The sequence below is a fragment of the Malaya genurostris genome, chromosome 3 (assembly GCF_030247185.1).
Source record: "Malaya genurostris strain Urasoe2022 chromosome 3, Malgen_1.1, whole genome shotgun sequence".
NCBI lineage: Eukaryota > Metazoa > Arthropoda > Insecta > Diptera > Culicidae > Malaya > Malaya genurostris.
The window spans coordinates 147088259-148241691 of NC_080572.1; the positions used below are offsets into that span (position 1 = coordinate 147088259).

General features: G+C 37.3%; 1 protein-coding gene and 1 pseudogene across 1 annotated transcript; both read left to right on the forward strand.

Moving 5' to 3' along the window:
* The first annotated feature begins 309060 nt into the window (after positions 1 to 309060).
* LOC131438546 (solute carrier family 22 member 21) lies at positions 309061 to 949510 on the forward strand. Its single transcript, XM_058608646.1, has 10 exons — positions 309061 to 309212; positions 347086 to 347237; positions 449857 to 449987; positions 573037 to 573149; positions 670704 to 670829; positions 672106 to 672274; positions 672338 to 672663; positions 768600 to 768734; positions 827296 to 827453; positions 949281 to 949510. The coding sequence occupies exons 1-10, from the start codon at positions 309074 to 309076 to the stop codon at positions 949491 to 949493; spliced, it is 1662 nt and encodes a 553-aa protein (XP_058464629.1). The 5' UTR covers positions 309061 to 309073; the 3' UTR covers positions 949494 to 949510.
* A 90758-nt stretch (positions 949511 to 1040268) lies between these two features.
* Positions 1040269 to 1040348, forward strand: LOC131439715 (U4 spliceosomal RNA; annotated as a pseudogene).
* Positions 1040349 to 1153433: the final 113085 nt, after the last annotated feature.

Genomic DNA, 1153433 nt, shown 5'->3' on the forward strand with positions numbered 1-1153433 from the left:
CCAGTTCATTAACTGAACCATGAAATTCTGGTATACATTGTATTGCATCCAACATCGGAAATCGATAGGCACCACCGCCTTCAATATTATTTTCGTTCGCCATTGTCAATGTGACTTTAACTCGCTATGCCGCTTTATCTTTTTAACTAGTAGCTCTTCGTTTCATTTTATACTCTTGTATTTTTGTAAAACCTCAGTTGTTTGCTTTTACGAGCATCATTTTTAACATATGCAGGAATTTTTCAAACACGCTGTGCGCTTCTAATAGTTTTGTTTTCACTACCCCACACCAGTACGATTTCCGTCGATTACCTATCATTATTTAACAGTGAAAAACTACGATCTTGACCGTGGTCATTGTCGACAAACAAAAAGAACAATCATCGTAAACAAACTTGACCTAGTTTTAAATTACTGGTCATTGTATAACACATCTCAATAAGAAGCCCTGCACTAGCAACTTTCGCCCGGAATTGCAATTTTTTGCGCTGTACTTTTAGTATTACCACATCCATTATAACACAGGGGTTTTAAAATTTCAATCGAATGAACTGATAACATAAGTTCCATCATATTATGTGTTGAAAATTATGGGAAACGCAAAACCACTGTTAGAAATCTTTTTTACACGAAATTATTACACCGTATGATATACCATACACACAAATGTTAGCATCGTGTGCAACTCTAACCAGCATAAAATACCAAACTGACATGTAAATGTAATTGATTATTTTGCTACAAGTCATGCAATCTATATTAGTTTAATATTTTGATTGGAATCTCGAAATACTTGTTAGTCATAGAAAATTTGATATGTTCCAAACATCTACATCTCATCGTAGGCCGCAATATCTTGACCATGGCCAAAACAGTTTCAAATTTCCTAGTATCACATACCATACGAGAATTTAATCTGCGCTAGTAATGATTCAATCGTTCGCGAAGTCGATCGCGCGAAGTTATTACCCTTTATTGTTATTATTATTTACACTGTATGTATCATCATTCATCATACCGCTGCTATGCGCGTGGTTTAAAATGCATTGTTTGCGCTTTTTGTGACTATTCCGGATATGTGCATAGGTTGTTACTTTGAATCGTGGATGACATGTCGTCATCGTGAATGGGTTTCAATATATTTAATTAGTACGAGAAAACGTTCTACCGTTTCATTTGAGATTTATTTGTACTATTTAAGATACTTTGAATTAAAAATGCAAAACTACTTGTTCCGATATTTTTCTTATGTTATAGTTGGTAGCAAAAATTTGAACCAACAATCATTGCCGAAGCATAAGCGGTTGTCAAATATAAGAGTCAGATATATGTCTGTTTTTTATTTCATTCGCGCGCGCGTCAAGTGCAAAAGCTACCCAATGATATTATTGTCGATATGTGTACGTGGTTGTGTCTGCTGCGTTTGCTTATTTGATCAATATATCTATTATGTGCTTTCATTAGCACAGAAATACTCGCGCGGACGTCGATTATCAGTACGATCAGAACTTCGTATGCATTCAGTCAATTATGTACCTGACCGCTGTTATTCTAACTGTCTGCGTGCGCAATAATTCCTAGCTTTATTTTCACTCTAGTGCCCGCAAACCTGACCGAAGTGAAGAAAAAGAAACTCAAATTTTCAACATGACCGCGGATATCACTGGTACAGACAATGTACACACTGCTGGGTTTATAAACTTGCCTTGTCGTGCGTTTATTTATCTACTGTATATATAAAAAATTTAAATGCAGACTTACCTGATTATAATTTTCTTCATTTAAAACTCACTCGCGGTACAATACCTCCTCTCGAATAGCGTTCCGTATTTTTTTCAAATGTTTTTTTTCCGCTGTCACCACAATGAAACAACTTACACTGAGCGGCGAGAGGGGTATTTCTTTCAATGAATCTATAGACCGCACTTTATTATTATTTTTTTCTTTTATTCTTCTAACTGCTTTTTACACTTCAATGCACTAACTACCCTACATCACATAATTTTGTGCCTGACCTAACTTCTGTAATAGATTTTTCCTTTTTCCTTAATTACTGCTTTTGGCACGAGTAATGGTGTCCAAGTTTGATTACGGTGTTACCCGGTCGCCTAAGGAGCATTACTCTTAACAGTAGAATTAAGAAAAAGCCTCGCTAAAATCAAAAACCGTCCTTTTTATACTCAAAATATAAGTACCTAACCAAAAGCTATATTTATATATATATATATATATATATATATATATATATATATATATATATATATATATATATATATATATATATATATATATATATATATATATATATATATTTGTCGTCAACTAGTTCGGACGCGTTTTTTAATTTGCTCCAAGAGCCGCGGTGCGCGAGTTTATTTAATTTGCTTTTTAATCAAAACAGTATTGCTTTTTGTTTATTATTCACTATGACCTGCGAAATTTGTGCTTTGGATACCACCGTCGACTCGGTTATGTGGACATGTGTTGGATGCCCACGAAAATTTCACGCCACCTGTGTTGGAGTGTCTATTCAGCGGGGTTCACTGCGGAGAAAGGATAGAAGAGTTATTGACGTAAACTCTTACATACTGCCGTGCTGTGAGTCCTGTCAAGAGCTTGTTAACGCAAAAATGGACCTCGATAGACTAGTTGAACAACAAAAGCTTCTTGAACGTCAACTCCATTCAAACACGGAAGTTGTGCATAAACTTTCGATGCAACAAGAGAAGCCAAGCTTAGTTCATGAGGCTATAGATGCCCAAGAAATATTGCTTACGACTATAAAAAATGAATTAATTTCAATAAACAAAAATAGCAGCTTGACCGGCAGTGTTGTTGCCATTAAAAACCATGTCACCTCATTGTTCGATACAACAATGTCAGCAATGAAGGAAAACGTGTACAATGACTTAAAAAAACTGACTTCCGAATTATCATCTGAGTTACGTGATATGAATAACGAGCTAAACCATATTAACCAGCTATCTCTTGATACTGCGGCCAGCTGCACCATGAACGTAGGTACGACATTGGCCATTGACATTCTTGACGAAATCAAGTCTTTGTCAGCACATTTGGTAGCAGCGAAGAAACCTGTGCAAATACCAGTGTCCAATGCCTCAAGCCTCAGTTTGGCGGCAGAATTATGCAAAGTAGATAATTCTGGATGGCGCTTTCTTGGCGCTAAAAAAGTATGGAAATCGGACTGGAGTGACTACGATGCGCGAGAATCTAGAAGACTACATCAGCAGAAACAAGCTGCAAAATCTAGAAGTCACAAAAAGCAGAAAAAGTTATTCAAGAATTTGAAAATGAACAACACTGTAAACAACTGCAGCAACAATTTAAGAAATCGTAGTAATTACAATGAGAATTGCAATATCCGTGGCTCATGTTATCCTAGTAATGATCATCAAATTCGAAGACAACCCAACAGCATCCTCCCACCAGACAGAGTGCTTCTTGCTGCTGCGAAAGACCGCTTTTCTAGACCGTTAGCAAACAATAGACCAACCATTCAATTCCAAAGAGGTGAGATATTGAATCCATATCCAGCGAATGACTCACGACGATCGCCGCAACGATGCAATCCGATGACTCCAAAAGGTGCGTCAGCTACTTTGTACGGTGCGCTCGATTCTCAACACTCTTGTTTTCGGCGTCATTGACACACCCCTTAGGAGAAGAAAACGACGACAACTCTATTGATTATAATACTTATCATCCAAATGCTGCACAATTTAATAAGTCATCATTGGAGGTCATAGTTTATGGCCAGAATTTTAATAGAATGAAAAGTGCGTTGAAAATGACTGAAATTTGTAATAAAATATTAAGTAGTTCTTATGCAATAATCTTAGCTACAGAAACAAGCTGGGATGAAAGTGTTAGGAGTGAAGAAGTCTTCGGCAATAATTACAATGTGTTCAGAGATGATCGCAATTTACAAATGTCTGATAAGAGATCGGGTGGTGGAGTACTAATTGCTATTTCTACAAAATTTAATGCTGAGATATTAACCACTAGAAAAATTAAAGAATTCGAGCACGTATGGGTGAAAACTCGTCTGGCAGAGGAAACACATATTTTCTGCTCAGTGTATTTTCCCCCAAACAACACCCGTAAAGAAGTATATGAAAAGTTTTTCCAGATTGCTGAAGAAATCATAACTAACCTTCCTTCCGAAGTGAAAGTACACATTTATGGTGACTTCAATCAACGTGACATTGACTTTTTCCCAGACTCTGAAAATGAGAGCATCCTACTACCAGTGGTAGGAGAGAATGAAACTCTCCAATATATATTTGATCAAGTTGCATGCTTAGGACTCAACCAAATTAATCACGTTAAAAATCAGCAAAACTGTTACTTAGATTTTTTACTAACAAATTCACAAGAAGACTTCTGTCTTACCGAATCCCTTACCCCCTTATGGAAAAATGAAAGATTTCACACTGCAATTGAGTTGTCCATATTTGTTCATGAGTATAATAGACCCGATGAATATGAGTATGACGATGTCTTTCAGTATTACTTGGCAAATTATGATAACATAAAGTTAAAATTAAGCAACATTGATTGGCAAACCATTTTCAGGGAGTCTAATGTTGAAACTTCTGTGGATATGTTTTATAAGATTTTATTTGATACTATTAATGATCAGGTACCTTTTAAGAAAATCAGACGACGATTTAACTATAAATATCCAATATGGTATAATGATAATATTAAAAATCTGAAAAATCGAAAACAGAAGGCCCATAAAAAATATAAAAGAGACAGTAGTAGCGTCAACTTAGGAAATTACTTACAAACTTGTGATCAATTGAATCTGGCAATTGAAATCGCTTCCGAGGAGTACTATTCAAAAACGGAGAGTGAAATTAAATCTTGCCCGAAGAATTTCTTCAATTACGTAAAACACAAACTGAAATCTAATAATTTTCCCTCAAAAATGTTTTTCAAGGGTAAAACTGCTGACAATTCGGAAGATATTTGTACACTATTTGCAAATTACTTCCAAGAAACCTATACTACATTTTCCGAAGAGGATCGAGACCGTGAATATTTTAATTTCTTCCCTGAACATGCTTGTGACATCAATATTCATCACATTAGCGTCCAAGATATTATGCAAGCGCTCAATAAATTAGATATCTCTGAAGGTCCCGGACCTGATGGAATTCCTCCCATATTCATGAAAAAACTATCGTTAGAACTAGCCACACCCTTGTTTTGGCTTTTCAATAAATCACTCATGACCGGTATTTTTCCTAAAATATGGAAGGACTCCTATTTGGTACCGATTTACAAAAGTGGAAAAAAATCAGATGTGTGTAATTATCGAGAAATTGCAATTATCTCCTGCATTCCTAAACTTTTTGAAGCGATAATCAATGAAAAAATGTTTTATCAAGTTAAAAATAGAATCACTAATATGCAGCATGGATTTTTTAAGGGTCGCTCGACTAATACAAATTTACTCGAATTTGTTAATTACTCACTGGTTGCAATGGATAAGGGTAATTACGTAGAAGCTCTCTATACTGACTTCAGCAAAGCATTTGATCGCATTGATATACCTATGTTATTATTCAAACTACAAAAAATAGGAACTGGTCCTGAACTACTCAAATGGCTTGAGTCGTATCTGACTGATCGTCAGCAAATGGTTCGATTTAAAGGGAGGATATCCAGCCATGTCCTAGTAACCTCAGGAGTTCCTCAAGGTTCTCATCTAGGCCCTCTCTTATTCATTTTATTTGTAAACGATATATCTCTTATTTTAAAACACATAAAAGTGTTAATTTATGCCGATGACATGAAGCTCTTCCTAGAAATAAAAAGTGATGTAGACAAGGTGGTATTTCAAGATGAAGTGCAAACGTTCCATGTCTGGTGTAACAAAAGCCTTTTGAAACTAAACGTCAATAAATGTAAAGTAATAGCTTTCAGTAGGAAACAAAACACACCAGATATCACAATTAAACTAGGCGATCAAACAGTAGAAAGATGTATTAGAATTAGAGATCTAGGAGTAATTTTAGATAAAAAGTTGACTTTCATCGATCACTATAATACGATAATAGGCAAAGCTAATAACATGCTTGCATTTATAAAACGCTTCAGCTATAATTTTTGCGATCCTTACACGATTAAAACATTATATATTGCCTACGTGAGGTCTATACTTGAATATTGTAGCATTGTTTGGTCCCCATTCTCAATCACTCACAAGGAACGTATAGAATCAGTTCAAAAGCAATTCCTATTATTTGCACTCCGTAAGTTAGGTTGGGCAAGATTTCCTCTACCATCATACAAAGCTCGTTGCATGCTCATTGACATCCACACATTAGAAGAGCGTCGAGAACAATTAATGGTTTCATTCATACATAACATCGTTACACATCGGGTTGATTCATCTTTACTTCTGTCTAAACTTAATTTTTATATACCTTCCCGACAATTACGAAACCGAGCTATATTCTATATAAGTCATTATCGTACCAACTATGCTAAATTTGGTCCATTAAATCAAATGATGTCAACTTATAATAAGCATTGCGGAGCAATTGACTTTACAATGACGACAGCCCAGCTCAAACAATATTTTAATTCAATACGACCTAGGTCCTAGAACATAATGCACATTAATGTTTATTTTAGAAAATATCACACGTGTTAAAATGTAATCAATACAATGTAATGGTCTACTATAGTTTGACGACAAATAAATAAATAAATAAATAAATAAATATAAAAATATATATATATATATATATATATATATATATATATATATATATATATATATATATATATATATATATATATATATATATATATATATATATATATATATATATATATATATATATATATATATATATATATATATACACTGGTGTGCAATAAATAGGTGTGGCTATTTGTTTTGTATTATATGAGAATTTAATAAATATATTGTGTAATTTGAATAGTATCAATATTTTTTCAATTGTGTATCTCACACATAAATCGATTACACATCCATTAAGTATAAAGTCGCTAAGTTTGACGAAATCATTAAAAAAAAACAATCGAAGTGGTTGTGCAAAATAATAGGTGTATTAAAAAAGTAATTAGAGAGTAAGAACTGAATTCACAAATAACAACGAGATCAAATTCAAATGTTATTATAGATTTTTTTCAATATTAAATATTAATAATTAATGCTGTTTTCTTTATTTTTTATGATTTCTTGACACCGATGAGGCATAGAGTCCACAAGCTTCTGCAATTTGTCAGTTGGAATGCTTTCCCAAGCCTTTTTAACTCCAATCCACAATTCTGTTTTGTTTTTTGGTTTCGGTGTAGTTTTATTTAATTCACTTTTTACCATTCCCCATAGGGTCTCTATGGGGTTGAGGTCCGGTGACTGCGATGGCCAGTTCAAAACGTTCACTTTATTTCTCATAAAAAACTCTTTCGCCGCTTTTGAAGTGTGTTTTGGATCATTATCCTGTTGAAATGTCCATAATAGAGGCAGTTCTTCTCCAGCGTGCTGTAACATGACTTTCTCTAAAATTCCTGTGTACACCGTTTGTGTCATGATTTGTTGTATTCAATGAATTGGGCCCAAACCGTACCATGAAAAACACCCCCAAATCATTATACAACCTCCACCATGCTTAATGGTTTTCAAAGTGTACTCCGGATGAAATGCCTTATTCTTTGGTCGTCTTACAGGTTTCGAAGCGCTGTCAGACCCAAAAAGGCCATTTTGAAACTGGCCAATGAATGTGTTCCTTAGCAAATTTCACTCTATTTTTTCTGTTCTTCGAGGAAAGTAATGGAACTTTTCTAGGACGTCTTGCACGAAGATTTTGTTCTATAAGGCGTCTTCGAATCGTACTGGTATCAACTTTTAATCCAAGTTCGTTTTTAATGTCCGTTAATGAAGCAAACGGATGTTTTTTTGAGTGCCTTACTATTTGTCGGTCCTGCCGTATAGTCGTTTTTCGCGGTTTACCACGTGTTTCAACGCGCGGACGCCATTTAAGGGCATTTGTTATTGTGCTTTGAGAACACATTAGTAGCTGAGAAATGTTTTTATAAGTTTTTCCTTCATTCCGGAGTCAGACGATTAGATTTCTTAATTCTGTTGAGCAATGTTTACCTCTTCCCATCGTAACTGTAAGCAATAATTATATGATGTTAATTTATTTCTTTCCACTGAAATTTCTCATTCAACTAGCAACGCAATAAGTAATCGACATATTAAAAATAAAATTCCGTTAACATTCACAACGATCATAGCTCAAAACAAAACACACCTATTTTATTGCACAGCTTACACCAAACTGTTTCTGAAACAATCGATGATTTTCTGAAAACAAAAGAAAACGGCCAGAATTATTTACATCACTGCTGTGCCATAAAAGTGAGCTGCTATAATATATAGGTTGTGTTGGTTGATATTGCACTGTTAGCGAAGTGACGTTATTTGAAACTGTATATGTGATTCACATCTATTTTATTGCACACCAGTATATATATATATATATATATATATATATATATATATATATATATATATATATATATATATATATATATATATATATATATATATATATATATATATATATATATATATATATATATATATATATATTTTCCAGCTTTACATATATCGGGTTGACTAAATACCACCTATGGGTATACACGAATTCAATGCGATCGCGTCGCTTGTGTACATAATCAATTAACTCGCTCGGTGGTACAGTTTTTTCTGGCTGATGCAATATGTTAAAATAGCCAGCCGCATTGCAATAACTTTACTGATCTACTATCTGTACTAGCTAAGATATAGATTTCGGCCTGATCTATGATAAAATTAGGGCTGTTGCAAAGGACCTTTGTATTGCTTCCATCTACATTCCCCCTAGAGCCTTGGTTGGGCATCGGCGGCTCAGTGATATCATAGAGCTCCTTCCCGCACCGACGTTGGTTTTAGGCGACTTTAACACACACGGTACGGGATGGGGCTGTCTTCACGACGATAACAGATCCATGATATTTGCGACAACTTCAATATGACAATCTTGAATACGGGAGAAATGACACGCTGGATTTATCCCTTTGCTCGACATCGCTACGGTTGGATTGCATGTGGGAGGTAATTCCTGATCCCCACGGTTGCGATCATCTACCGATCGTAATATCAATCACCAGCGGCTCAAAACCATCGGAGACAATCGATGTTTCGTATGACCTCACACGAAATATTGATTGGAATAGCTATGCGACCTCGATATCTGAGAAACTTGAAAGAACTCAACAACATCCTCCGGAGGAAGAGTACACGTTTTTGGCTGGCTTGATTCTCGACACCGCGACTCAAGCTCAGACGAAACGTGTACCCGGCGCAAAAACATACCGTTAGCCACAGTTGATAAGAGTGATCTGCAATTGCCTACAAAGAAGCTTAAATATTTTCAGTGATTATCTGTCAAAATGGAAAATTAAATCAAATACAGCAAAAACGCAATTAATTATCTTTCCTAATAAACCAAGAGCTTCTTTTCCTAAACCAAACAATAATCACATTATCAAATTGAATTGCTTGGAATTTACATGGTCTGATCAAGCAAAATACTTAGGTTTAACGTATGATAAAAAACTCACTTTCAAGGATCACATTGAAGGAATCCAGGCAAAGTGTAACAAATATATTAAATGTTTATATCCTCTTATAAACAGAAATTCTAAGCTCTGTCTAAAAAACAAATTGTTAATTTATAAACAAATTTTCAGACCAGCCATGCTTCATGCAGTACCAATTTGGTCAAGTTGTTGTTCCACTAGGAAAAAAACGCTTCAAAGGATTCAGAAAAAAATTCTGAAAATGATTTTGAAGCGTCCTCCCTGGTTTAGTACAAATGAGTTACACAAACTCACAAATATAGAACCATTAGATGTAATGTCACATAATGTTATAAGTAAATTCCGACAAAAATCGATGCAATCTTCAATTGAATCGATTGGCTCTCTGTATTAGTTAGTAAGTTAGTATATAAGTTCCTTTTCCCCATTACACAATACAAGTAGGTTTAGAATTTTCCCTACACAAAAATTACAGAATTGCGGAAGCAAATGATGTCTTCATGGTAATAACCAAATCATGAAGTCACCACTTGTGGCTGAACACCCAATTTAAATCTTAATAATTTAATTTTAACTCATATTCCAATAAATAGTTATTTTAAAAAATGTGGGAGCGGACGCGCTCTCTAGGATTAAAATAAACACAGATACTTAAATAATATGTCTATTTTGAAGGTTCAAACTAGAGCCGACAAAAGGAAACAAAATTATAAAAATATTATTTAGCAAGAGAAAACCCTAAATGATTCGTTACATACCGAGCCTGATCAACTCAATGTATTTTAATCAATCAATATAAATGAAGTACATAACATGCCAAAATTAAGCATTGAGAAATCGTCGACAAATAATATAAATGGCCTTAAAATTTCAATTCAAAATTAAAATTACAAAAAGGATTTGACTCAAGCGTCATTTACCCGTTGTATAATCACAAATATAAATGAAACTCTCGAGACAATTTTAAACATTATTGAAGAAAAAGCTAATAAATTGAATATTGGAAAAAATGCTCTAGCGCTTTCGAATACAACTTTCAATTTTATTAGTATTAATAATTTTAAGTCAGCATGTAATAAATATCTGAAATCACTTCAAATCGTAATCTATCAACCGCAACGCGAGATAGATGGTAAAAAATAATTAACAGAATTATCGAAGAAAACCACAATTCTGCAATTGGCGGACACGTCGAATTTAACAGACTTTATAGAAAACTTAAATGTCATTATATATGCATAAATATGAAAAAATCCTTTTCTTCAATATCTATGGACACAATAGAACCATTTACAAAATCAAATTCAGGAAATAGATACGCGCTAACAATTCAATGCGATTTATCAAAATATATCATAGTAAAACCAATTCCAGACAAGCAAGAAGAAACAATAGCCAAAGCTTTTGTCGAACACTGCATTCTTATTTACAAAACTCCGTCTATTATACGAACAGACCAGGGAACCGAATATAAAAATGAAGTCTTCCACAAAATTAACGAATTACTCAAATTTACTCAAAAATATTCGACACCGTATCACCCACAAACTATCGGAAGTCTAGAGAGAAATCATCGATGTCTGAATGAGTACGTAAGACAGTTCGTCAACGAATCAAATTGTGACTGGGATGACTGGCTGCCTTACTACGCGTTTTGCTACTACACAACTCCTCACACCGACTTTCCATATACACCTTTTGAACTAATTTTTGGAAAAAACAGCATCAGTATCAAACGAATTAAAAAATTCGGAATCCATAGAACCGATATATAATTACAATGAATACTATTCAGAATTGAAATACAAATTAAAAACTGCAGTGCTGAAAGTAAAAGAACTTTTAGACAAAAGCAAAACTAAACGAAACTCAGATCAAGAAAATAAACCAAAACCCGCTTCCATTACAATAAATGATAAGGTAATGTTAGAAAATCACAATAGAACAAAATTAGACAAAATTCACAAAGGTCTCTATATGGTAAAAAGCATATACCATCCAAATGCAATAATAGAAAACCTAGAAACAAAGCAAACCCATACAGTTCACAAAAATCAAATACAACAATATTATCATAAATCACACAAATTACACTATTGATCATTATACAATAACATAATTAAATCAGACTCTTTATCAATCGAAAATGACTCCGTAAACTTCACCATTTTTTACGTGGAAGGTGTGGCGGAATTACAAAACCACCACGTTTTCCACATTGATCCCTCAGAACAATTTGAATATTATATTTCATTTCGACACAATGTAGTTGCATTGTAATCGTTTTCTTGAGAATACGTTGTATGAAAACCAGCCATACATCGTAGCACATTCAGTCTTATGATTTGATGCATCAGCTCTTTACAAATCATAAACTTTAAATATTTTATGAGTTGAACCGATATTACCGAAATTATGTTCAGTACCAAAAACAGCTCTCCTATCATAAACACTTGAACTGCTTATAGAGCACAAGCAAAGTAACGCAACGAATATAAACACTTTTTTTTAATAGCTATTTATTGGAATATGAGTTAAAATTAAATTATTAAGATTTAAATTGGGTGTTCAGCCACAAGTGGTGACTTTTCAGCCCTATTATATATATGATTTGGCTGTTACCATGAGGACATTTTTTATCTGAATCCTTTGAAGCGTTTTCTTCCTGGTGGAACAACAACTTGACCAAATTGGCACTGCATAAAGCATGGTCTGAAAATTTGTTTATAAATTAACAATTTGTTTTTTAGGATAATAACAGGATATAAACATTTAATATATTTATTACACTTTGCCTGGATTCCTTCAATGTGATCCTTGAAAGTGAATTTTTTGTCATACGTTAAACCTAAGTATTTAGCTTGATCAGACCATGTCAATTCCAAGTCATTCAATTTGAGAATGTGATTTCTGTTTGGTTTAAGATAAGAAGCTCTTGGCTTATGAGGAAAGATAATTAATTGCGTTTTTGCTTTGGTTTAATTTTCCATTTTGACAGCTAATCACTGAAAATAGATAAACTTCTTTGTAGGCGACTGCAGACCACTCTTAGATTTCTACCTGTGGCTAACAGACTTGTGTCGTCACAGAATATCGATTTCTGCCAACCATCGGGTAGATTTGGAAGATCAGAAGTGAAAATATTATACAAGATTGGAGCTACGCTTGAACCCTGCGGAACACCGGCTCGTACAGGTAGCAATTCAGATTTACAATTCTGATAGCTAACCTGAAGAGTGCGATCAATTAAATAATTTTGAATCATTTTGATCAAATAAATGGGAAACTGCAAATCAGACATTTTTGCTATTAAACCTTTGTGCCAAACACGGTCGAATGCTTTTTCTATGTATGAGTAGTTCATGTTCATGACGAAATCCAAACTGCTCTGGTAAAAAAATTGAATTCTCATTTATATGAGACATCATTCTCAACAAGATATTTTTTTCAAAACGTTTACTGATAGAAGAAAGTAAGCTAATTGGTCGACAACTTGATGTTTCTGCTGGGATTTTATCAGGTTTGAGGATAGGAATTATTTTAGCGTTTTTTCCATCTTTTTGGGAAGTAAGCTAATGAAAAACACTTGTTGAAAATTTTAACCAGAAGTCAACAGGCATCAATGCAATATCGGGAAGCTTTTTAATAAGAATATTAAAAATTCCATCATTACCAGGAGCCTTCATGTTTTTAAGTTTCCTAATAATTGATTTAATTTCATCAAAATTCGTCTCAATAATGTCATCTTGTGATAACACTTGAGTTGAAATATGATCATATTTCAGTGAGACTTCATTTTCAATAGGACTCACAACGTTCAAATTAAAATTGTGCACACTCTCGAACTGCTGAGCAAGTTTTTGAGCTTTTTCGCCATTTGTAAGAAGTATTTGATTTCCTTCCTTGAGAGCAGGAATTGGTTTCTGAGGTTTTTTAAGAACCTTAGAAAGTTTCCAGAAAGGTTTAGAATATGGTTTAATTTGTTCAACTTTGCATTTCGCAAAGAAGTAAATCTATGTTTAATTTCTTTTTGTAAATCCTTAACTATGTTTTTCATAGCAGGATCACGAGAACGTTGATATTGTCGTCGACGAACATTCTTCAACCGAATGAGCAGTTGAAGATTGTCATCGATGATAGGAGAATTTAATTTAGTTTGAGCTTTGGGAACTGAAAGATTTCTAGCTTCGAGAAAGTAATGATTCAAATTATCAATTGCCGTGGCGATGTCCGCAGAGTTTTCTAAAATAGTTTCATGATCCACATGATTTTTAATGTGAGATCTGTAATCCAACCAATTAGCTCTATGATAGTTGAATATAGAACTAATTGGATTAATTATAGCTTCGTTGGAAAGTCTAAATGTTACTGAATGTCCTAGTCAAAGTCAGCATGTGTAATTGGTTCACTACAAATGTGACTTTGATCTGTTAGAACCAGATCAATTGTAGACGGGTTTTTCACGGAAGAGAAACAAGTCGGATTACTGGGATTATAAACACTTTAAACCATGCGCGCCGCTGGCGTTGATTTTCCGCCTCGCGCGAAGGAAAATAAATAATTTCAATTGTTCGTGCCATCGCTGCGGGTCGAGCGATGTTTATTAAACATTAGCCTTCTCCAAATAATTATTACCAAAACCTTTTCGATACATTGTCAAGTCTTAAGACATCTCGTTGAATTTACACGTACACAGATAAAAATTGTATATTCAATAAAACTGAAATGCGGAAAAATAAATCGACATTTTGAATCCAAATGCGAACGCAGAACGACCCCTTTTCATTTCAACCTGCCACATATATTTTCGCGCCCGAGGTTTAAAGTTTGTGTTAGTAAGTTTGTAACTTAAAAAGACTCTTCATTCTAAGCTGAGTGACTTTCTTCAAGACATCGAACAACTCAGATCAATCGTTATAGCATAATAAAAGAAAGCTAAATCATATTACCATCATTAGGAGCAGTTATGTTAAATATATTAAAGAATAAGCCATCGTTCGGACCTTGTGTCGGTTTTCCTTTAATAACTTTTTCTACAAATGTCGAATTGTTTTGAAGTCTTCGAAGTTTTTCCTACAAAAATAATATACGCATTGATTTTTAGAGTTCAAATGTTGATCTCTAACTGATTTTTTCTGCAAAAAGTGAATTTCTCCATAATAAATCCAAAACACACTTTAAACCTCGGGCGCGAGAATATAGTTTCTCTGATCGAGCTACAATATCTCATAGTGCCTGCGGAACCCAGAAGGAACACGAAAAGTTTAGTGGAGCTGAAATCAATATTTTGTCCCACCCTAGTGTTCAGCCAGAAGTAATGACTTTTCAGCCCTATTATATGAATGATTTGGTTATCACCATGAAGGGCTGAGGCCAGTGCGTTTTAGAGGGCTATTTTCACGCTTCAAATCTGATTTTCTCAGAAACGGTGACGAATATCAAAAAACCCAATTCCAGCGGTCGGGAAAGTCTTTTTTCTGAAGGAGGAATTGCATAGATGAAAATGGAAACTTTCAACTTGTTCATTGAATATCTCGCCTCCAAAAGCATGGATCAAAAATCTATCCTAACAATGTCTAGCTAATTCAATTTAGATGCGATTTGTGCATAAAAACATGTATGTTGTCGCGATAAAAGTGAAGGGAAAGTTATTTTTGAAAATGTAAGTCGATTTCTATGTCGGTGTTATTTTAGTTCCTTGGTAACGTAACGAAACATGATAGAGAAATAAAATCGGCTGAAAAAGGCTTGGCAGCCATAGTATTGTTTGGCAACAAGCGGCACCTTTCTTGGATTTTATGTGATGTAGTCAAACCGAAAATATCACAACTTTCTTTGCCACCCGTCCACATCGAGAGTAATTTTGCACATTTGCGAGAGAGCATGGAGAGAAATGTAATACGCACAGCGAGCCACGTGGTTTTACACGACCTACTGGCCTCAGCCCTTAACACAACATTTGCTTGCGCAATTCTGTGATTTTTGTGTGTGGAAAATTGTAAAAATACTTGTTTTGTGTAATGGGGAAAAGGATATTATATACTAACTTACTAACTAATACAGAGAGCGAATCGATTCAATTGAAGATTGAATTACATGATTGCATCGAGTTTTGTCGGAACCTGCTTATAATATTTTGTGACATTACATCTAATTATTCTATATTTATGAGTCTGTGTAACTCATTTGTATTAAATCAGGGAGGACGCTTTAAAATCATTTTCAGAATTTTATTCTTCCTAGTGGAACAACAACTTGACATCATTGCCGTTTCAACCTTCGAGCGAACGGACATGATTTGGATGTACTGCGCAAGCATTGAAAGCTAGTTGTGTGTGTGATAAAGTGGTCGGACGATATTGTGTAACAGACAATAGTGCTTTTTCCTCTGATAGGTTTTATTGCGCATTATATAATAGAACAGTGCCTTATTGTGAGCGGTCGATCGAAACGGTACCGTTAGCCGGGTATTGTTTTGTCGATCAATGCCAAGTGTGCGGATTATAAATAAGTGCTTTTTCCTCTCGGAGGTTTTTTGCACATCATCAAAGCGGCGATTCACCGATCGACGAAGTCCAGCTTGGTGTCCCCCGTTGGATCTTAAGTTAAGTACTGTTACTTCGTGTATTCCCGAATCATTTGTTTCTGCGCGGAAGTAGTTCCGCGACATGTCTAATTTGAATCCTGAACCCCCCCCCCCCCCGCTGAACATCGATGTTCAAATGGAGACTTCCCTTGACTATGACTTGAGCTATCCTGATGGGCTCCACTACCGGGCCTTACGCGGTCTATTTCCGAACAAATCGAAGGAAAAAAACTAAATATTTTAAAAATATCGCGGAACCTGATATCGCGATATAATACCATAAAAAGTATTGATAAAATACGTCCAGACAAGCTCAGGGTCCTGTTTACCAGCTCAAAACAGGCTAATGAGCTTGTTCAAAACGATCCTTTTACGCAGGAGTACCGCGTCTACGTTGCCGCTCGCGAAGTAGAAATCGACAGTATGGTCACCGATTCGAGTTTGACTTGCGAGGACGTTATTAAGTACGGGGTGGGCTGTTTTAAGGATCCCTCACTTAAGAACGTCAATATACTGGATTGCAAGTGATTGCATTCAGTATCGATCGCCGGGGATGGAACAAAGTCCTATCCCCAACCAGACTCTTATCGTGTGACCTTCGCCGGCTCTGCTTTGCCCAACTACATCCTCTTGGACCGGGTTCGTTTGCCTGTTCGCCTATTCGTACCCCGAGTAATGAATTGTAATAATTGCAAACAACTGGGGCATACAGCTACCCATTGCAGCAATAAGTCACGTTGTGCTAACTGTGGGGAAATTCATGCGGACGGCTCTTGCGGTAAGGATGCTGAAAAGTGTCTCTACTGTAAGGAGGGTCCGCATGACCTCTCTGATTGCCCCGCTTACAAACTGCGAGGAGATCGGATGAAGCGAACACTCCAAGCGCTCCTTTGCCGAGATGGTTAAGAGTGCCACCCCTCCTAAACAGACAACGAACCCATATGCCTGCTTTTCAACTGACGAGAGCGATTCCGACGACCCATCTTCGGCGGTCCCTCATAGCTATAGGAAAAGAGCAAACAAATCCTATCATAAGCTCCTTAGTAAGGGTTCGAAGATGTCTTCCGAAGGGCTTCGAAAAGTTACAGCTAACGGGGATCGTGACAAACCACCGAAGCAAAAAGCTCCTGGTCTCGGAAAACTCAATTCCGAGATGGAATTCCCATCACTTCCAGGGACTACAAAATGACAGGAAAGAAGGAGCGAGAAATGACACGAATCCCTGAACCACCAGCAAGACCAAGTGCGCTGGATTTATCCCTTTGCTCGACATCGCTACGGTTGGATTGCACGTGGGAGGTAATTCCTGATCCCCACGGTAGTGATCATCTACCGATCGTAATATCAATCACCAGCGGCTCAAAACCATCGAAGAAAATCAATGTTCCGTATGATCTCACACGAAATATTGATTGGAATAGCTATGCGACCTCGATATCTGAGAAACTTGAACGAACTCAACAACTTCCTCCGGAGGAAGAGTACACGTTTTTGGCTGGCTTGATTCTCGACACCGCGACCCAAGCTCAGACGAAACACGTACCCGGCTCGAAAACTATCATCCGTCCTCCCAACCCGTGGTGGGACAAAGAGTGCACAAATTTAAACGCGGAGAGAGCCTCCGCGTATAAAATATTCAGAAAAAATGGAACACCTGATAATTACCGGAATTACGCGGCGTTAGACGTTAAAACTAAGAACTTGATTAGAGCTAAGAAACGCGGTTACTGGCGTTGGTTTATAGACGGCCTAACGAAAGAAACATCTATGAGCACTCTTTGGAACACAGCGCGACGAATGCGCAATCATAACATCACGAATGAAAGCGAGGAATATTCCAACCGCTGGATATTCGATTTCGCTAAAAAAGTATGCCCAGACTCTTTTCCGGAACAGAAGGTCACCCGCGCCGCGACACCAAATACAAACGAAACACCGTTTTCGATGGTAGAGCTCTCACTTGCACTCTTGTCATGTAACAATAAAGCTCCGGGATTAGACAGAATAAAATACAACTTGTTGAAAAACCTGCCTGACCCCGTCAAAAGACGCTTGTTGAGTTTATTCAATAAGTTCCACATGACTGGAGACAAGTGAAAATGATCGCCATTCAAAAACCAGGAAAACCAACCTCCGTTCACAATTCGTATCGGCCGATTGCTATGCTTTCCTGTATCCGGAAATTGTTCGAAAAAATGATTCTGTTTCGTCTAGACAATTCTGTCGAAACTAATGGTTTGCTTTCAGATACACAATTTGGTTTCCGCAGGGGCAAAGGAACGAACGATTGTCTTGCGTCTCAACAGAAATTCAAATGGCATGTGCTCGTAAAGAACAAATGGCGTCAGTTTTCCTAGACATTGGGGGGGCTTTTGACTCAGTTTCTATAAATATCCTATCTGAGAAGCTGCATCAGCATGGTCATTCGCCAGTTTTGAATAACTTTTTATATAATCTTTTGTCTGAGGAACAGATGTACTTCGCGCATGGTGATTTGTCGACAATCCGATTCAGTTACATGAGTCTTCCCCAGGGCTCATGCTTAAGCCCTCTTTTATACAATTTTTACGTAAACGACATCGATAAATGTATCAACACATCTTGCACGATAAGACAACTTGCCGACGACAGCGTTGTGTCTATTATAGGACCCAAAGCTAGCGATTTGCAAGGGCCGTTACAAGATACTCTTGTCAACTTATCCACATGGGCTCTTCAAATGGGTATCGAGTTCTCTACGGAAGAAACTGAGGTGGTTGTATTTTCAAGGAAGTGAGAACCAGCACAACTACAACTTCAACTAAGGGGTGAAACTCAGGTTTTCATATTCAAATATCTCAGGGTCTAGTTCGACTCCAAAGGCACCTGGGGATATCACATTAGGTATCTGTACACGCTGTACCAAACAACGATATTGTCCGTTATGGAATATGGATGCTTCTGCTTCCGATCCGCCGCGAACACCCATTTCATTAAACTGGAAAGAATTCAGTATCGTTGTTTGCGTATTGCCTTGGGTTGCATGCAACCCACTCAAACGATGAGCCTCGAAGTGCTGTCTGGCGTTCTTCCACTGAGAAACCGTTTCTGGGATCTCTCATATCGTTTGCTCATTCGATGCGACATTTTGAATCCTCTGGTGATTGAAAACTTCGAAAGATTAGTTGAGCTTAATTCTCAAACCCGTTTTATGTCCTTGTATTTTGATTACATGGCTTAGAATATTATTCCTTCTTCGTTTGCTTCCAACCGTGCTCATTTCTTGGATACTTTTGATTCTGATGTGTTTTTCGATACATCCATGAAAGAAGAGATTCATGGAATTCCGGATCACGTACGCCCTCAAGTGACCCCTACTATCTTTAATAACAAATTTAGAACAGTCAACTGTGAAAAGATGTTTTATACTGACGGATGATACATCAACAAGTCCACAGGCTTCGGTATCTTTATTCAAAACATCACCGCTTCGTACAAACTCAGTGATCCGGCTTTAGTTTACGTCGCAGAATTAGCTGCTATTCAGTACACCCTCGAGATCATTGAAACCTTGCCCAAAGACCATTGCTTCATTGTCACGGACAGTCTAAGCTCAATAGAAGCTCTCCGGGCAATGAAGCCTGGAAAGTATCCCCCATATTTCCTGGGGAAAATACGGGAACACTTGCGAACTTTATCTGAACGGTCTTATTCAATATCGTTAGTCTGGATCCCTGCACATTGTTCTATTCCGGGCAATGAAAAGGCAGATTCATGGGCTAAGGTGGGCGCATTAGAAGGTGATATTTATGAAAGACCAATGAATTTTTCAGTATCTCTCGTCAGAAAACTCTCGAAAATTGGCAAACTTCATGGAGCAATGACGAACTGGGACGATGGCTACACTCCATTATCCCTAGGGTATCGACGAAACCTTGGTTCAAGGGGATGAACGTGAGTCGTGATTTCATTCGCGTTATGTCACGGCTCATGTCAAATCACTATACATTCAACGCACATCTCCGGCGTATCGGGATCGTGGAGAACGGGCTCTGCACCTGTGGCGACGGTTATCAGGACATCGAGCATGTCGTGTGGTCGTGTGTAGAGTATCGCGACGCCAGGTCGAAGCTACTGGAATCCCTCAGGGCCCGAGGTAGACCGCCTGAGGTTCCGGTTCGGGATGTGTTGGCGAGTCGGGATAGTTCATATATGCTTCTCATATATCATTACATAAAACACATTAATATACAAGTGTAATCTGTTACATCTTGCTTAGAAAGTTTTTCCTATTCATCGACGTTGTTTCAACTGTGGCTAAGAATAATTTTCACCTGCAGGTTCGACACTAACTTCCGCCGATTATCCCGATTCCTCATCTGTCCACCATCTTCATCGGAACTAACAAGATCTTTTTGCTGTCACTAACCTTTACGCTTCCCCCCTCTCCGTCGCTTCACCATCTCGATGTCAACTAATTAGATCTCTGTCGTTCTTAGTCATTTCATTCCCATATCCCCTTATTACTCCGTTTCCCGCAATATTTACTTCTCTACATTTTTTCGTTCTCTTCCGTTACAACACCATCATCGCCCACGGAAGGCCGCTCTAGTTTATCAACAGCATGCGGGCCACCCGCCGGGTATTCGTAACCTGGGGGTGTTTCCCGCGGACCCACACGGACCGAAGAATGCGGCCAACATGGATACTAACCATCGCCATAAGGAACACTCTCATGCAATATTCAATTCACCGGCCACTTCCGATCGCCAGCTAAAGGCTACAACCCTTGTTTTAAGTTAGTCGTTAATTGAAATTAGTAAAAGATCTTTGCATCTTAGAGCTTAAGTAGTGTGTCTTAAACATTATATTATTGAATTAAAAAAACTACTTGACAAAAAAATTTTCTGCAAAAAGCATGGTTGGTTGGAAAATTTGTTTATAAATTAATAATTTGTTCTTTAGGCGATCGGTCAACTAATTTTGAATCATTTGTATCAAATAAACAAGAATCTGGAAGTTGGACATTTTGCTAATGAATCTTCGTGCCAAACATTGTCGAATGCTTTTTCTATATCTAGTTGCTCTTCTAAATATAGAAAAAGCATTCGACAGTGTTTGGTAAGAAGATTTAATATCAAAAATGTTCGTGGATAACCTAAAAGATTTATTTGCTTTTATCATGTTCGTTACTCTTACAAGTTGATGAGTAGTTGAATGTTCATGAGGAATCACAAACAGTTCTGGTGAAAAAAATAAATTCTCATTTATATGAGACATAATTCTCAACAAAATATTTTTTTCAAAAAGTTTACTGATAGAATAAAGTAAACTAATTGGTCGATAACTTGATGTTTATGCTGGGGTTTATCAGGTTTGAGGACGGGAGTTACTTGACCGTTCTTCCATCTTTTAGGGAATTAAGCAAATGAAAAACACTTGTTGAAAAACTTGGCAACATCGAGAAAATTTTGTTGAAAAATCAACATCGGGAAAATGGCTTTTTCGCCATTTGTAAGAAGTGTTTGATTTCCTACCTTGGGCGCAAGATTTATTTCGTTAAGAACCTTAGAAAGTTTCCGAAATATTTAGAATATGGTTTAATGTTTTCAACTTCTTCAGCGAAATTTTTCGCAAAAGAGTAAATGTGTGTTTAAGTTTTTTGTGAATCCTTAACTATGTTTTTTATGGCAGGATCACGGAAACGTTGATATTGACGTCGACGAACATTCTTCAACCGAAGGAGCAGTTGAAAAATTGTCATTGATGATAGGAGAATTTAATTTATACCGTTTTCGTTTTTGAACCTAGACGCGGGCTACTCTGACTCCGAGTAAATCGAACACGTGGTACGCGCCCTGAACAACAACTCATGAAAAAAAAGGCGGGTGAGTAAAGTCAGAGACATAACTGGATGTCGTGAATACGAAAAAACTGACACGCTCCCATCACTTTTCCGAATATCAGTTAGTTGATTGATTGTATGAATTGTGCAAGCTTTCCTCTTTTTCACTAATAGAATTTGAAGCGATACACCTACATTAAAGTACAGTTTAGTTACATTAAACAGCTACTATTCTACAACTATATATTCCAAACTTGAAACAATTCCTTTTTAATTTGCTAATATAGGAAGCTAGGTACGACAAATTTGTAGTTTATTTTTATTGAAGCTATGAAGTTCGAAGATATCTGATTCTTCTCGAAATTTCAGTACTAGACAATTGCAATGGCCTGGTCTGAAATGTATCTACGATCTTCGGTATGCAAGAGTGATTCTAATAATAATAATAATAATAATGATAATAATAATAATAATGATAATAATAATAATAATGATAATACAGATTAATCTGTATATATGGCAACCCTGTTTCGCAAGGCATATTTTCACACGACCCCATACTAGTATAAAGATGTGTTCAACATCATCATTTTCGCTTTCGCATTGCCGTTCGTAATTGAATGTGTTAGTGACGGTACAAATCTGCTTTTCTACCTGTCTTCGGAGCCATCGTTCTGACGGTGTCTCGTACGTACAGAGTAGCTGCTTTAACTTAAATGACGCTATTTCTCACATCACATTTCCTTTTATACGTGCTAGTGATAGCACGGTAGGACGTCCCCTTTGTTAGAATTCCTTTCCTATACGCAGAACGGGAAACAGTGAAACGATATAAAAGAGAGAGTTAGCAGAGCGGCAGCCAGTAATACTGAATGGGTCGTCGAGCTATTAACAGCATATTGTGGAGGAACAATTAAGGGCAAGGCAAAGTCCCGCTCAAACCGTGCTGGTCTGAAGTGCCCAGTTGGCGGCAGAATCCATCGTTTGCCTCGGAAGGGGAACTACGCCGAGCGTGTCAGTGCTGGTGCATCGGTCTATCTGGCGGCAGTGATGGAGTACTTGGTTGCCGAGGTGTTGGAGTTGGCCGGTAACGCTGCCCATGACAACGAAAACGAAAATCATCCCTCGTCATCTGCAGCTGGCCATCCGTTGAAAACCCCGTCCTTTTCAGGATGACCACATTACTGTGATAAAGAAATATTTAGAATTGCTTTAAGTTTAGCCAGTTCTGATACGCCTGGAAAGTAGAATGCGCAAATCAAGTGGAACCATTTGTTCTAACAATTTTCGTTTTCGGCCGCATACTAAAGTACTCGCGACAAAAATACATATTGATCTGTGGCAACTCTGTTTCGCACGGCATATTTGTAAACTAGTATAAAGATGTGTTCAAAATCATCACTTTCGCTTTCGCATTGCCGTTCGTAATTGAATGTGTTAGTGACGGTGCAAATTATTTTAACTGCCATCTTGATGAATCTTTTGGTAGGAAATATTGAGATCTGAGATGGTTCTCGTGTGTGTCTTGTTTCGGCAATGGGCCTTGCTGGACTTTTTGGCTGCCTTTTTCGGTTTCATTGTGCTGACGGTGTCTCGTGCATTCATATCGGGAAACAATGAGACGACAGGTCCTCGATGTTGCTGTCGTGTGTCTTGTTTCGGGAAGAGTTGCTCAGCAAATGGTAGGAAAAATGAACCATTCAACTTTTATATGGATGCTCTTGTATAGATACAGACATCTCGCGTTCTGATTGGCTGGTGCTGTCATGGGTTAAATCAAACAGGTTTTTCAATAGTGTACTATTGAAAAACTTCAATATTGTTGTAATACACGTTCAAGTTGAATATTTTCGATTCTATTGGTAGTTAGATTATATAAATCCTTCTACAGATCACTGAGCTATGAGCTTTCAAAATACGAAAAAGGCAAACGCGCCATATGAATTATCCTCTTTGATACTCGTTTATACCAAACATTTCAGAAAAGTTTAATTGTGAACTATTTAAGAATATGTCACACAACTGAAAGTTTTATCATAAAATTGTGATCATATTTCCGATGGCATGTAGCAAGAATTATGTTGATTCGTTAGATATAACAGGAGATATTCACGATCAAAAACTTATCACTCTCTCAGAGGGTAAATTTTGAAAAGGCGCCCCATAGTAAAGTAAGTCGTATTCACGACAAAAAAGAAAAAATAAACAAACTCGGCTGGATGCGTGGTGCGACCCGAGAAAATTTTCAGAGCGAAACTACGCGATTGGAGTCCGATCTAGAGCGACCTCAGGTTGCTAAAACAAACATATCAAACGTTGTTTGGGCGACTCTGGGTCAGCTTTCGGGCTGCTCTGATCAATAAACGAAAACGGTATTAGTTTGAGCTTTGGGAACTGAACGATTCCTAACTTTGATAATTTAATGATTCAAATGATCTGTTGCTGTGTAGGTGTCCGCCAAGTTTTCTAAAATAGTTTCATGATCCACATGATTTTCAATGTGAGCGCTGTATTCAAACCAATTAGCTCTATGATAATTGGATTAATTTTAGCTTCGTTAGAAAGTCTAAATGTCACAGGAAGATGATGTGAGTCAAAGTCAGCATGTGCAATCGGTTCACTACAAATGTGTTAGAACCTGATCAATTGTGGAAGGGGTTTTCACGGAAGAGAAACAAGTCGGATTACTGGGATGAAGAAGTGTAAAGTAGCCAGCTATGAGTTGATTATATAGTATTTCACCATTTCTTTTATTTTGCCTACAATTCCACTGGACATGCTTAGCATTTAAGTCCCCTATTACGAAAAATTTCGGTCGATATCTTATGAGTTTTTGTAAATCGCCTTCAAAAAAATTTAATTGTTCACCGATGTATTGGAATGGAAAGTATTGTCCAGCGATGAAATAAATTCCATGAGTGGTTTTTATTTAGTATTGAAAGAAGGTGAATTTCGATTTTTAATTTGGCGTTTGGAAAAATTGACAAATCCACCACCAATTACATTAAACCTGTCAAATCGATGAACCACATAATGTGAATTACTTTTCAGTTTGAAATTTGGTTTAAGAAATGTTTCTGTCAAAATGGCAATGTGAATTTGGTGAACTTTGAGAAAATTATAAAATTCATCTTCACTCGATGTTAAAGATCGAGCATTCCAATATTCAAATTTAAGTAATTATTTAACATCATTGTAAAATTTTAAATTTCTTATGATCATATTTGCAAATTTCCGTCCAACTTGAAATGCCTCAAAAAGAGATGAAATCGAATTCGATCCGATGATCATTTGAAAAAGTTGATCTTGTTGCTAGATCATTTTATTTTCCGATATATCTCCTAAATCGACTTCGTTTAAAAAAGCGAATTGTATAGAAGAAATTTTGGGAGGAAGATGTCTACCTGTTACGCTTGTATCACTGTTATTAGAAGAAGACAATGAAGTGGTTGATCTATCTATTAATAAATTGTTTTCATTAGAAGACGAGCTGGAGCATTCATGTTATTGGTTTGTTTATATTGAAAAAATTAAGTGGTAGTTGTCTACCTGTTACCTGTTGTGGCCGATCTACCTGGTGATGAATTGTTTTTGTTAGAAGATGAATATGAAGGCGTACCTGTTTTGCCTTTCTCATATAGAATGGTTATGCAATCACTGTGTAAACCGACTTTTGAACCAAGGCCCGGAGAGTCGAGCGTCATATACCATTCGATTCAGTTAGTTGAGTTCGAAAAATGTCTGTGTGTGCGTATTTGTGTATGTAACGTTTTTTGCACTAACTTTTCTCGGAGGTGGCTGGACCGATTTTCACAAACTCAGACTCAAATAAAAGGTCGTGTGGTCCTATACAAAATTCCTGAATATTTTTGGACTCCGACTTACCACATATTATGGGGTAAAATGTGCAAAAAATGTGAAAATAAATGCACCAACTTTTCTCGAAGACGGCTGAATTGCTCTGATGGTCCCTTATAAAATTTTTGAATTTTTATTGGATCTGACTTCCAGTTTCAGAGTTATGGGGTAAAATGTGCATAAAAATCAAATCATGTCTACTATTTTTTCTCTGAAATGGCGTGATCAATTTTCACAAACTAAGATTTAAATGTATGGTCTCATGATCCTTCACAAAACTTCTGAATTTCATTTGTAACCTATTTCAGAAATGGCGTGACCGATTTTAACAAACTTTGATTCAAATGAATGGCCTCATGTTCAATGTAAACTGACCCCATTCGATAATCATTGTCAGCAGCCGGCCAAACAAACTGATTTTGGCAATCCTGGTTTCCAGTTTCCGATTTCAGAGGTACAGGAAAAAGTGGTCTTATTTTCTCGAATGGATCTCACTCAATTTTCTCAGCGATGCACAGTGGGAAAAAAAATCTATGAAAACCCGCAAAGAATTCTGTAACTCATGAACTTATTGAGATGAGTCAACAAACTAGAGCGTTTCTTATGTAAAAATGTCCAAGGAATTCAATGGAATGGTTTACAATGGCCGTACGAATCGCAATCCTGCACGTTTTACCTCAAATGTACAGCAATTTTGGGGTTTCCTATAACATTCGCTCTTTAACTAGAAAAAAAGTCGAGTGCAGTATTCTGGAATAGCCTACTTTCATGTGAAAAAGTCTGGAGAATCGATTAGAAGAACCCACATTGGCCGCACGAAACGTTTTGGTAGCTATTTTACCACAATTTCTCCATTTCATGTGATCCTTACTATAAATCTCCTTAAATCTTGGTAAAACTTCTTGCAAGTTTGCTAAATCTAGCTTATCTTATGTAAAAAAGTCTGGAGAGTCGAATGGAAGATTTATCTCCTTAAATCTTGGTAAAACTTCTTGCAAGTTTGCTAAATCTAGCTTATCTTATGTAAAAAAGTCTGGAGAGTCGAATGGAAGAACCTACACTGGCCGCACGGAACCTTTTGATGACTATATAAACTCATTTTCTCAATTTTGCTAAATCCAGCTTATCTTATCCTGTTTTAATTCACCTAGTCGTGTAATGATGCCTTTCTCATATTACTTATGTTTTCCAAAATATCACCAGAAGATTTTGTGAAGTAATTTTTTTTTAATCTTGAATAAAATGAGAAACTTTCTTTGGGTATAAACTAACATGACCTTTTCAAGTTCTAAACAGTTATGTCATGTTGATAAGAATTTTTCTTTATTTTGCATCGTCGCACTAAATGATTAAACCCTCTTTACCTTATGGTTCTGGAACCGGAAATCGGATTAAATTAAACAGCAACCTATGAGACTGTAGGAACTTTTATTTGAGTCTGTTTGTGGAAATCGATCAAATCTCTAATCGATCTAAGAAATATAGTGAGCCTCGTATTCAACTTTTTGACCACTACTTCTGGTACTTTTAAACCAGGAACTTGGAACCAGTATAGCCAAAGTCGGTTCGTTTAGTAAGTAACTATTATTGCTTACGAATTGAATCGGTTTTAGCCAAATCCAGAAGAATTTTATCCTTCGTCGCTCTAAATGACGGTGTGAAATTCAATAGTAACCTACAGGACTACGAGATTTTTTTATGAGTGACATTATTTGACACGTACTTACACACAGACACATACATTGCTCAGCTCGATGAACTGTGTCGAATTATATAGAACATATTGTATAAACTTTCTATATGAGAAAGCTATTAAGTGCACTTTTATTGAAAAGCATCGTTATCATGATCTTATAATAACAGGTACAAATTGAATAAAAGGATTAAAAATTTACATATTTTCCACCTGAAAATTATAAATTTTAATGTGGCAACCCTGCACGCTATACGAAATTGAACAAAGCACTCTGTGAATGGAGCAAAGCCGCACGTACCGTCGCGTATCAGTTTTGCATCGTCATTTTCTCGATTATAGAGGTTTTAATATTATTTTCTAACCCTATGTGCGCGGGGTTGGGAATCGAACCCAGGTGAGCAGCGCGAAAGACATCGACATACCCATAACGCTATACCCGTTCCCCTGCATCGTCATTTTGAATTTGAATGTTATGACACTCCTCGCCCTATAACTTCGGAACCGAAAGTCGGATCAGGATGAAATTGCACAGTATGTTTAAAGACAATAAGAGCTTTAATTTGAATAATTAATCGTGAAAAACGGCTTAACCTTTGCTGAGAAATCGACGGGAGTACCGTTTTTGGAGATTTTCTTTACTATTATCGGTGCTTTCAGAAGCGGAAACCGGGTACTAGTAGTTTCAAAGTAGTTTTATAAATTCACTAACTTATAAGATCCGTCAACTAGATAAATTTAGCAGTAAGTTTTATAAAAATGTGCACCTCGTTTCGCAATCGCTAGTGAAAAAATGCTCATGAAATTGAGAAATCGACGGGAGTACCGTTTTTGGAGATTTTCTTTACTATTATCGGTGCTTCCAGAAGCGGAAACCGGGTACTAGTAGTTTCAAAGTAGTTTTATAAATTCACTAACTTATAAGATCCGTAAACTAGATAAATTTAGCAGTAAGTTTTATAAAAATGTGCACCTCGTTTCGCAATCGCTAGTGAAAAAATGCTCATGAAATTGAAAATTTTCACTAATCGCACTGTAATACCGGAACCGGAAGTCAGATGTGGATCAACTTTTCGGGGACTTTTTAAAGAGTTTCAAGACCTTTTATTTGCTTCTTAGTTTGTGAAAATTGGTCAAGAAATTTTCGAGAAAATTGATTGCATATTTTTTCATAAATTTTAACATATTTACTTGTAATTCCGGAACCAGAAGTTGGATTTAAATGAAACTCAGGAAAATTGTTTAAGATCATAAAACCTTTTATTTGAATCTAAGTTTGTGAAAATCGGTTAAGCTATCTTTGAGAAACATGTGTTACTATTTTTTTCCTTTTTTTGGTGCATATCACCCTATAATTCCGAAACCGGAAATCGGATCCATATGAAACTCAGGAACTTTGTATGGGACCTCAAGACCTTTCATTTGAGTCCAAGTTTGTGAAAATCGGTTCAGCCATCTCTGAGAAAATAGAGTGACATTAGTTGTCACACACACATACATACATACACACACAGACCTTTGTGATCTCGACGAACTGAGTCGAATGGTATATGACACTCGGCCTTCCGGGCCTCGGTTCAAAAGTCAGTTTTCACATTGATTAACATAACCATAACCTATATGAGATAGGCAAAAAGTCTGTAGAACCGAATGGAAGAACCTACACTGGCCGCACGAAACGTTTTGATGACGAAATAAGGACTACGATTGGAAACATGGAACTGCAAGTCGCTAGGTTTCGCAGGCTGCGAAAGGATAATATTCGACGAACTAAATCCTCGCAGCTTCGACGTCGTAGTGCTGCAGGAGCTTTGTTGGATGGGGCAGAAGGTGTGGGAAAGCGGACATCGAGCGGTAACCTTCTACCAAAGCTGTGGAACAACGAACGAGCTGGGAAGGGGTTTTATAGTGCTGGGCAAGATGCGTCAGCGAGTGATTGGGTGGCAGCCGATCGATGCTAGGATGTGTAAGTTGAGAATTAAAGGCCGTTTTTTTTTCAATTACAGCATCATCAACGTGCACTGCCCACATGAAGGGAGACCCGATGACGAGAAAAAAGCGTTCTACGTGCAGCTGGAACAAGCCTATGACGGCTGCCAACGCAGAGACGTAAAAATTGTCAAGAGGCTAAGAGCCACACTGGGGCCTGAATTGCGCAGTCCAGTCGTTTATCAACCGATTTTTGAAAGTTTTCTTGATATTTTTTAAAAATTGAATTCCCTTACTTCGCACATGCTAAAGATGATGCAGTAGTTTGTTTTGGGATATATAATCGGTACATAACTACAATAGCAGTAATAATCGTCAAAACCGCTCCATCAGAATAGTAATGAAATAGTTTACCATAATGCACGGGATTTGTGGATTCAAAAGACGTTTTTACCTTTTTTTATATATATAAAAAATAGGTGAAGAATTCGCTCAAACTTTAGAAAATTTTTCCGATGCCCGGAGGGACATATACTAATCGATTCAGCTCGACGAACTGAGAAAATGTCCGTGTGTGTATGTGTGTGTCTGTATGTGTGTTGTCAACTAAGAGGTCGAGGTCTCACAGATGGCTGGACCGATTTTGATCAAACTAGTCGCAAATAAAAGGTCTCCCCGTCACCCAAAACGCCTTTGAATGGTTTTGAGATCGGATGTTTACATTTTGAGTTATACGAAGTTTTATGTCAAAATTTTCAGTTTTTTTGCAGTATCTGTCACAATTGACCTTGAAAACAGAATATGTTTTCAGACAGATTCCGCACGGTAATACCTATCCAACAAGCCATAGATTGTTAAAATCCGTTCATTTTTAACGGAGATATCGAAATTTTTGTGTAAACGACTTTTCTCCCTATTCCAGCAGTAGGAGTTTTGAGCGCTGTATGACAAAGCAATGCTTGGGAGCAACGTGAAACACAATTTTTTATACTGTTACATACAATTGTTTCTAAGTACCAAAACGACTGTGTACAGCATCCTTTTTCATGACATTTAGCCTCGGACCGATTTTAGCACGGCTCGTTTTTGGCAACATAATCGTTCGAATATGACATATATAAACCAGATGATGGCAGAATTTTTTTTAATTATATTGTTTTAAACTACTTACAGGAATAAATGCAGGAAGAACATAACATCCATATACCATTCGAATCAGTTCGTCGAAATCAGCAAATGCGTGTGTGACAAATAATTTCACTCAATTTTCTCGGAAAATTTCTTTTCTTCAAATTCAGATTCATACGAAAAGTTGTATGCTCTTAAACAAAGTTCCTGAATTATGTTTGGTTCCGACCTCTGGTTCCGGAACTACAGGATGATATGTGAAACGAAATCAAAATTGTTCAACTCATTCTTCTCATAGATGGCTGAACCGATCTAAGATTCAAATGAAATCTAAGAATCATCTAAGATTCAAATGAAAAGTTTCAAGATTCTATAAAACATCTTGCTCTTCAGTCAGATCCAACTTCCGGTTTCGGGGATACAAGGTGATAGGTATAAAAATGTCTATTCCACATAAATTAATCAGCTTTATCGGGTTAGCAGATTTGGATAGTCGATAAAAAAAATAACTTTTTTCAGTTTTAGTGGTATTCAGTTGTCGATTCAGAAGGCACCTAAAAATTTAATTCGTGCTATGATTTCTCAAAGATGTCTTCACTGATTTTCAAATATTTTGAAACAAATGTAAACTATACAACTACTCAGGTGAATTTATCTGACTTCGGCCATACCGATTTTAGAATTCCGGTTCCAGTATAAAATCGTTTCTCAAAGCTCAATCGTTTTCTCAAGAAAAGCCTAATCAAATTTCAGAAACAAAAATTCAAATTAATATAAACTTATATGCAAAATTAATTTTATACATACATACAAAAATTTATTATTTTATCCAATTATGACTTCCGGTTCTCGAATATAGAAGATGACAATCCCGAAAAGCTTCAAAGTTGAACTCAAAACTGTTGTAATTTATTCGTAATATGGCCATACGAATCGGTTTGGGTTATGCTGGTTCCTGACTACCGGCTCTGGAAGTACCTTAAATTACCGTAAACTCTAAAGTGGAACTTACATATCATGGCATGTTTAAACGATTATCACACTTTTAGATTCAAATTCGATCCGATTTGCAGTTTCGACATTACAGAGTAATGAGTGATTAAAATCTCAAATTGTCGCTTAAAACGACGGTCATTAAAATAATATCATGAAAACTTAAAAACACCGAAGAATATTCATGCAAAAAACACATGCGGATTGATAAAAAAAAGGTATCGTCTCACTGCTAGGTGGATTGAACACGTTTTTTATCTAGTAAATGTATATATGTCTCCAAATATCTTTACAATAGCCTAACGTTGTTTATTCGACTTCTAAGGGCACTTGCCATTTCTTCATCACATGTGGAACTAGTTCTATCAGGATTTATGGAGCAAGATCGATCATATATGTGAAAGTTATTTTTTGTTTTGATTGTTTATTTCTATTATTGGTTCAAGGCAATAATAAAACAAAAACAAACTTAAATGTTTTACCAATTTCCAAACTTCATATACGTAATACTACGATTACTCTTCGAAATAATCTGAGCTGAGTTGTAAATTGATCGAATATTCCCCGCAGATTGATCGAACTTACTCCACTAGCTACCTTGACCAAACACGTAAGAGCAAATGGAGGAATGAATTGTTTTTGAAGTTTTTTATGTAAATTTATACCGATTATATATATTCATTTTTGGCAACCTTGTCAACTGATACAGTTTGAAAGAGATTCGTAGTCATTGTATTTTGCGATTTTATAGTGTGAAATTCTGAATATCGTATCCGTTCTTATTCCATCGTGTCCGGCAGTGCATCTGGTATCGTTAGTAGTTCAAACACTCGTCTGGTTTTCTACCGCATCTACGCATTTTGCAGTTTTTTCGGCCAACTTGTTGTGTTTTTGGAGCACTACCGACCGTTAGCACTAATACCATTCAATTGTGTCAACTAATCATCAGCTCATCAGCGTAGCTTGATCAACACAAACATGGCAAAAGAACAATGCGGAGAGTGTATCCATGAAATCAACGATTTCGAACCAGTACGCTGCGGTTTATGCGAAACTTCGTTCCACATCAGTCAAAACTGTTGTGGTTTCAATCTTCGTTCATGCAAAGATATTTTTGCTCAAGGTGAAGCGGTGTTTATTTGCAAGAAGTGCAGAGACATGCTGAATGTTAGAATCATTTGTGCATATTTGGCTGATCTAACATATACGACATCCAAATACGACATCCACCAGTACATGCAAAAGCAATATCAATGTACAGATACAGCGACTGACCGATATTGTTGAAGTGCTTAGCAAAAAAGTCGATAGCATCTCAAATGTTTCAACTCCTAAGCCGCCTGTACGAAAGCCGATATGGCCAATAGGCGCAAAACGTCGTCGTGGTGAAAATGGTCAAGTAATTCGCCCAGGTGCCGATCGCGGAACTAATCAAAATGATTTTGGTAATCTCTCTGTTCCCTTCTTTACACCTCCTGCAGCTCAGGCTAGATTCTGGCTCTATTTATCGGGATTTCATCCCCTTATCAGTAACGAGGATGTAAAGAAAATAGTTGCTCGTTGTTTGAATTTGGATGTTCCCTTTGATGCCATTCGTTTAGTACCCAAAGGAACGGACTCATCGAGGTCTCATTCAAAATTGGTCTGGATCCAGTACACAAATAACAAGCACTAAACGCTGCGTGTTGGCCAACTGGTCTATTGTTTAGAGAATTTGTTGAGTTTTCAAAAAACATCGAAAGACAACCGATCAATTTCTCCAGCGATCATCTTGCAGATACACCAACACTGGCGGCAATTGTTTGAATGCAACACGAATTTCAGCGGACGGTGGGAGCTCCAGGGCTTCCACCAGAGGCGTGAATTTACACGATTCATTTGTTTTATCTGCATTCAATGTTTGCCCTTTGCAGCAACTATCTGCAAACTCTATTGCGATTTTTTACCAGAATGGTAGAGGATTAAGAACAAAAATCGATGACTTGTTCCTGAACTCTGCTGAATGCGATATCGACGTTATTGTTATGACCGAGACTGGGCTTGACGATTGTATTTCCTCACTTCAGTTATTTGGAACGGCGTATAATGTGTTTCGCTGCGACCGTTCTCTAATGAATAGTAATAAAACACGCTTCGGTGGTGTGCTGATCGCTGTGGCTCATCAATATTCTAGCAGAATGATACACACAACGTACGGACGAAACTTGGAACAAATACCTATCTCTGCGAAAATTAAAGGTACAAATCTAGTCTTATGCGCAATTTACATTCCACCAGATCGAAGCCGTAATCAATGAGCATATTGCCTCTTTGAACGACTTGCGTGAGAAATGTTCGGATAAGGATGTAGTTCTCGTGTGTTATAATAAGCCGCGAATGCATTGAATTATTTGCAGTAGTTCTCCGTTGCCATATGCTAGCCACACATTACTCGATGGAATGGAATTTCTAGGTCTTGGTCAGAAGAATCTTGTGCATAATTCACTTGGCCGTACACTTGATCTTGTGTTTTGTTCGAACGATTGTGTAGTCGATCGTAGCCATATCCCGCTGCTTCCTGTGGACACCCATCACCCACCGCTTGAAATTCATTTCAACACAATTTCCGATAACACCGATATGACGAGGAATGATGATAACGGTGCCATGCGCCCATTTAATTACCGGTTGGTGGATTTTTCTGCTTTGTCCGTTTAGCTGGACCACTAAGTGTTATTTTCACTCGATCATTTGAGCAAGCTAAATTCCCGCGGATATGGAAACAATCCTACATTTACCCAATATTCAAAGATGGCGATAGTCGTAATGTTGTAAACTATCGTGGCATAACTAATCTTTCCGCTTCATCGAAACTTTTCGAGATTATTGTGAGTAGTGCTATATTAGATCGAGCAAGGAATTTTATATCATTCGATCAACATGGATTCATGCCAGGAAGATCAGTTGCAACAAATCTGCTAACACTTACTTCAAAGTGTATTTCCAGCATGGAAGCTAAAGCTCAGATGGATGTCATTTACAAGGATCTAAAAGCTGCTTTCGACAAAATTGACCACACAATACTTCTCAGCAAATTATCTCGTCTCGGATTTTCCGCCCATCTTGTGCCCTGGTTGAGCTCAAATCTTTCCGAGAGAGTTCTACGAGTAAAATTGAGCAACAGTTCATCATTAGTTTTCTCTAACAACTCAGGAGTTCCCCAAGGCAGTAATTTAGGACCTTTGCTTTTCGTGTTATATTTCAATAATGTCTCATTTGCTTTGGGAACTGATTGCAAACTGACATATGCAGACGACCTGAAATTGTACCTCGTTATTCGCACTATGGAGGATTGTTGGCGGTTGCAAAATGCACTTGAATCGTTCGTAGATTAGTGTAGTCGAAACAAACTTATAATCAACGTCGCAAAATGTCAGGTAATCATGTTTCACCGTACCCTGAGACCTGTTAAATTTGACTATCGCATCGATGGCTCAGTGTTGACTAGAGTTACCCAGGTTCGCGATTTGGGAATACTGCTAGATGAAAAATTATCATTTGATTTACAACGATCACAGATCATCTCAAAAGCATCACGCCAATTGGGCTTTATCAGTGAAATTGCCAATGATTTTAGAGATCCTTACTGTTTGAAAGCTTTGTATTGTTCACCGGACAGCCTATTCTAAAGAATGTTTCAGTAGTTTGGATTCCTTATCAATTTTCGTGGAGCATACGCATTGAAAGAGTTCAAAAACGATTCGTTCGTCTGGCATTACGAAACTTACCTTGGCGAAATCCTGCAAATCTGCCCCCATTTCAGGATAGATGTCAACTATTAGGAATCGATATGCCTTATCGGCGCCGAAAAATCCAACAAGCATTATTAATTGCAAAACTGATCAATGGAGAAATTGATGCTCCTGAATTACGCTCTGTTGTAAATTTTCGGATACCGAATAGGACACTGCGGAATACAACACTGCTTCAGCAGAGATTTCACAGGACTCGTTTTGGCTTTAATGAACCGATTACTGCTTCCATTCGAACTTTCACCGCTGTTGAGGATCTTTTCGAATTTGATGAATCATCTAGCCATTACGCGAACAAACTGAAACGATCCACTGTGATTTGAATTTTTAAGATATTTAAGATATTTAAGATAGTGACATTTGTGATACTTTCGTTTATGTTTTTGAAAAGATAATGGTTTTTGCGCCCGTTTGAGAATGACAAACGAACAGTTCAACTCAAAACTCAAAACGAACAGTTCAACTCAAAACTTCAACTGAACAACATGGGTTTATGCCTGGACGCTCGGTCAGCACAAATCTATTAGATTTCACTTCGACCTGCATTTCGCGTATGGAGGAAAAGGTACAAATCGATGCGGTATACACGGATCTAAAAGCAGCGTTTGACCGAATAGACCACCGAATACTCCTTCGAAAGATGTCGCGATTAGGTGGAACTCAAAAGTTCATTGATTGGTTATACTCTTACTTGTGTGGTAGAGTTTTACGAATAAAATTGGGCTCGAGCGTTTCATCTCAGTTTACGAATGTGTCAGGAGTACCTCAAGGCAGCAATATGGGTCCGCTTCTGTTCTCTTTGTTTTTCAATGATGCTATTTTGCTGCTCAGTAACGGCTGCAGATTAGTTTACGCTGATGATTTGAAATTGTACCATGTAATTCGATCTATTGACGACTGTGTCCGGCTCCAACAGCTCCTGGATACATTTGTTGCTTGGTGCAAAAGAAACTGGCTGATTATCAGTACTGCGAAATGTCAGGTCATAACGTTCCACCGAATACAGAATCCATTGCATTTTGATTATCAAATTTACGGACAAACGCTCCAAAGAGTTGATCATGTTAACGACCTTGGTGTTTTGTTGGATGCCAAACTTACATTTAACCTACATCGCTCAACTTTGATTTCAAAAGCAACACGGCAACTGGGTTTTATTGCCAAAATCGGACGTGATTTCAAAGATCCCCATTGCTTGAAGGCATTATACTGTTCATTGGTTCGACCGCTACTTGAGAATGCTAGTTTAGTTTGGAGCCCGTATCAGATTGTTTGGAACTTACGGATTGAACGTGTTCAGAAAAGATTTGTCCGACTGGCTCTAAGAAATCTTCCCTGGCAAAACCCGCTTGACCTTCCACCGTACCCCGATCGCTGTCGTCTGATAGGTCTTGATTCATTGGAACGGCGCAGGAAAATTCAACAAGCTGTGTTTGTGGCAAAACTAATCAATGGCGATATCGACTCACCGCAACTTTTGTCTCTACTTGATTTCCGTGCCACGCAACGATTGCTGCGTTCTACTAGTCAACTTCAACCGATATCTTCGAACGACGTTCGGATTCCATGAACCGATAACTACATGTATAAGAACATTATCCACTGTTGAAAATCTTTTCGATTTTAATGAACCGACACATAAGTTTATTCAGAAAGGGTTACGATCGAATATTTTATAACTTGACTGATATATTCATTAAGACTTATTATATTGTCAGATGAATAAATGAAATAAAAAAAAAATGGGTTTTTTCCCACTCTAATTGTCCATTTAGATTTTGTATCCGATGGACACAAAGCAAAGCTAAGTCCTGGCATTACATTTCTTTTGTGAAATTTGGCCTTTCTGTTTCAACAGACTTCGCAGCCGATTCTTAGTGTACAGAATCATTGCATGGCTAGTACTATAAATCCTACTGACACTAGGAATCCTTCCAGGTCGGGGCTCGAACACACGACAACTGGCTTGTAAGACCAGTGTCCTATGCATTGAACCGCCAACCCGGGACAGCTAAAGTCCGATGGACACAATAATAGTAAATAAATAAATAAATAAATTCTTTGATTTGCCCAAAAGTGTATGGATCGTGGATCAGCTTAACTGAAAACAAATTACAGGACTGTGTATAAGATACGATCGATCATTATAATATTACAATTCACACACAACCTTCTCTACGGCATTATCGACCCGCACCAGCGATGGCAACCATAAGCCAGCAGATCTACGGATGAGCCTCTTCACATCTACGTATTTTGCGTTATTTATCCTGGAATCTTATTATTTCTCTATAAATAAATGGAAAATAATGAAATATTGTTACTCTACCTTAAAAAATTTTCAAGATAGCTAATTAGAAAAAAACAATCATACATTTATTCGCAACCGATCACTTAGTCTGTGTTTATGGCTTAGAGATCCAAGATACGAGTAATAAATTTATGCAAACATTCGAGCATAAATGAACATAGAACATTAGATCGAAAATGGCGTCGAAAGAAGAGCAAGTGAGAAAAGCAATTCTGTGCTGTCGCAATGAGCATTTGGATATGTTAGATAGAAAAAACTTAGTTCTCCTTCAAGCATTGTTCATTACGTTCTTAAATTATTCGATCCACGTTTAACGACATATAGGAAGGCTGGAAGCAGGACAAAAATTTATCTCAGGAACCACCAGAAGGACGCGAAGGTGAAGCAAACATTTATTTATTTATTTATTATTAAATTTATTCATCTGACAATAAAATGGTCTTAATGAATATGTATTAGTAAAGTCATAAAATTGAAGATCGCTGTACTTTCTGCGCGAATTTGTGCGATGGTTCATCAAATTCAAAGAGATGTTCAACAGCGCCAGATGTCCTCAAGCATGATGTTATCGGTTCGTAATACCCGAACGTCGTTCGATGAAATCTCGGCTGAAGTAAACTGGTAGAGCGCAGTGATTGTTGTGAAGCACGAAAATCGAGTTGAAACAAAATCTCAGGTGAGTCGATATCCCCGTTGATCAGTTTTGCCAAGAAAGTAGCTTGCTGAATTTCCCTGCGTTGTTCCAATGATTCGAGTCTGATCAGTAGACAGCGATCGTGGTACGGTGGAAGCTCAAGCGGGTTTTGCCAGGGAAGGTTTCTTAGAGCAAGACGAGCAAATCGTTTCTGAACGCGCTCAATTCGTATGTTCCATGTAGGTTGATAAGAACTCCAAATTACGCTAGCATTTTCCAGTATTGGACGAACCAAAGAGCAATATAACGCCTACAAACAATACAGATCTTTGAAGTCCCGCCCGATCTTTGCAGTAAAACCTAGTTGCCGGGTCGCTTTTAAAATTAACAGATGAACGATGCAGATTGAAGGTAAGTTTGGCATCTAACAAAACACCAAGGTCATCAACATGATCAACTCTCTGGAGCGTTTATCCATCAGTTGCATAGTCGAATCGAATTGGGTTCAGTATTCGGTGAAACGTTATGACCTGGCATTTTGAAATGCTGTCAATCAACCAGTTTCTACGACATCAGGCGACAAATGTATCAAGAAGTTTTTGAAGCCGGATGCAGTCGTCAATAGAGGGAACTACAAGATATAATTTCAAATCATCGGCATATACTAATCTGCAGCCAACTCCGAGCACCGATACAGCATCGTTTAAGAACAGCAAAAACAAAAGTGGACCCATATTGCTGCCTTGAGGAACTCCTGATAAAATTGAAAACGGAAATGATACACAAGATCCGAGCTTAATTCGCAGGACTCTACCACATAAGTAAGAGCGTAGCCAGTCAGTAAACTTTTGTGTAGCGTCCAGCCGCAACATCTTGCACAAGAGTATTCGGTCGAAAGCTGCTCTAAGATCAGTGTATACTGCTTCAATTTGTACTCTATTTTCCAAACTCGAAAAACAACTGGAAGGGAAATGTAAGAGATTCGTGCTGACTGAACGACCTGGCATAAATCCTAATAAAGTAACTGTAGCTAGTTCTGTAATGACCTATAATAATTAAATTAATAAAACATGCCAGCTGATTGATTTATGTCAAATTCAGTTCGAGTTTTGGTTTTTTTCACAACAAAATTCGGACCGAATTTGGGATAAAACCAATCTGCCTTATCTGTTTGGTATACAAACGATAAGAATGTTTTATTTCAATTATTATGGGAGCTCCGTCGTAATTTATTTAAAAAAGGAATCATGTGTTAAAATGTTAAATTATTGATTGTTGAAAAGATAAAAATATCCCGAATAAATACTAAAGATGTTGCGGAATAAATATTGATTATTTACCTTTTCATAGATGGTACATTTTGAATAACTGCTTCATTCAAAACGCATGTGATACATTTCAGTATGACTGTGATGTAAGTAGTAGGAAGGAGCATTTTCTGCAAAAAAAAAGTTAAAAATAATAACATGTTAACGTTTTATCGATCCCTGATAATATATGTACAGTATGCGTCAGAATATAATGAGGTTCAAATATCCTTAATTTCATTGTGACTTAATATCTCTATTATGAACTTATGAACATAACCTATATTAACATAAAATGTTCGTAGAAGACTTCGCTACAGCTTTACTCAATATGTCCGCCATTTGCAGTGAATTCAATGTTATCAGGTACATCAGATGCTTTCTTCGAACTTATATACCGGTTGTTGCGACTGTTGGACACGTTGTCAACAGTAAACAGCTTATTAACCGTAAAGAGAATGAAGATGAACCTCGTCTTCAGATTACTAAACAATTTCTTGCTTCGCTCCACTCTAGCTGGTTTAATTCTGTCTGTAATCAAATGTTTTTTAACTCGAGGTCTAGAATTTGCTTTTAAGACATATTCCAAAACTCTTCTTATCGTTGCTTCTGATACATTAGCTTGCTTTGCCATTTTTTTCAAGCTTCGAACGGGATTACGTCTTACTTTAATCTTAATGGATTGTATCAACCTTGCCTTCTCACAGATCGCTTTCGACCACTTTCAGGTTTCTTGGTACTGTTGGGTGACGCCTTGACACGAATGTCTGAAAGTGACTTTTGGGCTTGAAGTTAGGATGTCATGTTTGTCGTATATTTTTCAAAAATCTTCCTTGATATAGACAAATTCAAATATATCAATCTGTTTGTAAACAATAACTGACACCTGGAGCAAAATTTTTGTAAAACTATGTTAAGTGACTTGAGCGATGAGGTAGTATGAGTGGGAGTCTCAAAATTTTGTGACGCATACTGGTTACCCTTCCTATCAGGAAAACGGAACGGGAACGTGCCAAAGAGTTATGGTTCCTAATTCCTGATACAAAATGATTAGAAGTTTATTTTATTTCTTGATAATTTGGAGCAAAATTTTTGTAAAACTATGTTAAGTGACTTGAGCGATGAGGTAGTATGAGTGGAAGTCTCAAAATTTTGTGATGCATACTGGTTACCCTTCCTATCAGGAAAACGGAACGGGAACGTACCAAAGAGTTCTTGTTCCTAATTCCTGATACAAAATGATTAGAAGTTTTTTTTATTTCTTGATAATTTGGATCATGCATATGAGAAAAAACAAACTGCGTGTGTGCTCAAAGTAGTCGTCGCGGAGGTAGGATGTCTGTAGCATAGCCAAACTACCGAAGAGAATGACTGTGTGGAACCTTGGAACCATGAAGATGCCGGAAGGATGAACACAAGAGCAGGAAAATCTTAAAAATTCTCCTCTCGCTGCTCATAGGTTGTGCGTTGGCTATGCAATAGATTTGTAATCGTTGTCAAAACCGACTATACAACCGAGTCCCGGAGGGCCGAGTGTCATATACTATTCACCTCAATTCGTCGATATCACAAAATGTCTGTGTGTTTATGTGTGTATATTTATGTGTGTATGTGACAAATAATGTCACTTGTTTTCTCAAAGATGGCTGAACTGTTTTCACAAACTCAGATTCAGATGAAAATTTCTTTAGTCTCATAGAATGCAATTAAATTTTATCCTGATCCGACTTCCGGTTCTAGAATTACAGGGTGATATGCACAAAAAACAGAAATAATAATAATCACACACGTTTCCTAGAGATGGCGTGCCCGATTTTCAGAAGTTTAGATTCTTAAATTCTTACGGTCCCATACAAAGTTCCTGAGTTTCATTTGGATCCGACTTCCGGATACGGAATTACAAAGGTAATATGTGCATTTTATGAAAAAATACGCATCCAATTTTGTAGGCAATTTTTGAACCGATTTTCACAAGCTAAGAAGCAAATGAAAGTTTTTTAAAAAGTCCCCGAAAAGTTGATCCAGATCCGGCTTCCGGTTCCGGTATTGCTATAAAAAAAAATTCAATTTCATGAATATTTTTTCACAAGCAATGGCGAAACGAGGTGCCCATTTCTATAAAACTTACTGCTATATTAAATTCATCTAGTTGGCAGATCTTGTTAGTTAGTGTATATATAAAACTACTTTGGGACTACAAGTCATCGGTTTCCGGAAATAGTCAACAAAAGATCTAAAAATGGAAGTCACATCGATTTCTCATTAGCAGTTAAAACGAATTTCACAAATCATGATTCAAATTAAAGCTCTTATTGTTTTAAAAGATACGATGCAACTTCATCCAGATTCTACTTCGGATTCCAAAACTATCGCGCGATGAATGTCAAAACATTCAAATCGCAAAATGGGTACACATCCGGTACGTGGTACGGGAGAGGAAAATACCACCGGCTTTGATTAGGTAGACATCTATCATACAATGCCATTCCTTCAACGCCATTCGCTTTTAAACCACGTCGATTTAGGCGATATAACGGAAAATAAAATTATCTACCTACAAGATTAACTTTTTCAAATGATCATCCGAATGAATTCGACTTCATCACTTTTTTAAGCAATTTATATTGGATGCAATTTGCAAATAACATTATAATGAATTTAAAATTTAACAGTGATGTTAAATTATTATTTGAATATTTGAATATTGGAATGCTCGATCTTTTAAATCGAGTGAAGATTTATTTTATAATTTTTTCAAAGTTTACAAAATTCATATCGACATTGTGACAGAAGCATTTCTTACACCAAATGTAAAATTGAAAAGCAATCCACATTATATGGTTTATTGTTTTGACAGGTTTACTGGAATGGGTTGTGGAGTTGCCATTTTTGTCCAACGGCAAATTAAACATCGAATTTAACCTTCTTTCAATACTAAAGTTATTGAAAGTTTGGGAATCGAAGTTGAAACCATTCATGAAATTTATTTCATCGCTGGAACGTATTTGCCATTCCAATGCACCGGCGAACAATTAAATTTCTTTGAAGGCGATTTGCAAACACTCACAAGATATCAACCGGAATTTTTCTTAATAGGGGATTTAAATGCAAAGCATGTCCAGTGGAATTGTAGGCAAAATAACATTATATGGGAAAATACTTCATCCCAGTAATCCGAATTGCTTCTCTTCCGTGAAAAATCCTTCTACAAGAAAAATTCTTCTATAGATCAAAGTCACATTTGTAGTGAACCGATTACACATGCTGACTTTGACTCAGATTATCTTCCTGGAACATTCAGACTTTCCATCGAAGCTATAATTAATCCAATTAGTTCTATATTCGACTATCATAGAGCTAATTGGTTGAATTACAGATCTCACATTGAAAATCATGTGGATCATGAAACAATTTTAGAAAATTCTGCGGATATCGACACAGCAATAGATCATTTGAATCATTACATTCTCAAAGTTAGAAATCTTTCAGTTCTCAAAGCTCAAACTAAACTAAATTCTCCTATCATCAATGACAATCTTCAACTGCTCATTCGGTTGAAGAATGTTCGTCGACGACAATATTAACGTTCTCGTGATCCTACTATGAAAAATATAGTTAGGGATTTACAAATATGAATTAAACATAGATTTTCTGTTTTGCGAAATGAAAAATTCGCTCAAAAAGTTTAACAAATTTAACCATATTCTAAACCTTTTTGAAAACTTTCTATGGTTTTTAAGAAACCTCAGAAACCAATTCCTGCTCCCAAGGAAGGAAATCAAATACTTCTTGCAAATGGCGATGAAATTCTAAAACTTGCGCAGCAGTTCGAGAGTGTTCATAATTCTAATTTGAACGCTGTGAGTCCTATTGAAAATGAAGTCTCTCTGAAATATGATCATATTTCTACTCAAGCGTTATCACAAGATGACATTATTGAGACGAATTTTGATGAAATTAAGTTAATCAGAAGGGATCTTAAAAATATGAAGGCTCCAGGTAATGATGGAATTTTTAATATTCCTATTTAAAATCTTCCCGATGTTGCCTTGAAATTTTTAACAATTTTCAACAAGTGTTTTTCTTTAGCTTACTTCCCAAAAGATGGAAAAACGCTAAAGTAATTTCTATCCTCAAACCTGATAAAAAGCCAGCAGAAGCGTCAAGTTATCGAACAATTAGTTTATTTTCTCCTATCAGTAAACTTTTTGAAAAAATTATCTTGTTGAGAATGATGTCTTTTTTTTACCACCATTCGTAACCGAATGTTCGAAGTGAACACACGCGTTTTTCTTACAATCGACATAGGAAAAACGACGGTGCCTATCACAGCAAAGCTGTAGTATAGGCATTACACCGTAGTGATAAAAAGCAGCATTCCCGCAAGTGAGTTCTGCCTGTGCACCGACTTCGCATCGGTATCGACAGTGGACGCTATTGTTTTATACTCGGGTAGCAGCGGACAGTACCGTACTTCCATTGTTTGTTACCCGCAATGCAGCCGTACAATCTTGAGTCACACTAAGCCACAGCGGAGGAGTGAAGGATCAACTCACCTAACAGATTGCCGGGTCATACTGTTAAGTACTTTTTCTTTTTACTTTTTCTATTTATATATTTTCTGGTCCGTGGGTGGTATACTCCCAGCCCAAATCATCCAAATCAAAGCCTCTCAGAGTCCTGAATATTGCCCGGGACCTGACAAAACATTACTCGGAAATAAAATCTATCGACAAGGTTTCGCCAAACAAGTTACGCGTTGTTGTGTCTGACCTGAAACAAGCAAACGGGATTGATTCCAGCGAGTTGTTTACGAAGGAGTACCGCGTGTACGTGGAGATCGAAGGTGTGGTCCGTGACGAAAGTCTGACGATCGAAGATCTGATGAAGGACGGGATAGGCCGTTTCAAAAACCCCGACCTTCAGCCAGTGAAGGTTCAGCCAGTTTTTTGGTTCAGTGTACACCGAGTCAATACCAGTTCTAAGTTTTCGCTCTGCTAATAATCACCCATAATTAGTGCAAAGTTATCGCTTTAATCGTTATTTTTGTACCGCAGCAAGCAATAGACGTGTATTCTGCTCGGGAACTTTCCATTGCTCTTTTCAGCAAACTTTAAGTCCCCTTTTTTAGTGAACAAAATCGTTCCAAAATCGTTAAGACCGCTATTTCCGCTAGCCATTTCGATATCGATGACACTCACTAGCACTCTCGGGTTCTCGTTATTTTGACATTTGACCGCAGCTCCAATCACCGTGACAAAAAACAAATGTAATGCCGACGTTTGTTTTGGTTCCTCTGGTTCTCGAAGCAATAAACTAGCTTGCCGATCTTGCTCGAAGAATTTCCATGTTAAGTGCGCCAAATTAAACATGTCAACAATAAAGTCAATTCGTGAAAACCCAGGATTGTACTGGTTATGTTCCCAGTGTCGAGAGTTTAGGTAACGAATCCGCTGATGGAACTTTGCTGTTGATTCTGCAACGAACCACCGCAGCCCTGAAGTCGATCGGTGCTTTGACTGATACAATGCAGTTTTTTTGTCGCCGGATATCACACCTGTTCCAGTTGTGATCCGGATATCACACCTGTTCCAGTAGCGCATCCTTCACCTACTATTATTGCTACTTCCAATATCGACGACTCTAACACCGCTATTCCAACACCGCGAATTGTTTCCACTTTGCAGCACCGCTCTTTACCTGTACTGTCAATACTGCAAAAACTGATCTTCCACTATCATCAGCACCCCTTACTTCCTGTACCACCAACACCAACTATTTGCCACCACAATCCGTTACCACTGTCGCTGCTAATCAACATGCTTACTCTGCCACAAGTAACAATGAACTGTCCAACAATATTTTTGATGCACAATGCCTTATGATCCCACCGCAACGTAGAGCAACTTCCACTACCTCTGCGTATACGCCGCAAATATCATCTAACATCACCAGGCAAGCCAACGTAAATATTATTTCTAACGTTCCTTACTTAGGGCCTACCGTCAATTTAGTTCCCAGAAGTGCACATTTACCAACTAGCAAAGAGTTTATTTCACCAGTAAGCACCAAAAATATCAAAACACAACCTAATAATCATAGCTTTAGCTTTCAAGTAGACAGACCTTAATCGATGGCAATAATGGTAATTGGTATTATTTAACCAGATTTTTACCTAGTGGAAACGAGGAGAATATCATTAGTTATGTAGAATCACGCACTAACTGTCCTCGTAACTTTATTCAATGTTTCAAACTAGTAAGACAATATCAGGAGAGGCCACTTTCTTTTGTATCTTTCAAACTAAATGTTCCTGCAGCCTTTGAGCAATAAATAACGTAACCCAAATTCTGGTCTAACGGTGTGACGACTAGGTACGGCGGCTCCGAACGTGAGGAACGACTGGTTCGACGAAGAATGTGAACAGTTAGTGGCCGAGAAGAATGCAGCTTGGGTGAGCAAGCTGCAACACCGGACGAGAGCAAACGAGGAGCGATACAGACAGACGCGGAACAGACTAAACTCGGTATCCCGTAGAAAAAAGCGCCAACATGAAGACCGAGATCGCGAAGCGATGGAACAGCTGTTCCGTGCTAATGACACAAGGAAGTTCTACGAGAAGGTGAACCGTTCGCGCAGAGGCCATGTGCCACAGGCCTATATGTGCAAAAACACCAACGGGGATCTTCTCACGAACGACTGTGAGGTGATCGAGAGGTGGCGGCAGTATTTCGACGAGCACCTCAATGGCGATGTGGCGGAATACGAAAGTGGCGGCGCGGTAACGAACTTGGGAGCGTGTGCGGAGGATGATAGAATGCCGGTCACAGACCTCCAAGAAGTCGAGGAGGTAAGTCGGTTTAAAAATAATAAGGCCGCTGGCGTTGACCAACTACCAAGAGAGCTACTAAAACACGGTGGTAATGCACTAGTGAAAGCAATGCACTGGGTCGTTACCAAGATCTGGGAGGACAAGATTTTACCGGAGGAATGGATGGAAGGAATCGTGTGTCACATCAACAAAAATGGCGATAAGCTGGATTGCTGCAATTACCACGCGATAACGCTGCTGAACGCCGCCTACAAGGTACTCTCACATATCTTATGCCGTCGACTTTCACCGATTGCAATCGAATTCGTGGGATAATATCATGCAGGATTCATGGGCGAACGCACTACCACGGACCAAGTGTTCGCCATCCGCCAGGTGTTGCAAAAGTGCCTCGAATACAATGTGCCCACACATCACTTATTCATCGATTTCAAATCAGCCTACGACACAATCGATCGCAAACAGCTATAGAAAATCATGCACGATTACGAATTCCTGGATAAACTGATACGATCGGTCAAGGCTCCGATGGATCTAGTGATGTGCGTTGTTCGAGTATCGGGGATAAACTCGAGTCCCTTCGAAACTCGCAGAGGGCTATGGCAAGGTGATGGCCTTTCGTGTCTGCTATTCAACATTGCTTTGGAGGGTGTGATAAGAAGAGCGAGGATAGACACGAGTGGCACGATTTTCAGAAAGTCCGTCCAGCTACTTGGTTTCGCTGATGATATTGATATTATAGCACGCAACTTTGAGAAGATGGAAGATACGTACATCGGACTAAAAGCTTAGGCCAAGCGGATCAGACTAGACATCAATGTGTCAAAGACAAAGTACATGAAAGGCAGGGGCTCGAGAGAAGATAACGTCAGCCACCCATTACAAGTTCTGATTGGTGGTGATGAAATCGAAATGGTCGACGAGTTCGTATACTTGAGCTCACTGGTGACTGCCGATAATGACACCAGGTGTTGCAAACCATCTTCGGCGGAGTGCGGATGGAAGATGGTACGTGGAGAAGGCGAATGAACCATGAACTACACCAGTTGCTGGGAGGACCAACCCAAAATGGCAAAGGTCGGGCGGTTACGGTGGGCCGGGCATGTTGTTAGAATGTCGGAGAACAACCCAGTTAAAATGATCCTCGATAATGATCCCACCGGTATAAGAAAAAGAGGCGCGCAGCGGGCAAGATGGATCGATCAAATTGATGACGACCTGCGGACCCTTCGCAGCTACCGAGGCTGGCGGCGATCAGCCATGAACCGAGTTGAATGGAGACGCCTCCTGTATACAGCAGAGACCCGCGTGGTCTACGACTGAAAGAATCAGAGAGAACCACATTGAAGAGAAGTAGCCAAGCTTCCAGTACCTGTTAAAAATTTTAGCTAAGAAAACAAATGAGCGAATACTCAAATGTTTCAGCAAAATGTTGAATGTGTTTTCGAAGCCGGGGCCTTCATATTTTTGGATTTTTTCACAATAGCCATCAGCTCATTCGCAGTGACTCTACTTTCCTCTGGAACCAAGCTGTCTGATTGGTCAACCTCAGCTACGCTATCAGCAACGGCTCTTTCATGTGGACTAACAATGTTGAGTCCACACAAACTGCTTCCCTAGCGCATTTGCCTTCTCTACTGGTGTGAAAAAAGTTATTCCTTAACCTGCGTCCTGGGGTAATATCAGAGGGGGAATAATCTTCGGTTTTTTTAAGCACCTTCGTTAAGGACCAGAAGGGCTTTGAATGTGGGAGAAATTTTCGAAGCTTTTGCTGGAAGCTCCTGTTGCGAAGCTCAGATATCCTTTCCTGGATTATCCTAGTTAAGTTGTTATAAGATGCGTTCTTATCATTAATGCAAGTTCGTTGATACTGCATCCGGTAGATATTTCGAAGTCTGATGAGTTTCTTGGTGACACTGTCAATTTGAAAAGAGGAACTCGGCATATGTTGTACCAAAACCGTCCTATCACGAGCGACAGTGATTGAATGCTGGAAGGAAGATAGAGCCGCATTGATTTCCATCGGGGAATCTAGTGACAAATCGATATTAATAAGTTGGTCGTTGGTGACCCCCTCTGCTCCTGGAAGGTATCCATCACTACCAATATCGTATCTAACATCAGAAGCGACAACCACAACCTTAGTTTAGACATTTATTATCAAAATATTAGTGGAATGAATAGCTCTATCGTAAATTATCAGCTCGCTTGTTCTGACTCGGCCTATGATATGTATATATTGACTGAAACCTGGTCAAACAATAACACTTTATCCCAGCAAATTTTTGATAGCTCATACACAGTGCACAGACAAGATCGAAACGATCAAAATAGCAAGAAAAAGAACGGCGGTGGAATTCTTATTGCTTGTAGGTCCACATTTAAATCTCGCTTGATATTTCTCACTAACGCAACCAGTGTAGAACAACTCTGGATTGCTCTCTCTTTCTCGCAATTTACGCTTTTTATGTGTGTTCTTTACTTTCCGCCTGACCGCGTTGATGAAATTACAATGATCGAACAACATTCATCTTCCCTCTCGCTGATTATGAATCAAACGAGTTTGAATGACAAAATCATTTTACTCGGTGATTTCAACATTCCCGGTATTAAATGGATTTCCTGTTCCTCCAGATACTTACAGATCCTGATGCAACGCGTTCTTCTAAAACACCTACAACGTCAAGACTATTAGACGACGTCAAGACTATTGCTGTTTTAGTGCAACTAAATAATAATTACAACAGTAACAATCGCGTGCTTGATCTATGTTTCGTCAGTCAAGATTTTGTACCCAACTGTACTGTAACTATTGCACCATCCGCTCTTGTTAAATTATGCCGCCACCATCCTCCGCTTCAACTTAGTTTAACTGAATGCAAACCTGTTGTTTACGAAATCATTGCTGAAACTACCTACTACGATTATAAAAAAGCTAACTTCAACGCAATGAAACAGTTTCTGTTCTCTTTAAACTGGGAAGCTCTATTTTCTGAGTGTGATGGAAACTCTATTGCTACACTATGGACAAATATAATGTTATACTCTGTTGATCAGTTTGTCCCCAAAAAAACATCGTCAACCAGTTTATCCTCCCTGGTTTAATCAAACTCTGAGGCGATACAAAAGCGCCAAACGATCTGCTTTGAAAAAACTCATAAAGCGACCCACTCTCCATTTGAGATCTCAATACATGTTTCTTAACAATCGATATAAACGACTAAACAAAATTTTATATTATACTCACTTAAACCGCGTTCAACAGAACTTAAGAAAAAACCCAAAAAGTTTTCGGCATCACGTAAACAAACAGCACAAGGAAATAGGTTTGCCTACCCATATGTCGCTTAGTGAAGTTCAGTCATCCACCATACTTGAAACCTGCTACCTATTTCGAAGGTACTTCAGTAGCGTTTTCTCCAATGTTCTTAGTAGCGACGAAGTATCAGAGGCAATCGTGAACGTCCCTCTACATTCTTCTGTTAAAGCTCATCCTCCTATTACCTCGACCATGATAATTACGGCGTGCTCGAAACTAAAAAGCTTTACTAACGCAGGATAACGCGATGCCATTCCTTCGATAGTCATAAAAAAATGCTTAAATTCACTCTTAACATCACTGACCCTTGGAAAAAATCATATATTTTTCCGGTTTTTAAGAAAGGTAACAAATCTGATATTACTAACTACCGTGGAATAGCTTCACTATGTGCTGTGCCCAAGTTATTTGAAATAATTATTCTCGAATTCATAACTCACAAATGCAAGGACTACATATCTGAAACTCAACACGGTTTCATGCCAAAGAGGTCAACATCTACAAACCTTGTAGCTTACACATCTTTTGTCGTGAATACGACTTACTTCACTATGGGGTGCCTTTTCAAAATTTACCCTTTGAGAGAGTGATAAGTTTTTGATCGTGAATATCTCTTGTTGTATCTAACGAATCAACATAATTTTTGCTACATGCCATCAGAAATATGATCACAATTTTATGATAAAATTTTCAGTTGTGTGACATAATCTCAAATAATTCAAAATTAAACTTTTCTGAAATGTTTGGTATAAACAAGTATCAAAGAGGATAATTCATAAGGCGCGTTTGCCTTTCTCGTATTTTGAAAGCTCATAGCTCAGTGATCTGTGGAAGGATTTACATAATCTAACTACCAATAGAATCGAAATTTTTCAACTTAAACGTGTATAGCAAAAGCATTGAAGTATTTCAATAGTACACTATTGAAAAACCTATCTCATTTGACCCATGTCAACACCAGCCAATCAGAACGCGTTCTGAGGAAGAGAACAAAATATCTGCTGCTGTACAACAAATTGTTCGAGAAAAATGTTCCGAAAAGTGGTGAATATCGTAGTGAGTTCCTCAATTTGGTCCTTCTAAATGCTAGAAACAAATCTCTACAGCATATTGATAGTTGCTTTCAATAAATTATGCAAATGCGAAATGAAATAATCGACATGAAAATTCTGTATGCGGCTATTTTTATAGCCGTTAGAACCACCCATTAGTGAAAAAGCTACAAACGAAATCACGTAAAAGAAAGCTCCTAACAAAAATTGAATCAGTTTGGATTCTATCGCCAATGCGAGCAAAGCTAGTTTCGCTTTCGACAAGAGCGATTACGTCACAGCTGCCAGTCATTTCGATGGTTGAAAAGGCAACGGTGGAGAGCATTACACAATATCAGCCGTTCTAATGGCTCTAAAAGTTTTCTGAAGAACTATTAGGATTTGTTGTTCGCAAATCGAAGGACAATATCCTCAGTTTAGTGCAAATCTAGAACTGTTTGATTTAATTTTTGCACTTTTCGCTGTGTGAAATTCACAGTAATCTAGATCAAGTGAAGCTTTCTTTGTTTTTGCGAAAAATGTGGAAAAGGGGAATGCTTGCATAATTCATACAATTGATCAACTAATTGATATTCGGAAGTGTTTAGGGAACATGTCAGTTGTTTTTGTATTCACGACATCCAGTTATGTCTCTGACATTACCCACCCGCCTTTTATCATCCGATCTCTACAATCGCATCTACAGGTTGATGCTATCTACACAGATTTTTCAGCGGCATTCGATAAAATAAATCATCAAATAACAATTGCTAAACTCGACAGACTGGGCTTTAGTGGCACTCTACTGGATTGGATACGTTCATATCTTACTGGTCGCGAGATGTCGGTGAAAATAGGAAACTTCACAACAGTTCCTTTTACTGTTAGTTCTGGAGTACCTCAAGGAAGCTACTTAGGACCGTGTCTATTTTTACTCTACCTTAATGATCTTAACTTCTCCGTGAAATGTTTCAAACAATCATTTGCTGACGACTTCAAACTATATCATCCTATAAAGGAACTAGAAGATGCACGTTTTCAGCAAGCTCAGTTTGAGACATTCGCCAAATTGTGCCACAATAACAGGATGGTACTAAACGCTTCCAAATGCTCCATTATATCTTTTTCCCGAAAAAGCTCAATAATTACATATGACTATAATCATTTGCAAAATGTCCTCAAACGTGAATCCTCGGTTAAGGACTTAGGTGTTATTCTCGATCACAAATTGAATTTGAAGAATCATGTCGATTATGTAATTTCGAAAGCTTCTAAACTCTTAGGGTTCATATTTCGGATCACATTGATCGTGTCGAAAGTGTTCAACGCAAATTCGTTAGATTTGCCCTCCGCAATCTACCATGGAGGGACCCATTCAACCTTCCTAGTTACAAAGATCGCTGTCGGCTTATTGAGCTAGATCCGCTGTCTGTACGTAGGAACGTTTGCAAGGCTGTCTTTATTGTTGATCTAGTTCAATCACGTGTTGACAGTCCTGATCTCCTACAATTGATCAATTTTTACATTCATCGTCGAAGTTTTCGTTCTCATGCATTTATACGAATTCCCCATGCTAGAACCAATTACGGATATAATGAACTTTTTTCCAGTATGTGCCGTTTATTCAATAGTTGCTCACAGGAATTTGATTTTCATCTCTCCCGTAATGCCATAAAACGATTATTCCATGATTCTTTATTTTTGCAGTTATAATACTAATGTTAATTCTTTCCGCTCTACCACCCCTTCGTTCTCTCTACCATCTCCATTGAAAACTAATAAATTCGCTCGTTGTAACTAACCCTGTTGTATCTCCTCTTCTCCGCTCTTCATCGTTCTTCTTTTATCTTTTCAAACAGTAATTAGATCGGTTTAACCACGTTTGCTCGCCCTATTTTTTATCCGTCTTCCACCATCTTTTTCGACCACTAATTAGATCTACACGCCGTACCTAACCCCGTTTCGGTCGCCAACTCTCATTCACCCCGTTCACTCGATTGGTTTAGTGTCATCTAATTACTATGGGGTTAGTTTTAATTGATAGTATTAAGTGCATACATGTATCTGTTTGATTGTTGTAATCTGTTGATATAAACGATGAGGAGGTTTTATGCCTGCTGGAGTGAGAGATTATTATTTCAGCTCCATTGGGATTTTTCCTGCTCCAAATAAAAAAATTAATAAAATAGACAGTGAAAATTTTGGAGTGCAAGCAATTGCAATTGGAATTTCACCAGTTTTGAACAACTTTTTATATAATCTATTGTCTGAGAGAAACACATGTATTTCGCACATGGTGATTTGTCGACAAAACGATTCAGCTACATGGGTCTTCCTCAGGGCTCATGCTTAAGCCCCCTTTTATACAATTTTTACGTAAACAATATTGATGAATGTATCAACACATCCTGCACGCTAAGAAAACTTGCCGACGACAGCGTTGTGTCTATTATAGGACCCAAAGCTGTCGATCTCCAAGGACCATTGCAAGATACCATCGACAACTTGTCAACATGGGCTCTTCAAATGGGTATCGAGTTCTCTACGGAGAAAACTGTGCTGGTTGTATTTTCAAGGATGCGAGAACCATCACAACTACAGCTTCAATTAAGCGATGAAACCATAGCTCAGGCCTTCACATTTAAATATCTCGGGGTCTGGTTCGACTCCAAAGGTACCTGGGAATGCCACATTAGGGATCTTGAATTTGGTCTTAAAGTGCTGGCGGGTGTCTTACCGTTGAAAAACAGATTCTGGGATCTCTCATATCGACTGCTAATCCGATGCAACATCTTGAATCCGATGGTGATAGAAAACTTTAAAAAGCTTGTCGAGTTTAATTCACAGACCCGTTTTATGTATTGTATTTTGACTACATGGCTCAAAATATAAATCCTTCTTCGTTTGTTCAGAATCGTGTTCATTTTGTGGATACTTCTGATTCTACCGTGTTTATCGACACATCCATGAAAGAAGAAATTCGTGGAATTCATAATCCTGTACGCCCTCAAAAAATTTTTAATAATAAATTTAAAGAAGTCGACTGTAATAAAATGTTTTACAATGACGGATCATATCTAGACGGGTCCACTGGCTTCGGTATATTCAATGTAAATTTCACCGCTTCCTACGAACTCAGTGATCCAGGTTCAGTTTACTTCGCAGAACTAACTGCAATTTAGTATACCCTTGAGATCATTGACACTCTGCCCACAGATCACTGCTTCATTGTATCGGACAGTCACAGTTCCATTGAGGCTCTCCGTTTAGTGAAGCCTGGAAAGCACTCACGGTATTTCCTATGGAAAATACGGGAACAATTGAGTGCTTTATCTGCAAAATCATACCAGATTACCTTGGCTTGGGTTCTCTCACATTGTTCCATACGGGGCAATGAGAGGGCGGACTCGTTAGCCAAGGTGGGCGCACTAGAAGGTGATATCTACGAAAGACCAATCTGCTTCAATGAATTTTTCAGTTGTTGTCGTCAGAAAACTCTAGCCAGCTGGCAGAATACATGGAATAGTGGAACTCTGGGACGATGGTTACACTCAATAATTCCACAGGTGTCGACGAAACCTTGGTTCCGGGGGTTCGACGTGAGCCTTGGATGTCAAGACTCATGTCTAATCATTATATGTTCAGCGCGCATCTCCGTCGTGTGGGCTCAAGAGTGGTGTTTGCGGTGAAGGTTTTCATGACATCGAGCATGTCGGGCCCGAGGTATACCACCCTTCGTACCAGTCCGTGACGTCTTGGCAACTCGAAATCTTCCTTATATGACTCTCATCTATAACTTCTTGAAAACTATCAATGCCCAAATTTAGTGCTCTACAGCTCTACAGCTCTATCGCACTCTTCTTTACGCTGCTGAAAGTATGACCTGTATAAACGATGCTTCGGAGCGTGCACCTGCCTTGAACTGACTGAGTTGCTGAAAACTACCCAAAAATGCCACATCAACGTCAGAGCACACCAACAAAGCATCACAGCCAAGGATAATCTCTCTCGTTACAATCTGAAGAACGTGAAGATTCAGAAAACTCTAAAAAAATTGTGCCACAAACAAATGATGTTTTGTAATTCAAAATCAATATTTTGTAAATCCCACTTTCCTCACATTCCTTTACTAACTCTAGAGGAGTATGCCGCCCTCTTAATACGGCGTCCCTTCTTCTCCTATAACAACAAGACAATCGGCCACGGTAAGCTAAAGCAAATGAGCCAAATAAAAATTTTATTATAAAAATTTTTTTTTATCAGAGCAGTTTTTTTATTTCGTCATGAACACTATTAATCAATTTGTAAGAGTAACGAACATGATAAAAGTAAATGAATCTTCTAGGTTATACACTGGAGTTGCTCTTCTAGATATATAGAAAGCATTCGACAATGTTTGGCACAAAGGCTTAATAGAAAAAATGTCTGATTTCCAGTTCCTCATTTATTTGATCAAAATGATTCAAAATTATTTAACTGATCGTACTCTTCAGGTTAGCTATCAGAATTGTAAACCTGAATTGCTACCCGTACGAGCCGGTGTTCCGCAGGGTTCGAGCGTAGCTCCAATCTTGTATAATATTTACACTTCTGATCTTCCAAATCTTCCCGTTGGTTGTCAGAAATCGCTTTCTGTGACGACACAATTCTTTCTAGCTTTTTTTATAAATATAAAAAATAGGTATAGAATTCGCTCAAACTTTAGAAAAAAATCCGAGGCCCGGAGGGCCGAATGTCATATACCAATCTATTCTGCTCGACGACGACAGATTCCGCACGGTAATACCTATCCAACAAGCCATAGATTGTTAAAATCCGTCCATTTTGACGGAGATATAGACATTTTTGTGTAAACGACTTTTTCCCCTATTCCAGCAGTAGAAGTTTTGAGCGCTGTTTGGCAAAGAAATGCTTGGGAGCAACATAAAACACGATTTTTTATACTGTTACATACATTTGTTTCTAAGTACCCAATAGACTGTGTACAGCGTGATATTTTGCCTCGCACCGATTTTAGCACGGCTCGTTTTTGGCAAAATAATCGTTCGAATATGGCATATGTAAACTACATGATGGCAGAATTTTCGAGTTGAAAGCAATTCAATAATTATATTGATTTAAACTACATACAGCAATGCATGCTGGAAGATCTTAACACCCATATACCATTCGAATCAGTTCGTCGAGATCAGCAAATGCGTGTGTGACTAATAATTGCACTTAATTTTATTCGGAGATGACTCAACCGTTTTCTACAAACTCAGATTCATATGGAAAGTCGTATACTCCCAAACAAGGTTCCTGAATTATGTTTGGGTCCGACCTCTGGCTCCGGATCTACAGGATGATATGTGAAACGAAATTAAGACTGTGTAACTAATGTTTCTCGTAGTTGACTGAACCGATCTAAGATTCAAATGAAATCTAAGAATCATCTAAGATTCAAATGAAAAGTTTTAAGATTCTATAGAACATCTTGTTTTTCAGTCAGATCCAACTTCTGGTTACGGAGATACAGGGTGATAGGTATAAAAATGTCTATTTCACATAAATTAATCAGGTTTATCGGGTTAGCAGATTTGGATAGTCGATAACCAAATAAACTTATTTCATTTTTGGTTATATTGGCACCCAAAAAATTAATTCTCACTACGATTCCTCAAAGATGTCTACATTGATTTTCACACATTTTTAAACAAATGTAAACTATACAGCTACTCAGGTAAATTTGTCTGACTTCGGCTACACCGAATTTCGAATTCCAGTATCGAATCGTTTCTCAAAGCTCAATCGTTTTCTCAAAAAAAGCCAAAACGAATTTCAGAAACAAAAGTTCAATTTAAAATAAATCCAATCATTTTTGGTTATGCTAATTCCTGAATACCTGGAAGTACCGTGAATAATGATGAAAAACTCTAAAGTGGAACTTACTTCGACATCTTATGGAATGTTCAATCGATTGTCACAGGTTAAGATTGAAATTCGATACGATTTGCAGTTTCGACATTACAGGGTAATGAGTGATTAAAATCTCAAATTGCCACTTAAAACGACGGAAATTAGAACAATGTCATGAATACTGAAACACCGAAGAACATTCATGCAAAAAACACATGCGGATTGATAAAAAAAGGTATCATCTCACTGCTAGGTGGATTAAGCATGTTTTTTCCATAAATACGTTTATTTCTTAGGGCAGTCTACATAAGTTTTTCTTCGCCGTAGCATCACTTTTACATGAAATTCTTATCCTAATATAATTCTTAAATAGTCACAACGATTTAAATTTATTAAAACATGGATTTCGGAAATATTATTTGAACCAAACGATTAACTCCTATTAATTATAAAATAAGCTGTTATTTTCAGACATTTTGTTGATAATTTCATAAATAATTTCGTATTTGTTTGTATCATTACATAATTTCTATTCTAATTTAACTATTGGTTGAACACATGGTCGCAGTTGGAATTAGAACTAAGTCTTTAAAGGGTCCTTTATTAAATTAAAACTAAAATTTTCTTTATGAAATGATAAAGAAGTTTCATGTATAGAAGGTTACGACAAGCAAGAATGTGTCGAACTAGGACATTGGATAGTCTACCTTGGGTACGCAAAGAATTTATTAGTTGAGATCTGTCATCACGGTACTCCACGCATGTCCAAACGACATGATCAATATCCCGATAACCTTCTCCACAAGCACAATAATTAGTCTCGGAAAATCCAATTCAAAGGAGATGTGCGTCTAACGTGTAGTGATTGGACATGAGTCTGGACATCATACGAATGAAATCCCTACTCACATCCAGTCCCCTGAACCATGCCTTTGTCGATATTTTCGGAATAATTGAGTGCATCCATCGACCCAGATCATCTCTATCCCAAGAAGCTTGCCAGCTTGAAAGTGTTTTTGGCGAGATGCGCTATATAATTCGTTGAAAGCAATCGGTCGCTCATAAATTTCACCCTCAATAGCACCACTTTTGGCTAAAATATCGACGACACAAGTCTGTTAGCCACAGGTAGAAATCTAAGAGTGATCTGCAGTCGCCTAAATATTTCAGAGATTATCTGTCAAAATAGAAAATTAAAACGAATGCTGCAAAAACGCAATTAATTATCTTTCCTCATAAGCCAAGAGCTTCTTTTCTTAAACCACACAATAACCATATTCTCGAATTGAATGGCTTGGAATTGACATGGTCTGATCAAGCAAAATACTTAGGTTTAACGTATGACAAAAAAACTCTCTATCAAGGATCACATCGAAGGAATCCAGGCAAAATGTAATAAATATATTAAATGTTTATATCTTCTTATAAACAGAAATTCTAAGCTCTGTCTAAAAAACAAATAATTAATTTATAAACAAATTTTCAGACCAGCCATGCTTTATGCGGTGCCAATTTAGTCAAGTTGTTGTTCCACCAGGAAGAAAACGCTTCAAAGGATTCAGAATAAAATTCTGAAAATGATTTTGAAACGTCCTCCCTGGTTTAGTACAAATGAGTTACACAGACACACAAACATAGAACCATTAGATGTAATGTCACATAATATTATAAGCAAATTTGGACAAAAATCGATGCAATCTTCAATTGAATCGATTCGCTCTCTGTATTAGTTAGTAAGTTAGTATATACTTTTCCCCATTACACAATACAAGTAGGTTTACAATTTTCCCTACACATAAATCACAGAATTGCGGAAGCAAATGATGTCTTCATGGTAATAATGAAATCATGTATGTATATAATATGGCTGAAAAGTCACCACTTGTGGCTGAATACCCAATATAAATCCTAATAATTTAATTTTAACTCGTATTCCAATAAATAGTTATTAAAAAAACACTACCGGCTTTGATCTGTTCGTAGCATGCTTTGTTCAATGCATATAGCGTACATGGTTGTCACATCTAAATCTATATTTTTCAGGTCAAAAATATGTAAATCAGTAAATCTTTTATTCGATGTGTACCTACTTGTTAATATTATCACAAAATAATGATAACAATGCTTTTCAATAAAAGTATATAGAAAGTTTATACAATCACTACAAAAATTGACTAGTGGAAATCAGCCCGGAGGACTACGTGTTCTATATCATTCGACACAGCTCATCAAGATAAACAATGTCTGTGTTTATGCATGTGTGTGAGTATGTGTCAAATAATGTTACTCATGAAATAAAAAATCTTTGGTCCCATAGATTGCCTTTGAATTTCATCTTGCTTTCACAGGTGTTTAAAATTTCATATACACTAAGGTCTTTTTTAATGTGGAACACATTTTTGTTTTCTATATAGCGGTGCAAACTAGAAACTCAAGAAAAATACACGTAGAAATGTGGTCAGGATTTGAACAATTACAGCTCAGTCAATTTTGTATCAATTATTAATATTATGTCACCATTTGATTGGAAATATTTCTACGTATTGATTTGAATGTTCATAGCCATGTATTTTTAATTTAATATCATTGAAATGTTGATTAATAGCTAGCAGTGTCCTATTTTGGCTGCAAAAAATCTCCGGCATACCGGATTTCCCTGCCATAGTCGACGGTTTTGAAGGAGTAAGCGATATATCAAAGGGAAAGCAGCGCTCTGATGGTCAATCGAAACAAAAGCAAAGCTGTTGGAAGCACGCGAATCTACAAATAGAAGCGGAATTATAGCTAACGTTTCAGTCTTATGCGTAGCTTGCTAGAGGTAGGTTGTTGCTACTCAGCAAGACAAAAAGTGCCATAAACGATTTGAAGCTTTTATTGGTATGCTCTGATCTTGTGTCATGCAAGATTGGATGAAATCTCATGTTATGTCGTTTCGCCTGAGAAATTGACAACTACCCCAGGGTGACCCATTGAAATGTTGATTAATAGCTAGCAGTGTCCTATTTTGGCTGCAAAAAATCTCCGGCATACCGGATTTCCCTGCCATAGTCGACGGTTTTGAAGGAGTAAGCGATATATCAAAGGGAAAGCAGCGCTCTGATGGTCAATCGAAGCAAAAGCAAAGCTGTTGAAAGCACGCGAATCTACAAATAGAAGCGGAATTATAGCTAACGTTTCAGTCTTATGCGTAGCTTGCTAGAGGTAGGTTGTTGCTACACAGCAAGATAAAAAGTGCCATAAACGATTTGAAGCTTTTATTGGTATGCTCTGATCTTGTGTCATGCAAGATTGGATGAAATCCCATGTTATGTCGTTTCGCCTGAGAAATCGACAACTACCTCAGGGTAAATTTTGAGTGCATAAAACTAATTTCTAATTTATATAAGATGAACTCGATTGATAATGAGAAATATTTTATCGCTTCAGCCGAAATAGCAAAATGGTAGTAATGGTACAGAAACGCTATAAAAATGACTGCTTGCATACAAAACTTGAACACAATCTTGGTGAATAGAAGCTTAAATATCGATATCCGTATCGCAAGCATGTACAAACATTTAATTGTATACATTTGGGCTATTGATATAATTTCATCGGCTACGAAACAAATACAAATCACGATAAATAGAGTCTATATTCTGGGTTCGCGTGTTCGGTGTTGATAAGGATCAATCTAAGCAGACTCTTGTGCATTTGCGGATTCAAAAGTGTGACGATTAAATGAAAATGTCAATCATTGGAAACTTTGGTTGCCTTGTTCCACATCAACAGCTCGAACAACCCCATGGAGCTGATCCTTGTAGTTTTTTTTTTAAATTTGTGATCAAGCCAAAAATTTGTCTGTGCAAAATCTGTGCACGTTTTCCCGTTTCCATAATAACTAATCGGAAACATTTTGGTAAGCAAAAAAAGGTCTCACTATTTCCTAACACTCTGTAATTTTTGGTGCTAAACTGTGATCAATTTCAAAAATCTGTGATCGATTTCAGAATCTGTGTAAATCTGTGACCATTTTCAGAAATCTGTGAAAATCTGTGCCGTTATTTTAATCTGTGCAAAAGGTTGAAAATCTGTGGAACACAGATTAATCTGTGAACCTGGCAACCCTGCTTACCAGTGCAGTGAACTGGTGAGTTGCGGTTCTTTTAAAAAGAGTTGTGAGCTATCAGCTCTTTTTAAAGATTCGATTCACTGGAATAGCTCAGGAACGAATTGCCCATCTCTACGCTCACTGCAAAAGTGAGTTACAGAAATAGCAGCCGCGTGACACCCTCCGTTTCTTAATCATGCATGGTTTTAGCACAGCCATAGTGAAAATGAGTCACACGAATAGTACTCAGGGTATTCTTATTATAAAATAAATTGGATTAGGAATATAATTTCCTAAAAGTATTGTAAAAGTTTGCTGCATTAAGTTGCATATTTCGCTTCGGTACAAGATTTCCTAGGTAAAAATAGGTAAAATGATGTATAACTTTTTCAGAAAAGAATAAACCTATGCATTTACTTCTACAAAATTATGGGATTTTATATTTTCTACAATTATTGAAAACAAAATATGTAAAAAAATAACTTGAAACAAGTTATGATTAGAAAACTAGTTTTAAGGGGGTTGTCATAATTCCATAACTAAAACTAACTTTGGACTGGCCTAAAACAAGTTCCATCTAGTTCCACTTAGAATTTATTTATAGTATTGGGTATATCTTTTCCTATAAATTTTGTAAAAATCAGCTGCATAAAGTTGCATATTTCGCTTCGGTGTAAGGTTTTATCATAGGTAAAAAAGGTAAAATGTTGTATAACTTTGCCAGGAAACAACAAACCTATGCACTACCTTGAACAAAAATATGGGATTTTTTATTTTCTTCAATTATTTCAAACAAAGTATGCATAAAAAAATAACTTGAAACAAGTTATGAATAAAAAATTGATATCAAGGGGGTTGCCACAAAAACGCTTTGTATATCCGAAACGTTGCGACCTACACTTTTGGTATATTTGACAAAGTAAATTATTTTTAATAGTACTAAAAGTTTGTCGACGAAAAAAAATTTCTATCTCTTCAGCAAAAAAAGTTATGGCTATATTTTTTGTCAAAGTAGGCCATGAACAATTAGGGATAGAAAATTACGCGGTATATATTTGTAAATTATTTCTTAAAAGCAAATATATGTATTAAAAGAACGGTTTAACAGCTACTGATTTATGTCCACGTTTTTATTGATTCGAACCACTGTGCTTTGTTTAGATCGAGTTCGTTTTAGACTTTGTTTTTTCTAGTGCTGTTTTTTATATGGGCTGTTTTTCATAATTGTGTACTTACTTAAGGGTTCTAAAATTGGCTTGAATTCTAATTGGCTGACATTTATGGGTTTGTCAGTTGTATTCATAAATTTTACAAATTGGTTTTGAGGTGAAAAAATTGCACTTGCGCAAAATATTCCTTGTTTAATTTCTTGTGAGTGTAGTACCATGTCCTCACTGATATTTAAATTTTGCGTTCTTCTGATAACTCTACCAGGTATAATGTAGTTTTTGTTAACGGTATCTTGAATCGGTATTGCTATTGGGGTATTATTAATTGTAAAGTTTAATATCCAACATTCGTAATTGATTAGATATTTATCGGCTGAGAAAAAATCTCTGCCTAAGATGCCGTCTGTAGAAATTGGGAAATATGGGCTTACTATGTGAAATCTGTGATTAATTGAGATTTCGTTATTAAATATTTGGTCTGTTTCTGCTGTCGCGATGGTTTCTATCTCACCATCGGTAGTTCCAGTAACTTTAATTTTTTGTTTGAATTGATTGGTTGTTGTGGAGATATTTTGTTTGCTTTAAAAACGGATATATCTGCACCTGAGTCTATAATAAGTGTGCATATTGAATTTGCCCTTCGTATACCCACTTTGATAAAATTATCGGCGTGTATATTCATCGCATCCAAGGTCTTTCTTAAATTTTTTGATTCGTTTGGTATTGGTTAGTATTTTGGAATTGTTTATATTGTCGTTCTCAATGCCATTATTTCTATTTTGGTATTGTATATTCAATGTTTTGTGTTGCAAGTTGCAATTTTCTGGGATTTCCTCGCTGGTAATAAATACTTTGTTTTTTCCATTTCTTTGGAAATTTTGATTTTAGTGACCTCCTCTCTGGGGTCTAACACGATAATTAATTGTATTCCGCATGTTGTTAACATATCTGCCTTGTTGGGCATTATTATTATTATAATTATTAGGATTGTAATTACTATTATAATTATTGGTATTGAAATTATTTCTAGGGTTATAAAAGTACAATTTAGTTCGTATCGATTGTATTGTGCCGGGTATCTGGGCGCATTATACTGTCTTGCTCCTCGATTAAAATTATTCGTACGTTGTTGGTGCCGTCCAACAAATCGTGTGTGTAGCATTTGTGAGTGGGTGTTTTCATCTGCACCAAACTCTTGTGCTTTCTGGATAGCTTCTTTTATATTGCTGAAATTTCCAGCCTTGAGAATTATTAACCTTAGTGCTCATCGTTTTAGCCACCGGTGGGGGAATTTTTTGTTCTAAATAAGTACTTTCTAGTTTTGTGCAGAGGGTGTCGATTTCTTCGCAGAAATTGTTTATCGAATTCTTTTGTTTCAGATTGCTGATTTTTGGTACGATACTTTTGGGAGTAGTCGTGCTTTTGCACCATTCCTCGATTATTTTTACCGGGTTATTTACTCACGGAACGACCGAAATTAGCTCTGCGCCTAATTCGTATTACTGTTTTTGAATTAGTTGATTTTAACAACAAAATTTCCAAAATAACTATAAAATTAGTTAAAATTGAGAATTTATTTGCTGAAAAAAACTCTTATTTTTAGAGAATGTGTTTAGTTGGCGAATATTCTGGACACAAACCAGCAATATCTCAATCCAACACGAAATTCTCATTGACAACTAATTTTGTTTTTAAAATCAGAAAATTTGTTTCTATTTATCTATCACCAGTTTATTAGCCACAAAATTCATGAGAAGTGTCAAAACAAAACAATCCAATAAAAAGCTAAAAGGGACAGTCTTGTTGAAACTGCTTGCAAATTGTTTAGATGTTTTACGCATGTGTTACGATATATCCATATATAAATTTCTAAACCGGTATGTAAAAATGACGTAAACTGTTAGTGGAAAGTGTATTTATTCAGAATTTGTGCGCATTTAAAGCGATTGTGCGTAATAATGTTTTTACGCGGAACAGTGAATTGAGTTTCGAATGTTGCACTCTAATTGTACATGTCAAATGATGTTTTTTGTATCTTCCAACCTTCCGGGCCACGCCGTTCGATGTACTACTTGTATTCGGTTTTTATTTTCCGAGTGCTCAAAGTTTTCAGTGAGAGAGTCGATTTCGCGAAGTCGAATGAAGAAAACAGCGATTTAGAAGAAAAATGTTCAAAAAGAAGTTTATGTTTCACTTATGTCTTTTTTTTTCAATACAACATCGTATTTATACCTGCCAATATAAAAAAGACAACCGCGACTGAAATTTTTTTCGGTAGTAGTGTGCCATCTAGTGACTAGTAGTCATGACGGTGCGTTATTTCGGCGACAGAGCGCCATATAGCTGCAAATTGCAGAAACCAATTCAACCATTTATGTTGGTTGAAAACAACGTTTTATCTCTCTAATTCAACTAAAAAATTAGTTGAATGAATATGAAGTGTGCCTTAGCTAAGAAATGACAATTGGTGAATTCAACTAAAAAAATAGCCATTTCAATAAATATTTTATTGTTATCAAGGAATTATAATTAATAATTATTAGAATTAAAAAATCTAAATTAGCAAAAGTAAGATTTTTTAAGTTGTCTCAAAAAATAACTAACTAAAATCAGAAAATCAACTAATTTTTTCGCCAAAATTCTGATATCGGTCTTTCCGTGCTGTATCGACTGTTTCGGGGATGTCTTGTCTGGCTTTTCCGAACATTTTGGATTTTTTAAATTTAATTGCCATGGCCATGTGCTCTGGCACAATTAACTCGTTCAGCAATCTTGCTGAGTCGTTAAATGTCTAGGCTCTAGAGGGAGCCGTCATAAGGTTGGATTAGGGCCGTTGCCTGCCGTAAGTCAAAGGGTGGTGTCGTTTGTGTCATGGTTCCGTCTTTAGTCGCTCTAATGTGTGTAGTTTTTAATCTTATTATTCTACAAATTTCTTCCGTCCACAGCCTCGTGTTTTTCACTAGAATATGGCAAGTCTTATCATCAATGGTGTCTTGTTCTTTTGTTAAGAAATTTTCTAGCTCCGCTTTTAGTTCTTTACACTGTTCTAATTTTTCTTGGAGTAATTTCGGGGGCGGCCCGTTTGGCATAAGGTCATTTGGCATAATAACGATTGGAATAACACTATTTGGCATAATGGTTATTTGGTATAACTGTTATTTGGCATAATGGTTTTTTGGCATAATTGTCATTTGGCATAATGCCATTTGTCATAATAATAATTGGATTTGTACATTTTCGTTTGCGTTTCGATCGAGTTATATTGTGCAAGGAAAACTCGAACGAAATATGTAAATTTTATATTCGGTCCAAATATTTCGATAATATTAGATGAAATAGCATTATTACATATTTTTTATATTTTAAATTCTGTAGTAAATATCACACTATCATTTTATACAAGCAACTAACTTAGTGCTAGCACAATATTCTGTTCTTCGTAGATGATTCAGGTCGAGACGGCCGAAGGCCGCGAGTGCTCCTGCCACTGCGGGGGAGCGCCCCCGCAGAAATCATCTCTTTCCAGTTGGGGGCGTTTGCCCGGATTACCCAAAGCTAGGAGCTGTCCCTTAGTTAAGTCCGAACGAGTGGCAGCGAGGTCGGACAGCAAGTCATTAAAAACGATGAGGCGTAGCCGCTTAGACCTTTAAAATTGCAGTAAATTAGAACAATTTCTATTAAGCAGCATCTGTTATGCCAAATGACTGTTATGCCAAATGATCATTATGCCAAATAACCATTATGCCAAATAACCATTATGTCAGTTTCTTCCCCATATCAACCAATGCGAGCGGGGCCTATCTGAAAACCAATACCAAGCAAAGCACCTTCCTTTGGAAATTTATAGAGAATGGACCTTGTGAGCCTGTCAATCAGGCCTTGTAAAATAAATTTCCTCACGGGAAGCTAAACGCGCTAACGAATTTCCACCAAATTTACTCAGCACTGAATCAAAATCGCACGAAACGAACCGTCTGAAAAATGCACACAAGATATTTGGACAGGTACTCACCTATTACCTGTCTAAAATTGCCTTGTACAATATTAGCAGGTTCACCACTTGACGCAGAAATCCTTTGATAATGTCCGTACTATCCGTACGTCAGACCATCCGGAAACTCTTTATTCAACGAAAATGAACGAATCCGTCCCGTATGCCTTCTTCCTCCGAATTATGTTGATCACCAATATTCCGTTGAATTAAGTGAAATAAATCAAAAAACGAAAGATCCAGTAGAAAAGAAAACGAAAGTGTAATATTTGGACAGGTACTGTATGAGCCTGTCAAATAGGAATCCAAAATCTTGCTTTCTTTCTACTCCAAGTTTGGTGCAATGGCTGCCCCAGCAGCATAGACAAATTAGCAGTGATGGCGACGAAGCGTTTCGAATTGTTGAACTGCTTGCAATGGCGATGATCCTTTACAATACCTTCAAAATGGTTCCAACTGACGCCGCGTCGGATCTGGAGCACTGATCCTGGTCACGGCACCAATGTTGTGTCCCTTCCGAAATAGTGTTCCAGACAAAATTCCACCTCCTCGAACAGCTGATAGTTGTTTTTCTTCCAATTCCGTTTTGGCCAATATTTTCCTGCAGGTACCAGCATAAGCAGTTCCCAGTAAGTATCATCGCTACAAAATAATCGATTATGTAGGTACGAAAACTTTACAGTGTATTAGGCAATTATTCTACCTTGCGATGTACACTTCTTGAATTGCGCATAGCGGCTTATTCCGAAATCATCCTACCTATACTGCTTGAAGAGGATTGCTACGCGTATAACAATTTTCGTTTCCCTCTGTGCACTAAACGTAAACAATATTGAAAACCCGGACGGTGCCATTGCTTTCTTCAACGCACACATTTAAATAATACACGACTGATAAGTTAAACATTTAAATAATACACGACTGATGATGTGCTTTACTGAAACGAGACTTGGCTTACAGGGATTGGTTACAGGCTCCAAGAAATTTGAAAGACGAAAAACGACAGCGTTACAAGGTGATGAGGAATCGTGCCAACACAAGCATAAGTCATGCCAAACAGCAATATTTTAACTGATTTTTGGACTCCGTCAAAAACCCTCTGGAAACGGATAAAAAATCTAGGTGTTGGTAAAGTACAAACAACGCTATTTTATTTCGGTTTTATTTCGATATAACAGCTCCAAACACTGCTCAGAATCATCAATTCGTTGTTGTTTTTGATCGATTGTGAGCTCACGCGGCACCCATTTTGCACAAAGCTTTCTCATATCCAAGTATTCGTGAATAATATGTCCAACACGTTCCTTCGATATCTTTAGGGTGTCAGCTATCTCGATCAACTTCACTTTACGGTCATTGAAAATCATTTTGTGGATTTTTTTCACGTTTTCATCGGTAACAGCCTCTTTTTGACGTCCACTGCGTTCATCGTCTTCGATGCTCATATGACCAGTACGAAATTTTGCAAACCACTTACGTATTGTTGCTTCGCCCGGTGCAGAGTCTGGATAACACTCATCAAGCCATTTTTTGGTATCGGCGGCACTTTTTTTCATCAAAAAGTAGTGTTTCATCAACACACGAACTTCCATTTTTTCCATTTTTTCGCAATAACAAAAGTAGCTTCACTCAAAATGCAATATCTCACAAACTAATAATCAGACAGCTGTCAAATTTATACACGTATCTTTTGAAGGTTGGTACTAACTGAAAATGGTATGGATTTCATTCTAGTGGCGCCCTCTCATAGAAACGATACGAACTTTTCAGCCGATCTGTTATTGGGATGTTATCAAAGCTCTCTGGGATACAAAGTCGAATGCACTCGGACTGGATGGTTTGCCAATTAGATTTATTAAGATTATCTGTACGTGAATCGTTCATCACATAACACACATGTTTAATCTACTCATTCGAACAATACATTCTCCGATTGTTGGAAACATGCTAAAGTTGTGCCACAGAAAAAAAAGCACATCTGAACGACATCACCAATCTTCGTCCAATGTATGCTGATCATTGTCAAAGGTGTTTGAAAAGCTTATCAAGCAGCAATTGACCACATATATCGAAACAAACAATCTGTTGTCGGACTTTCAGGTTAGTTTTCGCAGAGGATTAAAGCATCAAAACCGCCACTCTACGAGTACTTGACGACTTAGGAACCAGCGTTGATAAAAAAGAAACTTCTATTCTTCTTCTTTATAATTTTTCCATGTCTTTTGACACTATTCCACACAACATACTAATGGAAAAACTGGGGGCACAGTTCAATTTCTCATCGGCTGCTGTAAACATGATTGAATCGGACCTGTGTCGAAGAAAGCAAACCGTTATTCGTGGTAATCGTTACTCAAACAGTGCTGATGTAATGTCTGGTGTTCCGCAGGGCTCATTTCAGGTCCCCTGCTTTTCTGCTGCCATATAAATGATCTCTCAACGGTATTGATGTACTGTTCGAATCAGATTTATGCTGATGATGTGCAACTCTATGTTGGTCGGGTTGGACCGTGCGTGCATGAACTGATAACCATGATAAATAGTGATCTTGAGCAAGTCGAAATCTGGTCTCGACGAAACAACTTATACGTCCAAATAAAAGCAAGGCGTTGCTTATAACAAATCGGCGTCTTAGAACCAAAGGATTTACTCTATCAGTACCCGAGATTGTCTTGAACGGGCAACGAATCGATTGGTCCGAAAACGCAAGTAACCTTGGGTTGATTTTTCAAAATGACTTGCAGTGGGATAGACTGATAAAGTATCAATGCGGAAAAATTTATGCCAGCTTGCGAACGTTGTACAGCTATGTTCCTATCGCCTCGTCATTAACTGAAACTGTTCAAATCATTGATTTTGTCACATTTCTTGTTCGGAGATGTACTTCATGTCTCCTCTAGTACCAACTCATTTAATCAGCTACGCGTAGCATTGAACTGCTGTGTGCAATACGTATATGGATTAAATCGCTACGACCACGTTAGTCATCTGCAATAGAACCTCATTGGATGTACTCTAAATGGTTTTTATGCATATCGTTCCTGTATTTTCCTTAGAGGTCTTCAGAAAACTCAGTTCCCCGCTGTACTCTATGAAAAACTTATTCAGTCTCGAGGACGTCGTTTGGAAAACTAAGTGGTTCCTGCTCATAATACGGTGTGTTACGCTAGTTAACTGTTCGTTCGAGGTGTGATAAATTGGAACTTGTTGCCACCTACAGTAAGACGCTCTCCCTCGGAAACAATTTTTCAAGTTGGCTGCCTCGATCTTTTCAATCGTAACTAGTACCTAGTAGTATTTTAATTGTTAAAATAAGAAATTATAAGTAGATATAACTAGATATAAGAATGTATATGCAAACGGTGAAATCGGAGGTAGTAATAATCAAAAGATGTCTTATCTTACACTACTGCACAATAAACAAACAAATATCGTATGAAACGTGTTCGCAAATGACTGCGGCTAATATGCAGCTCTGATAAAGTCACTTCACCAACAAATCATTTACTTTACTTAAAATTCTCTTAAACTGACCGGTAATCTAAAATGTTCAATCGAAACACCGAACAACGGTGTGTAGCCATTAACGAGCGCGTTACTTTTTTTTCTTCTAAGTACATTGCGCGGACATCAATTTTTCAATAATGACCTAAATTTTTCAATAATGACCTCGGCGCAGACTCTCAGGTACGGTCGCCATGAAAACATTTTAGATACATTTTTTAGTTAGTAATTCACCAATTCCATTTATTATCAGAGATTCATTCACTTATTTAGTCTATCCTCTCCTAGCCTAGCTAATTAATTCTAACAGTTAGGATCTCTGAGAAGATCCGGAAGGAGGAGTCAGAACTACTCGTTAGATACGACTCGAGCCAATTTAGCAACGATCCACTGAAACCAAGTCTATTGAGTTTTGCTACTGCTATTTGGAAATGCTCCTGACCTAAGAGAAATATTAAACAACATCGACAGTGGAATTAGAAGACACTTTGAGCACTTTTTCAATACTAACGAAGGAATACCATCCGGTCCAGCTTTGGAAAATGATTTCATCTTAATACACGCTTTTTCAATCATAGCAGTTATTATGAAGCGGTGAGAACCAGTAGGAGAGCGGCTAGGAACATTGATGATAGCTTTGGAGATCTGATTACACGATAGAATTTAATTGGAGAATACACTGCTGATATGTCGTTCAAATAAGTAGCAAATATCAGAAATCGCCGATGATTCAACGTCATCAAGAAACATCTGATCGGGAAGTCCTGATTCTTCTCTTTGTTCGTTCACGTGGTTCCAAGATCTTTTAGGGTTGATTTTTAGAGGTGAGCAGCACACGAAAAACCTCCTTCCGTTTAGATATTTTCCTTAATGCAGACCGTTTAGCGCATTTACAACGTTTCAAGGTCAGATTTGCCCATGGGGGATGTATCGTTCACGACGATTTATTTGTATAAATTGATCGATGGAATACGAGATTACATGAGACCATAACATAGCAGCAGAGTTGCAGTCGCCATTAAAATTTTCCAGTTCAACGACAGCATAGAAATTTTCAGTTTTTAAATCGTAGTATGTCGCTTCGGAAATGGTATTGAAAACGACGGGCGTGTCTTCTGGTATAGTGATTTGAAACTCTGTCGGCGAAGGAGTAACGATTGTACAGCTGATTCTGCTCTCCTTTCGAATTTGCGCTCTAAAAGGAAGGTATTGTCACTCAATTTGGCAAAAAATTAGAAGATGTGATAAGTTGCTCAAGAGCTTGAGAAACACTTAATTTAAACGAAATAAACGACAATGGCCTATCCTGGTGCTGACTAACAAGCTTAAAGCACAAAATTTCGCTACGGTTGCAATTAGTTAAATGTTGAATATAGCTAATAATGTAACTCACTAGGTAAAAACTCAGTTAGATAGTACCAGTTTCGATTGATTATGTTGCTTGGTGTCTGGTTTGGAAGTATTAGAAGAGTAGTATTTTGTGTATTAATTGAGGCCTGCGTGCTATTGATCATAGGTTGTGGGCTAGGCGTAACTTTAGAATTTATCTGTCCCTGACTTGTAGGAGCTATATGGAACTAAATGGGACCTACATATGGAATGTTTGAGATAACAGATATGGGTCTGGAGCCACTAGGTGATACCATAGTGTTGTAGCAATCCGATTGCGATGAGAGGAATCGGTGTCGTGGGATAGAATTCATTTGCGACTTAGGTTCGGTAAGTTCATGGCCATGGAATGTACTCACTGTGTTGATGGTGCTTGCTGAATTTGTACTGGCCACAGAGGCGATATCGGTTGGCGGTGGTTGTGGAAATAAATTAACAGTTCAGTAGTGGTGCTTGGCGGTGGCAATAAGACGGTTTAAGCGCTGCTGGTAGCGATGTGTGCTGGATGTACTATTGTAGTAGCGAATGATGGCGACGGAAGATCAGTTTTGATGTTTTCAATAGTCATAGCAGTAGGTGGCAGTGGTGTTGTCGAAGTAGCATTTTCATCAGTGGAGAAAGTTATCAGATTAGACGAACGATTGTTTATATTCGGATCGAGTGGAGTTATAGTATTTGAGGTAGAAACAAATACAAATAATAATACCCCTAAGTCCCATATAAACGAATCACCAATGTTTGGTTCACAGCATGAACAAGTAAGCCTAGCAAATGTCTCCCTTTCGTTGCGATAGTGTGAAAATGTGAAAGGAGATCGTTTCTGGCAACGCTTTATGCTAGTTGCTACGGTGCAAAACAAACTTGTTTGTTTATCGTTGCTGTATTAATCTGCAACAATCAGTCTAAATATCGCCGGCTAATAAACCGAGAAGCTTTCGAAGTGGTGAGAAGTTGCTTAGTAGAGGGATGTGACACACGAACAGGGTCTTCCGAAATTTGGCTCCATAGTTTTCCTAAGGATCAAAATATGTAAGTAATATGTTTACATATTTTTCACTATAATAAACAGTAACTATAGTGAACTTGTTGTTACCCTTCAGTGTTGCTAGTTTTATAGGAAATTCGTTAAAGTACATTGTCACTCTGACAGTGTATCATGACAATGTACCACACGATGCAAAATGTGTCCTTGAAAATTTGTCGGAATACTCCGTATTATAATTTGTATTTGGTAGAAAGGTTCGAAATTAGAATGTCGACTATCGGAATTTTTTCAGGTTGCGATAGTGATGATCTGCTGATACTGTTAGTTTGAGGCCGTTTATTTGTGTCTTCGTTTATGGATTCAAAAAGATTAGTTAGGTTAAGCTGTAGGTCATCAAGACGTTCGAGAAAAGGAGCGATAGTTGACATAACGTTCGGCTGGGTCACGTGAAACAGAACGATGTATACAGCTTGATCTGGTACATACATTGGAGCGGCAAAACGACTGCAATATGTCCGTCAAGGTTCCAACCATTTTCAAGGCAATTCTATAGTTTCTTCGGATAACTCGTTGCGATTAGAAACTTCCCGGCACGGTGTGCATCATCAAAAAATTCCAGCACATTCTCGAATGGAGTTAGCTAGCGAGTTGTTTACATTGACACACTTGCCGTGGAAACTTTAAAGGATAATCGGCAAACTATTTTAGTACCTCGGGCACTAGAAGAACCAAAACAAACGACGGCATCACATTTGTTCTTCACAATTGTGTTGGTTGTGGCGTACGTTAGATGTCAAATAAATACTCACTCGAGTGTGTGAGTGGTAGCTACCTTGACAAGCGTAACAAGAACAGCAGTCTTGTGAATAATTTATTCAACAATAACGCACTATATTTCCAGCAAATCGATTGAAATATGACTCGTAAGCAAAATAGGCGTCATAACACTCAACGCAACGGAAAAATTGAAAGTTTGCGGCGGTTTAACACTATTAATAGGCTTATAACCAAATATGCCACGTAAAAATTTCAGATATCTTCAGACAGGGTTTCAAAAGTCTGTGTAATTGAAAAAAAATATGCAGTCAGCAAGTATGTCTTTTGCTGGCATCAATTTCTCTATAAAGTATGATGCACGAAACAGATTTGGCGACGAGCAAAAAAAAGGTCGCCGACGACAATTTCAAAAGTCTAGAAAATTAGGAAGCAGTTTTTCATGTTCCCTGTATACAAGAGCGGTGACCGTCGTAATGTATGAAACTATTGAGGCATTACAAGTTTATCTGCTGCTTGCTATTTTGTTGCTCAGTAACGGTTGCAGATTAGTTTATGGTGATGATTTGAAATTCTTCAACAGATCCTCGATACATTGGTTGCTTGGTGCAGAAAAACTGGCTGATTATCAATACTGTGAGATGTCAGGTTCGTCACGTTCCACCGAATACAGAATCCATTACATTTTGATTATCAAATTGATGGATAAACGCTCCAAAAAGATGATCATGTTAATGATCTTGGTGTTTTGTTGGATGCCAAACTTATCTTCAATCTACATCGCTCAACTTTGATTTAATAAGTAACACGGCAACTGGGTTTTAATGCCAAAATCTGACGTGACTTCAAAGATCCCCATGGTTTGAAGGTATTGTACTGTTGATTGGTTCGACCGCTACTTGAGAATGATAGTTTAGTCTGGAGGCCATATTAGATTGTTTGGAACTTACGGATTGTACGTGTGCAGAAAAGATTTGTTCGATTGGCTCTAAGAAATCTTTCATGGCATAATCCGTTTAACTTTCCACCATACCCAGATCACTGTCGTCTGATAGGTCTTTATTCATTGGAACGGCGCAGGAAAATTTAACAAACTGTGTTTGTGGCAAAACTAATCAATGGCGATATCGACTCACCGCAACTTTTGTCTCTACTTGATATCCGTGCCACGCAACGATCGCTGCGTTATACTTCAACCGAGATATCATCGAACGATGTTCGGATTCCAGGATCGGATAACTACATGTATAAGAACATTTTCCACTGGTTTAGATTTTTATCTATTCGATTTTAATGAACCGTCACATAAGTGTATTCAGAAAGTGTTATGATCTAATATTTTATAACTTGATTCCAATATACATCAAGACTTATTACATTGTCAGGTGGATAAATGGATCACAATATGACATTTATACAATTTGTTAGAATATTAAACCCTACACACTGAATTTTATTCAGCATTTTTTCATCTTTTGACGAGTTTAGAACAGCCGAACTACCGAACATTATCATTCTACTGCAAAAATGAACATTTGATGACAGCAGTACCTAGAGGTACCGCTGTGATGAAATGTGAATTTTATTTAAAAAATCAGCTAACGAGGATGGAAAAGCTGACATCGGTAAACAAATTTAACTGTGTACATTTTTGGCAGTTGTGTTTTCTGTGACTTGCCCAATAACTTTCCTTGGCGTACGTATCAATTGTTAATAATTACACGGAACGATCGAAATTAGCTCTGCGCCTAATTCGTATTACTGTTTTTGAATTAGTTGTTTTCACTGCGCAATAGCAATACGCAAAGCTAAATTAGTAAGAAAATAGTAATCATAGCGACAAAAGACATTGTTTTACTTCCAGCTGATTGATGCTGATGATGATGATTATTTACATTAAACCCAATAAACAATATTTGACCTAATTTGATTTATAGAAGTAACAGGAGCGTAGCATTTGGCACAGCGTTTGAATTGGCGTAGAAAAATCCTACACTGCTGTTACTTCTGTTCATGACATTCAAGCTAAATATTGTGATATTAATCAGTTACATAGCCCACTTGGTGATTGGACATATTTTTCTTATTATATAATTATTATTAATCGCAGTATGTAGGGGAGACCTGGGCTGAAATAAAAAAAAAGTTTAACACATCAGATGTATCAGTAAACCTTTTCATTAGTTAAAACAAGTTAGTATACATCATTTTCTATTATATAGGTACGTGAAAACAATCCCCTTCTTGGTTTCTGAGTTTTCAGCTTAGTTTCGGCAGCTCTTCAGCTTCACTACTACCACTCCGCCAGTGTTCGCCCTTACTGTTGGTTTCATTTTCTATTCCTCCAATGCTGCTTTTATTGGAGAATTTGTAAAATTTTGGATTAATTCGCGATTTACGACCTTGACACTCCTCCGAATCAGCTTTGGAGGCATTTGATTCATAAAATATTGGAAACATCTTTTGAATCGACAATTTCCACCTTTTAGTGATTCTGATCTATTATTTATATTTTTTAATAATTTCAATTTATTTCCATTACTTATTTGTCACGTATATTTTTTCTCATAATCAATAATATAAGCATAACATCCAATTCTATCAAAAAAAAGTTAGCATTTCTTGAATATCCAAGTGCACTAATTGCAAGTGCCTAAATTTCAACTCGGCCAACCAACGATTTGATTTGTTTTCGACAACAATCAAGAATAACAAAAATATAAGTGAAGTTATACTGGAAACCGATATGCAATTTTGTAAAGATTTGAATACCCTTTCTATCAGTATTTTTTTCGCCTCGAACAGTCATCGGGCGCGGTTTGCTTTTTCGAGCGCTCCACAAGTAATAATTTATTTATTTTTTCGCACGCGTAGTCAAACTTCGCTCTCGGGCTTTTTATAGCCTAAGTATATAGTGCAATCAAATTTAGTGAAATTTAAGAATGAAATGAATGAATGTGGAGTGAAATCTGCTCTAACATTGACAACCGCTTCCTATGGAAGTGCGAACATTGCGACAAGGCTTATCACGCCGCTTGCATTGGAGTACAACGATATCAGGAACATTTAATCTTGGCATTTATGGTGCCAGTGTGTGCTGACTGCCAGCATTTAATAAGAACAGGAGCAGAGACCCTGAAGCTGCTAAACCAACAGGAGCAGTTTTTAAAGTATAATAAATCAAAAACGGAGGCGTTCCAACGGACCGCATCTGATGTCAAAAGTCACTAATTTGAAATTTTCGATCGTGTCGAGCGCTTAGTCATTGACGTAAAGCAGTCATTACTTAATATCAGCAAAAATGACAATAGCATTTGCTGCAATCTAGGTCAGCGTATACAGTCATGCGAGGCCTCTCTGCATACAGCCATGAGCGACGTCTGCAAATCGAACAAATCCAACAACAAAATTATGCCGTGAATACTTTTCTTTCAGTTACCTGTAAGATAGGAGAAAACGCAGCATTGCATTACTTTTTCGACAAAATTTCTAATTTTGGCTGCATCAAGTAAACTCCGTAAAAAATCGACAAATTGCATACTTAGATTTTTTTTTTCACGAATTGCAGACTTTTGTGTGAGAGCACACGCAATTGAATATTCATTATTTTCACACAATGCATCCCTTCCCTACGACTTGGAGTATGAGGAAGTGCCGGAATACAATAAAATTGACTTTGAAGAAGTCAAGCGTAGACTAAATATAATTAATTCGCGAAACGTATTGAGTATAGAAGGAAATGTCGACGAAATTTGTAAACAATATATTAGCAGAAACTTTACCGAAGAAAAGAAGAAGAAAAACCTGTTTTAATCCACCTAGTGGTGTAATGATGCCTTTCTCATATCAATCATACTTTAATATATAATACTGTGGTATTCTTCATAATAATTTTCGTCGATTCTTAAAAGAATAACCGAAATCGGTTTGTTTGACCGTCTACAGTTAAAAACTATCAATTGGAAAAGATTTGAGGTCGATTTAGAATTTTTTTTAAGGTTTTTCTCCATTTTCAGTAATGGTATACAATTTTTAACACACTTTACCCCATATTTCCGGATCCGGAAGTCGAATCCACATGAAATTCAGGGATTAAGTATGGGACTACAAGACCTTTCATTTGAACCTAGAACACATTTTTTTGCACATTTTACGCCATAACTCCCGAGCCGGAAGTCGGATTCAAATAATATTCAGGAATTTTTTATGGGACCTCAAGACCTTTCATTTGAATCTAAGTTTGTGAAAATCGGTTCAGCCATATCTGAGAAAAGTTAGTGCAAAAAAACGTTACATACATACATACGTACATACACACACACACACACATACACATACACACAGACATTTTGCGTACTCGACGAACTGAGTTGAATGGTATATGACACTCAGCCCTCCCGGCCTCGGTTCAAAAGTCGGTTTTCACAGTGATTGCATAACCTCTCTATATGAGAAAAGCGAAAATTATAATAAATTTCGACGGACATGTAAGAAAAAATAGAACAGATCTGCAAACAATTTGAAAAGTTTTTTCAAGAAGTATACATATCGTATTCATTGACCGTGACCGTGAATACTTTTCTTTCAGTTACCTGACAGTATACCACCAATATTCTTAAAAAGTCTAGCTGAAGAACTCACACTACCACTGCAACTACTTTTTAAATTATCACTAAATAAATGTACTTTTCCTAAAGCATGGAAATATTATTTTCTTGTACCAATATTTAAATCTGGTTCAAAATCTAATATTCGGAACTACCGTGGAATAGCCATTATCTCTTGCACTCCAGAATTATTTGAAAAAATTGTAAACGAAAAACTTTTTCAACAACTGAAGAACGTAATAACTAACAAACAGCATGGATTTTTCAAAGGTCGTTCAACTACAACAAATCTCCTTGAATTTGTGACATTCACTCTGAACGCAATGGACGCTGGCAACCATGTAGAAACTCTTTACACCGACTTTAGTAAATCTTTCGACCGTACTGACACACCATTACTTTTATACAAATTACAAAAATATGGTATAGAACATAGCCTTCTGGAGTGGTTTGAATCATACTTAACGAATCGTGTACAACTAGTTCGCTTCCATAACATAAACTCTGAGCCAATTAATTTAACATCTGGCGTACCTCAGGGCTCTCACCTAGGGCCTCTTCTTTTCATTTTAAATATAAACGACATTTCCCTCACATTTAAAAATCTAAAATTGCTATTATATGCAGACTTTCTTGTTGTCTGCATATATAAGCTCTTCATGGAAATTGAAAATATCAACGACGCTGTAATATTAGAGAACGAAATCAATCTATTCCACATTTGGTAATGCAAAAGTCTACTTCAACTCAATGTAAAATATGCAACTTAATTACTCTCAGCAGGAAAACCGAAATCCATTCTGTACATATATTTTTAGGAAATCAAACAGTAGAAAAATGTTAAATTGTACGAGATTTAGGTGTAATCATGAACTTCGAAGTAACATTTGTGGAACATTATAACACAATAATCAATCAAGCAAACAGTATGCTGAGCTTTATCAAACGCTTCAGTCATAATTTCCAAGACCCATGTACTATAAAATTTCTATATAGTACATATATCAGACCCATCTTGGAATATTTACAGCCTAGTATGGAATCCATATAACATTATTCACGAAGAACGCATTGAATCGATACAAAAACAATTTCTTTTATATGCACTTCGTAAATTAAACTGGACAGCAATTCCTCTACCATCATATGAAGCACGCTGCATGCTCATCAATATACAAACATTTTAAGAACGCTGCAACTTTTATTTTATCAGCGACATTATTTTACAACGCATTCAATCAGCTCAATTATTATCGCAATTAAATTTTTATATACGAAATAATGCGTAGTATGTAAGTGAACAATTTATATGTAGTCTACATTTGCTTGACGAAATAAATAAATAAATAAATAAATAAATAAATAAATCAATAAATCAATAAATGGTACAACGTTTTTGAAAATTGAATATAAATTGAACCTCGTGACAAGTATTACTTTACAAAAACAGGCATTTACAAATTACATCGGTACGTGCTCAACCAAAATCGTTATAGATGTCACCCCTTTGGACAACCAACCCCGGTCTCCCCTATGTAATGTATTTAGATGGTATAATTGATGATATTACTCCACCACGACGGTATAACTGAATAAGTTTCAAATACATTACGAAACATGAAACTCGATGTGACCGACGAAATGAACTCATTTAACGAGCCTAAAACTATTGATATCGGATAATCCATATTCAAGAAAATTGAGCGGTAATCAGTTTTGACGTTTACCATTATACCATTGGAACCGTAAGTGACAGCCATTTGAACTTCATACCTGCTTAATGAACACAGAGTAGCATTAAAAAGAGCCTTACTTTGTTGAAAAGTTGATTCCGAATCAGACAGTGATTCTGATATCGGTGAAGACGTTTTTAAATTCTAAGTAAAAGTAAAATTTATCTTATCAAAAATTATTCTTTTCAAAATTCATCATTATATCTACAATAAGTATGTGACATGAAAAGATAATACTGACTATTTATATTTACTGTGAATCAGAAAATTTGCGTATTTCCACCCCTGCAATATAGTACAGTATAGTACAATATAATATAAAATAATATAATATTATACAACATATTATAATATAATACAATACAATATAATATAATGTAATGTCCTGGGTTGGCGGTTCAATGCATAGGACACTGGTCTTACAAACCAGTTGTCGTATGTTCGAGCCCCGACCTGGAAGGTTTCTTAGTGTTAGTAGGATCCATAGTACTAGACATGCAATGATTCTGTACATCAAGAATCGGCTGCGAAGTCTGTTGAAACATAAAGGCCAAATTCCACAAAAGGAATGTAATGCCAAGACTTTTCTTTGTAATATAATATAATATAATATAATATAATATAATATAATATAATATTATATTATATAATATAATATAATATAATATAATATAATATAATATAATATAATATAATATAATATAATATTATATAATATAATATAATATAATATAATGTAATACAATATAATATAATATAATATAATATAACATAATATAATATAATATTTGCTGACGACCTAAAGTTATTCCAAATTATCACGACTTCTGAAGCTTCATTATTACTTCAGAACAGTCACGTACCCAAAGGTGGGGGGAGGCGAGGGGCCCTGGCCTCTCCCTAAATCAGAATAATAATGAACAATAATGAATGATATGAAGCGAACAGTGTTAAAACTAAATTAAATGGAGGTTAAATCCAGGGCACAATAAACGACAATAATAAAAGGGACACTAAATTCTACTACATGCCCGGAAATGAAAGAGCGCGAACTTACAATAGTTGGGCAAGATTCTGCAGATGAGGAAGTTATCCTGCCGCTGGATCCCTTATTTAGGACTAAAGAGACGAACGCAAGTGCACTTCGAGTACATGTTTAGATGGATTTATTATTATACGCTAGAGAACAAAATGATTATTCGACAATGGACTGAAGTCGTGCTTCAAAGTGGCACAAGTGCATGGCAGGCTGAGCTTCTGGGATTGTCATGGTTTACTTTTAGAGGATTACCTCAATGCAAGTATAAGCGAGCATTATTGGAGCGATTAAAGACCTAAATCGCTGTGAAAGGGCCTTACATGAAGTACATGAGCATCGCAACTACGGTTATAATCAACGGTTCAGGGCTCCAGTTACTTACTGTAGCGTTCCCATCTTATTCAGCAATCAGGTCGTTGTCATTAGTTGACCCAGGTCAACTACACCCGAAGTTATAACATAAGCCTATCCTTGCGCAACACCCTAATAAACTACTCCTCTTTAAGTCGGGCAAATAGAATAATTCGTTGAGTCTCTCCTGAAGTCAAAAATCTCGAGGATTCTTCACGAATGATGTAGGATGGAAAGGGAGGGATGGTGCCAAGATTTTTTTTAACAGAATGAAACTGTCAGTGGGGTCATTGGTTTCGAAGTTGCCTGAAGAGATTAGCGGGAAATTATGTATTTCCGGTAAAGTCGTCGAGATTACCTTCCCTAATTTGAGGATTCGTAAGTTATTTCGTGTCAGTTCGCCAAACCTAGTGGAAGCTTGTCCGGTTCAAATTTGTTGAACATTGTAAAGATAGCTTCGATATCCATCGATAGTGCATGCAAGAATAGCGTGTGCAAATACATTAAAGAAGCCATATGACATGCTTTTTCATTTGCACAGCTACGACTGGAGAAGCGGAGAATTGGAACCACACGCGTGCGGCGAACTTTACACTCGGCCTCCGTTACATCGCCGGAAGTAAGCCGATCCGTCAACTGACCGCTGGCTGTATCCTAGAGCCATCAGCCGTCGCACAGTGGTTCGAATCAATAAAAACGTGGACATAAATCAGTAGCTGCCAAACCGTTTTTTAATGCATATAGTTGCTTTGAAGAAATTATTTACAAAAATATACCGCGTAATTTGATCCTATCATTAATTGCTCATGGCCTACTTTGACAAAAAATGTAACCATAACTTTTTTTCTGAAGAGATAGAAATTTATTTTCTTCTACAAAGTTTTAGAACTATTAAAAATAATTTACTTTGTCAAATATACCAAAAGTCTAGGTCGCACCGTTTCGGATATACTGGGCGTTTTTATGGTAACCCCCTTAAAATCAGTTTTTTATTCATAAATTGTTTTGAGTTATTTTGTTATGCATACTTTGTTTGGAATAATTGTAGAATTTATAAAATCGCATATTTTTGTTGAAAATAGTGCATAAATTTGTTTTTTCCTGGCAAAGTTATGCAACATTTTACCTTTTTTTTACCTAGGATAAAACCTTGCACCGAAGCGAAACATGCAACTTTATGCAGCTGATTTTTACAAAATTTGTAGGAAAAGATGTGCCCAATATCATGAAAAAAAATCTAAGTGGAACTCGGTGGAACTTTTTTTGTAGGTCTTTTCAAAGTTAGTTTTAATTACTGAATTATGGCTTCACCCTTAAAACTAGTTTTCTAGTCAAAACTTGTTTCGAGTTATTTTTTTATGCATACTTCGTTTGGAATAATTGTAGAAAATATAAAATTTCATAATGTTGTAGAAGCTAATGCATAAGTTTATTCTTTTCTGGAAAATTTATGCATAGTTTTACTTCTTACCTAGAAAACCTTTTGCCGAAGCGAAATATGCAACTTAATGCAACTAACTTTTATAATACTTATAGGAGAACATGTACCTTAACAAATTTATTTTCCAATGAGAATATCTTGAGTAATATTCGTGTGACTCATTTTCACTATGGCCATGCTGAAACCATGAATGGTTAAAAAACAGAGGGCGCACAGTGGTCAAAAACTGGAAAAGACGGTCACAAGTCTGTACTGACTTTCAATGATTTTTAAGAGCTAACGTGTTTCCGAAGAAGTTTTACAAAATTATATAACGCTTCTCTTGAAAGTAGCACCTTAATTTTTGTTAAGCTTTCGATTTCGAAAAAAAAAATTTTGATTTTGACGAAAAAATTTTTTTCTATCTCATTTCAAAGAAAAAAAACATTTCAAGTATTTTTGCTGAAGATAAGAATAACGTAAAAAGAAAATATTTTTTGAGATATTCGCATTATTTTAAAAACAGTTTTTTTGGATTTACCTACGTAGAATTTATCTCTATTACCTAAGTATCTACTACAAAGTTAGCATTTAAATGAGTAACTTTTCCCAATACTTTTCACAACCTAATCAATCAACTAGGTAGTTAATGTTACCTAATAAATCATTACAATATGTCACTTAGTCGCATTGCATTCGATCAATCAGTATCAGTCACGCTATCGTCCGAGTTTTCCGTATCGCTAATTTCTTGTTCTGTTGTAAGTTCTAGCATATCAATTGCTTCCAGTGACAATTTCTTTCCAGTTTTGATAGGTTTGTAATAAATATTCGAAATCAGTGGGTCAGACGGTACTAGGAGTCTACAAAAAACATCTGTCATCGATTTTTCACGGCTGTTTTTCCTCGTGCCCAAGTTTGGATTTTTTTATTTGTTTATTAATTTTTAACTTTTTTCATTCAATAAACTATAAAGGTTGTTCTATGGAATCGCTTATTTGAAACCTAAGAAAAAACCGTACATTCATGCCTTGGACGAATTTTTGTATCTTTGTTATATTTTGCAGGCTGTTGAAAAAAAAAACTGTGTGAAATACCCCATGGATTATTACTATACATGCTATGCACGTATGCAAATATATGAAAGATATTTCTATCCTATTTCCGACTACCAGTCTGGACGCGCGTAAACACGCATAAACAAGTTCATGCTTGCACGCGCAACTTAAGCAAATAGTTGCGATTTTTATTTTGTTACTTTTTACAATTGACAATATTAGAATAAATCTAAGTGGAACTATTTTAGACCTTTTCAAATTTAGTTTTAATTATTGAAAATCCGAAAAATTATCAAAACTTCAACACATATTTAAAAAATGGAAAAATGTTTTCTAGACAAAATATGATAAAGTATTGTTAAAGTACAAACCTTTACGAAGAGATTTCATGTTTATACGTGTAAATAAATTGAGTTATCGCGAAGCAACACGATTTTTAAGACGAGATGTTGATCGGGCGACGCTCACTGCAAAAGTGAGTTACAGAAATAGCAGACGCGTGACGCCCTCTGTTTCTTAACCATTCATGGTTTCAGCATGGCCATAGTGAAAACGAGTCACACGAAGAAGTCAAGATATTCTCATTGGAAAATAAATTTGATAAGGTACATGTTCTCCTATAAGTATTATAAAAGTTAGCTGCATTAAGTTGCATATTTCGCTTCGGCACAATTTTTTCTAGGTAAAAAAGGTAAAATTATGCAAAAGTTTTCCAGAAAAGAATAAACTGATGCATTACTTTCTACAAAATTATGAAATTCTATATTTTCTACAATTATTCCAAACGAAGTATGCATAAAAAAATAACTCGAAACAAGTTTTGACTAGAAAACTAGTTTTAAGGGGGTTGCCATAATTCCGTAATTAAGGTGAAATGTAGCGTCATAAAATGCGCGCAAAATTTCATCCGCTTCAGTTGAACGAACCGTCGCACAGTGGTTCGAATCAATAATAACGTGGACATAAATCAGTAGCTGCCAAACCGTTCTTTTAATGCATATAGTTGCTTTGAAGAAATTATTTACAAATATATACCGCGTAATTCGATCCTATCATTAATTGTTCATGGCCTACTTTGACAAAAAATGTAACTATAACTTTTTTTTCTAAAGAGATAGAAATTTATTTTCTTCTACAAAGTTTTAGAACTATTAAAAATAATTTACTTTGTCAAATATACCAAAAGTCTAGGTCGCACCGTTTCCGATATACAAAGCGTTTTTATGGCAACCCACTTAAAATCAGTTTTTTATTCATAAATTGTTTCGAGTTATTTTGTTATGTATACTTTGTTTGGAATAATTGTAGAATTTATAAAATCGCATATTTTTGTTGAGAATAGTGCATAGGTTTATTCTTTCCTGGCAAAGTTATGCAACATTTTACCTTTTTTTTACCTAGGATAAAACCTTGCACCGAAGCGAAATATGCAACTTTATGCAGCTGATTTTTACAAAATTCGTAGGAAAAGATGTGCCCAATATCATGAAAAAAAATCTAAGTGGAACTCGGTGGAACTTTTTTTTTAGGTCTTTTCAAAGTTAGTTTTAAGGTGAAATGTAGCGGAATGCGAAAATCGCGTTTTTGATCAATTATTCAAAAACTAGACCGATTTTCGAGAAACCAAAAACACTTAAGTTTTCGAAATCAAATTTATCATAACTAAGTATTCTTAGAATTTTGAAATTTTGCTTTGCCGAGCTGTAATTGGTTTTTGAAAAGTATAAACGGTCACTGTTCCGTCCCACGGGGATGATTTTAGAACTGAAAAGTAGTGTTTGTAGCAGAATTTCACAAAGAATCTGAAAATGCAACTCAAAATTATAAAATTTTAGCTAAAACAACCGAAAATTGAAAAAGTTTACATAAACTTTTTTGCATTTTTTTTATTGCTTACGCGCTGCTGTTTCGTATTGAGGTGGTGTGGGAAATGCACGGTGGGCACGGTGGCATTATATCGTGAGCAAAAATACATATAAAATTATGACGCGAATTTATGCAGCATTGGGTTTTGTGTTGAAATAGAAACGAGTTGAATACAATAAAATGGGTATTGTAAGAAATTGTTTATTTTCTAAGTAACTGTCATTTATAATGCTAATAATGTCCAATTTTGTTGAGTTCAATGCATTGATGTTGCTGAAGCAATAAAGCCTGGCTGTGTGATTTCGTATAACAGGTATTATTTTAGATTGTAGCAAGCTACTGAATGAAATGAATACAAGCCAAGTATTATCGTTCATTAACATGATATACAAACAAAGTGATAAACATTGAGGGTAAGCTTCGAGCCAGTCAGCATGGAAAACTTATTGGAATTCATTGGTTTTTCAATTATTATGAATACAATGAATCAACGCTTGATTTTGCTTTCAAAATCGATTGAATAATAAAGAACTACGAAATAATTTTATATTCAATTTCGATCCCCAAATATGTGCTTGAGAAAAGATTCACTAAATAATTTTAACTGCATGGTATGATGAACTATTAGTTATAATTGGAATGTATTAAAAATGTAATCTATGAAATTATTATTTGATGATTTCTGGCACCGGAGCCCAGAGGCTGTTTGGTCTTCGGTTCGTTATCGTTGAAACAGACATTTCTAGACTATATAATTCCGAATGTCGCTTCCGGAAAAAAGTTAATGGTAGTTTATGGTACTATAAAGTTTGTTAATTTCGATCTAAGTTCTCAGAACCCAAGCTAGTGATGTCCGAGAAAATGTGCCGCTTTTTATTATTGCACACACATGAGTCGGCCTCTTTGGCTTGATTTGAAATTTCTTCGGCTGTGCATGTGAATATTTCATCATACCGGTTTCACAAACTATGCTTTGAGTGCAAGTGTCAGTAGATCAGGGCCGCTTTTACACAGGCCCCGGGTCAATCGACCAAAAAAAATAAATTAAATGATATAACCAGGACCTTTTTTGCTCTCATCACTTGTTCTCGGGGGTCCTCACACAAATATTGCTTGAGCCCGTACCCATTGAAACGTGAAAGCGGCCCTGTAGTAGATGGATTTTTATTCTTGAAACAAGACGCACAAAAGGAAACAGACAGTTCGTCATTTCGTATTCAGCAATTCAGTTGGTCAATACATATACATATAACCTCATGTTAGTCACTCATAATTACTCATGATTTATAGCTCTAGTGTAAGAGTAATCACTAACAATAACGATTGAATTAGGATATATTCAAAGTGTGAAGAATTCAAAAATCCATTTCGTCCAGTCTTTTTTACAAGCCAATTTAACGAGAGCTAAGCCCACTGCGCTCAATCATTGTAAAAAGTTCTTGTTTCCATGTGTCCGTTTTTCGTGGTATGCTTTGTGCGACGCACAGTGGTTCGAATCAATAAAAACGTGGACATAAATCAGTAGCTGCCAAACCGTTCTTTTAATGCATATAGTTGCTTTGAAGAAATTATTTACAAATATATACCGCGTAATTTGATCCTATCAATAATTGTTCATGGCCTACTTTGACAAAAAATGTAACCATAACTTTTTTTTCTGAAGGAATAGAAATTTTTTTTCTTCTACAAAGTTTTAGAACTACTAAAAATAATTTACTTTGTCAAATATACCAAAAGTCTAGGTCGCACCGTTTCGGATATACAAAGCGTTTTTATGGCAACCCCCTTAAAATCAGTTTTTTATTTATAACTTGTTTCGAGTTAGTTTTTTATGCATACTTTCTTTGGAATAATTAAAGAAAATAAAAAATCCCATATTTTTGTTGAAGGTAGTGCATAGGTTTCTTGTTTCCTGGCAAAGTTATACAACATTTTACCTTTTTTTCACCTATCATAAAACCTTACACAGAAGCGAAATATGCAACTTTATGCAGCTGATTTTTACAAAATTTGTAGAAAAGGATGTGCCCAATATCATAAAAAAAAATCTAAGTGGAACTCGGTGGAACTTTTTTTTTAGGTCTTTTCAAAGTTAGTTATATTACTGAATTATGGCAACCCCCTTAAAACTAGTTTCCTAGTCATAACTTGTTTCGTGTTATTTTTTTATGCATATGCATCGTTTGGATTAATTGTAAAAAATATAAAATTTCATAATTTTGTAGAAACTAATGCATAAGTTTATTCTTTTCTAGAAAATTTATGCATAATTTTACTTCTTACCTAGAATACCTTGTGCCGAAGCAAAATATGCAACTTAATGCAGCAAACTTTTATAATACTTATAGGAGAACATGTACCTTATCCAATTTATTTTCCAATGAGAATATCTTGAGTAATATTCGTGTGACTCATTTTCACTATGGCCATGCTGAAACCATAAATGGTTAAGAAACAGAGGGCGCACAGTGGTCCAAAACTGGAAAAAGACGGTCACAAGTCTGTACCTTTCACTGATTTTTGAGAGCTAACGTGTCTTCGAAGAAGTTTTACAAAATTATATAACGCTTCTTTTGAAAGTAGCACCTTAATTTTTGTTAAGGGGGTAATACCGATTTCGAAAAAAAAAATTTTGTTTTCGACGAAAAAAATTTTTTTTTCTATCTCATTTCAAAGAAAAAAACATTTCAAGAATTTTTGCTGAAGATATGAATAATATAAAAAAAAATATTTTTTGAGATATTCGCTTTATTTCAAAAACAGAATTTATCTCCATTACCTAAGTATCTACTTCAAAGTTAGCACTTAAATGAGTAACTTTTCCCAATACTTTTCAAAACCTAATTAATCAACTAGGTAGTTAATGTTATCTAATAAATCAATACAATATGTCACTTAGTCGCATTGCATTCGATCAATCAGTATCAGTCACGCTATCGTCCGAGTTTTCCATATCGCTAATTTCTTGTTCTGTTGTAAGTTCTAGCATATCAATTGCTTCCAGTGACAATTTCTTTCCAGTTTTGATAGGTTTGTAATAAATATTCAAAATCAGTAGGTCAGACGCTACTAGGAGTCGAAAAAAAAATTGTCATCGTTTTTTCACGGCTGTTTTTCCTCGTGCCCAAGTTTGGATTTTTTTTATTTGTTTATTAATTTTTAACTTTTTTCATTCAATAAACTATAAAGGTTGTTTTATGGAATGGCTTATTTGAAACCTAAGAAAAAAACCGTACATTCATGCCTTGGACGAATTTTTGTATCTTTGTTATATTTTACAGGCTGTTGAAAAAAGGCTTTGTGTGAAATACCCCATGGATTATTACTTTGTTACTTTTCACAAGCGAATTTTTTGTTACTTTTTACAATTGACAATATTAGAATAAATCTAAGTGGAACTAGATGCAATTTTAGGCCTTTTCAAATTTAGTTTTAATTATTGAAAATCCGAAAAATTATCAAAACTTCAAAACATATTTCAAAAATGGAAAAATATTTTCTAGACAAAATATGATAAAGTATTGTTAAAGTACAAACCTTTACGAAGAGATTCCATGTTTAAACGTGTAAATAAATTGAGTTATCGCGAAGCAACACGATTTTTAAGACGAGATGTTTATCGGGCGACTGCAAAAGTGAGTTACAGAAATAGCAGACGCGTGACGCCCTCTGTTTCTTAACCATTCATGGTTTCAGCATGGCCATAGTGAAAATGAGTCACACGAAGAGTACTCAAGATATTCTCATTGGAAAATAAATTGGATAAGGTACATGTTCTCCTATAAGTATTATAAAAGTTTGCTGCATTAAGTTGCATATTTCGCTTCGGCACAAGGTTTTCTAGGTAAGAAGTAAAATTATGCATAAATTTTCCAGAAAAGAATAAACTTATGTATTAGTTTCTACAAAATTATGAAATTTTATATTTTCTACAATTAATGCAAACGAAGTATGCATAAAAAAATAACACGAAACAAGTTATGACTAGAAAACTAGTTTTAAGGGGGTTGCCATAATTCAGTAATTAAAACTAACTTTGAAAAGACCTAAAAAACAAGTTCCACCGAGTTCCACTTAGATTTTTTTTATGATATTGGGCACATCTTTTCCTACAAATTTTGTAAAAATGAGCTGCATAAAGTTGTATATTTCGCTTCTGTGTAAGGTTTTATGATAGGAGAAAAAAAGGTAAAATGTTGTATAACTTTGCCAGGAAACAAGAAACCTATGCACTACCTTCAACAAAAATATGGGATTTTTTATTTTCTTCAATTATTCCAAAGAAAGTATGCATAAAAAACTAACTCGAAACAAGTTATAAATAAAAAACTGATTTTAAGGGGGTTGCCATAAAAACGCTTTGTATATCCGATACGGTGCGACCTAGACTTTTGGTATATTTGACAAAGTAAATTATTTTTAATAGTTCTAAAACTTTGCAGAAGAAAAAAAATTTCTATCTCTTCAGAAAAAAAAGTTATGGTTACATTTTTTGTCAAAGTAGGCCATGAACAATTATTGATAGGATCAAATTACGCGGTATATATTTGTAAATAATTTCTTCAAAGCAACTATATGCATTAAAAGAACGGTTTGGCAGCTACTGATTTATGTCCACGTTTTTATTGATTCGAACCACTGTGCGTCGTATGCAAAATGGAATCATTAGTAATGAGTGAGCAATGCAATGCACCTGGGTGCGATAAAATCGAATTCAACTTATTTGAAAATTTGCCCGATATCTCGAAAAAGCATCTGTTGAACTTACCCAACAAGTTTGTCGAACAGAACTTTGTCCCCCAAGACTGGAGGCAAGTGAAAGTTATTGCTATTCAGAAACCAGGGAAAACCAGCCTCCGACCAGAACTCGTATCGGCCTGACTTTGATTTTATGTCACATAACAATGCTTTCCTGTATTCGAAAACTGTTGGAAAAAACGATTCTGTTTCGTCTCGACAAATAGATGGCTTGCTTTCAGATATACAATTTGGCTTCCGTGAAGGCAGAGGAACGAACGATTGCCTTGCGCTACTTTTCACGGAAATTCAAATGCCATTTGCTCACAAGAAGCAAATGGCATCAGTATTCTTAGACATAAATGGGGCTTTTGATCTAACTACCAATAGAATCGAATATCAATATTTCCTACCAAAAGATTCAACAAAAAGGAAGTTAACGTAATTTTCACCGTCACTAACATATTCAATTACGAACGGCAATGCGAAAGTGGAATTGATGATGTTATACTAGTATACAAATATGCCGTGCAAAACAGAGTTGCGACGTATACAGATCAATATGTATTTTCTCGTGAATACTTTAGTATGCGGCCGAAAACAAAAATGAACAAATTGTTAGAATAGATATTTCCACTTGATTTGCGCATTCTACTTTCCAGGCGTATCAGAACTGGATAAACTTAAGCAATCTTAAATATTTCTTTATCACAGTGATGTGGTCGTCCTGAAAAAGACGGGGTTTTTGTTCAACTCCTCGTCGTTACCGAGGGCCTGCGAGGGCGAGGGATGGCGAGGGATGATTTTCGTTTTCTTGTTGTCACGGGCAGCGCTACCGGCTAGTTCCAACACATCGGTAGCCAAGAACTCCATCACTGCCGCCAGATAGACCGGTGCACCGGCACCGACATGCTCGGCGTAGTTTCCCTTCCGGAGCAGACGATGTCTGCCAACTGGGAACTGCCGAGCAGCACGATTTGAGCGGCACTTTGCTTTGCCCTCAACTGTTCCTCCTGTGTGCGTGTCTCTGCGTAAAAATTTCACTGCTAAAACTGTAATGCTGTTAACAGCTAGACAGTCAATTCAGTATTACTGGCTGTCGCTCTACTAACTCTCTCTTTTATGTCGTCTCACTGTTCTGTGAACAGGAAAAGGAATTTTGGCAAAGGGGCTGTCCGTACACTGTTGCCAGTAGCAAGCATAAAACGAAATGTCATGTGAGAAATAGCGTCATTTAAGTTAAAGTAACTACTCTGAACGCGCGAGACACCATCAGTACGATGGCAACGAAAACCAGTTAAAAGACAACCAAAAAGTCCAGCAAGGCCCATTCAAAGCACTTTTCAGTGCTAAAGATCATCATAAAGAACTAGTTGAATTTTGTCACTTTCCTACCATTTGCTAAGCAACTATTTCCGAAACAAGACACACACGAGAACCATCTCAGATCTAAATGCAGTTGAATTTTGTCACTTTCCCACCTTTTGCTGAGCAACTGTTGCCGAAACAAGACATACACGAGAACCATCTCAGATCTAAATGCAGGTCTTGTTGATTGTGACAATTCAAGGCAATTTTTAGTGCCCCAGATTATCATTAAGAGTTAATTAAACTTCCAATATTTCTTACCAAAAGATTCATCAAGATGGAAGTTAAAATAATTGGTACACTAACACATTCAATTACGAACGGCAATGCAAAAGCAAAAGTGATGATGGTGCACACATCTTCATACTAGTATGGGGTCGTGTAAAAATATGCCATGCGAAACAGGGTTGCCATATATACAGATTAATCTGTATTATTATTATTAATATTATTATTTTATTATCATTATTATTATTTTTTACTTTTTTTTTTATTTATGACTTCTGGTCAGTCAGTAATTTTTACTTTTTCGGTTTTTTTTAACGATATCAAACTAAGTGGAGATTATAAGAGGAGAAAGATTATGAAATCATAGAGCCATAGTACTCAAGGAAGAGCAAGGATGTGAAGAATAAAGTGCGGAAAAGTGAGACGTGACAAGGGTCATTTAAGTAAGCAGAAGGCTTCTCGTATCTAAACTTTTACCTTCTACCAGAGGAGTCGAACTTAGGCATCTTAGCGATACGAGTTATCCGAGTCTCTGATATGTCAGAAAGTAAAGGCAAAGGTCATTTGCCATTTACTGTCCGAACCGGCAAAAGTAAAGTTACGAGAAGTTGTCACATTCTGCCCACGACGGTTTCTCACACAATGTGTTTTCATTGTGTTGATATTTTCTCATACAGTTAGTTATAACACCGGAATGGAAGATTTGTCCGAAACTATTGCTTGAGTGCCTGGAGTTGTAGCGTATGGCTATGCGTCCCAGGGTGCAAGCGACGCACGGACAGGGCTCCACTCATCGCTGTGTGTGATGGAATCCCATCAAATCTTTTTACTTTTTACCTTTTTTTATTTATGACTTCTGGTCAGTCAGTAATTTTTACTTTTTCGGTTTTTTTAACGATATCAAACTAACTGGAGATTATAATAGGAGAAAGAATATGAAATCATAGAGCCATAGTACTCAAGGAAGAGCAAGGATGTGAAGAATAAAGTGCGGAAAAGTGAGACGTGACAAGGGTCATTTAAGTAAGCAGAAGGCTTCTCGTATCTAAACTTTTACCTTCTACCAGAGGAGTCGAACTTAGGCATCTTAGCGATACGAGTTATCCGAGTCTCTGATATGTCAGAAAGTAAAGGCAAAGGTCATTTGCCATTTACTGTCCGAACCGGCGAAAGTAAAGTTACGAGAAGTTGTCACATTCTGCCCACGACGGTTTCTCACACAATGTGTTTTCATTGTGTTGATATTTTCTCATACAGTTAGTTATAACACCGGAATGGAAGATTTGTCCGAAACTATTGCTTGAGTGCCTGGAGTTGTAGCGTATGGCTATGCGTCCCAGGGTGCAAGCGACGCACGGACAGCGCTCCACTCATCGCTGTGTGTGATGGAGTCCCATCAAATCTTTTTACTTTTTACTTTTTTTTCATTTATGACTTCTGGTCAGTCAGTAATTTTTACTTTTTCGGTTTTTTTAACGATATCAAACTAAGTAGAGATTATAAGAGGAGAAAGAATATGAAATCATAGAGCCATAGTACTCAAGTAAGAGCAAGGATGTGAAGAATAAAGTGCGGAAAAGTGAGACGTGACAAGGGTCATTTAAGTAAGCAGAAGGCTTCTCGTATCTAAACTTTTACCTTCTACCAGAGGAATCGAACTTAGGCATCTTAGCGATACGAGTTATCCGAGTCTCTGATATGTCAGAAAGTAAAGGCAAAGGTCATTTGCCATTTACTGTCCGAACCGGCAAAAGTAAAGTTACGAGAAGTTGTCACATTCTGCCCACGACGGTTTCTCACACAATGTGTTTTCATTGTGTTGATATTTTCTCATACAGTTAGTTATAACACCGGAATGGAAGATTTGTCCGAAACTATTGCTTGAGTGCCTGGAGTTGTAGCGTATGGCTATGCGTCCCAGGGTGCAAGCGACGCACGGACAGCGCTCCACTCATCGCTGTGTGTGATGGAATCCCATCAAATCTTTTTACTTTTTACTTTTTTTTATTTATGACTTCTGGTCAGTCAATAATTTTTACTTTTTCGGTTTTTTTTAACGATATCAAACTAACTGGAGATTATAAGAGGAGAAAGAATATGAAATCATAGAGCCATAGTACTCAAGGAAGAGCAAGGATGCGAAGAATAAAGTGCGGAAAAGTGAGACGTGACAAGGGTCATTTAAGTAAGCAGAAGGCTTCTCGTATCTAAACTTTTACCTTCTACCAGAGGAGTCGAACTTAGGCATCTTAGCGATACGAGTTATCCGAGTCTCTGATATGTCAGAAAGTAAAGGCAAAGGTCATTTGCCATTTACTGTCCGAACCGGCAAAAGTAAAGTTACGAGAAGTTGTCACATTCTGCCCACGACGGTTTCTCACACAATGTGTTTTCATTGTGTTGATATTTTCTCATACAGTTAGTTATAACACCGGAATGGAAGATTTGTCCGAAACTATTGCTTGAGTGCCTGGAGTTGTAGCGTATGGCTATGCGTCCCAGGGTGCAAGCGACGCACGGACAGCGCTCCACTCATCGCTGTGTGTGATGGAATCCCATCAAATCTTTTTACTTTTTACTTTTTTTTTATTTATGACTTCTGGTCAGTCAGTAATTTTTACTTTTTCGGTTTTTTAACGATATCAAACTAACTGGAGATTATAAGAGGAGAAAGAATATGAAATCATAGAGCCATAGTACTCAAGGAAGAGCAAGGATGTGAAGAATAAAGTGCGGAAAAGTGAGACGTGACAAGGGTCATTTAAGTAAGCAGAAGGCTTCTCGTATCTAAACTTTTACCTTCTACCAGAGGAGTCGAACTTAGGCATCTTAGCGATACGAGTTATCCGAGTCTCTGATATGTCAGAAAGTAAAGGCAAAGGTCATTTGCCATTTACTGTCCGAACCGGCAAAAGTAAAGTTACGAGAAGTTGTCACATTCTGCCCACGACGGTTTCTCACACAATGTGTTTTCATTGTGTTGATATTTTCTCATACAGTTAGTTATAACACCGGAATGGAAGATTTGTCCGAAACTATTGCTTGAGTGCCTGGAGTTGTAGCGTATGGCTATGCGTCCCAGGGTGCAAGCGGCGCACGGACAGCGCTCCACTCATCGCTGTGTGTGATGGAATCCCATCAAATCTTTTTACTTTTTACTTTTTTTCTTATATTTATGACTTCTGGTCAGTCAGTAATTTTTACTTTTTCGGTTTTTTTAACGGTTCGGACAGTAAATGGCAAATGACCTTTGCCTTTACTTTCTGACATATCAGAGACTCGGATAACTCGTATCGCTAAGATGCCTAAGTTCGACTCCTCTGGTAGAAGGTAAAAGTTTAGATACGAGAAGCCTTCTGCTTACTTAAATGACCCTTGTCACGTCTCACTTTTCCGCACTTTATTCTTCACATCCTTGCTCTTCCTTGAGTACTATGGCTCTATGATTTCATAATCTTTCTCCTCTTATAATCTCCAGTTAGTTTGATATCGTTAAAAAAACCGAAAAAATTATTATTATTATTATTATTAATATTAATATTATCATTATTATTATTATTATTATTATTATTATTATTATTATTATTATTATTATTATTATTATTATTATTATTATTATTATTATTATTATTATTATTATTATTATTATTATTATTATTATTATTATTATTATTATTATTATTATTATTATTATTATTATTATTATTATTATTATTATTATTATTATTATTATTATTATTACTGGGGAGCTCACCCAACAGATCTGATAAGGCTGTACCAAACAACGAAATTATCATTGATGAAGTATGGATGTTTTTGTTTCCGTTCCGCCGCGAAAATGCATTTCATTAAGCAGGAGAGAGTCCAGCATCGGTGTTTGCGTATAACCTTAGGTTTTATGCAATCGACTCATACGAGGGGTCTCGAGGTGCTTTCGGGAATTCTTCCGTTGAAAAATCGCTTTGGGATTTCTCATATCGACAACTCATTCGATTTAGTGTCTTAAATCTGTTGGTTATCGATAACTTTGAACGGCTAGTCGATCTTAATTGTCGGACCCGAACTATGACATTGTACTTTGATTTCATGTCACATATCAATAATTCTTCTTCATACAATCCTCACAGTGTTCATATCTTTGATACTTCTAAATAGACTGTGTTTTTCGACACATCCATGAAAGAAGATATTTGTGGAATTCCGGATCCCGTACGCCCTCAAGTGATCCAAAACATTTTTAATGGCCAATTTAGAGAAGTCGACTGTAATAAAATGTTGTACACTGACGGATCACATCTCGACGGGTCCACTGGCTTCGGTATATTTAATGAAAATTTCACCGCTTCCTATAAATTCAGTCATCCAGCTTCAGTTTACGTCGCAGAACTAGCTGCAATTCAGTATACCCTTGAGATCATTGAAACTTTGCCTGCAGACCATTACTTCATTGTATCGGACAGTCTCAGCTCTATCAAAGCTCTTCGCTCAGTGAAGTCTGGAAAGTACTCAGCGTATTTCCTGGGGAAAATACTGGAACAACTGAGTTCTTTATCTCAACAAACATACTGGATTACCTTGGATTGGGGCCCCTCACATTGTTCCGTAAGGGGCAATGAGATGGCGGACTCACTGGCTAAGGTGGGCGCATGACATGGTGAAACCTATGAAAGACGAACCTGCTTCAATGAATTTTTCAGTCGTTCTTGTCAAGAGGCATTCGTCAGCAGGCCAACTTCCTGGAATGATGGGAGTCTAAGACGGTGGTTACATTCCATTATACCGCATGTATTGACGCAAGCTTGGTTCCGAGGGTTGGATGTGAACCGAGACTTTATTCGGACAATATCAAGGCTTATGTCCAACCAATACTTGCTCAAAACGCATCTTTATCGTGTGGGCCGTACTGAGAGTAATCACTGTGCTTGCGGTGATGGTTACGACGACATCGAAAATATTGTTTGGGACTGAAATATTGTTTGCGACTGAAATGAGCTGCGACTGGTTTGGACTACTAGGTGTAGAAGTATAGTATTTTTTCCCAATAGGTATGGTACGCACATAAGATAATATATCAATTACATATTATTTAACAAACTTTGTCCAAATATTCTTTTTTTTAATAAATATTTATTGAAGTCTGAGTTAAACTAAAATTATTAAAATTTAGTGATTTCGTTTCAGCCATATTATATACACGATTTTCTTATTACCATTAAGGCACAATTTGCTTAAGCAATTCTGTGATTTTGGTGTAGGGAAAATTGTAAACCTACTTGTATTGTGTAATGGGGAAATACTATACTGTTATATACTAATTTATATACTAAACTACTAGCTAATACAGAGAGCGAATCGATTCAATTAAAGATTGCATCAATTTTTGTTGGAATTTTCCTATAAAGTTATGTGATATTATATCTAATGATTCTATATTTGTGAATCTGTGCTCATTTGTATTAAACCCAGGAGGAAGCTTCAAAATCATTTTCAGAATTTTATTATGAATTCCGAATAAAATAAAACGCTTCAAAGGTTAAGCGTTTTCTTCCTGATGGAACAACAACATCAATATCGTCAGCGAAGCCAAAAATTTGTACGGACTTTCGAAAGATCGTGCCACTCGTGTCGATCCTCGCTCTTCTAATCACACCTTCCAGGGCAATATTGAACAAGATACAAGAAAGTTCATCACCTTGACGTAGCCCTCTCCGAGATTCGAAGGGACTCGAGAGCGTCCCAGATACTCGGACGTAGCACATCACTTTATCCATCGTTGCTTTGACCAATCGCGTCAGTTTATCCGGGAAACCATATTCGTGCATTATCTGCCATAGCTGTTCTCGCTCGATTGTATCGAATGCCGCTTTGAAGTCGATGAATAGGTGATGCGTGGGTACGTTGTATTCACGACACTTCTGGAGTACTTGTCTTATCGCGAATATGTGATCCGTAATGGCGCGGGCTCCAGTAAATCCCGCTTGGTACGGCCCTACAAATTCCTTAGCTATTGGTGATAGACGACGGCAAAGGATTTGGGAGAGTACCTTGTAGGCGGCGTTCAGCAAAGTGATTGCGCGGTAATTGCAACAGTCTAGCTAATCGCCCTTTTTGTAGACGGGACATACCACTCCATCCATCCATTCCTGCGGTAGAATCTCCTCCTCCCAAATCCAAGAAATCATCCAGTACAGCGCTCTAGCCAGTGCCTCTCCTCCATGTTTGGGCAGCTCGCCTGGCAACTGGTCATAGCCCGCGGCTTTGTTGTTCCTCAGCTTGCCGATCTCCTCAATTATCTCCGACAGATCAGGGGCTGGGAATCTGTCTTCGGCTGAGCGTGCACCCAGATTGATTCCTGTACCGTTCTCTGTATCTTGTGCTTCGCCATTCAGATGCTCGTCATAGTACTGCTTCCACCTGTCGATCACCTCACGTTCGTTCATGAGAAGGTTACCACTGGTATCTTTGCACATTTCGGCCTGTGGCGTGTAGCCTTCACGTGAGCGGTTCACCTTCTCATAGAACTTCCGTGTGTCATATGCGCGGTACAGCTTGTCCATCGCTTCGCGATCTTGGTCTTCCTGGTGGCGCTTTTTCCTTCGGAAAACAGTGTTCTGTCTGTTCCGTGCCTGTCCGTATCGTTCCTCGTTCGCCCTCGTGCGGTGTTGCAGCATCCTCGCCCTTGCTGCATTCTTCTCTCCGACCACCTGCTGACATTCGCCGTCAAATCAGTCATTTATTCGATACGATAACCTCGTACCTAAAACGGTTGTAGCAGTGCTACTCACGGCGGACCTTATGTAAATTTGATAATGTAATTATTGTCCATGGACCATGTCAATTTGATAATGTGATTATTGTTTGGTGCAAGAAAAGAAGCTCTTGGCTTATGAGGTAGCAATTCAGATTTACAAATCTGATAGTCAACCTGGAGAGTACCATCAGTTAAATAATTTTGAATCATTTGAATCAAATAAAGTGGAAAATGGAAGTCAGACATTTGGGCTATTAATCCTTTGTACCAAACGCTGTCGAATGCTTTTCCTATGACTAGAAGAGCAACTCCAGTGGATAACCCAGAAGACTTATTTGCTTCTATAATGTTCGTTATATTTTCAAATCAAATATTCGATCAAATGGCCGATTGTCTTGTTATGGGGAGAAAAAGGAATGCTGTATCACGGGGCGGCATACTCAAATAGGATAAGTAAAGGAATATAAGAAGGATGGGACCTACATAATATAACTTTTATTTGTGGTTCTTTTGGACTCAATTTGCTTTTCTGAATCTTCACGTTCTTCAGCTTGTTGCAAGAAAGAGATTATCGTGAATTGGGATGCTTTGTCGGTATGCTCTAACGTTGGTGTGACGTTTTTGGGTAGATTCCAGTAACCCATTCAGTTCAATGCTGCTAAAGCTCAGATAGTGAGAGCACTAAATTTGAGCATAGGTAGTTTTCAAGAAGTTGTAAATGAGGGTCACCCTCGGAACCAAGCTTTCGTCGATATCTGTGGAATTATTGAGTGTAACCATCGTCCCAGAGTTCCACTATTCCATGGATTTTGCCAGCTGGCTAAAGTTTTCTGACAACAACTGAAAAATTCATTGAAGCAGATTGGTCTTTGGCTAATGAGCCCGCCGTCTCATTTCCTCCGTGGTTTTCTGGTATAATTTTGCAGATAAAGCACTCAATTGTTTCCGTATTTTCCCGGGAAAAGCGGTAAGTGCTCTCCAGGCTCCACTAAACGGAGAGTCTCAATGAAGCTGAGACTGTCCGATACAATGAAGTAGTGATTTGTGGGCAGATTGTCAATGATATCAAAGGTATACTGAACTGCAGCTAGATCTGCGACGTAAACCGAAACTGGATCACTGAGCATATAAGAAGCGTTGAAATTTACGTTGAATATACCAAAGCCAGTGGACCCGTCGAGATATTATCCACCAGTATGAAACATTTTATTACAGTCGACATCTTTAAATTTATTATTGAAAATTTTCAGGATCAGGGGTACGGGATCCGAGGTTCCACGGGTTTCTTCTTTCATGGATGTGTCGAAAAACACAGTAGAATTAGAAGTATCCACCAAAATGAACACGTTTGGGAACAAACAAAGAATAATTTATATTCTGAGCCATGTAGTCAAAATACAAGGACATAAAACGGGTTTGTGAATTTAGCTCGACAAGCTTTCCAAAGTTTTCAATCATCATCGGATTCCAGATGTCGCATCGGATAATTAATCGATATGAGAGATCCCACATTCGGTTTTTCACCGGAACGATGCCCGTCAGCACTCCAGGACTCAACGTGATGATAATTAGCAATCATCATAAAGAATTAGTTGTATTTTGTCGCTTTCTTCCCATTTGCTGATCAACCGTTCCCGGAACAAGACACACACGAAAGCAACATCGAGGACCTCACGAAATCCAGTTCCAGCCGGGCCGGTACACAACAACTATATCACAACAGAAGGAATCAGTCGTTAGATCTTGTTGATTGTGACAATTCAAGGCACTTTCTATAATTATTATGATTATGATTATGATTATTATTATTATTATTATTATTATTATTATTATTATTATTATTATTATTATTATTATTATTATTATTATTATTATCATCATTATTATTTTTATTATTATTATCATTAATATTATTAAAATTACTCTTGTATATCGAAGATCGTCGATACATTTCAGACCAGGCCATTGCAATCGTCTCATACTGAAATTTCGAGAAGAATTGGATATCTTCGAAATTCATAGCTTCAATAGAAATAAACTACAAATTTATCGCACCTAGCCTCCTATATTAGCAAATTAAAAAGGAATTGTTTCAAGTATGGAATATACAGTTGTAGAATAGTAGCTGTTTAATGTAAGTAATCTGTACTTTAATGTAGGTGCATCGCTTCAAACTCTATTAGTGCACAATTCATACAATCAATCAACTAACTGAAATTCGGAAAAGTGGTGAGAGCGTGCCACTTTTTTCGTATTCACGACATCCTGTTATGTCTCTGACATTACCCACCCGCCTTTTTCTGTAGGTATTACCATTTCAGATACCTACATCCCAAGGTGCCTTTGGAGTCGAACCAGACCCCGAGATATTTAAATGTGAAGGCCTGAGCTATTGTTTCACCCCTTAGTTGAAGCTGTAATTGTGCTGGTTCTCGCTTCGAGAGTTTCTTACAATGGTCGTTGGAGATCGGCAGCTTTTGGTCCAATAATAGACAACGCTGTCGTCAGAAAGGATGTGTTGATACATTCATCAATGTTGTTTACGTAAAAGTTGTATAAAAGGGAGCTTAAGCATGAGCCCTGAAGAGGACCCATGTAGCTGAATCATTTTGTCGACAAATCACCATGTGCGAAATACATGTGTTTCTCTCAGACAATAGATTATATAAAAAGTTGTTCAAAACTAGTGATAGACTATGCTGATGAAACTTCTCAGATAGAACGTTAATGGAAACTGAATCGAATGCCCCCATGATGTCGAATAAAACTGATGCCATTTGTTCTTTACGAGCAAATGCCATTTGAATTTCTGTTATGAGCAACGCTAGGCAATCGTTCGCTCCTTTGCTCCTGCGGAACCCAAATTTTGTATCTGACAGCAATCCATTTGTCTAGAATAAATTGTATAGATGGAAGAGAATCATTTTCTGCATCATTTTCCGATTATAGAAAAGTGGAGGCTGGTTTCCCAGGTTTTTGAATGATTCGTGTGGAGCAATATTATCCTCGATAAATTCAGGCAGATTTTTCAACAAGTTGAATTTAATTCTGTCTAACCCCGGGGCTCTATTGTTACACGACAAGAGCCCAAGTGAGAACTCTACCTTCGAAAAAAATGTTTCAATCGTATTCAATGTCGCTACGCGCGCGTGATTTCTTTTGTTCCGGATCAGAATCGAGACATACTTTTTCAGTGAAATCGAATATCCAGCGGTTAAAATATTTCTCGATTTCGTTCGCGTGATCTTGATATCGCATGCGACGGGCCGTATTCCAAAGAGTGCTCATTGCTATTTCTCTCGATAATCCGTCAACAAACCTTTACCAGTAAATGCGTTTCTTAGCTTTTAACAGACTTTTCATTGGAAATTATAATTTCCGATAATTATCTGGGGTTTCGTTCATTTTGAACGAGATGAAGGCTGACAGCTTGTATTGTTTTCAGCTCTGAGCACTCTTTGTTCCACCATGGGTTGGGATAACGCATACAAGTTTGCGCGCTAGGTACTCGTTTCGTTTAAGCTTGAATTGCGTGGTTGAGAATTTAGCCAGCCTAAAATGTATCCGCTTCTTTCGGAGGAAGCTTCTGTGATGTTTCTAGTCTCGAGCTCGCGTAGCTTTTCCAATCATCAAATTCCTTCGCCGGAGGCGTCTTCAACTGGCAAGAGTGCAAACGGGTTCTCAGGGTTCGATGGAGTGGTTCTTTAAGGGTTTCCGCGTAAGAGCGTATAGAGCGTTCTTCCACTGATCGCTTCAATTGCATGTACTTAGGGCACACCGAAAGGTCACGAAGATTCTCCCCGCAGGAGAAACATTTTTCCGCTGTTCTTCTGCAGAGATCGTACTGATGGACTTCTCCACATTTGTCGCATCGTAGTTTGTTGCAACAATAAGTTGCCGTAGATGTTTGAAGCTTGTACAGTGCATTACCCATGTTGCATACAGATGAACAGGTAAACAAACTCCACCCATTACCAAATAGTTTGGAAGTGCAGATCCGGCAAAAATCACACGAAACGAGTCCGATTGGTAAAACTTCTCATCTATCGATTTGGATTGAAATTGCTTGCACTCCAAAATTTTATTGAAGGTCGGGGTTTTTAAAACGGCCTACCCCTTCATCAGATCTTCGATCGTCAGACTTTCGTCACGAACCACACCGTCGACCTCCACCACATGAGACGGGACGTACAATTTTCAGGTGTTCCTTTATTTCGAAAATCGATGAAAGCTGATGCTTTGTTGCCTTTCTCTACTGAAAGGTATTAGAGTTGCCGGAAGAACCTAATTTCGAACGGAGCCTCGGAGACCCATAGTGTATACAATTCGACTCAGTTCGACGAGATCGGAAAATGTCTGTGTGTGTGTGCACTTTTCGAAGATTTTTTAACCGCTCAATTTTCTCAGAAATGGCTGAACCGATTTCAACAAAATTAGACTCGTTTCAAAGCTACTTTCGGGCCATTGATCAAGTTCAAAGATCAAATGGCTGTGACTTTTAGTTCCGGAGATATTATTGTATAAGTGACGTAACCGACTAAATGCGCTGTATTTTTACGCGCTCAATTTTCCGCGTGTACGTCCCGTCTCATGTGGTACAGATTGACGGTGTGGTTCGTGACGAAAGTCTGACGATCGAAGATCTGATGAAGGACGAGGTAGGCCGTTTTAAAAACCTCGACCTTCAGCCAGTGAGAATTTTTGAGTGCAAGCAATTACACTCCAAATCGATAGATGGTAAATTTTACCAATCGAACTCGTTTCGCGTGACTTTTGACGGATCTGCACCTCCAAATTATTTGGTAGTGAGTAGAGTTCGTCTACCTATGTGGCTGTAATGCACTGTACATGCTGTACTGCACAGTACAAGTTGCAAACAGCTAGTTCATACGGCAGCCTATTGTTGCAACAAACTACGATGGCCCATCAGAACTATCTCTGCTGAAGAGCAGCGGAAAAGTGTTGCTACTGCGGGGAGAATCGCCATGATCTATCGGTGTGCCCTACATACATACAGCGTGCGGAGACATTGAAGCAATCGTGAAAGAACACTCTATTGAACACACCTTACCCTATACCGGAAGTCGGATCCGGATGAAATTCAGGAGTTCCGTATGGGACCACGAGACCTTTTATTTGAATCCTAGTTTGTCAAAATCGGTTGAGCCATCTTCGAGAAACCTAGTGAGATTATTTGACACATATACACATGTGTGTCTGCTGCCGCTCCGATGCGAATATTTATTTCTTTAAATTGGAAAGAATTTAGTATCGTTGTTTGCGTATTGCCTTGGGTTGCATGCAATCAACTCATCCGATGAGTCTTGAAGTGCTGGCGGGCGTCTTACCGATAAAAACCTGATTCTGGGATCTCTAATATCGATTGCTTATCCGATGCGACATCTTGAATCCGATGATGATAGAAAACTTTGAAAAGTGTGTCGAGCTTAATCCACAGACCCGTTTTATGTCCTTGTATTTTGACTACATGGCTCAGAATATGAATCCATCTTATTTTGTTCCCAACCGTATTCATTTTGGTGGATACTACTGTTTTTTCGATACAAAAACGTAAGAAATTCGTGAGTGTTTTATCTGCAAAATCATACCAGATTACTTTGGCTTGGGTCCCCTCACATTGTTCCATACGGGGCAATAAGAGGGCCGATTTGTTAGTCACGGTGGGCGCACTAGAAGGTGATATCTATGAAAGACCAATCTGCTTCAATGAATTTTTCAGTTGTTGTTATCAGAAAACTTTAGCCAGTTGGCAAAATACATGGAATAGTGGAACTGGACGATGGTTACACTTAATAATTCCACAGGTATCGATGAAAGCGTGGTTAGAAGTGAGCCGAGACTTTATTCGTGTTATGTCAAGGCTTATGTATGATCATTATATGTTCAGCGCGCATCTCCGTCGTGTGGGACTCGCCAAGAGTGGTGACTGCGCTTGCGGTGAGGGTTATTATGACATCGAGCATGATGTTTGGATGTGTGATGCCAGGTCCCAACTCATAGTTTCCATCCGGGCTAGAGGTATACCACCCTTCGTACCAGTCCGCGACGTCTTGGCAACTCGAAATATTCCTTATATGACTCATCTATAACTTCTTGTAAACTATCAATGCCCAAATTTAGTGCACTCTCTATCTCTCTCGTCTACCGCTCTATCTTCTCTACGCTGAGAAAGTATGACCTGTATAAACGATGCTTCGGAGCGTGCACCTGCCTTGAACTGAAGTTGCTGAAAACTACCCAAAAACTTACGTCTGCTTAGCAGTTCAAGTTGAACTGTTTAAGTTTGCAATAAGCAGTTCAAATTGAACTGCTCTGCGCTGACGAGTCAAAGACGAAACGTAAAGAATAATAAAAACGGTTATGTGCCCTAAGCACAAACATAGGCTAACCCCTAAATGACCATACCTGAATCGGCCAGTATAAGCCGAAAACAACGTTTTCGTTCGGCACGTCAGGAAAGACGTGATACTTCGGTACCAACTGAATAAGTGTTTTGCAAGAAGCATTAACTTTACGTCTGCTTAGCGGTTCAAGTTGAACTGTTTAAGTTTGTGTAATATGAGCATGTAACACTAAATCTCCTCACACATTTCAGACCATGTAAAATATTCATGATTAAAATCTTTCCCACACCCCAGACCACACGCACTTGACAAATTTCCACTCGACACCATGTCATGAAAACCCAGAAACCCACTTGAAATATAAACTTCACCTACATGAAGCAATTAAAGTGTCAGCACTTACTTCGACTCAACGAAAACACCGCGACCATAGGACAACATTAAATAAAGGAAGCAAACGTTGTCACCCAAAACAAAACAGCTATGTCATTTCCCTTTTCTTCACGTCCCACACCTCTCTCAATCAAGTGCCATACGACATGACCTAGAATAACAGTAACCCAGGAAAACACACTGACTCGAACCGACACTCACGAGAGTTTAACCTGACTACTCTCACCCTCTCCTCTTTAATTTGAACTGCTCTGCACTGACGAGTCAAAGACGAAACGTAAAGAATAATACCCAAAAACTCCACATCAACGTCAGAGCACACCAACAAAGCATCCCAGCCAAGGATAATCTCTCGCGTTACAATCTGAAGAACTTGAAGATCCAGAAAATTTGTGTCACAAACGAATGATGTATTGTAATTCAAAATCAATACTTTGTAAGTCCCACACATTCCTTTACGAACCCTAGGGAGTATGTCGCCCCCTTAAGACGGCGTCTCTGCTTCTTCTATAACAACTAGACAAACGGCCAAGTTAAAGCAAAGCAAATGAGCCTAAAAGAATTTTTGTTATAAAGGCATTATCACACCATTAGGTGGATTAAGAAGCGTTTTCGTCGTGCATAAGATTTACTTTACTATGGGGCGCTTTTTCATTTTTTTTTTCATTTTGTTCGAATGATCAAAACTCGCTCGTGATGCATGTAGATACTGTTTGGAAAGTGAACAGGACTTAAACGAGATATTTTCTCTTATTGTCGAAGAACTTTAGCATTCAGTGTGGCAAATTTGACTCTTGGCCTTGATCGGTTTGATAAGTAATTTGTGGAAAAGATTGAGGAAATTAATTATGACCGACATTTGTTGATGGAATTGGGCTTGGCTTGGTTTGTAGCGATGAACTGGTCCGGCGGGAAGGACCAGGTGAATTACTATCTGATACTGAAAAAGATATCGGGTTCGATTCCTGATGTGATCAAGGATCTTCCCAGGTTGGTAATTTTCTTGATTAACCCTGGATAGTAATCCGAAATATTTGAATGTTCTTTTGGTGTCAGTCGTTTTTATGGAGAAGAATCTAAACCTGTTAGTCTAATCAGATCGTTTTTCTGCTTTTGTTTACTGGTTCAAATATATGCTAAAAAGTAATTATTATCTACTACTCGTTCTACTCACTTGTATGAGTATGGGGTATTAAATGGGACCATCATCGTCATCAAAACTATTCTAATTGAAAGTTTTTATCAACAAACCCACCACATTATCATATATGATTGTATGATTGACATAAGAAAAACATCATTACACCACTAGATGGTTTGAAATAGATTTTTGGTGCATATTACCCTGTAATTCTGGAAACCGAAGTTTGACCTTAAGACCTTCATTTGAATCTGAATTTGTGAAAATCGGTTCAGTCAACTGTGAGAAAATTTGGTTGGTAAACGACTGGACAATGCGCAATTCAGGCCCCAATGTGGTTCTTAGCCTCTTGTCCAGTAACTCCTATCCCTACCTCCCCGCGATGCCGGCTGGGGTACGAGTAACCATAGGAAAGATTGGGTAACCAACCCCGGTGGGACCTTGACCGTATGCTGACAGGGAAGGGGGGGCTTGCATTCTCTTTACAGAGGGCGAGCCTACCCGAGCGTCTGTTCCCTTTTTTGGGGCGGCTCGAAACAGCGTCTGTACTCTATGTTAGTAGTGCCTGATACTACCGAATGCTGGATACGACCGAATGCTGCATGATGAGCTTCAAACCCACGGCTTTGATATCGTTTCTTCAATTATATTATCATCAACGTGCACTTCCCACATGAAACGAGATCCGACGACAAGAAGGAAGCTGTGCGTAAAACCTGGAACGAATCTACAACAGCTGTCCACGGCGGGATGTTAAAATCGTCATCGGCGACATGAATGCTCAGGCAGGCCGGGAGGCAATCTACAGGTCCGCGATCGGGCTAGAGAGCCTGCACGCGGTAACAAACGACAACGGTCAACGAAGTGTAAACTTTGCAGCCTTCTTCCCCCGCAAAGATATCCACAAAGCCACCTGGAGATCACCTGATCAACATACAGAAGATCAAATCGACCACTTACCACAGTGCCAACATTTATTCTGACCACTACCTTGTCGCGGTTTGTATGCGCTCAAAACTATCGACGGAGCACAACACTCGTCGCACAGGAAGGTCGTGATTCCATCTCGAGCAGCTACGTAGTATTCGTACTGCAGAGGAATACGCGCAACAACTGGAGCTAGTGCTAACAACGGAAGAGCAGCTTGGCGCAACGACTCTTGAAGACGGCTGGAGGAACATAAGGTCCGCCGTAAGTAGCACTGCTGCAACCATACTAGGTACGAGGTTATCGAATCGAGTAAATGCCTGGTTTAACGGCTAATGTTAGCAGTTGGTCAAAGCGAAGAATGCAGCAAGGACGAGGCTGCTGCAACACCGCACGACAGAGAACGAGGAACAATATAGACAGGCGCGGAGCAGACAGCACACGGTTTTCCGGAGGAAAAAGCGCAAACAAGAAATCCAAGATCGCGAAGCGATGGAACAGCTGTACCGCGTAAATGACACACGGAAGTGCTATGAGAAAGTGAACAGCTCACGTAGAGGCTACCGGCCACATGCCGAAATGTGTAGAGATCGAGAGGTGGAAACAGTACTATGACGAGCATCTGAATGGCGAAGCACAAGATACAGAGAACGGCACAGGCATCAATATGGCTGCATGTTCAGCCGACGACAGATTCCCAGCACCTGATATGTCGGAGATAAGTGAGGAGATCGGCAAGCTGAGGAACAACAAAGCCCCGGGCAATGACCAGTTACCAGGCGAGCTGTTCAAACATGGAGGAGAGGCACTGGCTAGAGCGCTGCACTGTATGATTCCTAAGATTTAGCTGGAGGAGATTCTACCTCAGAAATTAATGGATGGAGTGGTATGTCACGGTTACAAAAAGGACGATAAGCTAGATTGTTGCAATTACCGCGCAATCACATTGCTGAACGCTGCTTACAAGGTACTCTCCCAAATCCTTTGCCGTCGTTTATCACCAATAGCTAAGGAATTCGTATATCTATATATATATATATATATATATATATATATATATATATATATATATATATATATATATATATATATATATATATATATATATATATATATATATATATATATATATATATATATATATATATATATATATATATATATATATATATATATATATATATATATCTATAAAGAATTTCTTAAACGCAATCGTTTCACTTTATTGAGCCGCACGGAGACAAGGAATTAAAAATGAAAGTTTTCGCTTCTCAGATCACGTTTGACGTATTGAGTTCTCGTAAACCAGTAAAACCTGATCATAGAAAAATCGCAATTGTGCAAAACTTTATGTCACCATTATTTCATTACTCACGCAAATCCTTTGCTCCAATTTTACTCGCTTCCTTCCTGAAACGTTGCTAACAATAAACTGACAAATTTAAGTTTCGATCTGTGGCGCGACATGTGTCGACAAGTCCGTATTCAAGCGAATTGCGCTGCGGTACGCTCCGCGCGTGCGGGTCGTTATTGAAAAATTCACTGCTCCGAAAGTATTGACCTTTCCACTCTGAAACTTTGCCAAGGTTGAGCTTGACCCCTAAGGCTTTTTTTTTCAACAAAAAAAAATTTGGCCCAAGTTTGAATTTTTTTTGTTTGTTTTTTAATTATCAACTTTTTTCATTATTTTAACTTACAGATTGTTTTATGGAATCGCTTATTTGAAAGCTAAGAAAAAGACGCACATTTCATGTCTTGGACGAATTTTTGTATCTTTATTAGATTTTACAGTATAGACTGTTGAAAAAAGGCTCTTTTTTGAAAACGCGAAATTTCAAAAATCATATCTCGAAAATTCAACTTACCATATTAAAATAAAAAAATACGTGTCGAATATTTTCGAGTTCTTTACCAAAAAAAATAGTTAAATGAAAAAAATAAATTTTTAGGTGGCTGATTTTGCGTGGAATGCCCCATGTATATAAAAAAAACTTTTTTACCGAGATTTAAGGACGATTTACAATAAGATATCATGAAATAGAGAAATGGGGTAAAATAATCACCAGGACTTTTCGTGCGGCCAGTGTAGGTGCTTTCATTCGGTTATACAGACTTTTTGTATAAGATAAGCTAGATTTAGTAAACTTTCAATGGAAGGAGGAAATAGGGTAGAATAGTCATCAAAACTTTTCGTGCGGCCAGTGTAGGTTCTTCCATTCGGTTTTACAGACATTTTCACATAAAATCAAGCTATTTCAGTAGACCGCACTCGATTTCTTTTCAAGTAACAGACCAAATACTATGTAAAACCCTGAATCTCCTGGGGGAAACGGGGGGGGGGGGGGTATATTTGTGGTGAAACGAGTAGGATGGCGATTCGTGCGGCCATCAAAAACCATTCCATTGATTTTCTTAGATTTTTTTACGTAAGAAACACTCTTGTTTGTTGCCTTTTTCCATTATTCCCGATTTCTTTGCGGGTTTCCTGAGTTTTTTTTGTTCACTGCTTTTAAATTAATGAAGTCGTATGCGTTCTCGTCTAGTTGTGGGTTTTGCATTCTGTCAATATTATATATGTGGTTCATAATTTCTAAGTCAGCTTTGTTTTTGTATGCGTTTTTGATATTTGATGCTAATTGCGAGTCAATTTTTTTAAGGTGAGAGTTTTTCTATTATTTCTATCTACTAATAGCCCATTAATTTTAATTAGTAAACTTGTTTGAATGATTTCGAAATCTTCACTGTTTTGATTACCTGTTATGTATTTTATGGTGGTTCCTAAAATATTCATAAATGCTCGTTTCTGTCTTCGAGAATTCAAATTATTTAACTTGTCTCTAGAAATATTTAATTTTTATGATTAGAATTCTTCTAAATGATCTACTATTTTGTATTCATTGGTTATGTTTTCAATATATTCTAAATTTATATTTAGATTTATTTCGTGTACAAATCTCTCGTCACCTACTTTGACTCTGATCTTGTCTAGTTTGAAGGCTACGATTTCGTTGTTGTGGTTGGCATTTATTAATTGAGCGACAGATAGTTTGAAATGAGATTGTGATTTGAGTTTAAGTTGTTTGTTTGTTTAATATTATATGCGTTTTTCGTGAATTTTTGTATGGTTGGTACCTTTGTAAGTTAGTTTGTTGTTTTCTTTAACTGTCGAGATTTCGTAGTATTAAAATTTACATCGCGTGGATTGTTTTTAATTACCGAATGAAACGTGTTATTGTGTGTGTCCGTTGAAAAGTTAATTTGGTTTTAGATAGAGAAATTTGTGTATTTATGTGTATTTATGATTCATATGAGTTCTATTAGTGTGGAATGAAATCTTTGAACCGTTCCGTTCGCGTTGGTGCAACAAGCGTTGTGGATTGCTATTCCGTGTTCATTGAGGAAGCCGACAAAATCTATAAAAATAAAAGATGGTTCCTGGTCACAAACGATTGTTTTAGGTCGCTCGTATTGCCTAATGTGTTATGTAATCGCGTTTCTTCAATCGACTATTGTTCAAGATGGAAGTAAAATTGTGTTCGCGAATTTGTGATTTCAAATCCTGTGTCCTTCCTTTGAAGGATGTTAGGATTGAGCTTATGAACTTATAAAGAGTTCGAGAATATAGTCCATATGGACAAGGCAATATTCTCAAACAAGTTCTCTGAGGATACAATCCTTCACTTGGAAAGTCGCGGGGTGCTTTTTTTTAATCCGAAAGGCATTCTAGTAAATATATTCATATGTTCCTAAGTTATCGAGAAAGCTGTTTTGTAGCATCTTCATCGGAAAGTTGAATTTGATAAAAACCTGATATCAAGTCTATTGTAGAGAAATAACATGCTCTTCCAAGTTAATCAAGGATATCTGGTATTACTGGTATTGGAAATTTATCGTTTATAATTTCCTTGTTGAGTTTCCTATAATCGATTACCAAACATAATTTCTTTTTTTCTGATGCATCTGTTTTCTTAGGCACAACCCATATTGGGGTTGTGTGGGGAGAAATCAAATCGAAAAAAACTAATATGTTTTCATGTTTCTCTCCTTCTATTAGGAAATCACCTTCATTCTTTACTTTTATTGAAATAAACTGGGGTATTTGTTCATTTAAATTAATTCTGTGATTTTCCGAAAATGTCTTGCTTAAATGAAAAATTTTCTATCATCTCTAAGTCTGTTTTTTGAAATGTCGAGAGAAGCTATTTTTTTAATTTCGTGAGTTCCTCGTTTATTCATTACTTTTATTCCGTGTTCGTCCTTACAATTTTCAATCTACGTGTGTTTTGGAGAAATGAAATTTTTGTTGGCTCCTGTTTCGACCAAAAATATAAAAGTGCCTTTGGATGCATTAATAGTCAAATATGGATTGAAACTGTTGTTTTTGCCTTTCTCATATAGAAAGGTTATGCAATCGCTTGAAAAACCGACTAACGAAAATATGTGTGTGTGTGTGTGTGTGTGTGTGTCTCGGAAGCGAAACTAGCTTTGCAAACGACACAAAATACATCTGCTCGCAGTGGCGATAGAGTCCAAACTGATCCAAATTTTTGTTAGGAACTTTCTTTTTACGTGATTTTGTTTGTAGCCTTTTCACTAATGGGCGGTCCTATCGGCTATAAAATTAGCCGCATACAGAATTTTAATGTCGATTATTTCATTTCGGATTTGCATAATTTATTGAAAGAAAAAATATCAATATGCTGTAGGGATTCGTTTCTAGCATTCAGAAGGACCAAATTGAGGAACTCACTAAGATATTCACCACTTTTCGGAACATTTTTCTCGAACGATTTGTTGTACAGCAGCAGATATTTTGTTCTCTTCCTCAGAACGCGTTCTGATTGGCTGGTGTTGACATGGGTCAAATGAGACAGGTTTTTCAATAGTGTACTATTGAAATATTTCAATGCTTTTACTACACACGTTTAAGTTGAAAAATTTCGATTCTATTGGTAGTTAGATTATATAAATTCTTTCACAGATCACTGAGCTATGAGCATTAAAAATACAAGAGAAGTAAACGCGCCTTATGAATTATCCTCTTTGATACTCGTTTATACCAAACATTTCAGGAAAGTTTAATTTTGATTTATTTGAGATTATGTCACCTAACTGATAATTTTATCATAAAATTGTGATCATATTTCCGATGGCGTGTAGCAAAAATTATGTTGATTCGTTAGATACAACAAGAGATATTCACGATCAAAAACTTATCACTCTCTCAGAGGGTAAATTTTGAAAAGGCACCCCAGAGTAAAGTAAGTCGTATTCACGACAAAAACTGATATGTTTTAAATGTTTCTCTTCTTCTTAATCGCCTTCATTATTTACTATTTACTTACTTATTTTAAGTGACGGTGTACAATATTGAACACACTTTACCCTATAACTCCGGAACCGGAAGTCGGATCCGGATGAAATTCAGGGATTCCGTATGGGATCGGAAGACTCAATATTATATGTACATGAGAAAGGCATCATTACACCACTAGGTGGATTAAAACAAGAAGCATACACTTCTGCAGCACGGTACTCGAACGCAGCGTACCGTTAAAAACTTGAGAGAAATGTTCATAAAACATCTAACTTCAAGAAAAACTACAAAGCAAATGAAGACAACAACTGATAACTCAAACCATGTCAACCCAGGAACATTCGAAACTCATAAAAATTCAAAAATAAACCTACTTCTGGAGAATTCTCCAACAAAAAACCAGACGACGATGTCTTAATAAAAACACAAGTGTCCGGAATGCAAATTAATAATCACGAACCAGAAACTGAAAACTAAACCCTTCAACTAGACGCAGAGAATAAGACTTACGTATCAACAATGGATTCAGACAACGACGATTACTTCATTTCTGATGAATTAAATTTTCATATGCAACCAGATAGAAAATTAGAGATATAAAAATCAGCAGCTTCATTCCATACTTGACTATTATTACATCCAAAAGTGCTCTTAAATTTTTGGTCGAAACAGGAGCCAACACAAATTACATTTCTCCAAAACACACAAAAATTTAAAATTGCAAGGACGATCACAGAATAAAAGTAACGAATATACGAGAAACTCACGAAATGAGAACATTAGCTTCTCTCGACATTTCAAAAAACACACTTAGAGTTGATAGAAAATGTTTCATTTAAGCATGAAATCTTCGGAAAATCACCGAATTTATTTTAATGAACAAATACACCAGTTTATCCCAATAAAAGTAAATAATGAAGGCGATTAAGAAGAAGAGAAACATTTAAAACATATCAGTTTTTGTCGTGAATACGACTTATTTTACTCTGGGGTGCCTTTTCAAAATTTACCCTCTGAGAGAGTGATAAGTTTTTGATCGTGAATATCTCTTGTTGTATCTAACGAATCAACATAATTTTTTCTACACGCCATCGGAAATATGATCACAATTTTATGATAAAATTATCAGTTAGGTGACATAATCTCAAATAATTCAAAATTAAACTTTCCTGAAATGTTTGGTATAAACGAGTATCAAAGAGGATAATTCATAAGGCGCGTTTACTTCTCTCGTATTTTTAAAGCTCATAGCTCAGTGATCTGTGAAAGAATTTATATAATCTAACTACCAATAGAATCGAAATTTTTCAACTTAAACGTGTATAGCAAAAGCATTGAAATATTTCAATAGTACACTATTGAAAAACCTGTCTCATTTGACCCATGTCAACACCAGCCAATCAGAACGCGTTCTGAGGAAGAGAACAAAATATCTGCTGCTGTACAACAAATCGTTCGAGAAAAATGTTCCGAAAAGTGGTGAATATCTTAGTGAGTTCCTCAATTTGGTCCTTCTGAATGCTAGAAACGAATCCCTACAGCATATTGATATTTTTTCTTTCAATAAATTATGCAAATCCGAAATGAAATAATCGACATTAAAATTCTGTATGCGGCTAATTTTATAGCCGATAGGACCGCCCATTAGTGAAAAAACTACAAACAAAATCTAGTTTCGCTTCCGACAAGAGCGATTACGTCACAGCTGCCAGTCATTTGCATTGATGAAAAAACAACGGCGGAGATCATTACACAAACTCAGCCGTTCTAATGGCTCCAAAGTTTTCTAAAGAACTATTAGGATTTGTTGTTCGCAAATCAAAGGTAAATATCCCCAGTTTAGTGCAAATCTAGAACAGTTTGGTTAGATTTGTGCACTTTTCGCTGTGTGAAATTCACAGAATTCGAGATCAAGTGAAGCCTTCTTTGCTTTTGCGAAAAATGTTCCAGAGATTAATGTCGTAGAGAATTATGCAATTTGACCCTTCTGAATGCTAGAAACGAATCCCTATAGCATATTGATAGTTCCGTTCAATAAATTAGGCCTATTGTATCATTGATCAACCCAGTGAATAAATGTTTTCTTTATTGGAAGATTATAATCGGTTGTAAACGCTACACCTACACCAACCATATCAGTATCGCACCCACGTACAACAGTTCAGCCATCGGAATTCGAATTCAACTCATCACTCTCCATCACAAACGCTTTCACAAAAGGCACACTTTTCAGAGCCACCATTATTTTAGTATATAGAACTGTACTAGTTATTTCATAATATTCGTGTTTCAGAATGTTAAATGTAACTAATCTGTACTTTAGTTTAGGTGCATCGTTTGAAATTCTACATACAATTTCATACAATTGATCAACTAATTGATATTCGGAAGTGTTAAGCAACATGTCAGTTGTTTTCGTATTCACGACATCCAGTTATGCCTCTGACATTACCCACCCGCCTTTTCTCGATTCGATTTCTCCTCACACATCCCCAGTATGGATTGTGCCTAAAAACAGATGCATTAGGAAAAAAGAAATTCTGTTTAGTAATCGATTATAGGAAATTAAACGAGGAAATTATAAACGATAAATTTCCAATACCAGTAATAACAGATATCCTTGATGAACTTGGAAGAGCATGTTATTTCTCTACAATAGACTTGTTATTAGGTTGTTATCAAATCAACTTTCAGATGAAGATGCTGAAAAACAGCTTTCTCGATAACTTTAGGAACATATGAATTCACTAGAATGTCTTTCGGATTAAAAAAGCACCCCGCGACTTTCCAAGTGAAGGATTGTATCCTCAGAGAACTTGTTTGACAATATTTCCTTGTTCCATATGGACTATATTCTCGAGCTCTTTATAAGTACATAAGCTCAATCTTAGCAACATTCTTCAAAAAATTATAGAATCAAACCTGAAAATACAGCTAAACAAGTGTGATTTTTTTTAGAAAAGAAGTACAACTTTTAGGTCACACCTTAACTGAAGAAGAGAAACCAAACAAGAGCAATTAAATCCTGGCCTATTCTCAAATCAAAAAAGAAGTGCGCCAATTCCTTGAAATTCTCGGTTATTACTGACGTTTTATTCGAGATTCTGCCAGAGTAGTTAAACCCCTAACATCCCTTTAAAGGAAATGCACAGAATTTGAAAATACATTTTCGCGAACACAATTTTACTTCCATCTTGAACAATAGTCGATTGAAGAAACGCGATTACATAACACATTAGGCAATACGGGCGACCTAAACAAATCTTTTGTGACCAGAAACCATCTTTTATTTTTATAGATTTTGTCGGCTTCCCCAATGAACTCGGAATAGCAATCCACAACGCTTGTTGCTCCAACGCGAACGGAACCGTTGAAAGATTTCATTCCACACTAATAGAACTATACCCATCTATGAATCATAAATACATTAATTTTTCTATCTAAAACCAAATAAACTTTTCAACGGGTACGTACAATAACACGTTTCATTCGGTAATTAAAAACAATCCACGCGATGTAATTTTTAATACTACGAAATCTCGACAGTTAAAGAAAACAACAAACTAACTTACAAAGATACCAACCATATAAAAATTCACGAAAACCGCATAAAATATTAAACAGAAATAGGAGACGAGAGAATTGTACACTAAATAAATCTAAATACCAATTTAGAATATATTGAAAACATAGCAATGAATATAAAAAAGAAGATCATGTAGAAGAAACCTTATTATAAAAAATAGATATTTCTAAAGACAAGTTAAATAATTTTAATTCTCGAAATCAAAAACGAGCACTTATGAATATTTGTCCTATCACAGAATAAAACACACACACACACACATATATATATATATATATATATATATATATATATATATATATATATATATATATATATATATATATATATATATATATATATATATATATATATATATATATATATATATATATATATATATATATATATATATATATAGCTGCTCGGCCATCCATGGAAGATGACCATCAATGTTAACTTCCCTCTCTGAGCAGCCTAGATAGCCGTGTAGTGTCGGTAGCGGTTTCCCAACTGGCTAAGAATAACGCTACGGTCCACCTGTACCGGTGGTATAAGTCCACCAAACAGGTAAGCCGTGTGGTATCCGGCGGAATTATTTTTTACCAAGAATTGATCCACTGGTTTCCTGTTCCATGTCGTAAAAGGCCACAAAAATAGGATCTCCTAAGTCAAGGTGTATTTCCGTGCCGATGGCTGAATGGCTGCAGGAGGTTTAACATTGCAGTCGTGAACGGAATATCTTGGGTTTTTCCTCAAGGTGGTGTACTATACCCACTTTTATGGAACCTAGTCGCTGATGGTTTGTTAAGGAAACTTAATAACCTTGGATTTCCGACTTATGGTTTTGCCGACGATTATCATATATTGATGACCGGTATAAGCATTAACACTCTCTTTGATTTAATGCAACAAGCCCTGCGATCTGTTGAACAATGGTGTTGTCAGGTTGGATTATCTGTAAATCCGGGCAAAATATCAAATGGTGCTTTTCACTCATCGTAGGATAATTACAGGAGCTCGTCCGTTGTAGTTCTTCGGTTCAGAGGTCACTGTGGTCGATCAAGTTAAATACGTCGGGGTTATTCTTGACTCAAAACTGAATTGGTCTGCTCACATTGACTTCAGGATTGTAAGAGCTTGCATGGCTTTCGGCCAATGCAGACGAGCTTTTGGAAAATCATGGGGACTCAAACCCAGATATATTGGATCTACACAACTATTGTTAGACCAATTTTAGCATATGGATGTCTTGTATGGTGGCAGAAAGGAGAAGTCGCGACAGTTCAGTCAAAGCTAAATCATCTCCAAAGGATGGTTCTAATGGCGATGACAGGAGCATTCACGACAACTCCTAATGCTGCTCTAGAGGCGCTACTGTGTATTAAACCACTACATGTGTTCCTAAAACAAGAAGCAATATCTTGTGCATACCGTCTTAGGGTTACAGGGCTTTGGAACAGTAACCCATTAGATTATGCTACCAACCACACTCGCTTGTGGTCTCAAATGGTTACGTGGGATGAGTATTTACTCGCTCCTAGTGACCTAACTCTCACATGCAGTTTTCCTTTTAAAACATTCAATGTGAGCTATCCTCTTCGTTAGGAATGGTTGTCTGGTTGTCTGGAACGACAACTTGATGAACACATAGTTTGTTTTACGGACGGTTCTCTGTTGAATGGTCGTGCTGGTGCTGGTGTCTACTGTCGTGAAATGAGGCTGGAGCAGTCTCATTCACTTGGTAGATACTGTACTGTGTTCCAAGCAGAAATCTACGCAATTCTGTGTGGAGTACAATCGGCACTTCAGCAGAGGATCTGTGGTAAACGTATTTATTTTTGTTCCGACAGTCAGGCAGCCTTAAAAGCACTCAGTTCGAATGACTCACGGTCGAATCTAGTGATCGCATGTCGAACTCAAATTGAAGACCTCAGCATTTCAAATGCTGTTTACTTCTTATGGGTACCCGGCCATTCTGGTATTACTAGAAATGAATGGGCTGATGAGTTGGCTAGAGCTGGTGCAACGAATGATTTCGTTGGTCCTGAACTAGCTTTACCACTTTCAACTAGTTGGATAAAGCACAAGATACGTTCTTGGGCTGCATCCAAACATGCCAGCTACTGGCGCAGCTTGCAAACTTGCGCTCAGACAAAAGCATTTCTACCAGATTTAAATCTGAAAATGTCAAAGTGTCTACTGCATTTCTCCAAGTATCATTGAAGTATTCTGGTCAGAGCTCTGACTGGACATTGCAAACTCAATTATCACATGGCTACTATTCAACGTGCTGAGTATTATTCGTGTGATTTGTGTAAATGCGATTATGGTGCTTCATATCATCTGATATGTAACTGTCCCGCAAAAGGATATTCTCTCGTTTCTCACCCAATGTGGTAAGGAGCTATAGTCAGAAGGGTTCATCGTTCTTCCTGGAGTGAATGAATCCCTTCTGTATTCACCTTAAATAGGGTTTAGCAGATTGTTTGGCATCCTTTGGGGGTACCGAATTTACTTCTGCTCGTACATACTGCGAGTCGTTCTGCATTCTTCCGAGAGTGCAGAATGGTGTCGCTTTTGTAAGATCTCTAAATCCTCTCGGGGGTTGAAGGTTTTATTAACAGCAGACTGTTCGGGACCTCGTAGAGGTTCAGAATTTCCTTCTGCTTCCACTAAATGTGATCCTCAGCAGATTGTTCAGCATCCCTTAGGGGTGCAGAATTTACTTCTGCTTTTATGTGTTTTTGTGTCGTCAATTTTTCCCATCCTCCTAGTCCAACCCTTACCATTTCCTTTCAATCCTTCCCTCTTATATATCGGGAAAATGATGCTAAAAACAAATTGATGGCAAGGCACAAATCTCCAAATATCAAGGGGAACGTGCCATTTGAGCCAATTTGTTCTGATTCCTGAAATTAACTTTTCAACGGGTACGTACAATAACACGTTTCATTCGGTAATTAAAAACAATCCACGCGATGTAATTTTTAATACTACGAAATCTCGACAGTTAAAGAAAACAACAAACTAACTTACAAAGATACCAACCATATAAAAATTCACGAAAACCGCATAAAATATTAAACAGAAATAGGAGACGAGAGAATTGTACACTAAATAAATCTAAATACCAATTTAGAATATATTGAAAACATAGCAATGAATATAAAAAAGAAGATCATGTAGAAGAAACCTTATTATAAAAAATAGAGATTTCTAAAGACAAGTTGAATAATTTTAATTCTCGAAATCAAAAACGAGCACTTATGAATATTTGTCCTATCGCAGAATAAAACACACACACACACACACACACATATATATATATATATTTATATATATATATATATATATATATATATATATATATATATATATATATATATATATATATATATATATATATATATATATATATATATATATATATATATATATATATATATTTATATACATATTCACAAAATAGACTATTGCATATAGTCTGCGGTCTGTTGTCTTACGAATGTTATACTATAATCTCACACATATAATCCGTTTTTCCTGATTCCTGATTATTTGTATTAACGACCATATGTACTACACAGATTGAATGCAAATGGGGAAAACAATGAGCTTCAACGTTCAATTTAACTACTGATAAATACTAAAAAATAATCCAGTAAATTCATGGGAAAATTTGTTTATGTCAAAAAGATCTAATTAGTTTCCACAATCGTTTGGTTATCAACACTTCGGTTAGAAACGCATAATACCATCACTAATTTTTACACCTTATATCGCTATAGCTACTAGAATTTTTACTGCCTTCAAAATTGCTCTTGAAGTGTTCTATCCCATGGATGAGTTTGTTCTCCGAAAAAACGTAAAATTAGAAGAAAATACATTGTATGGTGTAATTATATTCAGGAGGAAGTCATGCGATCTCAAACGTTTTGCGTCGGCTGTCGTAAATTCACTTCAAGTAAAAATGGAATAATCACTACGGAATAAGAAGACAAGACTGTTTTTGTCTTTCACGCAAAACCGACACATATAAATAAGAAATATTTTTGGTGGTTGAGTTCAGTGGGCTTACGACTAGTTTTGTTCGTTAGTAAGACAGACATTGACTATGTATGGTTATAAACCATGAGCATTTTAATTAATTTAATATGAGGGAGACACAATTGTGCATGTTGTTTAAGACGAAAATGCGAAATTGTTCATTTTTTGTTACAGATCAAACGTTTAGCATGATGACAATACCTCACCTAGCTGATTCCAACTATGTGTCGTTTTATAAAATAACTGAATTATATTCCCTCAAGATATTTTTTTATTTGGAATTACTACAGACTTGTAAGATGCTCACTAAAAATATCTAGTTTGTACATCACAAACTAGACATTTTTAGTGAGCATCTTAAAAGCCTGTAGTAATTCCGAATAAAAAAATAACGGAAAAAAAATACATGAACATATCATAGCAGTATGTAAAGGAATAATATTTTACCATTTACCATGAACTTTTAAAGGAAGTATAGTTACTTTTTGTTTACGCTTGGCGAGTGGATATCAATAAATTATATTTGACAATTCCTAAATTAGGTTGAATATTCGTTCAAATCGCTACATTTTCGTGGCACTTACTAGCACTAACGTAATATCAATTCCCAAATTAGATTTCGAAATCCAATTTATGAATAAATTTGAACATTGCATTTTTTATTTAATCGGTCTTGTCCCCTACACAAATACCGTTATTTTTTTCTCTCGTATGCCCGCTTGTGAGAAATTCTGACAACTGGCAACTGAACCTGGCAAGATTCCGGAAACTGTCAAAATTTTGCAGGTGAATTTGCACCATTCTCTCGCCACGTGACGTCTTTCAAGATCGCTCTTTCTTTTTTTTCATGTCGACTTCATTTGATATTCGTCAATCCTGTATGTACATCCAAAAATGAAAACGAGTCTTTAGAGCAGGTAAATGAAATGAAAATACTGGTATATTGAGAGATGAAGCTTGACATATCGTGTTGTGTAGTGCAAAAGCTATGTTATTGCCCTTCGTTTAAATTTCGAATAGAAAAAATAAAATAAAACCAAAGGCACTGAAAATGAAGAACCGATTCAAAGCGGTTTTGAAATCTGCCAGACACATGCAAGCGGGTGTTCCTCCTTATAATTTTACCGTTACATTTATGCAAGTGATGCATTTAAAGTTTGAACATTCACACAATCAACGAACTAGTACGTGTAATCATCGTTATTCTAATGTATGGAAAAAGCATGACAGTTTCATTGGTATTCACGTCATTCCGGTTATGTCTCTGATATTACCCTGACACCTTTTTATCACTTGATTTTACCAGTGATGGACAAACCAATTTCAATAAGCTCAGGCTTGTTTCAATGATACTATTAGGTCATGAAGTAAGTGTCATCCATCTGTTTACGATAATCCTTCTGTTTTCGGAGATATAATTGTATCACTGAATGTTCCGACTCTAGCAACAACAATATCAATACACAGATCCAGCAGCTATCTGGTATTGTTGAGGTGCTTAGTAAAAAAGTTGATTGCATTGTTAGTGCTTCCACTCAAAACTCCCGTGACGGAAGAATGCCAGAATGCCTGCATTGAACGCTAAACGTCGTCGGGGCAAAGACTGTCTATCAGTGCGCCCAGCTTTTGACCGTAGCACAAATGATATCGATTTTGGAGATCTCTCTGTTCCATTCATCATACCTGCTTCAGCATCTCCTAAGTTTTGGCTGTACTTGTCTGGATTTCAACCACTAATCAGCAATAATGACGTGCAGAAGATAGTGGCTCGCTACCTAAATTTGACTGGTTCGATCGATGTCATTCGTCTCGTGCCAAAAGCTGTGGATGCAGCTAATTTGAACTATATTTCGTTTACTATCGGTCTTGACCCAGTACTAAAGCAGCAAGCACTCGACGCAGCAAGTTGGCCTTCAGGAGTAATGTTTAGAGAGTTCGTGAATTTTTAAAACCATCTGATGCGGGATCCGTTTGTCTTCATTCGAAAGCAGCTTGCACGTCAACGTTATAGCAAATGCTTCCAGTGGCAACTGTTTGAATGCACTGCTATCTACAGTGGACGATGGGAGCACTTGTGCTCCCGTCAGGGGCGAGTATTCAAACAATCCTGTCCAACCACCTGCATTCAATAGTTACCCCTTGCAGCGTGTTCCTGATCATGACAGCAGTGTATCCATTTTCTACCAGAACGTGAGAGGACTAAGGACGAAAATTGACGATCTGTTCCTGACTTCCGCTGACTGCGAATTTGACGTGGTTATTTTTACTGAAACCGGACTTGACGAATGCATCACTTCACTTCAACTATTCGGTATGGCTTATAATGTATTCCGTTGTGATCGTTCTTCCCGAAATAGCAGCAAATCTCGGTTTGACGTTGTTCTGATTGCGGTGGCTCAAAAGTTTTATAGTAAAATGATTAACTTACAACGTGGGCAAAATATTGAACAAGTTTCTGTCTCAACAAGGATTAAGGGAAAACATTTGAAAATATGTGCTGTTTATATTCCGCCTGATCGAAGTCGGGACGTCAACGTAATCAACGAACATATTGCCTCTGTGCAAGAATTATGTGATAATTGTACCGATGAGACTGTTCTTGTGTGTGGAGACTACAATCAACCTCGTATAAGTTGGACTGAAAATAATTCTGATGCTATGTACAACAACGCACAATTGCCATCGGCTACGCAGATGATTTAAAACTGTATCTCACTGTTCGTAGTGTAGATGATTGCCAGCGACTACAATGTCTGCTTACATTGTTCACCGATTGGTGCAGGAAAAACAAACTCATGATAAGTGTAGCCAAGTGCCAAGTCATCACATTTCATAGGATTTCATCTCCAGTCATATTTGACTATAACATTGATGGTACAATTATCTCTAGAGTGGATCAAGTGTGTGATCTTGGTGTACAGTTGGATGCTAAACTGACGTTCGATGCTCATCGTTCTCAAATCGTTTCGAAAGCAACACGTCAATTGGGTTTCATCGCTAAGATTGCAGGACTTCAAAGACCCGCATTGCCTTAAGGCTTTGTATTGCTCACTCGTTCGCCCAATTCTCGAAAACGCGTCGGTAATCTGGACTCCGTATCAAGTAACGTGGAGCCTTAGAATTGAACGAGTGCAGAAACGATTTGTTCGTATGGCATTACGAAATTTACCGTGGAGAGATCCAGTAAACTTGCCACCATATTCAGACAGATGCCAATTGTTAGGAATCGACACGTTACAGCAACGTAGAAAAACTCAACAGACGTTGATAATTGCTAAGTTGATCAACGGAGAGATTGATGCTCCTGAACTGCTTTATGACCTTAATTTTCGAATACCGAATAGATCACTGCGTAACACAAACCTGCTTCAGAACAGATTCCATAGGACTGTATTCGGATACAACGAGCCAATTACTGCATGCATAAGAACATTCACTACAGTAGAAGAGTTGTTTGAGTTTGGAGAGCTTTCCCGCCGCTTCGTTGAAAAAATCAAGCGTTCTGAAATAATCAGACTATGGATAATTTAATTTGTTATAAGTTGTTTGTAATAGCTTTTAAGTAATTGTGTAGTTGTCATGTAATTTTTGTGATTGTTTTAAAAGTTAGTGGTTTTTATGCCTATCTGAGAATGATATACATTTTTCAACTCAGTTGGGCTTTTTCCCACTCAGTTAGTCCATTTAGACATCAGTCCGATGGATTTTGTTTAATATACAATAAATAATAAATAATCAGTGGCGTAACAGACATAACGTCCGTTTTTTATCGCTCAATTTTCTCGGCGATGACTTAACCAAGCTAAGGCTCGTTTGAAGGATGCTATTAGTTCATTGGTCAATTTCAAAGTCCACATGGATGACACTTCTAACTCTGGACATATAATGGTACAAGTGACATAACCGACATGCTAGTTTTCTTACTCGCTTCTTGTCTTCGGAGATGACTGAAAGGAATCCATTAAACTTACTCTCGCTTGAAAGCTATAAGTGACGTAACCGATAAAAAGGCTGTTTTTTACCGCTCAGTTTTCTCGGAGATTGCTGAACCGATTTCAACAAATCGTAGGCTCGCTTGAAAACTACAATTGAGATTAGGAGTAAAGTTCAAATTGATGACCCTTCTAGTTCTATAGATATAATGATATCAGTGAAATAAACGATTTAACACCCGTTTTCCACCTTTTTCCGATAGTTGCACCTGTTCCGGTGATGTAATGGTATGAGTGACGTAAATGACTCATTACCTCTCAATTTTTTCAGATGTGGATAACCCGATTTCTATAGATTTGGGCTCGCTCGATACTAATATTAGATTGCTATTGGTTTAAATACGACAAAAAATATTTAAATTAGACTGTGTGAATGACAAGATAAGGTGAATTAAGAACAGGTAGGTGAATTAAGAACAGGTATATGATCAGTACTTTTTAATAAAATTTTCAATAGTATGAGAGAACCAAAAATGAAATGTTCAAGTTTTCTAAACTGTTTGGTATAAACGTGCATCAAAGCAGAAAACTTCAATTTTGATGAATGTGGTGCTTTGGTAGGAAATGCAGGAAATTCATTTAATTCTCAATGATGATCTGTGGTACTGAATTGTCATGACCATCAGGATGTGCATTTGGATTTGAGATGGCTTCAAGCTTGTACACTTGAACAATAAAAAAAACCTTTCATGGCTCACTACAGGTGATTATGAGCCAATATTTGGTTTCTGCTAGTTGGTGTACGATAAGTGCTGGAAATGGAGCGTTCATCACTTTAATTTTTGATGGTTAGAGTTGCACAAATGAATCTCCAGCATAAACGTATAGCAACTATGAATCTACCCAGACTTCTGCAAGAAGGTAAAGCTTGTATAGCTTTGGTTCATGAACCATATTTCCAAAAGGGAAACTTCTACGTTGGAAAGTTGTTAGGCCCAGTCTTCGTATCCTTCCACAAGAATGGTATGACTAATCCACGTGAAATGCCTCGAGCATGCATAATTGCAAATAGTGCTCTCGATGAATCTTTTGTATCGGAACTAACAAACTTGGGATAAATGTGCTGTCACATTTGGTATGCCTATTGGTGGCATAGACAGAAAATATGTCTATTGTTCGGCATATTTGCCGCATAACCAACCTTCGCCAAGCGATGACTTCAAAAAGGTTGTATCATGACATCAATGCTCACCATATCTTTTAGGGCAGCACAGATATAAATTCGAGAGACTTATGATGGAGTTTGTGAGCAGTACAAACTTGCACAATGCCAATGCTGGAAATCATCTAACTTTTGCAAGATGTGGTAGAAAAGAGGTTTTGGACGTAACTCTCTGCTCTGATAGAATTGCGCTTGAGTTGGTTAATTGGCTCGTCTCCGAAGAGCTCGAACCTTTGTTATCTGATCATAAGTACACCACGTTAAATTTAACATTTTCACATATCGTAATTCCAAATCTACAAACTGAAACCATTATGAAGAGGGTTTGGTGATTAGATTTCACGGGTACCAATTGATTTGGTAAATGCTGTCGACGAGACAAATTCACTCATAGTTGCACCGTATGAAGAGAAGGGGATGGGGTCCACTAGGAGATTGATAGTACCTATTAGCTCTCTCCGGACAGTACCAGCCTAGATGCCGTGTGGAATCCGGCGGAAAAAAATGCACCAAGAATAGATCCACTGGGTTCCTGCTTCCATGTCGTAAAAGGCGACAATTGCAGAAATTTCTTTTTCCTTTCAGTTATCAGATATTTTCAATGTTTCACTTCTGATTACTCTAATTTTCTAAATTATCTCTTCATTCAACCTGTCAATTTCCATCTAACTTCGAAAAATAGTTTTATTTGGAATGTTTTCTTCTTCCATGTTATTGATTGTCTGTCAGGATTATAAATTGAAAGATAAAAAAATAAATAATCTAAAACTATTGCGCAAATCCGTTGATATTACAAAGTTAATAACAGAGATAACATATATCGATATATTAAGATTTTTCTCGGTAGCCGGCTGCCCATATCAACCAATATAACCAACTAATAATTTGACTAGGTAATTAAAATAATAAAGTGGATGTTATAAAGAATAATAAATAATAAATAATGATTTCATAACAACTGTTTAGAATATGTCAATGCAATGAATCAACTATTTTGTCTAAATCCTATTCACTCGTTTATTTTGTAACACGTAATTTCATTTATAAAAACGTGTTTAATCCACCTAGCAGTGAGATGATACCTTTTTTTATCAATCCGCATGTGTTTTTTGCATGAATATTCTTCGGTGTTTAAGTTTTCATGACATTATTTTAATGACCGTCGTTTTAAGCGACAATTTGAGATTTTAATCACTCATTACTCTGTAATGTCGAAACTGCAAATCGGATCAAATTTGAATCTAAAAGTGTGATAATCGATTGAACATGCCATGATATGTAAGTTCCACTTTAGAGTTTACGGTAATTTAAGGTACTTCCAGAACCGGTATTCAAGAACCAGCATAAACCAAACCGATTCGTAGGGCCATATGACGAATAAATTACAACAGTTTTGAGCCCAACTTTGAAGCTTTTCGGGATTATCATCTTCTATATCGGTTTGAATTTTAAAAATTCATCATCATGTCATTCGAGAACCGGAAGTCATAATTGGATAAAATAATTAATTTTTGAATGTATGTATAAAATTAATTATTTTGTATATAAGTATATTTTAATATGAATTTTTGTCTCTGAAATTTGATTAGACTCCTTTGAGAAAACGATTGAGCTTTGAGAAACTATTTGATACTGAAACCGGAGTTCTAAAATCGGTATGGCCGAAGTCAGATAAATTCACCTGGGTAGCTATATAGTTCACATTTGTTTCAAAATATTTGAAAATTAGAGAAGACATCTTTGAGAAATCATAGCATGAATTAAATTTTTAGGTGCCTTCTGAATCGAAAACTGAATACCACTAAAACTGAAAAAAGTTATTTTTTTATCGATTATCCAAATGTGCTAACCCGATAAACCTGATTAATTTATGTGGAATAGACATTTTAATACTAATCACCCTGTATCTCCGAAACAGGAAGATGGATCTGACTGAAGAGCAAGATGTTTTATGGAATCTTGGAACTTTTCATTTGAATCATAGGTGATTCTTAGATTTCATTTGAATCTTATATCGGTTCAGACATCTACGAGAAGAATAAGTTACACAATTTTGATTTCGTTTCACATATCATCCTGTAGTTCCGGAACCAGAGGTCGGAACCAAACATAATTCAGGAACTTTGTTTTGGAGCATACGACTTTTCGTATGAATCTGAATTTGCAGAAAAGAAATTTTTCGAGAAAATTGAGTGAAATTATTTGTCACACACGCATTTGCTGATCTCGACGAACTGATTCGAATGGTATATGGATGTTATGTTCTTCCAGCATTTATTGCTGTAAGTAGTTTAAAACAATATAATTTAAAAAAAAATCTGCCATCATCTGGTTTACATATGTCATATTCGAACGATTATGTTGCCAAAAACGAGCCGTGCTAAAATCGGTTCGAGGCTGAATGTCACGAAAAAGGAGCTGTACACAGTCTTTTTGGTACTTAAAAACAATTGTATGTAACAGTATAAAAGATCGTGTTTTCCGTTGCTCCCAAGCATTTTTTTTGTCATACAGCGCTCAAAATTCCTACTGCTGGAATAAGGGGAAAAGTCGCTTACACAAAAATTTCGAGATCTCCGTTAAAAATGGACGGATTTTAACAATCTATGGCTTGTTGGATAGGTATTACCGTGCGGAATCTAAGTCTGAAAAAATATTCTGTTTTCAAGGTCAATTGTGACAGATACTGTCAAAAAACTGAAAATTTTGACATAAAACTTCGTATAACTCCAAAAGTAAACATCCGATCTCAAAACCATTCAATAGCGTTTTGGGTGACGGGGAGACCTTTCATTTGTGACTAGTTTGATCAAAATCGGTCCAGCCATTTCTGAGATCTCGACCTCTTAGTTGACAACACACATACAGACACACACACATACACACACACAGACATTTGCTCAGTTCGTCGAGCTGAATCGATTGGTATATGTCATTCTGCCCTCCGGGCCTCGGAAAATTTTTGTAAAGTTTGAGCGAATTCTATACCTATTTTTTATATATATAAAAAACGTGTTAAATCCACCTAGCAGTGAGATGATACCTTTTTTTATCAATCCGCATGTGTTTTTTGCATGAATATATTTCGGTGTTTAAGTTTTCATGACATTATTTTAATGACCGTCGTTTTAAGCGACAATTTGATCTTTTAATCACTCATTACTCTGTAATGTCGAAACTGCAAATCGGGTCGAATTTGAATCTAAAAGTGTGATAATCGATTAAACGTGCCATGATATGTGAGTTCATCTTTAGAGTTTACGGTAATTTAAGGTACTTCCAGAGCCGGTATTCAGGAACCAGCATAACCCAAACCGATTCGTATGGCCATATGACGAATAAATTACAACAGTTTTGAGTCCAACTTTGAAGCTTTTCGGGATTGTCATCTTCTATATCGGTTTGAATTTTAAAAATTCATCATGTAATTCGAGAATCGGAAGTCATAATTGGATAAAATTAATTAATTCTTGTATGTATGTATAAAATTAATTATTTTGTATATAAATTTATTTTAACTTGAATTTTTGTTTCTGAAATTGGATCAGGCTTTTTTGAGAAAACGATTGAGCTTTGAGAAACGATTTTATACTGGAACCGGAATTCTAAAATCGGTATGGCCGAAGTCAGATAAATTCACCTGAGTAGCAGTTTCAAAATCTATGAAAATCTGTGAAGACATCTTTGAGAAATCATAGCACGAATTAAATTTTTAGGTGCCTTCTGAATCTAAAACTGAATACCACTAAAACTGAAAAAAGTTATTTTTTTAACGACTATCCAAATCTGCTAGCACGATAAACCTGATTAATTTATGTGGAATAGACATTTTTATACCAATCACCCTGTATCCCCGAAACTGGAAGTTGGATCTGGCTGAAGAGCAAGATGTTTTATAAAATCTTGAAACTTTTCATTTGAATCTTAGATGATTCTTAGATTTCATTTGAATCTTAGATCGGGTCAGTCATTTAAAAGAAGTTACAATTTTGATTTCGTTTCACATATCATCCTGTAGTTCCGGAACCAGAGGTCGGAACCAAACATATTTCAGGAACTTTGTTTGGGAGCATACGACTTTTCGTATGAATCTGAAGTTGTATAAATGAAATTTTCCGAGAAAATTGAGTAAAATTATTTGTCACACACGCATTTGCTGATCTCGACGAACTGATTCGAATGGTATATGGATGTTATGTTCTTCTAGCATTTATTGCTGTAAGTAGTTAAAACAATATAATTTAAACAATATAATTTTGCCATCATCTGGTTTACATATGTCATATTCGAACGTTTATGTTGCCAAAAACGAGCCGTGCTAAAATCGATCCGAGGTAAAATGTCATGAAAAAGGATGCTGTACACAGTCTTTTTGGTACTTAGAAACAATTGTATGTAACAGTATAAAAAATCGTGTTTTCCGTTGTTCCCAAGTATTTCTTTGTCATACGGCGCTCAAAACTCCTACTGCTGGAATAGGGGGAAAAGTCGTTTACACAAAAATTTCGATATCTCCGTTAAAAATGGACGGATTTTAACAATCTATGGCTTGTTGGATAGGTATTACCGTGCGGAATTCTAGTCTGAAAACAAGGTCAATTGTGACAGATACTGTCAAAAAACTGAAAATTTTGACATAAAACTTCGTATAACTCAAAAAGTAAACATCCGATCTCAAAACCATTCAATAGCGTTTTGGGTGACGGGGAGACCTTTCATTTGCGACTAGTTTGATCAAAATCGGTCCAGCCATCTCTGAGATCTCGACCTCTTAGTTGACAACACACATACACACACACACATACACACACACACACACACACACACACACAGACATTTGCTCAGTTCGTTGAGCTGAATCGATTGGTATATGACATTCGGCCCTCCGGGCCTCGGAAAAATTTTCGAAAGTTTGAGCGAATTCTATACCTATTTTTAATATATATGAAAAAAGGTAAAAATGTAAAAAGGTAAGTTTTTATTCATTACGTGATAGTATTGCAAATCGTTCTTCAGTTTACTCGAATAAGAGCTGTGAATCAAGTCTTTCCGGGACTTCAATATAGGATATTGTTGTAACGTTCACTCGGGAAATCAGTGAGTTTAGTGGTGCATCCGAGCATTTTGAAACCGGAACATACTGAGTCGCGCGCGAGTAATACCAATACTGAAATTTTTACTAACAAATATCCTTCTCCCGTGACACTTGTGGAGTGCGCAGTAGTATATACGGCCTCTAGTAACAACAAGTGTTGGACTAACATCCCTTCCCATTCCTTAGACGATCTACGTTGGGCCTGGCCGGCGCCGGTACTGATCAATGAATTCTGGGATTACTGGAAGATGTACATTGAAGGATGATTTACCAGTCCCAGGACGGATCATCTAGAAACTTCCTGTACAATTTCAGCTAATCCCGATCAGTAACGGAGTAGCAACCAGAGGTGGTCGCTCAAGCTCATAGTTGCACCGTATGAAGAGGCTTGTTCACTTCGGTTTGTGCGAGCTACTAGAGGAACTCCTTGGTGGAATGCTGAACTTGCAACACTAAGGAAACTATGCAGAAGGCTTGGTACCACCGACGCAAAGATAAGTCGGAGGCATTCGTGTCCGCTCAAAAGGCTTACAAAAATGCTCTTCGATTACCTGAGCGAAGTGGTTATAACAGCTTACTTTTGAGATCGAAGGACTTTAATGTCGGTTTCATAAGAACTTCATATGGTGAGTACTTGCCTGATGAAGCTGATGACATAACACTCACAGATGTTCTTGAGACATGACAATTGAGAGTTTTGCTCCGTACAAGTCTCCTGGAAAGGATACAGCTTTCCCAGGCTTACTATATTTGTCGTTCGCCAGAATTGACATGGTGTTTCATATAGAGTTTTTATCGTTTTCAAGAAGCCAATGTTATTCATAATCACATCAATCCGGTTATGTCTCTGACACCGCCTTTTTTATTTTTGTGTTATGTTTTACTGTTAAACATCAATTTAGCTTATTTATACAATGAGCCGCCACTGATGTGCGTTAGAAGCAGATGACAGACAAATTTTGCTAGCTTTAGCTCTTTTGGGGTTTGTGTAAATACATGTTAAAATGGTTTTCAAAATGTTCGAGATTAAATGGAATTATCTGTAGTTAATACCTCCCTCATATAATGACGCTAATGTCTAATCCAGGTTTTAACACTCCTGTATCACAAGATCATAATGAGAATAATAAAAATGGACTTTTCAAGACGATATTTTAGGGATTCAATACCTGTTGAAATAAAATAGTATTTATAATATATCACAGAAGCTGCTAGAGTACATGTATAGTAGGGAGGGACAAGGTCGTATAAGAAAAAGATGCAAAGGTTTATTTTCTTGCTCCATCAAACATTTTATGTCCCTTTTGGGTCCCACCATGTAATATGAGCATGTAACATTAAATCTTTCACACATTTCAGACCATGTAACATTAAATCTTTCACACATTTCAGACCATGTAACATTAAACCTTTCACACATCCCAGACCATGTAAAATATTCAAAAGTAAATCTTTCCCACACTTCAGACCACACGTCGACAAATTTCCACTCGACACCAAGTCATGAAACCCAGAAACCCACTTGAAATATAAACTTCACCTACATAAGACAATTAAATTGTCAGCACTTACTTCAGCCCTACGAAAAATATCGCATTCATACGACAAGTATAAACACGGAAACTTAAGCATCAAATATCAACTAAAAACAATTCAGTTATGTCATTTCCCCGCTTCTCCACTTTCCACACCTCTACACCTCTCTCAAACAGTGCCATATGGCATGACCTAGAATAACAGTAACCCAGGAAAACACACTGACTCGAACCGACACTCACGAGAGTTAAACCTGACTACTCTCAACCTCCCCTCTCTGTATCACACTCACACACTTGTCTAGAAACATTACTCACTCTCTCCTACTCAAATACAATACAATGACCGAGACATGTCATTGGTTAAATCGGATTTACGCTGCGCGTTCTAACTCCTCCCCCCGGATTTTTAGCAATCCATACTGTAAAATTTAGTTTAGCTAAGTTAGGAGAGGATAGGATATAAAAAGGTGATTTTAAATAAAGTACAATAGATTTCATTTTAAACATCAAACTGAATGTGTTATTACTAAATGGCGACCGAGTGTTTTTTCCGACCAGTGATTCTGTGGTGTGCAAGTGATAGAATTTCTTAACGATTCTCGGGAATTGAACTTGTGAAACAATTCGGTTTCAGTTAAAGTACTATTGACTGTTTTATACGTGCAAGTGATAGAATTTCTTAACGATTCTCGGGAATTGAACTTGTGAAACAATTCGGTTTCAGTTAAAGTACTATTGACTGTTTTATACGTGCAAGTGATAAGGCAAGAAGAAAAAAAATTCGAAGAAATAAACTCTAACAATGATCAGGATTCAAAATTCGGAACAGTGCAAAAGTGCCTATTTTTCTCAACGGAAGTTACTACTGCTTCAAAGAAATTAACTTATGAAATAGTTGCATGCCTGTAAAAAGTGTTCCTGGCATTCCACAGTGGTGGCAACAAATTCCAATCATTGGTGATTTGGTGAAGTGTGCAATTTGGCTTTAGTGGCTAACAATAAGCAGAATTCAATAACTGATAAACGAGTGTTTAATGATGAAAAGATGCAAATGACGATCGTTATTATCGTTAGTTAGTTCGACTTTCGGTAATTGGTGCTCGTTTGATAGCAGTGAATAACCAGAAAACATCGTGCGACGCTAACTATGAACTACCGGAGAAATTCTGTGTGCAAACAGAAATAAAACAAAACCGTGTGTCACCAAGGAAGGATCCGCTACAGCACAAAGAGACGACGACAACGCTCACACACGAGTACCTACAACGTGAGGACGAGATGGAAGTAAAACTAAGGTACTGTGCTTAAATTAAGAATTAGGGACAACTAGCTAGGCAAATATCGAGTTAAGACAAAACAACATTTGTGAATAGAGATTATGGGTTGGTTTTCGTCAGACGAAACCATCAATAACACAATAGCCTCCCCGTCGAGGGAAACGGAAGGCATCGCACTCTGCGCGTTGGTAGGGATAGTAATAGGCTATCTGCTACTGAAAGGCCTACTAAAATTACACAAACAATATACGGAAAAGATAGCAATCAAGGCCGCACGTCAGGTACAACTGACCAACGTTTAAATTTAGACTACATACACAAACATTTTTAGTCGACAATGGAAAATTCTTATAACGACAAATGGCCTTTAACGGTCAAAGAGAAATTAAATGAAATTAAAATTCGTGTAGAGGAAAAACGCAAACAGGCGATTCCTGAAAAACACAAATGTGGTTATGCATGTATATTCATGTCTAGAAGACTACACACTATATCTTATAATTGCGAAAGGAATGATTTTTTCTTTTAACAAAAAAAAAAATATAACGATAAAAATAATATAATGTCCACTTAAAATGCGATAAATTTTTATATAAATGTTATATATATCCAAGCAAAAATGAAATGCAAAATTATAAGGAGCTAGAAAAACTCCACATTTACGTAAAAAAGTCTATAAACACGAAACTATCAGAAAAATTACTCGACGAAAAATTGAATAGATGCCAAGAATTAAAAATAGACCTTGAAAAATTTTTTACAAAAGAACAAGAAATTATCGACGACAAGACTTTCCACAACTTAGTAAAAAATACGAGAATGTGGACTGACGAAATTTGCGAAATAATAAAATTTAAACTCGCATGTATTAAAGCAACCAAAAACGACACAATGACCCAAACAACAACCCCGTTCGACTTACGTCAGGCGACGGCTCTTATACAACCTTACGATGGTTCTCCTGAGAACTTATACACGTTTATCGACTCAGCTAGATTGCTGAATGAGCTAGTTCTGCCAGACCACATGGCCATGGCAATAAAATTTCTAAAAACCAGACTGTCCGGAAAAGCCAGACAAGGCATTCCTGAAACAGTCAACACAATCGATAATTTGATACAACTAGTCGAGGAAAGGTGTAAAATCACGACCACCCCCGAAAGTATCATAGCAAAAATAAACACATTAAAGCAAAAAAACTCAATAAACAGTTTTTGCGATGAAATTGAAACCCTCTGCACAAAACTCGAAAATACCTATGTCGAGCAAAATATCCCACTACCAGTGGCAAAATCAATGAGCACTAAGATAGGGGTAAACGCTCTAATAAAAGGGTGTAACAACACCGAATTAAAAATAATTCTCAAAGCTGGTAATTTCAGCAACATAAGAGAAGCAAACCAGAAAGCACAAGAATTGGGTACAGATGAAATAACCCACTCCCAAATAATGCACACACGTTTTGTTCAACAGCACCAACAACGTGCGAATAATTTTAATAGAGGGGCAAGACAATATAATGCACCCAGATATCCAGTGCAATACAATAGGTATCCACAAAAACATTTATTTCATAATAATAGAAATAATTATAACCATAATAATTTTAATAATAATTTCAACCATAATAATTTTAATGCAAATAACCAAGAATCCCGGCATGAAGGTAATATGCGGAATACAACCAATTACCGTGGAAGACCCCGCAGAGAAGGTCAATACCACGAAAATTTCCGAAGGAACGGAAATAACAGAATATTATTAACCAACGAGGAACAGATGGAAAATGCCTCACAAAATGAAACATTAAATATAATACCAAGCCAGTTCGAACAAGTACAAAATATTAATCAATAACCAACGAACCAAAATTTTTAAGAAAGACCTTGTATACCATGAATATACACGCCGCTAATTTTATCAAAGTAGGTATAAGAATGACAAATTCAATATGCACATTTATTATAGATTCAGGTGCAGATATATCAGTATTTAAAGCAAACAAAATATCTCCACAACAACCAATCAATATAAATAATAAAATTAAACTTACCGGAATTACCGATGGCGAGATAGAAACCATCGCATCGACAGAAACAGAATTAATATTTAACAACGAAGTTTTTATTAAACATAGATTCCACCTAGTAAGCCCAAATTTTCCTATTTCTACAGATGGCATCTTAGGTAGAGATTTCCTATCGGCTCATAAATGCCTAATAGATTATGAATGTTGGATATTAAACTTTACAATTAACAATATTCCAATAGCAATACCGATTCAAGATACAATCGATAAAAATTACATTATACCAGGAAGATGCGAAGTTATCAGAATAATGCAAAATTTAAATATCAGTGAGGACATGGTACTACACTCACAGGAAATTAAACAAGGGTTATTTTGCGCAAGCGCAATTATTTCACCTCAAAATCAATTCGTAAAATTTATGAATACTACTGACAAACCTATAAAGGTCAGCCAATCTGAATTCAAGCCAATTTTAGAACCTTTAAGTAAGTACACAATTTTGAAAAACAACATGTACAAAAATAACAGTAGAAAAAACAAAGTCTTAACTGAACTCGATTTAAGCAATGTACCCACATACGCTAAAAACAGCCTGGAAAAATTAATTTAAAATTATTCTGATATATTTTGCTTACCAGACGAACCAGTTTCGTCAAACAATTTTTATTCACAAAATATTGAACTGAGCGATAGAGTCCCAGTATACATTCCAAACTACAAAACGATTCACTCACAAAGCAACGAAATTGCAACACAAGTAAACAAAATGTTGAGAGATGATATTATCGAACCATCCATATCACCATATAACAATCCTATTTTACTAGTCCCGAAAAAATCAGAAAACAATAATACAAAATGGAGATTAGTAGTTGATTTCCGGCAACTTAACAAAAAAATATTAGCCGATAAATTCCCACTGCCAAGAATTGATGCTATCCTAGATCAGCTTGGTAGAGCAAAATATTTTACAACTCTGGATTTAATGTCAGGATTCCATCAAATACCCTTAGAAGTAAGCTCCAGGAAATTTACAGCATTTTCAACCCAATCCGGTCACTTTCAATTTAAAAGATTACCGTTTGGTTTAAATATCAGCCCAAACAGTTTTCAAAGAATGATGACAATCGCAATGTCAGGATTAACACCTGAACATGCTTTTGTATATATAGATGATATTATAGTAGTTCAATTCAACACCACCTTCAGAATTTAGAGAAAGTTTTTGAACGCATTAGGAAGTACAATCTCAAATTAAACCTCAATAAGTGTAAATTTTTTAATACAGAAGTAACATATTTAGGTCACAAAATTACAGACAAAGGAATACTACCGGATAGTAATAAATACGAAGCAATAAAAAATTATCCTACGCCAACAAGTAGCGACGACGTAAGAAGATTCGTTGCCTTTTGCAACTATTACAGAAAATTCGTCCCAAATTTCGCAACCATAGCCTACCCATTAAATCAGCTACTAAAGAAGAACCAGAAATTTTCATGGACATTAGAATGTCAGCATGCTTTTGTAACCTTAAAATCCTTCTTAATGTCACCAAAACTTCTACAATACCCAGATTTTAATGAACAATTTATTTTAACCACAGACGCCTCAGACGTTGGATGTGGTGCAGTTTTATCACAAATAATTAATGGCAATGACCTACCAATAGCATTCGCCAGCAAAAGCTTTACACCCGGAGAAAAAAATAAATCAGTAATTTTGAAAGAATTGACAGCAATACACTGGTCAATTAATTACTTTAAGTCCTACCTATATGGACGTAAATTTACTATACGAACGGATCACAGACCGTTAGTATTTCTATTTAATATGAAAAACCCAACCTCCAAATTAACTAGAATGAGGTTAGATTTAGAGGAATTTGAATTTAATATAGAATATATTCAAGGTAAAAGTAATGTTGCAGCCGATGCGTTATCACGCATAATAATGTCTTCCGATGAATTAAAGGCAAATTGTATTTTGATGGTTAATACAAGGTCAATGTCAAAAAAACAAGAACTAATAAAAAAGAAAAAAGAACAAGATAAATAAAATAATACCAAAAATACTAACTATAATACTAATTTAAGTAATAATCCTTGCATCAACAGTGAGCCTGATCAACTCTCTGTTTATTCAACGGAAACTCCTAGCGAAGTAAGAAGTGTTTTTTCGAAAACAACCACATTATAATTGATACATATCAAGGGATACAAAAACAAAAACCGATGCATCGTGCAATTACAGAAATAAGAGATATCAGACAAACACTCGTGTTTGCAATCTCCAAATATGAAGAAGAAATGAGAAAATTAAAAGTTAGCAGAGTAGCAATCTCTTGCAATGATAAAATATTTGAAATGGTACCTATGGAAATGTTTAAAGGTCTCGCCCTAAAAACAATTAAAACATTACAAATTATTATCTACAAACCACCGAAGTTTATTAGTAAACCTCAGGAAATACAAACAATATTAAAGAATCACCATGAATTACCAACAGGAGGACACATCGGACAAAACAGATTGTACCTCAAATTAAGAGAAATATACACATGGAAATTTATGAAAAGTTCAATTGCTAATTTCATCAAGGCCTGTGAAATTTGCAAAAAGAACAAAATTATTAAACATACTAAAGAAAAATTACAAATTACTAATACACCTAACAAACCATTTGAAGTAGTGGCAATCGATACGGTTGGACCATTACCCAAAACAATCCATAATAATAGATACGCTGTAAGCATACAGTGTGAATTAACCAAATACGTTGTATATATACCTATTCCAACCAAAGAAGCTAACATCGTAGCTAAAGCGTTAGTAGAAAATTTCATTTTCACTTACGGTAAATTTCTTGAGTTAAAAACCGACAGAGGAACCGAATATAAAAACGAGGTTCTAGAACAAATTTGCAAATTATTAAAAATTAAACAAACATTTTCGACAGCTTATCATCCTCAGACAATTGGTTCTTTGGAAAGAAATCACAGATGCCTCAACGAGTTTCTGCGATCTTTTATCAACGAACATCAATCTGACTGGGATGATTGGTTACAATACTATGCATTTTCATATAACACAACACCACACTCAGATCATGGGTATACACCCTACGAACTAGTTTTCGGCGTAAAAGCCAGACTACCACAAGAAATTTATTCAGACAAAATTGAACCAATATATAATTTCGACATGTACAATAAAGAATTACAATACCGACTACACAAATCACACGAAATAGCAAACAAACATTTAATACACCAAAAAGAATTCAGAAAATCAACAACAGATCACCTATGCAATCCGATAGAAATACAATTGAACGACATAGTGTATCTACAAAACGAAAATAGACGCAAACTAGATCCATTTTATATTGGTCCATTTAAAGTTACAAAACTTCAAGATTCAAATTGTGAAATACAAAATTTACAGTCAAAAGAAAAAACCATTGTTCACAAAAATAGACTCATCAAAGCATAAAATACAAAATTGTAACATCAAACTTTTAGAATTAAGATTTAGATACCGAGCTTAACACCACGTAAAACAAAAAAAAAAGAGAGAAAAATCAAAAAATAATTGCCGTGGATGTAAGTGAAGTTTTACTCAGCTTCTCTGAGAAAAACTGTAAAATTCGGTTATTTTAGATATAAGAAAACACTGTAATATACATTAAAATTGTTAGGGAGTTCGAACGCAACAGTAAACTAATCCCTTAAAGCACTACAGAATGATTTCCCTTCGTTACATCATTCTTCCAAAAGGGGGATGATGTAATATGAGCATGTAACATTAAATCTTTCACACATTTCAGACCATGTAACATTAAATCTTTCACACATTTCAGACCATGTAACATTAAACCTTTCACACATCCCAGACCATGTAAAATATTCAAAAGTAAATCTTTCCCACACTTCAGACCACACGCACTTGACAAATTTCCATAAAACACGTACTCGACAAATTTCCACTCGACACCAAGTCATGAAACCCAGAAACCCACTTGAAATATAAACTTCACCTACATAAGACAATTAAATTGTCAGCACTTACTTCAGCCCTACGAAAAATATCGCATTCATACGACAAGTATAAACACGGAAACTTAAGCATCAAATATCAACTAAAAACAATTCAGTTATGTCATTTCCCCGCTTCTCCACTTTCCACACCTCTACACCTCTCTCAAACAGTGCCATATGGCATGACCTAGAATAACAGTAACCCAGGAAAACACACTGACTCGAACCGACACTCACGAGAGTTAAACCTGACTACTCTCAACCTCCCCTCTCTGTATCACACTCACACACTTGTCTAGAAACATTACTCACTCTCTCCTACTCAAATACAATACAATGACCGAGACATGTCATTGGTTAAATCGGATTTACGCTGCGCGTTCTAACTCCTCCCCCCGGATTTTTAGCAATCCATACTGTAAAATTTAGTTTAGCTAAGTTAGGAGAGGATAGGATATAAAAAGGTGATTTTAAATAAAGTACAATAGATTTCATTTTAAACTTAAAACTGAATGTGTTATTACTAAAACCAGAACTATGCAAAATACTACCTCGATCGGTGAAACAAAATTGTAGTTCAAGAAGTTTAAAATTTGTATAGGATTTAGTAAGGGGGAAATTGACTTTTTACAAAAACAAACAACTGGTCAACCTATAAACTCTAAATTTTCGAAAATCTTCGAAGAACGCAAAACAATTCGACATTTGTAGAGTAAGTTTTTAAAGGAATACCGACACAAGGTCTGAACAATGGCGCATGCCTTAAAATATCTACACACTTAAAAAAATGCTATGATTTTACACCTTATTGAACATTTAATATTGTGTCTAAAACTCCATGTCATGAAATTCATTGAAATAAAAAAAATAGAATACTGATAGCAACCGCCACGACTTGAACCAAGAAACATTGGATCGCAAGTACGTCTGTTAATCGACTGAGCCACAGAAGCATACATCTGCTTGACTGGTAAAAGGTGCATTTAAATTCATACAGTCGCACCTGCTAGCAGAACGCAAGTTACAGTCGAACCCAGTAAAATTCAAGCTCATCTAACATTCAGTCATTACAAATAAATTTTTCCGTCATTTGACAAAGGCTATAGCAGAATAAGCATGTGAAATCTGCCCCCAAAGGGAATTCATATTGTTATACCACATTCGAAAGGTCATAGACTGGATACAATTTTCTCAAAGTTTCAACCCTTTAACTGCCATATTGACGGAGCTAGGGTGGTTCTATTGATTTTTATTTTATTTGATTTTTGAAGAAATTGCTCCTCCGAAAAATTTGAAAAAAATCAGGTATGTTTGAGGTATTATGGGGATGCTTCACAATTTCTTTCAAAATTTTCGAATATAAATATTACTTTGATTAAAAAATACTAGAAAATTTTGAAACATATTTTTTCCCTCTTTCAATTTTTGCACCACCACGGATTTTTTAGCGATAAATAAAGAATTTTTGGACATGTTAAAATGGTATGTTTTCATATTTTTTAAAAATGTGGACGACCAAAATATTTAATTTTTTCTAAAAAATCAATAACAGTCGACCATGCGTTCCCATCAAATTCTGAGAGAAGGAAACGCATGGTGCTTTATCTTAGCAGTTTCTAGTAGTAGTCGACCATGCGTTCCCATAAAGTTCTCTTAAAAGGGAAACGCATGGTGCTTTGTTCTAGTAGTTCATGATGCAACTCAAGCGCAGGGCTTAGAAATCAAAGTAACGAAAAGAAGGAAATGAGTATCAACCTTTGCATAATACATACAGGATCATACTTCGGGTACAACCTAGAAAGCTACAAAGCAAGAACTTACTGGTATGTGGTTTATATATGAATGGTAGTAATATATGAACGTTGCACATATGCAGTTCGGTTACGGCAGTCAAGAACTAGAGCGGGTGACTGTATAAAATTCGATGATTCGACAGTGTTTCATGAAATGGTCAAATCGTTTTGCACTGTTGGGTCTCGTACAACGCGGTTTTCTTTTTGCCAGCTCTGTACATTCCACTAAATACATAGCGAGTTGAAACAGCAGTGAATTTAATGTTTTCTTTTTTATATTGGTGTCAATCAAAAGTGGCCACCGATGAAGGTTGGAATCGATTTCTTAGAATTGTTTTTCCATAAATACGTTTATTTCTTAAGGCAATTTACATAAGTTGTTCTTCGCCGTAGCATCACTTTTACATAGAATTCTTATCCTAATATAATACTAATATAGTCACAACAATTTGAGTTTAACAAAGCATATTCCTCTCATTTTTACCTTTTTTAATATATATAAAAAATAGGTATAGAATTCGCTCAAACTTTCGAAAAATTTTCCGAGGCCCGGAGGGCCGAATGTCATATACCAATCGATTCAGCTCGACGAACTGAGCAAATGTCTGTGTGTGTGAATGTCTGTGTGTCTGTATGTGTGTTGTCAACTAAGAGGTCGAGATCTCAGAGATGGCTGGACCGATTTTGATCAAACTAGTCGCAAATGAAAGGTCTCCCCGTCACCCAAAACGCTATTGAATGGTTTTGAGATCGGATGTTTACTTTTTGAGTTATACGAAGTTTTATGTCAGAATTTTCAGTTTTTTGACAGTATCTGTCACAATTGACCTTGGAAACAGAATATGTTTTCAGACATAGGTTCCGCACGGTAATAGCTATCCAACAAGCCATAGATTGTTAAAATCTGTCCATTTTTAACGGAGATATCGAAATTTTTGTGTAAACGACTTTTCCCCCATATTCCAGCAGTAGACGTTCTGAGCGCTGTATGGCAAAGAAAGGTTTGGGAGCAAAGTAAAACACGATTTTTATACTGTTACATACAATTGTTTCTAAGTACCAAAAAGACTCTCTGCAGCATCCTTTTTCATGACATTTTGCCTCGGACCGATTTTAGCATGGTTCGTTTTTGGCAACATAATCGTTCGAATATGACATATTGGAAAGATGGCAGTACTTCCGAATTCAAAATATTTTCATAATTATATTGATTTAAACTGCTTACAGCAATAAATGCTGGAAGAACATAACACCCATATACCATTCGAATCAGTTCGTCGAGATCAGCAAATGCGTATGTGACAAATAATTTCACTCGTTTTTTTTTTCGAAGATGACTCAACCGTTTTCTACAAACTCATATTCATATGAAAATTCGTGTGCTCCTAAACAAGGTTCCTGAATTATGTTTGGATCCGACTTCTGGTTCCGGAATTACAGGATGATATGCGAAACGAAATTAAAATTTTGTAACTCATTTTCCTCGTAGATGGCTGAACCGATCTAAGATTCAAATTAAATCTAAGAATCATCTAAGATTTGCTGACTAGAATAGTCGACAACCAAATAAACGTATTTCAGTTTTAGTGGTTTTCAGTTTTCGATTCGGAAGGCACCCAACAATTTGACTCGTACTACGATTTCTCAAAGATGTCTACACTGATTTTTAAACATTTTGAAACAAATGTAAACTATACAGCTTACAGATGAATTTGTCTGACTTCGGCTACACCGATTTTCGAATTCCGGCTCCAGTATCGAATCGTTTCTCAAAGCTCGATCGTTTTCTCAAATAAAGCCAAATCGAATTTCAGAAACAAAAATTTAAATTAAAATAAACTTATAGTCACAAAAAAATTAATTAATTTTATCCAATGCTGACCTCCGATTCTGGAATTACAGGAGGATGAATTTTTAAAATTCAAACCGATATAGAAGATGATAATCCCGAAAAGCTTGAAAGTTGGACTCAAAACTATTGCAATTTATTCGTCATATGGCCATACGAATCGGTTTGGGTTATGCTGGTGTCTGAATACCGGCTCTGGAAGTACCTCAAATTACCGTAAACTCTAAAGTGAGTTTACTTCGACATATCATGGAATGTTTAATCGATTGTCCCACTTTTAGATAGAGTGATGAGTGATTAAAATGTCAAATTGCAGCATAAAACGACGGTCATTAAAATAATGTCATGAAAACTGAAACACCGAAAAATATTTATGCAAAAAACACATGCGGATTGATAAAAAAAGGTATCATCTCACTGCTAGGTGGATTAAGCACGTTTTTTAAATATCATATTATTTGAACCAAACGATGAACTGCTATAAATTATAAAATAAGCTGAATTTTTTTTACATTTTGTTGTTGATTGTTGTTGGAGTTTTTTATCAGCACATCATTTTTAATAAAATTTTGCTATTGGATGAACTAATGGACGCAGTAGGAGTCAGAACTAAGACTCAAAAGGGTCAATTATTAAATTGAAACTTCAATTGTCTTTATGAAATGATTAAGAAGTTCCATGTAAGAAAGGTCACGAAAAAATTTCTGAAAATTATTGTCTGTATTATTCATTTAAATAGGAAATGGGATAAAAATGTTATAAAAATACATTGCTGTTTCAATGCACACATTTTCTCTCTGATTCTTTTCGTTTATTCTATAGAATTATCATCGTCACTTGGTAGCTGTTCTGATTTAAGCATTTCTAACAACATTTTCGCCGGTCTCACAATTCTGGATAAAAACCTAGCATAAGGAAAGGTAGTGAATAATGGCGGCCTCGTGTGAACAGCAACCAACAGTTCTATTGTCAATAACGCATTCACAGCAACGGCGCTGGATTTCCAGTCGAATTTGTAGTGTACTCGATATAGTACTTGTAAGCTTTTAAAAATGAGACTTATTACCGGTCCGAATAGCTTTTTTGTGATCTGTGTGTCTCAATTGGGTCATCTCGGGATAAAGCTTTAAATCCAAAATTACTTGGCAGAACATCCTTTTCAAAAGCTTCTATTCCAGAGCTACTATATTCCGATACTTGTTGCTCTCGTTCTAGGATTGATAATATTATCTTATTAGAACTTTCCGTTCGCAATTTGAACAAAATTATTAAACCTGGAAGCGTTCCTCTGAGAGTGAAAATCACTTACTGAGTTAATTATGTATTCTCAGATATTTTCTGGAAAATATGGAGCTTTCAACACAATATACCCAAAAATTAAAGAGATCGATTCAGAGAATCAAATTTTTAATAGACATGGTCGATAAATGCTTGATTTGAAATTATGCAAAGGTTATAACTCAAAAACGAAAAATAACGCATCACTATTTTTTATATATCTGTTGTTGTTTCAAATTTTAGAATAAATATAAAAATATATAGCGCTATCAGTCTACAAACCATGAAAACCATCATGAAGATATTCGATTGACGTTTTCAAACACAAAATTCCAACTTTATCTTTATCACACATTTTTCCAGAAAACTATAGACATCCCTCGATAACATATCTTTATGATAACTTTTGACGCTGTAATGAAATCTTCATTCTTTCTTTCACTATTCTTTCATTACATCCATCAGCAACACATAAAAAACTGACACCCGCTCTAGTTCTTGACTGCCGTAACCGAACTGCATATGTGTGATACTCGCAACGTTCATATATTACTACCATTCATATATGAACCACATAACAGTAAGTTCTTGCTTTGTAGCTTCCTAGGTTGTACCCGAAGTATGATCGTGTATGTATTATGCAAAGGTTGATACTCATTTCCTTCTTTTCGTTACTTTGATTTCTAAGCCCTGCGCTTGAGTTGCATCATAAACTACTAGAACAAAGCACCATGAGTTTCCGTTTTAAGAGAACTTTATGGGAACGCATGGTTGACTACTACTAGAAACTGCTAAGATAAAGCACCATGCGTTTCCTTCTCTCAGAATTTGATGGGAACGCATGGTCGACTGTTATTAATTTTTTAGAAAAAAATCAAATTTTTTGGTCGTCCACATTTTTAAAAAATATGGAAACATACCACTTTAACATGTCCAAAAATTCTTTATTTATCACTAAAAAATCCAGGGTGATGCAAAAATTGGAAGAGGGAAAAAATATGTTTCAATATTTTCTAGTATTTTTTAATGAAAGAAATACATCTTCAAAAATTTTGAAAAAAATTGTGAAGCATTCCCATAATGCCTTAAACATGCCTGATTTTTTTCAAATTTTTCGGAGAAGCAGTTTCTTCAAAAATCAAATAAAATAAAAATCAATAGAACCACCCTAGCTCCGTCAATATTGCAGTTAAAGGATTGAAACTTTGAGAAAATTGTATACAATCTATGACCTTTCGAATGTGGTATAACAATATGAATTCCCTTTGGGGGAAGATTTCACATGCTTATCCTGCTATAGCCTAAGGTCTTTATGAATTACATCGTATGACGGATAAAGTCAACTGTAAAATTCAAATTTTTTTGGAGTGTAGCACCACTGCTGTTAGTGGTCGTAATATGATTTGACTATCTTTTGTTATGCTATAACGGTTGATCTAAGTTATTTCATGTCAACTAGAGCAAATCATTAGCAAATATAAAGAGGTAACTAAGGAACTTTTTTAATTCATGAAAAATATATTTTGCCTTTCTCATATAGAAAGGTTATGCAATTACTGGAAAAACCAACTAGTAAAAATTGGCCTGGAGCGCCAAGTGTCATATACCATTCGACTCAGTTCATCGAACTGAGCAATGTTTGTGTGTGTATGTGTCAAATAATCTCACTAGGTTTTCTTGGAGATGGCTGGACCGATTTTGACAAACTTAGATTCAAAAGAAAAGTTTTCACGTTCTCATACGGAATTCCTTAATTTCATTCGGATCCGAGTTTCGGTTCTAAAGTTATAGGGTAAAGTGTGTTCAATATTGTATATCGTCACTTAAGCCGGCGAAACAAAAACCTGTTTTAATCCACCTAGTGGTGTAAAGATGCCTTTCTCATTCTCATGATCTCCTGCATATTACAGCAGCGATTCCCCAAAATACCACAATTTAAAAAAAAATAGAAAATAGTTTTGAAGATTTCTGTTGCATAATACTGTTACATTGATAAACCACATTTGAATTTAAGTTAGTGAAAATCTATTCAATCATGTGTGAGAAAGTGAAGTGCGCTACATTTTATTACATTTAATTACTATTGTTGGTACTTCCGCAACCAAAATCTGGATATCGGCATAGTGACATTCGGTTCATTCAACCATGACCTAATATGACCTACCAATTTATTTAAGATTCTCTATGAAGATTTGCATTTTGGAAAAAATGTACTAGTAGTAGAACTTGAATAAAATTCAGTAGATCTTTTATGGGATTATCAATGGTAGTATTATTTGGTTACAGATTCTCATGGTTGGCAAACTAGATAAATTAAGTAGCAAATATAAAGAGGCAGCTTATAAAAAAACCTGTTTCAATCCACCTAGTGGTGTAATGATGCCTTTCTCATATCAATCATACTATCATATATAATACTGTAGTATTCTTCAAAATAATTTTCTTCGATTCTTAAAAGAATAACCGAAATCGAGTTGTTTAACCGTCTACTTATAAAAACTATCAATTGGAAAACATTTGAGGTCGATTTAGAAATTTGTTTAAGGTTTTTCCCCATTTTCAGTGATGGTATACAACTTTTAACACGCTTCACCCTATATTTCCGGATCCGAAAGTTGGATCCGCATGAAATTCAGGAATTACGTATGGGACCACAGGACCTTTCATTTGAACCTAAGTTTGTGAAAATCGGTCGCGCCATCTCTGAGAAAAGTTAGAAAACATAATTTCATTTTTTTGCACATTTTACCCCATAACTCCTGAACCAGAAGTCGGATCCAAATAATATTCAGAAATTTTGTGTAGGACCTCTAGACCTTTAATTTGAATCTTAGTTAGTGAAAATCGGTTAAGCGATCTCTGAAAAAAGTTAGTGCACTTATTTTCACAATTTTTTGCACATTTTACCCCATAATTCCGGAACCGGAAGTCGGATCCAAATGATATTCAGGAATTTTGTATGAGACCATAAGACCTTTTATTTGAATCTAAGTTTGTGAAAATCGGTTCAGCCATCTCCGAGAAAAGTTAGTGCAAAAAAACGTTACACACACATATACGCACATACACACACAGACATTTTGCGTACTCGACGAACTGAGTCGAATGGTATATGACACTCGGCCCTCCGGGCCTTGGTTCAAAAATCGGTTTTCACAGTGATTGCATAACCTTTCTATATGAGAAAGGCAAAAAAGTTTGAAACTGCCTTGCTGTATTCACCTTAAATAGGGTTTAGCAGATTGTTTGGAGTCTTTTATGGGGTACCGAATTTACTTCTGCTCGTACATACTGCGAATCATTCTGCATTCTTCCGGGAGTGCAGAATGGTGTCGCTTTTATTAACAGCAGACTGTTCGGGTCCTCGTTGAGGTTCAGAATTTACTTCTGCTTTCACTAAATGTGATCCCCAGCAGATTGTTCAGCATCCCTTAGAGGTGCAGAATTTACTTCTGCTTTTATGTGTTTTTGGGTCGTCAATTTTACCATCCTCCTAGTCCAACCCTTGCCATTTCCTTTCAATCCTTCCCTCTTATATATCGGGAAAATGATGCTAAAAACATATTGATGGCAACGCACAAATCTCCAATTATCAAGGGGAACGTACCATTTGAGCCAATTTGTTCTAATTCCTGATTCCTGAGGGGGTTTCTAAAACCACCTGCACATGCTTAAGAACGTCCTCGCAAGTCAGACTAGGATCGGTGATCACGCCGTCTATCTCGACTTCGCGAGCTGGTACGTATACGCGATACTCCCGCGTGAAAACCTCACATTGAACGATCTCATTAACCTGTTCGGCACTTGCTAACAAGACCCTAAGCTTGTTCGGGCGTACTTTTTCAATTTTTTGAACAGTATTGTATCGCGAGGTTAGGTCTTTTGAAAGCCTGAGGAGGTTCAATTTTTTACCATTGGTTTTGGTCCGGATGTAAACCGCATACGGTCCGGCCGGGAGTGCAAGCCCATCGGGATGTGTATGTGACAAAAATATGCACTCACTTTTCTCAGAGATGGCCAAACCGACTTTCACAAACAAAGATTCAAATGAAAGGTCTCATAGTCCCGAAACCTGCTATTGAATCTCATTCCGATCCGACTTCCGGTTCCGGAGATATAGGATGATATGTACCAAAAAAGTGAAAAAAATATGCACTTACTTTTGTCAGAGATGGCTGAACCGATTTTCACAAACTAAGATTCAAATAAAAGGTATTATGGTCCCATAGATTGCTATTGAATTTCGTTTAAATGTGACTTCCGGTTCCGGAGTTATATGGTAATATGTGAAAATTTGAGAAAAAGTTTACACTCAATTATCTCTGGAAAAACTCAACCGATTTTCGCAAACTTAGATGAAAGGTCTTATAATATCCTAAAAATTTGTGGAACATTTTATCTGGATCCGACTTCCGGTTCCGGAACTAAAGCGTGATAAGTGGAAAATTACTAATTTTATTAGTTTTTTTCCACGAACGATAGTTAAAAACAGGTACAAATCCCATAAAACTGTCTGATAAATTCTCCTAGTTTGCAGAGCTTGTTAGTTTGTGGGCATAAATACTTCTTTCGGCACTACTGGTCCCCTCTTTTCCTGTTCCGAGAGCACCGAAAGTGGAGAAGAAAAACTCCTAAAACTAAATTCACTTCGATTTCTCTGCGATGCTTGAACCGATTTTCACAAATCTTGATTTGAATTAAAGTTCATACTGTCTTTAAACCTACTGTGAAATTTCATCCGGATCCGACTTCCGGTTCCGCAGTTACAGGGCGATGAGTGTCAAAGTTTTCAAATCGCCATATAGAGTGACAATATGTACAACACCGAAAGAAGAAGAAAACACAAAACGAACAAGGCATGCTTTGTTCTATTTCGTACACGTTCGTAGGCGTGCTTTGTTCTATTTCGTACACGTTGTGTAGTGATGTCAATAATAATAATAATAATAATCCTACTACATGTTTCACGCTGCTGATTCATGCTGTTTAGCACGCAGTAGTAACAGAAACGCAGGTTCGTTTTGTTAGATTTAGTTTAATTGGTTTAAACGAAATAGAGCATGAGATAGTAAGTATAAGTTTAACTACGTTCAAAATTGTTTCAATTTGTAAGTCATATTTGTTGGTAGCAAACGAACCAACCTCGGCTATTCCGTTCATCTGAATCCGGTTTCGAGAGAATTGGAAATAGTGATTAGAAACTGCAAAAAGGATCTCACTCACTTTTCTTGGAGATGGCCGAATAGATTTCCACAAACTTATAAACTTAATTTGTTGTGGATACTACTTTCGGTTCCGGAACTACAGGTTAAACAGGAATTATAGAGTTTGTGAGATTAGATCCGAACAAATTATCCTATTCCTATTCAATAAACAGTTGTTTTTGAGAATTTCACGGTTATATATATGATGTAATGAGTAATATGAGAAAGGCATCATTACACCACTAGGTGGATTAAAATAGGTTTTTTTCGTTTTGTGAAAGGAAAATTTAGATAAAGAAGTTGAACAAATTAATTCATATTCTAAAACATTCTGGAAACTTTTCATGGTTATTATAAAATCTTAGAAACCAATTCTTGCTTTTAAACAAGGAATACATCTTACAAATGGCCAAAAAGCTCAGCAGTTCGAAAGTTGCACTAAAATATTCATTTATTTTTATTTATCTATTTCGTCAAGCAAATGTAGACTACATATAATTTGTTTACAATGTTCACTTACATAACAGTTCGGCTGAAAAGTTCGTATCGTTTAATAGAAACACACATTTTTGTGCCAAAATTCGTTTTTATTATTCAAAATAATTTCCATCAGAGACGATACAGCGATTATAGCGATCTTCCAACTTTTCGATACCATTTTTGTAGTACGATTTGTCCTTTGCCTCAAAATAGGCCTCAGTTTCAGCGATTATCAACTTGATGTGCTTCACTGCTTCTAAATTTTTTACCAGCGAGCATTCTCTTGAGGTCTGAGAACAGGAAAAGGTCACTGGGGGCCAAATCTGGAGAATACGGTGGATGAGGGAGCAATTCGAAGCCCAATTCGTTTAATTTCAGCATGGTTTTCATCGACTTGTGACACGGTGCATTGTCTTCATGAAACAAAACTTTTTTCTTCTTCAAATGAGGTCGTTTTTTTTAATTTTCGTCCTTCAAATGCTCTAATAACGCTATATAATAGTCACTGTTGATGGTTTTTCCCTTTTCAAGGTAGTCGATGAAAATTATACCATGCGAATCCCAAAATACAGACGCCATAATTTTACCGGCCGATTGTTGAGTCTTTCCACGCTTTGGGTTCGGTTCATCGCGTGCAGTCCACTCAGCTGACTGTCGATTGGACTCCGGAGTGAAGTGATGGAGCCATGTTTCGTCCATTGTTATATATCGACGAAAAAAATCGGTTTTATTTCGATATAACGGTTTTATTTCGATAAAATCGGTTTTATTTCGATATATCCAAACACTGCTCAGAATCATCAATTCGTTGTTGTTTTTGATCGATTGTGAGCTCACGCGGCACCCATTTTGCACAAAGCTTTCTCATATCCAAATATTCGTGAATAATATGTCCAACATGTTCCTTTGATATCTTTAGGGTGTCAGCTATCTCGATCAACTTCACTTTACGGTCATTGAAAATCATTTTGTGGATTTTTTTCACGTTTTCATCGGTAACAGCCTCTTTTGGACGTCCACTGCGTTCATCGTCTTCGGTGCTCATATGACCAGTACGAAATTTTGCAAACAACTTACGAATTGTTGCTTCGCCCGGTGCAGAGTCTGGATAACATTCATCAAGCCATTTTTTGGTATCGGCGGAACTTTTTTTCATCAAAAAGTAGTGTTTCATCAACACACGAAATTTCTTTTTTGTCGTGAATACGACTTACTTTACTATGGGGCGCCTTTTCAAAATTTACCCTCTGAGAGAGTGATAAGTTTTTGATCGTGAATATCTCCTGTTATATCTAACGAGTCAACATAATTCTTGCTACACGCCATCGGAAATATGATCACAATTTTATGATAAAACTTTCAGTTGTGTAACATATTCTTAAATAGTTCACAATTAAACTTTCCTGAAATGTTTGGTATAAACGAGTATCAAAGAAGATAATTCATAAGGCGCGTTTGCCTTTTTCGTATTTTGAAAGCTAATAGCTCAGTGATCTGTAGAAGGATTTATATAATCTAACTACCAATAGAATCGAAAATCTTCAACTTGAACGTGTATTACAACAATATTGAAGTTTTTCAATAGTACACTATTGAAAAACCTGTTTGATTTAACCCATGACAGCACCAGCCAATCAGAACGCGAGATGTCTGTATCTATACAAGAGCATCCATATAAAAGTTGAATGGTTCATTTTTCCTACCATTTGCTGAGCAACTCTTCCCGAAACAAGACACACGACAGCAACATCGAGGACCTGTCGTCTCATTGTTTCCCGATATGAATGCACGAAACACCGTCAGCACAATGACACCGAAAAAGGCAGCCAAAAAGTCCAGCAAGGCCCATTGCCGAAACAAGACACACACGAGAACCATCTCAGATCTCAATATTTCCTACCAAAAGATTCATCAAGATGGGAGTTAAAATAATTTGCACCGTCACTAACACATTCAATTACGAACGGCAATGCGAAAGCGAAAGTGATGATTTTGAACACATCTTTTTACTAGTCAGAACTGGCTAAACTTAAAGCAATTCTAAATATTTCTTTATCACAGTGATGTGGTCATCCTGAAAAGGACGGGGTTTTCAACGGATGGCCAGCTGCAGATGGCGAGGGATGATTTTCGTTTTCGTTGTCATGGGCAGCGTTACCGGCTAATTCCAACACTTCGGCAACCAAGTACTCCATCACTGCCGCCAGATAGACCGATGCAACAGCACTGACACGTTCGTCGTAGTTCCCCTTCCGAGGCAAACGATGGATTCTGCCGCCAACTGGGCACTTCAGACCAGCACGGTTTGAGCGGGACTTTGCCTTGCCCTTAACTGTTCCTCCACAATATGCTGTTAACAGCTCGACGACCCATTCAGTATTACTGGCTGCCGCTCTGCTAACTCTCTCTTTTATATCATTTCACTGTTTCCCGTTCTGCGTATAGGAAAGGTATTCTAACAAAGGGGACGTCCGTCCACCGCTACCACTAGCACGTATAAAAGGAAATGTGATGTGAGAAATAGCGTAATTCAAGTTAAAGCAGCTACTCTGTACGTACGAGACACCGTCAGAACGATGGCTCCGAAAACAGGTAGAAAAGTAGATTTGTACCGTCACTAACACATTCAATTACGAACGGCAATGCGAAAGCGAATTTTGAACACATCTTTATACTAGTATGGGGTCGTGTGAAAATATGCCTTGCGAAACAGGGTTGCCATATATACAGATTAATCTGTATTATCATTATTATTATTATTATTATTATTATTATTATCATTTTTATTATTATTATTAGAATCACTCTTGCATACCGAAGATCGTAGATACATTTCAGACCAGGCCATTGCAATTGTCTCGTACTGAAATTTCGAGAAGAATCAGATATCTTCGAACTTCATAGCTTCAATAAAAATAAACTACAAATTTGTCGTACCTAGCTTCCTATATTAGCAAATTAAAAAGGAATTGTTTCAAGTTTGGAATATATAGTTGTAGAATAGTAGCTGTTTAATGTAACTAATCTGTACTTTAATGTAGGTGTATCGCTTCAAATCCTATTAGTGAAAAAGAGGAAAGCTTGCACAATTCATACAATCAATCAACTAACTGATATTCGGAAAAGTGATGCGTGTCAGTTTTTTCGTATTCACGACATCCGTGTCAGTTTTTTCGTATTCACGACATCCAGTTATGTCTCTGACATTACTCACCCGCCTTTTTCCATTTTTTTTCACAATAACTAATAATCAGACAGTTGTCAAATTTATACACGTATCTTTTGAAGGTTGGTACTAACTGAAAATGGTATGGATTTAATTCTAGTGGCGCCCTCTCATAGAAACGATACGAACTTTTCAGCCGATCTGTTACTACGCACTGTTTGTACGGCAAAGCAGAGATTTTATTTGATTTTTTGACATAGTAAGGTCAAGATGTCCGCAGTTTTGATTGTAATGGCGCATTATTCGATTGACTGGACTGTATTTTGCATAATTTGTTCTAGCATGTTTTTCTAAAAATAATTTCCTGGGAAGTAGTTGACGGCTAGGTATATGAAAATTTAATTACGATAATAATGGAGCTGATTGAATGCGTCGAGAAATAATGTCGCTGATAAAATAAAGCATTGCAAAGTCGCGGCGTTCTTTAAGTGTTTTTATATTGATTAGCATGTAGCGTGTTTCATATGATTATAGAGGAAATGCTGTCCAGTTTAATTTACGAAGTGCATATAAAAGAAAATGTTTTTGTATGGATTCAATGCGTTCTTGGTGAAAAATGTTATATTGACTCCATACGAGGCTGCAATATTCCAAGATGGGTCTGACATATGAACTATATATAAATTTTAGAGTATATGGGTCTTGGAACTTATGACTGAAGCGTTTGATAAAGCCCAGTATACTGTTTGCTTTATTGATTATTGTGTTATAATGTTCCACAAATGTTAGTTTGGAGTCCATGATTACACCTAAATCTCGTACAATTTTACTTTTTCTTACTATTTGATTTCCTAAAAATATGTCTACAGAATGGGTTTCGTTTTTTCCGACTAAAAGTTATTGAGCATTTTTTTACATTGAATTGAAGTAGCACCAAATGTGGAATAGATTGATTTCGTTCTGGAATATTACAGCGTTGTTGATATTTTTTATTTCCATGAAGAGTTTCATGTCGTCTGCATATATAAGCACTTTTAGATTTTTGAGTATGAAGAAAATGTATATTTCGTTTATATTTCAAATGAAAAGAAGAGGCCCTAGATGAGAGCCCTGAGATAAGTATGATTCAAGCCACAGGCTATGTTCTATGCCATATTTTTGTAGTTTGTATAGAAGTAATGGTGTGTCAGTACGGTCGAAAGCTTTACTAAGGTCGGTGTAAAGAGTTTCTACGTGGTTGCTAGCGTCCATTGCGTTCAGAGTGAATGTCACAAATTCAAGGAGATTTGTTGTAGTTGAGCGGCCTTTGAAAAAGCCATGCTGTTTGTTAGTTATTACGTTCTTCAGTTGTTGAAAAAGTTTTTCGTTTACAATTTTTTCGAGTAATTTTGGAATGCAAGAGATAATGGCTATTTCAAGGTAGTTCCGAATGTTAGATTTTAAACCAGATTTAAATAGAGAAATTGGTACAAGAAAAGAAGATTTCCATGCTTTATTAAAAATACATTTATTAAGTGATAAATTAAAAAGTAGCTGTAGTGGTAGTATGAGTTCTTCAGTTAGGTTTTTAAAGAATATTGGTGGAATACTATCAGGTCCAGGCCCTTTTGAGGCGTATAAGTTTTTCAGTGCTGTCGAAATGTCATGTTCTGATAGATAGTTTACAGAGATGGAGTTGGAAAATGCAGGTATGAAAGAAAAGTATTCACGGTCACTTTCTGAATACGATGTACATACTTCCTGAAAAAAGTCCTCGAATTGTTTGCAGATTTCTGTACTATTTTTTCCTACATGTCCGTCGAGATGCATTTGAGATGGAACATTGTTGCTTTTTATTTTAGTTTTTGCGTAGTTAAAGAAAATTCTTAGGACATGTCTTAATTTCGTTTTCAATTTTGCGTTTATATTCTTCATGTGCTGCATTTATGGCTATTTTGAGTTGATTGCAGAGGTCTGTGTAATTTTGAAGATGAGTGTCACTTTTTTCTTGTTTGTAAGTTTTATGTGCTTTTTGCTTCTATTTTTCAAATGTTTCAGTTGTGAATTGAACCATACAGGTAATTTGCTATTATCATTTTTTCTTCTTCTTTTCTTCGGTAAAGTTTCTGCTAATATATTGTTTACAATTTGATAAAATTTTTCTACTTCGTCGTCGACATTTCCTTCTATACTCAATACATTTCGCCAATTAATTATATTTAGTCTACGCTTGACTTCTTCAAAGTCAATTTTATTGCATTCCGGCACTTCCTCATACTCCAAGTCGTAGGGAAGGGATGCATTGTGTGAAAATGATGAATGTCAATAGTTGCACTATTTATGTACCATTTAATTCACTACACTTTAATGAAGCCTAACAAACGTTATGATACAGATACGCGTATTTCGGAATGTTATATACATCCTTCTTCAGTGTATCGGTTTTATAAGTTTGTTTAATAGTTATGAATATTCAATTGCGGTGTGAAATGCTTCATTTATCCATAATGGCTGGTTTGATGCACTCACATAAAAGTCTTCTGTGCAATTTGTGAGAAGAAGATCTAAATATGCATTTTGTCGATTTTTTACGGAGTTTACTTGATACAGGCCAAAATTAGAAATTTTGTCGAAAAAGTATTGCAATGCTGCGTTTTCTCCTACGACTGGAAGTAAGATGGATTTATTTCCAATGTGAGAAATGAAGTCCGCATGACGTTGGTTAAAGTCGCCAAAAATATGAAGCTTTACTTAAGGTTCCATATTCGAAATGACTGTGTCTAAAGATTGAAAGAATAATTCAAAAAATGATTTGTTGAATTTTCGGGGGAGAAGTAGACAGAGCAGAAAATATGAACTTCACCCGATATTAAGGCTTTGGCTCATACATGTTCAATTTCTTTAAATTTAGGAGTAATAATTTCTGCAGAAGTAAAGCAAGAGTTAATGGCTATGAGCACTTCACCTCCAGATTTTTTATGACAAAGAGATAAATTTCGATCGTGCCGAAATACATTAAAGTTATTTCCAAATACTTCTTCGCTTCTGACACTTTCATCCCAGCTAGTTTCAGTTCCTAGAATTACTTGGAAAGAGGAGGCTATTAAATTTTGATGAATTTCTTTCATTTTGTCTGGGCTTTTCATGCGATTGAAATTCTGGCAATATACCAGAATTTCAGTCAGTTCGACTCTTTCAGTCACATTTTGTTTAAGAGTCGAAGAAGTTTTTGAGATCTTTGTTATACTTACATTACTAATTTCTGGGTCTTCTTCTTTTTTAAAGGTCATTTGTTCCGAAAATTTGGCTGGTAAAATTTGTTCGTACTTTCGCGTACTTGTTGTAAGCGACGGGTCCGCTCACTGGACAGATAGTTTCGATATGGGTCGAAGTCTGCTACGGCTTGGTCCGGCTTAAGTCCACATTCTTGATGAACTTCAATGAAGATGCACTGGAGATGGTCAGCAGATATTCGGAGACAAGCAGCATTTTTATACTAGTTGTAGTTTGTCCGTCGATGCACACGTTGGATGATTGATCCTTCATGTAGGCTAGATATAGTCGCACGATGTTGAAAACTTTTGGGTCTTGAAGTCTAGCTTTCAAGAACCGACCGTCGCCATTTGAAGACTGTTCAGTCAGTCGCACAATAGGTGGCCGCATGGGGTCCAGTTCAAATTGACTGTCCTTCGTACTGTCGAACGAAATTGCGCCAGTGCAGTTGACTCCGATTGATGATGGTTCAGCGATGTTTTTTTTCTGGGTATTGGACTATAGATTTATTGTTGCTGTCTTCAGCTGGGGTTTTCCGATAAGGGTTGATTGTTTCGTCCTTTTTGAAGTTTACAAATGTTGAGGTAATACTGACATTTGTACTTCGTTGTCCAGAAAATTGTCATTTGTTTTACTCTGTTTCACCTGTAGGCGGCGATTGCGCTGTTTACGGTCGTATTTACTCCAATCACTCTTCCAGATTTTTTTTATTCCCGATGAAGTGCCAGCCATGCTCGTTGCAAGTGTCTTTTTTTCTATTGGTTTTAAAGGTTTGTTTGCTTCCAATATTTCAGTTAGAGTTTTAGACTGAGTGTTTTCCACGTCTTTAGCGACGATATTCGAGATTGACGTCGAGATTGATTTGACTTCATCTCTCAATTCTTCCAAGATAGGAATAATATAGGATAGGATTTTGTTGCTGGATTTGTTCGATTTGCAGACGTCGCTTATGCTGTATGCAGAGAGGCCTCGCATGACTGTATACGCTGACCTAGATTGCCGCAAATGCTATTGTCCTTTTTGCTGATATTGAGTAATGATTGCTTTACGTCAATGACTAAGCACTCGACACTATCGAAAATTTCAACGCCTCCGTTTTTGATTTAGTATAGTTTAAAAGTTGCTCTTGTTGGTGTAGCTGTTCCAGTTCTTAGTAAATGCTGGCAGTCAGCACACTGGCACCATAAATGTCAAGATTAAATGTTCTTGATGTCGTACTCCAATGCAAGCGGTGTGATACGTCTTGTCGCAATGTTCGCACTTTCATAGGAAGCGGTCGTCAATGTTAGAGCAAGATTTCACTCCACACTTCATTTTTCTTAAATTTCACTAAATTTGATTGCACTATATACTTAGGCTATAAAAAGCCCGCGCGCGATGTTTGACTACGCGTGCGAAAAATAAAATATATAAAATATTACTTGCGGAGCGCTCGAAAAAACGAACCGCGCCCGATGACTGTTCGAGGCGAAAAAAATATAAATATGATCGTATTTCAACTCTAGTATTCTTGAAAGATGGTATTACTTAAACGAAATTTAATGAATTTAAGTCATTTATTAGGAAACTTAAAAAAATTAAGGTAACTGGTAATGATGGAATCTTTAATATTCTTATTGAAAATCTTCCCAATGTTGAATTGAGGCTCTTGGTTAAAATTTTAAACAAGTGTTTTCCATTAGCTTAAGAGATAGAGAAACGCTAAAGCTATTTCTATCCTCAAACCTGATAAAAACCCAGCAGAACCATCAAGTTATCTACCAATTAGATTACTTTCTTCTTTCAGTAAACTTTTTGGAAAAAATTATCTTGTTGAGAATGATATCGCATATAAATGAGGATTCAACTTTTTTATTAGAGCAGTTTAAGTCTTCTGTGTTATTGACTGGAGTTGCTCTTCTGGACATAGAAAAAAGCATTCGACAGTGTTTGGCACAACGGCAAAAATGTCTGACTTCCAGTTTACTATTTATTTGATCCAAATCATTCAAAATGATTTAACTGATTGCACTCTCCAGGTTAGCTTACACAATTGCAAATCTGAATTGCTACCCGTACGAACAGGTGTTCCGCAAGGTTAAAGCGTAGTTCCAGTCTTGTATAATATTTTCATTTCTGATCATCCAAATCAACCCGTTGGTTGTCAGAAATTTCTATTCTGTGACGACATCAGTCTGTTAGCTACAGGTAGAAATCTAAGAGTAATCTGTAGTGTCTACATAGAAGCTTAAATATTTTCAGTGATCATCTTTCAAAGTGGAAAGTTGTTCCAAATGCAGCAAAAACGCAATTACTTGTCTTTCCTCATAAGCCAAGAGCTTCTTTTCTTAAACCAAACAATAAACATTTTTTTATATATTTATTGTCTTCGATTAGATTATTATTATTAATATCATTTATTTTACCCCGGCTTTAACCTTTTGGTCGTTCACCGGGGGGTCTTCGATTAGAGTAAATACTATCGCACAGATCTATCTAGTCTAAAAACATTAACTTAACAATATTTTCGATTTGAATGTGTCTTTGTTCATAGTAAAATCAAACAGATGATAAACTCTATTGCATTGATTACAGCAAACATTCATTGGATTATTTTGTCCATACTGTGTGCGATGAGCTGATGAAGTCCATTCTTCGCAAAGATCTTCTCGGGACATTGATATGCATCCTTGCCAGTGCCCCACAGTCGATTAAGCAAATCAAACCTATTTTAATCCACCTAGTGGTGTAATGATGCCTTTTTCATATTACTCATTACATCATAAATATAACCGTGAAATTCGCAAAAACAACTGTTTATTGAATAGGAATAGGATAATTTGTTCGGATCTAATCTCACAAACTCTATAAATCCTGTTTAATCTGTAGTTCCGGAACCGAAAGTAGTATCCACAACAAATTAAGGAATTCCGTATGAAACTGTAAGACTTTTCTTTTGAACCTATAAGTTTGTGAAAATCTATTCGGCCATCTCCAAGAAAAGTGAGTGAGATCCTTTTTGCAGTTTCTAATCACTATTTCCAATTCTCTCGAAACCGGATTCAGATGAACGGAATAGCCGAAGTTGGTTCGTTTGCTACCAACAAATATGACCTACAAATTGGAACAGTTTTGAACGTAGTTAAACTTATACTTACTATCTCATGCTATATTTCGTTTAAACCAATTAAACTAAATCTAACAAAACGAACCTGCGTTTCTGTTACTGCTGCGTGCTAAACAGCATGAATCAGCATCATGAAACATCTAGTAGGATTGTTATTATTATTATTATTGACATCACTACACAACATGTACGAAATAGAACAAAGCACGCCTTGTTCGTTTTGTGTTTTCTTCTTCTTTCGGTGTTGTACATATTGTCACTCTATATGGCGATTTGAAAACTTTGACACTCATCGCCCTGTAACTGCGGAACCGGAAGTCGGATCCGGATGAAATTTCACAGTAGGTTTAAAGACAGTATGAACTTTAATTCAAATCAAGATTTGTGAAAATCGGTTCAAGCATCGCAGAGAAATCGAAGTGAATTTAGTTTTAGGAGTTTTTCTTCTCCACTTTCGGTGCTCTCGGAACAGGAAAAGAGGGGACCAGTAGTGCCGAATTAAGTTTTTATGCCCACAAACTAACAAGCTCTGCAAACTAGAAGAATTTATCAGACAGTTTTATGGGATTTGTAGCTGTTTTTAACTTTTTTCGGTTTTTTTAACGATATCATCGTTCGTGGAAAAATACTAATAAAATTGGTAATTTTCCACTTATCACGCTTTAGTTCCGAAACCGGAAGTCGGATCCAGATAAAATGTTCCACAAATTTTTGGGATGTTATAAGACCTTTCATTTGAATCTAAGATTGCGAAAATCGGTTGAGTTGTTCCAGAGATAATTGAGTGTAAACTTTTTCTCAAATTTTCACATATTACCATATAACTCCGGAACCGGAAGTCACATTTAAACGAAATTCAATAACAATCTATGGGACCATAATACCTTTTATTTGAATCTTAGTTTGTGAAAATCGGTTCAGCCATCTCTGACAAAAGTGAGTGCATATTTTTTTCACTTTTTTGGTGCATATCATCCTATATCTCCGGAACCGGAAGTCGGATCGGAATGAAATTCAATATCAGGCTATGGGACTATGAGACCTTCCATTTGAATCTTTGTTTGTGAAAATCGGTTTGGCCATCTCTGAGAAAAGTGAGTGCATATTTTTGTTACATACACACACACACATTCACACACACACACACACACACACACACACACACACACACACACACACACACACACACACACACACACACACACACACACACACACACACACACACACACACACACACACACACGGACGGACACACACACAGAGACATTTGCCCAGTTCATCGAGCTGAGTCGAATGGTATATGACATTCGGCCTTCCGGGCCTCGGTTAAAAAGTCGATTTTCACAGTGATTGCATAGCCTTTCTATATGAGAAAGGCAAAAACGAAAAGTCGTGGATGAAATATTCGCCGGTTTCGCAGCGTGAGTAAGTTGATGAGAACACAGCAATCTTCGTAACGTGGTAGCTGAAGCCGATTAAGCCAAGGAAGTCTTCGAAGCGCGAATCGGACAAAACATTTCTGCACTCGTTCGATCCGGTCGATGTGAACGTTGTGGTGTGGAGCCGAGATTACTACTCCGTATTCTATAATACTGCGCACTAGAGAAATGTAAACAGCCTTGAGACAATTTACGTCGTTAAAGTGTTCAGTGTTGCGTTTGATAAGTCCCAGGACGGCAAAAACTTTAGCAATAACCATCGAAAGCTGTTCGGTGAAGCGAAACTTACGGTCGAGAATTACGCCTAAATCTTTTAGAGAAGAAACTCTTTTGACTGGACTCACCATCATTGAGTATTCAAATAAAATTGGAGACTGAACTCGTGAAAATGTTATGGTATTACATTTAATAACATTAATACTCATGCCGTTTCTATCACACCAATCTATGACACATTCAATGTCCATTTGTGGCGCACAACAATCTAAAAGTATTGTGATGATCCGGTCAATTTTAAAATCGTCGGCATACATTAGTTTAAACAACGACAGTTCATTGCAAAGATCATTCACAAATAGCACAAACAGAAGTGGTCCGAGATGGCCCTTGCCCTGAACACCTGATGTAATATCAAAAGAATCAGAATGTACAGTTTCGACTCGAACTGAAGTACTACGATCTGTAAGATACGAAAGAATCCAGTTTGTTATCCAGTCAGGGAATCCATTTCGTCTCAATTTTTCAACAGCGTGTACATGAGGAACACAATCGAAAGCTTTAGAAAAATCTTAGCTCATTAGATTCGTAGTAGCTGATCGTTTTTTGACAAAGCCATGTTGATCGGTTGTGAGGATGTGCTTTACTGACGGGTAAATAATATCCAACAGCATACGCTCGAAAACTTTTGGGAGGCAGTTAAGGATAGAAATGCCTCTGTAGTTCGTGACGTCATGTACGTTTCCGGATTTGTGAACTGGTACTATTAGCTTCTTTCCATTTCGCAGGAAAACAGCCTTCAGCAAGAGAACTATTAAAAATAAGAGATGCCGGCAAAGCCAAAGCAGATGTACATTGCTTCACAAAAGATGGCGGAAGACTTTCCGAGCCCGGTCCCTTTGATCCATCAACTAATCGTAGATTATTATGCACCTCGTCTTGGGTGAAAACAGCAGCGGGTAGATTCACATTACACAACGGTAGATTATTCAAGTACGATTCTGACAAAGATGGTGAGTTATTATTTAATACGCTTTGAAAGAAGAACGAGAATAGATTGGCTGAGTTAACAGATGTTGTTGAAGATTGGTTTCGATAGTAGATACTTTCACTATATGGGGCCGGGTGTCAATTAAAAGTTTCAAAAATAGTCGCGTAACCTTTTTGTGTCATAATTTTGAACGTTAATAACTCGGTAATTTGTTGATGGATTGTTATAATTTAACACCCAATCGATCCGGAAACTTTTAACTTAAACATGTATGATGACGTCGTTTCAGTATTTCAATAGCATATTATTGAAAAAATGGTTTGAATCAACCTATGTTTTCATCCACCAATCCCAGTTGTAGAAAATGACGTCAACTTCTTGTTCGGCATAGGAGGCTTTGCGTCATGCATAAAAAACACCGTATCGTTATGCGTAGTATGAAGAGAAATCTATAAATATAGGCTGCACAATATTTCTTTGCCTAGTTGATGTTTGACTGTGAATGAAACAAGTAGCTCGTCCAGTGAGCTGATGACTGGATTGTATATGCGTTCACTCGCTGGATTGTCGCTTTTGCATTATGTGTTGGTGAAATTTCCTGTTGTCTGCAAGACCGTGTTCGCTTGAGTATCTTATTTATCATCTAGCTATTGAATAACCGAATCAGCGTGATTACCGATTCTTTTGAAATATCCCATGTATTTAGCAAATTTTTGGTCGATTTTGCCATTAAAAATGCCTTACACTTCGTTTCCCGAGGCTGGGTGTCAATTTAAAACATGCAAAACTAATCGCGTAACATTTTTCTGTCATAATTTTGAACGCTTATAACTCAGTCATTTGTTGATGGATTTATTTAATTCAACAACCAATCGATTCGGAAACATTTAACTTAAATTTATGAGATAACGTCATTTGAATATTTCAATTGCATACCATTAAACAGTTGGTTTGTACTGAGTATTTTATTTTGGTTCTCTGGTAACTATCAGGCCATTTTAGAATTATCGGCGATAGATTTTTCGGGTCTAATTTGTAGCGCTTGTTCCTCGATGATTTGATAATGGATTTTCCTAATTTAAATGATTCCAAAGCTTCAATATTGTAAGCTTAAAAATGTTTTAATTTGTCAACGGATCAGTTTGCATACTTAAATCTCCATTCCCATACGAATAAAACGTGACAATGTGACTGAACAAGTTGTTGTCCCACCAGGAATTAAACGGTTCAAAAGATTCAAAATTAAATTCTGAAACTTATCTAAAAGCGGCCTCCTCGGTTTCGTAGTATAAATGAGTTCCACAGGCTCACATATACCGTACAATTAGATGCAATATCATATAGTATCAAAGATAAACTCAAGGTAAGTTTACCTGCGATTTTACATGTATCGTTTGAATAGGAACCCTCGTAGAATTTGGTTAAGGTAGCGCTTCGCCGTGGTCAGGTTGAAGCAAGACAGCTCACTGCTTCCTCTTGCTTTGTCGCCGAAATTTCACCCTAAATTGCAAATTTCAAAAATACTAACCCGATTCACGAAAAATCAAAAACATACGATTGTAGGTAAATGATTTTACTATGCATTTGGCGAAAAATATCAGTTAGAAAGTTTTTCTTTCGCGAGATTTCGTGCGAGTTTTGTTAAAATTTGGTTTTCGTTTTTCCTTTTCTCGTTATAAACAACTCGCATATGTAGGGATGTGCTACGTTTTCAACAAAGCGTCAAAGCTAGTAGCGATGAAAATCTTTACTGATTTCTGGTTCTACTGAAACATGAATAGAAATTATTTTACAAAGTAGTAACACTTACTTACATTTTCTACTCATCTATATTCAACGTTTACTCAGAGAGAACGGACAACGAAAACAAAAGAAATGTTGTTAGCGTCTACCGCATGTAGCATTTAGCACACCCCAATGCATGCGTTGACATTGTGTGCGTGCGAAAGAATAAGGAAAAACTCATTTATTTTTATAACTCGCACGAAATCTTTCGATAAAAATGTTTATCAGACACAATTTATATACGAATCGATAGAAAAATTAATTATCTAGAATCGTATGTTCTTGGAATTTCCGTTTTCTTCCCCGTTTTCTCACAATTTTGGGTAAAGTGCGTGAAACCCCGGGATAGGCAGCGAACTCCCGTGACCACGGCGAAGCGCTACCTTAAGGTGAAATGTAGCGTCATGAAATGCGCGCAAAATTTTATCCGCTTCAGTTGAACGAACCGTCGCACAAAGCATACCAAGAAAAACGGACACATAGAAACAAGAACTTTTTTCAATGATTGAGCGCAGTGGGTTTACCTCTCGTTATATTGGCTTGTAAAAAAGACTGGACGTAATGGATTTTTGAATCTTTCACACTTTGAATATATGCTAATTCAATCGTTATTGTGAGTGATTACTCTTACACTAGAGCTATAAATCATGAGTAATTATGAATGACTAACATGAGGCTATATGTATATGTATTGGTCAACTTGCTAACCATGTATATGCTTGAGTTTAGTAGCAAGCATGGATTCTCCTTCAAAAGAACGATTGAAGACGAGATAACATTCAAGTATTTTCGATATCTTTGCCAGTCGTTCACTAGGCGTTCCCGCCGATAAGATAGAATTTACGTAAAAGTATTTACTTAACACGCATGATAGAGCGCGGTCGAATTTACTTATCGAATACATTCAATGCCATTATATTTCATTCTAATTGACTTTCATTATCATCTTCGAATAAGTAGAAAGTATTATTTCTGTTGTGTCAATAGAATCGTAGCACTAGCCATGTAACCGAAGTTATGCTATGAGTTTGCTGCGAAGTCTGTTAAAACAGAAAGGCCGAATTTCTCAAAAGGAATGTAATTCTAAGACTTCCACACCCAGACATTTTCCTGGTGTGGATTCAGTATTTTCCCGACACGGTTCCGCCACTCGTTGTCTGCGAAGTCTGTTGAAACAAATGGTCATATTCATCAATAAATGTAATACCAAGACCTTGTAATGCATTGAATTCAACAGAGTTGGACATTATTAGCATTATAAATGACAGTTACTTAGAAAATAAACGATATCTTACAATATCCATTTTATTGTATCAGCTAGTTTTTATTTCAACAAAAAACCCAATGCTGCATAAATTCGCGTCATTATTTTATATGTAATTTTTGCTCACGATATAATGCTACCGTGCCCACCGTGCATTTCTCACACCACCTCAATACGAAACAGCAGCGCGCAAGCAATAAAAAAATGCGGAAAAGTTTATGTAAACTTTTTCAAATTTCGGTTGTTTTAGCTAATATTTTATAACTTTGAGTTGCATTTTCAGATTCTTTGTGAAATTCTGCTAGAAACACTACTTTTCAGTTCTAAAATCATCCCCGTGGAACGGAACAGTAACCGTTTATACATTTAAAAAACCAATTACGGCTCGGCAACGCAAAATTTCAAAATTCTAAGAATACTTAGTTATGATAAATTTGATTTCGAAAACTTAAGTGTTTTTGGATTTTCGAAAATCGGTCTAGTTTTTGAATAATTGATCAAAAACGCGATTTTCGCATTCCGCTACATTTCACCTTAACCGCCAGTTTCAGTTCAATTATTATTTGCTTCAAAACAATAAGCGTCTGATGGCTACACGCGTTGTAACTGTGACAATTCCTAATGTGCCAAAGCGAAAATCAATGTAAGTAACTAAATATATTATGCGAACTCTGTCACATATTTTCTTCCTCGTATTGTTGCCATATTATTTACCGACACTTTCCGAAGATTATCGACGATTTTGAAAAAGGATTAATAAAACTACGCTATTACTGAGTTTACTGGAACAACATTTTTCGTTAAAATAAATAAAATCTTCTCTTGGATCGATTAACTGTTTATAAAATTAATAAGTTTATACGTTTCTCGGAAATTATTATCATAAAATAAAATAGTTTTATTTGTTCAGGTTTGAATCTTTAGGTTGTTTGTATCTAAAATTGAGCTTTCAAGTAACTTTGAATTTATCATAATTGACTTCTAGTTAAACTTTATTCAAAAACTTAACAATGTAAAAATTTGTGGAAAGGGATCAAAATTGAATAGAATCAATTACCAATAAAGAACCTAATTGTCAATTTTATCATTCGCTAACAATCTAAGCGCTTAAACTAGAGCAAGTTTGTAATTAGTCAATTGAATAAGATTTTAGTTTAGTGTATCATCACTATTATCATCTTTATTTTCGTATTAACTATGAAGACCCTAGAAACGTTCCATTTTTAATGTTATTGTGCTCGGTCGTGTCTTGAATACAACCCTCTAATTTTTTACTTCGCAGATAAGACCAGAACTGTTTCGGGTCCTCCTTAAAACTGTTCTCCAGTCGAGAAACGTAGAGCCGAAATCACGATACGTTCAATGATTCAAACTAATGCTCTAATTCAGACACCAACAATTTATCTCCTTCATCTTTTATCCGAAAAAATCTTCAACGAGCCTTTATTAACCGATTCCAAAGGTTGCGCAGCTTATCATTTTACCAAGGCCGCTTGTTGTTCGAGTTATGTTATGTTATGTTATGTTATGTTATGTTATACGCAAGACATATTACTTGGTATTGAGTTTGTTTAGAAACAAACTGCAAAAATGCCTACGTCGCATGTAGGAAAGAAAAAAGTATTTTGACAACATTTCGCTCGTACATCACATCCAAGTCAGTCGATATAACAAAACCGCTTACATTCAAATTAAAGGTATTATGGTCCCATACAAAGTTCCTGAATTTCTTGGAATCCGACTTCAGGTTCCGGACATATGCATGCATATAACCCTGTATATGCAACAAAAAAGTGATAATAATGCACCGCAACTGTGAGAATAATGTCACTAATTTTCCTCTGAATGGATGAATCGATTTCCACAAACTTAAATTCAAAGTGACAAATATTGTCAGTAACTTTTCTCGGTGATGGCTGAACCGATTTTAACAAACTTAAATTCAAATGAAAGGTCTTATTGTCCCATACAAAGTTCTGGATTTTATTCGTATCCGACTTCCGGTTCCGGAATTACAGATATGCATCAAAAATATGAAAACAGTGTCACTCACTTTCCTTGGAGATGATTGAACCGATTCCCACAAATTGAGATTCCAATGAAAGGGTTAATACAAAGTCAGTGAATTTCATTTAAATTCGATTTCCGGTTCCAGAGTTACAGTGTGATATGCACATGCCGATTCCCACAAATTGAGATTCGAATGAAAGGTCTTATGGCATAATACAAAGTTCCTGAATTTCATTTGGATCAGATTTCCGGTTCCAGAAATATAGGGTGATATATGTCTGAACCGATTTTCACTGTGCATTGGGATCAAATCCCTGATTCTGGAGGTAGAGTTCTTAGTGTAAAAATGTCAATTTCAAGAATTTTTTTTCATTAGCATCCTCTTTATACTGGCTAGTGAATTTAGAGAAATTCACTAGCCAGTATAAAGAGGATGCTTATGAAAAAAAATTCTTGAAATTGACATTTTTACACTAAGAACTCAAACTAGAGAGTTTGCCGACCATGAGAGTCTGTAACAAACAAACCATTGATAGTCCCATAACTGATTTGCTGAACTTTATCCAAGTCCGACTACCAGTACATTTTTTTTCTAAAACTCAAATCGTTATAAAGAATATTAAACAAATTGTAATGTCGAATGAATCAAATGTCACTATGCCGATATCACGCTTTCGATTCCGGAAGTACCGACAATAGTAATCGAAGCTCACTTCATATTGTCACATATGAATGAATAGATTTTCACTAACTTAAATTCAAATGTAGTATGTAGTACTATTACACGAAATAAATCTTCAAAACTCTTTTCTAAACTTTTTTAAATTGTAGTATTTCTGGGAATTTCTGCTGTAATATAGAAAAGCAAATGAATGATATGAGAAAGACAGCATTACACCACTAAGTTGATTATAACAGGCTTTTTTTACTAAGCTTCTTTATTTTTTGAGATAGTATGATTACAGTACCGTAATTTAAGGTATAGTCCATCCGTATCTGCTGCTTTCTGACATCTTTCTGGTAAGACTCGGATACCGCGTTTGAAAAATTCCTTTTTCTCAGATTCGACGATTGAATCGATCCAATTCTTGGTGGTTTCGAACTTTTTGAAACTTACCTAACAAGTTATGCTCCTTGAATTGAAGCAAATGGAAACCGTATGGATTATTTACATTTCGCCTTCAGCTCATACGTGCATCAGCAGATTATGTTGATCTACTAATGCCACCTCGCGGATCAACAAAATCCGTTAAGCAGACGTAAAGTCATTGCTATTTGCAACACACTTGTTCTACACTGAAAGCCTAAATTGCCGAAAGTAACGAAACCAATTGACGGCAATGCTGGCTGCCAAAATTGGTTTACTTAATCATGATGCCTTTCTCATATATCACATATTCTCATATATAAATGTGTGGTATTCTTCAAAATAATTTTCTTTTATTCTTGAAAATCAAAAAGGCATATCTATAAACTAGTATAACTTACAGAGTGAAACAGTACTCCGGTCGGTTCGGCCATCTCTAAGGCCAGGAAACTAAAAGAGTTCCACTATTGCACTATTCTTCCGAAAACCGGAACCTGAGAATCGAAGTTGGTTCGAGAAAAGTGACTGGGATCCATTTTTGAGTCTATGGCAACAATCTCCGGTGTCGCTCATCAGAAACCCAAGAGCAAGAAAAGAAAAATGAATGTTTATTTGTATATGCGTTTATTTGTTTATTTGTTTATTTGTTTATTTGTTTATTTGTTTATTTGTTTATTTGTTTATTTGTTTATTTGTTTATTTGTTTATTTGTTTATTTGTTTATTTGTTTATTTGTTTATTTGTTTATTTGTTTATTTGTTTATTTGTTTATTTGTTTATTTGTTTATTTGTTTATTTGTTTATTTGTTTATTTGTTTATTTGTTTATTTGTTTATTTGTTTATTTGTTTATTTGTTTATTTGTTTATTTGTTTATTTGTTTATTTGTTTATTTGTTTATTTGTTTATTTGTTTATTTGTTTATTTGTTTATTTGTTTATTTGTTTATTTGTTTATTTGTTTATTTGTTTATTTGTTTATTTGTTTATTTGTTTATTTGTTTATTTGTTTATTTGTTTATTTGTTTATTTGTTTATTTGTTTATTTGTTTATTTGTTTATTTGTTTATTTGTTTATTTGTTTATTTGTTTATTTGTTTATTTGTTTATTTGTTTATTTGTTTATTTGTTTATTTGTTTATTTGTTTTTTTGTTTATTTGTTTATTTGTTTATTTGTTTATTTGTTTATTTGTTTATTTGTTTATTTGTTTATTTGTTTATTTGTTTATTTGTTTATTTGTTTATTTGTTTATTTGTTTATTTGTTTATTTGTTTATTTGTTTATTTGTTTATTTGTTTATTTGTTTATTTGTTTATTTGTTTATTTGTTTATTTGTTTATTTGTTTATTTGTTTATTTGTTTATTTGTTTATTTGTTTATTTGTTTATTTGTTTATTTGTTTATTTGTTTATTTGTTTATTTGTTTATTTGTTTATTTGTTTATTTGTTTATTTGTTTATTTGTTTATTTGTTTATTTGTTTATTTGTTTATTTGTTTATTTGTTTATTTGTTTATTTGTTTATTTGTTTATTTGTTTATTTGTTTATTTGTTTATTTGTTTATTTGTTTATTTGTTTATTTGTTTATTTGTTTATTTGTTTATTTGTTTATTTGTTTATTTGTTTATTTGTTTATTTGTTTATTTGTTTATTTGTTTATTTGTTTATTTGTTTATTTGTTTATTTGTTTATTTGTTTATTTGTTTATTTGTTTATTTGTTTATTTGTTTATTTGTTTATTTGTTTATTTGTTTATTTGTTTATTTGTTTATTTGTTTATTTGTTTATTTGTTTATTTGTTTATTTGTTTATTTGTTTATTTGTTTATTTGTTTATTTGTTTATTTGTTTATTTGTTTATTTGTTTATTTGTTTATTTGTTTATTTGTTTATTTGTTTATTTGTTTATTTGGAGCAGTGATAAGCCCGGTGGAGTTAGTTTCTGTCAAACTCACTCTCCAACAAGCATAAAACCTCCTCATATTTAGCATCAACAGATTATAATTATCCAAATGATACATTTCACTCAAACGTAGCATTTATAAACTAACCAAAACTTAAACTAATTAGATAGTAGCCCTAGGAACAATTTTTTCCTTTCTTGATTTAAGGATATCAGCTACAAAAGTAGCCTTGCTGACGTCGCGACGGACAAATAACAAATCTAGGTCAATCAGTTTGCATCTGGCATGGTAACTTGGATGGTTCCAAGGGTTCCTCCAAGGAAGCCGACGCAGAGCAAATCGAACAAATTGGATATCGTTTTGGTAGTACGGTGACCAGACAACCGAGGCGTATTCGAGCGTAGAGCGAACTAAGGCACAATATAATGCTTTCAAGCAATGTACAGCATCGAATTCTTCAGTAACGCGGAAAATGAATCCTAGCATCTTGGAGGCTTTCGAGATAGTAAACTCAATGTGTTCCTTGAAATTTAACTTAGAGTCCAGCAAGACACCAAGGCCCTTCACAGACGATGTACGTTCCAGAACAATTTGTGAAATATTCGAAACTGACTATAGACTGTTTACGACTGAAAGAGTTGACGGAGCATTTGGAGGCGTTCAAAACCATTCTATTGATATCACACCAGTTAGTCAAATTATTCAACTGCTCTTGTATGAACTTTGCGTCAGCTGTGGATTTGATGACAAAGTTGTACAGTGTCCTATTTTCACTATCATTTCGCGACCAGTAAGATATGCTTACTCTTACTCTTTCAGTCGTAGACTACGCGGGTCTCTGCTGTATACAGGAGGCGTCTCCATTCAACTCGGTTCATGGCTGTTCGCCGCCAGCCTCGGTAGCTGCGAAGGGTCCGCAGGTCGTCCTTAATTTGATCGAACCATCTTGCCCGATTCGCGCCTCTTCTTCTTATACCGGTCGGATCATTATCGAGAATCATTTTAACCGGGTTGTTCTCCGACATTCTAACAACATGCCCGGCCCACCGTAACCGCCCGAACTTGGCCGTTTGGACGAGAGTTGGTCCTCCCAGCAACTGATGCAGTTCATGGTTCATTCGCCTTCTTCACGTACCGTCTTCCATCCGCACTCCGCCGAAGATGGTTCGCAACACCTTCCGTTCAAAAACACCTAGTGCTCGTTGATCCTCCGCAACCATTGTCCAGCACTCATTCCCGTAGAGAATAACCGGTCTAATCAGCTTTTCGTAGATAGTTAACTTCGTACGACGGCGAATTTTGCTCGATCGAAGCGTCCTGCGCAGTCCAAAGTAAGCACGATTTCCTGACAATATGCGTCGCTGAATTTCTCTGCTGGTGTCATTATCGGCAGTCACCAGTGAGCCCAAGTACACGAGCTCATCGACTATTTCGATTTCATCACCACCAATCAGAACTCGTAATGGGTGGCTGATGTTATCTTCTCTCGAGCCTCTGCCTTTCATGTACTTTGTCTTCGACACATTGATGTCTAGTCCGATCCGCTTGGCCTCAGCTTTTAGTCCGATGTACGTATCTTCCATCTGCTCAAAGTTGCGTGCTATAATATCAATACCATCAGCGAAACCAAGTAGCTGGACGGACTTTCTGAAAATCGTGCCACTCGTGTCTATCCTCGCTCTTCTTATCACACCCTCCAAAGCAATGTTGAATAGCAGACACGAAAGGCCATCACCTTGCCGTAGCCCTCTGCTAGTTTCGAAGGGACTCGAGTTTATCCCCGATACTCGAACAACGCACATCACTCGATCCATCGTAGCCTTGACCAATAGTATCAGTTTGTCCGGGAATCCGTAGTCGTGCATGATTTTCCATAGCTGTTCTCGATCGAATATGTCGTAGGCCGATTTGAAATCGATGAATAAGTGTTGTGTGTGCTTATTGTATTCGCGGCACTTTTGCAACACCTGGCGGATGGCGAACACTTGGTCCGTGGTAGCGCGTTCGCTCATAAATCCTGATATTGTCCCACGAATTCGTTTGCAATCGGTGAAAGTCGACGGCATAAGATTTGGGAGAGTACCTTGTAGGCGGCGTTCAGCAGAGTTATCGCACGGTAATTGCAGCAATCCAGCTTATCGTCCTTTTTGTAGATAGGACACACGAGTCCTTCCATCCATTCCTCCGGTAAAATCTCGTCTTGGTCAGATCTTGGTAACGACCCAGTGCTTTCACTAGTGCATTACCACCGTGTTTTAGTAGCTCGCTTGGTAGTTGGTCAACGCCAGCGGCCTTATTATTTTTCAACCGGCTTACCACCTCCTCGACTTCTTGGAGTTCTGGGACCGGCAGTCTATCGTCCTCCGCACGCGTTCTCAAGTTCGTTACCGCGCCGCCACTTTCGTATTCCGCCACATCGCCATTGAGGTGCTCATCGAAATACTGCCGCCACCTCTCGATCACCTCACAGTCGTTCGTGAGAAGATCCCCGTTGGTGTCCTTGCATATATCGGCCTGTGGCACATGGCCTCTGCGCGAACGGTTCACCTTCTCGTAGAACTTCCTTGTGTCATTAGCACGGAACAGCTGTTCCATCGCTTCGCGATCTCGGTCTTCCTGTTGGCGCTTTATTCTACGGGATACCGAGTTTAGTCTGTTCGGCGCCTGTCTGTATCGCTCCTCGTTTGCTCTCGTCCGGTGTTGCAGCTTGCTCACCCAAGCTGCATTCTTCTCGGCCACTAACTGTTCACATTCGGCGTCGAACCAGTCGTTCCTTACGTTCGGAGCCGTCGTACCTAGTGTTGCTGATGCAGTGCTACCTATGGCAGAACGGATGTCTCTCCAGCCATCTTCAAGAGTAATTGCACCAAGCTGCTCTTCCGTTGGTAGTGCCACTGCCAACTGCTGCGCGTAATCTTGGGCTACTCCAGCATATCGGAGCCGCGCGATGTTAATCCGCGACGTTCGGTTTCGACGTTGGGTAGTTTTGAGCGCATGCATGCAGTAACCAAGTAGTGGTCCGAATCTATATTCGCACTGCGGTAGGTGCGAACATTGTTGATGTCCGAGAAAAATATTCCGTCGATCAAAACGTGGTCGATTTGGTTTTCGGTCTGTTGGCCAGGTGATCTCCAGGTAGCTTTGTGGATATCCTTGTGGGGAAAGAAGGTGCTTCTGACAACCATTTTCGGGAGGCTGCAAACTTGACACACCGTTGTTATGCGATGCGGCATGCAGGCTGTTCGGCCCGATTACCGGTCGGTACATTGCCTCCCTTCCTACCTGGGCATTCATGTCACCGATGACATTTTTTACGTCTCTGCGTGGGCAGCCGTCATAGGCTTGTTCCAGCTGCACGTAGAACGCTTCTTTCTCGTCATCGGGTCTCCCTTCATGTGGGCAGTGCACGTTTATGATGCTGTAATTGAAAAAACGGCCTTTAATTCTCAACTTACACATCCTAGCGTTGATCGGCTGCCACCCAATCACTCGCTGACGCATCTTGCCCAGCACTATAAAGCCCCTTCCCAGCTCGTTCGTTGTGCCACAGTTTGGTAGAAGGTAGCCGCTCGATGTCCGCTTTTCCACACCTTCTGTCCCATCCATCAAAGCTCCTGCAGCGCTACGACGTCGAAGCTGCGAGGATTTAATTCGTCGTATATTATCCTGTCGCAGCCTGCGAAACCTAGCGACTTGCAGTTCCATGTTCCAAGTTTCCAATCGTAGTCCTTATTGCGTCGCGTAGGTTGCCGATTGTTCCGGGTCGTTTCATGGGCGGCTTATTAGGCCTACACCAACCCCCTGTCCCGCCTGAGGATCATCGTGCTTGCTCTGTTTAAAGTCCCAACTAGCACTAGGACGATCTCGTTGGTGGGGTTGCCACCTTCGATTTAGCTGGACGGGATGCAGCATTTCATGCTCAGCCGCTGGATACCAGAGCAGACGCTGTTTGAAGCCGCTCCTAACATGGAGTACAGACGCTCCGACATCCTCTAAAGATATGAGTGAAGCCAATTAAGAAATGACCCGTTAAATCCTAGTCTATTTAACTTTGAGATTGTTATTCGATGATTAATCTTGTCGAACGCAGGGGAGAATTCGATGTAGATAGAATCTACCTGTAGTCGTGATTGTAACGAAGATATGATGAAGGAAGTATAGGATACTACATTTATAGATGTCGAACGATTCGGCATGAAACCATGTTGAGTCTCCAGTTAGCAATTATGTGTTATAAAATTCAGAGCTAAAATTTCAAACAGCTTAGATACCGCGCGCAAAGTTGCTATTCCGCGGTAGTTGGATACTGTACACTTGTTTCCTTTTTTATACAGGGTCCGGCACTCGAAGTGTCACCAACTTCAGACCGCTCGCGCAGCTGACGCACGGGCATCAGCACTTTATGGAATTTGCTAAATGACAGTTCGGAGTTGTATTGTTTACAAGCGCAAGAAAGCATTTTGCCAAAAGTGAACGCGAAAAAAAATCAGTGATGGATTTAAAACGTAATAGTGTGATTGCTTTATATTTAGATGGAAAATCGCAACCAGCGATTGTTCGTGAGCTCAAACACCTTAAAGTGAATAAAGTTTTTGTTTATCGCACCATAACTCGTTACAATAATACTGGTAGCATCGCAAAACGTCATGGAGGTGGTCATCAAAAGACTGCAACGTCACGTGAGATGGTCAAAAAGTGAAGAAGCGACTTGAACGAAATCCTCGACGAAGTGCCAATCAAATGGCAAAAGAACTGAAAATATCCGACCGTAGCATCCGCAGCATACTGAAAAATGATCTGAAGGTCAAGCCTTACAAGATCCAAAAGGCGCAAGATCTCACACCGAAGCAGCAACAAGTTAGACTTGAGAGAGCGAAGGAGTTGCTTCGTTTGGCCGAAAGCGGTCAATTTCCGAACATTGTATTTTCTGACGAGAAAATTTTTCCAATTGAGCAATTCGTAAACTCTCAAAACGATAGGGTTTACTTGACCGACCGTTCATACGAGAATTTGAGTCATCGATTGGCCACCAGGAGGCAGCACCCGCAACAGATAATGGTTTGGGCCGCTGTAACCGCAGATGGGCGCTCTCCAATCGTTTTCATCGAGCCTGGCGTCAAGGTAAATGCGACATATTATCGGGAAAGTATTCTGGAGGTTGCTTTGAAGCCGTGGGCAGACAAACATTTCGGTGGCATACCATGGACGTTTCAGCAGGACTCGGCACCGTCTCACAAACTCGAGTGAACCAAGAATGGCTGAAAAACAACGTTCCGAACTTCATCACGTCCACACAATGGCTCTCGAATTCACCAGATGCGAATCCAATGGATTATTCTCTTTGGGCCATTTTGGAGAGCAAAGTCCGAACTAAAAGATACACCAGTCTCGAGGCGCTGAAAAAAGTTATTGTCCGCGAGTGGGCCAAAATACCTGCAAGTCACATTCGGGCAGCTTGAGATTCGTTTTTTGACCGTCTCAAGGCCATAGTCAAGGCAAAAGGTGGTCATATCGAGCAAAAGTGAATTGATCCTGAATTTTGTGTTATTTTTGCACATTTTGTACTTTGAATTAAGTAAAAGTAATTTTCCAAACTGAATTTATGACCTTTTTAATTGGTTACACTTCGAGTGCCGGACCCTGTAGACATGTTTGGGCGACAATGACAATTTGGCATAGTTTTGAAGTGAGATTAGAAATTATTTTGCGTTTTATTTTCGGTGCATCCGGAATCAGAAACCGAGAATAAGCATAGCCAGAATCGGGTTGTTTGGCTGTTCATTGGTCAAGTTGAGAATTTTTTTCGTACACTTCACTCTATAATTCCGGAAACGGAAAGCAGATCTAAATGAAATTTTTAAGTTTTATATGGGACCACGAGACCGGTAATTTGAATCTAAATTTGTTGAAATCGGTTACGCCGACTCTGAGAAAAGTATGGAGGTAATTTGGAATAAGAATTTTTTTACTAATCATTCTGTAACTCCGGAACCAGAAATCGGATCTAAATAAAATACAGGAACTCTGTAAAAGACAATTGTACCTTTCATCTGAATTCAAGTTTGTGCGAATCGGTTCAGCTGTCTCTAAGAAAAGTAAGTGCACTTATTTTCAGTTTTTTTCACTCATCACCGTATAACTTCGGAAACGGAACTTTTTGCAGGATTTCAATACCTTTCGTTTGAAACTAAGTTTATGAAAATCGGTTCAGTTATCTGTTAGAAAAGTGAGTAAAACAAAAAGGATACATACATACACATACACACACATACATTTTGCGTACTCGACGAACTGAGGCGAATGGTATATGACACTCGGCTCTCCGGGCCTCGGTTCGAAAGTCGGTTTTCACAGTGATTGCATAACCTTTCTATATGAGAAAGGCGAAAAAAAATAATCCCTTTTGGATAAATTTTATGTTTTCAAGCTATAAGGATAGAGCTTTTTTCAGTGTACACATTTCCCACATAGATTTAATTATTATCTGAAGCATTACTGAGAGCTTCAAATGATTCGTGAAATAGAAAAACCACACAATTGAATTTAAAAACTAGTGGTGTAATGATGCCTTTTTCATATCAATCATACTATCATATGTAATACTGTGGTATCCTTCAAAAAAATTTTTTTCGGTTTTCAAAAGAATAACCGAAATTGGTTTGTTTGACCGTCTACTGATAAAAACTATCAATTGGAAAATATTTGAGGTCGATTTAGAAATTTTTTTAAGGTTTTTCCCCATTTTCAGTGATGGTATACAATACCCTATATTTCCGGATCCGGAAGTCGGATCCGCATGACATTCAGGAATTAAGCATGCGACCACAGGACCTTTCATTTGAACCTAAGTTTGTGAAAATCGGTTCAGCCACCACTGAGAAAAGTTAGTGCACTTATTTTCACAATTTTTTGCACATTTTACCCCATAATTCCGGAACCGAAAGTGGGATCTAAACAATATTCAGTAATTTTGTATGGGATCACAAGACCTTTCATTTGAATCTAAGTTTGTAAAAATCGGTTCAGCCATCTCTGAGAAAATTTAGTGCAAAAAAACGTTACATACACACATACGCACATACACATACACACACACACACACACACACACACACACACACACACACACACACACACACACACACACACACACACACACACACACACACACACATACACACAGAGACAGACATTTTGCGTACTCGACGAACTGAGTCGAATGGTATATGACACTCGGCCCTCCGGGCCTCGGTTCAAGAGTCGGTTTTCACAGTGATTGCATTTCTATATGAGAAAGGCAAAAATTGTCATTTTTTCGGTCCGTAGCGTACATGTCACTTTTGAATGGATCGTAATGCATCATGTCACTTTTGAGTGGATCGCATATTTTTTCGTATATTATCAAGATATGTATATATTCAGAGACCTCAAATTATTAATTAAAAATTTATCCAACTGACGTTTATCTACATATATTGGGTTTTTTTCAACTTTTGTATGGAGAGGTATCACTGTGTGATGGAACGATAATTTATTTTCGACTCAGCCAATGTTGAACAGTCCTTCGCACCACTCGCAAATAGCTCTTGGCTCCTGGAAAAAACTGGCTACCTAGAGTTGCATTGATTCAAGGGTTATTTTCAAGGCAACCTGATTCACTAATAGTGTTTTTTGAAGACTAACAATTAATGTACCTTTTTATAGCTATACAAAGAGTTATATTCTAAACTAATCAGCCTTTCTTAAGACTGCCACTAAATCAGTCTTTATCAAGACTCATAAAAACTAGTACACTAAGGTCTCTTTTTATACGGTATTTTTTTGCTCGTTTTTTTTATACACGGCTTTTTTTACTCGGATTCCGGAATTTCGAAATTAACACGGTTTCTGATGTTTAAAAAGCAATGTCATTTGTTTTTTGAGAAAAAAAAAAAGTTTAAAAAGCAATGTCATTTGTTTTTTGAGAAAAATTTTAAAAAAGGGAAGAGGTTGTCTGTAAGAGAACGAGAGAATAAGAGCTAATTTAAAGTTTGAAAGTTAACTAAAATCATTCACTCAACAATTCACAAGATCATTTGCTGTCGTTCCATGAAATGATTAATCAGTCTTCAGATCTTCAATCCCTGTTGTAAATTACACGACAACGTCTCTTCCACTCGGTTGTGGTGTATGATGCCAGCCTAGTTATTTTTTCTTCAAAAATGCCAGCGTCTAAGCGGAAAGGCAACAAACCTAAGGTTACAAATAATATAATACTGAAGAAATCGCCATCCTTTATTCTAAATTCATATAACAACATCGACGATCTTACCGACACTGAATGTAAAAATAACATCGCATAAAGGGGAGTACCCTTCCATTAATCCTATGCCATCTAACAATATTAACGAAATTCTTCCAGAATCTGGAGCATAGAAGAAAATTCTTATAATGGACACTTGTCGTGCTGGGAAGAAACAACAATCTATGCCTCCAGTGACAATGATGACCTCCGACTTCAAAGCACTCCGTACTAAGCTTTCTACTTTTCTCCCGAAAGTACTACTCTCGTTTCAAATCGGACGAAGAGGTGAATGTCGAGTCTTGGTTGATGAATTGGAAGATTACGAACGTCTTCTCCGGCATTTGTCCGAGAAACTTCATAAATTTTATTCATATGATATAAAATCAAATAAATCTTTCATTGCTATCTTAAGAAACTCATCAAATAATCAAAATAATGAATAAATTAAAAATGAACTGCTTGGATTTGCTCCTTCCAAGTAGGTTTTTAATTATGTATTTAATCTTGGCAACTCTAAGTATTGCCCTGTGGATTTGACGTTTCCCTCATAAAGTTTGACATTTTTAACCATTTTCATTTTCAGAACATTTTGTCATTTGAACCCTATTAGTTATGTTTACAGTGAGTTGAAAATTTCACCTCAGTAAAAAGGAATAGAATCGACTGTAAAAGCTGGTATAACGAACTCAATCGTGGCCGTAATTTCGCTTGCCGATGAATTTAAAGGAGACAATCCAAAATCAGTTGTTTTGCCAGAAAACATCGCTACTGTGAAAAATCTGATAATAGAAGATCGTCATGTGACGTACCATGGAGGGAGCCTTGGGCATTATTGTGGAAAGCGTATATGTTATTTTGCATGAACATTGTGTCATGAAAAAAATTGTTCTCGTTGGATTCCATAAAATTTGATAATCGCTCAAAAAAGACTTGTGTCAATTAGTGCAAATAAATTCTGATAAAATATAATTGTGGTGCTTCAAATTTGGTGTATAAAATCTACACGGGTGACGAGACATGGATTTACTCATATGAGCTCGAAACTAAACCAAATCCAACAAAAGCTGTTCGCGCTCGAAGCACTTCAAAGAAATGGAGAATCGTAGGACCTTCAATTCTGAGTGGTATACCAAAATTTATTTGCCAAAAGTTATTCGTGAAATGAGGAAAACAAATGCAAAATCATTCTTCATCATGATAATGCAAACTCTTACAATTCGGCTCAAACAACCAAATATTTGAGCACCCAAAACGTTGAATTGATGTGCTACTCAATAATCAACTCTCTGCTGGTTACCTTACAAATGTTTATCCCAGTTAACCGACTTGTTTCTCTTCCTTGAAAAACCCCTCTACAATTGATCTGGTTCTAACATATCAAAGTTACATTTGTAATTAACTAATTACTCATGCTGACTTTGACTAAGATCATCTTCCTGTAACATTCAGACTTTCCAACGAAGCTATAATTAACTTAATTAGTTCTATGTTTAACTATCTTTAGATCTGAAATTGAAAATCATGTTGATCATGAAATTATTTTGGAAAATTTTGCGGACATCGACACAGAAATAGATAGTTGAGTCATTACATGATCGAAGCTACGAATCTTTCAGTTCCCAAAGCTCAAACTAAATTAAATTCTCCTATCATCGGTGACAATCTTCTACTGCTCATTCGTTTCAAGAATGTTCGTCGACGACAATATCAACGATCTACAAGAAGAATTTAACATAAACATAGATTTACTGCTTTACGAAATGAAAATTTCACTAAAGAAGTTGAACAAATTATACCATATTGTTAACCCTTTCAAAGTTTTTAAGAAACTTCGGAAACCTATTGTTTGCAAAGCTTTAATATTACATTCCTGTAGTGGAATTTGACCTTCTGTTTCAACAAACTTTGCAGCCGATTCAATGTGTACAGAACCATTGCATGGCTGGTGCTATGATTCAACTGACACTACGAATCCTTCCAGGTCGGGGCTCGAACATACGACAACTGGTTTATAAGACCAGTGCCCTATGCATTGAATCGTCAACCCGGGACTGCTCTCCTAAAAGGATATCAAATAAGGGAGACCGGGGCTAGTTGGCCGAACGACCGATTCGCACAGTAGCTTTTCTGATAAGGCTATTATGCGCAGTGGCGACATCTCTAATGATTTTGGTGGAGCATTAGGTCACCCACGTACCGATGTAGCTTTAGGTGTTTCTGTGTTGTCGTTTGTGCAGGAGTACGTTTATTCTTTTTTTGGCACTTGTGAGTAAATTTCTGTTTCTGTAAAGTAATATGTGTAACGTCGATCAATTTATATTTGATTTCCGAAAACGTAGTACCATTGGATTCACAACTTTACAAAATGGCATACCGGTTTACAGTATAACCTTCCTTTTAGTTTTGTTAATCGTGATTGTTCTCGAAAACATTCACTGGGGCAGATTGACCGAGTTTTGTGTGGGGTTGGTTGACCGAGTTGTAATTTTAGCTTAGAGTAAAGTGCACTTGGATATTCAAATGTTACCCTTTTTTGGACGAAATTGTATTGATGATGTATTGATAAGGAAAAATATACATGATGATTATAAGGAAAAATATAAGTAATGTAAATAAATTAAAATCATTGACAAATAGAAATAAGAGATTAGAATCATTAAAAGTTAGAAATTGTCGATAGAAAAGATGATTCCAATATTTTATGAATCAAAACTTTTAGCATTTAGAGTTCCTGACAGAATTTCTCGCAGATTGACCCAACCCCGAACAAAACTCGTCAATCAATATAGAATCTGCTGCAGATATAAGCTATCCTGAAAATAACAGATCTCTACTCAAGGCAAATATGCGAACTGATTCGGAGGAGCGTCAAAGTCGCGAATCGCAAATTTTACCAATTCTCTAATAAAAGTAGCATTGGAGGAGTAAAAAAATGAAAACAAGCGTAAGCGCGAACGCTGTTAGAGGAAAAGGTAGAAAGGAAGCTGAAAAAGTTGACTAATGCTGCCAAAACTAATTCCAGAATAGTGAAAAAGACTTAAAAACCAGTATTTTTACGTACTTACATAATAAAAAAAATGCATACTAACTTTTTTTACTAACGAAAACGTTTATTGATACAATTGATGTTTTTCACATATTTTTCAAAACTCGTCCAACCAACCCCCGCTCTGGGTTTGGTTGACCGATTTTTTTCTAATAACTATTCTGCTGATTTTCATTCAGTAATGAAAAAAATCACACATGTGCCCGAAAGGTGTATCTTTATGAAAGAGCAAAGCGTTTATCAAAAAGTCTAACAGAAAGAGTACAGAATTTCCGAAAGCGGAACTCGGTCAACTAGCCCCGGTCTCCACTACTTTACTTTCATCTATCAGTGAACTACAAATGAAAATTTAAGTTTTTTACCAGAGAAGTCTAAGTTTCGTCATGAACTACTTATCAACTTGTTAGAGTATAAACATGATAAAAGCAAGAAGTAAAAATTACATTACCCTAAAACAACATAACACTAATATAACATTTTTCGACGGTCGTTCTACTTCAACAAATCTCTTGGAATTCATTACATTTATTTTGGATAATGGAAACTATGTATAAACTCTATACATTGACTTCAGTAAAGCTTTCGACTGAATTTACATACCCTTATTACTATTCAAAATAAAAAAATATGACACTCAAAGAAATCATTTGGAGTGACTTGAATCATATCTTAACAACACGCAAACAAATTGTATGCTATTAAACACATATTCCAAGCCAGTAAATGTCACTTCAGGTGCTCCCCAAATGATATTTCCTTCTTAAGGAGTATATCGAAAAGTAGTAGCGTAAAAAACATATTTTGACATCAGTTTTCGATATATTGTACAAAAATTACATTTTCATGCATTTCACTGATTATATTGAAGAAAATCCTAGTTTCTGTGAAACGCTCGCACTTTGGACTCGACATTCTTCATTAAATTCTGCACAGTTACTTTTGCGATATTCCTGGTGGCAGCTGTCCAGCTTTTTTTTAACTCCTGCGTGTTTTGGGACACTGTACCTTCCTTCCAAAAGTGCCGCTTGACAATTGCCCAATACCTTTCAATTGGCCGAAGATCCGGGCAGTTCGGTGGGTTGATGTCCTTTTCCACGAATTGTACATTATTTTTTGAAAACCACTGTAGAACGGAGTTGGCGTAATGTGCTGAAGCCAAAGCCTTATGCTTTCTGTACAGTGCACAGTGGTTCAAAAGCGCAATTTCACGCTCTTAATTGATAACTTATAGGAGCGTGGTTTTTGAGGTACAGTATCTCCAGCAAAGTTGCTCAGAATGATAGACGCCATCTTTTGGCAAATTTTATTTATGTGATTAATCTCCCTAAAAGTGAGATAAACATTTTATTTTAGCTCAGGGCCAACATAGGGGCTAAGTTACTTCGACAAAGTTGTGCAGAAACTTATTTTAAACAAGTTTGCTGGAGGTACTATTCCCGTAACTTGAGTGTAATTCAAGATATAATGTATTTTCTGAAAAGGGTGTCCAAAAACCAGTTTTTGTAAGAAAACATATATATTTTCAATTTATATGAGTTTTTCATGATATACAAAGTTTTTCATCTTTAAAAACTAAACAACTTTCTCGAACATACTATGCTGCTATCATTTCAGTTTAATGAAATAGAGTAATTTTTCATGTTTTTTTAAATAAAATTTCAACTTGTTTATTATCCAAAGGCGCAGGAAGGTGCAGATGAGACTACTTACATATTAAACTACTTCAAAAGAGCTTTCATACCGTGGTTGAATTACTCGTCTGCGATCGTCTGCAGGCGAGATATGTTCTTTTCAAATATCCTTGTCCTTGACATTTCCAATGATAAGGTTCATTGTATTTCAGATCAGGTAACTCGTACAATAAATGATTTTTATGGACATCGAAGTCTACAAATAGAAAAGTTTAGTAATCATTACAGACGGTTTTTTAAAAGTGAGATAAGAAGCCACGACTTTGAAAAAAGGCAATTATCATGTCGAATTACGTCATGCCATTTTTTGGTAAGTTTTTTTCTATAGAAAAGCTCGGTGGATAAATATCTTCTATTCATCAATTAAAGTCGAGATCGATAAACGCTTGCTATATTGTACTGTTCATAATGATTAAGAAGTTTCTTTTATACAGATGTCGGGAGTATTATACACGCGAGCAATCCAGATCACTTACGAATCGGGATCCCATGAATTGGTTATTAGTTTCATCGGATCCTTTGGTTAGAAATATTCGTGAATGGCCAAAACATTCCAAGAAGAATCTGTCGAACGATGCTAAGAGTCTTTTAGCTGGTTAAGAACATTACCAGCTATCATAAAATAAATACAAATAACTAAAAAATGAGTTTTGATCATACTTTTCTCTACCAGAAGATGACATAACTTAATTCGATTTGATGATGACTTTTTTAAAAGTCGTGACAAAACCGTTACTAAACTATTCAATTTATAGACGTCAATGTGCACAAAAAAACAGTACCATAGTAATGAATATATACTGAAATCTGATCTGAAATACAATGAACCTTATCATTGAAAATGTCAAGGACAAGGATATTTGAAAAGAACATATCTCGCCTGCAGACGATCGCAGACGAGTAATTCAACCACGGTATGAAAGCTCATTTGAAGTAGTTTAATATGTAAGTAGTCTCATCTGCACCTTCCTGCGCCTTTGGATAATAAACAAGTTGAAATTTTATTTTAAAAAACATGAAAAATTGCTCTATTTCATTAAACTGAAATGATAGCAGCATAGAATGTTCGAGAAAGTTGTGTAGTTTTTAAAGATGAAAAACTTTGTATAACATGAAAAACTCATATAAATTGAAAATATATATATTTTTTTACAAAAACTGGTTTTCGGACACCCTTTTCAGAAAACACATTATATCTTGAATTACACTCAATTTACGGGAATAGTACCTTCAGCAAACTTGTTTAAAATAACTTTCTGCACAACTTTGTCTAAGTAACTTAACCCCTATGTTGGCCCTGAGCTAAAATAAAATGTTTATCTCACTTTTAGGGATATTAATCACATAAATAAAATTTGCCAAAAGATGGCGTCTATCATTCTAAGCAACTTTGCTGAAGATACTGTACCTCAAAAACCACGCTCCTATGAGTTATCAATTAAGAGCGTGAAATTGCGCTTTTGAACCACTGTGCAGTGGCAGCATTCTTTTCTTCAAACATTCTTCCTCGTACACCTTGGCGTTAATTGTGCCCTTCGTGAAGAAAATCGACGGCCGCAAATCACAGGTACAAATTGCTTGCCAGACCAACATCTTCTGCCCAAACTTTTCCATCGCCACTGTGGTGTCAGCGTCGTCCAGGGCCTGGTACACCGATTTCGTATAATATTGCGGTCCGGGCAGCGCTCGAGAGTCTTCCTTGGCTTAGGTTTCGTCTTCGATCAGGATGCATGCGTCTTTATTCTGTAGAATCCGGTTATACAGTTTTCGCGCTCTTGTTTTGGCCTGAACTTGCTGTACCACGGACTTTTTCGGCACCTTCTGTTTCTTGTACGTTTTCAGGGAGTTCCGAACTTTGATCCGTTGATTCCGATGCTGGCGTTGAACTGCTTGCTCAAATCCCGCGTCGACGCCGATGGGTTTTTCCTGATGTAATCAACTACTTTTAAGTCCCGGTCGGGTTGGCTGGGACCCGTTTTCCTACCGGATCGGGGCGAATCCTTCATGGAAAGGGTCTTACCGAACTTCTCGATAATATTTTTGACACTGGTGTGGTGCACTTTCACCCGTTTTGTAATTTCGTTGTACGTGACACCACTTTCTAAGCACCAAGTGTGCAGAATTTTACTTTTTTCTGTCATAATTTTGAACGCTTTTTACTCAGTCATTTGTTGATGGATTTTTAAAATTGAACAACCAATCGATTCGGAAACATTTAATTTAAGCTTATGAGATAACGTCATTTGAATATTTCAATTGCATACCATTTAAAAATTGGTTTGAATTGAGTATTTTATTTTGGTTCTCTGGTAACTATCAGGCCAATTTAGAATTATCAGTGATAGATTTTTCGGATATAATTTGCAGCGCTTGTTCCTCGATGATTTGATAATGGATTTTCCTAATTTAAATGAATCCAAAGCTTCGATATTGTAAGCTTAAAATTGTTTTAATTTGTCAACGGATCGGTTTGCATACTTAAATCTCCATTCCCATACGAACAAAACGTGACAATGTGACTGAACAAATTGTTGTCCCACCAGGAATTGAACGCTTCAAAAGATTCAAAATTAAATTCTGAAACTTATCTAAAAGCGACCTCCTCGGTTTAGTAGTATAAATGTGTTCCACAGGCTCACATATACAGTACAATTAGATGCAATATCATATACATAGTTTCAAAGATAAACTGAAGGTAAGTTTACCTGCGATTTTACATGTATCGTTTGAATAGGAACCCTCGTAGAATTTGGTTTCAGTTTCAGTTTTATTATTATTTGCTTCAAAACAATAAGCGTCTGATGGCTACACGCGTTGTAACTAAGACAATGTTCATTCATGTGTTAACACTCCAAATACCAAGCCTCAAAAAAAGTTGGAACGGTAACTTTGAGCTGTCATAGCTCAGCTGTTTTTCAACGAATCTCAATAAATTTTACACCCTCGAATTTTGTGAAGTTCGTAGATTGATTCCAAAACTTTGTAGCAGACGATTGGTAAAGGAAAGCCAATGAAAACTTGATTTTTCCCGTTCCAAGTTTTTTTCACCCTATCACCCGTTCCAAGTTTTTTTCACCCTATCACCCGCCCGATATGCCCTATCTGCTTTCAAATTTTCTTTCCTTTGGCATAAACGTCGCATAGAAAATATTGAATACTTCAACTTTACCAAGTCATAACTTTGTTGTTAGTCAACCGATCTTCAAAATTTGTTCACCGTTGGAAAGGTACTACTTCCGCAAATAAAATGCACTGAAAAAAAAACTAAAAATAGGGTTGTCTACCCAAAGTTATAATGAAAACTGTAGATAGATGACCTAAGAAAAGATGAGACTTTTTAAAATGATCGTAAATATCTCGAAATTCAAAGCGATGACCTATATATTTTTATACATCATTCGATTGCTAGTGATACCAGCTACAATTTTCGCTCAACTACCATTCCTGCACAATCAAAAGAAAACATTAAACAATCGATGAATTTATAAATATATATGAATTTTTCATTTTTTTTCACATGTTTGTATATAACTCAAAAATTAAAGCGATGACATGTACATTTTTTTGATTCAGAATATTGGAATCATTACCAGAAACAATGTATTGATGATCAAAATTATATATCCGTTAAAAGAATCTCAAGAAATTTGGTACAAATACAGAGAATTTCTATTATTGGGAAAATTTTGCCGAAAAAACAAATCAAAACTTTGAAATTTTATGACATATATTTTATTATTATATCAGTTGGAAATTAATATGAACAAAATTTAAAAAAAACTGAAACTTGGCTTTCACTGAAAATCTTAAAAATTTTGGTAAATATACCCAAACTCTAAAAATAATAATGTTTTTGTATTGGACAAAAGATCTAAACAATTTTTATGCACAACAAAAAACGGAATTGTTAACTACTAAAACTAGGTTTTTTTGTTTTCGGTTTTCCGTAAAATCTCAAAAAATCGGTAGAAGATCGGAAATTTCAAAATTTCTGATATATATTGCGTTCCAACGTTTCTGCAAATCAAAGTGAAAATATTGGAATCCGTTTTGATTTCATCTGTTTCAAAGAGACGTAGAATTTTTTTCTATTAATAAAATAAATTTTGTGACAACACGAAAATTTTAAATTATTTCAATGGCTTTGTACAAAAAGAAATAGAACGTAAATTTATATGAATTCCATATACTAACCCATAGCCAAAGAAACCAACTACAATTTTAAAAAAAATTATTGCTTGATTTTTGTTTTACAAGCAATTAAGAACAAAAACATATATCTTAAATTTTCCGCTATCCTAAACGACATCAATTATAATCGATAGAATGTTAGAATTTAAATATCACAAACTTAGGATTATTTCGGAATGTATAGAATTCGAAAATGATTTGAATTTTATATTAGTAAACAATTCAGAAAAAGTGGAATTCTGAATGTAGAATAAAATATCATACGAAATTTAGTAAAACTTGTTTTTATCCACCTAGTTGTGTAATGATGCCTTTCTCATATCTCCCTTATTCTCATATAAAAATGTATTCTTCAAACAGTTTTGTTTGATTTTTGAAAAACATGAAAGCTAGTGTATGAATTAGTGTAACCTACAAAATGAAACAGATCTCAAATCGGTTAGGCCATCTTTCTCAGTGAAGTGAGTTCCACTATTTCAGGCACTTATGAAACTGGAATCGGCCCGAATATTGGCTTTGCAGCAGCCTTTGTGATTAGCACCAACCAACCAATCTATTTGCAACTTACAGTTGTCTTCGTCTCGAAAAACAACCTCTTCGTTTGAATGCTTTTTACTGAATGAAACCCTGCACCTATGTTATCAGAACTAATTGGCTCAAGTGGCATGTTCTCCTAGTTATTTGGAGATTCGTGCCTTGCGTAGCTTCTTATCAACTTCCTGATGGGAAGGGAAGGATAAAAGGAACATGGAAGGGAATTGAGAATTGGGTGAGGTGGGAAAACAGCACAAAACATAAAGAAATAAGTCGTCCTGCATCCCCGAAAGGGTTGATAAAACCTCCAACCACCGAGAGGCGTTAGAGATTTTACAACAGCGACACCATTCTGCATTCCCCGAAGAATGCAGAACGATTTCCCGAATATGCACTTGAATTAATTTGACACAGACAAAAATACCTTATACAGCTAATAAATGACTGATACGAATATTTTTCAATGAAAAAACCCAATGTATGAACATAATTTAAAATTTTTTTCAAAATATCTCCTCCGCCTTTTTTTATAAACATGCCCGAAAATATTTTCTGTCAAATACAAGAAACATATTTTTTTTCGTTTGCCTCAATGTTAGATATAGCAGTTTAAAAATAACCTGTTTTTGAACTAGTTTTGCTCATAACTTCGGTTCAGAAAACACTACCTGAATACGCCAGTCATTAAAAAATTGGTTTTAACAAACTCTAAAAGATGTTCAAAGATACCTATACGAAAAGAGAAAAATATAAATGCTAGAGCAAAAAATCTGATTTTTTGAGGAACACCCTAAGTTGCTCTTTAAAAATAGCTGTAACACTAAAACCGTTGCAGATACTACTATGGTGTCCTTAGCAAAGCTGCTCGATATAAGTTTATCTACAATTTTGCCGAAGAATGCAGTCCTCTATCTCAATACATCCGGAAAATAAGTTTTGGATCACCTTAATAATAAGAGCCTAACATGTACATCGACATATGGCTTATCTTCACTGATCATTTGTTTTGAAGACATTATAGCTCTAAAGTATAAGGTTAGGCCACAAATGTTTTCGTCCCCCTAAATTGTGAATCCGGACCACTGTGCAATGCCATTTAACTCGGAAATTTTAAAATTTCCGATCTTTTATCTAATTTTTGAGATTCTATGGCAAACCTACAACAAAATCAGAATTTTAGTAATTATCAGATGCGTTTGGGTTGTGCATAAAAATTATTTAGATCGTTTTTCCAATACAAAAATATTTTAAGAGTTTTAGTTTATTTACTAAAAATTTTAAAATTTTCAGTGAAATCCAAGTTTCAGTTTTTTTTGCAAATTTTTTTTATAATAAATTTCCAACTAAAATAATAAAAAAATATATGTCATAAAATTTAAAAGTTTTGATTTCATGTTGTTTGGAAAATTTTCCCAATAACACAAATTCTCTGTATTTGTACCAAATTTCTTGAGATTCTTTGAACGGATATATAATTTTGATCATCAATACATTGTTTCTGATAATGATTTCAGTATTTTGAATAAAAAAAGTACATGTCATCGCTTTAATTTTTGAGTTATATACAAACATATGAAAAAAATGAAAAATTCATATATATTTATAAATTCATCGATTGTTAAATGTTTTCTTTTGATTGTGTAGGAATGGTAGTTGAGCGAAAATTGTAGCTGATATCACTAGCAATCGAATGATGTATAAAAATATATAGGTCATTGCTTTTAATTTCGAAATATTTACGATCATTGTAAAAAGTGTCATCTTTTCTTAGATCATCTATCTACAGTTTTCATTATAACTTTGGGTAGACAACCCTATTTTTAGTTTTTTCAGTGCATTTTATTTGTGGAAGTAGTACCTTTCCAATGGTGAACAAATTTTGAAGATCGGTTGACTAACAACAAAGTTATGACTCGGTAAAGTTGAAGTTCTCAATATCCGATTCGCGATGCAGGTGCCGCATGAATGCAGATAGGGCACGTTTTGAGCTCGAAAAAAAACTTGGAACGGGAAAAATCTGATTTTCATTAGTTTTTCCTAAAAGATTGTCAATAATGATATACTTAAAATAATCTACAAACTTCACAAAATTCGAGGGTGAAAAATTTATCGAAATTGGTCAAGTAACAACTGAGCTATGATAGCTCAAAGTTACCGTTCCAACTTTTTTTGAGGCTTGGTGCTTCGCGTAACTTTTTTAGGCTTGGTATTAGGAGTGTTAATAACATCAAGTTACAATATGAACAAAATTTCGAAATTTTGTTGCGTATCCATACCGTATATTCCTAACATGCCAAAGCGAAAATCAATGTAAGTAACTAAATATTTTATGCGGACTGTTTCACATATTTTCTTCCTCGTATTGTTGCCATATTATTTACCGACACTTTCGGAAGATTTTGAAGAAGGATTAATAGAACTACACTATTACTGAGTTTACTGGTACAACATTTTTCGTTAAAATAAATAAAATCTTCTCTTGGATCGATTGACTGTTTATAAAATTAAAAAAGTTTATACGTTTCTCGAATATTATTATCATAAAAAAATAGTTTAATTTGTTCAGGTTTAAATCTTTAGGTTATTTGTATCTAAAATTGAGCTTTCAAGTATCTTTGAATTCATCAAAATTGACTTCTAGTTAAAGGACGTTATTCAAAAACATAATAATGTAAGAATTTGTGACAAGGGATAAAAATTGAATAGAATCAATGATCAAGAAAGAATCTAGTTGTTAATTTTATCATTCGCTAACAATCTAACTTAAACTAGAGCAAGTTTGTAATTATTCAATTGAATAAGTTTTTAGTTTAGTGTATCATCATCATTATTATCTTTATTTTTGTATTAATTATGAAGACCCTAGAAACGTTCCATTTTTAATGCTATTGTGCTCAGTCGTGTCCAAATAAACCTTATTCTGGCTACACGGATCACATTATGACACATTTTTATAAAACCTTTTCATGCTTTTCATAGAAAATCAACGAATTTCATATTACCGATTTGGATGTAATTTTTGAAATTTGTTGATTTTCTATGAAAAGCGTGAAAATGTTTTTCAAAAATGTGTCCGAATGTAATCTGCGTAGCTATCATAAGCTTTATTTGAAAAAAATTATATCATCGCATTATTTTTCCATCTCAGTTTATGAATGTGTCAGGAGTACCTCAAGGCAGCAATATGGGTCCGCTGCTGTTCTCTTTGTTTTTCAATGATGTCATTTTGCTGCTCAGTAACGGCTGCAGATTAGTTTATGCTAATGATTTGAAATTGTACCATGTAATTCGATCTATTGACGACTGTGTCCGGCTCCAACAGCTCCTCGATACATTTGTTGCTTGGTGCAAAAAGAAACTGGCTGATTATCTGTACTGCGAAATGTCAGATCATAGCGTTCCACCGAATACAGAATCCATTGCATTTTAATTATCAAATTGATGGACAAAGTTGATCATGTTAATGACCTTGGTGTTTTGTTGGATGCCAAACTTACATTCAATCTACATCGCTCAACTTTGATTTCAAAAGCAACACGGCAACTGGGTTTTATTGCCAAAATTGGACGTGACTTCAAAGATCCCCATTGCTTGAAGGCATTGTACTGTTCATTGGTTCGACCGCTACTGGAGAATGCTAGTTTAGTCTGAAGCCCGTATCAGATTGTTTGGAACTTACGGATTGAACGTGTTCAGAAAAGATTCGTCCGACTGGCTCTAAGAAATCTTCCCTGGTGAAATCCGCTTGACCTTCCACCGTACCCCGATCGCTGTCGTCTGATAGGTCTTGATTCATTGGAACGGCGCAGGAAAATTCAACAAGCTGTGTTTGTGGCAAAACTAATCAATGGCGATATCGACTCACCGTAATTTTTGTTTCTACTTGATTTCGGTGCCACGCAACGATTGCTACGTTCGGACTCCATGAACCGATAACTACATGTATAAGAACATTTTCCACTGTTGAAAATCTTTTCGACTTCAATGCACCGACTTATAATTTTATACAGAAAGTGTTACGATCGAATATTATATAACTTGACTGATATATTCATTAAGACTTGTTATATTGGCAGATGAATAAATAAAATAAATAAATAAATAATTGTGAAAGATCTCAAAAACACTCATTTTTCAGAGCTATTTTTGATTAGACTAGAGAAATTCTCCGAATTTTTCAGCCATTTTTGCTCTGCAGATAGATAAAACCTTTTCAAAGGTCTGTATGTTTTTAGTTTTGGGAAATTTTTCAAAATTTTCAACGAAAATTTCCTAAAACCACCCGCGCGCATGGTGCTTGGACGATGGCCTTAAGCGTTGCTTAGTGGATAAGAAGCCAATAAATTCGACTGCAACGTATTCAATGCTGCGAAGCCGGTGGCAGACCGGCTAAATCAACACCAAAGGCGCTACAATCCAGATCACCGACCAAGAGAGCCAAGATGAAGTCATAATCAGGCAATGAAGACTATTGTAACCGAACACTCTCCCCTACAGTATTCGCTTCGTAGACTGAACTGGTCAACATTTTCTCTTTCATCATATAATGCGCGTTGTATACTCATAAACTTACAAACACTCAAAGAGTGCCGCAAAGCAACAGTGCTTTATTTTTTCAACGACATTATTTCTAAACGAATACAATTGAATCATTGTTTTCACAACTCAAGTTATGCGCTTTTACAAACTACCCGCAAATTCCCGTGGACTCACACGGACAGAAGGAGATGGCCACCATCGTTATGTATCAACATGAAATGCGACCGTTATTCCAATGCAACATTACCACAGTTAAGGAATTATCCTAGTTTCAAGGAAATAGTAAAGTACAATTAGAAAATGCCCTTGGTAACTTAGAGCTTGAGCAGTGTGCCCTGCTCTGAATCATAAAAGTACAGGTGTGTAATGTCAGAGACATAACTGGATGTCGTGAATGCGAATAAAACTGACATTCTTTCTTTATACTTCCGAATATCAATTAGTTGATCGATTGTGTGAATTGTGCAAGCTTTCCCATTTTTCACTACTAGAATTTGAAACGATACACCCAAACTACAGTACAGATTAGTTACATCAAACATTTTGACACATAAATATTACAAAATAACCAGTATAGTTCTTTATGATAAAATATTGGTGGTTTTGGAAAGAACCTTCTATGAAGGCGAGCGTGAAGGGCCAAATTGTATAATTTTCTAAGATATTAAACACTGATTGGATATAAACGATTTTTAACTCTGTTGCGAATTTAGAACTGTGAAAATTGCAAAAAAAACGGTTCATATCATCTTAGATTTGCACTGCACTGCCAATTTTAATTTTTGATTTACAAAGAAGCAATCTTTATAGTTCTTTAGGTAACATTTAAAGCCATTAGAAAGGCTGATTTTGCATAATGTTCTAAATTGTTGTCCATTTCCCGTTGTATTTTGCTCCAATGCAAATGAACCTCCAACAGGATGATGTAATCGATCTTCTTCGAAGGGAAACTGGTACTGCGACCTGAGCGTTTGAGGTTTTGGCTTTATAGCACGCAAAAGGTCTGCTTTCATTGCCGACTGCTCCACCTGACGATTGAAGTCTGCTCTCATTATTGACGACTGCTCCACCTGACGACCGAAGTCCAAATGAAAGCATTACCGACTGCTCCACCTGACGATTGAAACCCAAATGAGAGCACGACCATTTTTTTTGCATAAATATCTGTTTATTAATCTTATTTTTGTGTATTACATCAACATTTTACAGTACAAGTGTTTTGACCCTTTGGCCTTTCATCTTTGTTGTTCATACGATTCGTTATTAATAATAGGTGTTTTAGTTACTCTTGTTTTACATGCTAATGTTTAATCATAATATTTATTTTATGAGAGCACGACCTGAGCGTTTGAGGTTTTATACCATACAAAAGGTCTGCTTTCATTGACGACTGCTCCACCTGACGACTGAAGTCCAAATGAGAGTTGCGACCTGAGCGTTTGAGGTTTTTAACCACGCAGAAGGTGAACTCTCCGAAGCTGCTGGTACCACGACGTCTACTTCCGTCCAACGCACAAGAAGAAATGATCGATTTTTGATCACGGTTCCCCTTTTATACGCATTCAGATGAAGATACGTGCCTGACTACATCAAAATCGTCGTCCTTGCGCGAAAAAGCCACTCAAAATTAGAGTTTTCCGTGTTGTTTTCAAAGTTTGAGAAAACTTAATTTTTGAGTTGTTTGTGGTTATCTCATACTGTTCAAAATATTATCCTAAATTCCTGATCATATTTTTGATGAATTGGTGAAAGAATTATGTTGCTACCGTTAATACAACTCGAGATATTACTGATTAAGTTCTGCCCATTCTTCCATATGGCTAATTTTGAAAAGGCACCTCATAGTAAAGTAAGTCGTATTCACGACAAAATAAAACAAAATACAATACAGCCTGCACTAATCCTATCAGGATCGTATTTACGGAGCTTGGAATTAAATGACGGACATTGAAAATCGAATCCAACTCGTCACCTTCAGCATCATCGACAAAATAAAAGGTTCAGAATTATCATTTTTATATAGAAATATATATACACGAACCAAATTCCGATTCAAGAAATGAGCGAAACGAGTCATAATTCGGGGAAAATAATTTATTTTCATGTCAAGATAATACACCATGATTGAAACTTCTCGGATCATGATCCATTTGGATTGATTTCGCTGAAGTTTAAATGTAACGCACTTGACTTGACCCATCATTCAGGCGTGTTTCTGCTACGCTGGTAATTTTTGCAACATAAATTCAGGCGTTATGTTTTGAAATGTGAAAATTTCAAATTTGAACTAAATGGAATGGTGTGATGAACGTATTTTTTACGCGATTTTAACTAATGTCTCAAATGATGTACATTTGAATAGCAAAACAGTGAAAAGCACAATGAACTTCTTTTAATTAATTAACAATTAAAATATTATGTTTTTGAAAAACGGCGACGCCTAAAATAACGTGTTTACTTGCGATCATTGCTCAGTTTTGATTTTGTGTTTTAAACACTTAAACGAACTGCATGAGAAAACACGTGTGAATCAAGCGTCTTAAAAAGAAACTCTATGTCGAATTCTTGCAAATACCGCGAATGGATTTTTCCTTTTATGTTTTCAAAAAATCATTGCAAAATCGTCTTATATAAAATATTTAGGTGAATCAATACAGCTTGTGTTGTTATATCTATTAAACAAATTAAAGTGAACATTTAGGGGTTTTGTTGGTTTGTGCAAAAAGCACATATTTTATTTCTATTTCTTCGCGTTTCGCCTTCGGCTCGTCAGTGCTTAAAGCAGTTTAAATTGAACTACCATATAATGCCTAGCAGTTCAACTTAAACCGCTAAGCAGACGCAAAGTTTGCATTACTTATGCAAAACTTAAATAATATTGCACAAGTTCCATATTATTTCTGACGTCTCAGGCGTAAACGAGTGACGGCTTATTACTGGCTGTCGCAGAATGTGAACATTTAGGGGTTTTGTTGGTTTGTGCAAAAAGCGCATATTTTATTTCTATTTCTTCGCGTTTCGCCTTCGGCTCGTCAGTGCTTAAAGCAGTTCAAATTGAACTGCCATCTCATGCCTAGCAGTTCAACTTAAACCGCTAAGCAGACGCAAAGTTTGCACTACTTATGCAACCCTTAAATAATATTGCACAAGTGCTATATTATTTCTGATGCCTCAGGCGTAAACGAGTGACGGCTTATTACTGGCTGTCGCAGAATGTGAACATTTAGGGGTTTTGTTGGTTTGTGCAAAAAGCACATATTTTATTTCTATTTCTTCGCGTTTCGCCTCCGGCTCGTCAGTGCTTAAAGCAGTTCAAATTGAACTGCCATCTCATGCCTAGCAGTTCAACTTAAACCGCTAAGCAGACGCAAAGTTTGCACTACTTATGCAACCCTTAAATAATATTGCACAAGTGCTATATTATTTCTGACGTCTCAGGCATAAACGAGTGACGGCTTATTACTGGCTGTCGCAGAATGTGAACATTTAGGGGTTTTGTTGATTTGTGCAAAAAGCACATATTTTATTTCTATTTCTTCGCGTTTCGCCGCTTTAGGCACTGACGAGCCGAAGGCGAAACGCGAAGAAATTGTTCACTAAAAGATTTTCTCATTCTGTCACTAAAAGTTTTTTTTTCGTTTTTAGGGCTTTAAAACCCCTTTTCTTTTGCTGTAGCACTTTTCTAGCAAATCTTCAGTTCATATTGTTAACTTTTTAAAACCCTTATTTTCTTGGCTGTAGAACTTTTTAAAGCACCAAAAATTGTGCTAAGTCCTTAATACTGGACATAGCATTTGTTTCCCACTTGTACTTGTAGTTCGAATTGAGCTAAGTCCTTTTTAACACAGGACTTAGCATTTTTCACTTGTACTTTTACCGTTCGAATTAAGCTAAGTCCTTTTTAACACTGGACTTAGCTTTTTTTCACTTGTTCACTATTTTTTTGCTATGTCCCTTCTTAACTGGGACTTAGCTTGTCGCGCGGTGAACACTGTCACGGTCTGCCATGTGGCAGGTTCTTTCTTTAAAAGGAGAAGGGTCGGTCTAGTTTCCGTCTTGGTTATTTATTTTTCCGCATTTTGGTTTTATAAAATGTACAAATTTTATCTGTGTGCGTGTATGTTTGACGAGAAGTCTTGAGACTTGACAATTACATATATCGAAAAGGTTTTGGTAATGATTATATGGAGAAGGCTAATGCTTAATAAACATCGCTCGACCAGCAGCGATGGCAAGAACAATTGAAGTTATTTATCCTATCGCCTTCGGCTCGTCAGTGCTTAAAGCGGCGAAACGCGAAGAAATAGAAATAAAATATGTGCTTTTTGCACAAACCAACAAAACCCCTAAATGTTCACATTCTGCGACAGCCAGTAATAAGCCGTCACTCGTTTACGCCTGAGACGTCAGAAATAATATAGCACTTGTGCAATATTATTTAAGGTTGCATAAGTAGTGCAAACTTTGCGTCTGCTTAGCGGTTTAAGTTGAACTGCTAGGCACGAGATGGCAGTTCAATTTGAACTGCTTTAAGCACTGACGAGCCGAAGGCGAAACGCGAAGAAATAGAAATAAAATATGTGCTATTTTTACCTTTTTTTATACAGGGTGATTTTTTAAGAGCTTGAGAACTTTTTTAAACAATAAAACGCATAAAATTTGCAAAATCTCATCGGTTCTTTATTTTAAACGTTAGATTGGTACATGACATTTACTTTTTGAAGATAATTTCATTTAAATGTTGACCGCGGCTGCGTCTTAGGTGGTCCATTCGGAAAGTCCGCTTTTTTATCGACAAATTTTGTTCAGCGATGAGGCTCATTTCTGGTTGAATGGCTACGTAAATAAGCAAAATTGCCGCATTTGGAGTGAAGAGCAACCAGAAGCCGTTCAAGAACTGCCCATGCATCCCGAAAAATGCACTGTTTGGTGTGGTTTGTACGCTGGTGGAATCATTGGACCGTATTTTTTCAAAGATGCTGTTGGACGCAACGTTACAGTGAATGGCGATCGCTATCGTTCGATGCTAACAAACTTTTTGTTGCCAAAAATGGAAGAACTGAACTTGGTTGACATGTGGTTTCAACAAGATGGCGCTACATGCCACACAGCTCGCGATTCTATGGCCATTTTGAGGGAAAACTTCGGAGAACAATTCATCTCAAGAAATGGACCGGTAAGTTGGCCACCAAGATCATGCGATTTGACGCCTTTAGACTATTTTTTGTGGGGCTACGTCAAGTCTAAAGTCTACAGAAATAAGCCAGTAACTATTCCAGCTTTGGAAGACAACATTTCCGAAGAAATTCGGGCTATTCCGGCCGAAATGCTCGAAAAAGTTGCCCAAAATTGGACTTTCCGAATGGACCACCTAAGACGCAGCCGCGGTCAACATTTAAATGAAATTATCTTCAAAAAGTAAATGTCATGTACCAATCTAACGTTTAAAATAAAGAACCGATGAGATTTTGCAAATTTTATGCATTTTATTGTTTAAAAAAGTTCTCAAGCTCTTAAAAAATCACCCTGTATATATAAAAAATAGGTATAGAATTCGCTCAATCTTTCGAAAATTTTTCCGAGGCCCGGAGGTCCGAATGACATATACCAATCGATTCAGCTCGACGAACTGAGCAAATGTCTGTGTGTGTGTGTGTATGTGTGTGTGTCTGTATGTGTGTTGTCAACTAAGAGGTCGAGATCTCAGAGATGGCTGGACCGATTTTGATCAAACTAGTCGCAAATGAAAGGTCTCCCGTCACCCAAAACGCTATTGAATGGTTTTGAGATCGGATGTTTACTTTTTGAGTTATTCGAAGTTTTATGTCAAAATTTTCAGTTTTTTGGCAGTATCTGTCACAATTGACCTTGAAAACAGAATATGTTTTCAGACTTAGATTCCGCACGATAATACCTACTCAACAAGCCATAGATTGTTAAAATCCGTCCATTTTTAACGGAGATATTGAAATTTTTGTGTAAACGACTTTTCCCTCTATTCCGGCAGTAGGAGTTTTGAGCGCTGTATGACAAAGCAATGCTTGGGAGCAACGGAAAACACGATTTTTTATTCTGTTACATACAATTGTTTCTAAGTACCAAAAAGACTGTGTACAGCATCCTTTTTCAGAACAATTTGCCTCGGACCGATTTTAGCACGGCTCGTTTTTGGCAACATAATCGTTCGAATATGACATATATAAACCAGATGATGGCAGATTTTTTTTAAATTATATTGTTTTAAACTACTTACAGCAACAAATGCTGGAAGAACATAACATCCATATACCATTCGAATCAGTTCGTCGAGACCAGCAAATACGTGTGTGACAAATAATTTCACTCAGTTTTCTCGGAAAATTTTTATTTCTACAAATTCAGATTCATACGAAAAGTCGTATGCTCCCAAACAAAGCTCCTGAATTATGTTTGGTTCTGACCTCTGGTTCCGGAACTACAGGATGATATGTGAAACCAAATTAAAATTGTGTAACTCATTCTTCTCGTAGATGGCTGCACCGATCTAAGATTCAAATGAAATCTAAGAATCATCTAAGATTCAAATGAAAAGTTTCCAGATTCTATAAAATATCTTGCTCTTTAGTCAGATCCAACTTCCGGTTTCGGAGATACAGGATGATTAGTATAAAAATGTCTATTCCACATAAATTAATCAGGTTTATCTGGTTAGCAGATTTGAATACTCGATAAAAAAAATTAACTTTTTTCAGTTTTAGTGGTATTCAGTTGTCGATTCAGAAGGCACCTAAAAGTTTAATTCGTGCTATGATGTCTCAAAGATGTCTTTACTGATTTTCAAATATTTTAAAACAAATGTAAACTATACAGCTATTCAGGTGAATTTATCTGACTTCGGCCATACCGATTTTAGAATTCCGGTTCCAGTATAAAATCGTTTCTCAAAGCTCAATCGTTTTCTCAAAAAAGCCTAATCAAATTTCAGAAACAAAAATTCAAATTGAATTGAACTTATATACAAAATTAATTAGTTTTATATATACATACAAAACTTAATGAATTTTATCCAATTAAGCTTCAAAGTTGTACTCAAAACTGTAATTTATTCGTCATATGGCCAGTGGAACTTACATCTCATGGCATGTTTAATCGATTATCACACTTCTAGATTTAAATTCGATTGTATTTGCAGTTTCGACATTACAGAGTAATGTGTGATTACAATCTCAAATTGTCGCTTAAAACGAAGGTGATTAAAATAATGTAATGAAAACTTAAACACCGAAGAATATTCATGCAAAAAACACATGCGGATTGATAAAAAAAGGTATCATCTCACTGCTAGGTGGATTAATCACGTTTTTATTTATTTATTTGTCGTCAATCAAAAGTAGACCATAAGGATAATTACAATAATCGTCTTAAATTTGTAAACTATTCTAAATAGATGTATAATTTATTATGAGTTAAATAATAATAATTGGCTTACCGAATAGAACTGAAATATTGCTTTAGTTTGTTTTTTGACATAGTGAAATCGACTGCTTCTGAATGCTTGTTGTATTCAGCGATCAATTGATTTATTGGCCCATTTTTCGCATAGTTTGTTCGCTGGTGGTTTGTAATAAAAATATTTCGATTTCTTAAACGCCGAGATGGTATGTAAAAATTTAGTTTGGACAGGAGTTGACTGGAATCTATGCGATTCGAGACAATGTCATTTACAAATGAGACCATTGAAAGTTCTCTGCGTTCTTTTAATGTTTGAATACTTATTAGCATACAGCGGGCTTTATATGACGGAAGAGGAAGTCTTGTCCAACCTAATTTACGAAGTGCAAATAACAAAAATTGTTTTTGAACTGATTCTATTCGATCTTCCCATGTGATTAAGTAAGGTGACCAAACTAAGCTACAGTATTCTAGTACTGACCGAACATAGGCAATGTATAATGTTTTAATTGTATACGGATCGTGAAAACAGTAACAAAATCGTTTTATGAATCCTAGCATGTTATTGGCTCTGTTTATGACTGTATTATAATGGTCAACAAAAGTCATTTTAGAATCTAGTATTATTCCTAAGTTCCTAATTCTTTCGCATTTTTGAACTGTTTGACTTCCAAGAGTAAGTATCAAGTCAGGTGTATTTCGTTTTTTACTGAAAGTTATTCTACTGCATTTTTTCACATTTAGTTGAAGAAGACTTTTGTTACACCATGTATAAAAAAAAAGAATTTCTTCTTAATAAACCTTGGCATCCTCACTTTTCTCTATTTCTAAAAATAGTTTTATATCGTCTGCGTATATTAGAATTTTTATTTTTTTTTTAAAAGAAAGGAAATGTCGTTAACAAACAAGATAAATAAAAGAGGACCTAAATGAGATCCCTGGGGGACCCCGGAACTGACGTGAATGGGGCCCTTGAATTTTACAATTTGTTGACGATTAGTTAGATAAGATTCCAACCAATTAAGAAGACCTGGTAAGATTCCCAATTTCTGTAATTTGAACATAAGCATGGGTATGTCAACACGATCGAATGCTTTGCTGAAATCTGTATAAAGAGCTTCAATGTAATTTCCCTTGTCCATAGCGGTCAGGGTATAGTGGACGAATTCAAGCAAATTAGTAGTAGTGGAACGTCCTTTGAAAAATCCATGTTGCATGTGAGTAATTCTATTTTTTATTTGACTAAAGAGTTTGTCATTAACGATCGCTTCAAAGAGCTTCGGAATGCAAGAAAGAATAGCAATCCCGCGATAGTTGCATATGTCTGCTTTTTTCCCATTTTTGAAAATTGGTATAAGGAAAGAGTTTTTCCACGTTTCTGGAAAAACTCCAGACTGAAGCGAATTATTAAAAAGCCAGCACAAAGGGGTTGCAAGATCTAATGCTAATTTTTTCATACATATGGGTGGAGTCCCATCAGGTCCGGCACTTTTAGAGACATCTAATTTGTTTAGGGCATCTATTATGTCTAGCACTTCGATTTGATTTACATTAATATCTTCAGTAAACTCTGGAAAGAAATTAAAATATTCACGATCGCGGTCATCTTCAGAAAACTTCGTGTAGATTTGTTGAAAAAATTTAGCGAAAAGATTACAAATTTCTTGTGAGTTATTACCAATGTTTTCCTGTAGATACATTCTTGACGGAAAGTTTTCTGATTTCAATTTGTTTCTAACATAACTAAAGAATTTTTTTGGGCAAGACTTTATTTCCTGTTCAGTTCTTGAGTTATACTCTTTGAATGCAGTATCAATTGCTGAACTTAGTTGGTCACAGATGTGTATGTAATTCGATAAATTGTCACTATTATTTTCTCTTTTGTACTTTTTATGAGCTTTTTGTTTTCGATTTCTTAGGTTTCTAATATGCTCGTTATACCAAACAGGATACTTTGAATTATTTTGTCGCCTAATTTTCTTTAATGGGACATGTTCATTTATTATGTCGTACAGCCGTGCGTAGAAAATATCGACTGAAATTTCGACATTTCTTTCGTTTCTAAGGAGTTCTTGCCAATCTATTTCTCGTAGCTTACGACTAATACTATCATAATTTGCTGAGTGGTAATCGAAAATCTCCTCATACTCATAGTCGTCGGGTCTATTAATCTGATGTATAAATATTGAGAATTCGATTGCTGTATGAAAAGCTTCATTTTTCCACAATGGAGTTGGTGATTCTATTACACAAAAATCATCGTGAATATTAGTAAATAAAAAATCTAAATAACAGTTTTGCTGATTTTTTACATGATTAATTTGATTAAGACCTAAACCGGATATTTTGTCGAATAAGTAATGAAGTGTTTCATTCTCTCCAACGAGAGGTAGTAAAATGCTCTCATTTTCAGCGTCTGGAATAAAGTCGATATTGCGCTGATTAAAGTCTCCATATATATAAACTTTAGCTTCCGATGGAAGCTTAGTCATGATTTCATCAGCAACATGCAGAAACTTTTCATATGTAGCTTTTTGGGCATTATTAGGAGGAAAATATACTGAAACAAAAATATGTGTTTCACCTGCTAAATGAATTCTTACCCATACGTGTTCAAATTCTTTAAATTTCGTAGTGGTTATCATTTCGGCGTCAAATTCTGCTAAAACAGCAATAAGAACACCTCCCCCCGATTTTTTATCAGATGTATGGAGCTCACGATCGTTTCTAAAAACGTTGTAAATGTTTCCGAAGACTTCCGTGCAGTTAACGCTATCATCCCAACTACTTTCGGCTGCTAGAATAATTCCATACGAACACCCTAAAATATTTTTATGGATTTCATTAATCTTTAGTGCGCTCTTCATACGGTTAAAATTTTGACAATATGCTACGATTTCTGTCTACGACGATAGATGAGGAGATCTTATTGAACATGATTGTTGACTTATGATAATATTGTCATTATTCTCTTCTTCTGGGTAATGCGTCAAAATTGCATACGAATGTTGAGCACGACAGGCCACGCACGTATCAGTTGACGAACATTTAGCAGACATTTGATTCGGCATCGTTAGTTGCAGGTTGTGCTCTCGATAAGGATTAATCGTCGGTCCTCTTTGAAAATTAATTGTAGGTCTGTAATTTGTTGGTGGTCCCGAAAATCGATCCTTAGCTGCAGCAAGAAGTATTCTATCAGGTGGAAGATTATTTCGGCTGTTGTTGTAGTTGTTGTTGTTATAGTTAGTGCAATTATTATTCATGTCGTGACTAATAATGTTATTACAATGTCGTTTTGTAGATGAATGATGCGTTGAAAGAGTATTGGATCTGTTATTGTAATTTTTTCTTGAATTTCGCTTTTTGCGCCTTCTTGACTTGTCAGCCTCATTTTGCTGACGTCGGAACCTAGATTGACGTGCGTCGTACTCACTCCAATCAGCTTTCCATACCTTTTTGGTGCCTAATAAACGCCACCCTGAATAGTCGGGTTTTATACAGTTCAATTCATCATCCGAACTGGGGCATGAGTCAGGTGTCGATGATGATGATACAGCAATTTGGATTCCAACAATATGTGTTGATAAAGACTTCAACTCCTCTAGAATGTCCAACTCGATCATAGAATTCGGATTGTTAGGTAAACAGGTTGCTGTGTCAAGAGATAGCTGGCTGAGTTGACTTATTTCGTTACTCAGGTCTCGCAAATTTGAAGAAAATTCTGACGTCACGGTTTGCAGTGTCGAGAACACACTTTCCTTTGTCGATTTTAAAGCTGTATCTAGCAGTGCAGTCATGTGATTTTTAATACTTGTCACACTTCCCGGCAAACTGCTATTTTTATTTAGTGCGATCAGCTCATTTTTTATGGTAGTGAGTAAGACTTCTAGTCCGTCAATCGCCTCATGTATTACAGTTGGCTTCTCCTGTTGAAAAGCAAACTTATGCAGCACTTCCGTGTTGGCCTGAAGTTGCTTCTCCAGCAGTTTTTGTTGCTCAACAAGGCTGCTATAATGCATCTTTACTTGTAGTAATTCTTGACATACCTCGCAACATGGCAGCACATAAGAATTAATATCTGCTTTTTTGACTCTTTTCCTGAGAGAACCGCGCTGAAAGGTAACACCGATGCAGGCCGCGTGAAATTTTCGAGGGCAGCCAACGCATGTCCACATGATTGTGTCGACGGAGGTATCCAGTGCACAAATTTCACAACTCATGTTGATTACACAACTAAAAACAGTTAAAATAAACAATAAATAATATTTCGCGCGCGGCACTGGGAGCGAATGAAAAACACGTCCGAACTTGACGACGTCTAATGAAGAATGAATTTGCACAAACCAACAAAACTCCTAAATGTTCACATTCTGCGACAGCCAGTAATAAGCCGTCACTCGTTTACGCCTGAGACGTCAGAAATAATATAGCACTTGTGCAATATTATTTAAGGGTTGCATAAGTAGTGCAAACTTTGCGTCTGCTTAGCGGTTCAAGTTGAACTGCTAGGCACGAGATAGCAGTTCAATTTGAACTGCTTTAAGCACTGACGAGCCGAAGGCGAAACGCGAAGAAATAGAAATTAAAGTGGTTGAATATTTTTTTCTGATTTTTGTCAGGTGGTTTCAAATTCACAATCGAATTTATTTTTTTGTTTACACTAGCTCTCGGAATAATAGTCTAACAACGGTCACATCAAATATATAAGAATACATTCAAACAAAATGTAACATTGATATTTGTTTTTGTTTTTCAATGTCTGCTTTTTGTCTTATCATTAATCTATTTAGCAATCTATCAAATCACTTGAGGAAGAGGGTTCAAAGTAATATCCTGGTAGAAAACTGGAGTAACGAACTTTGAAAGAAATGCATTCCTCAAGTAACGCATTTTCGAACCATGATTAATTTTCATGGGAGGAGGTTTATTGCTCATGGTTTCATGAGAGGGTTAAATGATTGGTTTCATGATTTTCTAATCTTGACAACAGTAACGGATTTCTTTCCGTGTACCGCTATACTTCCGTTGTGTTTAGTCATAGTTTATGTTGGGTCTATTATTATTATGTATTTAATTTAGCCGCAATTTAAACCTGTGTGTGTCGTTTGCCAGAGTTGATATCGTGCTTTATAATGACACAGTTTCAGTTTTGGAGTGCCAATGTTATTCGTATTCACATATCCGGTTATGTCTCTGACTTCACCCACCCGCCGTTTTTGTAACGTAAACTACATGAAGGTTACACATTTTTAACTTTCATCATCCTGGATGTCGGATCCGGATATAAATTAAACGCATCCATTAGCGAGAATAAAATATTTATTTGAATCGAAGTTCAACCGGTCGGTTCTGGTTTGTTTGCTTCGTTATAGAGTAAAAATTTCTGAGGTGGGGGATTTTTCACGATGTAACCGATTTTTCAATAAGTGCTGTTTTTTCATTTCGATATTCGGACGATTAAATCAGTACCATTGCATCTATTGCAGCGACATCGCGTGAAAATCACGACACATACCTGTACAATACTCTTACTTCACGTAAAATAACAACCAATCTTCTTTCTATATGAAGGTAACACCTAATTTTCACACTATTTTTGTTATGTATTAGTATCTACGAACATGTTCGTGAAATATTTCGTCAATATTCAAATTTTTTATACTATTTTCAGTTACATAAATATTTATATATATGTTTTCATTGTAATGCTTCAAAACTCAAGTTTTTTTTTCGAATTACACGAAACTTTGCAAATGGATCAACAACTATTTTTCTCATAAAATGAAGAAAAAATTGTTTAAAAACGTACAATTTTACTAAACTTTTTACTTAAATTTTCCAAAGAAATCGATATTAAAGTACCTTCTTCACACGATTTTTTTTTCTTTTAAATGTTAAAGTGCTGCATATATTATAGGTTTTCATAATCAGCAAAAAATCGGTGCGATTGAAGCGAATTGCGACAGGTTTGGATAAGTAGACATAGCAAATTATTTTTTGTCTCTCTCATCTCAACTTTTTTAAATTGAAAAAATGAGAAAGGTATTATTACATCACTAAGTAGATTAAAACAGATTTTTCTATTAGTTATGTACGTGCAACAGGAAATTTCTTAATCACATATTATTTTACAAGTTGACTCTAGATTATTCTATCTTTCTGGTGGTTTGAACAGAACATTTACAACAAATTCCTCGTTGTCGGAAATATCTTAAATTCGCCTGTAGTTTTCATCGTCATTACGTTCTTAAATCGTTGTTGCTGTTGTCCATCCTGAATGTCTGGTTAGTTTATAATGCAAAAATCAAACTTTATATTTTCGAATGAATTCTTTACTCAATTGAATAGATTATGCGCAGTTGCAATTCGATTGATATTGATTTCATATAAACTAACTTTATGCGCATGTCTTTTCACGGTCCCACCTATTTCAAAGCAAACTTTTTTCCCATGTGAGGCTGCGATTACGAAACGATGTTAGCAGAGTGACAATTGAAGAGTTGTTGTCAGCGGCGAGATCACTCGACACTTAGATAGCCCCGGGCCATATCGTTCGGGCGAACGCGGCTCTAAAGCTTGCTATAACCTCCAAACCAGACATGTTCAGGATATTTGGAAAAGGCAGAGCTCTCGGATATTTGGAAAAGGCAGAGATTGGTACTGTTACCGAAACCTGGGAAACCTCCTGGGGATCCGTCGGCATATAGTCCAATCTGCTTGATCGACACCACAGGGAAGCTTTTGGAGAGCTAGCCCCGTTCATAGAGAAGGCGGGTGGACTGTCTAACGAACAGTATGGGTTCCGCAAAAGCAGGTCTACGGCGGATGCCATAAAATCGGTGGTAGCCACCGCGAAGGTCGCTATTCAACCTAAGCGGCGTGGAATTTGTTACTGGGCGGTAGTAACGCTTGATGTCAAAAACGCGTTCAATAGTGCTTGTTGGGCCGATATCGCTGACTCTCTCCTTCGACTGGGAGTACCAGAAGGGCTGTACAAGAACCACAGGAATTCATCCTGTGGGGGCCCGCTCCTGTGGAATATAATGTGCGATGGAGTACTGAGGTTGAGGCTCCCCACGGTTGCCAAGATAGTTTGCGGACGACATCACGCTAGTAGTCTACGGAGAATCCATCGAAGAGGTCAAACTGAGCGCATCACACTCGATAAGCATGGTGGAAGACTGGTTGCGTAGCAGGAAACTACAACTAGTGCATCATAAAACAGAAATGTGAGTGGTAAACAACAGAAAATCAGAGCAAGAGGCGTTGTGTGGTGGAATTACAAAACCACCACGTTTTCCACGTTAAACCCTCAGAACAATTTCAATATTACATTTCATTTCGACACAATGTAGTTACATTGTAAACGTCTTCTTGAGAATACTTTGTACGGAAACCAGCCATACATCGTAGCACATACAGTCTTATCATTTGATGCATCGGCACTTTACAAATCATAAACTTTAAATATTTTATGAGTTGGACAGTTATGACCGAAATTATGCTCGGTACCAAAAACGGTCCTCCCATCTTAAACACTTGAATTGCTTACAGCGCACAAGCAAATTAACGCAATGAATATAAACACTTTAAACCATGCGCGCCGCTGGCGTGGATTTTTCGCCTCGCGCGAAGGAGAATAAATAACTTCAATTGTTCTTGCCATCGCTGCAGGTCGAGCGATGTTTATTAAGCATTAGCCTTCTCCATATAATCATTACCAAAACCTTTTCGATATATGTAATTGTCAAGTCTCAAGACTTCTCGTCAAACCTACACGTACACAGATAAAATTTGAACATTTATAAAACCAAAATGCGGAAAAATAAATAACCAAGACGGAAACTAGACCGACCCTTCTCCTTTTAAAGAAAGAACCTGCCACATGGCAGACCGTGACAGTGTTCACCGCGCGACAAGCTAAGTCCCAGTTAAGAAGGGACATAGCAAAAAAATAGTGAACAAGTGAAAAAAAAGGCTAAGTCCAGTGTTAAAAACGACTTAGCTTAATTCGAACGGTAGAAGTACAAGTGAAAAATGCTAAGTCCAGTGTTAAAAAGGACTTAGCTCAATTCGAACTACAAGTACAAGTGGGAAACAAATGCTATGTCCAGTATTAAGGACTTAGCACAATTTTTGGTGCTTTAAAAAGTTCTACAGCCAAGAAATAAAGGGTTTTAAAAAGTTAACAATATGGACTGAAGATTTGCTAGAAAAATGCTACAGCAAAAAAAGGGGTTTTAAAGCCCTAAAAACGAAAAAAAAACCTTTAGTGACAGAATGAGAAAATCTTTTAGTGAACAATAGCTTCAGTTTTGCTAGAAAGTGCTACAGTCATTTGAAAAAAAAGAGTGTTTTGAACTTTTAAAAACAAGAAAAACTTTTAGTGACAGTAAAAAAAAATCTTTTAGCGAACAGTATGGATGGAAGATTTGCTAGAACGTGCTACAGCCAGTTTTAAGAATACAACCGTAGATTCAAAAGAAAAACAATGGGTTGGTTTTCATCTGAAGAGTCGACGGCGACGAACATCCTACGACGACGAATATCCTCTACGTAGGAAACGACGCGCAAACTTACGCGGCTGTGATTTTGGCAGCTATCGTAGGAGCCTATATTGCAAGCAAAGGACTCTACAAGCTAAACACTGAACGTGCAGCAGAATGAGCGGCCAAGAGAGTAAAAGTAACGGTGTAAAAGTTAAGTGGAAAAATTTATTTATTAGAATTTTTTTTAAAGTACACATTTGAAAATGGAAAATATCCCAGAATTTTTTAAAGAAATAGAGGCAGCCACCGAATATTTTAATGAAATTGATCGATAAGCAGCAAAAATTTTTAAATCTAAGGAAAACATACAAGCCTTTGCCGAAGCAGAAAATCACACATTAACTTTAGAAATTAAAATATTTCCTGAACAGCCTGAGAAAACAGAAATAGTTAAAGTAGAAGTATCGCAGGGGCCGTAACACCTATATTATATGATGTAAATTCTACGGTTTTACTAACAACAAACTAACTATTGAATATGAATGGACGAAATTGAAGAAAGCCTGAATACATTAAATGCAATTGAAAGTAATTTTAGGAAAGCTCCGAATAGAACCTATTCGAGCCAAATTTTACAATTGAAAAGAAGCGAAGCGAGCTTCGCTCAAAACTTAATTAGCGAAAAACTTGCCGAGCTACAAAACAATCTAAACTCAGACCTTTTCAATTTAATCAACCGAGAAGCAAAATTGCTCTCGAGAAAAATTTACAATATCATAGACACTAAACTCCCATACGCCAAACCGTCGTTATTGCCTAAATTTAAACGGGCGACAAAGAAATTAAATAAGCTAAATCGAGAGGCAAAAACCAAAATGATTAATCTGAGAAATACAATAAAACAGTGACGGCTTTAATGCCGGAATTTGATGGAAATCCAACAAACCTCACCAGTGTCATTGATGTACTGGATATTATTAAGACAATAATCACAAATGATAACAAAGAATTAATTATCAACATGATATTATCAAAACTAAGAGGCAAAGCGCGAAATGCAAGCCCGAAAACGTCGAGTTCATAGTGGACAAATTAAAAACAATTGCACCCGCCTCCGTAGGAGCAGTGCAATCTAAATTAAAATTATGCAAACAAAAGTCTGACATAATAACTTTTACAAACGAAATTGTAAAACACCAATGGTATAACATGCCCCAACAAATGTGCGGTTACGGACAATTTCCTTTTGCTCCGAATCAGCGGTTCTATTCACAGAACCAACATCAATACCAAAACAACTGGAGAAATAACACCAATATAAATTTTAGCAACACAAATCCAAACAGAAATGTGATGTATGCGGAAAACGTTTCAGTGGCAACATCGGGTGCTCAAGATGTCGGCCGCCAGCCAGATGGAACAACCAAAACGAATCAGAGCACCAGAACAAACGTGAACCAAAATGTAGGTCACATCGAGGCTCGGTCAATGAACCAAGCAAACCAGCAAGAAAATATACAATTGCGATATAAATTGTACAAACTTCGTAAATCTAAAACTAGATGTTTGTGACAAACCGGTTACATTAATTGTAGACACAGGTGCAGACATTTCTATATTAAAAGAAAGCGCACTAAAACCTAACATGCTTTTTCATATGAATGAGAACTGTATTATAAATGGTGTTACTGAAGGTAAAATAGAAACCTCACAGGTCACGGTTGTTTTAAGTGGTACCTCCACAGGTTCAGCCACGCGGCATCTCCTGCTTGACCTGGCTGCTCCAATGAGCTTGAAACTGCAGAACACGTCCTTTTTGCCTGTCTCCGCTTCGCGACACAAAGGAATGGTCTACTGGATGTATGTGGCAGAGAAGCTACACCAGAGAACCTAGTCCAGAAGATTTGCCACAGCGAGGAGAACTGGAACGCAGTGTCGACCGCGACCTCCCAGATCGCGGGAATCTTATAGCGGAATTGGAGCGCAGAACAACAGGGAGCCACGACCGCTGGCCGCTAAAGAGGGATCAGCGAACAAGCGTCGGTTCGGGAGTTTTTCCGTTGTCGAGGAGCTCTCCATCGGTGTATTCTAATTCGCCGGGGATTAGACGAGTAGATTGCGACGTACCTCCGGTATGGATCGTTGGGGCGCCAGTGCACCGGAAGCCATCCTCCAATCGGAATCATTGGAGCGACCCAGGCATCCTGCCGATCGATCCGTTCACGGGTACCGGAAGCGACGGTTACGAGAGAACTTCCATCGCCGGGGAATTCTTCGCCAGTGCAGGCTAGATACTTCGTCTGGGAATAAACGAGTAGAAGCTATAGCACCGAAGTCAAGTCTTCGGAGCGCCAGTGAACCGGAAGCTATGCTCTAACCGGAATCACCGGATCGACCACGGCACTCCTTCGAGTGTTCCGGTGGCATCTTCTTCAAACTTTTATTTACTTTTCTTAATTCATAATTAAGACTTACACACAGCGGTAGCAGACACCACACTGGCAGAAAAATCTTCGCAGAAACCTGTTATCACTTGTTACCTTTTTTCGGTAACACTAAAGTGGATCTACGCTTCTTGTGCTGTATGTTTTGTTCACGAAAAATAGCTATTATCCCTCAGTGAATGTTTCTTCTTCCACTTGCTACCATCAGGCTATGTGCGGACAAATCCGATATATACATTTTAATGGCGCTCACCACACGATTATGATGAGGCTCATCTGAACCCTACGTTGTGTTTAAATTGTACGGAAATATGAAGTCTGGGACGGCTTCCAACTTAAGCCTGGGACGGCTTCCAACTTAAGCCTGGGACGGCTTTCGTGCAGATTGGGACACTGCGTACACTTCGAATACATTAAGCCATGACACGACTTTCGCACGGATGGGGACAACGCAGAACACTTCGGATGTGATGTAATAAACTGGTACGCGTTTATTCTTGATTAACTGACTAGTATATTATAATGACTATGACAAACAATTACTATGACTACGACAATCACGACGAAAATAAAACTTGATATACTATCGAAGTACCGTAGTACTGTAGTACCGTAATACCACAGTACCGTACCGATCTGATCTGCACTGCCCTTATATAGTCTGCGTACGTTATTATATGAACAAAGTTTGTCTCTACCGGAAAGCATATTACGTGGCATATGCCGGATAGCTTATATCGCATGAGAATATGATCGCAAACTCTGTCTACCACTATTATAACTGCTCGAATGATAATACTGATCTGTTTCTGCGAATGTGCAGTAGAGCTCGGTTAATTTGTCTTCAGATATGTAAATTGGCATCAACACATTTATTTATTGTTCTATCAGCCACATTTAAAAGATTCTTTTCTTATCCTTAAATTGTACATGGAATGGTACTACTTGAAAACGATTTTTGATACGAGAACGACCTTTTTCCTTTCAGTGTTAATCGCGCAATGAGTAATATTTTCATTTCGTCCTAAAATTCCACTGACTACACTCTAAACTGTTACAACTGATTGATCACTGATTGACGAACTGCTATCCATACACTATCCGAAAACTGACTGACTCTCTAACTCTTCCAAACTATGGGTTTTTAGGCTCCTAACAAGCTGAGCTTGCGATTTTAAGAAGAAAGTTCATCCGACTTTCTCCCGAAGTTCTATCGAAAGCCGAGACCACTGTGACTATGCCAGTGGTAGTGACTGTGGTCCGCGAAAGTATATTTTTGTTGTTACTCGTCGCGGTTACGCTGACGTGAAGGCTTGCCTGAAAGGTGACGAATTTTTTCGTCACGACTGGGTTGCAATTCTTGCAATGCTGCAAGTTCAATGAAAGACTTTGGTGAGGGCGCTGCATCCGTGTAGCAAAACACGAGATTCGGTGTCGAGAGAATCTCTTTCGTCGGGGAGCTCTCTGCCGGCGCAGTCTAGATTCTTCGACGGGGATTAGATGAGTAGATTGCGACGTAATTCCGGTATTGATCGTAGGGGTGCCAGTGAATCGGAAGTCATCCTCCAACCGGAATCACTGGACCGACTCAGGCATCCTGCCGTTCGAACCGTTCACGGATTTCGAAAGCGTCTGTCCCGGGGAAACTTCCATCACCGGGGAGCTTTTCCGTCAGTGTAGGTTAGATCCATCGTCGGGAATTAGTCGAGTAGTTCGTGACATAGACCAGCCTTGGGTCGTCGAGGCGTCAGTGAAACGGAAGCTAAGCTCCAACCGGAATCGCCGGACCGACCTCGACATACTCCTGGTCGATCCCCTGTAGCGAAATGAGTGGCTAAAAGTCGAGTGATAAATGGCTCAAAAGCAGGAGAGAACGACGCAGACGTCCATGACGATGCATAGGTCCGGGAAGGGTGCTTTGAGCACAGATAGCCTTCCTTCGAAGTAATACCTAACTGTAGTTCCGGGGAAGTAGGGTTGGCGATCCAAGGTGTTTTAGTGTGTAGTTCCAATTATATAGTGGTAGTCGTCTGGAGAGCTCCACACTCAGTGCGTAAATGCATTTCACCTTGTGAAAAAAATACTAGAAAATGTAGAAGCTGGTTTTAAAAAATTTGTTTTATTTTCAATTAATTCAGTGAGCTGTTTCGGTGTTGGTTTTCGTTTTCTTTACCTTGTGTACAAAGTTAAACACCACACATAGAGTGCATCGTTCGTAGAGGCGGTCTTAGCATTTCTCCTGAAAAGGTAGGAATAAAATGGAACCTCATACTTCTACAAAGGTGTGAGCAGAACGAGTTATCTAAATGATAATTAATATTTTAGCTCATATCTTAACCAGTAAACAAAAGAAAACGATTTTATGAATCTAGCAGGTAGGGGTCTTTAAAAGAACGACTGACCACAAAATGACATTCAAGTATTTCGGATTTACTATCCAGGGTTAATCAAAAAAATTTCCAACTTAACACACTGAATGCTAAGACTCTTTGGCCAGTCCTGTTTGCTTTCCAAATAGTCACTACCTGCTTCGCGCGCGAGGCTCAAACGAGTGTAGACTGCTCATCATTTTTAACTCTCAAACAAAACAAAAACCTATCGTCGTAATACCGAACACAGTAACTTAATACGTCAATAATGAATCTCACAATAATGTATATAAACAATTACAATCTTCGTAATACGTAAAAATAAAAATAAAAATCGTAAAAATTTGAACTAACTGACTAGATATTTGCGTACAAAACGGACTTTATGTGTGAAATACATCGCTTTTGGAACTCCACCAATGTCGTTGCGCGTTTAATCTGTCTTGGCATTGAATTGAAAAAAACTTGTCCCCTTGTGCAATAATGAGTTTGCGATCTGGCTAACAAAAAGTTTGGTGTTATAGCATCAGATGCGTTTCTAGTATTGTACCGGTGCAAATCAGTTCCTCTTTCAATTCAATCGCACAAATATCGAGGCAGCATACCATTTAAGATTTTGAAAATGAATACCATGGTTAAGTAGTAAATACTCTGTTTCACTTAAACCCATTGTAATGCGTGGATGCATTAGAAAGTGTTATTTATGAAACACATTTTATTCATTTTATTAGCATCTTTCATCAGAAAATTCTCGAAAGTTGCCAACCTTGGAAAACTTGGTATATGAGTCGCGATTTCATTCGTGTTATGACGCGGTTTATGTCAAATCACTACACTCTCAGAGCACATCTCCGGCGTGTTGGCCTAGCGGAGAGCTGTATCTGAACCTGTGACGACTGTTATCAGGATATTGAGCATGTGGTCGTGCGTAGAGTATCACGATTATTACTCGTACCCGAGAAAAAATAAAAAAATTACCCGTACCCGATTAAAAATTATTTATACCGGTACCCGACCCGAACGAGTAGTAAAAATTTTACGAAAATTCAGGATGGAAAAACTAAAGTGTTTTAAATAGCGAGCCGTATCAGGCTCTAGTTGGTAAGTAAAATACATTAAAATGCTTGTTTACATTTAAGCATATAAATACACTGTGAAGCATGGATAGATTTTCAATGTCTTTGGTACTTTATACTCTTTTACAAATGTCAACAAAAGGGAGTAATATCTACTCAAATTTTTCGAGAAGCATATTTACCCAAAATGTCGTAATACCCGTTGTATTCAATTTTGGGTATGTATGGCTTTTAGGAAACAGTGCGACTTTTGATCCAATTCTTTAGAACCACAAGTAAGCGTGCTCCTTATCTTGACACATAAATAAAAATTCACATTCGAATCACTTGAAAAATCATGTAAAATTGTTCCAAATGTCAAATTGAACATTATACGTGACGAAATTGAATGTTATGCGAACATCCCCTAAAATGAATAGAGTATCATCAGTTCGTTTACGTGAATTGACCAACCATCAAATAATGTACGCATACTCCTGGTGTGAAAAATTCAACTTTGAAAATGGTGAACAGTGAGTCCTTCAAGTTTAAGTAGTTTGAACATTCGTGAGAAATTTTTTTTGGTTACAATTTTTTACTACAAAGCAAAATGAATTATGATTTTGATTTAAATTAATCTGTCAAATATGCCCGTTTTGTAAGGCTCACAAACCCACACCCACGATGTTAACGGTAGCTGGTGGTTTTTACAGCAATTGAACTTCTGTGCCACCTCCGGTGGAACCCTCAATGAGTGAACACGGTGAAATTTTGAGTATTTCGCGAGAAAAGCTTTTCACCCGTACTATAGCGACTCCACGTTGTCACGCATCGAGATTTTCACTTGTAGTCCAGTGAAAAGAAACGAAAATTAACTGGCAATATAGCCCAACTTGCTGTGCCATCAATCGGTGTCATTTCAAGTTAGGTGACACCACCCAAAAGTGAAGAATTAGATGAACTTCTATGCAGATTTTCTGAAATAAATGTTCATGTTTTTATGGTTAGAATCCTAATGATTTATATGGAAATTTTGGAAATCTCCAACCAATATTTAAAATAACAGTTTTCTGGTATCTGAATGTGACATGAGTACTACACTACATCTATATATATATATATATATATATATATATATATATATATATATATATATATATATATATATATATATATATATATATATATATATATATATATATATATATATATATATATATATATATATATATATATATATATATATATATATATATATATATATATATATATATATATATATATATATATATATATATATATATATATATATATATATATATATATATATATATATATATATATATATATATATATATATATATATATATATATATATATATATATATATATATATATATATATAAATGCAGAGATCATTCTTTGTAATCGCATCACGTAAGAACGGATGGACGGATTTCCATGATTCTTTTTTTGTTTGATCAGTTTTTACCCCCACCGGGTTCGTACATCAAAAAAATTAAAAAAAATTTGCCGGAAAAGTGGGAAAAATCCATAAAGTTGTTTTGTATGGAAAATGGAATTTTTCGTTGAAAAAATCCTCTATGCTTGCTAGATCTACGAGTGATGTTTGGTGCGCAACGGGTTGCATAAGTTTTTTTTTGGCGCGAAACGAAATGTTTTGTGTGGGGAATTCTCATGCGTGACGTGATTAATTGTGTATCAACATTATTGCTTGGTAAATAAATTAATGACAGAATGCATATGACTGTATGACCGCTACAGGTAGAAGAAAAATTCTGATATCTAGTTGAAGAATTGTTTATAATGAAATCAGATGAATCAGAAATCAGAAAATTTTTGAATGAATCAAAAGGATTGTGCTGTAGAAGCGCTAAGGTCAAACTAAGAGCTCTTCCTTGCAGTTTACCTTTGAATGTTTTAGATTACACTAAGCACACATAATAAGTGGCAATTAGATCAATGTTCAAGGTGTTTACCATAATGGATTGAGACTGTTTCATATTCTGTGAAGAATGTTATCTGTTTTATATTCTGTGAAGAATGTTAAAATTGGTAAGATCAATATCAAATTAATACTTAAGCGTCTCTCCAAGCAACCAAAAGTTCCACAGTACCTGAAAAGTATCGACTTTATTAGAGCTTTAATGTACGCTTGGTGCTTTTTAGCAACTAGAACGTACAGAAAGTGTTCCCAGAAAACTTTCTCGCTGCTTTATAGCTGTACAAGGAACTTCTGCAAAGTTTGTTCTGTTGCGTCGGGTGAACATTCAAGTTTAAGTAATTCCTTAAAAACGGACTGGTGGGAATGTTTTGTATGCTACTTAAGCCAAATCCTTTTTTACGAATTTTTGGTTACTTGGGCTAAAAACAAATTGTAAATATATCTTACTCTACCGAATGAACAACTCTAGAAGAGAAGCTCTGCAACATTGTGTTAAGTTTATCAATCCAACATTATGTTTAGTGAGCTTTTTTATCGATTACCGGAAGTAAGAGTCACATCTGGAACGGAAAACGTGGCACCTTATATCCATTTCGTCGAAGCCGTGAGAGAAGGATCTCTGTTCAGTTCATCGACTCGAAGGATGAGATGACAACCTGTGCATTTGCTCAATTTTAATATAAGTATTTCACATTAATTTTTTGTGATACTCCTTTTTTGAGCTAAAGCGTCTGTGTGTGTCGCATTCTGTTGATTGTAGGTTAGGTAATCAGAAAAACAATGGAGACATACGTGAAGCACTTAGTCGTTTGACAATTCTGCTGTCCGGAAACATGAATTCGAACAAAAAACTTTGGGCGAGACGAAGTTCGACGGGTCAGCTAGTTTTATATATAAATCAAACAATTTTTACTGGATTGCGCTAATGAACTTTACCGGGAGGGGCGTGGCTTTCGAGCGCCTCTTCATTACGAACGTGTCGGTGTCCCGCTGCCAAAGTATACAAACAATAAAAAAAGAAAAGCGCGAAAGAGAGAGGGGGTTAGACATGCAACACCACTACGAACACACAAAATCACATCGGAAAAACATGGTGCTTTCTGCCCCGTGTCGGCAAACGAGGAACCAGTTACCAACGGCAACCAGAACGGGTCAACTCACCAATACACACGTTCGCGCGCTTTAAAATGGCAGTCCATTAAAACCTACGTGAAAAGTAGGGTCTGATCGTAACATCTTAGAGCTAAGGCAGTATGTTTGATTAAATATGTTATAAAAAAAGTGGGGTGAAAATATTCTCATAACTTTTCACGTCACTATGATTGATGGGTTTTTAAAATGAAGAAAAGAAAAGTTTGTTTAAAAAAAAACTTATAAAACCGATGTAACTGAAGAAGGATGTAAATAACATTCCGGAATACGCGTATCTGTATTGTAAGGGATGTTATGCTTCATTAAAGTATAGTGACTTTGTGAAAATGTAATAACGTGACAGTGAAATAGTGGAATTAAATGGTACATAAATAGTGCAACTAATATATTCCGCTAACAGCTTCATGTAAAAATAGTGGAAAACGATACCAGTTGTCAGGTCAAATGTCAAAACCACTTGAATCAAATTGTTTTTTTTTTCCGGAAGAACTGTTTTGCAATAAAAATTCTCGTCAACGTGTAAACATGTTTATGTGAAGTACAAATGGTCGGGTAATCGATCAGAAAAAAAAATTTATCCGTACCCGACCCGTACCCGAGTGAGCAGTAAATTTTTTTACCCGTACCCGACACGTACCCGATTGAAAATAAAAATTTTTCCCCTTACCTGACCAAATACCCGAGACCCGACCATCTCTAGTTCATATACACGGGCAAAATTCCAAATCTTGAAATTAGTCAAACGAGTCCTGATTCGGGTAAAATAGTGTATTTTCATATTATGATAATACACCATGAATGAAAGTTATTGGATCATGATCCACTTAAACGATTTCGCTGAAATTTAAGGGTAAAGCAATTGACGTTGATGGGTATAACGTCAGGCGTTTTTACTACGATTATCTTTACAACATAAATTCAGGTGTTATGTTTTAAAAATAGATTTCAAAAATGAATAAAATGGAATAGTGTGATGAACGTATTTTTTACGTGATTTTAACTAATGTCTCAAATGTTATATATTTGAATAGCACAACAGTGAAAAGCACGACGAATTTCTTTTAGTCTGAATCATTAACAAAGAAAATATTATGATTTCGAAAAACAACGACGCCTAAAATAACGTGTTTACCTGCGTTCATTGTTCCAGTTTGGATTTTGTGTTTCAGAATTTAATCTCTTGAATTTAACTTCTTGAAAAAACACGTGTGAATCAAACCTCTTAAAAACAAATTATATGTTGAATTCTTGCAAATACTACGGAACGATTTTTCGTTTTTTATTTAAACAAATTATAAAAAATAACTTTGAATATACATTATTTGGGTGAATCAATACAGCTTGTGTAGTTATATCTATGAAACAAATTGTTCAAAGTAGTTGAACAAATCAAATTTTCTTATTCCCGTTAGATGGTGTTCCAAATTCACAGTCGGCTAGCGCTAGCTCTCGAATTATTATTCTAATAACAACTGTCGCATCAAATGTGTAAAAACACATTCAGATATATTCATACAAAATGTAACGTTGATGATTGCCAAATGAAAAGCGTAGCCGTGCTTAGTCTCTTATGATGCCTATTTATCAGTAGTTATTGCTTTTCAAAATTTGCTTTTTGCCATTATTCGTGTAAGCAATCCATCATATCACTTGAGGCAGAGGGCTCAAAGTGATAGCCGGGTAGGAAATTGGAGTTACGAGCTTTAAAAGAAATACTTTTCTCAAGTAACACATTTTCGTAACATAATTAATTTTCATGGGGGAAGACTTATTGCTTATGGTTTTATGAGAAGTGAAAATTATTGGTTTCATGTTTTTCTAATCATGACAGCAGTAACGGATTTCTTTCCGTGTATGCTTCTCATAAATCAGCACCCTACACATAATAATATACAAGTGTAATCTGTTATATTTTGTTCAGGAAGTTCCTCCTATTTTGCGACCATGTTTTAAATGCGGCTAAGAATAATCATCACCTACAGGTTCGACACTAATATCTGACAGATTACAAGATCTTTTTGCTGTCATTAAATCTTTCGCTTCCCTTTCCCCCGTCTCCTCACAATCTCTATGTCAACTAATTAGATCCATGTCGTTCTTAGTCATTTCATTCTCATACACCCTTCTTCTAATCAGTTTGCCAGAACATTTGCTTCTCTTTGTTTCTTTTATTTTGTTCCACAACATTCACCATCAAAACCCACGCAAGGCCGCTCCAGTCGATGACCAACATGCGGGCCTCTTGCAGGTTCGTAGCTTGGGGTGTTTCACGCAGACCCTCAAGATTAAAAAACACTGTCATCATCAAAAGAATGCTGTCATCATACTCACGTCTGGATAATCTTCTTGTAAGATCCATCACAACAGCTACTGCCGACCACCAACTGAAGACAGGATCATCCAAAGTTGTGGTGATGAGCACACGACAACGTGTACTACTAGTCTTAAGTACTGATAAAAATGCCTTGGCATTTTAGAGCTAAAGCAGTGATAAGACACAAATGTATAGTTAAATAAAAATTGTCCTAATACAGCTACCAGTGAGATGATACCAATTTTTATCGATCCTCATGTTTTCTGCATCAATATTCGTTTGCCTCTCAAAGTTTGTAACTAAAAATACTGGTCATCGATTGATTTATTTAAATAAGTAGGACAAAATATTATTTTAAAATCCTTTTTTAATGCATCTAGTGATGTAATGATTCCTTTCTCATATTATTTATGTTTTCAAAAACATCACTAGAAGATTCTGTCAAAATTTTTTTTCTAACTTAAATAAAATCAAAAACATTCATTGGTATAAACTACCATCACCTTTTCAATTTGTAAACTGTGATGTCAAATTAATATAGATTTAAATGTGGCAACCCTGCACGCTATACAAAATTGAACAAAGTACGCTGTGTGCTATGCGGGTGCGCTTTTTTCTTTTTCCGTACCAGCACGTACCGAAGCGTCCTATTTTTGCATTTTTTCTATGCATTATTTTTTAAAATCGGTTAAGAAATTTTCGAGACAATTGAGTGGGCATTTTCTTATAGATTTGCATATATTCCATTTGTAATTCCGGAACCGGAACTTGCATAAAACTCAACAGCAAGCTATGGAAAGATATGACCTTTCGTTTGAATCTATCTTGTGAAAATCGGTCACTCAACATCGAGAAAATTGAGTGACAACTTTTTAAAATTTTTTGGTGCATATCATCCTGTAATTCCGGAGCCAGAAGTCGGATCGGGATAAAATTCAAAAGCGATCTATGTGACCATAAGACTTTTCATTTTAATCTGAGTTTGTAAAAATCGGTTCAGCCATCGAGTTTAGTTCGTCGACCTGAATCGAACGGTCAGCCCTTCGGGCCTCGGTTCAAAAGTCGGTTTTTACAGTGATTGTAGAGCTTTTCTATATGAGAAAGGCAAAAATCAGAACAATTAAAATAAATATCATCAGATCTAAAATCCTGTTTTAATCCACCTAATGGTGTAATGACACCTTTCTCATATTACTGTTAACATCATGAATATTACTGTGGAATTCGCAGAATGGAAATAAATAACTGTTCATGGAATAGAAACAGGAAAGTTTGTTCGGTCTTAATCTAACAAAATCTTCAAATCCTGTTTACCTTCTGGATCCGGAAGTTGTATCTACGGCATTTCCTTTGAACCAATAAATTTGTGAAAATCGATTTGGCCTATGTGAAGAGAAGTGAGTGAGATCCGATCACTATTTCCAATTCTTCCGAAACCGGATTCAGATGGATTACTGATAATTTATTTATTTATTTATTCGTCAAACAAATGTAGACTACAGACAAAAAAAGGTTCCAATGGTTTCTTATATGCCATATATTATTTATACGAATTGGTTTCAATTTTTATTTTATTTGTTTCCTGGACATAGTTAGATCGATTTTTTGGCAGTTTTCGTTATAAAAGCGCATCATTTGATTAATAGGATTATTTTTGGCATAATTTGTTTTATATTTTTTTTCGAGAATATTTGACGACTTCTGAGATGGCGACTAGGAGCATAAAATTTTAGTTGTGAAGGCAATGATTTAGATTGTACTCGTTGAGAAATAATATCGTTGATAAAATAGAGGATTGTAGCTTTGCGGCGGTCTTCGAGTGTTTGTCAGTTTATGAGCATACAACGCGCTTTATATGATGGAAGATGAAATGTAGTCCAGTTTAGTCTACGAAGCGCATACAATAGACATTGTTTTTGGACAGATTCGATGCGTTCTACGTGTACGGAGGTATATAGGTTCCATACTATGCTGCAGTATTCCAAAATTGGCCTGATGCAAGTTGTGTATAATAGTAAGTCGTATGTTGTATATAATATGTATAATAAGGGTCCTGAAAATTACGGCAAAAACGTTTAATGAAGCCTAACATACTATTCTCTTTATTGACAATTGTATTACAATGCTCTACGAAAGTAAGTTTTGAGTCTAAAATTACGCCTAGGTCTCTAATAATTTTACATTTTTCTACAGGTTGGATTCCAAAATATATGTTAATAGAAGGAGACATGATTTTTCTACTAAACGTTACTGAACTACATTTTTAAACGTTTAGTTGGAGTAAGCTTTTATTGCATCAAATGTTGAATACGTTAATTTCATATTGGAATACTACACCATTTTTTACTTCAATAAAGAGCTTCATGTCGTCTGCATATACAAGTACTTTTAGATGTTTGAGTAAGAAGGAAATGTCGTTCACATACAACATAAAAAGAAGAGGGCCTAAATGTGAACCTTGGGGAACACCTGAAGTTACATTTATTGATTTGGAGTATGTGTTTAGATAGCGTACATTTTGTTTACGTTTTGTAAGCTATGATTCAAGCCATTCCAAAAGTTTTTGTTCAATGCTATATTGTTTTAATTTTGAATAGTAATGGTATATCAATTCTGTCGAAAGCTTTGCTGAAGTCAGTATAGAGAGTATTGACATAATTTCCATTGTCCATAGCTTCCAAAGTGAATGTAATGAATTCCAAGAGATTTGTTGACGTAGAACGACAACGATGTTTTGCAGTTATGCAATTTTTAACTTGTTGAAATATTTTCCCATTGATAATTTTTTCAAATAATTTTGGAATGCACGAGATAATGGCAATTCCTCGATAATTACGTATGTCTGATTTTGAGCCTGATTCAAAGACCGGTACTAAGAAGGAGGATTTCCATGTTTCTGGAAATATTCCTGTTCTTAGAGATAAGCTGAAGAGATGGTGTAATGGTGTTGTGAGCTCAGTAGCTAATTGCTGCGTTGAGGTTTTCAAGTGCATTGATTGACACTGATGTCATTAGAAAGCTCAGGTATAAAGGAAAAGTAGTCACGTTCACGATCTGTTTCGGCAGATGATGTATATATTTCTTGGAAAAAATTTGCAAATAAATTACAAATTTCAGTGCTATTATTTCCAGTAGTTCCGTCTAGGTTCATCTGGGAAGCAAGGTTGTTATTCTTCAGTTTTGTGTTAACATAGCTGAAGAAACTTTAAGGATGCTCTTTGATTTCGCTTTCGACTTTAAAAATATATTCTTCGGGTGCCGAGTTGATTGCTATTTTCAGGTCATTGCAAATGTCGAGGTAGTTTTGTAGATTGATAACACTTTTATCTTTTCTATAAGTCTTTTGTGCTTTCTGCTTTCTATTTTTCAGGTTTTTCTATTGTGGGTTGAACCAGACAGGCAATCTGGTATTGTGACTTCTTCCTCTTCTTTTTACTGGTACAATTTCCGGTATTAAGTTGTTAATAATCAGATAGAATTTTTCCACGTCTTCATTGACGTTTTCTTCTATACTCAAAATATTTTGCCAGTTTAATGTACTTAGTCTACGGTTTGCTTCTTCGTTTTGTGGTATTCCGGCACTTCCTCGTATTCTATTTCGTTAGGGAGAGACATGTTATGCATAAAAATTGAGTATTCAATTGCTGTGTGAAATGTTTCAATTTTCCAGAGTGGATTTGGTGAGGTAACTTTTGGTAATTTAACATCTGGTTCCATATTCGACATAATTTTGTCTACGGTCTGAAAGAATAGCTCGAAAGTTGTTTTGTTAGCATTTTCAGGGGGAAAATACAAAGAGGCATCTTCAAATTCTTCGTGTTTATTTGTTTCAATTTTGTCCGAGGAAAAGTCAGCACCTGCTATCTGTGCCTGCGCTCGCGATCTGGAAAAAGCGAAAGAATTTGTTTGCCGTGGTTTTTGCAGATCATCTTTTCATTTCAAGTGCGCAAAATCAAGTGTTCAAATCTTTTTTGGATGTGTAACGCTTGCACTAAAATAATGGCAAATGCTACGTTCCACCAGACAATTTCTTTAACAAACAATGCCATAGTTGCCAGTAGTGTTGATCACAACAAGGCACTTTTAGAGCTAAGACGTGAGATGGAGTAAAATACTATGAAAATAAACAGAATTCTAGCGCAAATGCCAGCCGGCCTAAAGGAGTTCAACCGCAAGGATAATATTTCAAATAACTCCCGTAAACGCCTTCGAGCAAATCTGAAGGCACAAAAGATGTCGAACCAAACGTGACGATCCCACTGGCTACACGTAAGTTAAGCGAAGACATGTTTTGGCTCTACCTTTCTGGCTTTGATCCTAAAGCTACTGAGGATGATATCCGTGTACTAGTGCAAAGAAACCTGGATACCAATGAGACTATTGAAGTGCGCAATATAGAACCTTTTTTTTTACTTACATCTACCTGGCAAAAAGGAATCATCTTCCGAGAATTTGATTTCCAAACGAGATCTACATTTCAATTTCAACATCCATAATAATGAAGATTCTAATACTATAACAATAACGACCCCGTTTTCTGCTACTATCTCACAAGACGACACTACCCGGAACTCTCCATTGGCTACTGAGGATGATATCCGTGTACTAGTGCAAAGAAACCTGGATACCAATGAGACTATTGAAGTGCGCAATATAGAACCTTTTTTTTTACTTACATCTACCTGGCAAAAAGGAATCATCTTCCGAGAATTTGATTTCCAAACGAGATCTACATTTCAATTTCAACATCCATAATAATGAAGATTCTAATACTATAACAATAACGACCCCGTTTTCTGCTACTATCTCACAAGACGACACTACCCGGAACTCTCCATTGGCTTAGAATATTATCACTGATTTCGATTTGCACTACGACGACTTCCATGGCAAAACCGTCTTCAAATACCTAGCTATGAAAATCGCTGCGCTCTGATTAAACTTCCCACACTACAGAACAGACGAATTTTTCTTCAGCGACTGTTTGTCTTCGACTTGCTTTCAACTAACATCGACTGCTCAGCGCTTTTGGAGAGATTGCATTTTAATATTCCTGGAAGATCATTGCGGAGAACAGACTTTCTTCGACGATCAGTCCATCAAACAATCGTATGGATGTTTGTTGTCATCGCTTCAATAGTGTTTATCATTTATTTGATTTTACAATGAACAAAGACGCATTTAAAATTAAAATATTTAGGTTAGGTTAATGATAGTAGTTGTATAGTTGTATAATTTTATTTTAATCGAAGATAAATTTAAATAAATAAAAAAATAAATAAATTTTTGGAGTTTTTCACTTCTTCCGGTGTTCCCGGAACAGAAAAAGGAGGGACCAGTAGTGCCGAGTCAAGTTTTTATGCTCACAAACTAACAAGCACTTCAAACTAGAAGAATTTTTCAGACAGTTTTATGGGATTTGTACCTGTATTTGATCGTTCGTGAAAAAATACTCATGAAATTCATAATTTTCAACTTATCACGCTTTAGTTCCAGAATCGGAAGTCAAATCCGGTTCTGAAAAATTTTCACCTTACTTTGTGAAAATCGGTTAAGCCGTTTCCGAGAAAATTGAGTACACATTGTATCTCTAATTTTCACTTATTACCATGTAACTTCGGAGCCAGAAATCGTATCGAAATGAAATTCAAGACCCTCTATTTGAATCTCAGTTTGTGAAAATCGGTTCAACAATCTCTGGAAAAAGTGAATGCATATCGTTTGCATTTGGCCTAAAACTTATCCATTTTTTGTAAATCATCTTGTATCTCCGGAACCGTAAGTCGGATCAGTATGGAATTCAATGGAATTAAATGAATGAAACCACTGATAAATTTTCATTCTTTAATTGTGATGGAAATCATAAGTCCAACTATTTAAAATGCCCTGTCAGGGAAAAAAATTAAACGCTCGTTCGCTTAGACAACAATGAGTCAAATCAATGACCCTCAATTTACAGAACATACCTGATAATCAAAAAACGATACAAATGCCACGCCTAAGTCTTCTAATGAACTTATTCTTGCGAATGTAAAAACAACAGGTACGCCTTCCTCTTCATTCTTCTAATGTAAATAATCAAAAACCTGGAACGCCTTCCAATTCGTCTTCTAACGAAAACATTTCATTGTCATTAATGCACACGTTGGAGGATTGGTCCTTCATGTATGCTAGATATAGTCGCACGATGTTGAAAATGTTTGGGTCGCGAAGTCTAGCTCTCAAAAACCGACCGTCGCCATATGAAAAATGTTAAGTCAATCACACAATAAATGGCCACGTCATCTTCTTCTCCTTCTGGTGACAGTTACGCTAGCGTGACAGCTAGACGAAGTCGATTAGGGCGATATAACGAAAAATGATTATCAAAAAAAATGATGAAATGTTCGTTCCCCATAGTCCATCTTCTCGGCGTGAACGTGATATCGGCGATGTAAACATTCCTAAGAATGAGTTAATCGGATCGACAGAAACCGAGACCATTCAGTTCTATTACCAGAACATTCGTGGTTTGAAATCAAAAGTTGATGAGTTTTTTCTCTCATGTACCGATGCCGACTTTGACTTCATTGTATTGGTGGAAACCTGGCTTGATGACCGAATCACCTCAGTGCAATTATTTGCTGATCAATACAATGTTTATCGAATTGACAGAAATTCGAACAACGAACTGTCAAATGTTCCATAAACTCGTCGTTGTATATTGAGGGAATGTCGCATTGTATTGAACAGGTTTGCGTCATCATACGAATAGCGCAGCGAAGAATTTTCGTTTGCTCGTTTTATCTGCCATGTGAAAAGTGCCACGAATCTGACCTGATATTAGAACATTTGAATTGTATTGATCGGATTCGTGACATTACCAATCCAAATGATGTTATAGTAGTTGCTGGTGACTATAACCAGCCAGATTTAGCATGGAAGAGATCTCTGGATAATCGAGCTTATGTGGACCAATCATCAACGCGTACTAGACTTAGGCGTGAAGTCGTCGCTCATGAACTACTGTTGGATGGATTAGCTCGCACTAATTTACAACAAATCAATACTGTTTTCAATCACAATGGCCGCACATTAGATCTAATTTTCATTAGCCAGGATGGTTTCTTTAGACAAACATCACCCCGCACTTAGTTTTCGGCTTTTGCAATTACCTTGCACTCAGTACATTGAAGCTCATGAAACTCATTCCTTGCTTTTTAAGAAAACCGATTTTGTCACTCTACGCCGTGAAACAAAAGTATGGCGTCAACCTACAAAATTTTGGTCGTTTGTAGAAACTAAACATAAGGAGCATGGATTGCCATCTATAATGACACGAAATTTTTACATACGGTTCCATCGGACATCATTGACTTGGATGTTCCGAGAATCTCGGAAGAAATGTTGAAACGTGCAGCAGTTCGATTGAAATATTCATTCACCCCTGGCCCAGATGGTATACCCTCGGTCATACTGAAACGTAACATGAATGAACTCACTGTTCCTTTATTGAAAATATATAAACTGTCACTGAAACAATCGAAATTTCCCTCCGAATTGAAAAAATCATTTATGTTTCCAATATATACAAAAGGACAGAATAACATAATATTAACATAATATTTGTTGTAGTTGAAAGTCTAACGGACTGCTATCTGATTCAATCGCGATTATCTCGATGTTTCGAATGGTGTACCGATAACCACATGACAGTGAGAAACGAAAAATGTGTTGTGATTTCATTGCATCATAAAACAAGCAGTGAGGTATTCAGGTCAACCTACAAAGTTTTGGTCGTTTGTAGAAACTAAACATAAGGAGCATGGATTGCCATCTATAATGACACGAAATTTTTACATACGGTTCCATCGGACATCATTGACTTGCACGGAGAACCCTTCGATCATAAAATTGCGATATCGTAGTTTTTGATTTTTGCGATAGTTGATTTAGCTAGTTTCTTTTTGATTCAACCAATATGGTTTTTGATTTGCATATATTCAAGTAGTTGAAAAATATGTTGTTTTGAATGCTGTCAAATGCCGGAGACAGTTGAAAGCAAAACAATAATCGCAATGCAAAATCAACAACTTTTTTAGTTGAAATCTGTTCGTGTCGCTTCAAAATGTCAATGAAAACAACATCGATGAATAAAAAGTTTGGTGAAATTGTGTCCATTCGATTTGAGAAATTTATGATTCCATAACAAGTGTTTATCTAACAGCGGTGTTGTGATAAAGTTAACCTTGTTTAAGATGAAAAAGATTTGGTGATAAATTAGAAAATGTTAATGAATGATCATCTCGTAATCTTTCAGGTATGCGCAAAAATTTTATGCTTCAAATTCGATCATTGATTTACTTCCAGCTGTTTGATACCGATGATGATGTTCATGCATTAGCAATAAAACGCTTTTTGACATGAATTTAATTTATAAAAGTAACAGGAGCGAAGGGTTTCAAACACACAGAACGCGCTGCGATTGAATGGCGCGTTTGAATTGCCGTCGCAAAATTCTAATTCCCAGCGGTTGATGCACCCAAGTTCATATAAATTGACTAAAATTATCAGTGCATAACTTTAGTTTAACCGTTTGAAGGCATCATCTTTCGATACTCATTTTAGGTAAATTTAATAATTTCGCTAATTTACCCGCCCCGGACACTTTTGCTGATTAAAAACGTTTTTCTACATCAATCATTTCCGATCGAATCAGAAGTATATTTTTAGAATTTAGATCTTCACTGATCTCGACTTGACATGATCATGATCATACAAAAAACAAAATGACTTAGAGATCAGATCAGTTCTGATTTCGTAATGATAATTTATTCCTTGGTTAAGATCACTTGAAATCAGCAGTGATCGGTGGTTTTCCCATCCCTAATGATATTACATGTCAATATAAAATACTGTTTATATTCTAACAACGATATTTATTTCATGAATCTCAACATTCCGAATTTATTTCAAATAGAAAATAACGTGTATCAGTAAGTATATTTTGATTATTTTCGCAAATCAATAACATTGTTAGGGTTGATTCAACTATTTGCAATGTCTAAAACTAATAAAACCGATTTATTTTTCAACTAACAGAATTTTGTTTAAATAACAACATCAGTTATTTCAACTAAAATATTTGATGAAATTGAAAGGTATGTGTCCTCACTAATTGACAGCATTTTTTTTTCAACCCTCGTTTCTGCTAATCGAAAAACAAAAATGACAGTTTAGTCAAAGCAACAATCGATTAGTTGTAACAAATTTTAACCAATCGAATTCAGAAAATCAACTAATATTCTGGTTGAAATGGGATCGCGGGAGGTTCCGTGTGGATGTTCCGAGAATCTCGTAAGAAATGTTGAAACGTGCAGCAGTTCGATTGAAATATTCATTCACCCCTAGCCCAGATGGTATACCCTCAGTCATACTGAAACGTAACATGAATGAACTCACTGTTCCTTTATTGAAAATATATAAACTGTCACTGAAACAATCGAAATTTCCCTCCGAATTGAAAAAATCATTTATGTTTCCAATATATACAAAAGGACAGAATAACATAATATTAACATAATATTTGTTGTAGTTGAAAGTCTAACGGACTGCTATCTGATTCAATCGCGATTATCTCGATGTTTCGAATGGTGTACCGATAACCACATGACAGTGAGAAACGAAAAATGTGTTGTGATTTCATTGCATCATAAAACAAGCAGTGAGGTATTCAGGTCAACCTACAAAGTTTTGGTCGTTTGTAGAAACTAAACATAAGGAGCATGGATTGCCATCTATAATGACACGAAATTTTTACATACGGTTCCATCGGACATCATTGACTTGGATGTTCCGAGAATCTCGGAAGAAATGTTGAAACGTGCAGCAGTTCGATTGAAATATTCATTCACCCCTGGCCCAGATGGTATACCCTCGGTCATACTGAAACGTAACATGAATGAACTCACTGTTCCTTTATTGAAAATATATAAACTGTCACTGAAACAATCGAAATTTCCCTCCGAATTGAAAAAATCATTTATGTTTCCAATATATACAAAAGGACAGAATAACATAATATTAACATAATATTTGTTGTAGTTGAAAGTCTAACGCACTGCTATCTGATTCAATCGCGATTATCTCGATGTTTCGAATGGTGTACCGATAACCACATGACAGTGAAAAACGAAAAATGTGTTGTGATTTCATTCCATCATAAAACAAGCAGTGAGGTATGGTAGGTAGGTACCTTCAACTACACAATCGGAAATCATGTATTACATAGAGTTGAATGTGTGAAAGATCTCGGTGTATTACTTGATTCAAAACTCTCTTTTCGAAACCATCAATCTATGATAGTAGAAAAAGCCAACAGACGACTAGGTTTTATGTTTAAAATTTCCAGAAGATTTGATGATCCACTCTGTCTTCGATCATTATACTGTGCACTTGTTCGCTCGGACTTGGAATCTTCAGTTGTGATTTGGGCACCATATCATCAGAACTGGATCAACAGGATCGAAAGTGTGCAACGCAAATTTGTTTGGTATGCCCTAAGAAGGTTACGTTGGACGAACCCATTGAACGTGCCTCCATATGAATCACGCTGCCGATTATTAGGTCTAAATTCGCTCGAGAAATGAAGGAAGATTGCAATGGCAGTATTTGCAGCGAAAATATTAACATCTGAGATTGACAGTCCAAATCTTTTGGCGCAGTTGAATGCTAGTGTTCAAGCTCGTTCTCTTCTAACTAGATCGGGTTTCTTTCATCGGCCTATAGAAAGATCGGAGTTTCAAAGAAATTCCCCGTTTCGGTCAATGTGTTCCTCTTTCAACAAGTTCTTTCCTTTATTTGAGTTCAACAAACCTGCCAGACTCTTCCACAATCGGCTGGTATAGGAAATGCGATGAAATCTATAACGATCTAACTCCTTATATACACACCTGTACTATAGATAAATTATTAGGCTAATTATTTTATCATTTTTTAAGTTTTTCAATGTGATTTGAATCTGACTGTTTTAGAATTGTTTTTGAATGTGAGTTTTTGGAAAAAGACAGGTTTTGTGCCTATTTGAGAATGGTACACTTCACTTTGTCACATATGATTGAATAGATTTTCACTAACTTAAATTCAAATGTATATCAATGCAGTAGTATTATGTGAAAGAAATCTTCAAAACTCTTTTCTAAACATCCTAAATTGTAGTATTTCAGGGAATTTCTGCTGTAATCTATAGAAAAAAATGAATTATATTAGAAAGATAGCATTACACCACGAGGGGGATTAAAACAGGTTTTTGCCTTTCTCATATAGAAAGGTTATGCAATCACTTGAAAAACCGACTAGTATAAATTGCCAAGTGTCATATACCATTGGACTCAGTTAATCAGGCTGAGCAATGTTTGTGCGTGTGTGTGTGTGTGTGTGTGTGTGTGTGTGTGTGTGTGTGTGTGTGTGTGTGTGTGTGTGTGCGTGTGTGTGTGGGTTTGTGTGTCTGTGTGAGTGTGTATGTGAATGTGTGTGTATGGGTCAAATTATCTCACTAGGTAGGTCTTATTGACATATGGAATTCCTGAATTTCATCCGAATCCGACTTTCGGTTCCGGAGTTATAGGGTAAAGTCTGTTCAATATTGTACACCGCCACTTAAACCGGCGAAACAAAATACGTAAAAAAATTCTAAACTGATGTCAAAACTACACAAATCGATAGTAATTATCAGTAGGCAACTAAACAAACCGATTCCGGCTACCCTGGTTTCCGGTTTTCGGTTCCGGAAGCACCGGAAATACTGGTCATATATACATAAATGAATCTCACTCACTTTTCTCAGCGATGGTTTGACCGATTTCCACAAACTTATATTCAAATGAAAGGTTTCACGGTCCCATACGGAATTCGAGAATTTCATCCGGATCCGGATACCGATTCCTTAGTTCTAGGGTAAAGTTTGTTCGATATTGTACACCGTCACTTAAACTGGCGTAACAAAATACGTAAAAATGTTGTAAACTTGACTCAAAACCGTTATTCCCAATCTTAGGTTCAAATGAAACGTCTTATGGTCCTACCAAAAATTACTGCATAGTTTCGGATACAACAAACATTTAAATCATCATTTAGAGTGCGATGGCAAAGTTTAAAAAAAACTCCAAATTTAAATAAAAACTAGTAGAGTTTGTACATCATGTTAGTTGGTAGCCGTACGAAATAAATTCGATTATACCGGTTCTCGGGTTCCGGTGCCGGAAGTACATATAATAGTGAACCCACTTCGTTTTCTTAAGGATGACCTACGCGAGCAAAGCACTGTTTCATTCTGTATGTTATCATAAATTAAATAAACATAGATTTCCCAGTGCAATACTAATGTAGTTGAGAAACCCGTGACAGCAAAAGCACCGTCTGGTGGAGAATGGGTGCGTAAATGCTCCTAAAATGCATGCATAAAGTTGCCTGCGCATTTAACAAAACCACAGTAGCTAATGGAAAAAAGTACACCCGTTTCTCACTAGAGGTGCTATTAGTGTCACCGTACAGTCGGAAATCTATGTTTATTTGATTTATGATGTTATACTAGTTAATGCACAAGCAACCCCTTGGTTTCTTTCAAAAATCGAAGAGAAAATTTTTGAATAGAATACTTTTTTTTATATCAGTGTATTTCTAGTTGATAAAAGTTGCAATTTTTCGCTCTAGTGTTATAAACCTAATAATAGCGTTAAACTACCTCAAACTTTCAGTTTTTTCGGTGCGTTGAGTGTGATAACGCCTATTTTGCATACGAATCATATATCAACCGAATTGCTGGACATATAGTGCGCTATTGTTGAATAAATGATTCATTGGTGAACTCACAAGACTGCAGTTCTTGTTACGCTTGTCAAGGTTGCTACCACTCACACACTCGAGCGAGTATTTTTTTGACCTCTACCGTATGCCGCAAGCAACACAATTGTGAAGAACAAATGTTTTGTTCTTCTAGTACCCGAGGTACCAAAATAGTTTTCCGTTTCTGCTTTAAAAATTTCCACGGCAAGTGTGTCAATTTAAACCACTCGCTAGCTAAATCCATTCGAGAATGTGCTGTAACTTTTTGGTTATGCACACCGTGCCGGGAAGTTTCCAATCGCAACGAGTTATCCGATGAAACTATACAATTGATGCTCCATCGTACTACCTCTGCCTTGAAAATGATAGGAACCTTGACGGATACATTGCAGTCGTTTCGCCGCTCATACTCCAATGTTTGTACCAGATAAAGCTGTATACATCGTTCGGTTTCACTTGACCCAGCCGAACGTTATGTCAACGATAGCACTCCTTTTCTCGAACGTCTGGATGACCTACAGCTTAACCTAACTAATCTTTTTGAATCTATAATGAAAGACACAAATAAACGGCCTCGAACTAGCAGTATCAGCCGGCCATCACTATCGTAACCTGAAAAAATTCCGATAGTCGACGTTCCAATTTCGAACCTTTCTACATCAAATACTATAACTCCACTTGTTTCAGATTCGAATATAAACAATCACTCGGCTAATCTGATAACTTACTTCACTGATGAAAAAGCTACTTTGACAACAACACCAATGCCACCAGCTAATGCTACGACTATTGAAAACATTAATACTGATCTTCCGTCGCCATCATTCGCTGCTACAATAGTACATCCAGCACCTATCGGCCATGGACTCGCCGAACCGAAGTTGAAATGAATTCTATTCCATGACACCGATTCAACTTATCGCAATCGGATTACACAAATTCCTATGCTACAAACAGTATGGTATCATCTAGTGGCTCTAGACCCATATCTATTATCTCAAACATTCCATATGTAGGCCCCATTCAGTTCCATATAGGTCCTACAAGTCTAAAGCTACGCCTAGCCCATCAGCTATGATCAATAGCACGCAGGCCTCAATTAATACACAAAATACTACTCTTCTAATAGTTCCAAACCAATCAATCGAAACTGGCACTATCTAAATAAGTTTTTACTAAGTCAAACCGTAGAGAACATTATTAGCTATATTCAACATCTAACTAATTGCAACCGTAGCGACATTTTGTGCTTTAAGCTTGTTAGTCAGCACCAGGATAGGCCACTGTCGTTTATTTCGTTTAAATTAAGTGTTCCGCAAGCTTTTGAGCAACTTATCACATCTTCTAATTTCTGGCCAAATGGAGTGACAATAACTTTTTTAGAGCGCAAGTCCGAAAAGAGAGCAGAATCAGCTGTACAATCGTTACCCCTTCGCCGACCGAGTTCCTCTCGGCCCCTACCCAAACGATCACAAAACTATCATATGACCAGCACGCAAATTCAATCACCTCGACTGCTTTCCCCCGCTCGTCGTCTCATGCGGCAAACCGCAACAGTTCTTCTTCATCAAATCGCCCCCCGCACACCGTCGATCTACTAACAATCACCGACTTAGTATTAGGCAGTAGCAGAGACACTGGTTTGAATATCTACTACCAGAATGTTGGTGGAATGAATCGCTCTCTTGTTGACTCGCCTTTTCGGATGCTGCTTTAGATATTTATGCTTTCACTGAAACCTGGTTGAATGATAACACGTTAACCAAGCAGATTTTCGATAGTTCCTACTCCGTGTACCGACAAGACCGTAACGAAACTAAAAGTGGCAAAACGAGCGGTGGAGGTATTTTGTTTGCCTGTCACTTCAAATTCAACTTTCTTCGCGCTTGATAACTTTCTCAAATTGTGGCAATGTTGAGCAAGTTTGGATTGCTCTTTTGTTCTCGCATTATACATTATACATGTGTGTGCTTTACTTTCCGCCTGATCGTGTGAATGATTCTGACATGATTGAACAACACTTATGTTCATTTTTGTCGATATGAGTTTGATTTGTGACTGCAACTCTGCTGCTATGTAATCTCGTACTCCATCGATCAATTTATACAAAAAAAAACTACAAGGATCAGCCCCATGGGGTTGTTCGAGCCATTGATGTGGAACAAGGCAACCAAAATTTCTAATGGTCTACAATCAAAAAGTTCAATCAATCCGAACCAACACCGAACATCATATGTCTTGATTTGCATTTGTTTTATAACCGACGAAATTACACCATTATCCCAAATGTATGCAATTATATCTTTGTACATACTTGCGATTTCGATAATCAAGCTTCTTTTCGCCAAGCTTGTGTTCAAGTTTTTTATGCAAGCAGTTTTTTTAGCATTAAGTTTCTCTACCATTCTGCGATTTCGGTTGAAGCGATAAATTATTTCTTATTATCAATCGAGTTCATCTAATATAAATTAGAAAATCTTAAGCACTCAAAATTTATCCAGTGGTAGTTGTCAATTTCTCATGGGGAAATGACATAACATGGAATTCCGAGCTTGCATGACACAAGATCAGAGCATACCAATTAAGGGCTGAGGCCAGTGTGTTTTAGGGCGTTTTAAAGGGCTATTTTCACACTTCAAATCTGATTTTCTCAAAATACCCAACTGACAATCTCTTAGAAAATTAGTTTAGATTAATCTGTGAAAATTTCAGAATGATTGTTTGACTTTAGCGGTCGGGAAAGTCTTTTTCTGAAGGAAGAATGGCGCAACTGAAAACGGCAACTTTCAACTTGAATATCTCGCCTTCAAAAGCATGGATCAAAAATCTAAATGTTCCGCAAGCTTTTGAGCAACTTATCACTTCTTCTAATTTCTGGGCAAATGGAGTGACAATAACTTTTTTAGAGCGCAAGTCCGAAAAGAGAGCAGAATCAGCTGTACAATCGTTACCCCTTCGCCGACCGAGTTCCTCTCGGCCCCTACCCAAACGATCACAAAACTATCATATGACCAGCACGCAAATTCAATCACCTCGACTGCTTTCCCCCGCTCCTCGTCTCATTCGGCAAACCGCAACAGTTCTTCTTCATCAAATCGCCCCCCGCACACCGTCGATCTACTAACAATCACCGACTTAGTATTAGGCAGTAGCAGAGACACTGGTTTGAATATCTACTACCAGAATGTTGGTGGAATGAATCGCTCTCTTGTTGACTTGCTCTCTTGTTGACTCGCCTTTTCGGATGCTGCTTTAGATATTTATGCTTTCACTGAAACCTGGTTGAATGATAACACGTTAACCAAGCAGATTTTCGATAGTTCCTACTCCGTGTACCGACAAGACCGTAACGAAACTAAAAGTTGCAAAACGAGCGGTGGAGGTATTTTGTTTGCCTGTCACTTCAAATTCAACTTTCTTCGCGCTTGATAACTTTCTCAAATTGTGGCAATGTTGAGCAAGTTTGGATTACTCTTTTGTTCTCGCATTATACATTATACATGTGTGTGCTTTACTTTCCGCCTGATCGTGTGAATGATTCTGACATGATTGAACAATCAGCCCCATGGGGTTGTTCGAGCCATTGATGTGGAACAAGGCAACCAAAATTTCTAATGGTCTACAATCAAAAAGTTCAATCAATCCGAACCAACACCGAACATCATATGTCTTGATTTGCATTTGTTTTATAACCGACGAAATTACACCATTATCCCAAATGTATGCAATTATATCTTTGTACATACATGCGATTTCGATAATCAAGCTTCTTTTCGCCAAGCTTGTGTTCAAGTTTTTTATGCAAGCAGTTTTTTTTTAGCGTTAAGTTTCTCTACCATTCTGCGATTTCGGTTGAAGCGATAAACTATTTCTTATTATCAATCGAGTTCATCTAATATAAATTAGAAAATCTTAAGCACTCAAAATTTATCCAGTGGTAGTTGTCAATTTCTCATGGGGAAATGACATAACATGGAATTCCGAGCTTGCATGGCACAAGATCAGAGCATACCAATTAAGGGCTGAGACCAGTGTGTTTTAGGGCGTTTTAAAGGGCTATTTTCACACTTCAAATCTAATTTTCTCAAAATACCCAACTGACAATCTCTTAGAAAATTAGTTTAGATTAATCTGTGAAAATTTCAGAATGATTGTTTGACTTTAGCGGTCGGGAAAGTCTTTTTTCTGAAGGAAGAATGGCGTAACTGAAAACGGCAACTTTCAACTTGAATATCTCGCCTTCAAAAGCATGGATCAAAAATCTATCCTGACAATGTCTAGATAATTTAGTTTAGATGCGATTAGTGCATAAAAACATATACGAGGACCTACCCGGAATTCTCATTTTTCTAAAAAAATATTTATTTATTCGTCTACATCTATATGGTCCCCTTCAAAGTAATCCACCCTAGATATAATACACTTATGCCAGCGTTTTTTCCAGTCTTCGAAACACCCCTGATAGTCACTTTTTGTAATGCTCTGTAGCACTCTCAGCGATTCTGCCTTTATCTCTTCAATCGATGAAAAACGATGAAACTTTGGGAACAGGAAAAAATCACACGGAGCGATATCTGGTGAATAAGGAGGTTGGGGCATGATTAAACTGTTGTTTTTAGCCAAAAAATTTGATCAAAATTCAGCAGTTTTGGAACGAATTTTGCTGCCACTCGTTTCATGCCCAAAACATTTGAAAAAATATGATGGCATGAGCCAACTGATATGCCAACTTCATCTGCAACTTCTCTAATAGTGATTCGGCGATCATCCATAATCATTTTTTCCACTTTTCCCACATTTTCATCGATTATTGACGTGCTGGGTCGTCCGGAGCGCTCGTCGTCTTCAACGTCTTCGCGGCCATCTGGGAAACGCTTATACCACTCGTAAACACTTGTTTTTTTCATAGCAGACTCACCGTAGGCTCTCTGTAACATTTCGCACACTTGGTTACACTTTATTTCATTTTTTACGCAAAATTTAATACAAATTCTTTGACTCTTCAATTCTTCCATTGTTTAAACTAACAAAAATCGCCGAGCTCAAAAAAACACGTCTACACCAGCCGCTACAAGACAGAATGTAAACAATGAATACAGCTGAAAATTTCACCATACATTAGGGACATATGTACCAACACAATAACAAAAAATTTTGACCACCGGACTTTCCAGTCGCGCGCAATTAAAAAATTCCGGGAACGTTTTGAACAGACCTCGTATGTTGTCGTGATAAAAAATAAGTAAATGTTATTTTTGTAATGGTAAGTCCAATTCTATGGCGGCACAATTTTTTCTGCTCTTGTATCCGTGCTTCCAACAGCTTTGCTTTTGCATCGAGCGACCAATCAGAGCGATGCTCTCTCTTTGATACATCGCTTACTCCTTCAAAACCGTCGTCTATGGCAGGGAAATCCGGTATGCCAAAGATTTTTAGTAGCCAAATGGGACACTGCGCGCTACTAATCAAAATTTTAGTCATATATAATTGAAAATTCGTGGCTTGATATATTCAAATCGAAACATAGAAATATTTCCTATCAAATGATGAAATAATATTAATAATTGATACAAAATAGACTGAGCTGTGAGTTTAAAACCTGACCACATTTCTACGTGTAGTTTTTCTTGAGTTTCTGATTTGCACTACTATATAGAAAATAAAGATGTGTTCCACATCAAAAAAATCGTCGTGAACCGATACATCCCCCATGGGCAAATCTGACCTTGAAACGTTGTAAATACGCTAAACGGTCTACATTAAGGAAATTATCTAAACGACCTTCGCTTCAATTGCGATCTCGCTATATCTACCTCAACAACCGCTATAAACGACTAAACAGAATGTTATACGATGCTCACCTCCTTCGAGTACAAAATAATCTAAAAATCAACCCTAAAAGATTTTGGAACCAGGTGAACGAACAAAAGAAAGAATCAGGACTTCCCGATCAGATGTATCTTGATGACGTTGAATCATCGGCGGTATCTGATATTTGCTACCTATTTGAACGACATTTCAGCAGTGTATTCTCCAATTACATTCTATCGTGTAATCAGATCTCCAAAGCTATCATCAATGTTCCTGGCCGCTCTCCAACTAGTTCTCACCCTTTCATAACAACTGCTATGATTGAAAAGCGTGTATTAAGATGAAATCATCTTCCAAAGCTAGACCGGATGGTATTCCCTCGTAAGTATTGAAAAAGTGCTCAAAGTGTCTTCTTATTCCACTGTCAATGTTGTTCAATATTTCTCTTAGGTCAGGAACATTTCCAAATATTTGGAAAAATCTGTTTTAATCCACCTAGTGGTGTAATAAAGCCTTTCTCATGTACATATAATATTGTGGTATTCTGTTCAAATTTTTCTTTTCGATTTTTGAAAGAAACCAAGAGATTGTTTTTGCATTACATACAGAATAAAAAAATTGCGTAAGTCATCCTTGAGAAAACGAAATGGGTTCACTATTATATGCACTTCCAAACCGGAACCCGAGAACCGGTATAATTGAAGTCGGTTCGTACAGCCACCAACTAACATGACACACAAACTCTTCTAGTATGCACTCTAAATTACGATTTAAATGTTTGTTGCATCCGAAAACATTTTAAGTGACGGTGTACAATATTGAACACAATTTATCCTATAACTCCGGAACCGAAAGTCGGATTCGGATGAAATTCTGGAATTCCGTATGGGATCGAAAGACCTTTCATTTGAATCTAAGTTTGTGGAAATCGGTCAAACCATCGCTGAGAAAAGTGAGTAAGATCCATTTTGGTATATATAACCACTATTTCCGGTACTTCCGGAACCGGGAACCAGGATAGCCGGTATCGGTATGCTTAGTTGCCTACTGATAATGGCTATCGATTTGTGTAGTTTTGAGACCAGTTTAGAAATTTTTTTACGTGTTTTGTTTTGCCGGTTTATGTGACGGTGTACAATATTGAACACACTTTACCCTATAATTCCGAAACCGGAAGTCGGATCCTGATAAAATTCAGGAATTTCGTATGGGACCGGAAGACCTTTCATTTGAATCTAAATTTGTGGAAATCGGTTAAACCATCGCTGAGAAAAGTAAGTGAGATCTATTGTGGCATATATGACCACTATTTCCGGTACTTCCGGAAAGGGATACCGGGAACCAGGATAGCCGGTATCGGTTTGTTTAATTGCCTACTGATAATGACTATATATTTGTGTAGTTTTGAGAAAAGTTAAAAATTTTTTTTACGTTTTTTGTTTTGACGGTTTAAGTGACGGTGACAATATTGAACACACTTTACCCAATAATTCCGAAACCGGAAGTCGGATCCGGATGAAATTCAGGGATTCCGTATGGGACCGAAAGGCCTTTCATTTGAATCTAAATTTGTGGAAATCGGTCAAACCATCGCTGAGAAATGTAAGTGAGATCTATTGTGGTATATATGACCACTATTTCCGGTACTTCCGGAATCGGATACCGGAAACCAGGGTAGCCGTAATCGGTTTGTTTAGTTGTCAACTGATAATAACTATTGATTTGCGTAGTTTTGAGACCAGTTTAGAAAATTTTTTACGTGTTTTGTTTCGCCGATTTAAGTGACGATGTACAATATTAAACACACTTTACCCTATAATTTCGGAACCGGAAATTCAGGAATTTCGTATGGGACCGAAAGACCTTTCATTTGAATCTAAGATTGTGGAAATCGGTCAAAACATCGCTGGAAAAAGTGACAATTTTTTTATATACGACCACTATTTTCGGTACTTGCGGAACCGGATACCGGGAACCAGGATAACCGGAATCGGTTTGTTTAGTTGCCTACTGATAATGACTATCGATTTGTTTAGTTTTGAGACCAGTTTAGAAAATTTTTAACGTTTTTTTTCGCCGATTTAAGTGACGGTGTACAATATTGAACATACTTTACCCTACAATTCCGGAACCGGAAGTCGGATCCGGATGAAATTCAGGAATTTCCTATGGGACCACGAGACCTTTCATTTCAATCTAAGTTTGTCGAAATCGGCTCAGTCATCTCAGAAAAAACTTAGTGAGATTATTTAACACATACACACACAGACATTGCTCAGCTCGATGAACTGAGGCGAATGGTATATGACATCGATTTATGACGATATATTTTCCTTAGTCGATTTTTCAAGTGATTGCATATCCTTTCTATATGAGAAAGGCAAAAAATCATTTAGTTTCCCAGTTTTCAAGAAGGGAAATAAAGCCGATGTATCCAATTATCGTGGTATAGCCGCACTATGTGCCGTATCTAAATTATTTGAAACTAAAGTTCTGGATTTCTTGTAACACAACAGCAACAACTACATTTCTGAAACTCAACACGGATTCATGCCGAAACGATCAACTGCAACAATCTTACTCTGCTACACTTCTTTTACATTTCGATCTCTACAAGCACGCCTACAGGTTGATGCAATCAACACTGATTTCTCTGCAGCCTTTGACAAAATAAATCACCAAATAGCACTAGCAAAACTCAATAGACTTGGTTTTAGTGGATCGTTGCTAAATTGGTTCCAGTCGTATCTAATTGGTCCCAAAATGTCTGTGTAGATCGGAGACTTCATTACAGTGCCTTTCGCTGTCAACTCTGGAGTTCCTCAAGGCAATCACTTAGGACCATTTTTTTTTACTCTACCTCAATGATCTCAACTTCATATTGAAATGCCACAAACTATTCTTCGCAGACGACTTCAAGCTATTTTATTTATTTAGGGGTTATACTATTTTGTGCATTGGGCACATAACCGATTTATATACTTTATTTTTCGTCTTCGACTCGTCAGTACTTAACCGTTTATGTTGAACTGTTATGTAACCTAGCAGCTCAACATAAACCGCTAGGCAGACATAAAGTTTCTGTTACTTACAGAACACTTTTTTTTATTTGCACCGAAGTGCAACGTCTTTACTGTCGTGCCGAACGTAAACGAGTTTTGACTTAAGCTGGACGATTCAGGTGATGGTCATTTAGGAGTTATCCTATTTTGTGCATTGGGCACATAACCAATTTCTATACTTTATGTTTCGTCTTCGACTCGTCAGTACATAATAGTTTATGTTGAACTGTTATGTAACCTAGCAGCTCAACATAAACCGCTAAGCAGACATAAAGTTTCTGCTACTTACAGAAAACTTTTTTTTATTTGCACCGAAGTGCAACGTCTTTACTGTCGTGCCGAACGTAAACGAGTTTCGAATTAAGCTGGCCGATTCAGGTGATAGTCATTTAGGGGTTATCCTATTTTGTGCATTGGGCACATAACCGATTTCTATACTTTATGTTTCGTCTTCGACTCGATATTTTATTTAGTTAAATGTCAAGAAGACACTATATATTTGCAATCACAGTTAGACTTATTCACAAACTGGTGTCAGGATAATAGAATTTCGAAATACCTCGAAGTGTTCCGTTTTGTCGTTTACTCGTAAACCCTCACTGATTACCTACGACTAGCATCTCGCACAATATACTGAAACGTGAATCTTCCATGAAATATTTGGGTATCATCCTTGATTCCAAGCTGGACTTCAAAAGTCACATCGATTATGTGATTTAAAAGGCCTCCAAACTCTTGGGATTCCTCTTTCGTGTTACCAAGAGCTTTACTAATGTACACTGTCTTATGGCATTATATTGTGTTGTTATCCGTTCGACGCTAGAATATTCAGATGTTGTCTGGGCACCTCACTATCAAATCGACATTGCACGCATCGAAGCTATCCAGCGTAAATTTGTTAGATTTGCTCTGCGCAATTTACCTTGGAGGGATCCCACTAATCTTCCTAGCTACAAAGATCGTTGTAAGCGTATTGACCTGGATCTGCTATCTGATCGTAGGAATGTCTCCAAAGCCGTTTTTGTTGCTGATTGATTACAATCACATATCAGTTGTCCGGAACTTCTGCAATTGATTAACCTAGACATTCATCGACGTAATGTACGCTGTCATCATTTCTTGAGTTTACCCATAGCACGAACAAATTATGATTACAATGAACCATTTTCCAGTATGTGCAGAACATTCAATAGCTGTTCCAATGTTTTCGACTTTCATCTATCTCGAAATATTATCAAACGATTGTTTCATTGTCACTTGTTAGATTAACTTTGGATCAGGATTTGTCTGTAACCGTTTGTATTTTTGTTCAACCATCACTAAGTCTTTCTCCCATCACCGTTGGAAACTAATCAGATTCGCTCGCTGATACTAACCCTTTCGCTTCCCCTCTCATTTGATTCGTCTTCTTTATTTCTATTGGAAGCTAATCAGATTCGCTTGCAAATTCACTCTGCTTGCAAATTCACTACTGCTCTGTCTACTTCCCACCCGAAAATGCGAACAAATTCTCTTTTGAATTAATCTTTCAATCTTTAGACACAATTATTTCGATTATGGAACCTGAAGTAAAGATTCATATTTTTGGCGACTTCAATCAACGTAATGCGGACTTCATTTCTGACATTGAAAATGAATCAATCTTACTTCCAGTCGTAGGAGAAAACGAAACATTGCACTACTTTTTCGACAAAATTTCTAATTTTGGCCTACATCGTGTAAAATCCGTAAAAAATCAACAAAACGCATTTTAGACCTTCTTTCCACAAATTGCACAGAAGACTTTTGTGTGAATGCATCAAACCAGCCATTATGGAAAAATGAAGCATTTCACACCGCAATTGAATATTCATTATTTACACACAATGCATCCCTTCCCTACGACTTGGAATATGAGGAAATGCCGGAATACAATAAAATTGACCTTGAAGAAGTTAAGTGTAGACTAAGTATAATAAATTGGCGGAACATACTGGGTACAGAAGGAAATGTCGACGTCGAAGTAAGCAAATTCTACCACATTATAAAAAAAATATTAGCCGAAACTTTGCCTATGAAAAGAAGAAGAAAAAATTATAACGACAAATTACCTGTATTGTAAGCACACAAAACTTACAAACAAGAAAAAAGTTATGCTCATCTTCAAAATTACTTAAACCTATGCAATCAACTAAAAATAGCCATTAACAGAAGAATATAACCGCAAAATTGAAAACCGAAATAAAGACTTGTCCTAAGAACTTTTTTAACTACACAAAAACTAAACTAAAAAGCAACAATTTCCATCTCAAATGCACCTCGACGAACATGTAGGGAAAAATAGTACAGAAATCTGCAATCAATTTGCGAATTTTTTTCAAGAAGTATATACATCTTATTCAGAAACTGACCGTGACCGTGAATACTTCTCTTTCATACCTGCATTTTCCAACTCCATCTCTGTAAACTATCTATAAAAACATGACATTTCGACAGCACTGAAAAACTTAGACGCCTCAAAAGGGCCTGGACCTGACAGTATACACCCAATATTTTAAAAAAATCTTGCTGAAAAACTTACACTACCACTACAACTACTTTTTAACTTATCACTTAATAAATGTACTTTTCCTAAAGCATGGAAATCTTCCTTTCTTGTACCAATATTTAAATCTGGTGCAAAATCTAACATTAGGAACTACCGTGGAATAGCCATTATCTCATGCATTCCAAAATTGTAAACGAAAAACTTTTTCATCAACTTAAAAATGTAATAACAAACAAACAACATTGCTTTTTTAAAGGCCGCTCAACTACAACACATCTCTTAGAATTTATGACATACACTCTGAATGCAATGGACGCCGGCAACTACGTAGAAACTCTTTACACTGGCTTTAACAAAGCCTTCGACCGTATTGACATACCATTACTTCTACACAAACTACAAAAATATGGCATAAGACATACTCAACTGGAATGGCTCAAATCATACTTAACGAATCGTGTATAGCTAGTCCGCTTCCAAAACATAATGTCTGAACCAATTAATGTAACTTCTGGCGTACATCAGGGTTCTCACTTAGGGCCTCTCCTTTTCATTTTACATATAAACGACATTTCCTTCATACTCAAAAATCTGAAATTGCTTATATATGAAACTGCTTATACATGAAACTCTTCATGAAAATAAAAAATATCAACGACGCTGTAATATTTTAGAACGAAATCAATATATTCCACATTTGCTGCTGCAAAAGTCTACTCCAACTCAATCTAAAAAAAACGTAACTCAATAACTTTCAGTAGGAAAAATGAAATTATATCCACAAACATACATCTAGGATATCAACTTGTAGAAAAATGTAATATTGTAAGAGATTTGGGCGTAATCTTAGACTCCAAGCTCACTTTTGTGCAACTCTACAATACCATAATCAATAAAGCAAATAGCATGCTAAGCTTTATTAAACGCTTCAGTCATAACTTTCAGGAACCATACACAATAAAATTATTATACACTACATATGTTAGACCTATTTTGGAATATTGCTGCCTAATATGGAATCCATACAATATTATTCACGAAGAACGCATCGATTCTATCCAAAAACAATTTCTTTTATATGCACTTCGTAAATTAAACTGGACAGCATTTCCTCTACCATCATATGAAGCACGCTGCATGCTCATAAATATTCAAACACTTAAAGAATGCCGCGACCTTGCAATGCTGTATTTTATCAGCGACATTATTTCTCAACGCCTTCTTTATTATCGCAACTAAATCGTCTGCAAATCAAACAAATCCATCAACAAAATTATGAATGAATTGAGTGAGAGTCTTTCTCGCCTCGAAAGAGAATTTATGCTTCCTTCAAAAATTGTCGAAACCCCCACCGTAGCTATCCTATATATCCTATTTTGGAAGAATTAAGAGATGAAGTCAAATCAATCTAGAATATCATCGCTAAAAAGTGGAAAACATTCAGTCTAAAACTCTAGCTGAAGAATTGGAAGCAAACAAACCACCTAAACTAATAGAAAATAGACACACGCAATGATCATGGCTGGTGCTTCATCGGGAATAAAGAAAAACTGCGCCATCACCGGCTTCAGTAGAAACAGAGTAAACAAATGACAACGTCAACTTCAACACCAATTATAAACGAAACATTAACAGAACCATAAATTAAATCTCTAATATCAATAACATCGCCTGCAACAACAATAAAATTAGCCAACCTTCAGCGTCGTTTATCATAAATGCCTTATCTTCGACCAAGGAATTAGAGGCAGCCCACAATGGTTCAGCCAGAGGCCAAAAGTAAGAAAAACTGACTGAAAAAAAAGTGTTGTTTTTGTTTGTGCGCGCACATATCAAACGGTTGATAAATTTTGTAGTACAGTAACTGTTACAATCACTCAAAACCCGATTGTGTTATGAATATTCAAGAAACAGGTTAGTAATAAGGGAGTAGGGATTTTTTTAACTCACGCGAGTTGTTTCCTAACTAAAAACAGACTACTTTATTATTTTCATCTTACATCTCTATGTACACTTTTCTTATTCTATTACTACACTTCAAACCTCAAAAAGGGACAGACCAATATGCTTATTTTAACTGCTGCTTTACTTTTATCTTTGCGCGTCTCGATAGAGACCAATTGATATGGGTTTTCCCATTCAGAGGAGATGCAAAAGAAAAAAATATATTTATTTCCTGTCTATACTGTGCGCCGATTTTGTCTAGACGCAACATCCTAACAAAACATTATACGCAACATCCTAACAAAACATTATTTTCTAACTCAGCCTATTATTTAAGGTTCGGCCTGATTTTACGATTTTACTTACGGCCGTCTCGTCAGAAAAAATCTTCCATAAATATTAAAATTAATTCGAGCGTCCGCGACATTCCGGGGCCCGTAAATCATCCGCGTGGTGATTTACCGATTTAACTCAATTGTTACATGATTGATTCTTCATTTAGATTAGATATCCTCATTTGTAGCATACTTATAAGTGACTATGGCATTTCTAATATATATTGTTGATTATTACTATTGCTACTCTGTCTTCTATTTCTTCTAATATATATGTATCAGAATATACAGGATCCGGCACTCGAAGTGTAACCAATTAAAAAGGCCATAAATTCAGTTTGGAAAATTACTTTTACTTAATTCAAAGTACAAAATGTGTAAAAATAATACAAAATTCAGAATCAATTCACTTTTGCTCGATATGACCACCTTTTGCCTTGACTTGATGACTTGAGAGAGCGAAGGAGTTGCTTCGTTTGGCCGAAAGCGGTCAATTTCCGAACATTGTATTTTCTGACGAGACGAGAATTGAGCAATTCGTAAACTCTCAAAACGATAGGGTTTACTTGACCGACCGTTCATACGAGAATTTGAGACATCGATTGGCCATCAGGAGGCAGCACCCGCAACAGATAATGGTTTGGGCCGCTGTAACCGCAGATGGGCGCTCTCCAATCGTTTTCATCGAGCCTGGCGTCAAGGTAAATGCGACATATTATCGGGAAAGTATTCTGGAGGTTGCTTTGAAGCCGTGGGCAGACAAACATTTCGGTGGCAGACCATGGACGTTTCAGCAGGACTCGGCACCGTCTCACAAATCTCGAGTGAACCAAGAATGGCTGAAAAACAACGTTCCGAACTTCATCACGTCCACACAATGGCTCTCGAATTCACCAGATGCGAATCCAATGGAATATTCACTTTGGGCCATTTTGGAGAGCAAAGTCCGAACTAAAAGATACCCCAGTCTCGAGGCGCTGAAAAAAGTTATTGTCCGCGAGTGGGCCAAAATACCTGCAAGTCACATTCGGCCAAACGAAGCAACTCCTTCGCTCTCTCAGGGCATCAAGTCAAGGCAAAAGGTGGTCATATCGAGCAAAAGTGAATTGATTCTGAATTTTGTATTATTTTTACACATTTTGTACTTTGAATTAAGTAAAAGTAATTTTCCAAACTGAATTTATGGCCTTTTTAATTGGTTACACTTCGAGTGCCGAACCCTGTAATGATTAACGTAATTATGATTGTACTAGTCGCTCCTCCTAAAGCATATTTTTCATATGGACGGTTTTCTGAAACCCTTTCATCTATGATTTTTACTTCTTCATACGGATTTTTAGGTAACGTTATGTTACTTTTAACTAATTTCTTTTGATTAACTTCAATTTCGTAAGGTATCTGATCGATAGATTTAAAGAATGATTTTGTTCTATAGTTTACGCCTGTCATTTGTGCATACCAAACCTACTTTTACGCCAAAATTTTACAGTCGGAAGTTAATTCCACCATAGCAACCTTGTACGGTGGATTTATAATCACATTATCACAATGAACAATTATATTCCTTGGTTCGTTTGTTATATAAACAACCGTATTTTGATTGTTCATTGGTATTAGCTGAACATAAGTTTCATTTAGCTTTTTCGACAAACATTTTTCCTTTGCAACCTTATGAAGGATGGCAGCCGCAACGCAGTCAACTGTTTTTGTCAGTATAGGTTGATTTACCAGATAGTGGTATGTGATAGATATCACATTGTCTTTCAATAGAAGCTGCTAGCTCCGAAATTGTTTTGTCCTTAGTTTTATTTTGCGTAAATTTTAGTGCTTTCTTTAGATTCTCTTGAATATGATTTAATAGATCGATGTCTTCAATAGGATATATGTTAGATACAATATTTGTTCTCCATACTCCTCTTTTAACCATACAAGTTCCCATGTGATCAAATATTAATCCGCCGTCTGCTACTGGCTTTATATTCAAAGTATTTATTGCATTTGCCAGAGATAATATTGTCATAGTAGCTAGAATAATCTTTTGTATTGTGTCAACTGCTTTATTTCAGGTTTTGACTGTTTATCATAGTCGATATTTTTTCCATATCTAGATTTGATATGCTTCCTACAAAATTTACCGTTGATGATCCTATTTTGCTACTACCTGTAGTTTTTTCGGGATCTTCGGATGAGGACGAATCCTCTTCTCTTCTTACGTCCAAAGCAGCTAACTTGACAGCAGGTCGATCATATTGTCCTTTGTTAGTTTTAACGGTTGCCGATCGAACTTGCCCGTCTTTGGCAATCATTGTTTTAATTATCCTTCCCGTAAGTCAAATGCCTTTTTTCTCTTCGTCGGTAAACACTACAATATCTCCTACTTCTAACGGTTTAGCTCTAGTTTCCCATTTACATCTTTTTCCCAACGTTGGAAGATATTCCTTGATCCATCGATCCCAATGATTTTTGCACATCATTTGGGCAAGGATATCCTTATCCTCTCTTTAATTGCAACTCTCATATTATTTATCCAGAATCTTTGGCGGACTGCCGCGATAACTGTCTCCGTCTTTTTATGGTGATATTTCTCATGGTAAAAACGAAGTATCAGCGTGCTTATATGGTGTTTATAGGATAAAATAATTGGTTTCCTTACCGATATCGGCAAACATGTCGCATTTTCTATTCGTCCTTTAGATACCATAATTCCATTATGAAGTCTTTCAGGATTTAGATTTCTGGTTTCACTTTCTTTATGGACATTTTCACCACGCTCGTGAGTATCCATTTCTTTAGGATATGATTCCCATTGCGCCTTTTGAATAAGGATGTTCTCAGCATAATCTAGATTATCCTTGTTTATATATTTGCTAAATGATTTTTTACCTATTTTCATTCTTAAATAGTCAATATATTTAAAAATTATCGCAACCGATCGCTTTAGTGTCTTCCAATTTGAGCACCAGTTGGTGTGAATTAATCTAAAGGCATTAATACTTTTATCCCGTATAACATGTAACGGTTTAAGTTCTAAGGAGGTTTCCTTAAACTCATTTTATTTAGGCCAGTTTTCCTCTGGTTCGTATAAAAAGTTTGGTCCTTTGAACCAGATAGATTCACGGTTTAAAGTTTTTGTGGCTTCATCTGCTGGGTTATCCTTACTATTAACCCATTTCCATTGGTTAATAAAAGACTTTTCTAGGATTTCCCCAATTCTAAGTGCAACAATTTGTTTATATTTACGATGTTCTGATCTGATCCATGCTAAAACTGTTTTTGAGTCAGACCAGAAAACTGTTCCCTTTATTGGAAGTCGTAACTCGTTCTCAACAGTTTTCGCTAATCGTGTTCCAAGTACCGCAGCTTGTAATTCGAGTCGGGGTATGGAGAGCACTTCTGTAGGAGCAACTCTTGCCTTTGCTGCTACTATGTTTATGTAAACAGTTCCTTCGCATATACTTATGAAGTATATAACTGTTGCGAATGCATTTTCGGAGGCATCCACAAATACGTGTAACTCCTGCTCAGTGGGATTTGGCAACTGACAGTAATAACGCGGTATTCTTAATGATTTTACCTTTTCGAGTCTTGTTAACCAATTTTGCCAGTTTTCTTTGATTTTAACTGGAACTGGTTCGTCCCATCCTATTCCGGTTTTTCAAAGTTCTTGTATTAGAACTCATGATTGGACGGTAATGTTTGACAGTAGACCTAAGGGGTCATAAACGCTCTTACTTTGCGAAAGTAATTGACGTTTAGTAAATTCTTGTTCTTTAGGAATTTTAACCTTGTATCTAAGATAGTCGGTATCTGTTTCCCAAAATACTACTAACACTTTCTCATATGATTCTTCATCATTCCCGAGCAACTTTGTTTTATCGTCTGATTTATTTTCTTTCGGAATATTTTCCAGCAGCCTTTCCGAATTTGAAATAAAGCTGCGTATATTGAAATGCTCATGTCTATGGATTTCAATGACCTCATTTATCACCTTTAATGCTGCTACAATACTCTCAAAGCTATCGAGATAGTCATCCACATAGTGATTCTTTTCTATTGCTCTAACAGCATCTGGTTTTGTCTCTTGAAAAATTCGTGCGTTTGTATTTTTTACAAATTGCGCACATGCTGGTGAGCAAGTAGCCCCAAATGTCATTACTTGCATAACGTATATATGGGGATCAGCTTCAAAGTCTGTTCTAAATAAAAACCTTTGAGCGTTTTGATCCTCTTTTCGTATTCTTACTTGGTGAAACATTTCTTGTATATCACCGGTTATAGCAAAAATACCTTCTCTAAACCTTATTAGTATTCCTAACAAGGAATCAGTTGCATTAGGTCCGGACAATAATTTTGTGTTCAATGATTCTCCGTTTACCTTCGCAGCCGCGTCAAACACCAATATAGGTTTTATTGGTAATTTATTTTGATTCACTACTGTAAAGTGAGGCAGATAAAAAATTTTTTGATTATACTCGCCTGCCTCTGACAGCGTTAGCTTTTGCGCATAAACTTTTTGTACATATTCGTCTATTTTGTTTATGTACCAATTTTTTAACTCAGAATTCTTGAGCATCTTTTTCTCTTGATACTGTAACCTTTTCAGGGCAGCATTAAAACTGTTTGGGAATTGGACATTATCATCCTTCCAAAGTAAGCCTATTTCATAGCTTCCTTCTTTATATTTTATTGTGTCATTCATGATGGAGCTAGCTCTACTAGTTTCTTTCGACACTAATGTCTTCTTCGGCACCATCTTTCTGTTAATAGATTCTACTGTGATAATTTCTTTATTCATCATAACATGATTATTACGATTTGGTTTACCCAGTACCCGTCGATAAAATCCAACCTTGCTCTTTTGTGCAACTGGCTCATTGAATTAGCCGGTTTTAATTTCATCTGAAACTATTAGGTATGAATGTGGCAAACCTAATAGTATCGTCGGAGTAGCATTATTGTCAGCCTGCAAATCAATATCGCTGATGTAAGGATATCTTTGTTTTAGTTCCTTTACCTTGAGCGACTGTGAAGGAAAACTTAATTCCGATACACTCCTGATATGTTTGAGGATGTATGGTTTCTTATCTTTCTCTGATATTTTCACAGATATTTCTACACTTTCCATTTCTTGTTGTAATTCCCCATTTGTCCACGAAAGGGTTAATGGGTTATTTCTTCCTTTTATTTTTTAATTTTGTCCTTATATCGTCACGAATTAGGCTTACCGATGATCCTGGATCAATAAAGACGAAAGTGTGAACCTTATTATTTTTGGTTTCTGAAATAACTGTAATAATTTGGTATAAAATTGAATCTTTTGCCTTCGTATGAAGATTAACTCGGTCCATATTCATGGCGTCATTATTCAAGTTCTTGTGTAGTAATGAATGATGTCTTTTTTGACATTCATTCGTGCCACATTTTTTGAACAATTTACATTCGCTTGCTTTATGATTGTTATACGTACAACAAGCGTAACATAATCTGTATTTGTTCACCAAGGTGTATCTCTGATGAATGTCCATTTCCTTAAATTTGGAACAATCAACTGTTCTATGTTTGTCTTTACATACAAAACATAGAACAGCTCTTTTAACCCGCGAATTTTCGCTATTATTTTTTTTCTTTTCATGAACGAGTATTCGTTCATTACATATTGGCTTCTCACTTTTTTCAGAGAGTAGCATTGTCGCCAATCTTTCATGGGGTTTCAACCAATCGTTGAAATCTTTTAAATTAGGGATGAAAACATCGGGATCACTTAAATCTTTTATATCAGCAATGTATTTCAACCATTGATGATGTAGATTACTCGGCAACTTGGCCACTAAATCACGAATCAATCTCATCTTAAACAGTAGAATGTTATTCTACAGGTTAAAGGCATTAAATTTTTTCATGATATCCTTTCTTCTAAAAGTAGCTGTTCTTGAGATACTTGGATAATAATTTTTAACGCAATTTTTTATATTTCCATGAATTGTTTATTTGCTTGCTATACTACAATTATTACATGTATAAGATAATTCTTAATTATATTTAAGGTTTTAAGTTTTTGAAAATTGTAAGAGTACTACGTGCATCGTCATTCGAATACAGTCTTGTGACGATTGAGGTTTCTGAAACCGAAACGAAAGAATGGTATTTCTGTGTACCTGGAATCATTTTGGTATCCTTATAAACACTACTCCACTCGGTCACACCCCGTTCATATTCTTCTTGTGACACGTAACAAAAAGACATGGTCGTGAGTGCATCTCGACGTCTCTGCTCTGCCCATTTATATAATTGTTTTGCAGTTGTGATTGGGGTTCATGTAGTTTAGCAGGTTGTCTAAATGCAACCATGAGAAGTTGCAAAAAATGCCATTTACAGAGAATTTTTTTCTGTTTTTGTACTGCGAGGCCGACATAAATATTGCTTTTTTAATTTGAATTTTGTCTTTCAAAAATGACATTAAGTGTAAAATAAAAACTTGAACCGCGATTGTATCGTGTTTAAGCACTTCTGAAATCGCAATGAATCCGAAATGTTTAAGCTTTTCTGATTCTCTATAGTAAATTTCAAACGGATGAATAGTTGCTTGATCATTGCTCCAATAGTGGCTTTGAACAGCATCCTGAAGCACAAATGAAAGATTTTCTGAAAAATCACAAATAATTACAATTTCTCCTGTCTTTAAATTAGGTTTTGCCTTTTTAAGAAAATCAGATTTCTGATTTTTAATAATTTAATTTTAATTCTGTTCCCGACGTATGACTTTCCTTATAAGCCCGCCTACGACAGCGATCGCAAATGCTTAACGTGGTATTCAATTTAACCTTGCACTTTTGAGCTCCTAATGTTCCAATTTTTTTTGCTGTGAATTGGAAAAATTTTCCGGAACACACAAAACCAGGGAAGGGTTCACAACACTTTATGAAAACCATATTGTAGTATTGTAACTGTTTCGAAAGAGATTTGTTATAAAGTGATATCTGTTCTACGATGCATAGCTATTTATATGTGAAACAGGTAGAATTTAGGTAAGCAATTCGCCGGTACGTACGTTGGTTGTAAACAGTGAGCAGTCAACTGGCACACCTCTTTGATTCTACATGTGATTATTCGTTTTGACGTAGTTACGTTAGTTCTACTGTTTAAATGATTATCTTTCAACGAGAAATTGAAATTCCGAATATATCTGTAAAATGTTTAAGCTGTAACATCTTCATTTTTCAAAAGGCACGGATGGGATATCTTACATGTCTGTAAGATTTTAAAAGGTTTTAATAAGAGCTTTAAAATAAAAATTATCAAAATAATGGAAACTCTGATTTTTTTAATATAATTTTTTTGGTTCATTTTGAAATTATTGAGAAAAAAATAATTTTGTTTAAGGGTATATTTTTGTAGAACACCCTATTGATTCCCTACAACTTCTTCCTGGACGCCATTTTTGTACAATTAACGGTTTCCGAGTTACAACCATTTTCAAAGGCAATTTTTGTGAAATGCAAAAATACATACACGCTTTTTTAAAATCAGTCGTGAGTCGGATTGACCTCTCCATCGGTTCAAAGCTTATGATTCGTCATACTGAAGACATGTGCAAAGTTTTATCCAAATCGGGGAAGAGTCTGATGATCTGCTAAGCATTTCTGGAATTGCTCAATAGTTTCATGTTAATTTAGCTGACCGATTTTGCCTATAAGCGCGCTAGCCCAAGTAGCACGTTAAGTTACTGTCCTATATTTTTCTACTGATAGTGCAATTTATCAAATTAGTTTATATTACCATTCTAGTTCATTTCCTTAAATTTGGAACAATCAACTGTTCTATGTTTGTCTTTACATACAAAACATAGAACAGCTCTTTTAACCCGCGAATTTTCGCTATTATTTTTTTTCTTTTCATGAACGAGTATTCGTTCATTACATATTGGCTTCTCACTTTTTTCAGAGAGTAGCATTGTCGCCAGTCTTTCATGGGGTTAAAGGCATTAAATTTTTTCATGATATCCTTTCTTCTAAAAGTAGCTGTTCTTGAGATACTTGGATAATAATTTTTAACGCAATTTTTTATATTTCCATGAATTGTTTATTTGCTTGCTATACTACAATTATTACATGTATAAGATAATTCTTAATTATATTTAAGGTTTTAAGTTTTTGAAAATTGTAAGAGTACTACGTGCATCGTCATTCGAATACAGTCTTGTGACGATTGAGGTTTCTGAAACCGAAACGAAAGAATGGTATTTCTGTGTACCTGGAATCATTTTGGTATCCTTATAAACACTACTCCACTCGGTCACACCCCGTTCATATTCTTCTTGTGACACGTAACAAAAAGACATGGTCGTGAGTGCATCTCGACGTCTCTGCTCTGCCCATTTATATAATTGTTTTGCAGTTGTGATTGGGGTTCATGTAGTTTAGCCAGTTGTCTAAATGCAACCATGAGAAGTTGCAAAAAATGCCATTTACAGAGAATTTTTTTCTGTTTTTGTACTGCGAGGCCGACATAAATATTGCTTTTTTAATTTGAATTTTGTCTTTCAAAAATGACATTAAGTGTAAAATAAAAACTTGAACCGCGGTGGTATCGTGTTTAAGCACTTCTGAAATCGCAATGAATCCGAAATGTTTAAGCTTTTCTGATTCTCTATAGTAAATTTCAAACGGATGAATAGTTGCTTGATCATTGCTCCAATAGTGGCTTTGAACAGCATCCTGAAGCACAAATGAAATATTTTCTGAAAAATCACAAATAATTACAATTTCTCCTGTCTTTAAATTAGGTTTTGCCTTTTTAAGAAAATCAGATTTCTGATTTTTAATAATTTAATTTTAATTCTGTTCCCGACGTATGACTTTCCTTATAAGCCCGCCTACGACAGCGATCGCAAATGCTTAACGTGGTATTCAATTTAACCTTGCACTTTTGAGCTCCTAATGTTCCAATTTTTTTTGCTGTGAATTGGAAAAATTTTCCGGAACACACAAAACCAGGGAAGGGTTCACAACACTTTATGAAAACCATATTGTAGTATTGTAACTGTTTCGAAAGAGATTTGTTATAAAGTGATATCTGTTCTACGATGCATAGCTATTTATATGTGAAACAGGTAGAATTTAGGTAAGCAATTCGCCGGTACGTACGTTGGTTGTAAACAGTGAGCAGTCAACTGGCACACCTCTTTGATTCTACATGTGATTTTTCGTTTTGACGTAGTTACGTTAGTTCTACTGTTTAAATGATTATCTTTCAACGAGAAATTGAAATTCCGAATATATCTGTAAAATGTTTAAGCTGTAACATCTTCATTTTTCAAAAGGCACGGATGGGATATCTTACATGTCTGTAAGATTTTAAAAGGTTTTAATAAGAGCTTTAAAATAAAAATTATCAAAATAATGGAAACTCTGATTTTTTTAATATAATTTTTTTGGTTCATTTTAAAATTATTGAGAAAAAAATAATTTTGTTTAAGGGTATATTTTTGTAGAACACCCTATTGATTCCCTACAACTTCTTCCTGGACGCCATTTTTGTACAATTAACGGTTTCCGAGTTACAACCATTTTCAAAGGCAATTTTTGTGAAATGCAAAAATACATACACGCTTTTTAAAAATCAGTCGTGAGTCGGATTGACCTCTCCATCGGTTCAAAGCTTATGATTCGTCATACTGAAGACATGTGCAAAGTTTCATCCAAATCGGGGAAGAGTCTGATGATCTGCTAAGCATTTCTGGAATTGCTCAATAGTTTCATGTTAATTTAGCTGACCGATTTTGCCTATAAGCGCGCTAGCCCAAGTAGCACGTTAAGTTACTGTCCTATATTTTTCTACTGATAGTGCAATTTATCAAATTAGTTTATATTCTAATTCTAATTTACTAGAATTTGTCCACTATATCCTGACCGCTATGGACAAGGGAAATAACATTGAAGCTCTTTATACAGATTTCAGCAAAGCATTCGACATATCTATGCTTATGTTCAAATGAAAATAACTGCAAATTTTTCCGGGTCATCTTTCCAGCTCATCTTATGTATCAAATCGTCAACAAATTGTAAAATTCAAGGGTAGAAAGTCGAACTCCATTCACATCTGTTCTAGGGTTCCCAGGGATCTCTCTAAATTTTAAAAAAGTTTAGAAAATAGTTTTGAAGATTTCTGTTGCATAATACTGCTACATTGATATACTACATTTGAATTTAAGTTAGTAAAAATATATTCAATCATATGTGAGAACTACAAATTTATTTACGATTCTCTATGAAGATTTGATTTTCGGAAAAATATATACCGGTAGTCGTACTTCAGTCAGTCGTACTTGGTTTATTTGGTTACAGACTCTCATGGTTGGCAAACAAGAGAAGTTAACTAGCAAATATAAAGAGGTAGCTTATGAAAAAAAGGAATTTTTTAAACTGACATTTTTACATTAAGCAGCCTACCTCTGGAAGCAGGGGCTTAAGCCGAATGAAAAATGGAATATTCTTATGGTATCTTAGAACCTTTCATTTGAATCTAAGTTTGTGGAAATCGGTTTAGTCATCTACGAGAAAAGTGAGTGACATTATCTCACTTTTCTTTTGCATATCACCCTGGAATACCGGAACAGGAAGTCGGATTCAATTAAAATTCAGAGATTTTGTATAAGACCATAAAGCCTTTCATATGAGGTTAATTTGTGAAAATCGATTCAGCCATCTCCTGGAAAAGTGATTGTTTCGGTGCATTTAAGGAACTTTGAATGAGATCATGAGACCTTTGATTTGAATCTAAGTTTGTGACATTTTTGGTGCATATCACCCTGTAATTCCGAAACCGATGAAATGGAATTGTGAAACTTTGTATGGAACCATGAGATCCTTAATTTGAATTTAAGTTTGTGGAAACCGGTTCTGCCATCGCCGAGAAAAGTGAGTGACATTATTTTCACAATTTTGGTGCATATCACCCTGTCGTTCCGTAACCAGAAGTGGGATCCAAATGAAATTCAGGAACCTCGTATGAGGGCATGAGATCTTTCAGTCATCTCCGAGAAAAGTGAGTGACAATATTTGTCACACACACACAGACATTTGCTCAGTTCGTCAAGTTGAGTCGAATGGTGTATGACATTCGGCCCTTCGGGCCTCGGTTCAAAAGTCGGTTTTTGCAGTGATTGGATAGCCTATTTATATGAGAAAGGCAAAATTGGACCAATTTAATGGCTGTATACAATAAGCATTCAGAAGCTGTCGATTTCACAATGACAAAAATAAACTAATATAATATTTCAATACCCTTCTTCAAGCTAATTATAATCATCTAACTCTTACCAAATTATACATTATTTAGAATAGTTTACTAATTCATTCGTTTTTGTAAATTTGTGTTGTTTTTTGAAATCCGAAAATCCAGAATTTTAACCAAAGGAAAACAAACTAAAAATTACCGAACTATCAGTTAGATCCATTTGGTTTACAGTTTACGGTAGTTGTTTGACAGTTCAGCAATTACTGTTGAAAATTCGATAAAAAATTACCGAGTTCTGCGAAATTTTCTTAGTGTGAATAATAATTTTCATGGTATTCTCGACAAATTAAGTCAATGTTTTATTTGAACATTTAAAACATCTTTCTCTCTATAAATACCTTCTTAGTAACCTCCAAGTTTCATATGTATATGTACTTGTAGCGTACTTCCGTACTTCCTCGTCACATTCGATCTACAATACCTTTGGCTAACATTTTATATAGTTTATTTTACCAAGGCTTTACCATTTTGGCCGTTCATCGGAGAGAAAAACTTATGGAATAATGATTTAGTTAATACAAATGTTGTTGTAAACTTATTTCCATTACCTTGAGTCGACAGTTTTTCCAATTTACATAATAAAATGCACATTGGTTGTATGATTTCCTCAATTCAGATCAATGTTGAGAATACTTATTCCCCCTCACTCTTGTGAATATTTTTGTGAACCTCACTTAGAAATATACTGTACTCATAAAAAAATACCAATTTTTCGTAAAACCCGATCAATTGTCTCTTTCACTTTTCATGTTCGGGGCACTTACTCCACTCTCTCATCCTCAAAATAACCTTATAATCTATTTTGATTTAACTTCCTTTTTGTCAGTGAACTTACTACAGATCTCCTTCATGATTACCCTGAGTACTGTATCTGTGCTTTTCAAAAAATATCGATTCCCACCTTTGGTACATGTGCCAAACTTGCTGGCGATTCGTTTAGTTGTTTTGTAGTTATGCTGAGACTTGAATACACTCACTTTTATAAGCAGACAAAGATTATTTTCTCTTAGTTCTTTGAATTCCTCGTTAAAATGGAACCAGATCTTTTAAAATTATTCAAAGAAAGATACGACCTTGAAATTTTTCCACTCTCTTGTTTTATAAAAAATGGAAGATAAAAATTTATTTTCAAAAACCCCTCCTTCTAGTCTAAATGTCGATGCTCTTCAAATTCCGTCATTGACCCTCTCCCCCCATGTTAAGGACACTTCCTACACACTTTCTCCCCTGAAAATATCCTAATGATCATTTCTGAAGAGCATCTTTGTGCCAAATTTGATAGCAATCCGTTCAGTAGTTCCGGAGTTGGGGTCTGTCCATAAAGACGTCACGCCGTAAGGGGGAGGGGGGTGTTTCATAAAACGTGACCTTTTGTGACAGGGGGAAGGGGGGGAGGTTTTTGGAATGTGACGTCCAATATTTTCAATGAGCGCATTTTTGAAATACCTAATTATATTACTGTTTTGCCCTATTTCCTGAAAAAATTTCCACCATAAACGTTTACATTCTATAGGAAAACGTGTATTTGTTGATGTAAAAGCTTCTTCTTGTAAATTCGTAAATTAATGATGCAGGAAATCATTTCTGTTGTGATCAGCAAAAGTGCACCGAGCGAATAAATTAGCGAAATTAATAAATTTTGCCTAATATGAGTAAAAAAGAAAAACATGCCTTCAAACGGTTTAACTTAAGTTACGCCCTGACTTTCTAGTATTGATAATAATATATCATAAGAATTTCTCTTATCTGATTCTGATGCAGTTTATTCAATTGTACTCCATTTGAAAAAGGGCGGGAGATCAACGATTTCAGACGTAGATCATGTCATGTCTTATCTTGATCATATGTGATTTTCCTTCACCAACATCAAAGCTTATCGAATCATCCAATGATTGAGCTTACATAAATCAAGAATCATTTTAGCTCAAAATCACTACCCATTGTGTGACGGAAGATCAGTACCGATATTGATCGATGTGATTTAAAATTCACTGATCAACTAATCATGAAAAGATTCTCCGCCAGTGATCTCGTTTTGATGAGATTTTGGTTTTTATTTTCTCAGCCCTGTATGCTACACTAAGGAAATATTATTCTTTACCTAAAACAATAATAGATCTGTGTACCCCTAGGAGGAATAAAACAGATGATTTAAATGTTTCATCAATTCCAACGAAATACTTTTGTTAATTTATATAATTGATATTGATAAAATAATTCCGATGATTTTGTAGTTTTAGGGATATTTCTTAATCTACTGACAGCATGTAATGAATCGATTTTTCCCTCATATTTGTATGGTTGGTCATACATATTGAGAATGTAGTGAGATGAATTCTATTTATTTTGAATTCGTGACATGTGACATAGTCTTTGTCTTTTGTGACAATTTGTGACAAAGGGGCGATGGGGAGTCAAAAATCGTCAAAAAAAGCGTGACGTCTTTTATGGACAGCCCCTTGCGCCGTTACAAACATTGCATCTCATTTTTAGAGGGACGTACTACATCCACCCCACACGAATACCCTAAGTTGCGCAAAAAGTATCTATGGTCTTCAAAAAGAATCGATTCTCGTCAAATCAAATAAAATTTTTCATGACCTCTGCAAAAGAAAAGTTGCTACGCTCTCTCCCCCATAAAAATACCCTTACAGCTATCTCTGAAGAGCAAAAAGCAGCTATGCCAAGTGTGATAGCAATCCGTTCGGTAGTGTCGGAGCTATGCCGTTACATCCCCCTTTTTAAATGCACTTGCTACATCCACTCTCGATATCTATCATATCTAAGGTATGGAAAAAGTTTGCATGATCTTCAAAAATTATCGATTCTTGTCATATTTTATGAATTTTTTTTTCATGGCCCCTCCTGTTAATGATACTTGCTACGCATCCTCTCCTATAAAAATACCTTTATGACTACTTCTGAAGAGCAAGAAATAACTGTACCAAATTTTATAGCAATTCGTGCAATAGTTCCAGAGTTATGCCGTTATAAACATTACACTCATTTTTCAGAGGCACTTACTACACCCTCTCCCCACAGAATATCCTTATAATCTTATCTAAGTTGTGCAAAAAATGTCTTCAAAAAGTACCGATTCTCGTCAAATTAGATAATATTTTTAATGACCACCTTTGTTAAGGACACTTGCTACGCTCCCTGCCCCCATGGAAATAATCTTATAAGCATCTCTGAAGAGCAAGAAGTACATGTACCAGGTTCGATAGCAATCTGTTAAGTAGTTTTGAAGTTATGCCATTACAAACATTACACCCCCCTTTTTAAAGGCACTTGCTGCATCCATCCCCCATTAAATTATATCTACGGTATGCAAAATGTTTCTAAGATCTTCAAAAAATATCGGTTTTCATCAAGTTATCCGCAATCCGTTCAGTAATTCCGGAGTTATGCCATTACAAACATTACGCCCCTCTTTTTAATGGCACTTGCTACATCCACCCCCCATATAATCATATCTAATATAGTAGCCTCCTATCATCCGCAATCAGCCTTCTATCGAAATACGAAATAAAGTTCACCCATTGATACAACTTATGACATAAATTAGAGTAAAGAGGGTTGAACGGGCTAATATTGTCATTCTATTATGTGTACTTGGATCACTAAAATTTTCTACGTAATATGGACAAATATTGATAGGTCATATTGGATCTGCTTCGGGATTGTAAGTCTGAATTCAACATAAGACTATATTTGAGTTAATAATCTGTTAACTATTTTTGGGGTTATATACGGAACATAGAACGGCCTTGTTTGACCATAATTGGTCCAAACACCAATCAGTAGAACTTTTTTTTCTGCAAATTCATAGAAGAAGAGGATTTGGGGAAAAACAGAATACAGTTATTGGGGTCATTTTTATTAAAAACAATTCATTTATCGATCTTATGAACATGTCAGGAGTAGCTTCGGATTAGTCGAATCCTTTTTTTTAAGAGTTTCACAGTTAGTCTTCGAAGTAAAATCAGAAAAAAAAGAAATAAAAAGTAAAATCTGAAAAAAAAGGCGGGTGGGTAATGTCAGAGACATAACTGGATTTCGTGAATACGAAAACAAATGACATGTTCCTTAACACTTCCGAATATCAATTAGTTGATCAATTGTATGAATTATGCAAGCATTCCCCTTTTCCACATTTTTCGCAAAAACAAAGAAGGCTTCACTTGATCTCGATTACTGTGAATTTCACACAGCGAAAAGTGCAAAAATCTAACCAAACTGTTCTTGATTTGCACTAAAATGAGGATATTTTCTTTCGATTTGCGAACAACACATCCTAATAGTTCTTCAGAAAACTTTTAGAGCCATTAGAACGGCTGATTTTTTATAATGCTTTCCAACGATGCTTTTTCATCCATCGAAATGACTGGCAGCTGTGACGTAATCGCTCTTGTCGGAAGCGAAACTAGCTTTGCAAACGGCACAAAATACATCTGCTCGCATTGGCGATAGAATCCAAACTGATTAGATTTTTGTTAGGAGCTTTCTTTTACGTGTTTTCGTTTGTAGCTTTTTCACTTATGGGCGGTCCTAACGGCTATAAAAATAGTCGCATACAGAATATTAATGTCGATTATTTTATTTCGCATTTGCATAATTTATTGAAAGAAACTATCAATATGCTGTAGGAATTCGTTTCTAGCATTCAGAAGGGTCAAATTGTGCAGTTCTCTACGAACTCTGAAACATTTTTCGCAAAAACACAGAAGGTTTCACTTGATCTCGATTACTGTGAATTTTACACAGCGAAAAGTGCAAAAATCTAACCAAACTGTTCTTGATTTGCACTAAAATGAGGATATTTCCTTTCGATTTGCGAACAACAAATCCTAATAGTTCTTCAGAAAACTTTTAGAGCCATTAGAACGGCTGATTTTTTATAATGCTCTCCAACGTTGCTTTTTCATCCATCGAAATGACTGGCAGCTGTGACGTAATCGCTCTTGTCGGAAGCGAAACTAGCTGTGCAGGCGACACAAACACATCTGCTCGCAGTGGCGATAGAATCCAAACTGATTCAATTTTTGTTAAGAGATTTCCTTTTATGTGATTTCGTTTGTAGCTTTTTCACTAATGGGCGGTCCTAACGGCTATAAAAATAGCCGCATATAGAATTTTTATATCGATTATTTCATTTCGGTTTTGCATAATTTATTGAAAAAAACTATCAATATGCTGTAGGGATTCATTTCCAGCATTCAGAAGGGTCAAATTGCGTAATTCTCTACGATATTAAACTCGGAACATTTTTCGCAAAAAAAGGTTTCACTTGATCTCGATTACTGTGAATTTCACACAGTGAAAAGTGCACAAATCTAACCAAATTGTTCTTGATTTGCACTAAACTGAGGATAATTACCTGTGATTTGCGAAAAACAAATCCTAATAGTTCTTTAGAAAAATTTTAGAGCCATTAGAACGGCTGATATTGTGTAATGCTCTCCACCGTTGTTTTTTTCCCAATGCTAATGACTGGCAGCTGTGACGTAATCGCTCTTGTCGAAAGCGAAACTAGCTGTGCAGACGACACAAAACACATCTGCTCGCAGTGGCGATAGAATCCAAACTGATTCAATTTTTGTTAAGAGATTTTGTAGCTTTTTCACTAATGGGCGGTCCTAACGGCTATAAAAATAGCCGCATATAGAATTTTAATGTCGATTATTTCATTTCGGATTTGCATAATTTATTGAAAGAAAATATCAATATGCTGTAGGGATTCGTTTCTAGCATTCAGAAGAACCAAATTGAGGAACTCACTACGATATTCACCACTTTTCGGAACATTTTTCTTGAACGATTTGTTGTACAGCAGCAGCTATTTTCTTCTCTTCATTAGAACGCGTTCTGATTGGCTGGTGTTGACATGGGTCAAATGAGATAGGTTTTTCAATAGTGTACTATTGAAATACCTCAATGCTTTTGCTATACACGTTTAAGTTGAAAAATTTCGATTCTATTGGTAGTTAGATTATATAAATCCTTTCCAGATCACTGAGCTATGAGCTTTCAAAATACGAGAAAGGCAAACGCGCCTTATGAATTATCCTCTTTGATACTCGTTTATACCAAACATTTCAGAAAAGTTTAATTTTTAACTATTTGAGATTATGTCACCTAACTGAAAATTTTATCATAATATTGTGATCATATTTCCGATGGCACTATAATATTGTGATCATATTTCCGAAGTTATGCACTGATAATTTTAGTCAATTTATATGAGCTTGGGTGCATCAACCGCTGGGAATTGGAACTTTGCGACGGCAATTCAAACGCGCCATTCAATCGCAGCGCGTTCTGTGTGTTTGAAACCCTTCGCTCCTGTTATTTTTATAAATAAAATTCATGTCAAAAAGCGTTTATTCGCTAATGCATGAACATCATCATCGGTATCAAACAGCTGGAAGAAAAACAGTCTACTGGAAGTAAATCAATGATCGAATTTTTGCGCATACCTGAACGATTACGAGATGATCATTCATTAACATTTTCTAATTTGTCACCAAATCTTTTTCATCTTAAACATGGTTAAATTTATCACAACACCGCTGTTAGATAAACACTTGTTATGGAATCATAAATTTCTAAAATCGAATGTACACAATTTTACCAAACGCTTTAATCATCGATGTTGTTTTCATTGACATTTTGAAGCGACGCGAACAGATTTCAACTAAAAAAGTTGTTGATTTTGCATTGCAATTATTGTTTTGCTTTCAACTGTCTCCGGCATTTGACAGCATTCAAAACAACATATTTTTCAACTACTTGAAAATATGCAAATCAAAAATCATATTGGTTGAATCAAAAAGAAATTAGTTAAATCAACCATCGCAAAAATCAAAAACTGCGATATCGCAATTTTATGATCGAAGGGTTCTCCGTGTGTTATTACCCACCAGCCTTTTTGCCTTTCTCTATAGAAAGGTATTCGAATCGCTACAAAAACCGACTTTCGAACAGAGCTTCGGAGACCCATATAGTAATATGCCTTTCGACTCGGTTCAACGGGATCGGAAAATGTCTGTGTGTGTGTGTATGTGTGTGTGCTTTTCAAAGATATTTTACCGCTTAATTTTCTCCGAGATGACTGAACCGATTTTAATAAACTTAGGCTCGTTTGAAAACTATTTGATCAAATTCAAAGATCAAATGGCTGTAACTTCTGGTTCCGGATATATGATGATATAAGTTCTGGTTCCGGAGATATGATGATATAAGTGACGTAACCGACAAAACGCGTTGTTCTTTACCGCACCAGTTTCTCGGAGATTTTAACAAACTTAGGCTCGATTAAAAGCTACTATTGGGCCATTGATCAAGTAAGAAAATCAATTGGTTGTAACTTTTCGTTCCGGAGATGTGATGGTATAAGTGACGTAACCGACAAAACGCATCGTTTTCTACCGCTCTGATGCATATAAGGGTGCCAATACTTTAGGATCCCCTCTAATTTCGTAAAGCGGTAGAGCTCAAATGTTTAAACACCTCGAAAAAAGTTCCCATGCTAAATTTGAGCAAATTCGGATGGGCTGCTACCCGGCGGTTAATGTTTGAAAATATTCGATTTTAAAAAATCATGAGATTTCCGAAATAGAATTGCATGAAATGTCAAGATTTTGTGTCATATCAAACAAAAATTTCTTTGAATTTTCTTTGAATGAATTAAGCAATCTTGATGAATTGAGCAAACGATTGTGTGTGTTTTCATGTGTGCATATACGCAATTCGAATTAGAGGAACAGTATCAGAGCTATGTGATAGTTGCGGTATAGTTGTAACAACAGGACATATAATTAAAAGCTGCAAATCATCTGAACCCATGGTCATGGTGGCTTTTTTTCGCCTCGAACAGTCATCGGGCGCGGTTCGCTTTTTCGAGCACTCCGCAAGTAATTTATATTCATTTATTTTTTGACGCGTTTTCTACGTCGCGCGCGGGCTTTTTTTATAGCCTTTCGGACAAATTTTATCTAGAATAATGAAGTGCGGTGTAAAATCGTGTGTTAATATTGACGATCGCTTCCTTTGGAAATGCGAATTCTGTGAAAAATCGTACCATTCAGCCTGCATCGGCGTGAAGCGGCATCAAGAAAATTTTATTCTGGCATTTATGGTACCAGTGTGTGCCGACTGTCAACATTTAATAAGGACAGGAGCTGAAACTCTAAAGCTACTTCATCAACAGGAGCAACTTCTAAAGTACACAAAAAATCAAACGGAAACGTATCACCGGACCACTGCAGACATGAAAACCCATTACCTGGAAATATTCGACAGTGTCGAGCGCTTGCTCATCGACGTGAAGCAGTCATTGTCCAGTATCAGCAGAAACGACCACAACATTTGCGGTAAAGTAGGTCAGCGCATGCAGTCATTCGAGGCCTCGTTACACAGTGCCATAAAAAACGTCAGCGATTTTAGTAAAGTAAATGACCAGCACATCAAGGAAATGAGCGAACGGCTTCTTCGCGTCGAAGAAAAATTCTTACGACCTACAAAATCTGAAGTCCCTGCAATAATACCTAACACTATTCTGGAAGAATTGAAAGATGAAGTCAAAACAATATCGACTTCAATTTCCAGTATCGGAACCAAAGACCAAAATACCAAACCTAAGTCTCTAGCTGAAGAACTCAAAGAGAAGGAAATTCAAACGTGCGACAGTGGCTGGCCCTTCATTGGAAGTGAAAAAATCTGGAAACGAGACTGGAGTGATTATGACAAGAAATAGCGCACTCGATGGCTGCAAGAAAAACAATCAGAAAAAGCCAACCTCAGACGAAAACATCGGAAGCGGAAACAACAAAATAAAGTAACAACAACAACTACACCAACAACAGCAAACACGACAACAACAACAACAACAACAACAACAACAACAACAACAACAACAACAACAACAACAACAACGACACAACAGCAACAACAACAACAACAACGACAATAATGTGCACTACAACAGCAACTTGAACACTAATAGAAACTAATAGTAACAACAGCAACTTGAACACTAATAGTAACGAACAACAATAACAATAATGTGTCATTACAATATATCTTACCCTTGGACAAAGACTTACTAGCAGCTGCACGGGTTCAATTCTCCGGGAATCCAGGTGCAGATATTGCCTCAAAATTCATTTTCAAAAAGGTGAAACAATCAACCCTTACTAAGGAACAAGAAGTATTCAAAACAACACTACTCCGGTCTTAGGAAGTTATGACATCGAAGCTGCAGCATCCACTAACTATGTGAACACATCTTCAATATCACAGAACATAAATACGTCTGCAATATCACAGGACATGAATACAGACAGCCAATTCGAAATTGATCCAATGCGTCCTCCCATTGTACGTCTTACTTCACAATCTGCAAATAGCGACGAACGCTTCTTGAAAGCAAGACTTCGTGACCCGAAAATAATGCACGTCGTCCGTCTATATTTGTCGTACATGAAAAATCAACAACCTACAGTATGCATCGAGGGTATGACACCAACTAGTATAAAAATGGTATTAGCATCAGAAGGCCTTCCAACAACACCTGACCACCTCCTACGAATCTTCATAGAAGTGCATCAGGAATATGGAATGAAACCTAAGGAAGCGCTGGCCGACCTGGACTCTTATGGGAAATTTTTGACAAGTGAACGTATCCGCCGACTCCAACTAATCCGGGAAGCCGAACATAATTTTACAAGGCCGAATTTTCGGAAATAACGACGCCCTTTGACGAAGGAATAGAAACAGGAATTAGTAATGTAAGTATTCCAGAATTCTCAAAAACTTCTTCGCTTCATAGACAAAATGTGACTGAAATTTTGGTTTATTGCCAAAATTTCAACCGCATGAAAAGCCCGGCCAAAATGAAAGAAATTCATCAAAATTTAATAACCTCTTTCGACGTAATCCTTGGAACTGAAAGCAGCTGGGATGAAATTGTTAGAAGCGAAGAAGTTTTGGAAATAATTTTAACGTATTCCGGCACGACCGAAATTTATCTCTCTGTCAGAAAAAATCTGGAGGTGGAGTCCTCATAGCCATAAACTCTTGCTTTACTTCTGAAGAAATTATTACTCCTAAATATAAAGAATTTGAGCATGTATGGGCCAAAGTCTCAATATTGGGAGAAGAACATATTTACTGCTCTGTCTACTTCCCACCCGAAAATGCGAACAAATTCTCTTTTGATTTATTCTTTCAATCTTTAGACACAATTATTTCGAATATGGAACCTGAAGTAAAGCTTCATATTTTTGGCGACTTCAATCAACGTAATGCGGACTTCATCTCTGACATTGAAAATGAATCAATCTTACTTCCAGTCGTAGGAGAAAACGCAACATTGCATTACTTTTTCGACAAAATTTCTAATTTTATCCTGCATCAAATAAACTCCGTAAAAAATCCACAAAATGCATATTTAGATCTTCTTTTCACAAATTGCACAGAAGACTTTTGTGTGAATGCATCAAACCTGCCATTATGGAAAAATGAAGCATTTCACACCGCAATTGAATATTTATTATTTAAACATAATGCATCCCTTCCCTACGACTTGGAATATGAGGAAGTGCCGGAATACAATAAAATTGACTTTGAAGAAGTCAAGTGTAGACTAAGTATAATAAATTGGCGGAACATACTGAGTACAGAAGGAAATGTCGACGTCGAAGTAAACAAATTCTATCACATTATAAACAAAATATTATCCGAAACTTTGCCCATGAAAAGAAGAAGAAAAAATCATAACAGCTAATTACCTGTATGGTTCAATTCACAACTAAAACATTTGAAAAATAGGAAACAAAAAGCACACAAAACTTACAAACAAGAAAAAAGTGACGCTCATCTTCAAAATTACTTAAATCTATGCAATCAACTCAAAATAGCCATTAACACAGCACATGAAGAATAAAAATTGAAAACGAAGTAAAGACTTGCCCTAAGAACTTTTTTAACTACACAAAAACTAAACTAAAAAGCAACAATTTTCCATCTCAAATGCACCTCGACGAACATGTAGGGAAAAATAGTACAGAAATCTGCAATCACTTAGCAAATTTTTCCCAAGAAGTATATACATCTTATTCAGAAACTGACCGTGACCGTGAATACTTCTCTTTCATACCTGCATTTTCCAACTCCATCTTTGTATTTGAAAGATTTTAAGCAAAGAACTAGAACAGAGCGGTTCAACCAAAGAAGAATTTTCCAAAGACAATTCATACATTATCTGAACATTTTCTAGACTTTCAAGTTAGAATAGTCTGCATAAAATTACGTCACTTGGTAAATATATTAAAAATCTGTAGGAAATATGAAAAGTACAATGTTGAAAATTATCTAAAGCTATGTGAATAAATATTGTAAAAATACCATTACTAACATTACTTCTTAGGGTTCAGCCAAACATATACGTACTGAACAAGCTATATTTAGAAAAAAATTGTAGCAAATTACAATTTAAACATTCTTTTTCACAGAATCCACAAACACATTTTCCATACAATACCTATAGGTGGAAAAAAGTTAAATTATATGGAGAATAAATAAATGAAATGGTGTATTAAAATATTGTTTTATGTATTATTTTTCTGATTGTATTTAACTACTTGAGAATTAAAAACACGATTTTCCGCGAATGAACATTTTCAATCCCATTCATTCTGACTCATATATTCCTATTGCAGTTAAAAACTGGACATACGTGTACTGATGCACTACCAAGTGCACTACAAGCTACGTAATAAATCGGTCAATGATCGATCTTCGCTGGTTATGATTTTCATACACCTACCGAAGCGACAGTATTATGTTCTGATATCTGAGATTATACTGGGTTATCATATAGTTTTAACAGAGAATAACTCTGTGTTGCTGTTATCAGTGAATTGGTTAGCACCAATCTTTGTATGCTGCGTTTGTTTAAAGTAATAATTTGCATTTTTGTGTGAAAAAATCATATAACATGCCCATTGAAAGAAATGACTAGTAAGTTTTAGTTCACTCAACACTAGTTGAATTCATATCACAAGAGCTTTTGTAGTAGAGCATATAACATTATCAATTATAAAAGTAAGTACCGAAAAACTGGTTGGTTTTCAATATATATCAAATATTTGTTATTAACCAACAATTGAACCAGTTGCTGTTTAACTGTGCGGACTTCCAAGTAAGTCGTGCTATATAATCGCTCCCTTCGTATCAGTATTTTCAATCAGGTGTACACCGAGCAATGTTTTCCTAGCAAAACGTACTATTTAACTTGAAAAACCGACTAGTAAAAATTGGTCCCGAGGGCCAAGTGTCATATACCATTCGATTCAGTTAATCGAACTGAGCAATGTCTGTGTGTGTGTAATCTCACTAGGTTTTCTCGGAGATGGATGAACCAATTGTGACAAACTTTGATTGAAATGAAGAGCCAAAGGGCAGTTATAGGGTATAGTGTACTAAAAATTATACACCGTCACTTAAAGCGGCGAAACAAAACCCGTAGAAATATTTCTAAACTGGTCTACACAAATCGATAGCCATTGTCAGTAGGCAACTAATCAAACCAATTCGACTTTTATATGACTATTGTACTCGTAGTACTATTCACAGAAAATTGACATACTGTGATAACATCTGTAAAAGAACTTGCACATCGAAAACCTCCTCGGAAAAGGCCTTAGGGTCTAACAACATAACCGATGATCTATCCAAAAACTACCTGAAGTTCAGGCCTTAAGATCTACTAGTGTAACAAAGTGCATTAACGAACTTATCGGTTTCGGTCCTTATTAGTGATGCCACATGCGATCAACAGGACAATTGTGATTGTTCTAGGCCATCCAAAAACTACCTGGAGTATCATAAACTGTTCTCACTGAAGTTCTTTGATGGCTGGGAATGTCCCGAGAAAAGGTCAAAATAAACAAATAAACAGTATGCAGCTCTAGGACTATGAGAAGTATTGAAAAACTATACATAGACTACTGAATGCTCGAGTTGACCTTAAAACTCATTTTCACCGAAGTTCTTGAACGACTGGGACAGCTATAAATAGACAAATAAGCAATGTGTAGGTCTAAAAGTATGAACCACAATCAAACCAGACATTAGCCGTTGTAGTTCTTGCTATGACACAGTGTAGTCTCTGGGGACAATACTTCAAGTAGTTCTTGAACATTTCTTAAGCATTTCTGATGTCTGTTTTGATTGTGGTTCATAGTTTCAGAACATACTCAGAGGGTCCTAATCCTGTAGGATTGTTCATGTTATTTAGACTAAAATCAAATGAAATTTGAAAAACCTTTACGCACCCTCGGCTCTACGTGTAAATTGAGGTTCAAGTCAATATATGACAAATGCATAATTACACCACTAGGTGGATTAAAACAGGTTTTTATCATCATCGATTGCTTTGTTAAAATAAATAGGACAATATATTTATCAAAATAATCGGGAAAATTTCAAAAAATATTGTCATATTTTTAAAAATTTGAGTGATATGAACCTTTTGTTTGTTTAGTGAAACATGGTATAGCACTTTGGACTGTTGTGGCACAGCCGGGCAAGTCTTCTTTAACAGTGCCGCCTAAGTTTATTTCAATTCGTTAACATGGTCTCCAAAACCGGATATAGACTTTTTTCTTAATTTTTCTCTTCCTTCCGACATTTGAATGGTTCCACAGTTCTCTTTGTCTTCAACTTGCCACCGCATTCGACCACACCCTCTCGTTCTCTTGTGAAGTTTTGCTATACTACCGACATCCTTCCTTCTTGCACGATCGCGATGAATACGTTATGCACACACGCAGTTCAGAATTATTTCACTAAAATGTCCTAGCCAGTTGGTTTACCTTTTTTCGAAAATACTTTCCGATTATTGTTTACTTTTTTATTGTGACATTTTTAACAATTGCGGTAATTACACTTGATAAAATTGACATTTTTCATTTCTAGTTTTGACTTTATGTCTCATTTTCTTTTCTTTCTTCCCCTATTTTACTGTTATTCTTAAAATCGTTTCTTTCATATTTTCATCTTTGGCACTAAGTTTACTGTCCCTATTTTACTTTCCTCTTCCTATAAAAGTCAAGAGTTTCATTAGAGTTTTTTTAATCTTCAATATTATTAGATAACTCCCTATTGATTTGATTTATGTATTATCCCTATATACGACCTCCTGTGTTTCGTTGAATGTTGCATTTATTTTGTCATAAATAAATTGAGATTTCAAGTAAAATCTGATTTTCAGATTCATATTCTTGTTTCATTACGATTGTCTCGAAGTCTTCTTTGAGTATTGCGAATTGTCACAAAATTTGATTTCATCTTTATCCAGATGATTTGGTTAATAATACAAATGGCCATTTCGTTCGAATACTACGCACTTTCTTATCATTCTGGAGTCCGGTGTCCCTTGTCCACACACGTTTATACCAAACAGTTCAGAAAAGTTTAATTTTGAATTATTTGAGATTATGTCACACAACTGAATATTTTATCATAAAATTGTGATCATATTTCCGATGGCATGTAGCAAAAATTATGTTGATTCGCTTATGAACTTATCACTCTCTCAGAGGGTAAATTTTGAAAAGGCACCCCATAGTAAAGTAAGTCGTATTCACGACAAAATTGTTCACTGTAAGAAATAACGGTGAGGCAAAAATATCTCGGAGTTGATTAATTTTTTGAATATATCCCTGGTGAATGTAGTAATTTTATCTATTTCTATGTCCTTGAACATTTGTTCGCATCTACGGGTGATTTTTTAAGAGCTTGAGAACTTTTTTAAACAATAAAACGCACAAAATTTGCAAAATCTCATCGGTTCTTTATTTTAAACGTTAGATTGGTACATGACATTTACTTTTTGAAGATAATTTCATTTAAATGTTGACCGCGGCTGCGTCTTAGGTGGTCCATTCGGAAAGTCCGCTTTTTTATCGACAAATTTTGTTCAGCGATGAGGCTCATTTCTGGTTGAATGGCTACGTAAATAAGCAAAATTGCCGCATTTGGAGTGAAGAGCAACCAGAAGCCGTTCAAGAACTGCCCATGCATCCCGAAAAATGCACTGTTTGGTGTGGTTTGTACGCTGGTGGAATCATTGGACCGTATTTTTTCAAAGATGCTGTTGGACGCAACGTTACAGTGAATGGCGATCGCTATCGTTCGATGCTAACAAACTTTTTGTTGCCAAAAATGGAAGAACTGAACTTGGTTGACATGTGGTTTCAACAAGATGGCGCTACATGCCACACAGCTCGCGATTCTATGGCCATTTTGAGGGAAAACTTCGGAGAACAATTCATCTCAAGAAATGGACCGGTAAGTTGGCCACCAAGATCATGCGATTTGACGCCTTTAGACTATTTTTTGTGGGGCTACGTCAAGTCTAAAGTCTACAGAAATAAGCCAGTAACTATTCCAGCTTTGGAAGACAACATTTCCGAAGAAATTCGGGCTATTCCGGCCGAAATGCTCGAAAAAGTTGCCCAAAATTGGACTTTCCGAATGGACCACCTAAGACGCAGCCGCGGTCAACATTTAAATGAAATTATCTTCAAAAAGTAAATGTCATGTACCAATCTAACGTTTAAAATAAAGAACCGATGAGATTTTGCAAATTTTATGCGTTTTATTGTTTAAAAAAGTTCTCAAGCTCTTAAAAAATCACCCTGTATTATTGAAAAAAAACTATAAACATACAATCCAATTCTATCCAAAAAAAGGATAACATTACAACTCGGCCAACCTGCCCCAATGAATGTTTTCGAGAACATTCACGATTGACAAAAAATAAAAGAAGGTTATACTGAAAACCAATATGCCATTTTGTCGTGAATACGACTTACTTTATTATGGGGTGCCTTTTCAAAATTAGCCATATGGAAGAATGGGCAGAACTTAATCGTGAATATCTCGACTTGTATTAATGGTAGCAACATAATTCTTTCACCATTTCATCAAAAATATGATCAGGAATTTAGGACAATATTTTGAACAATGTGAGATAACCACAAACAACTCAAAAATTAGGTTTTCTCAAAATTTGAAAATAATGTGGAAAACTCTTTACTTTTGCTGGGGTGTGCATGTGCAGCTCAGCCATAGCCTAAGCAGAGAAAAAGTCAACGCCGGAGAGCTCGGATCGGTCGGTTCGGCCTAATGCGGATAGCCGTTTAAACCTTCAACCAGCAGCGACGGAGAGTGCACCTTCTGCGTGGTTAAAACCTCAAACGCTCAGGTTGCAACTCTCATTCGCTTGCTGGCCATCAAGGCGAGCAGACTGCCATCGCAAGAGTTAAACCATCAACCAGCAGCGACGGAGAGTGCACCTTCTGCGTGGTTAAAACCTCAAACGCTCAGGTCGCAACTCTCATTCGCTTGCTGGCCATCAAGTCGAGAAGACTGTCATCGCGAGAGTTAAACCAGCAGCGACGGAGAGTGCACCTTCTGCGTGGTTAAAACCTCAAACGCGCAGGTCGCAACTCTCATTCGCTTGCTGGCCATGAAGGCGAGCAGACTGCCATCGCGGGAGTTAAACCATCAACCAGCAGCGACGGAGAGTGCACCTTCTGCGTGGTTAAAACCTCAAACGCTCAGGTAGTAACTCTCATTCGCTTGCTGGCCATCAAGACGAGAAGACTGCCATCGCGAGAGCTAAACGGCTATCCCCATTAGGCCGATCCGAGCTCTCCGGCGTTTACTTTTTCTCTGCTTCGGTTATGGCTCGGATCGGTCGGATCGGCCTAATGCGGATAGCCTTTAAACCAGCAGCGACTCAGAGTGCACCTTCTGCGTGGTTAAAACCTCAAACGCTCAGGTAGCAACTCTCATTCGCTTGCTGGCCATGAAGGCGAGCAGACTCCCATCGCGAGAGTTAAACCAGCAGCGACGGAGAGTGCATCTCTGCGTGGTTAAAACCTCAAACGCTCAGATCGCAACTGTCATTCGCTTGCTGGCCATCAAGGCGAACGGACTGCCATCGCGTGAGTTAAACCATCAACCAGCAGCGACGGAGAGTGCACCCTTTGCGTGGTTGAAACCTCAAACGCTCAGGTAGTAACTCTCATTCGCTTGCTGGCCATCAAGGCAGCGATGTCAGATCTACGGAAATCTCCGTAGATCTACGGATTCGAACATTTTCTACGGATCCGTAGACAAAATCTACGGAAATTGGAGTTTTTCTACGAAAATCTAGGGAAGTTACAATTTATCAACGGAGAACTACGGAAACTAGTTTTGTCTGGCGAGCAAAAAAAAAGCTTTGCTTCCGAGAAAAATGCCAATCAACGGAAATGACACTACTACTATCTGGCATCGCTGCATCAAGGCGAGAAGACTGCCATCGCGGGAGTTCAACCAGCAGCGACGGAGAGAGCACCTTCTGCGTGGTTAAAACCTCGAACGCTCAGGCCGCAACTTTCATTTGCTTTTCGGTAGTCGTAACGAGAAGTTCAAATTTCAGATATTAGTCCCGCAATATAGGTTTAGTATTCAGAGCCTGCGTGCTGAAACTGGATTCTGGAACTGTATTTCGGAACTAATTTCAGTTTCGAAATTGCAGTTCTAGAATTTAAACTGGATTCTGAGTCTATTATTGGTTCTAAATTTAGTTCTTGAACTCAGGGTCCAGTTCTTTATTCCAGACTCCTTCTATTCGGTTCTTTTTAGAACCATAATAATACTTCTAAAGAATTATGCGTAAATTTACTCTACTGTACTCTATACATCCCTTTCTGGTAGTCATGGTGAAAAATCTTCTTCAAGTTTCAAGTTTCGGAATATGGGTTTAGAATTCAGAGTATGCGTGCTGAACTAACTCAACTCGTCACTCTTCATCACGAACGCTTTCATAAAAAGTTCTTTTCAGAGCCACCATATTTTTATTATAAAGAACTATACAGCTTATTTCATAATATTTAATTGCGTTTCAGAATGTTTAATGTAACTAATCTGTAATTTAGTCTAGGCGCATCGTTTAAATTTCTAGTAATGATAGAGGGGAAAGTTGCACAATTCAAACAATCGATCAACTACCAGTTCGAATTTGGAAGCATAAATAAAGCGTATCATATTCGTATTCACGACATCCAGTTATGTCTCTGACATTACACACCCGTACTTTTGTACACACAGTTTTGAATACCCTTTCCAATGGTACCATGTGTTTGGAAATCAAATAGAAATTGATCCACATTACACGTATTACTTTACAAAACCAGGGGTTGGCAGATTTGGCTAGTCGATTACCAAATAAATTTATTTCAGTTTAAGCGGTATTCAGCTTTCGATTCGGAAGGTTCCCAAAAACTCAATTCGCACTATAATTTCTCAAAGATGTCCACACACCCCTAAGGTGAATTTAACTGATTTCGGCTATGCCGATTTTAGAATTGCCGTTCCAGTATCGGATCGTTTCTCAAAGCTCAATCATTTCAACATCTCATGGAATATTCGATCGATTGTCACACGCTAAGATTGAAATTCGATACGATTTGCAGTTTCGACATTACATGGCACTATGGTTTGAAACGGGAAATTAGCGTGACAAAAATATTTTCACTATTAAATATTAGTTTTTTGTAGTTGGTGTCTTCACAAAAGTTGTTTGTTATCAAATGGCGCTCCTTTTGATATAAAATATTACTAGGGTGGTCCTTATTTAGATTGAAATATGAAACCTAACTTTCTTAATTGAGGTCAAAAATGATTTTATTGTACAATAAAGTTGTAGGAAATTTTATTTTGAGCAACTTTGCTGAAAAAAGCACCTCTCTAGCTTTTCATTTGACCGAGTTACATCAATTGTCCCGGGTAAGAGTAGGGTGGCTCCCGAAAAATCGATTTTTTTGTTCTAACTTTTTTGTGAAACGTTCTATGGAAAAGTTGTCTTTAGAAGAGTTGTTGAAATAAATATTGCGCATAATTTTGCTGCGAAAAGCTTTTTCATATGAGCTACCAGTAAAAAGTTATGATTGTTTTTTCATCAAAAACTAGTCAACCTTCAAATGTCAAAATTCATTAGATGCCAGATCGATAAAAATGTATCCTATGCGGCTATTGAAAGTTCATAATATAAGTAAACATTTAAGAGAAAATTGGGAGGGTGTTTTTCTTTTAACTCATTTAAATTAGTCTTAAAAATACCTTGAAAAAACTCAAAAACATTACATAACTCTTAAACGCCTTAACGTATCAACATACTTCCTTCAGCAAAATAATAGTATCAAGTTAGCCCTACAAGTGTTCTATACATTGTCCATTCGAGAAATGAGACACACAAAAACTACAGCCGAAAATAGATTTTTTGCTGAACAATTTTAATTAATTTATTACCAAAATAACTGATTCAATTGATTTCGATTCCGTTATCGTAATGATCGTATCGCTAACATTCGAAATAAAACATAAGACAACAGTTGATTACGGTTTGGTATGTATTGAATAAATTAAGCAATGAATTATACTAATTATTATCTAAAACTAAACATTTTGCTTGTTCGGGTAAGTCTTCTGAACTTCTCTTATTTTGTTTGTTCGACAATGCCAAGATAGGGTCTGAATATAACAGCAGCCTTTTAAAAACATCTTCAATGTTCGCGATTCTGCTGAATTTTTTAGCATGGTTAGCACCTCTGAAGTTCCGGATACTTTTATTTCGAGTCTCCTGAGCTTCTTCACTAAGCATACCAATAGATAAAATTGCGTGTCTAATTCTCATGGCTCCATGTATCAACAATTTATGAACAGTTGGTGATAGTGGATACCAGCCATACAACGATACATACAACGCTCGTATTTTCTCAGTGTAACTTTGGAATTCGTCGACGTTTATCTTATCGGCTATTGATTACACTGAGAACAACGTGAAATCCTTCCAACAGTGTTTCATCAAGGCCTGTTATATCTGCTGTTTCTTTCCACTTCTTGAAAAATTTCCGGGCCGTGTTTCCGTCGTTGGAATTACCTCCTGATGGCAATGGCTCACCGATACGTTCCAAATGTTCTCTAAACGCAGTTTTTATATTTGTATCCCTTCCCTTCACGGTCTTGTTCAGTTTGCTAACACGCCAGGTGGGGGTTTTCATACGCGATTCTTGAATGATATACTGTGAAATGTCCTTATTACTTCTACCAGCAATCATTAAATCCGTTAGCTTTTTGTAAGACAAAGCACTTCCTGAAACCCAAGTAAATCATTAGTTTGTTAAAATTAGTAGATTGTATGTTATTTATTCTAACCAAAACTCATTGTGCGTCGTTTTCCGGTTGTCACAGGCTATTCGGTACACAAGTGGATGAGAAAAAAGGCGTCTCGGTACGATTTGGATAAAAATATTTGCGTTTCACTAACTTGCACCACCTTGTTTGAGCTTTGGTTGTCAAGATAATGAAAATTTCTGTTGATATATTTATCATGGCCTCTACTTCGGAATAACCATATTACACAGTGTCTTTGTTGCTTAAGCTCAACTGAATCAGTTATTTTGGTAATAAATTAATTAAAATTGTTCAGCAAAAAATCTATTTTCGGCTGTAGTTTTTGTGTGTCTCATTTCTCGAATGGACAATGTATGGAACACTTGTAGGGCTGACTTGATTCTATTATTTTGCTGAAGGAAGTATGTTGATACGTTAAGGCGTTTAAGAGTTATGTAATGTTTTTGAGTTTTTTCAAGGTATTTTTAAGACTAATTTAAATGAGTTAAAAGAAAAACACCCTCCCAATTTTCTCTTAAATGTTTACTTATATTATGAACTTTCAATAGCCGCATAGGATACATTTTTATCGATCTGGCATCTAATGAATTTTGATATTTGAAGGTTGACTAGTTTTTGATGAAAAAACAATCATAACTTTTTACTGGTAGCTCATATGAAAAAGATTTTCTCAGCAAAATTATGCGCAATATTTATTTCAACAACTCTTCTAAAGACAACTTTTCCATAGAACGTTTCACAAAAAAGTTAGAACAAAAAAATCTATTTTTCGGGAGCCACCCTACTCTTACCCGGGACAATTGATGTAACTCGGTCAAATGAAAAGCTAGAGAGGTGCTTTTTTCAGCAAAGTTGCTCAAAATAAAATTTCCTACAACTTTATTGTACAATAAAATCATTTTTGACCTCAATTAAGAAAGTTAGGTTTCATATTTCAATCTAAATAAGGACCACCCTAGTAATATTTTATATCAAAAGGAGCGCCATTTGATAACAAACAACTTTTGTGAAGACACCAACTACAAAAAACTAATATTTAATAGTGAAAATATTTTTGTCACGCTAATTTCCCGTTTCAAACCACTGTGCATGGTAATGAGTGATTACAACTTAAATTTGCCGTTTAAAACGACGATAAATTAAATAATGTCATGAGAACTAAAACACCGAAGAATATCCATACAACCTGTTTTAATCCACCTAGTGGCGTAATGATGCCAAAATAATTTTCTTCGATTCTTGAAAGAATTACCGAAATCGGTTTGTTTGACCGTCTACTGATAAAAACTATCTATTAGAAAAGATTGGAGGTCGATTTAGAAAAAGGTTTTTCCCCATTTTCAGTGATGATATATAACTTTTAACCCACTTTACCCTATATTTCCGGAACGGAAGTCGGATCCGCTTGAAATTCAGGAATTACGTTTACCACAGGATCTTTTATTTGAACCTAAGTTTGTGAAAATCGGTCGCGCCATCCATGGGAAACGTTAACACATATTTTTTTGCACATTTTACCCCATAACTCTCGAACTGGAAGTCGGATCCAAATAATATTCAGGATTTTTCTATGGGACCATAAGATCTTTCATTTGAATCTAAAATTGTGAAAATCGGTTCAGCCATCTATGAGAAAAGTTAGTGCACTTATTTTCACAATTTTTTGCACATTTTACCCCATAATTCTGGAACCGGAAGTCGGATACACACACACATACGCACACACACAGACATTTTGCGTACTCGACGAACTGAGTCGAATGGTATATGACACACGGCCCTCTGGGCCTCGGTTCAAAAGTCGGTCACAGTGATTGCATATCCTTTCTATATGAGAAAGGCAAAAAAAACACATGCGGATTGATAAAAAAAATAACATCTCACTGCTAGGTGGATTAAACTCGTTTTTCTAGTTTGTTTTAAAAATCATTTGATAAATATTGATCGAAATTGATCATATTTGTCAGCTTGCATGAGTCGGAACATCAACATAAAATATGTATGTGTCCCGCGTTGGCGGTTCAATGCATACTATCACCATCACCGGTGATTGAGCCAACTCCACTCCATTATTACCTGTCAAGAAACGTCAATTTTTCAGGAGTAAAATATGAATGTGGCGTATACCGTTGATATTAGGAGGAGTTACATATGAAAGTGGTGTGTACCCATATAATATTTCAAAATCTAAATTTTTATTGCTATAGTTTTCAATCCTTTTCATTAATTCGAGTCATGTTTATCAATAATGATTTGTATGGATCGAAGAGTAACGTTGAAAAAAATTACCTCGCGAGTATGGAAAACTACGCACAAACAAATAAAAAAAACCTGTTTTAATCCACCTAGTGGTGTAATGATGCCCTTCTCATATCAATCATACCATCATAATAATACTGTGGTATTCTTTAAAATAATTTTCTTAGATTCCTAAAACGAATAACCGAAATCGGTTTGTTTGACCGTCTACTGATAAAAACTATTAATTGGAGAAGAAATAATTTAGAAAACTTTTTACGATTTTTCGCCCTTTTCAGTGATGGTATACAATTTTTAACGCACTTTACCTTATATTTCCGGTTCCGGAAGTCGGATCCAGATGAAATTCAGGAATTACGTATGGGACCACAGGACCTTTCATTCGAACCTAAGTTTATGAAAATCGGTCGCGCCATCTATGAGAAAAGCTAGAAAACAAACAATATTCAGGAATATTGTATGGGACTAAAAGACCTTTCATTTGAACCCAAGTTTGTGAAAATCGTTTCAGCCATCTCCGAGAAAAGTTACATACACACATACGCACATACACACACAGACGTTTTGCGTACTCGACGAACTGAGTCGAATGGTATATGACACTCGACCCTCCGGGCCTCGGTGCAAAAGTCGGTTTTCACAGTGATTGCATAACCTTTCTAAATGAGAAAGGCAAAAATCACTTGTTGGTTCAATATAGCGCCGATTTTTATTTTTCAATGGAAATCAATGTCACAGTCAGTTCTTTGGGATAAATTTGCTAGCTTTGAAATGACACGAATTGTTAGATCTTCTTGATGTTTCACAACGGATGGCTTTTCTCTCGAATGAGAAAGATCCGTTAAATAATTTCTTGTATAGTTTTTATTCACTTTACGATTATGGCATTTCACAGCGCTTTCAAATGCTAGTTCCATTTTGGAAATTTTACCCACGGGTACTACGAATACCCACTATGATTAGCAGCAACTAATTGTCCAAAAATATTGCCTTATTTAGTTCAACTTACAAGAAGAAAATTAAGAACTCATTTTAATATTTTTTACTCGTTCAGTTGAACGAGACTGATATGTCGCCCACTAAGTCACGGCCATCTAATTCTACTGAAAATGTTAGCATAGATTTTTCATGTTGTTACATTATGTGCAACAGGAGATGTTAATTGATAAATACTACCGTTCATTCTATGGATTCTTTAAACTATATAAACTAAGTTTTTTTTCATTCTGGTATTTAATTTTGACACAATATCATTACGAATTTTATAAAAAAATTATCCTCTCCGACCAATATTGGTAGGTTATGTTCATATCAGTGGCTTAAAATTCACCTAACGGAAAATAATTTATAATTCGTAGTGTCAGTAGAATCGTAGCATCAGCCATGCATTGGTTCTGTACACTCTGAATCGGATGAAAACCCTAGAGGGCCGAATGTCATATACCAATCGATTCAGCTCGACGAACTGAGCAAATGTCCGTGTGTGTATGTGTATATACATACAGACAAAATCTGTGTTGTCAACTAAGAGGTCGAGATCTCAGAGATGACTGGACCGATTTTGATCAAACCAGTCGCAAATGATAGTCTCATCGTCACCCTGAACGCTATTTAATGGTTTTGAGATCGGATGTTTACTTTATGAGTTATACGAAGTTTCATGTCAATGTTTTATGTATTTTTACCTTTTTTTTATATATAAAAAATAGGTATAGAATTCGCTCGAACTTTCGAAAATTTTTCCGAGGCCCGGAGGGCCGAATGACATATACCAACCGATTCAGCTCGACGAACTGAGCAAATGCCTGTGTGTGTGTGTGTGTGTATGTGTGTGTGTGTGTCTGTATGTGTGTTGTCAACTAAGAGGTCGAGATCTCAGAAATGGCTGGACCGATTTTGATCAAACTAGTCGCAAATTAAAGGTCTCCCCGTCACCCAAAACGCTATTGAATGGTTTTGAAATCGGATGTGTACTTTTTGAGTTATACGAAGTTTTATGTCAAAATTTTCCATAATTGACCTTAAAAACAGAATATGTTTCCAGACTTAGATTCCGCACGATAATACCTATCCAACAAGCCATAGATTGTTAAAATCCGTCCATTTTTAACGGAGATATCGAAATTTTTGTGTAAACGACTTTTTCCCCTATTCCAGCAGTAGAAGTTTTGAGCGCTGTCTGGCAAAGAAATGCTTAGGAACAACATAAAACACGATTTTTTATACTGTTACGTACATTTGGTTTTAAGTACCCAAAAGACTGTGTACAACATGATATTTTGCCTCGGACCGATTTTAGCACGGTTCGTATTTGGCAACATAATCGTTCGAATATGACATATGTAAACCAGACGAATTTTCGAGTTGAAAGCAATTCCATAATTATATTGATTTAAACGACTTACAGAAATAAATGCTGAAAGAAAATAACAGCCATATACCATTCGAATCAGTTCGTCGAGATCAGCCAATCCGTGTGTGACCAATAATTTCACTCAATTTTTTTCGGAGATGACTCAACCGTGTTCTACAAACTCAGATTCATATGAAAAATCGTATACTCCCAAACAAGACTCCTGAATTATGTTTGGTTCCGACCTCTGGTTCCGGAACTACAGGATGATATGTGAAACGAAATTAAAACTGTGTAATTCATTTTACTCGTAGATGGCTGAACCGATCTAAGATTCAAATGAAATCTAAGAATCATCTAAGATTCAAATGAAAAGTTTTAATATTCTATAAAACATTTTGCTTTTCAGTTAGATCCAACTTCCGGTTTAGAGAGATACATGGTGATTAGTATAAAAATGTCTATTTCAAATAAATTAATCAGATTTATCGGGTTAGCAGATTTGTATAGTCGATAACCAAAAAAACTTATTTCATTTTTGGTTGTACTCAGTTTTCGATTCGGAAGGTATTCAAAAATTTAATTTGCGCTACGATTTCTCAAAGATGTCTGCACTGATTTTTAAACATTTTAAATCAAATGTAAACTACATAGCTATTCAGATAAATTTTGAATTCCGGTTCCAGTATCGAATCGTTTCTCAAAGCTCAATCGTTTTCTACAAAAAAGCCAAATCGAATTTCAGAAACAAAAGTTCAAATTAAACTAAATCCAATTTTATCCAATTCTGACTTCCGATTCTGGAATTGTAGGATGATGAATTTTTAAAATTCAAGGCGATATAGAAGATAACAATCCCGAAAAGATTCAAAGTTGGACTCAAAAATATTGCAATTTAATCGTCATATGGCCATACGATTGGGTTTGGGTTATGCTGGTTCCTGAATACCGGCTCTGGTAGTAGCTTAAATTACCCTAAACTCTAAAGTGGAAATTGTTTCGACATATCATGGAATGTTTAATCGATTGTTACACTTTTAGATTCAAATTCGATCCGATTTGCTGTTTCGACATTACAGAGTAATGAGTAAATCTCAAATTGCCACTTGAATCGACGGACATTAGAATAATGTCATGAAAACTGAAACACCGAAGAATATCCATGCAAAAACACATGCGGATTGATAAAAAAGGTATCATCTCACTGCTAGGTGGATTAAGCACGTTTTTACAATATCTATCACAATTAACCTTGAAAACAGAATATTATTTTATACTTAGATTCCACACGAAAATAGCTATCCAACATGTCATGTCGTCGATGTCATGATTGTCCAAATCTGTCCATTTTTAACGGAGATATCGAAATTATTGTGTAAACGACTTGGCACCTTATTCCAGTAGTAATAATTTTGAGCACTGAATGACAAAGTAATGTTTGGGAGCAACGGACAACACGATTTTTTATACAATTGTTCCTAAGTACCAAAGAAACTGTGTACAGCATACTTTTTCATGAAATTTGGCCTCGGACCAAATTTAAAGAAAATGATGGCAGCATTCTCGGGTTGAAAGCATTTCCATAATTATGTTGTTTTAAACTCCATACAGCAATAAAAAACTCCATACAGCAATAACATAACACCCGTATACCATTCGAATCAGTTCGTCGAGATCAGCAAATGCGTGTGTGATAAATAATTCCACTCAATTTTCTGGGACTTCTGGTTCCGGAACTATAGGATGATATGTGAAACGAAATTAAAATAGTGTTACTAATTTTTCTCGTAGATGGCTAAACATAAGATTCTAAGATTCAAATGAAATCTAGGAATCATAAAAGATTTAAATGAAAGATCTTAAGATCCTAAAAACATCTCGGTATTCAGTCAGATCCAACTTCCGGTTTAGGGGATACAGGATGATTAGTAGAAAAATGTCTATTTCACATAATTTAATCAGGTTTATCGGGTTTAAAGCTTTGGATAGTCGATAACCAAATAAACTTATTTCAGTTTTAGTGGTATTCAGTTTTCGATTCGGAAGGTACCCAAAAATTTTATTTGCACTACGATTTTTCAAAGATGTCTACACTGATTTTCAAACATTCTGAAACAAATGTAAACTATACAGTTACTCAGGTGAATTTATCTGACTTGGGCTACACCCATTTTCGAATTCCGGTTCCAGTATCGAATGCTCAATCGTTTTCTCAACAAAAGCCAAATCGAAATTCATTTACAAAATTATTGAATTTTATACAATTCTGGCTTCCGATTCTGGAACTACAGGATGCTGAATTGTTAAAATTCAAACCGATATAGAAGATGACAATCTAAAAAAGCTTTAAAGTTGGACTCAAAACTATTGAAATTTTAATATTTTTTAATGCAATCATAAAAATTTATGGCCATACGAATCGGTATAGGTTATGCTGGTTCCTGAATACCGGCTCTGGAAGTCCCGTAAATAATGACGAAAAACTCTAAAGTGGAATTCAATTCAACGTCTCATGGGATGTTCACTTGATTGTCACACCTTAAGATTCAAATTCGATCCGATTTGCAAGTTTCGACACTACAGGGTAATGAGTGATTATAATCTAAAGTTGCCGCTTAAAACGACAGTCATTAAAATAATATCGTGAGAACTAAAACACCGAAGAATGTTCATGCAAAAAAAAACCTACGGATACATTAAAAAAGGTATTATCTCACTGCTGGGTGGATTGAGCACGTTATATATATATATATATATATATATATATATATATATATATATATATATATATATATATATATATATATATATATATATATATATATATATATATATATATATATATATATATATATATATATATATATATATATATAAAGGTAAAAAAGGTAAAACTAAGAATTTTCCAGATGTGTAAATAACATTCAATCTCAATTCTTCGAAAATTCAGATTTCATTTTTAATTTTTGATTAATATTAATCAAACATACCACAGAAAATCACAAAAACGTTAAAGGTAATTCAGATTAGATTGAAATAAATCTAAATATAATTTTCAGTTGTTATCATGCCAAACATTAAATAGAACACAAATGAGTCAAAATTGTTGAGTCAATAAAATTTTCTACGATTTTCAGCTCTCTGCATTTGAGAATCTTTTTCAACATCACCCACTTTGCTACGCCTTCTTCCACTATTCGTTTTAATAAAGTTCCGACATAATTTAGTTTCGTGCAGCTTTCAATTGTTTTTTTTTTTTATTTAATATTATAATATAATTTTTAGGAACACTGCTTAAGCTCTAAGATGCCAAGGGTTTTTACTAATCTTAATTACGACTAACTTAAAACTAGAATAGTATCATTATGTAATGTAGCGGTAGCGGATTCACGAGAATTCAGCTTTCAGCTGGCGATCGGTAGTGGCCGGTGAATTGAATATTACATGAGGGTCTTCCATATGGTGTTGGCGAATATCCATGTTGGCCGCATCCTTCGGTCAGTGTGTTTCAATTGTTATGATTTTTAAACAGTTCGACTCATACATAATATGCCAAACGCATAAAAACATATAATGATATATAAAACAATGCATTAGACTGAAGTTTATAAATACTAATATGTTTATGAAAATCTATGACCTTTAAATAAAACGGAACGTATTAAAAAAGTCAAAGTCGATAGCAATAAAGTTTTCGACCATTTCTTTTCGAGTTTAGTCGTTTACGAGCTCGATGATCGAGTTCGAATCGAGAACCATTATACGAAACATGGTCGATTCTACAAAATTTTAGTCGATTCGAGATACATAATGCCACCCCTGATCAACTCTCAATGTACATGACAAACAATCTTTCAGAAACTAACAAGCTGTTGAAACTAGAAACAAAGAAACAAAAGCAAATATGCATGAAATGAGATTTATGATAAAGCAAAATGAAGAAAATGTTGAACAAGTGCATTAGTACAAATCCAAACAATAGAGTTGGCATTCCAGAAACTCGAAAACTTAATGAAAGGAATTAATCAAAGTAAAAGAGCTCTCAATATAAAAGATGATATAGTTTACCCGGCGAACGACCAAAATTAGGTTAAAGCCGGGTATAAATATACGATATATAAAAAAAAAAGATGATATACTTAGTCTGATAAACATAGAAAACCCTAAAATGATTGCGAGCGCACAATTGCATTCCATCTAAATCTTTATTTACAATCCACCACAAGAGGTTAGAAAAAAATTGGAAATCCAAAAATACTACACGATTTTCACTATATGTACTCAGACCGGAGGTCACACTGATCAACACAGACTTTATTTACAATTACGTGAATTGTAAGGAAGAGTGTTCGATTACCGGCAGCCTTTTCTTTTTAGCTCATAACTTCTAACTTAGTGCACATAATGCGGACATCTATACATCAATGAAAAGCTAAAGCCCTTGGCTAACAACTGATTAAGAAACTAAGTTGATTCATTTGATTGAAAATAAAAAATTGTTATCAATTTAGTAAAGCGATAAATTTTGGCCATTTTAAAAAAGGTGTTCGGTACCGGCACCCCAAGAAATTTCGCTAAAAATTGAAAAATATAAGAAAAGACTGTAGCTATTAAAAAAAATAGAATTTATTTTTTTTTGAAAGCGTTTTGAACAAAAATCTTCATTGTCTGATTGTGACTTCGCCTTGGTTCTCTTGGTCGAATATTTGGATGGTGGCGTCTTTGATATTTATTTGGCCGGTCTTCAACGTTTTTTCTTAGCCGGAAACATCTTCGGTTGCGAAAATTTTTATAGCATCCGGTATTAAATCACGAAATAGATGATATTTCACCTCATAAACATTCAATCCACTCACCTTTCCGATTGATGCTCTTCAATTTATGATACTCTAAATAAAGTCAGAAAAAACTTTTGTGTTGATATTCACGTAATTAAAAGTTATTTTGAACGCAGCAAAAAGTACAAGTGACTGTTTGCTTCGCAATTCGGCACAAAAAGAACGTGCTTCTATTACACACACATGTCATTTGTCGGATTGACGCTATCTGCTTTCTGTCAAAAGTTACGGTGGGGTGCCGGCATCCGAACACTGCCGGCAACCAAACACCTTCCCCTAAAAAAGGAACAATATGAAACAATCGATTGCAGAGTTCATCCAGGCCTGCGAACTATGCAAACGAAATGAAGTATTGAAACATAAAATAAAAACAAGTAGTGACAACAACCCCATCCAATGCGACCTTACCAAATATGTCGTTTTGATTCCAGTACCAACCAAAGAAGCCAACAAAAGGATTTCTTATTAATTTATGGGAAATTTTCAGTCATCCGTTCTGTTAAAAAAAAAACAGAATACAATAATAAAGTCATGAAGTCCTCAAACAGATCGGTAAAACATTACAAATTGAACAGAAATTTAGTACAACCACCATCCACAGACTATTGGCTCACTAGAAAGAATTCATGGGTGTTATGAATACCTGACATTTTTCGTATGATTGAAATTTTTTGCATTCAACTATAATACATAGGAAGGAAGCAAATTTACCACATGACATCTTTGAAGAAGAAGAAAGGAAGCGGGAAGAGAGCCAGTATATAATTTTGAACAATCTAGCAGAAAGCTTTAAATTACAAAAATCGAACGAAACCACGTTTATTACAAAAACACGTGATTAATCCACCTTGCAGTGAGATGATACCTTTTTTTATCAATACGCATGTGTTTTTGCATGGATATTCTTAGGTGTTTTAGTACTCATGACATTATTTTAATTATCGTCGTTTTAAACGGCAAATTGAGATTTTAAATACTCATTACCCTGTAATGCCGAAACTGCAAAACATATCGAATTTCAATCTTAGCGTGTGACAATCGATTGAACATTCCATGAGATGTCGAAGTAAGTTCCACTTTAGAGTTTTTCGTCATTATTTATGGAACTTCCAGAGCCGGTACTCAGGAATTAGCATAGCCCAAAATGATTCGAATGGCCATAAATTATTACGCCAAACAATTTACATGAAATTTATAAACTCATCATCTGTAATTCCAGAATCGGATAAAATTCACCGATTTTGTATGGGAGTCCTGTAATATTTGTTTTTGAAGTTCGATTTGGTCTTTTTTGAGAAAATGATTGAGCTTTGAGAATCGATTCGATACTGGAACCGGAATTCTAAAATCGGTGTAGCCGAAATCAGTTAAATTCACCTGAGGAGTGTGTAGACATCTTTGAGAAATTGTAGTGCGAATTAAAATTTGGGGGTACATTCCGAATCCAAAAACGAATACCGCTCAAACTGAAATAAATTTATTTGGTAATCGACTATCCAAATCTGCAAACCCGATGAACCTGATTAATTTATGTGAAATGGACATTTTTATACTAATCACCCTGCATTTTCTAGACCAGAAGTCGGATCTGACTAAAAAGTAAGAGGTTTTATAGGATTTTAAGACCTCTCATTTGAATCATATATGATTCTTAGATTTCATTTGAATCTTAGATCGGTTCAGCCATCTACGAGAAACATTAATTGCATTATTTTAATTTCGTTTCACATATCATCCTGTGGTTCCGCAATCAGAAGTCGGATCCAAACGTAATTCAGGAACCTTGTTTGGGAGTATACGACTTTTCATATGAATCTGAGTTTGTAGAAAACGGTTTAACCATCTCCGAGAAAATTGAGTGAAATTATTTGTCACACACGCATTTGCTGATCTCGACGAACTGAGTCGTATGGTATATGGAAGTCATGTTCTTCCTGCATTTATTGCTGTAAATAGTTGAAATTAATATAATTATGGAATTACTTCCAACTCGATAATGCTGGTATCATCTGGTTTACATATGCCATATTCGAAAGATTATGTTGCCAAAAATGAACCGTGCTAAAATTGGTCCGAGGAAAATTGTCATAAAAAAGGATGCTGTACACAGTCATTTTGGTACTTAGCAACAATTATATGTAACAGTATAAAAAATCGTGTTTCATGTTGCTTCCAAGCATTGCTTTTTCATACAGCGCTCAAAATTCCTTCTACTGGAATAAGGCTTACACAAAAATATCGATATCTCCGTTAAAAATGCACGGATTTTAACAATCTATGGCTTGTTGGATAGGTATTACCGAGCGAAATCTAAGTCTGGAAAGATATTCTGTTTTCAAGGTCAAATGTGACAGATACTGTCAAAAAACTGAAAATTTTGACATAAAACTTCGTGTAACTCAAAAAGTAAACATCCGATCTCAAAACCATTCAATAGCGTTTTGGGTGACGGGGAGACCTTTCATTTGCGACTAGTTTGATCTCTGAGATCTCGACCTCTTAAATGACAATACACATACAGACATACACACATACACACACACACGCACACAGACATTTGCTCAGTTCGTCGAGCTGAATCGATTGGTATATGACATTCGGCCCTCCAGGCCGCGGAAAATTTTTCGACAGTTTGAGCGAATTCTATACCTATTTTTTTTATATATAAAAAAGGTAAAAAAAAGAAAAACGATCCGCTACATCAGCAAACGATAGCCATCATTTAAATGTCAACGAATTAGACTACCTTAAAATGAAAAATAGATGAAAACTAGACTCATTCTATGATGGACCTTTCACTGTTGAAAAAATTCTAAGCCCAAATTGCAAAATTTAAAACCCTAGAATCCCAATCCATTTTAGTACACAGGAACAGATTGATAAGAGCTCAATAAGACACCACAAACCATCATTAAAAAAGATGACCGAAAAACAAACAAAAAAATTATAGTATAACTAACTGAACTACCCAACATTTCTCGGATATGTTTCCTGAAGTCAAAATTCTGGAAATTGTCCTTGTTACTCTGATTGTAGTAAAACTCAACTTTAACGGCAACCCGGTAGAACAATACTCTGTACTAGAGATGGACGGGTATAGAAATTCTTATACCCGACCCGTACCCGATTAGAAATTACCTGTACCCGTACCCGACCCGAATGATTAATAAAAAGTTGAGCAAAATTCAAGATGGAAAAAAATAAAGTGTTTCAGATAGCGAGCCGTATCAGGTAAGTAAAATACATTAAAATACTTGTTTACATTTGAACATATAAATTCACTGTGAAGCATGAATAGATTTCCAATGTCTTCAGTACTTTATACTCATTTACAAATGTCAACAAAAGAGTGTAATATCTACTCAAATTTTTCGAGAAGCATATTTACCCAAAATGTCGTAATACCCGTTGTATTCAATTTTGGGTAGGTATGGTTTTTACGAAACAGTGCGACTTTTGATCCAATTCTTTAGAACCACAAGTAAGCGTGCTCATTATCTTGACACACAAATAAAAATTCACATTCGAATCACTTGAAAAATCACGTAAAATGGTTCCAAATGTCAAATTGAATATTATACGTGACGAAAATGAATGTTATTCGAACATCCCCTGAAAGAATAGAGTATCATCGGTTCGTTTACGTGAATTGACCAAACATCAAATAATGTACGTGTATTCCTGGTGTGAAAAATTCAGTTTTAAAAATGGTGAACTGTCCTTCAAGTGTAAGTAGTTTGAACATTTGTGAGAATTTTTTTTTGGTTACAATTTTTTAGTACAAAGCAAAATGAATTATAATTTTGATTTAAATTAATCTGTCAAATGTGCCCGTTTTGTAAGGCTCACAAACCCACACCCACGATGTTAACGGTAGCTGGTGGTTTTTACAGCCTTTGAACTTCTGTGCCACCTCCGGTGGAGCCATCAACGAGTGAACACGGTGAAATTTTGAGTATTTCGCGAGAAAAGATTTTCACCCGTACTTTTGCGACTCCACGTTGTCACGCATCGAGATTTTTACTTGTAGTCCAGTGAAAATAAACGAAAATTAACTGGCAATGTAGCCCAACTTGCTGTGCCATCAATCGGTGTCATTTCAAGAGAGGTGACACCACCCAGAAGAGAAGAATAAGAAGAACTTCTATGCAGATTTTCTGAAATAAATGTTCATGTTTTTATGGTTAGAATCCTAACGACTTATATGAAAATTTTGAAAATCTCCAAGTAAATTTTTTTCCCCGCCCCGACCCGTACCCGAATAAGCAGTTATTTTTTTTACCCGTACCCGACCCGTACCCGATCGAAAAAAAAAATTTTTACCCGTACCCGACCAAAAACCCGTCGGGTACGGGTACGGGTCGGATCTCGGGTAAAATACCCGAGACCCGACCATCTACTCTGTACATGTTCAGATTGCGCACAGCCAATGTCCCATCTCAGATCTCACAATAATATGTCGTTTTGATTCCAGTACCAACCAAAGAAGCCAACAAAAGTATTTCTTATTAATTTATGGGAAATTTTCAGTCTTCCGCTCTGTTAAAAAAAACAGAATACAATAATAAAGTCATGAAGGTAGAACATTACAAATTGAACAGAAATTTAGTACAACCACCATCCACAGACTATTGGCTCACTAGAAAGAATTCATGGGTGTTTAAATGAATACCTGACATTTTTGTATGATTGAAATTTTATGCATTTAACTATAATACATAGGAAGGAAGCAAAGTTACCACATGACATCTTTGAAGAAAAAGGAAGGAAGTGGGAAGAGAGCCAGTATATAATTTTGAACAATCTAGCAGAAAGCTTTAAATTACAAAAATCGAACGAAAACACGTTTATTACAAAAAAAGAAAAACGATCCGCTACATTAGAAAACGATAGCCATCATTTAAATGTCAACGAATTAGTCTACCTTAAAATGAAAAATAGATGAAAACTAGACTCATTCTATGATGGACCTTTCACTGTAGAAAAAATTCTAAGCCCAAATTGCAAAATTTAAATCCCTAGAATCCCAATCCATTTTAGTACACAGGAACAGATTGATAAGAGCTCAATAAGACACCACAAACCATCATTAGAAAAGATGATCGAAAAACAAACAAAAAATTATAGTATAACTAACTGAACTACCCAACATTTCTCGGATATGTTTCCTGAAGGCAAAACCGTGAAAAAAATCTGGAAATTGTCCTTGTTACTCTGATTGTAGTAGAACTCAACTTTAACGGCAACCCGGTAGAACAATACTCTGTACTAGAGATGGACGGGTATAGAAATTCTTATACCCGACCCGTACCCGATAAAAAATTTAAAAAATTACCCGTACCCGACCCGTACCCGATCAATAATAAAAAAGAATTACCCGTACCCGATTAAAAATTACCTGTACCCGTACCCGACCCGAATGATTAATAAAAAGTTTAGCAAAATTCAAGATGGAAAAAAATAAAGTGTTTCAGATAGCGAGCCGTATCAAGTAAGTAAAATACATTAAAATACTTGTTTACATTTAAATATATAAATACACTGTGAAGCATGAATAGATTTCCAATGTCTTCAGTACTTTCTACTCATTTACAAATGTCAACAAAAGAGAGTAATATCTACTCAAATTTTTCGAGAAGCATATTTACCCAAAATGTCGTAATACCCGTTGTATTTAATTTTGGGTTGGTGTGGTTTTTACGAAACAGTGCGACTTTTGATTCAATTCTTTAGAACCACAAGTAAGCGTGCTCATTATCTTGACTCACAAATAAAAATTCACATTCGAATCACTTGAAAAATCACGTAAAATGGTTCCAAATGTCAAATTGAATATTATAAGTGACGAAAATGATTGTTACTCGAACATCCCCTGAAAGAATAGAGTATCATCGGTTCGTTTACGTGAATTGACCAAACATCAAATAATGTACGTGTATTCCTGGTGTGTAAAATTCAGTTTTGAAAATGGTGAACTGTCCTTCAAGTGTAAGTAGTTTGAACATTTGTGAGAATTTTTTTTGGTTACAGTTTTTTACTACAAAGCAAAATGAATTATGATTTTGATTTAAATTAATCTGTCAAATATGCCCGTTTTGTAAGGCTCCCAAACCCACACCAACGATGTTAACGGTAGCTGGTGGTTTTTACAGCCATTGAACTTCTGTGCCACCTCCGGTGGAACCATCAACGAGTGAACACGGTGAAATTTTGAATGTTTCGCGAGAAAAGATTTTCACCCGTACTTTTGCGACTCCACGTTATCACGCATCGAGATTTTCACTTGTAGTCCAGTGAAAAGAAACGAAAATTAACTGGCAATGTAGCCCAACTTGCTGTGCCATCAATCGGTGTCATTTCAAGAGAGGTGACACCACCCAGAAGAGAAGAATAAGAAGAACTTCTATGCAGATTTTCTGAAATAAATGTTCATGTTTTTATGGTTAGAATCCTAACGATTTATATGAAAATTTTGAAAATCTCCAAGTAAATTTTTTCCCCTCCCCGACCCGTACCCGAGTAAGTAGTATTTTTTTTTACACGTACCCGACCCGTACCCGATCGAAAAAAAAAATTTTTACCCGTACCCGACCAAAAACCCGTCGGGTACGGGTACGGGTCGGATCTCGGGAAAATACCCGAGACCCGACCATCTACCATCTACCATCTACTCTGTACATGTTCAGAATGCGCACAGCCAATGTCCCATCTCAGATCTCACAATAATCATAATTTTCACGGAATTCTCGATAATCGGGTCAGTTTTGCCTTTATCATATAGAAAGGTTATAGGACATTCCAGGCAAAATCAGCCACACAAAAAAAAAAATTTTTTTTTTCATCCAACTTTTTTTTTGTGAAGAACTCGAAAATATTCGACACGTATTTTTTTATTTCAATATGGTACGTGGAATTTTCGAGATAAGATTTTTTGAAATTTCGCTGTTACAAAAAAGAGCGTTTTTTCAACAGCCTATACTGTAAAATCTAATGAAGATACAAAAATTCGTCCAAGACATGAAATGTGCGTGTTTTCCTTACCTTTTCAAATAAGCGATTCCATAAAACAACCTTTATAGTTTATTGAATGAAACAAGTGAGGCCTATTTTTTCCTTTTTTTAGTTGAAAAGGAAGCCTAGGGTTTAACTCAATCTTGGCAATGTTTCATAGTGGAAAGGTTAATACTTTCGGAGCAGTGAATTTTTCAATCACGACTCGAACATGCGGAGTGTACCGCAGCGCAACTCACTCGAATACGGGCATAACTTGTCGACACATGTCGCGCAACTAATCTAATATTAACTTTGACAGTTTATTGTTTTTATTCAATAATATATATTAAGGCACACTGCGTTAAGCTATAAGATGCCGCGGGCATTTTTTAATACTTAAAATTAGCGTAATTCTCTAATCTCTCCTCATATTGACTTCTGCTCATCGATTCTGTTCCTTGCTAACAACACGCAAATATTGAGACTCCAGCGATTGCAAAATAAGGTCATGCGATTGATTTTGAAATGTAATACACTGACGTCTCTTTTTACGCGGTTTTTTTTATGCGGTTTCTTTTTACGTGGCTTTTTATACGCGGATTTCCGAAGTTACGCAGTTTTTTTTACGCGGATTTCCGAAGTTACGCGGGTTTTTTTTACGTGGATTTCCGAAGTCACGCGATTTATTTTTTACACTGAATTCCGATAATTTGCGTTTTTTTTTCTCGGATTAACGAAGATATTTGAAAATCAGTGAAGACATCTTTGAGAAATCATAGCAAGAATTAAATTTTTAGGTGCCTTCAGAATCGACAACTGAATACCACTAAAACTGAAAAAAGTTAATTTTTTTAATCGACTATCCAAATCTGCTAACCCGATTAGCCAGATTAATTTATGTGGAATAAACATTTTTATACCAATCACCCTGTATCTCCGAAACCGGAAGTTGGATCTGACTGAAGAGCAAAATATTTTATAGAATCTTGAAACTTTTCATTTGATTTGATTTGACGATTCTTAGATTCCATTTGAATCTTAGATCGGTTCAGCCATCTACGAGAAGAATGAGTTACACAATTTTGATTTCGATTCACATATCATCCTGTAGTTCCGGAACCAGAGATCAGAACCAAACATAATTCAGGAACTTTGTTTGGGAGCATACGACTTTTCGTATGAATCGGAATTTGTAGAAAAGAAATTTTCCGAGAAAATTGAGTGAAATTATTTGTCACACACGCATTTGCTGGTCTCGACGACCTGATTCGAATGGTATATGGATGTTATGTTCTTCCAGCATTTATTGCTGTAAGTAGTTTAAAATAATATAATTAAAAAAAATTCTGCCATCATCTGGTTTATATATGTCATATTCGAACGATTATGTTGCCAAAAACGAGCCGTGCTAAAATCGGTCCGAAGCTAAATGTCATGAAAAAGTATGCTGTACACAGTCTTTTTGGTACTTAGAAACAATTGTATGTAACAGAATAATAAATCGTGTTTTATGTTGCTCCCAAGCATTTCTTTGCCAGACAGCGCTCAAAACTTCTACTGCTGGAATAGGGGAAAAAGTCGCTTACACAAAAATTTCGATATCTCCGTTAAAAATGGACGGATTTTAACAATCTATGGCTTGTTGGGTAGGTATTACCGTGCGGAATGTAAGTCTGAAAATATATTTTGTTTTCAAGGTCAATTTGACATAAAACTTCGTATAACTCAAAAAGTAAACATCCGATATCAAAACCATTCAATAGCGTTCTGGGTGACGGGGAGTCCTTTCATTTGCGACTAGTTTGATCAAAATCGGTCCAGCCATCTCTGAGATCTCGACCTCTTAGTTGACAACACACATACAGACACACATACACACACACATACGGACATTTGCTCAGTTCGTCGAGCTGAATCGATTGGTATATGACATTCGGGCCTCCAGGCCTCGGAAAATTTTTCTAAAGTTTGAGCGTATACCTATTTTTTATATTTAGAAAAACCTGTTTTAATCCACCTAGTGGTGTAGTGATGCCTTTCTCATGTACATATAATATTGTGGTATTCCAGTCAAAATTTATCTCTTCGATTTTTGAAACAAACCAAGAGATTGTTTGTGGATTAACTAGTATAACATACAGAATAAAACAATGCTTTGATTGCGTGAGTCATCCACATTTCCACAAACGCGTGAGTCATCCACATTGACACACAAACTCTTCTAGTACGCACTCTAAATTACGATTTAAATGTTTGTTGTATCCGAAAATATTTTAAGTGACGGTGTACAATATTGACCACACTTTACCCTGTAATTCCGGAACCGGAAGTCGGATCCGGATGAAATTCAGGAATTCCGCATGGGACCACAAGACCTTTCATTTGAATCTAAGTTTGTGGAAATCGGTTAAACCATCGCTGAGAAAAGTGAGTGAGACCTATTTTGGTATATATGACTACTATTTCCGGTACTTCCGGAACCGGATACCGGGAACCAGGACAGCCGGAATCGGTTTGTTCAGTTGCCTACTGATAATAACTTTCGATTTGTGTGGTTTTGAGACCAGTTTAGAATTTTTTTTACGTTTTTTGTTTCGCCGGTTTAAGTGACGGTGTACAATATTGAACACACTTTACCCTATAACTCCGGAACCGGAAGTCGGATCCGGATGAAATTCTGGAATTCCGTATGGGACCACGAGACCTTTCATTTGAATCCAAGTTTTTCAAAATCGGTTCAGCCATCTCCGAGAAAACCTAGTGAGATTATTTGATACATACACACATACACATACATACATACACACACACACACACACACAGACATTGCTCAGCTCGATGAACTGAGTCGAATGGTATATGACACTTGGCCCTCCGGGCCAATTTTCACTAGTCGGTTTTTCAAGTGATTGCATAACCTTTCTATATGAGAAAGACAAAAAAGGTAAAAAGGTAAAAACTATTTTGTTATGACACTATCCGAATAGTGACCATTAGGTGGAGGTGGAGAATTAGGTCTGGTTTCATGCATTTCTAAGACAGTTTGCATTAAAAAAATCCATTTTGCGGTTTTTTTCAACGCGGATTTCCGAAGTTACGCGGTCTCAAAGTCTCAAGTCCCAGTCGATTTTTTCAAAATTTTTTTTTTCGATATTACACCAGATCTAGACGTTCATGCATTCTAAGATATTTGCATCAAACAAATTTTTCCTTAAGTTTTGCGGTTTTTGTTTTTTACGCAGATTTCCGAAGTTACACTTTTTTTTTACGCGGATTTCCCAAGTTACGCGGTTTTTTTTGCGCGATTTTGTTTTATGCGGTACGTATCCCCCGCGTAAAAAGAGACCTCAGTGTAGATATACTTCCTCTAATATTCTATTGAACGCATTACAATGGCTTTCAGAGAAACAGAGAGGATATTATTTAACAATGGTGTTCATTTTCAAAAACTTAAATATACATTGCTGCCTCGATATTTGCGTGATCGGATTGAAAGAGGAAGTGACTTGCATAGGTACAATACTAGAAATGCGTCTGATGCGAGAACACCAAGCTTTTTGTCAGCCAGATCGCAAAACTCGTTATTGTACAAAGGGATTAGTTTTTTCAATTCGATGCCAGGACGAATCAAGCGGGCTACAACATTGAGGGAGTTCAAAAAGTTGTGTATTTCACACATAGAATCTTTTTTGTAATTAGATCTTTAATGAATTAGTGCAGTTTGATTTTTTCGAAAACTGTGTAAAATGACGAAGATTGTATTTATTTTATTATTGTTTTTTTATCAAGTAAGACCCATTAGGTTGTTATGTTCTGTATGATGATGATGGATTTTTAATAATTTGTTTAGTTAAAAAAAAATGAGTTGTCTACCAAAGTATGAGCCTCGCGCGCGCAAAACAGGTAGAGGCAATTTGGAAATTGAATATGACTGAAACTGGATATGTTCTCTTTTATTTTTGAGAGCTTTAGCATTCTACGTTTCGAGTTTGAATCTTAACTTTGTAAGATTTGATGAATTATTTATTGATTACATTTCGGAAATAATAGGGATCGGAAGTTATTGATGGAATTGGGCTTGGCTCTGCCCATCCGCAGTCTCGTCTCTGCCCATCCGCAGTCTCGTCTCGATGTGTGTAGCGGATAGTAAATCGGAAATATTTGAATGTTTTCTTGTTCTCAGTTGTACTTTAGAAGGAGAATCTATACCTGCTGGATTAACCAGATCGTTTTATATTTAGTTAATTGGTTAAAATATGTGATGCAATATTTATTATCATTTAGATAAATCGTCCAGCTCACAATGATGAGGCGGGACCATCATCATCATCATAATTTCTTCAATTTCGTGATCTAGTCTCCAACTGGTCATCGGCAGCGGCTGGTCGGTTGGAACTTGTATGCTGCATTAACCTGGTGAAGTTGGCACGCATCGATGATGGTCGCATTCTACTTGTGGGTCCGCTGTAAACACCCCCGGGAAACGGGAACCCGCCGGGTGTCCCACATTCATCCCTCTGAACCAAGGTTTCTTCGATACCTTCGGGATAATGGAGTGTAACCATCGTCCCAGCTCCCTATTACTCCATGAAGTTTGACAACTTTCGAGCGTCCTTCTACGAGATGTACTGAAAAATTCGTTGAAGCAAATTCTTCTTTCGTAAAGTTCACCATTTAATGCGCCCGCCTTGGCCAATGAGTCTGCCTTTTCATTGCCCGGAATAGAACAATGCGAAGGGGCCCAGACTAAAGAAATTTTATAAGACCGTCGAGATAAAGCTCTCAAGTATTCCCGTATTTACCCCAGGAAATATGGGGGATGCTTTACTGACTTCATTACCCGGAGCGCCTCTATTGAACTTAGACTATGCGTGACAATGAAGTAATGGTCTTCGGTTTCAATGATCCCAAGGGTATACTGAATAGCAGCTAATTCTGAAACGTAAACTGAAGCTGGATCACTAAGTTTGTATGAAGCGGTGATGTTCTTATCGAAGATACCGAAGCCCGTGGACCCGTTGAGATTTGATCCGTCAGCGTAAAACAGCTTTTCACAGTCGACTGCTCTGAACTTATTATAAAAAATATTAGGGGTCACTTGAGGGCGTATGTTATCCGAAATTCCACGAATCTCTTCTCTCATGGATGTGTCAAAAAACACAGTAGAATCAGAAGTATCCACGAAATCAACAAGGTTGCAAACGTACGATGAAGGATTTATATTCTGAGCCATGTAATCAAAATACAAGGACATAAAACGGGTCAGAGAATTGAGCTCGACAAGCCTTTCGAAGTTTTATTGATTGGTGATTGCACCATCGGATTCAGGATATCGCATCGGATTAACAATCGATATGAGAGATCCCAGAATCGGTTTTTCAACGGTAAGACGCTCGCCAGAACTTCAAGACTCATCGTATGAATCGACTGCATGCAACCTAAGGCAATACGCAAACGATACTGAATTCCAATTTAATGAAATGGGTGTTCGCGGCATATCGGAAGCAGAAGCATCCATATTTCATTACAGACAATATCGTTGTTTGGTACAACCTGATCAGGTCTTCTGGATGAGCACCCCACCATGATCCGGTTATTGTACGAAGGAAATTGATTCTCTGCTGGCATTTTTGTTTCAGGTACCTAATGAGACATCCCCAGGTGCCATTGGAGTCGAACCAGAGAGATTTCATCACCTTGCCGCAACCCTCTTCGAGATTCGAAGGTACTCGAGAGCGTCCCAGATACTCGGACGTAGCACATCACTCTATCCATCGCTGCTTTGACCAATCGCGTCAGTTTATCCGGAAAATTGTAATCCGAACTACGAGTTCTCAGGATCAAGTTACAGGTTCACGATTCTGGTACATGTTAAAATATCATAGTAAAACATTTTGTTTAAAATCCTGAATCTAGGTCCAGAATCTTACTCCAGATTTAGACTCAAAATCTACGTCAGTAGTACAGGTTAAGAAACTAGGTTCAGATCTAGAATCCGTACTGCTTAAGATTTTTTCTGTCAGAACTCTGGTTCGACAACTCAGGTCCAGAATCCAGTTCAAATTTGCAGTTCAAGGGCAAACACTGGTCAAGACTCACGTCCACAGTCTAGGTTCAAAGTTTATGTCCAGAAAACGGAATTCTGGTCCAGAGCAATCCTGGTCCAGGTCTAGAACCCAGATCCATGTTCCGAATTCTAGTAAGGAATACGGCTTCAAGTTCATCCATATCCGGGTAAAGAATCTCAGACCACAACCCAAGTAACCACGACGCATTATAATCCAGCATTATTTCGGCTTCAAAATTTCGTGAAAAGGAATTGATTATATGCTACTGAATTGTAAACATAATTATAATGGTATTATAAAGCTGAAAAAGGCGATTATTAGACTCTTCTAGGATCTGACAGATGAAGCAGGAATTATACATTAATAATGCAGTTATAACGTAAATGTCTACTTTATCGATGGCAACAATTTCAACTGTAGATTTAACATGCCATGATGCAATAAGAGTGCTTAAAAAATGCTTTGCAAACAAATTCAAATGTTAAAAAAATCTACTTGATGTTCAACATAAATGCATGAATATTAGGAGCTATATGTGTAGTTTTATATTTCCATTATACGTTGTAATCACTCCAGTCTGAATAATTTTCTTCCATTGTCTAGACTCGAACCCATGACGACCGTGACTTTCTGGCTTCTTAACTGGCACCTTTCACATGGAACTGTAAATTAACTTGATACTTTGCGCTGTTTTTTTAGAAATAAGAATCGAGCTGTTTTTTTTAGAAATAAGAATTGGCTTCAGATCATTACATTGTTTTTACATATTACTTATGTATAACAATTCTGAAAAAAATCAATAAAATAATCTTGGAAAACTGTAGCATGTTAACAGTGTGATTGAATTCAGAGATACCAGGTCCTCCGACCATTTTGTATATCATTAATTTCCAATGCGTTGTACAGATTTTCAAAATAACAGATTTTTTCAAGAGAATACAAACAGACATAGATTCCCTGAATCCTCTAAGATTGCTTGTGATAACGTACGTGTTTTTTCCATTCCATTTAATATTAGTGATAAACACAGATTTTTTAAAAATGTCCTGGCATCCCTGATTAAATTGAACTAATAAAAACAAATGCTAGGTTATCGATCATCAACTTAACGCCCGCAGTTGATTTAGAATTTAACATTCATCGAGTAAACTTACATCCGCGTTGAACTAAGAAGATAAAAATCATCAGGTAAACTTATTCATACATCAACGATTTGTTTTTGATTATGCATCCATTTCAGCATGAGTCAAAATAACTACGCAGTTGTTCAATGCACTTTTGACGAGGAGGAAACATACCTTTGCGTATTACCTTCCAACTGGGTGAAAAAAAACGGTTGGAACAAGGGTATTCGAGATGAATTCACTGCATTGGAAGGAAGTGATCTGTGTTATTGGCCGGTAAAAGCAGCGGGATACCGTTTGTTAGAGAAGGCTAAGAAAAATCCTACGATTCATATTGACAAAACAGTGCTCGCCGCATATAGATGTAAAATAAAACGCATCGGAATCGATACGTATAAGAATGTAAGTAATTATTAATTTTAGGTTTGTTTATGTTACTAATAAACTTGATGTGAATCGCAGGCTGAAATGGAACAGAAACGGATGGAGATCCGCTCTGATACGGATGATTTTGAGCCAAACAAACGCACTGAGCTTGACACAACAGCAGCAAAGTTGTTTTCCAAAATCCTCAAGCAGAACGATGATGTCGCTGTAAATATTCCCATGACTTCTTCTCTTGGTTCATCTGTTCATATTTTTGAGGCAACTGCATCACAAAACAATTCAGAGAACTTTGTTGCGGCTTTAAATGACGATAATACCACGATGCCACTATCCGAAAAATTGAAACAATTCGAAGACAAATTGAATCTGGCAATGCTCACTCTATCTGAAGTAAATGAAAAACTGCACGTTGTCATTGATAAAGCGCAACAAAATATTTATATAGAAAATCTTCTGAATCAGATAATGATTTTACTTTCTCAAGCCAACGCAAAACTCGACATTCTTGCTTCTAATGAACAAGGTATCAACAATATGGAAGACTATCAAATTGAAGTAACAAAGTTTACTATAAATCCCGTCAGAAGTGTTAGTGAGCTAGAAGCATTAGAATTGAGATGTTTGGACGAAAAATTTGCCGAGAGCGTGATCAAATCAATGGCGAAGATTCATGGAAGGCATCGCTTTACAGGAAATGGTCGAACTGTGTGTTTGCAGTTGATTGATTATTTCGTAGATTGTAGATTTTTTCGTGATGTGTCTTGGACAGGTGTGAGTAAAAGCAAAGATGCAAACGGGAATCTAAAAACGAAAATTGCATTTTCAAAATACGACAAGTTCGTCAACTTATTTTTTCAAGTCATTCACCATGCAGATGAATTATTTACTTTGGAGGCTTGCCATAAATTTCTCAAGCAATGTATTAGAAATTCGAAGCAAAGATTAGAAGATATCAAACAACTGCGTACGCCAGTAGCAAGGAGTCGACGTTCCAATTACGCAAATGACTTACTTGATGATCAACAGAGCCAGCGAAGTGAAGACATTCAATGCGATACAAGTCAACTTGATGACGTATATGAACTCCAAGGAATTAACGAAGAATACCTTGAAGAGATGGTGTTTGATAAGTAGCTCGGTGGAAAATTTTAACGTTTTTTACGGCATATGCGAACTGTTTTTTTAATATTTGTTATGATACAAAACAAAATAAAGCATTTTTATTTTAATCATCACGCATATTCAGTCGATAGCAAAGTATGATGAAGGGGAACAAACAGTACTTCGCTGTTTATAACTGTGGCCACTAATTTACATAGAATTTGATCTATAGGATACATCTTCTGCGTTTTGTAGGTGATGTTTGATGAGTAGAAAACTAAAATATCCGTTGATGGTAGTGGAGCTGTGAACAGATTGTCGAATGTCGTTATGTCTGATCCATTAATTTCCTTTAAGGATGCATAATTCATTGAAATGATAATCTTGTTCCTCATTAAAAACCATTTGTCCAAAAAAGATGTTTTCAATGTGAAATTTTCCGATAATTGAATGATCATAAACTTCTTACTATCATCTTTAAATGGTTTTTTGAAGCAGGGGTATTGCACCGAAATGTCCTCTAATTTATTACTATACGTTTTTCGCTCTGATAATCGATTTATAATTTGTGATAAAGGTAATCGTCCAGTTCTAACCAATATTTTAATTTTATACAAATGGTTTTCAAACGGGTAGGATGATATCGACGGTAGATCACCGAATCTTTGTATTTCGTCTAAAATATGGATCAAATTGTGAATATTGCTAGTGACTGCATTAAATTGTGTGTCATAGTTTTTGACGAAATTCTCGAACAAAATTTTGGCTGCTGGTAGAAAACGACGAAAATAGTTACTAGAGCAAGTTGTAACCGCACAAAAAAGATTTAAAAAATTTAAGTAATGACTTTCATTGATAATCGGTTTCAGAATAATAACACCTATGTAATTTAGAAACGAAGCACATTCTGAAGCCTTCCAATGGTTCACAGTTTGTATGCTGCGTACTGAACGATGAATTTCTGAAGGCAAACGAATTCTTTCCAGTTGCCCTGAAATGGTATTAATGACATCTTTAGGCCACTTAGCAGCATCCAGACCATTATGACCATCGCGGAATGCAAGAAGAAGTTTCTTCATAACACCAAGATGAAGTAAATGGAGTGAATCAGAAACAACGACATCTTATTATCTTGCCATTTTTCCGGATCTTGTAATGTTGATAATGTTTCTCGTATTTTCGTTCTCGAAAACCGTAGTCAGTTCTACGAATTGCAGATATATTAGGAAATACGTTAATTCTTAGTAATGTTGAGTGAAAACCAATTGTGCAGCACTTCAAGCAGCCGTTTAAAGAATTGAAATTTACTACTCCTACAATAGCAGATTGAGAGTTTTTAAAATCATACATTTTGAAAATACTATAAATAGTTGGTACCTTTTATAAATGCTCGAGCAGGTGAATCACAAATAAATGCACGAATCTTTACATGCAGCTTCACTCCGTTAATTATCAACCCGTTCTCTAAGATTGGAAGGATTTCACTCGCAAACGGTTCCAAAAATTCTTCAATTTTCTTTGGTTTTGAGTGACCGTGGAAGATACCAATCACCTTGGTTACTATTTCTGGCATACTGTATATATTGAAGAGAATTGGTCATACTTGATCTGTTCCGTTATTGTACAAGGGCAGTCCGTCAATGTTAATGTTGATCGAAATAGAACGTGATTCTCGTAAATTCTCGAAGCACCGTTTAAGGCAAATTCCTGGAAAGGAAAGCAAATCTTCAACTAATAATGAAAATTCATCAGTATCGTTTTACCGATCCCTTGATGCCAATATTGCCCTCCTTCAATACGTGTTATGAATGACTTATTTCGAGGCGTTGATAAAAGATGACGTGGATTCGTAGGTATGTTTGGATCGATTTGATTTAATTTGTGCAATAACGGGTTTAAAGCATGTTGACGAATATTGTACTGAATACTCCAGTTTCGCAAGAAAGTTTGAAGATCACTAGTCTGGTTATGACTTACCGATTCTTTCCAGCCCATTTGAGGTACAACAGTATTTTGATCAAAATATTTGTCATTTGTATTATCAAGATTTGAATCAATTTCTATACAATCATCTTGGGTGGGTACCAAGCAAAACGTTCTTGATTCATGATTTGGAACAGCACTGAAGTTGTGTGAAGTCAATTTGGGAAAATCAAATGCCGGATCAGGATGATTTGTATTGCAACTTAAATCCGTTTGAATCAGATCGGTTGCTGTTTCAAATTGCCTACACATCACTGTATTGCGATATTTTTGGACTTTTTTTCTAAAATTTCCACTTTTCAACAGCATTTGCCATTTCTTCCGATTATCCATTCTGTTTTTTTTTTTCAATTATTTATCGACTTACCGACAGATTCTAAAAATAGATTGGAAATTTGCATATAGTATAGCTTTTAATGAAGCGTTATATTCAACAACAATGCAAACGATTCTACTTTTTATCGACACCAAAGCATTGGATTAATGTAGCAATTCAATTACAATGCACTGTTATCATTAAAGTTTCGTAGCTTCAAAATATAGCATAGAAAGTCGATATATAGCACAGTGAAAAGTTGTTGTAAGATAATGTTTCATTACATTTTGATTGCAAATTTAAAGCACATTGCTTTAAAATATGCAGGATTAGTGTAATTATACTTTAACAATGTCGAAATAGAGTTGTAAATATGCAGTGATATAATGCACATGGTTACTTGGGAATCCAGACTTAGATTCAGTATTCTGATCCAGAAACCTTGTTCGATGACCTGATCCAGTGTTCAGGACCAGAATACAGATTTAGTTATCGCTTAGTTATTACTGAGTGAGATGACGTGCGAGTGTTTCAAACAATCATAGAACCAAATACTAACAAAAGTAATATTCATTCACTTCTTCTTTATCCCTAAAACTTAATTTTTGCTTAATTGTTTCTGTGGAACCTTGTGGGTCTCAAATAAACTGTTGGATTTCAAATATTTTCGTTTTAGTCTCTTACACAGCAAAAAAAAAATGGTTTGAAAAATTACTGTTGGACGAGCACGTGAAAAAAAATCACATTGTTGTCATACATTTATCACAAGAAAACACACCAAAGGCAGAACTTTCCTCAAATACCCAACCGAAATAAATAAATGATAAAATCAAAAACAAAAGAAAAGAAACCGAAACCCAAAAACTGACGTCACATGCTCTCAAAGGCAGTTACAAATCGGATTGGTCTGGGAAATCGTTCTACCAATTGAACTACTGTGGATGTGATGATACACAAATCAGCATACTTCCCGGTAGCAAAGTAACTTGGTATTTGATCTGACTGTGCACGGCCGGTGTGGTTCACATTTTAATTGATCCCTTGTGGTAGAATCTCGCACACATAAACTTATTGCACATTTCCGATACCAGGCGATCTCTCTCTTCAATTCACTGGTTGAGCAATAGTATGTTAGATTTCGTTGTGTCTCTATTGATTTCTATTTTTTGCTTATCCAATCTTCTATCGATAATATCTTGAATTAACAATTAATTTCTACCGCGTTGGGATTTAAAAAAATAATTTTTTACCATTTCTATCTATTATATATTTAATCTTGAGTTAACTGTAAAATTCGATTGCCGCAGAATTTTCATTTTTTCTACTTAATGGGCAGTAGAACGAATATTATATTCATAATGGGCATTCGACCAGAAAAGTTCGGGAAACACTATTCTGAAGATGGAGGTGTAGTGAAAATAATGCAATGTTAAGTATCAACAAATATCTTTGATTTTTGCAAGCTTTTATTTTTTTTCTATTGAGGACATTTGTTAGTTTGAATGAAAAAAAAAGTTCTAAAAAATGTGTATGTTTCCTTTTGAATTGGTTGACAAAAACTAATGGTCTGTAATTTGTCACACATTTATATGACTGGAATAGATTATTTTTTCGATAATGATACTTAATTTAAATTTATACATAAAAGAGAGACTTTACGGAGTCTGGAAGGGATGATATTTTCTGGCAAGGAATTTTTATAATATCGGTTACCAAAGGATCTGAGTTCAGCAGTAGTTTATGAAGTAAATCTGTGTTTGTTGCTGTTCTTGAACTTTTTCTAGTGTGGTTTCATCTAAAATTCTTAATATTTTTGTTATTTGATTCAGATGCCTCTCAGATAATGAACCAATGGATATTAAAGCGTTATAAATCACATCTGAACCACGAACCAATACTGTGTGAACTCTTGGCGGTAAATTAAACCATTGATACTCTTGTACTAGCAATCTGGCAGTGTTAATCGCAATGATTTAAACGCATCTTTTCTAATATTAGAGCCTGACGCTAAGCACTGAAGTATTACTTGGCACTTAACAATAAGTTCCCTATTCAATAAAGTAACTTCCGCAACGATATTGGAATTCCAAAACAATTTCCGAGCCGTATTGCCATCATTCGAGTTTCCAGATTCTCTACTGCGTGGTTTGTGTATTATAAGTCCTAATCTGGATCTAAGTTCCAACTGGATGAACTTTTCTCTGTGCGATAAGGCTTCTTTCTTTTGAACTGTTTTATCCCGTCACTTTTTGAAATCTAACCTATAGGCCAGATGAACAAAATATTAAAAAAAACGAATCCAGAAATTCAATCTAATTGGTCTGCAGTACCTTGTTGAGGAAGGCCGGGGATTTTTCCACAGAATTATATTTTCTTCAGTTGTAGTTTCCATTTTCAATTGTAGTGGGACATACGAGTTTACAAATATGCTGCCGTCATTCGAGAAGCCTTCATTGAAACTTTGCCTATACTCGCTCCCGCTCCCGAGCTACCATCAAACCCCCATTTTCCGATTAAAACTAATTGTTAAGAAACATTTGGTAGCACTTTTCTCTAAATATATTCCTAATGAGCTCCAATAATTCGACTGACAATGTGATTCAATGAATTCTGAAGTTCCACTTCAGCTGCTGTTTCATCCATTTGTAAGCTGCTAATATAACATTTGTTTTTGGGGTATAAATAAGCGATATAAAAAAACCTTTGTTTTTAGCACGAATCACACTATTATACGATGGCAAAATATCAGTGCAAGTCTTTGTGTTGATCAGCTCTCTAACAAATAAATACTGATGCTTGGCCAGTTTTGCCTCAACTAACGGAAACCATATCTCGTCGGCCATGACAATCATCTTGGATTTTATTTTGTCGAGGTTCAGTGTCGTTGATAACATTTTTCTCTATAATGCAATTTAATTTTATCAACTTAATTTGAATGCTTATCCAGCATTACTGATTTCGTTCTGTGTGTTCCCTTCCAACACGCAGTGATTATTTTACATAGGTAGATTATATGCAATCGCTGCTCGTGCGCATTTTCTTTAATAGGCAATTTTGCCACCATATCATCTGCCATATGTCAGCATCAGATCCTCTTTTAGAATGCCAAATATCAAACAAATAATGTCTCGAGAATAAGCAAACGTAAATATTAGCTAAAATTGTGATAATTTAGGAAACAACATCCGAAGATGCGCAAGGTAAACACAAACATGCACTCACTATATTCAACCTAGCGCGCTTATAAAGACTGTTCCAGAAAGTATGGACGTAACCAAAAACCACTGATATTTCGCAATGGTTCATAATCTGTCAATTTTTATGACTGCGTCCTGTTGTTAACACTCTTCTCTAACCACTTGTGCAGTTGTTTATTCGTTTTCATTAGTTTGTTTCGAAATGCGTGAACTTTCAGCAGAACAACGTCGAAAAATTGTGTACAAATGGTGCACAGAACGCGGACTGTCACTGAGAAAGATAGCAAAAATGGAAGTAGTAAGTGAAAAAGCCGTGCGAAATGCAATCAGGAAGTTCGGTGAAGATAACACCTTTGAGGATAATCCGATGAACATGAACAGCAAATGAAACGACTTCTACCCATGATTCGAAGCCACAAGGATCCTGATGTCTTCTGGCCAGATGAATCCACCAAATTGCCCACAACTTCGACCAATTGAGGAATTTTGGGCATTAACGAAGGCACATCTTAGGAAACATGTTTCGGCAGCCGAAACCATTCAACAGTTCGAAAAAGATTGGAAAAAGTGTCAAAACTTGTAATAAATCTGTATGCAGTACCAATATGAACAAGTTGTTGTCCCACCAGGAGTAAAACGCTGCAAAAGATTCAGAATGAAATTCTGAAAGTTATCTTAAAGCGGCCTCCTTGGTTTAGTTCAAATGAGTTGCACAGACTCATACATTCAAATTATTTGATGCAATACCAGATAGTATCAAAGATAAACTCAAGATAATGTAATCTTCGATTTTACATATATCATATGAATAGGATTCCTCGATGAACTCGGTTCACCACCAGTTCCAGTTTAATTATTAGTTGCAGCAGGTGAAACTAGCGACTGATCGCTCCATGTGTTGTAACTATGACAACATTCATTCATGTATTCATAACATACAATATGAACATTTGGCTGCATATCTAGTGGTTCTTAATATGCGAACGTAAAAATCAATGGAAGTAACAAAATATTTTGTGCGTACTATTTCCCATGTTTTTCTTCCTTGTATTGATACCATAGTATTTACCGACACTTTCTAGTAATTGCACAGTAATTACACTATTACTGAGTGTACTAATACACAGTTACTGATTCAAAATTTTTCGATCAAAATAAATGAAATCTCCTCTTCAATTGATACACTGTTTATATTAAGTTTGCATATGTATCAATCGAATATGATCTTCTAAATAACTTGAATTGTTTAATTTTTAATTTAATTGTGCTTTATCATTTCTTAAATACAATCCTGTGTGTTTTTCTTTCTTTCGTAGATTACCACGTACATTGACCATGTCGGATTTATTAACGAAAATTATGGGACATAATGGAAAATGGCAGTTGAGGGCAGTTTTTATAATTTATTTGTGTAAAATACCTTCAGCTTGGTTCATGGCCTGCCTAATTTTTACTGCACCTGTTCCAAAGCATGGTAAGTTAACCCGAATTTGTCGATACAGACAGATCGATACGACCGATAATTTTGCCCCGATAGCATCGATAATTGCGTTCAAAACTCGCCTGTTCAAAACCTCGACAATAATTTTCGTTTCGTTGTGGTGATGGATTGTATCGGTATCGAGAATCTTCTTATATGCAATGTACTCCAATGAGCTACAAATAGGTTTATTTATTGATTTATTTATTATTTTTTTAAATTTATTTATTTGTATTTATTTATTTATTTATTCATTTCTTTCTTTATATATTTATTTATTTATTTTTGCCTTTCTCATATAGAAAGGCTATGCAATCTCTGCGAAAATCGACTTTTTAACCGAGGCCCGGAGGGCCGAATGTTATATACCATTCGACTCAGCTCGACGAACTGAGCAAATGTCTGTGTATGTGTGTATGTGTCCGTGTGTGTATGTGTGTGTATGTAACAAAAATATGCACTCACTTTTCTCAGAGATGGCTGAACCGATTTTCACAAACAAAGATTCAAATGAAAGGTCTCATAGTCCCATAGCCTGCTATCGAATTTCATTCCGATTCGACTTCCGGTTCCGGAGATAAAGGATGATATGTACCAAAAAAGTGAAAAAAATATGCACTCACTTTTTTCAGAGATGGCTAAACCGATTTTCACAAACTAAGATTCAAATAAAAGGAATTATGGTCTCATAGTTTGCTATTGAATTTCATTTGAATGTGACTTCCGGTTCCGGAGTTATATGGTAATATGTGATAATCTGAGTAAAAGTATACACTCAATTATCTCTGGAACAACTCAACCGATATTCGCAAACTAAGATTAAAATGTAAGGTCTTATAATATCCTAAAAATTTGTAGAACATTTTATCTGGATTCGACTTATGGTTCCGGAACTAAAGCGTGATAAGTGGAAAATTACCAATTTTATTAGTATTTTTCCACGAACGATGGTTAAAAACAGGTACAAATCCCATAAAACTGTCTGATAAATTCTTCTAGTTTGCAGAGCTTGTTAGTTTGTGGGTATGAAAACTTAATTCGGCACTACTGGTCCCCTCTTTACCTGTTCCGAGAGCACCGAAAGTGGAGAAGAAAAACTCCTAAAACTAAATTTACTTCGATTTCTCTGCGATGCTTGAGCCGATTTTCACAAATCTTGATTTGAATTGAAGTTCATACAAATTATCCTATTTCTATTCAATAAACAGTTGTTTTTGAGAATTTCACAATTATATTTATGATGTAATGAGTAATATGAGAAAGGTGGATTAAAATAGGTTTTTAATCTTGCTTTTCCAGCCCAGGTTATTAATAAATGTATTCTTAACTGTTATCAACTATATGTTAATGTGCGCTTATGTCTAATTCTGATGAGTGGTGCTATGAATTTTATACAGTAAATTAATAGAAACATCCTACAATTACTGAGAACTCCAACTGGTTGAAAAAAGGACCGTAAAATAAAAAAAAAGTTCTTTGTGAATATGTTAATGGTTCTAAAAAAACGTGCTTAATCCACCTAGCAGTGCGATGATACCTTTTTTTATCAATCCGCATGTGTTTTTTGCATAAATATTCTTCGGTGTTTCAGTTCTCATGACATTATTTTAATGACCGTCGAATTAAGCGGCAATTTGAGATTTTATTTACTCATTACTCTGTAATATCGAAACTGCAAATCGGATCGAATTTGAATCTAAAACTGTGACAATCGATTGAACATTCCATGATATGTCGGAGTAAGTTCCACTTAGGGTTTACGGTAATTTTAGGTACTTCCAGGGCCGGTATTCAGGAACCAGCATAACCCAAACCGATTCGTATGGCCATATGACGAATAAATTGCAATAGTTTTGTGTCCAACTTTTAAGCTTTTCGGGATTGTCATTTTCTATACCGGTTTAAATTTAAAAAATTCATCATCCTGTAATTCCAGAATAGGAATTACGGAAGTCAAATAAATTCACCTGAGTAGCTGTTTAGTTTACATTTGTTTCAAAATGGTTGAAAATCAATGAATGAATCTTAGAGAAATCGTATTGCGAATTAAATCCGAATCGAAAACTGAATACCACTAAAACTAAAATAAGTTTATTTGATTATCGACTATCCAAATCCACAATTTTATTTCGTTTCACATATCATCCTGTAGTTCCGGAACCAGAAATCGAATCCAAACATAATTCAGGAACATTGTTTAGGAGCATACGACTTTTCATATGAATCTGAGTTTGTAGAAAACGGTTGAGTCATCTCCGAAAAAAATTGTGTGAAATTATTTGTCACACACGCATTTGCCGATCTCGACGAACTGATTCGAATGGTATATGGTTGTTAGGTTTTTCCAGCATTTATTGTTTTAAGTAGTTTAAATCAATATAATTATGGAATTGTTTTCAACTGGAAAATGCTGCCATCATTTGGTTTACATATGTCATATTCGTCATAACATATGTCGGCCTGTGGCGTGTAGCCTCTACGTGAGCGGTTCACCTTCTCATATAACTTCCGTGTGCGCGGTACAGCTGTTCCATCGCTTCGCGATCTTGGTCTTCCAATGGCGCTTTTTTCTCCGGAAAACCGTGTTCTGTCTGTTTCGCGCCAGTCTGTATCGTTCCTCGTTAAATTTCGTGCGGTGTTGTAGCATCCTCGTCCTGACTGCATTCTTCTCTTCGACCAACTGCTGACATTTGTGTCATACCAGTCATTTCTTCGAGTCGATAGCCTCGTGCCTAGTACGGTAGCAGCAGTGCTACTCACGACGAACCTTATATTCCTTCAGCAGTCTCTACGAGTCACCGCGCCAAGCTGCTCTTCCGTTGGTACCACTAGCTGTTGTGGGTGGTGAGAACATAACAATTAGAAACGCACCGCGTGTTCGAAACATTTCTGTAAATGTTAAAAGTGCTGCTCTTTAAAGACATACAACAGTAATGTACATCAGAGGCTTTACAAAGATACAAGAGTATGAAAATGAAGATATTGTTACTAGTAAAAACGGTAAATTTCGTCGCGAAATAAAGTCACATTGACAATGGTGATCAAAAATAACATCGTAGGCGGTAGTGCCTATCAATTTCCGAAATTTGATGCAATACAATTTAACAAGTGTTATACATACAAAATTGAAAGGAAATGCCGCAACCCTCATTAAAAGAATAATCAGGAATCAGAACAAGTTGGCTCAAATGGCACGTTTCCCTTGATATCTGGAGATTTGTGCCTTGCCATCAATTTGTTTTTAGCATCAGTTTCCCGATATATAAGAGAGAGGGATTGAAAGGAAATGTTAAGGGTTGGACTAGGAGAATGGGAAAGATGCCAAACAATCTGCTAAACCCTATTTAAGGTGAATACAGAAAGGAATCATTCACTCCAGGAAGAACGATGAACCCTTCTGACTATAGCTCTTTACCACATTGGGTGAGAAACGAGAGAACATCCTTTAATTTTAGCTCCGCATACACAGACTCAACCATGTATGGAGAACCAAAAACCCGGATACGTGCTTGCGTCAATGCTGGACAGTTACATATCAGATGATATGAAGTACCATAATCGCATTCACATAAATCACACGAATAATACTCAGCACGTTGAATAGTAGTCATATGATAATCGAGTTTGCAATGTCCAGTCAGAGCTCTGACCAGAATACTGCAATGATGCTTGGAAAAGTGCAGTAGACACTTTGATATTTTCAGATTTAAATCTAATAAAATTATTTTGTCTGAGCGCAAGCTTGCAAGCTGCGCCAGTAACTGGCATGTTTAGATGCAGCTCAAGAACGAATCTTGTGCATTATCCAACTAGTTGAAAGTGGTAAAGCTGGTTCAGGACCAACGAAATCATTCGTTGCACCAGCTATAGCCAACTCATCAGCCCATTTATTTCCAGTAATACCAGAATGGCCGGGTAACCATAAGAAGTAACTGCATTTGAAATACTGAGGTCTTAAATTTGAGTTCGACATGCGATCACTAGATTCGACCGTTATGCATTCGACCTGAGTGCTTTTAAGGCTGCCTGACTGTCGGAACAAAAATAAATTCGTTTACCACAGATCCTCTGCTGAAGTGCCGATTGTATTCCACACGGAATCGTGTAGCTTTCTGCTTGGAACACAGTACAGTATCTACCAAGTGAATGAGACTGCTCTAGCCTCATTTCACGACAGTAGACACCAGCACCAGCACGACCATTCAACAGAGAACCGTCCGTATAACAAACTATGTGTTCATCAAGTTGTCGTTCTAGACAACCAGACAACCATTCCTTACGAAGAGGATAGCTCACATTGACTGTTTTGAAAGGAAAACTACATGTGAGAGTTAGTTCACTAGGAGCGAGTAAATATTCATCCCACGTAACCATTTGAGACCACAAGCAAGTGTGGCTGGGTGCATAGTCTAATGGGTTACTGTTCCAAAGCACTGTAACCTTAAGGCGGTATGCATAAGATAATGTTTTTTGTTTTAGGAACACATGTAGTGGTTTAATGCACAGTAGCGCCTCTAGAGCAGCAGTAGGAGTTGTCGTGAATGCTCCTGTCATCGCCATTAGGACCATCCTTTGGAGATGATTTAGCTTTGACTGAACTGTCGCGACTTCTCCTTTCTGCCACCATACAAGACATCCATATGCTTAAATTGGTCGAACAATAGTTGTGTAGATCCAATGAATGTATCTGGGTTTGAGTCCCCATGATTTTCCAAAAGCTCGTCTGCATTGGCCGAAAGCCATGCAATCTCTTTTAAACCTGAAGTCAATGTGAGCAGACCAATTTAGTTTTGAATCAAGAATAACCCCGACGTATTTAACCCGATCGACCACAGTGACCTCTGAACCGAAGAACTGTGACGGACGAGCTCCTGTGATTATCCAACGATGAGTGAAGAGCACCATTAATGTTTTGCCTGGATTTACAGATAATCCAACCTGACAACACCATTGCTCAACAGATCGCATGGCTGGCTGCATTAAATCAAAGAGAGTATTAATGCTTATACCGGTCAGCAATATATGATAGTCGTCGGCAAAACCATAAGTCGGAAATCCAAGGTTATTAAGTTTCGTTAACAAACCATCAGCGACTAGGTTCCATAATAGTGGGGATAGTACACCACCTTGATGACACCCACAGACACTCAGCTTTCTAATCTCTGCTTGCCGAAGCGATGAGCAAAGAAGTCAGTTGCTAAGCATTGCGTGTATCCAATTTGTGATACTTGAAGGTATGCCATGATTACGGGCTGCTTCTAGAATTGTTTCAATTCATGTTATCAAATGCACCTTCAATATTTAGGAAAACTCCCAAGCAAGATTGCTTTTGTGAGAAAACTTTTTCAATCTTGTACACAACATCATGTAACAGGGTTGTAATGGACTTTCCACGCTGGGTAGCATGTTGCACTTCATGTAGCGGATGCACGCCCAGACTAACATTCCTGATATAGTGATCGACTATGCGTTCCACTGTTTTAAGAAGAAATGAGCTAAGACTGATAGGCCTGAAACTCTTCGCTTCCTCATAAGTGTCGCGACCGCCTTTGGGAATAAATTTGACAATTATTTCCTGACAGGCTCTTGGAATATATCCTGTCGCAAGACTAAAAGTAAGTATTTTCTTCAAAACATGTTTGAAATGTTCATACCCTTTCTACAGTAACACTGGGAAAACTCCATCCTTTCCAGGAGACTTGTAGGGAGCAGAACTCTCAACTGCCCATTTGACCGATTCAATCGTCACAACGCTTCGAGCAAGAGCCAAAGAATCGTAACTACCTGAAAAAGTCTCGGGAAGAGCTGTCGGTGATGGATCCATACATCCTGGAAAGTGAGTGTTAAAAAGATAGTGAAGTACATCACCTTCATTAGACAAGTGTTCACCATGTGAAGTTCTTAAGAAACTGACATTGAAGTCCTTAGACTTCGAAAGTAACTTATTTAATCTGCTAGCCTCGTTGTGACTAGAGACATTTGTGCAAAAGGCTTTTCCAACCACTTCGCTCACACAATCGAAGAGCATTTTTGTAAGCCCTTCGAGCCGACACGAATGCCTCCGACCCATCTTTGCGTCGGTGGTTCCAAGCTCTTCTGCATAGTTTCCTTGGTCTAGCAAGTTCAGCATTTCACCAAAGAGTTTCTCTAGTAGCTTGCACAATCCTAAGTGGACGAGCCTCTTCATATGCTGCAACTATGAGTGAGTTTGTCTCGTCGACAACATATTCCGAATCAATTGGAGTTTCAATTGTTGGTAGGTATCCGTAAAATCTAGTCGCCAAGCCCTCTTCATAGATCAATCAATCATAGAATCAATTACATTTGTTTCAAAATGTTTGAAAATCGATGTATACATCTTTGAGAAATCCTAGTGCGAATTAAATTTTTGGGTGCCTTCCGAAACGAAAACTAAATACAACCAAAAATTAAAGTAAAAGTTTATTTGGTTATCGACTAGCCAAATCTGTTAACCCGATAAACCTGATTAATTTATGTGAAATAGACATTTTTATACTAATCACCCTGTATCTCCGAAACCGGATGTTCGATCTGACTGAAAAACAAGATGTTTCAAAGAGCCTTTCATTTGAATCTTAGATGATTCTTAGTTTCATTTGAATCTTAGATCGGTTCAGCCATTTACGATAAAAATGAGTAACACAGTTTTAATTTTCGTTTCACATATCATCCTGTAGTTCCGTAGTAGTACTCGGAACAAACATAATTCAGGAACCTTGTTTGGAAGCATACGACTGTCCGATATGTCCGTTAAAAACGGACGGATTTTAACAATCTATGGCTTGTTGGATAGGTATTACCGTGCGGAATTTAGGTCTGAAAATATGTTCTGTTTTCAAGGTCAAATGTGACAGATACTCTCAAAAAACATATTGATGGTATGCACTGTCGCCAACCGTGTATAAACTTTTGGTGCATGGGACTGCAATTATAAAATATGCTTTGCTTCCTATTGGTATGTAGAGCGAGGAAGCACAAGAGAGTCGAAATAAAACAATTCGCAAGTATAGGGAGCTCCATTCGCGGAAATTCAATCGTTTAGTGAATCTAGAGGATGTATTCAAACGATTGCTTTTAACCTCTGATCCTGTAATAGCATTATCGAATAGATTAACAACCAATTGTACTCCATCTCCCGATTATGCAGCTGAATTAGTTTTAACACGCTAGAAGGGAGCAATACCTTATTTTAATATATACAGCTAATAAATGCGTTACAGTGAAAAAACACAATGTTTGAACACAATTTAAAAATCCTGTTTTAATCCACCTAGTGGTGTAATGATGCCTTTCTCATATCATATCATAAATAATAACAAATGGATCAATAAGTCCCGAGACTAAAGCAGAGATGGCGCTCGTAGTAAACCAGTAACCACGTCTTTCTAGAGTACTAACCTTTGCTTGAAACGGGTCAAAATTTTAAGTCGATCCAACCAGAAACAGCTGAGTTATCGAGGTTGGAGTAAAGTCGTTTTGTAGTTTGTTTAAAAAATGAAAAAAAAAACGAGTTTCGTGTTTTGATCAAACATTGTTTTTTAATAAGTAAAAACACCGTGCAAGCGAAACAATGGATTGAAAAAATGTTATCCGGACTCTTGTCCATCAAAAGCAACGATTTGTCGGTGGTTCGCCGAGTTTAAACGTGGTCGTACCGACACAAATGACGCGGAACGCTCGGGTCGACCTGAGGAAGCCGTTACACCGGAAAATGTGAGTTAAGTGACAAAAATTATAATGAAAGATCGTAAAGTGAACTCCGTGAGATTGCTGAGATGACACAGATATCATATGGAAGTGTATTGAGCATGAAAAAGGTTTTTTCCAAGTGGGTGCCGCGATTGCTTTCGATGGAACAAAAAAAGCCTGCCACAAGTCGATGAAAACATTGGCGAAATTGAACGAATTGGGCTTTGATCTGCTTCCCACCCCCCATTTAGTCGATTTAGAAATTTTTTAAGGTTTTCCCCATTTTCAGTTATGGTATAAAATTCCCAAGTAGCAATCTGATATGACAAAGTCCAAACTACATTGCAACAAGAGTACGAATATGTTTTTTATGTTATACTGGTTAAAACATGGTGACAGCAATGTTTCATCATAACATAACTAGTTACGAAATAGTTATTTAGGTTTCCAATCCTAACATCTTTATGTCATGTTGAATTATATATAATTTATAAGCTATCGTTACTTGATCCAAACATATCTTTAATCACAATAATGCTTCTAGCTACTAGTTGAAAATAAGTTAATTTGATTTCAATTGTAGCAACCCGTAACTAGTTTTGATACCACTTAACCCAACTGTGTTGCAACAAGAGCACGAACATGTTTTTTATGTTATACTGTTTAAAACAAGGTGACAGCAGTGTTTCTTTATAACGTAAACATTGAACCAACTATCATTTGTAAGTTATTGTTACTTGATTCTAACATATCTTTAATCACAGCTATGCTTTTAGCTACTAGTTGAAAAAAGGTTTATTTTCCGTTGCGAAACCATTATAAATACGTTAGCGTATATGTGAATCCTTACTGTGAATTGATATAGCAATAACATAGATATTATAAGATTATAACATATAATTTCGTCATTGATTCAGATAGTTATCGGTAGGTTTTCCCAACGTTATGATAACGAAAATGCAAACAAAACAACCTTTGTTGGCTTGAATATGGCGAACAGAATATGGAGTCTCAAGAAGTGTATGAAAAATAAATAAAACCAGGATATTACTTTATTCAAAACTACTTTTTGCCGAAAATAGTGAAAGGCAGAATAATCATTTTTGTTCTATGCACTGTCATAAACACGAAGAAAATAATATAGGGATTGAACATCGATAGTGATAATATTATAATTATCATGATATATGAATTTAAAATGATGAGAAATCACGCTACTTGAAATAATTTTGAGCATTCTGAACATAGGGTTATTTTTTTGTTTTTTTTTTATATCATTATAAACAGATTTTGATTGAAGGCGCATAAAAAAACAGTTAAGTAAAATTGAATTCCACTCGACAGTTTTAAAATCGTAGTGAAATTTGTACCTTGTGTCAAGTTTGTGATTTAAAGTAATCTTCTGCTTTTTTATTGATGATAGAAAAGTATTCTGGATTCATTCAATGTTTATAAAGTCGATGGTGACTAAGTTTTAACTAGTTTACTTGAAAACAAGTAATTTTCAAGTTATGAAAAAATAAGTTATTTCAGTATGGCATTACAACGTAACGACAACTTATTTTTAGCCGATTTAACAACTAGTAGAAACTGCGCTTTTTGAGTCATGCAAGTGGTTAGATGTTAGTAACAATCACTCAAATATCTGGTTGCAAACTAGTCACAAACAAGCTAGCGTAACAAAAATTGTTACTTGGGTATGGCGAACACAATATGGAGTCTCAAGAAGTGTATGAAACATAAATAAAACCAGGATATTACTTTATTCAAAACTACTTTTTGCCGAAAATAGTGAAAGGCAGTATAGTCATTTTTTGATTTTGATTTGAAGGCGCATAAAAAAACAGTTGAGTAAAATTGAATTCCGCTCGACAGTTTTAAAATCGTTGTGAATTTTGTACCTTGTGTCAAGTTTGTGATTTAAAGTACTCTTCTGGTTTTTTATTGATGATAGAAAAGTATTCTGGATTCATTCAATGTTTATAATGTCGATGGTGACTAAGTTTTAACTAGTTTACTTGAAAATGAAAATGAGTCTATACAGCTATTTGGCAGCTCATTTAACGTATTCCGCTGTGACCGGAACGAAAATAACAGCCTTAAATCTAGCTTTGGAGGAGTTCTAATTGCTGTATCGGATCGCTTCACTAGTATACGTGTACATGTAACTCATGAGTCAACTTTAGAACAGGTTTGTGTCTCGGTTTGTATTGGAAGCCGGAAATTGCTACTTTGTGCAATATATATTCCACCGGATAAAAGTAGAGATGTTCCTACTGTTGACTCTCATATTGCATCAGTCCAAGAGGAATGCGACAGTGGCTCTACTGACGACATGGTTTTGGTCTGCGGAGATTACAATCAACCACGGTTAATTTGGATATCTGATGATGATAACATCCTTCCTGACAACATATCTCAGCTATCGCCTGCCAGTTCTTTCTTGTTAGATGGAATGGATTTCTTAAATCTAAAGCAGTTCAATCTACATACTAATCACCTAGGGCGTGTGCTCGATTTGGTTTTCGGTTCTGATGAACAGGAACTATGTATTGAGGAATCAGCTGCTCCACTTCTACCCATTGATGCTCACCACCCTCCATTGGTTATTTCGTTCCAACAACCTACTGCAGCACCCTCATTAAGTGTTGGAGTTAGTGAAGTCCAGCCGCTGAACTACCGCAAAATTGATTATTCAAAGTTGGCAGAGTATTTATTCAGCCTTGATTGGCAATCATCATTAGGATCATCTAACGCTGATACAATGGCACTTATGTTTTGTAGTATTTTACAAGACTGGCTTGGAGCTAATCTTCCTGTCACACGTAGACCGATCTCCCCGCCTTGGAGTACGCCACTTTTGCGTTCATTGCGCCGAAAACGAAATGCATGCCAGCGCAAACTTCGCCGTAGACGTTCGACTGTTACTGCCCATGATTTTCATGCCGCCAGCACTGCTTATCGGAACCTTAACGCTGTCCTTTACAGATCTTATGTTCTGCGAGTTCATGCAGGCTTGCGACATAATCCTAAAGGCTTTTGGAATTACGTTAACTCTAAACGGAAAACATCAAAAATACCTCCTAATGTCTACTTTGAAGATGTGACTGCATCTTCAACTGCGACCGCTTGTGAATTGTTTGCGAATCACTTTGCCTCTGTTATCGCTTCCTGCTCTGCAACCGAGTCTGAGTTGACTTCTGCCTTAGCTACTGTACCGCATAATGTTGCTGATTTGAGTACCTTTTATGTGTCACCGGATATGGTACTTAATGCTATCAAAAAACTTAAAAGCTCGTTCTCTCCTGGTCCAGATGGAATTCCGGCTGTTGTGTACTGCCGCTGTGCTGTCGCTTTAGCTGAACCTCTATCTTAAATTTTCAATCGATCGTTTAGTGAGGCAAGGTTTCCTGAAGTTTGGAAACAATCTTACATGTTTCCAGTGTTCAAAAATGGAGACCGACGAAATGTCCAGCAGTACCGTGGAATTGCAAATCTTTCAGCCGGAAGTAAATTATTCGAAATTATCGTCTACCAGTTTATTCTCCGCCAAACCACTAGTCACATTTCACCTGACCAGCATGGATTTATGCCAGGCCGATCCGTTTCAACTAATCTACTGCAATTTGCGTCAACTTGCATTAACCATATAGAAGAGAAAGCACAGGTCGACGTTATATATACTGATTTGAAAGCAGCCTTCGATCGTATCGATCACGAAGTTCTTCTTCGTAAGCTCAGTTTACTTGGCGCCACACACCAGCTAACTATTTGGCTACGATCTTACCTCACTCAAAGAATTATACGTGTTAAACTAGGTTCTTGTGAATCGTCCGCATTCACCAATAGATCAGGTGTGCCACAAGGTAGTAATCTGGGTCCCCTGCTGTTTACTCTCTTTTTCAATGATGTGGCTACGGTTTTGGGTGCTGGATGCAAGCTTATATATGCTGACGATCTCAAGCTCTATCTAGTAGTAAAGTCGATTGAAGACTGCTATCGATTACAAACCGTATTAAATAGTTTCGTGGAGTGGTGTCGCTCCAATCTGCTGATCATTAGCATCGCTTCCGTAATGACATTTCATAGGAAGAGCAATCCGATCATCTTCAGTTACAGCATTGATGGTATAAACCTACATAGAGTCAGTGAAATCAGCGATCTCGGCGTTATTTTTGACCACAAACTGAATTTTAACTCTCATATAGCTAACATAACTAAAAAAGCGTATAGGCAACTGGGATTCATTTCAAAAATATCCCGCGACTTTACTGACCCATATTGCTTGAAATCACTTTATTGCTCTTTAGTCAGGCCAATACTTGAGTTTGCATCGCCAGTTTGGAATCCACATCAGCTAACTTGGAGCTTGAAACTTGAAAGAATTCAGAAAAGGTTCATACGATTAGCGCTCAAGAATCTACCATGGCGTGATCCGCAGAACCTTCCACCATACAAAGATCGTTGTCAGCTACTAAACCTTGAATCATTAGAACGTCGTCGTCGTATACAACAAGCCGTAACAGTAGTGAAAATCCTTAATGGTGAAATTGATGTACCCGAACTGCTATCCCGTATAGATCTACGAACCTCTAGGAGAACTCGCGATGTATCGTTACTATCGACAAGATTTCATCGCACAAGTTTTGGATATCACGAGCCAGTTACTTCTATGATACGCACTTTTTCACAAGTAGATAGTGTCTTCGAGTTTGGCGACTCATCAAAAAAATTTGCATCCATCATACGCAAACTACAACTTCTGTGATATATTTTATTTTATTTAATTTTTGTATGTATTCTGCTTTTAATCAACGACAATTATATTAGTGTTCTGTGTATTATGTCATTATTTTTAGTATAGTTGAAAAGATAGTGGTTTTTATGCCTGTTTGAGAACTATGCCATTGGATGTGTTGGTAAACTCAAATGGGCTTTTTCCCACTCAAATCATTTAGACTGCAATGTCCGATGATTCAAAACAAAACAAATAAATAAACAAACAAATAAATAAACAAAACAAGTAATTTCAAGTTATGAAAAGATAAGTTATTTCAGTATGGCATTACAACGTAACGACAACTTATTTTTAGCCGATTTAACAACTAGTAGAAACTGCGCTTTTTGAGTCATGCAAGTGGTTAGATGTTAGTAACAATCACTCAAATATCTGGTTGCAAACTAGTCACAAACAAGCTAGCGTAACATAAATTGTTACTTGGGTTTTTAACCCACTTTACCCTATATTTCCGAATCCGGAAGTCGGATCTGCATGAAATTCAGGAAGTACGTATGGGACCACAGGACCTTTCATTTGAACCTAAGTTTGTGAAAACAGCTTCACAAAACAAATTCTTGTTTGTTCAGCAAACTCCGGGAAAGCTGAACCGAAATCTCCACTTTGCTGTTTATCAACGTTAAGATTATACAAAACCGTTCGAGTATATTTTCATTTAACTCGGTGATTTGAACTACTGTTTTATATTCTTTGAAAAATCTACGGGCACAGTTTTCATCATTCGAGTTTCCGCCTCCAGGTAATGTTTCACCAAACTCTTTTTTTTGTATTCAATAATAATATATTTAAAGGCACACTGCTAAAGCTCTAAGATGCCGAGGGTATTTTCTAATCTTGATTAACGACTAACTTAAAACTAGGGTATTATCATTAGGGTAGTGACGTGTTCCGGTAGGAATGGTCGATTCCGGCAGATTCAGCCTGCAGCTGGCGATCGGCAATGGTCGGTGGATTGAATATAATACGAGTGTCTTCCAGATGACGATTCTACGTATCAATGGGTCCGCGAGAAACACCCCCAGGCCGCGGATATCCGGCGGGTGGCCCGCATGTTGGTAATCGATTGGAGCAGTTTTCCGTGGACGATGATGGTGATGTTGCCTAAGAGATTGAAAGAAACATGGAGAAATAATTTTGTGGAAAACGGAGTGAAAAAAGGGGGTATGGGAACGAATGACTAAATACGACAAAGATCTAATTAGTTGACATCGAGATGGTGGAGAAACGCGGTTTCACCAAACTCTTGACAACTGATAATCCACTTTGATTTTTAGGTTACCTTGGAAAACTGAATGATAGCTTTTCTTTCTCCTGTTACAAATGATGTATTATGTATCAATCGCTAGTGTACATTGTTGTGTGTTCAGGAAACTGATGTCTACATCGCGTAATTATAAGTTCAAGTCAAAGTTGCATAGATAGTTTGAGAAAGTGTCTTAAACTACTATAACAAAGCACCATGCGTTTCCTTCTAACAGAACTTGATGAGAACGCATGGTCGACTGTTATTATGCCGAGATTCGCACAGCCGAGTAATCAGCAATCATCTCGGCCAATATAAAATTACTGAGCGTCTCGGCACCCTCAAATTTGACAAACGTCAATTATTGCCGAAATCGTCAGCATAAGATTTACTGTTTGCTCAGTGAAACGTTCACTGAATATTCGGCAATCCAATAAAACGAAAAAATGAAAAAATAAATTAACGAATCATCAGTAATTATAAATCTAGTCAATTAATTTTATTTGTAATTTCTCAACATTATAAACACGCCATTCAGGATCAAAAATTCATTTTATTAACACTTAAAGGAGGCTTGCAAATTTGTGGCCAGTTGTGCTTAAAGCCTCTACCTGAAAACATGTAGCATAAAAAAAGCGGCGTTTCCAGATGCGACCACCTTGAGTCGAGCTGGAAATATGAAAATAAAAATATATATTGATTTCTGACTTACAAAAATGTTCAATATTTAATGATGCATATACGGTATTGTCCAAAAAATAAACTTACTTTGATCTATTGAATTATTCCATGCATTGGGTTATTTTTTCGCATATCCTCCAAAGTTTTGTCTCGAGGACGTTTTGAGCCCCGTTGTGGGTGCTTTTCCCTTATAATCGCGAGTGCTCTGATAAAGTCGCTTTTTATAGAGCGAAACATGTCACTATATTTATTCAATATTTTTACTTGTAAGTGGTTCCACGCTTCTTCGAAGATTATCCATTTTTTCACTCGAGAATTTCATCAGAAAATAATCGCACAATTCGAAGCGAAAATGTAACGCGGCAATAAATGACAGCTGTCGTGCTGAATCTCGGCAACAGCTAGCGCATATTCCGAAATCTCGGCAAACGTCTCTGCTGATGTCGGCATATCTGTTGTTTACTGATAAATTCAGCAAGCAATTATGCCAAATTTCGGCAAAGTGAAGCATTTTACCGAAATATCAGTGAATGCATTTTACGAAGTTCAGAAACATGCGTATTGATTACTGAGCAATCAGCAAATTTACGTCTTGCTGATCAGTTTCGGCATTTTATTATGCCGAGCTCAAGATTGTTTTAAGTGTGTATGACCTTTCGAATGTGGTATTACAATATGAATTATTTTTGGGGGCAGATATCGCATGTTTATCCTGCTACAGCCTTTGCATATTTTATCATCTCTGCATATCACTGACAATTCTTCACGATTTGTCAAAAAATGGGGTGTCGATAACTGAACACCTTGGGATACCAATAATTGAAATCGGTAGACATTTTGGAAGTTACAAAAAAACTTTGGTAGCGAAAATTTTGATAGCATCCGGTAGTAAATCACAAAACTGATCGATTTCACTTCATAACTATTCAATCAACTCACCTTTTCGATTGATGCCCTTCAATTTATGATACAAAAACTACAAGGATCAGCCCCATGGGGTTGTTCGAGCCGTGGATGTGGCACAAGGCAACCACAATTTCCAATGATTGACATTTTCAATTAATCGTCACACTTTTGAATCCGCAAATGCACAAGCTTAGATTGATCCTTATGAGGAATCAACACCGAACACGCGAACCCAGAATATAGACTCTATTTATTGTAATTTGTATTTGTTTCGTAGCCGACGAAATTACATCAATAGCCTAAATGTATACAATTAAATGTTTGTACATGCTTGCGATACGGATATCGATATTTAAGCTTCTCTTCACCAAGCTTGTGTTCAAGTTTTGTATGCAAGCAGTTATTTTTACAGCGTTTCTCTACCATTACTACCATTTTGCGATTTCGGTTGAAGCGATAAAATATTTCTCATTATCAATCGAGTTCATCTTATATAAATTAGAAATTAGTCTTATGCACTCAAAATTTACTCTGGATTAGTTGTCAATTTCTCAGGTGAAACGACATAACATGGGATTTCATCCAATCTTGCATGACACAAGATCAGAGCATACCAATAAAAGCTTCAAATCGTTTATGGCACTTTTTGTCTTGCTGTGTAGCAACAACCTACCTCTAGCAAGCTAGGCATAAGACTGAAACGTTAGCTATAATTTCGCTTCTATTTGTAGATTCGCGTGCTTCCAACAACTTTGCTTTTGCTTCGATTGGCCAATCAGAGCGCTGCTTTCCCTTTGATATATCGCTTACTCCTTCAAAACCGTCGACTATGGCAGGGAAATCCGGTATGCCGGAGATTTTTTGCAGCCAAAATAGGACACTGCTAGCTATTAATCAACATTTCAATGATATAAAATTAAAAATACATGGCTATGAACATTCAAATCAATACGTAGAAATATTTTCAATCAAACGGTGACATAATATTAATAATTGATACAAAATTGACTGAGCTGTAAATGTTCAAAACCTGACCACATTTCTACGTGTATTTTTCTTGAGTTTCTAGTTTGCACCGCTGTATAGAAAACAAAAATGTGTTCCACATTAAAAAAAGTCAGAAAAAACTTGCTGATGTGTTGATTCTCACGTAATTAAAATTTGTTTTGAGCGCAGCAAAAAGTACAAGCGTCTGTTTGCTTCGATAATCGGCACAGAAAAAAACTTGCAAAAATATATTTGTCGGAATGACCCTATCTGCTTCCTGCCAAAAGTTACGGTGGAGCGCCGGCAACCGAACACCTTCCCCTACATATAAATGGTTTACAATGTTTACTTAGATACTACGCATTATTTCTACGACTATGCTGGGATTTCATTTTATTTTTGGACATAAAAAGATCAAGAAGTTCGCAATATTGATAGTAGTGGCAGATTATTCGTGGCTATATTTTGCATAATTTGTTCTAGTGTTTATTTCTAAAAATAATTTCATGGTTCGTAATTGACGGCTAGGTATACAAAAATTTAATTGCGATAATAAAGAAGGTGATGCGTTGAGAAATAATGTCGCTGGTAAAATAAAGCATTACAAGGTCGCGGCGTTCTTGAAGTGTTTGTATTTTTGATGAGCATGCAGCGTGCTTCATATGGTGGTAAAGGAAATGCTGTCCAGTTTAATTTATGAAGTGCACATAAAAGAATTTTTTTAATGGATTCGATGCGTTCTTCGTGAATAATAATGCATGGATTCCATACTAGGCTGCAATATACCAATAGGTCTAACATATGTACTGTATAATAATTTAATTGTACAGGGTGATTTTTTAAGAGCTTGAGAACTTTTTTAAACAATAAAACGCATAAAATTTGCAAAATCTCATCGGTTCTTTATTTTAAACGTTAGATTGGTACATGACATTTACTTTTTGAAGATAATTTTATTTAAATGTTGACCGCGGCTGCGTCTTAGGTGGTCCATTCGGAAAGTCCAATTTTGGGCAACTTTTTCGAGCATTTCGGCCGGAATAGCCCGAATTTCTTCGGAAATGTTGTCTTCCAAAGCTGGAATAGTTACTGGCTTATTTCTGTAGACTTTAGACTTGACGTAGCCCCACAAAAAATAGTCTAAAGGCGTCAAATCGCATGATCTTGGTGGTCAACTTACCGGTCCATTTCTTGAGATGAATTGTTCTCCGAAGTTTTCCCTCAAAATGGCCATAGAATCGCGAGCTGTGTGGCATGTAGCGCCATCTTGTTGAAACCACATGTCAACCAAGTTCAGTTCTTCCATTTTTGGCAACAAAAAGTTTGTTAGCATCGAACGATAGCGATCGCCATTCACTGTAACGTTGCGTCCAACAGCATCTTTGAAAAAATACGGTCCAATGATTCCACCAGCGTACAAACCACACCAAACAGTGCATTTTTCGGGATGCATGGGCAGTTCTTGAACGGCTTCTGGTTGCTCTTCACTCCAAATGCGGCAATTTTGCTTATTTACGTAGCCATTCAACCAGAATTGAGCCAAAATTTGAACAAAATTTGTCGATAAAAAAGCGGATTTTCCGAATGGACCACCTAAGACGCAGCCGCGGTCAACATTTAAATGAAATTATCTTCAAAAAGTAAATGTCATGTACCAATCTAACGTTTAAAATAAAGAACCGATGAGATTTTGCAAATTTTATGCGTTTTATTGTTTAAAAAAGTTCTCAAGCTCTTAAAAAATCACCCTGTATATGGGTCCTGAAAGTTATGACTGAAGCGTTTAATAAAGACCAGCATACTATTTGTTTTATTGACTTTATTGACTCCCATATGTGTATTGTAATGTTCCACAAAAGTGAGCTTGGAGTTTAAGATTACGCCTAAATCTCGTATAATTTTACATTTTTCGACAAGTTGATTTCCTAGATGAATGTTTATAGATATAACAGATCGGCTGAAAAGTTCGTATCGTTTCTATGAGAGGGCGCCACTAGAATTAAATCCATACCATTCTCAGTTAGTACCAACCTTCAAAAGATACGTGTATAAATTTGACAGCTGTCTGATTATTAGTTTGTGAGATATTGCATTTTGAGTGAAGCTACTCTTGTTATTGTTAAAAAATGGAAAAAAAGGAATTTCGCGTGTTGATGAAACACTACTTTTTTATGAAAAAAAGTGCCGCCGATACCAAAAAATGGCTTGATGAGTGTTATCCAGACTCTGCACCGGGCGAAGCAACAATTCGTAAGTGGTTTGCAAAATTTCGTACTGGTCATATGAGCACCGAAGACGATGAACGCAGTGGACGTCCAAAAGAGGCTGTTACCGATGAAAACGTGAAAAAAATCCACAAAATGATATTCAATGACCGTAAAGTGAAGTTGATCGAGATAGCTGACACCCTTAAGATATCAAAGGAACGTGTTGGACATATTATTCACGAATATTTGGATATGAGAAAGCTTTGTTCAAAATGGGTGCCGCGTGAGCTCACAATCGATCAAAAACTACAACAAATTGATGATTCTGAAATTGAACGAATTGGGCTTCGAATTGCTCCCTCATCCACCGTATTCTCCAGATTTGGCTCCCAGTGACTTTTTCCTGTTCTCAGACCTCAAGAGAATGCTCGCTGGTAAAAAATTTAGAAGCAATGAAGAGGTAATCGCTGAAACTGAGGCCTATATTGAGGCAAAGGACAAATCGTACTACAAAAATGGTATCGTAAAGTTGGAAGATCGCTATAATCGCTGTATCGCCTCTGATGGCATTTATGTTGAATAATAAAAACGAATTTTGGCAAAAAAATGTGTGTTTCTATTAAACGATACGAACTTTTCAGCCGAACTGTTAGTTTCATTTTTCCTACTGAAAGTTATTGAGTTACGTTTTGCTTTTTTCTTATAAAAAGGTTATGCAATCACTGTGAAAACCGACTTTTGAACCGAGGCCCGAAGGGCCGAGTGTCATATACCATTCGACTCAGTTCGTCGAGTTCGCAAAATGTCTATGTGTGTATGTGTGTGTATGTGTGTGTTGTAAAATAATCTGATACCTTAAATAATCAACCACCCTACAACGATCATCAGCCTCACTGATGATCGCGAGAAGAGGATCTCATTCTCTCTAGTTATCACCAAGTCAATGTGATAGTAGCAGGTAGAAACAAAAACGATAAGTTTGATAGCATATAAGGCAATCAAAAAGCATGTAACAGTAGTAGCAATAAAATTCTCGTCTCGATCGGTCGTGTTTTAGATCAGCACCCGTGATCTTTCATTGTTTAAAGAAAGTACCTTTTGTCCGTTGGTTCGTTATATTCGATGGTGCTATATTGAACGGCTGGCATTGTTAACAGTAACCAGTGATTTCGGAGAAGAAACATATTTGGTCCTTCGAGCCGGATGTTCGCATGCAATCCGGTAGTTGTTAAGTTCGTGCAAAGTGGAACAATTGAAAGTTATTGTGCTAAACGCCATCATCGAAAATCACCACCATCTTCGCTCGTTTCATTGGCGGGAGACAAAGGGTCATCTTTACAACGGATCAGCATTGCATGAAGCCTCGGAATTGCATGAAGTAATTGGAGGTGCATGGGTCGGATCTGAACCACATCGAGAAATTCATCAGCAGCTGCGAAACAACCAGATAAGTAGCAAGAGAGACAGATCAGTCAGGGTGGCGTTCTGAATGCATGATCAGACGACCGCCATTGTGAATTTATACAAAGGTCGCACGTGGCAAAAAATAATAAAATCGATAAAGTTGCATTTCTGAGTTTGATTATATTATATTGATAATCCTGATTTGTTGGTTCAAGGTTGATTGATTATTTTCGCAATATTTCGCTATTCTGATTGTCTGCTAGTCGGTGGGTTTGTCAATTTCTATACGGTTTCGATAATCATTTCGGTCGGTCAATTACAGGCAAGTGCAAGTGAAAAGAGTACAATATGCCGAACGATGAGTTGCGACGGCTATGCAAGCAGGAACGGCAATTACAGAACGTGATAGATGTGATGAAAGACTTCGTTAGAAATTACCAAGAGCAGCGCGATAAGGGATCCTTACAAATGCGTATGAATAAGTTGGATGAAGTGTACAACTTGTTTTGTGAAGTTCGAATGCGTATTGATCTGGTTATGGAAGACCAAGACCTTGGAGAGGATTTTGTTGATCCGGATGAATCAGAAGAAGCTCTGGCAACTAGAATAGCCCGAACGAGAGCCAAAAAAGAGAAGGAAAACGAAGAGATTCTAAAGAGTTTCATAAATGAATACTTTCAGTTGAAACATTCGATGCAACTTCTGTTGAATCCGCCTGGATCCAGCTCCTTCGTTGTTCCAGCAGAACCACCCAATCAACGTTTGCCAGCTCTCTCAATGATGCGTGTCAAACTTCCTGAACTAAAGCTCCCTACATTTAGCGGAAATCTGCGCGATTGGATCACTTTCCGAGACACCTTCAAGAATTTGATATCAGACAATACACAGCTTACCGACATAGACAAGTTCACATACCTACGAACGTCCTTGTCAGGAGAAGCGCTGCAGGAAATCTCTTCGATAGAACAGACGGCCGCGAACTATTCTATAGCTTGGAGATGCTTAGAATCTCGCTATGAAAACAAAAAACTTCTTGTTAAATCCCATCTGGATGCTCTACTAGCAATAGAACCTATGAAAAAGGAGAGCTTTGGATCGTTAAACCACGTAATAAACGAATTTGACAAACATTTGCAAATGTTACATAAGCTAGGTGAAAATACGCCCGATTGGAGCACAATCTTAGCACATATGTTGGCTGGTAAGCTAGACACCACAACACTTCGCTTATGGGAGACAGAACATCGATCACGCGATGTGCCCAGATATTCCGCTATATTAGAATTTCTAAAAAATCATTGTATTGTTCTTCAGTCGGTAACTTCCGATCGTTCAATTTGTCAGTCGCATGAATTGAAAAGATCATCACGATCTCTCAGCAGCTACACGAGTTCAGCTCAAGAAGGTTGTCCGTTTTGCGGTGAAGCTCAGCATCAAGGTTTCCAGTGTAAGAAGTTCAAATTCATGAAAGTAGATGAAAGGAGGAATGCAGTAAAGGCGAGTTGATTGTGTTTTAACTGCTTGTCTCGTGGTCATGTATCCAAATCCTGTTCTCGTGGATCCTGTCGGTTATGTGGTCAACAACATCACACGATGCTGCATCAAAGTTCAACACAGCCTGGCAGCAATTCACCAGGAGTACTACCGAACAAACAACCGCAATTGACCTCGCAAAACTCACACATGACTCAGACACCATCAACCTCACACACACAGAACCCAACACAAACTCATCAGCAATTATCTAATCGAATCAATACATTGCACTTTCCTACGTCAAGCAAACAAGCTCAGACGCCACCCAATCCAGACACAACCTTTAGTCACAACGCTGTTCTCTCTGCTTTTGAAACCAAGGCATCACGAATGGTTCTACTCGCAACTGCTCTCGTGATACTTGAAGACCATTATGGGAATTCCACCTTAGCTAGAGCCTTGCTTGATAGTGGCTCACAGCTATGTTTTATGACGGAAAATCTGTCACAGAAGCTTAGATTCAAGCGCTCCCGTGAAATCTTCTCGATCAGTGGGATTGGACAAGCTACGAAAAACTGCAAACAATCCGTCATCGCTCGTATTCGATCCCGAGTATCCTGTTTCACAGAAGAGGAAGTTTTTTATGTTTTACCGCAAGTCACGCAAAATCTTCCAATATCAAGGATTCTTGTGAACGATTTAGTATTGCCCAAAGATGTAGTATTAGCAGACCCAAGGTTTTCTGAACCTGGTTCGATCGATTTGATAATTGGTGCTGGCTTGTTCTTTGATTTAATGACAACGGATAAGATCAGGCTTGGGAGCCAGGGTCCTGTAATGCAAAACACAGAACTTGGATGGATAATAAGTGGTAAGGTTTCGGATAACCCAAATCATTGTAGACCAATGGTAGCCAACACATGTAGTGAACGACTTAATGATTTATTAAGCAAGTTCTGGGAGCTAGAAACTTGCCACTCAACCGATATACTGTCCGTCGAGGAATCGGCTTGCGAAACTTGGTTTGACCGCACCACTATAAGAGACTGTACTGGAAGATTTGTTGTATCACTGCCTAAAAGAGACAACGTTATTGCTCAATTGGGAGATTCAAAACAGACAGCTCTTAAACGGTTCCTCTCATTAGAAAAGCGCCTAGCGACCGACATTACAACTAAGCTTATGTACACACAGTTTATGGAGGAATACCATAGACTTGGACATATGCGTGATATTCTAGAGGATGAAGAATGCATAGCACCTCAATATTTCATACCACACCATTGTGTTCTCAAACCGGACAGCATGACAACCAAGTTGCGCGTGGTGTTCGACGCTTCGTGTTCGACCAATAATGGACCGTCACTCAACGATGCCCTGATGGTGGGGCCTACAGTACAAGACGATCTCGTATCAATCGTGTTGCGATTTAGACTGCATAGATTCGCAATAGTTGCAGACATTGAGAAAATGTATCGGATGATACAAGTCCAGCCCAACGACTGTCGTCTGCAGCGTATTTTTTGGAGAAGCACTCCGAATGAGTTTATTCGTATGTTCGAGTTAAGCACCATTACTTACGGGACTGCTTCGGCTCCATATATTGCAACTAAATGTTTACGCCGACTAGCTGAACTTGATGGAAGTAAATTTCCAGATGCGGCTAGAGTATTAGCAAATGACTTCTATGTCGACGATATGATATCTGGCGTGGACAACATCGGAGATGGTATTCGTTTGTGCGAGGATATCCAGAGACTACTTGGTGGCGGTGGATTCACACTTCGAAAATGGAGTTCCAACTGTAAAACGATTCTAAAGCGGATACCCGATGAATTCAAGGATGATCGAACATCATTTGAGCTCGACGATTCAAGCGCAACCATAAAAACGCTTGGTCTCGTATGGGAGCCTAGAATAGATAGTTTCAAATTCAAGATTCCAACGTGGAATTGTTCTGAAATTTGCAAACGAACTGTCCTATCTGATTTGGCCCGAATATTTGATCCTCTTGGACTAGTCAGTCCAATAGTCATTTCGGCTAAGATATTCGTCCAGTCCCTCTGGAAGCAGAAGGTGACGATGGGGACGATGCTCTTACAGCCGACCTCCAGAAACAATGGACAGATTTTCGGAAAAGTTTGGACGATCTAGTCAACGTAAAGGTTCCCCGCTGGGTCGCATTCAGCAAAGATTGTCGTTCCATTGAACTTCACGGATTTTGCGACGCCACAAAGGCTTATGGAGCATGTTTATATTTGCGATGTGAGCAGATTGACGGAAGTTTCTCATCACATTTGCTAGTGGCAAAATCTAGAGTTGCCCCAATGGAGGACCTGGGAAAACGGAAAAGAAAACAGTCAATTCCCCGGTTGGAATTATCATCTGCCTTGTTACTCGCTCATCTCTACGAAAAGTGTTCTACTAGTCTGAAAATAATTGCACGTCCGTACTTTTGGACTGATTCAATGATAGTTCGATACTGGTTGTCTTCTAGTCCGTCACGGTGGCAGCAGTTTGTTGCAAACAGAGTGTCAGAAATACAACACGCAACTCGAGATGGTGTATGGAATCATGTGCCTGGTACGGAGAATCCAGCCGATATGTTATCGCGAGGTGTAACTGCAGATCAGATAAGCGGAAATTACCTCTGGTGGTACGGACCGTTGTGGTTACGCAAGGATGAAACCAGCTGGCCAGGTGTGGTAACTGTGACAGAAAATGAAATCGATCCTACGGAGTTGGAACAAAACGTGAGCGTTTCCATGACAATCAATATTGTTTCACCAAGTGAAATATTCGGTCTTAAATCATCGTTGTCAAGTCTTATAAGAATCACAGCTTGGTTACTCCGATTCAAACATAACGCACAGGAATCTGACCACAACAAACGTCGTTATGGGATTATAACACGTGCTGAACTAGATACGGCTCTTCTCCATCTAGTAAGGCTCGCACAGCGAGAACGTTTTCATCAAGAAATTAAAGATTTGCAAAGAAACGGTCAAGTGAGTTCGTCATCTCGCATCAACTCTCTTCACCCAAGGCTACAGGATGGTGTTCTTCACGTGGGTGGCAGACTAGAGAATGCTAATATTTCAATCGGACGAAAACATCCGATTATACTCGATAAAGATCATCCACTCACAATGCTAGTAATGCTGCACTATCATCACAAGTTACTGCATGCAGGCCAACAACTACTAATTGCTAGAGTTCGTGATCAATTTTGGCCACTTAGCATTCGTAGTCTAGCAAGGCAGACTGTATACCGTTGTGTAATTTGTTTTCGAAATAAACCGACGGTTCACGATCAACTGATGGCGGACCTACCTTCAGAGCGTGTGACTCCAGCTCCCCCCTTTGCTCGTGTCGGTGTTGATTTTTGTGGTCCGTTTCTGATCAAATATCCTAATCGACAACGGGTTCCTGTGAAATATTATGCTGCAATATTCGTCTGCTTGGTAACGAAAGCAGTGCATATCGAAATGGTAGTCGATTTAACAACATCTGCGTTCTTGGCCTCTCTTAAAAGATTCGTCGCAAGACGCGGCATACCCGAAATCGTAATGTGTGACAATGGCAGCAATTTTGTTGGTGCCAAACGAGAACTCGACGAGCTTCGCAGAACCTTTTTATCGCAGCAATCTCAGCAATCAATCTTATCTGAAGCAGCGGATTCCGGTCTGGAATTCCGTTTTATACCACCAAGAACTCCGAACTTTGGTGGTCTGTGGGAGGCTGCTGTAAAATCAATGAAGCAGCACCTGCGAAGAGTCATTGGTTTGAAAATCCTAACCCCGGATGAGTTGCAGACAGTCCTGGCGCAGATTGAATCCTGTTTAAACTCGAGACCACTTACGCCGTTGAGTAACGATCCATCAGACTTCGAAGCATTGACGCCCGGGCATTTCTTGATACAACGCCCGCTAACCGCTATACCAGAGCCAGCCCTCCGCGAAGTTCCGGAACCCCGATTATCACGATGGCAACGAGTACAGGAATGTCTACAGCATATCTGGGATAAATGGTCTACACAATATTTATCAAATCTGCACAGTAGAACTAAATGGACAAGACAACGAGAAAATCTTTTCGTTGGAACGATGGTTTTAGTTAAGGACGAAAACCTTCCTCCACTCAAATGGGCTCTCGGACGTGTAACAAGTATCACTCGTGGAAACGATGGAAACATCAGGGTTGTTACTGTCAAAACAAAGTATGGTAGCTTTTCCCGAGGCATCTCTAAGATTTGTCCTCTGCCCATTTGCGATAATGATAACACATCTGTACGAGGGGAAAATTGAGTTTCCTCCAACAAAGGCGCAGTGTCGCCTGCGGGAGTCAACTGGCTCCCGCGGACCAGTTAAGTGTTTGTGTTTTAATAAACTGCAAAAAACTTATGGAATGTTTGTCTCCTATAGTGCTTGTCCACCCTTGCGGGATCGCTGATCCCATGGAACTGTCGTACAATTGCTGCTCATCATTCGTCAAGCGTCTCACTCAATTCAGCAACTATCATCCCATCCAATTAATATTCGGAGTGGATTCGTTGTCATGATCTTATGGTAGATCAACTCGTCACATCGTGGATACTACTTCACAAGGCTCCATGTGTCATCAATGTGTAGTCAACTTCATCGGCGCGAAGGCTCCCGCGGAGGCGCGCAAGCCTCCGCTTCAGGGAAGTCGTTAGAAAATTTGTTAATATTGGTAAAAAATCGTCTCTCATCTGTTTCAGTCAGTCATCACGTCACAGCGGCTAGGATCGTCGTTCTTCAGCTTCAAAATATTGGAGTGCACCATCCATCCATCGGTACGGTACATCGGACTGCACCCGCATCCATCGGTACAGTACCAGTTGAATCAATCACCGGGTAAATAAATCATCTGGATCATCAGCGATACAACAGTAGCAGAAGGATTTCATCTCTTGCCACAGAATCAAATTCTTCAGAATGAAACATTGTATATATGTAAAACTAGTTTTAGTGGTGTTAGTTTAGTTAGTATGTATAAATGGATAGATATGTTGAAATTACCCGCGTATTTCAAGGCGGCCGGTATGTAAAATAATCTGATACCTTAAATAATCAACCACCCTACAACGATCATCAGCCTCACTGATGATCGCGAGAAGAGGATCTCATTCTCTCTAGTTATCACCAAGTCAATGTGATAGTAGCAGGTAGAAACAAAAACGATAAGTTTGATAGCATATAAGGCAATCAAAAAGCATGTAACAGTAGTAGCAATAAAATTCTCGTCTCGATCGGTCGTGTTTTAGATCAGCACCCGTGATCTTTCATTGTTTAAAGAAAGTACCTTTTGTCCGTTGGTTCGTTATATTCGATGGTGCTATATTGAACGGCTGGCATTGTTAACAGTAACCAGTGATTTCGGAGAAGAAATGTGTGTATATATACACCAATATGTGTGTGTATGTGTGTGTATGTAACGTGTTTTGCACTAACTTTTCTCGGAGATGGCTGAACCGATTTTCACAGACTTAGATTCAAATGAAAGGTCTTGTGATCCCATACGTAATTCCTGAATTTCATCAGGATCCGGAAATATAGGGTAAAGTGTGTTATAAATTTTATACCATCACTGAAAAGAGCGAAAAACCGTAAAAAGTTTTCTAAATCGACCTCAAATCTTTTCCAATTGACAGTTTTTATCAGTAGACCGGTCGAACAAATCTATTTCGGTTATTCTTTTAAGAATCGAAGAAAAATAATTTTGAAGAATACAGTATTATATATGATAGTATGATTGATATGAGAAAGGCATCATTACACCACTAGGTGGATTAAAACAGGTTTTTTTACATTGAGTTGGAGTAGACTTTTACAGCACCAAATACAGATTTTGTTCTGGAATATTACAGGGTCGTTGATATTTTTAATGTCCATGAAAAGTTTCATGTCGTCAGCATTTACAAACATTTTTAGATTTTTGAGCAAGAAGGAAATGTCTTTTATATGAAAATGAAAAGGATAGGCCCTTAGTGGGAATCCTGAGGTACGCCAAAAGTGCATTAGTTGGTTCAGACAGTATGTTTTGGAAGCGAACTACCTACACACGATTCGTTAAGTATGATTCAAGCCACTCCAGAAGGGTATGTTTCATGCAATATTTTTGTAGTTTGTATAGAAGTAATGGTATGTCAATACGGTCGAAAGCTTAACTAAAGTCAGAGTAAAGAGTTTCTACGTGGTTGCCAGTGTCCATTACATTCAGAGTGAATGCCATAAATTCTAAGAGATTTGTTGTAGTTGAGTGGCCTTTAAAAAAGCCATGTTGTTTGTTTGTTATTCCATTTTTATGTTGACGAAAAACTTTTTCGTTTGTAATTTTTTCAAATAATGTTGGAATGCAAGAGATAATGGCGGTAGTTCCGAATGTGAGATGTTGCACCAGATTTAAATATTGGTACCAGAAAGGAAAATTTCCATGCTTTAGGAAAAGTACATTTATTAAGTGATAAGTAAAGTGCTTGTAGTGGTGGCGTAAGTTCTTCGGCAAGATTTTTTAAGAATATTGGTGGTATACTGTCAGGTCCAGGCCCTTTTGAGGCGTCTATGCTTTTCAATGCTGTTGAAATGTCATGTTCTGATAAATAGTTTACAGAAATGGAGTTGGATAGGTAGAGCATTCACGGTCACTGCCAGTTTCTGAATACAATGTATATACTTCTTGAAAAATAATTGAAATTGATTTCTGTGCCCACTGTTACAATTGATTGCAGATTTCTGTCCTATTACATGTTCGTCGAGGTGCATTTGAGATGGAAAATTGTTGCTTTTTAGCTTAGTTTTCGTATAATAAAAAAAGTTCTTGGGACAAATCTTTTTTTCGTTTTCAATTTTGCGGTTATTTTCTTCATGTGCCGTAATCTAATTATTTTTGAAGATGAGGGTCACTATTTTTTTATTTGTAAGTTTTGTATGCGTTTTGTTTTCTATTTTTCAGATGTTTTAGTTGTGAATTGGACCATACAGGTGATTTGATATTACGATTTTTCTTCTTCTTTTTATTGGCAAAGTTTCTGGTAATATTTTGTTTATAATGTCAAAGAATTTGTCTACTTCGTCGTCGACATTTCCTTCTATACTTAATACGTTTCGCCAATTTATTATACTTAGCCTACGCTTGACTTCTTCAAAGTCAATTGTATTGTATTGCGGCACTTCCTCATATTCCAAGTCGCAGGAATGTACTCGTATTGTGTGTATATAATGAATATTCATTATTTTCCCCATAATTGTAGGTTTGATGCATTCACACAAAAGTCTTCAGTGCAACTTGTGAAAAGAAGGTCTAAATATGCGTTTTGTTGATTTTTTACGGAGTTTACTTGATGTAGGCCAAAATTAGAAATTTTGTCGAAAAAGTAGTGCAATGTTTCGTTTTCTCCTACCAAGTAAGATTGATTCATTTTCAATATCAGAAATGAAGTCCTCATTTCGTTGATCGCCATAAATATGAAGCTCTACTTCATTTCTTCAGGTTCCGTATTTGAAATGTTTGTGTCTAAAGATAGAAAGAATAGTTCAAAAGAAAATTTGTTCGCAATTTCGGGTGGGAAATAGACAAAGCAGTAAATATGCTCTTCTCCCAATATTGAGACTTTGGCCCATACATGCTCAAATTCTTTATATTTAGGAGTAATAATTTCTTCAGAAGTAAAACAAAAGTTAAAGGGTAGGAGGACTCCTCCTCCAGAATTTTTCTGACAAAGAGATAAATTTCGGTGGTGACGAAATAAGTTAAAATTATTTCCACTTTCATCCCAGCTGCTTTCTGTTCCAAGGATTATGGCAAAATTTCAGTCACATTTTGTCTATGAAGCGAAGAAGTTTTTGAGAATTCTGGAATACATTACTAATTTATGTGTCTATTCCTTCGTCAAAGGGCGTCATATATTCCGAAAATCGGCTGATAAAATTAATTCCTTTAGTGCCTTGATGTCGTCCAGAAATTCTTTCGATGATATGCTGCATGGTGGGTCGATACTTTTAATTTCGTTAATATTAGTTTGCACACCGTCAACTTTGTTTTCAAAAAAAGTAAATACTTTTTCAAGGTGTACTTCTGCCTTAGTGGACAGTTGCTTGTTGGCGGTGTTTATGTCCGCTAAAAAAGTTTCGTTGCGTTCATTTAAAAGTGATGAAATGCGATTTATGACTTCACTGGCTGCGTTGCATGTAGTAATGTTTACAATTTTTATGTCTGTTTCTGGCTTCAGCAAAAGAGATTCCATGCTGTCGGGAGCGTCAAGTGATACTTTAATGCTTTTATTTGTGCGAATACAGAGAAAATACAGTCCTTAATAATTCTTCGTGGTTCCTCTGTATTCCAACACAGGCTGCATGAAATTTCCGATTGCACTGTCCGTGACACTTCCAGAGATAGCGAATGTCGCAGACAATACAATTACTAATTCCGCAAATCTCCATTCTTATGCGACTGTATGTTTTACGATGAAAAATGATAACTATTACTATTTAGTTACTATTTAAAGAGTGCCTACTTGCACGTTTGTGTCGAAATAAAAAAGTTGGAATAAAATAAAAAATATTCTCGCGCTATATACTGCGACACGTGTCCCGTGAAATCCCGTTCGGTTGGACAGATGGACAAAGGAAAAAAAATAAAATATTATTATTATTATTTTATTATTGTTATTATTATTATTACCCATTTTAAAAATTTTTTTGAAAAACAGTATGTTCAAGGTAAGTAAACAAACCGTTATAATCAATAACTATATTAAAAAATATATGCCAGATATGATAGAAAAATTAAGCATAAACATAACATATCGACTTCGAATAAAAACTGGATTTTGAATCCCGCTCACTCCAAACACTTTTTAAACAAATTTGGATTTTTAGCGGTGTTAAGAAATTCTACCCTTTCGCAACATTTGAATCCTTATTTTTCAGGAGAAATAAAATACAGATTAATCTGTACATGTGGCAACCCCGATTCGCACGGCATATTTCGAAACGACACCCATACTAGTACACCGAAACCTCAATTTACGCGCCTCATATATGTATATATGTATACACATAGGCACGTATATGAGAATATATCGGCATATACATATATATATATATATATAAATATATATATATATATATATATATATATATATATATATATATATATATATATATATATATATATATATATATATATATATATATATATATATATATATATATATATATATATATATATATATATATATATATATATATATATATATATATATATATATATATATATATATATGAAGTGTTTCGTAGCATCACCTAGCGAGTTTGTATGTTCTGAATTGAGGTTGTTTCTTCGATGTTTTGATAATTTCCGTTATTTCCTTTAAAAGATTTTAGTAGTTGGAGTGTTATTTCCCTTCAGTTTTCTTGTAGCTTTTGTTTCAGTATTTTGATTCATGTATCTTTACCATTGGAAAATTGTTTAATTTTCGAGCGTAATTGGATTATGAGTTCCTGCGAATCTTTTCCCAGTTTTGCGCATTTCTCATGCTATTCGTTTACTTCGTTGCTTTAGCTTATGTATTATCCTAGCTTCTGCATATGTGAGGTTGTTGTCAAATTGAGTTTTCACTATTTTAACTTTGGCGAAATAATCCGGACATTTCATGTATCGGGCGGAGTGGTTTGTACTGGGCGTAGTGACCTAGGGATCGTTTTCCTTGAATTGGGTCGTAAGAGTAAGGATGTCCGTAGCAAGGGCAAGGGGGTGTGAGCGTCAATAAAAATAGGAAGTTATTGAAGAGTGAGGACTTTGCGTTGCCCATTTTGGTTTTGGTTTCTTGGAAGTAGGTGTGGAGTATATTAGTGCTATATTTAGAAAATTAAATGTTGCACTTAATGTCACTGAGAGGCAACTGAGTTATGTGTCTCTAAATTTTATTCGATGCTATTTCGTTCTACTCGCGCGGCGATTAGCAAACTCGCATTTTATTGAGTAGCCACCGTCGCCGACAAGCTGAACGCTCGTGAAAATCATTGACACGACCGAAGGCTGAGACCGACAGTCATGTGTCCGATCGCCTGAAGTGCATTAGTTGCTGTTTTAACATGGACTCTTTGTTTGGTGTAAACTGATTGCTTCTCCGCATTATTCATGTGTAATGTAAAATTTTACTTATAATCTTTGAGGGTAAGACATTCAATGATTTAAACAAGTAAATCAGAATCCCATCCAATGCACCTTAGATTGAGGTCTCGTATCCGCAGATACGACTGGTTTCTGACTAGATGTGTCTCATACTACTGAATGTTTTCTGATTTCTGGGTACAGCCATTCCGTTGAGTGACAGAAAACTTTCGATGTTATACGTACCTTACTTTTGAAGTAGTTCAATTCACAAGGTGGCTTTTATAAAAAGGCTATTATGCGCAGTGGCGACATTTATAGTGATTATGGTGGAGTAATGGGTCACCAATGTACCGACGTAATTTCGTTTTTTTATGTGTTATTGTTTTCGGCGCTGGTGAGTAAATCTCGGTTTTTGTACAGTAATATGCGTAACGCAAATCAATTATCATCTGAATTCCCAAAACGTGGTACCGCTAGCAAGAGTATTCAAAACCCTAAAAAATGATATAATTGTTACTAGTGTTACCTCATTTGTGTTAATGTAAATCGTGATTGTTCTCGGATACATCCATTGGGGTAGGTTGGCCAAGTTTTGTGAAGGGTTGATTGATCGAATTGTAAATTTTGTGTATTGGTAATATTCGTGAAACGCAAACTTTTTTTTCAGAGTGAAATTGGATTGATAATATTAATGATAATAAGTACGCTGCACACAGTTAGTTATTATGCAACCCTATCCTTTTATTAGTTCACTAGAAATCATTATTCCCATATACATATAACGTCTTGTTTTCATTCTAGACCATTGAACGCGAATAAAGTGTAAGTAATTGGCTCCTAACAACTATTTTGATGCGTAGACGAACAAGCCTTGCAAAACAATGATTTTTTACGACATTCCGGGAATCGTACCCAGTTCATTTCCGCTCGCATGCACATCGAACAATATTCAAACTGGTTCCAGAATCTTCCCCTACAATTCTGATTTTTTTTCCCCTGAAGAGTTCCTCGATCAAAACTCGTCCATCGGCATAGAGTTTGTTACAGATGCAGTTCTCCCTGAAGAGGTCAGGCCTCTGCCCAAGACAAAACGAGTACACGAACTGATTCTAAGAAGCAACAAGGTCGGAAACGCCGATCAATCCAAGTTTGACAGATTCCCTAATAAGAGCAGCATCATAGTAGGAAAAAAAAAGAAAGCAAACGTAAGCATACCCTAGCGGAGGAAAAAAACGCAGTGAGAGCTGTAAACAGGTTATCTAAACCTACCAAATCTAAAATAGTTAAAGTACGGGTATGTATTGTCAGAGATATAACTGGAAGTCGTGAATACGAATAAAACTGCCACTCTTCCTTTATACTTCCGAATATCAATTAGTTGACCGATTGTGTGAACTGTGTAAGCTTTCCCCTTTTTCACTACTAGAATTTGGAACGATACATTAAATATTCTGACATACTATTGAATATTACGAAGTAACCAGTATAGTACTTTATGATAAAATTATGGTGGTTCTGAAAAAACCTGAAGGTGCTCGTGATAAAGAATGACGAGTTGAGTTCGAATCTGTTCTGAGTCGGTGCTATGTATTTTATATAGCAAATCAACAGTAAGTTCTATAACAAACTACAACTAGTTGGAAAATGGGCCGTATACAGTACAGCGAAGAATAATTTCGCATAATTCTTTGGGTATACAATTATGGTTTTAAATAGCAACATACAGAATTTTGATGTCGATTATTTCATTTAGAATTTCAATATTTCAGTGAAAGAAACTGTCAAAATACTTGTACCAGATAAGTTTCTGGCATTCAGAAAGGCCAAATTGTGCAATTTTACGATATCAAACACTTTTTGGATATAAGCGATATTAAACACTGTTGGAAATTTTGCACTGCAAAAAATACACAAAGCCAATCAAATCATTTAAGATTTGCACTACACTGATGGTTTTTTTCCAATACGCAAATAAGCAATCTTTATAGTTTTGTTTATAAATACTTTTATTTCATAGGCAATATACATAAGTTTTTCTTCGCCGTGGCATCCTCAATACATAATACCTTAATCCTAATAAATTTCGAATATCATATTAGTATGTTGGTATTCATTAGTTAATCTAAACAATGTTTTTATCAAGCGATTTACTGTTATAAATTACATTACAGAAAATATATTTATTTTGTACATGATCTTTATAGTTCTTTAAATAACATATGGAGCCATAAGAAGGGCTGATTTCACATAATGTTTCCTATTGTCGATTTTTCGTTGTATTTTGCTCTAATGCAAACTACCAGCAGCAGGATGATGCGATCGATCTTTTATGAAGGGAAACTGGCTCTGTGACCTGAGCGTTTGAGGCTTTATACGACGCAGAAGGTCTGCTTTCATTACCGGCTGCTATTCCTGACGACCGAAGTCCAAATGAGAGCACGATCTGAGCGTTTGAGGTTTTGTACCACTCAAAAAGTCTGCGCTCTCATTATTAGCGGCGACTGCTGCCTCCGACGACCGAAGTCCAAGTAAGAGGACGACTTATGCGTTTCACGCTTTATACTTGATTTGTTCTTACTGATGTTAATGGGAGAACCTAGACATCCAGTTCCGTCTGTAGCAATATAAGAAATGGACGATTTTCAATCAAAGTTTACCTTTCATACTCGTCCAGCAGATAATCGGAACTGATATGTGCTTGACTATCTCAAAACCGTCGTCCGAGTGCGAAAAAGACGTGATGAATTTTATTCATAATTTCCTAAAGTTTAAAAAAAGTTTGTTTTTCAGTTATTTATGGTTATCTGATCGTTAATAACTTCTTCCCTGATTTTTCAAGAGTGATGAAAAAATTCACAAACGCACTCAAAAGATGTATCTTCATGACAGCGCAAACTGTTTATCGAAAAGTCTAACCAGAATGAGTACAGAAATTTCGAAATCAAAACTCGGCCAACCAGCCCCGGTCTCCCCTGCTATGAAATTGTCTGTCTGCATTGAGACAGCCGAAACAAAATTTGTTGAAATCATTGAAAAAGCTAGATGCTATATTTCGAACGATCAGCGTGGGTTTATGCCCGGACGATCAGTTACCACAAATCTTATCCAACTCGCTACAGCTTGTTTTGTAAACTCCAACACGGAGCGCAAATGGATGTAATTTATACGGATATTAAAGGTGCTTTCAATACAATTGACCAATTAATTATAATACTTTGCTAGCAAAGTTATCTAAACTAGACATTTCTGAGTGTATAATTAAATGGCTGAGATCATACTTGAACGGCAGACCTCTACGTAGGCTTGGTTTTAATAAATCCTCCAGTTTCACTAACTCGTCCGGAGTATCCCAACGTAGCAACCTAGGTCCGTTGTTGTTCATTCTATGTTCCAACGTCATATTTCCAATTCAAAGGCCAGGTCGTAAATTAGCGTGTGCCGATGATTTAAAGATTTACTTCATCGTTCGATCTATTGAGGACTGCGTTGGCCTTCAAGCAATAACATATTAGATCAATTCGTCGACTGGTGTCATCGAAACAAGCTGACCGTGAGTGTTTCGAAATGCATGGTTATGTCCTTTCATCGTACTAAATAGTCAATAAGATTCGGCTATGTCATCGATAAAGTTATTCTGCAAAAAAAACCTGTTTAAATTCACCTAGTGGTGTAATGATGCCTTTTTCATGTACATATAATATTGAGGTATTCTATTCAAAATATTTCTCTTCGATTTTTGAAAGGAATCAAGAGATTGTTTATGCATAACATACAAAAAAACAGTGCTTTGATTGCGTAAGTCATCCTTAAGAAAACGAAATGGGTTCATTATTATATGCGCTTCCGGTACCGGAACCCGAGAACCGGTATAATCAAAGTCGGTTCGTACGGCCACCAACTAACTTGACGTTTAAACGCTACTAGTTTTTATTTAAATTTCGAAGATTTTATACGATTTTGCCATCGCATTCTAAATGACGATTTAAATGTTTGTTGTATCCGAAAATATGCAGAAATCTTTGGTAGGACCATAAGACCTTTCATTTGACCCTAAGATTGGGAATATCGGTTTTGAGTCCAGTTTACAACATTTTTTACTGCTTTTGTTCCACCAGTTTAAGTGACGGTGTACAATATTGAACACACTTTACCCTATAAATCCGGAACCGGAAGCCGGATCTGGATGAAATTCAGGAATTCCGTATGGGACCACAAGAACTTTCATTTGAATCTAAGTTTGTGGAACTCGGTTAAACCATCGCTGAGAAAAGTAAGTGAGATCCATTTTGGTATATACGACCACTTTTTCCGGTACTTCCGGAACCGGATACAAGGAAGCAGGATAGCCGGAATCGGTTTGCTTAGTTGCCTACTGATACTGACTATCGATTCGTGTAGTTTTGAGACCAGTTTAGAAATTTTTTTACGTTTTTTGTTTCGCCGGTTTAAGTGACAGTGTACAATATTGAACAAACATTACCCTATAATTCCGGAGCCGGAAGTCGAATACAGATGAAATTCCGGAACTACGTATGGGATCACGAGACCTATCATTTGAATCTAAGTTTGTGGAAATCGGTTAAACCATCGCTGAGAAAAGTGAGTGAGATCTATTTTGGTATATATGACCACTATTTCCGGTACTTCCGGAACCGGATACCGGGAACCAGGATTGCCGAAATCGGTTTGTTTAGTTGCCTACTGATACTGACTTTCGATTTGTGTAGTTTTGAGACCAGTTTAGAATTTTTTTACGTGTTTTGTTTCGCCGGTTTAAGTGGCGGTGTACAATATTGAACACACTTTACCCTATAATTCCGGAACCGGAAGTCGAATCCGGATGAAATTCAGGAATTCCGTATGAGACCACGAGACCTTCCATTTGAATCTCAGATTGTGGAAATCGGTTAAACCATCGCTGAGTAAAGTGAGTGAAATCTATTTTGGTATATATGAATACTATTTCCGATACTTCCGGAACCGGATACCGGGAACCAGGATTGTCGGAATCGGTTTGTTTAGTTGCCTACTGATACTGACTTTCGATTAGTGTAGTTTTGAGTCCAGTTTGGAAAAGTTTTCACGTTTTTTGTTTCGCCGGTTTAAGTGACGGTGTACAATATTGGACACACTTTACCCTATAATTCCGGAACCGGAAGCCGAATCCAGGTGAAATTCAGGAATTCCGTATGGGACTACGAGACCTTTCATTTCAATCTAAGTTTGTGGAAATCGTTAAACCATCGCTGAGAAAAGTGAGTGAAATCTATTTTGGTATATATGAATACTATTTCCGGTACTTCCGGAACCGGATACCGAGAACCAGTATAGTCGGAATCGGTTTGTTTAGTTACCTACTGATAATGACTATTGATTTGTGTAGTTTTGAGACCAGTTTAGAATTTTTTTTACGTGTTTTGTTTCGCCGGTTTAAGTGACGGTGTACAATATTGAACACACTTTACCCTATAATTCTGGAACCGGAAGTCGAATCCTAATGAAATTCAGGAATTCCGTATGGGATCACGAGACCTTTCATTTGAATCTAAGTTTGTCAAAATCGGTTCAGCCATCTCCGAGAAAACCTAGTGAGATTATTTGACACATACACACACACATACATACACACACAGACATTGCTCAGCTCGATGAACTGAGTCGAATGGTATATGACACTTGGCCCTTCGGGCCCATTTTCACTAGTGGGTTTTTCAAGTGATTGCATAACCTTTCTATATGAGAAAGGCAAAAACTAACCAATTTAGCGATTTAGATGTACTTGATCAAAAGCTTACGTTCAATTTGCATCGATCTGCAGTAATAACAAAAGCTAATGGACAATTAGGGTTTATCACGAAGATATAAAAAAATTGATCTGTGCTGTTTGAAAGATTTCTACTGCTCTCTCGTTTGGCCAATATTTGAGAATGCGTCAATTGTTTGGCATAATAATGACTTGGAGCCTGAAGATCGAGAACGGGCAGCGTAAGTTCATAGACTTTGCATTGCGGTACCTTCCTTGGCGTGCCCGATATATCTACCACTGAAAGACAGCCCTAATCTACTGTCATCGTTAAGCATCTGAGTGCCATCCAGATCTCTGACTAGATGTGTCTCATACTACTGAATGTTTTCCGATTCGAGCGACAGAAAATTTAGGATGTTGTACATACCTCACTTTTGAAGTAGTTCAATTCACAACTTTATAGACACATACTCACATCTATTATAAAATACTACGAAATTGTCTGTATACTTTAATAGCGAAGAAAAGCTTCTTGTTATGCTAAATAGTGTTTTGTTATTTCTTTTCAGGCGAGTTTTTCTGCAAACCTCCCATACCAAAGCTGTTAAATAGCTCTGAGTGGCTAAAAATTTCACACCCTGTTAAGGAAGAACTGAACGATGAAGAATTTTCTATTGATTTCTGTAATGTATTTGAAGATGCTATAGATCACAGTATACAGGTAACTTTTTTGAAAGTTTTAGAACGAAATAATTTATTATACAAAAAACCAACAATGCAATTCTATTTTGGTTCTAGCGTATGAAATTTTATGCGTAAAAAAGTACGGGTGTGTAATGTCAGAGACATAACTGGACCTTGTGAATACGAACAAAACTGACACTCTTTCTTTATACTTCCGAATATCAATTAATTGATCGATTGGGTGAATTGTGCAAGCTTTCCCCTTTTTCACTACTAGAATTTTAAGACATACGTCTAAACTCAAGAACAGATCAGTTAGATTAAACATTCTGACATACAATTAAATATTACGAAGTAACCGGAATAGTTCGTTACAATAAAATAATGGTGGTTCTGAAAAGCTCTTTACAATAAAATAATGGTAATTCAGAAATGAAAGGCGTTCGTGATAAAGAGTGAAGAGTTGAGTTCGAATCTGTTCCGTCATCTATTTCCAGGCTGACCTGTTGTCAGTGGGTGTGATACTGGCCTGTGTTCCGTTGAAGTCTCTTACTTCTTCCGCTTGCTTCGTATTTCGCTTAGAGATGCTTCGATCGCACAATAATCAACACGTTAACAACGACAGCCAAATTCGAAATGAATGGCTCATGAGTCGGTGCTATGCATTTTATATAGCAAATTAGCAGACAGTTCTTGTATCAAGAAGCTTGAGTTGTACACAGTGGATCGCAGGGCATTTATTCTCACCAACGTGTTGAAAGTGTGTACAAATAATGGTAATTCAGAAAAGAAAGGCGTTCGTGATAAAGAGTGACGACTTGAGTTCGAATCTGTTCCGTCATCTATTTCCAGGCTGACCTGTTGTCAGTGGGTGCGATACTGGCATGTGTTCCGTTGAAGTCTCCTATTTTCTCCGCTTGCTTCGTATTTCGCTTGGAGATGCCTCGATCGCACAATAATCAACACGTTAACAACGACAACCAAATTCGAAATGATTGCCTTATGAGTCGGTGCAATGCATATTATATAGCAAATTAGCTGACAGTTCTTGTATCAAGAAGCTTGAGTTGTTGAAAGCGTGTACAAATAATTGAATAACTGAATAACGATTGAAGACTTAATTTAAGACTACTAATAACTGAAAAGTACGTTGGTGGGAACAGCTCATAAAGTTGGTACTCTATAACTTTTGATGGTATAGAAGAGCATACAGAACAAATCATATCAGAAAAGTTCAACAGTTATTTCATAAATAGTGTTCAACAGATCAATCAAAGTATTGAATTGGTAGGTGATCCTGTTGAAATAAAACAGCTGATGAATAACGATTGGAGACTTAATTTATTTCAATCAAATATCAAATTGAAAAGTATTTGTTTCAATTTAGGAAAATCGACTGGTATCGCAAATGTAAACGTGTTTATTTGTTTATTTGTTTATTTGTTTATTTGTTTATTTGTTTATTTGTTTATTTGTTTATTTGTTTATTTGTTTATTTGTTTATTTGTTTATTTGTTTATTTGTTTATTTGTTTATTTGTTTATTTGTTTATTTGTTTATTTGTTTATTTGTTTATTTGTTTATTTGTTTATTTGTTTATTTGTTTATTTGTTTATTTGTTTATTTGTTTATTTGTTTATTTGTTTATTTGTTTATTTGTTTATTTGTTTATTTGTTTATTTGTTTATTTGTTTATTTGTTTATTTGTTTATTTGTTTATTTGTTTATTTGTTTATTTGTTTATTTGTTTATTTGTTTATTTGTTTATTTGTTTATTTGTTTATTTGTTTATTTGTTTATTTGTTTATTTGTTTATTTGTTTATTTGTTTATTTGTTTATTTGTTTATTTGTTTATTTGTTTATTTGTTTATTTGTTTATTTGTTTATTTGTTTATTTGTTTATTTGTTTATTTGTTTATTTGTTTATTTGTTTATTTGTTTATTTGTTTATTTGTTTATTTGTTTATTTGCTTATTTGTTTATTTGTTTATTTGTTTATTTGTTTATTTGTTTATTTGTTTATTTGTTTATTTGTTTATTTGTTTATTTGTTTATTTGTTTATTTGTTTATTTGTTTATTTGTTTATTTGTTTATTTGTTTATTTGTTTATTTGTTTATTTGTTTATTTGTTTATTTGTTTATTTGTTTATTTGTTTATTTGTTTATTTGTTTATTTGTTTATTTGTTTATTTGTTTATTTGTTTATTTGTTTATTTGTTTATTTGTTTATTTGTTTATTTGTTTATATGTTTATTTGTTTATTTGTTTATTTGTTTATTTGTTTATTTGTTTATTTGTTTATTTGTTTATTTGTTTATTTGTTTATTTGTTTATTTGTTTATTTGTTTATTTGTTTATTTGTTTATTTGTTTATTTGTTTATTTGTTTATTTGTTTATTTGTTTATTTGTTTATTTGTTTATTTGTTTATTTGTTTATTTGTTTATTTGTTTATTTGTTTATTTGTTTATTTGTTTATTTGTTTATTTGTTTATTTGTTTATTTGTTTATTTGTTTATTTGTTTATTTGTTTATTTGTTTATTTGTTTATTTGTTTATTTGTTTATTTGTTTATTTGTTTATTTGTTTATTTGTTTATTTGTTTATTTGTTTATTTGTTTATTTGTTTATTTGTTTATTATTTGTTTATTTGTTTATTTGTTTATTTGTTTATTTGTTTATTTGTTTATTTGTTTATTTGTTTATTTGTTTATTTGTTTATTTGTTTATTTGTTTATTTGTTTATTTGTTTATTTGTTTATTTGTTTATTTGTTTATTTGTTTATTTGTTTATTTGTTTATTTGTTTATTTGTTTATTTGTTTATTTGTTTATTTGTTTATTTGTTTATTTGTTTATTTGTTTATTTGTTTATTTGTTTATTTGTTTATTTGTTTATTTGTTTATTTGTTTATTTGTTTATTTGTTTATTTGTTTATTTGTTTATATGTTTATTTGTTTATTTGTTTATTTGTTTATTTGTTTATTTGTTTATTTGTTTATTTGTTTATTTGTTTATTTGTTTATTTGTTTATTTGTTTATTTGTTTATTTGTTTATTTGTTTATTTGTTTATTTGTTTATTTGTTTATTTGTTTATTTGTTTATTTGTTTATTTGTTTATTTGTTTATTTGTTTATTTGTTTATTTGTTTATTTGTTTATTTGTTTATTTGTTTATTTGTTTATTTGTTTATTTGTTTATTTGTTTATTTGTTTATTTGTTTATTTGTTTATTTGTTTGTTTGTTTATTTGTTTATTTGTTTATTTGTTTATTTGTTTATTTGTTTATTTGTTTATTTGTTTATTTGTTTATTTGTTTATTTGTTTATTTGTTTATTTGTTTATTTGTTTATTTGTTTATTTGTTTATTTGTTTATTTGTTTATTTGTTTATTTGTTTATTTGTTTATTTGTTTATTTGTTTATTTGTTTATTTGTTTATTTGTTTATTTGTTTATTTGTTTATTTGTTTATTTGTTTATTTGTTTATTTGTTTATTTGTTTATTTGTTTATTTGTTTATTTGTTTATTTGTTTACTTGTTTATTTGTTTATTTGTTTATTTGTTTATTTGTTTATTTGTTTATTTGTTTATTTGTTTATTTGTTTATTTGTTTATTTGTTTATTTGTTTATTTGTTTATTTGTTTATTTGTTTATTTGTTTATTTGTTTATTTGTTTATTTGTTTATTTGTTTATTTGTTTATTTGTTTATTTGTTTATTTGTTTATTTGTTTATTTGTTTATTTGTTTATTTGTTTATTTGTTTATTTGTTTATTTGTTTATTTGTTTATTTGTTTATTTGTTTATTTGTTTATTTGTTTATTTGTTTATTGTTTATCGTCTTTGATTAAAATAATATCGCACATACTAAATCTAATTCTAAATTAACTCTATCCTATTCGTCTATTGAAAGTGTCCTTACTAATATTAAAATCAAAGTGGTTGTAAACGCTATTTAAATGTCGACGCAAACATCTATTGGATTGTTTTGTCCATACTGCGTTCGATGAGCCACAGGTCGGAAAAATTCAGTTCTCCTCAGTGATGCACAGGGCAGTCCATGTTGTGCGATATCAAATCGAATATAAACAGTCGCTTCAAGTATTTTCGCCTATTTCGTAGAGTGGGAAGATTGATGAGAGCGCAGTAATGATCATAGAGAGGAATTTTGCCAAGGAAGTTGCCAAAGGGTAAATCTGATGAAGCTCTTTTGTACTCTTTCGATACGATCTATGTGAATAGAGTTGTACGGCTACCACACAGTAACTCCATATTCGAGAGTGCTTCGAACCAGAGAGATGTACAGTAACTTCAGACAATAGATATCCGTTACTTTTTTATAGGGACAGCGTTCATAGTATATTCAAAATCAATTGGAGATCGTACTCGTGCAAAAGTAACGATGCTAGATTTTTCAATGTTCACTCCCATACCATGTTAGAATTCTATCGATATCCATCTGCAGAGCACAACAGTCCACCAGAGTTTTTATGATGCGATAAACCTTTAAATCATCCGCATATAAGACTTTACAAGATGTAAGTCTGTCACAGAGGTCGTTGATGAAAAGTACAAACAGTAGAGGCCTGAGATGACTTCCTTGAGAAACTCCAGATGTAGTGTTGAAGCTTATTGAACACGAAAAACCAAGCCTTACAGATGCACTACGATTTGATAGGTATGAAAAGATCCAGTTGGTTAACCAATCGGGGAAGCCAATTCTTTTCAGTTTCTCTACTGCATGTTGAAGTGGAACACAGTCGAATGCCTTTGAAAAGCATACATCGATCTGCTGACGTTTTTCAAGTTTTCTAATAAGCAAAGACACATAGCTCATCAGGTTTGTTGTAGTAGAGCGATTCCTGACGAAACCGTGTTGATCCGAATATATTTTGTGTTTTATTGCAGGGTACAGAATGTCCAACAGCATGCTTTCAAAAACTTGATGACGAACATTGTTTGACAAATGTCGGCTGAATTTTATCTGGTTCGGCTCCCTTGGTACTATCGACAGAACATAGATGTTCATACACATCACGTTCAGAAAAAGAAATCGTTGGTAAACTGAAGTTGTAAGTAGGCAAACTACTCAGGTACTGTTCCGACAAAGGTGGTGAGTTATTACTTAGCACACTTTGAAAGAAAGGCGCGAATAGATTTGCTGACTCCTCGGATGATGAAGAAAGTCGTCCCATATAGTTGACACTTTCCGGATATCCTCGGTTAGATGTCGCAAATAATTCCAAAACATCTTCAGATCATCTTTCAAACTGGTCTCAAGCCTATGTATGTATGACCGAAAATATGTTTCATTAGAGAATCGAATGGACGTTCTAAATCACGCACAAGCAATTTATCGCTCCTCTTGTCCGAAAAAATCGTTATTACGTATTAAGTTACTGTGTTCTGTATGATTATGATGGATTTTTAGTTTGTTTGAGTTCTGCCCATTCTTGTACAGGGTAAATTTTGGAATGGCGTCCCATAGTGAAGTATGTAATATTCACCACAAAAGATATATCATATATAACATGTACATAATTTCAATACCTAATAGCTTTACCATAGCACCTGGTGAAAAATTTGAAATCCAATTTCAGTTTATAGATAAATCTTTATTTGACTCAAATAGGAAAACAACTAGGTTAAAATTGGTTAAGATTCCCTAAGGAGTTGCGAGGTGTTCAGTAAGCTCGAAACAACTTTTTAATATTGTGTGATGCGCTCCGTATGCATTCTGTGTATTGACATTGGTGTCGGCTTTAACTTCATACACTGTTAATCATTAAAATAGGTGTGACATGAAATTATTGAAAAAAAAACAATTTTATTCGGCGTATGAGTACTTTGTCTAATATTTACTATTGTAATCAATTGTTTATGGTAAAACGAACAATTCAGTTCATTGATTATACGTATCACACTACTGTGACTTTCTCATGGTTATATAATTTCAAATTTTCTTGGACAGTGAATTAGGTGTATAACAAAAGAAAACTTTTTTTTTTGTTTCAATTATAGAGGTTTTAACCTCAGGTCATTAGGCGAATGACCTGAGGTTAAAACCTCTATAATTGAAACAAAAAAAAAGTTTTCGAAGAGGCGCTTCGGGCCAGAAAACTTTCTGACCCTATGTGCGGGGTTGGGAATCGAACCCAGGCGGGCTGCGTGAAAGGTATCGACTTACCCATCACACTATACCCGTCCCCAAAAGAAAACTTGTCTATGAATTATAAAAAAACATTTGATTAATTAAAAGATACTTAGTATCCAGTGTATCCTCCTTTATTCTGCCATAATTTGTGTACTCTTCTTGGCATTGATTCGACCAGACGCTGACATGTCGCCGTAGGAATAGCGTACCCTTTTGGACAAAATCCAATTTTGTTTCGCAAAAGTGTAACCTTTCTAGCAATCCTGCCAGAAAGGTTCACATCTTGCAGTCTACGACGAACTGTTCTCGAACTTACAATGCACAGTGGTCCGGATCCACAATTTAGGGGGACAAAAACATTTGTGGCTTAGCCTTATACCTTAGAGCTATGATGTCTTCGGAACAAATGATCAGTGAAAGATAAGCCATATTTTGAAGCATATGGTATTAGGGTGGTTCTAATTATTAGGGTGATCCAAAAATTATTTTCCGTATGTGTTGAGATAGAGGACTGCATCCTTTGGCAAAATTGTAGGAAAACTTATATCAAGCAACTTTGCCGAAAACACTATTGTAGTATCTCTAACGGTTTTAGTGTTACAGCTATTTTAATAGATCAACTTAGGGTGTTCCTAAAAAAATCAGATTTTTTGCTCTAGCATTCTTAATATTCACTTCTCGATTTTGGTGTCTTTGAATATCTTTTAGAGTTTGTTGAAACCAATTTTTTCATGACTAGCGCATTCAGGTAGCGTTTTCTGAACCGAAGTTATGAGCAAAACTAGTTCAAAAACAGATCATTTTTAAACTGCTATATCTAACATTGGAGCAAACGAAAAAAATCGGTTTCTTTCATTTGATAGAAAATACTTTCGAGCATGTTTATAGAAAAAATGGCGGAGGAGATATTTTTTTTTATTTTTTAAATTGTGTTCAAACATTGGGTTTTTTTTTATTGAAAAATGCTCTTTCATGTAAGACATTTATTAGCTATACATATTAAAATAAGGTATTGCTGTCTTCTAGCGTGTTAAAATTAAAAATGTTATTTTAGCTGCATAATCGGGAAGATGGAGTACACTCACGTTGGTTGTTACTCTATTCGATAATGCTATTACAGGATCAGACGTTAATAGAAATCGTTTGAATACATTCTCTAGATTCACTAACTCTCTTGCGCTTCCTTACTGTACATACCAATAGGAAGCAAAGCATGTTTTATAATTGCAGTCCCATGCACCAGAAGTTTATGCACGGTTGGCGACAGAGCATACCATCCATACAGCTCCACAAAACGAATTCTTGTTTGTTCAGTAAACTCCTGGAAAGCAGGTACCGAAATCTTCACATTGCTGTTTATCAACTTTAAGATTATAAAAAACCGTTCAAGTATATTTCCATTTAACTCGATGATTTGCGCTACTGTGTTATATTCTTTGAAAAATCTACGGGCCCAGATACCATCATTCGAGTTGCCTCCTCCAGGTAATGGTTCACCAATGCTAGACCCTGTCAGCTTGGAGCGAGATCAATCTTCAGTATAGGAACGCCATCACACGGCATCACATTCAACATATCATGTCAATTGTGTGGGTGCGCAGTGCTGCTATTTTTGCGCGCAAGAATTTGACATTTCTCTTCCTTACTTCTAAGTACGAGATTCGATGCGGACTCACCTGAGGGCACCATGCTCGCAAAAAAGGATGTTTCCAATGATTTGTTCTGGAAATGTGCGAGCTGAATATCTTGTTAATATGATGTCTTTGCTAATACGTAACCCTAGCTGCTCTTTTAATGCCGTTAGTATGTTTGTCTCTTGCTCCTTGACATGCTGATTTTGTCGGGACACGCGCCATATCGGTTTCTCAATATGCAAACAATAACTCACTTTTAGCCAAAGTTCCATAGATCGAATCATTGCGTGTAGAGGCGAAATTCCAAATTGATATTTGTTTGGATTATTCTCATTTGTTTCAGTTCTTGAAAAATTCAGAGCTTTTCCTGAGCGCTTGCATATGTACCAAGCTTGGGAGTGTATGCCTGTTATGTCGTTTAACACTTTCGTATCGTTCAGGCAGAACACTAGCTTCGTTGATACAAATACTTTCCCCAATACTGTGGGAGAAAGCTCTGCAATTTCTGCATTTGTTTTGTCCACTTTCGGCTTAGTTAGTTCCGTGTTTTCCTTTTGAAAGATTATTATTCTGGGCAGCAAAGGAAACAGATTAAGGATAATTGTTGTTCCAGATTTTCCAGCCTTCTTGCTCAATAATCAATCGCAAGGGAACCAAACAGATAGCAAATAATGTACAGTAAGGAAGCGCAAGAGAGTCGAAATAAATCAATTCGCAAGTATTGGCAGTTCCATCCGCAGAACTTCAATCGTTTAGTGAATCTAGAGAATGTATTCAAACGATTTCTATTAACGTCTGATCCTGTAATAGCATTATCGAATAGAGTAACAACCAACGTGAGTGTACTCCATCTTCCCGATTATGCAGCTAAAATAACATTTTTAATTTTAACACGCTAGAAGACCGCAATACCTTATTTTAATATGTATAGCTAATAAATGTCTTACATGAAAGAGCATTTTTCAATGAAAAAACCCAATGTTTGAACACAATTCAAAAAATTTAAAAAAATATCTCCTTCGCCATTTTTTCTATAAACATGCTTGAAAGTATTTTCAATCAAATGAAAGAAACCGATTTTTTTTCGTTTGCTCCAATGTTAGATATAGCAGTTTAAAAATGATCTGTTTTTGAACTAGTTTTGCTCATAACTTCGGTTCAGAAAACGCTACCTGAATGCGCTAGTCATGAAAAAATTGGTTTCAATAAACTCTAAAAGATATTCAAAGACACCAAAATCGAGAAGTGAATATTAAGAAAGCTAGAGCAAAAAAACTGATTTTTTTAGGAACACCCTAAGTTGATCTATTAAAATAGCTGTAACACTAAAACCGTTAGAAATACTACAATAGTGTTTTCGGCAAAGTTGCTTGATATAAGTTTTCCTACAATTTTTCCAATTTTTCCTCTATCTCAACACATACGGAAAATAATTTTTGGATCACCCTTATAATTAGAACCACCCTAATACCATATGCTTCAAAATATGGCTTATCTTTCACTGATCATTTGTTCCCAAGACATCATAGCTCTAAAGTATAAGGCTAAGCCACAAATGTTTTTGTCCCCCTAAATTGTGGATCCGGACCACTGTGCAATGTTTCCAATCTCTGCTGCAATAGTCCTAGATGTTGCGAAAGGAGCAAAGTTATACGATGATCGCTTGTTGCGAGTTTTTCTAGGTTTCCCGCGTGTTTCTTTTTCTTTTGAAAGTTTCAAAGCATTGGTGACGAAGTTTTCGAAACGTTCAAGTGTTTTGTAATCTCTTTGTAAGTTTAACCTTCTGCTCGTAATTTCTTCACCAAAAATCTTTCCAACTCAGTACAATGAGACGCACGACCTATTCTATAAAGACACCTATTTGATTAGATCATTTACTGAAATAGGAAAGAGTAATAAACAAACAAAACTATCTGCACATATTATATTGTCCCAATAAGAATTCATTCCAGTGTATAATTAGCAACCTCATTTTTAATTGCAAATCAAATAAGTAAAAGCTATTAATGATTTGACAGCTTTTGTGTCGACAAAATTTGAAAAAATTCGGTGGTTGATTGTGTGCGTGATAAACGGAAATCCTCAATATTATAGCATACACCTATGTTATAGACCAGCAGTGTATATAAGCTAAGCCAAGTGCATTGTTCCGACTTGTTTTTTTAAATAACTATTTATTGGAATATGCGTTAAAAGTGATGACTTTTCAGCCCTATTGTATATATATATATATATAGAAAAATTCTAAACCTATTTGTATTGTGTAATGGGAAAAAGCAACTTATATACTAACTTACTAACTAATACAGAGAACGAGTCGATTCAATTGAAGATTGCATCGATTTTTGTCGGAATTTGCTTTATAATATTATGTGACATTACATCTAATGGTTCTATATTTGTGAGTCTGTGTAACTTATTTGTACTAAACCAGGGAGGACGCTTCAAAATCATTTTCAGAATTTTATTCTGAATCCTTTGAAGCGTTCTCTTCCTGGTAGAACAACAACTGGACCAAATTGGTACTGCATAAAGCATGGCTGGTCTGAAAATTTGTTTATAAATTAACAATTTGTTTTTTAGACAGAGCTTAGAATTTCTGTTTATAAGAGGATATAAACATTTAATTTGTTTATTACATTTTGCCTGGATTCCTTCAATGTGATCCTTGAAAGTGAGGTTTTTATTATACTTTAAACCTAAGTATTTATTTTGATCAGACCATGTCAATTCCAAGCCATTCTATTAGAGAATGTGATTTTTGTTTGGTTCAAGAAAAGAAGCTCTTGGCTTATGAGGAAAGATAATTAATTGCGTTTTTGCTGCATTTGGTTTAATTTTCCATTTTGACAGATAATCACTGAAAATATTTGAACTTCTTTCTAAGCGATCACTCTTAGATTTACCTATGCCTAACAGACTTGTGTCGTCACAGAATAGCGATTTCTGACAACCAACGGGTAGATTTGGAAGATCAGAAGTGAAAATATTATACAAGATTGGAGGTACGCTCAAACCCTGCGGAACACCGGCTCGTAAGGGTAGCAATTAACATTTACAATTCTGATAGCTAACCTAAAGAGTACGATCAGTTAAATAATTTTGAATCATTTTGATCAAATAAATAGGAAACTGGAAATCAGACATTTTTTCTATTAAACCTTTGTGCCAAACACTGTCGAATGCTTTTTCTATGTCTAGAAGAGCAACTCCAGTGGATAACCCAGAAGATTTATTTGATTTGATCATGTTCGTTACTCTGACAAGTTGATGAGTAGTTGAATATTCATGACCAAATCCAAACTGCTCTGGTAAAAAAATTGAATTTTCATTTATATGAGACATCATTCCCAACCAGATATTTTTTTTCAAAAAGTTTACTAATCGAAGAAAGTAAGCTAATTGGTCGATAACTTGTTGTTTCTGCTGGGTTTTTATCAGGTTTGAGGATAGGAATTACTTTAGCGTTTTTCCATCTTTTTGGAAGTAAGCTAATGAAAAACACTTGTTGAAAATTTAAACCAGGAGTCTCAAGGCAACATCGGAAAGATTTTTAATAAGAATATTAAAAATTCCATCATTACCAGGAGCCTTCATGTTTCTAAGTTTCCTAATAATTGATTTAATTTCATCAAAACTCGTCTCAATAATGTCATCTTGAGATAACACTTCAGTTGAAATATGTTTATATTTCAGTGAGACTTCATTTTCAATAGGACTCACAACGTTCAAATTAAAATTGTGGACACTCTCGAATTGCTGAGCAATTTTTTGAGCTTTTCCGCCATTTGTAAGAAGTATTTTATTTCTTTCCTTGAGAGCAGGAATTGGTTTCTGAGGTTTCCTTAATTATGTTTTTCATAGCAGGATCACGAGAACGTTAATATTGTCATTGCCGAATATTCTTCAACCGTGTGAGCAGTTGAAGATTGTCATCGATGATAGGAGAATTTAATTTAGTTTGAGCTTTGGAAACTGAAAGATTTCTAGCTTCGATAATCATCATCGTCATCATCAAATTATCAATTGCTGTGTTGATGTCCGCAGAATTTTCTAAAATAGTTTCATGATCCACATGATTTTCAATGTGAGATCTGTAATCCAACCAATTAGCTCTATGATAGTTGAATATAGAACTAATTGGATTAATGAACGCTTCGTTGGAAAGTCTGAATGTTACTGGAAGATGATCTGAGTCAAAGTCAGCATGTGTAATCGGTTCACTACAAGTGTGACTTTGATCCGTTAGAACCAGATCAATTGTAGACGGTTTTGTCACGGAAGAGAAACAAGTCGGATTATTGGGATGAAGAGCTGTAAAGTAACCAGCTGAGAGTTGATTATGAAGTATTTTAACATTACTGTTATTTTGCCTACAATTTCACTGGACATGCTAGCATTTAAGTACCCTATTAAGAAAAATTCCGGTCGATATCTTGTGAGTTTTTGCAAATCGCCTTTATTGAAATTTAATTGTTCGCCGGTGCATTGGAATGCCAAATATGCTCCAGCGATGAAATAAATTCCATGAATGGTGTCAACTTCGATTCCCAAGCTTTCAATAATTGTAGTATTGAAAGAAGGTAATATTCGATGTTTAATTTGTCGTTGGACAAAAATGGCAACACCACCACCCATTCCAGTATACCTCTTACATCGATGAACCACATAATGTGGAATACTTTTCAATCTGATATTTGGTTTAAGAAAAGTTTCTGTCACAATGGCAATATGAATTTTGTGAACTTTGAGAAAACTACAAAATTCATCTTCACTCGATTTCAAAGATCGAGTATTTCAATTTATGATCATTTGAAAAAGTTGATCTTGTAGGTAGATCATTTTATTTTCAGTTATATTGCCTAAATCAACTTCATTTAAAGAAGCAAATGGCATTGAAGGAATATTTGTAGGTAGACTGCCATTAAAAGAAGATGATATGGCCGATCTACCTACTAATAAATTGTTTTCGTTAGAAGATGAACTGCAAGGCGTTCCTGTGTTTAGATTATTTATATTAGAAGAATTAAGTGGTAGATTTGTACCTGTTATACTAGCATAACTGACATTAGAAGAAGATGATGACGAGGTCGATCTACCTGTCAATAAATTGTTTTCGTCAGAAGACGAATTGAAAGGCGTACCTGTTTTTTGTTTTAAATCAGAAGAAATAAGTGCCTTAGAAGAATTAGGCGTGGCATTTGTAACGGTTTTTTTGATTTTCAGATATGTTCTGTAAATTTAAGGTCGTTAATTTGGCTTGTTGTCTAAGCGAACGAGCGTTTGAAATTTTTTCCCTGACAGGACATTTCAAATAATTGTATTTATGATTTCAATCGCAATTTGATCAAAATTTATTAGCGGTTTCATTCATTGGACAAACGTCTTTCGAATGCGATTTACCACAATTCAAACACCGTATATCCATATGAAAATTTTTGGTTCCATGGCCGAAGCCTTGGCAACGACGACATTGCGTTAAGTTTGCAATACGATTATGCCGTTTATAGTGTTCCCAATGAATTTTAATGTGGAAAATGAAACGCACTTTTTTTAAAGTTTTCAAATTGTTTACATCACTTCGATTGAAGTGTATTAGGTAAAGTTCATGGGAAATTCCAGAGCGTGGTTTAAAAGTACAATTCGCTCTTTTTTTCATAAGTATTACTTGGGAAGGGGCAAAACCAAGCAATTCTTTTAGTTCATTTTTAATTTCATCAGTACTTTGATCATTTGATAAGCCTTTCAAGACAGTCTTGAAGGGTCTGTCTGATTTTATATCATTTGAATAAAATTTATGAAGTTTCTCGGACAAATATCGGATAAGACGTTCGTAATCTTCCAATCCATCACTCGACATTATCCTCTTCTTTCGATTTGAAATGAGACTTTTACTTCCGGGAGAAAAGTAGAAAGCTCAATCCGGAATGCTTTGAAGTCGGAAATCATCACCGTCACTGGTGGCATAGATTGATGTTTCTTCCCAGAACGACAAGCGTCCATTTTAGGAATTTTTGAAGAATTTTCTTCTATGTCGCTAAAATCGGATTCAGGAAGAATCTCGTAAATATTATTAGACGGCATAGGATCAACGGAAGGGTAATCCGTCCGCTGTCTTTTATATTTACATTCTGATTCTATAAGATCGTGAATGTTATTAGAAAAATGTTGAATAACGGATTGTGATTTATTCCGAATTGAATTATTTTTAGCCTTAAGCTTGTTGCCTTTTCGGTTGGACGCAGGCATTTTTGAAATGAATGAAATTTTAAATCAAATTAACTAGGCTAAATTAGTCTTCGATTAGACTCCTAGTTTGGAAAACTCTTGATAAAGACTGATTTTGTGGTAGCCTTAATAAAGACTGGTTAGTTCGAAGAATAGTTCTTTGAATAGCTAGCCTTAAAAACCTGTTTTAATCCACCTTGTGGTGTAATGATGCCTTACTCATATCAATCAAACTATCATGTATAATACTGTGGTATTCTTCAAAATTATTTTTCTTAGATTCTTAAAAGAATAATCGAAATAGATTTGTTTGACCGTCTACTGATAAAAACTATCAATTGGAAAAGATTTGAGGTCGATTTAGAAAACTTTTTACGGTTTTTCGCTCTTTTCAGTGATTGTATAAAATTTTTAACACACTTTAGCCTATATTTCCGAAACCAGAAGTCGGATCCGGATGAAATTCAGGAATTACGTATGGGACCACAGGACCTTTCATTTGAACCTAAGTTTGTGAAAATCGGTCGCGCCAGCTATGAGAAAAGTTAGAACACATATTTTCATTTTTTTGCACATTTTACCCCATAAAGTTAGTGCAAACAACGTTACATACACAAATAAGCACATACACACAAACACACACACACACACACACACACACACAAACACACACAGACATTTTGTGTACTCGACGAACTGAGTCGAATGATATATGACACTCGGCCCTCCGGGCCTCGGTTCAAACGTCGGTTTTCACAGTGATTGCATAACCTTTCTATATGAGAAAGGCAAAAAAAAAAAATTTCTTCGATTCTTAAAAGAATAACCGAAATCGGTTTTTTTGACCATCTACTGATAAAAACCATCAAATTGGAAAAGATTTGAGGTCGATTTAGAATTTTTTTTAAGGTTTTTCCCCATTTTCAGTGATGGTGTACAATTTTTAACACACTTTAGCCTATATTTCCGGATCCGGAAGTCGGATCCGCATGAAATTCAGGAATAACGCATGGAACCACAGGACCTTTCATTTGAACCTAAGTTTGTGAAAATCGGTCGCGCCATCTATGAGAAAAGTTAGAACACATATTTTCTTTTTTTTTGCACATTTTATCCCATAATTCCAGAACCGGAAGTCGGATCCATATAATATTCAGGAATTTTGTATGGTGCCTCAAGACCTTTCATTTGAATCTAAGTTTGTGAAAATCGGTTCAGCCATCTCCGAGAAAAGTTAGTTTAAAAAAACCTTACATACACACATACGCACATACACACACACATACACATACACACACACATACACACACAGACATTTTGCGTACTCGACGAACTGAGTCGAATGGTATATGACACTCGGCCCTCTGGGCCTCGGTTCAAAATTCGGTTTTCACAGTGATTGCATAACCTTACTATATGAGAAAGGCAAAAAGGCTGATTAATTTCTTAGTCATTCTAATATCACTCTTTGTATCACTTAGTCACTCAAATATCACTCTTTGTATAGCCTTGAGAAAGGCTGACTAATTGACAGTCTTCAAAAAAACTGTTAGTGATTCAGGTAGCCTTGAAAAAGACTGAAGCCTTGAATCAATGAAACTCTAGGTAGCCAGAAAAAATTTCCAGGAACCACGTTACTTGTTCTTTGTTCTTCGCGTACGACGGATAACAAACCGCACCGGTAGGCACATGTGCTGGTACGTTTGAAGAAGATAAAAATAAAGAAAACGAAAACCGCCAATGAAGCACGGTACCTAAAATACAACCAAATCCAGCGGTACGCAACACACATGTGCAAGAGCTTTCAAACGTGTCGACGAAGCCAGAGCCGTGGTTCAAATGTCTATAACCGGTATTCGTTTTTGGTTAAACACGGTACAGCGGTTAAGAAAAATTATATCCGCTTCACGGGGAGAAAGAAAATTTTTCGTTGGATAGATGTTTATTTGAAAAGACTTTCATACTTCGCGAAGTGTTCATAGTTCTGTCTTTGCGAAGTATTCGCAGTAATACCGTGGTGGTGCAAATAAAACATATACATTTCATACATGGTGCTATTAATATATATTAATGAAAATCTATTTAAGAACCTTTCAATTTTCTACTCTCTTTTGTCTTGTATTATTAATGTGTGTATGTCAGAATGGGTGGGTCGTGCATTCGTTATATTACAATTCTAGAAGTAAAGAAATGAAACCTTGTACAATTCACATAATGAGAACTCTTTGAGAACGAGTTTAGATAATCAGAAGTGTGAAGAAACATGTATTTCGTATTTACGTCATCCAGTTATGTCTCTGACATTACCCACCCACGTTTTCACCTAATTTCCGTTGGTGGCGAGGAAGCGGGTTCGTCGAAAAATGATTCGCTTGATGTGGAAGACCGCTACCTATCTTTGTGTGTCGATCGGGCATACCTACACCATCATGACGATCGAGCAGAGATACAAACCGCACAAGTAACGCAAGGTTAATGGGAAAACGGAGGGCACAATTATGAAGAGGCTTGACAGAGCCAGACTAATTTTTCGGCGATCCATTGTCGTGCAAAACCCGTACTGTGTCCCAAATGATCGGCTGAGAACACCGATGTTGGTCAGTATCTCAGTGGCTCCGACACTTCGGGATCTTAACGGGAAGGATCACTAAGTATTCTGCAGAACTGCGTACTGGTACACATGGCGAATGTCGTCCAAACGTGGTAAGGCAATTTACCACTTGCACTCTGAATGCCATGGATTCTGGCAACCACGGTGTACCTCAGGGCTCTCATCTTGGGCCTCTTCTTTTCATACTGCATGTAAACAACATTTCCTTCATACCAAAATATTTAAAAGTGCTTATATATGCAGACGATATGAAACTCTTTAAGTAAATTAAAAATACCAGAGACGTCGCAATATTCCTGAACGAAATCAATTGGTGCGGCAAAAGTCTACTCAAGCTCAATATAAAAAAAACCCTTCTCAGTCCACCTAGTGGAGTGATAATGCCTTTCTCTTTCTTTGAAATAGTCTCATGATTCTAAAATACAAAAAACCCTTCTTATTCCACTTGGTTACGTCACTTATTCCATCATATCTCCTGAACAATAAGTCACAGCCATTTGATCTTTGAACTTGATCAATGGCCCGCCAGTAGCTTTTAAACGAGCATAAGTTTGTTAATATCGGTTCAGCCATCTCTGAGAAAATTTAAATTTTTATGTACCTGGACGCAATTACGAACAAAATATTAGTAAGGTCGTTTGCCATTTACGGTTCGGACAGTAAATGGCAAACGACCTTTATCTTTACTTTCTGACATATCAGAGACTCGGATGCAGAGATGTCAGATATTTTCAGAGAAAATCTGTATTACCCTGTATAAAAAATCTGTATTTATCTGTATTCACTAATAAAATGAAATTTCTAGAATGAAATGATGTTGAACCAAATACAAATAATAATTTAAATTATTATTTGTATTTATTATTAAATAATAAATAAATAATTTGTATTTGGTTGTACGCTATCTCAATAGATTATGGTTAAAGAATAAGATTTTCGATGAGCATTTATTTTTTATATTTTCGTAGTTCACAAAAATATGTAAGGACAGAATTTAATATGAATGTATTTTCAACCATAATTAAATACCAGACCAGCAGAAGAATACGCTTACCTCTTTTGGTCTGCTAATGTCAGCAAGCCAAAGGGCCCTGCCAATTCAGCAGCCAAAGGGGCCCTGTTAGAGTGCAAGCGATAAATCTGCTCAGCTTACCATCTGACAAGGTCCTTTTAATTTACTGTAAGTGCATTACTCGCTTCGGTCAGTACCAAGTTTGGCTCTGCTTTCTCGTGCACACTCTGTCTATTTTTTTTGTGTTGATTATTAAATATCTGCACACGAATTTTCACTTTAATTTGTGATTTGTCCGTTGATTAATAAACTTTCATCTCGTCACTGCAATCAAATACTAAAAAATAGCTGAGACGAAAACAATTTAATTTTTCTTTATAACTTCTTGTGAAATCTGTATAAATCTGTATTAAATTTAGGGAAGCTGTATAAAATCTGTATTCTGTATTAGATCTGTATGAGATTGTAAAAATCTGTATAATACAGATAAATCTGTATAAATGGCATCTCTGCTCGGATGACTCGTATCTTTAAGATGCCTAAGTTCGACTCCTCTGGTAGAAGGTAAAAGTTTAGATACGAGAAGCCTTCTGCTTACTTAAATGACCCTTGTCACGTCTCACTTTTCCGCACTTTATTCTTCACATCCTTGCTCTTCCTTGAGTACTATGGCTCTATGATTTCATATTCTTTCTCCTCTTATAATCTCTAGTTAGTTTGATATCGTTAAAATACCGAAAAAAGTAAAAATTACTGACTGACCAGAAGTCATAAAAAAAAATTATTTTTAGAAAAACACAATAGAACAAATTATGCAAAAAATAGTTCAATTAATCGAATAATGCGTCACTATAATAAATTTTGTAATCATCTTGACCTGACTATGTCAAAAAATCAACTCAAAACCCAACTTTATCGTTCAAATAAAATTGTAAATTTTTAAATGTAGTCTACATATGTTTGACGAAATAAATAAATAAATAAATAGAAAGTGGCGATACAAAAATCGTGAAAAAAAATCTAAACTGACCTTAAGCCTACATGAATGAGTAACTATTATCAATAAGCAATCAAACAAATCGATTTCGGCTATCCTGTTTTCAAGTTTCCGATTGCGGAAGCACCTGAAATAGAGGTGGATCTCATTCATTTTTCTCAGCGATGGTGTGACCGATTTCCACAAACTCAGGTTCAAATAAACAATCTCGTGGTCTTCTACGAAATTCCTGAATTTAATTGGAATCCTACATCCGGTGCCGGAATGATCGGTAGCTATTATCAGTAAGCAGATAAACAAACCGATTTCGAATATCCTGGTTCCCAATCTCGGGTACCGGAAGCACTGGAAACAGTGGTCATATAATCCAAAATGGATCTCACTCACTTTTCTCAGCGATGGTTTGACCGATTTTTACAAACTTAGGTTCAAATAAAAGGTCTCGGGGTACTTCCGACTTCCGGTACCGGAATTTAATGGTAAAGTGCGTCAAAAATTTTTTACCGTCACTTCAAGCGGCTAAACAAAAACCGTAAATTTTGTCTTCAAAACTATAACAATCAATTGCACGTAAAAAAATTTCTAAAGTGGCTCAAACAGTACACCGATCGGTAGCCATTATCAGTAAGCAGCCAAACAAACCGATCTCGGGTATTCTGGTTCCAGATTTTCGAACAAGGATGGGGGATAATAATCATATACTCAAAAATGGATCTTACTCATTTTTCTCAGAGATGACAGAACTGATTTCCATAAACTTAGATTCAAATGAAAGGTATCGTGGTTCTCTACGGATTTCATGGATTTCATCGGTATCCCACTTCCGGGCTTACAATTATATTATAAAGTGCGTTAAAAAATCTATTTTGTCACTTAAAACGGTAAAACAAAAACCGTTAATATTTTTCCTAATTGGCTTCAAAGCTATACCAATCAATAGCTGTTATTAGTAGGCAGCTAAACAAACCGATTCTGGCTATCCTGATTCTCAGTTTTCGGTTTCGTATGCACTGGAAATAGCGGACATATATTTCAAAATGAATTTCACCCACTTTTCTCAGCGATGGTTCCATCGATTTTCACAAGTTTAAATTAAATGTCTCGTGGTCTAATACGGAATTCCTCAATTCATCGGCATTCAACTTCCGGATCCGAAATTATAGGGTAAAGTGCGATGAAAACTTTATACCGTCATTTACCCGGCAAAAAAATACGAATTTTTTATTCTAAATTGGCTTCAAAACTAAACCAATCAATAGCTTTTATCAGAAAACAGCCAAACAAACCGATTTTAGCTGTCCTGTTTCTCAGTTTCTGTTTCCGAAAACATCGGAAATAGTGGTAATATATTCCAAAATAGATTTAACTCACATTCCTCAGCGATGGTTTGACCGATTTCCAAAAACTTAGAATCAAAGGAAAGGTCTCGTAGGCTATATAGAATTCATGAATATCATCGGTATTCGACTTCCGGTTTTGCAATTATAGGGTAAATTGCGTTTAATATTTTATACCGTCACCTAGAGCGGCGATACAGAAACCGTAATTTTTTTTTAATTTGGTTTCCAAACTATACCAATCAATAACTATTATTAGAAAGCTGCCAAACAAACCGATGTTGGCTATCCTGGTTTCCAGTTTCCGGTTCCGGAAGCCATATATTACATATATTCCTGAATTATAAGACAAAGTGTGTTGAAAATTTTACTACGTCACCTAAATCGCAAAACAAAACTCATGGCCCGAAAAGTACTCCCAGTACAACCAATTCCGGTTGTTCTGATTTCAGATTCTCCTACCAAAAATGACACATATTTTCCGGATTCAACAATAATTTTTTATTTCATTTGAAGTACAATATAAAAATCGTATACAATCTTCAAAATTTTTTAAAAAACTTCAAGGATCAGCCCCATGGGGTTGTTCGAGCCGTTGATGTGGAACAAGGCAACCAAAATTTCCAATGATTGACATTTTCAATTAATCGTCACACTTTTGAATCCGAAAATGCACAAGAGTCTGCTTAGATTGATCCTTATTAGGAATCAACGCCGAACACGCGGACCCAGAATATAGACTCTATTTATCGTGATTTTTATTTGTTTCGTAGCCGACGAAATTACATCAATAGCCCAAATGTATACAATTAAATGTTTGTACATGCATGCGATACGGATATCGATATTTAAGCTTCTCTTCACCAAGCTTGTGTTCAGGTTTTGTATGCAAGCAGTTTTTTTTTTTTTTTTTATAATAAAATTTTTATTGGGCTCATTTGCGTTAGCTTAACGTGGCCGATTGTCTTGTTGTTAGGTGGAAAAGAGTGGAAGCCGTATTATGGGGCGACCCGCTCCCCTAGAGTTAGTAAAGGAGTGTCAGGAGGGTGGGAACTATACTGTATTGATTTTGTACATATTTTGATATTACAAATCATTCATTAATAGCTTGCATCTTTTAAACACACTTTGCATTTCCGGGTTCTCGACGTTCTCCAGATTGTAACGAGGAAGAGACTATACTAAACTCGGATGCTTTGTTGGTGTACTTTGATGTTGGTGTGTCATTTATGGATGGTTTCCAGCAATTCAGCTTGACCAGTGTTTAATTCGTTTGGGGTAGGACCACTGTAGAAGAAAGAAAGAGAAAGAGAGGGAACTAGATTTGCACGTTTATAGCTTTGAGGAAGTTATAGAGGTAGGTCATGTAAAGGAGATCTCGGGTTGCCAAAACGTCACGGACTGGAACATAAGGTGGTCTACCTCGGGCCCGAAGGGAATCAATTAGCTGGAGTCTGACGTCGCAATACTCGGAGCACACCCAAACAACATGCTCGATGTCATGATAACCGTCTCCGCAAACGCAAAGATTACTCTCACTAAGGCCAACACGATGAAGATGCGCTTTGAGCAAAGAGTGGTTGGACATAAGTCTTGACATTGTGCGAATAAAGTCCCGGTTCACATCCAACCCTCGGAACCAAGCTTTCGTCGATACCTGCGGTATAATGGAATGTAACCACCGTCCTAGATATCCATCATTCCAGGAGGTTTGCCAGCTGACGAGTGCCTCTTGACGAGAACGACTGAAAAATTCATTGAAGCATATTGGTCTTTCATAGGTTTCACCTTGTAATGCGCCCACCTTGGCCAGTGAGTCCGCCATCTCATTACCCCTTACGGAACAATGTGATGGGACCCAAACCAAGGTAATCCGGTATGATTTTTCAGATAAAGCACTCAGTTGTTCCCGTATTTTCCCCAGGAAATACGGCGAGTACTTTCCAGGCTTCACTGAGCGAAGAGCCTCGATAGAGCTGAGACTGTCCGATACAATGAAGTAGTGGTCTGTGGGCAAAGTTTCAATGATCTCAATGGTATACTGAATTGCAGCTAGTTCTGCGACGTAAACTGAAGCCGGATCACTGAGTTTATAGGAGGCGGTGAAATTTTCATTAAAAATACCGAAGCCAGTGGACCCGTCGAGATGTGATCCGTCAGTGTAAAACATTTTATTACAGTCGACTTCTCTAAATTTGTCATTAAAAATATTTGGGATCACGTGAGGGCATACGTGATCCGGGATTCCATAAATATCTTCTTTCATGGATGTGTCGAAAAACACCGTAGAATTAGAAGTATCATAGAAACGAACACTGTGAGGATTGTAGGAAGAAGAATTATTGTTACGTGACATGAAATCAAAGTACAATGTCATAAATCGGGTCTGAGAATTAAGCTCGACTAGCCGTTCAAAGTTATCGATAACCAACGGGTTTAAGACGCTACATCGAATGAGTTGTCGATATGAGAGATCCCACAAACGGTTTTTCAACGGGAGAATTCCCGCCAGTACCTCGAGACTCCCCGTATGAGTCGACTGCATACAACCCAAGGCTATACGCAAGCAACGATACTGGACTCTCTCCAGCTTGATAAAGTGTATTTTCGCGGCTGAACGGAAACAGAAACATCCATACTCCATCACTGACAATATCGTTGTTTGGTACAGCCTTATAAGATCTGTTGGGTGAGCTCCCCACCAAGTCCCGGTCACTGTACGTAGAAAGTTGATTCTTTTTTGGCATTTTCGTTTCAGATACCTAATGTGACATCCCCAGGTACCTTTGGAATCGAACCAGACTCCGAGGTATTTGAATGTGAAGGCCTGAGCTATGGTTTGACCCATTAGTTGAAGCTGTAGTTGTGCAGGTTCACGCTTCCTGGAAAATACTACCAACTCAGTTTTCTCCGTGGAGAATTCGATACCCAGCTTTAGAGCCCATGTAGACAAAGTGTCTAAGGTAGTTTGTAATGGTCCTTGCAGGTCGGTAGACTTGGATCCTATAATAGACACCACGCCATCATCTGCAAGTTGCCTTAACGTGCAAGAATTTTCAAGACATTCATCGATGTCATTGACGTAAAAGTTATAAAGAAGGGGGCTGAGGCATGAGCCCTGGGGAAGGCCCATGTAACTAATTCGTGAGGTCGTCAAGTCTTCATGTGTAAAAAACATGTGCTTTTCCGATAATAAGTTGTACAAAAAATTGTTGAGAAGTGGGGAAAGACCATGCTTGTGCAGCTTCTCCGAGAGAATTTTTATGGAAACTGAATCAAAAGCCCCCTTTATGTCCAAGAATACTGATGCCATTTGCTTCTTGTGGGCGAATGCCATTTGAATTTCTGTAGAAAGCAGCGCAAGGCAATCGTTCGTTCCTTTGCCTTTACGGAAGCCAAATTGTGTATCTGAAAGCAAGCCACTTGTTTCCATCCATTCATCGAGACGAAACAGAATCATTTCTTCCAGCAGTTTCCGAATACAGGAAAGCATTGCAATCGGCCGATACGAGTTGTGGTTGGAGGCTGGTTTGTCCGGTTTCTGAATAGCGATAACCCTCACTTGTCTCCAGTCTTGAGGAACAAAGTTCTGTTCGACGAACTTGTTGAACAAGTTCAACAGACGTTTTTTCGCGATATCGGGAAGATTTTTAAGCAAATTGAATTTAATTTTATCACGCCCTGGGGCATTGTTGTTGCACGATAAGAGGGCAAGAGAAAACTCCGTCATCGTAAAGGGGGTATCGTTTTCAGTGTATCGAGAGGACGCGACGCGATAGGTATTCGATTCCCGAACAAAATCCGGGCAAACTTTCTTGGCGAAGTCAAATATCCAGCGATTTGAATATTCTACGGGTTCGTTATTAGTGGTTGCATTTCTCATACGACGGGCTGTATTCCACAGAGTGGTCATCGATGTTTCCCTAGATAGGCCATTGACGAACCGACGCCAGTAACCTTTTTTTTTTGCTTTAATCAGATTTTTCATGGTCTTTTCTAATGATACATATTTTTCGTAGTCTTCGCGCTTGCCACTGTTCCCGAATTTTTTATACGCGGATGATTTTGTTTTATATATTTCCGAGCACTCTTTATCCCACCATGGGGTTGAAGGTCGCGTAGTGATTGTAGTTTTGGGTACTCGTTTGGTCTGGGCTTGAATCGCGGCGTTGAGGATCAAGTCAGCTAGGGATTTGTATTCTTCTTCAAGCGAATCTGGTTGTTTCGTTTCAAGAGCTTGGGATACCGCGGTCGAGTAGGAATTCCAGTCGATGTTTTTCGTGAGATCATATGTCATATCGACTGATGTCGGTGTTTGTGCACCAGTGGATATTGAAACCAAAATCGGCAAGTGATCACTACCGTGGGGATCAGGGATTACCTTCCACTTGCAATCTAGCTGTAGTGATGTCGAGCAAAGGGATAAGTCCAGCGCACTAGAGCGGGCTGGCGGTCTTGGATTGCGTGTCATTTCATCCGTATTTAAAATTGTCATATTGAAGTTGTCGCACAGATCATAAATTAACGAAGAACGGTTATCATCATATAGGCAGCCCCACCCCGTACCATGCGAGTTAAAGTCTCCTAAAACTAACCGCGGAGTGGGAAGAAGCTCCATGATGTCTGCAAGTCGTCGATGCCCTATCGAGACTCTGGGAGGTATGTAGATAGAAGCTATACAAAGATCTTTGCCTCTAATTCTGCTTTGGCAAGCAACAACTTCAATGCCCGGGATCAAGGGGAGGTTAATTCGATAAAATGAATAGCACTTTTTGATCCCTAAAAGAACCCCTCCATAGGAGTCTCCTCGATCCAGGCGTATAATGTTGAAATTGTGGAAGTCAAAGTTTATATTTGAAGTGAGCCATGTTTCACACAATGAAAATACGTCGCAGTTACGCGAATTTATCAAAAATTTGAAAGAATCTAATTTTGGGATGATACTTCTGCAATTCCACTGGAGTATAGTGATCATATTCTTGATTTCTGTAGGTATTTCAGCCATCAATAGATACGATCGCTGTAAGGAGGGGCCATTGTTCAGTCAACTGTTTTAAAAATGTTCTTACTGTTGGTAATAAAGCCGTTAGAATACTTTTAAGAGGATCAGTTATATTGAAGGCTGTTAATATCCAGTCCACGATATCAGAGAGTTTCAGTAATCCAACGTTTGTCGGGTTTTCTGGTTGTGTTTTGGGATCACTTGGGATTTTCAGTGTCCCTGGAAGTGCTGGAAATTCCTGGTTGTAATTCGATTTTCGAAATCCAGGAGGTATTGGTTTCGGCTCTGTGACATTGTTGTTTTGGTTCCGTTTTAATATTTTAGTTTCTAGTATTTTAAGACCTTTGCGAGGAAGCTTAGGAGAGGACATAATTGGTCGTTTCCTGTTTGTTCCTAGCTGAACAGAAGAAGGTCCTTCGTCGGGGTCATTTGAAACATCAGCGTCAGTCGACAAAAAAGCGAATGGGTTGTCAGAGATATGTGGAGTAGCTCGTTTGAGGATTTCCGCGTAAGATCGTTTGGAATGCTCCCTCACGGTTCGCTTGAGCTTTTCCTCGCGTTGCTTATATTTCGAGCACTCAAAAAGAGCATGCGGATTCTCACCACAGTAAATACACTTTTCGATTGACTTCCTGCAGGAGTCATCTCTGTGTCCCTCACCACATTTACCACATCGTGGTTTGTTACAACAGACTAGAGCCGTATGTCCCATCTGTTTGCAGTTTGAGTAGTGCATTACTTTCGGTACATACAACCGAACAGGTAGACGAACCCCTCCCACTACAACGTAATTCGGAAGTGCAGAACCGGCGAAGGTCACACGAAAAGAGTCTGATGGATGATACTTTCCATCTTGTGTCGATTTAGAGTGCAATTGCTTGCACTCCAATATCTTCACTGGTTGAAGGTCGGGATTTTTGAAGCGGCCAATCCCATCCTTCAACAGATCTTCGACAGTTAAACTTTCTTCGCGGACCACACCGTCGATCTCCACCATCCGAGAAGGTACGTAGACGCGATATTCCCTCGTGAAAATCTCATTGGTAGCAATGTCGTTTGCTTGTTTTAGATCGATTACGACAACGCGCAGTTTGTTCGGAGATACCTTGTCCATGTGTTTTACTGCCGAGTAGTGTTTAGCCAGATCTCGAGAAATATTGAGGACTCTGAGGGATTTAGCTATGGGCCGGAAGTATACCACCCACGGGCCATCCGATCCGTCATCCTGATAGACCTTCCGACGGATTGGCGGTTTTCCCAGAGGGGGAGCGGGGATATCCATTTCAGATGTATCACTATCAGGATATTCATCCAAACGTTCCTCATCTCTAGGTTTATCATCATCTTCGACGAGGTTCCCCTCATCGGAAGACATATTTTCTGTGCAGGAGAAACAAAGTCTCCCACACTATCAAGGAAAATAGAAAAAATAGATAGGATAGTGAGAAGTAGGAGAAAAGTTGAAATATAAAATGAAAAAAACTACTTCACCGGTATGGTTTGTTGAGCTGATGGGTGAGTTGGTCCTTTGCTTGGATTATTTCTCTCGCGTGACCTTGATGATCCAGTCACTCACTGCTGCTGCCGATGCTATTGAAGCGACAGGTAGAAATGGTCGCAAGCAAGTGTGTATACCACTGTCTGCTGCCGGTGTTTATCACTCGATCAACCACTGGATCTAAGAGAACAAAAAAAAATGTTTCCTCCAGCCCTTGCTAGGGAAACACCTTCGCACTCGAGGTTTTGTAATCGATACCGTCCCGATACGGAGCGAAAAAACAACAAGTGTATCGCGGACGACTGCTCGGATACGAATGTATGCAAGCAGTTATTTTTATAGCGTTTCTCTACCATTACTACTATTCGGCGAATTCGGTTGAAGCGATGAACATTTTCTCATTATCAATCGAGTTCATCTTATATAAATTAGAAATTAGTCTTATGCACTCAAAATTTACCCTGGGGTAGTTGTCAAATTTTTCAGGTGAAACGACATAACATGGGATTTCATCCAATCTTGCATGACACAAGATCAGAGCATACCAATAAAAGCTTCAAATCGTTTATGGCACTTTTTGTCTTGCTGTCTAGCAACAACCTACCTCTAGCAAGCTACGCATAAGACTGAAACGTTAGCTATAATTTCGCTTCTATTTGTAGATTCGCGTGCTTCCAACAGTTTTGCTTTAGCATCGATTGACCAATCAGAGCGCTGCTTTCCCTTTGCTATAGCGCTTACTCCTTCAAAACCGTCGACTATGGCAGGGAAATCCCGTATGCCGGAGTTTTTTTGCAGCCAAAATAGGACACTGCTAACTATTGATTAACATTTCAATGATATACAATTAAAAATACATAGCTATGAACATTCTAATCAATACGTAGAAATATTTCCAATCAAATGGTGACATAATATCAATAATTGATACAAAATTGACTGAGCTGTAATTGTTCAAATCCTGACCACATTTCTACGTGTATTTTTCTTGAGTTTCTAGTTTGCACCGCTATATAGAAAACAAAAATGTGTTCCACACTAAAACATGTCGAGTTTATACGTCATGTTAGGTGGTGGCCGTACGAACCGACTTCGATTACAGTGGTTCTCGGGTTCCGGTGCTGAAAGTTCCTATAATAGTAAACCCACTTCGGTTTTCATTAGGATGGTCTAAGTGATCAAAGCACTGTTTCATTTTGTAGGTTATACTAGTAGATGCGAAAACAATCCCTTGGGTTTCTTTCAAGAATTGTATATGAAAAATGTTTGATATATGAAAATATGTTTGATATGACGAAGACATCAATACACCTTACTTACCTTACCTAACAGCTTTAGTCCTAGGGTGTCCTTTGCTGTATCAAGCATTTGCATCCACATAACTCGGACCATGGCTGCTCGTCGCCACCCAATACAGGCACGGATGCTTCGTAAATCGCCCTTCACTTGGTTGATCGACCTTGCTTGCTGCGATCCTCTTTTTTATCCCAATCGGGTTAGATTCCAAGAACCATTTCCACTGGGCTATCATCCGAGATCCTTATAACATGCCCAGCCCATCATACGCCTCTGAATTTCACTGCTGGTATCACTATCGACGGTCACCATGTTTATTTTACCTCGGCTTTAACCTGAATGGATGAAGTAAGAAGGCGCGGGAAATATCCGCAGTAAGCCCACTGGCGGATGACCTTCGGTAGATTGTCCTCCCGCCCTCTGCCGTATGGTGCGGCTAGTAGTGGTCACGCAGTGTTGATTATTGATTAATGTCGATTAATGTGTTGGGTCGCAGAAAAACATCCCCGTCGGATTGAAAATATGTGTACTGATCCATGAGAAGAACACAGCAAATGTTTGTAAGCAATATGCGATGGTACAACGATTTCATCGGTTTTTACTTGTTCGGGAGGTCCATTTGCAACAGTTATCAAATTTGCAAATGATTCAACCGTACATAAAACCACATATACTTGTCCGTGTGAGAATGCTGAATTTGGTAGGTATTATATATCTAGAATTTGATCCCTAGCCTTGTTATCATTGCGAATGCAATTTTTACAGGGTACTGTTCTCTACACAGTTTGAATTGGATCAGAGAGCGTCAATGTAATTCGAGGAATTATTAGTAACTCACTGGAACCTACTGGCTTTGCGATAATATTTTGATTATTCAACTTCAATCTGTTTGCGTGTCGTGTTTTTCTATGAGGTCCTTTACCACGGGAGGTTCATCTAGCAAAGTCCTGGCATTACATTCCTTTCGTGGAATTTGGCCTTTCTGTTTCAACAGACTTCGCAGCCGATTCTTAGTGTACAGAATCATTGCATGGCTAGTACTATGGATCCTACTGACACTAAGAATCCTTCCAGGTCGGGGCTCGAACATACAACAACTGGCTTGTAAGACCAGCGTCCTACGCATTGAACCGCCAACCCGGGAGGTACATCTAAATATGATAAATGACAACAAATCTTAGATGATAGTTCCTTAACCTCTGATTTGAATGGCAATGCACAGCCACATGGAGAAGGATATGAATGCTGCTTTACACAACGAAATAGAACCAAAATTTTCATCTTCAAGCTAGTTGTATGCAGCCAGTCATGCTTTGGAAAGTAGATACCAATAATTTATAAGATTTCCTGAAATTCCAAGATGGCGGCTTTCGGTTTGTGGATATTCTTTCACGTGCAGAGAACTGGTAGCTCATCCAAAGAATAGTGTTTCCAAACTCATTAATGATGGTTTTAACACTGGTATGATGAATTCCAAGCCGCCTCGCAAATTTTCGCATAGTAATACCCTTCTCACTTAGCCATGTGTCCACAACCTTAAGTTTCACTTCCTTTTCAATACGCGACATTGTGAAAACGCAGAATTTCAACCGCACAAACAAGTAAACAAACGATAGCTGACAGCCAAACGCACAGCAGCTGTGATTTGAGCATAAGAAAACCATCACAAACATAAGCGTACAACACAAATGTATGTGGATAGCTTATTTTCGATAAACTCCTTACTTATGTACTTTTTTTATTCAAGTGTTTTTAACAAAAAATTTCAATTCACGTGACATTTGATTTTCACAACTAAACTCCCTTAACTCTCGAATCAAACTGACTAGCTTGTCTTGCCTGAATGTTCGTTAGACCTGACTACCTTGCCCTAAACTATTGTATCAGCGGTTATCCTGTCCGAACATGTCGAAGTCGTCGATGCGGCGTGGTGATTTCGGCTGATGCAATTACTAATGGTTCTTGGCTGATGCAACCACGATGACCGGATGTCTGCTGCAATGTCAGCGGTTCGATAATTGGTAATAGGTTATTTGACATCTCCACGCGTTGGATACATTGGCGTCTTACTACTGGCGCGTACTTTGCTGATGTCTGTGTGTAAGGGCCATATGTTATTCGGGTTCATGCGTAACTTCCCCCTTCTTAGATTGAACCGTCTCGGTTCAACCCTGATTGTGAGCTGTCTGCAACTTTGTCTATTTGAATTCGAATGATAAGTTTCAGCTTCAGTTTGTAGATTTCTCTTATGATGAGTGTAACGAAGGCTATGACGGGGCATGTGATTAAAACTATGGATCCAATGTTAAATACCTCCTCCAGATACTTATATCCTGATGCTACGTGTTCTTTTAAAACACCTACAACTTCAAGACTATTGGACGAGTATAGCACTGCTGGTTTAGTACAACTAAATGATAATTACAACTGTAACAATCGTATGCTTGATCTATGTTCCGTCAGTCAGGATTTTGTACCCACTGTGTTGTAACTATTGCACCATCCGCTCTTGTTAAATCATGTCGCCACTATCCTCCGCTGCAACTTAGTTTAACAGAATGCAAACCTGTTGTTTATGAAATCATTGCCGAAACTACCTACTACGATTATAAAAAAGCTAACTTCAACGCAATGAATCAGTTTCTGTTCTCTTTAAACTGGGCAACTCTATTATCTGAGTGTGATGAAAACTCTATTGGTACACTATGGACAAATATAATGTTATACTCTGTTGATCAGTTTGTCCCAAAAAAAATCATCGTCAACCAGTTTATCCTCCCTAGTCTAATCAAACTCTGAGGCGATACAAAAGCGCCAAACGATCTGCTCTGAAAAAAACTCACCAATCGACCCATTCTCAATTTGAGGTTTCAATACATGTTCCTTAACAATCGATATAAACGATTAAACAAAATCTTATATCATTAATATCACTCACTTAAAACGTGTTCAACTGAACCAAACGAAAAATCTTTTGGCATCACGTAAACCAACAGCGCAAGGAAATAGGTATGTCTACCCATATGTCGCTTGGTGAAGTTCAGTCATCCACCATACTTGAAACCTGCTATCTATTTCGAAGCCACTTCAGTAGCGTTTTTCCAATGAAGTTCTTAGTAGCGACGAAGTATCAGAGGCAATCGTGAACGTCCCTCTCCGTTCACCTGTTGGAGCTCATCCTCCTATTACCTCGACCATGATAATTACGGCGTGCTCGAAACTAAAAAGCTCTACTAACGCAGAGCCCGATGCCATTCCTTCGTTAGTCCTAAAAAATGCTTGAATTCACTCCTAACACCACTGACTATATTGTTCAAAGCTTACCTTAATGCGGGGACTTTTACAGACCCCTGGAAGAAATCATATATTTTTCCGGTTTTTGAGAAAGCTGAGTTCGACAACCAATTCCTAATACGAAATCTTCCGCACGAATAAATATATTCCATTTCGTTTGCACGTTGCACTGCTTCTTCGACCGTGTCTACGCTGTCGTTATAATCGTCCACATAATGACCTTTTACGATGGCTTCCACCGCCGAGGATACTTGTGGACAACGTGTGACCTCTGACATGTCCGCTTCCCACACTATCCACCGATGCGACATTTCTTTCCCTTGCGTAATACGCTATAGGTTCAATCGCCTTCTTTTGCATTGATGCACCAATCGATACTCTCTCTCTTTCTCCTCTCTCCCGCTAACAATTTATTTAACGAAAGAATTGTAACTGGTTCCTCCCACCTTCATGTATATCGTAGAGCAGGCAGTAGGTTAATTTAAGTTGAAAACATTTTAATAAAAACAATCTAAGACAAACAATCAAGGATGAAAGTCGTCATTCCTCTAATGTCTTAATATGGGAACGAAAAAGAAACGACATGGCGACCGTGTCAAAAGTGTCTGTCTCCGGTAAATTGTTTTCATTTAAGAACATTTCAGAAGATCGCTCAGCAATACATACGTTTTCACCTATGAATCTAAAAACAATAATAACAATCAACCAAAAAGTACCAGTAGTTCCAGCAATGCAAACAGTGGTCCCGTTCTAAAAACAATATTAACAATCAACCAAAAAGTGCCAGTAGTTTCAGCAATGCAAACAGTGGTCCCGTTCTAAAAACAATATTAACAATCAACCAAAAGTGCCAGTAGTTACAGCAATGCAAACAGTGGTTCCGTTCTAAAAACAATATTAACAATCAACCAAAAAGTGCCAGTAGTTCCAGCAATGCAAACAGTGTTCCCGCTCTAAAAACAATATTAACAATCAACCAAAAAATGCCAGTAGTTCCAGCAATACAAACAGTGGTCCCGTTCTAAGTACCAGCAACATTAGCCTGAATAAATTCAACGTAAATAATTACTTGCTTCGAGTGGAATCAATACCGATGTTAGTGGAAGCAGCAACATTAGCCTGAATAAATTCAACGTTAGCAGTCAACCAACCGCAACCGTGAACTTGAATGTATGTATACACTCCATCTCCACACTCCATCAGGTAAATAATTAGTAAGACCCCTAGAGATAAGTAGATATGTCTGATGTCTGTGTGTACGGGCCATATGTTATTCGGGTTCATGCGTAACTTCCCCCTTCTTAGATTGAACCGTCTCGGTTCAACTCTGATTGTGAGCTGTCTGCAACTTTGTCTATTTGAATTCGAATGATAAGTTTCAGCTTCAGTTTGTAGATTTCTCTTATGATGAGTGTAACGAAGGCTATGACGGGGCATGTGATTAAAACTATGGATCCAATGTTAAATACCTCCTCCAGATACTTATATCCTGATGCTACGTGTTCTTTTAAAACACCTACAACTTCAAGACTATTGGACGAGTATAGCACTGCTGGTTTAGTACAACTAAATGATAATTACAACTGTAACAATCGTATGCTTGATCTATGTTCCGTCAGTCAGGATTTTGTACCCACTGTGTTGTAACTATTGCACCATCCGCTCTTGTTAAATCATGCCGCCACTATCCTCCGCTGCAACTCAGTTTAACAGAATGCAAACCTGTTGTTTATGAAATCATTGCCGAAACTACCTACTACGATTATAAAAAAGCTAACTTCAACGCAATGAATCAGTTTCTGTTCTCTTTAAACTGGGCAACTCTATTATCTGAGTGTGATGAAAACTCTATTGGTACACTATGGACAAATATAATGTTATACTCTGTTGATCAGTTTGTCCCAAAAAAAATCATCGTCAACCAGTTTATCCTCCCTAGTCTAATCAAACTCTGAGGCGATACAAAAGCGCCAAACGATCTGCTCTGAAAAAAACTCACCAATCGACCCATTCTCAATTTGAGGTTTCAATACATGTTCCTTAACAATCGATATAAACGATTAAACAAAATCTTATATCATTAATATCACTCACTTAAAACGTGTTCAACTGAACCAAACGAAAAATCTTTTGGCATCACGTAAACCAACAGCGCAAGGAAATAGGTATGTCTACCCATATGTCGCTTGGTGAAGTTCAGTCATCCACCATACTTGAAACCTGCTATCTATTTCGAAGCCACTTCAGTAGCGTTTTTCCAATGAAGTTCTTAGTAGCGACGAAGTATCAGAGGCAATCGTGAACGTCCCTCTCCGTTCACCTGTTGGAGCTCATCCTCCTATTACCTCGACCATGATAATTACGGCGTGCTCGAAACTAAAAAGCTCTACTAACGCAGAGCCCGATGCCATTCCTTCGTTAGTCCTAAAAAATGCTTGAATTCACTCCTAACACCACTGACTATATTGTTCAAAGCTTACCTTAATGCGGGGACTTTTACAGACCCCTGGAAGAAATCATATATTTTTCCGGTTTTTGAGAAAGCTGAGTTCGACAACCAATTCCTAATACGAAATCTTCCGCACGAATAAATATATTCCATTTCGTTTGCACGTTGCACTGCTTCTTCGACCGTGTCTACGCTGTCGTTATAATCGTCCACATAATGACCTTTTACGATGGCTTCCACCGCCGAGGATACTTGTGGACAACGTGTGACCTCTGACATGTCCGCTTCCCACACTATCCACCGATGCGACATTTCTTTCCCTTGCGTAATACGCTATAGGTTCAATCGCCTTCTTTTGCATTGATGCACCAATCGATACTCTCTCTCTTTCTCCTCTCTCCCGCTAACAATTTATTTAACGAAAGAATTGTAACTGGTTCCTCCCACCTTCATGTATATCGTTGAGCAGGCAGTAGGTTAATTTAAGTTGAAAACATTTTAATAAAAACAATCTAAGACAAACAATCAAGGATGAAAGTCGTCATTCCTCTAATGTCTTAATATGGGAACGAAAAAGAAACGACATGGCGACCGTGTCAAAAGTGTCTGTCTCCGGTAAATTGTTTTCATTTAAGAACATTTCAGAAGATCGCTCAGCAATACATACGTTTTCACCTATGAATCTAAAAACAATAATAACAATCAACCAAACAGTACCAGTAGTTCCAGCAATGCAAACAGTGGTCCCGTTCAAAAAACAATATTAACAATCAACCAAAAAGTGCCAGTAGTTTCAGCAATGCAAACAGTGGTCCCGTTCTAAAAACAATATTAACAATCAACCAAAAAGTGCCAGTAGTTCCAGCAATGCAAACAGTGTTCCCGCTCTAAAAACAATATTAACAATCAACCAAAAAATGCCAGTAGTTCCAGCAATACAAACAGTGGTCTCGTTCTAAGTACCAGCAACATTAGCCTGAATAAATTCAACGTAAATAATTACTTGCTTCGAGTGGAATCAATACCGATGTTAGTGGAAGCAGCAACATTAGCCTGAATAAATTCAACGTTAGCAGTCAACCAACCGCAACCGTGAACTTGAATGTATGTATACACTCCATCTCCACACTCCATCAGGTAAATAATTAGTAAGACCCCTAGAGATAAGTAGATAGAAAAGTAAATCGTAATGGACAGACACTAACTAAAAGAGTTCCTAGATGTAGAAGAAGAGGAAGAAAAACCAAATCAATGAGAATAAATAAGTAAAAGTAATAAATAGTAAAAGTTCTTTTATTTATTTTTATTTTTGCGCTTGCTTATACTATAAATGAGAGTACGAATTGTGGTAGATTAATCCAGCCACAAGAGAGAATAATAAAAAATATATACATCGTGAAATAAATATTATTGAATTACTTAGTACGCAATGTAGTTTCAGCATATTTATAGATTCTAGTCTAAATTCTAAAAAACAACGGTAATTATTGCGATACAGACAAATCTCAATCTAAGTAGTCTGAAAGCAGAAAGAAAAAAAATGACAGGATTGACTCGACAAATTCCATAAAGAACGGAAGCATTTTCCTCCTGAAAATTGAAAGGATGAACAAAGATAGCAGAATTCCAAGAAAAAATCACGACACGAATGACTAACTCAATTTGTACATTACTGTTAGATTCCGGAGCAGATATTTCAATCTTTAAAGCAAATAGAATAATACCTAACCAAAGGGTGAATAGAAACGTAAGAACAAAACTAACTGGAATAACAGATGAGGAAATAGAAACTACAGCAATAACCGAAACAGAACTAACGTTCGGAAATAATGTAACCACTAGACATTTAGTTGGACCTGATTTTCCTATTCAAACGGACGGCATAGTGGGCAGAGACTTTTTCATCTCCCACAAATGCCAGATCGATTATGAATACTGGTTATTAAATTTTAGTATAAATAATATAAATGTATCTATACCTATAGAATATAAAGTTAATGAAAACTATATTATTTCACAACGAAGCGAAGTGATTAGAAAATTAAGCAATCAAACTATAACAGAAGACATGGTAATCTTTTCACAGGAAATTGAACAAAGAGTTTTCTGTGGAAACGCTATCATATCCCCACAAAACCCTTATATAAAAATCATGAACACAAAAAAATCGCCTGTACATATATCCAACTTAGAATTTACACCTGAAATGGAACCTTTAGCGAATTACAATATAATGAAATTTAACAATAAACCCCTGAACGATACAAGAAACCATAAACTATTGAACGAAATAGACATGAACAACGTACCTACGCACGGACAAAAGGAATTAAAGAATCTAATATTGAAATATACAGATATATTCTCTACCCCAGAAGAACCCTTGACGACCAATAACTTCTATAACCAAAATATCAACCTAAACGATAACGTTCCAGTCTACATTCCTAACTACAAAACGACACAATAGACACAACACGACGAAATAGAAACACAAGTTAATAAAATGCTGAACGACAAAATTATAGAACCTTCTATATCACTCTAAAATAGCCCCATCCTCCTAGTACCAAAAAAATCAAACGACGCAAAAAGAAAATTGAGACTTGTGGTAGATTTTAGACAATTAAACAAAAAAATACTAGCAGACAAATTTCCTTTACCAAGAATTGATACAATTTTGGATCAACTTGGTAGAGCAAAATACTTTTCGACACTAGATTTAATGTCAGGATTTCACCAAATACCTTTAGAAAATAACTCAAGAAAATTTACAGTCTTTTCAACACAAAGTGGACACTACCAATTCACACGTTTACCTTTCGGACTAAATATTAGCCCAAACAGTTTCCAAAGAATGACGACGATTGCCATGGCTGGACTTACACCAGAACACGCATTCGTTTACATTGACGATATAACAGTGATAGGATGTTCCATCCAACACCATTTACAAAATTTAACAAAAATCTTCGAAAGAACTAGAAAATACAACCTAAAATTAAACCCAAACAAATGTAAATTCCAAATTTACCCTCTGAGAGAGTGATAAGTTTTTGATCGTGAATATCTCTTGTTATATCTGACGAATCAACATAATTCTTGCTACATGCCATCGGAAATATGATCACAATTTTATGATATAACTTTCAATTGTGTGACATATTCTCAAATAGTTCAAAATTAAACTTTTATGAAATGTTTGGTATAAACGAGTATCAAAGAAGATAATTCATAAGGCGCGTTTGCCTTTCTAGTATTTTGAAAGCTCATAGCTCAGTGATCTGTAGAAGGATTTATATAATCTAACTACCAATAGAATCGAAAATCTTCAACTTGAACGTGTATTACAACAATATTGAAGTTTTTCAATAGTACACTATTGAAAAACCTGTTTGATTTAACCCATGACAGCACCAGCGACAGAACGCGAGATGTCTGCATCTATACAAGAGCATCCATATAAAAGTTGAATGGTTCATTTTTCCTACCATTTGCTGAGCAACTCTTCCCGAAACAAGACACACGACAGCAACATCGAGGACCTGTCGTCTCATTGTTTTCCGATATAAATGCACGAGACACCGTCAGCACAATGACACCGAAAAAGGCAGCCAAAAAGTCCAGCAAGGCCCATTGCCGAAACAAGACACACACGAGAACCATCTCAGATCTCAATATTTCCTACCAAAAGATTCATCAAGATGGGAGTTAAAATAATTTGCACCGTCACTAACACATTCAATTACGAACGGCAATGCGAAAGCGAAAGTGATGATGTTGAACACATCTTTATACTAGTATACAAATATGCCGTGCGAAACAGAGTTGCCACAGATCAATATGTATTTTTGTCACGATTACTTTAGTATGCGGCCGAAAACAAAAATTGTTAGAACAAATGTTTCCACTTGATTTGCGCATTCTACTTTCCAGGCGTATCAGAACTGGCTAAACTTAAAGCAATTCTAAATATTTCTTTATCACAGTGATGTGGTCGTCCTGAAAAGGACGGGGTTTTCAACGGATGGCCAGCTGCAGATGGCGAGGGATGATTTTCGTTTTCTCGTGTCACGGGTAGCGTTACCGGCCAATTCCAACACTTCGACAACCAAGTACTCCATCACTGCCGCCAGATAGACCGATGCACCAGCACTGACACGCTCGGCGTAGTTCCCCTTCCGAGGTAAACAATGGATTCTGCCGCCAACTGGGCACTTCAGACCAGCACGGTTTGAGCGGGACTTTGCCTTGCCCTTAACTGTTCCTCCTGTGTGCGGGTTTTGCGTAAAAATTCCACAATATGAAGTTAACAGCTCGACAGCCAATTCAATATTACTGGCTGCCGCTCTGTTAACTCTCTCTTTTATATCGTTTCACTGTTTCCCGTTCTGCATAAAGGAAAGGAATTCTAACAAAGGGGACGTCCGTCCACCGCTACCACTAGCACGTATAAAAGGAAATGTGATGTGAGAAATAGCGTCATTTAAGTTAAAGCAGCTACTCTGAACGTACGAGACACCGTCAGTACGATGGCACCGAAAAGATTGCAGATTTGTACCGTCGCTAACACATTCAAGTACGAACGGCAATGCGAAAGCGAATGTTGAACACAACTTTATACTAGTATGGGGTCGTGTGAAAATATGCCATGCGAAACAGGGTTGCCATATATACAGGTTAATCTGTATTTTATTTATACATACATATATGTACAGATTAATCTGTATTATTTTTATTATCATTATTATTATTATTATTATTATTATTATTACTATCATTATTATTATTAGAATGACTCTTGCATACCGAGGATCGTCGATACATTTCAGACCAGGCCATTGCAATTGTCTCGTACTGAAATTTCGAGAAGAATCAGATATCTTCGAACTTTGTAGCATCAATAAAAATAAACTACAAATTTGTCGTACCTAGCCTGCTATATTAGCAAATTATAAAAGAATTGTTTCAAGTTTGGAATATATAGTTGTAGAATAGTAGCTGTTTAATGTAATTAATCTGTATTTTAATGTAGGTGCATCGCTTCAAACTCTATTAGTGAAAAAGAGGAAAGCTTGCACAATTCATACAATCAATCAACTAACTGATATTCGGAAAAGTGATGGGAGCGTGCCAGTTTGTTCGTATTCACGACATCCAGTTATGTCTCCGACATTACTCACCCGCCTTTTTTTAATGCCGAAGTGACATATCTAGGACATAAAATTACAGATAGAGGAATATTACCAGATAGTACAAAATACGACACCATCAGCAACTATCCGATACCGAAAAACAGCGGCGATACTAGACGATTTGTAGCTTTCTGCAATTATTACCGTAAATTCGCACCAAATTTCGCATCGATAGCACACCCTCTCAATCAACTCCTTAAGAAAAACAAACAATTCGTTTGGACTAATGAATGCCAAAACGCTTTTAACACATTAAAACTATACCTAATGTCACCTAAATTACTTCAATACCCAGACTTCACACTACCCTTTATACTCACAACCGACGCTTCAGACTGTACTTTCTTAAATCAGAAACGGAAACGACTTACTTATAGCTTTGGCGAGCAAAAGTTTTACCCAGGGAGAAAAGAATAAATCAATAATACTAAAGGAACTGACAGGAATACACTGGGGAATGAATTATTCTAAGCCTTACCTATACGGAAGAAAATTAACGGTCAAGACAGACAACCGACCTCTAGTATATCTATTTAACATGAAAAACCCTACTTCTAAGCTAACAAGAATGAGATTAGATTTAGAAGAATTTGATTTCAACATAATGGAAAAAGCAACGCTACGGCAGATGCCTTATCCAGAATTATAACAACCTCCGATGAATTAAAAGCCCTCAACGTATTTAGAGTCAACACAAGAGCCATGACAAAATTAAATAATAATATTAATAATAACAACATTATTAACAACGATAATTTCAACAATAAACCGACAACAGTGAAAGACAAGCTACCAACGACAAAAGATAAAAAGACTGATCATATTGTTATCTATACGACCGAAAACCTGACTGAAACGAGAACCTTACACAAGTTAAGAATTACTGTAGAACATTAATACCTAATGATTAGGATATACAAAGACGCACAACTGAAAAAAATAATAAAGCAAATAGCAACATATTTTAAACTAATCATCGGGTTGGTTTTTATTTATATTAAACCCATACAATTACACAATGGTCGATATGGAATTCTCAAACATTGCGAACGTGAAATAAAGACAGTCTTGATCTAGCAATTAAACGAGATAGTTCATTTTGTTTAGCGATCCGAAATACCACCTGTCGTACGCCAGATCTATTAGTCGTTTAGTTTGGTCGTGAAGGTAGTCGAAAGTTCGTTGGGCCAATAGTAAAGATTGGCCAACTTGGAAAGTCGGAATATCATTTACAAGCTGTAGACAGGATCGACAATCGTACGAGGTGGAAAACTAGTTGTGATCGTAGACAAAAGCTCAAGGGCGAGAGTAATCGTTAGACTATACCGCGTGGTCCTAGCGAAGCACATGGTTTGCTAGATGATGTGCTAATTAGTGATACTAAGTGACGTTAAATTAGTTTCTCAGGCTCTATGTCAGACTCTGAGCAGTACGAAAGCGGTAGTGAATACGGAAAGACGGACGATAGTTCGAGAGGTCGTCAATTTATAACTTTGCGGAAGAAGAACGAGAAGTCTAGGGACAGTGAGCAGGAGGCCGCCATTTTGAGAGCAGAATTGGAAGCACAAGCCGCCGAAATTGAACGGTTGCGACAACGTTTGACTATCGCGACAAGGGATTCATCGAACGGCCAAGGTCAGATGATTGCTCGTCGTCCAGATTTTCGTGAATTAAGAGAATTGGTCAGTAAATTCAACCCGAAAGACGCGACATGCTTGTCGGCACCAGAATGGATCCAGGAAATCGAATCTACGGCAGTTCATTATGATTGGGATGATGCGACTAAGTTACACTGTGCTCGGCTTAATTTGGAAGGATCAGCTAAACTGTGGGGGTCGGGCGTACAAGATGTCACTACTACCTGGACAGTATTCTCGCAGAAATTGATTCGTGCATATCCAACCGCACGCGACCCGATTTACTACCACAACCAGATGACTAATCGTCGGAAGAGAAGAAATGAGACTATCGAAGATTATGTTAACTCTCAGGTTGCTTTGGGAAAGCGAGCAGGCTTAGGCGAAGATGTGATCGTGAAATATGCGATTGCTGGGTTGGGTGAGTTCGTTACCAGATGCCAAGTACAATTAGGAGGCAAAATTGAAACAATAGAGGAATTGATATCGCAATTGAAATGGATGGAGAGTATGATGGATACGTCATCGGAGCCGAGTCCGAATCGACTCACCGAAAAGAGGAAGGAAAAAGTTATTACTTGCTATCGATGTAACAGATCGGGTCATAGAGCTATCGCGTGTCCGATAGTTACTGAGAGACGATGTTATAATTGTGGTATTAGTGGCCACATGGCGAAAAATTGCTCCAATATTAAGCCACCAGTGCCGGGACCTTCAAAAATGCAAATGGTGGAAGAAGAGAATAATTTCGTTAGAACGGTCGAATTGGGAGTGTAAAGTGTCGACTATTCAAAGTCGGTTCGCGGACAAAGTTGGAAAAAGTGAAGTGACTAATACAACACTGATCGGTTTTGGAGGCAAAAAAGTGACGGTGGACAAACTAGTGAGAGCGAATGTGAAACTGGATGAAATAAAAATTCCAGTGAAGTTAAATGTAGTACCCAATTGGGTGCAAAATACAGCAATAATTTTGGGACGTGATATGCTCAACCAGGAGGGTATAGTCATGGTAAATCGGAATGGAAAAGTAGAATTTCGGCGTGATATTGATCACAAGGCAGATGCTGTGAAAACAGGCAGAGTATGAAAGAGTTGCAGCCACGGAAGTATAAATCGATGTTTACTATTGACAGTAGGGAGGAGTATTCAAAAATTTCAGCTGATGACTTGAACGTGGAAGGTCCTAAAGAGGAAATTCTGGCATTAGTGAATCGGTACCGTTCATGCTTTGCTAAAAGTATGAACGAATTGAGCGTTGCGAAAGAAGTGGAGATGAAGATAGTTTTGAGTGATAAAGATCCAGTGTACGTAAAACCACATAGGCTCGAGTATGCCAGAGAGGTCGTTTTACGAAATTTAGTGGAAGAACTGATAGAAGCTGTTATTGTGGAAGAGTCGAATTCGCCGTATAGTAGTCGAGTAGTAATGGTGCCGAAAAAGGACGGTTCATTCCGAATGGCAGTGGATTATAGACTATTGAATAAAAAGACAGTGAAAGATCGTTTCCCCATGCCGGACATCGAATGGTGCCTAAACAAGCTTAGTGGAGCCGAAGTTTTTATCACGGTCGACCTATATTCAGGATACTATCAGATACCCGTTGCTGAAGACAGTCAAGCGTGTACTGCATTTTCGACTCGGGATGGCCATTACCATTTTCTTCGGATGCCATTTGGACTGGCCAATGGTTGTTCTGTGTTCCAGCGTGCAATGAATCAATTAACCGGGAAGCTTAGAAAGCAAGGGATTGTTGCATACATCGATGATCTGGTTATCGGTGGAAAGGACGTGAAAGAAGTGCTGGAGAAGTTCGAAAAGCTTTCGGAGGTGCTCCAGGAGAGCGGTTTTACTATCAATCTTAAGAAGTCGCAATTCTTCAGAACAGTGATCGAGTGTGTCCAAACAAGGAACCCGACCTGGTGCGGTGAAGACACGAGCTGTGGAAGAATTTCCGGTGCCGGAGAATGTGCTACAAGTTCAACAATTTCTGGGATTAGCCGGATTTTTTCGAAGGTTTATCCCACAGTTCAGCATAGTGGCAGCACCGCTTTTCATACTACTCAAGAAAGATACATCTTTTATATGGAAAAGTGAACAAATGATTGCGTTTGAAAAGTTGAAGAGTACGTTGAGTGATAGGCCGTTGCTGATGCTGTTTGATCCAAATAGTGAGTTGGAACTACACACCGACGCGTCGCAAGATCGTTTGGCAGGCATTCTTCTCATACGCACAAAGGATGGTCTGCGTCCGATTAGTTTCTATAGTAAAAGGACGACTGAAACAGAACGAAAGTACCATAGCTATGAATTGGAAGTGTTGGCAGTAGTAGCAAGTGTCGAGCGATTCCGTCATTATTTAAGCGGAAAGTTTTTGTTTTGCAAACGGATTGTAGTGCAGTGAAAGACACTTATTCGAAGCGCGACATGAATGCCAGAATTGGACGGTGGTTTTTAAAGTTGATGGAATATGATTTTCGGATTGAACACAGATCTGGGAGTTCGATGAGACATGTTGATGCGTTAAGCCGTAATCCGGTAGAAAATGGCACAAGTATAGATCCGGTGATGTGTGATATGTTGACAATCGAAGTGAGTAATGTGGAAGTTCGTTGGGCCAATAGTAAAGATTGGCCAACTTGGAAAGTCGGAATATCATTTACAATATGTAAATGAAAGAAAAGCTCTAGAACTCATACTTTCAACATTAGAACAACAAATGACAAAAATGAAAATAAATAAAGTCGCAATGTCGACAGAGGAAGCAATATTTAAAAGGGTACCCATGAATATATTCAAAACATTAGTACAACAAACGAATAAAAACATACAAATAATAATGTATCATCCACCCAAGTTCATCAGTGAACCTGGCAAGATACAGAATCTTTTAAAAAATTATCATGAAACCCCCACGGGAGGACACGTAGGACAGCATCGTCTTTACCTCAAAATAAGAGAATGTTACAATTTTAAAGATATGAAAGGAACTATTTCACGATTCATAAAGGCCTGTGAGTCGTGTAAGAGGAATAAAATTTTTAAATACACTAAAGAAAAACAAATATTAACTAACACGCCGTCAAAACCATTCGAAATAATATCAATAGATTCAATAGGTCCATTACCCAAATCCAACAATAACAACCGCTATGCAATAACCATACAATGCGAACTAACAAAATACATTGCAATAATACCCATCCAAAACAAAGAAGCAAACACAATAGCTAAAAACTTGGTAGAAAAATTCATACTAATATACGGAAAATTTTTGGAATTAAAATCCGATCAAGGAACTGAGTACAAAAATGAAGTACTTGAGAAAGTATGCCTACAAATCAAACAAAATTTTGCAACGAAAATAGGAAGAAACTTGATTCATTTTATATTGGACCGTACACCATAATAGAACTTTTAAATGTAAATTGCGAAATCGAAAACAACATAACAAAGCAACGAATGATAGTTCATAAAAATAGACTTGTAAAGGGTTAAATAAAAAAAATCCAAATTTGTATATACATTTTAATGACACACATGCAACCTCAATTAAACCACACATATAGTAGATTATATACAGCAGATACACAAAACACTTCAACATTCACTATCCATTAATATTGTTAGGGAGCCAGTTCGATTACATTTGAATGAGTACACTACGTTACATTATTCAACCAAAAGGAGGGTGATGTAGCATGATAATATTGACCCGACTAACCCAAACGAAATACTTTCCCACATTCCTGCATTCACACTAAGTTTCCATGCTAGCCGGCCGTGTTGCAACATATGCTGCGCACCGCGAGCTAAGCAAGCTTCCCACACTATCCGCCGATGCAACATTTTATTCCCTTGCGTATTGCGCTATAGGTTCAATCGCCTTCTTTTGCATTGATGCACCAATCGATACTCTCTCTTTCTCCTCTCTCCCGCTAACAATTTATTTAACGAAAGAATTATAACTGGTTCCTCCCACCTTTCTGTATATCGTAGAACAGGCAGCAGGTTAATTTAAGTTGAAAACATTTTAATAAAATCAATCTAAGACAAACAATCAAGGATGGTAGTCGTCATTCCTCTAATGTCTTAATTAAGGAACGAAAAGAAACAACAGGCAATTTGTCATCCAACTCTTGTACTGCATTGGGTTATTTAAATGTTCATTAAGCCGTGCTGCCTCAAGATGGACACATAATTGCTTCACAGTGATGCCAAAATGCAAAAATGTCTCGAGTCGCTCAGCTCTCGGTGCTGGAGCGCTTCTTACCTTCGACAGCAACGATTTTAACAACTTCTCTGGTCTTCCAAAAAGATTACGAAGATCACCGATCACATCTAATACGGAATCTGGAAGAATTAGCCGACTTCTGACCGCCTTAAGCGCGACACCTTTTAAACAATCCTACAAACGTTTCAGATTTTCCAGATTCGGAAATCCGCAAGCAGCGGTCGTGAATTCGAAACTGCTAATGAACAATGGTCAAACTTCTGGCTCTCCCTTAAACTCCGGAAGATTCTGAGAAACTGATTTTCAAGCGGCTAGCTGACTTCTCGTGATTCGACCAACTCTGTACCCCGATCCGTTTGTTACTCCACTCAAGGGGACGCTACTACGGTTGTTTCTACTCATGGGAACCTCCGACACATCACTACCGTCGCTAACTTCATTATTCCACTCAGACTTGCCTTCATCGTTGACAGGGTCCATTCCTGTTCGTTTTGAATCTACGCCATCTTTCATTCTGCGGTGAGCACCTCAATTATCTTCATACAGCCATTTATTTACCTTTTTCGTCGGTTTAACCATCGATGAATTGCCAACAGCACCACTTTGAACTTTCAGTGCTTTAGCCGTCATAACACTGTTATCAAATTGCTTCCTAATCGAATCACGCTTCTGGAGAAATTCTCGCTCTGCAGCCATTTGCCTATCCAGCATTTTCCACTCATGCTCTAACTGCTGCTCCTTCATTTTCCGCTGTGCTTGGTGCTCCAATTCGCACACTTCTCGTCTTTGGAAGGAGAAGAAGATATCTTAAAACAATCCGAAAACAATTTTAAATTTTGTTCAAACGACAGTTGAAAACAACATTTTCGAAAATCTGCTGTTCTATATTGGCAGATCAAACTAAATAAAATTCACTTTATTATCGAAAATTCTCATTCTTACTTCTACTACTTACAATTGTTTGTTTTCTTTGCTCGAATCTTTCTCTTCTCTTCCCGTTGTATTCGTTTTGGTATTGTTGAACTACTATTTGGTAAATTATTTTTTGTAACAATTGTGCATTTTCATTTTAATCTATTTTCATTGCTTTCAACTTACTTGTCTCCTGACCACACTATCTTTGTGTTCTTATCCAGGAAACTATCCAAATTAAACCCGTCTAAGGTTTATCTGTATCTGTTAACAATTATTGGTTTATTTTACTGTGTGTTTATTTGTTCAGTGTACTTACAGATCTATTCTAATCTGAGCTCAATCCAGACCTTTCTACCTCCAAATATATAAATTCAATTTTCCACGCTATCAATATTCACTTTCTACCAACTTTCACGTACATATTTGTTTACAGTTTTATGTTCTATCTATAGACGTTTGTATATATTTTCCCTTTCTCTTTCACTATCACATCATTTGACAGCTACTTCATCCCTTCATCTTACCGATAACGACGCAACATTATGTTGGCCAGTGGTGCCAGAACAGTCTTGCTTTTCAATGTCTGCTTTTTACTTTACCATTAATCTATTAAGCAATCTATCATATCACTTGAGGTAGAGGGTTTAAAGTTATATCCGGGTATAAAATCAGAGTTACGATCTTGGAAATAGAGGTGGAAATGAAACCCATTTTGCGCACGTAAATGTGAATCAAGATTTCCGATTGTGAATAAAAAAAACGAACACTATGAATTAAAAAATTGGGTAGCAAAACTAAAAATGAGATTATTTTGTTTTATTCAATAATATAATATATTTTTAGGCACACTGCTAAAGCTCTAAGATGCCAAGGTTATTTTCTAATCTTCATTAACGACTAACTTAAAAGTAGAATAGTATCATTAGATTTTGTCGTCTCGGGTTTTCGAAAATCCAGCTTTCAGCTGGCGTTTGGCAGTGGTCGGTGAATTGCACGAGTCTTCCAGATGGCGCTATCTATGGCCGCTTCCTTTCGGTTCGTGTGGGTCCGCGGAAAACACCCTCAGGCAATGAAGGCCCGGCGGGTGGCCCGCATGCTAGTCATCGACTGGAGGGTAGGACCGTAGGCGGTGATGGTTATGTTACGGAAGAGAATGAATAAAAAAGTAAATATTGTGGAAACCGAGGTAAAAAGGGGGTATGGAAACAAAATGTCTGAAAACTATAGAGATCTAATTAGTTGCCATCGAGATGGTGAAGAGACGGGAAAAGTGGGAATGAAAAATTAGTGACAAAAAAAAACATCTTGTTAGTTCCAATGAAGATGGTGGACAGGGACGAGATCGAGAGAATCAGTCGATTGTTAGTGTCGAACCTGTAGGTGGAGATTATACTTTCTGAGCGAGGTATAACAGATTATACTTGGATATTAATGTGTTTAAGGTATTGATATATGAGAAACATATATGAACTATCCCGACTCGCCGGGATTCAAGTAGCTTCGACCTGGCGTCGCGGTACTCTACGCACGACCACACGACATGCTCGATGTCCTGATAACCCTCGCCACTGGTGCAGAGACCGCTCTCCGTGAGCCCAATACGCCGGAGATGTGCGTTGAATGTGTAGTGGTTTGACATGAGTCGAGACATCACACGAATGAAGTCGCGACCCCAGAAAATATGTCGGATACTTTCCTGGCTTCATTGAACGGAGAGCTTCTATTGAACTTAAACTATCCGTGACAATGAAGTAATGGTCTTTGGGTTAGTTTTCAATGATCTCAAGAGTATACTGAATAGCAGCTAATTCTACGACGTAAACTGAAGCCGGATCACTGAGTTTGTACGAAGCGGTGATGTTTTTTTGAAGATACCAAAGCCTGTGGATCCGTTTAGATTTGACCCATCAGAGTAAAACATTCTTACACAATCAACTGCTCTGAATTTATAATAAAAAATATTAGAGATCACTTGAGGGCGTACGTGATCCCACTAATATCTTCTTTAATGGATGTGTTGAAAAACGCAGTAGAATCAGAAGTATCCAGGAAATGAGCACGGTTGGCAACAAATGAAAAAGATTAATATTCTGAGCCATGAAATCAAAATACAAGGACATAGAATGGGTTTGAGAATTGAGCTCGACAAGCCTCTCGAAGTTTTCAATCACCGTCGGATTCAAGACATTGCATCGAATCAGCAATCGATATGAGAGATCCCAGAATCGGTTTATGAGTGGTATAACGCCCGCCAGCACTTCGAGACTCATCTTATGAGTCGATTGCGTGCAACCCAAGGCTATACGCAAGCAACGATACTGAATTCTTTCCAGCTTGATGAAATGGGTGTTCGCCGCGGATCGGAAACATCCGTATTCCATCATGGACAATATCGTTGTTTGGTACAGCCTGATCAAGTCTCCTGGATGACATTTTTGTTTCAGATACCTAATTTGACATCCCCACGTGCCTTTGTAGTCGAACAAGACCCCGAGATATTTAAATGTGGAGGCCTGAGCTATGGTTTCACCCCTTAGTTGAAGCTGTAATTGTGCTGGTTCTCGCTTCCTTGAATATACAACCAGCTCAGTTTTCTCCGTAGAGAATTCGATACCCATTTGAAGAGTCCATGTCGACAAGTTTTCGAGGGTATCTTGTAATGGTCCTTGGAGATCGACAGCTTTGGGTCCTGTAACAGACACAACGCTATCGTCGGCAAGTTGTCTTAGCGTGCAAGATGTGTTGATACATTCATCAATGTTGTTTACGTAAAAATTGTATAAAAGGGGGCTTAAGAATGAGCTCTGAGGAAGACCCATATAACTGAATCGTATTGTCGACAAATCATCCTGCGCAAAATGCATATGTTTCTCGGACAATAGATTATACAAAAAGTTATTCAAAACTGGTGAAATACCATGCTTATGCAACTTCTCAGATAGGATATGTATTGAAACTGAGTCGAAAACCCCTTTGATGTCTACGAAGACTGATGCCATTTGTTCTTTACGGGCAAATTTGTATTTCGGTTGAGAGCAACGCAAGACAATCGTTCGTTCCTTTACCCCGGCGAAATCCAATTTGTGTATCTGAATGCAAGCCATTGGTCTCGACCCAATTATCTAGGCGGAAGAGAATCATTTTTTCAAACAATTTCCGGATACAGGAAAGCATAGAGATCGGCCGATACGAATTGTGGTCGGAGCCTGGTTTCTCTGGTTTTTTAATGGTGATAACCCTCACTTGTCTCCAGTCATGAGGGACAATATTACCCTCAAGAAACTTGTTGAATAGATTCAACAAGCGCCTTTTGGCAGGGTCAGGCAGATTTTTCAACAAGTTGAATTTGATGTTGTCTAGCCCGGGGCTTTATTGTTACACGACAAGAGTGCAAAAGAATACTCTACCATCGAAAACGGCGTTTCGTTTGTATTCGCTTTCGCGATGCGGGAGATCTTCTGGTCCGGATCAGAGTCGTAACACACTTTTTGTCGAAATCGAACATCCAGCGGTTAGAATATTCCTCGCTTTCGTTCGTGGTTTTTCGATTGCGCATTCGTCGGGCTATGTTCCAAAGAGTGCTCATCGATTTTTCTTTTGTTAATCCAACGAAACGGCGTCAGTATCCGCGTTTATTTGCTTTAAGTAAGTTCTTCATTTGCATGTCTAACGCCGCGTAATTCCGATAATTATCAGGTGTTCCATTTTTTTTAATGATATACGCTGCAGATTTTTTAGCGTTTAGCTCTGAGCACTCTTTGCCACAACACGGTTTGGGAGGACGGATGTTAGTTTTCGCGCCCGTTACACGTTTCGTCTGAACTTGAATCGCGGTTCCGAGAATCAAGCCAGCCAAAAACGTGTGCTCTTCCTCCGGAGGAAATTATTGTGTTCATTCTATTTTCTCAGATATATAGTTTGCATAGCTTTTACAATGAATATTTCGTGTGAGGTCATACAAAACATTGATTGTCTTCGATGATGGGGTTTCCTCGATCCAAGCGGATTATATTAAAATCATGGAAGGTAATTGGTATTTCAGAAGTTAGTCATATTTCGCGCAAGGCAAATGCGTGACAGTCCAAGATATTTATTAATACTTCGAAGGGGTCTACTTTCGGTATGATACTTCTACGGTTCCACTGTAAAACAGTGATCGGATCTATTACCTCGTTCAATAAATCAGACATCGAAGAATACAATTGTGGAAAGGAGGGGCCATTTTGCAGTTGACTGCTTCAGAGACGTTTTAGCTGTGGGTATAAAACTCATCATAAGCTGTTTCAAGGGATCGAAAATATTGAAAGTTGTGAAAATTCAGTCCACAATATCCGAGAATTTTATGAATCCAGCACTCGGTCGATTTTCTGGTTGATTTTCTGGGACACTTGTGGATTTTGATGACCCAGGAAGTGACGAAAATTCCTTTTTAGATCTGAGTTTCTCAAGATACCTTCGAACCCTTGTAAGGAAGCTTGAGAGATGAAATATTTATTCTCTTCCTTTAGCTGTGAGGGACTGCCGAAGATGTACCTTCTTGGGGATCGTCGAAATCACACTCGTTAGTTGACAAGCAAGCGTTAACGGTTTCCAGTGAGTTTAGGTGGCGTAGCACTCTTGAGCATTTCTGCAAAAGACCGTTTGGAACGAGACTGGAGAGACTGTTTCAATTTATCTCCTCGCAGTTTGTACGCAGGGCATGCCGCGAGGTCATGAGTGTCCACTCCACAGTAGAGCCTTTCCACAGTTAGCACAACGAGACTTATTACCACAATGAGAGGCTGTATGCCCCAATTGTTTGCAATTGGAGCAGTTCATGACCCGCGGCACATAGAGACGAACAGGCAGATGAACCCGGTCCAGGAGAACGTAGTTGGGTAAAGCCGAGCCGGCGAAGGTCACTCGATAAGAGTCTGATTGGGGATAGGATTTTGCTCCATCCCCGGCGATCGACACTGAATGCAGCCGTTTGCAATCCAGTATATTTACATTCTTAAGTAGGTGGTCTTCGAAACCACCGGCCCCGTACTTAAGAATAAATGTCAGGCTCGCATCTGTGACTACGCCGTCTATTTCTACTTCGCGGTCTGGCACGTATACACAGTACTCCTGCGCAAAACGATCTCTTTGAACGATCTCGTTAGCATGCTTCGAGCTGGTTAAGAGAACCCTAAGCCTGCCTGGGCGTACTTAATCAATGCGTGTAATAGTAGTGTACCGCGACGTCAATCATAAGGTTCAATTTGTTGCTATTCTTGGTCCGGAAATAGACCACATAAGAACCGGCCGATAGCAAAGATTCATCGGGATACTTCTTTACCCTCGGAATCTTATTATTGTCAGCTGAAGGGGTAGGGATAAGTGGAGGTGGTTTTGGATCTGTCTCCATTTTTTCATCCGGAGGGGGGGACTCATTATTATAGAACTTATTACACGGAGCTATCTCCGCACAGATATGATTATATAAAGTGTAATACTATTAAACAAATACTCAGAGGATAGCAACAACATGAAAACAATACTTTGCTTATTCGGCTGCAACAAAAAACGGCCACCAAGACCAGATCTTGGTCGATTGCCTCTTAATAGATGCCTAAAACTCCGTGTGGAAAAAAGCACAATCACAATTGTCAAACTAATCGCAGCACCAGCCAATGGCTGTGTGACAGTAAAAAAACTTCCACGAAGAAAAAGCAAAAATCAATATACCTAACTCGGCGCAAAAAATAACTAAACTCACTCGCACACCCGAGTGTCCGATCACTATCGACACTGCGAAAACAAAAGAACGACCTTGAAAGCGGATTAATTCGGACTGTACTGGACTGGACTGAAGCGAATACACATCCGATTGCGTCGACAGATACGGTGGGAATGAAAAAATGAGATTATGTTGTAAATTGTGGGAAATTAAATTGAAGACCTTGCTAAATTCTAAGTAAAACCAAAATTTATCGCATCAAAAATTATTCGTTTAAAATAATATCTACGATAAATATGTGATATGAAAAGATAATACTGACTATTTTCATTTACTGTGAATCAAAACATTTGCTTATTTCCATTCCTGCTTTGAAAGAAATACATTTTCGAACCATGATTAATTTTAATGGGAGAAGAGTTATTGCTCATGGTTTCATGATAAGTTAAAATGATTGGTTTCATTATTTTCTAATCATGACAGCAGTTACTGATTTCTTTCCTTGTATTGAATTTTATCCGTATACATCTCAGAAAATTTAGGCTGATAAGGATAACATTTTAAATTCAACAACCTGTTTTACCTTTTTTTATAAATATAAAAATTTATGGATTTAGAAAAACTTTCCGAGGCTCTAATGGTCGAGTGTCTGTGTGTGTCCTTCGTGATCTCAGAGATGACTGGACAGATTTTGATCCAACTAGTCACAAATTAAATGTCCCCACCGCGGGCTGACAGATTTTGAATGTTTTTGAGATAAGATGTTTACTCTTCGAGTTATACGAAGTTGTAAGTCATAATTTTCAGTGTTTTGATAATATCTGTCATAACAATCATTGTAATAAAAATATGTTTTGAGACCTAGACTTTACACGCTAATAGCAATCCAATAGCCATAGATACATATTTGGAGCACTTGTCGCACTCTCTATCCATTAAAATAACCTTGTAATCTTCTTAGATGTGAAAGTAGTATCGTTTCTCGTCGAATAAATTTTACGTTGAACTTCCCTTTTTTAGAAAACTTGCCACAGCTCTCCTTCACGATTACCCTTATGACCACCTCCTCCTGCTTTAAATTCCCCCTCCCCTTGTTTGTAGAAGAATAAGATAAATTTTAAATAAACACCCCTTTTTAGAGGCACTTGCTAATAACTCCACCATTTTGTTCACCTCTGCAATGAATATATATATAAATATATATATATATATATATATATATATATATATATATATATATATATATATATATATATATATATATATATATATATATATATATATATATATATATATATATATATATATATATATATATATATATATATATATATATATATATATATATATATACATATATATATATATATATATATATATATATATATATATATATATATATATATATATATATATATATATATATATATATATATATATATATATATATATATGCTCGGCTTGAAAATTGATGAAATTGATGCTCCCGAGCTACGTTCCAAAGTCAATTTTCGGATTCCAAACAGAACGCTGCGAAATTCAACTCTGCTTTAGAACAGTTTTCACAGAACTCCGATGGACATAACAATGATAATAAATAAATAAATAATAAACCTAGATTCCCCAGTGTAATAGTACTGTAGTTGAGCAACCCGTGACACCAAAAGCGCCGTCTGGTGTAGAATGGGTGTGTAAATGCTCTTCAAATGCATGTACAAAGTTGCCTGCGCATTTAACACAGCCACAGGTGCTATTGGAAAAAAGTATATCCGTTTCTCACTAGAATCGCAGTTTGTGTCTCCGTACAATGCAGTGGGAAATCTATGTTTATTTGATTTATGGTTCTATGAAATCGAATTGTCGCAAATATATGTTATAAAGTTTTCTTATGTGAATAAATGGCAGCCACTTGTTCCCACTGTAGCCTTCGTTTTTTTTAATGTGCAACATAGTTTTGTTTTCTATATAGGGGTGCAAATTAGAAACTCAAGAAAAGTACACGTAAAAATGTGGTCAGGTTTTGAACAATTACAACTCAGTCAATTTTGTATCAATTATTAATACTATGTCACCATTTGATTGGAAATATTTCTACGTATTGATTTGAATGTTCATAGCCATGTGTTTTTAATTGTATATCATTGAATTGTTGATTAATAGCTAGCAGTGTCCTATTTTGTCTGCAAAAACTCTCCGGCATACCGGATTTCCCTGCCATAGTCGATGGTTTTGAAGGAGTGAGCGATATATCAAGGGAAAGCAGCGCTCTGATTGGTCAATCGATGCAAATGCGAAGCTGTTGGAAGCACGCGAAGCTATAAATATAAGCAAAATTATAGCTAACGTTTCAGTCCTACGTGTAGCATGCTAGAGGTAGGTTGTTGTTAGACAGCAAGATAAAATGTGCCATAAAACGATTTGAAGCTTTAATTGGTATGCTCTGATCTTGTGTCATGCAAGATCGGATGAAATTTTATGTTATGTCGTTTCGCCTGAGAAATTGACAACTACCCCAGGGTAAATTGTGAGTGCATAAGATTAATTTCTAATTTGTATAAGATGAACTCGATTGATAATGAGAAAAAATTTATCGCTTCAACCGAAATCGCAGAATGGTAGTAATGAGCTTGAGCTTGAGCTTGTGCTTGAGCGACCACCCCTGGTTGCTACTCCGTTACTGATCGGGATTAGCTGAAATTGTACAGGGAATTTCTAGATGATCGAACCTGGGACTGGTAAATCATCCTTCAATGTACTTCTTCTGGTAATCTCAGAATTCATTGATCAGTACCGGCGCCGGCCAGGCCCGAACGTAGATCGTCTAAGGAATGGGAAGGGATGTTAGTCCAACACTTGTTGCTACTAGAGGCCGTATATACTACTGCGCACTCGACAAGTGTCACGGGAGAAGGATATTTGTTAGCAAAAATTTCAGTATTGGCATTATTCGCGCGCGACTCAGTATGTTCCGGTTTCAAGATGCTCGGATGCACCACTAAACTCTCTGACTTCCCGAGTGAACGTTTCAACAATATTCCATATTGAAGTCCCGGGAAGTCTTGATTCACAGCTCTTATTCGAGGAAACTGAAGAAAAATTTGCAATACCATCGCGTAAAGAATTAAATTTTCCCTATTTTTTATAAATGAAATTACGTAATACAAAATAAACGAGTGAATAGGATTTCGACAAAATAGTTGATTCATTGCATTGACATATTCTAAACAGTTGTTATAAAATCATTTTTAATCACCAATCAAAGGTCAACAGATTTCACGCGCGTCTTGATTCCCTATTATTTCCGCTTTACTATTTTAATTATTTATTAAAATTATTAATTGGTTATATTAATTGATCTGGGCAGCAGGCGAGAAAAATATTAATTCATTGTTTGAAATATTTACATCAAGTGTTTTACTATGTATTCAATATACCGAAATATGTTATTTCTGTTATTAACTTTGTAATATCAACGGATTTGCGTAATGGGTGATTTTTATCATTCAATTTATAATCCTGAAAGACAATCAATAACATGGAAGAAGAAAATATACCAAATAAAACTTTACTCCGAAGCTAGACGGAAATTGATAGGTTGAATGAAAACATAATTTAGTAAAATAGAGTAATCAGAAGTGAAACATTGAAAATATCTGATAACTGAAAGGAAAAAGAAACTCAAGCAAGTGTCGCTTTTTTCGACATGGAAACAGAAACCCAGTAGATCTATTCTTGGTTCACTTTTTTCCGCCGGATTTCACACGGCATCTAGGCTGGTACTGTCCGGAGAGAGCTAACAGGTACTATCAATTTCCTAGTGGACCCCAGCCCCTCGAAATCGCAGAATGGTAGTAATGGTAGAGAAACGCTATAAAATTAACTGCTTGCATACAAAACTTAAACACAAGCTTGGCGAAGAGAAGCTTAAATATCGATATCCGTATCGCAAGCAGGTCCAAACATATAATTGCATACATTTGGGCTATTGATGTAATTTCGTCGGCTACAAAAAAAATTCAAATCACGGCAAATGGAGTCTATTGTCTGCATTCGCGTGTTCGGTGTTGGTTCCTAATAAAGACCAATCTAAGAAAACTCTCGTCCTTTAGCGGATTCAAAAGTGTGACTACTAATTGAAAATGTCGATCACTAGAAATTTTGGTTGCCTTGTTCCATATCAATGTCTCGAACAACCCCATGGGGGTTGTAGTACTACTACAGTAGTTAAAGAAACTCTTGAAAATAATGTGACATTTACACTTTATCGCTCAATATGTTCCATCATTTTTTTATCAAACGACTAAAACCTGTTATCATCATTTTATTCTTACCTCAGAATATTTAATTTTAGGTAATCACAAACAAATTTATTCCATCATTTTGAGTCGACAGACAACTTTGTTCACATAAAACAAACATACATTCTCGTCAATTACGTTTGATTTAACTTTAGACACCCATAAATTCATCTTAATTGTCGTCAAGGCGTGTTTTTCATTCGCTCTTAGTACAACGGGTGAAATTTTTTTGAAGTGGAACACATTTTTATTTTCTATATAAGGGTGCAAATCAGAAACTCAAGGAAAAATACACGTGAAAATGTGGTCAGATTTTTTACACTTACAGCTCAGTCTATTTTGTGTCAATCATTAATATTATTTATATTCAAGTTTCGATTTGAATGTATCAAGTCACGTATTTCCAATTATAAATGGTTGAAATTTTGATTAGTAGCGAGTAGTGTCCTATTTTTTCTGCTAAAAATCTCCGGCATACCAGATTTCCCTGCCATAGACGACGGTTTTGAAGGAGTAAGCGATATATCGCACTGATTTGTTCAATCGATGCAAAAGCGAAGCTATTGGAACCACGCGAATCTATAAATAGCCTAAATCAGGGATTCCCAAACTATTTTGGGTCGTGGACTCCTTTACTAAAATTAACTTAGACCGCAGACCCCTCAATTTTTTGCTTTTTTAAAATTGATGTAAAATACTTACCAATTTCTGCGGATGGTCAAATAAATAAACTTGATACTCTTCTTTCATCAAAATGTAACAAATTGATAAACATAAAATTCAGTAATACTCTCCATTTTACTGGGCTCAATAATCTTAATAATTAATAATCAATAATACAAAGTTTTTTAGTACTTTTAAATTATCATGAAAATCTTAAAGTAAACATTAAACAAATTCAATGTGATGGGTGAATTTGGTGATTTTCCACCAATTTAGCTATATCCGGTTCAATATTAGTGAGCAGCAGTCTTAAATCTCCTCGCTCGTTGTTTTTTAAACGGTTTCTTTGTTTGGTCAAAATGCGTGTAACCGCGCTAAAGCCTCTTTCCACTTTCCACGTTGACGGAAAAGCGATGAAGAATTTTTCCGCCTTGTGCCACAACGCAGGATATTGTGTTTTAATGTTGCATTGCAACCAGAACTTCTGATGTAAATTCAAGATATCCTCAAACCTCTTTGTAAAATCCTCGTGTAATGCGTCCAATTCAGTGACATATGATATAATAACGTTGTCTTGAAGCTTCTTCATCTGACAATTTTGACAACTGCGGAAACTGTGACTATTACTTTCGAGCTAGATTTTGTTTATAAAGTAATAGTTTTCCAACGAACGCCGATCTAATTGATTTGGTTTTGATCGAATTATCATCATATGATCATCACCTTGCAGCCGCAAATTATCCTTGTTGAAAATATATAATAAATATCTTCTTCGCAATTATTCAGATTTTCTTTCAAACTCAAATCTCTTTCTTGTAGAAACGCCAATATTGATTCAAAAATAGCAGTAAATCTTGTTAAGCAGGAGCCTCTCGATAACCACCGAGCTTCGGTGTGCAGAAGTAACCGAGCAAAGACTTCATCATTTTCCTCACATAGCTGAGCAAATAATCGAGAGTTCAAAGAATTACTACTAATCTTGTTTACAGCATTGATAATATATTTTAAGTACTGATGAAATCTAGGACTTAGATTTTTTGCAACCAAATGTTGTCTGTGGATCACGCTGTGAATAACCAATATCGCATGCATGCAGTTGTCGCTTAAGGTGCACCATCAGTTGCAACAGAAACTATGTTTTCCTTGGAATAGGTTTTTCGAGGAATGAACGTTCTACGGCTTGAAAGATCGATTCTCCTTTCGTATCAGTTACTAAATATGTAGCGAAAGGCAGTTCTTGGCATGTGCGAGCTTGTGCAGTACATTGTTCAAGACTTCCGTACTGGCAGGTAAAATCAATTGCTGTTCAAAGCTATGTGCTTTCCCTGATTTCGCTATTAGTAAGGATATATTATAGGACGCTCTCAAACCATCAACGTCTTGCATAGATGATGACGCAAACATCGATCTTATGGATTTTTCTTTAAGGACTTGAAAGAAAGGCAAAGGCTTATTTTTTTATCAGCATGCACTCTTGACAAGTGGTCCTCCAATTTTGAAAACTTCATAGTATCGTTACTGAACTACTGAACCTTTCCACATATTAGACACATTGGCAACTGTTCATTTGCTAGAGATGGAAACTTTAAGTAGTCCAAACAGTATTGTCTACATTTTTTTATGTCTGCCATCATAAATCTCGCAATAAATCTGCAATTATAAAACCTGTTTTAATCCACCTAGTGGTGTAATGATACCTTTCTCATATATAATACTACGGTAATGTTTCTCTTCAATTTTGAAAGAAACCAAGAGATTGTTTGTACATTAAATAGTATTACATACAGAATGAAACAGTACTTTGCTCGCGTAGGTCATCCTTAAGAAAGCAAAGTGGATTCACTATTATATGTTCTTCAAGCAACGGAACCCGAGAGCCGGTATAATCGAAGTCGATTCGTACAGCCACCAACTAACTTTACTTACAAACTCTACTAGTTTTTATTCAAATTTTAAAGTTTTTATACGATTTTGTCATCGTAATCTAATTTTTGTTGAATCCGAAAATATGCAGTAATCTTTGGTAGGACAACAAGACCTTTCGTTTGACCCTAAGATTGGGAATATCGGTTCTGCAATCTCTAATAAAAAAGAGTAAAATCTATTTTTGAGGATATGACTATTATCACCCGTCGCTAATCGAGAACCGGGAACCAAAATAGCTAGATTCAGTTTGTTTAGCTACCTACTGAAAATGGCTATTGATTTATGTAGTTTTGAGTTCAGTTTAGAAATTTTTTTAACGATTCATTTTTCGCCGGTTTAAGTGACGGTGTACAATATTTAACACACTTTATCCTATAAATCTGGAACCGGAAGTCGTATCCAAATGAAATTCAGAAATTGCATAGGGGACCACGTAGGGGAGACCTTTCATTTGAATTTAAGTTTGTCAAAATCGGTTTAACCATCTCCGAAAAAACCTCGTGAGATTATTCATATAACGTTTGAATCAAATTTGTCAAGCCCAGAAAATGTGCACGTTTGACAAAAGTTTGAACGAAATTTTAAATTTAATGAAATGGAAGTACCTTTCATACAAAATAATCTTTCTGATATTTTGCCTTTCTCTATAGAAAGTTAACGACTTTCTAACGGAGCCCCGGAGATCCATAGTGTTATATACCATCTGACTCAGCTCGACGAGTCCAGGAAATGTCTGTGTGTGCACTTTTTTAACTCTTCTTCTTCTTCTTGTTTCGATTATAGAGGTTTTAACCTCAAGGTCATTCGTCTCTTCGGGCCAGAAAAACTTTCTGACCCTATGTGCGGGGAAGTTCTACTGAAATCCGAGACCACTGTCGCTATGCCAGAGGCAGTGACGGTGCCCGTAAAAAGATATTTTTGTTGTTGCTCGTCGCGTTTATGCTGACGTGAAAGCTTGCCTGAAAGGTGACGAGTTTTTCCTTCACGGCTGGGTTGCTATTCTTGCAATGTTGCAAGTTCAATGAGAGTCAATGAAAGACTTTTGTGAGGGCGCTGCATGCCCCCTTACTTACTGAGCTTGATGTTACCAGAAGGGTTATCATCAAGTCGCCTGCGTTGGTTTACATTAATAGGTTCGTGGTTGGTCACAAAATTCAAAACTGTGCTTCTAATTACTGTTGCCCAACTTATTTACACATGGGATTTTTTTTTTGTTTTTCGTTTTGCTATACGTGAACTAAATTCCCTAACCTTACGGTGGTCCTTGCGTATGTGTTCTCCTCTGACGCCATCCTGTTCCATGGTATGCTTCTATGGTTGCTATATTTGTGGGGTGATAGAATGGTTGCTAGTCTCGGACTCTGGGTACCGTGTCGTTTTCATTCCTAATGACTCGTTCTGCTGTGTTGGTGATTCATATTAGTGCTTCTCGTTGTCTCATTTGTGTTTTTGGCATCATCGTTCCGAAAGAGGTGATGAAACTTCTTCGTTGGGTACAATGTGTTGAGGCTCCTAGCAGCTTTTTATGTATTTCGTTTGATTTCGTGATTGTTTTCTTCGTAGTGTTTTCTAATTTTCCAAATGTTAATGACCTTTGATTTTCATATGTTTGTTTATGGTATTCAGTTGATGCTCACTGACTTAAATATGGGGTAGCAATTTGTCACGTTGTAGCATACCCAAGAAAGCCATCTTCAACTGTATTGACTGCGTTTACTTCCTTCTTGTTTGGTTATCAGTTGTACTTGTTGATGTAACAATTTGTAGCATTGCCATTACTTCATTTTGTTATCACGTCTTCCATATTAAGTTTTCGTAAATTTTCTGACATCTTGGTGGTTCCACGGTTCCCTTTGTCTTCAACCTGCCACCTCATCCGATCACACCCTCTCGTTTTCTTAGGTAGCTTGGCAAAGCTACCGGCATCCTTCCTTCTGCGACGACTATTTTTGGGCACACACACAGTTTGGAACTCCAAAAAAAAAACTTTAGTCATTTTTTATGATTCTGTGCCTCTAATGTAATATATTATCTATTCTATGATTGTTATAAATATTATTTTTATATACGTATTGTTTTCATGTTTGTATTGTACATCATATTCTTTTTGCCTTTCTCATATAGAAAGGTTATGCAATCACTGTGAAAACCGACTTTTGAACCGAGGCACGGAGGGCCGAGTGTCATATACCATTCGACTCAGTTCGTCGAGTACGCAAAATGTCTGTGTGTGTGTATGTGTGTGTGTATGTGTGTGTGTATATGTGCGTATGTGTGTATGTAACGTTTTTTTGCACTAACTTTTCTCGGAGATGGCTGAACCGATTTTCACAAACTTAGATTCAAATTAAAGGTCTTGTGGTCCCATACAAAATTCCGGAATATTATTTGGATCCGGCTTCCGGTTCCGGAATTATGGGGTAAAATGTGCAAAAAATTGTGAAAATAAGTGCAATAACTTTTCTCAGAGATGGCTGAATCGATTTTCACAAACTTAGATTCAAATGAAAGGTCTTGAGATCCCATACAAAAATCCTAAGTATTATTTGGATCCGACTTCCGGTTCGAGAGTAACGGGGTAAAATGTGCAAAAAAAAAGAAAATATGTTTTATAACTTTTCTCATAGATGGCGCGACCGATTTTCACAAACTTAGGTTCAAATGAAAGGACCTGTGGTCAAATGCGTTATTCCTGAATTTCATGCGTATCCGACTTCCGGATCCGGAAATATAGGGTAAAGTGTGTTAAAAATTGTATATCATCACTGAAAATGGGTAAAAACCTTAAAAAAATTTCTAAACCGACCTCAAATCTTTTCCAATTTGATGGTTTTTATCAGTAGACGGTCAAACAAACCGATTTTTGTTATTCTTTAAAGAATCGAAGAAATTTTTTTTTGTTTTTCTCATATAGAAAGGTTATGCAATCACTGTGAAAACCGACTGTTGAACCGAGGCCCGGAGGGCCGAGTGTCCTATACCATTCGACTCAGTTCGCCGAGTACGCAAAATGTCTGTATGTGTATGTGTGTGTATGTGTGTGTATGTGTGTATGTGTGTGTATGTGTGTGTATGAGTGTGTATGTGTGTATGTGCGTATGTGTGTATGTAACATTTTTTGCATTAAATTTTCACGGAGATGGCTGAACCGATTTTCACAAACTCAGATTCAAATGAAAGGTCTCGTGGTCCCATACAAAATTCCTGAATTTAATTTGGATCCGACTTCCAGTTCCGGAATTATGGGGTAAAATGTGCAAAAAAGTGTGAAAATAAGTGCACTAACTTTTGTCGGGGATGGCTGAACCGAATTTCACTAACTTAAATTCAAATGAAAGGTCTTGTGGTCCCATACAAAATTCCTGCATATTATTCGGATCCGACTTCCGGTTCCGGAGTTATGGGGTAAAATGTACAAAAAAATGAAAATATGTATTCTAACTTTTCTCATAGATGGCGCGACCTATTTTCACAAACTTAGATTCAAATGAAAGGTCCTGTGGTCCCATACGTAATTCCTGAATTTCATCAGGATCCAACTTCCGAATCCGGCGTTATAGGGTAAAGTGTGTTAAAAATTTTATACCATCACTGAAAAGAGCGGAAAACCGTAAAAAGTTTTCTAAATCGACCTCAAATCTTTTCCAATTGATAGTTTTTATCAGTAGACAAAAACAAATCTATTTCGATTATTCTTTTAAGAATCGAAGAAAAATAATTTTGAAGAATACCACACTATTATATGTATGTTTGATATGAGAAAGGCATCATTACACCACTAGGTGGATTAAAACAGGTTTTTTGGTTATGCAATCACTGTGAAAACCGACCGAGGCCTGGAGGGCCGAGTGTCATATACCATTCGACTCAGTTCGTCGAGTACGCAAAATGTCTGTGTGTGTATGTGTGTTTGTGTATGTGCGTATGTGTGTATGTAACGTTTTTTGCACTAACTTTATGGGGTAAAATGTGCAAAAATATGAAAATATGTGTTTTAACTTTTCTCATAGCTGGCGCGACCGATTTTCACAAACTTAGGTTCAAATGAAAGTTCCTGTGGTCCCATACGTAATTCCTGAATTTTATCCGGATCAAACTTCCGGATCCGGAAATATAGGGTAAAGTGTGTTAAAAATTTTATACCATCACTGAAAAGAGCGAAAACCCGTAAAAAGTTTTCTAAATCGACCTCAAATCTTTTCCTATTGATAGTTTTTATCAGTAGACGGTCAAACAAATCTATTTCGATTATTCTTTTAAGAATCGAAGAAAAATAATTTGAAGAATACCACAGTATTATATAGGTATGATAGTAAGATTGATATGAGAAATGCATCATTACACCACTAGGTGGATTAAAACAGGTTTTTTCATTATCATATCTTTGTGCATCCTATTTGTTTTTGTTTTCGTTATCATACTTGTTCTATCTATTAGTTGCATCTATATTTTTTTATTATTTTAATGCATTTAAATGTATCTGTCGATATATATTTATTCGTCTATGTGTTATCTAGACTGAATTTCCTTTAACAGAGAAGTTTTCATATTTATGTAATTGATTTTTTTTTTCAGTGAGATAACTCGCACCTGGGAAAAAAATTGTTTTAAAATTGCGACATGCGAATATTTGTTGCATGTTATTATGAGTCTCTTCTAAACCTTTTCTAAACCTTTTCTAATTTATCCCTCAACTAGCTTCTATGCCGTATTCATTTTAATGGTGTCTTGCCATCCTTGTCTCCATAGCTTCAGAAGTCGTCCTTCCGTTCTATTACTGGAATCGCTTCTAAACTGATCGGTTGTGTAGTATCCATGCCGCAGCACCTCTCCCCCACCACCCGAGCTGGTTCTTCCGGCATGTGGTCCTGTTCTCTTTTCTAAAATAGACTTAAATTTGGATTTCATTATTTTTCCAGTAATAACAGGAACCTATAAAGTAACTATTAAATGATTCTCGATAATGATCCGACCGGTATAAGAAGAAGAGGCGCGCTGCGGGCAAAATAGTTCGATCAAATTGAGGACGACCTTCGGACCCTTCGCAGCTACCGAGGCTGGCGGCGAGCAGCCATGAATCGAGTTGAATGGAGACGCCTCCTGTATACAGCAGCGACCCGCGTGGTCTACGACTGAAAGAGTCTATAAAGTAACTTAGATTCTTATTCCTTATTAAATGTGTTGTTTTGTTTATATATTATAATGATATTCCTTGTGCTTTTCTTGTGCCCCTCTTTTATTCTGGTGGACTTCTGCATCTCCGTTTCTGGAGGCATTTCCACTTCTATACTTGGCTCCATGTAAATATGGTCTGTATTCGTATTATTTTCTGCATTCCCTTGCACTTGTTTCGTTATTCCTATGTACACATTCAGTGCGGTTTGTTCTTGCACTATTTTCCCTAGTTCTAAATTTGTTACCGTCTCTGGTTTCGGTTTTTGTCCCTGCGATAGAAGGTTGTCGCTCATATTCCCGTCATTGGGCTCGATATCATTTCTTTTATTATATTTTTTTTTTGTTTGGTGGCCTTAATGGTAACATAAATAGTCATAGTTACATTAATGGTAACATTAACAGTGCATAGCTCCATTGGAACCTCGTATATTCGCCTATCTTTGCTCTTTATGTTGTTACTGGTTACGTTGGTTCTACTGCAGCATGAAATTTTTCCTGTATGGCAATAGGCACAACCACTTACTACGCCCAGACTTATTATGATAATCGTGCTTACGTTTATCCATGGGTATTCCAGTGGTGCGTAAGTCATGTTCTGCAACTCTAATTTTTCCTCTTTTAGTTTTTTCACGTCTATTCCTATATCAAAGTGACGTTTGATGTTTATAAACGTGTAGAGCTTATTCCTTTTATCCAATACCGGTATATATTTGTGTTTAGATATATTTAGGTATATATTTGTGTTTAGATATCTGAGATATATTGGTTCCTCGGCTTCTTCTTTAGCCTGGTGTCTGATGATTACCTCGCTTGTTTTCAGCATCGTGCCGTATTTCAATTTCATAGTCTCCACTCCTAATAAATATTTTCCTTCAATTCCTTCGCCATTAGTTTGTGTCATATTAACTTTTGTTGATTGTGGCGCCACATATACTCATCTATTTGGCCGCGCCGTTTCGAAGCACATTGTATGATTTAACCTGAGTGCGCGAGCATCACAGGTCCTTGCCGTTCCTTTAAAAACCATATTCACGAGGCATTCGCTGCTTATCTCTAGATTGTCTTCCATTTTGGTTATATTACATATCTTCGTCCCGATATAGTCACTGCATCCTTTGTATGTCTTGTCAACTGTGACATACCCCCATCTCCTATTTTTCTCTACCATTATTATGTTTCTCTTCAGATGTTATCATGCATTCGCGGCATAACTACTCCCCTTAGTGTCGTGAACTCCCCTTTCATAACTAGTGGTATAGCTAGTTTTACTTTCAATATACCCCTTTCATCAATAATGTGTGTGATTTTGGCCATACTAAAGATTTCCAAACTTAAATATCCGCTTTCTGTTCGCGGAAAGTCTGTATTTCCAGGCGATCTTTTCCCCTGTGTCTCCATTTGTTTTAGCAACTGCATGGGCGCTGCCACCTCCGTTATTATTTCTATTGCTTTCGCCTCCCCGGCTATAATTTTTAATGCTAGGATTTGTCTACGACGTATTCTCCGTACGATGTCTCGCCATTTCACTACTTTGCATATTGCTGTCATTTCCATCAACAATAAGTCCCTTGTTGATTCTGTTTGGTTCATGTCCCTGAGAACCTCGTTTTTCATTTCTTCGTCCTTTTGATACGTTTCAATAGCCTTTAGATCTATCTGATGCACTGACTCATTCACCAAATTATAAATTGAATCGACTGCTGATGTTTGTTGATACGTCAGCTCTTTTATTAATGTGGAACACATTTTTGTTTTCTATATACGGGTGCAAACTAGAAACTCAAGAAAAATACACGTGGAAATGTGGTCAAGTTTTGAACAATTACAGCTCAGTCAATTTTGTATCAATTATTAATATTATGTCACCATTTGATTGGAAATATTTCTACGTATTGATTTGAATGTTCATAGCCATGTATTTTGAATTGTATATCATTGAAATGTTGATGAATAGCTAGCAGTGTCCTATTTTGTCAACAAAAAATCTCCGGCATACCGGATTTCCCTGCCATAGCCGACGGTTTTGAAGGAGTAAGCGATATATCAAAGGGTAAGCATCGCTCTGATTGGTCAATCGAATCAAAAGCGAAGCTGTTGGAAGCACGCGAATCTATAAATAGAAGCAAAATTATAGCTAATGTTTCAGTCCTACGTGTCGTATGCTAGAGGTAGGTTTCTGGTTGACGCTAGACAGCAAGACAAGAAGTGCCATAAAACGATTTGACGCTTTAACTGGTATGCTCTGATCTTGTGTCATGCAAGATCGGATGAAATTCCATGTTATGTCGTTTCGCCTGAGAAAATGGCAACTACCCAAAGGTAAAATTTGAGTGCATAAGATTAAATTCTAATTTATATAAGATGAACTCGATTGATGGTGAGATAAAGTTTATCGCTTCAACCAAAATCGCAGAAGAATAGTAATGGTAGAGAAACGCTATAAAAATAACTGCTTGAGTACAAAACCAGAACACAAGCTTGGCGAAGAGAAGCATAAATATCGATACCCGTATCGTGTACAAACATATAATTGCATACATTTGGGCTATTGATGTAATTTCGTCGGCTACAAAACAAATACAAATCACGACTATTAGGTTGTTCGCAACGCTGTTTTATTTCATATGGACTGATCTACTTTAGATCTACAACTGAAACATGTCAATCACGACGCTGAGATTTAGTTCTATTTTTCGAGCACAAACTTTTAAAACTGCTCGACGAAATAGTTTTAAATTAATGAATACTTGAGACACGAATAGAACACTGTTCTAATTTTTTTTACGTGAGCGTCTGTTACGAAATCTGAGAGACGAGATGTCAAAGCGTCGAATGACATTTCAGAAATTATCAATATAAGCGTTAAATGTTTTGCACTGAATAACACACTTTCATTTAGAAACTCACTATGATCTGTAAAAATATGCATATCGTTTTCGAAATCATTAAGTGAATAGACACAACACGAATACATTTACAGATATATATATATATATATATATATATATATATATATATATATATATATATATATATATATATATATATATATATATATATATATATATATATATATATATATATATATATATATATATATATATATATATATATATATATATATATATATATATATATTTAAAATCTTTCCGTTGCGATCGTCAAGCTCGAGTTTTATTTTACTGTTGTACAGTTTTAAATTAAAAAAAAAGTTTTACAATTTTAAAATAAATTATACAACAATATGTCATTCTAGAACAGATATCCAGATATCTGGGTTCGCGTGTTTGGTGTTGGTTCCTAATAAAGATCAATCGAAGCAGACTCTCGTGTATTTGAGGATTCAAAAGTGTGACGATTAATTGAAAATATCGATCATTAGAAATTTTGGTTGCGTTGTTCCACATCAATGGCTCGAACAACCCCAGGGGCTGATCCTTGTAGTTTTTTTCCCTCATTGCCTCTTTAGCCTATGTCCATATCCATTCTTTTCCTTTCTTCAGAGTCCATTAGTCCTATCGCGTTCCACTAGCTTCGGCGTTTCCTTCCCCTCGGTGATCTCTTTATCATCTCTCCGAGGTCGTATATTTCTTTGTTGTCTTCATCTAGCATTTTAATAAACTCACTGCACTGACTAGGATCTATCGTCCTCGGTGCAACTTTGCAGTCCTCCACCAGGACCTGTACCCCCTGTCTAGCTCTGTCCATAATTGTTAGTAATCCTTCCAAATCAACTCTCACCCTTACATCATATGTTCCGCTTATCATTCGCGTTATCCCCAGCTTCTGTAACATGAGGTTGCCATCGTAACTTCCGCTGTTTCCTCCTAATACCCCGATAGCCGTTATGATACTGGAATGTATACAAGCAGACACATTCCGTACATGAAATCTCTTGACTTTATCAATAAGTAATTTTACAGCACAAACGAGAAAAGAAAAGGCGGGTGGGTAATGTCAGAGACATAACTGGATGTCGTGAATACGAACAAACTGACACGCTCCCATCATTTTTCCGAATATGAGTTAGTTGATTGATTGTATGAATTGTGCAAGCTTTCCTCTTTTTCACTAAGTTTGAAGCGATGCACCTACATTAAAGTGCAGATTATTTATATTAAACAGCTACTATTCTACAACTATATATTCCAAACTTGAAAAAATTCCTTTTTCACAGAACGGGAAACAGTGAGACGATAAAAAAAGGGTTAGTAGAGCGGCACCCAGTAATACTGAATTGGCTGTCTAGCGGTTAACAGCATCTTGTGGAATTTTTACGCCGAAACACGCACACAGGAGGAACAGTTAAGGGCAAGGCAAAGTCCCGCTCGAACCGTGCTGGTCTGCAGTTCCCAGTTGGCAAAATCCATCGTCTGCTCCGGAAGGGAAACTACGCAGAGCGTGTCGGTGCCGGTGCACCGGTCTATCTGGCGGCCAAAGTGTTGGAAATATTGAGATCTGAGATGGTTCTCGTGTGTGTTTTGTTTCGGCAATGGGCCTTGCTGGACTTTTTGGCTGCCTTTCTACCGATTTTCGGTGTCATTGTGCTGCCGGTGTCTCGTGCATTCAGATCGGAAAACAGTGAGACGACAGGTCCTCGATGTTGCTCTCGTGTGTCTTGTTTAGCGAACAGTTACTCAGCAAATGGTAAGAAAAATGAGCCACTGCTCTTGTATAGATGCAGACATCTCGCGTTCTGATTTACTGGTGTTGTCATGGGTTAAATCAAACAGGTTTTTCAATAGTGTACTATTGAAAAACTTCAATGTTGTTGCAATACACGTTCAAATTGAAAATTTTCGATTTTATTGGTAGTAAGATTATATAAATCCTTCTACAGATCACTGGGCAATGAGCTTTCAAAAGAGGAGAAAGGCATACGCGCCTTATGAATTATCATCTTTGATACGCGTTTATACCAAACATTTCAGAAAAGTATAATTTTCAACGATTTGAGAATATGTCACACAACTGAAAATTTTATCATAAAATTAATTGTTATCATATTTCCGATGGCATGTAGCAAGAATTATGTTGATTCATTAGATATAACAGGAGATATTCACGATCAAAAACTTATCACTCTCTCAGAGGGTAAATTTTGAAAAGGCGCCCCATAGTAAAGTAAGTCGTATTCACGACAAAAAATACAATAGGTAAGGAGCATACATTGTAAGAATATTATAACGCCGACTAGGCATGAGCAAGCCATAGACAACCGACATGAACGGTAATTTAAGAATCTCCCTGGAAACATATCAGACAAACCAGACGATCGTTTTTGTGGACATATACAACAAAACAATCTATTTCGGGCAATTGGAATTGTGTCTCGGAAGGGAGGAAAAATGACACCCCGAAAATAACATGCAACTATGGAATAGGTAAACGAACGAACTACGAACTGAGCAAACTGGATCAAGGCCAGCAGCACTATGCGCTTTGGACAGCTTAAATAAATGAAAATAAAAGTGAAAAAAATACACAGCGGAGCCGCCCATCCCAAACAATTCGAAAGATTTATTTATTTTTTAGTTGGTTTGACGTAAAGCTGCCATAACTAAGTTCAGTTTTGCAATGACTGAGAGGAAACATATATTGGAGAAGCCAAATGAATGAAAAACTAACTCTTCGATCAATCATTGAGTAGGAGAGTGTATTTATAATCGCTTGTCACTTTCTTTAATGTTGACAGTCGCTGGCTGGTTGGCAGCGTTTATGAACGGAATGCATAAGAACGCAGGTTCGAGTCCTGTCTCTGAGCGTATCTTTTTCCAATAAATCATCTTTTATGTTAGTTTTTCATTCATTTTGCTTCTACAATATATGTATCCGCTCAATCATTGCAAAACTGAGCTTAGTTATGGCGGCTTTACTTCAAACCATCTAAAAAATGAATAAATCGTTAAAAACAATTGCGGTTTGATTTTCCGTAACAATCTTCTTCTGGTAGGAAAGGGCAGACAATCAATACTACCTTCAAAGGGGTCTGTCACTGGTTTGAATCAGCGCATACGAATGAATGGATATATAGTGCTCCAGCGAAAGAGAAAATAAGCATGAATAGAAATAATGTTATCACAAATACAGAAATAATTGGAATTGGCGCGATCAAACTAAACCAAGGAATAACCTTAGTAACCGACGAAGTAAAAATAGGCAATTCTCTAGGATGGAATAGAAACAACACAATCTATCTCGAAAATATAACAGATTGTACACCGGAAAGCCTGATTAATTGGAAACACAAGAATATCCCTGTAATAGATAGGATAATTTCACATTTATTGATAATAAACGCCTTTTTGACCTAAGTATTAACGTTAAAAAAATAAAAGAACACCGAACAATATTAGAAAATGTAATATATGTTCCCCTGGAACAGTCGTGAATTACTATGAGTGCAGTAATTATTATATGTGGTATAGTAACAACGATATGTGCGTTTTGCCACAAAGGAAAAATGTTCATGCTGTACTAAAATCCAAATAGTGCAGAATGGCAAAAGTGGGTCGTCGAATGACATGACCCACACAAACAAGAGAAAATTAAAAGAGGAAAAAACTCAAGAAACAATAAATATTCCTTGTATCAATAACACTAGAAGGAACACCGGTGAAACAATGATAGCATGAACAGTCACTGCGGAAACAAGCGCACGCAAAATTGATGGCGAATCGAATAAAGATGCGAGTATACTAGAAACACGCTGCGTATCTCAAAACCGAAAAATAAAAACAAAAGCACTCGAAATATCGTAGTGATTTGAATATTCTTCATTTATTTTTATGGCCTGTCAGCATATGTGTAAGAATGATTGAATTAAAAATGAGAAGGGAATAAAGGGATGACCGGACAAAGGAAGCGCCCCAGAATGATTAAGATGAATGTCTGAAAAGAAATAAACTCCACGAAAACATATACATATACTCCTGACTAAAAGACAAATCCAAGTATGTTTCTAGGTCAATTTTACAGCTTAACTCCGTTCTAAAGGGGGAAGGAGTTGCGGCAACGAGCGGACCAGCAGACCAGCATAGATGCATAAATGAAGGAATACAAGTGAGGGTAAGATGAGGTAATATTCTGCATAAAAAGTGAGTTGCAGAGAATACAAAAAAAAACATATATATGAGACACACGGAATACCTGCAACAATCTTCCCATGCCACAACTATAACGAAACGTTCTACTCTTTCAGGGTAAAGGAAGGCTAATATTATATTGATTGCTGAAGATAGATTTCTTTTTGAGTTCCAAAATAACGATACAGTACGGAAAAAAAGAAAAATCGAGCAATATAATTAAAGAAAATACCAAAAAGAGACGAAAAAAACGAGCCTGCAATTGTTTACGAAGCTTGATTTGTATAAAAACTCAGTCGAAACAATGCATTGTACAAATGATAACTATTGAGTGTTAGATACAATTTATGGCTATGCGCATGCAAATTTATTAAGAGATTAGTTCTAGAAGAAATCGGAGCCCTGACCAACGTGTGCGTCCAATGTATTCATCGCGGTCGTGCAAGAAGGAAGGATGTCGATAGCATATCAAAACCACCTAGGATAACGAGAGGGTGTGGTCGAATGCGGTGGCAAGTCAAAGACAAAAGGGAACCGTGGACCCATCAAGATGTCGGAAGTATGAACACAATGCACGGGTGCGCCACAACAGTCCAATGTGCTATCCCATGTTTTACACGCCATAAGACAAGAAAGAAGTAAATGCAGTCGATACAGTTAATAATGATCTGCGCGGGGGTGCCACAACAATCCAAGGTGCTACCCCGTGTGTTGCTCAGTGAGAATCGTCAAAGCTCAACTGAATGCCATGAACAAGCATAGAAAATTTAATGATCATTGTTAACCAACACGAGAAAGCAACCACGAAATCAGATGAAACGTTTTGAAGATACGTTAGAAGCCTCAACACATCGTGCGGAATAATGCAGTAATTTCGATGACACCCAAAACTCAAACGAGACAGCGATCAATTCTTAAACTATGGTCAACAAATATTTATTTGGGTATTAACCGAGATGTTTGATTTTGAAAAACCAGGCGAGAAGATCGAGCTATTATGAAGGAAACGACACGGCACCCAGAGTCCGAGACTAGTAACCGTTCGATCACCCCACAGATAAGGTACAGACAAAAGCGACTATAAGGCGGCACTATACTGGAATGGAAGCACACGCTACGGCAGAGAGAGAGAGCTTTAATTTACATTCCGACAACACGACCTTTTCAGTAAGTAAGAAGGCATGCAACAGCCCTAATTTTATCATAAACCAAGATCAGGCTGAAATCATATTATAAAGATCTTCCAAAACCATAATTCACTATACCTTAGCTAGTACAGATACTTTACTGTGCTTACGGCTGCCTATTTCAACATATTACATCAACCAGTAAAAACTGTACCACTGAGCGAGGAAAGCATGTTCAGACAAGTCAATTCATTATGTACACAAGCGGGTATGGGTTATTTAGGAACCCTTCACGTAAAACGCCAGAAAAGAACATTTCGCATTTAAGAGTTAGCAGTGAATTCCAAATATATGTAAAGCTGAAATATATACAATTTTTTGTTAGGCAGCAATATTTGGAGTATAAAAAGGGTCGTTTTTGAATTTATCGGGGCTTCTTAATTCAACTGTTGAGAATGCTATTATTTTACATCAATATTAAAAAATGATGTAATTATTTAGATAAAAAAAAGCAGGAAATTTTCAAAGGAATTTGTTAATGGGGGTCTGAGGCCTAAGTTAATTTTAGTAAAGGGGCCCATGACCCAAAATAGTTTGGGAACCCCTGATCCAAACCATACCTCATAACGTTTGACGATATCTGTTATCCGTTCATGCGAGTTGTCAATATATGAGCAAAACCAGTAAACAAATTTTTAAGCATATGCTTGTATTCATTCTACGTTTTGGTTTGTAGAATGTATAGAATATATGGGAAAGGAATCAGAAAATATGTTTCCCAGTGTTCGTAAAGAATGAAAAAAATATGTGTCCCAATTTTCTGAAATAAATATATTTTATTATTTTATTATGTTAATTTCCTAGGGTTAGCGTGTTGTAATATTTTTCCTGATCTTACAAAAATGTACCTGTTGGATGTTACAGGTACCCATTTATATATATATATATATATATATATATATATATATATATATATATATATATATATATATATATATATATATATATATATATATATATATATATATATATATAAAACAATCTGGTACTACGAACAAACAAGCTAGTGAGAAACGAGTGACAGGCAATTGATAATCAAGTGAAAACAAGAAATAGCTCAACATTGAAGAATGAAGTACAAAATGGATAGCTTTTTCAGGGCTTGCGTTAACGTGTTTTCTAAAAAGTGTTCCAAATGTTTCCGACATTTCACGGAAAGTAATATTGCCAAAGTAGTTAAACTAGGATTAGTTAAAAAAAAATTGCTTAGCAAAAAATTAAAAATTTGCGACTCATGTCGCTTGAAGTTGAACAAACGAACTGCTCTATTTAGTAGCGATGGCTTGTCCAGTAATGGAAAAAAAAGATGCTTGTATGGATGTTCAGAGTCAGGAAACAATACAAGCAACAACAGAAACATCAATAGAGTCAACAAATTCCAACATGTTTGTTTTCAGTCAGGAAACATTAGCAGCGATATCTGCAACATCAATAGAGCAGAACTTTCACCATTCATTCATCAATGCGAGAGACTTGCAACAAAACGGTTCAGCGCAGCTACAGCACTCATACCAACAGACTGAGTTACCGGCTTCGATGCAGGAAATATACACGAGCGAACAGATTGGAGAACGAATCATTCCATACATACTTGCCGACGAGCGTGCCGTATTACTTTAATACTATTGAACCTTTCTGAAAAAGAGTATGCAGTATTCTCTTTCCTCTCAAATATAGGCAATTCGTTCAAATAATTCATCGGTCGTATAAGTGATTCAAGCACACTATCGCTGGTGAACCATTCATCATCAAAGAATACTGTTGAATTTGAATGTAAACATAATTTATATCATTAAAGTATTTAAGCGTACAAAAATTATATTTAGAAGGTTTCGCGCTGTTGTAGAATAAACTTTCCACGTCATCTTTCATTGCCAGTAGCTATAATTCATGTTTTTGAGTCAGAGCTTGTGTTCCTTCAAGTGTACGGAATAAGGAAAGTTTCGTAATGAATGGGCACTGCACTGAAGCATATTTCTCTCATTTCGAAAGATGATAAGCTTGATCGATAATGTTGCGCAATACGGTTTGCTTCAATGCGTGTGCTGTTTAAAGCAAGCACCAAGCACTTGCAAGCACTGGTGGACATTCATGAATCAGAATTAAAAATAATTTATCTGCCGTATGAACATTTAACAGTTATTAGAACTAAAATTAGCGGCAGTGAGATTGATATTATTTATAATCTCTCATTGGATCTCTTATCATACTTAGCACTTTTTGCTTCAATGTTGGTCCCTTTGAGGAACGATTTATGCTTTTTGTAGCCATAGCCATCACAACAACCCTGATACTATTAAAGCTCAAACAAAAGTGTGAATGCGAGCGAAGTTTGATCAAAATACACCGAATGTGAAAAGGAAACAAAAAAAAGAGCTTTTCATATTGAGGTTCATTCGTTCTCCAAGCCGTGGCTGCTTACGATGCAGAACGAACGATATTCACTCGTAGCTTCGCCTTGTAATGTGGAAGAGAATGAGTAACTAATACCACTTCTATACGCTCACCTTCCATCGTCCAGTAGTGCGTTAATTCACAAACACAAACAAATGTGAACCAAATCCATCAGACCACGAGTGGATGATGAATGGTTCAGTTGCTAGTACATTCATGAACCAAGAAGCGTATGAAGGATATTCACTCTAATTCGGTTCATTCGTTTTCCAAGCACTGCAATAGAGACAAATGACTCAAACTTTCCAGAATTCATTCAAAAAGCTAATATTGACATTTTTAATGAATTAATCTCGAGTATTGCAGTGATCCCAATAGACAAAACAAAAATTATTTCTGTTAAATATATATTGGAGAAATATTACGAGATAATAAACATACAGTTGCTCTAAGCAAAGAGGTTAGAAATCGAAAGGGTTTTTTTTCGCAACATTGCATCGTGACGGACAATGTGATGCCGTAGGAAGAAGAATGAAACGTATGGCTACAATTCTTGCTAAGGAACGTGAACATCTCATTAAAAACGGAAACGAACTATTCGATTGGGCTCAAAAGCGAAAGGAGAAGAGACACTAGAGCAGAGCCGTAGCAACCTAGGGGGCAAGGGGGGGTTTTGCCCCACCACGCGGTTTCCGCCTCACCACGTATTTTTCTCGTATATGAAATTGATAGTAGAAAGGAAAAAAATTAAAGAATTATAAAATAAAAAGCAATAAAGAGATCTATTTGTATAGTTTATACTGCGTTCACAGTTCTTTTATTATTTTGAACAATGATATTCAACCACTTTTTTAATATAATTGCACTTTGCGATTTTTTTGTTCGTTGAATCTTAAAAGGACTGTGTCCACGTCTAAAAAATCCAGTCGCTTGTGCTCGAATGCCAGAAACGATAAATTGTTTAATCTATCAGTGGACATGCTAATACGTTGAGGCCGCATGATCCGTGTCAATGCCGAAAATGATGATTCGCATTCGTCCGATGCTCGAAATCTCTGGGTATGCGCTCACAGCTCTCTGTTTTCCGTTCGCCGCTCGTTCATGGCTGCTGAAACCTGCTCAGAAATGAATCCGAAACCACTCTCAGAGTGATCTTAGAGGGTTTACTTGAAAACGCTGTCAGTGAGTGACGTTCGTCGCGTACAATATGCAGGCATATGGTGCCTCAAATTGCTATCTAGATTGTTTGATACGCATGTAATGCAGCTTTTTTTTAATATACGTTAAATTTAATCTAAAAAATTTGCCCCCCCACGAAAAACTGAATTGCTACGGCTCTGCACTAGAGTATGACAATACCAAGCAACTTTTTATTGAACAATATTCAAAAACAATTATTATTCAAGGAACACAAAAAACCATTCATTCTTTCCAGTTTCTGTAAATAAAATAGAAATTAGACGATATTCAAATTGTAATGCTGATATACAAATTGTAAATATTATTAAACAATAAGAAATCTCTAATAAATGCGACTCTCGAACATAGTATAAAAACTTAAAATAAAACTCTTTTGGGAATAAAAGGTTTTTCTTTAATAAACTGAAATAACCTTCCGAAAATCGTAACAAAAACAAAAATTACCCGATTTTTTTTTCAAACCGCTGTAACGAGAACGATAGCATATAACAAAAATTCTTTTTCATTGGAAATTTAGCGTTCTTTGATAAAATTTTGTATAAAAAATAAAAAGAATTTCATCATTTTCCAAAATTACATTATTCTGAAAATATATCACTTTTTCAAATATTTTTTTCCGTTTTATAAATTTGACAGTATTTTACATTTGACTTCAGCTACAATATATCAAAAAACCTGTTTTAATCCACCTCCACCTCTCATATCAATCATACCATCATATATAATACTGTGGTATTCTTCAACAAGATTTTCTTCGATTCTTGAAAGAATAACCGAAATCGGTTTGTTTGACCGTCTACTGATAAAAACTATCAATTGAAGAAAATTTAGAAAAATTTTCACGATTTTTTGCCCTTTTTAGTGATGGTATAACATTTCTACACACTTTACCCTTTATTTCCGATTATGGATGAAATTCAAGAATTCTGTATGGGATCACAGAACCTTTCATTTCAACCTAAGTTTGTGAAAATCGGTCGCGCCATCTATGCGAAAAGTTAGAACACATAATTTCTTTTTTTTGCACATTTTACCCTACAACTCCGGAAGTCCGGAGGTCAGATCTAAATGAAATTCAGGAATTTAGTATGAGACCTACAAAGCTTTCATTTGAATCTATGTTTGTGAAAATCGGTTCAGTCATCTCCGAAAAAGGTTAGTGCACTTATTTTCACAATTTTGTTGCATTTGCACATGTTTTCCCAATTTCACCCCATATTTCCGGAACCGGAAGACAGATCCAAATAATATTCAGGAATTTTGCACGGAACCATAAGAACCGATTTTCACAAATTAAGATTCGAATGAAAGGTACCACAGTTCCATAGACTGACATACATAGATTATTAAATTTTATCCCGATCCGATTTCCGGTTCCAGAATTACAGGAAGATATGCACCAAAAAAAGGTTAAACATAAAATCATACACGATTCTCATATATAGCTGAACCGGTTTTCACAATCTTAGTTTCAAATGGAAGGACTTTTGGTTTCGGAATTGCGAATATGTGCAAATTTATGAAAACTTGGGTGAATAAGTGCAAATTTATGAAAACTTGCGAACTCAGTTTTCTCGGTACCACATGAACCGATTTTCACAAACTAAGAAACAAATGAAAGGTCATAGAATTCTTTAAAAAGTCTTCGAAAAGTTTATGCAGATCCGACTTCCGGTATTACAGTGCGATGGCGAAAGCGAAACGAGGTGAATTTTTTGCAGAATTTACTGCTAAATTCATCTAGTTGGCAGATCTTGTTAGTGAGTGAATATATAAAACTACTTTGGGGCAATTGGTCCCCGGTTTCCGCTTCTGAAAGCACCGATAAAAAAACTCTGAAAACGAAATTCACTTTGAATTCTCAGCAACGGTTAAACTGATTTTCACGAATCATGTTCAAATTAAAATTCTCGTTGTCTTTAAATATAATGTGCAATTTCATCCAGATGCGACTTCCGGTTCCGAAATTATTGGGCGATGAGTATCAAAACATTCAAGTCGTTGTATATATTTTTTTCGATTTTTAACGATATCAAACTAACTAGAGATTATAAGAAGAGAAAGAATATAAAATTATAGAGCCGTGGTACTCAAGGAAGAGCAAGGATGTAAAGAATAAAGTGCGGAAAAGTGAGACGTGACAAGGGTCATTCAAGTAAGCAGAAGGCTTCTTATATCTAAACTTTTACCTTCTACCAGAGGAGTCGAACTTGGGCATCTTAGCGATACGAGTCATCCGAGTCTCTGATATGTCAGAAAGTAAAGGCAAAGGTCGTTTGCCATTTACTATCCGAACCGGCAAAAATAAAGTTACGAGAAGTTGTCACATTCTGCCGACAAAAGTAAAAATTAGTGACTGATCAGAAGTCATAAATAAAAAAGTAAAAAGTTATATAAAATGACAAGGCAAAACCGATAGAAAGAAGAAGAAAACACTTCCGGTTTTGATCCGCTCGCATTGTGATTTGTTCGATTTCTTAAATCGGGCATGATTGCCACATCTAAATCTGTATTTGCAGATAAAAAAAGGAAATTATGTAAATTTGTGAATCTTTCATTCAATTGGTACCTACTTGTTAGTTTTATAACAAAATCATGATAACGATGGTTTTCTATAAAAGTACACAAAAGGCAATCTTTGTCATATAGAAAGTTTTTGCAATCACTTGAAAAATTTACTAATGAAAATTATGCCACATAACTAAGTGTTCTACATCATTCGACACATTTCATCCAGCTGAGCAATGTAAGTGTATGTGTGTGAGTATGCGTCAAATAATGTCACTCATAAAATAAAAAAAGATTATAGTCCCATAGACTGCTGTTGAATTTCATCATGCTTTCATAGGGTAAAGTGCGTTTAAAATTGTACACCGTAATGAAGCCTTTCTCATATTAATCATAACATCATAAATATTACTGTGGAATTCTCAAAAACAACTGTTCATAGAAACAGTTGGAGTTAAACAGTCGTTCGCACCACACGCGTATAGCTCTAGGATCCTGGAAAATTTATCTGGCTACCTAGAGTTTCATTGATTCAAGGCTTCAGACTTTTCAAGGCTACTTGAATCACGAACAGCCTTTTTAAAGACTAACAATTAGTCAGCCTCTCAAGGCTATACAAAGAGTGATATTCTAATATAATCAGTCTTTTTCAAAACTAAGAAATTAATCAGCCTTTTATAAGGCTATCTATTCAAAGAACTATTCTTCGAATTAATCAGTCTTTATTAAGACTACCACAAAATCAGTCTTTATTCAGACTTTTCCAAACTAGGAGTCTAATCGAAGACTAATTTAACCTAGTTAATTTAATTTCAAATTTCATTCATTTCAAAAATGCCTGCGTAAAACCGAAAAGGCAACAAGCCTAAGGCTAACAATAATTCAATACGGAATAAATCACAATCCGTCATTCAACATTCTTCTAATCACATTCACGATCTTATAGAATCTGATTGTAAAAATAAAAGAAAACGGGCGGACTTTCCTTCCGTTCTACGAGATTCTTCCTGAATCCGATTGTAGCGACATAGAAGAAAATTTTTCAAAAATACTTAGATGGATGCTTGTCGTTCTGGGAAGAAACAATAATCTATGCCACCCGTGACGGTGACTTCAAAGCATTCCGTACTGAGCTTGTTACTTTTCTCCCGGAAGTAAAAGTCTCATTTCAAATCGGACGAAGAGGAGAATGTCCGAGAAACTTCATAAATTTTATTCATACGATATAAAAAGAGAAAGATCCTTCAAGGCTGTCTTGAAAGGCTTATCAAATGATCAAAGTACTGATGAAATTAAAAATGAACTTAAATGAACTTAATTGCTTGGTTTTGCCCCCTCCAAACGATACATATGAAAAAAACAGCGAATGATACTTCTAAACCACGCTCTGGAATTTCCCATGAACTTCACCTAATACACTTCCATCGGAGTGATGTAAACAATTTGAAAACTAAAATTCATTGGGAATATTATAAACGGCATAATGCTATTGCAAACTTAACGATATACGGTGTTTGAATTGTGGTAAATTGCACGTGGACGTTTGTCGAATGAATGAAACCACTGATAAATTTTCATGTTCAAATTGCGATGGAAATCATAAGTCCAATTATTTGAAATGTCCTGTCAAGGAAAAAATTTTAAACGCTCGTTCGCTTAGACAGCAAGTCAAATCAACTACCTTTAATTTACAAAAAATACCTGAAATTTAAAAAACCGTTACAAATGGCACGCCTAAATCTTCTAATGCAATGCAATTGACAGGTAGATCCACCTTGTCATCATCTTCTTCTAATGACAGTTACGCTTTGGTGACAGGTTGACAGGTGGATAAATACCTTTTAAATCTTCAAATATAAATAATAAAAAAAAACACAGGAATTCCTTATAGTTCATCTTCTAACGAAAACAATTTATTAATAGGTAGATCGGCCAAATCATCTTTTTCTAATGGCAGTTACACTAGTGTAACAAGTAGAAATCTACCTACCAATATTCCTTCAATGCCATTCGTTTCTTTGAACGAAGTCGATTTAAGAGATATAACTGAAAATAAAATGATCTACCTACAAGATCAAATTTTTCAAATGATCATCCGAATGAATTCGACTTCATCATTTTTGAAGCATTTCAAATCGGATGCTATTTGCAAATAATATTATAATGAATTTAAAATTTAACAGTGATGTTAAATAATTATTTGAATATTTCAAATTGGAATGCTCGATCTTTAAAATCGAGTGAAGATGAATTTTATAATTTTCTTGAAGTTCACAAAATTCATATTGCCTTTGTGACAGAAACTTCTTAAACTAAATGTCAAATTGAAAAGTAATCCACATGATGTGGTTCATCGATTTCACAGGTTTACTGGAATGGGTGGTGGAGTAGTCATTTTTGTCCAACGGCAAATTAAACATCGAATTTTACCTTTTTTCAGTACTTAAGTTATTGAAAGCTTGGGAATCGAAGTTGAAATCATTAATGGAATTTATTTCATCGCTGGAGCATGTTTGCCATTCCAATGCATCGACGAACAATTAAATTTTTTTAAAGGCGATTTGCAAAAACTCACAAGATATCGACCGAAATTTTTCGTAATAGGGGACTTAAATGCTAAGCATGACCAGTGGAATTGTAGGCAATAATAGTAATGGTAAAATACTTCATAATCAACTCTCAGCTGGTTACTTCACAGTTCTTCATTCCAGTAATCCGACTTGTTTCTCTTTCGTGTAAAACCCGTCTACAATTGATCTGGTTTAGCAGATCAGAATCACATTTGTAGTGAGCCGATTACACAAGCTCATCTTCCTGTAACATTCAGACTTTCCAACGAACCGTTCATTAATCCAATTAGTTCTATATTCAACTACCATAGAGCTAATTGGTAGGATTACAGATCTCACATTGAAAATCATGTGGATCATGAAACTATTTTAGAAAATTCTGCGGACATCGTCACAGCAATTGATAATTTGAATCATTACATTATCGAAGCTAGAAATCTTTCAGTTCCCAAAGCTCAAGCTAAATTAAATTCTCCTATCATCGATGACAATCTTCAACTGCTCATTCGGTTGAAGAATGTTCGTCAACGACAATATCAACGTTCTCGTGATACTGCTATGGAAAACATAGTTAAGGATTTACAAAAAGAAATAAAACATAGAATTACTATTTTGCTAAAGAAGTTGAACAAATTAAACCATATTCTAAACCTTTCTGGAAACTTTCTAAGGTTCCTAAGAAACCTCAGAAACCAATTCCTGCTCTCAAGGAAAAAAAATAAAATACTTCTTACAAATGGCGAAAAAGCTCAAAAACTTGCTCAGCAGTTCGAGAGTGTCCACAATTTTAATTTGAACGTTGTGAGTCCTATTGAAAATGAAGTCTCACTGAAATATGATCATATTTCAACTCAAGTGTTATTACAAGATAATAATGTTATCGAATTTTGATGAAATTAAGTCAATTATTAGGTAACTTAAAAACATGAAGGCTCCTGGTAATGATGGAATTTTTAATATTCTTATTAAAACTCTTCCCGATGTTTCCTTGAGACTCTTGGTTAAAATTTTCAAGTGTTTTTCAATAGCTTACTTCCCAAAAAGATGAAAAAAACGCTAAAGTAATTCCTATCCTCAAACCTGAGAAAAACCCAGCAGAAACATCAAGTTATCGACCAATTAGCTTACTTTCATCTATTAGTAAACTTTTTGAAAAAAATATCTTATTAAGAATTATGTCTTATATAAATGAGAATTAATTTTTTTTACCAGAGCAGTTTAATTTCGTCATGAACATTCAACTACTCATCAACTTGTAAGAGTAACGAACATGAGCAAAGTCTTGGCATTACATTCCTTTTGTGGAATTTGGCCTTTCTGTTTCAACAGACTTCGCAGCCGATTTTTAGTGTACAGAATCATTGAATGGCTAGTACTATGGATTCAAGAATCCTTCCAGGTAGGGGCTCGAACATACGACAACTGGCTTGTAAGACCAGCGTCCGATGCATTGAACCGAGAAACCGGGACAGGACGAGTATGATAAAAGCAAATAAATCTTCTGGGTTGTCCACTGGAGTTGCTCATCAACACATAGAAAAAGCATTCGACACTGTTTGGCACAAAGGTTTAACAGCAAAAATGTCTGATATCAAGTTTCCTATTTATTTGATCAAAATGATTCAAAATTATTTAACTGAGCGTACTCTTCAGGTTAGCTATCAGAATTGTAAATCTAAATTGCTACCCGTACGAGTAGGTGTTCCGCAGGGTTCTAGCGTAGCTCCAATCTTGTATAATATTTTCACTTCTGATCTTCCAAATCTACCCGTTTTTTGTCAGAAATCGCTATTCTGTGACGACACAAGTCTGTTATCTGTCGAAATGGAAAATTAAATCAAATGCATCAAAAACCAAGCCAAGAGCTTATTTCCTTAAACCAAACAATAATCACATTCTCAAATTGAATGGCTTTTAATTGACAGGGTCTGATCAAGCTAAATACTTAGGTTTAACGTATGACAAAAAACTCACTTTCGAGTTTCACATTAAAGGAATCTAGGCAAAGTGTAATAAATATATTAAATGTTTATATCCTTTTATACACAGGAATTCTAAGCTCTATCTAATACCATGTTCACATTAGCGCTGATATCACTTGATATACCGAGATGATATGCATATCATGTCGAAGTGTTCACATATGATCGAAATGATATCGTTTGACAATCAAGTTGTCATATTGAATGTTCCCATTAGGAGTAAGATCAATAATATTGCTTTTCTCTCCTACAAAACAATCAATAATTGAAGTTTCCCTTTTATCGGTTTCCGAACGCCAATATTCGTTGAAAAATTTGAAATTATAATGATTGTTTATTGTCACTCTCAAAGTGACGTTCATAAATGAGTGCGTTCAATGCCATCATCCGTGTTGCTAGTTGCGACTTTTGACAACTCGACATGATATCGTACATGATATCCCGGATATCATGCCAAAATGGTGATACGCGTTGACATCGAATTGTATGGGATATCAAGTGATATCGCACATGATAAGTATATCACTTGATATCAGCGCTAATGTGAACATACTATAAAGAACAAATTCTTAATATTAAACAAATTTTCAGACCAGCCATGCTTTATGCAGTACCAATTTGGTCAAGTTGTTGTTCCACCAGGAAGAAAACGCGTTAAAGGATTCAGAATAAAATTCTGAAAATGATTTTGAAGCGTCCTTCCTGGTTTAGTACAAATGAGTTACACAGACTCACAAATATAGAGCCATTAGATGTAATGTCACATAATATTTTAAGCGAATTCCGCCAAAAATCGATGCAATCTTCAATTGAATCGATTCGCTCTCTGTATTAGTTAGTAAGTTAGTTTGTAAGTTCCTTTTCCCCATTACACATACAAGTAGGTTTAGAATTTTCCATACACAGAAATCACAGAATTGCGGAAGCAAATGATGTCTTCATGGTAATAACCAAATCATGTATATAATAGGGCTGAATAGTCACCATTTGTGGCTTAACACCCAATGTAAATCTTAATAATTTAATTTTAACTCATATTCCAATAAATAGTTATTAAAAAACCTGTTTTAATCCACCTAGTGGTGTAATGATGCCTTTCTCATGTATATAATATTCAAAATTTTTCTCTTCGATTTTTGAAAGAAACCAAGAGATTTTTTGTGCATAACATACAGAATAAAACAGTGCTTTGATTGCGTAGGTCATCCTTAAGAAAACGAAGTGGGTTCACTATTATATGCACTTCCGGCACCGGAACCCGAGAACCGGTATAATCAAAGTCGGTTCGTACGGCCACCAACTACCATGACACACAAACTCTACTAGTACGCACTCTAAATTACGATTTAAATGTTCCGAAATGCATCCGAAATCATTTAAATCTAAGTTTGTGGAAATCGGTCAAACCATCGCTGAGAAAAGTGAGTGAAATATATTTTGGTATATATGACTACTATTTCCGGTACTTCCGGAACCGGGTACCGGGAACCAGGTTAGCCGGAATCGGTTTATGTAGTTGCCAACTGATAATGACTATCAATTTGTGTAGTTTTGAGACCAGTTTAAAAAATTTTTTACGTTTTTTGTTTCGCCGGTTTAAGTGACAATATGTAACACACTTTACCCTATAACTCCGGAACCGGAAGTCGGATCCGGATGAAATTCAGGAATTCCGTACGGGACCACGAGACCTTTCATTTGAATCTAAGTTTGTGGAAATCGGTTAAACCATCGCTGAGAAAAGTGAGTGAGATATATTTTGGTATATATGACCACTATTTCCGGTACTTCCGGAACCGGATACCGGGAACCAGGAATCGGTTTATGTAGCTGCCTACTGATAATGACTATCGATTTGTGTAGTTTTGAGATAAGTTTAGAAAAGTTTTTACGTTTTTTGTTTCGCCGGTTTAAGTGACGGTGTACAGTATTGAACACACTTTACCCTATAACTCCGGAACCGGAAGTCGGACCCGGATGAAATTCAGGAATTCCGTATGGGACCACGAGTCCTTTCATTTGAATCTAAGTTCGTGGAAATCTGTTTAGCCATCTCCGAGAAAACCTAGTGAGATTATTTGGCACATACACACACACTTACATACACACACACACACAGACATTGCTCAGCTCGATGAACTGATTCGAATAGTATATGACACTTGGCCCTCCGGGCCAATTTTCACTAGTCGGTTTTTCAAGTGATTGCGTAACTTTTCTATATGAGAAAGGCAAAATCCGTTCATTGAATGTAAATAAGAAGGTTTGTTCGGACATAAGGGGCGCGTAGGGTCTAACACTTTTAAAAAATCATTTATTATTTTCTTACTTACTTCTTACTAAACATTTCGAGAATTTCCTGTGAATTTTCAAGCCAATTGGAATGAAACTCTGGAAGTTATGGATCTTTATCTATGGCTATCTCATTCTACGAAGACTCAAGACCTCAGCGCACAGATCGAAGATCCATAAATATTATAGACAAAAAACTTCAAACGCGTTTTTCTCGAAAGTAGGTTTTGAACGTCCGTGTCCATCGTCATTCAAAAACTACTGAACCAATTTTTTTCAAATTTTGCGCACACTTTCTACATATAAAAAAAGACTCCAACGTTTTCCTTTTAGTTGTTTGTTACTTTGGGGATGTTTAACAGCTACAAAATAATGGATTTATTCGTGAAAAATCGTAGTTTTCATTTCACGACCAAAAATAAAAAAAATGAAAAAAATCAAACAGAAACGTTTATGTCTAGACAAACATCTACTACAACTATGCTGCTTTGATTTGTTTAATTCTGATCTCTTCACCGACTTATTTCTCAATATTTTCCCACGATAAAATTACAAAACGTTGATCGAAAGATTATTTTTATCATGTCAAACATTTGAATCTATTTTGTTGAACGATAATTCTAGAAAAATTCGCAAAAATGGTGATTTTTGTCGTCTTTTACAACCTATTCCCTATTCGTCTTTTACAACCTATTACAGGGATTTTAAATTTAACATTGTCATGATCAACACTGTGCACCCCGTTATTAACCGAAGCCAATGCAATTGCATCTATTTCACGTTTGAACATAATGTACACACCGTTAGACGCCTTGTTGAATTGAATCTCACTTACATCATTAACGTTTAGATGCATTCGTTCCTTAAGCAAGATTTCAATTTCGGTTGATGCTGGTCTAACTTTGCAGCGCTTTAAATCAATACAAATTGAATTTGGCCTTGTAGGCCAAGTTTCAGGCTTTGTTAACTCGTATTTGTCCATTTCGTTCTCTCTATTGTTCATTGCACTGTATTGTCTTTGTGTCTATCGTCTCGACCGTAAGCAATTTGTCGGATGAGATGCGAGCACGAACTGAGCCGAGGTTGGTTAGCTTGCCAGCAACAAATATGACCTCCAAATTGCATCAGTTTCGAGTATAGTTAAACCTAGACTTACTATCTCATGCTCTATTTCGATTGAACCAATTAGCCAAAGAGAAGCCAGCCTGCGTTTCTGTTACTTCTGCATATGTCAAGCTAAACAGCATGAATCAGCAACATAAAACATGTAGTAGAATTATTATTATTATTATTATTATTATTATTATTATTATTATTATTATTATTATTAATATTATTATTATTATTATTATTATTAATATTAGTATTATTGTTATTATTATTATTATTATTATTATTATTATTATTGTTATTATTATTATTATTATTATTTTTATTATTAATATTATTATTATTATAATTATTATTATTATTATTATTATTATTATTATTATTATTATTATTATTATTATTATTATTATTATTATTATTATTATTATTATTATTATTATTATTATTATTATTATTATTATTATTGTTATTATTATTATTATTATTATTATTGTTGTTGTTGTTGTTATTATTATTACACCACCGTCACGGTATTACTGCACTACCGGCTGTGTAAACTGCACATTTTTTCGAAAAACCGTCAATTCATTGACATTCTCTTATATTATTTCTCATTTAATTTATTTTACCTCGGCTTTACATAATTTAATTCTTTCGGTCGCACTTATTACAAAATAGCTTAAATTTTTATCAACCGCTGCACCGTCTTTTACCAATATCACACACTAGTAGAAGACATCCGTAACCGTTTCGTTTTCTTTATAGCGTGTACGAAATAGAACAAAGCACGCATCGTCTTCTTCTTCCACCGTACCCCACGTACCGGTGTTGTACATACTGTTATTCTATATGGCGATTTGAAAACTTTGACACTCATCGCCCTGTAGCTGCGTAACAGGAGGTTAGATCCGGAAGAAATTTCACAGTAGCTTTAAAGATAATATCAGCCTTAATTTAAATCAAGATTTGTGAAAATAGGTTCAAGCCTTGCTGGAAAATCGAAGCGAGCTCTATTTTTGGAGTTTTTCTTCACTATTTCGGTGCTTCCGAATCAAGTTTTTATACCCACAAACAACAACAAGTTCTTCAAACTAGATGAATTTATCAGACAGTTTTATGGGATTTGTACCTGGTTTTGATCATCATTCGTGAAAAAATACGAACGAAATACCTAATTTTCCACTAATCACGCTTTAGTTCCGACGATCCAGGTAAAATGTTTAACAAATTTTTATAAAACTACGAGACCTTTCATTTGAATCTTAGTTTGTGGAAATCGGTAGAGCCGTTTTAGAGAAAAATTTTTCAATTCTCACATTTTACCATGTAACTCCGGAACCGGAAGTCGGATTCAAATGAAACTTAATAGTAGGCTATGGGATCATAAGACCTTTCATTTGAATCTTAGTTTGTGAAAATCGGTTCAGCTCTGAAGAAAGTGAGCATATTTTTATTCATTTATTTGGTGCATATCATTCTATATCTCCGGAACCGGAAGTCAAATGGGGATGAAATTCAATAGCATGCTATGGGACTATAACACCATCAATTTGAATCCGAGTATGTGAAAACCGGTTCAGCCATCGCTGAGAAAAGTGACTGCATATTTTTGTTACATACATACACACAGAGACATTTGCTCAGTTCGTCGAGCGGAGTCGAATGGTATATGACATTCGGCCCTCCGGGCCTCGGTTAAAAAGTTGTTTTTCACAGTGATTGCATAGCCTTTCTATATGAGAAAGGCAAATAAAATTCTTCTAGATTTGGCTTGAAACTGAATCAATTTGTCGGTATTATTAGTTGCTTACTAAACAAACCGACTTCGGGTTTAGTCCAAGGTACCGGAAATTGTGACCAAAAATTCTAAAGCGAGACTCACTCAATTTTTGCAGAGATGATTTGATCGATTCTCACAAACTTAGGCTCAAATAGAAGTTCTTATAGTCTCATAGGTCGCTGTTTAATTTCATCCGGGTCCGACTTCCGGTTCCAGATCTATAATGCGAAGTGTGTTCAATCATTTAGTGCGACGCTGCAAAATAAAGTAAAGCTCTTATTATTTGACATAACTATTTACAAACTGAAAAGGTTAGGTTAGTATATACCCAAAGAAAGTTTATTATTTTATTCAAAATAGAAAAAAAATCTTGACAAAATCTTCTAGTGGAATTTTTGATATAAAAGTAATATGAGAAAGGCATCATTATACCACTAGGTGGATTAGGACAGATTTTTAAATAAAAATCAAACAAAATATTTATTTCAACAGTATTTAATTTTTTAACATAGTCGTTATAATTACCTAAAAAAATCAGAAAACACCAAATCGATTGATCGCACTGTTTCAGAAACATATATTATTGAAAATTTTAATGGGATTTATACTTAGTCCTTTCTCAAAAGTAAAGCGAGCATAAAAATGACAAACTTCTAAGCCAAATTATTTCTTTCGATTATAACGAATGCATATGCAAAATTTGAGCCAAATCACAAACTACAAAAAATCGACCTTCGATTTCGCATGGAATTGCTCTTATTGTTTCAAGAGAAGTTAAAATGATTGGTTTCGTGATTTTGTAATCAGGACAGCAGTAACGTATTTCTTTACGTGTATTAGAATATGAGTGAATAATATGTTAATATTTCTCACGAATTTGAAGGATTTATAGGTAGTTTTTCGACCACGCTTGGCGAGTAAATATCAAATTATTGAAGAATTCGTAAAATCAAGGATGACGGCTGTCGGTTTCCGGATATTCATTCAGATCGCTAAACAATTTATATTTCCGAGTCGGGTTTCAAAACTAACTTTTTGAAAGCAATGGTAATTTCAATTAAATGAATAGATTTCTGATGGAACTGGATTGGAACTATTTACTATTAAATCGTGATTGTAATTCTGCCGTTGATCTTTGGACACATAAAATAACCGATGCTATTGATCAATTTATACCCAAAAAGCTACGAAAAAAACCGCTCTGTCCACCGTGGTAAAACCGAACTTTGAAGCGTTTTAAACGAGCCAAACGATGCGCTTTGAGGAAATTCACCAAAAAGCCTACTCTTGATTCTAGATCTTATTATCTGTTCCACAACAATCGTTATAAACGATTGAATAAATCGCTCCAATGTGGCTTCCAATGTCGCATCCAGAAGAATCTTAAATCCCACCCTAAAAGGTTTTGGAATCACGTTAATGAACAAAGAAAGGAATCAGGGTTACCTAATCATATGTCGCTCGGCACTCTGCAAGCATCGACCCCGCGTGATATCTTTGATTTCTTTGGCAAACACTTCAGCAGCGTTTTCTGTGAAGAAAATCTGGCAACAATGTTCCTTCACGCCCCCCGTTGGTCACCATCCCATTATTACCAAAATATGGTGAAAGCTTTATTAACTAAACTGAAAAGATCTTCAAGCGTTGGACCTGATGGAATACCCTTCATTATTCTTAAGAATTGCTCGGAAAGTCTATTTATTTATTTATTTTGGGGCAGGAAAAGCCCGATGGAGATGAAATTTGGCAATCTCTCTCTCCAGCAGGCATATAACCTCCTCATCATTTGTATCAACAGATTACAATGATCCAACAGATACATTTGGGCTTAGCACTAACAATTAAAATTAAATATATAACCCTATCTATAACTAGTTGATGGCACTAGGCATTGCAGGGCGGTAATAACGCTCTTGCTTAAAAGGTCAAAGAGAAAAGAAAAAAGTGAATAGGTAAATGTTATATAAGGGTTGGTGAAGGGGTGGGGTGGTAAACGAGAGTGGGCTAACGACGGTGTTAGCACCAGCATGTAGATCTAATTAGTGACCAAAAAGATGGTGGAAGACAGAGAAAACGACGGGGTTGGAATCGGCATGAAGATCTGGTTAGTGATCGAAAAACGGATGGTGGATGACAATGAAAAAGTAGAAGTCTACAGGTTCCTTTGATAATATTATTCAATATTTCCTTGCGCTCAGGAATTTTTCCTGATTCATGGAAGGAATCGTTCATCTTTCCTATATTTAAAAATGGTGATAAAAGCAATATATCGATTTACCACGGAATTGCTGCATTATGTGCTGTATCTATGCTTTTTGAAATAATCGTTTTGGACTTCATTACCCACAACTGCTCTAGCTACATATCTTCAACTCAACACGGTTTTATGCCAAAACAATCCACATCTACAAACCAGGTATGTTATACATCCTACGGCTCAGACCGAAGCAACCTCTGCAAGCGTTGCGGTGGCGAGGGGCACAAGGCGTATGCATGCTAACGAACGCCACGCTGCATGCTATGCGCGAGCAAGAAGAGGGCAACAATCCATGTCATGGGCGAACCTACCTGTCCAACAGGTGGAGGGAGTAAAACAACATGCAAGTAGCACAGCAGAATCTAAATCACTGTGCAGCTGGCCAGCAACTGCTGTACCAGTCAGTGGCGGAATGGGGCATTGATGTCGCGATTTTCTCGGATCCCTATCACACACCGGTAGATAACGGGAACGGGAGGGAGTAGCCATAGCGAAGGTAAACGGAGTGTATTACTGTAGCTGATAGACCAGTTCACCCGGATGGTCGACAGGTTGACCGCAGACCTGGTGGGTCGGAAGCCGGTGGTGATAGCGGGAGACTTCAACGCCTGGGCAACAGCTTGGGGCAGCCGCTATACCCATAGGAGAGGACAGACGTTACTGGAGGCCCTCGCCAAGTTAGACGTCGTGTTAGCGAATGATGGACTGAAAAGTACCTTCCAGCGGAACAGAGTCGAGTCGTTTATCGACCTTACTTTCTGTAGTCCCGGTCTAGCCGGAGATCTTAATTGGAGAGTTGATGATGGCTACACCCATAGCGACCATCTAGCCATTCGCTACACGATTGGTCAATTGGTGAGAAGCACAAGGAGGAGTAATACTCCAGAAACTCTGTCGTGCAAGGTAGCCAACTTCGACCGTTCTGCGCTGCCCTTGAATTGGAGGAGCACAACGCGAACCTGAGAGGGGACGAGTTGGTCGCTATCTTGCCACGGACGTGTGACGCGACCATGCCTAAAAAGGCACAACCGAGGACCAACAGACCACCGGTCTATTGGTGGAACGAGCAAATTGCACGTTTTCGCTCTTCCTGCCTTAAAGCTAGATGAAGGATGCAAAGAGCTCGATCAGCGGAGATGAGGATGGAGAGGAACACGGCATTCAAAACGGCGAAGTTAGCACTAAACAAGGCCATCAGCGCAAGCAAAAGGGCCTGTTTCGACCAGCTATGCGAGGGAGCCAACTCCAACCCAAGGGGCGATGTCTACATGGTGGTAATGGCCAAAACGAGAGGGGCGATAGCACCCCCTGAACGTAGTCCGGCGAGGTTGAAGGAAATCATAACGGTTCTCTTTCCCCACCACGACACGTCCTCCTGGCAGCCAGCCCCGCTATCAGCGAATGAAGTTGAAAAGGTAACGAACGAGGAGTTGCTCACTGCGGCGAGATCGCTCGATACAAAGAAATCCCCGGGGCCAGATGTGGCTCTAAAGGCGGCTATAATGACAAAACCGCACATGTTCAGTGAGGTCATGCAGAGATGTCTGGATGAGCGTATGTATGCGTATATTTGGGAAAGGAAGAGGTTGATACTGCTACCAAAACCTGAGAAACCACCAGGGGACCCATCGGCGTATAGACCAATATGTCTGATAGACACTGTGGGAAAGCTCCTTGAGACAATCATCCTCAACAGGCTATCCCCCTTCATAGAGGAGGCAGGAGGACTGTCCAGCCAGCAATATGGGTTTCGCAGAGGCAGGTCGACGGCGGACGCCAAAACATCGGTGATAACCACGGTAGAGGTAGCTATCCAGCGCAAACGACGAGGAATCCGCTACTGTGCGGTAGTAACGTTAGACGTTAAGAACGCGTGCAATGGTGCTTGTTGGGCAGACATTGCTGATTCCCTACTTCGACTGGGAGTACCGGAAGGGCTGTACAAGATTTTGGAAAGCTACTTCCAGAACCGAGTATTGCTCTACGAGACCGACGAAGGCACACGTAACACTCCAATCACGGTTGGAGTACCACAGGGATCTTGGGCCCGATCCTGTGGAATATGATGTACAAAACAGAGGAGATGGTGGTATACAATCGCAAATCGGAACAGGAGGCGTTGGTACATGCCGGAGATTGCATGATCCCCTCCAAGAGATCACTGAAGCAATTGGGTGTGATGCTTGACGAAAAACTCAGCTTCAGCAAGCACGTTGAATACGCCTGCAAGCGCGCATCAAAAGCGATCACGGCGCTCTCTAGATTGATGGCCAACAGCTCGCCTGTGCGCTCCAGTAAACGTAGGTTACTGGCAGGTGTGGCAGTTTCGATACTCAGGTACGGCAGCCAGGTATGGGCGTTGGCACTTGGTGTGAAACGCAATGCACAGATGCTGGAGAGTACGCATAGACTGATGTGTCTTCGCTTGATCAGTGCATACCGCACTGTATCGAGGGATGCGGCCTGCGTGGTTGCAAGTATGATGCCTATCGGTCTTATAGTGAAGGAAGACGCGGAGTGCTACAGCATGCGAGGAGACCAGAACGCCCGTAGGGCCTCAAAAGCCGCTTCTCTACGCAGATGGTAACAAGAGTGGGACAGCTCAACCAAAGGTAGGTGGACACACCGACTCATACCTAGGATCTCGAGTTGGTTAGATAGACCTCACGGAGAAGTGAACTTCGGTCTGACGCAATTCCTCACAGGCCACGAGTCCTTCAGATGGTACCTCCACAGGTTCGGCCACGCGACATCCCCTGTATGTCCTGGTTGTCCAGACGAGATCGACACGGCAGAACACGTCTTGTTCGCATGTCCCCGTTTCGCGGCTGAAAGGAGTGAGCTACTGGAGGCATGCGGCATTGACACCACACCGGAGAACCTGATACAGAGAATGTGCCACTACGTAGAGAACTGGAACGCAGTGTCGACCGCGGCATCCCAAATTGCGGGCATATTGCAGCGGAAATGGAGTGCGGATCAACAACAAGCAGCCGCGACCACTAGCCGCGTGTAACCGTAGTGGGCTCAGGAACGATCAGCAAATAAACGTCGGTCCGGGAGAACCTCCTTTGCCGGGGAGCTCTTCGTCGGAGTAGTCGGGGACTAGACGAGTAGTACGTAAAACTGTAAGGATTGTCGGGGCACCAGTGAACCGGAAGCCATGGGGCGTTGGGCGTTGATGGGTATCGAAAGCGTCGGATTCGAGAGAGCCTTCTTCGTCGGGGAACTCTCCGTCGGTGTAGGCTAGATCCTTCGGCGGGGGCTAGTCGAGCAGTCGCCACAACACAGATTCGAGTCGTCGAGGCGCCAGTGAACTGGAAGCCATGCTCCGACCGGAATCACCGGACCGACCTCGGCACTCCTTCGAGTGTCCCGTGTGGTGAAACAGAGAACTCGGTGTCGGGAGAACTTCCTTCGCCGGAGAACTCTCCGTCGGAGTAGTCTAGGTCCTTCGCCGAGGACTAGACGATTAAATCGTGGCCTAATACCGCTAGGATCGTCAGGGCGCCAGTGAACCGGAAGCTGTCCTCTAACCGGAATCACTGGATCGACCCTGGCATCCTCTCGGTCGGGCGTTGACAGGAATCGAAAGCGTCGGTTTTGGGAGGGTCTCCTTCGTCGGGGAACTCTCCGTCGGTGTAGGCTAGATCCTTCGGCGGGGGCTAGTCGAGTAGCCGCCACAACACCGATTCGAGTCGTCGAGGCGCCAGCGAACCGGAAGCCATGCTCCAACCGGAATCGCAGGACCGACCTCGGCACTCCATCGGGTGTCCCGTGTGGTGAAGAGACTCAGTGTCGGGAGATTCTTTTTCGCTGGGGAACTCCCCGTCGGAGTAGTCTAGATCCTTTGTCGGGGACTAGATGAGTAGACCGTCGCGTGGTACCGCTAGGATCGTCTGAGCGCTAGTGAACCGAAAGTCACGCTCCAACCGGAATCATTGGATCGACTTAGGCATCCTTTTGGTCGGGTCGTAGATGCGTACCGTAAGCGTCGGTTCGGGAGGATTTCCCTCGTCGGAGAACCCTCCGTCGGTGTAGACTAGATCTTTTGGCGGAGACTAGTCGAGTAGTTCCGCGACGTAGCATCAGTTTTGGGTCGTCGAGGCGCCAGTGAACCGGAAGTTACCCTCCAGCCGGCATCACTGGACCGACCTCGTCATCCAACTGGTCGATCCCTCGAGAGCAGGATGCTGATCCCCGTTCTGCATAAATCTGGGGAAGGTGCTGTGAGCACCAATAGCCTTCCACCCCGAACTAATACCTAGCGGTGATGCCGAGGAGGTAGGGTTGGAGATCCAAGGTGTTTTAGTGGATAGTTCCAATCAACAGTTAGGTAGTCCTGTGGAGAGTCCCACACTCCGTGCGTAAATGCATTTCACCTTGTAAAAAAGAATACATCCTACGTAATTCAGTCGCTACAGGCGCGACAGCAGGTTGGCGCCATATATACAGACTTCTCCGCTGCTTTTGATAAAATAAATCACAAAATAGCTATTGCTAAACTTAACAGACTTGGATTCAATGGATCATTTTTGAATTAATTGCATTCGTACCTGATTGGTCGTAATATGATAACAAAAATCGGAGACTGTACACCTGAACTTTTTCGAGCTAACTCGGGTGTACCTCAAGGCAGTCATCTTGGACCCTTTTTATTCTTACTTTATCTGAACGATTTGAACCATTCGATGCAATGCTTGGAATTATCTTTCGCGGACGATTTTTAATTGTTCCATCTTATTAAAGATCACGAAGATGCCAGATTCCTACAAAAACAGTTGGATATTTTCTCCAACTGTTGCGACCTCAATAGAATGGTATTAAACCCATCTAAATGTTCCGTGATCTCTTTTACCGGAACTATTCTCAAGCGAGAATCGACTGTGAAGAACCTGGGAGTCCTTTTGGATTCTAAACTTAGTTTCAAACATCACGTCGAGTATATTATCTCTCTTCCAAAACACTTGGATTTATATTGCTATATATTGCGCACTGGTTTGTTCTATCCTAGAATATGCTTCTGTCGTCTGGGCCCCTATTATTAACAGGACATCAATCGCATCGAAGCTATTCAGCGTTAATTTCTTCGCTTTGCTCTTCTTAGTCCCAACAACCACCCAAGGCCTTGTTTAGTGCTAACTTCGCCGTTTTGAATGCCGTGTGCCTCCATCCTCATCTCCGCTGATCGAGCTCTTTGCATCCTTCTTCTAGCCCTGAGGCAGGATGCGCGAAGACGTGCAATTTGCTCGTTCCACCAATAGACCGGTGGTCTGTTGGTCCTCGGTTGGGCCTTTCTAGGCATGGTCGCGTCCCACGCCCGTAACAAGATAGCAACCAACTCGTCCCCTCTCAGGTTCGCGTTGTGCTCCTCCAATTTAAGGGCAGCACAGGACGTTTCACGGTCGAAGTTTTTGGAGTATTACTCCTCCTTGTGCTTCTCACCAATTGACCAATCGTGTAGCGAATGGCTAGATGGTCGCTATGGGTGTAGCCATCATCAACACTTCAATTAAGATCTCCGGCTAGGCCGAGACTACAGAAAGTAAGGTCGATAAACGACTCGACTCCGTTCCGCTGGAAGGTACTTTTCAGTCCATCATTCGCTAACACGACGTCTAACTTGGCGAGGGCCTCCAGTAACGTCTGTCCTCTCCTATTGGTATAGCGGCTGCCCCAAGCTGTTGCCCAGGCGTTGAAGTCTCCCGCTATCACCACCGGCTTCCGACCCACCAGGTCTGCGGTCAACCTGTCGACCATCCGGGTGAACTGGTCTATTGACCATCTCGGTGGAGCGTAGTAGCTACAGTAATACATTCCGTTTACCTTCGCTATGGCTTCTGCCTCCGCTTGCGTTTTCACCACCTCTTGCACTGGGTATCGACCAGTCGTCAAGATCGCCACAGTCTTGGATCTGTCCGACACCCAGTTCTCGTTATCAAGCGGTGTGTGATAGGGATCCGAGAGAATCGCTCTCTCTTTTTCTCTCCTTTTTTCCTGCATTGCTATTATTCACCGCTATCCGAGGGCCACTCTCTTTGATGTCCAGCATGCCGGACACCCGCCGAGTGTTTGTGACTTAGGGGTTTTCCCGAGGACCCTCACGGACAGCAGGATCCGGCCTTCAACGTCACCGTCCAGTCACCCTTGGCCCTTGCTGGGAATAATTTTACTTTAAGCCCTTAGTATTAAGCAGTATATCTGTTGGATCTTTGTAATCTGTTGATATAAAAAGATGAGGAGGTTTTATGCCTGCTGGAGAGAGAGATTGTAAATTTCAATTACAATTTATCAATTTGATGAATTCAAATAAAAAACATTTAGATCTGGCATTTGTTAGTTGCTCCACTGACTGTGAAATTTTTGAATCGCCCTTACCTTTGATGAAACTGAACAATAACCACTACTCTTTTGTTCTCACAATTCAGTTTACACACTTTATTGACGAATAACAATGCAGAGATATTATGATATAAATCAGTGACTGCGGAAATCTCTCTTGTAAATTGGATGGATATACTCAGGCGCTTTGGATGATGCAGTAGACTTTTTATTGTCGCGAATTAGATTTAAAATTTCAACATCTCGTGCCGCATAGGAGACGCGTGTGCAAGTCGAAAAATAAGCGTCCTTGGTGGAATGTTGAGCTGGGCAGCCTTCGGAATCGGTTACTAACTTTGTCAAAAAGCGATCAACTACTAAAAATCTAATGAGCTACGCTTCTACATTGGTCAATGCTTGAAAAACGACAACAAGATGATGCGGTGTATTTTGATTTTTCTAAAGCTTTCGATTGTGTTCCTCATGTACTCGCGGATGAAAAATTGAGACGAAATGGATTCCCTGATTGTATAACAAACTGGATTCTTTCGCATCTTACAGATCGTAGAACCTCAGTTCGAGTCGGATTGTATATTCTGATCATTTTGATCTAACATCAGATGTTCCCCAAGAGAGTTATCTCGGACCACTACTGTTTGTGCTATTTGTGAATGATCGTAGTTTAAAGTAATGTATGCCGACGATCTAAAAATTTACCGAATTATCTCAAGCCTTGTAGATTGTTGTGCGTTATAAGTGGACACCGAACCCGAAATTATGTGGTGGCAGACCAGAAGAAAGTAAATATTGTAAACGGGTTCGATTTTGTATTGCGTTGGAGGATGAGAAGTAGGCACAATTATGTATATAGTTTTGGTAATATGTATTAAATCTATATCATGCATGAAATTCGCATTGACGTATACAAATCAATTCATTACAGGTAATTCTGTATGAATGGCAACTCTGTTGGTAAATGAAAAAAATAAACACAGTCTAGATGACAGACAGGATGTTTTTGATAGGGTAACGTGCGCCATCATGACACAATTGAGTACTGTCCCAAATAAAGGAATATTCGAAATGACCGTTAAAATGATTGTAGAATCTAATTTGAGTGTCCTGTATGTTAGTCTGTGGTAATATCACGACCTCAGTCTCAATTTTATTTTGAATACTTTGAATTGCTCTAGTACGCAGTATTCTAGAATACGCAGTATTCTAGAATACTATGCTTAGTTTCGTCCAATCAATTGGACTTTCTCTTCATGTGTTTTCATATGCAGGGTAGTTTAATTGGTAAAACAATTTCCCCGGTTAGGAGTTAGCTACGGGTTCGAGTCCCGTCTCTGCGGTAACATTTTCGCGGTTTTCATTACATCATTGTGTTCACATGTCGGTTTTCCAATCTGTTTCCCCGTTAGATACTGATCATATTAAAACTAGCTCAAGGCGGCTTTACGTCTTAACAAAGTCTAAAACAAAATCGTTGAAGGACAATAAAAGGTTTGTCTACCTTTACCATTGTGTTTGAGATCACACAATCGTCACTGCTGCAACCACACACTAGTGGAGATCCATTAAATCGATGGATGAAACTATCGTGTGTTATCCCGTAGATAGCGAAATAGACAAAAACAAAAGTCTCAAATCAGTGTCGTGCGGCAAAAACAGATGGGTAGAAATAGACTCGTGATCATTGTATGTGTTTCTGTTGAATTTGTTTCCGTCGATACGGGACTGTAAGTGAATACCGTAGTGGCTAAGTAGAGCGAAGCATGCTTAGTTTCGTCCAATCAATTGGACTTTCTCTTCATGTGTTTTCATATGCAGGGTAGTTTAATTGGTAAAACAATTTCCCCGGTTAGGAGTTAGCTACGGGTTCGAGTCCCGTCTCTGCGGTAACATTTTCGCGGTTTTCATTACATCATTGTGTTCACATGTCGGTTTTCCAATCTGTTTCCCCGTTAGATACTGATCATATTAAAACTAGCTCAAGGCGGCTTTACGTCTTAACAAAGTCTAAAACAAAATCGTTGAAGGACAATAAAAGGTTTGTCTACCTTTACCATTGTGTTTGAGATCACACAATCGTCACTGCTGCTACCACACACTAGTGGAGATCCATTAAATCGATGGATGAAACTATCGTGTGTTATCCCGTAGATAGCGAAATAGACAAAAACAAAAGTCTCAAATCAGTGTCGTGCGGCAAAAACAGATGGGTAGAAATAGACTCGTGATCATTGTATGTGTTTCTGTTGAATTTGTTTCCGTCGATACGGGACTGTAAGTGAATACCGTAGTGGCTAAGTAGAGCGAAGCATGCTTAGTTTCGTCCAATCAATTGGACTTTCTCTTCATGTGTTTTCATATGCAGGGTAGTTTAATTGGTAAAACAATTTCCCCGGTTAGGAGTTAGCTACGGGTTCGAGTCCCGTCTCTGCGGTAACATTTTCGCGGTTTTCATTACATCATTGTGTTCACATGTCGGTTTTCCAATCTGTTTCCCCGTTAGATACTGATCATATTAAAACTAGCTCAAGGCGGCTTTACGTCTTAACAAAGTCTAAAACAAAATCGTTGAAGGACAATAAAAGGTTTGTCTACCTTTACCATTGTGTTTGAGATCACACAATCGTCACTGCTGCTACCACACACTAGTGGAGATCCATTAAATCGATGGATGAAACTATCGTGTGTTATCCCGTAGATAGCGAAATAGACAAAAACAAAAGTCTCAAATCAGTGTCGTGCGGCAAAAACAGATGGGTAGAAATAGACTCGTGATCATTGTATGTGTTTCTGTTGAATTTGTTTCCGTCGATACGGGACTGTAAGTGAATACCGTAGTGGCTAAGTAGAGCGAAGCATGCTTAGTTTCGTCCAATCAATTGGACTTTCTCTTCATGTGTTTTCATATGCAGGGTAGTTTAATTGGTAAAACAATTTCCCCGGTTAGGAGTTAGCTACGGGTTCGAGTCCCGTCTCTGCGGTAACATTTTCGCGGTTTTCATTACATCATTGTGTTCACATGTCGGTTTTCCAATCTGTTTCCCCGTTAGATACTGATCATATTAGAATACGTAGTTGTAATCTGGGATCAATTCCACAACGTTCACATCGACCGGATCGAACGAGTGCAGGAATGATATGTCCGATTCGCGGTTCGAATACTTCCGGAGCGCACTTTTTTAATAAATATGCATATATTACCCTGAAACTCTGCATCCTGAGAAAAGTGAGTGCAATATCTGTATTTTTGGAACCGGAAGTCGGATCGAGATGACGTTCAATAGCAGACTTTGGGATCATAAGACCTTTGATTTGTAAAAATTTCTTTCGCCATCTCCGAGAAATGTGTGTGCATATATCATGCAAACACATACACATACGCACACAAATATACACACATAGAGGGGCAGCAGGGACCATGTCCAAGGGCATAACGACCACTCCCCAGGCCATTGCGAGTCGTAGGATTCGTCTAGAATTTGGTGGGGTTTGACAGTGGACTCTGTTAAACTTTTATAAAAAGTGCAGATATCCGTAAACAAGAACTACTATATCGACAGCATGCGGCTCAAAGTGCAGAGGCCCAATGTTTCGTGTCCTGATACCCCCACCTTTCAAATTCCTACCCCATCTGTCCTAATACAAAGCCCTAATTCAAAGTGTCATGCGACCCGTGCTGTGGAAATAATGGTTTGAGGGATAGAACATTTCAAACCACTAACGGAGCTTGATGGACCCCCGTCAATGACGCGTCAGCAAAAAAGCCTGCTTCGATAACCTGTGTCAGTGTGCCAACTGCAACCCATGGGGTGATGCCTGGTTATTACCAAAATAATAGGAGCACTAACAACTCCTGAACGTAGTCCGACCAAGCTGAAGGAGATCAAAGGAGATTCGGGTCTGCCGAAGTTCCTCTCAGTGCACAGGTCACCTACACAGCTTAGGCCACGCGGTATCTCCTGCTTGCCCTGGCTACCCAAATGAGCTTGATAAGCAAAACATGTCTTGTTTGCCTTTCCCCGCTTTGTGATACAAAGGAATGGTCTATTGGATGTATTTGGCAGATGAACTAAACCGCGGTGCACCGGAGAACCTAGTCCAGAGGATGTACCACAGTGAGGAGAACTGAAACGCAGTGTCGACCGCGACCTCTCAGACCGCGGGTATCTTGCTGCTGAATTAAACTGCATAACAACAGGCAGCCGCGACCGCCGGCCGCTAAAGAGGGATCAGCGAACAAGCGTCGGTTTGGAAGTTTTCCCGTTGTCGGGGAACTCTCCGTCGGTGTAGTCTAAATATTTCACCGGAGATTAGGCGAGTATATTGCGTCGCAGCCCCGATATAGATCGTCGGGATCCCAGTGAACCGGAAGTTATCCTCCAACCGGAATCGTTGAAGCGACCCAGGCATCCTGTCGATTGATCCGTTGAGGGGTATTGGAAGCGACGGTTACGGAAGAGCTTCCATCGTCGGTGAATTCTTTGACAGTGTAGGCTAGATTTTTCGCCGGGGACTAGCCGAGTGAAAGCTACAGCATCGAAATCGAGTCGTCGTCCAATCCGGAATCACAGGATCAACCTAGGCACTCATTCGGGTGTCACGTGTGGCGAAACATGAGATTCGGTGTCGGGAGAAACCCTTTCAACGGAGAGCTCTCCGCCGGCGTAGTCTAGATCCTTCGGCGGAGATTAGATAGGTAGATTGCAACGTAGCTACAGTATGGATCGTCGGGGCGCCAGTGAACCGGAAGTCATCCTCCAGCCGGAATCACTGGGCTGACCCAAGCATCCTGCCATTTGAACCGTTTACTGGTTTCGGGAGCCTCACTCCCGGGAAAACTTCCACCGTTGGGGAACTTTTCCGTCGGTGTAGGCTAGATCCATCGTCGGGAATTAGTCGAGTAGCTCGTGACATAGACCAGTTCTGGGTCCTCGAGGCGCCATGCTCCAACGGGAATCGCCGAACATACCTCGACATCCTCCCGGTCAATCCCCTGGAGCGAAACCAGTGGCTCGAGAGAAAAATGGTCTAAAAGTAGAAGAGAACGATGCAGACGTCCGGGTGCTTCGAGCACCGATAGCCTTCCACCCCAAATAATACCTAACGATAGGGGTGGTAGGGTTGGAGATCCAAGTTGTTTTAGTGGGTGGTTCCAATTATTCAGTTGTAGTCCTTTGGAGAGTCCTATACAGTCCTAAATGCATTTCACCTTGTAAAAAAATAGAAAGTTACTAAGTTCGTCGAGCTGAGTCAAATAGTATATGACATTCGGCGTTCGTGACCTCGGTCAAATAGTCGGCTTTCACCGTGATTGCAGAGATTTTCTATATAAATAAGATAAAAAAATTAAATTGTGAAAATCGGCTGAAAATGACAGTGCTGAAATAGGACACATCCAGCAGGCATTGTGATCACTGTGGTGACACAGAGTTATGAGTCATGCTCATACGAGCAACCACACACAAGTATGTAAGCATTGTGGTTGATTTTCAATTGCACTCCAACTGGATATTGTTCAATTTCTAGAAAATAGCTTCTCGGATTGGAACCAAATGAAGCTACAGTTCACCATCCAGCTATGAAATCTTGCTTGTTACTGGTTCAGTATTCAGGACATTACCAAATCACGTTTTACCTTTCTCATATAGACCGTATAGTAAAAATCAGCCCGGAGGCGCATGTGTTATATACCATTCGACTCAGTTCGTCGAGTTGAGCAATGTCTGTGTTTGTATGTATGAGTATGTATATGTCAAATAATCTTACTAGGTTTTCTCGGAGATGGCTGAACCGATTTTGACAAACTTAGGTCTCAATGAAAGGCCTCGTGGACCAAAAGAAACGTCTCTCGATACGGAGTGCCTGAATTCCATACAGATCCGACTTCCAGATCCGGAATTAAAGGGTAAAGTGTGTTGAAAATGGTCCACCGTCACTAAAGGTAGCGAAACAAAAACCGTGAAAATGTTCTAAACTGGCCTAAAAACTACATGAATCGGTAGTCATTCTCAGTAATCAGCCAAACAAACCGATTCCGGCAATTCTGGTTCCAGATTTCCGAACAAGGATGGAAGATAATAGTCATACATTCAAAAATGGATCTTATCCACATTTCTCAAAGATGACAAAACCGCTATTCCTAATCGTATGTTCTAATGAAAGATTTTATGCTCCTACCATAAATTATGCATATTTTTTCGATTCAACAATAATTTACGCCGCCACGTAAAAAAAGAATTTGTATACAATCTTCAAAATTTTATTAAAAAAACTAGTAGAGTTTATACGTCATGTTAGCTGGTGGCCCTACGAACCGACTACGATTATATCGGTTCTCGGGTTCCGGTGCTGGAAGTACTAATAATAGACAACCCATTATTATTGGTACTTCGTTTTCTTTAGGATGGTCTAAGCGATCAAAACAGTGTTTCATTCTGTAGGTTATACTGTATAATGCACAAACAATCCCTTTGGTTTCGTTCAAGAATCGAAAATAGATATTTTGAATTGAATACTACAGTATTGTATGTGAGAATATGATTGATATGAGGAAGGCACCATTACACCACTAGGTGCATTAAAACAGGTTTTTTTATCTTCATATAGTACTCATATTTATATCTTCATGTTTTCTTCTGGTTTTTCATAATTGTAGTGAGTGAGTAATTGTAATAATATTATTTTTTTTTATGTTACAGTATTTCAAAGATCCCGAAGTGAAGCCTTGGATACAACCGAACAACAACAGTAGAATTATACCTTGTGAACAGTTTGAACACAATTCGCAATACAACTCTATAATAACTCAGTTTGATTTGGTTTGTTCCAGGTAAACAATTTACTATCATTAACAACCAAAAAGTCAAAATTCATTTAGAGCAACTGTTGATTTTTCTAACGCATCTTTATCAAAATTTGTACTATACACTGACAAAATATACTTAATTTTAATTATATGCGCTTTTCTGGAAAATTTTTATGTGGACATTCGCCTAAGTGAAGTGTATGCTCAATTTACTCAACATTGCTCAACATTGCTGAATTCTAATAGAAAGAAGAGAAAAATTGCTGAAAATGCCGATTTTTTATCTAAGCCGAACACCCCTAGTGTTATATACTTGATATTGGTCGGTTAAGCTCGTCGCCTAGTTGTGTGATATGCAAATTTGGATATACGGGCAGATCAATTCTCATTCGTATTATCTGTTTGGATGCGTAGAGAATTCTTTAATACTCTATGAAAATTTTCTAGCACTCCTATTTTTTGATGATTATAAGCAGTTGAGTTTAGTTTTCTATTATCAAACAAATTACAAGTTCTGCTAAATAGAGAGGACATAAATTTCGTTTCAGTTACAAACTGCTTTGGTATTTCATAACTTTGGATTACATTTCTAAGTTGCCTAAGTTGATATTGCCTTGGTCACGGCATCTGTTGATTTGTCCATTGTAACGAGATATGGCAGTTACCAATTTCGTCAAATCACACTGAGTATTCAGTATATATTGATTACCCGTTAAATCTGGTGTGAAAGCTGGTACTTACTAAATTTACCTGAGGCATCAAAGCTTTCAAATCTTATTGTGTCTGGTGTCTGGAGTTATGGTGCTCCCGAGGTTTGGACGAAGGTGTTATGTACACAGCACGGGTGCTGCGAAGACTTCAGTAAGGTAATTTGGCTTCTAACTTGGAATAGTTCATGTATCGTTAGTGATTCCGTTAGAGATTCCGTTGCTGCAAAGATTTCAGTGAGGTGATCTGGCTACTAAGTTGGAATAGTTTATGTTTCATTTGTGATGCCGGAGCATCCCGACGGCTGCCGGTGTCCTGGCTTACACTGTAGGGCTTGTTTAGACTTTGGTGATACTTGCTATGACCTGAGCAGCCATCATTACTTCGTTCATCCATTTTATTTTTAACATTTTCAGAAGGCTCTTAATGACGATGAATAGGATGAGGATTACCATTATGATCAAAACCATTAGCTTTGTCGATTGCTTGGATAACTCAATAGAGTACTTATTTTAAGTTGCCACTGTGGTGAATAGTGGGTTTCCGTGTATCTCAACACGGTTATTCTCTTTTTAAAATGACGAGAGAAACCCCATTCTGAATGTGTCCGCCTTGTACCCTAAGCAATGTTGAACTTTGGTGTTGGCAGTTGACTGATTTCGGATTTGGTCTGCGAATCGAAGCGGTGTGCTCTAAACTTGTGGCTGCTGACAACAACAGTAATTCGAGAGGTGTATTATTTTTTATGGGTGCGAGTTTATTTTAGGTGTTCAAGTGATTGTGCGCAGTAGAGTGCCTGCAACCAGAGTGACAACAGCTATTCGTTTGAAATGAAACCTAAGCAATGTTGAACTTTGGTGTCGGCAATTGACTGATTTCGGATTTGGTCTGTGAATCGAAGCGGTGTGCTCTAAACTTGTGGCTGCTGACAACAACAGTAATTCGAGAGGTGTATTATTTTTTATGGGGGCGAGTTTATTTTGAGTGTTCAAGTGATTGTGCGCAGTAGAGTGCCTGTAACCAGAGTGACAGCATCTATTCGTTTGAAATGAAAACTTTGTTTCAAACGAGCAAACGACCTGTCATATACATTGTTAACCAAACTGCCAACATTTCGAATTAAATGTTCAGAATTATTGCCCACATTACGGATTAGATGTCGTCACTCTGGTTGTAGGTACTCTAGTGCGCAGCTACTTATGTTATTAGCAAATTCTAGGTAAATTTGTTTTAGGTTTCTTGTGCATTTGTCTGGATTGCTGGCCGTGACCTTTTTGGTCTTGCGGTCAAATTGTGCATCGAACACTGCGTGTTGTGGCATTACTTTGGGATCATAATTATTTTATAAACGTTTGAATATGTTGGTGTCTCGCAGTAGATTGATAAGGGTGCATTAGGTGTGTGGGTTGTTGTTAAACACTTTGTGAATCGAGTTGGATAATTCATTATGTCGGCGAATTTCATGAAGTTCAGGGTAGTTGATGAGAATAATGTGTTCGACGTAAAGTGAGTGTGTGTTGGTAATTCTTATGTGAACGGTTCGCAGTCTGGATATGGCTCATTGCTCCATTCGATTGCATCTATATATCCATTTGTCAGGTCCACCATTAAATTTTAGAGTGTGACCAGTGGTTGCCTTCCAGGTTCTGATGCAATGGTTTCTGATAACGTTCGTACCTAGAACCGCTCTGGTGAAATAGTGGTTGCTGGATCTACCTAGTGCTGCAAGTGTGTTTGCTTTCGCGTTGCCAGGGATTCCTGAATGTTCGGATACCCAACAAATAACTGTCAGATTCTCCAACATTTCTCTGTTGCTTGGATTAAAGAGTTTAGGGAGTTGCCTGCTTCAAGGGCAGTGAAAATTGTTGAAGTGCTTGGGGGATTAGATTTGATGGCATGGACGATTGCTGAAGTTTCGGCCGAGAATACTGAGCATGAGCTAAAAGCTGTGGATACCGGCACCGACTCGACTCGTTAATTTCTCCAATACTAACCTGATTCACAAAAAAAAAACAAAAACATGCCATTGTGAATACATGACTTTACTATGCATTTGGCGAAAAATATCAGTAAGAAATCATTTCTTTTGCGAGATTTCGTGCGAGTTTTGTTAAACCTTTAGTTTTTTTGTGTTGACATTGTGAGTGTGCGAAAGAATACGGAAAAACTCATTTATTTTTACAACTCGCACGAAATCTTTCGATAAAAACGTTTATCAGGCACAATTTATATACGAATCGATAGAAATCAAGAATCGTATGTTCTTGGAATTTCCGTTTTCTTCCCCGTTCTCTCGCAATTTTGGGTAAAGTGCGTGAAACCCCGGGACAGGCAGAGAACTTCACCTGACCACGGCGAAGCGATACCTAAAGCGGAGAGTGCAATCCTATTGGAACTGCTTTCAGCACTGATGAGCCAAAGCGAAATGGAAAGAAATCGAAACAGAATATGTACATATTGTACAAAACAAATAAAAACGTGAATGTCCATTTAATTAAAACTAGATTTCTCTCGACAGTTTAAAAGTCGTTATTGTTTTTTATTGTAGATAGAAAAGCATCCTGTATTGAATCAGTAGTTACAATCGTTGATGACTTCAGAACAAATTGATTCAAATGGTTATTGTTTAGACTGCCGGTTAGATTCTCACGAAATTATGTTGATATTTTGAATTCTTGTACCGTTTATCCGTAATTGTTGTTGTTGGGTTCCTAAGTTGATAAATTTTTTAACTCTTCCCTTCTTGAAAAGACTTTGTCCTCAAAGTCTCATAGAACGTTCCTGTGTTGGCATATTCGAAAATTTTTGAATTTCAATTATTCTTTCTGGTGAAACATATTGATGAGGTGATGATTTTATTTCCGGAATTGAGTTATTTTCTTGAATTTCATCTGGTAGTGTGGTGTTGGATATTTTGTTCATTGATGTTAATTTGAACTATGTAAGATCCTTCAAGTAGTTGAACATTACTACAACAATTTGATTTTAAACTAATGTTTACATTGTTTAGTAAAATTGTGGCATCGTCGATGCGTTTTATGATTGCTGTAGAGTAAACATTTTCAAAAGTGCAGTTTGAAAGTTGTATTGTTATAAAATTATTAATACATTGATTGGTAGTACTTATTACTTTAGAATCACAAATATAAAAAAAATGTCATCTTGTTTGCATTCATTTTTTATTTCGTATATTGTTGTTGCGTTGAAAAGAACGTAATTTGTGCTGATGTGTATCTTTTTTGGTTTTGTACTAATGAATCGATGAATTCGTATCAATATATTTCTGAAGATAGTTGAGGTATTTTTAGCACATATAATATATGCGTATCATTCATTGTAACTTGGGCTGATGATTTTGATAGTAACTTTTCATATGTTGTTACATGAATATTGTGTTGTTCCAGAAATGGCTTCATTTTGGTAAAATCTCTCATTGACAAAACTCTAAAACGATTATGAGAGTTAATTTAAAGTTTGAAAGTTAACTAAAATCATTCATTCAAAATTCACGGGAGTGTTGACTGTCGTTCCATAAAATGATTAATCAGTCTTCAGATCTTGAACCCCTGTCGTAAGTTACACGACAACGTCTCTTCTCTCAGTTGTGGTGTAAGATGTCAGCATCGTCATTGATATCATCGAGAATTTCGGAGCGTTGAAGAATTAGTCAAATTTACTTCAACTCTTTATCATATCGAGCAGTACAGTATTTCATACCCATTTGAATGATATAACTCTAGTAGAAATGAGTTGCTTCAGCATGACACATATTTAGCGCTCGTATCCGTACTGTATTTTACAGTATTGTACTGTACTTTCTTGATTTTTACGCCAAATGTGCTGTTTTTCGTAAAAAAAATATGCGAACGTTACACATAACAGTTCGGCTGAAAAGTTCGTATCGTTTAATAGAAACACACATTTTTTTGCCAAAATTCGTTTTTATTATTCAACATAATTGCCATCAGAGGCGATACAGCGATTATAGCGATCTTCCAACTTTTCGATACCATTTTTGTAGTACGATTTGTCCTTTGCCTCAAAATAGGCCTTAGTTTCAGCGATTACCTTTTCATTGCTTCTAATTTTTTTACCAGCGAGCATTCTCTTGAGATCTGAGAACAGGAAAAAGTCACTGGGGGCCAAATCTGGAGAATACGGTGGATAAGGGAGTAATTCGAAGCCCAATTCGTTCAATTTCAGCATGGTTTTCATCGACTTGTGACACGGTGCATTGTCTTGATGAAACAAAACTTTTTTCTTCTTCAAATGAGGCCGTTTTTTAAAATTTCGTCCTTCAAACGCTCTAATAACGCTATATAATAGTCACTGTTGATGGTTTTTCCCTTTTCAAGGTAGTCGATGAAAATTATACCATGCGAATCCCAAAATACAGACGCCATAACCTTGCCGGCCGATTGTTGAATCTTTCCACGCTTTGGGTTCGGTTCATCGCGTGCAGTCCACTCAGCTGACTGTCGATTGGACTCCGGAGTGAAGTGATGGAGCCATGTTTCGTCCATTGTTATATATCGACGAAAAAATCGGTTTTATTTCGATATAACAGCTACAAACACTGCTCAGAATCATCAATTCGTTGTTGTTTTTGATCGATTGTGAGATCACGCGGCACCCATTTTGCACAAAGCTTTCGCATATCCAAATATTCGTGAATAATATGTTCAACACGTTCCTTTGATATCTTAAGGGTGTCAGCTATCTCGATTAACTTCACTTTACGGTCATTGAAAATCATTTTGTGGATTTTTTTCACGTTTTCATCGGTAACAGCCTCTTTTGGACGTCCACTGCGTTCATCGTCTTCGGTGCTCATATGACCAGTACGAAATTTTGCAAACCACTTACGAATTGTTGCTTCGCCCGGTGAAGAGTCTGGATAACACTCATCAAGCCATTTTTTGGTATCGGCGGCACTTTTTTTCATCAAAAAGTAGTGTTTCATCAACACACGAAATTCCTTTTTTCCATTTTTTTCACAATAATAAAAGTAGCTTCACTCAAAATGCAATATCTCACAAACTAATAATCAGACAGTTGTCAAATTTATACACGTACTAACTGAAAATGGTATGGATTTAATTCTAGTGGCGCCCTCTCATAGAAACGATACGAACTTTTCAGCCGATCTGTTAGTAATACCTTTTCTAATTTGATTTATATTCATCTCTATGAATTTTTCCCCTTTAATTCTGTCTCTGCGTGCATAGATCTTCATCCAATACCATGTCTTCCCACTCAGTTTAGTTGAAAATAACTGTTAAGATCGTTAGTGTTCACTACACATCGCACCTTCGGAATTGAAAAGAACTGATTCTCAAGCTTGATTTGTAGTGAAAGTGTTTATTGGTGGTATTACTAGCACTTATTTAGTCGAGCGTTCTAATTTGAATGTATTGTCGTTTTTTTTTAAACTGAATGCATTATACAGAAGGTATGAGCCATTTAGATTAATTTGCTTGTCGTACAACGCGTTTTCTAAGTGTTCTAATTTGAATTTATCATCCAATGTGTTTTATCAAGTATGACTGGAGCCTTCTCGTAACCTCTGGCTATTTTTTAGATTTCCGTTTTTATTGTAAAACAACAGTTACATTTTCACAGTTATGTGCACCTTGTATAAATTTGGGAGTTAAAAAATAAGTTTTTTACCCTTTAAATGATCAAAAGTTACATTTTATCCAAAACAAAACAAACAAATAATCAAATCTACGGGTTTTGAATTTATTACGTTAAATTTTCCACGCGGTTTTTTATGCACGGTTTCCGCAATTAACACGGTTTTCTTTTACACGGATTTTTTTAACACGGTACGTAACCCTCGTGTAAAAAGAGACCTTAGTGTACCATGTTTCGCTAATAACATAACATCTTTTAAAATTTCCAATTGTGTTTGAACTGTGTCCATGTTGAGGATTGTTGTTAAAATATTCATTTCTATTTCATGCCTTAAAATCCAGCTCGAGAAGATCATTTGTAGCTTGACTAATGTGTTGAATTCTTGTATCGATAGCTTTATTGATGAGGACTTTTTGATTATTGTAATCGATTAAATTGTTCATGGTGTTATTGATGACGCGTAAATCTTCTGCATCTGGTGTTCCAGCAATCCATTTCCATGCAATACCAGTAGTATTCCAACGTTTTCTTCGATGTGTTATAGGTTTTAGTTTATAATAAGTAATGTATAAATAGGTATGTTTTTTCTTGAATATTTGATATAACTTTCCTTTCAATTTGTTATTTTTAAAAATTTCATCGAAATTTTGAATTATATCTTCAAACTGTGTAAAGTTAATTGGTTGAACTATCCTTACATGTTCTAATTGAAGTTTTGCTCGTATTGCTTTTGTACCAAGATGTGCGGTATACATCTAAGACTTATCCTTAAAATGAATAAAAAAACAATAAAAAATACATTAATTTTTTCTCAAATTCATTTTATAATTTTTTCGATTATTTGTATCAATGATATATGTGTCATGATTCCAGTAATAGAACGGAATGACGACTTCTGAAGCTATGGAGGTGAGGATGGTAAGACACCATTAAAATGAATACGGCAAGAAGCTAGTTGCGGGATAGTTTAGAAAAGGTTTAGAAATGATTCATAATAATCTGCAACAAGCATTGGCATGCCGCAACTTTAATAACAATTTTATTTCCACAGATAGACGTATTGTCGGCCTGCGGGTTAAAAAGGTACGAAGTATCAAAACAAAAAAAATAAACATGAGAACTTCGCTGTTAAAGGAAATTTAGTCGAGATAACGTATAGACGAATAAATATATCGACAGATACACTTAAACGCACTAAAGTTAAAAAACAGAAAAAAAATATATACTACTAATAGATAGAACAAATATGATAACGAAAACAAAAAAAAAATACGATGCACAAAGATATGACAATGGAAAAATATATAAGATGTACAATGGAATTATGAAAAAAAGTACGGGTGTGTAATGTCACATACATAACTGGATGTCGTGAATACGAACATAACTGAAACGCTTTCTTCTTACTTTCGAATATCAATTAGTTGATTACTCGTATTGATTATGCCAGCTTTCCCCTTTTTCACTACTAGAATTTGAAACGATGCACCTAAACTGAGTCGGTGCTATGCATTTTATATAGCAAATTAATAGAAAGTTTCTACAACTACGAAATCAAACTGGTTGAAAAAAGGACCGTATACCGTACAGTAAAGTAAAATTTCGCTTAGTTCTTTGGGAATATGTTAATGGCTTTAAAAAGAACCGACTCGAAGAATTCAGGGATTACGGACTGGACCTAAGTTTAAGAACTACATTCAGAGCTTAGAACAGGCTCAGAATTCAATTGCAATTTAGTTTTTGAACTAGTTGCGAAACTGAATTCAGATCCAACATGCAGGTTTTGAATTCTAAACCTGTATTCTGGAACTAAGTTCCTGAAATATAATTTTGAAACTAAATTCTCCTCCCGACGATCGAAGTTCAAATGAAAGCACGATAATAAGCGTTTGAGGCTTTATACTTAGTTTGTTCTTACTGATGTTGGTAGGAGAATCTCATCTCGACATCCAGTTCCGTCCGAAGCACTAGAAGAAATGAATGATTTTCAATCAAAGTTTACCTATTATGAATGCCCGTACCCAGGATTTCATTACGGGAGAGGCCCGAAGATAAAAAAAATAATGTTACTGAAGATTGCTGATGCACCTAATTCTCGGTATGCCTTTTACGGGTGTTTTAACAGACACTTTAAACTTTTCCACTGGAACTGTTATTGTATTATATTTCTTTACGTTTACTGTCTTGTCATTTCTGTAACACATGTCTGAGACCTTCTAAATAATTATATATCTGGTTTTGATTCTGCGAGGGGAAAGGGCCTCGGGCCACTCCTCTGGGTAAGAGATTGCTTTTATAATCGTCCAGTAGATAATCGGAACTGTTATGTGCTTGACTACCTCAAAACCGTCGTCCGGGTGCGAAAAAGGCAAGCAAGCGTGATGAATTTTCCTCATTATTTCCAAAAGTTTTGGAAAACTTTGTTTTTCAATTATTTGTGCTTTTCTCATGCTGTTGAAAATTGAATCACAAATTCCTGATCATATTTCCGATAGCTTGTAGATAAAATTATGTTGCTGGGTTAAGCACATCAAGAGATATTCGCGATAAAGTTCTACCCATTCTTGTTCAGGGTAAATTTTGAAAAGGCGTTCCATAGTAAAGTAAGTCGTATTCACGACAAAATACGCATATAAAAATAAAAACTACAAGGATCAGCCCCATGGGTTTGTTCGAGCCGTTTATGTGGAACAAGGCAACCAAAATTTCTAATGATCTACAATCAAAAAGTTCAATCAATCCGAACCAACACCGAACATCATTTGTCTTGATTTGCATTTGTTTTATGACCGACGAAATTACACCATTATCCCAAATATATGCAATTTTTACTTTGTACATACTTGCGATTTCGATAATTAAGCTTCTCTTCGCCAAGCTTGTGTTCAAGTTTTTTATGCAAGCAGTTTTTTTAGCGTTAAGTTTCTCTACCATTCTGCGATTTCGGTTGAAGCGATAAGATATTTCTAATTATCAATCAAGTTCATCTAATATAAATTAGAAATTAATCTTAAGCACTCAAAATTTATCCAGAGGTAGTTGTCAATTTCTCATGGGGAAACGACATAACATGGAATTCCGAGCTTGCATGACACAAGATCAGAGTATACCAATTAAGAGTTGAGGCCAGTGTGTTTTAGGGCGTTTCGAAGGGCTATTCTCACGCTTCAAATCTGATTTTCTCAGAAACGGTGACGAATATCAAAAAACCCAACAGACAATCTCTTAGAAATTTAGATTAGATAATTCTGTGAAAATTTCAGAATGATTGGTTGACTTTAGCGGCCGGGAAAATCTTTTTTCTGAAGGAAGAGTTGCATAGCTGAAAACGGCAACTTTCAACTTGTTCATTGAATATCTCGCCTTCAAAAGCATGGATCAAAAATCTATCTTGACAATGTCTAAATAATTTAGTTTAGGTACGATTAGTGCATAAAAACATATATGTTGTCACGATAAAAATTAAGTGAATGTTATTTTTGAAATGGTAAGTAATGGTCCTATGGCGGCAGAATTTCTGCCTGGTAACGTAACGAAACATGAGAGAGAAATAAAATCGGCTCATCAAGGCTGCCAAACAAGTGGTAGCTTTATTGGATCACAGAAACACTCATTTTTCAGAGCTATTTTTGATAAGACTCGGAAAATCCTCCGAATTTTCCAGCCATTTTCACCCTGTAGATAGATAAATGTATTTCAAAGGTCTGTATGTTTTTGGTTTTGGCAAATTTTTCGAAATTTCCATCGAAAATTTCCTAAAACCACCCGCGCGCATGGTACTTGGACGATGGCCTTAAGAGTTGACAAATGAAAATTTCCAAAAATGTTCTTAATTGGCAACTTTACCAAATGTTGCTATGGCTTTGTTAGTTTTGTTATTTTCATATAAACAATCTCTCAGATTCAAGCCACCGAAAGATGGTTCGATTCATGGCCATTCTGGATAGAACGGGTAATTTTCTGTTCAAGTGTTAATTGATTAATTTTTCTCTGTTTTCAGAACCCGAAAAATATTGCTAGGTTGATGGAAGGTTTGTGTGGAAATTTATTTTTGGTATTATTACACTGCACAACGAGCTCTTTGTTTTCATATCGAAGTCGTGATCCTTCTCACCGTCAGCATTTATGACACCTAGTAACAGGTCAGCATTTATTACACCTAGTTAACAGGCACTGCTATGGAAGCTTCATCATATCGAGTCGTGGAAGCTTTATCATATCAAGTCATCCCCCTTTTGGGCGCAAGGAGATTATGCAATTCAAAAGTAACGAATAATCTTAGGAACTTTTCGAAACTCTGATACATAGATAACAAGCAGGAATAGAATCCTTCTATCGTCTGATAATTTGACGTTCCGAAAGAAAATTATTTGTACCTGAGTCCTGTTTTACAAATTACCTGTTATTCATTTATACTAATATTAATAACGAATAAGTAATCTTTGTTCTCAATTTAAACAATAATTATAATTATTAAAGTTTATAATGAGTCTAAACGTTTTTTCAGTTGCAACCTAGCATTTATGCAAAAATGTATACCTGAATTTTATTTAAAAAAAACAGCATCCATAGACTAACCGGTTTATATAGCCAATATATTCCTTTATTAGATAACACTGATATCTTGTATCTTTCAGGTATTAACTCAACCTAGAAAGTCTAATGAATTCAAGCTATCTGTAATCATATTCAGATTCATAACCATATTCGAACAACGAGATTAGTAACAACAAAAATTTTAGTTACCTCATGAGGATTTACGTAATTAATTGAATGCTTTGAATAATTTGATAATCCCTCTTCATGAATGAACAGCCCTGATTGGTTCCTTCATTAATACTGGATAACATCAATTTCAACTTCTGGAATCGAAACTTGCAAACCGAAGCAGCATATCAAACAATAATTCTAGGTTTTTTTTTGTCGTCTGTACATAATGCGGTTTCTTACAGATATTAATCGGAAGTTTTTGAACAATTAACACATGGATCAATAAATCCCGAGACTAACAATGGAAACAACATTTTTTTTGCAAATTTTTTTTTTATTCATCAACATAATCACCTTTTAGGGTGATACAATGGTTCCAACGTTTGTCCAATTTTTCTAAATAAGCTTCAGTTTCAGCGATGACCTCCTCATTTGAGCCAAATCTTTTTCCCTGAAGCATTTTTTTAAGATCAGCAAAGAGCCAGTAGTCACTGGGAGCTAAATCTGGCGAGTATGGGCGGTGGGGAAGCAGATCAAAGCCCAATTCGTTCAATTTCGCAATTGTTTTCATCGACTTGTGGCAGGGTGCATTGTCTTGATGAAAAAGGATTTTTTTCTCTGCATGTGCGGTCGTTTTCTTGCGATTTCCTCCTTCAAACGCACCAGTAAGTCAATATAATAATCACTGTTGATCGATTTACCTTTTTCGAGGTAGTCAATGAAAATCACGCCATGCGTATCCCAAAAAACGGACGCCATGACTTTGCCAGCTGACTGTTGAGTTTTCGGACGTTTCGGATAGCTTTCGCCAGCTGTGCGCCACTCAGATAACTGCCGCTTCGACTCTGGAGTGTAGTGATGTATCCATGTTTCGTCCATGGTCACGTAACGACGCAAGAAATCTTTTTTGTTGCGAGTAAATAGCGATAAACTGCTTTCTGAATCATCGACTCGTTGCTGTTTTTGTTCCATCGAAAGCAATCGCGGCACCCACTTGGAAAAAACCTTTTTCATGCTCAATTTTTCATGAAGGATACACTTCCATATGATATCTGTGTCATCTCAGCAATCTCACGGAGCTTAACTTTACGATCTTTCGTTATAATTTTTGTCACTTCACTCACATTTTCCGGTGTAACGGCTTCCACAGGTTTACCCGAGCGTTCCGCGTCATATGTACGGTACGACCACGTTTAAACTCGGCGAACCACCGACAAATCGTTGCTTTTGATGGACAAGAGTCCGGATAACATTTTTCAATCCATTGTTTCGCTTGCACGGTGTTTTTACCCATTGACCCACAATGTTTTATCAAAACACGAAACTCGATTTTTTCCATTTTTTTAACAAACTACAAAACGACTTTACTCCAACCTCGATAACTCAGCTGTTTCTGGTCGGATCGACTTAAAATTTTGACCCGTTTCAAGCAAAGGTTAGTACTCTAGAAAGACGTGGTTACTGGTTTACTACGAGCGCCATCTCTGCTTTAGTCTCGGGACTTATTGATCCATGTGTTAATACACATTCGATAATAAATTTCTAGTTATGATCGTTGTAGTTTACAGGATTCATAAAGGGTTTCCGCTAATGCTGGAATGTATCATTATGTAACTGGCCATGTACATTCGAAAGAATGAAATTCAGGACATCGTTTTTACTACATGACCTTGCTCGTACATCTAAACGAAATTGAACATGCTGCTGTTTCGATACCGGTCTGAAAGAAAAAAAATGCATATCTAATGTATTCGATAGGACAATAATTACCCATGATTAATATTCCATATTAGATTGATGAGCAAAATAAACAATATCCATAACAGTAAAACCGTTTGTATGGTTAAGTAGGACAACTATTTTCAGTAGTACCAGTTTCATCGACAATTGATCAAAGTACATTGTCACCCTGACAGTGCATCTTGACAGTGTACTGCAGGTCGTAAAATGTGTCCCCGAAAATTTGTCGGAGTATTCCGTATTATAATTTGTATTTGATTAAACTCTGGAACATTTTTCACAAAAAAAAAGAAGGCTTTACTTGCTCTCGATTACTGAGAATTTCACACAGCGAAAAGTGCACAAATCTAACCAAACTGTTATAGATTTGCACTAATCTGAGGATATTTATTTGTTTTTTCCCCAATGCAAATGACTGGAAGCTGTGCCGTAATCGCTCTTTTCGAAAGCGAAACTAGCTTCGCAAACGACACAAAATACATCTGCTCACAGTAGCGATAGAATCCAAACTGATCCAATTTTTGTTAAGAAGTTTCTTTTTACGTGATTTCGTATGTAGCTTTTTCACTAATGGGCGGTCCTAACGGTTATAAAATTAGCCGCGTACAGAATTTTAATTTCGATTATTTAATTTCGGATTTGCATTTCATTGAAAGAAACTATCAGGATGCTGTACGAGATTCATTCCTGCCTTTCCGAAGTACCAAATTGTGGAACTCACTACGATATTAAGCACTGTTCGGAACATTTTTCTCGAACAATTTGTTGTTCAGCAGAAGATATTTTGTTCTCTTCCTCAGAACGCGTTCTGATTTGCTGGTTTTGACATGGGTCAAATGAAACTGGTTTTTCAATAGTGTTCTATTGAAATACTTCAATGCTGTTGTTATACACGCTTAAGTTGAAAAACTTCGATTCTATTGGTAGTTAGATTATATAAATCCGCTGACAGATCACTGAGCTATGACCTTAAAATAAAAAATACGATAAAGGCAAACGCGCCTTATGAATTATCCTCTTTGATACTCGTTTATACCAAACATTTCAGAAAAGTTTAATTTTGAATTATTTGAGATTATGTCACAACTGAAAATTTTATCATAAAATTGTGATAATATTTCCGATGGCATGTAGCAAAAATTATTGTAATATTAAGATATTTTAGAGATATTCACGATCAAAAACTTATCACTCTCTCAGAGGGTAAATTTTGAAATGGCACCCCATAGTAAAGTAAGTCGTACTCACGACAAAAAACAAGTTAGACATCTGTAATTACACAGACAACAATTTTGTGACCCAACCCCGAAAATATTTATGTAAACCAACGCAGTCGACTTGATGATAACCCTTCTGGTAACATCAAGCTCAGTAAGTAAGGGGGCATGCAGCGCCCTCACAAAAGTCTTTCATTGAAGCTCATAGAACTTGCAGTATTGCAAGAATAGCAACCCAGCCGTGAAAGAAAAACTCGTCACCTTTTAGGCAAGCCTTCACGTCAGCGTAAACGCAACGAGCAACAACAAAAATATATTTTCACGGACACCGGTTACTGTCATTGACATAGTGACAGTAGTTTCGGTTCGCGGCTGTCGGCAATTTTGGTAGAACTTCGGGAGAAAGTCGGATGAACTTTCTACTTAAAATCACAAGCTCGGCTTGTACTAAAAACTTCGGGCTTCACCCGAAAGAAAATGTTTGGAGCTTAAAACCCATAGTTGAGAAAGTTAAGGCGAGTCAGTTTTAGAGAGTTCGCGAAAAATTTCCGTTAGTCTCGGGCGCCGGCCCGTAGACAAGTTAGTCCGTCTCAAAGAGTTTATTTATTATTAAATTTATTCATCTGACAAAAAAATGCTCTTAATTAATATGTTTAGTCAAGTCATAAAATTGTAGATCGCTGTATTTTCTGCGCGAATTTGTGTGATGGTTCATCAAATTCAAAAAGATGTTCAACGGTGTCAAATGTCCTCAAGCATGATGTTATCGGTTCGTAATACCCGAACGTCGTTCGATGAAATCTCGGCTGAAATAAACTGGTAGAGCGCAGTGATCGTTGTGAAGCACGAAAATCGAGTTGAGACAAAATCTTCGGTGAGTCGATATCCCCGTTGATCAGTTTTGCCACGAAAGTAGTTTGCTGAATTTTCCTGCGTCGTTCCAATGAGTCGAGTCCGATCAGTCGACAGCGATCGTGGTATGGTGGAAGCTCAAGCGGGTTCTGCCAGGGAAGGTTTCTTAGAGCAAGACGAACAAATCGTTTCTGAACGCGCTCAATCCGTAAGTTTCATGTAAGTTGATAAGGACTCCAAATTACGCTAGCATTTTCCAGTATTGGACGAACCAAAGAGCAATATAACGCCTTCAAACAATACGGATCTTTGAAGTCCCGCCCGATCTTTGCAATAAAACCTAGTTGCCGTGCCGCTTTTGAAATTATAGATGAACGATGCAGATTGAAGGTAAGTTTGGCATCTAACAAAACACCAAGGTCATTAACATGGTCAACTCTCTGGAGCGTTTGTCCATCAATTGCATAGTCGAATCGAATTGGGTTCAGTATTCGGTGAAACGTTATGACCTGGCATTTTGAAATGCTGACAATCAACCAGTTTCTACGACACCAGGCGACAAATGTATCTAGAAGTTTTTGAAGCCGGATGCAGTCGTCAATAGAGCGAACTTCAAGATATAATTTCAAATCATCGGCATATACTAATCTGCAGCTAACTCCGAGCACCGAAACAGCATCGTTGAAGAACAGCAAAAACAAAAGTGGACCCATATTGCTGCCTTGAGGAACTCCTGATAAATTTGAGAACGAAGATGATACACAAGAGCCGAGCTTAATTCGCAGGACTACAGACCACACAAGTAAGAGCGTAGCCAGTCAGTAAACTTATGTGTGGCGCCCAGCCGCAACATCTTGCACAAGAGTATTCGGTGGTCAATTCGGTCGAAAGCTGCTTTCAAATCAGTGTAAACTGCATCAATTTGTACTTTATTCTCCAAACTCGAAAATTAACTGGAAGTGAAATCTAAGAGATTCGTGCTGACTGAACGACCAGGCATAAATCTATGCTGGTCAATAGAGATGTAATTTTTAGTACGAAAAAGTACCTCAGTGCTCACAATTATTTCAAACAGTTTAGATGCAGCTGATAAATTAGTTATGCCTCGATAATTTCTAACATTTGTACGATCACCGCTCTTGTATACAGGAAACATGAAAGACTGTTTCCAAGTCATCGGAAAGATATCTTGCTCAAATGATTTGTTAAATATAGTGCACAAAGGATCGGCTAAAGCAGAAGCGCAATGACTGTACACCGCTGCAGGTATGCCATCTGGTCCGGCCGAGAACGATCGTTTCAACTTCTTCGCTGCGGCAACAATCATATCAGGAGTAACCAAAAAAGTATCAATGTGCACTAAATTCTCAGGAACATCCACCGCGGCGGTCTCCGCATCGATACCGGAGGCTGTTTTTTCTGCAAACACCGAAGCAAAGAACTTTGCAAACAGATCACATGACTCCAAGGATGACCTGGATTCAACACCATCGGGACAAACTTTTGAAGGAATTGATGAGCATTTACGTTTCTAGTTTACAAAAGTCCAGAAATGTTTGGGATTCCGACGAAGATCAGTTTGAGCCCACATAACGTAAGATTTGTACAACCCCGCGTTTAATTTGCGATAGTTTTCACTGGAACTTTTGAACATTCGTTTTATTTCAGAGCTCTTCCAGCGACGATGTTTGCGCTGCCAAGCATTTCGAATTCGTTTCAATTTACGAAGCAAAGCTGTGCTCCAAGGAGGACTTATTAGCCGTTTTAAAAAAGGCAAATTTGAACTTAACCACTGAGTTATTTTGTTACAGAAAAAAGGTTGCGTTGTCGATATCTTGCAAAGCACTCCAGTTAACGTTTTGCAAGAATTCAAGTAAAGCAGCAAAATCAATTTTTCTATAATTCAATGGCCTTGATTCATTCGTGGAGTCCATGTTCCGGGAATTGTTTTCGCAGTCAGCAGCCAACGAGATAACTAAAGGCGGATGATGCGGGTCGACAGGTAGCAGTGGAGTAACACTACAATCAACTATTAATTGATGCTCCGAAGAACAAAAAACCAAATCGAGCAATCGCCCAAGATGATTTCTGCACTGGTTTGCTTGATGTAGATTTAAAAAATCCATACCGTCGATCAGCGCTGTACCAGCAGCGGATGGCAACAAAGAACAAGCGGATTGTGTTTCTTCATGCCGTTGATTCCACACAATGCGGGGCTGGTTGAAATCACCACACACCAGAACAATATCATTCACAGATCCTTTACTGCACAGTTCCGAAACAGTTGAAATGTGCGCATCGATCACATCAACGTTTTGGCTTTTATCAGGGGGAATGTACACACCGCATAGCAGTAACTTTCTACCCCGCACTGTAGCACTTGCACACACTTGTTCAAGACACTGACCATTCACCGTTTCAATGATAGAGCTGGCGTGTTTTCGTGAAATGGCAATCAATACTCCATCAAATGATGCTTTGTCACTATTAGCTGAGCTGCGGTTTTTTTAAAGAGTTTGCTGCCCATGGGCATGAAAATAGAACCGGTCTGTTAATTGTAAAGAAACTGAAGTAAATAAAAGTTTAAAGAAGAACAGAAGAAAAAAACTGACTGTGAAAAAGAATACATCCCTCCAATCCTCGACGCACGCCGCTCGGACTGCGCGGCAATATTGGCTATTCGGGAATATAGGCTATGCACCAGCTTTGAGAAACGATTTGGATATAAACAATCTATGGCTTGTTGGACAGCTATTACCGTGCGGAATCTAAGTATAAAAACAAATTCCGTTTTCAAGGTCAATTGTGACAGATATTATCAAAAAACTGAAAATTTTGACATAAAACTTCGCATAACTGAATAAGTAAACATCCGATCTCAAAACCATTCAATAGCGTTCAGGGTGACGGGGAGATCTTTCATTTGCGACTAGTTCGGTCAAAATCGTTCCAGCCATCTCTGAGATCTAGACCTCTTAGTTGGCAATACACATACAGATACACACACACGGACATTTGCTAAGTTCATCGAGCTGAATGGATTGGTATGTGACACTCGGCCTTCGGAAAATTTTTCTGAAGTTTGAGCGAATTCTATACCTATTTTTTATATCTATAAAAAAGGTAAATCGAAAAAAAAATTTGAATGCCAAAATCCTAGAATCTCATCAAACGTGTCATCTCGAAAAACAAATTTAATCGACTTTCTGGGTATTATTCGACAACATCGAAAAATGTCTGTGTGTGTATGTGTATATGTGGGTGTGAACTTTTCGAAGATATTTATATGCGCTAAATTTTCTCAGAGATGGCCGAACCGATTTCAACAAACTCATGCTCGTTTGAAAGCGACTATCGGGCCAGTGGTCAAGTTCAAAGATCAAATGGCTGTGACTTTGAGTTCCGGAGATATGATTGTATAAGTGACGTAACCGACAAAACGCGTTGTATTTTTGCGCGCTAAATTTTCTCAGAGATGGCTAAACGATGACGATGACGATGACGACGACGACGACGACGACGACGACGCCATGTAACAGCAACTTCAACACAAATAGTAACAATACCTGCCGTAACATTAGCAATAATATGTCATTACAATATACCTTTCCTTTATACAAGCACTTACTAGCAGCTGCACGGGTTCAATTTGCCGAACATCTAGATACAGATATTGCCTCAAAATTCATAAATTTTCAAATAGGTGAAACAATCAACCCCTACAAAGGAACAAGAAGTATACAAAATAACACTACTCCGATCTTAGGAAGTAATCACATCGAAGCTGCACCATCCACTAACTATCTCACATAGTCTATGTGGACATATCTGCAATATCACAGGACAAGACTATATCTGCAATATGGCAGGACATAAATACAGACAGTCAATTCGAAATTGATCCAATGCGCCCTCCCATTGTAAGTCTTACTTCAAAATCTGCAAATGGCGACGAGCGCAAGACTTTGTTATCTGAAAATAATGCACGTGGTCCGTCTGTATTTGTCATACATGAAAAATCAACAACCTACAGTATGCATCAAGGGTATGACAAGCACTATTTTAAAAATGCTGTTAGAATCAGAAGGCCTTCCAACAACACCTGACCACCTCCTACGAATCTGCATCGAAGTTCGTCAGGAATATGGAATGAAACATAAGGAAGCATTGGCCGACCTTGACTCTTATCTCTCTCTTCAATCAAATCCTTTAATTTCTACGCATTCACAACAGAATACGATTGAAATGCTTGTCTACTGTCAGAATTTCAATCGCATGAAAAGCCCAGCCAAAATGAAGGAAATTCGACAAAATATTTCATCATCTCCTTTCTCAGTTATTCTTGGAAATGACAGTAAGTGAGACGAAAGCGTAAAATGCGAAGAAACTTTTGGAAATAACTATAACGTATTCCGGCATGACCGTAACTTAGCACTATCCAACAAAAAATCTGGAGTCTTCATAGCAGTAAGTGCTGACTTTTCATCCGACAAAATTGAAACAAATAAACACAAGAAATTTGAAGATGTTTGGACCAAAGCAATTATATCATAATAAAAACATATTTTTGCCTCTTTGTATTTTCACCCTGTCGAATATGGAACCAGATCTTTAGTTTCACATGTACGGTGACTTTATCCAACGAAAAGCTCACTTCATCACCGATGAACAGAATGAATCCATTCTGCTTCCTATTGCAGGTGAAAATGATGCACTACAATTCCTTTTCGACAAAATTTCTTTACTCTGTTTGAATCCAATAAATTCGGTGAAAAATTAACAAAATTCATATCGTGATCTTCTTTCCACAAATTGTACCGAAGACTTCTGTGTAAATTGAATACTCCATCTTTATGCATAACATGTCTCTCCCTAACGAAATAGAATACGAGGAAGTGCCAGAATACCACAAAACAAATTTCGAAAAAGCAAAACGTAGACTACGTACATTAAACTGTCAAAATATATTGAGTATAGAAGGAAACGTCAATAAAAAAGTAGACGAATTCTATCTAATTATTGTCATATGAATTTCGGAAATTGTGCTAGTAAAAAAAGGAGAAGAAGAAGTCACAATAGCAAATTGCCTGTCTGGTTCAACCCGCAATTGAAAAACCTGAAAAATAGAAATCAGAAAGCACATAAGACTTATAGTAAAAATAAAAATGTTATCAATCTACAAAACTACCTCGACATTTGCAATGACCTGAAAACAGCAATCAACTCGGCAAAATCTCGAGTGCGAAGGTGTTTCCCTAGCAAGGGCTATCGGAAACATTTCTGTTGGGAGATCATTCTTAGATCTAATAAGTGATAGGCAGTGATACACAGCGGCCGCAGACAGTTATATGCTTCAGCGTTTCTACCTGTCGCTTCAATAGCATCGGCACCAGCATCAAGGACACGTGAGGGAAACAATCGAACGAAATCATCTATCGGCTCAACAAACCATAACGGTGAAGTAGTTTTTTCCTTATTTTTATCTTTCAATTTCTTACTACCCCAACTATTTGCTCTATTTTTCTTGTTATTGTGGGAGATATGTCTTCCGATGCGGGGAACCCAGGGAAAGATGATGATATACCTGTGAATGTGGAACGGTTAGATGAATATTCTTATGGTCACACATCTGACATAGATATCCCCGCCACACCTTCGGAAAAACCACCCCTCCGTCGGTAGGTCTATCAGGATGACGAATCGCATGGCCCGTGGGTGGTATACTTCCGGCCCATAGCTCTCTTAGAGTCCTTAATATAGCTCGAGATCTGACTAAGCACTACTCGGCAGTGAAACACATTGACAAGGTGTCCTCAAATAAACTGCGCGTTGTAGTGACTGATCTGAAACAAGCAAACGATATTCCTAGCAATGAGATCTTCACGAGGGAGTTCGCATCTACGTACCTTCTCGGATGGTGGAGATCGAAGGTGTGGTTCGCGAGGAGAGTTTGACGATTGAAGATCTAATGAAGGATTGGCCACTTTAAGAATGCCAATGTTCAACCAGTGAAGATATTGGAGTGCAAGCAATTGCAGTCCAAATCGACGCATGATGGAAAGTACTACCCATCAGACTCTTTTCGTGTAACATTCGCCGGTTCTGCTCTTCCGAATTATGTTTTAGTGGGAGCGGTTCGTCTTCCTGCCCGGTTGTATGTACCGAGAGTAATGCACTGTGTTGTAAATGTAACGAGGGACACGGGAATGACTCCTGCAGGAAAACGATCGAAAAGTGTATTTAGTGTGGCGAGAATCCGCATGATCTTTTTGAATGCTCTAAGTAAAATCCACACAAGGAAAAGCTCAAGCGAACCGTAAGGGAGCATTCCAAACGATCTTACGCGGACATCCTCAAACGAGCCACTCCCCCAACCCCTGACAATCCGTTTGCTCTTTTGTCGACTGATGCTGATGCTTCTTATGACCCCAGCGAAAAACCTTCTTCTCTTCAGCTAGGAACAAATAGGAAAAGACCAATTATGTCCTCTCCTAACCTTCCTCGCATCAAAATGGAAATAAAACATTAAAATTGAACAAACAAAATCCCGTAGAACCCAAGCCAATGCCTCCTAGATTCCTAAAATACAACCAGGAATTTCTTGCACTTCCAGGGACACTGAAAAACCCAAGTGATCCCAAAACACAACCAGAAAATCCGACAAACTTTGGATTACTGAAATTCTCTGATATCGTGGACTGGCTTGCCTTCAATATAACTGATCCTCTTAAAAGTATTCTAACGACTTTATTACCAACAGCAAGAACATTTTTAAAACAGTTGACAAAAAATATCCCCTCCTTGCAGCGATCGTATCTCGATAGATATGGCTGAACTGACTACAGAAATCGAGAGTATGATCACTATACTCCAGTGGAATTGCAGAAGTATTATCCCAAAACTAGATTCCTTCAAATTTTTGATAAATTCTCGTAACTGCGATGTATTTTCATTGTGTGAAACATGGCTTACTTCAGATATAAACTTTAACTTCCACAATTTCAAAATTATACGACTGGATCGAGAAGACTCCTATGGAAGGGGACTTTTAAGGATCAAAAAGTGCTATTCATTTTATCGAATTAACCTCCCCTCGATCCCGGGAATTGAAGTTGTTGCTTGCCAAATCAGAATTAGAGCAAAGACCTTTGTATAGCTTCTATCTACATAACTCCCAGAGTCTCGATAGAGCATCGACGACTTGCAGACATCATGGAGCTTCTCCAAACCCTGCGGTTAGTTTTAGAAGACTTCAACTCGCATAGTACGGGGTGAGACTGCCTATATGATGATAACCGTTCTTAGTTAATTTATGATCTATGCCACAACTTCAATAGGACAATTTCAAATAAGGGTGAAATGACACGCAATCCAAGACCGCCAGCCCGCCCTAGTGCGCTGGACTTATCCCTTTGCTCGACCTCACTACAGCTAGATTGCAAGTGGAAGGTAATCCCTAATCTCCATGGTAGTGATCACTTGCCGATTTTGGTTTGCATGCAAGCTAGTAATGAATGATTTATAAAATCAAAATGTGTTGTAAATCAATATAGTATAGCTCCCACCCTCCTGACACTCCTTTACTAACTCTTGGGGAGCAGGCCGCCCCATAATACGGCTTCCACTCTTTTCCACCTAACAACAAGATAATCGGCCATGTTAAGTTAAAGCAAACGAGTCCAATAAAAGTTTTACTTAATAAAAAAAACCTGTTTTAATCCACCTAGTGGTGTAATGATGCCTTTCTCATATCAATCAAACTATCATATATAATACTGTGGTATTCTTCAAAATTATTTTTCTTCGATTCTTAAAAGAATAATCGAAATAGATTTGTTTGACCGTCTACTGATAAAAACTATCAATTGGAAAAGATTAGAGGTCTATTTGGAAATTTTTTTAAGGTTTTTACCCATTTTCAGTAATGGTATAAATTATTTTAACACACTTCACACTATATTTCCGGATCCGGGAGTCGGATCCTGATGAAATTCAGGAATTACGAATGGGACCACAGGACCGTTCATTTGAACCTAAGTTTGTGAAAATCGGTCGCGTCATCTATGAGAAAAGTTAGAACACATATTTTCATTTTTTTGCACATTTTACCACATAAAGTTAGTGCAAAAAACGTTACATACACACATACGCACAAACACACATACACACACAGACATTTTGCGTACTCGACGAACTGAGTCGAATGATATATGACACTCGGCCCTCCGGGCCTCGGTTAAAACGACGGTTTTCACAGTGATTGCATAACCTTTCTATATGAGAAAGGCAAAAAAAAATTTTCTTCGATTCTTAAAAGAATAACCGAAATCTGTTTGTAGACGGTAATACTTATAAAAGCCATCAAATTGGAAAAGATTTGAGGTCGATTTAGAAAATTTTTCAAGGTTTTTCCCCATTTTCAGTGATGGTGTACAATTTGTAACACACTTTACCCTATATTACCGGATCCGGAAGTCGGATCCGCATGAAATTCAGGAAAAACGCATGGGACCACAGTACCTTTTATTTGAACCTAAGTTTGTGAAAATCGGTCGCGCCATCTATGAGAAAAGTTAAAACACATATTTTCTTTTTTTTTGCACATTTTACCCCATAACTCTCGAACCGGAAGTCGGATCCAAATAATAATCAGGAATTTTGTATGGGACCATAAGACCTTTCATTTGAATCTAAGTTTGTGAAAATTGGTTCAGCCATCTCCGAGAAAAGTTAGTGCAAAAAAACGTTACATACACACATACGTGCATACACACACACACACACACAGACATTTTGCGTACTCGACGAGCTGAGTCGAATGGTATATGACACTCGGCCCTCCGCCTCGGTTCAAAAGTCGGTTTCCACAGTGATTGCATAACCTTTCTATATGAGAAAGGCAAAAACCTGTTTTAATCCACTTAGTGGTGTAATGATGCTTTTCTCATATCAATCATACTATCATATATAATACTATGGTATTCTTCAAAATAATTTTCTGCGACTCCTAAAAAATACCCGAAATCGGTTTTTTTGACCGTCTACTGATAAAAACTATTAATTGGACAAGATTTGAGGTCGATTTAGAAATTTTTTTCGGATCCGCATGAAATTCAGGAATTACGTATGAGACCACAGGACCTTTCATTTGAACCTAAGTTTTTGGAAATCGGGCGCGACATCTATGAGAAAAGTTGAAACACATATTTTCTTTTTTTGCACATTTTACCCCATAACTCCCGAACCGAAAGTTGTATTGAAATAATATTCAGGAATTTTGAATGAGACCTCAAAACGTTTCAATTGAATCTAAGTTTGTGAAAATCGGTTCAGCCATCTCGGAGAAAAGTTAGTGCCCTTATTTTCACAAGTTTTTTTTCACATTTTACCCCATAATTCCGGAACCGGAAGTCGGATCCAAATAATATTCAGGAATTTTGTATGGGACCATAAGACCTTTCATTTGAATCTAAGGTTGTGACAATCGGTTAAGCCATCTCCGAGAAAAGTTAGTGCAAAAAAACTTTACATACACACATACGCACATACACACACACATACACACACACACAGACATTTTACGTACTCGACGAACTGATTCGAATGGTATATGACACTCGGCCCTCCGGGCTCGGTTCAAAAGTCGGGTTTCACAGTGATTGCATAACCTTTCTAAATAAGAAAGGCAAAAACGACAAAGATCAGCCCCATGGGGTTGTTCGAGCCATTGTTGTGGAACAAGGCAACCAAAATTTCTAATGATCTACAATCAAACAGTTCAATCAATCATCACACTTTTGAATCCGCAATTGCATGAGAGTCTGCTTAAATTGATCTTGATTAGGAACCAACACCAAACATTGTTTGTTTTACACGAAATTACACCAATATCCCAAATGTATGCAATTGTACAAAGGTACATACTTGCGATACGATTTTGATATTAAAACTTCTCTTCGCCAAGCTTGTGTTCAAGTTTTGTATGCAAACAGTTATTTTTATAGCGTTAAGTTTCTCTTCCATTTTGCGATGCATTATCAATCGAGTTCATCTTATATAAGTTAGATTCGCACTCATAATTTCTCCTGGGGTAGTTGTCAATTTCTCAGGCGAAACGACATAACATGGAATTTCATTCGAGCTTGCGTGACACAAGATCAGAGCATAGCAATTAAAGCTTCAAATCGTTTTATGGCACTTTTCGTTCTGCTGTCTAGCAACCACCTACCTGTAGCATGCTTCGCGTAGGACTGAAACGTTAGCTATAATTTCGCTTCTATATATAGATTCGCGTGCTTCCAACAGCTTCACTTTTGCATTGATTGACCAATCAGTGCGATGCTTTCCCTTTGATAACACACCTTACTCCAACCTTGATAACTCAGCTGTTTCTGGTCGGATCGACTTAAAATTTTGACCTGTATCGAGCAAAGGTTAGTACTCTAGAAAGACGTGGTTACTTGTTCACTACGAGCGCCATCTTTAGTCTCGGGACTTATTGATCCATGTGTTATATCGCTTACTCCTTCAAAACCGTCGTCTAGTGCAGGGAGATTCAGTATGCCGGAGAATTTTAACAGACAAACTGGACACTGCTCGCTACTAATCAAAATTTCAGCCATCAGTTCGGTTTTACATCTCATCCAAGCCAGTCGATAAAACAAAAGATACAAGAATTCCGTGCAAGTCACTTGTTACCTATGACAATCAGATGGCCACATGTCAGTATTGTCAAAAAGCTGTTCACTACGGTAAGCCATGTGATAAACTGGACAAGGAGACAACTACAACAAAGGACAGCAGTGCTTTCGTCATACCAACCCAAAGCAACCCCAGTACACCTGTAACAGTCACCAACAATAGTGAAGCATCCCCTTCAACGAAACCATCCAACGTATCCCCTATAGAACAAAGTGCATTAGCTGCAGTAAACAACTTACCATCCAACCAACCAGCAACTGCAAACAATGTACAACAAAGCTCATCTCCACCACATTTCTACGTGTATTTTTCCTTGAGTTTCTGATTTGCACCCCTATAAGATGTGTTCCGCATCACAAATTTCTGATTTGAACCCCTATAAGATGTGTTCCGCATCACAAATTACATAACCCCAAAACAACATGGCTTTTTCAAAAGGTCGCTCGTTTCTAACAAATCTCTTGGAATTCATTGCATTCACTTTGGAAGCTATGGACAATTGCAACTATGTTGATACTCTCTATGCTGACTGCGGTAAAGCTTTCGTTAGAAAATCAGACATATATATTCAAAATTAAAAAATATGGCATTGAACGAAAACTTTTGGAATGGCAAGAATCATATCTCACAAAACGTAAACAAATTGTTCGCTATCAAAAAACATACTCTAAATCAATAAATGTCACTTCAGGTGTTCCCCAAGGCTCACATTTAGGCCCTCTTCTTTTCATCTTGTACGTAAACAACATTTCATTCTTGCTCAAACATTTAAAGGTACTTCGATAGGTAGACGATATGAAGCTCTTTATAGAAATAAAAAATGCTGTAGATGCTGTAGTATTTCAATATGAAATTAACGGTGCAACAAAAGCTTACTCCAAATTAACGTTTAGTAGAAATATCATGTCTCCTTTTATTAACATATATTTAGGAAACTAACCTGTAGAAAAATGTTACATTATTAGAGACCTACGCGTAATTTTAGACTCAAAACTTATAATTTCATGAAACGTCGAGATTTAGTGTCATTTAAAAAAGTTTAAGGAAAAATCATCTTTGCTGCGAGTTTTTACAGATTCTATTCATAATTAGTTCAAAGTTATCGATTTAATCGCTATTTTCGTACCACACCAAGCAATAGACGTGTGTTCTGCTCAGGAACTTTCCATTGCTCGTTTCGGCAAACTTGAAGTGGCCTTTTTAGTGAAAAAAATCGTTCTGAAATCGTCAAGGACGCCATTTTTTATAGCCATTTCGGGTTCTCATGATAGCACTCTCGGGTTCTCGTGATTTTGACATTTGACCGCAGCTCCAATCACCATGACAAAAAAATAAATGTGACACCGACGTTTGTTTTGATTCCTCTGATTCGCGAAACAATGAATTAGCTTGCCGATCTTGCTCGAAGAATTTTCATGTTAAATGAACCAATTTATACATGTCAATGATCAAGTTAGATCGTGAAAACCCAGGATTGTACTGGTTATGTTCCCAGTGCCGAGAGTTACCTAATCGAAACGAATCCGCTGATGGAACTTTGCAGTTGATTCTCCAATGAACCACCGCAGCTCTGAAGTCGATCGGTGCTTTGATTGATACAATGCAGTTTTCTGTCGCATCTATTTGAACGCTTGTACTAGACCTAGTCGCAATCATCGCTCTGGACATCATGATTACACCGAATGCTCTGCTAATGATGGCACGCGTTTCTTCGAACGGCTCGACGATCTCCATCTTGACTTAACTAATCTATTAGAATCAATACTCAAGGACAATAACAAACGGCCACGCACCAGTAGTACTGACAGACCATCTCTACCTCAACTTGACAAAATAAGTCGAATCGACTTTCCAAAATCTAACCAATATACTCCAATTTTTACCGCCCCACTGGTTTCAGTCTCAAATTCCAAAGAAAATTCAACTCATTTAACCAATGTTGCCGCTGGCGAATTCGTTGTTCCAGATATCACACCTGTTCCAGTAGCGCATCCTTCACCTACTATTATTGCAACTTCCAATATCGATGACTCAAACGCGCTATTCCAACACCGCAAATTGTTTCCACTTTACCAGCACCGCTCGCTACCTGTACTGTCAACACGGCTAAAACTGCCAACTTTTCATCTTCACCTACGACTTACTCAACCAGGACCGATATCCGTACCGCTTGGCCTCTACCATGAACTACTCCTTTACTATTATCAGCACCTCTTACTTCTTGTACCACCAGTATTAACTATTTGCAACCACAAACCGTTACCACTGTCGCTGTTAATCAACATGCTTACTCTGCCACCAGTGGCAATGAACCGTCCAACAATATTTTGGATGCACAATGCCTCATGATTCCACCGCAACCGACAGCAACTTATACCAACTTATTGGCCCCTATGTATGTGCCAATAATATGTATGTATTGACACGAACCTGGTTAAACAATAACACTTTATCATGCACAGTGCACAGACAATATCGAAACGATCAAAATAGCAAGATATCTCTCACTAACGCGACCAGTGTAGAACAACTCTGGATTCCTCTCTCTTTCTCGCAATTTACGCTTTTTATGTGTGTTCTTTACTTTTCGCCTGACCGCGCGAATGAAATTATCATGATCCAACAACATTTAATTTCCCTCTCGCTGATTATGAATCAAATAAGTTACTCAGTAATTTCATCATTCCTGGTATTAAACGGATTCCCTGCTCCTCAAGATACTTATACCCTGATGCTACGTGTTCTTCTAAAACACCTACAACGTCAAGACTGTTGTACGAGTATAGCACTACTGGTTTATAACAACTAAATGATAATTACAACAGTTACAATCGTATGCTTGATCTATCTTTCGTCATTCAGGATTTCGTACCTAATTGTGCTGTAACTATTACTCCATCCGCTCTTGTTATATCTGGCCGCCACCATTCACTGCTGCAACTTAGTTTAACAGAATGCCAACCTGCTGTTTATGAATCATTTTCTGTTCTCTTTAAACTGGGAAGCTCTATTATCTGAGTGTGATGTAAACTCTATTGCTACACTAATGCTGCTAACGTTTTATTCTGTTGATCAATTTGTCCCTAAAAAAATCATCGTCAACCAGTTTATCTTCCCTGGTCTAATCGAACTCTGAGGTGATACAAAAGCGCCAAACGATCTGCTTTAAAAAAAACTCACCAAGCCACCCACTCTCAATTTGAGGTCTCAATACATGTTTCTTAACAATCGATATAAGCGACTAAATAAAATTTTATATTATTCTCAGTTAAACCATGTTCAACAAAACTTAAGAAACAACTCAAAATGTTTTTGGCATTACGTAAACGAACAGCACAAGGAAATATGTATGCCTACCCATATGTCGCTTGGTTAAGTTCAGTCATCCACTATACTTGAAACCTGCTATGTATTTCGAAAGCACTACAGTAGCAATTTTTCCAATGAAGTTCTTAGTAGCGACGTAGTATCAGAGACAATCTTGAACGTCCTTCTCTGTTCTCCTGTTATATCTCATCCTCCTATTACCTCGACCATGGTAATTACGGCGTGCTCGAAATTAAAAAGTTCTACTAACGTTCGATGCCATTTCTTCGATAGTCCTGCTTAAATTCACTCCTAACACCACTGACTATATTGTTCAACGCTTCCCTTTATGCGGAGACTTTCCCAGATCCCTGGAAGAAATCATATATACTTCTGGTTTTTAGGAAAAGTAACAAATCAGATAGTACTGACTACCGTGGAATAGCTTCACTATGTGCTGTGTCCAAGTTCCATTTGAAATAATTATTCTTGATTTCATAACTCACAAATGCAAGGACTACATATCTGAAACTCAAAACGGTTTAATGCCTAAGAGGTCAACATCTACTAACATTGTAGCTTACACATCTTTCATCATCTGATCTCTACAATCGTGTAGAGGCCATGTTATCTATACAGATTTCTCAGTGGCATTTGATAAAATTAATATTAAAATAAAAATGGCTAAACTCGATAGACTGGACTTTAGTGGCGCTTTACTGGATTTGATGCATTCATATCTTACTGGTCGCGAGATGTCGGTGAAAATAGGAAACTTTACAACAATTTCTTTTACTGTTAGCTCTGGAGTACCTTAAGGAAGTCACTTAGGATCGTTCATATTTTTACTCTACTTCATTGATCCAAACTTCTCTGTGAAATGTTTACAACTATCATTTGCTGATGACTTCAAACTATATCATCTTATAAAGGACCTAGAAAATGCACGTTTTTTGCAAGCTCAGTTTGACACATTCGCCAAATGATGTCACAATAACAGGATGGTACTAAACGCCTCCAAATGTTCCGTTATATCTTTTTCCCGAAAACGCTTAATAATTACATACGACTATCATCTCTTGCAAAATGTCATCAAGCGTGAGTAATCGGTAAAGGACTTAGGTGTTATTCTCGATCACAAATTGGATTTCAAGAAATATGTTGATTATGTAATTTCGATAGCTTCTAAACTCTAGCTTCTTCTCTAAACGGCTTCATATTTCGGATCACTAAGAACTTTACCAATATAACAGTTCGGCTGAAAAGTTCGTATCGTTTAATAGAAACACACATTTTTTTGCCAAAATTCGTTTTTATTATTCAACATAATTGCCATCAGAGGCGATACAGCGATTATAGCGATCTTCCAACTTTTCGATACGATTTTTGTAGTACGATTTGTCCTTTGCTTCAAAATAGGCCGCAGTTTCAGCGATTACCACTTCATTGCTTCTAATTTTTTTACCAGCGAGCATTCTCTTGAGGTCTGAGAACAGGAAAAAGTCACTGGAGGCCAAATCTGGAGAATACGGTGGATGAGAGAGCAATTCGAAGCCCAATTCGTTCAATTTCAGCATGGTTTTCAATCATCAATTCGTTGTTGTTTTTGATCGATTGTGAGCTCACGCGGCACTCATTTTGCACAAAGCTTTCTCATATCCAAATTTTCGTGAATAATATGTCCAACACGTTCCTTTGATATCTTAAGGGTGTCAGCTATCTTGATCAACTTCACTTTACGGTCATTGAAAATCATTTTGTGGATTTTTTTCACGTTTTCATCGGTAACAGCCTCTTTTGGACGTCCACTGCGTTCATCGTCTTCGGTGCTCATATGACCAGTACGAAATTTTGCAAACCACTTACGAATTGTTGCTTCGCGCGGTGCAGAGTCTGGATAACACTCATCAAGCCATTTTTTGGTATCGGCGGCACTTTTTTTCATCAAAAAGTAGTGTTCCATCAACACACGAAATTCCTTTTTTCCATTTTTTTCACAATAACAAAAGTAGGTTCACTCAAAATGCAATATCTCACAAACTAATAATCAGACAGTTGTCAAATTTATACACGTATCTTTTAAAGGTTGGTACTAACTGAAAATGGTATGGATTTAATTCTAGTGGCGCCCTCTCATAGAAACGATACGAACTTTTCAGCCGATCGGTTACACTGCCTGAAGACTATTTATTGTGCGATTGTTCGATCAACATTATAATTCGCAGCAATCTTTTGGTCACCTCACTATCAAATCGACATTGATCGTTTCGAAGGTGCTCAACGCAAATTCGTTAAATTTACACTCGGCAATCTACCATGGAGGGACACATTCAACCTTCCTAGTTACAAAAATCGCTGTCGGCTTCAGCGATGCCAGATCGTGCGCAATGAATTTTCGTATTCCATCTTGTGTCGAAGTGGTGGCAAAGGAGAAAAAATCTGTATGAATTCGTATAACTTATTTTACATCTATTACATCTTTTGAATATCAAATGTTGCATAATTTATGTAAGGTCGTTGTTTTGGTTTTTGAAGAAACTCTAATTTTAAAAAATTCGCAAATAATTGTGGAACAACCAGTGAAGGCATTTTTCCAAATTTACAAAAAATAATAACAAAGGTTTCTAATCTACTATTCATTATTTTAACGATTTGGTCTCAATTTTTATTTTATTTGTTTCCTGGATATATTAAGATCAATTTTTGGCAGTTTTCGTTGTTAACGCGCATCATGTTATTAACCGGATTATTATTATTGACTTATATTTTTTTCCGAGAATATTTGACGACTTCTACGAGGCGGCTAGGAGCATAAAATGTTAGTTGTGAAAGGAATAATTCAGTACTTGTTAAGAAATAGTGTAGTTGATAAAATAAAATTCTTCGAGTGTTTGTAAGTTTATGAGCATACAACAAGCCTTATATGATGGAAGATGAAATGTAGTCCAGTTAAGTTTACGGAACGCATACAGTAGACATTGTTTTGATGTGGAACACATCTTTATTTTCTATATATAGCTGCAAATCAGAAACTCAAGAAAAATACACGTAGAAATGTGATCAGGTTTTAAACACTTACAGCTCAGTCTATTTTGTATCAATTATTAATATTATGTCACCATTGGTTTGGAAATATTTCTACGTATTGATTTGAATTTTCATAGCCATGTATTTTTAATTGTATATCATTGAATTGTTGATTAATAGCTAGCAGTGTCCTATTTTACTGCAAAAAATCTCCGGCATAGTGGATTTCCCTGCCATAGTCGACGGTTTTGAAGGAGTAAGCGATATATCAAAGGGAAAGTTTTGCTCTGATTGGTCAATCGATGCTGAAGCGAAGCTGTTGGAAGCACGCGAATCTATAAATATAAGCAAAATTTTAGCTAACGTTTCAGTCCTACGAGTACCATGCTAGGGGTAGGTTGTTGCTAGACAGCAAGACAAAAAGTGCCATAAAACGATTTGAAGCTTTAATTGGTATCTTGTGTCATGCAAGTTCGGATGAAATTCACTGTTATGTCGTTTTGCCTGAGAAATTGACAACTACCCCAGGGTAAATTTGGAGTGCATAAGATTAATTTCCAATTTATATAAGATGAACTCGATTGATAATAAGAAAAAGTTTATCGTTTCAACCGAAATCGCAGAATGGTTTTAATGGTACAGAAACGCTATAAAAATAACTGCTTGCATACAAAACTTGAACACAAGCTTTGCGAAGAGAAGCTTGAATATCGATATCCGTATAGCAAGCTTAAATATCGATATCCGTATCGTGTACAAACATATAATTGCATACATTTGGGCTATTGGTGTACTTTCGTCGGCTACAATACAAATACAAATCACGACAAAGTCTTCGCGTGTTCGGTTTTTGGTTCAATTTAATGTCGTTTTCGCTTGAGAAAACTGAAACTGACCCAGGGTAGTTTCATCAAACAAACACTTTTCACGAAACTGTGTTGATTTCGCACTTAGCAACGGGGGTTTGAGCAAACCTGATATAAAAAACAGGTTCGAAACTGACTTGATTTTCAGTTCAACAACGTTAAAACTAGGTTCGAAACTAGCTTCAAACAAACGGTTTTACAGGTGGAAACTGGGGTAGGTTTGGCATCAAGCGAAAACGACATAAGCAGACTCTCGTACATTTGCGAATTCAAAAGTGCGACGATTTTTTTTTCAAATAAACTTTTATTGGGCTCATTTGCTTCAGCTTAACGTGACCGATTGTCTTGTTGTTTGGGAGAGAGAAAGGGATGCCGTATTACGGGTCGGCATACTCCCCTGGAGTTGGTAAGGTGACATAGGGAGGGTGGTACCTACACAGTATTGAATTGAAATTTAAATACATCATTTGTTTATGGCATACATCTTTTAGACACACTATGCGTTCGATGAATCTTCATGTTCTTCAGCTTGTAGCAATGAAGAGATTATTCTGGATTGGGATGCCTTGTTCCACATCAATGGCTCGAACATGGGGCTGATCCTTGTAGTTTTTGGATAGATTCGATGCGTTTTTCGTGTTAGGAAGTGTATTGGTTTCATTTTTATGAGAAAGAAGTATCTATGATTATCCTTATAACACAACTTTGAACTGAATCCATTAGCAAGCCACCGTTCCGCTCGAAATTTGACAAATCACCGAGATATAAGTGCAATTATGTACGAAAAATCTATCCCCGATAGTTCTAAATTGGCCTCCTAGTTACTGGAGAATCAACAGCTGATCGGGCTTCAATATACTCAAACGAACACACTATGCAGCAGACGGAATATGGCGTTCATACACCGCGTAAAAGTGATTATCCAGCGAACGGATGAATGTAACTCTGTTTTGTCATCCATTCACTAAATAAGCTACATGTTTCGTTCGCAGGCAGCCAGTGGCAAAAGTGACTAAAGGATTATGTACGATATTATTAGCTAGTGAAAACATAAGTCATTTCAATCCAATTTTTCAAAAGTACGTTACTGAAATACAGAAACGTCGTTGCCATTAATGTTCAAGTTAAATGTTTCCGTTTCGATGGTTAAATTATGTCAATCTAGAAACAAATGACTGAGCTTTTATCGTAAAAAATTATGACATGTACTACAAACTTTGGGTGCATTCTGGAAGTTTAAGAGTTAATTAGTTCTACTGAGTTCAACTTGCTTATGTTTTCAATGATTTAACCCAGTGAAATTTGTCGGCCGGAATCGATTGTCCAACCGGTTGATCATGCTTCCCTACATTATATTATGGAAAAACAGACTTCCTTGAAAATCTGCATGAAATCAGTTTTTTTGTAAAATCCGTATAAAATTCAGTAAATTTTATCAATGTGCTTGAAAATCAGTTAAATACTGAAAAATCCGTATATCTGGTAATCCTGATTAGAATTCCTTGTTGTTACTTTTCAGGCTACACTACGGAAAGCTACTATTCTTTCGAACTGCTTATTTTTGTAGGTGCGAGTGAACGAGCTTTCGCTACTGTGGCGTACTTTCGCATCGAGGATGGTGGACGGGCACGATGCGCTTTGGCATCATCAAAAACAAAGGTGGTAGGTGGTATCAATGTCAGAGTGGCCGAACGATTTCCGATAGAATTTGTGGAAACAAGCGAGAATTACGATCAAGATTTATATGCAGTCATTTTATGGTTAAACCAGTTATTCAAGTTGAGAGATTTTTTAAATGGGAATGACTACTTCGGTGTGTTGCCTGCGTGCATCGACTCATAGAATTCCGAACACAACGAAACTAACAAAAGGTCTGGCCAGCTGTTGGACTCACGAGAAAAGAGATTCCAAAGGCGGAGCGGAGTCTTTGGTGTTTGGCACAGTCAGAAGCATGTCCGGATGAGATTTACATTCTAAGTGAAAATCTACATTGGCCTTCAGACAAAAGAAAAGTGGGAAAGTCTAGCGAAATAGCGAATCTATCATCAGCTCTAGATGAATTCGGAATTCTTAGAGTCGATAGTCGCAGCGAAAAATCCAATTTCTTTCCTTTTGATACGAAATTCCCTATTATTCTTCCCAAAATACATCGAATAACTGAACTATTGATAGGCTGGTACTGTCGGAGTCTGCAACTTGCAAATTACGAAACGGTGGTAAACGAATTGAGACAACGATTCACAATTCTCAGTTTGCGAGTTCTTGTACGTCTGGTGAGAAGAAAGTACATGTGGTGTCACAACAAATACAAATCGTATACAAATCGAACCCAGTTGCACCTAAAATAGGACCTTTACCAAAGATATGATTAACACCATTGGTCTATATGGTCCATTCGCTTTCGTGGGATTTGATTATTTCGGTACATTTTTGATTAAAATTGGACGAAATTCTATGATACTCTCCCTTCTCTTTTTACCTTCCTCACAATAAGAGCGGTTAATTTGGAAGTTTCAGCCGATTTGTCTACTGATTCTTGAAAAAAGGCTATACGACGTATTATTGTCCGACCTGGAGCACCTCTAGAAATCTATAGTGATAATGGCACGAACTTTCTCAGTGCAAGAGAATAAGTCGCAGAAATGACCAGAATCAACAATGATATGAGCAGCACTTTCACTAACACCCACATTCAGTGACGTTTCAATCCTCCTAGTGCACCCCACATGGGTGGATGTTGGGAAAGGATGGCCCGCTCAGTAAAGGCTACCTTGTGCTTAATTCCCAGCGAACGAAAATTAGAAGCGTTGAGTCCAAATCACTTTTTGATGATGTGTTCTGATGGAGTCCGACAACTGATTAGGGATCCAGTAGATGAATGAACTGCACTATGGGGTAGCTGGAACATGATTCAGCATATTTTGGATATATTTTGGCGTCGATGAATGAGGGAATATTTATCTAAAATAACGAGAAGAACAAAATGGTTCCGTGACATTCGGTGAATTCAAGAAGGCGATCTAGTGATGATAACTGACGAGAAAATTAGAGATCATTGCTTGAGTGGGCGTGTTTCACGTACGCATCCTGGCGGCGATGGCACTACTCTACGAGGAGATGTATAACTTTAGATGGAATTCTACAAAGACCGGCAGTATAGCTGGCGGTACTAAATTTCGACGTAGATGACACCGTACAAGAGATTTCAGTGTCATAGGGAGGACAATGTTAAAAGAGTACCTATTTGCTCGGTCATCACAGCCTAGATGGCCATTGCATTAGATTGTCAGTCAGGATAAATGAAAGGCGAACATGAAGAAAATAATGCATTACGATGATTAAAACCGTGAACTAGTTGAAGGAAAATTAAAATGTGAATTGTTTCAATTTTTTAAAATACTAGAAATAATTTACAGAAAATGTATTGCAGATCTGGAAGGTTATTCGGAAATTGAATTTGTTGTAGACGAAAAAGTGAATTCGAAGACTGAATCTTTGAGTTTGTTGTCAACAATTCTTTGGAGTATTGGATAGCAAACTCTTCTTTACATTTTAAATCAGCTCAAAACTGTAAGAAATATGGTTTATTTACTGCCAATTCATTCACATTCGTAACCGTTATGAAAACCGTTGCTGGTTAGTCGATGGCCATCTTGCTGGTATTTTTCAGTTAAAAGCTATTCAAAATGAGTCATCTGACGATCTTCGCGAATTGGTGATCATCGTTCAGAAGAATCTTCGAGCATTGTCTTCGTTGAAAGTGCCACTCGATCCGCTTTCTGAATCAATGATAGTTCATGGTTTTGCTTCCCGGCTGGATAAGGATTTCGAATCACATATGATCGGTACCAATCTAGTTAAATGGCAGAAAATTGTAGACTTATTGCCAAACCGTTGTCGGATTCTGGAAAATTTAGAACAGGACCAAACACGATCTCGTGGGAATACAAATACTCCCGGACATAACTCTTGTAAGGAATGTGGTCTGCGTCATAACACTCTACTACATTTCGACTCTAGAGGATCTAGTATTATTAAAGAAGTGAAGAAAAGTACTTGTGCAAATGATAGTCCAATTAATGAATCTAACCGTATTCAACTTTGCTCATTGTTACACCTGTCATGTCTAATAAGCTGACGACTCCAGTTTCGATGGATACACCCGGACCAGTGGCGTTTCATTTTCCGAGACAGCTATGTAAACAAAAAGTACAGTTGTTTTCAACTTCCGAGCAAACCCTGCTACATACTGCTATCGTTTGCATTCGTAATTCCAGTGTAGAACGTGAGGAGTGTCGACCGTTTTTTTTTATTCTTGTGCAATCTCGAGCTTTATTACAACTGCCTGTGTTAACCGATTGCGCTTAAAACCTACTCCCTGGCAAGTGTCGGTTGTAGGATTCGATGGAATCGTAGCGCATGTGAGTTCAATTTCATCATATTTTGAATTATTTTTAGAGTTTCTCGATACTTCAAATATTACTAACAAGTTACCGTTGAAATCATTCAACATTTCGAGTTGGATAATTCCTGAATGGATGGATCTAGCGGATCCTCATTACAATAAAACGACTAAAGTTGATATTCTCTTCGGTATAGTTGACTGGAATAAGATGATGCTTTGTAAGTGTTACAAGCTATAGGAAAAATTTCCTAGTTTTAAACAGTGTTTTTGTATGGATGGCAGGTGGTAACGTGGCGGAAAGAAAGAGTTATCCCGTATTGCACACTCTGTTAGTAACGAATGAACAACTGGATGATCAAATTGATAAGTTTTAGCACATCGAAAGTTACGGATGTGACACAAGTTGGTCGATTGAAGAACAAGCAGCTAAAGAGCATTTCGTGTCCACTCACAGTCGTGATTCATCAGGTTGTTATGTTGTGGCACTTTCAATCAAAGGCACATAAATTGAATTGGATGATTCAAGCGATATTGCCCATCGAAGGTACCTCTTGTTCTAAAAGCGTCTTGTAAAAGACCAACAGTTGTATAACGATTATAAGTAATTCATTAAGGAGTATATAGACTTGGGCCATATCGAAAGAGTTAGCCAGTTCACACCCACAAAAACTCAGTCACAATTTTGTTATTTCGTGCCACATCACGCAGTCATAAGACCCGACAGTAGCACCAAGAAACTGCGAGTTCTTTTTGATGCATCGGCGAGAACTAGTTACGGAAAATCGCTAACTGATCATTTTTACAACCAAGTTTAATCGACACTCTACTCGGCTTTGGAACTTACAAGGTCGCCGTTACTTCAGAAGTTTCGAAAATGTTTCAACAAATATCGCTTCGCAAAGAAGGCCGTCGATTTCAGCAGATTTTAGGATGACCCAGTATCGCTTACGAAATCAGCGTTTACCAACTTACAACGGTTACATATGCAAATATGTGACCACGAAACAGAGCAATTTGCACTGGTGGCGAATGAAGAAGGGCGTGTTGGCGATTGTTCAATCAATTTATATAGGCTGCTCGGCCATCCATGGAAGCTGACCATCAATGTCAACTTCCCTCTCTGAGTAGCCTAAATAGCCGTGTAATGTCGGTAGCGGTTTCCCAACTGGCTAAGAATAACGCTACGGTCCACCTGTACCGTTGGTATAAGTCCACCAAACAGGTAAGCCGTGTGGCATCCGGCGGAATTATTTTTTACCAAGAATTGATCCACTGGTTTCCGGTTCCATGTCGTAAAAGGCCACAAAAATAGGAAGTCCTAAGTCAAGGTGTATTTCCGTGTCGATGGCTGAATGGCTGCAGGAGGTTAAACAATGCAGTCGTGAACGGAAAATCTTGGGGTTTTCCCTTACTGTGTTAAGCGAAGCTCTGACACAGTGGACGACTTCTTTCTTCGCAACTCGTGGGATTTAAATGATTAAAACATTAAAAAAAAATCTTACATGGTTCGCTATAGGCGATTATAAGCCAATATATTTGGTTTCTTGTAGTTGTTGTACGGTTGGTGCTGGAGGTGAAATGTTCGTTACTCTAATTGATAATGGTTAGAGTGGCACAAATCAATCTTCAGCATAAACGTACAGCAACTAGGAATCTATCCAGATTTCTGCAAGAAGGTAAAGCATCCATAGCTTTGGTTCAAGAACCACATTTCCAAAAGGGAAACTTCTACGTTGGAAAATTGTTAAACCCAGTCTTTGTTGCCTTCAACAAGACCGGTATGACAAATCCACGTGAAATGCCTCGAGCATGCATACTTGCAAATAGTGCTCTCGATGTTTCTCTCATATCGGAGCTCACAACTCGGGATATTTGTGCTGTCACAGTTGATATGACTATTGATGGCATAGACAGAAAATATGTCTATTGTTCGGCATATTTGCCGCATAACCAACCTTCGCCAAGCGATGACTTCAAAAAGGTTGTATCATACTGTTGCAAAAGTGATTTATCGCTTGTAATCGGCAGTGACATAAATGCTCACCATATCATTTGGGGCAGCACAGATATAAATTCGAGAGGCTCTGATATGATGGAATTTGTGAGCAGTACAAACCTGCACATAGTCAATGCAGGAAACCGTCCATCTTTTGCGAGATCTGGAAGAGAGGAGGTTTTGGACGTAACTCTCTGCTCTGATAGAATTGAGCATGAGTTGGTGAATTGGCTCGTCTCCGATGAGCTCGAACCTTCGTTGTCTGATCATAAGTACACATTCTTTGATCATTCAAACGTTAAATTTGATATTATCACATATCGTAATCCCAAATCTACAAACTGGGACCTGTATGAAGAGGGCTTGGCGACCAGATTTTACGGGTACCAACAAACAATTGAAACCCCAATTGATTTGGAAAATGTTGTCGACGAGACAAACTCACTCATACTTGCAGCATATGAAGAGGCTTGTCCACTTCGGATTGTGCGAGCTACTAGAGGAACTCCTTGGTGGAATGCTGAACTTGCTAGACTAAGGAAACTATGCAGAAGAGCTTGGAACCACCGACGCAGAAATGGGTCGGAGGCATTCGTGTCGGCTCGGAGGGCTTACAAAAATGCTCTTCGATCGTCTGAGCGAAATGGTTGGAAAAGCCTCTGCACAAATGTCTCTAGTCTCAACGAGGCTAGCAGATTAAATAAGTTACTTTCGAAGTCTAAGGACTTTAATGTCAGTTTCTTAAGAACTTCAGATGGTGAATACTTGTCTGATGAAGGTGATGTACTTCACTATCTTTTTAACACTCACTTTCCAGGATGTATGGATCCATTACCGACAGCTCTTCCCTAGACTTTTTCAGGTAGTTACGATTCTTGGGCCCTTGCTCGAAGCGTTGTGACGATTGAATCGGTCAAATGGGCAGTTGATAGTTTTGCTCCGTACAAGTCTCCGGGAAAGGATGGAGTTTTCCCAGTGTTACTGCAGAGAGGGTATGAACATTTCAAACATGTTTTGAAGAAAATACATATTTTTAGTCTTGCGACAGGATATATTCCAAGAGCCTGGTAGGAAATAATTGTCAAATTTATTCCCAAAGGCGGTCGCGACACTTATGAGGAAGCGAAGAGTTTCAGGCCTATCAGTCTTAGCTCATTTCTTCTTAAAACAGTGAAACGCATGGTCGATCAAAATATCAGGAATGTTAGTTTGGGCGAGCAGCCGCTACATGGAATGCAACATGCTAACCAGCGTGGAAAGTCCACTACAACTCTGTTACATGATGTTGTGTACAACATTGAAAAAGCTTTCTCACTAAAGCAATCTTGCTTGAGAGTTTTCCTAGATATTGAAGGTGCCTTTGATAACGTGTCTTTCAATTCAATTCTGGAAGCAGCCCGTGGTCATGGCATACCTTCAAGTATCACAAATTGGATACACGCAATGCTTAGCAATCGACTTCTTTGTTCATCGCTTCGGCAAGCTGAGTGTCTGTGGGTGTCCTCAAGGTGGTGTACTATCCCCACTTTTATGGAACCTAGTCGCTGATGGTTTGTTAAGGAAACTTAATAACCTTGGATTTCCGACTTACGGTTTTGCCGACGATTATCATATATTGATGACCGGTATAAGCATTAACACTCTGTTTGATTTAATGCAAGAAGCCCTGTGATCTGTTGAACAATGGTGTTTTCAGGTTGGATTATCTGTAAATCCGGGCAAAACATCAATGGTGCTTTCACTCATCGTAGGATAGTCACAGGAGCTCGTCCGTTACAGTTCTTCGGTTCAGAGGTTATTGTGGTCGATCAAGTTAAATACGTCGGGGTTATTCTTGACTCAAAACTGAATTGGTCTGCTCACATTGATTTCAGAATTAAAAGAGCTTGCATGGCTTTCGGCCAATGCAGACGAGCTGTTGTTAGACCAATTTTAGCATATGGATGTCTTGTATGGTGGCAGAAAGGAGAAGTCGCGACAGTTCAGTCAAAGCTAAATCATCTCCAGAGGATGGTCCTAATGGCGATGACAGGAGCATCCACGACAACTCCTACTGCTGCTCTAGAGGCGCTACTGTGCATTAAACCACTTCATGTGTTCCTAATACAAGAAGCATTATCTTGTGCATACCGTCTTAAGGTTACAGGGCTTTGGAACAGTAACCCATTAGATTATGCGACCAGCCACACTCGCTTGTGATCTCGAATGGTTACGTGGGATGAGTATTTACTCGCTCCTAGTGACCTAACTCGCACATGCAGTTTTCCTTTCAAAACATTCAATGTGAGCTATCCTCTTCGTGAGGAATGGTTGTCTGGTTGTCTGGAACGACAACTTGATGAACACATAGTTTGTTATACGGACGGTTCTCTGTTGAATGGTCGTGCTGGTGCTGGTGTCTACTGTCGTGAAATGAGGCTGGAACAGTCTCATTCACTTGGTAGGTACTGTACTGTGTTCCAAGCAGAAATCTACGCGATTCTGTGTAGAGTACAATCGGCACTTCAGCAGAAGATCTGTGGTAAACGAATTTATTTTTGTTCCGACAGTCAGGCAGCCTTAAAAGCACTCAGTTCGAATGACTCACGGTCGAATCTAATGATCGCATGTCGAACTCAAATTGAAGACCTCAGCATTTCAAATGCTGTTTACTTCTTATGGGTACCCGGTCATTCTGGTATTACTGGAAATGAATGGGCTGATGAGTTGGCTAGAGCTGGTGCAACGAATGATTTCGATGTCCTGAACCAGCTTTACCACTTTCAACTAGTTGGATAAAGCACAAGATTCGTTCTTGGGCTGCATCCAAACATGCCAGCTACTGGCGCAGCTTGCACACTTGCGCTCAGACAAAAGCATTTCTACCAGATTTAAATCTGAAAATGTCAAAGATGTTAAAAACAAATTTATGGCAAGGCACAAATCTCCAAATATCAAGGGGAACGTGCCATTTGAGCCAATTTTTTCTGATTCCTGATTTCTGTTCCATCTAACTGTATGATAAGGTTTCTAAGAAAATTTTGTGTTGGCAACACATCGAGTGTAACTGTATAGTAACGGAAATATCATGGCACCCCCCGAGAACAACGCGTAAAAAAACGGCGCGATACTGCGTGTCATCTTAAGCCATTTTTGAGTTTAGTTTCAACCTTCATGGTGACATGCAGTATAATTAATATTAAAATAAATTGATATAGATAAGATGTAAAAGCGTAGCATTTCTTAACCCGACGATTGAAAACGGACATTTGGTTCATCGAGCCGGATGAAATCTGCCTTCTGGATGGCTTCTGTCTGCCTTTGAATTGCAACTTATAGAAGCTATCGGAATTGAGATTAAAATGACCCATCATCATCATTGCAGCGTCTTGCCCGAAACAGAACAAATTCCTCATTACTGGGGACCTGAACGCACTTCATGAGCTATGGGGAAACAAAAGACAGAATCGAAACGGATTCGTACTTTCCGAAGATTACGAAGCTTTACAGTACAACATCGTCGCTCCGGATCAAACAACGCGTTTTTCCAGATCGGGAGTTCATTCCATTTTGGATATATTCATCAGCAACATCGCCATAGACAGCTCTCCGGTTGTCTTCAACGAGCTCTCTTCAAACCACTTTCCACTAATATTGACGATGGGATCTTCACCAGAAACCTATTCAACCTCGGAGGAACCATTATCGAACCGACTGGGTTAAATTTCAACAAATCGCCGACCAACCTGTTAATACCTATTTGCCACTAGATTCCCCTAGGACGGTTCCAGAACAACATATGCCGAGTTCCCCTCTTCAAGGAGGGTTCCAGTACAACATATGCCGAGTTCCTCTCTTCAAATTGACAGTGTCACCAAGAAACTCATCCGACTTCAAAATATCTAACGGAGGCAGTATTAACGAACTCGCATCTTAGATAAGAAGACCTCTTATAACAACTTAACTAGGATAATCCAGGAAAGGATAACTGAACTTCGCAACAGGAACTTCCAGCAAAAGCTTCGAGAAATTCTCCCACATTCAAAGCCCTTCTGGTCTTTAACGATGATGCTTAAGAAAAAACCGAAGCCTATTCCTCCTCTGATGCCACCCCAGGGCGCAGCTGAATGAGTACCTTTAATCACACCAGTAGAGAAGACAAATGCGCTAGACCAGCCGTTTGCGTGTTCTCAAAATTTTGGACTCAACATCGTTAGTCCACATGAAAGAGCCGTTGCTGATAGCGTAGCTGAGGTTAACCAATCAGACAGCTTGGTTTCTGAGGAAAAGAGGATTCACAGCGAATGAGCTGATGGCTATTGTGAAAAATCCAAAAATATGAAGGCCCCCGGTCTCAACAACACATTCAACATTGAGCTGAAACATTTGAGTATTCGCTCATTTGTTTTCTTAGCTAAATTTTTTAACAGGTGCTGGAAGCTTGGCTACTTCCTTTCAATGTGGAAGTTAGCTAAAGTTATCCCAGTTTTGAAACCGGGGAAAGATCCTTCTTTTTCCAAGATGTATCAGCCCATCAGCTTACTCTCTGCCCTATCCAAGCTGTTTGAAAAGTCAGTACAAAGGCGAATTCTTGCTTTCGCAAATGAACAGGATATATTACTGGAAGAACAGTTTGGGTTCTGCAAAGGAAGATCCACCATCCACCAACTCACAAGGGTTAACAATTTCATCCAGCAAAACAAATCAGTGTCCTAAACGACTTCCATGGCAATATTGGAAAATGGAAAATCATTCGACAATGTGCGGCACGATGGCCTGGTGTTTAAACTGCACCGGTATAATTTTCCGATGTATGTAAAATTATCAAAAATTATCTTGCAGATAGAGCATTCCAGGTTTCTCTGAATAATGCACTTTCTGAAAGATTTATTATTTCTGCTGGTGTACCCCAAGGACGCTCTAACTGAATATTTTACAAGCTGAAAAATTGTGATCAATGCATCATGAGAGTTTGCAGCGGAACGAAAGCAAACGCATCCATATTCCATCACTGAAAGTATCGTTGTCTGATACAATTTTATTAGATCTTCCGGATGATTCTGTTATTGTTCGAAAAAACCAAGATTCTGTTATTGTTCGAAGAAAATTTACTCTTTGTTGGAATTTTGTTATCAGATACCTAATGTTTCCTCCCCACGTACTTTTGGAATCAAACCCAGAGGTATTTGAAAGCCAAACCTGTTGGATCATTCTTTCCATCATATGATGCTGAAGCTGCGTGGGATCATGCTTTCTTTAAAAGACAACCAGCTTTGTTTTCTCCGCAGAGAATTCGATACCCAGATGAACAGCCCAAACGGACAAGTTATCTAAGGTATCTTGCAATGGTTTATGCAGATCAATAGCTTTGGGTCCAGTAACTGAAACCACGCCATCATCTGCCAATTGTCTTAGTGTACATGGGGACTAGACAGCTGTCAATGCAAATCACGTAAAAATTATAGAGGAGCAGACTGAGGCATGAGCCTTGCGGGAGATCCATATAGCTAATTTTGAATGTTGAGAAATCGCCATGAGAGAAATACATGCATTTCTCCGACAAAAAGTTGTTCAAATAATTATTTATAATCGCTGGAAGTCCATGTTGATAGAACGAAGGCAATTTGGATGTCAGACAAAAGTAATGCAATCATTCTACGGAAGCCAAACGGAGTTCGTCTCGACCCAAGTGTCGAACAATAATTTTTTCGAATAATTTTCTGATGCAGACCAACATTGCAATGGGTATATATGAGTTGTGATTGGAGACTGGTTTCCTCGGTTTTTGAATGGCGATAACTTTCGCTTGCCTCCAGTCACGTAGAACAATATTTTGGTCAAGAAACGTTATTGTTACAAGACATGAGTGCTATGGAAAATTCCATCATTGAAAAAGGCCTATCAATGAAATCATTATTTGGAGAAGACTCCCTAATAATGCTATGCGTAGGAGCAGAATCTGGACAAACTTTCCTCGCAAAATCAAATATCCATCGGTTCGAGTATTCCTCACTCTCATTTCCTACGTTACGATTCCTCATTCGTCTGGCCGTATTCCAAAGAGTGCTCATTGAGGTTTCTCTTGACAAACCTTTGACAAAATGTCTCCAATAGCTACATTTCTTGGCCCGAAGTATGCTCTTGTACTTGGTTTCTAAAGTCAAGATTTTTTCAAAATTCTGAGGAGTTCCTCCTATTCGTTTTAAAAACGTCTTGAAAGTATTTTGTTTCGCGTGTATAGCATCTGAGCACACTTTGTCCCACCAAGGGTTTGAAGGCCTTCTGTTAGACCAAGAAATCGTTGGCTTGATCTGCGGCCTCCAGAATCAAACAAACGAGGAAGTTTTATTTTTCAAGTGGGGGAAGCTCTTCCATTGAGTTCAAGCTACGTGAGATACTACTTTGGTATTTAATCCAGTCAACATTTTTTGTCAAATCATATGGAATATCAACTGAATTAGGAATGCCTTTGTTACTACTAATTGAGATGATGATTGGTAAATGATCGCCACCGTGTAAATCGGGAAACACTTTCCAGGTGCAATCTAGTCGAATTGAAGTCGAGTAAAGAGATAAATCTGATGCACTTGGACGTGCAGGAGGTCTTGGTATACGTGTCATGTTACCCATATTTAACACCGTCATGTTAAAATTTGTCGCAAATATTATATATTTAGGGGTGAGGATCTAAATAATGAAAAACCAGAACCATCGTTCAACAAAATAAATTCAAATATTTTGTATAATAAAAAGCATCATTCGAACAACATTTTGTAATTTTTTTCGTTGAAAAATATTGAGAAATAAGTCGGTGAAGAGGCATTTTTTAGGACGCTTCTTAAAAATCATGATTTGCGGTGTCCACTGTATCTCAGCGCAGACTAATCAAAAGTGAACAAATCAAAGCAGCATAGTTAGAGCAGAAGTTTTTTTAGACCCCAATGTTTCTGTTTGATTTGTTTTTTAATTTTTTGAATTTTTGGTTTTTGTTTAAACTCAAAAGTACGATTTTTCACAAACAAGGTACGGATGTATAATGTCAGAGACGTAACTGACAGGATTTCTTTACACTTTTTAATTCGAATTGATAGTTGATCGATTGTGCGAATTGGGAAACTTTCAACTTTGATAGTTGATTGATTGTGTGAATTGGGAAAACAAAATTCCTATTCTAGAAATGAGCAAAACGAGTCATGGTTTGGGGAAAATAATATATTTTCATGTTATGATAATACACCATGATTAAAATTTCTCGAATCATTATCCATTCGGACTTATTTCGATGAAATTTGAACGTAACGCACTTGAAGTTTTTGGGTGTAACTTCAGGCATGCTTCTGCTACGATGGTAACTTTTCCAACATAAATTCAGGTGTTATGTGTGATTTTTGCAACGATGGTTATTTTTGCAATATAAATTCAGTGAAAACCACGACGAATTTCTTTTAAAATGAAAATATTCTGTTTTTGAAAAACGACGACGCAAGAGATAACGTGTTTACTTGCGTTCATTACTTTAGTTTTGATTTTGTGTTTCAGAGTTTAAACACTTAAACGAACTGCATGAGAAAACTCGAGTGAATCAAGCCTCTTAATAAAAAACTCTATGTCGCATTCTTGCAAAAAAATTGTCTTATTCGTAATATTTAGGTGCATCAAAAAGCTAGTATTGTTATATCTATGAAACAAATTCATCAAAGTGGTCTAACAAAATATATTTCTGATTTTCGTTAGAAAGTGTTCCATATTCACAATCGAATTTAACGCTAGCTCTCGGAATATTATTCAAGCAACAACGATCACATCAAATATGTAAGAATACATTCGAACAAAATGTTACATTGATGTTTGTCAAATGAAAAGTGTAGCCGTGCTTAGTCTCTTACGATGTCAATTTTTGGTTCATTATCTTCATTTTTATGTTATGTTGGTAAAACAAAATGATTATTAAATAACATGCTTCAGGACCAAGTAAACATTTTCAATAGGTCTTGCTTTTCAATGTCTTGCTTTACCATTAATTTATTAATCTATCACATCACTTGAGACAGAGGGTTCAAAGCGATATACGGGTAGAAAATTAGAGTTACGAGCTTTGAAAGAAATGCATTCTTAAAGCAACGCATTTTCGAACCATGATTAATTTTCGCGGGAGAAGAGTTATTGCTTATGATTTCATGATAAGATAAAATGATTGGTTTCATGATTTTCTAATCATAACAGCAGTAACGGATTTCTTTCCGTGTACGATATTTAGCACAGTTCGGAACATTTATCTCGAACGATTTTCGCACAGCGAAAAGTGCACGAAACAAATCAAATTATTATGGATTTTCTCTAAACTGATGATTTCTACCTTCGATGTGCAAAGAAGTAATCTTAATAGTTCTTTAGATAACATTTAAAACCATTAGAACGGCCGATTTTATATAATGTTCTTTCTCTTCATTGCAAATCATCAGTAACTGATGCAATCGCTCTTGTTTGAATTGAAACTAGCTTTGCGAGCAAACCGACACACCCGCTCGCAGTGCCAAATGATGATAAACTGAATCAATTATTCTTAAGAGGCTTCTTTTTACGTGATTTCGTTTGTAGCATTTTCACAAATGGGCGGTTCCAACGGCTGCACATATAGGCACTTATAGAATTTTGACGTCGATTATCTCTTTTCGGATTTGCATATTTTATTGAAAAAAACTGTCAAGATGCAGTACAGGAATCGTTTAAAAGTGCACGAAGTAAATCAATTTTTTTGGATTTTCACTAAACTGATGATTTCTACCTTCGATGTGCAAAGAAGTAATCTTAATAGTTCTTTAGCTAACATTTAGAGCCATTAGAATGGCCGATTTTATATAATGTTCTTTCTCTTCATTGCAAACCATCAGTAAGTGATGCAATCGCTCTTGTTTGAATTGAAATTAGCTTTGCTAGCAAACCGACACATCCGCTCGCAGTGCCAAATGATGATAAACTGAATCAATTATTCTTAAGAGGCTTCTTTTTACGTAATTTCGTTTGTAGCTTTTTCACAAATAAACGGTTCCAACGGCCACACATATAGGCACTTATAGAATTTTGACGTCGACTATCTCATTTCGGATTTGCATATTTCATTGAAAGAAACTATCAAGGCGCAGTACAGGAATCATTTCTGCCTTTTAGAAGGACCTAATTGTGAAATTCTCTACGATATTTAGCACAGTTCGGAACATTTTTCTCAAACGATTTTCGCACAGCGACAAGTGCAGGAAGCAAATCAAATTATTCTGGATTTTCACTAAACAGATGATTTCTACCTTCTATTTGCAAAGAAGTAATCTTAATAGTTTTTTAGATAACATTTAGAGCCACTTGAAAACTTTTCGTTTCTTGTTTTCTTTCTCTTCAATGCAAACCAACAGCAGCTGATGCAATCGTTCTTGCTTGAATTGAAACTAGCTTTGCGAGCAAACCGACACATCCGCTCGCAGTGCCAAATGATGATAAACTGAATCAATTATTCTTAAGAGGCTTCTTTTTACGTGATTTCGTTTGTAGCATTTTCACAAATGGGTGGTTCCAACGGCTACGCTTATAGGCACTTATAGAATTTTGATGTCGATAATCTCTTTTCGGATTTGCATATTTTATTGAAAAAAACTGTCAAGATGCAGCACAGGAATCGTTTAAAAATGCACGAAGCAAATCATTTTTTTTTGGATTTTCACTAAACTGATGATTTCTACCTTCGATTTGCAAAGAAGTAATCTTAATAGTTCTTCAGATATCATTTAGAGACATTAGAACGGCTCTCCAATGTAAAGCATCAGCAGCTGATGCAATCGTTCTTGCTTGAATTGAAACTAGCTTTGCGTACAAACCGACACATCGCTCGCAGTGCCAAATGATGCGAAACTGGTTCAATGCGTTTTCTCGCCTTGACGACCGAAAGGCAAATGAGAACTACGAACTGAGCGTTTGAGGTTGTTAACCACACACTCTCCGCTGCCGCTGTTTGAATGCGTCTTCTCGCCCCGACGTCTGCTTTCATCTAACGCACAAGAAGAAATGATCGATTTTCGACCACGGTTCCCCTATAACGTTCAGTTGAAGATATGTGCCTGACTACCTCAAAATCATCGTCCTTGTGCGAAAAACCCAAGCAAAGAGTTTTCCGCGTTGTTTTAATATTTTCAGAAAACTTAATTTTTGAATTGTTTGTGGTTATTATGTTGCTTCCATTAATACAAGTAGAGATATTCACGATTAAGTTCTGGCCATTCTTCCACATGGCTAATTTTGAAAAGGCGCCCCATAGTAAAGTAAGTCGTATTCACGACAAAATCGACCATTTTGTAGCTGTAAAACCTCCCCATAGTTATTAAAAACGAAATCGAAAACGTTGGGGTCTGTTTTTTTTATATGTAGAAAGTGTGCAAGATTTAAAAAATTGGTGCAGTAATTTTTGAATGACACGGGCTTTCAAAACCTGCTTTCGAGAAAAACGCGTTTAAAGTTTATTGTCTAAAAAAATTTATAACTCAAGGGAGCACGTAGGCTATAACATTCTCAAAAAGTCATATTTTTTCTTTTGTATTTCGTTATAATGAAGTATTTCGAGAATGTTTTGTCAAGTTTTTAAGTCAATCGAAGCAGAAATCTTGGGCTTGTATGCGCAGCTCTTATTTCTTCGTAGTGTGAGATCGGCAAAGATAAAAACCCATAACTTGCTGAGTTTTGTTCCAAAATTTCACATTTTTTGGCTTCAAAATTTCACAGAATATTCTTGAAATGTTTTACTATCAGAAAATAGAGAGAAAATAATAAATGATTTTTCAAAAGTGTTAGACCTTACCCGCCTCTTTAAGATGATCTGCTATCATTGTAAACGGAACCCCACATAATTCCGTGCAAATTGAAATCTCCCAGAATCAATCATGGAGCAAGGAGGGCTTCGACCATTTCATTACGCTGTCGCTGTCCAACTTGTGCTCTTGGTGGAATATACACCGAAGCAATGCAAATGTCCTTTCCTTTAATGTTTATTCGACAAGCAACAACTTCTATACTAGAAGTCGGAGGAATGTTCAATCTAACATAACATTTCTTAATTCCTAAAAGCACTTCGCCATACGGAGAGTCTCTATCGAGACGTATAATGTTAAAGTCATTAAAATTTAAGTCTATGTTTAATGTAAACCATGTTTCGCACAAAGCAAATACATCACATTTTTGACTATGCAACAATACTTTAAATGAATTTAAAGTTTTGGGATGATGCTTCGACAATTCCACTGTAGTGATTGAATCATTTGCGGCGGATGATAATTTATCCATCGAATGATACAAAACCTGAAAGAACTGACCATTGAGCTGATAACTGTTTCAAAAAAGTTCTAGCTATTGGAAGGAACGCCGTAATGATGGTCTTTAGAGGTTCTGTTACGAACAACACAGTTCGTACGCACCTACCATCCAATATCTTGTCTACACATACAATCACATGCGCGATGCATCGTTACCTTCACTGATCCCCACTGACTGATCAACGATCGAGAGGAGCCGTATCAGTGAGCTACAATAAAACGTGTTAGCGAATATAATAGTCTTATATATTGTATATTATTGAATTGATTCTACCTATCCTAAGCTTTTCTGCTATTTATAAAAAAGTAGATACAGTGTGAAAATATTAATATTAGGTAAGAGCAAAAATTACGCACTTAAAAATAGTTATATTTGTAAGTCTAACCTAAATTCTAAAACTACAATAGGTGAACACGATCGCCGGGTTTGGTATAAATAATTTTCACATTGAACCGAGAAAAACCGTTGTGAATTATATAGTTGGTGAGTTATCAAACTACTTGAAATTGAATTAAATCATGAATGAATTATATGACATTAGGCGCACTAGTTTGGATCAAAGTTGCTACCATTATATGAGCACAGACTATTAAGGCAGTAAACGTAAGTTACACATATGAATTGTAAACAATATATCATAAATAATCAAATTGTCACGAACAGGAATTTTATAATCTTTAACAGTTTATTTACCTATAGATCAGTTTTGGAGAGCACTTTTGGAAACACACTGAAATGCTTCTTACGAAAAACTACCATGGGAACCGACAAATGCAAAACTGATTTCCTAGCACAGATTAATCAGACGCTAGCAATGTTCTTAAAACGGGCAGAATGGTTATGTAATTCTCATGCAAATCATTGTCTCCAATAATATCCACATCCGCTTCGAAACCAATTTATATGAATCAAATGCCTATTGATTTTTCTACAAGTGACTATTACAATAATCTCAAAACGTACACATTTAGCAGATTATCACTTTATTTACCCGTAGTTAGCACTTCAATGGAAATCGTTTCGAATGCTAGGCTGGCTCACGGATTCGTCATTCCTCGCCGGCAGACCAACGGAATCGGTCTCCAAAGTGATATGGAATGTTCTCAATCCAACTGCATGTTCCACTGTCTAGTCTGTTGGGGTTGCCGCTAGCTCAACATTTGGTTGCGATCGCCATAGTTAAGGCTATTCATGAAAGTGTACCGGGATATGATCGGTTGGAAATGACCGATTGATATATATGCGAATGAGGTAACGAAAATTGTCACAGTCATCTTAGCAATTCGACTCCGACAGTTTACTTGGATGATCTGATTCGTGATATCAATTCGAGAATGGAAACAAATCTTCCACATTTGAGATATGAACAAATTCTGACGGAAATTCTGCAGTTGGAAGTCTTTTTAATTAAGTTCGATGCGAGGATTTGCATTGTTTGTATGTACTCTACTATAGATACTGTCACGGTTAAGAATGAGGAAGGATCTGAAATCACCGGTCGAATCAAGAGCATTGATGAGTACTGATATTTGCTTGTGGAAGTGGACAACCACGTGAAGCCTATTTGAATTCATCCTGATGGAAACAGTTTCGATATGATGAAAAAGGGTTGATAATTCCAAAAAACTGATCAAGTTTAGATTTGATACTGTAATCTAATATTGTAAATCATTTGTTGACGTTTTAAATTTTTTAGAATCGATTAATTTCTAGGAATACAACAACTAATATTCAAAAATAATATTTTTATTTGCAGTATAACTGCAATTATTCCATATCGGATTTTGTTTTTTGTCCTCCTTGGCTTTTCAGAAATTTGATCCGTGGCTTTTCGGAAATTGCTCAGTATTATATGTTAGAATGTCTCTGTACTGTTCACCGAATCGTTATGGTAGCCATCCGTTCTTCTCATTGCAAATCACTCCCGTCAGAGGAGTAGGAATTTTTCCAACATCTGCTAAATGCGGGGAGTCTTTACGTCATAATACTAATAGAAAATAATTCAATTAATAAGGGCTATAATCAATTTGTCTGGGTCACGCATAGATGAGTGACTATTGGGAAAACGCATACACAGCTTGCATCTGTATCTCTTTCAACTTTTATTTTATCGTATAGAGCGCTAATCGCTGTTTCCGTGGTTCATATACGAATCGTACCCATGTTCCACACTAAGGCCCGTTTATGAAATAAAGTCCCATCACTGCCAAAATATATCACAATTCTTCATCCATCGATTAGCTGGAGTGTACCTTTGAATTTATTGCAATACAACGGAAAACATAAACAAACAAACTTGTTTTGCGCCGTAGCAACTAGCATAAAGCGTTGCCAGAAACGATCTCTTTCCACATTTTCAAACTATTGCAATGAAAGGGAGTAATTCGCTAGGCTCACTTGTTCAGGCTGTGAACCAAACATTGGCTGTTCGTTTGTATAGGACTTAGGGGTATTATTATTTGTATTTGGTACTAGTACTTACGGTTAAATGTCGAATCGCGGCAATAAAAAATCTGGCACTACAACTAGCTGCAAGGTAAAGCAGTCTCGCCCGAAAGCCACTGTAGAGACCGATAATGATGAGGATGGTGCGTGGGGAGGCATACCGGTCGTGTTCCCAGAAGATTCTTCCAAGCGAAAATCTAACGAAACCTTACCTGGCCGAGCCTGTAAATCGTGCGGTGGACCTGATGAAGACGACAATATGGTCCAATGTGACAAATGCGACAAATGGCATCACTTTGCCTGCGTAGGAGTGACCGAGGACATTGAGGAGCAATGCTGGAGTTGTCCCAACTGCACTGCAAAAGGGTTCCAACAATCTTCAATATCAAACCAACACTTGACTACAACGGAAAGTAAAAATACCAACAATAGACATGCTGCCAATTTAGACAAACAATCGTCACACAAGGCAGATCAATCGTTCAGGCACAAACAACTGCAAATACCACCGCCATTGAAAACGAGTCGACATCGAGCTTCACATGTATCGGAACAACCTTCAGTTAAATCTATGTCTATGGCTTCACAAATATCGTCTAGAAGTTCGCAACTGAAACTTGAGCTCCTCAAACTGGAAGAAAAGTATGCACTAGATAAGCAGCAAGCAGAGAAGCACCGAGCGTACGTTGACCGAAAGTACAGCATACTAAAACAGCTGGCGGGAGAATCGAATAAGAGTCGCAGAGAGGATATTAGTCGTGTATATGATTGGATCAAGAATGTTAATGCAGAGCAACAAAATATACATGTAGCCGAGCTGCCATCCGGAAAGTTTAAACCACCGCAACATTCAACACATAATCATCTGCAGGAAGCTAATGTTTCAAGAGACTCGCGTTCGCAACATTCGAAAACAAGTACTCTCCGAATGAACGAGCGACTAACTTCTGAATGCTCTGATATTTATACTAGAGGTTCTCATCAAGTCAACCCAAACTCTTCTCGTGAGCGAACAGTTCCTGTACCGCACGGTTCAATAACCTCAAGTGGGTCTACGTTCCACGATCACAGTGTCTCGAGAAGGAATCAATCGGTCACAATGAATAACCGCTCTATACAACGACATGCTCGTTCCCCAACACAAAAAGAGCTTGCAGCGCGACAGGCAATATCACGGGATCTACCGTCGTTTTCTGGCAACCCTGACGATTGGCCAATATTCTTATCTACATTTAATAGCACAACAACTATGTGTGGATTCACCGACGAGGAGAACATTGTTAGATTGCAACGGAGTCTGAAAGGGCGAGCTTATGAAGCAGTAAAATGTCGGTTAATGCACGCTTCAAATCTTTCCGGTGTAATAAAAACTTTAAAAATGATGTTCGGACAACCCGAAGCCATTGTACAATCACTTTTGACCAAAATAAATTCCCTATCATCTCTGAAAGAAGATAAGTTGGAAACGGTTATCGATTTTGCAGTGAACGTTCAAAACTTTTGTGCGACCGTGGATGCGTGTGGTTTGGAAGATCACCTATACAATGTTACCCTCTTACAGCAGCTCGTTTGTAAACTACCACCAACAATCAAGTTAGATTGGGCGTGCCATAAGAGATCCATACCCAAGGCTAATCTTGCGACTTTTGGAAATTGGCTCTACTCACTTGCGGAGGCAATAAGCGCTATAACGATACTTTCTACTTTCCATGACTCGAAACGATCGGAGTCATATGGAAATAAAAGAGGAAACGCCTTCATAAATGTACACCATGAGCCCTCTGATGAAAGTGAAAACCTTCAACTTGCATATGTGAACTTTACGGGAAACACCTCACGCGCCGATAAAGACCGTTGTAACACCGAATGTCCGATATGTAAGGAAAACTGTAAGAGTGTAGCTAAATGCACCCGTTTTTTGGAGCTTTCTCGCGATTCTCGATGGGCGGTTGTGCGAGAATTCGGACTATGTAGAAGATGTCTTCGCAAGCACAATGGTAGCTGCAAGGCCAAACCATGTGGGAAAAAGGACTGTTCATTTGGACACCATGAGCTTCTTCATAATGACCAGAAAGACGAACGATATACACCCAACCACTCTTCTGTCGAACAAGTTCCACAGCAATCTACCATGCCTCAGTCCCATCTATGTAACACACACCAAATTTCATCTTCGACCACACTGTTCCGCTATCTGCCAGTTGTATTGCAAGGTCACAACAAAACCATTCACACTTATGCATTTTTCGATGAAGGCTCAGAGCTTACCTTGCTAGATAACGAGATTTTACAGCTGGATGGAATACTCAGTCCACTAAGCCTTAGATGGACAGGAGGGAATGAACGCCATGAAAAGAGTTCACGTATCGTCAGCCTGGGAATAGCCGGAGTACGAAACAAGGCTAAAATGTTCTGCCTGAAGGACGTGCGCACGGTGAAAGAATTATTACTTCCTGCACAAACACTCAATATAAATGAATTGTCTAAAGCTTACCCACACCTTCGCAGCTTACCAATCGATTCTTACCAGGAAGCCCAACCACGTATTTTGATAGGCCTAAAGCATGCGCAAGTCGGTCTTGTGCTAAAAAGCAGAGAAGGGCAAATGAATCAACCAATTGCGGTGAAAACAAGACTGGGGTGGACCGTATATGGCGGTTACAACAAAGGCACATCCAACGTCGTTTCGTGTTCGTTTCATGATCATAATAACGTTGCGCAAACAGACGAAGATTTGCACCGCTGTATGAAGGAATATTTTGCATTAGATAGTCTTGGTGTACTGAATCCATCTAACATACTCCTATCTTCCGATAATCAAAGAGCTCAGCATCTTCTCAAGTCTCTTTCAAAGTACAAATCTGGTAGATATGAAACAGGTTTACTCTGGCGATTCGATGATATTCGACTGCCTGATAATCGTACTATGGCCCTTCGCAGATATGATTCTTTAGAGCGACGTTTGGCGAAGGCACCTGAGTTGAAGGCAGTCCTCAATGACAAGATCAGGGACTATCTGACAAAGGGCTATATCCGGAAGCTCTCCAATGAGGAACTCACAAAATCATACTATCGCACCTGGTATCTTCCAATCTTTCCTGTCACAAATCCAAATAAACCAGGAAAAGTGAGAATCGTTTGGGACGCAGCCGCATTAACATTTGGTAAATCCCTCAATTCTGCACTTCTAAAGGGTCCAGATCAGCTTTGTTCACTATTCTCTATTCTACTGCAATTTCGTGAACATCGTATAGGCCTGACGGGTGACATACAAGAGATGTTTCACCAAATCAACATTCTCGAAGAAGACCAACATTGCCAACGCTTCTTCTGGAGAAACAAGGCTGGGGAAATTGAAAGATATGTCTTGCGAGTTATGACGTTCGGCGCATGCTGTTCACCGAGCTGTGCTCAATATATAAAAAACATTAACGCTGAGCGCTACGTTAAAAAATTTCCAGAGGCAACAGAAGTCATTTTAAAGAAGCACTATGTCGATGACATGCTTATCAGTGTGGAGACAGATGCAGAGGCCACAAAAATCGCACAAGAAGTGCAATACGTTCACTCGCAAGGCGGTTTTCACATTCGTGGCTGGATTAGCAACTCTAAACGTTTACTTGCTATTCTCCAAGACAACAATGTCCAGGAAAAGAACCTCGATCTATCTTCAGAAATATGTACCGAGAAAGTACTCGGAATGTGGTGGTGTACTGCAACTGACGCCTTCACCTATAAAATTGGATGGAACCGATACGATCGAGCGTTATTAGAGGGTCAACGCTCTCCTACGAAAAGGGAAATGCTACGAGTACTTATGACAATTTTCGATCCGCTAGGTTTAATTGCGCATTTTCTTATGTTTTTAAAAAATCTTCTTCAAGAAGTTTGGCGGTCCGGTGTTGTTTGGGACGACAAAATCTCCGAGGATTTATTTGGCAAATGGAAGCTATGGCTGCAGGTTTTACCCCAAGTAGAACATGTTTCCATCTCTCGTTGTTATCGACTTCGAACTTCTGCTTCTATACCGTACAATGTGCAACTGCATACGTTCGTGGATGCAAGCGAAAATGGGTTTTCGTCTGCTATATATTTGAGATTCGTACAAAACAACCAGGTTGAGTGTACACTGGTCGCCGCAAAAACTCGAGTTGCTCCGTTGAAATTTACATCCATCCCAAAGCTGGAACTTCAAGCGGCCGTAATTGGCACCAGACTTGCTAAGTCAATCACTGAATCTCTATCGGTTCCCATATCAAAGCGTCACTTCTGGACCGATTCAAGAGACGTTATCTGTTGGTTGAACTCAGATCATAGGAGATATTCTCAATACGTTGCATTCCGTGTCAGTGAGATACTCGAAACCACTGAGACAAATGAATGGCGTTGGGTCCCGAGCAGGCTCAACGTTGCAGACGATGCCACAAAATGGACTGGGACGCCTAATTTAACTCCTAGTAGCAGATGGTTTAGAGGCCCCGAATTTCTCTTACTACACGAAGGAAATTGGCCGAACTGCCCAACCGATTCTCTTTCCACTACAACTGAGCTCCGTCAAAGTTTATTAAAGCACTCTGTAGTCCCCGATAATATCATCTGCGTAACGCATTTCTCATCTTGGAGACGTCTAGTCAACGTAACTGCATTTGTACATCGTTTTCCTCGTAACTGCCATAGAAGATTACGAAATATGCCAGCAGTAGTCAGCCAACTAACAAACGAAGAACTTCCAATCGCTGAGAACTATCTGTTTCGTCTCGCACAAGCCGAAATCTATTCAGAAGATATATCCATCCTACGCAGATTACAACAATGTCCGAATGATCCACTAACATCGTTACCAAAAAGTAGCAAGCTTTACCAACTAACACCACCACTCGACCAGCATGGTATCCTAAGAATGCAAGGAAGGACAAAACACTGTTACTACCTTTCTGAAAATGCCAAGAATCCTATCATCCTGCCACGTGAACATCACATAACCGCTCTGATTATCGCTTATTACCATAATATGTATCATCGCCAGAACCACGAAACAGTAATTAATGAATTACGCCAGAAATATAAAGTATCAAAACTTCGTGCTAGTTACCAAAAAATTCGACGACAATGTCAACGTTGTAAAAACGAGAGCTCGGCTCCACACCCACCTATAATGGCTGACCTTCCGACGACTCGGCTTGCTGCATACACAAGGCCATTCACACATATCGGAATCGATTATTTTGGACCAATTGAGGTAGCTGTAGGCAGAAGAGTGGAGAAACGCTGGGGAATGCTGGTCACATGTTTGACAATACGGGCAATACATATCGAAGTGGTATACACTCTTAATACAGCCTCATGCATAATGGCACTTCGAAAATTATTCGCTCGGCGGGGCATTCCTAGAACTATACACAGTGACCGAGGTACTAACTTCATCGGTGCTAAACGCGAACTACTAGATGCCGAAACCAAAATCAATCAAAACGAAATTATGAAAGAACTTTCTAGTACTGAAACGAAATGGGTGTTCAACCCTCCCGCATCACCACATATGGGTGGTAGTTGGGAGCGCTTGATCCGCACTGTTAAGAAAAACCTTGGATCCATCTATCCATCTCGTAGGCCAACAGATGAGGTGTTGCAGAATTTATTAGTCGAAATCGAACTCATCGTCAACTCTAGACCTCTGACCCATGTACCAGTCGACGACGATTCCGATCCCGCATTGACTCCTAACTACTTCCTGCTTGGATCATCCAACGGATCGAAACCACTGAGCACAAGTGACAACAGCGGCCATGCTCTGAAGCAAGACTGGCGTACATCACAAATTCTAGCCAACCAATTTTGGAAACGTTGGGTGACGGATTACCTCCCAGAAATTACTCGGAGGACAAAATGGTTCAATCGTACGAAACCCATCACCATAGGGGATGTCGTGATCATTGTTGATCCCAAGTTACCACGGAATTGCTGGCCTAAGGGTAAAATAATTAGCACGTGTGTCGCAAACGACGGCCAAACTCGATCGGCAACGGTAAGAACAGCAAACGGTGTATACGAGCGACCCGTCACTAAATTAGCAGTATTGGATGTACGGCGCGACGCAGAGTAAGCCAACCTAATGCTTGGCGTACCTGGGGGTGAGTGTTACGAACAACACAGTTCGTACGCACCTACCATCCAATATCTTGTCTACACATACAATCACATGCGCGATGCATCGTTACCTTCACTGATCCCCACTGACGACGACTGATCAACGATCGAGAGGAGCCGTATCAGTGAGCTACAATAAAACGTGTTAGCGAATATAATAGTCTTATATATTGTATATTATTGAATTGATTCTACCTATCCTAAGCTTTTCTTCTATTTAAAAAAAAAGTAGATACAGTGTGAAAATATTAATATTAGGTAAGAGCAAAAATTACGCACTTAAAAATAGTTATATTTGTAAGTCTAACCTAAATTCTAAAACTACAATAGGTGAACACGATCGCCGGGTTTGGTATAAATAATTTTCACATTGAACCGAGAAAAACCGTTGTGAATTATATAGTTGGTGAGTTATCAAACTACTTGAAATTGAATTAAATCATGAATGAATTATATGACATTAGGCGCACTAGTTTGGATCAAAGTTGCTACCATTATATGAGCACAGACTATTAAGGCAGTAAACGTAAGTTACACATATGAATTGTAAACAATATATCATAAATAATCAAATTGTCATGAACAGGAATTTTATAATCTTCGTATAATAAATGGATTAATAATTTCGGAAAATCTTTATGGTGTGGCCAACAGGTTCAGAAATATTTAATGCTGCGAAAATCCATTGTACAATTTCCGAAAACTTCAGTAATCCTGATGGTGGCTGTGAAACGGAGCCCACTGGATTATTGTCTTTTCTTGTGCTAGCTCCTGGATTGGTTTGTGAATTTGACAAACCAGGAGGCACAGTTTTTAGTTTGGCTTTTTAGATTAAACACGGGGATCTTTGTTTGAAGGTGTAATTTTAGGTGCCTTTTTTAGTAATTTGTGGTGTGGTAATCTTTTCTTAACAGACCCTTGAGGAGTGACAAACGAGGTATCTTCCCTATTTCCGTCAGAGTCAGATTTCTCGGGCTCCACAAGATTTGAAAACCCGTTTTCAGTTTCCAAAGGTGAAACATCAATGGTCGTTTTTATAGAATTTTGTCTTTACGCAACTTAATTGCAGCGCATACTGAAAGATCACGAGGACTCGCAATAAACATTACAATAAGTAGCTGTATGTCCGAATTTTTTACAGTTCGTGCAATTCATAACATGCGGTACGAAAAGCCGAACAGGAAAACGAATTTTATCGATATAGACATGGCTAGGCAACGCAGATCCGGTAAATATTACTGAATCTGAGGGACGATGAGACTTAATTCCATCGACAATAGATGCTGAGTATAATTGCTTGCACTCGAGTATCTTAAATCCCTCAAGCATGTAGTTTTTGAAACGACCAATTCTATTTTTAAGTAAATCATCGACTCTCTCCTTCGATTGAATGTAAACTTTATATTCAACAGCAAAAAATTTACAGGTTACAATATCGTTTGACTGTTTCAAATCGTTACCAACAACTCTCTCTATTAACTTTAGAGCTTTCTACAACTTTTGAAAAATGTGATGTCAATTCCTTTGTAATTTGCATCAATTTTAATACCTTTTCTTTTTTTTCGTAAATAGACTATCCATGTCCCAGTGGTACTCTCTGGATAACGTTTAGCCCTTGGAATATTTAAGATCTTACTAGTATCCGGAATCAGATTCAGATGATCTTCCATGAGATCATCTATTACATTATAAACTGTTTGTTTTGTAAATTCATAATATCAAAATGAAAACTTATGTATAGTAAATTTTCATTAATAAGAGAAATAAAAAAACTAAATTAAATTAAATCTACCTTGTTGCTGTTGTCTCTGTTCCTCTATCGTAAAGAACGACGTGAAGCTCATCCAACGATTTCCAATTGACAGTCTTTTGGTATCGTTTTCTGCTATCTCAGTTGCTCTGCCGTCGTTGTGGTCACCACTGAACTTGGTGTGCTGCCTGTACCTGACCCCAGGTACAGTGCTATTGCTCTTGGTGACAATCAAATGTGATGCTTGCAGTGTAGCACCTCGCGATATATATCATCTCTTTCGATCCTACGCAGCGTAAAAATTCTGGTACCTGGTAGATCAGCACTGGGTTGCTTTAGCACCTCTATGCCTGTGCACCCTGTTCGAAACGACACTAAGAAATTTTCGACGACAAGGTTCGCGAGTGGAAAGGAGTTTTTTAAGCCCTTTGACTGTAGGCGGATTAGGTTTTCGGACTAATGACGACAACGTTGTGTCCGATCCAAGCTATTTAATTCAACTGACTGGTTTATAATAGACAACGCGTGGCCGACTGTGTAAGATCCTAACAATTGGAGACAATATGTTCTTCAACTCAGTTTTGTTTTTTTTCAAACAAAATTTTTATTAGGCTCATTTGCTTTAGCTTAACGTGGCCGATTGTCTTGTTGTTAGGGGGAGAGAAAGGGATGCCGTATTACGGGGCGGCATACTCCCCAGTTAGTAAGGGGACATAGGGAGGGTGGGACCTACACAGTATTGAATTGAAATTTGAATACATCATTGGTTTGTGGCATACATCTTTTAGACACATTTTGCGTTCGATGAATCTTCATGTTTTTCAGCTTGTAGCAATGAAGAGATTATTCTGGATTGGGATGCTTCGTTGGTGTGTTCTGACGTTGATGTGACGTTTTTGGGTAGCTTCCAGCAACTCAGTCAGTTCAAGGCAGGTGCATGCTCCGAAGCATCGTTTACACAGGCCATACTTCCAGCAACGTAAAGAAGAGTGCGGTAGAGCTGTAGACGAGAAAGAGATAGGGAGAGCACTAAATTTGAGCATTGATAGTTTTCAAGAAGTTATAGATGAGAGTCATATAAGGAAGATTTCGAGTTGCCAAGACGTCGCGGACTGGTACGAAGGGTGGTATACCTCGGGCCCGAAGGGAACCTATGAGTTGGGACCTGGCATCACAATACTCGACACATGTCCAAACAACATGTTCGATGTCATGATAACCCTCACCGCAAACGCAGACACCACTCTCAGCGAGCCCCACACGACGGAGATGCGCGCTGAACATATAATGATTAGACATGAGCCTTGACATTACACGAATAAAGTCTCGGCTCACGTCTAACCCCCGGAACCAAGCTTTCGTCGATACCTGTGGGACTATTGAGTGTAACCATCGTCCCAGAGTTCCACTATTCCATGTATTCTGCCAGCTGGCTAGAGTTTTCTGACGACAGCAACTGAAAAATTCATTGAAGCAGATTGGTCTTTCATAGATATCACCTTCTAGTGCGCCCACCTTGGCTAACGAGTCCGCCCTCTCATTGCCCCGTATGGAACAATGTGAGGGGACCCAAACCAAGGTAATCTGGTATGATTTTGCAGATAAAGCACTCAATTGTTCCCGTATTTTCCCCAGGAAATACGGTGAGTGCTTTCCAGGCTTCACTGAACGGAGAGCCTCAATGGAACTGAGACTGTCCGATACAATGAAGTAGTGATCTGTGGGCAGAGTGTCAATGATCTCAAGGGTATACTGAATTGCAGCTAGTTCTGCGACGTAAACTGAAGCTGGATCACTGAGTTTATAGGAAGCGGTGAAATTTACATTGAATATACCGAAGCCAGTGGACCCGTCTAGATATGATCCGTCAGTGTAAAACATTTTATTACAGTCGACTTCTTTAAATTTATTATTAAAAATTTTTGGGATCTCTTGAGGGCGTACAGGATCCGGGATTCCACGAATTTCCTCTTTCATGGATGTGTCGAAGAACACAGTAGAATTAGAAGTATCCACAAAATGAACACGATTGGGAACAAACGAAGAAGGATTTATATTCTGAGCCATGTAGTCAAAATACAAGGACATAAAACGGGTTTGTGAATTAAGCTCGACGAGCTTTTCAAAGTTTTCTATCACCATCGGATTCAAAATGTCGCATCGGATTAGCAGTCGATATGAGAGATCCCAGAACCTGTTTTTCAACGGTAAGACGCCCGCCAGCACTTCAAGACTCATCGTATGGGTTGATTGCATGCAACCCAAGGCAATACGTAAACAACGATACTGAATTCTTTCCAGTTTAATGAAATGAATATTCGTAGCGGAGCGGAAACAGAAACATCCATATTCCATTACTGACAATATCGTCGTTTTGTACAACCTGATCAGGTCTCCTGGGTGAGAGCCCCACCAAGTTCCGGTTATTGTACGAAGGAAATTGATTCTCTGTAGGCATTTTCGTTTCAAATACCTAATGTGACATCCCCAGGTACCTTTGGAATCGAACCAGACCCCGAGATATTTAAATGTGAAAACCTGAGCTATGGTTTCACCCCCTAGTTGAAGCTGTAATTGCGCAGGTTCTCGCTTCCTTGAAAATACAACCAGCTCAGTTTTCTCCGTAGAGAACTCGATACCCATTTGAAAAGCCCATGTCGACAAGTTGTCGAGGGTATCTTGCAATGGTCCTTGGAGATCGGCAGCTTTGGGTCCTATAATAGACACAACACTGTCGTCGGCAAGTTGTCTTAGCGTGCAAGATGTGTTGATACATTCATCAATGTTATTTACGTAAAAGTTGTATAAAAGGGGGCTTAAGCATGAGCCCTGAGGAAGACCCATGTAACTGAATCGCTTTGTCGTCAAATCACCATGCTCAAAATGCATGTGTTTCTCGGACAATAGATTATATAAAAAGTTGTTCAAAACTGGTGAAAGACCATGCTGATGCAACTTCTCAGATAGAACGTTAATGGAAACTGAATCGAATGCCCCCTTGATGTCGAGGAAAACTGATGCCATTTGTTCTTTACGAGCAAATGCCATTTGAATTTCTGTTGAGAGCAACGCTAGACAATCGTTCGTTCCTTTGCCCCTGCGGAACCCAAATTGTGTACCTGAAAGCAATCCATTTGTTTCGACCCAATTGTCTAGACGGAAGAGAATCATTTTCTCCAACAATTTCCGGATACAGGAAAGCATAGCAATCGGCCGATACGAATTGTGATCGGAGGCTGGTTTTCCAGGTTTTTGAATAGTAATAACTCTCACTTCTCTCCATTCGTGTGGGACAATATTACCCTCGAGGAACTTGTTGAATAAATTCAGCAAGCGCCTTTTGGCAGAGTCGGGCAGATTTTTCAACAAGTTGAATTTAATTCTGTCTAACCCCGGGGCTCTATTGTTACACGACAAGAGCGCAAGTGAGAACTCTACCATCGAAAACGGTGTTTCGTTTGTATTCAATGTCGCGACGCGGGATATCTTCTGTTCCGGAACAGAATCAGGACATACTTTCTTAGCGAAATCAAATATCCAGCGGTTAGAATATTCCTCGCTTTCGTTCGCGTGATTTCGATTGCGCATGCGACGGGCCGTATTCCAAAGAGTGCTCATTGCTGTTTCTCTCGTTAATCCGTCAACAAACCTTCGCCAGTAACCGCGTTTCTTAGCTTTAATAAGACTTTTCATTTGAAATTCTAACGCCGCGTATTTCCGATAATTATCTGGAGTTCCGTTCTTTCTAAACGAGATGAAGGCTGAAGCTTTTTTCGTTTTCAGCTCTGAGCACTCTTTGTCCCACCATGGGTTGGGAGAACGCATACTAGTTTGCGCGCTAGGTACTCGTTTCGTCTGAGCTTGAATTGCGGTGTCAAGAATCAAGCCAGCCAAAAATGTATACTCTTCCTCCGGAGGAAGCTCCTGTGATGTTTCTAGTTTCTCAGATATCGAGCTCGCGTAACGTTTCCAATCAATGTTTCGTGTGAAATCGTACGAAACATTGATTGTTTCCGATGGTCTTCCACGGTTGGTGATAGAAACTATGATCGGCAAGTGATCGCTACCGTGAGGATCACAGATTACCTTCCACTTGCAATCTAACTGTAGCGAAGTCGAGCAAAGGGATAAATCCAGCGCACTTGGTTGTGCTGGCGGTCTAGGGTTCCGTGTCATTTCTCCCGTGTTTAGAATTGTCAAATTGAAGTTGTCACACAGATCTTGGATTAACGAAGAACGATTATCATCATATAAGCAGCCCCATCCTGTACCATGCGAGTTAAAGTCCCCTAAAACCAGCCGCGGTGAAGGAAGAAGTTCTATGATGTCTGCAAGCCGACGATGCCCTATCGAGACTCTGGGAGGAATGTAGATAGAAGCTATACATAGATCTTTGCCTTTAATATTAATTTGGCAAGCAACAACTTCAATTCCCGGTGTCGAGGGGAGGTTAATACGATAAAATGAATAGCACTTTTTAATCCCTAAAAGTACCCCTCCATAAGAGTCTTCTCGGTCCAGGCGGATTATGTTAAAATTATGGAAGTCGAGGTTGATGTTAGAAGTAAGCCAAGTTTCACTCAAGGAGAATACATCGCAATTATGAGTATGTATTAAGTGTTTGAAAGAATCAAGTTTTGGGATGATACTTCTGCAATTCCACTGAAGCACAATGATCATATCTTCGATTCTCAGTGGTAAATTATCCATCAAAAGATACGATCGCTGCAAGGAGGGGCCATTGTTCAGTCAACTGTTTTAAAAATGTCCTTACTGTTGGCAGTAGAGCAGTTAGGAAGCTTTTCAGAGGATCAGTAATATTGAAGGCTGTTAATATCCAGTCCACGATATCAGAAAATTTCAATAATCCAGCGTTTGTTGGATTTTCTGGTTGTGCTTTGGGGTCATTCGGGTTTTTTGATGCCCCAGGAAGTGCTGGGTACTCCTTATCATCCCTAAGTTTTTTGAACCCAGGAGGTGTTTGCTTCGGTTTTGAGTCAGCACTTTTTGTTTCCGTTTGGTTCTTTTGTGACGAAGAGGACAGTCTGAGGCCTTTACGAGGAAGCTTGGGAGAAGCCAGATTTTGTCTTTTCCTGCTTCCTTCAACCTGTGTGTAGGAAGGTCCTTCGCCTGGGTCGTCAGAGGTATCCTCTTCAACTGGCAAGATTGCAAACGGGTTCTCAGGGGTCGATGGAGTGGTTCTTTTTAAGATTTCCGCATAAGAACGTTTGGAACGTTCTTTCACGGATCGCTTCAATTTCTCCGCACGCTGTATGTACGTAGGGCACACCGAAAGATCATGAGGATTCTCCCCGCAGTAGCAACACTTTTCCACTGCTCTTCTGCAGAGATCGTCCTCATGGGCCTCTCCGCATTTGCCGCATCGCAGTTTGTTGCAACAATAGGTTGCCGTATGACCTAACTGTTTGCAGCTTGTACAATGCATTACCCGCGGTACATACAGCCGAACAGGTAGACGAACTCCACTCACTACCAAGTAATTTGGAAGTGCAGATCCGGCAAAAGTCACGCGAAATGAGTCCGATTGGTAAAATTTACCATCTATCGATTTGGAGTGCAATTGCTTGCACTCCAAAATTTTCACTGGATGAAGGTCGGGGTTTTTGAAACGGCCTACCCCGTCCTTCATCAGATCTTCGATTGTCAGACTTTCGTCACGGACCACACCGTCGATCTCCACCACATGAGACGGGACGTACACGCGGTACTCCTTCGTGAACAACTCGCTGGTAGCAATCGCGTTTGCTTGCTTCAGGTCGGACACAACAACGCGTAACTTGTTTGGCGAAACCTTATCTATTGTTTTTATTGCCGAGTAATGTTTTTCCAGGTCCCGAGCAATATTTAAAACTCTGAGAGACTTTAATTTGGGCCGAAAGTATACCACCCACGGACCCCCCGAGCCATCGTCTTGGTAAACTTTTTGGCGGGCAGGCAATATCTTAGAGGGAGATGGAGGCATCGGAGAGGGAGATGGCATCGGAGAGGGAGATGGTATCGGAGGGGGAGATGGTATAGGAGGGGTAGATGGCATCTCGGAAGCAAACTCAGCCTCTAAATGTTCTTCGTTCATTCGTTCAGCTTCGCCCTCCTCCGAGACACCCCCACTGTCATCAATATTCATATTTAAAGTGCGGGAGTAAAGAAGTCTCCCGCACTTGAAATGAGAAAGAAAGAAATAAAATGAAATGAAAATATATGAATAGTAAAAGTTGAAAGAAAAAGTTTGAGAAAATACTTAACAGTATGTCACGGTAAGCTGTTAGGTGAGTTGCTCCTTCACTCCTTCGTTGTGCTTCAGCGTGACCTTGACTCAGGATTTGGCTGCTGCGATGCGGGTAGCAAACAATAGAAATAACTGCTGCCCGAGGATAGCACAATAGCGTCTACTGTTGATACCGATACAAAACCGGTGCACAGACAGAACTCACTTGCGGGGATGATACCTTTTATCACTTTTATTTAATGCCTATACTACAGCCTCTGCTGTGATAGGCACCTTCGTCTTACCGATGTCGATTGTTAAAAAAACGCGTGTGCTCACTTCGAACATTCGGTTACGAATGTAGTTTTGTTATCTATTGTTACGTATAGTGTAGGGTGGTTGTTTAGTAATGTAAGTAATTAATTTTAACAATATAGTTTTAGGGTAATTCAAATAATCGTAATTCAAATAATTGTAATTCAAATAAAATTTCCAACAAAAATAACTTTTAGCAAAACATATTTAACATGCCGGCCACCTTGAAAGATATTTTCAACAAACATAATCGATTTTATTGATAGTTCACAGCATTCAATGGTCGACAAACTCCTGCTTGTTGAGTTGTTTACATACCATAGGTCACGTCTTGGTCGGGGGTTGATAACGGACACGCTTCGATGGTTCCTGGATCTATCTCGATCGGTAAAAGGCACAATTTCGTAATCGGACGTGTTACTGGTTTGGCTACACCGGCAATCTTTACAGTTGCAACTCGAACGAGGTTATCATCTCCGAAATTGACAGAAATTACTCTGCCCATCGACCATCTTCCAACTGGGAGATTGTCATCCCGAATCAAAACGATGGAATCTTTCAGCAAATTTTGATTCACTGTAGACCACTTGTACCGGAGCTGCAAGGTACACAGATACTCCTTGCTCCATCGTTTCCAAAAGTGTTGCGTGAGACTTTGCATTTTCTGCCAAAGATCCAAACGATTTTCTGGAATGTGCGCTAAATCGGGTTCAGGTACGGCTAAAAGCGGTCGTCCGATGATGAAGTGTCCTGGAGTAAGTGCTTCTTCATCGTTCGGATCGTTGGACAGTGGAGTAATTGGTCGCGAGTTAAGGCATGCCTCAATTTGCACAAGCACGGTAGTAAAGGCCTCATACGGCAGCTGACTATTCCCAACTATTCTGCAAAGATGATGCTTGAAAGACTTGACGCAAGCCTCCCATAACCCACCAAACGTAGGGGCATGTGGTGGTATGAAATGAAAAGCAATTTTTTGGGTACTTGCTTCTAGTACAACAGCATTTTTGTGATGCTGCGACAGGAACATCTGTCGAAGGTCTTTGAGTTCCCTGTGAGCTGCAGTAAAATTTGTTGCGTTATCACAGAAGATGGTATTCGGCAATCCCCTGCGCGCAATGAAACGACGAAGTGCCGCGATGAATGCAGCCGACGTGAGATCCGACACGAGCTCAAGGTGCGCTGCTTTGACCGCCAGGCAAACAAACACTGCAACGTATGATTTTACAGGAGCTCCTTTGCGTGTGCTTGGTTTGAGATACACTGGTCCCGCAAAATCTATTCCGACGTATTGAAAGGGGTATGCTCGATTAACCCTCTCCGGTGGTAGCTGTCCCATTAGTTGCTCGAGATTCCTGGGCCTGGCCTTTGCACACGTTACGCAGTTGTGTACTACTCGCCGTACCAGATCTCTACCACGCAATGGCCAAAACTCGTGTTTCATGATTGCTAATGTAAGCTGTGGCCCGCCATGCATGGTTCGCCGATGAACAGATTTGGCGATCAGTAGCGTTAATGGATGTTTCACTGGTAATACTAAAGGGTGCTTCCTATCGTAGCTGATCGATGCATGTTGTAGCCGGCCACCAACACGTATCAGGCTGTCTTCGAGGATTGGGTGAAGAAATCGCAAAGTCGACGATCGAGGTACATCTTGGTTGGCAGAAAGAGATGCTATCTCAGGGGCAAAGCACTCTTGTTGAACAACGCGTACGAGTGCTAGCATAGTTTCACGCATTTCGACAGTGGATATCGGTCCCAGACGAGAAACCTTATTCGTTGAGCTGTTGTTAGCGAACCGACGGCAAAGTGAACCGATTCTCAATAAACGCGTGAATGAAGAGTAACGTTTCACAAGATTATCATTGTCAGCTGTAACACAGAAGGCCAGCTTTCGAATTTCGAGCACTTCCTCCGACATCGAGTGGTGGACGGGTACTACCACGGTTTCAGGCCAAGGCTGATCGACAGACGTTATCCAGTTAGGCCCGTTCCACCAAAGAGAGCTGTTGTACAATTCCGAAACCAACATTCCTCGCGAAATTAGGTCGGCGGGATTATCACTACTGGGAACATGTTTCCAGATTCCACTGGTGGTCAGCCTTTGAATTTCCGCAACACGGTTCGCAACAAATGTTTGCCATTTAGACGGCGACGAAGCTAGCCAATGGAGTACGATGGATGAATCGGTCCACAGAAATACCTTGCCGTTGTGTGCGATGGTGTCTGCAACCATTTGGGATAGATTTGCTAAGAGAAGAGCGGCACAAAGCTCAAGACGGGCGATGGACTTGACCTCCAAAGGAGCTATCCTTGACTTGGCAGCGAAAAGTCGAACTGTATAGTATCCATCATCGGTGATCGAACGAATATAGACGCAAGCGCCGTAAGCTTGTTCAGACGCGTCACTGAATCCGTGCATTTCGACGATTTTTGGTCTACGGAGCGACAAAACGAAACGAGGAATACGAAGTTCTTTCAATTCCGGAATTTGGCTTTGTATCTCTTCCCAAGCGATTTGATACGAAACGGGCAGGTTGGAATCCCACGATAACGTTGTCTTCCATAGCGTCTGCATAAATATCTTGGCCTTTACGGTTGCTGGACCAAGTAATCCTAACGGATCGAATAGGCTCGACATACGGGACAGTACGGTGCGTTTTGTATATGTTTTAATTCTTGGCCATTCCGGAATTTTGTAGCTCAGTAAATCGGAAGCTGGTTCCCAAAGTAGACCGAGAGCATTTACAGACGAATCATTATCAAATTTTAGCAAAGTTTTCGTTTCTCTCAGCGATACGGGCATAAGATCGAGAATCTCTTGAGAATTAGAAGAAAATTTTCTAAGCGGGAAGCCAGCCGACTCTAGCATAGCAGTTACTTGAATGCACACGTTCTTCAAGGCTTTGAGATCGTTTGAACCGGTTAACAGATCGTCCATGTAAAAATCTTTTCGAACTACTGGCGCGGCGAGCGGGAAATTTTGAGCCTCGTCCTCAGCAAGCTGCTGAATTACCCGAGTGGCAAGAAAGGATTCGCTGTTGGTTCCGTAGGTCAAGGTCCGAAGCTGGAATATTTTCAGCGGACACTCTTTAGAGTCCCGCCAGTAGATTCTTTGTAGTGCTTGATCAGAAGGATGTACCAAAATTTGGCGGTACATTTTGGCGATGTCCGCACTCACCACAAAAGCGTGCATCCGAAATCGCATGACTATTGAAATTAGCGAATCTTGAATCGTTGGTCCCACTAAAAGAACATCGTTGAGTGATATACCAGATTGTGATTTGCATGAAGCGTCAAACACGGTTCGTAACTTGGTGGTCGAACTGTTCAAGCGTAATACGGCGTGGTGCGGCAAGAAATATTGAGGGGACAAATCTTCTTCAGCTGGTGGAACTTCTTGCATGTGACCCAGCGAGATGTACTCTTGGATAAACTCGTGATAAAGTTTCTTGATTTCCATATTTGAATCGAGTTTACGCTCTAGCGATAAAAAACGTCGCTGTGCGTTGTATCTATTGTCATGCAGCTGTGGTAGTAATTCCATTCTCTTAGGTAATTTTACGACATACCTGCCTTGAGCATTGCGCATAACGTTTTTTTTTAAATGTTGTTCACATTCAAGCTCCGTAGGCGACCAGTTGTTGGGTGACGCACACGATTCCAATTCCCAAAATTTTCCCACCAAGGCTTCCAGATTATCGAGGCGGCTTACATGATACGAAACAAAAGATGCCTTCTCATTGGTGTTTTGACATTTTCCAGAAATTATCCATCCGAAAACTGTCTTTTGTAGAACAGGTAACCTTTCACCAAAGTCTATTTTACCGTATTGTAGTAAATCAGCAAAACACTCATTACCGACAATAGCGTCGATTACGCCTGGAGTGTTGAACGTCGGGTCCGCAAATCGAACATGACGTGGGAGCTTCCAGCTGGTGACATCCACTGGACGAGAAGGCAACATTCTTGTTATCGAAGGTAGAACAAGAAACGACATTTGTTTTCGGTATGGAGAGCATCGCGATGAAACAAAGGCGGTAACCGCGCGTTCGACTCGAGTCAAGCTTGTACCGATCCCAGATACTTCAGTGGAACAGGCGACAGATGCGAGATGAAGTTTGCGGTATAATGCCTCCGACATAAAATTGCACTGTGAACCGCAGTCCAAGAGAACTCGCACTTGATACGTCGTCCCATTACAATCCTCAAAGTTAACCAGTGCCGTCCAAAGAAACACTGTTTCGTTGGGTAGATGTGATCGAGTTGTTAAAACTTCGGGTGGGCCTGCCGCAGAATCGAAGCTTGCGAAATGAGATGAAGATATGGGAGCCGCTCGAGGGGCTGGCATTGAAACTGCCATTTGCGATGCCGATGATGACGGGACAGGCGAGGTTTGGCTTGGCAGACATGGTGAACGAGACGACGATGGCGACGACGGCGGTGCTTGCGATTGAATATAACCAGCTGTGCCTTGAGATTGTTGCTGTGTGGGTAAACCATCGAGAGGGGGTAAATGGAGAAGCGTGTTGTGCTTGCGATCACATTTTCGACAATTGGACGAGGGACAGTTCTTGCAACTGTGAGCCGCTGTTTTCAAACAATTTAAGCACAAGCGATGAGTTTTTGCGAAATCGAGGCGTTCATGCGGCGATAATTTCCTGAACTGTCCACAATTCCCGAGAAAATGACCTTGACCACAACTAAGACACGATCGAGAAGTAGGCTCTACTGCGACATAAGCAGAGGCGTTTGATTTTGGTTTGAAATCTGTCGGTCGATAATGAGTCATCGCTGTTTGTTGGGGTGCGATAGTCTGAAGCATTCGGGCGTAGTCCTGTAGGAATCGTATCATGTCAATGTAGAGAGACATTCCATCATTCACTACTCCGTCGTCTCGAGCTGGTTCTCTGGAGGAATATTGCTCCCATTCTCGCAAGGTACGGTTGTCCAAACGCAGGCTCAACTGATAAACTAATATCGAACTCCAGCGATCTGCTGGTTCCCCAAGGCGTTTCAAGATGGAAATATTACGTTCAAAACTATCGACCAAAGATAAAAGCGACTCAGAAGACTCTCGACGCATTGGCGGTGTGTCAAATATTGCTTTAACATGGCATTTTATAAGCAATCGTTTGTTATTATAACGCGTGGTTAAGGTCTTCCAAGCTAGGGAATAATTGTCGTTGGAAATCGGAATAGTATCTATCACACGCAAAGCATCTCCCTTTAAACACCCTTTAAGATATTGAAATTTTTGTATTGAGCTCAATTGTGCACAAGAATTAACTGCTACATCAAAACTATCACGAAATGCTTGCCAGTCTTCAAATTTTCCACTATACTCAGGCAATTTTAGTTCCGGAAATTTAACGTGCGACGTTTGTACTACCGATTCATTTGATTTGGTTGTTTTCGAGACAGACATTTTTTGTAAAGATGACGAAAGACTGGATTTGTATGAATAATAACACTCCTCGACATCATCCATTACCTCGTCGTAATTTTTAACCGCTGTATTCGCCGAAAGTGACTGAACCATCAACACTGCTTCGCGAAATGCGTTAAATAATTCGTCCAATCGAGCCAACCTAACAGAAACCTGTCCCGAGTCATTTTCTGCAGTATATGCCTTAACGAATTCACCGATCTTTTTTATCGATCTACGCGCATTTTCCGCACGCTTTTGGAAAATGGCGATCCTTTCATCGGAATCGGCCGGTTTCTTAACATCGGTCGACATGCTTTCGTCGAAGAAAAAACTCGCTCGCGTTTCCGTTGAAAATAATTTGGAATGGACCCACCTGAGTTTTGAGTGCGTTGAACAAGAACAACTTCGATCGCTACCAATTCGACGGCAAAGCTAACACGTGCTATAATCTAAGCGACAGCACGAACAATGCACAATAGCCTTGATGACCTTGAAATTTTGATATCACTTCACTAATTTAGCATTCAAGCGTTGGCTCAATTACGAAATTCGGGAGCCACAATTAATCGTTTAATCACTTCCAGGATTTATTTTCATTCGTTTAACAGCATGAAATACTAGTCTTGCACATATTTTCAGTCCACTTTTTACACTCGTGAAGCCACGTTTTTTCTTTGTTTCTGAACTAAGAGGATTGCGGTCGGCATCTTATTCACATGTGGTTCTATTGTTTCACTTGCACTTTGTTATCACGGTGAAAATTGTGTCGACGCGCAATCCGGTGCGAAGGACCATGTTCGAAACGACACTAAGAAATTTTCGACGACAAGGTTCGCGAGTGGAAAGGAGAGGAAAGCCCTTTGACTGTAGGCGGATTAGGTTTTCGGACTAATGACGACAACGTTGTGTCCGATCCAAGCTATTTAATTCAACTGACTGGTTTATAATAGACAACGCGTGGCCGACTGTGTAAGATCCTAACAATTGGAGACAATATGTTCTTCAACTCAGTTTTGTTATCTATTGTTACGTATAGTGTAGGGTGGTTGTTTAGTAATGTAAGTAATTAATTTTAACAATATAGTTTTAGGGTAATTCAAATAATCGTAATTCAAATAATTGTAATTCAAATAAAATTTCCAACAAAAATAACTTTTAGCAAAACATATTTAACACACCCCTTCGTCTTCGCACCTTTATGCGATGGCTTCTCTGTGACTCGTCAATTCTATTTGCTCGCACCTCTGTGTTTCTACACCTCTCTGCGTATGAACGGGATGGCGTTGCTAGCTTTCCAGTCGGAAACGCCCCAAATATTGCCTTGGCTATCAGCACCAACAGTTTTAAATGCCTGCAACCGTTAACTCACGAGCCAGTATAATCGAAACACAACCTCTTCGCTTGAACGGTTTTTACTGAAAGGCATTTTTTCCATTGTAAATTAGGTTCATAAATATTCTTAAATATATATTTAAAAATCGAAGCTTTCAGTTTAATTATTTTTCTCTACGTACTTTCAGGGAAAAGGAAATAAAGAACGATTTATTTGCATATATAGTAACAGTACGTGTTTAGTTGCATTCAAATTAATGTCCTGTATTTCATGAAATGATATCTATAATGCAGTGTATTAAATAATCTATTTTAATAGGAATAAAGTTCATTTAAGCATGGTTTAATTTTTATCTGTATATTATTATTGTTTTGTTCATCTGGTGTAAACACTGTCGAATTCATTAAATTGAAACAAGGATCCAAACAGAGAGCTGAATTGAATGCCATGTTTTCTTTCAAAACTTTCACACGACGATTGAGAGATTCTAACAAAGGATCCAAAAATTGGTTATTAGTTAATGATCTACTATCCTTGATTGTCAACAACCATTCCAAATAAAAATCTGAATTTGACTGATTTTGCCATGCATTAGTTTTGTTGTCACATATAATGGTTTGAATGCGTTTGAAACAAGGATCCAAGCAGAGAGCTGAATTGAATGCCATGTTTTCTTTCAAAACTTTCACACGACGATTGAGAGATTCTAACAAAGGATCCAAAAATCGGTTATTAGTTAATGATCTACTATCCTTGATTGTCAACAACCATTCCAAATAAAAATCTGAATATGACTGCTTTTGCCATGCATTAGTTTTGTTGTCACATATAATGGTTTGAATGCGTTTGAAACAAGGATCCAAGCAGAGAGCTGAATTGAATGCCATGTTTTCTTTCAAAACTTTCACACGACGATTGAGAGATTCTAACAAAGGATCCAAAAATCGGTTATTAGTTAATGATCTACTATCCTTGATTGTCAAAAACCATTCCAAATAAAAATCTGAATATGACTGCTTTTGCCATGCATTAGTTTTGTTGTCACATACGAAGTCTGTTCAAAAAGTTCCCGGAATTTTTTAATTGCGCGCGTCTGGAGAGTCCGGTGGTCAAAATTTTTTTTTATTGTGTTGGTACATATGTCCCTAATGTATGGTGAAATTTTCAGCTGTATTCATTGTTTACATTCTGTCTTTAGCGGCTGGTGTAGACGTGTTTTTTTGAGCTCGGCGATTTTTGTTAGTTTAAACAATGGAAGTATTGAAGAGTCAAAGAATTTGTATTAAATTTTGCGTGAAAAAATGAAATAAAGTGTAACCAAGTGTGCGAAATGTTACAGAGAGCCTACGGTGAGTCTGCTATGAAAAAAACAAGTGTTTACGAGTGGTATAAGCGTTTCCAAGATGGCCGCGAAGACGTTGAAGACGACGAACGCTCCGGTCGACCCAGCACGTCAATAATCGATGAGAATGTGGGAAAAGTGGAAAAAATGATTATGGATGATCGCCGAATCACTATTAGAGAAGTTGCTGATGAAGTTGGCATATCAGTTGGCTCATGCCATCATATTTTTTCAAATGTTTTGGGCATGAAACGAGAGGCAGCAAAATTCGTCGTTGCTTATTCGTGATTTTTTGGCTAAAACAAGACTTTAATCATGCCCCAACGTCCTTATTCACCAGATATCGCTCCGTGTGATTTTTTCCTGTTTCCAAAGTTGAAGAGACCCATGGAAGGACAGCGTTTTTCATCGATTGAAGAGATAAAGGTAGAATCGCTGAGAGTGCTACAGAGCATTACAAAAAGTGACTATCAGGGGTGTTTCGAAGACTGAAAAAAACGCTGGTATAAGTGTACAGGGTCCGGCATTCGAAGTGTAACCAATTAAAAATTCCATAAAATCAGTTTGGAAAAATACTTTCACTTAATTCAAAGTACAAAATGTGTAAAAATAATACAAAATTCAGAATCAATTCACTTTTGCTCGATATGACCACCTTTTGCCTTGACTTGATGACTTGAGAGAGCGAAGGAGTTGCTTCGTTTGGCCGAAAGCGGTCAGTTTCCGAACATTGTATTTTCTGACGAGAAAATTTTTCCAATTGAGCAATTCGTAAGCTCTCAAAACGATACGGTTTACTTGACCGACAGTTCGTACGAGAATTTGAGCCATCGATTGGCCACCAGGAGGCAGCACCCGCAACAGATAATGGTTTGGGCCGCTGTAACCGCAGATGGGCGCTCTCCAATCGTTTTCATCGAGCCTGGCGTCAAGGTAAATGCGACATATTATCGGTAAAGTATTCTGGAGGTTGCTTTGAAGCCGTGGGCAGACAAACATTTCGGTGGCAGACCATGGACGTTTCAGCAGGACTCGGCTCGGTCTCACAAAGCTCGAGTGAACCAAGAATGGCTGAAAAACAACGTTCCGAACTTCATCACGTCCACACAATGGCTCTCGAATTCACCAGATGCGAATCCAATGGATTATTCTCTTTGGGCCATTTTGGAGAGCAAAGTCCGAACTAAAAGATACACCAGTCTCGAGGCGCTGAAAAAAGTTATTGTCCGCGAGTGGGCCAAAATACCTGCAAGTCACATTCGGTCAAACGAAGCAACTCCTTCGCTCTCTCAAGTCATCAAGTCAAGGCAAAAGGTGGTCATGTCGAGCAAAAGTGAATTGATTCTGAATTTTGTATTATTTTTACACATTTTGTACTTTGAATTAAGTAAAAGTAATTTTCCAAACTGAATTTATGGCCTTTTTAATTGGTTACACTTCGAGTGCCGGACCCTGTATTATATCTAGAGAGGATTACTTTGAAGGGGACCATACAGATGTAGACGAATAAATAATTTTTTTTTTCAGAAAAACGAGAATTCCGGGTACTTTTTGAACAGACCTCGTATAATGGTTTGAATGCAATTTCGTACTCACGTACTCCCAATCAGCATCGTTCAAATCTGGGAACAGTAACAGAGAATTATTGCAAATGAGAGTAGGTGAATGAACTATAAACTTACTTACTTAATTCCGGAAACTGTTCCGCTAGGCTAGAAAAAAATGATTCTTGTTCAATTATGCTTCTTATCATAATTTTCCACTCCATCTAGTAGGTAGGGGACTATCAAAGAAACTTTTGTATTTAATTTTTTTCATGTTTTTCACAAAATCAGTTATGCATTTAATATCGAATTGGAAAGTGTGAGCGGCGCAGCGAACAATATTCAAATGGGCACTCATTTCCGTCGCTAACCCTTCCACTAGATCGTTTTGCAAAAAATCATCTTCGATTATTGTTGTATCTGAATAAATATCAGCAGATTGCATTGTACTCCTGAAGCTGTTTTGAGGCAGAAAGCATATTAACACCATGGTCACCTTTTATTGAAAAAATTTGATCAATCGTCACATCGTATCTATGGAGAATTTCCGATATCTTTTTGGCTGTTTGGCTCTCGCGTACTTCAATCATACCTATCAAAAATAATTATCAATTTTTGTAACAAGAAAACATTTTTCTTACTTACATAAGGTTCGTATGACCAATTTATTATTAAATACGACGATTATGGTTCGACGTTGAATCGATTTTCAATGATATGTATTAATCGGCTTGCCATTTCGTATTTTTACATTATTCCTATTTTTTCGATTTTTAACGATATCAAACTAACTAGAGAATATAAGAAGAGAAAGAATATAAAATTATAGAGCCATAGTACTCAAGTAAGAGCAAGGATGTGAAGAATAAAGTGCGGAAAAGTGAGACGTGACAAGCACAGAAAGAAATAATGAAATTTACACGACATGTAAATCATTAGTAACATGGAATAGACATGGGTTGAATCGAAATTTTGATTGAAAACTTTCATCGATGCAAAACTAAATCGGATTGCGTTGAATTTTCAATGAATAAAACCGTATCTTTCAATTAACGCTTAGTTTGCGATTAAATCATATTGAAACCTACAGAATTGTAAAGTAACTTTATGTTTAAATACCTTCTCCAAATATGTGCATGAAAATAGATGTAAATTCACAAAATATTTTCATCAGTGGGGGTCATTTAAGTAAGCAGAAGGCTTCTCGTATCTAAACTTTAACCTTCTACCAGAGGAGTCTTAGCGATACGAGTCATCCGAGTCTCTGATATGTCAGAAAGTAAAGGCAAAAGTCGTTTGCCATTTACTATCCGAACCGGCAAAAGTAAAGTAACGAGAAGTTGTCACATTCTGCCCACGACGATTTCTCACACAATGTGTTTCTTTGTGTTGATATTTTCTCATCTCTATTAGGCTCTCTGACAGCTCACTTACAACCACAAATGCAAATGAGATAGGTTTGTTTTCATCAGGAAACGCATGTATCAAACACGATTCAGACGATCAATCAGCTTCGGTCGACGTCCAGATTAATTTATTAATTATTTTAGCCGAATATTGCTCACGTATCCTACGTTAAAATGTTCCGTGAACTTGACGTAGTGTCCTTTCATATGAATTCCTTACAATTAATGTTGTTGTTTCGTAATCGTTTCATTCATGTGATAGCCGCTTGATGCTGCGTGTGAATCGCTTTTAAATATTGTTTTGTTTTCATCAGGAAACGTATTGGCCACCTATGTTTCAGTAGGGTCGCCCATCATTTTTCACCGGGCATAGAAACCTCAATATAGTTAGTTATAGCACTGGAATTGAAGATTTGTCCGAAACTGTTGCTTGAGTGTCTGGAGTTGTAGCGTATGGCTATGCGTCCCAGGGTGCAAACGGCGCACGGACAGCGCTCCATTCATCTCTGTGTGTGATGGAATCCCATAAAATCTTGTTTTTACTTTTTAATGTTTTTATTTATGACTTCTAATTTCATATTCTTTCTCTTCTTATAATCTCTAGTTAGTTTGATATCGTTAAAAACCAAAAAGAATAAAAATGACTGACTGACCAGAAGTCATAAACAAAAAAGTAAAACAAAACTATTTCTATTTTATGTTAACTGCTTTCAAAATTGGGTCCACTAACATTTGTAGACCTTTCCAATCAAAAAATCGCATTGGAAGGTTATGACAAAACATTAGTTTCAAACGAGCTTCGGTAAAACTTTGTATATCGATGGCCACTGGTCGTTTCGCAACTGCCCGTTTGGTGGTAGCAGTATCGTTCGATTTTTTTTACAAAGCCTCGAAATTTTGCTTGCTCTGGATGTTTTGTACGGAAATTACGAGTGAAATTAGTCACATCGTAATTTTTCTCCTTCGGTTTTATAGCATTTATAAACTTTTTCTTCTATTTTTATAAACTCTGGGACAATCGATGCGAAGCCTCGTTTTTCGCTTTCATCTGATCTATTTTCAATTTACTATAAAACTATAAACAGACCGTTTTGAAAACAAACAGAGAATAACCGATCTCTTCTCTCATTCGAAATATTTCACTCTCTGTGTGTTGCCACTCTCGCAATACTGTTTTTCGTGTTCACCGTACGCATCAATTCGATCAACGTTGAATGACGATCATTTCGTGACGAAACTACTTCGTATGATTTGAAGTGTGGATGATGATCACGGCTCAGTGCAACTCTAAATTTAACATATGGAAGAAATGAATTTATGAAATATAAAAAAACGGTTTCATTTTGTTGAAAATAAAATAAAAAACCCTTCTTAATCCACCTAGTGGTGTGATAATGCCTTTCTCTTCTTTCATAACAGTCTCATGAAAATATGTTTCATACTTTTATTAAATAATTTTGGATACTAATTTTGACACCAATTGATTCAGATTGATTCGAGTAGTTCACAAAAGCATGCTTCAGTGTTTATGTCACACAGTCAACATCATTTTTCCAAACCTGTGCTTGACATTTGCGTTGCCTATTTGTAATCAGTGATGCTAATCTAAAAAAAGCCTTCTTAGTCCACTTAGTGGAATTTTCATATATCTTGAAAAATCACCATAAGGGGGAGTACATGAAATTTTCGAAATCGAAAAAAAATTTTTGATGCCAAAAGGCTTAGAATTGCATGAAACGTCGAGATTTAGTGTCATCTCGAAAAAAAATTTTTTTGAAAAAGTCGATTTTTTGGAACTTAGAAAAAATATGAAAATTTTTCTAAGTCCCAGAAAGTTGATTTTTTCAAAAAAAAATTTTTTTGAGATGACAATAAATTTCGATGTTTCATGCAGTTTTAAGAGTTTCGGCATCAAAAAAAATTTCGATTTAAGAAATTTCATGTACTCCCCTCTATGGTGCTTTTTCAAGGTCGAAAATTGTCAAACCTTTACCAACGGGCAGCACCTCTTACGCATGTCCGATTTAGGTCAAATTTTGCATGAAGGCTTTTTTCGAGGTGCTTAAACTTTTGAGCACTAGAACTTCACGAAAATAGAGGTGATCCTAAAATTTTGGCACCATTATGTATATATAAGAGCGGTAAAAATCAATGTGTTTTGTCGGTTACGTCACTTATACCATCATATATCTGGAACCAAAAGTCACAACTATTTGATCTTCGAACTTGATCAATGGCCGACAGTAGCTTTCAAACGAGCCCAAGTTTGTTAAAATCGGTTCAGCCATCTCTGAGAAAATTGAGCGCGTTCAAATATCTTCTAAAAGTGCACACACACACACATACACACACACACATACACACACACACACATACACACACACACATACACACAGACATTTTCCGATCTCGTCGAACTGAGTCGAATGGTATATAACACTATGGGTCTCCGAGACTCCGTTCGAAAGTCGAAAGAGAAAGGCAAAAAGACCTTTGCGACTTTGGATTTCCAAGAAAAAATTGGATCTTCGATGTATTGTCTTTCCCGAATGATTAACTTAGAGGTTTCTGCTTTGAACAAAATTCTTATAGGCCTACATAATCTTGTGGAGGATGGGCGAGGATTTTGGAAGAATACATTTTTCATCGACCTTGCTTCTATTGGCACCAATCAAGGATAGCTTTTATCGTATCAAATAACGCTTACTAGCATCTCTTCACACGATACAATCAGTGTTATCAAAAAGAGGCAAATATCAACGCAGCAACAAAAACACGGCATGGTTCATTTAACATAGATTAGACACTATTGCGAGAGCGAATTTCTCTCGATGGCCTGCTTGAGAATCGAAGGTTAGCACGCTGCTGTGGGGATTATCTCTGAAGCAACAAACGGTCGATTATTCTCGTTTCGCGATCCGATTCTATATGGGCAGTTGATAATACGATAGAATCATTTTACTATTGCCGCTTATTCTAACTATGTGCATCTGAATAGCCTATTTATTCGAATAGCCTATATTGCCGCGCAGTCCGAGCGGCGTGCGTCGAGGTTTGGAGGAGTGTTTCTTTTCCACAATTAAAAATGTAATACATATGTTCTTCCGTAAACTTTTATTTTCTTCTGTTTCTTCACATTCTTATCTTTTTTCAGTAACACTAAAGAGGATCTACGCTTCTAGAGCTATATGTTTTGTTCACTTGAAATATCTACTATTCCTTAGATAATGTTTCTTCTTCCACTTGCAACCATCAGGTTATGTGCTGACAAATCTGTTTTTTTTCGTGTCTTTCTATCGGCCAGCTTTAACGGATTCTTTTCTTATCACTATTCAACACTGTGTTAGGCTTCTCTGTTAGCCATATTTAGCTAATTCTCTTCTTTCTACCACGATATCGTACGCGGATGAAACTACTTGAAAAATTACTATTAACACGTGAACGATCTTCTTCCTTTTCGGGTTCACCGCACAATGACTAAGATTTTCATCCCGTCCTCAAAAATTTACTGACTACGCTCTAAACTACGGCAACGGCAACTTGATTGCACTTGAACTCATGTGAAGTGACTGCCCGACTAACTGACTTATCTACGGGCCGACGCACGAAACTAACGGATATTTTCCGCACACACTCTGAGACTGACTAGCCTACCGACTGCCCTCTAACTCTTCCCAACTATGGGAACCTAATATTTTCTTTCGAGCTTGTGATTTTAAATAGAAAGTTCATCCGACTTTCTCCCGAAGTTCCCTACTTTTTCTACAATACTAGCAAATTCGAAGGAAAATTTGCTAAGGGCACTGCATGCCTCCTTACTTACTGAGCTTGATGTTACCTGAAGGGTGAACATCAAGTCGAATGCGTTGGTTAATAACATTGAGGTTTGTAGCTGGATCACAAATTTCCGTATTTATAATTACTATTGCCGGACTTCTTTACATATGGTTTTTTTTTCGTTTTGGCTATACGCAAATTAATTTTCCTAACCTTACGGTGGTCCTCGTGTGTGTGTTTTCCTCTGATGCCATCCTGTTCCGTGGTATGCTTCTATTGTTTTTTTATCTGTGGGGTGATCGAACGGTTGTTAGTCTCGGACTCTGGGTACCGTGTCGTTCTCATTCCTAATGGCTCGTTCTTCTGTGTTGGTGATTCGTGTTAGGACTTCTCGTTGTTTAGATACTCGCTTCATTGGGCATAGTTAAGAATTGATCATTGACCCCTTTGCGTTTTAGGCATCATTGAGATTACATCCCCGTTGGGACCTTGGTCGTATGCTGACAGGGAAGAGGGTCCACTTTAGAGGATGTCGGAGCGTCTGTACTCCATGTTAGGAGCGGCTTCAAACAGCGTCTGTTCTGGTATCCAGCGGCTGAGTATGAAATGCTGCATCCCGTCCAGCTGAATTCAAGGTGGCAACCCCACCAACGGGATCGTCCTAGTGCTAGTTGGGACGTTAAACAGAGCAAGCACGATGATCCTCCGGCGAGACAGGGGGTTGGCGTAGGCCTAATAAGCCGACCATAAAACATAAATTACAAACAATACAGGAGAGAATACGACCCGGAACAATCGGCATAGACCCACGCGACGAAATAAGGACTACGATTGGAAACTTGGAACATGGAACTGCAAGTCGCTAGGTTTCGCAGGCTGCGACGGGATAACATACGACGAACTAAATCCTCGCAGCTTCGACGTCGTAGCGCTGCAGGAGCTTTGTTGGATGGGACAGAAGGTGTGGAAAAGCGGACATCGAGCGGCTACCTTCTACCAAAGCTGTGGCACAACGAACGAACTGGCTTTATAGTGCTGGGCAAGATGCGTCAGCGAGTGATTGGCTGGCAGCCGATCAACGCTAGGATGTGTAAGTTGAGAATTAAAGGCCGTTTTTTAAATTACAGCATCATCAACGTGCACTGCCCACATGAAGGAAGACCCGATGACGAGAAAGAAGCGTTCTACGTGCAGCTGGAACAAGCCTATGACGGCTGCCCACGCAGAGACGTAAAAATTGTCATCGGTGATATGAATGTCCAGGTAGGAAGGGAGGCAATGTACCGACCGGTAATCGGGCCGAACAGCCTGCATGCCGCATCGAATAACAACGGCCAACGGTGTGTCAACTTTGCGGCCTCCCGTGGAATGGTAGTCAGAAGCACCTTCTTTCCCCGCAAGGATATCCACAAAGCTACCTGGAGATCACCTGACCAACAGACCGAAAACCAAATCGACCACGTTTTGATCGACGGAAAAATTTTCTCGGACATCAACAACGTTCGCACCTACCGCAGTGCGAATATAGATTCGGACCACTACTTGGTTGCTGTATGCATGCGCTCAAAACTTTCGACGGTGGCTACCCAACGTCGAAACCGAACGTCGCGGTTTAACATCGCGCGGCTCCGGGATGCTGTAGTAGCCCAAGATTACGCGCAGCAGTTGGCAGCGGCACTACCAACAGAAGTGCAGCTTGGTGCAGCTACTCTTGAAGATGGCTGGAAAGACATCCGTTCTGCCATAGGTAGCACTGCATCAGCAACGCTAGGTACGGCGGCTCCGAACGTAAGAAACGACTGGTTCGACGACGAATGTGAACAGTTAGTGACCGAGAAGAATGCAGCTCAGACGAGCAAGCTGCAATACCGGACGAGAGCAAACGAGGAGTGATATATACAGGCGCGTAACAGACTAAACTCGGTATCCCGTAGAAAAAAGCGCCAACAGGAAGACCGAGATCGCGAAGCGATGGAACAGCTGTTCCGTGCTAATGACACAAGGAAGTTCTACGAGAAGGTGAACCGTTCGCGCAGAGGCCATGTGCCACAGGCCGATATGTGCAAGGTCACCAACGGGAATCTTCTCACGAACGACTGTGAGGTGATCGAGAGGTGACGGCAGTATTTCGACGAGCATCTCAATGGCGATGTGGCGGAATACGAAAGTGGCGGCGCGGTAACGAACTTGGGAACGCGTGCGGAGGACGATAGACTGCCGGTCCCAGACCTCCAAGAAGTGAAGGAATTGGTAAGCCGGTTGAAAAATATTAAGGCCGCTGGCGTTGACCAACTACCAAGCGAGCTACTAAAACACGGTGGTAATGCATTAGTGGAAGCACTGCACTGGGTCGTTACCAAGAACTGGGAGGACGAGATTTTACCGGAGGAATGGATGGAAGGAATCGTGTGCCCCATCTAAAAAAAGGGCGATAAGCTGAATTGCTGCAATTACTCTGCTGAACGCCGCCTACAAGGTACTCTCCCAAATCTTATGCCGTCGACTTTCACCGATTGCAAAACGAATTCGTGGGACAATATCATGCAGGATTTATGGGCGAACGCGCTACCACGGACCAATTGTTCGCCATTCGCCAGGTGTTGCAAAAGTGCCGCGAATACAATGTGCCCACACATCACTTATTCATCGATTTCAAATCAGCCTACGACACAGTCGATCGAGAACAGCTATGGAAAATCATGCACGACTACGGATTCCCGGACAAACTGATACGATTGGTCAAGGCTACGATGGATCGAGTGATGTGCGTTGTTCGAGTATCGGGGATAAACTCGAGTCCCTTCGTAGCTCGCAGAGGGCTACGGCAAGGTGATGGCCTTTCGTGTCTGCTATTCAACATTGTTTTGGAGGGTGTGATAAGAAGAGCGATGATAGACACGCGTGGCACGATTTTCAGAAAGTCCGTCCAGCTACTTGGTTTCGCTGATGATATTGATATTATAGCACGCAACTTTGAGAAGATGGAAGATATGTACATCGGACTAAAAGCTGAGGCCAAGTGGATCGGACTAGACATCAATGTGTCAAAGACAAAGTACATGAAAGGCAGAGGCACGAGAGAAGATAACGTCAGCAACCCATTATGAGTTCTGATTGGTGGTGATGAAATCGAAATGGTCGACGAGTTCGTGTACTGGGCTCACTGGTGACTACCGATAATAAGTCCAGCAGAGAAATTCAGAGACGCATACTGTCAGGAAATCGTGCTTACTTTGGACTGCGCAGGACGCTTCGATCGAGCAAAATTCGCCGTCGTACGAAGTTAGCTATCTACAAAACGCTGATTAGACCGGTTAACCTTTACGGGTATGATTCCAGGACAATGCTTGCGGAGGATCAACGCGCACTATGTGTTTTTGAACGGAAGGTGTTGCGAACCATATTGGGCGGAGTGCGGATGGAAGACGGTACGTGGAGAAGGCGAATGAACCATAAACTGCACCAGTTGCTGGGTGGACCAAACCTCGTCCAAACGGCCAAGGTCGGACGATTACGGTGGGCCGGGCATGTTGTTAGAATATCGGAGAACAACCCGGTTAAAATGATTATCGATAACGATCCGACCGATATAAGAAGAAGAGGCGCGCAGCGGGCAAGATGGATGCGGACTCTTCGCAGCTACCGCGGCTGGCGGCGAACAGCCATGAACCGAGTTGAATGGAGACGCCTCTTGCATACAGCCGAGACCCGCGTGGTCTATGACTGAAAGAGTAAGTAAGTAAGTAATAATAGTTCCGTACAAATGTGATGAAGCTTCTTCATTGATTAGTCATGTATTGTTATTCTGTATTGTTGCTTCTCATCATGGCTTCTCGTTGGGTACAATATGTTGAGGCTCCTAGCAGCTTTTATGTATTTCTTTCGATCTCGTGGTTGTTTTCTTCGCAGTGTTTTTGTTTTCGACGTATTAATAAACTTTGGTTTTCATATGTTTGTTTATGGTATTCAGCTGTGCTTTGACGGTGCTCACTGAATAAAATATGGGGTAGCAATTTGTAACGTTGTGGCATACCCACGCAAGTCATCTTTAACTGTGTTGACTGCGTTTACTTCCTCCTTGTTTTGTTATTAGTTGTACTTGTTAATGTAGCCATTTGTAGCATTGCCATTACTGCAATTTGTTATCACGTCTGCCATATTAAGCTAACATAATTTTTTTGCCTCGATTTCTTCAACTCTGCTGCTATTCCTTCTGACATCTTGGTGATTCCCCAGTTCCCTTTGTCTTCAACTTGCCACCGCATCCGATCACACCCTCTCGTTCTCTTAGGTAGTTTGGCTAAGCTACCGACATCCTTCCTTCTGCGACGACTATTTTTCGGGCACACACACAGTTTGGGACACGAAAAAGAATCTTTTATTCGTTTTGTATGATTCTGTGCCTTTAGTGTAATCATTTTTCTATTCTATGATTGTTATTATTATTATTATTTTTATATACGTATTACGTATTTATTGTCTGTTCTATGATTGTTATTATTTATATATACACGTATTTTTTTTTTTAATTGCATTGTGCATCATTTTCTTTTTTTCTCATTATCATATCTTTGTGCATGGCGACACAAAAAAAAGGTGGTTTCTTTTTGCCTTTCTCATATAGAAAGGCTATGAATCACTGTGAAAATCGACTTTTTAACCGAGGCCCGGAGGACCGAATGTCATATACCATTCGACTCAGCTCGACAAACTCAGCAAATGTCTGTGTGTGTGTATGTGTGTGTGTGTATGTAACAAAAATATGCACTCACTTTTCTCAGAAATGGCTAAACCGATTTTCACAAACAAAGATTCAAATGAAAGATCTCATAGTCCCGTAGCCTGCTATTGAATTTCATTCCGATTCGACTTCCAGTTCCGGAGATATATAATGAAAAAAATATGCACTCGCTTTTTTCAGAGATGGCTGAACCGATTTTCACAAACTAAGATTCAAATAAAAGGTATTATGGTCCCATAGCTTGCTATTGAATTTTATTTAAATGTGACTTCCGATTCCGGAGTTATATGGTAATATGTGAAAATTTGAGAAAAAGTTCACACTCAATTATCTCTGGAACAACTCAACCGATTTTTGCAAACTAAGATTCAAATGAAAGGCCTTATAATATCATAAAAATTTGAAGAACATTTTATCTTGATCCGACTTCCGGTTCCGGAGCTAAAGCGTGATAAGTGGAAAATTACCAATTTTATTAGTATTTTTCACGAACGATGGTTAAAAACAGGTACAAATCCCATAAAACTGTCTGATAAATTCTTCTAGTTTGCAGAGCTTGTTAGTTTGTCAGCATGAAAACTTAATTCGGCGCTACTGGTCCCCTCTTTTCCTGTTCCGAGAGCACCGAAAGTGGAGAAGAAAAACTCCTAAAACTAAATTCACTTCGATTTCTCTGCGATGCTGGAAACGATTTTCACAAATCTTGGTTTGAATTAAAGTTCATACTGTCTTTAAAGCTACTGTGAAATTTCATCCGGATCCAACTTCCGGTTCCGCAGTTACAGGGCGATGAGTGTCAAAGTTTTCAAATCTCCATATAGAGTGACAATATGTACAACACCGAAAGAAGAAGAAAACACAAAACGTACAAGGCGTGCTTTCTTCTATTTCGTACACGTTGTAAAGTGTTGTCCATAGTAATAATAATAATAATAATAATAATAATAATAATAATAGTATTAATAATAATAATAATAATAATAATAATAATAATAATAATAATAATAATAATAATAATAATAATAATAATAATAATAATAATAATAATAATAATAATAATCATAATCATAATAATCATAATAATAATAATAATAATAATAATAATAATAATAATAATAATAATAATCCTACTACATGTTTTATGCTGCTGATTCATGCTGTTTAGCTTGACTTACATATGCAGAAGTAACAGAAACGCAGGTTCGTTTCTTCGGCAACTTCGGCTATTCCGTTTATCCGAATCCGGTTTCGGAAGAATTGGAAATAGTGTTTAAAAACTGCAAAAAGGATCTCGCTCACTTTTCTTGGATCGATTTTCACAAACTCATAGGTTCAAAAGAAAAGTCTTACAGTTTCATACGGAATTCCTTAATTTGTTGTGGATACTACATTCGGTTCCGGAACTACAAGGTAAACAGGATTTATAGAGTTTGTGAGATTAGATCCGAACAAATTATCATATTTCTATTCAATAAACAGTTGTTTTGCGAATTTCTCGGTTTTATTAATTATGTAATGAGTAATATGAGAAAGGCATCATTACACCACTAGGTGGATTAAAACAGGTTTTTTTTTAGATAACTCGTAGGTACAGGTCGACAACCTGTCTGTTGTCAATACGTCTGCCTATGGAAATAAAATCGTTATTAAATTTGCGGCATGTGAATGCTTGTTGCAGGTTATTATGAATTTTTTCGTGACCTTTTTCTAAACTCCCGCAACTAACTTCTATGCGGTATTCATTTTAATGGTGTCTTACCATCCTTGCTTCCATAGCTTCAGAAGTCGTCCTTCCATTCAATTTTTGGAATCGCTTCTAAACTGGTCGGTTGTGTAATGTTCATGCCGCAGCTTCTCTCTCCCACTACCCAAACTGGTTCTTTCGGTGCGTGTTCCTGTTTTTTCTTTCTAAAAATAAACTCAAATCTGGACTTTAATATTTTTTTTTTAATAATAACTGAACCTATAAAGCAACTTAGATTCTAATTCCTTATTAAATGTGTTGTCTTCAATCAAAAATATATTATTTTTTTATCTTGTTATGTTTAGTTTCCGAACTGTCCCCCTTTATGATGCCAATTCCTACCTCACTGTTTCTTGAGGATTCCAATATTATTAGTTTGTTAGTGACAGAGTTTTCCTATATATGTATTTTTTTAATCCCCCATGAATTCTTTGGTATATAATATTTTAATTATTTGTTGTATCTTTCTTTCATTGTGTTTTCGTAACTTTTACATGTCCATATTGTCGTATCTGTATTTTTTTTTCTTTTTATGCGATATTTTTTCGACATCTAAATTTGAGTGCGTAATTTGCACTTTGGAAATACTCAATTTATTCATATAGTACGCCTCTCCTTTTTTCATTCCGGGGTCGCGATCCCCTTGTCCACACACACTTAACCACTCATACTAAGATCATTGCATAAATGCATACATTAGATAGAAATTATGTGCTGTCCAGCGTCGTCTTGATAGTCGTTACTCTGTCCGCTTGTGTCTTATCATTTTCTTGTCTATCCGTCATATCTCATCCCTATTTTCTTTTTAGTTCGAAGTATTCTTTTAGTGTCTTTTCAGTGTTAGTTTTATGTTATTTAATGATAAACTATCGTATGCCACCATAGAAATTCTTATTTATAACATTATTTTCGTGTTCTATGCCTATTCGTTCCCAATTTCATTTTAATTTGTAGCATTATAGCTTCCTCCCAAAAACTCCCAATTTTGCTCACAGCTATGACCTTCCTCTAGAGTTTAACATTTTTTTCTCCTGACCAGCACGGTATTGCTGTATATGACATGATTCCCATGTTTATAATATATTTGAATTTTCTAGATTGGTTTGAGTTTCTTTAAGTATACTCTTCTCTTTCTTCCTCATATGTTTTCCCCCATTATATATCTTCTTTGACAATGTAACCTATTGCTTTATTTTCCCTCTGATGTATCTTTGTCATCATACCCTTTCGCCTTATTTTTCTATTTACTTTTGATGCCCACCTGTTTTGATTATGTTCGTTTCATCGCAGGAGTATAATTTTATTTCTTATTGACTCTCGTACTTTTTTATCAAATAACATCGTAAAACATATGTATATTACCCACTTAACCGTTTTAGTATCCTTCTGCTCGCATTCATTTTTCTTCTCATGTTCGAATTAATTTATTTCGGCTTTCATCTTACATATTTCGCTGATATTTTTCCCTTCTTGGTACATTTTTCAAGTTTTCATCTTATCCATTGTTTTCCTTACACTGTGGTTTTTAGGGACCTGTGGGATTGGCTTTTACTAGCACTAAGTCTCCCCACATTGGTTGCCATTCACTGGAGTTTTTTTCATACAATTCTTTGCGCTTTTGTTTAAACGCAATTAGATTCCTCCGGGCTTGTTGATGAAGTCGTTTAAATTTAGATCGCATTTCATTGACGTAGTCTTCATAGTAGAGACTATCACTATCGTATTTGTAAACGTATTTGTTATCGGTTACTAATTCGGCGGGTGTTCCATATTTACATATATAATAATTCACGAAAGTTTGCGCGACCGTGACACTCTCTTGATTTTCCATCGGTGCTACAATTAAATATCTATTTAGATCGTCTTGCATAACAAGTCCGTATCTGTTCCCCCATTCTGACTCAGGTAATACCACTATGTCCATACACAACTTCTCGAACGGTTCGGACGATGTCGTGGTAATTCTCATTGGAATTTTGTTCGCTCGACCGATTTTATTTTTCTGGCACTAGTTACATTGTTTAACATAATTTTCAATATCTTTCCGCATATTAGTCCAATGGAATAGTGGACTCATTCTTTTCAACACTCGTTTGCTTCCAACATGTCCGCCTAGAGGAGCATCGTGGAATTCTTTCAATGTAGTTTCGCGGTCCTTTTCTGGCACCCACATCCTGTCTTTTTCCGGTGCGTATAGTGTGAAAATTTTATCAAATTTCTCGGCAATAAATCTCAACACATTTGCCTCAGGGGTTTTCTGCATGTTTCGAAAAGAGATAATCTGCATGTTCTTTGCATTTTTCATATCTTCAGGGCTGTTAGTGAATGCATCTACTAACCAAACTGGAATTGAAAATACTCTTCCATTCAGATAGTCTTTTAAACCGTGTGGTAAGTCTATCAGCTCGATTAGTTCTTCATATGCTGATATGCTGTTTACTATTACGAAAGTACCATAAATGTCGCTTTCGTAAGTTTTTTGTTTTGAAAATTTCAGTAGATCAAATTTGATATCATTGTTATTTATGCATATTTCATATTCTTCGACATATGAGAGTCCCAAATCTTCCTTTTCGTCCCATCCAAAATCGATGTTTTCTAATCCGTCCATGTGCGGATTCCATTCTGTCTTTTGTTTATTTTTAAATAACGTAAACCTGCCTGATTCGTCCTTAAGTTGTTTTCTGGGAGTTGTTTTATTTTCCGCGTCTAGTGACTATTGAAATAGGGTGTAAGGACTCGGCCTGTTCGGGCAGTCTGGATAAAAATTCTGCCACAACATTGTCTTTGCCTTGTTTATAGCGAATGTCCATTTGCAACCCTTGTAGTTTCAGACGTAGACGCGTTAGCGTAGGCGGAGTTTCTTTTATATGCCATATTGAAATCAGCGGTCTATGATCAGTGTATACAAATAAATCTCTGATTATAAATAAAATGTTCGAAGCGGCTAACAACTCTTTTTCAATCGTATGGTTCTTTCTTTCAGCACCTACTAGACCTCTGCTTGCATATGAAATAGGCCTGTCGATCGATTTTTCATTAGAGAGTACTGCTCCAATAGCGTACTCGCTTGCATCTGTCGTAATCACGAACGTATCTTTATAGTTCGGTCTAACTAACAGTGTGTCAGAAGTTAAAAAATTTCGCAATTCCTCAAAAGATTTTTTGTCCCTCTTCTGTCCAAGTAATTTTATCATTCTTTCGCAAGAGATCGTTCAATCGTTTACGTTTCTCTGCTGTGTGAGGTATGAATTTTCCGTTGAAATTTACTTTTCCTAGGAATGACCGGACACCTTTGACTGTTTTTGGTGCCGCCATCTCTTTTATTGTTTTTATATTGTCCTTCATAGGACGAATTCCTACTTTGTCAATTACATATCCCAAATACTTTATTTCATTTTTCAAAATTTGGCTCGACTTTTAGATTATGGCGGCGGAGAGCCTCCAAAACTTTGCGTAAGTTTTCATTGTGTTCCTCGATGGTAACACCGAAAACAATTATATCATCCAGATAGACGATTGCTTTAACTTCTTCTATCTCATAAAGTACCGTATTCATTAATCTTTCTAACGTCGACGGGCTGTTACGCAGGTCCAAAGGCATTCTGGTGAATTCAAAGTGGCCTTTTGGAGTTGGAAACGCTGTCTTGGCTGCATTTTTAGAGTTAATTGGTACTTGGTAAAACCCTGATTTTTAATCCAAGGTAGAACAATATTTACTGTTTTCAAGATTATCTAGAATCTCGTCAATTAGTGGAATTGGATATACCTATGGCTTTGTAACTAAATTTAAAGCCCTGAAGTCAACCACGATTCTGTATTTCTTGTTACCAAATTCATCGTCCTTCTTGGGAACGCATAGGACTGGTGCATTCCACGGACTTTTGCTAGGCCTTATGATGCCTTGTCAACGCATTTCTTCAATTTCTTCATTTATATGCTGTATTGCCGTTTTTTGATAGGCACGTTTGAAGTGGTCTCAATTTCGTGCACTGCCGCATCAGTGATAGTTAATTTATCCCCCTTCAGATAGAATATATCGCTATACGATGCCATAATTTTTTCTATATCCATAAAATTTTCTCGTTTTTAATGATTCATATTTAGTGATTTTAATACTTTATCCGTTCGGTCTCGACCAGTTATTTGGCCGTATCCTTTATTTTCCGTAACAATTACGTTTTGATTTGTATCTAAATCAAGGAAACATTTGTCTTCCTCGTCACACTCTCCGTCTACAAAATCTTTTTCTTCTTCATGAGTAATATTAGTCCCACAACCGGGGAGCATACTATCTGAACAATCGTCGTTTTTTGTATAACTCATAGTTGCTCTGATACGATGCATTAATGTTATCATTTTTATTCCCTTCATATTTATTATGCTTTGCTAAACTGCCCTCCAAGACTTCAGCATTAACGATAATTACTTTATTTATGCCACTATATGCATCAGTTGTAATATGTTTTTCGGTTTTCCTATTACTACTTGCAGATTTTTTTATTTCAAAATTATTGTTTGCTTTAGTTGCACTGTTTGAAGACATCTTTGACTTCTCGTTATTATCGTTTACTTCATTATTTCTTTCATTATTTATGCGGGTGGCTAATTCAATGTTGCACCCATTTTTATCTGCAGCACGCATCCCATAATGCTCAGTTGCGTATACCTTTTCTTTTCCTGTTACTGGTATATTTGCTACCTTGTTTGGTACACTTAGGCGTATGTACTCGAAATTCTGAGTGACATAAATTGCGTATATCTTTAGATACTCTGCTCCAATGATTCCAGGAACACACAAATCTTTTACAATATAAAATCTAACTCTGTAATGAGTTTTTCCAATCATCAACGTGACTTTAACTGATCCAATAGTCTGTGATTGAGTTCCACCAAAGCCTGCAACGTATAAATTATCTGTATAGCTTATTTTCTCTGATCCTATTTTCGCGACAGTATCCCATCTCATTACGTTATAAAATGCTCCAGTATCGAGCAAATACTAAATTTTTTCGTTATGCCTATTTGCTGCAGCAACTTTTACAAATAACTGATTGTTTTTAGCACAATCTATTTTCAACATTTCGTGCGGCGGCATACCTTCGTGCCAGTGCCCAGTATAATTTTTTGTCGTTTCTGTACACCCTGTGGACTAAGCTTCTTTTGATCATACGCTTGGTATTTTTCCTTTATTTTGACATTGTTATCTACGTCGTATTTTGCGACTCTCTTCTCCTGTTTCTGATGAGCTTCATATGATTCTGAGTTCCGCTTTTGGAGATTTTCTTCACTATTAAAAAAACTTCACTGAAAAAACCACCAGTATTAACCACCAGTGATTAACCAAACCACCAGTATGGACGGTAAATTTACTAGAAAGTGCTATATCCAGTTACACTGATACAACATTAGGTTCCAAGAAAGTGTTCAATGCTCTCAAACGAGAAAAACTTTTAGTTGAAATAACTTTGACAGCTATCTGTAAAATGCCTCCCACAAACGGTACCCAACTAACTCACGCAAGTAAATGGTTTACACTAGACATACTAGAAAACATTTATTCGGCCATACATCAGCAAAAACAAGAATAGTGAACCTGAAATGGGTTGGTTTGATTCAACGGATGCCAATACCACGTACGTCCCGTTGGGAACCGACGCTCAAACGTGGATAGGGATCATCATCGCAGCCTGCCTGGCGATCTACATAGCAGGAAGATTCACCACCAAGTTACATAGCATATACATAGGGAGGACTGTCGAGCGGACGAGTCTTTTAATTTTGTATATATTATACAATTACCATAAATAGAAGTCAATAGAATATAGTTTATATAAAATTTATTTTAAACGAATCCTCAAACTTTCTGTTGGCAGGACTCCACATTATCGACTTCACCATCTTCGCTCGTCAACTGACAGGCGTCAGTATGACAGATGCAGGCTTTAGTATTGGTGACCGGACATGAGATCAGACTAGTTCAGTTCTTCTTGATAGTCAGAGAGATGATGTACATACTCGTGCACCTCCAGTGCTCTATATTTTATAATGTATAATTAGCACATAAGCTTTTAATTCGTTCTAATAAACAGTATTGTAAACAAATATCGTAACAGTGGCGACGAGTCGGTCGTAAAATTCGTGCCGGGAAAAAAATTTGTGTGCGGACATCCCGCTAAAAACGTATTCTGCGGATCAGCAAACAGTGAAAATTGTGCACATGGCAACTAATCCAATAGTGAACCCTGCAGCAGGTGCCGGGAATCAGCAATCGCAACCGAACATTCTCACGGAAGCGGTTGTAAGCATCCTCACCAATCAGCAGGCTCTGATGAGACAAATGTCGCAGCAGTTGGCCGCTACACAGGCAGCCTTAAAGAGTTTGTCCCGAGATGAGGTTATACTCGATTCGCTTTCAAGCAACATGGCGGAATTCGTGTATGACAAAGAAAATGGGCACACATTCGACGCATGGTTTTCGCGATATGCAGATCTTTTTGATAAAGATGCGGGAAAGTTAGATGACGCCGCAAAGGTACGTCTTTTACTTAGAAAAATGAGCCCACAAGACCACGAGCGTTACAACAGTTTTATTCTTCCAAAACTTGCTCGTGAGTACACGTTTTGTGAAACAGTCGAAAAACTAAAAGCGCTGTTCGGAGCCACAGTTTCAACATTTCGACGGCGTTATAATTGTCTTCAGACTATTAAGGAGGACGAGGAAGACTACCTTGCCTACTCATGCAAAGTCAACAAATCCTGTGTCGATTTCAAGCTTTCGCAGCTGACAGAGGAACAGTTCAAATGTCTAATTTACGTTTGCGGTCTTAGGTCAAGCAAAGACGCAGAAATTAGAATGCGGTTAATTAACAAGCTCAATGAAGCAGCAGACATTACCCTTCAGCAAATCGTTGAGCAATGCAACAGTTTAGTGAATCTGAAGCAAAATACCGTACTAGTGGAGAAACTGTCATCAGTTAATTACGTGGCACACAACAAACGTTTGCCGAATCCAACACGTCAAGCAAGTGGATGTGGTAACGATCGTGAGCAGCCACGAACACCCTGCTGGTCCTGTGGTGGAATGCACTTCAGCAAGGACTGTCGATTTCGTGACCACAAATGTCGTGATTGTGGCAAGCAAGCTCACCGTGAAGGTTATTGTTCCTGTTTTAGATCAAAATTGTCGGCCAACACGTCAACCAAAAAGTTGCCGATGAGAAAAAGGAAGCAGCGTGAGCATTTAACAAAAACCGTAGCAGTGAAAAATGTTGCACAAGGTCGGAAATTCGTTGCTGTTTTATTAAATAATGTCCCACTTCGTCTACAATTGGACACTGGGTCGGATATATCCATTATCTCGCATCGCTCGTGGATCCGGATTGGTCGTCCGCAAGTGAAACCAGCATTATGTCGTGCTAAAACAGCATCTGGGGAGCCGCTGAAACTCGTCTCGGAGTTGCATTGTACTGTTACCCTCAATGACGTCACCAAAGAGGGTAAGTGTTTTGTCGCTGCTCCTAATGTAAATCTCGATATTTTAGGCATCGACATGATAGATTTGTTTGGTTTGTGGAATCATCCAATTACGTCATTCTGCAACCATGTCATCACTTGGAAATCTAAAGGCACAGCAGAGTTACAAGCACAATTCCCTGACGTATTCACTGACAAATGGGCCTATGCAACAAAACGGCAGTGAAACTCGTTCTCAAGGGTACACCAAAACCGGTATATCGTCCAAAACGTCCGGTAGCATACAGTATGGAAAACGTAGTAGAAGATGAACTCCTCCGGTTGGAATGCAACGGTATTCTGAAAAAAAGTTGATTTTTCCGACTGGGCAGCGCCTATTGTCGTTGTACGAAAACCAAATGGAACTGTTCGAATCTGTGCAGATTTTTCCACAGGCCTAAACGCTGTATTGGAGTCAAATAACTATCCACTGCCCTTACCAGAGGATATTTTCGCGAAAATGGCCAATTGTCGGATTTTCAGTCACATTGACTTATCCGATGCTTATCTGCAAGTACCAGTGGATGAAGCCAGCCAACCGTTTCTCACCATCAATACCCACAAAGGCCTTTTCCAGTTCACGCGACTATCACCCGGTATCAAAGCAGCTCCGGGAGCCTTTCAGCAGTTGATGGATTCAATGCTTGCTGGTCTCAAACGCACCACTGGTTACCTGGATGACATTTTGGTCGGAGGAAGCACAGAAGAGGAACATCAACACAACCTGCAGATGGTTCTTCATCGTTTACGTGATTACGGTTTTACCGTACGCATAAACAAATGCAATTTCTACATGCATCAGGTGAAGTACCTGGGCCAAATTCTTGATGCTGATGGAATACGACCGGATCCAGACAAAATAGCTCCAATCGTAAACATGCCGCCTCCACATGACATTTCAACTTTACGATCATATCTCGGCGCGTTAAATTATTATGGGAAATACGTGAAAGATATGCGTACTCTTCGACAGCCTATGGATCAGCTTCTTAAGGAAGGCACAAAATTTGTGTGGTCACCAGAGTGCCAAGAATCGTTCAACAAATTTCGGAATCTCTTACAATCACCGTTACTGTTGACGCACTACAATCCAAGGTTGGAAATTATAGTATCTGCAGATGCATCAAACGTCGGACTGGGTGCTCGAATCGCTCATAAGTTCCCTGACGGATCAGTAAAAGCTATTTGCCACGTGTCTCGCAGCTTAACCGCAGCTGAAAGTAACTATAGTCAGGTCGAAAAAGAAGGACTGGCATTGATATTCGCTGTGACACGATTCCATCGAATGATTTTTGGTCGTCGGTTTACTCTCGAAACCGATCATAAACCGCTGTTAGCAATATTTGGATCAAAGAAAGGCATTCCCGTCTACACAGCTAACCGGTTACAGCGATGGGCACTAACGCTACTCCTCTACGATTTTAATATCTGTTATGTATCCACAGACAATTTTGGCCATGCTGACGTTCTCTCGCGGCTAATGAATCGTCACGTTCGACCCGATGAAGAATTCGTAATCGCTCATCTCGAATTAGAACATAGTATTCGTAGCATCGTCTACCAGTCAATACAAGCTTTACCACTTTCGTTCAAGCAAGTCAGAGATAGAACCACATCCGATCATGATCTGCAACAAGTCATGCGGTTCGTCAACGATGGGTGGCCCTCAAAGAAAGCGAGTATAACCGATGCACAAGTTCAACAGTTTTACTTACGGCGTGATGGACTGTCCGTCGTAAATGGATGTCTTCTTTATGGTGAGAGATTGGTGGTGCCATCCTGTTCGAGAAAACGAGTGCTACAGCAGTTACATACTGGGCATCCGGGAGTTGAACGCATGCGATCAATAGCCCGACAGTATGTGTATTGGCCAAACATCGACGAAGATGTTTCGAAGCTCGTTCGATCCTGCGGGGAATGCGCAAGTGTCGCTAAAACCGACAGGAAGACAAACCTTGAGTCTTGGCCGGTTCCTGAAAAGCCGTGGCAAAGGTTGCATCTAGATTTCGCAGGTCCAATGGATGGACAATACTACCTCATTCTAGTCGATTCCTACTCAAAATGGCCAGAAGTTGTGCGAACTAAGGACATCACGACAAAAACAACCTTGCACATACTTCGTGGAATCTTCGCCAGATATGGACAACCTGAAACGTTAGTTACAGATAACGGGTCTCAACTAACTAGCGAGCAGTTTGAAGCTTTTTGTGATACTAACGGTATCATGCATCTGAAAACTGCACCGTTTCATCCGCAATCAAACGGATTAGCAGAAAGGTTTGTTGATACGTTCAAAAGATCACTCAAAAAAATCACTTCAGGGGGAGAAACCCTCGATGAAGCAATCGATACCTTTCTTCTCTGCTATCGTTCAACACCGTGTCGCAATGCACCAGATGGGAAGTCTCCTGCTGAACACATTTTTGGCAGGCCAATACGAACATCGCTTGAATTACTACGTCCACCTACTCCTGCGCACAAGTTTCATAATTCTAAGCAAGATAGGCAGTTCAACCGAAAGCATGGAACGAAGGACCGGAACTACAATCCCAAAGACTTCGTGTGGACTAAAGTGTACCGAAACAACAAATGGAGTTGGCAAGAAGGAACCGTAATTGAGCGTATAGGAAAAGTTATGTACAACGTGTGGCTTCCTTCGAAACGAGCCCTTATTCGATCCCATTGCAACCAATTGCGAAGCCGATACGAAACGGAGCAGCAGAGAACAGAAACGGAATCAGTGGAAGATTCGCCTGTACCACTTGCAATTCTGTTGGACAGTTGTGGTCTGAATACAAGCACATCGGAACCGGAAGCCGAAACATCCTTCGTCTTACCAGCCGAACTAAATGAGAACCTGCAGCGTCAGAGACAACATCGACGTACACGTACACCACAAAACAATCAGCACCGGGAATCGGTTCACTTACGCCAGTCTTCTAGGCTACGAAGACCACCCGTGAGGTATGAACCCTATCATCTTTATTAAAGAGGGAGGTGTTGGCAGGACTCCACATTATCGACTTCACCATCTTCGCTCGTCAACTGACAGGCGTCAGTATGACAGATGCAGGCTTTAGTATTGGTGACCGGACATGAGATCAGACTAGTTCAGTTCTTCTTGATAGTCAGAGAGATGATGTACATACTCGTGCACCTCCAGTGCTCTATATTTTATAATGTATAATTAGCACATAAGCTTTTAATTCGTTCTAATAAACAGTATTGTAAACAAATATCGTAACACTTTCAAAATAATATTCGATTATTATATATTCTGAAACTATACATGCTAAAAAAGGAAACTAGAGAAGATATTTTTAAAGAAATTGAGACAGCTGCTGAATATTTCAACAAAATCGACTGACAAACGGCAAAAAAGTTCAAAACTAAAGAAAGTAAACAAGCCTTTTCCGAGGAAGAAAACCATACTTTAATTCTAGAAATAAAAATCTTTCCCGATTAGCCAGAAAAACCGAAAAAAAGAGCTAACAAGGGAAAATAGGGCATATTTTGCACGTAGATAGTATACGTATATTATATACACACAATTATGTAAATTCCACGGTATTGCTACCTAATATAAACTAACTAATAAATTTGAATGGACAAAATTGAAGAAAGCCTGAATACATTAAAGGCAATTGAAAGTACCTTTAGAAAAGCTCCGAATAGAACCTATTCGAGCCAAACTCTACAAATAAAATGAAGCGAAGCACAATTCGCGCAAAACCGTATCAACGAAAAACTTGCTGAGCTAGAAAACAATCTAGACTCAGACTATTTCAATTCAATCAACCCAGAAGCAAAATTGATTCCGGAAAAATTTTCGCTTTTATAGATACCAAATTATTGTATACCAAACCATCGCTTCTACTTAAATTTAAACAGGCAACAAAGAAATTAACCAAACTAAACCGTGAAGCACCAAATGAAATTAACCAAACTAAACCGTGAAACCAAAATGACTAATCTAGAAAATACCGTAAAAACTGTGGCAGCTTTAATACCGGAGTTTAATGGAAATCCCATAAACCTGACCAGTGTAGGCTCCCGGCCGAGCGGTGGCGGGAGAAGAATAACGAAGATGACGTTTCTTTCAGTTCTATACAAAGTAACACTCTCCAATTCGGTTTCTCTTTTATGTCATTGTATTGATTCATCCATGTGCTTGAGTTTAATATCACGAAATTCACCTCTTCTGAGTTTCAATTTTTTTTTCTGTACTTTTCACTTAACAGCTACTTATTCTCAATAGTACAGGATTAGGCTGGTTTAGGAGTTCTTTCCCACAATCTAACAAAAGGTCACTAACGATTGTTAATAAGGCTAACACTTCACGCAGTCTCACTAAGCTCGGCATATCATTAGGTTTATGCACATATGAACGTATGTCCTACTACAGTACAGTCTATTGCATACTCCACGAGTTTGTAAATCTACTCACAACACTTCATGGTGATCTCGTCGAATATATGTCTCAACATTTACTTGCTTACATAAAAGAAGTTATTCTTCAACACATACTTTTGTTGTCGTATATAATCAACACTACCCTGACACGAGCAATGGTTGTGTCTAACTATTTTGTTCTTCTTGCATATGAGTATCAAACACTGCACATGAAACTGTTAAATCTTCACTCATTAGAGCAATCTTTCACTCAATTCTTTAGATGCCTTCAGAAATTGAATCTGAACTGGGCCCTAACTTTTCCCGACTAGGGGTATTTATGCTCCTAACATTTCACTAACTGTTCGGCCTAAACCCGAGACCATCGTGAACGTTACCGCGGTTGTCCGTGAAATTTCTTTGTTTACGCAGGGCACCTCAGTGTCGCGTAAACAAAAACATCTCAGCAACCCCGAGCACATTCCAAGAGCGCGTAAACAAAAACTGCTGCGCCAATGCAAACTAGCAATACAGCAAATTCGCTAAGGGCGCTGCATGCCCCCTTACTTACTGAGCTTGATGATATCTTTTATGTTTTAGAAAATAGAAAATCGACAACGAACTGCATTTTTATGGTGAAACATGTCTTCGTACGGCTTAATTTTTCAAGCGCCTTTGAATGTACGTGTTTTGATGATTGCACATCAATTTCTATGAAAATAACAATCTATTCTTTTCAATGAACATGATCGGGAGAGTGTTTTAAATATGTATAAGAAAGTTATCAAACATTCATACACCTTTTCAGACGATTTTAATCATATTGATGTATCAACTAATCTGAAAAATCTTGAAATGAATTTTTCTTCAATATTTTCCAAGATGGCTTCGAGGGTAACAGTGTGCTGAAAAGAAAATGGTTCACCCAACGTAATGATTTATTTTACCTAAATAAAAGGAAATATAAACATGTAAAAATTGAAAAGAGAAATTTTCGTTTTTATCAAACTAGTTGACTTAAACAACAATACAGTTTAGTTATTCATCTTAGTGAATCCGACATTTGTGATACGCACTGTAGGTATTATTTTGGTGAGCCTATGTGCTTTAGTTGCAAGAACAAGCGGCAATATATAACTATGAGAGTAACTATGAAGAACATAACTGTTCGTTCAATATCTTTGAAAAGTGATGTCAGGTCTGTTCATTTTTTTCGCGAGATGAAAACCGAATACAAATTAATTGATCGATTTTTGTTTTCATTGCGTATGTAATGCTGTATATCTGAAACTTTTATGATAATATTGTCATATCGGCAAGTTTTACATTCATTTCAAGCAGATACAACTTATTTGCAAGTTTCGAATTGTTTTTCTAAAAATGAAGAAAACTGCACACACTGGCCTAATATTTCATGAGGCAGTCAAGACAATGCGGACTCGGCAGCAAAATAGTTTTTACTGCGAGGTTTTCAATTCGGCTTATCAGTTTTTGCCTTGTGGAGAGCATAATTTCACTTTCTTTACAAGAGCTATACAACCATTTCGGCATATATTGAGTCCGATACAATTATGACAGCCATTTGGAAAACTTTTGATAAGTTGAAGAATTGGTTTAGTTACTTCGTTTTTATTTGACGATGTGAAAATTTTGGCAGAGCTTCTATAACTACTAGTGCAACGTGGGCAAGTTGATGATTTGCTGCACAATTGTTTTAGATATACTTAAAATTGTTCTATAGTGATTTTTTCGGTGTTACCGTAAAACTTAACAGGTATAAGTTGCACAACCGGTTTTAATATATTTAAAAATCTTTTTGAACTTATCTAACATATGAAACAATTCTAAGACAATTGTAGAATCTCTTGAAATTTCAATAAGTTACATTTGCTACTTGGGAAGCTCCGGGTTAGACAAAATCAAATTCAACTTGTTGAAAAATTTGCCTGACTCTGCCAAAAGGCGCTTATTGAATCTATTCAATATTCTTCTTGAGGATTATATTGTCCCACATGACTGGAGTTAAGTTAGAGTTATCGCCATTCAAAAACCAGCCTCCGATCTCAATTCGTATCGGCCGATTGCTATGCTTTTCTGTATCCGGAAATTGTTCGAAAAAATGAATCTGTTTCGTCTAGACAATTGGGTCGAGACTAATGGCTTACTTTCAGATACACAATTCGGCTTCCGCAGTTAAAATGGCATTTGCTCGTAAAGAACAAATGGCGTCAGTTTTCCTAGGCATCAAGGCTTTTAATTCAGTTTCCATAAACATCCTATCTGAGAAGTTGCATCAGCATGGTCTTTCGCCAATTTTGAATAACTTTTTGTATAATCTGTTGTCCGAGAAATACATGTATTTCGCGCATGGTGATTTGTCGACAATACATGTTACATGGGTCTTCCTCAGGGTTCTTGCTTAAGCCTCCTTTTATAAAACTTTTACGTGAACAACATTGATGAATGTATCAACACATCTTGCACGCTAAGACAACTTGCCGACGACAGCGTTGTGTCTATTATAGGACCCAAAGCTGCCGATCTTCAAGGACCATTGCAAGATACCCTCGACAACTTGTCAACATGGGCTCTTCAAATGGGTATCGAGTTCTCTACGGAGAAAACTGAGCTGGTTGTATCTTCGGCGTGTTGGGCTTGCGTAGAGCGGTCTCTGCATCTGTGGTGACGGTTATCAGGACATCGAGCATGTCGTGTGGTCGTGCGTAGAGTATCGCGACGCCAGGTCGAAGCTACTGGAATCCCTTAGGGCCCGAGGTAGACCGCCTGATGTTCCGGTTCGGGATGTGTTGGCGAGTCGGGATAGTTCATATATGCTTCTCATATACCAGTACCTCAAACATATTGATATACAAGTGTAATGTGTTATTCCTCGCTCAGAAAGAGACCATCGTGAACGTTACCGCGGTTGTCCGTGAAATTTCTTTGTTTACGCAGGGCACCTCAGTGTCGCGTAAACAAAAACATCTCAGCAACCCCGAGCACATTCCAAGAGCGCGTAAACAAAAACTGCTGCGCCAATGCAAACTAGCAATACAGCAAATTCGCTAAGGGCGCTGCATGCCCCCTTACTTACTGAGCTTGATGATATCTTTTATGTTTTAGAAAATAGAAAATCGACAACGAACTGCATTTTTATGGCGAAACATGTCTTCGTACGGCTTAATTTTTCAAGCGCCTTTGAATGTACGTGTTTTGATGATTGCACATCAATTTCTATGAAAATAACAATCTATTCTTTTCAATGAACATGATCGGGAGAGTGTTTTAAATATGTATAAGAAAGTTATCAAACATTCATACACCTTTTCAGACGATTTTAATCATATTGATGTATCAACTAATCTGAAAAATCTTGAAATGAATTTTTCTTCAATATTTTCCAAGATGGCTTCGAGGGTAACAGTGTGCTGAAAAGAAAATGGTTCACCCAACGTAATGATTTATTTTACCTAAATAAAAGGAAATATAAACATGTAAAAATTGAAAAGAGAAATTTTCGTTTTTATCAAACTAGTTGACTTAAACAACAATACAGTTTAGTTATTCATCTTAGTGAATCCGACATTTGTGATACGCACTGTAGGTATTATTTTGGTGAGCCTATGTGCTTTAGTTGCAAGAACAAGCGGCAATATATAACTATGAGAGTAACTATGAAGAACATAACTGTTCGTTCAATATCTTTGAAAAGTGATGTCAGGTCTGTTCATTTTTTTCGCGAGATGAAAACCGAATACAAATTAATTGATCGATTTTTGTTTTCATTGCGTATGTAATGCTGTATATCTGAAACTTTTATGATAATATTGTCATATCGGCAAGTTTTACATTCATTTCAAGCAGATACAACTTATTTGCAAGTTTCGAATTGTTTTTCTAAAAATGAAGAAAACTGCACACACTGGCCTAATATTTCATGAGGCAGTCAAGACAATGCGGACTCGGCAGCAAAATAGTTTTTACTGCGAGGTTTTCAATTCGGCTTATCAGTTTTTGCCTTGTGGAGAGCATAATTTCACTTTCTTTACAAGAGCTATACAACCATTTCGGCATATATTGAGTCCGATACAATTATGACAGCCATTTGGAAAACTTTTGATAAGTTGAAGAATTGGTTTAGTTACTTCGTTTTTATTTGACGATGTGAAAATTTTGGCAGAGCTTCTATAACTACTAGTGCAACGTGGGCAAGTTGATGATTTGCTGCACAATTGTTTTAGATATACTTAAAATTGTTCTATAGTGATTTTTTCGGTGTTACCGTAAAACTTAACAGGTATAAGTTGCACAACCGGTTTTAATATATTTAAAAATCTTTTTGAACTTATCTAACATATGAAACAATTCTAAGACAATTGTAGAATCTCTTGAAATTTCAATAAGTTACATTTGCTACTTGGGAAGCTCCGGGTTAGACAAAATCAAATTCAATTTGTTGAAAAATTTGCCTGACTCTGCCAAAAGGCGCTTATTGAATCTATTCAATATTCTTCTTGAGGATTATATTGTCCCACATGACTGGAGTTAAGTTAGAGTTATCGCCATTCAAAAACCAGCCTCCGATCTCAATTCGTATCGGCCGATTGCTATGCTTTTCTGTATCCGGAAATTGTTCGAAAAAATGAATCTGTTTCGTCTAGACAATTGGGTCGAGACTAATGGCTTACTTTCAGATACACAATTCGGCTTCCGCAGTTAAAATGGCATTTGCTCGTAAAGAACAAATGGCGTCAGTTTTCCTAGGCATCAAGGCTTTTAATTCAGTTTCCATAAACATCCTATCTGAGAAGTTGCATCAGCATGGTCTTTCGCCAATTTTGAATAACTTTTTGTATAATCTGTTGTCCGAGAAATACATGTATTTCGCGCATGGTGATTTGTCGACAATACATGTTACATGGGTCTTCCTCAGGGTTCTTGCTTAAGCCTCCTTTTATAAAACTTTTACGTGAACAACATTGATGAATGTATCAACACATCTTGCACGCTAAGACAACTTGCCGACGACAGCGTTGTGTCTATTATAGGACCCAAAGCTGCCGATCTTCAAGGACCATTGCAAGATACCCTCGACAACTTGTCAACATGGGCTCTTCAAATGGGTATCGAGTTCTCTACGGAGAAAACTGAGCTGGTTGTATCTTCGGCGTGTTGGGCTTGCGTAGAGCGGTCTCTGCATCTGTGGTGACGGTTATCAGGACATCGAGCATGTCGTGTGGTCGTGCGTAGAGTATCGCGACGCCAGGTCGAAGCTACTGGAATCCCTTAGGGCCCGAGGTAGACCGCCTGAGGTTCCGGTTCGGGATGTGTTGGCGAGTCGGGATAGTTCATATATGCTTCTCATATACCAGTACCTCAAACATATTGATATACAAGTGTAATGTGTTATTCCTCGCTCAGAAAGTATAATGTCCACCTTCAGGTTCGACAATAACATCCGCTCGATTCTCTCGATCCCCGTCTCTATCCACCATCTTCATTGGAACTAACAAGATCTTATTTTGACATTAACTTTTTCGTTCTCCCTTTCCTGTCTCTTCACCATCTCGACGGCAACTAATTAGATTTCTGTCGTTTTCAGACATTTTGTTCCCACATCCCCTTTTTACCCCGTTTCCACAATATTTACTTTCTTTTTCATTCTCTTCCGTAACATCACCATCACCGCCCACGGAAGACCGCTCCAGTCGAAAACCCAGCATGCGGGCCACCCGCCGGGCTTTCGTAGCCTGGGGGTATTTCCCGCGGACCCACACGGACCGAAGGATGCGGCCAGCGCTTAATATTTACCAACGCCATCTGGAAGACTCGTGCAATATTGAGTTCATCGATCACTGCCGATCGCCAGCTGAACGCTGGATTTTCGAGAAGCTAAGATCATATATTTTAATGATACTATTCTAGTTTTAAGTTAGTCGTTAATTAAGATTAGAAAATAACCTTGGCATCTTAGAGCTTAAGCAGTGTGCCTAAAAATATATTGTAATATCGAATAAAAAAAATCTAAGCAAATCGCTTGATAAGAACAGTGTTTAGATTAACTAATGAATACAAACATACTAATATGATATTCAAAATGTATTCGATTTAAAGTACTATGTATTGTGGATGCCACGGCGATGAAAAACTTATGTATATTGCCTATGAAATAAACGCATTTATGGAAAAAAATAATAATGAAATTTTCTAAACACCCATTAGAGATAAATTCAATGAAAAATTCATTATACCACCTAGATGCCAAATAATTAAGGAAATTAAATTAAGAAACATCACTGAGGATAGCGTTATCCTATCCAGTGAAATGAAGCCAGGAGTGAATTACTCAAATACTTTTATCAGTCCTGATGCCCAATATGTAAATTTTATGAATACTAGTGATAGTTTTGATCAGATTTCTTTAAATGATTTACTTAAAAAAATCGAAGTAATCACAGCTAGCAACTATGATGCAGACGGAAACGAAACTAAAATTTCTAAACAAAAAATTAAGCAACGAATACTAAATTGGCAAAATCATTATAGTATTAAAAATATACCAATTAATGCTTAAGAAAAATTGATATTGATAATAAAATAGATATAACGACATTTTCGCACTGAAGGACGATCTGTTAAGTGCAAATAATTTCTACAAACAGGAAATTAATTTAGAAAATAAATCATGCATTCAAACTTTTCGAACACCTGAAGTTCACAAAAAAGATATAAATAACCAAATTGATAAAATGCTTTATGAAGGTATTATCCAACCTTCCATTTCCCCGTACAACTCACCTCTTTAACTAGTACCGAAAGAATCAACTACTACTTAGGTCGTGCACAGTATTTCACGACACTCGACCTGATGTCAGGTTTTTATCAGATTGAATTACAAGAAAACTCAAAAAATACACAGTATTCTTTAGTTTAACAGGCCACTATGAATTTAATAGATTGCCTTTCGGACTAAACAGTTCACCCAATAGCTTCCAACGAATGATGACAATCGCTCTGAGTGGTTTACCACCAGAGTGTGCGTTCTTGTACGAGGTCTGTTCAAAAAGTACCCGGAATTCTCATTTTTCTAAAAAAATATTTATTTATTCGTCTACATCTATATGGTCCCCTTCAAAGTAATCCCCCCTAGATATAATACACTTATGCCAGTGTTTTTTCCAGTCTTCGAAACACCACTGATAGTCACTTTTTGTAATGCTCTGTAGCACTCTCAGCGATTCTGCCTTTATCTCTTCAATCGATGAAAAACGCTGGCCTTTCAAGGGTCTCTTCAACTTTGGGAACAGGTGAATAAGGAGATTGGGGCATAATTAAAGTCTTGTTTTTAGCCAAAAAATCACGAATAAGCAACGATGAATTCAACAGTTTTGGAACGAATTTTACTGCCACTCGTTTCATGCCCAAAACATTTGAAAAAATATGATGGCATGAGCCAACTGATATGCCAATAACATCAGCAACTTCTCTAATAGTGATTTGGCGATCATCCATAATCATTTTTTCCACTTTTCCCACATTTTCATCGATTATTGACGTGCTGGGTCGACCGGAGCGTTCGTCGTCTTCAACGTCTTCGCGGCCATCTTGGAAACGCTTATACCACTCGTAAACACTTGTTTTTTCCAAGCAGACTCACCGTAGGCTCTCTGTAACATTTCGCACACTTGGTTACCATTTATTTTATTTTTCACGCAAAATTTAATACAAATTCTTTGACTCTACAATTCTTCCATTGTTTAAACTAACAAAAATCGCCGAGCTCAAAAAAACACGTCTACACCAGCCGCTACAAGTCAGAATGTAAACAATGAATACAGCTGAAAATTTCACCATACATTAGGGACATTTGTACCAACACAATAAAAAAAAAAATTTGACCGCCGGACTCTCCAGACGGGCGCAATTAAAAAATTCCGGGAACTTTTTTAACAGACCTCGTACATTGATGACATTATCGTGGTTGGCTGTTCAATCAATCACCATTTGAAAAATATACAAATGGTTTTCCAACAACTCAGTATATATAATTTTAAACTAAATCCAGCAAAATGTTATTTTTTCGGAAGTGACGTCACATATTTGGGTCATCACATTCCAGAAAAAGGTTTTTTCCAGATACATCGAAATTCTCAGCAATAAAAATATATCCTACCCCTACTAATGCAGATGAAGTCAGACGATTCGTAGCATTTTGTAGCTATTATCGTCGCTTCATAGAAAATTTTGAGAAAATAACGCACCCATTAAACAAACTAATTAGAAAAAATGCAAAATTTGATTAATCTCCCGAATGCGTACAATCCTTCCAAACACCTAAAAATAGACTTTTAACGGCAACAATTTTACAATTCCGCGACTTAAACAAGCAATTTATCGTAATCACAGATGCTTCCGAAATAGTCTACGGTACAGTTCTAACCCAAAAGCACGATCACATTGATTTGCCGATAGCGTACGCAAGTAGATCGTTCACCAAAGGCGAATCAAATAAGTCGAATTGAACAGGAGCTGATCGCACACTTTAGACCTTATCTATATGGAAGAAACTTTCTTGTCAAAACAGATCACAGACCATTGGTCTATCTGTTATCGATGAAAAATTATTCTTCAAAATTAACAAGAACACGTTTAGACCTCGAAGAGTTCGACTTCGAAGTAGAATACGTACAAGGTAAATTAAATATAGGAACGGACGCGCTCTCCAGGATTATATTATATAAATATTTGAAATCACTTCAAATCAAACTCTATCAACCGCAACGCGAGATAGATGTTATAAACTTAATTAACTGAATTATCCAAGAAAACCTTGACAACCGCCAATTGCAGACACATCGGAATTTGGAGACTTTCCCAAAAACTTAGTTGTCATTATATAAGGCCAAACATGAAAAAATCCATGGCGAATTATATCCATAGTTGTATAAATTGCAAAGCAAATAAACATACCTTTAGAACAACAGAAAATTTTATTCAAACATCGACACCCCAAAAATCATTTACTTCAATAGCTATGGGCACAATGACTGGCTGGCTTATTACGCGTTTTGATACAATACAACTCCTCACACCGACTTCCCATACACACCTTATGAAATAATTTTTGGTAAAACAGCATCAGTATCAAACGAATTGAAAAATCCAGAATTCATAGAACCGATATATACACGGAAAGAAATCCGTTACTGCTGTTATGATTAGAAAATCATGAACCAATAATTTTAACTTATCATGAAATCATGAGCAATAACTCTTCTCCCATGGCAATTAATCATTGTTCGAAAATGCGTTACTTGAAGAATGCCATTTTTCAAAGCACATAGCTCTAATTTTCTACCCGGATATCACTTTGAACCCTCTGACTCAAGTGATGTGATAGATTAATAGATTAACGATAAAGCAAAAAGCAGGCATTGAAAAGCAAGACCTACTGAAAATGATTAAAGCTTGCTTCATTTAGAATTCGAACAAACTTTTGCTCATATTGTGGCGCTCCTGGTGGACGGATTTGGAGGCTCTTGGTGCCCACGTGTCGGGAATTTTGTCAGCTTCACGTATGATTTGTGACATTCCGAAAATCGACTGTACTTTGTAAACAATCAACATGGAAGCCGAAAGAAGGAAAAAAAATTGTGCACAGTTATTTGGAAAATCCATTGTGGTCTGCATCTAGGCTAGCTAAACAGCTGAAATTGCCCAGAAATACCGTATGGCGCGTTATCAAACGGTATAAGAAAACATTGACGACGATTCGGAAGCCTCAAGCCGATCGTCGGAGTCGAACTGACGACCGGAAATTGCGTGGTAAGATTTTGAAGACAATTAAGTGGAATTCTAATCTGTCGGACCGTGATTTGGCCAGAAAATTCGGTACTGTCCATAGTACCGTGAGGAGAACTCGACTCCGGGAAGGAATCAAGTCGTATCGAGCTAGCAAACAGCCGAATAGGACCATGAAACAGAATAGTGTGGTCAAAATTCGTGCTCGGAAACTATATGACCAGGTGCTGACCAAGTTCAACGGGTGTCTTTTGATGGACGATGAAACCTGTGTCAAGGCTGACTTCGGTCAAATGCCAGGTCAAAATGTTCCATTTGGGGATGTTCCAGCCAAATTTAAATTTGTTTTTGCCGACAAATTTGCAAGAAAATTTATGATTTGGCCGGGCATTTGCAGCTGCGGCAAAAAAAACGAAAGTTTTCGTTACAAATAAGACAATGACATCGGAACTATACCAAAAAGAGTGTCTCCAAAAACGAATTTTGCTGTTCATTCGATCCCACGACCATCCTGTAATGTTTTGGCCAGATTTGGCAAGCTGTCATTACAGCAAAGCCGTTTAAAAATGGTATGCAGAGAAAGTGGTCCAGTTTGTTCCGAAAAACCTTAACCCACTCAACTGCCCCCAGTTCCGCCCTATTGAGAAATACTGGGCAATCATGAAGAGGAGACTCAAGGCAAAGGGAAACGTTGTCAAAGACATCAATCAGATGACGACCTGGTGGAATAAGATAGCTAAAACGATGGACGAAGAAGGTGTGCGCCGCCTACTGAGCCGTGTTACAGGAAAAATTCGAGAATTCCTTCAAAACCGTGACGAATAATTTTATCCGTATTTTTTTCTCAAAAGTATGAAGAAAACGCTACATTTGTATAAAAAAAGGCGGGTGGGTAATGTCAGAGACATAACTGGATGTCGTGAATACGAAAACAAATGACATGTTCCTTAACACTTCCGAATATCAATTAGTTGATCAATTGTATGAATTATGCAAGCATTCCCCTTTTCCACATTTTTCGCAAAAACAAAGAAGGCTTCTCTTGATCTCGATTACTGTGAATTTCACACAGCGAAAAGTGCAAAAATCTAACCAAACTGTTCTACATTTGCACTAAACTGAGGATATTTTCTTTCGATTTGCGAACAACACATCCTTATAGTTCTTCAGAAAACTTTTAGAGCCATTAGAACGGCTGATTTTTTATAATGCTCTCCAACGTTGCTTTTTCATCCATCGAAATGACTGGCAGCTGTGACGTAATCGCTCTTTTCGGAAGCGAAACTAGCTGTGCAGGCGACACAAAACACATCTGCTCGCAGTGGCGATAGAATCCAAACTGATTCAATTTTTGTTAAGAGATTTCCTTTTATGTGATTTCGTTTGTAGCTTTTTCACTAATGGGCGGTCCTAACGGCTATAAAAATAGCCGCATACAGAATTTTTATGTCGATTATTTCATTTCGGTTTTGCATAATTTATTGAAAAAAACTATCAATATGCTGTAGGGATTCATTTCCAGCATTCAGAAGGGTCAAATTGCGTAATTCTCTACGATATTCATCTCGGAACATTTTTCGCAAAAAAAGGCTTTACTTGATCTCGATTACTGTGAATTTCACACAGCGAACAGTGCACAAATCTAACCAAATTGTTCTTTATTTGCACTAAACTGAGGATAATTACCTGAGATTTGTGAAAAACAAATCCTAATAGTTCTTTAAAAAAATTTTAGAGCCATTAGAACGGCTGATATTGTGTAATGCTCTCCACCGTTTTTTCCCCAATGCTAATGACTGGCAGCTGTGACGTAATCGCTCTTGCCGAAAGCGAAACTAGCTTTGCAAACGACACAAAACACATCTGCTCGCAGTGGCGATAGAATCCAAACTGATTCAATTTTTGTTAAGAGATTTCCTTTTATGTGATTTCGTTTGTAGCTTTTTCACTAATGGGCGGTCCTAACGGCTATAAAAATAGCCGCATATAGAATTTTAATGTCGATTATTTCATTTCGGTTTTGCATAATTTATTGAAAGAAACTATCAATATGCTGTAGGGATTCGTTTCTAGCATTCAGAAGGACCAAATTGAGGAACTCACTACGATATTCACCACTTTTCGGAACATTTTTCTTGAACGATTTGTTGTACAGCAGCAGCTATTTTCTTCTCTTCCTCAGAACGCGTTCTGATTGGCTGGTGTTGACATGGGTCAAATGAGATAGGTTTTTCAATAGTGTACTATTGAAATACTTCAATGCTTTTGCTATACACGTTTAAGTTTTAAAATTTCGATTCTACTGGTAGTTAGATTATATAAATCCTTCCACAGGTCACTGAGCTATGAGCTTTCAAAATACGAGAAAGGCAAACGCGCCTTATGAATTATCCTCTTTGATACTCGTTTATATCAAACATTTAAGAAAAGTTTAATTTTGAACTATTTGAGATTATGTCACACAACTGAAAATTTTATCATAAAATTGTGATCATATTTCGGATGGCATGTAGCAAAAATTATGTTGATTCGTTAGATACAACAAGAGATATTCACGATCAAAAACTTATCACTCTCTCAGAGGGTAAATTTTGAAAAGGCACCCCATAGTAAAGAAAGTCGTATTCACGACAAAAGATCTTGAATACAATAATAAATAACTGAAATACAGGCAATTGTCTTTGTTCCAATTCTATTTGAAGCAAGCTTTACTTGATCCTGAAGCATGTTATTTAATAATCGTGTTGTTTTACCCACCATCTGATAGAGTATTAAACATAACATAAAAATAAAGATAATGAACTCAACATTGACATCATAAGAGACTAAGCACGGCTACGCTTTTCATTTGTCAAACATTAATGCTACATTTTGTTCCAATGTATTCTTAATTATTTGATGTGATCGTTGTTGCTAGCGTTTAATTCGATTTTGAATTTAAAACACCATCTAACGAAAATCAGAAAAATATTTTGTTCAACCACTTTGATTAATTTGCTTCATAAATATAACAACACAAGCTGTATTGATGCACCTAAATATTATGAATAGGACGATTTTTTTTGCAAGAATTCGACATAGAGTTTCTTTTTAAGAGGTTAGATTCACTTGTGCTTTTTCATGCGTTCAATTGTTTAAACTGAAGTAATGAACGCAAGTAAACACGTTATCTCTTGCGTCGTCGTTTTTCAAAAACAGAATATTTTCATTTTAAAAGAAGTTCGTTCGTGCAACCTTTTTTACGGGGAAGATATGGCGGAATTGTAAGAGGCACCAAACTTTCTACATTCTTATTTTCAAAAATCAGATGCCATTGCAACATAACATCTATACATTGTAAGCTTTTCTAGAAGTTACTCTGTACGAAACCAGCCATACATTGTAGCACATGCGATCTTATGATTTGGTGCATCAGCACTCTAAGAATCATATCTTTAAATTTCATGCTCGGTGCGGAAAACGGTCAACCGCATTTCAAACACTTGAAATACTTAAACTGCTTACAGTGCATAGCGAAGTAAGGAAACGAAAATAAATATTCTAACTTGCCCGCTGATCGTGTTGACTTTCCGCCGCGCGCAAGAGTAACAAATAACATACACACATACATCCATACATACACACACAGACAGACATTTTGTGATCTCGACGAACTGAGTCGAATGACACTCGACCCTCCGGGCCTCGGTTTTCATAGCGATTGCATTGCCTTTCTATATGAGAAAGGCAAAAACGAATAGAATAGCAACGATTCATTTATCGCTGCAGAAAACCCAACGAACAATTAGTTATGGAACACTAGCACTGTCAATATCACTATGCCTCTATGTGTCTTTTAGAAGTTTTATAAACAAGAAAAGTACTGGAAAAACTCCCTCAACCAACGAGAACCATGAAGATCATATCGGTCACATAGAAATTAACCTAGCACATGACGAGGAGAACCACACATCCTGGATAAACACAGAAACAATGCCCACTAAGAAGAAAAATACTTTACAATCACTAAGATGGATTCTCGCAAAAAGTCACCCGAGGACGGGGCACGTTACAACACAACCTGTATCGACGAGACGCTGACACATTAGTTTAGCTTCCAGTGATAGCGACTAGGACCAAAAATGAATATCTTGTTCCGATCTACGGAAAATCTCTACAAATAATCAAACCCACAAAAAAATCAGCCGACTTACAACAATTACATATATAAAAAGGCGGGTGGGTAATGTCAGCGACATAACTGGATGTCGTGAATACGAAAACAACTGACATGTTCCTTAACACTTCCGAATATCAATTGTATGAATTATGCAAGCATTCCCCTTTTTCACAGTTTTCGCAAAAACAAAGAAGGCTCAATTGATTTCGATTACTGTGAATTTCACACAGCGAAAAGTGCTAAAATCAAACCAAATTGTTCTTGATTTGCACTAAACTGAGGATAATTACCTTCGATTTGCGAAAAACAAATCCTAATAGTTATTTAGAAAACTTTTAGAGCCATTAGAACGGCTGATTTGGTGTAATGATCTCCATCGTTGTTTTTTTCCAATGCTAATGACTGGCAGCTGTGACGTAATCGCTCTTGTCGAAAGCGAAACTAGCTGTGCATACGACACAAAACACATCTGCTCGCAGTGGCGATAAAATCCAGACTGATTGAATTTTTGTTAAGAGATTTCCTTTTATGTGATCTCGTTTGTAGCTTTTTCACTAATGGGCGGTCCTAACGGCTATAAAAATAGCCGCATACAGAAATTTAATATCGATTATTTCATTTCGGATTTGCATAATTTATTGAATAAAAACTATCAATATGCTGTAGGGATTCATTTCCAGCATTCAGAAGGGTCGAATTGCGTAATTCTCTACGACATTAAACTCTGGAACATTCTTCGCAAAAAAGGCCTCACTTGATTTCGATTACTGTGAATTTCACACAGCGAAAAGTGCACAAATTTAACCAAATTGTTCTTGATTTGCACTAAACTGTGGATAATTACCTTCGATTTGAGAAAAACAAATCCTAATAGTTCTTTAGAAAACTTTTAGAGCCATTAGAACGGCTGATTTCGTGTAATGCTCTCCACCGTTGCTTTTTCATCCATGCAAATGACTGGCAGCTGTGACGTATTCGCTCTTGTCGGAAGCGAAACTTGAAAGCATCTGCTCGCATTGGCGATAGAATCCAAACTGATTCAATTTTTGTTAAGAGATTTCCTTTTATGTGATTTCGTTTGTAGCTTTTTCACTAATGGGCGGTCCTAACGACTATAAAAATAACCGCATACAGAATTTTAATGTCGATTATTTCATTTCGGATTTGCATAATTTATTGAATAAAAACTATCAATATGCTGTAGGGATTCGTTTCTAGCATTCAGAAAGACCAAATTGAGGAACTCACTACGATATTCACCACTTTTCGGAACATTTTTCTTGAACGATTTGTTGTACAGCAGCAGATATTTTGTTCCCTTCCTCAGAATGCGTTCTGATTGGCTGGTGTTGACATGAATCAAATGAGATAGGTTTTTCAATAGTGTACTACTGAAATACTTCAATGCTGTTGCTATACACGTTTAAGTTGAAAAATTTCGATTCTATTGGTAGTTAGATTATATAAATCCTTCCACAGATCACTGAGCTATGAGCTTTCAAAATACGAGAAAGGCAAACGCGCCTTATGAATTATCCTCTTTGATACTCGTTTATACCAAACCTTTCAGAAAAGTTGAATTTTGAACTATTTGAGATTATGCCACAAAACTGAAAAATTTATCATAAAATTGTGATCATATTTCCGATGGCATGTAGCAAAAATTATGTTGATTCGTTAGATACAACAAGAGATATTCACGATCAAAAACTTATCACTCTCTCAGAGTGTAAATTTTGAAAAGGCACCCCATAGTAAAGTAAGTCGTATTCACGACAAAACCTGTTTTAATCCACCTAGTGGTGTAATGATGCCTTTCTCATGTACATATAATATTGTGGTATTCTATTCAAATTTTTTCTCTTCGATTTTCGAAAGAAACCAAGAGATTGTTTGTGTATAACATACAGATCAAAACAGTGCTTTGATTGCGTAGGTCATCCTTAAGAAAATGAAGTGGGTTCACTATTATAACACTTCCGGCACCGGAACCCGAGAACCGGTATAATCAAAGTCGGTTCGTACGGCCACCAACTAACATGACGTACGAACTCTACTAGTACGCACTCTTAATTACGATTTAAATATTTGTCGCATCCGAAAATATGCAGTAACTTTTTATAGGACCATAAGACTTTGCAATTGACCCTAAGATTGGGAATAACGGTTTAGAGTCCAGTTTATAATATTTTCTACGTTTTTGTTCCGCCGGTTTATGTGATTTTGGTATATATGACCACTATTTCCGGTACTTCCAGAACCAGATACCGGGAACCAGGATAGCCGGAATTGGTTTGTTTAGTTGCCTACTGATAATGACTATCGATTTGTGTAGTTTTGAGACCAGTTTAGAAATATTTTTACGTTTTTTGTTTCGCCGGTTTAAGTGATGGTGTACCATATGGGACCGGAAGACCTTTCATTTGAATCTTAGTTTGTGGCAATCGGTCAAACCATCGCTGAGAAAAGTGAGTGAGATCCATTTTGGTATATATGACCACTATTTCCGGTACTTCCAGAACCAGATACCGGGAACCAGGATAGCCGGAATTGGTTTGTTTAGTTGCCTACTGATAATGACTATCGATTTGTGTAGTTTTGAGACCAGTTTAGAAATATTTTTACGTTTTTTGTTTCGCCGGTTTAAGTGATGGTGTACCATATGGGACCGGAAGACCTTTCATTTGAATCTTAGTTTGTGGAAATCAGTCATACCATTACTGAGAAAACTTAGTGAGATCCATTTAGGTATATACGACCACTATTTCCGGTACTTCCGGAACCGGATACCGGGAACCAGGATAGCCGGAATGCGTTTTGTTTAGTTACCTACTGATAATGACTATCGATTTGTGTAGTTTTGTTACCGTTTTTACGTATTTTGTTTCGCCGGTTTAAGTGACGGTGTACAATATTGAACACACTTTACCCTTTAACTCCAGAACCGGAAGTCGGATCCGGATAAAATTCAGGAATTCCTGTATGAGACCACGACCTTTCATTTGAATCTAAGTTTGTCAAAATCGGTTTAGCCATCTCCGAGCAAACCTAGTGAGATTATTTGATACATACACACACAGACATTGCTCAGCTCGTTTAACTGAATCTAATGGTATATGACACTATTTTCACTATTCGGTTTTTCAAGTGATTGTATAACCTTTCTATATGAGAAAGACAAAAAAGAATAGAATAGCAACTATTTATTTGCCGCTGCATACTGTACTATTAGTTACAGAACACTAGCACAGTCAATATTACTATTCCTCTATGTGTCTTTTAGATGTTGTATAAACATGAAAAGTTCTTCTGGAAAAACTCTCTCAGCCCACGAGAACCATGAAGATCGTATCGGTCACATAGAAATTAACCTAGCACACGATGAGGAGAACCACACATACTGGATAAACACAGAAATAATGCCCACTAAGAAGAAAAATACTTAACAATTACTAAGATTTGCTCTCACAAAAAGCCAACCGAGGACGGGACACGTTACAACTCAGCCTGCATCGACAAGACGCTGACACATCAGTTTAGCTTCCAGTGTAACATCGAAACATGTCAATACACGAATCGACCCAAATCCACAAGGCGAAAAAGGAAACCGTGAGAAACAGTAGCATGACTATTTCGCGGAACCTATCGCTAGCGCCTGGTAAACAAGCAGGTGATCGCAACGAGGATCGAAAATGATGAATAATTAGATTAGTTAACATATAGGATTTAAAACTAAATAATCTTTTAGTCTCAAAACTGATTTCAATTGTAACGTATCAAAAGATATAATAAATATTTTTTGTGTCTTCCATGAAGTTAGAAGCATTCCTTATGCTTATATATGGTAATCCCATTGTAGTCAAACCATATATATATATATATATATATATATATATATATATATATATATATATATATATATATATATATATATATATATATATATATATATATATATATATATATATATATATATATATACATATATATATTTTATATATATATATATATATATATATATATATATATATATATATATATATATATATATATATATATATATATATATATATAAACTATTTAGAAAGGGACATTCCATGCAAAATCAGCCACCCAAATTTTTTTTTCATTTAACTATTTTTTTCGGTAAAGAAAATATTCGACGTTTTATTTCAATGTGGCACGTGAAATTTTCGAGATTTTTTGATTTTTTTAAATTTCGCGTTTTCGAAAAAGAGCCTATTTTCAACAGCCATTACTGTAAAATCTAATAATGATGAAACAATTCGTCCAAGACATGAAATTTGCGTCTTTTCCTTAACTTTCAAATAAGCGATTTCTTTAAACAACATTTAGAGTTAATATAAGAGTAAAGGTTGAAAATTAATAAACAAAAAAAAATTTCCAACTTGGGCCTATTATTTTCCTTTTTTTTTTTTCGTTGAAAAAAGAAGTGTTAGGTGTTTAACTCAATCTTGGCAAAGTTTCAGAGTGGAAAAATCAATACTTTCCGAGCTGTGAATTTTTCAATCACGACCCGCACGAGCGGAGCGTACCGCAGCGCAATTCCCTCGGATACGGATTTAGAAGGCTATCCGCATTATGCCGATCCGACCGATCCGAGCTCTCCAGCGTTGACTTTTTTCTGCTTCGGCTATGGCTGAGCTGCACATGCATTCTTTCATTGCTCGAAAACATGCTTCATATTTTCAAAATTTGAAAAATTGATGCAATAGCTGTGTATGTTTTTCTCGAAGCTCTTAATCAATATTTTTCACAATACTATCCACATATACGCAAGTGCATCCATTTTTCTGACTGCGCTCCTCAAAAATGTAAAACACTGCGAATCTTTTTCATCACGAGCATGATTTTCATTATTTTGCACAGTGTAATTTTCACGCGACAGCTCTTGGAAAAGGGCCATGCGACGGTGCTGGAGGAACTACCAAAAGAATTGCACGTCGCGCAAGTTTACAAATGATTGTGGATTGTCAAATTTCGACAGCGAATGAATTGTACGAGTGGACTAGGAAAGCATCTTCTCTACCCAATATTTCAGTCATATACAAATGTTCGGTAGACTATGTAAAAGCTGAGAAATTTTCTTTAAAATCGTTTCGAAAAAGTAAAATAATTTCTGGAACACAATCGTTTCACTATGTTGAGCCCCTCGGAGACAAGGAATTAAAAATGAAAGTTTTCTCTTCCCAGGACACGTTTTGTATTGAGTTTTTGTAAACCAGAAAAACCAAATCATAGGAAAATTGCAACTGTGCAAACACTTTATGTCACCATTATTTTATTACTCACGTAAATCCTGTGTCTATACACATTGTTACCATTTGATTCGTATATACACTTCTGGTGGCAACTTTTTACCGCGAACCACCAGTTCAGGTTCGTTTACCTGTTTACAATTTTTAACTTTAAACACTATATTTTATATAAAACCTATTTTAATCCACCTAGTGGTGTAATGATGCCTTTCTCATATTACTCATTACATCATGAATATAACCGTGAAATTCGCAAAAACAACTGTTTATTGAATAGGAATAGTATAATTTGTTCGGATCTAATCTCACAAACTCTATAAATCCTGTTTAACCTGTAGTTCCGGAACCGAAAGTAGTATCCACAACAAATTAAGGAATTCCGTATGAAACTGTAAGACTTTTCTTTTGAACCTATAAATTTGTGAAAACCTATTCAAGAAAAGTGAGTGAGATCCTTTTTGCAGTTTCTAATCACAATTTCCAATTCTCCCGAAACCGGATTCAGATGAACGGAAAAGCCGAGGTTGGTTCGTTTGCTACCAACAAATATGACATACAAATTGGAACAGTTTTGAACGTAGTTAAACTTATACTTACTATCTCATGCTCTATTTCGTTTTAACCAATTAAACTAAATCTAACGAAACGAACCTGCGTTTCTGTTACTACTGCGTGCTAAACAGCATGAATCAGCAGCATGAAACATGTAGTAGGATTATTGACATCCCTACACACGCCTTGTTCGTTTTGTGTTTTCTTCTTCTTTCGGTGTTGTACATATTGTCACTCTATATGGCGATTTGATAACTTTGACACTCATCGCCCTGTAACTGCGGAACCGGAAGTCGGATCCGTATGAAATTTCACAGTAGGTTTAAAGACAGTATGAACTTCAATTCAAATCAAGATTTGTTAAAATCGGTTCAAGCATCGCAGAGAAATCGAAGTGAATTTAGTTTTAGGAGTTTTTCCACTTTCGGTGCTCTCGGAACAGGAAAAGAGGGGACCAGTAGTGCCGAATTAAGTTTTTATGCCCACAAACTAACAAGCTCTGCAAACTAGAAGCATTTATCAGACAGTTTTATGGGATTTGTACCTGTTTTTAACCATCGTTCGTGGAAAAATACTAACAAAATTGGTAATTTTCCACTTATGGCGCTTTAGTTCCGGAACCGGAAGTTGGATCTAGATAAAATGTTCCACAAATTTGTAGGATATTATAAGACCTTTCATTTGAATCTAAGTTTGCGAAAATCGGTATGGCGATTTAAAAACTTTGACACTCATCGCCCTGTAACTGCGGAACCGGAAGTCGGATCCGTATGAAATTTCACAGTAGGTTTAAAGACAGTATGAACTTCAATTCAAATCAAGATTTGTGAAAATCGGTTCAAGCATCGCAGAGAAATCGAAGTGAATTTAGTTTTAGGAGTTTTTCCACTTTCGGTGCTCTCGGAACAGGAAAAGAGGGGACCAGTAGCGCCGAATTAAGTTTTTATGCCCACAAACTAACAAGCTCTGCAAACTAGAAGCATTTATCAGACAGTTTTATGGGATTTGTACCTGTTTTTAATCATCGTTCGTGGAAAAATACTAATAAAATTGGTAATTTTCCACTTATGGCACTTTAGTTCCGGAACCGGAAGTTGGATCTAGATAAAATGTTCCACAAATTTGTAGGATATTATAAGACCTTTCATTTGAATCTTAGTTTGCTAAAATCGGTTGAGTTGTTCTAGAGATAATTGAGTGTAAACTTTTTCTCAAATTTTCACATATTACCATATAACTCTGGAAGCGGAAGTCACATTGAATTCTCCGGAACCGGAAGTCGGATCGGAATGAAATTCAATAGCAGGCTATGGTACTATGAGACCTTTCATTTGACTCTTTGTTTGTGAAAATCGGTTTGGCCATCTCTGAGAAAAGTGAGTGCATATTTTTGTTACATACACACACACATACACACACACACGGACGGACACACACAGACATTTGCTCAGTTCGTCGAACTGAGTCGAATGGTATATGACACACGGCCCTCCGGGCCTCGGTTAAAAAGTCGATTTTCACAGTGATTGCATAGCCTTTCTATATGAGAAAGGCAAAAACACAAAAGAATATCAACATATCATGTTATGTGCCCTAGCACAAAATTTGGCTAACCCCTGAATGACTAAACATATCACAATAGAATATACTTTCTACTACTTGCGCAAGTTTATTCGTTGATAACTTCTTCTCAACATTCCGATGCGGCCATGATGATCGTTGGTCGACTTGTTGATTAGATCAAATCCAAACAAACTTTCCTATCTCTATTAAGGCCATCGTCCAAGTACCATGCGCGCGGGTGGATTTAGGAAATTTTCGATGGAAATTTCGAAAAATTTGCCAAAACCAAAAACATACAGACCTTTGAAATACGTTTATCTATCTACAGGGTGAAAATGGCTGGAAAATTCGGAGGATTTTCCGAGTCTTATCAAAAATAGCTCTGAAAAATGAGTGTTTTTGTGATCTTTCACAATTATCTGGAAAAATAAAGCGATGACATAAACTTCTTTTTCAAATAAACTTTATTATGGATACACAGATTACATTCGGACACATTTTTGGAAAACCTTTTCACGCTTTTCATAGAAAATCCACGAATTTCAAAAATTTCCACGAAATCGGTTATATGAAATTCGTTGATTTTCCATGAAAAGCGTGAAAAGGTTTTCCAAAAATGTTTTTGAATGTGATCCTTGTTGCCAGCATGAGGTTTTTTTTGAAAAAAAAATTTCATTCCATCGAAATATTTTTTCAAATAATTGTGAAAAATTACAAAAAAAGCTCATTTTTTCAGCGCTATTTTTGATAAGACTCGTAAAATCCTCCGAATTTTCCAGTCATTTTCACCCTGTAGATAGATAAAAATATTTCAAAGGTCTGTATGTTTTTGGTTTTGTCAAATTTTTCGAAATTTCCATCGAAATTTTCCTAAAACCACCCGCGCGCATGGTACTTGGACGATGGCCTTAAATGAGCAGTTGTTTTTGCGAATTCCTCAGTAATATTTATGATGTTTAGAGTTATATGAGATAGGCATTATTACATCACTAGGTGGATTAAAACAGGTTTTTTTTCAAAGATTTTTAAATTAGATCCGAATGCAGTATCTGACGGTTCTTTAGATGAAAATGAATGGTTGTTTGGTCATACATCATTACACAAGTTTTTCTTTACAGGGACATATTAGTTGCTGTAACGCAGTTTTTCCACCTGTTTGGGGTGCTTCTTGGAGGTATTATTACTACAAAAATACTTAAAACTATGAGTCCTCGAAACATCATGTTGCTGGGTAAGTATTGTAACATATGAAATTCCATGCTACAGGAAGGATTCAAATGTTTAAATGTGATGGGATATCGATAAGTATTTCATAGCAAACATCTCGAGATGCCATCGGCTTATGATAACATTTTTAGCCGTATGCGATAACTTTAAATAACGAACATCATCCTTGTAAACAATGTATGTACAATCATCCTTGTGAACAATGTATGTTTTGAGATGTCTTGAGCTACCCTTCAAGTTATAACTTGTTAAAACCCGTTCATTTTTAACAGAGATATCAATATTTTTGTCGTGAATACGACTTATTTCACTATGGAGCGCCGCCCAGTTTTTAATCGTGAATATCTCTTGTTGTATCTAATGAATCAACATAATTCTTACTAGATGCCATCGGAAATATGATCACAATTTTTTGATAAAATTTTCAATTGTGTGACATAATCTCAAATAGTTCAAAAACAAACTTTTCTGAAATGTTTGGTATCAACAAGTATCAAAGAGGATAATTCATAAGGCGCGTTTGCCTTTCTCGTATTTTGCAAGCTCATAGCTCAGTTATCTGTGGAAGGATTTATATAATCTAACTACCAATAGAATCGAAAATTTTCAACTTGAACATGTATTGCAAGAACATTGAAGTTTTCCAATAGTACACTATTGAAAAACCTGTTTGATTTAACCCATGACAGCACCAGCCAATCAGAACGCGAGATGTCTGCTTCTATACAAGAGCATCCATATAAAAGTTGAGTGGTTCATTTTTCCTACCATTTGCTGAGCAACTGTTCCCGAAACAAGACACACACGAGAGCAGCTTCGAGGACCTCACGAAATCCAGTTCCAACCGGGCCGGTACACAAAAACTATATAACACCAGAAGGGATCAGTCGTCATGGAAGCGCTACTCAGTTAAGTTGTACGCTGGAATGAAGATGAACGCCAGACGGGCCCCGGCACCACGTCAGAAGCGAAGCACACCAAAAGCCTGCCAGTTGAAGCCATCAGTTTACACACCAAGAAGCATCTCAGTTCTAAATCTTGTTGATTGTGACAATTCTAGGCACTTTTTAGTGCCACAGATAATCATTAAGAGTTAATTAAACTTTCAATATTTCCTACCAAAAGATTCATCAAGATGGAAGTTAAAATAACTTGCATCGTCACTAACACATTCAATTACGAACGGCAATGCGAAAGCGAATGTGATGATGTTGAACACATCTTTATACTAGTATGGGGTCGTGTGAAAATATGCCATGCGAAACAGGGTTGCCATATATACAGATCAAATTTTTCTATAATATTTGGCATATATTTATAGTATAGTTATTGATTATAACGGTTTGCTTACTTATCTTGAACATACATCTGGTGTTTTTTTGTTTTTCAAGAAATTAATAACAATGAAATAATAATAATGACAAGATATTGTTATTATCATTGTTGGTTTTTTTGTATTATGAATTCGCGCCAGAGTTTTCAATTCTAATTATGAAGTGCTAGTGATAATATTACGGATAGCGGAGTTAAAGTTATTGATATACTCCAATAATTTTCCATTTTGTTCATTAGTTTGAATCCGAGCTAAATAATCAATAATAATGATTGATTTTATTATTTCAAATTTCTTTATGAAACTTAGCCATTTGTCCATTATTATTGATATTATTTTTATTATTATTATTATTATTATTATTATTATTATTATTATTATTATTATTATTATTATTATTATTATTATTATTATTATTATTATTATTATTATTATTATTATTATTATTATTATTATTATTATTATTATTATTATTATTCGATTGTCAATACATTTCAGACCAGGCCATTGCAATTATCTCTTACTAAAATTTCGAGAAGAATCAGATATCTTCGCACTTCATTGCTTCAATAAAAATAAACTACAAATTTGTCGTACCTAGCCTCCTATATTAGCAAATGAAAAAGGAATTGTTTCAAGTTTGGAATATATAGTTGTAGAATAGTAGCTGTTTAATGTTACTAATCGGTACTTTAATGTAGGCGCATCGCTTCAAACTCTAGTAGTGAAAAAGGGAAAAGCTTGCACAATTCAATCAACTAACAGATATTCGGAAAAGTGATGAAAGCGTTTCGCATTCACGACATCCAGTTATTACCCATTACCCACCCGCCTTTTTTGTAAAAGATTTTCCCCCTATTCCAGTGCACAGCGGTTCCAAGAATTTTTTATTTTAATTTTTCCCTTCTCTTGATATTATTAAATTTGATAGTAATCCACCCAGAGTTATAATTTGTCTGTATTGCGGGATAGAGAATACATTTCGTCGGTAAAATTATAGACCATATTATTTATTTATTTATTTATTTATTTATTTATTTATTTATTTCTTATTCCTTCATCTGACCTGTTATAGTCTCCATGAAACATTGGAAGGGGAAAAGCCCACTTGAGGATAATTCAATCGTCCAATTGGGCGTAAAACCCCTTCATCTTTTCTGACGGTTGACAATAATACAACTGTACAAACATTTTCATATTACATTGTGGGCTTACACTTATACATTACAATAATCTTCTTAGTCTATCTTTAAAAACATCACATGAAATGGAAAAATCAAAACATTCATAGGCACTATTAAAACTATTACACATTCCCCTAATGGGTTCGTTTTGTCCATAGTCAGTACGTTGATAGTCAAGTCTTAAAAAGTTCCGCGATCTTAAAGTTCTAGGTGGTACATTGATATTTACTTGAGAAAGGATATTAGGAGCGTCAATTTGTCCTATCAATAGTTTCCCTATAAATACAGCTCTAAAATATTTCTCCTTTTTGAAAGTGTGTCCATACCCAGTAATCGACAGCGATCAGTATGAGGTGGCAATTCTGTCGGGTTGCGCCAAGGTAAAGATCTGAGGGCGTAGCGGAGGAATTTAGCTTGTAATGATTCAATTCGGTTAATCCAAATGTCCGCGTAAGGACACCATATTACCGATGAAGCTTCAAGAACAGATCGTACAAGGGTGAAATACAATGATCTGAGACAGTAAGGGTCACTGAATTCTTTTGCTATTTTAAAGATAAATCCAAGATTCCGGTTAGCTTGTGCAATGATATGGGAGTAATGGTCTCTGAACGACAGATGAGAATCAAGTACTACACCTAAGTCCCTTACAATTGATACTCTCTCAAGGAATTCTCCAAAAATAGTGTATCTCCAGAGAATAGGTTCTTTCTTGCGTGTGAATGAAATAACGCAGCATTTCGATATACTAAGCGTCAATCGGTTACGCGTACACCAGTCGCTGAAGACATCAACTTGTCGTTGTAAGGCCATGTAGTCTTCTTCAGATCTAATGATATGAAATAGCTTGAGATCGTCTGCATAAACAAGCCTACACCCTGGTGGCAAGACAAAACAGATGTCGTTGTAGAACAAAGAAATTAGCATAGGTCCGAGATTGCTACCTTGAGGCACACCCAACAGATTCGAGAAGCTATTTGATTCACAATTTCCAAGCTTAACAGAAAGTTAACGGCCAATAAGATACGATTTGAGCCAATCTGTCAATGTTTCCGATGCACCTAGTTTTCGAATTTCCGCAAGTAGAAGAGTATGCTCAACACGATCGAACGCTGCTTTAAGGTCTGTATAAACTGTATCAACCTGTGCTCCATCTTCAATGTTTCTGATGCAGTGTGACGTAAACTGAACTAAATTCGTAGCTGTTGATCTACCGGGGAAAAACCCATGTTGATCGGTCGATATGTATGATTTGGTTTTTTTAAATAGAACATTGCTAACGAGAATTTCGAAGAACCAGCACAAAGAGAAGTGATACCGCGGTAATTTGCTACGTCTTGCTTATTTCCTTTCTTGAACATAGGGAACATGTACGATTTTTTCCAGAATTGTGGAAATATTCCTTGCGACAGAGACTTATTGAAGATTATCTTTAGAGGAACATACAGTGCATTCGCGAATCGTTTGAGTATGATGGCAGGAATGCCTAAAAAGTTCACTTGTTGGTTTAATTTAGTGCCGATTTTATTTTTCAATGGAAATCGATGTCACAGTCAGTTCTTTGGGATAAATTTGCTAGCTTTGAAATGACATGAATTGTTAGATCTTCTTGATGTTTCACAACGGATGGCATTCCTCTCGAATGGGAAAGATCCGTTAAATAATTTTGTGTATAGTTTTCATTCACTTTACGATTATGGCATTTCTTGTAGTACCATGATCACAGAGCTTTCGAATGCTAGTTCCATTTTGGAAATTTTACCCACCGGTACTACGAATATCCAAAAATATTACCTTTTCTAGTTCAACTCACAAGACGAAAATTAAGAACGCAGTTTAATTTTTTTTACTCGTTCAGTTGAACGAGACTGATATGTCGCTCACTAAGACACGACCATCTAATTCTACTGAAAATGTTAGCATAGATTTTTTATGTTGTTACGTTATGTGCAACAGGAGATGTCTACATTCATAAACTTATCACTTTTCCAGAAAGCAATTTATCTTTGACTGTACGAAATTACGAATACCCCAATGATATTCCTTCAAATAATAATTACAACATAAATGAATAGATTTCATTGATAAATACTACCGTTCATTCTATGAATTTTTCAAACCATACAAACTTTTAATTTTGTTATTTAATTTTGACACAATATTAGTACTAATTTTATTAAAAAATTATCCTCTCCGACCACTTTTGGTAGGTTATGTTTATATCAGTGGCTTAAAATTCACCTAACGGAAAATAATTTATAAAGTCACTTCTCAAAAAATCAAATCACTACTAAAAGTGATAACCGTGGTGACTATCATCTTACGTAATACCAACATTTGATAGTGATGTTAGCCTTTCAGCAGTGGTGACTGAACTTGGTGATTATCACCTTACATGATTCCAAATTTTCAAAAGTGATTATCACCTTACGTGATTCCACCCCTGGTACGTGTAGATTAAACTAATAAATCGGTTTTCGAGAAGCTAAATTTCGAGTCTTCGACAGTATTGTTGAAACAAACTTTTTGGTAGCATGTCAATTCAGCCAGAAGAGGTGGATGATGAGGATCAATCCCAAAGAGAGGCTCGACAGCTTGACACACGTGACAATTTGCTAATGCTTCCTCGTTTATGAACAGAAGATCTAGAGAACGATTCAATCTGTTTGTCACCATACTAATTTGGAACATATTTAAAAGAGACATCCCGTCTATTAGAATGCAATTTGCTCCCGAAAGAGAGGAAGATGACGGATCGATGGTAGCATAACCGTAGGAAGTATTGTTCCATACAAGACCAGGTTGATTGAAATCTCCAAATAGCAGATGAGAAGTAGAAGGATCCAGTCCACTTGCAATATTTAATGCAGAATCAATATGCTGTTGTATCACGCTTGCGTTGCTTGCCATATCAGGTGGAATGTAGACTACACCCACGCAGATATTATAATTGCGACTGAACCCAGAGCTGTTCTAAAATATTGTTACAGTTTGTGTTTAATCGGTTAGTAACAGCAATAAGTACACCACCGCCACTTTTTTTACCAACACTTTTTGTGTCACGATCATTCCGGTAGACTGTGTAACCAGGACCAAACAACTGCAGCGAGGAGATGTCGTCGTTCAGCCATGTCTCCGATAGTACAATCACATCAAATTCCGCATCATAAACAGCAACAAAGAAGTCGTCGATTTTGGTGCGCAAACCTCGCACGTTTTGATAGTATATTTTTAGTTGTACAGTAGTAGCATCAGGATCCGGATCTGCGATGTCAGTCAGCAGGCGAGTGACGGAATCGGGATTGCAGACGTCATTCTCAGTCATTGGTTGCAAACAGGAGTTCTTTTGAGGAGGTGCAGTATCGAGTGTAGCTTCGAGAGGACATATACCCTCCCAAGATTTACCTGGAGAAAAAATTATGGCGGCATCAGGATCTGGGGATAAATTCATGGCAGCATCAAGATCTGGATCTGCGATGGCAGTCGGCAGGCGAGTGACGGAATCGGGATTGCAGATGTCATTCACAATCATTGGTTGCAAACAAGAGTTCTTTTGAGGAGGTGTAGTATCGAGTATAGCTTCGAGAGGACATATACCCTCCCAAGCTTTACCTGGAGAAAAAATTATGGCGGCATCAGGATCTGGGGATAAATTCATGGCAGCATCAAGATCTGGATCTGCGATGGCAGTCGGCAGACGAGTAACGGAATCGGGATTGCAAATGTCATTCACAATCATTGGCTGCAAACAAGAGTTCGTTTGAGGAGGTGCAGTATCGAGTGTAGCTTCGAGAGGACATATACCTCCCAAGCTTTACCTGGAGAAAAAAAATATGGCGGCATCAGGATCTGGGGATAAATTCATGGCAGCATCAAGATCTGGATCTGCGATGGCAGTCGGCCGGCTAGTGACGGAATCGGGATTGCAGATGTCATTCACAATCATTGGCTGCAAACAAGAATTCTTTTGAGGAGGTGCAGTATCGAGTGTAGCTTCGAGAGGATATATACCCTCCCAAGCTTATCCTGGAGAAAAAATCATGGCGACATCAGGATCTGGAGAAAGATGCTTGGCAGCGTCAGTATATGCGATGGCAGACGACAGTAGTTGATTTAAATCAAAGTAATTGCTATCCAGCACGAAGAATATGCTGACGTTTCTTCTCAACGAGCTTTTTATACTCAGGGCATTCCAAACTGTACGCTTCGTGTTCTGTGTCTAGATTCAATTTTCGGTTTCTGTTCATCTGAGCACAATTAGCACAACACAGTATTTCTGAGACACAAACAGCCGTGGAATGGTCACCAGCACATTTTGAGCATACTTGAGAGTGGTTGGACTCATTACTCTTATGTCCATAAGCACAACATTTGAAGCAGCGCACGATCAAAAAGCATTCAAACACTCTACATATATCCCAGCAAATGTTCACACGACCCAACTTTAACATAGCTTTGTTCGCATCATTATTCACTTCGACTATATAATTGTATACCGTAATGTCGTTGCGCACTGATTTGAAGCAAGTGATTAATTTCAACTCAGTCAAGGTGACTGATTCATTCTGATCCTTCACACATTCCATAAGTTCACTTTCAGAAAGCATATCGGCAACACCTACAATCTTCAGTCTCGGTTTGATTGGTTTTGAGACTGACACCTTGTAATTTTCACCAAGCTTTTTCCTAACATCGGCAACCGCGGGTTCTACAGAATCAGCACATTTGACGCCAAGAATAATTGATCCACTGTTCCCTTCACGAACTGTTTGAATCTGATGCAAAACACGATTAATATGATTGCTTAGGTCACACTTAGTTTTTTTGGCACTTTGCTTTGTTTCTTTTGGGCGAACAACGATGACGCAATCATTTTTGTGAGACTGTGAATCACTAACTGATGATTGCGGGTTGTCACTGGTATTGTTAGTCGGGGATAACGTATCATTATCGTCAATTCTAGGTCGCTTTCTAGATCTAGGATTTCGGCTAGGACCACTCGGAGTAATATTTTTTCCGGTATCAGTTTTTAGTACATCAGCAAACGATTTTTTATTTGTATTACCAGATGATTTTCGGGACAGTTCATGTTTTAAACTTTCTACTGCTTTCTCTACTTGTATGCCAATATCGTGCTCCAGTAGTTTAATCTTCTCATTAAAAACATTTTTGCACAATTTAAAATTCTCATTCATTTTTGCAAAAATGTCGTTACATTTTGCTAAAATTTCGTTGTGACCTGATTGGTGCTTCCGACAACCATGGCACAGATATTTCAAACCACGATTTATTTCAATTGCCTTCAACCCATGCTTATCAATATCATCAGTACATTTTGGGTGTAGCATCAAACCACACGGGCCGTAGCAGAACACTTTCTCGCTATCTTCTTTTATTGCTTTCGCACAGGAGCCGCATTGTAATGTGGTCGTCATCTCACCCGTGACATTCGACCCGTAGGTCGTCCACCAAACGGAACAATAGAAACACTTTAGATGAGTCTGTTTATCGACAACTTTTGAAGAAGACTGCGTCAATTACGCATATGAATATCAATGCACAAAATATATCACAAGAACCGATCTTTAAAAAGACATACAAATCTTCATTCAAATTGACATAGAACACCGATAAAACGTAGTTTAACGCGGGAAATAAACGAGTCGCATCCAACCACATCAGTTGTTAGCTATATCTTATAACAAGAAAACATGCCGAACACACGAACTCTTTAAAATGGATAAGTGTCAAGCAAAGTATCGTTTATCGGAGGGCCTAAAATGTTGTTTTATCATTTTGCCTTTCTCATATAGAAAGGCTATGTAATCATTGTGAGATCAGACTTTTTAGCCGAGGCTCGGAGTCATATACCATTCGATTCAGCTCGACGAACTGAGCCAATGTCTCTCTCTGTATGTATGTGTATTGTTACGTATGGTTTTGTATATACACTACTGGTGGCAACTTTTCACCGCGAATCACCAGTTCAGGGTCGTTTACCTTTTAGATCTCCGGAAAATCTCACTTTACTATGTGGGTGATCCTTTCTTCCCACATGTCACTGAGCGAATCGTTTGCGGCGGAAACAAGTAACACAAAAATGGACGACACAGCTTGAATAAAGAAAAGACCGGACAATTTAAACTTTTTAAACACTATATTCTGCGTTAACAGAAAAAGGCTTAATTAATCAGACAGATTGTCTCAACTGGTACTTGCACATTAATTCTGTAGAAAACCTTCTTCACGATGCTCCGTTGCGGCCGTGATGAACGTTGATCGACTTGTTGATTCCTGGCGACGACTGGCGGGGCGGGCAACTACTACAGATGGAACAGTGATGCGAAAACCAGGGTGTCCATATGATACAGCAACTCGGTCTATTTGTAACGGAAAATCATAATGTCACTTCTTGCATGTGACTCGCTGCTGCGACCTTCAGTCTTCCGGGTCAGAAAAATACAAGCTCCCACGCAAAGGTTTTCTCGCGGTCATATCTGATTGATGTCCGTTTTCCATCCCAATCCCACCGCCACCTTCAAAGCATGCCACACCGCATTTTATGCTGCGATGATGACGATGATGACGACGAAGACAGCATGTAGACAGATGACAGTTACAATGATTTATCTTTTTTTTCTGGTTGGTATCCTGATTAGTGTTTGTACCTACAATACTTGATTCCTTTTTTTTGGTATATACACTATTTAATACGAGAATTAATTAGAATCAATAACAAAATTATGTATAAATTGACGAATGTATGGCTGCTTTTGAACAAATAAATAATATATAAGCAAATAATGAACGTAAGTAAATAAATAAATAAATAGAATAAATAAATAAACACACCACTACTTTTGACACCAACCTTCTGCTATTGAGCAGAACTTAAACGTTACTCAAACGTGTAAACACGGAGTAGGAACGCGATTGACGTTCAAATTCTCCTCAGACATTTACTGACAATGGAAAGAAACAAAAATATACAATATTCAAAAATATATACAAGCTAGACTCAGTGACCAGAGGAACTACATTGTGACCAAAGAATAATAGGTCGCAGTGTCCGTGTGTGTATATGTGTGTATGTATGTAACCACTTAAGTTAACACACAGCATATGAAATCATTCACGCCAGCTGCAACGACAATATTACGAGTATCGGAAATCCGCCACAACAACAGCAGACTATCTTCTTAGTATCATCGACCGCAGCGATAGCAGACTTTTTTAACGGTATTACACGCTAGTCGCGTGTGAAGTAAATTCACCTAGGCAGAATTAATTGAACCATCGTAGGATACAGACTTAGTGTTAGGTAGTGCTTAGTTTTGGGAATAAAAGTTTTTTTTAACTTAAAAAGTGCGTAAAATTTCCTACCTATCGCACGAATAGGGACCAGTAGTGTGAATGAATGAAAGTGAACTCAATATTTATCACAACGATAGAGTCGGTGATTTTTTTTTGAGAAAAAGTATCTGCTAGAAGATTACTTCGCGATCCTTATAGGCTAATCCGACCGAGATAAAAATATATAAATAAAATAATTTTTGGTGTTTCATTTTGTTTTAACTTTTTTAAAGGTGGACGATTTGATTTACAAACTTTCTGAATTGCAGGTTAGTGAAAGAAGAATGGCAGAACAACAAATTCAAAATTAATACCTCATATCAATGCTATCGAATCGGCTTTAAATACACCAGAAAAACCGGACTACAACGACCCATCATTATTTTTGAAAGGCGAAAATAATATACCAGTTGATCCATCCACCGTAGAAAATATCCCAGATATAGTCAAATCTTTACCTGAATTTACCGGAGACCTAAAATATCCATATATTCATGGATTGCAGATGCAGAAGTTTAATAAAATTATATTCACAATGAAAAAATTCTAATGTAAATCAAAAAAATAAATACTTTGTAGTATGTGAATAGCCTGTATTCTACCGCGCAGTCCGAGCGGCGTGCGTCGAGGGTGTTTCACAATTAGAAAAAACTATTTTTTTCTTTTGTTCTTCTTTAAACTTTTATTTACTTTTCTCAATTCTCAATTAAGACTTTCACACACACGGAAAAGCCAGCGATCGCAAAACAACTAAAATATTAGTTGTTTTTCTGATTTTGATTGGTTAAAATTTGGTACAACTAATTGACTGTTGTTTCAACTAATCTGTCATTTTTTATTTATCTTGCTGGCAGCTTAGCAACGACACCTAATAAAGACACGCACCGCAAATAATTAATGAAACGTTTCAGTTGAGCAAAGCCAAACACCCTGAGCGAACAATGAAACGTTTCAATGATATGTCACTCGTGCAATTGAGCAAAGACACAATCCCAGCAAAGTTACTTGTATGCATGAAAGCAAAAAAAGGTCTCAGTTGTTTCAACCTATTATTCAGTTATTTGAACTTAAGACGCCAATTGTAATAAATATTTTTTTACTGTTAGCCTCTTCGAAGGGCAGCTAATCGTTCACTGCTGGAACAACGAAATTTTACCTAATTAACAGCTTATATCTTTATAACTAAACTCACAAAGGATATAGAAATGAACCAAAAGATTACAATTCTCATAAGGGAACTAACCAGAAAAATGGTCACAGGGAATTAGGAAATTTTTCCTTCACTTGCAGAATGGCTCGCTGGTAAACCTAATGCTACAGATACACTTTCAAGAAAATACAAATAGTACCACTTCACTTTAGCAGCAAATTTTTAAGCGTTAAGCGGTTTTAATAACATTGACATCAACTGTCCTAGAATACATTACTCTCAGATGAAATTAAAACATTTATACTGTAGAAATATCTATTTAACACATGGAAAACTTGTTTTACAATTAACTGTTATATTCTTCTGCATACTTTCACTTACATAAAACGACCACTACGTAAATAACATAAATGACGTTCATTTACCATTGAAAATTTTCTATATGAAACGCTTCTGGTGAAATGAAGAGGTGTTTTTTTCTGCGTTTTGCTGTCTTTGTTCTCCGCCAAGTGACAGCATTTCAATACAACAATTTCGGTTACCTGAATGGTTATGACAAAATCAACAGATATGTTAGTTAAATCAACAACATTTTAGTTGAAACAACCAGGGCGTGAAATAACAAATGCAATATTGTAATTTTGTGATCTGCGGGTTCTCCGTGCAGTGGTAGCAGACTACACAATGGCAGAAAAATCTTCGCAGAAACCTGTTATCACTTGTTATCTTTTTCGGTAACACTAAAGTGGATCTACGCTGGCTATTATCCCTCAGTGAATGTTTCTTCTTCCACTTGATACCATCAGGCTATGTGCTGACAAGTTCAATATTTACTTTTATTTATCAATATTCAAAAACTGCTTTCATGTTTATCTGTCAGCCACATTTAGAGGATTGTTTCATTATCACTATGCAAAACTGTTTTCATGCTTTTCTGTCAGCCACACTCAGCGGATTCTTTTCTTATCACTATTTAAAACTGTTGTCAGGCTTCTTTGTCAGCCACATTTAGCGGATTCTTGCTTTTCTGTGAGCCACACTTAGCGGATTTTTTTCTTACAACGATATTGTACACGGATTGGTATTACTTGAAAACGATTACTAACACGTGAACGATACTTTTCTTTTTAGTGAAAATCGCGCAATGAATAATATTTTCATTTCGTCCTAAAATTTCACTGGTTAAGGCCATCGTCCAAGTACCATGCGCGCGGGTGGTTTTAGGAAATTTTCGATGGAAATTTCGAAAAATTTGACAAAACCAAAAACATACAGACCTTTGAAATACTTTTATCTATCTACAGGGTGAAAATGACTGGAAAATTCGGAGGATTTTACGAGTCTTATCAAAAATAGCGCTGAAAAAATGAGCTTTTTTTGTAATTTTTCACAATTATTTGAAAAAATAATTCGATGGAATGAAATTTTTTTTTCAAAAATAACCTCATGCTGGCAACAAGGATCACATTCGGACACATTTTTGGAAAACCTTTTCACGCTTTTCATGGAAAATCAACGAATTTCATATAACCGATTTCGTGGAAATTTTTGAAATTCGTGGATTTTCTATGAAAAGCGTGAAAAGGTTTTCCAAAAATGTGTCCGAATGTAATCTGTGTATCCATAATAAAGTTTATTTGAAAAAAAAAAGTTTATGTCATCGCTTTATTTTTCCAGATAATTGTGAAAGATCACAAAAACACTCATTTTTCAGAGCTATTTTTGATAAGACTCGGAAAATCCTCCGAATTTTCCAGCCATTTTCACCCTGTAGATAGATAAATGTATTTCAAAGGTCTGTATGTTTTTGGTTTCGGCAAATTTTTCGAAATTTTCATCGAAAATTTCCTAAAACCACCCGCGCGCATGGTACTTGGACGATGGCCTTAAGCTCTGAACTATGACGACCGTGACTTGCGGCTACTCTCCGCGAACGCTTTGAAACTGACTAACTCCCACTCTTCCCAACTATGGGGTTTTAAACTCCTAACTTTTTTTTCGGGTGAAGCCCGAAGATTTTAGTACAAGCTGAGCTTGCGATTCTAAGTAGAAAGTTCATCCGACTTTCTCCCGAAGTTCTAACAAAAGCCGAGACCACTGTCGCTAAGCCAGTGCACAGTGGTCCGAAACGGGAAATTAGCGTAACAAAAATATTTTCACTATTAAATATTAGTTTTTTGTAGTCGGTGTCTTCACAAAAGTTGTTTGTAATTAAATGGTGCTCCTTTTAATGGAAAAAGTTACTAGGTTTTTTGAAGGTATTTTTTAAACTAATTTGAATAAGTTAAAAAAATAACACCCTTCCAATTTTCTCTTAAATTTTTACTTATATCATGACCTTTTAGGAACCGCATAGGATACATTTTTATCGATCTGTCATCTAATGAATATTGATATTTAAGCTTGACTAGTTTTTGATTAAAAAACAATCATTACTTTTTTCTGGTAGCTCATATGAAAAACCTTGGTTGAACCAAATTTTGCGCAATGATTAGTTCAACAACTCTTCTAAAGACAACTTTTTGATAGAACGTTTCACAAAAAGTGATGTTTTGGGAGCCACCCTACTTTTACTCGGAAAAATTGATGTTACTCGATCAAATGAAGAGCTAGAGAGGTGCTTTCATCAACAAAGTTGCTCGCAATAAAATTTCCTACAACTTTATTGTACTACAAAATCATTTTTGAGTTGAATTGAGAAAGTTGGATTACAGATTTCAATGTAAATGAGGGCCACCCTAGTAAATTTTTTCATCGAAAGCGCCATTTGATTACAAACAACTTTTGTGAAGACACCAACTACAAAAAACTGATATTTAATAGTGAAAATATTTTGTCACGCTAATTTCCCGTTTCAGACCATAGTGCAGTGGCAGTGTCCAGTGCCCGTGAAAAGATATTTTTGTTTTACTCGTTTACTCGGTTACGCTGACGTGAAGACTTGCCTGAAAGGTGACTAGTTTTTCCTTCACGACTGGGTTGCTATTCTTGCAATGCTGCAAGTTCAATGAAGTTCAATGAAAGACTTTGGTGAGGGTGCTGCATGCCCACTTACTTACTGAGCTTGATATTACCAAAAGGGTTATCATCAAGTCGACTGCGTTGGTTTACGTTAATAGGTTCACGGTTGGGCCACAAAATTGTTGTCTGTGTAATTACGGTGTAATTTTTTTCACATTTTACTAACTAATCAGTTGAGTTTTGCGATGCTCACTGACTTAAATATGGGGTAGCAATTTGTAACGTTGTGGCATACACACGCAAGTCATCTTTAACTGTGTTTACTCCGTTTACCTCTTTCTTGTTTTGTTATCAGTTGCACTTGTTGATGTAGCAATTTGTAGCATTGTCATTACTTCAATTTGTTATCACGTCTTCCATATTGAGCTTTCGTAAATTTTTTGCCTCGGTTTTTTCAACTCTGCTGTTCTTCCTTCTGACATCTTGGTGGTTCCCCGGTTCTCTTTGTCTTCAACTTGCCACCATCTCCGACCACACCCACTCGTTCTCTCAGGTAGCTTGGTTAAGCTCATCCTTTCTTTTGCGACGACTATTTTCGGGCACACACAGTTTAATACTCCAAATTGTAGAAATAAAACTCTTAGTCATTTGGATGATTCTGTGCCTCTAATGTAATTTTCCATGCTATGATTGTTATTAATATTATTTTTATATACGTATTTTTTCATATTTGCTTTGTACATCATATCATCATTGTCATATCTTTGTGCATCGTAATTTTTTTCCGATTTCGTGATCAGACTTGAATCTTGTTTATTTTTTTATTTCTTTTTGAATTTAAGTGTATCTGTTTCTTATTTTTTATTTAAGTGTATCTTAAGTGATATATTTATTCGTCTATATGTTATCTCGACAGAATTTCCTTTAACCGGGAAGTTTTCATGTTTATGATTTTTTTTTGCGTTGAGGTACCTCGTACCTTTTTAACCCGCAGATACAGGCCGACAACCCGTCTGTCTGTGGAAAGAAAATTGTTATTAAAGTTGCGGCATGCGAATACTTGTTGCAGGTTATTATGAACCTTTTCTAAGCCTTTTCTGAACTATCCCGCAACTAGCTTCCATGCCGTATTCATTTTATTGGTGCCTTACCATCGTCGTCTACATAGCTTCAGAAGTCGTTCTTCCGTTCTATTACTGGAATCGCTTCTAAATTGGTCGGTTGTCTAGTATCCATGCCGCAGCTCCTCTCCCCGACTAACCGGACTGGTTCTTCCGGCGTGTATTCCTTTTCTCTTTTCTAAAATAGACTTAAATCTGGATTCTAATTTTTTCCAATAATAAAAGTAACCCATAGAGTAACTTAGATGCTAAAAATTCTCCTTTCTCTCGCTTTTTTTTGTTATATCACTCACGTACAGCTTTTTGGTGCTCGTTTTGCTTCCGAGCTATTTCCTTTTTGGCTATCTCTCTATTTCTTAATTCTATTATCGTGAACGGTTCCACATAATCGTTTTCCGTTTCTGATTCCCTGTTGATACCTTTTTGTCTCGGTTCTGCAGAGATTGTCGGTATTGAAAATCCTTTTTGAGTCTCCGCTATCGACAGTGATCTTCCGTTCTTATCCGTTAAAATTGGCCCTGATATCATGCCGTTAGTTATGGTTTTTCCTCTCTTAGTATCTTCATCTGTAATCATTATATCGTACAATTCTAAGGCTGAAGTTTTGGGGTATTGTCGTGAATACAACCCACTTTACTATGGAGCGCCTTTTCAAAATTAGCCATATGGAAGAATGGGCAGAACTTAATCGTGAATATCTCGACTTGTATTAATGGCAGCAACATAATTCTTTCACTATTTCTTAAAAAATATGATCAGGAATTTAGGATAATATTTTGAACAGTGTGAGATAACCACAAACAACTCAAAAATTAAGTTTTCTGAAAATTTCAAAACAAAGCGGAGAACTCTTTATTTTTGATTGGGTTTTTCGCGCAAGGACGACGATTTTGAGGTAGTCAGGCACATATCTTCAACTGACTGCGTATAAAAGGGGAACCGTGGTCGAAAATCGATCATTTCTTCTTGTGCGTTGGATGAAAGCAGACGTCGGGGCGAGAAGACGCATTCAAACAGCGGCATCGGAGAGCGCACCTTCTGCGTGGTTTAACAACCTCAAACGCTCAGGTCGTAGTTCTCATTTGCCTTTCGATCGTCAAGGCAAGAAGACGCATTAAAACAGTTTCGCATCATTTGGCACTGCGTGCGGACGTGTCGGTTTGTACGCAAAGCTAGTTTCAATTCAAGCAATAACGATTGCATCAGCTGCTAGTGGTTTGCATTGGAGAGAAAGAAAACAAAAAACGAAAAGTGAACAACATTATATAAAATCAACCGTTCCAATGGCTCTAAATGTTATCTAAAGAACTATTAGGATTAGTTCTTTGCAAATCGAAGGTAAAAATCATCAGTGTAGTGAAAATCCAAAATAATTTGATTTGTTTCCTGCACTTTCCGCTGTGCGAAAATCGTTCGAGAAAAAGTACGGGTGTGTAATGTCAGAGACATAATTGGATGTCGTGAATACGAATAAAACTGACACACTTTCTTTATACTTCCGAATTCGAATTGGTAGTTAATCGATTGTGTGAATTGTGCAACTTTCCCCTTTTTCACTACTAGAATTTCAAAAAATGCGCCTAGACTAAATAACAGATTAGTTACATTAATCTTTCTGAAACGCAATTAAATATAATGAAATAAATAGATAGTTCTTTATAATAAAAATGGGCCGTATAGAGTACAGTAAAGCAAAATTTTGCATAATTCTTTGAGAGTATTATTTTGGTTCTAAAAAGAACCGAATAGAATTGTAGAATAACGAATTGGACTTGAGTTCAAGAACTAAATTTACAACCAAGAACAGAAGTTCTGCTTTCATTGACGACTGCTCCACCTGACTATTGAAGTCCAAATGAGAGCACGACCTGAGCGTTTGAGGTTTGGCACCACGCTAAAGGTCTGCTCTCATTATTGACAACCGCTGCTCTCGACGATTGAAGTCCAAATGAAAGCACGACCTAAGCGTTTGAGGCTTTATACCACGCAAAAAATCTGCTTTCATTGCCAACTGATCCACCTGACGACTGAAGTCCAAATGAGAGTTGCGACCTGAGCGTTTTTAACCACGCAGAAGGTGCACTCTCCGAAGCTGCTGGTCCCACGACGTCTGCTTGCATCCAACGCACAAGAAAAAATGATCGAATTTCGACCACGGTTCCCTTTTTATACGCAGTCAGTTGAAGATATGTGCCTGACTACCTCAAAATCGTCGTCCTTGCGCGAAAAAGCCAAGCAAAAGTAAAGAGTTTTCCGTGTTGTTTTCAAAATTTGAGAAAACTAAATATTTGAGTTGTTTGTGGTTACCTCACACTGTTCAAAATATTATCCTAAATTCCTGATCATATTTTTGATGAAATGGTGAAAGAATTATGTTGCTGCATTTAATACAAGTCGAGATATTCACGATTAAGTTCTGCCCATTCTTCCATATGGCTAATTTTGAAAAGGCGCCCCATAGTAAAGTAAGTCGTATTCACGACAAAATGTTCCGAACTGTGCTAAATATCGTAGATAATTCCACAATTTGGGGTCCTTCTAAAAGGCAGAAATGAATTCTGTATAACATCTTGATAGTTTCTTTCAATGCAATATGCAAATCCGAAATTTGATAATCTACGTCAAAAATCGTTGAAAATTTTATTAGTGAAAAGAGGGAAAATTACGCAATTCACACAATCGATCAACTATCAATTCGAACTATTATTATGTTTCTCTTGAGATGTGTTAGCGTTACTACGTTACTACCATGCATTCGCGGCATAACTACGGTCTTCAGTGTCGTGAACTCCCCTTTCGTAACAAATGGTATTGCTAGTTTTACTTTCAATATACCCTTTTCATCTATAATTGGTGTGATTTTAGCCATACTAAGGATTTCCAAACTTAAATATTCGTTTACTGTCCGCGGAAAGTCTGTTTTTCCAGGAAATCTTTTCCCCTGTGTCTCCATTTCTATTAGCAACCGCATGAGTGCTGCCAGCTCCGTTATTATTTCTATTGCTTCCGCCTCCCCAGCTAGGATTTTTAATGCTAGGATTTGTCTACGACGTATTCTCCGTACGATGTCTCGCCATTCCACTACTTTGCTTATTGCTGTCATTTCCATCAACAAAAAGTCCCTTGTTGATTCTGTTTGGTTCAAGTTCCTGAGAACCTCGTTTCTCATTTCTTCGTCCTTTCGATATGTTTCAATATCTTAAAAAAAAAAAACTAAATTTACACCTTCAGATCTATCTGGTGTACTGACTCATTCACCAAGTTATAAATTGAATCGACTGCCGCTGTTTGCTGGTACGTCAGCACTTTTATTTTTTCATTGGTCATTGGTTCATGTTGTCCGAAAGTAGTACGATGAAATTTTGGTTGAAGTAGACTCGTCGAGGGTAGAGATCGCTCAGAAGCACGGAAGTCAAGAAGAGATAACAATTTTGGTGGTTCCAGGCCAATCAGACGACAGCGGTCAGGGTACGGTGATAAATCCAGAGGGTTTTGCATGGGAGGTTCCGCAAAGCCAACCGGACGAATCTCTTCTGTACACGTTCTATTCGTAAGTTCCAAACGAGTTGGTACGGGCTCCAAACCAAACACGCATTTTCGAGTAATGGACGCACCAACGAACAGTATAGCGCTTTTAGACAGTACGGGTCTTTGAAGTCTCGGCTAATTTTTGCAATGAAGCCGAGTAGTCGAGTTGTCTTGGAAATCAAAGTTTATCGGTGTTGGTTAAAGGTAAGCTTAGCATCCAGCAAAACGCCGAGGTCATTGACAACGTCGACTCTTCCAAGAGTTTGTCCATCGATTTGATAGTCGAATATTATGGGGTTGGTTTTGCGATGAAATGTTACAACTTGACATTTCACGGTACTAATAATTAAAAAATTTCTTTTACACCAGCCAACGAAAATATTTAGAAGTTCTTGGAGACGAACACAATCCTCAATAGACCGAACTGCCAGATACAGCTTCAGGTCATCAGCGTAAACCAGTCTGCATCTAACGACAAGTAGTAAAGTTGTAACCTGAGACCGTTGGAACTAGACCCGTTTCAAAATTTAACGAATGATTTTGATGCGCCACTCCCTAAGGAGACCAAACGCCTGGTTTGTTTGCCCAGCTAATTGAGACCCTTCCTATGGGCGGGTATTGTCTGTTTCTGAGTTTCGGTCGAGACGGTCCAACGTGGCTCAGGTGACCTTGAAAGTCCGCCAACACCCCAAAGAAAACACCCGATGAAAACCGAAATCGCTACAGTAAGACCAGACGAATAAAGAAGATTCACTCAAACGATGCTTTTCATCACTGGTAAAGACTTTAGCAGCCACAGGGCTCCAGCTCGCGAGGGGATTAGGGAGGGTAGGTCCGAATTATCCGAAATCTAATCGCCCGAATATCTTGAGAAATCCTTCACCTGAAAATACCATAAATAGTCACCGTCAAAAAAATTAAACACTATTTAAATTACTCATACGAAATCCTGCTTTTATTACAAACAAAAAAGTATATATATTTTCATCTTGGTAGGGATCGAACTCCAAACTCTCTACATGCTAACTAGCTTTGTGTGCAGTATGTAAACTGATCTGGCTACTGCCACTTCTCTCTCTCTCTTTCCCAGTGCATATTTAATACTGTCCTAATTCCTAGACGTATTCATCCTAATTCTTAGACGTATTCATCCGAAAATGAGTGACGTATTCTCCGTACGATGTCTCGCCATTCCACTACTTTGCTTATTGCTGTCATTTCCATCAACAAAAAGTCCCTTGTTGATTCTGTTTGGTTCAAGTTCCTGAGAACCTCGTTTTTCATTTCTTCGTCCTTTCGATATGTTTCAATATCTTAAAAAAAAAACTAAATTTACACCTTCAGATCTATCTGGTGTACTGACTCATTCACCAAGTTATAAATTGAATCGACTGCCGCTGTTTGCTGGTACGTCAGCACTTTTATTTTTTCATTGGTCATTGGTTCATGTTGTCCGAAAGTAGTACGATGAAATCTTGGTTGAAGTAGACTCGTCGAGGGTAGAGATCGCTCAGAAGCACGGAAGTCAAGAAGAGATAACAATTTTGGTGGTTCCAGGCCAATCAGACGACAGCGGTCAGGGTACGGTGATAAATCCAGAGGGTTTTGCATGGGAGGTTCCGCAAAGCCAACCGGACGAATCTCTTCTGTACACGTTCTATTCGTAAGTTCCAAACGAGTTGGTACGGGCTCCAAACCAAACACGCATTTTCGAGTAATGGACGCACCAACGAACAGTATAGCGCTTTTAGACAGTACGGGTCTTTGAAGTCTCGGCTAATTTTTGCAATGAAGCCGAGTAGTCGAGTTGTCTTGGAAATCAAAGTTTATCGGTGTTGGTTAAAGGTAAGCTTAGCATCCAGCAAAACGCCGAGGTCATTGACAACGTCGACTCTTCCAAGAGTTTGTCCATCGATTTGATAGTCGAATATTATGGGGTTGGTTTTGCGATGAAATGTTACAACTTGACATTTCACGGTACTAATAATTAAAAAATTTCTTTTACACCAGCCAACGAAAATATTTAGAAGTTCTTGGAGACGAACACAATCCTCAATAGACCGAACTGCCAGATACAGCTTCAGGTCATCAGCGTAAACCAGTCTGCATCTAACGACAAGTAGTAAAGTTGTAACCTGAGACCGTTGGAACTAGACCCGTTTCAAAATTTAACGAATGATTTTGATGCGCCACTCCCTAAGGAGACCAAACGCCTGGTTTGTTTGCCCAGCTAATTGAGACCCTTCCTATGGGCGGGTATTGTCTGTTTCTGAGTTTCGGTCGAGACGGTCCAACGTGGCTCAGGTGACCTTGAAAGTCCGCCAACACCCCAAAGAAAACACCCGATGAAAACCGAAATCGCTACAGTAAGACCAGACGAATAAAGAAGATTCACTCAAACGATGCTTTTCATCACTGGTAAAGACTTTAGCAGCCACAGGGCTCCAGCTCGCGAGGGGATTAGGGAGGGTAGGTCCGAATTATCCGAAATCTAATCGCCCGAATATCTTGAGAAATCCTTCACCTGAAAATACCATAAATAGTCACCGTCAAAAAAATTAAACACTATTTAAATTACTCATACGAAATCCTGCTTTTATTACAAACAAAAAAGTATATATATTTTCATCTTGGTAGGGATCGAACTCCAAACTCTCTACATGCTAACTAGCTTTGTGTGCAGTATGTAAACTGATCTGGCTACTGCCACTTCTCTCTCTCTCTTTCCCAGTGCATATTTAATACTGTCCTAATTCCTAGACGTATTCATCCTAATTCTTAGACGTATTCATCCGAAAATGAGTGACGGGGGGTAAGGTGCGTGCGATTCCTTGTACAGATTTATACGGCGAGTTCATCGCCGACCTACGATTTTCACAGGTGGCAGCAAAAGAAATCCACCAGACAAAAAAAATCGTTTTCGAACCCGGGCTTTAAGATGGTTTCAATAAATCGTGGTGATTTAGCCCATGTGACTAATTACGTGGGGTTCAATATATATATATATATATATATATATATATATATATATATATATATATATATATATATATATATATATATATATATATATATATATATATATATATATATATATATATATATATATATATATATATATATATATATATTGATCATGCGCATGTCAAGAAAAGAAAATGGTTTGTACTCACACTACCATGGTTTTACTTGGTTTACGGGTCGATGCTGTAGACCGACGAACGTTGACTGCTTACGGACGCCAGCGCGATTTCCTTGTCGTTTGCTGGCAGATACGGGTCTGCAGAAGATCCGGATTTCTAGTTTGCGTTCACCACGTTCCACGCGGTAATTATCTGGTGTCGGGACGGATCGAAACGATGGTTACTGCTCCCTGCCTAGCGCGTGGTTGACTTTTGACGATCAGCGCTCTTCCGGTCGGTTCAACGGGAACTTTGTAGCTAGATGGTGGGGTCAAAAGTGGTCGTTGATACTGGTTGGTCGATGTGACGGGAATTTGCAGCACGAAGAACCTTTAATCGATAATACCGACACTAACTATGCTCCAAAAAACTCGGAGCCACTAACTTGCCTTATAGCTTGGCACTAAAACAACACATCGAGGCGCGGAACAAAATTAAACCACTCCTTTGTCTTCCACGATCCAGAACTAAGTGGATGATCAGATCTTTGGAGTCCCCAGATTAAGCGTGAGTAAAATATTCCCTTCCGGAAGTACGTAATTAATTACGAAGTTTTCCGAATCTCTCCTGCACACGATTTCAATCTCCCCCGAATGTTCCCAGAGCATTGACCTCCTAACAAAGAAGTTTGAGTCAGCCCGAACGATCCCTTTTAAACCCCAGAGAAAGACATATTCTTCTCCGTATATCGCATTATCAAGTTTATAAGCTAAGAAAAAGAAACATACTTCAAATAGGTGGGTGACGCCCGCGTCGCGACCACCCGTCGAACGTAACTCAGTTCCAACCAGTTAACCAGGTCCGGCGTCCGAGTGCGTACTATAATATTCATTGGTAATCGAATGGCACTCTCGAGAGAATTTATTTAGAATTGTATTGATAGAAAACCAATCAAATTTTCGAAGGTATTCTGTATTTGCATACGTACATTACCCGCTCACTGGGGTCATATGTGGTCATTGTCAATATTTTGACTCATCCTCTATTTGCAGATTATTATCTGTTACTGACCATCATCGTTTTTCAACTCCGGTCTCCAGCAGTAATCTAGTATAAATACAGTGATGCAAACACACCAACCCGATCTACATACTCTGAACACGGTCATCTCTACTTGACACTTTCGGTAAACTTTGGCTTGTGGTATTTGGCACTCCCAATCAGTCTTACAGCAACAACAAAAAAAACGGAGGCATTTCTGCATACCTCAGTGTAAGGACTGAGAAGCTAAAAATACACTCCCAAATCCCAAAAAAAACTCACTTATAAATAACCCATATATTTCGTTGACTTAACCTCGGAATAATATCCAAGAAAACCGATTCAACTCAACATACTAACAGTATTTCAACTATAGTTCACCCTCTGACAAATCACAGAGGTATAATTGAAACTATAATTGAAACTCGAATTCATACGTACGATGTTTTCTGATCATCAACTTGAATTGACAACGAAACTCGCAAATTAACTACAACACAACAAAAAAATTTCTCTTTAATCACCCCTCTACCACACGTAATGAATTATCATTCATCTCTCTCATGTGTTACTCACTCTCTTGCCAATACCACCTGTATTAATAAGCCTGTATTCACTATGGTCGCATATTTCACGGACAACTTCGATGGATGCGGTTTTAACACGAAAATAGTGCAAACATGCAGTGATATCTTGCATTTCAGAAAAGTTACATTCAGGAGAGTACATTGACTACAGTATCTTGTCGATGTAAGTTTGAAAAGAACTGTGGAGTAAGAAGACAAGAAGCGGATGGATGTTATTTGAAGGATGTGTTATAAGCTGCAATTTTGGACTGAAGGCCTATCGATCTCTAACATGGATCAGCTTTATATCCCAGTTACTATATTCGTTCGAATCTACAACCAAATAACACATGAAGCAAAAACATTTCAGTGCCTTTCTTTTTAGGAAATGATTCAAATGGAAGAACAAAATATACGGAAACAAACTATGAATTTCCTCGAAATCATAACCGGATTCCAGCACAATTCGAGAAGGAAACCCGTACGTGATTTTAAGTTTTTACTAATATTATTGTAAGTACTAATACTAAGCTAAGTGGTAGGACGAATCGTAGGAATTGAAACTAATCTAACTAAACTATTATTTACAAGGTTATTTACACCAACGAAGACTATTGTATGCGTTCCGCTGTGATGTTTTGAACAATCACCCGCTGTCTCGTTTCATTATCTCGTAGATTGTCGAATAGGTTCTGTGACTACCAAGCCCAGGCTACGTTTCCAGCCGCGGTCGTCTCCACTGGATTCTCCGACAGTGCACTGAGGACGTGTAAAGGTTTGCTCCTCTTTTCTTCGCATTTCCACGGCCTTTAGTCGAAATCATCGCAAGGTCTCGTTTTAGATTCATAGCACAGCTATTACTTTTCCCAGGTCATTGTCCTGGCTCCTTCTAGGGCATCGTGGATTGCATTACTTTGTAAGCGAGTCATCGCAAGCCTCTGTCTCGCACCAGTGAAATGCCTAAGAACCCAGCAAAGTCGTCGGTTGGTACCGTTCGAAATTTAAATCCCCGTATGTGGTTTTTTCATTGCAAAATTTAGTTACCCTGTAGAGCGACATAGCTTTTCAACGGACTCAGCTTAGCCCACCTACCTGTTTAAATGGGAAGAACTAGGGTTAAGTTTCTTCAGCTGATCAGCAAAAAAAACTCCGATTCTTTTTCCTGAAAGGTCTTCAAGTTCGTATGTGTGGGATCCTAGCAATTTGCTAACAACACAAGGTTCGAATCTGGGTGCGAGTTTTTTGCAAAACCCTTTTCCCTTGTCTGATAATTCGAAAGTTTTTTTAAGAACAGTTTCCCCTACGGTATATCGCGGACAGTTAGCGTTCGAGCGCAGGTTATAAGTAGCCTCATGACGTTTGTACGTTGCGAGAAATTCTTCCTGACTTCCTCGAACAGTTCCTGCCTATTCAACATTTCCTTCCCGTCAGGCTCATCGGGTTTATAGTTATCCCTTATCGTCGCGTACTCTCTTTCTTCTGACACCTGATTTCTACCGAATACGATAAAATAAGGGCTGTATTTTGTCGAGCTATGGACAGAAGTCCGGATTGCGTTAGCAATTGTTTGGATATCATCCGCCCAATGCTTATGATGTTTTTTCAGCGTGGCCCTTATGGCCGTCGTGATGACCCGGTTCACGCGCTCCGTGTTATTAACTTGAGGGTGATACGCTGGGGTAAGCCAGTGATTTACATGGTAGGCATCGAGTAAGTTTTTGAAAATTTTAGAAATAAACTGAGTCCTATTATCAGTCAGTATGGTTTCCGGTACACCGAATAGCTTGAAAATCATTGTTTCTACAAATTCAGCTAGTGGTTCTGCTTTAGCCTCTAGGAATGGCTGCACTAGTACGAACTTACTAAAAACGTCTGTCGCCACTAACAAACAAGTGAAACGATTTTTACCGGAAGCGGGTAAAGGACCGACGAAGTCCAATGTCACAAACTGCCACGGATATTCAACTGGTTTTTGCGAACCCATCGGCGGCGTTACATTGACATTTCTGCTCTTGCTTGTTTGACAACGCAAGCACTCTCTGCAGTGTTTACGTATTTGTTCGTTCATCTTCGGCCAGAAGTATCGTTCCTTGATGGCAGCCAAAGTCTTCTCGAATCCGAAGTGGGCCTTACTGTGTTCTAGGTGTATGATTTCGTCGCTATTTGCAGGTTGTGGTAACTGTTTCCAAACAAACCGGGGATCGTGGTGCCGACTGGAACTTTTAAGCAGTTTCCAAATTTTTCCATCAATCACACGATAATCACCGTATTTTACGGGATCGGCCACGATTTGAGCGGCAAATTCATCGTATTCTGGGTCGGTCTGGCTTCGATTGATCTTGACAGACAATCAGCAGTGATGTTGTTCTTCCCTTTCCTGTATTCCATTTCGATGTCGTACGACTGAATTCGCAATGCCCATCGGAGAAGCTTTGAATTTCCGCTTTCAGCTCCTATTTTGAAAAGCCATAACAAGCTTCTTGCATCTATTACTACCTTGAAACGCGTTCCTTCGACGTAGTGTCTAAAGTTGTCTATCGCCAACAGAACTCCGAGACACTCTTTTTCCACCGCTGAGTATTTCCTTTGTGTACAACTAAGTTTCTTGCTAAAATATCCCACCACCCTAGTCTCTCCATCATGGTCCTGAATTAACGCAGCTCCCACAGCGTTTTCTGAGGCATCGGTTTCGATGACGAATGGTTTGTTGAAATCGGTATTCGCCAAAATAGGGGCAGATGTCAATGCTACTTCAGTTCACCGAAAGCCGTTTCAGCTTCCTCTGACCACACAGACTTCTTCTTTCCCTTCTTCAATAGATCAGTGATCGGAGTTGTTATACGGCTATAACCTGCAATTAACTTTTGGTAGAATCCCGCCAGCCCCATCAGACGGCGTATATCCTTGTCAGACTTTGGTCGTGCGTAGTCCAATATCGGCTGTAACCTTGACTGATCTATTGAGACTCCTCTTTCTGTCAGCAGGTACCCTAGATACATAACCTGCTTCTTGCAGAACATTGATTTTTCCAACGATATCGTGAGATTTGCCATCTTTAGTCGATGTGCAACGATTTGTAGAAGCCTTAAGTGCTCATCAAATGATTCGGTTGCTATCATAATATCGTCCAGATAAACAAAGACGTAGGGTTGCAGATCGAACCCGATGACTTTGTTCATCACGCTACACATAGTGAAGGTCGAAGTGCGAAATGCTGTGTAATTTCGGCTTTCTTCCTCTAAGGGGATCTGAAAATATGCATCTTTTAGATCGATGATCGAGTATAATTTCGCGTGCCCCAATCGGTGGAAGATATCTTGCATGTTCTGCATCGGGTATCCATCCTTCACCGTCATTGCATTGATTCTCCGAGAGTCTAGGCAAACGCGAATTTTTCCATTCGCCGACTAGCGGATTAGTCCATTCACTATAGCATTCTTCGATTACATCCAGCGTCTTAAAGCGTTCAATTTCTGCGTCGATTTGGTGTTGTATAAAAGGCGAACATTTATAAACTGGTTGGAATCTAGGTTTTGCGTCTTCTTTGACAATTATCTCGTGTTGAATCAGACTTGTGCGACCTAATTTCCCAGCAGAAGTGAATTCGATCTCTTTTATTACCCGAATTAATTCGGCCCGTTGATTTTCATTTAACTCATGTTCCGTCTCAATCATTTCCGAAACCGGTTCTGGCACGTCGTCCATTGTTGGGACGTCTAATGTTTCATCTGCCACTTGTTGATCTAATTTAGGGAGCTCACTCGTGGGTTCAATGTTAAAACAAAGCGTTGAGTTTATACTAGTTTCGATTTTTTCTGGTCCATTTCCAACATCAATCATTGGTTGGATGCCAAAGGTATCCCAAAAATCTACACCTAGGATTACGATCTGGCGATTTGAGGTACGATGATCGTTGGCACTATTTTTGTTTTATTTTTATACGTGAATGGGATGTTTAAATATCCTAAGCACTTATACTCTGTTCCGTCCGCTGTGCTACCGTAACGCTACCGGGAGGATTTTCAAGCCATATTGTTCGGCCAGTATCGGTGAATTGATCACTTTTATGCCCGCCCCCGAATCTAGTAGAGCTTCCATTTCAGTTTCAGACACCTTCACTCTAATGTGGGGGCATTTTTTCACGTTTATTCTTATATGGTGGAAGGGGTCAAATTCAAAACAATGTTCGTTTATGGGAATCTGTTTGTTGGTAGGGACAGTCGGATTCCCCAACTCCCACCCCTTTATAAGTTTTCCTGTTGGGTTCCGTGTATAAACGGTTGTGCGATCGTCGTGCAACGTTCGCAGCATCGCAGCATTCTACCTAAATTTCCGCAACCGTAGCAAAATATATCCTTCGGTTTGGTGCAATCCTGCCACGCGTGTCCTTCCTGTCGGCAATTCCAACCCAGGTCCCAGCAATTCCAACGGGGCCAGTGTTAATGAACTGAGATTAGTTGCGTCCATTACCAGGGGGCTCCTTGTTGAGCTTTTTGGTGTGGGGGAGTGTGGTGGGCAATTTAAAAAAAAAGGTCGATGGCCGAATTGACTCATTGGTCTTGTGGTGACTTTGATCATTTCTGGTAATACTTGGAGATATTATTCGCTGATGTTGTGAGTTTGCTACTGGCTTCGTGTGTTCTTTGGATCGCATTCGCATTGCGTTAACGTCTATGAGGTCGCTCTCTGAGTCACTCTGTTCGACCTCTACGTTGTTCAATGGTCTTCTGGGATGCGGCTCTCATGCTTGTTGTAGATTTCAATCCGCTGCATCGATTCTGTGGTTTAACTTCAGCAGATGTTGCAGGTTTTTGACTTCCACTATTGAGATCTTTGATCGATAATGCTGTCTCATGTTATCCCAGATCACCTCAAACTTCCGGTTCCGTGACAGTGGCTTCGACAACATTTGATTCAACTTCTCGATTTCGGTGACAAATGCTATGAAAGTTTCGCCTCGCGTTTGTTATCGCTCTTGGATTTTCGTGCGAATCCCCTGGTCCTGATTTGGATTTCCAAAGCGGTATTTAATAAGTTTTTCGAAAGTCGCCCAGTCGTCAACAAAGGTGAAGAACCAATCTGATGCTGGACCGTCCAGTAACAGATGTATATCTCGCAAAACCTGTCTTTGTAAAACGCCCTCTCTTTCCGCTATCTTATTCAGTTTGAACAGAAAATTTTCAACCCTCATTGACCTAGAATCTCCTGTAAGTCTCAGCTTCCATTTTTCTACACGGTACGCAGATATAGAGAAGATTATGGCATCATATAGCGATGTATTCTATCTAAAGGGGGATAAATTAACTATCACTGATGCGGCAGTGCACGAAATTGAGACCACGTCAAACGTGCCTATCAAACAACGGCAATACAGATTTCCAGAAGCTACAAAGAAGCACATTAATGAAGAAATTGAAGAAATGCGTAGACAAGGTATCATAAGGCCTAGCAAAAGTCCGTGGAATGCACCAGTCCTATGTGTTCCCAAGAAGGACGATGAATTTGGTAACAAGAAATACAGAATCGTGGTTGACTTCAGGGCTTTAAATTTAGTTACGAAGCCATTTGTATACCCAATTCCACTAATTGACGAGATTCTAGATAATCTTGGAAACAGTAAATATTTTTCTACCTTGGATTTAAAATCAGGGTTTTACCAAGTACCAATTAACTCAAAAGATGCAGCCAAGACAGCGTTTTCAACTCCAAAAGGCCACTTTGAATTTACAAGATTGCCTATGGGTCTGCGTAACAGCCCGTCGACGTTCCAACGATTAATGAATACGGTACTTTATGAGATAGAAGGGGTTAAAGCAATCGTCTATCTGGATGATATAATTGTTTTCGGTGTTACTATCGAAGAACACAATGAAAACTTACGCAAAGTTTTAGAGGCTCTCCGCCGTCATAATCTAAAAGTCGAGCCAGGTAAATGCCAAATTTTGAAAAATGAAATAAAGTATTTAGGACATGTAATTGACAAAGAAGGAATTCGTCCGATGGAGGACAATATTAAAACAATAAAAGAGATGGCGGCACCAAAAACAGTCAAAGGTGTTCGGTCATTTTTGGGAACGGTAAATTTCTATGGAAAATTCATACCTCACATCGCAGAGAAACGTAAACCATTGAACGATCTCTTGCGAAAGAATGTTAAGTTTACTTGGACAGCAGAGTGTCAAAAATCTTTTGAGGAATTGCGGAATTTTTTAACTTCTGACACACTGTTAGTTAGACCGAACTATAAAGATACGTTCGTGATCACGACAGATGCCAGCGAATACGCTGTTGGAGGAGTACTTTCCAATGAAAAATCGATCGACAGGCCTATTTCTTATGCAAGCAGAGGTCTAGTAGGTGCTGAAAGAAAATACCATACGATTGAAAAGGAGTTGTTAGCCATCGTATGGGCAGTGAACCGCTTCAAACATTTCATTTATAATCAGAGATTTATTGTATACACTGATCATAGGCCGCTAATTTCAATATGGCATTTAAAAGAAACTTCGCCTACGCTAACGCGTCTACGTCTGAAACTTCAAGGGTTGGAAATGGACATTCGCTATAAACAAGGCAAAGACAATGTTGTGGCAGACTTTTTATCCAGACTGCCCGAACAGGCCGAGTCCTTACACCCTATTTCAATAGTCACTAGACAGCAAAAGCGTCAACAACAGCAGCAAGCAGAAAAAAATGAACTTGCGAAGCGGAAAGACGCGGAAAATAAAACAACTTCCCCAAAACAACTGAAAGACGAATCAGGCAGGTTTACGTTATTTAAAAATAAACAAAAGACAGAATGGAATCCGCACATGGACGGATTAGAAAATATCGATTTTGGATGGGACGAAAAGGAAGATTTGGGAGTACTCTCACATTTCGAAGAATATGAAATATGCATAAATAACAATGACATCAAATTTGATCTGCTGAAATTTTCAAAACAAAAAACTAACGAAAGTGATTTTGAAGGTACTTTCGTAATAGTAAACAGGAGATCTGCATACAAAGAGCTAGCCGAGCTGATACACTTACCGCACGGTTTAAAAGACTACCTAAATGGAAGAGTATTTTCAATTCCAGATCGTAAAATATGGGGATTGGTTCTAAATGGCTCGAGTAGATCAATAACCGATACAAGAATTCTAATAGATGGGTTAGTAGATGCATTCACTAACTGCCCTGAAGACCTGAAAAATAGAATTGCAGAACATGACTTACGCACCACTGGAACACCCATGGATAAGCATAAGCACGATTATCATAATAAGCCTGAGCATAATAAGTGGTTGTGCCTATTGTCATAAAGGAAAAATTTCATGCTGTAGCACAACGAAAGTTATAAAAAGCAACGGAAACGTCGAAAGAAAGAAAATCAAAACTTCAGATATAGAATTGTACGATGTAACGATTAAAAATGAAGATAGTAAGGGAGGAAAACCCATAACTAAAGTTGCGGAAAAAATTTAGAAAAAAAAGGTTTAGAAAAGATTCATTATAACCTGCAACAAGCATTCGCATGCCGCAACTTTAATAACAATTTTATATCCACAGACAGACGTATTGTCGACAGATGGGTTGTCGACCTGTATCTACGGGTTAAAAGAGGTGCGAGGTACCTCAAAGAAAAAAAAAAGAAAAGTAAACATTAAAACCTCTCGTTTAATGGAAAAGTACACGAGATAACATATAGACGAATAAATAGATCGCAGAAACATTTAAATGCATAGAAAAAAACACATAGATTCAACTAATAGAAAGAACATGTATAACGAAAAAAATAAATATTTACGATGCACAAAGATATGACAATGAAAAAATATATATATATTCAAATAATAACAATCATAGAATAGACAATAGATCACGTAATATGTATATAAAAATAATAATCATAGAATAGAAAAACTGATTACACTAAAGGCACCGAATCATACAAAATGAATAAAAGTTTTTTTTTGAAGTCCCAAACTGTGTGTGTGCCCGAAAATAGTCGTCGCAGAAGGAAGGATGTCAGTAGCTTAGCCAAGCTACCTAAGAGAACGAGAGGGTGTGATCGGATGCGGTGGCAGGTTGAAGACAAAGGAAACCGGGGAATCACCAAGACGTCAGAAGGAAGAACAGCAGAGTTGAAGTTATTATTTTCACGGACACTAGTCACTGCCTCTGGCCTAGCGACAGTGGTCTCGACTTTCGGTAGAACTTCGGGAGAAAGTCGGATGAACTTTCTACTTGAAATCACTAGCTCGGCTTGCACTAAAATCTTCGGGCTTCACCCGAAAGTAAATGTTAGGAGCTTAAAAACCCATAGTTGGGAAGAGTTAGCGGTAGTTCAGTTTTAACGAGTGCGCGGTAAACAGCCGTTAGTCTCGGGCGTCGGCCCGTAGACAAATTAGTAGCTAGTTCAGTAGCAGAGTATGATACAGTATGCATAGGAATATGTGTGCATTGTGAGGTTTGAGGTAGTTCGTCGAAGTTACACAAATGATTCGCTTTATAATTTTGTATTATGGTTCAATTTCGCCCTATTGGCATTAAAGAATCAAGTGACCTCAAAATCAAGTAAGAAATATTGTTTATAATGGGATATAATAGTTTTCTGAAGGCATCTAAAAAATTGAGTGAAAGACTGCTGTAATGAGTGAAGATTTAACAGTTTCATGTGCAGTGTTTGATACTCATATGCGAGAAAAAAAATAGTTAGGCACAACCATTGCCCGTGTCAGTGTTAGTAGTGTTGATAATATACGACAACAAAAGTATGTGTTGAAGAATAACTTTTTTTATTAATGTAAACAAGTAAATGTTGAGACATATATTCGACGAGATCACCATGAAGTGTTGTGAATAGATTTACAAACTCGTGGAGTATGCAATAGAACTATGAGTCAAATTAAAGAATAATTGCACAGAATTTACGGTGAAAGGTAAGAGGGTCCAGTTCTAATGCAGAGTCGGTGTGGAATGGTGTAAACGTGTTTGATGAATCAATACAATGACATAAAAGAGAAACCGAGTTGAAGAGTGTTACTCCGTATAGAACTGAAAGAAACATCCTCTCCGTTATTCCTCTACCGCCACCGCTCGGCCGGGAGCTTGCACTGTTAATAAAATTGAAAATTATTATGCTAAGGAAAATAAAAAAACAGCAGCTAATAACGCGATGATATTCGGCTTGCCCTCACTCCCTAATGAAAATGTGTGGGAGCTTGTGCTAAAAACATTCAAATGTCTTGGTGTTAGTTTGTCCCGTGATTCCGTTGTTTCGTCATCCCGATTGTACGCGGGTAATTAAAACAGCGGCGCTCCAATTCCAATACAAGTGGTCTTCAAAGACGAAGCCATTAGAGAAACAGTTCTAGACAAGAAGCAGGAACATGGCCCTCTGATTGCTACTGCTGTTGACAAATCCTTCAAGACTAATGGAACTGAAATGAAAGTGGCAGTTCGTGAGGAGCTGTCAACTGCTTCTTTGGAACTGTTAAAAAACATGCGAGAATCTCAAAAATTATTAAATATTGAGTATGTATGGCCAGGTCGTTGAGGAGTTATATTAGTAAAAAAGGATGACCATTCTAAATTGGAAAAAACTCGTAATAAAATAGATCTTGATCGTGTTATACATTTTTACCGATCCACACAATTGACGTCTCCTTCCCCAGATCAAGTACCACTCAAGCGTAAAAGAACTTAATTTAGCTATTATATTGATGTTACATGTGTTGTTATTTGTTTCTCTTTTAAATGGATAATACGACAACCAAAAATTTTTTTCACGAAAATATTTATAAGTTCAATAACAACTATACATTAAACGACAAAAAAACACTTAAGATTTTGCAATGGAATGTAAGAGGTATTAACGATATTTCAAAATTTGATGATATATTAATTGATATTGACAATTTTAAAACTCCTATAGATGTTATAGTAATCGGAGAAACATGGTTGAAAAATGAAAATTGTGCTCTCTATAAAATACCGCATTATAAAGCCTTTTATGCTTGTAGAGAACATTCTAGTGGAGGCCTAGCAATATATGTCAAACAAGATATTGAACATAGACTGATTAAGAACTACACGTCCGATGGATTCCACCATATAAACATCGAGCTTTGTATCAAAGGACACTTTTATAATATTCATGGTGTGTATCGTCCTCCTAGCTTTGATTTTAACGAATTTTCCGTTTACCTAGATAGCTTGATGTGTTCAATTCAACCGAAGCATACGTGTTTTATTGTAGGTGATATAAATGTTCCTATAAATCTCATTCATAAAAACATTGTGACAAGATATAAGGCTCTGCTAGACTTTTCGTGTACAAATTATTTTACTACAAGACCAATTAGCGACAATATACTTGACCATATTATTTGTAAACTTGACGACGTTAATCGTATTCGCAACGACACAATACTTAATAAACTAAGCGACCACTCTCAAATCTTAACAACTTTCAAAATACTGGCTGATAAAGAACCTATGACGTTCACGAAAAAAATAATTAACTATCGTCAGGTAAATCTTGATTTTTCCAATTTTATTAGTAGTATTGATGTCACTGTGGACGCTGAAACAGTTCTTCAATCTATAGTTTTCGTATATAACTCTCTACTCGAACAACATACAAGAATAATAACTAAAACAGTCACAGTGAAAGGCAATCATTGCCCATGGATGACCTTTGATTTATGGACACTATTGAAAATAAAAAGCAATTACCTCAAACGTATTAAGGCAAGCCCCCACGATCAGCATCTCAAACAAATGCTATCACATATCTCTAAAAAGGTCGACTCCATGAAAAAGGCGAATAAAAAAAATTATTACAAAAACCTTCTCATTAACATATCTCATTTGAAATTTTGGACAAATCTTAAATCTACGTTCGGACTAACAAAAGAAAAGGATAAGATACGCTTGATCGATAGGGGCAACAACATTAATGACAACAAGGAAGTTTGTGATATTTTCAACAAATTCTTTACGAATATCGGTTACGAATTAGCTAAAGCTATTCCTGTAAACTCATCTTTTTGTCCAATAAGTAACGTTCGTCGTGTTTGTGATTCTACGTCCTTCATCTGTAAATGAAGTGACACTGTTAATACAAGGTTTGGATAATAAGAAGAGTAACGGCCCTGATAACGTCTCTGGCAGTGTACTAAAACATAATTCATTTGCATTCGCTAAAATACTCTCTCAGTGCTTTAACGTAATTATTCAGACCAGTTACTACCCTGATTGCCTCAAGGTGGCTAAAGTCATTCCTGTGTTCAAATCGAGTGACCGTTGTGATTGTAATAATTACCGTCCTATATCTGCATTGTCCGTATTCAACAAAATATTTGAAAAACTTCTAGTCACTAGACTTATCGAATTTATAAGTAAGCATAATATATTTAAATTCCAATATGGCTTCAGACAAGGTTCTAGCACCCAAACCGCTATAATTAAAGTAGTTGACGAAATTATAAGCGAGATCGATAGTAAAAATATAGTTGGTGCATTATTTTTAGACCTTAAAAAGGCGGGTCGGTAATGTCAGCCACATAACTGGATGTCGTGAATACGAAAATAACTGACATGTTCCTTAACACTTCCGAATATCAATTGTAGGAATTATGCAAGCATTCCCCTTTTTCACATTTTTCGCAAAAACAAAGAAGGCTTCACTTGATCTCGATTACTGTGAATTTCACACAGCGATAAGTGCACAAATCTAACCAAATTGTTCTTGATTTGCACTAAACTGAGGATAATTACCTTCGATTTGCGAAAAACGAATCCTAATAGTTCTTTAGAAAACTTTTGGAGGCATTAGAACGGCTGATATTGTGTAATGCTCTCCACCGTTGTTTTTTTTCCAATGCTAATGACTGGCAGCTGTGACGTAATCGCTCTTGTCGAAAGCGAAACTAGCTGTGCAGACGACACAAAACACATCTGCTCGCAGTGGCGATAGAATCCAAACTGATTCAATTTTTGTTAAGAGATTTCCTTTTATGTGATTTCGTTTGTAGCTTTTTCACTAATGGGCGGTCCTAACGGCTATAAAAATAGCCGCATACAGAATTTTAATGTCGATTATTTCATTTCGGATTTGCATAATTTATTGAAAAAAACTATCAATATGCTGTAGGGATTCATTTCCAGCATTCAGAAGGACCAAATTGAGGAACTCACTACGATATTCACCACTTTTCGGAACATTTTTCTTGAACGATTTGTTGTACAGCAGCAGATATTTTGTTCTCTTCCTCAGAACGCGTTCTGATTGGCTGGTGTTGACATGGATCAAATGAGATAGGTTTTTCAATAGTGTACCATTGAAATACTTCAATGCTTTTGCTATACACGTTTAAGTTGAAAAATTTCGATTCTATTGGTAGTTAGATTATATAAATCCTTCCACAGATCACTGAGCTATGAGCTTTCAAAATACGAGAAAGGCAAACGCGCCTTATGAATTATCCTCTTTGATACTCGTTTATACCAAACATTTCAGAAAAGTTGAATTTTGAACTATTTGAGATTATGCCACACAACTGAAAATTTTATCATAAAATTGTGATCATATTTCCGATGGCATGTAGCAAAAATTATGTTGATTCGTTAGATACAGCAAGAGATATTCACGATCAAAAACTTATCACTCTTTCAGAGGGTAAATTTTGAAAAGGCACCCCATAGTAAAGTAAGTCGTATTCACGACAAAAAGCTTTTGACACATTAAATCATAGTATACTTTTGGACAAACTCGATTGCTATGGGATCAGGGGCATTGCTAAATCAATTATCCGTAGTTACTTGACTAATAGAAAACAATTTTTATCCATCGAAAGTGACAGTAGCAACCTTGCTCCAATAAACATTGGTGTTCCACAGGGAAGTAATATTGGTCCACTATTGTTTCTTTTATATATTAATGATATAGGTAATTTACATCTTAAAGGAACTCTACGACTATTCGCCGACGACACAGCTCTGTTCTATCCTGACAGTGACATCAATGCTATTATTAACTCAATGGAAAGTAATTTAAGAACTCTTGATCAAGGACGGAAAAAATCAATCATCACCCTGAATACACACGATCATCTTTCACTATGCATCATCGTTCCATTGCGTACTCAATAATACATAACAGAGTCACTCAAACTCGTTCGGTATCATACTGCGTGCGATGGCGGAGAATAAGAGAATTGAAAATCGCAAAATTTTGAAACACGAACCCAATTGCCAATGCATGAGTTAAAGAGTGCCAGCGAACATCATCGGAAGCGATTATGTTCGTTCGTAAAAATGAACCAACTGTTCGTGTGCAATCGAAAATCCGAACGATTGACAAGTGTGACTGGATATATTCAGCAGGAGTTAGATCGAAACGATCTGTTGTAGGGAAGGGTGGAAAAAAACTGGCTATGGCAAGATTGCATGATGAGTTCGGTCGGCTGAATATAAGTTTTTGCTTGAAGGGCAATGTGCATTATGATGATCGTTACATTGCCAGTTATGTTAACATGTTACAAGTTTGATGTGCTATTCTAGTCAGAGTTAATTAGGTCTTTTAAGACAAATAAGATGAGATTGTTAGTTGACGAATGAGGAAATCAATTAGTTCCAACTCTAACAAATTTGTCCGCCGATCATCGGTGCATTTCATATAAGTTTGTTTTGGAAATCTGGACATAATCATAACTGTATCTTCATGTAAAACCTCTCAATAGGCATAATATTCCAAAGCAGTTGTTCCCTTTGTTGCTTGCTCAATCTTCTCAAGCAACAGTTTATGCATTTCTGTTAATCATATCAATCAATGCATATTCTGACTCATTTCAGGAAGATCAAACAAGTAACACTGGGAAAACCTTCCTTCGAAAAATCTTCATACCACCAGTGTTTGCATTATAATGTTAACGAAATGTTTTTGATTTCCTGAGATTGATATTGGGTGCTGATCAGTGCTGCACAATTATCACCTAGTCCACCTCCGCTAAGTATGGGGAAAATTTCTTTCCTTTCAATATCACTACAGTAATATTATTTAAATACACACATGATTATGAATGATCATTCTCACTATTATCAGCCATGCAGCGATTTGCACTAGCAGATGATGATATTCAGATGTCGGAAGTCCAGTACGCAATAGCAATATGCGCAATAGGATACAGCGAAAAAAACAATACAATCTGAATATTGATTATAGAGACAAAGGACTTTGTTTTAATTCTAGGGTTGATTAAATCTCATGGTCTAAGTAACTTTATTGCCCTTATTAAACGCTATTTAGCACGAATTTTGTGTATAGAAGTAACAAGAGTGCAAATATTTGTGCGCAGCACTTGAACCAGCCCTCTACTGGGAAGCCTGTTGGCTACGATAACACTTGCTACAGCACTCTTCCACCGAGCTGGTTTGAGCGCTTGTTTGTGTTCGCTCTAGCCAAGTTCTCCGCTCCTGTTACTTCGGTGTATGAAAAGCAAGCAATAGTGACATATTTTTTTAAACCTGCATAAAAAATGTACCTGCAATTTACTCTGCATGAAACATGCTTCGTGATTGAAGTTATAATTGTCATTATAATTGTTTTTAATCACAGAGTGGCATATTAAGATCAGATTTAAATTGATTTTCAATACATCACCCACCATATTGAATTTCAGCATTTTCAGTGAGAATCTCTGCATGACTGATAATAGTGAGAATGTTTTTGAATGATTATGATTTTATTATCACGTTCGAGTTTATGGATCATCACTTCTTGTCAAGTACTGATACTTTTTTGAGTTTCATTGAATTCTTGAATGATTACGACATTCTATTCAGTTTTGTTTTCGAAGTTTTCGATAAAAAGACACTGAAATAAATTAGTTTGAATAGGAAAAAGTTTGGTTGGAAAACTTTATTTCCTTAGCCATATTATAAAAAAATTATTGCCCCATTACCCAATCACCAGACTGGTGATACACGATCACCTTCTGTGATTGCTGAATTTCTGGTGATCACCGCTTGATCACCGTACGTGATCCCTCCTCCGATACCCCAGAGGACAAATTTAGTTTCACTTAAACAACACCATAATTGACATATTAGACGAAAATTGGGAACTACTCTATGTTCATCGAATTTTAATTTATTGGGTGCTGATGGGACTAACATACACCAAGCGGTTATATTAATAATTTTAGACTATTAAAAAATCACGATTCAGGGTTTTAGATACAAGGAATAATATTGTTAACAGAATGTTTCCGCTGATTTGTAAACAACAACAGTTGAAATGTTTATTATTTTGGATAGCGCATGCGTTATTATAAAGAATTATTCCTATTTTTTTCGATATGTGTTATATTTATATAACCCCCCACTCAATATCTGTTAGTAGCTTTCAAACGGGATGCTTGCGGAAATCGGTTCAACCATTTCTGAAAAATGGGACTCGGAGGATCCGTTTGAAAGTCGGATTTTGCAGCAATTCTTTTACCTCTCTATAGGGAAAAGCAATATATTCAGTTTGGTCCAGTAATTTTATTGTTATCGTGTGTTCCCTAACGGTTTCGAGAAAACGCGCAAAGGGAATATCTCCGAAAGAATTGTAAGACTGATTTTCCAATTTTGCATTCATGATTTCTTATAATTATTTATCGATTGAAGCAAACATTGTTCATTCATTTCTTTTGCTCTCTTGTAATATGCTGTTACAAAAGTTGAAAATATAATGTGCATAGAAAATAGGTTTTCAGTTGAAAATGTTAGTTCCTTTCGGCAACTGTCAAGCCTCTACTGAAATATAGCAAATCGAGATACTACAATCACCTGAAAATACGGTATCATAAATTTTCTAGGTGAGCGGGCCACTAGAAACAACATCGTGAAAACTGCAAATAATGTCGCTTTAATTTAGAAAATAACAACTTTTTTCACATATTTGCAGCATGAATCAAAAATGCACTTAAACTTCCCGTCGGCTCGTGAAATCACCCCACGGATACGATTATTTTGCGCCTGCCTTCATTATACTCCAGAGCGTTAAAAGAATGGATCGTCTTGAATCACGATTCAAAATACTTGCAAATATTCGGATTGCCGAGCGAGTTAACTCATCATTGGTTCGGATTGGTTCCGAACATGTACTAAGCAGAATTCAAATGGCAGCGCTCCATAACGAATGAAAGAGAGAATAAATGCGAGAGAATTAACTATTGCGCTTTGCCGATCGGGTGTTACTTGAGGCAATCGGGTGTTCGGCAGAAGCACACTTATGAACGAATAAAATCGAGTGACTCGCATCAGGTAGAAACGTGTCTATGAGTGCTAGCCGAGTGAAAATAGATACGATTATTCCCTTCCTTGCTCTTGATCAATATTTCAATGCGAACTTATTATCATTAAATGCCACAAAGACTAAGTATATGATTTTTCGTTCCACAAGGAAAATTATACCAACGCATAATCGTCCCCAGCTTGGACACAATTTTATTGAAAAAGTTGACTATTTCAAGTATCTGGGCATATATTTCGACTCCACATTAACTTGGGCTCACCACATAAAGTTTGTTGCCAAGCACGTGGCGTCGTACTGCGGTGTTTTATGGAGAGTCAAGTCCTTTGTTCCCCAGCGTGTGCTGTTAAATTTTTATTTTGCTTACATCCATTCACAGCTCAACTACTTGGTATCGGTGTGGGGGCGAGCCGCTAGTTCTTATCTGAAGAAACTCCAAACTCTACAAAACAGATGCCTAAAAATCATTTTCAATAAACCCTTACTATTCTCGAGTCTATTGTTATACTCTGACAGAAACCATAATGTTTTACCAATAACATACTTATGTGATGTCCAAACGTTGCTATTCATCCATGATAATTTGTATAAATCCACAGTACACCTACAGTTCCCAACTATATCCCATTCTAGAACAACACGCCGTAGTAACAATTTGTTTCGTGTTCGAGCAGCTACAAGCCTTGGTCAAAGACGGTCCAACTAAATATAATGCACTTCCGCCTGATATGCGAGAAATAAGCAATCGTGCCACATTTGCGGCTAGACTAAAGTACCATTTTAAGCACAGACTGAACGAGATATTTAGCTAATTTAGTTTTTTGTTTTATAATGTAATGTATTTATCGTCAACAGTATTTAATATTAATAACTAATTACCTAAAATATTTGTACTTTCTTTCCAACATAGCGTAGTAATTAAATTGTGGATCCCTTGAAAGGAAATCTTTTCCACTGGGACTCCACTTTAATAAATTGCACATCAAACCATGAATAAATAGAATCTCAGCGGATTTTGTATCAAAATTAAATTTGTATTTCTAGTATTATTATTGCCAGTGTCTATTTTTTTCTTGTTTTTCCGCTGAGACTAGTTGCGTCGACTACCAGGGGGCTTCAAATTGAAGCTTTTTGGTGTGGAGGAGTGTGGTGGGCAAAAAAAAAGGTGAATACAGAAGGGATTCATTCACTCCAGGAAGAACGATGAACCCTTCTGACTACAGCTCATTACCACATTGGGTGAGAATCGAGGGAATATCCTTCAATTTTAGCTCCGCATACACAGACTCATCAATGTATGGAGAACCAAAAACTGGGATACGTAGCTGCGTCAATGCGGGACAATTACATATCAGATGATATGAAGTACCATAATCGCATTCACACAAATCACACGAATAATACTCAGCACGAATAGTAGCCATGCGATAATTGAGTTTGCAATGTCCAGTCAGAGCTCTGACCAGAATACTGCAATGATGCTTGGAGAAATGCAGTAGACACTTTGACATTTTCAGATTTAAATCTGGTAGAAATGCCCTTGTCTGAGCGCAAGTTTGCAAGCTGCGCCAGTAGCTGGCATGTTTGGATGCAGCCCAAGAACGAATCTTGTGTTTTATCCAACTAGTTGAAAGTGGTAAAGATGGTTCAGGATCAACGAAATCATTCGTTGCACCGGCTCTAGCCAACTCATCAGCAGTAATACCAGAATGGCCCATAAGAAGTAAACAGCATTTGAAATGCTGAGGTCTTCAATTTGAGTTCGACATGCGATCACTAGATTCGACCGTGAGTCATTCGAACTGAGTGCTTTTAAGGCTGCTTGACTGTCGGAACAAAAATAAATTCGTTTACCACAGATCCTCTGTTGAAGTGCCCATTGCACTCCACACAGAATTGCGTAGATTTCTGCTTGGAACACAGTACAGTATCTACCAAGTGAATGAGACTGTTCCAGCCTCATTTCACGACAGTAGACACCAGCACCAGCACGACCATTCAACAGAGAACCGTCCGTATAACAAACTATGTGCTCATCAAGTTGTCGTTCCAGGCAACCAGACAACCATTCCTCACGAAGAGGATAGCTCACATTGAATGTTTTGAAAGGAAAACTGCAGTTAGGTCACTAGGAGTAAATACTCATCCCAAGTAACCATTTGAGACCACAAGCGAGTGTGGCTGGTAGGATAATCTAATGGGTTACTGTTCCAAAGCCCTGTAACCTTAAGACGGTATGCACAAGATAATGCTTCTTGTTTTAGGAACCCATGTAGTGGTTTAATGCACAGTAGCACCTCTAGAGCAGCAGTAGGAGTTGTCGTGAATGCTCCTGTCATCGCCATTAGGACCATCCTTTGGAGATGATTTAGCTTTGACTGAACTGTCGTGGCTTCTCCTTTCTGCCACCATACAAGACACCCATATGCTAAAATTGGTCTAACAATAGTTGTGTAGATCCAGTCCCCATGATTTTCCAATAGCTCGTCTGCATTGGCCGAAAGCCATTCAAGCTCTTTTAATCCTGAAGTCAATGTGAGCAGACCAATTCAGTTTTGAGTCAAGAATAACCCCGACGAATTTAACGACGGAGCAAAGAACTGCAACGGACGAGCTCCTGATGTTATCCTACGATGAGTGAAAAGCATCTTTGATGTTTTGCCCAGATTTACGGATAATCCAACTTGGCAACACCATTGTTCAACAGATCGCAGAGCTTGTTGCATTAAATCAAAGAGAGTGTTAATGCTTATACCGGTCATCAATATATGATAATCGACGGCAAACCATAAGTCGGAAATCCAAGGTTAATTAGTTTCCTCAACAAACCATCAGCGACTAGGTTCCATAAAAGTGGGGATAGTACACCACCTTGAGGACACCCACAGACACTCAGCTTTCTAATCTCTGCTTGCCGAAGCGATGAACAAAGAAGTCGATTGCTAAGCATTGCGTGTATCCAATTTGTGATACTTGAAGGTATGCCATGATCACGGGCTGCTTCCAGAATTGAATTGAAAGACACGTTATCAAAGGCACCTTCAATATCTAGGAAAACTCTCAAGCAAGATTGCTTTAGTGAGAATGCTTTTTCAATGTTGTACACAACATCATGAAACAGGGTTGTACTGGACTTTCCACGCTAGTAAGCATGTTGCATTCCATGTAGCGGATGCACGCCCAAACTAACATTCCTGATATAGTGATCGACTATGCGTTCCACTGTTTTAAGAAGAAATGAGCTAAGACTGATAGGCCTGAAACTCTTCGCTTCCTCATAAGTGTCGCGACCGCCTTTGGGAATAAATTTGACAATTATTTCCTGCCAGGCTCTTGGAATATATCCAGTCGCAAGACTAAAAGTAAGTATTTCCAGGAGACTTGTACGGAGCAAAACTCTCAACTGCCCATTTGACAGATTCAATCGTCACAACGCTTCGAGCAAGGGCCCACGAATCGTAACTACCTGAAAAAGTCTAGGGAAGAGCTGTCGGTGATGGATCCATACATCCTGGAAAGTGAGTGTTAAAAAGATAGTAAAGTACATCACCTTCATCAGACAAGTGTTCACCATCTGAAGTTCTTAAGAAACTGACATTAAAGTCCATAGACTTCGAAAGTAACTTATTTAATCTGCTAGCCTCGTTGAGACTAGAGACATTTGTGCAGAGGCTTTTCCAACCACTTCGTTCAGACGATCGAAGAGCATTTTTGTAAGCCCTTCGAGCCGACACGAATGCCTCCGACCCATCTCTGCGTCGGTGGTTCCAAGTTCTTCTGCATAGTTTCCTTAGTCTAGCAAGTTCAGCATTCCACCAAGGAGTTCCTCTAGTAGCTCGCACAATCCGAAGTGGACAAGCCTCTTCATATGCTGCAATTATGAGTGAATTTGTCACGTCGACAACATTTTCCAAATCAATTGAGGTTTCAATTGTTGGTTGGTACCCATAAAATCTAGTCGCCAATCCCTCTTCATAGAGGTCCCAGTTTGTAGATTTGGGATTACGATATGTGATAATATCAAATTTAGCGTTTGAATGATCAAAGAAGATGTACTTATGATCAGACAACGAAGGTTCGAGCTCATCGGAGACGAGCCAATTCACCAACTCATGCGCAATTCTATCAGAGCAGAGAGTTACGTCCAAACCATACTCTCTTCCAGATCTCGCAAAAGTTGGCGATTTCCTGCATTGACCATGTGCAGGTTTGTACTGCTCACAAATTCCATCATATCGGAGCCTCTCGAATTTATATCTGTGCTGCCCCAAATGATATGGTGAGCATTTATGTCACTGATACAACCTTTTTGAAGTCATCGCTTGGCGAAGGTTGGTTATGCGGTAAATATGCCGAACAATAGACATATTTCCTGTCTATGCCATCAATAGTTATACCAACTGTGACAGCACAAATATCCCGAGTTGTGAGCTCCGATATGAGAGAAACATCGAGAGCACTATTTGCAAGTATGCATGCTCGAGGCATTTCACGTGGATTAGTCATACCGGTCTTGTTGAACGCAACAAAGACTGGGTTTAACAATTTTTCGACGTAGAAGTTTCCCTTTTGGAAATATGGAACCAAAGCTATAGAAGCTTTACCTTCTTGCAGAAGTCTGGATAGGTTCATAGGTTGTGTTTTATCCAACTAGTTGAAAGTGGTAAAGATGGTTCAGGATCAACGAAATCATTCGTTGCACCGGCTCTAGCCAACTCATCAGCAGTAATACCAGAATGGCCTATAAGAAGTAAACAGCATTTGAAATGCTGAGGTCTTCAATTTGAGTTCGACATGCGATCACTAGATTCGACCGTGAGTCATTCGAACTGAGTGCTTTTAAGGCTGCTTGACTGTCGGAACAAAAATAAATTCGTTTACCACAGATCCTCTGTTGAAGTGCCCATTGCACTCCACACAGAATTGCGTAGATTTCTGCTTGGAACACAGTACAGTATCTACCAAGTGAATGAGACTGTTCCAGCCTCATTTCACGACAGTAGACACCAGCACCAGCACGACCATTCAACAGAGAACCGTCCGTATAACAAACTATGTGCTCATCAAGTTGTCGTTCCAGGCAACCAGACAACCATTCCTCACGAAGAGGATAGCTCACATTGAATGTTTTGAAAGGAAAACTGCATGTGAGAGTTAGGTCACTAGGAGTAAATACTCATCCCAAGTAACCATTTGAGACCACAAGCGAGTGTGGCTGGTAGGATAATCTAATGGGTTACTGTTCCAAAGCCCTGTAACCTTAAGACGGTATGCACAAGATAATGCTTCTTGTTTTAGGAACCCATGTAGTGGTTTAATGCACAGTAGCACCTCTAGAGCAGCAGTAGGAGTTGTCGTGAATGCTCCTGTCATCGCCATTAGGACCATCCTTTGGAGATGATTTAGCTTTGACTGAACTGTCGTGGCTTCTCCTTTCTGCCACCATACAAGACACCCATATGCTAAAATTGGTCTAACAATAGTTGTGTAGATCCAGTCCCCATGATTTTCCAATAGCTCGTCTGCATTGGCCGAAAGCCATTCAAGCTCTTTTAATCCTGAAGTCAATGTGAGCAGACCAATTCAGTTTTGAGTCAAGAATAACCCCGACGAATTTAACGACGGAGCAAAGAACTGCAACGGACGAGCTCCTGATGTTATCCTACGATGAGTGAAAAGCATCTTTGATGTTTTGCCCAGATTTACGGATAATCCAACTTGGCAACACCATTGTTCAACAGATCGCAGAGCTTGTTGCATTAAATCAAAGAGAGTGTTAATGCTTATACCGGTCATCAATATATGATAATCGACGGCAAACCATAAGTCGGAAATCCAAGGTTAATTAGTTTCCTCAACAAACCATCAGCGACTAGGTTCCATAAAAGTGGGGATAGTACACCACCTTGAGGACACCCACAGACACTCAGCTTTCTAATCTCTGCTTGCCGAAGCGATGAACAAAGAAGTCGATTGCTAAGCATTGCGTGTATCCAATTTGTGATACTTGAAGGTATGCCATGATCACGGGCTGCTTCCAGAATTGAATTGAAAGACACGTTATCAAAGGCACCTTCAATATCTAGGAAAACTCTCAAGCAAGATTGCTTTAGTGAGAATGCTTTTTCAATGTTGTACACAACATCATGAAACAGGGTTGTACTGGACTTTCCACGCTAGTAAGCATGTTGCATTCCATGTAGCGGATGCACGCCCAAACTAACATTCCTGATATAGTGATCGACTATGCGTTCCACTGTTTTAAGAAGAAATGAGCTAAGACTGATAGGCCTGAAACTCTTCGCTTCCTCATAAGTGTCGCGACCGCCTTTGGGAATAAATTTGACAATTATTTCCTGCCAGGCTCTTGGAATATATCCAGTCGCAAGACTAAAAGTAAGTATTTCCAGGAGACTTGTACGGAGCAAAACTCTCAACTGCCCATTTGACAGATTCAATCGTCACAACGCTTCGAGCAAGGGCCCACGAATCGTAACTACCTGAAAAAGTCTAGGGAAGAGCTGTCGGTGATGGATCCATACATCCTGGAAAGTGAGTGTTAAAAAGATAGTAAAGTACATCACCTTCATCAGACAAGTGTTCACCATCTGAAGTTCTTAAGAAACTGACATTAAAGTCCATAGACTTCGAAAGTAACTTATTTAATCTGCTAGCCTCGTTGAGACTAGAGACATTTGTGCAGAGGCTTTTCCAACCACTTCGTTCAGACGATCGAAGAGCATTTTTGTAAGCCCTTCGAGCCGACACGAATGCCTCCGACCCATCTCTGCGTCGGTGGTTCCAAGTTCTTCTGCATAGTTTCCTTAGTCTAGCAAGTTCAGCATTCCACCAAGGAGTTCCTCTAGTAGCTCGCACAATCCGAAGTGGACAAGCCTCTTCATATGCTGCAATTATGAGTGAATTTGTCACGTCGACAACATTTTCCAAATCAATTGAGGTTTCAATTGTTGGTTGGTACCCATAAAATCTAGTCGCCAATCCCTCTTCATAGAGGTCCCAGTTTGTAGATTTGGGATTACGATATGTGATAATATCAAATTTAGCGTTTGAATGATCAAAGAAGATGTACTTATGATCAGACAACGAAGGTTCGAGCTCATCGGAGACGAGCCAATTCACCAACTCATGCGCAATTCTATCAGAGCAGAGAGTTACGTCCAAACCATACTCTCTTCCAGATCTCGCAAAAGTTGGCGATTTCCTGCATTGACCATGTGCAGGTTTGTACTGCTCACAAATTCCATCATATCGGAGCCTCTCGAATTTATATCTGTGCTGCCCCAAATGATATGGTGAGCATTTATGTCACTGATACAACCTTTTTGAAGTCATCGCTTGGCGAAGGTTGGTTATGCGGTAAATATGCCGAACAATAGACATATTTCCTGTCTATGCCATCAATAGTTATACCAACTGTGACAGCACAAATATCCCGAGTTGTGAGCTCCGATATGAGAGAAACATCGAGAGCACTATTTGCAAGTATGCATGCTCGAGGCATTTCACGTGGATTAGTCATACCGGTCTTGTTGAACGCAACAAAGACTGGGTTTAACAATTTTTCGACGTAGAAGTTTCCCTTTTGGAAATATGGAACCAAAGCTATAGAAGCTTTACCTTCTTGCAGAAGTCTGGATAGGTTCATAGTTGCTGTACGTTTATGCTGAAGATTGATTTGTGCCACTATAACCATTATCAATTAGAGTAACGAACATTCCATCTCCAGCACTAACCGTACAACAACTACAAGAAACCAAATATATTGGCTTATAATCGCCTTTAGCGAACCATGTAAGGATTTTTTTAAATGTTTTACTCTCCCAAATCCTTTGCCGTTGTGGCGGAATTACAAAACCACCACGTTTTCCACGTTAAACACTCAGAACAATTGCAATAGTACATTTCATTTCATTTCATTTCGACACAATGTAGTTACATTGTAAACGTCTTCTTGGGAATACTTTGTACGGAAATCAGCCATACATCGTAGCACATACAGCTTTATGATTTGATGCATCGGCACTTTACAAATCATAAACTTTAAATATTTTATGAGTTGGACCGATACAGCCGAAATTATGCTCGGTACCAAAAACGGTCCTCCTATCTTAAACACTTGAACTGCTTACAGCGCACAAGCAAAGTAACGCAATGAATATAAACACTTTAAACCATTGCGCCGCTGGCGTGGATTTTCCGCCTCGCGCGAAGGAAAATAAATAACTTCAATTGTTTATTAAACACTAGCCTTCTCCATATAATCATTACCAAAACTTTTTCGATATATGTAATTGTCAAGTCTCAAGACTTCTCGTCAAACTTACACGTACACAGAGAAAATTTGTACATTTTATAAAAACCAAAATGCAGAAATAAAATTGAACATTCATTCAGTAACCAATGCGGTAACTGGACTTCTTCGTTAATGAAAGAAACCTGCAACATGGCGACCGTGACACTGTTCACCGCGCGTCAAGCTAAGTCCCAATTAAAAAGGGACTTAGCTAAAAAATAGTGAACTTGGGAAAAAAAACAATCAAGTGCAACAAATATATGTGTTTCTTTCCGAACTGAAAAAATATCGAAATAAATGACAACAAAACAGTGATTCAAAATCGAAACGGAAGAAACAATCAAGTGCAACAAATATGTGTGTTACTTTCCGAACTGAAAGAATATCGAAATAAATAACACCAAAACAGTGATTTAAAATCGAAACGGAAGAAACAATCAAGTGCAACAAATATGTGTGTTACTTTCCGAACTGAAAGAATATCGAAATAAATGACACCAAAACAGTGATTTAACCCCGAAACGGAAGAAGCAATCTAGTGCAACAAATATGTGTGTTACTTTACGAACTGAAAGAATATCGAAATAGATGAAACTAAACAAATCAAAACTAAAAAGTGCTAAACCAGTTATAAAATACAAAAAAAAAAAAACAACATGGGCTGGTTCGACTCGACCGATACCAACACCACGTACGTCCAACTTGGAAACGACGCCCAAACCTGGACAGGAATCATCATAGCAGCCTGCCTGATGATCTACACAGCTGGAAGATTCATCACCAAGCTACACCACATATACACGGAGAGGACAGCCGAGCGGACAACAAGAAGGATCATCGCCAATCAGGTCTAAGTTAAGTACTGATTTTGATTTTTATTCATTTATATATCTATAGAGTACAGTAGAAAAATTTTTTCTCTTGTAAAAGAAACTTGAAAGTACACAGTCAAATATGGAAAATATCAAAGAATTTTTTGAAGAAATAGAGGCAGCCGCCGAATATTTTAATGAAATCGACCGGCAAGCGGCAAAAATTTTTAAAACCAAAGAAAACATAAAAGCCTTTGCCGAAGCAGAAAATCACACATTAAATTTAGAAATTAAAATTTTTCCTGAACAGTCTGAGAAAACAGAAATAGTTAAAATAGAAGTATCGCAGGGGCCGTACTTCGACAAAAAAGAAGCAACTCGAAAAAACAAGGCTTATTTTGCACGGAAAGGAATTTACCTGGATTCTGCACAATATAACCTCTGAAAAAAAAAACAAATTTTAAACAACCATATTATATGATGTAAATTCTACAGTTTTACTAACAACAAACAAACCATTGAATATGAATGGACGAAATTGAAGAAAGCCTGAATACATTAAAGGCAATCGAAAGTAATTTTAGGAAAGCTCCGAATAGAACCTATTCGAGCCAAATTTTACTATTGAAAAGAAGCGAAGCCAGCTTCGCTCAAAACGTAATTAACGAAAAACTTGCCGAATTAGAAAACAATCTAGATTCAGACCTTTTCAATTTAATCAACCGAGAAGCAAAATTGCTCTCAGGAAAAATTTACAATATCATAGACACTAAACTCCCATACGCCAAACCGTCGTTATTGCCTAAATTTAAACGGGCGACAAAGAAATTAATTAAGCTAAATCGTGAGGCAAAAACCAAAATGACTAATCAGGAAAATACAATAAAAACAGTGACGGCTTTGATGCCGGAATTTGATGGAAATCCAACAAACCTCACCAGTGTCATTGATGCACTGGATATTATTAAGACAATAGTCACAAATGATAACAAACAATTAGTTATCAGCATCATATTATCAAAACTAAAAGGCAAAGCACGAAGCGCATTTGCCGCCAAGCCCGAAAACGTCGAGTCCATAGTGGACAAATTAAAAACAATTGCACCCGCCTCCGTAGGAGCAGTGCAATCTAAACTAAAATTATGCAAACAAAAGTCTGACATAATTACCTTTACAAATGAAATCGAAACTCTCGCTACACAGCTTGAAGCTGCGTACGTAGCGAAAAAAATTCATGCCGAGGTAGCAAAAGAAATGGCTACCCAAGAAGCAATTAAACACATGGCGGAAGGTCTAAAAAATGAAAAAACATCAATTATTCTTCGAGCAGGAACATTCACGGACCTAGCTTCAGCGATAAATAAAGTGCTAGAGGTAAACCCAGCCTGCGAAGAAAAGATACTATTTGCAAAAATGCAAACGAAAAATACGAATATACAGCAAAAAAGTAACGGTGAAGGTCGTCAGTTTAAACAACAACCGATACCATTCTTCAATATGCCTTTTCAGCCACAGTTCCAAGCACAGCGTGGCTGGAATAATCAAAACAACCAACAAATGCCTAACCAAGCGAATCAAAGTCAAGGGCGCCAAATGAGACCAAATTTTAACCAATGGCATAACCTGCCTCAACAAATGTTCAGTTACGGACAGTTTCCTTATACTCCGTATCAGCAGTTTTATCAACAAAACCCATATCAATACCAAAATAACTGGAGAAATAATTCCAACATCAATCTCAGCAACGCACATCCAAACAGATGATTGCGTGATGATTGCGGAAAACACATCGGAGCTGACGTCTGGTCCCCAAGACGTCGGCCAGCAACGAAGTGCAAATGGGACAATCAAGACAAATCAGAACATGAGAATGGATGTGAACCAGAATGTGGGTCACATTCAAGCTCTGTTAACGAATCAAGCAAGCCAGCAATGAAAATATTCAATTGCGAGATAAGTTATACAAATTTTGTAATTTTAAAATTAGATGTCTGTAACAAACCGGTCACACTAATCGTAGACACAGGTGCAGACATCTCTATATTAAAAGAAAGCGCACTAAAGCCAAATATACTTATTCACATGAATGAGAACTGTATTATAAATGGTGTTACCGAAGGTAAAATGGAAACCGAAGGTAGCACATATGCTAATATCAAACTAAATAATAATTTAATACCACATAAATTCCAAATAGTTAACGATAAGCTACCTATCTTTACAGACGGAATTCTCGGTAGAGACTTTCTAATAAACTACGAATGCAACATATGCCTGAAAACATGGCTAATTACTTTCGAAATAAATAATGAAATCTTCGAAATACCCATTAGAGATAAATTCAAGGAAAAATTTATTATACCACCTAGATGCCAAGTAATTAAAGAAATAAAATTAAGAAATATCACTGAGGATAGTGTTATCCTATCCGGTGAAATAAAGCCAGGAGTGAACTACTCAAATGCGCTTATCACTCCTGGTGCCCAATATGTAAATATTATGAATACTAGCGATAGTTTCGTACAGATTCCTTTTAATGATTTAATAGAAAAAATCAAAATAATCCCAGCTAGCAACTACGAAGCAGTCGGAAACGAAAATAAAAACTCTAAACGAAAAATTAATCAACGAATACTAGATTTACAAAATCAGATTAATATTAAAAATATACCAATCAATGCTAAAGGTAAATTAATAGACCTATGCTATAGATATAACGACATTTTCGCACTCAAGGATGATCCGTTAAGTGCAAACAATTTCTACAAACAAGAAATTAATCTAGAAAATAAATCACCAGTTTACATAAAAAATTACCGAACACCTGAAATCCACAAAGGAGAAATAAATAATCAAATTAATAAGATGCTTGATGAAACAAATATTATCCAACCTTCCGTATCCCCGTATAACTCACCTCTTTTACTAGTACCGAAAAAATCAACTACTGAAAATAAAAAATGGCGATTAGTCATTGATTTTCGCCAATTAAACAAAAAAATTATTGCGGATAAATTTCCATTACCAAGAATCGATGAGATACTTGATAATTTAGGTCGAGCAAAGTATTTTACGACACTCGACCTGATGTCAGGATTTCATCAGATCGAATTAGTAGAAAACTCAAAAAAATACACAGCATTCTCGAGTTCAACAGGCCACTATGAATTTAATAGATTACCTTTCGGACTAAACATTTCACCCAATAGCTTCCAACGTATGATGACAATCGCTCTGAGTGGTTTACCACCAGAGTGTGCGTTCTTGTACATTGATGACATCATCGTGGTGGGTTGTTCAATCAACCACCATTTGAAAAATCTAGAGATGGTTTTCCAACAACTCAGGAAATATAGTTTAAAACTAAATCCAGCAAAATGTAATTTCTTCGGAAATGACGTCACATACTTGGGTCATCACATTTCGGAAAAAGGAATTTTGCCAGATCCATCAAAATTCTCAACAATAAAAAACTACCCCATCCCAACAAATGCAGATGAAGTTAGGCGATTTGTAGCCTTTTGTAACTACTATCGTCGTTTTATCGAAAATTTTGCCAAAATAGCACACCCATTAAACAAATTACTTAGAAAGAATACAAAATTTGACTGGTCGCTCGAATGCGAACAATCCTTCCAAACACTTAAAAATCTACTTTTAACGCCAACAATTTTACAATTCCCTGACTTCAACAAGAAATTTATCGTAATCACAGATGCTTCCAAAATGGCTTGCGGTGCAGTTCTTGCTCAGACACACGACAATATTGATTTGCCAATAGCGTACGCAAGTAGATCGTTCACCAGAGGCGAATCAAATAAGTCGACAATTGAACAAGAGCTGACAGCAATCCATTGGGCCATCACGCATTTTAGACCATATTTATACGGAAGGAAATTTCTTGTCAAAACAGACCACAGACCATTGGTTTATCTGTTTTCGATGAAAAATCCTTCCTCAAAATTAACAAGAATGCGTTTAGACCTCGAAGAATTCGACTTCGAAGTAGAATACGTACAAGGTAAATTAAATGTAGGAGCGGACGCACTCTCTAGGATTAAAATTAACACAGACATGTTAAGTAATATGTCTATTTTAAAGGTTCAAACTAGAGCCGACAAAAGGAAACAAAATGACGAAAATATTATTCAGAAAGAGAAAAATTCTAATGATTCGTTAGATACTGAGCCTGATCAACTCAAAGTATTTGAATCAATCAATATAAATGAAGTACACAACATGCAAAAATTAAGCATTGAAAAATCGTCGACTATTTGTGGCCTAAAAATTAAAATTCAAAATAAAAAATTAAAATTCAAAATAAAAATTACAAAAAGGACTTGACTCAAGCGTCATTTACCCGATGTATAATAACAAATATGAATGAATCTCTCGAGAGAATCTTAAATATTATCGAAGAAAAAGCTAATAAATTGAATATTGGAAAAATTGCTCTAGCGCTTTCGAATACAATTTTCAATTTTATTAGTATTAATAATTTTAAGTCAGCATGTAATAAACATCTGAAATCACTCCAAATCATACTCTATCAACCGCAACGCGAGATAGATGAAAAAAACCTAATTAACAAAATTATCCAAGAAAACCACGACTCTGCAATTGGCGGACACATCGGAATTAACAGACTCTATCGGAAACTAAAGTGTCATTATATATGGCCAGATATGAAAAAATCCATTGCAAATTATATACATAATTGTATAAAATGCAAAGAAAATAAACACACCTTTAGAACAACAGAAAACTTTATTCAAACACCAACACCACAAAAAGCCTTTTCTACAATAGCTATGGACACAATAGGACCATTTACAAAATCAAATTCAGGAAATAGATACGCGCTAACAATTCAATGCGACTTATCTAAATATATCATCGTGCAACCAATTCCAGACAAGCAAGCAGAAACAATAGCAAAAGCTTTTGTCGAACACTGCATTCTAATATACGGAACCCCGTCTATTATACGAACAGATCAAGGAACCGAATATAAAAATGAAGTCTTCCACAAAATTAGCGAATTACTCAAGTTCACTCAAAAATTTTCAACACCGTATCACCCTCAAACTATTGGAAGTCTAGAGAGAAACCATCGATGTCTGAATGAGTACGTAAGACAGTTCGTCAACGAATCACATATTGATACACATTGAACTGATCTTTGGTAAAACAGCATCAGTACTACTCGGAATTGAAATACAAATTAAAAACTGCAGCCTTGAAAGCAAACCAACTCATAGACAAAATCAAAACTAAACGAAACTCAAATCAAGAAAATAAATCGAAACCCTCTTCCATTCAGATAAACGATAAGGTAATGTTAGAAAATCACAATAGAACAAAATTAGACAAAATTTACAAAGGCCCTTACATAGTAAAAAATATAGACCACCCAAATGCAATAGTAGAAAACCTAGAAACAAAGCAAACTCATACAGTCCACAAAAATCAAATTGTTAAATTGTAATCATATACAATAATATTACCACATGTTATACAAAAATAAATTACAAATCTATGGAAAACACGAAATTTTACTCAAGAACAAATTTTTAAAACTATTATATTTTATATCATATTATATACCATATAATCATACACGTACTTACATCATTACCATAGCATAATCAAATTATATAAAAATATCGCTATACAACTATACAATTATAAACTCCAAAACATTATCTTATTACTATATCCCTGTTACATTCAAAATTACCTTATTGTCATTTCTTTACATACCATTATACCACACAAATTACACTATTGACATTATACAATAACATAATAATATCTAAACCCAGGAATTATAACACAGAAGAAAAATTAAAACATTTTAAAACACATTACACTTCACACAATATTGTAAGAGATTTCTTGAGACCAGACCTTAATTTTTATCAACCGAAAATGACTCCGTAAACTTCATCTTTTTTTTACGGGGAAGGTGTGGCGGAATTACAAAACCACCACGTTTTCCACGTTAAACACTCAGAACAATTGCAATAGTACATTTCATTTCATTTCATTTCGACACAATGTAGTTACATTGTAAACGTCTTCTTGGGAATACTTTGTACGGAAATCAGCCATACATCGTAGCACATACAGCTTTATGATTTGATGCATCGGCACTTTACAAATCATAAACTTTAAATATTTTATGAGTTGGACCGATACAGCCGAAATTATGCTCGGTACCAAAAACGGTCCTCCTATCTTAAACACTTGAACTGCTTACAGCGCACAAGCAAAGTAACGCAATGAATATAAACACTTTAAACCATTGCGCCGCTGGCGTGGATTTTCCGCCTCGCGCGAAGGAAAATAAATAACTTCAATTGTTTATTCAACACTAGCCTTCTCCATATAATCATTACCAAAACTTTTTCGATATATGTAATTGTCAAGTCTCAAGACTTCTCGTCAAACTTACACGTACACAGAAAAAATTTGTACATTTTATAAAAACCAAAATGCAGAAATAAAATTGAACATTCATTCAGTAACCAATGCGGGAACTGGACTTCTTCGTTAATGAAAGAAACCTGCCACACCGTCGTCTATCACCAATAGCTAAGGAATTCGTAGGGCCGTACCAAACGGGATTTACTTTAGCCCGCGCCACTACGGATCACATATTCGTGATAAGACAAGTACTCCAGAAGTGTCGTGAATACAACGTACCCACGCATCAGCTATTCATTGACTTCAAAGCGGCATACGACACAATCGATCGAGGACAGCTATGGCAGATAATGCACGAATACGGTTTCCCGGATAAACTGACGCGATTGGTCAAAGCAACGATGGATAGAGTGATGTGCTACGTCCGAGTGTCTGGGAGTTCCTTCGAATCTCGGAGAGGGCTACGTCAAGGTGATGGACTTTCTTGTATCTTGTTCAATATTGCCCTGGAAGGTGTGATTCGAAGAGCGAGGATCGACACGAGTGGCACGATCTTTCGAAAGTCCGTACAACTTTTTGGCTTCGCTGACGATATTGATATTGTGACACGTAACCTTGAGAAGATGATGGAAACCTACATCGAACTGAAAGCTGAAGCCAGGCGTATCGGACTGGCCATAAATGCGTCGAACACGCAACCGCAACCGCACGAAATGGACCATCTACAAAACGCTCATTAGACCGGTTGTTCTCTATGGTCACGAGACCTGGACTATGCTGGCAGAGGACCAACGCGCTCTCAGTGTTTTCGAAAGAAATGTACTGAGGACCATCTATGGCGGAGTGCAGATGGAAGACGGAACGTGGCGACGGCGTATGAATCACGAATTGCAACAGCTGCTAGGAGAACCACCCATCGTACGGACAGCTAAAATCGGACGTCTACGATGAGCTGTTGTATAATCCTTGTTTTTCTGTACAGATTATAACTTAATGCTATTAAAAAGATCTGACCTGTTTTTTAATTCATCTCGGTGATCGACGTGGGCGTACAATCTAGGAGCTGGAGGAGAGGCGGTCCGTGGTTCGTGTCCTGGCTTGAATGGTTATCCTTTCCCACCGTTCGTACGTACGTTTTTTTTTATGGCGGGCCCGCTGATTCCACTCGCGAGTCTACAGTTGAGTGTGTACGGTAATTGATGACCGATCGACACTCCAGAAGCAGCGGCAACTTCCGACGGCCCGTAGATGTGAAGAACGAAATCACTATCAGGAATCAGAACAAATTGGCTCAAATGGCACGTTCCCCTTGATATTTGGAGATTTGTGCCTTGCCATCAATTTGTTTTTATCATCATTTTCCCGATATATAAGAGGGAAGGATTGAAAGGAAATGGTAAGGGTTGGACTAGGATAATGGGAAAAATTGACGACACAAAAACACATAAAAGCAGAAGTAAATTCTGCACCCCTAATGGATGCCGAACAATCTGCTGAGGATCACATTTAGTGGAAGCAGAAGTAAATTCTGAACCTCTACGAGGTCCCGAACAGTCTGCTGTTAATAAAACCTCCAACCCCCGAGAGGATTTAGAGATCTTACAAAAGCGACACCATTCTGAACTCCCGGAAGAATGCAGAACGATTCGCAGTATGTACGAGCAGAAGTAAATTCGGCACCCCCTAAAGGATGCCAAACAATCTGCTAAACCCTATTTAAGGTGAATACAGAAGGGATTCATTCACTCCAGGAAGAACGATGAACCCTTCTGACTATAGCTCCTTACCACATTGGGTGAGAAACGAGAGAATATCCTTCAATTTTAGCTCCGCATACACAGACTCAACCATGTATGGAGAACCAAAAACCCGGATACGTAGCTGCGTCAATGCGGGACAGTTACATATCAGATGATATGAAGTACCATAATCGCATTCACACAAATCACACGAATAATACTCAGCACGTTGAATAGTAGCCATGTGATAATTGAGTTTGCAATGTCCAGTCAGAGCTCTGACCAGAATACTGCAATGTTGCTTGGAGAAATGCAGTAGACACTTTGACATTTTCAGATTTAAATCTGGTAGAAATGCTTTTGTCAGAGCGCAAGTTTGCAAGCAGCGCCAGTGGCTGGCATGTTTGGATGCAGCCCAAGAACGAATCTTGTGCTTTATCCAACTAGTTGAAAGTGGTAAAGCTGGTTCAGGACCAACGAAATCATTCGTTGCACCAGCTCTAGCCAACTCATCAGCCCATTCATTTCCAGTAATACCAGAATGGCCGGGTACCCATAAGAAGTAAACAGCATTTGAAATGCTGAGGTCTTCAATTTGAGTTCGACATGCGATCACTAGATTCGACCGTGAGTCATTCGAACTGAGTGCTTTTAAGGCTGCCTGACTGTCGGAACAAAAATAAATTCGTTTACCACAGATCCTCTGCTGAAGTGCCGATTGTACTCCACACAGAATCGCGTAGATTTCTGCTTGGAACACAGTACAGTATCTACCAAGTGAATGAGACTGCTCCAGCCTCATTTCACGACAGTAGACACCAGCACCAGCACGACCATTCAACAGAGAACCGTCCGTATAACAAACTATGTGTTCATCAAGTTGTCGTTCCAGACAACCAGACAACCATTCCTCACGAAGAGGATAGCTCACATGGAATGTTTTGAAAGGAAAACTGCATGTGAGAGTTAGGTCACTAGGAGCGAGTAAATACTCATCCCATGTAACCATTTGAGACCACAAGCGAGTGTGGCTGGTAGCATAATCTAATGGGTTACTGTTCCAAAGCCCTGTAACCCTAAGACGGTATGCACAAGATAATGCTTCTTGTTTTAGGAACACATGTAGTGGTTTAATGCACAGTAGCGCCTCTAGAGCAGCAGTAGGAGTTGTCGTGAATGCTCCTGTCATCGCCATTAGGACCATCCTTTGGAGATGATTTAGCTTTGACTGAACTGTCGCGACTTCTCCTTTCTGCCACCATACAAGACAACCATATGCTAAAATTGGTCTAACAATAGTTGTGTAGATCCAATGAATATATCTGGGTTTGAGTCCCCATGATTTTCCAAAAGCTCGTCTGCATTGGCCGAAAGCCATACAAGCTCTCTTAATCCTGAAGTCAATGTGAGCAGACCAATTCAGTTTTGAGTCAAGAATAACCCCGACGTATTTAACTTGATCGACCACAGTGACCTCTGAACCGAAGAACTGTAACGGACGAGCTCCTGTGATTATCCTACGATGAGTGAAAAGCACCATTGATGTTTTGCCCGGATTTACAGACAATCCAACCTGACAACACCATTGTTCAACAGATCGCAGGGCTTGCTGCATTAAATCAAAGAGAGTGTTAATGCTTATACCGGTCATCAATATATGATAATCGTCGGCAAAACCATAAGTCGGAAATCCAAGGTTATTAAGTTTCCTTAACAAACCATCAGCGACTAGGTTCCACAAAAGTGGGGATAGTACACCACCTTGAGGACACCCACAGACACTCAGCTTTCTAATCTCTGCTTGCCGAAGCGATGAACAAAGAAGTCGATTGCTAAGCATTGCGTGTATCCAATTTGTGATACTTGAAGGTATGCCATGACCACGGGCTGCTTCCAGAATTGAATTGAAAGACACGTTATCAAAGGCACCTTCAATATCTAGGAAAACTCCCAAGCAAGATTGCTTTTGTGAGAAAGCTTTTTCAATGTTGTACACAACATCATGTAACAGGGTTGTAGTGGACTTTCCACGCTGGTAAGCATGTTGCATTCCATGTAAAGGTTGCACGCCCAGACTAACATTCCTGATATAGTGATCGACTATGCGTTCCACTGTTTTAAGAAGAAATGAGCTAAGACTGATAGGCCTGAAACTCTTCGCTTCCTCATAAGTGTCGCGACCGCCTTTGGGAATAAATTTGACAATTATTTCCTGCCAGGCTCTTGGAATATATCCTGTCGCAAGACTAAAAGTAAGTATTTTCTTCAAAACATGTTTGAAATGTTCATACCCTTTCTGCAGTAACACTGGGAAAACTCCATCCTTTCCAGGAGATTTGTACGGAGCAAAACTCTCAACTGCCCACTTGACCGATTCAATCGTCACAACGCTTCGAGCAAGGGCCCAAGAATCGTAACTACCTGAAAAAGTCTCGGGAAGAGCTGTCGGTGATGGATCCATACATCCTGGAAAGTGAGTGTTAAAAAGGCAGTGAAGTACATCACTTTCATCAGACAAGTGTTCACCATCTGAAGTTCTTAAGAAACTGACATTAAAGTCCTTAGACTTCGAAAGTAACTTATTTAATCTGCTAGCCTCGTTGAGACTAGAGACATTTGTGCAGAGGCTTTTCCAACCACTTCGCTCAGACGATCGAAGAGCATTTTTGTAAGCCCTTCGAGCCAACACGAATGCCTCCGACCCATCTCTGCGTCGGTGGTTCCAAGCTCTTCTGCATAGTTTCCTTAGTCTAGCAAGTTCAGCATTCCACCAAGGAGTTCCTCTAGTAGCTCGCACAATCCGAAGTGGACAAGCCTCTTCATATGCTGCAACTATGAGTGAATTTGTCTCGTCGACAACATTTTCCAAATCAATTGGGGTTTCAATTGTTGGTTGGTACCCGTAAAATCTAGTCGCCAAGCCCTCTTCATAGAGGTCCCAGTTTGTAGATTTGGGATTACGATATGTGACAATATCAAATTTAACGTTTGAATGATCAAAGAATATGTACTTATGATCAGACAACGAAGGTTCGAGCTCATCGGAGACGAGCCAATTCACCAACTCATGCGCAATTCTATCAGAGCAGAGAGTTACGTCCAAAACCTCCTCTCTTCCAGATCTCGCAAAAGTTGGGCGGTTTCCTGCATTGACTATGTGCAGGTTTGTACTGCTCACGAATTCCATCATATCAGAGCCTCTCGAATTTATATCTGTGCTGCCCCAAACGATATGGTGAGCATTTATGTCACTGCCGATTACAAGCGGTAAATCACTCTTGCAGCAGTATGATACAACCTTTTTGAAGTCATCGCTTGGCGAAGGTTGGTTATGCGGTAAATATGCCGAACAATAGACATATTTCCTGTCTATGCCATCAATAGTCATACCAACTGTGACAGCACAAATATCCCGAGTTGTGAGCTCCGATATGAGAGAAACATCGAGAGCACTATTTGCAAGTATGCATGCTCGAGGCATTTCACGTGGATTAGTCATACCGATCTTGTTGAAGGCAACAAAGACTGGGTTTAACAATTTTCCAACGTAGAAGTTTCCCTTTTGGAAATATGGTTCTTGAACCAAAGCTATAGAAGCTTTACCTTCTTGAAGAAGTCTGGATAGATTCATAGTTGCTGTACGTCTATGCTGAAGATTGATTTGTGCCACTCTAACCATTATAAATTAGAGTAACGAACATTCCACCTCCAGCACCAACCGTACAACAACTACAAGAAACCAAATATATTGGCTTATAATCGCCTATAGCGAACCATGTAAGGATTTTTTTAAATGTTATTATCATTTAAATCCCACGAGTTGCGAAGAAAGAAGTTGTCCACTGTGCCAGAGCTTCGCTTAACACAGTAAGGGAACACCCCAAGATATTCCGTTCACGACTGCATTGTTTAACCTCCTGCAGCCATTCAGCCATCGGCACGGAAATACACCTTGGCTTAGGAGTTCCTATTTTTGTGGCCTTTTACGACATGGAACAGGAAACCAGTGGATCAATTCTTGGTAAAAAAATAATTCCGCCGGATGCCACACGGCTTACCTGTTTGGTGGACTTATACCACCGGTACAGGTGGACCGTAGCGTTATTCTTAGCCAGTTGGGAAACCGCTACCGACACTACACGGCTATCTAGGCTGCTCAGAGAGGGAAGTTGACATTGATGGTCAACTTCCATGGAACTTCCAACTTCCGCGAGTCTACAGTTGAGTGTGTACGGTAATTGATGACCGATCGACACTCCAGAAGCAGCGGCAACTTCCGACGGCCCGTAGATGTGAAGAACGAAATCACTAACTTGCCACGAGCTAAGCTACAAGTGGTCGAGTCTTCGGATCACCCAGAGACCACACGACCTACACCTACCAGGCCGGAACACCTTCACTTGAAGGAATTTCAGTCCTTCAAGCGAAACGGATTTAATACTCTTCTGTCACACTAGATATTTTCATATAGCATTTACCTTGACCTCGAGTAGAAAACTATTACTCATTTATACTGGCTGATACCAAATGGATTTTTCCTAAACTAAGGATGTTGGATGTTAGATTAATTAACACAAGTTTCTAACTCGCAACTCACTTGCTCCTGCCTGACTACTGGGCACCTTGGGCCTAAATCACGTGCTCAACCGCTAGATACTATCTCGAGTACTGTAAGTTTATAAGAATCGGTAATCTATAATTCTTGTTAACTATATTCTAGCTTATTCACATCGAACTCACTTTATTGCTTCGATCGGCGATTCGCACTTAGTTTTGATAAACTTTTCTAAACTTGGTAACTACGTCTGTGGCACAGTGAAGGTCGTATTGAGAAAAGAATGATAACAGTACAATAGGAAGGGACCGTTCCCTCTTAGTTCTTAAGTTCCCGCTGTTCCCTGTGTACGCGTACGTGCATATCCTCATTTTTGTACATTGGCTATACTACCTAATTTCATATTGGAGCGATGTGATCTGCGTTTCGATCCGTTAATGCAATGATTATAATTCCGGCCACTAGGAACGCCGCGATACAATAAAAGAACTCGAAAAATTCAAATCTTGCTCCTTGTATACAAGAAGGCCAAACTTCTGCCTATTTATAGCTCATACAACGAAACTACAACTTGTTTGTATTATGGTGTCGGTATTGAATGTAAGTTTATTTGCTGTGTTATTACTTATTAGATTAATGAAACATCCTTAGATTATTGTAACACTGTTACATTACCCCCATCTTATGCAACAAATTTGAACCAATTTCAAAGCTTTTTTTACTCTTTACAAAATATTTGAGGTTTTACTTACATCTCCATTTTTTTCCTCCTAGTCCAGATTTACGAATTCATAATAATCCTCTGATTCACTTCCTAATTTATTCATCTAATATCATCATTACGGTGCTCCAAAATTATCACCATCCATCCGAAAAACATAAAAAATTATTTTTTTGCCTTTCTCATATAGAAAGGCTATGCAATCACTGTGAAAATCGATTTTTTAACCGAGGCCCGGAGGGCCGAATGTCATATACCATTCGACACAGTTCGACGAACTGAGCAAATGTCTGTGTGTGTGTGTGTGTGTGTGTGTCCGTCCGTGTGTGTGTGTGTGTATGTGTGTGTGTATGTAACAAAAATATGCACTCACTTTTTTCAGAGATGGCTGAACCGATTTTCACAAATTAAGATTCAAATGAAAGGTATTATGATCCCATAGCTTGCTATTGAATTTCATTTGAATGTGACTTCCGGTTCTGGAGTTATATGGCAATATGTGAAAATTTGAGAAAAAGTTTACACTCAATTATCTCTGGAACAACTCAACCGATTTTTCAAATTAAGATTCAAATGAAAGGTCTTATAATATCCTAAAAATTTGTGGAACATTTTATCAGGATCCGACTTCCGGTTCCGGAACTAAAGCGTGATAAGTGGAAAATTTCCAATTTTTTTAGTATTTTTCCACGAACGATGGTTTAAAACAGGTACAAATCCAATAAAACTATCTGATAAATTCTTCTAGTTTGCAGACCTTGTTAGTTTGTGGGCATGAAAACTTAATTCGGCACTACTGGTCCCCTCTTTTCCTGTTCCGAGAGCACCGAAAGTGGAGAAGAAAAAACTCCTAAAACTAAATTCACTTCGATTTCTCTGCGATGCTTGAACCGATTTTCACAAATCTTGATTTGAATTAAAGTTCATACTGTCTTTAAACCTACTATGAAATTTCATCCGGATCCAACTTCCGGCTCCGAAGTTACAGGGCGATGAGTGTCAAAATTTTCAAATCGCCATATAGAGTGACAATATGTACAACACCGAAAGAAGAAGAAAACACAAAACGAACAAGGCGTGCTTTGTTCTATTTCGTACACGTTGTGTAGCGATGTCATTAATAATAATAATAATAATAATAATAATAATAATAATAATAATAATAATAATAATAATAATAATAATAATAATAATAATAATAATAATAATAATAATAATAATAATAATAATAATAATAATAATAATAATAATAATAATAATAATAATAATAATAATAATAATAATAATAATAATAATAATAATAATATTAATAATAATAATAATAATAATAATAATAATAATAATACTAATAATAATAATAACTTAGGAACTACTGAACGGATTGCCACCAAACTTGGCACAGGTACTTCTTGAATATCAGAGATGGTTTAGGGAGTATATTTATATGGAAGGGAGCGAGTGTCATAAACAAGGGGGGGTCATGGAAAAATTCATATAACTTGACAAGAATCGATACGTTTTTAAGACCGTAGAACCATTTTGCATACCTTACATATGACTATATGGGGGGTGGATGTAGCAAGTGCCTTTAAATAGGGGGGGTGTAATGTTTAAAACGGCATAATTCCGAAACTATTGAAAGGATTGCCACCAAACTTGGCACAGATACTTCTTGCTCTTCTGAGATGGTCATAAGCGTATTTCTATGGGGGGAGGGAGCGTAGTAAGTGTTCTTAACAGGGGGAGCTCATGAAAAAATTTATCTAATTTGACGAGAATCGATACTTTTTTAAGATTATAGAAACATTTTGCATATATTAGATTTATATTATATGGGTGGTGGATGTAGCAAGTGCTTTAAAAAAGGGGGGGAGGGGTGAAATATTTGTAATGGCATAACTCCGGAATTACTGAACGGATTGCTATCAAACTTGGCAAACTTTTTATGGGGGAGGGAGCGTAGCAAGTGTCATAACCAAGGAGGGGTCATGAAAAAATTCATATAACTTGATGAAAACCGATATTTTTTGGAGATCTTAGAAACATTTTGCATACCGCAGATATAATTTAATGGGGGATGGATGTAGCAAGTGCCTTTGAAAAGGGGGGTGTAATGTTTGTAATGGCATAACGTAGCAAGTGTCCTTAACAAAGGAGCGTAGCAAGTGTCCTTAACAAAGGTGGTGTTTAAAAATATTATCTAATTTGACGAGAATCGGTACTTTTTGAAGACACTTTTTGCACAACTTAGATAAGATTATAAGGATATTCTGTTAGGAGAGGGTGTAGTAAGTGCCTCAAAAAAAGGAGTGCAATGTTTGTAACGGCATAACTCCGGAACTATTGTACGAATTGCTATAAAATTTGGTACAGTTATTTCTTGCTGTTCAGAAATAGTCATTAAGGTATTTTTATAGGGGAGGAAGCGTAGCAAGTATCATTAACAAGAGGGGCTATGAAAAAAATTCATAGAATTTGACAAGAATCGATAATTTTTGAAGATCATGCAAACATTTTCCATACCTTAGATGTGATATATATGGGGGGTGGATATAGCAAGTGCATTTAAAAAGGGGGGTGTAACGGCATAGCTCCGACACTACTGAACGGATTGCTATCACACTTGGCATAGCTGCTTTTTGCTCTTCAGGGATAGATGTAAGGGTATTTTTATGGGGGAGAGAGCGTAGCAACTATCCTTAACAGGAGTAATGAAAAAAATTATTTAATTTGACGAGAATCGATACTTTTTGGAGACCATAGGTACTTTTTATGCAACTTAGGGAGTTCGTGTGGATGGATGTAGTACGTCCCTCTAAAAAGGGGATGTAATGTTTGTAACGGCACAACTCCGGATTTACTGAATGGATTGCTATCAAATTTGGCACAGATACTTCTTGCTCTTCAGAAATGATCATTAGGACATTTTCACGAAATATAGTGTGTATGAAGTGTCCTTAACATGAAGGGAGAGGATCAATGACGAAATTTTAATAGTATCGAATATAGAAGGAGGGGTTGTACCAAAGGTGGGAATCGATATTTTTTGAAAAGCACAGATACTTTCTACACTACTCAGGGTAATCATGTAAGAGATCTGTAATAAGTTCACTGACAAAAAGGAAGTTAAATCAAAATAGATTTTTTTTTTTTTTAAATAACTATTTATTGGAATATGAGTTAAAATTAAATTATTAAGATTTAAATTGGGTGTTCAGCCACAAGTGGTGACTTTTCAGCCCTGTTATATATATATGATTTGGTTATTACCATGAAGACATCATTTGCTTCCGCAATTCTGAGATTTTTGTGTAGGGAAAATACTAAACCTACTTGTATTGTGTAATGGGGAAAAGGAACTTATGTACTAACTTACTAACTAATACAGAGAGCGAATCGATTCAATTGAAGATTGCATCGATTTTTGTCGGAATTTGCTTATAATATTATGTGACATTACATCTAATGGTTCTATATTTGTGAGTCTGTGTAACTCATTTGTACTAAACCAGGGAGGACGCTTCAGAATCATTTTCAGAATTTTATTCTGAATCCTTTGAAGCGTTTTCTTCCTGGTGGAACAACAGCTTGACCAAATTGGTACCGCATAAAGCATGGCTGGTCTGAAAATTTGTTTATAAATTAACAATTTGTTTTTTAAACAGAGCTTAGAATTTCTGTTTATAAGAGGATATAAACATTTAATATATTTATTACACTTTGCCTGGATTCCTTCAATGTGATCCTTGAAAGTGAGTTTTTTGTCATACGTTAAACCTAAGTATTTAGCTTGATCAGACCATGTCAATTCCAAGCCATTCAATTTGAGAATGTGATTATTGTTTGGTTTAAGAAACGAAGCTCTTGGCTTGTGAGGAAAGATAATTAATTGCGTTTTTGCTGCATTTGGTTTAATTTTCCATTTTGACAGATAATCACTGAAAATATTTAAACTTCTTTGTAGGCGACTGCAGATCACTCTTAGATTTCTACCTGTGGCTAACAGACTTGTGTCGTCACAGAATAGCGATTTCTGACAACCAACGGGTAGATTTGGAAGATCAGAAGTGAAAATATTATACAAGATTGGAGCTACACTCGAACCCTGCGGAACACCGGCTCGTACGGGTAGCAATTCAGATTTACAATTCTGATAGCTAACCTGAAGAGTACGATCAGTTAAATAATTTTGAATCATTTTGATCAAATAAATAGGAAACTGAAATCAGACATTTTTGCTATTAAACCTTTGTGCCAAACACTGTCGAATGCTTTTTCTATGTCTAGAAGAGCAACTCCAGTGGATAACCCAGAAGATTTATTTGATTTTATCATGTTCGTTACTCTGACAAGTTGATGAGTAGTTGAATGTTCATGACGAAATCCAAACTGCTCTGGTAAAAAAATTGAATTCTCATTTATATGAGTCATCATTCTCAACAAGATAATTTTTTCAAAAAGTTTACTGATAGAAGAAAGTAAGCTAATTGGTCGATAACTTGATGTTTCTGCTGGGTTTTTATCAGGTTTTAGGATAGGAATTACTTTAGCGTTTTTCCATCTTTTTGGGAAGTAAGCTAATGAGAAACACTTGTTGAAAATTTTAACCAGGAGTCTCAAGGCAACATCGGGAAGATTTTTAATAAGAATATTAAAAATTCCATCATTACCAGGAGCCTCTTCATGTTTTTGAGTTTCCTAATAATTGATTTAATTTCATCAAAATTCGTCTCAATAATGTCATCGTGTGATAACACTTGGGTTGAAATATGCTCATATTTCAGTGAGACTTCATTTTCAATAGGACTCACAACGTTTAAATTAAAATTGTGGACACTCTCGAACTGCTGAGCAAGTTTTTGAGCTTTTTCACCATTTGTAAGAAGTATTTGATTTCCTTCCTTGAGAGCAGGAATTGGTTTCTGAGGTTTCTTAAGAACCTTAGAAAGTTTCCAGAAAGGTTTAGAATATGGTTTAATTTGTTCAACTTCTTTAGCGAAATTTTCATTTCGCAAAAGAGTAAATCTATGTTTAATTTCTTTTTGTAAATCCTTAACTATGTTTTTCATAGCAGGATCACGAGAACGTTGATATTGTCGTCGACGAACATTCTTCAACCGAATGAGCAGTTGAAGATTGTCATCGATGATAGGAGAATTTAATTTAGTTTGAGCTTTGGGAACTGAAAGATTTCTAGCTTCGATAATATAATGATTCAAATTATCAATTGCTGTGTCGATATCCGCAGAATTTTCTAAAATAGTTTCATGATCCACATGATTTTCAATGTGAGATCTGTAATCCAACCATTTAGCTCTATGATAGTTGAAAATAGAACTAATTGGATTAATTATAGCTTCGTTGGAAAGTCTGAATGTTACAGGAAGATGATCTGAGTCAAAATCAGCATGAGTAATCGGTTCACTACAAATGTGACTTTGATCTGTTAGAACCAGATCAATTGTAGACGGGTTTTTCACGGAAGAGAAACAAGTAGGATTACTGAGATGAAGAACTGTGAAGTAACCAGCTGAGAGTTGATTATGAAGTATTTTACCATTACTGTTATTTTGCCTACAATTCCACTGGACATGCTTAGCATTTAAGTCCCCTATTACGAAAAATTTCGATCGATATCTTGTAAGTTTTTGCAAATCGCCTTTAAAGAAATTTAATTGTTCGCCGGTGCATTGGAATGGCAAATATGCTCCAGCGATGAAATAAATTCCATGAATGGTTTCAACTTCGATTCCCAAGCTTTCAATAACTTTAGTATTGAAAGAAGGTAAAATTCGATGTTTAATTTGCCGTTGGACAAAAATGGCAACTCCACCACCAATTCCAGTAAACCTGTCAAATCGATGAACCACATAATGTGGATTACTTTTCAATTTTACATTTGGTTTAAGAAAAGTTTCTGTCACAATGGCAATATGAATTTTGTGAACTTTGAGAAAATTAAAAAATTCATCTTCACTCGATTTCAAATATCGAGCATTCCAATTTAAAATATTCAAATAATTATTTAACATCACTGTTAAATTTTAAATTCATTATAATATTATTTGCAAATTTCCATCCGATTTGAAATGCTTCAAAAAGTGATGAAGTCGAATTCATTTGGATGATCATTTGAAAAAGTTGATCTTGTAGGTAGATCATTTTATTTTCAGTTATATCGCCTAAATCGACTTCATTTAAAGAAGCGAATGGCATTTAAGGAATATTTGTAGGTAGACTGCCATTAGAAGAAGATGATTTGGCCGGTCTACCTATTAATAAATTGTTTTCGTTAGAAGAAGAACTGCAAGGCGGTCCTGTGTTTTGATTATTTACATTAGAAGAAATAGGAGATAGATTTCTACCTAATATACCAGCATAACTGACATTAGAAGAAGATGATGACGAGGTCGATCTACCTGTCAATAAATTGTTTTCGTTAGAAGACGAATTGGCAGGTGCCTTAGAAGAATTTTTAGGTATGTTCTGTAAATTTAAGGTCGTTGATTTGACTTGTTGTCTAAGCGAACGTGCGTTTAAAATTTTTTCCCTGACAGGACATTTCAAATAATTGGATTTATGATTTCCATTGCAATTTGAACATGAAAATTTATCAGTGGTTTCATTCATTGGACAAACGTCTTTCGAATGCGATTTACCACAATTCAAACACCGTATATCCATATGACAGTTTTTGGTTCCATGACCGAAGCCTTGGCAACGACGACATTGCGTTAAGTTTGCAATACGATTATGCCGTTTATAATGTTCCCAATGAATTTTAATGTGGGAAATGAAACGTACTTTTTCTAAAGTTTTCAAATTGTTTACATCACTTCGATTGAAGTGTATTAGGTAAAGTTCATGGGAAATTCCAGAGCGTGGTTTAGAAGCACCATTCGCTCTTTTTTTCATAAGTATTACTTGGGAAGGGGCAAAACCAAGCAATTCTTTTAGTTCATTTTTAATTTCATCAATACTTTGATCATTTGATAATCCTTTCAAGACAGCCTTGAAGGGTCTGTCTGATTTTATATCATATGAATAAAATTTATGAAGTTTCTCGGACAAATATCGAATAAGACGTTCGTAATCTTCCAATCCATCCACCAAGACTCGACATTCTCCTCTTCGTCCGATTTGAAATGAGACTTTTACTTCCGGGAGAAAAGTAGAAAGCTCAGTACGGAATGCTTTGAAGTCGGAAATCATCACCGTCACTGGTGGCATAGATTGATGTTTCTTCCCAGAACGACAAGCGTCCATTTTGGGAATTTTTGAAGAATTTTCTTCTATGTCGCTACAATCGGATTCAGGAAGAATCTCGTAAATATTGTTAGACGGCATAGGATCAACGGAAGGGAAATCCGTCCGTTGTCTTTTATTTTTACATTCAGATTCTATAAGATCGTGAATGTTATTAGAAAAATGTTGAATAACGGATTGTGATTTATTCCGTATTGAATTATTTTTAGCCTTAGGCTTGTTGCCTTTCTGGTTGGACGCAGGCATTTTTGAAATTAATGAAATTTTAAATTAAATTAACTAGGCTAAATTAGTCTTCGATTAGACTCCTAGCTAGCCTTAAAAAAGGCTGATTAATTTCTTAGTCACTCTAATATCACTCTTTGTATCACTTAGTCACTCTAATATCACTCTTTGTATCACTTAGTCACTTAGTTAGTGATTCAGGTAGCCTTGAAAAAGACTGAAGCCTTGAATCAATGAAACTCTAGGTAGCCAGAAAAAAATTCCAGGAGCCAAGAGCTATACGCGTGCGGTGCGAACGACTGTTCAACACCGACTGTAAATCAAAATAGATTATAAGGTTATCTTGAGGGTGAGAGAGTGGAGTAAGTGCACCGAACAAGGAAAGTAAAGGAAAATTGATCGGGTTTTACGAAAAATTGGTACTTCTTTACGAGTACAGTATATTTCTAGCAACTGAGAGAGGCTCACAAAAATATTCACAAGAGGAGGGGGAAGTAAGTATTCTCAACATTGATCTGAATTGACGAAATCATACAACCAATGTGCATTTTATTATGTAAATTGAGAAAACTGTCGACTCAAAGTGATGAAAATAGGATTACAACAACATTTGTATTAACTGAATCATTATTCTATAGGTTTTCCTCTCCGATGAACGACCAAAATGGATAAAACCTTGGTAAAATAAATTATATAAAAACGTCATTCTGTAGTACGTATGTAGTTATGATGTTAAACAACCTTTCGTTATAAAATAACCATTTTCAAATGGAAAATTTTGAACAATATATGATGTCATAAAATTTTTATAAAAAGGAGGGAGTAGCAAGTGCTTATATCCATGGAAGCCAAAGGTATTGTAGATTGAGTGTGACGAGAAAATACGGAAGTACATATAGATATAAAACTCGGAGGTTACTAAGAAGGTATTTATAGAGAGAAAGGTGTTTTAAATGTTCCTAACAAAAGGGTTCAAATATAAAACTGACCCAATTTGTCGAGAATACCATGAAAATTATGATTATTGTGAGATGTGAGATGGGACACTGATCATTCGCAATCTGAACATGAACGGAGTATTGTTCGATCGGGTTTCCGTCTAAATTATGTTTCACTACAATCAAAGTATTCCACTAAGCAGGACAACTTCGAGAATTTTTTTCGACCTTCCCTTCACGAAACATTTCCGAGCAACGCCGGGTAATTCAGCTAGTAATAATAATAATAATAATAATAATAATAATAATAATAATAATAATAATATTAATAATAATAATAATAATAATAATAATAATAATAATAATAATAATAATAATAATAATAATAATAATAATAATAATAATAATAATAATAATAATAATAATAATAATAATAATAATAATAATAATGTTTTATGCTGCTGATTCATGCTGTTTAGCTTAACTTACATATGCAGAAGTAAGAAACGCGGGTTTGCTTCGTCTGTTAGATTTCGTTTAATTGGTTTAATCGAAATAGAGCATGAGATAGTAAGTATAGGTTTAACTACGTTCAAAACTGTTCCAATTTGTAGGTCATATTTATTGGTAGGAAACGAACCAACTTCGGCTATTCCGTTTATCTGAATCCGGTTTCGGAAGAATTGGAAATAGTGATTAAAAACTGCAAAAAGGATCTCACTCACTTTTCTTGGAGATGGCCAAATCGATTTTTACAAACTTATTCTATAATTTGTTGTGGATACTACTTTCGGTTCCGGAACTACAGGTTAAACAGGATTTGAAGAGTTTGTGAGATTAGGTCCGAACAAATTTTCCTATTTCTATTCAAGAAATAGCTGTTTTTGCGAATTTCACGGTTATATTTATGATGTAATGAGTAATATGAGAAAGGCATCATTACACAACTAGGTGGATTAAAATAGGTTTTTTTCGCTTTTGCTTGACCGCTATTCCAACCTTCACTCTTATTCCTCTTTCAACCCCTCTCACTTATCTTCGCTCACTACTGTTACTAGCGTGCGCTGGCTGTATTCAGATCTCAATCCGAACAATTCCATGTCAAAAAACAAAGGATTCAACCTCACCGTCAAGTAACAACTCGACAAATTATATTCGCGATATACCTTCCGACGAACTAACTGAACTGAAACATTTTTTCCCTCTACTGTAATCCATCTCTTCAATTTATCAAAATCCATTTCCGCTTCTACTGTATCGATATAAACTGTCAAACGGTCTTCCGTTTTAGCACCAAAATTTTACGTCAAGTCTTATAATCGTTCGTGCTTTATCGTAGAAAACGGCGTTAAAACTCTAGTTTTCCAATTTTCTAACCCGAAAATATGGATTAAACGTACATTACGCACGCCTCTTTAGTTTTTCCCATTTTCCGACGAGCAAATGCATGGAGTAAACTATTAACTTTTTCGCAGTTTCTGACGAGAAGCTCGGGAGTAAACGAGGTGTTTCCAACGTCTGCGCTTTATATGTACCAAGTTGCTGCCAAATGTAATGTATCAAATGTAACAAGTTGTTGTTTTCCCCAATTTTGCAACGAGAAATTGAGTATCGTAAATAATGCGTTCCTGAACTCTCCGTGCTCGCTTTTCCCATTTCCCACCGGAGCAAGTGTAACGGACTGCCTGTTTTGTAAGTAGGTCTATTGATGTAATATTTGGAAATTAAGATGTATGTACGACGTTATCATTTTTTTTGGAAACTAGAACCTAGCGACGTTGCTTCCTGGATCCATGAACGTGAAAACTATAATCACTATTTGTTACTGGTAAGTAAGCAACAAATCCCCCCTCTAATTCCTAACCTTCCGTCTCCTGTTAACTTTTTGTCGTGAATACGACTTACTTTACTATGGGGTGCCTTTTCAAAATTTACCCTCTGAGAGAGTGATAAGTTTTTGATAGTAAATATCTCTTGTTGTATCGAACGAATCAAGATAATTTTTGCTACATGCCATTGGGAATATGATCACAATTTTATGATAAAATTTTCAGTTGCGTGACATAATCTCAAATAATTCAAAATTAAACTTTTCTGAAATGTTTGGTATAAACGAGTATCAAAGAGGATAATTCATAAGGCGCGTTTGCTTTTCTCGTATTTTTTAAGGTCATAGCTCAGTGATCTGTGAAGGGATTTATATAAACTACCAATAGAATCGAAATTTTTCAACTTAAACGTGTATAGCAAAAGCATTGAAGTGTTTCAATAGTACACTATTGAAAAACCTGTCTCATTTGACCCATGTCAACACCAGCCAATCAGAACGCGTTCTGAGGAAGAGAACAAAATATCTGCTGCTGTACAACAAATCGTTCGAGAAAAATGTTCCGAAAAGTGGTGAATATCGCAGTGAGTTCCTCAACGAATCCCTACAGCATATTGATAGTTTCTTTCAATAAATTATGCAAATCCGAAATGAAATAAGCGACATTAAAATTCTGTATGCGGCTATTTTTATAGCCGTTAGGACCGCCCATCAGTGAAAAAGCTACAAACGAAATCACGTAAAAAGAAAGCTCCTAGCAAAAATTTTATCAGTTTGGATTCTATCGCCACTGCGAGCAGATGTATTTTGTGTCGTTTGCAAAGCTAGTTTCGCTTCCGACAAGAGCGATTACGTCACAGCTGCCAGTCATTTTCATTGGTGAAAAAACAACGGTGAAGAGCATCACACAAAATTAGCCGTTCTAATGGCTCTAAAAGTTTTCTAAAGAACTATTAGAAATTGTTTTTCTCAAGTCTAAGGTAAATATCCTCGGTTTAGTGCAAATCTAAAACAGTTTGGTTAGATTTGTGCACTTTTCGCTGTGTGAAATTTACAGTAATCGAGATCAAGTGAAGCTTTCTTTGTTTTTGCAAAAAATGAGAAAAAGGGGAATGCTTGCATAATTCATACAACTGATCAACTAATTGATATTCGGAGGGGTTAAGGAACATGTCAGTTGTTTTCGTATTCACGACATCCAGTTATGTCTCTGACATTACCCACCCGCCTTTTTTTCTATAGCAAGTCTGCAACTTTCGCCTATTTTTTACTATTCCTAAATTATTCCTTTTTTTAATATAAATTATTCACATTTTTTTCTTCTGGCACCAAAACCAATTAGTTTTGAGTATTTATGCCTCTATCGATTTCTCGTTTCCTTACATAGCTGTACATAGAAAAGGGAATTCCAATTTTAATTTCAATTTTATATTCATTTTTTTTTGCAAATCCGCTGATCTGTATACTTCCAGCTTATTACGATCTAAACTCCTCTAATTCAAAACAGTGAGTTCCAAGTTTCTCAACAATTTTTGCCGGTGCGTATGTGTCGGCAAGTTTTGCATTAAATCGTTTTCCCTATCTTTCCAATGTTGTATTTAACTTGTTTCGCTCGTGATCGTAAGTTGTAATATTTCCCATATCGCTCATATCCCTTTTTTAGATTCATTCGTACCTTCCCAAATATTTCCTTTTTCTCATCGCTCAATTCTTCTGTCCTATATTCCAAATTTTCTCCAGCTCTCTTATTCTCGAGTACTCATTTCCTGCACTAATATAATTTCTTCCGAAATTGACGAAGTATGGCGTGAATTCTGTCGATTCATGGACCGCTGTCCGAAAAGCCATTGCGATTTTCTGCAAATTTTCATCCCATTCATTTTGTTCTTCTTTTAGGTACGTCCGAATGGCTGCTACAATTACTCGATTTACACGCTCGGTCGGATTATTGGCAGGATGATAGTTTGCATTTCTCCAGTGATTTACACAGTATTTCTTCAACAGTGTGGCCAAGACACTCGATTTAAACTGTGGCCCATTATCGGAGATTATTATTTCTGGCACTCCGAATAGCAGAAACACCATTGATTCTATGAATGTCACCAAATGACTCGCCTTTGCTTCCCTCATTAGTTGAATGATAACAAATTTGGAGAAATGATCAGTAATCACTAGAAGCATCGTGTTTCCCATTTTCGAACGAGGAAATGGACCCATATAGTCAATGGATATTACTTGCCATGGCATCATAGCTACTTTTGGAAAACCGATTTGAGGAAACCTAGCACCATTTGGATGCTTTGCTGTTTTGCACGTTTGGCATCCTCTACAAAATCGCTTGATTTCTTCACACATACCAGACCAGTAGTATTTTTCCCGGATTTTTAATGTGGAACACATTTTTGTTTTCTATATAGGGGTGCAAATTAAAAACTCAAGAAAAATACACGTAGAAATGTGGTCAGGTTTTGAACAATTACAGTTCAGTCAATTTTGTATCAACTATTAATATTATGTCACCATTTGATTGGAAATATTTCTACGTATTGATTTTAATGTTCATAGCCATGTATTTTCAATTGTGTATGATTGAAATGTTGTTTAATAGCTAACAGCGTCCTATTTTGTCTGCAAAAAATCCCCGGCATACCGGATTTCCCTGCCATAGACGACGGTTTTGAAGGAGTAAGCGATATATCGAAGGTAAAGCATCGCTTTGATTGGTCAATCGATGCAAAAGCGAAGATGTTGGAAGCACACGAAGCTATGAATATAGACAAAATTATAGCTAACGTTTCAGTCCAACGTGAAACATGCTAGAGATAGGTTGTTGTTAGACAGCAAGACAGAAAGTGCCATAAAACGATTTGAAGCTTTAATTGGTATGCTCTGATCTTGTGTCATGCAAGATTGGATGAAATCCCATGTTTTGTCGTTTCGCCTGAGAAATTGACAACAACCCCAGGGTAAATGTTGAGTGCATAAGATTAATTTCTAATTTATATAAGATGAACTCGATTGATAATAAGAAATAGTTTATCGCTTCAACCAAAATCGCAGAATGGTAGTAACGCTATAAAAATAACTGCTTGAGCACAAGCTTGGCGAAAAGAAGCTAAAATATCGATATCCGTATCGCAAGCAGGTACAAACATATAATTGAATACATTCGGGCTATTGATGTAATTTCGTCGGCTACAAAACAAATAAAAATCACGACAAATAGAGTCTATATTCTGGGTTCGCGTGTTGGTTCCTAATAAAGATCAATCTAATGTTGTTTTCGTTTTTAAATTGCACTACACCGGTGTAGCGGAAGCTGCAATGAAACCGTTCGTTTTTACCAATTGCTCTACACCAGTGCTACACTTTTTCTGCACCGATACCACTGGTGTAGCACTCATCAAAAGTTCGGTGTAGCTCTGTGCAATGGAATCGTTTATTATAGTCAAGGGTTACTGTTTATGTTTTCATTATTTTCCATAGTGTAGCACTGCACCGGTGTAGTGCAGTTTAAAAACGAAAACGACATAAGTAGACTCTTGTGCATTAGCGAATTCAAAAGTGTGAAAAGTGTGACGATTAATTAAAAATGTCAACCATTAAAAATTTTGGTTGCCTTGTCCCACATCAATGGCTCGAACAACCCCATGGGGCTGATCCTTTTAGTTTTTTCATCGTTTTGTAGTACCCGAAATGAGCAATGCTATGCTCGGCTTCCATGATCTGAATCCGATCAGATTTTGCGGATACGTTTTTCCAATCAAAACGCGGATCTTCCGGATTCCCGCTAGGGGTGTATTTATATACATTTCCTCCTACCACCTTGAAGTCTTTGTACTTCTGCGGATTCCTATTGATGTCAGCTTTCAGTTTTTCCAAGTCTTTTTCTACTGTAAGTATATTTATTTCAGCTATTATGTTCAATGTTCCCTTACTATACTCTAGAACCATATCATGCTGCTAAAGTTTTAGTGCCCACCTCGCAAGTTTTGCTGAATTTCCCTCGATGCTAATTTTGTTTAACCACTTCAAGGATTGAGCATTGAGCATTGGTTACAACTTTGAATTGTGTGCCTTCGACATAGTGGCGAAACTTTTCGATAGCCAATATAACTGCGAGGCATTCTCGATAACGCGATCGATTTTCGTACTCCATTCTGGTACTGTACCAAGACCGCTCCAGTCGCGACTAACGATGCATCGGATTCAATAACAAATTGGAGGTTGAAGTCTGCATTCGCTAACACCGGGGGTGACGTAAGTATGCTTTTTATCTCATTGAATGCTTTAGCCACCTTTTCTGTCCATATAATTTTAGTTTTACCGTTCTTCATTAAATCTGTTATTGGTGCTAGAATAGTACTGTAATTCGGAATAAATAATTTATAAAATCCAACTATTCCCATCAGTCGCCGAACTTCCTTTAGCGTGGTTGGTGGGGGATAACTGAGGATGGGTTCTAGCTTTGAGCTGTCAATTGAGATGCCTTCTTCAGATAAAATATATCCTAAATAACAGATTCTTTTTTACAAAATTTTGACCTTTCAATACTGATCGATAAGTTTGCTTTTGCCAATCTTTCAGCAACTATTCTGAGAAGTCTCATGTGTTCATCAAAGTTTTTTGAAGTGATGACTATATCATCGAGGTATACAAATACCTGCGGTTCTAAATCATAAACAAGAAATTCATCAATTTTGTCTGAGTTATTGGGGCTCCCGTTAATCCAAATGGAATCATTTTGTCTGGGAATGGATATGCTTCTTTTTTTGTAACCTCATTAATTTTTCTACAGTCTAAGCAAAGTCTCCATTCTGCTGACGATTTTTTTACTGGCAACAACGGGTTGCACCAGTCAGATTTAGATTCTTCAATGACGTCTAATTCCTACATACGAGCTATCTCTTTTTCCATTTCTTTTCGGATCTCTGGAGACCATCTATATCTATATCTTCCCTAACTTCCCAGTTCCTTTTAATTTTTTTACGATTTCTAGAAGTTCCGCTTTCACTCTTGGTGTTAATTGATGTTCAGTGTCAATTTCTGTAATTGTTCCTTGCTTTGTACTTTCTATCGAAGGAAGTTCTAAACTCGGGTCTTCCTCTATCTCTGTTGCTTTGACGCCATCTTTTGTCGGTTCTAGTGTTAGCTTTATAACTTTTTCATCAGAGAAAACCTTTCGTCGTCCGACATTGTGTCAACTATAACTTTCGAATTTTCCGTTTTCATTAATGGCTGGCATTATATTAAATGCTTTCCAGAAGCCATTCCTTAATATCAATGATTTGGACATTCTAGGCACGAATAAGGTTGAGACTACTCTCGTCACACCTCTGTACGTGTATGGGATACAAATTGAACTTAAACAGTCATGCGAAGTCCCATCTGCTATTTTTATTCTTAAATTGGTTGGTGACGTTTTGAGATCCGATCCAATAACCCTTCAATCTTAGATCCAAGAATGGTTACATTAATGTGGGGGCAATTATTTCTTTTAATGTTGATGTTCATTACTTGAGAAAATTTGTTGAAACTCACATTTTTGAGAGCATTTATACAGATGTTGGAAAACTATTTCCTTACTTGCTTTCCGTGTACTCGTTTTTTGAGTCTGCTGGTCTATTTTTATTATGACCGCTAGGGCAATTCGATAATACAACATCGGGTCGTCCACATATATGACAAAATATCCGTTTACCTTTCTCACAATTCCTCCAGAAATGTCCATATTGGTTGCAATTCCAACAAAGGATGTTGTTTTCCGTAGATGGTGTTGGTATGGGTTGGTTCTCCTTTTTCATTACCTCCTCTTGTTGTCTTGTTCGATGCTGCCGGGCTTTGGTTAGTACGTTAATTTCTTCCGTTAAATCTTCATCGTACACGTCACCTTCTATTTGCATTTCTTCTACGTTATTCACGTGGTACGGCCGATTTCGTTGAGTATACGATTTACACACGGATTTATCGAGTATACGATTTATACACGGATTTATCATAGCAAAGACTGCACAAATTTTCAACAGTTAACTGTGTAGTATTAATAAAAGCGAAATGAGGATGGTACCAATCTTTCATATTTTCAAATAGTATATCCAATTTAGTCTTTTCATCAATTGGCTTGGACATATGTAGACAAAGTCTTTCTATTTCTCCTAGGTACGCGACGAAGGTCTCATTTGAGAGCTGTTTCCTGTCCCTCATCTGACGTTCCAGGACCTTATCTTTATTCGGAACTTCTAAACGTAGACGTAAATGGTACTTTAGTATCGCCCATGAAGTAAATTTGTTACTAAAGGTGTAGTAAAGTCTACTGGTGATTCTGGCTTAAAGAGAAAATTGGCTTTACTCATCAATTCCGCATCTGATACCTGATTGTTTTTTGCTAGTATTTCTACTCTTTATACAAATTCTTCTACCTACATTCCCCTGTGTTCACCGCTAAACCTTAATTGCATTTATTTATAGGGGTTCGAAAATTATCTCTTTCCATAGTGGCCCTGTTTCAAGTTTGTGAATCATTTCCTGACTGACCCTCATCTGCATTACTGCAGTGCCGTACAGAGCACTTCTCCGATCCTGTGAGTTTTGTTCTATATTATTTGGTGGATAAAAATGCTGATTTTAGCTCGGCGGTTGTCTTTGATGCTTTGGCTGGTCCTGTTGACTCTGATGGTGCTGTAAATTATCTTGATGTTTTAATTTTCTTTTTTGAAATCGTTCTGGGAATACTGCCGTTGATTCGATTGTTGTTATTCGCCCGTGAATGATAATTTATCTGACTATCTGCCGGTTGTAACGTTTGTCTCTCTGAGGATATACTATATTGTTTGTGTAATACAGTTCATAGATTACCTCTAACTCTTCCAGTAACTCCTCTTTTACTTTTACTAGGTGGCAATCCATAGCATTCGACTGTAGAACACGCAAACGCAAGTGTCGAAATCGGGACATTAATTGTCTCGTTGGTACATTTAATTCAAATTCTTGACGTACCGTTGTCAGTTTTTTTTAATGACAGTAAGGTCGTCAATAATAGACTTTGTATTGTAAATCACCTTCGAATTTTGAATTACCTCCAATTGTGCTTTTCGAAGAGCCTGCCTCTGATTTTCTAAACTGTAGCCTGATAAGTTTAAACCTCTAACATTTAGTTCGTAATAAATTTCATCCGGTAGTAAATCATTAGGGTTTATATAGGTTCCCAGACCCACTTGGTTTTTAGCATATGCCATCCTTAACTTCTACTAACCGCGTGATTTAGTATCTTCGATCGAAAAAATGTTTATATTATATGGATTTTAACACTAATAATCTTCTTTACCCACTAAATATCCTATTTAATTCTAATATTTATATTTTTCTTTATAGCCTACCTCCGAAACTGATATGAGCGTACGAAATACCTCAAATGTAGTCAGCAATAACACAACTAAAAGATAATTCAAAATATTAAAATTATTGCATAAAATGACCCGTTAGTTGGGTGCCATTGTGACAAGTTGTTTCGTCGATCATTGATCCGGTTGGGCTAACCCCTTAACTTAAGCGCCAAGCAGACAAGAAGGTTCGCCTGCATGTAAAGGGGCACGATTGTTTATTACCCGGCGAGACTCTCAAGGCGAGTCCTTCAAAGTTCAACCGATTCCGACTAATCGAACAAAAACACAGGCTCCAGTGGAGAACCACTTGTGATTAACGTATGTTGTATAAATAAAACTATTATTTATCTTTTCTCTTCTCCATCAACAGTCACGAAAAAGACGAAGGTCGGTATATTGCATCAATTTTGGTTTTGGTTTATCACGAGTTCTACTATACCGATTCTTATTCTTATACTGGCCACAATTAACATTTGTCTGACAATACTCGATGACCATTTTTTATGTGTACATGGGTATAGATTACTTTTATATCATCACGTTAACACTGTTGTATAATCCTGGCTTTTCTGTACAGATTGTAACATAATGCTATTAAAATGATCTGACCTTTTTTTTAATTCATCTTCATGAGGAGAGGCGGTCAGTGGTTCGTGTCCTGGCTTGGATGGCTATCCTTTCCCACCGTTCGTACGTACGTTTTTCTTTTTGATGGCGGGCCCGCTGATCGCGAGTGCTACTTCGAGGTCTACAGTTGAGTGTGTCCGGCAATTGAAGACCGATCGACACTCCGGAAGCAGCGGCAACCTCCGACGGCCCGAAATCACTAACTCGCCACGAGCTAAGCTACAAGCGGTCGAGTCTTCGGATCACCCAGAGACCACACGGCGTGCGTAGTCCCATACACCTACCTGGACGAAACACCTTCACTTGAAGGAATTTCAGTCCTTCCAGCGAAACGGAATTATTACTCTCCAGTCACATTAGATATTTTCATATAGCATTTACCTTGACCTCGAGTAGAAAACTATTACTCATTTATACTGGCTGATACCAAATGGATTTTTCCTAAACTAAGGATGTTGGATGTTAGATTAATTAACACAAGTTTCTAACTCGCAACTCACTTGGTCCTGTCTGACTGCTGGGCACTTTGGGCCTAAATCACGTGCTCAACCGCTAGATACTATCTCGAGTACTTTAAGAATCGGTAATCTATAATTCTTGTTAACTTTATTCTAGTTTATTCACATCGAACTCACTTTATTGCTCCGATCGGTCATTCGCACTTAGTTTTGATAAATTTTTCTAAACTTGGTAACTACGTCTGTTCACTGTGCCGGTCGTATCGAGAAAAGAATGATAACAGTACAATAGGAAGGGACCGTTCCCTAGTTATTAAGTTCCCGCTGTTCCCTGTGTACGCGGCTATACATTACATTGGCTATACTGCCTAATTTCATATCGGAGCGATGTGATCTGCGTTTCGATCCGTTAATGCAATGATTATAATTCTGTCCACTAGGAACGCCGTGATCCAATAAAAGAACTCGAAAAATTCAAATCTTGCTCCTTGTATACAAGAAGGCCAATCTCCTGCCTTTTTATAGCTCATACAACGAAACTACATGTATTTAATGTATGTTTATTTGCTGTGTTATTACTTATTAAATTAATGAAACATCCTTAGATTATTGTAACACTGTTACAACTTGAATAAAATTAGAAACTTTTTTTGGGTATAAACTAACATAATCTTTTCCACTAGTACACAATTAGTTTCAGTTGATAAGAATTTTTCTTAATTTCGCATGGTCTGAAATTTTAAACACTTTACCCTATAGTTCCGGAGCCGGAAGTCAGACCCAGATGAAATTCAACAACATAAATACATACATACATACATACACACAGACACAGACCAACACATTACAATAAACGCTACCTTCAAACAAAAGCAGCTGTCATTTCCTTTTTTTCGATTTAATGACATTTTCATTTCATGCACTTTAATTTATCGTTTTGATATACCGAGTTTCAATACAGAATTGTGATCATCCGAAACAAATTTACAGATTTTGTTCCAGGAAAATATTGATTTAAATGTGGTAACTATGCACGCTGTACGAATTTGAACAAAGCACATTGTGTGCTTCGTTCGAAAGGCTGTGGTGTTTTCTTTTTCCGTAGAAGCATGTAACTGATTTGTATCGTGATTGTGAAAATCATTTTTACCCGTTGCTAAGTAATGGAAGTGAGTTCAGTTTTTGGAGTTTTTTTTCACTATTATCGGTGCTTTTGGAAGCGAAATCCAGGTACCAGTAGTCCCAAAGCAGGTTGATATATCCACCAACTAACAAGATCAGCTAACAAGATGAATTTAGCAGTAAGTTTTATAAAAATTTGCACCTCCTATCTCCCTCATTTGCGAAAATAAGCTCATGAAATTAAAAAAATTTCACTTATCGCGCGAGACCGGAAGTCGATCTAGGTCGAATTTTCGGAGACCTTTTCAAAAATTTGAAGACTTGTCATTCGCATCTTAGTTTGTAGAATTCGGATAAGAAATATCCGAGAAAATTGCGAACGCAGTTTCTCATAGATTTTCATATGTTACCTTGTAATTCCGGTTTACGGAAGTCGGATATAGATGAAATTCAATAGAAATTCATAAGACCATATGACCTTTCATTTGAATCTAAGTTTTTGGCAATTGGTTCAGCCATCTTCGAGAAAAATGAGTGACAATTTTGCTCATTTTTTGTGCATATCAACCTGTAATTCCGAAACTGGAAGTTGGATCGGAATGAAATTCAATAGCGATCTATGGGATCATGATACCTTTCATATGAATCTTAGTATCTGAAAATTGGTTTAGCTGTCTCCGAGGAAATTTAGTGCATATTTTTTTACATACATACATAGCACACGGACACACAGACATTGGCTCAGATCGTCAAGCTGAGCCGAATGGTACATGACACTCAGTCCTCCGGGCTTCGGTTATGTCTGCTACTGGTGTTTGATTTCTGTGAAAAACGGTGCTGCGGTTGATAAAAAAGAACATCAATGAATTGAAATTCATTTGATAGAATGAACATATATCAGAATTCCAAGCTTCGCGATGTAAATGCAATTTTTCACATCCGGTAGTGTAGTAATGCTGTACCGGTGGTGTGGTTATATCGGGTATAATAATAATAATCCTACTACATATTTTATGGTGCTGATTCATGCTGTTTAGCTTGACGGTAAGCTGCATGTATCCGCAAACAAGTTCTACTAAAGCGATTGTGTGCCGCTCTAACCGCACAAGCCCAAACAGGGAGTGCCAACCGGCACATCAGGATCAAAACCAGAAAAATCCTGATTATGGTATACTGGTCACGGCGAACGACACCGGTCAAATCTTCATGGATAGGATTAGACGACTGTGAGCTGACAGCACTACTATTCTAATTACTGAGTAAAACAGCGTGATACCTCTTTGAAATGGCAAGAAGGCCTATGGTACGGTTACCTCCAAACGCTCAACGCTCAAAACCTGTCACCAAATCCTTTGGGTAGTAGGTTCAGATGTAGCATTCCTGATTGTGTTAAAAGGCACCGATGTCAACCCTTGTATGGACCTCAGTGTTTACATATGGGCCCATGGGATCTCAACAGGCGACGTCAGACCAGAGGGAGGACCTCTTAACATGGAAATAAATTGAAACCACGAGAATAGTGTTTTGGCGAATCCGTTCGCCAAGGGTAGATTGGCAAGGTCACTTGTCCCACGTGGCCCAGAAACGCAGCTTCAACTTGGTCTTGACCAACGAGAACAGGTGAAAAAGACTGAGCAACAGAGAGAGGAACAAGAGAAGCAGCTAAAAGAAGCACAGCAGCGGACATCAGGAATACTTAAACAAGCAAAGATCGAAGTAGCCAAAATGCTAGTAGACGAGCTTCACGAATACGTAGATAAGAGGCATAACGTACACAAGGACATCAAGGAACTTGTGATAAAAATCCAAGGAGCTCTGGGTTTGCAAATCAAAGAATGGAAAACCATAAGGGAGAGAGCACTAACTGCGGAAAACGAATTGGCTACTACCAGAAACACTAAGACGACAGCAAACACCGGTACCGACCTTGGAGGTCGAAACGGGGTTAATGGTGCATCAGCGAAAGGGGCCGATACACCACTATCTACGCAAAAGACTGCAAGGACTTCGTCAGCAGAATCAAGCCAAAAACCTAAAAAAACAAAGACGAATGCAGAAACGAAACGGGACGGAAAAACCTCTGGTGAGGACAGCGACGCTCCATGGCAACTAATCGACCGTCAAAAGAGAAAAGATACTAAAAAGATGAGAACTAAACCATCGAAGGATATCCATGCAAAAAACAAATGCGGATTGATAAAAAAAAGTATCATCCCAATGCTAGGTGGAATAATCACGTATATATATGGTTTAGTTCTCATCTGTTATCGTCGTTTTAAACGGCAAAATGAGATTTTAATCACTCATTACCCTGTTATGTCGAAACCGCAAATCGTATCGAATTTCAATCTTAACGTGTGACAATCGATTGAACATTCCATGAAATGTCGAAGTAAGTTCCAGTTTTTCGTCATTATTTATGGTACTTCCTGAGCTGGTATTTAGGAAGTAGCATAACCCAAAATGATTCGTATGGCCATAAACTAATACGCCAAACAATTTACATCTTCTATATCGGTGTGAATTTTAAAAACCCTTCTTAATCCACCTAGTGGTGTGATAATGCCTTTCTCTTCTCTCATAACAGTCTCATGAAAATATGTTCCATACTTTTAATAAATAATTTTGGATACTAATTTTGTCACCAACTGATTCAGATTGATTCGAGTAGTTCACAAAAGCATACTTCAGTGTTTATGTCACACAGTCAGCATCATTTTTTCAAACTAGTGCTTGACATTTGCGTTGCCTATTTGTAATCAGTGATGCTAATCTAAAAAAAGCCTTCTTAGTCCACTTAGTGGAATTTTCATATATCTTGAAAAATCACCATCACCATACATGAAATTTTCGAAATCGAAAAAAAATTTTTGATGCCAAAAGGCTTAGAATTGCATGAAACGTCGAGATTTAGTGTCATCTCGAAAAAACCCTTCTTAATCCACCGAGTGGTGTGATAATGCCTTTCTCTTCTTTCATAACAGTCTCATGAAAATATGTTTCATACTTTTATTAAATAATTTTGGATGCTAATTTTGTCACCATTCAGATTGATTCGAGTAGTTCACAAAAGCATGCTTCAGTGTTTATGTCACACAGTCAGCATCATTTTTCCAAACTAGTGCTTGACATTTGCGTTGCCTATTTGTATGAGAACAGAGATGCTAATCTAAAAAACTTGATCAATGGCCCGACAGTAGCTTTCAAACGAGCCCAAGTTTGTTCAAATCGGTTCAGCCATCTCTGAGAAAATTGAGCGCGTTCAAATATCTTCGAAAAGTGCACACACATACACACACACACCGACATTTTCCGATCACGACGAACTGAGTCGCATGGTATATAACACTATGGGTCTCCGAGGCTCCGTTCGAAAGTCGGTTTATCCAGCAATTCTAATACCTTTCTATAGAGAAAGGCAAAATTTGATCAATGGCCCGACAGTAGCTTTCAAACGAGCCCAAGTTTGTTCAAATCGGTTCAGCCATCTCTGAGAAAATTGAGCGCGTTCAAATATCTTCGAAAAGTGCACACACATACACACACACACATACACACACACACAGACATTTTCCGATCTCGACGAACTGAGTCGAATGGTATATAACACTATGGGTCTCCGAGGCTCCGTTCGAAAGTCGGTTTTTCCAGCAATTCTAATACCTTTCTATAGAGAAAGGCAAAACCCTTTTTAGTCCACTTAGTGGAATTTTCATATATCTTTAAAAAGCACCATAGGGGGGAGTACATGAAATTTTCGAAATCGAAAAAAAAATTTTGATGCCAAAAGGCTTAGAATTGCATGAAACGTCGAGATTTAGTGTCATCTCGAAAAAATTTTTTTTTGAAAAAATCGACTTTTTGGGACTTAGAAAAAATATGAAAATTTTTCTAAGTCCCAGAAAGTTGATTTTTTCAAAAAAAATTTTTTTTGAGATGACACTAAATTTCGATGTTTTATGCAGTTTTAAGAGTTTTGGTATCGAAAAAAATTTTCGATTTTGGAAATTTCATGTACTCCCCCCTATGGTGCTTTTTCAAGATCGAAAATTGTCAAACCTTTACCACCGGGCAGCACCCCTTAAGCATGTCCAATTTAGGTCAAATTTTCCATGAAGGCTTTTTTCGAGGTGCTTAAATTTTTGAGCACTAGAACTTAACGAAAATAGAGGTGATCCCAAAATTTTGGCACCCTTATATATATAAGAGCGGTAAAAATCAACGTGTTTTGTCGGTTACGTCACTTATACAATCATATATCTGGAACCAAAAGTCACAACCATTTGATCTTCGAACTCGATCAATGGCACGACAGTAGCTTTCAAACGAGCCCAAGTTTGTTAAAATCGGATCAGCCATCTCTGAGAAAATTGAGCGCGTTCAAATACAACGCTTTTTGTCGGTTACGTCACTAATACAATCATATCTTCGGAACCAAAACTCACAGCCATTTGATCTTCGAACTTGATCAATGATCCGATAGTAGCTTTCAAACGAGCTCAAGTTTGTTAAAATCGGTTCAGCCATCTCTGAGAAAATTGAGCGCGTTCAAATACAACGCTTTTTGTCGGTTACGTCACTTATACAATCATATCTCCGGAACCAAAAGTCACAGCCATTTGATCTTCGAACTTGATCAATGCCCCGACAGTAGCTTTCAAACGAGCCCAAGTTTGTTCAAATCGGTTCAGCCATCTCTGAGAAAATTGAGCGCGTTCAAATATCTTCGAAAAGTGCACACACATACACACACACACAGACATTTTCCGATTTCGACGAACTGAGTCGAATGGTATATAACACTATGGGTCTCCGAGGCTCCGTTCGAAAGTCGGTTTTTCAAGCAATTCTAATACCTTTCTATAGAGAAAGGCAAAAATTTTTTTTGGAAAAGACGACTTTTTGGGACTTAGAAAATATATGAAGTCCCAGAAAGTTGATTTTTTCAAAAAAATTTTTTTTGAGATGACACTGAATTTCGATGTTTCATGCAGTTTTAAGAGTTTCGGCATCAAAAAAAATTTTCGATTTTGGAAATTTCATGTACTCCCCCCCTATGGTGCTTTTTCAATTTCGAAAATTGTCAAACTTTTACCACCGGGCAGCACCCCTTAAGCATGTCCGATTTAGGTCCAATTTTGCATGAAGGCTTTTTTCAAGGTGCTTAAGCTTTTGAGCACTAGAACTTAACGGAAATAGAGGTGATCCCAAAATTTTGGCACCCGTATATATATATATATATATATATATATATATATATATATATATATATATATATATATATATATATATATATATATATATATAATATATATATATATATATATATATATATATATATATATATATATATATATATATATATATATATATATATATATATATATATACAGGGTGATTTTTTAAGAGCTTGAGAACTTTTTTAAACAATAAAACGCATAAAATTTGCAAAATCTCATCGGTTCTTTATTTTAAACGTTAGATTGGTACATGACATTTACTTTTTGAAGATAATTTCATTCAAATGTTGACCGCGGCTGCGTCTTAGGTGGTCCATTCGGAAAGTCCAATTTTGGGCAACTTTTTCGAGCATTTCGGCCGGAATAGCCCGAATTTCTTCGGAAATGTTGTCTTCCAAAGCTGGAATAGTTACTGGCTTATTTCTGTAGACTTTAGACTTGACGTAGCCCCACAAAAAATAGTCTAAAGGCGTCAAATCGCATGATCTTGGTGGCCAACTTACCGGTCCATTTCTTGAGATGAATTGTTCTCCGAAGTTTTCCCTCAAAATGGCCATAGAATCGCGAGCTGTGTGGCATGTAGCGCCATCTTGTTGAAACCACATGTCAACCAAGTTCAGTTCTTCCATTTTTGGCAACAAAAAGTTTGTTAGCATCGAACGATAGCGATCGCCATTCACTGTAACGTTGCGTCCAACAGCATCTTTGAAAAAATACGGTCCAATGATTCCACCAGCGTACAAACCACACCAAACAGTGCGTTTTTCGGGATGCATGGGCAGTTCTTGAACGGCTTCTGGTTGCTCTTCACTCCAAATGCGGCAATTTTGCTTATTTACGTAGCCATTCAACCAGAATTATGTAGACCATAAATCGGGCGTAAAGCGCGAAACACATTTCGAACCGAACACTGATTTTGGTAATAAAATTCAATGATTTGCAAGCGTTGCTCGTTAGTAAGTCTATTCATGATGAAATGTCAGAGCATACTGAGCAAATAATATGCATGAAAATCATAACCTCAAAAAATCTGAGCAAATACTAATGCATGAAAATCCTAACCTCAAAAAAATCATCTTTTATATATATATATATATATATACAAGGTGAGATGAAAAAACTGCAACAAAGTAAAACGCCATAATTTTTTCATTTTTTTTTAAATTTTATTGAATGAAAGCAAAAAATGTCGGAAATAACATCAAATTTGAGAATCGGTTTAGATTTGTTCGAATTGGCCACCTTTGGCACGAACTATGGCCTTCAAACGGCTAATGAAACCATCACACGCTGCCCGAAAGTGGCTCTGCGGTATTTTGTCCCATTCTCGGCGAAGCGCTTGCTTGAGATGATCGACACTTTGGTATTTTTTAGTGCCAACCTTGCTTTCCAAAATACCCCAGGCACAATAGTCCAACGGATTGGCATCCGGAGATTTTGGTGGCCATTGTGCGGTGGAAATGAAGCGAGGAACCTCATTTCTTAACCATTCTTGGGTGGCGCGTGCTGAGTGCGATGGTGCTGAGTCCTGTTGGAATGTCCAAGGTCTGCGGCCGAAATGTTTGCGTGCCCAGGGCTTCAGAACTCCCTCCAAAATATTTTCGCGATAGATTTGCGCATTTATTTTGACCCCACGGTCGATGAATACGAGCGGCGAGCGACCATCGGCTGTTATGGCGGCCCACACCATCACCATGGCCGGCTTTTGAGTTCTGGTGGCCAACCGAAGTTGCAAATTTTCAGCTGACCTCTCTGGCAAGTAAACACGATCATTTTGTTTGTTTACAAACTGCTGGATAACGAATGGTTTCTCATCGGAGAAAACCAAATTCGGCAGTTCACCACTTTCGGCCAAGCGAAGCAACTCTTTAGCTTTTTCGAGTCTAACTTTTTTTTGCGCATCAGTAAGATCTTGCACTTTTTGGAACTTCAATGGCTTTAGTCCAAGCTCATTTTTCAATATTTGCCGAATGGCATATTGCGATATGTTCAGCTCACGAGCCATTTTTCGGCCACTGCGACGCGGATTTCGTTCAATTCGCTTCTTCACTTTTCGAACCATTTCTGCCGATGTTGCTGTTTTTTTTCGTCCACTTCCTTGACGTCGGGCTACGCTACCAGTATCACGGTAACGAGCGATGGTACGAGACACAAAAGATTTATTCACTTTTAAATGCTGGAGGGCTCTAACGATAGCCACTTGTGGTTTTCCAGCCAAATGCAAAGCAATCACACTATCACACTTGAATTCCATCACAAATAACTTTTTTTCTGAAAAATTCCCACCAAAATGCTTTTGTGCGCTTGTAAATAATATAATGAGCTGTCACTAGAATAAATCTGACAGCTGTGGGACGAGCGGTTTAGAAATGACAGCAGTCTGAAGTTGGTTGCAGTTTTTTCATCTCACCTTGTATATATATATATATATATATATATATATATAAGAGCGGTAAAAATCAACGTGTTTTGTCGGTTTCGTCACTTATACCATCATATATCTGGAACCAAAAGTTACAACCATTTGATCTTCGAACTTGATCAATGGCCCGACAGTAGCTTTCAAACGAGCCCAAGTTTGTTAAAATTGGTTCAGCCATCTCTGAGAAAATTGAGCGCGTTCAAATACAACGCTTTTTGTCGGTTACGTCACTTATACAATCCTATCTCCGGAACCAAAAGTCACAGCCATTTGATCTACGAACTTGATCAATGGTACGACAGTAGCTTTTAAACGAGCCCAAGCTTGTTAAAATCGGTTCAGCCATCTCTGAGAAAATTGGGCGCGTTCCAATACAACGCTTTTTGTCGGTTACGTCACTTATACAATCATATCTCCGGAACCAAAAGTCACAGCCATTTGATCTTCGAACTTGATCAATGGCCCGACAGTAGCTTTCAAACGAGTCCTAGTTTGTTAAAACTGGTTCAGCCATCTCTGAGAAAATTGAGCGCGTTCAAATACAACGCTTTTTGTCGGTTACGTCACTTATACAACCCTATCTCCGGAACAAAAAGTCACAGCCATTTGATCTTCGAACTTCGGCCATTGATCGCCCGACAGTAGCTTTCAAACGAGCCCAAGTTTGTTCAAATCGGTTCAGCCATCTCTGAAAAAATTGAGCGCGTTCAAATATCTTCGAAAAGTGCACACACATACACACACACATACATACACACACAGACATTTTCCGATCTCGACGAACTGAGTCGAATGGTATATAACACCATGGGTCTCCGAGGCTCCAGCAATTCTAATACCTTTCTATAGAGAAAGGCAAAACTCATCATCCTGTAATTCCAGAATCGGAATAAATTCACCAATTTAGTATGGGAACGGTACTTTCTTAGATTTCATTTGAATCTTAGATCGGTTCAGCCATCTACGAGTTCCAATATTTTATTTTCTTTTTACATATCATCCTGCGGTTTCGCAAGCAGAAGTCGGATCCAAACGTAATTCAGGAACCTTGTTTGGGAGTATACTACTTACTATCGTGCTGTTGAATCGGTGCTTGTAGAAAACTAGTTTGATCAAAACCGGTCCAGCCATTTCTGAGATCTCGACCTCTATGTTAACAGCATACATACAGACACACACGGACATTTGCTCAGTTCGTCGAGCTGAATCAATTGGTATATTACACTCGGTCCTCCGGCCCTCGGAAAATATTATATTTTTTATATTTATAAAAAAAGATATAAAGATAGAAAGAGACAATCAAGATAGGCTGACCGATCTGTCCGCTGAATACCTCTCAGCATCCGGAAGACTGTTACAGGTGCCAGGAATTCGGACACCTGGCTCTCAACTGCAAAGGGCCAGACAGGACAAACCTCTGTAAAAGATGCGGTGAAGACGGCCATAAGGCACTTGATTGCACGATACCACCGAAGTGTATGATCTGTAAAAATGGAGAAGGCAGAAATCATATGCAGGAGGCCCAAAATGTCCGGTGGTTGCTACTCAACAACAGTGGAGGTAATGCAAATAAACGTTAATCACTGTGACACAGCGCAACAACTACTGAGGCAAACCGTGGCAGAATCAAAGATCGACGTAGTGTTAATTTCGGAGCCATAAAAAATCCCACCCGATGATGAGAACTGGGCAGCTGACAAAGCCAAACTGTGGCAATGTGGGAAGTGGGGTAATGTACCCTTCAAGAAGTCATGTCTTGCGCAGAGGAAGGCTTCGTAATCGTCAAAGCTAACGTAATCTTCATCAGCAGCTGCTACGCACTTCCGTGATGGACTTTAGAACAGTTCAACCGGATGCTGGACAAACTGACGGAAGTACTTATTAATCGAGGACCAGCCGTTATTGCCGGTGACTTAAATGCCTGGGCGGTTTAATGGGGCAGTCGACTTACCAATCCACGGGAACGCATCTTGCTAGAGGCCGTAGCGAAGCTGAATACTGACCTGCTTAATATAAGCACAACTAGTACGTACCAAAGAGATGGCCGTGAGTCCATAATCGATGTTACATTTGGCAGTCCAGGACTGATAGGAAGCTGGAGAGTGAGTGAAAAATATACCCACAGTGACCGTGAAGCGATCCAGTACTCCCTTGGTAACCGGACGCAGAGGAAAGCATTTTTAAGACAGACACGAGAACGGTGTTCATCGAGGCACTTAGGTATGAACCCACCCTGCTGAACCTAAATCCTGAACAGCTAACAGGAGCAATTTCACGAGCCTGTGATGTCACTATGTCAAGAACGAAGAAACCAAAGAATAGTCTCCAACCGGCTTATTAGTGGAACACAACAAACTGCGTGCAATCCTTCCGGTGATCCCTCAGCATACAGACAGATATGCCTGTTGGATGTTGTAGACAAACTGCTAGAGAAGGTGATACAAAATAGATGGTTGAAATATACAGAGAGCGAGAATGGCCTGTCGAACATGCAGTTTGGCTTCCGGAAAGGAAAGCCAACAGTAGATACTAATCGGACTGTCATTCGAATCGTGGACGCAGCGCAGAAGCAACAAAGAAGAAGGAACCGTTACTGCGCGGTGGTCACCCTGGATGTAAAAAATGCTTTCAACAGTGCGTACTGGGAAGAAGGTAGGTTCATTGCACAGACTGAAGGTTTATCTGTGTAGAAAATCCTGAAAAGCTATTTCCGTAATCGGATGCTTTTGTACGAAACAGATGGAAGTCAGAGAAGAATTCAAATCACCGCCAGACGATACAGCAGGCGGTACTGGACCTCAGTCAACAGTGCTATAACTCAAATGGTGTCAATGCTACAGCGCACATCACGGGAGGACCAAAGAGCAGCAGGATAGATGCACCAGTAACGAGTGATTGAGAAGAGGTACTTCAGCACAGCCCCCTGCCGAAGTAATTCATTATAGTAGTCCCGGCAGGAAAAAGGGAACGAAGCTTAGGGGGTGTTTTAGTTCGGATTCGACTCCCTCATACCAAATTCACTTATATGCAGGTAGCATGATGATCCGGCGATTTCACCTCCTATAAAAAAAAACACACACACACAGATTTGCTCAGTTCGTCGAGATGAGTCGAATTCTACATGACCTTCGGCCCTCCAGGTTTAGGTTATGTCTGCGACTGGTGTTTACCGCTAATGACATTTTACGCACTCCCATGCATTCATTGATATTGACCCGTCCATTTTTCAGCTCGCACGAAATCTTTCGACAAAAACATTTATCAGGCACAATTCATGTACGAATCGATAGAAAAATTAATTATCTAGAATTGTATGCTCTTAGAATTTCCGTTTTCTTCCTCGTTTTCTTACAACTTTGGCTAAAGTACGTGATACCCCGGGATAAGCAGCGAGTTTCCTTGATACATCAAAGCAAGTCGTATTCACGACAAAATTCCTATTGATTTAACAATGATGTAATTAAAAAAGACCGAGAACTATAAAATATACACAAAATGCAATGTTAGGTTACTACATTCCAATTTACTAATTGACTTTGTGTTTCAAAAGACCTCGCAAATTCTAAACATACTAAGACTATAGCATGGCTATGATATTACTACCCTTAGTACTTCATTAAAAATAATAATAATTCACAATTACGTTTGTATTGTTTAAACGGTGCTTCATATGTTCACCATTATTTTGACTTGTTTGAACAGCGCAAACCAACAACAAACAGAGTTCTTTGACTTTCATGTCTAAATATCTAGATAACGGCTGCTTCTACGGGGTCCGCCATGTAACTTTTTTTTAAACATGCAATAAAACACAAACGGTTTATCCGATTTCAAAATTTATTTCCGGTTAATTGTGGAATATAATTTCATTCAAATGGTTGCCTCGGCTGGCCTTGCAGTACGCCATACGGTCGGTCCAGTTTTTTAGTACATTTTCGATTATATGCCGCTTTATTTCAGCTATGGCTGCACGAATGTTGTCCTTCTAGGCTTGAATTATCTCTGGCTTGTCCACATAACACTTATCATTCACAGTCCTCCAAAGATAATAGTCTAACGGAGTCAAATCACAGCTCCGAGGCGGCCAAACGATATCCGAATTTCGAATGATAATTCGATCTTCGAAGACTGTGCGCAGAAGATCGATCGTAGAGTTATCTGTGTGGTGTCCAAGTCTTTCTCTTCAAGTAATGGGAAGAACCAATCCCTAATCATGGCGGTAGCGCTCGCCATTGACCGTGGCGGCGGCCCCTACCTCATTTTCGAAAAAAATGGCCTAATGATGCCGCCAAACCAAAATCCGCACCAAACCGTCACTCTCTGAGGATGCATCGGCTTCTCCATGATAACGTGCGGGTTTTCCGTCCCCCAGATGCGACAATTTTGCTTATTAACATACCCGCCGAGAAGAAAATGTGCCTCATCCGAGAAAATGATATTTTAGCAAAAATCGGTGTCTTCTTCAAACTGATTTTGAAAGTAAAACTGCACTATTTTCACACGTTCCTCAAGCGTATACATAACCATTTTCGTTCAGCGGAAGGATAAAACTAAGTTTCTGTCAAATCAGAAGTAAAATTAAGGTTTCCAATGTATAAATAACCGCTAGTTCAAAAAAAAATGTTAGATGGCGGACCCTATAGAAGAAAGATTATGCTGAGAAAATGTATTTCTTTAAATCTGTAAAGTTATGATCTGGTGTCTGAACAAATATTTTTTATCAGACATTTGAAGTTTGACAAATTTAGGTAAATTGTTTTATCTGTAACTTCGCCAATATTCAATTTACACTAACCAAATTTGCACCAAAATGTGGGCTTTAAGTTGAGGTTTAAATAAAAATATTTTAAAACACATTACTTAGGCGCATTTTTTATAAATTTTTTTTCGGTTGGTGTTCTAATTTTTGAAACAGTGTTGAAATTTTTTCACAGTGTATATTTTTTGAAGAGTGTTTCATCGATTTCATACAACTTCTTCTTGAATACAATTTACTTACAATTCAGAGTTTCCGTGTTATCACGATTTGAATAAAGTTCATGCTAAAATACATGTGACCTTTTCAAAACTTAGTTTTGAGTCGAATTAGTCTCTGCATCCGTGCTAAATAAATGTTTTATCATACTGAAAACGTGTGCAAAGTTTCATCCGAATCAGAAGATGTGAATTCTGATGACTTGCTAATCATTTTTTTTTCCAGAAATACATTTATTTCATAGGCAATATATCATCTAAAAATAAATTCAATTTTTTTTCGTGATAAAAAGCATCATTCGAACAACATTTTGTAATTTTTTCGTGGAAAACTATTGAGAAATGAGTCGATGAAGAGGTATTTTTGAGAACGCTTCTTAAAAATCATGATTTGCGGTGTCCACTGTATGAGATACAGTATAACTGACTGATAAGAAGTCAACAAATCAAAATAGTATAGATTAATAATTTATAATAATTTTAAGTATAATTTTTTTGTGATTGTTCAAAGTGAAAACTACGATTTTTCACGAAAAAAATTCGCCATTTTGTAGCTGTAAAACTTCCCCAAAGTAAAAACAAGGAAAACGAAAACGTTGGGGTCTGGTTTTTCATATGTAGAAAGTGTGTGAAAAATTTGAAAAAAATTGGTTTAGTAGTTTTTGAATAACGATGAAACCGGACTTTCAAAACCTGCTTTCGAGAAAAACGCATTCAAAGTTTTTTGTCTATAAAATCAATGAAAACAATTTATTACTAAAGGGAGCTCGTAGGGTCTAACATTTTCACAAAATCATATTTTTTCTTTTGTATTCTTTTATAGTGAAACATTTCAAGAATGTTTTGTCAAGTTTTAAAGTCGATAGAAGCAGAAATCTTGGACCTGTGTGCCGAGCTCTTACTTCTTCGCAGTATGAGATAAGCAAAGATAAAGGCCCATAACTAGCCGAGTTTTTCTCCGATAGGCTTGAAAATTTTACAGAATATTCTTGAAATGTTTTACTATAAGAAAACACAAAGCTAATAATAAATGATTTTTCAAAAGTGTTAGACCCTACCCGCCCCTTAAACCTAACACATTTCGAATATCATATTATTATGTTGGTATTCATTAGTTAATCTAGACACTGTTTTTATCAAGCGAGTTGCTATTATAAATTAAATTACATTAAATAAAATACATTTATTTTATACATGATCTTAAAACTATTTCAGGTTTGTTTGTATCAGGGACATTGGATAGTCTACCTTGGGTTCGCAAAGAATTTATTAGTTTAGATCTGACATCACGATACTCCACGCATGTCCAAACGACATGATCAATATCGCGATAACCTTCGCCACAAACACAATGATTAGTTTCGGAAAGTAAACTTCGAAGGAGATGTGCATCTAACGTGTAGTGATTGGACATGAGTCTGGACGTCACACAAATTTCCAGCAAGAATCGTATTGTACAGCTTTCGAACTTGGCTTGGCCTGATCGATGCTTCTTGTTTCGGACTACGTTTTGGTTGTTTCTGCTTCTTATAGGTTCGAATATTCAAACGTTTGCCCTTCGTGAAGAAAATCAACGACCGCAAACCACAGGTACAAATTGCTTGCCAGACCAACACCTTCTGCCCAAACTTTTCCATCTCTACCGTGGTGTCAGTGTCGTCCAGGTCCTGGTACAACGATTTCGTATAATATTACCGTCCGGCCAGCGCTCGAGAGTCTTCCTTGGCGTAGGTTTCGTCGTCGATCAGGATGCATCCGTCTTTATTCTGTAGAATCCGGTTATACAGTTTTTGCGATCTTGTTTTGGCCTGAACTTGCTGTACCAGGGAGTATTTCGGCACCTTCTGTTTCTTGTACGTTTTCAGGGAGTTCCGAACTTTGATCCGTTGAATCATCCCGATGCTGGTGTTGAACTGCTTGGACAAATTCCGCGTCGACGCCGATGGGTTTTTCCTGTTGTACTCAACCACTTTTGAGTCCCGGCCGGGCTGGCTGGGACACGTTTTCCTACCGGATCGGGCAAATCCTTCATGGAAAGGGTCTTACCGAACTTCTCGATAATATTTTTGACACTGGTGTGGTGCACTTTCACCCGTTTTGCAATTTCCTTGTACGTGACACCACACTCTGAGCACCAAGTGTGCAGAATTTTCTTTCGCGTTTCCGGATCAATTCGACTCATCATTGAAACGATAAACCGTACCGAAACCAATCGATTGCGCAGTTGTTATTGATATGTAAACAAACGTGTCATCGCGAAACACGCTGCAGAAAATTAAGCCATTTCAGAGTAATAACTGTTTGAATGTTGCTAACTACTTATCGATACACTCCTTATCCTCAAAGGTGTTATCGTCACCGAACTTCCTGATTACATATCGCACGGCTTTTTCACTTACTCTATCTATTTTTGCTATCTTTCTCAGTGACAGTCCGCGTTCTGCGCACCATTTTTTGCTGAAAGTCCACGCATTTCGAAACAAACTAATGAAAACGAATAAACAACTGCACAAGTGGTTAGAGAAGAGTGTAAACATCAGAACGCAGTCATGAAAATTGACAGATTCTGAACCATTGCGAAATGGCAGCGTTTTGTGGTTGCCTCCATACTTTCTGGGACAGTCTTTATACCTGCTGGATTAACCAGATGTTTTAATATTTTTACTACTGGTAATAATATGTGAAGTTATTGATTGGCATGGTACGATAAAACTAATTATTAATATTTTAAGCTCTTTGTTAGTACATATGAATACATATCCAAAAATATTTCAATTAAAAAAGGAGTAGAATGGAATATTTTTGTACATAGCCACCGTCAATGTAGTTATTCAAACTTATTTTAATTTCTTCCAGGGATGTATTCCCAAATCATGTGTGGATGTTTAACCGGATTGGTGAATATTTTCGAATTACACATGTTTTTCAGGTGTTTAAGTGCAGTTTGTTGTAGTCTAATGTACACCGCAGGAGGAGTTATAAGTAAGAATAAATAGTAGAATATGCCCAGATCTAACCGTATTGCATTGAACTTGCTGTACCAGGGAGTATTTCGGCACCTTCTGTTTCTTGTACGTTTTCAGGGAGTTCCGAACTTTGATCCGTTGAATCATCCCGATGCTGGTGTTGAACTGCTTGGACAAATTCCGCGTCGACGCCGATGGGTTTTTCCTGTTGTACTCAACCACTTTTGAGTCCCGGCCGGGCTGGCTGGGACACGTTTTCCTACCGGATCGGGCAAATCCTTCATGGAAAGGGTCTTACCGAACTTCTCGATAATATTTTTGACACTGGTGTGGTGCACTTTCACCCGTTTTGCAATTTCGTTGTACGTGACACCACACTCTGAGCACCAAGTGTGCAGAATTTTCTTTCGCGTTTCCGGATCAATTCGACTCATCATTGAAACGATAAACCGTACCGAAACCAATCGATTGCGCAGTTGTTATTGATATGTAAACAAACGTGTCATCGCGAAACACGCTGCAGAAAATTAAGCCATTTCAGAGTAATAACTGTTTGAATGTTGCTAACTACTTATCGATACACTCCTTATCTTCAAAGGTGTTATCGTCACCGAACTTCCTGATTACATATCGCACGGCTTTTTCACTTACTCTATCTATTTTTGCTATCTTTCTCAGTGACAGTCCGCGTTCTGCGCACCATTTTTTGCTGAAAGTCCACGCATTTCGAAACAAACTAATGAAAACGAATAAACAACTGCACAAGTGGTTAGAGAAGAGTGTAAACATCAGAACGCAGTCATGAAAATTGACAGATTCTGAACCATTGCGAAATGGCAGCGATTTGTGGTTGCCTCCATACTTTCTGGGACAGTCTTTATACCTGCTGGATTAACCAGATGTTTTAATATTTTTACTACTGGTAATAATATGTGAACTTATTGATTGGCATGGTACGATAAAACTAATTATTAATATTTTAAGCTCTTTGTTAGTACATATGAATACATATCCAAAAATATTTCAATTAAAAAAGGAGTAGAATGGAATATTTTTGTACATAGCCACCGTCAATTTAGTTATTCAAACTTATTTTAATTTCTTCCAGGGATGTATTCCCAAATCATGTGTGGATGTTTAACCGGATTGGTGAATATTTTCGAATTACACATGTTTTTCAGGTGTTTAAGTGCAGTTTGTTGTAGTCTAATGTACACCGCAGGAGGAGTTATAAGTAAGAATAAATAGTAAAATATGCCCAGATCTAACCGTATTGCATTTATTAATTACAGTCAGTGACATAACATGCGGAAGATTTAAAACAGCATCCCTTTGTTTATTCGAGCAATTTTGGTCCATTGGAGTTATGTTTCTTCCAGTAGTTGCTGGGTTTTGGACCAGTTGGTCTTATCTGTATTTAGCTATTTCCTTACCAACATTTGTTTTAATTTTCTTGCACAGGTAATAGGAGTTAACAATATTGTTTGTGTTGTACTGAATAACAATATTTGAAAACAATTTCAGATGGATTCCTGATTCTCCAAGGTGGTTATTGCAGCAAGGAAGAATCCGAGAAGCTAAAGTCGTTTTAGAAGAATCGATCAAACTAAATAGAAGCTTGCATCAAATTCCCTACAATTTTTCGGAGCAGCTTAACCAAATTGCAGAAAATATGAAATCAGAGCCTCGCCCAGATCCTTGGTGGACGATATGGGAAAATCGAGGTTCCAGAAAAAATCTTGTTTTAGTGCATCTAGCGTGGTCATTATTTATTGTAGTATATTATGGAATGTTACTGAATGTGAGGTCGTTTGGACGAGATTATCTTAAAAATAATACAGCCCTAGCAGGTAATGATGTTTTAAATACCTGGTTATGAAACTGTGAACAGATTTTTAATAATGTATAGAAATGGAATCATCCTTTAACATAATATATATGGGGCATTCCATGCAAAATCAGTCATCCAAATTTTTTTTCATCGAACTATATATTTTTCGGTAAAAAGCGCGAAAATATCCGACACGTATTTTTTAATTCAATATGGTACGTGGAATTTCCGAGAAATTATTTTTTAAAGTATCGCGTTTCCTAAAAGAGCCTTTTTTCAACTGCATATACTGTAAAATGTAATAAACCTACAAAAATTCGTCCAAGACATGAAATGTGCGTCCTTTCCTTAGCTTTCAAATAGGCGATTCCATGAAACAACGTTTAAAGTTAGTTGTTCTTGAAAAAAGTTAAAAATGTATAAATAAATCAAGAAATTCAAACTTAATTTTTGCCTTTCTCATATAGAAAGGTTATGCAATCACTTGAAAAACCGACCAGTGAAAATTGTGTCATATAGCATTCGACTCAGTTCATCGAGCTGAGCAATGTCTGTGTGTGTATGTGTGTGTGTGTATGTGTGTGTGTATGTGTCAAATAATCTCACTAGGTTTTCTCGGAGATGGCTGAACCGATTTTGACAAACTAGGATTCAAATGAAAGGTCTCGTACGGAATTCCTGAATTTCATCCGGATCCGACTTCCGGTTCCGGAATTATAGGGTAAAGTGTGTTCAATATTGTACACTGTCACTTAAACCGGCGAAACAAAAAACGTAAAACTCTTTCTAAACTGGTCTCAAAACTACACAAATCGATAGTCATTATAAGTAGGCAACTAAACAAACCGATTCCGGCTATCCTGGTTTCCGGTATCCGGTTCCGGAAGTACCGGAAATAGTGGTCATATATACCAAAATGGATCTCACTCACTTTTCTCAGCGATGGTTTGACCGATTTCCACAAACTTAGATTCAAATAAAAGGTCTTCCGGTCCCATACGTAATTCCTGAATTTCATCCGGATCCGACTTCTGGTTCCGGAATTATAGGGTAAAGTGTGTTCAATATTGTACACCGTCACCTAAACCGGCGAAACAAAATACGTAAAAAATTTTCTAAACTGGTTTTAAAACTACACAAATCGATAGTCATTATCAGTAGGCAACTAAACAAACCGATTCCGGCTATCCTGGTTCCCAGTATCCGGATCCGGAAGTACCGGAAATAGTGGTCATATATACCAAAATGGATCTCACTCACTTTTCCCAGTGATCGTTTGACCGATTTCCACAAACTTAGATTCAAATGAAAGGTCTTCCGATCTTATATGAAATTCCTGAATTTCGTCCGGATCCGACTTCCGAATCCCGAGTTATAGGGTGCGTACTAGAAGAGTTTGTGTGTCATATTAGTTGGTGGCCGTACGAACCGACTTCGATTATATCGGTTCTCGGGTTCCAGTGCCGGAAGTGTCGTTCTCTTAAGGATGGCTTACGCAATCAAAGCACTAATTTATTCTGTATTTTATGCATAAACAATCACTTGGTTTCTTTCAAAAATCGAAGAGAAAATTTTTGAATAAAATATAACAATATTATATGTACATGAGAAAGGCATCATTACACCACTAGGTGGATTAAAACAGGTTTTTTCTTAATTTAGTTTAAAAAACAAGCCTTGGGGGTTTTAATCAATCTTCACAAAGTTTCATAGTGGAAAGATTAATGTTTTCGTAGTAGTGAATTTTTCAATCACGACCCGCACGCGCGGAGTGTACCGCAGCGCAACTCACTCGAATACGGCCTTAACTTGTGGACCCATGTCGCGCCACTGATCGACTCCCAATAATGAAAGTTTATTGTTAGCAATGTTACAGTTACGATCGTGGTGTGAAAATGAATCCAAAAATCAAAAATCGTTACTGTCATCCGTTTAACTTTAAGGCAAAAATCAGAGACATTCGTTGCGTCGGGTTTCTTCTTCCCTTCTTGATTTTTTGCAAGCAAATGATGTTTTGTGTTCACTTCACTGATCGACTCCTAATATTGAAAGTTTATTGTTAGCAATGTTACAGTTAAGATCGCGGTGTGAAAATGAATCCAAAAATCAAAAATCGTTACTGTCATCCGTTTAACTTTAAGACTTAAGCAAAAATCAGAGACATGCGTTGCGTCGGGTTTCTTCTTCCCTTCTTGATATTTTGCAAGCAAATGATGTTTTGTGTTCATCGTGTAGCCAGAAAGCGAGTAAAATTGTAGCATAGTATTTCTTAAATTTTAAAATAACGATTGCTTTTTTAGAATGAATTACATTTGCCTTCAGGTAAATAGTGAAACAAATATTTCATGCAAAAAATGCAACTAAATCCGAGAAAATGAGAATTTTAACTGTTGCAAAAAACTGGAGTATTCGTAAGACATCGCAAACAATAAACACATCAAGATATTTTGTTACGAAAGTAGGGAATCTCGTGAAAAAATAGGATTATTGCGATTCCGAGTTTTTGCCTTTCTCATATAGAAAGGTTATGCAATCACTTGAAAAACCGACCAATGAAAATTAGCCCGGAGGGCCAAGTGTCATATACCATTCGACTCAGTTCATCGAGCTGAGCGATGTCTGTGTGTGTGTATGTATGTGTGTGTGTGTGTGTGTGTGTATGTGTCAAATAATCTCACTAGGTTTTCTCGGAGATGGCTGAACCGATTTTGACAAACTAGGATTCAAATGAAAGGTCTCTTGGTCCCATACGGAATTCCTGAATTTCATCCAAATCCGACTTCCGGTTCCGGAATTATAGGAAAAAGTGTGTTCAATATTGTACACCGTCACTTAAACCGGCGAAACAAAACACGTAAAAAATTTTCTAAACTGGTCTTAAAACTACACAAATCGATAGTCATTATCAGTAGGCAACTAAACAAACCGATTCCGGCTATCCTGGTTCCCGGTATCCGGTTCCGGAAGTACCGGAAATAGTGGTCACATACACCAAAATGGATCTCACTCACTTTTCTCAGTGATGGTTTGACCGATTTCTACAAACTTAGATTCAAATGAAAGGTTTTTCGGTCTCATACGGAATTCCTAAGTTTCATCCGGATCCGACTTCCGGTTCCGGAATTATAGGGTTAAGTGTGTTCAATATTGTACACCGTCACAAAAACTGGCGAAACAAAAAACGTAAAACTCTTTCTAAACTGGTCTTAAAACTACACAAATCGATAGTCATTATAAGTAGGCAACTAAACAACCCGATTCCGGCTATCCTGGTTCCCGGTATCCGGTTCCGGAAGTACCGGAAATAGTGTTCATATATACCAAAATGGATCTCACTCACTTTTCTCAGCGATGGTTTGACCGATTTCCACAAACTTAAATTCAAATGAAAGTCCTTCCAGTCCCATTAAGAATTCCTGAATTTCATACGGATCCGACGTCCGGTTCCGGAATTATAGGGTAAAGTGTGTTCAATATTGTACACCGTCACTTAAACCGGCGAAACAAAACACGTAAAAAAAATTCTAAACTGGTCTCAAAACTACACAAATCGATAGTCATTATCAGTAGGCAACTAAACAAACCGATTCCGGCTATCCTGGTTCCCGGTATCCGGTTCCGGATGTACCGGAAATAATGGTCATATAAACCAAAATGGATCTCACTAACTTTTCTCAGCGATGGTTTGACCGATTTCCACAGACTTAGATTCAAATGAAAGGTCTTCCGGTGCCATAAGGAATTCCTGAATTTCATCCAGATCCGACGTCCGGTTCCGGAATTATAGGGTAAAGTGTGTTCAATATTGTACACCGTCACTTAAACCGGCGAAACAAAATACGTAAAAAAAATTCTAAACAGGTCTTAAAACTACAGAAATCGATAGTCATTATCAGTAGGCAACTAAACAAACCGATTCCGGCTATCCTGGTTCCCGGTATCCGGTTCCGGAAGTACCGGATATAGTGGTCATATATACCAAAATGGATCTCACTCACTTTTCTCAGCGACGGTTTGACCGATTTCCACAAATTCAAATGAAAGGTTTTTCGGTCTCATACGGAATTCCTAAATTTCATCCGGATCCGACTTCCGGTTCCGGAATTATAGGGTAAAGTGTGTTCAATATTGTACACCGTCACTTAAACCGGTGAAACAAAAAACGTAAAAAATTTTCTAAACTGGTCTCAAAACTACACAAATCGATAGTCATTATAAGTAGGCAACTAAACAAACCGATTCCGGCTATCCTGGTTCCCGGTATCCGGTTCCGGAAGTGCCGGAAATAGTGGTCATATATACCAAAATGGATCTCACTCACTTTTCTCAGCGATGGTTTGACCGATTTCCACAAACTTAGATTCAAATAAAAGGTCTTCCGGTCTTATACGTAATTCCTGAATTTCATCCGGATCCGACTTCCGGTTCCGCAATTATAGGGTAAAGTGTGTTCAATATTGTACACCGTCACTTAAACCGGCGAAACAAAAAACGTAAAAAAATTTCTAAACTGGTCTCAAAACTACACAAATCTATAGTCATTATCAGTAGGCAACTAAACAAACCGAATCCGGCTATCCTGGTTCCCGGTATCCGGTTCCGGAAGTACCGGAAATAGTGGTCATATATACCAAAATGGATCTCACTCACTTTTCTCAGCGATGGTTTGTCCGATTTCCACAAACTTAGATTCAAATGAAAGGTCTCCCAATCCTATACAAAATTCCTGAATTTCGAAGGAATTTTCCTTCCTGAAGAAGAAACTAGATGCAACAAATGTTTTTGATTTTTGAATTCATTTTTACACCGCGATCTCAACTGAAACGTTGCTAACAATAAACTGTCAAAGTTAGGATGCGATCAGTGGCGCAACATGTGTCGGCAAGTTAAGCCCTCATTCGAGCGAGTTGCGCAGTGGTACGCTCCGTGCGTGCGGATCGTGATTGAAAAATTCTCTGCTCCGAAAGTATTAATCTTTCCACTCTGATACTTTGCCTAGATTGAGCTAAACCCCTAAGACTCCTTTTTTCAATTAAAAAAAGAAATAAAATGGGCTCTAGTTTGATATTTTTATTTTATTATGATGTTTTACTTTAAAGATTGTTTTATGGAATCGCTTGTTGGGAAGCTAAAGAAAAGACGCACAATTCATGTATTTGACGAATTTTTGTAGGTTTATTAGGTTTTTAAGTATTGGCTGTTGAAAAAAAACTCTTTTTTTTGGAAAACGCGAAACTTTTTCGGACATGGCTGAACCGATTATCCCAAACTCATATTTATTTATTTATATTCAAATGAAAGGTCTCTTGAAGCCATAGAGTGCCATTGAATTTTGTTCGGGACTTCTGGTTAGGGAGTAACGGGGTAAAATGCGCAAACAAAACGGAACACTCGATTCTCTCAGATACCGTTCAATCGATTTTCTTCAATTAAACTTTATATTAAAGGCCTTGTAGTCCCTTTGATTACTATTGAATTTCATCTGGATCCGCCTTCCGGTTCCGGAGTTACGGAGTAAAATATGAGAAATGAACTAAAACCATACAATCGAATTTCTCAGAGACAGCTCATCCAATTTTAACTAGCGTAGCGTTCAAATGAAAGTTCTTATAACCCCATATAATCCAAGTAATTTTCATCCGTTTACGAATTCCGGTTCCGAAATTACAGATTGATATAAAAATGTCATTTTTAGGGACGTGTTTTGCCTTTTTCATATAGATGTCTGTGTGTATGTGTGTGTGTGTTTGTGTGTGTATGTGCGTATGTGGGTACGTAACGTTTTTTTTGCACCAACTTTTCTCGGAGATGGCAGGACCGATTATCACAAACCCCGATTCAAATGCAAGATCGTGTGGTCCCAAACAATATTCCTGAATATTATTTTGCTCCGACTTCCGGATCCGGTATGATGGGATAAAATATGCAAAAAATTGTGAAAATTAATGCACCAAATTTTCTCGAAGATGGCTGAACCGATTTTCACAAAACTCCTATGGTCCCATACCAAATTTCTGAATTTGGATTGGATCTAACTTCTAACAACTTCATGCATCAACACCATTAAAAACACAAACGCAAAGTACCGTAACGGTCGAATAATAATTATAACCAAACCTTTACGAACAGATACGAGCGCGAGCGTCCGAATATCTCAAATTACTCTTACAACAATAATATCAGAGAGAGAGAGAAAGAGTGAGAGAGAGACAGAGATAAGTTTTTAACTTGAGTAATAAATACATACTTCTGAAGTAGCGATTCCTCAGCCGAAAGCAAAATTTCTAAAAATAGCGATTCCTCATTCTGGATAGAGCTTTTATTAAAAGTGTTTGTTATGGCGCGATCAATGCATCTTCAAGCAAAATATCTTACTAACATCGCAAGAGGAAGCGACAGGTGCCTCCAACGGAACCTACATAAGAAGAACCGAGTCGCCTTTTGAGACGAGTGCGTCATGAAGAAGCAGTGTCCAGCAATGGCCTGGAAGCGCTGGCGTTGAGTGCTGGAGTGAGCGGGATTCAAAATTCGGTATGGATTGGAAGCCGATATGGTATGTTTATGCTAAATTTTTCTACCATGTCTGGCATATATCATATAACAGTTCGTTTACTTATCTTGAACATACTTCTGATTTCTATACTTTATGTTTCGTCTTCGACTCGTCAGTACATAACAGTTTATGTTGAACTGTTATGTAACCTAGCAGCTCAACATAAACCGCTAGGCAGACATAAAGTTTCTGCTACTTACAGAACACTTTTTTTATTTGCACCGAAGTGCAACGTCTTTACTGTCGTGCCGAACGTAAACGAGTTTCGACTTAAGCTGGCCGATTCAGGTGATGGTCATTTAGGGGTTATCCTATTTTGTGCATTGGGCACATAACCGATTTCTATACTTTATGTTTCGTCTTCGACTCGTCAGTACATAACAGTTCATGTTGAACTGTTATTTAACCTAGCAGCTCAACATAAACCGCTAGGCAGACATAAAGTTTCTGCTACTTACAGAACACTTTTTTTTATTTGCACCGAAGTGCAACGTCTTTACTGTCGTGCCGAACGTAAACGAGTTTCGACTTAAGCAGTTCAACATAAACTGTTATGTACTGACGAGTCGAAGACGAAACATAAAGTATAGAAATCGGTTATGTGCCCAATGCACAAAATAGGATAACCCCTAAATGACCATCACCTGAATCGGCCAGCTTAAGTCGAAACTCGTTTACGTTCGGCACGACAGTAAAGACGTTGCGCTTCGGTGCAAATAAAAAAAGTGTTCTGTAAGTAGCAGAAACTTTATGTCTGCCTAGCGGTTTATGTTGAGCTGCTAGGTTACATAACAGTTCAACATAAACTGTTATGTACTGACGAGTCGAAGACGAAACATAAAGTATAGAAATCGGTTATGTGCCCAATGCACAAAATAGGATAACCCCTAAATGACCATACTTCTGATGTTTTATTTTTAAAAAAGTTATAATAATAATGATAATAACAATAATTTGTTTATTTGTTTATTTGTTAAAATAATTCATCTGACAAATAATAGTCTAAATGAAGGGAAAAAGGTACAAACGGTCATTTTATAAAAAAGAAACACTTGATAACTTTTGTGCAAACTTATGCGATGGTTCCCCAAATTCGAACAGATGCTCACAGGTTCATGTAGTCCGAAAGTAGTACGATGAAATTTTGTTTGAAGTAGACTCGTCGAGCGCAGAGATCGCTAAGAAGCACGGAAGTCAAGGAGAGATAACTAATGAGATATTACTGTTATTATCATTGCAATCCTGCCAGATTTTTCAAAACTAATTATAAAAAGCTAGTGATAATATTACACCATTACAGCACAAACGCAAAGTACCGTAACGGTCAAATAACAATTATAACCAAACCTTTACGAACAGATACGAGCGCGAGCGCCCGAATATCTCAAATTACTCTTACAACAATAATATCAGGTGTACAACTTTGCTTCCGCCGTTTTCCGATAGGTGGCTGTACCGGCTGAAGCTGGTCAAAATACATAGATGATAATGCCGTTAAAGAGAGTGTGTACAGTGCCTAACGTCATTGTCATCACCGTTTCAGTGATAGTTGTTCTTGTTTTCGTATTATTCACGCTCGAAAATGTCTGTTTATGTGCATAATTCTCGCCATTTGCGGGAAGTTTTACTTTTCTGTTACAATTCGAAAAAATGCAGCTGAAGCGCATCGAATGCTCTCAGAAACTTTTGGTGATGCTGCTCTGAGTCAAAGAACGTGTCTGGAGTGGTTTCATCGTTTTAAAAATAGTGATTTCGATGTCGAAGACAAACATGGTGGTGGAAGAGAAAAGACGGCACTAAGGTGTTGATTTGTATTTTGGTGGGATCAGCTCGGTGTGATTTACTACGAGCTCTTAAAACCGGGTGAAACCATCACAGGAGATCGCTACCCAACGCAACTGATGCGCCTTAGTCGCGCGCTAAAAGAAAAGCGGCCACAATATCAAGAGCGACATGACAAAGTCATCCTTCAACTCGGCAATGCTCGGCCTCACGTCGCAAAAGTGGTCAAAAGTACATGGAAACGCTGAAATGGGAAATCTTGCCCCACCCGCCGTATTCCCCAGATGTCACCCCTTCTAACTTCCACTTATTCCGTTCGATGGCACACGACCTGGCAGATCAACATTTTCAATCCTTCGAAGAGTTGGTAAAATGGATTGCTTCATGGATAGCGTCAAAAGGGGACTCCTTTTTTCGAGCCGGGATCCGAAAATTGCAGAAAGATGGGAGAAAGTTGTCGCTAGCGACGGACAATACTTTGAATAATACATCTGTAAGCACTTTATCGCAATGAAGCTTTTAACTTTGGAACCGATGGACAATATCAACAAACGAGATATGGGTCAAATCGATTTTGGCAAAGTCGGCAAAACGTATTTATTGCGAAAACAGAGGCAAATTCAGAATTTGCACAGAATGTAAACTCAGAAACTGTACCGGTCTCAGCACTGAGTGAACGGTAACCACAACAACAACAACAGCAACCGATTGAAAACTCATTTTTTGCGGCAATTGTGTTAACTTTGAATATAAGCGCATCTAACTTCGTTAAAGTTGGAGTGCGCATGGCCAATTCAATTTAACATTACTGATAGATTCCGGAGCAGATATTTCAATTTTTAAGGCAAATATAATTTTTTTTCGTCATTAGTCGTCGTCAAGTTCGGACGTGTTTTTCATTCGCTCCTAGTGCCGCGCGCGAAATATTATTTATTGTATATTTTAACTGTTTTTAGTTGTGTAATCAACATGAGTTGTGAAATTTGTGCACTGGATACCTCCGTCGACACAATCATGTGGACATGCGTTGGCTGCCCTCGAAAATTTCACGCGGCTTGCATCGGTGTTACCATTCAGCGCGGTTCTCTCAGGAAGAGAGACAAAAAAGCAGATATTAATTCTTATGTGCTGCCATGTTGCGAGGTATGTCAAGAATTACTACAAGTGAAGATGCATTATAGTAGCCTTGTTGAGCAACAAAAACTGCTGGAGAAGCAACTTCAGGCCAACACGGAAGTGCTGCATAAGTTTGCTTTTCAACAGGAGAAGCCAACTGTAATACATGAGGCGATTGATGGACTAGAAGTCTTACTCACTACCATAAAAAATGAGCTGATCGCACTAAATAAAAATAGCAGTTTGCCGGGAAGTGTGACAAGTATTAAAAATCACATGACTGCACTGTTAGATACAGCTATAAAATCGACAAAGGAAAGTGTGTTCTCGACACTGCAAACCGTGACGTCAGAATTTTCTACAAATTTGCGAGACCTGAGTAACAAAATAAGTCAACTCAGCCAGCTATCTCTTGACTCAGCAACCTGTTTACATAACAATCCGAATTCTATGGTCGAGTTGGACATTCTAGAGGAGTTGAAGTCTTTATCAACAAATATTGCTGGAATCCAAATTACTGTATCATCATCATCGACACCTGACTCATGCCCCAGTTTGAATGACGAATTGAACTGTATAAAACCCGACTATACTGGGTGGCGTCTATTAGGCACCAAAAAGGTATGGAAAGCTGATTGGAGTGAGTACGACGCACGCCAATCTAGGTTCCGACGTCAGCAAAATGAGGCCGACAAGTCAAGAAGGCGCAAAAAGCGAAATTCAAGATAAAAATACAATAACAGATCCAATACTCTTTCAACGCATCATTCATCTACAAAACGACATTGTAATAACATTATTAGTCACAACATGAATAATAATTGCAATAACTATAACAACAACAACAGCCGAAATAATCTTCCACCAGATAGAATACTTCTTGCTGCAGCTAAGGATCGATTTTCAGGACCACCAACAAATTACAGACCTACAATTAATTTTCAAAGAGGACCGACGATTAATCCTTATCGAGAGCACAACCTGCAACTAACGATGCCGAATCAAATGTCTGCTGAATGTTCGTCAACTGATACGTGCGTGGCGTGTCGTGCTCAACATTCATGTTTTCGGCAATTTTGACGCATTACCCAGAAGAAGAGAATAATGACAATATTATCATAAGTCAACAATCATGTTCAATAAGATCTCCTCATCTAGCGTCGTCGACAGAAATCGTAGCATATTGTCAAAATTTTAACCGTATGAAGAGCGCACTTAAGATTAATGAAATCCATATAAATATTTTAGGGTGTTTGTATGGAATTATTCTAGCAACCGAAACTAGTTGGGATGATAGCGTTAACAGCACGGAAGTCGTCGGAAACATTTACAACGTTTTTAGAAACGATCGTGAGTTCCATACATCTGATAAAAAATCGGGGGGAGGTGTTCTTATTGCTGTTTTAGCAGAATTTGACGCCGAAATGATAACCACTACGAAATTTAAAGAATTTGAACACGTATGGGTAAGAATTCATTTAGCAGGTGAAACACATATTTTTGTTTCAGTATATTTTCCTCCTAACAATGCCCAAAAAGCTACATATGAAAAGTTTCTGCATGTTGCTGATGAAATCATAACTAAGCTTCCATCGGAAGCTAAAGTTCATATATATGGAGACTTTAATCAGCGCAATATCGACTTTATTTCAGACGCTGAAAATGATAGCATTTTACTACCTCTCGTTGGGGAGAATGAAACACTTCATTACTTATTCGACAAAATATCCGGTTTAGGTCTTAATCAAATTAATCAGGTAAAAAATCAGCAAAACTGTTATTTAGATTTTTTATTTACTAATATTCACGATGATTTTTGTGTAATAGAATCACCAACTCCATTGTGGAAAAATGAAGCTTTTCATACAGCAATCGAATTCTCAATATTTATACATCAGATTAATAGACCCGACGACTATGAGTATGAGGAGATTTTTGATTACCACTCAGCAAATTATGATAGTATTAGTCGTAAGCTACGAGAAATAGATTGGCAAGAACTCCTTAGAAACGAAAGAAATGTCGAAATTTCAGTCGATATTTTCTACGCACGGCTGTACGACATAATAAATGAACATGTCCCATTAAAGAAAATTAGGCAACAAAATAATTCAAAGTATCCTGTTTGGTATAACGAGCATATTAGAAACCTAAGAAATCGAAAACAAAAAGCACATAAAAAGTACAAAAGAGAAAATATTAGTGACAATTTATCGAATTACATACACATCTGTGACCAACTAAGTTCAGCAATTGATACAGCATTCAAAGAGTATAACTCAAGAACTGAACAGGAAATAAAGTCTTGCCCAAAAAAATTCTTTAGTTATGTTAGAAACAAATTGAAATCAGAAAACTTTCCGTCAAGAATATATCTACAGGAAAACATTGGTAATAACTCACAAGAAATTTGTAATCTTTTCGCTAAATTTTTTCAACAAATCTACACGAAGTTTTCTGAAGATGACCGCGATCGTGAATATTTTAATTTCTTTCCAGAGTTTACTGAAGATATCAAATTGTAAATTGTAATTGTAAATCAAATCGAAGTGCTAGACATAATAGATGCCCTAAACAAATTGGATGTCTCTAAAAGTGCCGGACCTGATGGGATTCCACCCATATTTATGAAAAAATTAGAATTAGATCTTGCAACCCCTTTGTGCTGGCTTTTTAATAATTCGCTTAAGTCTGGAGTTTTTCCAGAAACGTGGAAAAACTCTTTCCTTATACCAATTTTCAAAAATGGGAAAAAAGTAGACATATGCAACTATCGCGGGATTGCTATTCTTTCTTGCATTCCGAAGCTCTTTGAAGCGATCGTTAATGACAAACTCTTTAGTCAAATAAAAACGTGATTAATCCACCTAGCAGTGGGATGATACCTTTTTTTTATCAATTCGCATGTGTTTTTTGCATGAATATTCTTCGGTGTTTAAGTTTTCATTACATTATTTTAATGACCGTCGTTTTAAGCGACAATTTAAGATTGTAATCACTCATTACTCTGTAATGTCGAAACTGCAAATACAATCGAATTTAAATCTAGAAGTGTGATAATCGATTAAACATGCCATGATATGTAAGTTCCACTTTAGAGTTTACGGTAATTTAAGGTACTTCCAGAGCCGGTATTCAGGAACCAGCATAACCCAAACCGATTCGTATGGCCATATGACGAATAAATTACAGTTTTGAGTACAACTTTGAAGCTTAATTGGATAAAATTCATTAATTTTTGTATGTATGTATAAAACTAATTAATTTTGTATATAAGTTTAATTCAATTTGAATTTTTGTTTCTGAAATTTGATTAGGCTTTTTTGAAAAAACGATTGAGCTTTGAGAAACGATTTTATACTGGAACCAGAATTCTAAAATCGGTATGGCCGAAGTCAGATAAATTCATCTGAATAGCTGTATAGTTTACATTTGTTTCAAAATATTTGAAAATCAATGAAGACATCTTTGAGAAATCATAGCATGAATTAAATTTTTAGGTGCCTTCTGAATCGACAACTGAATACCACTAAAACTGAAAAAAGTTAATTTTTTCTATCGACTATCCAAATCTGCTAACCTGATTAATTTATGTGGAATAGACATTTTTATACTAATCACCCTGTGTCCCCGAAACCGGAAGTTGGATCTGACTGAAGAGCAAGATGTTTTAAAGAATCTTAAAACATTTCATTTGCATCTTAGATGATTCTTAGATTTCATTTGAATCTTAGATCGGTTCAGCCATCTACGAGAAGAATGAGTTACACAATTTTTATTTCGTTTCATATAGTTCCGGAACCAGAGGTCGGAACCAAACATAATTCAGGAACTTTGTTTGGGAGCATACGAATTTTCGTATGAATCTGAATTCGTAGAAAAGAAATTTTCAGAGAAAATTGAGTGCAATTATTTGTCACACATGCATTTGCTGATCTCGACGAACTGATTCGAATGGTATATGGATGTTATGTTCTTCCAGCATTTATTGCTGTAAGTAGTTTAAAACAATATAGATAAAAAAAATCTGCCATCATCTGGTTTATATATGTCATATTCGAACGATTATGTTGCCAAAAACGAGCCGTGCTAAAATCGGTCCGAGGCAAATTGTCATGAAAAAGGATGCTGTACACAGTCGTTTTGGTACTTAGAAACAATTGTATGTAACAGAATAGAAAATCGTGTTTTCCGTTGCTCCCAAGCATTGCTTTGTCATACAGCGCTCAAAACTCCTACTGCTGGAATAGGGGGAAAAGTCGTTTACACAAAAAATTCGATATCTCCGTTAAAAATGGACGGATTTTAACAATCTATGGCTTGTTGAATAGGTATTATCGTGCGGAATCTAAGTCTGAAAACATATTCTGTTTTCAAGGTCAATTGTGACAGATACTGTCAAAAAACTGAAAATTTTGACATAAAACTTCGTATAACTCAAAAAGTAAACATCCGATCTCAAAACCATTCAATAGCGTTTTGGGTGACGGGGAGACCTTTCATTTTCGACTAGTTTGATCAAAATCGGTCCAGCCATCTCTGAGATCTCGACCTCTTAGTTGACAACACACATACAGACACACACACATACACACACACACACACACAGACATTTGCTCAGTTCGTCGAGCTGAATCGATTGGTATATGTCATTCGGCCCTCCGGCCCCTGTTTTCACGATCCGTATACAATTAAATCATTATACATTGCCTATGTTCGGTCAGTACTAGAATACTGTAGCTTAGTTTGGTCACCTTACTTAATCACATGGGAAGATCCAATTGAATCAGTTCAAAAACAATTTTTGTTATTTGCACTTCGTAAATTAGGTTGGACAAGACTTCCTCTTCCGTCCTATAAAGCCCGCTGTATGCTGATCAGTATTCAAACATTAAAAGAACGCAGAGAATTTTCAATGGTCTCATTTGTAAATGACATTGTCTCGAATCGCGTAGATTCCAATCAACTCCTGTCCGAACTAAATTTTTACATACCATCTCGGCCTTTAAGAAATCGAAATATTTTTATTACAAACCACCAGCGAACAAACTATGCAAAAATGGGCCAATAAATCAATTGATGGCTGTATACAACAAGCATTCAGAAGCAGTCGATTTCACTATGTCAAAAAACAAACTAAAGCAATATTTCAGTTCTATTCGGTATGCCAATTATTATTATTTAACTCATAATAAATTATACATTATTTAGTGATCTATTTAGAATAGTTTACTAATTTAAGACGATTATTGTAATTATCCTTATGATCTACTTTTGATTGACGACAAATAAATAAATAAATTTAAAAAGAAATTTAATAATATTACCTAATCAAATAGTAAATAGAAATATAAGAACTAAACTAACTGAAATAAAATAGAAACAAATAACCGAATCCGTCGGAATAACCGAAATAGAATGGTTGGGAATAATATAACTACTAAACATAAATTTCATTTAGTCAATCCAGATTTTCCAATTCAAATCGATGGTATTTTGGGCAAAGATTTTTTCATTTTCCGCAAGTGCCAAATCGATTATGAATGTTGGTTATTAAACTTTGTAGTGCATAACACGAATGTTTCAATACCCATAGAAGCAGGGTAAACGAAAATATCACAATACCCCATTTTATGTGGAAATACTAACATGTCTCCACATAGTAATTATATAAAAATAGTAAACACAACTAAATTACCTGTAAATATAAAATGTAACTGAAATGTAACTATTATCGAATCACAATATAATAAAAATTTACAATGCGAACAAGAATCAGGTACGAAAAGCCAGAATATTAAAAAAATAGATATGCAAAATTTGATAAACTACGCACAAACCGAATTAAGAAAACTAATCTCGAATTGTTCAGACATTTTCACTCTACCAGATGACTAACACTTTTTGTAACAAAAACATTAACCTAAACGATAACATACCAGTTTACATTCTTAACTACAAGACAATACATTCAAAAAATAATTAAAAAGAAATACAAACCAATAAAATGTTAAAGAACAATATAATAGAACCCTGCATATTTTTCTACTATAATCTAATCCTCCTAGTACCAAAAAAATCAAACGACACACCAACAAAATTGAGACTTGTAATAGATATCATACAATTAAACAAAAAAATAATAGCAGACAAATTTCCCCTACCAAGAATTGATAGAATTTCAAATCAGCTTGGTAGAGTGAAATACTTTTCTACACTAGACTTAATGTTATGATTCCATCAGATACCTCTAGAGAACAATTCCAGAAAATTTATTTTCTCAACACGAAGTCGACACTACAAAGTTACACGCTTACCCTTCGGATTAAACATCAGTCCAGAGAATGATGACGATTGCAATGGCTGGACTAACACCAGAGCATGCAATTGTCTACATTGACGATATAATAGTCGTTGGATGTTCCATCCAACACCATCTTCAAAATTTAACAAAAGTTCCGACTGAATAAAAGAAAAACTCAAAACTAAATCCAAATAAATGAAAATATTGGTCGTGAATCGACTTACTTTACTATGGGGATCTGAATTCATATCCTCTTGATCGTGACAATTCAAAGCACTTTTCATTGCTACAGATCATCATCAAGAATTAATTGAACTTGTACCAAACGTTTCAGATTTATCAAAATGGAAGTACAAAAAGTTTGCACCGTCACTAACACATTCAATTACTCACGCAATGCAAAAATGAAAGTATTAATGTAGAAAACATCTTTATACTAGTATGGGTGTTGTTTGGAGATATGCCGTGTGAAACAGGGTTGTCACGTGTATCGATTAATCTGTACTTTTGTCGTAAATACCTTGAATAGGGCACCTTTTGATGGTCATATCTAACACATTTAATTACGACAGTAACGCTGTCTCGCAATGCGAAAATGAAAGTATTGATGTAGAACACATCTTTATACTAGTATGAGTGTCGTCTCGAAATATGCCGTGTGAAACAAGGTTGTCACATATGCAGTACACATATCTGTATTTTACTTCTCCTGAAAAATATAGCCTTAAATGTTGCGAAAGGAAAGAATTTCTTAACACCGCAATGTAACCTTTGAGAGAGAGAGAGAGAGAGAGAGAAAGAGTGAGAGAGAGACAGAGATAAGTTTTTAACATGAGTAATAAATACATACTTCTGAAGTAGCGATTCCTCAGCCGAAAGCAAAATTTCTAAAAATAGCGATTCCTCATTCTGGATAGAGCTTTTATTAAAAGTGTTTGTTATGGCGCGATCAATGCATCTTCAAGCAAAATATCTTACTAACATCGCAAGAGGAAGCGACAGGTGCCTCCAACGGAACCTACATAAGAAGAACCGAGTCGCCTTTTGAGACGAGTGCGTCATGAAGAAGCAGTGTCCAGCAATGGCCTGGAAGCGCTGGCGTTGAGTGCTGGAGTGAGCGGGATTCAAAATTCGGTATGGATTGGAAGCCGATATGGTATGTTTATGCTAAATTTTTCTACCATGTCTGGCATATATCATATAACAGTTCGTTTACTTATCTTGAACATACTTCTGATGTTTTATTTTTAATAAAGTTATAATAATAATGATAATAACAATAATTTGTTTATTTGTTTATTTGTTAAAATAATTCATCTGACAAATAATAGTCTAAATGAAAGGAAAAAGGTGCAAACGGTCAATTTATAAAAAAGAAACACATGATAACTTTTGTGCAAACTTATGGGATGGTTCCCCAAATTCGAACAGATGCTCACAGGTTCATGTAGTCCGAAAGTAGTACGATGAAATCTTGGTTGAAGTAGACTCGTCGAGCGCAGAGATCGTTAAGAAGCACGGAAGTCAAGGAGAGATAACTGTTACAATGATATTACTGTTATTATCATTGCAATCCTGCCAGATTTTTTAAAACTAATTATATAATGCTAGTGATTATATTACGGATAGCGGAGTTAAAGTTCTTGATATATTCCAATAATTTTCTATTTTGGTGATTAGCTTGATTCTGCGCTGATGAATCGATATTTCGAGTGATTGATTTTTTTATTTTAAAATTTATGAAACTTTTCCATTTGTCCATTATTATTTGTATTGTTTTCCTAATAATAATATTAATAATAATAATAATAATAATAATAATAATAATAATAATAATAATAATAATAATAATAATAATAATAATAATAATAATAATAATTATTATTATTATTATTATTATTATTATTATTATTATTATTATTATTATTATTATTATTATTATTATTATTATTATTATTATTATTATTATTATTATTATTATTATTATTATTATTATTTTTATGATTATTAGTATTACTATTATTATTATTGCCTTACTCATATAGAAAGGTTATGCAATCACTGGAACAATCGACTAGTAAAAATTGGCCGGGAGGGTCTAGTGTCATATACCATTCGACTCAGTTCAACGAGCTGAGCAATTTATGTGCGTTTGTGTGTGTATGTATGTATGTGTGTGTAGGTCTCAAATAATCTCACTAGGTTTTTCGGAGATGGCTGAACGGATTTTGACAAATTTAGATTCAAATGAAAGGACTTTCGGTGCCAGAGTTATAGCGTAAAATGTGTTCAATAGCTAACACCATCACTATCACCAACCTGTCTTAATCCACCTAGTGGTGTAATGATGGCTTTCTAATAATACATATATTTCCAACAATTTCACTAGAAGATTCTGTCAAGAATTTTTGCCTTTCTCATATAGAAAGGTTATGCAATCACTGTGAAAACCGACTTTCGAACCGAGTCCCGGAGGGCCGAGTGTCATATACCATTCGACTCAGTTCGTCGAGTACGCAAAATGTCTGTGTGTGCATGTGTGTGTAAGTGCGTATGTGTGTATGTAACGTTTTTTTGCACTAACTTTTCTCGGAGATGGCTGAACCGATTTTCACAAACTTAGATTAAAATGAAAGGTCTTGTGGTCCCATACAAAATTCCTGAGTATCATTTGGATCCGAGTTCCGGTTCCGGAATTATGGGATAAAATGTGAAAACAATGTGAAAATAAGTGCACTAACTTTTCTTAGAGATGGCTGAACCGATTTTCACAAACTTAGATTCAAATGAAAGGTCCTGTGGTCCCATCCGTAATTCCTTAATTTCATCCGGATCCGGATATATAGGGTAAAGTGAGTTACAATTTGTATACCATCACTGAAAATGGGAAAAAAACCTGTTTTAATCTACCTAGTGGTGCAATGATGCCTTTCTCATGTACATATAATATTGTGGTATTCAATTCAAAAATTTTCTCTTCGATTTTTGAAAGAAACCAAGTGATTGTTTATGCATAACATACAGAATAAAACACTGCTTTGATTGCGTAAGCCATCCTTAAGAGAACGAAGTAGGTTAACTATTTTATGCACTTCCGGCACCGGAACCCGAGAACCGGTATAATCGAAGTCAGTTCGTACGGCCACCAACTAACATGATACACAAACTCTTCTAGTACGCACCCTATAACTCCGTAATCGGAAGTCGGATCCGGATGAAATTCAGGAATTCCATATGGGACCGGGATACCTTTCATTTGAATCTAAGTTTGTGGAAATCGGTCAAACCATCGCTGAGAAAAGTGAGTGAGATCCATTTTGGTATATATGACCACTATTTCCGGTACTTCCGGAACCGGATACCGGGAACCAGGATAACCGGACACGGTTTGTTTAGTTGCCTACTGATAATGATGTATGATGATTTGTGTAGTTTTGAGACCAGTTTAGAAAAAAATTTACGTGTTTTGTTTCGCCGGTTTAAGTGACGGTGTACAATATTGAACACACTTTACCCTATAATTCCGGAACCGGAAGTCGGATCCGAATGAAATTCAGGAACTTCGTATGGGACCGGAAGACCTTTTATTTGAATCTATATTTGTGGAAATCGGGCAAACCATCGCTGAGAAAAGTGAGTGAGATATATTTTAGTATATGACCACTATTTCCGGTACTTCCGGAACCGGATACCGGGAACCAGGATAGCCGGAATCGGTTTGTTTAGTTGCCTACTGATAATGACTATCGATTTGTGTAGTTTTAAGACCAGTTTAGACAATTTTTAACGTGTTTTGTTTCGCCGGTTTAAGTGACGGTGTACAATATTGAACACACTTTACCCTATAATTCCGGAACCGGAAGTCGGATCCGGATGAAATTCAGGAATTACGTATAGGACCAGAAGACCTTTCATTTGAATCTAAGATTGTGAAAATCGGTCAATCCATCGCTGAGAAAAATGAATGAGATCCATTTTGGTATATATGACCACTATTTCCGGTACTTGCGGAACCGGATACCGGGAACCAGGATAGCCGGAATCGGTTTGTTTAGTTGCCTACTGATAATAACTATCGATTTGTGTAGTTTTGAGACCAGTTTAGAAAAAAAATTACGTTTTTTGTTTCGCCGGTTTAAGTGACGGTGTACAATATTGAACACACTTCACCCTATAATTCCGGAACCGGAAGTCGGATCCGCATGAAATTCAGGAATTCCGTATGGGACTACGAGACCTTTCATTTGAATCCTAGTTTGTCTAAATCGGTTCAGCCATCTCCGATAAAACCTAGTGAGATTATTTGACACATACACACACATACATACACACGCGCACACACACACACACACACACACACACACACACACACACACACACACACACACACACACACACACACACACACACACACACACAGACATTGCTCAGCTCGAAGAACTGAGTCGAATGGTATATGACACTTGGCCCTCCGGGCCAATTTTCACTGGTCGGTTTTTCAAGTGATTGCATAACCTTTCTTTATGAGAAAGGCAAAACATAAAAATTTTCCTAAATCGACCTCAAATGTTTTCCAATTGATAGTTTTTATCAGTAGACGGTCAAACAAACCGATTTTGGTTATTCTTTTAGGAATCGAAGAAAATTATTTTGAAGAATACCACAGTATTATATATGATAGTATGACTGATATGAGAAAGGCATCATTACACCACTAGGTGGATTAAAACAGGTTTTTTTTCTATTTTGAATAAAATAAGAAACTTTCTTTGGATATAAAATAATATATCCTTTTTGATTTGTAAACAGTTATGTCAAGTGAATAAGAATTTGACTGTAATTTGCATCATCGCACTAAGTGACTGAACACACAACGCCCTATAGATCTGGAAACGGAAGTCGAATCCGGCCCAGTTGGTGTTGAACAGTCGTTCACACCGCACGCGTATAGCTCTTGGCTCTTGGAAATTTTTTTCTGGCTACCTATAGTTTCATTGTTTCAAGGCTACCTGAATCACTAACAGTCTTTTTAAAGACTAACAATTTGTCAGCCTTTCTCAAGGCTATACAAAGAGTGATATTAGAGTGACTAAGTGATACAAAGAGTGATATTAGAGTGACTAAGAAATTAATCAGTATTTTTTAAGGATTTAAAAGCTATTAAAGGAACTATTCTTCGAACTAATCAGTCTTTATTAAGACTACCACAAAATCAGTCTTTATCAAGACTTTTCCAAACTAGGAGTCTAATCGAGGACTTATTTAGCCTGGTTAATTTAATTTCAAATTTCATTTATTTCAAAAATGCCTGCTTCCAACCGGAAAGGCAACAAGCCTAAGGCTAAAAATAATTCAATACAAAATAAATCACAATCTGTTATTCAACATTTTCCTAAGAACATTCACGATTTTATAGAATCTGAATGTAAAAATAAAAAAAGGCGGGTGGGTAATGTCAGAGACATAACTGGATGTCGTGAATACGAAAACAACTGACATGTTCCTTAACACTTCCGAATATCAATTGTATGAATTATGCACGCATTCCCCTTTTTCACATTTTTCGCAAAAACAAAGAAAGCTTCACTTGATCTCGATTACTGTGAATTTCACACAGCGAAAAGTGCACAAATCTAAGCAAACTGTTCTTGATATGTAGTAAACTGAGGATATTTCCCTACGATTTGCAAACAACAAATCCTAATACTAATAGTACTGTTGTTGTACCGTTGAATTCCACTATGTTATATCACGTCATTACACTCTCACAAAGTCACTATTTTCACAGTCACTATTTTTCCGAAAGTGTTTCAAACGTTATAATACAGATACGTATTTCGGAATGCTATTTGCATCCTTCTTCAGTGTATCGGTTTTATAAGTTTAATAATTAAACTTATAAAACCGATACACTGAAGAAGGATGCAAATAGCATTCCGAAATACGTATCTGTATTATAACGTTTGAAACACTTTCGGAAAAATAGTGACTGTGAAAATAGTGACTTTGTGAGAGTGTAATGACGTGATATAACATAGTGGAATTCAACGGTACAACAACAGTACTATTAGTGAGAACATTCTACTAACAGCTCAAACAGAAATTTAGTAAATCCTAATAGTTCTTTCGAAAACTTTTAGAGCCATTAGAACGGCTGATATTGTGCAATGCTCTCCATCGTTGTTTTTTTTTCCCAATGCTAATAACTGGCAGCTGTGACGTAATCGCTCTTGTCGAAAGCGTGCAGTCGATACAAAACACATCTGCTCGCAGTGGCGATACAATCCAAACTGATTCAAGTTTTGTTGAGAGCAGTGATGCCACTTTTCGTTGAAGTCAAATCCGTAGATTTGGTTTCAAGTGTACTTATACTAGTACATTTACATAAACTTAACAGCTTTAAGCTCTAATCCACAAAGCAAGCTTACAATAATAACAGATCAATGGCTAATAGATGCATGATTACAATTTTAATTGAACAAGCCAAAAAAAAATGTAGGCGATGTAAAAATATTTAATTATTTTCCGTTTATATCAAGAGATATAATGCTAGATCAGGAGATTTCTGGTAAAATTATGCTAAATCCGTAGATTTCATATGATTCATCCGTAGATCCGTAGAAAAGACAGAAATCCGTAGATCTACGGATAAATCCGTAGGGTTGACATCACTGGTTGAGAGGCTTGTTTCTACCTGATTTCGTTTGTAGCTTTTTCACTAATGGGCGGTCCTAACGGCTATAAAAATAGCCGCATACAGAATTTTAATGTCGATTATTTCATTTCGGATTTGCATAATTTATTGAAAGAAACTATCAATATGCTGCAGGGATTCGTTTCCAGCATTCAGAAGAGTCAAATTGCGTAATTCTCTACGACATTAAACTCTGGAACATTTTTCGCAAAAAAAGGCTTCACTTGATCTCGATTACTGTGAGTTTCACACAGCGAAAAGTGCACAAATCTAAGCAAACTGTTCTTGATTTGCCGTAAACTGAGGATATTTCCCTACGATTTGCGAACAACAAATCCTAATAGTTCTTTAGAAAACTTTTAGAGCCATTAGAACGGCTGATATTGTGCAATGCTCTCCATCGTTGTTTTTTTTCTCCCAATGCTAATGACTGGCAGCTGTGACGTAATCGCTCTTGTCGAAAGCGTGCAGACGACACAAAACACATCTGCTCGCAGTGGCGATCAGGGTTGCCTCATTTAAATCTGCATTTTTCAGAAGAAAAATCTGTAAATCTGTATCGGGAGCTCAAAAACCTGTATTGAAAATCTGTATATAGAAAGTAATAAGAAATCGAAGCACAACGGAATGAAAAGTCTTTAGAACTCAAATTTAAAGAAACCAAAACTTTTCTAAGTCTGAATTTTATGATTTTGTAGTTGAAAAAACGCTGGAAGTTGTTTTTGCGTTGGAGCCTTTCGAAATAATGATTTGACGAAAAACTTTCCAAATCCAATCTGAAAGTGAAACTTAATCTGATTGATCAATTGGCAATCTTTCTTCTTTACTACCTTACGTTATGGCCGAGGCCATCATCTTTCCATCTTATCAGAAGCAATTTTTGAAAGCATACGCAATTACGCTACACTAGTTGTAACTAAAAGTAAGTATAAACAAATCTTTATTAGCAGATATAACATCTGTGTTTACTGTCCTTAACATACTCTTTTATATAAGTTTTTTCCTCTTTTTTATTTTTATTTATTTATTTTTTTTTATTTTTTTATTTATTTGTCGTCAATCAAAAGTAGACCATAAGGATAATTACAATAATCGTCTTAAATTAGTAAACTATTCTAAATAGATCACTAAATAATGTATAATTTATTATGAGTTAAATAATTATAATTGGCTTACCGAATAGAACTGAAATATTGCTTTAGTTTGTTTTTTGACATAGTGAAATCGACTGCTTCTGAATGCTTGTTGTACACAGCCATCAATTGATTTATTGGCCCATTTTTTGCATAGTTTGTTCGCTGGTGGTTTGTAATGAAAATATTTCGATTTCTTAAAGGCCGAGATGGTATGTAAAAATTTAGTTTGGACAGGAGTTGACTGGAATCTACGCGATTCGAGACAATGTCATTTACAAATGAGACCATTGAAAATTCTCTGCGTTCTTTTAATGTTTGAATACTGATCAGCATACAGCGGGCTTTATAGGACGGAAGAGGAAGTCTTGTCCAACCTAATTTACGAAGTGCAAATAACAAAAATTGTTTTTGAACTGATTCAATTCGATCTTCCCATGTGATTAAGCAAGGTGACCAAACTAAGCTACAGTATTCTAGTACTGACCGAACATAGGCAATGTATAATGTTTTAATTGTATACGGATCGTGAAAACAGTAACAAAATCGTTTTATGAATCCTAGCATGTTATTGGCTCTGTTTATGATTGTATTATAATGGTCAACAAAAGTCATTTTAGAATCTAGTATTATTCCTAAGTCCCTAATTCTTTCGCATTTTTGAACTGTTTGACTTCCAAGAGTAAGTATCAAGTCAGGTGTATTTCGTTTTTTACTGAATGTTATTCTACTGCATTTTTTCACATTTAGTTGAAGAAGACTTTTGTTACACCATGTATAAAAAGAAAGAATTTCTTCTTGATAAACCTTGGCATCCTCACTTTTCTCTATTTCTAAAAATAGTTTTATATCGTCTGCGTATATTAGAATTTTTATTTTTTTTAAAAGAAAGGAAATGTCTTTTACAAACAAGATAAATAAAAGAGGACCTAAATGAGATCCCTGGGGGACCCCGGAACTGACGTGAATGGGGCTCGACTTTTTACCCTTAAATTTTACAATTTGTTGACGATTTGTCAGATAAGATTCCAACCATTTAAGAAGACCTGGTAAGATTCCCAATTTCTGTAATTTGAACATAAGCATGGGTATGTCAACACGATCGAATGCTTTGCTGAAATCTGTATAAAGAGCTTCAATGTAATTTCCCTTGTCCATAGCGGTCAGGGTATAGTGGACGAATTCAAGCAAATTAGTAGTAGTGGAACGTCCTTTGAAAAATCCATGTTGCATGTGAGTAATTCTATTTTTTATTTGACTAAACAGTTTGTCATTAACGATCGCTTCAAAGAGCTTCGGAATGCAAGAAAGAATAGCAATCCCGCGATAGTTGCATATGTCTGCTTTTTTCCCATTTTTGAAAATTGGTATAAGGAAAGAGTTTTTCCACGTATCTGGAAAAACTCCAGACTGAAGCGAATTATTAAAAAGCCAGCACAAAGGGGTTGCAAGATCTAATGCTAATTTTTTCATAAATATGGGTGGAATCCCATCAGGTCCGGCACTTTTAGAGACATCCAATTTGTTTAGGGCATCTATTATGTCTAGCACTTCGATTTGATTTACATTAATATCTTCAGTAAACTCTGGAAAGAAATTAAAATATTCACGATCGCGGTCATCTTCAGAAAACTTCGTGTAGATTTGTTGAAAAAATTTAGCGAAAAGATTACAAATTTCTTGTGAGTTATTACCAATGTTTTCCTGTAGATACATTCTTGACGGAAAGTTTTCTGATTTCAATTTGTTTTTAACATAACTAAAGAAATTTTTTGGGCAAGACTTTATTTCCTGTTCAGTTCTTGAGTTATACTCTTTGAATGCAGTATCAATTGCTGAACTTAGTTGGTCACAGATGTGTATGTAATTCGATAAATTGTCACTATTATTTTCTCTTTTGTACTTTTTATGAGCTTTTTGTTTTCGATTTCTTAGGTTTCTAATATGCTCGTTATACCAAACAGGATACTTTGAATTATTTTGTCGCCTAATTTTCTTTAATGGGACATGTTCATTTATTATGTCGTACAGCCGTGCGTAGAAAATATCGACTGAAATTTCGACATTTCCTTCGTTACTAAGGAGTTCTTGCCAATCTATTTCTCGTAGCTTACGACTAATACTATCATAATTTGCTGAGTGGTAATCGAAAATCTCCTCATACTCGTAGTCGTCGGGTCTATTAATCTGATGTATAAATATTGAGAATTCGATTGCTGTATGAAAAACTTCATTTTTCCACAATGGAGTTGGTGATTCTATTACACAAAAATCATCGTGAATATTAGTAAATAAAAAATCTAAATAACAGTTTTGCTGATTTTTTACATGATTAATTTGATTAAGACCTAAACCAGATATTTTGTCGAATAAGTAATGAAGTGTTTCATTCTCCCCAACGAGAGGTAGTAAAATGCTATCATTTTCAGCGTCTTGAATAAAGTCGATATTGCGCTGATTAAAGTCTCCATATATATGAACTTTAACTTCCGATGGAAGCTTAGTAATTATTTCATCAGCAACATGCAAAAACTTTTCATATGTGGCTTTTTGGGCATTGTTAGGAGGAAAATATACTGAAACAAAAATATGTGTTTCACCTGCTAAATAAATTCTTACCCATACGTGTTCAAATTCTTTAAATTTCGTAGTGGTTATCATTTCGGCGTCAAATTCTGCTAAAACAGCAATGAGAACACCTCCCCCCGATTTTTTATCAGATGTATGGAGCTCACGATCGTTTCTAAAAACGTTGTAAATGTTTCCGAAGACTTCCGTGCTGTTAACGCTATCATCCCAACTAGTTTCGGTTGCTAGAATAATTCCATACGAACACCCTAAAATATTTTTATGGATTTCATTAATCTTAAGTGCGCTCTTCATACGGTTAAAATTTTGACAATATGCTACGATTTCTGTCGACGACGCTAGATGAGGAGATCTTATTGAACATGATTGTTGACTTATGATAATATTGTCATTATTCTCTTCTTCTGGGTAATGCGTCAAAATTGTCGAAAACACGAATGTTGAGCACGACACGCCACGCACGTATCAGTTGACGAACATTCAGCAGACATTTGATTCGGCATCGTTAGCTGCAGGTTGTGCTCTCGATAAGGATTAATCGTCGGTCCTCTTTGAAAATTAATTGTAGGTCTGTAATTTGTTGGTGGTCCCGAAAATCGATCCTTAGCTGCAGCAAGAAGTATTCTATCAGGTGGAAGATTATTTCGGCTGTTGTTGTAGTTGTTGTTATTATAGTTGTTGTTATTATTGTTATTGCTATTATTATTCATGTTGTGACTAATAATGTTATTACAATATCGTTTTGTAGATGAATGATGCGTTGAAAGAATATTGGATCTGTTATTGTATTTTTTTCTTGAATTTCGCTTTTTGCGCCTTCTTGACTTGTCAGCCTCATTTTGCTGACGTCGGAACCTAGATTGGCGTGCGTCGTACTCACTCCAATCTGCTTTCCATACTTTTTTGGTTCCTAATAAACGCCATCCAGAATAGTCGGGTTTTTTACAGTTCAATTCGTCATCCAAACTGGGGCATGAGTCAGGTGTCGATGATGATGATACAGCAATTTGGATTCCAGCAATATTTGTTGATAAAGACTTCAACTCCTCTAGAATGTCCAACTCGACCATAGAATTCGAATTGTTAGGTAAACAGGTTGCTGTGTCAAGTGATAGCTGACTGAGTTGACTTATTTCGTTACTCAGGTCACGCAAATTTGTAGAAAATTCTGACGTCACGGTTTGCAGTGTCGAGAACACACTTTCCTTTGTCGACTTTAAAGCTGTATCTAGCAGTGCAGTCATGTGATTTTTAATACTTGTCACACTTCCCGGCAAACTGCTATTTTTATTTAGTGCGATCAACTCATTTTTTATGGTAGTGAGTAAGACTTCTAGTCCGTCAATCGCCTCATGAATTACAGTTGGCTTCTCCTGTTGGAAAGCAAACTTATGCAGCACTTCCGTGTTGGCCTGAAGTTGCTTCTCCAGCAGTTTTTGTTGCTCAACAAGGCTGCTATAATGCATCTTTACTTGTAGTAATTCTTGACATACCTCGCAACATGGAAGCACATACGAATTAATATCTGCTTTTTTGTCTCTCTTCCTGAGAGAACCGCGCTGAATGGTAACACCGATGCAAGCCGCGTGAAATTTTCGAGGGCATCCAACGCATGTCCACATGATTGTGTCGACGGAGGTATCCAGTGCACAAATTTCACAACTCATGTTGATTACACAACTAACAGTTAAAATAAACAATAAATAATATTTCGCGCGCGGCACTGGGAGCGAATGAAAAACACGTCCGAACTTGACGACGACTAAATTCCTGTTTCCTTGTGTGTTTTAGAATTAACACACAATCAGGATAATGTTTTCACTTTGAAAAAAAAACTCAATACCATTATTTAATACATTTCAACACGATCATTTTACAAATTTTAGTCCACGCTATCAAAAATCTGTACAAATCTGCATTTTTTGACAAAAATCTGTAATCTGCATATACAGAATCTTGATCACAAATTTATCTGAAAAATCTGTAAAATGCAGATTAATCTGTATATGTGGCAACCCTGGTGGCGATACAATCCAAACTGATTCAAGTTTTGTTGAGAGGCTTGTTTCTACCTGATTTCGTTTGTAGCTTTTTCACTTATGGGCGGTCCTAACGGCTATAAAAATAGCCGCATACAGAATTTTAATGTCGATTATTTCATTTCGGATTTGCATATTTTATTGAAAGAAACTATCAATATGCTGAAGGGACTCGTTTCTAGTTTCTGAGTTCAAGACCTAAATTTAGATCCAATAACAGACTCAGAATCCAGTTTCAGTCGCTGCTGGTTCTCGCCTTGATGGCCAGCAAGCGAATGAGAGATGCGACTTGAGCGTTTGAGGTTGTAACCACGCAGAAGGTGCATTCTCCGTCGCTGCTGGTTGATGATTCCACTCCCATGACGTCTGCTTCCATCGAACGCACGAAAAGAAATGATCGATTTTCGACCACGGTTCCCCTTTTATACGCATTCAGTTGAAGATATGTGCCTGACTACCTCAAAATCGTCGTCCTTGCGCGAAAAACCCAAGCGAAAGTAAAGAATTTTCCGCGTTGTTTTCAAATTTTAAGAAAACTTAATTTTTGAATTGTTTGTGGTTATCGCACACTGTTCAAAATATTATCCTGAATTCCTGATCATATTTTTGATGAAATGGTGAAAGAATTATGTTGCTACCATTAATACAAGTCGAGATATTCACGATTAAGTTCTGCCCATTCTTCCATATGGCTAATTTTGAAAAGGCGCCCCATAGTAAAGTAAGTCGTATTCACGACAAAACAACGGACGGATTTCTCTTCCGTTGATCCTATGCCGTCTAACAATATTTACGAGATTCTTCCTGAATCCGATTGTAGCGACATAGAAGAAAATTCTTCAAAAATTCCCAAAATGGACGCTTGTCGTTCTGGGAAGAAACAACAATCTATGCCACCAGTGACGGTGATGATTTCCGACTTCAAAGCATTCCGTACTAAGCTTTCTACTTTTCTCCTGGAAGTGAAAGTCTCATTTCAAATCGGACGAAGAGGAGAATGTCGAGTCTTGGTTGATGGATTGGAAGATTTCGAACGTCTTATTCGATATTTGTTTGAGAAACTTCATAAATTTTATTCGTATGATATAAAATCAGACAGACCCTTCAAGGCTGTCTTGAAAGGCTTATCAAATGATCAAAGTTCTAAGGAAATTAAAAATGAACTAAAAGAATTGCTTGGTTTTGCCCTTTCCCAAGTAATACTTATGAAAAAAATAGCGAATGGTACTTCTAAACCACGCTCTGGAATTTCCCATGAGCTTTACCTAATACACTTCAATCGAAGTAATGTAAACAATTTAAAAACTTTAGAAAAAGTACGTTTCATTTCCCACCTTAATATTCATTGGGAACATTATAAACGGCATAATCGTGTTGCAAACTTAACGCAATGTCGCCGTTGCCAAGGCTTCGGCCATGGAACCAAAAATTGTCATATGGATATACGGTGTTTGAATTTTGGTAAATCGCATTCGAAAGACGTTTGTCCAATGAATGAAACCACTGATAAATTTTCATGTCCTAATTGCGATGGAAATCATAAATCCAATTATTTGAAATGTCTGGAAAAAATTTTAAACGCTCGTTCGCTTAGACAACAAGTAAAATCAACGACCTTAAATTTACAGAACATACCTGAAAATCAAAAAACCGTTACAAATGCCATGCCTAATTCTTCTAAGGCACTTATTTCTTCGAATTTAAAACAAACGCCTTCCAATTCGTCTTCTAACGAAAACAATTTACTGGCAGGTAGATCGACCTCGTCATCATCTTCTTCTAATGTCAGTAATGCTATTATAACAGGTAGAAACCTACCAACTTATTCTTCTAATGTAAATAATCAAAACACAGGACCGCCTTGCAGTTCATCTTCTAACGAAAACAATTTATTAATAGGTAGATCGGCCATGTCATCTTCTTCTAATGGCAGTCTACCTACAAATATTCCTTCAATGCCATTCGCTTCTTTAAATGAAGTTGATTTTGGCGATCTAACTGAAAATAAAATGATCTACCTACAAGATCAACTTTTTCAAATGATCATCCGAATGAATTCGACTTCATCACTTTTTGAAGCATTTCAAATCGGATGGCAATTTGGAAATAATATTATAATGAATTTAAAATTCAACAGTGATGTGAATGCTCGATCTTTGAAATCGAGTGAAGATGGATTTTATAACTTTCTCAGCGTTCACAAAATTCATATTGCTATTGTGACAAAAACTTTTCTTAAACCAAATGTCAAATTGAAAAGTAATTCACATTATGTGGTTCATCGATTTGACAGGTTTACTAGAATGGGTGGTGGAGTTGCCATTTTTGTCCAACGGCAAATTAAACATCGAATTTTACCTTCTTTCAATGCTAAAATTATTGAAAGCTTGGGAATCGAACTTTATTTCATGGAATTTATTTCATCGCTGGAGCATATTTGCCATTCCAATGCACCGGTGAACAATTAAACTTCTTTAAAGGCGATTTGCAAAAACTCACAAGATATCGACCGAAATTTTTCGTAATAGGGGACTTAAATGCTAAGTATGTCCAGTGGAATTGTAGGTAGAATAACAGTAATGGTAAAATACTTCATAATCAACTCTCAGCTGGTTCAGACTTTCCAATGAAGCTTTAATTAATCCAATTAGTTCTATATTTAACTATCATAGAGCTAATTGGTTGGATTACAGATCTCACATTGAAAATCATGTGGATCATGAAACTATTTTAGAAAATTCTGCGGACATCGACACAGCAAGTGATAATTTGAATCATTACATTATCGAAGCTAAAAATCTTTCAGTTTCCAAAGCTCAAACTAAATTAAATCCTCCTATCATCGATGACAATCTTCAACTGCTCATTCGGTTGAAGAATGTTGCTCAGCAGTTCGAGAGTGTCCACAATTTTAATGTGAACGTTGTGAGTCCTATTGAAAATGAAGTCTCACTGAAATATGATCATATTTCAACCCAAGTGTTATCACAAGATGACATTATTGAGACAAATTTTGATGAAATTAAATCAATTATTAGGAAACTTAAAAACATGAAGGCTCCTGGTAATGATGGAATTTTTAATATTCTTAATAAAAATCTTCCCGATGTTGCCTTGAGACTTCTGGTTAAAATATTCATTTCCCAAAAAGATGAAAAAACGCTAAAGTAATTCCTATTCTCAAACCTGATAAAAACCCAGCGGAAACATCAAGTTATCGTCCAATTAGCTTACTTTCTTCTATCAGTAAACTTTTTGAAAAAAATATCTTGTTGAGAATGATGTCTCATATAAATGAGAATTCAATTTTTTTACCAGAGCAGTTTGGATTTCGTCATGAACATTCAACTTGTAAGAGTAACGAACATGGTAAAAGCAAATAAATCTTCTGTGTTATCCACTGGAGTTGCTCTTCTAGACATAGAAAAAGCATTCGACAGTGTTTGGCACAAAGGTTTAATAGCAAAAATGTCTGATTTCCAGTTTCCTATTTATTTGATCAAAATGATTCAAAATTATTTAATTGATCGTACTCTTCGTGTGTTCCTAAAAATTTGTTCATAAATTAATAATTTGTTCTTTAGACAGAGCTTAGAGTTTCTGTTTATAAGAGGATATAAACCTTTAATATATTTATTACACTTTGCTTGGATTGACCGTGTCAATTCCAAACTATTCAATTTTAAAATGTGAATATTGTTTAGTTTAAGAAAATAGACTCTTGGTTTATAAGGAATAATACGGGTGCTCGTACGGCTAGCAATTCAGCTTTACAATTCTGGTAGGTAACCTGAAGATCAGTTAAATAATTTTGAATCATTTTGATCAAATAAATAGGAAACTGGAATTCAGACATTTTTTTTCTACTAAACCTTTGTGCCAAACACTCGAATACTCTTTCTCTATGTCTAGAAGAGCAACTCTAGAGGATAACCCAGAAGATTTATTTGCCTTTATCATGTTCGTTACTCTTAGAAGTTGATGAGTAGTTGAATGATCATGACGAAATCCAAACTGAACTGGTAAAAAATGGAATTCTCATTTATATGAGTCATCATTCTCAGCAAGATAATTTTTTAAAAAAGTTTACTGATAGAAGAAAGTAAACTATTTGGTCGATAACTTGATGTTGCTGCTGGGTTTTTATCAGGTTTGAAAATGGGAATTATTTTAGTGTTTTTTCATCTTTTAGGAAAGTAAGCTAATGAAAAACACTTGTTAAAATTTTTAACTGAGAGTCTTAAGGCAAGTCAAATTGTAACTAAAAGTAAAAATAATTCGCGAAGTTTTTCACAGCCTAGGAGTTACAGATATTCATGAACAACTCAACTATTCTCTAGGCATTGTATTATTTTGTCGTGAATACGACTTACTTTATTATAGGGCGCCTTCTCAAAATTTACACTCTGAGAGAGTGATAAGTTTTTGATCGTGAATATCTAATGAATCAACATAATTCTTGCTACATGCCATCGGATATATGATCACAATTTTATGATAAAATTTTCAGTTATGTGACATATTCTAAAATAGTTCAAAATTAAACTTTTCTGAAATGTTTGGTATAAACGAGTATCAAAGAAGATAATTCATAAGGCGCCTTTGCCTTTCTCGTATTTTGAAAGCTCATAGCTCAGTGATCTGTAGAAGGATTTATATAATCTAACAACCAATAGAATCGAAAATTTTTAACTTGAACGTGTATTGCAACAACATTGAAGTTTTTCAATAGTACACTATTGAAAAACCTGTTTGATTTAACTCACGACAGCACCAGCCAATCAGAACGCGAGATGTCTGCATCTATACAAGAGCATCCATAATAAAGTTGCGTGGTTCATTTTTCCTACCATTTGCTTCCCAAAACAAGACACACGAGAGCAACATCGAGGACCTGTCTTCTCACTGTTTCCCGATCTGAATGCACGAGACACCGTCTGCACAATGACACCGAAAATCAATAGAAAGGCAGCCAAAAAGTCCAGCAAGGCCCATTACCGAAACATAACACACACGAGAACCATATCAGATCTCAATATTTCCTACCAAAAGATTCATCAAGATGGAAGTTAAATTAATTTGCACCGTCACTAACACATTCAATTACGAACGGTAATGCGAAAGCGAAAGTGATGATTTTGAACACATCTTTATATTAGTATACAAATATGCCGTGCGAAACAGAGTTGCCACGTATACAGATCAATATGTATTTTTATCGTGACTACTTTAGTATGCGGCCGAAAACAAAAACGAACAAATTGTTAGAACAAATGTTTCCACTTTATTTGCACATTCTACTTTCCAGGTGTATCAGAACTGACAAAACTTACAGCAATCCTAAATATTTCTTTATCACAATGATGTGGTCGTCCTGAAAAGGACGGGGTTTACAACTCCTCGTCGTTACGGATGGCCAGCTGCAGATGGCGAGGGATGATTTTCGTTTTCTTGTTGTCACGGGCAGCGTTACCGGCCAATTCCAACACTTCGACAGCAAAGTACTCCATCACTGCCGCCAGATAGACCGGTGCATCGGCACCGACACGCTCTGTGTAGTTTTCCTTCCGGAGCAGACGATGTATTTTGCCAACTGGGAACTGCAGACCAGCACGGTTCGAGCGGGACTTTGCCTTGCCCTTAACTGTTCCTCCTGTGTGCGTATTTCTGCGTAAAAATTCCACAAGATGCTGTTATCAGCTAGAGTGCCAATTCAGTATTACTGGCTGCCGCTCTACTAACTCTCTCTTTTATATCGTCTCACTGTTTCCCGTTCTGCGATATTTTAACAAAGGGGACGTCCGTACACCGCTGCCAGTAGCAGGTGTAAAATGAAATGTGATGTGAGAAATAGCGTCATTTAAGTTAAAGCAGCTACTCTGAACGTACGAGACACCGTCAGCACGGTGTCACTCATATCTGGTAGAAAGGCAGATTTGTACCGTTACTAACACATTCAATTACGAACGGCAATGCGAAAGCGAAAGTGATGATGTTGAACACATCTTTATACTAGTATGGGGTCGTGTGAAAATATGCCATGCGAAACAGGGTTGCCATATATACAGGTTAATCTTTATTATTATTATTATTATTATTTCTATCATTATTATTATTAGAATCTTTTGCATACCGAAGATCGTCGATACATTTCAGACCAGGCCATTGCAATTGTCTCGTACTGAAATTTTGAGAAGAATCAGATATCTTCGAACTTCAGAGCTTCAATAAAAATAAACTACAAATTTGTCGTACCTAGCCTCCTATATTAGCAAATTAAAAAGGAATTGTTTCAAGTTTGGAATATATAGTTGTATAATAGTAGCTGTTTAATGTAACTAATCTGTACTTTAATGTAGGTGCTTAAAACTCTATTAGTGAAAAAGGGGAAGGCTTGCACAATTCATACAATCAATCAACTAACTGATATTCGGAAAAGTGATGGGAGCGTGTCAGTTTTTAATGTGGAACACATTTTTGTTTTCTATATAGGCGTGCAAACTAGAAACTCAAGAAAAATACACGTAGAAATGTGGTCAGGTTTTTAACAAATACAGCTCAGTCAATTTTATATAAATTATTAATATTATGTCACCATTTGATTGGAAATATTTCTACGTATTGATTTGAATGTTCATAGGCATGTATTTTAAATTGAAATGTTGATTAATAGCTAGCAGTGTACTATTTTGTCTGCAAAAAATCTCCGACGTACTGGCTTTCCCTGTCATAGTCGACGGTTTTGAAGGAGTAAGCGATATATCAAAGGTAAAGCATTGCTCTGATTGGTCAATCGATGCTAAAGCACAGCTGCTGGAAGCACGCGAATCTATAAATATAACCAAAATTATAGCTAACGTTTCAGTCCAATGAGTAGCATGCTAGGGGAAGGTTGTTGCTAGACAGGAAGACAAAAAGTGCCATAAAACGATTTGAAGCTTCAATTGGTATGCTCTGATCTTGTGTCATGCAAGTTCGGATGAAATTCCATGTTATGTCGTTTCGCCTGAGAAATTGACAACTACCCCAGGGTGAATTTGGAGTGCATAAGATTAATTTCCAATTTATATAAGATGAACTCGATTGATAATAAGAAACTCGCTTCATCCGAAATTGCAGAATGATTGTAATGGTAGAGAAACGCTATAAAAATAACTGCTTGCATACAAAACTTGAGCACAAGTTTGGCGAAGAGAAGCCTAAATATCGATATCCGTATCGCAAGCTTAAATATCGATATCCGTATCGTGTACAAACATACAATTGCATACACTTGGGCTATTGGTTTAATTTTGTCGGCTACAAAACAAATACAAATCACGACAAATAAAGTCTATATTCTGGATTCGCGTGTTCGGTTTTGGTTCCTAATAAAGTTCAATCTAAGCAGACTCTCATGCATTTGCGAATTCAAAAGTGTGACGATTGATTGAACTGTTTGATTGTAGATCATTAGAAATTTTGGTTGCCTTGTTCCACATCAATGGCTCGAACAACCCCATGGGGCTGATCCTTGTAGTTTTACGTATTCACGACATCCAGTTATGTCTCTGACATTACCCACCCGCCTTTTTCATTACATATATACCTTCAACAATTGGCACGATGCGGCTCGATAGCATACAAAGTATACAAAAAGCGCTCACATTTTTCGCGGTAAATTGAATAATTTCGTTAGGATTCCGAGCAGGTATTTGACCATGTCGGAAATCTCCGAATGGGTACTGCTACCCATACTATCTGCCAGGCCTGCGCTACTCTTCATCCCCTAATGGTCTGGTCTCAAGTTTCTTCTTTTTTTTCGTACGTCAGCATTTTCTTTCGGTTTCTTAATTGTTTTTCTTACTCTGAGGCAAAGTTGATGATTTTACTGAGTGACTAATGGTTTTTGGAGGTTTCGTCAGACATTACAGTATCTGCTTCGGCGATTTCAGCTGCGAAGGTGCGTTTTGTTGTACTTTCTAGTGGAAAGGAGATAGCGCTAGCATTACTGTGTGTTGTATAATTGAATGCTTGACTCCATTGTGGCATGGACTTTTTATCTGTTAATTGCTGAATAATAACGCCGAATATTGTTTTGCGTCTGCGTGTCGTCTTTGATCCGGTTACTTCTTCTGGTTGTTGCTTCAACATTTTGGTGAAAAAATTCTTCTTCTATTATCTCCATTCATAATAGCCGACATCCCGATCAATTCGGTCCCGTCATTATTGACACGCCACCACGTTCGATCACAAACTCATGCCTTTTCTGAGGTGGTTTGGACAAGGAAAAGCTCCTAAAATTGTACCTGTTTTCATAAGCAATGCAACATTTATGTCAAAATTTTCAATATCTGTCACAATTGACGTTGAAAATAATATATGTTTTTAGACGGTTTTTAGATTTCGCACGGTAGTAGCTATCTAACAAGCCATAAACTGCTAAAATCTGTCTATTTTTAACGGATATATGTATGTGTGTTGTCAACAAAGAGGTCGAGATCTCAGAAATGACTGGGCCGATTTTTTTGGTTTTGAGATCGTATGTTTACTTTTTGAGTTATACGAAGTTCCATGCCAAAATTTTCAGTTTTTTGACAATATCATTCAAAATTGATCTTGAAAACCGAATATGTTTTTAGATTTAGATTTCGCACAGTAATAACTATCCAATAAGCCATAGACTGTTAAAATCCGTCAATTTTAACGGAGATATCGATATTTTTGTGTAAGAGAATTTTCCACCTATTCCAGTAGTAAAAGTTTCACGCGTTTGATAATACAGCAATATTTCAGGGCAAAGTAAAACACGATTTTCAATACTGTTTTATGCCATTGTTTCTTAGCGCCTAAATGACACAGCACCCTTTATCATGACGTTTCAATTTTAGCACGGTTCGTTTTTGGTTTGAACATGACATATTTATTAGAAAGATGGCAGTTTTTTCAAAATCCTACTAATTCCATATTAATATTAATTCATACTGCTTGCAACAATAACTGCTGGAAGAACACAACTTCTTACATCCTTTTACCATTCGAAGAAGTTCGTCGAGATAAGCAGTGTGTAAAAAATAAAAAAACAAAAAGAAGTAAAAAAAGAATTTAATAAAAAAAATTTCAAATTGAAATATACTTATGATCCCATACAAAATTAATGAATTTTAACCAATTCCGACTTCCAATTTTGAAATTACAGGGTGATGAGTTTTTTAAATTCAAACCGTCACAGAAGATGATGATACCAAAAAATCTTCAAAGTTGGGCTCAAAATTATTTAAATTTATTCTGATCTCTGAATATCGTTTCTGGAAGTACCATAAATAATAACAAAAACTTTAATGAACTTAAACCTCCACATTTCATGGAATGCTCAGTCAATTGTCACACGTTTAGATTAAAAGGAATAATTTTAAGATTTCATACAATTTCTATCTTGGATTTGTCTTGCAGTTTCAAAATTTTAATTACAATTCGTTTAAAACGACGGTCATTAAAATAATTTCATGAAAACTAAACACAACGAAGAATATTCACGCGAAAAATGATGAAAAAAGGTATTATCTCACTGTTAGGTGGATTAAACAGGTTTGCAACATTGCATGATGCACAAAAATTATTCATTAATATATCTTTGTATATATTTTCATTTGTGACTCAGTACAGAAAAATTACAAAGAAAATAAAATCTAGTTTGTTTTTCCCGTGCCTGTACCTGTTTCTGTTTTCTGTTATTTAAATCTAAAATTTTTTGAAGAGGAATACATCTTTGTTTTCTATATAGGGGTGCCAATTAGGAAATAAGGGTCAATACAAATAGAAATGTGGTCAGCTTTTGAACACTTGCAGCTCAGTCAGTTTAGTTTCAATCAGTAATATTACTTCATCAATTGATCTACGTATTGATTTGAATGTCCATAGCCATGTATTTTCAATTATATATCATTGAAATGTTGATTAATAGCTAGCAGTGTACTCTTTTGTCTGCTAAAAATCTCTCGCATACCGGGTATCTCTAACGTAGACGACGGTTTTGCAAGAGTAAGCTATATATTAATGGGAAATCATCGCTCTGATTGGTCAATCGATGGAAAAGCGAATCTGTTGGAAGCACACGAATCTATAAATATAAGCGAAATTATAGCTATCGTTTCAATCCTACGTGTAGCATACTAGATGTAGGTTGTTGCTAGACAGCAAGACAAGAAGTGCCATAACACGATTTGAAGCTTTAGTTGGTTTGCTCTGATCTTGTGTCATGCAAGTTCGGATGAAATTCCATGTTATGTCGTTTTCGCCTGAGAAACTACATTAGGGTGAATTTTGAGTGCTTAGAATTAATTTATAATTTATATAAGATGAACTCGATCAATAACGAGAAAAAGTTTATCGCTTCAACCGAAATCGTAGGATGGTAGTAATGGTAGAGAAACTTAACGCTATAAAAATAACTGCGTGCATACATAACGTGAACACAAGCTTGGCGAAGAGAAGCCTAAATATCGAAATCCGTATCGCAAGAATGTACAAATTGCATACATTTGGACTATCTATGTAATTTCGTCGACTGCAAAACAAATACAAATCATCATAAACAGACTCTATATTCTGGGTTCGCGTGTTCGGAATCCGAATAAATATCAATCTAAGCATACTCTCGTGCATATTTCGGAGTCAAAAGCGAAGACGATTGATTGAGCTGTTTGATTGACTATATCGATCATTAGAAATTTTGGTTGCCTTGTTCCACATCAATTGCTCGAACAACCCCATGGGTTGATCCTTGAAGTTTTTTCTATTGTTTTATTTTCTCATATGTTTATGTTTTTTTATCAACATCTCCTAAATGTACTTTATCACTCTTATATTATTAATTGGTTTCAATCTTGACGGAGTTCTTCATCCTTGCTTTGATTCTCTTGCTAATTCAATTCAATATATTCCATTATTCTTAGCGCTCTTTCAGCGTTTTCCTCATAAGGTTCTCCATATTGTTATTCGACAGTTTCAGTCTTCATAAGAATATCTTCAACTTTAACATTTACTGCAGATTGCTTTCTCAATTTTTTTATTAGCTCTTATTCCATTAATGTAGGATGCGACATTTACTTTTAATTTTATAAGTATAACATTGGCTAAAGGTTGGCTCCAGTTCATTGGCTGAACATTGGTATACATTGTATTGCATCCAGTATCGGAAATCTGTAGGCATGACCACCTTCGATATTATTTCCGTTCACCATTGTTAATGTGACTTCAATTTGCCACGCCGTTTTATCGTTTTAACTAGTAGTTATTTCAGTTCGTGCTCGCATCGCATCAGACGCAGTCGACAATTGCTTACGGTCGAGACGATAGAAACAAAGACAATACAGTGTAGTGAACAATAGAGTGTACGAAATGGGCAAATACGATTTAACAAAGCCTGAAACTTGGCCAACAAGACCAAATTCAATTTGTATAGATTTCAAGCGTTGCAAAGTTAGACCAGCAGCAAATGAAATTGAACTCTTACTTATAGAACGAATGCATCTAGACGCTAATAATGTAACTGAGATTCAATTAAACAAGGCGTCTAACTGTGTGTACATTATGTTTAAACGTGAAAGCGATGCAATCGCATTCGCTTCGGTTAACAACGAAGTGCACAGCGTTGAGTGTGACAACATTAAATACAAAATTCCTGTGCACATGGTGGACAATGCCATACAAGTACGTGTGCATGACCTTCCCCCGCAGAGCAGCGATCAGTGCGTTCGGTAAATCATGTCGCAGTACGGTGAAGTTCTTTCCATCGAAAGAGAAGTATGGCGGAATTTTTCCCCGGCATCCGGAATGGCGTGCGAGTGGTACGTATGCAACTACGTAAGGCAATTCCATCATACATCATTTGTGGTCAAGGTGGGACACATCCGTGTAAAACGCTGATTACCTATGAAAATCAGCTGGTTACATGTCAGTTTTGTGAACAACCTGCACACTACGGTAAATCTTGCACTGAAACTGCTAAAAGAACATCTTCAACCAAAGACAAGGTCAACCGTTCAACAACGAAAACTAGTGAGCGTAGTACTCCTGTTTCACCATCAAACCAACCAACAACTGCAACCAATGTACAACAAGGCGCTCCTACAGCAACTAGCAGTGAGCTCAAGACTGCGAACAACAAGGAAAACGAAAAGAAGACAGAAACCAACAACAAAACCACCGATGCGGCAATGGATGACGAGACGAGCCACGAACAAAGTGCCCCTCAACCCTCGCAGGAGGGAAATGGAAGCTCTTCTCCTCCTAGAAAAAGAGTGACAACGAGATCCACTTCAAAAAATTGTTTATTTAATAAATCGGTTAATTCGGCCACGTAAAGCTTGTACGCAAATAGGCCTGAATAAAAACATCTTTCTTTGTTTACGTTTCGTCTTTGACTCATCAGTGCATGCCAGCTCAAATTGAACTGCTTTATGCAAAACTCGGTAGCTCAAGTTGACCTTTGTGAAGCGTTTTTGGTATGTTTTTTTAAAAGCATTTTTAACATTTGATGAATTTTTTCAAACACGCGGTACGTTTCTGATAGTTCTTCTCCCCAACATTATAAGAATAGTTCCCCTCGACTACCTCTCATTATTTAACGGTAGATAACTACGATCTTGACCGTGGTTATGGTCGGCTAACAAATAGAACTAACAAAAGTTTGGAAAGAATCATTAGTTATTCCTATTCCCAAAGTTGCTGGAACGGATAAAGCCGAAGAGTACCGTCCCATCAACATGTTGCACACGCTGGAGAAAATATTGGAACATGTAGTTAAGGACCAGTTGATGAACTATTTGAACGGTAATAATTTGCTAATGCCGGAACAATCTGGATACCGAGAAGGACACTCTTGCGAAACCGCTTTGAATCTAGTATTAGCAAAATGGAAAGAGAGAATTGAAGTTAAAGAGACTATTCTTGCAGTGTTCTTGGATCTAAAGCGCGCTTTTGAACAATCTCAAGACCTTTATTGTTACAAACTCTACAACGCTTTGGCATTGAAGGAGTAGCATACAAATGGTTTGAAAGCTATTTATATGATAGAAAACAAAAGACTGTATTTAACGATTTTGTGTCCAGTTCTCTAGATAACTCACTTGGAGTGCCTCAAGGCAGTGTCCTAGGACCAATTTTATTTATTATGTATATTAATGATATGAAACGAGTTTTACCGTTTTTTGATATCAATTTATTTGCTGACGACACGGTTCTGTTTATTGCATCTAAGGATTATAATGAAGCTGTTGCACACTTAAACGAAGACCTACATTCTCTAGCACGTTGGTTAAAATTCAAGCAATTGAAATTGAATGTCGCAAAGACGAAATACATGGTTATTTCTTCTGCGAGCACTAGACATGATGCTAACGTTGAAATTGATGGTGAGATTATTGAACGCGTTAGAGAGATGAAGTACCTTGGAGTCGTAATTGATGAAAAGTTAACATTCAAATCTCACATTAATAACGTGATCAGGAAGATTGCCAAAAAGTACGGAGTATTGTGTCGTTTGAAAAATGATTTAACGATCAGTAGTAAAATTCTTCTGTATAAATCAATCATTTCACCACACATTGACTTCTGTCCATCCATTCTGTTTCTTGCTAATAGTACACAAATCATGCAATTACAGCGACTGCAAAATAAAGTCATGCGATTGATACTTAAATGTAATAGATACACTTCCTCTACTTTTCTGCTGAGTGCATTACAATGGCTTTCGGTCAAACAAAGAATTTATTACTTAACAATGGTGTTAATTTTTAAATTAATAAATGGTATGCTGCCTCGATATTTGTGTAATCGAGTTGAGAGAAAAAGTGATTTACAAAGGTATAATACCAGAAATGCATCAGATGTAAGAACACCAAACTTTCTATTAGGCAGATCACAGAATTCGCTACTGTACAAAGGAATAATTTTTTTCAATTCGATGCCCAGACAAATTAAACGTGCTACAACTCTAAATGAGTTCAAACAACTATGTATTTCACATGTAAAATCTGTCTTATGAACCGATTTTAAAATATATATTATAATTTGATTTCTTTAAAATTATGTAAAATGAAGAAGAATGTATTTTGACTTATCACTATTTTTTGTAGATGTTAGAAGTTATTATGATCTGTATGATGATGATGGATTTTTTTTTGTTGTTAGTATTTTAGAGTTGATAAAGATAAAAAGTAAATGAGTTGTCTACAAAAGTTTGAGCCCGCGCGCGTAAAGCAGTCAAAGACAATCTAGAAATGGAATAATGCTGAATTAAGAGATGTTATTGTTTGAGACCAATTATGATTTTCTTGAGTTATGCTGGCATCTACAGTTGTTGATGAAATTGGGCTTGGCTCTACTCATTCGCAGTCTCGTTATTCCATCGTAGCTGGTGGTGATAACGATGAACTGGTCCGGCGGGAAGGGCCTGGTGAATTATTGTCTGATACTGTTCGAGATATTGGGTTCGATTCCTAATTTGTTCAAGGATCTTCCCGAGTTGGAAATTCTCTTGATCAACCCTGGATAGTAATTGTAATATATAATGTAGTATCGTAATTTCTTTTTGTTCAGCTGCTCTATCGAAGGAATATCTATGCCTGCTAAGTTAACCAGCTCGTTTCAATTTTTGATTACTGGTTAAAGCATGTAATAATATTAATTATCACTTAGATAACTCGTTCAGCTCACACCTTTGTAGGGGTATGAGGTGGGACCATCATCATCATCATCATCATCATCAGAACTATTATCATAAATAAACTTTTATTTTATTCAATATTACAATATATTTTTAGGCACACTGCTTAAACTCTAAGATGCCAAGGTTATTTTCTAATCTTAATTAACGACTAACTTAAAACTAGAATAGTATCATTACAATACGTGATCTTAGCTTCTCAAAAATCCAGCGTTCAGCTGGCGATCGGCAGTGGTCGATGTATTCAATATTGCACGAGTCTTCCAGATGGCGTTGGTAAATATTAAGCGCTGGCCGCATCCTTCGGTCCGTGTGGGTCCGCGGGATAAATAAACTTGACCTAGCTTCAAATTACCTACCTACCTACCTACCTAAAAAAAACATATTCATTGCACATCAACAAAAGCAGAACGCCTATATTTTGTATATTTGTTATTTTTTATCAAAACATTTGTTCAAACAAACTAATCCATTGAGCAAAATCAAATATCTAGTTTTGTAGTATCAAACAATAATATTTCCGTCCTAGTTTCCTTTTGTCACTATTCCAATGAAATAATTCAAATACAATAAAGCGTTAAACTAAAATTTAGTTACAATTACAGTATCTTTCTCTGCGTGTTTGACTGCACCTTATGTGCGACCGCATAAAGAAAAATATAAACACTTGGCCGAGCGGCGGCGGGAGGAAATAGCGAAAGGGGATGTTTCTTTCTGTTCTATACGGAAAATCGTAACTCTCCTCGTCATTAAACCGTTTTTTCTGTATTTCTTCACTTCTATTTGGCTACACTCTTGAACGATTCATTGGATCAATTTAATTCCGGAATTTTTACACTTTTCGTTCAGTTTTTACCTTAATCCATTTACAGCAGAAGTGATCTTTTGTGAAATAAGACTTTTCGTTTCTGGTGAGATGCACTTCTTCGGTTCTGGTGAGATGCACTTTTCGTTTCTGGTGAGATGCACTTTTTGTTTCTAGTGAGATGCTGTTTTCGTTTCTAGTGAGATTCACTTTACGTTTCTTAATCTACCTATAGCAGAAATTAATTGATTGACTGTTTTTCTTCCGATGAGATGAGGACACAGATAATAAAACAAAACTGCAAGTCTGAGATTCAGAACACTTGCGTGCGATTAAATCAAATTTGCTTGTTTTAGTCAAGTTTCGACCGCTTGTCGTGATTGCCACTTTGTTGAACTCGCTAGTCTCGATCGGTTATCGCGTATCACGTTGGCACTTCGGAACTGATCAGCTGTGCAATACCTCCGGTTAATCGTTCGAGCCTGACTCACTACTAACGGCTATTTACCGTCAACTATTTTGGAACCGACTAACTCCTAACTCTTCCCAACTATGGGTTTTTAAGCTCCTAACATTTACTTTCGGGTGAAGCCCGAAGATTTTAGTACAAGCCGAGCTTGTGATTTTAAGTAGAAAGTTCATCCGACTTTCTACCGCAAGCCGAGACCGCTGTTACTATGCCAAAGGCAGTGACCAGTGTCCTTGAAAAAAAATAACTTTATTTTTACAATATTGCTGCGCTGACTAATGCTCGAAAATGTGCATGCTTCTATTACAAAGTTTATACATGAAGGTTGCGGCTACGCTGATATGAGAGTTTCCTTCACAACTACCTACTTTTTCCTATAATACTAGTAAATCCAAAGGAAAATTTGCTAAGGGCGCTGCATGCCCCCTTACTTACTGAGCTTGATGTTACCTGAAGGGTAAACATCAATTCGAATGCGTCGGCTTATAACATTGAGGTTTGTAGCTGGATCACAAATTTATAATTACTATTGCCGGACTTCTTTACATATGTTTTTTTTTTCGTTTTGGCTATACGCAAATTAAATTTCCTAACCTCACGGTGGTCCTCGTGTGCGTGTTCTCTCTGACGCCATCCTGTTGTATGGTATGCTTCTATTGTTACTTTATCTATGGGGTGATCTAACGGTTGCTAGTCTCGGACTCTGGGTTCCGTGTCGTTCTCATTCCTAATGACTCGTTCTTCCGTGTTGATGAGTCGTGTTAGGGCTTCTCGTTGTTTAGGTACTCGCTTCATTGGACATAGTTAAGAATTGATCATTGACTCCTTTGCGTTTTGGTCATCATTGGGATTACTGCCAGTAGTAATAATAGTTCCGTAAAACATGTGATGGAGCTTCTTCGTTGAATAGTCATGTATTGGTATTCTGTATTGTTGCTTCTCATCATGGCTTCTCGTTGGGTACAATGTGGCTCCTAGTCGCTCATATTTCCTGTCATTGGGCTCGATATCATTTCTTTTGTTATATTTTTTTTTGTTTGGCGACCTTAACTTCGCATAGCTCTATTGGAACCTCGTATATTCGCCTAAATTTGCTCTCTATGTTGTTACTGGTCACGTTGGTTCTACTGCAGCATGAAATTGTCCCTTTATGGCAATAGGCACAACCACTTACTATACCCAGACTTATTATGATAACCGTGCTTATGCTTATCCATAGGTATTCCAGTGGTGCGTAAGTCATGTTCTGCAATTCTAATTGTTTCTCTTTTAGTTTTTTCACGTCTATTCCTATATCAAAGAGACGTTTGTTGTTTATAAACGTGTAGAGCTTGTTCTTTTTATCCAATACCGGTTTTTCTTTATGCTTAGATATCTCCTTTTGTTCTATTGGTTTCTCCAATATTTTTCTGAGATATATTGGTTCCTCGGCCTCTTCTTTAGCCTGGTGTCTAATGATTACTTCGCTTATTTTCAGCAAGCAGCTTTTTGGCTGCTCGGCGATTCATGGAAGTTTACCATCGATGTCAACTTCCCTCTCTGAGCAGCCTAGATAGCCGTGTAGTGTCGGTAGCGGTTTACCAAACTGGCTAAGAATAACGCTACGATCCACCTGTACCGGTGGTATAAGTCCACCAAACAGGTAAGCCGTGTTATCACGGTTTGGTAGAAAATAATTTCGGCCATTCCGGCGGAATTATTTTCTACCAAGAATTGATCTACTGGTTTCCTGTTCCATGTCGTAAAAGGCCACAAAAATAGGAAAAGAGAAAAGTCAAGGTGTATTTCCGTGCCGATGACTGAATGGCTGCAGGAGGTTAAACAATGTAGTCGTGAACGGAACATCTTGGAGTTTTCCCTTGCTGTGTTAAGCGCAGTTCTGGCACAGTGGACAACTTCTTTCTTCGCAACTCGTGGGATTTAATGGAATGCAACATGCTTACCAGCGCGGAAACTCCACTACAACCCTGTTACATGATGTTGTGTACAACATTGAAAAAGCTTTCTCACAAAAGCAATATTACATTCATTGGATCTACTCAACTATTGTTAGACCAATTTCAGCACATGGTTGTCTTGTATGGTGGCAGAAAGGAGAAGTCGCGACAGTTCAGTCAATGCTAAATCATCTCCAAAGGATGGTCCTAATGGCGATGACAGGAGCATTCACGACAACTCCTACTGCTGCTCTAGAGGCGCTACTGTGCATTAAACCACTACATGTGTTCCTAAAACAAGAAGTATTATCTTGTGCATACCGTCTTAAGGTTACAGGGCTTTGGAACAGTAACCCATTAGATTATGCTACTAGCCACACTCGCTCTCTCAAATGGTTACCTGGGATGAGTATTTAATCGCTCCTAGTGAAATAACTCTCACATGCAGTTTTCCTTTCAAAACATTAAATGTGAGCTATCCTCTTCGTGAGGAATGGTGGTCTGGTTGTATGGAACGACAACTTGATGAACACATAGTTTGTTATACGGACGGTTTTTTGTTGAATGGTCGTGCTGGTGCTGGTGTCTACTGTCTTGAAATTGGACTAGTGCAGTCTCATTCACTGGTAGATACTATACTGTGTTTCAAGCAGAAATCTACGCGATTCTGTGTGGAGTACAATCGGCACTTCAGCAGAGAATCTGTGGTAAAAAAATTTAGTTTTGTTCCGACAGTCAGGCAGCTTTAAAAGCACTCAGTTCGAATGATTCACGGTCGAATCTAGTGATCGCATGTCGAACTCAAGTTGAAGACATCAGCATTTCAAATGCTGTTTACTTCTTATGGGTACCCGGCCATTCTGGTATTACTGGAAATGAATGGGCTGATGAGTTGGCTAGAGCTGGTGCAACGAATGGTTTCGTTGGTCCTGAACCAGCTTTACCACTTTCAACTAGTTGGATAAAGCACAAGATTCGTTCTTGGGCTGCATCCAAACATGCCAGCTATTGGCGCAGCTTGCAAACTTGCGCTCAGACAAAAGCATTTTAACCAGATTTAAATCTGAAAATGTCAAAGTGTCTACTGCATTTTGCATCATTGCAGTATTCTGGTCAGAGCTCTGACTGGACATTGTAAACTCAATTATCACATGGCTAGTGTTCAACGTGCTGAGTATTATTCGTGTGATTTGTGTGAATGCGATTACGGTACTTCATATCATCTGATATGTAACTGTCCCGCATTGACGGTTCATAACTGTCCCGCATTTACGGTTCATAATTTTTCTTGGAATGACTGAATCCTTTCTGTATTCACTTTAAATAGGGTTTAGCAGATTGTTTGGCATTCTTTAGGGGGTACCGAATTTATTTCTGCTCGTACATACTGGGAATCGTTCTGCATTCTTTCAGAAGTACCGTGCTACATAATCGGAGATGTTAATGTGCCAATTAATCTCTCTAACAATAATGTTGTTCTAAGATTTCGTAATCTGCTAGAATCATATGGATTAGCGTGCACAAATACTTTCCCCACACGTCCCTCTAGTAATAACATAATTGATCATTTCATATGTAAACTGAGCGAGGCGTCCTGCATGAGAAACGATACAATCTACACTGACATAAGCGATCACCTTCAAATTGTATCTACCATATGGCTAAAGAAAGAGAGACATAAACATGTTCTTACTAAAAAAGTTATTGACCACAACAAACTAAAGAGAATATTTAATCCTTATATTAATAGCATAATCAATGTTAATGATGTCGATGAATGTTTTTCCAACATTATATCTAAATATAACGAAACTCTTTCACAGTGTACCACAACCTATACGAAACAAGTGACAGTCAAAAACGAATACTGTCCCTGGATGTCTTTTGATCTTTGGAAATTTATGCAAATTAAAGCCAATTATCTTAAAAAAGTGAAAAACAGGCCGGATGACTCTCACGCGCGAGAACTGCTCAAACATGTCTCGAAAAAGGTTGAAAACATGAAAAAATTTCTTAAAAAATCTTACTACGCTAATCTACTCTCTACCACCTGCCATTCTAAACTGTGGAGGAATATCAACTCCATTATGGGACGAACAAAAGAAAAGGGACAAATTAACCTTACAGTCGATGGAATTCAAACATCCAATGATCTAGAAGTTTGTGAAGCTTTTAATAATTATTTTCCTGGTATTGGTAACACACTAGCTAACAGTATTCCAATTAGTGGTAACATTGATCCTGTGAATACTACAACTGGCAATAAACGACTTAGACAGCAATAAAAGTAGTGGCCCAGATAATATACCTGCAACATTATTGAAAAGCAATGCTCGATCGTTTGCATCAATCATTTATCAAGCATTCAATAAAATTATAACTTCAGGAATTTTCCCCGCCTGTCTGAAAGTAGCTCGAGTCGTTCCAGTATTCAAATCTGGAAATCCTTATGATCCCAGTAACTATCGTCCAATTTCAACGTTGTCTGTGTTTAGCAAAGTAATAGAAAAGCTTCTTGTTGCGAGGTTACTATGTTTTTTCAAATCCAACAGAATTTTGTACGATTTTCAGTATGGTTTTCGGGAAGGATGCAGTACTACGACTGCTGTTGTAGAGTTGATGGACTGTCTTATTAAAGATATTGACTCTAAGAAACTTGTTGGATCGTTATTTCTTGATTTGCGAAAAGCGTTTGACACCTTGAATCACAATATTCTCCTACGAAAACTGGATAGATGTGGCATAAGAGGAATTGCCAATGATTTACTAGCCAGCTACTTAAAAAATAGAACACAATACGTGGCGGTCGGGGGAGTACATAGTTCGTATCGATCAATCAACATAGGAGTGCCACAAGGTAGTAATATTAATCCACTTCTGTTTCTAATATTTATCAATGATATTGGAAACTTGAAGTTAAAAGGAATACCTCGACTCTTTGCAGACGATACTGCTCTGTTTTATCCATGTATAGATGCAAGGACGATTGTAGCTTCAATAGAACAGGATATAAGTGTCCTAATGCATTATTTTAATTCAAATTTTCTGTCATTGAATCTTTCCAAAACAAAGTATATGATATTCCATTCTACGAGGAAAAAAATACAAGACCATCCAAGTCCCATGTATAATCAGTCAGTCATCGAAAAAGTTAATAATTTCAAATACCTTGGTATTCACCTTGATTCTTTACTATTATGGGATAGTCATATCAAAAGTATGGAAAATAAACTTTCGTCACTCTCTGGAGCACTGCGGAAAGTAAGTTATTTCATGCCACGGAAAGCTCTACTTAAATTTTATTTTGCTTGTATACACTCTCACATCCAGTATCATCTAATTGTTTGGGGTCTGGCGGCAAAGTCCAAGCTGAAAAGAATACAGACTTTACAAAATAGATGTCTGAAAACCATCTTCAAGCTACCCTGCTTGCACCCTACTTTACAACTTTACTCTGATACTTCCCATGGTATATTACCACTGTTAGCACTTCGCGATATGCAGACAATTACGTTCGTTCACAATGTTCTTCATCAACCAGATTTTCATCATAACCTTTCAATATCCACTGGTCTTCGGCAGCAAAATACACGGCAGTCGAACTCATTATTGCGAGTCAGAGCATACTCTAACTTAGGTAAAAGCCTCATCATGTTTAACGGCCCAACAATTTACAACGCTCTTCCAAACGAATTGAAACAAATTACGAATATGAATCTATTCAAAACAAAATTAAAGTATTACCTGAAAACACGAATAGTAACTTATATATTGTAATGTGTATCAACCGTATGCAGCTCTCGATTAGAATAAATGTAAACAAGATATTATTACATATGTATATATATATATATATATATATATATATATATATATATATATATATATATATATATATATATATATATATATATATATATATATATATATATATATATATATATATATATATATATATATATATATATATATATATATATATATATATATATATATATATATATATATATATATATATATATATATATATATATATATATATATATATATATATATATATATATATATATATATATATATATATATATATATTTATATAGTATTTTTTTTAATTATCATTTTTTTCTTGTTGAATGTTCTCACCGCTTTGTAACTAGTTTTTTTTTTGTTTGTTTTTTTCTCAATTGTGTTGTCACTGCAGCAAGCTACAGTCTAACTGTGATATTGACCAGAAAGTTCTCTGTGTGAGCTTTTTGGTGTGAGTATCTGCGGTGGGTTAACGCTCGTTATAACGTTATACGTGTAGCGATGTCATGCTGTATTAACTGTTTGCATGCTTCTATTTAACATACAATAGTCAACTTCAGTTTCATTAACTCGTTTACTTATTCAATTATTCAAGCTTTCATTTTTTAACTCACTCACTCGTGCCATTCTTCTATCCATTCATCTACGCATCTACTCATCCACTCATTTATTCATCCACTCATTCATAACACCATTCACAAACTCATTTTATTCATTTTAAGTTTTTGCTATTAATTATGATATTAAAAGGAGGAGGTTTTTGTGCCCTCTTGAGCGAGAACTGGTGGCACAGTCAGCTCAAGAGGGTTTTTTTCCTTCTCCGATAGATAATTTATTAGATTTCGCTTTAAAATTTTTTTTGTTAATTTTGTTAATTGATTAATTTTATTTTATTAAGAGCCCCTTAAAAGGAATCTTACATTCCACTGGGTGTTCTCTCATATTGTAAATAGTATGTTCCCTTCTTTGTTAGTATATAATCGTTAAATGTAAATACCTCAGCTGTCAACGTCGCGATTTTTTGTTTATTTTATGTGTCCGTTACCAGGAAGCTCCGATTGAGTGAGCTTTTTGGTGCGGGGGAGTGTGGAGGGCATTTAAAAAAAAAAGTGCAGAATGGTGTCGCTTTTGTAAGATCTCTAAATTCTCTCGGGGGTTAGAGGTTTTATTAACAGCAGACTGTTCGGGACCTCATAGAGGTTCAGAATTTACTTCTGTTTCCACTAAATGTGATCCAGAGCAGATTATTCAGCGTCCCTAAGGGGTGCAGAATTTACTTCTGCTTTTTTGTGTTTTTATGTCGTCAATTTTCCCCATCCTCCTAGTCCGGAAAATGATGCTAAAAACAAATTGATGGCAAGGCACAAAACTCCAAATATCAAGGGGAACGTGCCATTTGAGCCAATTTGTTATGATTCCTGATTCCTGAATAGGCACAACCACTTACTATATCCAGACTTATTATGATAACCGTGCTTATGCTTATCCATGGGTATTTCAGTGGTGCGTAAGTTATGTTCTGCAATTCTAATTAGAGGTTTTATTAATTTTCAGTAAGTCGTCGTCAAGTTCGGACGTGTTTTTCATTCGCTCCCAGTGCCGCGGGCGAAATATTATTTATTGTTTATTTTAACTGTTTTTAGTTGTGTAATCAACATCAGTTGTGAAATTTGTGCACTGGATACCTCCGTCGACACAATCATGTGGACATGCGTTGGCTGCCCTCGAAAATTTCACGCGACTTGCATCGTTGTTACCATTCAGCGCGGTTCTCTCAGGAAGAGAGACGAAAAAGCAGATATTAATTCTTATGTGCTGCCATGTTGCGAGGTATGTCAAGAATTACTACAAGTAAAGATGCATTATAGCAGCCTTGTTGAGCAACAAAAACTGCTGGAGAAGCAACTTCAGGCCAACACGGAAGTGCTGCATAAGTTTGCTTTTCAACAGCCAACTGTAAAACATGAGGCGATTGACGGATTGGAAGTCTTGCTCACTACCATAAAAAATGAGCTGATCGCACTAAATAAAAATAGCAGTTTGCCGGGAAGTGTGACAAGTATTAAAAATCACATGACTGCACTGCTAGATACAGCTTTAAAGTCGACAAAGGAAAGTGTGTTCTCGACACTGCAAACCGTGACGTCAGAATTTTCTACAAATTTGTGAGACCTGCGTAACGAAATAAGTAAACTCAGCCAGCTATCACTTGACACAGCAACCTGTTTACCTAATAATCCGAATTCTATGGTCGAGTTGGACAGGAGTTGAAGTCTTTATCAACAAATATTGCTGGAATCCAAATTACTGTATCATCATCATCGACACCTGACTCATGCCCCAGTTTGGATGACGAATTGAACTGTAAAAAAACCCGACTATTCTGGGTGGTGTTTATTAGGCACCAAAAAGGTATGGAAAGCTGATTGGAGTGAGTACGGCGCACGCCAAACTAGGTTCCGACGTCAGCAAAGTGAGGCTGACAAGTCAAAAAGGCGCAAAAAGCGAAATTCAAGAAAAAATTACAATAACAGATCCAATATTCATTCAACGCATCATTCATCTACAAAACGACATTGTAATAACATTATTAGTCACAAAATGAATAATAATTGCAATAACTATAATAACAACAACTACAACAACAGCCGAAATAGTCTTCCACCTGATAGAATGCTTCTTGCTGCAGCTAAGGATCGATTTTCAGGACCACCAACAAATTACAGACCTACAATTAATTTTCAAAGAGGACCGACGTTCAATCCTTTTCGAGAGCACAACCTGCAACTAACGATGCCGAATCAAATGTCTGCTGAATGTTCGTCAACTGATACGTGCGTGGCGTGTCGTGCTCAACATTCATGTTTTCGGCAATTTTGACGCATTACCCAGAAGAAGAGAATAATGATAATATTATCATAAGTCAACAATCATGTTCAATAAGATCTCCTCATCTAGCGTCGTCGACAGAAATCGTAGCATATTGTCAAAATTTTAACCGTATGAAGAGCGCACTTAAGATTAATGAAATCCATAAAAATATTTTAGGGTGTACGTATGGAATTATTCTAGCAACCGAAACTAGTTGGGATGATAGCGTTAACAGCACGGAAGTCTTCCAAAACATTTACAACGTTTTTAGAAACGATCGTGAGCTCCATACATCTGATACGCCGAAATGATAACCACTACGAAATATAATAAATAAATATAATTTTACTACCTCTCGTTGGAGAGAATGAAACACTTCATTACTTATTCGACAAAATATCCGGTTTAGGTCTTAATCAAATTAATCATGTAAAAAATGAACAAAACTGTTATTTAGATTTTTTATTTACTAATATTCATTTATTTTATTTACTAATTGTGGAAAAATGAAGCTTTTCATGCAGCAATCGAATTCTCAATATTTATACATCAGATTAATAGACCCTACGAGTATGAGGAGATTTTCGATTACCACTCAGCAAATTATGATAGTATTAGTCGTAAGCTACGAGAAATAGATTGGCAAGAACTCCTTAGAAACGAAGGAAATGTCGAAATTTCAGTCGATATTTTCTACGCACGGCTGTACGACATAATAAATGAACATGTCCCATTAAAGAAAATTAGGCGACAAAATAATTCAAAGTATCCTGTTTGGTATAACGAGCATATTAGAAACCTAAGAAATCGAAAACAAAAAGCTCATAGAAAGTACAAAAGAGAAAATAATAGTGACAATTTATCGAATTACCATACACATCTGTGACCAACTAAGTTCAGCAATTGATACAGCATTCAAAGAGTATAACTCAAGAACTGAACAGGAAATAAAGTCTTGCCCAAAATAATTCTTTAGTTATGTTAGAAACAAATTGAAATCAGAAAACTTTCCGTCAAGAATGTATCTTTGTAATCTCTTCGCCAAATTTTTTCAACAAATCTACACGAAGTTTTCTGAAGATGGCCGCGATCGTGAATATTTTCATTTCTTTCCAGAGTTTACTGAAGATATTAATGTAAATCAAATCGAAGTGCTAGATATAATAGATGCCCTAAACAAATTGGATGTCTCTAAAAGTGCCGGACCTGATGGGATTCCACCCTTATTTATGAAAAAATTAGCATTAGATCTTGCAACCCCTTTGTGCTGGTTTTTTAATAATTCGCTTCAGTCTGGAGTTTATCCAGATACGTGGAAAAACTCTTTCCTTATACCAATTTTCAAAAATGGGAAAAAAGCAGACATATGCAACTATCGCGGGATTGCTATTCTTTCTTGCATTCCGAAGCTCTTTGAAGCGATCGTTAATGACAAACTGTTTAGTCAAAGAAAAAATAGAATTACTCACATGCAACATGGATTTTTCAAAGGACGTTCCACTACTACTAATTTGCTTGAATTCGTCCACTATACCTTGACCGCTATGGACAAAGGAAATTTCATTGAAGCTCTTTATACAGATTTCAGCAAAGCATTCAATCGTGTTGACATACCCATGCTTATGTTCAAATTACAGAAATTGGGAATCTTACCAGGTCTTCTTAATTGGTTGGAATCTTATCTAACAAATCGTCAACAAATTGTAAAATTTAAGGGTAAAAAGTCGAGCCCCATTCACGTCAGTTCCGGGGTCCCCCAGGGATCTCATTTAGGTCCTCTTTTATTTATCTTGTTTGTTAACGACATTTCCTTTCTTTTAAAAAAATAAAAATTCTAATATACGCAGACGATATAAAACTATTTTTAGAAATAGAAAAAAGTGAGGATGTCAAGGTTTATCGAGAAGAAATTCTATCTTTTTATACATGGTGTAACAAAAGTCTTCTTCAACTAAATGTTAAAAATGCAATAGAATAACATTCAGCAAAAAACGAAATACACCTGACTTGATACTTACTCTTGGAAGTCAAACAGTTCAAAAATGCGAAAGAATTAGGGACTTAGGAATAATATTAGATTCTAAAATGACTTTTGTTGACCATTATAATACAATCATAAACAGAGCCAATAACATGCTAAGGTTCATAAAACGATTTTGTTACTGTTTTCACGATCCGTATACAATTAAAACATTATACATTGTCTATGTTCGGTCAGTACTAGAATACTGTAGCTTAGTTTGGTCACCTTACTTAATCACATGGGAAGATCGAATTGAATCAGTTCAAAAACAATTTTTGTTATTATTGCACTTCGTAAATTAGGTTGGACAAGACTTCCTCTTCCGTCATATAAAGCCCGCTGTATGCTGATCAGTATTCAAACATTAAAAGAACGCAGAGAATTTTCAATGGTCTCATTTGTAAATGACATTGTCTCGAATCGCATAGATTCCAGTCAACTCCTGTCCAAACTAAATTTTTACATACCATCTCGGCGTTTAAGAGATCGAAATATTTTTATTACAAACCACCAGCGAACAAACTATGCAAAAAATGGGCCAATAAATCAATTGACGGCTGTATACAACAAGCATTCAGAAGCAGTCGATTTCACTATGTCAAAAAACAAACTAAAGCAATATTTCAGTTATATTCGGTAAGCCAATTATTATTATTTAACTCATAATTAATTATACATTATTTAGTGATCTATTTAGAATAGTTTACTAATTTAAAACGATTATTGTAATTATCCTTATGGTCTACTTTTGATTGACGACAAATAAATAAATAAATAATTTTTTCTCTTTTAGTTTTTTGACGTCTATTCCTATATCAAAGAGACGTTTGTTGTTTATAAACGTGTAGAGCTTGTTCTTTTTATCCAATACCGGTATATCTTTGCGCTTAGATATCTCCTTTTGTTCTATTGGCTCCTCCAAGATTTTTCTGAGATATATTGGTTCCTCGGCCTCTTCTTTAGCCTGGTGTTTGATGATTACTTCGCTTGTTTTCAGCATCGTACCGTATTTCAATTCCAAAGTCCCCACTCCTAATATTTCTTTTGTTTCAATTCCTCCGCCATTAGTTTGTGTTATAATAATTTCTATTGATCTTGGCGCCACATATACCCATCTATTTGGCCGCGCCGTTTCGAACCACATTGTATGATTTAACCTGAGTGCGCGGGCATCACAGGTCCTTGCCGTTTCTTTTAAAACCATATTTTCGAGGCATTCACTGCTTGTCTCTAGATTGTCTTCCATTTCAGTCATATTACAAATCTTCGTCCCGATATAGTTACTGCATTCTTTATACGTCTTGTCATCTGTGATATATCCCCTTCTCCTGTTTTTCTCTACCATGATTATGTTTCTCTTCAGATATGTTAGTGTTACTATGTTACCATGCATTCGCGGCATAACTACTCCTCTTAGTGTTGTGAACTTCTCTTTTGTAACCAGTGGTATAGCTAGTTTTACTTTCAATATACCCCTTTCATCAATAAAGTGTGTGATTTCGGCCATACTAAAGATTTCCAAATTTAAACATCCGCTTTCTGTTCGCGGGAAGTCTGTATTTCCAGGCGATCTTTTCCCCTGTGTCTCTATTTCTTTTAGCCACTCCGTGGGTGTTGCCAGCTCCGTTATTATTTCTATTGCTCCCGCCTCCCCGGCTAGGATTTTTAATGCAAGGATTTGTCTATGACGTATTCTCCGTACGATGTTTCGCCATTCCACTACTTTTCATATTGCTGTAGAGCTTGTTGCTTTTATTATTGCTGTAGAGCTCTTATTGCTGTCCCTGAGATCCTCGTTTTTCATTTCTTTGTTTTTTCGATACGTTTCAATAGCCTTTAGATCTATCTGATGCACTGACTCATCCACCAAGTTATAAATTGAATCGACTGCTGCTATTTGTTGATACGTCAGCTCTTGTATTTTTTCCTCATTGACTCTAAGCTTTTCTATGTCCATATCCATTCTTCTCCTATCTTCGGAGTCCATTAGCCCTATCGCGTTCCATACGCTTCGGCGTTTCCTTCCCCTCGGCGATCTCCTTATCATTTCTCCAAGGTCGTATATTTCTTTGCTGTCTTCCTCTAGTATTTTAATTAACTCCCTGCACCGGCTAGGATCTATCGTCCTCGGTGCAGCTTTGCAGTCCTCCATCAGGACCTGTATCCCCTGTCTAGCTCTGTCCATAATTGTTAGTGATTCTTCCAAATTTACACTCACCCTAACATCATATGTTCCACTTATCATTCGCGTTATCCCCAGCTTCTGTAACATGAGGTTGCCATCGTAATTTCCGCTGTTTCCTCCAAATACCCCGATAGCCGTCATGATACTGGAATGTATACAAGCAGACACATTCCGTACGTGAAATCTCTTAACTTTATTAATAAGTAATTTTACGTTAGGTTATAGCACAAACGAAAGAGAAGAAGAAAAAAATATACTAAAACCTTTAAAATTTGTTATTATTTGTTCGAAATTTAGGGGCTCCTAGTGTTATAGGACGTCCTTTTTGTTTGCATATCATTGCAATTTTAAATGCCTTTTCACCGCACAGACTTGCATTCATTTTTGCATGCACATTAACTGAATTTATTGTCACGCGTCAATGTATCTTCTAACCTTAATGTCGTATCCCATGAATGTCATGTATCATGGTAGCTGCTTCATAGGTGCTTCTGAATCGAGTTTTGCCTGTACTTTTTCGAGTAACTGGTGTTTTCCATAACCTTATTGCGCTGTGCGCCCCATACATTACCTCATTTGCTTTGCTTTCGCGTGCTTCAGCAAGAATTGCGCACGTCGTATGTTTTTTTTTCTCTGTGCCACTGGTGGCACTTTACTTGGTTACGATTGCTGTATGCAGGTCGCTTGGTTTATTTTTTTTGTGTCGCCTGGTTTACATTTGTCGAGTTGTTGCAGGGTTTTGGATTGCGCTTACCCAACCTGGATTTGACTCCGTTTCCGTTTCTTCCGGTTTCCTTATTAGCATTATTTCGCTGCTGAAGATTTTTCATTATTATTATTTTGTTGTCAACTCTCTTTTGGCAGTTCGTGCTCGTATCTTATCAGACACAGTCGCAAATCGTTTACGGTCGAGACAACAGAAACAAAGACAATACAATGTAGTGAACAATAGAGTGTACGAAATGGGCAAATACGATTTAAAAAAGCCTGAAACTTGGCCTACAAGACCAAATTCAATTTGTATTGATTTCAAGCGCTGCAAAGTTAGACCAGCAGCAAATGAAATTGAATTCTTACTTAAAGAACGAATGTATCTAGACGCTAATAATGTAAGTGAAATTCGATTCAACAAGGTGTCTAACTGTGTGTACATTAAGTTCAAACGTGAAAGAGATGCAATTGCATTCGCTTCAGTTAACAACGAGGTGCATAGTGTTGATCATGACAATTTTAAATATAAAATCCCTGTGTACATGGTGGACAATGCAATAGAAGTACACGTGCACGACCTTCCCCCGCAGACCAGCGATGGGTATGTTCGGGAAAACATGTCGCAGTACGGTGAAGTTCTTTCCATCGAAAGGGAAGTATGGCGGAATTTTTTCCCCGGTATCCGGAATGGCGTGCGAGTGGTACGCATGCAACTACGTAAGGCAATTCCATTTTACATCAAGATGGAATACATCCCTGTAAAAGGCTGATTACGTATGAAAATAAACCGGTTACATGTCAGTTTTGTGAACAACCTGCACACTACGGCAAATCTTGCACTGAAACTTCGAAAACAAACAAAAACTAAGACACCCGCTCAACAACGGAAACTGGTGAATGCAGTGCTCCTGTTTCAAAAACACTTTCACCATCTAACCAAACAGCAATTGCAACCAATGTACAGCAAGGCGCTTCTACAGTAACTAGCAACGAGATCAAGACTTTTCCTTGTTATTTGCAGTCTTGATATCGTTGCTAGTTACTGTAGAAGCGCCTTGTTGTACATTGGTTACAGTTGCTGTTTGGTTGCGGAATTCAACAATACCACCGATGCGTCAATGGATGACGAGACGAGCCACGAACAAAGTGCCCCTCAATCCTCGCAGGAGGGAAATGAAAGCTCCTCTCCCCCTAGAAAAAGGGTGACAACGAGATCGAATACAAAAAAAAATTATTTAAAAAATCGGCTCAATCGGCCACGTATAGCTTGTACGCAAATAGGCCTGAATAAAAATGTCTTTTAAATAAAAAAAAACTCTCTTTTGGGTCATTTCCTTTATTCTCTTCGTTCCTGGAGGCGCGAGACCCTGGATCCATTTTCATCGGACCGCTATATTCCTGCAAGTCTGCAGACTGATGCCTGGCTTTGTCTTTTGTTTTCTTTTTGTATGTGTAACGGGATTAGAGCGCTCCGTAGTTGGTTAAGATTCTCCCAAAATAGCCATTGGGAGCTTGTGCTATTCATAATCTCGGTTATATTCATTATGTTAATGTAAAATTTACTTTTTTTTCACACAACTATTTAGAGCCTGCTACAGGATATAAGCATTAGTACCTACTTTGACCCAAAATTACAATGCAATCCACAACTTGCTTTTGCACTACCATTTCTAGTCGTTAGTAGGTTAGTCAAGGATGAAAATGCAATTATGTTTTTGAAAACACCAGATTTAACACCCCAAGAAAGTTGTGTAGTGTAGTTCATCTTTTTTTTCTCTTCTTTTTCGTGAATCTGCTGCGTATGATATATATATATATATATATATATATATATATATATATATATATATATATATATATATATATATATATATATATATATATATATATATATATATATATATATATATATATATACGTATATATATATATATATATATATATATATATATATATATATATATATATATATATATATATATATATATATATATATATATATATATATATATATATATATATATATATATATATATATATATATATATATATATATATATATATATATACGTACGGTTCGCGTAAATCGATGGATATATGAAATAGGCATCAGTTTAGACGAAAATCTGAATTGAGACCATGGTTGTCGTAAAATTGAGCAACACTATTTTTTTTCATTGACTAGAACTGCGTATTCCGAAGTCGCCTAGTTCTCTAATGTAACTCTCCCTTCAATCTCCTGCTCTAAATATGGGCATGAAAACAAGCGTTAATTCCCAAACCATTTTTTGGCCAGGCGAGTCGCATTACGATTTTTTTTCGTATTAGAGACATTAATTTCATGCGTTTATAATCCAGTTCCGCGGCTGGATAGCGAGGCTGCTGGTTTGGTTCGTGCTTCTGCCGATTTTGCAAAAGTTGACCGCCGCGCGTTCGCGTGCCTTTGCGCGGCTTTTGATATTCAAGCCTGCCGTTTCGCATGGGTTATCATCAGTTGTTTTTTTTTTCTTTGCGTTCCGAGAGAGTGTAGTGTGCAGCCGAAATGACAAATCGTTAGAATGGCTGTGGGGGAGGTCCCCACCATTCTGGACGTGAGTATACTCTCTTTTTTTTTCAGAGAGAAAAAGACATATAAATTAATTATTTGTTCTTATTTTTTTTTCTGGTTTTGTTTTTTTTCAGGAATTTCTGCTATATCGATGGGTGACGCCATGGATCATCCCCACTATCAACTTCTGGTGGATATTGGCCGGGAGAATCGCCATATACTTTACCCGACTCGATCACCGTTCTCCAGGCGTCTCGTCGCTTCCTACGGGTCCTGAGTGTATCGCTAAGCGACCTACGCTCCCAATTTCGCGATGAAGTGTGGGAGTGAATGATAATATTTGTTAAATATTAATTACTATTTTCTAGAATATATTTTCTAAAAACAATTTACTGCGTCGGTTTTTAGTTATGCCCCTTTAGCGTTGATGACATCCGTTTCTCCGCTTCGCATTCGCCGCTTGTTCCACTTTGTATGAGGTATTCCTCTCATCCCTGGTTCGTCTTACCGACTTTGACAATAATTGATTTCGCTCTTCGTTCGTGGTAACTTAATTTCCTCCCAAGAGCACATCTAGAGTTGTTGTATTAGAATTGAGTCGTTTTTTCTGCTGACAATCTTTTTTTCTTGGTAGTTTTCCATCCTTATTCAATGTTTAGACGCAATTAGATTCTCCAGGGCTTGATGATGAAGTCGTTTAAATGTAGATCGCTTTTCATTGACGTAGTTCTCATCGTAGAGACCATCATTATCGTATTTGTACACGGAGTTTGGAATGTTCGTCCGTCTTCCGTATAATAATTCAAACGGTGTATAACTCCTTGAGGAACTTACAGTTGTATTATATTCGAAACTGAATAATGGGAGTAATTGATCCCATGTTTTCGGTTCGTTACCTACGTATTGTCTTAAATAGGTTTTCAATTCCCTATTCGATCGTTCCACCAAGTTTGCTTGTGGATGATATGTACTTGTAGTAATTTTTTCAATTTTTAAAATTTTACATACATTTTTCTTAAGAGAGCTAACAAAGTTGGTTCCATTATCGGTTACTAATTCGGCGGGTGTTCCATATTTACATATATAATTATTTACGAAAGTTAGCGCGACCGTGGCACTCTCTTGATTTTCCATCGGTGCTAGAATGAAATATCTAGTCAGATCGTCTTGCATAACAAGTCCGTATCTGTTCCCGCATTCTGACTCAGGTAATACAACAATTTCTCGAATGGTTCGGACGATGTCGTGGTAATTCTCATTGGAATTTTGTTCGATCGACCGATTTTGTTTTTCTGGCACGAGTTACATTATTTAACATAATTTTCAATATCTTTCCGCATATTAGTCCAATGGAATAGCGGACTCATTCTCTCCAACATTCGTTTGCTTCCAACATGTCCATCTAGAGGACCATCGTGGAATTCTTTCAATTTCTTTTTCCTGTGCGTATACTGTGAAAATTTTATCAAATTTCTCGGCAAAAAATCTCAACACATTTACCACATTTTTTGCCAAAATTCGTTTTTATTTTTCAACATAATTGCCATCAGAGGTGATACAGCGATTATAGCGATCTTCCAACTTTTCGATACCATTTTTGTAGTACGATTTGTCCTTTGCCTCAAAATAGGCCTCAGTTTCAGTGATTACCTCTTCATTGCTTCTAAATTTTTTACCAGCGAGCATTCTCTTGAGGTCTGAGAACAGGAAAAAGTCACTAGGGGCCAAATCTGGAGAATACGGTGGATGAGGGAGCAATTCGAAGCCCAATTCGTTCAATTTCAGCATGGTTTTCATCGACTTGTGACACGGTGCATTGTCTTGATGAAACAAAACTTTTTTCTTCTTCAAATGAGGCCGTTTTTTTTAAATTTCGTCCTTCAAACGCTCTAATAACGCTAAATAATAGTCACTGTTAATGGTTTTTCCCTTTTCAAGGTAGTCAATGAAAATTATACCATGCGATTCCCAAAATACAGACGCCATAACCTTACCGGCCGATTGTTGAGTCTTTCCACGCTTTGGGTTCGGTTCATCGCGTGCAGTCCACTCAGCTGACTGTCGATTGGACTCCGGAGTGAAGTGATGGAGCCATGTTTCGTCCATTGTTATATATCGACGAAAAAATCGGTTTTATTTCGATATAACAGCTCCAAACACTGCTCAGAATCATCAATTCGTTGTTGTTTTTGATCGATTGTGAGCTCACGCGGCACCCATTTTGCACAAAGCTTTCTCATATCCAAATATTCGTGAATAATATGTCCAACACGTTCCTTTGATATCTTTAGGGTGTCAGCTATCTCGATCAACTTCACTTTACGGTCATTGAAAATCATTTTGTGGATTTTTTTCACGTTTTTATCGGTAACAGCCTCTTTTGGACGTCCACTGCGTTCGTCGTCTTCGGTGCTCATATGACCAGTACGAAATTTTGCAAACCACTTACGAATTGTTGCTTCGCCCGGTGCAGAGTCTGGATAACACTCATCAAGCCATTTTTTGGTATCGGCGGCACTTTTTTTCATCAAAAAGTAGTGTTTCATCAACACACGAAATTCCTTTTTTTTCCATTTTTTTCACAATAACAAAAGTAGCTTCACTCAAAATGCAATATCTCACAAACTAATAATCAGACAGCTGTCAAATTTATACACGTATCTTTTGAAGGTTGGTACTAACTGAAAATGGAATGGATTTAATTCTAGTGACGCCCTCTCATAGAAACGATACGAACTTTTCAGCCGATCTGTTAATCTGCATGTTCTTTGCATTTTTCATGTCTTCAGGGCAGTTAGTGAATGCATCTACTAACCCATCTATTAGAATTTTTGTATCGGTTATTGATTTACTCGAGCCATTACGAGCCATATTTTACGTTCTGGGATTGCAAATACTCTTCCATTCAGATAGTCCTTCAAACCGTGTGTTAGGTCCACCAGTTCGGTTTATTCTTTATACGCTAATCTGCTGTTTACAACTATGAAAGTACAGTCAAATTCGTTTTCACTAACTTTATGTTTTGAAAATTTCAGTCGATCAAATTTGATGTCATTATTATTCATACTTATTTAATATTCTTAGATATATGATAGTGCTCCAAAATCTTTCTTTTTGTCTAACCCAAAGTCTATGTTTTCTAATCTGTCCAAGTGCGAATTCCCCTCTGACTTTTGTTTATTTTTAAATAACGTAAACCTGCCTGATTTGTCTTTAAGTTGTTTTTGGGGAGTTGTTTAATTTACCGCGTCTTACCGCTTCGCAAGTTCATTTTTTTCTGCTTGCTACTGTTGACGCTTTTGCTGTCTAGTGACTATTGAAATAGGATGTAAGGACTCAGCCTGTTCGGGCAGTCTAAATAAAAAATTTGCCACAACATTGTCTTTGCCTTGTTTATAGCGAATGTCCATTTCCAACCCTTGTAGTTTCAGACGTAGACGCGTTAGCGTAGGCGAAGTATCTTTTAGATGCCATATTAAAATCAGCGGTCTATGATCAGTGGATAATAGATCTCTGATTATAAATAAAATGATTGAAACGGTTCACTGCCCATACGATGGCTAACAACTCTTTTTCAATCGTATGGTACTTTCTTTCAGCATCTACTAGACCTCTGCTTGCATATGAAATAGGCCTGTCGATCGATTTTTCATTAGAGAGTACTACTCCAATAGCGTACTCGCTTGCATCTGTCATGATCACGAACGTACCTTTATAGTTCGGTCTAACTAACAGTGTGTCAGAAGTTAAAAAATTTCGTAATTCCTCAAAAGATTTTTGTCACTCTTCTGTCCAAGTAAACTTAACACTCTTTCGCAAGAAATCGTGCAATGGTTTATGTTTAGAGAAACACATAGCAGAGGCTATGTGAGGTATTTTCCGTAGAAATTTACTGTTCCTTAGAATGACCGAACACATCATCTCTTTTATTGTTTTTATATTGTCCTCCATAGGACGAATTCCTTCTTTGTCAATTACATGTCCTAAATGCTTAATTTCATTTTTCAAAGTTTGGCATTTACCTGGCTCGACTTTCAAATTATTTCGGCGGAGAGCCTCTAAAACTTTGCGTAAGTTTTCATTGTGTTCTTCGATAGTAACACCGAAAACAATTATATCATCCAGATTGACGACTGCTTTAACCCCTTCTATCTCATAAAGTACCGTATTCATTAATCTTTGAAACGTCGGCATTATTGTGAACTTAAAGTGGCCTTTCGGAGTTGAATACGCTGTCTTTTCAGCATTTTTGAGTTAATTGATACTTGGTAAAACCCTGATTTTAAATCCAAGGTAGAAAAATATTTACTGTTTCCAAGATTATCTAGAGTCTCTTCAATTAGTGGAATTGGGTATACAAATGGCTTTGTAACTAAATTTAAATCCCTGAAGTCAACCACGATTCTGTATTTCTTGTTAATAAATTCATCGTCCTTCTTGGGATCACATAGGACTGATGCATTCCACGGACTTTTGCTAGGTTTTATGATACCTTGTCTACGCATTTCTTCAATTTCTTCATTAATATGCCTTTTCGTAGCTTCTGAAAATCTTTATTGCCGTTTATTGATTGGCACATTTGAAGTGGTCTCAATTTCGTGCACTGCCGCATCGGTGATAGTTAATTTGTCCCCCTTTAAATAGAACACACCGCTATAAGATGTATATATAATTTGTTCTCGTTAAATAATTTATATTTAGTGATTCTAATACTTCGGTCTCGACTAGGTATTCGGCCATATATTTTATTTTCTGTTAAAATTACGTCTTGGTTTGTATCTAAATCAAGGAAACATTAGACTTCCTCGTCACACTCTCTGTTTGTAAAATCTTTTTCTTCTTCATTAGTAATATTAGTTCCACAACGTGGAAGCATACTATTTGAACGATCGTCGTTTTTGTATATATCATAGTCGCCCTGATACGGTGCATTAATGTTATTATTTTTATTCACTTTTTATTTCTTTTCATATTTATTACGCTTTGCTAAACTGCCCTCCAAGACTTCAGCATTAACGATAATTACTTCATTTTTGCCATTCTTTGCATCAGTTTCAATATTTTTTTTCAGTTGTCATTTTTCTACTTGGAGATTTTTTTATTTTAAAATTATTGTTTGCTTTAGTTGCATTGTTTGAAGACATCTTTGGCTTCTCATTATAATCATTTACTTCATTATTTCTTTCATTATTTATGCGGGTGGTTATTTCAATGTTGCACCCATCCTTATCTGCAGCACGCATCCCATAATGCTCAGTTGCGTGTACCTTTTCTTTTCCTGTAACTGGTATATTTGCTACCTTATTGTGCTCGTTTGGTACACTTAGGCATATGTACTCGAAATTCTGAGTGACGTAAATTGTGTATATACTTGAAAAATCTGCTCCAATGATTCCAGGAACACACAAATCTTTTACTATATAAAATCCAACTCTGTAATGAGTATTTCCAATCACCAACGTGACTTTCACTGACCCAATAGTCTGTGATTGAGTTCCATCAAAGTCTGCGATGTATAAATTATCTTTATAGTTTATTTTCTCTGATCCTAGTTTCGCAACCGTATCCCATCTCATTACGTTATAAAATGCTCCAGTATCGAGTAAATACTTAATTTTTTCGTTAGGTCTATTTGCAGCAGTAACTTTTACAAATAACTGATTGTTTTTAGCACACTCTATTTTTAACATTTCGTGAGGTGGCATACCTTCTTGCCATTGGCCCGTACAATTTATTATCGTTTCTGTACACTGCGTACCCTGTGGACTAAGCTTGGTTTGATCCCACATTTGGTATTTTTCCTGTATTTTGACATTGTTATCTGTCTCGTATTTTGCGATACTCTTCTCCTGTTTCTAATGAGCTGCATATTATTCTGTTTTTGGTTGTCTTTTGTCTTACGTAATTTGACTCATATCTCTTCTTTGCATTTTTTGCTATCTTTTTCTTCGATGTTATTGTTCGCATCACTCTTCATTGGTTTTCTATAATCGTCATTTTTATTCTCCCCGTATCGATCCCAATTTTGCATTTTACAAGGTTTCTTGACTAAATTTGCATTCGGATTTCTTGATGCTCCATATCTCATTTGATCAGGCATATTTCTGGTCCTGATATTATGATCATATCATCGAAATATTTTTCCCCATAGTTGTTTCGCATTGTTGTTGAAATGTTTATTATCAAAATTGTTATCTTCGATTAAGCACCCGTTGTTGCGATAATATTCGTTGCGTAAGCTTCGGTTGTGTTTATGAGAATTTTCGATTTGCTCCCCTGGATAACATTTATATTTATTGTTTGTGTAGAGTTTTGGTTTATCAATTGCATGGTAGGATAGCAGCCGATTTTCAATATTTGATAATAAATAGCTGAACTCCACCTCATCTTTTAGGAATCTTATTAATTCTTGAAACTTAATCTGCCTATGATTTTTGGCTAAATGTTTTAAACTTTCATTCGATAATCCTGCTATAAAATGTATCGTTTATCCTCTTTCTGCGAAGGATTTCTGTACTTTTCTTGGCCTTGATTCCCTCGCTGAGTGGCAATATATTCCATTATTCGTAGCGCTCTTTCCATATTGTTGTTCGAGAGTTTCGATCCTCATAAAAATCTCTTCTACTGTGATTTTCAAACCGAATATGTTTCTTAAATTCCTGAACATATCCTTTACTGTGTCGGCTCTTATTCTATTAATAAAGGTTGCCGCTTTACCTTTTAATTTCATTAGTACTACATTTAGTAGTAATTTCAGGTTTTATCCTTCCGTGATGTATGGGAGATACTCTATTTACACAATAAATGGCTCTAATTCGTCCACTGACCCTTGGAACTCCGGGATACATTGTATTACCTCTAACATTGGAAATTGGTACCAACCGTTATATCTAGCCATCCTGACTTCGTTAGCCTTTTTACTAAGATACGTTTCTACTTTTTCTTGTTTTATTTTGTTGGCGTAGGTTTTTGTTTCACTCTTTTGCCGTCTTGTTCATCCCATGTGTATACAAACTCTTCCAATTCTTCTTTGTGAGTTTTTCTTTAACATGCCTTGTAGCGATCTAGCCCGTTATTTTCCCAGGCAGCCTCCAAATCAGTTTCGTTTTTTGATTTCTCAATGAGCCCTTAAAATTATAAAACAAATCCCCTGGAAGGTGCTATAATAATTTTTAGCTGTAAAGAATTACGATCTTGACCGTGGTTATGGTCGACATTCATTAACGTAAATAAACTTGACCTAGTCTCACATTACTGGTCTTTGTATAGTACAAAGCTTCAACTACTAAGAGCCCTACGTGGTTGAATTTCGTTCGCATTGGCATTTTTGTTTATTAACGAGCCAGCCCAACTCGTTGCTCTCAAATTTGTCATGACCGCCGTGTGCGCAAACTAAACTGTCTTTGTTATTCATCATTTTTCTAGAAGTCGTCAACCTATATTCGATCGGCAGTAATTACTTGTTTGACAATTATTTAAAAATATGGAAAAATTTCCTCCTTCCTTCAAGCCATTTTATTATCAACCATTTAAATGTATTGCATATATATTTTCCAATAATTTCTTCGTCATTACTTTTTCCGGTAGCCATTCTAATGCAGATATAGTCAATTTCGGTATTTATTATTTCTGATCAATCGGGGAACGGTAAGGTGCCCAAACGATTTCATGGTTAAATAGATTGTTACTATTGCCTTATATTTGGATTGACCTGGTTTAAGAAAAGTCTGCTGTAATTGCATTTTGGTTGGTAAATAGCCTCGTGCAACTTACGTTACGCGCTCCCTGTTGACCGTTGTCAAAAAACATAAACAAATTAAATGCAAACCTAATCTCTACGTTTGCTGTCTTCTATGAAACTTAAAGCTCGATCGAGCTCATGCCAGCTCCAATCTGAACAAGTAAGGGTAACCAATTATACCCTAGCGTCGTGGGAATATGCTTGGTTGATAATAACGATTTTTTTTATGGTAAAAATGTTACGACTTACCACTTTTGTTACTAATCCGTTGGTCATCATTCTTGCCTCCAATTCTTTTCCTCTAGCACCATAACGTTTCCTTTCCACTTCCGGCCAGTACCGCTGTCACCACTTGCAAACGTTTTCCGGCCGAGCAACGGCGGGAGGAAATAGCGAAAGGGGTGTTTCTTTCTGTTCTATACGGAAAATCGTAACTCTCTTTGTCAATAAATCGTTTTTTTTTTGTATTTCTTCACTTCTATTTGACTACACTCTTGAATGATTCTTTGGATCAATTTATTACCGGAATTTTTACACTTTTTATTCAGTTTTTACCTTAATCTATTTACAGCAGAAGTTAATTGATAGACTTGTTTTCTTCTGGTGAAATGAGATTTTTCGTTTCTGGTGAGATGCACTTTTTGTTTCTGGTGAGATGCACTTTTCGTTTCTGGTGAGATGCACTTTTTGTTTCTAGTGAGATGCATTTTTCGTTTCTAGTGAGATTCACTTTTCGTTTCTTAATCCACCTATTGCAGAAGTTAATTGATTGACTGTTTTTCTTCCGGTAAGATGAGGACACAGATAATAAAACAAAACTGTAAGTCTGAGATTCAGAACACTCGCCCGCGATTAAATCAAATTTGCTTGTTTTAGTCAAGTTTCGACCGCTTGTCGTGATTGCCACTTTGTTGACCTCGCTAGTCACGATCGGTTGTCGCGTATCACGTTGGCACTTCGGAACTAATCAGCTGTGCAACACCTCCGGTTAATCGCATGAGCCTGACTCACTACTAACGGCTATTTACCGTCAACTATTTTGGAACCGACTAACTCCTAACTCTTCCCAACTATGGGCTTTTAAGCTCCTAACATTTACTTTCGAAGATTTTAGTTTAGTACAAGCCGAGCTTGTGATTTTAAGTAGAAAGTTCATCCGGCTTTTTCCCGAAGTTCTACCGTAAGCCAAGACCGCTGTCACTATGCCAGAGGCAGTGACCAGTGTCCGTGAAAAAAAAACTTTGTTTTTATAACATTGATGCGCTGACTAATGCTCGAAAATGTGCATGCTTCTATTACAAAGTTTATACATGAAGGTTGCGGCTACGCTGATATGAGAGTTTCCTTCACAACTACCTACTTTTTCCTATAATACTAGTGAATTCAAAGGAAAATTTGCTTAGGGCGCTGCACACTGCTCAACGCAGAGAACTAGAGCCAAAGAACCAAAAATCGGATTCAAGGACAATTTTATACACATGATCATCGTGCTAATTTTAGTTTTAATTATAATACAAATGCAATACACGCATTCACCTGATTTATAGTTCATCCTTTTCGCCAATCTCTCCAATCTTTACTACAGTACTTATAGGCCTGCGCACAAAAATCGACGACCTCTTCGTTGCTGTTTATGATGCAGAATATGACGTCATTGTACTGCCCGAGACATGGCTGAACGATGACATCTCCTCAATGCAGTTGTTTGGTCCTGGATACACAGTTTATCGGAACGATCGCGATCCAAAATTTTTTGGTAAAACAAGAGGTGATGGTGTACTCATCGCTGTAACTAATAGGTTAATGTCTAAAGCGAACAAAAATTGTAACATTACTCTCGAACAGCTTTGGGTGAACATAGGTAGTCAAGATTTCAACGTATGCGTCGGTGTAGTATATATTCCGCCAGATTTGGCAATTAATGCAATGTTGCAAACTCGCTTGACACTTCAACCTCTCATATAATATTTGGTGATTACAATCAACCTGGTATTGTGTGGAAACACACTTCCTATGGATTTGCGTCTGCCGATCTGTCATCCTCAGTCGTGTCGGGATCTAGTAGCACTCTGTTAGACGGGATATCTTTATTGAACATGATTCAAATTTGTACAGTGACTAAAATATTGAATCGCATTTTTGATCTTTTGTTCGTTAACGAGGAAGCGTTAGCAAACTGTCACGTGCGTCAAGCTGATGAAGCACTTGTTGGTATAGATTGCCATCATCCTCCTCTGTTGGCTGAATTAACATGCTACCAAAAAATCTGTTTCAATGATGTGGTCGAAGATGTAGAATTTGATTTTTTAAAACCGATTTTCTTAACCTCAATAGTTCATTGGAGTCAATCGATTGGGAATTGCTCTTGGACAATGCAAAAGACGTCAATGTAGCGGTGGAAAGATTTACATCTGTGCTCAACTATTTGTTTAGACTACATGTACCAGCCCCTCGTCCTCGACCAAAACCGCCTTGGTTAAATCGACACCTTCGTCAACTAAAACGTTTAAGAGCAGCTGCACTTCGGCACTATACAATTCGACGTAATCCTACTACCAAACGGGAATTCACTCATGCCAGCAACAATTATAAGGCATATAATCGCTTCCTTTATTCGAGACATGTTCTACTGATTCAAGCCAACCTTAAACAGAACTCAAAACGTTTCTGGTCTTTTGTGAATAACAAACGCAAGGAGAATGGTCTTACTTCCATGATGACTCTTGGGAATGAAAGTTCAAGTTTGTCTGGTAAAATCTGCAAGCTGTTTATTAAACTCTTTTAAAGTGTTTTTGAGACTGTGCCATCTACTTCAGCACATGTAGAGTCCGGCCTAAGAGATGTTCCTTGTGATGTACTAAGCCTTAATAACATCCAGTTCACCAACGCTGATATACTCACTGCATTGAATAAGTTGAAGTCATCATCATCGTCTGGTCCAGATGGCATACCTGCTATTATATTAAAAAGATGTGCAAATGCTTTGTGCTCTCCCTTAAAGCTTATATTCAATTAGTCGCTCTCGCAAGGAATATTTCCGCAATGCTGGAAAAATCATACATGTTTCCCGTATTTAAAAAAAGGAAATAAGCAAAATGTAGAAAACTATCGGGGAATTACATCACTCTGCGCCGGATCTAAATTATTCGCGATTCTCGTGAGCAATGTTCTGTTCAGTGAACTTAAAACATACATATCGACATGGATTTTTCCCAGGCAGTAGATCTGCTACAAACCTAGCTCAGTTTACATCGCATTGCATTCGAAGTATGGAAGATGGGGCACAGGTGGTGTTCGAGACGACACTAAGAAATTTTCGACGACAAGGTTCGCTAGTGGAAAGGAGTTTTTTGAGTCCTTTGACTTTAGGCGGATTAGGTTTTCGGACTAATGACGGCAACGTTGTGTCCGATCCAAGCTATTTAATTCAACTGACTGGTTGATAATAGACAACGCGTGGCCGACTGTGAAAAATCCTAACAATTGGAGACAATATATTGTTCAACTCAGTTTTGTTATCTATTGTTACGTATAGTGTAGGGTGGTGTTTAGTAATGTAAGTAATTAATTTTAATTTTATTTTTTAGTTTTAGGGGTAATTCAAATAATTGTAATTCAAATAAAATTTCCAACAAAAATAACTTTTAGCAAAACATATTGAACATGCCGGCCACCTTGAAAGATATTTTCAACAAACATAATCGATTTTATTGATAGTTCACAGCATTCAATGGTCGACAAACTCCTGCTTGTTGAGTTGTTTACATACCATAGCTCACGTCTTGGTCGGGGGTTGATGACGGACACGCTTCGATGGTTCCTGGATCTATCTCGATCGGTAAAGGGCACAACTTCGTAATCGGACGTGTTACTGGTTTGGCTACACCGGCAATCTTTACAGTTGCAACTCGAACGAGGTTATGAAAGAAATTACTCTGCCCATCGATTATCTTCCAACTGGGAGATTGTCATCCCGAATCAAAACGATGGAATCTTTCAGCAAATTTCGATTCACCGTAGACCACTTGTACCGGAGCTGCAAGGTACACAGATACTACTTGCTCCATCGTTTCCGAAAGTGTTGCGTGAGACTTTGCATTTTCTGCCAAAGGTCCAAACGATTTTCTGGAATGTGCGCTAAATCGAGTTCAGGTACGGCTAAAAGCGGTCGTCCGATGATGAAGTGTCCTGGAGTAAGTGCTTCTTCATCGTTCGGATCGTTGAACAGTGGAGTAATTGGTCGCGAGTTAAGGCATGCCTCAATTGGCACATGCACGGTAGTAAAGGCCTCATACGGCAGCTGACTATTGCCAACTATTCTGCGAAGATGATGCTTGAAAGACTTGACGCAAGCCTCCCATAACCCATCAAACGTAGGGGCATGTGGTGGTATGAAATGAAAAGCGATTTTTTGGGTACTTGCTTCTAGTACAACAGCATTTTTGTGATGCTGCGACAGGAACATCTTTCGAAGGTCTTTGAGTTCCCTGTGGGCTGCAATAAAATTTGTTGCGTTATCACACAAGATGGTATTTGGTAATCCCCTGCGCGCAATGAAACGACGAAGTGCCGCGATGAATGCAGCCGACGTGAGATCCGACACGAGCTCAAGGTGCGCTGCTTTGACCGCCAGGCAAACAAACACTGCAACGTATGATTTTATACGAGCTCCTTTGCGTGTGCTTGGTTTGAGATACACTGGTCCCGCAAAATCTATTCCGACGTATTGAAAGGGGTGCGCTCGATTAACCCTCTCCGGTGGTAGCTGTCCCATTAGTTGCTCGAGATTCCTGGGCCTGGCCTTTGCACACGTTACGCAGTTGTGTACTACTCGCCGTACCAGATCTCTACCACGCAATGGCCAAAACTCGTGTTTCATGATTGCTAATGTAAGCTGTGACCCGCCATGCATGGTTCGCCGATGAACAGATTCGGCGATCAGTAGCGTTAATGGATGTTTCACTGGTAATACTAAAGGGTGCTTCTTATCGTAGCTGATCGATGCATGTTGTAGCCGGCCACCAACACGTCTTCGAGGATTGGGTGAAGAAATCGCAAAGTCGACGATCGAGGTACATCTTGGTTGACAGAAAGAGATGCTATCTCAGAGGCAAAGCAATCTTGTTGAACAACGCGTACGAGTGCTAACATAGTTTCATGCATTTCGATAGTGGATATCGGTCCCAGACGAGAAACTTTATTCGTTTAGCTGATGTTAGCGAACCGACGGCAAAGTGAACCGATTCTCAATAAACGCGTGAATGAAGAGTAACGTTTCACAAGATTATCATTGTCAGCTGTAACACAGAAGGCCAGCTTTCGAATTTCGAGCACTTCCTCCGACATCGAGTGGTTTCAGGCCAAGGCTGATCGACAGACGTTATCCAGTTAGGCCCGTTCCACCAAACTAAGACAACTAAGACACGACCGAGAAGTAGGCTCTACTGCGACATAAGCAGAGGCGTTTGATTTTGGTTTGATATCTATTGGTCGAGAATGAGTCATAGCTGTTTGTTGGGGTGCGATAGTGACAATCCCGCCGACCTAATTTCGCGGGGAATGTTTGTTTCGGAATTGTACAACAGCTCTCAGCTGTTGTACAATTCCGAAACAAACATTCCCCGCGAAATTAGGTCGGCGGGATTGTCACTACTGGGAACATGTTTCCAGATTCCACTGGTGGTCAGCCTTTGAATTTCCGCAACACGGTTCGCAACAAATGTTTGCCATTTAGACGCCGACGAAGCAAGCCAATGTAGTACGATGGATGAATCGGTCCAGAGAAATACTTTGCCGTTGTGGGCGATGGTGTCTGCAACCATTTGGGATAGATTTGCCAAGAGAAGGGCGGCACAAAGCTCAAGACGGGCGATGCACTTGACCTCCAAAGGAGCTATCCTTGACTTGGCAGCGAAAAGCCGAACTGTACAGAATCCATCATCGGTGATCGAACGAATATAGACGCAAGCGCCGTAAGCTTGTTCAGACGCGTCACTGAATCCGTGCATTTCGACGATTTTTGGTCTACGGAGCGACAAAACGAAACGAGAAAATGCTTGCGATCACATTTTCGACAATTGGACGAGGGACAGTTCTTGCAACTGTGAGCCACTGTTTTCAAACAATTTAAGCACAAACGGTGAGTTTTTGCGAAATCGAGACGTTCATGCGGCGATAATTTCCTGAACTGTCCACAATTCCCGAGAAAATGACCTTTACCACAACTAAGACACGACCGAGAAGTAGGCTCTACTGCGACATAAGCAGAGGCGTTTGATTTTGGTTTGATATCTATTGGTCGAGAATGAGTCATAGCTGTTTGTTGGGGTGCGATAGTCTGAAGCATTCGGGTGTAGTCCTGTAGGAATCGTATCATGTCAATGTAGAGAGGCATTCCATCATTCACTACTCCGTCGTCTCGAGCTGGTTCTCTGGTGGAATATTGCTCCCATTCTCGCAAGGTACGGTTGTCCAAACACAGGCTCAACTGGTTAACTAATATCGAACTCCAGCGATCTGCTGGTTCCCCAAGGCGTTTCAAGATGGATGCGTTCAAAACTGTCGACCAAAGATAAAAGCGACTCAGAAGACTCTCGACGCATTGCTGGTGTGTCAAATAATGCTTAACATGGCATTTTATAAGCAATCGTTTGTTATTATAACGCGTGGTCAAGGTCTTCCAAGCTAGGGAATAATTGTCGTTGGAAATCGGAATAGTATCTGTCACACGCAAAGCATCTCCCTTTAAACACCCTTTAAGATATTGAAATTTTTGTATTGAGCTCAATTGTGCACAAGAATTAACTGCTACATCGAAGCTATCACGAAATACTTGCCAGTCTTCAAATTTTCCACTATACTCAGGCAATTTGAGCTCCGGAAATTTAACGACGTTTGTACCACCGATTCATTTGATTTGGTTGATTTCGAGTCAGACATTTAGTGTAAACATGACGAAAGATTGGATTTGTATAAATAATAACGCTCCTCGACATCATCCATTACCTCGTCGTAATCTTTAACCGCTGTATTCGCCGAAAGTGACTGAACCATCAACACTGCTTCGCGAAATTATTTAAATAATTCGTCCAATCGAGCCAACCTAACAGAAACCTGTCCCGAGTCATTTTCTGCAGTATATGCCTTAACGAAATCTCCGATCTTTTTTATCGATTTACGCGCATTTTCCGCACGCCTTCGGAAAATGGCGATCCTTTCATCAGAATCGGCCGGTTTCTTAACATCGGTCGACATGATTTCGTCGAAGAAAAAACTCGCTCGCGTTCCCGTTGAAAATAATTTGTAATGGACCCACCTGAGTTTTGAGTGCGTTGAACAAGAACAACTTTGATCGCTACCGATTCGACGGCAAAGCTAACACGTGCTATAATCTAAGCGACAGCACGAACAATGCACAATAGCCTTGATAACCTTGAAATTTTGATATCATTTCACTAATTTAGCGTTCAAACGTTGGCTCAATCCCGAAATTCGGGAGCCACAATTAATCGTTTAATCACTTCCAGGATTTATTTTCGTTCGTTTAACAGCACGAAATACTAGTCTTGCACATATTTTCAGTCCACGTTTCACACTCGTGAAGCCACGTTTTGCCTTTCTCATATAGAAAGGTTATGCAATCACTTGAAAAACCGACTAGTGAAAATAGTGTCATATACCATTCGACTCAGTTCATCGAGCTGAGCAATGTCTCTCTCTCTCTCTCTCTCTCTCTCTCTCTGTATGTGTGTGTGTATGTATGTGTGTGTGTACGTGTCAAATAATCTCACTAGGTTTTATCGGAGATGCCTGACCGATTTTGACAAACTTAGATTCAAATGAAAGGACTCGTGGTCCCATACGGAATTCCTGAATGTCATCCGGATCCGACTTCCGGTTCCGGAATTATAGGGTAAAATGTGTTTAATATTGTACACCTTCACTTAAACCGGCGAAACAAAAAACGAAAAAAATTTTCTAAACTGATCTCAAAACCACACAAATCGAAAGTCATTATCAGTAGGCAACTAAACAAACCGATTCTGGCTATCCTGGTTCCCGGTATCCGGTACCGGAAGTACCGGAAATAGTGGTCATATATACCAAAATGGATCTCACTCACTTTTCTCAGCGATGGTTTGACCGATTTCCACAAACTTAGATTCAAATGACAGGCCTCGTGGTCCCATACGGAATTCCTGAATTTCATCACGATCCGACTTTCGGTTCCTTAATTATAGGGTAAAGTGTGTTCAATATTGTACACCGTCACCTAAAATATTTTCGGATGCAACAAACATTTAAATCGTAATCTAGAGTGCGTATATATGACCACTATTTCCGGTACTTCCGGAACCGGATACCGGGAACCAGGATAGCCGGAATCGATTTTTTTAGTTGCCTACTTATAATGACTATCGATTTGTGTAGTTTAAGACCAGTTTAGAAAATTGTTTACGTATTTTGTTTCGCCGGTTTAAGTGACGGTGTACAATATGTAACACACTTTACCCTATAACTCCGGAACCGGAAGTGGGATCCGGATGAAATTCAGGAATTCCGTATGGGACCACGAGACCTTTTATTTGAATCTAAGTCTGTGGAAATCGGTCAAACCATCACTGAGAAAAGTGAGTGAGATCCATTTTGGTATATATGACCACTATTTCCGGTACTTCCGGAACCGGATACCGGGAACCAGGATAGCCGGAATCGGTTTGTTTAGTTGCGTACTGATAATAACTATCGATTTGTGTAGTTTTGAGACCAGTTCAGAAATTTTTTTACGTATTTTGTTTCGCCGGTTTAAGTGACGGTGTACAATATATAACACACTTCACCCTATAACTCCGGATCCGGAAGTCGTATCCTGATGAAATTCAGGAATTCCGTATGGGACCACAAGACCTATCATTTGAATCTAAGTTTGTGGAAATCGGTCAAACCATCGCTGAGAAAAGTGAGTGAGATGCGTTTTGGTATATATGACCACTATTTCCGGTACTTCTGGAACCGGATACCGGTAACCAGGATAGCCGCAATCGGTTTGTTTAGTTGCCTACTGATAATGACTATCGATTTGTGTAGTTTTGAGACCAGTTTAGAATTTTTTTTACGTATTTTGTTTCGCCGGTTTAAGTGACGGTGTACAATATGTAACATACTTTACCCTATAACTCCGGAACTGGATGTTGGATCCGGCTGAAACTCAGGAATTCTGTATGGAACCACGAGACCTTTCATTTGAATCTAAGTTTGTGGAAATCGGTCAAACCATCGCTGAGGAAAGTGAGTGAGATCCATTTTGGTATATATGACCACTATTTCCGGTACTTCCGGAACCGGATGACGTGAACCAGGATAGCCGGAATCGGTTTGTTTAGTTGCCTACTGATAATAACTATCGATTTGTGTAGTTTTGAGAGCAGTTTAGAAATTTTTTTACGTTTTTAGTTTCGCCGGTTTAAGTGACGGTGTACAATACGTAACACACTTTACCCTATAATTCCAGAACCGGAAGTCGGATCCGGATGAAATTCAGGAAATCCGTATGGGACCAAGAGACCTTTCATTTGAATCTAAGTTTGTCAAAATCGGTTCAGCCATCTCCGAGATAACCTAGTGAGATTATTTCACACATACACACACACATACATACACACACACACACAGCTCGATGAACTGAGTCGAATGGTATGTGACTCTTGGCTTGACTCCGGGCCAATTTTCACTAGTCGGTTTTTCAAGTGATTGCATAACCTTTCTATATGAGAAAGGCAAAAAGGTAAAATGTTGTATAACTTTGCCAGGAAAGAGCAAACCTATGCACTACCTTAAACAAAAGTATGGGATTTTTTATTATCTATAATTATTCCAAACAAAGTCTGCATAACAAAATAACTCGAAAAAAGTTATGAATAAAAAACAGATTTTAGGGGGTTGCCATAAAAAAGCTTTGTACATCTGAAACGGTGCGACCTAGACTTTTGGTATATTTGACAAAGTAAATTATTTTCTTCTTGAACTTTGCAGAAGAACAAAATTTTCTATCTCTTCAGAAAAAAAGATTATGGTTTTATTTTTTGTCAGAATAGGCCATGAACGCTTAGGGATAGAATCAAATTACTAGGATGAAATTAAACCGCAACCTATGAGACTATAAAAACTTTTATTATAGCCTGTTTGTGGAAATCGATTAAATCACCTTGAGCGAGTCTCTTTGACCTTTATTTTCGGTACTTCTGGAACCGAAAACTTGGAACCAGTATAGCCGAAGTTCGTTAGTTTTGTAAGTAACTGATATAGATTTCTAATTGAATCAGTTTTAAGCCAAATCTAGAAGAATTTTACCATCTTTCGCATCGTTGCTCTAAATGACGGTGTGAGATTCAATAGCAGCTTATGGGACTACGAGATTTTTTATTTTATGCGACATTATTTGACACATACTCACACACATACACGCCGCACAGACACATACATTGCTCAGCTCGATGAACTGTGTCGAATGATATAGACCGCTTAGCCCTTTGGGACAATTTTCACTAGTCAATTTTCCAAGTCATTGATTAAACTATCTATATGAGAAAGGCAATAAAATACTTTTTATAGAAAATCATCATTATCACGATCTTGTAATAACATTAACAAATAGGTACAAATTGAATAAAATAAAATAATGTGTGTTTGTTTGCATGTGTGTGTATGTGTCAAATAATTTCACTAGGTATACTCGGAGATGGCTGAACCGATTTTGACAAACTTAGATTCAAAGATCGTAGATAGAAATGTCTGAATTTCATCCGGGTTAGGAGTTATAGGTTATAGGGTAAATCGCTTCCGAATATCCTGGTTCCCTGTTTCCGGTTCCGGAAGCACCAGAAGTAGTTGTCATTCAATCCAGAATAGATCCCACTCACTTTTCTCAGCAATGGTTTGACTTATTTTGAAAAGTTTAGATTCAAATGAAAGATCTTATTCTCCCATACGGAATTCCTGAATTTCATCCGGATCCGACTTCCGGTGTCGGAGTTATACGGTAAAGTGTGTTAAATATTGTACATCTTCTCTTGAACCGGCGAAATAAAAACCGTAAAAACTTCTCTAAACTGGTGTCAAAACTGCACAAATCGATAGTCATTATCAGTAGGCAACTGAACAAATAAATTCCGGCTATCCTGGCTCCCGATCTCCGGCTTTATAATAAAATTTTTATTTTGCTCATTTGCTTTAGCTTAACGTGGCCGATTGTCTTGTTGTTATAGGAGAAGAAGGGACACCGTATTCAGGAGGCGGCATACTCCCCTAGAGTAAGTAAAAGAATGTTGGAAGGGTGGTATTTACAAAATATTGATTTTGAATTAAACTACATCATTCGTTTGTGGCACAATTTTTTTAAAGTTTTCTGGATCTTCACATTCTTTAGATTTCAACGAACGAGATTCTTCTTGGCTGGGATGCTTTGTTGGTGTGATCTGACGTTGAGGTGGTGTTTTTGGTAGTTGTCAGCAACTCAGTCAGTTCAAGGCAGGTGCTCGCTCCGAAGCGTCGTTTATACAGATCATACTTTCAGCAGCGTAAAAAAGAGTGCGATAGAGCTGTGGACGAGAGAGAGAGAGATAGGGAGAGCACTAAATATTCCAGAATGGATCTCACTCACTTTTCTCAGTGATGGTTCGACCGATTTCCACAAACTTAGATTCAAATGAAAGGTACTGCATAACCAATCTTCTACAGATGTGTAACTAATCCCTCAACTGATGAAAAGAAAATTTTTTTCAAATGAAAGGTCTCATGGTCTTATACAGAATTCCTGAATTTCATCCAGATCCGAGATCTGGTTCCGGAGTTATAGGGTAAAGTGTGTTCTACATTGTACACCGTCTCTTAAGCCGGTGAAAAACCGTAAAAACTTTTCTAAACTGGTCTCCAAACTACACAAATCGATAGTCATTATCAGTAGGCAACTAAACAAACCGATTCCGTCTATCCTGGTTCCCGGTCTCCGGTTCCGGAATTACCGGGAATAGTGGTTATACATTCAAAAATGGTTCTCACTCTCTTTTCCGAGCAATGATTTGACTGATTTCCACAAACTTCCCATACGGAATTCCCGAATTTCATTTGAATCCGACTTTGGAATTATAGCGTGAAGTGTATTAAATATTGTGCATCGTCACTTAAGCTCTCACTTACTTTTCTCAGCGATGGTTTGACTGATTTCCACAAACCTCCCATACGGAATTTCTGAATTTCATTTGAACCTGACTTCCGGTTCCGTAGTTAAAGGGTAAAGTGTGCCACTTAAACTGGCGAAACAAGAACCATAAAAAAAATCGAAGCTGGACTTAAAACCGATATTCCCAATCTCAGCATCAAATGAGAGGTCCTACCAAAAATTACTGCATATTTTCGTATGAAAGGGTATGATATCTTCAAAATTTGAATAAAAACTAGTAGAGTTTGTACGTCATATTAGTTGGTGGCCGTACAAATACCGGTTCCTGTGTTCCGGTGCTGGAAATACATATAATAGTGAACCCACTACATTTTATAAGATTGGCCTAACCGGTCAGATAACTGTTTCATTCTCTATGTTATACTAGTCAATACACAAACAATCCCTTGATTTCTTTCAAAAATCGGAGAGAAACATTTTGAATATAATATCACATTATTATATGTGAGAAATATTATTACACTAGGTGGATTAAAACAGGGTTTTGAACATTTCGGCTGTAGTCGCGCTAGTATTGGGCAATTCGTCGTTTTGAAACAGTTCTTGTTGTACCACCGATCTTTGCGGAAGTACGCATGGAGAAATCACACTTACTGTAGGTTAGCAGCTGATAGGCATTGTTGTACCAGCCGGGTTAGCCAGTTCGAGAAACGTTTCGGACGTTAGTGGAGGTTATGTCGAGTTTCTTGCTACAGCCAGTCGCTTATTGACCGATTTCGAACATTTGGCTTTCTCGGCTGCTATCGTGACACATTTTAGCTTGAAATGTTTGCGTAGCTCTTTTGAACAAGAAGTTTTTTGTGTTGGACACAAGATATGCCTGTATGTAACTGTTCTTTACAGTGCCGGCAGGATTGCACCTGTCTTTTGTACACAACGTACGCTTGCTCTCCATCGATCGTAACCCACAAGTCTATGTTCCATGTCACGATCATCCTAACAGACCAGATTACGAGTGGAATTGCCCCAAAATCAAACGATTCGCCCATGTCAGCTCACGATTCGGAAATTACTTTACCGAACGCGCTCACAAAATGTACGATTTTCTCCTCGCTTACATCTTCGGGGAAGTCATGTACCTTAACTTCGACACTTGCATCCTCCAATGTCATTCGGAGGTTGTACTTATTCCCCTCTAATTCTACTTCAGACCTTTTGTCGTGTTCGTCGATCACTTTTTGTGTAATCACGCTCCACCTCGGTGACACTGCAGTCTCATGATATCTTTCTTCTTCAAGCCGAGTACTGTATGGCAGAACCCATGCACTTTTTTGAAAGATGGCTTGATGGGGAAGGCCGAATAGTATATCTTGAATGTCACGCGACACGGCACAATCAAATCGAGATTAGGAACACACGAGTATAATTTTGGATTCACTCACAAACAGTGCAACCAAATAAAACGTCCGTTCGTTATCAAGAACAACCGACGTATACTGTTCTCCAAGCGGCAAGCACCGATGTCACCACTTTGTACCGCCCCGTATCCGAGCGCTCTTACCACTGTCACCAAATGTAAGGCCACGAAGTCCGAGCGGCGTCCGGGGAGGGGAAATTTTCTTTTCTACTAAATAGCTGACCACTATTATTTTCCAAACTAATGTTCACTTTGTTTTCCAAACTAATTTATACTCTATTACCAGACCTATGTTTTCAAGAGCCAATCACAGTCTCAATCACAGTGCCTCAATGTTCTCATCCTCCCGCCCTTTATATTTCTGCTTTAGTTACCCCTGGCTGCCAGCGAGGAAATTGTTTGAGTAGTGAATGGATGCCAAAACTGAAAGTTACATCCATTCGTTCGCTGGACTGTCACTTTCGTATGTGTGCGGTGTGTTGATATCATATGCACTTGAGTATATTGAATACCAGTTAGCTGTTTATTTTGATTCTCCGGTAACTAGCAGATATCGGCGATAGATTTCTCGGAACAAATTTAAACCGCTTGTTTCTTGGTGATTTGTAGATGAAATTTGTCTCATTTAACTTGATTAAAAAACTATCGTATAAAAATGTTTTAATTTGTCAACGGGTCGTGTGCATACAAAAATCTCCATTTACATATGAACAAAACGGAGGCGCGAAAATGGATTCAGTATGAAGTTGTGCTATGATAATTATCATAGATACTTTTTCTTTCTTGTGGCTAAACACAATGAAACTATCTCTTTGATTTGATTGATTTAGTCTTATAAAGCATAATATTTTGGTCTAATCTTGCTTCCAAGAATCTCATAAAAGGAATCCAGATTAAGTGTAATAAAAACAATGCAATGAAGCTATGCGTTATGCAGTATCAATTTGAACAAGTTGTTGTCCCGCTTGGAATAAAACATTTCAAAAGATTCAGAATATAGTACACATAAGCTGCACAGACTCACATATATAGAATGATTAGATGCAATATCATATAGTTTGAAAGTTAAACTCATAATAATCTGATCTGCTTTTTTACATGTATCATTTGAATAGGACCCCTCACTGAACTTGGCTCACCGCCAGTTTCAGTTCAATAATCATTTACGTCAAAACAACAAGCGTCTTATCAGTACATGCGCTGTAGCTATGGCAATGTTCGTTCATGTGCTAATAATATCAAGTTACAATATAAACAAAATTAAGGAATTTGGTTGCGTATGCATTGTTTCGTAATATGCAAAATCGAAAATCAATTAACAAAATATTTTGTGCGGACTGCTTGACATATTTTCTTCCATGTAACATTGCCATCGTATTTCGAAGATGGTTTTTCACATTTTTCACGTTCACATTTTTCGATCAAAATATATCATCTTCTCTTGAAACGTTGTTTATAATATGAATAAGTTTGTACGTTCTCTTTTTTGAAAATTATTATGATATAAAAACGTTTCATATGTCCAGGGGTATATCTTGAGGTTGTTTCTTATCCAAAAGTGATCTCTTAAGTAACTTTGAAATAATCATAATTGACTCTCATTTGAAGGATATTTTTCAAGAATCATTCGCCGAAAATCTAAATGCTAAAAGTAGAGTAAGTTTGTAATTTTGTCACTGTTTAGTGCATCCACCATCATCTTTATTTTTGTATTTATTATGGGTACCTCAGAATTATTTCATTTTTAATGTAATCGCGCTCGGTCGTGTCTTGCATACAACCATTTATTCTTTTTTTTTCCTTTGTACTGTCTTTCAGCAATGATAGTAATGGGGATAAACCATAAAATTCCCTGTTACTATTCTTTTTTTACTATTATATATATATATATATATATATATATATATATATATATATATATATATATATATATATATATATATATATATATATATATATATATATATATATATATATATATATATATATATATATATATATATATATATATATAATAGGCATAGAATTCGCTCAAACTTTAGAAAAATTTTCCGAGGCCCACGAAGCCGAATGTCATATACCAATCGGTTGAGCTCGACGAACTGAGCAAACGTCCGTGTGTCTGTATGTGTGTTGTCAACAAAGAGGTCGAGATCTCAGAGACGAAGAATTTTGATCAAACTAGTCGCAAATTAAAGGTTCCCCCCCGTCACCCAGAACGCTATTGAATGGTTTTGAGATCGGATGTATACCTTTTCATTTATACGAAGTTTTATGTCAAAATTTTCAGATTTCTGACAGTATCTGTCACACTTGACCTTGAAAACAGAATATGTTTTAAGACTTAGATTTCGCACGGTAATATCTATCCATCATGCCATAGATTGTTAAAATCTGTCCATTTTTAACGAAGATATCGATATTTTTGTGTAAGCGACTTTTCGCCTTATTCCAGCAATAGAAGTTTTGAACGCTGTAGAAATGCTTGGGAGCAACGTAAAACACGATTTTTTATACTGTTACATACAATTGCTTCTAAGTACCAAAAAGATCAAAAGCATCATTTTTTATGACATTTTGCCTCGGACCGATTTTAACACGGTTAGTTTTTGCCAACATAATCGTTCAAATATGACATATGTAAAAGAGATGATGGCAGCATTTTCTAGTTGAAAGTATTTCCATAATTATATTTATTTAAACTACTTAAAGCAATAAATTCTGGAAGAACATAACACCCATATACCATTCGAATCAGTTCGTCGAGATCAGCAAATGCTTGTGTGACAAATAATTTCACTCAATTTTATCGGAGATGACTCAAACGTTTTCTACAAACTCATATCCATATGAAATGTCGTATGCTACCAAACAAAGTTCCTGAATTATGTGTGGTTCCGACCTCTGGTTCCGGAACTGGAAAATTTTGAAACAAATGTGAACTATACAGCTACTCAGATGAATATATCTGACTTCGGTTACACCGATTTTCGAATTCCGGTTCCAGTATCGAATCGTTTCTCATAGCTCAATCGTTTTCTCAAAAAAGCCAGATTGACAAAGGCAAAATCATTTTATTTCATCAGATTCTGACTTCCGATTCTGGAATTACAGGATGATGAATTTTTAAAATTCAAACCGATACAGAAAATGACAATCCCGATAAGCTTTAAAGTTGGACTCAAAGCTATTGCAATTTATTCGTCATATAATGGCCATACGAATCGGTTTGAATTTTACTCTGGAAGTACCTTGAATAACCGTAAACTTTAAAGCGGAACTTAGTTCGACATATCATGGAATGTTCAGTCGATTGTTACTCTTTTAGGTGCAAATTCGATCCGATTTCCAGTTTCGACATTACAGAGTAATAAGTGATTAAAATCTGAATTTGCCGCTTAAAACGACGGTCTTTAAAATACTGTCATGAGAACTGAAACTTCGAAGAATATTCATGCAAGAAACACATGCGGATTGATATAAAAAAGGTATAATCTCGCTGCTAGGTGGATTAAGTACGTTTTTATATATGTAAAAAATTGGTTTAGAATTCGCTCAAACTTTAAAAAATTTTCCGAGTGCCAGAGGGCCGAACGTCACATACGAATCGATTCAGCTCGACGAACTGAGCAAATGTCCGTGTATGAGTATGTGTGTGGGTCTGTATGTGTGTTGTCAACAAAGAGTTCTAGATCAGAGATGGCTGGACCGATTTTGATCAAGCTAGTCGCAAATGAAATTTCTCTCTCTGTTTACTTTTTGAGATATGCGAGGTTTTATGTCGAAATTTTCAGATTTTTGACAGTATCTGTCACACTTGACCTTGAAAACAGAATATGTTTTCAGACTAAGATTTCGCACTGTAATACCTACCCAACAAGCCATAGATTGTTAAAATCCGTTTATTTTCAACGGAGATATCGACATCTTTGTGTAAGCGACTTTTCCCCCTATTCCAGTAGTAGGAGTTTTGAGTGCTGTATGACAAAGCAATGCTTGGGAGCACCATGAAACACGATTTTTATACTGTTACATACAATTGTTTCTAAGTACCAAAAATACTGTGTATAGCATCCTTTTTCATGACATTTTGCCTCCGACCGATTTTAGCACGGTTCGTTTTTGGCAACATAATCGTTCGAATATGGCATATGTAAACCAGATGATTGCAGAATTTTCGAGTAGAAAGCAATTCCATAATTATATTGTTCTAAACTACTTACAGCAATAAATGCTGGAAGAATATAAAACCCATATACCATTCGAATCAGTTCGTCGAGATCAGCAAATGATTGTGTGACAAATTATTTCACTCAAGTTTTTCGGAGATGACTCAACCGTTTTCTACAAACTCAGATTCATATAAAAAGTCGTATGTTCCCAAACAAGGTTCCTGAATTATGTGTGGTTCCGACTAGAGATGGTCGGGTATCGGGTATTTTACCCGAAACCCGACCCGTACCCGTACCCGACGGGTTTTTGGTCGGGTACGGGTAAAAATTTTTATTTTCAATCGGGTACGGGTCGGGTACGGGTAAAAAATTTTACTGCTGACTCGGGTACGGGTCGGGTACGGGTAAAAAAATTTACCGCTCACTCGGGTATGGGTCGGGTACGGGTAAATTGTTTTTTCGGATCGATTACCCGACCATTTGTACTTCACAGAAATATGTTTACACGTTGACGAGATTTTTTCATTGCAACAGTTCTTCCGAAAAATAATCAATTTGATTCAATGGGTTTTGACATTCGCGCCTAGGACCAGACCTGTCAACTGGCATCTTTTTCATTTTTTTCTTCATTTAAAAAAAGTATCAATCATAGTTACGTGAAAAGGTATGTGAATATTTCCCGCCCTACTTTGTTTATAACATATTTAATAAGACACACTGTCTTAGCTCTATGATGTTGCGGTCGGAATCTACTTTTCACGTAGGTTTTGATGGACTGCCATTTTAAAGCTGTTTAATGCACAATCCAGTAAAAATTATTTGATTCATATACTGCCTATACTCGCATATCAGTCTCATATCGATTTTCGCCAATTTTGAGTTAGCTTGAGGAATGGAGTCTTTCCTCAATATACTCTCAGAAATTGCAATTAAAGTTGAGAGTTTGTTCGAGTAAAAATTTCTGAAGTGGCCCCCCCATTTTTCACGAGGTAACCGATTTTACAATAAGTGTTATTGTTTTGTAGTATTAGTATCTACGAACATGTTTGTGAAATATTTCGTCGATATTCGAATTTTTTATACTACTTTTAGTTACATTAACATTTATATACCTTTTCATTGTAATGCTTCCTGAAACTCAAGTTCTCTTTCGAATTATACGAAACTTTGCAAATGCATAAACAACTATTTTCGTCATAGAATGAAGAAAAAATTGTTTAAAAATGTTCAATTTTACTAAAATTTCTACTTAAATTTTCCAAAGAAATCGATATTAAAGTACCTTCTTCACGCGATTTTTGTTTCTGTTAAATGCTAAAATGTTGCATATTTTATTGGTTTTCATAATCAACAAAAAAATTTTTGTGCTCAAATAGGGTTTTTGAAATATTTGATTTTTTGTATACGCGCGCTGTATGCAAAGTGCACCGCGCGAGCGAATCGGTAGGGTGCGATGTCGTCGGTGTGATTGAAGCGAGCTGCGACAGGTTTGGACAAGTTGGCATAGAAAATGATTTTTTGTTTTCTCATCTCAATTTTTGTAAATTGTAGTACTTCTATGAAATTTTTCTGTAATATATAAGAGAAAATGAATAATATGGAAAGGGCATCATTACAGCACTATATAGTTTAAAACAGGTTTCTCTATGCCAGGAAATTTATTAATCACATATTATTTCACAAGTTCGACTCTAGATTATCCATATTTACTGGTGGTTTGAACAGAACATTTACCACAAATACTTCGTTGTCGGAAAAAATCTTACATTCGCGTGTAGTTTTATTCGTCATTACGTTTTTAAATCGATGTTGTTGTTGTCTATCCTGAATGTCTGGTTCGTTTATCATGCAAAAATCAAAGTTTATATGTTTGAATGAATCCTTTACTCAATTGAATAGATTATGCGCAGTTGGAATTCGATTGGTTTTGATTTGATGCAAACCAACTTTATACGCGTGTCTTTTCACGGTTCTTCCAAAAATAACTTTTTTCCCATGTAAGGCTGAGAAAGAATTCCATTCGGTCCTAATTTTATAATTTTTCTCTTATATATTACAGAAAAAATTCATAGAAATACTACAATTTACAAAAATTGAGATGAGAAAACAAAAAATCATTTTCTATGCCAACTTGTCCAAACCTGTCGCAGCTCGCTTCAATCACACCGACGACATCGCACCCTACCGATTCGCTCGCGCGGTGCACTTTGCATACAGCGCGCGTATACAAAAAATCAAATATTTCAAAAACCCTATTTGAGCACAAAAATTTTTTTGTTGATTATGAAAACCAATAAAATATGCAACATTTTAGCATTTAACAGAAACAAAAATCGCGTGAACAAGGTACTTTAATATCGATTTCTTTGGAAAATTTAAGAAGAAATTTTAGTAAAATTGAACATTTTTAAACAATTTTTTCTTCATTCTATGACAAAAATGGTTGTTTATGCATTTGCAAAGTTTCGTATAATTCGAAAGAGAACTTGAGTTTCAGGAAGCATTACAATGAAAAGGTATATAAATGTTAATGTAACTAAAAGTAGTATAAAAAATTCGAATATCGACGAAATATTTCACAAACATGTTCGTAGATACTAATACTACAAAACAATAACACTTATTGTAAAATCGGTTACCTCGTGAAAAATGGGGGGGGCCACTTCAGAAATTTTTACTCTTCAGTAAAATATAAAAAAATATCAAAAAAAAAAAGTAAACAAGCATTTTAATGTATTTTTCTTACCAACTAGAGCCTGATACGGCTCGATATCTAAAACACTTTATTTTTTCCATACTGAATTTTGGTAAAAATTTTACTACTCATTCGGGTCGGGTACAGGTAATTTTTAATCGGGTACGGGTCGGGTACGGGTAATTTTTTTTATTTTTTTTCGGGTACGGGTCGGGTACGGGTAATTTTTTTGTATTATTGATCGGGTACGGGTCGGGTACGGGTAATTTTTTAAATTTTTAATCGGGTACGGGTCGGGTACGGGTAATGTTTTTTGCTGATCACTCGGGTACGGGTCGGGTTCGGGTATAAGAATTTCTATACCCGACCATCTCTAGTTCCGACCTCTGCTTTCGGAACTACAGGATGATATGTGAAACGAAATAAAAATAGTGTAGCTCAATTTTCTCGTAGATGGCTGAACTGATCTAAAATTCAAATGAAATCTAAGAATCATCTAAGATTCAAATGAAAAGTAAAATTCTTTAAAACATCTTGCTTCGCAGTCAGATCCAACATCCGGTTTCCGGGATACGTGGTGATTAGTATAAAAATGTCTATTTCACATAAATTTATCAAGTTTATCGGGTTAGCATATCTGGATAGTTGATAACCAAACAAACTTATTTCAGTTTTATACTATGTTCACACTATGAGTTAAAACAAGTTTTAACTCTGATTTCATGTTTTCCCGAAATAACATGATATAATTCTCAGTAAAACACAACCCTGCTAGCATTTTCCTTCACTTTTCGACTATGTCAATTGGCAAGCTGTTCAACAACAGCAGTTTTTCATCAAAGTAGCCATGTAATCATAATAAAACAAAACTGGAAACTGGTACCAACGTTGCCAGGTATACCGATTTCTCGGTATTTATACAGATTTTTCCCATCTATACCGCAATACAGATATGTACTCCCAAAATACCGATAACTCACAAATCATACAGAAAAGTACCGATTTTCGTTTTAAGCTTGAGTAGACAAGAGAAAAGGTTATCGTGGGACCTTTTTGTTTTGCTCACCTCTTGGTGACATTTTCTACTACTTATGTAGAAGAGACTCTGATACCGATATGGTACAGATAAATTTTTGCGCCGAATACAGATTTTTGGAAAAACGACCTGGCAACGCAGACTGGTACAACCACTTTTGTTTTTAAATTAAAAGATGAAAATTTTATTCATTTGCTGCTCAAAAATAATAGAAACGTTGGCAATAAGCGTGAAACGATAATATCCTTCATAGCTAGTAAAAGTACCTGTCTTATTTCTTATTTTTCGGATGTTGTCAAAATACTTTTTTCTTTCCTACCTGCGACGTAGGCATTTTTGCAGTTTGTTTATAAACAAACTCAATATCAAGTAATATGTCATGCGTATAACATAATCTTAGTGTGAACAGTGCGGTTTTAACTTTATATTACTATCGTTAAAACATGTCATTTTCTGCATGTGTGAACACGTCAGTTTTCGATTCGGAAGGTACCCAAGAATTTAGTTCGCGCTACGATTTTCAAAAAAAGTTGCCAACACTGATTTTAGAACATTTTGAAACAAATGTAAACTATACAGTTACTCAGGTGAGTTTATCTGACTTAGGCTACACCGATTTCCGAATTCCGGTTCCAGTATCGAATCGTTTCTCAAATAAAGTCGAATCGAATTCCAGAAACTAAAATTCAAAATAAAATAAACTTATAGTCCCATACAAAATAATCAATTTTATCCAATTCTGACTTCCGATTCTGGAATTATAGGATGATGAGTTTTTAAAATTCAAACCGATACGAAAGATAACAATCCCGAAAAGCTTTAAAGGTGGAATCCAAACTATTGCAATTTATTCGTCATATGACCGGACGAATCGGCTTGAGTTAAGCTGGTTCCTGAATACCTACTCTGGAAGTACCTTAAATTACCGTAAACTCTAAAGTGGAACATACTTCGACATATCATGGAATGTTTACTCGATTTTCACACTTTTAGATTTAACTCAATCCAATTTGCAGTTTCGACATTACAGAGTAATGAGTGATTAAAATCTCAAATTGCCGCTTAAAACGACGGTCATTAAGATAATGGCCCTTATTCTGCGAGTCGAGTGAGGTGAGATAAGTCGAGTCACTCGAGTCACGCGATTCTGACAGTCGAATAAAGTGACAAAAGTCACCAGGGTGAATTTCGATGAACACTCACCGTATTCTTGCAGTCGAATCTGGGTGACAAGAGTCACTACGCAGTGAGTTTCAAAGTCGGTACCGGTAAAGCAAGTGACAGGAGGAATATTAACCGAAAAATCTTAGATAATTTCAAACCTTTGAATTTTTTAACATGGTTTGATGTTGTTATTAAACAACAAAATCAATTGTACCAATTATGTTGTTACTTTTTAGATTTCCTATGAACAATTCTATTCTCATACATTAGGATAAATGTATACTTCCAGAGAATTAGAAGAGAGATTGAGTTGTAAAATTATTAGATACAACTTTATGAGCACGATGGACTAGGCTCATAATACTTTGGGATGAAAGGACTAATACTCACGAAATGCGCGAAAGCACAGATTATTGTAAAAAAAAAACTGTTTTAACCCACATAATGTGGTGTAATGATGCTTTTCTCATATAACTCATGTTTTCATAAATGTTACTAAGGAAAAAAAAGCTTTGAATTTTGAACAAGGAAAGTTGTTTAAGCATATAGCACAACCTATATAATTTATAAAAAGCTTTAAGGCAAGTTTACAGAAGTTTGTCTTTTTTTTGCATTTTGCTCTACATGGCGGAATACATTTTAAACACACTTGCCCTGTTTTTCTAGAACCCGAAGTGACATAAAAAAAGTCAACGCCAGACCATAAAACTTTTTATTAAGGTCTAAATTTGCAAAAATGTACAAAATATTCCATGCTGAATATTAATCATTATATATTTATTTTTCATCCAGACTGTTGATTTAGTCTCATGCACTATTTCGATTAAACCCAACTAAAAGTTATTAGGCAGGAATTTGATTTTGTAGAAATAGCAGTAGTACAGGAGTTGATTTCTCTCGAGTAGCTAGCAGACAAAGTGTTAGTTTGTTTGCAGTATTTTCTGAGATCGTCAAATCGCCATCGCTTATTCTGTGCTCCTGCTACTATATATAATATTTAAGTGTAACTAAGAATTCTTACCCAGTATTAATTTGACACGAATTAAATAAATGATATGCAACAGTTTATGTGGCCCAAAGTCATTCGAAACATCCAGAAACATTTGACCGTTAAAAGCCAATCATCAGTCAGTCGAAAACTGAATATTCAATCTTCAGCATAGTGGCTTGGTATGAATTATTTTGTGAGAGGAAGGATGTTCAGATAACGAGATAGAAAATTATACTCAGGGCATCTGTGCCTCATGAAGACTCTAATATCAGCACACTGTACCATAATCAAACCAACACTTTAATTGGACTCGTCCTTGCCTAAACAACAGCCATTATTAACTACTCGATATTGTTGAGAGATTAGCTGGGAAGAATACAATTAGGAATCCTGTACGATCCTTTCAACTTGAACAAGAATGTTATAACGGGTCTTTGTCCACTGGTAAGCATTTTATTCGAATGAGTGACAGTGGTCTGGACTGCAATGTAGGTAAACCTAATACCTAATTTAAATCAAATAAACAAATCATACAGTTGATATTTCGCTCCTCAGAAGCGTACTTTGCAAATAAGACCGATCGTTGCAAACGATTCAGAAATATATTAAGGCCAGTAACTTGTAGCGATTTCCAGGATTAACGACATTAATTATTCATACCAACTAACGGCAATTCATACTAACTAACGGCAACGGAACTCGTGATTCGAAAAAAACGAACCGGAATCCGAAAACAAATTCAACACTAAAAATTTATATCGAGAAAATTTGAACCTCACAACCGGCAACATTTCCAAAATTAACCTCACAACCGGCAACATTTCCCACTCGTTTTGACGTTTGGGAAAATGAATCGTTCGTCACTTGAGGTTCACCATCTCACTCACCATAGAATGAACCTGTCACGTCACCCGAGTCGACTCCTAGAATAGGGTGACTACAGTCATGTGACAGTGAGGTGAGATTTGTCGAGTCACGTCACTCGACTCGCAGAATAAGGGCCAATGTCATGAAAACTGAAACACCGAAGAATATTCATGCAAAAAACACATGCGGATTGATAAAACCTCCATTTACGAACCTTATATATGTATGTATGTATGCTTGCACACTCAGTCGTTTGAGTATTTGGGTATATATTTATACTTATAAATGATCGCTTTTACTTCACCAATATATATATATATATATATATATATATATATATATATATATATATATATATATATATATATATATATATATATATATATATATATATATATATATATATATATATATATATATATATATATATATATATATATATATATATATATATATGTATTAATAAACACAAATATTTGCACACATGCGTACGTATATTAATACATATATACATATAAAAGTTACGTAAATGGAGGTTTGGGTGTATTCTGACTGCTAGGTGGATTAAGCAAGTTTTGCCTTTCTCATATAGATATTATGCAATCACTTGAAAAACCGACTAGTGAAAATTGGCCCGGAGGGCCAAGTGTCATATACCATTCGACTCAGTTCATCGAGCTGAGCAATGTATATGTGTGTATATATATATGTGTGTGTGTGTGTGTGTGTGTGTGTGTGTGTGTGTGTGTGTGTGTGTGTGTGTGTGTGTGTGTGTGTGTGTGTGTGTGTGTGTGTGTGTGTGTGTGTGTGTGTGTGTGTGTGTGTGTATGTGTGTGTGTGTGTGTGGGTGTATGTATGTGTCAAATAATCTCACTAGGTTTTCTCGGAGATGGCTGAACCGATTTTGACAAACTTGAATTCAAATGAAAGGTCTCGTGGTCCCATACGGAATTCCTGAATGTCATCCGGATCCGACTTCCGGTTCCGGAATTATAGGGTAAAGTGTGTTCAATATTGTACACCTTCACTTAAACCAGCGAAACAAAATAACGTAAAAAATTTTCTAAACTGATCTCAAAACCACACAAATCGAAAGTCATTATCAGTAGGCAACTAAACAAACCGATTCCGGCTATCCTGGTTCCCGGTATCCGGTTCCGGAAGTACCGGAAATAGTAGTCATATACACCAAAATAGATCTCAATCACTTTTCTTAGCGATGGTTTGACCGATTTTCACAAACTTAGATTTAAATGAAAGGTTTTGTGGTCCCATACGGAATTCCTGAATGTCATCCGGATCCGACTTCCGGTTCCGGAATTATAGGGTAAAGTGTGTTCAATATTGTACATCTTCACTTAAACCGGCGAAACAAAAAACGTAAAAAAATTTCTAAACTGGTCTTAAAATTACACAAATCGAAAGTCATTATCAGTAGGCAACTAAACAAACCGATTCCGGCTATCCTGATTCCCGGTATCCGGTTCCGGAAGTACCGGAAATAGTGGTCATGTATACCAAAATGGATCTCACTCACTTTTCTCAGCGATGGTTTGACTGATTTGCACAAACTTAGATTCAAATGATAGGCCTCGTGGTCCCATACGGAATCCCTGAATTTCATCCGGATCCGACTTCCGGTTCCGGAATTATAAGGTAAAGTGTGTTCAATATTGTACACCTTCACTTAAACCGGCGAAACAAAAAACGTAAAAAATTTTCTAAACTGGTTTAAAGACTACACAAATCGAAAGTCATTATAAGTAGGCAATTAAACAAACCGATTTCGGCTATCCTGGTTCCCGGTACCCGGTTCCGGAAGTACCGGAGATAGTGGTCATGTATACCAAAATAGATCTCACTCACTTTTCTCAGCGATGGTTTGACCGATTTCCACAAACTTAGATTCAAATGATAGGGCTCGTGGTCCCATACGGAATTCCTGAATGTCATCCGGATCCGACTTCCGGTTCCGGAATTATAGGGTAAAGTGTGTTCAATATTGTACACCGTCACTTAAACCGGCGGAACAAAACACGTAAAAAAATTTCTAAACTGGTCTCAAAACTACACAAATCGAAAGTCATTATCAGTAGGTAATTAAACAAAGCGATTCCGGCTATCCTGGTTCCCGGTATCCGATTCCGGAAGTACCGGAAATAGTGGACATATATACCAAAATAGATCTCACTCACTTTTCTTAGCGATGGTTTGACCGATTTCCACAAACTTAGATTCAAATGAAAGGTCTTTCTATCCCATATGGAATTCTTGAATTTCATCTGGATCCGACTTCCGGTTCCGAAGGTATAGGGTAAAGTGTGTTCAATATTGTACACCGTCACTTAAAATATTTTCGGATACAACAAACATTCAAATCGTAATTTAGAGTGCGTACTAGAAGAGTTTGTGTGTCATGTTAGTTGGTGGCCGTACGAACCGACTTTAGTTTGTGGAAATGTGGAAACTCACGCAATCAAAACATTGTTTTATTCTGAATGTTATACTAGTTAATGCACAAACAATCTCTTGGTTTGTTTCAAAAATCGAAGAGATAAATTTTTAATGGAATACCACAATATTATATGTACATGAGAAAGGCATCATTACATCACTAGGTGGATTAAAACAGGTTTTTAATTGCAAAATTAGGCGTCAACGAGAATAGAGGATTCAGGAATCCAGGATACTCGCCAGCTAAACATATTTTCTGAACACAAAAACTTTTTTAGCAATGTGAACTCGGCACTCCAACTAATTTATTTGATATGTTTTGCAATTTTGTTGTTAAATTTAACTAATTCAGAAGCAGTATGTGCACTAGGGACAGAGCTGATTCAAATCGTTCCGTGTCATATTATTCTGAGATAGCATAATCGATTTCAACAAACTAAGGCTCGTTTGAATGCCACTATTCGATCATTGATTAAGTTCGAAGATCAAATTGCAGATACTTCCGGTTTCGGAGATGTAATCGTATAGATGACGTAATCGAAAAATCGCATTTTTCCCTGCTTCGAAAATGTTGTCGGATATGCGACGTAAGCACTGGAGCATGCTTTTGTGAGCTAATCGAATCAATCCGAAAAAGCTTTATTCAGTAATTATCAGCCCAAAATTTGAGTCAGAAATTATTGTAACGGAAATAGTCGGTTATGATGAGACAGTTCAAATGACAAGAGAAAGGCATTATTTCCCCACTAGGTGAAAAAATGTCATAAAATCGGAATAGGAATAGGAATAGTATTCATTTATAAATTTAATCTAGGAATAATTATTAATAGGAATAGTATTCATTTATAAATTTAATCTGAAAACATAATTGCAACGTTTGACAGAAAAAATTCGAATGCTTTCGGATCCAAAAATTTTTGTTAAGTGCCAAAAATTTGAATATAATTTATCAATATTATTATTACAGGTGCATCAGAGATCATCGGTACTTTCATAGGATTCTGTTTAATTATGTATACTACGAAGAAATGGTTTTGGGCGGGTCTATTCAACGTAGTAGGCGGTCTAGTAACTTATCTTGCTTGGGTTATACCACCTGAAGGTTAGTATAAAATGAATATGAATCCGATTTATTTAAATTTGTATAAATCTATCGCTATGACTATCGGTATATAATTCTTTCATCCATGCAATATAAACCTTATTTCAATTAGAAACGAAACAAACTGACAAAAATGAGAATCAGTTCCACTGTAACTATCGGATCGATCGGATGAAATTTTTATATTCTCCAGGCTCGTTAATCAGTTTTGATCCTTTCCCAAAATCACTCCTTACTTGAACTGCGTTTGCTTTCGGGAGATGATCCATATTAATTAGTTCTAAAGCTCAATAGCCAGCTAGTATAGTGAATCAAGTGGTAGTGTAAGTAAATACAGTTAGCCAGTGCACAGTGACGCCAAGGTAGCAGAACCTAAAAAGAAATTCTTATTTTCTGCACTGTATTATATTGTTTTCAATTTTCAGATCACAGTTTGAAGTATGAATAGTTTTCAAAAAGAAAAAAAGTTCACCATATTTATTAGTGCAATGCTTATGTATCGCGACTGGAGTTTTCAATGGGTAAGGGGTTGTCACAGCTCAGTAGCATTTTATTATTATTAATATTGATTTATAACCCGGCTTTAACCAAAGCTCAGTAGTATTCGATTTTATGGCATTTTTCTCTACTTCTCAAAAATCACCATGCAATCCTACGCATTTATGAGCCTGGTGAAGTGTAGCGGAATGCGCGCAGCGCGTTTTTGATCAATTATTCAAAAACTAGAATGATTTTCGAAAAAAAAACATTGAGGTTTTCGAAATCAAATTTATCACAACTAGGTATTCCTAGAATTTCGAAATTTTGCTTTGCCGAGCCGTGATTGGTTTTTGAAATGTATAAACGGTAACTGTTCCATTTCACGAGGATGGTTTTAGCACAGAAAAGTAATATTTGTAGCAGATTTTCACCAAGAATCTGAAAATGCAACTCAAAATTATAAAGTTTTAGCCAAAACAACCGAAGTTTTAAAAAGTTTGCAAAAACTTTTCCGCATTCGGTTTTGTGTTGAAATGAATACGAGTTGAATACAATAAAATGGGTATTGTAAGAAATCATTTATTTTCTAAGTAACTGTCGTTTATAATGCCAATGTCCAACTCTGCTGAGCTCAATGCATTGATGTTACTGGAGCAATAATGCTTGGCTGTGTAATATCATATAATAGGTATTATTTAAAATTGTATCAATTTTTATAGCAAAACTAAAACTTCAACCTTGACAGGCTATTGAATGAAATGGATACAAGCCAAGTATTATCGTTCATGTACAATATTTGAAAATATAACTTTTATCAGACCCTGTCAGCTTGAAGCGATCTCAATCTTCAGTTCAGCAACGCCATCGCACGGCATCACATTCAACATATCATGTCAATTGTATGAGTGCGCAGTGCTGCTGTTTTTGGCGCGCCCGAATTTGACATTTCTCTTTCCTACTTCTATGTATGAGATTCGATGCGGACTCGCCTGAGGGCACCATGCACGCAAAAAAGGATGTAGCCAATGATTTGTTCGAGAAATGTGAGAGCTGGATATCTTGTTAATATGATGTCTTTGCTTTTATATAACCAACAAACAATGGGGCCTGGTGAACTACTGACAAGGATATAGAAAATACTTGATTGTTCTCTTGTCAACAATTATTCGTTTGAAGGAGAATCCATGATTGCTACTAAACTCAGGAATATACATGTGTACGCCGTACCCGAGCGGCGAGAGGGGTATTTCTTTCAATGAACAAAGTGTCGAGACGTTTTTCTTCCAACCCGTAAACCGCACTTTATATTAACTTCTTTTAATAGATTTTACAATACAACGCACTAACTTCCCTACAGCACATAATTCTGTGCTTGACCTAACTAAAGCACTGATTTTCCCTGCCTGACCTATCAAACACCATAAATATCCCACCGGTTGACCGACGTTTCAGCAAGGTTCTAGTTAGAGATGTCCTGCGGTACAAGCCACCTCTAAGTCTAGATGGAATCTATAGTTTGCAGCACCTGCGTAACAAATGCTACACGCTATAGGCTTTGGGGTGGAGTCCTTCGTCCAGTTAGTACCGTCCTGCGTTACAAGCCGATACTAAGTCTGGTCGTATGGTTAATCTGATTCCCCGCCTGCGTTACAAACAAGCAAGTAGATCGACCAACGGATGTAAAGTGGAAAAACCACGAAGAGCTCCGGTGTTTTGGGACCAACAGTTGAAGTGCGAAGCCTCAATAAATTCAAAAACCGTACTTTTTATACTAAAATATTGCTACATAACAAAAATTATGTATATATATATATTTATTTATTTATTTCGTCAAGCAAATGTAGACTACATATAAATTGTTTACAATGTTCACTTACATACTACGCATTATTTCTACGACAAAGCTGAGATTTGATTTGATTTTTTGACATAGTAAGGTCAAGATGTTCGCAGTATTGATTGTAATGGCGCATTATTCGATTGACTGGACTGTATTTTGCATAATTTGTTCTAGTGTTTCTTTCTAAAAATAATTTCCTGGTTCGTAATTGACGGCTAGGTGTATAAAAATTTAGTTGCGATAATAAAGAAGGTGATTGAATGCGTTGAGAAATAATGTCGCTGATAAAATAAAGCATTGCAAGGTCGCGGCGTTCTTTAAGTGTTTGTATATTGATGAGCATGCAGCGTGCTTCATATGATGGTAGGGGAAATGCTGTCCAGTTTAATTTACGAAGTGCATATAAAAGAAATTGTTTTTGAATAGATTCGATGCGTTCTTCGTGAATAATATTATATGGATTCCATACTAGGCTGCAATATTCCAAAATAGGTCTGACATATGTAGTGTATAATAATTTTATTGTGTATGGGTCCTGAAAGTTATGACTGAAGCGTTTAATAAAGCCCAGCACGCTATTTGCTTTATTGATTATGGTATTGTAGTGTTCCACAAAAGTGAGCTTGGAGTCTAAGATTACGCCTAAATCTCTTACAATTTTACATTTTTCTACAAGTTGATTTCCTAGATGTATGTTTGTGGGTATAGTTTCATTTTTCCTACTGAAAGTTATTGAGTTACATTTTTTTACATTAAGTTGGAGTAGACTTTTGCAGCACCAAATGTAGAATAGATTGATTTCGTTCTGGAATATTACAGCGTCGTTGATATTTTTTATTTCCATGAAGAGTTTCATGTCGTCTGCATATATAAGCACTTTCAGATTTTTGAGTATGAAGGAAATGTCGTTTATATGTAAAATGAAAAGGAGAGGCCCTAAGTGAGAACCCTGAGGTACGCCAGATGTTACATTAATTGGTTCAGACAGAATGTTTTGGAAGCGGACTACCTGTACACGATTCGTTAAGTATGATTTGAGCCATTCAAGAAGAGTATGTTTTATGCCATATTTTTGTAGTTTGTGTAGAAGTAAAGGTATGTCAATACGGTCGAAGGCTTTGCTAAAGTCAGTGTAAAGAGTTTCTACGTAGTTGCCGGCGTCCATTGCATTCAGAGTGAATGTCATAAATTTTAAAAGATTTGTTGTAGTTGAGCGGCCTTTAAAAAAGCCATGTTGTTTGTTTGTTATTACATTTCTAAGTTGATGAAAAAGTTTTTCGTTTACAATTTTTTCAAATAATTTTGGAATGCATGAGATAATGGCTATTCCACGGTAGTTCCGAATGTTAGATTTTGCACCAGATTTAAATATCGGAACAAGAAAGGAAGATTTCCATGCTTTAAAGATAAAGATTAAAAAGTACATTTATTAAGTGATAAGTTAAAAAGTAGTTGTAGTGGTAGTGTAAGTTCTTCAGCAAGATTTTTTTAAAATATTGGTGGTATACTGTCAGGTCCAGGCCCTTTTGAGGCGTCTAAGTTTTTCAGTGCTGTCGAAATGTCATGTTCTGATAGATAGTTTACAGAGATGGAGCTAGAAAATGCAGGTATGAAAGAGAAGTATTCACGGTCACGGTCAGTTTCTGAATAAGATGTATATACTTCTTCGAAAAAATTTGCAAATTGATTGCAGATTTCTGTACTATTTTTCCCTACATGTTCGTCGAGGTGCATTTGAGATGGAAAATTGTTGCTTTTTAGTTTAGTTTTTGTGTAGTTAAAAAAGTTCTTAGGGCAAGTCTTTATTTCGTTTTCAATTTTGCGGTTGTATTCTTCGTGTGCTGTGTTAATGGCTATTTTGAGTTGATTGCATAGATTTAAGTAATTTTGAAGATGAGCGTCACTTTTTTCTTGTTTGTAAGTTTTGTATGCTTTTTGTTTCCTATTTTTCAAATGTTTTAGTTGTGAATTGAACCATACAGGTAATGATTTTTTCTTCTTCTTTTCATGGGCAAAGTTTCGGCTAATATTTTGTTTATAATGTGATAAAATTTGTTCACTTCGACGTCGACATTTCCTTCTGTACTCAGTATGTTTCGCCAATTTATTCCACTTAGTCTACACTTGACTTCTTCAAAGTCAATTTTATTGTATTCCGCACTTCCTCATATTCCAAGTCGTAGGGAAGGGATGCATTGTGTGTAAATAATGAATATTCAATTGCAGTGTGAAATGCTTCATTTTTCCATAATGGCAGGTTTGATGCGTTCACACAAAAGTCTTCTGTGCAATTTGTGAAAAGAAGGTCTAAATATGCATTTTGTTGATTTTTTACGGATTTTACTTGATGTAGGCCAAAATTAGAAATTTTGTCGAAAAAGTAGTGCAATGTTTCGTTTTCTCCAACGACTGGGAGTAAGAGCTAACGACTGCAGCTTCGATGTCATTACTTCCTATGACCGGAGTAGTGTTGTTTTGAATACTTCTTGTTCCTTTGTAAGGGTAGATGGTTTTACCTTTTTGGAAATTTATGAATTTTGAGGCAATATCTGCACCTGGATGTCCGGAGAATTGAACCCGTGCAGCTGCTAGTAAGTCCTTGTCCAAGGGTAAGGTATATTGTAATGACATATTATTGTTATTGTTGTGGCAGGTATTGTTACTATTAGTGTTCAAGTTGCTATTGTAGTGCACATTATTGTCGTTGTTGTTGTTGCTGCTGCTGTTGTTGTTGCTGTTGTTGTTGTTGTTGTTGTTGTTGTATATATATATATATATATATATATATATATATATATATATATATATATATATATATATATATATATATATATATATATATATATATATATATATATATATATATATATATATATATATATTCTCATTCTCGGAATTTTCATTTTTCTAAAAAAATATTTATTTATTCGTCTACATCTATATGGTCTCCTTCAAAGTAATCCCTCCTAGATATAATACATGCCAGCGTTTTTTTTCCAGTCTTCGAAACACCCCTGATAGTCACTTTTTGTAATGCTCTGTAGCACTCTCAGCGATTCTGCCTTTATCTCTTCAATCGATGAAAAACGCTGTCCTTTCATGGGTCTCTTCAACTTCATAACCGTACACCCATGTTTCATCACCAGTTATGACCCTTTCAAGTAAATTTGGATCGTCGTTGACGTCGTTTAACAGCTCCTGAGCGATGGTAATGCGTTTGTTTTTTGATCAAAATTCAGCAGTTTTGGAATGAATTTTGCTGCCACTCGTTTCATGCCCAAAACATTTGAAAAAATATGATGGCATGAGCCAACTGATATGCCAACTTCATCAGCAACTTCTCTAATAGTGATTCGGCGATCATCCATAATCATTTTTTCCACTTTTCCCACATTTTCATCGATTATTGACGTGCTGGGTCGACCGGAGCGTTCGTCGTCTTCAACGTCTTCGCGGCCATCTTGGAAACGCTTATACCACTCGTAAACACTTGTTTTTTTTCATAGCAGACTCACCGTAGGCTCTCTGTAACATTTCGCACACTTGGTTACACTTTATTTCGTTTTTCACGCAAAATTTAATACAAATTCTTCGAGTCTTCAATTCTTCCATTGATTAAAGTAACAAAAATAGACGAGCTCAAAAAAAACACGTCTACACCAGCACACATATATATATATATATATATATATATATATATATATATATATATATATATATATATATATATATATATATATATATATATATATATATATATATATATAATCTATATATATATATATATATATATATATATATATATATATATATATATATATATATATATATATATATATATATATATATATATATATATATATATATATATATATATATATATATATACACTTAAAAAATGTTACATCTTTATAGATGCACATAAAAGGAGCGTCGCGATTCACATGCATACACAACTTCACAGTTGTTATAGCTGAAACTCACATCGATACAGACGCAAAATTTATGTTTACATGTTAGTAGATGTAATATTGTGTCATCACCGAAGTTATTACGGTATACTTGAATTTGCGTCAAGCGTAAATTTCATTTTTTCTAAGAGTGTATATATATATATATATATATATATATATATATATATATATATATATATATATATATATATATATATATATATATATATATATATATATATATATATTCCATCTTTACATATATCTGGAATTCGAAAGACTGCCCTAAATAATCCATACTGGGCATTCTTGGGTTGACTAACTACCACATATAATCAATATAAATATTTTCATTGCATTAACTCGCTCGGTGGTACAGTTTTTACTGACTGATGCAATATGTTAAAATAGGCACCCGTGAGCACCGCAATAACTTTACTAATATACTATATCGACAAATCGCATTTTTCCCTGCTTCGAAAATATTGTGGAATAAGTGACGTAAGCACTGGAGCATGCTTTTGTGAGCTAATCGAATCAAGCCGAAAAAGTGTTATTCAGAAATTATCAGCCCGTATAGTGAAATATGGTTTTGTAAGATCTTTATGATATGATTTCGGCCTGGTCTTGATTTATGATATAATTAGGGCTGTTGAATGCCCCCTTACTTACTGAGCTTGATGATACCATCAAGTTGATCGCGCGGGTAGTAAATCAAAAGGTTGTGTTGTCGGAATGTGAAACAATTAGGCCTAAGATTGCCGTTACAAAAGATTTATAATTTTTCGTTTCTTTTCTTTTTCTCGTTTTTTTTAACTGTTTACATATTCATTTAATACTTATTACATTCTACCATTTAAATATTATATGAAGTTTGTCTGTACCTTATCTGTGGGGTGATCGCACGGTTGCTAGTCTCGGACTCTGGGTGCCGTGTCGTTTCCTCCATTATAGCTCGTTCTTCTCGCCTGGGTTTTCATAATCAAACATCTCGGTTAGTATCCTCCGGTTTGTTGACCATAGTATAAGAATTAATCGCTGTTTCGTTTGAGTTTTAGGTTTTATCGAAACTACTGCATTATTCTGCACGATGAGTTGAGGCTTCTAACGTATCTTAAAAAATGTTTCGTCTGGTTTCGTGGTTGCTTTCTCGTGTTGGATTTAACAATGATCATTGAATTTTCTATACTTGTTCATGGCACTCAGTTGAGCTTTGACGATGCCCACTGAGCAAAAACCACGGGGTAGCACCTTATATTGTTGTGGCACCCCCTGCGCAGATCATTTTCGACGGTGTCGACTGCGTTTACTTTCTTCTTGTTTTATTGCGTGTAAAACATGGGATAGCACTTTGGACTGTTGTGGTGCACCCGCGCATCGTTTTTAACTGTATTGACTGCGTTTTACTTCAATTCGTTGCTATGGTCCCCAATACCGAATCTGCACCTTCTTCCGGTTTACTGGCTCTTGTGTTCATATTTCCGACATCTTGATGGGTCCACGGTTCCCTTTGTCTTCGACTTGCCACCGCATTCGACCACACCCTCTCGTTTTCTTAGGTAGCTTTGCTATGCTACCGACATCCTTCCTTCTTGCACGACCGCGATGAATACGTTGGACACACACGTTGGCCAGGGCTCCGATTTCTTCTAGATCTAATCTCTTAATAAATTTACATGCGCATAGCCATAAATTGTATCTAACACTCAACTATTACTCTTTCTACAATGTATTGCTTCCACTGAGTCTTTATACAAATCAAATTTCGTAAACAATTGCAGGCTCGTTTTTTCTCTGAATATATAGCTCGTTTTTCTTATCATTCCGTATTGTATCGTTATTTTTGGAACTCATAAAGAAATCTATCTTCGGCAATCAATATAAGATTAGCTTTCTTTTATCCTGTAAAAATAGATCGTTTTTTCCCATGCCACAACTCTAAAGTTGTGGCATGGGAAGATTGTTGCAGGTGTCCTTTTTTGTAAATCTTTAGTTTCTCTCAAATTATTATACTTGTTTTTTTTTCATTGCCTCTGCAACTCGTTCCCATGCGATATTTTAGCTCATCTTACCATGAATGCTGCTTACATATTACTTATCTCTATTCATCCACTTGTTTTACCTTCATTTGCCTCTGGTAATTATTTTCTTCCTTCTTTCTGTTTTTGCTTTTTATTCAGGTCGAATGGTCAGTTCCATGCCGCAACTATTCCTCCTTACTTACTGAGGTGTGTTTTCGGAGGTCTATATTGATCTGAAAACATACATAGATTTGTCTTTTAGAATAATTTGTACACAAATTGTGAATAAATCCGATATATATGTTGGTATACATTCTAAAGTGTTTGATTGATTGCTTTTATGTTCACATATGAATTGTATTTCCCTTCATCCTTTCAACACGTTTTTTTAATCTTCAGTATTGTTAATTAATTCTCTATTGATTTGATTTATGTATTATACCTTTATACGACCCTGAATATATGATATATTCTAATCTGTGTTGAGTGACGATCATGATAACTTGTGCATCTATTGTGCCGAATCAAATTGTGATAAAATTTATGTGAAATACATTATTTTTCGTAAAGAATTTAGTGCAACACTAAGTGCGAGACTGTATTTTATTCAGATAAGTAGAGTGCATTTTCTGTGCATGCCTATATTTGGTGCTATTTCGATTTAATTATTCCCGTTCAGCGTTCGCCTGAACAAAAGGCGTCGTTTCGGGTGAATTGAATGATATGTGTATTGTTTTTGCATTCTGTTTATTCGTCCTTCTGCTGTCTCGGACCGTTTGGTTTGCGCAGAAATGATGGGTGAGTGTGGCAAATGCAAAGAAAAGCTAACAGTATCGGATCGGATAGTATGTTCTTTTTGTAATAATGGTTTTCATCAGAAGTGTTCAAACCTTACGAAGGCAATGGTGAACTGGCTTTCCGAAACTCCGATGCTTTTGTATAAATGTGGAGAATGTCTTTCAGGTGCATATAATGTGGTGTCTGGTGGTGGTGATCATTCGTTCAGTAGCGATATGAGGAAAGAGACGGATAAACTAACATCCATCGCGGAATCATTTGCTGGTGAGCGGCAGAGCATCATATCGCAGATAAACATCGCATTGGAGAACGGAATTGAGAGACTGATTAAATCCTACAATGATACTCTTGAGAGTAAAATGACATGCTTGGAAAACAGTGTGGCCAGAAAGTTGGAGGATTTGAAAGGTTTCTTGATTTCGAGTATTAAGCGAAATGATAATGAATTGGATGTAATGAACAGAAAAAAAGTTGTTGTAGGAAGAAAGACTTACTCTGAGTCTGATGGTAATCCTAGACGAAAAAGAAAGTTAATGACTGATAATGAAGATGAATCGACAGGTATGGACATTAACGATTTTGAAAATAATGACGAGGTTATTAATAAAAATAATAAAATGACATATGCGAATGTTCTGTCTGGAAAATTTACAAATAAGAACAAAGGTAATAAAAATAGTAAGACTCGTTCGGTCATTATGATAAAACCAGTCGAGATATCACAAACGAGTGATGATACAAGGAAATTTTTAAAAGACAAGCTAGATCCAAGCGCACATAAGATTAGTAACTTTAAAAACGGTAAAGATGGCTCGATTATTGTTGAGTGTGCAGCCGGGGAAGATATTAAATTAGTGAAAGAGAGCATTGAAGGCAATTTGGGTGCCAACTACAGTGCAGTTATACCCACACCCGGAAAACCAAAAATTAAAATAGTGGGGATGAGTGATCGATATTCCTCTGATGTCTTCATCGATCTTTTGAGAAGTCAGAACGAGGGCGTTGCGATCGAAGATGTGAAAGTTGTTGCTAATTTTGAAAATCCACGCTTCAGATATAACAAATATAATGTAATAATAGAGGTTGATAAAAACACTTATAGCAATCTGATGGCAGCCCAAACGGTTAGTATTGGATGGGATAAGTGTTCTATTTACGAGGCCTTTAATGTACTGAGATGTTTCAAATGTGGAGAGTTTGGTCACAAGAGTACAAATTGTGCGAATAAAGAGACTTGTTCTAGATGTAATGCAGCACATAGAACTTCTGAGTGCTCTTCAACTGATTTTAAATGCGTAAATTGTCTAAAAATTAACTCGGAACGTAGAATGAATTTGGACATAAATCATCCGGCATTCAGTAAGCAGTGTCCAGTATACCGTAGGCTGCTTGAATCGAAAAAGAAAAACGTTTTGTCTAGTGGATAGCAACTAACTGACAGGAGGCTATCGGAAATTTTGTATTTGAATATAGCCGGTTTGTCTACTAACTTTGTCGCAATGCGGCATCTTGTACAGGATAGAAGGCCCTTGTTAGTTATGCTATCGGAAACACATATAGTTGATTCCAGGGCATTTGATCAGCTGGGTATTCCTGGTTACACTGTTGCTTATTGCTTATCGCATTCAAGACATACCGGTGGAGTAGCAATTTACGTCAGAGAATCGATTAAGTTCAGCATTCGATCAAACGAAATGATAGAAAATAATTGGTTTTTGGGCATATCAGTTGAAAGAGGCATGCAGCAGGGAAATTATGGAGTTGTATATCATTCTCCTAGTTCAAGTGACCGTCGTTTTATGGAAATTTTAGAAAACTGGTGGGAAAGCTTCTTAGATTTCAGTAAACTGAACATAATTTCAGGAGATTTCAATATTGACTGGCTCAGAGACCAAGATTCGAATCATTTGAAACAGTTGTCAGAATTCTTCAACCTCAAGCAAACTTTGAATGAATTCACGAGAATTTCCAGACATAGTAGAACTTTAATAGATCACGTGTATTCAAATTTTGACGGTATTCGTTCATTAGTAGCGGACGGTTGTAAGATTTCGGATCATGAAACAATCTCAGTTTACTTGACGAGAGGTTCCATACTAAAAGAAAAGAAAATTAAAATAAAATGCTGGAAAAAATACTCAAGCCAAGCTATATCTCAACTGGTATCAAGAAGCCTGGATTTTACGCAGTCAGCTGGAAATTTAGATAGCAGAGCGACTGTTCTGACTGACGTGTTGAAAAGGTGTACTAGTTGCTTGGTATCTGAGAAATACGTTAGCTTGACTAGCTCGAGCCGGTGGTACTCTTTAGACCTTTTACGGTTGAAGCGAAAGAGGGATAAAAAGTATAAAACGTTTTGCAGAACTAACAACGAAATTCACTGGCGTGGATACACGAATTCTCGGAATATATACTCACGAGCCTTGAAAAAGACTAGATGTGAATATTTCCAGAGGAAGATCGATCAACATCAACGAAATAGCAAGGAGTTGTGGAAAATCCTTAAACAAATGATTAAGCCAACACATAGTTCTTCGAAAAGCATGAGTTTTAATGGGATAGAAGAACGGTGTGAGCAAACCATAGTTGAAAAATTGAACAGTTATTTCATAAACAGTGTTCAACTGATCAATCAGAGTATTGATCAGGTCAGTGAACCTAGTGAAATAACACAGTCGATAAATAACAATTGCAGATTTGAAGGGTTTCACCCAATCACTTTTGGACAGTTAAGAGATATTTGTTTTAATTTGGAAAGATCGACAGGTATCGATAATGTCAACGCAAAGGTGATACAAGATTGCTTTCATGTTATCGGACACGATCTTCTGAACTTGATAAATGAATCGATACAAACTGGGCACGTACCAAAAGTTAGGAAAGAATCATTAGTGGTTCCTATTCCCAAAGTTGCTGGTAAGCCGAAGAGTACCGTCCCATCAACATGTTGCACACGCTGGAGAAAATTTTGGAACATGTAGTTAAGGACCAGTTGATGAACTATTTGAACGGTAATAATTTGCTAATGCCGGAACAATCTGGATACCGAGAGGGACACTCTTGCGAAACCGCTTTGAATCTGGTATTAGCAAAATGGAAAGAGAGAATCGAAGTTAAAGAGACTATTCTTGCAGTGTTCTTGGACCTAAAGCGCGCTTTTGAAACAATCTCAAGACCTTTATTGTTACAAACTCTACAACGCTTTGGCATTGGAGGAGTAGCATACAAATGGTTTGAAAGCTATTTATATGATAGAAAACAAAAGACTGTATTTAACGATTTTGTGTCCAGTTCTCTAGAATTCACTTGGAGTGCCTCAAGGCAGTGTCCTAGGACCAATTTTATTTATTATGTATATTAATGATATGAAACGAGTTTTACGGTTTTGTGATATCAATTTATTTGCTGACGACACGGTTCTGTTTATTGCATCTAAGGATAATAATGAAGCTGTTGCGCACTTAAACGAAGACCTACATTCTCTAGCACGTTGGTTAAAATTCAAGCAATTGAAATTGAATGTCGCAAAGACGAAATACATGGTTATTTCTTCTGCGAGCACTGGACATGATGCTATCGTAGAAATTGATGGTGAGATTATTGATCGCGTTAGAGAGATGAAGTATCTTGGAGTCGTAATTGATGAAAAGTTAACATTCAAATCTCACATTAATAACGTAATCAGGAAGATTGCCAAAAAGTACGGAGTATTGTGTCGTTTGAAAAATGATTTAACGATCAGTAGTAAAATTCTTCTGTATAAATCAATCATTTCACCACACATTGACTTCTGTCCATCCATTCTGTTTCTTGCTAATAGTACACAAATCATGCAATTACAGCGACTGCAAAATAAAGTCATGCGATTGATACTTAAATGTAATAGATACACTTCCTCTACTTTTCTGCTGAGTGCATTACAATGGCTTTCGGTCAAACAAAGAATTTATTACTTAACAATGGTGTTAATTTTTAAATTAATAAATGGTATGCTGCCTCGATATTTGTGTGATCGAGTTGAGAGAGGAAGTGATTCACATAGATATAATACCAGAAATGCATCAGATGTAAGAACACCAAACTTTCTATTAGGCAGATCACAGAATTCGCTACTGTACAAAGGAATAAATTTTTTCAATTCGATGCCCAGACAAATTAAACGTGCTACAACTCTAAATTAGTTCAAACAATTATGTATTTTACATGTAAAATCTGTCTTATGAATCGATTTTAAAATATATATTATAATTTGATTTCTTTAAAATTATGTAAAATGAAGAAGAATGTATTTTAACTTATCACTATTTTTTGTAGATGTTAGAAGTTATTATGATCTGTATGATGATGATGGATTTTTTTTTGTTATTAGTATTTTAGAGTTGATATAGATAAAAAGTAAATGAGTTGTCTACAAAACTTTGAGCCCGCGCGCGTAAAGCAGTCAAAGACAATCTAGAAATGGAATAATGCTGAATTAAGAGATGTTATTGTTTGAGACCAATTATGATTTTCTTGAGTTATGCTGGCATCTACAGTTGTTGATGAAATTGGGCTTGGCTCTGCTCATTCGCAGTCTCGTTATTCTATCGTAGCTGGTGGTGATAACGATGAACTGGTCCGGCGGGAAGGGCCTGGTGAATTATTGTCTGATACTGTTCGAGATATTGGGTTCGATTCCTAATTTGTTCAAGGATCTTCCCGGGTTGGAAATTTTTTTGATCAACCCTGGATAGTAATTGTAATATATAATGTAGTATAGTAATTTCTTTTTGTTCAGCTGTTCTATCGAAGGAATATCTATGCCTGCTAAGTTAACCAGCTCGTTTCAATTTTTGATTACTGGTTAAAGCATGTAATAATATTAATTATCACTTAGATAACTCGTTCAGGTCACACCTTTGTAGGGGTATGAGGTGGGACCATCATCATCATCATCAATGTATGATTCGTTGGGTGTTGGATTTTTTTTTGTCATGAATAAGTTGAGATTTCAAGGTTCATATTCTTGTTTCATTACGATTGTCTGCCTTGTTTGAGTATTGAGAATTATCACAAAATTCGATTTCATCTTTATCCAGATGCTTTGTATTGCCATTCCGTTCAAAATAGTGCGCACTTTCTTTTAATTTTGGGGTCCGGCTCCCCTTGTCCACACACACTTGTTTCCACACTTATACTGAAGAAATTGCTAAAATACCTTTATGGCATAGGAATTATATGTTGGCCAACGTCGTTTTGGTATTCGTTACTCTGTCCACTAGTTTCTTATATCTTTCTCATTTTGTTGTCCTCTAACGTTTTGTCGTATTCTAATTCCATCACGTCATTGTTGAATTTTATTTTTCATTATATTAGTTTAATAGGTTTGTCAAGAGAAACCTGAATGAGCACTCTTTGGAATACGGCCAGACGAATGAGGAATCGTAACGTAGGAAATGAGAGTGAGGAGTACTCGAATCGATGGATATTTGATTTTGCGAGGAAAGTTTGTCCAGATTCCGTTCCTACGCATAGCATTATTAGGGAGTCTTCTTCAAATGATGATTCCATTGGTAGCCCCTTTTCAATGATGGAATTTTCCATAGCACTCATGTCTTGTAACAATAACGCTCCTGGGTTGGACAGAATTAAATTCAATTTGGTGAAGAATCTGCCCGACCTCGCAAAGAGACGTTTGTTGGAATTGTTCAACAAGTTTCTTGAGCAAAATATTGTTCCACCTGACTGGAGACAAGTGAAAGTTATCGCCATTCAAAAGCCGGGGAAACCAGCTTCCAATCACAACTGATATAGACCCATTGCGATGTTGTCCTGTATCAGAAAATTGTTCGAAAAAATTATTCTACGACGTCTCGACACTTGGGTCGAGACGAACGGTTTTTTGTCAGATACTCAGTTTGGCTTCCGTAGAAATAAAGGGACGAATGATTGCCTTGCATTACTTTCGTCTGACATCCAAATTGCCTTCGCTCAAAAGCAACAAATGGCATCTGTATTTTTAGACATTAAAGGAGCATTTGATTCAGTTTCCATTGATGTTCTTTCAGACAAGCTCCACCAACATGGACTCCCAGCGGTTATAAATGATTATTTGCACAACCTTTTGTCAGAGAAACGCATGCATTTTTCACATGGCGATTTGGCAACACTCAGAATTAGTTGCATGGGTCTCCCGCAAGGCTCATGCCTCAGTCCGCTCCTCTATAATTTTTACGTGAATGACATTGACAGCTGTCTAGTAACCCCATGTACACTAAGACAATTGGCAGATGATGGCGTGGTTTCAGTTACTGGATCCAAAGCTATTGATCTGCAAAAACCATTGCAAGATACCTTAGATAAATTGTCCGTTTGGGCTGTTCATCTTGGTATCGAATTCTCTGCGGAGAAAACAGAGCTGGTCGTCTTTTCAAGAAAGCATGATCCCGCGCAACTTCAGCTTCATATGATGGGAAGAATAATCGAACAGGTTTTGACTTTCAAATACCTCGGGGTGTGGTTTGATTCCAAATGCACGTGGGGAGGACACATTAGGTATCTGATAACGAAATGCCAACAAAGAGTAAATTTTCTTCGAACAATAACAGGGTCTTGGTGGGGTGCTCATCCGCAAGATCTAATAAAATTGTTTCAGACAACGATACTTTCAGTGATGGAATATGGATGCGTTTGTTTTCGTTCCGCTGCAAATTCTCATATTATCAAACTTGAGCGAATTCAGTACCGTTGTTTGCGAATTGCTTTAGGCTGCATGCATTCGACACATACAATGAGTCTTGAAGTTCTGGCGGGAGTTCTTCCATTAAAAGATCGATTTTGGGAGCTTTCATCACGCCTGCTAATAATATGTGAGGTGCTGAATCCCATGGTAATTAATAATTTCGAACGACTAGTCGAGCTTCGATCTCAAACAAAATTCATGACAGTATATTTTAACCATATGTCACAGGAAATCAACCCTTCAATATATATTCCTATCCGTGTCAGCCTCCTAAATGTACCTGACTCAACATTATTTTTCGACACATCCATGCAGCGCGAAGTGCGTGGAATCCCGGATCACCTACGCTCTATGGAAATCCCAAAAATATTTTCAAGTAAGTTCAGGCATATTGACTCTGAGAAAATGTTTTACACGGACGGATCGCGAATTGAAGAAGCGACAGGGTTTGGTATGTTCAACAATAATGTTTCGGCCTCATTCAAGCTTCAAGAACCTGCATCTGTTTATATAGCAGAGTTAGCAGCAGTTCATTATAGCTTGAATGTAATCGTCACATTATCTCCAAACCATTATTTCCTCTTCACAGATAGTCTGAGTGCAATTGAAGCCATTCGCTCAAACGCTGCTGGCAAAAATGAACCGTTTTTCTTGGGTAAAATAAAACAGTGTCTGAACGACATATTGAATAATAATTATCTAATCACTATAGTCTGGGTCCCGGCTCATTGCTCCATTCCAGGCAATGAAAGAGCCGATAATTTAGCCAAACGTGGTGCTATTGAGGGTGAAATTTATGAGAGACCGATTGCTTTCAACGAATTTTATAGCGCGACTCGCCAAAGAACACTTGCCAGCTGGCAAGCTTCTTGGGATAAAGATGATCTGGGTCGGTGGATGCACTCAATTATTCCTAAAATTTCGACAAAGGCATGGTTCAAGGGGCTGGATGTGAGTAGGGACTTCATTCGTTTGATGTCCAGACTCATGTCCAATCACTACACGTTAGATGCACATCTCCTTCGAATTGGACTTTCCGAAACTAATCATTGTGCTTGTGGCAAAGGCTATCGCGATATTGATCATGTCGTTTGGACATGCGTGGAGTATCGTGATGTCAGATCTCAACTAATAAATTCCTTGCGTACCCAAGGTAGACTATCCAATGTCCCAGTTCGAGACATTCTTGCTTGTCGTGACCTTTCTTACATGAAACTTCTTTATCATTTCATAAAGAAAATTGAAGTTTCAATTTAATAATTGACCCTTTTGAGGGTTAGTTCTGACTCCTACTGCGTCCATTAGTTCATCTTATAGCAAAATTTTAATAAAAATGATGTGCTGATACAAACAAACTCAAAATAGGTTACGAAATCAACAACAAAATGTATAAAAATTTAAGCATATCTTATAATTTATGGTAGTAAATCGCTTGGTTCAAATAATGTTCTTAAGTAGATTTAATAATAAATAACGAAATAGCTAATATGATATTTAAAAAATAAGAGGAATATGTTTTATTAAACTCAAATCGCTGTTACTATATTAGTATTATATTAGGTTAAGAATTCTATGTAAAAGTGATGATACGGCGAAGAAAAACTTATGTAAATTGCCTTAAGAAATAAACGTATTTATGAAAAAAAAATATATTAGTTTAATGTCTAACTATGAATCAATACATTTGTGCTGACCTAATGTTTATCATGTCATTTTATTTTGAATCCACAAAAACTATGAAAAAAAAACCGTTTGAATATCCCCTTTTAGTTATATCAGTTATATATTAGTTGACAACATTGATTTTGTTCTATTTTGTTTTAATCTAGTTCTTTTATAATGTTTTTCTCCTGTTTTTGTAACATATCATAGCCATAATGCAGCTTTGAGTTTTCCCATTCTTTTCTAAATACCTGTATATTGTTTTACGTATCTTAGTTTTTTAAAACGGATTATTTCTCCTTTGATACTTTTAACCCCGATTTCTTTAATATTTTGTTCGTTTCACTAGTCGTACACCTTTAAATAACTTTTATCCAGTTTTACATTAACTTATCTACACTTTTATGTTGCATATTCAAACAATATCGCTTTGTCGAATATATTTTTCGCTTATAATTTTCATATTTTGTTAACTTTAATTTCATCTTGATTTAGTGTTCCAAAATCTCATACTTGGTTTAAAAGTCTTTCTTTTGTTACACTTTTTCATGACTAATAAACTTCAATTCGATCTTTATCCTATTATTTCGTGCTTCCATCTGTATATTGTCCCATAATACGCTAATTTTTATTGTTTATTTGTTTTTTGTTTGTATACAGTAATCATTATTCTTATACAGTTATACTGGATTAAAGGTTTTCTTCTCAGTTAAAATTATATTTATATTTATTTTTAAAATATTTCGAGTGATTACGAGTTTTGTTTTTTTTTCATCGATCATTCGGTATATCTTTTCAATCGATTATTATGGATCTTCTCAAGCCTGTTTCCATTTTTAATTGAAGTTGTTTGTTCACTAGGTAGAGCGACTACTTCATATGGTCCTCTCCAAAGTGATTGTAATTGTTGGCCTGCGCCTGTGGGATTGGCTTTGACTAACACTAAGTCCCCTCACATTGGTTGCCAGTCGTTCGAGCTTTTATCATACAGCTCTTTACGTTTTTCTTTTGACTTAATTAAATTTTCTCGTGCTTGATGATGCAATTGCTTGAATGATGATCGCATTTCATTCACATAATCTTCATAGTACATTCCATCATTGTTATATTTGTACATTGAATTAGGAATATTTGCTCGTTTCCCATGTAATAACTCAAACGGAGTGTAACCCGTTGATGCGTTAATCGTAGTATTATATCACGGAACGCCCGAAATTAGCTCTGCGCCTAATTCGTATTACTGTTTTTGATTTAGTTGATTTTAACAACAAAATTTCCAAAATAACTATAAAATTAGTTAAAATTTAGAATTTACTGTGCTGAAAAAAACTCTTATTTTTAGAGAATGTGTTTAGTTGGCGAATATTCTGGACACAAACCAGCAATATTTCAATCCAACACGAAATTCTCATTGACAACTAATTTCGTTATTAAAATCAGAAACTTTGATTCTATTTATCTATCACCGTCATTACTGAAGGACAGCAGTGTCAAAGCAAAACAATCCATTAAAAAGCTAAAAGGGACAGTCTTGTTGAAACTGCTCGCAAATTGTTTAGATGTTTTTCGCATGTGTTACGATATATCCCTATATAATTTTCTAAACCGATATGTAAAAATGACGTAAACTGTTAGTGGAAAGTGTATTTATTCAGAATTTGTGCGCACTTGAAGCGATTGTGCGTAATAATGTTTTTACGCGGAGCAGTGATGTGAATTTCGAATGTTTCACTCTAATTGTGATGAAGTTTTTTTGTATCTTCAAACCTTCCGAGTAGCGCCGTCCGGTGTACTATTTGTATTCGGTTTTTGTTTGCCGAGTGCTCAAAGTTTTCAGTGAGAATGAAGAAACAGTGATTTAGAAGAAAAAAATTCAAAAAGATGTTTACGTTTCGTTTATGTCTTTTTCTCCAACACAACATCGTATTTATACCTGCCAATATAGAAAAGACAACCGCGTCTGAATTTTTTTCGGCAGTAGTGTGCCATCTAGTGGCTAGTAGTCATTAAGGTGTTACCGTTTCGGTGACAGGGCGCCATATAGCTGCAGATTGCAGAAGCCAATTCAACCATTCATATTGGTTGAAAACAACATTATATTTCTTTAATTCAACTAAAAAATTAGTTGACTGGATATGAAGTGTGCCTTAGCTAAGAAATGACAGTACGTTTAATTTGTGAATTCAACTAAAAAAAATAGTCATTTCAACAAATATTTTATTATTATTAAGGGAATGAGAATGAAAAATCTAAATCAGCAAAAGTAAGATTTTTTTAGTTGTCTCAAAAAATAACTAACTAAAATCAGCAAATCAACTAAATTTTTCGCGAAAATGCTGATTTCGGTCGTTCCGTGTATGCAAATGTAAGAAATGGTAAAAGTTTGTCCGATATTCTAGGATTGTTAACCAATTATTGTCTAAGAAATGTTTTCAATTCTCTATTGGATCTTTCGACTAAGTTTGCCTGCGGATGATATGTACTAGTAGTAATTTTCTTAATTTTTAAAATTTTACAGATATTTTTCATTCATGAACTAACAAAATTGGATCCATTATCCGTTACTAATTCAGCGGGTGTTCCAAATCTACATATATAGTTATTTACAAAAGTTTGAGCAACCGTGGAACTCTTGATTTTCCATCGGTGCTACAACTAAATACCTAGTCAGATCTTCTTGCATAACAAGGCCGTATTTGTTACCCCAGTCAGACTCTGGGAGTACTACTATATCCATGTACAGCTTCTCGAATGGTTCCAATGATGTCGTAGTAATTTTCATTGGAATTTTGTTTAAACGGCCAATTTTATTCTTCTGACAAGAATCACATTGTCTTACATAATTTTCGATATCTTTGCGCATATTAATCCATTGGAATAGTGGACTCATACGCTCTGCCATCCGTTTACCTCCAACATGTCCACCTAGAGGAACATCGTGGAATTCTTTCAATAAAGTTTCGCGATCTTTTTCCGGCACCCACATTCTGTCTTTTTTCGGTGCATATAGGGTGAAAATTTTATCAAATTTTTCTGCGATGAACGTTTACATTTGATTCGGGAATTTTCTGCATGTTTCGGTAGGAAATTATCTGAATGTTTTTCGCCCCTCTCATGTCTTTGGGACAATTACTGAAACCATCTACTAACCCATCTAATAGAATTTTTGTGTCGGTTAGTGATTTACTTGAGCCATTTAAAACTAATCCCCATATTTTATGTTCAGGAATTGCGAATATTCTTCCATTCAAATAGTCTTTTAAACCGTGTGGTAAATCTACCAGTTCGGCTAGTTCTTTGTTTGCTGATCTACTGTTTACTATTGCAAAAGTACCGTCAAAATCGCTTCCTTTAGTTTTATGTTTTAAAAATTTCAGCAGATCAAATTTGATATAATTGCTATTTATGCATATTTCATATTCGTCGAAATAAGAAGATGTCCCTAATTCTTCTTTTTCGTCCCATCCGAAATCGATGTTGTCCATGTGCGGATTCCATTCTGTCTTTTATTATTTTTAAATAAAGTTGTTGGGTTGTCTCGACAAAAAATCTTCCACAACATTGTCTTTACCTTGTTTGTAGCGAATATCTATTTCGAGTCCCTGTAATTTTAGACGTAGTTGCGTAAGGGTTGGCGAAGTTTCTTTGAAGTGCCATATTGAAATGAGAGGTCTATGATCAGTATAGACAATGAATTTCTGATTGTAAATATAATGTCTGAAGCGGTTTACTGCCCATACAATCGCCAACAATTCCGTTTCGATTGTGTGGTATCTTCTTTCGGCACCTACTAGGCCCCTGCTTGCGTAGGCTATTGGTCTTTCAACCGATTTTTCATTAGCAAGGGCGTACTCACTAGCGTCTGTTGTGATTACGAACATGTCTTTGTAATTTGGTCTTACCAACGGTGTATCTGAAGTTAAAAAGTTTCTTAGTTCCTCAAAGGCTTTTTGACACTCGTTAGTCCAAACAAACTCCACATTCTTTCGCAAGAGATCGTTCAGTGGTTTACGTTTCTCTGCTATATGTGGTATAAATTTTCCATAAAAATTTAATGTCCCTACAAATGAGCGGACTCCTTTAACCGTCCTGGGTGCTATCATTTCTTTAATTGCCTTAATGTTTTCCTCCGTAGGCCGGATGCCTTCATTGTCGATTGCGTGACCTAAGTATTTTATTACCGTTTTTAAAATTTGCCATTTTCCTGGCTCGATTTTTTAAATTGCCGACGCAGTGCCCACAAAACTTTGCACAAGTTCTCGTTATGTTCTTCAATAGTTGAACCAAAAACAATTATGTCGCCCAAGTAGACTATAGCTTTCACGTCTTTTATTTCATACAGCACCGTATTCATTAATCGCTGAAAAGTGGATGGACTATTTCGTAGACCAATAGGCATTCTTGTGAACTCAAAGTGACCTTTTGGAGTTGAAAACGCTGTCTTGGCAGCATATTTTGGGGTAATGTGTACTTGGTAAAATCTCGATTTTAAATCCAAAGTGGAAAAATATTTACTGTTTCCCAGATTATCTAAAGTCTCGTCGATTAGTGGAATTGGGTATACAAATGGCTTTGTTACTAAATTTAGAGCCCTGAAGTCAACCACAATTCTGTATTTCTTGTTGTCAAATTCATCGTCCTTCTTAGGAACACATAAGACTGGTGCATTCCACGGACTCTCACTAGGCCTTATGATACCTTGCCTACGCATTTCTTCAATTTCTTCATTAATATGTTTTAGTGGCTTCTGGAAATCTTTATTGCCGTTTATTGATAGGCACATTTGAAGTAGTTTCAATTTCATGTACCGCTGCATCGGTGATAGTTAATTTATCCCCTTTCAAGTAGAAAACATCGCTATATGATGCCATAATTCTCTCTATGCCTACAAAGTTTTCTCTTTTCAAGTGGTCTGTATTTAATGTTTCCAATACTTTATCCGTCCGGTCCTGACCATTTGTTTGACCGTATCTTTTATTTTCCGTTAAACTCAGGTCCTGATTTGATTCTAAATCAAGTAAAAATATATCTTCCTCGTCGCAATATCTATCTAACAAATCTTGTTCTTTTTCATTAGTAATGTTAGTTCCACAAAAGGGAAGCATACTATCTGAACGATCGTCGTTGTTGTATATTTCATTGTTGTTCTGAGGCACAACATTAATGTTTTCATTTTAATTCACATTTTGGTTTGTTTCATGTTTATCATGCTTTGATATACCGCGTTCGAAAACTTCTGCATTTACGATGATTAATTCATTTTTGTCATTCTCCACATAATTTTTAATATTTTTATTAATAGAACTCTCGCTACTTGTTGATTCATTTGTGTAACAATTGTTGTCGGATTTAGCTGCGCTTTTTGACAACTTTTTTGGCTTCTGTTTATTATCACAAACTATTTTGTTTGTTTCATTATTCATGCGGTTTGATATTTCAATGTTGACCTCATCTTTATTTGCAGCACGCGTTCCATAATTCCCATCTCTGTTGAAATTTTCTTTTCCGATATTGGAATATATTCTGTTTTAATGAACTCGTTTGGTACCCTTAGGCATATGTACTCGAAATTCTGAGTGACATAAATTGTATATATCTTTAAAAACTCTGCTCCAATGATTCCAGGAGCACATAACTCTTTTACTATGTTAAACCTAACTCTGTATTGAGTTTTTCCAATAATCAACGTGATTTACACTGACCCAATAGTCTGTGTTTGAGTTCCATCAAAGCCTGCAATGTATAAATTATCTTTATAGTTTATTTCCTCTGCTCCTATTTTCGCAACAGTATCCCATCTCATCACATTATAAAAGGCTCCGGTATCGAGCATATATTTAATTTTTTCATTCGGTCTATTTACTGAAGCAATTCTCACTAACAATTGATTGTTTTTAGTACAATTTATTTTCAACAATTCATGTGATTGCATACTTTCTTGCAATTGCCCCGTGTAATTTTTGGTCGTTTCTGTACACTGCCTAACCTGTAGACTGAGCTTGGTTTGATCTTCTGTTTGGTATTTTTCCTGCACCTTGACCTCGTTACCTGCCTCGTATTTCGAGACTCTGTTGTCCTGTTTCTGATGAGTTTCATACGATTCCGTTTTTGGTTCAAATGTGAGAGGTATTTTCCGTAAGCATATCCACCCTCGGTCATTGTGCATACTAAGAACATACCTTATTCATAAATCTCATTCCCAAAATACCACCTGGAGTCAAATTCTCCACTATGTCGAACTTCGTTTGGGAAATTCGCCCTGCGATGATGAAGTTTAGTTCTACGGTACCTAATGTTTTTCTAACCAGTGTTGGTGCCATTGCCGAAAATTTCACAGAAGCTGCTATATTGCTATCTATATTGTATACAACATTTTCAATCCGGTAGAAGATGCTACGAGAACTCGAGTCTCTCAATGCATGAGCCGCGAGAAAATTTTTTACATTCCTTCGCTCCACTTCATACTCTGAGTATTTCTTGGCCCTTAAAAAAATTACAGTCTGATAATGATCGTTGCTGTGTGGAATTTCCCAAGAGAGAATCGCAAATTGACAATTATCGCAGAAAATCGAGTCGATGATTCAACTTGATGATTCTCATACTAGATTGCAATATTTCAAAACCCTTGTGTGGAGCATTCACATACATTTTCATAGACACAACTTATACAAAGATTATATGCACATAGTTAGAATAAGCGGCAATAGTAAAATGTTTTATCGCAATTATCAACTGCCTGTATAGAATCGGATCGCGAAACGAGAATAAGCGACCGTTTGTTGCTTCAGAGAAGATCCCCACAGCGGCGTGCCAACCTTTGATTCTCAGAAATGTCATCGAGAGAAATTCGCTCTCGCACTGGTGTCGATTCTATGTTAAATGAGCCATGCCGGGTTTTTGTTGTTGCGACGATTTCCAATTCTCTTTGATGGCACTGATTCAATCGTTGAAGAGTTGCCAGCGAACGTTCTTTGATACGATAAAAGCCATCCTTGTTTCTAACATAACCTGTTACCCCAGAATATTCTATGACTTCGTTTCCATTAATTGTATATGATCCCATCTACTCTGCGTTTCATCTACTTATCATGTTGCCACTTGCTTCTGTGTCTACTAGGAAACTCATTTCGTTATTAGGTCTGGTTGCCGATCTCAATAACATCATAAATTCGTAGTCTTTTTTGTTATGTAGTTTAACCCATATCCCTTCTGGACGTTTTTCCTTGAAATTATATGCGTTCGAATATCTAGATGCTCCATATCTCCTTTGATCAGGCACATTTCCGGTTCTGATATTACGATCATATCTTCGCAATAAGTTTCTATTAGGTAGCTCTATTTGTCGCATCAGCATATTTGTTTTATAAAACGTGATTAATCCACCTAGCAGTGAGATGATACCTTTTTTCATCAATACGCATGTGTTTTTGCATGGATATTCTTAGGTGTTTTAGTTCTCATGACATTATTTTAATTATCGTCGTTTTAAACGGCAAATTGAGATTTTAATCACTCATTACCCTGTAATGCCGAAACTGCAAAACATATCGAATTTCAATCTTAGCGTGCGACAATCGATTGAACATTCCATGAGATGTCGAAGTAAGTTCCACTTTAGAGTTTTTCGTCATTTATTTATGGTACTTCCAGAGCCGGTATTCAGGAATTAGCATAGCCCAAAATGATTCGAATGGCCATAAATTATTACGCCAAACAATTTATATGAAATTTATAAACTCATCATCTGTAATTCCAGAATCGGATAAAATTTACCAATTTTGTATGGGACCTTAAGTCCTGTAATATTTGTTTTTGAAGTTCGATTTGGTCTTTTTTGAGAAAATGATTGAGCTTTGAGAATCGATTCGATACTGGAACCGGAATTCTAAAATCGGTGTAGCCGAAATCAGTTAAATTCACCTGAGCAGTGTGTAGACATCTTTGAGAAATTGTAGTGCGAATTAAAATTTGGTGGTACATTCCGAATGCCAAAAAAAAAATACCGCTCAAACTGAAATAAATTTATTTGGTAATCGACTATCCAAATCTGCAAACCCGATAAACCTGATTAATTTATGTGAAATGGACATTTATATACTAATCACCCTGCATTTTCTAAACCAGAAGTCGGATCTGACTAAAAAGTAAGAGGTTTTATAGGATTTTAAGACCTCTCATTTGAATCATAGATGATTCTTAGATTTCATTTGAATCTTAGATCGGTTCAGCCATCTACGAGAAAAATTAATTGCATTATTTTAATTTCGTTTCACATATCATCCTGTGGTTCCGCAATCAGAAGTCGGATCCAAACGTAATTCAGGAACCTTTTTTGGGAGTATACGACTTTTCATATGAATCTGAGTTTGTAGAAAACGGTTTAACCATCTCCGAGAAAATTGAGTGAAATTATTTGTCACACACGCATTTGCTGATCTCGACGAACTGAGTCGTATGGTATATGGAAGTCATGTTCTTCCAGCATTTATTGCTGTAAATAGTTTAAATCAATATAATTATGGAATTACTTCCAACTCGATAATGCTGGTATCATCTGGTTTACATATGCCATATTCGAAAGATTATGTTGCCAAAAATGAACCGTGCTAAAATTGGTGCGACGCAAATTGTCATAAAAAAATGCTGTACACAGTCTTTTTGGTACTTAGAAACAATTATATGTAACAGTATAAAAAATCGTGTTTCATGTTGCTCCCAAGCATTGCTTTTTCATACAGCGCTCAAAATTCCTTCTAATGGAATAAGGTTTACACAAAAATATCGATATCTCCGTTAAAAATGGACGGATTTTAACAATCTATGGCTCGTTGGATAGGTATTACCGAGCGAAATCTAAGTCTGGAAACATATTCTGTTTTCAAGGTCAAATGTGACAGATACTGTCAAAAAACTGAAAATTTTGACATAAAACTAAAACAAGTAAACATCCGATCTCAAAACCATTCAATAGCGTTCTGGATGACGGGGAGACCTTTCATTTGCGACTAGTTTGATCAAAATCGGTCCAGCCATCTCTGAGATCTCGACCTCTTAGTTGACAACACACATACAGACACACACACACACAGACATTTGCTCAGTTCGTCGAGCTGAATCGATTGGTATATGACATTCGGCCCTCCGGGCCTCGGAAAATTTTTCGAAAGTTTGAGCGAATTATATACCTATTTTTTATATATATAAAAAAAGGTAAAACGGTAGAGCACACGAGGCTCTACCTCTTTCTTGGATTACAGTTTGTAGCGTTAACACGGCAAAACATTGTGAGTAGTGAAGTAAGTTATTTTTAAAAAGTCATTTAGAAAGAAAAATCCCCTGATTGTTATCAGAAGTGAGATAGTAGTGAGTGTGAAAATAAAAGTGATTGGCGTGATAGCTCTAGAAAGCCGTTTACGTTCAGCATTAGCCCGAGACCGACCGGAACCTTCGAGCACCGCAACGACAACGATTCCATGGAAGCCGTTAACGTTCAGCATCAGAACGAGACCAACTGGATCCTTCGAGCACCGTAGCGACAGCGAGCTTACAAGACGATAACGACCAATACGCTCACTCCAATAGGGATCAATGTTACAAACCTTACTGTAAGTAGTTGAATCCTATTTTTAACGTGTATAAAAATGCCAGAGACGCGTAATTCTGAGATCGAGCAATTGAAGGAGCAAATCGCTCAACTTTAAAACTTAATTCAGGGAACGGGAGGTGTATATCACCTTCCAGATCCTATTAAACAATTGTCAGAATTTTCTGGCAATGAATAAAAACTAAACTCTTGGATACAAGAGACAGAAGAACTTTATGAAGAGTTCAATTCGCACTATTTAAGAGCGATAAAATATCAATTGAAAGGGGAAGCGCGTACTGTACTGCACCAGCGGATACTCAAACACGATTCCTCAGCTAAAAAAAAAATTCGGAGACCAGCGCGATTTTTCCAATAACCTAAATCAATTGTTTCATATGAAAAGAAACGATCGAAGTAATCAAAAGTTCTACGGTGACATTAAAGAACTGAATACTAAACTGAGAGCTAACCTTCAGCTACACCCAATGTTGCCATCCCTGATGATAGAAATTATAACAGTTATCAAATTCAGCGAGCCGCTCGCGTCCATCATAAGAAATTCTAAACCAAAGACTTTAGAAGACGCTTTTCAAGCCGTCATTATTAACTAAAAAGCGGAGGTGCAAAAACCCGCGTTTAAACTAAAGCTATATCACTCACCGTCACCAAACACTTACATTGCTGCTCTTGGCAAATATCAAAATGGACCATTGTACCATTCTTACTAAACAAACCCTGGATGACCCGACAACAAACCAAACCAGAAACCATCAACATTGAGGAACCTACCGGAAAACACACTTCAGGACAAGCATCTGACAACTACACTGATCGCTCCATCTGACCTCCAAAATTTATTCCACAATAACCAAGGATTACGAAAGCTGAGGACAGCTTTTCACTAGAGAGGGAATCGTTAGAAAAACACTGATGAGTGAATTAGAATAGTTTTATAGGTAAGGCGCGAAACGTGGCAAGACAGGTAGCTCTATTTGTCGCATCAGTATATTTGTTTTATAAAACGGAAGAGCACACGAAGCTCTACCTCTTTCTTGAATCACAGTTTGTAGCGTTAACACGGCAATACACTGTGAGTGGTGAAGTAAGTGATTTTTTAAAAGTCATTTAAAAAGAAAAATTTCCTGACTTAGATCTTATTGATTGATGACCTAACCAACTCAGTTCGATTTTACTGATTTTGGATAAAATTTTTGAAAGTGATTCGATATTACTTCAGTTTGCTTTAGGCCATGATGATATCATCAGCGCCACGAGTAAACATTTTTGAATGTTAGTTTTTACCTTATTTTTATAAATATAAAAAATAGGTATAGAATTCGCCAAAACTTTAGAAAAAAAATGCGGGCTCTCGTTCCTCATTCTTGACCGTTTCGTTGCTCTTCTCACCAATTCCGTTGAAGTCATGACATTATATGCATCACCCCTCTGTTGACCGCCTTCCACATCTCTTCGTTGCCGCACATTCTTTCCACTATGTTGTCGACGCAAATGTCCTCTCCGACTACTAGACGCATTTCATTTTGCTCTTCCATAGATCGGGGACAATCAAAGATCACGTGTTCCGGTGTCTCTTAGACGTTTGCACAGCTCGGGCAAAGCGGTGACTCTGCGTGCCCAAATCTATGCAGGTACTTCCTGAAACATCCGTGACCAGATAGGAACTGTGTCAGGTGGAAGTTGATCTCTCCATGTTTTCTCTCTAGCCACGTGGACACGTTGGGGATGAGCCGATATGTCCATCTTCCGTTCACTCCATTGTCCCACTCTTGTTGCCACTTTCTCAGCGATTTTGCTCTAGCAGTTTTACGGATGCCCCGCAGGCCTCTTTGCCGGTAGCACTCGCAATCCTCTTCCACCACTATTCCAATTGGGATCATGCCGGCGATGACGTTTACCGCTTCTAGCGATATGGTTCTGTAAGCGCTTGCCACTCTCATGCTTATTACTCGATACGTGCCGTTAAGCAGCTTCTGGTTTCTTTTTGTCTTGAGCGCCGACGCCCAGATTGGTCCGCCATACCTCATTATTGACGTAGTCACACTGGCCAGGAGCCTCTTCTTACTGCTGTTTATCACCGAGTTGTTTTGCATGATTCTAAGCAAAGCTTCGATCGATCTCGCCGCCTTCTCGCACACATAATCTACGTGGCCGTTGAAGCTCAGCCGGTCGTCAATCATCACCCCTAGATGCGTTACCTCACGCTTTGAGTTGACAATATGTTCCCCGACCGTGATTTTTAGTTGTTGTACAACTTTCCGGTTCATTCGTAACCGAATGTTCGAAGTGAACACACGCTTTTTTTTAACAATCGACATCGGTAAGACGAAGGTGCCTATCACAGCAGAGGCTGTAGTATAGGCATTAAATAAAAGTGATAAAAAGTAGCATCCCCGCAAGTGAGTTCTGTCTGTGCACCGGTTTCGTATCGGTATCGACAGTAGACGCTATTGTGCTATCCTCGGGCAGCAGTTATTTCTATTGTTTGCTACCCGCATCGCAGCAGCCAAATCCTGAGTCAAGGTCACGCTGAGGCACAACGAAGGAGTGAAGGAGCAACTCACCGAACAGCTTACCGTGACATACTGTTAAGTATTTTCTCAAACTTTTTCTTTCAACTTTTACTATTCATATATTTTCTTTTCATTTTATTTCCTTCATTCTCATTTCAAGTGCGGGAGACTTCTTTACTCCCGCACTTTAAATATGAATATTGATGACAGTGGGGGTGTCTCGGAGGAGGGCGAAGCTGAACGAATGAACGAAGAACATTTAGAGGCTGAGTTTGCTTCCGAGATGCCATCTACCCCTCCTCTACCATCTCCCCCTCCGATACCATCTCCCCCTCTGATGCCATCTCCCTCTCCGATGCCTCCATCTCCCTCTATGATATTGCCTGCTCGCCAAAAAGTTTACCAAGACGATGGCTCGGGGGGTCCGTGGGTGGTATACTTCCGGCCCAAATTAAAGTCTCTCAGAGTTTTAAATATTGCTCGGGACCTGACAAAACATTACTCGGCAATAAAAACAATAGATAAGGTTTCGCCAAACAAGTTACGCGTTGTTGTGTCCGACCTGAAGCAAGCAAACGAGATTGCTACCAGCGAGTGGTTCACGAAGGAGTACCGCGTGTACCTCCCGTCTCATGTGGTGGAGATCGACGGTGTGGTCCGTGACGAAAGTCTGACAATCGAAGATCTGATGAAGGACGGGGTAGGCCGTTTCAAAAACCCCGACTTTCAATCAGTGAAAATTTTTGAGTGCAAGCAATTGCACTCCAAATCGATAGATGGTAAATTTTACCAATCGGACTCATTTCGCGTGACTTTTGCCGGATCTGCACTTCCAAATTATTTGGTAGTGAGTGGAGTTCGTCTACTTGTTCGGCTGTATGTACCGCGGGTAATGCATTGTACAAGCTGCAAACAGCTAGGTCATACGGCAACCTATTGTTCCAACAAACTGCGATGCGGCAAATGCGGAGAGGCCCATGAGGACGATCTCTGCAGAAGAGCAGTGGAAAAGTGTTTCTACTACGGGGAGAATCCTCATGATCTTTCGGTACGTACATACAGCGTGCGGAGAAATTGAAGCGATCCGTGAAAGAACGTTCCAAACGTTCTTATGCGGAAATCTTAAAAAGAACCACTCCATCGACCCCTGAGAACCCGTTTGCAATCTTGCCAGTTGAAGAGGATACCTCTGACGACCCAGGCGAAGGACCTTCCTACACACAGGTTGAAAGAAGCAGGAAATGACATAATCTGGCTTCTCCCAAGCTTCCTCGTGAAGGCCTCAGACTGTCCTCTTCGTCACAAAAGAACCACACGGAAACAAAAAGTGCTGACTCAAAACCGAAGCAAACACCTCCTGGGTTCAAAAAACTTAGGGATGATAAGGAGTACCCAGCATCCTGGGGCATCAAAAAACCCGAATGACCCCAAAGCACAACCAGAAAATCCAACAAACGCTGGATTATTGAAATTTTCTGATATCGTGGACTGGATGTTAACAGCCTTCAATATTACTGATCCTCTAAAAAGCTTCCTAACTGCTCTACTGCCAACAGTAAGGACATTTTTAAAACAGTTGACTGAACAATATCCCCTCCTTGCAGCGATCGTATCTTTTGATGGATAATTTACCACTGAGAATCGAAGATATGATCATTGTGCTTCAGTGGAATTGCAGAAGTATCATCCCAAAACTTGATTCTTTCAAACACTTAATACATACTCATAATTGCGATGTATTCTCCTTGAGTGAAACTTGGCTTACTTCTTACATCAACCTCGACTTCCATAATTTTAACATAATCCGCCTGGACCGAGAAGACTCTTATGGAGGGGTACTGTTAGGGATTAAAAAGTGCTATTCATTTCACCGTATTAACCTCCCCTCGACACCGGGAATTGAAGTTGTTGCTTGCCAAATTAATATTAAAGGCAAAGATCTATGTATAGCTTCTATCTACATTCCTCCCAGAGTCTCGATAGGGCATCGTCGGCTTGCAGACATCATAGAACTTCTTCCATCACCGCGGTTGGTCTTAAGGGACTTTAACTCGCATGGTACAGGATGGAGCTGCTTATATGATGATAACCGTTCTTCGTTAATCCAAGATCTGTGTGACAACTTCAATTTGACAATTATAAACAAGGGAGAAATGACACGGAACCCTAGACCGCCAGCAAAACCAAGTGCGCTGGATTTATCCCTTTGCTCGACTTCGCTACAGTTAGATTGCAAATGGAAGGTAATCTGTGATCCTCACGGTAGCGATCACTTGCCGATCATAGTTTCTATCACCAACCCTGTAAGACCATCGGAAACAATCAATGTTTCGTACGATTTCACACAAAACATTGATTGGAAACGTTACGCGAGCTCGATATCTGAAAGACTAGAAACATCACAGGAGCTTCCTCCGCAGGAAGAGTATACATTTTTGGCTGACTTGATTCTTGACACCGCAATTCAAGCTCAAACGAAACGAGTACCCAGCACGCAAACTAGAATGCTTTCTCCCAACCCATGGTGGGACAAAGAGTGCTCAGAGCTGAAAACGGAAAAAGCTTCAGCCTTCATCTCGTTTAGAAGGAACGGAACCCCAGATAATTATCGGAAATACGCGGCGCTAGAATTTCAAATGAAATGTCTGATTAAAGCTAAGAAACGCGGTTACTGGCGAAGGTTTGTTGACGGATTAACGAGAGAAACAGCAATGAGCACTCTTTGGAATACGGCCCGTCGCATGCGCAATCGAAATCACGCGAACGAAAGCGAGGAATATTCTAACCGCTGGATATTTGATTTTGCTAAGAAAGTATGTCCTGATTCTGTTCCGGAAGAGAAGATACCCCGCGTCGCGACATTGAATACAAACGAAACACCGTTTTCGATGGTAGAGTTCTCACTTGCGCTCTTGTCGTGTAACAATAGAGCCCCGGGGTTAGACAGAATTAAATTCAACTTGTTGAAAAATCTGCCCGACTCTGCCAAAAGGCGCTTGTTGAATTTATTCAACAAGTTCCTCGAGGGTAATATTATCCCACACGAATGGAGAGAAGTGAAAGTTATTACTATTCAAAACCCTGGAAAACCAGCCTCCGATCACAATTCGTATCGGCCGATTGCTATGCTTTCCTGTATTCGGAAATTGTTGGAGAAAATGATTCTCTTCCGTCTAGACAATTGGGTCGAAACAAATGGATTGCTTTCAGGTACACAATTTGGGTTCCGCAGGGGCAAAGGAACGAACGATTGTCTAGCGTTGCTCTCAACAGAAATTCAAATGGCATTTGCTCGTAAAGAACAAATGGCATCAGTTTTCCTCGACATCAAGGGGGCATTCGATTCAGTTTCCATTAACGTTCTATCTGAGAAGTTGCATCAGCATGGTCTTTTACCAGTTTTGAATAACTTTTTATATAATCTATTGTCCGAGAAACACATGCATTTTGAACATGGTGATTTGACGACAAAGCGATTCAGTTACATGGGTCTTCCTCAGGGCTCATGCGTAAGCCCCCTTTTATACAACTATTACGTAAATAACATTGATAAATGTATCAACACATCTTGCACGCTAGGACAACTTGCCGACGACAGTGTTGTGTCTATTATATGACCCAAAGCTGCCGATCTCCAAGGACCATTGCAAGATACCCTCGACAACTTGTCGACATGGGCTTTTCAAATAGGTATCGAGTTCTCTACGGAGAAAACTGAGCTGGTTGTATTTTCAAGGAAGCGAGAACCATCGCAATTACAGCTTCAACTAGCGGGTGAAACCATAGCTCAGGTCTTCATATTTAAATATCTCGGGGTCTGGTTCGACTCCAAAGGTACCTGGGGATGTCACATTAGGTATTTGAAACGAAAATGCCAGCAGAGAATCGATTTCCTTCGTACAATAACCGGAACTTGGTGGGGCTCTCACCCAGGAGACCTGATCAGGTTGTACAAAACGACGATATTGTCAGTAATGGAATATGGATGTTTCTGCTTCCGCTCCGCTGCGAATATTCATTTCATTAAACTGGAAAGAATTCAGTATCGTTGTTTACGTATTGCCTTGGGTTGCATGCAATCAACCCATACGATGAGTCTTGAAGTGCTGGCGGGCGTCTTACCGTTGAAAACCAGATTCTGGGATCTCTCATATCGACTGCTAATCCGATGCGACATTTTGAATCCGATGGTGATAGAAAACTTTGAAAAGCTCGTCGAGCTTAATTCACAAACCCGTTTTATGTCCTTGTATTTTGACTACATGGCTCAGAATATAAATCCTTCTTCGTTTGTTCCCAATCGTGTTCATTTTGTGGATACTTCTAATTCTACTGTGTTTTTCGACACATCCATGAAAGAAGAAATTCGTGGAATCCCGGATCCTGTACGCCCTCAAGAGATCCCAAAAATTTTTAATAATAAATTTAAAGAAGTCGACTGTAATAAAATGTTTTACACTGACGGATCATATCTAGACGGGTCCACTGGCTTCGGTATATTCAATGTAAATTTCACCGCTTCCTATAAACTCAGTGATCCAGCTTCAGTTTACGTCGCAGAACTAGCTGCAATTCAGTATACCCTTGAGATCATTGACACTCTGCCCACAGATCACTACTTCATTGTATCGGACAGTCTCAGTTCCATTGAGGCTCTCCGTTCAGTGAAGCCTGGAAAGCACTCACCGTATTTCCTGGGGAAAATACGGGAACAACTGAGTGCTTTATCTGCAAAATCATACCAGATTTCCTTGGCTTGGGTCCCCTCACATTGTTCCATACGGGGCAATGAGAGGGCGGACTCGTTAGCCAAGGTGGGCGCACTAGAAGGTGATATCTATGAAAGACCAATCTGCTTCAATGAATTTTTCAGTTGCTGTCGTCAGAAAACTCTAGCCAGCTGACAGAATACATGGAATAGTGGAACTCTGGGACGATGGTTACACGCAATAATCCCACAGGTATCGACGAAAGCTTGGTTCCGGGGGTAAGACGTGAGCCGAGACTTTATTCGTGTAATGTCAAGGCTCATGTCTAATCATTATATGTTTAGCGCGCATCTCCGTCGTGTGGGTCTCGCTGAGAGTGGTGTCTGCGTTTGCCGTGAGGGTTATCATGACATCGAGCATGTTGTTTGGACATGTGTCGAGTATTGTGATTCCAGGTCCCAACTCATAGGTTCCCTTCGAGCCCGAGGTATACCGCCCTTCGTACCAGTCCGCGACGTCTTGGCCACTCGAAATCTTCCTTATATGACTCTCATCTATAACTTCTTGAAAACTATCAATGCTCAAATCTAGTGCTCTCCTTATCTCTTTCTCGTCTACAGCTCTACCGCACTCTTCTTTACGTTGCTGGAAGTATGGCCTGTGTAAACGATGCTTCGGAGCATGCACCTGCCTCGAACTGACTGAGTTGCTGGAAGCTACCCAAAAACGTCACACCTACAAGGCATTCCAATCCAGAATAATCTCTTCATTGCTACAAGCTGAAAAACATGAACATTCATCGAACGTAAAATGTGTCTAAAAGATGTATGCCACAAACAAATGATGTATTCAAATTTCAATTCAATGCTGTGTAGGTCCCACCCTCCCTATGTCCCCTTACTAACTCTAGGGGAGTATGCCGCCCCGTAATACGGCATCCCTTTCTCTCTCCTTAACAACAAGACAATCGGCCACGTTAAGCTAAAGCAAATGAGCCTAATAAAAATTTTATTTGAAAAAAAAACTTTCCGGTTGCTAATCATCACCACTTCGGTTTTATAGTGCGCTAACGTTAACTTTTTTTCTCGCATCCAATCTTCCACCAAGTTTATCGTCTCTGTGGCAAGAACTTCGACCTCCTCTTTTAATTCACCCACGATTACTAGCACCGCATCATCCGCAAAGCCGACCAGTTTCGCGCCTCTGGGAAGGTTCAGCTTTAGAACTACATCGTACATCGCGTTCCAGAGCGTCGGGCCAAGAATAGATCCCTGAGGAACGCCTGCTGTAACTGTTCTTCTTGCTTCACCTCTCTCAGTTTCGTAGATAAGAGTCCGGTTTTGAAAGTAACTCTTCAAAATTCGGCAAAGATATTCCGGTACTTTCATTTTGTGTAACGAGTTGGCTATGGCTTCCCAGTTTGCACTATTGAAGGCATTCTTTACGTCCAAGGTGACAATGGCGCAGTAGCGATTACCCCGTCTCTGCTGTTTCTGTGCCGCTTCTGCAGCTTTTACCACCACGTGAATGGCATCCACTGTCGACCTGCCACTTCGGAAACCGAACTGCATGTCTGAGAGACCGTTATCACTCTCGGTATATTTCGTGAGCCTGTTCAGGATTACTTTCTCTAATAGTTTACCAACTGTGTCCAACAGGCATATAGGTCTATATGCGGACGGATCTCCGGGGGGTTTTCCCGGCTTCGGTAGCAGCACCAGCTTCTGTCGCTTCCAGTTGTCGGGGAAGTTTCCTCCGTCTATACATCTCTGCATCGTGGTCCTAAACATATCCGGGTTTTCCAAGATTGCTGTTTTCAGAGCCAGGTTTGGGATACCGTCGAGCCCTGGAGCTTTCCTTACCTTCATTGCTTTTGCCACCGAGATTAGCTCGAGCTGATCCGAGATTCTTCGTCAGAATCCCCGTCCACTTCGTATGGTGTGGGCGGTCATGTGGATGGTTCATGCTGCGGGAGCAGACCGTCAATGATGGCCTTCATCTTCTTTGGGCACCTTTCACGGGGTACAGCTGGGTCTTTTATTTTGCCATAGCCACTCTGTAAGCATCTCCCCAGGGGTTCACATTGGCTTCTATACATAGCTCGTCGATGCAGGCTTTCTTGCTGGATCTGATTGCTTTATTTAGCGCGGCTCTTGCCGTTCCGAACAGTTCTCTTCTTTCCACTTTTTCTTTGTCGGTTCGTGCCCTCTGGCTTCTCCTCCTGGATCAAAGACAGCTGCCCGTAGTTCTGCTATGGCCGTATTCCACCAGTACACCGGACGACGGCCATTTCTTGGTTTCGTTTTTCTCGGCATGGTTATATCGCAGGCTCGTGTTAGTACTGCTATCAGCTCTTCCGCGCTCAGATCCAACGGATTTTGCTCAAAACGAAGTGCCTCGACGAACACGTCTTTATCAAAGTTTTCCGTTCTCCACCTTCGCTCGCTCCACTGCCTTTCACGTGACTCCACCAGTCTCCTGTTTCCGACACGATACTGGATCACTGTGGGTATATTCCTCGCTTACTCTCCAGTTCATGTTTCGCACTATTCCAGGACTAGAGAAGGTGACATCGACAATCGACTCTCGGCCAACTCTTCGATATGTGCTAGTAGTGCCTTCGTTGGCAGGGTCTACGTTAAGCTTTGCTAGAGCTTCCAATAGGCTGCGTCCCCTCATGTTGGTATAACGACTGCTCCACTCCACCGCCCAAGCGTTGAAGTCACCGGCGATGACAACTGGTCTTTGGTCAATGAGCTTTTCCGTTAACTTATCCAGCATGTGGTTAAACTGCTCTATCGCACATCGTGGAGGTGCGTAACAGCTACAGATGTAGACGCCGTTGATTTTGGCGGTTACAAAACCATCCGCATCATCCGCACAGTGCACTATTTCTTGGATGAGGTATCTGCCCACTGCCAATATAGCCGCTGATTTAGCTTTATCAGCTATCCAGTTCCCATCCCCAGCTGGAACTCGGTATGGCTCTGATACTATAGCGATATCGCTCTTCATTTCCGACACGGATTGCCTCAGCAATTGCTGTGCTGTGTCACAATGGTTGAGGTGTGTGTGGTGGTGGTGTGTGTGTGCATTTTGCCTAGGACAGATTTAGCACGGATCGTTCAAATATGCCATATGTAAACCAGATAATGGCAAAATTTTCGAGTTGAAAGCAAGTCCATAATTATATTGATTGAAAATACTTACACAGCAATGAATGCTGAAAGAACATAACTGCCATATACCATTCGAATCAGTTCGTCGAGATCAGCAAATGCCTGTGTGACAAATAATTTCACTCAATTTTTTTTAGATGACTCAACCTTTTCCTTCAAACTCAGATTCATATGAAAAGTCGTATACTCCCAAACAAGGTTCCTGAATTATGTGTGGTTCCGACCTCTGGTTCCGGAACTACAGGATGATATGTACAACAAAATTAAAACTCTGTAACTCATTTTTCTCGTCGGTGGCTGAACCGATCTAAGATTCAAATGAAATCTAAGAATCATCTAAGATTCAAATGAAAAGTTTTAAGGTTCTATAAAACATCTTAATTTTCAGTCAGATCAAACTTCCAGTTTCGGAGATACAGGGTGATTAGTATAAAAATGTCTATTTCACATAAAATAATCAGGTTTCTCGGGTTCGCAGATTTTGATAGTCGATTATAAAATAAACTTATTTCATTTTAGGTTGTATTCAGTTTTCGTTTCGGAAGGCACCCAAAAATTTAATTCGCGCTACGGTTTCTCAAAGATGCCTACATTGATTTTCAAACATTTTGAAACAAATGTAAACTATACAGCTACTCAGGTGAATTTATCTGACTTCGGCTACACCGAATTTCGAATTCCGGTTCCAGTATCGAATCGTTTCTCAAAGCTCAATCGTTTTCTCAGAAAAAGCCAAATCGAATTTCAGAAACAAAAGTTCAAATTAAAATAAATCCAATTTTATCCAATTCTGACTTCCGATTCTGGAATTATAGGATGATGATTTTTTAAAATTCAAATCGATATAGAAGATGACAATCCCGTAAAGCTTTAAACTCAAAAATATTACAATTTATTCGTCATATGGCCATACGAATCGGTCTGGGTCATGCTGGTTCCTGAATGCCGACTCTGGAAGTACCTTAAATTACCCTAAACTCTAAAGTGGAATTTACTTCGACATACCATGGAATGTTTAATCGATTGTCATACGTTAAGATTCAAATTCAACCCGAATTGCAGTTTTGACATTACAGAGTAATGAGTGATTAAAATCTCAAATTACCACTTAAAACGACAGACATTAGAATAATGTCATGAAAACTGAGACACCGAAGAATATTCATGCATAAAACAATGCGGATTGATAAAAATAAGGTATAATTTCACTGCTAGGGGGATTAAACACTTTTTTTATTTAGAATGTTTAGTGATTAAAATCTCAAATTGCCACTTAAAACGACGGACATTAGAATAATGTCATGAAAACTGAGACACCGAAGAATATCCATGCATAAAACAATGCGGATTGATAAAAATAAGGTATCATTTCACTGCTAGGAGGATTAAGCACTTTTTTTATTTAGAATTACGTGAAAAACCATCAGATCAATACAGTATAAAGTTCAGCGAGAACTAAAGATAAATCGATACGAATTTTTTTTTTTTTCTCTATTTCCAGTACATCCGGGGTCCGGTAAAACTAAAGTCACTATTTTCAATCTGCAACTAAAAGACCTATTAATCGAAAATGTATTGAGCTGAGTTTAGATTTTGGTTTGGAACCCAGTTTGTTTTTCGTTTTTGCAGCGTCACTTTTGAAGACGTTTTGAAATTTTTAACACTTATCACTGTGTTTTCGGAAACAAAATTGAAGAATTCACGTATTCATTTGACTCCAAGTTTGTAAAAATCATACCTGAGGGAAACATTGTAGAATTCAATGCACTGAGTCGAATGCTACATCACTTTTTCCAATATTCATTAGTCGAGTTTTAAAGCTTTTGCTGACCTATCTTTGTTTGTAAAAGAAAAAGCGCAAAATCATCGCAAATTTAAAATTTAGGCCGTCATTCCTAATATCAAATTATTGTTTTCAAAAGCATCTTCAGGTATGTGAAATTGGTAAACAAATTTTGATACTGCTACTTATTGGAGCATAACATTTTGCGGGTTGAAAATCGAAAACATGATTGACAAAAGTGTTTAAAGTATTTTTTTCTCTAGTATAGTTTTACCTGAAATATAACGGCCCTTAATATAATATCTGGACTTGCTATGATCTTAATAAAATCTGAATGTTTGCTTCTAATTTGGAAACATATTTATAACATAATGAGATATAAATATTAAGATCATATACCATTTTGATAGAATCTTGTTATGTTCTGTTATTCGGGGCTGTTCCTTCGAATCGTAGAAAATATTATGTCGAATATGGAGCTATAAGTTAAGTTACACGTGTACGGTGACCATAGATGGCATTTCACTAGAGTGATACACCAGGGCGTAGGTTTCAATTATGCACTGCGGATACATTTGCTCCGCTCCACACAAAGAGGAAAGCGCACTTCTTCTCAGTGTCCAGACAGACAGACTTTGAGTGCGTGCTTGTGTTGAAAAAAGCTGGTGCGAGAGAATAACATTCTCTTCGCACGAATCACTCTCACGTGCTCTCGCCTAAATATACCCAAGTGATCACTTGCGCGTGATGGTGAGCGAACACTTCTGTGAATTTCAATTAATAGAGAGTAGATCTGGTCTTGCTATGAAAAATTTGCAATGAAAACGGAAAATTTAACGATAAATTGTTTTATTTTGCCGATTTTGCGTGCCCCACGCTTCTTCTACGCAAACCATACACCATAGTGCTCACCGGCGTGTACACCTCTGTGAAAGTATCTGCATCCACCTCAGAGAATTTATTAGCTAATGCTCAAGCACTGAGGTGCGATTCAGTGGAAGAGGTAAAAGGAAATTAACAAACGCACTCATGATTCGTGCACACTTTATACAACTGTGGTGTATATATGTGAAAGAGAAGAATTCTCGTTGAAGTTGTCAGTGCGAGGGGAGAAATTTTGCTTGTTCTTCGTCACACAGAGGAGATGGACATCTCTGACGGTGACTTTAACCAACGAAACAATGAATTCATTCTCCTCCCAATTGCAGGAGAAAATGAAACACTTCAATTTTTTTTCGATAAAATTTGGCATGAATAAAAAAAATCGGTGAAAAATAAACAAAATTCATATCTTGATCTACTTTTTATAAACTGTACCAAAGACTTTCGTGTGAATGCCTCACCAAATCCACTCAGGAAAAATGAAGCATTTCACACAGCGATTGGATACTCCATCTTTAAGCATAACATGTATCAGCCAAACGAAATGGGATATGGGAAAAAGGAACAACCTTCGAAGAAGCAAAACGTAGACTAAGTACATCAAGTTGGCAAAATACATTGAGTATAGAAAAAAACGTCAATGAAGAAGTGGAAAAATACTATCTAATTATAAACAACTTATTTTCGGAAATTCTACCAGTAAAAAGAAGAAGACGAAATAAAAATAGCAAATGGCCTGTGTGGTTTAACCTGCACCTGAAAAACATGAAAAATAGAGAGCAGAAAGCACATAAGACTTATAGAAAAGATAAAAGTGCATTCAATCTACTAAACTTCTCGATATTTGCAATGACCTGGAAAAAAGCAATCAACTCGAAACACGAATAATATAATCTTTAAGTTGAACGACAACAACAGGAATATTTCCAGAAACATGGAAATCCGCCTTCTTAGTACCGGTCTTTTAATCAGGCTCAAAATCGGACATACGTAATTATCGAGGGATTGCGATTATCTCGTGCTTTTAAAATGATCAATGAAAAAATATTTCAACAAGTAAAAAATTACATAACCCCAAAACAACATGAATTTTTCAAAGGTCGTTCCACTTCAACAAATCTCTTGGAATTCATTATATTCTCTTTGGGAGCTATGGACGATTTAAACTATGTAGAAACTCAATATACTGACTTCAGCAAAGCTTCGACAGAATTGACAAACCATTATTGCTATTCATAATTAAAAAAATATGGCATAGAACAAAACCGACAGACGCCATGAAGCTCTTCATGGACATGAAAAATGGGGTGAAGGGTACAACGATTTTAGGGGGGCGGCAAACTACTCCTTGGACCTTTTTTCGTGTAATTTCCTCGGTACGCCACTGGGTGCAACAAAAGCTCTTACTCCAACTAAACGTTAGGAACGATGTCGCAGAGCTACAATACATTATTTTATCACCGACATTATTTTTCAACGAGTGCAATCTGAATCATTACCCTCACACCTAAAATTTTATGCTCTTAGCCGCCCTTTCAGTAGTAGTGAAATATGAATAGCAATATGAATTTTGTGAGCTATGAATTTTCTCAATTTTCCCCAAGCCTACAAAATTCATATTGCCATTATCAGGATCAGATCAGAACAAAATGGCTCAGATGGCACGTTCCCCAAATAATTCGGAGATTTGTGCTTTGCCGGGTTTAGCATCATTTCCTGATGGGAGAGGATAGGAAAAGAAGGAAGGATGTGTGGGATGGGGAATTTCAGAAACAGCTCAATTAAATCGCAGGGTCGACTCGAGATTTCCTAGGAAACCAAGAATTTCCACCGTCATGACCTAGAGCTATTCGTCACATTGGACAAGGGATTGTAGGATATCCCTTAGCTTCAGTTTCCTGAAACTATGTTCATCCATGTACGGGTAGCCAAAAATTCCCATGCGCAGTTGCGTTAATGCTGGGCAGTTGCATATCAAATGATATGAAGTTCCGTAATCGGATTCACAAAGGTCACACGAATAATATTCAGCACGCTGAATAGTAGCCATGTGATAGTTTAGCTTTTTTAGGTTTACAGCATTTAATGTGCTGATTTCTTCAATTTGAGTTCGACAAGCGATTACAAGACAAGACCTGGTTTCATTTGTACCAAGTGCTTTTAGAGCTGTCTAGCTGTTCGAGCAGAAATAGTTTCGTTTGCCACAGACACCCCGTGGGAAAGCTGTCTGTACTCCACAGATAATCGCAAAGAGTTCAGCTTGAAACGCGGTGCAGAAACCACCCAGTGAGTGAGATCGTTCCAATCTCATTTCGCGGCAATGGACACCTGCACCGGCTTGACCCTCCATCAAGGAACCGTTAGTGTAACAAGTTATAAATTCTTCAAGTTGTCGCTCCATCCAGCCAGACAGCCATTCTCCACGGTGAGAAAATGTAGCGTTAAAAGTTTTAGAAGGGAAATTGCATGAAAGCGCAGTGATCTAGGAGCGAGAATATACTCTTCTAAATTTATTACTTTAGGCCACAGCACGGTGTGACTAGTTTCACGGTCTATAGGATTTCTATTCCAGAATCCCGTAGTGTGAATACGGTATGTAGCAAACATAGCTTCTTGCTTAAGAAAAATGTTCAATGGTGGGATGTTCAAAAGTGCCTCTAAAGCAGCAGTAGGAGTAGTCGAGAAAGCTCCAGTCATTGCCATCAAAACGGATTAGGGTCATTTCGCCGAATGCCATTTCGCCGAAAGGGTCATTTCGCTGAATCCTGAATTCGTAATTAGAATTGATTTAAATTAAAGACAAACGAAAGATGATAGCGTTAACGCCCGTTTTGTTGATCTACCATTGTACTTCTTGAATAATGATTGATTGTTGTACTCTTGAATAAAGATTGATCCATGAACCTCAGAAAGTAGTGCCTAAGAAAACTTGTTGACTATTAGCTAGTAAGCATCAAAGAATTGCATAGGTGTATCTACCAAGCAAATGTAGGTGGTATTTTCCGTTTATTAAGGGAAACTGAAAAAATATTTAATGCGGCTACGCCACGGCTTTGTGCCGCCGAGCCATCTTGGCTTCGGTTATGTGGCTGCGCCACATCAGTTATACAGGAGACATAACATGCAGGAGATATGACCCTTTCGGCGAAATGACCCTTTCGGCAAAATGACCTTTTCGGCGAAACGACTTTTGGCAAAACGACTTTCGGTCATGTAAGCTTTCTTTAACAGTTCGGCTGAAAAGTTCGTATCGTTTAATAGAAACACACATTTTTTGCCAAAATTCGTTTTTATTATTCAACATAATTGCCATCAGAGGCGATACAGCGATTATAGCAATCTTCCAACTTTTCGATACCATTTTTGTAGTACGATTTGTCCTTTGCCTCAAAATAGGCCTCAGTTTCAGTGATTACCTCTTCATTGCTTCTAAATTTTTTACCAGCGAGCATTCTCTTGAGGTCTGAGAACAGGAAAAAGTCAGGATGAGGGAGCAATTCGAAGCCCAATTCGTTCAATTCCAGCATGGTTTTTCGTTGTTGTTTTCGGTCGATTGTGAGCTCACGCGGCACCCATTTTGCACAAAGCTTTCTCATATCCAAATATTCGTGAATAATATGTCCAACACGTTCCTTTGATATCTTTGGGGTGTCAGCTATCTTGATCAACTTCACTTTACGGTCATTGAAAATCATTTTGTGGATTTTTTTCACGTTTTCATCGGTAACAGCCTCTTTTGGACGTCCACTGCGTTCATCGTCTTCGGTGCTCATATGACCAGTACGAAATTTTGCAAACCACTTACGAATTGTTGCTTCGCCCGGTGCAGAGTCTGGATAACACTCATCAAGCCATTTTTTGGTATCGGCGGCACATTTTTTCATCAAAAAGTAGTGTTTCATCAACACACGAAATTCCTTTTTTTCCATTTTTTTTTCACAATAACAAAAGTAGCTTCACTCAAAATGCAATATCTCACAAACTAATAATCAGACAGCTTTAAAATTTTACACGTATCTTTTGAAGGTTGGTACTAACTGAAAATGGTATGGATTTAATTCTAGTGGCGCCCTCTCATAGAAACGATACGAACTTTTCAGCCGATCTGTTATTCTGAAATCAACGTAACTAGACCAATTCAGTTTTGTGTCAAGAATTACCCCTACATACTTAACTTGATCCCTTGCCACAAAGTCAGATCCAAATAGCCTCAACGGGCGGACTCCGTTTGTAATCCTACGATGAGTGAGGAGTACCATTGACGTTTTGTATGGATTTACTGTTAACCCGATTTGAAGACACCATTGTTCAACAGTACAAAGAGCTTGCTGCATTAAGTCAAACAGAGTATTAATACAAATACTCGTGATTAATATATGATAATCATCTGCGAAGCCGTAGGTCGGAAAGCCCAGATCATTTAGTTTTCTTAACAAGCTATCTGCAACGAGGTTCCATAACAATGGCGAAAGAACACCACCTTGGGGACAACCAAAAACACTTTGTCTTCTCAACTCTGCCTGTCCCAGTGACGAAGATAATAGTCGATTTCCAAGCATTGTGTGGATCCAATTTATTATAGATATTACTCCATGACCACGCGCGGCATCTAGAATTGAATCGAAAGACACGTTGTCAAATGCGCCTTCTGTATCTAAGAAAACTCCCAAGCAAGACTGTTTTTGTTAAAAAACTTTTTCGATATTATAAATTACATCATGTAGGAAGGTGGTATTGGATTTTCCACGCTGGTATGTGTGTTGCAATTTATGAAGCGGATGCTCGCGCAAGCTAACGTCCCTTATAAAGTGATCGACTAAGCGTTCTAAAGTCTTGACGAGAAAAGAGACTTATGGGTCTAAAACTCTTAGCTTCCTCATAAGTTTCACGGCCACCTTTGGGAATAAATTTAACAATTATTTCACGCCATGCTTTTGGAATATATCCTGTCGCAAGGCTACATGTCAGAATTTTCACTAAAACACGTTTGAAGTATTCAAACCCTTTTTGAAGTAATATAGGACATATTTCATATTTTCTCGTAGATTTGTATGGAGCAAAACTCTCCACTGCCCATTTTATTGAATCAGTTGTAACGATTTCACGAGCTAAAGTCCAAGAATCGCAATCGCCTGAATCTACTAGCCTCATTTAGATTAGAGATGTTATTGCAAAGGTTTTTCCATCCACTTCGCTCAGAATACCGGAGAGCAGTTTTGTAAGCTCGGCGAGCTGACACGATTGCCTCCGATCCATCTCTGCCTCGGCTATTCCAGGCTCTTCTACACAGTTTTCTAAGACTTGTGAGTTCAGCGTTCCACCAAGGAGTTCCTTTGCTAGCTCGCACGGTGCGAAGTGGGCAAGCCTCTTCATATGCCGCAACTATGAGCAAGCTTGTCATATCTACAACATTATCCACGTCCTTTGGAGATCCAACTATTTGTTTATATCTGTACTTCACTGTCCAGCAACTAGAATATATTAGGCACATTGGCTTACAAATGCATACCGCATACCATACAGGTTGTTTTTATGTGATATAACCATTCAATTTAAGTCCCACGATTTGCGAAGAATTAAAAAAATGTCTACTGTACCAGAGCTTCGCCTAACACAGCAGGGGCCGAACCTAAAACCATTCCGTTTGCGACTGGCATATTTCACTCCACCAGCCATTCAGTCCTCGGCACGAGAATACACCTTGACTTTGGAGCACCTGTTTTATCGCCTCTTACGATATGGGGTAGGAATACCTCTTACGATATGGGGGTTCAGAATACCGGAGAGCAGTTTTGTAAGCTCGGCGAGCTGACACAATTGCCTCCGATCCATCTCTGCCTCGGCGATTCCAGGCTCTTCTACACAGTTTTCTAAGACTTGTGAGTTCAGCGTTCCACCAAGGAGTTCCTTTGCTAGCTCGCACGGTGCGAAGTGGGCAAGCCTCCTCATATGCCGCAACTATGAGCGAGTTTGTCATATCTACAACATTATCCACTTCCTTTGGAGATCCAACTATTCGATTATATCTGTACTTCACTGTCCAGCAACTAGAATATATTAGGCACATTGGCTTACAAATGCATACCGCAGACCATACAGGTTGTTTTTTATGTGATATAACCATTCAATTTAAGTCCCACGATTTGCGAAGAATTGAAAAAATGTCTACTGTGCCAGAGCTTCGCCTAACACAGCAGGGGCCGAACCCAAAGCCATTCCGTTTGCGTCTGGCATATTTCACTCCACCAGCCATTCAGTCCTCGGCACGGGAATACACCTTGACTTTGGAGCACCTGTTTTATCGCCTCTTACGATATGGGGCAGGAACCCAGTGGATCAAATTCTGACTGATAAAACAGTTCACCGCCGGAATCCACACGGCGTAAAGACTGACTTGATTTGAAGAGAGCTCATAGATTTTGTCTATCAGTCTCTCTATATGTCAATATGTGCGGTGCGAACGACTGTTGTGCAATTTTATGCTCTTAGCCGTCCTTTCAGTAGTAGTCATATATGAATAGCAATATGAATTTTGTGAGCTATGAATTTTCTCAATTATCTCAAAGGTCACAAAATTCATATTGCCATTGTGACAGAAACATTTCGTAAACCAAATGTCAAATTGAAAAGCTATCTACATTATGTGGCTCATCGATTTGACAGGTTTACTGGAATGGGTGGTGGAGTTGCCATTTTTGTCTAACGGCAAATTGAACATCGAATTTTACCTTATCCAAGTTATTGAAAGCTTGGAAATCGAAAGTGAAACCATTCATGAATTTTTTTTATCGATGGAGCATATTTGCCATCCAAATTCACCGGTGAACAATTGAATTTATTTAAGGCGATTTGCAAAAACTCAAAGTATATCGAACGAAGTTTTTCATAATAGGGGACTTAAATGCAAAGCATATTCAGTGGAATTGTAAGCAAAATAACAGTAATGGTAAAATACTTCATACTCAACTCTCTGCTAGTTACATTACAATTCTTCATCCCAGTAGTCCGACTCTGTTTACTGTTGTTTCTTTTCCGTGATAAAACCCTCTACAATTGATCTGGTTTGAACAGATCAAAGTCACATTTGTAGTTCACCGATTACACATGCTGACTTTGATTCTGATAATCTTCCTGTAACATTCAGACTTTCCAACGAAGCTATAATTAAAAAAATTAGTTCTATATTCAACTATCATAGATCTAATTGGTTGGAATACAGATCGCCAACTCGGGACAATCGACACAGCAATAGATAATTTGAATCATTACATTTTCGAAGCTAGAAATCTTTCAGATCCCAAAGCTCAAACTAAATTAAATTCTCTTATCATCGATGACAATCTTCAATTGCTCATTCGGCTGAAGAATGTTCGTCGACGACAATATCAACGTTCTCGTGATACTGCTATGAAATACATAGTTAAGGATTTACAAAAATAGATCGCTAAAAATATTGAACAAATTAAACCATATTCTAAACCTTTCTGTAAACTTTCTAAGGTTCTTAAGAAACCAATTCCTGATCTCAAGGAAGGTAATTAAATTCTTCTTACAAATGAGGAAAAAGCTTAAAAACTTGCTCAGCAGTCCATAATTATAGTAGCTCGACTGCTACTAATCTCTTATCTTTTACGACGTACATAGTGGATGCAGTGTCTAATGGCTTCCAAACGGATGCTAATTACACGGATCTCTCCGCAGCTTTTGATAAAATCAATCACGCTATCACGATCGCCAAACTGGATAGGCTGGGTTTCGGTTCCAGTATTTTTCGATGAATGGAATCGTATCTCTGCAATCGACGGCTGGCAGTCAATGACAGTCTATTGCAGGAGTTCTTTGCTTTTTCCGGAATACCTCAAGGAAGCCATATCGGTCCACTGATTTTCTTCCTTTATTTCAACGATGTAAATTACTCACTAGAAGGCCCACGACTATTTTTTGCTGATGACTTACAATTATACCAAATAATCAAGAGTACAGAGGATGCTTCATACCTTCAACGTCAACTGACCATTTTTTCAAGGTGATGCGAAATCAACCGAATGACTAAACATTAGCAAATGCTCTATTATCACATTCACTCGTGAGAATGACCTTTTGCGATTTGATTATTGCCTCCATGATGCAGCGAATGAAAGAGTCAGTTGTGTCAAGGATCTTGGAGTTTATCTACACGAACAAATGAATTACAAGCAGCATATTGGTTACATAGTTACGAAGGCTTCTCGTTGTTTGGGATTTGTTATGAGAATTGCTAAGCGCTTCACAGATATATACTGTTTGAAGTCGCTCTACTGCTCACTTGTTCGCTCAACACTCGAATACTGCTCGGTGATATGGAACCCTCACTTATTAACGGTGTTCTCAGAATTGAGTCAATCCAACGACGTTTCGTTCGTTTCACTCTTCGCCAATTGCCCTGGACCAACCCTCATCAGCTGCCGAGCTACGAAAGCCGTGAGATGCTTATCGGGCTCGAAACTTTGCAATTGCGTCGTGACCTGTTCCGTGCAATGCTGATTGCCGATGTCTTGACGAACAATATCGATTACCCAGCACTTCTTAGTCAAATCAACATCAATGTTCGTTCCAGAGCTCTTCGCAACAACAACCTCCTTAGATTGCCTCTACGTCGTACTAACTACGGAATCAACGGTGCCGTCATTGGATTGCAACGAACCTTCAACGGTGTTTCGACGGGATTCGATTTTCATTTTTCCCGAAGCCGAATAAGAGAAATTTTCAACTCAAGTGTTATTACAAGATGACTTTACTGAGACGAATTTTGATGAAATTAAGTCAATCATTAGAAAACTTGAAAACATGAAGCCGTGGAATTGCTACTGCAATTTGGGTACATAATAATTCGTTGTATTGATATATGTTTACGATAAACTATCAACTCTGAAAAATGATCCGTGCAAAAATTTTTTGGACCTTCATTGGATGTTCCTTCTTAGCATGTTATTTTTTTGCACACTCACCTCAAGATTTCAACTGCTTCTTATAGCTCTATAATATTTTCACTTCTGTTCTTCTAAATCTACCCGTTGGTTGTCAGAAATCGCTATTCTGTGACGACACAAGTCTTTTAGCCACAGGTAGAAATCTAATCAATCAGTTTGCTCACAATATCATTAATAATAGGTATGATCTCATGAGAAGACACGTTCAATGATTTCCGTAACTTCTGAATCATGGTACTGGTACACGTACCCGATAGAACCAGATAGTGATTATATGTCAAAATGGAAAAATGCACCAAATGCAGCAAAAAAATAATTAATTATCTTTTCTCATAAGCCAAGAGCCTTTTTTCTTAATCCACATGATGAACATATTATCAAATTGAATGGCTTGGAATTGACATGGTCTGATCAAGCAAAATACTTAGGTTTAACGAATGATAAAAACATACTTTCAAGGGTCACATTGAAGGAATCCAGGCAAAGTGATTTAAATATATTAAATGTTTATATCCTCTTATAAACAGAAATTCTATGCTCTGTCTAAAGAACAAATTATTTATTTATAAACAAATTTTCAGACCAGCCAAGCTTCCCGCCGTGCCAATTTGGTTAAGTTGTTGTTCCACCTGGAATAAAACGTTGTTGTTCCACCTGGAATAAGGCGTCCTTCCGGGTTTAGTACAAATGAGTTTCACAGATACAAATATAGAACCATTAGATGTAATGTCACATAATATTATAAGCAATATTCGAAAAATTCGATACAATCTTCAATTTAATCGATATGTTCTCTGTATTAGATAGTAAGCTAGTATATGATATATTTTCTCCATTACATAATACAAGAAGGTTTACAATTTTCCCTATACAAAAATCACAGAATTGCGGAAGCAAATGATGTCTTAACGGTGATAGCCAAATCATGTATATAATAGGGCTAAAGAATCACGACCTGTGGTTGAACTCACAATTAATATCTTATTAATTCAAGTTTAACTCATATTTTAATAATTATTTAGTTAAAAAAACGAAAATTGCAAAAAAAGAAAAGATTTATCTAAATCCAGGAAACAAAAAAAAGAAAAATTGAAACAAAATCTTATTCTTATAAATGTATATTATAAACGCAAATAATTAATTGTTGGTGGTAGGGAAAACATAACTATTATTCAAAGCGATGCTCTTAAAACTATACTGCTGTAATATACAACATAGGCTTTACAAAGGTACAAGGATATGAAAACAAATAAATAGTTACTAGTTGAAACGATAAAGTGGCGTACCAAATTGAAGTCACATTAACTATAATGAACGAACTGATATCGAAGGCGGTAGTGCCTATGGATTTCCTATGTTGGATGCAATACAATGTGTACGAGAACAAATATGCGCAAGAGGCGGATGAAAAACCTTCAGCGAATGTTATACTTACGAAATTAAAAGGAAATGCCGTAACCCTCATTAATAGAATAAGAGCCAATTCAGTAAATAACATGTTCCGAAATTTGAGCGATCAATTTTCAGTAAATGTAGAAGAAACGAAGATAGAAAGAAATGCAGATAGAAACACTCGAATAACAATATGAAGAAACTTTTCAAGAGTAAGAGAGCGCTACGAATAATGACTACTCAGCTAGAGAATCCAGGCAAAGAAGAAGTACAAAAATCCTTTACAGAAAAAGTATTAAGGTGACTAAGGAAGCGAGCCGCAAATGGCAACCAAGAAACCGCCTACCCTCCCACTCCACATTCCGTTATTTTGCCCTGCTCTTGATGTGAATAAATCATTAAACACATTTTTTCTACCGGTAGTAGTAAATATGTAGGCCCCAATATCGTCTTGTCCAGTAACATTTATACCTACCTCCCCGCGGTGCCGGTTGGGATAGGAGTAACCATAGGAAAGATAAGGTAACCAACTCTGGTGGGGCCTTGGTCGCATGCTGATAGGGAAAGGGGGGCTTGCATTCTCTTTACAGAGAGCGAGCCAACCCGAGCGTCTGTTCCCCATGTTGTGGTGGCTCGAAACAGCGTCTGTTCTTCATGTTAGGAGTGGATGATTACCATCCTTGTGTCAGTGTGGGACTCTAAACAGTGCTGACACGATGGTCCTCCGGACAGACAGGAGGTTGGTGCAGGCCTAACAAGCCGCCCGGAAAACACATGTTACGCACAATCAAGTAAGAAATACGACTCGGAATAATCTGCAAATACTTGGTACATGGAACTGCAAATCGCTTGGCTTCCCAGAATACGACAGAATGCGGCATTAGAGCTTCAAATCCGCGGCTTCGATATCGTAGCACTGCAGGAACGTTGTTAGACGGGATAGAAGGTGTGAAAAAGTGGGCATCGAGCGGCTACCTTCTACCAGAGCTGTGGCACAACCAGCGTTCTAGGAATGGGATTCATAGTGTTAGGCAAGATGCGCCAATCAGTGATAGGATTGCCGTTTCTTCAATAGTAGCATCATCAACGTGCACTGCCCACATGAGACGATACCCGAAGACGTGAAAGAAGTATTTATGCGCAGCTGGATCGAATCTACGACAGCTGTCTACGTCGGGATGTAAAATTCGTCATCGGCGACATGAATCCTCAGGTAGGCCGGGAGGCAACGTACAGGCCCGTGAGCGGGCTGGAGAACCTGTACGCGATAACTTTGCGGCCTCCCGAGAAATGGTATTTCGAAGCATCTTCTTCCCCCGCTAAGATATTCACAAAGCCACCTGGAGATCACCTGATCAACATACGGCAAATCAAATCGACCACGTTCTCATCGACGGGCTATTCTTCTCTGACGTCATCAATGTCCGCACTTACCACAGTGCCAACATTGATTCTGACCACCACCTTGTCACGGTTTGTATGCGCTCAAAACTTTCGACGGTGCACAACACTCTTCGCACAGGAACGCCGGGACTCAATCTCGAGCAGCTACGTAGCGTTCATACTGAAGAGGAATACGCGCAACAACTGGAGGTAGTTTTACCAACGGAAGAGCAACTTGGTGCGGCGACTCTTGAAAACGGCTGGAGGAACATAAGATCCGCCATGAGTAGCACTGCTGTAACTGTACTATGTCCGGTTATCGAATCGAGGAAATTACTGGTTTCCAATGGCTAAGGAATTCGTAGGGCCGTACCAAGAGGGATTTACTGGAGCCCACGCCACTACGGATCACATATTCGCGATAAGACAAGTACTCCAGAAGTGTCAGGAATACAACGTACCCACGCATCACCTATTCATTGACTTCAAAGCGGTATATGACACAATCGATCGAGAACAGCTATGGCAGATAATGCACGAATACGGTTTCCCGGATAAACTGACGCGATTGGTCAAAGCAACGATGGATTGAGTGATGTGCTACGTCCGAGTATCTGGGACGCTCTCGAGTCCCTTCGAATCTCGGCGAGGGCTACGGCAAGGTGATGGACTCTCTTGTATCTTTTTCAATTTACCTTGGACGGTGTGATTCGAAGAGCAAGGATCGACACGAGTGGTCTTCCGAAAGTCTGTATAACTTTTTGGATTGGCTGAAGATATTGACATTGTGACACGTAACCTTGAGAAGATGAAGGAAACCTACATCGGACTGAAAGTTGAAGCTAGGAGTATCGGACTGGCCATAAATGCGTCAAAAACAAAATACATGAGAGGAAGAGGCTCTAGAGAAGAAACAGTGCGCCTCCCACCACAAATATTGATAGAAGGTGACGATACCGAGACGGTGGACGAGTTCGTGTAATTGGACTTACTGGTGACCGCCGATAATGACACAAGCAGAGAAATTCAGAGACGTATTTTGACAGAGAATCGTGCGTACTTTGAACTCAGAAAAACCCTTCGATCGAGAAAAGTACGCCATCGCACTTATTAGACCATCTTTAAAACGCTCATTAGATCGATTGTTCTCTATGGCCACGAAACCTGGACCATGTTGGCAGAGGACCAATGCGCCCTCAGTATTTTCGAAAGAAAGGTACTGAGGACCATCTATGTGGAGTGCAGATGGAAAACGGAACGTGTAGACGGCTTATGAGTCACGAATAATAATAAAGACGGATGCATCCTGATCGACGACGAAACCTACGCCAAGGAAGACTCTCGAGCGCTAGCCGGACCGCAATATTATACGAAATCGGTGTACCAGGACCTGGAAGACGCTGACACTACGGTGGCGATGGAAAAGTTTGGGCAGAAGGTGTTGGTCTGGCAAGCAATTTGTACCTGTGGTTTGCGGTCGTCGATTTTCTTCACGAAGGGCACAATTAACTCCAAGGTGTACAAGGAAGAATGTTTGAAGAAGAGAATGCTGCCACTGTACAGAAAGCATAAGGCTCCTCCTCTCTTCTGGCCGAATTTGGTTTCAGCTTACTACGTCAACTCCGTTCTACAGTGTTTGTCAAAAATAATGTACAATTCGTGGAAAAGGACATCAACCCACCGAACTGCCCGGATCTTCGGCTAATTAAAAGGTATTGGGCAATTGTCACAGGAAAATCACAAAAGTAACTGTGCAGAATTTAATTAAGAATGTCAAGTCCAAAGTGCGAGCGTTTCACAGAAACTAGGATTTTCTTCAATATAATCAGTGAAATGCATAAAAATGTAATTAATCTACAATATATCGAAAACTAATGTCAAAATATGTTTTTTTCGCTTTTTCATTCAATAATCAATATTGCTAACTACTTTTCGATACACTCCTTATTCAAAGGTTTTCAAACTTAAGCTAACCTACTGCCTGTTCTATTATGTACACAAAGGTGGGAAGAGCCAGTTACCATTCTTTCGTTAACTAAATTGTTAGCGGGAGAGAGGAGAAAGAGAGAGAGAGAGAGTATCGATTAGTGCATCACTGCAAAGAAGATTGAACCTTTATCGCATTACGCAAGGGAAAGAAATGTCGCCTAGGCAGATAGTGTGGGAAGCTTGTCGACGGCCGACTAGCATGGGAACTTAGTGTGAATCATATGGTTGGCTCTTGGGAAATGTAACGATCGTCAAGTGTTTTACGACCTGTTTCTAATTTTTATGCATGGTGTTTGAAGGGTAAAGGATGTAAGGATTGGTGTTTGGGATTTTGGTGCATGCTCGGTTCTAGTTTATTATCTGTGATCAGAGAAGGATTGGTTAGAGATCGTGTGAATGTTGGAATGTGGGAAAGTATTTCGTTTGAGTTAGTCGGGTCGATATTATCATGCTACACTACGATGGGCTGGGCATGTCATAAGGATGTCGGACGACAGCACAGTGAAAATGGTTCTTGAATCTTATCCGACTGGTACAAGAAGAAGAGGAGCGCAGCGAGAAAGGTGGATCGATCAAGTGGAGTTTGATCTCAGAAGCATCCGTGCCTTGAGTAGCTGGTGACGAGCAGCCATTGACCGAATTATGTGTCGACGTATGCCTGATACAGCAAAGGACACCCCAGGACTATAGCTGTTCAGTAAGGTAAGTAAGAATTTAGAAACTGTACTGGATCCAATAATTTGGTATCAATAGGAACACGCACATCTTGATAAAAACTCCACTATAGATGCACAAGTATCTTTACATTCAAGTAATCATACAGGTTACATTTTTACTAACTTTGTGAACTGAATTTGACAAGAGTGATATAGACGTAGTCAAACATACCCCGCCTTTCAAGCAAACGTGTAAATTTACATGCTCAAACACTTGAAAATATGTCAGAATGCATTAAATATAAGTTAGATTTAATGTAAAATTGAATCATTTTAAACGCTCGTATATTCAATAATGTAATATAATTTTAGGCACACTGCTTAAGCTCTAAGATGCCAAGGGTATTTTCTAATCTTACTTAACGACTAACTTAAAACTATAATAGTATCATTAGGCACAAATCTCCAAATATCAAGGGGAACGTGCCATTTGAGCCAATTTGTTCTGATCATTAGACTATGTCGTATCGGGTTCTCGTAAATCGTAATGGCGGCAGTGGTCGATGAATTGAGTGTTGCATGAGTTTTCCAGATGGCGTTGGACCGTGTGGGTCCGCGGGAAACACCCCCAGGCTACGAAGGCCCGGCGGGTGGCCCGCATGCTTGTTTTCGACTGGAGCGGTCTTCCGTGGGCGGTGATGATGATATTGCCGAAGAGAATGAAAGAGAAGTAAATATTGTGGAAAACGTGGCAAAAAAGGGTCTAATTAGTTGCCATCGAGATGGAGAAGAGACAGGGAAGGGGGAACGAAAAAGTTAGTGACAAAAAAAAGATCTTGTTAGTTCTAATGAAGATGGTGGACAGGGACGGGGATCGAGAGAATCGGGCGGATGTTAGTGTCGAACCTGTAGGTGGATATTATACTTTCTGAGCGAGGAATAACACATTACACTTGTATATCAATGTGTTTAAGGTACTGGTATATGAGAAGCATATACACTAAGGTCTCTTTTTACACGGTTTTTTTTCGCACGGTTTTTTTATACACGGCTTTTTTTACACGGATTCCGGAATTAACACGGTTTTTATTTACACGGTTTTCGCAATTAACACGGTTTCTGATAAGAGTTTAAAAAGAACTGTCATTGGTTTTTTTGAGAAAAATTTATAAAAAGGGAACAGGTTGTCTGTAGGAAAACGATTATGAGAGTGAATTTAAAGTTTGAAAGTGAACTAAAATCAAAATCATTCATTCAACAATTCACGGGAGTATTGACTGTCGTTCCATAAAATGATTAATCAGTCTTCAGATCTTGATTCCCTGTCGTAAATAACACGACAAAGTCTTTTCCGCTCAGTTGTGGTGTATGATGTCAGCATCGTCATTGATATCATCGAGAATTTCGGAGCGTTGAAGAACTAGTCAAATTTACTTCAACTCTTCATCATATCGAGCAGTGCAGTATTTCATACCCATTTGAATGATATAGTATTATGATTTACGCCGATGAAATGAGTTGCTTCAGCATGACACATAGTTTAAGCTCGTATTCGTACTGTATTTTACAGCATTGTACTGTATTTTCGACTTAAATACTGTGTACTGTTTTTTACCCTCAAATCTACTGTATTTTAACTTGTACTGTATTTTTACACTGAAATGTACTGTATTTTTTACACTCAAATTTAAAACAGAATTTTAAATCTTCAACGCATCGAATTTCGATCTGTGGCAGTACAAGAACAGTAACAACACGTAACCAATGTGAATGAGAACACAACAACAACACACACAATTTTTTTCAATAATAATTCTTGTTCAGAGCGCGTAACAACAATCAAGCGAAACTTTGATGATTAGAAAAAAGAAAAATGTCTCAACCAAAAAGACTCTAAATCAAAATCATTATAAAAAACATCCTCTTCTCAAAAAATGTTATTATTACTTTCGCACATTTTTCAGTTTTTGACGAATTTTAAAATGCCCTTAAAAGGAAATAAAAAATAATTGAGTTTATGAACTTGCTTTGAACGATTTGTTTAGTCTTGTTAAGACGTAGAGCCGTATTGAGTAAGTTTTACATGATATGCGAATACAACTGTGTGATGAAAACCGCGAAAAAGCCACCGCAGAGACGGTACTCGAAGCCGAAAATAGTTCCTATCCTTCTTTTTGCCAAATAAGCTATCCTGCATGTGAAACATACAAAATAAACGGACTAATTGAGGGCTGAAAAACAAATGGACGCCGTAGGGCCCGAGCACAGCTGAACATGCTCGATTCTTATGTTCAGCTAGGCAATTTGTATGTGTGTCTCACATGTAGGATAGTTTTATAGGCAAAACGATTTACCCGTATTTGGCTTGCTACGGGTTTGAGTCCCATCTCTGCGGTGGCTTTTTTGCGATTTCCATTACATAGTTGTATTCGCATGTTATTTTTTTAATCTGGTTTCCTCGTAAGATGCTGATCAAATTTATTTGCTTTTGTTTTTTATTCACTATTTTTAGAAAAAAGCGTACTGTAAAATGCACTGTATTTTCAAAGTCAATGTACTGTATTTCCTTAATTTTTACGCCAAATGTACTGTTTTTTTGTAAAAAAAAATATACGAGCGTTACACATAGTAATACCTTTTCTAATTTGATTTATATTCATCTCTATGAATTCTTCCCCTTTAATTCTGTCTCTGCGTGCATAAATCTTCATCTAATACCCATGTCTTCCCACTCAGTTTAGTTGAAAATAACTGTTAAGATCGTTAGTGTTTACTACACGTCGCACCTTCGGAATTGAAAAGAACTGATTCTCAAGCTTGATTTGTAGTGAAAGTTTTAGTTTATTGGTGGTATTACTAGCACTTCTTTGGTCGAACGTTCTAATTTGAAAGTATTATCGGCTTTTTGAAAACTGAATGCATTATACAGAAGGCATGAGCCATTTAGATTAATTTGCTTGTCGTACAACGCGTTTTATAAGTGTTCTAATTTTAATTTATCATCCAATGTGTTTTATCAAGTATGACTGGACCCTTCTCGTAACCTTTGGCTGTTTTTTAGATTTCCGTTTTTTTTTGTTATTGTTTCGGTTACATTTTCACAGTTATATGCAACTTGTATAAATTTGGGAGTTAAAAAATAAGCTTTTTCCCCTTCAATTTATCAAAAGTTACATTTTATCCAAAACAAAACAAACAAATAATCAAATCTACGGTTTTTGGAATTATTACGTCAAATTTTCCACGCGGTTTTTTTTGCACGGTTTCCGCAATTAACACGGTTTTCTTTTACACGGCTTTTTTTAACACGGCACGTAACCCCCGTGTAAAAAAAGACCTTAGTGTAGTATGGTTTATCGACGACTGCATCCGGTTTCAAAAACTGTTATTGATACATTCGTCGCATGGTGTCGTAGAAACTGGTTTATTGTCAGCATTCCGAAATACCAGGTCAAAATGTTCCACCGTATACTGAATCCAATTCGGTTCGACTATGAAACTGATGGACAAACGCTCCAGAGAGTTGATCATGCTAATGATCTTGATGTATTGATTGCCAAACATACCTTAAATCTAAATCGTACATTTGTATCGTACCAAAGCGACAAGACAATCAGGCCGTATAGCTAAAATCGGACGTGATTTTTAAAATCCACATTGTTCGAAGGTTTAAGGCTTATTGCTAACTAGTTCGACCTATACTTGAAAATGCTAGCATAGATTAGAGTGCAAATCAGCTAGCTTGGAGCTTATGAATTAAACACGTGCTGAAAAGATTTGTACGAATTGCTCTAAGAATTATTGCTTGGCAAAACACACATGATCTTCCACCGTATTCCGATCGAGAACATTTGTCCCTGTTAAGCATCCGTTCGAATTTGGTGAACCATTTCACAAATTTACGTAAAAAATACCTAATAGTTATGACTGGACTGATACATATTCATTAAGAATATTGTCAGTTGAATAAATTTAATAATAAATAAATAAATTATTCGAGGTAATAATATTTTGTAATGTTTTCCAGTGATGGGAGTTCGACGTACGGCTCTCTTAATGCTGACAGCAATGGTTGCGAAAACAAGTATATCGTGCTGCTTATCTATATTGAATGTATGCACCACAGAATTGGTCACCGAAAATAAAAAAAGAGGTGCAGCCTACTCCACTATAGTATGGGCTAGGGTAAGTAACATAAAACCCGTCTTCTCATGTAATTGTTTAATTGTATCTAGTATCTCGACAAAACTGCAGCAATGTCATTAGTTGTATAAATTTCAGTTTATTGCTCAAATAATCGGAATAAATTTGCAACTTTATTATACAGCAAAACTATGCAACCAACATTTGAAAATGTGATACAACCATTCGACTCAGTTTGTTGAGATCGCAATACCTATCTTCGAGAAAATTCAGCCGGTGAAGAATGTGCGGTTATTCGTTTACGTCACTTATACCATCATATGTTCGGAACCAGAAGTGACAGACACATTTTATGATTATATATTGAATCACTATTCTAAAATTCGAATCTTCTTTTCTTTTTCATACAGGTACGTGTGACGGAATGGCCGAATGTCATATATCAGTATAATCCATTGAAATAGCAATATATTTGTGTGTACGTATTTGCTAAAATTATCTAGATGATTCTTTCGATTGACAGGTTTTGCTAGCTGAGGCTCACACAATCTCTCTTTGGTCATACGTATTCCAAGCTCTGCAGTTTCGGGAGAATAAGAAGAAGGGTTCAATATACACAAAATAAATTTTAATGTCTAACTTTTAGATAAATGTTAGCTAAATTTTATTTGGATTTGACTTCCGGTTTTTAAATTATGGTTCAGAACTTAGAACAGACTCAGAATTCAGTTGGATTTTAGTTCTAGAACTACAATTTCGGAACTGAAATCAGTTCCGAAATCTTTTTTCAGAATCCAGTTCACACAGGTTCTGAATTCTAAACCCGGAGCTAAGCTCTGAAACTTGAAGACGGTTTTTCGCCTCGACCATCAAAATGGGTTATATAAAGTACAGTAAAGCAAAATTTCGCATAATTCTTTGAGTGTATTATTATGGTTCTGGAAAGAACCGAATAGAATTCTAGAATAAGTAACTGGACCTGAGTTCAAGAACTAAATTTAGAACCAAGAACTGAAGTTCTGCTTTCATTGACGACTGCTCCACCTGACGATTGAAGTCTAAATGAGAGCACGACCTGAGCGTTTGAGGTTTGGCACCACGCAAAAGGTCTGCTCTCATTATTGACGACCACTGCTCCCGACGATTGATGTCCAAATAAAAGCACGACCTAAGCATTTGAGACTTTATACCACGCAAAAGGTTTTGGCCGGTCTTCCACGTTTTTTCTTAGCCGGAACATCTGCTGTATGAGCAGCTAGATGTTTGGCCAAAACTTTGGCTTGCTTTGTCTCGGCAGCAGCCTGCATATCACTGACAATTTTTCACTCCTCCTTCCGGAATTTTAGCAATCCATACTGTAAAATTCAATTAGCTAAGTTAGGAGAGGATAGGATATAAATAAGTGATTTTTAAATAAAGGATGATCATTCGTTTCAAAACTCCAACGTGAAAACTTATTATTAAATGGCGACCGAGTGTTTTTCCGACCAGCGATTCCGTGGTGTGCAGGTGATAGAATTTCTTCACGATTCTAGGGAGCTGAACTTGTGAAACAATTCGGTTTCAGTTAAAGTGCTATTGACTGTTTTATACGTGCATGTGATAAGGCGAAAAAAAATCGAAGAATTAAACTCTAACGAAACAATGATCAGGATTCAAAATTCGGAACAGTGCAAAAGTGCCTATTTTTCTCCAAGGAAGTTACTACTGCTTCAAAGAAATTGACTTATGAAATAGTTGCATACCTGTAAAAAGTGTTCCTGGCATTCCACAGTGGTGGCAACAAGTTCCAATTATTGGTGATTTGGTGAAGTGTGCAATTTGGCTTTCCGTAGACAAATTTCCAAACGAAAGCTTAGGACTCAGAACCTGGTCCCAGTTAGCCATTCAAAAGCGAAGGAAATCAAAACCGAACGAAATGTGCGCGTGTTAAACAAAACTGTGCATCTACCGAACGAAATGTGCGCGTAAAAAACAAAATTGTTCAACTACCGAACGAAATGTGTGCGTATTAAACAAAACTGTGCATCTACCGAACGAAATGTGCGCGTGTTAAACAAAAGTGTGCACCTACCGAACCAAAGGTGCGCGTAATAAACAAAGTTGAGCATCTACCGAACGAAATGTGCGCCGTAACAAATAAAGTTGTGCATCTACCAAACGAAGTGTGCGCTTAATAAACAAAGTTGAGCATCTACCGAACTTGGAAGTTGGAATAGCTAAACTGGAAGCGGACAGCAACCGAGAGATAGAAAATTTGCAGTCAACAAATCAAAGGTACTTAGCTTAAGTAAGATTAGGGACCCCTAGAAAAAAAATTTAATAGAATAAATTACACAAATATTAAAATAAAGTTTAAGATGGGTTGGTTTTCGTCAGACGAAACCATCAACAATACATTAGTCCCACAACAGAGAGAAACCGAAGGCATCGCGCTTTGTGCCCTGGTTATAATAATAGTTGGTTATCTGTTATTAAAAGGAATATTGGAATTACATAAACAATTCACAAAAAAAATAGCAACCAAGGCCGTACGACAGGTACAATTGGCCAACGTTTGAATTACTTACTCAAAAAAAAAATTTTTCTGACGACAATATAAAATTTTTATAACGACAAATGGCCTTTAACGGTCAAAGAAAAATTAAATGAAATTAAAATTCGTACTGAAATAAAACGCAAACAAGCGATTCCCCTGAAACAGTCAATACAATCGATAATTTGATACAACTAGTCGAGGAAAGGTGTAAAATCACGACCACTCCCGAAAGTATCATAGCGAAAATAAACACCTTAAAACAGAAAAACTCAATAAACAGTTTTTGCGATGAAATTGAAACCCTCTGCACGAAACTCGAAAATACCTATGTCAAGCAAAAAATCCCACTACCAGTGGCAAAATCAATGAGCACTAAGATAGGGGTAAACGCTCTAATAAAAGGGTGTAACAACACCGAATTAAAAATAACTCTCAAAGCTGGTAATTTCAGCAACATAAGAGAAGCAAACCAGAAAGCACAAGAATTGGGTACAGACGAAATAACCCACTCCCAAATAATGCACACACGTTTTGTTCAACAGCACCAACAACGTGTGAATAATTTTAATAGAGGGGCAAGACAATATAATGCACCCAGATATCCAGTGCAATACAATAGGTATCCACAAAAACAATTATTTCATAATAATAGAAATAATTATAACCATAATAATTTTAATAATAATTTCAACCATAATAATTTTAATGCAAATAATCAAGAATTCCGGCATGAAGGTAATATGCGGAATACAACCAATTACCGTGGAAGACCCCGCAGAGATGGTCAATACCACGAAAATTTCCGAAGGAACGGAAATAACAGAATATTATCAACCAACGAGGAACAGACGGAAAATGCCTCACAAAATGAAACATTAAATATAATACCACGTCAGTACGAACAAGTACAAAATATTAACCAATACCCAACGAACCAAAATTTTTAAGAAAGATCTTTTATACGCCGCTAATTTTATCAAAGTAGGTATAAGAATGACAAATTCAATATGCACATTCATTATAGATTCAGGTGCAGATATATCAGTATTTAAAGCAAACAAAATATCTCCACAACAACCAATTAATATAAATAATAAAATTAAACTTACCGGCATTACCGATGGCGAGATAGAAACCATCGCATCGACAGAAACAGAATTAATATTTAACAACGAAGTTTCTATTAAACATAGATTCCACCTAGTAAGCCGAAATTTTCCTATTTCTACAGATGGCATCTTAGGTAGAGATTTCCTCTCGGCTCATAATTGCCTAATAGATTATGAATGTTGGAAATTAAACTTTACAAGGAACAATATTTCAATAGCAATACCGATTCAAGATACAATCGATAAAAACTACATTATACCAGGAAGATGCGAAGTTATCAGAATAATGCAAAATTTAAATATCAGTGAGGTACTACACTCACAGGAAATTAAACAAGGGTTATTTTGCGCAAGCGCAATTATTTCACCACAAAACCAATTCGTAAAATTTATGAATACTACTGACAAACCTATAAATGTCAGCCAATCAGAATTCAAGCCAATTTTAAATTATTCTGATATATTTTGCTTACCAGACGAACCAGTTTCGTCAAACGTTTTTTATTCACAAAATATTGAACTGAGCGATAGAGTCCCAGTATACATTCCAAACTACAAAACGATTCACTCACAAAGCAACGAAATTGCAACACAAGTAAACAAAATGTTGAGAGATGATATTATCGAACCATCCATATCACCATATAACAATCCAATTTTACTAGTCCCGAAAAAATCAGAAAACAATAATACAAAATGGAGATTAGTAGTTGATTTCCGGCAACTTAACAAAAAAATATTAGCCGATAAATTCCCACTGCCAAGAATTGATGCTATCTTAGATCAGCTTGGTAGAGCAAAATATTTTACAACCCTGGATTTAATGTCAGGATTCCATCAAATACCCTTAGAAGTAAACTCCAGGAAATTTACAGCATTTTCGACCCAATCCGGTCACTCTCAATTTAAAAGATTACCGTTTGGTTTAAATATCAGTCCAAACAGTTTTCAAAGAATGATGACAATCGCAATGTCAGGATTAACGCCTGAGCATGCTTTTGTATATATAGATGATATTATAGTAGTTGGATGCTCAATTCAACACCACCTTCAGAATTTAGAGAAAGTTTTTGAACGCATTAGGAAGTACAACCTTAAATTAAACCTCAATAAGTGTAAATTTTTTAATACAGAAGTAACATATTTAGGTCACAAAATTACAGACAAAGGAATACTACCGGATAGTAATAAATACGAAGCAATAAAAAATTATCCTACGCCAACAAGTAGCGACGACGTGCGAAGATTCGTTGCCAATTTATTTGAACCACAGACGCCTCAGACGTTGGATGTGGTGCAGTTTTATCACAAATAATTAATGGCAATGACTTACCAATAGCATTTGCCAGCAAAAGCTTTACACCCGGAGAAAAAAAAAATCAGTAATTTTGAAAGAATTGACAGCAATACACTGGTCAATTAATTACTTTAAGTCCTACCTATATGGACGCAAATTTACTATACGAATGGATCACAGACCGTTAGTATTTCTATTTAATATGAAAAACCCAACGTCCAAATTAACTAGATCAATGTCAAGAAAACAAGAACTAATAAAAAAGAAAAAAGAACAAGATAAATTAAATAATACCAAAAATACTAACTATAAGAATAATTTAAGTAATAATCCTTGCATCAACAGTGAGCCTGATCAACTCTCTGTTTATTCAACGGAAACTCCTAGCGAAGTAAGAAACTTATTGAAAATGAGGTGTTTTTTCGAAAACAACCACATTATAATTGATACATATCAAGGGATACAAAAACAAAAACCGATGCATCGTGTAATTACAGAAATAAGAGATATCAGACAAACACTCGTGTTTGCAATCTCCAAATATGAAGAAGAAATGAGAAAATTAAAAGTTAGCAGAGTAGCAATCTCTTGCAATGATAAAATATTTGAAATGGTACCTATGGAAATGTTTAAAGGTCTCGTCCTAAAAACAATTAAAACATTACAAATTATTATCTACAAACCACCGAAGTTTATTAGTAAACCTCAGGAAATACAAACAATATTAAAGAATCACCATGAATTACCAACAGGAGGACACATCGGACAAAACAGATTGTACTTCAAATTAAGAGAAATATACACATGGAAATTTATGAAAAGTTCAATTGCTAATTTCATCAAGGCCTGTGAAATTTGCAAAAAGAACAAAATTATTAAACATACTAAAGAAAAATTACAAATTACTAATACACCTAACAAACCATTTGAAGTAGTGGCAATCGATACTGTTGGACCATTACCCAAAACAATCCATAATAATAGATACGCTGTAAGCATACAGTGTGAATTAACCAAATACGTTGTATATATACCTATTCCAACCAAAGAAGCTAACATCGTAGCTAAAGCGTTAATAGAAAATTTCATTTTAACTTACGGTAAATTTCTTGAGTTAAAAACCGACAGAGGAACCGAATATAAAAACGAGGTTCTAGAACAAATTTGCAAATTGTTAAAAATTAAACAAACCTTTTCGACAGCTTATCATCCTCAGACAATTGGTTCTTTGGAAAGAAATCACAGATGCCTCAACGAGTTTCTGCGATCTTTTATCAACGAACATCAATCTGACTGGGATGATTGGTTACAATACTATGCATTTTCATATAACACAACACCACACTCAGATCATGGGTATACACCCTACGAACTAGTTTTCGGCGTAAAAGCCAGACTACCACAAGAAATTTATCCAGACAAAATTGAACCGATATATAATTTCGACATGTACAATAAAGAATTACAATACCGACTACACAAATCACACGAAATAGCAAACAAACATTTAATACACCAAAAAGAATTCAGAAAATCAACAACAGATCACCTATGCAATCCGATAGAAATACAATTGAACGACATAGTGTATCTACAAAACGAAAATACAAAACGAAACGCAAACATTGATCCATTTTATATTGGTCCATTTAAAGTTACACAGCTTCAAGATTCAAATTGTGAAATACAAAATTTACAGTCAAAAGAAAAAACCATTGTTCACAAAAATAGACTCATCAAAGCATAAAATACAAAATTGTAACATCAAACTTTTAGAATTAAGATTCAGATACCGAGCTTAACACCACGTAAAAAAAAGAGAAAAATCAAAAAATAATTGCCGTGGGCATAAGTGAAGTTTTACTCAGCCTCTCTGAGAAAAACTGTAAAATTCGGTTATTTTAGCTATAAGAAAACCCTGCAATATACATTAAAATTGTTAGAGAGTTCGAACGCAACGGTAAACTAATCCCATAAAGCACTACAGAATGATTTCCCTTCGTTACATCATTCTTCCAAAAGGGGGATGATGTAATATGAGCATGTAACACTAAATCTCCTCACACATTTTAGACCATGTAAAATATTCAAGATTAAATCTTTCCCACACTTCAGACCACACGCACTTGACAAATTTCCATAAAACACGTACTCGACAAATTTCCACTCGACACCATGTCATGAAACCCAGAAACCCACTTGAAATATAAACTTCACCTACATAAGGCGATTAAAATGTCAGCACTTACTTCGACTCAACGAAAACACCGCAACAATAAATAAGGAAACATAAGCATCAAATATCACCCAAAAACAAAACAGTTATGTCATTTCCCGTTTCTCCACGTTCCACACCTCTCTCAAACAGTGCCATATGGCATGACCTAGAATAACAGTAACCCAGGAAAACACACTGACTCGAACCGACACTCACGAGAGTTAAACCTGACTACTCTCAACCTCCCCTTTCTGTATCACACTCACACACTTGTCTAGAAACATTACTCACTCTCTCCTACTCAAATACAATACAATGACCGAGACATGTCATTGGTTAAATCAGATTTACGCTGCGCGTTCTAACTCCTCCCCCCGGATTTTTAGCAATCCATACTGTAAAATTCAATTAGCTAAGTTAGGAGAGGATAGGATATAAATAAGTGATTTTTAAATAAAGGATGATCATTCGTTTCAAAACTCCAACGTGAAAACTTATTATTAAATTTTTCTTCGACAGTATGACATGCAAAACTTAATTTTAATTTCAATTTAATTGTTGAACTTTTTTTGTAACAATAAAATAAATGATGTTCAAACCATCAGTCGTTGACTGAGTATAGGGTATATAAACAATCATAAACATGTGTTAATGAAAACGTCAACGTTGAAAATAAAAATAGTTTTTTGTTGGGTTGTAACTGACTGAAGATCATTAAACCAAAATGTCCCAGCTGTACAATCCCCGCTTATTCTCGAACAATTGTGCCGTATACAACGAAATTAATGAATAGGTGATACGTGGGTACGTTGTATTCATGACACTTCTGGAGTACTTGTCTTATCCCAAATATGTGATCCGCAGTGGTGCGGGCCCCAGTGTATCCCGTTTGGTACGGCCCTACGAATTGATTTGGGAGAGTACCTTGTAAGCGGCGTTCAGCAATGTGACAAGCTTATCATCCTTTTTGTGGATGGGACATACCACTCCTTCCATCAATTCCTGCGGTAAAATCTCATCCACCCAGATCTTATAAATCATTAAGTTCAGCGCTCTAGCCAGTGAGAACTGGTCACATTGCTTGTCACATTGCTGAACGCCGCTTACAAGGTACTTTAGGACCTTTCAGTTGAATCTAGGTTCGTTAAAATCGGTTCAGCCATCTCCGAGAAAACCTTCTGAGATTATTTGACATATACACACACAGACATTACTCAGTTCGATGAACTGAGTCGAATGGTATATGACACTTGTCCCTCCGAGCCAATTTTTACTAGTCGGTTTTTCAAGAGATTGCATAACCTTTCTATATGAGAAAGACAAAACAAATGTCAATATACATAGAACCACACAGTAATCGATCAGTCGACGACACATTTGCAGCACTAGATCTGTCGGAGGTAAGTGAGGAGATCGGCAAGTGGAGGAACAACATAAATGCGGGCAATAACCAATTGTCAGGCGAGCTACTCATACATGGAGAAGGAGACGTATGATGATGATTGGTCCCATCGTCGTTGTAATCTCAATTCTGATGGCTTCTATAAGTTGAAATCTAAAGGCAGACAGAAGCCTGTGAGTTTCAGTAATATCGGCATTCTTCTCTTGAAGAAAGTCGGACAATTCAACAGTTTTGCTCTTGAGTGAGCAAGCGTTCCAATTTACTGCAACCAACTAGTTGTATTGCATATTCGATGATGAATTTGCCTAAGGTGTTGATTTGATCTAACCGCGTTCTGCAGTTTCCTAGTTTGGTCATTGTTTCAAAAATGACGATCAGTTGTTCAGCAGAGAACAAGTCACCAGAGTTATCCTTTGCTTAGTCCTTATTGCCCCATCCAGGAGGGATTTTGGAAGAAGAATCTTTTTGTGATCCAGCGGCTGAATTTTTAGGATTGCTGTAAGGAAGTGGCGGCAAATTTGGAATATCCCTATTCGGTTGGAAATTAATTTCATTTTCATCCTTCTGTGGAACATTCTTGCGCGTTGATTGTTCATGGGAAGCCTGTTGTCACTTTAGAGTTTCTCGTCATTATTTACAATACTTCCAGAGCTGGTATTCAGGAACTAGCATAACCCAAAATGATTCGTATGGCCATAAATTAATACGCCAAACAATTTACATTTTCTATATCGGTATGAATTTTAAAAACTCATCATCCTGTAATTCGAGAATCGGATAAAATTCACCAACTCTGTATGGGAGCATAAATCCTTTAATTTGAATTTTTGTTTTTGAAGATCGATTTTGCCTCTTTGAGAAAATGATTGAGCTTTGAGAAACGATTCGATACTGGAACCGAAATTCGAAAATCGGTGTAGCCGAAATCAGTTAAATTCACCTAAAGAGTGTGTAGACATCTTTGAGAATTTGTAGTTTTGGGGACATTCAGAATTGAAAACTGAATACTGCTTAAACTGAAATAAATTGATTCGGGAATCGACTATCCAAATCTGCCAACCCGATAAACCTGATTAAATGATGTGATATGGACATTTTTATACTGATCACACTGTATCTCCTAATCCGGAAATCGGATCTGACTAAATAGTAAGATATTTTATAGAATTTTATAACCTCTCATTTGAATCATAACAGTTCGGCTGAAAAGTTCGTATCGTTCAATAGAAACACACATTTTTTTGCCAAAATTCGTTTTTATTATTCAACATAATTGCCATCAGAGGCGATACAGCGAATATAGGGATCTTCCAACTTACCAACTTCGATACCATTTTTGTAGTACGATTTGTCCTTTGTCTCAAAATGGGCCTCAGTTTCAGCAATTACCTCTTCATTGCTTCTAATTTATTTTACCAGCAAGCATTCTCTTGAGGTCTGAGAACAGGAAAAAGTCACTGGGGGCCAAATCTGGAGAATACGGTGGATGAGGGAGCAATTCGAAGCCCAATTCGTTCAATTTCAGCATGGTTTTTCTTTGTTGTTTTTGATCGATTGTGAGCTCACGCGGCACCCATTTTGCACAAAGCTTTCTCATATCCAAATATTCGTGAATAATATGTCCAACACGTTCCTTTGATATCTTTAGGGTGTCAGCTATCTTGATCAACTTCACTTTACGGTCATTGAAAATCATTTTGTGGATTTTTTCACGTTTGCATCGGTAACAGCCTCTTTTGGACCTCCACTGCGTTCATCGTCTTCGGTGCTCATATAACCAGTACGAAATTTTGCAAACCACTTACGAATTGTTGCTTCGCCCGGTGCAGAGTCAGGATAACACTCATCAAGCCATTTTTTGGTATCGGCGGCACTTTTTTTCATCAAAAAGTAGTGTTTCATCAACACACGAAATTCCTTTTTTTTCCATTTTTTTCACAATAACAAAAGTAGCTTCACTCAAAATGCAATATCTCACAAACTAATAATCAGACAGCTGTCAAATTTATACACGTATCTTTTGAAGGTTGGTACTAACTGAAAATGGTATGGATTTAATTCTAGTGCAGCAGCCCTCTCATAGAAACGATACGAACTTTTCAGCCGATCTGTTAGATGCTTCTTAGATTTCATTTGAACCTTATATCGGTTCTGCCATCTACGAGAAAAATGCGTTGCATTAATTTAATTTCGTTTCACATATCATCCTGTGGTTCCGCAATTAAAAGTCGAATCCGAACGTAATTCAGGAACCTTGTTTAAGAGTATAGTACTTTTCATATGAATCTGAGTTTGTACAAAACGGTTTAGTAATCTCCGAGGAAATTGAGTGAAATTATTTGTCACATTTGTTCGATGATCTCGACGAACTGATTCGAATGGTATATGGGTGTTATGGATCCGACTTCCGATTTCAAATTCCGACTTCAGTACTGAAACGTTTCTCACAGCTCAATCGTTTTCTCAAAAAAGCCAAATCGAATTTTAATTTATATTTTTTATCCCATACAAAAATAATAAATTTTATCCAATTCTGACTTCCGATTCTAGAATTACAGCAAGATGAGAAATTTTAAAATAATTTTTGAAAATTCAAACCAATATGGAATCGTTTTGGGTTATGCTGGATCCTGAATATCGGCTCTGGAAGTACCGTAAATAACCGTAAACTCTAAAGTGGAACATACTTCGACATCTCATGGAATGTTCAATTGATTGTCACACGTTTAGATTCAAATTCGATCCGATTTGCAGCTTCGATATTACATGGTAATGAGTGATTGTCGCTTGAAACGACGGTCATTAAAATTATGTAATGAAAACTGAAACACCGTAGAATATTCATGCAAAAAACACATACGGATTGAAAAAAAGGTATCATCTCACTGCTAGGTGGATTAGGCACGTTTTTATTTAGTTTTTGATTATAACGGTTTATTTACTTATTATAACTTTAATAATAATGAAATATTAATGGGTTCAGTGTATACCAAGTCAATTCAAGTGCTAATTTTTTCACTCTTTAATATCAACCGTAACAGTGTGAAATATTCGCCTAAACCTCAGTTTTTCTATCGCGCCGAGCTAGTGAAAGTGCTATCTACGTCGTAGATAAATAGCATCTGTTCTGTGGAACGTCTATTAAACTGTTAATCGAACATTTTTCCTCATTTTGCAAACTCAAGAAGCTACCCTTGCACTCATATCGAAGCTATCAACATTCACGTTTACTCTCAAATCACTCACGCATTTGACATCTGATTGCCGCTCATTAAAATGTGATGCTAGTATTTGTTTTGGTTCTTCTGGTTCGCGAGGAGCCAAAATAGTTTGCCGTTACTGTTGCAAAAGCTTTCATGTGAAGTGCGTCGATGTAAACAACTCACTCGTAAAAACCATTCGTGATTCTCCTGGAGTTTATTGGTTAGGTTCCGGGAATCGTCAATGAGGAATGCAGATGAGACTATGCAGTTGATACTTCAACGTACTACTTCTGCATTGAAGTTGACCCTAATGGATACTATGCAAGTTTTTTGTCGCATGTATTCTAATTCTTACGCAAGACCCTGTTACAATCACCGTTTTGCGCAGCGTGATCAAGTTGGTTCCGAACGTTCTATCAACGATAGCGCTCCGTTTCATGAACGTCTTTACGATCTACAACTCAGTCTGGCCAACGTTTTTGAATCGATACTCGACGACAACAATAAGCGACTTCGTACAAGTAGCACAGGGCGATCCTCCCTTGCGCAACCTGACAAGATCCAGAAAGTCGACGTTCCAGTATTTACCGATGCTGTTTCAAACACTATAGTTCTGCTTGTTTCAGAAACTATCGAGACCGATATTCCAACTACTATTGCTGCTGATGAACTTATGCCAATAGATATCGCCACTAGCACCATAGACACCGGTACTGTTTATCCATCCCTACCACTTACTGCAAACACCAATATCTGTAATACCAGTACCGCTCCATACCCACCGCTGGCTTCTTCAACACTAAGACCTGTACTCCCAACCACCCGTTCAAATAGACCAAATTTTTTGACACCTCCAACCGCCACTCTGCAATCACTGAGAATCAACATCAATCCACTACCACTGCTGTTACTGTAACTACTACGAATTACATCCAACCAGCTGTAACACCACCACCTCGTTTGGAACTGCTTTCACTTCAACCGCTAGCAGACCCTTCATTCCTATTCACGGTGACAATGGATCAAATGGTATCGGATATAACGCACAAAACAACCAAACGACTCCTGTCCTGAAACACTACATCATTCCGATGCAATCAAATTTGAACGTTACTCCAGCGAACACGACACAGGTAATGATGAAAATTTCTAAACAACCAAAAGTATCAGTTTTATCCAACATTTCATACGTAGGACCTATTCAGTTTGAATTGACTCCAAACAGCAATCAGATAAAAAATAACTTAGTACCTCCCCCGTTACCCAATATGAATACATCAGCACTATCTAATAGGCAGAAAACTGCCCTTCAGGTTGCTCTTCCCACATGTCCGATCTTGAGTACGAACAGCAATAGATATTGGTATTATTTAACAAAGTTTCTACCAAGCGAGTCTGAAGATAATATTAAAAGTTATGTACAGTATCAAACAAATTGTGATCGTAGCCAAATTCTGTGCTTCAAACTTGTTAGCCAATATCAGGGTAGACCATTATCATTCATCTCTTTTAAACTAAGTGTTCCAGAAGCTTTCGAACATGAAATCACGGCTCCAACGTTTTGGCATAGTGGTGTGAGAATTACCTCTTTTTTAGAACGCAACCCCGAACAAAGTACTCAGTCAAGCACACGTTTAATGTCTCCACACCGACCGCATTCATTCGGTTCCCTGTCTCAACAGCAACAAAACTCGTACATTTCAAGCGACAGGAACCAGCATAACCCAAAACGATTCGTATGGTCATAAAATAATACGACGAATAAATTGCAATAGTTTTGAGTCCAACTTTGAAGCTTTTTGGGATTGTCATCTTCTATATCGGTATTTTCAAAAATCCTTTTAAAATTTCTCATCATCCTGTAATTCTAGAATCGGAAGTCAGAATTGGATAAAATTCATTATTTTTATATGGAACCTAAAATATGAATTTTTGTTTTTGAAATTTTATTTGGCTTTTTTGAGAAAAGCCGGAATTTGTAGCCGAAGTCAGTTGAATTCACCTGAAGAGATGTATATTTTACATTTTATTCAAAATGTTCTGCCATCACCTGGTTTACATATGCCATATTCGAACGATTATGTTGATAAAAATGAACCGTTCTAAAATCGGTCTGAGGCAAAATATCATGAAAAAGGATGCTGCACACTGTCGTTTTGTTATTGTATCAGTATAAATAACAGTAACAGTATAAAAAATCGTGTATCACGTTGCTCCCAAGCACTGCTTTGTCATACAATGCTCAAAACTCTTACTGTTGGAATAAGGGGCAATAGTCGCTTACACAAAAATGTCGATATCTCTGTTAAAAACGTGATTAATTCACCTAGCAGTGAAATGATACCTTTTTTTATCTATCCGCATGCGGTTTTCGCATGGATATTCTTCGGTGTTTTAGTTCTCATGGCATTATTTTAATTATCGTCGTTTTGAACGGCAAATTGAGATTTTATTCACTCATTACAATCGATTGAACATTCCATGAGATGTCGAAGTAAGTTCAACTTTAGAGTTTTTCGTCTTTATTTCTGGTACTTCCAGAGCCGGTATTCAGGACCTAGCATAACCCAAAATGATTCGTATGGCCATATTTTTTTTAGATTATAGAGGTTTTAACCTTAAGGTCATTCGCCTCTTCGGGCCAGAAAAACTTTCTGACCCTATGTGCGGGGTTGGGAATCGTCCCCGGCCATAAATTAATACGCCAAACAATTTACATTTTCCATCAATTTCAACTTCCCTTTCTGAGCAGCCTAGATAGCCGTGTAGTGTTGGTAGCGGTTTCCCAACTGGCTAAGAATAATACTACGGTCCACCTGTACCGGTGGAATAAGTCCACCAAACAGGTAAGCCGTGTGGCATCCGGCGGAATTATTTTCTACCAAGAATTGATCCACTGGTTTCCTGTTCCATGTCGTAAAAGGCCACAAAAAAGTAATTCCTAAATCAAGGCGTATTTCCGTGCCGAGGACTGAATGGCTGCAGGAGGTTAAACAATGCAGTCGTGAACGAAATATCTTGGATTTTTCCCTTACTGGATCCACGCAATGCTTAGCAATGGACTTCTTTGTTTATAGCTTCGGCAAGCAGAGATTACAAAGCTAAGTGTCTGCTCCTCAAGGTTGTGTACTATCCCCACTTTTATGGAACCTAGTCGCTGATGGTTTGTTAAGGAAACATAATAACCTTGGATTTCCGACTTATGGTTTTGCCGACGATTATCATATATTGATGACTGGTATAAGCATTACCACTCTCTTTAATGCAGCAAGCCCTGTGATCTGTTCAACAATGGTGTTGTCAGGTTGGATTATCTGTGTATCCGGGCAAAACATCAATGGTGCTTTTCACTCATCGTAGGATAATCACAATAGCTCGTCCGTTACAGTTCTTCGGTTCAGAGGTCACTGTGGTTGATCAAATTTAATAAGTCGGGGTTATTTTTGATTTAAAACTGAATTGGTCTGCTCACATTGACTTCAGAATTAAAAGAGCTTGCATATCTTTCGGCCAATGCAGACGAGCTTTTGGAAAATCATGGGGACTCAAACCTAGATACATTCATTGGATCTACACAACTATTGTTAGACCCATTTTAGCATATGGCTGTCTTGTATGGTAGTAGAAAGGAGAAGTCGCGACAGTTCAATCATAGCTAAATCATCTCCAAAGAATCATCCTAACGGCGATGACAGGAGCATTCACGACAACTCCTATTGCTGCTTTAGAAGCGCTACAGTGCATTAAACCACTACATGTGTTCCTAAAACAAGAAACATTATCTAGTGCATACCTTCTTAAGGTTACAGGGCACACTCGCTTGTGGTCTGGAATGGTTACCTGGGATGAGTGTTTACTCGCCTCTAGTGACCTAACTCTCACATGCAGTTTTCCTTTCAAAACATTCAATGTGAGCTATCCTCTTCGTGAGGAATGGTTGAATGGTTATTTGGAACGGCAAGTTGTTGAACACATAGTTTGTTATACGCATCCTCTAGGGGTGCCGAATTTACTTCTGCTTTATTGTGCTTTATTGTCGCAATGTCCGAATATCGAAATGGAATAACAGCCTGAGCGTTTGAGACTTTATAGTCACGCAGAAGGCTTTATGCTGTTACTGTTGCTGGGAGAGAACTGCTCACCACCGCGTCCGAATATCGAAACGGAATAACAGCCTGAGCGTTTGAGACTTTATAGTCACGCAGAAGGCTTGCTGCTGTTACTGTTGCTGGGAGAGAACTGCTCACCACTGCGTCCGAATATCGAAATGGAATAACAGCCTGAGCGTTTGAGACTTTATAGTCACGCAGAAGGCTTTATGCTGTTACTGTTGCTGGGAGAGAACTGCTCACCACCGCGTCCGAATATCGAAACGGAATAACAGCCTGAGCGTTTGAGACTTTATAGTCACGCAGAAGGCTTGCTGCTGTTACTGTTGCTGGGAGAGAACTGCTCACCACTGCGTTCGAATATCGAAATGGAATAACAGCCTGAGCGTTTGAGACTTTATAGTCACGCAGAAGGCTTGCTGCTGTTGCTGTTGCTGGGAGAGAACTGCTCACCACCACGTCCGAATATCGAATGGAATAATAGCCTGAGCGTTTGAGACTTTATAGTCACGCAGAAGGCTTGCTGCTGTTGCTGTTGCTGGGAGAGAACTGCTCACCACCACGTCCGAATATCGAATTGAATAATAGCCTGAGCGTTTGAGACTTTATAGTCACGCAGAAGGCTTGCTGCTGTTGTTGTTGCTGGGAGAGAACTGCTCAAGACCACGTCCGAATATCGAATAATAGCCATATTTTTTGTCGTGAATACGACTTACTTTACTATGGGGCGCCTTTTAAAAATTTACCCTCTGAGAGAGTGATAAGTTTTTGATCGTGAATATCTTCTGTTGTATCTAATGAATCAACATAATTCTTGCAACATGCCATCGGAAATATGATCACAATTTTATGATAAAATTTTCAGTTGTGTGACATAATCTTAAATAGTTCAAAATTAAACTTTTCTTAAATGTTTGGTACAAACGAGTGTCAAAGAGGATAATTCATATGGCGCGTTTGCCTTTCTCGTATTTTGGAAGCTCATAGCTCAGTGATCTGTAGAAGGATTTATATAATCTAACTACCAATAGAATCGAAAATTTTCAACTTGAACGTGTATTGCAACAACATTGAAGTTTTTCAATAGTATACTATTGAAAAACCTGTTTGATTTAACCCATGACAGCACCAGCCAATCAGAACGCGAGATGTCTGCATCTATACTAGAGCATCCATATAAAAGTTGAGTGCTTCATTTTTCCTACCATTTGCTGAGCATCTGTTCCCGAAACAAGACACACGAGAGCAACATCGTGGACCTGTCGTCTCACTGTTTCCCGTTCTGCGTACAGGAAAGGAATTCTGAAAGGCAGCCGAAAATTCCAGCAAATTCAAATAGCACTTTTAAGTGCTAAAAATAATCATAAAGAATTAGTTGAATTTTATCGCTTTCCTACCATTTTCCGAGCAACTGTTGCCGAAACAAGGCACACACGAGAAGTTAAATTAATTTGCACCGTCACCAACACATTCAATTACGAACGGCAATGCGAAAGAGGAAGTGATGATGTTGAATACATCTGTATACTAGTACACAAATATGCCGTGCGAAAGAGTTGCCACGTACAGATCAATATGTATTTTTTTTGTCGTGAATTCTTTAGTATTTTTGATCATGATATCTAACACATTCAATTACGACAGGACAGTAACGCTGTCTCGCAATACGAAACAGAAAATTTTGATTTAGAAACATCTTTATACTAGTATACTTTATACAAATTATTAGAACAAATGTTTTCACTTGATTTGCGCATTATACTTTCTAGGCGTTTCAGAACTGGCTAAATTTAAAGCAATCCTAAATATTTCTTTATCACAGTTATGTGGTCGTCCTGAAAAGGACGGGGTTTTCAACTCCTCGTCGTTACGGATGGACAGCTGCAGATGGCGAGGGATGATTTTCGTTTTCTTGTTGTCGCGGGCAGCATTACCAGCCAATTCCAACACTTCGGCAGCCAAGTACTCCATCACTGTCGCCAGATAGACCGGTGCACCGGCACCGACACGCTCTGCGTAGTTTCCCTTCCGGAGCAGATGATGGAGATTTTGCCAACTGGGAACTGCAGACCAGCACGGTTCGAGCGGGACTTTGCCTTGCCCTTAATTGTTCCTCCTGTGTGCGTGTTTCCGCGTGAAAATTCCACAAGAAGCTGTTAACCGTTAGACAGCCAGTTCAATATTACTGACTGCCGCTCTACTAACTCTCTCTTTTATATCGTCTCACTGTTTCCCGTTCTGTGAAGGGGAGGTCCGTACACCGCTACCAGTATAAATTGAAATGTGATGTGAGAAATAGCGTCATTTGAGTTAAAGCAGCTACTCTGTACGTACCGTCAGAACGATGGCACCGTAAACAGGTAGAAAAGCAGATTTGTACCGTCACTAACACATTCAATTACGAACGGCAATGCGAAAGCGAATGTTGAACACATTTTTATACTAGTATGGGACCGTGTAAAAATATGCCATGCGAAGCAGGGTTGCCATATAAACAGGTTAATCTCTTTTATTATTATTATTATTATTATGATTATTATTATTATTTTTATTATTATTATTATTATTATTATTATTATTATTATTACTATCATTATTATTATTAGAATAACTCTTGCATACCGAAGATCGTCGATACATTTCAGACCAGCCCATTGCAATTGTCTCGTACTGAAATTTCGAGAAGAATCAGATATCTTCGAACTTTGTAGCATCAATAAAAATAAACTACAAATTTGTCGTACCTAGCCTGCTATATTAGCAAATTATAAAAGAATTGTTTCAAGTTTGGAATATATAGTTGTAGAATAGTAGCTGTTTAATGTAACTAATCTGTATTTTAATGTAGGTGCATCGCTTCAAACTCTATTAGTGAAAAAGAGGAAAGCTTGCACAATTCATACAATCAATCAACTAACTGATATTCGGAAAAGTGATGGGAGCGTATCAGTTTTTTCGTATTCACGACATCCAGTTATGTCTCTGACATTACCCACCCACATTTTTTTTGCATAAATATCTGTTTATTAATCTTATTTTTATGTATTACATCAACATTTTACAGTACAAGTGTTTTGACCTTTTGGCCTTTCATCTTTGTTGTTCATACGATTCGTTATTAATATTAGGTGTTTTAGTTACTCTTGTTTTACATACTAATGTTTAATCATAATATTTATTTTAATTATTTATAAAATGTCTACCTACTTATAACTATCCCTAACCTAATACGTACAAATTTTGAATTATTTGTATTTCAGAGATTGAGCACCTCTCTTCAAATTTCGTGCAGTATTGTTCGAATTTTTGTTTTAGTATATCCAGTGAGGCCATCTCATGTACTTCACTAGTCCTTGTCCAAGGGGGTAGATTTAGAATCATCTTTAAGATCTTACTTTGGATGCGCTGAAGCTTAAGCTTGTGTGTTAGTGCACAGCCCCGCCAAACAGGGACTGCGTATTCAATTGCGGGGTAGATGATTTGTTTATAGACAGCCATCTGATTCTTCAGGCATAGTTTAGATGTTCTACAAATCAGCGGATACAGAGACCTAATGAGTATGCTGCATTTTTGAACGATTTTGTCAACATGTGACCTGAATATCAGATGTCTGTCAAAGGTGAGTCCTAGATAAATAACTTCATCGGACCATTGAATGACCTCATCACCGAATCGTATTCTGCATTCGTCTGATGGAACAAGTTTTGGAGATCTTGAATGTGGAAACAAGATGACCTGAGTTTTTGCTGCATTGATCACAATTTTCCAGCTTGTAAAATATTCCGTTAAAGCGTCCAGACCTGTCTGTAGTTTATTCTTCAGAGCATTAATGACACGACCTTTGTAAAGAATGGCAGTATCATCAGCAAATTGTGACAGAACACCACCACCTGGAAGAGGTGGGATGTCTGATGTGAAAATGTTGTATAGAATGGGACCTAGGATACTTCCCTGGGGTACACCAGCAGGAATAGTAAATCTTTCTGAAAGTGCATTATTCAGAGAAACCTGGAATGCTCTATCTGCAAATAATTTTTGATAATTTTAATAAGATACATGGGAAAATTATACCGATGCAGTTTGAACACCAGTCCATCGTGCCACACATTATCGAAAGCCTTTTCAATATCCAATATTGCCATGGCAGTCGTTTTGGACACTGATTTGTTTTGCTGGATGACGTTGTTAACCCTTGTGAGTTGGTGGATGGTGGATCTTCCTTTCCGGAACCCAAACTGTTCTTCCAGAAATATATCCTGTTCATCTGCGAAAGCAAGAATTCGCCTTTGTATTGACTTTTCAAACAGCTTGGATAGGGTAGAGAGTAAGCTGATGGGCCGATAGCTCTTGGAAAAGGAAGGATCTTTCCCCGGTTTCAAAACTGGGATAACTTTAGCTAACTTCCACATTGAAGGGAAGTAACCAAGCTCCCAGCACCTGTTAAAAATTTTAGCTAAGAAGACAAATGAGCGAATACTCAAATGTTTCAGCTCAATGTTGAATGTGTTGTCGAAACCGGGGGCCTTCATATTTTTGGATTTTTTCACAAAAGCCATCAGCTCATTCGCAGTGACTCTACTTTCCTCAGGAACCAAGCTGTCTGATTGGTCAACCTCAGCTACGCTATCAGCAACGGCTCATTCATATGGACTAACAATGTTAAGTCCTAAATTGTGAGAACACACAAACTGCTGGCCTAGCGCATTTGCCTTCTCTACTGGTGTGATTAAAGGTATTCCTTCAGTTGCGTCCTGGGGTGACATCAGAGGAGGGATAGGCTTCGGTTTTTTCTTAAGCACCTTCGTTAAGGACCAGAAGGGCTTTGAATGTGGGAGAATTTCTCGAAGCTTTTGCTGGAAGTTCCTGTTGCGAAGCTCAGATATCCTTTCCTGGATTATCCTAGTTAAGTTGTTATAAGTAGTCTTCCTATCTAGGATGCCAGTTCGTTAATACTGCCTCCGTTAGATATTCCGAAGTCGGATGAGTTTCTTGGTGACACTGTCGATTTGAAGAGAGGAACTCGGCATATGTTGTACTGGAACCGTCCTATCACGAGCGACTGTGATTGAATGCTGGAAGGAAGATAAGACTGCATCGATTTCCATCGGGGAATCAAGTGGCAAATCGATATTAATAAGTTGGTCGGCGATATGTTGAAATTGGATAATGCGATAATGCGATAATAGTTCCTCCGAGGTTGAATAGACACTGTTTCTGGTGAAGATCCCAACGTCAATATTACTGGAAAGTGGTCAGAAGAGAGCTCGTAGAAGACAACCGGAGAGCTGTCTATGGCGATGTTGCTGATGAATATATCCAAAATGGAATGAACTCCCGATCTGGAAAGTCGCGTTGGTTGATCCGGAGCGAAGATGTTGTATTGTCCAGCTTCGTAATCTTCGGCAAGTACGAATCCGTTTCGATTCTGTCTTCTGTTTCCCCACGGCTCATGCCGTGCGTTCAGGTCCCCAGCAACGATGAATTTGTTCTGTCGTCGAGTGAGCATAGCCAAATCTCGCTTCAATGATGCACACGTACCATCTCGAAGATTGATTTGTTTGGGGCAGTATGCTGCAATGATGATGATGGGTCCCATCGTCGTTGTAATCTCAATTCCGATGGCTTCTATGAGTTGCAATTTAAAGGCTGACAGAAGCCTGTGCTGAATGGATCGTTTAACGGCAATGGCAACTCCCCCTCCTCTGGTAGTTGCCCTGTCGAGCCTGTGAATCCTGTAATTGGAAAAACAAATAGAAATTTCAGGTTTAAGATGAGTTTCAGTTAAAATAGCAATATCGGCATTCTTCTCATGAAGAAAGTCGGACAATTCAGCAGTTTTGCTCCTGAGTGAGCAAGCATTCCAATTTACTATAACCAACTCATTATATTGCATATTCGATGATGAATTTGCCTAAGGCGTTGATTTGATCTAACCTCGTTCTGCAGTTTCGTAGTTTTGTTGTCATTGTTTCAAAAATGACGATCAGTTGTTCAGCAGAAAATAAATCACCAGAGTCCTCCTTTGCTTGTGGTTGATTATTGCCCCATCCAGGAGGGATTTTTGAGGAAGATTCTTTTTGTGATCCAGCGGCTGAATCTTTTGGATTACTGCGAGGAAGTGGCGGCAAATTCGGAATATTCCTCTTCGGTGGGAGCCGTGGGAAATTAACTTCATCCTTCTGTGGAACATTCTTGCGCGTTGATTGTTTGCGGGACGCCTGTTGTCGAATTTTTGTGAACTCAGCACGTTTGGGACACGATTTGCTAGTAGATGGATGGTCGCCATCACAGTTCACACATTTTACAGCGATGTCATCTAGTAGGCAATCGTTGGTATTGTGTGATTCGGCACATTTCCCGCGCCGACTTTTCATGTGGCAATTCCTCGCTCCATGGCCGTAGTTCAAACAGTTCGTGCACTGTGTGACATCCCGATGTACCGGTTTATACTTTTGCCATTCGATGATTATGTGAAATAACGATTTAATCGTTTTCAGTTGACTCATGGTGATGGAGCCCTTCTCCAGATGAATCAGGTACAGTTGATCTCTAAACTTTTTGTCCGTATTATGTCGCTTCATTTTAAACACCATCAAAGGCTTTAGTCCAGCCTCCGACAGTGCCTGCTTTAGTTCGGCTTCCATCATGTCGGGTAGTCCTCGAAGTACAACCTTCATAGGTTTGTTGGCGGCAATATCGTGTGTGAAGTATTCCGCTTTTGTCTGCTTCAGATAGCATTCCACTCCTTTGTAGTGGTTCAAAGCCGGAACAGTTATTTTGTAGCCTTCAGTACATAAACGGATTGTTGCCTGTAGTCCTTTGCTGATCAGTGTGTTGAAGTCCGAGCGTAGAGTTGGTGGGAAGCCCTTCAGGTAGAAAGGCGGCATTTTTTCCTTCTTTTGCAGTTCCTCTTCGACATCTACTGGCAGATCAGAATATTGGTTTTTACTCAGCAAACGGTCGTTTACCTGTACATCACTTGGCTTCAGACGCTTAGCATCCTTTGGATCCTTCTCGGATCTATGGCGGTTTTTACCCATAGCTTGGATAGGTAGACAACTGCGAATAAAAAATAAAACAAAATCGAAATTAGTCGTAGTAGGTTATTCGTCTATCCACATCGAGTGTTAGATGACGAATGAGAATAATAGCCTGAGCGTTTGAGATTTTTATAGCGACGTTGGGTAATACTATTTTGTTTACTATATAGGGGCAGCAGAGAAGAAAAAGAAAGGTTTCTTTTCTATTTCAGTAAGGAACGCGTGTGCCTATATTTTTGTTCAATGGTATTTTATTTTATATTATTTTTGCTTTTGTTACATAGCTTGATATTATTATTTAACTCTGAACTCTACAATAAGCATACATTTACCTGTTACAAACGGAACGAAAAGTGATGTTGATTTTAAATCCCATATTGGCCCATGGATCAAACTAGAATTATTTTGCCAATGCCATCGGTAATCGGTATAAGAAAAACCTATTTTAATCCACCCTGTGGTGTAATGATGCCTTTCTCATATTACTCATTACATCATAAATATAACCGTGCAATTCGCAAAAACAACTGTTTATTGAACAGAAATAGAAAAATTTGCTCGGACCTAATCTCACAAACTCTATAAATCCTGTTTACTCTGTAGTTCCGAAACCGAAAGTAGTATCCACAACAAATTAAGGAATTCCGTATCAAACTGTAAGACTTCTCTTTTGAACCTATAAGTTTGTGAAAATCGAATCTCCAAGAAAAGTGAGTGAGATCTTTTTTGCAGTTTTCAATCACTATTTCCAATTCTTCCAAAACCGGATTCAGATGAACGGAATAGCCGAAGTTGGTTCGTTTGCTACCAACAAATATGACCTACAAATTGGAACAGTTTTGAACGTAGTTAAACCTATAATTACTATCTCATGCTCTATTTCGATTAAACCAATTAAACGAAATCTAACAAACGAAACGAACCTGCGTTTCTGTTACTTCTTCATATGTTAGTCAATCTAATCAGCATGAATCAGCAGCCTAGAACATGTAGTAGGATTATTATTATTATTATTATTATTATTATTATTATTATTATTGTTATTGTTATTATTATTGTTATTATTATTATTATTAATAATTTTTATTATTATTATTATTATTATTATTATTATTATTATTATTATTATTATTATTATTATTATTATTATTATTATTATTATTATTATTATTATTATTATTATTATTAATATTATTATTATTATTACACTGGGATTTCTTTTTACGCGGGGGATACGTACCGCATAAAATAAAACCGCGCAAAAAAAAAACCGCGTAACTTGGGAAATCCGCGTAAAAAAAACCGCGTAACTTCGGAAATCCGCGTAAAAAAAACGCAAAACTTAAGGAAAAAATTTTTTGATGCAAATATCTTAGAATGCATGAACGTCCAGATCTGGTGTAATCTGGTGTGAAAATCGACTTTGGGACTTGGAAAATTTGAGACCGCTTAACTTCAGAAACCCACGCAAATCCTCATAGAGAGCCATTAAATAGTTTTGGAATGTTTCTTCATGTTTTTTTCTCATACAAATTTACAAGTTTAAAATTTTTACGATTTGCTCAAAATCACAGAATAAATGGAAGTTGTATTGGCAATAGAACAATATATCCTGCTTTCTATTCGATTTTTCAAATTTATTTATTCGACTTTCAAAATTCATGCAACAGTTGAGTTCAAATATAGCATACAACAATAACAAATTTAAAACAAAAAATGAATAAACTAATCACTATCGTAAATTACAAATTTACGCTTTTTTGTGTGGATTGTAACATCACTGGAAACTTCAGTACCAATGTTTTCTTGCATTTCTTTCAATAAATTTGATTCCAATTCTTTGTACCGTACCATACAATAATTACGATCATTTTTAAAGGAAATAGCACGTTGTATATTAGGGTCACATTTTAAAAAATACTACGCTAGCTTATTCGTCAAATCTAACCCTTCCTTAATTTTTGTCGCACTTATTTCTTTGCTATCATCGATCGCTGGGTCAATTGTATCATTGAGGCTGTCCAATAACTCTTCGTTTTCTATAACGGACTCCTTTGAAAGTTCGTCGATATCTTTACTGGACATGTCCTCAAAACCTTCACCTCCCATTGCGTGAGCCCACAACAGGATTTCTGAAACTGCATTATCCGATTGTGGTTTTGTAAAAATGACACAGTCGGGCCAAAGTGGACGCCAGCAAGCATTGAGTGTAGACTTCCTCATTTCCGTTAGTGCTGCTTCAATGTTAATTAGACACTCTTTCATGGTGTATTTTTACCAGGCTTCTGGTAGAGATTCAGAGCTTTTTCAATCAAGTTGTTGTAAGATGAACCGAAAAGATTGTTTTAGATAGAGTTTTTTAAATGTTGAGATGATTCCTTGGTCTAACGGTTGTATTAGAGATGTTGTGTTTGGTGGCAAGAATATAACTTTTATATTAGAATGTATTAATTCGCAATGACCAGGGGCATTATCAATCAATAGCAATGCTTTCAAATCCATTCCCTTGCTGTTTAAATACTCTTGAACTTCTGGTACAAAAAAATCATTGAACCATTGTTCAAATAATTCCTTCGTCATCCAAGCCTTGCGGTTAGACATCCAATGTACAGGATAATCTTTAGGATGTACATTTTTGAGAGCACGTGGTCTCTTTGCCTTATGTATCAATAGTGGCTTTAACATACGGTCGCCAGATGCATTACAGCAAAACATCAAAGTTATTCGATCTTTCGCTGCTTTGAATCCGCTAGCCTTATGTTCCGACTTGGCAATGAAAGTTCGACTAGGCATTTCCTTCCAAAAGAGACCTGTCTCATCTGCAATAAATATTTGCTCTGAGTGGTAGGAGCCGTCATCGACTATTTTCATAAAAGTTTTTTTGAAATGGTCTGCGGCCGTTGTGTCCGCAGATGCACTCTCAGCTTTTAGTTTTACACTAGCTCGTTTAACCCGTTTTACTCCAATTAATTCCATGAATCGTACCATTAATTAAACTTTCATTCGCATTTCAAAAGAAGGCTTACTGCGGTTGTTCAAAATCGACTGATATTGTGTAGAATGCCATAAAAAGTAGATTAAAAATAGATTCAATGACCGCACGAATCATGTTATACCGTGTTACTCCAATTTATCCTATCAATATTTGTGTGAAACGGTATAACATGATTCATGCGGTCACTGAATTTACTTGTAATTTAATTTTTAGTTCTTTCTACGTAATATCAGTCAAATTTAATCCACCGCAATAAGCCTCCTTTCGGAATGCGATAGAAAGTTTAACCAATGATACGATTTACGAAATAAATAGGTGTAAAACGGATTTAAAGGGCTAGTACTACCAATCCTATTGTATGTACTTGGATTTCTGAAGTTTTTCACGTAATGTGAACCAATATTGATAGATCATATTGGATCTGTTTCTGGATTGTAGAAACATTCTATCCGGTCTTCTGAAATTTATTTTGTGATATGTTATATAGTTAAACTATATTACAATCCACTTCAAAAAGAAGGGTGGTTAATGTCAGAGACTTAACTGGATGACGTGAATAGGAATAACATTGGAACACTTCAGAATATCAGTTAGTGAATCGATTATGCGAATTGTGCAAGCCCCTTCTTTACTAGAATTTGAATCGATACACCTACACTCAAGTAAGGATTAGTTACATCAAACGTTCTGACAAACAGTTCAATATTATGAAATAATTTATATAGTTCTTCATGATAAAAAAGGAGGACGTACACGATCAACTTTTTTATTCAATACGAAATATTTTGAATTTTATTTTAAAGAAATATAATGAACACTAGCTGAATTACCCGGCGTTGCTCGGAAATGTTTCGTGAAGGAAAGACCGAAAAAACTTCTCGAAGTTGTCCTGCTTAGTGAAATACTCTTGTAGTGAAACATAACTTAGACAGAAACCCGATCGAACAATACTCCGTTCATGTTCAGCTAAACTTTAACTAACTTCCACATTGAAGGGATGTAACCAAGCTCCCAGCACCTGTTAAAAATTTTAGCTAAGAAGACAAATGAGCGAATACTCAAATGTTTCAGCTCAATGTTGAATGTGTTGTCGGAACCGGGGGCCTTCATATTTTTGGATTTTTTCACAAAAGCCATCAGCTCATTCGCAGTGACTCTACTTTCCTCAGGAACCAAGCTGTCTGATTGGTCAACCTCAGCTACGCTATCAGCAACGGCTCATTCATATGGACTAACAATGTTAAGTCCTAAATTGTGAGAACACACAAACTGCTGGCCTAGCGCATTTGCCTTCTCTACTGGTGTGATTAAAGGTATTCCTTCAGTTGCGTCCTGGGTGACATCAGAGGAGGGATAGGCTTCGGTTTTTTCTTAAGCACCTTCGTTAAGGACCAGAAGGGCTTTGAATGTGGGAGAATTTCTCGAAGCTTTTGCTGGAAGTTCCTGTTGCGAAGCTCAGATTTCCTTTCCTGGATTATCCTAGTTAAGTTGTTATAAGTAGTCTTCCTATCTAGGATGCCAGTTCGTTGATACTGCCTCCGTTAGATATTCCGAAGTCGGATGAGTTTCTTGGTGACACTGTCGATTTGAAGAGAGGAACTCGGCATATGTTGTACTGGAACCGTCCTATCACGAGCGACTGTGATTGAATGCTGGAAGGAAGATAAGACTGCATCGATTTCCATCGGGGAATCAAGTGGCAAATCGATATTAAGGAACTCGGCATATGTTGTACTGGAACCGTCCTATCACGAGCGACTGTGATTGAATGCTGGAAGGAAGATAAGACTGCATCGATTTCCATCGGGGAATCAAGTGGCAAATCGATATTAATAAGTTGGTCGGCGATATGTTGAAATTGGATAATGCGATAATGCGATAATAGTTCCTCCGAGGTTGAATAGACACTGTTTCTGGTGAAGATCCCAACGTCAATATTACTGGAAAGTGGTCAGAAGAGAGCTCGTAGAAGACAACCGGAGAGCTGTCTATGGCGATGTTGCTGATGAATATATCCAAAATGGAATGAACTCCCGATCTGGAAAGTCGCGTTGGTTGATCCGGAGCGAAGATGTTGTATTGTCCAGCTTCGTAATCTTCGGCAAGTACGAATCCGTTTCGATTCTGTCTTCTGTTTCCCCACGGCTCATGCCGTGCGTTCAGGTCCCCAGCAATGATGAATTTGTTCTGTCGTCGAGTGAGCATAGCCAAATCTCGCTTCAATGATGCACACGTACCATCTCGAAGATTGATTTGTTTGGGGCAGTATGCTGCAATGATGATGATGGGTCCCATCGTCGTTGTAATCTCAATTCCGATGGCTTCTATGAGTTGCAATTTAAAGGCTGACAGAAGCCTGTGCTGAATGGATCGTTTAACGGCAATGGCAACTCCCCCTCCTCTGGTAGTTGCCCTGTCGAGCCTGTGAATCCTGTAATTGAAAAAAAAATTAGAAATTTCAGGTTTAAGATGAGTTCCAGTTAAAATAGCAATATCGGCATTCTTCTCATGAAGAAAGTCGGACAATTCAGCAGTTTTGCTCCTGAGTGAGCAAGCATTCCAATTTACTATAACCAACTCATTATATTGCATATTCGATGATGAATTTGCCTAAGGCGTTGATTTGATCTAACCGCGTTCTGCAGTTTCGTAGTTTTGTTGTCATTGTTTCAAAAATGACGATCAGTTGTTCAGCAGAAAATAAATCACCAGAGTCCTCCTTTGCTTGTGGTTGATTATTGCCCCATCCAGGAGAGATTTTTGAGGAAGATTCTTTTTGTGATCCAGCGGCAGAATCTTTTGGATTACTGCGAGGAAGTGGCGGCAAATTCGGAATATTCCTCTTCGGTGGGAGCCGTGGGAAATTAACTTCATCCTTCTGTGGAACATTCTTGCGCGTTGATTGTTTGCGGGACGCCTGTTGTCGAATTTTTGTGAACTCAGCACGTTTGGGACACGATTTGCTAGTAGATGGATGGTCGCCATCACAGTTCACACATTTTACAGCGATGTCATCTAGTAGGCAATCGTTGGTATTGTGTGATTCGGCACATTTCCCGCGCCGACTTTTCATGTGGCAATTCCTCGCTCCATGGCCGTAGTTCAAACAGTTCGTGCACTGTGTGACATCCCGATGTACCGGTTTATACTTTTGCCATTCGATGATTATGTGAAATAACGATTTAATCGTTTTCAGTTGACTCATGGTGATGAAGCCCTTCTCCAGATGAATCAGGTACAGTTGATCTCTAAACTTTTTGTCCGTATTATGTCGCTTCATTTTAAACACCATCAAAGGCTTTAGTCCAGCCTCCGACAGTGCCTGCTTTAGTTCGGCTTCCATCATGTCGGGTAGTCCTCGAAGTACAACCTTCATAGGTTTGTTGGCGGCAATATCGTGTGTGAAGTATTCCGCTTTTGTCTGCTTCAGATAGCATTCCACTCCTTTGTAGTGGTTCAAAGCCGGAACAGTTATTTTGTAGCCTTCAGTACATAAACGGATTGTTGCCTGTAGTCCTTTGCTGATCAGTGTGTTGAAGTCCGAGCGTAGAGTTGGTGGGAAGCCCTTCAGGTAGAAAGGCGGCATTTTTTCCTTCTTTTGCAGTTCCTCTTCGACATCTACTGGCAGATCAGAATATTGGTTTTTACTCAGCAAACGGTCGTTTACCTGTACATCACTTGGCTTCAGACGCTTAGCATCCTTTGGATCCTTCTCGGATCTATGGCGGTTTTTACCCATAGCTTGGATAGGTAGACAACTGCGAATAAAAAATAAAACAAAATCGAAATTAGTCGTAGTAGGTTATTCGTCTATCCACATCGAGTGTTAGATGACGAATAAGAATAATAGCCTGAGCGTTTGAGATTTTTATAGCGACGTTGGGTAATACTATTTTGTTTACTATATAGGGGCAGCAGAGAAGAAAAAGAAAGGTTTCTTTTCTATTTCAGTAAGGAACGCGTGTGCCTATATTTTTGTTCAATGGTATTTTATTTTATATTATTTTTGCTTTTGTTACATAGCTTGATATTATTATTTAACTCTGAACTCTACAATAAGCATACATTTTCCTGTTACAAACGGAACGAAAAGTGATGTTGATTTTAAATCCCATATTGGCCCATGGATCAAACTAGAATTATTTTGCCAATGCCATCGGTAATCGGTATAAGAAAAACCTATTTTAATCCACCCTGTGGTGTAATGATGCCTTTCTCATATTACTCATTACATCATAAATATAACCGTGCAATTCGCAAAAACAACTGTTTATTGAACAGAAATAGAAAAATTTGCTCGGACCTAATCTCACAAACTCTATAAATCCTGTTTACTCTGTAGTTCCGAAACCGAAAGTAGTATCCACAACAAATTAAGGAATTCCGTATCAAACTGTAAGACTTCTCTTTTGAACCTATAAGTTTGTGAAAATCGAATCTCCAAGAAAAGTGAGTGAGATCTTTTTTGCAGTTTTCAATCACTATTTCCAATTCTTCCAAAACCGGATTCAGATGAACGGAATAGCCGAAGTTGGTTCGTTTGCTACCAACAAATATGACCTACAAATTGGAACAGTTTTGAACGTAGTTAAACCTATAATTACTATCTCATGCTCTATTTCGATTAAACCAATTAAACGAAATCTAACAAACGAAACGAACCTGCGTTTCTGTTACTTCTTCATATGTTAGTCAATCTAATCAGCATGAATCAGCAGCCTAGAACATGTAGTAGGATTATTATTATTATTATTATAATAATAATAATAATAATTATTATTATTATTATTATGATTATTATTATTATTATTATTATTATTATTATTATTATTATTATTATTATTATTATTATTATTATTATTATTATCATTATTATTATTATTATTATTATTATTATTATTATTATTATTATTATTATTATTATTATTATTATTATTATTATTATTATTATTATTATTATTATTATTATTATTAATATTATTATTATCATTATTATTATTATTATTATTATTATTATTATTATTATTATTATTATTATTATTATTATTACTATTATTATTATTATTATTATTTTTATTATTATTATTATTAGTATTATTATTATTATTATTATTATGATTATTATTATTATTATTATTATTATTATTATTATTATTATTATTATTATTATTATTATTATTATTATTAATATTATTATTATTATTACACTGGGATTTCTTTTTACGCGGGGGATACGTACCGCATAAAATAAAACCGCGCAAAAAAAAACCGCGTAACTTGGGAAATCCGCGTAAAAAAAACCGCGTAACTTCGGAAATCCGCGTAAAAAAAACGCAAAACTTAAGGAAAAAATTTTTTGATGCAAATATCTTTGAATGCATGAACGTCCAGAAAATCTGGTGTGAAAATCGACTTTGGGACTTGGAAAATTTGAGACCGCTTAACTTCAGAAACCCACGTAAATCCTCATAGAGAGCCATTAAATAGTTTTGGAATGTTTCTTCATGTTTTTTTCTCGTACAAATTTACAAGTTTAAAATTTTTACGATTTGCTCAAAATCACAGAATAAATGGAAGTTGTATTGGCAATAGAACAATATATCCTGCTTTCTATTCGATTTTTCAAATTTATTTATTCGACTTTCAAAATTCATGCAACAGTTGAGTTCAAATATAGCATACAACAATAACAAATTTAAAACAAAAAATGAATAAACTAATCACTATCGTAAATTACAAATTTACGCTTTTTTGTGTGGATTGTTACATCACTGGAAACTTCAGTACCAATGTTTTCTTGCATTTCTTTCAATAAATTTGATTCCAATTCTTTGTACCGTACCATACAATAATTACGATCATTTTTAAAGGAAATAGCACGTTGTATATTAGGGTCACATTTTAAAAAATACTACGCTAGCTTATTCGTCAAATCTAACCCTTCCTTAATTTTTGTCGCACTTATTTCTTTGCTATCATCGATCGCTGGGTCAATTGTATCATTGAGGCTGTCCAATAACTCTTCGTTTTCTATAACGGACTCCTTTGAAAGTTCGTCGATATCTTTACTGGACATGTCCTCAAAACCTTCACCTCCCATTGCGTGAGCCCACAACAGGAAACTGCATTATCCGATTGTGGTTTTGTAAAAATGACACAGTCGGGCCAAAGTGGACGCCAGCAAGCATTGAGTGTAGACTTCCTCATTTCCGTTAGTGCTGCTTCAATGTTAATTAGACACTCTTTCATGGTGTATTTTTACCAGGCTTCTGGTAGAGATTCAGAGCTTTTTCAATCAAGTTGTTGTAAGATGAACCGAAAAGATTGTTTTAGGTAGAGTTTTTTAAATGTTGAGATGATTCCTTGGTCTAACGGTTGTATTAGAGATGTTGTGTTTGGTGGCAAGAATATAACTTTTATATTAGAATGTATTAATTCGCAATGACCAGGGGCATTATCAATCAATAGCAATGCTTTAAAATCCATTCCCTTGCTGTTTAAATACTCTTGAACTTCTGGTACAAAAAAATCATTGAACCATTGTTCAAATAATTCCTTCGTCATCCAAGCCTTGCGGTTAGACATCCAATGTACAGGATAATCTTTAGGATGTACATTTTTGAGAGCACGTGGTCTCTTTGCCTTATGTATCAATAGTGGCTTTAACATACGGTCGCCAGATGCATTACAGCAAAACATCAAAGTTATTCGATCTTTCGCTGCTTTGAATCCGCTAGCCTTATGTTCCGACTTGGCAATGAAAGTTCGACTAGGCATTTCCTTCCAAAAGAGACCTGTCTCATCTGCAATAAATATTTGCTCTGAGTGGTAGGAGCCGTCATCGACTATTTTCATAAAAGTTTTTTTGAAATGGTCTGCGGCCGTTGTGTCCGCAGATGCACTCTCAGCTTTTAGTTTTACACTAGCTCGTTTAACCCGTTTTACTCCAATTAATTCCATGAATCGTACCATTAATTAAACTTTCATTCGCATTTCAAAAGAAAGGCTTACTGCGGTTGTTCAAAATCGACTGATATTGTGTAGAATGCCATAAAAAGTAGATTAAAAATAGATTCAATGACCGCACGAATCATGTTATACCGTGTTACTCCAATTTATCATATCAATATTTGTGTGAAACGGTATAACATGATTCATGCGGTCACTGAATTTACTTGTAATTTAATTTTTAGTTCTTTCTACGTAATATCAGTCAAATTTAATCCACCGCAATAAGCCACCTTTCGGAATGCGATAGAAAGTTTAACCAATGATACGATTTACGAAATAAATAGGTGTAAACCGGATTTAAAGGGCTAGTACTACCAATCCTATTGTATGTACTTGGATTTCTGAAGTTTTTCACGTAATGTGAACCAATATTGATAGATCATATTGGATCTGTTTCTGGATTGTAGAAACATTCTATTCGGTCTTCTGAAATTTATTTTGTGATATGTTATATAGTTAAACTATATTACAATCCACTTCAAAAAGAAGGGTGGTTAATGTCAGAGACTTAACTGGATGACGTGAATAGGAATAACATTGGAACACTTCAGAATATCAGTTAGTGAATCGATTATGCGAATTGTGCAAGCCCCTTCTTTACTAGAATTTGAATCGATACACCTACACTCAAGTAAGGATTAGTTACATCAAACGTTCTGACAAACAGTTCAATATTATGAAATAATTTATATAGTTCTTCATGATAAAAAAGGAGGACGTACACGATCAACGATTTTATTCAATACGAAATATTTTGAATTTTATTTTAAAGAAATATAATGAACACTAGCTGAATTACCCGGCGTTGCTCGGAAATGTTTCGTGAAGGAAAGACCGAAAAAACTTCTCGAAGTTGTCCTGCTTAGTGAAATACTCTTGTAGTGAAACATAACTTAGACAGAAACCCGATCGAACAATACTCCGTTCATGTTCAGATTGCGAATGATCAGTGCCCCAGATCTATCAATAATCATAATTTTCATGATATTCTCTACCTCACTTAGTTGCTAGAAATATACTGTACTCGTAAAGAAGTACCAATTTTTCGTAAAACCCGATCAATTTTCCCTTTCACTTTCCATGTTCGGGACACTTACTCCACTCTCTCACCCTTTAAATAACATTATAATCTATTTTAATTTAACTTTCTTTTTGTCAGTAAACTTACTAAATGATTACCCTGAGTAGTGTAGAAAATATCTGTGCTTTTCAAAAAATGTCGATTCCCACCTTTGGTACATGTGACGAACTTGATGGCGATTCGTTTAGTTGTTATGTAGTTATGCTGAGACTTGAATACACTCACGTTCATAAGCAGACAAAGATTATTTTCCCTTAGTTCTTTGAATTCCCCGGCAAAATGGAACCAGATCTTTTGAAATTATTTAAAGAAAAATACGACCTTGAAATTCTTGCCACTCTATAGTTATATAAAAAATGGGAGTTTAAAATTTATTTTCAAAAACCCCTCCTTCTAGTCTAAATGTCGATTCTCTTCAAATTTCGTCATCGACCATCTTCCCCCATGTTAAGGACACTTCCTACACACTTTCCCCCTGAAAATGTCCTAATGATCATTTCTGAAGAGCTTCTTTGTGCCAAATTTGATAGCAATCCGTTCAGTAGTTCCGGAGTTCCGCCGTCACAAACATTACATCCCCTTTTTAGAGAGACGTACTACATCCACCCTACACGAATACCCTAAATTGCGCCAAAAGTATCTATAGTCTTCGAAAAGTATCGATTCTCGTCAAATTAAATAAATTTTTTCTGTTAAGGATAGTTACTACGCTCTCTCCCCCATAAAAATACCTATCCCCCATAAAAAAAACTATCTCTGAAGAGCAAAAAGCAGCTATGCCAAGTGTGATAGCAATCCGTTCAGTAGTGTCGGAGCTTTGAAATGCACTTGCTATATCCACCCCCCATATATATCATATCTAATGTTTGCATGATCTTCAAAAATTATCGACCATTGTCAAATTTTATGAATTTTTTTTTTCATGGGCCCTCTTGTTAATAATACTTGCTATGCTTTCTCCCCTATAAAAATACATTTATGGCTAATTCTGAAGAGCAGTAAATAACTGTATCAAATTTTATAGCAATTCGTTCAATAGCTCCGGAGTTATGCCGTTACAAACATTACACTCCTTTTTTAGAGTCACTTACTACACCCTTACACCCTCTCCTCTCAGAATATCCTTAAAATCTTAGTTATAAAGTTGTGCAAAAAGTGTCTTCAAAAAGTACCGATTCTCGTCAAATTAGATAATATTTTTAATGACCACCTACGGACGCTTGCTACGCTCCCTCCCCCCATGGAAATATTCTTATAACCATCTTTGAAGAGCAAGAAGTACATGTACCAGGTTTGATAACAATCCGTTAAGTTAAGTAGTTTTGAAGTTGTGCCATTACAAACATTAGACCCTCCTTTTTAAAGGCACTTGCTGCACCCATCCCTCATTAAATTGTATCTATGGTATGCAAAATGTTTCTAAGATCTTCAAAAAATATCGGTTTTCATCAAGTTGCATGAATTTTTTCATAACCCCTCCTTGGTTATAACACTTGCTACGCTCCATCCCTCCATAAAAATACGCTTATGACCATCTCTGAAGAGCAAGAAGTACATGTGCCAAGTTTGATAGCAATCCGTTCAGTAATTCCGGAGTTATGCCATTACAAACATTACACCCCCCTTTTTAAAAGCATTTACTTCATCCACACCTCCCCCCCTTATATAATCATATCTAATACATGCAAAAGGTTTCCATGGTCTTAAAAAAGTATCTATTCTCGTCAAATTAGAAAAAAAAATTCATGACCTCCCCCTGTTAAGAACACTTACTACGCTCCCTCCCGCATTAAAATATCCTTATGACCATCTCAGAAGAGCAAGAAGTATCTGTGCCAAGTTTTGTGGCAATCCGTTCAGTAGTTTTGGAATTATGCCGTTTTAAACACTACACCCCCCTATTTAAAGACACTTGCTACATCCACCCCCCATATAGTCATATCTAAGGTATGCAAAATGTTTCTACGGTCTTCAAAACGTATCGATTCTTGTCAATTTATATGAATTTTTCCATGACCCCCCCTTGGTAATGACACTTGCTACGCTCCCTCCCATATAAATGTACTCCCTAAACCATCTCTGAAATACAAGAAGTATCTGTGCCAATTTTGGTGGCAATCCGTTCAGTAGTTCCGAAGTTATCGCGTTACAAACATACAAACTTACATCCATTTTTATATATATAGATTACGGATTGAATTTCTTTGCACAAATTTGTAAAACCATCCTTTGCTTGCAGTAAAACTCCGGATAGCACAGCTTGTACCATGGCCCATCATTCGATATTAGGTCATATAACTGCAAAGTTTTGTTTTTTATCAACTCTCCATCTAGGGGTATATCCTTTTGTGCGTGATCCTCAAAGCTCAATAGCAGCTTTTGTTATTTTGGCCTCATTTTTCTTGATACTTCTGATAGTTGATTCATTCAACGGAAAAGCTCTAGCGACAGAAGCTGCAGTTTGACCACCCGAAAGGCACTGTAAAATTGATAATTTTTTGTCTAGTGATATGGATGTTCTTTGTTTCGAACTTTTCAATGCTTCAATAGTGGTCATTTCGAGATTTTTCAAATCCGACTTCAGAAAAAATGACCCTATAAAGAATAAAATATATAAAAAAAATATCAATTTACACAATATTACCTCAATCGCAATCTATGGTACACCTCTGAGATTAAAAAATGTCCCACACAGTCGTACACACATACATTTTGCAATGGTCGAACAATTTTACCATTACTATTACGATTCCTTCTGAAGTGCAAAAAGTACCAGTACAACAGCTAAGTCGTATAAATATCCCTACGACCATCTGTTAGTTGCAAGAAATAACTGTGTTTATCCCACTTCCCCCGATGTTAGAAACACTTTCTAAACCTAATCCTGACTAATATTCATTATTATTGACTAATTGAAATGAATTGAGGTGTGTTTCTAACTATTAAAAATAAAATAGGAAATAATAAATTCATTTTTATTCTGTGATAGATACTCTAGCTGTTGTGGCTGGTTTACTACACAATTGAAAGAGATATTTGTAATTTCAAGGGGTCGATTGACTATGGATAAACAGAGTTTCGGTTGAAAGAGAAATTAAAAGAGAACTGAATTCGGCCCATTCGACACGTCAGCAGTGTATGCCACATACGGTTTCAATTGAATGCAAGAAACTTTTACTGGACTGCTTACTAAATCTATCACCCACGAACACCATATGTGGACCATATCTGAATTAGGCAAAAAGTATCAGTTGTAATCAAAAAAGTTAAAAAGTACCGATCTTGTCTAAATCAGGTCATTTTTGCTACGACTCACTCCTCCTGTTAGAAATACTTGCTACACCTCTTTCCCTCTGAAAGTTCTCCTATGACAATCTCTGTTCCGTTCTGTCAGAGTTATGTCACTACAAACATACACACAAACAATCTGCGTATTATATAATATTAAACCGTATTTAAATATTAAATTGTTCTGAACATACCTGTAATCGTTATCGTGTATATCTTACTAGACGGTCGTAGTAAACGGTAAACGAATAATCAATTACTCACTCGGATATATCTTACAAATGTTTAATTTTAAATCGCGAAAAGAATGCAAATTCTCTATAATAGCGGTGATTTGAAAAATGATCACATCAGGGATGCCAAGTTGTATTTTTATTTTTATTACTCTACATATCATCTTCGATTTGTTTGACTCGTGCATTAATATGCATAGCAGTTCAACTAGAGCCATAACACAAACGTGAAATATCTGACAAAATTTGAAAAAATCATCCAACGTTTTTAGTTTCTTTCGACTTGTTGAATTTTGATGGATGTAAACATCCGCCATCCAGTTATAATCTGACTCATATTAGACGACAATGAATAGTTTATTGAGGTATGCTGAAATTTAAAAACTGCGAGGTGATTGGTAAAATCAGATCTGATTTGCAAGTGTGTCTGTCGAAATGATAAGATGGCAAATGTTAGATGAATTTGGAAATAAGGCAACTCTGGTAACCTGTCAACCAACTGTCTTACACTGATAGAAATCGACACGTTAGACGGAAGTACTTTACACTTCATTTCGTCGCATATGACTCGACACTTAAATTGCAATATAAATCTTTCCATCAATCGAACAGTAGATATACTACAAATGTATTACAACCCAACATTCAATTGACTTGACACTTGCGATTTAGTTGTCATTTAAACTGCTGAAAATGCTTAGGCTTAATCATCATGTGGAATGCATGATGATGTTGTTTGCATAGCTTGAAAATGCAAATACATCTTATCAGTCATACAAATAAAAATATATCAATTCTTAGTGGATTTCACAAAAGGCTGCAGTTTATTTTCTTTTCCGATTGTTGAGAAGCAATCACGAACGTTTTCATTAATTTCCCACTAATAACTTATATAAAGATACTCACTGTTCCAGCCTCACTTTCACGTATTAATGGGCCCGGGGGCAAGATTTATTTGTGTGCCCCAAACAGACGGAATGACATCGTAACTTGAAAAATCAGTGTGAAAAATAAATCGCGTCACTTCGGAAATCCGCGTAAAATAAACCGCGAAACTTCGGAAATCCGCGTGAAAAAAAAACGGGTAACTTCGGAAATCCGCGTAAAAAAAGCCGAGTAAAAAGAAACCGCATAAAAAAACCGCGTAAAAAGAGACCCCAGTGTATTGACATCACTACATAACGTGTACGAAATAGAACAAAGCACGCCTTGTTCGTTTTGTGTTTTCTTTTCCTTTCGGTGTTGTACATATTGTCACTCTATATGGCGATTAGAAAACTTTGACACTCATCGCCCTGTAACTGCGGAACCGAAAGTCGGATCCGGATGAAATTTCACAGTAGCTTTAAAGACAGTATGAACTTTATTTCAAATCAAGATTTGTGAAATTCGGTTCAAGCATCGCAGAGAAATCGAAGTGAATTTAATTTTCGGTGTTTTTCTTCTCCACTTTCGGTGCTATCGGAAAAGGAAAAAAGGGGATCAGTAGTGCCGAATTAAGTTTTCATGCCCACGAACTAACAAGCTCTGCAATCTAAAAGAATTTATCAGACAGTTTTATGGGATTTGTACCTGTTTTTAACCATCGTTCGTGGAACAATACTAATAAAATTGGTAATTTTCCACTTATCACGCTTTAGTTCCGGAACCGGAATTCGGATCCAGATAAAATGTTCTACAAACTTCCAGGATATTATAAGACCTTTCATTTGAATCTTAGTTTGCGAAAATCAATTGAGTTGTTCCAGAGATAATTGTCAGACTCGACCTTCTCCGATTTGGATGAAATTTTGCACATGGCTTCAGTATGGCAAACCATAAGTTTTGAACCGATGCACAGTAGTTCGAATCAATAAAAACGTGGACATAAATCAATAGCTGCCAAACCTTTCTTTTAATGCATATAGTTGCTTTGAAGAAATTATTTACAAATATATACCGCGTAATTTGATCATATCATTAATTGTTCATGGCCTACTTTGACAAAAAATGTAACCATAACTTTTTTATCTGAAGAGATAGAAATTTTTTTCCTTCTACAAAGTTTTAGAACTATTAAAAATAATTTACTTTGTCAAATATACCAAAAGTCTAGGTCGCACCGTTTCGGATATACAAACCGTTTTTATGGCAACCCTCTTAAAATCAGTTTTTTATTCATAAATTGTTTCGAGTTATTTTGTTATGCATACTTTGTTTGGAATAATTGTAGAATTTATAAAATCGCATATTTTTGTTGAAGATAGTGCATAGGTTTGTTCTTTCCTGGCAAAGTTATGCAACATTTTACCTTTTTTTACCTAGGATAAAACCGTGCACCGAAGCGAAATAGGCAACTTTATGCAGCTGCTTTTTACAAAATTTGTAGGAAAAGATGTGCCCAATATCATAAAAAAAATCTAAGTGGAACTCGGTGGAACTTTTTTTTAGGTCTTTTCAAAGTTAGTTTTAATTACTGAATTATGGCAACCCCCTTAAAACTAGTTTTCTAGTCATAACTTGTTTCGTGTTACTTTTTTATGCATACTTCGTTTGGAATAATTGTAGAAAATATAGAATTTCATAATTTTGTAGAAGCTAATGCATAAGTATATTTTCTGGAAAATCTATGCATAATTTTACCTTTTTTTACCTAGGAAACCTTGTGCCGAAGCGAAATATGCAACTTAATGCAGCAAACTTTAATAATACTTATAGGAGAACATGTACCTTATCCAATTTATTATCCAATGAGTATATCTTGAGTACTCTTCGTGTGACTCATTTTCACTATGGTCATGCTGAAACCATGAATGGCTAAGAAACAGAGGGCGTCACGCGTCTGCTATTTCTGTAACTCACTTTTGCAGTGAGCGTCGCCCGATCAACATCTCGTCTTAAAAATCGTGTTGCTTCGCGATAACTCAATTTATTTACACGTTTAAACATGAAATCTCTTCGTAAAGGTTTGTACTTTAACAATACTTTATCATATTTTGTCTAGAAAACATTTTTCCATTTTTTAAATATGTGTTGAAGTTTTGATAATTTTTCGGATTTTCAATAATTAAAACTAAATTTGAAAAGGCCTAAAATTGCATCTAGTCCCACTTAGATTTATTCTAATATTGTCAATTGTGAAAAATCACAAAATAAAAATCGCAACAATTTGCTTAAGTTGCGCGTGCAAGCATGAACTTGTTTATGCGTGTTTACGCGCGTCCAGACTGGTAGTCGGAAATAGGATAGAAATATCTTTCATATATTTGCATACGTGCATAGCATGTATAGTAATAATCCATGGGGTATTTCACACAAAGCCTTTTTCCAACAGCCTGTGAAATATAACAAAGATACAAAAATTCGTCCAAGGCATGAATGTACGGTTTTCTCTTAGGTTTCAAATAAGCGATTCCATAAAACAACCTTTATAGTTTATTGAATGAAAAAAGTTAAAAATTAATAAACAAATAAAAAAATCCAAACTTGGGCACGAGGAAAAACAGCCGTGAAAAAACGATGACAGATGTTTTTTGTAGACTCCTAGTAGCGTCTGACCCACTGATTTCGAATATTTATTACTAACCTATCAAAACTAGAAAGAAATTGTCACTGGAAGCAATTGATATGCTAGAACTTACAACAGAACAAGAAATTAGCGATGCGGAAAACTCGGACGATAGCGTGACTGATACTGATTGATCGAATGCAATGCGACTAAGTGACATATTGTAATGATTTATTAGGTAACATTAACTACCTAGTTGATTGATTAGGTTGTGAAAAGTATTGGGAAAAGTTACTCATTTGAATGCTAACTTTGTAGTAGATACTTAGGTAATAGAGATAAATTCTACGTAGGTAAATCCAAAAAAACTGTTTTTAAAATAAAGCGAATATCTCAAAAAATATTTTTTTTACATTTTTCATAAAAACTACTTGAAAGGTTTTTTTCTTTGAAATGAGATAGAGAAAAAAAATTTTCGTCAAAAACCAAAATTATATTTTTTCGAAATCGGTGCTACCTCCTTAACAAAAATTAAGGTGCTATTTTCAAAAGAAGCGTTATATAATTTTGTAAAACTTCTTCGAAGACACGTTAAAAATCAGTGAAAGTCTGTACAGACTTGTGACCGTCTTTTTGCAGTTTTGGACCACTGTGCGCCCTCTGTTTCTTAATCATTCATGGTTTCAGCATGACCATAGTGAAAATAAGTCACACGAAGAGTACTCAAGATATACTCATTGGAAAATAAATTGGATAAGGTACATGTTCTCCTATAAGTATTATTAAAGTTTGCTGCATTAAGTTGCATATTTCGCTTCGGCACAAGGTTTCTTAGGTAAAAAAAGGTAAAATTATGCATAGATTTTCCAGAAAAGAATAAACTTATGCATTAGCTTCTACAAAATTATGAAATTCTATATTTTCTACAATTATTCCAAACGAAGTATGCATAAAAAAGTAACACGAAACAAGTTATGACTAGAAAACTAGTTTTAAGGGGGTTGCCATAATTCAGTAATTAAAACTAACTTTGAAAAGACCTAAAAAAAAGTTCCGCCGAGTTCCACTTAGAATTTTTCTATGATATTGGGCACATCTTTTTCTACAAATTTTGTAAAAATCAGCTGCATAAAGTTGCATATTTCGCTTCGGTGCAAGGTTTTATCCTATGTAAAAAAAGGAAAATGTTGCATAACTTTGCCAGGAAAGAACAAACCTATGCACTATCTTCAACAAAAATATGCGATTTTATAAATTCTACAATTATTTCAAACAAAGTATGCATAACAAAATAACTCGAAACAATTAATGAATAAAAAACTGATTTTAAGGGGGTTGCCATAAAAACGCTTTGTATATCCGAAACGGTGCGACCTAGACTTTTGGTATATTTGACAAAGTAAATTATTTTTAATAGTTCTAAAACTTTGTAGAAGAAAAAAAATTTCTATCTCTTCAGATAAAAAAGTTATGGTTACATTTTTTGTCAAAGTAGGCCATGAACAATTAATGATATGATCAAATTACGCGGTATATATTTGTAAATAATTTCTTCGAAGCAACTATATGCATTAAAAGAACGGTTTGGCAGCTACTGATTTATGTCCACGTTTTTATTGATTCGACCACTGCCGTGGTCCAAAACGGCAATTTCATGCCTTTTATTATTTTTCAGCAAAACCGTAGATTTTTCATCATTGGTGTCTTGTGAAAAGTTGCACGGGTTGTTACTGCGGTTTTATGTACATGGACGGCCATGTTCCAGTACACGTGTAAAGACAGATAAAAAATTAACTTTTTACTGGAAGCAGCTAGAGAATTTTCGTGTTCGACAATATTGTAGAAAATTAAATTTCGAGTAACTTTACTTAAGAAAATTTTTTTCTAACTCTAGCCGTTAATTAATTTTATGTGGTTTAAATAATAGAGTTTAAAAAATCAGTTTTTTGTTCTAACAAGTTTTATATTCTTCTGAGAGTAATGAATTTTTCTACAAAACTAGATTTTGTGCAAATACTTAACAGTCTATGACATTTCAAAGTGCTATGATAAATTTCAATAGAGTTATGAATATTTTTATGTAAAATACAGTCGAAATTCAAACTTATATATCGCAGAAGAGTGCAAAAAGTAGCACATCAAACAGTTTAGGTTGGATAATAATTTCGATTTAGAACAAAACCTCGAAGGAATGGTTTGTATCCGATTGTATCCAAGGATTATATGGGCGAATATATGTCTGGTGTGAGGTTTTTATATATTTTATATACTTTTATGCTCAAGAATAATAAAAACATAATCAACATAATGAAATAGTTCTGTATATTACATTTCATCTTCTGAATTGTCACTAGAGGTGTATGCTGATTGCTCATCCTCTTCGTTAAAATTCAACAAGCTTCTCGCATCTGATGAAAGAGATTTCATGGATTTTTGAGGTAATTTCCGTAGACTTGTTACTACGGGATCAGAAGATAAAAGAAGCCGCATGAATAGATCTTTTTGGTTAACACTCTCGATGATTTTCTGTTATGATCTCTACAATAACGCCTAAGATCCTTATTACGGGATTCTTGTGCTTCTTCAGAAAGTTGGCCGATTGGTACCAGGAATGAGTTGATTACTTGCGATCTATGAATCAAAATTTTATGAACACTAGCCGGCATGTAATACTACGGGTACAAGTCCACAAGTTGTTGTGCAGTTTCCAATGCATAATCATCGAACTTCTGACAGTTTATTTTATGGCCAGATGCAATTGTTTGAAGAATGCTGCCGCATCGTTTGAGTACATTAACTTCAATACCCGTTATCTTAGCTGTTTGTTCAGCAAAGGAGAAAAAAATTAGTGCCGAGTTTCCATCGTTAGATGTACCCGCACCTCCCGCGCATGGTTTGTCGATTATCAACCCCATCTCAGTTTTGAATAGAAGTTGAATTTGATTTTTCGTTTGACCAACTTTTCGCGATCAGTTCCACGTGCTCGCCATGGTTTGATTTCTAATCGATATGAAATGTGAAGAAAATACTCCATGAACCTTATCCATGCATGTAATGTTGACAAACCAAACTGAAATGTATCCGTATTAATCGTGCGTGTTTTGATTTCCACAATATTGTTCATCATTTTTGGAGTAGCTTGACATATGTAACATTTTTTAGATGACTTAGTGGCCGTTAATGCGTTAAAAATTTTACCGTCAACCATTATTAGCACCATTTTATAATCAATTTTGATTCTTCTAGTCTCATTTAATATAATCGTTGGTTTCAAATTTTCTATCTGTTGATTAAAATAATTTCTCTCACGCATTGAAATTTCTGTGGTTTCCTTAACGAAGCGGTCTACAGTAACGGGTTGAAGAAGGCCGAGGGTTTTGAAATAGATTTTTTTCATTACTCGCGGTACTATTGGAACAATAGAGGTCAAAAATATATTTCCATCATTTTTTGAGCCATCATCCTTCAGAAGCAAGCGATGCTGGTGGAGAAATTCAAGATGGCGACGGAATGAAATTGATGTATATCTCTCACGTATTTCATGTTTTTCTTAGTTAAAAGCATTTGTTCGCGCAAAGTGGATCAATTGAATTAATGAGCATGATGATTTAAGTATTTTAAAGATGTTTTTATTGTTTTTTATAGTTTTTACAAATTTTGCCAGCAAGAAATTTCCAGCAATAGTGTGAACGTTGCCAGCTGCTGGCGTGTCAGTATACTGGCACCAGCATGCTGGCTACCAGCAATAGTGTAAACATCACATTTGTCTTTGTTATACAGCACATCCACCAATGTTCACAGGTTGGAGCTCGAGAATCGCCGGTTGCTTTGATGTTGTGTTATTATCAAATTGGATTACATTTACAACAAAGTGTTAGCTAAGAAAAATTTATTCAATTATAATAAAAAACAAAATATTTCTGAAATATATTGAAGATATTCACAGTTACATATTATTATTTTTATCATTATTATTATCGTGATTATTATTCTTATTGTTATTATTCTTATTATTATTATTATTATTATTATTATTATTATTATTATTATTATTATTATTATTATTATTATTATTATTATTATTATTATTATTATTATTATTATTATTATTATTATTATTATTATTATTATTATTATTATTATTATTATTATTATTATTATTATTATTATTTTTTTCGGTTGTTTAACGATATCAAACTAACTGGAGATTATAAGAGGAGAAAGAATATGAAATCATAGAGCCATAGTACTCAAGGAAGAGCAAGGATGTGAAGAATAAAGTGCGGAAAAGTGAGACGTGACAAGGGTCATTTAAGTAAGCAGAAGGCTTCTCGTATCTAAACTTTTACCTTCTACCAGAGGAGTCGAACTTAGGCATCTTAGCGATACGAGTTATCCGAGTCTCTGATATGTCAGAAAGTAAAGGCAAAGGTCATTTGCCATTTACTGACCGAACCGGCCGGTTAAAGTAAGCAGAAGGCTTCTCGTATCTAAACTTCCTGATCTGTATCTGACCGAACCGGCCGGTTCGGACAGTAAATGGCAAATGACCTTTGCCTTTACTTTCTGACATATCAGAGACTCGGATAACTCGTATCGCTAAGATGCCTAAGTTCGACTCCTCTGGTAGAAGGTAAAAGTTTAGATACGAGAAGCCTTCTGTTTACTTAAATGACCCTTGTCACGTCTCACTTTTCCGCACTTTATTCTTCACATCCTTGCTCTTCCTTGAGTACTATGGCTCTATGATTTCATATTCTTTCTCCTCTTATAATCTCCAGTTAGTTTGATATCGTTAAACAACCGAAAAAAGTAAAAACTGCTGACTGACCAGAAGTCATAAATAAAAAAGTAAAAAAAAAAAAATTATTATAATTATTATTATTATTATTATTATTATTTTTATTATTATTATTATTATTATTATTATTATTATTATTATTATTATTATTATTATTATTATTATTATTATTATTATTATTATTATTATTATTATTATTATGATTATTATTATTATTATTATTATTATTATTATTATTGTTTTTATTATTATTATTATTACTATTATTTTATTCGTTTTATATTACAGCGGCTTCCAATTTTTCAGTTATATTTATTGATGAAATCCTTGGATACAATCGGATACAAACCATTCCTTCGAGGTTTTGTTCTAAATCGAAATTATTATCCAACCTAAACTGTTTGATCTGCTACTTTTCGCACTCTTCTGCGATATATAAGTATGAATTTCGACTGTATTTTACATAAAAATATTCGTAACTCTTTTGAAATTTATTTATTTTATATTTTAGTTTTGTAGAAAAAATCATTACTCTCAGAAGAATATAAAACTTGTTAGAACAAAAAAACTGATTTCTAAAACTTTATATTTTAAACCACTTAAAATTAATTAACGGCTAGAGTTAGGAAAAAAATTTCTTAAGTAAAGTTACTCGAAATTTAATTTTCTACAATATTGTCGAACACGAAAATTCTCTAGCTGCTTCCAGTAGAAAGTAAATTTTTTTATCTGTCTTTACACGTGTACTGGAACATGGCCGTCCATGTACATAAAACCGCAGTAACAACCCGTGCAACTTTTCATAAGACACCAATGATGAAAAGTCTACGGTTTTGCTGAAAAATAATTAAAGGCATGAAATTGCCGTTTTGGACCACTGTGCGATGGAGAGGTCAATCCGACTGACTGGTTTTTAAAAAGGGTGTATGTATTTTTGCATATCACGAAAATCGCCTTTTTCAAATCGTTGTAACTCAGAATCCGTTAATTGTATAAAAATGGCGTTCAGGAAGAAGTTGTAAAGAATCGATTGGGAACTCTAAAAAATACACAGAAAATTTTTTTTGATTTTTTCGCTCAATAATTACAAAATAATCCGAAAAAGTTAAATAAAATATAGGCATGGTTTCAATTTTTTTTAATTTTTTTATTTTAAAGCTGTTATTAAAACCTACAGATTGATGGCTATCCCATCCTTGCCTTTTGAAAAATGACGAAGTTACAGATAAAACAGTTTACGGGTCTATATTTCGGAACCGTTCATCGTACAAAAATGGCGTCCAGGAATTGTAGAACACTCTAAAAAAATATACACTGAAAAAAATTTTTGATTTTTTCTAAATAACTTCAAAATGAACCAAAAAACTAAAATCAAAAAATATCAGGGTTTCGATTTTTTTGGTAATTTTATTTTTTAGCTCTTATTAAAACCTACAGATTGATGGCAATCCCATCCGTGCCTTTTAAAAAATAAAGAGTTTACAGCTAAAACAGTTTACGGGACTCGTTGTAATTCGGAAACCGTTCATCGTACAAAAATGGCGTCCAGGAAGAAGTTGTAGGGAATCAATAGGGTTGTCTAAAAAAATATACACTGAAAAATATGTGATTTTTTTTCTTAATAATTTCTAAATGAACCAAAAAAATTAAATTGAGAAAAGATCAGGGTTTCGATTTTTTTTTTTGATAATTTTTATTTTAAAGCTCTTATTAAAACCAACAGATTGATGGCTATCCCATCCGTGCCTTTTGAAAAATTAAGAAGTTACAGCTGAAACAATTTACAGATTATTCGAAATTTCAAGTTCTCGTTGAAAGATAATCATTTAAACAATAGAATATTATTCTACAGGTTAAAGGCAATAGATTTATTTATTATATCCTTTCTTCTAGAAGTAGCTGTTCTTGAGATACATGGATATTTAATTATAACACCATTTTTTTATATTTCCATGAATTATTTATTTGCTTGTAACATCTACAATTATTACATGTACATGAATAATTCTTAATTATATTTAAGGTTTTAAGTTTTTTGAAAATTGTTTGAGTACTACGTGCGTCATTCGAATACAGTCTTGTGACGATACGAAACGCTTTTTTTAAAAGTCAGTCGTGAGTCGGATTGACCTCTCAATCGGTTAAAAACTTATGGTTTGCCATACTGAAGCCATGTGCAAAGTTTCATCCAAATCGGAGAAGGTCGATTCTGATTTTGTCACTTTTTCGTCTACTCATTCCTGGAATTACTATAATTTCATAGTTAGTTTGGAAATTTTGTTGTTGAAATCAACTAATTCGAAAACAGTAATACAAATTAGGTGCAGAGCAAATTTCGGTCGTTCCGTGTGAACGTATAAAGTCTAGGAAGTCTGCTAAACAAATGGACGAGGAAGGCATTGATGATGATTCATCTGATGTTTTGACGCAGAACATAGTGCAAAAATATGAAAAGCGTGCAGATCTTGATGACATTTATTTAGTTGACTTCGTAACGTGTTACACGAAGATGACAGAAACACGAATTCGTATAAGAAGCGAAATGCACCTCGCATAGTGCGATGGTTGAAATATAAAAAATATATGAATTAAATAATCACAAGCGTGAAATGGTTCTTCTGTTTCTACCATTTCGAAATGAAGCTAGTGATATTCTTGATCGTAATAAGTTCATTATTTTGTACGATCAAAATAAAACTATCATATTCGACAAGTTAAAGGAATATGATTGTCATATTAAGTTGGAACAGATCGTTGAAGAATATCTTCGTGTAATAGAAGAAAATGGAAGTGATGATCAACAAAAATCGATAAACACAATGTGTACGTACGGCCCATAACTATGGAGCCCAACGATGACGATATAGAACAGTTGCCTACTGGTGCTCTGTCAGCTGTCATCAAAAAACGTACCAATATCATGAGCAAAAAGAATTATTGTGCTATGGTCAGGGTCACAAATGTAGATCAAAGAAAACTGATTTCACATATGATTGATATTTTGCATGCGTTCGATGGGATGAACATACCTTTGCAGATATTCTTCACTGGTCCTGCAGGATGTGGTAAAACGTTTACTCTGTAAATATTGATGAAGACTTATAATCGTTTTAGTCAAGCGCATAATTTGCTTAAGATGATCCTTTTGACGGAAATTATATAATATTCTATGGTGCCACCTGTGAACGCACGGCCAGTTTTCAAGCCATGTAAAAACTCTGTTCTTAGACCTGTACTCTGGCAATCACATAATTTCTTCCCATTAGCTTAAGTTATGCGACAAGCTGTTATTGAATTTTCTTCTACACTTACTAAAATTTGCAATGGAATACGACTTATTAATTCTGAAAATGAGCGTATTGAAAGCAGCTTTCGAACAGCTGAGTGGTGTAAACAAAATGTTCCGAATGCTAAACGTCTCTTCCATTGCAATATGGATGTTGAAATATATAATACGGAAGCATTGCTATAATTTTATTATCAACGATGTTTTCACAGGTTATCGAAATGTGGAACAACTAGCTACTGCTAGAATAAAGATGCATAAGATGAGCTTAGTGGAAAAAGGAGCTCTACCATATCTATTACGGTTGACGCTTGGTATGCCCTATATGATCTCAACTAACATTGATGTCGAAGATGGGCTAGTTACCGGGGCCATAGGAGAGCTAAAATTTATCGAACATAATGACGATAATCCTGATGAGCGCATTCTTCGATTATGGCTAAAATTTGAGAGTACTATTATTGGTGCCAGCTTAAAGATCGAATCTAGACCTTTGGTGAATTCTAATCCAGGTCATTTGCAATTTGATTGGGTACCTATTTGAAAACGATCAGCTTATATTAAGCTTGGCAGCATCAACTGTAAAATAATTAGTGCAGGTGCACTCACGGTCCATAAATTGCAGGGAGGTACATTTTCTGAAATTGTACTTGACTACTTTATGTTGGATTGTTGACTAGTTTATGTTGAATTGATGGGCTTTACTTTACGCCGAAATTGTCCGCCAACAACAAATTTTCGTCTTATTGCTCACTAAACTGTTAGAGTTTATGAACAGTAGCAATCGAAGACGCAGTGTCCCTTGGGTAAAATGCAACACCACCAGCTCTACAATTAGAACGTTTATATTCGGCGAAGCAATTGTAACCTACTATATTCTCTGCAGAGCAATTGTATAATCAAGTTTCACTAAATGCTAAAATATTACCTTTGGTTAGTATATTGTCAGTTGAAATATCTGAACCATGAGCATTTATGTTTTGAACATTGAAACTGATTAGGCTAAAACCATGATTCTTCGTCATATCGATAAAATCCAAGAAATAAACTGACTATCAAGTCATAAACTATCCACAATCAGTGATGCACTGTTGGATTTTATCGATATGACGTATCATGGTTTTAGCCTAATCAGTTTCAATATTCAAAACTTAAATGCTCATGCTTCAGATATTGCAACTGACATTAGACAATTGCTCTGCAGAGAATATAGCAGGTTACAATTGCATCGCCGAATATAAACGTTCTAATTGTAGAGCTGGTGGTGTTGCATTTTATCCAAGGGACACTGCGTCTTTGATTGCTATTGTTCATAAACTCGAACAGTTTAGTGAGCTATAAGACGAAAATTTGTTGTTGGCGGACAACTTCGGCGACATAACACATGGATCAATAAGTCCCGAGATTAAAGCAGAGATGGCGCTCGTAGTAAACCAGTAACCACGTCTTTCTAGAGTACTAACCTTTGCTTGAAACGGGTCAAAATTTTAGGTCGATCCGACCAGAAACAGCTGAGTTATCGTGGTTGGAGTAAAGTCGTTTGGTAGTTTGTATAAAAAATGAAAAAAAAAACGAATTTCGTGTTTTGATAAAACATTGTTTTTTTAATCGTGTAAGCGAAACAATGGATTGGAAAATGTTAACCGGACTCTTGTCCATCAAAGGCAACGATTTGTCGGTGGTTCGCCGAGTTTGAACGTGGTCGTACCGACACAAATGACGCGGAACGCTCGGGTAGACCTGTGGAAACCGTTACACCGGAAAATGTGAGTGAAGTGACAAAAATTCAAAAAGTGAAGCTCCGTGAGATTGCTCAGATGACACAGATATCATATGGAAGTGTATTTACTATCCTTCATAAAAAATTGAGCATGAAAAAGGTTTTTTCCAAGTGGGTGCCGCGATTGCTTTCGATGAAACAAAAACAGCAACGAGTCGATGATTCAGAAAGCAGTTTATCGAAAAAAAAACGTTGGAACCATTGTATCACCCTAAAAGGATTATGTTGATGAATAAAAAGGAATTTTGCAAAAACATGTTGTTTCCATTGTTAGTCTCGGGACTTATTGATCCATGTGTTATGTGCAATTGATATTACGCTAAATGGCATAAAAATACTATTGGTTGTTCTGTATATTTCGCCAGATACAACCTACAAAGGGAAGCAATTTTTCATCACGCGTAATTTATTTTTATATTCACGTAAAATTACGCCGTTGATAGTTGTGGGATAATATTGAATTCATTGATTTCATGAGAAACTATATGAATTTTAATATGAAATCTGCTTCTTCACAAGCTACTACCCTTGGAGGCACATATATTGATCTCGTATTTGCTAGGAACATCAATGTAGAAAGCCGTAGATATATATCACACTTTTCATATCACAGGCTTATTGTATCATTGATCAACCCAGTGAATTAATGTTTTCTTCATTGGACGATTATAATCGGTTGTGAACGATACACCTACATCAACCATATCAGTATCGCACCCACGGACAACAGGTCAAACATTCCTTTCGTGACCGTCGTATCGATCTAATGGTAGTTTGCATTAGAGCAGCGATGCGTTAATCCATTCTAATCCGTTTCAAGGTCATTCAATATTAAATCTTTTGTATACGTGAGCTTGTGCAGTAGAGCAATACAGTATAAACAATAAATACCGTTAGACAGTGCCGGGTGTTGTTGTGCTAAAACAATACGAACAGTGAACGGACGTTTAGTGTGGTGCCGTATGCTTATTAATTCTCAGAGGTCGTTGTAACTAACGCTTGGCCTCAGCGGCCAAGTTGCTACGAATCATTAGCTAAGTATTATATTTTTTCCCTTCGTGTCCCTTATCGTCCACTTATATTTTGATTCCATCTATAATTTGAGCGGAACCTCAACCGCGCTATGGCAAGTATATTAGATACTCCCCTGTCTCTCGAAGATATAATGGAAACAGATTCTAAATCTACTCCAAATAGTAAGACTCACCGGGTTAAACAGTATCCCGAAGAGCTCCCCCCTCGGCCGGCCTTTATGTTGTTTATTTCCAGACCAAAGAGAAGAATAAATCGTTAAATATTTTGAGAATCTCTAAAGATTTGGTGTCAAAATATACAACTGTGAAATTTATCTCAAAAATTCGTCCCGATAAGCTCAGGGTCTCGTTGACCAGTCTGAAACATGCTAGTGAAATCGCTCGAAACGATCACTTTACGCGGGACTACCGCGTTTACATAGCAGCTCGCGAAGTCGAGATAGACGGAGTGATCACGGATCCAAGTCTGACATACGAGGACATCCCAAACATGAGGTCGGATGTTTTAAAGATCCCTTGCGTGAGAATGTCAAGATATTGGACTGCAAACGTTTCCCCATTCGGACTCTTATTCGGGTGACCTTCTCCGGCTCGGCTTTGCCGCAATTCGTTCTCCTGGACAGGGTTCGTCTGCCTGTACGACTTTTCGTACCACGGGTCTTAATTGCACTAGTTGTCAACAACTAGGACACACAGCTTCTCATTGTGCAAATCGGCCCCGCTGCTCGAAGTGTGGTGATAGTCAAGCGGATGGCGTTTGCGACAGAGACATTGAAAAGTGTCTTTACTGTGGGGCGGCCTCGCATGACCTCACAGCATGTTCTGCGTATAAATTGCGTGGAGATCATTTGAAACGATCTCTCAAGCAACAATAAACCGCTCGTTCGCAGAAATGCTGAAAATCGCCATACCACCTGAACAGAACCCCTACACCTGCTTGTCTGCGAACGATTGCGACTCTGACGATCCTCAAGAAGGTACATCTCCAACTGTCCCTCGTAGTTTTAGGAAGAGCAGAAACATATCATCTCCTAAACTCCCAAGAAAGGGTTCGAAGATATCTCTTGAAGGCCCTCAAAAAGCAACAGCAGAAGGAAGTGTTGGTAAAAAAAAACAAAAAGACGAAGACAAAAGCTCCTAGTTCCGGAGACCTGAAATCTGAGAAAGAAAAGGCGGGTGGGTAATGTCAGAGACATAACTGGATGTCGTGAATACGAAAACAAAAGACATGTTCCTTAACACTTCCGAATATCAATTAGTTGATCAATTGTATGAATTATGCAAGCATTCCCCTTTTCCACATTTTTCACAAAAACAAAGAAGGCTTCACTTGATCTCGATTACTGTGAATTTCACACAGCGAAAAGAGCAAAAATCTAACCAAACTGTTCTACATTTGCACTAAACTGAGGATATTTTCTTTCGATTTGCGAACAACACATCCTAATAGTTCTTCAGAAAACTTTCAGAGCCATTAGAACGGCTGATTTTTTATAATGCTCTCCAACGTTGCTTTTTCATCCATCGAAATGACTGGCAGCTGTGACGTAATCGCTCTTGTCGAGAGCGAAACTAGCTGTGCAGACGACACAAAACACATCTGCTCGCAGTGGCGATTGAATCGAAACTGATTCAATTTTTGTTAAGAGATTTCCTTTTATGTGATTTCGTTTGTAGCTTTTTCACTAATGGGCGGTCCTAACGGCTATAAAAATAGCCGCATATAGAATTTTAATGTCGATTATTTCTTTCGGAGTTGCATAATTTATTGAAAGAAACTATCAATATGCTGTAGGGATTCGTTTCTAGCATTCAGAAGGACCAAATTGAGGAACTCACTGCGATATTCACCAATTTTCGGAACATTTTTCTCGGACGATTTGTTGTACAGCAGCAGCTATTTTCTTCTCTTCCTCAGAACGCGTTCTGATTGGCTGGTGTTGACATGGGTCAAATGAGATAGGTTTTTCAATAGTGTACTATTGAAATACTTCAATGCTTTTGCTATACACGTTTAAGTTGAAAAATTTCGATTCTATTGGTAGTTAGATTATATAAATCCTTCCACAGATCACTGAGCTATGAGCTTTCAAAATACGAGAAAGCAAACGCGCCATATGAATTATCCTCTTTGATACTCGTTTATACCAAACATTTCAGAAAAGTTTAATTTTGAACTATTTGAGATTATGTCACACAACTGAAAATTTTATCATAAAATTGTGATCATATTTCCGATGGCATGTAGCAAAAATTATGTTGATTCGTTAGATACAACAAGAGATATTCACGATCAAAAACTTATCACTCTCTCAGAGGGTAAATTTTGAAAAGGCACCCCATAGTAAAGTAAGTCGTATTCACGACAATATCCAACACTTCCTGGGACACCCAAAACCCCGGAAGTCCCCAAGGAACCAGAAAACACATCAAGTGCTGGACTTGTAAAATTCACTGACATTGTGGACTTTATGTTTTCCATCTTCAACATTTCTGACCCCCTAAAAGGTATTTTGATGACTTTCCTACCAAAAGTTCAAATGTTTTTGATGCAGCTGACTGCAAAATGACCCCTCTTCTCAGCAATCGTTTCCTTCGATGGCTAATTTTTCGAACGAGGTCAAGGATTCGATCACTGTTCTACAGTGGAACTGTAGATGTATCATCCCGAAAATAGATGCTTTTAAATATTCAGTAAATAATCTGAAATGTGACGCATTTGCATTGTGCGAAACTTGGTTAACTTCTGATGTATCACTAAACTTCCACGATTTTAACATTATTCGCCTGGATAGAGATAATCCCTACGGAGGAGTACTTTTGGGGATCAAAAAGTGCTATTCCTTCTTTCGAATTAACCTCCCCTCGATACCAGGTACTGAAGTTGTCACATGTCATGTCACAATTAAAGGCAAGGACCTTTGTATTGCTTCCATCTACATTCCCCCAAGAGCCTCAGTTGGGTACCACTGGCTCAGCAGTATCATGCAAGTATCATGACAATCTTTAATACAGGAGAAATGACACGAATTCCCGCACCACCAGCAAGACCAAGTGCGCTGGGATTATCCCTTTGCTCGACATCGCTATGGGTGGATTGCACGTGGAAGTTAATCCCTGATCCCCACGGTAGCAATCATCTGCCTATCGTAATTTCAATCGCCAGCGGCTTAAGACCATCGGAAACAATCACGGTTCGTTGACGGATTAACAAAAGAAACATCGATGAGTACTCTTTGGAACACAGCCCGACGAATGCGCAACCAAAACACAACGAACGAAAGCGAGGAATATTCCAATCGCTGGATATTCGATTTCGTTAGAAAAGTATGCCCCGATTCTGTTCCGGAACAGAAGATCTTCCGCGTCGCGACATCGAATACAAACGAAACACCGTTTTCGATGGTAGAGTTCTCACTTGCTCCCCTGTCCCTCAGAATTAAATTCAACTAGTTCCTCGAGGGTAATATTGTTTAACACGACTGGAGACAAGTGAGAGTTATCGCCATTCAAAAACCTGGGAAACCAGAAATCGATCACAATTCGTATCGGCCGATTGCTATGCTTTCCAGTATCCGTAAGTTGTTCGAAAAAATTATTCTCTTCCGTCTAGACAATGGGGTCGAAACTAATGGCTTGCTTTCACATACACAATTTGGTTTCCCTAGGAGTAAAGCAACGAACGATTGTATTGCGTTGCTCTCAACAGAAATTCAAATGGCATTTGTTCTTAAAGAACAAATGGCATCAGTATTTCTAGACATCAAGGGGCTTTTGATTTATTTTCTATAAATATCCTATCTAAGAAGCTGCACCAGCATGGTTCGGTTTTGAACATTTATATAATCTATTATCCGAGAAACACATGTATTTCGCGCATGGTGATTTGCCGACAATACGATTTAACTACATGGGTCTTCATCAGAGCTCATGCTTAAGCCCCCTTTTATACAATTTTTACGTAAAAGATATCGATGAATATATTAACACATTTTGCACGCTAAGACAACTTGCCGACGACAGCGTTGTGTCCATTATAGGACCCAAAGCTGCCGATCTCCAAGGACCATTACAAGATACACTCCAAAACTTGTCCACGTGGGCTTTTCAACTTGGTATCGAGTTCTCTATGGAGAAAACTGAGCTGGTTGTATTTTCAAGGAAGCGAGAACCAGCACAACTACAGCTTCAACTAAGGGGTGAAACCATAGCTTAGGTCTTCACATTCAAATATCTCGGGGTCTGATTCGACTCCAAAGGCACCGAGGATGTCATATTAAGTATCTGAAACGAAAATGCAATCAGAGAATCAATTTTCTTCGTACAATAACCGGATCATGGTGGGGTGTCCACCCAGGAGACCTGATCAGGCTGTACCAAACAACGATATTGTCCGTGATGAAATACGGATGTTTCTGCTTCCGATCTGCAGTACAAACATTTCATCAAACTGAGAAGAATTCCGTATCGTTGTTTGCGAATTGCCTTAGGTTGCATGCAGTCGACTCATACGATGAGTCTCGAAGTGCTCGCGGGCGTCTTACCATTGAAAAATCGATTCTGGGATCTCTCATATCGATTGCTTATCCGATGCGATATCTTGAATCCAATGGTGATTGAAAACTTCGAAAGGCTTGTCGAGCTCAATTCTCAGACCCGTTTTATGTCCTTGAATTTTGACTACATGGCTCAAAATATTAATTCTTCTTCGTTTGATCCCAACCGTGCTCATTTCTTGGATACTTCTAATTCTACTGTGTTTTTCGACACATCCATGAGAGGGGGGCGCTTTAGGAGGTGATATTCATGAAAGATCAATTTGCTTTAATGAATTTTGTCGTGAACTTTACTATGGGGCGCCATTTCAAAATTAGCCATATGGAAGAATGGGCAGAACTTAATCGTGAATAACTCGACATGTATTAATGGCAGCAACATAATTCTTTCACTATTCCATCAAAAATATTATCAGGAATTTAGGATAATATATTGAACAGTGTGAGATAACCATAAGCAACTCAAAAATTAAGTTTTCTGAAAATTTTAAAACAACGCGGAAAATTCTTTACTTTTGCTTGGGTTTTTCGCGCAAAGACGATGGTTTTGAGATTGTCAGGCACATATTTTCAACTGAACGTTATAAAAGGGGAACCGTGGTCGAAAATCGATCATTTCTTCTTGTGCGATGGATGAAAGCAGTCGACAAGGCGAGAAGACGTATTCAAATAGCGGCATTGGAGAGCGCACCTTCTGCGTGGTTAAAAACCTCAAACGCTCAGGTAGCAACTCTCATTCGCTTTCCGGTCTTCAACCATAGAGGACGCATTTAACCAGCAGCAATGGAAAGTGCACCTTCTGCGTGGTTAAAACCCTCAAACGCTCAGGTCGTAGTTCTCATTTGCTGTTCGGTCGTCAAGGCGAAAAGACGCATTAAACCAGTTTCGCATCATTTGTCGGCGGATGCGAGCGAATGTGTCGGTTTGTTCGCAAAGCTAATTTCAATTCAAGCAAGAACTATTGCATCAGCTACTAATGGTTTGCATTGAAGAGAAAGAAAACAAGAAACGAAAAGTGGACAGCATTATGTAAATTTAGGGGTTCTAATGGATCTAAATGTTATTTAAAGAACTATTAAGATTACTTCTTTGCAAATCGAAAGTAGAAACCATCAGTTTAGTGAAAATCCAAAATAATTTAATTTGATTCGAGCACTTTTCGCTGTGCGAAAATCGTTCGAGAAAAATGCTCCGAACTGTGCTAAATATCGTAGAGAATTCCACAATTTGGTCCTTCTAAAAGGCAGAAATGAATCCTGTACAGCATCTTGATAGTTTCTTTCAATGAAATATGCAAATCCGAAATGAGATAATCGACGTTAAAAATCGTTTAAAATTTTAGTAGCCCTTTTCACTACTTTCAAAATTCACACAATCGATCAACTAAGGTGATTCAATTCGAATTCGAAAGTGTAAAGAAATCGTGTCAGTTTTATTCGTATTCTCGATATCCACTTATGTCACTGACATTACTTACCTGTACCTTTTTTAGTATTGCTCGTCGAAGTACACTCGAAAGTTGGCAAACTTCTTGGAGCAATGGAGAACTGGGGCGGTGGCATTCTATTATTATTACTCTAGGGTATCGACGAAACCTTGGTTCAGGGGAATGAACGTGAGTCGTGACTTCATTTGTGTGATGTCTCGGCTCATGTCAAACCATTACACATTCAACGCGCATCTCCAGCGTATTGGACTCGCAGAGAGCGGTCTCTGCACTTGTGGCGACGGTTATCAGGACATCGAGCATGTCGTATGTACGTGTACGGAGTATCGTGACGCCAGGTCTTTATTAAAGGATTCCCTAAGGGCCCGAGGTAGAGTTCCGGTCCAAGATATGTTGGCTATTCGGGATATCTTTTATATGCTTCTTATATACCAGTACCTCAAACACATTTAATATACAAGTGTAATCTGTTATAACTAACTCAGAAAGTATAATCTCCACCTACAGGTTCGACACTAACATCCGCCCGATTATCTCGATCCCCGTCCCTGTCCACCATCTTCATTGTAACTAACAAGATATTTTTTTGTCGCTAACTTTTTCGTTCCCTCTTCCCCCATCTCTTCACCATTTCGATTGTAACTAATTAGATCTCTATCGTTTTAGACATTTTGTTCCCACACCCCTTTTTTACCCCATTTTTCGCAATGTTTACTTCTCCGTCATTCTCTTCCGTAACATGACCAGCATTCCGTCGATGACCAGCATGCGGGCCACCCGCCGGACCTTCGTAGCCTGGTGTGTTTCTTGCGGGCCCATACGGACCGAAAGATGCGGCCATCATAGATATTTACCAACGCCATCTGGAAGACTCGTGCAATATTCAATTTACCGGCCACTGCCGATCGCCAGCTGAAAGCTGAATTTTCGAGAATCCGAGACCCCTATACGACCTTATCTAATGATACAATTCTAGTTTTAAATTTAAGTCATTAATTAAGATTAGAAAATACCCTTGGCATCTTAGAGGTTAAGCAGTGTTCCTAAAAATATAATGTACTATAGAATAAAAAAAACAGATCAGCCTGGAAATAGATGATGGAAGTCAGCGGCATCAATCGAAATTCGAATTCAACTCATCGCTCTCCAACACGAACGCCTTCATAAAAGGCTCTTTTTTCATTTTATTATAAAGAACTCTACTGGTTATTTCATAATTTTTGTGTTTCAGAATATTTAATGTAACTATTCTGTACTTTAGTTTATTTGCTTTGTTTCAAATTCTAATAGAGAAAAAGGGGAATGCTTGCATAATTCATACAATTGATCAACTAATTGATATTCGGAAGTGTTAAGGAACATGTTAGTTGCATTCGTATTCACGACATCCAGTTATGTCTCTAACACTACCAACCCGCCATTTTTTATTCAAACCGCGATAGTTCACAGCATAATTGGGGCAGTCGGTCAGCCAAGTGGTAAAAACGAAACGAAAAGTGTTAGTGAATTTAATATTCTAGAACATTTTTCATTGTGAAAATAAAGTGGTACGATTCGACGTCCGACGGAGAACACGGAAAACACCGATACCGATAGCACATTCGGAATTCGAGGATATCGGAAAGGATCGATCCCGCCATTTGGGACCATCCCATAATCGCTAAAAACTCAAAGAGCAGACTCCCTGATGAAAAGAATTATCTTATAAATAACCTTCATGCATTATAAGGAAGTGAAAACGAGTGACTTAGAGTGGCTTAAAAACAGTGAAAACTAGAAACGAGTTAGTATGCAAATAGTGTGGGTATATCATTAATAGATGAACTCCGTGTGATTAGAAGTTTAAAATTCACAAAAATAAATTGCAGAACATATCACTGGCAATTAAAGACCGTGATATTCAAAAATTCAAAAATTCCAAAAACTAGTGCAAGGTTTGACGTGAAAAGAATTATGATGGAACCAATTGACACGCAAGAGCTGATCGAACAATTCAAGCGACTGAACGAAAACCATGCTTAACTAATCTAAACGATAAATTCTTAGAATAGCAAAGAGAATGACTTATTCTTTAGCTACACTACACCGGACCCAATAAGAAATATTCCTAATTTTAGAGGAAGTTTTAGGAAGTTACAAGATACCGAACAAGCGCTACAACTTTTCGAGCGATATAAAAATGAGCAATGTTATGCACAAATAGTCCATTGCGTAAAAAACTAAATTACAGGAGAAGCAAGAATAATCTTGATAGCTTCCGGGGTTCAATTATACACTGCGGATACATTTGCTGCGCTCCACACAAAGATGAAAGCGCACTTCTTCTCAGTGTCCAGACAGATAGACTTAGAGTGCGTGCTTGTGTTGAAAGAAGTTGGTTCGAGAAGGATAACATTCTCTAGGAATGAAAAATTTGCAATGAAAACCGAAAATTTAACTATAAATTGTTTTGTTTTGCTGATTTTGCGTGCCCCACACTTCTTCTACGCAAACCATACACCAGAGTGCTCACCGGCGTGTACACCTCTGTGAAAGTATCTGCATCCACCTCAGAGAATTTATTAGCTAATGCTCTAGTACTGTGGTGCGATTCAGTGGAGAAGGTAAAAGGAAATAAACAATGAAAGAGAAGAGCTCTCGTTGAAGTTGTCAGTGCGAGGGGAGAAATTTTGCTTGCTCTTCGTCACACAGAGGAGATGGACATCTCTGGCCAGAACAAAAACACAAGAGACACTACGATTCTGAAGACAACGAATATTTGAAATCAGAAGAGATAAATTTTCAGCTTGTCAAAGGAAGAAATCAAAACAGAGCCAGATTAGCTTCATACCATATATTTCAATAATGACCTCTAAAGGAGAGTAAAAGTTTTTAGTCGACACGGGTGCAAACAAAAATTATATCTCTCCGACTCACGTCAACCAATGTTGTAAAGACGAACCACCTTCTGCAGTAACAAACATCAAAGGCGAATACAAGGTTAACAAATCAGCCTCAATAAATATTTTCCTAATCAGATAAAATTGAAATTTAACGTTTTCAACTTCCATAATTTTTTTTGATGAACTTATTGGTTACGAGTCGCTACGCAAAATTAAAGCGACACTTAGTACATCCACCAATACCTTACAGATAGGAAAGAAATTAATTAAAATGAAAAAAAATTTTCCAGTAGAACAAAAATTGAACTTAACTGAACACAAAATCCGATTCATCCACGGAAAGAACGGAATGAGCATTTTGACGAAAAAATTAGTTGGTTTTCTGATTTTAGTTAGTGTTTTTTTGAGACAACTAAAAAAATCTTACTTCTGCTAAATTAAATTTTTTAATTCTCATTCCCTGAATAATATCAAATTATTTGTTGAAATGGCTATTTTTTAAGTTGAATTCGCCAATTAAGAAACTAAGAAATGAACGAAAAGGCATTTTTTTCCATTCGGAAAAACACCGACGAAGGATCTGTCGAAATTAATTCTTATGAACTCGAACTATAGAAGGTTTATTACGAAATTGAGAAAATCCCCCTAAAAATATAACGACCAAGTACGAAATAAGAGACGAACACCTAAACGAAATAGAAAAGACAGTTCTGAAAGAATCAATTAATAAAAACAAAGAAGTTTTGTACTGAAACGACGACAAAATCAGAGCCACCGATAACATACCGATCCACACCAAATCCTACAGATACCCCAAAGCCTTTGAAGATATAGTAAGACATCCAGTAGACAAAGAAAAGTCTTTTGAAAGACTGTATTGTAAGAGAATCTATCTCTTCATATACCTCACCAGTTTGGCTAGTACCTAGTGTAGTGAATCAGCCTATATATTAACAAAACTTACCATAAAAATAATAATTACATACTTTGACAAACTTATACTAATAATAAATACGCACAAGAAAAGTACTTATTTGACAATAAATAAATAATAGTATTGTGTGTATCAAGAATTCCGAAGGGGAGAAATGAACAGGTATGATGATAGGAAAAGGGAGAAAAGAAATGAGCAGGTATGATCATAAAAAATAAGAAGAAAAGGCGGAGATCGATACGGAGACGACGCTTGGTATGGAGGGAAAGATCATTCTGTGAACGACTTTCGACAACGACGGTTGAGTGAACTTGAAGGTGCTTCAATAGAATTCTATAAGATATAAAGTCTACGACATGGCGCAGTCGGCAGGAAGGTTTATACTAAAATGAATAGTAGGTATTCCAAGCGCTTTGAAAAGAAAATTATAGAGCGTGCAGGTCTCTAAATTTTTATAATAATCAGAGCGAGCAGGCCTCTAAACTTTCACAATAATCGGAGCAAACAGGTATCTTAAATTTGCAGGACTGTCAGAGCGAGCAGGTCTCTGAGTCGTTTTAAGCAAGCCTTTATATCAAATATAGAGACTACAGCGATGAGGACTCAAAAAAATGGAGACTATCAGGTCTTGATTTTTTTCGAAATAACGTCTTAATATGAAACTAGATCGACCAGGTCTCTAACCTATAAGGTAATCAAACTTTTACTTGATTTGATTACAGGGAAATACGTTCGTGCTCCACGATATAAGGAGACATCTGATTCGTCGATGGAGTTGGCTGAACAACTAGCGGAAGAACGATCGTTACGAAGTGCGTTAGCTATTGACCTTGAACAATCACGAAAAGAAAATGAAGAACTCTGGGCAAATCTAAATGCATAAGATGCTGGGAGTGATCTTGATAACCATAATTTCAACTTTGACGCCCAAAATGGGTTGTGCAGTACCCGACACTTGTTATCCTATCCTGGTACATCAAGAAATCTGTAGGAATCAAGATTTCTGTCTTCAATAAACCAATTATATCTAGCGTCGATCAATGTACCGGAATGTATGGCATCCGATGATGAACAAATCCATTGTCAGACTTTCGAACTGTGGAAAGATTTGCTCATCGATTCAATGAAATTAGCGGGCATCGAAGATGAGACGGCTATGTACACATTTTTCAAGGTTAAGGCCGGTTCTCGCCTACTTGAGATTTGCTGAAATACCAAATCTCAATCTGATGCACCAGATTCAAATTTGACACCCTTCTCCAACGCCATGCATCGTCTGAAGACTTATTTTGGTTCTGGATCGGACATCATGTTGATGAGACGACGTCTGACGTTAATGGTACAAAGAGTTGAGAAATCTGATCTTATCTTGATAACCATAATTTCAACTTTGACTCCCAAAATGGGTTGTGCAGTACCCGACACTTGTTATCCTATCCTGGTACATCAAGAAATCGGTAAGAATCAAGATTTCTGTCTTCAATTAACCAATTATATCTAGCGTCGATCAATGTACCGGAATGTAAGGCATCCGATGATGAACAAATCCATTGTCAGACTTTCGAACTGTGGAAAGATTTGGGGAAATCCAGCTCGTCGAAGTATCGTTCACAATCAGAGAGAAAGAGGTACATTTACAAGAACGTATAATAAGCCTCAACTTAACTCTCAGAGTAGTGGTAGGTGCTCGCGTTGTTTCAGTATTTACCATTCAGCTAACATTTGCATGTTAAAGATAAAATTTGCAACAAATGTGGAATTGTATGTCATATTCAACGAGCATGTACAACAAGTGCATACAAACGCCCTGCAGAGAATGGTTTAGAGACAATCCCGGCCAAGATAGCAAATTTCGAGAAAGTTGAAGAATGTGTATCCCCTATAGATCCGGTAAGAGTCGAAAGAGAAGATTAACATATGTGAATTGAAGTAAGCAACATAAAATACTGAAATCTACCAAAATAATAATAATAATAATAATAATAATAATAATAATAATAATAATAATAATAATAATAATAATAATAATAATAATAATAATAATAATAATAATAATAATAATAATAATAATAATAATAATAATAATAATAATAATAATAATAATAATAATAATAATAATAATACTTAAACAGAAAATAAAATACTCCTTGTTATAAACGATACTTGAAACAGTAATAAATGAACTGAATGAAAACAATAGAATTTATTTTTTTATATATCATTCTTGACAGCTCACGAGTAATGTTGAATGGGTGGTCTAAACATGCGTCAGCGATATCAGTTCTTCATAAAAAATGTTTTCCTGGTCAATCAAAATTGTTAGATGTTATGCTGTAGTAGCGGGAATGCGCTGCAAATTCCTCATTTGATTCTGGTGCACAAGTCAATACCTTCACCGAGGACTCATTCCGTCAGTTGACGTCAAATCCTAAACACAAAAACGAAATGTTTAATATTACTAGTGTAACGGATAGGTACCTGAAAGCATATGCCTCTGTGAAGGATATTGAAGTAACTGCTATATTTCATGCATATCTGTATATCTCCGATAATAGACCAGTTCTATTAGAGAAGTTTTTTGTGGTTGAAGAAGAACGGGCTCTTTTGAGTAGAACAACGGCATCGCGATATACTGTTTTGATGCTTGGACTCAAGGTTCCCATACAACCGCAGGCGGCGGTTTACCAACATACATATGCTGGTGAAATCGCAGTGGTGTATACAAGCGAAATATTTCCCAAGTTCAACATTCCGTCCGTAAATATCTGTTATGATGAATTAAAACCGCCCTGTAGGAATATATTCCTCAGTGTTCCAGTGGCCGTTGGAAAAACGGATCAAATAACTGATAAGGGCAAATATAATTTAGCCAGTAACAGACGGAATAAATACGTCATTTAATTCTTCCATGTTGGTGGTTCCTAAAGAAAAAGAAGACATCAGATTGGTCATTGATCTAAGGGATATATTTATCGGACCCCCTTTTCTATGCCAAAGTTAGAACAGATTTTGGCTGAATTGAATGGAGCCACATGGTTTCCACTATTTATATATCCCGTGCATTTTTCCACATCGAATTAGATGAGGGTTCGAGGCATTTAACCAGGCTTTGTAATGCACCGGATTTATTCCAGGAGACTCTGCAAAGGAAAATATTAGGTGGATTTGAAGGATGCAGGAATTTCCTGGATGATATCCTTGTGTACGGATCTACAAAAGAGGAACATGACAAAAATTTAGCAGCTTAATGATAGCAAATGCGTCTTCGGTAGACAAACTGTAAACTTTCTGGGTTTCACATTAACACATCAGGGATGGATGATAGGAGAAAAAATTGCTGCAATAAAACAATTCCGGACTTGGCTCAACTGTTCCGAAGTCAAAAGTTTCCTGGGCTTGATTACATTTATGGACAAATTCATCATTCACCGTGCAACCAAAACAGAATATTTAAGAGCATTAGCTGCTTCCGAAAAATATTATTGGACTGAAAACGAAGAAAGAGAAATCCTCTATTTAAAGAACGAAGCGTTTAAGACGATTGAACGTTTAGGATTCTACAATCCGTCTGATCGTATCGCGCTTTTTGCTGATGCATCACTCACCGGACTTGGAGCGGTACTAACACAATATAGTGCCGATGAACAACCGCGGATCATAGTTTGCGCTTCAAAAGAAGTTCTTTCCCCAACCGAACAACGTTATCCACATACGCAGAAGGAAGAACTAGTTGTTGTGTATGGAGTGGAGAGATTTAGCTATTATTTGTTATCTGCACACCAACCATCGAATGGGAAGAAGGGCAGTGACGCGTGCTGAATGTTGGGCTTTGAGATTACAGCAGTAACTTCACTGTTCGGCTCATATCAGGCAACAAAAATGAAGCAGACGCAATATCTAGACTTGTAAAACAAACACAAGAAATCGTATCGTTTGACGATGACGAATAAAAACACTTTTTGTATGCCCTGGATAAAGGATGTATGGAAATTACATGGGCTGAAGTAGAAAGTATGTCAGAAATAGATCAAGAGTTACAATTGGTAAGATAGTCGCTAAAGAAGAATAAATGGTACCGGAAACTCGAGCATATGAAGCTTATAAGAAGAAGTTGCACTGTCTTAGATTTTTAGTGTTCAAGGATGAACGCGCAATCTTACCTCGTTCTATTCGCAGAAAAGCTCTCGAATCTGCTCATGGAGACCACACTGGCTAAAATACAATGAAACGCATAATGCGCCAATTTTTTTGGTAGCCTAAAATGTCTGCTGAAATTTCACGTTTTGTCAAGAATTGTGAAATGTGTGTTCTTTCGTCCAGACGCAACCCTCAGGTACCACTTACATCGAGAGAGCTACCCAGTGGTCCTTAGGAGATCCAACAGATCGACTTCTTGTCGGTTCCCAACTTCGGAACAGTGGAGTTCTTGGTTGTAGTGGACACCTATTTATGTAGTCGAAATGAAATCGTTGGACGCAGAGAGTACAAATCTTGCATTGTGTGAGGTTTTCCAAATCTGGGGACTTCCTATCATAATACAAAGCGAGAATGATCAACCGCTTCAAAGCGCAGCGTTTATTGAATTATGGAAAAATAAAGGAATTGTAATAAGAAAATCTATACCTCTCAGCCCTGAATCTAATGGTGCTGTTGAAAGACAAAACCAGGGAATCGTCAAAGCATTAGCTGCAGCTAAACTGGAATACATCCACCGTCACAATACACTGATTCCACACTCTCGGCCTGCAGTAACATCTTTTGAGTTATTAGTAGGTTGGAAGTATCGTGGCACATTTCCTAGTCTCTGGAGGTCATCGAATGAGAAATTAGACAGAGAAGAAATTAAAGACAGAGATGCAGAAACCAAGCTCTCCAGTAAGATATATGCTGATTCGGCACGGGGGGCTGAACAATCCGATATCAAAGTTGGTGACATAGTTTTGCTTGCTCATCAAAAAAAAATCTAAAACTGATACAACATACTCGTCGGAGCGCTTTAGAGTAGTGGATAGACAAGAATCAAAAATAGTAGTGATGAGTAAAACGGGAATATAGTATGCAAGAAATGTAACTTAAGAAATGTAACAACGTTAACTGTTTCGCATAGTTTTGAGAAAATAAGTTTTAATATAGAAACCGCTGTTATTTTTTAAAATAAAATTCAAAACTAAATCGCTTCCTTAGTTTTTTTTCTCTTTTTTCATATTTAAGAGCATTAGCTGCTTCAGACAAATTTTATTGGACTGAAAACGAAGAAAGAGAATTCCTCTATTTAAAGAACGAAGCGTTTAAGACGATTGAACGTTTAGGATTCTACAATCCGTCTGATCGTATAGCGCTTTTTGCTGATGCATCACTCACCGTACTTGAAGCGGTACTAACACAATATAGTGCCGATGAACAACCGCGGATCATAGCTTGCGCTTCAAAAATTCTTTCCCCAACCGAACGTTATCCACATACGCAGAAGGAAGAACTAGCTGTTGTGTGGGGAGTGGAGAGATTTAACTATTATTTGTTATCTGCATCCTTCGTAATTCGCACAGATGCAGCGGTTAATAAATTCATATTCAACACCAACCATCGAATGGGAAGAAGAGCAGTGTAGCGTGCTGAAGGTTGAGCTTTGAGATTACAGCAGTATGACTTAACTGTTCGGCTCATATCAGGCAACGAAAATGAAGCAGACGCATTATCCAGACTTATACCACAGACACAAGAGATCGTATCGTTTGATTTTTTTTTAAGTAAAATTTTTTATTGGGCTCAATTGCGTTAGCTTACCATGGCCGATTGTCTTGTTGTTAGATGGAAAAGAGTGGAAGCCGTGTTATGGGGCGACCTGCTCCCCTAGAGTTAGTAAAGGAGTGTCTGGAGGGTGGGGCCTATACTGTATTGATTTTGAACATATTTTGATATTACAAATCATTCATTAATAGCTTGCATCTTTTAAACACACTTTGCATTTCCGGGTTCTCGACGTTCTCCAGATTGTAACGAGGAAGAGACTATACTAAACTCGGATGCTTTGTTGGTGTACTTTGATGTTGGTGTGTCATTTATGGATGGTTTCCAGCAATTCAGCTTGACCAGTGTTTAGTTCCTACCCCGACCACTATAGAAGAAAGAAAGAGAAAGAGAGGGCACTAGATTTGCACGTTTATAGCTTTGAGAAAGTTATAGAGGTAGGTCATGTAAAGGAGCTCTCGGGTTGCCAAAACGTCACGGACTGGAACATAAGGTGGTCTACCTCGGGCCCGAAAGAATGGTTGGACATAAGTCTTGACATTGTGCGAATAAAGTCCCGGTTCACATCCGACCCTTGGAACCAAGCTTTCGTCGATACCTGCGGTATAACGGAATGTACCCACCGGCCTAGACATCCATCATTCCAGGAGGTTTGCCAGCTGACAAGTGCCTCTTGACGAGAACGACTGAAAAATTCATTGAAGCAGATTGGTCTTTCATAGGTAAATTTGTCATTAAAAATATTTGGGACCACTCGAGGGCGTACGGGATCCGGAATTCCACAAATATCTTCTTTCATGGATGTATCGAAGAACACAGTAGAATTAGAAGTATCAAAGAAATGAACACTGTGAGGATTGTATGAAGAAGAATTTTTGTTGTGTGACATGAAATCAAAGAATAATGTCATAAATCGCGTGTGAGAATTAAGCTCGACTAGCCGTTCAAAGTTATCAATAACCGACGGATTTAAGACACTACATCGAATGAGTTGTCGATATGAGAGATCTCAAAAACGGTTTTTCAACGGCATAATTCCCGCCAGCACTTCGAGACTCCTCGTATGAGTCGATTGCATACAACCTAAGGCTATACGCAAACAACTATACTGAACTCTCTCCAGCTTGTTGAAATGTATTTTCGCAGCGGAACGGAAACTGAAACATCCATACTCCATCACTGATAATATCGTTATTTGGTACAGCCTAATTAGATCTGTTGTGTGAGCTCCCCACCAAGTTCCGGTTACTGTACGGAGAAAGTTGATTTTTTTGGCATTTTCGTTTCAGATACCTAATGTGACATCCCCAGCTCCTTTAGAATCGAACCAGACCTCGAGATACTTGAATGTGAAAACCTGAGCTATGGTTTGACCCATTAGATGAAGCTGTAGTTGTGCAGGTTCATGCTTCCTTTAAAATACTACAGCTCTACTATAGCTCAGTTTTCTCTGTGGAGAATTCAATACCCAGCTGTAGAGCCCATGTAGACAAAGTGTCCAAGGTAGTTTGTAATGGTCCTTACAGATCTGTAGACTTGGCTCCTGTAATAGATACTACGCCATAATCTGCAAGTTGCCTTATCGTGCAAGAGTTTTCAAGACATTTGTCGATGTCATTAACATAAAAGTTGTAAACAAGGGGGCTGAGGCATGAGCCCTGGGGAAGGTCCATATAGCTAATTCGTGATATTGTCAAGTCTTCATGTGTAAAAAACGTGCACTTTTCAGACAATAAGTTGTGTAAAAATTTATTTAAAAGTGTGGAAAGATCATGCTTGTGCAGCTTCTCTGAATGAATCTTTATGGAAACTGAATCAAAAGCCCCCTTTATGTCTAAGAATACTAATGCCATTTGCTTCTTGCGAGCAAATGGCATTTGAATTTCTGTGGTAAGCAGCGCAAGGCAATCGTTCGTTTCTTTGCCTTTACGGAAGCCAAATTGTGTATCAGAAAGCAAGCCATTTGTTTCCATCCATTTGTCGAGACGAAACAAAATCATTTTTTCCAACAGTTTTCGAATACAGGAAAGCATTGCAATCGGCCGATACGAGTTGTGGTCGGAGGCTGGTTTACCCGGTTTCTGAATAGCAATAACTTTCACTAGTCTCCAGTCTTGGGGGACAAAGTTCTGTTCGACAAACTTGTTCAATAAGTTGAACAGACGCTTTTTCGCGATATCGGGAAGATTTTTTAGTAAGTTCAATTTGATTCTATCGCATCCTGGTGCAATGTTATTGCATCATAATAGGGCAAGAGAGAACTCCTTCATCGAAAATGGGGTATCGTTACCAGTACATCGGGTGGGCGCGGCGCGATAGGTGTTTAGTTCACGAAAAAAATCCGGGCAAACTTTCTAGGCCAAATCAAATATCTAGCGATTTGAATATTCTACGGATTCGTTATTACTGGTTGCATTTCTCATACGACGGGCTATATTCTACATCAGGCTTTCACCTCGAAGACATTGAGAAAACAGCATTTTCAGTAAACTCTGGAAAATGCGAGTTTACGCGTATGTCATTCGGGTTGAAAAACGCTCCTGCGACTTTTCAACGCGTAATGGACTGCATACTCAGAGAAGAAATAGGAAAATGTTGTCTGGTATATATGGACGACATCATTGTAATTTCACCCTCTCTAGAGCAACATGAAATCGACCTGGACAAAATTTTTAGAAAATTAAACGAAGCTAATCTAAACATACAACTTGATAAATGCGAATTTTTTTGCAGAGGTCCAATTTCTAGGACATACAGTTTCGGAGGATGGCGTAAGACTACCGAAAACAGAAATAGAAGTGAGACAATTTCTCGGAATTTTGGGATATTATCGGAAATTCATTAAAGATTTTGCTAAACTGGTAAAACTACTACGCTTACTACCTTTTTACGTAAAGACCAAGATTTTATCATTAGGCCCGAAACAGAACTCAGCTTTGAAAAATGTAAGCAAATCTTAATGAGAGACCCAGTGTTGATTCATCCGGACTTCTCTAAAGAATTTAACTTAACTACTGACGCTAGTGACTTTGCGATAAAAGCTGTGCTTTCTCAAGGACCTATCGCCAAGTATCGTCCAGTAGCTTATGCTCTAAACTCTAAACAGGTCAGAAGAAAACTACTCAACAACTGAAAAAAAGTTTCCGGCAATGTATTGGGCCGTCAAACATTTCGAACACTATCTCTGGGGGAGGACATTCAAACTAATTTCAAACACGGACAAACGCATTTTCAGAGTTAAACTAGAACTTGAAGGATACGACTACGAGTTAATTTATAAACCAGACAAAAACAACATCGTTGAGGATGCACTCTCAAGAATAAAGACAAACGAGATTAACGCGAATCCACAACACGAGACAAGTAACGAAGAAACGGAGAGCGAAGGAACAACCATACATTCCGCCGACTTTAGTGATGACTACTAAATTTGGTGTACAGAAAAACCAATTAACACATTCAAGACACAACTCATCCTGAAAACTTCATACATAGATTCCGAAGTGTCAGAATAAATATTTCAAAATCGTCGACGCATCACAATCTTTGAAAAAAAATTACACCGAAATAGATATAGTACAAATATTCAAAAGATATCTAAACCCTAGAGGCAAAGCAAATATGATAGAAACCCGCCACAATTAATAAAAATAAAAGCATGTTCGGGGAGAAACCCTTTGAACGAGTTCACATATATGTTTTTTTTCACGAAAGGACTAAAGTGCTTGACGATAGTGGACTCCTTCTCAAAATTCGCTAACATAATTCCTTTAGAAACCAGAACAATAGTTGACTTAAATAGAGCACTTAGTGAACATATCAGAATATTTGGCAGACCACTAACTATCGTTAACGACCAGGAACCAGTATGCATATCCATAGACTTTACAGGGTGTCTGAATGATCTTGGAATTTCCATCCATCATGCCAGTAATTCTCAATCAAACGGAGTAATCGAGAGATTTCATTCTACAATAATTGAGTTATATCGAACATTAAAGCACAAATCTTCAAACAAGCCAATTATTCTCGTACATCCTGGAAACTTCTGGATGATTACAACACAGCCGGCCTAGTTCAACTGAATAATCATTACAACAGCAACAACCGAATGTTCGATCTCATCTTTACCAGCCAAGAACTATCCAACAAGTGTTCATTAATTAATGCGCCCGCCTCGCTAGTAAAAACTTGTCGCCACCACCCTCCCCTTATAATCAATATTTGTGAGAGTGATACAGTTGTCTTCGAAGCAGTTGCCGAGGAAATCTATTACGATTTCAAGAAGGGTGATTACGCCGCTATGAATCATTTTTTTCTGAGCCTGAATTGGAACTATTTACTTTCTAATAATGACAGTAATTCTGCTGCTCTATTATGGACGAATATTGTGTCATATGCTATTGACCAATTTATACCCAAAAATATATATCTTAAATCTGTACACCCTCTTTGGTCGAATCCCACATTAAAACGTTACAAAACTGCCAAACGATCAGTACTAAAAAAACTCGCTAAATGACCTTCATAAGTTCTTAGATCACATTATGTTCATCTCAATAATCGCTACAAACGCCTGAACAAATCGCTTTATTGCGCTTTTCAACGTCGCATCCAAGAAAATCTCAAACTCAACCCTAAACACTTTTGGAACTACGTTAACGAACAGAGGAAAGAATCAGGATTACCGACCTCAATGATACTTGACGGCATTGAAGCATCTACCACGCTTGGAATTTGCGATTTGTTTCGCAAACATTTTAGTAGTGTTTCCTCTAAAGAACATCTAACTGATCAAGGAATATCTCTTGCAGCGAATAATGTCCCTCTTCGTTCTCCAATTGGATGTCATCCTATTATCTCAACTGCTACTGTGAGCTCAGCATGTGCCAAGTTAAAACGGTCATCTAGTGCTGGACCCGATGGAATCCCATCTGTGGTAATAGAAACCTGCTCTGGCAGCCTATTAATTCCACTATCCATTATATTTAACTGCTCCTTACGTTCAGGAACTTTTCCTGAAATATGGAAGAAATCCTATGTGATTCCTGTTTATAAAAAAAGGAAACAAGTGTACAGTATCCAACTACCGCGGAATAGCAGCTTTGTGCGCCGGATCTAAGCTGTTTGAAATTATAGCTCTGGATTTTATAACACATAATTGCTCTAACTACATATCTGAGACTCAACATGGTTTCATGCCGAATCGTTCGACGTGTACAAATTTAGTATCCTATACTTCCTTTATCATACGTTCGTTACAATCACGACTACAGGTAGATTCTATCTACACCGATTTCTCCGCTGCGTTCGACAAGATTAATCATCAAATAACAATCTCAAAGTTAAATAGACTAGGATTTAACGGATCATTTCTGAATTGGCTCCACTCATATCTTACGGGTCGCGAAATGATAGTGAAAATAGGAGACTGTACAACCTTACCATTCGCCGTTACCTCTGGAGTTCCTCAAGGAAGTCTCCTTGGACCGTTTATATTTTTACTTTATCTCAACGACCTAAATTTTTCGATCAAGTGCATGAAACTATCGTTCGCCGATGACTTCCAATTATTTCATGTCATCAAATCCACAGCTGACGCAGAGTTCTTACAAGAGCAGTTGAATAATTTGACTAACTGGTGTAATATCAACAGAATGGTTTTGAACGCCTCCAAATGCTCCGTCATCTCATTTAGTCGCAAACAGTCTATAGTCAGTTTCGACTATAATATTTCAAATTCGATGATGTACATTGCTTGAAAGCATTATATTGTGCCTTAGTTCGCTCTAGGCTCGAATACGCCTCGGTTGTCTGGTCACCGTACTACCAAAACGATATCCAACGCATTGAAGCAATTCAACGGAAATTGGTTCGATTTGCTCTGCGTCGGCTTCCTTGGAGAAACCCTTGAAACCTCCCAAGTTACCATGCCAGATGCAAACTGATTGACCTCGATTTGTTATCTGTCCGTCGCGACGTCAGCAATGCTACTTTTGTGGCTGATCTCCTCCAATCAAGAATATACTGCTCCGAGCTCTTACAGCTTTTACAAATAGATATCCATCGCCGTAATCTTAGAAACTATTCATTTCTAAGAACCCCTATGCTAGAACTAATTATGGGTATAACGAGCCTTTTGCCAGCATGTGCCGAATATTCAACCACTGTTCCAATTCATTCGACTTTAATCTATCACGAAACGTTATCAAGAAATTGTTCGTAGAGTTACTATCTAATTAGTTTTAGTTAGTTTAAAAATGCTATATTTAAGTGAAATGTATCATTTGGATGATTGTAATCTGTTGATGCTAAAGATGAGGAGGTTTTATGCCTGTTGGAGAGCAAGTTTGACAGAAACTAACTCCACCGGACTTTTCCCTGCTCCAAATAAACAAATAAACAAATAAACAAATAAACAAATAGACAAATAAACAAATAAACAAATAAACAAATAAACAAATAAACAAATAAACAAATAAACAAATAAACAAATAAACAAATAAACAAATAAACAAATAAACAAATAAACAAATAAACAAATAAACAAATAAACAAATAAACAAATAAACAAATAAACAAATAAACAAATAAACAAATAAACAAATAAACAAATAAACAAATAAACAAATAAACAAATAAACAAATAAACAAATAAACAAATAAACAAATAAACAAATAAACAAATAAACAAATAAACAAATAAACAAATAAACAAATAAACAAATAAACAAATAAACAAATAAACAAATAACAAATAAACAAATAAACAAATAAACAAATAAACAAATAAACAAATAAACAAATAAACAAATAAACAAATAAACAAATAAACAAATAAACAAATAAACAAATAAACAAATAAACAAATAAACAAATAAACAAATAAACAAATAAACAAATAAACAAATAAACAAATAAACAAATAAACAAATAAACAAATAAACAAATAAACAAATAAACAAATAAACAAATAAACAAATAAACAAATAAACAAATAACAAATAAACAAATAAACAAATAAACAAATAAACAAATAAACAAATAAACAAATAAACAAATAAACAAATAAACAAATAAACAAATAAACAAATAAACAAATAAACAAATAACAAATAAACAAATAAACAAATAAACAAATAAACAAATAAACAAATAAACAAATAAACAAATAAACAAATAAACAAATAAACAAATAAACAAATAAACAAATAAACAAATAAACAAATAAACAAATAAACAAATAAACAAATAAACAAATAAACAAATAAACAAATAAACAAATAAACAAATAAACAAATAAACAAATAAACAAATAAACAAATAAACAAATAAACAAATAAACAAATAAACAAATAAACAAATAAACAAATAAACAAATAAACAAATAAACAAATAAACAAATAAACAAATAAACAAATAAACAAATAAACAAATAAACAAATAAACAAATAAACAAATAAACAAATAAACAAATAAACAAATAAACAAATAAACAAATAAACAAATAAACAAATAAACAAATAAACAAATAAACAAATAAACAAATAAACAAATAAACAAATAAACAAATAAACAAATAAACAAATAAACAAATAAACAAATAAACAAATAAACAAATAAACAAATAAACAAATAAACAAATAAACAAATAAACAAATAAACAAATAAACAAATAAACAAATAAACAAATAAACAAATAAACAAATAAACAAATAAACAAATAAACAAATAAACAAATAAACAAATAAACAAATAAACAAATAAACAAATAAACAAATAAACAAATAAACAAATAAACAAATAAACAAATAAACAAATAAACAAATAAACAAATAAACAAATAAACAAATAAACAAATAAACAAATAAACAAATAAACAAATAAACAAATAAACAAATAAACAAATAAACAAATAAACAAATAAACAAATAAACAAATAAACAAATAAACAAATAAACAAATAAACAAACAAACAAATAAACAAATAAACAAATAAACAAATAAACAAATAAACAAATAAACAAATAAACAAATAAACAAATAAACAAATAACAAATAAACAAATAAACAAATAAACAAATAAACAAATAAACAAATAAACAAATAAACAAATAAACAAATAAACAAATAAACAAATAAACAAATAAACAAATAAACAAATAAACAAATAAACAAATAAACAAATAAACAATAAACAAATAAACAATAAACAAATAAACAAATAAACAAATAAACAAATAAACAAATAAACAAATAAACAAATAAACAAATAAACAAATAAACAAATAAACAAATAAACAAATAAACAAATAAACAAATAAACAAATAAACAAATAAACAAATAAACAAATAAACAAATAAACAAATAAACAAATAAACAATAAACAAATAAACAAATAAACAAATAAACAAATAAACAAATAAACAAATAAACAAATAAACAAATAAACAAATAAACAAATAAACAAATAAACAAATAAACAAATAAACAAATAAACAAATAAACAAATAAACAAATAAACAAATAAACAAATAAACAAATAAACAAATAAACAAATAAACAAATAAACAAATAAACAAATAAACAAATAAACAAATAAACAAATAAACAAATAAACAAATAAACAAATAAACAAATAAACAAATAAACAAATAAACAAATAAACAAATAAACAAATAAACAAATAAACAAATAAACAAATAAACAAATAAACAAATAAACAAATAAACAAATAAACAAATAAACAAATAAACAAATAACAAATAAACAAATAAACAAATAAACAAATAAACAAATAAACAAATAAACAAATAAACAAATAAACAAATAAACAAATAAACAAATAAACAAATAAACAAATAAACAAATAAACAAATAAACAAATAAACAAATAAACAAATAAACAAATAAACAAATAAACAAATAAACAATAAACAAATAAACAAATAAACAAATAAACAAATAAACAAATAAACAAATAAACAAATAAACAAAAAACAAATAAACAAATAAACAAATAAACAAATAAACAAATAAACAAATAAACAAATAAACAAATAAACAAATAAACAAATAAACAAATAACAAATAAACAAATAAACAAATAAACAAATAAACAAATAAACAAATAAACAAATAAACAAATAAACAAATAAACAAATAAACAAATAAACAAATAAACAAATAAACAAATAAACAAATAAACAAATAAACAAATAAACAAATAAACAAATAAACAAATAAACAAATAAACAAATAAACAAATAAACAAATAAACAAATAAACAAATAAACAAATAAACAAATAAACAAATAAACAAATAAACAAATAAACAAATAAACAAATAAACAAATAAACAAATAAACAAATAAACAAATAAACAAATAAACAAATAAACAAATAAACAAATAAACAAATAAACAAATAAACAAATAAACAAATAAACAAATAAACAAATAAACAAATAAACAAATAAACAAATAAACAAATAAACAAATAAACAAATAAACAAATAAACAAATAAACAAATAAACAAATAAACAAATAAACAATAAACAAATAAACAAATAAACAAATAAACAAATAAACAAATAAACAAATAAACAAATAAACAAATAAACAAATAAACAAATAAACAAATAAACAAATAAACAAATAAACAAATAAACAAATAAACAAATAAACAAATAAACAAATAAACAAATAAACAAATAAACAAATAAACAAATAAACAAATAAACAAATAAACAAATAAACAAATAAACAAATAAACAAATAAACAAATAAACAAATAAACAAATAAACAAATAAACAAATAAACAAATAAACAAATAAACAAATAAACAAATAACAAATAAACAAATAAACAAATAAACAAATAAACAAATAAACAAATAAACAAATAAACAAATAAACAAATAAACAAATAAACAAATAAACAAATAAACAAATAAACAAATAAACAAATAAACAAATAAACAAATAAACAAATAAACAAATAAACAAATAAACAAATAAACAAATAAACAAATAAACAAATAAACAAATAAACAAATAAACAAATAAACAAATAAACAAATAAACAAATAAACAAATAAACAAATAAACAAATAAACAAATAAACAAATAAACAAATAAACAAATAAACAAATAAACAAATAAACAAATAAACAAATAAACAAATAAACAAATAAACAAATAAACAAATAAACAAATAAACAAATAAACAAATAAACAAATAAACAAATAAACAAATAAACAAATAAACAAATAAACAAATAAACAAATAAACAAATAAACAAATAAACAAATAAACAAATAAACAAATAAACAAATAAACAAATAAACAAATAAACAAATAAACAAATAAACAAATAAACAAATAACAAATAAACAAATAAACAAATAAACAAATAAACAAATAAACAAATAAACAAATAAACAAATAAACAAATAAACAAATAAACAAATAAACAAATAAACAAATAAACAAATAAACAAATAAACAAATAAACAAATAAACAAATAAACAAATAAACAAATAAACAAATAAACAAATAAACAAATAAACAAATAAACAAATAAACAAATAAACAAATAAACAAATAAACAAATAAACAAATAAACAAATAAACAAATAAACAAATAAACAAATAAACAAATAAACAAATAAACAAATAAACAAATAAACAAATAAACAAATAAACAAATAAACAAATAAACAAATAAACAAATAAACAAATAAACAAATAAACAAATAAACAAATAAACAAATAAACAAATAAACAAATAAACAAATAAACAAATAAACAAATAAACAAATAAACAAATAAACAAATAAACAAATAAACAAATAAACAAATAAACAAATAAACAAATAAACAAATAAACAAATAAACAAATAAACAAATAAACAAATAAACAAATAAACAAATAAACAAATAAACAAATAAACAAATAAACAAATAAACAAATAAACAAATAAACAAATAAACAAATAAACAAATAAACAAATAAACAAATAAACAAATAAACAAATAAACAAATAAACAAATAAACAAATAAACAAATAAACAAATAAACAAATAAACAAATAAACAAATAAACAAATAAACAAATAAACAAATAAACAAATAAACAAATAAACAAATAAACAAATAAACAAATAAACAAATAAACAAATAAACAAATAAACAAATAAACAAATAAACAATAAACAAATAAACAAATAAACAAATAAACAAATAAACAAATAAACAAATAAACAAATAAACAAATAAACAAATAAACAAATAAACAAATAAACAAATAAACAAATAAACAAATAAACAAATAAACAAATAAACAAATAAACAAATAAACAAATAAACAAATAAACAAATAAACAAATAAACAAATAAACAAATAAACAAATAAACAAATAAACAAATAAACAAATAAACAAATAAACAAATAAACAAATAAACAAATAAACAAATAAACAAATAAACAAATAAACAAATAAACAAATAAACAAATAAACAAATAAACAAATAAACAAATAAACAAATAAACAAATAAACAAATAAACAAATAAACAAATAAACAAATAAACAAATAAACAAATAAACAAATAAACAAATAAACAAATAAACAAATAAACAAATAAACAAATAAACAAATAAACAAATAAACAAATAAACAAATAAACAAATAAACAAATAAACAAATAAACAAATAAACAAATAAACAAATAAACAAATAAACAAATAAACAAATAAACAAATAAACAAATAAACAAATAAACAAATAAACAAATAAACAAATAAACAAATAAACAAATAAACAAATAAACAAATAAACAAATAAACAAATAAACAAACAAACAAATAAACAAATAAACAAATAAACAAATAAACAAATAAACAAATAAACAAATAAACAAACAAACAAATAAACAAATAAACAAATAAACAAATAAACAAATAAACAAACAAACAAATAAACAAATAAACAAATAAACAAATAAACAAATAAACAAATAAACAAATAAACAAATAAACAAATAAACAAATAAACAAATAAACAAATAAACAAATAAACAAATAAACAAATAAACAAATAAACAAATAAACAAATAAACAAATAAACAAATAAACAAATAAACAAATAAACAAATAAACAAATAAACAAATAAACAAATAAACAAATAAACAAATAAACAAATAAACAAATAAACAAATAAACAAATAAACAAATAAACAAATAAACAAATAAACAAATAAACAAATAAACAAATAAACAAATAAACAAATAAACAAATAAACAAATAAACAAATAAACAAATAAACAAATAAACAAATAAACAAATAAACAAATAAACAAATAAACAAATAAACAAATAAACAAATAAACAAATAAACAAATAAACAAATAAACAAATAAACAAATAAACAAATAAACAAATAAACAAATAAACAAATAAACAAATAAACAAATAAACAAATAAACAAATAAACAAATAAACAAATAAACAAATAAACAAATAAACAAATAAACAAATAAACAAATAAACAAATAAACAAATAAACAAATAAACAAATAAACAAATAAACAAATAAACAAATAAACAAATAAACAAATAAACAAATAAACAAATAAACAAATAAACAAATAAACAAATAAACAAATAAACAAATAAACAAATAAACAAATAAACAAATAAACAAATAAACAAATAAACAAATAAACAAATAAACAAATAAACAAATAAACAAATAAACAAATAAACAAATAAACAAATAAACAAATAAACAAATAAACAAATAAACAAATAAACAAATAAACAAATAAACAAATAAACAAATAAACAAATAAACAAATAAACAAATAAACAAATAAACAAATAAACAAATAAACAAATAAACAAATAAACAAATAAACAAATAAACAAATAAACAAATAAACAAATAAACAAATAAACAAATAAACAAATAAACAAATAAACAAATAAACAAATAAACAAATAAACAAATAAACAAATAAACAAATAAACAAATAAACAAATAAACAAATAAACAAATAAACAAATAAACAAATAAACAAATAAACAAATAAACAAATAAACAAATAAACAAATAAACAAATAAACAAATAAACAAATAAACAAATAAACAAATAAACAAATAAACAAATAAACAAATAAACAAATAAACAAATAAACAAATAAACAAATAAATAAATAAACAAATAAACAAATAAACAAATAAACAAATAAACAAATAAACAAATAAACAAATAAACAAATAAACAAATAAACAAATAAACAAATAAACAAATAAACAAATAAACAAATAAACAAATAAACAAATAAACAAATAAACAAATAAACAAATAAACAAATAAACAAATAAACAAATAAACAAATAAACAAATAAACAAATAAACAACAACAACAACAACTCATCGTGCAATCCCACAGCAAATTCAACACAAATAGTTACAATACCTGCCGCAACAATAACAATAATATGTCATTACAATATACCCCTGGACAAGGACTTAATAGCAGTTACACGGGTTCAATTTTTCGGGCATCCAGGTGCAGATCTTTCCACAAAATTCATAAATTTTCTAAAAGGTGAACAATCAACCCTTACAAAACAACAAGAAATATTCAAATCAACACGGTCTTAGGAAGTAATGACATCGAAGCTGCACCATCCACTAACTATGTAAACACAATTGCAATATCACAGGACATGAATACAGACAGCCAATTCGAAATTGATCCAATGCGTCCTCCCATTGTACGTCTTACTTCACAATCTGCAAATGGCGATGAACGCTTCTTGAAAGCAAGACTTCGTGACCCGAAAATAATGCACGTCGTCCGTCTGTATTTGTCGTACTTGAAAAATCAACAACCTACAGGTAAGACACCCACTAGAATAAAAATGCTATTAGCATCGGTAGGCCTTCCAACAACACCTGACCACCTCCTACAAATGTGGGAAATAACGTCTTCATGACCGCAGGCTAGTTGCTCTTGCGTAATGAGAGCCTATGCTTCTGTATTGGAATAGACTTTGACCAGCTGAAAGTAGTGTTTTTAGCACTAAGCACAACCTTAAATCTCGGAAAAAGGTTAGTTGTCCCTTCTGTGCCCTATGCTTCTAATTCGGAGGATTACTGATTGTCTTAGCGAAAAGACTTTGAGAAGCAGATGAGAAATTTCGTCCTCAAACATCTAGCCGATTTGACTTTCTGAAATCTTCTGATTTTATTTACAAATTTTGGGCCTTGTATACTAATTCCTAGCCTAGAAAACCTGGACCTCTCGCAGAGATCCTTCTAAAAAATGTTGCACGCGCATGCTCGTTACATCAAGTATTCTTGCGCGTGCGTCGCTATCGACCAGCACGTGCTTGCGCTACTATCTCCTTTTCTTCCACGTGCCCAGTTGATCACTGAGCCGCTTCGCACATGCGCAGCTGATGGCTGGCAATATTTAATAAACTTGCAGCGCTTCAGCTGTAGGATCGTTGCGCCGTAACATCCCGGCCTCCGTAAATTGATATAATTTACAAAATATTGAAAACAAGCAACGATCTTCCTATTACTGTTAATGTAACATAATAATAATTCACACATAATTTTCAATTCATAATTCATGAACTCTCTCATAATATCTAAAAAAAACTATTGCAATGTTCACTCTGTTGAAATATTAGGGTATAGTTGACCTCTATAGAGTGCTGGTGACGGTGATCTATCATCTGATGATTTCCTGTCGTTTGGTGGTGTAGCTGTAGTTTTGGTCGCTCGTAGGTTTGTAATTGAATTCCGTTGTGTTAAGAATGATGTCAGGGAGTCCCAAAAGGTAGCTAGTAATTGCCATCTAAGACCATAAATGTCATACAAAATTCTTCCATGTATTACCGTGTCTACGATAAATTTGATGGCTCGTCCGATTGCATACAATCCAATGACAGTTGACGTTAAATCTCCTATCCAGTTTGACCATGATTTTATTTTGCTTCAGTATCGATTAATCGCGTTGTTAATTATCTTCTCTTATATCAAAGCGTCGAAATGAAATCCTTGTCTGTTAGGTATTTGCACTGACAGAATTTTGTGAAGAACGTTTGATGCTATACGGCGATCACCTTGACTATATATTATATTTCGCATTTTCTGAACACTGTCGGTATCGTAGACTCCGCTTTCCATTGAATTTTGTAAGCGTGTGTATTACCATTTTGTTATTATATCCATTGTTAACGTTTGAGGTGCAATAGTTTCCCTTTTTTTCATCTATTGTGTACCACTGGCCTACAAATTGGAATTTAGCTGGCATAAGCGAAGTGCATTCGATTTCAGTTCCTCTCAGCTGCAATGTTCTTGTTACAGGAATTATAAACATTGTTTCATTGCCAAATTTTACAGGTAATTCTTGATAACACCGCTCTGTTGCAAATGGCTTTACATATACAGACTTTCATTCCAAAACGTGTAGAACCTCTCCAGTTACTACAGCAGAAAATCCTAATCTCTTCATTATACTTGTAACGAATTCCGTTGGGTTTAAACGTGCAAGTGTCAACTTTATCTCAAGTAGTGCTTTATCTATTTTAAACATTTCTGTCATTACTGCATTATAAACTTCGTCCAACCTTTGTTCGATAAAATTCTCAACAATAATTATCTCTGAGTTGAAATGGTAATATGTCGTGGTTCGTAGTACTATCAGGCTTTCGATGAAATGGTGATTTAAATTCCGACGTTTCGAAAATAAATATTTTTGGATGGTAGGTTCTGTATCCATTGTAACCGCAGATTTTCGATGTGCCTTTGGTTCTTATTGAAAATAGATGAGTATCTGATATAGATGTGTATACTGCTTGCTGAATTCGTTGGGTTTGACTGCCATCCAAGTTTATGGTTTTGTTTACAAATCCTTCGTTTAATACTTCGAATTCTGAATTTTCACATCGTTGATTGAGGCTAATAACCCAAGTTGTGTGACCATCCTCTGAATCTAAACATCTTCCGTGAGAATACGGACATATTACTCCATGTCGTAATATTATTTGATCATTTTCATTGTCAACTGCAGCGAGATAGTTGTATAATGATATCTCGTATTCATAGTAAACTAATACGCTGGTCCATGTATACAATTATGCAATTACTGCCGGAAACATGGCCCACTATTAATGTTTCCCCTCTGGCTGTGCTATTATTTCTCTTAATTTCTCGAATTCTACTGTTATGGGTTAATGTTACCGCCCCTATCAGGTGAGTGTTCCAACATTCTTCTGCTGTAAATTCCTTCAAGATGTACGGATAGCCTCTTTCGTAGTCTGATGTGTAAGAATGCATCTCACATTGTCTTATGGATCGTTTTATGATTACCTTGCATTAATAAACCATAACAAATCTTTTGGTATTGCGTTGAAGTACTTGAATCGGTACTTCAGTGATAGTTAAGTTTTTGATTGACGGAAGACATGATGAAACGTCCATTAATGAGTGGCTTGTTAAATTGACCTCAGGGTTTGCACAGTCATGAGCTGTCAATCCCGAAAGCTGAAATCCATAAAATACAAAAACATTAACACGGTTGAGCATCAGAAATGTGGTCTAACCAGGCTCTTTTTCTTAAGACGACCGTTTTTGTCCCTCATATCCTTGACGGCACCTATATAATTTTTTTGGCGTTTTTCCCACGATGCGAAAATAATTGCAGCCTTTTTTATTATCGGTTCCTGGTTCCTGTATTGGTTCGATAGCGTAGGGATCAAATAGTCTTATCTTTTCAAAATTTTCTTTTATTGGTTTCAGGCAGTATTTCTTGGTGATAATTTATAATAACTATGCTGGTTTCATTATTCTGTTCTTCTTCGTCTCTACGTACATCTAAAATAGCTACATTTACTGCTGGTCTTTTATATATTCCCTTTACGGTTTGTATAATAACTGAACGTACTTGATCGTCTGCTGCTACACGAGTTTCAATCACTCTGCCCTTCATCCATTTTCCACAGGGAGTGTTATCATCGGCAATTACTGCGATGTCATTTACTTTAAACGGTTCTATTTTTCCTGTCCATTTACTCCTTTTTAACAACGTTGGGATGTATTCCTTTTTCCACTTATTCCAAAGGTGTCGATAGTAGTGTTGTACCATTTTCCATTGCTTTGTTGTCAACTCCTGTTGAGCTGGGTCAAATGGTGGAACGTATTTGCCTGCACGACCGATTAGGAAGTGAAAGGGTGTCAATATTTCATCATCTATTGCGTCGATGGCGATATCCGTGAGAGGTCGGGAATTGAGCATAATTTCAGCCTGTATTAAAGCAGAGCGTAAGGTTTTCACTTGAGGTCGCCGTTCGCCCCATGTATTTAAAACTTCATAGATGCAATTTTTAATTATTCGTTTTAATCTTTCCCAAACACCTCCAAAGTGTGGTGCTGAAGAAGGATTGAAGGACTACCCAATTTCCAATTTTGCAGCTTCCTTTTCATCCATTGTGATATTTATTTCCTTCAATAAAGAATGCATTTCCTTTTCTGCTCCGACAAAATTTGTTCCATTATCACTGTATAAGTGTTTAATTTTGCCGCGTCTATGTTGGAAGTTTCTTAGACATACTTCTTCCGTATCTAGTTTTTCTGCTAACTCAATATGAGAGGCTCGAGTTGATAAACATGTGAAAATTACTCACCAACTTTTTTCGATTGAACGTTGTACTGCTACATCAAATAGTCCGAAGTAGTCTACCCCAGTGTATTTGAAAGGGTGTGCATAGATATAGGAGGTGGTATCGAGTTTGCCCTTATGTTTTTACATTTTGGCAGTTAATTTTTGTTCTCTTTAGCAAACTTTATAAAACATTTTTAGTGAATGGCTGCTACTACTGTATTATCTGCTTGATGCAGATATTTTTCGTGGTACAATTTTATAATTAACCGGGTTACATGATGTGTCGGTGGTAGTACTATCGGGCGTCTAGTATAGATTGGGAGAAAGTTTGCCTTGTCAAATCGTCCGTTTGCTCTCATTACTCCACATTCGTCTAAATAGGGATTTGGACTAGTCAACTTGCTGGGCTTATTTAGAACTCCGTATCTTGAGAGTTCATCCATTTCACTGGTAAATACAACGTCATCAAAAACTAAGCGATGTTTCAGTGGATTTTGGTTTTTTTTTATGACGATAAACTGAGTCAAGTAAAACATGTCGTCAGACCACTAACAAACTTCTTCAGGTGTTAACTTTTTGGCATATCCTTTCGCCACATAGTCGTTTATAGTTTTGATTGTCATGTCCTCATTGTTTCATTCTTCTGAACCTTTTGCTCGAGTGCGATTAATCTTTTTAGTGACATGTTGTAACTGTCCGGAAATTTAAAATTTTCCTCTCTTCACAGTAACCCAATTTCATATCGTTTGCTGCGTAAGTTAGTGTTTTATCGATGATTTTCTGGCTCTAGTGAGCTGTTTTGATTCCAATGGATTTGCCGAAATTTTTACACCGAAATCTTCAGTAGAAAAATACCTTTTCATCATATCTCTCATAAGACGGTCTTCCTCCTGAATTATCATCCACCCGACTTTGGTTTTTATAGCAATTGGTTTTTCATGCCCTCCTGTTCTTCTTCCCAGTGGAAGTAACAAATGACTTTAATTTAGTCCCATCAGAACCTTTGGCCTTGCGTAATGATAACTGAAGAGTGGTAATCCACTTAAATGTTTATATTTTCCAGCTAATTGTTCATAATCTATTGACTGCAAAGGTAAATTTATATCCTTGACTGTTCTTACATCCTTACATCCTTACATTCCTCTTAAAAAAAATTGAGTCCACTTCAATTTTAAAGGGTCAACCTTACCCTTTAGTTGTAGTTCCTCTGCTATTTGCTCATCAAGTAAAGTAAGTTATGAGCCAAGATCTAAAAAGGCAAACGTCTGATCTGGTAAAAACACTTGTCCGTTTAATCTGATGCACGTTGGATGTGTCTTCTTCAGGTACCGGGTCCTCGACTTTTTCAGGTTTTATCTGTACTGTGGTTTTGTGCAGCAATCTATTGTGTTTTTCTGTACATCATTTTTCGTTGCACTTACTTTTGGTAAAACAATCTATGGCTCTATGTTTGCTACTTGCCAAACCTTTCATGCATAATTTATTTTTTGTTACAACTTCCCACCGTCTTTCTAGGTTCATTGACCTAAATTTATTGAACTGTACCAGCTTGTGGGACTCCTTAATGGCTGGGGAAGACGGCCGTTTTTCATTGTGTAGGTTTATTCTGTCCTTTTCTCTTTATTTTGGGACATTGAGGTCATTAACCTACAAGTGCGTGCGTGAGGTTTCACCCATTCACTTAGTTCTATTAGCGTGGGCGCTATATTATTTAATTGTAGCTTCTCTGCCCATTCTATTTGCAGGTTGAAGAATAATTTATTTACCGTTTCCTCCACTGATCCTGCAGGTAATCTTCTCTGTTCAGGACAATCATGTTACTGATCAAATTTTCTAACGCGTCAGCAATTTGGGCTACTGAGTTTTTATTTTCTCTCCTTATTTTTGTCAGCTCATGCAACAATTTCTTGTAGACCGTCTCAGGTCTACCGAAATTCTGTTCCAATCTTTCTATGATTATAGGCACATTCTCAGGATCCATCATCAGTGGCAGCACAAATTTTACAGCATATCCTTCTAGTACTACCTGTAGTCTATTCAAGTTTTCCAATGGTGAAAACCTGCCCTCCTTTGAGGTATCTGCATATATCTTTTTAAAGACAGGCCATTCTCGTGGTGATCCATTAAATTTCGGAAGCTGTATTAAAGCTTGACGCTTTAAAGTCCAATCATCATTAACTTGCCAACTCGTACCGGCTGTTTTATTTTCATTGAGGTTTTCTGTGCTTCTAGCATTTCGCCGAATACTGCTTCAATTTTGGATTCCTTTAAACTGGAGTCTCTTTTGACTTTCATTGCTTTCTCCAATGAATGGATTTGTTCTTCTGTGGCAGCACATTTGATACAATTTCAGCGCTCTCCTTTGGTTGGTAATCTTTCCAACCCAGCGCATCGGTCACATTCGTCACATTCGACCAGGTCCTGCTTGTCATCTGGTTTTGTGCACAGACGACAATGCCCATTCTTATTTCTTACGAATTGAGGCATTTTACTTATATGTCGTGGTGCCGTCCGCACCGTTTATAATTCACTTATCGTAACTCTCTTTGGAGCTTACACTTACCCTTTTTAGAATCACTTATAGTAACTCTCTTTAGGATCCCTTTATTTGCTTATTCGATCTTAATGGTGCCAAGCAATTCTAACTTTAATTACTTGATCTTAACGGTGCCGAGCACACCAAACTTTTCCAACTCTTTGTTAATGGTGCGAGCACACCAGATTTTACCCTCAATCTCGAAGGCTCCGAGCACACCGATATTTATTCCAAGAGAAGTCAATATCCTCTCTGGAGCCACCAATGTTTTCGTGCGAAGGAAACGAAAACGTGATTCAGAACTCTTGATTCAGGGACCTTCATATCGTTCGAGCGTACAAGCTCTCAGCTGGGAAATAACGTTTTCAAGACCGCAGGCTTGTTGCTCTTGCGTAATGAGAGCCTATGCTTCTGTATTGGAATAGACTTTGACCAGCTGAAAGTAGTGTTTTTAGCACTAAGCACAACCTTCTGTGCGGAGACCTATGCTACTAATTCGGAGGATTACCGATTGTCTTAGCGAAAAGACTTTGAAAAGGAGATGAGAAATTTCGGCCTTAAACATCTAGCCGATTTGACTTTCCGAAGACTTCTGATTTTATTTACAAATTTTGGGCCTTATATAATAATTCCTAGCCTAGCAAATCATGATCCTTCTAAAAAATGCTGCACGCGCATGCTCGTTATGTCGAATATTCTTGCGCGTGCGTCGCTATCGACCAGCACGTGCTTGCGCTACTATTTTCTTTTCTTCCACGTGCCCAGCTGATCACTGAGCCGCTTCGTACATGCGCAGCTGATGGCTGGCAAAATCTAACTTACTTGCAGCGCGTCAGCTATTAATCTGTAGGATCGTTGCGCCGTAACATGGTCAAAAACATATTTTTGCCTTTCTCATATAGAAAGGTTATGCAATCACTGTGAAAATCGACTTTTGAACCGAGGCCCGGAGGGCCTCGTGTCATACACCATTCGACTTAGTTCGTCGAGTACGCAAAATTTCTGTGTGTGTGTATGTGCGTATGTGTGTATGTAACGTTTTTTTGCACTAACTTTTCTCGGAGATGGCTGAACCGATTTTCACAAGCTTAGATTCAAATGAAAGGTCTTGTGGTCCCATACCAAATTCCTGAATATTATTTGGATCCGACTTCCGGTTCGGGAGTTATGGAGTAAAATGTGCAAAAAAAAATATGTGTTCTAATTTTTCTCATAGATGGCGCGATCGATTTTCACAAACTTAGATTAAAATAAAAGGTCCTGTTCTCTCATGCGTAGTTCCTGAATTTCATGCGGATCCGACTTCCTGATCCGGAAATATAGGGTAAAGTGTGTTAAACATTGTATACCATCACTGAAAATGGGGAAAAACCTTTAAAAAAAATTATAAATCGACCTCAAATCTTTTCCAATTGACAGCTTTTATCAGTAGACGGAGGTAGTCAGTGTCATACAAACCGATTTCGGTTCTTCTTTCAAGAATCACATAGAATTATTTTGAAGAATACCACAGTATTATATATGCTAGTATGATTGATATGAGAAAGGCATCATTACACCACTAGGTGGATTAAAACAGGTTTTTCCTCTGTGTATTTGCCCCTGAGAATGCTAACAAAACAACTTTCGAGCTACTCTTTCAAACTGTAGAAAAAAATTATGTCGAATATTCAACCAGAACTTAAGCTACACGGTGACTTTAACCAAGGGAAAGCTCACTTCGTTACCGATGAACAAAATGAATCCATTCTGCTTCTAATTGCAGGAGACAACGAAACACTACAATTTCTTTTCGTTTAAATTTCTTTATTCGGCTTGAATCAAAAAAATTCGGTGAAAAACAAACTAAATTCATATCTTGATCATCTTTTCACAAACTGTACCGAAAACTTCTGTGTAAATGCCTCATCAAATCCACTCTGGAAAAATGAAGCATTTCACACAGTAAATGAAAACTCCATCTTAATGCACAACATGTCTCTACGAAATGAATACGAGGAAGTGCCGGAATACCACAAAACAAATTTCGAAGAAGCAAAACGTTGGGACTAAACGATGGAAAAATCATCATTTTTGAGATTTTTATTCCAGAATTATTGTTCAACAAAATAAATTCAAATGTTTTGCATGATAAAAAGCATCATTCGAGCAACATTTTGTATTTTTTTCGTGGGAAAATATTGAGAAATAAGGCGGTGAATAGGTATTTTCGAGAACGCTTCTTAAAAATCATGATTTTCGGTGTCCACAATATCTCATCGCAGACTAATCAGAAGTGACATACGTCATTATCGAGGAATTGCCATTATATCGTGCATTCCAAGATTATTTGAAAAAATTATCAATGGAAAAACAACAAGTAACAAATTACATAACTCAAAAACAACATGGCTTTTTCAAAGGTCGTTCTACGTTAACAAATCTCCTTTAATTCATTACATTCATTACAAATTATGTTGAAACTCTCTATACTGACTTCAGCTAAGCTTTCGACAGAATTAACATACCATTATTACTATTCAAAATTTAAAAATATGGCATTGAACAAAAACTTTTGGAATGGCTTGAATCATATCTCACAAAACGTAAACAAATTGTACGTTATCAAAACACATACTCCAAATCAATAAATGTCACTTCAGGTGTTCCCCAAGGTTCCCATTTATGTCCTCTTCTTTTCATCTTGTACGTAAACGACATTTCCTTCTTACTCAAACATCTAAAAGTACTTGTATATGCAGATGACATTAAGCTCTTTATGGAAATAAAAAATGCTGTAGATGCTGAAGTATTCCAACATGAAATTAACGTATCCTCCTTCTTTCAACATGTTCTCGTATTCTCCTTCTATTATGCAAAATGATTAGAGACCTAGGCGTAATTTTAGACTCCAAATTTTCTTTCGTGGAGCATTATAATACAAATGTCAGTAAAGCAAATGGTATGTTAGGCTTCATTAAACGTTTCAGTCATAATTTTCAGGACCCTTACACAATAAAATTATTATATACAACTTGAGTCATGCCAATTTTGGAATACTGCAACATAGTATGGAACCCATGTACCTCCGTACACGTGGAACGCATCGAATCTATCCAAAATCAATGTCTATTCCGTGCGCTTTGTAGACTAAACTAAACTACATTTCCTCTTCCATCATATAAAGCGCGTTGTATGCTCATAAACTTTCAAACACTCGAAGAACGCCGCAATACTACAATGCTTTATTTTATCAACGACATTATTTCTCAATGAGTACAATCTGAATCATTGCTTTCACAACTAAAATTTTATGCTTCTATTCGCCATCTCAGAAGTCGTCAAATATTCTCAGAAAAAAATATAAAACAAATTATGCCATAAATAATCCTGTTATTCAAATGATGCGCTTTTATAACGAAAACTGCCAAAATATAGATCTCGATCTAACTATGTCCAGGAAACAAATAGAAGAAAAATTGAAAAAAAAAATCGTAGAAATAATGTATAGCATAACCATTGCAACTTTTGTCTGTATTCTACATTTGTTTGACGAATAAATAGATAAAAAAAAGTTTTTTATTCAAATTATCCCTATATCCCCCTAACTTTGACTTTAGAAGTTCCGTTGATACTATCGAACATATGCAGGATGTGAACACCTGCCTACAAAACATTATAACAATTAATAACAACATATTAAAATATTGCACTAGGTTAGTCACGAAGCATTGTAACTAATGGCCGGCTAGCCTCGTCACGAGACCCTTCTCGTTATCACAGGGTCGGCAACCGCGACAGGGAAACTTACGAAGAGACACTCCAATCTCAACTTGGCCACGACTCGACAGCAATCGTACGGGGCACGCAAGAAATGTGGCAACAGGACAAGATTACGTACCGTTAAATTTAAGAATTTATTCAGGATATATAAAGCAATTAAAGAAATAAAGAAATTATGAAAACTTGACTCACTGGTCGTCGCGTCGATGATGGCGGATTCCTCGTGGATTTTCACCAAGCACTATCTCCGATGGAAACGATCGCGGATGGAGCGACTCACTTTAGAGCGGGTTTCACTATTGGCACGGATTATAAATCTCGCTTTTCCGCACTTTTAATTCCGTACTTCCCGGCGTTAACACAGGCACTTTTATCGCGAGGTTTTATCGGATACCCGTCTCGGGGTGACGCTTCTGTACACCCAATCTTATTTCGCACTTCCGAGCTTTATTTTTTTCTCACCGGACAGAACGATGGCACTTACGAGGTGTTATTTAATTTGAGATCACTAATGATCGATCTCCGCGAACAATCACCCACTTAATTTTTCAAATAAACGACGCCTTTAGCAGTCGGACTTTTAGGCTTTCACACTGAATTGACTTACTTTCAATTGGTCTCCAGGAAAAAACAGGACGCGAATTAGGCAGAACAGGGCTTTTATAGCCAGTGAGTTTGCCCTTCGGATGTTGGGCCGACACAATAGCCCTCGCTCGGCAAACAATATTTGATTCTTCGGCAGATCATGCGATCATCCGAATTGCCGCTCGGTCGTATATTTCGGCCCGCATATCGTACAGGTTGGAATCTTCGATGTTCTCAATACGCCTCAAACCAGAGAGTCCCCTACCGTCCCTAATCTTACAGCTTCGAATTTCGAAGTTTTTACTCACCTAACTAGCTCCTGATTGGCTGTTGGTATTAGCAAATGGTCCCACTTGACGACACATGGGATATTTTTGCCGCTCTGCTTGCATTCAAGATTGTTCTCTTTTTCTCGAACTAGCATGATAACGAAATACTAATATCAACGCCGTATGCTTTCGATCGTATGAATGGTTTCACTAGACGGTACAACAGTTCTTTTTACCGTTCTGTCTGCAATTTGGATCTATTGTTAATTTTTTTCCAAATGCGTCGCTACGACGACTTACACGTTCTCGAGCAGATATCAAAATTTAATTCAAAATAGATTGATACTTTGTCTTGAATTTTATCTTTATATAAGACTAACTTTTTCTTGCGTGAAATTTACATTTACCAACAATAATTTTCTTTAGCAAAACTGACACCCGGTCAATTGCTATAGGGTGGAACCTTGCCAAAGGTTACAGCATGCTAACACCAAAGACACACAATTTTTTTTCATAAATTAGTTTATTTCATAAGGCAATATACATTAGTTTTTCTTCGCGTAGCATCAACATAGTATTTACAGCTTAATACATTTCAAATATCATATGAGTTTGTCGGTATTCAATCGTTGATTAAAACACTGGACCATGGTCCGAAACGGGAAAGTTAGTTGAGCAAAATTATGCGCAGTGATTAGTACAACAACTCTTCTGAAAACAACTTTTCCGTAGAACGTTTCACAAAAAAGTCAGAACAAAAAAAGTCAATTATCTGGAGTCACCCTACTTTTATTCAGGAAAATTGATGTAACTCGATCAAATGAAAAGATAGAGAGGTACTTTTTTCAGCAAAGTCGCTCAAAATAAAATTTCCTACAACTTTATTGTACCACAAAATCATTTTTGAGTTCAATTAAGAAAGTTAGATTTTAGATTTCAATCTAGATGAGGACTACTCTAGTAAATTTTTTCATCAAAAGGAGCGCCATTTGATTACAACTAACTTTTGTGAAGACACCAACTACAAAAAACTAATATTTAATAGTGAAAATATTTTTGTCACGCTAATTTCCCGTTTCGGATCACTGTGCACTGTTTTGCCTTTCTCTATAGAAAGGTATTAGAATTGCTGGAAAAACCGACTTTTGAACGGAGCCTCGGAGACCCATAGTGTTATATACCATTCGACTCATTTCGACGAGATCAGAAAATGCCTGTTTGTGCACTTTTCGAAGATATTTGAACGCGCTCAATATTCTCAGTAATGGCTGAACCGATTTTAACAAACTTGGACTCGTTTGAAAGCTACTGTCAGGCCATCGATCAAGTTCAAAAATCAAATGGCTGTGACTTTTGGTTCCGGAGATATGATTGTATAGGTGACGTAACCGACAAAAAGCGTTGTATTTTTACGCGCTGAATTTTCTCAGAGATGGCTGAACCGATTTTAACCAAATAATGCTCGTTTGAAAGCTACTGCCGGGCCATTGATCAAATTCAAAGATCAAATGGCTGTGACTTTTGGTTCCGGAGATATGATTGTATAAGTGACGTAACCGACAAAACATGTTGATTTTTACCGCTCTTATATATAAGGGAGACAATATTTTAGGATCACCTCTAATTTCATAAAGCGCTAGTGCTCAAAAGTTTAAGCACCTCGAAAAATGTCCTCATGCAAAATTTGAGCTAAATCGGACATGCGTAAGGTGCTTTCCAGCGGTTAAGGTTTGAAAATTTTCGATCTTGAAAAAGCACCATAGGGGAGAGTACATGAAATTTCCAAAATCTAAAATTTTTTTTGATGCCGAAACTTATGAAACTGCATGAAACGACGAGATTTAGTGTTATTTAAAAAAAAAAAAATTTCGAAAAAATTGAATTTCTGAGACTTTTATATTTTTTCTAAGTCAGAAAAAGTCGATTTTTCCAAAAACATTTTTTTCGAGATGACACTAAATCTCGACGTTTCATGCAACTCTAAGCCTTTTGGCATCAAATTTTTTTTTTCGATTTTGGAAATTACATGTACATGGTGATTTTCAAGATCTATGAAAATTCCACTAAGTGGACTAAGAAGGATTTTTTATAGATTAGCATCACTCTTCTCATACAAATAGGCAGTCAATTGGTGTCAAAATTAGTATCCGAAATTATTTAATAAAAGTATGAAATATATCTCCATGAGACAGTTATGAAAGAAGAGAAAGGTAATATCACACCACTAGTTGAATTAAGAAGGGTTTTATCAAGCGATTCGATATTATATGTTACATTAAAATAAACATTTATTTTGTACATGATCAAATAACTATTTCAGGTTTGTTTGTACCAGTTCATCACATCTATTCAATGTAAGCTAGTTGTCTATTGGTTGAACTCATGGAAGAGAAAACAGTCTAACATAAAATAAAATTTAAATTGGAACTAAAATGGACTTAATGAAATGATAAAGAAGTTTCATGTAAGGAAGGTCACGACAAGCAAGAATGTCGCGAACTGGGACATTGGATAGTCTACCTTGGGTAAGCAAGGAATTTATTAGTTGAGATCTGACATCACGATACTCCACGCATGTCCATATGACATGATCCATATTCCGATAACCTTCGCCACAAGCACAATAATTAGTCTCGGAAAGTCCAATTCGAGGCTGATGTGCGACTAACGTGTAATGATTGGACATGAGTCTGGGTATCACACGAATGAAATTCCTACTCTCATCCAGTTCTCTAAACCATGCCTTTGTCGATATTTAAGGAATAATTGAGTGCGTCCACCGACCCACATTATCTTTATCCCAAGAAGCTATAGAATTTGTTGAAAGCAATCGGTCTCTCATAAATTTCACCTTCAACGGCATTACGTTTGGCTAAAGTATCGGCTCTCTCATAGCCTGGAATGGAACAGTGAGTCGGGACCCAGACTATAGTGACTTGATAATTATTATTCAATATGTCATTCAGGTATTGTTTTATTTTGCTTAAGACAAACGGTTTATTTTTACCAGCAGCGTTTGCGCGAATGGCTTCAATTGCACTCAGACTATCTGTGAAGAGGAAATAATGGTTTGGAGATAATGTGACGATTACACTCAAGCTATAATGAACTGCTGCTAACTCTGCTATATAATCAGATACAAGTTCTTGAAGCCTAAATGAGACCGAAACATTATTGTTGAACATACCAATTTCAGTTAATAGTCTTTTCAATTCGTGATTCGTTCGTGTAGAACATTTTCTGAGAGTCAATATGCCTGAACTTACTTGAAAATATTTTTAGGATTTCCTTCGCGGTGCATGGATGTGTCGCAAAATACCGTTGAGTCAGGAATATTTAGGAGGCTGTCACGAATAAGAATATATCTTGAAGGGTTGATTTCCTGTGACTGTGAATCTTGTTTGAGATTGAAGCTCGACTAGTCTTTCGAAGTTATTAAGAGCTAGGGGATTTAATAGCTCACATCTTATTAGCAGTCGTGATGAAAGCTCCCAAAAGCGATCTTTCAATGGAAGAACCCGCCAAAACTTCAAGACTCATTGTATGTGTCGAATGCGTGCATCCTAAGGCAATTCGCAGACATCGATACTGAATTCACTCAAGTTTGATAATATGAGAGCTTGCAGCGAAACGAAAGCAAACACATCCATATACCATCACTGAACGTATTGTTTTCTAATACAATTTTATTAGATCTTCTGGATGAGCACCACAACAAGATCCAGTTATTGTTGGAAGAAAATTTACTCTTTGTTGGCATTCCGTTATCAGATATCTAATGTGTCCTCCCCACGTGCATATGGCATTAAACCACACCCCGAGGTATTTAACAGTCAAAACAAATCCTCATTTTTTCCATCATATGAAGCTGAAGCTGCGCTGGATCATGCTTTCTTCAAAAGATGACCAGTTCTGTTTTCTCCCCAGAAAATTCGATACCAAGATGAACAGCCCAAACGAACAAGTTATTCAAGGTATCTTGCAGTAGTTTTTGCAGGTTAACAGCTTTGGGTCCAGTTACTGAAACCACGCCATCATCTGCCAATTGTCTTAGTGTGCATGGGGTTACTAGACAGCGGTCAACGTCATTCACGTAAAAATTATAGAGGACCGTACTGAGGCATGAACCTTGTGGGAGACCCATGTAGCTAACTCTGAATGTTGCCAAATCGCCATGCGAAAATTACATTCACTTCTCTGATAAAAAGTTGTGCAAATAATTATTTATAATCGCTGCAAGTCTATGTTGGTGGAGGTTGTCTGAAATAACATCAATGGAAACTGAATCAAATGCTCCTTTAATGTCTAAAAATACAGATGTCATTTGCTGCTTTTGAGCAAAGGCAATTTGTATGTCAGATTAATGTAATGCAAGACGTCCCTTTATTGCTACGAAAATCAAATTGAGTATTTGATAACAAGCTGTTCGTCTCGACCCAAGTGTCGAAATGTTGAATAATAATTTTTTCGAACAATTTTCTGATGCAGGACAACGTTGCAATGGGTCTATATGAGTTGTGATTGGAAGCTGGTTTCCCCGGCATTTGAATGGCGATAACTTTCACTTACCTCCAGTCAGGTGGAACAATATTTTGCTCAAGAAACTTGTTGAACAATTCCTACAAATATCCTTTGGCGAGGTCAGGCTGATTCTTCACCAAGTTAAATTTAATTCTTTCCAACCCAGGAGTGTTATTGTTACAAGACATTGAAAAGGGGCTATCAATGGAACCATTATTTGAAGAAGACTCCCAAATAATGCTCTGCGTAGGAACAGAGTCTGAAAAAACTTTCCTCGCAAAATGAAATATCCATTCGTTCGAGTATTCCTCACTCTCATTTCCTACGTTACGATTTCTCATTCGTCTTGCCTTCGACAACATATGTCAAATAGTTACATTTCTTGGCCCGAAGTATGCTCTTGTACTTGATTTCTAAGACCAAGATTTTTTCAAAATTCTGAGGAGTTCCTCCTCCTCGTTCCTACCAAGGCACAGTGGTGAAAAGCTCTATTTCACGCTCTTGATTGATAACTCACAGGAACGTGGTTTTTGAGGTACATTATCTTCAGCAAAGTTACTCAGAATGATAGACTCCATCTTTTTGTAAATTTTACTTATGTGATTAATCTCCCTAAAAGTGATTAATGTTAATGTTTTTCAAGTTTTTTTACCAAATTTCAACTAGCCTATCTTCAAAAGATGCAGAAAGGTGCAGATGAGACTACTTACATATTAAGCTACTTTAAAAGAGCTTTCATACCGTGGTTGAATTACTCGTCTGCAATCGTCTGCAGGAGAGACATACTTACATTTATTTGCACTACATCACATTTAAGATAACACATAATCAACAATAGTACGCCACAATACTCGGTTTGTGGCTGCCCCTCTCCATCCTCGATCATGCCCAATACTCACCAGATCACGTTCTACCTGGTTCACCCATCTTGCCCGCTGCGCTCCCCGCCTTCTTGTTCCAAACGGATTTGTGGCAAACACCAGTTTAGCAGGGTTTTTCTTCGGCATTCGTGCAACATGCCCTGCCCATCGCATTCTTCCGGCCTTGGCCATCTTCTGGATGCTGGGTTCGGTGTAGAGTGAAGCGAGCTCGTGGTTCATTTTTCGCCGCCACACGCCGTTCTATTGCATACCGCCAAAGATCGTCCTTAGCACGCGTCGCTCGAAAACTTCAAGCGCTTGCAGGTCCTCCTCGAGCATGATCCATGCTTCGTGTCCGTAGAGGATCACCGGTCTTATAAGCGTTTTGTACATGGAACATTTCGTCTGGGGGTGAATTTTTTTGACCGCAGATTCTTTTGGGGTTCGTAGTAGGCACGACTCCCACTGATGATGCGTCTTCGTATTTCAAGACTCACATTGTTGTCAGCCGTTAGTAAGGATCCGAGGTAAACAAATTCTTCCACTACCTCGAAGGTATCCCCGTCTATCGTGACATTACTTCCTAGACGAATCCTTTCGTGCTCGGTTCCGCCTACTAACATGTACTTTGTTTTCGACTCATTCATCACCAGTCCAACCTTTGCTGCTTCGCGTTTCAGGCGTATGTACAACTCTGATACCGTTCCAAAGTTTCTCGCGATAATGTCCATGTCATCCGCAAAGCACACAAATTTACTGGATTTCGTGAAAATCGTACCCTGGCTGTTAAGCCCGGGTAGTCGCATTACTCCTTTCAAGGCGATTTTGAATAGTAGTTATGAGAGTCCGTCACCTTGTCGCAGTCCTCGGCGAGATCCGAATGAGCTGGATAGTTCACCCGAGATCCTTACGCAGTTTTGCACACCGTCCAACGTCGCTTTGATCATTCTAGTCAACTTCCCAGGAATGTTCTCGTCCATAATTTTCCATAGTGTGCTGCCTTGAAGTCGATGATGCATTGGGATCTGGTATTCACGGCATTTTTGGAATATTTGCGCACGGTTAAGATCTGGTCCGTTGTCCGTTGCCATCAACGAAGCCTGCTTGATAACTTCCCACAAATTCATTCGTTTTAGGTGATAGACGACGGAAGATGATCTGGGATAACACTTTGTAGGCGGCATTCAGAATTGTGATCGCTCGGAAGTTCTCGCATTCCAAATGGCCGCCTTTCTTGTGAATGTGGCAAATTAACCCTTCCTTCCACTCCTTCGGTAGCTGTTCGGTTTCCCAGATCCTGACTATTAATGGGTGCAAAAACGGTGCCAACTTTTCTGGGCCCATCTTAATGAGGTCAGCTGCGATGCCATCTTTACCAACTGCTTTGTTGGTTTTGAGCTGGTGCATGGCATCCTTAACTTCCCTCAATGTGGGAGCTGAATCATTTCCGTCTTCTACTGCACTGACGTAGTCGTCTACGTTCTCCGCGCCGTTCAGGTGCTCATCGAAGTGCTGCTTCCACCTTTTAATCACCTCACGTCCATCCGTTAATGGTTTCCGTCGTTATCCCTGCATATTTCGACTCGCGGCACAGGGCCGTCGTGAGATTTGTTGAGCTTTTTGTAGAATTTCCGTGTTTCTTGAGAGCTGTACAGCAGTTCCATTTCCTCGCACTCCGCTTTTATCAGGTGGCGTTTTTTCTCCCGAAAGATGCGGGTCCGCTCTTTCCGCTTCTGTTTGTATCGTTCAACGTTCTGGCTGGTTCCATGCTGCAGCATTACCGCGCGCGCTGCGTTCTTCTCCACCAAAATCACTCTGCACTCTTCGTCGAAACATTCGTTCCGTCGATTCCGTTCCACGTACCCGACGGTGCAATCGGCTGCGTTGTTTATGGCTGCTTTTACTGTACTCAAGCAGTCTTTTAGAAGACTTTTAGAAGACTGCTTGAGTACAGTAAAAGCAGCCATAAACAACGCAGCCGATTGCACCGTCGGGTACGTGGAACGAAGTCGACGGAACGAATGTTTCGACGAAGAGTGCAGAGTGATTTTGGTGGAGAAGAACGCAGCGCGCGCGGTAATGCTGCAGCATGGAACCCGCCAGAACGTTGAACGATACAAACAGAAGCGGAAAGAGCGGACCCGCATCTTTCGGGAGAAAAAACGCCACCTGATAAAAGCGGAGTGCGAGGAAATGGAACTGCTGTACAGCTCTCAAGAAACACGGAAATTCTACAAAAAGCTCAACAAATCTCACGACGGCCCTGTGCCGCGAGTCGAAATATGCAGGGATAACGACGGAAACCATTAACGGATGGACGTGAGGTGATTAAAAGGTGGAAGCAGCACTTCGATGAGCACCTGAACGGCGCGGAGGGAGCCACATCGAGTTCGCCCTCGTCTGGCAACGATATCTCGAGATTCTGCGCGTATGCTGAGGCGACATCCGGTTGCTTCAATCGCTCTATGTTGTACCGTGGCGGTAGTTGGTACAGTGCATTGTTGATGACGGAAAGTTTTGGGCGCAGTTTCACCATTACCAGATGGTGGTCAGAGTCGATGTTAGCGCCGCGATAGGTCCAGACGTCGAAAATGAGGCAGAAGTGCCTTCCATCAATAAGAACGTGGTCGATTTGCGATTCCGTCTGCTGTGGTGATCTCCAGGTGTAACGATAAGGGAGGCTATGTTGGAAGAAGGTGCTACGAATGGCCATGTTCTTGGAGGCGGCAAAATCGATGAGTCGTAAGCCGTTTTCGTTTGTCAGCTGGTGGGCGCTGAACTTTCCAATCGTCGGTCTGAAATCCTCCTCCTGGCCTACCTGAGCGTTTAGATCACCTATGATGATCTTGACGTCGTGGCTTTAGCAACTGTCGTACTCACGTTCGAGCTGCGCGTAAAATGCGTCCTTGTCATCATCAGTGCCTCCGGAGTGTGAGGGCTGTGCACGTTGACTGTGCTAAAGTTGAAGAAACGGCCCTTGATTCTCAACCTGCACATTCTTTCGTTGATCGCCACCAACCGATCACGCGCCTCTGCATATCACTCATCACGATGAAAGCTGTTCCCAGCTCGCGTGTATTGTCGCAGCTCTGGTAGATGGTATGATCGCCTCTAAACGTTCGCACCATAGATCCTGTCCAACACACCTCCTGCAGCGTTACGGTGCCGAACCCGCGGTCCTTCAGTAGATCGGCGAGTATGCGGGTGCTCCCTACGAAGTTGAAAGATCGGCAGTTCCACGTACCGAGCTTCCAATCTCTAGTCATTTTTCGTCGCAGGGGTCGTTGCCATTGATCTCGATTCGAATTACTCTCTTGCTGATTTTTCGTTGCCATTGTTTTTTACGCCTGGCTCGCAGGGCCGGACACCAGCCCCCTAAATTTCCGGAGGACCATAGTGCACAGTTGAGATTAGAGTCCTTCACTGGCACTCGGACGTCGATCAGCCGCCCCTAACCCGGAAAACAGACGCCCAGGCTTGCAGAGGCAAACCCCCCTTCCCCTTCCCTGTCAGCCTACGACCAAAGTTCCCATCGGGGTTGGTTACCCGATCTTCCCTAAGGTTGCTTGCAGCCCAGCCGGTTCCGCGGAAAGGTAGGGATAGGGGTTACTGGGAAGAGGCTGATGACCTCAACGGGGTTTGTGTTGCGCGTTACCCAGCCTTTCCCAACCAAAGAGAGATATGTTCTTTTCAAATATCATTGTCCTTGACATTTGCAATGATAAGGTTCATTGTATATCAGATCAGACTTTAGTATATATTCGTTACCATGCTAACTATCGCAATAAATGATTTTTATGGACATCGAAGTCTACAAATAGAAAAGTTTAGTAATCATTACAGACGTGTTTTGAAAGTAACTGTCAGATCTTTTTTGAAAGTGAGATAAAAAGCCACGACGAAAAAAGGCAATCATCATGTCGAATTACGTTGGTAAGTTTTTCTATAGCAAAGCTCTGTAGATAAATATCCTCTATTCATCAATTGAGATGGAGTGGAGATCGAAAGCTTGCTATATTGTACTGTTCACAATGATTAAGAAGTTTCTTTCATACAGATTTCGAGAGTATTATATACGCGAGCAATACAGATCACTTACGAATCGGGATCCCAGGAATTGGTTATTAGTTTCATCGGATCCTTTGGTTAGAAATATTTGTGAATGGCCAAAACAGTTCAAGAAGAATCTGTCGGACGATGCTAAGAGACTCTTAGCTGGTTAAGAACATTGTCAGCTATCATAAAATAATTACAAATAACTAAAAAATGAGTTTTGATCATACTTTTCTCTACCAGAAGATGACATAATATAATTCGATTTGATGACTGCTTTTTTTAAAAGTCGTGCTCGTGACAAAACTGTTACTACTCTATTCAATTTATAGACTGTGCAAAAAAAAATCATGTGTTTTTGGCAAGTACCATAGTAATGAATATATACTGAAATCTGATCTGACATGAAGTGAACCTTATCATTGCAAATGTCAAGGACAAGGATATTTTAAAAGAACATATCTCGCCTGCAGACGATCGCAGACGAGTAATTCAACCACGGTATGAAAGCTCTTTTGAAGTAGTTTAATGCAACTTTTCTGTTCCTTTTGATGATAGGCTAGTTGAAATTTTGTAAAAAAAAACATGAAAAATGGCTCTAATTATTTAAACTGAAATGATAGCAGCATAGTATGTTTGAGAAAGTTGTGTAGTTTTTAATGATATAAAACTTTGTAGGACATGAAAAACTCATATAAATTGAAACTATATGTGTTTTCGTACAAAAACTGATTTTACAATGTACACTTGAGTTACGGGAATAGTACCTTCAGTAAATATGTTTAAAATAACTTTCTGAATAACTTTGTCGAAAAAACTTAGCCCCCAAGTTGGCTCTGAACTAAAATAATATTTTTATCTCACTTTTAGGGGGATCAATCACATAAATAAAATTTACAAAAGGATGGCTTCTATCATTCTGAGCAACTTTTTTGAAGATACTGTTGCTCAAAAACCACGTTCGTATGAGTTATCAATTAAGAGTGTGAAATTGCGCTTTTGAACCACTGTGCAAGGGTTTGGTGGCCTTCTGTTGGTTGATGGACCAAGAAATCGTTTGCTTTGGGCTTGTTCTGCGGCCTCCAGAATCGAACAAACGAGGAAGTCATATTCTTCAAGTGGGGGGAACTTTTCCATTAAATTATTATATTTATTTTAAATTATATTTATTTTCGTCAAGCAAATGTAGACTACATATAAATTGTTTACAATGTTCACTTACATACTACGCATTATTTCTACGACAAAGCTGAGATTTGATTTGATTTTTTGACACAGTAAGGTCAAGATGTTCGCAGTATTGATTGTAATGGCGCATTATTCGATTGACTGGACTGTATTTTGCATAATTTGTTCTAGCTTGTTTTTCTAAAAATAATTTCCTGGAACGTAATTGACGGCTAGATATATAAAAATTTAATTGCGATAATAATGGAGCTGATTGAATGCGTTGAGAAATAATGTCGCTGATAAAATAAAGCATTGCAAAGTCGCGGCGTTCTTTATGTGTTTGTATATCGATGAGCATGCAGCGTGCTTCATATGATGGTAAAGGAAATACTGTCCAGTTTAATTTACGAAGTGCATATAAAAGAAATTGTTTTTGAATAGATTCGATGCGTTCTTCGTGAATAATATTGTATGGATTCCATACTAGGCTGCAATATTCCAAAATAGGTCTGACATATGTAGTGTATAATAATTTAATTGTGTATGGGTTCTGAAAGTTATGACTGAAGCGTTTAATAAAGCCCAGCATGCTATTAGCTTCATTGATTATGGTATTGTAGTGTTCCACAAAGGTGAGCTTGGAGTCTAAGATTACGCCTAAATCTCTTACAATTTTTCATTTTTCTACAAGTTGATTTCCTAGATGTATGTTTATAGGTATAGTTTCATTTTTCCTACTGAAAGTTATTGAGTTACATTTTTTACATTGAGTTGGAGTAGACTTTTGCAGCACCAAATGTGGAATAGATTGATTTCGTTCTGGAATATTACAGCGTCGTTGATATTTTTAATTTACATGAAGAGTTTCATGTCGTCTGCATATATAAACACTTTCAGATTTTTGAGTATGAAGGAAATGTCGTTTATATGTAAAATGAAAAGGAGAGGCCCTAAGTGAGAACCCTGAGGTACGCCAGAAGTTACATTAATTGGTTCAGACAGAATGTTTTGGAAGCGGACTACCTGTACACGATTCGTTAAGTATGATTTGAGCCATTCCAGAAGAGTATGTTTTATGCCATATTTTTGTAGTTTGTGTAGAAGTAATGGTATGTCAATACGGTCGAAGGCTTTGCTAAAGTCAGTGTAAAGAGTTTCTACGTAGTTTCCGGCGTCCATTGCATTCAGAGTGAATGTCATGAATTCTAAGAGATTTGTTGTTGTTGAGCGGCCTTTAAAAAAGCCATGTTGTTTGTTTGTTATTACATTTTTAAGTTGATGAAAAAGTGTTTCATTTACAATTTTTTCAAATAATTTTGGAATGCATGAGATAATGGCTATTCCACGGTAGTTCCGAATGTTAGATTTTGCACCAGATTTAAATATTGGTACAAGAAAGGAAGATTTCCATGCTTCAGGAAAAGTACATTTATTAAGTGATAAGTTAAAAAGTAGTTGTGGTGGTAGTGTAAGTTCTTCAGCAAGATTTTTTTAAAATATTGGTGGTATACTGTCAGGTCCAGGCCCTTTTGAGGCGTCTAAGTTTTTCAGTGCTGTCGAAATGTCATGTTCTGATAGATAGTTTACAGAGATGGAGTTGGAAAATGCAGGTATGAAAGAGAAGTATTCACGGTCACAGTCAGTTTCTGAATAAGATATATATACTTCTTGGAAAAAATTTGCAAAGTGATTGCAGATTTCTGTACTATTTTTCCCTACATGTTCGTCGCGGTGCATTTGAGATGGAAAATTGTTGCTTTTTAGTTTAGTTTTTGTGTAGTTAAAAAAGTTCTTAGGGCAAGTCTTTATTTCGTTTTCAATTTTGCGGTTGTATTCTTCGTGTGCTGTGTTAATGGCTATTTTGAGCTGATTGCATAGATTTAAGTAATTTTGAAGATGAGCGTCACTTTTTTCTTGTTTGTAAGTTTTGTGTGCTTTTTGTTTCCTATTTTTCAAATGTTTTAGTTATGAATTGAACCATACAGGTAATTTGCTGTTATGATTTTTTCTTTTTCTTTTCATAGGCAAAGTTTCGGCTAATATTTTGTTTATAATGTGATAGAATTTGTTTACTTCGACGTCGACATTTCCTTCTGCACTCAGTATGTTTCGCCAATTTATTCCACTTAGTCTACACTTGACTTCTTCAAAGTCAATTTTATTGTATTCCGCACTTTCTCATATTCCAAGTCGTAGGGAAGGGATACATTGTGTGTAAATAATGAATATTCAATTGCGGTGTGAAATGCTTCATTTTTCCATAATGGCAGGTTTGATGCATTCACACAAAAGTCTTCTGTACAATTTGTGAAAAGAAGGTTTAAATATGCATTTTGTTGATTATTTACGGAGTTTACTTGATGCAGGCCACAATTAGAAATTTTGTCGAAAAAGTAATGCAATGTTGCGTTTTCTCCTGCGACTGGAAGTAAGATTGATTCATTTTCAATGTCAGAAATGAAGTCCGCATTACGTTGATTGAAGTCGCCAAAAATATGAAGCTTTACTTCAGGTTCCATATTCGAAATAATTGTGTCTAAAGATTGGAAGAATAATTCAAAAGAGAATTTGTTCGCATTTTCGGGTGGGAAATAGACAGAGCAGTAAATATGTTTTTCTCCCAATATTGAGACTTTGGCCCATACATGCTCAAATTCTTTATATTTAGGAGTGATAATTTCTTCAGAAGTAAAGCAAGAGTTTATGGCTATGAGGACTCCACCTCCAGATTTTTTCTGACAGAGAGATAAATTTCGGTCGTGCCGGAATACGTTAAAATTATTTCCAAAAACTTATTCGCTTCTAACACTTTCATCCCAGCTGCTTTCAGTTCCAAGGATTACGTCGAAAGAGGAGGTTATTAAATTTTGATGAATTTCTTTCATTTTGGCCGGGCTTTTCATGCGGTTGAAATTTTGGCAATAGACCAAAATTTCAGTCACATTTTGTCTATGAAGCGAAGAAGTTTTTGAGAATTCTGGAATACTTGCATTACTAATTCCTGTTTCTATTCCTTCGTCAAAGGGCGTCGTTATTTCCGAAAATTCGGCCTTGTAAATTTATGTTCGGCTTCCCGGATTAGTTGGAGTCGGCGGATACGTTCACTTGTCAAAAATTTCCCATAAGAGTCCAGGTCGGCCAGCGCTTCCTTAGGTTTCATTCCATATTCCTGATGCACTTCGATGAAGATTCGTAGGAGGTGGTCAGGTGTTGTTGGAAGGCCTTCTGATGCTAATAGCATTTTTATACTAGTTGGTGTCATACCCTCGATGCATACTGTAGGTTGTTGATTTTTCTTGTACGACAAATACAGACGGACGACGTGCATTATTTTCGGGTCACGAAGTCTTGCTTTCAAGAAGCGTTCGTCGCCATTTGCAGATTGTGAAGTAAGACGTACAATGGGAGGACGCATTGGATCAATTTCGAATTGGCTGCCTGTATTCACGTCCTGTGATATTGTAGACGTATTTATGTTCTGTGATATTGAAGATGTGTTCACATAGTTAGTGGATGGTGCAGCTTCGATGTCATTACTTCCTAAGACCGGAGTAGTGTTGTTTTGAATACTTCTTGTTCCTTTGTAAGGGTTGATTGTTTCACCTTTTTGAAAATTTATTAATTTTGAGGCAATATCTGCACCTGTATTCCCGGAGAATTGAACCCGTGCAGCTGCTAGTAAGTCTTTGTCCAAGGGTAAGGTATATTGTAATGACACATTATTGTTATTGCTGTGGCAGGTATTGTTACTATTAGTGTTCAAGTTGCTGTTGTAGTGCACATTATTGTCGTTGTTGTTGTTGTTGTTGCTGCTGCTGTTGTTGTTGCTGTTGTTGTTGTTGTTGTTGTTGTTGTTGTTGCTGTTGTCGTGTTTGCTGTTGTTGGTGTAGTTGTTGTTTTTACTGCGTATACTGTAATTTGTATTATTTTGTTGTTTCCGCTTCCGATGTTTTCGTCTGAAATTTGCTTTTTCAGCTTATTTTTCTTGCAGCCGTCGAGTGCACTGTTTCTTGTCATAATCACTCCAGTCTCGTTACCAGATTTTTTTACTTCCAATGAAGCGCCAGCCACCGTCGCATGTTTGAATTTCCTTCTCTTTGAGTTCTTCAGCTAGAGACTTAGGTTTGGTAAGGCCTCGAATGACTGCATTTCCAGGTAATGGGTTTTCATGTCTGCAGTGGTCCGGTGATACGTTTCCGTTTGATTTTTTTTGTACTTTAGAAGTTGCTCCTGTTGATGAAGTAGCTTTAGAGTTTCAGCTCCTGTCCTTATTAAATGTTGACAGTCGGCACACACTGGTACCATAAATGCCAGAATAAAATTTTCTTGATGCCGCTGCACGCCGATGCAGGCTGAATGGTACGATTTTTCACAGAATTCGCATTTCCAAGGAATTTAATAAAGTCAACATTTTTTGTCAAATTATATGGAATACTAACTGAATTAGCAATGCATTTGTTACTGCTAGCTTAGATGATGATTGGTAAATGATTGCAAACGTGTGAATCAGGAAATACTTTCCAGGTGCAATGTAGTCGAATTGAAGTCGAGCAAAGCGATAAATCTAGTGCACTTGAACGTTTAGGAAGTCTTGGGATTGTCATACTATCCATATTTAATATATATTATAGATGATCTGCTATCGTTGTAAAGGGAACCCCACATCATTCCGTGCGAATTGAAATCTTCCAGAATTAAACGTTGAGCAGGAAGGGCATAGACCATTTCATTAAGCTGTCGCTGTCCAATTGTGCTCTTGGAGGAATAAAAACTGAAGCTAGACTATTTTTCGGGTATCGCATTTCTTACTTCGAGGGCCTATTGTGTGCTAACACTAAACAATAACATCTATCGCATTTGCGCTGTGCTATCGAATCGGCTGCTACAATCATCATGGAAAAGAATTGTGCCAAATGCAGCCAATCAATTACCGGCATTGAATATATCGCTTGTCGTGGTTACTGCGGAGGTTTTTTTTCATATAACTTGCTCTGGTGTCTCGCGCGCTCTTATGGGCTATTTCACAACCCATCGTAAAAATTTGTTTTGGATGTGTGACAACTCTGCCGACTTATTTGATAATTCGCATCTCCGCTCTATAACCAAAATAGCTGATGAAAAGTCATCTCTAACTATGCTAACGGCTGCTATAAACAACCTACAAACTGAACTGAAACAGTTATCGAAACCAGATGCTCCTTATTCTACACCTGTTAACAATCGTTGGCCTCGACTTATACCCCGCCGCGCTGCTAATACGACCCCTCGGTCCCGAATCAGATAACAAAGTTGAAGAGTATGAAGATGTATCCAATGAAGAAATCTCTGCGATGGTTCGTGCCAATCATGCGATGATCCAGGATCCTGATGTTGTAAAGTTAGTGGCAAAAGGAACCGATTTTAGCAATATGAGCTACATATCGTTTAAAGTCGGCCTAGATCCGCCGATTCAAAAGCAGCTGCTTTAGACCCAGCGACTTGGCCTGAAGGGATTATGTATCGCGAATTCCTTGAATACTCTATTCCAAACTTTCGAAAACGGACGGATGCCTCATCTCTAAGTACACCAATGCTTCAATAGACGACGTTGACCTAGAATCAACGCGCTCCATTTGGTTCCCATAACAGGCGAGTATTGTTCAACTATTTCGACAACCTCATCATTCCATCGTCCTGTATTGCAGCCTAATAGTCGCATTGCTTACCACAGTAGGCATTCTCATGATGATGACGTGGTTGCGCCCGTCACTAGCACTGAGTATTTGAGATTGTACTACCAAAACGTTAGAGGAATAAACTCAAAAATTGACGATGTATATTTAGCTGCTATTGACGGTAACTACGATATATTTGTTCTCACCGAGACTTGGTTGGACTCTAGAACATGTTCGTTGCAACTTTTTGGAGCTGCTTTCTCGGTTTATCGTGCTGATCACAATTCTACGTAGTCCGAAACCAGAAGCATCGATCAGGCCGAGGGCTCGAAAGCTGCACAATACGATTCTTGCTGGAAATTTGAACTGCATAATCATGGACGACGAAACCTACTTGAAAATCGATTACAAATCTTTGCCGGGACCAAAATATTATACAGTGCGAGAAGGACAAGTGTTAAACCAGTCCGAGACATCGATTGAAGTTGAAAAATTTTGTAAGAAAGCAATGGTCTGACAAGCAATTTGTAGTTGTGGTAAGATTTAGAAACCCTTCATCACCACTGCTTCAATGAACAGCGAAATATATATCAAGGAATGTTTACAAAAACGACTTCTACCCATGATTCGAAGCCACAAGGATCCTGTTGTCTTTTGGCCAGATCTTGCTTCTTGCCACTACTCGAAATCAACGGTAGAATGGTATACTACCAAAAATGTCACTTTCGTCCCAAAAGACATGAATCCACCAAATTGCCCACAACTTCGACCAATTAAGGAATTTTGGGCATTAACGAAGGCATATCTTAGGAAACATGTCTCGGCAGCCGAAACCATTCAACAGTTGGAAAAGATTGGAAAAAAGTGTCAAAACCGTGTCGCCAAAAAGTCTGTACGAAATTTAATGAGGAACGTTCGCAAGAAGGTGCACCAGCTAGTCTACAATGGCTAAGTAGCAAATGTTGATAATAATATTCTGCTGTTGTAGTCTAATATTATCAGTATATTGAATAAAATTTGAATATCTTACACTTGTGAATTATTTACAGCAAAATCAAAGTGCGTCCATACTTTCTGGGACAGTCTTCAACTCCCTCAAGCATAGACCAACTCCACGTTCAAGTAAATCATTGGCTGTCAGACTTGCTTCAGTGACAACACCGTCAATTTCCACCTCCTTCGAACTAAGGGAAACTCGATATTCAAAAATAACGAATAATTCACAGGTCGTTTGCCTTCGGGAAATACCTTACATGAACTTCTTTTTCATTTCATTAAGTCCATTGGAGTTCCAATTTAAATTTTATTTTATGTTAGACTGTTTTCTCTTCCATGAGTTCAACCAATAACCAACTATATGATATTGGAAATACCATATAAACTGATACAAACAAACCTAAAATAGTTATAAGATCATGTACAAAATAAATGTGTTTTATTCAATGTAAATTATAATATCAACTAGCTTGATAAAAATAGTGATTAGATTAACTAATGAATACCAACATACTAATATGATATTCGAAATGTTTAAAGTACTATGTATTGTTGATGCCGCGGCGAAGAAAAACTTATGGATATTGCCTATGAAATAAACGTATTTATGGCACAAAAATTCGTTTGCCTGTTTAAAATCGTTAACAACAAATCGAAATTTTATCTCTATTAACTATAGAGATTTCTACAACTTCAAAGAGATGTGATGTCAAATCCTTTGTAATTTGCATCAAATTATTATTATTGCCTTTATTCTGCGTCGAAAATAGACTATCCATGGCCCAGTGGTACCCTCTGGATAATGTTTAGCCCTGAAGTATTTAAGCTCTTACTAGTACCCGGAATCGGATTCGGATGATCTTCCATACATTAACTATTTTTTTTGTAAACTAATATCAAAATGAAAACTTATGTGTAGTAAAATTTCAGTTATAAGTGAAATAATAAATTAAATCTACCTTGTTGCTGTTGTCTCTGTTCCTCTGTCGTGAAGAATGATGTGAAGCTCACCCAAGGATTTCCAATTGGCAGTCTTTTGGTATCGTTTTCTGCTATCTTCGTTGCTCTGTCGTCGTGGTCACCACTAAACTTGGTGTGCTGTCTCTAACTGGCCCCAGATACAGCGCTATTGCTCTTGGTGGCGATCAAATGTGATGCTTGCAGTGTAGCATCACGCGATATGGATCGTCTCTTTCGATAATATGCAGCGTACAAATTCTGGTACCTGGTAGATTAGCACTTGGTTGCCTTAGCACCTCTGTGTCTTTGCACCCCTTCGTCGTTGCACCTTTATGCGACTGTTTATTAATGTTGCTTCAAGAAAATGATTATTTTCAGCCATTTTAGATACAGTACAGTAGTAATTTGATATTTGTTGCTGCCTACGGCTAAAAGTGGGACCCATTACAAGGGGGCTCAAATACGAGCTATTTGGTGTGGGGGAGAGTGGAGGGTTAATAAAAATAAAAACATCGTTAAGCAATACGGCTGTGCATTTTTCGATTGACTACTCTGAATTTAGAGTCCATGTCCGTGCCTCTTTTCCTCATTTACTGAAATCTTCTACAAGAGACTCCGGCATGCTTATAGTACCCATAGTGTTATATACCAATTTCATGCTGTGGCAAACTTTTCTCGATCAAAGGGTTTGTCTGAGTCCAAAGTACGCCCGATTTCTTGCAAAAATTCGTCTCTCAATATTCGTAGTGGGAGGCGTAGTGTTTCTTTTCTAGGGCCTCTATATATTATTTTTGACGCATTTATGGATAGTCCAATACGCCTAGCTTCAGCTTTCAGTTCGATGTATGTCTCCATCATTTTCTCAAGGCTACGTGTCACAATATCAAAATTGTCTGCGATGCCAAAATTTTGTACGGACTTTCGGAAGATCGTGCCACTCGTGTCGATCCTCGCATTTTGAATCACACCTTCCAAAGCAATATTGAACAAGATACAAGAGAGTACATCACTTTTCCGTAGTCCTCTCCGAGATTCGAAGGGGCTCGAGAGCGTCCCAGCTACTCGGACGTAACACATCACTCAATCCATCGTTGCTTTGACCAATCGCGTCAGTTTATCCGGAAAACCGTGTTCGTGCATGATCTGGCATAGCTGTTCTCGATCGATTGTGTCGTATGCCCCTTTGAACTTAATGAATAGGTGATGCGTTGGTACGTTGTATTCCCGACACTTCTGGAGTACTTGTCTTATCGCGAATATGTGATCCGTAGTGGCGCGTGCTCCAGTAAATCCCTCTTGTTTGGCCCTACGAGTTCCTTAGTTTCGCTATTCAGATGCTCGCCTTTGAACTGCTTTCACTTGTCGATGTTTAAAAACCCTAGATGGTTTAAAAGGATTTCTTTTGGATTTTTCAATTAATGAATGAATTTGAATATTTCATTTTTGAAAGTCAACTTGAACATGCGATCATCGATATTCGGATGTTTGGAAGAACATCAATTATATTCGTATTCACGTTATCCAGTTATATCTCCGACTTAACCTTTCCGCCATTTTTTCGGTTGAAGCATTTATGTTGCTTATTTTGGTCAGCTTCGTTTGAATTTCGCTCAATAATGACTCGACATGATTGAAAGATTTGTTCGATATTGCCGTTTTTTTAGATGCTAAATTTGGGCTCAATTTGAGTTCGAATGAACTTTAATACCTTCCGATAATTTTTGTCGCTGGAGTATTAGCTCTTTCAGATAGAATTTATCGGAATCGACATTTAATGCATTAAAGAACGATGAGTTTGCGTAGTAGTTCTTCATTATGTCACTGAACGCCAAAACAGGCAGAGTGAAGTTTCCTAGCATAGGTTCCACTGTGATTTCATAGAGAATGATTATCGTGCAGTATGCAGTTGAAAACAGGCCCGTACCCAGGATTTCGTTTCGGGAGGGGCCCAAAGATAAAAAATAATGTTACTGAAGATTGTTTATGTACCTAATTCTCGGTGTACCTTTTACGGGTTCTTTTAACAGACACTTTAAACTTTTCCACTGGAACTGTTATTGTATTACATTTCTTTACGTTTACTGTCTTGTTATTTCTGCAACACATGTCTTAGACCTTCTAAATAATTATATATCTGATTTTGATTTCGGGAGGGGCCCGGGCCCCTCGGGCCCCCCCTCTGGGTACGTGACTGGTTGAAAATACAGCACTTTGCCATACTGTATTACGCGACAAATTTTAAGTTGACTAAAAATGAAAATATGAAAAGGGCAGGGTTGTAGAAAACAAATGAAAGTATATGTGCATCATAAGCAATACACGACGCGGTTCGAATAATGTAAAAGTAAATAATAAATGATCTGAGCGGTTTGTGGAGCGATGTCGAAAAAGCACCCGTACACTCGGGTGGTAGGAAAAACTCTTTCGAAAGGAATGTAGATAGCACAGCGTGGGATGATTTGAAATTAAAAATCAACATAGATTGTAGTTTCTCCTCAGAAGCGTCCATTAAGTTTTTCCCAAACAATGAGGAAAACCCGTCGCACCTGCTTCTCTTATTCTCATTCGGATGACGGTTTGAGATAATCAGGCACATATCAGTTCCGATGTTCAACTGGACGAGTATAAAAGTACACCGTGAAGGAGACGACCTTCCTTCAACAATAGCAACAATAGATCTCCCGATTGGTACAAAGCCGATGTTGCGGATCTTCTTACGTACCAGCACACTGTTGTAACCAGTGCCAGTTCTTTCGGAACCGTTATCCAAGGACTTGTTGTAAAATTTTGTTCTATGGTTCTATGTGATAAAGACGATTTTATTGGCAGTCAACTGGCAAGGAATATAGATTGCAGTTGATTTTTCGTGCTTGCGTCGCCGCTCTATAGACTTGTTTGAAATTTTATACACTCGTCTTCCAGTAATTCCGAAACCGGGAGACGGATGGAATTTAGGACTTGTGAATGGAATCATGAGATTTTCCATTAGAACCTTAGTTTTGGAGAAGAGGAAAAGTAAATTAAAATTTAATTATTTTACGCTTATCACCTGCAACTCCGGAAAAGAAAGTCATATCAAGATGAAATTTTTGAATTTTAGTATCTTGGGGAGTCTATGACGTCTTAAGACCTTTCATTTGAATTTAAGTTTAAGACAATCGGCCAGCCAGCTCCGAGAAAATGGGTAAAACAAATTTTTACACACGGACGACATTGTTGCTAGCTCGACTGGGAAAGAAAATAGAACCTCAAAAGTTACATTCGGAACATAGGGCTGCTCTACGAGACCGAGCAATATGCGGTTCGTATCTTCATCACGGTTGGTATGCCACCATCCTGCGCCGTCTTCTTAAGAATATCATGAACGACGGAGTACATAGGTGAACGCTGCTACTGGGTATTAAAAGAGTTGGGTTGAGAGACGACGATACACAGTGTACGGCGATTACATCGAGGAGATCACACAGTTATAGTAGAGGACTGATTGAGTTGTTGGAAACCGCCACTTTCGCATCACAAGACGGAGGTGATGGTAATCAAAAACCGAAAATCAGAGCAGGAGGCGTTGATAAACGCTGTCGAATCCGGGATCTCCTTCATGAACAGAAAACTCAGTTGCGGCAAGCAAGTCGACCTCAACAACGACAGCGGCCTTTCGCGAATGATTACCTAGAGTTCGCAACGTATAGATGCTGAAAACACTTACTGACCGATATGTCTTCGTGAGATAGCGCGCCGTGAGCGCGCGCCGTTCGGTACCTAAAAAAAGGCGGGTGGGTAATGTCAGAGACATAACTGGATGTCGTGAATACGAAAACAACTGACATGTTCCTTAACACTTCCGAATATCAATTAGTTGATCAATTGTATGAATTATGCAAGCATTCCCCTTTTCCACATTTAGGCTTCATTTGATCTAGATTACTGTGAATTTCACACAGCGAATAGTGCAAAAATCTAACCAAACTGTTCTAGATTTGCACTAAACTGAGGATATTTCCTTTCGATTTGCGAACAACAAATCCTAATAGTTCATCAGAAAGCTTTTAAAGCCATTAGAACGGCTGATTTTTTTGTAATGCTCTCCACCGTTACTTTTTCATCCATGCAAATGACTGGCAGCTGTGACGTAATCGCTTTTGTCGGAAGCGAAATTAGCTTTGCGAATGGCACAAAATACATCTGCTCGCATTGGCGATAGAATCCAAACTGATTCAATTTTTGTTAGGAGATTTCTTTTACGTGATTTCGTTTGTAGCTTTTTCACTAATGGGCGGTCCTAACGGCTATAAAAGTAGCCGCATACAGAATTTTAATGTCGATTATTTCATTTCGGATTTGCATAATTTATTGAAAGAAACTATCAATATGCTGTAGGGATTCGTTTCTAGCATTCAGAAGGACTAAATTAAGGAACTCACTACGATATTAATTACTTTTCGGAACATTTTTCTCGAACTATTTGTTGTACAGCAGCAGATATTTTGTTCTCTTCCTCAGAACGCGTTCTGATTGGCTGGTGTTGACATGGGTCAAATGAGACAGGTTTTTCAATAGTGTACTATTGAATTACTTCAATGCTTTTGCTGTACACGTTTAAGTTGAAAAATTTCGATTCTATTGGTAGTTAGATTATATAAATCTCTTGAAGGTATGATGAAGGCCATGATGCAACAGTTTACGGAAACCAAGAGTTTGATTGACTCGGTACGGAGTGAAATTAAAGACGTAAACAACAAAATCGATGCCGTTAAAACTGAACTTAAAACCGATTTAGAATCCGTTCGTGAAGAATGTGCCGTAAAATTTCAACACCACGAAACTGCACTGGAATCGCTAAGCAATCAAATGAATGGTATGACAGATAAAATTGGTGCACTGGAAAACCGAAGCGAGCTTATCATAAGCGGTATTCCTTACAAACCCGACGAAGATTTAAATTTGACACTGAAGGAAATCGGTAAACAGTTAACAGTAAAAGACATCTCTAACGTCCCAGCGGTGATCAGGCGTATGAAATACAACGGCAAATTTAACAGCGACAGCCTTATAGTGGTCGAGTTTGCATTGAAGACATCACGGGACGAGTTCTACAGTGCCTACCTACGAAAACGCGACCTTAATCTAAGGCACATTGGATGGGATTCCGATCGCCGTATGTACATCAACGAGAGTCTTACCTCCGAAGCACGCAAACTGAAGTCGGTGGCTCTACATCTGAAGAAGGCGGGTAAGCTAGCGTTAGTGTACACTAAACAAGGGATCGTCTATGTGAGAACTGCTGCTGGTGCACCATCCATCGTGATAAAATCCGTAGATGACTTAAATAAGTATTCGTAACTATATGTCAGTACTATTATTAATTTTTTGTTCGTTCACTTTTTGAAGTTTTTGTTTATGATGTTAAAATTATTTGTATTGTGAATTGTTGACACGACAGAGATAATTATTGTAAATTTATGACAGAGATAATTACTGTAAAATCCTTTGACACTATGCAGCCCACTAAAAATTGTTTCCCTTATTATACTTGATGGTTCCACCACAGAATCACACCTCAACGAACATTCCTGGAGTGGTGCTGAATGCTGCTCTATTATCTGGAAAGCTAAACATTTGTCACGGGAACGCTCAAAGCCTTTGTGCGCGTAATGCAGACAAGCTTGACGAAATTCGGTATCTTTTGTCTTGTTCCAAAATCGAGATTGCGTGCTTCACCGAATCGTGGTTGACTTCAAAAATTAGTGACAGTAGTATCGGAATCCCTGGGTTTTCGGTTGCGAGAAACGACAGGGGTTATCGGCGCGGTGGAGAAATAGCTGTTTACTATAGAAAACATCTAATTTGTTCCAAGGTTTTCAACACAGCCTTAGTGGAAAATTCAATGGATAAAACTGAATGTTTGGCTTTGGAGTTCCGAATAAACGGCCAAAAAGATATTGCTTTTGACGGTATACAGTCCTCCCGATAACGATTGCTCATCCTTTTTAGCAGAAAAACTGGTTGATTTCGCTGTTCGCTATGATACAATTTTTCTGGTAGGAGACTTTAATACTGATATGCTTCGTCCTAGTACAAAACGTGCACGTTTTGAATCGATGCTCTTGAATCATTCACTGTCATGCGAAGAACCGACTTTTTATCACAATAAAGGGTGCTCTCAACTTGACCTGTTGATAACAAATAACAGCGAGAAGGTTTTAAAATTCGGCCAAGTAAGTTTCCCGGCATTATCACAGCACGATCTCATTTTTGCGTCAATTGACTGTGACATATCTCGACCTTCTGACCGTTGCACGTATCGTGACTATACGAATTTTGATTCCCAAACTTTGGAAAATGCTTTGTAATCCATTCCCTGGAATCAATTTTATGAAATTGAAAACCCGGACGGTGCCATCGCTTTCTTCAACGCACACATTAAAACAATACACGACTGTTGTATTCCGCTTCGTGTTCGGTCAACCCGTAAACGATATAATCCTTGGTTTTCGGAAAGTGTACGTCAAGCTTTACTCGAACGAGACTTGACTTACAGGGATTGGTTACAGGCTCCAAGAAATTTGAAAGACGAAAAACGACAGCGTTACAAGGTGATGAGAAATCGCGCCAACACAAGCATAAGTCATGCCAAACAGCAATATTTTAACCGATTTTTGGACAGTAGGACTCCGTCAAAAACCCTCTGGAGACGGATAAAAAGTCTTGGTGTTGGTAAAGTAAAAACAACGCTACCGTGTGAGTACGATCCAGACGAAGTAAATCGCGCATTTTTGGCTAGCTATGCGGATAGCACTCCTCGAAGTGAAATACTTGTTACATCAGCACAATCATCGCCACAGAATTTCTCATTCCAACAGGTGGAATATTGGGATGTCGTCAAAGCTCTCTGGGATACAAAGTCGAATGCACTCGGACTGGATGGTTTGCCGATTAGATTTATTAAAATTATCTGTCCGTTAATCGTTCAACACATAACACACATGTTTAATCTGCTCATTCGATCAAGTACATTCCCCGAATGTTGGAAACACGCTAAAGTTGTACCGCTGAAGAAAAAAGCACATCTGAACGACATCACCAATCTTCGTCCAATCAGCATACTACCGTCATTGTCAAAGGTGTTTGAAAAGCTTCTCAAGCAGCAATTGACCACATATATCGAAACGAACAATCTGTTGTCGGACTTTCAGGCTGGTTTTCGCAAAGGTCAAAGCATCAAAACCGCCACTCTACGAGTACACGACGACTTAGGAGCCATCGTTGATAAAAAAGGAACTGCCATTCTTCTTCTTTTGGATTTTTCCAAGGCTTTTGACACAATTCCACACAACATACTGCTGGAAAAACTGAAGGCACAGTTCAATTTCTCATCGGCTGCTGTAAACATGATTGAATCGTACCTGTGTCGTAGAAAGCAAACCGTTTTTTGTGGTAATCGTTACTCAAACAGTGCTGATGTTATGTCTGGTGTTCCGCAAGGCTCAGTTCTTGGTCCCCTACTGTTCTGCTGCCATATAAATGATCTCCCAACGGTATTGAAGTACTGTTCGATTCAGATTTATGCCGATGTGCAACTCTATGTTGGTCGGGTTGGACCGTGCGTGCGTGAACTGATAACCATGACAAATAGTGATCTTGAGCAAGTCGAAATCTGGTCTCGACGAAACAACTTATATGTGAATCCAAATAAAAGCAAAGCATTGCTTATAACAAACCGGCGACGTAGAACCAACGGTTTTACTCTACCAGTACCCTCGATTGTCTTGAACGGGCAACAAATCGATTGGTCCGAAAACGCAAATAACCTTGGGTTCATTTTTCAAAGTGACTTGCAGTGGGATAGACTAATAAAGCAACAATGCGGAAAAATTTATGCCAGCTTGCGAACGTTGTACAGCTGTGTTCCTACCGCCCCGTCATCAACAAAACTGAAACTGTTCAAATCGTTGATCTTGCCACATTTCTTGTTCGGAGATGTTCTTCATGTCTCCCCTAGTGCCAACTTATTTAACCAGCTACGCGTAGCATTGAACTGCTGTGTGCGATACGTATATGAATTCAATCGCTACGACCACGTTAGTCATCTGCAACATAACCTCATTGGATGTACTCTAAATGGATTTTATGCATATCGTTCCTGTGTTTTCCTTAGAGGTCTTCAGAAAACTCAATTCCGTGCTGTACTCTATGGAAAACTTATTCAGTCTCGAGGACGTCGTTTGGAAAACTTAGTGATTCCTGCTCATAATACGGTGTGTTACGCTAGTTCACTGTTCGTTCGAGGTGTGATAAATTGGAACTTGTTGCCACCTGCAGTAAGACGCTCTCCCTCGGAAACAATTTTTAAAGTTGGCTGCATCGATTTTTTCAATCGTAACTAGTACCTAGTAGTATTTTAATTGTTAAAATAAGAAATTAAAATTAGATATAAGAATGAATATGCGAACGGTGAAATCGGAGGTAGTAATAATCAAAAGATGTCTTATCTTACACTACTGGACAATAAACAAACAAACAAACAAACAAACAAATCCTTCCACAGATCACTGAGCTATGAGCTTTCAAAATACGAGAAAGGCAAACGCGCCTTATGAATTATCCCCTTTGATACTCGTTTATACAAAACATTTCAGAAAAGTTTAATTTTCAACTATTTGAGATAATGTCACAGAACTGAAAATTTTATCATAAAATTATGATCATATTTCCGATGGCAAGTAGAAAAAATTATGTTGATTCGTTAGATACAACAAGATATATTCACGATCAAAAACTTATCGCTCTCACAGAGGGTAAATTTTGAAAAGGCACCCCATAGTAAAGTAAGTCGTATTCACGACAAAACACAGCCTGTGTTGTGGCGAACATGTCATGAGGCTTGAACATGGACTGAGGCTTAGAATTCAGTAGCGAAATTCATTCTCGATATCAAAATCAATAATTCAACGAAAGAATTTAATTCTAGAATTTGGGAAATAAACTCAGTTCAGAAGGCAGTTTTAAATTTAGTTTTTGATCTGAATGCAGGAACTAAAGTCAAAAATCAAATTATGAAACTTAGTTAAGGAAATAATTTGTCGTTCAGAAAGTAGTTCCAAAATACAAGAATTCAAGAAGGCCAATGAATTCAACTTTAGTGTTGAATTCCAGATTCCGATCCTACGTTCAGTTCCCAATTTTAAATCCACTAGTCGTTTTAGTCCAACTATTTTATTTCTGATCATTATAATCGACATGGAGATTTTCAGCCTGGTACGGAATCAAATCGTTGCCCAGCTGCTACTGAAGCAATTGGAGATGTTTTGTACGTGGTGCAACTCAAATAGAATTTATTAATCTCAGTAAATGTTCAATTGTCACGTTCACTCGGAAGCACATCGGAATCCAGATTGACCACGATTTGTTCGATTTGCTTATCCCGAGATGTTTCCATGTAAAATACCTAGAAATTATTCTGGACTTTTTATTCATTTTTAAGTCTCACACCTCGTATGTAGTGGATAGAGCATCACGGCAACTTGGTTTGGATGGTTTCTAGATTTAGAATCCTTACTATCAGTTTCTCTTCGATTTTCGAAAGACACCAAGGGATTGTTGGTGCATTAACTAGTATAACCTACAGAATGAAACTGCTTTGCTCGCGTAGGTTATCTTTAAAAAACGAAGTGAGTTCACTATTATATGTTCTTCCAGCACCGGAACTCGGCCATCTCCTAACATAACGTAAAAACTTTACTAGTTTTTATTCAAATTTTGAAAATCTTATACGATTCTTACAACGTACTCTAAACAACAGTGAAAATGTTATATGAATCCGAAAAATATGCAGAAATTTTTAATAAGACCGTTAGACCTTTCATTTGAATTTAAGTTATGGAAATCGATCACACCATCGCTGTGAAAAGTGAGTGAGATCCATTTTTTAATATAAGACCACTATTTCCGGTGCTTCCGAAACCGGAGGCCGGTAGCCAAGACAGCCGGAATCGGTTTGTTTAGTTGCCTACTGATAATGATTATCGAATTGTGTAGTGACGGTGTATAATATTTAACACACTTTACCCTATAACTCCGGAACAAATAGTCGGACCCGGATGAAATTAATCCTGTATGAAATCGTAAGACCTTTCATTTGAATGTAAGTTTTTTGTAAATCGGTTAAACCATTGCGGAGAAAAGTGAGTGAGATCCATCTACTATATCAAGTGCGTCCTGAACCAGAGACCGGGAACCAGGATAGCCGAAATCGATTTGTTTAGTTGCCTACTGATAATGGCTATCGCTTTGTTTAGTTTTGAGTCCAGTTTAGTAATTTTCGTGACGTGTATTGTTGCGCCGGTATAAGTGACGGTGTATAATATTTAACACACTTTACCCTATAACTCGGAAGTCGGATAAAATGAAATTCAGGAAATTCGTATGGAAACTTAAGTAAAAGGTCTTAGCTAAGTTTGTGAAAATCGGTTAAACCATCGCTGAGAAAAGTGAGTATGATCCATTTTGGAATATATGCACACTATTTCAAGAATCAGAATTTTTGGAACCGTTTTGTTTACTTAACTACTTATAATGGCTACCGATTTGTGTAGTTTTAAGGGAGTATAGAAAGTTTTTTACGTGTTCTGTTCCTCCGGTTTATGTGACGATGCACAATATTTAACACATTTTAACCTATTAGTCCGGAACCAGAAATCGGATCCGGATGAAATTCAACAATTCCGTATGGAACTTTAAGACCTTTCATTTGAAATTTATTTTGTGGAAATCGGTAAAACCATCGCTGAGAAAAGTGAGTGAGATCCATTATAAGACCACTATTTCCGGTGCTTCCGGAACCAGAGACCGGAAACCCGGATAGCCTGAATCAGTTTGTTTAGTTGCCTTCTTATAATGGCTACCGATTGGTGTAGTTTTGAGGCTAGTTTAGAAAATTTTTCGAAGCCATCTCCGAGAAAGCGTAGTAGGTCCCAAGTGCAAATGACAGTTTCTCTTGGTTTACTTTCTCTTTCAATTATTACGGCAAATTCTAGTAATTTCCAACAAATTCTACAGTGCATATCGAAAGTTGATGATTTGGACCGTAATACTCGAAAGAGAAAGTGAACAAAGAGGAACTGTCATTTGCACTTAGGACCTTTTCTCGTGTTTGTCTTCATTTGACATGTACATACACACATAACACAAGTGATTACATAATCTTTCTGTATGAGAAAGGCAAAATGAGTTTATTCGCAGATATGAATCATATATAACTATTGTGTTTAGTTTAATCTGTATGTTTTGTGCAAACGAAATTAAATAAAAAATCAAACGTATTTTTTCAATTTCAGATTTGGCTTTTGGGTGCTCCTTTCATCGGCGCAACAATAATATTCGGTCAGTTGGTTCCACAAACTTTATTCGGGTCACTAACGCTTATTGGAGGTATCATCGTAACAGGGATTCACAGTTCACGAACTCATGCAAGCATGAAACAGAGTGCTATACAACCGGAAAAAGTTTTAACTCCAATTGAATGGCAAACGGAACTCTCTAGAATTTAAATAATATGAAATTGAGAATATATGGCTAGTGAAGAATATCAATGAGAAGTTTGTGGAACAAAATTCACAAAACCCCAAAACTTCTATCAATGCTAAGAAAACTGTACAAATCTTCCAAAAACATTCTCTCAATTCGATGGATTACTATGTTTTTGAGAAAAAAGATGGGTGGATAATGTCAGAGACATAACTGGGTGATGTAAATACGTATAAAACTAACATGCTTTGTCACACTTCGTAATATTTTTCTTTAACACATGGATCAATAAGTCCCGAGACTAACAATGGAAACAACTTTTTTTTTTGCAAAATTTTTTTTTATTCATCAAAATAATCACATTTTAGGGTGATACAATGGTTCCAAGGTTTTTCCCATTTTTCAATACCATGTTTATAAAAAAAATTATCTTTCGCTTCAAAATAAGCTTCGGTTTCAGCGATGACCTCCTCATTTGAACCAAATCTTTTTCCCTGGAGCATTTTTTTAAGATCAGCAAAGAGCCAGTATTCACTGGGGGCTAAATCAGGCGAGTATGGGTGGGTGGGGAAGCAGATCAAAGCCCAATTCGTTCAATTTCGCCATTGTTTTCAGCGACTTGTGGCTGGGTGCATTGCAGCAATCGCGGAACCCACTTGGAATAAACCTTTTTCATGCTAAATTTGTCATGAAGGATAGTAAATACACTTCCATATGATATCTGTGTCATCTCAGTAATCTCACGGAGCTTCACTTTACGATCTTTCATTATAATTTTTGTCACTTCAATCACATTTTCCGGTGTAACGGCTTTCGCAGGTCTACCCGAGCGTTCCGCGTCATTTGTGTCGGTACGACCACGTTTAAACTCGGCGAACCACCGACAAATCGTTGCTTTTGATGGACAAGAGTCCGGATAACATTTTTCAATTCATTTTTTCGCTTGCACGGTGTTTTTACCCATTAAAAAACAATGTTTTATCAAAACACGAAACTCGGTTTTTTTCCATTTTTTAAACAAAATACAAAACGACTTTACTCCAACCTCGATAACTCAGCTGTTTCTGGTCGGATCGACTTAAAATTTTGACCCGTTTCAAGCAAAGGTTAGTACTCTAGAAAGACGTGGTTACTGGTTTACTACGAGCGCCATCTCTGCTTTAGTCTCGGAACTTATTGATCCATGTGTTAGTTTGAGTGAATTCTGTAAAAAAAGGTAAATAAACATAACATAAATACATTTCATTTTTATGGATTTCACGTAAATAAAATGATGGCGACGACGACCAACGTATAACATTCAAAACAGCTCTGGTCCAATTTATGACGAAAATTATTCGTATTTTTGTATTTCCAGCGGTAACATATAGGAAGTGTAAAAACATACTTGATAAATTATTGTATCTGAGCCAGCAAAATATGTTCTATTTTATCTTGTTGCTTGTTTTTGCTTTTTTCATATTGAAAGGTTATGCAATCACTTGAAAACCTGATTAGTAAAAATTGATCCGGAGGGACAAGTGTCATATACCATTCGACCAGTTCAGAGAGCTGAGCAATGTCTGTGTGTGTTTTTACAAGGTGAAATGCATTTAAACACAGAGTGTGGCGCTCTCCACTGGAACTACCCACTAAAACACCTTGTATCTCCAACCCTAGCTCCCCAGAACTACCGTTAAGTATTACTTCGGGGTGGAAGGCTATCGCTCAAGGACCCTTCCCGGCCTTTTGCATCACAATGGACGCCTGCATCGTTCTCTCCTAATTTAGGGCTATTTAGCTCACGACTATGAGGAGGATGTCGAGGTTCACTTTGGCGATTCAGGTTTTAGCATGAAATCCGCGAACTTCTCGGCTAATCCCCGATGATTGATCTAGCATACACCGACGGAAAAGTTTGCCGACGATGGAAGTTTCCCCGGACCGACGTATCCGGAACTCGTGAACGATTCGAACGCAGGATGCCTGGATCGGTCCAGTGATTCCGGTTTGAGGATGATTTCCGGTTCACTGATGCTCCGACGATCCATACCAGAGCTGCGTCGCAATCTGTTCGTCTAAGCCCCGTCGAAGATTCTAGACTATGTCAACAGAGAGCTCCACGGCAAAAGAGTTCCTCCCGACGCCGAATATCGTGTTTGCCACACGGGACACTCGAATGAGTGCCAAGGTTGGTTCTGTAATTCCGATTGGAGCATGGCTTCCTGTTTACTGGCGCCCTGAACATTTCACTTCGGTATTGTGACTTCTACTCGGTTAGTCCCCGGCGACAGATCTAGCCTACACTGACGAAAAGTTCTCCGGCGAAGGAAATTCTCCCGACCCCGATTATTAAAGTTATGCCACCGGGACACTTGAAAGACTGCCGAGGTCGATCCAGTGATTCCGATTGGAGCATGCCTTCCAGTTCACTGGCGCTCAGACGATCCGTACAGGTGCTACGTCGAAATCTACTTGTCTAATACCCGGCGAAGGATTAAGACTACACCGACGGAGAGTTCCCCCACGACGGAAAAACTCCCGAGCCGACGCTTGTTCACTGATCCCCCTTTAGCGGCTGGTGATCGCGGCTGCCTGTTGCTCTGCGCTCCAATATGTGATGTTACGGACGACTCAGTCATGTCCCCGTCTGAGGATCATTCCTACCCGAATCGCGGTCCGGCGCTTTCTGGTCTACACGCCACTTTCTCAGCTGCGCGCAAAGCATCCCTGTTACTGCTCTGTCGACAGTGTTCCACGTGTCTTCGTCGTGACACATCTCCTCGACAATATTGTTGACTGTCACGCCGCGCATATCCTTGCGCATCTCCGCAAACCTAGGGCATTCAAAGACGACGTGCGCTGGTGTTTCCTCCACGTTCACACACTCCGGACAAAGAGGGGAAGACGCGTAACCAAACCGAAACAGATACTTCAGGAAACTGCCATGCTGGAATAGAAACTGCGTCAGCTGAAAGTTCACCTCCCCATGCATCCTGTTCACCCACGTCGACGCGTTCAGGATCAGTTGGTGGGTCCACCTTCCGTTCGCCGCATTGTACCACTCTTGTTGCCACTTCGCTAGCGAGTCCGTTTTAGCAGCTGCTCTCGCATTCTTATGTCGTTTTCGTTTTTAAATTGCACTACACCGGTGTAGCGAAAGCTTCACTGAAGCCGTTCGTTTTGCCTTTCTCATATAGAAAGGTTATCCAATCACTGTGAAAACCGACTTTTGAACCGAGGCCCGGAGGGCTGAGTATCATATACCATTCGACTCAGTTCGTCGAGTACGTAAAATGTCTGTGTGTGTATGTGTGTGTATGTTTGTGTGTGTGTATATGTGTGTGTGTATGTGCGTATGTAACGTTTTTTTGCACTAACTTTTCTCGGAGATGGCTGAACCGATTTTCACAAACTTAGATTCAAATGAAAGGTCTTGTGGTCCCATACAAAATTCATGAATATTATTTGGATCCGACTTACGGTTCCGGAATTATGGGGTAAAATGTGCAGAAAATTGAGAAAATAAGTGCACTAACTTTTATCAGAGATGCCTGAACCGATTTTCACAAACTTAGGTTCAAGTTAAAGATATTGAGGTCCCATAAAAAATTCTGAATATTATATGGATCCCATCTCCGATTCGGGAGTTATGGGGTAAAATGTACAAAACAAAGAAAATATGTGTTCTAACTTTTCTCATAGATGGCGCGATCCATTTTCACAAAATAAGATTCAAATGAAAGGTCTTGTGGTCCCATACAAAATTCCTGAATATTATTTGGATCCGACTTCCGATTCCGGAATTATGGGGTAAAATGTGCAAAAAATTGTGAAAATAAGTGCACTAACTTTTCTCAGAGATGACTGAACCGATTTTTACAAACTTAGGTTCAAATGAAAGGTCGTGTGGTCCCGTACAAAATTCCTGAATATTATTTGGATCCGACTTCCGGTTCGGGATTTATGGGGTAAAATGTGCAAAAAATGAAAATATGTGTTCTAACTTTTCTCATAGATGGCGCGATCGATTTTCACAAACTTAGATTCAAATGAAAGGTCCTGTGGTTTCATACGTATTTCCTGAATTTCATTATAGAATATAGAGTAAAGTGTGTTAAAATTGTATACCATCACTGAAAATGGGGAAAAACATTTAAAAAATTTCTAAATCGACCTCAAATCCTTTTCAATTGATGGTTTTATCAGTAGACGGTCAAACAAACCGATTTCGGTTATTCTTTCAAGAATCGCAGTATTATATATGATAGTATGATTGATATGAGAAAGGCATCATTACACTACTAGGTGGATTAAAACAGGTTTTTACCAATTGCACTACACCAGTGCTACACTTTTTCTGCATCGATACCACTGGTTTAGCACTCATCAAAAGTTCGGAGTAGCTCTGTGCAATGAAATCGTTTATTGTCGTCAAGGGTTGCTGTTTACGTTTTCATTATTTTCGTTTGTTTATTCATGCCATGGTGTAGCACTGCACCGGAGTAGTGCAGTCTAAAACCGAAAACGACATTATTATTGTGTACAATAATTTTTCGCATTCTTCGTATGTGTCAAATAATCTCACTAGGTTTGCTAGGAGATGGCTTAACCGATTTTGACAAACAAAGATTCAAATGAAAGGTCCTACGGTCTCATACGCAATTCCTGAATTTCATCTGTATCCGAATTCCGGTTCTGGAGCTATAGGGTGAAGTGTGTTCAATATTGTATACCATCACTTAAACCGGCGAAACAAAAACCGTAAAAACTTTCTGAACTTAAAACCCTTATTCCCAATCTTAGAATCAACTGAATGGTCTTATGATCCTACCAAAATTAACTGCATATTTTCGGATACAACAAAAATTTAAATCGTCGTTTTTAGAACGATGGCAAAATCGTATAAAATCTTCAAAATTAGAATAAGAACTAGTAGAATTTGTAAGTCTTGTTAGTTGGTGGCCGTTCGAACCCACATCGATTACACCGGTTCTCGGGTTCCGGTGCTGAAAGTACATATAATAGTGAGCCCACTTCACTTCGTTTTCTAGTTGATGGTCTAGCCGACCAGAGAACTGTTTCATTATCTATGTTACACTAGTTCAGTTTTAGCAATGACTGAGCGGAAATATATATTGGAGAAGCCAAGTGAAAGAAAAACTAACAGAAAAGATGAATTTTTGGAAAAAAAAACGCTCAGAGACAGGACTCGAACCTGCGTTCTTATGCATTCCGTGCATACGCGCTACCATTTCGCCACTCTGATCTTGCATTAGCCACACTAAAACTCACAGATATAGTAGCAACGTACATCGAACATGGTCTACATCCTGGCCGTCACCCGACCGATACCTTATATCCAAACATCTTCTAGTTAATGCACAAACAATCCCTTGGTTTCTTTCAAGAATCGAAGAGAAACATTTTGAATAGAATACCACAGTATTATATATGAGAAAGGCATAATTATACCACTAGGTGGATTAAAACAAGTTTTTTCGAAGTATGGCCCTCGCGATACTTCTACGCGCACCACTTCTGTTTTTTTTATGGTTGGACAGCGAAGATTTTCATTGATAGGTTCAATGTGTGGTTTTCTGTTTCGGTAAAAGCTTGTTTATTTTTGTTTTTGCCGCTTATCGATCGATTTAATTAAAATACTCTGCAGCTATTTTGATGTCTTTAAAAAAATTTCCTTGGACTGCATTTGTATTTACGTGTATTGAAACTTGTAACATAATCAAATATTCAAATATAAATTTGAAAATTCATTTAAAAACTGCAAGGATCAGCCCCATGGGGTTGTTCGAGCCGTTGATGTGGAACAATGCAACCAAAATATAATGATCGACATTTTCAATTAATCACACTTTTGAATCCGCCAACGCACGAGAGTTTGCTTAGATTGAACTTTATTAGGAACCAACACCGACCACGCGAACCCAGAATATAGACTCTATTTGTCGTGATTTGTATTTGTTTTGTAGCCGACGAAATTACATCAATAGCCCAAATGTATGCAATTATATGGTTGTACATGCTTGCGATACGGATATCGATATTTAAGCTTCTGTTCGCCACGCTTGTATTCAAGTTTTGTATTCAGGCAGTTATTTTTATAGCGTTTCTCTGCCATTACTGCCATTCTGCGATTTCGTTGAAGCGATAAACTTTTTCTCATTATCAATCGAGTTCTTCTTATATAAATTAGGAACTCATATGCACTCAAAATTTACCCTGGGGTTGTTGTCAATTTCTCAGGCGGAACGACATAACATGGAATTTCATCCGATCTTGAATGTCATAAGATCAGAGCATACAAATTAAAGCTTCAAATCGTTTTATGGCACTTTTTGTCTTACTGTCTATCAAAAACCTACCTCAGGCATGCTACATGTAGGACTGAAACTTTAGCTATAATGTTGCTTATATTTATAGATTCGCGTACTTCCAACATTTTCGCTTTTGCATCGATTGACCAATCAGAGCGATGCTTTCCCTTTGATATATCGCTTACTCCTTCAAAACCGTCGACTATAGCAGGGAAATCCGGTATGCCGGAGATTTTTTGCAGACAAACTAGGACACTGCTAGCTATTAATCAACATTTCAATGATATACAACTAAAAATACATGACTATGAACATTCAAATCAATACGTAGAAATATTTCCAATCAAATGGTGACATACATATTAATAATTGATACAAAATTGACTGAGCTGTAATTGTTCAAAACCTGACCACATTTCTACGTGTATTTTTCTTGAGTTTCTAATTTGCACCCCTATATAGAAAACAAAAATGTGTTCCACATTAAAAAATATATAACTTTTTATATTGTCATAGTATAAGAAAATAATAAAAAAAAACAGTTCCTAAATAAAATCTGATTGGCGATTATTCGTCTTGTTGTCTGATCAGTCCGCAGTCCTTCCTGTGTATATACGGTACAGCTCGGTGATAAACTTTCTCGCTTTGTAGACCGTCGGGCAGGCTGCGATGACGACCCCTGTCCACGTTTTGTTGTCGTTTCCCAACTGGTATTGGCATCCGTCAATATAAACTAATCCATTTTAGGTTTCCTTAATTTGATGGTTCTTTTTGCACATTATTACAGGTCGTACTTCGGTTGAACGACTATTTTCTTTCGTGATTACGCATAGACAGTCTCTCTTAATTTTGAAAATCACATTTCATAATGCAGACACATTTTCACACAGAATGCCTCTACTGCTGAATGTTTAATTTTGAAAATCACAATTCATAAAGCAGACACAATTTCTCACAGAAAGCGTCCAGCTTTGTCGACCTTACGTACGCATTAGTCCTAGCACGGCTTGTTACACAAACAGTTTTAAACTACAAACACAAGCATGATGTTCTAATCATTTTCACGTTGTTTTGGAATGACACTCAATTTACTGATCTCACACTCAGTTTAGAGATCTCACTCAATTTTGATTAGCAATTTTTGCTCTAAATCAATTCTTAGTGTGGACTTAGTATTTTTTTTCGCTGGCACAGGTTAATTCTTGAATTTACACAATAATGCTAAGTCCCTTCTTAACTGGGACTTAGATATTAACAATCACAACCACTGTCACAGTATGCTATGTGGCATGAAACCGGTTCGGTTTTTAGGATTTCAAGACAAGGAAAGTACGTTACGCCTTCGGAGTTGGACATTGAATTCATCGATTTATTTTTCGGTTTTGTTTAAATTACAGTTCATGTGATTTTTAACGAGAATTCTTGAGGCATGACAGTTACATATACGGAATTTAATTTGGGTCTTATTTTGGATGATGCTTTGGAGAAGGCAACCGAAGTTATTTATTTTCTTTTGCGCGAGGTGGAAAAGCATCGCCGCGCAAGTAAGACTGTTTATTGCAGGGATACAAATCTATTACCAATATCATGATAAAGAAATTATGGAAATCATGAAACATATCTCTTTTCGGGATCACGCCTCTCACTGATGATTTTATGAGCAAATTGATTCATATCATGAGCAATAACTCATCATTTTACTCATAGAATCATCAGACATTGAGTGTGTGAGAGGTAAACAACCAAGTTGTGTTTAAGTATTGCTCGTGACTAATCATTTTTTTGTCGTGAATACGACTTACTTTACTATGGGGTGCCTTTTCAAAATTTACCCTCTGAGAGAGTGATAAGTTTTTGATCGTGAATATCTCTTGTTGTATCTAACGAATCAACATAATTTTTGCTACATGCCATCGGAAATATGATCACAATTTTATGATAAAATTTTCAGTTGTGTGACATAATCTCAAATAGTTCAAAATTAAACTTTTCTGAAATGTGGTATAAACGAGTATCAAAGAGGATAATTCATATGGCGCGTTTGCCTTTCTCGTATTTTGAAAGCTCATAGCTCAGTGGTCTGTGGAAGGATTTATATAATCTAACTACCAATAGAATCGAAATTTGTCAACTTAAACGTGTATAGCAAAAGCATTGAAGTATTTCAATAGTACACTATTGAAAAACCTATCTCATTTGACCCATGTCAACACCAGCCAATCAGAACGCGTTCTGAGGAAGAGAAGAAAGTAGCTGCTGCTGTACAACAAATCGTTCAAGAAAAATATTCCGAAAAGTGGTGAATATCGTAGTGAGTTCCTCAATTTGGTCCTTCTGAATGCTAGAAACGAATCCCTACAGCATATTGATAGTTTCTTTCAATAAATTATGCAAATCTGAAATGAAATAATCGACATTAAAATTCTATATGCGGCTATTTTTATAGCCGTTAGGACCGCCCATTAGTGAAAAAGCTACAAACGAAATCACATAAAAGGAAATCTCTTAACAAAAATCGAATCAGTTTGGATTCTATCGCCACTGCGAGCATATGTGTTTTGTGTCGTCTGCACAGCTAGTTTCGCTTTCGACAAGAGCGAATACGTCACAGCTGCCAGTCATTAGCATTGGGAAAAAAACAACGGTGGAGAGCATTACACAATATCAGCAGTTCTAATGGCTCTAAAATTTTTCTAAAGAACTATTAGGATTTGTTTTTCGCAAATCGCAGGTAATTATCATCAGTTTAGTGCAAATCAAGAACAATTTGGTTAGATTTGTGCACTTTTCGCTGTGTGAAATTCACAGTAATCGAGATCAAGTGAAGCCTTTTTTTGCGAAAAATGTTCCAGAGTTTAATATCGTAGAGAATTACGCAATTTGACCCTTCTGAATGCTGGAAATGAATCCCTACAGCATATTGATAGTTTTTTTTCAATAAATTATGCAAATCCGAAATGAAATAATCGACATTAAAATTCTGTATGCGGCTATTTTTATAGCCGTTAGAACCGCCCATTAGAGAAAAAGCTACAAACGAAATCACATAAAAGGAAATTTCTTAACCAAAATCGAATCAGTTTGGATTCTATCGCCACTGCGAGCAGATGTGTTTTGTGTCGTCTGCACAGATAGTTTCGCTTTCGACAAGAGCGATTACGCCACAGCTGCCAGTCATTTCGATGGATGAAAAAGCAACGTTGGAGAGCATTATAAAAAATCAGCCGTTCTAATGACTCTAAAAGTTTGCTGAAGAACTATTAGGATTTGTTGTTCGCAAATCGAAAGGAAATATCCTCAGTTTAGTGCAAATCTAGAACAGTTTGTTTAGATTTTTGCACTTTTCGTTGTGTAAAATTCACAGTAATCGAGATCAAGTGAAACCTTCTTTGTTTTTGCGAAAAATGTGGAAAAGGGGAATGCTTGCATAATTCATACAATTGATTAACTAATTGATATTCGGAAGTGTTAAGGAACATGTCATTTGTTTTCGTATTCACGACATCCAGTTATGTCTCTGACATTACCCACCCGCCTTTTTTTTACTTGGTTTCATATATCCGAGTCATCGTTAGATTTATTTTGTCAATAAAACCGATTTCTTCAACGTATCTACTTCAAGCTGAATAGTATCGTGAACATATTTTGCTGTTTTTTCGGAAAAAAAGTTCATCGCTTCATACGAAGGTGCTCTTATCTACGAAAGCTCAATGGAGGTCGTATTGTTGTGTAACGCTTGTGCTAGCGAATTGAATGTGGAAGATAGAATTAGTGGTTTCTGTTGTTCATCTTTCCACCTGAAGTGCTTAATCTTAATCGTCTCTAGAACCAACATGCGCTGGATGTGCAATGCCAGTACTAAGAGAATGGAAAACGCAACATTTCGTAACGCTATATTAGCAACCAATTCGGCCCAGCAGTTAATAAATGATGAACATCTTAAAACACTGCAGGAGCTGGAAAAGGAGATAGAACAAAACACAGTAAAAATAAATCAAATTCTGAATCAAACGACCGTAAGTAATAATACACCACATCGGATTTTTGATACCAGCACAGGTCACAGGCCGGCGACTGCTGAATGCTTTGGAAAGTAGTTCGAGTTTAAACCGTAAATTTGTCGGTATAAAGGATACGGTACCGTTTATTACAGTCCCCCTTGCTGCAAAACTGTCTAAGAGTGAACATTTTTGGATGTATCTTTCTGGATTTGCACCCGAAGCCACTAGTGAGTGCTGAATATAGATATAAGTTAGAATTCATCATTTATATCGTTTTTGTTTTAAATAAATTAAATATCGTTTAGTTTCGAAGTCATCTTTAATTCAGTGTAGGTGCTGTTTTAGTACAAATCGAGTAAACAACAACTGACGGAACAAAGGTAAAGTAAATGCTGGCATTCTCATTTGGTTCCTGCACCTGGAAAGTTGTATTTAAAGTTTTGTCTCTCGATAGTTTCCCTTCTTGGATGGTTTGGACAATCACTGGATTTCTATTGGATATTCACTTGGAGAGTTTGTAATCATCGAGATTGGTCTTTACCTGATTTGTCTTCTCTGCCTTTTCCTTACAAAGGATAAATTCTAAAAGGTTTTGGATTGCGACGGGTTATATAATTAAAAGGACGCCAAAGGGTGAATACTTCAACGGATCGGCGATTGTCGAAAAAAAAGAGCGGAAAGCGGAAAATTAAAAAATACGACGGCTAATTGGCTGAGTGGCTGACAGCAAAAGTATATCTGGGGTAAGCCAGCATTTTTTTCTTTTTATTATCGAATTTATATGAAATCAAAATTTTGCAGTGTTATATCATTTAGTCATATTCAAATTTATTTCACATTTTGTTAAATATTGATATAATAACGTTTTTTGGTCTTTCACGCGATTGAATATTGTTGAGTTTCATTCAGATATCAGTATTTTATTCGTTCATTCATATATATTAAATTTATTTATTTTAAATTTTATTAAATACAAATTCATTTTAATTAAGAATGGCTCAAATGAGCATTACTATTGAACCCTTCCGTAAAGGATGTTCTTTAACGGAATGGACTGAGAGCCTAGATTATTTTTTCATTGTTCATAAAGTACCAATGGATAACAGAAAAGCACATAATGAAATGAAGCTCTGTCTGGTCCAGCTGTGTATACATAGCTGAAATTGATTTATCCCAACGGCAATTTGAATGATGCAACTTTTGCTGATATTATTAGTAAACTAAAAGCGCGGTTCGATAAAACGGAATCGGATTTGATACAAAGATTAAAGTTTAATAACAGATCGCAGCAGCCAAATGAATCGTTAGAGGATTTTGTGCTAGCTTTAAAGCTGCAAGCCGATTTTGTGACCAGACTACTTACACATTATATGTGATTTTCTGGTGTCAGAAGGCATATAAGAAGGAAATGCTTTAAATTAAAAAACTCACAGCGTGGAGGAGTTAAATTTTTGGATGAATGTAGCCGAGCGGGTCCCAGTCAAGGATCAAATCTAAATGAAATTTTTAGCAGGATGCGAGCTGACGATTCCGAGAGTGATGAGGAAGATCGTGATACAGGTGACGTATCACTTTTGCAACACCTGGCGGATGGCGAACACTTGGTCCATGGGAGCGCGTTCGCCCATGAATCTTGCCTGATATTGTCCACGAATTCGTTTACAATCGATGAAAGTCGACGGCTTAAGATTTGAGAGAGTACCTTGTAGGCGGCGTTCAGCAGAGTTATCGGGCGGTAATTTCAGCAATAGAGTTTATCGCATTTTTTGTAGATGGAACACACGATTCCTTTCATCCATTCCTCCGGTAAAATCTCGTCCTCCCAGATCTTGGTAACGACAAAGTGCAGTGCTTTCACCAGTGCATTACCACAGTGTTTAAGCAGCTCGCTTGGTAGTTGGTCAACGCCAACGGCCTTATTATTTTTCAACCGGCTTACCACCTCCTCGATTTCTTGGAGGTCTGGGACCGGCAGTCTATCGTCCTCCGCACGCGTTCCCAAGCTCGTTACCGCGCCGCCACTTTCGTGAATACGCGGTAACGAATTTGGAAACATCGCCATTGAGGTGCTCGTCGAAATACTGCCGCCACCTCTCGAGCATCTATTTACTTATTTATTTCGTCAAGCAAATGTAGACTACATATAAATTGTTTACAATGTTCACTTACATACTACGCATTATTCCTACGACAAAGCTGAGATTTGATTTGATTTTTTGACATAGTAAGGTCAAGATGTTCGCAGTATTGATTGTAATGGCGCATTATTCGATTGACTGGACTGTATTTTGCATAATTTGTTCTAGCTTGTTTTTCTAAAAATAATTTCCTGGAACGTAATTGACGGCTAGGTATATAAAAATTTAATTGCGATAATAATGGAGCTGATTGAATGCGTTGAGAAATAATGTCGCTGATAAAATAAAGCATTGCAAAGTCGCGGCGTTCTTTAAGTGTTTGTATATTGATGAGCATGCAGCGTGCTTCATATGATGGTAGAGGAAATGCTGTCAAGTTTAATTTACGAAGTGCATATAAAAGAAATTGTTTTTGAATAGATTCGATGCGTTCTTTGTGAATAATATTGTATGGATTCCATACTAGGCTGCAATATTCCAAAATAGATTTGACATATGTAGTGTATAATAATTTAATTGTGTATGGGTCCTGAAAGTTATGACTGAAGCGTTTAATAAAGCCCAGCATGCTATTAGCTTTATTGATTATGGTATTGTAGTGTTCCACAAAAGTGAGCTTGGAGTCTAAGATTACGCCTAAATCTCTTACAATTTTACATTTTTCTACAAGTTGATTTCCTAGATGTATGTTTGTAGATATAGTTTCATTCTTCCTACTGAAAGTTATTGAGTTACATTTTTTAACATTGAGTTGGAGTAGACTTTTGCAGCACCAAATGTGGAATAGATTGATTTCGTTCTGGAATATTACAGCGTCGTTGATATTTTTAATTTCCATGAAGAGTTTCATGTCGTCTGCATATATAAGCACTTTCAGATTTATGAGTATGAAGGAAATGTCGTTTATATGTAAAATGAAAAGGAGAGGCCCTAAGTGAAAACCCTGAGGTACGCCAGAAGTTACATTAATTGGTTCAGACAGAATATTTTGGAAGCGGACTACCTGTACACGATTCGTTAAGTATGATTTGAGCCATTCAAGAAGAGTATGTTTTATTCCATATTTTTGTAGTTTGTGTAGAAGTAAAGGTATGTAAATACGGTCGAAGGCTTTGCTAAAGTCAGTGTAAAGAGTTTCTACGTAGTTGCCGGCGTCCATTGCATTAAGTGTGAATGTCATAAATTCTAAGAGATTTGTTGTAGTTGAGCGGCCTTTAAAAAAACCATGTTGTTTGTTTGTTATTACATTTTTAAGTTGATGAAAAAGTTTTTCGTTTACAATTTTTCAAATAATTTTGGAATGCATGAGATAATGGCTATTCCACGGTAGTTCCGAATGTTAGATTTTGCACCAGATTTAAATATTGGTACAAGAAAGGAAGATTTCCACGCTTTAGGAAAAGTACATTTATTAAGTGATAAGTTAAAAAGAAGTTGTAGTGGTAGTGTGAGTTCTTCAGCAAGATTTTTTAAAAATATTGGTGGTATACTGTCAGGTCCAGGCCCTTTTGAGGCGTCTAAGTTTTTCAGTGCTGTCGAAATGTCATGTTCTGATAGATAGTTTACAGAGATGGAGTTGGAAAATGCAGGTATGAAAGAGAAGTATTCACGGTCACGTTCAGTTTCTGAATAAGATGTATATACTTCTTGGAAAAAATTTGCAAAGTGATTGCAGATTTCTAGCCTATTTTTCCCTACATGTTCGTCGAGGTGCATTTGAGATGGAAAATTGTTGCTTTTTAGTTTAGTTTTTGTGTAGTTAAAATAGTTCTTAGGGCAAGTCTTTATTTCGTTTTCAATTTTGCGGTTGTATTCTTCGTGTGCTGTGTTAATGGCTATTTTGAGCTGATTGCATAGATTTAAGTAATTTTGAAGATGAGCGTCACTTTTTTCTTGTTTGTAAGTTTTGTGTGCTTTTTGTTTCCTATTTTTCAAATGTTTTAGTTGTGAATTGAACCATACAGGTAATTTGCTGTTATGATTTTTTCTTCTTCTTTTCATGGGCAAAGTTTCGGCTAATATTTTGTTTATAATGTGATAGACCTCACAGTCGTTCGTGAGGAGATCCCCGTTGGTGTCCTTGCACATATTGGCCTGTTGCACATGGACTTTGCGCGAACGGTTCACCTTCTCGTAGAACTTCCTTGTGTCATTAGCACGGAACAGCTGTTAAATCGCACCGGAAATAGTGTGTATGACACCAAAACGGATCTCACTCATTTTTCTCAGAGATGGTTTGACCGATTTCCACAAGCTTAGATTCAAATGGAAGGTCTCACGGTTCTATACGGAATTCTTGAATTTCATCCGGATTCGACTTCCGTTTCCGGAGTTAGGGTACAGTGTGTTCAATATTGTACACCGTCACTTAAACCGGCGAAACAAAAACTGTACAAAATTTTCTAAACTCTTCTCAAAACTACATAAAGTGATTGTCATTATCAGTAGGCAACTAAACAAACCGATCCGGTTATCCTGGTTTCCGATATTCGGTTCCGGAAGCACCGGAAATAGTGTTCGTATATAACAAAATGGATCTCACTCACTTTTCTCAGGGATTCCCAAAACTTTAGATTCAAATGCAAGGTCTCATGGTCCCATACGGAATTCCTGAATTTCATCCGGATCCAACTTTCGGTTCAGAGGCTATAGGGTAAAGTGTGTTGAATATTGTACACCGTTACTTAAACTGGCGGAACAAAACTGTTGTAAACTGGGCTCAAAACCCTTATTCCCGATCGTGATCTGAAATGAAAGATCTTAAGGTTCTACCAAAAATTTCTGGATACAACAAACAACAAATCGTCATTTAGAGTGCGATGGTAAAATTGAATAAAATCCTCAAAATTTGAATAAAAACTAGTAGAGTTTGTACGTCATTATAGTTGGTGGTTATAGTTAAGAATAACCTACGCGAGCAAAGTATTGATTCATTTAGTATATTATACTAGTTCATGAACAAGCAATCCCTTGGTTTCTTTCAAACATCGAAGAGAAAAATTTTGAATAGAATACCACAATATTATACATGAGAAAGGCATCATAACACCAATAGGTGGATTAAAACAGGTTTTTTTTACTATGTAATGACCTTTGCAAATTTTGCCTAATTTTGTTCTATTGTGATTTTCTAACATTACCTTATCATTATTCATTATTTGAATGGAAGAAGGTTTTGATTTATTTTCTTGATCTGAGTTTCGTTTAGTTTTAATTTTGTCTATAAGTTCTCTTACTTTCAACGCTGCAGCTTTTAATTTGTTTTTAGATTCTGAGTAGTATTTATCGAAATTCGGTTCTATGAATTCTGGATTTTTCAATCAATCAGTTCAAAAGATGTGTAAGGGAATGTCGGTGTGAAGCGTTGCATTATAGCAAAACGCGTAATAAAGCAGCCAGTCATCCCAATCACTATGTGATTCGTTGACGAACTTGATTTCTCTCTAAACTTTCGATAGTTTGAGGGTGATACGGTGTCGAAAATTTTTGGGTGAATTTGAGTAATTCGCTAATTTTGTGGAAGACTTCATTCTTATATTCGGTTCAATGATCTGTCCGTGTTCGACAAAAGCTTTGGCTTTTGTTTCTGCTTGTTTGTCTGGAATTTTTTTACTGTGGTATATTTTTATAAATCGCATTGAATTGTTAGTGCGTATCTATTTCTTGTTTTTGATTTTGTAAATGGTCCTTTTGTGTTCATAGCTATTGGAGAAAATGATTTTTGTGGTGTTGGCGTTTGAATAAAATTTTCTGTTGTTCTAAAGGTGTGTTTATTTTCTTTGCAATTCATACAATTATGGATATAATTCGCAATAGATTTGGTCATGTTTGGCCATATAAAGGGTGATTTTTTAAGAGCTTGAGAACTTTTTTAAACAATAAAACGCATAAAATTTGCAAAATCTCATCGGTTCTTTATTTTAAACGTTAGATTGGTACATGACATTTACTTTTTGAAGATAATTTCATTTAAATGTTGACCGCGGCTGCGTCTTAGGTGGTCCATTCGGAAAGTCCGCTTTTTTATCGACAAATTTTGTTCAGCGATGAGGCTCATTTCTGGTTGAATGGCTACGTAAATAAGCAAAATTGCCGCATTTGGAGTGAAGAGCAACCAGAAGCCGTTCAAGAACTGCCCATGCATCCCGAAAAATGCACTGTTTGGTGTGGTTTGTACGCTGGTGGAATCATTGGACCGTATTTTTTCAAAGATGCTGTTGGACGCAACGTTACAGTGAATGGCGATCGCTATCGTTCGATGCTAACAAACTTTTTGTTGCCAAAAATGGAAGAACTGAACTTGGTTGACATGTGGTTTCAACAAGATGGCGCTACATGCCACACAGCTCGCGATTCTATGGCCATTTTGAGGGAAAACTTCGGAGAACAATTCATCTCAAGAAATGGACCGGTAAGTTGGCCACCAAGATCATGCGATTTGACGCCTTTAGACTATTTTTTGTGGGGCTACGTCAAGTCTAAAGTCTACAGAAATAAGCCAGTAACTATTCCAGCGTTGGAAGACAACATTTCCGAAGAAATTCGGGCTATTCCGGCCGAAATGCTCGAAAAAGTTGCCCAAAATTGGACTTTCCGAATGGACCACCTAAGACGCAGCCGCGGTCAACATTTAAATGAAATTATCTTCAAAAAGTAAATGTCATGTACCAATCTAACGTTTAAAATAAAGAACCGATGAGATTTTGCAAATTTTATGCGTTTTATTGTTTAAAAAAGTTCTCAAGCTCTTAAAAAATCACCCTGTATAATAACACTTAACACGATAAAGTCTATTAATTCCGATGTGTCGGCGAATTGCATAATCATGGTTTTCTTGAATAATTTTTCCAATAAATTTTTGTCTTCTACCTCGCTTTGCGGTTGATAGAATATGATTTGAAATGATTTCAGATGTTTATTACATGCTGACTTAAAATTATTGAAACTAATAATATTCTCTAGAAAGTTTCATTTATATTTGTTTTTTTACAAAACTTGAGTCAATTTTTTGTAATTTTTATTTTTAATTGAAATTTTAAGGTGAAATGTAGCGTCATATAATGCGCGCAAAATTTTATCCGCTTCAGTTGAACGAACCGTCGCACAAAGCATACCAAGAAAAACGGACACATAGAAACAAGAACTTTTTTCAATGATTGAGCGCAGTGGGTTTACCTCTCGTTATATTGGCTTGTAAAAAAGACTGGACGTAATGGATTTTTGAATCCTTCACACTTTGAATATATGCTAATTCAATCGTTATTGTTAGTGATTACTCTTACACTAGAGCTATAAATCATAAGTAATTATGAATGACTAACATGAGGCTATATGTATATGTATTGACCAACCTGCTAACCATGTATATGCCTGAGTTTAGTAGCAAGCATGGATTCTCCTTCAAAAGAACGATTGAAGACGAGATAACATTCAAGTATTTTCGATATCTTTGCCAGTCGTTCACCAGGCCTTCCGGCCGATGAGATAGAATTTACGTAAAAGTATTTACTTGACTCGCATGATAGAGCGCTGTCCAATTTACTTATCGAATACATTCAATGCAAATATATTACATTCTAATTGACTTTCATTATCATCTTCGAATAAGTAGAAAGTATTATTTCTGTTGTGTCAATAGGATCGTAGCACTAGCCATGTAATCGAAGCTATGCTATGAGTCGGCTGCGAAGTCTGTTAAAACAGAAATGCCAAATTTCTCAAAAGGAATGTAATTCCAAGACTTCCACACTCAGACATTTTCCTGGTGTGGATTCAGTATTCTCCCAATACGGTACAATCTAATATAATACCTGTTATACGATATCACACAGCCAGGCTTTATTGCTTCAGCAACATCAATGCATTGAACTCAACAGAATTGGACATTATTAGCATTATAAATGATAGTTACTTAGAAAATAAACAATTTCTTACAATACCCATTTTATTGTATTCAACTCGTTTCTATTTCAACACAAAACCCAATGCTGCATAAATTAGTGTCATAATTTTATATGTAATTTTTGCTCACGATATAATGCCACCGTGCCCGCCGTGCATTTCTCACACCACCTCAATACGAAACAGCAGCGCGCAAGCAATAAAAAAATGCAAAAAAGTTTATGTAAACTTTTTCAATTTTCGGTTGTTTTAGCTAAAATTTTATAATTTTGAGTTGCATTTTCAGATTCTTTGTGAAATTCTGCTACAAACACTACTTTTCAGTTCTAAAATCATCCCCGTGGAACGGAACAGTAACCGTTTATACATTTCAAAAACCAATTACGGCTCGGCAAAGCAAAATTTCAAAATTCTAAGAATACTTAGTTATGATAAATTTGATTTCGAAAACTTAAGTGTTTTTGGTTTTTCGAAAATCGGTCTAGTTTTTGAATAATTGATCAAAAACGCGATTTTCGCATTCCGCTACATTTCACCTTAAGGCCATTTATATTATTTGCCGACGATTTCTCGATACTAACCTTGACATGTTATGTACTTCATTTATATTGATTGATTCAAATACTTTGAGTTGATCAGACTCGCTATATAAAGAATCAAGAAGGTTGTTCTCTTGCTGAATAATATTTTTGTAAATTTTTTCCTTGTATCGGTTTGAACCTTTAAAATAGACATATTATTTAACATGTCTGTGTAAATTTTAATCCTAGAGAGCGGGTCAGCTCCTACATTTAATTTACCTTGTACGTATTCTACTTCAAAGTCGAACTCTTCGAGGTATAAACGCATTCTTGTTCATTTCGAAGAAGAATTTTTCGTCGAAAACAGATAAACCAATGGTCTGTGATATGTTTTGACAAGAAACTTTCTTGCATATAAATAAGATCTAAAGTGTATGATGGCCCAATGGATTGTTGTCAGCTCCTGTTCAATAGTCGATTTATATGATTCGCCTTTGGTGAGCGATCTACTTGCCTACTCTATCGGCAAATCAATGTGTTGTGACCGGTAGAAAACAACAAACCGGGTAGTATAAGCAGCAGGCTTCTTTAGATGGTCTTCACAAGACAATTGCTTAAAACTCAAAAGAGACTTCACACACAGATTAATTTTTCTTCACGAACTTAGCTATGTTGTGTTTTAATTGCAAGTGAGGTTTTAAATTTTCAACTAGTTTCCTATCTCAGAAATTATGTACTAGAATAGAAAATGCGCAGGGCATGATGCCATCTACTCTGTACTAAAACTCTCAAGCTTTATCATACCTTAAACATCACCCCCACCTTGAAATGACATAATAATTATAATTTCAGTTTAATTTTGATTAACTTATAAATAGAGCAAATAGTATTGATATTTTATTCTAACATTTTTTAAGAGGAATTTAACTGCAACCTTCACACAGAGTTCGTATTGTTGTTGTCCTTTTCTGTAGTCGACTATACTTGTGTTGATTCAGCTGTGTGTATTGGCAACACTAGTTCGTAAGGTTACTACACGAGTCAAATTGTCCGGGATGTATCTCCAGAATTCTAGCAAGCGGGCATTCAAGTGGTGCCTGAAATTCATCCACTACGAGGACCATTCGGCCCGGCTGAATGCAGATTTTTGCATCGCAAATTTTATGATCCCGTTGAAGTTGTAGCAAATATTCTGTTCTCCATCGGTGTAAAAATTGTTGGTGAAGTTGTTGTGAGCGTTGATAGTGATCCAAGCGACTATTTGGTACACAATGTATATTGGGACCTGGCAATTTATGAATCGTGGATCCAATGAGGAAGCGTGCTGGCGTTAATGCCGTAAGACCGTTTGAATCATCAGACATTGGCATTAAGGGTCGTGAAATCATACTCGCTTCGATTCGGAATAAGACCGTTGAAATGTCTTCAAATGACAACCGAGTGTTTCCTAGTTGACGATGAAGATGTGCTTTTGCAATTTTGATGGCCGCCTCCCAAAGACCACCGAAATAAGGAGCCATTGAAGAAGTCATGTGCCATATTATCCATTCATGGATAAGTTTGAATGGATAACCTCAATCTCTTGTTCGCTCTGTAGCATAAGATATAGCTCTCTCAGTTCGTTTCTAGCCCCTTCTAAAAATTTCCGATGTAAAACGGCGAAGATCAGCGAGAAAGGCTGATGTTATCAAGTCAGAGACGAGCTCAATATGAACTGCTTTAGTTGAGAAGCATACGAAAATGCAAATGTAGGCCTTTGCAGGGGAGGCACGTTTGTGCAAGGGTTTCAAGTAAAGCGGTCCAGCGTAGTCGATGTGACACGAGAGACGGGTAACTGACCAGTTTGTTGTTGTGCCGGAACGGGATTAGCTTTTACACACGAGAGAAAGTTTCTAACGATATTGCTCATCAATCGTCTGCCACGCACTGGCCAATAGTTTTCACGCATAGCTGTAAGGCCGTGCATCATTTTTAGATGGTAATGCTTGGCAATCATTTGGGACAATGGATGAGAGCTGGGTAACAAGGATGGATGTTTGCAGTGAAAGGTATGATCTGAAAATTGAGGCCTACCCTCTACTCTTATCGTTCCTTGTTCATTAATGAAAGGATTTAGTGATCGTATTTGCGATTGTTTTGATACAGCTTTTGTAGTTCGTAGGTCTTTTGTTTCCTGCTTGAATTCATCATGATGGGCAAGTTTCACTAAACGCATTGTTGCATCTTCCAATTGTTCCACAGATAACGTTTTGTTAGAACCTTCACAATTGGACGGGTGCGGTAATGTTCGATTTCTCGTGCGAGCATTGTGAATGGATCTGAGGAAATAAGCTGTTATATAGACTAGTAAATTGAAAGAAGAATATCGATTAAATATTGGGTTGATTGCAGATTTTGTGTGAACGACAGCTACTACGACTTTTCGAAGCTCGATATTTTCAGTCAGTAGCGGTATATGCTTAATTTTCGGCCATTGATCTTTTGGAAGGCGCAACCATTCGGAGCCGTACTTCCACAAGTCGCTTACCAACAATTCCTCTAAATTCATTCCATGAGAGATCAAATTTGCAGGATTAATTTTACCGGATACGTGTCTCCATTGGTACCCGTAAGTGTTAGTCTGTATTTCCGAAACTCTGTTGGCGATGAATGTTTTCCAAGTATGTGAAGATGCTTGAAGCCATTGTAGTGTTATCGTAGAGTCAGACCAGAACCAAGCATCTGAAATATTCAGTTCTAAAGCTTTTATTACGTGCAAGAAAAGCTGAGATCCAATTACGGCTGCACATAACTCGAGTCTAGGCAGTGTTATGCGTTTCAGAGAAGCTACACGCGATTTGGATGTCAGTAGTTGAACACGAATGTTGCCGTGTTTGTCGACAGATCGCGCATAAATGCATGCTCCGTAGGCAGACACTGATGCATCCGAAAAAGTGTTCAACTTTAGAATTTGGCAAAAAAAAATTTGGTCGGTTTTGTATTCAACAATTTTGTGTAGTTGTTTGTGATCACGAATAACGACGAGTGCAATTAATCCGAGTGGGTAAAATAATTGTGAGACGGCAGACAAAATTTTTCGTTTGGTATCAGCTACTTCCGTTCGTATAATTTTAGATCCAAATTGTAGTGATTCGGTGTTTGGCTCCCATCCTATTCCGAGGGTGCTTACTGATTCTTGGGGGGCAAACATGATGGTTGATTGCGTCCTAATCTGGTGCTATTCAAGTCCCTTCGGTACGTCGAGCTTATTTGACGTCCACTTGCGCAAAGTGATTATTCAGTGCTTCACGCAACTGAATGGCTTTTTCGAAAGTCTCAGCACCTGCTAAGCAATCATCCACGTAGAATCCCTTTAGAAGAGTGTATTCAGCAATTGGATATGCTGCTCCCTCGTCACGTGCTAGTTGTTCGAGTGTGCGTGTTGCCAAGAATGATGAAGGGGCTAGACCATATGTGACTATCAACAGCTCGTACGATTGGATAGGATCGGAATTATTGAATCTCCAGAATATGCGCTGATGGGCGGTTTCATCAGAATGTATAAGCACTTGCGCGTACATTATTTCAATGTCTGCTACTTTTGCCATAGGGAATGTCCAAAAACGAAGAAGTATTGAAAATAGGTCGTCTTGAACAACCGGTTCGACGCGTGGAGCGTCATTAAGGAAAAATTCAGTAGATGATTTGGGTGAACCATCGAAGACAACACGTATCTTAGTGGTTGTACTTGAGGTTTTCATGACGGAATGATGCGGAAGGTAAAAGTATTTGCAGGTGACTGCTCTTCAGAAACAACAAGTCGCATGTGACCTAGCGAGATGTATTCATGCATAAATTGATGTTATGCGGTTTTTAATTCAGAATCCCGTGCCAATCGTTTCCCTAATTATTTGAACCGTCGCAAAGCGACAGATTGTGATATCATTGCATCAAAATGAGAACGGCGAGGGTTTCGTACACAGTAGCGCCCTGGTCTCTTGTAACAATAACAAGAACAATAATATTGCTCACATTCTCTTTCTTCCATGGAGCTATCACCTTTTGCTGGTAGCTCCTCCAAAAACTCGCCAAAAACGTTCTAATTGTTCTTCCAACGTGTCTAAGCATACATTCGTTATGTGTTATCTGAAAATGTTACATTCAAATGACCAGAACCAACTACAACCCAACCAAAGACACTGTCCACTATTTCGGGAAGTCCGCCTGCCACTCGTGCTGTCCACTATTTCGGGAAGTCCGCCTACTACTCGTGCTGATGATTTGAAACACGCGAAAAATGCGATATGCCGATTATCATATCGATTTTGCCTCGCTTGTAGAAATTTGGATTCGCCATGAAAAGATCCTTAGGAAGGTTCCAGTCATCGAGTCGTGCTCGGGCATGTCCGCTGTGACCTGTGGCAGGACAAGAAATTCAATCTCACGGGAGAAATCTTCTTTTCGAGAACGGATTGTTGTAAACACAGTGTCTGTTTCCGCATTGTTAGCCCTCCTGGTCCTTGAAGTTGTACATTCACTCGTTTACGTTTCAGTAGAAGAATTTGCACCATACGATCAGATATTAGATAGGGTTGAGAAGTAGAGTCTAATAGCGCCCTGGCTAAATGTTCCTCTACGACGAGGTATCGACGACACTAAGAACAACAGTTAGCATGAACACGTTTCCTATTTGCTTTGCCTGGGTGGAAGGTGCAGAATAAGAAACACTGTTCGTAGAAGTGTCAGTTATTATTAGTGTGTGATTCACATTACAGGTTGTCGCAACATTTGTTTTGACTGACATTTGTGGACGATTGCCGGTAACGGATTCTCTTTCGAAGTGCATTCGGCATAACGCGGATGAAGAGTGGTATGATGACGTTTATCACAGGTACGGCAGCCAGTGTGACTGGGACAGTTACCAACAAAATGATCGTCACGCAAGCAGTTGAAGCAAAGTCGCTTCTGGTTGACCAACTTTAGCTTATCTTGTAGAGACATTCGTTTGAACTACCTCCAAGGAATACCTGAACGCTGTCATTTTTCTTAAATGAATTTTCTTCAGTAATGGCATTGGTAGTAAAATTTATTTGTTTGCCGTACTAATAGAAATCGACTCGATCACTTGGGCAGCATCACTTTTTAATGCAGCACGCAAATAGTGGAATTTTTGTATGTCGGCCACCTCTGTGTTGGAATGAATCAGAGTGTAAAATGTATCATGAAAAGCGAGCCAATCTTGGTAGTCACCAGTAAACTCGGGTAAAGTAATCGTCGGTAATTTTAAACTCACAAGACTAGAATCTGTTCGAGTAGGGGGGTTTCCAGGGAGATCAACCTTCGAAGGAGTAGAAGGTTTCGTAGAATTTAGACCAGCTTTTATTCTAAAAAGTTTCGCTTCAAAACCCGAACGAAACTGCAAGTTGCTTACCATTTCGTCGTCCTTTGTTTCCATTTCTTCGTCTGTTGATTCCAAATCTTCCAGAAAACGTTGAAGAAACGTGTCAGTGCGATCAATTGCAGCCAGCAGTGTAGTTCTTCGTGCCTTTATCTGTTGTTCTCTTCTATCGTTGCTCATGTTTTCCTGGACGTATAACGGCGAGGTTAACAATCAGCACCTAATCCAGGGCTAAATATGCCTTGTATAGGAATTTGTCAGCTTCTGCCAAAGGTGGCTCACGTGTAGATAGCAGCAGATCGTTGAAATTGGTGGTAGTTGAGATATGCCGGTCGATTCTTTATGCACCATTGTGTAAATGTTCCCAATGAGCGGAACATAGATCAGCGGTTGAAATTCTCGAGAAAACAAGAAGAAAGCGAATTTAAATGTACCTGTGAAAATATTGAACGTTGTTGGAAAGCAAATTACCTGGTGGCTTTAAGAATAAAACCTTGTATGTTACAATAGCGACAGCGTAATTGGCGAATTACATCCAAATCGAGCGTGATGGCGGTCGATTCAATAGCCGATGATGGCGTTTTATGAAAACTAATGTGAAACACAATACTCCAACCTGATATTTGATACCAATGGCGGCTGTCAGTTTCTAAGTTGTAGATTCTATCTAATTCAGGTCACGGCACCAGTTTATGTTGTGACCGGTAGAAAAAAACAAACCGGGTAGTACAAGCAGCAGGCTTCTTTAGTTGGTATTCACACGACAGTTGCTTAAAACTCAAAAGAGGCTTCACACACCGATTAATTTTACTTCACGAACTTAACTACGTTGTGGTTTAATTACAAATGAGATTTTATATTTTCGTATAACTCTATTAGACTAGTTTCCTATCTCAGAAATTATATACTAGAATAGAAAATGCGCAGGGTATGATGCCATCTACTCTGTACTAAAACTCTCTAGCTTTATCCTACCTTAAACAAAATGTTATCGTGCTTTTGGGCTAGACTGCACCGCAGGCCATTTTGGAAGCATCTGTGATTACGATAAATTGCTTGTTAAAGTCGGGGAATTGTAAAATTGTTGGCGTTAAAAGTTTTTTTTTTAATTTTTGGACGGATTGTTCGCAATCGGGTGACGGATCAGATTTCGTATTTATTTTCATTACATTCTAAGTAGTTTGTTTAATGGGTGTGCTATTTTCACAAAATTTTCTATGAAGCGATAGTAGTTATAAAATGCTTGAAATCGTCTGACTTCATCTGCAGGATAATTTGGTAGGATATTATTTTTGTTCCTGAGAATTTGGATGGATTTGGTAGAATACTTTTTTCTGAAATGTGATGACCAAAATATGTTACGTCGCATCCGAAACAATTACATTACCACTCAGAGCGATTGTCATCATCATATTGGATGAAATGTTTAGTCCGAAAGGTAATATATTAAATTCATAGTGGCCTGTTGAACTCGAGAATGGTGTGTTTTTTGTCGTGAATACGACTTACTTTACTATGGGGTGCCTTTTCAAAATTAGCAATATGGAAGAATGGGTAGAACTTAATCGTGAATATCTCGACTTGTATTAACGATAGCAACATAATTCTTTCACCATTTCATCAAAAATATGATCAGAAATTTAGGATAATATTTTGAACAGCGTGAGATAACCACAAACAACTCAAAAATTAGGTTTTCTCAAACTTTGAAACAACGCGGAAAACTCTTTACTTTTGCTTGACTTTTTCGCGCAAGGGCGACGATTTTGAGGTAGTCAGGCACATATCTTCGACTGACTGCGTATAAAAGGGGAATCGTGGTAAAAAATCGATCATTTCTTCTTGTGCGTTGGACGGAAGCAGAAGTCGTGGGACCAGCAGCTTCGGAGAGTGCACCTTCTGCGTGGTACCAAACCTCAAACGCTCAGGTCGTGCTCTCATTTGGACTTCAGCCGTCAGGTGGAGCAGTGGTCAATGAAAGCAGACCTTTTGCGTGGTATAAAGCCTCAAACGCTTAGGTCGTGCTTTCATTTGGACTTCAATCGTCGGGAGAAGCTGTCGTCAATAATGAGAGCAGACCTTTTGCGTGGTACCAAACCTCAAACGCTCAGGTTGTGCTTTCATTTGGACTTCAATCGTCAGGTGGAGCAGTCGGCAATGCTTTTATATGGACTTCGATCGTCAAGTGGAGCAGTTGGCAATGAAAGCAGACCTTTTGCGTGGTATGAAGCCTCAAACGCTCAGGTCGTGATTTTATGTGGACTTCTATCGTCACTAGTAATGAAAGCAGACATTTAGCCTTGTACAAAACCTCAAACTCTCAGGTGGCAGAGCCAGTTTCCCTTCGAAGAAGATCGATTACATCATACTGTTGGTGGTCGTTTGCATTGGAGCAAAATACAACCGGAAATGGACAACAATGTGGAACATTATGCAAAATCAGCCCTTTTAATGACTCTAAATTTTACCTAAAGAACTATAAAGATGGCTATCACTAGTATTCATAATATTTACAATATTATGACTATCACTAGTATTCATAATATTTACATATTGGGCACAAGGATTGATTAGAGCGTTTGAATAATTCACTTTTGGCTTTATTTCACCGGATAGGATATCGCTATCCTCAGTGATGTTTCTTAATATAATTACCTCAATTACTTGGCATCTTGGTGGTATAATGAATTTTAAAATTATAAAGTTCGTATAATTTATATCGCAATTGAATATTTTCATTGTTGGTTCGCTTGGTTTATTAACCGAGCCTGAATGTGACCTACATTCTGGTTCACATTTCTTCTGGTGTTCTGATTTGTTTTGTTTGTTCCATCTGCACTTTGTTGGTGGCAGCCGACATCTTGGGAACCAGATGTCGGCTCTAAGAGGTCTTCCGCAAACATCACATTTTTGTTTGGATGTGCGTTGCTAAAATTAGTATTGGAGTTATTTCTCCAGTTATTTTGGTATTAAATTTGGTTCTGTGGATAGAACCGCTGATTAGGATTAAAAAAACAAATGTCCGTTACCAAACATATGTTGAGGCAGGCTATGCCACTGGTTAAAATTTGGTTTTGCGAGTATAAGGATCCATGACGCTTAAGGGAAGATCATGCACACGCACTTCTATAGCACTATCTTCCATACGTACTGGAATATTGTACTTGATATTTTCATGCTCCGCATAGTGCACATTATTATTGTCTTTAGCGAATTGAATTGCATCCAACTCTTTATAGAACTGGATATAAACAACATTATTGGTCTTATTGCATTGAAGTAAATGTACACGTTTAATGTCAAGATGCATTTGCTCCTTAAGAAAACCTTCAAGTTCTCGTATCTAAGGTCGTTTTGCACTGTCTGAAGTTTTTGGTTTATCGACTGACTTGGATGAGACGTGAAACCGAACTGTGTGTAGGCATTTCTTGGATGTTTTGATAATTCCAACCACGCTGTGTCTGTAACCGTGGCTGAAAGGCATATTGAAGAACGGCATCGGTTGTTGTTTAAATTGCCGACCCTCAACGTTATTTCTTTGCTGTGAGTTTGTTTTATTTGTTTGCATTTTTGCAAACAATATTATTTCTTCGCAGGCCGGATTTACTTAGAGCACTTTATTTTTTATTTTTTCATTTCTAGGCCCTCGGCCATGTGTTTAATTGCTTCTTAGGTAGTCATTACTTTTGCTACCTCGGCATGAATTTTTTTAGCTACGTATGCAGCTTCAAGCTGCGTAGCGAGAGTTTCGATTTCGTTTGTAAAAGAAATTAGTTCAGACTTTTGTTTGCATAATTTTAATTAAGATTGCTTGCTCTTACGAAGGCAGGTGCAAATGTTTTTAATTTGTCCACTATAGACTCGACGTTTTCAGGTTTGGCGGCAAGCGCGTTTCGCGCTTTGCCTCTAAGTTTTGATAGAATGATGCTGATAACTAATTGTTTGTTATCGTTTATCACCATTGCCTTAATAATATCCAGTGCATCAATGGCACTGGTCAGGTTTATTGGATTTCCATCAAACTCCGGCATTAAAGCTGCCACAGTTTTTATAGTATTTTTTAAATTAGTCATTTTGGTTTTTGCTTCACGGTTTAGTTAGATTAATTTCTTTGTTGCCTGTTTAAGTTTAGGTAGTAGCGATGGTTTGTCATAGATTAATTTGGTATTTGCTTCTCGGTTAATTAAATTGAAATAGTCTGAGTATATATTGTTTTCTAGCTCAGTAAGTTTTTTTATTTGTAGAGTTTGTCTCGAATAGGTTCAGGTTTTCTTCAATTTTGTATTAGGGAATATTTTACTGCCAAACTGAGTAGGATATTATTACAGTATATTTCCTTGCACCTTTCCCTCGGTTTGTTGTTAACCTTTTTCTTTTTGCCTTTCTCTATAGAAAGGTATTAGAATTGCTGGAAAAACCGACTTTCGAACGGAGCCTCGGAGACCCATAGTGTTATATACCATTCGACTCAGTTCGTCGAGATCGGAAAATGTCTGTGTGTGTGTGTATGTGTGTGTGTGTGTGTGTATGTGTGTGCACTTTTCGAAGATATTTGAACGCGCTCAATTTTCTCAGAGATGGCTGAACCGATTTGAACAAACTTGGGCTCGTTTGAAAGCTACTGTCGGGCCATTGATCAAGTTCGAAGATCAAATGGCTGTGATTTTTGGTTCCGGAGATATGATTCTATAAGTGACGTAACCGACAAAAAGCGTTGTATTTGAACGCGCTCAATTTTCTCAGAGATGGCTGATCCGATTTCAACAAACTTGGGCTCGTTTGAAAGCTACTATCGGATCATTGATCAAGTTCGAAGATCAAATGGCTGTGACTTTTGGTTCCGGAGATATGATTGTATAAGTGACGTAACCGACAAAAAGCGTTGTATTTGAACGCGCTCAATTTTCTCAGAGATGGCTGATCCGATTTCAACAAACTTGGGCTCGTTTGAAAGCTACTGTCGTGCCATTGATCAAGTTCGAAGATCAAATGGTTGTGACTTTTGGTTCCAGAAATATGATGGTATAAGTGACGTAACCGACAAAACACGTTGATTTTTACCGCTCTTATATATATAAGGGTGCCAAAATTTTGGGATCAACTCTATTTTCGTAAAGTTCTAGTGCTCAAAAGTTTAAGCACCTCGAAAAAAGTCTTCATGCAAAATTTGACCTAAATCGGACATGCTTAAGGGGTGCTGCCCGGTGGTAAAGGTTTGACAATTATCGATCTTGAAAAAGCACCATAGGGGGGAGTACATGAAATTTCCAAAATAAAAAATTTTTTTTGATGCCAAAACTCTTAAAACTGCATAAAACATCGAAATTTAGTGTTATCCCGAAAAAATTTTTTTTTGAAAAAATCAACTTTCTGGGACTTAGAAAAATTTTCATATTTTTTCTAAGTCCCAAAAAGTCGACTTTTTCAAAAAAATTTTTTTTCGAGATGACACTAAATCTCGACGTTTCATGCAATTCTAAGCCTTTTGACATCAAAAATTTTTTTTCGATTTCGAAAATTTCATGTACTCCCCCCTATGGTGATTTTTCAAGATATATGAAAATTCCACTAAGTGGACTAAGAAGGGTTTTGCCTTTCTCTATAGAAAGGTATTAGAATTGCTGGAAAAACCGACTTTCGAACGGAGCCTCGGAGACCCATAGTGTTATATACCATTCGACTCAGATCGACGAGATCGGAAAATGTCTGTGTGTATGTGTGTGTGTGTGTGTGTGTGTGTGTGTGTGTGTATGTGTGTGTGTGCACTTTTAGAAGATATTTGAACGCGCTCAATTTTCTCAGAGATGGCTGAACCGATTTTAACAAACTTGGGCTCGTTTGAAAGCTACTGTCGGGCCATTGATCAAGTTCGAAGATCAAATGGCTGTGACTTTTGGTTTCGGAGATATGATTGTATAAGTGACGTAACCGACAAAAGGCGTTGAATTTGAACGCGCTCAATTTTCTCAGAGATGGCTGAACCGATTTTAACAAACTTGGGCTCGTTTGAAAGGTACTATCGGGCCATTGATCAAGTTCGAAGATCAAATGGCTGTGACTTTTGGTTCCGGAGATATGATTGTATAAGTGACGTAACCGACAAAAAGCGTTGTATTTGAACGCGCTCAATTTTCTCAGAGATAACTGAACCGATTTTAACAAACTTGGGCTCGTTTGAAAGCTACTGTCGGGCCATTGATCAAGTTCGAAGATCAAATGGTTGTGACTTTTGGTTCCAGATATATGATGGTATAAGTGACGTAACCGACAAAACACATTGATTTTTACCGCTCTTATATATATATATATGGGTGCCAAAATGTTAGGATCACCTCTATTTTCGTGAAGTTCTAGTGCTCAAAAGTTTAAGCACCTCGAAAAAAGCCTTCATGCAAAATTTGACCTAAATCGGACATGCGTAAGGGGTGCTGCCCGGTGGTAAAGGTTTGACAATTTTCGATCTTGAAAAAGCACCATAGGGGGGAGTACATGAAATTTCCAAAATCGAAAATTTTTTTTGATGCCAAAACTCTTAAAACTGCATAAAACATCGAAATTTAGTGTCATCTCAAGAAGAAAATTTTTTGAAAAAATCAACTTTCTGGGACTTAGAAAAATTTTCATATTTTGTCTAAGTCCCAAAAAGTCGATTTTTTCAAAAAATTTTTTTTTCGAGATGACACTAAATCTCGACGTTTCATGCAATTCTAAGCCGTTTGGCATCAAACATTTTTTTTCGATTTCGAAAATTTCATGTACTCCCCCCTATGGTGATTTTTCAAGATATATGAAAATCCCACTAAGTGGACTAAGAAGGCTTTTTGCCTTTCTCTATAGAAAGGTATTAGAATTGCTGGAAAAACCGACTTTCGAACGGAGCCTCGGAGACCCATAGTGTTATATACCATTCGACTCAGCTCGACGAGATCGGAAAATGTCTGTGTGTGTGTGTGTATGTGTGTGTGTATGTGTGTGTGTATGTGTGTGTGTGTGTATGTGTGTATGTATGTGCACTTTTCGAAGATATTTGAACGCGCTCAATTTTCTCAGAGATGGCTCAACCGATTTTAACAAACTTGGGCTCGTTTGAAAGCTACTGTCGGGCCATTGATCAAGTTCGAAGATCAAATGGCTGTGACTTTTGGTTCCGGAGATATGATTGTGTAAGTGACGTAACCGACAAAAATCGTGCTATTTAAACGCGCTCAATTTTCTCAGAGATGGCTGAACCGATTTTAACAAACTTGGGCTCGTTTGAAAGCTACTATCGGGCCATTGATCAAGTTCGAAGATCAAATGGCTGTGACTTTTGGTTCCGGAGATACGATTGTATAAGTGACGTAACCGACAAAAAGCGTTGTATTTGAACGCGCTCAATTTTCTCAGAGATGGCTGATCCGATTTTAACAAACTTGGGTTCGTTTGAAAGCTACTTTCGGGCCGTTGATCAAGTTCGAAGATCAAATGGTTGTGACTTTTGGTTCCAGATATATGATGGTATAAGTGACGTAACCGACAAAACACGTTGATTTTTACCGCTCTTATATATAAGGGTGGCAAAATTTTGGGATCAACTCTATTTTCGTAAAGTTCTAGTGCTTAAAAGTTTAAGCACCTCGAAAAAAGCCTTCATGCAAAATTTGACCTAATTCGGACATGCTTAAGGGGTGCTGCCCGGTGGTAAAGGTTTGACAATTTTCGATCTTGAAAAAGCACCATAGGGGAGAGTACATGAAATTTTTTTTTGATGCCGAAACTCTTAAAACTGCATGAAACATCGAAATTTAGTGTCATCTCCAAAAAAAAATTTTTTGAAAAAATCAACTTTCTGGGACTTAGAAAAATTTTCATATTTTTTCTAAGTCCCAAAAAGTCGACTTTTTCAAAAAAAATTTTTCCGAGATGACACTAAATCTCGACGTTTCATGCAATTCTAAGCCTTTTGGCATCAAAAATTTTTTTTCGATTTCGAAAATTTCATGTACTCCCCCCTATGGTGATTTTTCAAGATATATGAAAATTCCACTAAGTGGACTAAGAAGGCTATTTTAGATTAGCATCACTGATTACACATAAGCAACGCAAATGTCAAGCACTAGTTTGGAAAAATGATGCTGACTGTGTGACATAAACACTGAAGCATGCTTTTGTGAACTATTCGAATCAATCTGCATCAATTGTTGTCAAAATTAGTGTCCAAAATTATTTAATAAAAGTATGAAACATATTTTCATGATACTGTTATGAAAGAAGAGAAAGGCATTATCACACCACTAGGTGGATTAAGAAGGGGTTTTTAATAATAAATGTAACCAAGAACAGAATTGAAAAAGATTACTCTCGTACGTTTTGCTGACTTACTCGGTCCGAAAGTCACCCTGCCCAATAGGTTATGGGCCCAGGAACGATTCCTGATCGCGTATCGATTAATTTGAGTTAGTTTCGGTCGAGGATCGCAGAGAAATGTCCGATCAAGAACGAGACGTTATTAATCGCGTGGCGGTGTTTGACGGTACAAACTTTGTGGCCTGGAAATTCCGGATGTTGACGCTACTGGACGAATACGATTTAGCGGAGTGTATCGAGGTGGAAATTCCAGGTGAAGCTGAAAATCGAAGCGACAGATTCAGAAGCTGTAAAAACACGGAAAGAGAAAGCTTTGGAAGAACGGGAGAAGAAGAACAAGAGGTGCAAGTCGATGCTGGATGCAAGAATCCATGACGACCAGCTGGAACATTTGCAGGGACGAGAGACGCCCAAACAAATGTGGGATGTACTAGAAGGGGAATAGTTCGGAAACTAAACATAACAAGACAAAAAAAAATATTTTTGATTGAAGACAACACATTCAGAACAGAATTAGAATCTAAGTTACTTTATAGGTTCCGGTTATTATTGGAAATATTAAAGTCCAGATTTGAGTTTATTTTTAGAAAGGAAAAAAAGGAACAAGCACCGAAAGAACCAGCTCAGGTAGTGGGAGAGAGAAGGTTCGGCATGGACACTACACAACCGACCAGTTCAGAAGCGATTCCAATAATTGAACGGAAGGACGACTTCTGATGCTATGGAGGCAAGGATGGTAAGACACCATTAAAATGAACACGGCATAGAAGCTAGTTGCGGGATAGTTTAGAAAAAGGTTTAGAGAAGATTCATTATAACCTGCAACAAGCATTCACATGCCGCACGGTTTGTTGTCAGATACTCAATTTGGCTTCCGTAGAAATAAAGGGACGAATGATTGCCTTGCATTAATTTCGTCTGACATCCAAATAGCCTTCGCTCAAAAGCAACAAATGGCATCGGTATTTTTAGACATTAAAGTAGCATTTTATTCAGTTTCCATTGATATTCTTTCAGACAAGCTCCACCAACATGGACTCCCAGCGGTTATAAATAATTATTTGCACAACCTTTTGTCAGAGAAACGCATGCATTTTTCGCATAGCGATTTGGAAACATTCAGAATTAGCTACATGGATCTCCCGCAAGGCTCATGCCTCAGTCCGCTCCTCTATAATTTTTACGTGAATGACATTGACAGCTGTCTTGTAACCCTATGTACACTACACTAATTTGTGTATAGCCAAACCAAAAATACATATGTAAAGAAGTCCGGCAATAGTAATTATAAATACGGAAATTTGTGGTCCAGCTACAAACCTCAATGTTATAAACCAACGCATTCGACTTGATGTTCACCCTTCAGGTAACATCAAGCTCAGTAAGTAAGGGGGCAGTAAGTAGGGAGCCGTGAAAGAAAAACATCATTGCAAGAACAGCAACCCAGTCGTGAAGGAAAAACTCGTCACCTTTCAGGCAAGCCTTCACGTCAGCGTAAACGCGACGAGTAACAACAAAATTATCTTTTCACGGGCACCGGTCACTGTCATTGACATTGTGGCAGTGGTTTCGGTTCGCGGCTCTCGGAAATTCGAACTTCGGGAGAAAGTCGGATGAACTTTCTACTTAGAATCACAAGTTCGGCTTGTACTAAAATCTTTGGGCTTCACCAGGAAGCAAATGTTAGGAGCTTTAAAACCCATAGTTGGGAAGAATTACGAGTTAGTCGTTAGTCGGTTCGAGCGGTCGAAACTAAAACTAATTTCAGACTTGCAGTTTTGTTTTGTTATCTGTGTTCTCATTGGTAAACGACTGGACAATGCGCAATTTAGGCCCCAATGTGGTTCTTAGCCTCTTGTCCAGTAACTCCTATCCCTACCTCCCCGCGGTGCCGGCTGAAGTACGAGCAAACATAGGAAAGATCGGGTAACCAACCCCGGTGGGACCTTGGTCTTATGCTGACATGGAAGGGGGTCCTCTTTAGAGGATGTCGGAGCGTCTGTACTCTATGTTAGGAACGGCTTCAAACAGCGTCTGTTCTGGTATCCAGCGGCTGAGTATGAAATGCTACATCCCGTCCAGCTAAATCCAAGGTGGCAACCCCACCAACGGAATCATCCTAGTGCTAGTTGGGACGTTAAACAGAGTAAACACGATGATCATCCGGCGAGACAGGGGGTTGGCGTAGGCTTAATAAACCGCCCGTAAAACATTTATTACGAATAATACAGGAGAGAATACGACCCGGAACAATCGGTATAGACCCACGCGACGAAATAAGGACTACGATTGGAAACTTGGAACATGGAATTGCAAGTCGCTAGGTTTCATAGGCTGCGACAGGATAATATACGACGAACTAAAGCTCGCAGCTTCGACGTCATAGCGCTGCAGGATCTTTGTTGGATGGGACAGAAGGTGTGGAAAAACGGTCATCGAGCGGCTACCTTCTACCAAAGCTGTGGCACAACGAACGAGCTGGGAACTGGCTTTATAGTGCTGGGCAAGATGCGTCAGCGAGTGATTGGGTGGCAGCCGATCGATGCAATGTGCAAGTTGAGAATTAAAGGCCGTTTTTTCAATTAAAGCATCACCAACGTGCACTGCCCACATGAAGAGAGACCCGATGACGAGAAAGAAGCGTTCTACGTGCAGCTGGAACAAGTCTATGACGGATGCCCACGCAGAGACGTGAAAATTGTTAAGCGTGACATGAATGCCCAGGTAGGAAGGGAGGCAATGTACCGACCGGTAAACGGGCCGAACAGCCTGCATGCCGCATCGAATAACAACGGCCAACGGTGTGTCAACTTTACGGCCTCGCGAGGTATGGTAGTCAGAAGCACCTTCTTTCCCCGCAAGGATATCCACAAAGCTACCTGGAGATCACCTGACCAACAAACCGAAAACCAAATCGACCACGTTTTGATCGACGGAAAATTTTTCTCGGACATCAACAATGTTCGCACCTGCCGCAGTGCGAATATAGATTTGGACCACTACTTGGTAGCTGTATGCATGTGCTCAAAACTTTCGACGGTGGCTACCCAACGTCGAAACCGAACGTCGCGGTTTAACATCGCGCGGCTCCGGGATGCTGGAGTAGCCCAAGATTACGCGCAGCAGCTGACAGTGGCACTACCAATGGAAGAGCAGCTTGGTGCAGCTACTCTTGAAGATGGCTGGAGAGATATCCGTTCTGCCATAGGTAGCACTGCATCAGCAACACTAGGTACGGCGGCTCCGAACGTAAGGAACGACTGGTTTGATGACGAATATGAACAGTTAGTGGCCGAGAAGAATGCAGCTTGGGTGAGCAAGCTGCAACACCGGAAGAGAGCAAACGAGGAGCGATACAGACAGGCGCGGAACAGACTAAACTCGGTATCTCGTAGAAAAAAGCGCCAACATGAAGACCGAGATCGCTAAGCGATAGAACAGCTGTTCCGTGCTAGCGACACAAGGAAGTTCTACGAGAAGGTGAACCGTTCGCGCAGAGGACATGTGCCACAGGCCGATATGTGCAAGGACACCAACGGGGATCTTCTCACGAACGACTGTGAGGTGATCGAGAGGTGGCGGCAGTATTTCGACGAGCACCTCAATGGCGATGTGGCGGAATACGAAAGTGGCGGCACGGTAACGAACTTGGGAACGCGTGCGGAGTACGATAGACTGCCGGTCCCAGACCTCCAAGAAGTGGAGGAGGTGGTAAGCCGGTTGAAAAATAATAAGGCCGCTGGCGTTGACCAACTACCAAGCGAGCTACTAAAACACGGTGGTAATGCACTAGTGAAAGCACTGCACTGTCTCGTTATAAAGATTTGGGAGGACGAGATTTTACCACAGGAATGGATAAAAGGAATCGTGTGTCCCATCTACAAAAAGGGCGATAAGCTGGTTTGCTTCAATTACCGCGCGATAACTCTGCTGAACGCCGCCTACAAGGTACTCTCTCAAATCTTATGCCGTCGACTTTCAGCGATTGCAAACGAATTCGTGGGAAAATATCAGACAGGATTTATGGGCGAACACGCTATCACGGACCAAGTGTTCGCCATCCGCCAGGTGTTGCAAAAGTGCCGCGAATACAATGTGCCCACACATCACTTATTCATCGATTTTAAATCAGCCTACGACACAATCGATCGAGAACAGCTATGGAAAATCATGCACGACTACGGATTCCCGGACAAACTGATACGATTGGTCAAAGCTACGATGGATCGAGTGATGTGCGTTGTTCGAGGGATAAACTCGAGTCCCTTCGAAACTCGCAGAGGGCTACGGGAAGGTTATGGCCTTTCGTGTGTGCTATTCAACATTGCTTTGCAGGGTGTGATAAGAAGAGCTATGAGTGGCACGATTTTCAAAAAGTCCGTCCAGTTACTTGGTTTCGCTGATAATATTGATATTATAGCACGCAACTTTGAGAAGATGGAAGATCGGACTAAAAGTTGAGGCCAAACGGATCGGACTAGACATCAATGTGTCAAAGACAAAGTACACGAAAGGCGGGTGTTCGAAAGAAGATAACGTCAGCCACCCATTACGAGTTCTGATTGGTGGTGATGAAATCGAAATGGTCGACGAGTTCGTGTACTTGGGCTCACTGGTGACTGCCGATAATGACACCAGCAGAGAAATTCATAGACGCATACTGTCAGGAAATCGTGCTTACTTTGGACTGCACAGGACGGTTCGATCGAGCAAAATTCGCCGTCGTACGAAGTTAACTATCTACAAAACGCTGATAAGACCGGTTATCCTCTACGGGCGCGAGTTCTGGACAATGCTTGCGGAGGATCAACGCGCACTAGGTGTTTTTGAACGGAATGTGTTGCGAACCATCTTCGGCGGAGTGCGGATGGAAGACGGTACGTGGAGAAGGTGAATGAACCATGAACTGCACCAGTTGCTGGGAGGACCAACCCTCGTCCAAACGGCAAAGGTCGGGCGGTTACGGTGGGTCGGGCAACACCCCGGTTGAAATGATTCTCGATAATGATCCGACCGGTATAAGAAGAAGAGGCGCGCAGCGGGCAAGTTGGATCGATCAAATTGAGGACGACCTGCGGACCCTTCGCATCTACCGAGGCTGGCGACGAACAGCCATGAACCGAGTTGAATGGAGACGCCTCCTGTATACAGCGTGACCCGCGTGGTCTACGACTGAAAGAGTAAGAGTAAGTAAGTAAGTTCTCATTTCATCAGGAAAACAAGTCAATCAATTAACCTCTGCTGTAAATAGATTAATGTAAAAGCAGAACCGAAAAGTGCATTTCACTAGGAACAAAAAGTGCCTCTCACCAGAAACGAAAAGTGCCTTTCACCAGAAATGAAATGTGCATCTCACTAGAAAAAAACAATTCTATCAGTTAACTTCTGCTATAGGTAGATTAAGAAACGAAAAGTGCATCTCACCATAAACCAAAAGTGTATCTCACAAGAAACGAAAAGTGTATCTCACCAAAAACGAAATGTGTATCTCACCAGAAACGAAAAAGTGCATCTCACCAGAAACGAAAAGTCTTATTTCACTAGAAGAATTCAAGGATCTAGACTATTCCGACGGAGAGTTCCCCGGCGAAGGAGGCGCTCCCGAAACCGTCGCTTTTGATTCCCGTCAACGCCCGACCGAGATAATTAACTTCTGCTGTAAATAGATTAAGATAAAAGCTGAACGAAAAGAGTAAAAGTTCCGGTGCTATATTGATCTAACGAATCATTCAAGAGTGCAGTCACATAGAAGTGAAAAAATACAAAAAAAAACTATTATTGACAAAGAAAATTACTGTTTTCCGTGATTTTTTGGTCTTCTTTACAAGGTGAAATGCATTTACGTACGGAGTGTCGAACTCTCCACAGGACTACCCAACTGTTGATTGGAACTACTCACCAAAACACCTTGGATCTAAAACCCTACCTCCCCGGCCCCACCGCTAGCTATTACTTCGGGGTGGAAGGCTATTGGTGCTCACAGCACTCTACCCAGATTTATGCAGAATGGAGATCAGCATCCTGATCTCGAGGGATCGACCAGTTGGATGACGAGGTCGGACCAGTGATGCCGGCTGGAGGGTAACTACCGGTTCACTGGCTCCTCGAAGACCCAAAACTGATGCTACGTCGCGGAACTACTCGACTAGTCTGCGCCAAAAGATCTAGTCTACACCGACGGAGGGTTCTCCAATGAGGGAAGTCCTCCTGAACCGACGCTTACGGTACGCATCGACGACCCGACCGAAAGGATGCCTAAGTCGATCCAATGATCCCGGTTGGAGCGTGACTTCCGGTTCACTGGCGCTCGGACGATCCTAGCGGTACCACGCGACGATCTACTCATTTAGTACCCGAAAAAGGCTCTAGACTACTCCGACGGAGAGTTCCCCGGCGAAGCAGGCCCTCCCGAAACCGACGCTTTCGATTCCCGTCAACGCCCGACCGAGAGGTAGCCTGGGTCGATCCAGTGATACCGGTATTACGCCACGATTTACTCGTCTAGCCCCGACGAGGGATCTAGACTACTCCGACGTAGAGTTCCCCGGCGAAGAAGAATTTTCCGACACTGGGTCTCTTACACCACACAGGACACCCGAAGGAGTGCTGAGTTCGGTGCGGCAATTCCGGTTGGAGCAAGGCTTCCGGTTCGCTCTCGTTTTGACGACTCGAATCGATGTTGTGGCGACTGCTCGACTAGCCCCTGCCGAAGGATCTAGCCTACACCGACGGAGAGTTCCCGTGCTACTGGCAGGACAGTCCTCCTTCCTCCTCTATGAAGGGGGATAGCCTGTTGAGGATGATTTTCTCAAGGAATTTTCCCACGGTGTCGATCAGACAGATTGGTCTATACGCCGATGGGTCCTTTGGGGGTTTCCCAGGTTTCGGTAATAGTACCAACCTCTGTCTTTACCAAATGTCTGGAAACATACGCTCGTCCATGCATAACCTCCCTGAACATGTCCGGTTTTGTCATTATAGCCGCCTTTAGAGCCACGTTCGGAACACCGGGATACCGTCTTAGTGCTAACTTCGCCGTTTTTGAATTCCGTGTGCCTCTCCATCCTCGTTTCCGCTGATCGAGCTCTTTGCATCCTTCTTCTAGCCCAGAGACTGGATGCGCGAAGGCGTGCAATTTGCTCGTTTCACCAGTAGACCGGTGGTCTGTTGGTCCTTGGTTGAGCCTTTCTAAGCATGGTCGCGTCACACGCCCGTGACAAGATAGCGACCAACTCGTCCCCTCTCAGGTTCGCGTTGTGCTCCTCCAATTCAAGGGCAGCGCAAAATGTTTCGCGGTCGAAGTTAGCTACCATCCACGCTAGAGTTTTGGGAGTATTACTCCTCCTTGTTCTTCTCGCCGATTGACCGATCGTGTAGCGAATGGCTAGATGGTCGCTATGGGTATCGCCGGCTTCCGACCAACCAGGTCTGCGGTCAACCTGTCGACCATCCGGGTGAACTGGTCTATTGACCATCTCGGTGGAGCGTTGCAGCTATAGTAATACACTCCATTCACCTTCGCTATGGCTACTCCCTCCGCTTGCGTTTTCACCACCTCTTGCACTGGGTATCGACCAGTCGTCAAGATCGCCACAGTCTTGGATTCGTCCGACACCCAGTTCCCTTTATCTACCTGTGTGTGATAGGGATCCGAGAGAATCGCGACATCAATGCCCCATTCCGCCACTGACTGGTACAGCAGTTGCTGGCCAGCTGCACAGTGATTTATTTATTTTTATTTATTTATTTTTATTTATTTATTTTTATTTATTTATTTTTATTTATTTATTTTTATTTATTTATTTCTGTTAATGTCCATCGGATAAACGAATCTAAATGGACAGATTGGGTGGGAAAAAGCCCATTTGAGTTGAGTCTTGTTTGTCATTCTCATACGGGCGTAAAAACAACCATCTTTTAAAAAAGTTACAGGATCAAAAACAAGAACAAAACAACTACAATAATCTTAAAACGGCTAACTACATACTAAATCAATAACATAAAAATAAATATTGTTAAACATTGTCGAAACATAATTGCACATCGTTTAATTTTACTGGCAAAGCGACTAGATGATTCACCAAACTCGAAGTGATCTTCGACTGCAGTGAACGTTCGAATACAAGCGGCTATCGATTCATTATATCCGAAAAGAGTCCTGTGGAATCTGTGCTGCAGCAGAGTTGCATTTCGCAGTGTTCTACTCGGTGTCCGACAATTCATTTCACAACGTAACTCAGGTGCATCAATCTCTCCGTTAATCAATTTTGCGACGAACAATGCTTGCTGAATTTTTCGGCGACGTTGCAAAGTATCGATACCAATTAGTTTACATCTATCAGGATAGGGTGGCAGATTTGCTGAATCTCGCCACGGCAGGTGTCGCAGTGCCAAACGAACGAAGCGTTTTTGAACACGTTCAATTCGCATGCACCACGAAATTTGATGAGGAAACCAAACAACTGACGTGGTCTCAAGGATTGGCCGAACCAGTGAACAGTACAAAGCCTTCAAACAATGTGGATCTTTGAATTCCTTAGCGATTTTAGAAATGAATCCCAATTGACGTAACGCTTTCGTGATTATTAATGATCGATGTGAATCGAATGTCAATTTTTCATCCATTTGTATTCCCAAATCATTCACCAGGTTCACTCTAGTCAGGACTGAACCACCAATACAGTAGTAGAATTTAACAGGATGCATATTACGATGAAACGTCATCACCTGACACTTTGAAACGTTGATAAAAAGTTTATTCACGCAGCACCAATTGACGAAGAGTTGTAGTTGATGCTGTAGTCGCCGACAATCCTCCACAGTTCTAACTACGACATACAATTTTAAGTCGTCTGCATATACCAGTTTGAAACCATCTCCCAGAGCCAATGAAACATCATTGAAGAACAGTGTGAATAGCAATGGTCCCAAATTACTGCCTTGTGGAACTCCAGAACTATTCGAAAATTGCGATGACGTACAATTATCCAATTTTACTCGTAAGATCCTACCAGAAAGATACGAGTTTAACCACGACACAAGCTGAGCAGAAACCCCGAGATGAGACAATTTGCACAACAGTATTTCATGGTCAATTTTGTCAAAAGCAGCTTTTAGATCCGTATAGATAACATCCATCTGTGCCCTAGTCTCCATGCAAGCGATGAACTTTGACGTAAACGTCATTAAATTAGTTGTTACTGATCGTCCTGGCATAAACCCATGTTGGTCGAATGAGATGTAGTTCTTTGCACGATCCATGATAGCCTCGCTGACGATAATTTCAAAAAGTTTTGAAGAAGCAGAGAGACTGGTTATCCCGCGATAATTTGCCACATTTCGTCGATCCTCATTCTTGAATACGGGGAACATGAATGATTGTTTTCATACAAGTGGGAATTTTGCTAGTTCAAACGATCGATTGAAAATAGTGCAAAGCGGTCCTGCTAAAGTCACTGCCAAACCTCACCACATCCTAGGCAAGCCCTACAACTCGCAGTTGCCGGGGGAGGGGTCGTCAAGCCTTTAGACATAGTCCATACTGCCCCAGGTTTCGTATAGAACAGAAAGAAACATCCCCTTTCGTTATTTCCTCCCGCCGCCGCTCGGGTACAAAGCGTTTGCACATACCAGAGCTGCGTCTCAATCTACTCATCTGATTCTCGTAAACGGATCGATCGGCAGGGTGCCTGAGTCGCTAGAGTGATTCCGGTTGAAGGAACGCTTCCAGTTCAATGGCGCCCAGATGATCCTTACCAGTGCTACGTCGCCATCTACTCATCTAATCCCCGGTGAAGGATTTAGACTACACCGACATAGAGTTCCTCGATGACAGAAAAACTTTCGAACGCTTGTTCGCTGGTCCTTTAGTGGCCGGTGGTCGCGGCCGCCAGTTTTTTTTAACTATTTATTGGAATATGAGTTAAAATTAAATTATTAAGATTTGAATTGGGTGTTCAGCCACAAGTGGAGACTTTTTTTAACCCTATTATATATATATATATATATATATATATATATATATATATATATATATATATATATATATATATATATATATATATATATATATATATATATATATATATATATATATTTATATATGTATATATATATATATATATATATATATATATATATATATATATATATATATATATATATATATATATATATATATATATATATATATATATATATATATATATATATATATATATATATATATATATATATATATATATATATATATATGATTTGGTTATTACCATGAGGACATTATTTGCTTCCGCAATTCTGAGATTTTTTGTGTAGGGATAATTCTAAACCTACTCGTATTGTGTAATGGGGAAAAGAAACTTATATACTAACTTACTAACTAATACAGAGAGCGAATCGATTCAATTGAAGATTGCATCGATTTTTGTCGCAATTTGCTTATAATATTATGTGACATTACATCTAATGATTCTATATTTGTGAGTCTGTGTAACTCATTTGTACTAAACCATTCTGAATCCTTTGAAGCGTTTTCTTCCTGGTGGAACAACAACTTGACCAAATTGGTACTGCATAAAGCATGGCCGGTCTGAAAATTTGTTTATAAATTAACAATTTGTTTTTTTTAGATAGAGCTTAGAATTTCTGTTTATAAGAGGATATAAACATTTAATATATGTAGTACACTTTGCCTGGATTCCATCAATGTGATCCTTGAAAGTGAGTTTTTTGTCATACGTTAAACCTAAGTATTTAGCTTGATCAGACCATGTCAATTCCAAGCCATTCAATTTGAGAATGTGATTATTGTTCGGTTTAAGAAAAGAAGCTCTTGGCTTATGAGGAAAGATAATTAATTGCGTTTTTGCTGCATTTGGTTTAGTTTTCCATTTTGACAGATAATCACTGAAAATATTTAAACTTCTTTGTAGGCGACTGCAGATCACTCTTAGATTTCTACCTGTGGCTAACAGACTTGTGTCGTCACAGAATAGCGATTTCTGACAACCAACGGGTAGATTTGAAAGATCAGAAGTGAAAATATTATACAAGATTGGAGCTACGCTCGAACTCTGCGGAACACTGCCTCGTACGGATAGCAATTCAGATTAACAATTCTGATAGCTAACCTGAAGAGTACGATCAGTTAAATAATTTTGAATCATTTTGATCAAATGAATAGGAAACTGGAAATCAGACATTTTTGCTATTAAACCAGTGTGCCAAACACTGTCGAATGCTTTTTCTATGTCTAGAAGAGCAACTCCATTGGATAACCCAGAAGATTTATTTGCTTTTATCATTTTCGTTACTCTGACAAGTTGATGAGTAGTTGAATGTTCATGGCGAAATCCAAACTGTTCTGGTAAAAAAATTGAATTCTCATTTATATGAGTCATCATTCTCAACAAGATAATTTTTTCAAAAAGTTTACTGATAGAAGAAAGTAAGCTAATTGGTCGATAACTTGACGTTTCTGCTGGATTTTTATCAGGTTTCAGGATAGGAATTACTTTGGCGTTTTTCCATCTTTTTGGGAAGTAAACTAATGAAAAACACTTGTTGAAAATTTTAACCAGGAGTTTCAAGGCAACATCGGGAAGATTTTCAATAAGAATATTGAAAATTCCATCATTACCAGGAGCCTTCATGTTTTTGAGTTTCCTAATAATTGATTTAATTTCATCAAAATTCGTCTCAATAATGTCATCGTGTGATAACACTTGGGTTGAAATATGCTCATATTTCAGTGAGACTTCATTTTCAATAGGACTCACAACGTTCAAATTAAAATTGTGTACACTCTCGAACTGCTGAGCAAGTTTTTGAGCTTTTTCGCCATTTGTAAGAAGTATTTGATTTCCTTCATTGAGAGCAGGAATTGGTTTCTGAGGTTTCTTAAGAACCATAGAAAGTTTCCAAAAAGGTTTAGAATATGATTTAATTTGTTCAACTTCTTTAGCGAAATTTTCATATCGCAAAAGAGTAAATCTATGTTTAATTTCTTTTTGTAAATCACGAGAACGTTGATATTGTCGTCGACGAACATTCTTCAACCGAATGAGCAGTTGAAGATTGTCATCGATGATAAGAGAATTTAATTTAGTTTGAGCTTTGGGAACTGAAAAATTTCTAGCTTCGATATTGTAATGATTCAAATTATCAATTGCTGTTTCGTTGTCCGCAGAACTTTCTAAAATAGTTTCATGATCCACAAGATTTTCAATGTGAGATCTGCAATCCAACAAATTAGCTCTATGATAGTTAAATATAGAACAAATTGGATTAATTATAGCTTCGTTGGAAAGTCTGAATGCACTGGAAGATGATCTGAGTCAAAGTCAGCATGTGTAATCGGTTCACTACAAATGTGACTTTGATCCGTTAGAACCAGATCAATTGTAGACGGGTTTTTCACGGAAGAGAAACAAGTAGGATTACTGGGATGAAGAACTGTGAAGTAACCAGCTGAGAGTTTATTATGAAGTATTTTACCATTACTGTTATTTTGCCTACAATTCCACTGGACATGCTTAGTATTTAAGTCCCCTATTACGAAAAATTTCGGTCGATATCTTGTGAGTTTTTGCAAATCGCCTTTAAAGAAATTTAATTGTTCGCCGGTGCATTGGAATGGCAAATATGCTCCAGCGATAAATTAAATTCCATGAATGGTTTCAACTTCGATTCCCAAGCTTTCAATAACTTTAGTATTGAAAGAAGGTAAAATTCGATGTTTAATTTGCCGTTGGACAAAAATGGCAACTCCACCACCCATTCCAGTAAATCTGTCAAATCGATGAAGCATATAATGTGGATTACTTTTCAATTTGAAATTTGGTTTAAGAAAAGTTTCTGTCACAATGGCAATATGAATTTTGTGAACTTTGAGAAATTATAAAATTCATCTTCACTCGATTTCAAAGATCGAGCATTCCAATTTAAAATATTCAAATAATTATTTAACATCACTGTTAAATTTTAAATTCATTGTAATATTATTTGCAAATTTCCATCCGATTTGAAATGCTTCAAAAAGTGATGAAGTCGAATTCATTTGGATGATCATTTGAAAAAGTTGATCTTGTAGGTAGATCATTTTATTTTCAGTTATATCGCCTAAATCGACTTCATTTAAAGAAGCGAATGTCATTGAAGGAATATTTGAAGGTAGACTGCCATTAGAAGAAGATGATTTGGCCGCTCTACCTATTAATAAATTGTTTTCGTTAGAAGATGAACTGCAAGCCGGTCCTGTGTTTTGATTATTTACATTAGAAGACATAGGTGATAGATTTCTACCTAATATACCAGCATAACTGACATTAGAAGAAGATGATGACGAGGTCGATCTACCTGTCAATAAATTGTTTTCGTTAGAAGACGAATTCGCAGGCGCACCTGTTTTTTGTTATAAATTCGAAGAAATAGGTGCCTTAGAAGAATTAGGCGTGGCATTTGTAACGGTGTTTTGATTTTCAGGTATGTTCTGTAAATTTAAGGTCGTTTATTTGACTTATTGTCTAAGCGAACGAGCGTTTAAAATTTTTTCCCTGACAGGACATTTCAAATAATTGGATTTATGATTTCCATCGCAATTTGAACATGAAAATTTATCAGTGGTTTCATTCATTAGACAAACGTCTTTCGAATGCGATTTACCACAATTCAAACAAATGCGAATGCGAATGCGATTTACCACAATTTTTGGTTCCATGACCGAAGCCTTGGCAACGACGACATTGCGTTAAGTTTGCAATACGATTATGCCGTTTATAATGTTCCCAATGAATTTTAATGTGGGAAATGAAACGTACTTTTTCTAAAGTTTTCAAATTGTTTACATCACTTCGATTGAAGTGTATTAGGTAAAGTTCATGGGAAATTCCAGAGCGTGGTTTAGAAGTACCATTCGCTCTTTTTTTTCATAAGTATTACTTGGGAAAGGGCAAAACCAAGCAATTCTTTTAGTTCATTTTTAATTTCAGCAATACTTTGATCATTTGATAAGCCTTTCAAGACAGCCTTGAAGGGTCGTCTGATTTTATATCATATGAATAAAATTTATGAAGTTTCTCGGACAAATATCCAATAAGACGTTCGTAATCTTCAAATCCATCAACCAAGACTCGACATTCTCCTCTTCGTCCGATTTGAAATGAGACTTTTGCTTCCGGGAGAAAAGTAGAAATCTCAGTACGGAATGCTTTGAAGTCGGAAATCATCACCGTCACTGGTGGCATAGATTGTTGTTTCTTCCCAGAACGACAAGCGTTCATTTTGGGAATTTTTGAAAAATTTTCTTCTATGTCGCTACAATCGGATTCAGGAAGAATCTCGTAAATATTGTTAGACGGCATAGGATCAACGGAATGGAATTCCGTCCGTTGTTTTTTATTTTCACATTCAGATTCTATAAGATCGTGAATGTTATTAGAAAAATGTTGAATAACGGATTGTGATTTATTCCGTATTGAATTATTTTTAGCCTTAGGTTTGTTGCCTTTCCGGTTGGACGCAGACATTTTTGAAATGAATGGAATTTTGAATTTTGAAGTTTGAATAATAGTTCTTTGATAACTAGCCTTAAAAAAGGCCGATTAATTTCTTAGTCACTCTAATATCACTCTTTGTATAGCCTTGAGAAAGGCTGACTAATTGTTAGTGTAAAAAGGCTGTTAGTGATTCTGGTAGTCTTGAAAAAGACTGAAGCCTGGAATCAATGCAACTCGAGGTAGCCAGAAAAAAATTCCAGGAGCCAAGAGCTATATGCGTGCGGTGCGAACGACTGTTCAACACCGACTGATTTAGTGTTTATCCGCGGCTGCCTGTTGCTCTGTGCTCCAGTATGTGCTGTTACGGACGACTCAGTCATGTACTTGGCGGTGGATTATTCTTACCCGGATCAGAGCTGCTAAATGTCACTATCAACGAGCAGCTTTGCACGACGAAGATTGGAAAGTTTATGTCACTGGCTGCTGCACTGGATTATTCTTACCCGGATCAGAGCTGCTAAATGTCACTATCAACGAGCAACTTTGCACGACGAAGATTGGAAAGTTTATGTCACTGCTGCCAACCAGGCTCTACCAATCATTATATATTGAGTGTCTGAGAGCCGATCTGTCATAACTTAAATTGTCCTGATAATATACTCACCAGGACGCTCATAGATTGCCGATGCGATTGATATTATCTTCATTTCTCCTGTCACTGCTTGATTACGATGTGACTAAATATTAATAAAGAAGAATAAACATTGAATTAAATTCATGTACACCAATAAACTCCAAAATCCGATGACTTTTCACAAAGAACCATTAACTTTATCAGTTTATGTTCGTGTTAGTACTCTCATGGATTTTTTTACTTCAATAGGGAATAGGAGAATGAGAGAGAGAGAACAAAATGCGTCACCTGTCTTTGACTGCGTATACTTCTTCTTGGTCATTGAACTATCGAGTATCTCATTTGACAGACACTTTGACCGTGCCGATTACAGTTGAAGATGATTTTAGTCAGTCTATCAAGGTCATTTGACATGACTGACAATTTGCAGCTCTGATCCGGATCGCTGTTCGTCGCTCTCTGGTCTTCGCGCTCTTCCTCTGCAGCGCGCAAATCATCTCCGTTACCGCTTTGTCAACAACGTGCCACGTGTCTTCGTCGTGACACATTTCCTCTACAATGTTGTCGACTGTCACGCCGCGCATATCCCTGCGAATATCCGCGAACCTAGGGCATTCAAAGACGACGTGCACCGGTGACCAAACGGAAATAGATAATTCCGAAAACAGCCATGCCCAAACAGAAACTGCGTCAGCTGGAAGTTTATCTCTCCATGCTTTCTGTTCACTCACGCCGACACGTTTGGGATCAGTCGGTGGGTTCACCTTCCGTTCGCCGCAGCTGCTCTCGCATTCCTAGCGTTCTTCCGACGATAACCCCGGGAGCCTTCTTCACCTTCAATGCTTTCGCCACGCAACGAGCTCGTCGTTTGAGATCAGTCGGTTTACGGCAAATTCCGCACCGCCCTCGCTGTACGGCGTAGATGGCCACATAGTCATATTGTGTTTCGGAAATAACCCTCCACGATAACTTTCAGTGTATCTGGGCACATTTCGACTGGCGTCATTGGGCCCTTCAGCTTAGCCATTACAATGCGGTAGGCGTTTCCCCATGGGTTAACTTCGGCTCTCTGGCATAACTCCTTGTAACAGTTCGCCTTGCTCTGTTTGATAGCTCGCTTGAAGGCAGGTCTAGCTCCACGGATCGCAACCTTGTGCTCTTCTATGTAGGCCTTAGTTTTTGCCCTCTGAACTCGTCTCCTAGCTCGGAGGCAAGTTGCACGGAGGGTACTGAGCGTCGCATTCCACCAGTACGCTGGGCGTCTACCGTTCCTTGATTCAATCTTCCTCGGCATTGCTGCATCACATGCCGTTTCTAACGCTTCTGTCAACCACCCTGGGTCGAAGTTTGCCGCATCGCTGTTTGACCGAAGTGCCTCGAAAAAATTCTGTTTATCGAATTCCTTCGTCTTCCACCTCTGCTCGTAAGTCCTAGTTCTCCGTATGGATGTGGGAGCTCTCAGGCCTATCTTGTAGAGGATCGTCTGGTGGTCGCTATGGGAGTACTTCTCACTCACTTTCCAGTCCATGTCTTCCATCAATGATGGACTGCAGAATGTAATGTCAATGATGGACTCACGACAGTTGCTGTGCGATGTCGCAATGATTCAGATAATTTGCGTCACCGCCAGCTTGTTGGCCGCATCTACTGGTAGTCGGATTGCCGCCATCTGAGTACCCGCAAACGATCTCCTGATTCGGATTGTCACCGGTACTTCCAAGTTGCACTGCTCAGCCAGTGCATCCCTCAACTCTTCCTCAGTGGTGACCTCGTCCAAATCCTTGACCTCTGACACTGTCTCCTGTACAAGAGCTCTCACGGTGGCCTCGCTGCCCAAGGATTTCGCAATGAGCTCTCGGTACATTGAGCTCGTAACCGAAGGATCCTTCTTGAGCTCGAACAGCATCTCTCCTTTTTCGGAATGCCTGGTCTTTACCACGTTTTCACCCAACTCTTTTAGTTCCGGGTCTTCCCTCAGTTTCCTGAGGAGCGCTGCGTCGTTTGCCTCGATGATTAGTGCATCATCCTTTTTCCTCTGCCGAGGGGGATGGTCCTTTTCTTTATTCTTCTATTCCTTCCTCTTGTCTTCCTGCTTTTCTTCCATTTCCTCTCGCTTCTTTCTCTTCGCCTGCTGGCTATCCACAGTACGCCATCCATCATCACTCCGGTTGTGGGCGTGCTACTGTTCGCTTCTTTGTTTCTTCGGGCCTTCCTCATCTATTGGCGTATCTCTGCCTCTTTTCTCCAAGTGAGTATTCTGCTGATTCTTCGGAGTCTCCATTTTTTCGACCATGGATCGTTGCTGCTGCTGCTGCAACAGCGTGTTTAGTCGCTGATAATTCGCTCTCTGCCTCATCCGTTATCTGCGTCACGCTGTGCCATTCTTTCACAGCAGCTCCGAAAGCTCTTCGAATCTTCGACATCAAGTCCTTGATGTCCTTGTGCACGTTGTGCTTTTTGTCGGTGAACTCGTGTAGCTCATCCGTCAAGTTCTTGGCCGCAACTACATTCGGTTGTTGTTGAGGTACGCTCCATCGGCTAATCGTCGGCAGCTGCTGCTGCACTTCTTCACGAAAGCAGCTTCCACTGCTCTGCGTGTATCGCACTTCGTTGTGAAGCCGCTACTTGTCGCTGTTCTGCTCCTTCTGTTTGCTGAGACGGAGACCTCAGCAATCTTCCTCCTTTAATGGTTCGGCCATCCATGGAATCCATTGACCATCAATGTCAACTTCCCTCTCTGAGCAGCCTAGATAGCCGTGTAGTGTCGGTAGCGGTTTCCCAACTGGCTGAGAATAACGCTACGGTCCACCTGTACCGGTGGTATAAGTCTACCAAACAGGTAAGCCGTGTGGCATCCGGCGGAATTATTTTCTACCAAGAATTGATCCACTGGTTTCCTGTTCCATGTCGTAAAAGGCCACAGAAATAGGATCTCCTAAGTCAAGGTGTATTTCCGTGCCGATGACAGAATGGCTGCAGGAGGTTAACTAATGCAGTCGTGAACGTAATATCTTGGGGTTTTCCCTTACTGTGTTAAGCGAAGCTCTGGCACAGTGAACGACTTCTTTCCTTGCAACTCAGACTTCTGCAAGAAGGTAAAGCTTCTATAGAATTTTTTCAAGAACCATATTTTCAAAAGGGAAACTTCTACGTTGGAAAATTGTTAAACCCAGTCTTTGTTGCCTTCAACAAGAACGGTATGACTAATCCACGTGAAATGCCTCGAGCATGCATACTTGCAAATATTGCTCTCGATGTTTCTCTCATATCGGAGCTCACAACTCGGGATATTTGTGCTGTCACAGTTGGTATGACTATTGATGGCATAGACAGAAAATATGTCTATTGTTCGGCATATTTACCGCATAACGATGACTTCAAAAAGATTGTATCATACTGCTGCAAAAGTGATTTACCGCTTATAATCGGCAGTGACATCAATGCTCACCATATTATTTGGGGCAGCACAGATATAAATTCGATAGGCTCTGATATGATGGAATTTGTGAGCAGTACAAACCTGCACATAGTCAATGCAGGAAATCGTCCAACTTTTGCGAGATCTGGAAGAGAGGAGGTTTTGGACGTAACTCTTTGCTCTGATAGAATTGCGCATGAGTTGGTGAATTTGCTCGTCTCCGATGAGCTCGAACCTTCGTTGTCTGATTATAAGTACATCTTCTTTGATCATTCAAACGTTAAATTTGATATTATCACATATCGTAATCCCAAGTCTACAAACCGGGACCTCTATGAAGAGGGCTTGGCGACTAGATTTTAGTTGCAGCATATGAAGAGGCTTGTCTACTTCGGATTGTGCGAGCTACCAGAGGAACTCCTTGGTGGAATGCTGAACTTGCTAGACTAAGGAAACTATGCAGAAGAGCTTGGAGCCACCGTCGCAGAGATGGGTCGGAAGCATTCGTGTCGGCTCGAAGGGCTTACAAAAATGCTCTTCGATCGTCTGAACGAAGTGGTTGGAAAAGCCTTTGCACAACGAGGCTAGCAAATTAAATAAGTTAATTTCGAAGTCTAAGGACTTTAATGTCAGTTTCTTGAGAACTTCAGATGGTGAACACTTGTCTGATGAAAGTGATGTACTTCACTATTTTCTTAACACTCACTTTCCAGGGTGTATGGATCCATCACCGCCAGTTCTTCCCGAGACTTTTTTAGATAGTTACGATTCTTGGGCCCTTGCTCGAAGCGTTGTGACGATTGAATAGGTCAAATGGGCGGTTGAGAGTTTTGCTCCGTACAAGTCTCCTGAAAAGGATGGAGTTTTCCCAGTGTTACTGCAGAAAGGGTATGAACATTTCAAACATGTTTTGAAGAAAATATTTACTTTTAGTCTTGCGACAGGATATATTACAAGAGTCTGGCAATGAATAATAATTGTCAAATTTATTCCCAAAGGCGGTCGCGACACTTATGAGGAAACGCAGAGTTTCAGACCTATCAGTCTTAGCTCATTTCTTCTTAAAACAGTGGAACGCATAGTCGATCACTGTATCAGGAATGTTAGTCTGGGCGTGCATCCACTACATGGAATGCAACGTGCTTACCAGCGTGGAAAGTTCACTACAACCCCGTTACATGATGTTGTGTACAACATTGAAAAAGCTTTCTCACAAAAGCAATCTTGCTTGGGAGTTTTCCTAGATATTGAAGGTGCCTTTGATAACGTATCTTTCAATTCAATTCTGGAAGCAGCCTGTGGTCATGGCATACCTTCAAGTATCACAAATTGGATACACGCAATTCTTTGTAATCGATTCCTTTGTTCATCACTTCGGTAAGCAGAGATTAGAAAGCTGAGTGGCTGTGGGTGTCCTCAAAGTAGTGTACTATCCCCACTTTTATAGAACCTAGTCGCTGACGGTTTGTTAAGGAAATTAAATAACCTTGGATTTCCGGATCTACACAACTATTGTTAGACCAATTTTAGCATATGGATGGCTTGTGGGTGGCAGAAAGGAGAAGTCCCGACAGTTCAGTCAAAGCTAAATCGTCTCAAAGGATGGTCCTAATGGCGATGACAGGAGCATTCACGACAACTCCTACTGCTGCTCTAGAGGCGCTACTGTGCATTACACCCCTACATGTGTTTTTAAAACAAGAAGCATTATCTTGTGCATACCGTCTTAAGGTTACAGGGCTTTGGAACAGTAATCCATTAGATTATGCTACCAGCCACACTCGCTTGTGGTCTCAAATGGTTACGTGGGATGAGTATTAACTCGCTCCTAGTGACCTAACTCTCACATGCAGTTTTCCTTTCAAAACATTCAATGTGAGCTATCCTCTTCGTGAGGAATGGTTGTCTGGTTGTCTGGAACGACAACTTGATGAACACATAGTTTGTTATACGGACGGTTCTCTGTTGAATGGTCGTGCTGGTGCTGGTGTCTACTGTCGTGAAATAAGACTAAAGCAATCTCATTCACTTGGTAGATACTGTACTGTGTTCCAAGTAGAAATCTACGCGATTCTGTGTGGAGTACAATCGGCACTTCAGCAGAGGATATGTGGTAAACGAATTTATTTTTGTTCCGGCAGTCAGGCAGCCTTAAAAGCACTCAGTTCGAATGACTCACTGTCGAATCTAGTGATCGCATGTCGAACTCAAATTGAAGACCTTAGCATCTCAAATGCTGTTTATTTCTTATGGGTACACGGCCATTCTGGTATTACTGGAAATGAATGGGCTGATGAGTTGGCTAGAGCTGGCGCAACGAATGATTTCGTTTGTCCTGAAACAGCTTTACCACTTTCAACTAGTTCGATAAAGCACAAGATTCGTTCTTGGGCTGCATTCAAACATGCCAGCTACTGGCGCAGCTTGTAAACTAGCGCTCAGACAAAAGCATTTCTACCAGATTTAAATCTGAAAATGTCAAAGTGTCTGCTGCATTTCTCCAAACATCATTGCAGTATTCTTGTCAGAGCTCTAACTGGACATTGCAAACTCAATTATCACATGGCTACTATTCAACATGCTGAGTATTATTCGTGTGATTTGTGTGAATGCGATTACAGTACTTCATATCATCTGATATGTGACTGTCCCGCATTGACGCAACTACGTATCCGGGTTTTTCGTTCTCCATACATGGTTGAGTCTGTGTATGCGGAGCTAAAATTAAAGGATATTCTCTCGTTTCTCACCCAATGTGGTAAGGAGCTATAGTCAGAAAGGTTAATCGTTCTTCCTGGAGTGCATGAATCCTTTCTGTATTCACCTTAAATAGGGTTTAGCAGATTGTTTGGCATCCTTTAGGGGGTACCGAATTTACTTCTGCTCGTACATATTGCGAATCGTTCTGCATTCTTCCGGGAGTGCAGAATTGTGTCGCTTTTGTAAGATCTCGGGGGTTGAAGGTTTTATTAATAGCAGACTGTTAGGGACCTCGTAGAGGTTCAGAATTCACTTTTGCTTCCACTAAATATGATCCCCAGCAGGTTGTTCAGCATCCCTTAGGGGTGCAGAATTTACTTCTGCTTTTATGAGTTTATATGTAGTCAATTTTTCCCATCCTCCTAGTCCAACCTTTACAATTTCCTTTCAATCCTTTCTTCTTATATATCGGGAAAATGATGCTAAAAACAAATTGATGGCAAGGCACAAATCTCCAAATATCAAGGGGAACGCGCCATTTGAGCCAATTTGTTCTGATTCCTGATAATCGTCGGCAGCTGCTGCTGCACTTCTTCACGAAGGCAGCTCCTACTGCTCTGCGTGTATCGCACTTCGTTGAGAAGCCGCAACTTGTCGCTGTTCTGCTCCTTCTGTTTCCTGAGACGGAGACCTCAGCAATCTTCCTCTGGCGAACGGATTCGCCACCTTTCCACTGTTACTTCCTTTTCCTCCTTCCATGTTATTGAAGGCAAAGCGAGGGTTGAACATGTACCAGATCAGCGTAAGTCGGCAATGTTACATCCGAGAATAGTACCTATCAAAATTGACGGACAGATGAAGAACGTTTCCAGAGGCCTGGCAAGGTTTTACCGGGACGGAGACAGACGCACCATTAGCCCACTCGCCGTTTCAAGTAGGTGTCACCCTTCTTTACTAGGGAGCAGAAAGGCACGAATGTCGGCTCATCGTCGCCATCCGATCCGTATTCCGTAGTCCGTTGAAATTTGCGTTGACCAGTATGCCATAACCAGGATGTTACTGGTATCGATCCTGATGTGCCGGTTTACACTCCGAATGGTTGGGCTGAATCACTTTGGAAGCGGTACCAGGTCGCTTGTACGGAGTTGTTTGCAGACGTATGACTTTTTTAATAATCCAACAGAGCCCACTGTTGAACTCCCACCACATCCTAAATATCCTCCGCTTGAGCTGTCTGAAAACCAGAAGCTCGGACACTCCCCAAAGGAAGAGACACAGGTGGTAATCCACACGGTTGTGTGAAAGGTTATCGCTTAGGAAAGCTCCTAAGCTTCCACCCGACACACAAAAGGGGTAGGGGGGGTTCGTCAAGCCCCTAGACTCCTGTCCCTGCTGCCCTGTGTGTATGTGTGGATATGTGTCGAATTATCTCACTAGGTATTCTCGGAGATGGCTGAACCGATTTCGGCAAACTTAGATTCAAATGAAAGGTTTCATGGTCCATACGGAATTCCTGAATTTCATTCCGATTCGGTTTCCCGTTCCAGAGTTATAGGGTAAAGTGTGTTCAATATTGAACACCGTCAAATAAACCGCCGAAACATAACACGTAAAAGATTTCCTAAACTGATATCAAAACTACACAAATCGATCGTTATGATCCTGGTATACGGTTCCGGAAGCACCGTAAATAGTGATCATATATACCAAAATAAATATCACTAACTTTTCTCAGCGATGGTTTGACCGATTTCCACAAACTTAGAGTCAAATGAAAGGTCTTCCGGTTCCATCCGAAATTCCTGAATTTCATTCGGATCCGACGTCCGGTTTCAGAGGTAAAGAGTGTTTAATATTGTACACCGTCATTTAAGCCGGCAACTCAAAACACTTAAAAAAGGCGGGTGGGTAATGTCAGACATAACTGGATGTCGTGAATACGAAAAAACTGGCACGCTCCCATCACTTTTCCGAATATCAGTTAGTTGATTGATTGTATGAATTGTGCAAGCCTTCCTCCTTTTCACTAATAGAGTTTGAAGCGATGCACCTACATTAAAGTACAGTTTAGTTACATTAAACAGCTACTATTCTACAGCTATATATTCCAAACTTGAAACAATTCCTTTTTAATTTGCCAATATAGGAGGCTAGGTACGACAAATTTGTAGTTTATTTTTATTGAAGCTATGAAGTTCGAAGATATCTGATTCTTCTCGAAATTTCACTACAAAACAATTGCAATGGCCTGGTCTGAAATGTATTGACGATCTTCGGTATGCAAGTCATTTTAATAATGATAATGATAGTAATAATAATGATAATAATAATAATAATAATAGTAATATAACAGATTAATCTGTCCATATATGTATGTATAAATAAAATACAGATTAACCTGTATATATGGCAACCCTGTATCGCATGGCATATTTTCACACGACCCCATACTAATATAAAGATGTGTTCAACATCATCACATTCGCTTTCGCATTGCCGTTCGTAATTGAATGTGTTAGTGACGGTACAAATCTGCCTTTTTTCCGGTTTTCGGTGCCATCTAGCTGACGGTGTCTCGTACGTTCAGAGTAGCTGCTTTAACTTAAATGACGCTATTTCTCACATCACATTTCATTTTATACCTGCTACTGGTAACGGTGTAGGCGACGACACGACCAGGCACTCCGAAGAAAAATCGAAATAAAAAGTGTCTGTGAGTGATTTTCCGTCAGTTGCCACAAATATAGCGGCCCCTTGATAATGATAAAATTATTCTTTTTAGGCAACACTGTTCTGGTTGCTATGCGTTCTTTGTCAAAGAACCGCATATATAGAAATAAACAAACAAACTGGAAAACTATCCCGTTCCATTGTCAGTAGCCACGAAAATGCAAGAAAAAAAAGGATTAATTTCGGAATAAAGCGATCTATTCTCTTGTGTGCAGCCACCTATTTCCAAATCTGTTGCAATAATATGGACACAAGACGAAACTGAATTTATTATAATGTGTATTTGCTAATAATCAAGAAAAATTACTGTTTCTAAAACTAAAAAAAAACGTGGAGCAGGATGTTTATTTCGTTTATTATGCATTCAATTGAGACCAAAACATTATTTCGTAACACTAGAAGAACCCTTACAGAGGTTTAAATCAATGGGAAATGAACGATAATGAAATTGCTGCGTTCTGTGATGTCGTTTTGAAACACCAGAATTAAATTTAAGCTATTTTCAAATATCCTTCAAAAATTGAGTCAGTAACAATAAAATGCATCTATTTATGTTATTTCTCTGCTAAATCATGCTAGAAAGCTTGATTGTTTTCCATGAAGATCTTTATTGGAGATGCGTTTCAAGTCTTCTCAAGAGAATTTCCAAGAATTATCCAGATGTCATACTAAAACTATTCTAGGGTTAGCAAAAGTCATAAAACAAAAGTTTGTCTCAATGGCGCGAAAAAATAGTAATGCTGATGATACGATCTTAGCAGAAATTCTTAGTCGCATAATTTAAAAATTTTATGAAAACTATGCAAAAGTTTCAATTCATTATTGAATTTTTCTAATGGTATGAGATGATGATGTAGTTGATTGGTAACTGCTTTGGTATCAAATTTCCGGTGCATACAATTACTGGTGGTGCAAATAAAATAATATAACTTATCAGTATCGCAAAAACATAGCGTTTCACTTAACTTTTAATGGCCGATTCTTGTTTTTAGGCAAAGTAGTAAAATGCGCGACTGGTATATATCGATTCGGAGTTAGTTTTGTTTATCTACATAAACATGTTTTTGAATAACAGTATCCAAGGTATCTGTTATTCGAAATCAATAATTTATCAAATCGAGTTGCCAGTTTTAACAAATTTTCAAATAATTTCGTTCTGACATTTCGAGTTACTGAGGGGTAGTCAGATTTGCGATACAGTTTTACTAGACGAGTGCCAGGTCGTGTCGTCGGTGTAGGGACGTCCCCTTTGTTAGAATGCCTTTCCTGTAGGCAGAACGGGAAACAGTGAAACGATATAAAAGAGAGAGTTAGTATAGCAGCAGCCAGCAATACTGAATTGGCTGTCGAGCTTTTAGCTCTTGTGGAATTTTTACGCAGAATCACGCACACAGGAGGAACAGTTAAGGGCAAGGCAAAGTCCCGCTCGAACCGTGCTGGTCTGCAGTTCCCAGTTGGCAAAATCCATCGTCTGCTCCGGAAGGAAAACTACGCAGAGCGTGTCGGTGCCGGTGCACCGGTCTATCTGGCGGCAGTGATGGAGTACTTGGCAGCCGAAGTGTTGGAATTGGCCGGTAATGCTGCCCGTGACAACAAGAAAACGAAAATAATCCCTCGCCATCTGCAGCTGGCCATCCGTAACGATGAGGAGTTGAACACCCCGTCCTTTTCAGGACGACCACATCATTGTGACAAAGACATATTTAGGATTGCTTTAAGTTTAGCCAGTTCTTATACGCCTGGAAAATAGAATGCGCAAATCAAGTGGAAACATTTGTTTTAACAATTTGTTCATCCCTTTCATTTGTTCAATTTGTTCAACTCTGTTTCGCACGGCATGTTTGTATACTAGTATAAAGATGTGTTCGAAATCATCACTTTCGCATTCCCGTTCGTAATTGAATGTGTTAGTGACGGTGCAAATCAATTTAACTTCCATCGTGATGAATTTTTTGGTAGGAAATATTGAGATCTGAGATGATTCTCGTGTGTGTCTTGTTTCAGCAATGGGCCTTGCTGGACTTTTTGGCTGCCTTTCTACCGATTTTCGGTGTCATTGTGCTGACGGTGTCTCGTGCATTCAGATCTAGAAACAGTGAGACGACAGGTCCTCGATGTTGCTCTCGTGTGTCTTGTTTCGGGAACAGTTGCTCAGCAAATGGTAGGAAAAATGTACCACTCAACTTTTATATGAATGCTCTTGTATAGATTCAGACATCTCGCGTTCTGATTGGCTGGTGCTTTCATGGGTTAAATCAAACAGGTTTTTCAATAGCGTACTATTGAAAAACTTCAATGCTGATGCAATACACGTTCAAGTTAAAAATTTTCGATTCTATTGGTAGTTAGATTATATAAATCCTTCTACAAATCACTGAGCTATGAGCTTTCAAAATACGAGAAAGGCAAACGCCCCTTATGAATTATCTTCTTTGATACTCGTTTATACCAAACATTTCAGAAAAGTTTAACTTTGAACTATTTGAGAATATGTCACAGAACTGAAAATTTTGTTATGAAATTGTGATCATATTTCCGATGGCGTGTAGCAAGAATTATGTTGATTCATTAGATATAACATGAGATATTCACGATCAAAAACTTATCACTCTCTCAGAGGGTAAATTTTGAGAAGGCGCCCCATGGTAAAGTAAGTCGTTTTCACGACAAAATCCTAATTTGGTTTCAAAACTACACAAATCGATAGTCATTATCAGTATGCAACTAAAAAACACATTCCGACTATCCTGGTTCCCGGTATCCGGCTTCGGAAGCACCGGAAATAGTGGTCATACATAAAAAATGGATATACTCACTTTTCTCAGTGATAGATTGACCGATTTCCACACACTTAGATTCAAATGAAAGGTCTTCCAATCCCGTATAAAATTTCTAAATTTCATCCGGATCCGGGTTCCGGTTCCAGAGGTATAGAGGTGTTTTATATTGCACACCATCACTTAAACCGGTAAAACAAAAAAAACCTGTCAATCCACCTAGTGGTGTAATGATGCCTTTCACATGCCTTTATATAATACTGTGGTATTCTTCAAAATAATTTTTTTCGATTCTTAAAAGAATGACCGAAATTGGTTTGTTTGACCGTCTTCTGATAAAAACTATCACTTTGGAAAAGATTTGAGGTCGATTTAGAAATTTTTTAAGGTTTTTCACCATTTTCAGTGATGGTATACAATTTTTAACCCACTTTACCCTATATTTCCGGATCCGGAAGTCGGATTCGCATGAAATTCAGGAATTACGAGTGAGAACACAGGGCCTTTATTTATACTGTGAGAAAAGTTAGAACACATATTTGTTTTTTTTTTGCACATTTTACCCCATAACTCTCGAACCGGAAGTCGAATCCAAATAGTATTCCAGAATTTTTATGGGACCTCAAGACTTTTCATTTGAATCTAAGTTTGTGAAAATTGGTTCAGCCATCTCTGAGAAAAGTTAGTGCACTTTTTTTTCACAACTTTTTGCACATTTTACCACATAATTCCGGAACCGGAAGTCGTATCCAAATAATATTCAGGAATTTTATATGGGATCACAAGATCTTTCATTTGAATCTAAGCTTGTGAAAATCGGTGCAGCCATCTCCGAGAAAAATTAGTGCAAAAAACGTTACATACACACATACGCACATACACACACACACATACACACAGACATTTTGCGTACTCAACGAACTGTGTCGAATGGTATATGACACTCGGCCTTCCGAGCCTTGGTTCAAAAGTCGGTTTTCACAGTGATTGCATTACCTTTCTATATGAGAAAGACAAAACGTAAAAAATTTCCTAAACTGGTATCAGAACTACACAAATCGATTGTTCTTATTAGTAGGCAACTTAACAAACCGATTCCGGCTATCCTGGTTCCCTGTATCCGGTTCCGGAAGCACCGTAAATAGTGGTTATATATACCAAAATGAATATCACTCACTTTTCTCAGCGATGGTTTGACCGATTTCCACAAATTTAGATTTAAATGAGAGGTCCTCCGGTCCCATATGGAATTCCTGATTTTCATCCGGATCCGACGTTCGGTTCCAGAGGAATATTGTAAAGTGTGTTTAATATAGTACATCGTCACTGAAACCGGCAAAGCAAAACACGTTAAAAATGTCCTAAACTGGTATCAAAACTACACAAATCGATAGTCATTATAAGTAGGCAACTAAACAAACCGTTTCCGGCTATCCAGATTCCCGGTATCCGGTTCCGGAAGCATCGGAAATAGTAGTCATATATACCAAAACAAATCTCACTCACTTTTCTCAGCGATGCTTTGACCGATTTGCACAAACTTAGATTCAAATGAAAGGTCTTCCGGTCCCATATTGAATTCCTGAATTTCATCCGGATCCAACTTCCGGTTCCAGAGGTATAGGGTGAAGTGTGTTTAGTATTGTACACCGTCACTTAAACCGGCGAAACAAAACAACTTAAAAAATTTATTAAAATGGTATCAAATCTACACAAATCGATAGCTATTATCAGTAGGCAACTAAACAAACCGTTTGCGGCTATCCAGGTTCCCGGTATCCGGTGCCGGAAGTATCGGAAATAGTAGTCATATATACCAAAATGGATCTCACTCGCTTTTCGCAGCGATGGTTTGACCGATTTCCACAAACTTAGATTCAAATACAAGGTCTGCCGATCCCATATGGAATTCCTGGATTTCATCCGGATCCGTAATCCGTATCCGTAATTGTAAACTGTACTCAAAACCGTTATTCCCAATCTTAGGCTGAAACGAAAGGTCTTATGGTCCTACCAAAAGTTACTGCATATTTTCGGATACAACAAACATTTAAATCGTCATTTAGAGTGCGATGACAAAATTGTATAAAATCTTCAAACTAAGTAGAGTTTGTACGTCATGTTAGTTGGTGGCCGTACGAACTGACTTCGATTATACCGGTTTTCGGGTTCCGGTGCCGGAAGTGCATATAATAGTGAACCCACTTTGTTTTCGACTTTTGCGAGCAAAGCACTGTTTCATTCTGTATGTTATAATAGTGAATGCACAAGCTACTCCTTGGTTTCTTTCAAAAATCGAATAGAAAATTTTTGAATAAAATACCACAATATTATATATGAGAGAGGCATCATTACACCACTAGGTGGATTAAAACATTGGATTGGTTGGTAAACCACTCCTCGCTGTGCCTGCTGGGGTGCGAGTAACCATAGGAAAGATCGTTTAACCATCCCCAGTGGAACATTTATTGTATGCTGACAGGAAAGGGGGGGGGGGGGGCTTGTTTCTCTTTACAGAGAACAAGCTCACCCGAGCATCTGTTCCCCATGTTAAGGCGGCTCGAAACAGCGTCTGTTCTCCATGTTAGGAGCGGCTGATTACCGTCCTTGTGTCAGTGTGGGACTCTAAACAGTGTTGACACGATTACCCTCTGACGAGACAGAAGGTTGGTACAGGCCTAACAAGCCGCCCGGAAAACACTTGACCTACGCGACGAAATAAGGACTACGATTGAAAGCTTGGCACATGGAACTGCAAATCACTCGGCTTTCGGACATCAAGCGGCTACCTTCTACCAGAGCTGTGGGACAACCAGCGTTCTAGGAACGGGATTTGTAGTGTTGGGCAAGATTCGAATCTCGGCGAAGGCTACGGCAAGGTGATGGACTCTCTTGTATCTCGTTCAATATTGACTTGGAAGGTGTGATTCGAAGAACGAGGATCGATACGAGTGGCACGATCTTCCGAAAGTCCGTACAACTTTTTGGCTTAGCTGACGATATTGATATTGTAACACGTAACCTTGAGAAGATGACGGAAACCTACTTCGGACTGAAAGCTGAAGCTAGGCGTATCGGACTGGCCATAAATGCGTCGAAAACAAAATACATGAGAGGAAGAGGCTCTAGAGAAGAAACACTACGTCTCACACAACGACTATTGATAGACGGTGACGATATCGAGGTGGTTGACGATTTTGTGTATTTGGGCTCACTGGTTACCGCCGACAATGACACCAACAGAGAAATACGGAGATAGGTATTTTGGCAGGGAATCGTGAGTACTTTGGCGGAGTGCAGATGGAAGACGCAACGTGGAGACGGCGTATGAATCACGAATTGCAACAGTTGCTAGGGGAATCACCCATTGTACGGACAGCTAAAATCGGGCGTCTACGATGGGCTGGGCATGTCATAAGGATGTCGGACGACAGCCCCGTGAAAATGGTTCTTGAATCTAATCCGACTGGTACAAGAAGAAGAGGAGCGCAGCGAACAAGGTGAATCGAACAAGTGGAGGATGATCTCAGAAGCGTCTGTGCCTTGAGTGACTGGCGACGAGCAGCCATGGACCGAGTTATGTGGAGACGTATTCTTGATACAGCAAATGACACCCTAGGCCTATAGCTGTTAGGTAAGGTAAGGTAAGGTAGGGGATTAAAACAGGTTTTTTATTTATAAAGTGGTAGAACTCAAAAGTTTAAGCACCTCAAAAAAAGTCCCCATGCAACATTTGAGCTAAATTTCATATGGGCAATTTTTGATCTTGAAACACTTTTTTTTATGCAATACGTCTTTGATTTTATTTTTGATTTGTGACACATATTTATTTTCTATATAGAGATGCAAATTAGAAATTCGAGGGTTAATACAAGTATAAATGCGGTCAGCTTTTGAACACTTATAGCTAAGTCAGTTTAGTTTCAATCAGTAATATTATTTCATCAATTGATTGGAAATCTTTCTACGTATTGATTCCAATGTTCACAGCCATGTATATCATTGAAATGTTAATTAATAGTTAGCAGTGTCTTATTTTGTCTGCTAAAAATCTCCGGCATACCGGAGGAGTAAGCGATATACCAATGGGAAAGCATCGCTCTGATTGGTCAATCGATGCAAAAGCGAAACTGTTGGAAGCAAGCAAATCTAAAGATATAAGCAAAATAATAGCTAACTTTTCAGTCCTACGTGTAGCATGTCAGAGGTAGGTTGTTGCTAAACAGCAGGACAGAAATCGCTATAAAACGATTTGAAGCTTTAATTCGTATGCTCTGATCTTGTGTTATACGAATTCGGATGAAATTTGTTGTTATGTCGTTTTCGTCTGAGAAATTTGCAACTACCCAAGGGTAAATTTTTAGCGCTTAAGATTAATTTATAATTTATATAAGATGAATTCGAAAGAAAACAAATACAAATCAAGACTTGTAGCGTTGTACGTATCAAAAATGCAGAAATTGGTGCGAAAAGGTGGACATTACGCAGAGAAATATCTGAAATAGTTAGAGAGCCCCTCGTACTAGCAACTGAGTATAGTGGTAGAGATACTCTCGCGAGTTCTACCTTTCTCCTAATTTGCCCAAAGTTCGAGAAGATTGAATGAGTTCTAGGTTGAGTACTCTGCGCCGCATAGAGGTTCATTCGTGCGTGCTGGGAAAAAAATATGATCGATTAAAAATATGGTTTGAGGGGTGGATGCGGCGGTAGCCTTCATGGTAGCATGTTGGATGGGAGTAGGGTTTGGAGGGTGGATGCGGCGCTGACACCTTCATGTAAAGTGACACCGGTATTCAGCGTATAAGTACGGTGAGAGGGAAAGGTAGATTAAACTCGGGAAAAAGGACGACTCGATTTGAACTGTGCTTCTTGGGTGAAGACAATGCTCTCGATGTAGATCGAAACGGCTTTGTGTGGGAATAAAGGGACGGCTACGGTATAAAATTGGTTGACGGAAATTATTCACTTCGTGAAGTAATCAACTGTTTCCGGTACCGAAGACTTATTCTGATGCCTAGACTGAGGATTCCACAGTTCTGGTCGTTCACTTTGTTCTGGTTCGTGGAAGAAGCAGGAGTTATTCGCGAGTTATTAGCGCCGCGGTGTGAGATTAAAGGTAGCTGATGAAACAGCGTGAGATGCTGTAGTCAGTAATGTTGAATAAATTTCCCTTCTCTCGTGCAGTTAGCTAGGTCGAAAAGTGAGTGTGCAGCAAAGATCATCTCACAGTGCTAAAAATAGACTGTGTTAAGGTAAAATTTCTAAACGTTGGCTTGAGTGCAAAGCGTATTCTTGTAACAACCAAATGTTGGTCTTATGTTCTATCTAGGCAAAAGAGCGTCATTGTATGGGCCAATATCCCGGCACACCGTCTTACATAGCCAGCGATACTTCTGACCCCACCATCCAGCTACAAAGAACCCGGTCAACCATCCAGGGACCGGAAGAGCAGGGACACTGCTTGGAACACCAGCAAAAGACGCCGTCGTTGGATTTAAAGCAACGCGACCGCCATTGAATCTGCAATTAGCTCCCCAACCACGCCATCGTCATTCGTCCACCGCTGGATGATGTACCGACGCCAGCATTCCGCCATTTTACGTAAATCCATGGCAGTAAGTACGTTCCGATTATTTTCTACATGCGCATGTTAGATGAACCGTGATCATGACACAAAATACGCAAAGACCCCAAGGCCAATTTGCACTCAAAAGCCACTCAAAATATGAGATAAATGTACTGCACGACGTAGAGCGCTCAATGATGAAGTAACGACAGTAGGGGAGATAGTCAGGACTGCAAAGGCAGTATGTGAAATTAGATAGCTAATGAAATGTAGTGTGTTCGAATCTCGTACAGTATAAAGTCTTTTTTTGATGTAATTGAACGATACTCATTTTAGTTAGTTTTTCTCCATCTATGCTCATTTTTATTATTGTCGTTGAATAAACTCATACGTTGGAGGATGCAGCTGCTAGGAAACATAGATGAGGTGTTATTTATTTCAATGTTCTGATGACGGGATTCTCACGTTTTTTCAGAAGCTTGTTTATCGATTTTGTGTTACGTGTGGTTGGGTTGACCCCATGCTTCAGCCCCCTATATCATATGCTTCCTAAATCTATATCAGACTGTGGCGAGGTGAACTATTAGAGCAGTGCCTATGATGCGACTGGCATCTGCGTTCTTCTTTATCGACTGAATTCGTTCCAATATTTCAGACTCGGAGTCTGTGCAGGTCTCTCGTGTAGTTGTTGGTGGCCATCGGAAGTTGTACGGGAACAGTCGAGTCGTTTGGAACCGGTTCCGATTTACCAAGCGACCCGCCTTACGAGAGAAGGTGTTAATAGCTGGGCAAAGCCACATTGGTGGATGATCTCCTTCGGGAGTGGCGCAAAAATCATCCACTTTCCATTCGAACGATTCCGATTCCGACAGCCCCTGGATACAATTTGGCGCCCAACGTGGGGCGAATATATTTTCATAGAGGGGAAAATTCTTTAATATCGGGTAAAGGGACATTTCGTTTTATAGAAACAGGAAAATTCTCTCATGTTAAATATTATAAGATTTATTAACAGTAACAGTAATAAGTTTTAGTGAATTCCACCGTTTTTAGTTTTTTGAGTGGGTATCTCCAATCTTGTTGTTTACCTAAAACAATAAGGAAAGAAATAAATAAGAAAGGTAATAAGTAATTTACGTTGTGGAAGGCAAAATTCTCCAGTTTCTTTTTATGTGCAGCGCTACATTTATCCTCTTGGAAGTAAAAAAAAATTATATACAAGATGGACAGATATCCGTTTGCTGAACATCTAGATTTTGAGGAGACGGAGTACAAGTTGCTCATTAGAAATAAAACACGCGAGAAGTTTACCATTAAATCGTCCTCTTGTATATAAAAGTATTAATAGTTAGTTACATAAGCTTCATTACTCACTAGTATTAGCTCCTATTCTATAGTTAGTCAGATAAACAAATACGATTAGAAACGTCGCTTTCGATGGGCTAGCGCTTTGCAGTCTTTGTCCGATGTGTTCCATACACTGCGTCCGAAATGCTTCCAAGTAGCTCCAGCATTTTGTTTTCGAAGAAATATCGGTTATCCGGGTCAGGTTCAGTTCGTTGTCCAGGTTCTAGAGGAGTAGCACTTATTCCAATTTGCAAAAAAAAATCCAACTCAAATCAGCTATCCGTCCAGGTAAATTAATCGTCCATGTTGATCCTCTCCTTTACATAAAAAAATTTCGAAATCTGGATCCAGGAGGTTCTGCCAGTGTCGTTTACCTAAAAATATAAGAAAAAAAAAACACAAACAAAAAACCAAGCTTTACACCATTTAGAAAAAAGAACGAAGTTAGGAATACTATCCTTATAAAATTCCAAGTCCGAATACGGTGATCGGCTTGGTAAACAAAAAACGCCATCATGTAGGAACTCTTTTTGCTGTCTGCTAGATTATAAGACTATCTTTTGCTATGAGGTTGGCAATAGAATGAACGGGAAGAGAGAATGATTAGTATGCAAGGGGTGATTGAATGGTTGTGGAATTAGTTTATAAGTAATTATGTGGGAACAGAATCTTGTAGTCGAAACCATTTGGCGGTCAAAGATGTTCTCATAGGTATTTTAAGCCTGGGGATTGTGGGGAAGTTGCACCAAAATGATATGGGGTTTTCCGGCAGTTCACAGGCGGTGTAGTTAGTATTGTGGATCCTGGTTTCCCGGAAATTGAGCCGGGGTAGGAAAAACAAGACTTACTAGTATGTTATTTGTATATTTTAAAGACTAACTTTACCTAACCCAGATATGATCAGGGGTTGAAGATAGTCTAGTCAGGTATATATGGAATGTATGTATGGAAGGCATTGCCAATTTCAGAAGCCTGGAATGAATCACTCAATAGTCAGGAAAAAGATTTGTTGTGATGTGTTGCAAATGCATCGGATGGTTGTTAAATTTTGAAAGAAAGGTCCTATTGGTTTTGCTGGAGACCGAAGTTGAAAAACGTTGATGGTCAGTAGCAGGTTGGTTAACTAACCACATCTGGAAATAGAGAGGAGTCAATTTATTGACGATGAAAACTTATGACCCCAAAACCACAATAGTCACCTTGATTTATCTAAATAGTTACCCTTCGAAAATTTGATTGATTCCTGGAATTAAAGTTGGAAATCAATCAAATTTTCGAAAAAATAGCAGGGAATTGGCCCCACGTTGGGCGCCAAATTGTAACCAGGGGCTGTCGAAATCGGAATCGTTCGAATGGAAAGTGGATGATTTTTGCGCCACTCCCGAAGGAGATCATCCACCCAGGTGGCTTTGCCCAGCTATTAAGACCTTCTCTCGTAAGGCGGGTCGCTTGGTAAATCGGAACCGGTTCCAAGCGACTCGACTGTCCCCGTACAACTTCCGATGGTCACCAACAACTACACGAGAGACCTCCACAGACTCCGAGTCTGAAATATTGGAACGAATTCAGTCGATAAAGAAGAACGCAGGTGCCAGTCGCATCATAGGCACTGCTCTAATAGTTCACCTCGCCACAGTCTGATATAGATTTAGGAAGCATATGATATAGGGGGCTGAAGCATGGGGTCAACCCAACCACACGTAACACAAAATCGATAAACGAGCTTCTGAAAAAACGTGAGAATCCCGTCACCAGAACATTGAAATAAATAACACCTCATCTAGGTTTCCTAGCAGCTGCATCCTCCAGCGTATGGGTTTATTCAACGACAATAATAAAAATGAGCATAGATGGGGAAAAACTAACTAAAATGAGTATCGTTCAATTACATCAAAAAAAGACTTTATACTGTACGAGATTCGAACACACTACATTTCATTAGCTATCTACTTTCACATACTGCCTTTGCAGTCCTGACTATCTCCCCTACTGTCGTTACTTCATCATTGAGCGCTCTACGTCGTGCAGTACATTTATCTCATATTTTGAGTGGCTTTTGAGTGCAAATTTTAAATTTATGGTGGCCCTAGGGTCTTTGCGTATTTTGTGTCGTGATCATGGTTCATCTAACATGCGCATGTAGAAAATAATCGGAACGTACTTACTACCATGGATTTACGTAAAATGGCGGAATGTTGGCGTCGGTACATCATCCAGCGGTGGACGAATGGCGATGGCGTGGTTGGGGAGCTAATTGCAGACTCAATGGCGGTCGCGTTGCTTTAAATCCAACGACGGCGTCTTTTGCTGGTGTTGGCCTCCCTGCCAAGCAGTGTCCCTGCTCTTCCGGTCCCTGGATGGTTGACCGGGTTCTTTGTAGCTGGATGGTGGGGTCAGAAGTATCGCTGGCTATGTAAGACGGTGTGCCGGGATATTGGCCCATACAATGACGCTCTTTTGCCTAGATAGAACATAAGACCAACATTTGGTTGTTACAAGAATACGCTTTGCACTCAAGCCAACGTTTAGAAATTTTACCTTAACACAGTCTATTTTTAGCACTGTGAGATGATCTTTGCTGCACACTCACTTTTCGACCTAGCTAACTGCACGAGAGAAGGGAAATTTATTCAACATTACTGACTACAGCATCTCACGCTGTTTCATCAGCTACCTTTAATCTCACACCGCGGCGCTAATAACTCGCGAATAACTCCTGCCTCTTCCACGAACCAGAACAAAGTGAACGACCAGAACTGTGGAATCCTCAGTCTAGGCATCAGAATAAGTCTTCGGCACCGGAAACAGTTGATTACTTCACGAAGTGAATAATTTCCGTCAACTAATTTTATACCGTAGCCGTCCCTTTATCCCCCACACTAAGCCGTTTCGATCTACATCGAGAGCATTGTCTTCACCCAAGAAGTTCAAATCGAGTCGTCCTTTTTCCCGAGTTTAATCTACCTTTCCCTCTCATCGTACTTATACGCTGAATACCGGTGTCACTTTACATGAAGGTGTCAGCGCCGCATCCACCCTCCAAACCCTACTCCCATCCATCATGCTACCCAGGCAGGCACGAATGAATGCTACCGCCGCATCCACCCCATATTAAACCATATTTTTAATCGATCATATATTTTTCCCAGCACGCACGCGGCGCAGAGTACTCAACCTAGAACTCATTTAATCTTCTCGCGCTTTGGGCGAATTAGGAGAAAGGTAGAACTCGCGAGAATATCTCTACCACTATACTCAGTTGCTAGTACGAGGGGCTCTCTAACTATTTCAGATATTTATCTGTGTAATGTCCACCTCTTCGCACAAATTTCTGCATTCTCGATACGTACAACGCTATAGACTAACAGAGTCTACATTCTGGGTTTGCGTGCTCGGTGTTGGTTCATAGTAAATATCAATCTAAGTTGACTCTCGTGAAATTGCGGATTCAAAAGTGTAACAATTAATTGAACGTTTGATTTTTGATAATTAGAAATTTTGGTTGCCTTATTCCACATCAATGGCTCGAATAACCACATGGGGCTGATCCTTGTAGTTTTTTTAAATCGACTTTTTAGGACTTTTGAGAAGTCTCATATGTAAACTCCACTAAGTTGACTAAGAAGGTTTTTGCCTTTCTCTATAGAAAGGTATTAGAATTGCTGAAAACCGACTATCGAACGGAGCCTCACTTTTAGATTAGCATCACTCTTCTCATACAAATAGTCAACGCAAAGGCGCAAACGCTTGGTTGGGAAAATGATAACCGACTATGTGACATAAACACTGAAGCATGCTCTTGTGAACTACTCGATTCATTTTGAATCAATTGATGAAATTAAACAGCAACCTATGAGACTATAAGAATTTTTGGGCCTGTTTGTGGAAATCAATCAAATCATCTCTGACAAAATTGAGTGAGTCTCGATTTAAACTTTTCGACCACTATTTCCGGTACTTCTGGAACCAGTATAACCGTAGTCGGCTCGTTTAGTAAGTAACTAATATAGCCTACAAATTGAATCAGTGTATTTATTTTTTATTGTGGAGCAGGGAAAAGCCCAGTGGAGCTAGTTTAGTTAAAACTTTCTCTCCAACAGGCATAAAACCTCATCATCTTTTACATCGTCAGATTACAATGATGAAAGTGATACATTATACAAAAAAACTTGAAACTAAAACTTAGAAATTATACAATGTTAAAAGACAACTAATAAATATACTATTCTAGTTACTAGAACCTATTGAGACAGATAACTGAGAAACAGCTTTTTTAGATCATTACGAGAATGATGAAGGTCAAATACATTGGAGCAATTATTAAATAGGCGGCACATACAAAGGCGGAGAATGATGAAGGTCAAATACATTGGAGCAATTATTAAATAGGCGGCACATACTAGTCAAAGGTTCGTGATAGCCGTAGTTAGTTCTAGATGAGGGTGTTCTAAGAAATAGGTGGAAACGAAGAATACGGCAATGAATATCTAAGTGTAACAATTGAAGAAGATCTGAACATTCTATACGAGCATGTAGTAAATCAGCGACAAAAATTACCTTTCAGACGCCACTTCGAACAGAAAGCAAATCTAGGTCATTCAGCTTGCAACAATCTTCGGAGCTCGGAAGGTTTAATACGTCACTCCACGGAAAACGACGAAGTGTAAACGGACGAATTTGTGTTGGATTGATTCAAGCCGTTGAATGGCTCGAAGGTAAAAGGCGACCAAACGACAGATGCATACTCTAGTGTCAAGCGTTCACAGTAAAGTGCTTTCAGACGGCCCGTTTGGCATAAGGTCATTGGGCATAATACCGTTTGGCAAAACGCTGTTTGCCATAATGGTTATTTTGCATAACAGTTATTTGGCATAATGGTCTTTTGGCATAATGTTCATTTGGCATAATGCCATTTGGCATAATAATAATTGGACTTGCAATATTGTAATCTAATGAAAATTTTCGTTGGTGTTTCGATCGATTGATGTTGTGCAAGGAAACCTCGAACGAAATATGTGAATTTTATGTTCGGTCCAAATATTTCGATAATATTAGGTGAAATAGCATAATTTTTTTTTATTTTTAAAATTCTGTTATAAATAGCACACAACCTTTTTATATAAGCAACTCACTTAGTGCCACCAAAATATTCTGTTCGTCATAGATTCAGGTCGAGATGGCCGAAGTTCGCGAGTGCGCTGGCGACCCGCCGTCGGAATCGCCGGCTACTGCGAGGGAGGGGGGCAGCGCCTCCGCAGAAATCACCTCTGTCTAGTTGCGGGCGTTTGCCCGGGTTACCCAGAACTAGGAGCTATCCCTCAGTTAAGTTTGAACGAGCGGAAGCGAGGTCGGACAGCAGGCCATTTAAAACGATGCGGCGTAGCCGCATTAGACCTTTCAAATTTGCACTAAATTAGAACAATTTCTATTAAGCAGCATGTTCATCTGTTATGCCAAATGACTGTTATGCCAAATGACCATTATGCCAAATGACCATTATGCCAAATAACCATTATGCCAAATATGCCAAACGGCGTTATCTTAAACGGTATTATGCCAAACGACATTATGCCAAACGTGGTAGCCCCCTTTCAGACAGTAAATATCGTCAAAATTCTTGGAAATACGAAAAATGAAACCAAGAAGCCTAGAAGCTTTAGAAACAATGAATTCTCTGTGCTATCTAAAACTGTTTAATATCATCTTGTTGACTTCACACCAGTTTGAAAGATTGTCCAATTGCATTTGCAAAAATTTGCAGTCTTCAGTGTTTTCAATATATCAAATTAAACAGCTTAAATTCATCCGCAAAAGATAGCTTCTTGCAATTTATCGAGAAATCTAAATCACACCAGAGCTGACGGTGAAAGGTGACGTCGTGCAGTCTCCAATCTTCACGACCGGTCAATTACGAGTGTAACCAGTCAAGGACAGAGCCAGTAAATCCGAGTCTTTCAAGTTTGGAAATCAAAATTTAAGGGTAATCTTGTCGAAAGCGGCGGAAAAGTCGGTGTAGATAGAATCAACTTGCCGACGAGCTTGTAACGTACGTATGATGAATGACGTATTAAACCAAATCTAGACGAATTTTACCCACTTTGCATCGTCGCTCAAAATGACGGTGTGAAATTCAATAGCAAATTACGGGACTACGAGATTTCTTATTTAATTAGTGACATTATTTGACACATACTTACATACATACATGCACAGACACATACATTGCTCAGCTCGATGAATTTTGTCGAATGATATAGAGCACTCAGCCATCTGGGCCAATCATTTTTTTAAATTTTTCAAGTGATTTAATAAACTTTCTTTATGAGAAGTCAATAAGAGTACTTTTAAAAAAAGCATGGTTATCATGATTTTGTAATAATACTAGCAAAGTAGGTACAAATTGAATAAAAGATTTACAAATTTACATATTTTTAACTTGAAAAATATAAATTTTTATGTGGCAACCCTGCACGCTAAACGAAATTGAACAAAGCATGCTGCGAACGGAGCTAAGCCGCACGTACCGTCACGTACTAGTTTTGCATCGTCGTTTTAAATGACTATTTGAATATTTTGACACTCAACGCCTTATAATTTCGGAACCGGAAGTCGGATCAGGATAAAATAGCACAGTATCCTTCAAGATAATAAGAGTTTTAATTTGAATTTTGATTCGTGAAAACCTATTCAACCGTTGCTGAGAAATCGAAATGAGTTCTGTTTTTGGAGATTTTTTTCACTACTATCGGTGGTTTCGGAAGCAGAAATCAGGGAGTAGTAGTCCCAAAGGTATTCACTAACAAGATCTTCAAACTAGATGAATTCAGCAGTAAGTTTTATAAAAATGTGCACCTCGTTTCGTTCATGAATGAAAATGAATTGAAAATTTTCACTAATCGTACTGTAATACCGGAAGTCGTATCTGGTTTGAGAAAATCGGTTGAAAAATTTCCAAAAAATTGAGTGCGCATTTTTAAATACATTTGCACATAGACTATTTGTTTGCCTTTTTTTGTAATTTGGGAACCGGAAGTCGGATCAAATGAATCCCAGAAGTTTTGTATGGGACCGTGAGACCTTTCAGTTGAATCTAAGTTTGTGAAAATCGGTTCAGCCATCTCTGAGAAAATTGAGTGACATTATTTGTCACATGCATACATACATACATACATACACACACATATATTTACCCACAGACATTCTGCGATCTCGACGAACTGAGTCGAATGATGTATGACACTCGGCCCTCCGGGCCTAGGTTGTAGAGTCGAGAAAGGCAAACATATTTTCATGAGCCTGTTTGAAGAAAGAGGAAGGTATTATCACACCAGTAGGTGGATTAGGAAGGGTTTTGCCTCTCTCTATAGAAAGGTATTAAAACTGCTGGAAAAACCGAGTTTCGAACGGAGCATCGGAGACCCATAGTGTTATATACCATTAGACTCAGTTCGACGAGATCGTAAAATGTCTGTGTGTGTATGTATGTGTGTGTGTATGTGTGTATGTGTGTGTGTGCACTTTTAGAAGATATTTGAATGCGCTCAATTTTCTCAGAGATGGCTGAACCGATTTTAACAAACCTAGGCTCGTTCGAAAGCTACTATCGGGCCATTGATCAAGTTCAAATATCAAATGAGTGTGACCTTTGGTTCCGGAGATATGTTTGTATAAGTGACGTAACCGACAAAACGCGTTGTATTTATACGCGCTCAATTTTCTCAGAGATGGCTGAACCGATTTTAACAAATTTAGGCTCATTCGAAAGCTACTATTGGGTCATTGATCAAGTTCAAAGATCAAACGGCTGTGACTTTTCGTTCCGGAGATATGATTGTATAAGTGACGTAACCGTCAAAACGCGTTGTATTTATACGCGCTCAATTTTCTCCGAGATGGCTGAACCAATTTTAACAACCGTGGGCTCGTTTGAAAGCTACTGTCGGGCCATTGATCAAGTTCAAAGATCAAACGGCTGTGACTTTTCGTTCCGGAGATATGATTGTATAAGTAACGTAACCGACAAAAAGCGTTGTATTTTTACGTACTCAATTTTCTCAGATATGACTGAAACAATTTTAACAAACTTATGCTCGTTCAAAAGCTACTGTCAGGGAATTGATCAAGTTCAAATGGCTGTGACTTTTGGTTCCGGAGATATGATGGTATATGTGACGTAACCGACAAAACACGTTGATTTTCACCGCTCTAGGGGGGGGGGGGAGTACATGAAATGTCTGAAATCGAAATTTTTTTTTGATGCCAAAAATCTTAAAATTCCATGAAACGTCGAGATTAAGTGTTATCTCAAATATTTTTTTTTAAATCGACTTTTTGGGACTTAGAAAAAATTTGATATTTTTTAGTCCCAGAAAGTCAATATTTAAAAAAAAAAAAATTTCGAGATGACAATAAATCTCGGCGTTTCATGCAATTCTAAGACTTTTGGCATCAAATTTTTTTTTTCTGTTTCGAAAATTTCATGTACCCCTTCCCCTCCCCTAATACGATTTTTCAAGATATATGAAAATTCCACTACGTGGACTAAGAATGGTTTTTGCCTTTCTCTATAGAAAGGTATTAGAATTGCTGGAAAAACCGACTATCGAACGGAGCCTCGGAGACCCATAGTGTTATATACCATTCGACTCAGTTCGACGAGATCGAAAAATGTCTGTGTGTATGTGTGTGTGTGCACTTTTAGAAGATATTTGAACGCGCTCAATTTTCTCAGAGATGGCTCAACCGATTTTAACAAACTTGGGCTCGTTTGAAAGGTACTATCGGGCCATTGATCAAGTTCGAAGATCAAATGGCTGTGACTTTTGGTTCCGGAGATATGATTGTATAAGTGACGTAACCGACAAAAAGCGTTGTATTTGAACGCGCTCAATTTTCTCAGAGATGGCTGATCCGATTTTAACAAACTTGGGCTCGTTTGAAAGCTACTGTCGGGCCATTGATCAAGTTCGAAGATCAAATGGTTGTGACTTTTGGTTCCAGATATATGATGGTATAAGTGACGTAACCGACAAAACACATTGATTTTTACCGCTCTTATATATATATATGGGTGCCAAAATTTTAGGATCACCTCTATTTTCGTTAAGTTCTAGTGCTCAAAAGTTTCTAGTGCTCAAAAGTTTAAGCGTAAGGGGTGCTGCCCGGTGGTAAAGGTTTGACAATTTTCGACCTTGAAAAAGCCAAATCGAAATTTTTTTGATGCCGAAACTCTTAAAACTGCATGAAACATCGAAATTTAGTGTTATCTCGAAAAAAAATTTTTTTGAAAAAATCAACTTTCTGGGACTTAGAAAAATTTTCTTATTTTTTCTAAGTCCCAAAAAGTCGACTTTTTCAAAAAAATTTTTTTTCGAGATGACACTAAATCTCGACGTTTCATGCAATTCTAAGCCTTTTGGCATCAACATTTTTTTTTCGATTTCGAAAATTTCATGTACTCCCCCCTATGGTGATTTTTTCAAGATATATGAAAACTCCACTAAGTGGACTAAGAAGGGGTTTTTAGATTAGCATCACTGATTACAAATAGGCAACGCAAATGTCAAGCACTAGTTTGGAAAAATGATGCTGACTGTGTGACATAAACACTGAAGCATGCTTTTGTGAACTATTCGAATCAATCTGCATCAATTGTTGTCAAAATTAGTGTCCAAAATTATTTAATAAAAGTATGAAACATATTTTCATGAGACTGTTATGAAAGAAGAGAAAGGCATTATCACACCACTAGGTTGATTAAGAAGGGGTTTTTTTTGATTAGCATCACTCTTTTCATACAAATAGGCAACGCAAATGTCAAGTACTTGTTTGGAAAAGCATGCTTTTGTGAATTACTCGAATCAATCTGAATCAGTTGGTGTCAAAATTAGTATCCAAAATTATTTAATAAAAGTATGAAACATATTTTCATGAGACTGTTATGAAAGAAGAGAAATTGTTTTGCCTTTCTCTATAGAAAGGTATTAGAATTGCTGGAACAACCGACTTTCGAACGGAGCCTCGGAGACCCATAGTGTTATATACCATTCGACTCAGTTCGTCGAGATCGGAAAATGTCTGTGTGTGTATGTATGTGTGTGTGTGTGTGTGTGTGTGTGTGTGTGTGTGTGTGTATGTATGTGCACTTTTCGAAGATATTTAAACGCGCTCAATTTTCTCAGAGATGGCTGAACCGATTTGAACAAACTTGGGCTCGTTTGAAAGCTACTGTCGGGCCATTGATCAAGTGGCTGTGACTTTTGGTTCCGGAGATATGATTGTATAAGTGACGTAACCGACAAAAAGCGTTGTATTTGAACGCGCTCAAATTTCTCAGAGATGGCTGAACCGATTTTAACAAACTCGGGCTCGTTTGAAAGCTACTGTCGGACCATTGATCAAGTTCGAAGATCAAATGGCTGTGAGTTTTGGTTCCGAAGATATGATTATATAAGTGACGTAACCGACAAAAAGCGTTGTATTTGAACGCGCTCAATTTTCTCAGAGATGGCTGATCCGATTTTAACAAACTTGGGCTCGTTTGAAAGCTACTGTCGGGCCGTTGATCAGGTTCGAAGATCAAATGGTTGTGACTTTTGGTTCCAGATATATGATGGTATAAGTGACGTAACCGAAAAAACACGTTGATTTTTACCGCTCTTATATATATAAGTGTGCCAAAATTTTGGGATCAACTCTATTTTCGTAAAGTTCTAGTGCTCAAAAGTTTAAGCACCTCGAAAAAAGCCTTCATGCAAAATTTGACCTAAATCGGACATGCTTAAGGGGTGCTGCCCGGTGGTAAAGGTTTGACAATTTTCGATCTTGAAAAAGCACCATAGGGGGGAGTACATGAAATTTCCAAAATCGAAAATTTTTTTTGATGCCAAAACTCTTAAAACTGCATAAATCATCAAAATTTAGTGTCATCTCAAAAAAAAAAAGTCCCAAAAAGTCGATTTAAAAAAAAAAAAATTTTTTAGAGATGACACTAAATCTCGACGTTTCATGCAATTCTAAGCCTTTTGGCATCAAAATTTTTTTTTCGATTTCGAAAATTTCATGTACGCCCCCCTATGGTGATTTTTAAAGATATATGAAAATTCCACTAAGTGGACTAAGAAGGGTTTTGCCTTTCTCTATAGAAAGGTATTAGAATTGCTGGAAAAACCGACTTTTTGCCTTTCTCTATAGAAAGGTATTAGAATTGCTGGAAAAACCGACTTTCGAACGGAGCCTCGGAGACCCATAGTGTTATATACCATTCGACTCAGTTCGTCGAGATCGGAAAATGTCTGTGTGTGTGTGTGTGTATGTATGTGCACTTTTCGAAGATATTTGAACGCGCTCAATTTTCTCAGAGATGGCTGAACCGATTTGAACAAACTTGGGCTCGTTTGAAAGCTACTGTTGGGCCATTGATCAAGTTCAAAGATCAAATGGCTGTGACTTTTGGTTCCGGAGATATGATTGTATAAGTGACGTAACCGACAAAAAGCGTTGTATTTGAACGCGCTCAAATTTCTCAGAGATGGCTGATCCGATTTTAACAAACTCGGGCTCGTTTGAAAGCTACTATCGGACCATTGATCAAGTTCGAAGATCAAATGGCTGTGAGATTTGGTTCCGAAGATATGATTATATAAGTGACGTAACCGACAAAAAGCGTTGTATTTGAACGCGCTCAATTTTCTCAGAGATGGCTGATCCGATTTTAACAAACTTGGGCTCGTTTGAAAGCTACTGTCGGGCCGTTGATCAGGTTCGAAGATCAAATGGTTGTGACTTTTGGTTCCATATATATGATGGTATAAGTGACGTAACCGACAAAACACGTTGATTTTTACCGCTCTTATATATATAAGGGTGCCAAAATTTTGGGATCAACTCTATTTTCGTAAAGTTCTAGTGCTCAAAAGTTTAAATTTGACCTAAATCGGACATGCCTAAGGGGTGCTGCCCGGTGGTAAAGGTTTGACAATTTTCGATCTTGAAAAAGCACCATAGGGGGGAGTACATGAAATTTCCAAAATCGAAAATTTTTTTTGATGCCAAAACTCTTAAAACTGCATAAAACATCGAAATTTAGTGTCATCTCAAAAAAAAATTTTTTGAAAAAATAAACTTTCTGGGACTTAGAAAAATTTTCATATTTTTTCTAAGTCCCAAAAAGTCGATATTTTCAAAAAAAAATTTTTTAGAGATGACACTAAATCTCGACGTTTTATGCAATTCTAAGCCTTTTGGCATCAAAATTTTGTTTTTGATTTCGAAATTTCATGTACTCCCCCCTATGGTGATTTTTCAAGACATATGAAAATCTCACTAAGTGGACTAAGAAGCCTTTCTTTATTTTAGATTAGCATCACTGTTCTCATACAAATAGGCAACGCAAATGTCAAGCACTAGTTTGGAAAAATGATGCTGAATGTGTGACATAAAACACTGAAGCATGCTTTTGTGAACTACTCAAATTAATCTGAATCAATTGGCGTCTAAAATTATTTAATAAATGTATGAAACATATTTTCATGAGACTGTTATGAAAGAAGAGAAAGGCATTATCACACCACTAGGTGGATTAAGAAGGGTTTTTTTTATTGTAGATTAGCACCACTGTTCTCATACGAACATTTGCGTTACCTGTGCTTGGTTTGAGAAATTATACCGGGTATGTGACATAAACATTGAAGCATGCTTTTGTAAACTACGTGAATCAATCTGAATAATTTGGTGTCAAAAATGGGCCTAAATTAGGGTCACAAATTATTTAATACCAAAATATAATATATATATATATATATATATATATATATATATATATAGATATATATATATATATATATATATATATATATATATATATATATATATATATATATATATATATATATATATATATATATATATATATATAAATATATATATATATATATATATATATATATATATATATATATATATATATATATATATATATATATATATATATTTATATATATATATATATATATATATATATATATATATATATATATATATATATATATATATATATATATATATATATATATATATATATATATATATATATATATATATATATATATATGAGACTGTTTTTAAAGAACACTAGTGTTTTTTATTGTAAATTAGCACCACTGTTCTCATACGAACAGGCAACGCAAATGTCAAATGCTTGGTTTGAGAAATTATACCGGTTATGTGACATAAACATTGAAGCATGCTTTTGTGAACTACTTGAATCAATCTGAATAAATTGGTGTCGAAAATTTGCCTTAATTAGGGTCAGAAATTATTTAATACAATAATATAATATATATATATATATATATATATATATATATATATATATATATATATATATATATATATATATATATATATATATATATATATATATATATATATATATATATATATATATATATATATATATATATATATATATGAGACTGTTTTGAAAGAACAGAAAGGCATTATCATATCACTAGGTGGATTAGGAAGGGTTTTGAATTTTAAATTATTCGCATTCACACTAGTGAGTCACTACGAAAAAACTGATAATTCATCACTAGTGTCAATATGAATGATTTGAAATGAAAAAAAGCGCAACAATTGTTGCGATGCATAGGTCATTTTACAGTACTTGCTACGACATTTTCACTTTACAAAATTGACCAATACTCAAATCCAAGTCAGTATTAGTCTACATTATTCTAAGCAGTCAAAAAGATCCATTGATATAAAAAAAAAATATTTCAAAATCGGTTCAGTACCAACAAATATACAGCCTTTTGAAAATACAGTTCCGACTCTTTTGTGGCTTGGTAGTCGGAATGTTAAGGAATGGAAAGCTGCACTAATCTGAGCGAGTCGAGTTGTGGTACGTTCCGCGCGTGCCGGTCGTGTTTGAGAAATACACTGTCCGGATTGAGTGAAACCTCTAAGGCTTCTTTTTTTAATAAAAAAAGAAAAAATTACACCCAAGTTTGATTGTTTAATTTTTTTTATTAATTTTTAACTTTTTTCATTGAATAAACAATTTGGAATCGCTTATTTGAAAACTAAGCAAAAGACGCACATTTCATGTCTTCGACGAATTGTATCTGTATAAGATTTTTCAGTATATGCCTTTGAAAAAGACTCTCTTCTGTGAAAAAAATTATTTCTTAATAATTCCACGTATTATATTGAAATAGAAAAATACGTGTCAAATATTTTTGAGTTCTTAACCGACAAAAATAATTAGATGGAAACAAATTTTTTGGTGGCAGATTTTGTCGTTTATGCCTCTTGTATAGTTTAATTCTGTGAAGGGTTGAGGTACTGAATACTCATACTAATAAAAAGAAGCGATAATCACTAATTCCTATAATATTCCTCCCCTGTTTATAAACATAATATCTGGAGCGTGCGCAATTACAAAAATTGAGGCTCCGCCTACAACTCAATCTCCGCCCCATTTGTAATAACTATCAAAAGCCCACATGTGCGAAAATCATAATCCTTAGATTTTTTCTACCGCACAGCTATATCAGTGTAATATAAACTATCGAACAGCGCGCGATACGATAATTATTCGTTTCTAATAAATGCTGAAGTTTATTTGTTGAATTTTTAAAGACTGATGCATGTGAAACGATGTCACACGAACGAAAAGATGACCTGATATCAAAAAATAACATTGATATGGATCACAACCAGACCGATACTACTATAAAAAGCAATGATTTCTTCATGGAGATGAAAACCGAGTGCATCAGTTTAATAAGTGAAGTTACACATATCCAGTGCAATGATTTTGAATTGAAGGACAAATCTTCCAACAAAGCAAGTTCATTTAGGATTGAAGCTCTTTTAGGATCTAAAACTGAATCATTCATTAGAGATACAAACAGCGAGTGCAAAACCGATATGTTTTCAAACGAGGATACTAATTCAGGGTGAGAATTGTCGTTCATTGAATATTTTCATCGGGAAACTAATATTGAAAACAATAGCGAATGCGTGCGGAAAAAGCATATTGTTGAAATACACACAAAGATAATTGTACAGAATTCGCAAATTTTTAACTGGATTTTCAACAACTGATTTGTTCGGCAAATTAAATAATTACTTACAGTTCGGTAATGATAATCTTGTTGAGCTGCCAAACAACTATCGTAATTTTAATTGTTTCCTCTTACGAATGGTGATATTTTCTTTCGTCTAAAATTTTCAATTTAAAACGATTTTTGGATGTTAAAAATAAATCATTTTTTCATTTAACTCTTTTGTTTTGGAGATATTTAATGCGTATTGTTTGATAAAAGCTTTAGACCTAATCGTTTTTAAGAGGTTACTCATGTGCCAACATAATCCTGACACATATCCCGGGATATAATTCAAACTATCAAAATAATGGACAGGAAAATTTTCATTTTGTTGAATTAAATAATATTTACTAAAATTTTCAATGGGACGGTCGTCTTCCTCTTGTAAACGATTGTTTATTTGTTTCATTGTTACCAACACTCAATGAATTATTTGTTTTAATTACTTGACTACAACCTCATCTTTCTCTGACCTTTAAAATGAGGTTTAGTTTAAACAAAATTTGAATGCCGATATTAAAAATTAGTGTGTATAGAAGCGAATAAGGAATACAAAATCAATACGATTCAAAACTTTACAGTTATAACGAAAGATGCTTCATCTGCTACATCTATGAACATTACAGTTATAACGAGAGATGCTTCTTTTCATCTTTTCTCATCCACGCATCTGTTTCACGAATAATAGAGTTGCCTCCTATAAAATCCAACCAAGTAGCCTGCATTCACTGGAGTTGCTCTTCTAGACATAGAAAAAGCATTCGACAGTGTCTGGCAAAGCAAAGCAAAGTTTTGACATTACATTCCTTTTGTGGAATTTGGCCTTTCTGTTTCAACAGACTTCGCAGCCGATCCTTAGTGTACAGAATCATTGCATGGCTGGTACTATGGATCCTACTGACACTAAGGTGGCACAAAGGTTTAATAGCAAAAATGTCTGATTTCCAGTTTCCTATTTATTTGATCAAAATGATTCAAAATTATTTAATTGGTCGTACTCTTCAGGTTAGCTACCAGAATTGTAAATCTGAATTGCTACCCGTACGAGCAGGTGTTCCGCAGTGCTCGAGCGTAGCTCCAATCTTGTAACAGATCGGCTGAAAAGTTCGTATCGTTTCTATGAGAGGGCGCCACTAGAATTAAATCCATACCATTTTCAGTTAGTACCAACCTTCAAAAGATACGTGTATAAATTTGACAGCTGTCTGATTATTAGTTTGTGATATATTGCATTTTGAGTGAAACTACTTTTGTTATTGTGAAAAAAATGGAAAAAAAGGAATTTCGTGTGTTGATGAAACACTACTTTTTGATGAAAAAAAGTGCCGTCGATACCAACAAATGGCTTGATGAGTGTTATCCAGACTCTGCACCGGGCGAAGCAACAATTCGTAAGTGGTTTGCAAAATTTCGTGCTGGTCATATGAGCACCGAAGACGATGAACGCAGTGGACGTCCAAAAGAGGCTGTTACCGATGAAAACGTGAAAAAACCCAAAAAATGATTTTCAATGACCGTAAGTTGAAGTTGATCGAGATAGCTGACACCCTAAAGATATCAAAGGAACGTGTTGGACATATTCTTCACGAATATTTGGATATGAGAAAGCTTTGTGCAAAATGGGTGCCGCGTGAGCTCAGAATCGATCAAAAACAACAACGAATTGATGATTCTGAGCAGTGTTTGGATCTGTTATATCGAAATAAAACTGATTTTTTTCGTCGATATATAACAATGGACGAAACATGGCTCCATCACTTCACTCCGGAGTCCAATCGACAGTCAGCTGAGTGGAGTGCACGCGATGAACCGAACCCAAAGCGTGGAAAGACTCAACAATCGGCCGGTAAGGTTATGGCGTCTGTATTTTGGGATTCGCATGGTATAATTCTCATCGACTACCTTGAAATGGGAAAAACCATCAACAGTGACTATTATATAGCGTTTGAAGGACGAAATTTCATAAAAAAGTTTTGTTTCATCAAAACAATGCACCGTGTCACATGAAAACCATGCTGAAATTGAACGAATTGGGCTTCGAATTGCTCCCTCATCCACCGTATTCTCCAGATTTGGCCCCCAGAGACTTATTCCTGTTCTCAGACCTCAAGAGAAGGCTCGCTGGTAAAAAAATTAGAAGCAATGAAGAGGTATTCGCTGAATCTAAGGCCTATTTTGAGGCAAAGGACAAATCGTACTACAAAAATGGTATCGAAAAGTTGGAAGATCGCTTTAATCACTGTATCGCCTCTGATGGCAATTATGTTAAATAATAAAAACGAATTTTGGAAAAAAAATATGTGTTTCTATTAAACGATACGAACTTTTCAGCCAAACTGTTTTAATATTTTCACTTCTGATCTTCCAAATCTACCCGTTGGTTGTCAGAAGTCGCTATTCTGTGACGACACTAATCTGTTAGCCACAGGTAGAAATCTAAGAGTGATCTGCAGTCGCCTACAAAGAAGTTTAAATATTTTCAGTGATTATCTGCCAAAATGGAAAATTTTACCAAATGCAGTAAAAACGCAATTAATTATCTTTCCTCATAAGCCAAGAGCTTCCTTTCTTAAACCAAACAATAATCACATTCTCAAATTGAATGGTTTGGAATTGACATGGTCTGATCAAGCTAAATACTTAGGTTTAACGTATGACAAAAAACTCACTTTCACTTTCACATTGAAGGAATCCAGCCAAAGTGTAATAAATATATTAAATGTTTATATCCTCTTATAAACAGACATTCTAATCTCTGTCTAAAAAACAAATTGTTAATTCATTAACAAATTTTCAGACCAGCCATGCTTTATGCAGTACCAATTTGGTCAAGTTGATGTACCACTAGGAAGAAAACGCTTCAAAGGATTCAGAATAAAATTCTGAAAATGATTTTGAAGCGTCCTCCCTGGTTTAGTTCAAATGAGTTATACAGACTCACAAATATAGAACCATTAGATGTAATGTCCATAATATTATAAGCAAATTCCGACAAAAATCGATGCAATCTTCAATTGAATCGATTCGCTCTCTGTATTAGTTAGTAAGTTAGTATATAAGTTCTTTTTCCCCATTACACAACACAAGTAGGTTTAGAGTTGCGGAAGCCAATGATATCCTCATGGTAATAACCAAATCATATATATATATATATATATATATATATATATATATATATATATATATATATATATATATATATATATATATATATATATATATATATATATATATATATATATATATATATATATATATATATATATATATATATGTATATATAAGGGCTGAAAAGTCAATACTTGTGGCTGAACACCCAATTTAAATCTTCATAATTTAATTTTAACTCATATTCCGATAAATAGTTATTTAAAAAAAAGTAGCCTGCATTCGATTTTCGCATACTTCACAATTTACTATCGGTTCAGAGTCTTTCAATATAAAATTCAATAAGGATTAATTAGAGTTGTGGGTAAGGAGAATTAAGTATATTCTCTGACTTTGTATACATGTGTACGGTACATAGTTAGTTTCTTTCGGCATGTTGGTTTAGACATGGCACTTCGCTGCAATAAGTGTAAGTGTAAATAGCACTAACTTTACGTCTGCTCAGCGGTTTACGTTGGACCGTTAGGTGGCGTTAGCAGTTGAACATAATCTGCTGACGCACTAATGAGCCGAACGCGAAACGAAGAAATAAAAAAAATAGTTGCAATAAGTTCATTTTTGAAGCCTTTCCGTGTAGAGTTCTAAAAGATTGAGCTTTCACGATCCAGGAAATTTAGAATAAATTCCATCGAAAGTGTTCTGTTATAGGTTTTACACGCGCATCCATTATCATCACTGACAGTTGCCTCATAGACTTCGTTAAGTTCTCTCTTTTGTTTTCAACGAACGTAAACAACGAATTTGTAGAGAAACACAATGGAAAAAAACCTATTTTAATCCACCTAGGGGTGTAATTATGCCTTTCTCATATCTCTCATATTTTCATATACAAATGTGTGTCATTTTTAAAAATAGCAACGCAATCATTCCAGCGCCGCTCTAAGATTCCAATACCACTATTATAGAACGATTTACCTTTTGTCTCAAAATAAGCCTCAGTTTCAGCGATAACCTCTTCATTCTTACGAAATTTGTTACCGGAGAGCATTTTTTCAGTTCTGCGAATAGCTAGTAGTCGCTGGGAGCCAAATCTGGCGAATATAGTGGATGTGGGAGCAATTTGAAGTTCAACTCGTGTAATTTTGCTCTTGTTTTGATTCATCAACACGTTCTCGATTTTGATCAACAGTGAGCAAACGTGGCACCCACTTTGAACAGAGCTTTCTGATAGTCAAATGCTCATGTAATTTAATGACCTCTGAATAGCCTGTATATCCGAATGGCATGTATTGCCGCGCAGTCCGAGCGGCGTGCGTCGAGGATTGGAGGGGTGTTTTTTCTCAATTAGAAAATAATAAATTTTTTTCTTCTGTTCTTTAAATTTTTATTTACTGTTATTATTTCACAATTAAGATTTTTACACAGTGGCAGCAAACTACACAATGGCATCAAATTTTCCTCAAAAACCGTTATTACTCGTTATCTTTTTTCGGTAGCACTAAAGTAGGTCTACGCTTCTTGTGCTGTATGCTTAGTTCTCGAAAAATAGCTATTATCTTTCAGTGAATGTTTCTTCTTCCACTTACTACCATCAGGCTATGTGCTGACAAATCCGATATTAACTTTTATTTATCTCTATTCAAAACTGCTTTCATGCTTTTCTGTCAGCCGCATTTAGCGGATTCTTTTCTTATCACTATTCAAAACTGTTTTCATGCTTTTCTGTCAGCCACATTTAGCTGATTCTTTTCTTACAACGATATTGTACGCGGATTGGTGCTACTTGAAAAACAATTATTAACACAAGAACGACCTTTTTCTTTTTAGTGTGAATCGCGCAATGAATAATATTGTTATTTCGTCCTATAGTTTCACAGGCTACGCTCTAAACTATGACGTCCGTGACTTGCGGCTACTCTCCGCGAACTCTTTGAAACTGACTAACTTGTCTACGGGTCGACGCCCGAGACTTACGGATATTTTCCGCGAACTCTCTGAAACTGAACTGGCCGCTAACTTTTCCCAACTATAGGTTTTTAAGCTCCTAACATTTACTTTTGGGTGAAGCCCGAAGATGTTAGTACAAGCTGAGCTTGCGATTTTAAGTAGAAAGTTCATCCGAATTTCTCCCGAAGTTCTACCAAAAGCCAAGACCACTGTCGCTATGCCAGTGCTCGTGAAAAGATATTTTTGTTGTTACTCGTTGCGGTTACGCTGACGTGAAAGCTTGCCTGAAAGGTGACAAGTTTTTCCATAACGACTGGGTTGCTATTCTTGCAATGCTGCAAGTTCAATGAAGTTCAATGAAAGACTTTGGTGAGGGCGCTGAACCTCATACCCCTACAAAGGTGTGTGAGTAATTTTTAGCTCATATCTTAACCAGTAAAGCCAAAAAAGATCTGGTAAGTCTAACAGGTAGGGATATTTCTTCAAAAAACGCTTGACAACAAAAGAACATTTAACTAAATATTTCGGATTACTTTCCAGGGTTAATCAAGAAAATTTCCAACTCGGGAGGATCCTTCATCACATCAGTGTAAGACAGTAATTCACCTTGCCCTCCCCACCGGACAAACATCTGCTACGATTTAGTAATGAGACTGCGGAGCCAAGCCTAATTCCATCAACAACTGTCGATCTAAATTAATTACATAAATCCATTCCTCAAATCACTAATCAAACCGATCAAGGTCAAGAGTCAAACTTGACAAACTGAATGCTAAAGTTCTTCGACAACAAGAGAACATATCTCGTTCCAGTCATGTTCACATTCCAAATAGTCTCCACCTCTATGCGCGAGGCTCAAACGTTTGTGGACTGCTCGTTATTTTGAACTTGAATTGAAATGAAATAAAAAAAACATCACAATCATACCGAACACAGTTATTCAATGCGTTTCACAATAATATATATAAACAAAAAGAAAATACAATCTTTATACCCGGCGAAAGACCATGATTTGGTAAAAACCGGGTATAAATGAATGTATTAAAAAAATATAATCTTCGTAATACGTAAAAAAATCTAAAAAAATTAAACTAATTAACTAGATATCTGCTTACAAAACGGACTTTACGTGTGAAATACATAACTTTTTAAACTCCACTAATGTCGTTGCGCGTTTGATCTGTCTAGTCATCAAATTGAAAAAAACTTATTCCCTTGTACAATAATGAGTTTTGCGATCTGGCTAACAAAAAGCTTGGTGTTCTAGCATCAGATGCGTTTCTAGTATTGTACCTATGCAAATCAGTTCCTTTTTCAATTCTATAACACCAATATCGAAGCAAGATACCATTTAAAATTTTGAAAATGAATACCATGGTTAAATAGTAAATTCTCTGTTTCACTGAAATAGGTCAGTGGAAAATCAAAGGAAGTATGCATTTTAAAATCAATCATATGATTTTTGTTCGTGCATACAGAAAATGTTACATCCGCGCGCCATCTGATTGTCGTCGCAGAGAGAAGATCTCAATACCTCACTCGCCATCTCACGTTCATCGATCGTCTCACAGAAACATAAGATAGGACAGCCATGATGGACAATCTGTGTTTCCGGACACACCATTATAAAAAGGGTCGCCGACCACATAAAATTCTCTTATTCGTCAGCTGATCAAGGAAGACGTTAACCCAGCGAGTGAAATGTATAGAACAGTATGTAAGGCAGAGTGCGCGAATTTAACCCGTCACATCAAAATTTGTTGAATTAATTATAAATATAAAGTTAGCTAAGTTAAATATAATATAGTAGTTTTAATGCAAAAGGTGAGAGTGAAGTCAATAAATTAAGCTTTCCGGGAATTACTGCACCGGATCATCGTCGAATCTCCGAAGTCCATCAGTCCCACGTAGAAGTGCATAAACTGCAGCCACCGTCCACTATCGTCGCTCTGTAATGAAACCGTAAGTTCTTCTGCTGTTCTCCTTGTGCTACTCGACATTTGGTCCTTCGAGTCGGATAAGCGTCGAACTCCGTTTATCCACCATCGTGACGCTCGCTGCGACGCCGTTTCGTCCGCCATTCTTGACACTCTGTGGGACGCTGTCCGCCATTCTACTAGCTATTGATCTGGAATAAGACGTCATCGGAGAACAATTCTTGTGTGATAAAATTTCTACTGCTTTCGCCGAATCGAGGATTGCTGCTTTAGTTTCATAAATACAAGGCATGCTAATTGCCTGTACAAGGTAATTAGGGTTTCAAAATTCACATATTGCATCGTTTGAACTACGCGGTCTTCTGTTTTCAGAACCGGTAAGTTCCTTATTTGGTGCTAGTGTCAACGCTGTCGGTAGTAACGTTTCACTCCTGATAACTTAACGGAAGAAGGCAGTTTAAACAGCATTTGAAATATCTTCGGCGAAAACTACTAGTTGTTGCTGAAATCCAGATCGCCACCAGGAGACGGAGAAGGAAATTCGTTGCATTTGCATTTTATACAAGGTAATCAATTGCCTTTTAAAGGTAATTAGAGTTCCACTACATTTAACCCATTAAGTTTGGGCTGCGCGGTCATTCACTTTGCAGATTCGTGTCACCGTGAAAATGGCTACCGATCGGCGTATTAAGGGGCTGAAGCTGAGGCAGAGAAGTTTGCTGACGTCATTCAACGCCATCACGAAGTTCGTAGACGATTACGATGAAGAACATGACGCCGATGAAATACCTGTTCGCCTAGAGAGCATCATAAAGCTCTGGGCTGACTTAAATACGGTCCAAGCAGAACTGGAGTCTCTCAACGAAGCCAGTTTAAATGAGCAGCTGAAGCTACGCATGGACTATGAGTCGGCCTATTATCGCAGTAAGGGATATCTGCTGGCAAAAAATAAAATCAATGCACAGTGCGTATCTAGTTCTGCATCAACAAGTCGTGTCCCTCCGTCGGTATCGCAGGTGCGTTTGCCCGCCGTAAAACTTCCCGTTTTCAATGGAAATCTTGACAATTGGCTAAATTTTCACGATTTGTTCGTTTCGTTGGTGCATTTGTAGTCGATCTCGCAAATATTCAAAAGTTTTATTATTTGCGTTCGTCATTGTCGAGCGATGCCTTAAAATTAATACAACCCATTCCACTGAGCGCAAACAATTATGCGGTTGCTTGGAATCTACTGATTGAACATTATCAGAACCCCACTCGTTTGAAACATACACATGTTGATGCTTTGTTTGAATTTCCGTCGCTACGTAAAGAATTTGCTTCTTATTTACATTCGCTGGTAGAGAAGTTTGAAGCCAACGTCAAAGTGCTACAGCAACTAGGGGAGAAGATCCAGTTTGGTGACATACTGCTGATTCGGATGCTGAGTGTTTTCCTCGACCCAACAACTAGAAGAGACTGGGAAGAATTTTCATCGACGAAGGATGCGATTTCATTCCGAGACCTGACGGCATTCATTCAACGCAGATTCACTGTGCTTCAGAGCATTCAGGGTACTACGGTAGATGTTTCCATTTCCGGTCAAGTAAAAAAACATAATCAACGACCAATCACAAGTAACAATGCTACACAGTTCAACGTTAGGAAATGCGTCGTTTGCAATGAGCACCATCCCGTCTACCAGTGTACATCGTTCTCCAAAATGAGTCTGGAGGACAAAGATAAGGAAGTTCGACGTCATCATCTTTGTCGGAACTGTTTGCGAAGGGGCCATCAGGTGAAAGAATGCTCATAAACTAGGGCTTGTCGTAGGTGTCATACTCAACTTTGTACGAGTTCACCAGTTGCTAACTCAAATATGAAACCACATAACGTCAAAGATGAGAAGTCCTATCCACTGATACCACCAGCATTCAACCCTCTGCACTGGTGTCAGCATCTTTAGTCGAACCAGCCAGCTTCGCTTCTGCTAGTGAAGAGAGAAAGACAATTTTACTTGCTACTGCTGTGATCATCGTGGTCGACGACAATGGAAACAAGCACATTGCACGTGCGCTGTTGGACTCTGGCAGCGAATGCTGTTTCGTCACCGAGTCGTTCGCTCAATCTATCAAAGGCAAGAGAAGGAAGATCATGCTGATATTGGTCAATCATCAACGCTAGCTCGTTATAAATTACTATCTACAATTCGCTCTCGCACTGGAAGGTATTCGACTAATCTGGAATTTCTAGTTCTTCCGAGGATTACCATCGATTTACCGTCAACATCAGTTGATGTTTCGTAAACTCCGTTCTTGGCTGGGTAGTGTCAGGAAGGTCCACAACAACTCGTATTGTTTCGAAACTTACTACCGTCAACGATGTTCACCATTTACTAGAGAAATTTTGGTCAATCGAAGAAGACAACGTTTCACCTTGTCATTCTAGCTTTGCGCAGTGGCGATATCGTAACAAATGATGTTCAACCGAGGTGCGATTATTGATAGTTGAAAACCTTGCCATTCTGTTGAAGAAGTTGCCTGCGAAGAACATTTTCGTCGTACCGTAACCCGCAACTCGGAAGGGTGATAAGTTTTTCGTCTACCACTGAAGCAAGACGTTCTAGCTACTCTCGTCGAAAACCGTCGAACCGCTCTCCGTTATTTATATGAGCTAGAATCTCGTCTGCATCGTAACTCCGATTTGCATCAACAGTATCGAGCCTTCATCGAAGAATATCATTTCTTAGGACACATGCAGCGTGTGGACGAGAACGACACAACTCCGCCTGTATGTTACCATCTTCCGCATCATGCTGTATTACGTGAAGATAGCACAACAACTAAATTGAGAGTGGTATTTGACGCATCGTGCAAAACCCCAAACGGTCCATCACTAAATGATGCGCTTATGGTTGAACCAACCGTCCAAGAAGATCTTCACTCAATCATCATGCGCTCTCGAACTCATCCAGTCATGTTAATAGCAGACATCAGGCAGATGTATCGCCAAGTACTGGTTGGCGAGCAGGACACCTCTCTGCAGAGGATTGTCTGGCGCGTTTCTCCCGACAGTCCGATGGAAACCTACGGTACAGCCAGCGCTCCATATCTTGCTACGCGATTTCTTCAGCAGCTGGCCGACGACGAACACAACAATTATCTCAAGACAGCCGAAGTTCTTCGCAAAGACTTCTACGTCGACGACCTTTGTTCGGGTGGACGAAACATTCAAGACTCGTAAGCAACTTATGAACTGTTACCGAAGGGTGGATTTGAACTTCGAAAATGGGCGTCCAATGAGCCAACAGTTTTAGAAGGTATTCCGCCTGAAGATCGGGCTCTACGAGAGACAGTTGACCTAGACCAAGATAAATGTATAAAAACTCTCGGCATTTCTGTGTAATATCCAAAAGCGTTACATAAGTTGTGTAAGCTTTGCGTCTGCTTAGCGGTTTAAGTTGGACTGCTAGGCGGAGATGGCAGTTCTACTTGAACTGCTTTAAGCACTGACGAGCCGAAGGCGAAACGCAAAGAAAATTGAAACAAAATATGTGCTTTTTGCACAAAACAAAAAACCCCTAAATGTTCAAATCTCTGCGGCGACCAGTAGCCAGTCGTCATTCGTTTACGCCCGAGACGTCAGAAAGGATATTGCACTTCTGTGTAATATCCAAAAGCGTTACATAGGTTGTGTAAGCTTTGCGTCTGCTTAGCGGTTTAAGTTGGACTGCTAGGCGGAGATGGCAGTTCTACTTGAACTGCTCTAAGCACTGACGAGCCGAAGGCGAAATGCAAAGAAAATTGAAACAAAATATGTGCTTTTTGCACAAAACAAAAAATCCCTAAATGATCAAATTCTTCTCCCAGCATCGCACCAATTCTCAGTTTCAGTCGTGCGCTACCATCACGAAAAACATCTGCACGCAGCGCCTAAACTTCTGCTCAACCTACTTCGCTTACGATATTGAATCACCGGGGGCAGAACACTTGTACGTCGAATTGTTCATCAATGCGTAGTTTGCTTCCGAGCTCGTCCCAAGCTTGTTGATCAATTTATGGCTGAATTACCTGCATCACGAGTAACAGCAACTCGACCAATCACAGTCAACGCCGGTGATTATTAGGGACCTATTCATTTAAAACCACCGCATCGATGAGCTGCACCTACCAAGGCATATGTAGCAGTTTTTTGTGTGTTTTGCAACGAAGGCTGTGCACCTTGAACTTGTTGGCGATGTTTCTTCCCGGATATCCGAAAGATTTTAGTGAAAGAATTTTAATTACTTAAATAAAAATTATTTTGCATAATTAAGAAATTTTGCGTAGTTAAAACGTTAACGAGGGTTATTCCAAAGTCAGCCAACAGTGTTCTTTCATCCAATCTACCCTTACAGAACTTCCTCGTGGTTTGATCATAATAACCGAGCGAGTCTTACGATTTTTTTTGGCTCTATTTCTGGAAAATTCCCCAGATAGAACCTCCGCATATGACTTTTTATGATTTTTACCAAATACTTCGTCATTACCGTAATTATCAACATCCTTATCAATTGATCCATCATCAGTATTTGAAGTAACTTTTCTTTTTCGTCTGGGATTTCCATCCGACTCCGAATGAGTCTTCCTATTTGGAGCAATTTTCTTTCCGTGCATTACGAACAATTCATTATCATTCCGCTGATTATTCAAAGTCTCGAAACTTTACATATCGTCCAACTTTTTGCCCACACTGTTTTCTAAGCAGGCCATTTTTTTCTTCATATTACTAAAGAGCGAAAGTACATCCTCTTTTACCATCATATCAGCATATTTGAACAAAAGCGCCGGTGTATCTGATACCCAACCGACCATGGCTCTCGTAAGCCCAGTACAGTGCATGTGATAGCCATTCCGGTAAACAGAACGTGTGATTCTAATATCCGATATGGTTAGTTTTTCTGTATACATCGTTCTGTTTCACGTGACCCAGCCGAACGTTATGTCAACGATAGCAATCATTTTCTCGAACGTCTTGATGACCTACAGGTTAACCTAACCAATCTATTTGAATTTATAATGGAAAACACAAATAAACGGCCTCAAACTAGCAGTATCAGCAGAACGACACTATCGCAACCTGAAAAAATTCCGAGAGTCGACGTTCCAATAATAACTTAAATACTATAACTCCACTCGTTTCAAATCCGAATATATACAATCATTCGGCTAATCTGATAACTTTTTCCACTGATGAAAATGCTACTTTGACAACAACAGCAATGCCACCAGCTACTGCTATGACTATTGAAAACATAAATACTGATCTTCCGTCGCCATCATTTGCTGCTACAATAATGTACGATTCAGACGATCCGGCTTCTTCCATCACCGTCACCGGAACGTCAACCTCCGTCAAAATTAGTCAAATGAGTTTTCCCTTTGCGCATTCACACGATCCAACAGAGATCCGGAACGTCAACGTCCGTCAACGGCAAGCTCCGTCAACATTTCTCCGAAAGAATATTTGACGGACTGTGATTACCGCACACATGCACGATTCATATGATTACGATATTGAGCTGATGTTTGTTATGTATGTATTCGGTGTCAAGATCCCACTCTTAAACGAAATATACCACATGTAAGTAATTAAACTTATCAGTAGATTTGCAAAGTACGTTACGTTGTTGAGTGAAACTGATTGTATTATTTTTTCCTCTTTCTAGTTAATTTTGGGAGTTCTTTATTCGATTAAAACGTAGGAAAACAACAGATCGATTGGCTTCAAAAGCTCGCAGATTTTGTATTAGTGGAATAAAATTGTGTGAAACTAAGTTCTTCAAATTCAACGTGTTAGAAAATGACATGACGGACACGGATAGGAAACCGGATCGTGTGAATCAGAATGACGTTTCGGTGACGGTGACGGAAGAAGCCGGACCGTCTGAATCGTACTTAATCGTTCAGCACCTATCGCTACCTGTAGCGCTAAAACCGCCTTATTGTCACCGCCAAGCATCACTACCATATCTACCAACCCCGCAGAATCATCTATGACGAACAGAAGATTGTGCTAGCACTAAGTGAGTTGCTTACATAAAATGACAGTCTGCTATTTACCACAGAATTTTTAAAATAAAAAATAATAATGCTATTTCACGTTATCGAAATATTCGGACCGAATATAAAATTCACACATTTCGTTCGAGTTTTCGCTGCAGAACATCACTTGATCGAATAATGAACGAAAATTTACCATTATGCCAAATGGCCATTATGCCAAATAACTGTTATGCCAAATAACCATTATGCCAAACGGCGTTATGCCAAACGGCATTATGCCAAATGACCTTATGCCAAACGGGCCGCCCCCGTTCCAGCAAGGCTTTTAGTGACGGTATAAATATTTCAACAATCATCACCCTGTAATTCCAGAACAAATTCAATATGCTAAACAATACCTTTAATTTGAAACGAAGTTTGTGAAAATCGGTAAAACCATCGCTGAGAAAAGTGAGTGAGATCCATTTTGGAATACATAGAATTTATGAACCTGGATAGCCGGAATCGCTTTGTTTGGTTGTCTTCTGATAATGGCTACCGAATAAAGTAATATTGAGGCCAACTAAGAATGTTTTTACGGTTTTTGATTCGACGCGTTAAGTGACGGTGTACAATATTTAACATGCTTTACCCTATAAATCCGGAACTGGAAGTCGGATCGGAATGAAACTTGGAAGTTTTGTATGGGACCATGAGACCTTTCATTTGAAGTTAGGTTTGATGAAATTGATCACGCCGGTCCGAGAAAATTGAGAAAGTAGTTTCAAATAGGAATTTTCGCACTAACTACCCTGTAATTCTGGAACCTGAAGTCGGATCGAAATAAAATGCAAGAACTTTGTATTGGACAACTATACCTTTCATTTGAATCTCAGTTTGTGAGAATCGATTCAGCCGTCTCTTGGGTAAGTAAGTGCACTTATTTCTTCACGACTTTTGTCGTGAAGTTATTGTTAATGAAGCACTCTTGTCTTGATAATTAACGAACACAATTGTAGTAAATCATTCCACGAAAATGTTCACGATTCAATTCCATATTTTCAAGGTCACTGAAGCAAAGAGACCGAATCTGAGATAAAAACGGTTTCAATGGTGCGACGACATTACAAATGTTAGGAGAGTGTTTCGGCAACGATGCTCTGAAGAAAATCAGTGGCACGAACGTTTCAGAAGTAGCCGAGAGTCAGTGAATGATGATGAGAGAAGCGATAGGCCATTCCAGACTTCGAAAAGCGACGATAACATCAACAAAATCAAAGAATGGATGACCGTAAACCGCAAATTGATTATTAGGAGTATTATTTGGGCGTTATGAGACGTTTGCGTGAAGTAATTCCAAAAAAAGACCAGAATTGTGGGCAAGCAACCCGTGGATTTTGCATCACGATATCGCACCGTCACACAATACCATCGCTATACGTGAACCTTTGGCTAAAAACGAAAGTACTTGAAGAAAAATCGTGTATTTTTAATTTTCTAATAAATTACGGGAATTTTTTCATCAAGGCAGTACAGTGTTGCGATGCCTATTCTGTAGCAGTTCTCATTTTCTCCACTATACACAGCTTGGATACAATCAGAGTCTGTGAAAATATCAGGATTATATGGACAAATCCCCGTAGCAAGAAATTCTACTTTCACATTTTACCATCGTGCAGCAGCTCTTATGGGTTCGTTTTCCAACATTCACATGAAATTTACCCTTTTCAGATGTACCGTTATTCTGAAAACAAGCGAGAAACGGTCTCAAGGCACTAAATGAAAAAAGTACGGGTGAGTAATGTCAGAGACATAACTGGATGTCGTGAATACGAATAAAACTGACACGATTTCTTTACACTTTCGAATTCAAATTGATAGTTGATCGATTGTATGAATTGCGAAACTTTCCCCCTTTTCACTACTAAAATTTTCAACGATTTTTGACGTCGATTATCTCATTTCGGATTTGCATATTTCATTGAAAGAAACTATCAAGATGCTGTACAGGATTCATTTATGCCTTTTAGAAGGACCAAATTGTGGAATTCTCTACACGGGTAAAATTCCTATTTTAGAAATGAGAAAAACGAGTCATAATTTGGGGAAAATAATATATTTTCATGTTATGATAATACACCATGATTAAAATTTCTCGGATCATGATCCGGTAAAATTCCTATTTTAGAAATGAGAAAAACGAGTCATAATTTGGGGAAAATAATATATTTTCATGTTATGATAATACACCATGATTAAAATTTCTCGGATCATGATCCATTTGAACTGATTTCGATGAAATTTAAACGTAACGCGCTTGAAGTTGTTGGGTATAACTTCAGGCGTGTTTTTGCTACGATAGTAATTTTTGCAACATAAATTCAGGCGTTATGTGTGATTTTTGCAACGATGGTCATTTTTGGCAATAAAAATTCAGTGAAAAGCACGAGGAACTTCTTTTAAAATGAAAATATTCTGTTTTTGAAAAACGACGACGCAAGAGATAACGTGTTTACTTGCGTTCATTACTTCAGTTTTGATTTTGTGTTTCAGAATTTAAACACTTAAACGAACTGCATGAGAAACACTAGTGCATCAAGCCTCTTAAAAAGAAACTCTATGTCGAATTCTTGCAAAGAAAATCGTCTTATTCATAATATTTAGGTGCATCAATACAGCTTGTGTTGTTATATCTATGAAACAAATTAATCAAAGTGGTTGAACAAAATATTTTTCTGATTTTCGTTAGATGGTGTTCCAAATTCACAATCGAATTAAACGCTAGCTCTCGGAATATTATTCTAGTAACAACGATCACATCAAATATGTAAGAATACATTCGAATAAAATGTAACATTGATGTTTGTCAAATGAAAAGTGTAGCCTTGCTAATTCTCTTATTATGCCAATTTTCGGTTCATTATCTTTATTTTTATGTTATGTTGGTAAAACAACACGATTATTAAATAACATGCTCCAGGATCAAGTAAACATTTTCAGTAGGTCTTGCTTTTCAATGTCTGCTTTTTGCTTTACCAATAATCTATTAATCTATCACATCACTTGAGGCAGAGGGTTCAAAGTGATATCCGGGTAGAAAATTAGAGTTACGAGCTTTGAAAGAAATGCATTATTCAAGTAACGCATTTTAGAACCATGATTAATTTTCGTGAAAGTAGAGTTATTGATCATGATTTCATGATAAGTTAAAATGATTGGTTTCATGATTTTCTAATCATAAAAGCAGTAACGGATTTCTTTCCGTGTACGATATTTAGCACAGCGAAAAGTGCACGAAGCAAATCAAATTATTTTTGATTTTCACTAAACTGATGATTTCTACCTTCGATTTGCAAAGAAGTAATCTTAATAGTTCTTTAGATAACATTTAAAGCCATTAGAATGGCTGATTTTATATAATATTGTCCACTTTTCGTTTCTTGTTTCCTTTCTCTTCAGCAGCTGATGCAATCGTTCTTGCTTGAATTGAAACTAGCTTTGCGAACAAACCGACACATTCGCTCGCAGTGCCAAATGATGCGAAATGCGTTTTCTCGCCTTGACGACCGGAAGGCAAATGAGAACTACGACCTGAGCGTTTGAGGTTTTTAACCTCGCATGTGCGCTCTCCGATGCCGCTGTTTGAATGCGTCTTCTCACCCCGACGTCTGCTTTCATCCAACGCACAAGAAGAAATGATCGATTTTCGACCACGGTTCCCCTTTTATAACAGATCAGTTGAAGACATGTGACTGACTACATCAAAATTGTCGTCCTTGCGCGAAAAACCCAAGCAAAAGTAAAGATTTTTCCGTGTTGTTTTAAAATTTTCAGAAATCTTAATTTTTGAGTTGTTTGTGGTTATCTCACACCGTGCCAAATGTTATCCTAAATTCCTGATCATATTTTTGATGAAATAGTGAAAGAATTATGAGGCTGCCATTAATACAAGTCGAGATATTCACGATTAAGTTCTGCCCATTCTTCCATATGGCTAATTTTGAAAAGGCGTCCCATAGTAAAGTAAGTCGTATTCACGACAAAAAAAGTGATGTGACCCAACCCTGACTACATGAGTGGCCCATCCTAGACAAAAGGCGTTTTTTTAATCACGATACACAACATGCGATTTTCTTTCGAAAAACCTTGTTAATGGTTAGCCACATTGAAATATATACTCTTTCTTTTAGGCGTCATCATTTTTGTCCAAGATTTGATAACGGTTATTTCGAAACTTTAAGGACTACAAAAAACAAGACATATGCATAAAACTTTCACAAAACATTCTTCGTGACCAACAGTACACTGAAAAGTTTACTATCATATACTACGAATACTTCCTGATGAAATTCCCCCATCTATACATATATATATATATATATATATATATATATATATATATATATATATATATATATATATATATATATATATATATATATATATATATATATATATATATATATATATATATATATATATATATATATATATATATATATATATATATATATATATATATATATATATATATATATATATACATATATATATATATATATATATATATATATATATATATATATATATATATATATATATATATATATATATATATATATATATAATGGGACAACACTACCGAAAGTCGAAATAATTGGGAGGGAAAATATATATCAGCAAATATTGGCTGGTGCTGAATTGGGTCAAATCGAACAGGGTTTTCAGTAGTGCACCATTTAAACACTTCAATGCTGTTGCAATATCCGTTCAAGTTGAGAAATTTCGAATCCATTGGTAGTTGGATTATATAAATTCTTCAACAGATTACTTGGCTATGAGCTTTTTAAAATCGAGGGAGACAAACACGCGTCATGAGTTTTCCTCTTTGATACTCGTTGTTACCAAACATTTCAGAAAAGTTTAATATTTAATTATTTGAAATTTTGTCATACAACTAAAAATTAGGATCACATTTCCGGTGGCATGTAGCAAAAATTATTTGATAAGTTAGATACAACAAGAGATATTCATGATCAATAACAACAACTTAACGACAAAAGAGAAATAAGTGCACTTACTTACCTAAGAGACGGCTGAATCGATTCTCAAAAACTGAGATTCATATGAAAGGTATAGTTGTCCAATACAAAGTTCTTACATTTTATTTCGATCCGACTTCCGGTTCCAGAATTACAGGGTGGTTAGTGTAAAATACTACTTTCTCAATTTCCTCGGACGGGCGTAATTGATTTTATCAAATATAACTTAAAATGAAAGGTCTCCTGATCCCATAAAAAACTTCCAAGTTTCATTCCGATCCGACTTCCGGTTTCGAATTCCATTAAATCCATTAAATAGTTCCATGTTTGATCATTTGAAATTATGAAATTATTCAAGTACATATTTCGTGCTGAATCAATCCTAGACTAGCCCATCCTAGACGGCATTATATATATATATATATATATATATATATATATATATATATATATATATATATATATATATATATATATATATATATATATATATATATATATATATATATATATATATATATATATATATATATATATATATATATATATATATATATATATATATATATATATATATATATATATATGTATTATAATTCGTTAGAAAAATTGTTTGAATTATGAGAAATCTTTCCGATTTTTTTCATAATTTTTCAAAATGTATTTTATGTGAAAGAAAAGTTCAACATTTTCGATTTTTTTTTAGTGGCACTCACAATTTTAGTATCACTCTAGATTTTACATCAACAATTAATCATTTATGAATTCATTACGCTGTATTTTTTCCGATTTTAAAAAAATGTGGACGGGTATAATATCAGACTTTATAACTCATTCGAAAAACCATGCGTCTCAATCACATTGTCATCATCTCATGGAGACGCATGGTATTTAGTTCTACTACCACATATCACATGCCTTTAGAACTAAATACCATGACTCGATTTACCAAATAATGATGTAGGGAATGCATTAATGAACATGTGTGCCACAGTCGGTGTTGAACAGTCGTTCGCACCACACGCGTATAGCTCTTGGCTTCTGGAAATTTTTTCTGGCTACCTAGAGTTTCATTGATTCAAGGCTTCAGTCTTTTTCAAGGCTACCTGAATCACTAACAGTTTTTTTATAATCTAACAATTAGTCAGCCTTTCTCAAGGCTATACAAAGAGTGATATTAGAGTGACTTAGTGATACAAAGAGTGATATTAGAGTGACTAAGAAATTAATCAGCCTTTTTTAAGGCTAGCTATTCAAAGAACTATTCTCCGAACTAATCAGTCTTTATTATAACTACCACAAAATCAGTCTTTATCAAGACTTTTCCAAACTAAGAGTCTAATCGAAGACTAATTCAGGCTAGTTAATTTAATTCAAAATTTCATTCATTTCAAAAATGCCTGCGTCAAACCGGAAAGGCAACAAGCCTAAGGCTAAAATTAATTCAATACGGAATAAATCACAATCCGTTATTCAACACTTTTCTAATAACATTCACGATCTTATAGAATCGGAATGTAAAAATAAAAGACAACGGACGGAATTCCATTCCGTTGATCCTATGCCTTCTACGAGATTCTTCCTGAATCCAATTGTAGCGACATAGAAGAAAATTCTTCAAAAATTCCCGAAATGGACGCTTGTCGTTCTGCGAAGAAACAACAATCTATGCCACCAGTGACGGTGATGTGATGATTTCCGACTTCAAAGCATTCCGGATTGAACTTTCTACTTTTCTCCCGGAAGTAAAAGTATCATTTCAAATCGGACGAAGAGGAGAATTCGAGTCTTGGTTGATGGATTGGAAGATTACGAACGTCTTATTCGATATTTGTCCGAGAAACTTCATAAATTTTATTCATAGATATAAAATCAGACAGACCGTTCAAGGCTGTCTTCAAAGGCTTATCAAATGATCAATGTACTGATGAAATTAAAAATGAACTAATAGAATTACTTGGTTTTGTCCCTTCCCCGTTTTTTATGAAAAAAGAGCGAAGCGAGACTAACAGATATGACAGTATGAGTAAATTCTTATAAAAATAAATTTTTCGTGATGCACTAGTTCCACTTATATTGTACTGCGCGAACTATTTACTATCGGAACACCCCTTGTATTATGCAAAAGTTTTTTTTACAAGTTGGTTCCCCCTCGTTTGTCAATACCGATCAGCTGCTAGCAGGGATACCTGATTTCATCATAATATTTGAAAATGAATCGTCACAAATTGTTGTTTGGGATTGGCGCCTTCGCTGTGGATTTATTTTTTAATTTTTTTATCCATTTATGCTGTCCAACGCGCATAGTGCTGTTACCGTGTATGTAATTGCACACCGTGTTATGTTGCGAATCGTGTTGGCCAGCATCACTGGCCTTGACCCAATTTGCTCAGCGTGTGGTTTGTTCGTTTACCTATTCCATAGATGCTTGCTATTTTTGGGGTGTCATTTTAACTCCCTTCCGAGACAAAGTTCCAATTGCCGCTATAGATTGTTTTGTTGTATATGTCCGCAAAACGATCGTCTGGTTTGTCTGATATGTTTTCCAGGAAGATTCTTAAATTACCGTTCACCTCGGTTGTCTATGGCTTGCTCATGCTTCGTCGGCGTTATGATCTTCATACAATGTATGCTCCTTACGTAAAGTATTATTTTTTTATCATTTTCCAAAAATTCCTAATTTTTGCGGTATCCACACAATTTTTGATTGCTTGATTCATCTAGTTTTTATCCTTGTACCAACAAACATCATGTCGTAAAGGTGTATTGTGCTTGAGAGCCTGGAGGCTACGTCTCGCTGGTGCGAGGCTACCGATGTAGTGCAGGTGCGTAAAATTTAACAATATTTCTAGAGTTTATAAATATATATACATTTTTTATTATTTTAATGTGATTTTTTTTCATTTTCTAGCTGGCCCATCTTAGACGGTGGGTCGATTGCATCCCGGGGACTGCGGCTTCCTCGGTGATAGCCAGAACTACGTTCCTACACTTGCTTTTTGGACAATATCTCATCGGAGGTATTCGATGCTCCCGGAGGGAACTATCTTTCGAGTTGGTAGCTTGGGTGCGTCGACGCTGGCGTCTTGCCTCGCTACCGGGGCCCGTGACTTCGGAGGATCATGACGTTATGCGGTTGATCCTCAACGAGTTGGGATGCTGGAGCGGATTTACCGCTTTGTCCGTCGTGGGAGTCGGTGGACTCGGGACGTACACGTCCCGGGTGAGGAAGCGGCAGACGTCCAGCGACGTTTGCGGCTCGAACAATGGGATTAAATCTCAAGTCTGTGCATTGTGATCCTGTGTGATAATGTGTTTTAATTGTGTAAAAAAAATCAAAGGAAAAAAGATTTTATTCATCTGAAGTGAATCGTGTTGTGTCCTTTTTGCCCTTCTCATATAGAAAGACTACGCAATCACTGTGAAATCCAACCCTTGAACGGATCATATATTATTTGACTCAATTCGTCGTGTACGCCAAATGTTTATTTCGTGTGTTTGCTGGTCGGCCTATTTAAGGAGATGTTCTGCATTTTATTTCTTTGTGTTTGTTGAATTGTAGTGGATAGAGTTAATATCTTCATTTTCACTTTGTTTAGCTCGACAACAAATGGATTTCTTTGTGAAAGTGTTCTATTCCTTACAGCTGAAGTAATTTGAATATGTGTTCGGGGTTTGTAGCTTATTTTGTCATGAATACGACTTACTTTACTATGGGGTGCCTTTTCAAAATTTACCCTCTGAGAGAGTGATAAGTTTTTGATCGTGAATATCTATTGTTGTATCTAATGAATCAACATAATTCTTGCGACATGCCATCGGAAATATGATCACAATTTTATGATAAAATTTTAGTTTTGTGACATAGTCTTAAATAATTCAAAATTAAACTTTTTTGAAATGTTTGTTATAAACGAGTATCAAAGAGGATAATTCATAAGGCGCGTTTGCCTTTCTCGTATTTTTAAAGCTCATGTATAGCAAATTTCTCAGTGTGTAACATTTTGGAACATCGTGAGAGTTTTCTACGCTAAGTTTTTTACGTTTTTGGGAGTGTTTTACTCAACATATTGATTCACATCAGTATTAGTCGTGTTCGGCAGTATATTTTACAATACCGGGCATTGGAGTGTGCGTCTAGCTTGAGCCTGTTGTAACGTTATTTGCTGTTAATTCTGGTCAAGTCTGATAGTTTTTGGCACTATACCGACCGTTAGCACCAGCACCGCTTCGTACTTCAATAAGCAGTCTGTGTCATCCTGTGTTCTGCTGTCAACATTGAACAAAGCAGAGATGGAGAAAAAACAATGCGGAGAGTGTCAACACGAAATCAATGATCTTGAGCCAATACGTTGTGGAATGTGTGATACTCCTTTTCACATTAGCCAAAATTGCTGCGGATTCAATTTGCGCTCATGCAAGGATGTTTTCGCCCAAGGCATGATAATATTTATTTGTACATCTTGTAGAGGTGAGCTTAATGGTCGATCTATTCGTGCGTACATGGCAGATCAAAACAAACGTTTGTCTCCAAATGAGACAACTGGCAATATTAATAGAGAAATTGAACAATTGTCTGGTATTGTTGAAGTACTCAGCAAAAAAGTTGATTTTATTGCAAATACTTCAACTCGGAAACCCTCTACGACTCGTGATCCCATGACACCTTTATGGCCAAATTCTAACAGGAAGCGTCGTCGTGTGGATAATGACACATCAACACTACCACCTGCCGATCGAGGCACTAACTCAATGGATTTTGATGATCTCTCAGTTGCTTTCGTCACACCGGCAGCACCTCCACCTAGATTTTGGCTCTATCTGTCGGGCTTTCAACCATTGATAAGCAATGATGATGTAAAAAAGATAGTCACCCGTTGTCTTCATTCGTCTGATCCATTTGATGTTATTCGACTTGTGCCTAAGGGTGTGGACATAGCCAATATGACCTACATTTCTTTCAAGATTGGTCTTGATCCAGCACTCAAGCAGCAAGCTCTCGATCCTGCGTGTTGGCCAACCGGCTTGGTGTTTAGAGAGTTTATCGACGTTTCAAAAAACGTGATGTGATCTCTTATTTTCTCCCGAGACCAACCAGCAGTAACGACACCGGTTCTCCGGATGACAATTGTTTGAATGCAACACGTTTTTCGGTGGACGGTGGGAGACCAAGGGCTCCCATCAGAGGCGAGTATTTGGATGTATTTAGTTCTTCTGCATTCAATCATTGTCCTTTACAGCATTTGCCCGTTTGTGATAGTGATATTTCGATTTATTATCAAAACGTGCGAGGCTTAAGAACGAAAATCGACGATTTGTTTCTGACATCCACCGATTGTGACTTCGACATAATTGTACTAACTGAAACTGGACTCGATAAGTGCATCACGTCGCTTCAGCTATTTGGAACTGCCTACAACGTGTTTCGATGCGATCGTTCTATTCGTAACAGTAATAAATCTCGGTTTGGCGGCGTTCTGATCGCAGTCGCTCATCAGTACACAAGCATGATGGTAAAGACGACCAATGGACAAAATCTAGAACAGCTATCTGTTTCGATTCGTATAAACAATAGGTATGTAACAGTATGTGCCATTTATATCCCTCCGGATCGAAGTCAAGATTTGAATGTGATAAATGAGCACATTGCTTCTGTGAATGAACTCCTTGATAAAAGTTCCGATCGTGATACTGTTTTAGTCTGTGGTGATTATAATCAGCCACGAATGCGTTGGGCACGGAGTGAAAGCGGTACTTTTTGCAATACTTCGCAATTGCCTCCAGCCAGTCACACTTTACTAGACGGTATGGAATTTCTGAGCCTCGTACAGGCGAATCTCGAGTGTAACTTATTAGGACGCACACTTGATTTGGTTTTTATCCCGATAAATAGCCAGACTAGAGTCGATCGTTGCCCTGCCCCGCTGCTTCCCGTAGACAGCCATCATCCACCGCTTGGTATATATATCCCTGCAAAAAAAGGAAACGCACAACTTTCGTCAAACAGTAGCGGCAGTACGGTGCGCCCATTGAATTATCGTTCGATAGATTTCTCTGCTCTTTCGGATCATTTGAACAGTATCGATTGGACTTTATTGTTCTCAACTGGCGATGTTGATGATATGGCAGATGGTTTTTGTTTGGAGATTAACCGATGGCTTGACCTAAACGTTCCTCGTGTCAAACCGCTCGTTTCCCCTGCATGGAGTACGACTCAACTGCGTCGTTTGAAACGTGAGCGCAACGCATTTCAACGTAAATTACATCGTCAACGGACATCTCTCAATATTTCTAATTATCATCGATCAGTCAATGCGTATAGATCACTTAATGCTAGCTTGTATAAATCGTACGTCCTTCGAATGCAATCTAATCTAAAACGTAACCCACGTAGTTTCTGGCGGTTTGTGAACTCTAAAAGGAAATGCTCATCCATTCCGGCAAATGTTTTTCTTCATAGTGAGGTTGCATCGTCAGTTTCAGAATCATGCGAGTTGTTTGCAAAACACTTCGCAGGTGTTTACTCAGTAAATTCGACGTCTTTAAATGAGGCTGAAGAAGCTACCACCTACGTTCCCGTGGATATGGTAAATTTGAGCACTTTTATCGTTACTCCAGAGATGGTTAAAAAAGCTGCAAAAAAATTGAAATGCTCGTTCGCTCCCGGGCCTGATGGATTACCCGCTGCTATTTTAACTCGTTGTATTACTGCTTTAGCAGGACCGCTTAGCACTATTTACAATCGATCGTTTGAATTAGCAAAATTTCCACTTGTATGGAAACAATCATTCATGTGCCCCGTATTCAAGAATGGGGATCGACGAAATGTGGCAAATTATCGCGGGATAACCAGTCTCTCTGCTTCTTCAAAACTTTTTGAAATTATCGTCAGCGAGGCTATCATGGATCGTACAAAGAACTACATCTCATTCGACCAACATGGGTTTATGCCAGGACGATCAGTGACAACTAATTTAATGACGTTTACGTCAAAGTGCATCGCTTGCATGGAGACTAAGGCACAGATGGATGTTATCTATACGGATCTAAAAGCAGCTTTTGACAAAATTGACCATAAAATACTGTTGTGCAAATTGTCTCATCTCGGGTTTTCTGCTCAGCTTGTGTCGTGGTTAAACTCGTATCTTTCTGGTAGGATTTTACGAGTAAAATTGGATAATTGTACGTCATCGCAATTTTCGAATAGTTCTGGAGTTCCACAAGGCAGTAATTTGGGACCATTGCTATTCACACTGTTCTTCAATGATGTTTCATTGGCTCTGGGAGATGGTTTCAAACTGATATATGCAGACGACTTAAAATTGTATGTCGTAGTTAGAACTGTGGAGGATTGTCGGAGACTACAGCATCAACTACAACTCTTCGTCAATTGGTGCAGCGTGAATAAACTTTTTATCAACGTTTCAAAGTGTCAGGTGATGACGTTTCATCGTAATATGCATCCTGTTAAATTCGACTACTGTATTGGTGGTTCAGTCCTGACTAGAGTGAACCTGGTGAATGATTTGGGAATACAAATGGATGAAAAATTGACATTCGATTCACATCGATCATTAATAATCACGAAAGCGTTACGTCAATTGGGATTCATTTCTAAAATCGCTAAGGAATTCAAAGATCCACATTGTTTGAAGGCTTTGTACTGTTCACTGGTTCGGCCAATCCTTGAGACCGCGTCCGTTGTTTGGTTTCCTCATCAAATTTCGTGGTGCATGCGAATTGAACGTGTTCAAAAACGCTTCGTTCGTTTGGCACTGCGACACCTGCCGTGGCGAGATCCAGCAAATCTGCCACCCTATCCTGATAGATGTAAACTAATTGGTATCGATACTTTGCAACGTCGCCGAAAAATTCAGCAGGCATTGTTCGTCGCAAAATTGATTAACGGAGAGATTGATGCACCTGAGTTACGTTGTGAAATGAATTTTCGGACACCGAGTAGAACACTGCGAAATGCAACTCTGCTTCAGCACAGATTCCACAGGACTCTTTTCGGATATAATGAACCGATAGCCGCTTGTATTCGAACGTTCACTGCAGTAGAAGATCACTTCGAGTTTGGTGAATCATCTAGTCGCTTTGCTAGTAAAATTAAACGATGTGCCATTATGTTTTGACAATGTTTTACAATATTGATTTTTTATGTTATTTATTTAGTATGTAGTTGGCCGTTTTAAGATTATTGTAGTTGTTTTTTTCTTGTTTTTGTTCCTGTAACTGTTTCAAAAGATGGTGGTTTTTACGCCCGTATGAGAATGACAAACAAGACTCAACTCAAATGGGCTTTTTCGAACCCAATCTGTCCATTTAGATTCGTTTATCCGATGGACATAAACAGAAATAAATAAATAAATAAATAAATAAATAAAAAGCATTGAAGTATTTCAATAGTACACTATTGAAAAACCTGTCTCATTTGATCCATGTCAACACCAGCCAATCAGAACGCGTTCTAAGGAAGAGAACAAAATATCTGCTGCTGTACAACAAATCGTCCGGGAAAAATGTTCCGAAAAGTGGTGAATATCGCAGTGAGTTCCTCAATTTGGTCCTTGTGAATGCTAGAAACGAATCCCTACAACATATTGATAGTTTCTTTCAATGAATTATGCAAATGTTTGGGATTGGCGCCTTCGCTTTGGATTTATTTTTTAATTTTTTTTATCCATTTATGCTGTCCAACGCGCATAGTGCTGTTACCGTGTATGTAATTGCACACCGTGTTATGTTGCAAATCGTGTTGGCCAGCATCGCTGGCCTTGACCCAATTTGCTCAGCGTGTGGTTTGTTCGTTTACCTATTCCATAGATGCTTGCTATTTTTGGGGTGTCATTTTAACTCCCTTCCGAGACAAAGTTCCAATTGCCGCTATAGATTGTTTTGTTGTGTATGTCCGCAAAACGATCGTCTGGTTTGTCTGATATGTTTTCCAGGAAGATTCTTAAATTACCGTTCACCTCGGTTGTCTATGGCTTGCTCATGCTTCGTCGGCGTTATGATCTTCATACAATGTATGCTCCTTACGTAAAGTATTATTTTTTTTATCATTTTCCGAAAAATGCTTATTTTTGCGGTATCCACACACTTTTTGATTGCTTGATTCATCTAGTTTTTATCCTTGTACCAACAAACATCATGTCGTGAAGGTGTATTGTGCTTGAGAGCCTGGAGGTTACGTCTCGCTGGTGCGAGGCTACCGATGTAGTGCAGGTGCGTAAAATTTAACAATATTTCTAGAGTTTATAAATATATATATATATATATATATATATATATATATATATATATATATATATATATATATATATATATATATATATATATATATATATATTTTATTATTTTAATGTGATTTTTTTTTCAATTTCTAGCTGGCCCATCTTAGACGGTGGGTCGATTGCATCCCGGGGACTGCGGCTACCTCGGTGATAGCCAGAACTACGTTCCTACACTTGCTTTTTGGACAATACCTCATCGAAGGTATTGGATGCTCCCGGAGGGAACTATTTTTCGAGTTGGTAGCTTGGGTGCGTCGACGCTGGCGTCTTGCCTCGCTACCGGGGCCCGTGACTTCGGAGGACGTACACGTCCCGGGTGAGGAAGCGGCAGACGTCCAGCGACGTTTGCGGCTCGAACAATGGGATTAAATCTCAAGTCTGTGCATTGTGATCCTGTGTGATAATGTGTTTTAATTGTGTAAAAAAAATCAAAGGAAAAAAGATTTTATTCATCTGAAGTGAATCGTATTGTGTCCTTTTTGCCCTTCTCATATAGAAAGGCTACGCAATCACTGTGAAATCCAACCCTTGAACGGATCATATATTATTTGACTCAATTCGTCGTGTACGCCAAATGTTTATTTCGTGTGTTTGCTGGTCGGCCTATTTAAGGAGATGTTCTGCATTTTATTTCTTTGTGTTTGTTGAATTGTAGTGGATAGAGTTAATATCTTCATTTTCACTTTGTTTAGCTCGACAACAAATGGATTTCTTTGTGAAAGTGTTCTACTCCTTACAGCTGAAGTAATTTGAATATGTGTTCGGGGTTTGTAGCTTATTTTGTCGTGAATACGACTTACTTTACTATGGGGTGCCTTTTCAAAATTTACCCTCTGAGAGAGTGATAAGTTTTTGATCGTGAATATCTATTGTTGTATCTAATGAATCAACATAATTCTTGCGACATGCCATCGGAAATATGATCATAATTTTATGATAAAATTTTCAGTTTTGTGACATAGTCTTAAATAATTCAAAATTAAACTTTTTTGAAATGTTTGTTATAAACGAGTATCAAAGAGGATAATTCATAAGGCGCGTTTGCCTTTCTCGTATTTTTAAAGCTCATGTATAGCAAAAGCATTGAAGTATTTCAATAGTACACTATTGAAAAACCTGTCTCATTTGATCCATGTCAACACCAGCCAATCAGAACGCGTTCTAAGGAAGAGAACAAAATATCTGCTGCTGTACAACAAATCGTCCGGGAAAAATGTTCCGAAAAGTGGTGAATATCGCAGTGAGTTGCTCAATTTGGTCCTTGTGAATGCTAGAAACGAATCCCTACAACATATTGATAGTTTCTTTCAATGAATTATGCAAATCCGAAATGAAATAATCGACATTAAAATTCTGTATGCGGCTATTTTTATAGCCGTTAGGACCGCCCATTAGTGAAAAAGCTACAAACGAAATCACATAAAAGGAAATCTCTTAACAAAAATTCAATCAGTTTGGATTCTATCGCCACTGTGAGCAGATGTGTTTTGTGTCGTCTGCACAGCTAGTTTTGCTTTCGACAAGAGCGATTACGTCACAGCTGCCAGTCATTAGCATTGGGAAAAATCAACAGTGGAGAGCATTGCATAAAATCAGCCGTTCTAATGGCTCTAAAAGTTTTCTAAAGAACTATTAGGATTTGTTGTTCGCAAATCGTAGGAAAATATCCTCAGTTTACTGCGAATCAAGAACAGTTTGCTTAAATTTGTGCACTTTTCGCTGTGTGAAATTCACAGTAATCGAGATCAAGTGAAGCCTTTTTTCGCGAAAAATGTTCCAGAGTTTAATGTCGTAGAGAATTACGCAATTTGATTCTTCTGAATGCTAGAAACGAGTCCCTTAAGCATATTGATAGTTTGTTTCAATAAATTATGCAAATCTGAAATGAAATAATCAACATTAAAATTCTGAATGAGGCTATTTTTATAGCCGTTAGGACCGCCCATTAGTGAAAAAGCTACAAACGAAAACAGGTAGAAACAAGCCTCTCAACAAAACTTGAATTAGTTTGGATTGTATCGCCACTGCGAGCAGATGTGTTTTGTGTTGTCTGCACAATTAGTTTCGCTTTTGACAAGAGCGATTACGTCACAGCTGCCAGTCATTAGCATTGGTGAAAAAACAACGGTGGAGAGCATTGCACAAAATGAGCCGTTGACTCATAAATCTCGATTTGCTATCTGTTCGCCGGGATGCCATCAAAGCTGTTTTCGTTGCGGACTTAATCCAATCCCGGATTGACTGCACTGATCTCCTACAACTGCTAAATTTTGACATCCATCGTCGTAATTTGCGATTCAATCCTTTTCTCCGAGTTCCTCGCGCTAGAACTAACTACGGTTTCAATGAACCAGTCTCCAGTATGTGCCGCTTATTCAACAGTTGTTCTAACGAGTTCGATCTTCATTTACCTCGAAATACTGTCAAAAACCTATTTATTGGGTTCTTTTCCAGCTAACTTTATTAGTTTCACTATTCGAATACCGTTTAAACATACATGACTAACGTTAGCGTTGAAGTTTTTGATTAGGATAGTGATAGCACAAGATAAGATAAGATGATTGCCACCTGTCAGATTAGGATTTGTCTGGACCGTCAATATTTTATTTTCATTCAACCTCCATTCCGTCTCTCCATCATCTTCATTTGAAACTAACTAGATTCGCTCGCCTAAATTAACCTGGTCGTTATTTCCTCTTTTTTCTGTCTTCCACTATCCATTTTGATCACTAATTAGATCTATATGTCGATTCTAACCTCGTCGTTTTTTTTCTTCCACCATCTTTTTGATAACTAATTAGATCTACATGCTGATTTCAACCCCGTCGTCCGTTTTCGCTCGTTTAGCACCCCCTCCACCAACTCTTGTTTTCAATTTACCCAACCACTTTTCTCCTCTCTCTCACCTTCTAAGTAAGAGTACTAATACTGCTATACTTGGTGTCATCAACTAGTTATAGTGTTATAAATTTAGTTTTAACTGTTAGTTTTAATTGTTGTGTTAGGCCTAAATGTATCTGTTGGATCATTGTAATCTGTTGATACAAATGATGAGGAGGTTTTATGCCTGTTGGAGAGAGAGACTGATAGATTTCATCTCCACCGGGCTTTTCCCTGCTCCAAATAAATAAATAAATAAATAAATAATGGCTCTAAAAGTTTGCTAAAGAACTATTAGGATTTGTTGTTCGCAAATCGTAGGGAAATATCCTCAGTTTACTGCAAATCTAGAACAGTTTGGTTAGATTTGTGCACATTTCGCTTTGTGAAACTCACAGTAAACGAGATCAAGTGAAGCCTTCTTTGTTTTTGCGAAAAATGTTCCAGAGTTTAACGTCGTAGATAATTACGCAATTTGACCTTACTGAATGCTAGAAACGAGTCCCTTAAGCATATTGATAGTTTGTTTCAATAAATTATGCAAATCTGAAATGAAATATTCAACATTAAAATTCTGAATGCGGCTATTTTTAGAGCCGTTAGGACCGTCCATTAGTGAAAAAGCTCCATCGAAATCAGGTAGAAACAAGCCTCTCAACAAAAAGTGAAGCCTTCTTTGTTTTTGCGAAAAATGTGCAAAGGGGAATGCTTGCATAATTCATATAATTGATCAACTAATTGATATTCGGAAGTGTTAAGGAACATGTCAGTTGTTTTCGTATTCACGACATCCAGTTATGTCTCTGACATTACCCACCCGCCTTTTTTGACGGATTATATATATATATATATATATATATATATATATATATATATATATATATATATATATATATATATATATATATATATATATATATATATATATATATATATATATATATATATATATATATATATATATATATATATATATATATATATATATATATATATATATATATATATATATATATATATATATATATATATATATATATAGAACACTTTCACAAAGAAATCCATTTGTTGTCGAGCTAAACAAAGTGAAAATGAAGATATTAACACTATCCACTACAATTCAACAAACACAAAGAAATAAAATGCAGAACATCTCCTTAAATAGGCCGACCAGCAAACACACGAAATAAACATTTGGCGTACACGACGAATTGAGTCAAATAATATATGATCCGTTCAAGGGTTGGATTTCACAGTGATTGCGTAGCCTTTCTATGTGAGAAGGGCAAAAAGGACACAACACGATTCACTTCAGATGAATAAAATCTTTTTTCCTTTGATTTTTTTTACACAATTAAAACACATTATCACACAGGATCACAATGCACAGACTTGAGATTTAATCCCATTGTTCGAGCCGCAAACGTCGCTGGACGTCTGCCGCTTCCTCACCCGGGACGTGTACGTCCCGAGTCCACCGACTCCCACGACGGACAAAGCGGTAAATCCGCTCCAGCATCCCAACTCGTTGAGGATCAACCGCATAACGTCATGATCCTCCGAAGTCACGGGCCCCGGTAGCGAGGCAAGACGCCAGCGTCGACGCACCCAAGCTACTAACTCGAAAGATAGTTCCCTCCGGGAGCATCCAATACCTCCGATGAGATATTGTCCAAAAAGCAAGTGTAGGAACGTAGTTCTGGCTATCACCGAGGAAGCCGCAGTCCCCGGGATGCAATCGACCCACCGTCTAAGATGGGCCAGCTAGAAAATGAAAAAAAATCACATTAAAATAATAAAAAATGTATATATATTTATAAAGTCTAGAAATATTGTTAAATTTTACGCACCTGCACTACATCGGTAGCCTCGCACCAGCGAGACGTAACCTCCAGGCTCTCAAGCACAATACACCTTCACGACATTATGTTTGTTGGTACAAGGATAAAAACTAGATGAATCAAGCAATCAAAAAGTGTGTGGATACCGCAAAAATAAGCATTTTTCGGAAAATGATAAAAAAAAAGTACGGGTGTGTAATGTCAGAGACATAACTGGATGTCGTGAATACGAATATGAAACGCTTTATTTATACTTCCGAATTCGAATTGGTAGTTGATCGATTGTTTGAATTGTGCAACTTCCCCCTCTTTCATTACTAGAATTTTAAACGATGCGCCTAGACTAGATTACAGATTAGTTACATTAATCATTCTGAAACGCAATTAAATATTATGAAATAAGCAGTATAGTTCTTTATAATAAAATAATGGTGGCTCTGAAAAGAACCTTTTATGAAAGCGTTCGTGATGGAGAGTGACGAGTTGAGTTCGAATTCCGATGGATACCGTTGACTTTCGATGGATACCGCTGACTTCCTTCATCTGTTTCCAGGCTGACCAGGCTGTTGTCCGTGGGTGCGATACTGATATGGTTTGTGTAGGTATAGCGTTCACAATCGATTACAATCTTTCAGTAAAGGAAACTTCAAGTTGCTGGATTGATCAATGATACAATAGGCCTGTGATATGAAAAGTATGAAATATATCTACGGCTTTCTACATTGATGTTCCTAGCAAAAACAAGATCGATACATGTGCCTCCAAGCGTAGTAGCTTGTTTCCGAGTCGGTGCTATGCATTTTATATAGCAAATCAAAAGGAAGTTCTACAAACTGCAACTAATTTAAAAATGGACTGTATAGAGTACAGAAAAGTAAAATTTCGCTTAATTCTTTGGGAGTATTATTATGGTTCTAAAAAGAACCGATTTGAAGAATTCTGAAATTAATAACTGGATCTGAGTTCAAGAATTAAATTTCGAACATATAACAGACTCAGAACTCAGTTGGATTTTAGTTCTAGAACTACAATCATTTTCCAGAATCCAGTTCAGCACGCAGACTCTGAATTCTAAACTGATATTCCGGAACTAAGCTCTGAAATTTGAAGACGATTTTTCGCCATGAATAAAAAATGGGTTGTATAGAGGTACAGTGAAGTAAATTCCGCATAATTCTTTAGGAGTATTATTATGGTTTCAAGAAGAACCGAATAGAAGTCTGGAATAGAGAACTGGACCCTGAGTTCAAGACCTAAATTTAGATCCATTAACACTCAGAATCCAGTTTCAGTCGCTGCTGGTTCTCGCCTTGGTGGCCAGCAAGCGAATGAGAGATGCGACCTGAGCGTTTGAGGTTTTTAACCACGCAGAAGGTGCATTCTCCGTCGCTGCTGGTTAACTCTCGCTGCTGCTGCTGGCTGGTCCTCGCACCTCGATGGCCAGCAAGCGAATGAGAGATGCGACCTGAGCGTTTGAGGTTTTTATTAACCACGCAGAAGGTGCATTCTCTCTCGCTGCTGGTGGAAAGTTTAACTCCCGCTGCTGCTGCTGGCTGGTCCTCTCGCCTCGTTGGCCAGCAAGCGAATGAGAGATGCGACCTGAGCGTTTGAGGTTTTTATTAACCACGCAGAAGGTGCATATTCTCTCGCTGCTGGTGGAAAGTTTAACTCTCGCTGCTGCTGCTGGCTGGTCCTCGCGCCTCGATGGCCAGCAAGCGAATGAGAGATGCGACCTGAGCGTTTGAGGTTTTTATTAACCACGCAGAAGGTGCATATTCTCTCGCTGCTGGTGGAAAGTTTAACTCTCGCTGCTGCTGCTGGCTGGTCCTCGCGCCTCGATGGCCAGCAAGCGAATGAGAGATGCGACCTGAGCGTTTGAGGTTTTTATTAACCACGCAGAAGGTGCATTCTCTCTCGCTGCTGGTGGAAAGTTTAACTCCCGCTGCTGCTGCTGGCTGGTCCTCGCGCCTCGATGGCCAGCAAGCGAATGAGAGATGCGACCTGAGCGTTTGAGGTTTTTATTAACCACGCAGAAGGTGCATTCTCTCTCGCTGCTGGTGGAAAGTTTAACTCCCGCTGCTGCTGCTGGCTGGTCCTCTCGCCTCGTTGGCCAGCAAGCGAATGAGAGATGCGACCTGAGCGTTTGAGGTTTTTATTAACCACGCAGAAGGTGCATTCTCTCTCGCTGCTGGTGGAAAGTTTAACTCCCGCTGCTGCTGCTGGCTGGTCCTCTCGCCTCGTTGGCCAGCAAGCGAATGAGAGATGCGACCTGAGCGTTTGAGGTTTTTATTAACCACGCAGAAGGTGCATATTCTCTCGCTGCTGGTGGAAAGTTTAACTCTCGCTGCTGCTGCTGGCTGGTCCTCGCGCCTCGATGGCCAGCAAGCGAATGAGAGATGCGACCTGAGCGTTTGAGGTTTTTATTAACCACGCAGAAGGTGCATTCTCTCTCGCTGCTGGTGGAAAGTTTAACTCTCGCTGCTGCTGCTGACTGGTCCTCGCGCCTCGATGGCCAGCAAGCGAATGAGAGATGCGACCTGAGCGTTTGAGGTTTTTATTAACCACGCAGAAGGTGCATTCTCTCTCGCTGCTGGTTGATGATTCCACTCCCACGACGTCTGCTTCCATCGAACGCACGAAAAGAAATGATCGATTTTCGACCACGGTTCCCCTTTTATACGCATTCAGTTGAAGATATGTGCCTGACTATCTCAAAATCGTCGTCCTTGCGCGAAAAACCCAAGCGGAAGTAAAAAGTTTTCCGGTTGTTTTCAAATTTTAAGAAAACTTAATTTTTGAGTTGTTTGTGGTTATCGCACACTGTTCAAAATATTATCCTGAATTCCTGATCATATTTTTGATGAAATGGTGAAAGAATTATGTTGCTACCATTAATACAAGTCGAGATATTCGCAATTAAGTTCTGCCCATTCTTCCATATGGCTAATTTTGAAAAGGCACCCCATAGTAAAGTAAGTCGTATTCACGACAAAATAATACTTTACGTAAGGAGCATACATTGTATGAAGATCATAACGCCGACGAAGCATGAGCAAGCCATAGACAACCGAGGTGAACGGTAATTTAAGAATCTTCCTGGAAAACATATCAGACAAACCAGACGATCGTTTTGCGGACATATACAACAAAACAATCTATAGCGGCAATTGGAACTTTGTCTCGGAAGGGAGTTAAAATGACACCCCAAAAATAGCAAGCATCTATGGAATAAGTAAACGAACAAACCACACGCTGAGCAAATTGGGTCAAGGTCAGCGATGCTGGCCAACACGATTCGCAACATAACACGGTGTGCAATTACATACACGGTAACAGCACTATGCGCGTTGGACAGCATAAATGGATAAAAAAAAATTAAAAAATAAATCAACAGCGAAGGCGCCAATCCCAAACAACAATTTGTGACGATTCATTTTCAAATATTATGATGAAATCAGGTATCCCTGCAAGCAGCTGATCGGTATTGACAAACGAGGGGGAACCAACTTGTAAAAAAAAACTTTTGCATAATACAAGGGGTGTACCGATAGTAAATAGTTCGCGCAGTACAATATAGGAGGAACTAGTGCATCACGAACAATTATTTTTATAAGAATTTACTCATACTGTCATGTCTGTTAGTCTCGCTTCGCTCTTTTTTTCATAAAAAACGGGGAAGGGACAAAACCAAGTAATTCTTTTAGTTCATTTTTAATTTCATCAGTACATTGATCATTTGATAAGCCTTTGAAGACAGCCTTGAACGGTCTGTCTGATTTTATATCTATGAATAAAATTTATGAAGTTTCTCGGACAAATATCGAATAAGACGTTCGTAATCTTCCAATCCATCAACCAAGACTCGAATTCTCCTCTTCGTCCGATCTGAAATGATACTTTTACTTCCGGGAGAAAAGTAGAAATTTCAATCCGGAATGCTTTGAAGTCGGAAATCATCACATCACTGTCACTGGTGGCATAGATTGTTGTTTCTTCGCAGAACGACAAGCGTCCATTTTGGGAATTTTTGAAGAATTTTCTTCTATGTCGCTACAATCGGATTCAGGAAGAATCTCGTAGAAGGCATAGGATCAACGGAATGGAATTCCGTCCGTTGTCTTTTATTTTTACATTCCGATTCTATAAGATCGTGAATGTTATTAGAAAAGTGTTGAATAACGGATTGTGATTTATTCCGTATTGAATTAATTTTAGCCTTAGGCTTAGTTATTTGGTAAATCGAGCCAGATATGCGGGCGTGTGTAAATAACATAAGAAATAAAATTCTTTTATCATTATCTATTACGTCAATACTAAAGCGCTGAACTCAAGTTGTAGATGGAAACGCATGGTATTTAGTTCTAAAGGCATGTGATATGTGGTAGTAGAACTAAATACCATGCGTCTATATATATATATATATATATATATATATATATATATATATATATATATATATATATATATATATATATATATATATATATATATATATATATATATATATATATATATATATATATATATATATATATATATATATATATATATATATATATATATATATATATATATATATATATATATATAGATGGGGGAATGTCATCAGGAAGTATTCGTAGTATATGATAGTAAACTTTTCAGTGTACTGTTTGTCACGAAGAATGTTTTGTGAAAGTTTTATGCATATGTCTTGTTTTTTGTAGTCCTTAAACTTTCGAAATAACCGTTATCAAATCTTGGACAAAAATGATGACGCCTAAAAGAAAGAGTATATATTTCAACGTGGTTAACCATTAACAAGTTTTTCAAAAGAAAATCGCATGTTGTGTATCGTGATTAAAAAAAACGCTTTTTGTCTAGGTTGGGCCACTCATGTAGTCAGGGTTGGGTCACATCACTTTTTTTTTCATTTAGTGCCTTGAGACCGTTTCTCGCTTGTTTTCAGAATAACGGTACATCTGAAAAGGGTAAATTTCATGTGAATGTTGGAAAACGAACCCATAAGAGCTGCTGCACGGTGGTAAAATGTGAAAGTAGAATTTCTTGCTACGGGGATTTGTCCATATAATCCTGATATTTTCACAGATTCTGATTGTATCCAAGCTGTGTATAGTGGAGAAAATGAGAACTGCTACAGAATAGGCATCGCAACACTGTACTGCCTTGATGAAAAAATTCCCGTAATTTATTAGAAAATTAAAGATACACGATTTTTCTTCAAGTACTTTCGTTTTTAGCCAAAGGTTCACGTATAGCGATGGTATTGTGTGACGGTGCGATATCGTGATGCAAAATCCACGGGTTGCTTGCCCACAATTCTGGTCTTTTTTTGGAATTACTTCACGCAAACGTCTCATAACGCCCAAATAATACTCCTAATAATCAATTTGCGGTTTACGGTCATCCATTCTTTGATTTTGTTGATGTTATCGTCGCTTTTCGAAGTCTGGAATGGCCTATCGCTTCTCTCATCATCATTCACTGACTCTCGGCTACTTCTGAAACGTTCGTGCCACTGATTTTCTTCAGAGCATCGTTGCCGAAACACTCTCCTAACATTTGTAATGTCGTCGCACCATTGAAACCGTTTTTATCTCAGATTCGGTCTCTTTGCTTCAGTGACCTTGAAAATATGGAATTGAATCGTGAACATTTTCGTGGAATGATTTACTACAATTGTGTTCGTTAATTATCAAGACAAGAGTGCTTCATTAACAATAACTTCACGACAAAAGTCGTGAAGAAATAAGTGCACTTACTTACCCAAGAGACGGCTGAATCGATTCTCACAAACTGAGATTCAAATGAAAGGTATAGTTGTCCAATACAAAGTTCTTGCATTTTATTTCGATCCGACTTCAGGTTCCAGAATTACAGGGTAGTTAGTGCGAAAATTCCTATTTGAAACTACTTTCTCAATTTTCTCGGACCGGCGTGATCGATTTCATCAAACCTAACTTCAAATGAAAGGTCTCATGGTCCCATACAAGCTTCCAAGTTTCATTCCGATCCGACTTCCGGTTCCGGATTTATAGGATAAAGCATGTTAAATATTGTACACCGTCACTTAACGCGTCGAATCAAAAACCGTAAAAACATTCTTAGTTGGCCTCGATATTACTTTATTCGGTAGCCATTATCAGAAGACAACCAAACAAAGCGATTCCGGCTATCCAGGTTCATAAATTCTATATATTCCAAAATGGATCTCACTCACTTTTCTCAGCGATGGTTTTACCGATTTTCACAAACTTCGTTTCAAATTAAAGGTATTGTTTAGCATATTGAATTTGTTCTGGAATTACAGGGTGATGATTGTTGAAATATTTATACCGTCACTAAAAGCCTTGCTGGAACGGGGGCGGCCCGTTTGGCATAAGGTCATTTGGCATAATGCCGTTTGGCATAACGCCGTTTGGCATAATGGTTATTTGGCATAACAGTTATTTGGCATAATGGCCATTTGGCATAATGGTAAATTTTCGTTCATTATTCGATCAAGTGATGTTCTGCAGCGAAAACTCGAACGAAATGTGTGAATTTTATATTCGGTCCGAATATTTCGATAACGTGAAATAGCATTATTATTTTTTATTTTTAAAATTCTGTGGTAAATAGCAGACTGTCATTTTATGTAGCAACTCACTTAGTGCTAGCACAATCTTCTGTTCGTCATAGATGATTCTGCGGGGTTGGTAGATATGGTAGTGATGCTTGGCGGTGACAATAAGGCGGTTTTAGCGCTGCAGGTAGCGATAGGTGCTGAACGATTAAGTACGATTCAGACGGTCCGGCTTCTTCCGTCACCGTCACCGAAACGTCATTCTGATTCACACGATCCGGTTTCCTATCCGTGTCCGTCATGTCATTTTCTAACACGTTGAATTTGAAGAACTTAGTTTCACACAATTTTATTCCACTAATACAAAATCTGCGAGCTTTTGAAGCCAATCGATCTGTTGTTTTCCTACGTTTTAATCGAATAAATAACTCTCAAAATTAACTAGAAAGAGGAAAAAATAATACAATCAGTTTCACTCAACAACGTAACGTACTTTGCAAATCTACTGATAAGTTTAATTACTTACATGTGGTATATTTCGTTTAAGAGTGGGGTCTTGACACCGAATACATACATAACAAACATCAGCTCAATACCGTAATCATATGAATCGTGCATGTGTGCGGTAATCACAGTCCGTCAAATATTGTAGCTTATTTATTTTGACGGATTATATATATATATATATATATATATATATATATATATATATATATATATATATATATATATATATATATATATATATATATATATATATATATATATATATATATATATATATATATATATATATATATATATATATATATATATATATATATATATATATATATATATATATATATATATATATATATATATATATATATATATATATATATATATATATATATATATATATATATATATATATATATATATATATATATATATATATATATATATATATATATATATATATATATATATATATATATATATATATATATATATATATATATATATATATATATATATATATATATATATATATATATATATACATATATATATATAAATATGTATATATATATATGTTCAGCTTCATACTAACAGCTTCAGACGCCAATGGTTCTAATTAATTGCTATTTTCGTTTCTAAAGAATGTAAGTATTTATGTGTATGTAACGTTTTTCTCTTTTTTTTTAATTCATCGATCATTCGGTATATCTGTTCAATCGATTGTTACGGATCTTCTCAAGGCCGTTAATTGTAGTTGTTTGTTCACTAGGAGTTGGAAGGATTCTTAGTGTCAGTAGGATCCATAGCACTAACCATGCAATGATTCTGTACACTAAGAATCGGCTGCGATGTCTGTTGAAACAGAAAGGCCAAATTCCACAAAAGGAATGTAATGCCAAGACTTTGCTTTGCTTTGTTTACTAGGTAGAGCGACTACTCCGTATGGTCCTTTCCAAAGTGATTGTAATTTTTGTCCTGCGCCTGAGGGATTGGCTTTGACAAACACTAAGTCTCCCCACATTGGTTGCCATTCGTTCGAGTTTTTATCATACAACTCCTTACGTTTTTCTTTTGACCTAATTAAATTTTCTCGTGCTTGATGATGCAATCACTTGAATGTTGATCGCATTTCATTCACATAATCTTCATAGTACATTCCATCATTGTTATATTTGTACATTGAATTAGGAATATTTGCTCGTTTCCCATGTAATAACTCAAACGGAGTGTAACCCGTTGATGCGTTAATCGTAGTATTATATTCAAATGAAAAAAATGGTAAAAGCTGGTCCCATATTGTAGGATCGTTACCCACATATTGTCTAAGATATGTTTTCAATTCTCTATTGGATCTTTCGACAAGGTTTGCCTGCGGACGATATATACTAGTAGTAATTTTCTTAACTTTTTAGAATTTTACAGATATTTTTCATTAATGAACTAACAAAACTGGATCCATTATCCGTTACTAAATCAGCGGGTTTACCAAATCTACATATATAATTATCTACAAAAGTTTGAGCAACCGTGGAACTCTCTTGATTTTACATCGGTGCTACAACTAAATATCTAGTCAGATCGTCTTGCATAACGAGGCCGTGTTTGTTACCCCAGTCTGACTCTGGGAGCACTACTATATCCATGTACAGCTTCTTGTATAGTTCCAATGATGTCATAGTAATTTTCATTGGAATTTTGTTTGAACGGCCAATTTTATTCTTCTAACAAGAATCACATTGTCTTACATAATTTTCGATAGCTTTGCGCATATTAGTCCATTGGAATAGTGGACTCATACGCTCTGCCATCCGTTTACCTCCAACATATCCACCTAGAGGAGCTTCGTGGAGTTCTTTCAATAAAGTTTCGCGATCTTTTACCGGCACCCACATTCTATCTTTTTCCGGTGCGTATAGTGTGAAAATTTTCTCAAATTTTTCTGCGATGAACCTCAGTATATGTCCTATTGATTAGGAAATTTTCTGCATATTTCTGCATAATGTTCTTCGCCTCTCTCATGTTTTCGGGACAATAACTGAAACTATCTACTAACCCATGCAATAGAATTTTTGTGTCGGTTAGTGATTTACTTGAGCCATTTAAGACTAATCCCCATATTTCATGTTCAGGAATTGCGAATATTCTTCCATTCAAATAGTCTTTTAAACCGTGTGGTAAATCTACCAGTTCGGCTAGTTCTTTGTATGCTGATCTACTGTTTACTATTACAAAAGTACCATCAAAATCACTTTCTTTAGTTTTGTTTTGAAAATTTCAGCAGATCAAATTTGATATCATTGCTATTTATGCATATTTCATATTCGTCGAAATAAGACGATGTTCCTAAGTCTTCTTTTTCGTCCCATCCAAAATCGATGTTTTCTAATCCGTCCATGTGCGGATTCCATTCTGTCTTTTGTTTATTTTTAAATAACGTAAACCTGCCTGATTCGTCTTTAAGTTGTTTTGGGGGAGTTGTTTTATTTTCCGCGTCTTTCCGCTTCGCCAGTTCATTGTTCTCCGCTTGCTGCTGTTGACGTTTCTGTTGTCTAGTGACTCGTAAGGACTCGGTCTGCTCTCATCGCCACACTGCCACAACATTGTCTTTACCTTGTTTGTAGCGAACATGTCTTTGTAATTTGGTCTTACCAACGGTGTATCTGAAGTTAAAAAGTTTCTTAGTTCCCAAAGGCTTTTTGACACTCGTTTATCCAAACAAACTTCACATTCTTTCGCAAGAGATCGTTCAGTGGTTTACGTTTCTCTGCTATATGTGGTATACATTTTGCATAAAAATTTACTGTCCCTACAAATGAGCGGACTCCTTTAACCGTCCTGGGCGCTATTATTTCTTTAATTGCCTTAATGTTTTCTTCCGTAGGCCGGATGCCTTCCTTGTCGATTGGATGAGCTAAGTATTTTATTACCGTTTTTAAAATTTGACATTTTCCTGGCTCGATTTTTAAATTATTCCGGCGCAATGCCCTCAAAACTATGCACAAGTTCTCGTAATGTTCTTCAATAGTTGAATCAAAAACAATTATGTCGTCCAAGTAGACTATAGCTTTCACGTCGTTTATTTCATACAGCACCGTATTCATTAATCGCTGAAAAGTGGATGAACTATTTCGTAAACCCATAGGCATTCTTGTGAACTCAAAGTGGCCTTTTGGAGTTGAAAACACTGTCTTGGCAGCATCTTTTGGGTTAATGGGTACTTGGTAAAATCCCGATTTTAAATCAAAAGTGGAAAAATATTTACTGTTTCCGAGATTATCTAAAATCTCGTCGATTAGTGGAATTGGGTATACAAATGGCTTTGTTACTAAATTTAGAGCCCTAAAGTCAACCACAATTCTGCATTTCTTGTTACCAAATGCATCGTCCTTCCTAGGAACACATAAGACTGGTGCATTCCACGGACTCTTACTAGGCCTTATGATACCTTGCCTACGCATTTCTTCAATTTCTTCATTGATGTGTTTTTTTTAGTGGCGTCTGGAAATCTGTATTGCCGTTTATTAATAGGCACGTTTGAAGTAGATTCAATTTCATGTACCGCTGCATCGGTTATAGTTCATTTATCCCCTTTTAAGTAGAAAATATTGCTATATCATGCCATGATATTATCCATGGCGTTAAAAGTTCCCTTTTCCAAATGGATCAGATTTAGTACTTCGAGAACTTTTTCTATTCTACTCGATCCTTGTAGTGTCTTAAGTTTGTTGTTTTCCACTAAGCTAAGGTCATAGTCGTCTTCTGTAAGAACAGGTATTTGCTGAACCAATTTGTTTTTGTCGAATTCGTCTACATCCTTGCATACTGCGATAAACTTTTCCTTTTCAAAAACTGGTTCGTTTATTATTCGTTTGTAATCAAAACCGGCTGTGTTACTAGTGTTACTAGTGTTAGTATTGTTATTATTCTTGTTATGATCATTGTCATTTACATTTCGTCGTGAATACGACTTACTTTACTATGGGGCGCCTTTTCAAAATTCGCCATATGGAAGAATGGGCAGAACTAAATCGTGAATATCTCGACTTGTATTAATGGTAGCAACATAATTCTTTCACCATTTCATCAAAAATATGATCAGGAATTTGGGATAATATTTTGAACAGTGTGTGATAACCACAAACAACTCAAAAATTAAATTTTCTTAAAATTTGAAAACAACGCGGAAAACTCTTTACTTTCGCTTGGGTTTTTCGCGCAAGGACGACGATTTTGAGGTAGTCAGGCACATATCTTCAACTGAATGTGTATAAAAGGGAAACCGTGGTCGAAAATCGATCATTTCTTTTCGTGCGTTCGATGGAAGCAGACGTCGTGGGAGTGGAATCATCAACCAGCAGCGACGGAGAATGCACCTTCTGCGTGGTTAAAACCTCAAACGCTCAGGTCTCATCCCTCATTCGCTTGCTGGCCATCGAGGCGAGAGGACCTTAACCAGCAGCAGCAGCGGGAGTTAACCAGCAGCGACGGAGAATGCACCTTCTGCGTGGTTAAAACCTCAAACGCTCAGGTCGCATCTCTCATTCGCTTGCTGGCCATCAAGGCGAGAACCAGCAGCGACTGAAACTGGATTCTGAGTCTGTTATTGGACCTAAATTTAGGTCTTGAACTCAGGGTCCAGTTCTCTATTCCAGACTTCTATTCGGTTCTTCTTAAAACCATAATAATACTCCTAAAGAATTATGCGGAATTTACTTTACTGTACCTCTATACAACCCATTTTTGTCGTGAATACGACTTACTTTACTATGGGGTGCCTTTTCAACATTTACTCTCTAGGAGAGTGATAAGTTTTTGATCGTGAATATCTATTGTTGTATCAAATGAATCAACATAATTCTTGCGACATGCCATCGGAAATATGATCACAATTTTATGATAAAATTTTCAGTTTTGTGACATAGTCTCAAATAATTCAAAATTAAACTTTTCTGAAATGTTTGGTATAAACGAGTATCAAAGAGGATAATTCATAAGGCGCGTTTGCCTTTCTCGTTTTTTTTAAAGCTCATAGCTCAGTGATCTGTGAAAGGATTTATATAATCTAACTACCAATAGAATCGATTTTTTTCAATTTAAACGTGTAAAGCAAAAGCATTGAAGTATTTCAATAGTACACTATTGAAAAACCTGTCTCATTTGCTCCATGTCAACACCAGCCAATCAGAACGCGTTCTAAGGAAGAGAACAAAATATCTGCTGCTGTACAACAAATCGTCCGGGAAAAATGTTCCGAAAAGTGGTGAATATCGCAGTGAGTTCCTCAATTTGGTCCTTGTGAATGCTAGAAACGAATCCCTACAGCATATTGATAGTTTCTTTCAATAAAATATGCAAATCCGAAATGAAATAATCGACAATAAAATTCTGTATGCTGCTATTTTTATAGCCGTTAGGACCGCCCATTAGTGAAAAAGCTACAAACGAAATCACATAAAAGGAAATCTCTTAACAAAAATTCAATCAGTTTGGATTCAATCGCCTCTGCGAGCAGATGTGTTTTGTGTCGTCTGCACAGCTAGTTTCGCTTTCGACATGAGCGATTACGTCACAGCTGCCAGTCATTAGCATTGGGAAAAAAACAACGGTGGAGAGCATTGCACAATATCAGCCGTTCTAATAGCTCTAAAAGTTTTCTAAAGAACTATTAGGATTTGTTGTTCGCAAATCGTAGGGAAATATCCTAAGTTTACGGCAAATCAAGAACAGTTTGCTTAGATTTTTGCACTTTTCGCTGTGTGAAATTCACAGTAATCGAGATCAAGTGAAGCCTTTTTTTGCGAAAAATGTTCCAGAGTTTAATGTCGTAGAGAATTACGCAACTTGACTCTTCTGAATGCTGGAAACGAATCCCTACAGCATATTGATAGTTTCCTTCAATAAAATATGCAAATCCGAAATGAAATAATCGACATTAAAATTCTGTATGCGGCTATTTTTATAGCCGTTAGGACCGCCCATTAGTGAAAAAGCTACAAATGAAATCACATAAAAGGAAATCTCTTAACAAGAATTGAATCAGTTTGGATTCTATCGCCACTGCGAGCAGATGTGTTTTGTGTCGTCTGCACAGCTAGTTTCGCTTTCGACAAGAGCGATTACGTCACAGCTGCCAGTCATTAGCATTGGGGAAAAAACAACGGTGAAGAGCATTGCACAATATCAGCCGTTCTAATGGCTCTAAAAGTTTTCTAAAGAACTATGAGGATTTGTTGTTTGCAAATCGTAGGGAAATATCCTCAGTTTACTGCAAATCAAGAACAGTTTGCTTAGATTTGTGCACTTTTCGCTGTGTGAAATTCACAGTAATCGAGATCAAGTGAAGCTTTCTTTGTTTTTGCGAAAAATGTGAAAAAGGGGAATGCGTGCATAATTCATACAATTGATATTCGGAAGTGTTAAGGAACATGTCAGTTGTTTTCGTATTCACGACATCCAGTTATGTCTCTGACATTACCCACCCGCCGCCTTTTTTATATGTGTTATAGCTATTTGTTTGGACTTCAGTCTTATTTATTATGTCTACATTTGCTGTAATTAATTCGGTTTTCCAGCTTATGTTATTCGTTTTCGTTTTACTACGTGTATTTTCTTCAGTTTGACACCCTTTCTCGATTACCACTGGATATTGATTTTTCGTATATATTAGATTGTTAGTATTTGACTTGTATTTTATATTATTCTGGAGCGAATTCTGTGCTCCTGTAATTTTCTGATTATAGCCTTCTACTTTGCGTTCCCATAGCATATTGTAGCCATTTTGGTATCGGCTTTGCTTCCACACTAAATACAATTTGTTTTTCTTGTAAGACTATCTTGCCATTTTGGATGTCTATATTAGTAACGTGCTTATTTATAAAGTTCATTCCAAGAATACCTGAAAATCCTATTTCCTCGACGACGTCAAATTTTACTCTAAATTTTAAGTTATCTATTAAACAATCTGCTTCTGTAATACTGAGACTAACCCGTGGAATATTCATTACTCCTGTGTAATGAATTTGTTCTTTAATATTTTTTCTAGATGCTCCTTTCTTCCGCGTATCTTCTGCGATTGGAACTGGCGCCGGTATCAATAAGGAATTTCTTTTTAATGTTAGGTCTCGTTGTGGTTTTTATTTCAATTTCGTATTTGTTCTCTGATATCCGACAGGCTTGTAATCGTTGCACTAGGTTTTCCAGATGGTCACATTACGCATGTTTATCCTGCAGAAATTGTATCAAATCTCTAAATGCAATACCTTTTTGACTTCTCGCCGCCTGTTTTAAGCTTGCGTTTCGTAATCCCCCAATGAAATGTATTTTCAAGCTCCTTTCTGCTAAAGAACTTTCTTCGTGTTTATCTCGTTGCATCTCTTCGATACATTCGTAGACTTGCAGTTCTCTATCAGCATAATTTGTAAAGGTCTCCGGCGGTCTTTGCTCTAATGTCTCTATTTTCTGTAAAATGTCTTCAACGGTTATTCTTATGCTGAATTGCCTTTTTAGATTTTGAAAAATTTCGTCCCATGTGTTAGCTCGTATTCTGTTTATAAATAACGCTACCTTCCCTTTTTGTTTCATCAACACTACGTTTAGTAGAGGTTTTTGATCCTCCCCTAATGGTATTTCGTATGCTCTCAGTCAAATGTTCTAGCTTCAAAATTATGTACCCGACCGCTGTTGTTCTAACAGTCTGCGTGCGTAAAAAATCCTAACTTTTTTTTCACTCTAGCGCCCGCAAACCTGACCGAAGTTAAGAAATAGAAACTCAATATTTCAGCATGACCGCGGATATCACTGGTACCGACAATCTACAGACCGCTGGATTCCTAAACCTGCCTTGTCGTGCGTTTATTTGTCCACTAATTTTTTTTATATATAATATAAAAAAAATTAAATGCAGGCTCACCTGAATATAATTTTCTTCATTTTAAATTCACTCGCTGTACAATACCTCCTCTCGAATATCGCTCCGTATTTTTTTCAAATGTTCTTTTTTCCGCTGTCACCACAAAATGCAAGCACTTAACTGAGCGGCGAGAGGGGTATGTTAGATATCGGCACAAAATGTCATCTAGAGTTTGAATAAAAGATTTTTTTCTTCCAAACTTTTACGATACACTTATATTCACTTCCTTCTTTATAGATTTACACTATAACACAATGACTTCCCTACAGCACATAAGTCTGTGCCTGACCTAACTTCTATCAGTTTCTATGTTAATCACTTCTAAAACTTTGCTTTGTGTCTTAATCTTAAATGCGAAATGTTCCTTTCCGGCATACTTACGTTAAGGTGCCCTAAATAATTCATACTGGGCATTCTTGGGTTAACTAACTACCACATATAATCAATATACATGTTTTCATTGCTATGGATATATGCGATTGCCGCGCGATCGCGTCGCTTGTGTACATAATCAATTAACTTGTCTGAACATGCTTTCCTCGCTCAGTGGTACAGTTTTTACTGACTGATGCATTATGTTGAAATAGGCAGCCGTGAGTACCGCAATAACTTTACTAGTATACTATCTGTACTAGCTAAGGTATCGTGAATTATGGTTTTGGAAGATCTTTTTGATATGATTTCGGCCTGATCTGGATCTATGATAAAATTAGGGCTGTTGCACATTTCCGTCTTCAGCTCTACTGACGTAGTCGTTTCGCCCGTTATCTTAATGCATACGTTTGCCGTGCAGTTTAGGTGCTTATCGAAGTGCTGCTTCCACGTTTCAATCACCTCACTTCCATCCGTTAAGAGGCTCCCGTCCTTATCCCGGCTCGCGGCACTGGGCCATTGCAGGATTTGTTGAGTAGAATTTCCGCGTTTCTTGAGAGCGGTACAGCAGCTCCATTTTCTCGCATTCCGCTTCTTTCAGGTGGCGTTTTTCCTTCCGAAAGATGCGGGTCTGCTGTGTCCACTTCTGTTTGTATCATTCCATGTTCTGTCGGGTTCCATGCTGCAGTATTACCGCCCGAGCTTCGTTCTTCTCCTCCAAAATTACTCCGCACTCTTCGTCGAATAATTCGTTCCACTGTTTTTGTTTGTCAAATTGTGGGCACTAAACTTTCCAATCGTTAATCTGAACTCCTCCTTCTGGCCTACCTGAGCGTTAAGATCTCCTATGATGATCTTGCATCGTGGCTTGAGCAACAGTCGTACTACGGTTCGAGCTGCGCGTAGAATGCGTTCTTGTCATCATCAGTGCTTGCGGAGTAAGGGCTGTACAGGGTCCGGCACTCGAAGTGTAACCAATTTAAAAGGCCATAAATTCAGTTTGGAAAATTACTTTTACTTAATTCAAAGTACAAAATGTGTAAAAATAATACAAAATTCAGAATCAATTCATTTTTGCTCGATATGACCACCTTTTGCCTTGACTTGATGACTTGAGAGAGCGAAGGAGTTGCTTCGTTTGGCTGAAAGCGGTCAATTTCCGAACATTGTATTTTCTGATGAGAAAATTTTTCCAATTGAGCAATTCGTAAACTCTCAAAACGAGAGGGTTTACTTGACCGACCGTTCATACGAGAATTTGAATCATCGATTGGCCACCAGGAGGCAGCACCCGCAAAAGATAATGGTTTGGGCCGCTGTAACCGCAGATGGGTGCTCTCCAATCGTTTTCATCGAGCCTGGCGTCAAGGTAAACGCGACATATTATCGGGAAAGTATTCTGGAGGTTGCTTTGAAGCCGTGGGCAGACAAACATTTCGGTGGCAGACCATGGACGTTTCAGCAGGACTCGGCACCGTCTCACAAAGCTCGAGTGAACCAAGAATGGCTGAAAAACTACGTTCCGAACTTCATCACGTCCACACAATGGCTCTCGAATTCACCAGATGCGAATCCAATGGATTATTCTCTTTGGGCAATTTTGGAGAGCAAAGTCCGAACTAAAAGGATACACCAGTCTCGAGGCGCTGAAAAAATTTATTGTCCGCGAGTGGGCCAAAATACCTGCAAGTCACATTCGGCCAAACGAAGCAACTCTTTCGCTCTCTCAAGTCATCAAGTCAAGGCAAAAGGTGGTCATATCGAGCAAAAGTGAATTGATTCTGAATTTTGTATTATTTTTACACATTTTGCACTTTGAATTAAGTAAAAGTAATTTTCCAAACTGAATTTATGGCCTTTTGAATTGGTTACACTTCGACTGCCGGACCCTGTACATTATTTCGTCGATCGGCCACAACCGATCACACGACTCTGCATAGCACCCATGACGATGGGAGCTGTTCCCAGCTTGCGTGTATTGTCGCAGCTCTGGTAGATGGTATGATCGCCTCTAAACGTTCGCACCATAGATCCTGTCCAACACACCTCCTGCAGCGCCACGATGCCGAACCCGTCGTTCTTCAGTAGATCGGCGAGTATGCGGGTGCCTCGATGAAGTTGAGAGATCGGCAGTTCCACGTCTTGCTGATTTTCCGTTGCAGTAGTTTTTTCACGGATGGCTAGCAGGGCTGAACACCAACCTCCCAAATTTCTGACGACCATAGTTCACAGTTGAGCTCAGAGTCCTTCATTTTCACTTGGACGTCGATCAGCCGCCAGACACTGTAGAGAGTCGCTTCTAACCTGAAGAACAGACGCTCAAACTTGCAGAAGAACCCCCCCCCCCCTTCTCTGTCAGCCAACGATCAAAGTTTCCACCGGGGTTGGTTACCCGATCTTCCCTAAGCTTGTTCGCAATCCAACTGATTCCACGGGGAGATAGGGATAGAAGTTACTGAGAAGAGGCTGGTGACCTCAATGGGGTCTGTGTTGTGCGTTACCCAACCTAATAATGATAATAATAATAATAATAATAATAATATCAATAATAATAATAATAATACTTATAATAATTATATTACTAATAATAATATTCATTTATTTATTTATACATTTATTTATTTATTTATTTATTAGGGAGCAGGCCCGATGGAGATGAAATTGCCTCTCTCCAGAAGGCAAAAAACCTCCTCATCATTTGTATCAACAGATTATAATGATTCAACAGATACATGTGGGCTTAACAACTAAAACTAAATATATAACCCTTTAGCTAGTTGATGACACCAAGCATTACAGGGTAGTAATAGTGCTCTTGAAAAAAAGGTGAAAAAGAATAAAAATGTGGGTGAATAAATGGTATATAAGAGTTGGTGAGGTGGTGGGGTGGTAAACGAGTGTGGGTTAACGACGGTGTTAGAATCGGCATGTAGATCTAATTAGTGACCAAAAAGATGGTGGAAGACACAGAAAATGAAAGGGTTAGATTCGGCGTGAAGATCTGATTAGTGATCGAAAAATATATGGTGGAAAATAGAGAAAAAGTAGAGTGACGACTGGGTTAATTTCGACTAGAAAATCTAGTTAGTTTCCAATGGAGATTGTGGAGAGACGGAGTGGGACAGATCCAACAGATACCATGTCATATACTTATTACTGATAATTAAAACTAACCCTATTGCTAACCTTAATACCTAAAAAGTAAAGAAGTAATTCAGAAATAATGTTTTCATGGTGTTGCGAGATAGGTGAAAATCGAACACGTGAGAACATCGCTTAAATAGATGGCACATTCTTCAAAACGGTTTGTTATAGCCGTAGTTAGTGCAAGCAGATTGAATTATGAGAAATGGATGATGCGAAAGTTAATAGCTAGGTTCAGTTTAAGTAACAATTCGGGGCAATCAATTCGATATTGTAACTAAATCCATGTGCGTTTACGTGAGAAAGAAGTTACGGAACATTTTGAAGCGTTCAAGACCATTCTATTGAGGTCACACCAGCTGGAGAAGATATTCTGACATCTTCCAGGTCTTCAATACGATGATACAATTTAAAAAAGGTCGGCGAATGATAATTTTTGATATTTCAGTGCAAGACTCTAATCATTCAGATACAGTAAAAATAAAAAGGGTCGTTGAGCTACACCCGAGCTAGTTATGAAGGGTGCGGCTGTGCAATCACCGATTTTGACTATCATAGTACGACCAATCAAATAAGACTGCAGCCAATTCAAAAAAGACCATTAAATCCAAGTCTTCCTAGTTTAGGATCAGCTATTTAGTAATTTATTTTATCAAAAGTAGCGGAGAAGTCGGTATATATAGTGTCAACCTGCTGTCGCGTCTCTAACGACTGAATGACATAGGAAGTGTAACACACAAAATTCGCAGATGTAGATCGTTTTGGCATGAAACCATCTTGAGTTGAGGATATATAATTAGAGAAATTGTGTATGATTGTATTGTGTATTGATTAGTGTTAGTGTATTGATTAGTCAATTATTCTTCGCGAAAGACACTGCTGAATTGTTTGCAAAAAAGATCTCAAATATCGGACGTGGTTGATGCTTGTCGATTACCAAGAGATTGTGTATGATTGTATTGTGTATTGATTAGTGTTAGTGTATCAATCAATTATTCTTCGCAAAAGACACTGCTGAATTGTTTGCAAAAAAGATCTCAAATATCGGACGTGGTTGATGCTTGTAGATTACCAAGAGACATGTGACTGGCACTTCACACTGTACATTTGCGCACTCTTCACACTGTACATTTGCGTGCTGTACTTTCCGGCTGATCGCTTAAATGATTTGAATCTGATCGAACAACACTTAAGCACAGACTAACAGACAGGACACTCAAATTAGATTCTTCAATCATTTTAACGGTAATTTCGAATATTCCATTAGTTGGGACAGTACACCATATGTCATGATGTCGCCACGTTACCCTATCAAAAACATTCTGTCTGTCATCTAGACTGTGTTTATTTTTGTCATTTACCAATAGAGTTGCCATTCATACAGAATTATCTGTAATGTATTGATTTGTATACGTCCATGCGAATTTCATGCAGGATACAGATTTAATACATATTGCCAAAACTATATACATAATTGTGCCTACTTCTCATCCTCCAACGCAATACAAAATCGAACCCGTTTTGTTTCAATATTTTCTTGCTTCTGGTCTGCCGCCACTTAATTTCGGGTGAAAATTATCAACACAATAAAAAATAATCTAGATGAGCAACGTTTAGAAAAATAAATGGTTACCTTCCAACATCGCTAAAAAGTTAAATATATTATCAACGTTTTCCAATAATTTATTGTGACGACTCATTTTAAAATATTATGATGAAATCAGGCATCCCTGCAAGCAGCTGATCGGTGTTGACAAACGAGGGGAAACCAACTAGTTAAAAAACTTTCACATAACACAAGGGGTGTACATATAGTAAATAGTAAACCGATAGTAAATATAGGTGGAACTAGTGCATCACGAAAAATTATTTGTATAAGAATTTACTCATACTCTCATGTCTGTTAGTCTGTGACATAAGTTCTCTTTCATTGATAAGCAATAAATTGAGCCTAAATGACAAAGTTATGATCTTAGGTAATTTCAACCAACCTGGTATTAAATAGACTCGCGGTTCTTGTATATATCTTCATTCGGATGCATCATGTTCTTCTAAAACACAAACTACATTACGACTCCTGGACGAATACAACACTGCAGGATTAGCTCAGCTAAACGATAACTATCACAGCAATAATCGCCTTCTAAATCTTTGTTTCGCCAGTTATGAATTATCAAGTACTTCTTCCATATCCATTCCATATCGCTCTTTCGCCACTATTTAAAATATGTCGTCAGCACGAACAGAGAAAGACCGCTATCTTTCATTTCGTTCAAATTGGCCCTTACCAGTCATAACAACAGCTATGATTGATAAAGTGTGTTCTAAAATGAAACTATCTTCCAAAGCCAGCTTTGGAAGATACAATATGGTTTGGAAGCCTGATGGTATTCCTTCTTTGGTATTGAAAAAGTGCTTGAAAAAACTTTCTGATTCCACTGTCGGTGCTGTTTAATGTCTCAGTAAACTCAGGAACTTTTTCGAACATTTGGAAAACATTATATATTTTTCCTGTTCAAGAAGGAAATAAAGCTGATGTTTCTAATTATCGTGAGATAGCCGCACTATGCGCTGTGTGCACTACAACACCGTTTGCCGTAGGTTCTGGAGTAACGCAAGGCACTTGGGCCATTTTTATTCTTACTCAACCTTAATGATTTCAACTTTCTATTGAAATGGGCAAATTATCTTTCGCGCATGATTTTAAATTATATCAAGATCGTCCGACGACACTATATTTTTACAGTTACAGCTTGAATTATTCGTGAAATGGTGTAATGACAAAATAATGGTTTTAACTGCCTCGAAATGTTCTTTCAGGTCGTTTACTAGTGAACACTCAATAATTAGCTACGACTATATCATTTCGCAGAATGTACTGAAACGGGAGTCTACCGTAAAAGGTTTAGGTATCATTCTTGATATCAAGTTGAAATTCAAAAGTCATATCGATTATGTGATATCTAAAGCCTCCAAGCTTTTAGGTTTCGCCTGTCGCATTACTAAGAGCTTTGTTAATGTGCATTGTCTTAAAGCTTTATATTGTGCTCTAATCCGCTCGACGCTTGAATATTCACCTATTGTCTTATCACCTCATTATCAAACCGACGTAGAGAGGATCGAAGCTATTCAACATAAGTTTGTCAGATTTTCCCTGCGTCACCTACCATAGAGAGATCCTACAAATCTTCCCAGTTACATAGATCGCTGTAAGGTTATTGAAGTTGATCGGTTATTTGTTCATCGGGATGTCTCCAACACAACTTTCGTTGCTGATTTGCTTCAATCATGTATCGATTGTCCTGAACTCTTGCAGCTGATTAATCTCGACATTCATCGACGCATTCTACGTTCCCTCCTCTTTTTGAGATTACCTATTGCAAGAACAAATAATGCTTATAATGAACCGTTCTCCAGTATGTGCCGAACATTCAACAACTGTTCCAATGTCTTCGACTTTCATTTATCTCGAAATGTGATTAAACGATTCTTTCATAGTCACTTGTCAAATTAAGATTTGTCTGGAACCGTTAATGTTTTATTTACGTTCAACCCCCACTCCTTCTCTGTATCATCTTCATTTGAAACTAACTAGATTCGCGCGCCTAAAGTAACCCGGTCGCCCTTTCCTCTTTTTTCTGTCTTCCACCATCCATTTTTTATCACTTATTAGACCTACATGTCGATTCTAACCCCGTCGTTTTTGCTGTCTTTCACCATCTTTTTGATAACTAATCAGATTTACATGATGATTCTAAGCCCTTCGTTCGTTAGCGCTTGTTTAGCACCCCCTCCACCAACCCTTGTATTCCATTTACTTATCCACTTTTCTCCTCTTTCTCACCTTTTAAGCAAGAGCATTATTACTGATCTGTTATGCTTGGAGTCGTCAACTAGTTCTAGTGTTGTAAATTTAGTTTTTACTGCTAGTTTTAATTGTAGTGTTAAGCTCAAATGTATCTGTTGCTACAAATGATGAGGAGTTTTTATGCCTGCTAAAGAGAGTGATTGGCAAATTTCATCTCAACCAAGCTTTTTCCTGCTGCCAAATAAATAAATAAATAAATAAATAAATAAATAAATAATAATACTCTCCAACGAAGAGAGCGGAGTGCCCCAAGGGTCAGCATTAGCAGTTACACTTTTCTTAATTGCAATGAATCCAATATTCCAAAACATAAAAAGCAACCTCCACATACTAGTCCACGCCGACGACATCATCATCGTATCAATTGGAAAAACCTCAAATTTATCCGTACTAAAAAACAAACCGCAGTCGAAAAAACGTAGATGGGCAAACTCTGTCGGATTCTCCATTGCACCCCAAAAATGCGCCATTGCACATCGCTGCAGGAAACTCAGTTCAACTTGACTGCATCAATATATTATTATTATTATATCGTTTATTTATCCCCGGTTGCATCAATATATCTTTCAAACGCTTTCCCAAAATACTTGGAATCGGACACACCAGAGATACCCATGCACATATCTTTTCAAATTGTCAAACACCATTGTGCCTCATGGATTGTTCAACTCTATCCGTGAGATGCTTAATAACAACCCGAATAACGAACATGCACTTTTCAATCCACTCTGAGACACCAACTTACTCTAATGTCTGTATAATCCACACAAACGCAAACGCCTAAAAGATCTATGATCAACACCGCAGCCCAGTTTCTGCCACCTTAATAACTAAATAACAAAGGACACGATTACTAGCCCACCAGGCACGAAAAACCAAAATTAAGCGAATTATTGTATTGACCAGCCACTCCACTCAATAAATACACTTACGAATAGAAATAAGCAGCTAAACAGGCGCCAATTCACAAGAGTATCCTACCACCCTAAGCCAACATATATGCACCCAAAACAAATTCATGCGGCCATCTAGATGCTGAAGCAGCAACAACCTACAATTCAGCAACCTGCCACATACAATAGCTGGTAAGCAGACTCATCGAGCATGGCAGTTCAACACAACACCTGAAAATATGCACACATTAAAAAAGGCATAGCAAAATAATCTGCTATGACCACAGCTGGCATTATCCTGCTGGGTGTTATACTGGCCTGGATCGTAGACCATTCCATAATCACCAAATCACAAACTCCATCATTAACCCAGACCATACTGTTTAAACCACGAAGAAAGATGCCACTAATAATCTAACCATCTTCACACATTCATAACGAGTCAGAAAACCTGAACACCCGACCGAACGAGAAACAAAAACAAACCGAAATAATCAAGCGTCAGCATTGTAACAGGCAAGCCACTCGGTCGCAAATTGAACCACGAAATCACCTATCGAAGATTACTAAACAAAACCTTGAAATTACAGCCCAAGTAGAAACTGGCAAATAAATCTACTAGACTTACTATCTCATGCTCTATTTCGATTCAATCAATTCAACGAAATTTAACAAACGAAGCGAACCTGCGTTTCTGGTACTTCTGCATATGTAAGTCAAACTAAACAGCATAAATCAGCAGCATAAAACATGTAGTACGATTATATTTTTTTCATTATTATTATTATTATTATTATTATTATTATTATTATTATTATTATTATTATTATTATTATTATTATTATTATTATTATTATTATTATTATTATTATTATTATTATTATTATTATTATTATTATTATTATTATTATTATTATTATTATTATTATTATTATTATTATTATTAATAGTAGTAGTAGTATTATTATTGACATCACTACACCACCGCACAGTGGTTTGAATCGACAAAAACGTGAACTTAATTCTCTAGCTGCTAAACCGTTGATCCGATATACATAGTTCCTTTGGAGAACTCATTCACAAAAATATACCTCGTGATATGATCACAATAAAAAATATGCAAAGCCTACTACGATAAAAGTTCATTTCAAAAACTTTTTTCCCTCAAGAGATAGAAAAATAATGAATTCTACGAAGTTTTAGAGCTTCTAACGAGAAAAAACTTTGCCGAAGAACCAAAAGGCACCTACATATACTTTTTGGAAAGCTTGAATCAAGTAATATAAAGATGCGAAGTGAGTAACGTGGCCTTTTTAAATTGTGTAAATAAGACAACGAAATATAGAGTGCTTTTTTGACCATTTTCTTAGCAAAAACAATTTACTAAAACGACTATTTTTGGTTTATTAAAAAGAGCTTTGTAGGAAATGTTCAAAAATTTGAATCGGTCGTTAGTGTAGCTTTAGTGCAATGGTGTAATGATTGAATATAATTTGATATCTTACACCATTACTAGTACGCCCAAAAACATAGTTTAAATTTAAGTCTTCTGAGATTAATTTTTATGTGTTGAAATGTGTAAGTGTAGCCTGTTTGAAAGGCTGAATCCTTTTTGTAAAATCATGTCATTCTACGAAATACGTTCTTATGAATTAAGCCATACACTGAAAAAAATAATGAAATTCACAAGATTTATAAATAAATAATACTATGAAATGAGCATCAGTTGAATAAAATATTCGATTCAAAACCATCCTCGATGTAAAACTAAATTGGAATACATTAATTTCAATGAATATGACCGTTTATTTATTTTGACGATTGGTTTTACTTTTAAAGTATAATGAAAAATGAAGCACAGTGAAGTAACTTTATATTAAAATTCCTGCTCCAAATATGCACTGTTGGTGTTGGTGAGAGCAGCACTGCATATTATATTTAAGAACACAAAAGAGTTGATTGATAATACAAATGCTGGAGCATTTAATCAATGATAATATAACGTTACATACAGGCGTACACGGTAAAGTATCAAATAAAATTATGTAAATTATGAGTCTAGACATTTTTCTAAAAGAGAAATGCCTGAACTCGAGTATAAAAACGTGCACAGACTAAGAATAAAGAATAATAATTAACAAAAAAAGTTTGTTTGGTTTTAGGAAATTTGTAACTAATCGGTTGCGGTTACTGGTGTTAAAACTAATGCTCTATTTTTTATACCTCGACTGCAATTTCTTGCACAAGTTTTTGCCTAAAGGTAACTTATCGGTCGATATCACAGATAACGCGTGACATGAAGATAAACAATTTTATAAATGTTCGTTTTCTTAAGAAAATTGTCAAAAAAGCATTCTATATTTTGTTGTCTCATTCACACAATTTGAAAAGGCCACGCTACGCACTTCGTACCTTTATATTACTTGATTCAAGCTTTCCAATGTATGTGCCTTGTTGTCTGCGACCCTGCTTCCTATTAGTAGTTAAGGTTACTGTATATAAAAGTTTAAATGTTAAATAACCTTTTAGGGAAAAGTCTAAACCGTGCACAGTCTTCAACAAAAATGTGTAATTTAAAGTTTTTAGTAATTGTCTCGAACATAGTATACACTGAAAATAATTGCGAAAAAAGTTATGCACAAAAATTAATTTTAAGTGGTTTCAAACGAAAATGCTTCATATATCCGAAACTATATGCGTTAGGCGTATAGTTTCTTCGGCAAAGTTTTTTCTCGTTAGAAGCTCTAAAACTTTGTAGAAGACATCGTTTCTCTATCTCTTAAAGGAAAAAAGTTGTTGAAATGAACTTTTATCGTAGTAGGCTTTGCACATTCTTTATTGTGATCATATCACGCGGTATATTTTTGTGAATGAGTTCTCCAAAGGAACTATGTATATTGGATCAACGGTTTAGCAGCTAGAGAATTAAGTTCACGTTTTTGTTGATTACCACTGTGCACCGGCACGGTATTAGTGCACTACCGAGTGTGAAAATTTCATATTTTTTCAAATAAATTTGAATTCATTGACATTGCTTCTTGCATTTCAGAGATGGTCATAGGGGTATTAATATCGGGGAAGGAACGTAGAAAGTGTTAATAACAAGGGGGAGCAATGAAAAATTCATATAACTTGACAAGAGTCGATACGTTTTGAAATCCATTAAAACATTTTGCATACCTTAGATATGACTATGTCTATGTGTCTTTAAGAAGAGAAGGGGGGAAATACTTATATCATCATATCCATTTGATCTTCGAGATTGATCAATAGCCTTCAAACAGACCTAGGCTTGTTAAAATCGGTTCAGCCATCAAAAACAACGCGTTTTGTCGGTTACGTCACGTATACAATAATATCTCCAGAAGCACAAGTCGCAGCCATTTGATCTTTGAACTTGATCAATAGCTTAATTGTAGCTTTCAAACGAGCCTTAGTTTGTTAATTCGGTTCAGAAACCACTGAGAAAATTAAGCGGTAAAAATATCTTCGAAAAGTGCTCACACATACACACACAGACATTTTCCCATCTCATCGAACTGAGTCGAATGGTATACAACACTATGGGTCATCGAGGCTCCGTTCGAAAGTTAGTGTTTCCAAGAATTCTAATACCTTCCTATAGAGAAAGGCCAAAATCCTTCTTAATCCACTTAGTGGAATATTCCTAGAACATGGAGAATCAATGAAATTTCCGAAATCAAATAAAAATCGAGATTTAGTGTCATCGCGAAATTTTTTTTTTCAAATCCACTTTCTGGGACTTACAAAATAAGTCCGAGAAAGTCGATATTTAAAAAAATTTCTTTGATATAGCACTGAGGACTTAGCATAAAAAAAAAATTTCGATTTCGGAAATTTCTTGTACTCCCCCATATAGTGCTTTTTCAAGATAGAATATTTTCAAACTTCGACCGCCGGGTAGCGCCCCTTATTCATTTGCTCAAATTTTGTATGGGGACTTTTTTCGAGGTGATTAAACTTGTGGGGTGATCCCGAAATATTGGCACCCTTATATATAAAAGCGGTAAAAAACAACGTGTTTTGTCGGTAACGTCACTTATACAATCATATCTCCGGAATCAGGAGTCACAGCCATTTGATCTTTGGCCTTGATCTATAGCATAACATCTATAGACGGTTCAGCCGTCTCTGAGACAATTGAGCGGTATTAATATCTTCGAAAAAAGCGCACACATATACACACACATACACACACAGAAACATTTTCCGATCTCGTCTAACTGAGTCGAATGATATATAACACTGTGAGTCTCCAAGGCTCCGTTCGAAAGTCGGTTTTCCCAGCAATTCGAATACCTTTCTATAGAGAAAGGCAAAAACTCTTCTTAATCAACTTAGTGAAATATTCATAGATCTTGCAAAATCACCATGAGAAGGGGTAGTTTACATGAAATTTCCGAAATCAGAAAAAATTTTGATGCCAAAAATCTTAGAATTGCATCACGACATTTAGAGTCATCTCGAAATTTTTTTTTTAATATCCACTTTCTGGGACTTCTATATAAAAAAAATTTCGAGATAACACTGAAAAATATAGACCAGAAAGCCTAGATTTAAAAAAAATTCGAAATAACACTGAATCTCGACGTTTCATGCAATTTTAAGACTTTCAACATAAAAAAGGTGGGTGGGTAATGTCAAAGACATAACTGGATGTCGTGAGTATGAAAACAACTGACATGCTCCTTAACACTTCCGAATATCAATTAGTTGATCAATTGTATGAATTATGCAAGCATTCCCCTTTTTCACAATTTTGCGCAAAAACATAGAAGGCTTCACTTGATCTCGATTACTGTGAATTTCACGCAGCGAAAAGTGCACAAATCTAATCAAACAGTTATAGATTTGCACAAAACTGAGTATATTTACCTTCGATTTGCGAGCAAGAAATCCTAATAGTTCTTTAGAAAACTTTCAGAGACATTAGATCGGCTGATTTTGTGTGATGCTCTCCACCGTTGTCCACTTTTCGTTGTTTTTTCACCAATGCAAACAACTGGCCGCGTAATCGCTCTTGTCGGAAGCGAAACTAGCTTTGCAATCGACACAAAATACATCTGCTTGCAGTGGCGATAGAATCCATGATATCGTTTGTAGCTTTTTCACGAATGGGCGGTCTTAACGACTATAAAAATAGCCGCATACAGAATTTTAATGTCGATTATTTCATTTTGGATTTGCATTTTATTGAAAGAAACTATCAGGATGCTGTACGGGATTCATTCCTGCCTTTCAGAAGGACCAAATTGTGGAGCTCACTACGATATTAAGCACTGTTCGGAACATTTTTCTCGAACGATTTGTTGTACATCAATCAGCTATAAGCTTTTAAAATACGAGAAAGGCAAACGCGCCTTACGAATTATTCTCTTTGATACTCGTTGATACCAAACATTTCAGAAAAGTTTAGTTTTGAATTATATGCGATTATGTCACATAACTGAAAATTTTATCATTAAATTGTGATCATATCTCCGATGGCATGTATCAAAAATTATTTTGATTCGTTAGATACAACAAGAGATATTCGCGATCAAAAACTTATCACTCTCTCAGGTGGTAAATTTTGAAAAGGCACCCTATAGTAAAGGAAGTCGTATTCACGACAAAAAGTTTTCGATTTCGGAAAAGATCACCTTGACATAAGTGATTATTGTTGTTCATTGATTGTTATAAGTATATTTTAAGATATAAGATGTTTGGTAACAGGAGGAATTTGAGGCAAAGAAAACTTAAAGATGGTAAGTATTTTTATACGCGTGAAAGGATAGCAAGTGCCGTTATTAAAAAAATGTGACGTCAAATTGTTTGTATATATCCGCAAAGTTCCATAACAACTCAGTAAATTATCATAAAACTTGTCAGATATTCATTGCAGAAGCGATCAAAAGGGTGGAGTTTGTAGCGAATTCCTCTAAAAAGGGTGTTTATTGTTATTAAAATTATTCTTATTTGTCGTCAAGCAAATGGGGGAAGGGAAAGAATTTCAAAGAATTAAGGAAAAATAATTTCTATCTGCCTACGATCGCGAGTGGATATGAGTTTCAGCATAACTACGAAACAACTAAACGAATCTCCATCAAGTTTGGCACATGTACCAAAGGTGGGCATCGATACCTTTTGGAGAACACAGATACTTTCAACACTACTCACAGGTGGTCATAAGGGTAATCATTGTTTATTGTTTGCTTCGAAAGAAGTTGAAAGCGGCAAAAGATCAAGTTAATTGTCTCAATAGATGATGAAAGATGATGAAGAGGGGATTCAAAAAGTATTAGTAACATCATAAAGATCTAGTTAGTTCCGAAGAAGATGGTGGACAGCCGGGGAATTGAGAGAGTCGAGCGGATGTTAGAAACAAACCTAATGGTGAATATTATTCTTGGTTGCATAATCGATAGAGAATGGAAGCAGACTTGCTAAGGGAGCACTGAACTAAACATGTGAATTAGATACTAAATTAACCCTAAAGCTAAATCTAGAATTTAAGTATTGGAGTTCTAAGGACTATTTGAGATTGTGTTTAAAAAAAATGTTTTATGGTATTGCGAGACAGACACATGCTGGAGAAAGGTTCATTATAGCCATAATTAGTGCGAGCGGTTTGAATTCTCAGGAATTGATGAGATCGAAGATTTCAAGAATGAATATTTAAATTTAGTTTGCCTAACAATTCGGGGCAATCAAATGCAACAGATCTGACACGAATATTGCCCTGGAGAGATCTCGGCGAACAGATAACAGGTGTAGATCGATCAGTTTACAGTCTCCAAGAAAGACTACGAAGAGCAAAGCGAAGAAATTTACGCTGAATAGCTCCGATGTGATTGATGTCCAGTTGATAATATGGGACCCATACGACAGAAGCGTATTCTAGAATAGAACGAACCAGTGCGCAATAGAGTGCTTTTAAGCAATATACGCTTTTAAAGTTCTTTGTGACTCGAAAAATGAAACCAAGTGTCTTGGAAGCCTTAGAGATAATATACTCGACGTGATGTTTGAAACTAAGTTTAGAATTCAAAAGGACTCTCAGATCCTTTACAGTCGATTCTCGCTTGAGGATAGTTCCGGAAATAGCATAGTAAAATACGACGGTTGTGCGTTTGCGAGTAAAAGAGATCACGGAACATTTAGATGGATTTAATACCATTCTATTGAGGTCGCACCAGTTGGAGAACATATCCAACTGCTTTTGTAGGAATCTGGCATCTTCGTGGTTTTTAATACGACGGAACAATTTAAAATCGTCGGCGAAAGATAATTTCAAGCATTGCATCGAATGGTTTCAATCGTTCAGATAAAGTAAGAATAAAAAGGGTTCAAGATGACTACCTTGAGGTACACCCGAGTTAGCTCGAAAAGGAGCAGCTGTGCAGTCTCCGATTTTAGTTATCATACTACGACCAATCAGGTACGAATTCAACCAATTCAAAAATGATCCATTGAATCCAAGTCTGTCAAGTTTAGCAATAGCTATTTGATGATTTATTTTATCAAAAGCAGCAGAGAAGTCTGCATATATGGCGTCAACCTGCTGTCGCGCCTGTAGCGACTGAATTACGTAGGATGTATAACATACCAGGTTTGTAGATGTGGATCGTTTTTTCATGAAACTGTGTTGAGTTGAAGATATGTAACTAGAGCAGTTTTGGGTAATGAAGTCCAAAACGATTATTTCGATAAGCTTGGATACAGCACATAATGCAACAATTCCGCGGTAATTTTATATATTGCATTTATATCCTTTTTTAAATACAGAAAATATGAACGGTTTCTTCCATGAATTAGGAAAAATACCTGAGCGCAAGGAAATATTGAATAATATCATCAAAGGAACCTGTAGTCATTCCGAGCAATTCTTAAGAATAATGGAGGGTATTCCATCAGGTCCAGCGTTTGATTATCTTTTTAAGTTTTTTTAAGGAAGCTTCCCCCATATTCATGGTAATAATGGGATGGGGACGAACGGGGGGCGTGATTAGGTAACCCTGATTCCTTTCTTTGTTTATTAACGTGATTCTAAAACCAAAATTTAAGGTTCTTCTGAATGCGACATTGAAAGGCATAGTGGAGTGATTTATTCAATCGTTTATAACGATTGCTGTGGAACAGATAATAAGATCTAGAATGAAGAGTAGGCTTTTTGGTGAATTTCCTCAAAGCTCATCGTTTGGCTCGTTCAAAACGCTTCAAAGTTCGGTTTGACCACGGTAGACAGAGCGGGTTTTTTTCGTAGCTTTTTGGGTATAAATTGATTCATAGCTTCGGTTATTATATATGTCCAAATATCAACGGCAGAATTATAGTCACGATTGGATAGTAAATAGTTCCAATCCAGTTCCATCAGAAATCTATTCATTTCATTGAAATTACCATTTCTGTAGTCAAAGAAAGTTGATTCGGAGACGTCATTGAAAACAAAAGACGGACAATGACGAATGGTAATGTGAAGTGGGTGATGATGTTGGCAGAATTTAACGAGCGGGGAGGGGCGAGGGTTATTGAGCAAGTATTTATGAGTTCAAGACTGACAAAGCAGAGATCAAGCAGGCGATTGTTATTATTATTTTGATCGTTAAACTGTACTAGTGTTGCAGTACTATAGCTATCATGAAGTTTCAGGGAAGTAGGTGTTTTAGACAAGCTTGCAATATCGGGAAATAATTAATTATACGAAGAGCGAGACCATTTAATGCCGGGGAAATTATAGTCGCCTATAATATCCACCTTATCGTCTAAAGCCAATTTTCAATTTGTGAGAATGAGTTTAAATGCTGATCAAACAGAAAGATATCATTGATGCGATAAGGCGGGATAAAAAGAACGCAAATATAGAGCGTGTAATCTGAGAACATGAGAGCAACCCAAAGCTGCTCGGTGCAGTTCAAGAGAGACAACTGTTGAGATTTGAATTTTGAGCGCCAGGCGAGTAATACACCACCGCCGCTTTTTTATGGCTGTTCTGCTCGGTGCGATCCTGCCTGTAAACAGAGAACGAATAACCGAATATTTGCTTAGAGAGAGTGTTGCCGTTTAACCATGTCTCCATAAACAAGTATATGTCGTAGGCTGTATCTTCAAGAGATAATACACGCCCAGACTAATGTTGTCAGAAATTTTGACTTTTGCTGGAAGGGAATGGGGTTCGGTGAGCGACGCATGGGGAATCGTGGGTAGACTGGACGAGGCATATTTGATGGAATTTCCGGCATTAGTAGCGATTGCAAGCGAGTGCTGTTGTTGATATATTGAAGCCGAGGAAGTGGGGGACGCGGTGAATTCGGTATGTGATGAGCTGTCTGTTTCGAACTGAGTGCTAAAAAGGGAAGATAGATATGCCATGTGGCCAGAGTTCTGGTAAATTGATCACCTTTTCAAAGGAATTTGGAACGGCTACATTGAAAGAGACAAAAGAAAGAGGTCTGTTATTAAGGCGTTCGAAAAAAGTGGTACCGTTATTTACGGAGCGTTCCAATCTATCTCGAAATTGGTTGTTACAGCAAACCTTGGCACAGGGCTGGGTATACATACGGCAAAAAGTTTGTATTGAATCTGTCAAGGCACCAACCAGTTTCATAGAATGATTTTGAATGTTCATAGAATGATTTTGACAGGAAAGTGAGTGCGATAGTGACATGAGTGCTAATGGCTTGATAAACGTAGCACAAACCAAAGCGAATCAACAGCGATCAAATGCAAATTTTACCACTGAATTGTAATTTATTTATTTATTTATAATTATGAAATTCATCTGAAGATAAAATGGTCTTAATGAATATGTATCAGTCAAGTCATAAAATTGTAGAACGTAGTATTTTCTGCGAAAATTTGTGAGTTGGTTCACCAAAATCGAAAAGATGTTCAACAGTGCCAAACGTCCTCAAACAAGATGTTATCGGTTCGCAATACCCGAACGTCGTTCAATGAAATCTCGGCTGCAGTAAACGATATCACCGTTAATCAGTTTCGCCACGAAAATAGCTTGCTGAATTTTTCTGTGTCTTTCTAATGAGTCGAGTCCGATCAGTCGACAGCGATCGGGATACGGTGGGAGCTCAAGCGGATTCCTCCAAGGAAGGTTTCTTAGAGCAAGACGAACAAATCTTTTCTGTACGCGTTCAATCCGTAAGTTCCAAACCAGCTGATACGGATTCCAAATTAGGCTAGCATTTTCCAGTATAGGACGAACCAAGGAGCAATATAACGCTTTCAAGCAATGCGGATCTTTGAAGTCCCGCCCGATCTTCGTGATGAAACCTAATTGCTGTGTTGTCTTGAAATTATAGATGAACGATGTAGATTGAAGGTAAGTTTAGCATCTAACAAAACACCAAGATCATTAACATGATCAACTCTATGGAGTTTTTGTCCATCAATTTCATAGTCGTACCGAATTGGATTCAGTATTCGAAGGAACGTTATGACCTGGCATTTTGCAATGCCAATAAGCCAGTTTCTATGACACTAGGCGACGAATATATCAAGAAAATTTTGAAGCCGGATGCAGTCGTCGATAGAACGAACTTCAATATACAATTTCAAATCATCGGCATATACTAATCTGCAACCACCACCGAGCAGCAAAACAGCATCATTAATAAACAGCAAAAACAAAAGTGGACCCATATTGCTGCCTTGAGGAACTCCAGATAGAAAAACGGAGATGATACACAGGAGCCTAGCTTTATTCGCAAAAATCCACCACATAAGTAAGAGCAAAGCCATTCAATAATCTTTTGTGTTGCACCCAGCCGCGAAATCTTGCACAAAAGTATTCGGTGGTCAATTCGGTCAAAAGCTGCTTTAAGGTCAGTGTATACTGCATCAACTTGTACTCTCTTCTCAAAACTCGAGATACAAGTGGAAGTGAAATCTAAGAGGATCGTGTTGACCGAACGACCTGGCATAAATCCATGCTGATCAGAGATGTAATTTTTTGTACGAAAAAGTACCTCAGTGCTCACAATTATTTCAAATAGCTTAGATGCAGCAGATAAATTGCCTCTGTAATTCCTTACGTCAATACGATCACCGCTCTTGTATACAGGAAACATAAAAGACTGTTTCCAAGTCACCGGAAAAATTCCTTGCTCAAATGATTTGTTAAATATAGTGCACAAAGGATCAGCTAAAACAGAAGCACAATGACTATACACCACAGAAGGAATACCATCTGGTCCGGGCGAAAACGATAGTTTTAACTTTTTCGCTGCGGCAACAATCATAACGGGAGTAATCAAAAATGTGTAAGGCAGTATTTTCAGCAAGCACAAAAGCAAAGAACTTTGCAAACAGATCACATGAGTCCAAGGTTGACATGGATTCAACACCATCGAGACAAACTTTTGAAGGAATCGATGAGCACTTGCGTTTCTAGTTTACAAAAGTCCAGAAATATTTAGGATTCCGACGAAGATCAGTTTGAATCCGCATTACGTAGGCTTTGTACAACCCCGCGTTTACGATAATTTTCACTGGAACTTTCAAACATTCGCTTTGTTTCAGAGCTATGCCAGCGACGATGTCTGCGCTGCCAAATATTGCGGGTACGTTTTAAATTTGAACTCAGCCATTGAATCAATGTGTTTCAGAAAAAGGATGCCATTTCATTTACGTTATCGATTTCTTGCAGTGTTCTCCAGTTAACATTATGTAAGAATTCAAGTAAAGCAGCAAAATCTATTTTCCTATAATTTAATCTTCTGGATTCATTCACGGACTCCATGTGACAGGAGTTGCCTTCGCCGTTAGTAGGCCACGTGATAACTAAAGGCGGATGGTGCGGGTCGACGGGCAACACTACAATCAACAACTAATTGATGCTCCAAAGAACAAAAAACCAAATCAAGCAATCGTCCAAGGGGCCAAGTTGAAGGGTCCGAGGCAATAACTTGTAATGCAGGATCGAGGCCAACTTTAAACGATACAAATGTCATTTTGCTAACATCGCTACCTTTAGCGACTACTGGGTCTTCGTTCATTTCAAGATTAGCTCGTACCATAGCAGTAATCTCATCATTGGTGACGTCTGGTCTTATACGTGACAAATATAGCCAAAACTTGTCAGGTGGTTGTTCACAATCTGGAACACAAACAACGTTCTCTCCAATCTGCTTCGATACAGATTGGCATTCGGAAGCTTTTTGTTCCAAATCTGGTCCACGAGGTTTTTTGGCTGGTCGGCAACCCTCGATGAATGGCCAACGCTTATTGAACGTTGTGGAAGTCAATGGAGGTTTCGATAATGATTTAATTTCGTTTTGTAAACCATTAATTACTTACGTGAGCGACACCAAAGGTGGATTTTCATCTGCCAATTTCGTGATAGAACGGAGATGCTAGTTTTCAATCAAATTGGCGCAATCATCACACATCCAAAATAAATTTTTGTCGTGAATACGACTTACTTCACTATGGGGTGCCTTTTCAAAATTAGCCATATGGAAAAATGGGCAGAACTTAATCGTGAATATCTCGACTTGTATTAACGGTAGCAACATAATTCTTTCACCATTTCATCAAAAATATGATCAGGAATTTGGGATAATATTTTGAACAGTGTGAGATAACCACAAACAACTCAAAAACTAAGTTTTCTCCAAATTTGAAAACAACGCGAAAAAATCTTTACTTTCACTTGGATTTTTCGCGCAAGGATGACGATTTTGAGGTAGTCAGACACATATCTTCAACTGACTGCGTATAAAAGGGGAACCGTGGTCGAAAATCGATCATTTCTTCTTGTGCGTTGGATGGAAGCAGACGTCGTGGGAATGATTTAATCAACCAGCAGCTTCGAAGAGTGCACCTTCTGTTTGGTTAAACACCTGAGCGTTTGAGGTCGCAACTCTCATTTGGACGTCAGTCGTCCGGTGGAGCAGTTAGCAATGAAAGCAAACCTTTTGCGTGGTATAAAGCCTCAAACGCTCAGGTCATGCTTTCATTCGTACTTCAATCGTCGGGAGCGGCAGTCGTCAATGCTTTCATTTGGACTTCGGTCGTCAAGTTGAGCAGTCGCCAGTAATGAGAGCAGACCTTAAGCGTTGTATAAAACCTCAAACGCTCAGGTCACAGAGCCAGTTTCTCTTCGAAGAAGATCGATTACATCATCCTCCATCATCACAGTTCTAAATTCGCAACAGTGTTTAAAATCGTTTATATCCAATCAATGTTTAATATCTTAGAAAATTATACAATTTGGCTCTATTGGGATGCCTGAAATTAATCTCGTACAGCATTTTGATAGTATCTTTTACTAAAATATTGAAATCCGAAATGAAATAATCGACAACAAAATTCTCAAATTGTTCACACTATTGATCAACTAATTTATATTCGGAAGTATGAAGTAACAGTGTCAGTTATATTTGTATTCACGACATCCAGTTATGTCTCTGACATTACACACCTGAACTTTTTCGATGTGATGAGAAAAAGCCCAAAAGAGCGCGGGATACTCCAGAGCATGCCGTATGAAACATGCGTCCACAGTAGCCTCTGCACACAACGAAATCGATGCCTGCGATAATCAGACTGCACTTTGCACAAAACAAGCTCAACTGAACAGTATTCCCGAAGAACCGTAAATAGACTACGTTGTAGAATTCACTTAAAATCACTAGATACACCGCAAAGTAGATAGACTACGGTTAATTATACCGGTAAAAGCTGAAATATAGCCGAGCAAAAAAATAATACTTCTAAGCTCTTTTTATACACTGAACCAGAAAAAAGCATAGAGGAGAGCTGTAGTAAGTTTACTAAAAAAGGGAGAGTTCAACATAAAAATTATTCGACGAAAAACGATGTATGTAGACAAACACAGATACTACTTTTATATCAATGGAGATTATAAGGTTATTTTAAGAGAGAGGGATTGTAGCAAGTGCCCCATACATGGGAAGTATAAGGTGAAATTGATCTGATTTTACGAAAACTGTAACAATTTAAAATTGACCTGATTTCCCGATCAACAAGGGAGAACAAAATTGTATCTGGGGTTGTTTCGTTTTTTATATCTAAATTAGTCAAAATCTTGGTCTCGTTAATAGTTAAAATAACAGAAATTATAACTCAATTTAACCTAGGTGGTATCAAAATTGTTACAAACCTTGATATGTTAATACCAATATTATATCTAAATTTGTTACAAATTTAGTACGACTTTTCAGCTAATATTATCCCTTTTTGTGTGGGGAAAGGCTTTACCGTGCAAATCTAAAAATAGATTCGCCACGTAAGATGAAATTGCATACCTTTAGGCGTTTTGATTTACCATAAAAAAGCATGCAGTTACGCGACTTGTGATTTCGAACCGGGAAGTTTTGAGATGCTAACATACGCTACGATTGCATTGGGACATGAGAACCCACTGAGGATAGGAGGATATATTGGCATCATATAATAACTAGTGTAAGTCTATATTGCTCCCCACCTCTTTCGTCGGGGCTATTTTAGAACTATGAGCAAGCTTTTTTTGGTACTGAAGAATAGTAATAAATGAACGTAAATGACTAAATTCAGTGAAACAAATTTCTTACTACCTTACAGAATATGAGGAAATTTACTAATGAAGGACAGTTTTTCAGTTTTTTTTCTTTTTTGTACCAAGAATCAGTTCGCTCGTTCAGTTGAAGTAGTGAATTGTCTGTACGTGTATGTATGTCGATTGGCGGGCAGATTTGATTGAATTGTGCACTTAATTTTCTCGGAGATGGCTGAAACGAATTTCTTAAATTTAGATTAGAATAAAAAATTCGAGAGACAGTGCAAAATCTGAAGAAGTGTATATAATATCGATTCGATTAGCATAATGTTATGATTGATGATCAATCAATTGCCTATTAGTCAGATTAGTTTGCGATATCCGCTGCCAGAAGCCCCGCAATAATGTTCAAACAGCATCGAAATTGAACTTTTATTCCGGTTTGATTGTTTGATATCTACCTAGATTGACTTACAGAAAAATGATTCAAATGGAAGGTCTCATAGTGCGGGCCGGTTGCCTTAAACTCAACATTGCAAATTTTAAATCCCAGCTCACGGTTCTGGATTGGAAGTAATCAAGATACTATGAAATGAGACTATCATAAATTTATCAGATATGAATAGATTGAACTTTTCAAATTGAAGGTGCGATAAACCGTTTTTGTCTGATTCATGAATGTAAAAATCTGATTCATGAATGTAACGTTCTGCAATTCGTAGATCTAATTAATTGATGACCTAACCAACTTATTTCGATTTTACTGGTTTTGAATCCAAAAATTGTGAAAGTGATTCGATATTACTTTAGTTTGCTTTAGGCCATGATATCATCAGCGCCACCAGTGAACATTTTTCAATGTAATATTAGCAAAACTTTTTATTTAGATTCAATCCACAAAGCATACCAATCAAAGGTTTAGTAAAACAGCTATCTTATTAGCAAAATCCTTGTTACCTTCTAAGTAGATGTTAAGAATTTATGAATGGGAGTGATAAGCATCCAATATGCATCTCTACAGAATCGGCATATCACAAATAGAGAATAATATTCATCTAAAGTTTAAAATCAACATCCTTGACCCACCTTAACTACGTAAAGAATCATCAGATTATCATAGTAGAAAGTACAGCAAAAACTAAAGATAAATCCATACGAGTTTTTTTTTAAAGAATTTGTTTTCTCTATTTCCAGTATATCCGGGGTCCGGTAAAACTAAAATCGCTATTTTCAATCTGCAACTAAAGCTCCTAGACATCGAAAAAGTATTGAGCTGAGTTTAGATTTTGATTTGAGCCCAGTTTAGATTTTGTTTTTCGTTTATTACAGCGTCACTTTTGAAGACGTTATGAGATTTTTAACACTTCTCACTCTGTTTTTTTTTTTTTTTTTGAAGCAATCGGTCACCGATAAAGTTAAAGAATTCAAGCATTAATTTGACTCCAAGCTTATGAAAATCATCTCTGAGGAAACATTGCAGAATTCAATGAACTGAGTCGAATGCCATATCATTTTATCCAATATTTATGACTCGAATTTTAAAGCTTTTGCCTTACCCTTCTTTGTTCGAAGGAGAAAAAGCGCAAAATCATCTTAAAAAATATTTATTTTCAATTTAAAATTAATATTTGAATAAAGACTTTACACAGTTTAAGTAAGAATTACTTAGGAACGTTCTCGAATTTATTTTTTTTCCGTCTTTTAAAAATCAAATACCAAATTATTGTTTTCAAAAGCATCTTCAGGTATGTGAAATTGGAAAATATTTTTGTTAATGCTCTTAATTGAAGCATAACATTACTCGGATTGAAAGTCAAAAACAAGATCGACAGAAGTGTTTGAACTCTTTTTTTTTTTCAATTCTCTAGTATAGTTTTACCTGTTATATAGCGGCACCTATTATAGTATCTGGACTTGCTATAATCTTAATAAAATCTGAATGTTTGCTTCTGATTTGGAATCATATTTATAACATAATGAGATATAAATATTAAGATCATATATAATTTTGATAGAATTCTGTTATGCTCTGTTGATCGGGTTGACGAGAATGTCATGAAAATTATCATTATTTTTAGGTCTGGGATGGGGTTACTGGTCGTGAGCAATCTGGACATGTGCGATGTATTGTTCAATCGGGTTGCCGTCTAAGTTATGTTTTACTGGGCAGGCATATTTTTTGCAGGTAAAAAAACAACACGTTTTGTCAATTACCTCACTTATACCATTATATCTCCGGAACCAGAAGTCACAGCCATTTGATCATCAATAGCCTGACAATAGCTTTCATTCGGCATAGAGTATTCTTTCCTTAATTTTAGAGAAAATCAACGTTCATGCATTGAATATTGCAATCAACGTCTAAACATTCAAATGAGAATTGTATGTAATGTTAAACGGTTACGCGAAGCACCAAGCCTCAAAAAAAGTTGGAACGGTAACTTTGAGCTATCATAGCTCAGTTGTTACTTCACCAATTTCGATTAATTTTACATCCTCGAATTTTGTGAAGTTTGTAGATTATTTTAAGTATATCATTATTGACGATCGTTTAGGAAAAACTAATGAAAATCTGATTTTTCTCGTTCCAAGTTTTTTTTTTTTCAAACTGAAAACGTGCCCTATCTGCATTCATGCGGCACCTGCATCGCGAATCGGATATTGAGAACCTCAACTTTACCGAGTCACAACTTTGTTGTTAGTCAACCGATCTTCAAAATTTGTTCACCATTGGAAAGGTACTACTTCCACAAATAAAATGCACTGAAAAAACTAAAAATAGGGTTGTCTACCCAAAGTTATAATGAAAACTGTAGATAGATGACCTAAGAAAAGATGAGACTATTTACAATGATCGTAAATATCTCGAAATTCAGAGCGATGGCCTATATATTTTTATACATCATTCGATTGCTAGTGATACCATCTACAATTTTCACTCAACTACCATTCCTGCACAATCAAAAGAAAACATTAGGAAATCGATGAATTTATAAATACATATGAATGTTTCATTTTTTTTTTCACATGTTTGTATATAACTCAAAAATTAAAGCGATGACATGTACATTTATTTGATTCAAAATATTGGAATCATTACCATAAACAATGTATTGATGACCAAAATTATATATCCGTTCAAAGAAGCTCAAGAAATTTGGTACAAATACAGAGAATTTCTATTATTGGAAAAATTTTGCCAAATTAAATCAAATAAAAACTTTTAAATTTAATGACATATACTTTTTTATTGTTTCAGTTGAAAATTTATTATAAACAAAATTTACAAAAAAAACTGAAACTTGGATTTCACTGGAAATTTTTAAACATTTTAGGAAATAACCTAAAACTAGTTATATTTTTGTATTGGAAAAACGAAAATAGTTATATTTTTGTATTGGATATAACTTTTTTCGTTTGTCCAATACAAAAAAAAAATAGTTATATTTTTGTATTGGACAAACGATCCAAACAATTTTTATGCACAACCCAAACGCAATTGATAACTACTAAAATTCTGATTTTAATGTAGGTTTGCCGTAGAGTCTCAAAAAATAGGTAAAAGATCGGAAATTTTAAAATTTCCGAGTTAAATTGCATTGCACAGTGGTCCGGATCCACAATTTAGGGGTACAAAAACATTTGTGGCTTAACCTTATACTTTAGAGCTATGATGTCTTCAAAACAAATGATCAGTGAAGATAAGCCATATGTCGATGTACATGGTATTCGGGTGGCTCTTGTTATTAGATGATCCAAAACTTATTTTCCGGATGTTTTGAGATAGAGGACAGCATTCTTCGGCAAAATTATAAATAAACTTATATCGAGCAGCTTTGCTGAGGACACCATAATAGTATCTGCAACGGTTTTAGTGTTACAACTATTTTTAAAGAGCAACCTAGGGTGTTCCTCAAAAAATCAGATTTTTGCTCTAGCATTTATATTTTTCTCTTTTCGTCTAGGTATCTTTGAACATCTTTTAGAGTTTGTTAAAACCAATTTTTAAATGACTGACGTATTCAGGTAGCGTTTCCTGAACCGAAGTTATGAGCAAAACTAGTTCATAACAGGTTATTTTTATACTGCTATATCTAACATTGAGGCAAACGAAAAAAAATCCGTTTCTTGTATTTGACACAAAATATTTTCGAGCATGTTTATAAAAAAGGCGGAGGAGATATTTTTTAAAATTTCTTTAAATTATGTTCAAACATTGGGTTTTTTCATTGAAAAATATTCGTATCATGTAAGTCATTTATTAACTATATATGAAAATAAGTTTCATAAGTACCTGAAATCGTGGAACTCACTTCACTGAGAAAGATGGCCTAGCCGATTAGAGAACTGTTTTGTTTGAAGAATACATTTTTATATGAGAATAAAAGAGATATAAGAAAGGCATCATTACAGCACCAGGTGGATAAAAACAAGTTTTACTTAATTTCTTTGTGCTTTATTCGGAATTCTACTTTTTCTGAATTGTTTACTAATAGAAAAGTCAAATAATTTTCGAATTCTATACATTCCGAAATAATTCTAATTTTGTGATATTTAAATTTTAATATTCTATCGATTATAATTGATGTCGTTTACGATAGCGGAAAATTGAAGATATATGTTTTTGTTCTTAATTGCTTGTAAAACAAAAATCAAGCAATATTTTTATTTAAATTGTAGTTGGTTTCTTTTGCCATGGGTTAGTATATGAAATTCATATAATTTTACGTTCTATTTCTAATTGTACAAAACCAATGAAGTAATTTAAAATTTTTGTGTTGTCACAAAATTTATATAATTATTAAAAAGCAAATTCTACGTCTCTTTGAAACAGATGAAATCAAAACGGATTTCAATATATTCATTCTGATTTGCAGAAACGTTGGAACGCAATATATATATAAGAAATTTTGAAATTTCCGATCTTCTACCGATTTTTTGAGATTTTACGGAAAATCTAAAACAAAAAAACCTAATTTTAGTAGTTATCAATTCCGTTTGGGTTGTGCATGAAAATTGTTTGTCCAATTCCATAATTATTTTTAGAGTTTAGGTATATTTACCAAAATTTTTAAGATTTTCGGTGAAATCCAAGTTTCAGTTTTTTTTGTAAATTTTGTTCATAATAAATTTCCAACTGAAATAATAAAAAAATATATGTCAAAAAATTTCAAAGTTTTGATTTGTTTTATTTTTTTGGAAAATTTTCCCAATAATAGAAATTCTCTGTATTTATACCAAATTTCTTGAGCTTCTTTGAACGGATATATAATTTTGGTCATCAATACATTGTTTCTGGTAATGATTCCAATATTTTGAATAAAAAAATTTACATGTCATCGCTTTAATTTTTGAGTTATATACAAACATGTGGAAAAAAAATGAAAAATTAATAATTATTTATAAATTTATCGATTTTTTAATGTTTTCTTTTGATTGTGCAGGAATGGTAGTTAAGCGAAAATTGTAGCTGGTATCACTAGCAATCGAATGATGTATAAAAATATATAGGTCATCGCTTTGAATTTCGATATATTTACGATCATTGTAAAAAGTCTCATCTTTTCTTAGGTATCTACAATTTTCATTATAACTTTGGGTAGACAACCCTATTTTTAGTTTTTTTCAGTGCATTTTTTTTGGAAGTAGTACTTTTCTAATGGTGAACAAATTTTGAAGATCGGTTGACTAACAACAAAGTTATGACTCGGTAAAGTTGAAGTATTCAATATTTTCTATGCGACCTTTATGCCAAAGGAAAGCAAATTGGAAAGCAGATAGGGCATATTGGGCGTGTGAAAAAAACTTGGAACGGGAAAAATCAAATTTTCATTGGTTTTTCTTCACCAATCAACTCCTACAAAGTTTTTGAATTAATCTACGAACTTCACAAAATTCGAGGGTGTAAAATTTATTGAGATTCGTTGAAAAACAGCTGAGCTATGACAGCTCAAAGTTACCGTTCCAACTTTTTTTGAGGCTTGGTATTTGGAGTGTTAATCCACCTAGTGGTGTGATAATGCCTTTCTCTTTCATCAAAACAGTCTCATATAAACATCTTTTATCTTCGTATAAAATAATTTGTGACACTAATTTGGGCTCAGTTTTTACACCATTTGATTCAGATTGAATCGAGTATTTCACAAAAGCATTTATTTATTTATTTATTTGTTAAACTGATGTAGACTACAGACAAATAAAAAGTTACAATGGTTTCTTATATGCTATACATTATTTCTATGATTAGGTTTCAATTTTCCTTATGTTTGTTTCCTGGACATAGTTAGATCGATTTTTTGTCAGTTTTCGTTATAAAAGCGCATCATTAGATTAATGGGATTATTTTTGGCATAATTTGTTTTATTTTTTAATGTGGAACACATTTTTGTTTTCTATATAGGGGTTCAAATTAGAAACTCAAAAAAAATACACGTAGAAATGTAGTCAGGTTTTGAACAATTACAGCTCAGTCAATTTTGTATCAATTAATAATATTATGTCACCATTTGATTAAAAATATTTCTACGTACTGATTTGAATGTTCATAGCCATGTATTTGTAATTGCATACCGTTGAAATGTTAATTAATAGCTGGCAGTGTCCTATTTTGTCTGCAAAAAATCTCCGGCATACCGGATTTCCCTACCATAGTCGATGGTTTTGAAGGAGTAAGCGATATATCAAAGGGAAAGCATTGCTCTGATTGGTCAATCGATTCTAAATCGAAGCTGTTGGAAGCACGCGAATCTATAAATAGAAGCCAAATTATAGCTAACGTTTCAGTCCTACGAGTAGCATGCTAGAGGTAGGTTGTTGCTTGACAGCAATACAAAAAGTGCCATAAAACGATTTGAAGCTTTAATTGGTATGCTCTGATCTTGTGTCATGCAAGTTCGGATGAAATTCCATGTTACGTCGTTTCGCCTGAGAAATTGACAACTACCCCAGGGTAAATTTGGAGTGCATAATGCCGTTTTTCATATAGAAACAGTGGTGGCGTGGATTGCTCTGGTTGTGCACTTTCGAGCAGAAATGCAACATTCTGACGGTGTTTCATTGTCATTTCTGCTCGAAAGTGCAAAACCAGAGCAATCCACGCCACCAGTGTTTATCTATGAAAAACGCCATAAGATTAATTTTTAATTTATATAAGATGAACTCGATTGATAATAAGAAAAAGTTTATCACTTCAACCGAAATCGCAGAATGGTTCCCTCTCAGCAGGCCGTTCTATTTTATTGGTCTTTGAGCGCTTGGTGAACGACATATTGCACGAAATATTCGTTCAATTTGCTGGAACGGTTTGTTGTTGTTTTTTCTCTTGCAAAAATAGTGTGTAAATTAAGTGTTACCTTTACATATAAAAAAAATTGTTGTTATTCTACGTGAAGTAGAAGTAATGTGCAGGTATGTAGTGTTAGTTTAAAATAATAAGTGGAAAAAACTTCAGAAATTCTGCAGTAAAACTAGTTCAACGGGGCACCAAATCCTCATGTAGAAAATGGCTCGACAATGGACCTCTGTCTGCCGGGCATTCGGTTCAACGGTCTGCATCAAAATCGGCAAACGAAGGTCTCGTGTTGGCCTCCCGTTGAACGATTGATTGGACTTTCATTGGACCAATGATCCAACGTATTGGACCAATGATCCAACGTATTGGACCAATGAAGGACTACCGTTGAACGTTCTTTTCTAAGAGGGTTGTAACGTTAGAGAAATGCTATTAAAATAACTGCTTACGTACAAAACTTGAACACAAGTTTGGCGAAGAGAAGCTTAAATATCGATATCCGTCTCCCAAGCTTAAATATCGATATCCGTATCGTGTACGAACATATAATTGCATACATTTGGGCTGTTGGTGTAATTTCGTCGAATCACGACAAATAAAGTCTATATGCTGGGTTCGCGTGTTCGGTTTGGGTTCCTAATAAAGTTCAATCTAAGCAGGCTCTCGTGCATTTGCGAATTCAAAAGTGTGACGATTGATTTAACTGTTCGATTGTAGATCATTAGAAATTTTGGTTGCCTTGTTCCACATCAATGGCTCGAACAACCCCATGGGGCTTGTAGTTTTTTCCCAAGAATATTTGACGACTTCTAGGAGCATAAAATTTTAGTTGTGAAAGCAATGATTCAGATTGTACTCGTTGAGAAATAATGTCGTTGATAGAATAAAGCATTGTAGCTTTGCGGCGCTCTTCGAGTGTTTGTAAGTTTACGAGCATACAACGCGCTTTATATGATGAAAGAGGAAATGTAGTCCAGTTTAGTCTACGAAGCGCATATAGTAGAAATTGATTTTGGACAGATACGATGCGTTCTACGTGTACGGAGGTACATGGGTTCCATACTATGATGCAGTATTCCAGAATTGGCCTGATAATAATTTTATTGTGTAAGGGTTCTGAAAATTATGATTGAAACGTTCAATGAAGCCTAACATACTATTTGCTTTATTGACAATTGTATTATAATGCTCCACGAAGGTAAGTCTTGGGTCTAAAATTACGCCTAGGTCTCTAATAATTTTGCATTTTTCTACAGGTTAGTTTCCTAATTATATGTTAATAGAAAGAGACATGATTTTTCTATTAAACGTGGAGTAAGCATTTATTGCACCAAATGTTGAATACGTTAATTTCATATTGGAATACTTCAGCATCTACAGCATATTAAGAGCTTCATGTCGTCTGCATATACAAGTACTTTTAGACGTTTGAGTAAGAAGGAAACGTGAATGTAATGAATTCCAGGAGATTTTTTGACGTAGAGAGACCTTTGAAAAGGATTTCCATTTTCCTGTTCTAAGAGATAAGTTGAAGATATGGTGTAATGGTGTTGTGAGTTTAGTAGCTAATTGTTTTAAAAATATTAGTGCTATTCCGTCAGGTCCAAGTCCCTTTGCTGCGTTGAGGTTTTCAAGTACAGTGAATATTTCTTGCTTTGATAATTGATTGACAGTGATGTCATGCTCCGGTATAAAGGAAAAGTTCACGTTTACGATCTGTTTCGGCATATGATGTATATATTTCTTGGAAAAAATTTGCAAATAAATTACAAATTTCAGTGCTATTATTTCCAGTAGTTCTGTCTAGGTTCATCATGGAAGGAAGGTTGTTATTCTTCAGTTTTGTTTCAACAAAGCTAAATAAATTTTTAGGATCCTCATTGATTTCGCGTTCAACTTTAAGATTATATTCTTCGTGTGCCGAGTTGATTGCTATTTTCAGGTCATTGCAAATGTCGAGGTAGTTTTGTAGATTAATAACACTTTTATCTTTTCTATAAGTCTTATGTGCCTTCTTCTTTCTATTTTTCAGGTTTTTCAATTGCGGGTTGAAAAAGACAGGCAATTTGCTATTGTGACTTCTTCTTCTTCTTTTTACTGGTTCAATTTCCGAAATTAAGTTGTTGATAATTAAACAGAATTTTTCCACTTCTTCATTGACGTTTCCTTCCATACTAAAAATATTTTGTCAGTTTAATGTACTTAGTCTAAGTTTCGCTTATTTGAAATTTGTTTTGTGGTATTCCGGCTATTTCTCGTATTCTATTTCGTTAGGGAGAGACATGTTATGCATAAAGATGGAGTATTCAACTGCTGTGTGAAATGCTTCATTTTTCCATAGTGGATTTGGTACAGTTTGTGAAAAGAAGATCAAGATATGAATTTTGTTTATTTTTTATCGAATTAATTTGATTCAAACCGAATAAAGAAATTTTGTCAAAAAGAAATTGTAGCATTTCATTTTCTCCTGCAATTGGAAGCAGAATGGATTCATTTTGGTCATCGGTGATGAAGTAAGCGTTTCGTTGGTTAAAGTCACCGTATATATGTAACTTAACTTCTGGTTCCATATTTGACATAATTTTATCTACGGTTTGAAAGAATAGCTCGAAAGTTGTTTTGTTAGCATTCCAGGGGGAAAATACACAGAGGCAAAAATATGTTTTTGTCCTGATATAAATACTTTCGTCCAAACATTTTCAAATTCTTTGTGTTTATTTGTTTCAATTTTGTCGGATGAAAAATCAGCACTCACTGCAATGAAGACTCCACCTCCACACTTTTTTTGGATAATGCTAAGTTACGGTCATGCCGGAATACGTTATAGTTATTTTCAAAAATTTCTTCGCACTTTATGCTTTCGTCCCAACTACTTTCAGTTCCAAGAATAACTGAGAAAGAAGATGTTAAAATATTTTGTTAAATTTCTTTCATTTTGGCTAGGCTTTTCATGCGATTGAAATTCTGACAGTAGAATTTCAATCGCATCCTGTTGTGAATGAATGGATTTGAATGAAGTGTAGTGTCACTTACGTTATTATAGGATACTACCTCGATAAAGGGCGTCGTTATTCCTGAAAATTCGGCCTTGTAAAAATGTGTTCTGCATCCCGGATTAGTTAAAGTCGGTGGATGTGTTCACTTGTCGAAAATTACCCATTAGAGTCCAGGTCGGTCAAAGCTTCCTTAGGTTTCATTCCATATTCCTGATAGAATTCAATGAAGATTCGTAGGAGGTGGTCAGGTATTGTTGGAAGGCCTTCTGATGCTAATAACATTTTTATACTAGTAGGTGTCACACCCTCGATGCATACTGTAGGTTGTTGATTTTTCATGTATGACAAATACAGACGGACGATGTGCATTATTTTCGGATCACGAAGTCTTGCTTTCAAGAAGCGTGTTCTTCACTAAACGCGACTAGCCACACAGAAGCTTTCTTCGAACCGAAAACAATTGTTTGTCGCGCAGAAAAACGTGTGTAATGAGGGCTCTCGGAGAACGGATTATCGAGCAACCGTTCGTCTCGAGATTCTGATATAGAACTGATGTATTTTAACTGCATGATCGGATGACACTAGGAATTAAATTTCTACCCGTACTTTGCATGTGTGTTAGTGTTCGATAGTATGAATTCAATTTGTACGAATTTCATTGCATGATATTGAACTAAGGTAGAATTATAAATTGTAGCGCAGGATAATTGTTTTTTTTTAAATAACTATTTATTGGAATATGAGTTAAAATTAAATTATCAAGATTTAAATTGAGTGTTCAGCCACAAGTGGTGACTTTTCAGCCCTATTATATATATATATATATATATATATATATATATATATATATATATATATATATATATATATATATATATATATATATATATATATATATATATATATATATATATATATATATATATATATATATATATATATATATATATATATATATATATATATATATATATATATATATATATATATATATATATATATGATTTGGTTGTTACCATGAGGACATCATTTGCTTCCGCAATTCTGAGATTTTTGTGTAGGGAAAATTCTAAACCTACTTGTATTGTGTAATGGGGAAAAGGAACTTATATACTAACTTACTAACTAATACAGAGAGCGAATCGATTCAATTGAAGATTGCATCGATTTTTGTCGGAATTTGCTTATAATATTATGTGACATTACATCTAATGGTTCTATATTTGTGAGTCTGTGTAACTCATTTGTACTAAACCAGGGAGGACGCTTCAAAATCATTGTATACTTGTTTAAATTTACATTTTGTTTAGTGTATATAAAATTCGATAGTGTTTAAAGTAACAATTTAGATTAGAAGAAATACATTTTCAATTTAATAGAGGTAAATTATTCAGGTCTTCGGGAAGATTGGAAACCATAACGAGGGGGTTCCGATAGCGGTGCGGAAATCATCGTAGACGTAGATCGTTTGTCCCATGATGCGGTAGAAATGGTGCTTGAAGGCCTTGACCGCGGCCTCCCAAAGTCCACCGAAGTGGGGAGCTCGTGGTGATATAAAGTTGAACTGAACACCTCGTACCAACAGAACTGTCTGTATAGCTGCTGATTGAAGCTGTTGCTTGAGCTCTAGTCGCATCTCCCGATTCGCGCCCACGAACGCGGTGCTGTTGTCGCAGTATATGTTTCGAACACGACCGACACGACTCAAGAACCGCTTGAGTAGGTTTACTCATGCCGAAGACGAGAGACCGGCGACGACGTCTAGGTGGACCGCCTTAACCACCATGCACGTGAATACTGCGACCCAGACTTTTACCGACGCGCCTCTTCTCACAAGCGGTCGAACGAGAAACGGACCACAATAATCCAGTCCAACATTTTCGAGCACTTTCGTCGGAGTGATGCGTACGCTCGGCAATGGACCCATAAACTGTCTGCATTCTCGTGGTCGACACCGGAAACAGGTTATGCACTGATGGACCGTCCTTCTAGCGAGATCCCTTCCTCGTATAGGCCAGAATCTTTGTCGTATGGTGGCCAACAATAATTGAGGGCCCGAGTGCAATGTTCGCAGGTGAATGGAACGAGTAATCAAATCTGTCAGATGGTGTTTGGCCGATAATAACATGGGAAACCTAGTATCTACCGATGCAGATAGTCGCTCCAAACGCCCTTTAAGACGTAACAATCCGAAACTATCAACCATCAAATTCAACTTCTTCAAAGGCGACTTGGAAGAAATGTTAGCGATTTTCTGGCTGTTCTTTATCTTTAGAGATTCGAATTCAGGTTGGAAACATTTTCGTTGTGCAAGTAGAAACAAGTGATTTCGAAGCGTGTTCGTATTCTGTAGGAGTAATGAATCCGAAGGATCGATTTTTATCGCTGACCCGACAATTGTTCACATACCGGTAACAATAGGCGATTGTTTTTAGTAGTGGACCGAGTTGAGAACGACAGGTAATCAAAATGTCGTCTGGAACAATTACTGATAACGAGACGAGTGGTTTTCGCCCAGTATTGTGTAAATCGTAGTCCGAAGAAGACATTCCAACGATCGCTGGAGGCCAGTTGCTAACCTTGTCCATGAGAAATGATGGGCCGTCCCACCATAAGCTGTTTTGGATGATTTGGTCGGGTCTGAGTCTCCGCGAAATATGATCTGCTGGATTTTGATCTGATGGAACATGGCGCCACCGATGACCTTTTTTGAGCCGATTGATTTCCGCAACACGGTTAGAAACGAACACTCGCCAGGAGGAAACTGGGGACTGTATCCAGTGCAATACGACTGATGAATCCGTCCAAAAAATGGTTTGGCCTGAGAATTGTGTTCCTTGAGTAACGGTGTCTACAAGCTGGCTTCCTAGAACAGCGGCACATAGCTCCAAGCGAGGGATGGAGACAGAACTAACAGGGGCCACCCTAGATTTGGCGATGAGCAGGCGACATTGAGGGCTCCCGTTTACATCAGTTGATAGCACGTATACACAACAACCGTAACCCTTTTCAGAGGCATCGCAGAAGCAATGCAAAGTGTATGATGAATCACCTGAAGAGAGGATCCATCGGGTAACCTTCAGCTCTCTCAGTTTGTCGATAGAGGACCGAAACGTTAACCACCAGTCTCTCAGCTCATTTGAAAGTGGCTCATCCTATGCAAATTCGCGTTTCCAAAGATGCTGAATGAACATTTTTGCACTTTGAATAACTGGCCCGACCAATCCCAGCGGATCGAAAAACTGGGACGTTTCTGATAGAACGATCCGTTTTGTTACCGTCTCCAATGGCAGAATTGACGGTACTTTGAATCCGAATTGGTCCTTTTGAGGAAGCCACAGAAACCAGGGAGTTTTTACCGATAAACTTTGATCTAGTTCCAGCTCTGATGTTGCTTCATGAAGATTAGGTGGAATGTGAGCGAGAATCCTTGGGTCATTGGCACACCATTGTCGAAGGTTAAATTGCCCACACTTCAACATACCGTTGACTTGTTTAATGGTTTCGACGAGGAGATCGAGGCTGCTACATCCAAAAAGTAGGTTATCAACATAAAAATTCGATTTTATCACGAGTGCGGCCAGTGGAAACCGTTCATTTTCATCCTCGGCGATCTGGTTCAGAACCCTAGTTGCTTGAAACGGTGCAGCAGACGTACCGTACGTTACTGTTCGCAGCTGGTAAAATTTTAATGGTTCCGATTCCATACTTCTCCACAAATCTATCATCCGGATGGATGAGAATTTGCCGGTACATTTTCTCTATATCGGCAGACACCACTTACCGATGGAGACGAAAATTTAGCACGATCGACAGCAAAGTTGGTTGAACGGTTGGCCCAGTATACAACAGATCGTTGAGCGAAATGTGATTGCTACCTTTTGACGATCTGTCAAATACAACTCGGATTTTTGTTGACGTGCTATCCGGACGATGAATTGCGTGGTAAGGCAAGATGCATTGTGGTTTCGTAATACTAAATTCCACGCGCTCCATGTGACCAAGCTGCTCGTATTCGTTCATGGCATGGTCTGCCCGAAAGCGACAGAGTGTCACCCAAGAGAGACAATTTTTCATGACGAATTGGATACCGCACGATGTAGCGACCATCCGATGCTCTCGAGTGCGTTGATCGGAAATGGTCCTCGCATAATTGTTCCTCCTTAGTGAACGCCTTTCCATGCTCGAAACCCTCGATTTCCCAAAATCGTTGAAGTTTGGTATCCAAATGATCGTCAACCGAAACTAAGCTGCAGATGACATGTGTAATTGGTCGTGATTGGGCTTTTCCTGCTACAACGAATCCAAGTGCTGTTTTCTGGAGTGTGGGTTGATTATCACCAATGTGATTCTGCTCTGGCTGGAGGAGCTTCATAAATAGCTCGGCTCCTATCCAGCGGAAGCGTGAAACTGTGGATCGGCAATGGGCAAGTGCTTCGATAATTTCCAACTTGCGATGTTCACTGTCCTGGCTGGCAAGACGTGTGTTAGTTTAGGCAACACTAAACACTCTATCTGACTAATGAATGTTCCAAAACGGGAAGCAAAATTAACCACAACACGGTGACGAACATTAACGAGGGATTGGCCTACTCCACTCACGGGCTGATTGATCTTGATTCTTTTCAAGCAATGTTTTTGAGCAAGTGATTCCGAAATACAGTTCGGCTGAGATCCACTGTCCAACAATGCACGGGCAAAATGGAATGATCCATGTACATCTTGGACTTTGATGAGAGCAGTAGGCAGAAAAACAGTGGATTCTGAATAGACAGAAGAAGGATCAACTGTCTGGTAGGTTTGAGTAGGTGGAAATGATGCGAAATTGTCGTGTGCCGAAGACTGGGAAGGCGCAACAACCGACGACGGCGATGACGAAGACGAGTTCAACGAAAACGTTTGTAGCGATACGGGAAAAGAATGCGATTGAGCGTATCGGGCTTGACCCGACTCATTACTAGTAGGGGCAATGTGGTGAGTTCCAGTGTGATTCAGTCTTTTACCAGACGCGAACGTTGCTGCGTGCGACGGGGCTGGACCGAGATGAAGAAGCGTGTGGTGCTTTTGATTGCAATACTTGCATACACCTCCGGTGCAATTTTTGGCGAAATGTTGCCCTTTCAGGCAATTGATGCAGATGCCATGCTTTTTCACTAGTTCGAATCGTTGTTGAGGGGACATTCCACGAAAGACATCGCACTGAAACAGCAGATGAGCATGTTTGCAAGCCGCACATTTGACGACGTGTTCCGAAGTGGCGACATTCGAAATGGTGCGAGCTCTCGGCTGCCTTACATCCACAGCGACAATTGAGTTTTGAGAGTAGGAGAGCTTAAATGACTGCAGCGTTCGTGCGCGCTTGTGGATGAAGTCAACGAGATTTGTGTACTGTGGCCTTTCTGCATCCGCGCATTCGGATTTAAAACGACTGCTTAAAAGTTCCACTAGAACTGAGTTCCAGTGATCCTTCTCGTCTTCAAGAGTAGCCAAAATTTGGATGTGTTTTTCGAAATTATCAACAAGATCTGACAGACCGGACGCTGATTCTTTCCTAACAGCGGGAATCCTGAACAACGCCGACACATGTTGTCTGACAAGTAGGTTTGTGTTATCAAAACGATCAGTAACTAGTTTCCATGAAATCGGGTAGTTGTTGCCCGATGTTTGAATGGATTGTATTACACGAGCTGCATCACCTTTGAGTGAAGCGCGAAGGTAATGTAACTTTTGGATATTTGGCAAAGTTGGATTCCTATGAATCATTGAATCGAAAACATCGTGGAAGTTCGACTAATGTTCAATGTTTCTATCGAATTCAGGAATTTTAATCTCCGGCAGTCGAAGTCCAAGAGTTTGAGGGGGCGGGCAGTGTGCCGGCGAATATAGCGGACTGGGAGGTGCAGAGGGTACTTTACTCGACAACGCTCCTTTTAATTGAAAATATAGATTTTGGAATTCGGATCGTTCCTCGGAAAAGATCGGATCGCCTATTCGAAGGGAATCAAGTTCATTTTCGACTTCTTCAAACTCCTCCCATAGTAGATGCGCTATGGGAGGAGTTTGAAGAAGTCGAAAATGAACTTGATTCCCTTCCCCCTTTTGTATACAAAAAGGAACTTCGTTGGCTTGAGCCGCTATATAATTTTCATTAAACTCTTCAATAAGTTTGGCCGAACCAAGAATGTTGGTACGCCAAACAAGCAGTAATTTATTGTGCTTCGTTTTCTTTGTCATAGAGCGCGACATCATTGTTCCACTTTAACTGCACGTGGCTCGAATTATATTAAAGAGTACCCACCTGCCTTTCAGCTTCAATTTAACCTCACCCGTTCACCACTGCCTTTAATGAGACTCAGCAGTGCTAGATAGCCTGAGACGAATTCCTGGATCAGACTGCAAAATCGGTGACGACCGATGCAGGTACTGTTGAACGTCCTTCCATGTCTTTGCATGTGTGTTGGTGTTCGATAGTATGAATTCAATTTGTACGAATTTCATTGCATGATATTAAACTAAGGTAGAATTATAAATTGTAGCGCAGGACACTTGTTTAAGGTAGCGCTTCGCCGTGGTCACGGGAGTTCGCTGTCTATCCCGGGGTTTCACGCACTTTACCCAAAATTGTTTGAAAACGGTAAAGAAAACGGGAATTCCAAGAACATACGATTCTAGATAATTAATTTTTCTATCGATTCGTATATAAACTGTGCCTGATAAACGTTTTTATCGAAAGATTTCGTGCGAGTTTTAAAAATAAATGAGTTTTTCCTTATTCTTTCGCACGCACACAATGTCAACGCATGCAAAATCGCACGAAATCTCGCGAAAGAAAAGCTTTCTAACTAATATTTTTCGCCAAATGCATAGTAAAATCATTTACCTACAATCGTATGTTTTTGATTTTTCGTGAATCGGGTTAGTATTGGAGAAATTTGCAATTTAGAGTGAAATTTCGGCGACAAAGCAAGAGGAAGCAGTGAGTTGTCTCGCTTCGACTTGACCACGGCGAAGCGCTACCTTAAATTTACATTTTGTTTAGCATATAGGTAGTAATTCGTGTATATAAAATTCGATAGTGTTTAAAATAACAATTTAAATTAGAAGAAATACATTTTCAATTTAATAAAGGCAAATTATTCACAAGTGTACGTTTCCAACAAAGCGTTCGTCGCCATTTGCAGATTGTGAAGTAAGAGGTACAATTGGAGGACGCATTGGATCAATTTCGAATTGGCTGTCTGTATTCATGTCCTGTGATATTGCAGATGTATTTATGTTCTGTGATATTGCAGATGTGTTCACATAGTTAGTGGATGGTGCAGCTTCGATGCCATTACTGCCTAAGACCGGAGTAGTGTTGTTTTGAATACTTCTTGTTCCTTTGCAAGGGTTGATTGTTTCACCTTTTTGAAAATTTATGAATTTTGAGGCAATATCTGCACCTGGATGCCCGGAGAATTGAACCTGTGCAGCTGCTAGTAAGTCCTTGTCCAAGGGTAAGGTATCTTGTAATGACATATTATTGCTATTGTTGTGGCAGGTATTGTTACTATTTGTGTTTAAATTGCTATTGGAGTGCACGTTTTTGTCGTTGTGTTAGTTGCTTCTGTTGTTGTTGTTGTCGTGTATGCTGTTGTAGTTGTTGTTTTTACTGCGTATAATGTAATATTTGTTTCTGTTGTTGTTGTTGAAATTTGTATTATTTTATTGTTTCCGCTTCCGCTTCGCTCGTTTTTATTGCAGCCGTCGAGTGCGGTGTTTCTTGTCATACTCACTCCAGTCTCGTTTCCAGATTTTAATGTTGAACACATTTTTGTTTTCTATATAGCGGTGCAAACTAGAAACTCAAGAAAAATACACGTAGAAATGTGGGTAGGTTTTGAACAATTACAGTTCAGTCAATTTTGTATCAATTATTAATATTATGTCACAATTTGATTGGAAATATTTCTACGTATTGATTTGAATGTTCATAGCCATGTATTTTTAATTTAATATCATTGAAATGTTTATTAATAGCTAGCAGTGTCCTATTTTGGCTGCAAAAAATCTCCGGCATACCGGATTTCCCTGCCATAGTCGACGGTTTTGAAGGAGTAAGCGATATATCAAAGGGAAAGCAGCGCTCTGATTGGTCAATCGAAGCAAAAGCAAAGCTGTTGGAAGCATGCGAATCTACAAATAGAAGCGAAATTATAGCTAACGTTTTAGTCTTATGCGTAGCATGCTAGAGGTAGGTTGTTGCTAGACAGCAAGACAAAAAGTGCCATAAAACGATTTGAAGCTTTAATTGGTATGCAAACTCGGATGAAATTCCATGTTATGTCGTTTCGCCTGAGAAATTGACAACTACCTCAGGGTAAATTTTGAGTGCATAAGACCAATTTCTAATTTATATAAGACAAACTCGATTGATAATGAGAAATATTTTATCGCTTCAACCGAAATCGCAAAATGGTAGTAATGGTAGAGAAACGCTATAAAAATAACTGCTTGCAACTTGAACTTGAATACAAGCTTGGTGAAGAGAAGCTTAAATTTCCGTATCGCAAGCATGTACAAACATTTAATTGTATACATTTGGGCTACGAAACAAATACAAATCACGATAAATAGAGTCTATATTCTGGATTCGCGTGTTCGGTGTTGATTCCTAATAAGGATCAATCTAAGCAGACTCTTGTGCATTTGCGGATTCAAAAGTGTGACGATCAGGCGCGTAGCCAGAGAAAATTTTCCGGGTGGGGGGGGGGGGGGGTGGTGGTTTAGAACATGGTGATAAATCAACACATGTTCAATTTATATCACAATGTTTCCCATGGGTTATAATTTTTTATTTCGGGGGGGGGGGGGGGGGGGTTTGAACCCCTAAAAACCCCCCTTGTGTACGCGCCTGGTGACGATTAATTGAAAATGTCAATCATTGGAAATTTTGGTTGCCTTGTTCCACATCAACGGCTCGAACAACCCCATGGGGCTGATCCTTGTAGTTTTTTTACTTCCAATGAAGCGCCAGCCACTGCCGCATGCTTGAATTTCCTTCTCTGTTTCTAAAGTTGTGCTGTCGTTCAGGAGTACAGTCCAATAGTTCTTCTTGTAGGCCTGGATGGGCGATTTTTTTGAATTATTTGATTTACCCAAATCTTCAGCAAGTGATTCGGGCATACTTATGGTTTCTGATAGCTTAGAAAATTCCAGTGATATTTTTTTCGGTTGCAGTATTAATGTTGTTTATTTTGGTCAGCTCCATTTGAATATCGGTCGATATGATTCATTGGTCAATAACGATTCGATATTGATATGGCCGTAGTTTTTAGGTACTGCATAAGGGCCTGATTGGAGTCTGTCTGGACCTTAATACTGTCCGTTATTTTTTTCTGCTGGCATAAGAGTTCCTTCAAATTGTATTGTTCGTAATAGTCCTCCTGACATTCGATGCATAAAGGAAGCATGAATGTACGCAGCAATTCTTCATTATTTCGCTGAACGCAAATACAGGCGGAGTGAAATTTCCTTCCGCAGGTTCCACTGCAATTCCAAAGAGAGCGATTATCGTTCAGTGCACAGTTGACGACACCGCACTTTGACATACTGCACTACGCGATACGATAAAATAATATATACAGGGTCCGCCATGTACCTTTTTTTTAAACATGCAATAAAACACAAACGGTTCATCCGATTTCAAAATTTATTTTTTCATATTAAAGTATAATCCGTAGTACATTTTAGATCGTATGCAGCTTTATTTCAGCTATGGCTGCACGAATGTTGTTCTACAAGGCTTGAATTGTCTCTGACTTGTCCACATAACACTTATCTTTGACAGTTCCCCAAAGATAACAGTCTAACGGCGTCAAATCACAGCTCCGAGGAGGCCAAACGACATCCGAATTTCGACTGATAATTCGATCTTCGAAGACTGTGCGCAAAAGATCGATCGTAGCGTTGGCTGTGTGGTACGGAGCGCCGTCTTGTTGGAACCAAGTGGTGTCCAAGTCTTCCTCTTCCAGTAACGGGAAGCACCAATCGCTAATCATGGCGCGGTAGCGCTTGCCATTGACCGTGGCGGCAGCTCCTGCCTCATTTTCGAAGAAAAATGGCCCAATGATGCCGCCAGACCAAAATCCGCACAAAACCGTCACTCTCTGAGGATGCATCGACTTTTCCATGATAACATGCGGGTTTTCCATCCCCCAGATGCAACAATTTTGCTTATTAACATACCCGCCGAAATGAAAATGTGCCTCGTCCGAGAAGATAATTTTTTGGCAAAAATCGGCGTCTTTTTCAAAATAAAACTGCACTATTTTCACGCGTTCCTCAAGCGTATACACAACCATTTTCGTTCAGCGGATGGATAAAACTAAGTTTCTGTCAAATCAGAAGTGACATTAGGGTTACCAATGTCGAAATAACCACTAGTTAAAAAAAGTTAGATGGCGGACAATGTAGTAGCTCTGGAATAGAAGCTTTTGAAAGGGATGTTCTGCCAAGCAATTCTGAATTTAAAGCTTTATCACGAGATTAAGACACACGCGACAAGGTTGTCGGAAGAAAATAAAAGTATATGTGCAATTTAAGCACTACGCGACGCGGGTCAAGAAATGTAAAAGTAAATAATAAATAATTTGCGCGCGCGGGTTTGTCAAATGCCCAAAAAGCACCCCTTCTAAAAAGTTTTAGAACTATTAAAAATAATTTTCTTTGTTACATATAAAAAAGCAAAGCGTTTTTTTGGCAACCCCCCTAATAACAGTTTATTATTCATAACTTGTTTCGAGTTATCTTTTTATGCATTTCACAGATTAATCTGTGTTTCACAGATTTTCAACCTTTTGCACGGATTTCAAAAATGGCACAGATTCTCACAGATTTCTGAAAATGGTCACAGATTTGCACAGATTCTGAAATTGATCATAGATTTTTCAAACTGATCACAGTTTAGCACAAAAAATTACAGAACGGTAGGAAATAGTGAGAGTTTATGGATGGTCACAGATTTTTGAAAAAATTACGTGGCATCCCAGCTGGTAAGGTGAAAACAAGCTACGAGCTTAACGGACCTTCGGCTCTTGAAGAGCGAGTTATAAATGAGAAGAAATGTGTACATGAGCTTTTTTTCGTTCTTCCAAATGTGTATCTATCCTTCTTTAACAGATTGAACCCAGATATTCTCAAATATGACATAAAAATTATTCGAAGACAAGTTAGTTTGCATAGCAATGTTCTTTGTGCATCAATGATTTTGTTCATGCATATGAAAGAAAAACGGTGCTCGAAACAAACCTTCAGTTCAATCTTAATAAGCTGATACATTGAAACAATTCCCTTTAGTGAGCTGATAGGTTCGGAGCTGCTCATCGGTATGAGCTGCTTCGCACATCTCTAAGTGAGTGTCGCACGATCAACATATCGTTTTAAAAAACGTGTTGCTTCGCAATAACTCAATTTATTTACTTTGTACTTTTATAATACTTTTTCATATTTTGTTTGGAAAACTTTTTTCCATTTTTTTTCATATGTGTTGAACTTTTGATAATTTTTCGGATTTTCACTATTTAAAGCTAACTTTGAAAAGGCCTAAAAATTGCATCGAGTTCCACTTATATGTTTTCTAATATTGTTAATTGTTAAAAAGTAAACAAAATAATAATCACAACAATTTGCTTAAGTTGCGCGGGCAAGCATGAGCTTGTTTATGCGTATTTATGCGCACTTTGTAGTAGTTACTTAGGTAATAGATTCTACGTAGATAAAACCAAAAAAAATGTTTTTAAAATAAAGTGAATATGTCTCAATTTTTTTTTACATTATTTATATCTTTAGCAAAAATACTTCAAATGTTTTTTTTCTTCAAAATAAGAATAAAAAAAAATTTTCTGTGAAAAAAAGTATATATTTTTTCGAAATTGGTACTCCCCCTTAACGAAAATTAAGGTGCCACTTTCAAAAGAAGCCTAATATAATCTTGTGAAACTTGTGAAAAGATATAAGCTCTTAAAAATCAGTGAAAGTCAGTACAGACTTTTGACCGCATTTTTCCAGTTTTGGACCACTGTGTGGCGGTTGAAATGTTCAGTGTTTATATCACATAGTAGGCATCATTTTTCCAATCAAGCGTTTGACATTTGCGTCACCTATTTGTATGAGAAGAGTGATGCTAATCTAAGAAACCCTTCCTTATCCACCTAGTGGTGTGATAATGCCTTTCTCTTTCTTCAAAACAGTCTCATAAAAACACTTTTTATCTTTTTATTAAGTAATTTGGGCTCATTTTTGACACCAATTGATTCAGAATGAATCGAGTAGTTCACAAAAGCATTCTTCAGTGTTCATATCACATAGTAGGCATCATTCTTTCAACCAAGCGCTTCAAATTTGCGTTGCCTATTTGTATGAGAATAGTGATGAAGTTCTAAAAAATCCCTTCTTAATTCACCTAGTGGTGTTATAATGCCTTTCTCTTTTTTCAAAACAGTCTCATAAAAACATATTTTATCTTCATATCAAATGATTTGTGACACTAATTTAGGCCCATTTTTGACACCAATTGATTCAGATTAAATCGAGTAGTTCACAAAAGCATTCTTCAGTGTTTATATCACATAGTAGGCATCTTTTTTGAGAAAAAAATTGAGCTTTGAGAAACGATTCGATACTGGAACCGGAATTCGAAAATCGGTGTAGCCGAAGTTAGATAAATTCACCTCAGCAGCTGTATAGTTTACATTTGTTTCAAAATGTTTGAAAATCAGTGTAGATCTTTAGAAACCGTAGTGCGAATTGAATCCTGAGCGAAAACTGAATACCACTAAGACTGAAAGAAGTTTATTTAATTATCGACTATCCAAATCTGCGAACTTGATAAACCTGATTAATTTAGGTAAAATAGACATTTTTATAATAATCACCACAAAACCACCCGAAACTGGAAAATAGATCTGACTGAAAAGCAAGATGTTATATAGAATCTTAAGACTTTTCATTTGAATCTTAGGTAATTCTTAGACTTCATTTGAATCTTAGATCAGTTCAGTAAGAACTTACTGGTATGTTGTTCATATATGAATTGTAGTAATATATGAACGTCGCGAGTATCACACATATGAAATTCGGTTACGGTAGTCAGGAACTAGAGCGTATGTCAGTTTTTTACATGTTGATGATGGACTTAATGAAAGAATAATGAAAGAAAGAAGTAAAATTTCGTTACAGTTTCAAAAGTGACTGTACATAATTCGATAATTCGATAGTGTTTCATGAAATGGTCAAATTTGCACTGAGGGGTCTCGTACAACGCGGTTTCCTTTTTGCCAGCTCTGTACATTTCACTAAATACATAGCGAGTTGAAACAACAGCAAATTGAATTTTTCTTTTCTATGTTGGTGTCAAACAGAAGTGACCATTGACGAAGGTTGGAATCGATTACTTAGAATTATTGACTGTATACTTCATTTAAATAGGAAATGGGATAAAAAATATTATAAAAATTCATTGCTATTTGAAAGCACACATTTTCTCTCTGATTATTTTCGTTTATTCTCTAGAATTATCATCGTCACTTCTTTTGTTGACAGTCGTTGCTAGCTGTTCTGATTTAAGCATTCCTGACTATATTTCCACCGGTCTCACCTCTCTGGATAAAAACTGAGCATAAGGGAAGGTAGCAAATAATGGCGGCCACGTGTGAACAGTAACCAATAGTTCTATTGCCAATAGCGCATTCACAGCAACGGCGCTGGATTCCCAAATATTCAGTCGAATTTTTAGTGTACTCGATATAGAACTTGTAAGCTTTGAAAAACGAGATACAACTTATTACGGACCCGAATAGTTTTTTATGCTGTGTGTCTTAATCTCGTGATAAAGCTTTAAATTCAGAATTGCTTGGCAGAACATCCCTTTCAAAAGCTTGTATTCCAGATCTACTATATTCCGATACTTGTTGCTCTCGTTCCAACCCAAGGATTGATGATATTACCCTATTAGAACTTCCCGTTCGCAATTTGAACAAAAATACTACTAAATCTTTCTCATTGACACCAGTGAATCACGAAGCTCAATGATATTTGGCCATGTTAAACCAGTAAAAACCTGGAGATGTTCCTCTGAGAGTGAATAATCACTCTGCAGGTTTGGTCAGCACTAAGCAGTTCAATTTGAACTGCTCTGCACTGATGATATTACTGATCTTTGACTAAAGACGAAACGTAGAAATAATAATAACGGTTATGTGCCCTAGCCCAAAAATTTGGCTAACTCATAAATGCCTCCCCCCCCCTCAAATGAAAAACATACTAAGCCCAATTTAGAATTTTTTTTATTTGTTTATAATTTTTAATTATTTTCATTAAATTAACTTCAACGGTTGTTTCGTGGAATCGCTTTTTTGAAAGCTAAAAAAAAGACGCACAGATTTTACAGTATAGGCTGCTGAAAAAAGGTTCTTTTTTGTAAACACGAAATTTCATAAAATCATGGCTCTTATTACCGGTATCACTACACGGTGAAAACCAAGTGAAGTGATTGTGACCCTTATTATTGGTATCACTTCACGGTGAAAATCGAGTGAAGTGAATTTAGGTCCTTAGCACAGAAGTCGCTCCAAAGACAAAAGTAATTATTTGGATGAACTTGATGTCATTATGAACATCACGCCACCAAAATTTTGTTGAGAAAGTTTGTTTTTTCCACCACAGTGATCACTTCACTATGCGTGATATTGGTAATAGGTGAAATCAAGTGAAGTGACATGTAAGTGAAGTGAATGTGAAAGTGGAAGTGAGAACGGTAATAAGGGCCCATATCTCGAAAATTCCACGTACCATATTGAAATAAAAAAATACGTGTCGAATGTTTTCAAATTCTTTACCAAAGAAAAATAGTTAAATAAAAAAAATTTTTTTGGCTGATTTTGCGTGGAATGCCCCATATAAGAATATATAGCGCTCTCAGTCTACAAACCATGAAAACAATCATAAAGATATTCGATTGTCGTTTTTCCAGAAAACTATAGACATCCCTCGATAACATATCTTTATGATAACTTTTGACACAGTAATTAAATTTTCGTTCTTTCTTTCATTATTCTTTCATTACATCTATCAGCAACACGTAAAAAACTGACATCGGCTCTAGTTCTTGACTGGCGTAACCGAATTTCATACGTGTGATACTCGCGACGTTCATATGTTACTACCATTCATATATGAACCACATACCAGTAAGATCTTACTTTGTTGCTTTCTAAGTTGTACCCGAAGTATTATGTATGTATTATGCAAAGGTTGAAATTCATTTTCTTCTTTTCGTTACTTTGATTTCTAAGTCCTGTGCACCATGCATTTCCTTCTCTCAAAATTTGATGGGGACGCATGGTCGACTGTTATTTATATTTTAGAAAAAATCACATATGTTGGTCGTCCACATTTTTAAAATATATGACAACATACACCTTTAACATGTCCAAAAATTTATTATTTATTACTAAAAAATCCAGGATGGTGCAAAAATTGGAAGAGGGAAAAAATATGCTTCAAAATTTGCAAGTATTTTTTAATGGAAGAAATGCTTCTTCAAAAATCTTCAAAAATTAAAAAAAAAATTGTATACCTTTCCCATAATGCCTTAAACATACCTGATTTTATTCAAATTTTTCGGAGGAGCGGTTTCTTCAAAAATCAAATGAAATAAAAATCAATAGAACCACCCTAGCTCCGTCAATATGGCAGTTAAAGGGTTGAAACTTTGAGAAAATTGTTTTCAGTCTATGACCTTTCGAATGTGGTATAACAATATGAATTCCCGTTGGGGGCAGATTTCACATGCTTATCCTGCTATAGCCTTTCATGTAAATCCCCCCTATGATGATTTTTCAAGATCTATGAAACTTCCACTAAGGACTAGGGTTATGTTTAGATTAGAATCACTCCTCTCAAACAAATAGGGAACGCAAATGTCAAGCGCTTGGTTGGAAAAATGATGCCTACTATGTGATATAAAAAATATAAAAATAATAAAAATTTTCGATTTCGGAAATTTCATGTACTCAACCCTATGGTGCTTTTTCAAGATCGAAACTTTTCAAAATTTAACCACTGGGCAGCACCCTTTACCCATGTCCGATTAAGCTCAAATTGTGCATGAGGACTTTTATCGAGGTGCTTAAACTTTTGAACACTAGCGCTTTACTAACTAACGCTTTACTAAGCTTGATGAAATCGGTTCAGCTATCTCTGAGAAACTTGCGCGGTAAAAAATAATGCGTTTTGTCGGTTACGTCTCTTATACCATCATATCACCGGAATCAAAAGTCACAGCCGTTTTATCTTCGAACTTCATCAATGACCGAAAAATAGCTTTCAAATGAGTCTAGACTTGTTAAAATCGGTAAAGATATCTCCGAGAAACATGCGCGGTAAGTAAACAACACTATTTGTCAGTTACGTCACTTATATCATTATATCTCCGGAACCAAGTTCAGCCATTTCTGAGAAAATTGAGCGGTAAAAATATCTTCGAAAAGTGCACACACATACACACACTCAAAGACATTTTCAGATCTCGTCGAACTGAGTCGAATGGTATATAACACTATGGGTCTCTGAGGCTCCGTTCGAAAGTCTGTTTTTCCAGCAATTCTAATACCTTTCTATACTGCCCTCAATATACTCTCAGAAATTGCAATAAAAGTTTTGAGTTTGTTCAGTAAAATGTGAAAAAATATAAACTCATGTCTGTCCCGCATGTCAGTCCCATTCAGTGCAAATTTCAATAATTTCATTTGTTGCAATATTGGAATAGCAAAGGTGTATTACCGATATTTCATGTAATAATACCATGATTTAGCATTAGGTAGCGCAAAAAATCAATAATGCCGATTTTCCATATGGGACTGATATGCAAGTATGGGCAGTATAGAGAAAGGCAAAACATTTTGAATACTGATTATAGAAACAAAAGACTGTTTTAATTCCAAGGGTGATTTACTCTCGTGCACTATTTCGAATAAACACTGTTAAACGCTATTTATCAGGAGCGCAAAATTTAGCTGCGTAGCATTTGAGCGCTTATTTGTGTATTTGCTGTATTTGTTGACTTCGCCTTACGCTGCTGTTAGTTCTGTGTATTAAATTCAATATAGTGTGATATATTTTAAAAATGCTGCATGATATATGCTTTGTGATAGGGTTTTCACAATCGTAATTATTGTCATTATAAATTTGATCATTAAATGAAAATAGTATGTGCGGTTTTTATTACCAATAATAATGGCACTGCTATAAAAAACGTGCTTAATTCACGTATCAGTGAGATGTTACCTTATTTTATCAATCCGCATGTGGTTTTTTTAATGAATATTCATCGGTGTTTTAGTTCTCATGACATTATTTTAATGACCGTCGTTTAAGGCGCAATTTGAGATTTCAATCGTAAATCGGATCGAATTTGATTCTAAGCGTGTGACAATCGATTGAACATTCCATGAGATGTTGCAGTAAGGTTCACTTTAGAGTTTTTTGTTATTATTTACGGTAACAGTTCGGTTGAAAAGTTCGTATCGTTGAATAGAAACACACATTTTTTTGCCAAAATTCGTTTTTATTGTTCAACATAATTGCCATCAGAGGCGATACAGCGATTATAGCGATCTTCCAACTTTTCGATACCATTTTTGTAGTACGATTTGTCCTTTGCCTCAAAATAGGCCTCAGTTTCAGCGAGTACCTCTCCATTGCTTCTAATTTTTTTACCAGCGAGCATTCTCTTGAGGTCTGAGAACAGGAAAAAGTCACTGAGGGCCAAATCTGGAGAATACGGTGGATGAGGGAGCAATTCAATAGCTCCAAACACTGCTCAGAATCATCAATTCGTTGTTGTTTTTGATCGATTGTGAGCTCACGCGGCACCCATTTTGCACAAAGCTTTCTCATATCCAAATATTCGTGAATAATATGTCCAACACGTTCCTTTGATATCTTTAGGGTGTCAGCTATCTCGATCAACTTCACTTTACGGTCATTGAAAATCATTTTTTGGGTTTTTTCACGTTTTCATCGGTAACAGCCTCTTTTGGACGTCCACTGCGTTCATCGTCTTCGGTGCTCATTACGAATTGTTGCTTCGCCCGGTGCAGACTCTGGATAACACTCATAAAGCCATTTTTTGGTATCGGCGGCACTTTTTTTCATAAAAAAGTAGTGTTTCATCAACACACGAAATTCCTTTTTTTCCTTTTTTTTCACAATAACAAAAGTAGCTTCACTCAAAATGCAATATCTCACAAACTAATAATCAGATAGCTGTCAAATTTATACACGTATCTTTTGAAGCTTGGTACTAACTGAAAATGGTATGGATTTAATTCTAGTGGCGCCCTCTCATAGAAACGATACGAACTTTTCAGCCGATCTGTTACTTCCAGGGTCGGTATTCAGCAACCAGCATAACTCACAAAGATTCGTAACGCCATAAATTGATATGACGAATAATTTTTAATAGTTTTGAGACCAACTGTCATCTTCTAAATTGGTTTGAATTTTAAAATCTCATCACCCTGTAATTCCAGTATCGGAAATCAGAATTGGATAAAATTCATTAATTTTGTATGGGACCATAAATCTTTTAATATGAATTTTTGTTTTTGAAATTCGATTTAGCCTGTTTTTGTAAAACGATTGAGCTGTGAGAAACGATTCAATACTGGAACCGGAATTCAAAAATCGGTGTAGCCGAAGTCAGTTAAATTCACCTAAGCAGAGATGCCAGATCTGCAGATTTGTCTGTAAATCTGCAGATTTCGAGTATAGTGCTGCAGACATTTTGTGCTGTGCAGACTTTTGCAGATTTTTGAAAATCGAGTTTTTCGCAGACTTTTGTCCAAATTTACAGACTGTAGAAATTGCCGCGAACTTTTTTTTTGCTCGCCAAGTCAGTTTTGCGTGTCATACTTAGTATAGAAATTGCTGCCAGCAAGGCATGCTTGCTAACTGCAGATTTTTTTTCACATTTACAGATATTTGAAATTTTTACCTGGCATCTCTGCACCCAAGGAGCTGTATAGTTTGCATTTGATTCAAAATGTTTGAAAATCAGTGTAGACATCTTTGAGAAATCGTAGTGCGAATCAAATTTTTCTGTACCTTCCGAATCGAAAACCGAAGTAAATATATTTGATTATCGACTATCCAAATCTGCAAACCCGATTAATTTATGTGGAGTGGACATTTTTAAATTAATGACCATGTACCGCTCCTAACCGGAAGTTGGATCTGACTAAAAAGCATGCTGTTTTATAAGATCTTAAGACCTTTCATTTGAATATTATATGGTTCTTTGTTCGGTTCAACCATCTACGAGAAAAATGAGTTACACCATTTTAATTTCGTTTCACATGTCATCCAGTAGTTTCGGAACCAGAGGTCGGATCCAAACGTAATTCAGGAACCTTGTTTGGGAGCATACGACTTTTCTTATGAATCTGAGTTTGTAGCAAACAGTTGAGCCATATCCGAGAAAATTGAGTGAAATTATTTGTTACACACGCATTTGCTGATCTCGACGAACTGATTCGAATAGTATATGGGAGTTATGTTCTTCCAGCATTTATTGCAGTAAGTATATTTAAATCAATATAATTATGGAATTGCTTTCAACTCGAATATGCTGCCATCATCTGGTTTACATACGTCATATTCGAACGATTATGTTGCCAAAAACGAACCGTGCTAAAATCGGTCCGAGGCAAATTGTCATGAAAAATTATTCTGTACATAGTCAGTTTGGTACTTAGAAACAATTGTATGTAACAATATAAAAAATCGTGTTTCACGTTGCTCCCAAGCATTGCTTTGTCATACAGCGCTCAAAACTCCTTCTACTGGAATAGGGGGAAAATCGCAAACATAAAAATGTCGATATCTTTGTTAAAGATGGACGGATTGTTGTAAAGCTATTACCGTGCGGAATCTAAGTCTGGAAACATATTCGGTTTTCAAGGCCAAGTGTGAATGATATTGTCAAACAACTGAAAATTTTAACATAAAACTTTGTATAACTCAAAAAGTAAACATCCTATCTCAAAACCATTCAATAGTGTTCTGGGTGACGGGAAGACCTTTTATTTGCGACTAGTTTGATCAAAATCAGTTTAGCCATCTCTGAGATCTCGACCTCTTTGTTGACAACACACATACGGACACAAACACACACACACGGACATTTGCTCAGTTCGTCGAGCTGAATCGATTGGTATGTGACACTCGGCCCTCCGGGCCTCAGAAAATTTCTCTAAAGTTTGAGAGAATTCTATACTTATTTTTTATGTTTATAAAAAAAGGTAAAACACCGCGCTGGGGGAGGTTTTAACCCAAAACAACCAACACCCTGACTGAACCATGCAGATGAGCCAGCACACCAGTTGAATCGCGAGCTAGTTCTACGAAGCACACGACTCTCGATCCAGTAACAACACGGCACACGAGCGTGTGCTTCAGACTTCGTGTACGTGTTTTCTGCTAGCTCGCGTGTTTCGTATTTGAACGAGCCACTCTTTTCTTGTTAGCACACGCTCATGAGTCAAGTTTGAAAAAGCACAGCACACGGGCTGTATGAGAAGTGGCTCGTGTGGTGAACGTGTGCTGGTCCATCACTGACTAATAGTACTGTTGCTGTACCGTTTAACTCTACTATGTTAGCAGTATGAACTACCAATTGAAACTCTACCAGGTTCTACAAAAGATCCTACAGAAAATTTGAAAAAGTCTGGGCAGTGGCGTACCAAGAAAATTTTACACCCGGGCAAAATAAGATTTGCCGCCCTCCTCGTATGTTTACTGAGCAAAAAATGATGACTTGGACGAGCAAAATAAAACAAGGTCCAATGATTCATTTCCTTCGCCCAAGCACCCCTCCCTCCCTTAGATACTTCACTGAGGGTTATACAAAAGCTCGTTTCGTCATTACAATAAAATGTACATTGGTCAAACAGAGAGAACACGCCACTAGACATTCGTTTCAAGGAGCATTAGGCTAAGAACATTAAATGATGCACGACCTAGTTTTATGTCAAGAGAGGATACGACTCCATCGGGCAAACCGGTTATAATGTTAGCCACTTGGCATACAGTTCCCGGATTCTGAACAAAGGTTCAATTTAAATCAGAATGTACTAACCACTTCGTTTATGGAATGGTCGGAGTGCAAGTCGGTAAAATTAAAACCGGTACGAACAAGTGGTGTTAACAAGCGTAATATGTACTAATTGTTTTGCCATTCTCTATGCAAAGTCCGACATATCGAACGGAGCCTCGGAGACCCATAATGGTATATACCAATCGACTCAGCTCGACGAGATCGGAAAATGTCTGTGTGTGTATGTATGTATGTCTGTGCACCTTTTAACGATATTTTCAATGCGCAATGGCGCAGATGGCTGAACCGATTTTAACAAGCTTAGGCTCGTTTGAAAGCTACTATTAGGCCATTGATCATTGTTGTTTCAAAAGAGCGAGAAAAATGTCCATTGATAAGCAAACGCGATGTGGATCGGCTTGCAATAACATATAGTAGATGTGTGAGATCCTCATTGATACCGAGCGAGCGCATGGTTTCGAAAACAAATAAGTATCGTACTCTATCGAACTCGTGGTGATGTCGTTCATACATGCCTCGTCCAGTGAATCCTTCGATAGGATGACTCTCTCTGAGATAAAGTCATTTTCGTTTCCATCGATTGCTTCTTCGGAGTAGAGACAAGAGAAATAATTTGTTATCTGCGCCTCGATGGCATGTGGATCCTCGATTATTCCTTAGAAGGTAACGTGGTATGTAGTATTATCGATGAGGGTGATGTTCATTCGTTGATTAGCGATATGAAGAAGGAGATTGAGAAACTAAAATCCATTTCTGAATCGATCGCTGGTGTGCGGGAGAGCATCAAAACAGATTAATATCGCAATTGAGAGTAGAATCGAAAGACTGATCAGGTCTTCCAATGAAGCTTTCGAGAGAAAGATGGCATGCTTATAAAACAGTGTTGCCAAAAAGTTGGACTATTTGAAAAGTTTAACGATTTATAATAATATGCCGAATAACCATAAATTGGCTGTAAAGAACAGACAAAAAATTATTGTTGAGCGGGAGACTTATCTGGAGTCTGACAGATATACCTACCGGAAACGAACATTATTATCAAATATTGGTTAAGAAACGATGCTTGTGGAAAATGATAATGACGATAAAAATATTTTATCTGGGAAATCGTTAGCATTAAAAATCGTAAGACTCACCTGGTTATTGTGATAAAGCTGATCCAGTCGTCATAAACGAGCGATGATATAAGGAAATTTTTAAAAGACAAATTGGATCCAAGGGTACACAGGATTAGTAATTTTAAAAATGGTAAAAATTTTTCGATTATTGTTGAGTGTGCAACAGGGGAACACATTCAAACTTTAAGGGGCAGGTAGGGTCTAACATGTTTGAAAATTTATTTTTTTTTTCTTTATATTTTCTTACAGTATAACATTTCAAGAATAATTCGAAAAAATTCAAACAGAAACGTTGGGATCTAGAAAAACTGAATATGTTCAGAGGAAAATCGATAAAAATCAGAAAAACAGCAAGGAGTTATGAAAAATTCTTAATAATACACATAGCTCAGCAAAAACCTTAACATTTAATGGTATAGAAGAGCACTCAAAACAGTGATACTAGAAAAATTGAAAAGTAACTTCATAGATAGTGTACAACAGATCAATCAAAGCTTTGATTTGGTTGTTGACCTTTATCTATGGCTATCTCATTCTATGAAGAAGCAAGAGCTCGGCGCACAGGCCCAAGATTTCTAATTCGATTGACTTCAAAACTTGACAAAACTACTTTGGGGAGCTAGCTACAAAATGCTGGATTTTTTTCGTGATTTTGGTCAATGCGGCCCCATCTATTAACCTGAAAATGTTGCAGATTTTCAGTACAAGTGGCAGTACTGGACCCGACAGCGTAGAAATTTTCGTTCATGGATAGAATGGCGGTAGTCATACGCTAAGCTACGGCTAGCGTACGGCGGGTACTATCAACATCCCAAAATGTTACCCACTATAAACCGTTTGAAATGCGAAATGTTGGTTCATCAGCGAAACTTCTCTCACACGTTTATGAGCATAAATGAAACGCACGTAGCAGGGGAAGGAGAGAGATGAAAGAAAAAAACCGTCATAACAAAGCTAATAATGATGGTGTCGCCTCATACCCCTACAAAGGTGCGAGCTGGACGATTTATCTAAGTGATAATAAATATTGCATCACATGTTTTAACAAGTTAACTAAATATAAAACGATCTGGTTAATCCAGCAGGTATAGATTCTCCTTTTAAAGTACTGAGAACAAGAAAATATTCAAATATTTCCGGTTTACCATCCAGGGTTGTTCAAGAGAATTTCCTACCCGGGAAGATCCTTGAACAAATCTCCGAACAAAACGAACTTAAAATGCTAAAGCTCTCAAAATTACAAGAGAACATATCCAGTTCTATATAAATACAATCTTCATCATTTTACACAGTTTTCGAAAAAATCAAATTGCACTTATTTTTCACTTTGAACCAGCACCAAAATTTTAAAAAATTTAAAAAAATCAAACAGAAACGTTGGGGTCTAGAAAAACTTCTACTCTAACCATGTTGCACTCCTTCGTTCACTTCTGATTAGTCTGCGCTGAGATACAGTGAACACCGCAAATCATGATTTTCTAGAAGCGTCCTCAAAAATACCTCTTCACCGACTTATTTCTCAATATTTTTCCACGAAAAAATTACAAAATTCTATTCGAATGATGCTTTTTAACATGCAGAACATTTGAATTTTTTTTTGTTGAACGATAATTCTGGGAAAAAAAATCGCAAAAATTTTGATTATTTTCATCGTTCAGACCTCGCTCAGTGGTTAAAATTCAAACAATTTAAACTGAATGTCGCAAAAACTATATAAGTTAACGAAATGTGCTCACCATTTACTTATTTCAACTTTGTCCGGCAATAGACATAACAAATACAATAAAGTACACCAGTAGCAACGCCAGCTTATATCATCGGATACCAGCTCAGCAGTTTACAATGTTTATATAAAGTATCTTTTCCAGAGAATTTAGGGACAAGTGAGGCCTCTGTAAAAGTTTTCTAAATTGTAATAAATCACTTTGAGTCTAACCGTTGATTTAACTGGTACAGTCGTAAAGGATCTTAGTGTCGCGAGTTAAAAAGTGTGGTGTTCGAATCTTCGACGGCTTATCGAGGAGTAGCAGCACTACCACCGGAAAGCGGCCAATAAACCCAGCGAGAGGAAATCGCTAAAATACGCTGCGACGGATTATCGCAAAACCTATAGGTAAGTGCAAATTATTTTATAGAGTGTGTGAAAGTGAAAGAAGAAGTACAAGTGAAAACAAAAAAAAATTTAAGTGAGATAACCAAGTGACCAAGTGACTGGTTTAACAAACCCTAATAAAATTTACAATGAATCCTATTCCAAACGAAGAAGAAACGGCAGCCGCTGCTACCGAGTGGATCATGAACGAAGCTGATCGAATTATTCGTTCACTTCAAACACCACAAGCGATCAGGGACCTCCCAATTTTTGTCGGAAACCCCGTCAAATTGCACTCATTCATAAAAGCTGTGGACAATTTAATTCCCTTTTTGAAAGCTATGGGAAACACACCTTTTTTAGAGGTGTGGACCCAAGCCATTCGGAAAAAAATAATCGGTGAAGCCGATACGATCTTAGAAGTTTATGGTACTGGCCTCGAATGGGAAACCTAGGAAAGAAACATTAATTACTTACCATAGTGACAAAAGAGATGCTGTTACTTTAACACGTGAATTATTTGCTTTGGCACAAACTACCAACGTCGAAGAATTCTATGGACGTATGCAGCACGTTATGTCGCTATCAGGGCTGGAAAAATCACCAAAAATCAAAAATCACCAGTGATCGACGATCACTGCTGATCTTAAGATCACTGATCTTGAACTTTAAAAAATCACTACTGATTTGATCACTACTGATCCTAGCCTAAAGAAAAATCGTCGTTACATAATCGCACTCATCTGATCCTTATGTGATTTGATTTCGTGTAAGATCATGATTATGGAATTAGGAAATCAGAGAAGATTTTAATTCCAAAAAATCACTACTGATGCGATCAGAAATGATTTGAGTAGAAATTCGTTTTTGATGAAGATCAGCAAAAATTGTACAAAGGGGTGAGCAAATGATACAATTGTATAAATTTTGCATAATGCAGGTGATATGCGTGCGAGTGTTCAAATAGGTGAAAATTTTCTGTTTTGTTGCTTTTGGGAATGTAATGATGGGTGAAAGAGCGTGTCAATGGGGCTTCAAAATCAATCAATTTTGATGTTTCGAATGCGTAGAGGTGTTCAAATCGGAGAAAATTTTCTGATTTGTCGCTTTTGGGAATCTAATGATGGATGAAAGAGCGTGTCAATGGGGTTTGAAAATCAATAAGTTTTGATGTTTCGAATGCGTGGAGGTGTTCAAATCGGTGAAAATTTTTTGTTTTGTCGCTTTTGGGAATCTAATGATGGGTGAAAGAGCGTGTCAATGGGGCTTCAAAATCAATCAATTTTGATGTTTCGAATGCGTGGAGGTGTTCAAATCGGAGAAAATTTTCTGATTTGTCGCTTTTGGGAATCTAATGATGGGTGACAGAGCGTGTCAATAGGGTTTGAAAATCAATAAGTTTTGATGTTTCGAATGCGTGGAGGTGTTCAAATCGGTGAAAATTTTCTGTTTTGTCGCTTTTGGGAATCTAATGATGGGTGAAAGAGCGTGTCAATGGGGTTTGAAAATCAATAAGTTTTGATGTTTCGAATGCGTGGAGGTGTTCAAATCGGAGAAAATTTTCTGATTTGTCGCTTTTGGGAATCTAATGATGGGTGAAAGAGCGTGTCAATGGGGCTTCAAAATCAATCAATTTTGATGTTTCGAATACGTGGAGGTGTTCAAATCGGAGAAAATTTTCTGATTTGTCGCTTTTGGGAATCTAATGATGGGTGACAGAGCGTGTCAATGGGGTTTGAAAATCAATAAGTTTTGATGTTTCGAATGCGTGGAGGTGTTCAAATCGGTGAAAATTTTCTGTTTTGTCGCTTTTGGGAATCTAATGATGGGTGAAAGAGCGTGTCAATGGGGCTTCAAAATCAATCAATTTTGATGTTTCGAATGCGTGGAGGTGTTCAAATCGGAGAAAATTTTCTAATTTGTCGCTTATGGGAATCTAATGATGGGTGAAAGAGCGTGTCAATGGGGTTTGAAAATCAATAAGTTTTGATGTTTCGAATGAGTGGAGGTGTTCAAATCGGAGAAAATATTCTGTTTTGTTGCTTTTGGGAATCTAATGATGGGTGAAAGAGCGTGTCAATGGGGTTTGAAAATCAATAAGTTTTGATGTTTCGAATGCGTGGAGGTGTTCAAATCGGAGAAAATATTCTGTTTTGTTGCTTTTGGGAATCTAATGATGGGTAACAGAGCGTGTCAATGGGGTTTGAAAATCAATAAGTTTTGATGTTTCGAATGCGTGGAGGTGTTCAAATCGATGAAAATTTTCTGTTTTGTCGCTTTTGGGAATCTAATGATGGGTGAAAGAGCGTGTCAATGGGGCTTCAAAATCAATAAGTTTTGATGTTTCGAATGCGTGGAGGTGTTCATATCGGAGAAAATTTTCTGATTTGTCGCTTTTGGGATTCTAATGATGGGTGAAAGAGCGTGTCAATGGGGTTTGAAAATCAATAAGTTTTGATGTTTCGAATGAGTGGAGGTGTTCAAATCGGAGAAAATATTCTGTTTTGTAGCTTTTGGGAATCTAATGATGGGTGAAAGAGCGTGTCAATGGGGCTTCAAAATCAATAAGTTTTGATGTTTCGAATGAGTGGAGGTGTTCAAATCGGTGAAAATTTTCTGTTTTGTCGCTTTTGGGAATCTAATGATGGGTGAAAGAGCGTGTCAATGGGGCTTCAAAATCATTGGTTATCATTTTTTTTTATTACACGCTCAACAAGCTGTTTTTGTGTAGAATTTGAATCATCCATACTGTATCGGTTAAGTTTGTACTATCTATCACCTTGTAGCTTCAAACTTCGTTTCCAAACTAATTGTATTCCTTTACTCATCCTTTAGCTCATCGAATTCGAAAACAATGCCTTTTGTTCTAAATATTTGCATACTGATCTTAAATCGTTTAGAATATTAGAAGGCAAAACATGATCAAAATCAGACTGTCGTTTATTGTGAGGGTTTCTAATGGAAAATGAAGACGATCTGATTTACAGTCGCATTTATACAAGTTTATCATACATTCTTTAAACAGTTTGTATCTCATTTCACATATAGTTTTTTAAATTAAGACGTTTATCACCCAACTAATAATGCTGAATTATTTGCGTGTGAAATGATCAACTATCCATTTGAACATCCTCCCGCATTCAATGCGTTGGAACTAACTCGTTTACAAGTCCCATTGACATACTTATTCACCCATCATTCTTGAAAGAAACATATATGAAAAAATTCATCGATTTGAACAATCTCTCGCGTAAACAAAATTAAAACTTTTTCATTTGATTCAATTCGTTTCGTTTAGATTTAAGATTTTTTTTATTAACTATTACCCAAGTAAAAATGTTGACAAAAGGTTTGCCTTGTGGCCTAATATAAAAATATATAATATGAAGGAAACATAAAACAACTTTTATTATCGTTTGATTCGATTTGATTTTTGATTAATAATCCTATTGACAGGCTCTTTCACCCATCATTAGATTCCCAAAAGCGACAAATCAGAAAATTTTCTCCGATTTGAACACCTCCACGCATTCGAAACATCAAAACTTATTGATTTTGAAGCCCCATTGACTCGTTCTTTCACCCATCATTAGATTCCCAAAAGCGACAAAACAGAATATTTTCTCCGATTTGAACACCTCCACGCATTCGAAACATCAAAACTTATTGATTTTGAAGCCCCATTGACACGTTTTTTCACCCATCATTAGATTCCCAAAAGCGACAAAACAGAAAATTTTCACCGATTTGAACACCTCCACTCATTCGAAACATCAAAACTTATTGATTTTCAAACCCCATTGACACGCTCTTTCACCCATCATTAGATTCCCAAAAGCGACAAATCAGAAAATTTTCTCCGATTTGAACACCTCCACGCATTCGAAACATCAAAATTGATTGATTTTGAAGCCCCATTGACACGCTCTTTCACCCATCATTAGATTCCCAAAAGCAACAAAACAGAATAATTTCTCCGATTTGAACACCTCCACGCATTCGAAACATCAAAACTTATTGATTTTGAAGCCCCATTGACACGTTCTTTCACCCATCATTAGATTCCCAAAAGCGACAAAACAGAAAATTTTCACCGATTTGAACACCTCCACGCATTCGAAACATCAAAACTTATTGATTTTGAAGCCCCATTGACACGCTCTTTCACCCATCATTAGATTCCCAAAAGCGACAAAACAGAAAATTTTCACCGATTTGAACACCTCCACTCATTCGAAACATCAAAACTTATTGATTTTCAAACCCCATTGACACGCTCTTTCACCCATCATTAGATTCCCAAAAGCGACAAATCAGAAAATTTTCTCCGATTTGAACACCTCCACGCATTCGAAACATCAAAACTTATTGATTTTCAAACCCCATTGACACGCTCTTTCACCCATCATTAGATTCCCAAAAGCGACAAAACAGAAAATTTTCACCGATTTGAACACCTCCACGCATTCGAAACATCAAAACTTATTGATTTTCAAACCCCAATGACACGCTCTTTCACCCATCATTAGATTCCCAAAAGCGACAAAATAGAAAATTTTCTCCGATTTGAACACCTCCACGCATTCGAAACATCAAAACTTATTGATTTTCAAACCCCATTGACACGCTCTTTCACCCATCATTAGATTCCCAAAAGCGACAAAACAGAAAATTTTCACCGATTTGAACACCTCCACGCATTCGAAACATCAAAACTTATTGATTTTGAAGCCCCATTGACACGCTCTTTCACCCATCATTGGATTCCCAAAAGCGACAAAACAGAAAATTTTCACCGATTTGAACACCTCCACGCATTCGAAACATCAAAACTTATTGATTTTCAAACCCCATTGACACGCTCTTTCACCCATCATTAGATTCCCAAAAGCAACAAAACAGAATATTTTCTCCGATTTGAACACCTCCACTCATTCGAAACATCAAAACTTATTGATTTTCAAACCCCATTGACACGCTCTTTCACCCATCATTAGATTCCCAAAAGCGACAAATCAGAAAATTTTCTCCGATTTGAACACCTCCACGCATTCGAAACATCAAAACTTATTGATTTTGAAGCCCCATTGACACGTTCTTTCACCCATCATTAGATTCCCAAAAGCGACAAAACAGAAAATTTTCACCGATTTGAACACCTCCACGCATTCGAAACATCAAAACTTATTGATTTTCAAACCCCATTGACACGCTCTTTCACCCATCATTGGATTCCCAAAAGCGACAAAACAGAAAATTTTCACCGATTTGAACACCTCCACGCATTCGAAACATCAAAACTTATTGATTTTCAAACCCCATTGACACGCTCTTTCACCCATCATTAGATTCCCAAAAGCAACAAAACAGAATATTTTCTCCGATTTGAACACCTCCACTCATTCGAAACATCAAAACTTATTGATTTTCAAACCCCATTGACACGCTCTTTCACCCATCATTAGATTCCCAAAAGCGACAAATCAGAAAATTTTCTCCGATTTGAACACCTCCACGCATTCGAAACATCAAAACTTATTGATTTTGAAGCCCCATTGACACGCTCTTTCACCCATCATTAGATTCCCAAAAGCGACAAAATAGAAAATTTTCTCCGATTTGAACACCTCCACGCATTCGAAACATCAAAATTTATTGATTTTGAAGTCCCATTGACACGCTCTATTACGTACCGCTAATCTTTTGTTGGATGCATAATTTTCTATTGTCATCAATTTTCGCACCCCTCACCAGATGAAACACAACATCAACGATTTAAAAAGTAAATCAATTTGCATTCATGTCTGATCACGATCACATTTGATTTTTGTCACAATGCTCAAAACAGATCAAATCATCCAATGATTGATCTTACAAAAATCTAGATCAGCTGTGTTTCAAAATCAGCAGTGATTTTGTGTAACGGAAGATCATTGCCGATCGTCCTAGATGTGATTTGGAGATGACTGATCAACTGATCGTAAAAAGATCAGATCAGTAGTGATCTTTAAAGGAAAGATCACAAATGATTCATGATCAGTAGTGATCGTGATTTGATGATCTTTTGATCGTGATTTTGCCAGCCCTGGTCGCTATTAATTAATAATGCTAATATAACCATTAACGACACAAGAGTAAAAGCTATTAGAATTCAAACCTATGAACAAAACGCACTTCAAGTTTTTCTGTGCGGATTAAAAGAACCCATTGGTGGAAATGTACGTGCGAGAAAACCATACACTTTGAAAGAAGCCTTCGAAGCCTGTCCAGAAAAAATTTACAACGATCATTATCAATGCACCCCACAGGCCACCGAAAATCCATTCCTTCCAATCTATAAAACGCCAATACAAACTAACGGATTCCCTCAGAAACCGTACTATAATACGGGCATGCCAAAATTTGTGACAATGCCGCCTAGGAACGTTTTCGAACCCAAGCCTTCGTTTACGAAATTTCCAAAACCCACACCTATGGACATTGATCAGTCTATTAGGTCAAAACAAGTGAATTATATAAACAGAAATCCTCAACAAACCCCACAAAGACCACCAATTCACCCAGGATTGAAATCTCAGCATACACAACCCTTCCAACCCCATCCAGCTCAACACTTTAGACCATATCCACAACAGAAGTTTTTCCGAACAGGTCAACCTAGATTCCACGCAGAAGAATTACATAACATTGAACAAATACCGTATTTTGATCAATTCTATGAACATTTTAGTTACTATCCAGATATAACCCCTTACCATAACCCTTATGAACAATTCGACTATTCCAACACATTTTGTATTCCAGATATAAATACCACAAGCCAAAATGCATACGATCAAAATTCTCATCCAAAACTAGAAACCAACAGTTAGCAATTGAACATGTAGATGCTAGTACTGAAGACAATTTAAATTTTCCGGCGGATTTCGAACCACCGCCAGAAAAATAGAAGATAGGAATTTTATCCCATACATTCGAATTGATACCGAGTTAGGCAACCTAAAATTATTGATAGACACTGACTCAAACAAAAATTATAATAACCCTGCAAATGTCAAAAACAAATCAATACTTAGAACTACTTCAATGTATGTACGAAACGTGAGCGGAAAACACGAAATAAATAAATTTATATTTTTCTCTCCATTCATTAATCAGCAACCTGGAAAATTTTACTTACTCAAGTTTCATGATTTTTTCGATGGATTGATTGGATATGAAACTCCTCAATCCCAAAAGCCACAATTGACTATTCAAATAACTTTTTTAAATTTCCTAATTATACAATTTCAATGATGAGAAAATATCCTACAACCTACACATTGAAACTAAATTGTAACGAAGACGTGATTGCTGAACTACCTACCAATGCACCGAATGGTGATTTTTATATTGAAACCCTTCTGCCCCTCACATCCGTCGTAGTCGTAGCACCAGGTATATACAAAGCTAATAATAATAAAGCCACAGTAATTTTAACAAATCTCACGAACGCAGATGTCAAAATAAACCCGAATCGTCCACTCTTTGCGGAAATTAATAATATCGAATTTGGCACCCCTCAACTCACAACATGCAAGAAAAAGTTTAACTTTACCTCACAATTAAGATTAGATAATTTGAACCAAGAAGAAGCTTGTAAACTTCTGAAACTTGTTAAAGAATTTGAAGATATTTTCCACTTAGAAGACCAAAATTTGTCATTTACAAACGCAATTAAACACCGCATTTCAACGAAAGATGATATACCAGTACACGCAAAATCGTACCGTTATCCTTACTGCCATAAAGCAGAAATCCAAAAACAAATTTCAAAAATGCTAGACCAAGGAATTATACAACCTTCCAATAGTCCATGGTCCTCACCAGCATGGGTGGTTGCGAAAAAACCAGATGCTTCAGATATGCAAAAATGGCGCCTCGTCATTGACTATCGCAAGTTAAATGAGAAGACAATTCAAGATAAATAACAATTCCTAATATTACCGATATTTTGGATAAATTGGGCAGATCGCAATATTACACTACTTTAGACCTGGCATCTGGATTTCACCAGATCGAGGTTCATGAGGAAGATATCCCGAAGACAGCTTTTAGTGTCGATCATGGGCACTACGAGTTTCTTCCAATGCCATTTGGCCTTCGTAATGCTCCATCTACTTTTCAACGAGTAATGGACAACATTCTTCAAAAATACATTGGAAAGATATGTCTCGTTTATATGGATGACATTATCGTATTTTCCACGAGTTTACAAGAACACATGGAAAACTTAAAGAAGATTTTTGAATGTCTGAAAGAATACAATATGAAGATTCAACTTGATAAGAGCGAGTTCCTTCATAAAGAAGTTTCTTTTCTAGGGCATCTCGTGACAGCAGATGGTGTAAAACCCGAAACGAACAAAATAAGTGTGATAAAAAATTGGCCATTACCCAAAAACGAAAAAGAGTTACGAGGGTTTCTCGGAGTGGTAGGTTACTATCGAAAATTTATTCGAAATTTTGCCCGAATAGCAAAGCCATTAACAAAATGTTTAAGAAAAGGTGAAACAATTCAACATACTGAGGAATTCACGGAAGCCTTCGAAAAATGCAAAAATATTTTAACTAGTAGCACAGTTCTTCAATACCCAGATTTCAGTAAAGAATTTATTTTAACTACGGACGCTTCAAATCAAGCAATAGGTGCCGTGCTATCCCAAAGACCTATCGGTTACGACAAACCCATAGCCTTCGCTTCACGGACGCTAACTAAATCGGAAGAAAACCTCGCCACTATAGAAAAAGAACTATTGGTTATCGTGTGGGCCTGTAAATATCTTAGGCCTTATCTTTTTGGCAGAAAATTTATTCTCTACACAGATTACCAAACATTGACCTATGGTTTGAACCTTAAACATCCTAACAGCAAACTAATTCGTTGGAGTTTGGCTTTAGAAGAATTTGATTACGAGATAAGATACAGACCGGGTAAACAGAATACTATAGCAGATGCTCTCTCTCGGTTAGAAATTATTGCTAACGAGTTAGAAGACGATACTAACACAGATAATGCAACTGTATATTCGGCTGACACCGACGACAGTGAATTTGTTCCCATGACGTTACACCCTTTAAATTACTATTCTAATCAAATTGTTCTTCAATTCTCAGATCGAGACGAAGAACAGCTAGAGTAAATTTTTCCCCGAGTATACCGAAGAACACTTGTGAGCATTTATCATCAAAATATTCAAAGAATACATTAACCCTAGGAAAATTAATTGCATTTACTGTCCTGAACGTGTTATCCCTACCATCCAACTCGTTTATAAAAATTACTTCAATAAATGCAAAACTTTTAAGGTTAGAATAACCCAAAACATTTTACAAGACTTAAAAACCGAAGAAGAACAGGACCAGATTATAGAAACTGTACACGAAGAATCTCACCGAGGCATATGGGAAAACCAAAAAGCAATAGCCAGAAAATACTATTTTCCCCGAATGAAGAAAAAAATTCGACAATACATAAAACTTTGGCCATTAGCTTAATTCCCAATTTCCAAAAAACCTTTAGAGATTGTTCACGTTGATATTTTCATTTCACAACCAGGTATGTTTCTATCAGCTGTCGACAAATTTTCTAGGTTTGCGACCTTAATCCCAATAAAATCCAGAAGCATACCTGACTTGAGAAAAGCTCTTCTTGAACAATTCGACTATTCCAACACATTTTGTATTCCAGATATAAATACCACAAGCCAAAATGCATACGATCAAAATTCTCATCCAAAACTAGAAACCAACAGTTAGCAATTGAACATGTAGATGCTAGTACTGAAGACAATTTAAATTTTCCGGCGGATTTCGAACCACCGCCAGAAAAATAGAAGATAGGAATTTTATCCCATACATTCGAATTGATACCGAGTTAGGCAACCTAAAATTATTGATAGACACTGACTCAAACAAAAATTATAATAACCCTGCAAATGTCAAAAACAAATCAATACTTAGAACTACTTCAATGTATGTACGAAACGTGAGCGGAAAACACGAAATAAATAAATTTATATTTTTCTCTCCATTCATTAATCAGCAACCTGGAAAATTTTACTTACTCAAGTTTCATGATTTTTTCGATGGATTGATTGGATATGAAACTCCTCAATCCCAAAAGCCACAATTGACTATTCAAATAACTTTTTTAAATTTCCTAATTATACAATTTCAATGATGAGAAAATATCCTACAACCTACACATTGAAACTAAATTGTAACGAAGACGTGATTGCTGAACTACCTACCAATGCACCGAATGGTGATTTTTATATTGAAACCCTTCTGCCCCTCACATCCGTCGTAGTCGTAGCACCAGGTATATACAAAGCTAATAATAATAAAGCCACAGTAATTTTAACAAATCTCACGAACGCAGATGTCAAAATAAACCCGAATCGTCCACTCTTTGCGGAAATTAATAATATCGAATTTGGCACCCCTCAACTCACAACATGCAAGAAAAAGTTTAACTTTACCTCACAATTAAGATTAGATAATTTGAACCAAGAAGAAGCTTGTAAACTTCTGAAACTTGTTAAAGAATTTGAAGATATTTTCCACTTAGAAGACCAAAATTTGTCATTTACAAACGCAATTAAACACCGCATTTCAACGAAAGATGATATACCAGTACACGCAAAATCGTACCGTTATCCTTACTGCCATAAAGCAGAAATCCAAAAACAAATTTCAAAAATGCTAGACCAAGGAATTATACAACCTTCCAATAGTCCATGGTCCTCACCAGCATGGGTGGTTGCGAAAAAACCAGATGCTTCAGATAGGCAAAAATGGCGCCTCGTCATTGACTATCGCAAGTTAAATGAGAAGACAATTCAAGATAAATAACAATTCCTAATATTACCGATATTTTGGATAAATTGGGCAGATCGCAATATTACACTACTTTAGACCTGGCATCTGGATTTCACCAGATCGAGGTTCATGAGGAAGATATCCCGAAGACAGCTTTTAGTGTCGATCATGGGCACTACGAGTTTCTTCCAATGCCATTTGGCCTTCGTAATGCTCCATCTACTTTTCAACGAGTAATGGACAACATTCTTCAAAAATACATTGGAAAGATATGTCTCGTTTATATGGATGACATTATCGTATTTTCCACGAGTTTACAAGAACACATGGAAAACTTAAAGAAGATTTTTGAATGTCTGAAAGAATACAATATGAAGATTCAACTTGATAAGAGCGAGTTCCTTCATAAAGAAGTTTCTTTTCTAGGGCATCTCGTGACAGCAGATGGTGTAAAACCCGAAACGAACAAAATAAGTGTGATAAAAAATTGGCCATTACCCAAAAACGAAAAAGAGTTACGAGGGTTTCTCGGAGTGGTAGGTTACTATCGAAAATTTATTCGAAATTTTGCCCGAATAGCAAAGCCATTAACAAAATGTTTAAGAAAAGGTGAAACAATTCAACATACTGAGGAATTCACGGAAGCCTTCGAAAAATGCAAAAATATTTTAACTAGTAGCACAGTTCTTCAATACCCAGATTTCAGTAAAGAATTTATTTTAACTACGGACGCTTCAAATCAAGCAATAGGTGCCGTGCTATCCCAAAGACCTATCGGTTACGACAAACCCATAGCCTTCGCTTCACGGACGCTAACTAAATCGGAAGAAAACCTCGCCACTATAGAAAAAGAACTATTGGTTATCGTGTGGGCCTGTAAATATCTTAGGCCTTATCTTTTTGGCAGAAAATTTATTCTCTACACAGATTACCAAACATTGACCTATGGTTTGAACCTTAAACATCCTAACAGCAAACTAATTCGTTGGAGTTTGGCTTTAGAAGAATTTGATTACGAGATAAGATACAGACCGGGTAAACAGAATACTATAGCAGATGCTCTCTCTCGGTTAGAAATTATTGCTAACGAGTTAGAAGACGATACTAACACAGATAATGCAACTGTATATTCGGCTGACACCGACGACAGTGAATTTGTTCCCATGACGTTACACCCTTTAAATTACTATTCTAATCAAATTGTTCTTCAATTCTCAGATCGAGACGAAGAACAGCTAGAGTAAATTTTTCCCCGAGTATACCGAAGAACACTTGTGAGCATTTATCATCAAAATATTCAAAGAATACATTAACCCTAGGAAAATTAATTGCATTTACTGTCCTGAACGTGTTATCCCTACCATCCAACTCGTTTATAAAAATTACTTCAATAAATGCAAAACTTTTAAGGTTAGAATAACCCAAAACATTTTACAAGACTTAAAAACCGAAGAAGAACAGGACCAGATTATAGAAACTGTACACGAAGAATCTCACCGAGGCATATGGGAAAACCAAAAAGCAATAGCCAGAAAATACTATTTTCCCCGAATGAAGAAAAAAATTCGACAATACATAAAACTTTGGCCATTAGCTTAATTCCCAATTTCCAAAAAACCTTTAGAGATTGTTCACGTTGATATTTTCATTTCACAACCAGGTATGTTTCTATCAGCTGTCGACAAATTTTCTAGGTTTGCGACCTTAATCCCAATAAAATCCAGAAGCATACCTGACTTGAGAAAAGCTCTTCTTGACTTGGTTAGTCGGTATGGAAGGCCAAAATTGATAGTTTCGGATAATGAGCCATCCATACGGTCTATCGAGGTTAGAGGTTTACTTAATAATCTCAACAGACATCTATTTCACACCGTCAAATCATAGTGAAACCAATGGAATAGTCGAAAGATTCCATTCCACACTGGCAGAAATCTATAGATGCATAAAAGATAAATACGAGAGATTAACAAGTAAAGAAGTGTTTCGAATTGCATGCACCCTGTTCAACGAGACAATTCATTCGGTGAAGAATCTTAAGCCACGAGAAATCTTTTTTAGCTTAACAGATAATGAAGAAATACCACTCGACTTTGAAGATATGGTCGGAAAAAGAGACCAACTATATGACAAAGTCGGGCTACAATTAAAACGCATTAAAAAAAACGTGTTTAATCCACCTAGCAGTGAGATCATACCTTTTTTTTATCAATCCGCATGTGTTTTTTGCAAGAATATTCTTAGGTGTTTCAATGACATTACACTAAGGTCTCTTTTTACACGGTATTTTTTCGCACGGTTTTTTTATACACGGCTTTTTTTACACGGATTCCGGAATTAACACGGTTTTTATTTACGCGGTTTTCGCAATTAACACGGTTTCTGATGAGAGTTTAAAAAGCACTGTCATTTGTTTTTTGAGAAAAATTTTAAAAAGGGAACAGGTTGTCTGTAAGAAAACGATTATTAGAGCTAATTTAAAGTTTAAAAGTTAACTAAAATCATTCACTCAACAATTCACGAGATCATTGACTGTCGTTCCATAAAATGATTAATCAGTCTTCAGATCTTCAGTCCCTGTTGTAAATTACACGACAACGTCTCTTCTCGTCATTGATATTATCGAGAATTTCGTAGCGTTGAAAAAATAATCGGATTTACTAATCTCTTCAACTCTTCATCACATCGAGCAGTACAGCCATTTGAATAATATAACTCTAGTAGTATTATGATTTACGCCGATGAAATGAGTTTCTTCAGCATTACACATAAAATACCTTTTCTAATTTGATCCATATTCATCTCTATGAATTCTTCCCCTTTAATTCTGTCGCTGCGTGCATAGATCTGCATCTAATACCCATGCCTTCCCACTCAGTTTAGGTGAAAATAATTATTAAGATCGTTAGTGTTTATTACACATCGCAATTTCGGAATTGAAAAGAACTTATTCTCAAGCTTTATTTGCAGTGAAAGTGTTTATGGGTGGTATTATTAGTACTTCTTTAGTCGAACGTTCTAAATTGTACGTATTATCGTTCTTTTGAAAACCGAATTCATTAAACATAAGTCATGAGCCATTTAGATTATATTGAGTATCGTACAACGTGTTTCCTGTGTGTTCTAATTTGAATTTGTCAATCAATGTGTTTTATCAAGTATGACTAGACCTTCTCGTAACCTCAGGCTGATTTTTAGATTTCCGTTTTTATTGTGAAAAAACAGTTACATTTTATCAAAAACAAAATAAACACTCGAATCAACGGTTTTTGGAATTATTACGTCAAATTTTCCACGTGGTTTTTTTTTGCACGGTTTCCGCAATTAACACGGTTTTATTTTACACGGATTTTTTTAACACGGTACGTAACCCCCGTGTAAAAAGAGACCTTAGTGTATTTTAATGAACGTCGTTTTAAGCAACAATTTGAGATTTTAATCACTCATTACTCTGTAATGTCGAAACTGCAAATCGGATCGAATTTGAATCTAGAAGTGTGATAATCGATTAAACATGGCATGATATGTAAGTTCCACTTTAGAGTTTACGGTAATTCAAGGTGCTTCCAGAGCCGGTATTCAGGAACCAGCATAACCCAAACCGATTCGTTCATCCTACAATTCCAGAATTGGATAAAATTGGATTTATTTTAATTTGAACTTTTGTTTCTGAAAATCGATTTGGATTTTTTTTTGAGAAAACGATTGAGCTTTGAGAAACGATTCAAAACTGGAACCGGAATTCTAAAATCGGTATGGCCGAAGTCAGATAAATTCACCTGAGTAGCTGTATAGTTTACATTTGCTTCAAAATATTTGAAAATCAGTGAAGACATCTTTGAGAAATCATAGCACGAATTAAATTTTTAGGTGCCTTCTGAATCGACAACTGAATACCACTAAAACTGAAAAAAGTTAATTTTTTTCTCGACTATCCAAATCTGCTAACCCGATAAACCTGATTAATTTATGTGGAATAGACATTTTTATACCAATCACCCTGTATCCCCGAAGCCGCAAGTTATATCTGACTGAAGAGCAAGCTGTTTTATAGAATCTTGAAACTTTTCATTTGAATCTTAGATGATTCTTAAATTTCATTTGAATCTTATATCGGTTCAGCCATCTACGAGCAGAATGAGTTACACAATTTTGATTTCGTTTCACATATCAATCTGTAGTTCCGGAACTAGAGGTCATAACCAAACATAATTCAGGCACTTTGTTTGGGAGCATACGACTTTTCGTATGAATCTGAATTTGTAGAAAAGAAATTTTCCGAGAAAATTGAGTAAAATTATTTGTCACACACGCATTTGCTGATCTCGACGAACTGATTCGAATGGTATACGAATGAAATATTCTCCCAGCATTTATTGCTGTAAGTAGTTTAAAACAATATAATAAAAATAATTCTGCCATCATCTGGTTTATATATGTCATATTCGAACGAATATGTTGCCAAAAACGAGCCGTGCTAAAATCGGTCCGAGGCTAAATGTCATGAAAAAGGATGCTGTATGCTGTCTTTTTGGTACTTAGAAACAATTGTATGTAACAGTATTTTTATACTTATCGTGTTTTCCGTTGCTCCCAAGCATTTCTTTGTCATACAGCGCTCAAAACTCCTACTGCTGGAATAGGGGGAAAAGTCGTTTACACAAAAATTTCCATATCTCCGTTAAAAATGGACGGATTTTAACAATCTATGGCCTGTTGGATAGCTATAACCGTGCGAAATCTAAGTGACGGGGAGACCTTTCATTTGCGATTAGTTTGATCAAAATCGGTCCAGCCATCTCTGAGATTTCGACCTCTTAGTTGACAACACACATACAGACACACACACATACACATAAGCACACGGACATTTGTCATTCGGCCTCGGAAAATTTTTCTAAAGTTTGAGCGAATTCTATACCTATTTTATATATATATATATATATATATATATATATATATATATATATATATATATATATATATATATATATATATATATATATATATATATATATATATATATATATATATATATATATATATATATATATATATATATATATAAAGGTAAAACACCTTGAACAACGAAATAAAAAAACGCGAACATGAACCAGCACTAGAACCGAATGATGAAGTTTTTATCAGGTTGCAAGGAATTCTGAAGAGTACGATCAGTTAAATAATTTTGAATCATTTTGATCAAATAAATAGGAAATTGGAAATCAGACATTTTTGCTAATAAACCTTTGTGCCAAACACTGTCAAATGTTTTTCTTTGTCTAGAAGAGCAACTCCAGTGAATAACCCAGAAGATTTATTTGCTTTTATCATGTTCGTTACTCTGACAAGTTGATGAGTAGTTGAATGTTCATGACGAAATCCAAACTGTTCTGGTAAAAAAATTGAATTCTCATTTATATGAGACATCATTCTCAACAAGATAATTTTTTCAAAAAGTTTCCTGATAGAAGAAAGTAAGCTAATTGGTGGATAACTTGATGTTTCTGCTGGGTTTTTATCAGGTTTGATGATAGGAATTACTTTAGCGTTTTTCCATCTTTTTGGGAAGTAAGCTAATGAAAAACACTTGTTGAAAATTTCAACTAGGAGTCTCAAGGCAACATCGGGAAGATTTTTAATAAGAATAATAAAAATTCCATCATTACCAGAAACCTTCATGTTTCTAAATTTCCTAATAATTGATTTAATTCATCAAAATTCGTCTCAATAATGTCATCGTGTGATAACACTTGGGTTGAAATATGATCATATTTCAGTGAGACTTCATTTTCAATAGGACTCACAACGTTCAAATTAAAATTGTGGACACTCTCGAACTGCTGAGCAAGTTTTTCAGAATTTTCGCCATTTGTAAGAAGTATTTGATTTCCTTCCTTAAGGTAGCGCTTCGCCGTGATCACGGGAGTTCGCTGCCTATCCCGGGGTTTCACGCACTTTACCCAAAATTGTGAGAAAACGGGGAAGAAAACGGAAATTCCAAGAACATACGATTCTAGATAATTAAATTTTCTATCGATTCGTATATAAATTGTGCCTGATAGACATATTTATCGAAAGATTTCGTGTGAGTTATAAAAATAAATGAGTTTTTCCTTATTCTTTCGCACGCACACAATGTCAACGCATGCATTGGGGTGTGCTAAATGCTACATGCGGTAGACGCTAACAACATTTCTTTTGTTTTCGTTGTCCGTTCTCTCTGCGTAAACGTTGAATATAGATGAGTAGAAAATGTAACTAAGTGTTACTACTTTCTAAAATAATTTCTATTCATGTTTCAGTAGAACCAGAAATCAGTAATGATTTTCATCGCTACTAGCTTTGACGCTTTGTTGAAAACGTAGCACATCCCAACATATGCGAGTTGTTTATAGCAAGAAAAGGAAAAAAGAAAACCAACTTTTAACAAAACTCGCACGAAATATCGCGAAAGAAAAGCTTTCTAACTGATATTTTTCGCCAAATGCATATTAAAATCATTTACCTACAATCGTATGTTTTTGATTTTTCGACAATCGGGTTAGTATTTTAGAAATTTGAAATTTAGGGTGAAATTTCGGCGACAAAGCAAGAGGAAGCAGTGAGTTGTCTTGCTTCGACCTGACCACGGCGAAGCGCTACCTTAAGAGCAGGAATTGGTTTCTGAGGTTTCTTAAGAACCTTAGAAAGTTTCCAGAAAGGTTTAATTTGTACAACTTCTTTAGCGAAATTTTCATTTCGCAAAAGAGTAAATCTATGTTCAATTGCTTTTTGTAAATCCTTGACTATGTTTTTCATAGCAGGATCACGAGAACGTTGATATTGTCGTCGACGAACATTTTTCAACCGTATGAGCAGTTGAAGATTGTCATCGATAATAGGAGATTTTAATTTAGTTTGAGCTTTGGGAACTGAAAGATTTCTAGCTTCGAAAATGTAATGATTCAAATTATCAATTGCTGTGTCGATGTCCGCAGAATTTTCTAAAATAGTTTCCTGATCCACATGATTTTCAATGTGAGATCTGTAATTCAACCAACTAGCTCTACGATAGTTCAATATAGAACTAATTGGATTAATTATAGCTTCGTTGGAAAGTCTGAATGTTACAGGAAGATGATCTGAGTCAAAGTCAGCATGTGTAATCGGTTCACTACAAATGTGACTTTGATCTGTTAGAACCAGATCAATTGTAGACGGGTTTTTCACGGAAGAGAAACAAGTCGGATTACTGGGATGA

Excerpts from the sequence above, each read along its gene's own strand:
- LOC131438546 (XM_058608646.1), top strand. The coding sequence starts at position 309,074 with ATGTCGGATTTATTAACGAAAATTATGGGACATAATGGAAAATGGCAG. Across the intron at positions 670,830-672,105 it reads CACCGCAGGAGGAGTTATAA|TCAGTGACATAACATGCGGA; the intron begins GTAAGAATAAAT and ends TATTAATTACAG. Across the intron at positions 672,275-672,337 it reads GTTTTAATTTTCTTGCACAG|ATGGATTCCTGATTCTCCAA; the intron begins GTAATAGGAGTT and ends AAACAATTTCAG.